Source organism: Geotrypetes seraphini, chromosome 1, assembly GCF_902459505.1.
Source record: "Geotrypetes seraphini chromosome 1, aGeoSer1.1, whole genome shotgun sequence".
NCBI classification, from domain to species: domain Eukaryota; kingdom Metazoa; phylum Chordata; class Amphibia; order Gymnophiona; family Dermophiidae; genus Geotrypetes; species Geotrypetes seraphini.
The window spans coordinates 505,493,047-506,646,479 of record NC_047084.1 but is presented as its reverse complement, the minus strand read 5'-3'; the positions used below and the strand labels follow the sequence as shown (position 1 = coordinate 506,646,479).

General features: G+C 42.8%; 4 protein-coding genes across 13 annotated transcripts; 3 read left to right on the top strand and 1 right to left on the bottom strand.

Moving 5' to 3' along the window:
• Positions 1-23,269: 23,269 nt before the first annotated feature.
• On the top strand, positions 23,270-367,665 carry FANCC (FA complementation group C). Of its 5 annotated transcripts, none has more exons than XM_033928093.1 (16): positions 23,270-23,326; positions 26,709-26,886; positions 44,346-44,430; positions 55,409-55,503; positions 160,068-160,181; positions 168,739-168,803; positions 173,642-173,716; positions 179,363-179,527; positions 193,846-194,002; positions 267,162-267,214; positions 279,685-279,784; positions 287,480-287,555; positions 308,691-308,772; positions 340,813-340,984; positions 352,140-352,349; positions 366,655-367,665. In XM_033928093.1, the coding sequence occupies exons 2-16, from the start codon at positions 26,722-26,724 to the stop codon at positions 366,793-366,795; spliced, it is 1,755 nt and encodes a 584-aa protein (XP_033783984.1). In that variant the 5' UTR covers positions 23,270-23,326; positions 26,709-26,721; the 3' UTR covers positions 366,796-367,665. The 5 variants fall into 5 exon arrangements, with proteins under 5 accessions (XP_033783984.1, XP_033784001.1, XP_033783975.1 ...); XM_033928110.1 differs by lacking the exons at positions 23,270-23,326; positions 366,655-367,665 and adding exons at positions 23,388-23,708; positions 361,775-362,871; XM_033928084.1 differs by lacking the exon at positions 23,270-23,326 and adding an exon at positions 23,391-23,708.
• A 73,554-nt stretch (positions 367,666-441,219) lies between these two features.
• On the bottom strand, positions 441,220-1,035,608 carry AOPEP (aminopeptidase O (putative)). Of its 3 annotated transcripts, XM_033928031.1 has the most exons (17): positions 1,035,120-1,035,522; positions 976,125-977,046; positions 952,863-953,029; positions 942,720-942,855; positions 934,477-934,725; positions 824,129-824,318; positions 818,106-818,212; positions 793,968-794,070; positions 791,983-792,090; positions 783,300-783,343; positions 765,825-765,885; positions 671,846-671,908; positions 671,175-671,261; positions 525,276-525,392; positions 460,363-460,449; positions 445,675-445,819; positions 441,220-444,025 (listed from the first exon to the last, which is right to left on the bottom strand). In XM_033928031.1, exons 2-16 carry the CDS (start codon positions 976,922-976,924, stop codon positions 445,679-445,681), a joined length of 2,460 nt encoding a protein of 819 aa, XP_033783922.1. In that variant the 5' UTR covers positions 976,925-977,046; positions 1,035,120-1,035,522; the 3' UTR covers positions 441,220-444,025; positions 445,675-445,678. The 3 variants fall into 3 exon arrangements, with proteins under 3 accessions (XP_033783922.1, XP_033783913.1, XP_033783932.1); XM_033928022.1 differs by lacking the exon at positions 441,220-444,025 and having other exon boundaries at positions 445,314-445,819; positions 1,035,120-1,035,520; XM_033928041.1 differs by lacking the exons at positions 441,220-444,025; positions 445,675-445,819; positions 460,363-460,449; positions 525,276-525,392 and adding an exon at positions 593,880-593,967 and having other exon boundaries at positions 1,035,120-1,035,608.
• Positions 1,035,157-1,042,637, top strand: DPY30 (dpy-30 histone methyltransferase complex regulatory subunit). 4 transcript variants are annotated; one of them, XR_004537568.1, is made up of 3 exons: positions 1,035,157-1,035,312; positions 1,036,178-1,036,840; positions 1,042,428-1,042,637. XR_004537568.1 is itself a non-coding variant. In XM_033928050.1 (2 exons), the coding sequence occupies exon 2, from the start codon at positions 1,036,246-1,036,248 to the stop codon at positions 1,036,543-1,036,545; it is 300 nt and encodes a 99-aa protein (XP_033783941.1). In that variant the 5' UTR covers positions 1,035,157-1,035,312; positions 1,036,178-1,036,245; the 3' UTR covers positions 1,036,546-1,037,004. The 4 variants fall into 4 exon arrangements, 3 of the variants coding, with proteins under 3 accessions (XP_033783941.1, XP_033783952.1, XP_033783961.1); XM_033928050.1 differs by lacking the exon at positions 1,042,428-1,042,637 and having other exon boundaries at positions 1,036,178-1,037,004; XM_033928061.1 differs by lacking the exons at positions 1,035,157-1,035,312; positions 1,042,428-1,042,637 and adding an exon at positions 1,035,366-1,035,388 and having other exon boundaries at positions 1,036,178-1,037,004.
• Positions 1,042,638-1,099,649: 57,012 nt separating this feature from the next.
• LOC117352024 (fructose-1,6-bisphosphatase 1-like) lies at positions 1,099,650-1,153,232 on the top strand. Its single transcript, XM_033928007.1, has 7 exons — positions 1,099,650-1,100,027; positions 1,111,882-1,112,044; positions 1,121,123-1,121,215; positions 1,123,040-1,123,180; positions 1,126,851-1,126,988; positions 1,138,094-1,138,213; positions 1,152,564-1,153,232. Exons 1-7 carry the CDS (start codon positions 1,099,858-1,099,860, stop codon positions 1,152,750-1,152,752), a joined length of 1,014 nt encoding a protein of 337 aa, XP_033783898.1. The 5' UTR covers positions 1,099,650-1,099,857; the 3' UTR covers positions 1,152,753-1,153,232.
• The last annotated feature ends 201 nt before the right edge of the window (positions 1,153,233-1,153,433 follow it).

Sequence of the window (1,153,433 nt, the reverse complement as noted above, 5' to 3'; positions counted from 1 at the left end):
ACCAGTCATAGTCAAAATCACTTTAACTCCTCTTATTATCTTCCTCCTTAGATCCAAATTTACCTTTCAATTACATACCAATTGTTCACAAAACTTCTAGAATCCACAGTGTCAAAGCAATTGATAGATTATTAAGATACATTTTCCATTTTATAGCCCTGTTAGCATGGGTTTCTGATATTTCATAGTACAGACTATATTACTGGCATTAACCACCAGGGCAACACCTTTACTTATTAAAGGTAAACAAGATATTCTTTTACAGCAGGGGTGTCCAACCTGTTGGCTTCCCTGGGCCGCATTGACCGAAAAAAATGTTTCTGGGGCCGCGCAAACGCTGCAGCAAGACAGAGGAGGGAGCCAGCAAGATGGTAAACACCCAGGGGCAGCAGAGGAAAACACTGCATCGTCCTCAACCGGGGCCACACAAAATATTTCATTGGGCCGCATGCAGCCCTTGGGCCGCAGGTTGGACACCCCTGTTTTACAGTTTGATTTATCAGCAGCCTTTGACATGTTGGACCATGACATTTTATTAGCTTTAATCACTAGTTTAGGAATTGTGTGTGGGGGGGAATTGTTCTTAATTGGTTTCAGAATTTTCTTGTGTTGCTCATTTGTGGTAAAAGTATGAGGTGATCGTTCACATTGTTGAACTCCCAATTGTGGGGTCCCCCAGGGTTTGCATTATCCTACATTGTCTTTAATGTCTTTATGGTCACACTGAATTCAGTTGTTTTGGCAGGGAGTAAATTCTTCTGTTCATATGCAGTTGACATTCTTTAAAAAAATCTTTATTCATTTTTAAAACTTTCAATAAGTGTAACATAAGATACAATCATTTTATACTTTAACATCACTTAATATATCAAATCAAATATCCCTCCTCCCTTATACCCAACAATTATTCTTAAGCATAAGAAATCATAAAATTATTCCTGCCCCCCCCACCCCTCTCCCCACCCTGGACGTGTAAGAACAAAAGGGAAAAAATAATATTCATTCTGTACAGTATTTTGTTAATGGCTCCCAAACATCTCTAAATTTCATAAAATGCCCCTGCTGTATAGCTATTGTCCGCTCCATTTTAAAGATTTGGCATAATGAATTCCACCAAAAATTATAATTCAGCCGATCCCAAGTTTTCCAATTTTTCATCATTTGCTGTATGGCAACCCCTGTCATGATGAGCAAAAGTTTATTATTATTAGAAGAAATTTGACTCTTGGCTCTCATGAAAGTAACAGTTGACATTTTTATTCTTCAGGAAGTAGATCCCCCCCCCCCAATCAATCTTGTTTTTCAAAACTCTTAACATGTATTTCTAAAATTTAATTTTGGGCAGACAGTTTTCATTTGAAACTTAATCCTATGCATTCATAAAAGAGGGGGTAAATACTCTGGTTCAGAACATAGAACTGATTATTTCCTAATTGTGTGGCTCTTAATTCCTTTTATTCATACACTTCTTTTTTAAAAAAATCTTTATTAAGGGGTCCTTTTATCAAGCTGCGGTAGGGGGTTTAACGCGCGTAATACCGCGCATTAAACTGCCTGCCGCGCTAGCCGCTAATGCCTGCATTGAGCAGGCATTAGTTTTTTAGCCGGCCACAGAGGTTAGCATGTGATGAAATGTCCGACGCACTAGTGCGTCTTGATAAAAGGACTCCTAAGTTTTCAAAACTAATACAAAGTGCAGGAAATTATACAAACATTAATAATCAAAATAAGCACTTATATTCAATCAATAACAATGCAGAGAAAATAATCCCCCTCCCTTCCAACACATTCAATCAAAGAATAAACCAGAGATAGCTTCCCCCTCCCACCCTGTCCTGGATGTGTATGGAAATAAACAAAAATTAAAGACAAAAGACAACTATAATGAAGTAATAAAAGACGTCAACGGGCCCCAAACCAATTTAAATAAATAGCTATGCCCCAACATATTAGCATTCATCTTCTCATACCTATAACGTAAGCATAAACTCGCCCACCAAAAAGGAAAGTTAAGGCGATTGTAATTTTTCCAATTGTGAGTTACCATTTGCATGGCTATCCCTGTCATAATTAGGAAAAGCCGTCCATGGGGAATACACTTCTAAAATTTTAGAAGTCACTTTGGAATAAATGCTTAGGGGCTCATAATCGAAAGAGAAAAATGTCCAAAAACCGGCCTAAGTCGGCACTTGGACGAACATTATCCAAATACGTCCAAGTGCCGATAATAAAAATGGGTTTTGGACGGATTTCTAAACGACTTAGGCCTTCATAGTGCCGCTGAACAACCAAAGCTGAACGGGGCATTTCAGGAGAAATATTGAGGGCGGGACGTGGGCTGGCTTAGACTTAGTCGTACAGCATGTATAACCAAAAATTATAAAGCCCAGGATCGACGGAACTTGGATGTTGTGACTTAGACCATGTAAAACATAGTCTAAGTCACAACAACCCACCTAAAGTCACCAGATAAGCACTGCAAACACATAATACAGACCCCCCCACACACTACCCCAATGATTACCGACCCCCCTCCCTAAAAATATTAATCACATCTTTAAAATTTAGCCTCCAGATCATCATCACCTGGCAGCCTGGCATAGGAAAGCCTAGTCGTCCAGCACAGAGGCGGCTTAAGCCGTCTTGGGGGTGGGTTAGGGACCCATGGAGAGGAGGACCCATGCCCATAAGCCCCTGTAAATAATAATAATAATTTTATTTCTTATATACCGCCAAAGCCATAGTAGTTTGAGGCGGTTTACAATAAAGAAGGGCTGGACAATCAGCGGATGGGTACAATCAGCAGATACACATACAATTAAGCATGGAACAGGTACAATATAAGGGGTCAAATGTATGGTGAGAGGGAAGCAAGGTAAGAAAAAAGAGATCTTAGGGGGTAAGGGTCGAGTAAGGGGGTCTTAGGCTACAAATCGGTTAAATAGGTTAGTTTTTAGTAATTTTTTGAAGTTTAGGTAGGATGAGGAACGCGAGATAATATTGCTCAGCCAATCATTTGGATGGCCATATGAAGCTTAACTGAGGCCTTTTTTCTCCCATTTTTGGGTCTTCAATGAGGCTATATAAGTGATAGCAGTGTCAGGGATTTTGCCTTATCTTTGAGATACATTTTGGATAAGTTAGTAAATGTAAGTGGTTCTATACTAGCCCCATTTTTCTTCCAAAATGGGTCTCCTTTCACCATTACCTCATTGAGGGTCTCTTTTACAAAGCCAGAGCTGCGCTGCTCCCATGGCATATGCACCGAAACCCATTCAATTCCTATGGGCTTTGGTGCATTTGCCACCAGAGAAGCGCTACTGCGGCTTTGTAAAAGGGACCCAGAGTCTGGAAACAGCAGGAGTATTCACAAGTCACAGCACAATACTTTAGTAGAGCCACTAGAGGTCTCTGTCATCCACCTAAGACAGAATCTTAGAGTTCTCTACAGACTTATTCAAATTAGACACTGCAATGAGTCTCTGATCATGTTCCTTCATTCCTTCACTTTCTGCATAGACTGCCCCTGCCTAAAAGGTTTAATCAGTATAACAGATTGAGGGGTACAGATAAGAGTAGAGGTAAGGTTATAGGGATAGGATTAGAGGTAAATGGTAAAATTAGTCAGAGACCACTGTTCAGGCAGTGGGCCTGATGGGCCGCCGCGAGAGCGGACCGCTGGGCGAGATGGACCTCTGGTCTGCCTCAGCGGAGGCAACTTCTTATGTTCTTACTTCTTATGTTCTTAATAGAGAAATTCACTTTTGTGTCATGCTTCTAACAAATATTTTTCAAGTTTTTTTCCTATATTGTATCATATTTAAAAATAATCTCCCCTGAATTTGCTAGTTTACTTTTTCCAGTAATTTTCTTTTTCTAGCATCTTCACAGTATGTGCATTGGATTTGGCCCACGCCACCTGCCTCCACTAAGCTAAATAGACAACGGAAAGACTAACTCCCCTCTTCTACGAAACTGCCCTAGCGGTTTTTAGCACAGCGAGCCGCACTGAATGGACCGCGCTGCCCCCGACACTCATAGGAACTCAATGAGCGTCGGGAGAAGTGCAGGCCATTCAATGCGGCTTCCCGTGCTAGAAACTGCTATTGCAGTTTCGTAGAAGGGGGGGGGGGGAGTCCATGAGCGTCTGGAGCGGCGCTGGCCATTCAGCGCGGCTCTCTGTGCTAAAAAACGCTAGCGTGGTTTCGTAGAAGAGGGGGTAAGAAAACCAGTTGTGAGAGAGCAGGAGACAATCTAGGCCCTAAAGCAGAGAAATTCAAAAAAAATTTTGCAAGAAATTGGTTGAACTATATCACCCAAATGTTACAGCAATGTTTTTAAAAATGGCATACAATTTCTTAGTGATCCTGCCGATAAACACTCCTTTTGTTAAAAATTGCAGAAATGATTTTTGGATAGTTCTTTTACTTTACTGAGCTTATCCCAGTATGTTACATTTATAAGAATACACCAGCCTAAGCAAAGCATACAGATTATCCTAGAAGCAGTGTGCCAAGGTTCATAAATTTTTAGAAATTATATTTTGTTAACAGACACATAATTAAGCAGACTGGTTGGCACAGACTCATCAGTCAGCACATGAAACTGTAGTTCTTCAGTAATGCTGATGCCTTCAAAATCAGATATCAGAAAGTAAAGCAAAATAGCACAAATTAGACACTGTTCTCTAGACAAAGTACCAGAAGTATTAAATATTTTTCCTATGGTTAGGAAAAGGGAGAAATCTTTTCTTAGATCTGGTCCAAAAGGGTATAATCTGTTACACAGAGCATTCATTCATTGCCACAGATTTCTACCAGTAGCAAGAGATATCAATGGCAGAATCAAGTCTTTCCCTTTACCTTAGCTACTGCAAAACTGTAGATGCTACTTGATCAATTAAAAAAATGGTTTTCTACATTCAGTCCACTCCAAACTAATATCGCTGTATGAGTGCAGAGATCAGCATAGAAAGCTAGGGCAGTCTGCTAGAGCAGTGGTTCCCAACCCTTGTCCTGGAGGAACACCAGGCCAATTGGGTTTTCAGGCTAGCCCTAATGAATATGCATGAAGCAAATTTGCATGCCTATCACTTCCATCATATGCAAATCTCTCTCATGCATATTCATTAGGGCTAGCCTGAAAACCCGATTGGCCTGGTGTTCCTCCAGGACAAGGGTTGGGAATCACTGTGCTAGAGTAATCATTCACCCTCCACACTTTCGTTATCTATTGGCGCTTGCTGGGGCAAGTTTGCTTTCTGAGTGGAATTTTAAAAAAATGATTTTCTAAGGGTACCTTTTACTAAGCCGGTTTAGCGTTTTTAGCGCACTCATTTTAGCAGGTGCTAAACCCATGCTATGTGGCTAGAACTAACGCCAGCTCAATGCTGGTGTTAGCATCTAGCGCGCACGGCAATTTAGTGTGCGCTATTCCGCGCGCTAATGCCCTAACGCGGCTTAGTAAAAGGAGCCCTAAGTATTAAGGTTACTTTATAGAACTAGAAAGGGCAATTCTATAATAAATCACTTATATTTATGCCTCGGTTATATACCTTAATGTACAGAATACAGACATTTTTGTGCCTGATACCACAAAATACCAGTAGGATGCCTAGATGGTATTATTGAAATCATACTCCAATGGCGCAGCACATTTTGGTAAGGGGGACATTTTATGGGTGGGCTGTAGGCAGGGCTAAAATTTAGCATGCAAATTACAGAATACTTTAAGTAGAGCATGTGCCTGTTACATTTAAGTACCCCATTTATGTCAGCTCTATAGCAGTTGTAAATATGGGTATCTACATTTAGGGCTCCTTTTACTAAGGTGCGTTAGGGCGTTAACGTGCAGAATAATGCGTGCTAAATTGCCGCGGGTGCTAGACCTTAACGCCAGCATTGAGCTGGCGTTACTCTAGAAGCATACTGCGCGGTAATTTTGTGTGTGCGCTAAAAATCGCTAGCGCACCTTAGTAAAAGGAGCCCTTAGACATGCTGATACTAGGCTTACTTTAACAAGGAAGCCTCAGCCCCACCACTCCACCGCTGTATGTCTTGTAACTGCGGGAAGAATTATGTGGTGCCTCATCATTGGCTGTCCCTTCTAATATTTATAAAGTGCCATTGTGCCAGTATTTATAATAAATAATGAATAAACATCTCAAATATAGTGATTTATAAAGGTAAAGTGCTTGAATACTTAGCTTGTCTCTGCTAATTATCTCAGCCAAAGAACCTGGCCGTAAGAACAGGCTAGTTTGGTGGGGTGGAGGTTTTGGGGTAGTTAGCGCCGGGGGTGGGGGGAGAGTGCATCTTTGGGCAGGAGGGATTGTGCACCCTCCTGCCAGTGATCGATATTGTCGGGGGGGGGGGGGGGGAGGGTGCGTCTTCGGGCAGGAGGGATTGGGCACCCTCCTGCCAGCGATCGGACAGGCCACGGCCCGCTATACTTATAGCAGCAGAGAGATCCCTTGCCGCGATAAGTGTAGCAGGCCGTGTCTAATCTAACCCGATTCTCTAACCCGCGTCTGTAACATGGACGCCGGTTACAGAATCGGGGTTTAGTGTAGGCCGATTCTGAATAGAACGCCTCTCCCGGGCGTCCTATACAGAATCAGGGCCTAGGTGTCTTGCGGGCCTCGCCTTCAATATAGGCGGCCTGCCTGGGGAGCATTTTTTTAAAAAAACGTGCATCCCGATTGGCTGATTAGACAGCTGTAGGACGCCTACAGCTGCCTAAAATCGGGACGCACTTTGGAGAATCAGACCCTTTATGTTTATGTTTATTTAAGATTTGATATACTGCTCCTGTATCAAACTAAAATAAAATTAGGTACTTGAGAAAAACTATCCTATCTGTCCCGAAGACTCACAATCTAGCTAAAGTACCTGATTAAAATAAAAATCTATAATACATTTCCAAAATCAAAAACAAAGAAATAGAAAATAGAAAGAATGAAAGAAGATAAAATATAAATTAAAACAACATTAAGAGATAGAAAAGTCTCTGAGGCGGCTTGATAGTAAGTTCAGTCTGCAGAACCAGGCCAACCGGCCGCCACCAAAGAAGCAGGACCAGAAACCATTCCAATGAAGATCACCATGACACTAGCCACCAGACAGGCAAGGCCAGGTGCCGGCGACAGCAAACCCCTGAAATGATGTTCAGTTTCCCCTCGATGTGTCCAACAATGCAGTGGCAGGAGTGCAAGTCTGCCGAGGAGAGGGGGAGATTGATTGACCTAACATGGTTGTGTTTCGGCACTATGCCTGTGTGAGGGATCATAAGCTGGCTGGTAAAGTCATCAGTCTGAAAAGGTTTTGCATAGAACTTACATAAAAGTAAGTGATTCAATGCTTTAAATTAAGGGCTCCTCTTACTAAGCTGCGATAACGGTTTTAACATGTGCTTAGTGCACGCTGAATTGCCGTGCGTGCTAGACCTTAACGCCAGCATTGCGCTGGCATTAGTTCTAGCTGCTTGGTGTGCGCTAAAATCCTGCATGCACTACAAACGCTATCACAGCTTAGTAAAAGGAGCCCCAAGTATGGCAGAGTTAGGGGACAGCCTTGAAAAAGCTTGAGAGGCAAAACATGTCGGCGAGAGTCCCTGGCCAACAGATATTCTACTAAAAGATACGTGCTTTTGGCTATGATCCCTAAAGTTTTAAAGAAAAATTCTAAATAAATAATTTAAACGTTATAAAATAAATGCTACAGATATAATAGATTGATGATGATTCACAAGCGGCTATTCTATGCAAAATAAAGGATTGCTGCGGTTTCCGATGATCTACAAAGAACGGTATTTTTTTTTTTTTTTTGTAAATCTTTATTGATTTTCAAACTTTGATAGTGTAATACAAATGATCTTATCAGCAAAGCTGCACAAAAATATCTCTTTTGTAATCCGCCTTCTCAACTTCTCTTGAATTCACCAATGATCCTATATTGTAACCCACCATTTATAACTCTTTTGTAATCTGCCTTGAACCGCAAGGTAATGGCGGAATAGATATCTCTAATGTAATGTAATATAATAATTATTACATTAACAATCATTTCCTCCCCTCCTTAACTTATTATTTAAACAATAGCTCATATAAAATAATTTCAATATTATAATGAAATAAATTAACTTTTCAAAATATATTTCCCACCCTCCCTGGATATGCAAAGAATATAATGAAAAAAGAAAGAAATATGACCTTAATTATAATACATTAAAATTAGTCAATGGACTCCATATGTCTTTAAAATAACAGTATTAATGAAAATGGTTTGATGGTTACTGAATTGTGTTAAATGATATCACTGACACCATTGCTCACAGGAACAAAAATGGTACCTAAATGTTAGCACTCTCTTTATAGAATTACTATACTTTCTTAATGTGCAGAAACTGCATGGGAATATGCTGGCTAACGCCCCAACAGTTATCACAGAGCTTTGCATTTACAGCATTATTATTTTTTTTTTTTAATTCTTTATTGATTTTTAATCAAAAACTGTCATACAAATGAAAGAACAAAAGATATTCCACATATTCCACTATTATCTATACAGGTAACATAAATATCATTCAATAATTTCATTTTCCTGCATATAATAATATCATAATATATCCTAATATACAATACAAATAAAGAATAAAGTTACTCAAATATCACTATCAATCTTTATTCCCCTCCCTCCAACCCCCCACTCCCCTGGATGTGTAAAGATAAATAAACCAAAGAAAAGACGAGATATGATGAAAATACATGATTATGTTTTTACAAATTTAGTCAATGGGCTCCAAATTTTATTAAATACCTCACTAAAACCCCTACATTCTGCGTTAATTCGTTCGTATCTGTATGTAGTACACACATTCACCCACCAAAATGTATAATTAATTCTATCATGGTTTCTCCAATTACTTGTAATCAATTGAATGGCTATACCTGTTAGGATCATAAATAGACGACTCATATTTATATTTTTAAGCTTTTAACATAAAGTAAGTACAAAACCTTAGCACATTTTAGCAAACAGGCCCTTCTATGTCACAGTATAATGGTCCCTTAGATCAGAATTTCCAAAACCTGTCCTGAGAACACCCTCCCCCCACCCCCCAGCCAGCTGAGTATTCAGAATGTTCATTGATTCTATCCCTGTTTTCTATCCTGGTCACTCACCCTACCCTCTTCCCATGTTTCTTTGCTATTAGTTTATCAGTGTTTCTTTCCTTTTGCTCAATATTATTGTCAATGACTGATTGCTCATACAAGTACAAATAACCATATACTTGATATAGATATGCAAAATATTTTTTGTATATTCATTATTTTTTGTATATTCATGCAAATTATATTTTGTATATTGTAGATTCCTAAAATCTGACTGGCTTTGGAGTTCCCTGGACAAATTTGAGAAGCTCTGCCCTAGATCACATGGACCTATGATATTTGTGTGAAATATGAAATTTTATTTTGATACTGGTGTTTCATGTTACTGCTGTTTGACTTGCTCTTTTTGTTTGATCCTACTTGATTTCCAGCTTTACCTTGCTTCCTCATCATTCACTATGGATACTCTATGCTTGTTTCATCTTTTCTTGGCTTCTGTTGCCATATTTGCTCCTACCTCTTTCACAAGAAGACTGCATTACTTTCTGGGAAGCCATTTTTTTTTTTTTTAAATTAGTCTTAAGTTTAATCTTCAGCTTCACATCATGAAAAATTCTCTCTTCTACACAGCATATATTTCTAAACACATTTCCTCCTGTCTATGGTATTCACCTGTGTAGATTTGACAGTTGCACCTCATAGGGCTTATGGTACAAACTGTATTTTGGTAGCCCTTTCTGGATGGTTTTTATTTTGTAAACCTCCTCTCGAGATGTGCTTCCATAGTACATAGTCTGACCAAAGACTTGTAAAATGCATTACCACAATTTTCTCTGTGTACCTTAGCAGTCTAATGTGATCACCTCGTAGTGATTATTCATAGAATTGTGCGCAAAACCTGATGTTAAGGGACTATATTTAAAAAAGAAGGAAAATGACTTGGCTTTAGCAAAAATCTGAGACAGACCATATGGTTCAAAGGCAAAAATAACAGATGCATATTACAGAATCCTCCCTCCTTCCCCCTCAACTGCTATGTTAGCACTATCATCAAATGTTCATGAAGCCCAGTTTCTAACAAAAGCCAATCCAGGTCACAAGTATTTGGCAATCCCAGAAGAGTAAAACAGATAAGTTGTGAAGTCTAACATAATAATGGCATATGGACTTTTCTTTTAGGAATTTATCCAAACCTTTTTAAACCCTGTTAAGTTAGCCGCTTTTACCACATTCTCTAACAACAAATTCCAGAGCTTAATTACATACTGAATGAAGAAATAATTTCTCCAATTTGTTTGAAATGTACTACTTAGTAACTTCATTGGGTGCTTCCTAGTCCTTATACTTTTGGAAAGAGCAATCAAGCGATTCATGTCTACCTATTCACTCCACCCAGTATTTTGTAGACAACTATCATATCTCTATGACTAAGAAACATTGTAACTCCAAAATTGCTGTTGTTCCCCAAACGTCTTCTGCCTCTGTTCAGACTGAGACCACGATCCAAGGCAAAGGCCCGGTGACACGTGCAAGATTTCTACACATTGAATTGCTCATGAATGAGGTTAAAACAGCTATGAAAGGAGATGGCAAGACTGAGAAGCATCCAAGACAAAGAGATATTCATCTCTGAAACGCCTCTGGAGCTAGAGAACTCCAGCCAACAGAAAATGATGCTGTATAAAAAGAAGTCAGCTGGACACAGATCACCAGACCTTGCAAAGTTAAGACCCCCAAACTGCACCACTGGGTTTCAGTTAGCTTTCATATTCAATTTAAAATGTTTAACACACAAAGAGCTTTGAACTCTGCTTCTCCCTTGATCACATTTCATACTTTGGTGCATTCATTACGATCATTGGGAGAGGGGGGGAAGAGAGGTTCCGGCAGGAGGGATTGGGCATCCCTCCTGCTGCATTTGTTCGGGGGGGGGGGGGGTTGCAATGAGACTGGTGGCCACAGTTGCGGCCGATAAACTTATCATGGCAGGGAGGTCCCTTGCTGTGATAATCTTAGCGGCTGCATCTACAATAACCCGATTCTCTAACTGGCATCTGTAACATGGACATCGGTTATAGAATTGGGTTTATTTTAGGTGGCCTTAGGCCCGATTCTATATAAGACGCCTATCAGCTTCCGAGACCAGGCGTCCTATACAGAATCTGGCCCAAAATGTCTACAATATGTAAATCACATTGATTGTACCATAGAAAGACAGTATATCAACTACATAACTGTTACCTACTGAAAATTATGTTCAAATTATTTCAAAGTGTAGACCTGTATATTACTAGGGTCAGACTCCCAAATGAAACTGTGAACTAACTGTATGAGAACATGAGATATGTGGCTATTCTCTTTTTTAGAATGTACTGCTTTGTAGACAATCTTGACCAATGCTATTATTAGGCAAGGAACTCTTTTCTACATCACCATTATTGATGTTAGGAGCATGGAAAATTGAAGATAATAAAGGGGAAGAAAGACCACTATCTAAACAGGGAAAAAGTTCTAGTGACAAAGTTACATGCAGAGGTCCCCCGGTATCAGCTATGGTTGAATTCAGTGGCAAGTCCGGCCCACTATGAGATTTGCATATACAGGCCTAAACCATAGGCTAGGAGATACAAGAGTTTATGGTTACAATTTCTTCAAAACTATGTGAAAGATTCTAATGGGACAAATTTGAAGAACAGTTGAATTTGTATCTTTACTGATATTCCTGTAAAGGCAAATGGAATGATGGGGATTAAAAAAAAAAAAAATTTGTATCCGATAAACCACCCATCAGTAAAGCTGTCTGAGTGGTTCACAGTCTAATCTGGTACTCTTAAGTATTTTCCCTATCTGTCCCGGCAGACTTACAATCTAGCTATGGTATCTGGGGCAATGGAGGAGTGTGTGGCGCAGTGGTTGGAGCTACAGCCTCGGCACCCTGGGGTTGTGGGTTCAAACCCCGCGCTGCTCCTTGTGATCCTGGGCAAGTCACTTAATCCTCCATAGCCCCAGGTACGTTAGACAGATTGTGAGCCCACCGGGACAGAGAGGGAAAATGCTTGAAGACCTGATTGTAAAAACCGCTTAGATAACCTTGATAGGCGGTATATAAAAATCCTAATAATAATAATTAACTTGCACAAAGAGCAGTACTGGTCTTGAACCCACAACCTTAGTGCTGAGGCAGCAATATATCTGGAAGGTATGGGGCGTTCAGTAGCTGAGAGGGTATGGGCAGGGGGGGAGGAGATGGGCAGAAAGAGGGATTGAATGAAGTGTGCAAAAGTTACAATTTAAAAACTGTTACATGTTTACTCAGGTTCCTTTTATCTAATATAGTATTACATTTTGTTTAAAGATCAGAAAACATTCAGCAATATATATGCAATGTATATGCAATGAGGAAATCAGGAGGGGAAAATTTTTAAAATAATTTTATCTTGCTTATTAGATTACTACCCCCCCCCCACACACACATTTTACTAAAGCGCGATAGCGGTTATTAGTGCAGTGAGCTGCGCTGCTCCTGACGTTCATAGGAACTCTATGAGCATTGGGAACAGCGTGGTGCTAAGAACCACCATCACTTATGATTTGCCTTAGCACAAAACTTGTTTTCTCCTATCTTAGCACAGGATAATTGATTATAGCATGGAACAAACTTTTAATGCTGCAAAATGAAGTAATCATTCCATTTGTCTAATCAATTTCAACACCTTTAACATTTTATTAAATTCCTTATTAGCATTTCCTTGATATACATGCCAGCTATGAATATTTGTACACAAGTGAGAACAGGCGTTCACACTAAATATGATATTTGAAAATCTGCACCCTCAGGGTTTCTTGATTGGAAGTTATTCACAGACACCCACAAAGTATGCCGAGTACCATTGTAATATATAGGCAACTGATTTATTCAGCCAGTTTGTTCAAAATCTGTCGGTCATACTGTGATATAGTTAAAGGAAAATTTGCTTTTTTGTAGATGCCACAAAAATCTGTAAGACTACACAATCCTGAAGGAGTTGATAGAATGAGAACTGATATAACAAAGTTTAAGGCATGGTGGATGCTAGATTTTGCATCAGTGGTAAACTCAAAAGCCAATAAAAAAATTTTTAAAAACTAAACCCCTACTACTTACCTATCAAATGTTCAAAAGCCCATAATGAAGATCCAGGAAGTTTACAAAATATTGTTAATGAGAGGATCAATAACATAAATTCCTGAAGGATAATGGTCTGGTAAAGGCCACTACCTGTAAATCCACTCAAATAATATCTTTCTTCAGACCCTCAGAAATGCCACCATCCACTCCAATAAATTTCATAGTGGTTGGATTTAAACATTAAATCCTCACCGGGTCATTTATATTTATGGATATTTCAAATGGTAATGTGCTCTCAATCCACTTCACATATAAGTTTGTCTAGTTTTATGTGAATAGAATAAGGGCAATTTTAGAACTGGTGCACAAATGAATGCATAGAGTATATATATATTTTCCTTTCTAAAACTGTCCCTTATATATGTATCTAGTAGCAGGCATACATATGTATTCACATCTACTTCAGTGCTGTTGTAAATATATACATGTGAATCTTTTGGATTTATACACACGAGGTCACTTTGTACCATGGGAGTATCTGGACCAATGGGAGTCTTAGGCCACTCCCAGAGCATCCCTGAATGCACTGGGAAGGAGGCCTAAGGCCCTTCCTATTTGAGGGGCCTTAGGTATCTGGACCAATCTGGCCCTTAGGCTCCTCCCTGGTGCGTCTCAGGATGCACTGGGAAGGACCACCATTTTGTAAGAGGCGGGCCTGCCGGCAGGAGGTAGTGGGCATCCCTCTTGCCGGTTATCTTTTAAAGGTACGGGAGGGGAGTTCAGGGGGTGTTAGGCTGTAGGATAGTGGTGGAGAGTGTCAGGGATTTGATGGGGCTGGTGGCAGGAGGGAATGGGCATCCCTCCTGCCCACTGGATGTGGGGAGGGGGGATGTCAGGGTGGAATGTTGGGATGTGGGAGTGTTGGGGATTTTAATGGGGCTAGTGGCAGGAGGGAATGGGCATCCCTCCTACCCACTGGATGGTGGTGGTGGGGGGTGTCAAGGGAGTTAGACAGGAGGCAGTGGGGATTCTCCAGATGATTCCTCGACAAATATAGCGGCTGAGATATCTATCTTTGCGATCAGGCAGGTGTGATTATCTAACTGGTGCCAATGTTCATCAAGACAGATGCGATTAGAACGATTCTGTATAGGACGCTGGTGTGCAATTCTCAGCCTATTCTTAGGCAGCTGCCAAGACCGGCATCCTATACAGAATCAGCCCCTAAGGGCTCCCACATTATACACTAACTGTTAGCGCTTGGCAATGTAGTGCATGGACAGATTTCCTACTCAGCTCTTTCCTTGCATCTCTGAGGGACACCAAGGAATAAACAGCCAGACACAAACTGAAATTTAAAATATGAAGGCCTCTATGGGAGAGTAATTGGGGTCCACTCAATCAGGCAGTATCCACACAAGTATCTCTCTCTGAGCCACGGGCTGCAGGCCATTTTATTAACTTTATGACATCATTTTATTATTATTCATACATAAGTTGTTACATCTTCCAATTACTTCATTAAGATCCAATGATAAATTGAGTATGATTGCATTTTGTCATTAGAATAGTTTATACCCAGGAAGTTTACAAAATATTGTTAATGAGAGGATCAATAACATCAATTCCTGAAGGATAATGGTCTGGTAAAGGCCACTACCTGTAAATCCACTCAAATAATATCTTTCTTCAGACCCTCAGAAATGCCACCATCCACTCCAATAAACTTCATAGTGGTTGGATTTAAACATTAAGAGGTAAATTCTCTATTAGTACGTCTAACTTCGGCGTGCTTTAGACGTCCGGCAAACGCAAGTGTCAATCAAACGGTACTTAGGCGTGCGGTAGACGTCTCTAGAACCACTTGGCGCAAGATAGACGCAGGTTTATGAAACGTCATTAAGACGTCTCCAATGGACCCGTGATAGACGTGGGTACGATTTTTTTTTTTTTTAGATTATACTTTTTTTATACTCTTTATTATCACTCATTCAGCATTGTAAGTATAGGATGATGAAAAAGATAACCAAAACACAGTATACCATTTTGTAAACTATATATTAGTTGATCTAGCAATATCAGTGAGGTAGGGAATGGCAGACAGAGAACACTGCTGTGTTGTATCTTTTTCCTCTAGGATATCAGAATTATACAGTTTATCATTAATACAAGGAAAAAAAATATGTTATGTTTCAAAGGAGAACTAGAAGATGAAACGTACCGAGTGGGTGTTGAACTTACATTATCAGTATGGAAGGTGGCAACCGGTAGATGTATGCTACACAGAAAGCTGTACAGAAATGTCATACTCACCTCCTATTAGAAGTGGAAAGGATAGGACTTTGAACACCATATAGACTTCTTATAAACTTCATTTATGTTCCACAAAGACTGGCAGGAAAGGCACCCTAAGTCATCCAATAAGCTTTCTCTCGATTTCCCAGAGACATTATTTCAGAGAGGATAGTTTAGAAGTGATATCTTGCTCGAAAGAACACTCTCCTGGTCTTAAAACATTGCAACAATCAGCTCATTCTTCAGAACAAAGGTAAATCCCATAACTTACACTGGCCCAACTTAGAAACAGAATCAAAACACAGATTAGACCTGAATGTGGCTTCTAGTTCACAGGAAGAGGAAGTAGCCAGCAGCACAATGCTGACCTCATTGTGACATCATCAAGGTGCACCTGGAAGGTAGATATGCCACAAGTAAAAGACAAACCGGGAGTTGAACTCACAACCTATGGATGATCGATATAGTGCTTTTACTCACTGACCTACACCTGTGTCTCTGGTTCTCCTGTCATAGCATACCTTAGTGATGTGCTAAAGTATACTCTACTTAGCTATCATATCACAATCAGTTGAGGCAAAAGACTGGTAGCTCAATGGTGTAAAGCACCGTTGTCACGGATACAACACCCATGTTCTTAAGTATGGTTCAATAAATGTAATACAGAGTCAAAATTATGCTGTTTATGTTATCAAACCCAAGCTCAACTTTGTAATGTATTGTGTATAGTCTCGCTAATGTGTTTGTGATGAAAATGAGATGCGATAGGTGTATATCCTATATAATAAAACCCTAGCCGCGCATGCGCACATACCTGCGTGCTTCTGTGATCTCTGCTCTGTGATCAGTAGGTCTGTGGCCAGCAGGAGTGCAGATGCAGCAGCCAGGCGATTCCCCCCTCCCGCCCTCACTCACCACCAAAACCACCACCGCCAAAGCCTCTTCCTTCTGCCCAGCCGGGAGGAGGGCTCCGAGTCGCTGAAGACTGTCCCAGATCAGCTTACACAGTCCCTAAAAAATTAACCTTTTCATCTGAGGCGCGAGGCTGCGGTGACCTTCCTCCCCCGGCTCACTAAGGTTTCATCTTAAGAAATTCAAATGCATTGTTGAAAATGCAAGTGACTATTCTCTGTCATCCTAGACACTCCTGCAACACCCCAACAACACACTCCTGCAGCATAAACCCCTCATGTTATAATCAAGTAAAAGACAAGCCAGGAGTTGAACTCACAACCTATGGATGATTGGTACAGCGCGTTTACTCACTGAGCTACCGAGCTACTTAACTGTAGCCCTAACCCTAACCATAAAGTAGCATCTGACGTCATAGAAGCCGTTAGAATTTTGAAATCGTTTTGGACGTTCATTGGGTGTTCTCAGATCAAGTACACCTGTAGATACTTGCAATGATTACCCCTTGTCAAAGCTTGTACCTAAAGCCATTTCTGGAGACTCTCATTCCCAAGTCCCCAACATAGCTCAGTGCTTAAAAGCACTGCATGTGTCTTCTAAAGGTCAGGGGTTCAAGTCCTGACTAAGGTTACCAAAGACATAATATTCTTTTTTTTTTTCCACCCACCCAAACATGCATAGCTAAGCTAAAATATGTGAACCTCACTTCCCAATCTTCATTTATTTAATTTATAACTTGTCATTGTGTTTGTTCAAATGTAGATCGTGTGAACCTAAATACATGGGGGGAGGTGAAATTTCATTAGGTTTACATGGTAAGCTTCTAAGCTTGTACCTAAAGTCATTTCTGGAGACTCCCATTCCCAAATCCCCAACATAGCTCAGTGCTTAAAAGCACTGCATGTATCTTCCAAAGGGCAAGGGTTCAAGTCCTGACTAAGGTTACCAAAGACATAATATTCTTTTTTTTTCCACCCACCCAAACATGCATAGCTAAGCTAAAATATGTGAACCTCACTTTCCAATCTTCATTTATTTCATTTATAACTTGTCATTGTGTTTGGGGGAGGTGAAGTTTCATTAGGTTTACATGGTAAGCTTCTAAGCGTTCTGCTATACTTTTTTGTATAACAGCGATATCGGCGTGGTTTAGGATGTAATCAACAGTGTTGATGTAGCACGGAGCGGCTGCTGCAAGCACGCCCAAGCGGCACAAAAACATCATCGCGTTTTTTTGCGTTGTGACGTCATAGAATTGCCCGTTCCTCTAAAATGGCAGCCAGGAGACAGCCAAATTTCTCCACCGAGGATGAAAGAGTGGTTGATCGCTGGAATAGTCTTCCACTACAGGTGATTGAGGCCAGCAGCGTGCCTGATTTTAAGGCCAAATGGGATCGGCACATGGGATCTCTTCACAGGGCAAAGGTAGGGGAGGGACATTAAGGTGGGCAGACTAGATGGGCCGTGGGCCCTTATCTGCCGTCTATTTCTATGTTTCTATGATTCCAGGCTGCTGGCCAGGCTATTCCTGCCACGTGAACACCACTATTTTAGAGTGGCAGGCCATCGCAGGTCATACCTGTAGTTCAGGAACTCCTGGATCCGCCTGACCCGGTGGTATAACAGAAGAGCCTCATGTCCCAGGGAAGTAAGTATTCCAAGTCAGGCCCTCACAAATAATCATGTAATGATGATGGAAACCTGTCTCAATCAAATTGGTCATGTTATTGTGGGTAAATCTTGATTCCTTTTAAAAACTACAATTGTGCATAATAAATCTTTTACACTGAATACTGAAATTAAAGCACATCCCAAAGGAGCAGTAGTAGGATTTTAAATGACAAATTCAGCTCCTATAAGGCATCTATTCCATTCACAACATGCACACAACTAATTTTTGGGTCATGAACATCGCATTTGTAATAGAAACATCTTGAAATCAACTTTGCTAAACTCCTTTTCCCTTAGCACTTCACTAAGATATGATATGACAAGGGAGCCAGAGACATTGGAGCAAAAGTTGCTGTAGGTCAGTGAGGAAAGGCACTCTACCAATCCTCCGGGCTTTGAGGGTTCAAATCCCAGCCTGTATTTTACTTGTGGCATATCTGCCTTCCAGGTGCACCTTGATGATGCTTTCCACTTCTTATAGGAGTTGAATATAACATTACTGTACAACTTTGCTGTGTAGCAGAAAAATAAACTTTTCCCCCTTCCATGCTAAGAATTTGAGCTCTTATAACAGGGTCTACATGGTGGACTTTGCCATTTGTAAGATGCACATTTCCCTTTCCAGGCAAACCTATTTTCAACTTACCATGGCTCGGACATCCTAAGCAGTGATGCGAGGAAACCTTTCCTCTGACAGCAAGATGACATTTGTGGATCGCCTGGTTAATGTGCTCTCATCACTGCTTAGGATGTCCGAGCCATGGTAAGTTGAAAATAGGTTTGCCTGGAAAGGGAAATGTGCACCTTACAAATGGCAAAGTCCACCATGAAGACCCTGTTATAAGAGCTAATAGGAAAAAACTAGGACCTTATTAAAATGAGCAAAGGTGGGAGTTGAACAGGGGAGTTTCAGAGGTCAGAGCTCAAAACAGGAGCATTACCGTGTTGACCTAGAAATGCTTTCTTGTGCTTATAGCAGTTTGGATTTGCTTATACCGCTTCTTATAGGCAGTTAATTCTGCTAGAAGACAAAACACTGCAGTCGTATATTATTGTTTCTTCACCATTTCAGAAATGTATACTTTATGTTTAAAAGGAGAAATATAAGATGAGTTGAACTCAAATTCTTAGCATGGAAGGGGGAAAAGTTTATTTTTCTGCTACACAGCAAAGTTGTACAGTAATGTTATATTCAACTCCTATAAGAAGTGGAAAGCATCATCAAGGTGCACCTGGAAGGCAGATATGCCACAAGTAAAATACAGGCTGGGATTTGAGCCCTCAAAGCCCGGAGGATTGGTAGAGTGCCTTTCCTCACTGACCTACAGCAACTTTTGCTCCAATGTCTCTGGCTCCCTTGTCATATCATATCTTAGTGAAGTGCTAAGGGAAAAGGAGTTTAACTATAATGTCATAGTAGGCTGAGACAAAAGAGTGGTAGCTCAATGGTTAAAAGCGCTGCTTTCACTGAGCCCCAAACCCATATTCCCAAGTGTGCTTGAATGCATGTGAGGTGGAGCTCCATTTTTCTCACACGCTAATCTTCATTCTAAGCACTGTACTAATGGATATATGACTGTAAGTAATCTGTTCCGTTTAGGCGTCATACCCGGAAAAGTGGTGTTTTTTTGCCCTTACCGATCAGCGTCATTTGTGCTGCAATTCTTTAATACATATTTGATATTTGTTTTCTACTTGAAAACCTTCCAAATCTTTAGGCATTCCTTTGCTTAAACTTATTTGAGTTCATCCTGATATGATAGCTAATGAGCATAGACAGCTCAGTCAAGTATGATATGAAAGGGTGGTGAGCTGGACCTAAGTAGAAGCATCTGTAGCTCTATGTGTTAGGAGCCAGCCTGTGCTCGAGATGGACCCCAAAATGATTGGCTGGGTCAGAAACTGGTTGAGTGGAAGGCAACAGATGCTAATAGTCAGTGGAGATCGCTCTGAGGAAAGGGACGTTACAAGTGGTGTGCCTCAAGGTTCGGTTTTTGGGCCTGTTCTTTTTAATGTTTTTGAAAGCGATATTGCTGAAGGGTTGTAAGGTAAGATTTACCTCTTTGCAGGTGACACCAAAATCTGCAATAGATACCCCTTGATGGTGTGAATAACATGAGGAAAGACCTAGCAAAGCTTCAAGAATGGTCTGAAATTTGACATAAGAACATACGAATTGCCGCTGCTGGGTCAGACCAGAAGTCCATCGTGCCCAGCAGTCCATTCACGCAGCAGCCCCCAGGTCAAAGACCAGTGCTCTAAATGAGTCTAGCCTCACCTGCGTACGTTCCAGTTTAGCAGGAACTTATCCAACTTTGTCTTGAATCCCTGGAGGGTGTTTTCCCCTATAACAGACTCCGGAAGAGCATTCGTTTTCTACCACTCTCTGGGTGAAGAACTTCCTTATGTTTGTATGGAATCTATCCCTTTCAACTTTAGAGAGTGCACTCTCGTTTTCCCTATCTTGGAGAGGGTGAACAATCTGTCTTTATCTGCTAAGGCTATTCCTTTCAGTATTTTGAATGTTTCGATCATGTCCCATCTCAGTCTCCTCTTTTCAAGGGAGAAGAGGCCTAGTTTCTCCAATCTCTCACTGTATGGCAACTCCTCCAGCAACTTAACCATTTCAGTCGCTCTTCTCTGGACCCTTTCGAGTAGTACCATGTCCTTCTTCATGTATGGCGACTATTGCTGGAGGCAGTATTCCAGGTGAGGGTGCACCATGGCCCAGTACAGTGGCATAACCTTCTCCGATCTGTTCATGATCACCTTCTTAATCATTCCTAGCATTCTGTTCACTCTTTTCGCGGACAGCTTCATTGACTTGTCGATCAGAACTCCCAAGTCTCTTTCCTGGGAAGTTTCTCCAAGTACCACCATGGACATCCTGTATTCGTGCATGAGATTTTTGTTACTGACATGCATCACTTTACACTTATCCACGTTGAACCTCATTTGCCATGTCGATGCCCATTTCTCAAGCTTGATTATGTCACATTGCAGTTCTTCGCAATCCCCCAAGATTTAAAGCTAAGAAATGCAAGGTCATGCATTTGGGATGCAAAAACCAGAGGGAACGGTAGTTTAGGGGATGAAAATCTTTTGTGCACGAAAAAGAACAGGACGTGGGTGTGATAGTATGTGATGATCTTAAGGTGGCCAAACATGTTTAAAAGGTGATGACAAAAGCTAGAAGGATGCTAGGTTGTATAGGGAGGTAAGGCCAGTAGGAAAAAGGAGGTACTGATGCCCCTGTATAAGACTGGTGAGGCCTCATTTAGAATACTGTGTATAATTCTGGAGACTGTACCTTCAAAAAGATATAAACAGGATGGAGTCGGTCTAGGGAGGAGGGCTACTAAAATGGTCAGTGGTCTTCATCATAAGACGTATGGGGAAAGACTTAAATATCTCAATATGTATCCTTTGGAGGAAAGGCGAGAGAGGGGATATATCATAGAGACATTACTTTAAATGCCTACATTTAAAATGTGCACAAGGCTAATCTCCAGAATAAGAGGGCATAGGATGAAGTTAAGAGGTGATAGGCTCAGGAGGAGTAATCTAAGGAAATACTTTTTTACAGCAAGTGTGGTAGATGCATGGATTAGTCTCCCAGTAGAGGTGGTGGAGACAAGGACTGTGTCTGAATTCAAGAAAGTGTGGGACAGGCACATGGGATCTCTTAGAGAGAGGAAGAGATAGTGGATGCTGTGGACCAGTGGTCTCAAACTCACGGCCCATCAGGTACTATTTTGAGGCCCTCAGTATGTTTATCATAATCACAAAAGTAAAATAAAAGTTTCTTGATCATATGTCTCTTTAGCTATAAATTACAAAAGGAAAGATTTCTAAGAGTTTTGCCTTTTTTCTGAGCCCTGCAAGTACCTACAAATCCAAAATGTGGCCCTGCAAAGAGTTTGAGACCACTGCTGTGGATGGATAAACTGGAGGGACCATTTGGCCTTTGTCATTATGTTTCTAAATCCTAGCCTCCAATTCCTGTGTGTTGGGGAATGGGGACACAAAGGTACAATACCCATTTAAAGAGTATCCTTCTTCTCCTCCCCCTCCCCCATCTATCTCCGGTCACTAGTCACTACCCTTTACCCTCCAAAGGAACTAGGCTTATGACCTACATTTAAAAAAAAAACACCGCTAGCGGTGGATTCATATTAGAGAATGACACGGTGACAAAATTCATCACCGTTCCCACAGATAACCGCGGGAAACCATCTTCATGTCATTCTTTAAGGAGAGAGGGAAGAATCAAAGTATGAATGGCCACAACCAATTACCCACAAGCTTTGCATTGAAGAATGCTGGTGTAGAAGGACTGAGTTGAGATAGACACTAAAGAATGACAGTCTCTGCTATCCAGAGCAGATATTGTGATGTCATAATGCCTCATTCCACCGGTGCCTAAGAGCCAACCACATCAGTGATGTCACAATGGCTTCATTATCCTTGGCTCACATAAGAATCAGAGTATGAATGGCCTCAACCACTGACCCGCAAGCTTTGCTTTGAAGAATGCTGGTGTAAAAGGATTGAGGTTGAAACAGACACTAGAAAATGACATGGGATTATTACCGCGGGGACCGGAACGGTGATGAATTTTGTCAAGGTGTCATTCTCTAATTCATATACATCACAGAGACATAATTTATTACCCTAGTTTGATATTTGACTATATTTATAAAAATAGCCTCAATAATAATTGTACTCAGGGTACCTTATACACTCCAATGGGAATTCAGATTCCACTTTTCTCAAAACGAGTCAGTGGTGTTGGAATTCTTCACCATTCCCATTACATGGAAAGTAATAAATATCTTTTATGGAGATATATATTTATAAGCTATTTAAGCTATAATAAGTTATTGGGATGTGATAATAAATAAGGATGTAAAAAGGAAAAAGAAAAAATCTCAAAAAAAAATATATATCTCCATAAAAGATATTTATTACTCTCCATGTAATGGGAATGGTGAAGAATTCCAACACCACTGACTCGTTTTGAGAAAAGTGGAATCTGAATTCCCATTGGAGTGTATAAGGTACCCTGAGTACAATTATTATTGAGGCTATTATTCTCTCATATTTTGAAGTGAGTCATAAAAGTTTGGTATATTTATAAAAAGCCATTTTCACGTGCACGCGTGTAAACGTGGGTGCAGTCATCGCAGCAGCTCCACAGGTTCGTGACACCTTTTTACTGGCCACAGGTAAGGCGCCTATCGCGACGCGAACTTCACCTCGGAGAACGAGACGGGAGCTGGGCTCATTAGGGATGTCCCAAGCGCACGGGTCCTCCCGAGCCCCCAGTGCCAGGGCAGCTCCCGGACCTTAACGAAGGCGCAACCGGCCCTTCGCGCCAACTTATCTAACGGCGCCACGACGAGCAAACGACTCTCGATCCCTACGGCACTAAGGCGTCGCTTCCGCTGTCACAACACACGTTTTTTTGGAAGCTATCGGCAACTGTTGCGATTCTCTTCCCGTCCCGCCCCCGGAAACAGGAAGTTGTATGGGAAGGGATGGGGGAGGCGCTGGCGGCCCCTTTGAATGTCTATTACTTACCAGCGACCTGAAAGACAAGTTTTGAAGGTAGGACGGGAAGAGGGGGGGGGGGGGGGGGGAGCATGGAGAAGAGAGGAAGTGGTGCCGGTCCGGACCGTGGAGGAAAGGGTGAATGGAGGGGAGAAGAGTGGACAGGGATAAGGGACGGGTAAAGTTGAGTGAGAAATAACCAGATTGCTGAGGGAGTGGAATGAGAGAGATGTCGGTGGATGAGTTTGGGTGTGGAGGGAGAGATGCTGAATAACTGGGATAGTGGGTGGAGGGAAATATGCCAGGGGGCAGGGAATGGGGGAGATGCCGGAGGATGGATGAGGTGGGGTAAAAACGAAGAGAGATCCAGGTGTGAGTTGGATTGTGGGGGTGGGGGAGATATGCTGAATAGTGATGGTGGACGGAAAGATGCTGGACCGCAAGGAGGGGGGGGGGGATGGAAGGAGAGATGAACTACAAAGGGAGTGGAGTGGAGGGAGAGATGTCAGACGGCAAGGGAGGACCATGCTCAGCATGTGAAAGCAATCTACTAGTGTACCTTGATATGGCTGGAGTATAGTTTGCTATTTGAATTTAATCTTACTGCTTTGGGGTACAGAGGAGAAATGACCTGTTGGCTTGAACATATTCTTCTAACCTTTGGTGTTTGATTCTTCTGCACTTATGAATGGTCCCAGTTTACAAAAGAATTAATGTGAAAAAGATGAAAGTGAAAACTAGTACTAATATTTTAGTACTTAAAAAAAACCAACTTCTGTGGAAACTTTTAGTGTCATTTGCGTAGGATCTTATACATAAGAACATAAGAATTGTTGCTACTGGGTCAGACCAGTGGTCCATTGTGCCCAGCAGTCTGCTCACGCGACAGCCCTTAGGTCAAAGACCAGTGCCCTAACTGAAACTAGCCTGGCATGGTGCCAGGCACAGGGGGCGTGGCAAGCCTCAGGGGCTGATTCACGAAGAGCAACATCTACAGACCCAGACATCCAGTTGGAGAAGGACTGGGAGGATTTAGGGTCTCTTTCCATGCCTTTGATGTCACATACTGAGTCCTCTAGTTTGGAGGATTCCGAGTCCCTTGTGGGTGCCCTAGGCCAGGGAGAAGATTCGAAGGTGTGTATGCTTTTTAAGCCCATAGATTTGCTGGAGATCATTGCAATATCCCTGTGGGAATTGGAATTATAAATCCTGCAAACATCTACCTTGCAGTGTTCCCTTCTGACTAGTTCCAAGTCACAGTCTGCATCTTTTTTTTCAGCTCATCAAGAGATCACTTCAGTGCTCATGGAGCATTGGGGCTCTTCGGGGAGCCCAGGCCATGATTAAACTGTTCCCCATGGTACCGGACTTTCAGCAACTTTTCTCTATGCCTTAGGTGGATTCCCTGGTTGCTCAAGTTATAAAACATAGTTCACTTCCTAGCAAAGGAGAAGTGATTTTGAAGGATGTGCAGGATCAGAGAATGGATCTGGTCCTCAAAAGACAGCCCTTCCTTCTTAGGCTTCTGGCCATCAAGGGCTGCCTTGTTTTCCTTTCTACTGCTCTTTCCGTTGGCGCATTTTCCATGTTGGTATGCAATTCTCTCTTTTCCGTTTCAATCATGACGAGTCCTTAAATTTTTTCCAAAGTAGTCTCAGAATTTCATCTCACTCAATCCATCGTGTTACCAGTTTTCTTTTTGAAACCTCATTCTCATTCTGGCGAGACCTTAGACTGTCACTGAGCTTTGGCTTCTTACTTCCAAGGATCTCAGTCCCACAGCATCTCTTTAACTGTTCATCTCCTTCCATCCTAATCGATTGAACTGGCCTATCACCAAGAGAACCACCAGGGGATGTAATATCCTCTCGCATCAAGGATGTTTCTCCAGGGGCTTCTTCCCAGGAGGGAAAAATTAGGACAGCGATTGTAGTTGGTGATTTGATTATTAGGCATGTAGATAGCTGGGTGGCTGGTGGGCATGAGGATTGCCTGGTCACTTGCCTGCCTAGTGCGAAGGTGGCGGACCTCACGCGTCACTTAGATAGGATTTTAGATAGTGCTGGGGAGTCCTGGTACATGTAGGTACCCTGGTAAGATCTTTTCCAGTAGATAGATGAGACGTTCTAGACCCCCTGCCCTGTCCTTGCTGTGCCTGCTTTCAGATTTCTGGCTGCTTATATTTCTGCAATCTGTTTGTTGGAGACTGGTCAGCCCTTTGGGGTTGGGAAGAATTTGTAAATATGTTCAATCTGTTGAGGGAGTAGTTCTGAGCTCCTTTGAAGCCTATGTTGGCGGTTAATGGTACTGTTTGGTTATTTTGGGCAGACAATGGTTTGACCTGTTGTTACAGGTGCCTCTACTTCACATATATGGGTATCTCTCTATGCTTGGGTACTGACTGTAGAGGGCGCTAGACTAGTCTGTGAAGTACTGTACAGTGGAGGCAGAGTGGATTCCTTCTGCAGCATGCAAACAAAGTGAAATAACCCTATGGTCTAGAACAGGGGTGTCCAACCTTTTGGCTTTCCTGGGCCGCACTGGCTGAAAAAAATGTTTCTGGGGCTGCACAAATGTGCAAACGCTGCAGCAAGACAGAGGAGGGAGCTGGCAAGACGGTAAACACCTGGGGGCAGCAGAGGAAAATACTGCATCGACCTCGACCGGGGCCGCACATAATACTTCACAAGGCCGCAGGTTGGACACCTCTGGCCTACAATGTCTCACATATCTATTAGAAAAGAGCTTACCAGGGTAAGTACATAATCTCTTTATATATCCAGGTGATATAGAAAATTTAATAACCTGTAATTGTTTTTTAACATGCAATTTCATGCTTGTTTGTTTGTGGGATAGAGACATAACTATTAGGTAGAACTAATTGTTTTACAAATTGTTTTGAGTTACCAAAGCTTACCCAGACTTTTTATTAGACAGTCATATGTATTTGCCAATTTGGGTAGCTTTTGTGTTTAATATATTTACAGGTTATAAAAAGGTGAGAAGTTTGCATTGCAAGAACTGATTAGATTTATTTTCTTCCTTTCTTTCTCCCAGCTTTCCTTTTGGGATGGCTCATGATGTTCAAAATCCTGTCTTAAGCTTTGAATACTGGTTGAACAAGGCTGTTGAGTGGGGTGAGGCCACCACTCTAGAATCTCAGCAAGATGTCTGCCTTCATCTACCTAAGCTATATGAGTTCCTGCATCAAATTTATGAAACCTTGAAACAGATGGTATGTAGCTTATTGAAAAATTGAGCTGTTTTGATTGATATACTGTCATTTTGATTGTGGGGCAACTTTTAAGGTTATAGTGCTAGAAATCATTTTGGCCTCTGAATCAGGGCTGTGGAGTTAGTAGATAAATCCTTTGACTCCGACTCCTCAGTTTCTGGTACCCACGACTCCGACTCCTCTGTATTTAATATGCTAATGTATTTTCTACATTGATTGAAGGAAGGTAACATACACGCCATTTAACCACAGAACTACTGGCTAGGAAGCTAACACTCTACTGTATTGGCCAGTTTAAACAAAATACAAAAAAAAATGAAAACAATAAGGTTTTATTTATTGCTTTTATCAAGTGGCTATAAAGTAGTAGCTTCCTTGTCATCAACAACAGATAAATCCAGAAACTAGTGGGATTACATCCATCAACCAGCAGATGGAGATAGAGAGCATTGAGTTGTCCTCAGCTATACATATTGGATGCACAGCCTTCTGGCCAACCAGTATACTCTGCCTCTAGCAGGCTGATGGATGGATGCTTCACAGCTCCTGGATTCTACGTGTTGATTTCGAGCCAGGCCTGGCTATTTGGAAAGAGGGGTGTCTGGCAGTTTGCTGCCAGCTTTGGAGGTTACACCTGGGCCCCCCAGCTCCCTACCTCACCCTCTTCAGGGTAACACCTGGGCCTTCCCAGGTCCCGTACCCTATCTACTATGGTTCCTTATCTGATTCTCCTTTCCCATTAAAAAAAACAAACAAACAATCTAAACCCAGGCACGGTGTAAGGAGTACTGGTTTTCTCAAGCAGTTTACTCCATTGGAAGCTTGGCTCTTTTGTGGCCGGAGGCTTGTGATCTAGCTCCTTCGGTTTGCTGTTCCTACTTGCTTGCAGGTGAGTATGGTTTTCTTCTCCTATCGGGTGATTCGCGCCTCGTGGGTGAGGGAATGGACATGGCCTTCTGGCAGCATGTTTCCCTATGCCCCAGCGAACTTGGTTCGTGGAACTTTGCAGAAGCCTTTCCATTACGGGGGGCACTGGCGAGAACGGTAGTTGGCAGGTTCCCGCGCAGGATAGCTGAGGCCGATTTTCTCCTCAGCCACTCACTGCTATTTTGAGTCAGAGGAGTGACTAGGCGAGGGGCACGTTCTTAGCAGTTCTTCTTTGTGCATTTAGTTTGTCTCACAAGCTGATCTCCCCTACTCCGTCTGCATAGTATATATTGCTTTTCTTTCCGGTATTCACACCATAAATGATTTAGGTAGACTAGTTCTACCCTCTCATTTCGGATAGGGTCTAGCTTGTCCATATGTCTCTACTTGGAGCTGATTTTGTTTCTATCCAATAGTTTCAAGTATTCACATTGCAGTTGATGATGATCTGATTGGTTCCACCAGCTTTATTAGTTTCTGGAGTTTAGCTCATCGGAGTGGAGGCTGGAGTGACCTTGTCTCTTTGTTAGCACTCTGGGTGTAGATGTATAAGTCATTTCCTCTCTTAGGTGAGGATTCTTCTTGAAGTTTTTCAGTGGTCCACCGCATTTGAGAGTTCGGTTGACTTCGTACCTTGAGAAGGGCTCTTCTTTAGATGGTGAGCCACTACTTTTGGTGTTATAGGCTCGATACCCTACAACCTTGCAAGGGAAAGGGGATATGTGATACTTTTGTGCCTTTGCCTGAAGGTCATGGCTTTGCCATGGACTAGGAGCTTTGCAGGATATAGTGGATTCAATCAACAGGAGTAGTTGTGCTTCACTGGACTCATGTTGGTCTGGTGCTTGGCCGTCAAGCTATTCCGCAGCATATTGCTCTCAGGTTCTGCAGTATAATGTTCTCGGGTTCCGCAGCATATTGCTCTCAGGCACTAATGGCTCCGGCTCATATGTGTTCTGAGGGTTGGCCTCTGTCTAATCGTAAGATACATACACTCTGTTTTGGTATCTCCTTGGATGTAGGCTGCAGAGCATGAATTGGAAGCAGAGGATTTCACAATTTCTTGATTGTTATTCTCTAGGTCAGTGTTTTTCAACCGCTGTTCCGCGACACACTAGTGTGCCGCGAGATGTTGCCTGTTGTGCCGCAGGGCCGCCATCAGGGCAGTACTACCAGTCCTGCATTCAGGGGCCCGGAGCTGACAGGGGGCCCGAGGCAGGGGCGCCAGTAGCTCGCCAAGGCAAAGTGAGTCTATCACCCAGGACTCACTTTGTCTTGGCGATCTAATCTATCGAGCCGATAAGTCTTCTTCTCCCCAACGTCAATTCTGCAGTCGGAGAGGAAGTTCGGGCCAGCCAATCGCTGCCTGGCTGGGCGGAACTTCCTCTCCGATTGCAGAATTGACGTCAGGGAGAGCATGCGTCGGCGTCGGCTTTGGGGCCTGTTATCCATTGGTGGGTCCTGTTCCCCGATGGCAGCGGCAGTGGCTTGGGGAACGGCAGGGAGAAAGAAAGAAAGGAGGCAGGCAGGGAAACAGAAGGAAAGAAGAGAAACAGAAAGAAAGGTCAGGGAGAGAGGAAGAAAAAGTTGGGGGAGGGAATGAGGTGTGGAGGAGAGAAAGCATACAGGCTGATAGAAGGGAAGAAAGATTGGATGCACAGTCAGAAGAAGAAAGTGCAACCAGAAATCACCAGACAAGGTAGGAAAAATGATTTTATTTTAAATTTAGCAAAGTGGAGGCAGTATTACCACAGTTTTCAAAGGAATTTGCCCAAATAACTTAATAGTTAACTGGGTAAATTCCCAGAGATGAAAACTTCCCTTCACTTACTATGCACAGTTCTGAATTTATATCTGCTGTCTATATTTTACAATATGGTCACCTTTTACTAAACCGCAATAGTGGTTTTTAGCGCAGGGAGCCTATGAGCGTCAAGAGCAGCGCTGGGCATTCAGCGCAGCTCCCTGCGCTAAAAACTGCTATTGTGGTTTAATAAAAAGGATGGAGGGTATATTTGTCTATTTTTGTATGCTATAAAAACCAAATACAGAGAGAGACTGAGAGCTGTTGACGAAGAGCTATGTGTGTGTCTTTCTTCGATTCCAGCCAGAATATCAGCTTTGTGTTCAGCCAAACAGGCCCAGGTTTCGCACTGAATAAAGTATTTTATAATTTTTCACTATTCTGTTTACTTAATATTTCATAATAAAGTAATTATAAAATACTTTCTTTGTATTTATTTGATTCCTATTCAAGAGAATTACTTTATATATAGTCAATATAGGCACAGAGTTAAATTTTTTAACATTTTCTAATGGTGGTGTGCCTCGTGATTTTTTTTATGAAACAAGTGTGCCTTTGCCCAAAAAAGGTTGAAAAACACTGCTCTAGGTATCCACAAGTGTGGTCTGGATGTGGGGCTGCTCATGACGTGGCCGTCAGTACGTGGGGACTGGTAGAGCGGTGTTTATTCCCCTCCCTACGTTAGGACTGCTTTGCTACATCCCACTAGTCTCTGGATTCATCTGCTGTTGATGACGAGGAAGGAAACATTATGCCCTTACCTGATAATTTTCTTTCCTTTAGTCACATCAGATGAATCCAGATCCCCACCATGGTTCAGTTTAAGTCACAAAAACCCACCTAAACTCATCAGATAAACACTGCAAACACATAACACAGACCCCCACACACTACTCCAGTGATCACCAACCCCCCCATAAAAATTTTATTCACAACTTTAAATTTCAGCCTCCAGACCATCACTTGGCAGCCGGGCATAGGAAAGCCTAGTCGTCCAGCATAGAGGCAGCTTAAGTCTTCTTGGGGGTGGGTTAGGGACCCATAGAGAGGAGGACCCATGCCCATAAGCCCCTGTAATCACTGCATTGATACTTAAACATTTGCACTGCCCTATACACCCCCAAACCTTTTTGTACTGGCATATAAGTGGCTCCTGCAGCCATAAGGGCTATTCCTAAGTGGGTCTAGGGGATTCTGGGGGTGGTTTGGGGGGTTCACCGTCACCTATAAGGGAGCTGTAGTGAGGAGAAGACATGGCACCCTTTTTGTGAAGTTCATAGCAGTGCCCTGTAAGGTACCCCACTATTTAGGTGGCATGTATGGGTGTTCAGTCCATCACTTTGCAGACCCCTCCCACGTCCAACAGGGCTTGTTCTAGGCATTTTGGACTTGGACGGAAATGTGGTATAAAGATGAATGATTTAGTGGCTTGGACGATCAGATCGGCAGTACGTACAATTAGACGATTTTCGAAAGTAAAAAAAAGTTGGACGTCTCTTTCGAAAATGTGTCTTAGGCTCTTTTTAACTTTGGACGACTTGTGAGATGGACGTAAACGGACTTAGACGTCCCTTTCGATTATGCCCCTTCACGTGTCTGGCGGTCGCTGTAACCTCACGCAAGCACTTTCCTGTACCTGTACGCGATTGTGAAGTAAAGTGGAGAGGACAATCGCGCACAGATGCAGGAAAGCACTTGCATGAGGTAACAGCAGTTATTTATTTCTTTATGAATGATGTCTTGTTTTATTGCACTTGCGTGGGGTTTTTTTTTTTAATTGTAGATTGCTTGGGGCTCTTGGTTGAAGCAGTATATAAAGAAAATTATGTTATCATTATGCTATTTTTTTTTCTATTTATTACCTAACATTTCAGACATAGCATTTTAAATCTGAGGCAGACTTGCAAAGTATGAAATTTTTTTTTTAAAGTACTATGTGCTAATTTTGATGGTGGTGTTTGCAATGCAGCATGAAATTGGGATTGGCCCTAGATTTTCCGGGGCTATTGATTGAGCAGGTCTATTCCTAGAACTCCTTTTACTAAGGTGCGCTAGTGTTTTCAGCGCACGCACAAGATTAGTGCACGCCATAGCGTGTGCTAGCCAAAAAATTACCGCCTGCTTAAAAGGAGGCGGTAGCACGTGCTAAAACCACTAGCGCACCTTTGTAAAAGGAGCCCCTAGTTCAATCATGAGACAAATTTGAGTACCGTATTTGCCGGCGTATAAGATGACTTTTTAGTACCTTAAAATCCTCCCCAAAGTCGGGGGTCGTCTTATACGCCGGGTACTGTTTACATGCCCTTACTTTACATTAGAGAGCTGCACGGGGACGCCCCTAGGGTCGCGGGGATCCCGTGGGGACGCCCCCTAGGGTCGCGGGGATCCCATGGGGACGCCTCCGAGGGTCGCGGGGCTGGATGTACTCAGTCTTCTGGATGTACGCGGCTCTTCTTCTCCCTACCTTCTCTGCTTGCAGCACAGAGCCGAACGGAAGTCTTCCCGACGTCAGCGCTGACGTCGGAGGGGAGGGAGGGCTTAAACAAAGCTTAAACAAAGCCCTCCCTCCCTCCGACGTCAGCGCTGACGTCGGGAAGACTTCCGTTCGGCTCTGTGCTGCAGGCAGGGCAGATAAGGAGAAGGAGAGTAGCCTCGCGGTTCGAGTGGCTACCAAGGGAGAGGAGCGGGCCGCCCCGCCCCGGTTGCAGCACAGCCGTCCAGGTTCCCTTACTTTTGTGGCACTTCCCCGACCGACCGATAACAGCCCGGGTCCGACAATCCTCCCTGCCCTGTAGCCGCGAATCTAAATTACCTTCTTACAGCAGCTGTAAGAAGGTAATTTAGATTCGCGGTTAATAATATCAAAAACATAAACTGGTTCCAATGAGGAGTGGGAGCATAAAGCCATGCACTATGAGAATGCTTGAGTGTGTGGTGGCCCGCTGAGGAACAGTGAATAACTAATGAACAAACAACTGAATGAAGGTGGTTAATGCCGTGAGATAGTTTCTCTCTGCTGAATTATGTATAGTTTAGCTTCTTCATTCTGAATAGACTTTAACATAGTGCCAAAGTTTACATTATCTTGGCCTAGCACAAATTTTAAAAGCTTCTATTTAAAGGGAGGAAAGAGAGAAAAAACAAGTGTCTATTAAAAGCAGAAGACCAATAAGTCTCTATTAGTAAGCTCCTTTCTCTTCAATGAAGTTTTCATTTTATTTTGGTTTGGTTCCTGGTAAATGTCAGGTTAAGGCTATTTATGATGCTCTTTGGCTTACTGTACACTGGAATATTATATGCAGACTTCTTCTCATCTCTTTTGCATGGACTACCGTTATTATCCTTTTTTGATTTCCATTGTTTAACAAAGTGAGAAAAAGTTGAGAACTGAACAAATGAATGAAGGCAGACTCTACTTAGGATGCCCCAAATAAAATATTGAAAGGTCAGGCCTAGATTTAGGCATTGGCACCTGCCTTGGGTGCCACGTTTTAAAAGCACAAAAATGCCCGATACCCAATTCTGCTTGCTTTAGGACTGTGCTCTATATCTGGGGAGAATTTTTCCCTCATACCATTTTGTAGTGCTGCATATGGATACCAAAATCTTAAATCTGGCTTTGTATAAGGCTCTGTCCCAACTCCGCCGCATCCCGACAGACTCTGTCCACATTTGCACAAGCCTTGAACTGTTATGATTTTTTTTTTTCTGTAATTCTTTATTCATTTGCAAATCATATAAAAGTTCAAAGAATGCATAATCAAGTTATGCATCAATCAGCACTTACATCCAAACAAATAATGTTATAATGTACGTTTCCCCCCTCCCTCCCACTCTCCCTGGATGTGTGTGAGGATCAATTAGAAATCAAAGGTTTATTTGTTCAATCAGTTTTTACAAATTCTGCTAATGGACTCCAAGTCTCTTTAAATTTCTTATAATATCCCAGTTGTTCCGAAATCATTCTCTCATATCTCTAAAATTGACACAAGGTTTCCCACCAAAAATTGAAGTTCAGTCTATCCCAGTTTTTCTAATTTTTTGTGATTAGCTGCATAGCTACTCCCTGTCATAATGTGAAGAAGTCTGTTCTTGCTTGCATTAATTGGACTCCTAGGTTGCACTAAAGTCCCAAATAGAACAATGTCATACGACAGTGGGATAGCAGTTACCAATATCCTATTAATTTTCTCCCAGATAGACTTCCAAAAGTTGAGTATCAAGGTACAAAAAAACAATAAATGATCCAGAGTTCCTATTTCAAGATGACAGTGCCAGCATCTATTAGACTTTGAACTATTAACTTTTGTAAACGAACAGGGGTCCAAAAGATTCAATATAACAGAAAAAAAACCAAATTTGTCTCATAGATGCTGACGCTGTACTTCTCATTCTCCAAGTCCAAATCCGTGGCCATTGAGTAGCAGAAATCTGCTGCTTTATCTCAATACTCCAAATGTCTTTTAGGCTTGTGTTTGTTTGAATATTCAAATATTCAGATATTAATTTGTACCACTTGGTGGCCTGGTGCCCTTGCAAATCTGTCTGGAAACATAGGCCCGATAAGCTATATTGATTTAAAAAAAATTTCGCCAGTCAAGGAACCCTTTCTGAATGGCGTGTTTCAACTGCAACCATTTATACCCTTGAGATTTTGAAATGCCAAATGATTGTTGCAGCTATAATAAATTTACCATTTTCTTATTCCGAATCACATCATCTAAAGTTCGTATGCCTGCCTGTAACCAATGTTTCCAGAGGATTTTAGACTTGCCGATTTGTATCTTGGAGTTTAACCATAGGGATTGACACATGGATTGTTGTATTGGAGTGGGTGTTAAATTATTAATAAATTTTAATTTATTCCAGGTGGAAAAAAGAATACTATTGTCCTTATATATTCTAGGCAGCTTGATACTCAAAATCTGGTAATGGAGGCATGAGATGACTCTCTAATATCAGCCAGTCTGGTAGATTCTCCATGAGTTCAGGAAGGATCCAATACATACCCTGACGCAATATGAAGGCTTGATGATACCTATAAAAATTTGGAAAATTAACACCCCCCCTGCCGATTGTGATTTTTGCAAAGATACTAAGGCTATTCTAGCAGTTTTACCCAGTCAAATACATTTTGTAAGAATCCCATTCAATTTTTTTTTATAAAAGGACCCTTGGAAATAAACTGGTAACATACTCATTTGGTAGCAAACTATAGGCAAAATCATCATTTTGATGGTTTGGACTCTCCCCCACCAAAAAAGATATAATGGGTTCCAATGCTCACACATTTCTTTGATTTTCAGCAATAAAGATTTTTCATTTACTGTCATTGTGTCTTCCAATGTTTTTTGAATCATTATACCCAAATATTTTGGGCTCCTTTTACGAAAGTGCGCTAGCGGTTTTAGTGGCCACGCTAGACGCTAACGCCTCCATAGAACTGGCGTAAAAGGAGCTCTTTATTCCCTCTTCCTTCTAAAGGAATGGGAATGGATCAATTAAACCTTTTACACAATGCAAATTTAATGGAAGAACTTCTGATTTGCTCCAATTTATTTTGTAACCAGAAAATTTGCCAAATCGATCAATCAATTCCAGTAAATGTGGGATTCTTCAAATGAAGCAAAATATCATCTTCATAGGCCGCAACCTTATAATCTTGACCTGCATATGGAATTCCCTGTATCTCCTTTGCCTGCAAAGGAGACAAAGGGACATCCTTGCCTAAGTCCCCTCTTCAGACAAAAATGCTCTGAAAATATATTATTAATATACAGTATAATCTAGCAGAAGGGGAACTATACAAGGTTTGAATCATTTCAAGTTTCAAGTTTATTAGGTTTTTATATACCGCCTATCAAGGTTATCTAAGCGGTTTTACAATCAGGTAGTCAAGCTAAATAAATCCAGATCCTATTCTAAACCAATCCATTTCCTGATACATAAAAGTCCATTCTACACGATCAAAGGCCTTCTCTGCATCCAAAGAGACATAAAAGGCTGGATCCTCAATTGTTTTCGCTAAATTTAGCATATGGAATGCCAATCTGGTATTATTTGCAGAATGTCTTTGAGTAACGAAACCCGTTTGGTGCATACCAATCATATAAGGGAGATCCTTGGCTAATCTCAAAGCCAATAGTTTAGCCAAAATTTTTCCATCCACATTAATCAAAGAAATAGGCCTGTAGTTTGAAACCAACATGGGATCTCTGTTTGGCTTTGCAAAACAATGATTAACGCTTCCGCCATAGTACCTGATTTACAACCCTTAGTCAGTTGTGATGATATAAATTTAAAAGATGAGGTAATAGTATATTTTGAAATGATTTGAAAAACTCCATTGTGAATCTATCACTACCCGGAGCGGATCCAACTCTGAGAGACTTCAGTGCTGACTGTAGTTCTGTACATGATATAGGCGCCTCAAGTTTTTCTATCATACTTGGGAATTTTTGGCCCATTAATTAAGTTTAAAAATTATCTTCCTTCAGTTTCTTTATTTGAATAAAGCTCAGAAGAATATAAAGCTTAATAATAATCCAAAAATTATCTTAAAACATCTCCCAATATGGGTATGAATTTTACCTTTTTCATTTTTAATGGCCACAATCTTTACTTTTCTTGCTTTAAGATAATTAGCCAATAATCTTCCCGCTTTATTTGAGTTTCCATAATTCAGAGCCTGCTGAGAAAACAAATCTTTCCTAGCCAATTGTGAGGAAATCTCATTTGATTTGTATTCAACTTTCAATAGGGCATTCTAAGTGTCATGTTCCCATTTTGAGACCAATTGTGACTCTAAAGTCAAAATAGTTTGTTCCAAATTGGAAAATTCTAATTTTAGCAGTTTCCTAGTACGTGCCGAATACGAAATTATTTGCCCTCTCATTGTAGCTTTGAAACCATCCCAAATAATTTCCAAAGAGATTTCCTCTGAGGTGTTGAATTGAAAATATTAATTCATTTTTATTTGAATTTCCTCAAGAAAGTTTGAATCTGCATTATTAAACCTCCAAACAGGTCTATTAGAATCTTCTTCAGTAAACTGATATTCTATCCAAATTCCAGCATGATCCGACAAAATAATCGGATCTATGCTAGCCTTTATGACCTGTTGATTAAATGATTCAAAACAAAAAAAAAATCAATTCTTGAAAATGATTTATGAACTTGGGAACAAAAGGAAAATTCCCGAGCTTTATAATAAAAAATCTGCCATATATCATTTAAACCACATATATGTACCAGATTATCCAGACCTAATGATTTTGTCTACTCAATTGTTTATCCATTATTGGATCCATGATAGCATTGAAATCTCCGGCTACAATTAAATTAGTCGTAGCCAGTGACAGAAGTATTTTTTAAAGAAATCTGCCTGATTAGTATTCGGTGTGTAAATATTAAAAATCGTCAGAGTATCTTTAACTGAAGTCATATTAACATAGAGCCATCTACCCAATGGATTAGCTCGAAAGTTATCAAAGTTAGCAGAGACATGCTTGTTAATCAGGATTGCCACACCTGCCTTTTTACCTACTGGGGCAAAAAACAATGCTTTACCATCCTCTTTCCAATTTGGCCGCCTCTACAGCGGATAGATGAGTTTCCTGAATAAAATAGATATCTGTTTGCTGACTTTTCAGGAAATTAAGAACCTTTTTCCTTTTGATAGGGTGATTGATTTACGTTTAATGAGAATAATTTTAAAACCATTTCCTTTTATATAGGTATTATCAAATGGTAATATAACCTCCTGTTTGCCGAAATGATAACTAACTGTTCCACACACATCTGGAATCCTAAACTAAACCCCCCCTCCCTCCCCTAACCCATCCCTTAAGTATCTCAAAAACTTGGGTGCACGCAAACAGACTGGCAATTACCATCCCCCTGGCACCCTAAATCTTCTCAATAATTCATCCTCCCCATTTAATAAATAATACAAATAAAATATGATTTCCAACTATATTAAACTAAAACACAATTATACTATTAAGCATTAATATTCAGTATAATTAATTTAGCCCCTCTAGCAGTTTAAATTAAAATAATTCATTAAACAAAATAGTACAGTATTTTGATATTTGAATAGTATAACATTCAATGGACAATTTGTTTAAATAACTCAATAAATTGCATGCATAGAAAAGGAAATATCCCATGAACCACTACAACACCCCTAGATAATATACATAAGTCTTACCAACAAATAAGGTAAGATTAAAATCTCCGATTTATCATAACTGAAGTAAATAAATTGACAAGTCAATTCATTCATAACAAATCAAATTCACACACCATCTCATAAATAATAGATATCTGTCAGTAATAATTAAAATGAATTAGTCATTAATTAGTCATTAAATTGAATTAGTCATTAAAATGAATGTCATTAAATTGAATTAGTCATTAAAATGAATTAGTCATTGATTAGAATTAATAATACTAATCAATTAATTACTGCCTCAAATGTAGTAAATATGACAGAATCTCAAATATTCTATTACTGAAATTATATTGCTTATAATTTTCATACTGTAAAAGAAATATAATATAACATTCAATTAATTATTCATATAATACTATATTCAATCACAAAGTAACCGACCATTGAACCGTACCCATTCATTCCTTTACTTTCCATTCACAATTACGCTGAAAGTAAAAACTCCCACCCCAAATAACTACATACCCATTTGCCAATTTAAACAACCAACTACCACCACTATCTATTCATGCATCCTTCAGAATTACAAGCCAGAGCATTATATATGTATAACCATTATCCCCCATGTGTAGCCTGCATACAGCCCAGAAGCTACCAATCTCAAATAAACACACCACAAACACCCCTGCCATCCACAACCAGGCAACTTGCAAACAGCACCCACCCCACATTCCACAAACAACAACCAAGTAACATCACACCAGGCATCTCAGCCAAAATGTATAATTCCATCTAGGCAAGTTTTCCCTGTTAAACTGGCATCAAGTTCCATAGGATCCTGTCAGGTGAGTCAAATTTCCAGGCTACAGTTACACCTCCGATCTCCAAATCATTGTGGACGGTCATGGTCTGGCAGGGGCTTGGCTGACGGCAAATTTCTCTTGTTTATCAAAGTTCCACAGAGGAAAGCAAACTTCTAGAACAGGCACAGTCCCGTTCAGTGTGAGCAGACGCTCAGATTAAGGCAATGTCCTTCACAGAAGAACACATCAGAAAAAGCTGTTTTTCTTTTGTTGGTCAGGTGTGATTTTGACTCCTTGGTTGCTGCCCTGGGGACTATTGCTCTCCAGTTTCTTGTCCATTTTTGCTTTAATGTCCCTTGCAAGTGTAGAAAATGTATTTTCCATATTAATGTTCCGAGCTATCCAGCGGTCTCTGCGAACGCCCTATTTCGATTGGTTCAATTTTCCATCGTTTAACCGGCCTAGGCCCTTTGATTGGCTAGTGTTATTGGCTGCCAAGCACCTGTCATTTTAATAAAAGGACTACTGTGGACGGGGGAGGAGAAAAATGAATTGTTTGGAGATAAAAAAAGTGTCTTGGATTGGCAAAGCAACAAGTACCCTGAAGTCTGATGACTTCACTCGGGTCATAGCTGTTACGCTACTATGCAGGCGCAGGGAGCTTGCAGAACAGTCTTGTGCTATCTTGACTCTAGGTTGCTACATCCCAGATCACTCCCCGATGAGGGGAGGAGGGCACCGCAATACCTGCAGTCCTGTCCAGCATCTCCGCCTGAAGAGCGTAGGAAGTAGGATGCTCCCTGGTCCTGCCTCACTTCTTTCCCAGCATGCTCTACTTGCAATCTGCAATCCAGGGGAACCAAATGGCACCGCAGCCTTTCGAGGCCAGGGAGGGAATCCGTTTCCAACCCCAAACGTTTCCTATTAAAATAAGTAACAGCTGATATTCTTCACAAAATCAAACCTTGTTTTAACTAGAAATGAAATGAAATAAAATACAGTAAAACAAAAATGATCCTCACAGATTTCAAGTTAAATCACAGAAGTTTATGACATCCCATCTGCAAATTGAGAAATATATTCTTGTAATTTCACAGGGTCTTCATAATGAATGTTCTAGTTAGAGTGTGTAACCCTCATTACCGCCGGGTATAGTAATCCATATACTGCTCCCATATGTCTTAGTTGTGGGCGGAGCTGCAAAAATTTCTTCCTTGTATTTGCAGTGGCTTTAGCAAAGTCCGGAAGAGGAGAATGCGTGCCTCTTGCCATTTTAAATTCCTTTTCTCTTTGGCTGATTGGGGAAATGAAAAGTATTAAAGAAATGCTGCAGGACAACTCAATCAAGTTACAAGATAACTCAGTTAAACTTACAACAGTCACTGAGGAGATGGCAAATATGGCAAAACAGGTACAGGTCTCAAATACTCATTTGGAAAGTTTAGAGCTCAGGGTATGTAAAGTTGAAGGAAGCTTGATTCAAACTCAGTAAGATCACAAAATTATCACCGTCTGACTTAAGGACCTCGAGGATATGAATAACAGGGATAGAAGAAACGATGTCAGATTGACTAGTCTTCCAGAGGGAGCTGAAGGTCCAGATACCATCAACTTTCTAGAGGATTTTATACCTAAGGTACTATCTTTAAACTTTAAGCAGCCATTGGAATTTGAGAGAGCACACACAGAGTATTATCATGGCGAAATACCAGTCAGAGTAACCCTAGGTCATTAATCTTTAAGCTACTGAGATTCCTGCAAGCACTTGAACTGTTATGATTTTTTATATTTAAATCTTTTTATTAAAGTATAAAAAGGGACAATATTCTGTACAACTGTTTATAAATCACAAATAGTCTTCCTTTCAATCTGGTTTAGGTATAACCTTCCCAAAGATTTAGTTGCCTATGTTTTAACATCATCTGGGAAGGTACTTGGATTGTCCTTCAGACATGGGTTTAGAACATAAGAACATAAGCAGTGCCTCTGCTGGGTCAGACCAGAGGTCCATCCCGCCCAGCAGTCCGCCCCCGCGGTGGCCCAACAGGTCATGACCTGCCTTAATCACCAGAACGGGCCCCCTTGCCCCCTAGGTTTCTCATCGAAGTCCTATCTTCCCATCAATGTCCTAACCCTCCGGCCTTGCACCTGCACGACCTGGTGAGCTGTCTATACTTATGCAACACCCCAGCACCTCCCTCAGTACCCCACGATCCCCTTTTCCCTCAGGAATCTGTCCAATCCCTGTTTGAATCTCTGTACTGTACTCTGCCGGATCACTTCCTCCGGGAGCGCATTCCATTTGTCCACGACCCTTTGGGTGAAGAAAAACTTCCTTGCATTTGATTTGAACCTATCTCCCTTCAGTTTCTCTGAGTGCCCCCTCGTACCTGTCATCCCTTTTAGTCTGAAGAACCTGTCCCTGTCCACCCTCTCTATGCCCCTAAGTATTTTGAAGGTCTCTATCATATCCCCCCTGAGCCTCCTCTTTTCCAGAGAGAAGAGCCCCAGTTTATCCAGCCTCTCAGCATATGGGCAGTTTTCCAGCCCTCTTACCAGTTTCGTTGCCCTCCTTTGGACTCTCTCAAGAACTGCCATGTCCTTCTTGAGGTGCGGCGACCAATATTGAACGCAGTATTCCAGATGTGGGCGCACCATCGCTCGATACAGCGGCATGATGACTTCCCGCGTCCTGGTTGATATGCCCCTCTTGATGATGCCCAGCATCCTGTTGGCTTTCTTCGAGGCTGCTGCACACTGTGCGGATGGTTTCATGGATGGATCCACTAGCACACCCAAGTCTCTCTCAAGTCCGGTGTCTTCCAGCAATCTCCCCCCCATTTTATACTCGAACAACGGGTTCTTTTTCCCTATGTGCATGACCTTGCATTTATCTACGTTAAAGCGCATTTGCCATTTGTTTGCCCAGTCCTCCAGCTTATCGAGGTCCCTTTGCAGTTCCTCACACTCCTCCCTGGTCCTAACTCTGGCGCAGAGCTTGGTATCGTCTGCAAATTTTATAACCTCACACTTTGCCTCCGTTTCCAGGTCATTGATAAATATGTTGAAGAGTAGCGGCCCCAGCACCGATCCCTGCGGCACACCGCTCGTGACTCCCCGCCAGTCAGAATATTGGCCCTTTACTCCGACTCTCTGTAGTCTACCTGACAGCCAGTGCTTGATCCATCTGTGTACATCCCCGCCCACCCCGTGGTTCCACAGCTTCCTAAGAGAACCTAAACTGTGTAGTGGATGAATAAGAAAATAAGTATCTATTAAATGTTGGACATGCTCCTTGATTCCAGCAAGATACTTGAGCAGCTGGGCACATGATGGAAGGATGTTGCAGATGGTAGGATTAAAATCAGCAGACAAAATTCTTGTTGCTACATCAAAAGCAGACAAGACACAAATGATTTTATTTAACAGTTACTGTTACTGTTATTTAACAGTAGCTTATTTAAGTCCAAAAACAGGTTCAGCAGTTTTTTAAATCATTGAATTCAGTTGCCAGTTGTCTAAGATATATTTAAGTTTTACATTTTGATACTAGTCTCAGATTTTTAGAGCATGACATAGGGATAAAGTTTGTGCCTGTCCCTGTCTCTATCCCCTTCTCTACTGCATCTCCGTGGGCTCTGTCCCCATCCCCACCCCGTGGTTAACCACGATTTCCCATCCCCGTGTCAGTCTTAGGCTTATTCTTTTTATTGTGCTGCTCTGTATGTATTGAATGCTGCTCTCTTAGAGTTACGATTGGGGAATATTTATTACAATTTAGTAAAAGAGTAAAGGCTTATTATTTTGAGCAAGCCTTTGCAACAGTGCTATGATATGATAGAGATATTTAAATATCTAAGTGACATAAAAGACCATGAGGCGAGTCTCATTTGAAAGGAAGCTCTGGAATAAGAGGGTGCACGATGAAGTTACGAGGTGATAGACTCAGTAGTAATCTAAGGAAATACAGCAGACCCTCAATATTCACGGGGTTAGGGGCAGAGCCAGCCTGCGAATATTGAAATATCGCGGATAACTTTCAGGGCTGGCTCTGACCCCCCCCCCCCCCCCCCCCCGCGTCCCGAACCTTCCCCAGGCCTTACCTGGTGTTCTAGTGGTGATGTGGGGCAGGATCGATTGTCCTACGCTCTTGCCCTGTGCAGAGCCGTCATCAAAATGGCGTGAGTTCCCGTTGTAGTCTTGAGGTAAGGTAAGGTCCGGGATGCAGCATTAAAAAAAAAAATTGTGAATAACTGAATCTGCGGGTTTTTACAGAAAGGGTGGTAGATGCATGGGATAGTCTCCTGGTAGAGGTACTGGAGACAAAATCCTAGATTCACTAAGCTTACCAATCATGTCCCGATCAGTTTGCGACTACTTTGCAACCCCGACCCGATTCACTAAACTTCCTCCTGATCCAATCCGCACCTGATCCGATCCGTACATGCAAATGAGGGGAAATGGCATGCAAAGTAGGAAGGCAGCGATTCACTAAAGAGAAGAAGGAACACTGACTGGGCTGGCCGATCCAAAAAGAAGCGACTGCTGAGGACCAGTCGCTCATGTCCTTTCCGACTGTCCTGCTCTCTGCAGCCCTGAAATATGAGTATCAAAAATAAAAAAAACTATCAAAATAAATCATCTCCCTTGTGCAAAAAGCTCTCTGCTTCTCTGCGAGCCCGTTCTTTTAACCTGCAGTTTTAACCTGTGGGTTTAAAGCGGGGTTGCACTACGGCATATTCTGTTTTATTCCAGTCTGGATTCTCGTGGGGCCAGCAAGTGCAGCCATTCCCCCTCCTTTTGATTTGACCTGAAGCAGAGAGCAAATGCATGCGCAGATCGCCTCTCCAGGCAGAGGATGGTCTGGGCCCGTGCCTGGATCGCTTTGCAGTGATCTGTGGGGTCGGTAAGGGGCGTGCGTTCAATCACTTCATTTGCATGAGGACGCTGTAGTGAATCGGTCGCCCACCGAGACTTGGCCACGGATCGCAAAGATAGGTGAGCTTTATGGCTCCTTTTACGAAGGTGTGCTAGTGTTTTTAACGCATGCACCAGATTAGCACACGCTATAGCGTGCACTAGCCAAAAAACTGCCTGCTCAAGAGGAGGCAGTAGCAACTAGTATGTGCGGCATTTTAGCTATTCCGCGTGTTAAGCCACCATGCTTAGATGTAGTTCTGGCTCCTACCTTTGTAGATAATTCCCGGCATCTACTTTTTAAAAATGAGCTTTTAATTGTTTTTTTAACGGTGCAGTCAATTACCATGCCAATTAAAACCAATTAAAGCAGGCAGCAGTAGAACTTCTACCGCTACCTAATTTGCAGTGCCATTTCTAGGATCCAAGCTTAGCATTTTAGATTTGCAGCATATAAGTATTTGCTAAATAGTTAATGTACCTTTATCAGTTTGAGAAATAACACACTTCTTGACAACAAAGTAAGGGGAAAATTAATTTGGTCTCATAATTAAATGTTGTCTAGAGAGAAAAATGAATTTTAACTGGGTTTGTCTAAAATTGTGGTGATAACATGAAAGCTTTGTTAATCTAAAGGAACTGTAATCTTTCTCTCTGTCCCCCCCCCCCCAATACATACATCTCAACAATAAAGTTCTTAATTTCTTGCTTCAGGTCAAAGTTCTTTAGCTCTTTAATAATGCTGTCTTTAGGCTATTTTTGGGATGTAGATTTTACATGCCTCTGCTCTTCTATTGAATGATTTAACTTTTTATGGTTTCTTTCATCACAGAACTTCACTGCTGCCATCCAGCGCTTCCCTTTAATTGGGCAATTAGTGGGGCGACTTTGCTGGAATCCCTTTGTTGTAGGCTATGGTAAGCATTTCAAACCAACTTCCTTCATCAGATACTGCCTTTCTTTTGCTTTCTTTCTTTTCTAACTTGGTGTTATATGAGACTTGAAATAAACCTTGGTTTCATTAAATAAACACAGCATTGTTAAGATTCCTTTTTCCTCCATTTGCTGCAGTTCTACTCCACACTTTTCATTTTGAATACTGTCTTCCCTGTTAAGAAATTGAGGTTGCCTTCAACAAATGGGTTAGTTTTCCATATATTATGACAGCAGTGTACATGAGATAGATAGTGAGCCCACCGGTACAGATAGGGAAAATGCTTGAAGTAACTGTATGTAAACTGCTTTGAGTGTGGTCGTATAACTACAAAAAGGTAGTATACAAGTCCTAATCCCTTTCCCTTATAATTGTATTATGTTGAAGAGGTATAATGTTTCCAGACAATAAGAACATGAGAATAGCCTTACTGGGTCAGACCAATGGTTCATCAAGCCCAGTAGCCCGTTCTCACGGTGGCCAATCCAGGTCAAAACCCAAGGGGTAGCAATATTCCATGCTACCTATACAGGGTAAGCTGTGGCTTCCCCCGTGTCTTTCTCAATAACAGACTATGGACTTTTCCTCCAGAAACTTGTCCAAACCTTTCTTAAAACCAGCTACGCTATCTGCTCTTACCACATCCTCTGGCAACGCGTTCCAGAGCTTAACTATTCTCTGAGTGAAAAAAAATTTCCTCCAATTGGTTTTAAAAGTATTTCCATGTAACTTCATTGAGTGTCCCCTAGTCTTTGTAATTTTTGATGGAGTGAAAAATTGATCCACTTGTACCCGTTCTACTCCACTCAGGATTTTGTAGACTTCAATCATATCTCCTCTCAGCCGTCTCTTTTCCAAGCTGAAGAGCCCTAACTGTTTTAATCTTTCCTCATAAGAGAGGAGTTCTATCCCCTTTACCATCTTGGTCGCTCTTTTTTGAACCTTTTCTAGCACCACTATATCTTTCTTGAGATAAGGAGACCAGAATTGAACGCAATACTCCAGATGAGGTCCCACCATGGAGCAATACAGGGGCATTATAACATTCTTAGTCTTAAGCATCCCTTTTTTAATAATTCCTAGCATCTTTTTTGCTTTTTGGCCGCTGTCACACATTGGGTGGAAAATTTAATTGTATTGTCTACAATGACACCCAGATCCTTTTCTTGGGCGCTAATCCCCATGGTGGCCCCTAGCGTCTGGTAACTGTGATTCAGGTTATTCTTCCCAATGTGCATCACTTTGCATTTGTCCAGCCTTCCAATTTCCTAAGGGCTGCCTGCAGTTTTTCACAATCCGCATGCGTTTTAACAACTTTGAACAGTTTATTGTCATCTGCAAATTTAATCACCTCGCTCATTGTTCCAATTTCCAGATCATTTATAAATAAGTTAAAATAGCACCTGTCCCACTATAGACCCCTGCGGCACTCCACTGTTCACTCTCCTCCATTGAGAAAAGTGACCATTTAACCCTACCCTCTGTTTTCTATCCGATAACCAATTTCTGATCCACAACTGAACTTTGCCACCTATCCCATGACACTTTAATTTTCTCAGGAGCCTCAGTGTAGGACCAGTTTTTCCTACTTCAGAGGTTGATTTATCTTTATCAGTCCCAGTTGAGAGGTAGATGTAGAAAATTGTATGTTAGAACTGTATGCTGAACTGCAGCACACAATTTCCTAATGCATGTGCTCAGGTTTACTCCACACAAGACCCAGCAGATAACATAGATCATTACCCAACCAAAAACAGCTAGGAGGAAGAAATCTCAGCAGACAGACGCTGGTCAAAATTCACTGTAGTTAGCACACAATGGATCTCAAATTAGTTGAAGAGAATATCCAGAAAGCACTGCTATTTGAATATATGTCCAGCTAGCCAGCTAACTCAAGCCCCCCCCCAACATTCTGCTGTGGCTGACAGACCTAATAAACAGGTGCTTAGAAATGGACTCTATCCCAAAACAATATCAACCATTGCATTGACACCCATACTCAAAGCCACAAACCTTGATCTGACCAAAATAGAAAACTTCAGGCCAATAGTGGGAATTCCATGGCCTGCAAAATTACTAGAATTTTGTATAAGCACTCAACTAGCTAACTTCATAGATCAAATAGATGGATTCCACAAATCACAATATGGCTTCAGACCAAGGCACAGCACCAAATCCCTATTACTTCAACTTACATCCAAAATAAGAAATCAACTCAGCAGATACAAACAATCTGTGTTATTACAATTTGATATCTCTGCAGCATTTGATGTAGTTGACCACTCTCTCTTACTCCTCAAATTAAACAAACTAGGAATACAAGGCATAGTTGTACAATGGTTTTCACAGTTCTTAAGAAATAGAACATATGAAGTCTAGGAGGAAGACAAGAGATCCCGATCATGGAAGGCCAATTGGTGACCCACAAGGCTCATCAATATCACTTGCGCTGTTTAACATCTATCTAAGTGCACTAGGAAATAACCTACCCTCAAACCAGGCTCAAATCTTCTTCTATGCAGATGATATCTTCATTCTTTTTGTAGCCAAAGATTCCTTCGATAAATCAGAAAACCACTATTGATGACCTAAATATATGGATGAAGAATAACTTCCTCAAGCTAAATAAATCCAAAACAAAAATATTATGGTTCAGAGAGTATAATTCACTACCAAGCACAGAACTAGAGCTATCCACAGGTGAGAGGCTAAAGACAGAAAATTCCTCCAAAGTTCTGGGAGTTACTTGTCTCAAACTTGACTTACAACATTCATATCACCTCTCTAGTGAGAAAAATTCTTCTTTAAGATGAAACAACTGAGGACAATTAGACCAATCCTAACAGACCAATTTTAGGACACTAGCACAATCTGTCCTAATACCCCACCTGGACTACTGCAACTCACTATATCACAGGTGTCAAACTCGAGGCCCGCCTGGCCGTTTTATGCATCCCGTGGTGCAATGTGGCATTTTCATTGCCGTCCCCAGTGGCTGGCTCCTTCCGCCTCACTGCCACAGTGCAGAAAGCCGCAAGTGGCGGCTCCTACGCATGTTCTGCACCTGAACTGGAAGCCTTCTCTCTGATGTCGTGGGACGTGCGAGGAGCTGCTGCTTTGTGTACACTGTGGCAGTGAGGAAGAGGGAGCCGGCCAGAAGATAACACTAGGGGCAGCAATGAAAATGCGCATTGCACCACGGGCTGCATAAAATGGCCAGGCGGGAGCCGACCAGAAGGTAAGGCACCCGCTGGAGGGAGGCACCTAGTTGAGGCACAGCATGGAGGGATTGAGACAACAAAGTTAGGAGGAATGATTTTATTTTCAATTTAGTGATTGAATTGTGCCAATTTTGGGAATTTAAATCTGCTGTCTATATTCTGCACTGTTAAGGAAGAAATGCATTTGTTTCTTTTTCTCTGCGGTTGTACTGCATGCAGAGTCTTGAATCTTAGGGTTTCGTTTGTATATATTGGTACTATTAGTTTTTGGTCCCATATTTGCATAGGGGTTATCTGTGTTCTGATAGGAATGAATGTTGAGAAACATACAGTGTGCTTTGTGTAGTTTAATTTTATGGTTAACCATTATGTGTTGTTAATAAGATTATATTGTGTATGCATATAAGAAAAATGAATGGAAAAAATGGTGTTACAATTAGTACTATTATGGGGGTGGGGTCTGGGGTGGAGATGGGCGGAGTCTGGCCTGCGAGCCTGTGTTTTGGATTTCGGCCCCTTATTGTGATTTGGGTTTGACACCCCTGCACTATATGGTGGCATCATAGAAAAAGAGTACAAGAGACTCCAACTACTACAAAACACGGCTGCTGGGCTAATTCTCAAAAAGAACCAATACGAAAGGGCAAGTCCACTATTAGAACAACTGCATTGGTTACCACGATAATCCATTTCAAGATAGCCTGCATGGTTCACAAAGCGATCTATGGAGAAAACTCGGAGGGACTAACATCTGATATCAAAGTCCCACATTTCTTTTTCAATTTATGTGTAACACAGCACTTCATCGCCTCAAAAAATATAGTGGAAGAAGATTTTTGAGGCTACCTTTTAATACCAAGCTCCCCACATTTGGAACAAACTATCAATGCAACGAAGACAACCCACCACATACCTTGACTTCAGAAAGAAGCTCAAGATATACCTTTTCTCCCTATAACCATTCTATTATCTTCCTCCCTAAATTACCTCCCACTCTAATAACACAAGGCAACAAAATTTTTTTTTCGGAATCATCTGACAACACAGCACATTTTTCTAAATCATTTTTCATGCTGATTTCAGATCTGTTATTAGTTTTTTTTTAGTTACGTAAACTTTTAAAGTTATGACTAATGTCAGTTTATAGTGTTTTAGCATATAGGGTTTTAAGAATTGCAGCATCAACTTAAAAGAAGTGTTGCAGTATCTTCGGTCCAAAGTCAAATAAGCACACAGCATAGCATAATTATACTGGACTATGTCACTTAGCAACCAATATTTTATGAGGATTCACCAATGGCATAAATTTCACACTGCTTGTCCCTGGGTTATAGGTATCCCTCAGTTGCCAGACATGCTTGACATAATGTTCAGCTGTAGATCTGCTATCCCAAAAGCACAGGAAACAGCAGTATTTAGTGAATCCTCCTTGCATTCCCATTAGCATGCCAATGACCTTAAGATCACCACGGTGTGTTTTATAACTGATTGCTTCCTGTAAATTCTTCATATTCTCATAAGACTCCTTTAGATGAGCAGAATGGGCAATTGGTATAATTGGTTTGGAATTTCCATTGTGCAGTAACACTGCCTTCAAGCTTCTCTGTGAAGAATCAATGAAGAGATGCCATTCATCTGGACAATGCACTTGTGACAAACAGTTGAAGAGCCTGTTGATGCCATGCCAAAAGCACAATGAGCCATTTACAGTAAAAAATGTTGTTAAGCTATGATTCCTTTTTCTGTAATGAGTTACATAGTATTTTTTGCAAGCAAGTGCTTTTGCTTAAGCCTTGAAGCAAGAAGTTCTGCTTTTTCTTTTGAAAGATTTAGGGCCTGTTTTACAAAGCTGTGCTAGTGGCTGCCGTGCGGAAACAGCCCTGAAGCCCATAGAGTTTTAAAGAGCTTTGGGGCTGTTGCAGCACGGCAGCTGTTAGCGCGGCTTTGTAAAACAGGCCCTTAGATCACGAATAAGATCATTGAGCTCAGCTTATGTAAAGGTCTCTGGTTCTGAGTCTTCATCATTCACATAATCAAGATCAGATAATGGATTGTGACCAGCTGCTGCATCATCATCACATTACTCATCTTGTTCCACAGAAGCAAGTCCATCTTGTTGCAGTACAGGGACAGGTAGTGAGTCATCATGAGGAACAGACCTAATAGCAGAAGCCAGAGTAGAATATATAATTTTGTGCTTAGTTTTAGCTGAGAATCCACTTGTATTCACAAGGCAAAAGTAGCAATCTTTAATATGGTCTTGCGGTTCCCTCCATATCATTGGGATTGCAAATGACATCACTGTTTTTGTCGATTGAGCCAGCCACGAAGTCCGTTGGAACAACTGGTACAGATGATATATGGAGCCCAAGACATATCCTGGTCACCCAGTGGACAGTCAAAGTACAATTTGTATACCTTCTTCAGATCTATGGTAATTGGGCGACGTTGTGCTTTTGTTGTGAATGAACCACAGACGTAACAGAAACTATATGGATGATTAGTACAATGTCTTAGCATGATAAAAATTGATATTAATCACCATCTGTAGCATAAAAAACAAAGACAACTGTCGTTAACCCTCCTTAAACGTTTATCCTATAAACGCATGATATATTGCCCAATTAATGTGTATAATTTTATATAATGAGCCTCATTACAAAAATGTGAAGTGCTAGTGAAAAACTAAACACAGATTTGAAATCGGCATGAAAAATACTACAAAACCCACCCAACATTGACTGATGAAAATGATGTGTTGACCTGTATAATGTAACGTCCAAATCTTGATCTAATTCTTTTGTAAATGGCATAGATTCCTTGCAGAGAATTCTGGTACATAAGACAGTATATTGCATTGTTGCATTGTAGAGTCTGGCTTCTTTATGGTTCAGTTTAACTTTTGTCTACATATTTCTATTTTTAGTTTGTGATTACATATTCTATACTGGTGAGGTGTTTCTGTGTTCTGTGTGTACAAAAGCCATGGTTGTCTGTTAGCATTGACTGTGCAAGATCGATCTGTACTAGTATGGCTTGCTTAGTTTTACAATGGGTGTATTGATGTTTTACTGCTCACTGCAGTATGTAAGTTGCTGCCTTTTCCTGGGTACACTCTTGTGCGACGGGTAGATTATTACTAAAAATCATGTTTTTCATATAGAGGAGAGGGTGTTAAAAAATGATGGGCCCCAGGTGTCACATACTCCACTGCTCAGATCTAATTGGCCCGTTCATTTATAGAACATCTGAATCTAAGATGTAAAAATCTTTTGTAGTTCAAAAAACTCATAAAACCATTTTTTTATGTTAGTCAGCAGAATGCCTGAGGAGGCCTACACGCTATTTATGCATTAATTGAAGAAAAGTGGTTTAAATTAATATTAACATCTCTGATCAGTTGGTGAAACTGCAGCCATTTACCAACAGATCTTGTAGTGTTTTATAGAGCTGTTGCCAACTGTGTGCTTTCAAATGCTACTATTTATTAGATTCTGCTTGACAGCTGTTTCAAGTGAAGCAGACATTCTGGCAGGGAAGCGCTTTTTTAATCTTAATCTTTTTTTTTTCCTTTTGTTCTCTAAACATTCCTCTGTTTTTCTAGGGATTCTATCTTTGTTTTCTTCCTTTGTAATGTGGATATATTGGAGGTAGCCAGATACTAGGCATTGAATGAGTACTTTGTTTATGTGTCTGCCTAATGATTACTGTTGTCATAAGGAATCTTTTTCTAAACCAGGACTAACCGAAAAATTGGAGTCCCCAAAACAGTTCTTTTTACTGCTTAGCTAAATAAGGAATCTGTTAGCTACAATGTCAGCAGTTCTTGTATCCTTTCTTTCCCCCCAAATCTCAATAAGTATAGAGGATTTAGCATGTATCACTTTCCAGTGCTGTAAATTCCTTACAAACACTCTTGCAATACAGGGCAGCCTAGGGAAGGAAAGCACTTATTTAGTTGTTCCTATATACAGTATTTGAAATGGATTTCCCCATTTCCAACATTTCTTGGGAGTTCTTAATTTGAACTTCTGCTGCCGTTTCTTTCTTTTGGTGTATATAAACATATGTTACTCCATTGTGTACTTCACTGACTTTGGTATTTCCAGGATGGATTTGGCTGATTTGACAATATTGGTTCATGGAGATATCCACAATAATGCCTCTAAAAAAATATGTGAGAACAAAAAGGCAACCGAGTCACATCAAGGTTTGTGTGAGGGACGCTCAGGACGCCAAAATTGGCCCACAACTTACAAACCAAGATGGGGAAATATATATAATGGATGATATATGATTATATATTGGCTGAGGCTTTTTAATTGGTTCAGTTTGTATGTCGAGTATGGATGGGTGGGTTATCGCCCTTGTGTGTGATTGGTTGATTGGTTGGGTTGTATGATTGGTTGGTTTGTGCATGACGTCACCTGTAGATTCGTTTTAGGCGGCGTGCTCTTCTGTTCGGGCACCCCGCCCTCCAGCCGACCTCTTTGTTCGTGTTCTGTCGGGGGTCAGGTTCCTGAAGAAGGGCTTCTCCGAAACCAGCGCGTTGAACCTTTCCTCTTGGCGCGGTTGTTTGCGTTTTTCAGTCTGTGAGATAGCTTCAGTTAAGTATTGTGTTTTTTTTGATACTTTTTCGATAGTTTTTGTATGGTTTTTTGATTTTGTTGTGCGTTCTTGGGGGGTCTGGCTGGCAGAGTTTGTGTGGGGGTTGTTCAGGTTGTTTGTGTTGAGTTTGATTTACTCACTTTTGATTGGTTGATTTGTTTGATTTCAGCACACCTGGGGTGCTCGATGATGGTGTGTGGGTGGAGGCTTACCGCCTTGACCCAGAGGTGAAGTGTCGGAGCTGCGCTCCTATCACTGAGGTTTCACACTGAGAGCACCCTATAACATAATATAATGTATTATATATAATCATATATCATCCATTATATATATTTCCCCATCTTGGTTTGTAAGTTGTGGGCCAATTTTGGCGTCCTGAGCGTCCCTCACACAAACCTTGATGTGACTCGGTTGCCTTTTTGTTCTCACTATTTTAGGATTTTTTCGGCAAATCCGGAGTGTATTGTTGTTGATTTCTAAAAAAATATGGCCAGAGCTCCTGATTTCAAGAGTAGTATAACTTCATCATTCCAGCTCTCAGAGAGTTTTCACCAGCTGTTTTAGTAATACTATTATTACCTTCATTTCCAACCTCATCCACTGGAGGGGGTTTATTAAGTAATAATTTTAATTTAGCTTTCTTAATTGGTATTATAACTTCCATTTGTACTGTCAGTCTGTTCATAGCACATTTTTCATGTTATCATAAAGGTCAGCCTGTTTTGTTTTTCTGTATTTGTTATAGAAGAATTATTTTGGCAGAATAATGTGCACAAACTAATTAGGACATTTCAAATCCTTTAAATACAGTAACATAATATTTAGATTGAAATAACATTTGTTCATCCTAATTTAGAGTATTCTAGAAAATCATTATTGATTCGTTCTATGGAACTATATGTTCATTTTTGTGATTTGCAAATCTATGTGCCAGATTATTTCAGGCAAAATCATATGAGCAAAGTGATGCCAAAGGATTTAATTTACTGCATCTCTTGGAAAGGACAGAAATTAATAATAAAAAACAATCATTGAAGCAGAATCTTATGCATAAAGCATGATGGCACGTTTGCTCTTTTTAAAAAAATTCAGATCCTTTAATAATTTTACAGAAATAACAAAACTGACATCCCAATTCAAAAAGAGATACAAACAGATGGAAATATATCAGTCTAGAACAAGGGGTGCCCACACTTTTTTGGCTTGCGAGCTACTTTTAAAATGACCAAGTCAAAATGATCTACCAACAATAAAATTTTTAAAAACACAAAGCAGAGAAAATGTATGCAGAGAAAATGTTAATTATCATTTGTATTCGGGTTTTTTTTCAGAGGTCAAGGCAGGTGACTTAAAATATGCAATGTCACCTCAGTAACAACTATACAAAAATAGACAAATATACCCCCCTCCCATTTTACTAAACCGCAATAGCAGTTTTTAGCGCATGGAGCTGTGCTGAATGCCCCTCACAGCTCCCGGTACTCATAGGCTCCTTGCACTAAAAATCAGTATCGAGGTTTAGTAAAAGGGGGGCCATAGTGCAAAATATAAATAGCAGATATAAATTCTCAAAACGGACACATTTTGATCACTAAATTGAAAATAAAATCATTTTTCCTACCTTTTTTGTCTGGTGATTTCAGGAGTCTCTGGTTGCACTTCCTTCTTCTGTAAATCCAATATTTATTTATTTCTGCCCCCTCCCCTTTTCTTTCTGTCTCTCTTTCTTTCTCTCTCCCCGCCTCCCTTTATTTCTGTCTTTCTTTCTCTCTCCCCCTGCCCCCCCAAGCCATCGCTTCGATTTCTCCACTTCCCTGATTCTTTCTCTCTTCCTGCCCCCCCCCAAGCCACCACACCGATTTCTCCCTGCTTCCCCGAGCCAGGCCTGGCACGTACAAACGCCGGGCCCACAAGCCTTCTCTCCCGACGTAAATTCTGACATCGGAGAAGAAGTTCCAGCCCAGCCAGGCAGCGATTGGCTGGCCCAGAACTTCCTCTCTGACATCAGAATTGACGTCGGATGTGAAGGCTTGTGGGTCCGGCACTTGTACGTGCCTGGCCTGGCTTGGGGAGGCAGGAAGAACAAGATCGCAAAAGCAACACGATCAACTCGCGTTGCCTTGGCTATCTACTGGTCACGATCGACCATTTGGGCACCCCTGGTCTAGAAAATGTAATAAATCCACAGTAAGTTTTAGCTCTACAGTATATCAGATTGGTCTCCAGTGTGCGACCCCGCAAGTGGTGTGTTGCCCCAAAGTCCTTTGTTGTAGCACTCAAAACGTTGGTTAAAATCATGCAATCTTGTCCAATTGAATGGTTCATTATGTGTCTGAAAAATGACTTAAATTTACTACCATGACTAAATAAATGCAAATTGAGAAGGATTGCTATAGGCTAGGTATAGGCGTAGGCATAGTCGTACATAAGTCAGGATTAATTTACTTAGGGACCCTTTTAGTAAACTGCTGCAAAAAGTGGCCTTTAGCATCTTTGTGTGGATTTTTTCCCACGTGCTATCATCATTTTTGCCATAGCTGTAAAATGTTTGATTTTTTTTAATTTTTTGTATTAATGATCATGCGCTGTTACCACTAATGCTTAGCCATTAAAAGAAATGACCATATAAATACTTACCACCACCCATTTTATAGGCGATAAGGGCTCATGTGGTAATCCTGCACTAACTAGTAAGCAAGCAATTTTTTGTTTTCACATAAACCATCACAGTTTGCACCCCATGGGTTCTAGTCGGTTAAATTTGAACTGGTGGCTTAAAGGTGCAACAGTCTTTATCCCTCTGCCAGTCCAGTGAGCCATTTGTCTCTGGCATCTGAACAGTATTGAAGTTGATAAATTACTGCAGTGTGCAAACCTGCTGTCAAATTAGTTTCAAGTGTGACTATAGCAGGAGGTAGCTCAGATGAAGCTGAAAATCCTGGAACCATGAATTTGGCAATGCAGCACACTTGTAAGTAATTTAGAGAGAGAACTGAATAGTAGCTGTAGTCTTTATACCTTCCTGTTCCTGTACTGCAGGTTTCAGTGATAGATTGCAGCTACATTATTTTATCTTTTGTTAGCTTTTTGTTTCATGAATTAAGATTCTTAAAATGTCTCTGCCTTTTATAGATGAGTGCCAGAAGATTTTAATGTGTTGCTTGTGCTGCCTGTATAGTAAAGAGCCACAAAACCCTGTGGAACTGAAAGCCAATGAATGGATATGGGTAAGTGACACACATGTTTTTTATTGGTCTGCTTTGATTTAAAACTACTGTTTAAAGATTTTCTGTCATTTGGGCAAAGATTATAGTACTATTGAAAATGACAACATTACTGTATATACGAGAATATAAACCGATCCAAATATAAACTGGGGTAACCTTTTTTCCCCCCTAAAAAAGGAGGCAAAAAGTTGACTCAAATATAAACCAAAATTAGAAATTTGGGCATGTGAGTGTTGTTTGTCCGGGATCATGCAGTAAATAATCATAGATTTTTCAATTGGGACTGTTTCGAGTCCAAAAAAGCTGAAGGAGAGCCGACAAATACTTATCTTCTTACTTGGCGCCACGACGCCAACCAGTTTTTGGACTTCTGTCCCCACCGGATCACCTGGCCTCAGTCACACATGCAGAAAACAGAAAAAACCCTTTTTTAAATATGAACTCACAAACTAACCCCCTTCTTTAGAAAGCTGCGCTATTGTTTTTAGCACTGGCTGCTGCATTAACAACTCCGATGCTCATAGAATTCCTATGAGCGTCTGAGCTGTTACTGCCGCGGCCGACACTAAAAATGCTAGCATGGCTTTGTAAAGTAGGGGGTAACAGTCCAAAATATAAAAACAGATGTAAATTTTTAAAACTGACATATTTCAATCACTAAATTGAAAATCAAAACATTTTTCATACCTTTATATGGTGATTTTTATTTTTCTGATCATCTTGTTCCATCTGTGCTCTTAACTCTGTTTCCAAGGCCTCCTTATGCATTTGCTGTTTCTTTCCTCATCTTCACTTTTTGCACTACATCCATCTTTGGCACTAATTTTCATATTATGTTTTCTTCCATTTTTCTGCCTCCATCTCAAATCTATCTATCTTTCCAACTCTTTCCCTCTCCTCCATCCATATGCACCATCTCTTCCTTCCTCTTCCACTTCCCTCCGTCCACGCACACCATCTCTTCCCTCCTCTTCCCCCGTCCATGTGCACCATCTCCTTTCTCTTTCCTCTTGCATTCCCCTCTCCTCCATGTACCACCATCTCCTTCCTCTCCCCTCCATCCATGTGCCCCCTGTTCCTCTCCTCTCTGCCTCTCTCATTCAGCATCTCTCCCTTCTTCCTTCCTCCCTCCCTCCTCTCCTTTCCACCAAATGTTCTCCCCACCTGGTTTCAAAGCCCTCCTCACCACAAAAACTACAAGGAGGTCACTGGTGCGGCAGTGATTTTCTTTTGCTACCTGTGGCCTCCTCTGCACAGTTCCTTTGCTGTGCTCCACCAATGCAGAAACAGGAAGTTGCTTTGGGGGTGCGGTGGGGTGGGGTGTGAACTGTGGCAAAAGAACAGTACAGCGGAGGCCACCAGCAGCGCTGGAAAATCACTGTTGCGCCAGTGCCCTCCTCGTAGTTTTTGAAGTGAGGGGGGCTTTGGAACCCAGTGGGGAGCTGTGAGCAGCACAAGAGGTACCCATGGACAGCTATTGGCTTGTGGGCCTTGCTTAGGCACTTCTATCCTCCACTACCTGCTCCCCCCCTATTCCAGACCGACATCACACTTATAGTTCTGGTGCTCAGGAAGTCGTCGCCAGTGCTTTGCGTTGGGTATAGCTCCAGAATCCGACCCTTCTATCTTGTTGCACTGTATACCTGGAATAGACTGCCTGAGTCAATACATGAAGCTCCGTCTCTAGCAATATTCAAATCCAAGCTAAAAGCCCACTTTTTCGAGGCTGCTTTCAACTCCTAACTCCCACTCACCATATGATACCTATCATTCTCTGCAAGAAACTCCCCAACCCTAATCTGGCCATCTTAATTAGACTATAAGCTCTTACGAGAAGGGACCAACTATTACATATAAAAAATACAGTGCTGAGTATGCCTTTCAGCGCTATAAAAATGATAAATAGTAATAGTAGTAGCATGATGGAGGCTGCTTGTTATGGCTAATTGATTGAAGCTGGATGGGAAAAAGGAGAGGTCTGTGTTCACAGTAATTGTCAGACCCAGTTGCTAGCATGACCCTTTCAGTTACAGTAATCGTATAAGCTTGAGAACGTAGGCATGCATGGTTACAGTGCAAAAAGTTAAACTTCTTTTAGGCAGTGCTATTTAAGTAAATGTTTAGTCTGTGGGAGAGTTTGAGTTGCCAGTTGGTTGGCATATATTTTCTTGCTCAACAATTTTTATGAGTAAATTTTTTTCTCTTTCGTGGTCTAGCTGAAATGTTTAATAGCTGTAAAGTTTATTTTTTCCTGAAATAAAATACTGAAATACAAAAAAAAGAATGCATATGAATTAAAAGAGGGTAAAGTGAGTGATGTCATTTCATTTTGTCTCGTTTTTCTGTTATATTGATGTGATTAAACTTAATATTTGGACCATTTTGGACTTGGCTTACAGAAATAGAGGAATAGAAGTTTATAAACAAAGAATGTTGAATCTAAGTTTTGTCTTTTCTCTTCAGATACTTGATATATCAGGACAGTCATATTCAAATATTATCTTTTTTCAAATGCAATTCAAGGTTTCTTGGTCACTTGCCATAACATATGACTTCAGTCAAGTCCAACTGGAACCTATTCCAGTCTCCTCAATACTATTTAAACTGGGGTATGGAAGGGAGCTAGAGCCAAAGCTCTCTGGCTTTTCATTTACAGTCATCAATGATTTGTCCATTAATATGCCTCACATTTATCTTTGTATAAACCAGCTGTGATAATGGAAACCATAAATAGGAATATACTCTCTTTGGAGCTTTATACAATGTAATGCAATATATATTTATGTTTAAATCTTTTCATTGTTGAATAGGTAATATCTCAATATAACACATTTTCAAAACAGTATAGATTCAATAGGTAGGGTTACCATATGGCTCCAGAAAAATGAGGACGGATTGAGACATCTGTTTTACTTCCATTGAAAGCAAAGGAAGTAAAACCCAGATGTCTAAATCCGTCCTCCTTTTTCTGGAGCTATATGGTAACCTTATCAACAGACATTTTATTTACCTTTCATGTCCCTCATTCCCTACCCTACAAAACCCCTATTTACCACCTTTCAATGCCAGAAGATTGCATATTCCACTAGTTCACATCTATACCATATCAGACTTAGAATTTCAGAAGTCTGTTGCCAGCCAAGGGTGTTAAAGTGGCCCAAAAGGGTTACCAGGTGCTTGAAACTTCTGACCTTTCAAAGAGGCAAAGTCCAAGACCTTACATCGCTCCATTGTCACAAACAATCAAATAGGAGCGTCATAACTATTCAATAGGAGGGTAAGGGGGAATCCACTGTTGTAATATCATTGTCACTCACCATCTTATAAACTGAGTTAATCTCTTCTTTCTTGGTTGCACTCTCGGCAGAATCCCAAATTACATAGAGATTGAGTAAATAATGACAACGTACAAGATATTGGAGATGAAATGAAAAATTATTTACCAGAAGGCAACAATCTGAGTACAAGTTCAAAGCATATGTCCCAATGTCTGAGTGATCACACTTCAGACAAGAGGCTGTCTCGACGATGTGCATCCTATATGTTCTGTCTGGTGCCATGTACAGTCTTTGGATAATTTTACATTGTAATTTCCACAAATACATATTAAATCTAAGGGATTTTAGCATGCTAACTGCCTGGGCAAGAATGTTCTCCAGGAGCGAAACGGGCAGATCTCTAGACCATTTTTCTGTTAAAGCAACATAGTCCAATGTAGGTAAATACTCTTTAAGCTCATATGACAAAATCGCAAAGGAACGTACTCCTGTGAGCCAAATGTAAATGCAGTGATAAATGTTCTTTCACCTCCAAAGTCAGAGAATTCTTTTTAAGATGAAGGATAGAGTGCCCCAGTTGCATAAAGTAGTCCCTCTCAAAGAGATAAGAACATAAGAATTGCTGCTGATACTCTTCCTTGAGGGCCTGAAGAGTTTTCAAGCTATTACCTGCATTAAAGATGTGAGTAGGTAAACTATTCCTTTCCTGTTCCACTGGGCAAATGTAGCTCTCTCGCAGCCAGGCCTAAATTGTCTATTGCCACATATGGGTAAATATGGCATGCAAGTGGGTGAAAGACCCACAAAAGCGATAGGCTAGTCTCCACACTCGCTGTAAATGTTGAAACAATATACAGTGGTACCTCGGTTTATGTGTGCACCAGTTTGCGAGTGTTTTGCAAGACGAGCAAAACATTTGCAAAATCGGTGCCTCGGAAACCGAGCATGGCTCGATTTACGAGCACCCCCCCCCCCCCGCAATCCGGCACCTCCCTGCCTCGAACCGGCACCCCCCGCCACGATCCGACCCCCCCGCCACGATCCGACCCCCCTGACACAATTGGGCACTCCCCCGCCGCTTTTTACCCTCATCTAGGCACTCTTGAAGATCGGCCCTCGTCTGCTGGGCCTTGAGCATCTGAGCATGCTCAAGGCCTGCGAGTTCACGTTCTGAACGTGAACGTGAACTCGCAGGCCTTGAGCATGCTCAGATGCTCAAGGCCCAGCAGACGAGGAGTCCGATCTTCTAGAGTTCCCAGATGAGGGTAAGAAGCGGAGGGGGGTGCCCAATTATGTCGGGGGGGGGAAGTCGGATCGTGTCGGGGGGGTGCCCAATCGTGTCGGCGGGGGGGGGGTCGGATCGTGTCGGGGGGGTGCCCAATCGTGTTGGGGGGGGGTCGGATCGTGGCGGGGGGATGCCGGTTCGAGGCAGGGGGGCCTTCGAGGGGAGCAATGCCGGTTCTCGGGGGGGGGGGGGGGACGCATCAAAGCGAGTTTCCATTATTTCCTATAGGGAAACTCGCTTTGATAAAAGAGCATTTTGGATTACGAGCATGCTCCTGGAACAGATTATGCTCGTAATCCAAGGCACTACTGTATATATATTGTGACCGGGCCTGTCCCTGAGTAGGTGGGAAACCAGGCTCAGACCACAGGTAGATTTATTAATGCGCCTTTTATATGGCTGGATGAACAAAAACCCGGAGGACGGATTTCTTAGGACCTGGAACCAGGTTTATTAAAGTTTTCAAAAAAACCCCAAGAAAAAACATGTTGGAACATAGAATACGTTCTTCACACTTTCCTTCACCAAGCATAACTGGGCTTCAGTCCTTGTGCCCTGCCTGGAGCTTCCAGGTCCAGAAAATAAAGCTTGTTAACATCCCAAACCTCCCAACAAAACAAAGCAACGATTTGTCTCCCGCACAAAATGTGTCCAGGGCTAATGAACGCCGCCCAACCCAATCTGGGCTAACTTTCAGGAGCTTCTTATCCCTCCAAGTCCTCCAGAGGTAAGGTAACTCCACAGTTCTGACTTTTACTTCTCAAATTGGCCAGGATTGCCCTGACCCTGCTTCCAACACTGCTAGTGTCCAGGGTTTCAATTAGCCTAGACTGGGTTATTGAGGAAAGGGGCAAGACCTCTCATATCACATACTCCCCTAAGTCCATATCTTCCCCGGGCTCACTATCCCCAAGAATACTATTCATCTCCCAGTCATTAGACTCCCAGCCCAGGCTGCTTCTCCACCCCTTGACTCCCAGTGGTTCTTCCCAACCCCCTCCTTGCTTGCATGTAAGCTCCTTGCTAACCTGTCTTCTCCAAGGCCAGTCTTTTGGTCCCCCCTCCCAGGGTTTGTCTGGCAAGGCAAGATAGCGTCCAGGGATCTCAATCTCCCGCCTGCTGGGCTGTCTCCTGGATAGCATACGGGGCTGGGGCACAAGAACTCCTTGGAAGCTGCATTCCCTGCTGGTGGCTGGCTGATTGTGATTAGCCCCAGCTGAGCTCCCCAACTGACTTCCCTTGGTTTGTATTTGAGGCTTTCTGACGTGCACACCTCGAGTGTTAACCCCACCTCCTCCTGGGTTTGGTTTAGGCTTCAGAGAAGGAGGAAAGGAGTAATAGGGGGAAGAATTCGGTTCAATTACCCTCCCCCTCTGGCTCTTAGGCTGGGATATGACCGGGTTTTTCTCTTCCCTTCCTGGCTGTGCCGGCTCCATGCCAGGTTTTCTCGGGCCCAGGGCAGGGTGCATGCTGGGTTTCATAGTTCTTTTGGCTGGGACAGGGGCTTCCCTGTCACAATATATATCTGCCCCCCTGGGAGGACCCAACGAGAACACTGAGTGTAAGTATGCACTCAAATGTTCTCTTTGCAAGAATGATATTTCTACATCATTGCAAATAAACTCTTGTGTCCCCCTAAATCAATCGTTGATATGTCACATACCACAGCCAGCAAGGAAATATCTCAAATTAAGTAGACCCATCACCTATCTGTCGGCAGCATCATATGTTTAAGTGAGATATGAGGTCTTCTACCCTGCCATAAATAAATCTGTAAAAGTCTGGCTAGCCTCTGTTCCTCTCTAGCTGACATCTGAAAAGGATACAGGCAATAAGGCACCAATATCATGTTGTACAAATTTATGCAACCCATCAACAAGAGGGGATAAAATTGCCAAGATATTCAACCTAGAAGCTGTTGATTTTAACAGTCGAAGAGCATGCAAGTCTACTGGCATCACAGCCCCCAAATAGCAAAGCCATTTGCCTGCCCACTGAAGGGGAAACTGTCCCTCCCATTTCAAGCACACAGATGGCTCCGTAGGTAAGGCCACTGATTTCTGGAGATTTAAAAACCAACCCTGCCAAAAAAACATACTCTGCAATCATTTCTATAGCCATTGGTAAAGCACTCCGAGGTTCAGTTAAAATTAACAAAATGTCATCTGTGAAGACCAATGCTTTGAACTCTTCCTTCCCCACACTTAACCTACTACTAAGGTCTCACATCTCAAGGTACACAAAAGGAGCTCCATCGTAAGAATAAAAAGAAGAGGGGAAAGGAGCATCCCTGCCTGGTGCTCTTAGCTAAAGAGTATGTGGCAGTTGTGACAAACCCAGTGCCAGATCTGACTTTGTCCTAAAGAAAAGGAGTAAAAACATCCGTTCCCTGACCAGAAGAGCTGGCAAAAGTCAGGAGTTAGCTGACTACTCTTTTGATAGTGAATCTGAGCAGGATAAAGACTGGTCTACCAGTAACAGGCAGAAGAGCACATCATAAAATAAATACATTACAAAGCCAGCAAGATTTATTGTCTATAGTGAAAAGCCTGTTACCTTAAGACAATCTCAGTATAGGCAATATAGGGAGAGCTGTGCTCTGCAACAGAGAGCCAAGTCCCATTCTCCTTCCCAGGTACAGGGGGTGTGGCTCTGACAGATATAAAGAGCAAGTCCTGAATCAGGAAGAAAGGGCAGAAACATGAAGAGTGGAGTTATTCACTGGAGCTATGGCTAGGCAAGGAGGTAGAAATGGCAAAGGAAGAACCATCCTTGCCTCAAGCGAGTGAGAGTCCTGAGGCCTTTGAAGAGATGGCCAGTGGAGCTAGCAACCTTTTCTGAGCACATGGAGGTGGGTCCTTAATGTGGAAAGGAATACCAGTGTTTATTGCACTTTATTCCTGATTGCTGTGCTAGAAAGGCAGAAACCTTTGCGGAAGATAAGAGGGTTATTTTTGTGTTTAGTTTTCCCTCTAAAAGACTGTGAATTGTTACCAACTGCTAAGCTGTGCAACTGAGGGATCAAGTTGGACATGATTTTCCTGTTGTGTTTTTTCTTCTTATTTATGTGCTGGCTGTGGTTTTTGCCTGGACTGCCAAGGTGACACAGAATCTCTAACCAGGAAGGAAATGCCCAGTAAAGCTAATGTGTGAGAGAACTGTGAATTATAAAACTGCTAAGGACTGTTTGCAATTTTCCTAGCTACTGCAGGAAGATTGTTTTGCTCCTTTACCAAAACTGCTTTTACTTTCCAGTTGTTTATGAAGGTGCTGAGACTGTTTCAGGTTAGAAAAGTTCCTGCATTTTTGTTACTCTGTTAAACTATCCCAGAGCCTGTGAAAGCTTGATTCTCACCTGCAGTGCCAGGTAGCCAATATCAAATCCCATCCCCTTTCCTTTTCCTTAATATTTTATGAGGGTTAGAAATATGTGGATGAAGGAATGCTGGTAAATATAGCATATCTTGATTTTCAGAATGTGTTTGATAGTGTCTCTTAGGAAATATTTGTTAGAAAATTAAAAAGTCATGTGATAGAAGGCAGTACACTGTTGTGTGCTGGGAACTGGTTAATACATAGAAATAGTGAGTAGGATTAAATGGCCAATTTTCTTGATGGAAGATGATGATTAACATAGGGATCTGTACTTGAACTGGTGCTTTTTAACATACCGTATTTTTCGCTTCATAAGACGTACTTTTTTCCACCCAAAATTGAGTGGAAATTTTGGTGCGTCTTATAAAGCGAAGGTAACTTTTTTAAACACCCCCACCCACCCTGTTGTACCTTTTTAAAATGTCCCACTCGTTGGGGATACGTGGGCTGACTTCTGCCCGTCCCCGCTGCTGCTCCTAGCTCACCGCCGCTATTCCCTGCTCGCCGCCACTGCGCCGCAACTCCAGGAAGGGAAGGGCTAGCGTGCAGTGATTGTATGTCATCGGCCCACAAGCTTTCCCCCAACGTCAGTTCTGATGTCGGGAGAAGGCTTGTAGGCCAGCGACATGCAATTGCTGCATGCTGACCCTTCCCTTCCTAGAGTTGCGGCGCAGTGACTGACCGGGGCTAGAGGAGGAGGGTAGGCAGTCTTCAGTGTGGCAGGGAAGGGAGGAAGGCAGGGTCCGGTGCGGCAGGGAGAATGAAGGACAAAGGCTGGAAGGCAGTGAGTGGGAGGGGGCATGAACTTGGGACATGGTAGGGAGGGAATAGAAAGGGACAATTGAGTGAAGGAAGGAAGGAGACTCATGAATTCACCAAACAAAGGTAGGAAAAATGATTTTATTTTCAATTTAGTGATCAAAATGTGTCAGTTTTGAGAATTTATATCTGTTGTGTGTATTGTGTGTATATGAAAAATGAAAGGAACAGCCTGGCAGGGAAGGAGAGACAGGGTGCAGAACCTGACAGGGAGGGGGACAGGGTGCAGAGCCTCGCAGGGAGTGAGGGGGGCTGGGTACAGAGCCTGGTATATATTAGTACACAATTTGGTTCAGAATGGTTTTTTTTCTTGTTTTCCTACTCTAAATCTAGGGTGCGTCTTATGGAGCGAAAAATACAGTATTTATAAATGACTGGAAATGAGGAACAACAAATAAAATGTTCAGATTTGTAGGTGATACAAAATTTAAGTTATTAAATTGCATGTCGGTTGTGAGAAATTGTGGGAGCATTTTGTGAGACTGAAAACCTGGGCAAAGTGATGAATGTAGGGAAGAATACATAACCCTAATTAAAGCTACACAATGCTAGGTTCCACATTAGGAGCAATTGTCCAGGAAAAGGGTCTAGGCGGCATTGTGGGCAATGAGTTGAAATCTTAGCTCATTGTGCCGAAAAAAAAGAAGCAGAATGCTAGGAATTATTAGGGAAGTACTGGTAGCACTATAGAAATAATTAATAGTAGGAAGGAATAGAGCAGGAAATAAAATATTTCATAATGCCTCTTTTGCTTCATGGTACAACCACATTGAGTATTGTTTGCAATTCTGGTCACTGCATCTCAAAAAAACATGTGTTCAAATATACTCTCCCACTATTTTTTTTAAATTCTGGGGCAGGTCCATGTACATTGTAAATAAGTATGATCCTGCGACCCACATTTAAGACAAAAACTTCAAATGGGGTAATGTGGTCGCCAAAGCTAACTTCTTAGCTAGTTTTCATAGGAATCTAGGGTAGGAGTTCTCCTGAGGTAATTGGTTGGGAAAGTAGAGGACGTCCAGTGGAAGACCTGGGGAAAGGACATCTGTATTCAGTTGGTTACGAGTTTTGTGGGGGGAGGGCTGGAGTCCTAATTTGATGAGGAGTGGTCCTAGAGAAAGGATAGGTTGCAGAGACCTTGGCTTAGGGTCCTGGGTGGGAATGAGGTACAGGAGGTTGCTTGTATGTCAAGTAGGTGGTTAGGAAACAGTAGAGAGAGGCTGACTGTATACCTACAGAAATTTTGGCATATATCTTGCATTGCTAGTAAGGGGTCTTTTTGTGCATTGATGACATGAAGACATGGATGATAGGGAGTACTTGTGAGGCAACAGATCAGGAGGTGATGGCATCTTTCATCAAGCTTTTCTGGAAAAGAGGATACTGAGTGTCTGCATTTATAGAATCTATTGTGCCTGTTAGAGAAGTCTTGGTGCCACCTATACTAGTCATACTGGCATGGTATGTGTAGTGTTTAACATAGGTGTTATTAGTACTGTTTGCACAGAGTGAATTCAAATTTGGCCTTGCTGGAACCAGTGAATCCACTGATGCTAAGGTTGGTGAAGGCATAGATGACTATGTTATGTGTTGAAAGCCGCTGAAGTTGGTCTTCTAAAGGAGCCAGTCCAACCAGTCTACTGTGCTGAAAAATGGACCGAGGAGGGAAGACTGGTACATAGTCAAAACACTGTACATTTTTTAGGTCTCTGTGTTTGGTGCTATCAAGGATCATATCACTTCCTGTGTAGATCACTCTTTCCGGCTTCTTCATGAAACTGCAGTGATATTGGAGAGGAAGAAACAAACCAGTGAAGTGTATTACTGAAGTTTTAAAGAAATTCTGTGGTGATGTTGCAAAGGATACTGTCGATGAATAGCCCTTTTTTATTTTCATCTCTTAATGAATGTTTTGATTTCCAAATAGATTTTCAGTTTTGCTGTGTTTTCCAAACATAAATGTGCCTCTCTCTACTTTCATTTTCACTATCCTAAAAGATGTAATTTAAATATTTCTTTTTCGTAGAGGCAATAACTTCACAATCTTCTCAAAAAGAACTCCCATATATAATCAAATTCTGCTCACCTGCTGGTGGGATTTATTTATTTGTTATAATTATATTTCTTGCGTATATTCCAGCTGTGTGTGTCTTTCTCTGAAAAGTGGGCGATAACCCACCACACCTTAAAACCGAATAATAAAATCCTGTTGTACTAAATAGTAGCGTCAAGATCTAGCCAGAATGCAGCATGTTAGAATTTCAGAGCAATCTTTGCTAAATCGGCTGAAACAGTTGTAGTTATGAAAGTGCAGAAACCTATAGGTTTTATCACAGGAAGCAACTGTCCATTATTTATATGTAGGCCAGATGGAGTGCAGACAGCAGAGGGTACTGTATGTGCTTCCACAAACTTCTGACCCATGAAATCAGTCATGACCTACACAAACTACTCTCAGGAAAGGAAAGTGATTCTGTCTCCACAGCATTTAACATCTGGTCTATTCTAAACACAGGCTGCAGAGTATGTGCTGCAGTGCTGCCACCCAGAGAGAAATCATTGGCCTTTGGAGTCACAGATGACCTTATCAGCCTAAAGATGACAAGGCAACAAGCTTGATTTTTCAAAGCTATATGTCTGATTTTTCTAAAACTTAATATAGTTGTAAGACTCTATAGGATTTCTTTCGGGCGGGTGCGGGTCGCCGGACTAGATGGACCAAGGGTCTGATCCGGCGAAGCCATTTCTTATGTTCTTATGTTAAAAAAAGCTTTATGCCAACCACGTATATTGTATATATGGGATATAAGAACGTGTGCGTGTATATGTGTATGTAGGTACTGAATAGCATATTTTATTAATGAGAATTTGGGTTTTTATTTGGTCAAGGATCTCTCTGTTCAATTTCTTGGCTATCCATGGTATTTATAACTATTGTCTCCAGCCACCACAGCTCAAATACCCTGTTTTTTTTCATGGTACAACTTTCGCATTCATATAGTGTGATAGAAAAAAATTGTCTATTATTCAAGTCTTTGGTAATAATGTAAGTTGTGCTAAGTAACCACCTTTTCTTTTATAGAATATTAGCATAATAGGGTATATGGGTGCTTAATATTTAATTGTGAGCACCTAAGCCATCCATTTGAAGTAATCAAATACCTTTTGTGAATGGGTGGCGGATATTCCATCGTTAGATGTTTGGTGCATTTGATTGTCACTACTTCTCCAAATGTAGGGCTCCTTTTACATAGCTGCAGTAGTTTCTGCTGTTGCGGTAATCACTCTGACACCCATAGGGGTTTAATGGTCGTCGGAGCATTTGCTGCACAAAAGCTGCTACCGTGACTTTGTAAAAGGAGGAATATTTAGCTGAGAGGTTGCAACTGTATTAAACAAATGACCCTATAAAATTGACACTTAAGAGGTCTCTGACTTTTTTTTCCAAATGGCCACCATATTAGCTTGAAAGAATGAGTATTTCATCACACGAAAGCAAAAGTGTTGTATATGGGCTTGATGTGAAACAAAAAATATGAAAAGCAAAGTTTAATGTACAAATTACCAATAACGTATCAATTTTTAATTTTTTACTTGAGATATGGCCTTTCAGAAGTTAAAACAGTTTGGTATTCAAGATCTTACAGCAGTCTACATTTATATATGTCTATCTCATTTATGCAAAAATTGCACATATGACACTGGCAATTTATGGAATTTGGCCACTTGCCAGATCAGCATTAAGCATTCAATATGGCAGCAAGCACAATTAAATTGGACCAAGATGGGAATAAGCAGGATCTCGGGTTTCCTAAAGAATTTTAGAACAAAACATTCAGGTTTAGCTGTTTTTCCTAGAGGAGCTGTATAGTATCTTTTACTTTCTCTCTGTTTATAGTTGCCTCTAAAGATTTTCTATTCTCTCTGTCTACATAAGATAGTTAACAGAATATAAGGCATAATTTTTGTGGGTCATTTTGAGTCGTTAACCCCCCTGTTGAAATCCTCCTTGTGTGTCTGACATATTTTCCTACTATCTCTAATTTTGAGTGATTGTATTTTTGTTTCGTTTTCTATCATAGCTACATTATCAGTATTCAATTGGCCTTTTACCTCTTTATCATTCTTTTGCCTGTTTTTTTTTTCTCATTTTAAGTTCCACTTCTGAAACAAATTTTATTTATGTTCCCTCTAGTTTTTGATTATTTTGGAGGTCATTTACTATCAGTGCATGCTAACACAGTTAATGTGCATTATTTGCTAAAGGGCCCATTTTTATGTAGTGGGCTCTGCAGCAAATAATGGGGCCCTTTTACTAAGCTGTACTAATGCACATTTAATGCAGGAAAAATGGCTTAAAGCGGGATGTGCTAAAACATTCTGGCCTGGATTCTCAAAAAAAAATGCAAATGTAGACATTTTGATAGTGAATTAAAAAAACGAGTCATTCTCAAAAAAACACACATGCAAATAAGGTTGGCAGACAGCAGCGAAGATTCACTAAATTTGCATGAGCCCATCGCTGGTGATAGTGCAGAAAACCCCTCAAAAAACAACTGCAGGAGTGATGTTCAATCTCTCTCACTGCCAACCAACACCCTGCCTCCAGAGGGAGAGATGCCTTATTTATAGGAGGTATGGCTTCTGGGGGAATTTTCAATATGTCTCCCATATACTTAAAAAAGTCTATAAGGCCCATATTCTATTACCGGCGCATAACTTAAGTGGCAAAGCTGTTTAAAAATGATTTAAAAATTGTTTAAAAATAAAAATATAGTTGCCTAGAGCACAGTTCTTCAACCGTGGACCGGTGTCGGTCCGCAGAAAATTTCTGCCGGTCCGCGCACGGCCGGCGAGATCTACAAATTAAATTTCCTGTCAGGCATCTGTTCCTCTTTCCCTTCCAGGGCCGGCGTTAAGATCAGCTGCGGTACTGCTACAAATGGCCGGCAAAAAGAAAGACAGAAGCCGCGGGACTTTGCTCTTGCCTGCATCGCTATAGGCTCTGCCGATCTTGATCCCGCCCCCTTCTGAAGTGACTTCCTGTTTTTGAGGGGCAGGATTGAGACTGGCAGAGCTTGTAGCGAATAGCAATTCAGGCAAGAGGAAAGGTCCCGCGGCTTCTGTCTTCATTCTAGCCGTCTAATTGAAGGTAGGGTAGGTTTTGTCTTTGTTTTTGCTGCCAAGTTTAGCAGGACCGGGGTCGAAGGCAGGGCTAATTGCAATCGAGTGCTGGAAGAGTGGATCGGGGCCTGCAACCAAGGGAGGAAATAAGAGATGCTGGATTATGAGGAGAGGGAAAAATGTGATATAGGTGTTGTTGGAAGGGGATGGTAGACCCAGGAGGGGGGATTGGTGTGACAGAAGGGAAATGGTGGATCCCCTTGGGGGAGGATAGTTATTGGAACTAGGTAGGAATTGGAAGAATAGGGACACAAAGATAGATGCTGGACCTTGCAGGGGGAAGAGAAACATGGAAAATGCTGAACATGAGGATGGAGTATGTAGACAGAAGTCAGATATTGGACATGGGTAGAGGGAGTAGGGAGACAGAGGGGATATGCTGGCCATGGTGAAGGGGGAATAGGGAGACAAGGAGAAGATGCTGAATAAGGAATGTAGGTTGTAGGGTGAAGGAAAAAAGCAGACTTGACTGAGTAGGACTTGACGGAGTAGGTGGGAGATGCTGGACACAGGGTGGATGCAGTAAGAAGAAAAAGGAGGTTCTGGATATTGGAATAATAGTTAGAAGACAGGAAGGGACAGAAGTGGCAGATAGATTGAAGACCTTGGAAAGAAATTTAAGAAAAGACAGAAGAAAGCAGAACAAAATGGGCAGATAATAAAGGTAGAAAAAAATAATTTTATTTCTATTTTGTCATTAGAATATATCAGATTTTAACTATATATCCTGAGAGACATAACTGGGGACTGCAAAGCCCAGGCAGTGCTTCTTTAGCTTCCAGCACTCCCCTAACACTATTCCTGTCATGTGTGACTGCAGTATTCTGTTAGCATGATATTTCTGTGTAGCATTCTGTAATAATTTGGCTTGTTCAGTTTTCTTGATAGTGGAGGGGATATATGTGAAGGGGAGGGGAGGGGAAACAGGAGTTTTGTTGGTCCTTGCTCTGTATATTTGTATTTATAAAATGACAATTGTACAGAATATTGTAGAATATATACAGAATATGTTCAATATAAAATCATAACTGAGGCTTGTGCGGATGGGATCAGATGGTTTGCGGGGACCGAACTCGCGGAGACGGGGTGAAAATATTTTTTTAAATTTCAGTCTTAGTAGTTTGCCGGTCCACAAAATAATTCTTTTATTTCCGCCGGTCCATAGGTGTAAAAAGTTTGAAGAACACTGGCCTAGAGGTACCTACAAAACCAGTGCCTGTATCACATTTATAGGGGCACCTTAGAATTCCTAAGGTTGAAGTAGGCTTGGATAATACCGGAAACAACCTTGGGCATCCTTAGGTATCTTCATAGACGTAATTCATCTCAAACATAGGTGCCCGAAATGTAAGCCTTGAAAACCCTAGCTTATATTTCTGGTGCCTATGTTTGAGGTAGCCGCGATTCTACAAATGGCGCTGTTATTATGATTGACACACAGTTGGCGGCTGACGATACTTGCATTGTTTGTAGATCCAGCCCTAAGTGACTGTGACAGGGTCTATATCCTATCACTTAGGAAGACCCTAGGGGCAGGGAAAAGAATGGAAATGGGGACTAGAAACCCAGGACTAGCTTCATTATCCCCAGGAAGTAGGGTGGATTTGATTTAAATCAAATCGATTTAAATTACAATTTAAATCACTAGTCAGAAAGACTTGACTTAAATCATGGTTTTCTAAAGAAAGAGAACCAGTGTAAATACTGCTATTACCCAGCCATACACTTCTAAATATAAGCCCAGACAACTAGAAGGGCTCGGGTCTCAGAAACGGAGCCTACGCGCAGCAGTGACAATCACAAACTGAGGAAAATCAGCGTAGTACAATCGCTCCAACTCCAATCATTGACCCACATACAGATTTTTTTAAAGCAATTTTTCAAAAAGCAATTAAAACAGCTAACCCACAACCGGGTTGCAGAAAAGAAGTGCAAGCCAGAAACTAAAAAATAAGCAACCAAACTACTTAGCTTTTATGGCTGACTTTGCTGACTTTACTGATTTGTCTTTTTAGAAGAGTGCAGTCACTAGTGTAGATTTGCCGACGCGGCCAGCGTTTCGCGGAAATAATTAATCAAAAGCATCCGCTGCGTCAGGGCCACCAGGACGTACAAAAAGTCAAGGCTTCACAGGGAGGCAAAAGCCTGGTTCAGCTTTTTATGCAGAAACGTTGACCTTTCTTCATCATGTCATTGGCACTGGAGCTGATCATGACAGGAGAGCACCCATTTGTTCTGGTTCAGCCCCAGGCATTTCAAATGCTGCTATTTCCATGCTTTCTTCTGGGGCTTCCAGCTCTGGAGTACTCTGTGATTCAGGGCCTTCCCACTCTATTGGCTCTTGTTTGGTGCCTTGCCCTTGCCTGGCCAGGAGAGTCCTATCTGCCAGGTCTTCCTAAGCTGCTTAGGCTGTCATGATCAGCTCCAGTGCCAATGACATGATGAAGAAAGGTCAACGTTTCTGCATAAAAAGCTGAACCAGGCTTTTGCCTCCCTGTGAAGCCTTGACTTTTTGTACGTCCTGGTGGCCCTGACGCAGCGGATGCTTTTGATTAATTATTTCTGCGAAACGCTGGCCGCGTCGGCAAATCTACACTAGTGACTGCACTCTTCTAAAAAGACAAATCAGCAAAGTCAGCAAAGTCAGCCATAAAAGCTAAGTAGTTTGGTTGCTTATTTTTTAGTTTCTGGCTTGCACTTCTTTTCTGCAACCCGGTTGTGGGTTAGCTGTTTTAATTGCTTTTTGAAAAATTGCTTTAAAAAAAATCTGTATGTGGGTCAATGATTGGAGTTGGAGCGATTGTACTACGCTGATTTTCCTCAGTTTGTGATTGTCACTGCTGCGCGTAGGCTCCGTTTCTGAGACCCGAGCCCTTCTAGTTGTCTGGGCTTATATTTAGAAGTGTATGGCTGGGTAATAGCAGTATTTACACTGGTTCTCTATGATATATATATATATATATACTGCTGGGGTATTTTGTTGTAGGTTTCTAAAGAAAGACTCATTTTTGCTGGTATAATCTTAATATAATCTTTATAACCAGGTGAAGGTTTCATGTTTTGAAAAATAACCTTTCAGATTAGCTTTACTGCTTTGATTATACTATTAGAAGTACATAGATAACCTCACGGAGGAGGAGGAGGTTGTGGCAGAGACTACTGTTCTGAGTTTCAAGCGCAAGTTGGATTCACACCTTCTTGCAAATCACATCGGGGGATACGGGAAATCCGGGTCTCCAATAAGGAGCACCTAACTGGGCCTCCGCATGTGCGGATCGCCGGACTAGATGGACCTAGGTCTGATCCGGCGAAGGCGTTTCTTATGTTCTATGTTCTCACAAGCATTTCATAATTATTTAACTATCTCCAGTGTAATAGGTTAATCATTCATATTTGGACATCTTTTCTGCTGTACTTTATTGAAAGGAGAAAAATAATCATTACCTTTATAACAATTTATTTATTTATTTATTTTTTGCAGTACGCAAACATATAATTAATATACTTAGATATTTAAATAATATATTAACCAAAGAAATCAAGGGACCATCAGAAAACGTACAGCCATAAGTCTTAGCAGTAGAGCAGCCTAGAACATTTTAAACAGAGGACTAATAGAATTGTCAGGAATTGAGAGTCCTATCTGCCAGATAACAAAAGAAATACAGTGCCAATATACAAAGAATCCAAACACAATGGCTCTTGTGACCCCACTCCTAAAGCAGAACTGATGGCACAGCAGAACACTATCAAACATTAGTAACTGGAATAGCCAATCAGAGACTTCCTTAGGCTCAACCCTAAAGAAGTCCCTGATTGGCTCAGGCGCCTCAGGCCCCTCCCAAAGGAGGAGCCTGAGGTGACTGAGCCAATCAGGGCCTTAGGCCCCTCCCAGTATATCACATGATGCACCAGAGTGGGGTCTTTGGTGGGGGAGCAGGAGGACTTTGTGGTTCCTCCTGATCCTGAAGACAACGCTGGAGGCCTAAGGAGCAGGAGGGACTGAGCACCCCTCCTCCTCCCAACTTTTAGGTACAGGGGAGGTGCCGGGTCAGGCCAGGGGTAGGCCGGTCCGGCTGGTTGCAGTCGTTTGGTGGCAGGAGAGAGTTGGCATTCCTCCTGCCATATTCACGCGGGCGGGTAGAGCAGCGTCGGGTGGAGCAGCTGGGATGATGGGAGCGCTTAGGGGGAGGCTTTTTTTTTTGTTCATTTTTTTTTTTTAATAGGCCTGTTTTGCTGCAGAAGTCCTGACAGCAGTGACAGAAGGATGCTTCTTCTGTCACTACTGTCAGGGCTCTCCCCAACTCAATCCAATCCGTACAGTGAGTTGGTGGCATGCCTCTGATCGCCACCATTTGCATGAAGATGGTTGGTGAATTGGTCGGCCTGCTCCCAATCGTTCACGGATCGGACACGGATTGGAAGGTTAGTGAATCTAGGCCTATGTATCCTGGTGGCGGCGAAAAGGGTGAGCAGAATGCTAGGAATGATTAAGAAGGGGATCACGAGCTGTACCGGGCCATGGTACGCCCCCACCTGGAATACTGTGTCCAGCACTGGTCGCCATACATGAAGAAGGACACTGTACTACTCGAAAGGGTACAGAGAAGAGTGATTAAAATGGTTAAAGGGCTGGAGGAGCTGCCGTACAGTGAGAAATTAGAGAAACTGGGCCTCTTCTTCCTTGAAAAGAGGAGACTGAGAGGGAAACATTCAAGATAATGAAGGGAATAGACTTAGTAGATAAATACAGGTTGTTCACCCTCTCCAAGGTAGAGAGAACGAGAGGGCACTTTCTAAAGTTAAAAGGGGATAGATTCCGTACAAACGTAAGGAAGTTCTTCTTCACCCAGAGAATGGTAGAAAACTGGAATGCTCTTCCGGAGGCTGTTATAGGCGAAAACATCCTCCAGGGATTCAAGACAAAGTTAGACAAGTTCCTGCTGAAGCAGAATGTACGCAGGTAGGGCTAGTCTCAGTTAGGGCGCTGGTCTTTGACCAGAGGGCCGCCGCATGAGCGGACTGCTGGGCACGATGGACCACTGGACTGACCCAGCAGCGGCAATTCTTATGTTCTTATGAATCCACTAATCTGAATAATTCTTTAGTTTTAAGAAAAGAGGTTCCAATTTTTGAACAATAAAAAGCACCTCTTTTCTCTTTAATCTTTCTTTTGTATGTTTGAATTCCTGATCTCCAGATGATTTTATCATCTATTTTGCCAGATCTAAGCCAGGTTCTCTCTAGCCGTCTGCTTGACATTTTTAGTTCTAAAAGTTCTGAATCAAACCAGTCTTGCCATCTGTAAGCTCTCTTCGTCATTGAAATATGATAAGGAGCAATGACATTTAATGTGTCATTGCTGAATTTCTCCCAGTCCTTAGCAAAATCTAGCTCTTGAGTTATGGGCAATTTAGTGTTGTATTGCTTCCAGAATTCAAGAGGGTCAATCCTACCTCTTACCCCAATAACATCCTCATGTAAACCTTTTAATGGGATTGAACTACTTTGCCAGTGTAAGGTAAAATTTAACATCAAATGATCTGACCAAAGTGTTATTTGAATGTTCTAATGTGTGCTTATTAGTTATTTAAGTATTATAATGACATTGTTATTATATGTCTACTATTTGAATTTCAGAGCTGTTAAATAAGTATATTTTTAAACTTATTCAATTTTCTATACCATTCTCCCAAGGGAGCTCAGAGCGGTTTACATTAATTTATTCAGGTACTCAAGCATTGTTCCTTATCTGTCCCTTCGGGCTCACAATCTACCTAATGTACCTGGGGCAATGGGGGGATTAAGTGACTTGCCCAGGGTCACAAAGATCAGCGTGGGTTTGAACCCACAACCCCAGGGTGCTGAGGCTGTAGCTTTAACCACTGCGCCTCACACTCCTTGTTTCATGGTAGTCCTATTAAGTTTCAGTTTGTTGATTTTGAATTTACCTCATTCATTGTATTTGTTTATATTTGGTCATTTTACTATTTTTATGGTATATACAAAACTGTAAGTTTTATGTTGAACTGTACTTTCTGTACTCTGCCTTGGGTGAATCTCTTCATAAAGGCGGTTATTAAATCCCAATCAATTGATCTGTGCGTCAGTATAATTAATTCCTTTATTCTTACTATGTATTCTGGAAGCCCTCTGGGCTCTAGGCACTGGCTTTTTGCTCTGTTTTGCTACCTTGAAATCATTCAATATAATCACTGTATGATCTTTTTCTTATTTTGTGGTGCATTAGTATGTGGTGCATCAGTATGTGGTGCAATCCTCTTCTGTATTGCTCCCTTGGATTCCTGCACTTCAGCTATATAATTATATTTATTTCATGTTAAAGCTTAGCTGCCAAATAACCATTCTTCAATATTCTTAAATTGCTTCACATATGTCTACTGTTTCAGGCTTGTCCACTCTGTTGCAGATCTTATTGTCATCCATAGAAAGACAAGCTATTTTTTCTAACCCCTCTGTATTACCACTCAAAGATATTGAAGACAGCTGGGACAAAGACCTAACCCTGAAGCACTCCATTAATCACCTTTCTGTCTGTCTTTTGAATGAACTCAATTTATAGCAATGCTCTGTTTTCCCCTCAGCTAGTTTCTATTCCACTCAACCTTAGTGAGTCCCACCTCTAGCCTGCACAATTTATTTATGAACCTCTTATGCAGGATAGTACCCTAATTTAGCACTTTGGTCTGTCAGTTAAAATCTGTCAAATTTGTCTGATATGATCTTCCTTTGGTTAAAAAGCTGATTTTCAAAAGGTCTAATTTGAAGAGTTCTGAATTTTAAAAGTACAGAAAATATTTATTAGGTCCCCATTTCATTAACATTTTCTGTCATCCTTTTCCCTGTAGCAAACATCAGTCTTACACTCGAGACAATTATGAACATGTAATTCACTTTTTGCCTTTAACCCTATTTAAAATACGTAGCTTATCACTGATGAATACTATGATGAGGTACCCTCAAAGATCTTGGGATGGGAACAGTATGTAGTGAACATAAGAAGCGTCATCTCCGGATCAGACCTTCGGTCTATCAAGTCCGGCGATCCGCACACGCGGAGGCCCAGCCAGGTGTACACCTGGCGTAATATTTAGTCACCCATATCCCTCTATGCCTCTCGTAAGGAGATGTGCATCTAGTTTGCTTTTAAATCCTAAGATAGTCGATTCCGCTATAACCTCCTCTGGGAGAGCATTCCAGGTGTCAACCACTCTTTGTGTGAAGCAGAACTTCCTGATATTTGTCCTGGACTTGTCCCTCTTTAGCTTCATTCTGTGTCCTCTTGTTCGTGTCAAATTGGACATTGTAAATAATTTTTTTTCCTGCTCTATTTTGTCGATTCCTTTCAGTATTTTGAAGGTCTCGATCATATCCCCTCGCAGTCTCCTTTTCTCAAGGGAGAACAATCCCAGTCTCTTAAGTCGTTCCTTGTATTCCAGTTTCTCCATACCTTTTACTAGCTTTGTTGCTTGTCTCTGCACTCTCTCCAGCAGTTTTATATCCTTCTTTAGGTTGGGAGATCAATGTTGGACACAATATTCCAAGTGTGGTCTGAACATTGCTCTATAAAGCGGCATTATAACCCTCTCCGATCTACTCGTGATTCCTTTCTTTATCATGCCTAACATTCTATTTGCTTTCTTTGCTGCTGCCGCGCATTGTGCCGACGGTTTCAGGGTCCTATCTTCAGTACACCCAGGTCCTTTTCTTGTTTGCCCCTTTAAAGACTATGAGAGAATGGAAAAGGCAGGGTGGATCCCAGAAGAACGAGGCAGCCATCCTTATTCCAGTTACTGGGCATACGTAACCCATTTTCACCAGAGGGAGTGGGGGGTAAAAAGAAGCCCAGTTTCTATGGCTGAGGAAGCAATATGTCATGTCCCCAAAAGGAAATGAAGTGGGCAGGACCAACTCAGGGAGCCTTTCCAGCAGCCCTGAGGGAACACCAGGGAGGTCAACACAGGAAGAAGATGGAGATCTTCCACCAGAAACAGGGTATGTGGACTGTGCAGGGGCCCCGGGACCTAAAGAATTGGAGGGAATGGACTGTGACTCCAGCATAAGCACCTGGTATTAAAGGTAGTAGTAGCATAGTGGGAGGCCACAGTGAATAGTGATTAGTGATCCAACTGCGAGAGGGTAGTGGGCTGCCCACAACTCCCCCCCCCAGGAAAAGGAGGGGGCTGAGGAATGTGATATTGTGTGAACTGACTGCTTTAACTCTAAAACCCTGGGCAAGTCACTTATTCCCCCCCCAGTGCCCCAGGTACATTAGATAGATTGTGAGCCCATCAGGACAGACAGAGAAAAATGCTTGAGTACCTGAATAAATTACCGTATTTTCACGCATATAACGCGCGCGTTATACACGATTTTACAAACCGTGTATAACCATGCGCGTTATATTCGTGAGCGCGTTTTACAATTTTTTTTTTTACATAGTTCCCCCCCCCCCCCGACATCCGATTCACCCCACAGGACCGTTCGCACCCCCACCCCGAAGGACCGCTCGCACGCACCCCCACCCCGAAGGACCGCTCGCAGGCACTCGCACCCGCACTAGCACCCCAACCCCGAAGGACCGCTCACACCCCCACAGCCTCCCGACCCCCCTTCCATCATCTAGAAGCTCCTACCGCGTTGTCCTGCTGCTTCCTCTTCGGCGGTCCCGGCCCTTCTGTGAGCCCTGCGCCAGCGCTGCTTCCTCTTCCGGCGGTCCTGCCCTTTCTCTGATGTCAGAGAAAGGGCGGGACCGCCGGAAGAGGAAGCAGTGCAGGCGTAGGGCTCACAGAAGGGCCGGGACCGCCGAAGAGGAAGCAGCAGGACAACGCGGTAGGAGCTTCTACATGATGGAGGGGGGGGTCGGGAGGCTGTGGGGGTGCGAGCAGTCCTTCGGGGTTGGGGTGCGGGTGCGAGTGCCTGCGAGCGGTCCTTCGGGGTGGGGGTGCGGGTGCGAGTGCGTGCGAGCGGTCCTGCGGGGGGGGGGGGTGTGAATTGGACGTCGTGGGGGGCATCAGGCTTTCAGGGTGGGGACAGGACTTCAAGGGGGAGAGGAGAGTCGGGGCAGGCGAAAGGAGAGTCGGGGTGGCCAGAGGAGAGTCGGGGCGGGCGAAAGGAGAGTCGAGCGGCGACGGGAGAGTCGGGGCGGCATGCGCGGTATACGGGTGTGCGCGGTATCTTAAAATTTATTTACATAAATTACAGTTTCCCACGCGCTATACCCGTGTGCGCGTTTTACACGGGTGCGCATTATCTACGTGAAAATACGGTAATGTAAAACCGTTCTGAGTTCCTTGGAGAGAACAGTATAGTAAATTAAATAAATAAATAAAAGCTGTGTAGACTTAACAAGGTAGAAGAGCTGGAGAATATTCATGTTTGTTTGTGGACTAATTTGGGTGGATATAAAAGTGGAAAACCCAGACCGGCAGAATTTGTGTCCATGGAATGAACTTGGTTGTTCCAGAAAGACCTGTACATGTGAAGTGTGAAGGAAAGAGAAGGAAGAACCCGCCCTGAGGTTCATCACAACACACATATCTGTATCTTTCTCTTGCACTGTTTCTTTGATTTGAATATCAGTAGAATGTGACTTTTTTTTCTCCAAATTAGCATTGGGAAATAGATAAAAAAAGCTTCATTATGAGCAGCAAAATATAGTCTACTAGAGGTCAGTGTAGTTCAAATGTAGGTAATCACTTTGGGGCCCTTTTACTATGAGCTGCTTAGCATTTAACTCACACTATGTTTTGGGCCCCTTTGTGGCTCAACCTTGTAATTTTTATTTATTTGTTATTATCTCTTCTTGAATCCAAAGCAAGTAAATCTTCTCTACCTGTCTGTCATAATATTTGTGTAAATGATAGTGGTTTTCTAAGCTCATGTATGCTCTTCAACTCATCCAGAAGCATTTTATAGTAGTTTTTTTTTTTTAAAATTTAAATGATTGTTTTTAAATAACTGTACTTTTGTTACATCACTCTTTGTTGTCTTTATGATCTGGCAGTTTCCTTCTGTACCATGAGCCTTCATTTGTAACCAGCTTAGGATTTTCTCCTTTATTTTATTTGCTTGTACAAATGGCAGTATTTGGGGACCATGGGGAATTACATTCAAGGTACTGAAGGGGATAGACTTAATAGATAAGAACAGGTTCACCCTCTCCAAGGTAGGGAGAACGAGAGGACACTCTCTAAAGTTAAAAGGGGATAGATTCTGTACAAACTTAAGGAAGTTCTTCTTCACCCACAGAATGGTAGAAAACTGGAACACTCTTCCGGAGGCTGTTATAGGGGAAAACAACCTTCAGGGATTCAAGACAAGGTTAGACAAGTTCTGCTGAACAGAACGTGCGCTGGTAGTGCTAGTCTCAGTTAGGGCGCTGGTCTCTGACCAGAGGGCTGCTGCGTGAGTGGCCTGCTGGGCATGATGGACCACTGGTCTGACCCAGCAGCGGCAGTTCTTATGTTCTTCTGACATAGTTTGTCCCTGTCTCTGCAGGTTCTGTTCCCATCCCTGAGGACTCCATCTCCATCCCTGCAGGCCCTGTCCCTTCCCTGTTCCCGTGGGCTCAATTCTCATATGCACAAGCCTCAAACACGTATGATTTTATATTTAAATCATTTTATTAAAGTATAAAAAGGGACAACTGTTTATAAATCACAAATACAGCCTTCCATTTTGATCTGGTTTTGGTACTGTAGGTAGATTTATGGATGACTAATCAATTACATAAACAAGTTACGTGTTTCTTAGTTTTCTAGGGGAAATCATAAACTCCTTACCCAAGGTTCGTTATTTTGCCAGTTTATACTAAGAATAGAGACCAAGGCTATATGAAGAATTTTATTAGAAATATAAAAATATGGGGGGCAAGATGGCTGCGGTGCAGTGAGGACGCCGACAACCTGTCCTCCAGCCGAAAGTTTTTTTTTTGCCTTTGATCGAGGTTTTTTTCCGATGCCGAAAAGGAGGGGGGAGAGCGGCTGCCACAGCCCGGCAACCCGAACTCACCTCGCGACAGCAGGGGATGATGGTCGGCTTCCTAACGTCTTCTCCCCGGGGCGAACCGGCTGTGCTGAGTCGTAGGGAGGTCTCAGCACTCGGGAGCGAGGTATCGCTCAGCCCAGCAGGACCTGTCCCTCCCCAGCAGCCACGAGAGAGGTGAACTACGGTGGCTCAGAAGGGACAAGAAGTTACTTCCCTTCTTGAGCTGGAGGGCTCTCCGGTGTCCCTGGATGTACATGTGGCAGCTGAAGAGATCATGGAGAGGGCAGATAAGTCGTTGCCAGAGGGAGGACAGATTTCAGCTATTCCTCCACTGGAAAGGCCAGCAGAGTTCACGTTGGAGTCTATTTGGAAGGCTTTAGACTCCTTGTACCAGCTCTGTGCAGGGACTCTACCACTAGTCAAGGACCATGGAAAAAAGATTCAAGAACTACAGGAAGGAATGAAGACACAGGGGGTAAGAGTGGACTCCTTGGACCAACAGGTTCAAGGGATACAAAAATCTCAAGTTACCTTAATGCAAGATAGACTATTGCTAGTAAGGAAAGTTGAGAATATGGAAAATTATACCAAAATGCTTAATTTAAGAATTCTTAACTTTCCTAAGGTTCTGGCAATGTCTCCTAGAGACCTATTTAATAAATTTCTAAAGGAAGTGTTTAAAATACCCTGAGTCTGGACTTCCACCTCTACATAAGATATATTTCCATCCAACATTTAAGAAGGCTTCGCAACCAGAGGCGTTACCTGATTTGACGAGTGCAGTGGACTTAACAAGAATATTGGAAATCTCAGTGGATGAAGCCATTTCATATTCTACACTTCTGGTGACTTTTGTCTTTCAACAAGACAAAGAGGCACTTCTTAGGCTTTTTTTTTAGGCTTAAAGAGGTGACCTTTATGGATTCTAAGATTTATATCTTCCCAGATGTTTCAAAGATAACCCAGATTAGAAGAAAAGAGTTCCTGCAATTGAGACAATCCGTACTGTCTTTGGGTGCTAAATTTCAACTTAGATACCCTTGCAAATGTTTTATCCTTTTGGATCAACATTCTTATATTTTCTTTGACCCTTCTCAGTTACGGTTTTTCCTTGAGGGAAAAGGAGTAATCCCTCCCAGTACCTCCACACGGACTTAGTCCTTAATAATTTAGAAGATGTACACAGTCCGACAACACCTCAGCAAAGGAAACAAGCTGCTTCTCATTCAACTCGATCTTTCTGCTGCATTTGACCTAGTTGACCATCCCACACTACTCCAGATATTAGACGCAATAGGAATCTCAGGTAATGTTCACAACTGGTTCCAAGGCTTCCTTAAAACTCGAACATACAGAGTCAAGTCAAAAGAGCACCTATCCGACCCATGGTCAAACCCATGTGGAGTACCACAAGGATCACCATTATCATCCATACTATTCAACCTCTTCATAGCATCCCTCGGCACAACCCTAGTCGCCCTAAACACAGTATCATTCAGCTACGCGGATGATATAACTATCCTCCTCCCCTTTAACATTCAAGACCCCTTATCCACAAACCACCTGAAAATAATAATGGAAACGGTAGAAAAATGGATGTCAAGTCATAAACTGAAACTGAACTCGGAAAAAACTAAATTCCTACTACTAGAGAAGGAAAAAAAAACATCTTTCACAGAACTGGAATTAAACACAATCAAGTATCCAATGCAAAGCACACTTAAGATCCTGGGATTACAACTAGACAGAAACTGCACAATGCAGACTCAAATCCACAAAATCATCCAAAGAGCATTCTTCACAATGCGTAACCTAAGAAAAATAAGAAAATTCTTCAACAAAGATCAATACAAGATATTAGTACAATCCCTAGTACTAAGTATTGTAGATTACTGCAACAACCTCTACCTATCATGCCCAACCTACATGATAAAACAACTACAGATTGTTCAGAACACGGCCCTCAGACTCATCTACTCCCTCGGCAAATATGACCACATCACCAATGCATACCTAGACTCACACTGGCTACCAATAAAAGCAAGATCCCAGTTCAAATTCTACTGTCTACTATACAAAGTAACACATGGAACAGCACCCAGCTACCTAAACAACCGACTATACCGTAACCTCTCACACAGATTAAGGAGAACTCAGAGCCTATTCATTTACCCCCCTCTCAATGGTACACGACGCAAGAAACTATACGACAGCCTTTTGGCGACACAGGCAGCGAAGATTGACACTATCATCTCCAATCTACTGATCAAATCAACAGACATTAAAGTATTCCGAAAAGAAATCAAAACTCATCTCTTCAAAAAACACTTCCCATCATCTTAACCTCACTATAGCACTAGAAAATACTCTCATGAACACCACCACCACCACCACCACAGCAACACCTCAACATTGTACAACTCACTACTGTATCCCGATTGTATTATTTCTATTCATCACAATAACCTATTATATATCTACTCTTTGCTTTTTAATTCTCCTGGAAATGACCAGACTAACAATTGTAACATGATACATTCTTGATTCTATGTACTGTAACGCTCCTGGAAATGTCCAGTCTTCTAACTTGTAATCCGCTTAGAACCGCAAGGCACAAGCGGAATAGAAATCACTAATGTAATGTAATGTAATGTATTGATATGCTTAATTTTCATATTACTTTGATATCTATCAGATCCCATGATGGAATGTGTATTGCTCCTCTTAAATTGAGGACTTATTTTTAGAGAGATCACTTAATTCTTAGGGAATATATATTTTACTAGTATTTTAACCCGTCACATTAACAGGTGCTAGAATATATGTCTGTCTGTCTTTGTTTCTGTCTGTCTCTCTCCCTGGCCCCCTTTGTCTGTCTGTCTTTCTGTGTCTCTCCCTGCCCCTGTGTCTTTCTTCTTTTCTTTCTGTCTGCCTTCCTCCCGCTGTCTGTCTTTCTTTCCCCCCCACTTCCCTGTGCAGCAGCCACAGCAGCATTCCCTCCCCCTCCATGTCCCTGTGCAGCAGCATTTCCCCCCACCCTACTTCCCTATATGAATGGGCTTTAGACTTGGCTGTATAAATTTGGGGTTTTTGTATCCTGAGAAAGGTGGATGTGATGCCCACGTAGCAGTGCATACTCACTGTGTAGAGAAGTCTGTGTCGGTGTCTCTTAGGGAGCGCATGTCACTATCATAGAGCGGCTTGCGTCCATTGCATTTAGGAGCACGTCGCTCCCTGTGTGCGTGGAGCTGCAGTGTTCCCGCTGGCGGCCGTGGGGTGGCACTGTGACCCGGGCTGCGGCCAGGCTCCAGGCAGGGCTGCGGCTCCATCACTCAGCGAGCAAGACCTGGGCGGGTGGCGGCGGGCTGGGCCTTGCGGCGCATGGAATTGCAGAGCGGTGGCTACTGCAGCCTCCAGCCCGGCACCGAGATGTCTGGCAAAATCGAGAAAGCAGGTAAGGAGAGGCAAGGCGGAGGGGCAGGAGAAGCCGAGGCTGAGCCAGGCACCAGTGCAGCGCATAGGCCTCAAGACCCCCCCCCCCCTTTATAATGTAAGAGGTAGCCGATTCTCTTAACTTCTGATAGGCTCCATTAGACAGCCGCCTCCCCCCCTGGCTCTGTAATATTCCAAGAGACGGCCGCCTCTCCTCCCACAGCTTCTATGGTATCCTAAGAGACAGCTGCTCCCTATGCTTCTGACGGACGGAATTATACCTTAAGAAACAACAGTCATCCCCCCCCGCGAGTGTGGGGCAGTTGTAGGCGCGCATACGCACTCCTTCCTCCACGGACATACAGATCAGGCAACACGCAGGTAGGAATGCGCATGCGCGCTTAACATTTTATTATATTAGATTTTCTTGTTTAATCATGTATAATCTTTCTTTTTTTCCTTTATATAGATATTGTTATTGTATATCTATAAATTGAATAAATAAAAAAAAGAAATATAATTCACAAGCCAGCAGTAAATAATAACTAATTATTGTTCACAATGTCTCTGTACATATATATATCTCATTACATAATTATTACACAATAATCCCTAAGTAAATGAGTGAATATAACTACTTCTTACACAGTAGATAATTCCTTATAATAACAATTCCTGATTAGCAGCAACTCTAAAAATATAGCTTATCACCCCAGGTACTTCACTTCCTTGTCCCGTACCACAATAGAATTCTTTTATCTAACCCCAGCTGATAAGATAGATAATTTCCTTATCTCACCATCCGATTAGGCCTTAGCACAGAATCAGGGGAAAAGGAAGCCGTCTTCTCAGCACGTAAGGTATGGATTCTCCGGTCAGGAACAAAATCCGGTAGTCACTGGAACAGCTGTAAATTAGGTTGGCAGCAAAGGTTTCCTTTATGTGATGGAAGCCAGATCTGTATAAAAGTCCGGTTTCTCTGTTTCAAGCAGAGAGTCACAAGAGGTAACTTTTCAGGTCTTAATTATAGATGTGCAGAGAAACCTATGATAAGATGCAAGTTTCCTTACATCCTAGCACAGAGTAATCGATCATTAGGCACCTTCCATTTAGTTCTCGTCAGATGACCTCTCAGGACCAATCCAGAAACAACTTGAATGAATAGCCTTTCTGTATAGAGTCTCGCACAGGCTGTGTAACAAGTGGCGCCTTCGTTAGATAAGAACAGCACAGGAGCAATGCCTCCCCCAAGATTCACACAGGCTGAGCATGTAGGCATCAGTCAGATATGTAGAGGGGGACAAGTTACAACCAATGTAACAAGAGTGAAAAGGTGCATATATTGAAAAGAAAAAATCACTCTGTAGACCTGTTCAAAGAGTAATATGGATGATATAACACAGTTCACAAAAACTTGCTCAGAATCAAGGAGGGGAAAACTGGGGCTAACCCCAGAAAAAACCACCTCACAGCCCAATCATCGCATGGAGAGTAAACAGAACGTTATATCATTTCATATATGCTTTTTGTTATGAAAAAATCGCTGACGTTCAGTACAATGTTTACTAAGATTTTTAGTCAAAGAACTGAGCAAACTTAACTTGCAGCTTGCAGCTTGCGATTTTTTCATAACAAAAAGCATATATGAAATGATATAACGTTCTGTTTACTCTCTATGCGATGATTGGGCTGTGAGGTGGTTTTTTCTGGGGTTAGCCCCAGTTTTCCCCTCCTTGATTCTGAGCAAGTTTTTGTGAACTGTGTTATATCATTCATATTACTCTTTGAACAGGTCTACAGAGTGATTTTTTTCTTTTCAATATAAGCATGTAGGCATAACTAGATGTCCTTGACTAGAATACAGTTCTGGTACATACCCAGAATGCATCAGGCATAAACAGCAAAGATATTTTCTTCTTTCTCTCTCCTTCATGGTTCATGCTGGAAAGATTTCTTGCAGACAATGGTTCAGGCTTTATGACGTCAGAGCGGCCTAACTTTCAGGTGTGAATAAGGAAACACCCCTACAGTACAACCTTCTCAAAGATTCAGTTGATTATGTTTTTATATCATCTGGGAAGGTAATTAAATTGTCTTTCAGACATGGGTGTAAAAGAGAACCTAAACTGTGTAGTGGATGAACAAGAAAATTAGTGTGTATTAAATGTTAGAAATGCTCCTAGATGGTAGGAGTCTGATCAGCAGACAAGATTTGTAGACATATCAAATGCAGATGACACCAGTGACGTCATTTAACAGTACTTCATTTAAATAGAAAAACAGCTTCTGCAGTTTTTAAAAAATCATTGAATTCAGTTGCCAATTATCTAAGATGTGTTAAGTTTTTACATACTGATACTAGTCTCAAGTTTTTAGAGAATGGCACAGAGACAAAGTTTGTCCCTGTTCCCATGGACTCTGTTCCTGTCCCTGTCCCATCCCGCAGGTACCCGTCCCTGTGTCATTCTCTACCATACTTTATGGCAGTGTTTTTCAACCTTTTGACACCTATGGACCGGCGGAAATAAAATAATTATTTTGTGGACCGGCACCTGTCTCCAGACCGGCAGTTGAAGATATTGGGCTAAGTCGTGCCCATCTCCACCCAATCTCCGCCCCAGACCCCGCCCCCATGATAGTACTAATTGTAACACCATTTTTTCCATTCATTTTTCATATATATACACACATACACAATATAATCGTATTAACAACACATAATGGCTAACCACAAAATTAAAATTCACAAAGCACACTGTATGCTTTTCAACAGTCATTCCTATCAGAAAATAGATAACCCCATGCAAATGCAGGACCAAAAACTAAAAGTACTAATATTTACAAACAAACCCTAAGATGCAAGACTCCTCAAACTGTACAACCCCAGAGGAAAAGAAACAAATGTATTTTTCCTGAATAGACAGCAGATGTAAATCAATCACTAAATAAAAAAAATAAAAGCATTCCTCCTACCGTTGTTGTCTCTTTCCCTCCATGCTGTGCCGTGCCTTGCCTTCTGGCCTGCTCCCCCCCCCGGTGCGATCAACGCGGCGTCTTCAGGCCGGCTCCCTGAGTGCTGCATTGTACAAAGCTGTGGGCAGCGGCTCCTCGTGCGCGTCCCTAGCCTCATCTTGAAGCCTTCCCTCTGATATTGCGACGTCAGAGAGAAGGCTTCCTGTTCAGGCGCAGGACATGCGTAGGAGCCTTTTCCCATGGCTTTGTGCACTGCAGCACTCAAGAAGCCGGCCCGAAGATGCTGCGTTGATCGCACCATGGACCGGCAGCTGACAAACACTGTCTTGGGCCTGATGGACGTGCTAGCCCTGTGGACCGGCAGAAAATTTCTGCAGACAGGCACCGGTCTACGGACCGGCGGTTGAAGAACACTGCTCTGTTGCACCTTCTGAAAACCTGGTCACTAGGGGCTACCAGTGTGCAGTGATTGTGACTTAATTCTCGGCTTTTGGCAACCCTGAAAGTGTGAAGACCTGAACCGGGATTCAAACCTGTCTCTCTTTGTATAGCACACTTCATTTTTAGGGTTTTTAAAATAAACGTACAAATGTCCATGTCGATCTTTATAATTTGGCATTTGATTCCTCTGCCTCATCAGGCTAGTCCAGGGATCTCAAAGCCCCTCCTTGAGGGCCGCAATCCAATCGGGTTTTCAGGATTTCCCAAATGAATATGCATTGAAAGCAGTGCATGCACATAGATCTCATGCATATTCATTGGGGAAATCCTGAAAACCCGACTGGATTGCGGCCCTCAAGGAGGGACTTTGAGACCTCTGGGCTAGTCTGTCGGTTGCAGCTGCAGTTTCAGCAGCATCATCCATGGATATCGTCCTGTTGTCTTCACTCTCCCCCTTCCTCCTCATTTTGCCTGTATAAATGTTGTCTGTCCTATCTATTATTAGCATTCCCTATATTGTATTTTGTTTGTTGACTTTTAATGTACACCATTATTATCAATGTGTTTTTAATAGAGGCATATCAAAATTTTAATAAATAATAATTCTTGATGAGCTTGCTTTTTCTATTTATATTCATTTTTAACTAACTAGTTGATGATATGATGCATTCCAGTTATGGAAGGGGCTAAAATAAGTAAATTGTAAATCCATTGGTTTATTAATAATGTTCGGTCTGTATAATCTTTAAATAAAGTGACAGATACATTTTTCAGTCTTTTACTATCCTCCTGGAGCATGCCTAAGCCACAACTTACATGGTTTCAACCTTTTAAAGACCAAAGTTAATGACTTATTATAAAAAGGGAGGGATTTAAAACCAGACTGTACTTTATTATAAGTGGGCTAAACTCAAATGTTCTGGTGGTATTTCTGTTTTCATTGTAGCCCTTGGACGTACTTGTTGGTTTGAAATGTTTTATATAAATTGAAAGTGAGATATTGAAAGTATCCAGTTTTCCAGCCATTTGTGTGCATTAAATTTAGCTTGCTATTCAAGTTTAGTGGTTTTCTTGTTGGACATTGTAGAGGGACTTGCCACAACACATGCAACAGATTATGGAAAGACTGCAAAATATAATAATTACAGCATGGAGCAGACTGTGTTGGCAGATATTGGAACAGAGAGCTCTCTTTAATCATAGTGCTTCCCATAGTGTGGGTGGTCACAGTCTGTAGACATTTCAGTCAATCCTTTACCCATGCAACAGTGATTGTAAAATAGAACTGAAGTAAACAGCATTCCACAGACTTTTCAGGGGGTTTAAATAAAAAAAAGTAATAATTTTTCTCTTTCTCTTGTTATTGCTCTGTGTATGTTACTTGCAAAGGCAAGCACACAATGGTTTTTTGGGGTTTTTTTTTTTTTTTTTTGAGGGGGGGTTGGCCATGCTGTTGAAGCTGAATGTTCTATAAATGATCAACCTTTGAAAGTTTCTGCTTGGTACTGCCTGTAAAATTATGAACAGTGACACAACATGTTTAGCTATGCAGTGAAACTCAGTTTATTTTGCATTTTTTAATATAATTTTTGAACATCCTATACAGGAAGTGCCAAACAAGCTAATATTCTTATGTGGTTTTTTTTTCAGCTACGGCACATAACATTGCCCGGAAAATTAAACAGATAAATTCCATGGCACAGGAAAAATAGATGCATATGTCAACTATAATGGATGGAGCAGGATAATATCCATTCCTATCTCTGAATTTACATAAGTAAAGATTTTTCTGGTGTCATGGAACATATAGGTGTAAATAGACCTGCCAACGAAAGTTTATTTTTATGTATTTATATACCACTTATAGCCTAAGTGGTTTACATTCAAGTACTCAAGCATTTTTCCCTATCTGACCCAGTGGGTTCACACTAATGTACCTGGAACAATGGGGGATTAAGTGACTTGTTCAGGGTCACATGGAGCAGAAGGACGTCCATGCGCCGGAAACATCCAGCATGAAAATCCATTTTACAAATTAAAACATCCAAATTTGAACGGGGGAAAACAAGGGACATAGACATCAGTATAATATCTTTCTTAGAAAATGGCCACACAGACATCCATGCAGAGCAGAGGGTAGTCGGTGTACTCCCTAGGGCCTTTTAGCCGGGCGCTCTGCCAGGCTAATTTAGATGACCGCCTGGCTGTCATCTCGACTGCGAATCCTGCTGCTGCCGCCGCCGCTCAACATATTTAAAAAACCCCTCTCACCAGCTTGGAGATTTCCCGGGCTGACTCGGCACAGCCTGAATCGCCGCCGAAAGTGTTTGACTCCTGTCTGACTTTTTTTTAATGCCAGCAAGCGACTTAAACCCATGCTCTGGGGCTATAACATGTGCATGCCAGCTTCCCTTTCCTCTGAAACCAGAAGTTATGTGACGTCCCGGGGATGGGGGGGGGGGGAGAGAGAAAAGAAGGGTACACACACGTTAGAGCCCCAGAGCATGAGTTCGCTACAGGCTAAGGCAGGAGACAGGTCAGCGATGGAAGGAAGCTTACAACTTGCTGCTCTTGCTTGCTTCGGGCCTTCCTTGCTGTTGGGTCCTGCCAACTTTCTGTTTCCGTGAAGGCAGTACCTGGCAACGAGGAAGGCCCAAAGCAAGCAAGAGCAGCAAGTTGGCTGAAGGAAGGCCTCAGAACAGGCCTCTGAGGATTTTTCAGTGTGGTGCGGCTGGCTCATTTGGGTAGTAGGTGCGATGGGAGCTGGGAAGGAGATGTTGACCTGTTGTGGGGGATGTTGCCTACCGCTATTGCTATATCTGCGGGGAGGGGTTGTGCTGACTGGCTGGCTGAGAATCCAGAGCTGGAGCTGAAGGATGGTGCTGGATCTGGGCTAAGGGGAAGAGAGGTGTTTGACCCATTGGGGGGATGTGGTTGGAGGGAAGGGAGAGATGTTCTGGACTTATGTAGAGGGAGGACTGTAGCTGAAGGGAAGAGCAAGGTACCAGACCTAAAGCTGGGAGTTGGAGGGAAGGGAGAGATACTGAATTCCTTTCCCTCTAGCTCCAGCTCTAGCGATCCCGCCCCTCCTCTGATGTAAGGGATCACGTCAGATGGAACATGCTACCGAGGTGGAGAGCGGCCTGCAAGGTTCGCTACAGCTGGCCAGCGATCTGTGCCGGTGGGCCAGAAGAGACCAGGAAGCCGGGATGGAGAGAGGGTAGGAATGGCAGTTTGGGAGCAGGTATTAGGGAGCAGGGAAGAGGTGCTGCTGGATAGGGGGAGATAAAATGAAGGAAGAAGGGCTGCTGATGGACGGGGGAGCAGGGAAGGAGTGCTGCTGGACAGTGGGGAGGTAAAAGGAAGGGAGAACGGCTACTGCTGGACAGGAGGAGCAGTGAAGGGGTGCTGATGGACAGGTATTGATGGACAGGGGAAGCAGGGAAGAGGTGCTACTGGATGGGGGGAGGTAAAAGGAAGGGAGAAGGGCTGATGTTGGTCATGGGGAGAAGGTAAGAGGTGCTGCTGGACAGGGGGAAGGTAAAAGAAAGGTAGAAGGGCTACTGCTGGACAGTGGGAGCAGGGAAGGGATGGTGGTGGACAGCTGAGGAAAGAGAGAGACAGAAAGAAAGACAGAAAACGGCTAAGGAGAGAGAAAGAAAGACACACACATCTATTCTAGCATCCGTTAATGTAACGGGTTTAAAGACTAGTCTAATAATAAACCTTCATTAAAGGGACACTGTGGAGAGGAATGAAAAAAGCAGTAATGCTTACTGTGACTGAGTAATCCTCCATGTGCACCGCTGACAGTGGATGCGCACTCTTGGTTTTCCCATTCACATCTATTACAGCTACTGTGAGCCTCTTCAGAGTTGAACCTCATCAGAGCGGGGATGCTGCGTCAGTTGTCAGCAGCGCACGTGGAGGATCGTTCAGTCAGGGTAAATATTACTGCTTTTTTAGGCCTCCTACTTTGAGCTTAGGCTCCCTCAAAATGAATATCTCCCCTGCTGTAGCTAGTAGGGGTCCCCAAGCCTTACCAACTGACAGCCACTTCCTCCCCTCCAACTTCCCAAGTTGTGCAGCTGGCAGCAATATTGCAGAGCTGCTGCCTTCCCTCCTCCCGCCCCCCCCCCCACCTTGGCTTTCATGCATGCATGCATGAGAGCAGTGGCAGCTTGAGGATATTGCCATTGGCTGCAAAGCTTGAAGATTTTGGGTTGTCAGACTGGAAGAAGATGTCTTCAAGTGGCAGGGCTTGGGGATTCCCAACAGCTCTAATATTTGTAAATTGCACTCAGACGGGGAGAAACTTTGGTGCCTATCCACTAATTTTGGGCTCCAGTCCCTCCCCTAAATCAGCTGTATATAACTACGCCACTGAATTCAAAAATAATTGTGATGCACATATCCCAAAGCTAACATATTCCAGTTAATAAATTCAGAATAAAACAATTTTTTCTAACTTGTTGTCTAGATATTTTGTTTTTCCATCATCTTGGTCCCAGTTTCTCTTTCTGTTTTTTGTCTCCTCAACTAATTCTCTTTCCAGTGTCTGCTGTTCATTTATTTCTCCTCTCTTCCATTTTCTCCTTATGCTTGTCTCCAACGTATTGATTTTTCCCTTTCAGCTTTCTTAACTTTTTCTTTTCTTTTTTTGGCTCTGTCCACTCAAATCTTGCCTTCTTTCTTACCCTTCTTCTTTTTAAATTTTCAGCTACCTCTCAATTCTCCATCTTCTCTCAGTCCCTAGCTCTCCCATTTCCCATCTCACTCCTTTCCCAGCCTCCTATTTCTTTCTATCTACTCCCCATTACCACATTTCTACCACTATACTCACTGCTCTCTCACTCATCTTGTCATCTCCGTTTTGACCTCATCCACATGGCTCACCACTTTTAGAATCCCCTCCCTCTCTCCACTGGTCAGGCTATAACTCCCTGTCCCTTTCTTTCCATCCCCTTTCTTATCCCAGATCTCATCCCTCCTATGGGTCCATCTCTCCTCCTCTATCCCCATGGTCCAACATTTTGATCCCTCTCTCTTCTGTTTTTCTTCTTCCCTCCCCTTGTGATGCTGAACAATGAAATGGAGAAAAAAAAAGAGAATGCTGCATCTCTCTGCCTTCCATCCACAGGCCTAAAATTTCTCCCGACCTCCCTTCCATCTCCAGATCCTTCTCTCCCTTTCTCTTCCCAACTACCTCCCTTATATCCAGATCCTTCTCTCCCTTTCTCTTCCCAACTACCCCCACCCCATCTCTTCCCATGCCTGTCTGCCTTCATTCTCCTGGTCCACCATTTCTCCTTCTCTTCCCAACAGGTCTAAAATTTCTCCCTACCTCCCTTCCATCTCCAGATACTTCTCTCCCTTTCTCTTCCCAACTACCCTCCACCCCATCTCTCCCCATGCCTGCCTGCCTCCATCCCCCTGGTCCACTATTTCTCCCTCTCTTCCCAACATGCCTAAAATTTCTCCCTACCTCCCTTCCATCTCCAGATCCTTCTCTCCCTTTCTCTTTCCAACTACCCCCCCCCACCCCATCTCTCCCCATGCCTGCCTGCCTCCATCCCCCTGGTCCACCATTTCTCCCTCTCTTCCCAACAGTTCTGTCTTTGTGACTCTGTACAGCGCTGCGTATGTCTGGTAGCGCTATAGACATAGTTAATAATAGTAGCAGTTTTTCAACGAAATTACATTTAGATTAGATCCTCTTTTTAAACTGCAGCTGAAGTTCAGATTTGCAGCGCGGCTTTGTACATGGCTCGCTGCTCCTGCGCTCTTTTTGATCCCCCGACTCGCCCCTCTTGGACTCTCTTAGGTTGCTACATGGCTGATGGTCTCTGACCCCTGACGCTTCCTCCCTGCGCCTGTAGCTGCACTCTGCCGCAGTGGCTCCGGAGCCCCTCAGCTCACTGGCCCAGTGCGGCTCACAGCCACCATGGCCACCAAGAGGTCGGGCTCCCGGCTGGAGACGGAGATTAAGCGCTGCGCTCCAAGTGCCAGTGGAAGCGGATCCCTGAGCTCGTAAGCAGCTTTCGGCCAAGCTCATCGGTAACGGTACAGAGCGGGCCTGGGCCTAGTCAAGCCGCGAAGCCTCGAACTTTCTTGCCAGGTAGACCCGGGGAGGGAATGTTAATGGAAGCGCCCATTCACTTCTGAATATTTATGAGAGGGGAGGGGGGGAATGGGCTTCAGCAAAGGGAACTTTACAAGTAAATCTGCAGGGGAATTTGGGTAAGGGCAGAGACGGCAGTGAACATAACATAAAGAATAGCCACTACATGTCCGGATTTCCCCGTTGGCGCACATGTCGCAAACTCACGCAGCCCGCACATGTTCTGCACCAATTGCTCAAGCAAAAGTGGCTTCACATACGCCTATCTGTCCGCTGGGGTCTCCGATGCATGCGGTGGCCTGCGCGCTAAAAGCACAGGAACGCCAGTATAGCTGGCAAGTGACCCACGTGTAAGGAGTCAGCTGTGGGATCAAAGCCACAGTACACTGTCTGTGAGCCGCTATGCAGTAGAAAAAAAGTCAGGCTGAGGCAGGAGTCAAATGTTGAACTTCCAGCGGCTCTTCAAGCTGTGCCTGGGGAATCCCCAAGCCGGTGAGAGGGTGTTAAAAAAAAATATTTGAGCAGCAGGATTTGCGACTGAGATGACAGCTGGGCGGTCATCTAAATTAGCCAGGTGGAGCGCCCTGCTAAAAGGCTCTAAGGAGAACACTGCCTCTACAGAGGTGTTGTCGAGTGCTGCTCTAAGTTGCTTCCTGTACACAAGTTTCTCTGGATGTTGGGAGGGGGTCGCAGTACTCTTCATTCCTCCCGCAGGTGTCATCAGGAATGCGCAAGTTTTTTCTCCCAGAGACATTCCCAGGGTTACGCTGACATTGCAACTGTTACAATTCCAGGTGTCCTCAGGTTCCTGTGCAGTGGCTGCTCCTAAAAAAAACAAGTGCCGATGATGCCAGAGGCCAGGTGTGGCTTCCTCATCTCGAAGGATGGCTTCCTCATCTCGAAGAATGGTTTCTCAGTTTTGTCAGGAGTTGACTCGACTTTCATCGACACTTGTTAGTCCTCTTTTGCCCGCCTCCAACTTGGTTTCTGGATTCTGGCAAGTCAACCGGAACAGATACTCTACAACACTTCTTAGACATCAGTATGCTAGAAACTGAATAGGGGCTTAGGCGGATACTTCTTATACTTCATTGTGCCAGATCTAAAGTCAGTCACCCGCTTCTTGCAAATTCCCATTTTCCGAATGGTAACAGTGATAGCTGCTGTCTCTACAGGAGAGTTTCTAGTGTCCTTGGATCTCACAGATGCTTACCTCCATATTACAATCTGCCCGGAGCATTGTATAGGACCTTGGAGAGGACCCCTTAGAACCACTGAAGGATGCTACTCTTCTGGACCTAATGATCAAGACTGTATTTTTGCTCGCCATTGTCTTGGCCCGGCATATTTTGGATCTTCTGGTTCTTTTGTGCAGGGAACCCTTTCTCCATATTTTGGACGCAGGTGTTTTCCGCCGTACCATACCTTCCTTCTTGCCGACAATGGTCTCGGCTTTCCATGTCAACCAGGGGATGGTGGGTTTGTCTTTTAGCAGGGGGCCTAGACCTGGTGTGTGCCCTAGGGTCATAAGAGTCCAGATCCTGGGGGAGGAGCATGTTTCTTATTTTTCGTTTTATTGTAGGACGGGCTTGTCTGGTCCTGTTGTGGGCCTTCCCAGCTCAGGGGTTCCCCGGACTCCTAGCCGTTACAGGGACGACCTTGCAAAACCCTCTCCATGCTTGAAAGGGGAACTGGGGGGGGAGGAGGGACTGGGGGGAGTGGTGGGGGTTTATGGGATTTCTGGGGTACGAGGGTGGATATAACTGACATGTGACTGTATTATTTTGCCTTGTTCTAGCGGATTTCGCGCTACTGTTTGCTGTTTTTATGATTTGCTATTTTCTTATGCTGCTGCTCTTTTTATTTTTCAGTCAATAAAAATTCTTTACAATTTAAAAAAACACTTATCTCAGTGACATCAAACAGATCATTCTAAAAACGAATTCTGATTCTTTCTGATTCAGATGAACTCAGTTCACGGTATCTTCTTCAAAGAATCAGAACAGACATCAAAGAACATGCAGCAATAAAACTACATCGCAGAGGCTTGCTTAGTCCATATCATCATGTAGAAATTTTTGTGTACTGTACTGCTTTTTGAGATTTTAAGTGTGCTGTGGCTCACAGGGCAGGAAGAGAGGCTCCGGTGCCTGTGTCAGCTGACTTCTTCTGTCGCGTTGCACGTATCTGCCGGGACTCCTGCCTTCCTCGTCTCTGCGCCCCCGGACCAGAAGCGGCAGCTCTGTGTGCTTTTAACTTCGGCACACAGCTGCCACTAGCAGTAGTTTAGCCCGGTTGTATCAGGCAGCTTTGGGGCCTTTGCTAGACTGGCCCGCATTGCATCATCAAAGCAGGCTGGCCTAGCAAAGGCTCCGAGGCTGCCTGATGAAACTGGGCTAAACTACTGCTAGTAGCAGCTGTGTGCCGAAGTTAAAAGCACACAGTAAGCTGCCACTAGCAGTGACAGGAGAGGTATTGCTGGACAGGGAAGGGAGAAGGGGTACTGCTGAACATGGGGAGCAGGGAAGGGGGAAATAGTACTGCTGGACAGGGAGGAAGGAGGGAAAGAAGAAGTAGTAATGCTGAGGAGGGAAGGGAGAAGGAGGGGTACTGCTGAACATGGGGAGCAGGGAAGGGGTACTGCTGGACAGGGGGAAGTAAAAGGAAGGGAGAAGAGGTGCTGCAGCACCTGGCAGAAAGAGAGGGAAAGGAAAGATACTACACACTGGAGGGGAGGGTGAGATGGCGCATGGGGAGAGACCATGTTGGGTTGGGGGGTGGGAAGGAGGGATACCACTCGAGGGAAGAGGCAAGAACAGAGAGAGAAAGCGTGCAGGAGGGAGAAAGTGTTAGACTCATGGAGAGGGTAAGATGGATGGATGGGGAGGGCAGAAAGGAGGGAAGGAGAAATGTTACACTGGGTAAGGAGGAGAGGGCAGAGAGTGAAAAATTGGACTCATGGAGGAAGAGAGAGAGAGAGAGAGAGTGAGAGAGAGATGGGGGAGAGAAGGAGGAAGAGAGAAAAAATGTTGGATTGGTGGAAAGGAGGGAGAAATGTTGGACTGGGAGGGGGGCCAGTTAGGAGGAAGGGAAGGGAGAAGGACTGCAGGCGGCAGAAAGGAAGAAGGGAAAGAGAAATGTTACACTGGGGGGTGGGGAGTGAAGAGATGACTAAAGGAAGGGAGAGATATCAGACCAGGGAATAGAAGGGAAGGAGGGGAGTCTAGTAGCACTATAGAAATAATAATAGTAGTAAAAAGAGATGCCAGATTATGGGAAGGAGAGGAGAGAGATGCAGACTGGGAAGGGGGGAAAGGAAGGAGAGAGATGTCGGCGGACCACTGGGGGGGGGAAGGAGGAAAGGAAAGAGAAGAAAGCAGAAAAATAAAAATATTGAATGTTAAGTTAATGCCAAAGATGGATGCAAGGCAGAAAGTGAAGATGGAGAGAAAAACAGACAATGGATAAGAAGCCCTGGAAACATAGTTAAAAGCACAGAAAAATAGTCACCATACAACAGAGGTAGGTAAAATGATTTTATATATAGTGATTAAAATGTGTCCGTTTTGAGAATTTATATCTGCTGTGTATATGAAAAATGAATGGAAAAAAATTACATTACAATTAGTAAAGGGGGTGGGATCTGGGGAAGAGCTTAGGTGGGTCTAGGGTAGAGTTTGGGAGGTCTGTGGTTGGGGGTACTCAGTTGATATTTGTTAGCCTTCCCTGCTGGCACACCCTACTGGCATTTCAGGACCTGTCTGGAGGACCTCTGCGCATGCGTGGATGTCAGCGTGATGATGTCATGGTGACATCCACGCAGTTCTGGGTGCCTCGAGCCGTGGCCACTACCTTTAGTGTGCCCTGGCTCGAAAAAGTTTGAGAGACACTGGGTTATAGGGTAGAGCATACTGTACTGACATTTTTGTCCAGGTACTTAAGAAAATACTAAATCAGCAGATATCCAAACTATGCCTGCAAACCAAGAAAGGCATGCAGACAACTTTTGATCAACCCCATGTGACCATCCCTAGTGGACCTTTTGGGCCAGCCCTGTGTGCCTGTCAACACAATAGCAGTGGTGGTTTTACCAGGATGGGAGGGCTTTCACAGCCTGATAAGTTTGCTCACCGGAGGGGAAGTGCTGCTGCTTCTTACAACAGAAGAACTCCACACTGGCTCAGGTTCTTTCAAAAGGTTTCCTTAATAGCAGTACTATTAAACACTCTTCAGAGAGCTCATCAGACCCCTAGTGCACTCTGTGGGCTTCCCAGCAATGGTGCAGAAAGGACAATGTTAGAAACTGATGGAGGGAGAGAAAGAAAAAGGAAGAGGCAAGGTGAGAGGAGGGGAAGAAGGCTGATTGGGTAGCGGCGAGAGAAAGCTCCGCCCACCCCCACAGCGTCGGAGGTCGTCTCGGAGCCCGGGCTCCCCCTTAAAAGCAAGGGAGCCAACGGCTCGCGGCCGTTCGGCACGCGGCGAGCCTTTGCGAAGGAGCCTAGAGAAGGAGCCAGAAGCACAGGCAGCCCAGCAGCAAACTCTAACTCAAACTCTAACTCTAACCTAAAAAAAAAAAAAAAATTTTCTACTGTTCTCATTCTTCTCTTCTCTATCTATTTTTCTACTAGCTGCACACCGGGTACCACTCCTACACACCAAGGGACTTCAGATACACGTCGGGCAAATTCCAGCGCGCCAACTTTAGTCACAAGGAAGGAATAATGGAAGCAGCAGAAGGTCAGCGAAGCTTTCCAGTATACTGCATCGACTGTCACATGTATGTCTACCTCCCTTCCGGGAGGCAGGCCTACATATGCAGTCGATGTCAGGAACTGGCTAGCCTCAAGAAGGAGGTCGGGAGACTGCAGATCAAAGTACAGGAGCTAGAGGGACTCCGCTCCATAGAGGAACCAGAGGAATTTGAACCAACTGAGGACATCACCAGAGAAAACCACTTCAATGAACAGGTCAAAGAGCTCGAAAGATTCATCGAGGAGGCCTGCAGGATGGTAGAGACACAGGATCACCCGCTCTTCAGAAGGGAACAAACGGATGGAGGACAGGACCCGCCAGGACCCACCAGGACCCACCAGGACCCACCAGGAGCCGAGGGAGAGGAACCTTGCGGAGGAACCAACCAGGAGAAGGAAGGACTGGAGGACCCAATCATCACCGACACAGACCTGAGACCTAGGAGGAAGCTGAGGAGAGGTAAATCTGCTATCGTGGTGGGAGACTCAATCCTGAGAGAGGTGGACAGTCACATAGCAGGAGGCAGAGCGGATCGCCTAGTGACATGTCTCCCAGGGGCAAGGACAAAGGACATCTCCGACAAAATCGAGAGAATCATGGAGGGAGCTGAGACAGAGGACACAGCAGTGATAATCCATGTCGGAACAAATGACGTCAGCAGAAGGAATTTCAACATGACTACACTGACCGAACAGTTTAAGATCCTGGGGAGGAAGCTGAAGCTGAGGACAGGGAAGATAGCCTTTTCAGAGATCCTGCCAGTACCTAGGGCAGATGCGAGGAGGCAGACCGAGCTGCAAGCAACAAATGGATGGCTGAGGCGATGGTGTGACGAGGAGGGCTTCCTCTTTGTACGGAACTGGTCAACCTTCCTGGGGAAAAACAAGCTCTACAGGAGAGATGGTCTGCATTTGAGCACGGCTGGGACGAGGATGCTGGCACGTAACATCCAGACCTGCATAGACATGACTTTAAACTGATAACAAGGGGAAAGCCGATAGTCGATCTGACCTCGACACATCGGACCACAGTATCGAGCAAAGATACTGAGACAGGAACTGGCAACAATGGACTAGAGACAAAATGGACACCACATGGACACAAACCCAAAGATGCAGCACAGGGAACCGAGGGGCATTTAGAGCTAAAGAGCAAAACAAGGAGGAAACAGCCGGAACCAGAGGGCTATCAAAGAACAAAGAAGCGGGCAGAGGACGAAATAGACACACCGCAGGAGACAACACGCGAGGAGACCAGCAGGAGCAACAAATCAAGAGTAGATCCAAAAGAAAAGGTAACAAACTGGGACTTAAATTGCCTATATACAAATGCTAGAAGCCTAAGAACTAAAATGGGGGAGCTAGAAGTTATAGCCAGAAATAAGGACATAGACATAATAGGAATCACAGAAACATGGTGGACAGAGGACAACAAATGGGATGTGGCCCTGCCAGGGTACAAACTCTACAGGAAGGACAGGGCACACAAGAAGGGGGGAGGAATAGCACTGTATATAAAGGACTCCATTGCTTCATCCAGAATTGAAACAACAATAAGGGCAGACAGTCTGGAGTCACTATGGGTTAAGCTGACAGGAGGGGAAGGAGCTGACATCAAATTGGGACTGTACTATCGCCCACCAGGACAACCAGAAACAAACGACCTGGACCTGGAGGCCGAACTGAGACAGGTGTGCAAAAGTGAAAAAGTGGTGGTTATGGGGGACTTCAACTATCCGGGAATAGACTGGGACATTGGGCACTCAAACTGCACGAGAGAAACTAAATTCCTAGAGGCAATAAGGGACTGTTTCATGGAGCAGCTGGTCACGGAACCAACGAGAGGGGATGCCACTCTAGACCTAATCCTCAACGGGCTAGAGGGACCCGCAAAGGAAGTGGTGGTACTAGCACCGTTAGGGAATAGCGATCACAACATGATCCAGTACAAATTAAACATGGGAACAACCAAGGTGAAAAGAACCACAACGACAGCACTCAACTTCAGAAAAGGAAACTACAAGGACATGAGGAAAATGGTAGGAAAAAAGCTCAGCAACAGCTCAGGGAAGGTGAACACCGTAAAGGAAGCCTGGACACTGCTTAAATGCACAGTACTCGAGGCACAAGACCTGTACGTCCCAAAGTTTAGGAAAGGGTGCAAAAAAAATCAAACTAAAAACCCAGCATGGATAACAACTGCAGTTAAAAAGGCTATAAGCGACAAGAAATCATCCTTCAAGAAATGGAAAAAGGAACCAACAAGGGAAAACCAGGAAGAGCACAAAAGACACCAGAAAGAATGTCATCGAGAGGTCAGGAAAGCAAAGAGAGAATATGAGGAAAGACTGGCAGGAGAAGCAAGAAACTTCAAACCCTTCTTCAGGTATGTGAAAGGGAGACAACCAGCCAGAGAGGAAGTGGGACCACTGGATGACGGAGACAGGAAAGGAGCGATACAGGAGGAAAAAGAGATAGCTGACAGGTTAAACAAATTCTTCTCGTCAGTCTTCACCAGAGAGGACACAACCAATATTCCGGAACCCGAGGAGATTATAAACGGAGAACAAGATGAAAGGTTGGTAAAACTAGAGGTGAGCAAAGAGGATGTCCTCAGACAGATAGACAGACTAAAGAGCGACAAATCACCAGGCCCGGACGGCATCCACCCAAGGGTACTAAAAGAACTGAGAAACGAAATAGCAGAGACACTTCGCCAAATATGTAACCTCTCCCTAAAAACAGGGGAGATCCCAGAGGACTGGAAAATAGCAAATGTCACGCCCATCTTTAAGAAGGGATCAAGGGGTAACCCGGGAAACTACAGGCCTGTGAGCTTGACCTCGGTTCCAGGGAAGATGATGGAAGCAATGGTAAAGGACACAATATGCGAATACATAGAAAACCATGGACAACTGAAGGCGAGCCAACATGGCTTCTGCAAGGAAAGGTCATGCCTCACGAACTTGCTGTACTTCTTTGAGGGAATAAACAGCCAGATGGATAAGGGGGAATCCATAGACATCATTTACCTTGACTTCCAAAAAGCCTTCGACAAGGTACCTCATGAACGGCTACTTAAAAAGCTGTGGTACCACGGGGTGCAAGGGGATATCTACCGATGGATCAAACACTGGTTGGCTGGCAGGAAGCAGAGGGTTGGAGTAAAAGGCCAATACTCTGACTGGCAATGGGTCACGAGCGGAGTTCCACAGGGGTCAGTGCTGGGACCTCTACTGTTCAACATATTTATTAATGATCTGGAGGCAGGGACAAAATGTGAGGTTATCAAATTTGCTGATGACACCAAACTCTGCAGCAGGGTTAGAAACACGGAAGACTGTGAAGACCTGCAAAGGGACCTAACGAAACTGGAAGACTGGGCAAAAAAGTGGCAAATGAGTTTTAACGTAGAAAAATGCAAGGTCATGCATGTAGGGAAAAAGAACCCGATGTTCAGCTACAAAATGGGGGGGAACACTGCTAGGGGTGAGTAACCTTGAAAGGGACCTGGGGGTGATGGTCGACACATCACTGAAACCATCGGCGCAATGTGCGACAGCCTCAAAGAAAGCAAACAGAATGCTGGGCATCATCAAAAAAGGTATTACAACCAGGACGAAGGAAGTCATCATGCCGCTGTATCGCGCAATGGTGCGCCCGCACCTGGAGTACTGTGTTCAATACTGGTCACCGTACCTCAAGAAGGACATGGCGATACTCGAGGGAGTGCAGAGGAGGGCGACTAAACTAATAAATGGTATGGAAAATTTTTCATACGCTGACAGGTTAAAAATGCTGGGGCTGTTCTCCCTGGAGAAGAGGAGACTTAGAGGGGACATGATAGAAACCTTCAAAATCCTTAAGGGCATAGAGAAAGTGAATAAGGACAGATTTTTCAAACTGTGGGGAGCCACAAGCACTAGGGGTCACTCAGAGAAACTGAAAGGGGACAGGTTTAAAACAAATGCTAGGAAGTTCTTTTTTACCCAGAGGGTGGTGGACACATGGAACGCGCTTCCAGAGAATGTGATAGGCCAGAACTCTGTACAGGGGTTCAAGGAGGGTTTGGATAGGTTCCTGGAGGATAAGGAGATAGAGGGGTACAGATATAACTAGAGGTAGTTTATAGAAATAGGCAGAAACCACTTCACAGGTCACGGACCTGATGGGCCGCCGCGGGAGCGGACCGCTGGGCGAGATGGACCTCGGTCTGACCCAGTGGAGGCAACTTCTTATGTTCTTATGTTCTTATGAGAGACTGAAGAAGAGGAGGAAACAGGAGAGATAAGGCAAAGTAAATGACTGATAAAATAGTTTAAAAGATTTGATATACCACCCTTCAAATAATCTCAGAGTGGTATATACCATAAAACAATACATACATAATATGAAGTTGTAAAGGTAAGGGATTGAAGAAAGGCAGGAGAGCCTGAAGAGTATTTGTGGGGGTGAGGAGCCTTCCACCCTTCTCCCACTCCTCATGCCAGAGACTCCTACAGACACTGATCATGCCTTATCCTTTATGTGCTTAGCTAGAAAATGTGGCCAATTTTGGCTGGTTTCACTAAACTGTAACTAAGAATGTACCAAAACTCTGATGCTTCTGCGTAATGGTTGATCTTATCTTCTCTTTTTGGAAGTTTGACCCGGTCACACTGCTTCCCTAGGCAAGGCTTGGTCATAGATACATAGAAACATAGAAAAATGAAGGCAGACAAAGACCATAAAGCCTATCCATGCTGCCCATCCATGCCATATACAATTCCTTAGAGATCCTATATAATTGTCCCAAGCTTTCTTGAATTCAGATACTGCTCGTCTCCACCACTTCTACCAGAAGGCCATTCAACAAATTCACCACCCTTTCTATAAAGAAGTATTTCCTGAAGTTACTTTTGAACCTGTCCCCTTTCACCTTCATCCCATGCCTCTTAAGTCCAGAGCTTCCTTTCAGTTGAAAGAAACTTGTCTCCCTTGCAATTATGCCACATACATATTTAAATGTCTATATCACAGGTGTCAAAGTCGGTCCTCGAGGGCCGCAATCCAGTCGGGTTTTCAGGATGTCCCCAATGAATATGCATGAGATCTATTTGCATACAATGAAAGCAGTGCATGCAAATAGATCTCATGCATATTCATTGGGGAAATCCTGAAAACCCGACTGGATTGCGGCCCTCGAGGAGGGACTTTGACACCCCTGGTCTATATCATCTCTCCCCACTCTCACCTTTATTTCCAAAGTATATATATATATATATATATATATATATATATATATATATATATATATATATATATATATATACAGTGGTACCTTGGTTTGCGAGCATAATTCGTTCCAGAAGCATGCTCGTAATCCAAAGTGCTTGTATATCAAAGCAAAGTTCCCCATAGGCCAGGGGTAGGGAACTCCGGTCCTCGAGAGCTGTATTCTAGTCGGGTTTTCAGGATTTCCCCAATGAATATGCATTGAAAGCAGTGCATGCAAATAAATCTCACGCATATTCATTGGTGAAATCCTGAAAACCCGACTGGAATACGGCTCTCGAGGAACTCAGATGATTTGTTCCACTAGCTTAGGTACATCTTTCCAACCCGAGCTGACACCCAACCCGACTCCCGACCCCCGACCCATACTGCTTCTTCTGTCTTCTCCCACTGCTGTCTTCCACTCTGACACCCCGCCCCGAGAACCGGCTTTGCTGTTCCCCCAAAGCCACCATCGCTGCTCCCTTCCTTCGTGACTGAGATCGCCTCCCCCCGTTACTGACTGGCCCTGTCCTTACCTGTGCGCTGGTGCTGAAAGTGCCTGCTGCCGGTTCTCTGCTGGGCTGCTGCGAGGCCTTGAGCATCTGCGCATGCTCAAGGCCTTTTGGCTCTCACCCTCTCTGAGATTTTCATGAGATATATATATTGAGATCTTTGTCTGTCTCCATATACTTTATGATGGCCATTGACCATTTTACTGGCCACCCTTTGGACCAGCTCCATCCTGTTTATATATTTTTGAAGATGTGGTCTCCAGAATTCTACATAATAATCTTAAGTAAAGTTTCATCAGAGTCTCTTCTAGATGAAAGTATAGGAGTGGTTTCCATACCTAAATCAACACCAAGCCTGCATTTCTTTTACTGCTTCCATTCCTACTTCCCATTGTCCTCAGTAAATCTTACAAGCATGCTTTGTCAAAATTTGATTTCTACCATACTGTCAGAAAATATGAAAAACACAAGGAAATAAACTTCTCCCTCTCACTTCATACCATGGGCTGTTTGCTTCTACTTTTATTTTCTATGGACTTTGCTTTCTTATATAATTTTGAAGTTTGCTAAACACTAGGGGGCTCATAATTGAAACAGAAATATGTCTAAAAACCGGCCTAAATTGGCACTTAGACGATCAGTGAAACAAGTTGTCCAAGTGCCGATAATTGAACCGGGTTTTAGACGTATCTAAAAATGACTTAGGCCTTCACAGTGCTGCAGTACGCCCAGAGCTAAAAGAGACATTTTAGGAGGAGTGGTGACATAGGCCATCCTAGACTTAATCGTACTGCATGTATAATTGAAAGTTTAACAACACTGCTTAGACAGAACTTGGACGTTGTGACTTAGGCCATCTAAAACCAGGTCTAAGTCACAAGAAGGTATCTAAAATGACCAGATAACCACTGCAGGGACAAAGTACAGACCCCTACATACTCCGCCAGTGATCATTGACCCCCCCCACCATAAAATTTGTAATAAAAACGTCACATATTTGCCTCCAGAACATCAGCACCTAGCAGCCTGGCATAGGAAAGCTTAGTAGAGCTGCACAGAGGTGGCTTAAGTGGTCTGGGGGGTGGGCTAGTGAACCATGGAGAGGAGGACCCAGGCCCACAAACCACTCTAACCACTGCATGCATGGTAAAACGTGCCCCCCCCAAAAAACCCCCAATATTCTTATGTACTGCCATATAAGTGGCACCTGCAGCCATAAGGGCTATTGGGTGGTAGACAGGTGGTAGGTTCTAGGGGGTGTTTTGGGGGGTTCACCATGACCTATAAGGTTGTTGTGGTGAGATGTGTATGTGGCACCCTTTTTGTGAAGTTCACAGCAGTGCCCTGTAAGGTACCCCACTACTCTGGTGCAATGTTTGGGTGTCCATTCCGTCACTTTGCTGACCCTGCCCACGTCCAAAAGGTCTTTTTCTAGGCGTTTTTGATTTGGACGAAGTTTTGGTTGAAAATGGGGTATAAAGATAGACGACTTTAGCGGACTGGACGATCAGACGGCTGGACATACAGTTAGATGATTTTCAGAAAAAAAAAATATTTTGGACTTATTTTTCGAAAAAGGACTTTATTCATGTCCAACTTTGGGCGACTAGCAACTTAGGCCCAAAACAGACTTAGACATATCTTTTGATTATGCCCCTCCACTGTTTCTTTCATGGAGAACATGGAGTTTAACAAACAGTATAGACAGCCTTAATGCACTTATAAACATTGACTACATTATAAATATTGACTACATTTTGAGTTCTTAAGCATTTGTGTGTGTGTAGGGTTTATATGGCACGTCCTATATCATTTTGGTCAGCTGCCTCTGAATGGCTTTCAGCCTCTCATTTGTCATAAGAGTATGGTCTCCACAAATAAACATAGTTCTCAAGGTGGTTCAACAATGCTATACTTTAAACAAAGGCAGTAGTATTGCCTCCTTTTTTGCAGATAATAATGCCTCTTCTTGATATATCTTAACTTGTGGTTAGCCTTCCCAGCTGTTTTGTAATACTAGCTAGCAACTTTTAGGGGTCATTTAGGATATTTGTTTCTTAATACCTTTCTTGTTTGCCAGTTGCTGGTTCTTGTCCTCCTAATTAATAAATTGCTAATAGATTTTTTGTGCTACAGATGTATGATTTTATGCTTTTTTTTTTTTTTTACTGAAATATAACTTCCAAGCTCATGATTGTTCTTTCAGATTTTTCAAAGCCCCCTTTTATTTTCCAGTCTTCCCAGTGTGGACCGTGGGTTTCATTTTAGGCCAACTGCAAAGCTTGCCAGTCCTTTGCATCCACAGTTTATTTCTTAGCATTCAACGATTTAGCAAGTGAGTCACAGCTGGAATTTCAGGCCTTGGAATGCTTCCATTAAGAAGTTGTGTGGTCCTAACCACAGTAGCAGTATAGCATATTTTTTTCCTATCCTAGTTACACAGAATGGAAATTGACTGCACTGGCACTGGTAAAAGAAATAGCAGGATAGCTTTTTCTTTTAGTTTCTTTGGCTGCTTCTCTTCAAAACCTGGGTTCAGTGCGGTTCACCTAAGGCTTAGGAGAAAAACAAAAATCATTTTGACTGAAGCCTTTTACTGCTGTTAAAGACATAGACAAAAACATATAACTATTTTTAACCTGGAGTCTGAATTTGACCCATAATTTTACCTCTTTCTGTAGAAAAACATTAAATTGATTATGTATGTATATTTTTTCCCAGCTAGTATGTCTCAGATCTTTTTTTTTCTTGCCCACCACTGTCATGTTGAGGTAATGGATTGCAATAAGACTTGCTGAAGCAGAACTGGTTATCTTTTCTCCCATATGTTTGAGAGTTTAGTATTTATTTTGGATCCAATCTCTACATAATAATAAATATTTGTCTTTTTCTAACTTTTCTGTCATGTGAGAGGTTTCATATCTTTTTAACAAAGTAAATTTATGGTTTATGAGACTATTCTCAGTTGCAACACTCGTATACTGATCCTAGTTCCAATCCAAGGGAATAAGTAAAAGTTCTAGTCCTTGACCCCAAACAAGTATTAACAAAAGCAAACCAGAGACTACGGTACTTGAAAGTGTAGAGACACTTAGATTCTGCTCTCTAAATATACAGGAGAGACCTCTAGTGGCTGTACTAGAGAAGTAGTCATTTTTTGACTTTAGAATGTGCCCCGTTTTTGGAGAGGGGATTGTTTCTCCTGCCTGTGATTGACAGTGGTGAAAAGAGAAATCTCTTGGAATCTCTGCTGGTGCAAATACTAAGCCCAGTGGGAATATCTTTGGCTTTAGCTTCCCTGGTTCGTTGCACTGTTAATGCATTGAGAAGAGGCTTGACTTTTACCTTCCTAAATAATACTCATCGAAGAGGAAAGAGAGTCTCTGGTTACCAAAGCCACTGCATCCACAGAGATAAGGAATGTGGGTGCATCTAACAGATCCTACATAGCTGCTGAATCTGCATAAGAAGAATCTGGAACGGAGAACCAGCCCTCCACCACAGATCCTACAAGGGGAGAAAGGAGAACGAGTAAGAAAATCAAACCTAGAGAATGACATGGAGGAAAAAAATTTGTCCCTGCCCCTACTAACTCTGTCCCCACCCCAGCAAACTTTATCTGATCCCATCCACACAGGCCTTGAATAATTATGATTTTATATTGAAATAATTTTATTAAAGTATAAAATGAAATAATATTCTGTAGAACTGTCATTTTACAAATCACAAATACAGAAAAAGGATCAGCAAAACCTGTTTCCCTTAACAATTTTCCAGATCGCCTCTGGAACAATTTTTTAAAATGTTAAGTTGTACAATATTGTGTGAGGTCTTTTTTCTCTTCCTAGGTGTTTTTGAGATTGTGCCTGTTCCACAATAGAAGAGGATAGAGTGGGAGTGTATATACTGGTAGTTGAAATCACCCATAATTATTGTGTCATCCAGTTTGTTGGCTTCCTAATTTCTGATAACATTTCAGCATCTCTCCATTCATCCTGGTCAGGTGGATGGTAGTACAATCCTATCATTATGCTTTACCCCCTTATACATGGAATTTCTATCCATAGGGATTCCAACGTGTGTTTCTGCTTCTGTTGAATTTTCAGTCCATTCGATTCAAGGCCCTCTTTAACATATAAAGCTACACCTCCACTGATTTGATCTACCCTATCACTGCAATATAGTTTGCACCCCATTATGAGAATTTCACATTGGCTATCTTCTTCCCCTAGGTCTAAGAGATGCCTATTATATCTATCTTTTCAGTTAGTAAAATATATTTTAACTCTCCCATCTTGTTTCTTAGGCTTCTGCAATTTGCATACAGATATTTAAGTGTTTGTCATATCTATTTACATTAAAGAAAAACTTTCCTCAACAGTTATCTGTGCCTTAATCTGATCTTACCTTATGCTCTGAAAAGCAACCTAAAATACTAATCTAGACTTAAACACTTTTGTATAAAAACCTTAACAGAGACTCTAAAGGCTACACTATTGCCTAAACTGACTTTGCTATAAAAGCAGAGTACTGAATTAAAACAGTAAAAAAGAGCAATGAAATAACCTATTGAAGCCCAAGTTTTACTATTTCCAAGTATGAATGCTAGCGGGTAAGATATTCCAAAGGAATTTTTCATTCCCTTCGTAGATCCTCACTCAGCACCTCTTCAGGACAAGGAGAAGTTAAGGTCTTGGCTACCTTTTTGTTAGTAGCTTTTCTAAAGTGAATATGATGTCAGCTACACCTTCTGGATAAGTCACCCTTTAATCAGGCACTATTGTTTAACTGAAAGGGCAACTAAACAAAAGAATAGTTTCTAACTGCCTAACTGAAAGACCTTTGCAAAAAATATGTTCTGTAGGACTACTTTTTTCTAGCTGTATTTTAATCAGATGTTAAACACTAAAGAAAGACTTTCCTCAACTGCTATCTGTGCCCTAATCTGATCTTATCTTTTGCTCTAAAATATAATCTAAAATACTAATCTAGACTAAACCATTTTTTGTATAAAAACCTTAACAGACGCTAAAGCAGTGGTCTCAAACTCAAACCATTTGCAGGGCCACATTTGGGATTTATAGGTACTTGGAGGGAAGCAGAAAAAATAGTTAATGTCTTATTAAAGAAATGACAATTTTGCATGAGGTAAAACTCTTTATAGTTTATAAATCTTTCCTTTAACTGTTAAAGGAAAAATTTATAAATATAAAGTCTTACTTCATGCAAAATTGTCATTTCTTTAATAAGACATTAACTATTTTTTCTGTGGCCCTCCAAATACCCTATTTTTTCTGCGGCCCTCACATTTCAATCACTATATTGAAAATAAAATATTTTCCCTACCTTTGTTGTCTGCTGACTTCATTTTTCTATGCTTTTAACTATGTTTCCAGGGCCTTCTTGTCCTTTGACTGATTTTCTCTCCATCTTCACGTTCTGCCTTGCATCCATCTTTGGCATTAACTTAACATTCAATTTTTCCCTTTTTTCTGCTTTCTTCTCAAAATCTACATTTCCATGTCTTCCTTCCCTATCTCTCTCTCCTTCCCTCCTTATTTCCATGGTCTGACATCTCTCCCTCCTTCCCCTCCAGTGTAACATTTCTCTTTTCCTTCCTCCTTACTGTCCCCTGCAGTCCATCTTCCTTCTCTTCCTCTTTTCTGGCCCCCCTCCCAGTCCAACATTTCTCCCTCCTTTCTACCAGTCCAACATTTTTTTTCTCTCTTCCTTCTGCATGCTTCTCCTCTGATCCTCCTTCCCTCAACCAAACATCTCTCTCTCTCCCTCCATCTGTCCAACTTTTCACACTCTGCCCTCTTCCCCTTCCCCAGTGTAACATTTTTCTTTCCCGTCCTCCCCATCCATCTTGCCCTCTCCATGCGTCCAACATTTTCTCCCTCCTGCACACTTTCTCTCTCTGTCCTTGCCTCTTCCCTCAGTGGCATTCCTCCTTTGCACCCCTCCAAACCCAACATGCTCTCTCCCCATGTACCATCTCATCCTCCCCTCCAGTGTGTAGCACCTTTCCTTTCTGCCAGGTCCAGCAGTACCTCTTCTCCCTTTTACCTCCCCCTTGTCCAGCAGTACCCCTTCTCCCTTCCCTGCTCCCCTTGTCCAGCAGTACCCCTTCTCCCTTCCCTGCTCCCCTTGTCCAGCAGTACCCCTTCTCCCTTCCCTGCTCCCCTTGTCCAACAGTACTCCTTCTCCCTTCCCCACCTGTCCAGCAGTACCCCTTCTCCCTTCCTTCCCTTTTGTCCAGCAGTACCTGGTGCACCCTGGGCAGGAAGAAAAGCTTCAGTATCAGCTGACTAGCAACTTCCTGCAGCCGTATCGTATGCCGGGACTCCTGCCTTCGCGCATTTGCCGGATTCTTAGAACCATCTATTCTAAAGGAAAGGACAACATCTTGATGGAAAAACTCGGTTGAGTACTGCAACCACAAGGTGTCCCTGGATTGAGGGATAATGAACAGGATATTCCATGAGTAGGGATTAACCTTGATACATCAGTTTGTCTCGTCTAAACAAGAAGTTTTTTTGAGTTCTGTTCAAAAATGATGACACCAGACAAACATATGCCTTTTCTCTAGATTGGAGAGTGGGCCTACTGTGTACGTATTTTCTAGTTTCTTTAATGGCATTTTCTATTAAAACTCAGAAGAGACCAGGGAGCTACAAAACTCATGGAAACTTATTGGCCAAGATAAATCTGGTTTCTGCTCCTCTGTCAGTTGTTCATCAAAAAACCAATCCACTGATTAGGGTAGGGTCTTCCTCTACCCTAATCAGTGAATTTTTCCAACTTAACATTAATTCCCTGGTACTTGAAGCCTGGCTATTGAGAGGATAATATTCAGTTCACCGAGTTTGCTTGAAAATGTTTTACAACTCCTTGTCATGGTTTTAAGGGGTTGAGGTTTGCTGTCCAATGTGATAAAAAAATCTCTAGATCCTATTTCCTTTCCCATACAGTTGACCCGTTTAGTAACTTTGAGTTTACGCCCAGCAGTGTCTACGCTGGGTGTTAAGCTCAAGGTTAACAAAGCAATGGGGCCGGACAACCTGCACCCCAGGGTGCTTAGGGAGCTGAGTGATGTCTTGGCGGAGCCACTGTCCGCGCTCTTCAACCTCTCCCTTAGTACAGGCAGCGTCCCGTTGGACTGGAGGACGGCTAACGTCATTCCACTCCACAAGAAAGGCTCAAAGATGGAGACAGCAAACTACAGACCAGTGAGTCTAACATCGATAGTGAGCAAACTAATGGAAACTCTAATCAAACACCAATTAGATAAGATCCTGGATGAGGAGAATCTACGGGATCCTCGACAACATGGATTTACTAAGGGGAGATCCTGCCAATCCAACCTGATCAGCTTCTTTGACTGGGTGACGGGGAAGCTGGATATTGGGGAGTCCCTGGACATCGTGTACCTGGACTTTAGCAAAGCATTCGATAGCGTACCACACCGCAGATTGCTGAGCAAGATGAGTTCTATAGGATTAGGTGACACATTGACGCAATGGGTTGGGAACTGGCTTGGAGGTAGGCTTCAAAGGGTGGTGGTGAATGGCACCCCCTCCGAAATGACGGAGGTGATCAGTGGAGTGCCACAGGGCTCAGTCTTGGGCCCAATCCTATTCAACATCTTTATAAGGGACTTGGCAGAAGGGCTTCGAGGTAAAATAGCATTATTCGCCGATGACGCCAAACTAAGTAATGTAGTGGGCAAATGCACAACAAACGAAGATTCAATGATGACAACATGATGCACGACCTACTCCTACTGGAGCAATGGTCTAGGACATGGCAACTCAACTTCAATGCCAAAAAATGCAAAGTTATGCACCTGGGCAGCCAAAATCCATGCAAGTCTTATACCCTTAATGGCGAGATCCTAGCAATAACGGTAGCAGAACGAGACTTGGGGATAATCGTCAGTGAGGACATGAAGTCTGCCAATCAAGTGGAGCAGGCTTCGTCCAAGGCAAGACAAATCATGGGCTGCATACGAAGGGGTTTCGTCAGTCGTAAGGCGGAAGTCATTATGCCATTGTATAGATCCATGGTGAGGCCCCACCTGGAATACTGTGTGCAATTCTGGAGGCCGCATTATCGCAAGGATGTGCTGAGACTGGAGTCGGTGCATAAAATGGCCACCCGGATGGTCTCGGGACTCAAGGATCTTCCATACGAAGAACGGCTTGACAAATTACAGCTATACTCGCTCGAGGAGCGCAGAGAGAGAGGGGAGACATGATCGAGATGTTCAAGTATCTTACGGGCCGCATCGAGGCGGAGGAAGATATCTTCTTTTTCAGGGGTCCATCCGTGGAAAATCAGGGGCGGGAAACTACGAGGTGACACCAGGAAATTCTTTTTCACGGAAAGAGTGGTTGATCGCTGGAATAGTCTCCCACTACAGGTGATTGAGGCCAGCAGCGTGCCTGATTTTAAGGCCAAATGGGATCGGCACATGGGATCTATTCACAGGGCAAAGGTAGGGGAGGGACATTAAGGTGGGCAGACTAGATGGGCCGTGGCCCTTATCTGCCGTCTATTTCTATGTTTCTATGTTACATCTGTTAAAATTTGGTTTCAAGTTCAATTGTTAAAGCTCATCTCAGTGCATCTTGTACATATTACTAGAATGTAGAAGATAAACCCATCTGTATAATTTTTAGTTCAACTTATGCGGGATTTGCTTCGATTGAAGCCTTCCATCAAGCAGCACAAGACTTGGAACCCCCTCACTGCTAGTTTTGGTGCTATCTCTTCAAAGTCAGTGCACACACAGTGGAATTTGTATGGCAACCAACCAACCCCTCTCTTTATGGTTTTAGACTTAGCTGGCATGGGGAACATCTTCTTCCTTGCATTAGACCTAGCCAGCCATTGAACAAAGTTTTCCTCCTGAAATCTTTTCAACTTTTGCATCCTCTAAACCAGTGTCTCTCAAACTTTCTCGAGCCGGGGCACACTAAAGGTAGTGAGCACGGCTTGAGGCATCCAGAAGTGCATGGACATCGCCATGATGACATCACACATATGTGTAACATCATCATGTTGATGTCCGCGCATGTGCAGAGGCCCTCCAGATGGGCCCTGAGATGCCAGTAGTGGGTGCCAGCAGGGAAGAGGGCCAGAGAGGAGAGGCACTGGCACCAGTTGATTGCCTACAACAGTGTTTCTCAACTAATTCAAGCTAAGTAACCCCTAAGTCTAACAAATATCAGCTGAGTACCCCCAACCACAGACATCCCTAGGCCCACCCAAGCTCTGCCCCAGATCCTATCCCCTTTACTAATTGTAATGCAATTTTTTCCATTCATTTTTCATATAAACACAATATACACAGCAAATATAAATTCTCAAAACTGACACATTTCAATCACTATATTGAAAATAAAATCATTTTACCTACCGGCGATCCTCTGCAGGCTGCTGTAATTAGCTTTAAAAGTGAGACCAGGAGGCCAGGGGGGAAGCCGGAGGACAATAGAGAGAAGGGGAGAAATATGCAGGCCTTCGGCAAATCGAGCAGCGCTGGCGCTGTACCGTGTAGGAAAGTCAGCTGGCAGGCGCCTCTCTTCCTCCTCAGTGTGCCACGGCACACTTGGAATCTCAGGAGGCACACTGCCCTAAACCCACACTCTCAGCTTCTCTAGAAGAGATCCCTGTTCTGTGCTCACACAGAAGTTTTTATAAATGTGTCACAAAAGCCTTTTATACAGTATTACACCCTCAGTAGATAAATTGAAAGTCTCAATCATTCACCCACCCTAGTTTGGCAAAGGAAATTCTGGTGACCCTTTCTCACAAGCATTTCAGCAAAGCCAACCAGAAGCTAACTGCTGTGCTTTTATATACGCCAAAACTAGGATCCTTGTTTGGACTACATTCTTGTTTGAATAAAGGCTTGCATTTGGTTGTAAGGATGTCTCCCTTGCCTTTCTTCTGCACTCTTTTTTATTTAAAAATTTAATAACTAGATTTGTGGCTGATTCATACCCAGTTGAAGGATGGAGACATTCTAGCCTGTTGTGGTTTTGAATTTACTTCCCAAAGTAGTAGGATTATCATATGGCTCCAGAAAAAGAAGGATGGATTGAGACATCTAAGTTTTACTTCCATTGCTTTCAGTATAAGTAAAACCCGGATGTCTCAATCCATCCTCCTTTTCCTGGAATCATATGGTAACCCTACAAAGTAGTGTGATAATTATAGACCTATTTCACCCATGAAATAATTTTTAAATCCCAAAATGCATCATAAGATTGTCAGAAATCCAGAAATCATTTAAAATCTCCTTCCTGGAATAGGGCAACATGCCAGCTCTGCTGATCTGTAGTTTGTTTGCATTCTGTCAGAGAAAAACTTACAATGTCCTCACTTAGTAGAGCCCATGTAGCACATATCAAAGAAAACATTTTTTTCCATTCAACACTAGGTAATATTGCTGTTCATTCACAGTTCTGCATTTTAACCTAGGCAACTTGCTAAAAACATGTTACAAGAATGTCAGAGTAATACTTGGTATTAATTAAAACATAACCTAACAAAATAGGCTCAAAATTACAGATGCCTGAAATTTTAAAATTAAACACATGCAAATCAAGAGTAAATGTTTTTTGCTGTCAATCAGTGCAATATGTAATTTGGTAGCACGCATTACATTTGCATCTGTTTCTCCATAATTGTTACTGAGATCTGATCATATATAGCCAAGAATGAGAGGAAATGAACATTTATAGCAAACAATTTATATCTGTACAAAGGGCTAAAAACTGCAATGTTATTTAGCTTCTGCTATTCATCTGGTTTTTGGAGAGCTATTTCCCATTTTTTTCCCCCAAATGTAGTGACTGAGAAAACAAGAGGTGATTTTTTTTTTTTTCAAGCAAAATTAGATATTGCAGACTTGTTATGATTGGATAGAAGTTTGGAAACTCTATGAATTGTGTTATGTCAGCATCCTGGTCAGGAAATAGGCTGTATAAACAGTGGGTGTTTGATGTTTGTATGAATGAACAGGTTTCATTCTTATTTACAGACTTAACTACTACAAATCTTTAGATTTCTTAGGGCTCCTTTTACGAAACCTTAACGCGCGGAATAGCGCGCACTAAATTGCCGCATGCGCTAGCCGCTACCGCCTCCTTTTGAGCAGGCGGTAGATTTTTGGCTAGTGCGCGCTAATCCGATGCGTGCGCTAAAACGGCTAGCGTGGCTTCGTAAAAGGAGCCCTTAGTGTATGATAAATATAGAGCTGTCTACGTTACTGGACAGATAGGACTTTATAGATATGAATTAGGATTTGTATCAGAGGTTAAGGTTGTAGTGAAGAAAATAGCCACTAAATGTAAGTTTTACCTTAAGCCATTGAGGGAAATATATTTTCATAAGAACATAAAAACATAAGAAATGCCTCTACTGGGTCAGATCAGAGGTCCATTGTGCCCAGCAGTCCACTCACGCGGCGGCCCAACAGGTCCAGGACCTGTGCAGTAATCCTCTATCTATACCCCTAGCCCCTTTTCCAGCAGGAAATTGTCCAATCCCTTCTTGAACCCCAGTACCGTACTCTGCCCTATTACTTCCTCTGGAAGCGCATTCCAGGTGTCCACCACACGTTGGGTAAAGAAGAACTTCCTAGCATTCATTTTGAATCTGTCCCCTTTCAACTTTTCCAAATGTCCTCTTGTTCTTTTATCATTTGAAAGTTTGAAGAATCTGTCCCTCTCTACTCTCTCTATTCCCTTCATGATCTTGTAAGTCTGTATCATATCCTCTCTAAGTCTTCTCTTCTCCAGGGAAAAGAGTCCCAGTTTTTCCAGTCTCTCAGCGTATGAAAGGTTTTCCAAACCTTTTATCAGACGCGTCACTCTCCTCTGAACCCTCTCGAGTATCGCCATATCCTTCTTAAGGTACGGTGACTAATATTGGACGCAGTACTCCAGATGCGGACGCACCATTGCTCGATACAACGGCAGGATAACTTCTTTCATTCTGGTTGTAATGCCCTTCTTGATGATGCCTAGCATTCTATTTGCCTTCTTAGCGGCCGCTGCGCACTGTGCCGTCGGCTTCATTGTCATGTCCACCATTACCCCCAAGTTCCTTTCTTGGGTACTCTCATTTAAAAGCATCCCTCCCATCGTATAGTTGTACCTCGGGTTTCTGTTTCCCACATGTAATACTTTACATTTCTCAACATTGAACTTCATCTGCCATCTCGTCGCCCATTCCCCTAGTTTGTTCAAGTCCCTTTGCAGTTCTTCACAGTCCTCTTTAGTCCGAGCTCACTGACAGTGTCGTCCGCAAATTTTATTATCTCACACTTCGTCCCTTTTTCTAGATCATTTATGAATATATTAAATAGCAGCGGCTCTAGAACCGAGCCCTGCGGGACCCCTCTCGTGACCCTCCTCCAGTCCGAGTAGTGGCCCTTCACTCCTACCCTCTGTTTCCTACCCGCCAACCAGCTTCTGATCCATCTATGTACAACTCCTTCCACCCCATGGTTCTTCAGTTTCCGGAGTAGGCGTTCATGGGGCACCTTGTCAAAGACTTTTTGTAAATCTAGATATATGATGTCTATGGGGTCTCCTTTGTCCATCCGTTTGTTAATTCCTTCGAAGAAGTGCAATAAGTTCGTTAGGCAAGATCTTCCCTTGCAGAAACTGTGTTGGCTGGTTATCAGAAGTTCGTTTCTTTCAAAATGTTTATCGATTTTTTTTCTTTTATCAGTGCTTCCGCCATTTTCCCTGGAACCGAGGTCAGACTTACCGGTCTGTAGTTTCCCGGGTCACCTCTTAATCCCTTTTTAAAGATGGGCGTAACGTTGGCTATCTTCCAGTCCTCTGGGATCACGCCTGTTTTCAGGGATAGATTGCAAATTTGCTGCAGTAGTTCTGCTATCTCCTCCTTTAATTCCTTCAGAACCCTTGGATGGATTCTGTCCGGACCCGGGGATTTGTCTGTTTTTAATTTTTCTATCTGCCTGCGTACATCTTCAAGGCTCACTTCCATGGATGTTAATTTTTCTGCCTGATTTCCATTGAAGAATTGCTCAGGTTCCAGGATGTGTCTTCGTTTGTAAATACAGATGAAAAGAATATGTTAAGTCTTTCTGCAACTTCTTTCTCCTCCTTCACCACTCCCTTCTTGTCTCCGTCGTCCAGCGGTCCCACATCCTCCCTAGCCGGTTGCTTCCCTTTAACATATCTAAAGAACGGTTTGAAATTTCGTGCTTCCCTGGCTAGCCTCTCTTCATACTCTCTTTTGACTTTTCGAACCACTCGGTGACGTTCTTTTTGATATTTCCTGTTCTCTTTCCAGTTCCCCTCAGTTTTGTCCTTTTTCCATTTCCTGAATGAATTTTTCTTCTTGCCTATCGCTTTCTTCACTGTTTTGGTTATCCACGCCGCGTTCTTTATTCGACTCTTTTTGCACCCCTTTCTGAATCTGGGGATATACAGATTTTGTGCCTCGCTCACCGTGTTCTTGAGAAAAGACCAGGCAAGTTCTACCGTTTGCCATTTTTTGGAAGTGTTCCTAAGTTTCTTCCTTACCATTTCCCTCATTGCTTCGTAGTTTCCTTTCCTGAAGTTGAAAGTTGTCGCTATTCCTACCTCAACCTTGAACTTGATCACATTATGATCGCTGTTTCCCAATGGTCCCACTACCTCTACTTCCTTAGCAGGTCCCCTTAACCCATTTAGGATTAAATCCAGAGTGGCATTTCCTCTCGTCGGTTCTCTGACAAGCTGCTCCATGAAACAATCTTGTATAGCCTCTAAGAATTCTGTCTTCCTAGCGCAATTTGAGCTTTCAAGACTCTAGTCTATCCCGGGGTAGTTGAAGTCTCCCATAATAACCGTGTTACCGCTTTTGGATTCTCGCTTCATATCGGCTTCCATTTCTTCATCAATATCTCCGGTTTGCCCGGGCGGACGAAAGTATATTTCAGGTCCTTTCCTTCCAGGTATTTTAACCCATAACGATTCTAGCTTGTTGGTCGTTTCTGCTGTGTCCATTTTTGTCGATTGTATGCTTTTTTAAAGTAAAGGGCTATTCCATCTCCTTTTTGTCCTGACCTGTCCTGGCACTAGAGCTTGTAACCCAGCAGTGCTGTATCTCATTTGTTTTCTTCATTCCACCACGTTTCAGAGACTCAAATGATGTCTATGTCCTCTGCATTGGCCATGACTTCTAATTCTCCCATTTTGTTTCTTAGGCTCCTTGCATTAGTATATATGCAATTTAGATCCTGGTATTTCCTTGTCTTTATTTCCTTTCCCTGTGCTTTGTTTTTTAATTTCTTCTCTGTTGTTACAATCCTTCTAACCTTCTCTTCTGGGTTTGTTGACTCCTGTGATTTGTCCATTGTTTCTTCCCAGCCTTTTTTCCCCTCGGTATCTTCACGGGATACCTTCTTCCAAATCATCGACGCTTGGTCAACTGTCGACTTTCCCCTTCTTCTTAGTTTAAAGCCTGTTCTATTCCTCTCCTAACGTTGTTTGCTTGAAGTCTTGTTCCTGCCATGTTCAGATGCAGTCCATCTCTCCTGTAGAGCTTGCTCTTGCCCCAGAACGTTGTCCAGTTCCTCACGAAGTGGAACCCTTCTTCCTCACACCATTTCCTCATCCACGCATTTATTTATTGTAGTTCCTCTTGTCTTTTCACATCTGCCCTCGGTACCGGTAGGATCTCTGAGAATGCTATCTTCTGGGTTCTCATCTTCAGCTTCCTTCCCAGAATCTTCAACTGTTCTATCAGCGTGCTTCTCCTGTATTCTTTCCTGCTGACATCGTTCGTCCCGATGTGGATCATTACTGTGGTCTCTTCCGTCTCCGCTCATTCCAGGATCCTTCCAATTTTGTCCATGATGTCCTTGGTTCTCGCTCCTGGGAGGCAGGTCACCAATCGATCCTTTCTCCCTCCTGCTATGTGGCTGTCCACATGCCTCAGGATCGAGTCTCCTACTAGGATCGCTGACTTTCCCTTCTTTAGGTTTCGCTTCGGTCTCATGTCAATGTCCTCGGTGTGCTTCACTGCTTCTTCACCTGGAGGAAAGCGATTTATCAGCAAAACCATGAGCAGACTGGATGGACTTTTCAGGTCTTTATCTGTTGTCATTTACTATGTTATTATCCCCCTCTTTTACTAAGATGCGCTAGCAGATTTAGTGTGCGCTAAACGCTAACGCGTCCATAGACTATAATGGACGCGTTAGCGTTTGCGCACACTAAATTGGCTAGCGTACCTAATTTAAAGGACCCAGAGTCGGATTAAAGAGTATGCCCAGTAGGCACGGGCCTAGGGCCCAAAATGATCAGGGGTGCCTGCCAGTGCAGTGCTTTAGGGCCGTTTGGACATCTCCCTCACCCTCACTGGATTCGCTGGCAGCAGTGTCATCGCCCTGGCCTCCCCCCACCGACCCTCCTACTGCAAGCCGACCGAGAAACCTCCCTCCAGCAGCATCGGCAGCCGCAGCACTCTAAACAGGCTGCTTCGCAGCCTTCTGCTGATGTTTCCCTCTGTCGCGTCACTGATGTTCCTTTTCAGAGGGGCCCTGGCTGCCGTGTCTTTGGCCCCTCTAAAAAAGAAACATTTTGGCTACCGGAGGCGGGATTGAAGTGGTCTGTCCTGGGTGCTCCAAGGCCTAGCATCATTAACTTCTTTGGGCAGCAACAGCATTTACAATTCACTGCTGTTGCCAGCTTCGGGCCTTCCTTTCTGTTTCCATGAAGACAGGACCCGACAGAAAAGAAGGCCCAAAGCTGGCAACAGCAGCGAATTGTAAACGCTGTTGCTGCTCGAAGAAGTTAATGATGCCAGGTCTTGGGTGCAGAGGGACAGAGAATTGCTGCACCCAACTGGAGGGAGATGGAAGTTGAGGGAAAGAGGGAAAGGAAGGAATGAAAGGAGATGCCAGGGTTTTTTTTTTGTTTTTGGGCCTTCGGGCACCTCAAAGCCTGTTTTCAGGATGGGAGTATTAAGCGTTTTTCAGTATCCCACTTACTCGAGCTCCCTGGATAATTGATTCCTTTGACCTCATGTCGGTGATTTTTCCCTCCATGACAAAGCCGCCAAGTGGTTTCAAATGCTGTGCTCTGTGTAGCAGGACTGTATTAGTCACTGATCCCCATAACTGGTGCTTTCAGTGTCTTGGCCCTGTCCATCACCCCGAGTCTTGCTCATGCTGGTCCCAGTTGCAAAAGAGGTCTTTAAAATCTAGACACACAAAAAACTTTTTCGATCCACCATGGTTGCATCAACCATTTCTGGGTCCACAGATGCTGAAACCTTGGGACCTTCTTCTGCCCCGGTAACGGCGGCATCCTCGACACTGAGATTGGTGTCCATAGCTGTGATATCACCATCATCAGGGGAGTCAACTAAAAGGGCTAAGAAGCATAAGCACTCTCCCCATCTCACCACGAAGCATTGGTCCCTTACTCCGCACCGGCATCGGTCGGTACTGAGGTGTTAAATATCCTCTAGGGGTCATACTTCCTCCTCCCGATCCACCTTGAGTAGGCGCTGGCTATCTTCTACCAGGAGATATGATAGATCTGATTGGCACCAATCTCACGAAGGCTCTCTTCTACTAGATGCTCTCTTCAACACACACCAGAGCACGTTCAACAATATGACTCTGACCGTACAGAGCACTCTTTGTCTGACTTACCAGAACTCTTTGCAGCGGAATCATATGGTTTGGACTCTGACCCAACTCTTCTGCCTCCAAGAAGAAAATCTCTGCTAGAGTCTCTTTCACACATTTCATATGGCAGTTGGGACAAGCCCTGCCTATTATACTGGAATCTGAGTCAGATCCCATGGCAGAACTATTTGATGCTCTAGACTTTAAAGAATGGTCAACAGACTGTCTCAAACTACCATTTCACCATCTCATGAAAGAGACTATGTTCCGTAATTGGGAGTCACCTTTTTTAGTACCTGTAGCAACACACAAAATATTATAGGGTTCAGTTTTGCCCTGGATTTACTAGATCACAGTTTCAACACCAGTCGTTACAGGTAAAATCTGCCTTGAAAAAAGTTAACAGCTCCAGAACGTATGCCAGCACTCCACCTGGCAGAGAGGGAAGGACTCTGGACAAATTTGACAGGAGAATTTTCCAGTGTACTATGCTCACAAGTAGAGTCCTAAGTTATAAGTTTTATATGACTTTTTAGTTGAAACAACTGGTACAGAGTTTGGCTGACTTTGATAAGTTCATTCCACATGACAAATTAGCCAACTTCCAAGAAATAACCAACATCCTTCTTGAAACAAGAAAATATATGTCCCACTCAGGATTTGACACATTTGATGTCACTTCTAGAACATCAGCAAACAATAGAAAAATCACTCCTATACTGATTTTAACATCAATAATTTCAATGTTACATACAAATATTGGTAGCTTTTGTGCTGAGAATCATAGAGACGATATCAGGGAAGTAATGCCCCGGCGTTACCATCTCACCACTCAATTATCGCATCTTCAAGCACCATTTGTAGATAGTATGAATATTCCAATGGTAAACTTACGTGTCAATAAGGCAAACTACTTGTTCTTCTTTAAATATTTAATTGAAAGCAAAAATCTTATCTTATAGTTTGCAGGTGTCAGGTTCCGACGTGACACGTTTTGCATCTGCTTCAGGGAACCCACAAAATTGCGAACAATTTTTACTTATGAGCGGTGTAGACTCACTGAATGAAACTCTTTTTAATAATCGAACAAAAATATGTATATTTCCTCCTCTCGTGATTGAGTGGTGAGATGGTAACGCTGGGGCATTGCTTCCCTATTATCGTCTCTATGATTCTGAGCACAAAAGCTACCAATATTTATATGTAACATTGAAATTATTGATGTTAAAATCAGTATAGGAGTGATTTTTCTATTGTTTGCTGTGAATCTTTAATCACTCAAGTGGAATTATCTTGAGTTCATTTGCCCCTATTTTGTGTATTTGACTTCTAGAACATCAGCAGTGTCCATAGCAATGCGCAAACAAGCTTGGCTACAAGTCTCAGACCTTGACACCAGTACTCATGAAAAGTCTTGGGATTCCTTAGTAAAACCTAAACCCAAGCTGTCCACTTCACGACTGTTTAAGCCTTCTACCAGAGATGTTAGTCAGCTAAACCATCTACTGCTTCACATCCTCAGCAAAAGAAACAGAAGCAATAGCATTTTCAGAAACCTTCACAGTTTGCTCCTGCTAAGTCTACTCAGTCTTTTTGAGCATAGTTTCCATCCAATTACCTCTGCCTCTCCCTCAATCAATTGGAGGTTGTCTTCAACTTTATGTTTATCGTTGGGAGTTGATTACATCCGACCTCTGGTTCTCAACATCATACTCCATTCATTTTCTCACCATACCTCCAGACCATCCTCTAAGAGAGTCCGTTTCCAATCTCCTTCAGTCCTCCCTCCTTCAGGAGATCGAGAGTCTACTTCTTCTCAATGCCATAGAGAAGGTTCCGCTAGATAAACATTACACAGGGTTTTACTCTCATTATTTTCTTGTACCAAAGAGCGTCTTCGACCGAGAATCTTAAAAGAATTGAAGGTTGAAATTGGAGAGTTATTGCAAAAACTTGCCAACCTGTCAATTAGAACTGGACAGATACCGGACGACTGGAAGATAGCGAATGTCACACCAATTTTCAAAAAAGGATCGAGAGGAGAACCGGGCAACTACAGACCTGTGAGCCTTACGTCTGTCCCTGGAAAGATGGTTGAAGCACTGATCAACGATAGCATAGTCCAGCACTTGGATACACACGATCTGATCAAAGCTAGTCAACATGGCTTCAGGAAAGGGAAATCATGTTTAACGAATTTACTTCAATTTTTCTGAGACCGTGAACGAACAAATTGATAGTGGAGAACCAGTGGACATAATATACTTAGACTTCCAGAAAGCGTTCGACAAAGTTCTACACAAAAGACTTCTCAGGAAACTACAAAGCCATGGAATAGAGGGAGATATACTAAGATGGATAGGCAAATGGCTGGAGAACAGAAAGCAGAGTGGGCATAAATGGGAAGTTCTCCGACTGGGAGAAAGTGACTAGTGGTGTACCCCAGGGCTCGGTACTTGGGCCGATCCTATTTAATATTTATATCAATGACCTGGAAGAAGGAACATCCAGTGAGATCATCAAGTTTGCAGACGACACAAAGCTATGCCGGGCAATCAGATCGCAGGAGGATAGCGAGGAACTCCAGAGCGACTTCTATCAGTTAGAGAAATAGGCGGAGAAATGGCAGATGAAGTTCAATGTGGAGAAATGTAAAGTAATGCATTTAGGCAGTAAGAATAAGGAACACAACTATAGAATGTCAGGTGCAACTCTGGGTAAAAGCGAACAAGAAAAGGACCTGGATGTACTGATAGATAGGACCCTGAAACCGTCGGCATAATGTGCGGCGGCGGCAAAGAAAACAAATAGAATGTTGGGCATGATAAAGAAGGGAATCACGAGTAGATCGGAGAAAGTTCTAATGCCACTTTATAGAGCAATGGTCAGACCCCACTTGGAATACTGCATCCAACATTGGTCTCCCAACCTAGAGAAGAATATAAAACTGCTGGACAGGGTGCAGAGACGAGCATCGAAGCTAGTAAAGGATATGGAGAAACTGGAATATAAGGATAGACTGAAGAGACTGGGATTGTTTTCCCTTCAGAAAAGGAGACTACGAGGGGATATGATCGAGACCTTCAAAATACTGAAAGGAATCGACAAAATAGAGCAGAAAAAATTATTTACATTGTCCAATTTGACACGAACAAGAGGACACGGAATGAAGCTAAGGGGGGACAAGTTCAGGACAAATATCAGGAAATCCTGCTTCACGCAGAGAGTGGTTGACACCTGGAATGCTCTCCCAGAGGAGGTTATTGCGGAATCGACCATCCTAGGATTCAAAAGCAAACTAGATGCACATATCCTTACGAGAGGCATAGAGGGATATGGGTGACTAAATTACGTCAGGCGTACACCTTGCAGGGCCTCCACGTGTGCGGATCACTGGACTTGATGGACCATAGATCTGATCCGGAGATGGCGCTTCTTATGTTCTTAAAGTAACATTTTTGGAGCAGAAAGTGGAGAAGGTGCAGAATCTGAGAGTAGCCTTGGTGAAAGATAAGACTAACCCATTGGAAGATTGACTACCTGGAAAATCAATTAAGAGGGAATAACTTGAGATTCTTAAATTTTCCCAAGTCCCCTCTGATTTCTGCGGTGGACTTGGTGAGACAATATTTGAAGGAGGTCCTTAAAATGCTGGATGAGGCACTTCTACCAATAGTAAGAGCTCATTATGTTTCTGGAAGAGGAACTGGAGGTGTTGGGAACTTGGGAAGGTCAGATCCAGTGGTGAACTTAACTGACTTTCTGGAATCATCTCTCAAAATAATTACCCAGTGACTGACTCTAATAGTACCCATTTGCTTTGGAGCTAGATTGCAATAATGTTTTGCATTTGTATGAATTGGCAGTTTATGGGTTCAAATATATGTATATTTCCTGATTTATCTTGTTTTTTTATACATTGGATATCAAATGTTATCACTATTGTCTACATACTGCATTTAGTCAGACTAGTCCAACTTAATCTCTCTCTGATTTGTATTGCATTTTAGGAGTACATTCTCGGCACTGCAGATAACTGCTTTTCTAAATTATAACTTAGGAGCTCCAAACATACCAGTTATCAAAAAGCCACTATCTGTTAAAAAAAAAAAATGCATGATTTGTATTTTTGTTCTCAACACATTAAAAGCTTCCACTTGAGAACATGCCTTATAAACTTTAAATGTAGCAAGCTTACAACTTACAACCTCTCATCCCCGCTCAGAAATTCAAACTCCCTCCAACTCTTCCGCAAACACTTGAAAACTTAGCTCTTTTCAAAAATCTAACACCTCCCGCTCTCTGGTACCCTGGCCCCTCTCTACCCTCTTAGTTCCTTTCCTATAACCCCTCTTCTTCTAGAGTTCCTTTCTATCCTAATTCTGTAAACCGTGCCGAGCTCTACGCTTGCGGAGATGGCGCGGTATTCAAACCTAAGGTTTAGTTTAGTTTAGAAAGTTGGAAAGTTCAAATTGCTGAAGGGTATAAATCAGGAGTTTCCAATCTCGGTCCTCAAGGGCCACAATTTAGTCAAGTTTTCAGGATTTCCCCAATGAATATGCATGAGATCTGTTGACATGCATTGCCTCTATTGTATGCAAATAGATCTCATGCATATTCAATGTGGGAATCCTGAAAATCTGATCTCTCGAAGGCCAAGTTTAAATACCTCTGGTTTTAATCTTGAGCTTTTAAGTGATCTTAAATACCTCTGGTTTAAGAGAGAACGCGTTCAAAAAGAGAAGTCTTCGGATGTATACGAAACCGAGTATATGAAGATTCCAAGCGTAAACTAGTCGGCAATGAGTTCCATAAGGCTGACGCAATAGCAAAGAATGCTGAATTTCTAGTTCTTTCCCATTTTGGTTTTTGACGGATGAGGAATCACTAGTCTGTTATCTAATGATTGGAGAACCTAATTTCCACTAGTCTGTTATCTAATGATTGGTGAATATGGAATAATTAGAGATGCCAGATAGTCTGTAATGTTTTATAAGTCAAGGTTAAAATTTAAACTGTATCTGAAAATAAACATAGGTGAGTGTAGCATAGTAGTTAAAGCTACAATCTCAGCACTCTGAAGTTGTGGGTTCAAACTCCATACTATTTTTTTCTCTGTGACCCTGGACAAGTCACTTAATCCTCCACTCCCTCAGGTACATTAAATAGGTTGTGAGCCCAGGACAGATAGGAAAATTGCTTGAAGTACCTGTATGTAAACCACTGTATGTAAAACTACAAAACAACAAAAAAGTGTTATACAAGTTCCAATTCCTTTCCCCATTCTCCCCCCTAATCAAAATAATGTTTTTACAGAATTTCATTTTATAAGCATTAAAAATGATTATCATTCTAAAGCATACTTCGCAGAAATCAAAAGCTACAGACTTACAGCATACCAGTAATTTTTGAAAAGCACAAGAATGAGACTCGCTGCTGTAAAAGAGAATTAACACCATTTTAATTGATCAACAGATAGCGCAATGAGTCTTAACTAAAGTGATTGGTCTAAGGATTTATTTGAATTCAAAATAATTTTATTGAGCTCAACTTTTGTAAAATCATAAGAACATAAGAATTGCCATACTGGGACAGACCAAAGGTTCATCAAGTCCAGTATCCCATTTCCAACAGTGGTCAACCCAGGTCCCAAGTACCTAGCTAGATCCCAAGTAGAAAAACAGATTTTATGTTGCTTATCCTAGGAATAAATAGTGGATTTTCCCAAGCCATCTCAATAATGGCCTATGGACTTTTCTTTTAGGAAATTATCCAAACTTTTAAAAAACCCTGCTAAGCTAATTGATTTCACCACATTCTCTGGGAAGTGTTTAATTATATGTTGTGCGAAGAAATATTTTATCCAGTTTGTTTTAAATCTACTACTTAGTAGCTTCATCGCATGCCCCCTAGTATTTTTGGAAAGAGTGAACAAGCGAGTCACATCTACCCTTTCCACTTGACTCAGTATTTTATAGACCTCTGTCTTATCACCCCTGAGCTGTCTCTTCTCCAAGCTGAAAAACCATAGCCACTTTCGCCTTTCCTGATAAGGAAGTCATCCCATCCATTTTATCATTTTTGTCACCCTTCTCTGTACCTTTTCTAATTCCACTATATCTTTTTTGAGATATGGTGACCAGAATTGCACTCAGTATTTGAAGTGCAGCCGTACCATAGAACGATACAAGGGCATTATAACATTTTCATCCTTGTTTTCCATACCTTTCTTGCTAATTCTTAACATTCTATTTGCTTTCTTAGCTGCCACCGCAGATTGAGCTGAGGGTTTCAACGTATCCTCAACAATGACACCTAGATCCTTTTCCTGGCCAGTGATTTCTAAAGTGGAACCCTGCATCATATAGTTATAGTTTGGGTTCCTCTTTCCCACATGCATCACTTTGCATTTGCTCACAATATACATAATCTGCCATTTTTATGCCCAGTCTCCCAATCTCACAAGTCATCTTGCAATTTTTTGTAATCCTCTTGTGGTTTAACAACTTTGAACAACTAGTCTAAATTCTCTAATATCATTTTGTTGACCCATTTTGTCATATAAATTAAAATTCTTTAGTAGTTACCTTGGTTGTACTGGTTATGTGAGCTAGTTCTGTTTTGTTCTTTGTTTCTCTAGTAAAGAACTAAAATGCTATAATAGGGTGCTTATGATTTTAGAAGGTCTCAATTTTGGTGACAGGCCAAGGTTTTCACACAGGATCCTTTTGAAGCAATGGGCCATGGCACTGATTGACTTGAGACCACATGATATACAAAAAGGGTGGCAGACAGGGAGAAAGGAGGGAGTTTGGCTAGGGACACAAAATTGTGCTATCTCAAACATACCTTGAAGTGGCTCAATTCCATTGAGTGGAGTTCTCTGGATATGGTAAATGGGGAACAATAAAAGGAGCGGGAACTTGGCAAGACGAGTCAAGGATTGCATGGTTCTGTAAATGAATTGGTGCTGAAAGCAAAGAAGTCTGGGGACTGGAAGCACAATTGCTTGGAGGGTAGCCAAACTGCAGCTGGGTAACTTGAATGACTGGAACGCAGGCAGGGAATGGCAGGGGCCTATTGCAAAAGGTTTGAATTACTTTCATTATGCAGTATTGAAAAGAGACATTGGTGGCATAAAAGGAGAATACCAAATGAGACTTGGCTGGCAAGTCTCTGGAGGTCTGGTAAGGTACAGCATTCATGTTATTCATTTAAAATAGCCAAATGAGTAGTATTAAAATAGTTTCTGTTAATGTAGGTAATATCCACTTCCCCATTAAAAAATCCAAAATTTTAGCCTTGTTTTATAGAAAGGCAATATACTTTTTCTGCTTTTTCAGAGACCCACCTGATAGAGGGTGAGCATAGGAAACTAAAAATTGAGAGGGTGGGGGATGTTGTCTCTGCAGTTTGTAATGGAAGGCAAAGGGGAATATTGATTTTGCTTAAAAGGGGTATTCCTTTAATTCTCATAGGAGCACTGTGCACTTGGAGGGGATGATCATCAATACTACTAGGATATGCTAAGACATCAAATCAGGTGCCATAAGCTGTATCAAGCAGCCTCTCGCAGCAAAGAATTTTGAGCGTTATTGCTCACAGCTTATTCTTATAAACATTTTAGAACACAGCTGAAGACTTATCTATTTTCCAAGTATCTGATTAATTAATTCATTTCTACTATGCTTATCATTAATAGTCTTTTGTAAACCGCGTTGAGCTTGTGGTTACGCGGTTAATAAGCACAATGTAATGTACGAGGAAGGAAAAAATAGCCAAGGAGGCAAAAAACTTCAAGCCCTTCTTTCGATATATTAAGGGGAAACCATGGAATAAAGGGAGTGCTAAAAGAGGACAAAAACATCGCTGACAAACTGAACACATTTTTTTGCCAGTATTTACCGAAGAGGATATATATACAACATACCAGAAGCCGACAGGCTATACGCAGGAAACAAAGACGGAAAACTGACAGGGTTGACGGTAAGTCTAGAAGAGGTATGCAAGCAGATTGATAGGCTTAAAAACGATAAATCCCCAGGACCAGATGGCATCCATCCGAGGGTAATCAAGGAACTGAAAGGTGCTATAGCTGAACTTCTTCAACTAATAGCCAATCTGTCGATCAAATCAGGAAGGATTCTGGAAGACTGGAAAGTGGTGAATGTTATGCTGATCTTCAAGAAAGGTTCGAGGGGAGATTCGGGAAACTACAGATCGGTGAGTCTGACCTCGGTACCGGGAAAGATGGTAGAGGCGCTGATAAAAGACCGCATCATTGATCACCTTGACAGACACAATCTGATGAGGACCAGCCAGCATGGCTTCAGCAAAGGAAGATCTTGCTTGATGAACTTGCTGCATTTCTTCAAGGGAGTAAACAGGCAGATAGACAAGGGTGATGGGCAATCGACAAGGTCCCGCATGAACGACTACTTTGAAAAATTGTGAGCCATGGAATCGAGGGTGAAATACGTGGATTAAAAACTGGCTGGCTGATAGGAAACAGGGAGTGGGGGTAAATGGACAATAGTAGGACTGGAAAAGCGTCACGAGTGGAGTGCCACAGGGTTCGGTGCTTGGACCCGTGCTCTTCAACCTATTTATAAACAACCTGGAAATTGGTTCGACGAGTGAAGTGATTAAATTTGCAGACGATACGAAGTTATTCAGAGTAGTGAAGATGCAGGATTGCGAAGACCTGTAACGTGACATAAACACGCTCGAGAAATGGGCTGCGACATGGCAAATGAGGTTTAACGTGGATAAGTGTAAGGTGATGCATGTCGGTAACAAAAATCTTATATACGAATACAGGATGTCCAGTACAGTACTTGAAGAGACTCCCCAGGAAAGAGACTTGGGAGTTGACAAGTCAATGAAGCAGTCCTGGAACTGGTTGACAAGATAATGAAGCCATCCACGCAATGTGCGGCGGTGGAGAAAAAGTTGAACAGAATGTTAGGAATGATTAAAGATAAGTATTACTTGTTTACGTAAACATGTTATGTTGAAAGGTCATTGGCACTTCATTGTGAATGTGCAGTGGAACTATATTAATCTGAAAACTCATAACCAAGCTTTGCCAGCCACAAGTACTCGTCTCGTAGTATGCTCAGCATTTGACAAATTTACTGTGCACTTTTGCAAGATGACAGTCAAAACATGCATTGACTTGCACAAACTACTTATTGCGTGTAAGCCCAAACGCATAATCAAGTGATTCACAAGAATGTACGCATAGCTGTAGTAGTATGTCTGATATATGCAGCTTTTCTGAACATGTTCTGACTTGCAACTATCATAGCACAGTGGCTGTATGAACAAGTCTGGCTTTAAGGTTCATCATGACCTTATAACACCATATGACTTCATTATTTGACAAAGCTTGCCTTTGGTGTGTTGCTTTCCGTCTATTCTTTCTGTGCAGCATCTGGTTCTTTCCCTAGTTAACTAGGCTATGCCTGTGTGGATTTTGGAAACTTACTCTACACTTGCTGACATGTACAACTTGCTTTGCTCTATTTTCATTGTGTTCTCACACTGATATATTTCACCTTACTTTTATTCTGTATTTTTAGGTGACTTATCTTATGGAGACTAATAATAAGCTAGAGCTCTGCAGTATTGGAATCTATGATAGTTCTGAGTGCCAGAAACTATCTACCTTCTATTCTGGAGAAATCTGCTTGAAGCTTATTTCTGATTTCTCTTTGCCTGACCAATAATTAATTAAAAGATGCTCTAGACTTTCTACTTTGTCCATGGAATCTAATATCTGTACTCATCATGAAGCCTTGATTCTGACAAAGTTTGAATTTATACAAAAAAACTGCTATAATCCATTCAGAAAACACAATCACAACAATTTCAAAGGTCTACGCCCAATTGATCTTCCTGCATCTGATCATTTAAAAGCTATCACAAAGCACGAGTTTAAACCAGGCCAAAAGCTTTGCTCAAGATGCAGGCAAGACATGCGTGTCAAACTGCAAGATCTAAGTAGCCCTATGTCTGATTCTGACAGTGATGACCCTACCAATGCATATGAAAATCTCAATGCCATCTTTTCACCACTAGGAATCTTTCCTCTAAAGATTCATCGGATTAGCAAGCAAAATTCCTTAAGTTATGCTAAACGCAAATTCTCTGAAGCCCATAATGCAATTGCAGACTAAATTGCAGTTATTGGTGACTTAACTCCAGCTAATATCAAAGCAGAACCAGAAAGTGGCCAATGTAAAAGATGTTCTGACTATGACCTTCTATTGACTGAACTGAAGCAGAAGTTGGAACTATCTAGTAATAGGGAGAAAAAACAAATTTTCATTCTTGCTCCACACAGCTGGACTATTGAGAAAACTGCTTTGGAATTTGGCGTTTCAACAAGAATGGTTAAAAAGGCCAGGAAGCTGAAACAGCAGGGTGGCATGCTTGCTGTTCCAGAGGAAAAGTGCTTGCTCAGCAGATTACACAAAAGGTCCTGGATTTTCATGAAGACGATGAAATCTCTAGAATATGCCCAGGCAAAAAAAGGTTATATATATATATATATATATATATATATATATATATATATATATGCCTATCTTGGGGAGAGAGGAAGACATTATAGGGGAACGTAACAAGTAAAATGAATAATTACTTGTTGGTTCAAATGAATGTGACTGTTAGGCAGACTGGATGGACCATGCAGGTCTTTATCTGCCATCATTTACTATGTAATTATATCCCCAAAATATTAAAATCCTGAAAAAAATGTCAATTTATTCTACCTTATGGGGACCACCACAGAAATGGCTGTGTCTCAGAGACAAGAGCTTCCAAAATACAATAAAACATCTTAATTGAAAGCATGGAGTAGAAGCAGAAGTGGAACTTATGGCAGAAAAGATAGAGTAACAATGGATGTTTGACACAGACATTCAATAGTGTTGCTAGTAAAGGTAGATCAATACAGTTACTAATACAGTTAGGTCAGTTACAAATACATAGTTACAAGTTCAAGTAGGTCATCGTTGGCTCATTGTTATGTCTCAGGAGTTGCATTAGACAGTTTAGAAATGGGCTTCTACAATTACTTCAGGGCTGGCTTTTTGTTTTGGTATACAAATGCTTTTAAAAGTTTCCTGAATCTGAGATAATGGTCATAAGATCACAGTGTAAGAAGTGGTACAGTAGAATCTCAGTTATCTGGCACTCACGGGGTTTGGTGGATACCGGATAACTTTTTTTCTGCTTAATTGAGAGTGTGCTAGAAACTTTGTCTAACACACTCTCAATTCCCCCCCTCTCTCCTGCCCCGAAGTGGCAGAAACAGTCGGTGCTCCTGAGCCGTGAACTCCCTCCCTCCATTTCTCTTCTTTACCCGAAGCACAGCGATCAGAAGGAGGCAGCCTCAAAACAGGCTGCTCGTGGCCAGCCCTGGCAGGGCCTTTCCTCTGATTTGTCAGAAGTGATGCATCAGATGAAAGGCTCTGCTGAGGCTGGCCTCAAACAGCCTATTTTGAAGCTGCCTCCTGCTGACCGCTGCACTACATAGAAACGTAGAAACATAGAAACTGATGGCAGAAAAGGGCCATGGCCCATCTAGTCTGCCCACACTAATGACCCACCCCCTAACTCCCTCCGTGAAAAGATCCCACATGCCAATCCCATTTTTTCTTAAAATCTGGCACGCTGCTGGCCTCAATTACCTATAGTGGAAGACTATTCCAGCGATCCAACCACCCTTTTGGTTAAGAAATATTTTCTGGTGTCACCATGAAATTTCCCATCCCTGAGCTTCAACGGATGCCCTCTTGTTGCCGTGGGACCTTTAAGAAAAAAGATATCTTCTTCCACCTCGATACGGCCCGTGACATATTTGAACGTCTCGATCATGTCCCCCCTCTCTCTGCGTTCCTCGAGTGAGTATAGCTGCAACTTATCCAGCCGTTCCTTATACGGGAGATCCTTGAGTCCTGAGACCATCTGGGTGGCCATTCGCTGAACCGACTCAACTCTCAGCACATCTTTGTGGTAATGTGGCCTCCAGAATTGTACATAGTATTCCAGATGGGGTCTCACCATGGATTTGTACAATGGCATTATGACCTCGGACTTACGGCTGACGAAACTTCTACGGATACAACCTATGATTTGTCTAGCCTTGGATGAAGCTTTCTCCACTTGATTGGCAGTCTTCATGTCTTCACTAATGATCACCCCCAATCTCATTCTGCTACAGTCCTTGCTAGGATCTCACCATTTAGTGTGTAAGTCCTGCATGGATTTTTGCATTTTTTGGCATTGAAACTTAGTTGCCAAGTCCTGGACCAATGCTCCAGTAGGAGTAGGTCATGTGTCATGCTGTCGGGTATTAAGCTTTTGTCAGGCACTGTGCTTTTGTCTGTTGTGCTCTTGCCTACTATGTTGCATAGTTTGGCATCATCGACGAATAACGTAATTTTACCTTGAAGCCCCTTAGCCAAGTCTCTTACGAAGATGTTGAATAGGATCGGGCCCAAGACCGAACCCTGCGGCACTCCACTGATCACCTCCGTCGTTTCAGATGGAGTGCAGTTTACCACCACCCTCTGAAGTCTACCTCTAAGCCAGTCCTTAACCCATGCAGTTAATGTTTTACCTAATCCCATCAAACTCATCTTGCTCAATAACCTGCGGTGTGGGATACTATCAAATGCTTTGCTGAAGTCCAAGTACACGATGTCCAGGGACTCCCCTATATCCAGCTTCCTTGTCACCCAGTCAAAGAAACTGATCAGATTGGATTGGCAGGACCTTCCCTTTGTAAATCCATGTTGATGGGGATCCCGTAGATTCTCCTCGTTCAGAATCGTATCCAATTGGCGTTTGATTAGAGTTTCCATAAGTTTGCTCACTATTGATGTGAGACTCACCGGTCTGTAGTCCGCAGCCTCCGTCCTTCATCCTTTTTTGTGGAGTGGAATGACGTTAGCCGTTTTCCAGTCCAACGGGACTCTTCCTATACTTAGGGAAAGATTGAAGAGCGCGGATAACGGTTCCGCCAAAACGTCACTTAACTCCCTGAGCACCCTGGAGTGTAGTTTGTCTGGTCCCATAGCTTTGTTCACCTTGAGTTTTGATAGCTCATAGTATACACTGCTGGGCGTAAACTCAAAATTTTGAAATGGATCTTCCGAGCTTTCCCTTGTCTGCAGCTGAGGGCCGGGTCCCGATGCCTTGCAAGTGAAGATTGAGCAGAAGTATTCATTTAAGATTTTGGCTTTATCGAAGTCCGATTCTACATAGTTCCCGTCGGGTTTCCTAAGGCGTACTATCCCATCTGTGTTTCTTTTTCTGTCACTAATATACCTGAAGAAGGATTTATCGCCCTTCTTGATGTTTTTCACTAGATTCTCCTCCATTCAGAATTTGGCCTCTCTGACTGCTGTTTTGACTGCTTTTCACTTGGCCAGATAGACTTCCCTGGATTCCTGCTTCCCTGATTGTTTGTAGGAGATGCTCTTTTCTTCTTTTTTATGAGGTCTGAGATCTCCGCAGAGAACCACTGTGGTTTATTGTTTCTTCGCCGTTTACTGCCTGATTTTATATAGCGGTTGGTTGCTTTGTGTATGGTTGTTTTCAGAGTTGACCACATTACCTCTACATTATCTGTTTCTGCTTGGTTTTGCAGTCTCTGTTGGACGAAATCTGCCATGCTTTCGAAGTTTGTGTCCTTAAAGTTGAGGACCTTGGTTAATGTGTTTGATTTAGTGAAACCTTTCCTGAGGTTGAACCATACCATGTTGTGGTCACTGGAGGCCAACGTGTCACCTACTGAGATTTCTGTGACGTTTTCTCCGTTGGTAAGTATCAGGTTCAGTATCGCCTGATCCCTAGTGGGCTCTAATACCATTTGCCTGAGTCTTGCTCCTTTTATAGAGGTTAATAGCCTTCTGCTGCTGCTGGTCGCAGATGAAAGTTTGTTCCAATCCACATCAGGCATATTGAAGTCTTCTAACAATACTGTGTCCCCACGCAAAGTGATATTCTCTATGTCTTCGATTAATTCTATATCCAGGTCATCCTGTTGTCTTGGAGGTCTGTAAACTATGCCAAGATACAGGCATTTGTCCTTCCCCCTAGCCAAAATCACCCAGAGGGATTCCCCAGAGTACCTGACATCTGCAATTTTGGTAACTTTAATGTCATCTTTAGTGTATAGAGCTACCCCTCCTCCCATTTTGTCCTCTCTGTCTCGACGAAGTAAGTTGTAACCCGGTATAGCCATATCTCACCCATGGGAGTCCGTGAACCAGGTCTCAGATATCGCCACCACATCTAGGTCGGCGTTCCTCATTTCCGTCTCTAATTCCAGAATCTTGTTGCCCAAACTGTGGGCATTGACGTACATAGCCCTCCATACCTTATGTTTGCTATGTCTTTGTGGAGATATTCCCGCTTGAGCTAATTTGACTCCTTTAGTACTGTTTGCAAGGAAGAAAGATAGGGAGGGAGTGAGGGAGTTCACGGTTCAGGACCACAGCCTGCTTCTGCCACTTTGGGATTTGAGGAAAGGAGAAGGGCTTTGCGGTTCAGGACCTGCGCTGGTGCTTCAGAGAGGGATGGGGGGGAGGGGAGTTCGTAGCTACTTGGTGGCTTGAGGGAGGGAGGATTTTCAGCTCAGTATGCTGCCGCTGGTGCTTCGGGATATTTTTTTGCCAGTTGTATGAGAGTCCTAGTTAATTGAGACCCAGTTAACCGAGACGCTACTGTAGTTGGTTTCAGCATTTTGCTAACTATAATTTGCCTGGCAGACTTTATTTTGTTGCATGCTGGAAATTTTAAGTGGAAAAGATATCTGGTGGAATATCTGTTGGAGGTTCTGTGGAGTAGGATGGCCAACTCTGCTAGGTAGTTATAGACGTTGCCTGTCAGGATCTTAAAGGAAGTGATTTAATTTAATCTTGATCTAATTTAAACTTGATCCTTGTGGTTATGGGCAGCCAATGTAGTTTCCATATAGTAGGGCTATAGGTGTTCCGATTTCTATAAGTCCGTATGTGAGTTTTACTGCTGCATTTTGAACTAGTTGTAGACATGATAACAGTGTATTAGAGCAAAAAGCTAGTATTACATTACAACAGTCTAGTCGAGATAGGATTTGGGTTTGCACTAGATTCGGAAAACCTCTGTTCTGAAGTATTTTCTGATGGATCTTAATTTTCTCATCATAAGGAAAAATTGTTTTATTATTGATTGTAGATGGATAGGTGGTTATCAATTTCTGCTCCTAAAATATGGGGTTGTAGTTGTAGTGGAAAGTCTGTGTTGTCTACTATAATCCTTAGAGCGTAGCATGAGTGAAGTCGGTCCTAGCCAAAGGAATTTGGTTTTGTTCTTTTTTAGCTTGAGGCGGTGGGTTGAGATCTAGCTTTCTACGATGTGGATACATTTTTTGACAGTGATGAAGGATGTTAGCTAATGCAGCTGTTATTGATAGCATAATCATTAAGTCGTCTGCGTAGGTGAAATGTTTTATTCGTGCAAGATCTAGATTGACTTTCAAAGATTGTATTAGAAGGTTGAACATTGATGATGAAAGGGGGGATCCTTGGGGAACCCTGCTGGGAGGGTGCCAGCTGTCAGAAAGTTCACCATCCTTATGTACAGCATAGTGCTGAGTGGTCCATCTAGCCCAGCATCCTGTTTCCACAATGGCCAATCCAAGCACCTGGCAGGCTCCCCTATTATTAGTAATATAAACTGAGATTTTGGGGCAAAATATGGCCCAAAAATGGGGGTCTCAGCTTATGTTCGGGTCAGTACTGACCTGCCCCCCTCCTGAACCTGTTGCAGGCCTCTGCCAGACTTACCGTAAGACCTGGTGGTCCAGCAGTGGGCCTGGACAGGAGGGATCCCTCCCGCCTCCTGTCTCCGGCCGACTCTAAAAAGTTTTACCTCCTTCCCCTGCGTATCTTTCGAATCCCTGATGGTCCAATGATGAACTGCCTGTGCAGAGCCGCTAGCTAATTGGTTGCTGGGCAAGAGTGAAGGAAAGTTGCCCTTGTCATGGTTCACTGCTGGACCGCCAGGGATTCGAAAGGTACATGGGATGGGAAGGGAGGTAAAATTTCCTTAGTTGGCTGGGATCCCTCCTGTACCAGGGATTTAACAGGTACCCTGGGGGGGGGGGGCAGGAGGGAGATAAAAGTTATTAAAGTTGGCGGGCAGGAGATGGGAGGGATTCCTGCTGTCCTGGCCCCACTGCTGAACCACCAGGTCTTATGGCAGGCCTGGTGGAGGCCTGTAAGACATTGGGAGGCAGGACAGGGTATAGAACATGGCAGGGAAGGAGTGGGGCTGTGTGCAGAGACCAGCAGGAGAGAGATTGAGGGAGGGGCTGGGTGCAGAGCCTGGCAGAGCAGGGAGAGAGGGGGAACAGGGTGCAGAGTCTGGGAGAGAGGGGGCTTAGGGCAGGGCATTGCACTTGAATATTAACCCTCCCCCCCGGTTTATATTCAATATATATGATAGTAGCCTGTCTTAATTATGCTGAGAAAGGTCATGGATTTGATATACTGTTTTCTGTGGGTACAGTTAAAGGGATTTACATATACAGGAATCCATCATGATCTCCTATTGTTGAAGAAATAAATGTAGCCAATTCCCAACAGGTAGGGCAGGTATGACTGTTGGGAGACTGCCAAAATGACAGCAACAGTTTTTGATGAACATTTGTAACCTGCTTTGCTCATCCTCTTTAAACTAGAATTGTTGGGCAGGGTGATCAAAACCCTCAGGTGAGTATAAGCCCTCAGGAAGTGAATCACATCAGTAGTCTCAAACTCAAACCCTTTGCAGGGCCACATTTTGGATTTGTAGGTACTTGGAGGGCCTCATTAAAAAATTAGTTAATGTCTTATTAAAGAAATGACAATTTTTCATGAAGTAAAACTCTTTATAGTTTATAAATCTTCTCCCCTCCCCCCCGAAGGCCTGCATGTTCCCCCCTTCTTTGCAGCATCCTTCAGCCTCCTCCCTAGCCTCCTGGTCTTAGTTTCAGATAATTACTGCAGCATGCAGAGAAGATCACTAGTGCTGTAGTGTTCCTTGCAGGCTGCCATCGGCCTCCGCAGCACATTCCCTCTGCCGCAGACCTGCCCCTCCTCTGACGTCAGGAGCAGGATTGTAGCAGAGGGATCATGCTGCTGAGGACGACGGCAGCCTGCAAGGATTGCTACAGCACCGGCAATCCTCTCTGCAGGCATCAGTAATTATTTGAAGGTAAGAGCGGGAGGCCAGGGGGAAGCCGGAGGATGCTGCAAAGAGCAAGCAGCACTAGTATAGATTGTGGGCCGCAAAATAGTACCTGACGGGCCACATGTGACCCTCAGGGCGCGAGTTTGAGACCACTGCTCTAAATGGATGGGAAAAGGGGGCAATGTCTGGAAAGCAGTATATACTAATGCTTGACGTATGGGAAACAAGGTTCTGGATCTAGAGACTTTGATGGAAGAGGCTGAGTGGGATTTAGTAGCAATCACAGAGCTGTGGTTCATGGAGAACCATGACAGGGATATAGTTATACCAGGCTATAATCTGTTCAGAAAAGACAGGGTAGGAAGAAAAGGAGGAGTGTGGCATTATATCTTAAAGATCATATTAAAGCCACAGAATTGCAGGTTCTGCAGGGTAAGAACGATGCACTGTGGGTCAATCTGGAAAGAGGGAGTAGAAATGTATTTACATTGGAGTGATATACAGGCTAGAGAATGACAAGGGGAAAAAATCTGTCCCCGTCACTGCACTGTCCCCGGCCCACCATCCTCTGCACCGTCCCGTCACCGCCGTTCCCTTCACCGCCCCGTCACCGTCACCGCCATCCCTTTCACCGCCCCGTCACCGTCCCCGCAGCATCCATATAAGCCTCAGTACTGCGAAACACCATGAAGACAGAAGAGAGTTCTGCCACTACTACTACTGCACTGAGAATCTGTTTCAGTGCCTCTGCTCTGTAGTAAAAACAGAACATAAAATAAATCAATTAACGTCCTCCCTTTCAATGACGTGTCCCCCATGTTTACCTATAGCTCGAATCAGGTCAATTGTGCACACTAAAAATGCAGGAGGATCTGGAACGTGAGCGCAGGCAGGCAGTGATACAAAAACAGCAGACACCCAACCGACTGCAGTGTTCCGCCATCTCCCTCCCTTCATCTCACCTTAGATGTAGAGTATGCCGGCTTTCTTTTTCGCCCAGCCGCATGTGCGGGTGTTCATTTGTTCAATATTCTCCTCTGATGCAACCGGAAACAGGAAGTTGCAAGAGAGGAGAAGATTGATCAATGCGAGCACGGCTTGACGAAAAAGAAAGACGGCATACTCTACATCAGTGGTTTTCAACCTTTTTACACCCGTGGACTGGCAGAAATAAAAGAATTATTTTGTGGACCGACAAACTACTAGGACTAAAATTTTAAAACCCTGTTTCTGCCCCATCTCCGCAAGCTCGGTCACCTTAGTAACTATAGAAAAATAGACAAATATAGACAGCAGATATAAATTCTCAAAACTGACACATTTTGATCACTAAATTGAAAATAAAATCATTTTCCTACCTTTGCTGTCTGGTGATTGATTTTATGAGTCTCTGGTTGCGTTTCCTTCTGTCTGTGTATCCTTTCTTTCATTTCTTTCTTTCTGCACTCAGGCCCAAGAATTGTCCCTTTCTATTCCCTCCCTCTTTCCTTCCTATGTCCTTAGTGCCCCCGGTGCCTCCTTCCCATGTCTTTAGTGCCCCCAGTGCCTCCTTCCCATGTCCTTAGTGCCTCTTCCTGTCTTTAGTGCCCCCAGTGCCTCTTTCCCATGTCTTTAGTGCCCCCAGTGCCTCTTTCCCATGTCTTTAGTGCCCCCAGTGCCTCCTTCCCATGTCTTTAGTGCCCCAGTGCTTCCTTCCCATGTCTTTAGTGCCCCCAGTGCCTCCTTCCCATGTCCTTAAGTGCCCCTTCCTGTCTTTAGTGCCCCCAGTGCCTCCTTCCCATGTCTTTAGTGCCCCCAGTGCCTCCTTCCCATGTCCTTAAGTGCCCCTTCCTGTCTTTAGTGCCCCCAGTGCCTCCTTCCCATGTCTTTAGTGCCCCCAGTGCCTCCTTCCCATTTCTTTAGTGCCCCTAGTGCCTCCTTCCTATGTCCCTCTCACTGCCTTCCACACTTTGTCCCACCCCCACCCCCGAAGCTTGCCTGCCTGCCTGTGCCTGTCTACCTTTCTCCCTCCCTAGCCAAAGCCAGCCTGCTGCCTCCCTGCCGCTCAAAAAAAAGCCTCCGTCCTTTTCCCCTTCTCTTACCGCCATGCTGCAGCTGCTAAAGCCGGAAGTCTTCTTTCCGACTCAATTCTGAAGTCGGAGAGGACGTTCTGGGCCAGCCAGGCAGCGATTGGCTGGCCCAGAACGTCCTCTCCGACGTCAGAATTGACGTCGGATAGACTTCCTGTCGGCTTTAGTAGCTGCAGCATGGCGGTAGGAGCAGGAGAAAAGGAGAGGCTTTTTTTTTTTTTCTTCGCGCGGACCAGCAGAAATTCAACCGGCGGTGCTCTTCCAATTCAGGGAGGGAGGGAGATGGCGGGGACCGCGCAATCTTGATTGCCTCACTGCGGGGACAAGTCCATTCACCGCTTCACGGGGCGGTGAATGGCCTTATCCCCGTCCCGCAGAGGCCACTATTTTTTCTTCCCCGTTTTGGCGGGTTACCCGCGGCTAAATGCGGCTAGCCGCGGGTAACCCGCCACTGTGTCATTCTCTAATACAGGCCTCCTTCACAGACAGAATAATAATAATAATAATAATAACAGTATATATACAGAAGTAGACAGAGATTTAAGTAGACATTCAGAATACAGCTGTAAAAGGGGAAAGAAACTATTGGGTGAAACAACAAGGGAAGGGGAAGGGGTGAAGAAGAAGGGAAGGGGGGGGTGAAGAAGAAAAGAAATTTTAAAAAACCCCATATTCTATCAATCTCTATTTAAATGTAAATTAGATCATTTTTTTCTACATTGTTACCTGTATTTGATTTTTCCAGATTTAACAGGTTCTTTTTTCTTGTATTAAATTTATTTCAAATTACTTAAATTCAGTTTAAATAACTGATTTTTCCCATGAAAATATTTTCTTCCTTTGACTTCCCCTGCCCTCTTCTGGTTGTTTCAGGCATTTCTGCTGATCAACAAACCTTATTTTAACCGACAAATTCATGATGGACTGATGTATTGCCTGTTTATAGCTGTTAATTTGGAGATCCATCATAACACATTGAGGGGCAGATTACCAAGTTCTTCCTCTTGTCTTTTGCACTAGTGTAAAATTGCTCTTGAACTGTCAGCTAAATTATCATTGCTGTTTCAGTGGAAAAAATGCAGGTTTTGCAACAAAACGCTGATAAATCATTCCCTTCTTCCCCCACTCTTTTCTTCTCTGACCTCCAAAGATGTGTTTTATACAACAGAGTCGCTTTGGGGCTCATTTTCAAAAAAGAAAAATGTCCAAAATGTGGCATAAAGGGGTAGATGGATGATTATCTCACCAAACCCTTCCAATTCGCTATTTTGCAGGGCTTTGGAGTCGTTAGATAAATGTTCCGACTCCTTAGTTTTTTGTACTTCAGACTCCGACTCCGACTCCAGTACCCGAAATTTCCTCCGACTCCGACTCCACAACACTGGTTAATTTTCAGATCGTTAAAATGGAATGTCAAGTTGAGAGAAATGAGCATTTTCGACACCACCTTCTTTTTGCTTTTAATCAAGGTTCTAAGGCTGCAGAAGCTGCTCGCAACATTTGTGCTGTGTATATAGTGGGTGCTATAGCTGAAAGAATCGCTCGTGATTGGTATGCTAAGTTAAAAAATGGAGTCGGTAGATAAATGTTCCGACTCCGATTCCTCAGTTTTTTGTATTTCTGACTCCGACTCCAGGTACCTGAAATTTCCTCCGACTCCACAGCCCTGCTATTTTGTAGATGGATTTCTATGGTGATTGTCCGTAGTATGTCTAAATCTCGTGTGTGTGTTAGAGACATGGTTTAGGCAGGACTAGGGTGGGCTTATGATTTTTTTTCTCATTAATTGAACATATTAGAAAATGTTTATAATGCAATATGAATGTGTTCATAACACAATATGAACATTTGAGTCTAGACCTGTTTTAACAATGAATAAGTGCCAAAAAGTGCCCAAACTGAACAGCTGACCACTAGAGGTTTGAAGGCATGACCTCCCCCAGTGGTCACTGATCCCTTCTCACCCCCTCCCCCCAAGATGTGAATGAAATAGTACATACCAGCCTATATGATAGCTTCAGATGTTATGGGCAGCCCTAGTAGAGCAGCAAGCAGGTTATCCCACTCTTAACTACTACACTTATGGTGGAATATGTGAGCCTTCCAAAACCCATTCCAATCCCATTGTACCTACATACAGGTGATACCTGCAGGTATGAGAGCTATTGTTGTGGTGTACAGTTGGGTTCAGTAGGTTTTGGAGGGTTCATCATATACTATAAGGGGGTTATGGTGAAATATGTACCTGGGCCTTTTTATATGAAGTTTACAGTGCTCTGCTGGGATGTCTGTGTGGCCAGTCTACAAGTACTGCTGGCTCCTCCTATATCTCAGTGGCTTCTTTAGTGTATTTTTCTTTTGGATATGTTGGGTTTTTTTAATGGTTCAGAAAGCTAGGCACACTGAAGACAAGCACATCTGAGAAATGACCATTTTTGAAATAAAAAGATAGATATTTTGCTGTTTTAAAAATGGTCATGTTTATTATTGGATTTTTGTGTGTGTTCTGCAAAATGTCCAAACTCAGATTTGGGCATCATATTGAAAATGCCCCTTAATATTTTAATTAATTAATTAAATTTTGATACTTATATTCCATTTAACTAAATGTAATTCAAGGTGGATTGCAATAATCAAAAATATAATTTATCACTACAGAAGAAAAACATTCAAAATATAAACATTACAGGCTTAATATTCAAAGTGACTTATGTGGGCAGGAGAAGCTGCTGCTCACTTAAATCATGATCTGTGAGCCAGCCGCCAATATTTAGCAGCACTTAACGGGCAGTGCTGCTGAATACTGGCACTAACTCACCATTTTTAAACTTGGCCAAAGAGAGGTGTTCTGGAGGCAGAGTCATGGAAGAGCCAGCAGCTATATGTGTTTGGCAATATTCAGCGCCAGTGCGTGCCCCCATAGCTATATGATCAAATAGGACCTCATGAATAGCAGTCCTAATTTTAGTTGCTTAGCTTTATGGATGCTGGCACTGAATATCATCTGGCACTTGCATAGCTTCTGAGAAATGGCCACAGATGTTGATGGGCTCCCCTCCTTCATATCCCCATCCAACATAGCTCAACTTCCCCCTAGAGATCAACCCTCCTCTATAACCGCTCACAGCCCCTCTCTTGAATCTCCCCCCTGAGTCCACCCCGAATCCACCCCACCAGAAATCAGCCCCTTCCCAAACCTCTTGAGCTCAGCCCCCCATGTCTGAACCCCGCCTTACCCATACACCTGTAAGCTCCCCTCAGAGTATGCCTTATGATCTCTGGTGGTCCAGTGGGGTAGCCCAGGCAGAAGCAAACCCCACTCATTCCTGCCTTTAGCAGCTTCATCTGGAAAATGGCTGCCAAGAGCTTTAACTATACTAAACTAAACCTTAAGTTTGTGTACCGCATCATCTCTATAAAGATAGAGCTCGGCACAGTTTACAGGTAAATTCAATAAATGAGGGAAGGACATAATAAGAAATTAGAGGTTATGAAGAGGATAGCTAGCTTTACATTTTAAATAGAATAGCTTTACGTTTTGGAGAAAAGCCAGGTTTTCAGATGCTTTCAGAATAATTGGAATGAGCCTAGGTTCAGCAGCGGGACAGGGAGGTTATTCCAAATCTCAGTGAATTTGAAGAAAAGAGATTTCCCTAATTTCCCTACATACATGACGTCTTTTAACGAGGGGAAAGATAGTTTGAGTTTGGTGGCGGATCTGGTAGTGTCAGGTCTTGAAGAATTCCAGGATAGTGGAATTAGGGGAGGAAGAATGCCATGTAGGATCTTGAATATTAGGCAGGTACATTTAAAGTGAATCCTAGAAATCACCAGAAGTTATGACAGAAGCGGGGAAACATGGTCAAATTTGCTTTTTCCGAAGATCAACCTAGCCGCAGTATTCTGGATCCGCTGAAATCTTTGAAGATTTTTATTGGTTAGACTTAGATGGAATTACAATAGTCTTTAACAATAGTCTCACAGTACTAATGCTAGAGATCAGGCTTAAACATGTGGAAGGTGGGGGTGGAAAAGAATAGCATCCACTTATGCGGGTCACATGGACCCGTGTAAGTTTGGGCGGCCAACAGCAGTTCAGTTGGAACCAGATAGTTAATGCCCTTGCCCAGACATGATCTTGCATTGAATATTGGGGCTATCTTAGCTGATGATGATGGTCAAGGTTATAAAAAGGCTGCCACCAACTGACTAGTGACCAGTACATACAGTAATACAAAAACTATCTCAGATGCTATTAAAACAATCATAGTAGAACCAAATCACATCAAATAATATTTCAGACATAATCATAGAACTTGTATGTTTTAAAGCACATTTAAAAATCATTTAATTTGACTAAACGTTAATTTCATTCAGAGTCTCATTCCATTAGGGGACAAGGGGTGGGATTTGATCTACTGCCTTTCTGTGATTACAGTGAAAGTGGTTTCCATATTATATATAGGTACTTATACCTGGGCAATAGAGGTTCAGGGCCAATTTGAACCAATTTTGGAATATTTATAGTTTTTTCTTGGAAATTCGTGTTGTAACCCACATGGCAAAGTACAGTGCTTCAATCAACCAGACTTTCCATTGTCAATTAGCTTAAATGGAATAATGGACCTTCTATAGCTACTAGATAAATCTTCCTATTGAGCTTAGTCACTGGCCTATTCAGAGTCCAACTTCACCCTACTACTCTATACCTTAATACTCTTCCGTACGGATTACTGCAATGCACTAGTCAATGGTCTCATGGCAAAGAACATACAACGTCTCCAACATGTTCAAAACATGGTGATCAGGCTTCTAAAAAACCTCCATGCCCGCGACCCTGTCTCTCAGGCTCTAGCGTCAGCTCACTGGCTGCCTGTAGCCAAACACTGTGGCTCTCTTTTACTGAGGTGCGCTAACCGATTAGCACGCACTAAATGCTAACACGTGCATGTTGGTCTATGGACACATTAGTATTTAGCGCACGCTAATCAGTTAGCACACCTTAGTAAAAGAGGGGGGAGGGGGTGTCTTTAAGGGCCTGATGCTAGCGTTCAAATCTTTGCATGAGATGGTGCCAGCCTATGTGATGGCTAATCTTCTCCGTATGTGCCAAACCAGTCCCTCTGCTCCCAGGATGAAATATGCTTCAAAACCCCTCCTGGTCATGCCCTTCAACTTCAAACAGCCAAACGACGTTCCTACTTCCATTTCATACTGAACCACTGGAATTGACGGCCCCCGCAGATCAGATCCCTTGAAGGACTCCTCAACTTCAGGAGAGCAATAAAGACATACCTCTTCACCTAAACCCTGCTCTTGACCAATGAATCGCAAGAAATTAATATTAGTACCAGAACCCAGTATGTGTCACATATGGAAACTTATATTGTAAAATCTTGCACTGAAACTATGGCAGATCCAACTTATAAACTGTCTGTGTGTCAATTAGGATAAAACTTGCACTGGAATACCTGTACTGTAAGGATAGTTATGGCAAATTGTAATTATATATTAGTATTAGACCCTAGTATGTGTTAAGTTAGAATAATAACTTGTAATGTAAACTTGTATTTAACTGAAATTATGGCAAATCTAGTGTAAATCGTAACCTGTTAACTGTTTACTATGTATGTTTAACCTGTAAGCTGTTCTGAGCTTTTTGGGGACAACAGGATAGAAAACGAATTAAATAAATACTGTGCTGACTTGACAGCTAATTCATGCATTAACTGCATGCTGTGTTTAAAGGCAGGAACTGGACAGGATATGGATAGAGAATGGATAGAGTACTTAACCATGCACTGTCACTTTTGCAAGCAGTAAGTGCATTTGTGTTAACTGTATATACTCGAATATAAACCAAGATTTTGGGGCCAAAAAAAATGGCCCCAAATGGGGGTCTTGGTTTATATTCAAGTCAATGCATGTTTACTTCCATAACCATTTTTAAAAATATTAAAATTTAAATCTACCTGGGGGTCTGGCTGTGGGGAATGGAGTCGCAGATCAGGGGTAGGCCTAACATATGAGCCAGGCAGCTGATTCCTCCCAGCGGCAGCCACTGCGTAGTCCATGCTGTTTGCTGACCATAAGGAGGAGGGGAATGAGGAGTCAGCTTTGCATCCTGATTGCAATCAGCCCTGCATTATTCCCAGACCTGCTAAACCAGCTTGCAATAATGAAGCCAGAAGCCGTGGGGGCCTTCCCTCTTGCCAAGTCGCTATAGCTTCTGCTTGTCTCAATCCTGCCCCCTTTAAAGTTACTTCCTGTTTTTGAGGGTCATGATTGAGACCAGCAGAGCCTGTAGTGGCTTGGCAAGAGGGAAGGCCCTTGCGATTTCTGGCTTCATTATTGCCAGCTGACTCCTCACTCTTCCCAGTGATCGGCAAACAGCATGGATGACTACTATGGCTGCCGCTGGGAGGAATCAAATGCCTGGCTCATATGTCGAATCCAAAACCATCTCAATGTCCTTGATGTTCCTTTAATTTTATTTAAAACTTTTTTTTAAGGCCTCAGACTAGCCATTAGGTGCCATGCATTTCTATGGTCACCAGACAAACTTATTGCAATGGCATCCTCATTAGCCCCATTGTATATCCTTTTCACATTTTTCTTATTTAAAGTGCTCAGTGCTATTTTTCTTTAGTGTCTCATATAACTTAATTCTTAAAATTATTATAACTTAATTGACTTATCTTAAGTCAGTCTTGTCTCATACTGTCATCGGGAAGGGACCTGTCATTCCGACATGTTTCGCCTTCTGGCTGTTTCAAGAAAAGTCCCCCCTTTTCAAACTTGTTTGCACCATCCCGATCTGTATAATGCTTATTGAGATAAGCTCATATGTCGGGCATGTCCCTGACCCGTGACTCCATTCTCCACAGCCAGACTCCCAGGTAGGTAATATTGGAAGAGGCAAAGGGTAAAAGGTTATGGAGAGAAATGAGGTGTTGGAGGAAAGAGGGGAGAGGATAAGCTAGATGGAGGGGGCAAGAGAGGAGATACAGGTTAGAAGTGAAATTAGTTAGGGGGAAGAGAGAGAAAGAGAAGATGGCTGGAGAATAATAGCATGAGGGAGATGGAAAGCTGTAAGTAGAAGCAGATAGAAATGCAGAAAAATAAATGGAGGAAAACTGAAAGGAAAAGGTTAAAGTCAGAGATGTATGTAGGAGAGGAATGAAGAAGACAGAAAGGAGAGAAGAAGCAGATAAATTGAAGATCCTGGAAAGAACATTAAGAAACGACAGAAAGAAAATAAAAAACTAGAAACTGGGATAAACATGAATAAAATGACTAGACGACAAAGGTAGAAAAAAAAATTATTTTTAATTTCATGAACAGAAAATGCAGTTTTACAGAAAGAATAGTGAATTTCCTGGAATCTAATGGGTTACAGGATCTGAGGCAACATGGCTTTACAAAAGGTAAATCGTGCTAAACGAACCTGATTTAATTTTTTGATTGGGTGACCAGAGAACTAGATCAAGGACATATGCTAGATGTAATTTACTTAAATTTCAACAAAGTCTTTGACATGGTTCCTCATAGGATGCTCTTGAACAAACTTGAAGGGCTGAAGTTAGGACCCAAAGTGGAGAATTGGATTAGAAACTGGTTGATGGACAGACGCCAGAGGGTGGTGGTTAATGGAAGTCACTCGGAGGAAGGAAAGGTGAATAGTGGAGTCCCTCAGGGTTTGGTGCTGGGGCCGATCCTGTTCAATATGTTTGTGAATGACATTGCTGAAGGGTTAAAAGGAAAAGTTTGCCTTTTTGTGGATGATACCAAGGAGGGAGTGGAAAACATGAAAAAGGATCTACAAAAGCTAGAGGAATGGTCTAAAATCTGGCAACCAAAATTCAATGTAAAGAAATGCAGAGTAATGCATTTGGGGATTAATAATTGGAAGGAGCTGTATATGCTGGGAGGGGAGAGGCTGATATGCACGGATAGCGAGAGGGACCTTGGGGTGATAGTGTTCGAAGATCTAAAGGTGAAAAAACAGTGCGACAAGGCAGTGGCTACTGCCCAGAAGGATGCTGGGCTGTATAAAGAGAGGTATAACCAGTAGAAGAACAAAGGTGTTGATGCCCCTGTACAGGTCGTTGGTGAGGCCCCACTTGGAGTATTGTGTTCAGTTTTGGAGACCGTATCTGGTGAAGGACACAATGACTGGGAGGGTATTGATGGACTGGAGTGAGCTTTGATGGAGACTTCAGTAGTTGGATGACCTAAATTTCTAACCTCAGTTTATATTTGTGTCAACTCCCCCCCCTTTTTTTGGGGGGGAGGGGGAGGATACCTTGGTTTATATTCGAGTATATATAGTAATTGTAAATAATCATAATGTGGTGAAGAACATTTCAGTTCAATAGCCTTTGCTCTTACTGTGCATTAATTTTTGCTGTTAAAGTGCAAAAACTTACTGCTTTATTAAGTTACTAGTTTTTTAGCCTGTTAAATTAACGGGTGCTAGCAGCCCTTCTCCCTTACTTTTACCTCCCCCCTGTCCAGCAGCACCCCTTCCCTGCTCCCCCTGTCCAGCAGTAGCCCTTCTCCCTTCCTTTTACCTCCCCCCTTCCCTGCTCTCATTTTACCTCCCCCTGTCCAGTAGTACCCCTTCTCCCTTACCTGCTCCCCCTGTCCAGCATCCGCTAGCCCGGGTAGCCTTGGGGCTTTTGCTAGGCTGGCCCGCCTTGCATTATCGAAGTAGGCTGGCCTAGCAAATGGCCCATGGCTGCTTGATGAAACTGCAGCTGCTTGTGCTGCTGGTCCGGCCTCGGCCTGGGGAAACACCGCTAGTCCATGTCTGTGCGCTGTTCGTCAGGCGCAGGCTGGCTTGGGTGTCGTAGGGGGGAATCCATTAACATAGTAGATGACGGCAGATAAAGACCCGAATGGTCCATCCAGTCCGCCCAACCTGATTCAATTTAAATTTTTTTTATTTTTTCTTCTTAGCTATTTATGGGCTCTACCTGGTACTGTGCTTGGGTTCCAACTGCCGAAATCTCAGTTAAAACCTACTCCAGCCCATCTACACCCTCCCAGCCATTGAAGCCCTCCCCAGTCCATCCTCCACCAAATGGCCATATACAGACACAGACTGTGCAAGTCTGCCCAGTACTGGCCTTAGTTCAATTTTTTATATTATTTTCTGATTCTAGATCCTCTGTGTTCATCCCAAGCTTCTTTGAACTCAGTCATTGTTTTACTCTCTACCACCTCTCTTGGGAACGCATTCCAGGCATCCACCACCCTCTCTGTAAAGTAGAATTTCCTAACATTACATTACATTAGGGATTTCTATTCCGTCATTACCTTGCAGTTCAAGGCGGATTACAAAAGAATTATCCAAGATGTATTACAACAAGAACTTATTAAAAAAAAAAAAAAATTGGTCATTTTCAAAAAGAGTAAGAAATGGGTAAGGTTATTTGTTTGGGGTAGTTGGCTTTAGTGAGAGGTGGAGTTTGAGACTTGCGGTATTATTTCTTTTTTCAGAGTTTTCTTGAAGAGTATGGTCTTTATTTCTTTTCTAAAAGTCTTGTAGTCAAGGGATGCCATCAGTAGATTGCCTTAGAATCTACCACCCCTCAACCGAAAATTATGTCCTCTGGTTTTACTATTTTCCTTTCTCTGGAAAAGATTATGTTCTACGTTAATACCCTTCAAGTATTTGAACGTCTGAATCATATCTCCCCTGTCTCTCCTTTCCTCTAGAGTATACATATTCAGGGCTTCCAGTCTCTCCTCATATATCTTCTGGCGCAAGCCTCCTATCATTTTTGTCGCCCTCTGGACCGCTTCAAGTCTTCTTACATCCTTCGCCAGATACAGTCTCCAAAACTGAACACAATACTCCCAAGTGGGGCCTTACCAATGACCTGTACAGGGGCATCAACGCCTCTCTTTATACAGCCCAGCATCCTTCTGGCAGCAGTCACTGCCTTGTCACACTGTTTTTACGCCTTTAGATCTTCGGACACTATCACCCCAAGGTCCCTCTCCCCGTCTGTGCATATCAGTTCCTTCCGATTATTAATCCCCAAATGTATTACTCTGAATTTCTTTGCATTGAATTTTAGTTGCCAGGCATTAGACCATTCCTCTAACTTTTGCAGATCCTTTTTCATATTTTCCACTACCTCTTCATTGTCTACTCTGTTACAAATCATGGTATCATCTGCAAAAAGGCACATTTTTCCTTCTAACCCTTCAGCAATGTCACTCACAAACATATTGAACAGGATTGGCCCCAGCACCGAACCCTAAGGACTCTACTGCTCACCTTTCCTTCCTCCGAGGGACTTCCATTAACCACCACCCTCTGGCGCCTGTCTGACAGCCAGTTTCTGACCCAGTTCACCACTTTGGGTCCTAACTTCAGCCCTTAAAGTTTGTTGAACAGCCTCCTATGAAGAACTGTATCAAAGGCTTTGCTGAAATCTAAGTAAATTACATCTAGCACATGTCCTCGATCCAGCTCTCTGGTCACCCAATCAAAAAATTCAATCAGGTTCGTTTGGCACGATTTACCTTTTATAAAGCCATGTTGCCTCGGATCCTGTAACCCATTAGATTCAAGGAAGTGCACTATCCTTTCTTTCAGCAACACTTCCATTATTTTTCCAACAACTGAAGTGAGGCTCACCAGCCTGTAGTTTCCTGCTTCATCCCTGTGACCACTTTTATGAATAGGGACCACATCCGCTCTCCTCCAATCCCCAGGAATGAATAGGGACCACATCCGCTCTCCTCCAATCCCCAGGAATCACTCCCGTCTCCAGAGATTTGTTGAACAAGTCTTTAATAGAACTCGCCAGAACCTCTCTGAGCTCCCTTAGTATCCTGGAATGGATCCCATCTGGTCCCATCGCTTTGTCCACCTTCAGTTTTTCAAGTTGCTCATAAACGCAGGACCTACGGCAGCTGGAACAGTGGTCATCAACTTGGCAGCTAGGCTTCAATGCTAAAAAATGTAAAGTAATGCACCTATGCAAAAAAAATCCACACAGAACTTACACACTAAATGGTGAAACCTTGTCCAGGACCACGGTGGAACGTGATTTAGGAGTGATCATTAGCGATGATATGAAGGCTGCTAATCATGTGGAGAAGGCTTCGTCCAAGGCAAGACAAATGATGGGCTGCATCCGTAAGGGTTTTGTCAGCAGAAAACCTGAAGTCATAATGCCACTATACAGATCCATGGTGAGACCTCATCTCGAGTATTGTGTTCAATTCTGGAGACCACACTACCGGAAAGATGTGTTGAGAATTGAGTCGGTTCAGTGAATGGCTACCAGGATGGTCTTGGGGCTCAGGGATCTCACATATGAAGAAAGGCTAAAAAAACTGTGGATGTACTCACTGGAGGAGCGAAGAGAGAGGGGGACATGATTGAGACCTTTAAGTATATCACGGGGCGTATAGAGGTGAAAGATGATATCTTCAGTCTTACAGGGCCCTCGGTAACCAGAGGACACTCGCTGAAAATCAGGGGAGGGAAATTTCAAGGTGATGCTAGGAAGTACTTCTTCACCGAAAGGGTGGTCGATCATTGGAACGAGCTGCCTCAGCAGGTGATTGAGGCCAACAGCGTGTCAGAATTTAAGAAAAAATGGGATATTCACGTGGGATCTATAGGGGAGTAAAAGTCGGTCATTGGTATGGGCAGATTCGATGGGCTATGGCCCTTTTCTGCCGTCAATTTCTATGTTTCTATGTTTCTAAACACTCTCCTCCGTGAACGGTGCAGAATCTACTCTATTTTCTTGTGTAACTTTGCCAGCCAATCTCGGTCCTTCTCCAGGATTTTCTTATGTGAACACAGAACAGAAGCATTTGTTTAACACATTTGCTTTTTCCTCATCACTCTCCACATATCGGTTCCCAGCATCTTTTAGTTTAGCAATTCCATTTTTCATCTTCCTCCTTTCACTAATATATCTGAAAAAATTTTTGTCTCCTTTTTTTTACATTTTTAGCCATTTGTTCTTCTGCCTGTGCTTTCGCCAGACGTATCTCTCTCTTAGCTTCTTTCAGTTTCACCCTGTAGGCTTTTCTGCACTCCTCTTCTTGGGTTTTTTTTTATATTTCACGAACGCCAACTCTTTCGCCTTTATTTTCTCAGCCACTAGGTTGGAGAACCATATCGGCTTCCTTTTTCTCTTGTTTTTATTGATTTTCTTCACATAAAGGTCCATAGCCATTTTTATCGCTCCTTTCAGTTTAGACCACTGTCTTTCCACTTCTCTTATGTCCTCCCATCCTAAAACTCTTTCTTCAAGTACTCTCCCATTGCATTAAAGTCCGTACGTTTGAAATCTAGGACTTTAAGTAAAGTGCGGCCGCTCTCCACTTTAGCCATTATATCAAACCAAACCATTTGATGATCGCTACTTCCAAGGTGAGCACCCACTCAAACATTAGAGATACTTTCTCCATTTGTGAGGACCAGATCCAATATCGCTTTATCCCTTGTGGGTTCCGTCACCATTTGTCTGAGCAGAGCCTCTTGAAAGGCTTCCACCATCTCCCTACTTCTTTCCGATTCCGCAGACGGAACATTCCAGTCCGAATCCTGCAGGTTGAAATCTCCCAACAGCAGAACCTCCTCTTTCCTTCCAAACTTTTGGATATCCACAATCAGATCCTTATCAATTTGCTGCGATTGAGTCGGAGGTCTGTAGATCCCAAATTTGTGCCTCTCTCCCTCCCATGATTGTTTACTTCCTCTGGCCGGCTGAGGCTCCCTCCTCCCAGTCACACTTCTCTTTGCAAAGGTGTGAGCAGCGGCTTCTACACTTGGCCCGCTGACCCGGACACCTTCCCTCTAACATCAGAGGAAAGGCTTCCAGGTCAGATGCAAGCCACATGCAGGAGCCGCTGCTTGCGGTTTTGCAAAAAGAAGTGCGACTGGGAGAAGGGCTTGCACAGTATCCACACATTAACCATTTAACACATGCTTAAATGTAGCTTTGCTGATTAGTGCAGGAATGCCCACTCTGCCTCCAGACACTCCCTCTACCCCTCAAAATTAAAATATATTTTAGCACACAAATGTTTTATGTTTATTGAAAACTTCTATACTGTTACTAATGACTGGGTGAATCAATTCAGAGAGGTTTATGTGTGCTTCTGTAAGGCGTTACAATACTTAAGCTTCTGCAAAGGTGTTGCAATACAGAATTAGAGTGTTTAGGTGATAGTTTTCAGTACTGCACTCACTTTTAGTTTTAGTGTGGTGCATTTACAAATATTTTAAATTTAGGTCTAGATTCTCTAAAAGTCACATTAAAAACCGACGGGCCGCTGTCACAGCCGTTATAGTAGCGATTTAAAAAAGGCAAGTCATTCTCCAAAAAACACTCATGCAAATGAGGTTGGCGGAGAGTAGCAAAGACTCACTAAATTTGCCATGTGCCCATCGCTGGTGATGCAGGGGCGGGGAAGGCCCACCATTTGGAAGAGGCGACTAGCTGGCTGGAGGGAGTAGGCATCCCTCTGGCCAGCCATCTGAAAGTAAGGTAAGGGGAAGAGGGTGGGGGTTATTGGAGGCATGGGGGGGAGGGGGTTGCATGATGGCGGGAGATCATCTCTCCCGCTATCAGGGGAGTGTCAGTTGGTTGCAGGAGAGATTAGGCATCTCTCCTGCTGCCGGGGGAGGGGGGTGTTGGTTGGCGGTAGGAGAGATTGGGCATCTCTCCCACTGCTGAGGGGGTGTTGGAGGTGTGTTTCTTGGTGGTGGGAAAGATTGGGCACCTCTCCTGCTGCCGAGGGGGGTATAATACACACGCTCAAGAAGCATTTTTTTACTACTCCCACTAAAAAAAAAAAAAGAATTTATGATTTTTCCTGTAATTCTGTATTTTTTCATTAGCCATAGTCAAAGCACATGCCACTGTACCAGCACCCTTGGATCAGTTGCAGATTTTTGTCACCAAAAGCTGACACTGCTCTTGGAGAATGACACAGCAATTTTTAAGAATCCACTGGAGTGCTTGTTTCAATATTCAAGATCCCATGTGCACGGCAATGTCAGACACTGCTAGAATGCGCGCTAAAGACCGTGATAAGCTGTTTTGATAATCTGCCACTAAAATGCATGCAGGCTAAACTGTCTGCAACCAGTTTAGCGACCGCTTTAAAGTTTTGAGAATCTGGCCCTCAGTCTTTTTGACTGTGTCTACAGTATTTACACACTATCTTATGCATTTGAATTGTTACACTATTGTATATGAATACCATGTTTCCACAATACTATATAATTCTAGCAAATAATGTATGCTGTTCAGGGTTACCATTAACAATTTGGCACTTACCACAGGATGCTTGAGCGTGTCCCATGGTATGCCATTTTAAGCTGCATTAGCATGTGCTAGCACCTAATGCAGCTTAGTTAAAGGGCACCAACATAAAGGATTAAGAACATAAGAATAGCCTTACTGGGTCAGACCAGTGGTCCGTCAAGCCCAGTAGCCCGTTCTCACCTTGTACCAAAAACAAAAAAATCTTTTTTTAAAAAATTCTTTATTGATTTTTAATCAAAAACAGTGTCATACATATGAAAGAACAAAAGATATTCTACATATTCCACTATTATCTATACAGGTAACATAAATATTTAATCTTTGTGCCAGACTTTGCAAAAAAGACTGCAAATAAGCAAAAGGAATTTTTATCGCTACAGCCTGAATTACAACGTTTGGGGGCAAAATATCGCCTTTTTTATCTGGCGACAATGAAAGTTACCCACGAAAACCGGACTGTGCAATATGATGACCCAATAAAATTTAAAAAATTATATTTCTCAAAGGGGTGAGCCAATGGATTAAAAGTCTAAATATTATAAGGCGGTTCTCTTAAGCTTATGTACAGTTACACGGAAAAGAATTGGATTGTGAATAAGAGAAAATTCAGTTAGAAATGGAATATTGGTTATTGAAAATGGATTATTTAAACTGAAATAACAAGACTGGAATGATTTGAGGCTGAATGAATAAATTGAATAAAGATGTAGTGATGTGTCTAACTTCTAAAGTTTGGAAACAAAAAAATCTTTAAAAAAATGTCATTTCTTTTCAAACTGCCCAAATTACACCCCCCCCCCCTTTAACAAAACCTTAGCGCAGTTTTTAGCACTGGCCATGATGGTAACATCTCCGATGTTCATGGAATTCCTATGAGCATCAGAGCTGTTACTGCCATGGCCAGCACTAAAATCCGCACTACGGTTTTGTAAAAAGGGGGGGGGAGGGGTAAATAATGTGGATAAAAAAACAAGGGCCTTGTATTTTTATTCCACTGCCTCAGTGGCATAATTTTCAGCACACATGAATCATTTCTTTACTTTTTAAAAATGCTTCCACTTGCTTTATTTTTGGAAGTCTGATAAGGAATAATACTTCACCATGAAGCACTTACCACATTTATAAAAGTTAGAATCCCTGTCTGAACAATCTTAACAAGGAGAGATGTTGCTTGGTTTTGGACAAAATGCTAATATAATTGATTTAACTTTCAAGTTTTCCTGGCTCACTGTTCCCTTATGTGGGGCACAGTATTTGATTTCTATGGAATACACCTATATGCATTATTTATAGCTCTGAATTTGGTGTGGTGGTTTATCATAATTTTTGGAAAGAGATGCACTGAAGAAGGAAACAATTGAAAGCAGTAAAACACTGTTCACCAAGCCATAGGCTTTTTGTCACTAGGTGGCATTAAGGAGAATATGCATGTGGCAGTAAAGTACAATAATTTGAATCTGATTGTCAACAACATTTTCTAAACAGCATTTGTCGGTAATCAGATTCAGATTACTTTATTGCCACATACATATTCTCCTTACTGCCACCTAGTGACAAAAAGCATAATAAAAAACATTAGGATTGTATTCCTTCTATAAGGGGATGTGTTTATAAACAATTATTTAACAGAATTCTGTCTTATCAGGCTGGTGTATCGGATAAACGTCTTGGTCATTGTAAGCTCTAACATATATCTGGCATTTAGAAAATTGCTAAAAACATACTTGTTTGATAAATTTTTCAACTAAGGATTGTAATTCACTGTGAAGATACAGCATTTTTTACTCTTATTAACCGCACAGAACTGAGAGGTAGTTGGAATTATCCCAGGACAAGCAGGCAGCATATTCTCAACATATGGGTGACATCATCCATGGAGCCCCAATGTGGACAGCTTCACAAGCAGACTTGCTTGAAGAACTTTTAGAGAGTTTGTGACTGTTGCACCGTGCAAGCGGGAGTGCCTTCCCGTCCGACGTATCTCCTCAGTTCTAAGTTTTTCGCGGAGCTGAGAAGCACTCGTGTCAAGGCTCTGCGCGACAGTTAGTTCTACTCATGCCTTCTCTCACTGCTGCTTGTGTATTTTCTTTACAGGGTCACTGTGTTATCTGTGCGTTTGATTTTTTTTATAAAGAGTTTTGTTTGTTTTTTTGATCGTGTCATGGTGGGGCCTACTTGGTGGCCTCAGCCTGCGGGCTTTGATTTAGCTGTGACAGTGTTTCATTCCATGTCCCGGCCGGTCACAGGGTTCAAGAAGTATAGCCTGTGTCAACACACGATCTCCATCACTGACCCACATAAGTGGTGTGTACAGTGTTTAGGACCTGACCATTTTCCAGAGTCGTATGCCCGCTGTGCTGCACTTCAAAATTGAGCCCTTAAATGTCATCGAGTTCAGATTGAGAAAATCTTCAGGGGAATGGATCTCTCTTCAACTAAAACCTCGACCCCAATTCTGACCTCGACTCCATCAAAGTCTTCTATGGTGCCAAAACCTTCAACCTCAACCTTGCTCAAACCTTTCTCGATGGGGAAGTCTTCGTCTTTGGGGAAATCAGCAAAATCTTCTCCTAAGGCACCGTTATCTTCAGTGTCTCCATCAGGTAAGCTAGCTAAGCCAACCCCTCCGGATATGCCACCCTTGGAACCGGTGGGTCTGAGGCTACCTAGGAAACGTGTCTCAAAATCGAGGCAACACTCTTCCTCAAGGTCGTCTTCCTCGGAGTCCATAGCCACACCAATTGTACCAGATCCAGTGGTCTCGGTGCCAGCTATGCAGACAGAATATGTTGGAAAGTATTCTGCATCAGGAGTTTGGTAACATGCTTGCCAAATTGACTCCTGCCGCGACCCTGCTTCCTATAGTCCAGCCTGAGCACTCAGCAGTTTTACAAGGAGTTGAGTCCTTGAGAGTGCCTCGAGCTCAATCTACACACTCTAAACAAGGAGTTGAGTCCTTAAGAGTGCCTCGAGATACCTTTACACAAGGAGCTGAGTCTTTTTCAGGTGTCTCAACGTCGTTCTCCGACTTCCAGTCCTACCTCTACACTTAAGGCGTTGCCTTTTTCGAGGCACAGGACGAGGACTCCTCGAAATTCATCTTCGAGGCTGGATCTGACTCAATCATGGGACTCTGATTTTAGGCATAGTTCTTTCCCACAGAAGAACATAAGAATTGCCGCTGCTGGGTCAGACCAGTGGTCCATCGTGCCCAGCAGTCCGCTCACGCGGCGGCCCTTAGGTCAAAGACCAGTGCCCTAACATCATGTGTCGAGGCGTTCATCGAGGCCCAGGTCCTCTTCTCGAGACAGGCCTCGTTTATCGAAGCATCGAGACTCTTCGAGACCACCAACTCCTTTGTTGAGGAGATCTGCTGTGGAGCCTCACCATTCTCGTCAGTCGAATTCTTCTCCTGAGAGGTATTCTTCACCAGCTGGTTCTTCAAATTGACAATGTTATGCTTCTTCGACTCATTCCAGAAGTGGGCATTCGTCTTCATCTTTGCCTATGGATTCAGATCTCAGGTTTCAATACTCCAGAGAGGCTTCACCTTTGTTCTCTGCTGTGAAAGGTACCTCGAGGAGTTCTCGAGGTACCTTTCACAGAGGTCACAGATCCGGTGTCCTTTACAAAATTTCTATGCCAAATGAGTAAAGATCTTAACATCACTTTACAATTTGACTCAAAATACTCTAAGGAGTATTTGGAAGAACTGGGTATGTCTCATCCTCCTAGCGATTCTCTCAAATTACCCATGAATGGCATTCTTTTTCAAACTTTCAAAAGAAATCTTGATACACCATACTCTGTTCCCGCTGTGCCAGCAAAGATGGAATCTTGATATAAGATGGTCCATTGTAAGGGATTTGAGAAGTCTCAATTATCCTACCAATCTCTTCTTGTGGAGTCTTCTTTAAAAAGAACCAATCCTGCCAAAGTTTATGCCACGGTCCCTTCTGGCTGAGAGGGCAGGACCATGGACAAGTTTGGTCGTTGACTATATCAAAATTCTATGATGACAAACCGAATTTTGAACTATAACTTTGTCTTTACTTCTTATCTGAAGCATTTGGTCAAAGCCATGCCTGATTTTTTCAAGTATCTTCCTCAACATCGACTTCCAGAATTTCAACACATGCATCACACTCTGGCTCAACTTTGCATGCATATGGTTCAAGCTGCATATGATATTTTGTCTCCCACATTGATTTCTGGGGAAGGATATGGTGGGTTGGCCGTGTTAGTCCACTCTTCAAGGTAATATGTAGAAAGAAAACAAAAACATAAAGGGAAAAAAAATACCTTTTTTACTGGACTAAAAGGAAGAAGGGGTTAACTTCGAAAACTAATCATAAACTACATCAACCCCCCCTCTTTTACAAAACCACGCAAGAGGTTTTTAGTCCCGGCCAGCGTGCTGAATGCTCTGTGCTGCTCCGATGGTCATAGCCAGCGCTAAAAACCTCTTAAGCAATTTTGTAAAAGGGGGAAGTAAATTAGTCCAATAAAAAAGGAATTTTTTTCCTTTTAAGTTTTTGTTTTATTTCTACATATTACCTTGGAGAAGGACATAAATGTATTTTACTTTGGCCTACATGTTCACTGCACATGTACGAGGGTGGTTTGGAAAGTTAGGTAAAAAATCAAGTTAAATATGTTTTAAAATTTGACAAAGCCTATTTTTCCGACATGATGGAAAAACTGGACACTTGGCTGGGCTAAGTATACAGCCCTCGGTGTATACTATGTTGAGAAATATAATAAAAAAAAAAAATTTGTGTAATTTGTTTTTTACTGGACTTTTCAAACCACTAATATATATATATATTTTTTCAAATCTTTATTGATTTTCAAACTTTAATAGTGCAATATAATTGGTTAATCAAAAATACACTATTATATTTGTGAGGAAAGAGATGTCTATGTGAAATGGCCGTTTAGGCTTCATTTTCTTCCACTGAATGAGGGATGTGACTAATAGTCCTGGAGATAAATTTTAATGAATAGAATCATGAAATGACAATCTGTATTAGGGGAAAAGTGTTATAAACAGTAACGGGAGTGTTCAACTGATTTTGATCTGAACATCTCAGCAGCAAAACTAAGGGCTCCTTTTACTAAGCTGCGCTAGCGGTTTTAGCGCGCGCTCTAGATGCTAACGCCACCATTGAGCAGGTGTTAGTTTTTGGCGCATAGCACGGGGTTAGCGCGCGCTAATCTGCAGCGCGCTAAAAACGCTACCACAGCTTAGTAAAAGGAGCCCTAAATTTAAGTCTGTTAGCATCCTCAAATTCTAAATGACAATCTTTTGACATTTGGCAGATCTAATAAAGTATATTTGTACAGGAAAGAGATTCTGATGCCTGGTTGATTTGCCCTGTAATCAAGAGACAAAACAGATGACTTTGATTTAAAAGCATTCTATAAATAAGACCAAACTTTTAATAAACTATGAATATGTGGTTTTTTTGAAAGATCAAATAAATTCAAGCACTCTATAAATTTGCTCCTTGTTTAGGGATTTTTTTCTTCTTTTTGAAGTTTAAGGTCAAGTATTTCTTTTGTTCTGTATTTCATGTGGTTTGTCTAACCGTTTTGGGCATTTTGCCTTAAAAGGTTTTTAGTAACCTCTATCTAAAACGTGATATGGTTTCAATTTAAAATTTAACATACTTGAGTCTTAAATCTTTTTCCCACCAACCCAGAAACTGAACTATTTCCTGTCAAACAAACGGGATTGTGCTATGGCAAAGAAAGTCAAATGTGTATCTGTGATTTGATTTTATAGTGATTCACTATCTCTTGTTTTATTTTTCTGTTATTTGCTTTTTCCAAGAACCTGTTGTGCCATCTGATTTCACCATCTGAGCTGGGAGATGCTGAAGCCTGCCCCTTTCTTCTCACTCTTGGTTACACACCTTCAGCATGCTATTCAGAGCTGATAAAGAATGTGAGTACAGTACTAATGCAATTTGGTAATGAAATAGAAACACCTTAAGTTTTGGGAAAGGGATTCAGATGTTTCTTTATCTCCTGAGGATGGCAAGATTTGTTTGCAAAAGAGCTCATATTTACTTCTTCTAGCCTTGGACTGTTTGAAGTCATGGGAAGCAATAACAAAAGAAGTAGTGAAAAAGAGAGCAAGAGGACTGCTAGGCTGGAAAACATTCATCTCTGTAGTTAGAAAAATGTGTTATGATATATAAAATTATTTAATGCAAAGGGAAGCAATAGTTACGACAAAGTCAATGTCATGTCTTGCAAACCAAATAGCCTTTGGAATAGAGCAGAAATAAACGTGGTCATATGTATAAGATTTGTTATCACTAAAAGGCAAATTGTTTATTACCAAAAGACCGATGGCTATATTGTATTTATCCATTGGAAAAAAAAACTGCATAATCAATACAGAGACAAAAATCAGAAAGTTGTATTTTCCCGTTATTTCAAATGAATGCACTTCCCTACAAATTAATACAACTGATGTAAACCTACTGTATACGCGACTATAGACCAGGATTTTTAGGCAAAAAAATTGGCCCAAAAATGGGGGTCCCGGTTTATATTCACTGCACAACAAAGTTTTTGCTTCCTGAACACTGCTGGGTGTTTCTTATAGAATTTTGGGTGCTGATCATGAATATTACATCAAAAATTACCCATCACGTACCATTTCAGAGAAATCTTCAATTTTGTCGTGATTTTTTCTTATATTTGGATGCAAACAATTTTTTCTCCCATAAGTGTCTTATCAACAACGGTTTGTGCCGCCTGGGTATGTCCATGCATAAAATCTAGCCAGGTTGGAAGCTGTTTTATGGAAGATGACATCCTGGGCATGTCTGGGCAGGTCTGAACGAGCTTGCGCTGTCTCACCATGCTATAATGGTGGCTTCCATACACCGATCCTGCTCATTTGGTTAATATAGATAGTCCGTGTGTGTATATAGTATCAGTATAGTAAAGTATAGTAGTATAGTAGCTGTAGCAATATAACAGTAAGTAAGCTTGATGCTATAGACGTTTTGGTGTCGGGCAATATGTCTCGTCGGTGTCGTAACAGCCGCGACACATTCTGCTATATCTGTGGGGAATATACACTTACGCCTCAGAGACGTTCGATGACTGCCCTTGTAAAGAAAGCCTATCATCTGTATTTTGGCTGCAAAATAGGTGATCAAGACAAGCAATGGGCGCCTCACATTTGCTGTGCGACATGTGCTGTTAGTCTGAGAGCCTGGCTCAGAGGTACTCGAAAGACGATGCCATTTGCTGTTCCGATGATATGGCGAGAACAGAAAGACCATGTGACGGACTGTTATTTCTGTTTGACTAATGTGTCTGGTTTCTCTGCCAAAAACAAGAAGTCAATTGAATATCCTAATCTGCCTTCAGCAATGAGACCCATGCCACATGATGACAGTCTTCCAGTTCCGAAACCACCAGAGGATTGGACCTTAGACGAACCAGATGAAGAAACTGCAGTGCAGGGTTCTAACAGTGACATTGACCCGGATTTTGAACCATCCTCATCAGGCGATCCACATCTGATAACACAGTCCGAATTGAACGATTTGGTCAGAGATTTGGGTCTGTCAAAAGCAAAAGCTGAGCTGCTAGGTTCGAGACTGCAGGAATGGTGTTTGCTATCACCAGGTACGAAAATTTCTGTGTTTCGAGACCGGCATCATGATATAACCAAATTTTTTGCACAAGTCGACAGTCTCTGTTTCTGTTGTGACATTGAAGGATTGTTCTCGGTCTTTGGTTGTGATCACAACCCGGAAGAGTGGCGTCTTTTCATTGATTCGTCAATGTTAAGCCTGAAAGCTGTTCTGTTGCACAATGGCAACGTTTATCCTTCAGTACCTGTTGGCTATGCAGCACATATGAAAGAAACATATGAGAATATGGAAATGTTACTAAAGTATGTCCAGTATACCAGGTATAACTGGAATATCTGTGGAGACCTCAAAGTCGTTGCTCTGTTACTAGGACTGCAGCTTGGCTATACAAAGTACTGCTGTTTCATCTGCGAATGGGACAGCCGAGACAGAGAGTCGCACTATTCTAGAAAGAACTGGCCACTCCGTAAAAAGTTAGTTCCAGGACAGAAAAATGTAGCACATGAATCGCTTGTTGACCCGACAAAGATATTTTTGCCTCCTCTTCACATTAAACTGGGACTCATGAAGAATTTTGTGAAAGCAATGAACAAGGAAGGGGAAGGTTTTCGTTATTTAAGACAGATGTTCCCAAGAATAACTGATGCCAAGATCAAAGAGGGTATTTTTGTTGGCCCCCAGATCAGACATGTTATGAGTGACAAGCGATTTGAAGATCTGTTAGTTGGGCCGGAAAAAATTGGCTGGAAAGCCTTGAAAGACGTTGTTGACAATTTTCTGGGCAATTACAGAGCCCCAAACTACATTCAGCTGGTAGACAAACTTCTCAAAGCATACAAGAGAATGAAGTGCAATATGTCACTCAAGATTCATTTCCTCCATTCACACTTGGACTTCTTCCCCGCAAATCTCGGTGCTGTGAGTGACGAGCACGGTGAAAGGTTTCATCAAGACATAGCTACGATGGAGAAACGATACCAGGGCAATTGGAATCCGTCAATGCTTGCCGACTATTGTTGGATGCTACAACGTGATGCACCAGACACTGAATATAAAAGAAACTCGGGAGCAAAACACTTTTAATTCTGTTTCATTTAGTCGCTTGTGCGAAACGTAAACTTGACTATATATTTTATTGTCAGTAAACATAAAAATGTCTATTTCTCATAGTTCTTACGTGATGCAGTAAAACCAAAACCATATTTGAGCATACCAAGTTGGTACCTGTCATAATCACCAAAAACTTTTCAGGAATCAAGACTTAACCAAAAAATTGTTGTGCAGTGATTCGGGCGAGCATCCAACGCTCATCTGCCCCCCCCCCCCAGACTTATTGCAGGCCTCCGCTGGATCGCCAGGCTCTGCTCCCTGTCCCCTCTCCCTACCCTGTCAATCTTACCTCCTCTGCCACTGGAATCCCTGGTGGTCCAGAAGTGTAGTGGGCGTTGCTAACCCAGTTGGTCGCTGCCACAAGTTCCGGCTGCCTCTGAGCAATATCGAGCAGGAGCGGCTTCCTGAATGGATCCTGCGAATTTGTCAACTATTGTGGATTATTTAATTGTTCAGTACTCTTGCTTTATTTTAGTGCAGGGACTTCTGAGAAGAAATTAATGCATATTACCTCTATCTTACTAACAAGGGTCTTATTTTACAGTACATAAGCTTAATACATCGAGATGCAACTGATATGGTTGGATCCTTTTCAGTTGAGGATTCAAAAGTGCTCAAGGGAGAAAAGAGACAGAAGAAGTAAAATCCTAACTAGAGTGAAAGTAAAGTGGCTTACTTAAATAAGGTGTACCCAAATTGGAATTGAAAGAAGAATTTAGTTCAGGGGTATTACTTGAATATTGGAACAAATTATTGCCTTCTGTCCTGGATGAACAGTTTCCACTTATGTGGCAATACTCCTTTGGTTGTAAATCATCATCTTAATATACAGAAGATTTAAAACAAACAAAAAACTGTGAGAGAAGCAGGAAACACGGATACTAAGGAAAAATGATAAAGCAACCCCCGTGAATCGTGAAAAACCGCGAATACGGTTTTTCAATGGGGGAGACTGGAGAGGGCAGCAGGAGAGAGCAGCCGGAGCACCGATGAGTGCAGGAAATCACTCGCTGTATGCTCCGACCACCTCTTCCTGCATTAAGTCGGGTCTTACCAATCAGGAGCTGCGTGTCAAAGCAACTCCTGATTGGATAAGGCCCGACTTAGTGCAGGAAGAGGCGGTCAGAGCATACAGCGTGTGATTTCCTGCATTCGCCGGTGCTCCGGCTGCTCTCTCCTGCCCCTCCATCTGTCCTCTCCTTGTTGGCGGCTCGCAGTCGGAAAATACCGCGAATGACCAGGACCGCGAACCGCCGACTGTGAACGACCGGGAGAACACTGTAGTTTACATAATATATATAAGTATTTATTTTGTTTCTGGGGCAATAAAGGGTTAAATGACTTTTGCTCAGAGTCACAAGGAGCTGCAGTGGGAACTCAATTCCCCAGGTTCTTTCCTCCACTGAAAAGAATTTGAGAAAATATGAGAACTAGAGGTAGAACTGTTATTAAATAAAATTTCAAAGGGACATTTGATCTTGGCCCATATGCTGCTTTCCTACAGGATAATTATTGTTTGGCTAATGCAATTAATTAACCTGGTCCTCAGAGGGAATGTAAAAATTACCATTTTTAAAAAAAGGGCTCTAGGGGAGATCTGGGAAATTACAGACCGGTAAGCCGGCAAAATGGTAGAAATAATAATAAAAAATAAAATTGTGGAACACATAGACAAACATGATTTAATGAGATGGAGTCAGCATGTGTTCAGCCGAGGGAGATCTTGCCTCACCAATTTGCTTGACTTCTTTGAAGGTGTGAATAAATATGTGGATAAAAGGTGAGCCAGTTGATATAGTGTATCTAGATTTTCAGAAAGAATTTGATAAAGTTCCTCATGAGAGGCTCCAGAGAAAATTAAAGAGTCATGGGATAGGTGGCAAAGTTCAGTTGTGGATTAGGAGTTGATTCTCGGATAGAAAACAGAGGGTAGGATTAAATGGTCATTTTTCTCAATGGAGGAGAATAAACAGTGGAGTGCTGCAGGGGTCTGTATTGGGACCGGCACTATTTAACTTATTTATAAATGATCTGGAAATTGGAACGACGAGTGAGGTGATTAAATTTGCAGATGACACTAAACTGTTCAAAATTGTTAAAGCGCATGCGGATTGTGAAAAATTGCAGGCAGACATTAGAAAATTGGAAGACAGGGCATCCAAGTGGCAGATGAAATTTAATGTTGACAAATGCAACATTGGGAAGAATAGCCCGAATCACAGTTGCCGGATGCTAGGGTCCACCTTGGGGGTTAGAACTCAAGAAAAGGATCTGGGTGTCATAGAAACATGAAACATGATGGCAGATAAAGGGCAAATGGCTCATCTAGTCTGCCCATCTGCAAAAACCATTACCTCTTCCTCTCTCTAAGAGTTCCCACATGCCTATCCCATGCCTTCTTGACCGGGAGACTGTTCCACACGTCTACCACCCTTTCTATAAAAGAGTATTTGCTTAGATTACTCCTGAGCCTATTACCTCTTAACTTCATCCTATGCCCTTTCATTCCAGATCTTACTTTCAAATGAAGCAGACTCGGCTCATGTGTGTTTATGCCACGTAGGTATTTAAATGTCTCTATCATATCTCTCCTCTACTGCCTTTCCTCTAAAGTATACATATTGAGATCTCTAAGTCTGTCCCCATACACCTTATGACGAAGACTACACACAATTTTAGTAGCCTTCCTCTGGACCAACGCCATCCTTTTTATATTTTTTTGAAGTTGTGGCCTCCAGAATTGTACACAATATTCTAAATGTGGTCTCTCCAGAGTCTTATACAGAGGCACTAATACCTCCTTTTTCCTACTGGCCATACCTCTCCCTGTGCAACCTAGCATCCTTCTAGATTTTGCCGTCACCTTTTCAACCTGTTTTGTCACCTTAAGATCATCATGTACAATCACACCCAAGTCCCATTCTTCTGTCATGCACATATGTTCTTCACCCCTAAACTGTACCGTTCCTTTGAGTTTTTGCAGCCCAAATGCAAGACCTTGCATTTCTTAGCGTTAAATTTTAGCTGCCAAATTTCAGACCATTCTTTAAGCTTCACTAGGTCTTTCTTTCATATCAACTTCCTCTCAAGAGAACAAGTCATTTCAGCTGAACCAGTTTCAGCTGTTTCTCTCCCTCGACCTGCTCCAGAATCCTCAGTTTCTTCTGATCTTCCTTCTGAGTCTTTAAATCAGACTCTACCACTATCGGCCTCTCCATCATCAACATTTTATTCAATTCCATCTCTTCCAATTCTGATGGATCAAGTTCCTCCAGAGCCCATAACTTATCCAATACTACTTTCAAAAACAACTTTTTCTGCCGATTACTGATAAGCCTGATCCAAGAGGAAACTACTTAAAAGCCTTCAATACCTTAAAGTTCCAAAGATGCTTATAGTCTTACCTAAACATTCATATTTTCTCTAATATCAAACTTCCATATGGCAAGGACCTTTATCAAATCCCCATACCTCTATAGGGATAGAGCTTAAATACAAAGTACAAAAAGCGCTTGGGCACAACACATTGCATCACAGCACCACTCAGTTGTGGTACACTCTGCACTTAAATGTACAAAAGTTCACGTTTCTATTCCATTGCACCACCTGAACAGACCATAATCTATTGTGTGCAGTAGCAAACAATGTTTTTCCAAATTGCTATATTATCAACTAGACTAGCAATCACTAATTTCATACCATACATATGACCGTTGCAGTACCCATTGCAGCTAAAAAAATGCCTTGGCTTAGACCTTTTGGTATCATAGTGCATCTACATGTTAAACTTGCCATCGCTCCATGTGTCACTAAAGCACAGTTACTTACCGTAACAGGTGTTATCCGGGGTCAGCAGGCAGATATTCTCACATAAGGGTGATGTCATCCACAGAGCCCGGTATGGACAGTCCAAAAAGTGAACTATCACTCCAAACTCCAAGAGCTCTGCTACTACCCACACCATGCATGCTTGACTGCTTTCCCGCCCAAACAGGTTCGCAGTACTTCAGTTTTGTAAGCAAGCTAAAAAGCCAACCAGGGGAGGTGGGTGGGATGTGAGAATATCTGCCTGCAAGCATATTCTCACATCGTAGACAATACAGTGAATCCTTCCACCCAATGTGTGGCGGCAGCCAAAAAATCAAACAGGATGCTAAGAATTATTAAAAAAGGGATGGTTAACAAGACTAAGAATGTTATAATTTCCCTGTATCACTTCATGATGCAACTTCATCTGGAGTATTGCATTCAATTCTGGTCTCCTTATCTCAAGAAAGATATAGTGGCGCTAGAAAAGGTTCAAAGAAGAGCGACCAAGATGGAACTCCTCTCGTATGAGGAAAAACTAAAACAGTTAGAGTTCTTCAGCTTGGAAAAGAGACGGCTGAGGGGAGATATGATTGCAGTCTACAAAATCCTGAGTGGAGTAGAACGGGTACAAGTGGATTGATTTTTCATTCTGTCAAAAATTTCAAAGACTAGGGGACACTCATTGAAGTTACAGGAAAATATTTTTAAAACCAATAGGTGAAAATTTTTTTCACACTAGTTAAGCTCTGGAACACATTGCCAGAGGTTGTGGTAAGAGCGGATAGCGTAGCTGGTTTTAAGAAAGGTTTTGACAAGTTCCTGGAGGAAAAGTCCATAGTTTGTTATTGAGAAAGACATGGGGGAAGCCAGTGCTTGCCCTGGTGTGGAAGCATGGAATATTGCTACTCCTTGGGTTTTGGCCAGGTACTAGTGGCCTGGATTGGCCACCATGAGAACGAGCTACTGGGCTTGATGGACCATTGGTTTGACCCAGTAAGGCTATTTTTATGTTCTTAAGTTGCAGTTTATTTTATTATGCCCTTTTATAAAGAAAGACAACTTCACTGATCATTGGCAGCTAAGTTGATAAAAGGCCATACAGGCAGTCCCCGTTTTATGAGTATCCAATTTATGTCGTACTCGTACTTACAGGGGTCCTCGTTCTACCTTCTGTGTTCCAACGTGCCCCTTTCCCTCCATCCCAAGTCTCAACACACCCCTCTCCCTCCCACCTATGTCCTAATGCACCCCTCTCTCCCTCTCCCTCCCTCTATTCTGTGTCCCAAGTACGTGCCTCCGTTTCGCGGGTATTTACCTTCTTCCTGCTGGCTCCCTTCTCCTTCCAGCTCCAGTCGTTTCTCTTTACAAAGCCGCAGGCAGCAGTTCTGATGCGCATCCTGCAATTGACCCAGAAGCTTTCCATCTGACTGCAAGTCTCGCAAAGTTTGCCTTAGGATCTCGCAGATGTTTTGCATGCTTTATATCTCATTAGTGTGGTAACTTATTTTAACATTCATTACATTAATGTAATGCATTTGAATAACTATTCTATTTGTTAAGGATGGCATAGAATTCTCTTAAAAGTCAAAAGTGTTTGATTTAAAGAGCCTAATCTCCTTGCCATGCCTCAGATTCCTGTCTTGCTCAGGTAAGGAAAGCATAGGATTAGTTTTGCATATTATTTTCCTTTTTTCCAAAAGATTGTTTTATCTGTTTTAATGTAAAATTGATTGACTTGAATTCCCAAGAAAGCATAGCTATAAATTGCACCAAAAAAAACAAATAAACAAATAAAGCATAGCAGTATAATGTCTGCACATTTTTATTGGTACATTTTTCAGCTAGATTTGCCAAAGAAAAAAGTATGAAAATAAATCATGCTATGTACATGATATCATGCTACGTACAGTGCATTTGTGTTTGGTTAGGGGGGAGTTAGTATTGTTGATTTTTGTTTTACAGATGGTGTTATCGCTAGTGACAGAACTCAAAGGAAATCTGCTTAATGGACTTAACATCCAAGAAAGGTAGGCGTTATCCAAACATCATTCAAAGGTGAACACTATCCATCAGGGCCGGATTCTGCAATTATGCACCCATTACAGAATCGTGCTTAGCGGGCCTAACGTAAAACTTAGGCAATTGTAATATACACCAGGGTTTCAAAGACCTACATTATAGGCAATGAAGCCCTTTAGAGAATCGCACCTAAGTCTTTCTCCATCCCTAAACACGCCTACTTTGGTGTTAGGCACTGCTAGAATCGTGCCTAAGAAGATAGGCGTCTATCTCCCAATTAAATTTTATTTTTTGTCAATTAGAGCTTGAAGCCAATTTATTAATTAATCCCCCGTTTATGAAGCTGCGTTAGCGAATTTTTTTTAACATCGGCTGCAGCAGTAAAAGTTCCAATGCTCATAGGAATTCTATGAGCGTCAGCGCTTTTACCGCCTTGGCCGGTGATAAAAAACACTAACATGCCTTCATAAAAGGGGGGTAAGTTAGGTGCCTAACTTTAGGCACCTGTTTATTTAGCTCCTATCTTTAGGCATCTCATAGAATTTCCCCCTCAATGCAGAAGCCTGCATAATTCAGCCTGACAGATCTCAAGGAATTGAAGCTTCTCATGCTATAGCAATTATACCCCCTAGTTTGTGAACTACTTAAATATAGCATCTACTGTACCTTGTTACGTAGTTTGTTTCTCTATTTCTTTGGTTTTGCTATATAAAGCACCTTCTTTGTGAATGATTTGAAATTCTATAAAGATGGATGTCTTTTTCTTTGAAGGCCAGCAGTTCATTTATCACTCGAATCACATAACATTTCATGGCAGTGAGTGAAACAAAATTTCTAGAGCTATCTAGTTAGGACTAAAAAGCATGAGTGTGATGTCTCTTATGACGTCAACTACTATTTCTGCTCACAGTTTTTCAAGTTTTGTTGGTTTTTTTTTTAATGGGCCTTAGGCTAAATTTTCCTTTCTTTCCTTCAGTTAGTTTCCCTAGTGAGATTTTCAACATTACTTCACAAGGGAAATAGTACTTAGAAGGTGATGCTTTTCTTTTAGGTGGCCTTTCTCCCTCAAGGTGTGAACATTTTTATAGTGAGATGAGATTATTTTAAATTTATACATGTATATGTTATACAATTTATGTTGTAAATTCTTTGGGACTCTAGGCAGCATATCAGGTTAAAAAAATAGATAAAATATACAAAGAGGAAGCCTAGTCCAAGAAAAAGGATAAGAAAGAATAAACCCTAGTGGAAATAAAATATTACACACATGACATTTTGCCATAAATCATTCTGGAAGCTAAACAGCAAGTGAAGAAACAATATCCTCCATTTCTGCATCAGGTACAACTCTTTCAAAAAGAGAAGACATTATTTAACAGAAGTCTGCACAGGCTCCCCCGGCCTGCTCTTTTTAAACTTCTAACTATACAGGGTTAATATACTTTGATACTGATTACAAACACTGGAGAGTTCCAGAAGCCAGCATTTTTCTGTATGAATCAGTAATTCGTTCTTCCATCAAATTACCAAAGTACAATTAATATCCAAATTTTAATTTGTGACCACTCGATGAGGAGGCTATTAATTCTTGTAATAACATGACTTACCTTAAAAATAGCTTACCTTAATTGCAACTAACTGGGGTTCCATATCAGGACACAATTCATTCAGTGACGTAATCACTGACCCACTTTTTTCTGTAATAAACTTAGATTTGGAAGTTGATTAATATGTAAACATTATTATTACCGTAGCAGGTTCCATCTTATAGAAATACCTGTAAAAAAGTTTAAATTCACCTCTGAGGGAGTTCTGCCATTCAGCTAATGATTGTCTTACCCAGAGTGGGCAAATGCTATGGAAGGACACATCCTGCATATCTAATTTTGGACAAACCTAGATAACATCAGAGTCATCAGTACTGAAGAGTTGCTGCAAACAAAAGGATCTGGGCTGTAGTCAGTCAAAAAAGTGATAAGATGTGCAAAGGTCAGTTTGGGGAAGAAATGACTCTAGTCACAGTGTCAGTGAATTTAGAATTTTAGCAGTGACTCCAATTTATGAGAGATATTTAGTACCCCACATTACAAAACTATAATTTATAGTTGTTATTTTCTGAACCAAGTCTCAACTTTACAAATATAAGAGGTTATAAAGATAAGAGGTTAAAGTCCCCATTCTTTCTCTAGAGCTTTTGACCAATTTCGCTAATTTCTCCACAGACCCATCTTATCAGTAACACACACAAGAAAAAAAACACCTCTCAGGCAGGCAGACAAAAACACACCTTCCTACTGACAGACAGTCCTATTTTTCTCCTTACAGAAGCAGTCTCTTCTCACACACAGAAGCAGTCTCTTCTCACACACAAAAGCAGTCTCTATATCCACGCTGTATTTTAATAGTTCTCGGTTCTATTAAGCTAATTCCTGCGCCTAAGACAAGTATCAGGCGGTCTTCCTAATCTGTTTATAAGTTCAACTTTCTGTTTGATGCTTGCATAACTTTTAACTGGTGTTCCTGAGGCTAACTGGTCTGGGGTATAAAACCCTCCAGACTGTAAAGCTCTCCGTTGAGCCTCCTTATTATTTTCACTATCCCACATAACATATTGACCCGTAGTCAATACCATGCGCATAACGTCTGGTATGAAAGTATGCGCTCTAGCCATGGATTCAAAGAACCCGGCTGTGAAATTACTTCTTAAACCTGTCTCTGAGATATATTGTACTAATGTTTCAACCTTTTTTTCCTGTAAAAGAGCTGGGGATTCCTGTGCTGGAGGTATGATTTTTGGATATGTGTTCTGACTTGAATAGTCAGGTGGGGGAACGGTTAATGAAACCATTGTGAGCCTGGATTGCGTCTCAGTCCCTACCAAATCCAAGCCACGCTCATACTGAGGCCATACCCATATGGCTGCCGAGGCCAGAGGCTCAGCATACAAAACTTTCCCGACTCTAAGCCAATCTTCTAATGTTAATAATCCCTTGTCTGAATACTGGGAGCAGTGCTCTCCTATCTCTTGTACTAAACAGTTTAACTGTGAATCAGAGGCCTCTCTATCTGTATGTCTCAGAATATTCTTCAATTCTGTCACATGAGCACGCTGTAAATCTGACAGGGAATTACCCATACTTACTCGAAGGGATCCCGGAGGATGAGGTGCACCAAGTCTAATCGTCAGATGGAGCAAGCAGAGCGAGGGTTGGCGAAGGTCCCTCTGTTCAGGCGCCACTTGTAGGAATGCCCCACAATAAACACACACGCAATCTTAGAGTCAGGAGGAGACGCTCCAAATGAATGGTCTCTCCCTCTTTTTATTGAGAATCATATCTCCATTAATTACTTAGTTAATGCTCTACAAGGTTATAATTTCATAATGCATTTAAAGTGAGGATTAAACCATTGTTTATCTATATCATGTGTCTTAAGGCTACTATCTCACGTGACATATGAATACATAATAACAGTTATAATAAAGTGAATCCCAATGTGTACATTTCTGATATGTCTCAAATCTTACTATGGCATGTGACAGTCCAAAGGTTATAATGCATGCTTCTTAAGCTTTCTTGATTAGCCTTGCTCAGGCAAAGTCTGATTTTTGCCCATATAAGGGATGCTTAAACAAGATAAGAGAAAAAGGGTAAATAGGGAGGAGGGAATGCCACAGCCGGTTTAACCCTTGCCCTTGCTTAGAATGTATACGTGGCAGGAGGGAGAGGGAAAGGAAATGAGAAACAGGGCCTCAGAACCAAACCCAGGCCTAGATCCACACACAGGCCTCAATCCGCACACAGGGCGGTGTGCCAACCTGGCCTGCGTTCAGAACCACCTGCATGTTAACCTTGCCTGTGTTCTGATGCCCTGGATCAGAACTTATCAGATCTCCATCCCTACAAATAATATATACACTTTGGCAGAAATATAAGAAAATATTCATCCCCGAAGCAAAACCTCCTCTTATAAACCCTAAAATGTTATCTGCTATTCTGAGTTGCTTTACCTAAGTCAGGAAGAAACCTGACTTGAGTATAAACAAGTGGAGAAAGCATGCAGACCATGGCTCATGGAATTCTTCAACCCCTTTGTGTGTGTGTGCATGCGCATGCACCCCATGCATGCACATTTATTTGTATCTACTTTGCTTGTTTGTGTTTTAGCTGTGTATGCAGGTGTATATCTCTTGTATGTTTATCTATGAGTATTTGTTACATGCATGTTTGTGTGTGTGTGTTTGTGTATATATTTCTGTGGGTCTAAGATTGGGAGAAAAGATGAGCAGAGAAAGCAGTTTGAAAAGTGTAATTCTTTAATTACTATGTTATAGTGAATCACTGAATATATATGCTGCTAGAATGGCTTCTTTCCCAAAAATGTTTCGGGAAAGGCAAGGGGTATCTTCTTGTACTATGCAAAATATAAAGATAAATTCCAATCACAACATTGAAATAATTATTTTTTTTTAATCTTTGCTGTCTGCTGGTTTTATTTTTGTAAACATGTTGGTCCCCAGTTTCTTCTGCTTTTCTCTATTTATCCTCTTAATTTGGTTTTCTGCCTCTGTCCACTCTGTTTCGCCACCTTCTCACTATCCGTTCTTCAATCTTCTTTGTCCCTGTCTAGCATCTCTCCCTATCTTTTCCTTTCCCTTCTATCTTTTTATGTCCAGCATCTCTCCCTCACTTGACTTTTCATTGTGGGAGACTTGGTAAGTATGATGTATTGGGGCATTTTGGGTAGGTGCTTCATTTCTCTTCCTCCCCTACCACATATAGAAACTATATATGTTCAGCGCAGGAATTTTCCTAGCTCACCTCTTCCCCTCTCTTCTTTTGACTAGAGTGGCATTGCACTACTACTGTCCCTTTGCCAGGATCTTGCTTATAGTCTCTGCTTCTAATTACACCAAAAGCAGGTAAGATGGGCTTACTCAAGTAAGCGGAGGACTAGAGAACTGCGGATAGAAGTTTTAAATTCTGAAAAAATTATTATTTATATATTTATTTTTAAAATTTCTATACCATTTTTTCCAAAATGGTTTACAAGGAGTTACATGTATAAAATATTAAGTCAATACAAAATAAGAACAAAAGTAGGCAGATTCAATCTTACATAAAGTCAGTTGCTCAAAGAAATGCATCTACATATAGTTGAGTCTTGACTAAATAGTGAGTGTAAGTACAGAGAGGCTATAATTGTTTCATTGCTAAAACCTGACCGAAAACCAGATTGGTTGTCATTCAAAATATTAAACTTGTTCAAGTATGAAACCAATTCTGCGTTTACCACCCCCTCCTGTAGCTTAATGACCAGAGGAATACTAGCAATGGGTCTGAAATTAGATGCAATACTATATGATTCTTTAATATTTTTTCTAATTGGTGTAATCAAGATATGACCTTGTTCCTCTGAAAACAACTCTTTGGATAGTAAAGATTTGACCCAAAGTAACATTTTGGCCTTAAAATTAACTGAGGCGGCTTTCATGACATTCGGAGGACAGCTATCAAGTCTACAGTATGATTTAACATACTTATTGTAGAACTTACTGACAGTTTGCCAATCGACAGCTGTAAATTTGTTCCAACTCAGATCTACTCTGGAAGCATCTAAATCCTGTAAGTTAGGAAAACCTCAGTGGTGATTAATAGGATCCGCTAAGGTAGCCCTTAATTTTTGTATTTTGGTGTTAAAAAAATTAGCCAAACTATCCGCAGTTAAAGTAGATTCTTCTGCGGAATTAATAATATATGTCTCTATATCTTAAAGGTCATTAACTAGATTGAAAAGACTGCTACTATTAGTAGATACATTGGCAATCTTTTGTGGTGCTTTACAAATTGGTAGGGTTAAGACTTAAATGCAGTTTTGGAAAAGTAGATCTTCAGCCTGGACTTGAATCCTGCTAGAGATGGAGCCCATTGTACCTAGTCAAGCAGGTTGTTCCTGGCATATAGTGCAGAAACGATAGTCAGGTGTTGGCCTTAGAGAATGGTACAAACAAGAGGGACTTGCCAGACAAACGGAGTTCCTGGGCTAGAGTATAGGGAGAGATAAGAGAGGAGATATATTGAGGAGCTGCAGAGTGAATATACTTGTAGGTCAGTAAAAGGGGTTTGAACTGTGTGCAGAAGTGGAAAGGAAGCCAATGAAGCAACTTGAGGAGGGGGTAACAACCTTGGCAGAATACCAGGCATACAGCAGAATTCTGAAGACTGAAGAGGAGAGAGATGGCTTAGTGGAAGACCCGCGGGAAATATGTTACAGTAATCTAGGCAAGAGGTGACGAGAGTGTGAATGAGGGTCTTGGCAGGGTGTTCAGAAAAGAAGGTCTGGATTTTAGCAATGTTGTATAGAAAGAAGCGACAAGTTTTGGATATGCGAAGAGAAGGAGAGAGATGAGCCAAAGATGACCCTGAGGTTGTGAGCCGATGAGACAGAAACTATGAGTGTTATCTACTGAAATAGATAATGGAGGAAGGGGAAAGGCAGGTTTAGGAGGAAAGATGAGTTCAATCTTGGCCATGTTTAATTTTAGATGGTGGCGAGACATCCAAGTAGCAATGTCAGATAGGCAGGCTGAGACTCGGATCTGGATTCCCATAGATATTTTGGGTGTAGGTTTGCAAGTCAGCAGCATAAAGATGGTACTGGAAGCCATGAGAGAAGATTAGAGCGCCAAGGGAGGAAGTGTAGATAGAGAAGAGGTCCCAGGACCGAGCCCTGAGGTACATTGACTGAAAGCAGAATGGCAGTGGAGGAGGATCCTCCAGAGCATACACTAAATGTGCGATGGGAAAGATAAGAGGAGAATCAAGAGATAACAGAGCCCTGGAATTCAAGAGAGGACAGCATATCGATGAGTAAGCGGTGTTCTATGATGTCAAATGCCGCAGACAGATCAAGAAGGATGAGGACAGAATAGAAGCCTTTGGATTTGGACAGAAGAAGATCATTGGAGACTTTTGCAAGGGTGGTTTCTGTAGAGTGGAGAGGGCGAAAGCTGAATTGAAGGGGGTCAAAAATAGCTCAAAATGAAAGGTAATCAAGGCATGAAGTTGAGGGCAGGACTGGAAACTATGGCTTAGTGACACAAGCTTATGAGTCACAGATATGAAGAACCTGGGACTGAAGAGGGTGGAATAAGGTCCATGATATTTGGGTGTAAGAGCTCAAGGACCATAGATGATGGAGAAGGCATAAGATTTAAGTTCTGAGACTGGTGGGAGAGGGACACTCAAGGAATGGGGATCAGCAGACATTAGACTGAGAACTGAGGGGAGCAGTAGAAGAGGGTACTCTTTTATTTCAACCCTGGGGCTAAACATATCTGCCAGCTTGCATCTGATTGAACCTAAACCTCTGGGCACATGATAAAGGAGGAGGCTGCCTAAAAAGAAGCAAGACATGGGATATCTTTGGGAAATCACCAAAATGGTGTACACTACCCTCACCTCCTTTACCAGTGAAATCCAAGCAGCATTACCTTGAGAAGGTGAGAAGGAGAAAGTGCTTGTGTTCACACCGCTGCTTCTTTCACCTCCTGCAGCTGATTATCTGAGTACACTCAAAGAAATTTCCATTGTATAAGGAAGTAAAAGCAGTAGGAGACTTTGAAGTATTTTCATTCTGTGATTGATTGATTTATTAGATTTATAAATTGCTTCCCCAAATAATGATTCAGAGTGGTGTACATAAGCACTGTAGTTGAGAGATTATAAGATTTCCCTACTTCTTCTTCATAAATGTGCAGCAGGAGAAGGCACCATTGCTACCATCATTACTGCTACTACTATTACCGTACTTATCCTTTCTACAATGCAATTAGGCATATTCAATAGTGAAAAGTAGCCATGCTTGAGAAGAACAAAAGGGGTACTTACACCCCCTTGCTGCTGCATCTTTAGGTCTAGGATTGCCAAGAGTTGTAATGCATTTTCACTACACTAAAGAAGAAACTCAAAGGCAGCTTCCAGAGTAGAGAAAAGTAATGCCCTCCCTACTCAAGTCATCTCAAGAGCTGGAGGGATTTGACTGATTAGTCAGTAGATGAGCACTGAACTTTAAAGGTGCAGAAAATCAATGCTACTGTATTTTTCTGCTCCATAAGACGCACCTGACCATAAGAGCCCCCTAGTGGACGTTCTCACAAGCAGATTTGCTTGAAGATCTTCAAGCTTGCGAGTGTACCGCGCATGCGCGAGTGCCCCTCTCGCCTGACCTAGGGCATGCGTCTCCTCAGCGTGGCCTCAGGTTGAGTCGTCTGCTGCAGCCTCACGAATGGTGTCTCCATTCCTTGACCCTGTGTCAGGTGTTTGCTTGTTGGGGGACTCCGGATTTCGATCTGTTCACATCCCCTCTCAATCACAAGTTGCCCCGCTTCTGCTTCAGGGTCTATGCCCCTCACAGGATCGAGGCGGATGCCTTCCTTCTGGATTGGACGGACCTGTTTCTGTATGCGTTTCCTCCGTTCCCTCTGATTCTGAAAACTCTCGGCATGCTCAAGTCCACGCATGCCACCATGATTCTGATAGCTCCTCGGTGGCCCCGACAACCCTGATTCTCCCTTCTGTTGCGGCTCAGTTCCAGGGAGCTTCTTCTGCTGCCTGTTTTTCCTTCTCTGCTTACGCAGAGTCGGGGATCTCTACTTCATCCCAACCTGCAGTCTCTGCACTTAACAGCTTGGTTCCTCAAGACTTAATGCCCTCGTTCCAGTTCTCCCAATCTGTGCTGGATCTCCTGGAGGCCTCTCGGAAGGAGTCCAATCGCCAGTGTTACCATCAGAAGTAGACCCGTTTTTCTTCTTGGTGTGCTCAGCTGCGCCAGGACCCGCAGTCTGCCTCCTTGTCTTCTGTCCTGGATTATCTGTTGCACTTGTCTGGCCTCTAGGTTGGGCGGGAGGGGCACTCGCACATGCGCGGTACACTCGCAAGCTTGAAGATCTTCAAGCAAGTCTGCTAGCGAGAACGTCCACTAGGGGGCTTCGTAGATGTTGAGAATATCTGCCTGCTGTCCCTGGATAACACCTATTATGGTAAGTAACTGTGCTATTTCCACCCACTTTTATGGGGAAAAAATGTGTCTTATGGAGCAAAAAATATGGTAATTATTAAGATACAACTCTCAGTGTTCAGACATGATAGAGATGCACTGTACTGCAAAATGATCTTGTCTAGTGGTCTATTTAGAGAATGAGCCAAATCAATCTCCCAGGGGCCATCTTCCAGGCTTTTGAGTATCTTCAGACTTGTATGAAATCTATCTTATCTTTTGTTTAGTGACATTTTGAATAGATATAGGCAAAGCCAATCTTGGAAATATTAAATCAATGCCTCTGATGTCAAGCAGTGTAATAATGGGTATCGATATGTCAAGAAGTCTGTTGCTAAAGTTGATGCATCAAATAGCCACAAAAATGTCAACATCTCTTCCTCCTCGGAGGAACACAATAGAAAATTGAGCAGCAAACTTACTTATGATAGCATAATATGTGGTCCAAGATGCCTGGTTAACTATTTGAGCAAGTTGGACCACATTGAATATCTGCAGCATCCAGAAATCTTTGGCTCTTCCCTGACTCCACCCTGGACTAATCTGATAGTGCTGCAGCAGCCAAAGCTGATATTCAGCAGCACTTTTCAGTTCAGTGAAACTGAATATCTGCTCTAGGCTGGTCAGCAGCACTATAATAATAATGATAATTTATTCTTATATACCGCCAAACCATCAGTTCAAGGCGGTTCACAACAAGAAGACAAACATGTATGTAATTCACTGTACAAACAGTGAATTACATACATGAACTTATCAAATATTTCTCAGAGAATACAAATAGCAATTAAGTCACATATTTATCAAACAGGTGAGTTTTAAGAATTTTTCTGAATAAATAGTAAGACTGAGTTTGGGGAATAAGAGCATTCCAACATGAATTTATCTTTATCTTTTTCTTTTTCTCTTTATTTAAAATATTTGATTAAACGCTTATCCGGCAGTACAAAGTGTTGAACAAAATTTAAAAATTACAGAAAGACAGACGTATCTGCAATATAAAACATATATGTATTAAATTATTAGACAAACCAGGATTAAACAGACAAACACTAATCTTTGAAACAATAGGAGAATGGGCAGAAATACAATTTTATAGAAAGAATATATAAAAGGAAAATACAATAGGCGAAGGGAATTAAAATCATGAAAATGATTAGAAAATTAGTGGCCTGAAAATAAAAAAACATTTGGTTTTGTTGAGGTAGGTAGCTAACTCATTCATTGCACAAGCCTGGAATGCAAAAGTTTTTCCTAAAAATCTCTTGCTGCAACATGCTTTTACCGATAGGAACACTATATGGGTCTCTTGGACTTTATTAACTACCTGAAGAAATTTATGAAGAAATTCACCCAAGGCAGTGTATAGCAGATACAGAATATTTGACACTAGTATAACAATAGTAAAATGACCAAATAATCCTGCAGTGAATTTCAGCAAGTTTCTACTACTACTTTTTAATTTTTTATTTTTTTTTAATGATTTACTATCTTTATTTCCTTGCTACAGAACATCATCTAATCGAGTTCATGCCATATCTGTCCTTTGTACTCCTCTTCTCACTTTACCTGAGGTTGCTCCACTGCTTGAAGCCCTTCTTACCCATCGTGACTGGGGAGTGCAAGAGGCTCTCAATGCCCAGTTTCTAGCAGCAGTCAATGAGGCATTACTACAGTAAGTGAAATAGAATACTTTTATCCTGCTTAGGTGGGCTGGTTGGTACCATATCATAAGGACTACAAGTGAGCATAATGTACTTGTTGGCACTTGTACGGTAATCCTGCTGTTCCTGCATCCAGTCCTATTGCAGACTGCTGATAGATATAAAACTTAGCACAGAACATTTATTTTTGAACTAGCTTTATATGTGGTCAGTATAGGTCTAAACGGCATTGATTTTAGAAGGGAAAGTATACATATACTGCACTTTCCCATTTAAAATTGCCACATATATGCAGTCAGCAAGTAGCAGGTTCATATACAGGCCTGCTGCAGAGCAGCATAAATACACATGTATGTGTTTGCCAGCACTAAACATTACCCACTCCTTTCTTGAATGGCTTCTTTAATGAAAGTATACGTATTCAGGGTTGCTCTGTACAAATACTTTTTATGTGAATATGACAGCAAATTTTTCATAATGCGTGTTTTAAATTTATCTTCATTGATACCTACTTAGGTTGAAAGTTTCAGCTTGAGTTGTAGCCAAATAAAACCTATAATTGTTTCTAGAATTGCTGATTCTGTCCTTAAAGCCAAAGCATAAAGACTATTCCTTGATTTTTCATGTGTTTAAAACACTGACTACAGCATGTTCATAAAAGTATATTTTGGTACATTGTATAGCTCAGACTGTGTCAGCAGTTTTTAAAGCATTATGCTCTTATGTTCTTATTAAGTTCTGCCTGGATTCTAAAAGGTTCTTTTTGGATTTCCATTGAATTTGTGGTTTGATGCAGCTTTTCTAAATGCAACAATTTTGTCTGTAATGCCTCAAATTTAGCCCTAGGTGTCCTTTTTATCTTATATATTGAAGAAGGAATGTACAAGTACAGCTGTTGCTGTATCCCATAAAAATACACTAAACACTGAGATTGTCAGAGTTTGATTCAAAACTTGTTGAACAATAATTAATTAATGTGGATATTGATACTGTGGCTGCATTGATGTAATTTTGTTGAATGTCTGATTTTATGTCTAAGCAGGGTAGTTATTCAGGTGTGTTTTTTGTAATAAGGTAACTTGATTTGTCCCTTAAAGCATATTAAACAGCATTAAATGTGCATTATCATAGTACCATATTATACCATGCAAATGCATGCAAAACACAATTTTGAAAGGGTTTTTGCTCCTAACTTTGAGCATTATGCCCAAATATGGCCTGTTGGAATATTTACTAGGACAGAGTGCATAATTTGAAAATCAGAATTTCAATAAATTCCTAAATTTAGGAGCTTAAATAGTGGATTTCAACAGAGCCTGATTTAGGGCAGGGAAAAAACATTGGGAGCTTAGCAATGATTTTCAACAGTAGCCTAATAAATTAGGCTCATAAATCTATTTATTTAAATGTTGATCGTCACTGTCTGGATTAGCCCCTTATGTTCAGTATCGGGCCGTGTTTGGCACCAATGCTGTATATTGGAAGCTAAATGTGATAGGGATAGCTGCTGGAGTCTATGCAGGTCCCAGCTGATATTCAGCCAGGACCTATATAACTGTATTATAGTTGGAATGTACCTCAGCAGGCCTAAATTGATAAGCATAACTTTTAAGCTTATAAACTAAGACAAATTTTCAACTGAATGTTGCTAAAAATAGGGCACAAATATAGGAGCCTAATTTAAGTGCTCAACTGCTTTTGGCATATAGGGCCCTTCATTATGCAAATTGAATAATACAGCTTGTGAATAACACAAGTTGCATTATTCCTGGAAAAATAATTTATGTTCCCATGTGCCAACTTAAAGGGACTACAGGAATAAAAACAATGGTTCCCCCTCCCAATGGGACATATACCAACACCCCCACAAAACACTCAGAATCTCACCATTCAAAATACAATAAGTGGTAACATGAAAGGAAAAGGATCTCAGAAACCTGCTTGATTTACAGGAATGTACTTAAACCAAGACTTATAAGGTTCCATGTTTCTATCAACGATCCTTTAAAAACCTCTCACTTCATATAAAATTTTTTTATTCATTTGTCTTCTGAATTTTAACTATTAACTTTAACTTTGTGCAGCAGCTCGAGTTAACCATAGAGGTAGAAAGCGCTACGTTGAACTGCAAAAATATTGTAGCAGCCTGAGAGAACCCTTGAAAAAGCCAGATATCTATGTCGAAACGGGTCTCATTGAACCATGGCTGCTTGCAACCACTACGATAAGTGTGGGCTGTTTCATTAAACATGACATAGCTGTTCAAGCATGAAGCATGAATTTTAAAAGTTTGCACGAAGACAAATGTGAATAGGGATGGAGGAATAATGGAACTTGATCGATTTTCAGAGGGTTGTGTTTGTGAGGAGCTAGCTAAAATAAAGGTAGACAAAGCGATGAAACTGGATGGTGTACATCCGAGGGTGCTGAAGGAACTTAGGGAAGTTCTGGTAGCTCCACTGACTAACCTTTTCAACGAGTCTCTAGAGTCGGGAGTGGTACCGGAAGACTGGAGAAGGGCGAATGTATTTCCTCTCCACAAAAGTGGAAGGAAGAAGTAGGGAATTACAGGTCAGTAAGGCTGACTTCTGTGGTAAGCAAATTAGTGGAAATGCTTTTAAAACAGAGAATGGTCCAGTTTCTGGAATCCTATGGATTACAGGACCGGAGGCAACATGGATTCACTAGAGGTAGGTCTTATCAGACAAATCTGATCAATTTCTTTGACTGAGTGACCAGAGATTTGGATAAAAGTTGTGTGCTAGATGTGGTGTATTTAGATTTCAGCAAAGCCTTTGACAGTGTTCCACACAGCCGTCTAATAAATAAATTGAGTACCCTCGGGATGGGTCCCAAAGTGACGGGCTGGGTCAAGAACTGGTTGAGTGGAAGGTGATCCATGGAGATCGCTCTGAGGAAAGGGATGTTACCAGTGGTGTGCCTCAAGGTTCTGTTCGTGGGCCTGTTCTTTTCAACATTTTTATAAATGATATTGCTAAACGGTTGTCGGGTAAAATTTGCATTTTTGCGGATGATACCAAAATCTGCAATAGAGTAGACATGCCAGATGGTGTGAATAACATAAAGAAAGACCTGGTGAAGCTTGAAGAATGGCCTGAAATTTGGCAGCTAAAATTTAATGCTAAGAAATGCAAGGTCATGCATTTGGGCTGCAAAAACCCGAGGGAACAGTACAGTTTAGGGGGTGAAGAACTTATGTGCCCGACAGAAAAGGCTTGGGTGTGATTCTATGTGATGATCTTAAGGTGGCCAACAAGGTTGAAAAGGTGACGGCAAAAGCTAGAAGATGCTAGGGTGCATAGGGAGAGGTATGGCCAGTAGGAAAAAGGAGGTATTGATGCCTCTGTATAAGACTTTGGTGAGACCTCATCCTCTATAATAAAACCCTAAGCGCGCATGCGCACTTAGAACTCCGTGATCCTTGCCTCCGTGCTGTGTGCCTCCGTGGCCGTGTTCTGTTTGCGGCGCGTGCAGCGGTTTCAACAGCAGTTTGTCTCATGATAGCTGGCGGCTAGAGCAACAGCAGGAGGGTGTCCTTCGGCCTGGATGAGTCGGATAGGGTGCGAGTGCTGCGAGGCGTCCCATGTGGTAAAAATTCTGCTACTGCTGCACAGGGAAGTAGGGGGGAGAAGGAAAGGGGGCTGCCTTGGGGGGGAGAGGTGTGCTGGGGAGCAGACAGCAATCTTGGGGGGGGATGATAGAAGGGGGCTACAGAGAGACAGGCATAGCGCAACAGAGAAAGGCAGGCAGGCAGGGACTCCCTCTAAGGGAATGACTGCTCAGACACGCAGTGTATTTCCAAAATCAATAATACATTTATTTGCAAGTAGAGTATATAAGTTGTAACAGTGGAAGCACACAAGTAATGAGATTGTATTATCAGTCTGAAGATACAATGGAGAGATTATTCAGACATAAGCCGGCAGAGTCTGGCTAAAATCAGGAAGGGAGGCTCTTTATATAACATTTATTTGGTCCATGCCTATTAATCCTATGTTACCTGAGGACTGTTCCAATTGATGCAAAAGTGCTACTATGCTGCCCTATCCCCATCACTTCCTTGTTCCTATGCCCATACCTGGAAGGTTGCTTACTATTCTCTGTAGTTTTCCTTTGACCGAGTCCTTCGTCCAGATGTGTACTGGCAGTTGTTGGCAGTTGCTGTTCCAACGATTGCTGGTGACCGCAAGGTGCTCGTGTACACATGATTTCTCTGTAAAGCTAGGCTCATGACCACAAGTTCATCTCCAGGGCACAGAGTAGAAATGTGTTTTAATCTTTTAGTTCAAAATGGTTGCAGCTTTCCATGGGGGTACATGGACCCTTCCTCACTCTCCAATTTCCCCACCCACCAAATGCCCTTCCATCCAGTCAGTCTCTCTCTCTCGTTCTCCACCATGCCTATCATTCCCTTCCCAACTGCTCACCCATCCAGCATCTCGCCCTTCCCTCCCTCCCTCAACTTACCCTTCCCACTCCCAGATCCACGATCTCTTCCTTTCTCTTTCCCTCCCATCCAGCATGTCTCCCTCCTTCCTTCCCTCTCCACCACCCCCAGGTCCACCATTTCTCCCTCACCACCACTTCTGGGTCCACCATCTTTCCCATTTGCTTCCCAATTGCCCTTCCATCCAGCATCTCTCCTTCCCCACTACCCCTGGGTCCACCATTTCTCCCTCCCACCCCCAGTTCTACCATTTCTCTTACCCTCCCCATCATTCCTGGGTCCACTATTTCTCCCATTCCCTTCCCAACTATCCTCCCATTCAGCATCCCTTCCTTACTCTCTAAAGTTAAAAGGGGATAGATTCTGTACAAACGTAAGGAAGTTCTTCTTCACCCAGAGAGTGGTAGAAAACTGGAACGCTCTTCCGGAGGCTGTTATAGGGGAAAACACCCTCCAGTGATTCAAACTAAACTAAACCTTAGGTTTGTATACCGCATCCTCTCCACAATCGTAGAGCTCGGTACGGTTTACAAGAGTTGGGAGAGAAAGGAACTCCAATGAAGGTTAAAGGATTTAGTGAGAAGAATATTTGGAGGGCTTAGGATGCCAAAGATGGAGTAAGTATTACATTTTTTAAAACAGCCAGGCTTTCAGATGTTTGCGGAAGAGTTGGAGAGAGCTCAGGATCCGAAGGGGGGAGGTAAGGTTGTTCCAGAGCTCAAGACAAAGTTAGATAAGTTCCTGCTGAACCAGAACGTAAGCAGGTAAGGCTAGACTCAGGGCACTGGTTTTTGACCTACAAGCCGCCGCGGGAGCGGACTGCTGGGCACAATGGACCACTGGTCTGACCCAGCAGCGGCAATTCTTTTGTTTTGTTCTCCCCCCCCCCCACACCCATCTTGTGTTTCTTTTTAAAATCAGAACATTAGTAGAAAGTTGAGCAGGGCAGCTCCAGGGGTCCCCATGGGCAGGATGTCTTTCCCTTCTTCTCCCCCCAGTCTGAAGGCCCTCTGTCTCACCTTTTGAAATTTAAGGACATCCCTGGCATGGCAGCAGTTCTCAAGCGCTGCCCGTGGCATCCTCGGCATTCTTCCTCTGTCGTGGTACACCTCCTCTAAGATGCAACATTCTGTTTCCAGTTCAGCAGTCTACAACAGAGGAATAACACTGAGGAGGCTATGGGCAGCAATTGAGAACCATTGCTGCATTGGGGATTCCTGTAAATTTAAAATTTTTAAAGGTGAGGTGTGGGGGCCTTCGACTAGGGTGGAGGGAGGGGGGAAGAAGGGAAGAACATCACACCCACGGTAGCCTCCTGCTTGACCTCTGCCCAAATACTTGCATTAATTGTGTTAATTTTTTAACATGTTAATTGTTGAGCTCTAATTTTGGTATTGTGCTACACCAGGAATATAAGAAGAATGGTAGAAATTTGAGCTTATAGTGCTTCATACACTGTAGAAATACAGAAAGCCATATAAAGCAATGAAACAATAAGCAGAAACATTTTTTTTCTCCATGTGATTTATATTATCTCTGTTTTTGATTTGTTTATATACTCTGTTCTACTTTTTCACTCTTGATGTTTTCCATCTTGTACTGTAACATTTTGTTTATCTTAAAGGAGTGAAGGATTGTATAAATATGTTTGAATCATAGTACCATATTGGTACCAAATTATTCTAGAAGGCTATTTTTGTGGAAAAGATATTTCTTATCTATCTGCAAGCAGAGTGAGCGGTAGGTTGAAGAAGATTTTACTATTTCATAAGCAGTATTGTACTCTGTCTTAATTGGTGATATACATTATAAGAATGATATTACTGTTAACATTAGAAACTGATAAATTGGTAATCAGTGATTATATTTACTGTAATGTCAATCCTTTGTTATTATTATTGATTGTAATTCTCCAGTATATGCTGACTACTCTTTAATTTGTGATCCACATAAAACTACAAGGTATTGCGGAATACAATAATGATTGTAATGTAATTTCTAGTGCAATAGATGTGTCATTCTGGATGGATAGGTTATATCCCAGTGCTTGCGAGCCATGCAGAAGGAATCCACTCTAGTTTTTGAATCCGTCCTACTTCACAGAGGGCTCTGCTGCTCCCTACAATTTTTTCCTTTTGCATGTGAGCTGGAAGGAGTGTTTCTGATTACTAATTCTCTTCAGGAATTAAACTTGGACTCTCAGCAGGTTCCCTCTGCATCCTGATATTAATGTATTGTTCACAGAGCATTAGAATGCTCCTGAAGAGTTCCTTAAAGTTGCCAGGACTATGGCTCAGCTGTATCTAATCTAATCTTCGGTTTATATACTGGGTCATCTCCTGAAGGAGCTCGACTCGATTTACAAGTAATTTAGATCAGGATATATAATCAAATATAAACTTAAAAGAGAACTAGAAAGATAAAATATACTATTAATACGACACTTCATATAGATGAGTCTCTAAGGTATTACATGAACAGCCAAGTTTTTAGATCTTTTTGAAACTGTTGTAGCTGACCTATCAATCTTACAGAGTCAGGAAGTTTATTCCAAATTTCTACCAGCTTGAACACTATAGATTTACTAAGCTTCCCAACAGATTTGAGTCCTCTCGAGGAGGGAAATGATAATTTATAAATCTGTGTGCTCCTTGAATAACAAGTTCTAGTGGTATTCCAATACAAGGGAACTAGAGAGTCAAATATTCCGTAAAGGAATTTGAAAACAACGCTTGCACACTTAAACTGTATCCTAAAACAAACTGGAAGCCACTGAAGCTTTCTGAACAAAGGGGAGACATGGTCATACTTTCTCTTTCCAAAAATAAGCTTAGCTGCTGTGTTCTGTATCAATTGTAGCCGATCTAGACTACCCTGTTTAATACCCAAGTAAACAGAATTACAGTAATCCAGTTGAGCAAGCACAGTAGACTGTACCAACACTGCATAATGTTCTTGATGAAATAATGGTCTAACTTTCCTCAGCATTCGCAAACTAAAGAAACACTTCTTTGCCAGAGAGTTTATCTGATCATGAAATGTAAGTGATGAGTCCAAAATGATACCTGGGATTCTGGAGGAAAAATCTGTATGTAATGAAATACCTGTTTTCAATGTAACATCGGCAGGGAGATTTTCTAATCTAGGCCCAATCCAGAGCAGTTTAGTTTTTGATGCATTCATTGCCCATGCCTGCAGTTTGAAAATACAACAATCTATGTCCATGGCCAAGTCACTAAGATCAGGACTGATCTCCAATAAAATGAAAATGTCATCTGCATAAGTAAATATAGTCTCTGCAGAAGTAAGACAAAACATTTTCAATGAGGTCATGTAGATGATCAAAATTGGCGACAAAGGGGAACACTGAGGTACCTCACAACTAGGATTCCATGAAGATGAAACCTCGCCCTCTAGGTTTACCTCATAGGATCGCTGCGAAAGGAATTTGCTAAACCAATCCAAAACCACATGGCTTAAATCTATATCGGATAACATATGGATCAAGATGTCATGGTGGACCACATCAAGATGTCATGGTGGACCACATCAAATTGTAACAGCACTGCACATTTATTTTGCATCTGTAAATTTTGACTCTTTGAAATTAATGACAATAAAAGTTTCTGTGCTGAAATTTGGTTTCAACCCATGTTGAAATGGCAATAAGGTAGTTGTTGTACATAACCAGCAGCCAAATGGGGTAAAGACCTAGAAAAATTAATTATGCACACAAACAACTATGAAGAATTCAGGAAACACCTAAAAACTTACCTATTCCTGAAATACCTAGGTAATGAACCGGAACATCAACCCCCCTCATAACATCACCACATACCTGAACGTGCAAACTATTAACCCCAACCCCTATTCGCTAAATATGAACACTCTATGAACTTACGGAACATTTCTACTTCTATGCAAACAACTTGGCACTTCCTGGCCTTGCAACACACAAACTGACATTAACATCATTAATGTCATCAGATGTACACTGCTATATTCTCTAATTCGTTGTACGAAATATACACTGCTATACTCTTTAATTAGCTGTTCGTAAAGCTTCACTTGATTATATTTACAGTTTCTTTTATTGTAAACCGCCTAGAAGTCGCAAGATTGTTGGCGGTATATAAGAATAAAGTTATTATTATTATTATTAAAGTTAGTGTGGTTTCCAGCACTATGCATTGTTCTATTGAGTACTGTTTATAGAATAGTGCTGAGTGATATTTTTTGGGGGGTGCCAGATTTTTTAGGCACCATTTATAGAATCTAATCCAAAGCAGGACCTTTACTAAAGTGCATTAAGCTTTTGCTCTTAACATACCCTAACAGCAAAAATCATGTATTAGTGCATGTAGAACCTAGTAGCAATTAGTGCAGCTGCACTTAGTACCTCCTATTGAGGAGGTGCTAAGGCAGTCACTCTAACTGCACGACTGACAGCATGCAGTATGTATCCTGCTCTAACTTCGGTATGCTATCCACACCCATTCTCTGCCCTGGCTCACCTAGGGGGGAATTCATCAATGTGCGCTAAGTCATTTAGTGCATGCTAAATCTAAGGTGTCCATAGGAATATAATGGGCATCTTAGTGTTTATCATGTGCTAATTAGTAGTGCACTCTAACGGCTAGATTCACTAAGGGCATGGATCGGATCCAATCCGTATCCGGGGGGGGGGGGGGGCTGATTCACGAATCGCCCAAATGCAAATGAGGGCGATTGGAATCACGCCCCCAATCAAGCGCCTGGATCGCTCTATAGCGATCCCAATGCATGAGCAGACCATCTGTAGATGGTCTGCACATGCGCTGGCCCTCTGTGCCCAGCAGAGCAGGAAACTTTTTTTTTTTTGCAAGCCCGTGATTTTAACCCACTTTAAGCCTGCGGGTTAAAACCATGGTCTTGCACTGTGGGGAAGGGCAGGAGATGGGGGCTGAGAGCAGGGCGGCAGAAGGCAGGGTCAGTCGGAAAAGTACCTGAGCGACTGGTTCTCAGCAGTCGCTTATTTTTGGATCGGTCAGCCCAATCAGTGTCCCTTCTTTTTTTTATAGTGAATCGCTGCTTTCCTACATTTGAATGCCGTTCCCCCTCACTTGCATGTGTGGGTCAGAGGATGATCGGGACAGAGGTTAGTGAATCGGGTCAGAGGGAAATCAGGTTGCAAAGGGGTCACTAAGTGGCTGGAAGCTGATCGGTGGGCTTAGTGAATCTAGCCCTAAATTGCTTAGCGCCCGTTGATGAATTTTCCTCTAGTTCCCTTCATCCACCTTGGTAATAGTTGGTTTTCTTGTGCAATAGTAGTTAAAGTGTAATAACAGTGCCTGCAAGAAATCTTGTTCTACGTGAATACTTGGCGATCAGAAGATCCTTTACTAATCTGTATACATAAGAAATTGGAAAAACTGTTTGAATTGTAGTTTTTCCCATGAATTTGATTGTGCTTTATCAGAAAATAGTTGTTTTAAAGCCCATCTTGAGGTCCCTCAAAGCCACTGATTACATAAAGTTTCATTTTTCTTAACATTTGCTATTATTTTTGCTTAATGGAGCATATTTCTTGCTATTATAGCTATAACAATTATGTTTTCACACTCAGCAATGATACTTTGATAAAAAGACATATTATATCAAGTCTGTTTTATTGAAAAAGAACAATAAATCAGTACAGAAATAACACTAGAGTCTCCAATATGTGGGGTCGGATTCCTTAGAACCCAATTAATACAGTGCTACAACCACAAAAGAATAGGAAAACATTCTCCTGTTATCAAATAATGATAGAAAGACATTTTATGCAAAAAATCTAGCACTATATTGTGGAAAATAACAGAAATTTAACATAATTTGCTAATAGCCAAACATACACTTTGGTGTAGTAATGTATCAGTGGCGTTCCAAACACTGAAACATTCAATGTCTTCTTGAGATAGGCAAGATAAAGCCTTTGATGCTGTTCTCTACACTCCATGATTAGGGCGCCTAACCTAGGCACTGTTTTTAGAATTTGGCTCTTAATTTCTTGGCATAGCACCAGTGGTGGTCAGTGAGAAGGTGTGGCTCATTGGTAGAGCTGCTGCCTCTGCACCCAGAGGTTGTGAGATCAAATCCCAGTGCTGTTCCTTGTGACCCTGGGCAAGTCACTTAATCCTCCAGTGCCCACTGCTTTGAATGTAAGCTTTGAAATTCCAAAGCCACAAAAGGCAGTATACAAGTCCCCATTCCCCTCCCCCTAATAAAAATACACTGAGCAGCTCTGGCTGAATATTGACCCCTTTATTTCTTGTATAGATATTAAGCAGATACTAATTTTTTATATATGCTATATATGACCTAGTGCAGCAGCTTTAAGAAGTTGTGCTGGTTGACAAGGTTAGGAGAGAGGCTACAAAAATGATAAAAGAGGATGGAATAATTTCCCTATGAGGAAAAGTTAAAGCAGCTAGAGCTCTTCATCTTGGAGAAGAGAGTTCAGGGAAGATATGAGGGAGGGAGGGATGGAAAGCTGCTTCTCAAGGGGATGAGAGGGAGGGACAGAAAATTGCTGCACAGGGGGATGGGAGGGAGGGATGGAAAACTGCTGTACAGAGGGATATGAGGGATGGAAAACTGTTGCACATGGGGGGGAGATGAAAAAGGAAGAATTGTTGGACATGGGGTGTAGGAAATGAAGGGAGAGATGCAACAAAGAGATAGAAAGGGGTGATGGAGAAATCTTGCATATGGTGGAGGGGAGGGAGACATGCATGGAGAAGAGAGACAAATGTTGGTCATGGGATGGAGGGCAGAGAGAAAAAGAAATGTTGCACATGATAATGGAGGGGAGGAAGGGAGAGATGCTGCATGGAGGAGAATAGAGAGATTTGACCCAGGGCACAAGGCAGGGAGAGAGAGAGATAGTAGATAGTGGAAAAGGAACAGTAATGTTGGATATGGCAGTGGAAGGGAAGGTACAGAGATGGAAGATGGATGGTGAGCATGGAGAAAAAAGAAAATGTCAAGTGAGTAGGAGACCCTGGTGAGCAAGTTAACAGAAAACAAACAGAAACCAGAGCCTTGGACCAACATGATTTGAATAATAACATGACCAGACAACAAAAGGTAGAAAAAAATAATTGTATTTTCTGTTTTGTGATTATAATATTTCAAAATTGAAATGTGTATCCTGCCAAAGCTGATGTTAGACAATGAGCTTGAACTAGGACCTAACAGAGAGAAGAAAAGTATTTTTTGTTTTGTTTACACCACAGCACTGGCATGGGGTTGGAGAGAGCAGGCGGGGAAGGGATGGGTGAAGAGGCTACAAAAATAAACCCGCCAGACCATTTGAAAAAAATGCCCGATTGGGCAGGAAAAATCAATTCAATAAACCGAATCGAATGTAAATTAGTAGTGCCCAATTCAGGAAAAAATATTTTGATTCGATTCAGCCTGTTGAATCGATTTTTCAATTTGATTTTCCTGCCCAATTGGGTGTTTTTTTCCAAACATTCTGGTGGGTTTATTTTATAGCCTCTTCTCCCCCTTTGCCCTCTCCTACCCACACTGGTGCTGTGGTGTAAACAAAATAAACAAATAAAAAATACTTTTCCTCTCTCTGTTAAATCCTAGCTCATGTTCATGGTCTAATATCAGCTCTGGCAGGATACAAATTTCAGATCTGACACATTGTAATCAAAAAAACAGAAAATAAAATTATTTTTTCTACCTTTTGTTGTCTGGTCATTTTTCAAATCATGCTGGTCCCAGACTCTGCATCAAATGTCTTCTGATAACTTGCTTGCCAGGGTCTCTTGCCCATTTGTAGTTTTCTTCTTTCTCTGTGGTAACCATCCATCTTCCATTTCTGTCCTCCCCTTCCCTCCCCTGGAGATCTGGCATCTTTCCTTTTTTTCGTCTCTATTCCCTTAGCTGCAGCGATGGACCCCCACCATTCCCAGATCCACCATCTCTCCTTTTCTCAACTACCCTTTCATTCAGCATCTCTCCCTCCTTCCCCACCAGCTCTCCCTTTCTCTTTCTAACTACCCTCCTGTCCAGTATCTCTATCCCCCCACATCATCCCTTGTGTCCAACTTCTCTCCCTTTCTGTTCCTTCCCTCCCTAAATCCCATTGTCCACCATCTCTCTCCCTCTCCTGTTTTTAGATCCATTATTTCTTCTATCCCTCCCCCATTTCCCCTCTCCCCCAAGTCCACCCGCCTCCACCATTCATCTTCCCCCTCCACCAAGTTCACCTCTCCCATCCTTCTTCTCCCCATCTCTCCCTCTCCATTCCACCAACTCCCCCAAGCCCATCTCCCCTCCATGATCTCCCTCAAATCCATCTTCCTCCCTTCACCATCTATCTTCCCCCCTCTACCAAGTTCCTCTCTTCCATCTATCTTCTCCCCATCTCTTCTCCAGTCCACCAACACCCCCAAGTCCATCTCGCCCTCTCCCCCAAGTCCATCTCCCCTCTATGATCTCCCTCAAATCCATCTTCTCCCTTCACCATCTATCTTCCCCCATCCACCAAGTTCCTCTCTTCCATCTATCTTCTCTCCATCTCTTCTCCAGTCCACCAACTCCCCCAAGTCCATCTCCCCTCTCCCCATCTATCTTTATTTTGACGTTACAGCATGTTGCCGATGGCGGTAGTTATTTAGTGATCCACTCCTGCCACCACTCCTTGCGTCTTCTCTCCACTGTGGCCCGCCCTCAGTGAAAATTTCCTGTTTCCACTTGGGCGGCCGAATGGAGAGAAGATGCCGGAGTAGCAGCAGGGTAGAGAATTGCATTCACTATTGCCGCTTTTGCCTGGCCAGGGAGGAGAGGAGAAATACTTCCGGCCGGGAAGGAGAGAGCCTTGCTGCCGCCAATATGCACACTGAGACCCATTCGGGCTTTCCCTCTGCTACCGGAGTCCTTGCTTTTGATGTAATTTCCGGTCTAGCAAGGGGGCCAACAAATCAGTAAGTTCGATCTTTTTCAAAAACAAATGGATTCAAATCGCGAATTGGGCAGCACTATTGCTAACAGGCCAAGAATAGGATCATGGCTTTGAAACAAAAATTCTCAAGTGGTATGATTCTAAACTCTTTGAAACTTTGTTTCTTCGCCTTCTGTTCTTTCAGGTGCAGTTTTATAGTGTGTCCAGATTGGAAAGGCTGGGGTTGACTTGCATCCCTGAAGGGATTATATGCATATTTTAAATGATTCATGATTGTTTCATAGAAAAGGCTTAATATAATGTAAAAAAAAAATTGTAATTCTTGTATTTTGATACATTTTGTTTGCTTTTACCCTACACAAATGTTTACAATACATTACAAGCCTTACCAGAGGTTTCTACTGCACTAGTACCTATAAAATGGTTGCAGGTTGAGTCCAAACAGGATACCTGACTGAGAGCCTCAAATCAGCAGAAGTTCTACTATTCAGAATTTAGGACCTGATGCCTTACCTATATTACCTCACCAGAATAAATCATATAGTCAATTGCAAAAGTTTTGGAAAGGTGGCAATTCTTTTGAAAGCTAACTTTAGTACACCCATAGCAATACCAGCCATTAGGTTCTAATGCAGCAAATAATCCAGAAATAACTTAGATTGAGAGTTCAAAGTAAGAAATCAGTATGATAGTTCATTTCTTTTACTGCTTGTAGAACATCTTTTTCTGGAGCAGAATCCAGAGTGTTTCACTCAAATTTTTAACAATACTGGCTCATAAAAATGCCCAAGGGTTTAAGGAAGGTACCTTAATAGGCCTGAGAGCTGGACTCTTTAAACTGTTTTGTTAGAGGATGGGGGTTCTGGATTTTTTTTTTTTTTGGCATACTAACACATTTCTCTCTTTTTGTTTTCTCAATTAAGAAAGAAGATTGACCTGTCCGATTCAGCTGTACTGTGCCTTTGGCTCCATCATCTTCCCAGCCTTGAAAACACAGTACTGCATCTCTTTGAAAGGTTAATTTCTATTCAGGGCCATTCTCTGGGAGACATGGAATGTATTATAAAAAATTCATTGCTGGTAAGTACTGTTGTTCAATATTGCCTTGAGTGATTGAAAGCACAACTGAAAGAAAATGCAGGTTTGCAATATAAAGGAAATTTAGAAACAAAATCTAATTGGCTTGAAACACCTGTAAAATTAAAAGTAGTTAGTAATGCCCGTCTTTATTTGGAAGTAAGAACATAAGAAGTTGCCTCCGCTGAGGCAGACCAGAGGTCCATCTCGCCCAGCGGTCCGCTCCCGCGGCGGCCCATCAGGCCCATTGCCTGAGCAATGGTCCCAGACTATCCCTATAACCTACCGCTACTCTTATCTGTACCCCTCAATTCCTTTATCCTCTAGGAACCTATCCAAACCTTTGAAGCCTTGTAACGTGCTCCGGCCTATCACAGCCTCCGGAAGCGCGTTCCATGTGTCCACCACCCTCTGGGTGAAAAAGAACTTTCTGGCATTTGTTTTAAACCTGTCTCCTTTTAATTTTTCTGAGTGCCCCCTTGTACTTGTGGTTCCCCGTAATCTGAAAAATCTGTCCCTGTCTACTTTTTCTATACCCTTCAGGATCTTGAAGGTTTCTATCATATGTACATAAATAAATATTTAACTCAGCTACTTTTTTTCAGGCTGTTGATTTTTTCCTGTTCCTTTGAGCATCCAACTTTTTTTTTTTTTTTTTTAACTTTTTTGGATTATTATATTTCTCTGTATTTTGATATGGTTTCATTTAGTATTTTGTTTTTATATTTTTATCTAATTATGTCATATGTAGCCTAAGATATTTTGCATTTATAAATTGACAACATATAAATAATTTTGCATAAATGAATGAATGAATGAATAAATAAATAAATAAAAACCTGCTTCTGGGCTGCATTGCCATGAATCTTCATTCATAATTAATTACTCTTGTGTTTTCCCCTCCCTACTCAACTAAACTGATACAGGGAAAGCCTTTGGGCCAATTCCCTCCAGAAACCAACTAACATGATGCTTAAGATTGGACACTAGGTTTCACTTTTGAAGAACAGCAAAGATTCCCTTTCCCCAGGGCAGTACTTCTCAAACTTTTATCCAACATAACCAAATTTTAATACTCAAAAATATATAACAATCCCAGATAAGAACCAAAATTAAATAGCAGATGTATGCTCTTTCCCATAGTTAACATATACTCACCCTTTCATTTTGTCTCCCCATCTTTCTGTTATCCTTCTGTTCCCTCTAATCAATCATTTACCCCTTTACTGTTATTTCCTTTCTTTGAGTATCTTCTATCCAATTTCATGATTTGAGGAATCAGCAGTAGCAACAGGAATGGTGGAAGAGTAGCCAGAGCAGGGTGACAATAGAAACATCAACATAACATAAGAGCTGCCATACTGGGATAGACCGAAGGTCCATCAAGCCCAGTATCCTGTTTCCAACAGTGTCCAACTCAGATCCCAAGGAGTAAAACAGATTTTATGCTGCTGATCCTAGGAATAAGCAGTGGATTTCTTAATAATGGCTTACGGACTTTTCTTTTAGGAAATTGTCCAAACTTTTGTTAAACCCTGCTAAGCTAACTGCTTTAACTACATTCTCTGGCAATGAAATCCAGAGTTTAGTTACCTGTTGAGTGAAGAAATATTTTCTCCAGTTTGTTTTAATTCTGCTACTTAGTAGTTTCATCGCATGCTCCCTAACCTTACATTTTTGGAAAGATTAAACAAGCAATTCACATCTGCTCGTTCCACCTACTCAGTATTTTATAGACCTCTATCATATCTCCCCTGAGCCGTCTCTTCTTCAGACTGAAGAGCCTTAGCCGCTTTAGCCTTTCTTCATAAGGAAGTTGTCTCATCTCTTTTCTGTATCTTTTTGAGATACGGCAACCAGAACTGCACACAGTACTTGAGGTGTGGCTAGGCATAACATTTTCATCTTTGTTTTCAATTCTTTTCCTGATAATTCCTAACATTCTATTTGCTTTCTTAGCCGAGGGCTTCAACGTTTTTTCAACGATGACACATATATCCTTTTCCTGAGCGGTGACTCCTAACATGTAATCCTGTATCACATAGCTATATTTCGGGTCATAGACTCAACATTCTAACATACCTGGTACACTTGAAGCATTGTCTTGCTTCCTCTTCTCTCCTACTCTCTACCGTAGCTCATATAAATATCAAACTCATGCCCCTTTCACACCAAGGCTGCAACTGAGAAAGAACCCTCACCTCTAATCTGTGAAAATAACTCTTTGCTCTTCATTCTCCCTTCCACTTCTGATTTATGTTTCATTCTTTTTTATTCAAAGCACAAACAGTATAACTGTAAACTCAAATTCTAGTACAATAAAGATGTTATGCTGAACCGTAGGGTTGTCCATACGTGCTCGCGAGCATACCGTAGAAGATGTCAGTAGAACTCCTATCTCAGCTTGTGCTTGTGAGAATAGACTACATAGCGGATGCACTCAATGATATAATCAGAGTCATGAGGAAAGTCTCAGCATTTTCAATCTCCACACATCATATGCTTGGATCTACAGGACCGCAGAGAGGATATGGTCCCTCTTGAATTGACGGGCTGGGTCAAGAACTGGTTGAGTGGAAGGCGACAGAGGGTAGTGATCAATGGAGATTGCTCTGAGGAAAGGGATGTTACCAGTGGTGTGCCTCAAGGTTCTGTTCTTGGGCCTGTTCTTTTTAAACATTTTTATAAATGATATTGCTGAAGGGCTGTCAGGTAAAATTTGCCTCTTTGCGGATGATATCAAAATCTGCAATAGAGTAGACACCCAGGTGTGAATAATATGAAGAAAGACCTGGCGAAGCTTGAAGAATAGTCTGAAATTTGGCAGCTAAAATTTAATGCTAAGAAATGCAATGTCAAGCATTTGGGCTTCAAAAACCCGAAGGAACGGTACAGTTTAGAGGGTAAAGAACTTATGTGCACGACAGAAGAGCGGGACTTAGGTATGATTGTATGTGATTATCTTAAGGTGGCCAAACAGGTTGAACAGTTGACGGATAAAGCTAGAAGGATTCTAGGGTGCATAGGGAGGGGTATGGCCAGTAGGAAAAAGGAGGTATTGATGCCCATATATAAGACTCTGGAGACAGAAACTGTGTATGATTTCAAGAAAACCTGGGATAGGCACCTAGGATCTCTTAGAGAAAGGAAGAGATAATGGTTACTGCGGATGGGCAGACTGGATGGGCCATTTGGCCTTTATCTGCCATCATGTTTCTGTTTCTATGTAACCCTTGCAACTAATGATGGTTTAACCCAATGGTCAAGATTGCTAGTCCTATTGCACAAGAACTGATAATGATTCTTCAGCACATGGAATCTGAGGAATGTCCTGTGTTCCAAAACGATGGAGATGTGAAGGTAAGCTTCCAATAAATCTAAGGCAGCCAGAAACTTTCCTGGCTCCAGTGCTTGAAGAGCCGGCTGTTAGCGGCCTTCACTGACAGACCACTCGACACTCGTTATGCTGGTTCAAATAATATAAATTTAATAATAAGTCAGTAACAGCTTACAGGAATAAATCATACAGCATACAGAGTAATAGAGCATACACCAGGCTGGCCAGACTGATGAAGAACTTCAGATGAGTTCTAAAACTATGGTCCAACGAGCTTTCTTTTATGTTTCTGACAGCTCTGGCCTACATTGGTGCATGTTTCATTTCACATTTTCATTGGTTAATCATATTCATTATTCCACTTGTTAATCTATTGATTTGTTAGCATAATGAGTGATACTGCGTGTTACGCCTTTTTCACTATATCTATTCTATTTCCCCGTAAATGTCTTGTTAATATACCAAGTTCCTCTTTTGAACACCTGGGCCTAACAGCTTTTAGCTCTGTGGTCAGTTTTCTTAAGTTTCACCTCCCTTTTCTTGTGCTGCTTTTAACCGCTGGCCATCTTGACTTGGGCGGAGGGTTGCTTTTTCACAAGAATTGCCAGCTTTGCCTTCTGTTTGACCTTGCTCTTCTCAGAAAAAGCAGAAGTGTGCTTTCCGGAGTTGACAGCCTCTGCAGAGCTGACAGCTTCTGGTCAGAGTGTGTGTTTAACCATTTTAGTCTTTTCAGCAGTCATTTTATGTCTTTAACTGTGTTTGGCCTGTTTCTGTTATATTGGGGATTCTTAGGGGTCTTCACCTCTAATGCTCTAGAGGACTTTCTCTCCCATTTCCTTCCTCATTCCCCTCTTCGAAAGCTGAGAAGGCTTTGAAATCCCAAGGTCAGGATGTGGTTGAAGGTCATGCTGGTACTTGGTCATGGAGCACAGGCATAAGGCCCAGATACTCAATAATTGGGCTTGATATGGATTAAGAGGACAAATAAACTAACTCAACCCCAAATATACTATAGAGGCATGTGTCACAGTATAACTCAGCAATCCTATATGCAACTGTTACTAGAAAAGAATAATGGTGATAGATTATTAATTTACAGTTTGTTCAATATCCTGATCCGCAGAAGCATTATTGTAGGTATATTTCAACATTTGAGATAGTTCGGGCAACTAAGCATCTGCAGGGGTTCATAATCTGATCCGGTGTTCAGGATCTGTGGCATATGGAGTAAGTTCACAGTAAATATGGGTAGCTAACATTTTAATATACCTTTCTTTTATGGCTTCATCCTGTCATGAGTATACTATATCAAAAAGGGATAAATTAACAAGTTAGATTATTTCCATGCCCTTCCAAAATAGCTGGGATCAGTGCAGACTCGGCTGGGTCCTAATGCCATCAGGTTATGCTCTTAGGCCAGGGTGGAAGTCCAGGTAACCACATCAAATCTTCTTAAGTCATCAACCTTCAGCTGGGCTCGTTAATTTTTCTTCACTGCACTTTTCCTCAGCTTAGCAGCAAGAAAGGGGATGGAAAGAATCCAAATGAAATGGAAAATAACCAGGGAGCGATTATGGGAGTCAAAACATGATGAACATGCATAAAAGTCACAATCAAGCAAAACACATGAATCTTGCAATAGGGCTGTTGTTATAAATAATTACAAACACATGAAAATATATATAATAATACTGCATAAGTCCATAAAAGAGTTAAAGTGCAAATCAACGAGTGTACAATTAAAGCTGTAGAAGTTCAAGGTCATAAAAGTCGTCCTGTCCTTTGTAGCAACAGTCAAGAAGTCTTCGCTGGTAAGTCTTTAGGGTTTCCTAGGCACTTATCAGATTCCTTCTCTGGGAGCAAGGTCCTTCCAATGGGGCTCGTCCATCATCTGAATCTCATATGGATGGAAATTCTCAGCGATGATATTTCAAGTAGCATCTTTGATAACTAGCATCAGTTCATAGTAGTGCAAATAAATCACTAATAGTAGAAGTGCAACTATAACACCAAAAACCTTTCATCTAAAAAAATTCACATGTAACAAACAGCATCATCTGACATGGCAGCAAGGAAGAAATATCTATAATATATATATCCTTTAATTTGTTTACCTGAGTAATATTACTAATAGGATAGGTACAGCACTAAACATGCCAATTAAGGCAAAAAATTTATCTGCTTTAATTCAAATAAGTTAAGTCCTAATATACTAGTTAAATTATACCTGACAACCTAAAGGAATTATAGTTACAGTGGCATATGATGTAAAACTTTATCAAAACATAACAAGGAATCTGACCTAAGCAAAAGAATGTCAAAGCTACAGATTTAGACATATTAACATATAAATAAAATATAAACAAAATAATATTGCTTAAAGCTAGGCAGACAATTTTTCTAACAAGAAGTGAACAACACATAATGGGTTAACAGTATAGTAGTATGTCTTTCTGTTGAAACACTCAAAAACTCAGCTTGGGAGGACTTTTCTTTCCGTCTGCGACATAGGAGGTGAAAAGCAGAAGTTAGCTACTTTCACTTCGGTGCTATGGCACGTTGAAAAAGACTCTCACTCATAAACCTAAACACAATATTCTGAATTTCAATCAGTAAAAAGACCTAACTACAATATTCCAAATTTCAGTCAGTAGGATTAGATACTTTCTTCAGTAGTTTATTAGAAAAGGTTTTTAAATAAAACTAAACGCTGACTATATTGTGTTAAAACCGGGAAGTAATCCTGTGTGTGTCAGAGAAACAGAAAAAGAAGAAGTAACTCATTTCTTTTTATAAGTGCCAAGAAAAGGCAGAGACGAAAGGGCTGCTAGAAGTTTAAAACTATTATGGTAAGTAAAGGAGAATAGTTTCTCTTTTATATTGTTAATTATATTGAGCACTCATAAATGGAAATCCACTCGTATTTCCAAAAACATTGAATTTGACGTATGACACAATACAACAGACAATGACTCACTGTAACATGAAAGGCTGCAGCTCTTAGAAAAATGTGCAGACATTAATTGCTAGCAAGTATTACGGGAACACCCCTCTTAACACAGCTTCTTCTTGCGATCAAAAACAAAAATTTATCTGTGATACTTTTTTTTTCTCTCTCTCTCTCTCGCAAAGCAATCTCATAATACAGCGATTTTATATGGTCTAAAGTATTTAGGCTATCATGAGGTGTTCTAAGGGTGTGACATGTTGCAATGGTTTTCCTGTGCTATTAATGAATCTGCTACTTTTGGATTGCGCTAACGGCAGCTATCACGGTTATTACCCCCTGTTCACAGCTGTTGAACCACAGTTCAACAGGTGTGAAAGAGGCAGAGAGAAGGCAAATAGCCCACCCCTCTGGGTGGTCAATAGCATACAAATCTACCAGGAGGGATTGTAATGGTAACAGGAACTGAGGAGCTTGTTTTTAGGTTAGACTTTAAAGATGTAATAAGAACATAAGCATCGCCTCTGCCGAGTCAGACCACAGGTCCATCGTGCCCAGCAGTCTGCTCTCGCGGCGGCCCCCCAGGTCAGTGACCTGCAAATGATCCTCTTTTGAAGACATTTTGACCTGTATAGTACCCCCTCTATTTATATCCCTCAATCCCCTTTTCCTTCAGGAACCTGTCCAACCCCTTCTTGAAACCCAAAATCGTACTCTGCTCCACCACCTCCTCTGGAAGTGCATTCCAGGCATCCACCACCCTCTGAGTGAAGAAGAACTTCCTAGCGTTTGTTCTGAATCTGTTCAATTTGTTGAAAATTTGTTCAATTTTCTTGAGTGCCCTCTTGTTCTTGTTTCCCCTGCCAGTCTGAAGAATCTGTCCCTCTCTACCCTCTCTATACCTTTTATGATCTTGTAAGTTTCTATCATGTCCCCTCTAAGTCTCCGTTGTTCCAGGGAAAAGAGCTCCAGTTTCTCCAGCCTCTCGGCATATGGAAGGTTTTCCATGCCCTTTATCATTTTTGTTGCTCTTCTTTGGACTCTCTCAAGTGTCGCCATATCTTTCTTAAGGTACGGCGACCAGTATTGAACGCAGTACTCCAGATGAGGGCGCACCATCGCCCGATATAACGGCAAGATAACTTCTTTGGTTCAGGTAGTGATTCCTTTTTTGATAATGCCCAGCATTCTGTTCGCCTTCTTTGAGGCCGCTGTGCATTGTGCCCCCGGCTTCATTGTTTGGTCCACCAGAACCCCCGAGTCCTTTTCTAGGTTGCTTTTGCCCAATACCATCCCCCTCATGCTATAGTTGTACATCGGGTTTCCTTTCCCTATGTGCAAGACTTTGCATTTCTCTACATTGAAGCACATTTGCCATTTATTCGCCCATTCACTCAGTTTGTTCAGGTCCCTTTGTAGCTCTTTACATTCCTCAACAGTTCTAACCCTGCTGGAGAGTTTTGTGTCGTCCGCAAATTTTATAACCTCGCACTTCGTCCCTGCTTCTAGGTCATTAATGAATATATTGAACAGCAGTGGTCCAAGCACTGACCCCTGCGGGACACCGCTCGTAACTGCTTCCCATTCCGTGTAGTGTCCCTTTACTCCCACCCTCTGCCTCCTGTCCTTCAGCCAATTTACAGATCCATCTGTGCATGTCTCCTTCCACTCCGTGGTTCCACAGTTTTCTTAGCAGGCGCTCATGGGGTACCTTGTCGAAGGCTTTTTGGAAGTCCAGATATATGATGTCTATGGGGTCACCATGGTCCAATTATTTGTTTATCCTCTCGAAGAAGCACAGTAGGTTCGTTTGGCAAGATCTTCCTTTACAGAAACCATGCTGGCTGGTTCTCATCAGATTATTTCTCTCCACATGCTCATCGATGCTGTCTTTGATTAAAGATTCAGCCATCTTCCCTGGAACTGAGGTTAAGCTCACTGGTCTGTAGTTCCCCGGGTCGCCTCTGGATCCCTTTTTGAAGATAGGTGTAACATTCGCTATCCTCCAGTCCTCCAGGATTACCCCTGTTTTCAAAGATAGGTTGCAGATCCTTTAGTAGTAACTCTGCTATTTCATCTCTGAGCTCCTTCAGTATTCTCGGGTGGATTCCATCCGGTCCCGGTGATTTGTCTGTTTATAATCTATCTATCTGTTTGCGTACGTCTTCGAGGCTCACCTCTATTGACAATAGTTTTTCCTCTTGGTCCCCCTTGAAGGTTTTTTCTGGATTCGGCATGTTGGATGTGTCCTCTTTCGTGAAGACTGACGAGAAGAACTTGTTTAATCGGTCCGCCACCTCCTTTTCCTCTTTTACCACTCCCTTCCTGTCTCCCTCATCCAGGGGTCCCACTTCCTCCCTCGCTGGTTGTTTTCCCTTCACATATCAAAAAAATGGTTTAAAGTTCCGTGCCTCCTTGGCAAGTCTCTCCTCATACTCTTTTTTCGCTGCTCTGACCACACGGTGACATTCTCTGTGATGTTTCCTGTGCTCTTTCCAGTTTTCCTCAGTTTTATCTTTTTTCCATTTCTTGAAAGATTTTTTCTTGTTTCCTATCACATTTTTAACTTCGTTGGTTAACCAAGCCGGGTCTTTTGTTTGATTCCCTTTGCTCCCTTTTCTAAATCTGGGTATAAACAAGTTTTGCACCTCGTTTACCGTATCCTTGAATAAGGTCCAAGCTTGCTCCACCGTCTGTGTTTTTCTGGAGCTGTGCTTGAGTTTTCTCTTTACCATTTGCCTCATGGCGTCATAGTTCCCTTTCTTGAAGTTGAATGCTGTTGCAATGGTCCTCTTCCCCTTTGGCATTTCTATTTCCACTTTGAATCGGATCATGTTGTGATCACTGTTTCCTAATGGTCCTACTACTTCCACTTCTTGTGCAGGTCCTTTCAGCCCGCTGAGGATTAAATCCAGTATAGCTGTCCCTCTCATTGGTTCCCTAACGAGCTGCTCCAAGAAGCAGTCCCGCACAGCCTCCAGGAACTCCGTTTCCTTGGAACATTTTGAAGCTCCATGGCTCCAGTCTATCCCGGGATAATTGAAATCTCCCATAATAATGTATGTGTCAGCGGGGTTCAGAGAAATGGGGCGTTTCCCCTCTGGATTCCCTTTGAGATGGATGCTAAGACTCTCCATCTGACACCTAGGAATTCTCAGGACCGCATTGACATGTTTGAGATCCAAGATGGGCTTCTACTCTTCTGAGCCTCTCTTTGGCACAACAAAATATATGGAGTATCTATCAGAGCCCAAGTCTTCTAGAGGAACTGATTCTATGGCTTGAATATCTAATAACTTTCATAATGTTGCTCCTTTTTGCTTTCTCTGGCCAGCCTGTCAGTAAAAATACAAACCAGTAGGAAAGCGGATACACGAACTCTATCTTGTAACCCTCTCTGATCATCTCCAGGACCCAGTGGTCAGAGATTATCCATTCCCAAACCTCCAGATAGTCCGGAAGCCAACCTCCAATCTTCAGAAGAGTGGCTTGAAGCTGGCATCATTGTGGATTTTTGGCTGGCACAGCGGAGTGGGAACCTGAACCTTGGTTCCTCCGGTTTCTGTAGAATTTCTGGCTGAAACCCTAAAAGACTGGCTAGAGGCTTCTGTGGAATACTAGTGAGAGCAACGGGATCCATGAAATGTCCCTTGACTCTGACCTCTAGCTGCTTGGGATCTGCTGTCTGATAAAGATATGGGCCAGTGATCTTGTACACTGGCCATGAGATCATGTAGGCCCTTCCCAAACAGCATCTGTCTTCTGAAGGGAACCCTGCTCAGCATCGCTTTAGAGGTTGAATCACCAGCTCACTGTCTGATCCAAAGCATATGATGTGCGGAGATCGAAAATGTTGGCACTTGGGGCAATCACCAGAAGTAGTTAATCCTGCACGGTTCGCTTTCCAAGGAGAAATATATACAGTAGTGTAAAATGAAGTTATGAAGAACATGCTCTATAACTTTTCTTACTTCACAAATGTTTGCATCTGAGAACCTCTGATTGGCATTTATAAATCTGTATTCCAAGATGAAATAAGTCTTGCATAATCGATATCCATGGTCATCTCCTGAAGAAATTTATAATGGTATGATAGAGGAACTTTCAGTTGTGAGCCCATTGTGTAGGCTACAGATAAGGTGTCCTAATCATCTTCACTTAAATCTTCCCAAGGCAAACTGGAAATATATTGGGGCAGTTGCATATAAGCAAATATATCTCTGCCAAAAGTGAAAATTCCTGCTTCATATCTGTAAAAGGTTTTATCTTTCTCTCATCAGTGACCACATAAAACAGACATTTAGGGGTAAATTCTCTATAATACGTCTAAACTTAGGCGTGCTTTAAATGTCTGAAGTAATTGAATAATTACGGAGTTAAGGGTCTTAATGAGCGTTAATTGAGAGTTAGACGTAGCTAGACGTCAGGTAGACGTACAAAAAAGATAGGCGTAGGATAGACGTCTGATGAAAGCATAGTCGAGTCTATATATGTAGACGTGGGCGTGCCGTGGGCGTGACATGGGCGTGGTGATGGGCAGGCACTAGTTAGACGCTACTTAGGCGGCATACCGCGTCTAAATATCGTCTATAATGTAGGCGTAAGAAACGCTGGTCTAACATGGATTTTGTTTCATTTCAATGTGGTTTCAACTTTCTTAAATTCCGGCTCCCCTTTAGACCGCGAGTTAGACGTCCTTGGTGCTTTTGCAACAATAAATTCCATTAGTGAGTTTGAATAGGTAATTTTCATTTCTCTGTCCTAATAAATTTAATGACACCATATCAATAGAACACATTATATTGCATGGATAACAAACTACATTTCTGCCCAAACAATAATATAATTTTTCTCAACAAACAGCACTGCAATCGGCTCTTTTTTGAAAGCAAAGAAAGAACAGCAAACACATATCATTATTGCACACATTACTTCATTTCTCAGCACTTAAAAAGAGAATAAACAGATACACACCTTAACATTCATCAGATCAACTCCCACTAAAACTAATATATTACAGAAAATATATAGTTTATAAAATGGTATACTGTGTTTTGATTATCCTTTTCATCATCCTATACTTTGGGTTAATTATGTGAAAGCTTATAATGCTGAATGACTGATAATAAATCAGTAAAGAGTACTTCTTTATATATACTTATATTAAAAAAACATGGTACAGACGTGTATCTGGCGTCTAAGCACGGACATTTGGAGACGTCTAGATGACGTTTCAGAAAGTCGCATTTATCTTGCGCTCAGCGTCTGTACAGACGTCTACCAAACGCCTAAGTACCGTTGATTGACACTTGCGCTTTCTGGACGTCTAAAGCATGACTAAGTTTAGACGTACTATAGAGAATTTACCCCTTAATGCCTTTCTGACTCCATCTTTGAAAGGGTCTGGAATCTTGACCTGGAGGAACGTCAGAATTTCCTTGTATAAATAAGGAGTTATTTTAGCTGAAAAGTGATCTCTCTTACAAATCTATCGCCGGACTAACCTGTACAAGTATAAAAATAGATAGACTTTGAGGAGCATTGAGGGAAATCCTCCTAAAGAATGTATTCAAGTTTTAATAGGGTTCAAACACACTGTTGAATATAAACATTCACTAATTACTAATACATCCAGAATTTAACTGCACAACTCATATTCCATGAGAGCCATTATGCTCATGCTACCCCTGTCCTAAAATCACTTCATTGGCTTCCGATATGTTTCCGAATACAGTTCAGACTCCTCTTGCTGACCTACAGATGTATTCACTCAGCTGCCCCTCACTATCTCTCTTTACTTATCTCCACCTATGTCCCCCCCCACGAGCTCCGTTCAACTTGTGGGTCCTTCCTGTCTGTGCTTTTCTCCTCCTCTGCCAACTCCAGACTCCATTGCTTCTATCTTGCTGTGCCGTATGCCTGGAACAAACTGTCCAAATCCTTACGGCGGGCTCAGTCTCTGGCAGTGTTTAAGTCCAAGTTAAAAGCCCACCTCTTCAAGACTGCTTTCAACTCCTAGCTCCTCTCACCATGGATTCTGCATCCTCAACCCTATATGTCATGTCTGTTTGTCCAAGTTAGATTGTTAGCTCTTCCAAGCAGGGACTGTCTATTAAATGTCAAAATGTACAGCGCTGTATAAGCCTTTCAGCACTATATAAGTGATAAATAGTAGTAGTAGGGAGATCAGTCTGTAAGAATCTGACAAATCCAGCGGATGACCAAGTGTATGTATTGGAGTAAAATAGGAAACTAAAGAGCCGATTACCCACACTTACATTATTAATAAAAAAAATTCCACAGAAAACCATCTGGCCCCGGTGCATAAAACTCCTCAGGTTCTGTATAGCCCTCTGAAGCTCCTTAGCCTGTAAGGGTTTATTCAATGCTTCTAGGGCTTCAGAAGACAAAGGAGTTAGTCCAGCCCATTGTAAATAGGAGGTAATGTCAGATTCTCATGGCATATCTCCATTAGCTTATAAGTTTGAAAATAGACTAATAAGATCTGCACTATCTCATCACTTTTTTTTTAAGTTCAAAGATTTATTGATTTTAATATACAATGAGTACAGAAAAAAAGAGATATTAATGAGGCAAGATACAAATTAGGGTTTCATACAATATTATCTATGTAATACAACAATCTGTGACTCAATAACTGAATGCCATCATCCGGTATTACAAAAGGTATTGACCAGACTCCAAATCTTCATATAGGAGAACATGGATCTGTGGTTTTCTGCTATCACACTTTCATATTTCACTGTAAGGCATACTGTGTTCCACCCTATGTTATAATTCGTCTGGGAGAGATCCTTGCAGCAGTGTAGTATGATTTTGAGGGCTAAAAATAGCAGGATTGTGAAGTAATCTAGCATTATGTTCAGGCAACAAATGGTGGAGTCCATGATGGAGTCCGCAATACTGCACGGATTTATGGGTTCTTGTATATCTAGAATAGAGGAGATGGTTTCCCAAACATTACTCCAGTAGACAGATAGGTGTGAGCATTCATATATCATATGCATTAGTGTTCTCTCCTGAGATTTACATGACCAGCATGTAGGAGAAAGACCATCAGGAAGTTTAGAAACCTTTACTGGAGTCCAGTGAGTTCTATATAGAAGGAAGAACATAGACTGAAGCACACTGGCTGAGCGAGAAGCTCTGAACATGCTAGTCCAGACATCCTGCCAGTCCACATCTTCCATCGAAAGACCCAAGTCTTCGTGCCAAGCGTTCATCATGGTGGATAATGAAGAAGTGTCGAGCTTACGCATAATAGTATACCATCGAGAGGCAATCCCTTTTTTGTTATTATTGATTAGAGATATCTGCGGTAGTAGATCTGGAGTATCTTTTAACATCCCAACATCTGGAAAGATAGCAGACAAGCAGTGTTAATTGTAGCCAGCGAAAGTGTTGGTGGTGAGGTAGACTATATTGAGCTTGTAAATCAACGAAGGAGGTCCATTGAGAGTTCTTAATTAAGTCCTGAAGAGACCAGATCCCACAATTCTGCCACAATTTCCAGTTAAGAATTCCATCCTGTATCTTTATGCAATCGTCATGCCATAGCAATATCCAAGACTCATGCCACTTGATTTCCGTCAGATTATCATAGGCCCTTAGCACAACCAGGTTAGAGTAATAAATTGGTTGACTTTTATCATATGGTTTTAGAGGGGAGGATAGGGCAAAAGCAAGGCAATTGCTTCCGTGCAGACATTTTTCCAGTTGTAGCCAAGTAGGAAGGTTAGACATAGGATGATCAATGAGCCGTTGAGAACCATGCCTCATTATAAAAGCCTGATGGTAGTGTAGGAAATCAGAAAGTTTAATCCACCCATAGTTTTATCAAGTTTCAGTCTCATCACTTTGATTTGTGGCTATACCTTTAGAGTTTCTCAGAGAGGGAACAGTGGAGACACCCCCAGTCTTCACCACTTGAGCTAGAAGCTTCCCTTCTTGCCAAAGCAATAATACTTGTGCTTCCAATGTAATAAGTGCCTAGATATTCATTCATGTAGCAGTGTGTTCAAAGCTGTTTGTGTGAACAGTGTTGTTTCTTTTGCTTTCAAAGAGGAACATTTAATGTAAGCCTTTTTCAATACAATTCTTTCATCTGTGCTTCCAAATGCAAAATACTTGATGCTAACTACTTATTTTGCTAACATATGCAGTTGTATCCCACCACATTACTACTTTAGCTGTGTTCCAAAATAAAGAGGATTGATCCATGTGTGATTGATTATGAAACATAAAGGATATCCATTTTGTCATTAGATATTGAATAAAATTTTAATTTTGTGCTAGGTATAATAGGAATCCCCCTACCAATTAACCTATAGAATGAATAGGCTTCTAAGTGATCCAGCACCTCCCCAGGGCCAATTTCAGCTGATGCAACACTCATGAATAGGAACCACCATACAAATATGTAATCTAAATTTGGCAAAGTATTATGCGCCCTGGAGAGGTGTGTGTATTGCCTTTCTGTGGGATGAAACAAGCACCAGGGGTCCACCAAATCGAGTAGTGACAAAAGTAGCAAGTACTACTTCCAGATTCATAACTAATCCATTGGTGGATTCATAACTAAATTCATAATCTCTCACTACCAAAAACTCCAAACCAGACGTATGGTAAAAGCTTTTATCATATGGTATCGGCCCATAAACAAATAACAGAAAAAATTCTGTGCCTTAGAGCCAGAGTTTTAGCAAAAGATATCATCTCGGGTGAACACTTCTGCTTAATTATACTGAAGTGATTTATTGAACATAAGAATTGCCACTGCTGGGTCAGACCAGTGGTCCATCGTGCCCAGTAGTCCGCTCACACGGCGGCCTTAGGTCAAAGACCAGTGCCCTATTTGAGTATAGCCTTACTTGCGTATGTTCTGTTCCAGTAGGAACTTATCCAACCTTGTCTTGAATCCCTGAAGGGTGCTTTCCCTTATAACAGCATCCGGAAGAGCGTTCCAGATGTCTACCACTCTGGGTGAAGAACTTCCTTACATTTGTACGGAATCTATCCCCTTCTAACTTTAGAGAGTGCCCTCTCATTCTCATCATCTTGGGGAGGGTGAACAGCCTCTCTTTCTCTACTTAGTCAATTCCCTTCAATATCTTGAATGTTTCGATCATGTCCCTTCTCAGTCTTCTCTTCTCAAGAGAGAAGAGGCCCAGTTTCTCTAGCTTCTCATTGTGTGGCAACTCCCCCAATCCCTTAACCATTTTTGTCGCTCTTCTCTGGACCCTTTCGAGTAGTACTATGTCCTTTTTTATGTACGGCAACCAGTGTTGTACACAGTATTCCAGATGGGAGCATGCCATGGCCCAGTATAACGGCATGATAACCTTCTCAGATCTGTTTGAGATCCCCTTCTTAATCATTCCTAGCATTCTGTTTGCCCTTTTCGCCGCCGCCATACATTGTGCGGACGGTTTCACTGACTTGTCTACAAGTACTCCCAAGTCTCTTTCCTGGGGGCTCTCTCCGAGTATAGCTCCGGCCATCCTGTATTCGTGCATATGATTTTTGTTACTGACATGCATCACCTTGGACTTATCCACGTTGAACCTCATTTGCCATTTCGCGGCCCATTCCTCGAGTGTATTTATGTCTCTAAGTAGGTCTTCGCAATCCTTCTGTGTCCTCACTACTCTGAATAACTTTGTATCATTTGCAAATTTAATCACCTCACTCGTCGTGCCAATTTCTAGGCCATTTATAAATATGTTGAAGAGCACAGGCCCGAGCACCGAACCCTGCAGCACTTCACTCATGAGGCTTTTCCAGTCTGAGTATTGTCCATTTACCCCTACTCTCTGTTTCCTATCCGCCAACCAGTTTTTAATCCATGTGAGTATATGACCACTGCCCACCAGCCCCATGCTCATTTCTCCTTCTATCACCCCTCTCCAGCACAATTCCACATCTCTCCCTCCATCACTATGTCCAACATTCCTCCCTCTTGCATCCCCTTCAATCTGTCCATCTGTTCTCTCTCCACCACCATATCAAACATTTCTCCCTCCCACCCCTTTCTACTTTTTTGTTTAGTCCTGGCAGAATTCTGTGCATCTCTCCATCACTGAAAACAAAAACTGTTTTCATCGGTGGATTGTTTTCACTGTGGATCATTGGGTCTCCCCATTTTTCTTTGTTGTGCATCTCTCCATCACTTCATTCTGCTCCTGGATCCAGCATCTCCCTCCTCCCCTTCCACCTCCTGTGTATCTCTATCTCTCTCCCTCTTATCTACCCCCATGTCCAATACCTCTCTCTCTCTCCCTTCCTTGTGCCCTATGTCAAATCTCTCTATCCCCCTCCATGCACCATCTCTCCCTTCATCTCATCCATTAGTTGCAATTTCATCTTATCCCCTCAACATGCATGGCTCCCTTTATTCCCCCATTTTTCCTACATCTCACCCTCACCTCTCCTCTCTCTGTGCCACCAGAGTTTCATCCTCTTAACTCTTCCCTCCCTTTGTGCCATTAGATATCCTTCCTTTCCTTCCCTGTACTCCAAGGCTTGTTTCTTCAAGTCACAGTATTGGCAGTGACTCTCACATGCTGGCTGCCACTAACCAGGAATGTCTTCCCCTCTGCCACGAAGAGACTTCTGAGTCAACATCAGACAGAGTGTGGGAATTGCTGCTGATACCGTGATGAGATTCAATTCTGATTTCCCTCCCCCCGCCTCCGATTCAATGCTGATTCACCCCCTCCCCCCGCCTCTGACCTAAACAGCCCACCAGGGCTTCCCTCTGCCGAATCATCAGTGATGTCATCAGTGACGTGGCAGAGGGAAGGCCCTAGCGGGCAGGCTGCTGCTGCTTTGACCCAGAGGAAACAAATCCATTCAAATCAATTCACAAAAGTGAACTGGTGATTTGATTCGAATGAATCTGCCAGCACTATCGCGTACCCCCAACATGCGGCACAGTACCACGTTTTGAGAAACACTGTTGTAAAATATGTCTAATAGAAGAATGATCTGTGGCTCCCTTGTACATCAGTCATGGCTCCTCAGGGAGCTGCGACTCACAGTTTGGGAACCGCTGCCCTAGACAGTTACTCAAAGATTTGCAAGATGGAGATATTCTGCTCCACAGAAAAAAAATAAGTAATGGGTAATTCCTGTTTTGGCAGAAAATCAATGTTTCTGTTTATATCTGGATATGGGGCCATACTTTATTTTATATATTTAATTACATTTATGGATCATATAATATTGCAACAGCCTTGGCACCCTGAGGTTGTGGGTTTGAATTCTGCACTGCTCCTTGTGACCCTGGGCAAGTCACTTAATCCCCTTTGTCCCAGGTACATTAGTTAGAGTGGGAGCCCGCCGGGATAATTAGGGAAAAATGCTTGAGTACCTGAATAATTTGTAATCCGCATAGAATTATAGGATATGTGGAATATAAATTATTTTTTTTTAAACAAAAACTGAATGCATTTTACAAAAATGAAACAAATCATCCTAAACTTAATAAGTGTGGGAAGTGAGGGAAATCCTGCTGCACTTTCCAGCACCAGAAAGTATAATAAATTAGCCATCTAGGGACCAGTTCTTCTTTACAAAAGTAGCAATCAAGGTAAGCAGAAGAAAACAGGAAGAGCTACCTTGATACCAGTCTGCAAGAAGGTGCCAACACTGCACTTTCTGGCACAGTTATATGTACCAGTAAATGCTGAATAATACCCTCCATCCCCTAAGATTTTTCTCCTCCCAGTTCCCTCTATAAGCTTTTTCTCTTCCCTCTCAGTAGACACAGTTTTCTTGGCACCAGTGCCTTTTCAAGCTTGGCATAGAACTGAAAGTATGAAACTTTTTCTGGTTGAAATGCAGATTGTGAAGTCCTGAGTGTTTTGTTGGGATTCAGAGTCAGATAATAAAAATTGCTGGCTGGGTGGCATGGTGACATGTGTCTTACAGCAAACCAGTTTGGGAAATTCACTCTAGTTCCCACGCTCTTACAGAACCCTTTTGCTTTAGTTAAACGGCAGGGTAACATAGTTGGAGACCAAAGTGCTGTTTTCCTTGCTTTTTGAAGACAGATGTATCAATGTAAGAATGAGAGAGCAGTGACAAAAATAAGAGAGAAAAAAACCCCAAACACATAGGAGAAGCAGATGTATTTTTTAAATTACTTACCTCCCACTTCCCACGGTTACAAGTATGTTAATAATTAAGTGATAGCAATTATTTTATGAGCATCACATCTTTAGAAAATTATTAATAATAAAGCAATGTGATTTATTAAGTTTTAGAGGTAAGGATTGGGATAAGGAAAATTTAGATGAAATGTAAGAGATGCATTACTTCTTTGCAATGCAAAAAAGCTAATCATGGAGCATTATTGGTTTCCTATCCCAAGTAGGATTAAATTTAAGATCCTAATATTTCATTCTGCATTCTGTACAGGCCTGTATTTATCTTGCATCCTCCCTTACCCCATATAATCCTCAAAGGGTGCTCAGATCTTCCCAAGCCATCTTGTTATTCTGTTTATATGTAAGTTATGCATGGATTACTTTCACAGCTCTGCCTTTTCTTTGGCTTCCTTGCTATAGAATTCACTTTGGTCGCCTTAACATCTTAAAAGTTCCTACAAGAAATTTAAGATGGATGTGAAAACCTGGCTTTTCTCCTAGGTTTTTTAAAATTATTCATAGCTTTGTCACTTTCTTACATGTGATGGGAGTCTTCTGTGGCTGCATTCTTATTTCTGCTACTTGTTTGTCTATTGGTTAATATTCTGTTCTGCAATTATATTGTTTGTTTCTGTTCACTGAATAAATAATGGTTCTGTACATAAGAACATAAAAGTTACTATGTTGGGACAGACTGAAGGCCCATCAAGCCCAGTATCCTGTTCACAACAGTGGCCAGCCCAGGTCACAAGTACCTGGCAAGATCCCGAAGAGTAAAATAAATTTTATAGCACTTATCCTAGGAATAAACTAGAGAATGATATGGAGACAAATTTTCCCCATCTCGTCTCTGTGAGCTCTGTCCTTATCTGCACAAGCCTCGAAAACTTTAAAATCATAAGTGTTTGAGGCTTGTGCAGTTAATACTGAGCTTGCAGGAATGGGACAAGGACAGAACTAGCAGGGATGGGACTGGAATATTGAGATCTCATGGGTTTCGGACAAATTTGTCCCCATGTCATTCTCTAGAATAAATTGAATTTTCTGAAGTCTATCTTAATAATAGCCTTTTAGAAAATTATCCAAATCTTTTTAAACCCTGCTAAGTTAACTGCTTTCACCACATTCTCTGGCAATGAATTCCAGAGGTTAATTACATGTTGGGTGAAAAAAATATTTTATTTGGTGTGTTTTAAATCTACTACTTTATTGCATCTGCCCTATTCCTAGTATTTTTGGAAGGAATAAATAAAAGATAATAAAAAATTGCAAAAAAAGCAATAAATCATCCATTTGCCCTGGTTAAAACAGTGGCAGGGATCTGGAGGAGCTATCTACTGTGGCTCTTTCAAATTACTATTGTAAAAAGGCTGAATGTCTGCAAAGATTTGGGGATTCAAAGGGGATCTTTTAGTCTTTCCAGATGGCTATGGGGCCTGTGAAGTTGGATTCCTTCAACACGGTGTCAGATGAAGAGATTCTAAATTGCTTGGGAAGATTAACGTCCAGTGGATGCATTTTAGATTCTTGGCCTCCTGTTGTAAGGCTGGTGTTACACATAATTTTGGATCTATATTGAATGTTTCACTGACTACTAAGGTTGCTCCTTTTGGAATAACATAGGGCATTTGTTTGATTCCTGTTAAAAAGTGAGGACCTTACTGGTCACTGTCAAATCTCCCAGTGATAGCTAAGATTTTGAAAAAATCCTTCCCATAGTCTGGAATCTCTCTCCTCTCCCCTCCAGCATCTCTCTCTCCTTCCCGAGGTCTAACATCTCTCTCCTTTTCTCCTCTCTGCGGTCTGGCATCTCTCTCTCCCCTCCTTCCTTTCCATTCTGTGGTCTGGCATCTCTCTCTCCTTCCCATTCCAGTGGTCTGGCATCTCTCTCTCCCCTCCTTCCCTTCCATTCTGTGGTCTGGTATCTCTCTCTTCCCTCTTTCTCCAGAATTTGACATCTCTCCCTACTTTGAATCATCTCTTCTCCCTCCCAGTGTAACATTTCTCCCTCCCTCCTGTCCACCACTATCATGTCCAAAAGTTCTCCCTCTTCCCCATGTATATCATTCTCTTTTTCTCTCCCATGCCACACACCTATGTCTATGGATTTTCTTTTTCTCTTTCCTCACTCATTGGCAGCATCTCTCTTTCCCTCCCTTCCCATGCAGCCTCTGTCCTTCTTGCTTTCCCAACCCTAGCCCTCCCCTCTCAGCTAGATCCTACGGTACAACAGTCCCCAGTTCCCAACTCCCCCCACCTATCACCTCTGAAATTTAAAATTTTCAGCCTCCCACTGTTGACCTACCCAGGAAGTGTTCTTTCTACAACACTTCCTTTTCCCGCATAGGCAGACGCTACAGAAAGAACATTTCCGAGGCAGACTGATGGTGGGAGGCTGGCTGTGCATCAGCTGCCCGAAGATTTTAAATTTCAGTGGCAGGGGGTGGTGGTGGGGGGGGGAGTCAGGACACAAGGAGGTTCCTGAAGAGTGTAGTGTCAGGCACACAGTCACCGTGGGCCACATAAAATGGCCAGGTGGGCCAGATTCATCCCACGGGCCTTGTGTTTGGACAAGTGATGTGGACAATCCAAACATTGTTCAATTGGCTGTCAAATATTGAGAAAGAAGACCCCCAATTATTTTTTCATATTTATGAGGTAGCCCTTCAACTCAAATAGTGGTAAATGTTTCCATAAGGAGCAGATGGTGAAGCCTTTTTATGCCATAGTTCCAATGAATCCATTCATAACATGTTGCAATATAAAAAAAAATGTAATTAAATTTAAATATTTTTACATATTTGAAGCGAGATCAACAAAAGTGTTTCTCATGGACTTCCCTTTTACTTTTCATTCCACAAGACTCATTGCACTAACTTCATGTAATCACAAGGCTTCAGATTTTTTTTAACTTAATTTTTAAGTGCTTATTTTCTATTAAAAAAATGTATCATCATTTATAAGTCTCTTCAAAACCTCACGCACATTTGTATAGACTTTATAAAGTCTATACTTAACTTATGATTCGGCATTGGGCAGTGACCGGTATTTCCAACATGTTTCACCTCACGGCTTTTTTAAGGAAGTGTACAAAAAAAAAATTAAATTGCAGCCTTCCAAAGAATTTGCAACGATATGGTATTCAAGAACTCATGTTCAAAATACTTGCCCCATTTTACCACATCCTGGTCTTCTCCTCTGTCCAAGATGGCCACAGTGTCTTTCTATAATTTATTCCTCCCCCATGAGGTACCATATGATCATACTCAACCAATCACACATTACAGTAAAGACATCCATTTAATATTTATTATTTTAACAATTTCTATACCGTCTAATTCCTAGGTGGTTTACAATATATTCACATACCTAATACCGTATTTGCCGGCGTATAAGACGACTGGGCGTATAAGACGACCCCCCAACTTTTAGTTAAAATATAGAGTTTTGTTATATACTCGCCGTATAAGACTACCCCTTCTTCCGCACACCTTCTCTACCGCCCCGGGTGCAGCACAGCCGGCCAGGTCCCCTTACTTTTGTGGCACTTCCCCGACCGACCGACAACAGCCTCGGTCCGACAAACCTCCCTGCCCTTAACTGCGAATCTAAATTACCTTCTTACAGCTGCTGTAAGAAGGTAATTTAGATTTGCGGCTACAGGGCAGGGAGGATTGTCGGACCCGGGCTGTTATCGGTCGGTCGGGGAAGTGCCACAAAAGTAAGGGAACCTGGCCGGCTGTGCTGCAACCGGGGCGGGGCGGCCGCCCCTCTCTCTTGGTAGCCACTCGAACCGCGAGGCTACTCTCCTTCTCCTTATCTGCCCTGCCTGCAGCACAGAGCCGAACGGAAGTCTTCCCGACGTCAGCGCTGACGTCGGAGGGAGGGAGGGCTTTGTTTAAGCTTTGTTTAAGCCCTCCCTCCCCTCCGACGTCAGCGCTGACGTCGGGAAGACTTCCGTTCGGCTCTGTGCTGCAAGCAGAGAAGGTAGGGAGAAGAAGAGCCGCGTACATCCAGAAGACTGAGCATCCAGCCCCGCAGGAGCCCCGCGACCCTCGGAGGCGTCCCCATGGGATCCCCGCGACCCTAGGGGGCGTCCCCACGGGATCCCCGCGACCCTAGGGGCGTCCCCGTGCAGCTCTCTAATGTAAAGTAAGGGCATGTAAAACAGTACCCGGCGTATAAGACGACCCCCGACTTTGGGGAGGATTTTAAGGTACTGAAAAGTCGTCTTATACGCCGGCAAATACGGTACTTTAAAACAGTACAAAAGAGGGAAAAATCATCAAAATTTATATTACACAGTTAATCCTCGATCAGAACCATACATTACACAGTTAATCCTCGATTAGAACCATTCAGAGCCTATAAGAAAGCATTAACAAGCAATTGTGTTTTGAGTTTTCTGAAAGTTTCTCTATTGGCACTATCAATATCTTGATTCAAACCCAAAGTGCTACTGTTTTCAAGGAACAAAAGTGAAAAAGTGGCATATTTGTGTAGACTGCTTCCCAACTACAATATTCAAAAATCAAACTAAGAAACATAGAAATATGATGGCAGATAAAGGCCATATGGCCCATCCATAGTAACCATTATTTCTTCTTCTCTCTAAGAGATCCCATGTGCTTATCCCATGCCTTCTTGTATTCAGACAGTCTCTGTCTCCACCACTCTTCCGGGAGACTGTTCCACGCATCTACCACCCTTTCTGTAAAAAAGTGTTTCCTTAGATTACTCCTGAGCCTATCACCTCTTAACTTCATCCTATGCCCTCTCATTCTAGAGTTTCCTTTCAAATGAAAGAGGCATTTACATTATGTAGGTATTTAAATGTCTCTTTTCATATCTCCCCTCTCTCACCTTTCCTCCAAAGTATACATATTGAGATCTTTAAGTTTGTCCCCATACGCCTTATGACGAAGATCATGCACCATTTTAGTAGCCTTCCTCTGGACCGACTCCATCCTTTTTATATCTTTTTGACGATGCGGCCTCCAGAATTGTACACAGTATTCTAAATGAGGTCTCACCAAAGTCTTATACAGGGGCATCAATGCCTCCTTTTTCCTACTGGCCATACCTCTCCATATGCAACCTAGCATCCTTCTAGCTTTTGTCATCATCTTTTCAACCTGTTTGACCACCTTAAGATCATCACATATGCACGAGTGAGATTTGCCTCTAAAGTAGGTAGTAGGCATGCAAATATCTCTCAAACAATATTCATTAGGGATATCTTGAAAAACCTGCTGGCTGGGGGTCAGATTTAAGAACCACTGTGATATATTATTAATGATTTATATTAAACACATTAAACTTCACTTCTCATTTTGTCTGTTTCATATCAAGCACACACACACAATACTTTTGCTTTCAGGCAATGATATATGGATTCCATTTTCCAAATGGTGAAAGATTTCTCATCCAGCCTGTCTCCTTAGTTTCAGTCGAAATTGGCTGCAGTTCAGGCCAAAGTAGATGAGTGAGGAACCCCTCTAATGCATTCAGCATATGATGTATTCAGAATAACTTCCAGAATCTTGGCTTCCACTCTTGCTGCCAGATGTCTTGTACAGCTGGGTGCAGCCAACCTCTGGAAGATGTTTATATGAAGCTGGCAAGCACTTTGAATACTGAAGACTCCCTTTAAGAAGCTGTGAACACTATTAAGGATCACTGCTGTAGCCTACAGCACCTCTTGGCTCTGCTCCCCACAGTCTACATCATCATGTAGATCAGGGGTGTCAAAGTTCCTACTCGAGAGCCTCAATCCAGTTGGGTTTTCAGGATTTCCCCAATGAATATGCATGAGATCTATTAGCATACAATGCATGCAAATAGATATCATGCATATTCATTGGGGAAATCCTGAAAACCAACTGGATTGCAGCCCTCGAGGAGGGACTTTGACACCCCTGATGTAGATGAATGAGTAAAATACATTATCACAGAAGTTTCTATTATTGAAGAAGTGTTGGTGTTCCTTTCACCAGGCATCTGCGGCAAATCCAGTATTTGGCTTAAAATAAATCTTGTCATTGAGAAAGGGAGTAAACAAAGCAAGGTGTAACTGTGTAACCAAAGCAGCCTTCTACATTTTTATTGTTATTACAATCAAACCATAATCAAATAGGTTACATAGGTGCATCTTGCTTTGTTTACTCTCTTTATCAATGACAAGGTTTAGAGTTCTACAGCCTTCTATTTTTTTATTGTTCTTTACATCCATAGCCAGTATCCCTTCAGAATATATATTTTATTCTATCCTTAGGGGGTCAGGTACAAGGCTTTCTTTAGCAGATTCCTGGGTTCTCAACCTAGTAAAACTAGGCTAACATGTCAAATTTCAATCTTTACCATTAGATTGACCTCTAATTTGGTCTCACATACTTGAAGCCCATACTGATCTGCTTCAGGAAGAAGTCATATTCCTCTTCTAATCAAATACTGTACAGTCTGTGCAGTTCAGGAAAGGAATTAAGGCTTACACTCTAGGTACTTCTTAATTCCCAACAGACAGGAAGATTGTACCCCATGTTAGACCTCAGAGTCCTCAACCCATTCCTTTGCAAAGAAAAATTCAAGATGAACATCTTCTCATAATTGGCAAAGAGAGACTAAGTGCTTGCTAGATCTCAGAGATACATATACATCCGATACAATCTAATTGTAGAACCATTACTAGTAAAAAAAAAAAAAGGCTTTTTTTTCCATCCTCTCATCAACTCCCAGAGTTTTCACCAAAAGTCTCATGGTAATAGCCACTCACTTGTACAGGCAGCATTATCTAGCATTTCCATATTTTGACAACTAGCTTCTGACAGCCTCCCTGATAGACGGTCTTCACTCTCAGATGAAACTGTACACCTCCTTCAGAAGATGTGGTTTATCATCATAAGAACATAAGAAAAGCTTTAATGGGTCAGACCAATGGTCCATCAAGCTATTGTGGGCACTGTTCAGATGAAAGATTTCCTGCTGCAAGACATACAGCATTTAACAGTTAATATTTCACTTCCAGAACATTCAGTACTCCATCATAGACAAGGGCCCATTTGGTAGGTAGTGTAGCTATTATGGTTTTCATCATACCTTATGCCAGGGGTGTCAAAGTCCCTCCTTGAGAGCCGCAATTCAGTCGGGTTTTCAGGATTTCCCCAATGAATATGTATGAGATCTATTTGCATGCACTGCTTTCATTGTATGCTAATAGATCTCATGCATATTCATTGGGGAAATCTTGAAAACCCGACTGGATTGCAGCCCTCGAGGAGGGACTTTGACACCCCTGCCTTATGCCTATCTGAAAATAAGAAAACTACAATGGAATCAATGTACCCAGCCTCTTTCTACCAAAATTTGGCCATCAGTTTCACTTCAAACCATGCTACAGTAGTGGATGTTCAAATTCAATCTGACCAGAGCTGTCTATTTTGCATCACTAGAATATCACTCTGTCCTCATATCAAATGTTTCCAATACTGTTTGGGGTACTCATATTGACTCTCAGAAAACCTGGTCACAAACCAAGAATCTTCCTCTTATCAAGCATCTGGAGCTTCAGATTGGAGAATGACAGGGGGATAGGGTTCCACAGGAACCCACAATAAATCACTTTAAATTTGCAGTAACAGTAATAATTTTAACAGAATTTGCAGGGATGAGATGGGGATGGGGATCAAATCTTGTAGGGAATGGATGGAGACAGAGTTTGAGTTTATGGCAGGGGTCTCAAAGTCCCTCCTTGAGGGCCGCAATCCAGTCGGGTTTTCAAGATTTCCCCAATGAATATACATGAGATCTATTTGCATGCACTGCTTTCAATGCATATTCATTGGGGAAATCCTGAAAACCCGACTGGATTGCGGCCCTCAAGGAGGGACTTTGAGATCCCTGGTTTATGGGGATGCGGTGGTGAAGGGGATAAACTTTGTCCTCATGACATTCTCTGATGAGAAGTTTCAAGCTAAGTTAAATTCCCTAAGTATATATCTAGAATAGACCTCAAATAGGAGTTTTCCTAACACCTAACTCAGTAATTCCCAACCCTGCCCTGGGGGAACCTTAGACAGTCAAGTGCAATTTTCTACTAAGAGCCAGTCACAGGATTTTATTCATGGTTGTGCCAAAGCTGTGGGCAGAAACATGTGGCAAATGAGAGCTTAATGCACACATTAGTAGGTGAACAGTGCAGAAAGGGGTTCAGAGCCTGAATTACCTCACATAGTAGATAGCACACAATATGATAAGCCTATTATCTATTCTACAGCAAAACAGAAAAGTCCATTGGATGTTCTAATGTGAGCTCAACTTGAGAAATTTACCACCAGGTGGCATAGAAGGGTTGTTTACCCTGGTAATCTAGTAGTCGTCCTCCAAAAGAATGAAAACGGGTGTTTGTAACTTTTATGGAACAATTTCTCCTCTGAAGTCTGCTGTAAAAGAGTTGCAGAGACTCTAAGGGTGGCCCATCCCAAAGCTGGAAATTTACCACTGCTATACTGAAGTGTTTACATTGGTTGCCAGTTTTGCAGAGGGTGCAATTTAAAGTGTTAGCAATTATCCATCAGGCTGTATATCATCCTGAACCAGTATTTTTGAGGGTTCATTGGAGATTTGAAAATGGAATGTTATCATTGAGTCGTGGGGTAAGAATGCATTACGTTGGTCTTAAGGCCTCAATATTTTCTGTTGCAGCAGTAGAATTTTGGAATGGTCTTCCTGGGCAATGTGCTGAGCAGGTTACTTTTAAGAAGCTATTGAAAACTCATCTTTTTGTAAAAGCATTTATGTAAATAGTGTAATATGTAGATTGAAAGTACATATTAGAAGGAAGACAGCTCTTGTATTATGTATTTATGTTTTGTCTGTCAAATATTTTATGTATGTTTAATTTTATGGAAACCGCCCAGGAATTAGGCAGTGTATAAATTTTAAAAATGAATTAATTAATTGAAGGGCAACAATGAGGGAGACAGATTCCCAAAACTAAAATGTGCCTTTAACGTTCTCGCTAAACTGGTTCCAGCTGGTGTAACGTGCATGTATTTTAGCAGCAGATTATCAAAATGGCTTACCGAGGTCTTTTTTGAGTTTTCTGGCAGTCTTCGATACTGCCATGCAAATGTAGTACAATGAGGTCATTAGTACTAAAATGAGTACTCCAAGCAATTCTCTATAATCGCCGAGTGATTCTATAACTTCATTGTAATTTACCAACAGGTCTGAGCTGTCGCCTTACTTTCTGATCAGTGCCTGAGTACTTATTGGCTCAGGCATTGACAGGAAAGTAAGGTTTGACAGCTCAGACCCCTCCCCCCACCCCCCCCACATGCAAATTTAAAAAAACAACAACAACACAACAAAGATCAGCAGGAGAGATGCCCACTCCCTCCTACCACCAAGCAACGCCACCCCACACCCCCTCAGGTAGCAGGAGAGATGCCCACTCCCTCCCACCGTCAAGCAATGCCCCCCCCCCCCGACACCCCCTCCAGCAGCGGGAGAGATGTCCACTCTCTCCCGTACCCAAGCAATGCCTCCTGACATACACCCCACAGCAGTGGGAGAGGTGCTTTCTCCCATTGCCAATGTCAAGCAACCCCCAACCTGCCCCCCCCCTGGCAGGAACCTTAAACAACCTGGGCCAATCAGAGCCTTAGGCCCCTCCCTGGTGCATCCAAGGAGAGGCCTAAAGCTCTGATTGGTCCAGACACCTAAGGCCTCTCCCATTTGAGGGGCCAATCAGAGCCTTAGGCCCCTCCTCAGTGCATCCTAGGATGCACCAAGGGAGGGGAAGGCCCACCATTTTGAAGAGGCAGGCCTGCTGGCCGGAAGGAGTAAGCATTCCTCCGGCTAGCCATCATAAGCAGGGCGAGGGGGGGGGGGCGGAGGGCGTCGGAGGCATGGGGCTTGTCATGGCGGGAGTGGGCATATCTCCTGCTGCTGGGGTGTGGGTTGCTTGGTGGTAGGAGGAAGTGGGCATCTCTCCTGCTGCCCTGGGGTGGTGTTGGGGGGGTTAAGATTACTGGATGGGGGCATTAACACTGCAGTGTTGGGTGATTGTGTGATATGACAGGAGAGAGTGGGTATCTCTCCTGCTTCCAGGTGATGGGGTGGTATTGCTTGGCAGAAAGAGTGGGCATCTCTCCCACTGCCGGAGTGGGGGGTGTCGGGTGGGAGGTTGCTTGACCTCCATGCGCGGCTTGATTTGTTGTTGTTGGAATGAGAGGGCATAGGGTGAAGTTAAGAGGTGATAGGCTCCAGAGTAATCAAAGGAGATACTTTTTTACAGAAAGAGTGGTAGATGTATGGAACAGTCTCCCGAAAGAAGTGGTGGAGACAGAGACTGTGTCTGAATTCAAGAAGGCGTGGGATAGGCACGTGGGATTTCTCAGAGAGAGGAAGAGATAATGTTTACAGTGGATGGGCAGACTAGATGGACCATTTGGCCTTTATCTGCCATCATGTTTCTATGTTGGATTTTTTTTGGGGGGGTTGCATTTATTCTGCACATGTGCCCATCGTTATCATCAACGATAGGCACATGCAAATTTAGCGAACCTTCGCTACTTTCCACCAACTTCATTTGTATATGCATTTTTTGGAGAATGACTCGTTTTTAAAAAAAATCACTACAATAACGGCTGTGACAGCAGTACATTGGTTTTTAACACAAATTTTTGAGAATCTAGCCCTGAGTGAGGTTTTTCTCATAGGTCCTAGGTAGGTCTAACAACAGTTCTGGCGTATGTACATTACAAAAACTAACATAGTCTAATCAGCAAATAGAAAATAAAATTCATTTTTCTATCTTGTCTGGTCATTTTATTTTTCTAATCATGTTGGTCCCAGTCTCTGGTTTCCATCTTCCTCTGTCTTAACTCTTTTGCCAGGGTCTCCTAGTCCATTGGGGGATTCTTCTCTGTACATGTCCATCATCTAACTCTTCTCTGTGTCCATACCCCTGTCTTCCTGCCATGTTGAGCATCTCTCCTCTCTCTGCCTTTAATCTTGCCCTGTCCAGGAGCATCTCTATGTCCCTCCTTCCCATGTCCAATATCATACCTCTGTTCCTAGCCCTCCTCATTCAGCTTCTCCCTCTTATTCCTCTTTCTCTATTGTCTTCTTCTCCCCTCTTCCATCCAGCATCTGCGCTCCTTCTCTTTCCATCCAGAGTCTCCCCTCATTCTCTTTCCACTTTCCATCCAGGTTTTCCCCTCTTTCTTTCCTTTCCATCCAGCTTCTACTCTCCTCTCTCCCCTTTCAATCCAGTGTCTGCCTCCTCTCTTTCATTTCTATCCAGTCTTTGTCATTTCTTCCCTTTCCATTTAGTGTCTGCCCTCTTTCTCCTCCCCTTTCCATCCAGTGTCTGCCATCTTTCTTTTCCCCCTTCTATCCAGTATCTAGTCTTCTCTTCCTTCTCTCCAACATTTGCTGTCTCTCTCTCCCCCTTCCATCCAGCCTCAGCCCTCCTCTCCCTCCTTTCATTTAGTCTCTGCCCTCTGTCTTGCCTCATTTCATCCAACATCTGGATGGAAGCCACTGCTAATGTTGCTTTTCGAGATGAGCAGCAGCAAAAGAACTGAAGAAACAAATTTATTGTTCAAGATGCCCAACATGATCATGTTTCGCCTTCCAAAAGGCTACATTAGGGACTATGCTCAATTAGAACATATATAGCAGTTAAAATTATATGGTATCTTAACTCACATGTATATACTGTTAACATACAAATAAATATGCAAATTATAATAAATAATAACATAAATAATTATAATAAAGCAATAAAAATTAATAGATAAATCTTAAAAGTGTTAAAACATAAATATGCAATTATACATAGTGAGACATTCAAAAGCAGCGGTCTCAAACACGCGGCCCGTGGCCCGCATGTGGCTCTCCAGATTTTATTTGCGGCCCGCGGACTGAACTGGATCATTATCTTCCTTTTGGAGCAGCAGCATGTCTGGCCGGCTCGTTCCTTTCAAAGCCGCGGGTTGGCGGCTCCTTGCGCTATCCACGGAAGAGCCAGCCAGACATGCTGCTGCTCCAGTGGGGTACCAAGGGGGGGGGGAGGTCCACTGTTCTCCCTAGAGTGCGGCTCGTCTAGAGCAGTGCCAAACCTGCTTCCCTTCCTTTCTCAGGCCGGCACCGTGTTATTTGATCTCCCTGCTTCTCTTCGGGGCTGACCAACTCTCGCCGCCCGATGTCAATTCTGACGTCAAGAGGACGTTCTGGCTAGCCAATCGCTGCCTGGCTGCCCGGAACGTCCTTTCCGACGTTAGAATTGACGTCGGGCGGCGAGAGTTGGTCGGCCCCGTGGAGAAAAGAAAGAGGGAGATCTTGGCCTGTTCCCGATGGCGGCAGTGGCGTGGGGGAGGGCAGGAAGGAAGGAAGAAAGAAGGAGGCAAAAAACTTCAAGCCATTCTTTCGATATATTAAGGGGAAATGACCTACGAAGGAAGCGGTGGGACCGTTGGATGACCATGGAATAAAGGGAGCGCTAAAAGAGGACAAAGCAATCGCCGACAAACTGTATTTACCGAAGAAGATGTACACAGCATACCGGAACCCATCAGGCTACATGCTGGAAATAAAGACGAAAAGCTGACAGGATTGACGGTCAGTCTAGAGGAGGTGTGTAGGCAGATTGATAGGCTTAAGAGCGATAAATCCCCGGGACCAGATGGCATCCATCCGAGGGTCATCAAGGAACTGAAAGGTACCTTAGCTGAACTGCCTCAACTAATAGCCAATCTGTCGATCAAATCGGGAAAGATTCCAGAAGACTGGAAGGTGGCAAATGTTACTCCAATCTTCAAGAAAGGTTTGAGGGGAGATCCGGGAAACTACAGACCGGTGAGTCGGTACCGGGAAAGATGGTAGAATCGCTAATAAAGGACCGCCTCATTTATCACCTTGAGGGACACGGGCTGATGAGGACCAGTCAGCACGGTTTTAGCAAAGGCAGATCGTGTTTGACGAACTTGCTGCACTTCTTTGAGGGAGTAAACAGACAGATAGACAAGGGCGACCCGGTCGACATTGTATATCTGGATTTTCAGAAGGCGTTTGACAAGGTGCCGCATGAACGACTACTTCGGAAAATTGTGAGCCATGGAATCGAGGGTGAAATACTCACGTGGATTAAAAACTGGCTGGTTCATAGGAAACAGAGAGTGGGGGGTAAATGGACAATACTCGGATTGGAAAAGCATCACCAGTGGGGTGCCGCAGGGCTCGGTGCTTGGACCCGTGCTCTTCAACATCTTTATAAATGATCTAGACATTAGTACGACGAGTGAGATGATTAAATTTGCGGACGATGCAAAGTTATTCAGAGTAGTGAAGACAGGGGGATTGTGAAGATCTGCAACACGACATAATCAGGCTCGAGGAATCAGCATCAACATGGCAGATGAGGTTCAATGTGGATAAGTGTAAAGTGATGCATGTAGGTAACAAAAATCTCATGCATGAATACAGGATGTCCGGGGCGGTACTTGGAGAGACCTCCCAGGAAGGAGACTTGGGAGTTATGATCGAAAAGTCGATGAAGCTTCCATGCAATGTGCGGCGGCGGCAAAAAGGGCAAACAGAATGCTAGGAATGATAAAGAAGGGGATCACGAACAGATAGGAGAAGGTTATCATGCCGCTGTACCGGGCCATGTTGCGCCCTCACCTGGAGTACTGCGTCCAGCACTGGTCACCGTACATAAAGAAGGACACGGTACTACTCGAAAGGGTCCAGAGAAGAGCGACTAAGATGGTTAAGAAGCTGGAGGAGTTGCCGAACAGTGAAAGATTAGAGAAACTGTGCCTTTTCTCCCTCAAACAGAGGAGATTGAGAGGGAATATGATCGAAACATTCATGGTACTGAAGGGATTAGACTTAGTAGATAAGGACAGTTGTTCACCCTCTCCAAGATAGGGAGAACGAGAGGGCGCTCTCTAAAATTGAAAAGGGATAGATTCCGTACAAATGTAAGGAAGTTCTTCTTCACTCAGAGAGTGGTAGAAAACTGGAACTCTCTTCCGGAGTCTGTCGTAGGGGAAACACCCTCCAGGGATTCAAGACAAAGTTAGACAAGTTCCTGCTGAACCAGAATGTACGCAGGTAGGGCTAGTCTCAGTTAGGGCACTGGTCTTTGACCAAGGGCCGCCGCTTGAGTGGACTGCTGGGCACGATGGACCACTGGTCTGAGCCAACAGCGGCAATTCTTATGTTCTTATGACTTTATTAATATTAAAATAATATTAAAACTTGGCAAACCACATAAAAACCTCTAGGATGCTGAAAAGTTATGGACCCTGGATCCAACACGGTCTGTGTTTTGACAGAATGTCTTCAGGGGTCCCTATGAAGTCCTATGGTAAAGATACGTGGATAAAAATGCCAGTCAGAAATAAACTGTTTCATAGAAGCTGTGTGCAGGACATGGGCTCAAAAAGCATATTAAAAACACAAAAATACACACAGTCTCAAAATCAAACCTTGTTCCCATGACATAAGACACAGAAATCATTAACAAAACAAACTGCCTTAACACTAACAATTCAAGCAGCTAGCAACTTACCTTACTTGACAAAATAGCGTTCAAATAAAGCAGTTTTTAATCCCTTCCTGAACTGCATTAAAGTGGACACCTGTCTTAATCCTAAGAAAAGATATTCCAACTTCATTGCTAGACCACCAGGCTTTAAAAAGTAAGTACAGTAGACAGGTCCGGGAGGCAGGAGGGAGGCAGGGGTGGGTCAGTGTCGGCCCTAAAGTTATTTGCGATTTTTCCATATTCGCAGGCTGGCTCTGCCCCTAATCCCTGTGAATATGAAGGGAGAAGTGTACTACTTTATCCTAAAGCAAAAAAAAAATGAAAAAAGATAGCGGATGGGGTGGGGATAAGCCAGATTTGGGGTTTGATATGCCTAACAGGATGTGAGATTGGAGGAGCAAGGGTATTCTAGAGCAGAGGAGAGAATGGTATTATAAGAGAGGACGGCTTCATGGACAGTCTTGTGTGATATAGTAGTTGAGGAGAAGGATGAGACAGCAGTGGAGAGAGCTCTGGGATCAATAGCCTGAAAGTTCCTGAATGTGTTAGTGGCGTTTGGCCGGATCTAGGGGGTAGGGTGATGAATAGTGAATGTTAACAGGTGATGATCAGGGAGGGGAAGGGTGGTATTGCAGAATTTGATGGTTGAGCAATTGTAGGAAAGAATTAAGTTTAGGAAGTGTCCTTTATGGTGTGTAGGGGTGGTGGAGCACAGCAAGCAATTGTATGAGGATGTTAGGGCAAGGAACTTAGACGCGAAGGAGTCAGAGGGGTCATAGATGCGAAGGAGTCAGAGGGGTCATCGATGTGAATATTGAAGTCACCAAGGATGAGAGAAGGGGATGAGGGCTCGAGGAACGTGAACCAGGAGTCAAAGTCGGTGAGGAAGGAAAAGTGGGACATATCGGGGAGTCAGTAGATGACTGCTACTCGGAGAGGTAGGGGAGCAAAAAGATGGATGGAATGGACTTCAAAGGAGGAAGAGCATAGAGATGTGTTAGATTGTACTATTAGATAGATTTCTCATATTGCACGCCTTGATTGCAAAGTCATAACCCTACACACTGCCAAATGGTAACCTTATATAATATCTATTGTAACACTGTGAATGTTAAACTGTAACCTCTTTCTGAGCTCTCTGGGGAGAACTGGATATAAAACCAAATAAATAAATAAAAAGGTTTGAAATCTGCAAGAGGGTGGGAGTAACATAGTAACATAGTAGATGACAGCAGATAAAGACCCGAATGGTCCATCCAGTCTGCCCAATCTGATTCAATTTAAATTTTTTAAATTTTTTCTTCTTAGCTATTTCTGGGCAAGAATCCAAAGCTCTACCCGGTAATGTGTGTAGGTTCCAACTGGGGAATGTTTGTCTGTTTTTAGATTTGAAAGGAATTAGAGTGAGTGGGAATGAGTCACATGAGGTATGTCGCCATTGTCAATGGTGTCAGTATTCCACGACAGGTCCCACCCAGTTACAAAGGAAAAATATAATGTATCAGCAATGACTACTTGCTTTAGCTCAAATGTGATATATATCATACAATGTCCCTGTAATTTGTTTTACGTAGGTAGATCAAGTAGACCAGTGAATCTTAGATTGAATGGACATAAATCACGTACGAGTATACATACACAGAATCTTCAAACCCCTTTAGTCCAACATTGGATGGATAAGAAGCACGAAATCTCTGAGATTAAAAGGAGGGTTATTGTAGGAGTAGGGTAGGAGGGAGGTAATTCTGAAGCGAGACTTAATAATAAAGAACAAAAATGGATTTTCTATTTGAATACTGTTATACTGAATGGGTTGAATGGTGAACTTGAGTGGTCTACTTTAGTGTAATGGTTTTATGTTGATAGACATTAGTTGTGGGAGGTTGGGTCTGCAATAGGAGGATCTGAGACGTGATTAAATGCATTTAAACCACTAAAATAACGCCACAGCCATGTTCTCTGCTTTAAGTGAGTAGATGCAGGAGCTGTGACGACGACGGGTTAAGGTAAGTTAATATAACTTTGAAGGTACTGTGAGGTTTGTGAAATTGTTGAACTGCGCACCTTTAATGAGGTATTTGTCTGTTTATAGGGGTGTTCCTTGACAAAGCTATGGCAAAATATAGAATCTGCCGTTCATCTAATTTAAAGACAGATGAGTATTTGAATACCACGTTTAAAACAAGTCTAAATCTATTTAATGCAACCAATAAATGTTTAAGTGACCTATGACAATTTTGCATTAGTCTGCATACAGGGCAGGTTTAATTCTTTGAGGGCCCCTAGGCTCACAAGTACACTGGGCCTCCTAGCTCTGCCCCGCCCACATACCACACCCGTGCCCCGCACACATCCCGCTCCCATTTATTTACCTGTTTTATTATTTACTTCTTTATTTCCACTCGTATTTATTTTTTCTTTTATTATAAAAGTCAAAACAAATAACAAAGATTACCATACCAGTGCCAGTGTACAGTTTTAGTTCTATGCAAGCCCCAAATATCCCCCTTTCCTTCACTTCCCATCTACTTGCCCAGGACTTTAACTCTGAACTAGAGAATGACACGGTGAGAACATTCATCACCGTTCCCTTCCCCGCGGATAACCGCGGGAAATAATCACATGTCATTTTCTAGTGTCTTTTTCAATCTCAATCCTTCTACATCAGCATTCTTCAAAGCAAAGCTTGCGGGTCAGTGGTTGTGGCCATTCATACTCTGATTCTTCCCTCTCTCCTTAAAGAATGATATGAAGATGGTTTCTCGCGGTTATCCGCGGGGACGGGGACGGTGATGAATTTTGTCACCGTGTCATTCTCTGCTCTGAACCCTTTCCATACGTATATAAAAGTGTTCAAATGCACTGTAAAGCAGTAATACTATCCAAAACATGTCTATATTAATAACCAAGTTTGCAACTCGTCTCAACTGCATCACTCTGTCATCCAACTTTAACCCATATGTATAAACAACCAAATCTGTAACTCCTCTAGTATGTTCCACAACAAGGCAAGCGGTCCACCAAAGAATCCAACGTGGAACAAAAGACGATCAGCAGACAATAAGGAGATTCAAATCACTTTACAAATTAACAAATTTTAAAAAATGGAAAATAAGATATCATTTTATTGGACTAATAGATTTTTTAATTAGATTTCAGAGGTCAAACCCTCTTTCCTTAGGTCAGTAAAGTATACTGCTGTTACAGTATTCTGTCCTGACCTGAGGAAGGAGAATTTGGCCTCTAAAAGTTAGTCAAAAATATATTAAAATTAGTCCAATAAAATGATCACCGTATTTCCATTTTCTATTTATAAACATTTATTAACACAGCTACAATACTACTTTATCCTATTTAAAAAAATGTAAAAATATAATTTTTTTTTCTACCTTTGTCGTCTTGATTTCCATATAGACTCTCTATCAGCTGAATTTGGGTATTCCCATTTGCACTGGAGTTCTCCATAGTTTATTGTAATCCACACAGTCAATAGCTTTGCTGTAGTCAATGAAGCAAAGGTATAGAGAGGGTTTTAGTGTTCTTTGCTCTTCTCCAATATTCATCTAATAATGGACTAGGACTCGAGCACAAGTTGATGGGACCTAACAACCTTTGTCTCCCAGTTTCTGCTTTCCTCATGTTGTCATTTTCTTCCTTCCATCCACTGTCTGCCCCTTCCAGAAACTGCAAACCCCCTTCCATCTTTCCTCCTTCCCTCCCCCTGCCCCCTTGGTCTGGCATCCATCTTCTTCCCGCTGTTCCCCTCATGGGCTGGCATCTGTCTCCTTCCATTTCCCTCTCTCTTCTCATTTCCTCCACTGAGATCAGATATTTCTGTCTCCTTCCCCCTTTCCCCCCATGGTCTGGCATCTCTCTTCTCTATTTTCTTCTTCTGTCTAAATTAAATTCTCTCTTACTATTCAGTCCTCAGTTTCCCTCTTTTCACTGTGCCTACCCACAGATTGCCACCCCTTTCCTTCACCCCTCCATTATCTCACTAACTCTCTTCTACCCCCATCCAGCATATGCCTTTTTCTTTCTCCCCTCCTTCCATCTAGTATGTGTTCTCTTTCTCCACTTCCATTCAGCATCTGCTCTCCCCTCTCAACTGACATCTGTCTGCCCTCTTCTCTCTCACCCTTCTCCCTAACTGCCCCTTTCTCTCTCTCTCCCACTCCGAGCCTCCACCCCAGGCCCATCTCCCTCCCTTCCCCTCACCTTCGCGCGGGTCACCACTTACATTATTCATTATTCTTTGGAAGGTTTGCAGCCTGTAATCCTCCCCACCATCACCTTCTTCTGTTCCTTCCGACTTCTGCTCTTTCCACTTCTCCCCCTCAGCTCCTCGGGGTGCTTGCAGCCCACACTCCTTTCCAGCTCCTTCTTCCCCACTGCATCCAAGCCCTGCACCCCCTCTACGGACTTCTCAGAGGAACTGCAGTTTGTAGTACCCTTTGTGCCACCAGCTACTCCTCTTCCTTCTTCCCCACTGCGCCCAATACCTGCAGCAAACCCCCTCCCCACACCGGAACTCCCTCTTCACGCATCTCGGAGCTGCCCCTCCCACAGCACTCACCTGCTGCAGAGGCTTCCGCATACATCACACAGACGCGGCAAAGAACGCTCTACAGCCAGCGGGTAGCAAGATCAGCCCCATCACCTGCAAGGGGTGCTCAGCCCAACACTTCCCTCTGACGCGAACTGCCCAGGTGGAAAAGGAAGCTGCGTCAGAGGGTAACTTTGGGCTGAGCACTACTCGCATGTGCTGGGGCTGATCTTGCTGTCCGATGCCGTGGTGGTGCCCGATCTTCCTGTTGGGGGTATGGGGCCCGATCTTGCTGTCATCGGGAGGGGGGGGGGCCGATCTTGATGTCGTTGGGAGTGGGGGGCCCGATCTTGCTGTCATCGGAGGGGGGGCCTGATCTTGCTGTCATGGCCGTTAAAAATTGGAAAGGTGACAGTGAGTGGGCCCCCCTCACAATTTCAGGCCCTAGGCACATGCCTCTTGCCTATTCGTTAATCCGGCCCTGTCTGCATATATAAGTTGGTTTTATGCAGCAGCACCAGCTGAGGTCTGACGATATATAACTCAGAGTTTATGTGTTTGAATGAACTATAATTTTGAAGTTGGTGTGTAGTCTAATATTAACAATTTCACATATCTATGGGTGAGCGAATTGTGAACACTATTTGACATTTGTGCTGCTGTGTTCGCGTATTCGGAGATTTAAGTATTTCAAAATTGGCCTTCTTTGCTTTCACTTTCTCTTTCACCTCTGAAAATTGCCACCAACTCCAAAGAGAAAGAAACATGCATGCAGGAACCTAACCCTGTTTTTCCTGTAGAATCCATTCACTTTCCACAGGTTTGAGGAACCACCTGTATGACTGGAACCTAACATCTATTTTCTCCCAGATGCATTGTTTTGCTTTTCATAGTTCGCAAAGATTTTCGGGAACCATACTTCCACAAACAGTGAGAACTCACTGTATGTAGAAGAAATCACTATGCATTTTGGACTGCAAATGGGCTTTTGCTAACTATCTTAATTGAACTCAGTCTGTTAGAAAATCTGTGCAACTATTTGCTTCCTTTGACTCTATCAGATATAGCTTTCCTGTATGAAAATGAACTGTGGCAAAATGATAAGTATCCTGTATTCAATTCTGTTATGAGCACATTGGTATTCCTCTACTTGTGAAGGCAGACCTTACCCAATCAGAGCTACTGAATCTGCTATGGATGTCTTGAAATCAGCTTCCTTTGAAAGCATATGCAAAGCAGCTACTTTGTTCTTCCTTCATTTCATACCACTGTTTAATCGCTTCACAATCATACACTGCATGTGGTCAATGTGTAAAGGCAAACCTGTGTTTGTAACATTGGCATCTCTTGCATCATTCTTTACAACTTAATCAGTCCTGAGTTTGGGATTCGCTTATATGCTTGACTTAGTCTTGCTTGTCAATGGAAAAAAGTATTATTTCTCACCAGTAAGGTGTTTTCTATAGGAAGCAGGATTGATCAGGCACACAAGCCCTCCCACCTTCCTGACAGCCGCAATCTTTTCTTTAAACATAGAACTAACTGAGGAGATCAATGCGCATAGGAAAGGTCTTTACATTAGTTCTGGTTTCATCCTGACTGTCAAATGGTGTCACCCTACTCATTTGTGTATACCATCAATCCTGCTGTCTACAGAAAACATCAGTTAGAGGTGAAAATCAATATTCTTTCAATGATGCGATCTAAGAAAAGTATTGCATTATAGTAAAAATCTTAGTCAGAAATGTAAGCAATATCCTCAGCCGTAGAAAGGCAATGTGGATAAAGTTATGGGGAGAGAATAAGAAAAGTAGAGACATAAGTCACCAAGATGACTCATTCTCTTCTTTCCACCCCAAAGCAGCTTTGTTTGCTTACAGCCATGAGCCACCAACAAGCCAGGTTTCAAGGATACCCCTACTTGAATAAGCATGAAATAGATATGCATACCGTGGGGTAGTAGGCATGCAGATTTCTTTCCTGCATATTCATTAGCGATATCCTGAAAAACATGGGTAGCTCTCAAGGACTGAGGGAAAGTACAAAAGTCTTAGGGTATCTACAGTGAGTTTCTCAAGGATGGTGGTTCTTCAGTTCATTTTTTTTTTCTTGAGATGAGTAGCAGAACTAGTAAATATTGTTTGGAGGAGGAAAAAGAAAAAGGAAAGCCCATGCTTTGTGAAAATATAATTTTTATCTTATTACTACTTAAAATTTTTATAGAGCAGCTTAATGTATGCAGCACTATATTGACTGCTGGAGACAGCTTCCACGCAAGTCAAAAATCTGAAGATCAACAAGAAGCTTTATAAAGTTCTGTACAGTCTTTACAGATATGGTAGCTTTAAAGCACTATTTTAGCACTAAATATTAAGCTCTTAATCCATATCAAGCAGCTGCATTACATACCGAGTGACCTAGTAGTTAATACTTGTGTGCACTGGGTGGCACTCTTTCAATACGATACATTTGGATAAAGTAGTACTGTCACTCTGTTCTGAATACATAGTACTAAAAAGCAGCAATCAAGTTGATACTGATAGATTTTTTTTTTTTTTTTATTGGATTAACCTAATATGTTTGTGTCTAGTTTTCAAGCTATTTCCATTTGCCTGTTCAGTGATACAATAACCTAGAAGCATATAAGGAAATTATATATTTTTTTAAATGGCAAAGGGGGATGCAAATTGTCCTACAATTTAAGGATAGATTAACTGGATTAAAAGGACAAACAGTATGAAATTGAATAGGATTTTCCATTTTAATTTGATGGTTTGTTTTGTAGTATCTATGATGTAAATTTTCATACTCCTTAAATTATAGAGGTGTTGATATTTTGCTTTTATGCTTAAAACATTTGCACTGGTTCAAGACATTTAATAGTACAGGCAGTCCCCAGTTTAAGAACGCCCAACTTAAGTCAAACTCGTACTTATGCCTCTCCCTTCCCGTGTCAACGCAACCCTTCTTCCTCCTTTCCTGTTCAAATGTGACCCTTCTCCTCCCTTCCCTGGGATAAGCATGTGGAACTCTTAGAGAAAGGAAGCGATAATAGTTAACTGTGGATGGGCCGACTGGATGGGCCATATTAAAGTTGAAGCCTCCGCAAGTTTTTGGGAGACAGTATGGAGGCAATTTTATAATTGGGCGCTTCCATATAGGTACCCTGAGGTTGTAACCCAGTATCTTATCTTCACGGTGGCTAATCCAGTATCTGGTAAAAATCCAAATAGGGAGGGATAGAGATTGGGAATTTTGTAGTTATACAACCATGCTCAATACGATTTATATTCAGGTACTTCAAGCATTTTCTTTATATGTCCCAGTAGGCTCACACTCTAATGTACCTGGGGCATTGGAGGATTAAGTAACTTGCCCAGGGTCATAGGGAGCATGAGTCTATTCTGAAATGGAACCTAGGTGCTCAGGCTCTATTATAGAATTCTTGCATAACCTGATATGGGCACACCTAATATTTAAGTACCCACAGTTACACCAACAACATAGAGTATTCTGTAAGTGAGCCCTGCCCTTGTCCTACCCATGCTCCACCTATGAATACGCCTCTTTGCAAATACACAATATGCAAGTTTATTGGGTATTTGCAGAATAGCACTTAGATACCCTAACACAGGTAAATGCATACATACCTGCATTAAATGCTAGTTTAATACTAGGCATTAACTCATACAATGTGCACATAAAAGCTGGTGCCCAGATTGTAGAATTATCCCAGGACAAGCAGGCATGATATTCTCACATGTGGGTGACGTCATCTACGGAGCCCCGATGCGGAAGCATTTTCAAGCAAACTTGATTGAAGATTTAAGTTTGCTCTGCTGCTCCACGCATACGTGCCTTCCTGCTCCACTAGGGGGCGCATCCCCTCGTGGTCTCCAGTTCAAAATTTTCCGCTGAGCCTAGAAGTCGTGTTTTTTCAGGCTCTGCCTTCTAGCACTGCGATTTTTTCTTATTTTTCTCGATTAAGTCGCTGTGCGCGAATTTTTTCTTGTTTCAACTTGTTCCTGCTTCATTTTTGACCGACCTGGAGGCTTCCGGGTCCCCGTGGCCGCATGGCTACTCGAGCCGCGGCCACTTTCGATTCTATGTCCCGGCCTTTGACTGGCTTTAAAAAGTGCACCCGGTGCGAGCGGCTTCTTTTCATCACAGACCCGCATCGCCGGTGCATCCTCTGCCTGGGGGCCGCTCATCCAACCGACTCCTGCCCCCAGTGCGCTACTTTCCAGAACCGGGCCTTTCGCCGAAGAAAAGCCCGCATGGCGGATCTCTTCGCCGCCGACCAACCCTCTACCTCGGCCTCGAGGTCGGCCCCGGCCTCGACCTCGGCCCCGAATACCTCGGCATCGCCTCGAGACTCGAACCCGAAGCCCTCGGGACAACAGAAAGCCTCGGCTCCGGGTAAGTCCCCTCTTCCCTCTTCAGGTCCCGTAACAGCGAAGAAGCCAGCCTCGGGGACACCGGCGACGCATGGCGGAAGTCCCATGCTTACAGCCCCGGCGAAGTCCTCCAAGCCTTCGGGCCGTGCCTCCACCACACGGGAATACTCTGATACGAGGTCGCCCCCGGTGGAGCGCACCGAGGCAGTGGACATGCCCTCGATGCTGTCCGTGCCCGTTTTCCAGGACCTACTCCGAGCGATGATCTCATCGGAGCTGTCCGCTGCAATGGCCCATCTACAACTGGCCTTGACCTCGACCCCGCATGTGCAAGACCAGCCTGAGCCTCGCGTCGGGCCACCTCGAGGAAAAGCGCGCAAGCTTCGCCGCATCCCATCCTCCTCGGACTACTCGCCGAGACACCCGAGGCGCTCTCCCTCCACAGACCGCCGCGGGGCAAAATGTCGTGCTAAAACGACAGAACCTCGAACCGCCTTACCTCCAAGAAGGCCCGGGGTTCCCCCACTCTACGAGGCCGTTCACCTACACCTCGTACGGGACCGCTCAGGGTAACGGAGCTATCACTCTCCAACCCGCGCATCCTCCGAACTCCCCCTCGGACCGGGGCTCCGATCCGAGGCTTCGGGCTTTCACCGAAGGAGTCCGGGTCGAGGTCACCGATTCGACATCGATTGGTACCCCGAACCCCGGCATCGTCTCCGAGGGGCTCCTCGAGACGTCGGAGATCCACGACCTCGGAACACTTTCACAGTGCGTCCCCAGTCTCGGAGCATGGATCGGAGCAAGAGCCCCGATACTCGAGGGAAGCCTCCCCATCCTTCTCCACCCGATGGAGGTCCCGCTCACCGACACCGCACGGGGCCTCGGGAACACCCCGCCCATCCTTCTCACGCTTTGTCCAGGACATGGGCCACACTTTGGACTTGGACCTCCAATCCGACTCCAGATACTCTAAGGAGTACCTAGCGGAGCTGGATATGCCATCACTGCCCAGAGAGTCCCTTCACTTACCGCCTAACCCGGTACTCCAACAGGCCTTCTTCAGGAACCTGGAGACCCCTTATATGGTCACAGCAGTACCCTACAAAATGGAGGCCAAGTACCGTACAGTACCCTTCCCTGGATTTGAACAACCGCAGCTCTCCCACCAGTCGCTGTTAGTAGAATCCTCCTTGAAAAAGGCTTACCCCTCCAGGGTCTCAGCGGCGGTCCCCCCAGGCCGAGAAGGCCGAACCCTAGACAAGTTCGGCAGGAGACTATATCAAAATGCGATGATGGCCTCTAGGGTGCAAAGCTACACCTTCACCTTCACATCCTACCTCAAACACCTCATTGGACTACTGAGAGCCTTTGAGACTGACCTACCGGCCTCCCGCCAAGGAGCGTTTAACCTGCTTTCAGAGTCCCTCTCCAACCTACGCCTCCATCTATTCCATGCGGCCTACGATGGTTTCGAACTCTCCTCCAGAGAGGCAGCCTTTGCTATCGCCATGCGCCGCCTAGCCTGGCTGCGCCTGGTCGACATGAACCCCAACTTACAGGACCGGTTGGCTAACCTCCCTTGCGTGGGTAAAGAACTGTTCGATGACACTATCGAGGCGGCTACAAAACGCCTCTCCGAACACGAACGCTCGTTTGCCTCCCTCGTGCGGCAAAAGCCTAAACTGCCCGCGTCCAGGCCATTCAGGGCCCCTCCGCGCCGCTACCCACAAAAATCCACTCCTGCCTTCTCGCGGCCCCCGCCCAGGCACCCGCAAGCACACCATCGGGCCATGCCCAAGTCCCAACCGCCTGCAACTACCAAACCATCCCCGTCCTTTTGACGGGATGCGCGGAAGGGGGCGGGCCCCCTCCGCCATAGTCCCAGGCCTCCTTCCCATCGGGGGTCGCCTCAAAGCCTTTTACCCTCGCTGGGAACAAATCACGTCGGACGCATGGGTCCTTGGCGTGATCTCATCAGGATACTCTCTCAACTTTCGAGCCATTCCTCCAGACAACCCCCCAAGGAATTGCCCTCCCAACCGGACGCAGCTACCCCTACTCCTCTCCGAAGCTCGAGATCTGCTTCGCCTGAGAGCAGTAGAGGAGGTTCCCCCCGGCCAACGGGGGAAGGGCTTCTACTCCCTTTACTTCCTGGTACCGAAAAAAATGGGAGACCTTTGCCCAATACTAGACTTGAGACGCCTCAACAAATTTCTGGTACAGGAAAAATTTTGGATGCTTTCCCTACCGACCCTCTACCCCCTGATCGACGAGGGCGACTGGCTCTGCTCCCTCGATCTGAAGGAGGCGTACACACATGTTCCAATGCACCCCGCTCACCGCAAGTTCTTGCGATTTCAGGTGGGAGACCTGCACCTGCAATACCGAGTCCTCCCCTTCGGCCTAGCATCGTCACCTAGGGTCTTCACCAAGTGCCTCGTAGTGGTTGCAGCTACCTTACACTCCCGAGATCTTCAGGTATTCCCCTACCTGGACGACTGGCTGATCAAAGCCCCGTCCAGGGAAGGGGTTATCTCAGCGACCCAACAGACTATTACCTACCTACAGAATCTGGGGTTCGAGATAAACTTCCCGAAATCCCAACTACGCCCCTCGCAGTCCCTACAATTCATCGGGGCAACGCTGGACACGGTTCGCCTCCGTTCCTTCCTCCCCCCTCCACGTTGAGAGGCGTTAGTAAGTCTGAGCCGAAGGATCTCACTGCTGACCCCGGTATCAGCGCGACAGATGTTGACTCTCCTGGGCCACATGGCCTCCACCGTCCATGTCACACCCTTTGCCCGCCTCCATCTGAGAATCCCTCAATGGACCCTGGCCTCTCAATGGCGTCAAGACCGGGACCCGATCGATCGCCCCATGACAGTGACTCCTTCCTTGCAACGATCGCTCCACTGGTGGGCCGACTCTTCAAATCTTTCCAAAGGTTTACTCTTCCTCGCCCCTCCCCACAGCAAGGTAATCACCACGGACTCGTCGGAGTACGCTTGGGGAGCCCACCTGGACGGCCTCCGCACTCAGGGGATGTGGTCAGCAGAAGACCGCCGCTGTCACATCAACGTGCTAGAGCTCCGGGCCATCTATCTCGCAGCTGTAGCTTTTCAACACCTGCTTCACGACCGGGTGGTCCTCATCTGAACCGACAACCAGGTAGCAATGTACTACGTAAACAAACAAGGGGGGACAGGGTCTTGGCCCCTCTGTCGGGAAGCCATGCGCCTCTGGACATGGACAATCTCCAACAACACCTTCCTTCGAGCGGTGTACATACAAGGAGAACAAAACTGTCTGGCGGACAGACTCAGCCGCCTCCTCCAGCCGCACGAATGGTCACTGCACACTCAGACCCTACGACAAGTGTTCGAAAAGTGGGGGACGCCTCAAATAGATCTGTTCGCATCCCCCCACAATCACAAACTGCCCCTCTTCTGCTCCCGGATATACTCCCCGGACTGACTCGAGGCCGACGCCTTCCTCCTCGACTGGGAGGGAAGGTTTCTGTACGCGTTTCCGCTGTTTCCTCTGATCCTGCAGATGCTGGTCCACCTGAAAACGGTGAAAGCCACCCTGATCCTGATCGCTCCTCGCTGGCCACGCCAGCCTTGGTTTTCCCTTCTACTTCAACTCAGTGTCAGAGATCCACTGCCTCTGCCTCGGTTTCCCTCTCTACTATCACAGAGTCAGGGTTCACTGTTACATCCCAATCTTCAATCTCTTCATCTGAATGCTTGGTTTCTTTCCCCCTGACTTCTCTCCCCGTGTCTCAATCAGTCAAGGAGATATTGGAGGCCTCTAGAAAGACCTCGACGAGAACCTGCTATTCCCAAAAGTGGACCAGATTCTCAGCCTGGTGCTCTTCTCACAGCCAGGACCCGGTGTCGGTCCCCGTCCCTCTGGTCCTTGACTATTTACTTCAATTATCTCACTCCGGCCTAAAGACCAACTCCATTCGAGTACACCTCAGTGCGATTGCGGCCTTCCATCAGCCCCTGGAAGGAAAAGCCCTCTCGCTCCACCCCTTAGTCTCTCGCTTCATGAAAGGTCTGCTGAATGTCCACCCTCCTCTCAAACCCCCGCCGGTGGTTTGGGACCTTAACGTGGTTCTGGCTCAACTAATGAAACCTCCATTTGAGCCCCTAGACAAATGCCATCCTAAATTCCTCACTTGGAAGGTGATTTTCCTGCTTGCACTCACTTCCGCTCGGCGAGTTAGTGAGCTACAGGCCCTGGTAGCGGACCCACCCTTCACTGTATTCCACCATGACAAGGTGGTACTCCGCACACATCCAAAGTTCTTGCCTAAAGTAGTGTCTGATTTCCATCTCAATCAGTCCATCGTCTTGCCCGTGTTTTTTCCCAAGCCCCACTCTCACCCCGGAGAGGTGGCGCTTCACACTCTTGACTGTAAGAGAGCGTTGGCCTTTTACCTCCAATGCACTCAACCACACCGGAAAGTCCCACAATTGTTTTTGTCCTTCGACCCAAACCGGTTAGGCCACCCAGTTTCCAAGCGCACCTTGTCCAACTGGTTGGCCGATTGCATCACCTTTTGCTACGCTCAGGCTGGTCTCGCGCTGGTCTCGCGCTGGTCGAGTAACGGGACACAAGGTCCGAGCGATGGCAGCCTCCATAGCGTTCCTCAGGTCCACACCTATTGAGGAAATCTGCAAGGCTGCCACGTGGTCTTCGGTTCATACTTTCACCTCCCACTACTGTCTGGACTCACTATCCAGAAGCGATGGCCGGTTCGGCCAATCGGTATTGCGAAATCTATTTGCTTAAATTGCCAACTTCCCTCCATCCCTTTTCAGTTAGCTTGGAGGTCACCCACATGTGAGAATATCATGCCTGCTTGTCCTGGGATAAAGCACAGTTACTTACCGTAACAGGTGTTATCCAGGGACAGCAGGCATATATTCTCACAACCCGCCCACCTCCCCGAGGTTGGCTTCTTTGCTAGTTAAGTGAACTGGAGACCACGAGGGGATGCGCCCCCTAGTGGAGCAGGAAGGCACACATGCGTGGAGCAGCAGAGCAAACTTAAATCTTCAATCAAGTTTGCTTGAAAATCCTTCCGCATCGGGGCTCCGTAGATGATGTCACCCACATGTGAGAATATATGCCTGCTGTCCCTGGATAACCCCTGTTAAGGTAAGTAACTGTGCTTTACCGTGTTTTCCCGAAAATAAGACAGTGTCATATTAATTTTGGGTCAAAAAAACTGCACTAGGGCTTATTTTGGGGATGGCTTATTTTTTTCATGTACAACAATCATCTCTCCCTTCCTCTACCCCAATTCTTCCTCTTTCCTTTCCCCTCCACCATGTACAGCATAATTCCTCCCCTCTCACCGATTCCCTTGTGCAGCAGAACCCCACCGACCCTCCTACCATGATACTGACATGCCTCCGCTCTGAGGCCTCCTAAAGCAGCAAGGGTGGGAGTTGCTGAATCGACGAATCCAATTATTATTATTTTTTTTCCCCAGCAAATCAGGGAGCACTAGTGTCAGGGATGGGGGTCAGGGAGTGTCGAGGACATTTGGGGGAGGGGGAGCTTCGGAGGTCGACCTTAACTAGGGCTTATTTTGGGGGTAAGGCTTATATTAGGAGCATCTTTAAATATGCTAGGGCTTATTTTCGGGGAAACAGGGTACCTTTTATTTTCCTTGAGGGATCTATTTTTCTATCTTCTTCCCCCACAAGATAGTAGGATTAAGACAAACTCACAACTCTCACCATCACAGTCACTGAAGCACCCTCACTACTCTTCCAGATAGGATACACTATTCCAAGGAGTCAAATAACAAGCCCACTATTTGGAACCTGAGTTTAATCCTGAAGACTCTGTCTTCTCTTCCTCTCAAACCTCACAGGGTCATATCTCTTTTATGTCTTGCTGCAAAAGTTGGTCTCTGGTAATTTTAAAAGGAAATGATAATTCCATTCCCAATACTCTCTCTCTCTGCTTAGAGCACACATGTTAAACACAAGGCCCAGGGGCCTAATCTGGCCCGCCTGGCTGTTTTATGTGGCCCATGGTGACTGTACCACATCTAAGCGCCTGATCGTGCAGCCCCAGCCCCAGTGGCACCCCAAGTGCCTGAAGATGCATCCCCACTCCCAGCGGCACTCCCAAGCTCCTCACCGCGCTGCCTTAGTACCCATTTGCAGGCAGAAGGACCCAGTCCCAGTGTAAAAGCTAGGTTGGAGCAGGATGCTCCACACAAGTGTCTGAGGGTGAGGAAGGATCTATATTTCTACAAAGAGTAAGTATCTTAATAAAAAAAATTTGGCCCACGACTTAGCCTGTGTTTTAGATTTCGGCCCCTTATGTGATTGAGTTTGACACCCCTGGCTTAGAGTATTGTTAATTCTGTTTAATGCTTAGGCACCAATATATACAAACTTGCAGAAAATCTGATCAGCAAAACTAATAGAAATAAAGTAGTATTAACATACTAGAATGCTGTTAGAAAATATCATCCAAGACTGTAACCTAAAACTCAGCTAAGTTTTTTGTCTGATAGTTTTTTAGGTTGGTCATAATTAGAAAACATTGGTTCTCAAATGATTCTGGCAGATCGCAGAGCCAATCTATTTTTTTTTTTTTTTTAATATCCACAATGAATATACATGAGAGATTTTCATTCACTGGATTTATTGTATACAGATATCATGCATAATCATTATAGATATCTGAAAAACCCAGCTGGTCCTGTGGGCCTCAGAGACTGGGTTCAAACCATTGCCATAGAAGAGAGTTTCCAACTCTCTGCTATAGACACACTTATATCAGACCAACTGATGCCCTAAGCACAGCCCAACAATAGTGCCCCTTGGCCCTTCCATTGCTTAACTGACAAGACATTAAGGGTCAATAAATACTGAGAAATATTAATATTGTATGAAACAAAACATCATATTTATAAATATTAGAAAAACACCGAAATTAATGTTAGATAATGGGTGTGGCAGATGGCACTGAAAGAGTTACGGGCATGATAGCTAGAGGAAAAGAAAACTATGGTGCCCCCCCTTCTCTTTGATACCCTAAACACATGTTTCTTTTGCTTAATGGTAATCCAGAGCTGATTTACCTAGTCACATTTTCAGGATTACCACAATGAATATGCAATTAGACAGATTTGCTTACTCCAAGTCTCAAGAGTAAACAAATCTATCTAATGCATGTTTATTATGAATATTCAGAAAACTATACCAGTTATGTGCACCTCCAGGACAAATCTGGACTACATAAACATTATGCCCAAAGAAGTTCAGAATTCATGACAATATAAAATTACAATTGTTGCATTAAGATGTTGTTGCAGATTATCTTTTGGAAGCTTCATGGCTCCCTTCTTCAGATATCCAACATCAACAGCTTCATTCTGTTAAAATTGTCCTCCTCCAGTTAATCCCACATTTTTCCAACCTGGTATGGTTTCTTTGATCATGGTCTTACATTTTTAACTTAGAGTGGCATTTTCAAAAGGATGTCCAGGTCAGAATAGGGATAACCACACATCTTCACTCATCCTCTAAACCCACTACCTGCTCCTTTGATTTGATTCCTACTCACTTACTCAGTGCTCTCTCGCCCTCTGTCATCCCTCCTATCTGTCACATCCTCAACCTGTCGCTCTCCTCTGCAACTGTCCCTGATGCCTTCAAACATGCCATTGTCGCACCCCACATGACCCTCCAACTGTCGCCCCTGTTCCCTCCTCCCTTTCTTATCCAAGTTACTTGAATGTGCTGTTCACCACCGTTGCCTGGACTTCCTCTGATCCCAAGCTATTCTGGATCAACTTCAGTAAGGCTTTTCCCCGCTGCATTCCACGGAAACTGCCCTTACTAAAGTTTCCAATGACCTGTTCTTGGCCAGATCCAAAGGCCTCTACTCTATCTTCGTTCTTCTCGATCTGTCTGCTACCTTTGATACTGTTGATCACTGCCTACTCTTTCATACACTGATCTTGTTGGGATTCAAGGGTTCTGCCCTCACCTGGTTTTCTTCCTATCTCTCCCATCTCACCTTCAGTGTATGCAATGGTGGTTCCTCCTCTACAGCCTTCCCACTATCGATTGGTGTACCTCAAGGCTCTGTCGTGAGTCCACTCCTTTTCTCAATCTACACTTGCTCACTTGGAGCGGTGATCTCCCACAGCTTCCATAGCTTATCACCTCTATGCTGATGACTACCAGATCTTCCTCTCTACCCCAAATATCTCTACTGAAACCCAGAACAAAGTCTCAGCCTGCCTGTCTGACACTGCCGCCTGGATGTCTCATCGCCATCTAAAATTGAAAATGGCTAAAACAGAGTTGCTCATCTTCCCGCCTAAACCTACCTCTCCACTTCCCTTGTTCTCCATCCTCTCATCCTTCCTGTTTTGTCTGCTCGTAATCTCAGGGTCATCTTTGACTCCTCTCTCCTTTACCGCACAGAATCAACATATCGCTAAAACCTGTCACTTCTTCCTCTATAATATTGCCAAAGTTCAATCCTTTCTGAACACACTACCAAAATGCTTATCCACGCCCTCATCACCTCGCGCTTAGACTACAGCAGCTCACTACTCTCAGGCCTTCCACCTAGCCATCTCGTTCCCCTCCAATCCATCAAGAATTCGACTGCACAACTCATATTCCGGGAGAGCCACTTTACTTACGTTACTCCTCTCCTAAAGTCACTTTATTGGCTCCCCATCCATTTCCAAATACAATTCAGACTCCTCTCACTGACCTACAAATGCACTCACTCAGCTGCTCCTCACTATTTCTCTTCACTGATCCCCCCATGAGCTCCGCTCAGCTGGTAAGTCCCTCCTATCTGTGCCCTTCTCTTCAGCTGCTAACTCCAGATTCTTCCTTCTGCTTTGCTGCACCATATGCTTGGAACAAACTGCCTGAATCCCTATGGTGTGCTCCATCTCTGGCAGTGATCAAGGCTCATTTAAAAGCCCACCTCTTTGAGAATACTTTTGACCCCCTAACTCCTCTCACCTTGGGTTCTTCATCCCCTAAAAGGTATGAAAAAGTGAGGACAAATGGAAGCAACCATAGCGACTGAAATCCTCACTACTCAGATTCAACACCAGGATGGCAATAGGGCTTTCAAAGTCATTAATGTCAAAGCATCCAACAACTGTATATCTGGCTTCAGCTCACAATAAAAAATCAAGAGTTAGTGAGATTTTAATCTAGGTCCCTTGATTTACAGTCCACTACACTAATCACTAGGCTCCTCCTTTGTTTCCTGCTTTGCTAAGAATGCCCATAATACCAGAAGCTGTCATGCAACGTGGTATCCCCTTTCAGTTTCACTTCCAGGGGAAGGGGACAGCAACCACTGAAGGTTTAAGGAGATGTTATGCCTTAAACCCTCCAGGGGTCAGCTGTTCAATCAGAGCACTTTTTTGTACCCTAGATGTTCCTGAATTAGATATAAATAAAAATGTCCTTCTTTTTAGACTTGGACATTTCTTCCCCTTCAGTAATTGCTGTTGGACGTCCTGATTTTGTGCCCAAAATATTCCCACAAGTTGCATGCTTGCTATTTGGACATATGGCAGTGTCAGACGTCCAAATCTTGCCTCTATAAAAATAGGCCTTTCTTTTTAAAGACGCATTTGGAGTATAATAGTCCTTTTAAGGACTGTAATGGAATTTCATTCCTTGCTTTTTCTTATTCATTTTAATCTTTTCTACAAAGTGCTAGATTATTTATTTTTTGTCCCCCCCCCCTTTTGTTTTGATCCTTCTCCCTCTCTTTTTCTTTACACAAATGTATTTCCTCCCTTTTTCATTTTGTTTCGGTAAGTTAATGTTTGTCTGTGTTTGTCTGCTTTAATAACTGTAATTTGTTTTTAACTTATGCCTTTCTATTCTTTGTTTTTATATATTATGTAAAACCGCTTTGAATTTTGATAAGACGGTATATCAAATTTTTAAATAAACCTGAAACCTACATGGATGTCCATTTCAGCAATTTGGGATTTCCATATGCTTCAAAAATAAGTGCATTAGTCTCTTGTTTGTTTTGTCTGTGCATCTTATTTGTGTTGACTAGAAAATGAGCTCCAGGGAACAGAGTTCTCATAGATGTTTCTGTGTAGCACTGTCTACATCTTATAGCACTATAATTATTCAATTGTGTATTTAAGTTTATTTACATATATAATCTCTTGCCTGGTGAGCATCAGGTAGGTTACTTTAAGTAAATATTTTGTTTGCAAGGAGGTCAGGGCCTGGGACCAGCTTTCGTTGGTGGGGGGTCAGTTTAGATAATAGAGAATAGGGCAAGAAAGAAAAGTAGAATTCCTTAACTGCCATGTTTTGCTTTATGAAAGTGAGCCATTTATAGGAGGGAGGGGACTTATTCTCTGGAACTCCCAACAATTCATCCTATTTTCAAACTTGATGTGTTTTCTTACCATTTTTCCCTCATACCATTCCATTAATTTTTTGAGAGTTATTTTGCTTCCTGACAGAAAGATAGGCATTTACAACCTCTTTCCAGCTTTCATTAAGTTGGAAAGAATAAAAATCGGTGCATGTAGTGCAACTGGTCCTAGTTCACATCAAGGCGGAACACACAGTCCAACATTAACACAGTTGGCAGAATCAGCACTTTTCTTCCTCCCGCCCTAAGCTTCTAAGGCACTCTAACAAGGAATGATAGAACTAAAAAATGAACTTGAGGAGCTATTGTTAATAATTTATAGGTTTATCTTTAAAATCAAGCTTGAATACTGAAAGATTGCAGGTGACCAATATAACCACAGTTTTTTTAAAGGGTTCCAGAGGAGACACATGAAATTGTAGACCAATGAGCCTGATGTCGGTGCTGGGCAAAATGGTAGAGACTGTTATAAAGAACAAAATTACTGAGCATATACATAGACATGGATTAATGAGACAAAGCTAGTATAGATTTAGCCAAGGAAAATCTTGCTTTACCATTTTTGAAGGGGTGAATAAACGTGGATGAAGATGATCCAATTTATATTGTTTATCTGGATTTTCAAAAGGAATTTGCAAAGTACCTCATGAACAACTCCTGAGGAAATTAGAAAGTCATGGTATAGGAAGCAGTGATGTATTGTGGATGAAGAATTGGTTTAAAGAAAATAGATAGTACAGTTAAATGGTTAATATTCTCTAACAAGAATAGTAAATAGTGGGATTCCCCAGGAGTCTGTGTTAGGTCCACTGGTATTTAACATATTTGTAAATGATCTTCATCTGGAAACAGGAATAACTATTAAAGTGATTAATTTGCTGACAACATAAAGCTGTTGTTATCACAAGAGAGGACCTTAGGAGACTGAGCATACAAAAGGCAGATACATTCAGGGCCATATTCTATAAACAGTGTCCTCCTGATTGTAGGTGGCGGTAGGCCAATCAGGATGCACGTTTTCTTAAAAAAAAAAAAAAAAAGCAACCAGAGGCAGGCTGTAGGTGTCTGTCGCATTTGAGGGAGACGCGTAGGGATGCTTAAGCTCACCCAAGGCTGGATGTGGGCATGATTTTGCCCGGAAGTGGCCTTAGGTGAGCTTAAGTGGCCCTAGGCATTTCTCTAGGGCTGAGATATGCGCCTGAAATGTAGGCCAGCAAAATGCCAGTCTACATTTCAATTAGACATGGCTGCTAAACTGATCGTGGCAAGGAAATCTCCCTGCCACAATCATCTGAGCGGCCACGGTAGGGAACCCCTGAGCCCCTCCGCAAGTCAGCCAGCAGGATGCCTACTCCCTGCCACCGCCACCACTGAACCCCTTGCCGCAAACCACAAAACAATCCCAGGCAGGATGGATGCCCACTCCTTCCTGCCACCCCCCCCAACATCCCCATCATGCCTCAAACCCGTAAACCAGAGAACAAAACTTAGAATATTATAATGCCTTTATTTCGCTTCATGGTACAACTGAACCTTGAATATTTTATATAATTTTGGTCTCTGTACCTCAAAAATAATATAGGGGAATTAGAAAAGGACCGAGAACAGTGGCAAAAATAACAAAGAGTGGATCTCTGTCTGGGCCAGTAAAGCATTTAAAATAATTTTTGTCAGAAGAGAGAGGGGACATGGGTGAGAATTCTAGGACCGAGGTCCCTAAAAATCTTGCCAAAATAAAAAAGCAAAGCAAGTTTGCGCTGAGGGCTAAGTGTTCTAGGATTGGGAAGCAAAGAGAGTAAAACCTCCTGGTTAGGAGAACCTGAAGTGGAGTGAAATCCCCTGGGGGAGGGTATGTTTGTCTGACAGTAGAGTTACTAGATTTCCTCCATGACCAGTTCTGCCCCCATTCACACCTCATTCTGCCCCAGGCCTACCTGCATACGAACCTATTCTCTTTCCCTGAACTCGGGGCCATGTCTGGAGGGCCTCTGAGCATACACAGATGCAATGTGATGTTGCACAGATGCATGATCATATTTATAATCTAGTACAGTGTTTTTCAACCTTTTTTGGGCAAAGGCACACTTGTTTCATGAAAAAAATCACGAGGCACACCACCATTAGAAAATGTTAAAAAATTTAACTCTGTGCCTATATTGACTATATATAAAGTAATTCTCTTGAATAGGAATCAAATAAACACAAAGAAAGTATTTTATAATGCTGCCACCGCCAACAACACCGTTGGCGGCGGTGGCACTCAATGGCTAAAGAGCCGCAGTTTGCCGGCCTAGGGACAACACTGGAGGGTGGCCAGCTGTGCACCCCCTTGGGACGTAAACCCGGGGTGGGGCAGACCACCCCCCCCCACCCTGGTATGCCACTATCTGTACCTCACTCCCTCCCTATGACCAAAAGTTCTCCTTTCTTCTATTCCCCGTGTACACAACCATCTCTTTCCCTCCCTTCCTCTCTCCAAAGTCCATGCCTTCTGTGTCCAAACACTCATTCCCTCCCCCACCTCAGCATCTCTTTCCCTCCCTTCCTCTCTCCCAAGTCCATTTCTTCTGTGTCCAAAAACGCATTCCCTCCCCCACCTCAGCATCTCTTTCCCTCCCTTCCTCTCTCCCAAGTCCATGCCTTCTGTGTCCAAAAACCCATTCCCTCCCCCACCTCAGCATCTCTTTCCCTCCCTTCTTCTCTCCCAAGTTCATGCCTTGTGTCCAAAACGCACTCCCTCCCACCTTTTGTGTTCCGTGTTTGCCTCCCAGCTCATCTTTGCAACTTTCTCAGCAAAACGAAGTTCAAGCCGAGAGGCTTGTCTTCTGCTTCCTGCCTGCCCTGCCGCGCACAAATAGCCGAACGGAAGTATTCTCCGACGTCAGCGCTGACGTCGGAGGGCAGGCTTTGCTTAAGCCCTCCCTCCGACGTCAGCGCTGACATCGGGGAACGCTTGCGATCGGCTATATGTTAGCTGCAGGGCAGGCAGGAACAGAAGACGAGCCTCGCAGCTCGAGATGTATTGAACTCCGCGGGTCCCCCGTCCAGCTCTCTCCTGTCCACGTGGGGCGGACCGCCCCTCTCCCTAGACTGGTGGTACTGCCCTGATGGCGGCCCCGACAGTACGGCACACCAGGCAACATCTCGCGGCACACTAGTGTGCCGCGGAACAGCAGTTGAAAAACACTGATCTAGTATTTACTCTCTTCAAAAACTATGATGAGTAGTAATCTTATGCTCAGAACACAATACAATACATGCTCAGAACAGAATCAGTACATAATATTCCACCAGCAACTCAGCATTCATTACACCTTTTATATTGTTTGGAAAAGCAATTTTTGAGAATCTATGAGCCTCAGCCCCACCACTCCACCGCATCAACAAACTTTCATCGCGGCAAGCTTTACGTGGTGCTTCATCATTGGCTCTTCTTCTTTAATTTTTAAATTTCAAAATGCATTGTGCTATTGCTACAATTCCCTTCTAAAAGTGCTTAGTGCTTAATACTTAATTTCATTCCATATAAATTGTTCACTTCATCCGACCATAATTTTCATAAATATATATCCGACCATATGGTCAGATATATATTTATATATTTATGAAAATTATGGTCGGATGAAGTGAACAATTTATATGGAATGAAATTAAGTATTAAGCACTAAGCACTTTTAGAAGGGAATTGTAGCAATAGCACAATGCATTTTGAAATTTAAAAATTAAAGAAGAAGAGCCAATGATGAAGCACCACGTAAAGCTTGCCGCGATGAAAGTTTGTTGATGCGGTGGAGTGGTGGGGCTGAGGCTCATAGATTCTCAAAAATTGCTTTTCTAAACAATATAAAAGGTGTAATGAATGCTGAGTTGCTGGTGGAATATTATGTACTGATTCAGTTCTGAGCATGTATTGTATTGTGTTCTGAGCATAAGATTACTACTCATCATAGTTTTTGAAGAGAGTAAATACTAGATTATAAATATGATCATGCATCCGTGCAACATCACATTGCAGCTCCAAGCTCAAGGCTTTCCAAAACCCGGACAAACTGTCAGGTTTTGGAAATCCATCTAGGCTCCTAGTCAGTCCTCTAAAAAGAGGTAATATCTGGGCAGTCCAAGGCAGTTTAAGTAAAATGAAAATTTGAGGCGAGCAGAACACTATTATCGAGAGAGGACAAGATCAAATAATCACACAAGTTAGTGATGATTCGCCAGAATATAAGATTGCGCATACAGTATAGTATAATAAGTACAACATGACACATTAGTACAAGCACTTTGGAGACAAGTGGGAAACAGCATGTGAACAGAAGGGTTCATAGACAACCCCGCGAAAGACAAAGGCGCGCACCGATAACTGAGCGCAAGATGGAGGCGCGCGCCAAAGAAAATTACAGTTTTTAGGGGATCCAACGGGGGGGGTTTGTTGGGGAGTCCCCCCAGTTTACTTAATAGAGATCGCACCGCCGTTATGGGGGATTTGGGGGGTTGTAACCGTCCACATTTTACTGTAAACTTAACTTTTTCCCTAAAAACAGGGAAAAAGTGAAGTTTTCAGTAAAATGTGGACGGTTACAACCCCCCATAACGGCGGCGCGATCTCTATTAAATAAACTGGGGGGACTCCCCAACAAACCCCCCTTCGGAGCCCCCAAAACAGTAATTTGCTGCAGCGTGCGCCTCCACGCTGCGCTCAATTGTCTGCTCGCGCCTTTGTCCCGGCGCGCTTATGACCTGACACCGAACAGAAGACCTCAAAGCATGTCCACAAAGACTGATAAAGGGAGAAAGCAAAGTTCTGGTATTAGAAACTGCTTTCATCTAACCTGGTAAGAGGCAGCCAGAGAACAAAATGTTCTCTTTGTTGTCTTGCTGAAATAGAAACCTCAGGGAGGTAGACTAAGTATAAACATAGTAGTGATTGGTGTAAGCAGTGAGAAATCTGTAAGTTCTAGTAACAGGGAAAAACAGCAGCCTGGGAAAAGAGGGAGGGAAAAGAATTCCTTCTGCTGTGTTGAGAATTGAGAGGCAGAGAGCAAGCCAAGACTGAGCTGGAGTAAGGAGTGAACTTCTTGGACTGCTAGAAGCTGGCAGGCACTACAGCCAGAGTAGGCTAGGTATCACTGTCATTGCTTGTAAATCTTGTTGCTTTTAATGTGAATCAATGTTTAGAATCTGGAATTAGTAATGTTGGGAGCAGTGGCATTGCAAGGACTGAACGGACCTCGGGGTAAAATTAAGATGGGTCCCTCTATAACACCATCCCTTCCATGGTAGTAGGGATGGGAGGAAGGGTGGTGGAGGAGGAGAAACCTCTTCATAACCTCAGTAAACAAATCCTGCAAAAAGCAATTACTTTCCAGACCTATATATAAAATCAGTCATAGCAATAGGGGTGAATTTCTTCATAAAGGCAGTTAATAAATAACAATAAAGAAATAGAAACTGAAATACAAGATACCAGAAATGCACATTTCCTAAAGCTATCACAATATGATTATATATCACAAACCCCTAAATAGAATTTTTAATTATTTTTGGTGGGACCCATCAGATAATGGACTCGCCTATAGTTTCAAATGACAATGGCTCCAGTCCCAGTTGTCATAGATTCTTTTTAATATATTTTTCCTTTTTATTCATTTCAGACATTTGGTTTTCAGATATCAACATATACTCCTGGCAGAATTCTGTGCAACAACGCAGTGCATAATTTTTAACATGCTGTGCAGAATTATGTGTAAACCTTCCGTAATGCCCCGTCCCCTCTCCCTCATTCCCCACGTGGTAGTGCTGCCCAATTCAGGAAAATATTTTGATTCAATTTGACCAATTGAATTAATTTTTTTATTCGGTTCACTTTTCCTGCCCAATCATGCAGGGGGGGTGTTCATATGGCCTGATGGGGTTTTTTTTTGTAGCCTCTTTACCCACCCCAACCCCCTTTGCCCTCTCCAACCACACGCTGGTGCTGTGGTGTAAAATCAAAAAGACTTTTCTTCTCGCTAAGTCCTAGCTCACGCTCGCTATCTAACATGAGCTCTGGCAGGATACACATTTCAAATCTGACATATTATAATCACAAAACAGAAAATAAAATTTTTTTTCTACCTTTTGTTTTCTAGTCATTTTATTAATCTAATCATGTTGGTCCCAGGCTCTGGTTTCTGTTTGTATTCTGTTAACTCGCTCACCAGGGTCTCCTGACCATTTGATGTTTTCTTTTCTCTCTGTGCTCGCCATTCATCTTTCATCTCTTCCACTGCCTTATCCAACATTTCTGTTTCTTTCACACTGTCTACCATCTCCATATCTCTCTTTCTCTCCCTGCCTTGTGCCCTGGTTCAAACCTCTCTATTCTCCTCCATGTAGCATCTCTCTCTTTACCCTATGTCCAACATTTCTCTCTCTCTTCTTTATACATGTCTTCCTCCCCTCTACCATATGCAAGATTTCTCTATCACCCCTTTCTACCTTTTTGTTGCATGTCTCCTTTCATCTCCTCCACCCCATGCCCATCAATTCTTCCTTTCTCCTCTCTCCCCCCATGTGCAGCTGCTTTCCATCCCTCCTATCCCCCTGTGCAGTAGTTTTCCATCCCTCCCTCCTATCCCTTTGTGTAGCATTTTCCGATCATCACCCTGACCCCATGATGAGACCTCAACTTTCGGGCTTCCTAAAGCAGCAGCAGCAGCAGCGAACAGGTTGCTTGTGGCCTGCCCGCCAGAACTACCATCTGCCGCGTCATTATTGATGTCATCAGTGATGCGGCAGAGGAAAGGCCCTGGCGGGGCAGCCAAGAGCAGCCTATTCACACTGCCTGCCTCTGCTACCACTGCTGCTGCTTTAGGAGACCCAGATGTATTTCAGGAGAGTCAGGACTCACTGAATCGATTAATCTGATTTTTGAAGCAGCCTGTTTACAACACTGCCTCTGCCAGCTGGCTGCTGCCATCACTGCTGCTACTCTGGGAGGCATGTAGGTATCTATGATCTCACTGCATGGGGGTGGGTCAGGTGGAGAGAGGCCAGACCCATGCAGGGGAAGGGGAGGAAATGGGGGAGGAGGGAATATGGATGCTAGTCGCATGGTGGAGGGGGGGTAGAGAAGAGAACATGGATGCTGGACTACAAGTGGAGGGGGGATAGGAGGGGACATGGATCCTGGATTGCAAATAGGGGAGGGGAGGAAGGAACCTGCATCTTGGAATGTAAGTAGGGAGGGGAGAGGAGGGGTCATGAATCTTGGACTGCAAGGGGGGAGGGAGAGGAGGGGACATGGATGCTAGACCTACAGGAGGAGAGGGAAGGGGACATGGATGTTGCACTACAAGTGGGGGGGGAGAGGAGGAGGAGACATGGATGCTAGACCTGCAGAGGTAGGAGGAGAGGGGAGGGGACATGGATGCTGGACCCGTAAGTAGAGGGGAAAAGGTAAAAAGGAAACCCAGGGCAGAAAGAGGGATGAGAAGGAAGAGATGCTTGATCGTAGAGGGAGGGAGAGAGAGATGCCAGATCATGGGGAGTAGGAAAGGGATTCAGGGTGCAAGTGAGAGAGATGGTGATTGGGATGAGGGGACATAGATAGAGGACGAGAGAGTGGCCAAGACCAAAAATGGGATGGGAAAGGAGGACGAGCCAGGAGTCTTAGCCAGTGGAGAGAGATGCCAGACTATGGAGACCAAGGAGGGGATTCAGGGTGCAAGTGAGTGAGTGGTGGGATTTAGAGGGAGACAGAACTGCTGTTGGAGCGAGAGAGGGAACTGAGGAGACTGGAACCTGAGAAAGGAAAAGAAAGGAAGGAATTTCAGGCCTCAAGATAGGAGGATTCTATGCAAAACACTACAAATAAACTTTGCAGAATGCACAGAATTCCACCACGAGAAAACAAAGCACTTAGCTTTAATTGCATCAGACAACCTCCCTCAACACGATCATGTTTCATAGTTACTGCCTAAGTTTCAAGTTTATTTAAAAAAATTTTAGGGTGTCAATTTGGGCTTTCCTTACAAGATGAAGTCTGTGTATGCTCATTTTCCAATCAATGTAGTTATACAAGAGACTGTTTCACTCATAGAAATCAGGAACTTTTTGGATGAGAAGTATATCCGTAGAGTACGGATGAGACCAGGTGTCATCTGTTCATTGTCTCAAGCCCAGAAGGATGAACTGATTCTTGAAGGCAATGACATTGAATTACTATCAAATTCAGCTGCCTTGATCCAGCAAGCCACTACTATCAAGAATAAGGATATCAGAAAATTCTTGGATGGCATCTATGGGCTTTTACTAAACTGTGCTAGCGATTTTAGCACATGCTAGACGCATCGAGCTGGCGTTAGTTCTAGCTGCATAGCACGGGTTTAGCACGTGTGGCAATTCTGTGTGTGCTAAAAAACGCTATCGCAGCTTAGTAAAAGGAGCCCTATATCTCTGAGAAGGGGACAGTTCAGCAGGTTGAAGAATGAAGAGCAGGAGCTGTATCTTGAAACTTGCAGACATGGGACAAGATATTTGTACATACTGATATGAAAAAGCAGATGCTGCTTATACTTTAAAAGTCCTATATAAAACACTGGTGAGGTGTTAAAATAAGTTTTGATATTTAAAAAAAAATAAAATAAACTATATACTGCTCGATCAGACTTCTGAGTGGTGTACAATAAAAATACAGTTTTCAACAAAAGTAAGGCTTGCATTTGACAATTAAAATCTATGTGACAAACTCAGACAGAGACGGACGGGAACAAATGGAAAAAAGGGGTAGGAACTACAATATTTTGAGAAAAGAGAACAATTAAGGAAAAAACAACAGGGAAGGGAAGGATGATGCCTTCTGCTGTCGGCATGTGTTTAGCCCTTATAAGGGCAATTAGGTATCAAATGCATTTTGGAACAGAAATGTTTTCAGCTTTGTTTTAAAATGTAGCAGAGATAGTTCTTCACGAAGATAATTAGGAATAAAATTCCAAAGGGATGGTGCGGTCACTGCAAAATTATTTGACCTTATTGTGTTTATGTACTTTAGGGATGGGATTGCAAGAAGATTTTGTGTCAAAGAGCAAAGTGCTTTAGATGGACAATAAGGAATTAGTAAGCTATTGATAAATTCAGGTTGGTTACTTTGACGTGTCTTAAATGTAAGTAATAGAATTTTATAACTAATTCTGTGTTCGACAGGCAACCAATGTGCTTTGCGCAAGAGAGGGAAAACATGATCGTATTTTTTAGAGTTAAATATAATTTTTATTGTGATATTTTGCACAATTTGGAGGCATCTTAGTTCCTTTTTTGTTATGCCTTTATAAAGGGCATTGCAATAATCAATACTTGATATCACTAGGGAATGAATTAGAATATTTAAAGAAAAAGGTTTCAACAGTTTAGCAAGAGATTTGATCATTCGTAGTCTGTGAAAACAACCCTGAACTGCGGTACTAATGTGAAGATGGTAGGTAAATTTACTATTGAAGGTGATCCCTAGTAATTTTAAGGAATTTACTATTTTAATGTTCGAGGAGTTAAGTTTGAGAGGAGCCTGAATCAACAGATCTTCTTTGATGGGGAAGATCATTAATTTGGATTTTTCCACATTAAGAGCTAACATGTTTGAATCTAGCCATAATTTGACTTTCTCCAATTTCTGGTTAATGAGTATTACTTCGTCTGGGTCATTGAGGTTGATTGGATGAATTAATTGCACATCATCCGCATAAGCATACATTGTAAAACCAATGGATTGGCCTAGGGTTAAAATCTGTTTGGCCACCTTAATATCACATACTATCACACCCATGTCCCACTCTTTAATGCACAAAAGTTCTTCACTCCCTAAACTTTACTATTCCCTTGGGTTTTTGCAGCTCAAATGCATGACTGCATTTCTTAGCATTAAATCTTAACTTTCAAATTTTAGACCATCCATCATCCTTCCTAATGTTATTCACACCATCAGGGGTGTCTACTCTATTGTAGATTTTGGTATCATCCTCAAAGAGGTGAATCTTACTTGATAACTCTTCAGCAATATCGCTTACAAAAATGTTAAAAATAATAGGCCCAAGAACCCATAGTTGTATAGTAATTAAGGGCTCCTTTTACAAAGGCGTGTTAGGGCCTTAACGCGCGGAATAGCACGTGCTAAAATGCCACGCACACTAGCCGCTACTGCTTCCTCTTGAGCAAGCGGTAGTTTTTCAGCTAGCGCGCTAATCAGGTGCGTGCGCTAAAACCGCTAGCGCACCTTTGTAAAAGGAGCCCTAAGTAAATGTAACTAATTACTGTACTTAAGTAAATGTTTTGGTACTTTTACATGTAAAGAAGTTAGCTGCTATCGACTCATGCCCGAGTCCTAACGTCTTTATGAATAACAGATCTAAAAAGTGATTGGTTTTGTGCTAATCTGGTAAGGTCCTCCAGTGTCATCTCCATGGTTGACTTCATCTGGTGCTTTCAATCTTCCCAAACATAATGTCCTCCAAAGATCTTTCTCTTCTGACAGTATGACCAAAATAAGACAATCATAATTTCATCATTTGGGCTTCGAGTGACATAGCTGGTTTGATCTCTTGTTTCCGTAGTGTCCAGCTTTCGCATCTATAATTGACCACTGAGAAAATTAGTACATGGACAAGTCTGATCTTTCTTTGGAATGTTATATCCTTGCCTTTGAATACTTTGTCGAGAGTCTTCATTAAAGAGCGACCAAGTACTATATTGTGTGGAGTATTTCTTCCCTGCTAGTTGCTTCTTTATTTATGAAAGAGCTGAGGAAATTGAAATCCTTTACAACTTATATTCTATCACTTTCAAGCTCAAAGTCTTCATCATTTTGCATATTCATGATCTTTGTCTTGTTTATATTCAGTTCTAATTCCACGTTATGACTTTCTTGTCATCTTTGCTGCTAGTGATGAGCATTGTATGTATCATCTTCATAGCACAGGTTATTTATATTTCGGCCACCAACTTTGAAATCAATGCTCTCTTCTTCCAAATTTGCTTTTTTGAAGATGGCTTTGCTGTAAAGGTAGAATAGGTTAGGTGACAAGATACATCCTTGCCTGACACCATGTTTTATTAGAAATCAATCAGTGCTGTCATATTCTGTTCTCACTGCAAGTTCTTGATTTTTGTAGAGGCTCTTTATCAACTGAGTTATGTGTTTGAGTATTCCCATTTATACTAGAGTTATCCTTATTTTATCTTGATCCACACAGTCAAAATCTTTGCTGTAGTTGATGAAGCAAAAGTATAGGGGCTTGTGGTATTCTGTGTAAAGAAGTACAGGATAACATATTTTACTTTTACTGAAGTAATAATTTTGCCAACTTTTACTACATTTATCTAGTTACATTTTTTTATTAGAAATTTTAATAATGTATCCATAAAAACAATACAAGATATGTAAGTATAAGGAAAAATCAAAGCATATCAATTACAATAATCAGATTCTATCAAACATACATAAAATGGGAAGAGAGTGCATATCAAATAAGCAAAACTCAAAGGAAAAAAACAGGGACAAAAATCCTAAATTTCTAGATGTTACTTATATATAATTATCTCCTCATAACATTTCTCATGTAATTTACTTATATATAATTATCTCCTCATAACAGAAATCAGGAATAGTCATTTCTCATGTAATTTAAGAAATTGCTCTAATTGCATTGGATCCCAAAAACCAAAATCCTTATTCTGAAAACTCAACAAACATTTACAAGGAAACTTCAGAAAGAAAGTGGCCCCCATTGCCACAACTCTAGATTTCAAAGCCAAAAAGGTTTTCCGTCTGAGTTATGTTGGTCTAGCCCAGTGGTCAGCAAACCGCGGCTCTTTAGCCACTTGAGTAAGGCTCATGGCTCGGCTAGCTAGAGCAGGGGTGCCCAACCTGCTTCCCTTCCCCGTAAAGAGGACGCTGAAGCGCCAGGCCGATCAACCTTCACCACCGATGTCAATTCTGGCATCAAAGAGGAAGTTCTGGGCCAGCCAATCGCTGCCTGACTGGCCCAGAACTTTTTCTCCAACGTTACGGGGAAGGGAAGCAGGGAGAGCTCAGAACTTGGCAGCGGCCTGTTCCCAAGTGGCGACGGTGGTGGCCTGTTCCCCGATGGCAGTGGTGGCCTGTTCCCCAATGGCGGTGGCTTGGGGGAGGGAAGGGAGAAAGAAAGAAAGAAAGAAAGGGAGGCAGGGAGACAGAAAGACAGGGAAACAGAAAGGGGGCATGGAGAGAGAAAGATAGGGAGACAGACAGAAAGCGGGCATGGAGAAAGAAAGAAAGAAAGGGGGCACGAAGAAAGAAAGAAGGGGGCAGGATGAAGAAAAGAAAAAGTTGGGGGAGGGAATAAGGTCTGGAGGAGTGGAAGCATACAGGAGGCTGAAAGAAGGGAAGAAATATTGGATGCACAGTCAGAAGAATAAAGTGCAACCAGAGACTGATGAAATTACCAGACAGCAAAGGTAGGAAAAATGATTTCATTTTCAATTTAGTGATCAAAATGTGTCAGTTCTGAGAATTTATATCTGCTGTCTATATTTTGCACTATGGCCCCTTTTTACTAAACCACAATAGCGGTTTTTAGCGCAGGGAGCCTATGAGCATCGAGAGCAGCGCAGGGCATTCAGCGCAGCTCCCTGCGCTAAAAACTGCTATCGCGGTTTAGTAAAAAGGGAGGGGGAATATTTGTCTATTTTTGTATAGTTGTTACTAAGGTGACATTGTATAAAGTCATCTGCCTTGACCTCTTTGAAAACCCGCGGAATATAAATGATAATTAACATTTTCTCTGCGTACAGTGTGCTTTGTGTTTTTTAAAATTTTATTGTTGGTAGTTCATTTTGACTTGGCCGCAAAGGTAAGGGGGAGGGAGGGAGGGAGGGAGGGAGGGGAGCTGCTGAAAGACATATAGTAATCCTCCTTGCAGGCTTGACTGTGCAGGGAATTATTTTTGTAAAATCATGTTTTGTTATGTGACAGGCATTATTTAGATTTTAATTTCTATGAAAATGATATAAAATTGCTTGCTTGTTTTTATGTGTGTGCACTGAAGGGAAGTGGAGAGAGAGTGGGTTGAGGACGCTGAAGGGAAATGGGGAAGAGAGAGTGGGACGAAGACGCTGATTTATAAATTGACAATTGTACAGAATATTGTTTCTTTTTATAATTTAATATAATAAGTTCAGTATAAAACTATTTGAGGCTTGTGTGGATGGGATCAGATGGTTTGCGGGGACAGGAACCGAGCTCGCGGGGACGGAGACATTTTTTTCCCCATGTCATCTCTAGGCTCTGCCACAAATCGATTTCAACTACGTGCGGGTGAGTGGGGTGTCAGTCGGGTTGACGTAGCCGTTGTAGCGCAAATGGCACGGTATGGCTCTCAAAAGAAATCTTAATTGTTGTACTGCTGATCTTTGGCTCTTTTGACTAATGAGTTTGCCTACCACTGGTCTAGCCACATCAGGAAACATAAGAATTTTCGCACTACAAAACATAGCATCTTTAGTCTTAAAGTGCATTTTCATAATCAAAATCTTATCACTCTCATTCAGACAAGTCACTAAGAGAGTGGATCCTAGTCTGTATCATGAGCTCCTTTTACTAAGCTGTGAGAGCTGTTTTAGCGCGTGCAGAATTGCTGCGCGCTAGATGCTAATGCCACCATTGAGCTGGCATTAGTTCTAGCTGCATAGTTTCAAGTTTATTGTGTTGGCGTTAGTTCTAGCTGCGTAGCATAGGTTTAGTGTGCGCTAAAATTCTGTGCGCACTAAAAACGCTATCGCAGTTTAGTAAAAGGAGCCCCATATCTTGGGAGTCTTCAAAAAATCCAGTAAGATCCAAATCAATAGAAACTAATTGATTCACTCCGTGTTCAACTGGAAATTTTTGTTTTTTAGGTATATAATAAAGAAATAGGTATTGTATCTGCATTTTGTAACCCTAAGATCTCCCTGAAATGCTCAAATGATCAAATGAGTAATAGGGAAATACGCAAGTTTCTAGACCTTGAAGCATTCTCCATCATTTCAAGCTTTAAATGTATATTATAAGAATCCTTCATAGGGAACATGGAGAGTGTCTGCAGGTTAGAAACTTGTACCCAGTATTCATTTATCAAATATTTGTATATAGGAATCCACATTCTCCAGTTTTTCAACAACCTCCTTAGAAAATATTTGATTTTGAGTGATAACTGATTTCAATAAACTCTCCATTCTTGAATTAAATTGCCACAAATCTTTTAAAGAAATTTCCTGTGGAATTTCTACAGGACCTTCAAGCATACTTATAGTATTGGTAAATGTTTGAGACATTTTCAAAAAGGAAACACTAAAGTAGGTTGAGCTTCAGTAGCTTCCAAAGAAGCCTTAGGACCAACTTCGGGTCCTAGTCCACAAGGAAAATCCAGAGGGAGAGGAGGAGTACGTTCAGGAGAGCTAAGTGAGGATCCTAAAACCAGTTCTGATCTAATAACTTGAGAGGAATTAACCTCAGAAGAAGTTATAAAACAGTCCATCGGACCTGATGTTAGAAGACCTTTCTTAAAACCAGCTATGCTATCTGCTCTTACCACAACCTATGGCAATGCGTTCCAGAGCTTAACTATTCTCTGAGTGAAAAAAAATTTCCTCCTATTGGTTTTAAAAGTAAAGTGGAACCTTGGTTTACGAGCATAATTCGTTCCAGATGCATGCTCGTAAACCAAAATACTCGTATATCAAAGTGAGTTTCCCCATAGGAACTAAGGGAAACTCGCTTCATTCGTTCCCACCCACCCCCATCCCCCGAGGCCAGCGGCGCTGCTCTACCCCCCGCCCAAGAACAGGCATTGCTCCCCCCGCTCATGAAGGCCCCCCCTGCGTGATCCACCATCACTACGCTCGTGGCGCCCCCCTCCATGATCTGGCACCCACCCACCACTCCGCTCTTGTCGCACCCCCCCCCCACCTCGATCTGGCATGCCCCAGGCACCCACCCACCTGATCACATTCCTTACCCCCATTTGGCACCGGCACCAATGCACAGGACATGCCAGTGCCGGTGCCCGAAGATCTGCCTTCTTCGCGCTGGGCCTTGAGCATCTGCGCATGCTCAAGGCCTTTGGGTTCCCGTTCTCTCCGAGATCCGAGAATCTTGGAAAGAACGGGAACCCAAAGGCCTTGAGCATGCACAGATGCTCAAGGCCCAGCGCGAAGAAGAAGGCAGATCTTCGGGCACCGGCACCAGCATGTCCTGTGCATTGGTGCCTGTGCCAAATGGGGGTAAGGAATGTGATCGGGTGGGTGGGTGGGTGCCTGGGGCATGCCGGATCGCAGCAGGGGGTGTGACGTGAGCGGGGGGGGAGGGTGCCGGATCACAGGAGGGGGCGCTCGTAAATCAAGGCATGCTCGGTTTCCAAGGCGCCAATTTTGCGAATGTTTTTGCTCGTCTTGCAAAACACTCACAAACCGGTGCACTCATAAACCGAGGTACCACTGTATTTCCCTGTAACTTCATTGAGTGTCCCCTATTCTTTGTAATTTTTGACAAAGTGAAAAATCGATCCACTTGTACCCGTTCTACTCCACTCAGGATTTTGTAGACTTCAAGAAACAAGTACAGTTTCTTTATTGTGGAGTGATCTGAAACCAGACAGTACATTAAATATTAAAGTAAAATGATTTAAATAGTCTGATAATTAAATATTAACCACTAGGGATTGTCAGAGTTTACAGTCGATAACCTTCTGCTAAACATACAGGAGATTATTACCCTCCAGTTCTAGGAAATGCAATCACAGACTGGCAACTTGGGTATACCATTTTTAAGAAGGACTTCTTAACAAACCTGGCGTATTTAGGTCCCAAGTCAATGCAGATATTATATGTCCTCAATGACAGGAACCTAGGGAGAATGTATTTTTTAAAAATCATGATTACCAGCTTTTTTTGCTTGCCCAAACTGTATACAAGTAGTAACAGAAGGTAGCTTTGAGATGTTTTTCATTTTATATTTAATTATAAAACTGATTAAGGACACACATGAAATAGATTCTTACTAAAATAGGTTAAAGGAGTTCAGACGCTGGTCTACACTGCAGACATTATACCGGCCTGGTCCAGAACAAAAAAGCACATTGATGTCATTGAATGTGAGGATTATATGCTCAAAAAAATTACAAATCAAGAATAATACATTTCTCAAATTATTTTCTAATATATAAATTTCATTTCATTGTAATATCTTTGGCAACTACTCGTACCCATTAAAAAAGCTGTGGGTAGATCTTGTAGTAAACTGATTGCCTGTTTAAATGCAATTCAGGAATGAGCAAACAACAATAAACTCTCCTGAACCCAAGCAAAACAGAGATTCTTTGGGTTCCTAACACAAGTGGACAAATACCTGACTTCAAAATACATTTTGGGAAAGAATTCCCCCTAAAATCACAGGTGAGTAATCTTTGGATACATCTAGACTCATCACGCCCTCTGATTCCACAAATTCAAACAACCTTTAAAAATTGTCTAATCACTTATGGCAGCTACAAAATCTCTCTCCATGTATTGAAAAGACAAGCCTGCCCATAGCGGCTCATGCCATGATAACATCATGACTAGACTACTGTAATGCTCTATACACTGGTCTAACCAAAAGGAATTTGCATCAGTGCCAACTAATTCAGAATACTGCTTCATGACTGATAGAAGACTGCAAGCAGTGTGACCATATCATACCCTTTCTACAAAAACTACAGTGGCTACCAGTACCTTACAGGGATAATTTAAAACTCTGTTTGATAAAATGGGCCAGAATACTTTACATAAGTTTGAGAACTCTGAGGTCCTCTCAAGGAGCATTACTATCTGTACCCTCATCAAAAAAAAATTGTATGGTGTGATACCCACTAGTGAACTTTCTCAGAAGTAGCTCCCACGTCCTGGAATTTACTCCCAGAGACGCTATGTCTAAATCCAGACTACCCCTATTTCAGGAAGCAGGTGAAAGCCTGACTCTTCATCCAAACCTTTAATATATTGGGTGACTGACTATACACTCATTCTGCACCTGGACTAGCTTGTTACATACACTGTAACTTGGATCAATTCCTTATACAGTGGTACCTTGGATTACGAGCATAATCTGTTCCAGGAGCATGCTCGTAATCCAAAATGCTCGTTTATCAAAGCGAGTTCCCCATAGGAAATAATGGAAAGTCGCTATGATACGTTCCCCCCCCCCCCCCCCCCCCCCCCGATAACCGGCATTGCTTCCCCTGAAGGCCCTCTCTGCGATCCGGCACCCTCCCTCCTCCCCCCCCCCGCCATCCGGCACCCCCCTCCGCAATTCGGCACCCTCCCTCCCCCCCGCTGCAATTGGGCACCCCCCCCCAACGTGATTGGGCATGCCCCCGTCACGATCGGGCACCCCCCTCCCCCCGCCGCTTCTTACAGTCATCTGGGCACCGACACCGCCATGTCCTTTGCTTGGTACCGGTGCCCGAAGATCAGCCTCTTCTGCTGTGCCTTAAGCATGCGCAGATGCTTTTTTTTTTTTTTTGCATTTTATAATACATTCAAAGATAAACCTTGAAGGAAATACAGAATTTCAAATAAAGATTAAGTCGAATCATTTACATTACCAATACAGTCCACTTAAGAGGAGAAAGAAACAACACTTTCTATAAGAAGATAGATTCAAATAGGAAACAAATAACAGGAAAGATGGAGTGAATTGTTAATCAAATTCAGTGACCATTTAGATATTATTAAGCATTAACATCAGCGTCTGGGGTTCTAGAGGTAGCTTTCCCTTCCAAGAAAAATTGTAATTGTTTCGGTTCATAGAACACATATCTATTATTCTGATAAGATATACAACATTTACAGGGGAAACGCAATTGAAATGTTGCTTCTAAATTTAATACTTCTTTCGTCTGTGCTACGTCCATTTAGACACATCAGGAAATATAACTATTTTGGAGCCAAAAAATTCAACTTTTTCTGACCTATAGAGCAAATGAAGAATGGCTTCCTTATCCTGTATAAATACAAATGTCACTAGTAACATAGCCCTAGATTCAATTTCCATTTGAGATGTTTCTAGAAACCCCGTAAGATCTAGTGCACCAGCTTCCTCGGCCACATTTCCTACAGGTTTAAGCAAATTGACATAATACAGTTTTTGTACAGGAGGAATATTCGTCTCTGAGTATTTCAAAACTGACATCAAAATTTTTTGAAACAAGTCTTTTGGGGAAAATAATCTGGAAACTGGAAAGTTTAAGAAACGCAGATTACCATTCCTATTTGCATTTTCCAGATTTTCCACCTTTCTTATTAACATATTTTTATCCCTCAATTGCTGATTAATCTGAACTTTTACATCAGAGAATGACTTTTCAAAAGAATCCATTCTAGAGGTTTGTTGCTGAAGATTTTCCTCCAATTTGTTTATCTGTTTAGAAGAATTGGTAGCAGTGGAGACGAAAAAGGAGCATACCTGGTATAAGCTCTCAATAGCTCCCCATAATGAGTCCATAGTTAGCACTGAAGGCTTTACCAAAGGTTTTAGAGTAGGTATAACATTTTCCCCTGCTATCTGACCAGATGAAATCTGCTGCACTCCTCCACCACTTCCAAACGCCAGGACCTTCACTCCTGAACGCTTTAGGCACAGTGCTCAGTTCAGTTGTCTTCCTTTCCGGGGTCAAAGGCAACGTAGGCACTTCCATCAGAGAAGAATCTCCTGATGCATCCTGCTGAGATGTCGGCATTCTTTGAAACTCCCTGGGTTGTGGAGGCACCTCCGGTCCAAAAGGGCTCAACGAAGCTTCGTTGTCCAAGTCGGGAGTCTTCTCTCCCCCAATAGCAGAAATGCCCAGATTAACAGGTACGATAAAAGATATTATTACCGTCTGTCGCAGCGTGGAAGCAGAAGAGGGAATAGGAGGATAAACCCTCTGTCTCCCTCGTTGTTTCGGCATTAGAACTAAAGCAGAGGAAAAGAAAATGGGAAAACCCCTCTGGGTAAAACCCGTAAGCCAGGAAATTTCTTTTCCCCAAAGCGAGTCAGGAGCATCCATTGCCATTTTGATCTAACTAAAAATTTCAATCAAACCCACAACCCAAAAACTTTAATACAAAATACTTTATGTACTTGTATTGCAAGACCTTGCTCATTTAGAACAGTCACTACACTCCTGCAGCGTCAAAGAGAGAAGAACCATCGGCTCAGTTGTGATGTGACACGTGTATACTCTATGTACTTATATTGCAAGACTTTGCTTGTTTAGAACAGTCACTACACTCTTGCAGTGTCATAAGAATTGCCACTGCTGGGTCAGACCAGTGGTCCATCGTGCCCAGCAGTCCGCTCCTGCGGTGGCCCTTAGGTCAAAGACCAGTGCCCTGAGTCTAGCTTTGCCTGTGTACGTTCTAGTTGTACAGGAATTTGTCTAACTTTGTCTTGAATCTTTGGAGGATGTTTTCCCCTATAACAGCCTCCGGAAGAGCATTCCAGTTTTCTACCACTCTCTGGGTGAAGAAGAACTTCCTTACGTTTGTACGGAATCTATCACCTTTTAACTTTACACAGTGCCCTCTCGTTCTCTCTACCATAGAGAGGGTGAACAACCTGTCTTTATCTATTAAGTCTATTCCCTTCATATTCTTGAATGTTTCGATCATGTCCCCTCTCAGTCTCCTCTTTTCAAGGGAGAAGAACCATCGGCTCAGTTGTGATGTGTGTATACTGTATGTACTTGTATTGCAAGACATTGCTTGTATATCAAGTTAAAATTGAATAAACTGTTTTGCTTGTCTTGCAAAACACTTGCAAACCAACCCCCTCTTTTACTAAGGTGCGATATCCTTTTTAGCACATGTTAAATATTAGCATGCGCTAAACACATGCTAAACGCTAATGCGTGCATGTTATCCTATGGACGTGTTAGCGGTTAACGCAGCGTTGATTTAGCGCGTGTTAAACACGCGCTAAAACACTTAACACACCTTAGTAAAAGAGGGCCCAGGTTACTTGCAATCCAAGGTTTTACTGTATTTCTTTACAGATATCTACCAATCTGGAAGTTTTAGAGATCTTGAATGACTTTGACAAGTTATTAGAGGGAGGAATTTGGGTTAACTCACAACTTTTCAGTGGTAGCTCAAGGCAAATTACATTTGGGTAAAGAAGGTATTTTCCATAAGTTTCTACATGAGGCAATAGAAGTTTAAGTGAGTTGCCAATGATATTTTAAACTTCACTGTCCACGTGAAGGATATTTCAACTGCTTCCTGTTTATAAAAAAAAGCATAACAATTATCATCATTCTCATTCCATCTCAGCCTCTGCATTAATAACAGGCAAAATATCCAACTTAGATTTATCTATAAGAAAATTCTCTAAATGAGTTGGGTCTAAAAAAATATAACGCTGAAGATGTTGAAGATGTTTCATTATTGCTTGTTAAAGGCCCCAACAGGAATAGTCAGCCCCCAATAATGTGGACTCGAGGAATATTATTATTCTTTATTTTTATTTCCTGTGCAATTGTTTATTTTGCCTGAATTTGTTATTTGTCGTAGCAATCAATAAATTTAATTTAAAAAAAAAAAGCAGTTTTATAACATTAATAGCAATAAAATCAGGAGGGGGACGGGAGAACTTATATGAAATATTTCATGGTTTCTGTGTGTGATTTTATCCTGTCTCTTGCAAGTGCTTTAAATAGAAGAATTTTGGGAGCGACTTTATTAAATGCTTTCTGTTTTGCTTGTTTTCATAGCTGCGAGTAGCTCATCATCCCTCTGTCTTCAGAATTGTTGATGAAATTTTCAGGTAAGGGTTTTTAACAACCATTCAGTAATCCAAATGAGCATCATATGAAATCAGCAATTAAAAAAGACGAACAAGGGAAAAAGTTTGTGGTTTGCTAAATTGGTACATTTTTGTTGCTTCTTAACCTTTCTGTAAAGAGTGTAATTTTATTATTTAATTTGAATTAGGTGAGCAACTAGGAATGTGTAAAGGAAAAAGAGTTTTGGCGTCATCTCTACTGAGATTGAATAGTGATGAACACATGTTCTAAATGTTCTTTATAAAAAAAGAAAAGTAATTATGAAAGTAAAACTATAAGCTATGAGTGAAGTACGTTAGCTTTATGCTCACAGCATCAGAGTTGTGTGAGGTTTGATTTTCATTCCAAATCCTGGCTTCTCTCTTTGGGCCACCAGTTACTGGAAAAGCTGCAAAGACAGTATTCATTTTCCAGGGACAGGATTCCTGGCCAGATTCAGAGCACTACAATTTCTAGGCTGCATGCAAGAAGGAGAATTAAAATTGAGGTGGGAGCCATCAGGTAGTTGCAAATGAAGGTATTGGTACCATACACCTTGGGTCAGCTCCAGCAACACTGGGAGCCAAAAGGACAGGCAGAAATTCCTAGCTGCTTCTTCCCCACCACAATCTAACCCCCCCCCAAAATGAGGAATGAGGTGAAATGTTGTATCTTAAAAGATATGTGCAAACAAAATTTTGCAGTTAAATGAACAATTTAGTAAGTGAGTTTTGATTTATTGTTCAACTATTTCATGATATACAAAAGACATTTCTAATGTAAATCATATTTATTAAATTTCAAATACAAACAAAATAGTAAAAAAATCATTTCAAATACAAACAAAATCACCATCATCATTATCGTCATTGCATCCCATAAACCTTATGAATCATCTGACCAGTGACGGGAACTATGCTAAGCTTTATTGTGACCTTATACATGCAGTACATGTACACACTAAGAAACCTTCCATATACAGTATAAATATTCTACTTTAAAGGTGTACCTGTTTAGAGGGTTTTTTTAACATATTTTATTGAGACACTATAAAGAAACGCAAACATGTAGCAACAGTGTCAAAGTACAGTATCAGAAAACCACCCAAAGTGTTACCAAGAGGTGTAGTTGAGACATCATTCGATGGTATCGTTTAAGTTTATCGACCGAGCAGGCCACACCCAAATCTGCCGACCATTGTGTACTGAAGCGTGAGGAGTCAGACTTTTATGGTGCAACCTTAAAGGAATATTTTTTTGTGCATGCAAGCAAAGGGCCTCCCTTAATTGTTCATAAGACTCTAGTGTCAAAGATGCAGAAGGCAATGAGTGGATGTAATGACGCAATTGCAAATAGGCATAAGAATCCTGAGTGGGTAACAAGAACTCTGTTTGCAAAGACAAAAAGGGATGTAGTACCCCTTCATCTGTAAGAACCTGATGGTGATAGCAGATATCCTGGGTCCGCCAATGGTGGGATACTCTAAAGGTCCATCCTGGTTCAAATTCAGGGTTACCTTGTATAGACGGTAAAGGTGAATAATCAGATTGAGCGTTTAAGAGTGAACATAGCCGTCTCCAAGCTATACGCATGGCGGAGTAAATCGGTTAGGCCTGAAGAAGAGAACAAAAGTTATATTTTAGTACGTTTTTGAATCAGGGCATTCAATGCTGCCTGAGTGGCTAAGTATGTTTCCCGGGCAGGGGCAGTGGGACTGCGGAAATAATGATATTTCGCTTTCCAAAGTTGTTTTCCTAGATATATGATACCCTGATTTATCTGTCGGGTACTAGTAATCATATATTGGATGATATCTGCTTTCAATACCACCTAAGGGTTTCCCAAAATAAGGCAGGATTGTTCCTATGCTGGTCATTATGAAGGGCGTATTCCTCATATCTCGATTGCAAATAGGTTTGAAAATGTTTATCTTGGGTCAAGAAAGAAGGAAACCGCTATCTAGGTGTACCCTCATGTGCCAATGATATGTCAAGTTATATCGAGCAGATTGCGTGGTCTGAGACCATGATGGGGCATATAGTAGCAGTGAAAAGACTTGAAAACAAAGACTGGGAGGTCAAGATATAGGCTATCCAAGACATTGAGCCATGGGCCCCTGTCTTGTAAGTGTAGACCTTAACAGATGGATTTAAGAGGCGCCAGGGGACCACCACCTCCAAAGCGTCACACAGAAAAGGGAATCCCTTGCAAGGGCTCATTATATTTCCATGTTGCGGTGAGATTCTTTCTAACAGAGAATCTAGTATTTGATTAAAGTCACCAACCAATACTACAAGGTATTGTGTAGATTGGGCATATAATTGAATCAGTTTACAAAAGAAGGCATGCTCATAAGTATTGGGTGCATATGCCACCAATAAGTAAAATGTCAGCCCCGGTACCTCCACTCACAATAAGAGATATCTACCATACATGTCTTTTTGAATTTGGGCAGCTTGGCCCATAAAGCCTTTGCACACCAATACTCCCCCCCCCCCTTTTTTTTTCTGGGAATTAAAAGAGTAGAAGACTTGCCCCACCCATGAGTCCCAAGTTTAAGGTGTTCCTGATCAGTAAGCGTAGCCTCTTGCAAACAGGCTATATCCACTGCGTGGCGCTTAAATTGAGTTAGAATCTTAGTTCGCTTTATTGGTGATGTAATCCCAGAGACATTCCAAGTAACTAATTTCAATTTAAAGGAGGGCACACAGAGACAGACGTAATGCCGTGAGAGCTAGCACATCAATAACAAAGTATCCTAGGTGCCCAGCATCCACCCAGGACAATGGCAATGAGGACAGAATAAATAGAAGTGGTCGATTAGCCAGAGATAAACCCAGTGTACAGAAAATACAAGCAATACAAAGCAAGAAAATATACAGAATGCAAAAGGAATTACATCCCCCAATCCTCCTTCGTCCCCTTCCCCCCAAGAACTAACCCATCAAAAAGTAAGGTGATCGCAATTGTCTGTGCACTACAAACAAGAGTTAGACTTCACAAAAGAAGGACCTCAACCCTGAACCTGAGGGTCCTATTCCCACAAGTTCTCCCACCAGTTTTCCCCATATTCCACCTTGTCCAGCATGTCTAGCCTGAAGTGAGGTTGAAAACGCTGGAGTCACGGTCAGATGTAAAGATACCCCCCCATCGGTCCCTAAAAAATTATCTTCAAGATACAAAAGAAAGCCTGCACTCATGCATACTGAGTTCCCCTTAATTCAAAACAGAGACAGACATGAACAGATTTAAACGAACAGCAGCAGGGAAGAGTCAGACATTTCATCCAAAATAGAGAGACTCACAAGTTCCCTCTCCCTGTGACATATAAAGTGCAGCTAACTTAGCTCCTCAAAGTAATGGGAGGCATGATATGGCAGAGGCTAGAACCAGAGAGGGTACTGCCAGACTCTCACAAGTACCCCTGCCACTCAGTTCAAAGAACCAAAAGCAAAGTTTCCAAAAACCACAGGGAAGGCAAAGGCATCAAGAAAGCCACAGATTTGCCACGCCGAAAGTTGGGAATCTAATTTTGCTCTGGTCATAGTTCTACGCACTCAACTTGCGTGCTCAAATCTCAAATAGGCAAAGTCAGAAAGGTTTCAACTACGTGTACAAAAAGCACAGAGTTTGTGCAGGCGGTAGATGCACTGGAGAAAGCGTTCATGCTTCAATCATGTCGACTCCCCCGACAAAGTGGCAAGATAAGATTTAGCCTCCTTCAGAGAGTCTATTAGCCACCATCCAGTCGAGGATAGAGCAACATGAAACGCTGCTTTCGATTGAAAAGTCCTGCGCAGATTGGAGTAAACCATCGCTGCTTCTCCAGCAGGCCGCCGAGTAGTTTTGGAAAATGCACACTGGAGTGCCTTCAAAACAGAGCGAGTCTTTCTTGGCTTTAGCAACGCAACTTTATGGGCATTGTTATTAATTTTTGCAATAAGCGCACGTGGATGTTGCCGGTCATCCAACCATCTGGCCAAGCGATGTGCTTGTTCAAGACTCACTGGTCCAATACTCGCTGGTAAAGGCATCTCCACTCACAGCCACTGTTTCAAGGTTGATAATAACTGTGTGTTGGATATAGATTCAGGCAGGCCAATAAAGCGCAGGTTGTCCCTGCAGGAACGATTTTCATGATCCTTGGGTTTGTCAGCATGGAGGCAAAGTTGCTCCTGCAAGGTATTTAATTCTGTCAACGTCGAGCCCACCTTGTCCTCAACTGCTGCCAAGCAGGCCTCCAGTGTGCCATGTTGTTTCAGCCAGCAGCTGCTCAAGGTTCGATAATTGTCCAGAAAGTTGGGCAAATCAGGAATCCAATGCCTCCACAACAGAAGTGGTGATTGCAGTAATGTGTTCGGAGGCAAGCGGCAGAGCAGAATCGTCCGCGGTGGCCACCATTTTTGGATCTGGCTTTCAGGCCTTGCCTTTTTCTTTATCTTTACGTGCAGATTTTCTGCTCATATCCGATGGGGAGCGCAGGACAAAGTTGTCCATATACTACATTAAAGTTGAAGATTATTGTTTTAATGCTCAGATTGGATATGATAAGGGTTAGGGCTCAGGAGCTCAGCAGAAACGCGTCCTGCCTCACTCAAGCACATCACAACATGACTCTTCCCTGTTTATAGTTTTATACACTATAAATAATACTCAGAAATAATGTTTCTTGTGCATTATGAGTTGATCACATTTTTGTTTGATAACAACACACCTTTTTTTAGTTATTTCTTTAATGTAGATCCCACGGGGGTAAAAATAACCCTCAGATTATTCGACCTGAAGGATATATCTTTTCATTAGCAGTTAGTTGTGTCCCCTCTTTGTACCCCAACTAAGATGTTTAGATTTTAGAAACATTTGTATGATTTATAAATAGATAGAAAGTCCTGGATGATGCTGGAGCAATTGTGGCTCAGAATAAGAAAACTTGATTGAAATGTTTTCCTTAATTTCTGTGTATGAATGCCTCCTGTATCAGTTCCTTGCCTCTATCAAGAAATAGTGGCCAGTTGGACACAATACACTATGCAGAAGAAGAAATGAAAACCCAGAATGTGGAGGGCCATATGATGTTTGAAAATCTAATTTGGGGGGTCATTCCGTTTATTTTTTTGTATTTCTCCTGCAAATTTCCACTTTTTTACTAGGGCTGCAGGAAGATTAAAAGTTTTAATCACGATTAATCGCTGAAACTGCCATTACTAGAAACCCATTCAACTGCAGCCAACTCAAATGTGTGCCTGTTCTTGTTTAAGGTGATCATGTCTCTTAAAGGGTGTTTCCCTTTGTACTGAAATCATGCAAAATGAAATATAAAAGCTGTACTTGTCACACCTTTGTTTCTTTCAGCCAAGGATCTTTGTGTTTCATCATATGCCAAGGACTCCTCTAGTTCTTTTGTGGTTGGGTCTAGCATTTCCCACTCCTCAGTGATATAAAACACACTCTTCCTATTTTCATTGCTTCCTTTGGCTGATCACAAATACAACATTGAATTTCTGATTTCACAAGTTTAGGGAAAAGTTACTGGTGGATAAGGGGTCTGTCTGTTGGTGTCTGATGAACAGTCTGCTTCCCTGCTAGCTCCTCAAGAGACATTTCTACAGTCAAGATATTTTTGCATTTTTCTGCTGAATCATTTGGATCCAGAATGCTCAGGAAATCTGTAATGTCCTGCGCTTCTCTGCGACTGAAAATGGCATCTGGGTGCTATAGCTTGCTTCGCCTGACCCCCAAAACAGGAAGTTTCATCAAGCTTTGATGTAACTTCTAGTTTCTGGGTCCAACAGAGCCAGTGGCAGCGCACCAACACCATTTTCATACCTAGAGGAGCATTATAGGAGCAAATAATTGCGTTAATCGCGATTAAAAAATTTCATGCACGCTACGAGCTAAATATTATTTGCAGCCCTCCTTTTTACCAGTAATAATGTCTGTCCAGTGTATACTCAACTACAATGTTGGAGCAGAGTGTCTCAACAGATGTGAAACAAAGTCACACTCTTAGAACTCTCCATGAGAGCTTCTAGTGCTCTGGAGTATCTATCGAAACTCATCAGTGTCTTTGTATGCATTTTATTCTGAGATTCTTTAAAGGTCTTCTAGTCGTTCTCCACTCAAAAATTGCTAACCAACAAACAAACAGGACTCGTATGAATATTCTATTTTGTGAAGTGAAATCCAAAGTAAGCAAGCGTGGTGTTCTCTGGCACTGCTTGCCTGTAGAAATCTACCAGTAACATTAATGTCATCATGACTAAGAGGGGGAGAGGGATTTACCAATGTGGGCTACCATTAAGATATGTTATTTTACTATTAAACCTACGAGTAGTTATTAGTAACTAAGTTGCATAGAATGGAATCTGTACTAAAATAGCAGTTAGTGGTAAAATAACATAGATACATGATGGCAGATAAAGGCCAAATGGCCCATCTAGTCTGCCCATCCGCAGTAACCAACACGTTTTAATGGGAACTCTCATTGATAACTATGCCCCTGAAGACTCCTTCTGATTAATTGCTGGTATATGGTTACACACTCTGATGCAATAGTTTACTGTGGTAGAGTGGCAGTTGTCTTTGATATAGCTACCTTGACCCCCCTGAGCTGTAAGATCTCACAGAATGCAATGAATAAGCTTTAGTTATGTATAACAAAATGATCAATCATGATGTAAACTATTTGACAGTAGTGACCTAATATGAATATCTTCCTTAAACCAATGTAAGATTTGAAAACGCTTGCTGGGGTTCATAGTGAGGGGTGTCATAGGTTATCTTTCCCCTGTTGGGACCCATCAAAGAGGCAGACATACCAGGGTAGACGAGTAAAAACAGGAAGACAACCTGAAAATGATGAAAGCAATCGCTTGGACAGGTTTTCACAAATGCTGCCTACAGCTATTTCACTAACTGAACTTCTTAGTACAGTTTTCTTTTTTTTTTTTTTTATTTATCATTTTATATATAGATACATATACATTACTTGTATAAGAAAATAAAGAGAGAACTTCCACAAGTTTTAAAGGAAAAAATATATCTGGATAATGTCCATTTTCATAATTGAGCCAAAAATTCACTCTTAATTAGTTCACATTCTGGAGGAGAAACAATTCACATTTGTGAGAGATATTTATAATAAGATAGTATCAGTAAACCATATTTGTAGAGTACATCTTCCTCTTACTTTACTTTGGGAGTTATCCTACATTCCCTTCAGAGATATTTGAAGTTGTTATTCCCTTTCCTTCGAGAAAAAATTGTAATTGTGAGGGCTCAAAGAATATATATGAATGTTGATCCAAAAGGATCTTACATTTACAAGGATATCTCAATTGGTATTTGGCCCCCAATTGTATTACAAACTGTTTCAGTTCAAGGAACCTCTTCCGTCTGGTCTGAGTTGCTTTTGAGACGTCTGGAAACATACTGATCTTACTATCCAGAAAGGTCACTTCTTTCAATCTGAAAAACAGTCTAAGAAGTGCCTCTTTGTCTTGTTGAAAGACAAACGCCACCACAAGAGTAGAACGACAGATTACTTCATCCACTGAAGGTTCAAGAACTTCTGTTAAGTTCAAAGGATTAGGAAATTCAGGAGAAACTTCTGTACCTGAAGTTTTCTGTTTTGATACTGGCAAATAATATATCCTATGTAAAGGAGGTAGTCCGGCATCAGGATATTTGAATATTTCTTTTAGGAACTTGTAAAACATTTCCTTAGGCGGTGTTGTTAACACCTTAGGAAAATTAAGGATTCTTAAATTCAACATTTTCATATAATTTTCAAAGTTTTCCATTTTCCTAGTAAACAGTAATCTGTCCTGCAAAATAACAGACTGAGAAGCTTGTAAACTTTGAAATTTCTGATCCAAATTTTGAACCTTTCCTTCCTGATCCTTCAACTCCTCTTGTAATTTGTCCAATCTCCTTTCTTGAAGAGTCACCTGAGGTAGGGTTCCTGCACATAGTTTATACAAAGAGTCTAACACCGTCCAAATAGACTCTAAAGTTATCTCAGCAGGTCTTACCAAAGGAAGGACTGTAGAAACCTGTCCTTCACTCGCTGAAATCTCAGCCACCTCCTCCGATGTAGTTATTCCTGCCGAGAGCACTTGAGGATTAGGCAAGCCCTCCAGCTCCATCGGCGACGCCATCCGTCCCTGTGGAACCGCCGCTATTCCCCCAGTCTCGCGGCTGCAGAGGAGATGGAGGTCCCGCGGGGCTGAGCGAGACTTCGCTCCCGAGAGCCGAAATCTCTCTCCGATTCGGCTCAGCCGGAACGCCCTGTGGCGAAGATGTGAAGAAAGGAGTTATTTCCTCCTGCCTCGTTGAAGCAGATCCCGGCTGCCGGGCTAAAGCAGTCGCTCTGCCTCGTCTTTTTGGCATGTCGCCAGCAAGATTAAGCCCGATACCAGGTAGGAATTTAATTTCGCAGGAGAGCTCAACTCAGCGTCCTCTCTACGACGCGGCCATCTTGTTTTCCCCTCTTAGTACAGTTTTCTTTGCATCAACTTCAAGAAATGGTATATTATTTAAAAAAAAAAAAAAAAAACTATTGCACATTGGCGAAGGAACTAGCATGCTATGATCATACTGTTTAGAAAGTTTATATTTTTGCAAAAGAAAAAATAATATTTTCTACATTCATAGACTGATGTTATTGCCTTCATTTATAATTTTGAAGCAATGTTCAACTTATCTAAAAAGGCACATATGGGACAGGTACAGAGAAATGCTAAGTTCTGAAAAAAATCCACTGATTTGAGACTAAACTTGAGGGAGAGAGGAAGGTAGAGCATAAGCCTGATATCCACTTTATTAAGCATAACCTCAATCTAATATAAGTGATGGCAAAACTAGACAACCTAGACCAGTGTTTTTCAACTTTTTACATCCGTGGACCGGCAGAAATAAAATAATTATTTTGTGGACCGGCAAACTACTAGGACTAAAATTTAAAAACCCCGTTTCCACCCCATCTCTGCGAGCTCGGTCCCCGCAAATCATCTGATCCCATCCACACAAGCCTCAGTTATGATTTTATATTGAATGTATTTTATTAAAGTATAAAAAGAAACAATATTCTGTACAATTGTCATTTTATAAATACAAATAATACAGAGCAAGGATCAACAAAACCCCTGTCTCCCCTTCACGTATATCCTCTCTACTATCAAGAAAACTGAACAAGCCAAATTATTACAGAATGCTACACAGAAATATCATGCTAACAGAATACTGCAGTCACACATGACAGGAATAGTTTTAGGGGAGTGCAACTAGGGCAACTGCCTCCTGGTCAGAGAGCGCCCTAAGCCAGCTGGAAGCTAAAGAAGCACTGCCTGGGCTTTGCAGTCCCCAGTTATGTCTAAAACCAGTTCTAGCAGGATATATATCAAATCTGATATATTCTAATCACAAAATAGAAATAAAATTATTTTTTTCTACCTTTTGTCAACTCTGGATTCTGCTTTCATCTTCTTTTCACTCTTTTCCAGCATCTGCCCTCTCTGTCTCTTCAATCCAGCATCTGCCTCTTCCATCCACTGTCTGTCCTCTCCCCCTTCCATATGGTATCTGTCTTCTTTCTATGCCCCTCTCCCCTTTCCATCCAGCCTGCGCCCCCTCTCTTTTTACATGATTCATTCCAGCTTCACTGCTCTCTTCATTTTTACCTCTCCTACACCATATCTACCATCGTAGTCCCTCTCTGCTTATTTTTCTACTGACCCCTTCCCATCATCAATCTCTCTACTTTCTCATGCCTGTCTCTCCCCTTCCCCTCCTCTAATCTCCCTGCCAGCTGTTTCCTTCCTTTTTTCTTTCTTCCTTCCCTCCTCCTCCTGTCCAGTAACTCTCTTCCCTTCCTCCCCTCCCAGCAGCATCTCTCCTTCTCCTTTCCTCCAGGTCCAATAGCAACTGTCCCTTTTTTTCCCTTGCCCAGCAGCTTCCCAGACTCCTTTCCCCCCTCCCAGCAGCATCTCTCCTTCTCCTTCCCTCCAGGTCCAGTAGCAGCTGTCCCTTTTTTACCCTTGCCCAGCAGCTTCCCAGACTCCTTTCCCTCCTCCCCTCTCAGCAGCGTCTCTCCTTCTCCTTCCCTCCAGGTCCAGTAGCAGCTGTCCCTTTTTTCACCCTTGCCCAGCAGCTTCCCAGACTCCTTTCCCTCCTCCCCTCTCAGCAGCGTCTCTCCTTCTCCTTCCCTCCAGGTCCAGTAGCAGCTGTCCCTTTTTTCCCCTTACCCAGCAGCTTCCCAGACTCCTTTGCCTCCTCTCCTCCCAGCAGCATCTCTCCTTCTTCTTCCCTCCAGGTCCAATAGCAGCTGTCCCTTTTTTCCCTTGCCCAGCAGCTTCCCAGACTCCAATAGTGGCTTTATCCCCTCCCAGCAGCTCTCCTTACTTCCCAGCGCAGTGATTCAGGAAGGCAGCCTCGAGTCCTTTGTTGGGTTGCGCCGCCTCTGAGGAAAGAGGAAATTGCATCATCAGAGGCAGCCGCGACTCAGCAAAAGCCCCAAGGCTGCCTTTCTGAATCGCTGCGCTGGTAAATAAAAGGAGAGCTGCAGAGAGGGGAGAAAGCCACTTTTGGAGTCTGGGAAGCTGCTGGGCAAGGGAAAAAAGGGACAGCTGCTATTGGACCTGTAGGGAATAAGAAGGAGAGATGCTGCTGGGAGGGGAGGAGGGAAAGGAGTCTGGGAAGCTGCTGGGCAAGGGAAAAAAAGGGACAGCTGCTACTGGACCTGGAGGGAAGGAGAAGGAGAGACACTGCTGAGAGGGGAGGAGGGAAAGGAGGCTGTTGGAGGCTCCCCATGATCTCTCCGGCCCGGTGCGGACCAGTTGAAAATAACTCGTTGATCTTGCCGGCCCTACGCGGACCGGCAGAAATTTCCTGCAGACCGGCACCGGTCCACGGACTGGCGGTTGAAGAACAGTGACCTAGACAATCCATACATACACATAGTTTTTATTTATTTTTTATATATATATTTTATGTAATTTACTCACATTATGGACTGTATTTCATTTGTGATTAAGGGAACAAACTACTGTATATACTCAAATATAAGTCGAGATACCCTTTTTTCCAAAAAGAAGGAAAAAAGGTTGATTCAAATATAAGCCAGGGGGAGGTTTAATATTCATGTGCCCTGCCAGAATCTGTAACCAGCCCCCTCACTCCCTGTCAGGCTCTGCACCCAGACTCTCCCTCCCTGCCATTCTCGCCACCCAGTCCCCCCTTCCTGCCCTGCCCAACTCTCCATCCTGTCCCCCTCCCTCCCTCCATCTTGTCCCCCCTCCCTGCCAGGCTCTGCACCTTGTCCCACCTCTCTGCCTTATACCTCTTCTCTCATGATGTCTTGCAGGCTTCCACCAAGCCTGCCGTATGACCTGGTGGTCTAGTGGTAGCCAGGACAGGAGGATTCCTCCCGTCTCCTGTCCTGGCCAAATCTGACAATTTTTATACCTCCCTCCCTCTTCCCCCTCCCAACACCTTTTTGAATTCCTTGTGTTCCAGCGGTGTACCGGGCAGGAGCGAGCTTTCTGCACTCCTGCCCCATGCTGAGCCCCTCCCTAAATGGCTGCCTCGAGTTCTCGCAGCCCAGCAGTGTACCTGGCATGAGTGAATGTTTTACGCTCCTGCCCAGCCCTGAGCCACTTCTTGAATGGCTGCCGCCAGTGTTCACGAGTCCTGTGAGAACTGGTGGCAGCCATTCAGCAAGTGGCTCAGCACCAGGCAGGAGCACAAAAAGCTCATTCCTGCCTGGTACACCGTTGGATTGCAAGAGCTTGCAGCAGCCATCAGAGAGCCTCAGCATGGGGCAGGAGCACGGAAAGCTCGCTCCTGCCCAGTACACCGCTGGACCACCAGGGATTCAAAAAAGTACATGGGAGGAGGTAAAAAAAATTGTTGGAGTTGGCTGGAACAGGGGACGGAAGGGATCCCTCCTGTCCCAGCCCACCAGGCCTGGCTGACCCGAATATAAAACGAGACTCCCATTTTTGGGCCATTTTTTGCCCCCAAAATCTCATCTTATATTTAAGTATATACATTACCATATTTTTGTGACTTGAAAATGTCATTATATTTTTGTCATTATATATTTCTTTCTCCCATTCTTCTCATTTGTTCATCCCTTCCTTCTCATTCTGTCGTTTCCTCCCCTCCCTCTGCTGTTTTCTCCCTCACCCATTCTGTATCCTCAGTTAAGTAAACGTTATTAAAGCCAAATTCTTGTAGAACAAAATGCCTTTACAAACAAACATTTTGTGTTCCCTGCTCCATTTATAGAAGGTGGAAAGAGGTATCTTGCTTTAGAAGGAAACTGTTTCTACAGCTTCCACAATACTATTCTAAGGTCAGATTATAGCTGGAGGCTATACAGAAAAATGCACTGCCTCCCTTTAATTAAAAGTAGCTTGATTGGTAACTTGATAATCCAGCTTGTCACACTTAAAACTTGTCTTTTGTTCAGGAATGCACTTCTGGAAACCAATGGAAGTTCAAAGGTTTTGACCATTATCCAAGTGTTTACGCAGTGTTTTGTTCAAGCACACCAGGAGCATAACAGTCAGGTTAGTAGAACTGTGGGTGGAAAAGAAGTGCATCCTTTTTAAAGGAGAGCCTGTGTTAATGTAAGAAAATAAAGCATAATTACAAAGATAGGTTATTTAAACCCAACTTTCTTTTAATCTTGTTCCAAATCAGCCTTTGAAGGGCCATTCATTAAAGCTTCTCATACTAGCTGTCATGTAACTAGATCAGACATTAAACACATGCAATAAAGGGGTAATTCTGTAACTGGGTGTCTCCATTTACCGTATTTTCGCGGATATAACGCGCGCGTTATACGTGATTTTACGTACCGCGCATACCCCTCGCGCGTTATATGCCTGAGCGCGGTATACAAAAGTTTTTAAACATAGTTCCCACCCCGCCCGACGCCCGATTCACCCCCCCAGCAGGACCGCTCGCACCCCCACCCCGAACGACCGCTCGCACGCGCTCCCACCCGCACCCGCATCCACGATCGGAGCAAGAGGGAGCCCAAGCCCTCTTGCCCGGCCGACTCCCCGACGTCCGATACATCCCCCCCCCCGGCAGGACCACTCGCACCCTCACCCCGAAGGACCGCCGACTCCCCAACAATATCGGGCCAGGAGGGAGCCCAAACCCTCCTGGCCACGGCGACCCCCTAACCCCACCCCGCACTACATTACGGGCAGGAGGGATCCCAGGCCCTCCTGCCCTCGACGCAAACCCCCTCCCCCCAACGACCGCACCCCCCCACAAGAACCTCCGCCCGTCCCCCAGCCGACCCGCGACCCCCCTGGCCGACCCCCACGACACCCCCACCCGCCTTCCCCGTACTTTGTGTAGTTGGGCCAGAAGGGAGCCCAAACCCTCCTGGCCACGGCGACCCCCTAACCCCACCCCGCACTACATTACGGGCAGGAGGGATCCCAGGCCCTCCTGCCCTCGACGGAAACCCCCCTCCCTCCAACGACCGCCCCCCCCAAGAACCTCCGACCGACCCGCGACCCCCCTGGCCGACCCCCCCACCCCCCTTCCCCGTACCTTTGGAAGTTGGCCGGACAGACGGGAGCCAAACCCGCCTGTCCGGCAGGCAGCCAACGAAGGAATGAGGCCGGATTGGCCCATCCGTCCTAAAGCTCCGCCTACTGGTGGGGCCTAAGGCGCGTGGGCCAATCAGAATAGGCCCTGGAGCCTTAGGTCCCACCTGGGGGCGCGGCCTGAGGCACATGGGCCAAACCCGACCATGTGTCTCAGGCCGCGCCCCCAGGTGGGACCTAAGGCTCCAGGGCCTATTCTGATTGGCCCACGCGCCTTAGGCCCCACCAGTAGGCGGAGCTTTAGGACGGATGGGCCAATCCGGCCTCATTCCTTCGTTGGCTGCCTGCCGGACAGGCGGGTTTGGCTCCCGTCTGTCCGGCCAACTTCCAAAGGTACGGGGAAGGGGGGTGGGGGGGTCGGCCAGGGGGGTCGCGGGTCGGTCGGAGGTTCTTGGGGGGGGGCGGTCGTTGGAGGGAGGGGGGTTTGCGTCGAGGGCAGGAGGGCCTGGGATCCCTCCTGCCCGTAATGTAGTGCGGGGTGGGGTTAGGGGGTCGCCGTGGCCAGGAGGATTTGGGCTCCCTCCTGGCCCAATATTGTCGGGGAGTCGGCGGTCCTTCGGGGTGGGGGTGCGAGTGGTCCTGCCGAGGGGGGAGAAGAATCGGACGTCGAGGGGGGGCATCAGGCTTTCAGGATGGGGACAGGACTTCAAGGGGGGACAGGCAGATCTTCAAGGGGGACAGGCAGACCTTCAAGGGGGGACAGGACTTCAAGGGGGACAGGCACGGAGAGGCGGGGCAGTGCACCGAAAGTCAGGGCGGGTGAACGGTGAGTCGGGGCAAACAGAGGAGAGTCGGGGCAGTGCACCGAAAGTCAGGGTGAGTCGGGGCAACCAGATGAGAGTCGGGGAGGGCGAAAGGAGAGTCGGGGTGGCCAGAGGAGAGTCGGGGAGAGCGAAAGGAGAGTCGGGGTGGCCAGAGGAGAGTCGGGCAGCATGCGCGTTATATGCCTGAGCGCGGTATAGAAAAGTTTTTGTACATATCATCGTGATTTCTGCGCGCTATACCCCTGTGCGCGTTTTACAATGGTGCGCGTTATATCCGCGAAAATACGGTAGATGCTCCAAGGTTGCTTGGTAAGAGCCTATCCGTTAATGGAACTGAGGTGCCTACTCGATGTCATGCCAAAAATATTCAGTTCTCGCACTCAGTTCATCTGTACATGTGGTGTGAGTAAAGAGACTTAAATATGGCCTGCCTTACAGTATTCTGTAAGTTTTGCACCTAAGTGGGAGCCCTGCCCTTGTTCTTCCCTCGTGTATACCCCTTTGTGAGCTAGTATTCTAAATCTTTATGCACATACCCTCAGATTCTATATATGGCAACTAAAGTTGCATGCACAAATCGTGCACATTGGGGCTGATTCTATAAATAGGCATCCTGATTATAGGCAGCCAATCAGGATGCATATTTAAAAAAAAAAAAATCCCCAAAGCAGGATGCTTATACTGCAGGCGTTTGTCGCGGGGATAGGGAGATGTGTAGGGACACTTAAGCTCGCCCAATGCTGGGCATGGGCATGGTTTCGAAAGGAAGTGGCCTTGGGCGAGCTTAAGCGGCCCTAGGCATCTCACTAGGGCCACGACAGACGCCTACAGTGTAGGCATCCTGCCTTGGGGAATTTTATTTTATTTTTTTTAAACGTGCATCTCGATTGGCTGCCTATAATCAGGATGCTTATTTATAGAATCAGCCCCAATGTGCACAGATTTGTGCATGCAACTTTAGTTGCCATATATAGAATCTGAGGGTATGTGCATAAATATTTAGAATACTACGCCTACATTTCAAATGTTAAAGTAGACGCGGTCGGCTGAGCTGATCACGGCAATGGAATCCTGATCATCTGAGCCAGCAGGCCTCCCCAAAGCCACGGCTCAGCTGATTGAGGGATTCCCTTGCTGCGATCAGCTGAGGGCAAGGGTTCCCTCAATCAGGCAGGCGCGATTCTGTAACCAGCGCCAGTGACATGAGTGCCGGTTAGAGAATCGGGAAGGGGGGGTTGGGGGTAAGGTGGCATGTTTTTAAAAACAATGCGATTCTGTATAGGATGCTGGTGTGCTATTTTCAGCCACTTGTTAAGCGACCGCTGAGACTGGCGCCATATACAGAATCAGCCCCCTTGCCAATTTGCATGCACAATTAATTGGTCAACATGCCAGTCAGTGCCAATAATTGCCTTTTAACAAGCAGTTATCAGCACTAATTCAATTTATGCATACAACTTGCTAAGAATATTCTATAAAGTTGTAAGCGTAAATTCTACCATGCAGATCTCAAAAGGGAATGTAGCCAAGGGAGGGGCATGGGTATGTCATAGGTACGCACTGTTATAGAATACGCTCTATCTGCACCTAAGTTAGGTGAGGGTGGGTATTTACACCAGGTCTTGGTTGGCATAAATGGCTGTTTCTAAATTTAATTGTGGGAATAGACGCGATGCATATTCTATAAACTGCACCTAACTCGAGGTGTGGTTTATAGAATAGCACTAAGTTCAGTTTTTCAGTGCCATATATAGAATTTGGTCCATAATGCGTGATTAAATGTTTGTGTCTAGGTATAGAATTGCACTTTAAGTGGGAGGGTAGATCATGGCTATCATCTGATTTTGTACAAGGAATGAACAACTTATATTAGTGTCCCCATGTGGCTACTTCAGAATACTTGAATACACACAAAAGCGAAAGTAAGAAGGAGGTTGGGAACTACAAACTGGTTGGTCAGACCTCAATGGTGGATAAGTTAATGGAAATACTTCTAAAACAGAGGGATAGTGTGATTTTCTAGAATCCAGTGGATTGCAAGACCCAAGACAGCACTGAACATGTGTGGCATTTACTGTCAATACTACTTTGTGAAATTCACGCAGACAACATCTTTATGATTTATATTGATTGTCACTTGTTTGAGGTTTCACATCAGATACCTTTGTAATATAATCCATTGATATTATTTATTAACATTTGCTTGGGCTGGCATGTTAAATTCCTTTAGATATTGTTGATTCCTGTCACAGGCATTCCTGCTGAAAAAATGGCATCGTGTTGAATTCCTATTTTTATCTGTTGGAATATTTCTTGTTTTTTTGATTTGAGAGCATCATTGCTTACAGGCTGAACTTTCAATAAACTTTTACATATGCATATTTCCATCTTGTGGGATCCTCTTTTTCGGGGTCTCTTTTTTTTTGGTGTTCACCCTGTTTGTTCTTCTGTATTCAAATATCCTCATAGTGGAACTGTTCTCTTTGTTTTGTTGTTATCTACTGTATGATGTTGCAGAATGACATACTGAAGCTTCAAAACAGCATTAAGGGCTGCTTATTTGAGACTTTTGCATGCAGCTGTATTCAGGTACAATACATTAGCAGTTGGTTCCAAGTCAACCCAGGACTCCCTTTTCTATTGGCAATGTGAACAGTGATATTCAGCAGCACTGTACCAAAAATCTTGTGGTTGCTGGCAACCATAAAATGACTTGCCTTTCTCTCACCTGTTCCCTCCAGAGACAGAGGAAATGCTGGATGGAAGTTGTGGGTGAGAGAAAGTGAGGGAGAAAATGGTGGTTGAACGAGAGAGACAGAAAATGCTGCATGAAAGGGGTGGATGAAAGGAAATGCTGGATACAACGGGTAGGTGAGCAAGTGAGAGAAATACTAGATGGAAGGAATATTTCCTCCCTCCCTCACTCTCTCTCACCCTCAACTTCCATCCAGCATTTTTTCTTTCACCTATCTCTTCTGTCCAGCATTTCCTCTTTCTCTCTCTCTCACCCATCTCTTCCATCTAGCATTACCTCTCTCTCTTTCTTTTTCTCTCACCCATCCCTTCTGTCCAGCATTTCCTCTCTCTCTCACCCATCCCTTCTTTCCAGCATTTCCTCTCTCTTTCACCCATCCCTTCCTTCCAGCATTTCCTCGCTCTCTCACATCATCCCTTCTGTCCAGCATCTCTCTCTCTCTCCTGTCCCTTTTATCCTGCATTACCTCTCTCTCTCACCCATCCCTTCTATCCTGCATTACCTCTCTCACCCATCCCTTCTGTCCAGCATATCATCTCTCCCTCTCACCCAACTCTTCCATCCAGCATTACTTCTCTCTCTCTCCCATCCCTTCCAGCCAGCATTACCTCTCTCTCTCTCTCACCTATCCCTTCCATCCAGCATTACCTCTCTCTCTATTTCTCTCTCTCACCTATCCCTTCCATCCAGCATTACCTCTCTCTCTATTTCTCTCTCTCACCTATCCCTTCCATCCAGCATTACCTCTCTCTCTATTTTTCTCTCTCACCTATCCCTTTCATCCAACATTTCCTATCTCTCTCTTACCCATCCTTCCATCCAGCATTTCCTCTCTCTCTTTCTCTCTCTCACCCTTCCATCCAGCATCTCTCTCTCTCTCCCATCCCTTCCATCCAGCATTACCTCTCTCACCCATCCATCCCTTCCATCCAGCATTTCCTCTTTCTCTCTCTCACCCATCCCTTCTGTCCAGCATCTTTCTCTCTCTCACCCATCCCTTCCGTCCAGCATTACCTCCCCCTCTCTCTCTTTCTTTCTGTCTCTCTCACCCATCCCTTCCATCCAGCATTTTCTCTCTCTCAATTCAAACCAGCATTTTCTTTCTCTCACCCACCCCTTCCATCCAACATTTTGTCTCTCTCTTTTCTCGCTCACCCATCCCTTCCATCCAGCATTTTCTCTCTCTCCCATCTATTCCACCCAGCATTACCTCTCTCTCTTTCTCTCTCTCCCCCACCCATCCCTTCCATCCAGCATTATCTCTCTCTCTCACCCATCTCTTCCATCCAACATTTCCTCTCTCTCCCTTTCACTCAACCCTTTTGTCCAGCATCTCTCTCTCTCTCATACTTTCCTTCCATCCAGCATCTCTCTCTCTCTCCCCATCCCTTCCATCCAGCATCTCTCTCTCTCTCTCCCCATCCCTTCCATTCAGCATTAACTCTCTCTCACCCATCCCTTCCATCCAGCATTACCTTTCTTTCTCTCTCATCCATCCCTTCCATCCATCCTTTCTCTCTCTTTCTCCCATCCCTTCTGTCCTGTATTTCCTCTTTCTCTCTCCCATCCCTACCATCCAGAATTACCTCTCTCTCTTTCTCTCTCTGTCACCCATCCCTTCCATCCAGCATTTCCTCTCTCTCTCTCACCCATCCCTTCCATCCAACATATCCTCTCTCACCCATCCCTTCCATCCAGCATATCCTCTCTCTCACTCATCCCTTCCATCTAGCATATCCTCTCTCACCCATCCCTTTCATAATTCAAAAAATTTATCTAGATATCATAACACCTCCCTATGTCTATCCCCTCTCTTGTAAATTTCCCTTCAAAGGCTCTACCACTCTTGTAATTTTCCCTTCAAAGCCTCAATCATGTAAACAGCACCCAAAATTATAATTTCATGGAAATGTCCAGTTATCTTCTTTTGTAATCCGCCTAGAACTGCAAGGTACTGGTGGAATAGAAGTCACTAATGTAATGTAATATCATCTCTCTCACCCATCCCTTCATCCAGCATATCCTCTCTCTCTCACCCATCCCTTCCATCCAGCATATCCCCTCTCTCTCTCTCTCTCTCTCTCTCTCTCTCACCCTCTCACCTACTCCTTCCATCTGGTATTTCCTCTCTCTCTCACTCACATTTGCAATTATATACTTTAACAAGATTTTTGATAGCTTGATATGGTGATGCATCTCCTTAATGCCTGATTTCTCATTGTTTAGTTTATAAAGTAATCAAGGATCATGTGAGGTTGGTACAGTTTAGTTTTCTACAGTTCAACATAAGAGTTTTAATGGTTTGAATTTACAGTTTTCATAACTAGTCTCTCAAGTGGTACTTGGAAAGCTTACAGCAATGCACTTGTAAATTGAGCACAAACCTGGTTTTCTTGTACAGAAGAGTTAGTTGGATCCAGGAGTGTGATTGAAATAATGCATATGGGGAAGGCTATACAAGCAGCCAGACTTTTCAAGTGTCAAATAATGCAAGAGAAACTGATTGTTATAACTAACATCTGTGGTGGTCCGTTCATGAAAACTGACACATAACCAACAAAAGTCTGCAAGAAAACTCAACACACTTTAGACCCCATTGAGATGTGCTAGAAGAATGACACTTTTCATGATCTAAATGTGATATTTATTGTGGAATATATCTGAATGACTTTTTTTGGAGCCCAGAAGATTTTTCTTGAGCTGAAAGAATTGCCTGATTGATCATAGTAAAATTGGGAGGTTTTATTTAGACTAAATATCCTGCTTTTCTCAGATCAGAACCTAACATATCTCACCAGGAACTGCTGTTCTCTGCTCTTGAATGATTTAAATGTCATAGAAAAATGTACCTTCATTTGGTTGCTGATTACTGTTTAATTAATTAGGATTTAGCTCACACTTATTAGACGCCTGTCTCTGAGGTGCTTAATTTACTGTCAGAAAAAGCTTATTAATTCATTTTAACTAGATTGTTATAGCTTTGTTGAATGTGGAGTGAACCTGAGTTAGAGTGGGTCAAAATTAAAGGGATGATAGGTAAGCTCCACATCTAGACAGAACCAAGTAATGCCTTGGAAAACAAAATATTTAAATAAAGAGCCTTTTTGTTTGTTTTAGCATAAGCTGCCACTGAAGACTTACTTTCTACATAATCATCCATTACTAGTGATGGCTCTTCTCAAGCATCCTCTAGGTAAGTCCTACATAGCCATGAATCAGTATTTGCAATATAGAGTAACAAAACTTTGACTTTGTTTCCTCTTTGACTGCACAACAAAGTGGCAATAAATTCTGCATTTGTTTCCTCTTTGACTGCACAACAAAGTGGCTATAAATTCTGACCAAATTTGAATATAATTCTTGCTTCGACTGGTAGCCAGTGCAGTTTTTTTTAGATATGGGGAGATGTGGTCGGATTTTTTCAGGCCGAAAATCAGCCTTATCGCCATGTTTTGGATCGCCCTTAGTCTTTAGGTAAATTATATTGCAGTAGTCCAGAGAGCCTAGAAGTAGAGATTGAACCAACAGTCTGAACGCTGCGAAGTCAAAGTAGGGTTTTAGAGTGCGTAGTTTCCATAGTAGGCGGCAGCATTTGTTGATTAAGATGTTGATGTGAGCGTCAAGGGTGAGATGTTGGTCGATGGTGACACCTAGGATTTTTATGGTAAGATTGATTGGGAAGTTGTTGCCGTTCAGAGTGATTGAAAAGTTGATGGTTTTGTTTGACGGGATGCCAACTCTTCAATCACTCTGAATGGCAGCAACTTCCCAATCAATCCTACCATAAAAATCCTAGGTTCTATCCAGTCTTTGGGCTCCTGGCTTTACTGACTGGAAATTAGTCAAATTTACTGAAAATTGGATTTCACTACTGTTACTTCAGTTAGTGAAGGGGTGTCTGGCTGAGCGGTGCCAGCTTTGGGGGTTATACATTGCCCCCCCCCCAGGCTCCTACCTTCCCCCCCTCCGATGTTTGAGGGTTCTATGGTCTCTGTATTTTTTCTTCTTTCCCAGTTGGTTAAAAAAAAAGAGACCATTTAGGAGTAGTGTTTTGCACTATCTTTCTCTTTCACACTACAACTACTGTCCCTGCAAACTGTGAGTATATATTCTTTTTATATTGTGCACGGGTGTTCAGCACGTGAGTTCTATGAGTATGGTGTGCATTTTTCATGTGCGCTTTTTATTTGTGTGGTCATGGCCAAAGAGGGTATTAAGTGGTGTTTGTGCTGTGGAAAGCGGTGTTCGCCATTGGGCCTCTGCATGGCGGGCTGCTCGGATGGTGCCCTCATGAAATCCAATATGGTGGCGGGGGCAGTGTGGTTTCCTGTGCGCCAGAGGCAGTTTCGTTTGTTCTGAATTCAGCGGGCTTCAGGTTCGTCGGGTCATGGACAGTAATTAGGAGCAGATATGGATGCAAGCAGAGTGTCTATGGAGCTGGGCTCACCGGATCCGGCGCTTCTACACACTGGTTCTTTGGCAATAGTGTTTTCCCCAGAGTGTGTTATTGATGCATCAGGCTTTTCTTATGTGCAGATCCGCTGCGGTTCCATCCTGGATGTGTTTCCAGGACGATTGCCTTTTAATGGACCACCTCGGGACAGCTGGGTTTAGGGCTCAGAGTGCTCAAAGATGCAAGATGGAAACCACGGCGGCAGTATACCATGGTGGATGGGGATTTGTAGGATCTGCATAATTTGGACATAGGGGAGTCTCGGTCGAGTGAGGCAGATATGCCCCTTTCAGTTCTGGGCGCACAGCGGCATTCGGAGGCATAAAAAGTCCCTTGACACGTCCAGAAAGTCGATTTGCTTATCGGTACTTGGATGACCTGTATTTTAGCGATACTAAATGGCAAGAAGGTTTTCCATCTAAGAGGTGTACCTGCAATTCAGTTCTCTATCTCCACCTGCTGGTAGAGAGCTTTGATGAAGACATTTTTGCAGAGAGAAAGGGACACATTCTGTGAAATATGTGGGTATGGCAGAGAAAGAGAATGGAAGAAATGACAAGGCATCCTGGATGAAACTTAAACGTTGTGAGTTAGACAATGTGAAAACAGGTATAAGTGCAAAAAAGGTATCCAAAGTGACTAGATAACCACTGCATAGACAAAGTAAAGACCCACACACACTCTCCCAGTGTTCACTGATCCCCTCACACTCCCTCAAAGATCAGAATAAAAAAGTACATACCTGTCTCCAGAACATCAGCACCTGGTATAGGAAAGCCTAGTAGAGCTGCACACAGGTGTCTTAAATAGTCTGGGGGATGGGCTAGTGAACCATAGAGAGGAGAACCCAGGCCCATAAGCCAGTCTAACCACTACATTTATGGTGAAACCCCCCCCCAACCCTACTCTACTACCATATAGGTGCTGCCTGCAACCATAAGGGCTATTGGGGTTGTAGACAGGTGGGTATAATGGATTTTTGGGGGGCTCATCTTAATCTTTAAAGGAGTTCTGGTGAGATATTTATCTGGCACCCTTTTTGTGAAGTTCACAGCAGCGCTGTTGCCATATCTGGGTGGCAAGATTGGCCCCTCCTATGTCCAAATGGTCTTGTTCTGGGCATTTGAGACTTGGATTAAATTTTGGTCAAAAATGTGGTATAAAGAACAATAATAGCCTGAATGTCCAGAAAGACAATTTTCAAAAATGGGCATTTTTCCACTGCCAACTTTGGGCGTCTTGTGCTATATGCCCAAATTGGACTTAGACGTATGTTTTGATTATGCCCCTCCATGCTTGTTGAATACCGCTTAGCACCCAGCTGGCACTTACATACATATGGCGTTTACATTTAGGTGTTAAGATATATTATGAGGAAAATGCATTAGGTCGAGTTTTCTTCAAACAGAAAAAAGAGAAGACTAAACAAAGATATTTACATGAGCCAGGTCACCCTGCTGCTTCTGTTGTCTGGCTCAATTGAATTTGGCAGGTTTGCCAGAGTCATCAGTTCACAATAACTTTCTTAAATAGCTTGCTTCAAAGTAACTTTTATTTGAAGATGAACATTTTAATCTTTCACAATTTCCTCAGTGCTTGAAACAATTTTCGTACTCTTCTGAAACCAGCATTCACGCCTGCAGTATCATGACCTATCAATAGAGAGATACAGATGAGAAGTGAAGATGACCTGATTAAAACAAAATGAATCACAAATTTTCTTACTAATGGTTTGTGGTTGCATTTACTTTATTGAGATCCACTAAGCACTTTTTCAAGGTCTTCACATACTCTTTTTGCTAAGGAAATGGCAAGTGAATAAACTCAGAAAAATCCTTTCCCAGAAATTGAATACTTTTCTCTTTTCCAGTGTTTATGTTTATTTAAGATTTGATATACCACACCTGCATTTTACTGACTTAAGCGGTTTACAATGTGTCAAACTAAAATGAAATTAGGTACTTGAGAAAAACTTCCCTATCTGTCCCGAAGGCTCACAATCTAGCTAAAGTACCTGATAAACTAAAAATAAGTAATAACATATAATACATTTTCAAGATCAAAAATCAAAGAAATAGAAATAATGAAAGAAGATAAAAAATTAAAAATAAAATAAAACAAATTTAAGAGATAGAAAAGTCTCTGAAGCGGCCTGATAGCAAACAGTCATATTTTAGTGCAGGTCTTAATACAACTCCCGGCACAGCACACTTCACAGATCCTTCACTGGCAGAGCTTGAAAGCATCAAAGAAATTAACATTTCTAAAACATATCCACTAAAACTGTTATATGAAATAAATAAATCCAGATCAACACGAATCAGTACAAATTAATACAAATTAATGCAGATTGTGGTCCCCATTCCATTATTCAATTTGGGAGAGCCATTTGAAAAAAATGTGCTTTTAGATGTCTCTTAAAATTTTGAAATGATTCTTCCTTCCTTATCTCTACTGGTAAATTGTTCCACAATATTGGAACTAAGTAGAAAAATGCTGAGGCAAGGTGAGCCTTTGAAATATGGGGAACAGCTACTCTATTCTCATTTAAAGATCTCAATGAGCAACTAACATAGGGCTCCTTTTACTAGGGCTTTAACGCACGGAATAGCGTGCGCTACATTGTCGCAGTAATTTCCTGCGTGCACTAAAAACACTAGCACACCTTAGTAAAAGGAGCCCATAGTAACATAGTAGATGACGGCAGATAAAGACCCAAATGGACCATCCAGTCTGCCCAACCTGATTCAATCTAAAAATTAGATATGTAAAATAACACTAGATTAGAGAGGTATAATGGTTGTAGCTCAAATAATGCCCTGTGTGCCAGCATCAGGATTTTAAATTTAATTCTAAATATCATTGGTAAACAATGGAATTTCAGATATAATGGAATTACATGATCATAGATGTGTGCGCGACCTAACAGCTGAATTGCCGCATTTTGTACTGTTTGTAAACATTTCAGTTGCCCAACTGTTATTCCCGCATATACCAAGTTGCCATAATCCAATTTAAATAGAAGAAAGCATGGATTAAAGTATGTAACGATTTCTCATCCAGGAAATCTCAAATACCTCTAAGCTGTCTTAATGCCCCAAATCCTTTTGCAACTGTAGATGAAACCTGCTTCTCAAAATTCAAATGACGGTCAATTATAATTCCCAAATACTTAAAACTATCTACTGTCTCTATATGCTGCTGGTGTAGTGAAAGATCTAGTTGTGGTGTTACCTTGTCACCGGAAATACAACATGCTACTTTTTTTGACATATTCAATACTAGTCAGTGTTCCCCCAACCATTCTTCTGTCCTATCCAAACCATCCAAAAGAGGGCTCAAATCCAATGTTGAAGGGGATAAATCAAATACTAACAAAATATCATCTGCATAGATATATGTACTGTATAATTCCTGAATTCGTCTTGCAAGAGGACTCAAAAATATATTAACCAGAATAGGTGAAAGGGTTGAGCCTTTTGGTACCCCACAGTCCAATAATCTATCTCTGAATGTTGACCCATCCGTAACTACGATCCCAGAGAAAGGCTGCAAATTAATCCCAAACCACTCCTATCTCAAGGAACAAATTCCAACAGAAGTTCATGGTCAACTAGATCAAATGTTGAGCTCAGATCTAAAGATATTACCATAGCGAAGTTCCCGTGATCCAAGATAGAGTGAACTTCACTAAGGAAACCTGCTAAAACTGTCTCAGTACTGTATATACTTCAAAATCCTGCCTGTCTTGGATTTAGAACCTTTGTTGACTCGATATAAGAGACCAATTGCTCTAAAACTATCCGCTCTGTCAGTTTTGCTAAAAAGCAAAGATTTGAAACTGGCCTATAACTAGCTGGATTAAATATATCTAGATCTTTGTTCTTCAAAATAGATTTAATAACTGCCTTTTTCCAGCATACTGGGACCTCACCCTTATTTAAACTGTTATGTATCATATTTAAAGCCAAAGCCGATAGCCCATGTCTACAGCACGATAGCCATTATGACGGGATGAGATCTATCTCACAAAAAGTAACATGCATTTTACTCAAAGTTTTCTCTAGTTTTGTCAACGTAAGCAGTTGAAAAGTTGACCAGTTTGATTTTCCTAGTTTTATACTATCCTCGTTTGATTCATCCCCATCTAACTCAACATTATTTGATATTCCATTTTTTCCCCTTGACCATAAAAATAAGAACATAAGCATTGCCCCTGCCGGGTCAGACCAGGGGTCCATCGTGCCCGGCAGTCCACTCCCGCGGCGGCCCCCCAGGTCCATGGCCTGTAAGTGCTTCTAACCTAAAACGTTCATACCCTATTCGTCTAATGTCCTGTAAGTAACCCTCTATCTGTACCCTGCAATCCCCTTCGCTTCCAGGAAGTCATCCAGTCCCTTTTTGAACCCCAATATTGTACTCTGTCCTATCACCTCTCCTGGAAGCGCGTTCCAGGTGTCCACCACCCGCTGAGTGAAGAAGAACTTCCTTGCATTCGTTTTGAATCTCTCAGTTTTTCTGAATGACCTCTTGTTTTTGTTGTCCCCGCTAGTCTAAAGAATCTGTCCCTCTTCACCTTCTCTATGCCTTTCATGATTTTATAAGTTTCTATCATTTTCCCTCTCAGTCTCCGCTTTTCCAGGGTAAAGAGCCCCAGTTTGTCCAACCTTTCAGCATATGAAAGGTTCTCCATGCTCTTTATCATCCTTGTTGCTCTCCTCTGGACCTTCTCGAGTATCACCATGTCCTTCTTAAGCTACGGCGACCAGTATTGGACACAGTACTTCAGATGTGGGCGCACCATTGCTCGAAACAGTGGCAGGATAACTTCCTTCATTCTGGTAGTGATACCTTTTTTGATAATGCCCAACATTCTGTTCGCTTTCTTTGAGGCCGCTGCACATTGTGCCGCCGGCTTCATTGTTTTATCACCAATACCCCCAGGTCTTTTTCTAGGTTGCCTTCCCCCAGTACCCTCCCTCCCATCGTATAGCTGTACATGTGCAAGACCTTACATTTCTCCACATTGAAGCTCATCTGCCATCTTTTTGCCCACTCACTCAGTTTGTTCAGGTCGCTCTGCAGTTCTTTGCATTCCTCAACAGTTCTGACCCTGCTGGAGAGCTTTGTGTCGTCCGCGAACTTGATAACTTTGCACTTCGTCCCCGTTTCCAGATCATTAATAAATATATTGAACAGCAGCGGTCCCAGCACTGACCCCTGCGGGACACCACTCATGACCCCTTTCCAGTCAGAGTAGTGTCCCTTTACTCCTACCCTCTGCTTCCTGTCCGCCAGCCAATTTTTGATCCATCTGTGCATGTCCCCTTCCACCCCATGGCTCCACAGTTTCTTCAATAGGCGCTCATGGGGAACCTTGTCGAAGGCTTTTTAGAAATCCAGATATACGATGTCTATGGGGTCATCTTGGTCCAATTGTTTGCTTATCCCCTCAAAGAAATGCAGTAGATTCGTTTGGCATGATCGTCCTTTACAGAAACCTGGCTTGTTCCCATCAGATTATTTCTTTCTATATGCTCATTGATACCTTCCCTGATCAGTGATTCAGCCATCTTCCCCGGAACTGAGGTTAAGCTCACCAGTCTGTAGTTCCCCGGGTCGCCTCTCGATCCTTTTTTGAAGATCGGTGTAACATTTGCTATCCTCCAGTCCTCCAAGATTACCCCAGTTCTCAAAGATAGGTTGCAAATATGCCGCACTAACTCCGCTAATTCGTCTCTGAGCTCTTTCAGTATTCTCAGGTGGATCCTGTCTGGGCCCAGAGAATCTATCTGCCTGAGAACGTCTTCGAGGCTAACCTCCATGCATGATAATTTTCCCTCTTGATCCCCCTTGAAGATTTTTTCCGATTCCGGCACATTGGATGGGTCTTCTTTTGTAAAGACCGACGAGAAGAACTTGTTTAGTCTATCAGCCACCTCTTTTTCCTCTTTCACTTGTCGACGATGTCCTTCGTTCTTACCCCTGATAGACAGGTCACTAGCTGATCCTCTCTCCCTCCTGCTATGTGACTGTCTACTTGCCTTAGGATTGAGTCTCCCACCAGGATTGCAGATTTCCCTTTTTTCAGCCTCCGTTGCAGTCGCAGGTCTGTGTCCTTGGTGTTCTTCGTTTCTTCTCACTCTAGGCACTGATAGTGTCTCGCCTTTTCCTTCAGCAAAGTTCCTCCGTGGGTATCCTCTACCTTGGTGTCAGATGTTTCTTGTCCACCGCTCTGTGTGTCTTCCTTGTTTCTGCGCTTCTCATGTTCCTGTTCTTCCACTCTCCTGTAGACATCTTCGATGAACTTCTCGAGCTCCCTGACTTGTTCCTCGATGCACCTCTCTTGCATGGGGTCTTCGGCTGTCTGGAAGGGGTCTTCTGAGATGTAGAGTCCCTCCAGCTCCTGGATCCTGAGCTTCAGACGACTAACTTCGCTCTTCAGGCTCTTCGGTTCCTGACATCGTCCGCACACATACGACTGCCTCCCGGAGGGGAGGTAGTCATACATGTGGCAGTCCATGCAGTACACTGGGAAGCTCATCTTCTGGGTTCCTTCATAGTAACATAGTAACATAGTAACATAGTAGATGACGGCAGATAAAGACCCGAATGGTCCATCCAGTCTGCCCAACCTGATTCAATTTAAATTATTATTTTTTTTTTTTTTTTCTTCTTAGCTATTTCTGGGCGAGAATCCAAAGCTTTACCCGGTACTGTGCTTGGGTTCCAACTGCCGAAATCTCTGTTAACACCTACTCCAGCCCATCTACACCCTCCCAGCCATTGAAGCCCTCTCCAGCCCATCCTCCCCCAAACGGCCATATACAGACACAGACCGTGCAAGTCTGCCCAGTACTGGACTTAGTTCAATCTTTAATATTATTTTCTGATTCTAAATCTTCTGTGTTCATCCCACGCTTCTTTGAACTCAGTCACAGTTTTACTCTCCACCACCTCTCTCGGGAGCGCATTCCAGGCATCCACCACCCTCTCCGTAAAGTAGAATTTCCTAACATTGCCCCTGAATCTACCACCCCTCAACCTCAAATTATGTCCTCTGGTTTTACCATTTTCCTTTCTCTGGAAAAGATTTTGTTCTACGTTAATACCCTTTAAGTATTTGAACGTCTGAATCATATCTCCCCTGTCTCTCCTTTCCTCTAGGGTATACATATTCAGGGCTTCCAGTCTCTCCTCATACGTCTTCTGGCGCAAGCCTCCTATCATTTTCGTCGCCCTCCTCTGGACCGCCTCAAGGCTTCCATTCTTGTCTGCCCTCTAGGAGTCCTGGTGCTCTTTGCTAGAATGTTCACTCCTGTGCCTGGCTCTTCCTTACCTTTTTCGTCCTCTGCTTCCCTTTGCTTTTGCGTGTGTGTTGTTTGCCTCTTGTATGCCTTCTGTGCCTGCCTTCTCCTTTTGCTCGTGTATTTTGTGTTCTCTCTTGAGTCCGCCTTTCCTAGTCCTGCTGTGCTTGTTGCTTTCTTTGTGTTTGTATGTGTGTGTGCTACCTCTACTTTGTCTTCTACCCCTACTTCTGTTCTTCAGTGCCTTCCTTGCCTGCTGTTTCCCTTTGTGTGTGATCCCCCCCTGGGCCTACTCCTTCCTTTTCTTCTGTGTTTGCTGCCCCTTTGCCTTTTTTTTTTTTTTTTGCTTGTATGTGTATACTTCCTTACCTTGCTTTCTTCCTTTCTTGGGGTCCTTGGATGTAGCGACCCAGCCCTTCTTAAGGCCCTTCTTAAGGCGCTCTCGCTAAGACGAACGCCTTTGCCTTCACCGCGCGCCGAACGGCTGCGTGCCGTTGGCTCCCTCCCTTTTAAGGGGGAGTCCGGGCGATGACGCTGCACTGACGCGGTGGGGGTAAAATTTAGAATGAAAGGGGAACACTGAAATCTCAGGGTATGATTTATAATTTATATGTTCCGTGACTTTTCATATTCAAGTCACAATTTTAAGAAAAATTTAACTGGGTAACTCTGTAACTACCCCTGTAAAATCAGGAACTGAATGCATTGCTCTCCTCCTCCACTAGTAAAATTACCCATGCCATAGGTGGGGGTGAATCTAACAGAATATGCATGGAGGTTTTGCATATAATTTATGGCACAGCTTTGGATTTGCCTACTGGTGCTAAAGTACCTGTTGCACTAGTTTACGCCCCTATTTCATAAGGAAACTCCAAGTTTACTTTCCCTTTGAAAATTCATTGACGAACTGCTACTGCAAACACACAGGCCTGCAAGCTTCATACACATTTTAAAAATTGACCCTACTGCTCCTGTTTCCAGGGAATTGAGTTAATATAGAATAAACTTATGCTATTGTTTAGGCTACCTGTTGGGCATGCTAAATTATTCACTTGTAGAAACCACCTTATACAGTATATAAAATTGGTGCTCTGAGCATTGGTTTCTACACACTCAGTAGCAAGCTCATTTTCTAGGACTCTGAGGTATTATACTCTAAAACTGTTTTAGCATATGGTTGCAAGAATACTTTGTTCACTATGCATCAAAATATGCTCTACTGTGAGTTAATCACAACTCTAAAAAAGGAAAGAAAAGTTAATATTTGACCATTTATGTCCCTGAAACCATTTATAAAAGCAGGAAAATGCTCCAGTATTCACCTGAAAGGATTTTGATGTAATCCCTTGGTTCTGAAGATACAATCGACCGCTGGCACCATGTCTTATGGTTTCACAAAGTTGAAATCTCCTGTTTCTTTCTCCAAGTGTATTTCTGACTGCCTTGGTTGTGACTATTTAAAATAAAGTTTAACTTTGTATGTACAGTAGAGCTCAGGACTCTCACACAACCGGCGAAAAAATCACCAGTGTTAAAAAAAAAAAAATTGTCCCCTAAGCACCAGTAGCAGCATCCTGAGCTGTAAATCCTCCCTCTCTCAAGCCCCAAGCAGCTACAACCCCCCCCCCCTCCCTCTCACCTCGAAGCACCAGTGTGGCAGAGGTCCTGAGCTGCAAAGCCCTCCTTCCTCCCTCAAGCACCAAAGTGGCAGAAGCAGTTGGTGGTTCTGAGCCACAAACTTCCTCCCTCCCTCCTTCCCTCTCTGTCTTATTTACCCAAAATGCAGCAGTCAGGAGGCAGCCTCAAAACAGGCTGCTCACGGCCAGCCCCGCAAGGCCTTTCCTCTGACAAGACACTTCTGAAGCATCAGAGGAAAGGCCTTGCCAGGGATTGTCGTGAGCAACCTGTTTTGCGGCTGCCTCCTGCTGACCACTGCGCTTCAGATAAGGAAGAGAGAGTGGGAGGGAGGGAGCGAGGGGGTTTGCAGCTCAGGACCACCACCTGCTTCTGCCACTTCCGGGCTTGAGGGAGGTCCTTGTTTGGTTTGATATGCACTCTTATTTTATAATAATGTACCCCGTTTTAAAGTGTACATCGCTTAGAAGTATTATAAGCGATATAATCAAATTTTAAATAAACCTGAAACCAGGACTTTGCAGCTCAGGACCACTGCCGCGCTGGTGCTTTAGGGTGAGAGGGAAGGGAGAATTGAGAGTGTGTTAAACCTAACACACTCTCAATTAACCATAAAACCAGATAACTGAAATTCTAGTAATTAGACTCTAGTAATTAGATTCTAGAAATTAAACTGCACCACTATAAACACAGTGCTCTTAAAAAAAAACAACCAAATCTCTTGTATTTATGATGTCATTGTTTTAATGTATGGTTCCGTGTAGAGAAGCACACATTCCATTTGCTGGATCAGAGTTCGTTTTGTTATCTTCATAGGGAAGCTTAGTTTCAGTGCACACCTTGAAATCTGCCCACTGCCTGCATAGCAAGTCAAATCATATATCAATTTTGACAATTGGCATCTGCTCACTAAATGAAAACACCCTGGAATGTATCTTTTTGTTGTTCTTTTCAACCCAGTACATTGGAAAGAATTATGCATAAGAGGTTGAGAATATCTGTCTTTCTGGGGACAAAATACCGCTTTCTAAACTTGCAACATGCAGATACTATTAAACTGCCTCACAGACTTGCAACGTCCAAATACTGTCCAGCCAGCTGCCTCAGGGCTAAGACTTATTATCTTCAACACTCAACTTTTGTGCTTATCGATGCTACAAAGCTAACTTTCTCTGGAAACAAATTCTATAGATTAATTACATGTTGAGTGAAGACACATTTTCTCTGGTTTGTTTTAAATCTACTACTTAGTAGCTTCATCACAATTCTCCTAGTCCTAGTATTTTTGTAAGAAGTAAACAAGCGATTCACACCTTCCCTTTCCACTCCACTCAGTATTTTATAGACCTTAAGCAAGAAGGGACAGGCGACCACGGCCGCTATACTTATTGCAGCAGGGAGATCCCTCAGGTCAGGGGCCAGCACTGTTGTACCAGGGTCTGTAGCAGGCTCATTATTTGCACAAGGATCTTCTTGTGTGTCCTGAGCTGCAACAAGTTCCTGTGTATGACAGAGACTTGCTGCAGGATGGGCGCAGGGTGGTTGGCCCCAGAACTAGGGGACTCCAGGTGCTCACTGTCAAGCAAGACTGAAAATGAATATCCTAATGTGATTACATAATTTTCAATGTACTTCTTGCGCTCAAGCAAATCAACTCCAGGGACAGGGAGCTCAATCTCCTTCAGCCCCACCCCCCCTTATGCACCTACCCCATATTCCCCACCAACCATATCACTCATGTTGTTATTCTCTTATGTTAATGAACAGTACATGCAGTGCTGTTTCTCAAGGGTATCAAGTGCATTAGTTCCATCCAACAAGAGAAGCATCCTCATATTTCATTTCAACAAGTTATAAGATCTGAGGTTATATAAGAAAATAAATCTCTTCCAGCATTCCTATTCCTGTGTTGTGAGTAGCAAAGCTTGATGTCATTGAGATTTTCTAGAGGGTGAAGGAAGTTTTCCTAATGAAATAAACTAATGTCTGCTCTCACTCTACCTGATATAGTTCAGAAAGATGTGCATATGAGCAATGCCCTTCAGCAAATGCTCATGTAAAAGTTGATGTTCTTTAAAGGTTTGAAGAAAAAAATCCTAGTTATTTGTGATTAAATTCCATATGTTCTATTATTTGTACAGTATTTCAAAAGTACAAGTAGTAACATTCTGTATTAATCAAGCCATTCAGTTTATATTTTATTTGAATACATTTTAGGGTTAAACTTTTCTCACATACCAGCTGTTACATGGAAATATTTATACATCTCTCTGTGTTTGTAGTGATTATTCATTATAGAAAAGAATCAGTTCACAGAGTTCTTATACAATGGCACAGTATTGGTTCATGAAAGGGAATGGGACTTGTATACTGCTTTTTGTAGTTACCCATTCAAAGCGGGTTTTATATATATATATACAGGTACTTATTTTGTTCCTGGGGCAATGGAGAATTAAGTGGCTTGCCCAGGGTCACAAGGAGCAGAGCTGGGATTCAGTCCCACAACCTCAAGATGCTGAGGCAGCAGCTCTACCAAGTGCACATGATATTATGTATAGCTACAGCCCTATTTCAGATAGAATTGACACATCCAGTTCTGAATGTGTCCAATTACAGTAGTATTTTAGAATAAAATCTGTTGATAGAGCCTTTTCTAAAATATATGTATGTATTGGTTACGGGAGTAACTATTTTATATTTGTCAGTGTTTAAAACATCAGTAGAGCCGACTCAGCAACTTGAACATCCAAAAGAGTATTTCAGAACACAGATGTATGTGCCAGCACAGAGATGTGTATGTCTGCCATTTTGGACACCTACATGTCTAAATGCTCCTAATTAAGTATAGAAGACACAGTGTTTCTTGATCCTCAGTTTTGAGGAGAAAGACCTCCCTTAATACCTCCCATAAAGCTCTACCCAAAACAAGCACTTTTATAAAACCTATACATACCCAAGAAAAGCAATAAATCTTAATGTTGATCTTTTTCATCTCATATGTGAATTCCCCTTCTGAAATGCGGAATACATATATTGATTTTGGTTCTATTTTAGTTCTGTACAAACCATGTCACATTGCCATATGTACATGGAGGGGCATTTTCAATAGGACATCTAAGTCTAATTTGGATATTTTGGAAAAATCGTCCAGAAATCCAATAGAGAAAATGTCCATTCTCTAAACAGCCAGATGTCTATCTTTTATTTTTGAGAATGACATTAAGTAGATGTTTTGGTCTTTAGTGCATCTATCTTTTTTGGCCATTCTCAAATATAAAAACGCATAAAGGCAAGTTTTTCAGACTTACCCAAAAGGCCATCAGCTGATCGTGACAGGGGAATCCCCATCATCTGAGCCAGTTTCAGTGAGGTCCTGTGGGCTCAATTGATCATGGATTCCCCTACCAGGATCAGCTGGATCGACAGGGAGAAAAAAAAATTTCTCTCTCTCCCTCACACCCACCAATCCCCTACACTCCCTCCCCTCGACATCTCCGGACACTCCCCTCCCTAACATCCCCCAACATCTCCCCTTGACATCCCCCAACATCTCCAGACCCTGCAACATCCCCTGGCATCCCTCCAATATCTCTGGACCCCTGATGTCCCCTGACATCCACCCCAACATCTCTGTACCCCCTGACACTCCCATACCTTCCACTGACAAATTGGTAGTAGGGAAGCCCACTCCCTCCTGCCTTTAAGGCCACAGGTTCAGAATGATGGGCCTCCCCCCTCCCAATGCATCTTGGGATGCAGTGGATGGGGCCTAAGGCCCTGATTGGCTCAAAATTGTTTGTTTATCATGATGTCCAGGGATGTCAGGGGGTTGAGAGATGGGTCTGGAGGTTTGGGGAAATGTCAGGAGTCCCAAGATGTTGGAGGGGGGGAGGTCTGTGGATGTCAGGGGAGATTTGGGGGGGAGGGTTTTAGGGGATCGGTGGGTGTGAGGGAGGGAGAGATAATTTTTTTTCTCCCTACCGATTCAGCTGATCCTGGCAGGGGAATCCACGATCAGCTGAGCTGGCAGGACTGCACTGAAACCAGCTCAGATGATGGGGATTCTCCTGCCACGATCAGCTGATGGGAAGCCTATTGGGGTTTTTTTCCCTCTTTGGGTGGTGGGAGGGGGTTGTGACTACTGGGGGAGTAAGGGGGGAGGATCATGCCTTAAACCCTCCAGTGGTCTTCTTGTCAGTTTGAGCAACTTTGTGAAACTCGGACGCAACTAAAACAGGTATAACTCCCTGCATCTAAGTTTTGTCTAGGACAGTCCTGGGAATGCTTCAGTTATCCCAACAGGACATCCATGTCTAAGCCCACCTGATGCCTGCCCATAACTAACATGACCATTTATTTTTTTCATCAAAATGGGACATCTATTAATTGTCAGTCCCGCCCCAATCCTGCCCTAGCCCCGCCCCAATCATACCCCTAATTTCTTCCATTCATTTTTCATGTACACAATATCTTAATTCATAATGGTAACCATGAAATTATTAAAAAAACACAAAGCACACTGTACGCAGAGAAAATGTTACCGTATTTTCACGGATATAACGCGCGCGTTATACGCGTTTTTACGTACCGCGCATACCCTTCGCGCGTTATATGCCTGAGCGCGGTATACAAAATTTTTTTACATATTTCACACCCCGCCCGACGCCCGATTCATCATCCGGAAGGACGCTCGCACCCCCACCGCTCGCACCCCCACCCCGAAGGACCGCCGACTCCCCGACAATATCGGGCCAGGAGGGAGCCCAAACCCTCCTGGCCACGGCGACCCCCTACCCCCACCTCGCACTACATTACGGGCAGGAGGGATCCTAGGCCCTCCTGCCCTCGACGCAAACCCCCCTCCCCCCGACGACCGCCCCCCCCAAGAACCTCCGCCCGCCCCCCCCGCCGACCCGCGATCCCCCTAGCGGCCCCCACGACCCCCCCCCCCCCCTTCCCCGTACCTTTGGTAGTTGGCCGGACAGACGGGAGCCAAACCCGCCTGTCCGGCAGGCAGCCAACGAAGGAATGAGGCCGGATTGGCCCATCCATCCTAAAGCTCCGCCTACTGGTGGGGCCTAAGGCGCGTGGGCCAATCAGAATAGGCCCTGGAGCCTTAGGTCCCACCTGGGGGCGCGGCCTGAGGCACATGGGCCCAACCCGACCATGTGCCTCAGGCCACGCCCCCAGGTGGGACCTAAGGCTCCAGGGCCTATTCTGATTGGCCCACGCGCCTTAGGCCCCACCAGTAGGCGGAGCTTTAGGATGGATGGGCCAATCTGGCCTCATTCCTTCGTTGGCTGCCTGCCGGACAGGTGGGTTTGGCTCCCGTCTGTCCGGCCAACTACCAAAGGTACGGGGAAGGGGGGTGGGGGGGTCACCAGGGGGATCGCGGGTCGGCTGGGGGGGCGGTCGGAGGTTCTTGGGGGGGGCGGTCGTTGGGGGGGAGGGGGGTTTGCGTCGAGGGCAGGAGGGCCTGGGATCCCTCCTGCCCGTAATGTAGTGCAGGGTGGGGTTAGGGGGTCGCCGTGGCCAGGAGGATTTGGGCTCCCTCCTGGCCCGATATTGTCGGGGAGTCGGCGGTCCTTCGGGGTGGGAGTGCGAGTGGTCCTGCCGAGGGGGGAGAAGAATCGGACGTCGAGGGGGGGCATCAGGCTTTCAGGATGGGGACAGACCTTCAAGGGGGGACAGGACTTCAAGGGGGACAGGCAGACCTTCAAGGGGGACAGGCAGACCTTCAAGGGGGGACAGGACTTCAAGGGGGGACAGGACTTCAAGGGGGACAGGCAGACCGAAGGGAGTGAAAAAGCTATAAAATAAACCCACTAGCGTGTCAATGTGTTGAGAGGAAGAGGTGGTCTGGGAAATTCTGCTGAGAAAACTCCGGGTCCATTTCCACCCCCCAGTTACCCTAGTCCACTCCACTCAACTGGTTCACATACTGAGTTGATCTTTGGGTGTTGTTCCTGGAATCTCTTTCAGTGGTTTGTCAGTATCTCCTTGTGGTCCAAGGAAGGAAACTTTGTTAACCTTAGCATTGACCTTCAGAATATATTTGTAACAGCGTTGCTTGTGTGGCATTACCGTAGGCTATGTAGTGATGGAAAGAAAAAAACAGACCTTTGCACATTTTTGCACTAGGTACGGTATATGGTATAGGTACCGTATATAGGTATAGGTATTCCTGCACAGCTAAGTCCTTGTGAAGTTACGGTACCTTGTTCTTTCTGTATTTGACATCTAGTAAGGTCTCTGTTTGGAAGGAATGATTTAAGTTATGGTAAAAGCAGATAGCGTTGCTGGTTTTAAAAAGGTTTGGACAAATTCCTGGAGGAAAAGTCCATAGTCTGTTATTAAGACATGGGGGAAGCGTCTGCTTGCCCTGGATCAGTAGCATGGAATGTTGTTATTCTTTGGATTTTGACCAGGTATTTAGTAACCTGGATTGGCTACCATGAGAATGGGCTACAGGGCATGATGGACCATTGGACTGACCCAGTTAGGCTATTCTTATGTTCTCATCTGTAGGGGCCTTTGTTTTCACTTCTTATTTTAATGTATTTTTTTTCTGGAAACTTATCAGTGTTTTTTATAATGGGAACAAAAATGGAAGAGAATTACCGTAATGTGTGTGGAATGGGGGGGTTGTTTAACTACCATAATTTCTTCAGCTAAATACCGGTAATTCAATCCACCTCAACCAGACATAGGAGAACTCACGCACCATTCACACACCCTCCAACCAAACACGTGAAAAGAAAAAAACTGTTCATTCTTATAAACAACCTTATAACTTTTAATCTAGAGTTAGTGAGTATGAATTCAGGAACAAGAACAGAAACATGTTAATTCTTATAAACTATAACATTAACCGGTAGATCAAACGAAGCATGGAGGACAAAATAATCTAAATACAGTTACCGTAATTACGGTAAAGTTGTAAATAAACAAAGTTTACAGGTTTATTCAGTCATCATCATCATCACAGTCATCTGAATCCTTGAATCCATCAAAATCCGAATTGTCATCATCGTCATTAAATAAACTGAGCACGGCCTGCAGACGATCCTCGTTTATTTCCGAAGTGATATCGTCATCATCGTCATCATCATCATCATCATCGCTGATATCCGTGTTGTTGCCTCCTTCCGCTGCACTGGTAGTAGCCGTAGTTTCATTGGTTTCATAAACAATGCCCGCTTTTCTAAATCCGTTTCGAATGGTATCTGGTGTTATTTTGTCCCATGCTGAAGCCACCCACTTGCAGACTTCTGTGAAAGTTGCCCGCTTCTGCCGCCCCGCGGGTGTGTACTCGTGCGTGCCGCTCTGCATCCACTCCTCCCACTCCTTTCTAATAAAAGTCTTGAATGGATGATTCACTGCGATGTGGGCACGAGTAGAATTAATGTAGGCCTGAACATTTTTTTCTTTGTGGGCAGCCATGGCATCAAAAATTAACAAGGATTTTTTTGCAAAGAATCCACCCGGTCTTGCCCTAAAGCATTTATCTACCCACAATCTCATTACGTCGCAGTCCATCCATCCCTTCTTGTTGCAGTGCACAACCACACTGGTGGGCAGCTTTTCACGGGGCATAGTGACCCTTTTGAAAATGAGCATGGGCTTTAACTTAACCCCGCTAGCTGAGCAACCAAGAACGACTGTAAAACACGTTCTTTCATGCCCAGTTGTGGTGATGGCAACAGATTTAGTACCTGTGGGGGCTATGGTTCTTGTTGCTGGAATGTCGAATGCCATTGGAATTTCATCCATGTTGATGACGTCCTTTGCAGTGATGCCAAGTTCAGATATTTCTTTGGCGACAAAGTCACAGAAATCAATCAATTTTTGCTGCCAGTCATCTGGAAGTCGCTGGCCAACAGTTGTTCTCATTCTAACTGATAGTCCGTTCCTTTTCATAAAGTTTGAGATCCATGTGAAGCCAGCTTTGAAGTCGGGTATTCCTCTTCCATTGGCAAGTAGTTTTGCCTTCATCTGAATCGCAACAGTAGAGATTGATTGATTTTGCTCCCTTCTCGCCAGAATCCACTGCTTCAAGTCATCCTCCAGCTGAGGCCATTTTGGTTTGGCCCCACGACGTGCCCGTTTGCGCGGATTGCATTTCTCCAGTTCCTTCTTATCTTTTCTCCATTCACGCACCGATGTTTCTCCAACATCGAACTCTCTCGCTGCGGCCCGGTTGCCTATTTCCTCAGCTTTCGCAACGACTTTAAGCTTAAAGTCCGCTGTATATGACTTTCGTCTCATTCCTGCCATTATGGCGGTACATTTACCGGTAAATTTAATTGATAAACTCTACTACAGGGTAGATAAATGCAGAATACCAATCTGAAGTGATCAAATTAAAATGTGGGCTCTACATGCAACATTAATCTTTTATAGGCTTACCCAAAGGCTGAGATGCTGTTGTATAGTCAAAATAGTATTCACGGGGCAAATTACAAGGCCAGATAGAGGGGGCCACAGCCACGTGGTGAAAAGCACACCACCAGAAAAACAGCCTTGGTGAAAACTAAGCGGCAAGCATGCTCAGACCATTGCGCATGCTTACAGAGCTGGGAGCAGGGCAGGGCGGGCGAAAGGAGAGTCGGGACAGCGCACGGAGAGGCGGGGCAGTGCACGGAAAGTCATGGCAGGTGAACGGAGAGTCGGGACAGCGCACGGAGAGGCGGGGCAGTGCACGGAAAGTCATGGCAGGTGAACGGAGAGTCGGGACAGCGCACGGAGAGGCGGGGCAGTGCACGGAAAGTCAGGGCAGGTGAACGGAGAGTCGGGACAGCGCACGGAGAGGCGGGGCAGTGCACGGAAAGTCAGGGCAGGTGAACGGAGAGTCGGGACAGCGCACGGAGAGGCGAGGCAGTGCACCGAAAGTCAGGGCGGGTGAACGGTGAGTCGGGGCAACCAGAGGAGAGTCGGGGAGGGCGAAAGGAGAGTCGGGGTGGCCAGAGGAGAGTCGGGCAGCATGCGCGGTATACCCATGAGCGCTGTATACAAAAGTTTCCGTACATACAAGTGTGGTTTCTGCGCGCTATACCCGTGTGCGTGTTTTACACGGGTGCGCGTTATATCCGCGAAAATACGGTAATTATCATTTATATTTGGTGGTTTTCAAAGACGTCAAGACAGATGACTTTAAAATATGCAATGTCACCTCAGTAACTATAGAAAAATAGACAAATATAGTACAAAATATAGACAGCAGATATAAATTCTCAAAACTGACACATTTTGATCACTAAATTGAAAATAAAATTTTTCCTACCTTTGCTGTCTGGTGATTTCATGAGTCTCTGGTTGCGTTACCTTCTGATTGTGCATCCTTTCTTTCTGCACTCAGGCCCAACAATTGTACCTTTCTATTCCCTCCCTATGTCTTTAGTGCCCCCCAGTGCTTCCTTCTTATGTCCTTAGTGCCCCTTCCTGTGTCCTTAGTGCCCCAGTGCCTCCTTCCTATGTCCTTAGTGCCTCTTCCTATGTCCTAAGTGCCCCCAGTGCCTCGTTCACATGACCTTAGTGCCCCCAGTGCCTCCTTCCCATGTCCTTAGTACCTCCTTCCTAAGTCCTTAGTGCCCCCAGATCCAGTGTAAGTTCTCCTTTGCACCTTTGTTCCAGGTATCCCTCTCTCTCCGTCCTCGGTTATGATCTTGCCTCTCTCTGCTCTTCCTCAGGGTCTCTCCCCCTCTGTCTGCACCTCCCATAGTCCTGCATCTTCCTCCTGTCTTTCCCCTTTGGTCCAGGCCTTTCTCTCTCTACTCTTTCTTCTGCTTACAATCCCCCCCTTTCTCTGCCTCTTTCTCTCCTTCCTTCTTTCCTTCCTTCCTCCCTCTTTCCTGTGTCCCCCTCTCTGCCTTCCAGCCTTTGTCCTCCCTCCCTCCCTGCCGTGCCAAAACCAGCCTCCCTTCTTCCCCCCCCTCCAGCGCCTGATTTAACAGCCCCCCTGGTCCGCCGCCACTGCTTGCCAGCCTCTCTCCTTATCTCCCTCCAGCGCTAATTCAACCCCTCCCCCCGGTCCGCCACCACCGCTTCTTGCTGCCCAGAAGCCTTCTTCCCAACGTCAGTTCTGACGGCGGAGAGGAAGTTCCGGGCCAGCCAATCGCTGCCTGGCTAGCCCAGAACTTCCTCTCCGATGTCAGAATTGACGTCGGGAAGAAGGCTTCTGGGCGGCAAACAGCGGCAGCGGACCAAGGGGGTTGAATCGGGCGCTTGAGGGAGGGAAGGAAGGAGGGAGGCTGGTTTTGGCGCGGCAGGGAGGGAAGGAGGGGAAGTGATTGCCTGTCCCATTGTCCCTTCGCACAGCTTCAGTACGCTATCCCTGAAAACGGGACATTTTGGCATCCCGAAGCTGTGTGTGGGGACAAGGGATCTAAAAACGGGACGGTCCTGTTCAAAACGGGACGTATGGTCACCTTACCCATAACACACCTCCCAACATGCCCCTTTGAGCTCTGGACGTTCAGCAGTTTAGAAGTGCTGCTGAATGTCCAAAATGTTGGTTTTGATTATTAGCAATTGGACGTCCTGGCTATTAGGACATCCAAGTGTCAGGTGGGTTTTTGGATATTTCAAAGTTTTGATTATGAGCCTCATACAGTACTGCAGATTTATTATTGTAAATTCCATGTGTCTAAAAATAGGAGGGGGGGTGGGGGGTTATGTTTCTTCAGTAGATGCATTGCAATTCTTCAGCCTCATGACCAGAATGGGACCAATGTAAGTTGTAGTTCTTTCTTTATGATCACCCCTTCCATAGTGTTGATGAATTAAAGGGGGGCTGTTTAAAGAAAGGTGAAAATACTAAACTGACCGTTTGAGCTTTCCAGTAGAGAACACAATTTGTGTGGAAATCTCCATCTTCAGTTTGACAATAGAAGTGCTACAATTTATTTCTTTTCTTCTGGTGATGTATTTCCAGATTTGCCAACCACACTGTGGTTTCAGCATTTGAAAGGCATCACCGAAACACTGAAAGTTGCAGTACAAGACACAGATAGCAGGTAAACTGTGCTAAACATAGTATCTAGAAACCTGGTTATGTTCATTTCTCTAGTTTATTTAGGAAGTTGATTAGGAAAGACTAGTTTTATCACCTGAATAAATTTCAGACTCTTCTTAGGGCTCCTTTTACAAAGGTACGCTAGCGGTTTTAGCACGCGCTAAAATGCCGCACGCGCTAGCTGCTACCGCCTCTTTGTAAGCAGGCAGTAATTTTTTGGCTAGCGCACACTAATCCAGTGCGTGCGCTAAAAACGATAGCGCACCTTTGTAAAAGAAACCCTTAGAGTCCTCATTATTCAAATAAGAGTTTTCCACTCTAAAGTATTTGTAATTTGTGTAAAGCAGTGAAGTGCTAGAATTCATTTGGTGGGTAAAAGTAGAACCTTTTATTTATTTTTCCAAGACTGTTTCTTTTTGTAATTCAGAAACATCATCATTAAAAAATAAAATGGCATTTTTATAATCTTTACTTAAAATATGATTAAAGGGCACAAGCTATATACTTATCTACTTTTTAGTGTTCAAGAATTAAATTCAATTTTTAGTGAAAATGCTCAGAGTACACCCCTTTACTCCCAATGGAGAATGTGGCTGTCCAAATGTGTCATACTATTTTATCAAAAATATATTTTACTTATCTCAAGTCTTGGCTCTTGCTTCTTGTTCATGTGTTCAAAATACACCATATGTGCAATACCCTTCACTTAATCATAAAAATACATATTCAAAATGTATATTCCAATCTATAATCCAAAAGGAAAGATTTGTCTTCTTGATTGATAATCAATCTTATTGTAAAGTCTGTTCACTCATTTTGGATTGTAGATTTTAATATATATTTTGAATATTTTTTTATGATTAATTTAAGTGATGGTATTGGACATATGGTGTATTGAGGACCGCCTGCTGTTTTTGAACAACTGAACCAGAAACAGCAGCCAAGACTTGAGATAAGTAAAAGATCTTTTTGATAACATAAGTATTAGATTAGTGCTATGATGCATATGGGCAGCCATATATGGGCAGCCATATGAAAGTAAAGGTATTGCTGTTTGAGCATTGTCACTAAAAATTTAATTCTTGAATAGTAAAAATTAGGTAAGTATATTTCTGTTACATAAACTTAGGAGTTTATATGATAGGTGAATATCCCTTGGTTGTGAGCTGTTGCAGAAGTATGTCAATCATATCTTTTCAATGCCACCTCCTTCCCCAGTGAACTGTAGTACCCTCTTAAGTTTTTTCTTTTGCAAGCGAGTTGAGAAGATCTGATCTGCTTTGCTGTTATTTTATTATTTTCAGGTATTTTTTTATCCAGATTGAGAGACTGGTGCCATGAGATCCCCAAACTTGAGGCAGCTCTGCCTGGGAGAGGATGCAGACTCCACATGGGTGATCTGCAGCTTACAGGGCAACCCCTATTCAACTTCTTTTATTGTTTTTTTAACTATTATAAACCGCATAGAACTTTACAGCCTTGCGGTATATAAACTGATTATTATTATTACTAGTGTTATAGCCCGTTACATTAACAGATGCTAGAATATATGTGTGTGTGTCTGTGTTTATTTCTTTCTCTCTCTCTCTCTCTCTCTCTCCTTAGCCGCTTTCTGTATTTCTGTCTTTGTGTCTTTATTTTTCCTCGGCTGTCCACCCATTCTCCCTTCCTTTTACCTTCCCTGTGTCCACCACCACCCCTTCACTGCTCCCCTTATCCAGCAGCAGTCCTTCTCCCTTTTTTTATCTCCCCCTTGTCCAGCAGCACCTCTTTCCTGTCCCCCTGTCCAGCAGTAGACCTCCCTTCCTTTTTCTTCCTCCCGTCTCTTCCCCTGTCCATCAGCACCTCTTTTCTGTCCCCCTGTCCAGCAGTAGGCCTCCCTTCCTTTTTCTTCCCCCCGTCTGTTCCCCTGTCCATCAGCACCTCTTTCCTGTCCCCCTGTCCAGCAGTAGGCCTCCCTTCCTTCCTCCCCCATCTGTTCCTCTGTCCATCAGCACCTCTTTCCTGTCCCCCTGTCCAGCAGTAGGCCTCCCTTCCTTCCCCCCCCCATCTGTTCCCCTGTCCATCAGCACCTCTTTCCTGTCCCCCTGTCCAGCAGTAGGCTTCCCTTCCTTTTTCTCCCCCCACTCCGTCTCTTCCCCTGAAAGAATTTCAGCTCTGAGCACAGAACCCTGTCCAGTCTTGCAATTTGAGTTTTCAAAACCTCAAAAAGCTAATAGACTCCAAAGAGCAAAAAAACAGAAGCGAGGGAAGGAGAAATTCTTTCGGGGTTGGGCCAGCCCATTTGGATTTTCTCCTCTGATTTTTAAAGTGACATGATGAAGTTTAAACCACGCATTTGGATGCTGATCAGGAGGCGATGGGAATGAAGGAGAGACTGGAGAATGTTGGTGGGAGACGTGGGGACAGCAAGAGCGTTGCTAACACCCCAGAGGTGGACAGATGAGACAGCTGGAGCAGACCTGCTGGAGAAACCGGGGCATGGAGGAGTGAAAAGCCCAGAGGGAACAGAGGGATTCAGGCAATGATGGGGCTGAAGAGTTCCTGCTGCAAAGAAAGGCCCTCACCTCGACCAGCTCTTGCTCCCTCCCTCTCTAGCTCACCCGCCACTTCCCCCACCAAAGTGCAGCTTCCCAATCTCTTACCACCTGAAGCCGACATCCGGGAGAGACAATGAGGAGATTTGCGCGGCCATCAGAAGCCGACAGCCTCCGCGCTGCCTGAAGCCGACATCGGGGAGAAATTCGGAGCTTCAGTCTGGCCTGCTCCCTGCTCGCCTTGCCGTATTGTACTTTTTAGTTGAAAGGTGCAGCTGCAGCTCCTCTCATGATCCCCACCTGCGTTGGAAGTCCGACACAGGCGGGGATCATAGAAACATAGAAAGATGACGGAAGAAAAGGGCTACAGCCCATCAAGTCTGCCCACTCTTCTGACCCACCCCATCAAGTCTGAGTGTTAATGACCCAGTTCCTTAGCTCGACCCCCGTAGGGATCCCACTGGATGTCCCATTTATTTTTAAAGTCGAGTACACTGGTGGCCTTGACCACTTGCACCGGAAGTTTGTTCCAGCGATCTACTACCCTTTCTGTAAAGAAATACTTCCTGGTGTCACCATTAAATTTCCCTCCTCTGAGTTTGAGCGGGTGCCCCCTTGTGACCGAGGGTCCCCTGGGGAAGAATATATCGCTTTCCGCCTCGACACGACCTGTGATGTACTTAAACGTCTCAATCATGTCTCCCCTTTCTCTACGCTCCTCAAGAGTGTAGAGCTGCAGTTTGTCCAGTCTTTCCTCGTATAGAAGACTCTTGAGTCCAGAGACCATTCTAGTGGCCATTCGCTGGACCGATTCAGCTCGAAGCACATCTTTTTGGTAGTGTGGTCTCCAGAATTGCACACAGTATTCCAGGTGAGGTCTCACCATGGTTCTGTAGAGCGGCATTATGACTTCAGGTTTGCGGCTGATGAAGTCTCTATTGATACATCCCAACATTTGCCTTGCCTTGGATGAGGCCTGCTCCACTTCTTTGGCAGCCTTCATGTCTGCACTGACGATTACTCCCAAGTCCCGTTCTTCTGAAGTCCTAGCTAGTGTTTCTCCATTCAAGGTGTAAGTTTTGCATGGATTTCCGCAGCCGAGATGCATGACCTTACATTTCTTAGCGTTGAAGCCCAGCTGCCATGTCGAGGACCAGTTTTCCAATGTGATCAGATCCTGCGTCATACTATCCTTAAGATTGTTTTCACTTACTATATTACACAGTTTGGCATCGTCGGCGAACAGTGTTACTTTACCCTGAAGCCCTCGGGTCAAGTCTCTTATGAATATGTTGAAAAGGGATGGTCCCAGGACCGAGCCCTGTGGCACTCCGCTAGTCACCTCCGATGTCTCAGAGAGGGTGCCGTTGACCACCACCCTCTGAAGTCTTCCACTCAGCCAATCATTCACCCATGCAGTTAACTTCTCGCCTAGACCCATCGACTTCATCTTGTTTAATAGTCTGCGGTGTGGGACACTGTCAAACGCTTTGCTGAAATCCAAGTATACTATGTCCAGAGACTCTCCCAGGTCTAGCTTTCCCGTCACCCAATCAATCGTGAGAGGAGCCACCGCCACATGTTTCAACGTAAAAGTACAATACAGCAAGGCAAGCAGGGAACAGGCCAGACCGAACAACAAACGATAAACAGAACCCTAAGCGCGCATGCGCACTCCTACCTGCGGGGCCCTACAGCTCACAGAAAACCGGCTCACGCAGTGGGAGTGCGCATGCGCGGCTAGCCTTTTATTATATTAGATGATTAACCCACAGGTGTACCTGCTGAGCCGGCTTGTTTTATGCAACTTGGAAGCTCGGATGCATTCCTCTGAGAGCTAGCTTGAATTTTGATTTATCAAAGGCTTGAGCGCAGACTGTGGACTTATTGAGAGCTGGCTGCATTTTTTTTACCTCCCCCCATCACAGCCTGAGGATTCGTAAGGTAGACCAATTGGCAGCCCAAAGATCTCCAGCTTTGGACATTTGTGGAGTTTTCTGAGGAAGAAAGTCTTCGTCCAGTCAGGCTGCAGAAAAAGCAGATACAGGCAGGCACTAGCACAGCACAGTGAGTAAATGCTGTTTTAGCCCATGGGCAAAATTGAGGAACTGGTCTCACACTACAGCAGATTTCCAACACTGTGGTATTATGTCTGATTTTAGTAAAAGTTTAGTAAGGGTAGGATGGAGGACAAGACGATTTCATTGGTAGCTAGAAGTGTTGTGGATGGGCATGGTCTAAGACTGAGGTTGTGGGACATAGGAAATCTATTGAATTTTTCAGATCATCTATGGAAACTGGTTTGAAGCTGTTTAGGGTTTCTCTCTTTATTAGGTTGTCCTGTTGTGAAGATTTTGGGCTGTTTGGCAAAGCTTTGGCCTCCATGTCTAGGGTGTCTCATATTTTTGATATCTTGTCGTGAAAGAAAGTAGAGAGGGATTCACTGTCTAAGTTTGTTTGTTGGTCCTGAGGTGGTTCTTGGAAGGAGAAGAATAAGTTTTTCAACAGTGAGAAGATGGCCTTTGATCTACATGGGATATTAGATATTAGGTTAGTGAAATGTGCCTTTTTGCTTTCGAGTATCGCTAGTTTGTATTCTTTCAGAAGGCTTTTCCAGGTGGATTTGTCCTCAGTGCTGTGTGTTCTGCACCAAATTCTTTCTGCTTTCCTAATTTTCCTTTTTAGTCCTCTCAGATTTTCTGTGAACCAGGGTGATATGAAGGATCTTGCATTTGTTTTGGCATCTTTGGCTTTTGCTAATTTCTCGTAGAGTGATTTTACACCAGAGTGCCATATTTGCACCTTCTCATCTAATGAATTGACCATGGGATCTGTATTTAGGTCTAGTTTGGAAATGCCAAAGGACAAAGCGTGAAGGTTTACTGACTTTGGGTCAAGTGTGGTTGTTTCTTGTGATGAATATTTTTCTGCTGTTTTTTGCTCTTAATTTGTAGTTTGAAGGTGATTATGTGGTGGTCAGTTCAAGGGACCTGAAGAATGGTTAATGTGGTAGATTTATTATCATTTTGTGGGCCTTTTAAGATGAAGATCAAGTCTAAAGTGTTTCCAGAAGAGTGAGTGGGGGAGTGAACTTGTTGGATGAATCCGAGATCTGACAGCAATTTGGCGAATTCTCTTTGTGCCTCAATGAGTTTTGGATAATATGCAAAGTTAAAGTCTCCTAAGATAATGATTTGCTTGTGGTTTACTGACAGGTTGCTTATTATAGCTAGTAGATCATCAAGAACAGACATTGGGGAGGAGGGGGTTCTGTAGATTAGGATGAATACGGTTTTTCCAGTAGCGTACCAAGAGGGGGGCAGGGGGGCAGTCCGCCCCGGGTGCAAGCCCTGAGGGGGTGCTCCCAGCCTTGGCATTCAGTCCCCCCCCCCGAAGGACCGCTCACCCCCCTGGCCTCCCCGCACCACCTATGAAGCAACCCGCAGCGGGATCGCGATGGCAGGCCTTCAAGGGGGGGACAGGCCATCAAAGGGGGGACAGGCAGGCAGGCCTTCAAAGGGGGGACAGGCCTTCTAGGGGGGGGACAGGCAGGCAGGCTTTCAAGGGAGGGACAGGCCTTCAAGGGGGGGAACAGGCAGGCAAGCTTTTAAGGGAGGGACAGGCAGGCCTTCAAGGGGGGGACAGGCAGGCCTTCAAGGGGGGGGGATAGGCCTTCGGGGGGTGCAGGCCTTCAAGGGGGGGATAGGTCTTCAAGGGGATCAGGCAGGAAGGCCTTCAAGGGGGGGACAGGCAGGCCTTCAAGGGGGGGACAGGCCTTCGGGGGGTGCAGGCCTTCAAGGGGGGGGACAGGCCTTCAAGGGGGGTATAGGCCTTCAAGGGGATCAGGCAGGCAGGCCTTCAGGGAGGGCAGGCAGGCAGGCCTTCAAGGGGGGAGCAGGCCTTCAAGGGGGGCAGGCCTTTGGGGGGGTGCAGGCCTTTGGGGGAGTGCAGGCCTTCAGGGGTGGGATGCAGACCTTTAAGGGGGGGACAGGCCTTCAGGGAGGGGGGGCCCTGGTGTAGAAATACACGGAGGGAATGGGGGGGTTCAAAGAGACGCGCATATGCCGGACTTTGGGTGGGAAGAAATAATGGGTCTGAAAATAGAGAAGAGGGAGAGAGATGATGGACCATGGTTTTTAGAGAGGGAAGGAACAGAAAGGGAGAGAAGTTGGACACAAGGGATGGTGTGGAGGGGGGAATAGAGATACTGGATAGGAGGGTAGTTGGGAAAAGAAAGGGATTGATGGTGGACCTTGGAGTGGTGGGGAAGGAGGGAGAGATGCTGGATGAAAGGGTAGTTAAGAAAAGATGGATCTGTGGAGGGAGACAAAAAAGGAAAGATGCTAGACCTCCTGGGGAGGGAAGGGAAACGGGGAGGACAGGGATGGCAGATGGATGGTTAGCATGCAGAAAGAAGGAAGAAGGAGACCCTGGCAAGCAAGTTATCAGAAGACAACCAGAGCCTTGGACCAACAAGATTTGAAAAATAACCAGACAACAAAAGGTAGAAAAACTAATCTAATCTAATCTAATCCTTAGGTTTGTATACCGCATCATCTCCACGTTCGTAGAGTTCGACGCGGTTTCTGTTTTATGATTACAATATGTCAGATTTGAAATGTGTATCCTGCCAGAGCTGGTGTTAGACCGCAAACTTGAGCTAGGATTTAACAGAGAGAGGAAAAGTCCTTTTTGTTTCTTTATTTTACTTACACCACAGCGCCAGTGTGGTTAGGAGAAGCCAAAGGGGGGTGAAAAAGCTATAAAATAAACCCACCAGGATGTTTGGAAAAAAAAAACCAACAACACCCAATTGGGCAGGAAAGTTGAATCAAAAAACCAATTCAATAGGCTGAATCGAATCAAAAAAAAATTTTTTCTTGAATCGGGCAGCACTAGTTTGCGCTACTGTCTTAGACTTTAGGACCTGGGATTGGGGAGAGATGGCATCCTCAGTACTTTATAATGCAAGTGAAACGAGGATTTGGTCAGACTTTTGAAGGGTCTGCAGAAGAAAAATATTGTATAGGCTGGGGACATGTGACAGCAGGAAACTGGAACTTTTCTTCCTTCTATTTTTGTGAATGGCAAGGCTGAGGATGTCAGAGAGTTCAGTTAAAATATATGCTAATATATGCTTTATAAGAAAATATAATAATGTGTTTTATAAAGTTTATAAGCATTGCTGGCCTACCCGGTGAGGTGTTCCTGGTGGTGGTGGTGGCAGCGTGTCAATGTGTTGAGAGGAAGAGATGGTCTGGGAAATTCTGCTGAGCAAACTACGGGCCCATTTCCACCCCCCAGTTAGTCCACTCCACTCAACTGGTTCACATACTGAGTAGGTCTTTGGGTGTTGTGCCTGGGTAGTTGTTTTGGGATCTCTTCCAGTGGTCTGTCAGTATCTCCTTGTGGTCCAAGGAAGGAAACTTTGTTAACCTTAACATTGACCTTCAGAATATGTTTGTAACAGCGCTGCTTGTGTGGCATTAGGCTATGTAGTGATCGAAAGAAAAAAACCAGACCTTTGCACATTTTTGCACTATATGGTGGGTGTATGAGGAGATTCACATTTCCTGCATAGCTAAGTCCTTGTGAAGTTACCTTGTTCTTTCTGTATTTGACATCTAGCAAGGTCTCTGTTTGGAAGGAAAGATCTAAGCTTAAAAATGAAGTGGCCAGAAGTTATGGTAAAAGCAGATAGCGTTGCTGATTTTAAGAAAGGTTTGGACAAATTCCTGGAGGAAAAGTCCATAGTCTGTTATTAAGACATGGGAGAAGTGTCTGCTTGCCCTGGATCGGTAGCATGGAATGTTGCTACTCTTTGGGTTTTGACCAAGTACTAGTGACCTGGATTGGTTACCATGAGAATGGGCTACTGGGCATGATGGACCATTGGTCTGACCCAGTTAGGCTATTCTTATGTTATGTTCTCATCTGTAGGGGCCTTTGTTTTCACTTCTTATTTTAATGTATTTTTTTTCTGGGAACTTATCAGTGTTTTTTTAGAATGGGAACAAAAATGGAAGAGAATTAATGTGTGTGGAATTGGGGGGGGGGGTTACTAATTTCTTCAGCTAAATAATTAAATCCACCTCTACCAGACATAGGAGAACTCGCGCACCATTCACACACCCTCCATCCAAAATCGTCAAAAGAAAAAAAATGTTCGACAACCTCCTAACAGTCGACCCCCAACTCTACAACCTATTGACCTCGACCACAAACTACAAAACCTTCAAAAAAGAAATAAAAACCCTTCTATTCAAAAAACACATAAAACCGAACTAACACAATCAGAACTGTCCCAAGTATCACCTGCAACTACTCCATATGTACTTCTGATGTCATGACAATTCAGACATAATTTGTTATGTTTGGAATAATGGTTACATATATGAGGTTCAATAAAAGAAAATTTTCAGTGCCTGTTTCTATTATGACCATTTATTTTTCATGGTTATTACAAAAAATAATTTTTTACATTGGGGGGATGTCAGAAAATGATGGGCCCCGGGTGCCACATACCCTTGGTACGCCACTGGGTTTTTCTATCATGACCTATTGAGAAAATGAGACCATCTAGGTCTTTTAATGAGATGGAATTTATATGATACGACAAAAGCACATTTAACTTTCACACGTTCATAATCATCCATTTTCCCCCACCCACCCACTCATCCAGTAATCATTCAATAAACACAAAAACATATATTGCCATATAAACCTTACCCTATTCTGAATATTGATATCTTCCCACCCATCTCAAGTGTGAATATTCAAAAATCAATTTAAAACATAAATAACCCCCTCCCACCCTTCCCTGGATATGTACCTAAGTAAACAAAAAACTGACTCACAGTCAACAATTATAAGGAAGTGACATATAATGCCAATATGCCCCATATCAATTTAGATATATTACCTTGCCCCAAATTCTCAACATTTATTCTTTCATATCTATAACTAGAGCAAAGGCTTGCCCACCAGAGCGAAAAATTTAAACGATCACAGTTCTTCCAGTTTTGAGTGATCATCTGGATGGCTATCCCAGTCATTATAAGGAAAAGCCGACCTTTATATTGATCTATAAGGGGCTTAACATGTAATATTGTACCACAAATAACTGCCTCATACGTTAGAGGAATTGATGATTCCAAAATGTTATTTATTTTACCCCATATTGACCTCCAGAAGCTAAGTATCAAAGGACAATAGAACAAAAGATGATCCAGTGTCCCAGTGTCTAAATGACAGTGCCAGCATCTATTAGATTTAGAATTATCTTACTTATGCAACCTAACAGGGGTCCAAAAAGATCTATGTAATAAAAAAGCCATGTCTGTCTCATATATGCTGATGCTGTACATTTCAATCTCCAAGTCCAAATTCATGGCCATCGAGATGCAGAAATATACTGCTTTATCTCGATGCTCCAAATGTCACGAAGACTATTTTTTGGTTTTTTATTCAAGAACTCTGATATTAATTTATACCACCTGGTGGCCTGATGTCCTAACTAATCTATCTGGAAGGAAAGGATCTGCAAACTATAATAAATGTTTAGATTTTGCCCTTTTGAATGGCCTGCTTCAACTGCAACCACTTATAATTTTGAGAATTAGCAATACTAAATGTTTGTTGCAGTCGTGAAAACTCAAGCATTTTCTTATTTGAGATAACATCATCAAGTGTTCAAATCCCTACTTTCATCCATTGCTTCCAGGCAATCCCAGATCTGCCTATTTGAATCTTGGAGTTTAACCACAAGGATTGAAAAGTAGAAACATAGAAACATAGAAGATGACGGCAGAAAAGGGCTACAGCCCATCAATTCTGCCCACTCTGCTTACCCATCCCCTGTCTATGCCCTAATGACCCAATTTCCTACTGGAACATCTGTTAATTTATTAATACATTTTAAAGTTTTCCAGGTGTCCAATAAAATACTATTGTCCTTAACCCATCTGGGCAACTTGATACTTAACACATGAGACAATCGCATTGGGGACATCAATTTCCATTCTAAAAATAGCCAATCCGGGAGATTTTCCATGAGCTTAGGGAGGCTCCAATACATACCTTGGCACATTATATAGGCTTGATGGTACCTATAAAAGTTGGGAAAATTTACCCCACCCTCCGCAATTGGTCTTTGTAAGGATACTAGAGCAACTCTCGCAGTTTTCCCAAGCCAAATAAATTTGGTGAGTATACTATTTAACTTTTTCTAAAATGATCCCTGAAAAAAAACTGGCAACATACCCATTTGATAGCAAACCACAGGCAAAATCATCATTTTGACCGTCTGAACTCTCCCCCACCAATACAGATGTAATGGGTTCCATTGCTCACACATTTCTGTGACGTTCAGCAATAAGGATCTGTCATTTACCTTCATCATTTCTTCCAACATTTTCTGAATCCAAATACCTAAATATTTTATTCCCGCTTCTTTCCAGAGAAAAGGAAATGTGTCAAACAATCCTTTTGGACAGTGAACGTATAATGGAAGAACCTCAGATTTACTCCAATTTATTTTATAACCAGAAAATTTACCAAATTTTTCAATTAAATCTAGTAAATGTGGAATGGTAGTTTCAGGATTCCTCAAATGAAGCAAAATATCATCTGCATATGCAGAGACTTTGTATTCCTGACCTGCATAAGGAATACCCTGTATTTCCTCTGCCTGTTGAATAGCCAATAAGGGTTCCAAAACAATATAAAAAGCAAAGGAGATAATGGACACCCTTGTCTAATTCCCCTCTCCAGACCAAATCGTTCTGAAAAAGTATTATTAATATATAACCTGGCAGAAGGGGAACTATACAAGATTTGAATAATTTGTATAAATCCTGATCCAATACCAAACCAATCCATTGCTTGATACATGAAGGTCCATTCCACGCGATCATAGGCCTTCTCTGCATCCAAGGATACAGAGAAGGCCGGATCTTCCATGGCTTTTGTTAAATTTAACATGTGGAAAGCCAGCCTAGTGTTGTTTGAAGAATGTCTTTGAGCAACGAACCCCGTTTGGTGCATACCAATAATATAAGGGAGAGCCTTGGCCAAGCGCAGTGCCAATAACTTAGCCAACAATTGTGAGACCAGTTCTAAAACAAAAACCCACCATGGACCTGGAAAATCCAAGCAGCTATAGACCAGTCTCAAACCTTACTTTTGTCTCAAAAATACTTGAAAAGATAGTAGTCACACAGCTGAGAGACTTTATAAAAATGAATGCCACCCTTTCCATCTTCCAATCAGGATTTAGGAAACACCATAGTACAGAAACAGTTCTACTAGACATAGTAGACGACCTGGAAAATTCTAGATGAGGGGAAAGACACATTGTTGATACTATTAGACCTAAGTGCCACCTTTAACACTATTGATCACTTGTTTCTTCTATCCAGACTACAATTTATTGGAATCAACGGTATCGCACTAGCTTGGCTCTCCTTCCTTAATGAAAGATCGCAGAGAGTACTATTAGGACACTCCCTAACTGAGACAAAACCACTCTGCTATGGAGTGCCCCAAGGTACATTGTTATCCCCACTCCTCTTCAACCTCTATGTCAGACCAGTACTCGAAATCGCAGCAAAATACCAAATTAAAATCCACTCATTCGTGAACGATATATAGCTCTACCTTCCCTTTGGCCAGCACCGAGATGCACAAATCATAAAACTCCATAGCTGCCTAACTGAAATAAAGAACTGGATGATCAAAAATAAACTACAACTTAATGCCTCAAAGACTGAACTCCTCTGGATACACAAAGACATCTGCACATACCCCCCTGCCCATCCTTTTCCTGGGGAAAATGGCACACTTACAGCCAAAGATAACGTCCATAGCCTAGGTGTGATCCTTGACTCAAATCTATCACTCTCAAATCATGTATCAAACTTAGTGTCTTCATCCTTCTACTACCTCCATCAGCTGAAGTGCATCCGTGCTTACTTTTCAGAAACCAATTTTGCTCAATTACTGCATGTGTTTGTATTATCCCGCTTAGACCATTGCAGCGCACTACTAGTAGGCTTACCCACAAAAACCCTCTCCCGCCTCCAAGGTGTACAAAATGCAGCCATCCGTCTCCTGAAAAACCTAGGCTTCCGAGACCATGTCACCCCAGCACTAACATCCATGCATTAGTTACCTATCCAAAAATGCTGCGCCTTTAAAGCCTTGGTCCTAGCCTTCAAGACCTTCCACAAGCTGACACTGAACTACCGTATTTTCACGCATATAACGCGCGCGTTATACGCGTTTTTACCTACCGCGCATACCCCTCGCGCTTTATATGCGTGAGCGCGGTATACAAAAGTTTTTAAACATAGTTCCCACCCCGCCCGACGCCCGATTCACCCTCCCAGCAGGACCGCTCGCACCCCGACCCCGAACGACCGCTCGCACGCACTCCCACCCGCACCCGCATCCACGATCGGAGCAAGAGGGAGCCCAAGCCCTCTTGCCCGGCCGACTCCCCGACGTCCGATACATCCCTCCCCCCGGCAGGACCACTCGCACCCCCACCCCGAAGGACCGCCGACTTCCCGACAATATCGGGCCAGAAGGGAGCCCAAACCCTCCTGGCCACGGCGACCCCCTAACCCCACCCCGCACTACATTACGGGCAGGAGAGATCCCAGGCCCTCCTGCCCTCGACGCAAACACCCCTCCCCCCAACGACCGCCCCCCCCAAGAACCTCCGACCGCCCCCCCCAGCCGACCCCGCGACCCCCCTGGCGACCCCCACGACCCCCCACCCCCTTTCCCCGTACCTTTGGTAGTTGGCCGGACAGACGGGAGCCAAACCCGCCTGTCCGGCAGGCAGCCAACGAAGGAATGAGGCCAGATTGGCCCATCCGTCCTAAAGCTCCGCCTACTGGTGGGGCCTAAGGCACGTGGGCCAATCAGAATAGGCCCTGGAGCCTTAGGTCCCACCTGGGGGCGCGGCCTGAGGCACATGGGCCCAACCCGACCATGTGCCTCAGGCCGCGCTGTGTCTGCCAAAAATGTCTTTCAATAATTTTGTCCTTTCTATACTTTGAATGTACCTTTGTAACCCGTTCTGGGCTCCTTTGGGAGGATGGGATAAATAAATAAATAAAAACTTGGTATGCAAGTGTTTTGCAAGACAAGCAAAACATTTTATTAAATTTTAACTTGATATACAAGCAAGGTCTTGCAATACAAGTACATACAGTATACACACATCACATCATCACAACTGAGCCGATGGTTCTTTCTCTGACACTTCAGGAGTGTAGTGCTGTTCTAAATAAGCAAGGTCTTGCAATATGAGTACAAGTTTCAAGTTTATTATGGATTTGATTAATCGCTTATTCAAAATTCTAAGCGATGTACAAAGCAGTAAATTACAGGTATCGAGGGAAAACAAACCAAATAAATACAACTCACTTGACAAAACATATGATACAAAAGGAAAAAATGGGGAAAGAAATATAAGTTAATAATAATAAATAAGATGAGTAAGGGGAAAAACAATAGGCAAGGGGAAAGCAGTAAGCTTCAAGTATCCAGGATACAGAGGGAGCCTAAGGCAGTCCCTGATTGGCTCAGACTTCTAAGACCCCGCCTAAGGGGAGGAGCTTGAGGCTCTGAGCCAATCAGGGCCTTAGGCCTCTGCCTGTGCAACAGATGATGCACCAGGGAGGGGCCTAAGGCCCGCATTGCAAACGGCCAGCGGAGGAGCAGGAGGGACTGACTAAGCACCCCTCCTGCTCCTGACTTAAAGGTACCAGGGAGGAGGGGCTGATGGAGGGGGGGGGGGCCGAAGGAGAGTGGCCTCCGCTGGCAGAAGGAAATGGGCGTTTCTCTTGCCATATTTAAGTTCGGCAGGGTGGGGGGAGCATCTAGTGGCATATTTTGGGGGGTGCTGGTGGCTCGGGGGTGCTGGCATGGGGGGGTTTGGCACTGCATGGGGGAGGAGGGCACACATACTAACAGCAGTGACAGGAGGCTGCTTTCCCTGTCACTGCTGTTAGGGCTGTGCGCGTGTTTCAATTGCTCATTGAGCAATTGAATTGGTCGTGTTTGCATGCAAATGATTTGCATGCAAACTTCATGGTGAATCAATTGCTGTTGGAGAATTGGCCAGAGAATCAGCCAACAGCGATTGAGTCGGGCAGACTTGCACGGTCTGTGTCTGTGTATGGCCATTTGGTGGAGGATGGGCAGGGGAGGGCTTCAATGGCTGGGAGGGTGTAGATGGGCTGGAGTAAGTCTTAACAGAGATTTCGGCAGTTGGAACCCAAGCATAGTACCGGGTAAAGCTTTGGATTCTCGCCCAGAAATAGCTAAGAAGAAAAAAAATAAAAAATTTAAATTGAATCAGGTTGGGCAGACTGGATGGACCATTCGGGTCTTTATCTGCCGTCATCTACTATGTTACTATGTTACTATGAGTCGCTATCTTTAGTGTATCTAGCCCTTTGTGCTGTACTCTCTGTCTTAATGTGTGTGACTGTTGGGCAGATTGGATGAACCATCCAGGTCTTTATATTTTGCTATGTACATTGAGAGGAGGGGATGTCTGCAGGAAAATATGCATGACAAGTATCAGCTGAATGGGAGACAGCTTAAAGCTACTTGATTGGTTGATGGCTCAAGCAATAGGTTCAAAGCGAAATTTTAACTAAGACAGTTGGTATGGAAAGAGTTGGTGAGTGAAATTTCAATTGCTTTTTTTCTTTTTGGTAAAAAACAAAAAAAAACCCAGGAGTGTGTGTGGGTGTTAAGAAATAGTGATTCCTGAATAAAACATTCTTCTTGGGTAGGAAAGGGAAGTCATTTGTGAAAATATTTTTCTAGAACATTTTGCTTTAGTGAACTTGCCAACGTTTAGAGTGAGAGAGTGATGAATAAAATAGAATTGAAGACATCAGAGATTCTCATGTACTGAAATCTGATGATTTAGCTGTTTCCTTTTGGCTTTTAAATCTGCTCTGACCACTGTTGAAATTTGTGAATCTATGGGCTACGGAAAAGGGAGTGGGTTTGGGAAAGGCAAGGGATATGCTAGAAAGAAGGGAGAGAGAGGGAGCAATGCTGGACCCAGAGGTAGAAGGGAAGGGAGAGATAGGGGCAATTTGGGAACCAGCCTCGACTTATTCATGGATCACAGCATTTTTGGCCACTTTTAGTCCTAAAACTTCCCTCAATGTATAAACAAGCATGAATTGAATCCATTTTAGTCTTTGGCTAGATCTATAGGTACAAGAGTTAATGATCTCCACATAATTCAGTATGAGTGTTCTAGACTTTGTCAAACATATTTATTTTGCCTTTCATCTTTATGCTTGCAGTTTTCAAAGAACTACTGTGGCCTGCTTCTGTCATTTTCATTACAAAAGCAAAACCATTGTTATCTTTCCATGCTAAGGCTTTGTATGTTATATAATACAAAAAGTGACATTCAGTAACTTCTTCAGAGAGTCACAATATGTGATAATCCATAATCTTGTAACTGGAATCTAGGATAAAAGTGGATTTGCTTATCATTGCAGCCAGTATCATTTTACCTAGTTCTTTTGTGCAAAAAGGGGTCTAATTAGAAAATGTTTACTTCAGCCTCTTCATGAATTCATAAAAAGGATTACATAAGAACATAAGAGATGCCATACTGGGACAGACCACAGGTCCATCAAGCTCATATCCTGTTTCCAACAGTGGCCAACCCAGGTCACAAGTACCTGGCAAGATCCCAAAGAGTAAAACATATTTTATGCTGCTTATCCTAGGAATAAACAGTGGATTTCCTCACATCCTTCTTAATTTTTATTTTATTTATTTAAAAATTTATATACCATATATTACCTATATGGTGTTTTTTTTTGGGGGGGGTTATATACTGCCTATCAAGGTTATCTAAGCGGTTTTACAATCAGGTACTCAAGCATTTTCCCTATCTGTTCCGGTGGGCTCACATTCTATCTAACGTACCTGGGATTATGGAGGACTGAGTGACTTGCCCAGAGTCACAAGGAGCAGCGCAGGGTTTGAACCCACAACCCCAGGGTGCTGAGGCTGTAGCTCCAACCACTGTGCCACACACTCCTCCATAGTAACAAGCATAACATGTTAAACAAACATACATAGTTCAGTTATTAAAAAATAACACTCTTAAAAATGGTCGATAAACATCAGAAATCTTCAAATCCAGTTTGAATATAAAATTTCAACTCAAAAAAGCCTTCACAAATAGTTGGGTTTTTAACGTTTTCTTAAAATTCAGTCTAGCAGTACACAAACGCAAAATACCTGGCTTATGGACTTCTCTTTTAGGAAGTTATCCAAACCTTAAAGGCTCCTTTTATGAAGGTACGCTAGCATTTTTAGCGCATGCACACGATTAGCATGCGCTATAGCGTGCACTAGCTGAAAAACTACTGCCTGCTTAAAAGGAGACAGTAGCGGCTAGCGCGCGTGCTAAAACCTCTAGCGTACCTTTGTAAAAGGGAGCCCTAAATGTCTCTGATAACAACAACACACAAAACTAGCTGACACCTGTGCAAATTGTCAGTAAGAGTTGTGGATCCTGTGGATCAGTCCCAAACATTTCTGCCCTCCCCACATCAAAGGTTCTGGACTCGGCCAAATCTGATGCCTCCTTTTCTTATCCTACTAGGTTTCACAGTCCCATTGTGCTTTACGTTCTCTGGTCATACGCATGCCCATGGGCTGTCATCCCCCTCTATCGAGTGTTCACAGCAGTGGTATCCATGTGTGCTGATATAAACATGCACACCTACTGCTTTACCAAAAGATATAACTTGAGTACAAAGTGTATTATATAAAGAGAGATTTATTATTTATGTATAATATTTAATTACTTGCATGCAAGGTACAAAATATAAGCATTAAAATATAATAAAACAGTCATAAAATTGCAGCTAACATATCGTATATCTGTTACACAGAGCATACGAGTCCTGACAAGTGGGTTAACTTCCCCCAATCGCAGAAGGAATAATACTATTTTCCCCCTGTTGCAGAAGGAATCATACAATTTTTCTTCAGGTCCACTTCCTTCCTCAGTGGGCTATACTGTCTCATCAGTTTTTTCCTGCTGCAAGCAAGCTGGAAGGTATCTTTCTGATCTACTCTGAGAAGTATTTATTATTTTCAGGTTTTTTAAATCTGACTTTGAGGCTTGAGATGTTCAAGCAGTCCTCAGTGGCCCTAGGGCAGCTCTGCCTGGGAGAGGACACAGACCCTCTGATGAGCTGTCTGGGCAGCCTGTACTAATAGTTATGTAGCTTAGGGATCATTCGCCTGGTAGCAAGGTTCACGCCTGATATATGCTTGAGCATAGGCTGTTTAGTCCCTCAGTGGTCCGAAAGGACTTTGATGGGTGCCAGCCGCATTTTTCCTCCTCCCTTTGCAGCACGTGGGTTTGTGGGGATCTGAGGTCTCAGTCCAGTGGCAGCCCAACTGGCAGCCCAAAGATTGAAGTTTCCTGGACTGGGGATTTATATGTTTGAGGCAAGGGTCTTCTCTACTATCCAGCTGTGAGAGCTGAAACAGGCTAAAGCACCATTACAACACAGCACAGTGAGTAAGGCCATTGGGAAAATCAGGGGGGGTCTCCAGATAGCAGTTTTGATGGTTTCTGTGGCTAGATATAGGGTCCCCCACCTCTAAAATCCCCTTTCTTGAATTTTTTTTAACTTGCTGTAACTTTCCCCGGCCATTTTTGGGCACCAAAATACTGCCACAGCAGCCATCTTGGATTTTCCAATTTTGATTAAAAAGCCTCTGCCTCTAAACACCTCAATTTTACTTAAAATCTTTATTATGGATGCCTTAGACCTTTCTACCCCAGTATCATACCAAGTTTGCGCTGGATGGTTGGCTGAGGAGTGTCTATGTACCACTTGCCGCAGTGAACGTGAGGGGATGCAAGGGACTTGGGCTTAGCCCCTATGATATCTCTAGGGTTGAGAAATCGCAGGGGACTCTCTTGTCAGGGAGGAAATCCTTTCCAGAGCCCTTAGAGAACGATTTGGCAAAATGCAAGTGTGTGGACGCAGGAGAGCCCAAGAGACGACAAAGTGAGTTCCTGAAGGAGTTCTCTGGGCTTCCTACTCAGGGCTTTCCCCCTGATTTTGTGAGTCTCATGGGGAAAGTGTACTTTACTTGTCGGGGTCCATCTGCATCTGCTGATGGCACACCTGTGGCTACACAAGAGGGTCTGGCCTCCAATAGCGCACCTCCCTCAGAGATAGTTCTGATCTGGAACCAGAGACAACCAATCAGCGAAGGACTTGGGAGACTGGGGGTCAGAGTCCATGCCTTTACTACCCTAGAGTGAATCTTCATTTTTAAGAGATTCAGAGTCTTAAGCAGAAGCCACTTGTCAAGAGATGGTCATGGCTCTTGATCAAGGAAGGGATCTGACAGTGTGCCGCATCTTCAAGTCAACAGCACTGCTGGAAGTTATTATGGATCCCTGAGGAAAATAAATCTGGAGGATCCATAGACCTGGCTACACAGTGCTCTGTTATGAGCAGCTCTGACTCAAGACTGCATTTTTTCCCTCACACCCTGGCATTTCTTCGCTAGTCATGGAGCATTGGGAGACCCCAGAGGGCTCCTTGTGGGGTTCTAAAGCTGTATCCCATGGCTTTTGAATTTCAGCAGCTGTTTACTCAGCCTAATGTCCTTAAAAGACAGTTCAAGACCTTGACCTTGGGAATCAAGGTGACAGCGGCAGCCTTGTTCATGGCACATGTTTGCCATACTATATTGTGTTGGACTCCCTCAGCGGATGACAATGTTTAATCCCAGCTAGTGATGGTGGAGAGTGACTATGTAGAAGATGCTCTGTATGATATAATTAGAGTCTATTTATGCCATCTCAACTCACAGAATGCTCTGGATCAGGCAATGGGCAGGAGTTTCAGCTTCTAAAATGACACATGCTTTTTGGTTAGGGATTAGATGATCTTTTGGCCAGTGTGGCAGATTGTCATCCTAAAGCTTTGCCTGACAACAGACCACATGCTCCTAGAGGGTCGGGGAGGCTAATTTTCGAGGTTCTCATTGATTTTGTCGGTATTCAGGAAGAGCCTCTACCAAGAGATCATATGAAGGATCTAAACAGAGCTATGGAAGTACTAGACATCCTCAATCCTCTGGTTCTCGTACCACAGCAACCTCAAAGAAATCCCAATGAGGCCTCGTCAGTAGCCATAACTTCACAGATAGGTTGTCGGCTTATTGGAAGGCTTGGGAGCTAATTTGCTCGGACCACTGGGTGCTGGACATCATTTGAGAAGGTTACAAGCTCAAATTCTGTCACCTGCTCCCTTCCTCCCTTGCTCTCTTTCTTTGTCACCCCCTCACACACACACACCACAGCCTTTACAACACACTGCTCTTGCCTTCCTCACTGCTGGATCCTGTCTACTTCCCAGATTGAATTGATTCAAATCAGGCAGCTCTAGTAAACAGCCACCAATATCTTTAAGAGCACATTTATAGAGTGGACATAGCAGCACAAAAGAACATCGTTTTTGGGTCCTCAGTAGTGCTGCCCGATTTCTGTTTGGAATCGATTCACTGCTTCACTTCGGGTGAATCGATTCGAATCGATTTGATTTTTTTAAAAATCGGCCTGGCCAATTCGGTGACCGAACCTCCTCCCCGTGCCTTCCTAAAGCAGGAGCGGCAGCATTGCCTCTTGCTAGCCTGCCGATGCCGCTCCCGCTTTAGGGGACAAGGGGGGAGGGTCAGTTAGGAAGAGCTGTAAAAATGCTGGCTCTATCTTGTTCCGTGCTTTGGCGCTCTTTCCTGCATCCTCTGGCTCCACCCTCCCCCCAGCCTCCCACTCTTATCGCAGCCTGCAGAGAGGATTGCCGGTGCTCTACACAATCCTTGTAAGCTGCCACAGTCCTCAGAAGCATGTTCCCTCTGACACGATCTTGCCCCTGACGTTGGAGGAGGGGCACGACTGTGTCAGAGGGAACTTGCTTCTGCGGACTGAGGCAGCCTACAAGGATCACGTGAAGAGTCTATAAAATAAACCCAACAGGATGTTTGAAAAAAACACCCACTTGGGCAGGAAAATCGAATCGAAAATTCAATTCAATAGGCTGAATCAAATCGAATTGAAACTTTTTTTTCCTGAATCGGGCAGTACTAGTCCTCAGAGTTAGGGCATGTTTCTGAAGTGTATTATTAATCACCAGTGCTGTTTAAATATATCAAAACTCAAAGATTGGTGGGTAATTATATGAGATTGAGATTTTTAAGCTCCAAAGGAGTTAGATATGAAACATTACATTCTGTGACCTTTCCATATTTTGCAGCAAAATGATACAAGAGTGCTTGTAGCGTGTTTTACCAATGCTGTTGAAATGTATTCCTTCTTATAAGATGTTTCATAAAGTCCTCAAAACCTATTTATTTGAAAGATATGTTATAATACCAACTGCTAGAAGCTGCTGCTCTTGTAGTTTCTGGTTATGACCAGCGTGTTTTGTTTTTTGTATTTTTTTTATCTATAAATCACATTGAACTCCTGTTGGGGTATATTGGCGATTCAGAAAAATTGGCATAATTATAATTGTAATCCAGTATTATGCAAAATACCAATCCAATTTTTGAAAATGTAACAACATTACTAAGTCTCTGAAATCTGTCATTTAGTGGTGGTTTCTTATATTAGCATTAAAACTTCTAATTACGGTGGATTACTATCTTAATAGTTTTTTGTTCACATTTCTTTATTAGCATGTTTGATAATCACAAGCTTGCAATTCATCAAACTACATCCTAGGAACCTAGAAAAAGAATATTAATTTAGAAACTGCCTGAAACAAAACTGCTTCCTTAAACAGAACTCCTCTGTCCAAGGCAATCCTCTCTCTAAAGCTATAATTGTCCAGTCATTAAGAATATGATTTCCTGCTGTTCACCACAAAGATGAAAGCTAACATCAATAATGATGGATGTGATAGGTTCTTTATTGTAGAAAATAAAGTATCATCACTTGGACCAGATGTAAGTTTTTATTGTTGGATGCCAAAAGAAGGAGGCAATATACTAGCACAGTGTTTCTCAACCTATTCAAGCCAAGTACCCCTAAGCCAGTGGTCTCAAACTCAAATCCTTTGCAGGGCCACATTTTGGATTTGTAGGTACTTGGAGGGCCTCAGAAAAAAATAGTTAATGACTTATTAAAGAAATGACAATTTTGCATGAGGTAAAACTCTTTATAGTTTATCATCAAATATATTTTATTGAGCACCAAGAGAAACAACAATCAGAAACAAGTATAAAGAACAACAAAGCAGCTCCATATTTCACACAAAAATCTAGCGAACCCACCCCACCAACCCAACCCACAACCCATCCCCCCCTCCCACTCTCACTGATGCCAAACAAAACATAATAAACAGAGGATAGAACAAATACCAGGGGCTAGCAGTTCAAAAGGCGACTACGAGCCACCGGAGACAATGTCCAAAAGGGCTCCCAAATTCGCTGGAAGGCCCGTCCAGGCAAGGAAGAAATGTCCTGGACTCCCCTCCATTCCCAAGAAAGCAACGTAATCATGTGACTACGCCAGAGGGAATAGTCAGGTGCCTCCGCTTCCATCCACTTAAGCAAAATGCATTTGATAGCAATCACTGCAGTCCAACGAAGGAATCCGGAGGCCCCGGGCTGACGGGAATGAAAATGTAAGGAGGCATCAAATAACACCAAGGCAGATCTCTGAACTGTAATGTTCCAGGTGGTATCTACAAAAAGAAAAACAGCGTCCCAAAAAGTCTGTATTGATGGACAAGACCAAAACATGTGGCCGAGACCTGCGTCTGGAGCACCACAGCGTCGGCAGTCCGCAGTCGAGCAGAGCCCCGCCAGGAAAGCTCTCCGAGGAGAAATATACAGGCGGAGAGTCAATTTGTAGTGTTGTTCCCACAAACTTGCATATTTACCATACAAAGGTAGCTTTTTGATGGCATTCAAAATTTCTTCATCAGAGAATTCCATATTCAAATCCCCCACCCAAGCATCCCGCAATCGGAGACAATTAAGCATAGGGGATTCGTCCTTCAGATGTCTATGGTGAAATTTCAATGGGACAGGCTGTTGGGAACCAAATGTAAAGGCCTCCATCAACAATTCCCGACAGGAGACCGAAAGATGAGTACTCGACAAGGAGGAAATGTAATGGCGAATCTGAAGGTAGGCATAGACATCTGTACGAAGAAGAGCAAATTCCTCGCAAAGCAGATCAAAGGGTTTGATCAGACCCTCATCATCAACCAAATGAAACAAAGCTAACATTGTCCACCCCAGGAGGAAAACGTGCATTATAGCGTAATGGTAAAAAGGGAGAGACCGTAGAGCTAAGGGAATGAAACCTACAAACCCAGTGCCAGGCCCGACGGAGAGGGCAATGCAACAACGCACTGGGCACAGATTCCCATTTGGAAAGCAAAGAAGAGTGAAGAAACGCACTAAAGTGGGTAGAGGTAAAGCAAGAAAGTTCCAAGGAGGTGTTAGTAAACGTGGAGGTGCCGCTAAAAAGATCATTGATGTGGCGCATGCCACAAGCAATCATTAAGAAATGAATATTCAACAACCCCAAACCACCCTTATACCAAGGGGAGGCCGCCCTCCAATAGGGAAGGCAAGCACGCTTGCCCATCCAGAGGAACCGTTACACCATGCGCTCAAGACACTTTTCATCATGGGGGGACAGATAAAGGGGAAGAACCTGAAACACATACATCCACTGTGGTACAACAAGCATATTATAAAGGCTCACCCGGCCCAAAAAAGAAAGGGGAAGACCCCGCCACAGCTGTAACCGCGTCCCAAAGGTAGAAAACAAAGAGCTAACATTTAAAGAGTAGAGGCGGGCGAGAAACATAGAAATGTGGACTCCTAAATAGCAAAGCTCAGACTCCGCCCACCGCAAAGGGAAGGAACCCCGCCAAGAAGTACGAACTGTCTGGCAAGAAGGCAAAGCCAAAGATTTATCAAGATTCAGGGAAAGGCCGGAGTGAAAACCAAATTCTGAAATATGATCTAATGCGAGGGGCAAAGAAACCTCAGGATTGGTCAGGATTAAAAACATATCATCCACAAAGGCCAGCGTCTTCAAGGACTCACCCACGACCCGAAGGCCCCGCACCTCATCGATGTGACACAAAGTACAAAGTAAGGGTTCCAAAAAGAGCGGAAAAAGCAGAGGAGATAGGGGACAGCCCTGTCTAGTACCTCGGAAGATAGGAAAGGAATCCGTACGAATACCATTAACCAAGAGAGACGCCCTCGGATTAGAATATAAGGAACGGATTGCACTAAGGTAAACCCCCCCCAACTCCACATATTCAAGTGTAGGAAACAAGAAGGACCAGTTAACACTATCGAATGCTTTAGAGGCGTCCAGGCTAACAAACAGCGAGTCAATTCTCAATTCCTGGCAATGAGCCAGCGCAAAGAGGACCTTGCGCACATTGCGAACTGAATGTCGACCCCGAACAAATCCAACCTGGTCCTCATGGACAACAGAAGGGAGAAGTGGCACAAGACGGTTGGCCAAAATACGAGAAAACAATTTTAAATCAACATTAAGTAGAGAGATCGGGTCATCAGCCGCCTTACCCGGCTTCAATAATAAAGTAACCAAGGCCTCGTTAGCATAGCGAGGAAAGGAGTCTCCAGTTATAGCCACATTATAATAGTCAAGTAAGGGCCCACAAACGTGGTGGGAGAGAATACGGTAAAACTCGCCGGAGAACCCGTCTGGGCCAGGAGCCCGACCCGATCGAAGGGATTTGATGGCAACCTTTAATTCCAATGCTTGAAGAGGTTCATTAAGAGGTGTCGCCGCTTCCGCATGCCAGACGAGTGCAAATAGTCAGAAATGAGGTCCCCGGAGATCTCATCCGGCACAGCATAAAGTCGAGAAAAGAAATCCAGAAGCGTCTCCACCATCTGCGACGTTTTGGTTACCCGACCCTCCCCCCAGGCGTCTTAAGGGTCAGGATCGGCTTGCGGCCCAGCCGAGCATCCACGAGATGGACCAATAACTGCCCCGGTCAGTTACCAAATCTGTGAAATCGATGTTTATGGAAGGCTGCCCATTTCATAGAACGGGAGTGGAGAAACGAATTAAGCGTAGCCTGAGCAGACAGATAGTGTTCCCGAGTAGCGGGAGATGGAGCAGCCTGAAGGGCACGCTTAGCTGCACCAAGATCACGTTGCAGGGCTATAATACTACGGTTAATACGTTTGTGTCTGGCACAGAGGAAGGAAATAATATGACCTCGAAGCACGGTTTTGGCAGCTTCCCAAAACAAAATGGGATCTTCTTGATGTGCATTATGTTGTAGATAATCTTCCCATTGAGTCTCCAAAAAGGTTTGAAACTCCACATCCTGGGCCAGATAAAAGGGAAATCGCCAAGAAGGAGATCGAACATAAGTCAGATCCAAATTTATATCAATCCAAATTGGAGCATGATCGGAAATGGCCAAAGGGCCAATCTATGCGGACGAAACGGAGGGGAATTGACCCACGGATACAAAAATGTAATCAATGCGAGACCAGGTATTATGGGCTCTGGAGAGATGAGTATAGTCCCGGACCTCAGGATGTAAGAGGTGCCATGGATCCACCACAGAAAGAGTGTCGCAAAGATCAGCAAGAAGACGTCCTCGAGCCCCAAAAGTAGAGGGGGGAGGCCCCGATTTATCTAAGTCAGGATCGCTAACCAAATTGAAATCACCCACCAAGAGCAAAGGATCGCCAGAAAACCGGGAGTGAAGAGCAACCAATGCACGTAAAAATGCGGATTCCGACAAATTAGGGCCGTAAACCACCAGTAACAGATAGCTCCAGTCTCCCAACGAAATTCACAAAAGTAAATGACGACCCTCCGGAGATTTATCAAGGATCTACACTCCGAGAGGTGAAGATTTCCGAAACAACATCGCTACCCCACCATGTTGCCCAGGTGAAGATGCATAATAAACCTCTCCCACCCATGAACGCCGTACCTTAAGATGTTCCTCATCAGTAAGCCTAGTTTCCTGTAAACAGGCAATATCAGCATGATGGCGCTGAAGCGCCACCAAAATTTTTGACCTCTTAATCGGGGACGTAATGCCCCCAACATTCCAAGAAGTTAGCCTAAAAGGCGAGCTTACAGAAGACAGAATGAGTAGGACCCACATCCAAGTGAGCTGCATCTTGCTTGAGCTCCTGGGCCCTGCGATCCTCCCTGCCTCTTCTAGCATCATTTCCCGTTCTCTCCTGAGCTCTTGGGGCTTGGTCTTGTGTATGGACAGGTTTGACCACCACTCTAGCCCGGCGATGAGCGGTAGGTCCACTCGGAAGGACAGGGACAGAGAACCGCGGCCTCCCAAACCCGATAGCAAAATGGCTGCGGCAGCGGAGGAGTCGAGAGCCAGGTTGCCTCTCTCTGCAGCTCACATAGAGGCCTTGTCCGCGTCGGTAGTTCGCGCGCTGGATTCCCGCTTTGACGGCTTGTCGGAGCAGCTTACCTCCTTGGAGACATTGCTCGCTGAGACCACCAGGCGCACCGGAGAGCTCGAAATGAGGGTGGCGCTGGTAGAGGACGCCCAGACCTCCTCCACGGCGGATCTTCTTACCTCAAGGAACAGCTCACATGCCAGGCAGAGAAGCTCGAGGACCTGGAGAACCTGTCGCGGCGCGATAACCTGCGGCTGATCGGCTTCCCAGAGTCTGTGCCTGACGCGCGTCTTCTGCCCACTCTTGAAACCCCTAATGATGGGAATCAGACCTTCACTATACCAGTTTGCTCATTTTTACCTAGTGATTTCTTCCTGTTAAAACTCTAGAGTAGAATTCTTCAGTGCAAGGCCTGGGATCCAATGGTGGCCCATGGAAACCTTTGTGGTGGCCTCCATCTTTGTTGGATTTTTTTTTTCCTGCTACGCTTTGCATGTCTACTCAAGCTCAGGACAGAAAAGGGGAAGTAGATGATAGGAAGAGCCGAAGTTTTGAACGACAGGGCTCTCCTCAATAATACAGAATGCATTTGGAAATGTCCACTTCCTTAAGGGATACTCCCAGTGAAAAGTTTGAAGATGGACTGGAAGAGATGGATATCATTGACATACACTGATCAGAAGTGTCAGTCCTTCCTAGGAGGATATTTGGTAGCTGTCTTCCAGCTCATTGGGATCCAAAGTAACCCTGACTTAAAAGTTAAAGATCATTTTTTTCTAGTGTATCATTTTACCCTGACCTACTGTGCCTGTAACATCTGGCATAAGGAGTACATGAAATTTTATCTCTCAGTAGTAAAAACAGAACCTTTAAGAGATTTAGTTATTCTTTTGCTTTTAAATTAACCGAATTCTGGAATGCTTTACCACTTACATTAAGAAGTTTAGGTTCTTTTGCTTTATTCCGGAAAGTTCTGAAAACTTTTTTGTTTGCTAAACATTTTGTAAATTAACTATTTCAGTCTACTTTTTCTTGTCAAATTTATGTATTATGTTTTACATTATTGTAAACCGAGCTCCTATTGGTTGATGACTCGGTCTATAAAACTAAATTTTAGTTTAATTTATCTTGACCTCTTAGCTCCATAGAAGGTTGTGAACTATTTTGCAAGAAACAGGTATTGCTAACCTTTTCCAGAATAACTCACATCATAAGTAAACACATTATTCTTGCTTTAGAGGACGGTAATGTGGGTAGAGAAGCAGGCTGATAGCTAGGGAAGCCAGAGTTCAAATCCCACTTCTCTCTGGACACTCATGACCCTGGGCAAACTTAGAGGCATAAATTTAATATCTAACATTTTTATTAGACCTGTAACAAACAGCATATTTTATTACACAGCCATATATGAACAATGAAAAATATTATTTGACCGAATACAAGTAAAAGACATCGCTCGGAGGAAGGAAAGGTGAGTAGTGGAGTCCCTCAGGGGTTCGGTGCTGGGGCCGATCCTGTTCAATATGTTTGTGAGTGACATTGCTGAAGGGTTAGAAGGAAAAATGTGCCTTTTTGCAGATGATACCAAGATTTGTAACAGAATAGACACCGAAGAGGGAGTGGAAAATATGAAAAAGGATCTGCAAAAGTTAGAGGAATGGTCTAATGCCCGGCAACTAAAATTCAAAGCAAAGAAATGCAGAGTAATGCATTTGGAGAGGTGAGAAGCTGATATGCACGGATAGGGAGAGGGACCTTGGGGTGATAGTGTCCGAAGATCTAAAGGCGGAAAAACAGTGTGACAAGGCAGTGGCTGCTGCCAGAAGGATGCTGGGCTGTATAAAGAGAGGCATAGCCAGTAGAAGGAAGAAGGTGTTAATAACCCTGTACAGGTCATTGGTAAGGCCCCACTTGGAATATTGTGTTCAGTTTTGGAGACCATATCTGGCAAAGGACGTAAGAAGACTTGAAGCGGTCCAGAGGAGGGTGACGAAAATGATAGGAGGCTCGCTCCAGAAGACGTATGAGGAGAGACTGGAAGCCCTGAATATGTATACCCTAGAGCAGTGGTTCTTAACCTGGGTTCGACCGAACCCCAGGGGTTCGGTGAGTCAATCTCGTGGGTTCGGCGGAAGTCAAAACACACCTCTGACTCATATAGCGCTTCGGTCACGTTCAATCATCTATCAGTTATTCAGTGATTTTGATCAAGACTGATCGTGTACTCGGTTTCTTGATCTATCAATCTGTAACTAACGCCTTATATACATCAATCAATTCCTGATCAACATTTGTGATTTAACTGATAGATGATTGAACGTGACCGAAGCGCTTATGATTCGTGATGATACGCCCCGCTTATCCATAATTGGCTGCAGGTGATCACGCAACATCGCTTGGCCTATCTGTGCTGCAGGGGATTTGATGCGCACAGTAGTCAAATTGTAACTGTTGTGATGGTACATCATGTGATACCTATCTTAATATTTTAATCCCTTACTAACTATGTCGAGCAAAATACGAAAGTGGTCGGTCGAATATGTACAATATGGATTCACATGTATAACGGAACGTGATGGGAGTCAGCGTCCTAATTGCATGATTTGCAATGCCAAGTTGAGTAATTCTAGTCTAGCTCCAGCAAAACTAAGGGAACACTTCCTTAAGCTGCATGGAGATGGAAAATACAAGAACACAACGCTTGCTCAATTCAAGGTGAAGAGAGCAAGATTCGATGAAAAGGCTACTCTGCCTGTTCTCAGCTTTGTACCCATCAACAAACCGATCCTCACAGCATCGTACGAAGTTGCTTACCTGATCGCAAAGCAGGGCAAACCACACACCATTGGTGAAACATTCATAAAACCAGCTGTGTTGAAGATAGCGAATATCATGCTGAGAAAAGCGGCTGAAGTTCAGTTATCTGAAATTCCTCTTTCAAATGACATCATCAGCAACAGAATAGAGGACATGAGCAAAGACATCTTGGCTCAAGTAGTTGCAGATCTGATTTCAAGCCCGGCAAAATTCAGCCTTCAACTCGACGAGACCACAGACATATCCAATCTAAGCCAACTTGCAGTATTCGTGCGCTATGTGAAAGACGACGTGATAAAGGAAGATTTTTTATTTTGTAAGCCTCTTACAACAACTAAGGCAACTGATGTGAAGAAGCTTGTGGATGACTTCTTCAAAGACAACAATCTTTCGTGGGATATGGTTTCTGCAGTTTGTTCGGACGGAGCTCCAGCCATGCTCGAAGAAAGTCCGGTTTTGGTGCGCTAGTGAATGCCGATGCACCACACATCATTGTTACGCATTGCATTCTGCACAGGCATGCATTGGCAACAAAAACCTTGCCTCCAAAACTGGCAGAAGTTTTAAAAATTGTTGTGGAATGTGTGAACTATGTGCGAAATAATGCTCTGACGCACCGCATCTTCAAGGAGCTGTGTAAAGAAATGGGATCTGAATTTGAGGTACTTCTGTACCATTCTAACATTTGGTGGTTATCCCGGGGACAGGTGCTGAATCGTGTTTTTGCCATGTGTGTGGAATTAGCTCTGTTTTTGCAAGAGCAGCAACATTGTCATGCAGATTGCTTCAAAAATTCTGAGTTCATTCTCATTTTAGCGTACATGGCTGATATCTTTGCAGCTCTCAATCATCTCAATAAGCAGATGCAGGGTGGTGGAGTCAACATCATCGAAGCGGAAGAAAACCTAGAAGCTTTTCAAAAAAAGCTACCATTATGGAAACGACGAACAGAAAACGATAACTTCGCAAACTTTCCCCTGCTAGACAACTGTGTAAGTAAGATCGAAGATGTATCTGGAATCGGAGACATTTCTGTACCCGCGGAACTGAAGCAAACTATTGCCACGCACTTAGATGAGCTTGCAAATTCTCTCGACGGATACTTCCCTACAAGAGAGTCATATCCAGCATGGGTGAGACAGCCGTTCATGTTTAGTGTTGAGACAACAGATGTCAATGATGAATACCTCGATGAAATCATTGAAATTCAGCAGAGCCAGGTTCAACAGCAACTCTTCAGAACAACAACGCTCTCAACGTTTTGGTGTCAACAATTGGTAACGTACCCTGTTATTGCTAAGAAAGCTCTGGAAATTTTCATACCATTTGTTACAACATATCTTTGCGAGCAATCCTTTTCGAGGATGCTGGACATAAAAACAAAGAAAAGGAACAGACTTTGTTGCGAAAATGACATGAGAGTGGCACTTGCCAAGGTAAAGCCGCGCATTTCTGAACTGGTCTCTGAGAGGCAACAGCAGAAGTCACACTGATTTGCAGTAAATTTCATTATTATGTTATTATTATTCAAAATATAGGAGAACTTTTTTGTTTTCAAAATTGATATTATTTTTTCCCTCACTGTATACCTATGTTTTGAATTTGTAAAAATCATATTTTATTTTTCCAATAAAGAAGGGTTCGGTGAACACGCATATGAAACTGGTGGGGTTCAGTACCTCCAACAAGGTTAAGAACCACTGCCCTAGAGGAAAGGAGAGACAGAGGAGATATGATTCAGACGTTCAAATACTTGAAGGGTATTAACGTAGAACAAAATCTTTTCCAAAGAAAGGAAAATGGTAAAACCAGAGGACATAATTTGAGGTTGAGGGGTGGTAGATTCAAGAGCAATGTTAGGAAATTCTACTTTACGGAGAAGGTGGTGGATGCCTGTTATGCGCTCCTGAGAGAGGTGGTGGAGAGAAAAATGGTGACGGAGTTCAAAGAAGTGTGGTATGAACACAGAGGATCTAGAATCAGAAAATAATATTAAATATTGAACTAAGTCCAGTACTGGGCAGACTTGCATGGTCTGTGTCTGTATATGGCCGTTTGGGGGAGGATGGGCTGGAGAGGGCTTCAATGGCTGGGAGGGTGTAGATGGGCTGGAGTAGGTGTTAATGGAGATTTTGGCAGTTTGAACCCAAGCACAGTACCGGGTAGAGCTTTGGATTCTTGCCCAGAAAGAGCTCAGAAGAAAAAATTAAAAAATTTAAATTGAATCAGGTTGGGCAGACTGGATGGACCATTCAGGTCTTTATCTGCCGTCATCTGCTATATTACTATGTTACATTGAGCTTTAACATAACAAATAAAAGTAGCAATGTAAAATCAGATATCAGTTGTTTATTTCAGTAGGATTTAGCACAGTAGAGCCCCAGTTTATTCGCATACAAATTTAAATCGCTATTGAGCTGAATATGAATAATGTATTTGGGGCCGATTCAAATTGAATATGAATATTCAGTACAGCTCTAGTTTTTATATGGGCTATTTAATGAATCACAGATTGCTTTGAGTTCAAGTTTGGAAAGGCAAATAACCAATTCTAAAATCCAAAGACTTATCCATATCTTTATTGTATTCCATCAGAATGCTTATCATCTGTGTGATTTTTTTTGTGCTTAGCAGGAAGAGAAATACTTAGCATAAATAATATCCAAAAAGTTCAATAAGGGACTTTGGGATGGCAGTTTTCAGTGAGTGCTAATAACTTGCGGACTCATGGATTCTTTGTACCCTGGGACTTCAAGCAAATTTTCTAATGGAATTTTCCTTTCAAAATTCACTGGTGGGCACTTGTTGTAGGAAGAATTTAGCCTGTATACTTTAAAGGTTCAAAATAAACAGGTTTAGCCAGTGAATAGGGATACATGAATTTGAAAATGAAATCTCCATGCTTACTTTTACTGCCCCAATTGATGGCTGTGCTTCTGTTCATAGTGAGGAACTGAGGCAGTTTTGGAAGGGACTGGGCCAAGTGGTAAATCCTTTCAAAAATTACCCTTAGATGCATGCCACAATTCCAAATAATTTTACCATGTTCAGCTGCGCCCTTAGTGTCAACAAACAAACTAGAAAAAGGCTTTCCTTTGTGTTCCATGCAGTACAACACAAAGTACATAAATGACTGACTGATTTATTGTAGTTTGGTAGATTTCACAACTGTAATATATCTGATTCCAATCCAGATCTCACAGGAGTCTCTTTGAGCACTGGTTTCTACTAATCCATTTTGGAATCTGGGTCGATATTGCTGCGGAGTTGCTTCTGACATCCAAAACCGAAACCTCAGATGCCCTGCTTTGGCTTTTGGCATTTTACTATAATCCATATGAGAATCCTCAGATGAGTCAAACACTGGTAAGTGATGGTCGCTGTGCTGGTTTAGTGGTCTCCATCAGCAGCTGCTTTCAGTAATGTCAAAGCAATACACTATTCAATTTTAAACTAAACTAAACTAAACCTTAAGTTTGTATACCGCATCATCTCCACGGAAGTAGAGCTTGACACGGTTTACAGGAATTACTAAAGAAAGGAACTCCAATGGGAAGAAGGAGGGCTTGGTAAAAAGGAAGGAAGGAGGGGGACTAAGTAGAGTGGGGAGGGAGGAAGTGGTTACATTTTAGAGAAAAGCCAATTGCTTCTATCTAATTTGTTCTACAGAGATGCTCTGCTGGATTAATGTGTCATTCAGAGAATAATATTTTAATCATTGGTATGTATCAGGCATGAACATCTTATAAACATTTTCTTATTCCCTTAAGATGGTTGCAGATCTCAGCTCTAAATGGATAGGCCAATAGGCTAGACACTTTCTTTCCTATAGAATGGGAGAAAAATCTTGGTGAAGCGAAGAAGTGGAAGGTGACAGAATGAACTGAGCCTTTATAAGCAGTAGTGTGGTTAAAAAGAGAGGGATGGATCGATTTTCTGTAATTTTGAAGAGATGGAAGTAAAATAAAGAAAAGCAACAATAAATTATATATATATATATAGGTATATAAGGAGAGAGGATAGATATTGAGGGGCAACAGAATGAACACACTTGTAGGCTAATAATAGGAATTTGAACTGTATGTGAAGGCAAATAGGGAGCCAGGGAAGTAAATTAAGGAGAGGGGTAACATGAGTGTAGTGAGATTGGTAAAAGATGAGTCTTGCAGCAGAGTTTTGCACAGATTGTAGGGGGGGAGAGGTGGCACAGCGGGAGACCAGTTAGAAGTAGATTGCAGTAATCTAAGCGTGAGGTTACAAGAATGTGGACAAGGATCCGGGTAGTGTGCTCAGAGAGAAAGGGGCAAATTTTGGTGATGTTGTAGAGCTAGAAATGACAGGCCTAAACAGTTTGTTGGATGTGTGTAGAAAATGAGAGGTCAGATTCAAAGACGACTCCAAGGTTGCAAGCGGAGGAAACTGGAACAATGACAGTATTATTTACAGACACGGAGAATGGAGGGAGAGGAGAAAAGAGGAATAGTTCATTCTTGGACATGTTAAGTTTCAGATGATGGTAGGACATCCAGGCAGCAATGTCAGCCAAACAGGTTGAGACTTTTTCTTGGACTTTAGGTGAAATTTCAAGTGTAGAGAGGTCGATCTGGGAGTCATCAGCATATAGGTGATACTGGAAGCCATGGGAGGAGATCAAGGTACCAAGGGAAAAGATGTAGAGAGAAAATAAAAAAGATCCTAAGATAGAACCCTGGGGTATGCCAACCATTTGTGGGATAGCAGCAGAGGAGGACCCACTGACACACATACTGAATGTGTGATGGGAGAGGTAGGAGGCAAACCAGGAGAGGACAGATTCATGGAATCCAAGCAAGGACAGCATATCAAGGAGTAAGCAGTGATTAACAGTTTCAAAGGCAACAGATCAAGAAAGATGAGGCTCAAGTAAAGGCCCTTGTATCTGGTCAGGAACAGGTCACTGCAGACTTTAGTGAGGGCAGTCTCTGTGGGGTGTAGGGGGCGGAAGCCTAATTATAGAGGATCAAGAGTCTGTCGAGTTGAAAGGAAGTCAAGGCAGTGACGGCAGGACGGAGTACAGTCGAGTAGCTTGGATAGAAATGGAAGAAGGGAGACAGGGTGATAGTTGGATGGGCAGGTGGGGATCTAGCGAGGGTCTTTTGAGAAGCGGCTTAACTACCGCATGTTTGAAAGCATTTGGGATAGTTGCTATGGAAGTGAATAGGTTGAGGATATAGCAGATAGAAGAGATAGCAGTATGTGAAATGGGGTCAAGTAGAGGGGAGGGAATAGGGTCTGAAGGGCATGTAGTAGGTTTGACTGAGGACAGAAGTTGTGCGGTTTCTTCCTCTAATTTCAGGTAGGTGAAGGAGAGTCAAGAGGGTAGGACCAGGCAAGGGAGGGATGTGCAGGTGCTTTCTGAGTTGTTTGGGCGAAGGAAGAAGGGGCGGTGTGAGCTTGAATGTCAGGGGAGTGGATGGTGGAAAGGGGAGAAGGATGTTACTTTGTAGCAAATTCAAGGACAATCTTGTGAACCTGGGGGGAGAGAGATGGAGGGGTCGGAGGGCGCTTTGAGGAGGGAGTTCAGTGTGATAAAGAGATGGCGTGGGTTGGAAGAAAGGGAGTTGGTTAGTTGGATGTAGTAGTCTTGCTTAACCAGTGTAAGAGCAAAATTAAAGGAGGTCAGCATAAATTTAAAGTGAAGGAAGTCAGCATGTGTGCAAGATTTGAGCCAAAGGCACTCGACACAGCGGGTACTGGAATTTATGTAGTGGATACTGGGAGTGAACCAAGGTTGAGATTTGGTACGCCTAACAGTGTGAGGAACAGGGGGAGCAAGGGTGTCCAGAGTAGAGGAGAGAATGGAATTGTACAACGAGACAGCCTCATGGACAGACTTAGATAACATAGTGGAGGCGAGGAGAGGTGAAACTGGTTGAGAACGTGAAAGAATTAAAGGCTTGGATATTTTGAAACCTCTTAGTGGTGATTGAGCATAGCTGAGGGGGAAGGGGAGTAATTCTGAAGGTTATCAGATGATGATCAGAGATAGGGAGCAGTGAGAGAGAGAGAGAGCTGTTGGAGAAGAAGACAAGATCAAGCCAGCAGCCATACCAGTGTGTGGGGGGTAGTGGAGCACTGCTGAAGGTTGAATGAGGAGTTTAAGGCAAGAAACGTAGAGGCATAAGTGTCAGAGGGAGTGTCAGTGTGAATATTAAAATCCCCAAGAAGGATGGAGGGAGAAGATGAATCAAGGAAGCCAGAAAGCCAGGAATCAAATTCAGTGAGAAAGGAGGAAGGGGAACGCTATACATACAGAGGTAGAGGAGTGAATAGTCAGACGGAGTGGACTTCAAATGAGTTAAGGCTGTGTGATTGAGGAGGGAGAAGAGGTTGGAATCTGCAAAGAGAGAGAAGCCCAACACCACCACCACCTCAACCAGTAGAGCGTGCTGTATAGCAAGGGTCCCCAAACCCCTGGTCTGCAGCCCACTAGCAGGCCGCAGCCATATGACAGCTGGACCGCTAGAGATCCTCCATCCCTCAGCAGAACCCTGCCAATCTCTGTTCTGAAAAGCAGCGGCAGCACTGAACAGGCAGCTTTGCTGCCTTCCCCGGGTCTTCCCTCTGCTATTGCATCACTGATGACATCATTACTGATGCGGAGGCAGAGGGAAGGCCCTGGCGGGGAAGGCAAAGAAGCAGCCTGTTCAGTGATGCTGCCGCTGCTGCTTTTCAGAATGGAGGTCAGCAGTCGGAGGGTCATCGGGGTTCTGCTGCACATGGTGGATGGGAGGGAGAGATGGAAAGGTGCACAGGGGGATGGGTTGGCGGGGTTCTGCACGTGGGGGATGGGAAGGAGAGATGGAAAGGTCATCAGGGTTCTGCTGCACATTGGGGATGGGAGGGAGAGATGGAAAGGTGCTGCGCAGGGAGATGGGTTGGCAGGGTCATCGGGGTTCTGCTGCATGTGTGGGATGGGAGGGAGAGATGGAAAGGTGCGCAGAGGGATGGGGTGGCGGGGTCGTCGGGGTTCTTCTGCATACGTGTCACTGTCTTCCATCATCCCCAGAGGGGATCGTTTGATTGCAAGAAAACAAGTTCAGGGCTTCCACTGATTCTGCATTACTGCATTATGTTAAGTTGTATAATTTCTATAATTATATTATAACATAATAATAATATAAATGTGTATAAAACTGCCCTAGGAACCTGCCATAAATCCTCCCTTCCCCCCCCCTCCTCCCCACCGGTCCCTGGAAAAATTTTCTTATATAAAAGCGGTCCTTGGTATCAAAAAGGTTTAGGGTCCTCAGGGCCAATCCTCAGTTAGAACAAGCAGATGGAGGGACTAGAAGATAAAGAGGTCATGAATGTAGGGCAGATTGTTGAGGCAGGATGAGCATTCCACAGGGGAGAGAGGATGACTGAAGGAGAGGAATAGGTAAAAGATTAGGGTAGTAACATAAGTCAGGAAGCAGATGGCATGGAGGGCCAGGGTTGGGATTGACGTCCCCAGCGGTGAGCAGAAGAAGGAGTTGGATATTGTGCCTAAGCCAATGGGAATAATGATTCAATGATGAAGATGGGAAGTACTCAAAGAGAATGGAGATGGATGCGTGGAAGGGAGAGAATATTTGAGCTTGAGAGTGGAGAGCAAGGTAGATGACAAGATGGCTGGTGAGAGGATAGGAAAAGCAGAAGGATAGTGAAGACTTGTGGTGTGGAGAGGAGAGGAAAAGGGAGTGAGATTGGGGAGAGTGAGAATGAAGAGTAGAAAGTGAATTGGAGCCATAAGGAGAGGAATAGAGAAGGAAATAGAAATATACAAAAAGTGAAGTAGAATAGGGAGGTGCACTGACGAGGCACATGAAGGAGCACAGTAAGGAGCACGTGCTCCTTGTTCGCATTCCTTTGTCACCTGATGGCTCCCACCACCCAGAGATGATTTAGCTTAAATAGATAGCAAGGCTAGTGAAGTCACCTGAATGCTTGCTTGGGAGGGGCTACAGCCCAATTTATATAAGTTTGTGAACAGTCCCATCAGAATTGACTCTGACTCCTGGACTGTCTGCAAACATCGGTATCTCAGGCTATGTTTTCAACTGGTTCCGTGGGTTTCTGGGAAATAGATCATACAAGGTCCTATAGCTGAGACAACTCTTGTGGGGTTCCACAGGGCTCCCCCCTGTCCCCCCTCCCCCCTGTTCAATATCTACCTTGTCTCCTTGGGAAATCTCTTGCAGAGTATAAAGCTCAAATTCTTCATCTACGCTGACGACATTACTATAGTCATCCCGCTAACTTGCTTTACTCCAGAGTTTCTAAACTCTCTATCAATTACTCTTAATCAGATAGAACTCTGGATGCTAGCTTTTAGATTAAAGTTAAACTCGGAAAAAACTAAATTCTTCCTGGCAACACCCAACAAAAAAATCAAGGACACCACAATACATGTGAATGGGTCAGACTATTGTCTTGAACAAACCTTAAAAATACTAGGAGTCACCTTAGACAAACATCTTACTCTGGAGAAACACTCTGATCTAGTATTTAAGAAAAGCATCTCGGTGCTCTGGAAACTCCCCACCATAAAAAAATACTTCAACGACACCTCTTTTCGTCTGTTAGTACAATCCTCCATTCTTAGCATCCTGGACTACTATAATATCATATACATGGGCGCCTTTAAGAAAACCATCAGGAAACTGAAGCTGGTTCAGAATACCACCGTCCGCCTCATCTTTGGCTTGAAGAAATGGGAACACGTCACCCCTTTCTACCATAAACTACACTGGTTACCATTTGAATCCAGAGTCCTGTTCAAGTTCTCATGCATCTGCTACAAAACAGTATTTGGTATGGCACCGAGTTATCTTAATCCACGTTTCAATTACAACAATAAGAGCTCCCACAGAATTCACCTATTTGCCTTTCCCTCATTAAAATTATGTCATTTCAAAAGGTTCCTCAATAAAACCTTCTCCTTTCAGGCGGCTAAACTAAATCCATGGCTCGCCCAAATTGTGCTTATGCCCCCTTCTATCTTGACTTCAGAAAGCAGCTCAAAACGCAATTATTCCACAGATTGAACTCTTAAGGCTTCTTACTACTACTATCTTTACTACCTCTCCTCTTTACTTCTATCCTTAATGACTGTTATATCCATCCACTTATGGCCTGTAACCACTTCCTACTCCTTTTCTTATATTGTACACTATTGTACACTGTTAACCTCAATGATTTCAGTGTTTGTATTTTTGATTTAACTGCTGTTTTTTTTTTTTTTTTATTAACTGCTGTGAACCGCCTAAAACTCCCTGGATATGGCGGTATACAAAAATAAAATTATTATTATTATTATTATTATTATGAAACACCGTTCTGCATACAAGTCTTTTTTTAGTAGATGCATAATAAATGTTACCCTTGTATTAGAATCAGAGTGGTTCCCACACATACACACACAGTTGTTTTTTAACTTTATTGAAGAGATGGAAATGTCAGGTTTTCAAATGGATACCTTGGTTTATATTTGGATCGGTTTATATTCAAGTATATATAATAACCGGTGCAGATCATGGCTGCAGCAAAAAGAAAAGACATTTTATAAACATACTGAAAACTTCTAAACTTGGGGTTTCTCTGAAGGAAGGGGTAATTTCAAGAGGTGACAACCCAGTGAACTGTAGAAATCTTTAATTGGCAATGTCTTCCCACCACAAGAAAATGCATTCTCTGGACCCTATGAAAATAGTGAAACTGAGGTGGTATTATGCAACAACACAGGATCCCATGCACAATCACAGTAAATTCCCATACAAGTGTTTTCATACCCCTTTACATTTTTTGTACTCTGCTGTCTAAAAAATACAGTTCAAAATGTACAAAAGTAAAAGTTTCACTGATGTGCACAACTTGATATTTTCAACATGAAAGAACTTGTATTACAGAAAATTTTAAAGTACCTAATTAAGAATATGAGGGGGTGCTGAAAAGTTCTCAGCCCAACCAACTTCTTAAATTTTGAGTGTTATTTTGCCACTGTGGCTGAAAAGAGTGTTATTTTATTTTGCAAAGTGCCAATTTGCAGAATCATAATGCTATATTTTGAAATTGTTTCAGGTCATTGATTGAACCATGTCAACGAACGGTGTGGAATTTTCAAGTGTGGAACTCGGAGCCATCTTGAAATTCCTATTCCTGCAGAAGAAAAAGAAATCCATTAATGTATTATGCAAACATTGAGTGACAAATGCCCATCATACTCCACAGTGAAGAAGTGGTGTGCAAACTTTTAACGTGGAGATTTCGAGACCGAAGATGCAGCAAGTTCTGTGAGGCCTCAAATGGTGTCAACTCCTGAAATTGTTGACCATGTCCACAACCTGATTTTGGCAGACCAGTGAATATCAACCAAAACAATTGCTGAGTCATTACAGATATCCAGGAAACATGTTGGGTATTTAATCCACGAGCAGCTGGTTATGCAGAAACTGTCAGCCAAATGGGTGCCCAAATGGTGAATGCTGACAAGAAACAACATGGAGTCGATACTTACAAGTTGATTTTGAAGCATTTTCAGTGAGTTGGTGCCAACTTTTTGGAACAACTAGTTACTGTTGATGAAACATGGTTACACCACTGTGATCCTGAGACCAAACAACAGTTCATTCAGTGGTGGCACTCAGGTTCTTCAAGGCCAAGGAAATTCAAGATCCAAAAGTCAGCAGGAAAGGTCATAGCCACAGTGTTTTGGGATCAGGAAGGTGTTGTAATGACTGCCTATCTTCTAAGTGACCAAATAGTTCATTCAAAATACTGCTGTGCCAATTAGAGGAGGCTTGATGACTAGCTGCATGTGAAGCTCCAGTTACTTTAAGAAGCTGACTACAGATCTGTGTTGAACATTAGCGTGCTTTGTCAGAGTGTGTAATTGAGACAAGTTTCAAGTTTTATTTATATTTGATTAATCGCTTAATTAAAATTATTTCTAAGCGAAGTACAGTGTATGAATAAACATAATACTAAAGTAGTAGGTAACATGAAATATTATAAAATTAACAAATTTATACTAAAATTTACTAACATAGTAAATAACATAAAATATTATAAAAAATTAACAATTTATACATTAAGTAATAGTATATATTAAAAAAAAAAGGGATAAAAGTTATAAAGTAAAAGTTCAATTGAAAATTTTTCTTGATTATTATATAATAGGTTAAAAGATTATAAATGATGTAAAAAATAGTTACATGTAAGAGGAGCACAAAATTCATTCTACAAACCGAACTTTGCCCCTGATGTAGCCCTCTTTTGGATGAAACGTGGCCCACATCAAGTACTTTTAAAATTGTTTGCAATAAAAAATTACTTTTACTACACCTGGGATTCGCTCTTCATTCTGTTTTGACCCACACTAGTCTACAGTGTCACAGCCTTGCTTGGGAAGATATTTGGCGGCTCTCTTTCAGTTCATTTCAGTCTAACATAACCCTGACTTAAAATTAATGAAGACTACTGCCCTAGGAGAAATTTCAGATACATTTCCTGGAATTGAGAGTGGTGTAGAACACGCAAGGCGACAAAGCCATACTAGTACAGACCGACAATCAAGTTGCAATGCATTGTATCAACTAGAAGTGACCAGCCTCCTGTTTTAGGAAACTGTCAATAGTTGGAACTGCATCATCTCTCATGAAATGACTCGAACAACTTGTCAGGGAAGGACAAAGCCCTGGCAGATATGCCACACAAATGGTCTCTGAACTGTGGGGGTAACTCAGATGATTTTTCAGGAATGAAGTACACCCTCAATAGACCTGTTTTACCGCTCCTTACAAGAGGAAGGTATCTCAGTTTTGTTTCAGCATAGGGACTTATGGCAAACTAACCTTGGATGTCTTTCTCCTGGATTAGGTGAAGGGTCTTCTATATGTGTATCCTCCAGTATGTGTAATAGTGAAAACTTTCTTGAAAATCATATATATCTAGGAAATCATGATTCTTATAGCTCCCTTTTGACTGAAGCAAATATGGTTTCCTGTTCTTATACAAACTTTCTATAAGAAGAGCCATAAAACTGGGGCAGGCTTAGGAGATTTTGTTGTATCCTAGCATTAAGGCCCAAATTCTGTAACCAGCACCTAAAGTTAGGCACCTATTTCGGAGGCGCCCAATTAGATATGCGCCTATCTAAATTGACTAACAAGCTCAATTAAGCTTTTTAATCAGCACTGATTGAAACATAGGCGCCTATCCAGAAAACGCGATTCTGTAACAAGGCGCCTCTAAAAATTTAGGCGGCCTTCAAAAAAAAATAGGCTCTATGCATGTTGGGCGTGGCTATGTGTTAGGCACCTTCTTACAGAATCACTGCTCTTAAGCGTGCTTAGGCGCTCTTCAGTTGTTTTTAGAGCTGGCCTATTTAATGGATGCCTCCAAAATAGGTGCCGCTCAGCGTGATTCACTAAACAGCACTCAATTTTATTTGAATCGCGCTGAACAGTGCCTATATCGGCGCCTAACTTTTGGGTGCTTCATATAGAATTTGCCTTTAAGTCCTTTGTCCTCACAGTTTGGGGCACCTTCACGTCCCTGAATCTGCCTGATACAATATCACAACAGATTCTGGCTTCTAGAAAAAACTCCACTAGAAAATCTTGCAGTTTTAAATCAGAATGGTTTGCCATCTGGTGTGATGGAAAGGCCCAAGATCCCTTTTTCTGTTCCACATGAAAACTAACTAAATACTAGAGAATGACACGGTGACAAAATTCATCACCGTTCCCGTCCCCGCGGATAACCGCGGGAAACCATCTTCATGTCATTCTTTAAGGAGAGAGGAAAGAATCAGAGTATGAATGGCCACAACCACTGACCCGCAAACTTTGCTCTGAAGAATGCTGGTGTAGAAGGACTGAGGTTGACATAGACACTAGAAAATGACATGGGATTATTTCCCGCGGTTATCCGCGGGGACGGGAACGGTGATGAATTTTGTCTCCGTGTCATTCTCTACTAAATACCTTCTACATCTTTCAGAGCAGCATTGCAGAAGATAGTAAGAAACTTGTTATGAGCAGGTAGGGATGAAGACCGAATACAGGAGAGATTGAGAGGGGTAGGAGTGAATTAAATGGAAAATCTACCCATTTGAAGGGACAAAATAAGTACCTGTATATAATATGTAAAGTAGTTTGATTGTAACAACAGAAAGGCACATCCCCCTATTCTATAAGAAAAAGTAGGCATCTACTTTCTTTATATAATACTAGCATAATTGATCAAAAGATGTGCTCAATTACACTAGCCATAGAGCAGATTGTTAAAGACCACATGCATATTATAGTGTAATGCAGCATAATATGATGTGCACGTGTAAGTTTGTGCCCCACCCAGCCACGTGCACACCCGCTTGCAAAATACACACCATGGAATATTGGTGTGTATGCATATAAAAGCACATAGCCCCAAAAAGATCCTTATGGAATTACCCCCAAGTGACTTTTCTTTTGACTGTTGATATCATTTTTCCATGACCGAGTCAGCTGTTCAGTGTAATCTGTTCAGGCAATGCATGCTTGGGGGAGCAGCAGTCTTACAAAGCATTGCTTATATGCGGAATTTGGCACAGAAAGAATTGAATAGCTATTGATATATGGTTTTTAATAAAGAACGTGGCATCTTTTTTTCTGAGCTTCTAGTATAATAAGCTACTACTTCAGTACTGATTGTTAAGAGGAGAATTATTTTTATAAATGAAACCTGTAGGACTGAATATAGTTATAGATTATCTGTAAATGTCTGCATTTATTTCTGCATTGTAATACCTGTGCATAGAAGATGAGACCACAGCGTCATCGCTCTTATCACACACTTTCAGTCTCTCTGACTGGGGATATGCCTTACAGTAACACTTGGAGTCTGGCAGCAGCACAGCATTAATGGCATTGTGAAATTATTAATGTGTTGTCTAAACTGCCTGTGATCACATCTTCCCCATTACTGGAGAGAGGGTGAAGCACTTTATTTTTTGTTTAGGTTCCATCAGCTGAGTATGTGTGGGTTAGTGGTGGTGAAGAAACAGGCATGGAAGCACAACTTACATAAGTCCCAACGAAGCAAGGGACAGAGGAAAATAAAGATCTTGCAGTTTTTATTAGTTCAAGTCTGACTGTCTAGAAGGGTCTCACTGATTTGTAGCTGAAATGTTGAAATGAACTCTCTGTTCCATTCCCCACAATGTAGTGATGCGCCTGTTCTTCAGAGGTACTGTTTCCATTTCCTTTCTTTGCAAAAGCTCAAATCCTGGCACACTGCCCTAATTGCTTAATCTACAAAACCAAAGGAAGTCAAAATATTACAGTTCCACTCAATTTGCATTGAACAGAACAGAAAGAAAATCAAAATTACGTTTTTCTATGTTTTGCTGTATTTTGCCAAGGGTTTTCATATTCGCTGGTGTGAAAGTAGGTCACATCAAACAGGCACCCTTACATGTCCACCCTATACTAATCCTTTAAACATGTTTTCCCTGCAGGTGGAAGCCAGAGTAGCGTCTGATCGTCTGGTGATGCTTTCCTGCAGTCCCACCCTCTCGGTATCTAAGCTGTTGGTTGCTGTTGCTACAGACAGCACTGAAACTAGCACACATCACCCTTCCACTAACCGGATTATCCAGCATCTCCTTGTAATCTATCTGCTGTTCTTTTCAAGAGGACACACAATTGCCAAAGCATTTATTGCACATGTAAGTTATTCACATTTCCAGCATATTTCCAGAAAAGTAGGAAAAGAAAGGTGCATTCTTCTTTCCCTCATGACTGTGTACAAGATGCAGGCAAAAATTTATTGTACCAAAATTAAAATGCAAATAAGTAAAATAAAACCCTTTTACCATTCAAGGGACCCGACACGGTCCGTGTTTCGGACAAACCTTCGTCAGGGGTCCATAATGAAAAAGGTTGGGACATACCATAAAAAAATGAAGATAAGTAACAAAGTGCCTGTATATTGTGTTTGCCGAGGATCGCTGCAAAAAGCAAAGCATCTCAAGGAAGCGATCCTCGGCGAACACAATATACAGGCACTTTGTTACTTATCTTCATTTTTTTATGGTATGTCCCAACCTTTTTCACCATGGACCCCTGACGAAGGTTTGAACGAAACACGGACCATGTCAGGTCCCTTGATTGGTAAAAGGGTTTTATTTTACTTATTTGCATTTTAATTTTGGTACAATAAATTTTTGCCTGCATCTTGTACACAGTCTGCAGTTTTGTTTGTTTCTCCTGCTTGGTTTTTTCTGCAGACAAAGTTGGACTTTCTTCTTTGTTTTGTTGCCCTTCTTTCCCTCATTCCATGTCCACAGACCTCATATGGTAGAGACCTGAAAAACAGTCTCTGAGGCTTAAATATATAGTACAGTATTGTTGTATAATCAGCCAATGGTGCTTAAAGGCAGAATATTGGGCCCAGAATTCTCTAGCTCAGTTAGAAAGTAAGCTCCCTATGCCCACCCACATTCAGACCTTATAGAAAATTAAGACAAAAAGCAAACCGAATCAGTATAATTAGGTGACTGGTGATTAAAACAAAAGAAATGGTTAAACCTGATTTTATAGCATCCTCCCAGAACAAGCAGAATATACAATACTCACATATGGACAATGTCATCCATTAGAGGCCAGGCTGAAGTGTTATAACATGCACTCGTTAGCATTTAGCGCGCACTAGTCGATTAGCGTGCGATAATCGGTTAGCGCACCTTAGTAAAAGAGGGCCTTAATGCGTGTGTCTACATTATTGCACATCATGCACTCAGTGTTGAAAAATAATTTTTTTAAAATCACAATTTTTTCCAGATTATTTAAGACTTCTGTTTTTGGTAAAATAGTAGTTTTATGAAGAATGTTTTATTTTTCTATTTTGTCAGTAGGTTCTTGTATCACATCTTATGATTGATGTATTGTTTAGTGGTTCCAAAACCTGGTGCTGGAGACACCCCAGTCAGTCATGTTTTCAGGATATCCACAATGAAAGCAAAAGGGGTACTTAGGGAGGATAAGGCAATTGCGGAGAAACTGAATCAATTTTTTGCTTCCCTCTTTACAGAAGAGGATGTAAAGAGATCTACTTGAACTGGAAATTTTTTTCAAGGGTGGCGATACAGAGGAACTGAAAGAAATCTTAGTGAATCTGAAAGGCATATTGAGCCAAATTGACAAGTTAAAAAGTAATAAATCACCTTGACTGGATGGTATACATCCCAGGGTACTGAAAGAACTCATATATTAAATTGCTGACTTGCTGTTAGTGATCTGTAACCTATCATTAAAATTGTCTGTAGAACCTGAAGATTGGAGGGTGGCTAATGTTACACCGATTTTTAAAAACAGTTCCAGGGGTGATCCATGAAATTACAGACTGGTGAGCCTGACTTCAGTGCTGGGAAAAATAGTTGAAACCATTCAAAAAAAATTATGAAACATATAGATAAACATGGTTTATGTTTAAATGGTTTTTATTGATGACACATATAAATCCACAGGAACAGCTTAACAAAACAACCAGTGTCAATCAAAATGGTTTTACAAACAAAGCTCCTCCCCCTGACTCCATTCCATGTCTGCGCAACCCAGCAGGATAGAGTAACAACAACCAGTGAGCATAACAGTGCAACAAGGGAATTCTTGCAAACCCCCATCTGCCACCCTCAGGTCCCAGACAAACATGGTTTAATGGGACAGAGTCGTCATGGGTTCAGCCAAGGGAGGTCTTGTCTCACCAATTTGCTGCATTTCTTTGAAGGTGTTAATAAACATGTGGATAAAGGATAGCTGGTTGACATAGTGTATCTAGATTTTCAGAAAGCTTTTGACAAAGTTGTTCATGAGATGCTTCTGAGAAAATTAAATAGTCATGGGATAGGAGGCAATGTTTTGTTGTGGATTAGATATTAGTTATTGGACAGAAATCAGAGGGTAGGGTTAAATGGCAATTTTTCTCAATGGAGAAGAGTAAACGGTGGAATGCCGCAGGGATCTGTACTGGGACCAGTGCTATTTAACATATTTATAAATGGTCTGGAAATTGGAACTATGAGTGAGGTAATAAATTTGCAGATGACACTAAACTGTTCAAAGATGTTAAAACTAGTCTTTAAGCCCGTTACATTAACGGGTGCTAGAATAGATGTGTCTATCTGTCTGTGTTTCTTTATCTCTCTCTCCTTGGCCGCTGTCTGTATCCTTCTGTCTCCCCCTCCCCCCCCCCCCGAGCAAAGCTGTCTGCCCCCAGCACCCACCTCCCCCCCAAATGTCTCTCCATGGCCCTCTTCTGTCTTTCCCCCCAGAGCAAAGCTGTCAGTCCCCTTTCCCTATCTCTCCATGGCCCCTTCTGTCTCCCCCCAGCACACCCCTCCCCCCAAAGTAAGCTCCATTTCCCTCTCCCTGTCTCTCCATGGCCCCTTCTGTCTTCCCCCCCCAGAGCAAAGCTGTTTGCCCCAAGCACACCCCTCCCCCCAAAGCAGCCCCCCTTTCCCTCTCCTGCTGACTCTCTCTCTGGCCCCCTTTCTCTATCTGTCTTTCTGTCCCTCTCCCTGCCCCTGTGTCTTTCTTTCTTTCTGTCTCCCTCTCTCCCGCTGTCTGTGTGTCATTTTTCCCCATTTCCCTGTGCAGCAGCATTTCCATCCCACTATGCAGCAGCAATAGCATTTCCCTCCTATCCCCCACTCCCCCTATGCAGTAGCAGCATTTTCCCCCACTCCCCCTTTCCCTTTTCTTCCCTTATCTTCCCTGCTCTGTTCGGTCCCTCCCCCTTCTTTTACTGGCGTTGTCGATCCGGCCTGCTCCTGACCCTCCCACCGCCGACAAACCTCGGGACTCCAGCCGCGTAGGCAGAACTTTAAACACGCTGCTTCGCGGCCTTCTACTGGCGATTTCCTCTGCCGCATCTGTCTCCGATGATGTCATCAGAGACGCAGCAGAGGAAATCGGCAGAGAAGGGCGCGAAGCAGCGTGTTTATAGTGCTGCCTTCGCCGCTGGAGCCGGGAGGCGACAGAGAGGGCAGGGGGTGCTAGCGGCCGGCAGCGGTGGAGAGCAGGGAAGGGCGCGCATGGCACTTGTCTTGCCTCGCGTGAGGCCGGTCTGTAAGCCGCGCATGCGCACTTCCTATGTGTGCTACAGCTCACGGAAAACGGACGCACGCATAGGAAGTGCGCATGCGCGGCTTACCGTTTTATTATATTAGATGTATGTGGACAGTGAAAAATTGCAGGCAGACCTTAGGTAATTGGAAGACTGGGCATCCAAATGGCAGATGAAATTAACCCAAATCACAGATGCCAGATACTAGGGTCCACCTGGGGGGTTAGCGCCCAAGAAAAAGATCTGAGTATCAATGTAGACAATAGGATGAAACCTTCCGCCCAATGTGCAGTGACGGCCAATAAAGCAAATAAGATGCTAGGAATTATTAGAAAAGGGATGATAAATAAGACAAAGAATATTATCATGCCTCTGTATCACTGCATGGTGCGTCCTCACCTTGAGTAATGTAATGTAATGTAATTTATTTCTTATATACCGCTATATCCTTTAGGTTCTAAGCGGTTTGAAGAAAATATACATTAAGATTATAAATGAGAAGTAAGAAGGTACTTAAAAAATTCCCTTACTGTCCCGAAGGCTCACAATCTAACTAAAGTACCTGGAAATTAATAAAGAAGAGAAAATAAAGATGGTTGAAAAAAGAAAAATTCTATGTGAACTTATAGGATGGAAATTAAACTGACAGTGAAGAACTGTATGAAACATATGAATGCAGTTAGAGAGGGTAGGTTACAATCTATTTATGGTATTTGTTTAATTGGAAGGTGTTAAGGTGGGTAATTTGGGGGAAGGTTATCTGAAGGTAGGTGAATCTTCTGGAGGTAAAAGAGGAGGGGTTAAGATATTTGGATGAATTTTTTGAAAAGCAGGGTTTTGATTTCTTTTCTGAATGTTTTGAGGTTGTCTGATATTGTCATAAGATTGGAGATGGAATGGTTGATTTTTGCTGCTTGTGTTGCCAGAAGGTTGTCAAACATTTTCTTGCGTTGTGTGCCTTTGAGTATTGCCTTCAAAAACGACATAGCAGAATTATTAAAGGTTCAAAGAAGAGTGACCAAGATGATAAAGGAGACGGAGGAACTCTTGTTTGAGGAAAGGCAAAAGAAGTTAGGGCTCTTCAGCTTGGAAAAGAGATAGCTGAGAGGAGATATGATGGAAGTCTACAAAATCCTGAGTGGTATAGAGCAGGTACAAGTGAATCTGTTTTTTATTCCATCAAAAATTACAAAGACTGGGGGGCACCTGATGAAGTATCAGGAAAATACTTTTTTTAAAACCAATAGGGAGAAAATATATTTTCACTCAGAATAGTTAAGCTCTGGAACACTTTGCCAGAAGATGTGGCAACAGTGGTTAACATAGGTGAGTTTAAAAAAGGTTTGAACAAGATTGGTAAAGTCCATAGTCTGCTATTGAGACAAGCATGGGTGGACCCAATGCTTGCTCTGGGATCAGTAGCATAGAATGTTGCTATCATTTGTGTTTTTGCCAGATACTTGTGACCAAGATACTGGGCTAGATGGACCATTGGACTGACTATGGCTATTCTTACATTTTTATGAGTATTCATGAGAGAGATTTGTGTGCAGTGCCTTCACTGCATTCAAATTAAAGAGCTGCACGGGAACGGGGATGACGGGGATCCCGTGGGGATGACCCTTCTGGTCGCAGGGATCCCGTGGAGACGCCCCTCAAGGTCTCGGGGATCCCGCGGGGTTGGGAGGCAGCTTGAGCTGACTAGGTCGGTTTTTTTCCTGCCCTCCTGCAACGTGCAGGGTTCCCAGCATGCCAAGTGTAGCCGACCTGGAAGTTTTCCCCCCGACTTCAGAGCTGACGTCGGAGGCAAGGCTTCACGTCAGCTACATGGAACGTGCAGGGCCCGCTGCCCTGCGAAGAAGTGCAGCACGAGAGGTACTGTCTTGCGGGAGGGGGGCAGAAAAGGAGGGAGGGATTGTTTGTGGAGCTGTAATACATTATGCCATGAGCCTGGTTTGTGTGGTTATAAATGTGTAGCATTTTGGGGGGTTTGTTCTTTTTTTATTATTAAGTTTCATTTTCTCCAAGATTCTTCTCTTGAGGTACTACTACGTGGGAATGAGGCACTGGGTTCTGATAATTAATTTCAACTGTCTCTGCCTGAGCTATCAGCAAACTAGTTTATCCTTTGAACTATTAGGTGTTCTGTAATAACCAACCTCTTTAATTAAGACAATGTGAAACTTCATTTACTACCAACTCTTATTTATTTTTTTCTTATTTTAAAGTTTCCAGCTACCCACTAAAATGTTTTATCTAGAACTATATTAGGTATTAATGAAACTGAGCAGGTACGGATCAAATAGTAGACTCTGTTAAGACAAACTAATGAGGATAAGGATATGAGGGTTTATTTTATAGTACTGTAAATCAGAGTTTGCATCTTTGAAGGGAGATATACACACGTTTACTTTTGGAAACTGTCTAACCCAATATATTCTGAGGGTGTCTCAGGGTGCCTGTTGAATTAGAGCAGCTTGTTAATGTGCAAGATAGATAGATAAGATAGATATTGTTGTTGTTGTTACATTTAAATAGTTCAACTTGGGAGGGGGGCAGAAAAGGAAGGTGCGAGTGAGCGGGCACACACGTGTTGTAAATAGGAGGAAGTGAGTTGGGACATAGGAGGGGCCCAAACTTAGGACATTTAAATTGAATCAGGTTGGGCAGACTGGAGGACCATTCAGGTCTTTATCTGCCATTATCTACTATGTTACTAGGTTACACAGGAGTGGAGGGAGTGCATTTTTGCTTTTTGGACACAGAAGACAAACTTGGGAGAGAGGATGGAGGAAGGGCGGGAAAGAGATGCTGAGGTGGGGGAGGGAATAGAAAGGGAGAATTGGGCGTGAATGAGAGGAAGAGATGGTATACAAGGGGAATGGAAGAAAGAGGAGAATTTTGGTCATAGGGAGGGAGTGAGGTACAGATGAAAGGGAAGAAAAAGATGAGAGGGAGAAATATGGTGGTGAGGGAACAGTGGGACAGAATGAAAGGGATGCAAGAGGGAGGAATGCTGGACATAGTAGTGAAGGGAATGGAGGGAAAGATGTGGCATGGTGCTGGAGAGGGGTGATAGGTTAAATGTTGGGCATGGGGCTGGTGGGCAGGAGCGAAAGATGAGAAAGGGATAAATGCTGGACCATGGTAGGAGGAACCAATGGACAGCAACAGAAGAATCTGCAGGAGATGGGAAAGCAGAAAAAAGAAACTGGGACCAACTTAATTCAAATCTCTTTCATGAATTTTCATTGTGGATATCCTGGAAACCTGACTGGCTTGGATGCCACTTATAGGAAACAATACACATCAGTATTGTTCAGTCCTTATCATTTAGGACATACTATACGGCCTCAGAAATGGAGCCTACGCACAGCAATGTAGTCACAAGCTGAGACAATCCGCGTAGTTAAAATGCTCCTGCTCCAATCATTGGCCACTAAATGTTTATTTAAAGTACTAATTTTTAGCTTTTTTTGATAGATTTATTACTATAACTGTGATACTATTTCAAAAAATCTTCTTCAAATACTGTGTGTATTATCCAGATTTGAAAAACTAGACCCCAAAAACTTATCTGCTTTGTTTAGTAGTCTTCACTGGCGGAGTCTTTATCATAAAACCTCAATACATGTCCATTTGCCAACGCGGCCAGCGTTTCGCGGGAATTACATGCATCCGCTGCGTCAGGGCCACCGGGACATTAACACACACCCCCACACTGAAAATAAATACAAAAATTAATACATTCACACTCAAGAACTAAATAGCACAAAAATTTTTTTAAAAAATTAAATAGTACACCACTCACATCAGTGCATTCGGTCACAGCTTTTCAAACAGTGCCAAGATGGCAACTACATCTTTTTATAAACTGAGTAACGTAAACAACTTGCTGACGTAACCAACACGTAACACATGGACGCTTCACAACTCAAAGAATGGCAATTAGTAGAAATGTTGCCATTCAAAGGACCTATTCAGACCCTTGGGCCAAAGAGTATCTAATCTATTAATCCAGCGCTGTTCTCGTTGTGCAAGATAACGCCTAAAATCACCCCCTCTGCTTCCCGGGATATCCACTTCCAAAATCAGAGCTTTTAAGGACCAAAACTCATGGTTATTGTCGATACAATGTTTGGCCAAAGGAGCCCCAATTACTTTATTTTTGATGTTACTTTTATGTTCGGTAAGCCTTATAGTAAATTTCCTCGAGGTCCACCTCCCCTTCAGAGTTTCACTTCTCTGAGCGTTTTTAGGAGTCATTTGCTCTCTCCCCACTGGTATATAGTATCAATATAGTCAGTCTCTCACTTATTATTTCATCCAATTTACTGACTAGTATTCACATATGAGTCCCTGTATGTTTTTCTAACGGGGTCTTTTAATAAGGCATTTTTTCCATACCAGTTCTTGGGGCCTATCATGCTTTTTTTCTATTGTGCCTTGGATTTCCTCTTCTTCATTGCTATATATATAGGTGACATATAAAATACCACTTTTCACCAAACTGCACCTTTACAAACAGAGCAAATTTTTACGCACCACTTATCTCATTTGATTGTATGAAAACAGCACAGAAGAACAAAGCAGTGCTGTCCATAACAGTAGGAATGCAATGCTGCTGGTGTGGCTTGGAACCATTTAGTAACTGAAACAATTTTTATTAAGAGACAGCAAACAGCAAAAAAAATACACAGCATTCACAAGATCTATACAATAAGCAGAAACCCCACAACAATGCACCCAGCTAATCCCCCCTCCCCCACCCAAGAAAGGAAAACCTACAACAGAAAATCCAAAGAATCAAATGGCATGAGAAGGTGGTACTCTGACCCCCCCCATTGCAAAAGCCAGAATACATTCTCCAGGAGTAGAACCACCACCCCCCTCCCACACACACACAAATATGCTCTAGAACAGGGGTGTCCAACCTTTTGGCTTCCCTGGGCCGCATTGGCCGAATAAAATGTTTCTGAGGCCTCACAAACGCTGCAGCAAGACAGATGAGGGAGCCGTCAAGTCGGTAAACACCTGGGGGCAGCAGAGGAAAACACTGCATTGCCCTCGACCGGGGCTGCACAAAATATTTCACGGGGCCGCATGTGGCCCTCGGGCCGCAGGTTGGACACCCCTGCTCTAGAACCATTTAAAATTGAAATACATAGGGGTCTCAGGATTTGTTTAAGATCATATAGTAAGCTTTAGATAATCAGTCTGAATGCCTGTCTCCAGTTTAACTAGCATGTTTCACTGCATTTTTCTGGTGGAGAAAAACATCAGAGGAAGAGACCATGTGCTGTATACCTTATTGTTAAATGGTTTCTATTACCTGCGGATGTCTTTGGGAAAATTCCCATAACTTGACAGTTTTGTACATTTGGGTTAGGTTTGGGGAATCTTATACAATACCTCCAAACCAAAATGGTTAAAATACAAAATCCTAATTTTAATGCAAACTACATAAAAATGAAAAGATACCAGACTCTAGTGTTAAGCAAAAATGTACACATGTGTGTTTAAGTCTGGGATCTGGGCTGGGCTGTTTTTAATGGCAGAGGTTGGATTAAATTTTTCAAAGCCCAACCCTGTTCCAAGCCTAATTACAGTACAGCTTGTGCCAGTTTTGCCATCATGCATCTTCCGGGGAAAAATGGATCTGAGTTTACTGCATGAAGGATTCCTGTAAAGGAGAAAAACAGGCTTGAGAACAAGGGGTTATTATTTTCCCTGCCTTCTGATGCACCTCACATATAATACAGCATGTTACCAAGATCAATTGGATTAAATGTTGGTATAAACTCAATAGAAATGACATCTTTTACTATCTTGCATTGGCGTCTTCCTGTCTGTACTTCCAACAGAGCATCCCAAGCAAATTAGTGAGACAATACAGGACATAATTATCTTCATTAATCAATTAACCAACTCAGGTTCTGGTCTATATGTTAAGGTGGACTGGCTAAATTAAAGGTACTGTCACTTATTTATAAAGAAACGTGTCTTTTTAAACAAATCTACTTTTAGGGTGGTGAGCTGTGAACATATCCAGAATATACAGAAAAGTCAATGCAGAAAAGAATGTTTAATACTAGCACACAATATTTCCAATAAACAGACTAATGAATTCTACATCTTCACCTGAAAATATGGACAAAGAAACAGGGAACAAGGTTAAGAGTGTGCACAATTTCTAATGTTTTAATCACAAATATGCAGCTGTTCTACAGAATTGCTTTTTTATTTGCTATAGACTTTAATGGATAAAAATCTGTTGGAATTCCTCTGTTGGGGAGAGTGTGGCGCAGTGGTTCAAGCTACAGCCTCAGAACCCTGAGGTTGTGGGTTCAAATCCACGCTGCTCCTTGTGACCCTGGGCAAGTCACTTCATCCCCCCGTTGCCCCAGATACATTAAATAGATTGAGAACACACTGGGACAGACAGAAAAATGCTTCAGTACCTGAATAAACTCATGTAAATTAAATAAATAAAATGGTGACATTTGATATCTCTGTAGAAGTCTACCTGTGGCCACAGAATCTGCCAGTTTGCAAAAAATATCCCCTTTTCTGTTTATTTAAATGAAAATTTGATCATTACATTCTGGAGTAGAATAATTTGCCAGGTAACTTAAAATGTACCGGTTTGTTTTCAGTCTAGGCAGGGTATGTGGTTGGAGAGTGTATTTTTAAGCAAGCTTAGAACAGGTCAAAAGGAATCCTTGTGGTAGGGCAAGGATCGGGTCAACAACGGTACAGTAGGCAGACTGGATGACCCAAATGAATTTTATCCACTGACATCTTGTATGCACCAGTTTTGTAATATTTTTTTAATGCTGCATCATCAATTTCTGCTATGATGGTTAAAGTTACCTATGATGCAGTCAGTAGCTCTAAGGTGGTTGCATTCATAGTTAAATGGACAAGAACAACAGATGAGAATAGGGAATAAAGCTTCAAGATGGCTTAGGCCAATACAGAGTGTCCCTCAAGGGTCAGCACTTTCTGTGTTACTATTCAGTTTTTATTTGCAGCCATCGCGTGAAGAAATAAGATCAAATATAGATGATAGTAAATATTTTCCCCCTATGCTAATAGCAGGACTAACTGTGCCCACCTAACTGTGCCCACTTTAACACGTATCTTATAGTATAAATTATGTACAGTATGTAAATAAAGTAGTGGAAAAAAAACTCCACTTCAAGGTAGCTGAGAGTCTGCTCAAATGGAAGAAAAAGCCTCAGGTTTTATTGGCAGAGCTCAAGCTCAAACCACCACCTCCACATCATTGGTTAAAAAAAACTTCCATAGAATGACAACTCGCCGTTGAGGTTTAAATTAATTGAGGACTGAGATATTTTGCAACTGAAACCACTGTGAGTGTTTAAAGCAGCCTGTTAAAATGCACCGTTTCACAGCACTAAGCTGTTTCTTCAGGGCTAATATGGCCTTGCTTGAATCTTCACAGAGTGACAGTGTTGTGCTCACAATCTCATCAGTGTCACTCTATGGAAGTTTTTTAGCCAATGATGTGGAGGTGGTGGTTTGAGCTTGAGCTCTGCCAGTAAAACCTGAGGCTTTTTCTTCCATTTGAGCAGACTCTCAGCTGCCTTGAAGTGAAATTTTTTTTTTTTTTTTTTCAAATTATCTTTATTAGCAACTGCAAAGGAACATACTGTTCTGTTTTATGATTACTAAGTGGAGTTTTATTGCACTACTTTATTTATATTTTCCCACTTCACCTTTTGCAATATTGCAGTATGTAAATGTTGCACATGCACGCACACAACTGTGAACATTCTTTGGATGACTATAAAAATATTTTCTGTAGTCTGCCCACGTCAACAAATCATCTCAATTGAACATGGCGGCAAAGGCCATATTTAAATATAAGGTTTTGCTCCCAGTATTTAAGATTGCAAATAATTTGGCATTTGAATGTTTAGTTCCTCACTTATATATCCAGTTGTATAATCAGAATGTGTGTTGGCATCTAAACTGTGGAATGTGTTATCCAGTAAAGTACAGGCTATGCCAAATTCACAGATTGTTCAAATGGGAATAAAGACCCATTGTTTAGGCAAACATAGTCTTACACACAATGTAGAGATCAGAAGTGAGATGACCAGGTCCTGACATGATCAATTCTTAAGGTGTTTTATTGTATTTTATAAGTTGCAGTCACTTTTGATCTTTTGCTGGAGGTAAGGAATAAATCTATATATATAAAATCGGATGTATGTGTGTGTGTATGTGCCGCGATCACGCAAAAACGGCTTGACCGATTTGAACAAAACTTGGTATGCAGATCCCTCACTACCTGGGATGATATGTTCTGGAGGTCTCGCGGCCCACCTGCACACGTGGGCGGAGCTACAAACATAAAATCAGATTTCACCCATTCATGTCAATGGAAAAAATGTCAAAAGCTGCCATTCTCACAGTAATTCAAAAACGGCTTGACCGATTTGAACGAACCTTGGTATGCTGATCCCTCACTACGTGGGGTGATATGTTCTGGGATTCTCGCGGCTCACCTGCACACGTGGGCGGAGCTACAAACAGAAAATCAGATATCACCCATTCATGTCAATGGAAAAAATGTAAACTGCTGCCATTCTCACAGTAATTCTAAAACGGCTTGACCGATTTGAACGAAACTTGGTATGCAGATCCCTCACTACCTGGGGTGATATGTTCTGGGGGTCTCGCGGCCCACCTGCACACGTGGGCGGAGCTACAAACAGAACATCAGATTTCACCCATTCATGTCAATGGAAAAAATGTAAAAAGCTGCCATTCTCACAGTAATTCAAAAACGGCTTGACCGATTTGAACGAACCTTGGTATGCAGATCCCTCACTACCTGGGGTGATATGTTCTGGGGGTCTCGTGGCTCACCTGCACACGTGGGCGGAGCTACAAACAGAAAATCAGATTTCACCCATTCATGTCAATGGAAAAAATGTAAAAAGCTGCCATTCTCACAGTAATTCCAACTACCTGGGGTGATATGTTCTGGGGGTCTCGTGGCCCACCTGCACACGTGGGCGGAGCTACAAACAGAACATCAGATTTCACCCATTCATGTCAATGGAAAAAAAGTAAAAAGCTGCCATTCTCACAGTAATTCAAAAACGGCTTGACCGATTAGAATGAAACTTGGTATGCTGATCCCTCACTACCTGGGCTGATATGTTCTGGGGGTCTCGCGGCCCATCTGCACACGTGGGCGGAGCTACAAACAGAAAATCAGATATCACCCATTCATGTCAATGGAAAAAATGTAAACAGCTGCCATTCTCACAGTAATTCAAAAACAGCTTGACCGATTTGAACGAAACTTGGTATGCAGATCCCTCACTACCTGGGGTGATATGTTATGGGGGTCTCTCGGCCCACAACTCTATGTTGCTTGCTCAAGGGTGGGTTCACCCAACAATTTATATGTTCTTGCTCCTGGAGGTGAAACTAAAAATGTTGTTTATAATCACGTTTTGCGTTAGTTGTATTGTATTCATTTTGTCAAATATTTCACATTATAATTTGAATATTGTACTTTTTATTAAGCTGTAAAACAATAATTTCATTCACCACTATAAAGTATCTTTATTTGAATCCATTTACAGTGTTATTGCTATAATTAAATACCCGTGCAACGCCAGGGCATCAGCTAGTGTAATTATATAAAATACAAGTTGTTCCTCACCTAAAACCATGGTGATTGGATAAGTTTTAAATAAATGTGTGTATATTCTGTTTGAGAGAGATGCAGGATAGACAGAAAGTCAGGTAGGTTAGGAAGACTCTGGGGAACTTGGGAAGGAGGAGACAAGAAACAGACTGTGGGTGTCTCAGGGCAAAAGAAGGGACAATCTTCGACAGAGAACCTAAAAGATAGGCTTGAGACGAGACTCTGGAGAAAGAATGGAAAACTAGCGAGGGCTGCAGAAATGAATGAGAAGAAGACAGCAGCAGAACCCAGTAGATCTGCAGGAAGGACATATTTTGGTGAGTCTCAGCCAACAGGTGAGAGAGCAGTTCAGAGCTGTGGTGATGAGGCAAGAAAGAAGAGAAAGCAGCAGTGAAGAATGGAATTAGAGAAGGGAGCTAGTGATAAAAAATCTCCAGTGTAGGGCTGGAAGGAGAGGAAGAGGGCGTAGAAGAGAGCAGTGGCTGCAGTGGAGAGAGACAAGCTAGCGGTGGCAAAGTGCTTGGAAAGTGAGGAACAGGGGCTGATTACCAGAATTCCATGACCAAAGGTACATTCTGCAGTAATCGCCTCAGCTGAAGAGCTACAACAAACAGAGCTTTGTCCATTGCAATATAAAAATAAATACTGAATAATGGATTTCAGCCTCTGATCCCAGCAGTATTGTAGTGTCATTTGAGGGTAAAGGAGCTGGCTGTTTGCCGTGTCTTGTTGCACTAGGAGGTGGGGGGAGACAGTTCATTTCTCCTCTAGTTAAGCACAGCTAGTGATAACATCTGCACGCACTGCTATCAGGCTGAGCTTGCCTTGTTTTTCCCACTCCTCAAATGTGGTATAGTTCTGGATGTTTTTCTAAAACATAACTGTATGTGACTCATCAGCATATGAGAGCGTGCTATTTAGAATTGTTTGGGAACAGACACAATTTTCCTTTTGGCTATATTTACTTTCCTGTTTTTGTCCTGCTGCCTTTGCCTCTCCTAGATCAGTAAGAAACAAAGGCAGAAGGCCACATCGGGATAAAAACCAGAGGTCCCTGCACTCTTACTTTGGGGTAGATAGAAAACATGATATCCGTTTGTGTTTGTTGTGGAATCTCAGATTATTAGCATCTGGAGCACAATGCAGCATTTTTGTTTCGATAATAATTCAAGGCGTTTCAAGACCATTCTCACTCTCCTCCCCTCCCCCACAGATGACGCAGACTGTGGAGACAGCCTACGAAGTTTCCAATATGTTGGCTCGCACTGCAAACAGACTTAGTATTCTTGGATTAAAATATCAAAGGCAAATAAAGCTGGCAAATGAACTACTTCAAGAAATTCAATCTGCATGAAAGAAGTCAGAACAGCTCACAATACTCTGGAAATATGGCAGAATGGCATTAAGCAAATGAGGCTTTTAGCCTCAGGAATAGTTGCTTGCAAATCCTGTGATATGGTCTCCCTCAAAAAAAAAAACCTGGTGTGTTAGAGCAAGCAAATACATTGTTACATAAAGGGAAAACATTCTCATTGGAATGATATTTTCTATAGTTTTAGGTATATGTTTGCTGGTTTGAATATAAGAAACAAGCTTTAAAATATGAAAATTATTTACACAGAAGCTGAAGAAGACTCCAATGAACATCATGCTATTACTGTACTAGTGTTTACTATTTCTATAGTGCTGTAGGGTGTACATTTTGATATTAAATAGACACTCCCTGTTCAGAAGAGCTTACAAGCTTGTGTTCCTTACCAAGTGTAAGGAATTTTTCCAGTACATTTCCTTTGCATTGCCTTCATGGTACCCTGTTCTTTAAGTATCCAAAACCCGACACTGTCTTTGTGTTGTGCTGTGTGCTTTGCGTGCAGCTGCTGTACAGCCTGAGGTTTGCATCTAGATAAGGATGAGTTGAGAAATTAACATGTGTGAGTCTGGAAACCCCACCCATGGCCCTTGAGGATCTGCTGACTAAGGTGTAGTGGTCATAAGACTTAAATCCTACTTTTACTAAATTGCTTCAGTCTGATTTTGAATTGCAATTTAGGATCTTTCATCCTAAAGGAAATAGACAAGTTTTGAAGCACAGGCCTGTATTTTTACTAATGAAAACAAAAACTGTGGAGACAGATGTTCTGGAGATAATGTATTATACACTGACATATAAAAACATGAAAATTCAATAAAAAAAAGTACAATGATAAAAAAAATACAGTGATAAAAATTCAAACCAGACCCTACACGGTCCGTGTTTCGGTGAACACGCCTTCCTCAGGGGTCCAATAGTTTGCAAATTCACATAAAGAATTGGACTGAAAACAGTCTTTTGTCTTTAAACATGTGAGCAAAGAACACTGCAGACAAGCTGAAGTAGCAAGTCAGTAAATATCAACATTCAGTCATCAACTAGAAAATTCTTAACAGATACATCAACTTTCAGTTATCTGTTCGAAATTTCTTAAACAGATACGTTTTCTGGGTTTTTCTAAAGCAAGTCAGCGAAGAAAGAGTTCTAATATCTGAAGGAAGATCATTCCAAATTTTCATCATAGTAAATGCCAAAGAGTGTGAGAGCCTACCTAAAGTTTGAATCCCTTTAGTAGAAGGGAATATTAATTTGAATTGATGTATATTCCTAGTAGACCGGAGATGATAAGAGTTAAAAGAAAAAATAAACAGTGGGGGGAAAAAAATCCCATATAAACTCTTAAAAACAACATTAGCACATTTAAATTGAACCCTCCAATATATTGGAAGCCAATGCAGTGCCCTCAGTAATGTAACTTGTTGAAAATGATTCAAGCATTGTTATCCGTGATCACTTGGAAGCACAGATGTAAGTCTGGCTTTATAACTCAAAACTGTTTTCAGCCACAAAAACAGTCAAAATGAACATTTGGGACTAGCCAGCTTCGAGCTCTGTCTGTAAAGTCTCAAAGTTAGTCATATGTTTTCATATAACCAGTTCGGATGTTGGCTCGCCCAAAATGGTCATCTGTAGGTGTGAGCAGCTGTTTGATATTAGGAGTGTGGAGGGTAAACATGTTCATTTAATTTAGTGCTTTCTTTCTTTCGGTTTAGTGCACACAAAATACGAGACAAAATGATGAAATTTTGTCATGTGGAGTGCCATTTCCAATCTAAAACAACTATTGTATTTTCCATGTCATTGTCAGGCAATCACCCTACACTCTCAAGAGACAAAATAATTTCAAATTTGCATGCTTCTACCTTTTTAGGGAGCAGCCCTGGTCCTCATAAAACAGACACTTTACCTCAAATGGAAAAACCTCACATGACATGAATACAGTGTTTCCCAGAACTCTCTCTTTCTGCAGTTGAGATTTTAAATTCCTCCTGGGTTGGGAAATGCAAACTGGGACACAGTATAATAGTCACATTTGTGTAAAACAGGGGTTCTCAAGCCAGTCCTAAGGACACACCCAGCCAGTCAGGTTTTCGATCTGCATTCAGGGTAAGCAGTGGTGCATGCAAATTTATCTCATGCTCATTGCAGATATCATGGTTGTGTGTGTCCTGAGGACTGGGTTGAGAACTTCTGGTGTAAATCTAACTGGAACGAATGAACCTGCATTTGGAGGAGAGTGGGACATAGTGGTTAGAGCTACAGCCTCAGCACCCTCAGGTGGTGGGTTCAATCCCTGCCCTGCTCCTTATGACCCTGGGCAAGTCACATAATCCTCCACTGTCCCAGGTACATTAGACAGATTTTGAGCCCACCAGGACATGTAAACCGCTTTGAATGTGGTTGTAAAATTACAAAAATGTGGTATATAATTCCCTTTCTCATAATCGATTAATGTTCAAGAAACTGGTTCTAAGGATGTCATTTTATTTGCTTATTCATTTTATTTTCTATACCGTTCTCCCAGGGCAGCTCAGAACAGTTTACATGGATTTATTCAAGTGCTCGAGCATTTTTCCCTTTCTGTCCCAATCTGTTTAATATACCTGGGGCAATGGAGGACCAAGTGACTTGCCCAGGGTCACAAGGAGCAGTGTGGGTTTGAATCCACAACCTCAGGATGCCGAGGCTGTAGTTCTAAGCCCTGCCCTACACTCTCAGACTATGGTAGAAGACAGTGTATTTGAGTAAAATAAATACTACAGGAATTTGTGTAAGAGTTAGTAAATATTAAAGGCTTGATTCTAAAAACCTTTCCAAAAAATACTCTAAGATAATATTTTTTCATCCCACCTCTTTCACTTCTCATATGCCACAATCATATCAAAGACCTCAGAACCACCACCACTCCTCCGTCCGTTATGGTATTATTCACCGGGGAGCTTGTTGTGCAAATCTTCACTGGTCAGAGGCTTTACAGCTTTATCAATTATTGTAACTTTCACTATGAAGTCCTCAATCACTACACTTGTTTTGACTTTTAAGTTTTAAATTTTCACTTATCTTGTAATAGTACACGCTTTGTGATTTGCAGTTGGACCCGACATGTTTCGCCTCAGCTTCATCAGGGATCCACCAATTTTTTAAAAAGTTGAGCATGGATTCCAGTTAGATTATGCATAAAATATAAATATTGCTTAGGATTTAAGAAATAAAAAAACTATTGATGTTACACATCTCCATGTAGCTTTCCATACCATTCTATATGGTTAGTTGCTTCACTAGAGCCTATAGCACTGTGATTGTGTACCTTTCAGGTTATTCTTTCCATAGTCATCGTAAATTTGTCTTGTGATGTGATCACTTTACCAAGCCAAAATTCTTTCATTTCTTGCTTCAAACATCAGGTAGGTTTAGAACAGCATTTAAGAAGGACCCCAAGTCTGAACAGGAATGCAAAGGTCTGTGCATCAGGGCAGAAAAATAAAAAATGTGACTTTTGCAAAAGCAATACGAGTGAGGAAAGAGCAAAGGTGGACCAAGGAGGAGAGAGAACTCTTGGATGTCCCTCCGCCTTGGACCACCTTAGCTCTTCTCTCACCTGTCTGTGTCACCAATGGTGGCTAAGTTTGTCAAGAGTGAAGAGCCAGTTTGCAAACTGAAACATCCAAACTATGAACACAGCAAAACTGGAATTTGGATGGCAACATGAATGACCATGTTCTAAAATTGCCATTGAATCATCCACGCCCCTGAGCATGAACATTCATGTCGGCCATTATTATTTTTTTTTTTTTAGAACCATGAGTCTTCATTGTTCCAAAAACTGAGACATTGCCCTGTTTTTTTTATACCTATTTCATTTTCAAGGAGGATGGCAACCATGTGGAGATTATGGGGGTGACTCCCTGATTCCCTTAAGCGAAGTGCTGGTCAATCTGAGCTGCTTTCTGTGACCTTCCCCTTCTGAAATGGAGAATGTCTGGGACATAGATATTGAAATATTAGCCCATCCTTAGTTCCACCCAAAACATGCCCCCCTTGCCATTTGGATGTTCTACAGTTTGGAATGACTGAAACTTGGCATCATTAAATTGGCATTTCAACATTCTTGCACTGTGGACTAGAACTTCTAAAATAATGGTTACTTAAAAAAAAGACTCTGTTTTAGGATAAAATTAATATGTTGTATTATAAACTATGGGTCTGTTTTACAAAGCCGTGCTAGCGGCTGCTGCGCAGTAACGGCCCCGAAGCCCATAGAGATTTAAAGGGCTTCGGGGCTGTTGCCGCACGGCTTTGTAAAACAGGCCCTATATTGCCTAAATTTATTGGAGTTTTGTTTAAATAAATAAAAGAAAATTAAAAATAAATGTCTCCTCCTCCTGCCTACATCTTTTCATGAAAAGGTCTGTTACACTGGTCAACAAGCATTTTGCTACTGGAATTTTTTCACCTGTACCTTAACAAGGGCCACATGCTGACTCTAAATCTGAAAACAGTTTTCATCTATCACACCCTGTTTTAAAGTTATGCGTCAGTTTGTGTTTATATCATTTTTATCAATAATGCTACCATGAAGCATCAGTATTTTACTGTTTCAGTAACACACTATTGCATTTTAGGACAGCTCATCGATCACATATACCGTGATTGTGCTGCTTTTTCTACCTGTGAATTTTTATATTTTGTTTGTTTATGTCTAAGATATTATAATTATTATGAACAGACGAGGTTGTGTTAACCGTCCTGATAATTTCTGTTATGTCTGCGGACAATTTACTGCACAAGATCAGCAAAAGAATCTGCCCAGCAGACTTCAAAGTGCAAACAATCATTATTTTGGCTGTAAAGTTAGCGGCCAAGATAAAGCATGGGCACCTCATGTGTGCTGCAATGTCTGCTATTCCGGATTAACACAGTGGCTGAATGGGAAACGGAAGAAGATGCCTTTTACTGTACCCATGGTGTAGTGTGATCCAATAAATCATCACTCAGCCAAATCCGCGAACTGATCTTTGATGACGCGTTCAAAGTTGAATCAGCAGCACAGGAAGCATTCGTGCTGATTGTTCAGAATTTTCTTGGTAATCCCAGATCGGAGAATTATGCTGAGCTTGTGGAGAACATGCTAACAGCATATCAGCTAATGGATGCCAGAATGTCAATTAAAATGCACTTCTTGCATTCTCACCTCAACTTCTTCCCACCCAATCTTGGTGATGGGTGATGTCAGCGATGATCATGGGAAAAGATTTCATCAAGATATCAAAGTGATGGAAAGCAGATATCAAGGAAAGTTCAATCCCAGTATGATGGGAGACTATTGTTGGTTCTTGCAAAGAAAGACAAATGTACAGTACAAGCATAAAAGCAAGTGTTTCAAACATTTCTGAACATGCTGACATCACTTTTGTGTGAGTTAAGAGAGGTGTAAATATATGCTGTAACATTGTCTTCATATTTGTTTTCAGAGAAAAATTCCTCAACACAAGTTTGGTGGGACACAGTTCACACTTGCAATATTGTGCCGATATGGCAAACTGTCTAAAAATCAGTAACTTGTATCTCAGAAACTTGACATGCTAGCTGAATTTCAATTACAGATCTGAAATCAGCATCATTAAATTAACTGAGAGCACTTCTTAAGTTCTCAGTAGCAAAGAAAACCTTTTTTTTTTTTTTTTTTTGGACTAGTGTTATGGTTTCATTGCATAATATGATGTTGAAATTTGTTTCTGCTTGCTTTATAATGATACCTCTTCAGAAACCCAGCAGTTAATTGTTTATTCCTCTATGTTTGCAGTGCTATTATTTTGTAATACTGTAATGCATTACAAAGATAGGACCCATTTTACAAAGCTGAAGTACCACCACGGCAAATGAAAATGCAGCTCATAGGAATTTAGGGGAAAATTCTATAAATGGTGCCTTCACTTAGACACTGGTGGGCACTCTACCAGCACCTAAGTTATGCAGGAAATGCCATTTTAAATGCAACTTAAATGAAAATTCAAAGTGCCTACGAGGGCCTAAACAAACGGTGCTAAAAGCACACCTCCAGAAGTGCCTACTGGCGTCTAATGCCACCATAGGCATGACTAACACTGGACATGGCATTAGGCGCTGTAAAGCGCCTTTATAGGCATGATTCATGTCAATGGTAGGTGCAGAAATGTAGGCCTTGAAAAGCCTGGCCTTCATTTCCGGTGCTTAACTTTGCCAGAGGCGCGATTCTCTAAACAGCTGCCACATGATTGACACACAATTGGCAAACAACGGTGCTGTTTAGAGAATCCATCAGTCAATGGGCTGTATCACATTTGCTGTTTGCGAATCACCACCGTAGCTTTGCCAAAGGGGACCTTGTTTTTGCATCTGTTAAGGCTTTTGTATGACAAAACTATGTTTTGAAGTATTTTTTTTTTTCCAGAAGGAAACAACGCTGGCTTTTATTAAACCATGGTAGAGCTTCTTACTGCAGGCCAGCAAGGTAAATGCTCCGACGCTCATAGGAATTGAATGAGCGTCAGAGCATTTACCTCGCCAGCCCGCAGTGCTATTTAAATTTGCTTGTATTTGCTTCAAAACATTGTTCAGCTTGGGATAAAAAAATAAGTCTGCTCGAAAAATCAATTTCTTTGCCTATCCTACACTAAAACATTGCCGTTATACAAGATTTCTTTATGAAATGTTTGCATTTTGGGCAGGCAAATTGAACATTTGGAGCTCCTTTTACTAAGGTGCGCTAGCGGTTTTAGCACACGCTACATTGCCACACGCGCTACACGCTAACGCCTCCATAGAGCTTGCATTAGTATTTTTCGTGTAGCGCAGGTTTAGCACGTGCTGATCTTTAGCGCACGTTAAAAACGCTAGCGCACCTTAATGTTCAATTGCTCAAAAAGGCTAGTAGCCCAGAGTTAGAGTATTTGCTGGCGTCTGTTAAAGATGAATATTCTTCCCACCCTCTGGGTATTCTCCTTTTCTATCAACCCCCAATCCCTTGGAATAGATCTTCTTCCTCTGTTTTCGATACGATAGCCAATGTATCAACTAAATTTCATAAATTATTAGTGTTAGGTGACTTAAATTTACATCTTGAAGATACTAATAATAGGGATGTTTCTGATTTCATCCTTTTTCTTCAGTCATTGGGTTTCTCAACTTCACCTTTTACTTCAACCCATGAAAAAGGTCATTCACTGCATATTGTTAGTTTTTTCGATCATACTACTCAACAGACTTTTATTGATCTGTCAACTGGCAGCAAGTCCCTTGGACTGATCACTACCTTGGTGAGTTTTCACTCCCTATTTTTATGTCCCTATTCCGACACAATCTTTGCAGAAAAAAACTGTTACTTTTAGAAAGAAAGTCTGTCCAGAATCCTTCTGGCTTCGAGTCTTAGCTTCCTTCCCCGACTCTCCTAGGAAATATCCTATTGATGTGATCTGGCCTAAGTGGAGTTCTTCTACGGAACTTATCTATCATTCCTCAGCACCAGTCACTACTAAAACCATTTCCTATGTTTGGAATTGCACCATGGTTTTTACCTTCCCATAGAGTTTTGAAACAAAATTGCAGAAAGTTAGAAAAGAAATGGAAAAAAATCTCATTCAGACTTGGACAAATTAAACTGGAGAAGTGCAATTAGAACATATAATTTTGAACTTAGGAAAGCTAGGAAATCTTACTATGGTTGTAAAATAGCTAAGTCCGATAACCAGAGTAGCACCCTTTTTAAACTCTGGCATTCTTTGACCAACTCTGATTCTAAATTTGACCATTCCTGATACTCTAGCTTGTTTTTTCAAGATAAAATCTCTATTAGACAATCTTTCCCCACATGCGAAACCGAGTATCTCCCTATATATTTTAAAACTCCTATAGAGGAGATTTCAATTGATCGTTATTACTTTTACTCCAGTATCTGAACTTCAAGTTTCTAGACTGTGTGAACAGATGAGAAAATGTAAATGTTCACTAGACCCTTTTCCGTCATATTTGTTTCTTAATATTCCTTCACAAGCTATAACATGGTTAACAGTTTTACTGAATTTCTCTCTGGAAAATGGTTAATTTTCACAATCCATGGGACAAACAACACTTATTCCTCTTCTTAAAAAAGCAGATTTAGATCCTACAGTCCCCTCTCACTACTAACCAATTGCTAATATACCTTTGTTGACAAAAATGTTAGTGTCAATTGTAGCTGGTCAACTTACTATCTAGAGAAATCTTCTTTGCTTCAGCTGTTTCAACATGGGTTTTGCTCTAACTTTAGCACTGAAACCTTATTGATCTCTTTTCTCTCCAAAATTAAACAAATTTGTCTTCAAAATAAATGTTCTATTCTACTCCAGTTTGATTTATCTGCAGTGTTCGATGTAATACATCATGATATTCTACTTCAACTACTTTCAGATATAGGTCTCCATCAGGTTGTTTTGGACTGGTTCTCTAAATTTCTTATGCATCGTTCCTATTCAGTGAATATTGAAGGCGATATCTCCAATTCCTGGCAGTCTCCTTGTGGGGCTCCCCACTCTCTCCAATTTTATTCAATCTCTATATGACCACATTGAACACTTTTAAACTGTCAGCTTGGGAAACATTATTTACTTATGCCGATGATATCTTTATACTGATTGAGATTGATCTGGATATTACCAATCTAGTTTCCAAAGTAAATCATTGTATTTCCAAACTTCAAGCCTGGGCTTTATCTGTCCAGATGAAGCTTAATACAACAAAAACTAAACTTTTATGGTTAGGTCCAAGATTGGACTATCTGCCTTCTACTGTTGCTCTGGTATCTGGGTCCTCCTTACAAATTGAGTTCTCTGCTAAGGTATTGAGAGTCCTTTTTGATTCCTCTCTTTCCTTTAAGGACCAAATAAATTCCTTGGTCAAGAAATGCTTCTTTAGTCTGCGAATGCTGAGGAAAGTTACGCATCTCTTTCATCATCGTCATTTTACTATCTTAGTTCAATCAATTATTTTCTCTCATCTGGATTACTGTAACGCTATCTACCTCAGCATTACAAAAATCTATCTTCATAGATTACAATTAATTCAGAATACTGCTGCGAAGCTGATCTTTGGAAAACATAAATTTGACCATGTGACCCCTTTGCTCCAGAGTCTCTACTAGCTCCCGGTTTACTCTAGAATTCAATTTAAATGTGCTTGTATTTCTTTTAAAATTCTTCATGGCATCTTTAATCCTCTTATTCCTTTATTTTGGAATGTTTACAGATTCTCTTTTGCAAGAGGTATCCAACAATTTAAACTTTCCCTCCCTTCTAAAAAAGGGATAAAAGGAGTCAAGATCTTTAGTTAATCTTCAGTCTTTAAATTCTCTCAACTTTGGAATGATCTCCCCTTGTTTTTAAGGAGTTCCAGCTTGTTTCAATTTTTCCGTAAATCTTGAAAAACTACTTTATTTGCCAAATATTTTGAAAACTAATTTTTTTTCAAATTTTGTTATTTATTTTTTATTTAACATTTGTAATTCTTTTCCCTTTTCTTTAATAGCTGTAAACCGAGTTGAGCCTTCTTAGAATGATGACTCGGTATACAAAGTCAAGCTTTAGTATAGTTTACAATAATTTCCCAGACTCAGTCTTATTACACTTTCCGTAAATCTATGAAAACGCATCTTTTTGAAAAATTTGTAAATTAAACGTCAATTATATTCTGTATTTTTTAAAGAATGTATTGTCACTGAACTGTTCAGTCTCTCTTTAATGTGAACCGCATAGAACTAAATGGTATGGCGGTATAAAAGAATAAAGTTTATTATTATTATTGCCATGGTTTAGTAAAAGGAACCCTAGATCTGTGTTTGTATGTAAGAGAGACCAGGTTTAATGTGTTCAGTGGAGCTGCTAAATATTTTATGCCATTGGTGCTTTGCAACCAACAGGCGCTCTATGAATTTTTTTCAAATGTGCGAGACAGAACATGCTGTCTGCATGTTTTAAAAAAAATGAAAACCAAAATCAGCAAGTTTCCCACTGGGAACTGATGTGCGGAATGTCACTCCTTGACTGAGGAATCCATAATTGGCTCGCTTTCCAAAGAAGAAATGAAAAGATTAATGTTTTCTCCATCTCTCTCCTCAGTTCATTTCACAAGATCTCAGGGGTGGCCCTCTTCTGTTAATTCAAACTTTTTTGCCTCATTTGAACTCATCACGTGATTATTTGCTTGATCTGCTTGTTTGTTTTTCTCAAACATAAAAAGATGATTTAGTTGCAGAAATATAAAAATTGTTTCAAGTTATGATTGGTGTTTCAGCAGCTCAAGAAGATGGCCAGTGTGACCTGCTTCCTGAATGGAATCCAAAATTTCCAGGTGGCTTTGTAAATAATATAACAGAACTTTCTGTACACCATGGAAGATCTGTGAGGGGGAACACCTTTATTCCTAATCAAAGATTTGTGTCATCCTAGATAAATTCTATAAAGCACAGTTTTATCTGTAAATTTATGCATGAGAATTTGTATACTAATGGGTGTCTGTTGCCTTTATGAAAACAGGCAGGGGCAGAGGGCTGAAAATATGTTTGCCTTTACTGAATAGAATGTTGCATTAAGCTAGCAAGCAAAAATAGCTGGAAAACAATGAGCAGAAATAAACAAGTCAATGCTCTAGCACTGATAAGGTGGTTCCTTTTTGGTTGGGCAGTCCCATAGTTGCTATGGTGACCATGGCAAGGGCATTTGTGGTGAATGTCTTCCCATGCAGTCAGTCCTGAGCAACTGCAGTAAAAATATCTATTTTGCTTGAGTCTCAATTGTCCTGTTGCAAGTCTGTCTTGGAGTACTTTTTACAGCCTTCTAGCCAGGTGATTGACACCAATGGAATAACTGTCTTCATACTTATACTGCCTCAATTCTGCAGACATAGCCAAACCAGTGGAGGTGTGGTTTCTTATCTTTTATTCCACTGAAGATTGTTGCAAATTTCACAAATTCTTTCATTGTGATGATTACCAACTGGAAGCAATATCAGAAGTACTCCTCCCATTCATAAGCACTGGATCCAGTATGGCCTCTAGTGCTGCCCGATTCAGGAAAAAAAATTTTGATTCGATTCGATTCAGCCTACTGAATTGGTTTTTCGATTCAATTCAATTTTCCTGCCCAATTGGGTGTTTTTCTCAAACATCCTGGTGGGTTTATTTTATAGACTCTTCACCCCTTTTATAGCCTATTCACTCCCTTTGCCTTCTCCTAACCACACTGGCACTGTGGTGTAAACAAAATAAACAAACAAAAAAGACTTTTCCTCTCTCTCTTAAATCTTAGCTCACGTTTGCGGTCCAACACCAGCTCTGGCAGGATACACGTTTCAAATCTGACATATTGTAATCACAAAATGGAAAATAAAATTAGTTTTTCTACCTTTTGTTGTCTGGTCATTATTCAAATCTTGTTGGTCCCAGGCTCTGGTTGTCTTCTGATAACTTGCTTGCCAGTGTCTCCTTTCTTCATTCTCCGTGCTAACCATCCATCTTCCATCTCTGTCCTCCCCTTCCGTTTCCCTTCCCTCCCCCGGAGGTCTGGCATCTTTCCTTTTTTTTGTCTTCCTCCACAGATCCACCTTTTCTTAACTACCCTTTCATCCAGCATCTCTCCCTCATTCTCCACCACCCCAGGGTCCACCATCTCTCCTTTTCTTTTCCCAACTACCCTCCTATACACTATCTCTATCCCCCCTCCACACCATCCCTTATGTCCAACTTCTCTCCCTTTCTGTTCCTTCCCTCCCTAAATCCTATTGTCTATCATCTTTCTCCCTCTCCTCTATTTTTAGATCCATTATTTCTTCCCCCCCCCAAAGTCCGGCATATGCACGTCTCTTTGAACCCCCCTTCCCTCCCTCCATGTACTTCTACACCAGGGCCCCCCTCCCCTAAAGGCCTGTACCCCCATCCCTGAAAGCCTGTCGTCCCCCCTCTTGAAGGCCTGCCTGTTCTCCCTGAAGGCCTATGCCACCATACCTGGCCTATCACCTCTTTGAAGGCCTGTCCCCCCTTAAAGGTCTGCACCCCCCCCCAAGGCCTGTCCCACCCCCTGAAGGACTGCCCCCCCGAAGGCCTGCCTGTCCCCCTGAAGGCCTATGCCACCATCCCTGGCCTGTCCCCCCTTTGAAGGCCTGTCCACCCCCCCTTAAAGGCCTGTTCCCCCCTTGAAGGCCTGCACCCCCCCCCCCCAAGACCTGTCCCACCCTCTGAAGGACTGGCATCCCCCAAGGACTGCCCCCCAAAAAAAGACTGCCCCGAAGGACTGCCCCCGTTTACCTTATTGCTGGAGCCTGCAGCCGAAGATCACGGTTACAGCGTGTTTGTGCTCTGAGCTGTTTCCTCTGCTGTGGTCCCGCCCTCCTCTGACGTCAGAGGCAGGATCGCAGTGGAGGAAACAGCTCAGAGCACAAAGACGCTGTAACCACGATCTTCGGCTGCAGGCTCCAGCAATAAGGTAAACAGTTCAGGGAAGCCAGGAGCAACACGGAGGCCTTCCCGGGGGGGGGGGGGGTGCGCAGTCTTTTGGGGGGCAGTCTTTCGGGGGGGCAGTCTTTTGGGGAGGCCAGGAGGGAAGCCGGACTGCAGCAGTTCCCGACTGACCCTCCCTCCTCGCCCTCTAAAACAGGTGCAGCAGCGGCCAGCCAGCAAGGGCAGCGCTGCCGCTCCTGCTGTAGGGGGTGAGGGGAGAGGGTCTGAATCGGGAAGACGATTTTTTAAAAATTTAAATCGATTCACCCGAAGTGAATCGGTGAACCAATTCGAATCGTGAATCGGGCAGCACTACTCCCCATCCCTGCAGCCAAGCATCTCTCTTACCTCCCTCCCTCCCCACCCACGCTTGCTCACCGTTCTCCCCAGTGGTGCTGCTGTAACTCTTTGGGCCACCAGCAGCGTGAATGAAGTAAACTCGCCTTCGGTGACATTGGAAGCTTTCTTTCTACTACTGTTTCCCGCCTTTGCAGGGACAGGAAGCAATAGCAGAGGAAAAACTTCCAGGTCACCAAAGACAGTGTGTTTACTTCACTCACACTGCTGGAGGACCGAAGAGCTAGAGCAGCACCACTGGGAAGGAGAACAGTGAACAAGCACTGGATCTCACTGGGGGAGAGGGGACTCCAGATAAATGCACGAGCTACTCAGAAGGTCTCCGCGAGCCACCACTAGTTTACGGGTCCTGTAAAGACCACTGCTGTAGGGTTACTAGAGGTCCAGTTTTCCTGGACAAAAGTAATAAAATAAAAAAGCCACCCAGACTCCCAACAGAGTTCTCAAAAAGAGGACATGTCCAGGGAAACCCGGACATCTAGTAACCCTAGTTAACGGGTCATTTCAACTTTGATTCTCAGAGAAAACCAATGTGCAATCCATCACCCAAGCCCCTTCTACATCCTATTACCAGGCTTTAATGTCCGGCAGAATGGCTTGGAATCCAGTTCCGCCACTTCTTTTCAGACTCTGGAATCAGAGCAACAGTGATGTTCTGTTCCAGCCCCTCCCTACCAGGAAATACAAATGAGCCTGGAGCATAGTAGAGAACAGTAATTTTAATGAACTTTTTCTTCTCTTCTTTTTTTCTCTATCTTCTCTGGTTGTACAAGAAGGAGAGGACAAAATTATCCTGAAGCAGCTCCATGGGCGTAGCCACGAGTGGTCCTAGGTGAGCCCTGGCTCACACAGCAACAATGCACACCTGACAGCTGGCATGAGGAGAACCTCTGCGCTCTGCATTTCCCTCTCTCCCAGTGCAAGCTTCTTTCTTCAAAGCAGCAGCAGTGGTGATTCCCACTTGCTGCCAGCAGCTGACCTGGAAACCTTCTCTCTGCCACATTCCATCCAAGCAGAAACAGGAAGTTGTGCCAGAGGGGGCGGAACACAACAGAGAGAAGGCTTCCAGGTCAGCTGCAAGCAGTGAGTAGGAATTGCTGCCACTTGTGGGGGGGAAAAAAGCTTGCTGGGAGAGAGGGAGGTGCAGGTCATGGAGCTTCTCCCCGTGCTGGCTATTAAGTGTGCATCATGTCTGGGTGGGGCTGAGCCTTTGGAGAAGCTCATTAAAAGTAGATGGCTGGGGGATGCAGGGGAATCTAGACTGGGGAAGTTAAGAAAAGGCTGGACAACAGAAGGGAAGAGAGGGAGAATTGTTGGACATGGAGAGAGGGGGAGAAGGGCAAGAGAGAGAGAGATGCTGCATGAGGGGGTTAGGAGGCAAGAGAGGAAGAAATGTTGGACATAAGGCGGTCCTGGAAACAGCGTTAAGAGCACAGACAGAAGGAAGTGCAATCAGAGACTGGGAAAAGAAAAGTAGAAAAATAAAATCACCAGACAACAAAAGTAGGAAACGTGATTTTATATTCACGGGGTTTATCTGTGTTCTGCACATGTGAGCATGACCAGGTGTTCTGGTAAGAATAAATGTCATGAAGTATTATTGGTGTCATGGCACCAAGTAGGAAGATATTTGTCAGCAGTTTGTCCGAGTTTTGGAAGGCCCTGAGTTTGGGGCTGCATCTGGAAAGCCTCTGCACATGTGCGGATGTTGACATGATGAGATCACACACACGTGTGCATGGAGGCCCACTAGACGCATCCCAGAGTTTGGGGAAGGAGACATGATGTTCATATTTGGGGCGGGGCTTGGGGCAGAACAGGGCCAGAACGGGGTGGGGCCACGTGCCCTCTTTATATAAATAGAAAATCCCTACTATTTACAGCTTTTGAATGTTCTTGGGACAGATCAGAGAAAAGTGAAGAGGGGAAGGTTTCTACACCAGCAATCTTAGAACAAGATCCTAAATGAAATCAGGCTCCTATGTAGCCCCAGATATTTGGTACCTTCAAAATTTGGTGAGGTAGGCAATTGCCTGTTGCCATCTTTTGTTCAGACTATCCTGACCTGAGGAAAAGAATTTGTTTTTAATTATTAATCTTTATTTCTATAATTTTAAGTTGACTTACATGACAAACATACTACTGTTATTCCAAGTCACTCTAAAATTTATATGCTTTCTATTTCATAGATTTGCCTGCCTCTCATTTTGTTTTTCCAGCTCTATGCTAATATGTCATCAAATGAACTTATGCCCTTGTGGCGCTGATTTTCCATTAGTACATTGGAGGTTGGGAATTTCCAGATGTAAAGTTCCCGTAAAGCTTCTAATTTTAAATCAGACACATTAATTGCAATTATGGAAATGCTTGCCAGTTCTTTTTGGTTATTCAAGTATCTTGCCCAGAATTTCTCACTTTATTAATCTAATGACCTAATAATTCATTTGGATACACAGAAAGACAAGTGCTTAAGTGCTTAAAAGAGGGTTCTCAACTTCCATCCTCAAGGTCCACAGATAGATTCAGTTTTCAGAAAAAGAGAGGAAGCCGGCTGGTCAGTCAAGCTGGCTGAAATGAGCATGGCTACAGTGAGGATTCCCCTTTCCTTCTCCAGAGAATTGTGAGGAAGGCCAATGGTGGGGGCGAAGGTGTGCATGGAGTGGGCAAATACAAATGACTGAAAGGACAATTAGGAGAGCAGTATCAAAATGAATGTGACAGGTATGAATGAAGCCAAGGAAGCCTAATATCACATTTCTAGCCATCGATCTCACCATCATCAAAGATGGTGCATGGTCAGTATCAAGGAAAAGCAGGCAGCATGAAGCCAGGTCTTACCAGGAGTGGCAAGCAGAAGTGTACTTTCACCACATATTTGTGTGGCTCACAGGTCCAAGAAGCGTTCAATGGTTCAAGAGACAGTATCAATGTGCCCAAGCCAAGATTCATGATGGCAGAGACTTGTTCCTGGGACCAAGTGAAGGAGGAATTCAGGTGAGAGCTCTGGAAGTGGACCTTCCTGAGGGCCTGCAAATAACGCAGGTTGTCTCTGGGACAGTCCTTCACAAAATCCTTAATAACAAGGGGGGGGGGGAAGGTTCCACCTGTTGCAAAAATTGCAACAGAGAAGGAAAGGAGTTCATCTTTTCGTATTTGTACCCTAAACATAAAGTGGCCCACCAAAACGGAAAGTTGAGGCGGTCGCAATTTTTCCAATTGCTGGTTATCAATCAGAAAGGAGTTCTAAGAAAGGACAGGCAAGTGGTCTATTGCACAGTTGTTCAACCGCCAGTCCGTGGACTGGTGTCGGTCCGCAAAAAAATCTTGCCGGTCCGTGAAGGATTCGGGTCCCCGCTGCAACAAAAGGTGCCGGTGTCAGCTGACATGCAACTTCCTGTTGTCGTCGCTGTGTCAGCACTCCTGCCTTCCACCACCGACTTCTGCCGCGTATGTCTCCTGCTCCAGCCTTTGTCTCCATACCCCTAGACAAACAGGGGCAGCTCTGTGTGCTTTTAACTTAGGCACAAAGCTGCCCCTAAGCAGTATTTTAGCCATGATTTCATGAGACAGCCTCGGGGCCTTTGCTAGGCCGGCCCGCTTCGATAATGCAATGTGGGCCGGCCTACCAAAGGCCCCGAGGCTGCCTCATGAAACTACGGCTAAAATACTGCTTAGGGGCAGCTGTGTGCCAAAGTTAAAGGCACACAGAGCTGCCACTAGCCTACATAGAGGAAACATTTGCTGGAGAGGGAAGGAGGGAAGGGAGAAAGGGTACTCCTGGACAAGGGAGGGGAAGGGGGTACTGCTGACAGAGGGGAAAGGGAAGGGAAGAGAGTTACTGTTGGATAAAGGGAGGAGAAAAAGGAGAACATAACATAGTAGATGACGGCAGATAAAGACCCAAATGGTCCATCCAGTCTGCCCAACCTGATTCAATTTAAAAGGGGTACTCCTGGACAAGGGAAGGGAAGGGGATACTGCTGACAGGGGAGAAAGGGAAGGAAGAGAGTTACTGTTGGATAAGGGGAGGAAGAAAGGGAGGGGACAGGGGAGGAGGAACATTGGAAGAAAAAAGCTGGCAGGGAGATTAGAGGAGGAGAAGGAGTCAGGATGGAATGGAGATATCAGATTAGGGAAAGGGGAGAGACAGAGGAATGACAAAGTAGAGAGAGATTGATGCTGGGAAGTAGGGTCAGATGAGAAATAAGGAAAGAGGGACAAAGATGCTAGATTTGGTGTAGGAGAGAGGGGCATAGAAAGAACGCAGATATCATATGGGATGGGGAGAGGGCAGACAGTGGATGGAAGGGGCAGATGCTGGATTGAAGAGACAGAGGGCAGATGCTGGATGGAAGAGAGTGAAAAGACGACGAAAGCAGAAACCAGAGACAACAAAAGGTAGAAAAAAAAAATTTTATTTCTATCTTGTGATTAGAATATATCAGATTTAAAATATATATCCTGCTAGAGCTGGTGTTAGACATAACTGGGGATTGCAAATCCCAGGCAGTGCTTCTTTAGCTTCCAGCTGGCTTAGGGCTCTCTCTGACCAGGAGGCAGTTGCCCTAGTTGCACTCCCCTAAAACTATTCCTGTCATGTGTGACTGCAGTATTCTGTTAGCATGATATTTCTGTGTAGCATTCTGTAATAATTTGGCTTGTTCAGTTTTCTTGATAATAGAGGGGATATATGTGAAGGGAAGGGGAGACAGGGGTTTTGTTGATCCTTGCTCTATATTATTTGTATTTATAAAATGACAATTGTACAGAATATTGTTTCTTTTTATACTTTAATAAAATATGTTCAATATAAAATCATAACTATTTGAGGCTTGTGCGGATGGGATCAGATGGTTAACGGGACCGAGCTTGCGGGGACAGGGAGGCAATGGGGTTTTTAAAAATTTCAGTCTTATTAGTTTGCCGGTCCACTAAATAATTATTTTGTTTCCGCCGGTCCATAGGTGTAAAAAGGTTGAAGAACACTGGTCTATTATACTGGGAGGTGGAGCAAAGCAGAAAGTAGAACAGACCTGACCAGAACCAAAAACATCTGAAGATGGCAGTGCTTCCTTCCATGGAGAGCAAAGGAGCAAGTGCAATGGTATTGAGGGTGCTAAGTCTGCAACCAACCCTTAGCTGTACTTTATTTGTATGGAGGGGGGCATGTAGAAGAGGAAATTAGGATGAACTTGAGACAGGAACTTATCCATGAGTGCTACTAGTGCTGGATATATCCCCTAGGCCCTCCTCCCACTATCCCTACCCTTCTACCAGATAAATATATAAACACATTATTGTTGCAATTGTCTGGGACTTGCTGCATCTGAGTAGGAAGAACCAACATTTCAGCCATCATGCTGAGGCTTTCTTCAGGGTTTGCTTTGAAGTCTTTAGTTTGTTTATATATAGTGGGTCCTCTAACCTGATTGGCTGGGGTTTGAGGTGCTTGAGGCTGGACAGTCGGTTGGTCAAGAATTTGAATTTTGGCAGGAAAGTTTGTTGGTACACAAATTTGAATTGTGGCATGGAGAAGATGTTTTTCTTTGGCCCCAATCCTTTTTGCACTATTGTCCCAAGAAGTTGTTCAGAAGTTTGAAAACGTGGATTCTAACTTAAAAGTATTGGATAAACAATTGATGGTGACTGAAACACAAGTTTCCCCTCTGCAGAAGGTTTCATCTTCTGCAGTTAAAGATTTCTACATTATAGGCTCCTTTTACTAAGCTGCGCTAGCCGGTTTTAGCATGCGCTGCAATGCTGCGCACGCTAGACGCTAACGCCTCCATTGAGCTGGCATTAGTTTTTCCGTGTAGCGCAGGGGGCAGCGAGTGCTAATCTTTAGCGTGCACTAAATCGGTTAGTGCGCCTTAAGAAAAGGACCACTAAATAAACTTGAAAACCTGGAACAAGTCCAGGAGATTTCTGGGGTGCCAGTTGTTTAATTGCTCTCAACATTTTCTCACGAGTTACCAGGAGTTTCAGTTTCCCCAAACTTTCTGATGTGAAATGCGGTATCTCTAGAAACTGGAAAAAAAAAAAAGCATGTCACTTTTCTCTGGTTTTTTCTCTCAGAGAACATAATTTATGGTACAAAGTCTTGACAACGATGTAGGCAAATTTTATTGTGACAAGCAAACTATATATTAAAACCTTTTTACCAAACGGGGGACCCAACACATCATCTGTTTGGTTTTATATTATTTTTTTCAATATTTGTCGTGACATATGTTTTTTCCTTTATCTACCATGGACCCCTGATGAAGGTTGTCCGAAACACGGACCGTGTTGGGTCCCCCGTTTGGTAAAAAGGTTTTAATATATAGTTTGCTTGTCAATAAAATTTGCCTACATCGTTGTACATATCTGCAGTTTTGGTTTGTTTATTCTTGGCTGTTTTTTTTTACTGCAGACGAGGTTGGACCTCCCTTCTTTTGGTTCTGTTACAAAGTCTTGACAACCTCATTTAGGGGTCCTTTTATTAAGGCACGCTAGTCATTTTAGCGCACGCTAAATGCTAACGCGTCCATAGGATATAAGGCTAAACAGGTTGAAAAGGTGACAGCGAAAGCTAGAAGGATGCTAGGTTGCATAGGGAGAGGTATGGCTAGTAGGAAAAAGGAGGTATTGATGCCCTTGTATAAGACTTTGGTGAGACCTCATTTAGAATATTGTGTACAATTCTGGAGGCCGCACCGTCAAAAAGATATAAAAAGGATGGAGTCGGTCCAGAGGAAGGCTACTAAAATGGTATGTGGCTTTAATCATAAGGTGTAAGGAGACAGACTTAGGGCTCCTTTTACTAAGCTGCGATAGCGTTTTTAGCGTGTGCAGGATTTTAGTGCATGCTAAACCCGCACTGGCATTAAGGTCTAGTGCGCGTGGCAATTCAGCGCACGCTAAGCGTGTGCTAAAACCGCTATCGCAGCTTAGTAAAAGGAACCCTTAAAGATCTCAGTCTGTATACTTTAGAGGAAAGGTGGGAGAGGGGAGATGTAATAGAAACGTTTAAATAAATTACTGCAGCAAAAAAATTTGCAAAAATGTTATAAGCCAAGTGGTGGAACTATCCTTTGAAAAACCATTTAAGTTCTTTTTGTTGAGTTTCTGGAGGAAGTGATGACATGATATCGGGAGCTACAAGTCAGGCACCATTGTGGAGCCAGATTGTGGACGGAATAGGAGGGAATTACCTGAAGCAGCCATTCATTGGTGAAACAAGTGCCTTGTTGGATCTGGACATCGGTTCCTTGTTTTCACTTCATAGAAACATAGAAATAGACGGCAGATAAGGGCCAAGGCCCATCCAGTCTGCCCACCCTAATGTCCCTCCCCTACCATTGCCCTGTGAATAGATCCCTCCTCTTCCTTTGCCCTGTGAATAGATCCCACGTGACGATCCCATCTGGCCTTAAAATCAGGCACGCTGCTGGCCTCTATCACATGTAGTGGAAGACTATTCCAGCGATCAACCACCCTTTCTGTGAAAAAGAATTTCCTGGTGTCAGCTCGTAGTTTCCCTCCCCTAATTTTCCACGGATGCCCTCTTGTTGTCGTGGGACCCTTGAAGAGGAAGATATCTTCCTCCGTCTCTATGCGGCCCGAGAGATACTTGAACGTCTCGATCATGTCCCCCCTCTCTCTGCGCTCCTCGAGTGAGTATAGCTGCAATTTGTTTAACCGTTCCTCGTATGGGAGATCCTTGAGTCCTGAGACCATCCGAGTGGCCATTCAATGCCGGAAATGTGACTGCAGTAAGATCGTTGCGTCTTTGGATCGCGATCCTGGCTTATATCAACAGCTGTGAAGATAAGTGTTACCTTCCTGAAGGTTCTTTTTCCTGTTCCCTGTGCACAGTGGTGAAATATTTTCCTATTTTGAAAGATTTCATTTAGAGAAGTAGTGGAGTTTTTTTGCCTATGATACAGAGTAAGAATGGCTAAAAAAACTCATTGGGTTGCCGTCTGCATATAAAATTAGTTGAGGCTTTTTTCTCCACTTTACTTAAATGGTTTTTCAAAGGATAGTTCCACCACTTGGCTTATAACATTTTTGCAACAATTTTTTTGCTGCAGTAATTTATTTAAGATTGTTATTGTTAGTATTGTTTCTAGAGAAACGTTTAAATACCTACGTAATGTAAATGCGCATGAGTTGAGTCTCTTTCATTTCAAAGGAAGCTCTGGAATGAGAGGGCATTGGATGAAGTTAAGAGGTGATAGGCTCAGGAGTAATTTAAGGAAATACTTTTTTACAGAAAGGGTGGTAGATGCATGGAACAGTCTCCCAGAAGAGGTGGTGGAGACAGAGACTTTGTCTGAATTCAAGAGGGCTTGGGATAGGCACATGGGATCTCTCAGAGAGAGAAAGATAATGATTACTGCGGATGGGCAGACTAGATGGGCCATTTGGCCTCTATTTGCCATCATGTTTCTATGAATGGGACAGGAACAGTTCCAAAATTTGCAGTGACGCGGAAATTGAGTTCCTGCGGCAAATTTATCCCTATGTCATTCTCTAGAAGACATCCCACAGAGAGAGAGAGCACCTTCAGAGTTAGCTCCTACCACTCCCAGCATGATCCTGGAGCTTTGCTTTTTTCATATACCTTACAGCCATTACACAAGACATACCATCGCTGCCATGTTGTTAACAAAGAAGATAGGGTGTCTTTCAAAATTGGTTCTTGTGAAATAAATAAGCAAATCCCACCCTCAATAATACTCCTACACTTTATTTATCCTATATTTTTAATTAGAAATGTTCTAATCTCCTCCTGTGTTGTGGTATAGGCAGCGAGACCTCAGGCTTCAAAGCTACATGAGGTCATACAAGAGGAAAAACAAACGGACAACCCACCCCCACCCCCCTCACACACGCACATACTTTTTTCAGTGTTTGCCACATGCAGTTTGTTTGTTCTTAACCTACCACACTTCTATTAGCTCTTTCCTATCAGATTTGGCATTCTTTTCCTATGTGTTGTATTTGCTTTGATTTTGCGAACCACTTTGTTGTGTTTCTGTGATTGGCAGTAGAGTAAGCTGAATAAACAGTAATCATAACCAATATACTTTGACCAGCATACCACAGCTATTCTGGCACACCAGATCCTAAGAGATCTTCAAATGAAGATCCAGGAAACAGCAAGCACCACCCTGCCAGTAGGTAAACAGATGTATACAGAGTTCTGTCAGTTACTCCGTCATGCAATCGTGGAGTCGGCTCCCAAAAAATCTCAGGACTTTAAGACCCATGTTTTAGTTCCATCCAGAAGCATTTCACAAACTTGGCATCTCAATCGTAGGAAAACTGTTCCAAAATCTATGCTGCCCCCCTGCCAGCGCCATTCTCACATATGGCAAAATTTCACGACGGCGCCAGCCTTTGGTTGTCTGGTTTCATGTGAAAAAACAGGACTGTTGGGGCAGGAGTGAAGGACATTTGCTCCAGCCCTTGAAAGCTTGTAAAGTTGGGGGAGAAGGAGGAGGAAATCAGGATTGTCTATGTTTGCTTTTTTAATACTTTGCCAGCGGGACCCAGACTCACCATTTTTTTTTCTTTCAACCTTTTATTGGAACTTTCTTTGATAGCAATAAAAGTCTCAAGTTCTACAGCCATCCCTAAGACCAGACCTTCACCACTGATAAATAAGCATTTACTCTATCTATATGAATTTAGCTCATCTAATGTTAAGCTATATGATATGAGATAGTGTGCATTGTTCTACCAGTTGCATAATTGTTTAGATTGAAAGACGGCCAGAGGTTCATGGAGTCCAACATTCTTCTGATTACACAATATTTACAAGGTAGCCTAGGGGAATTCCTTGCCGAATCCAAATAGCTTTTAACAATATGTCCATGGACTTGAGCTAAGTACACACTCTTGAAAAATAGCTTCTTGATGATATGTGAATTAGCACCATGTGTTATTGCAATTATGATTATTTTTCTTCCATGATAAATATATCCTAGTGTAAACATGTTTGAAAATGTTATTCATAAAGGTTTCTTAGATACATGCAAAGAAGGGCAATGAGCCTCCAAGGATGGGTGTCATCTGAAATTTATTCAAGGAGCCGGAAGTTCTTAAAGCTTATTCCTTCCATATTCAGCATTTAATATGAACACAATTATAGTAGATCTATGACGTGATACTGCGGTCACTCAAGAGTATCAGACCAACATTTGATCTTCAAGTAAAGCGCAGCAGCGAGGAAAAATGTTTCACCATGATGAAAAAAAGAAGTAAGAAAACTCTTAATCAGGGGTTCTCAACCCAGTCAGAGACATGCTTAACTAGTCAGGTCCTCAGGATACCTACAATTCTGCATGAGATAGATCTGCATATGGTGAAGGTAATTTATCTCATAAATATTCATTATGAGTATCCTAAAAACTAGCTGAGTGTATTCCAAGGAGTGGACAGAGAACACTTTATTTCCATCAGTGGCATAGTAAGGGGGCCACTGGGGGCGGGCAGTCCTCCCTGGACGCAACATTCCTTCCTCTCTCTCCACCCCCCCCCCCCCCCCACTCTTCTCCTTGCCATGCACGCATGCCCCTTGCCTTCCCCATATCTTTTTTTACTTCCCTGGCGCGAGGTTGTTGCAGGCATCAGCATCGGCACTCTCTCTGATGTCACTTCCAGGACACGCCCTCTAGGAATCGATGTCAAATGGCGAACAGACACTGACATGGGCATGCTGCTCACGCCAGAGAAGTTATAAAGCTATGGGGAAAAGGGAAGGGGGCGTGCGCACGGCAGGGGGGCAGCGAAGAGGGCAGGGGAAGTTGTCACTCCTCCTTACTATAACATAACATCACATTTCTATATCGCATGACCATGAGTTCAGTGCAGTTTACAAAAGTTACATAATTAACAAGGAAAAGATCAGTAAATAACTAATCGACCAGATATTTAGAGAAAAGATAAGGCTTTTATTTTGCACACTGCTCTTAAAACATACCATGCTGTCTCACTTTACCATTTTATCTTTCTCCTGTGATGGCTCTTGTCAATAAGGAGGATCCAGGAACAGTGAGTAGGTGAGGGCCTTGGGATGTTGCAGCCAGGTCGAGGGAAGACAGGGAGGGGCCTTCCACCTGCATGACCCCCTTCCTTTTGAGCACTTTGGTCTTTGCTGGTGTAGAAGGACTGAGGTTGAGCTAGACACTAAAGAATGACACGGGATGGTTTCCCACGGTTATCCAAGGGGATGGAGACGGTGACAAATTCTGTCACCATGTCGTTCTCTAAATATGGGTGAGTGACAAAATTTGGGCCCCTTTCTTAAGCTGGTATGAGAGAAGTGGTTCATGCTAGAAACTTTACCGTTCTGGACGTGATATGTTGGCTATCTGTTAGACTGATTACCCCTCTCCCTTTAATCCTGGCTCCAACAAACCAGTCCAAATACAACCATTGGTACTCTAAAGGGGCTAGCTCTTTTTTAGTATTAATAACAAAAATGGAATTCTGAGGATCATTTTCAAAGCCTGATCTACCCAGGAAACTGATTCGACTGGAAATTGATCTCTGTAAAGATACTAAAGCAATTGAAGACCTATTTGGGATCAAGTGAACATTATATTAGAAAATCCAGTGGCATTGACGTACGATACCATCCGATTTGGTACGTTAATGAGGGCTAAAAGCCAAATATCTGCCCAAAATAACAAACTTCTCTTTATAATGACAGGGGTTGCCATGCAGCTCATTTTGAGGAATTGGAAGAACTGTGCTAGATTAAATTACACTTTCTGATGGGAATCTCTCTGTTATACTTTTAAAATGGAACGTTCAATGGCCGTACAACAGGGATGGTATAAGAAATTTATGGATGTTTGGGAACCGTTGACTAAGTTCTGTAAGGAATGATAACTGATTTTATTTTATCGACCCTTAAGCATACACATCTAGGGTGGGTGGGAGGGGGGGTAGGGTTTTGCATTGGAATTTAATTTGGGGAATATATGGAGGGTTTCCTGTAGGTATGTACTTTTTCTGATTATTTGATGTGGGGGTGGGGGGAAATAGTTGTACATTAATATCGATAAGTTTAATGTGCATTTCATGTAAACTTATGTATATTGAAATTGTTTGTTTGCACCATGGTAGTTTGGAAATTTAATAAAGATTTACAAAAAAAAAAAAAGAAAGAAATTGATCTCTGCACTGCATTTCACCAAGTGCTTGCTTTTAATGTATTGCAAATGGATGTTCCCAGGGGCAGGGAAGGGAAAATGTTGTACAGAGAATGGGTTGTCAAAGTTAAGTGTGTTGTTTTGACCCCAGTCTGCTGCCCACAGAAAAAGCAGATAAAATGTGTACAGATATATCTCCCTCTGAAAATTACTCCTTTTGTTTTTATGGTAACTAGTGTCAGACCATTGTTGCAAGATTAGAGAATGACACGGGGACAAAGCTTTCGCCGTCCCCGCAGGAACTCGATTTCCCCGTTCCATCCCCACAGCTTTTGTCACTGTCCCTGCTCCATTTCTGTAAGCTCTGCCTTAACTGCACAAGCCTCGAACACTTATGATTTTAAAGTGTTTGAGGCTTGTGCAGATGAGGACAGAGCTTAGGCATTGGTGGAATGAGGCATGATGACATCACAATCTGAGCTCTAGAATGTTGCTACTTATGATTTTAAAGTGTTTGAGGCTTGTGCAGATGAGGACAGAGCTTAGGCATTGGTGGAATGAGGCATGATGACATCACAATCTGAGCTCTAGAATGTTGCTACTTATGATTTTAAAGTGTTTGAGGCTTGTGCAGATGAGGACAGAGCTTAGGCATTGGTGGAATGAGGCATGATGACATCACAATCTGAGCTCTAGAATGTTGCTACTTATGATTTTAAAGTGTTTGAGGCTTGTGCAGATGAGGACAGAGCTTAGGCATTGGTGGAATGAGGCATGATGACATCACAATCTGAGCTCTAGAATGTTGCTACTTATGATTTTAAAGTGTTTGAGGCTTGTGCAGATGAGGACAAAGCTTGCAGGAATGGGGCAGGGATAGGAAAAGAACTCGCGGGGACGGGAAAAAATGTGTCCCCGTGTCATTCTCTATGCAAGATACTAGCTGCTCTTTGTGTAGCCTCCCTGTTGAATGAACCCTTTAGGCATCTTTGAAAAAACACGAGTAGATTCTCTAAGCAGGTGAAAGATTCATCTCCCCAAGGCCCCGAGTGTCATCACTCTTTGCAAAAAGACCAACAGATGATGCTCCGGAAGAGAGACTTGATGCAGTTGATTCCTCTTCTTTCTCATCACAATTAATAATTATCCTTACTGATTCTCAATCCTAAACAACTTTTTGGGCCATAGAAACTTAACTCACTGTTAGACCTTATTTTTCCCCCAGCAGGTCTTCTTCTGTCTCTCTAGGGCAGGGATCTCAAAGTCCCTCCTTGAGGGCCGCAATCCAGTCGGGTTTTCAGGATTTCCCCAATGAATATGCATTGAAAGCAGTGCATGCACATAGATCTCATGCATATTCATTGGGGAAATCCTGAAAACCCGACTGGATTGCGGCCCTCAAGGAGGGACTTTGGGACCCCTGCTCTAGGGGAAAGTATAGTTCTTTGATCTAGATCAAGGCAATTCCGGTCCTTGAGAACCATAGGCAGGTCAGGTTTTCAGGATATCCACAATGAATATGTATGAGATGGATTTGCATGCACTGCCTCCTTGAGATGTAAATCTATCTCATGCATATTTATTGTGGATATCCTGAAAACCTGACCTGCCTGTGGCTCTTGAGGACCAGAACTGCCTACCCTTGTAGTTATACCCTCACCTCACATATACAGTCTTCTACTTAATTTCTGTTAACCGCATCCAACTTCACGGTGTTTTGCGGTATACAAATACAATTATGCTATGTTATTGTGGTAACCCACTATAGTGTAGGTCCCTGGAACTGTATCTCTTTTTCCACATCGCTCTGTCCTGTGTCTTTTTCTTCTGTATCTTTTATTATATTTGGACACTGACTTCAGGGAAGAGGGGGGGGGGGGGAGGGATCTACTCCAGAATCTCAAGTGGAGACTCAGACTCCTCCAGTGGCTCCTCTAATGACACCAACTCAGGCACACAGAATATTCCTTTATGGCCTCAAAGACCAGAGAGAGAGAGTAGGGTGCTGCCCCCACTCTTTCACCTCATTCTAGCCTCACTCCCTTACTCTTCTCTCTCCAACTTCCTGGATTATATGGAGGGAAGAAACCAACTATTCCCTCCACATAGGAGGAACCTCCTATAACATCTCAGAAAATTATTTAATGAACACCCTGTCCAATGGTGGGGCGGGGCAGGGCGGGGCAGGGCGGGGGGGGGCAAAGTCACTCAGTACTTAAAGCAACAGGCTGAAGGGAAGCCAGGGTTCAAATCCCACTGATCCTCCTTGTACATGATAACTTTCCATTGCTTCAACTATATATATATAGGATTAGGTTTAATAAAAAGGCACCAACAGACATTAATGAATTTTATTTACTGCAGATCCCATTATACAACAGGACCTATGTATTAATAACATGATAACTGCACTAGCCCACCCTAAAGCACTTTAGTAAATCTAGCTAGTAGTCTGTATGTGTTCTGGGGTAGTGAAATGCCTACTGCATTTTTTAGGTGGAGTACCATATTCATATTGAGCCACTAATGAAAATAAGCAAATTATAAATAATATGGGTATGTTGGATGGAACATTAGAATTTAAAAAAGCAAATTGGTAATGGGAAGAAGAGTTTAGGTTTGTAAAAGAATGAGAGGCCCTTTAAAGAAAGCTTAGCGCATGCTAAATGCTAAGAAGGTGGTAAAAAGGTCTCCAAGATCGAAAACCACATTTGACTTTGGCTGAAAACTGAACTGCAGCAAGAATTGTCAGTCCACTTTATTAGTTTATCAAAAGAGACTTTGCACCTGCTCTGAATGGATTATTCATTCACTGTTCCCATCTTTTTGGTATTTCAGACTGTTATTTTAACGTCATTAGCTTTTAGTGTGCAGTTTACAAATTGCTGAAATCTATACGTGTGAATGCATTACTTGAAGACCACCCACCACTGGTGCCCTTCAGTAAAATGGGCTTTTTGTCTACATGGGGCTGTCCATGTTGATGAAACAAATATAAATAGATATATATTTTAAAGGCTGCATAGAATCCATCAAATAAATGGACTCACCTCATCCCAGCGGATGATGGCATTGCTTGAAATCTGTGATGCACTTGGAAACACTGTCTGGGAAGGCAAATGTTTTATGTTATACAATGGACTTCACAGAGAACCACAGTGAGAAACCCTACAGAAATCCAGTAATAGTCTTAATTTTTTAAAAACCTTTCTAAGAAGATGTAATCGCTTTGGGCTTAATGCTCCTATTCTGAAGCTGCATTGGAGGCTAAATAGGGGCAGAGAGAGATAGAGATTGAGAGGCATTTCTATAAATAAGAACATAAGAATTGCCATACTGAGACAGGCCAAAGGTCCATCAAGTATCCTGTTTCCAACAGTGGTCAATTCAGGTCCCAAGTACCTAGTTTGATCCAAAGTATTAAATAAGATTTTATGCTGCCTATCCTAGGAATAAGCAGTGGATTTCCCCAGGCCATCTCAATATGGACTTCTCTTTTAGGAAATTATCCAAGACTTTTTTTTATAACCCGCTAAGCTAACTGATAACACCACATTCTCTGGCAACAAATTCCAGAGATTAATTACACATTGTTACTCGTATAAAGAAATATTTTCTCCACTTTGGGGTTTTTATTTCTTATTCATGTTTAAAAGCCAACATTAAGTGCAACAGATTAACAAACAAATATTACAATAATCAGCACTCCATACATTCAACTGATAAAATAAATATATATCACCCCCCCCCACCCTCCCATGCCCTCCCACCCATCCTTCCTGGATGTGCATAATAGAAATCAAAGGGAAATACATATGATCAATTCTTACAAAATTTTGTTAATGGATCCCAAACCTTCTTGAATTTATTATACTGTCCCAATTGTGTCGAATTCATGTGTTCAAATTTATAACTTTGACATAGGGTTTCCCATCAAAAATTGTAATCTAACCTGTCCCAATTTTTCCAGATTTTCATGATCAGCTGCATACCAACTCCTATCATGATGAGAAGCAGCCTATTCTGATTTGCATTAATTGAACTTTTGGGCATTAATAATGATCCAAACAACACAACATCATACCTTAATGATAATGGAACTTACAGGATCATAGTAATTTGACCCCATTATAGATCTCCAAAATTTAAGTATCAAACTGATCCAGTGTCCCAATATCAAGATGACAGTGCCAGCATCTATTTGACTTAGAACTATCTAACTTTTGCAACCGAACAGGGGGGTCCAGAAAATTCTATACAACAGAAAAAACCAAGTCTGCCTCATAGATGCTGATGCTGTACATCTCATCCTCTAAGTCCAAATCCGTGGCCATTGAGTAGCAGAAATTTGTTGCTTTGTCTCAATGCTCCAAATGTCTTTCAGACTAGTTTTAAACTTATTCAAATATTCTGATATTAATTTGTACCACTTGGCAGCCTGATGTTCTCTACTTTGTTTTAAATCTACTACTTAGTGCTTCATTGCATGTCCCCTAGTCCTATTTTTGTTGGAAAGAATAAACAAGTGATTCACATCTACCCTTTCCACTCCACTTAGTATTTTATAGACCTCTATCATATCTCCCCGAGCTGTCTCTTCTCCAAGCCCAAGCCCTAGCCACTTTAGCCTTTCTTCATAAGGAAGTCATTCCATCCCTTTTATCATTTTCATCACCCTTCTCTGTACCTTTTCTAATTCCACTATATCTTTTTTGAGATACAGCGACCAGAATTGCACACAATATTCAAAGTGCATCTATACCACAGAGTGATACAAGGGCATTATAACATTTTCATTTTTGTTTTCCATTGCTTTCCAGATAATTCCTAACATTCTATTTGTTTTCCTAACAGCCACTGCACATGGGAATTTCAAGATATCTTTTTCCTGGGCTGTGACTCCTACACTTTCTTTTACAGGAATCTCCTTGACCATGAGGTTCTGCATCTGATGGTTTGTAGCACATAATATATAGCATAAGCCTTCTTTTTCTTCCTTTCCTTCTCTTTCCCTGTCAACCAACCGCATGTGGCTCTCCAGGTTTTATTTGCGGCCCGCGGTCTAGACGCGATCAACAGCATTTCTTTTCCCCTTTTCCCTTCCTTTTGGAGCAGCAGCGTGTCTGGCCGGCTCGTTCCATTCAAAGCCGCGGGTTGGCAGCTCCTCGCGCTATCCACTCCTGCATCGGAAGCCTCTCTGACGTCACAACATCAGAGAGGCTTCAGACGCAGGTGCGGATCTCGCAAGGAGCCGCCACCCGCGGCTTTGAATGGAACGAGCCAGCCAGACACGCTGCTGCTCCACAAGGAAGAGAACGGAAGGGGAGGGGAAAGAGAAATACTTCTGCTACATAGGAAAGAGGGACCCTAGGGAAATGCTGCTGCTGCTGTACAAGGAAAGGGAGAGGGAGGGAAAAGGGAAGAGAAATGCCTCTCCTGCACAGGAAAGGGGGAAGGGAAATGCTGCTTCAGTTGCTGCTGCACCCAATTGGTGAAAGAGAGGGAAGGAAGGAGAAGGGAGAGGAGAGGAACAAGAGAAGAAGCCAAGTTCATGGGAAGGAGGGAAGGAAAGGAGATATCAGATCATGGAGGGGGAGGGAGAGATGCCAGGGCATGGGGGAAGGGAAGGAGACAGATGCCAGACCAGGGGAAAGGAAGGAAGGAGGGAGGGAGAGAAAGGAAGGAAAGAGATGCCAGATCATGGAAACAGGATGGAAGAAGAGAGAGATAGGAAGGGAAGGTAAGACATGGAAACGTAGATTTTGAAAAGAAAGCAGAAAAATTGAACATTAAGTTAATACCAAAGATGGAGGCAAGGCAGAAAGTGAAGACGGAGAGAAAAACAGTCAAAGGACAAGAAGGCTCTGGAAACATAGTTGAAAGCACAGAAAAATAAAGTCACCAGACAACAAAGGTAGGGAAAATGATTTTATTTTCAATATAGTGATTGAAATGTGCCAGTTTTGAGAAAGAAAAGATATTAAACTTTAAATGTGAGGGTTGCAGAAAAAATAGAGTACTTGGAGGGCCGCAGAAAAAATAGTTAATGTCTTATTAAAGAATGACAATTTTGCATGAGGTAAAACTCTTTATAGTTTATATATCTTTCCTTTTAACTGTTAAAGGGAAGTTTTATAAACTATAAAAAGTTTTACCTCATGAAAAATTGTAATTTCTTTAATAAGACATTAACTATTTTTTCTGCGGGCCTCCAAGTACCTACAAATCCAAAATGTGGTCCCGCAAAGGGTTTGAGTTTGAGACCACTGAACTACAGTAAAACCTTGGATTGCAAGTAACTTGGTTTGCAAGTGTTTTGCAAGACAAGCAAAACATTTTATTAAATTTTAACTTGATATACAAGCAATGTATTGCAATACGAGTACATACAGTATACACACATCACAACTGAGCCAATGATTCTGCTCTCTCTGACACTACAAGAGTGTAGTGACTGTTCTAAACAAGAAAAGTCTTGCAATATGAGTACATACAGTATACACGCGTCACATCATCACCACTGAGCCAATGGTTCTTCCCTCTCTGACGCATCACATAGCTATAGTTTGGGTTCCTCTTTCCCAAATACATCTTTTTGCACTTGCTCACATTAAACGTCATCTGCCATTTTGATGCCCATTCTTCCTGTCTCACAAGGTCCTCTTGCAATTTTTCACAATCCTCCAGCAATTTAACAACTTTGTGTCATCAGCAAATTTAATTATCTCACTAGTTATTCCCATCTCTAGATCATTGATAAATATGTTAACCCCACTTCCTTCTCAATTCAGGATATTGACCATACCTGCACATTGGGTTATACTATATATAAGAACAGAACTGAACTAGCATACCTTCAGGAAAAGACTGAAAACTTACCTATTTGATAAATTCCTTTCAGCTCAGTAACTCCACCCTCCCTACCTGACAATGTAGCAATCATCCTCAACATGTTACATCTACTTCCTCACTTATTAACAGTGTAACCTTCCTCTACAATGCGTTGTAGCTCTTTCCCTTATTGTAACAGTGTAACCTTCCTCTACGATGTGATGTAGCCTTTCTCCTTGATGCTGCATGGGTTTCTTATCTTGTAAATCATCTTGAACGTGTACTGGATAAGTGAGATTAAGAAATCCTGATTAAATACTAATATTCTGTAATGGTGCCTAGGTTCCCTTATAAAATAAGTACCTCCTGCATGACCTTGGGTACCTAGATAATAATAATAATAATAATAACTTTATTCTTGTATACCGCATTACCGTGGAAGTTCTATGCGGTTAACAGAAGAAGAGACTGTACAATTACAGCGAAGTTACAATTTCGTTAAAGTTACATTAACATTTTAGACAATGCAATTTTTTCAATCAAGTTACATTTACATTTTAGACGGTACATTGACAGAGAAGTTAATTTTTACAGGTAGGTGATATATTCGGAGTAGTTATGTTTACAATGGGTTACATACAGCAGTTTTACAAGTGGAAGTGTAACCTACGGCAGTAAGGGGTCTGGGGGAGAGTCGAGGTCTGAGTTGGAGGTGGAGGTGGAGGAGGGAGGGGATCGGAACGTTCAGAGGAATTTGTCAAAAAGGTAGGTTTTGGTTAGCTTCCTGAAAGTTTGATAGGGGGGGGGGGAATTGGAGATGAGAGTGGAGAGGCATTTGTTCCATTTGCCCGCTTGGAATGCTAGGGATCGGTTGAGGAATTTTTTGTAGAGGCAGCCCTTCGGGGAGGGAAAAGAAAACAGGTAGGTATTTCGAGTGCGGGAGGGGCCTGCAATTTCAAAGTAGTCAGATAGGTAAATTGGTGAGGAGCCTGCTAAGGTTTTGAAGCAGAGGCAGGCGAATTTAAAGATGATTCTTGCCTCCACCGGCAGCCAGTGGAGTTTGGTGTAATAGGGGCTGACGTGGTCATATTTTTTGAGGCCGAAGATGAGGCGGACAGCGGCATTTTGTACTATTCTAAGACGTTTGATGGTGTTTTTATAGGCTTCCAGGTATATGATATTGCAGTAGTCCAATATGCTTAGGATTAGTGATTGGACCAGTAAGCGGAAGGAGGGGTGGTCGAAGTGGTGTTTGATGGTGTGAAGTTTCCAGAGGGAACAGAAGCATTTTTTGACCTGGGCACTGGTGTGGGCTTCGAAGGTCAAGCTTCTATCTAGGGTGACTCCGAGTATTTTTATGGTGGGGTTGATGGGGTATTCTAGGCCGTTCAGTTTCAGAGAAGTTATTATTTTCAGTTTCAGTTTGTTATTTTGTGGGTAGGGCTTGCCAGGAAGATTTTGGTTTTTTCTGTGTTTAATTTGAATTTGAATTGAGAGGTCCATTGTTCTAGCTTGGTGAGGATAGAGGAGGTGAGTTGTTCCGTCTGTTGAGTGAGTATAGTTAGGGGAATGATAATGGTGATGTCATCGGCATATATGAAAGATTTAAGGTTTAGGTCGGCTAGTATCCGTGCTAGAGGGGCCAAGTAAATGTTGAAAAGGGAGGGGGATAATGGGGAGCCTTGAGGGACTCCGCAGGAGTTATGCCATTGATGGGAGAAGGATCCGTTACTGTGGACCTGATATGTGCGGTTGGTTAAGAAGCTTGAGAACCAGTCTACTACTTGGCCGGAGATGCCGATGGAGTCGAGGCAGCGGAGCATGATGTCGTGGTCGACCAGATCGAAGGCGCTGCTTAGGTCGAATTGGAGTACTAGGGCGCTTTTGCCCAAAGAGAATAGGTGGAGGAGGTAATTGGTTAGAGCGGCTATGACCGTTTCAGTGCTGTGGTTTGGGCGGAAGCCGGATTGAGAATCATGAAGGATGTTGAACTTTTCTAGGTAGTTCGTGAGGTCATGGTTAATGAGGCCTTCCATGAGTTTCTGGAAGAGTGGTATATTGGCTATGGGTCTGTAGTTAGCGGCGGAGGAGATGGGTTCTTTGTTGTTTTTGAGGCGGGGGGATACGAGAATGTGTCCGAGTTCAGTCGGGAAGAGACCTGTGGACAGGCATAGTGTGATCCAATTGAAGAGATCGGCTTGGGGGGGAGGGGCGGATTTAATGATAGTGGGTGGGCAGTTGTCTAACAGGCAGTTGGAGTTGGCGTATTTTGAGAAGAGTTTGAGAAATAGGCTCCAGTCTGGGCTTTCGAAGGAGCTCCAGGTCATGTCAGCCCTTGAACCTGTTGTGTCTATTGCTGGAAGGTCGAATATTGTCTCAATGTTGGGAGTAGTAAGAGATGATTTTAAGGTTTGAATTTTGTTGGCAAAGTGGTTAGCTAGGATTATTGCGGGGGGCGGGAGTTCTGAGCTGGTCCGTTTGTATGAATCGGTGTCTAGAAGGGAGTTAACTAATCTGAAAAGAGCTTTACTGTTTAGTGAAGGGGTGTTGATGAGTTGAGAGTAGTATTTGCTGCGTTTTTCGGCAATTAATTTTTTGTATTTGCTGACTTTTCATCGCCAGGTAAGTCTATCATTGTCGGTCCCAGATTTACGCCATATTCTTTCTAGTTTTCTTACTTCGCGTTTTAAGGCTGAGAGATCCGCATCAAACCATTTGTTTGGGGGCCGAGGGGTTTTCTTGCGAAGTTTTAGGGGGGCGATGGTATTGAGAACTTGGTTGCTAAAGTTTTTCCAGTCAAGGTGGAAGTTGGGGTTGGGGTCGGAGTCAGGAGAGAGGGTGTAATGAGACCAGAAATCTACTGGGTTGATTTTTTCTCTTGTCCAGGTCATCGTCTTTGTTAGGTTATTTGTTTGTTTCCTATCTGGTTGTTTTTTGAACCAGGATAGTTCAAAATGACATAGGAGGTGATCGGACCAGGGGGTATTAGACCAATTTTGTTTTGTGAGATTTATGTTGGGGGTAGTGGAGGAGTTAGAAAGGAAGGTGACCATGTCAAGCTGGTGTCCTTTGTTGTGTGTTGTGGTAAGTGGGGGCTTGGTGAAGCACCCAGTTATAGAATTGCTCCCAAAGAGTCCAAATATGGAATAGTGCCACTTGTTCTCTGCAGAATCTTTTTTCTTCATCCTCTACCTACAGCCATCCCCTTCATGGAGATACTGCATTCACAGGACACTAACCACACACTTTTCCCTGTGATACTTATCAAGATCACAATTAGGTTTAGACATAGCAAATCCTAGAGTAGAAATTAAACTTAGGAAGGGGCCTCAAATCTCATGAGAGAACCCTTCTGCCTTCCCCCATGACCCACTTGCAGGCACTCTTCTTTCTGCCTATTTTCCCCACTTGGCATCATCCTGTCAAAGCTTGAAGAATGGACCAGAATTTAGCAGCTAAGATTTAATGCTAAAAAAAATGCAGGGCCATGCATTTGGGCTGCAAAACCCCAAGGGAGTGCTACAGTTTAGGGGGTGAACCACATTTGTCCATGAAAGAAGAGTGGGGACTTGGGTTTGAACATATGTGATGGTCTTAAGGTGGCCAAACTGGTAGAAAAGGTGATGGAAAAATCCAGAAGAATGTTTGAGTGCATAGGGAGAGGAATGGCCAGGAGAGAAAAAGAGGTGATAATGCTTCTGTATTCCCAGTCATGGTGCATATGCTTGTCGTGCCACTGGGGCTTGCGCATATCGGAGAAGCTGAAAGCTATGCCATTGGTAGTTTCACTACCAGTAAGACCTCCCAAGGTAGACAGGTTTTAACAGAGATGTCAGACTACTGATATACCATCCATTTGGGCAGCAGCAGAGGGCAGTGTTGGAGGTGGAGGACTGCGTTTGATACTGCGCAGAAGAAAGGCCTGGCAATCTACTGTATTCTACCACTAAAACTTGATGATGTTTATCAAGTCGCTAGGACTCAAACACAAGTATAAGTCTCTGGTGAGACCTTATCTAGAGAACTGAGTATAATTCTGGAGAATGCACTTTCAAAAAGATATAAACAGGATGGAACTGATCCAGAGGGTGGTTATTAAACAGATCTGTGGTGTTCATCATATGGAGCCTATAGGAAACAGATTTAAAGATCTCAATATGTATACAATGGAACCTTGGTTTACGAGCATAATTCGTTCCAGAAGCATGCTTGTATATCAAAGCGAGTTTCCCCATAGGAAGTAAGGGAAACTCGCTAGGATTCGTTCCCCACCCCCAAAGGCCACCGAGAATCTCGGAGAGAGTGAGAGCCAGAAGGCCTTGAGCATGCGCACAATACTCAAGGCCCAGGCAAGAGGCAGGATCTTTGTTCACTGGCATCGGCACATCCTGTGGGCTGTGTGCAAGTGCCGTTGTCAGATGGGGTAAGGCTTCTGTTTGGGTGGGTGGGGGATGCTGGTTTGTGTGTGTGTGTGGGGGGGGGAGGGAGTGTTCACAAGCAGGGGGGAATGCCGGTTCTCGGGGGAGCGTTTGCAGGTGGGGGGAGTGATGCTCGCAAATCGAGTCAATGCTCGGTTTGCGAGTCACGATTTGCGAGAATGTTTGTGAGTTTTTGGGTTGTGGAATGAATCATCTGAGTTTCTATTATTTCTTATGGGGAAATTCGCTTTGATTTACGAGTGTTTTGGATTAGAAGCATGTTTTCAGAACAAATTATGCTCATAAACCAAGTTTAAGTTTTTATTAAGTTTTGAAGTTTTATTAGGATTTTATATACCGCCTATCAAGGTTATCTAAGCGGTTTTTTACAATCAGGTACTCAAGCATTTTCCCTATCTGTCCCGGTGGGCTCACAATCTATCTAACGTACCTGGGGCTACGGAGGACTGAGTGACTTGCCCAGGGTCACAAGGAGCAGCGCGGGGTTTGAACCCACAATCCCAGGATGTTGAAGCTGTAGATCCAACCGCTGCGCCACACACTCCTTCAGGTTTTACTGTAGTTTTATTTATTGGGTTGTATATCCCGACCTCCCCACAGAGCACAGTTTACATTCATAGTGTTACAGAGTAACCTTATATACAGTAAGCCATGAAACCAGTGGCATAGTAAGGGTGAGCGATGCCATGCTCCCCTTCCCTTTCCCCATACCTTTTAAACTTCTCCGGCGTGAGCAGCATGCTGCCCACATCGGTGTCAGCTCCCTTTGATGTCACTTCCTAGGTGTGGGTCCCGGAAGTGACATCAGAGAGCGCTTAAAAGGTATGGGGGAAAGCAAGAGGTGCATGTAGCAAGGAGGGGAGTGGGAAGTGAATGGGTGGGCAAATGAATGAGCGGGGGTGGGGGAGACAGAGAGGAGGTGGGGTGCCACTGAACCTTTAGGATTTTGCCGGGTACTTGTGACCTAGGCTAGCCTCTGTTCGAAACAACATACTGGGCTTGATGGACCTTCAGTCTGTCTCAGTATAGCAACTCTTATGTTCTATCTGGGAGAGTAAAAAAAAAAAACCTCCAGGAATTTAATAGAACAGGTCTAAATTTGACAGATTGGGGGAAAGTCAGTAAAAGGACACATCAAAGTTTAAAAAAATAGGCCAGATTTACACTGGGGATTCCAGAGAAATAAACTCTCCAAGATTAGGGTTAACATATTACTTCCTCCAAAAAAGAGGGCCTGTGACCCCAGCCCCACCCCAATTCTGCCCCCACATGAACTTCTATCCTTCTTAAGCTCAGGGCTGTGTCAGGAGGGCCTCCGAGCATGCACTGACATAATGTGATGACATCACACGCATGCATGGACGTGGCATGATGACATCACATGCATGCACAAACATGACAGGATGACATTACATGCAAGTGTGGATGCCCTCCAAATGCAGTCCCAAGCACCTAAACCTAGGCAAACTGCCAGCTTTTTGAAAAACTGCCCAGACAGTCCTCTAAAAAAAGAACATGTCTTGGTAAATCCAGACATATGGTAATCCTACCCAAGATATTAAGGGAAAAGCAGTTCCAGTTTTTGCAGCATAGAAACTTTGATAGAATTAAACACAGCAGCTAGGAATCCACAGGGGGGAAGAACATGCAAATTCCTGACTTTTCTTGACAAATTAAAATATATTTACTTTTACTAGACACGTATCTAGTAAAAAGATTCCAAGAGAGAATGAGAATGAATATTGGAAAATGGGAACGCCGATTCTCCCCCCAACCAATTAGTCTAGAATTGAAACCTTGGATGACTGGGCTTCAGGCTGGAAAAAATGTGAGGCAAAAACCAGAGACTATTCATTATTTCTGTATCTTCTTGCCAAGTTCTTGACTTTATAGCTGAGAAAGAAAGAGTTCCTCCAAACTGGGGAAAGCAAAGCTGCAAACCAAGAGCTCAGTTTACTATAATCATTGAGATCTGCAATTAGGAAGAAGTATAGCTGTTGAGCTATGGGCCTGGTAGGAGAGTATTCTGGGAATTTGAGGGGTGTCAGGTCAAAAGCGTGCCGGGACAAAGGCGTGCGCAGACAATTGAGCGCAGCGTGGAGGCACGCACCGCAGAAAATTACTGTTTTTAGGGCTCCGTGGGGGAACCCCCCCACTTTACTTAATAGAGATCGTGCGGCGTTGTGGGGGGTTTGGGGGGTTGTAACCCCCCCACATTTTACTGAAACTTCACTTTTTCCCTGTTGTTAGGGAAAAAGTTAAGTTTACAGTAAAATGTGGAGGGTTCCAACCCCCCAAACCCCCCACAACGCAGCGCGATCTCTATTAAGTAAACTGGGGGGGGGGGCTCCCCAACAAAACCCCCCGTCGGAGCCCCTAAAAACTGTAATTTTCTTCGGCGCTCACCTCCGTCTTGCGCTCAGTTGTCGGCACGCGCCTTTGTCTTTCGCGGGGTTGTCTATGAACCATTTGAGGTGGTAGTGGCTAAGGAAGTTAGGGCACTGGTCTTTGACCTAAAGGCCACCGAGGGAGCGGACTGCTGAGCACGATGGACCACTGGACTGACCCAGCAGCGGCAATTCTTATGTTCTTATGACAGGTTTCTCTAGGCTTCTACTGGATAGGGTTACCATATTTGTATAAGGATAAAAAGAGGATATGTCCTGCCCCACCTTCATCCCGCCCCATTCCACCCTAAGCCCCGCCCTAGCCCTGCCTCTCCTTACCTGAGCTTGGGGCCGCATCTGGAGGGCCTCAGAGCATGCACAGATGTGACACGATGACATCACATGCATGTGCGCATGCCTGTGACATCATCCACTTGCACCCATGCATGCTTAGAGGCTGTCCAGACGCAGCCCCAAGATCTGGCAGAGCTGAGGCCTTCCAAAACCCGGACAAACTGCCTGGTTTTTAAAATCCATCCAGACACCAGACCGTCCTCTAAATACAGTAGAGTTCATGTCCAGGTAAATCCGGACATCTGGAAAGCTGAACTGTAGGGTAAAGCCATGAACAAAATTCCTAATGGAAAAGACCATGGAAAGAGTGAATAAGGGTGTTCATAATTTAAGTACATGGGGTCAGCAATACCTAAGGTTTCCTCAAGTATCACGCTCAGTTTAATTTTGTTACTCTTTCCAAACCAACAGAATGTTTGGGTATGGCCTGCTTGTCTTGCTCCTCTAAGTCAAAGAGAGGCACAGAGATAGCACAGCTACATATACAAACACACCCAGCCTGGGGTTAGAAAAAATTCCACCAGACATGCTCTGCACGCCTTCTTTGTTTCCTACAGTAAAACAGCTGCTTAAAAATAGCTAAAAAGAAATAGCTGTGGAACTCTCGATTTTGTTCCAAAATATTGTGCTCATTATCCCTCATTGACACCTGTTTTGAATACTGTGACTGCTACTTACAACTAGTTTTGGTTGACTGGGTGGTAGGTTGTTTTTCCTATAAATTTCCATTTTATTGAGTTTTCAAAACTTATTTCCTAATGCAAAAAATAAAAATGCTACACTAGGCACAAAAACCATAGAAATCAATATGTACAAAAATAAGGAGTGAAGTATTTAAGATAAATATAGACAGCTACCTAAAAAAGGCACATAAGAGGCATGTGTTCATGAATAATTTCCTCTTTTGCAATGGGTAATGTTATCAGCAGGGAGGGAATAATTTCCTAACATAGATGCCTTTGTGCCTATATGAGTAATAGGCAGGAACAAAATGAAAAAAAGATTATAGACTACTTCAATACATTTTTTCACTAGCTTTTGAAGGCCAGAATCTTCTTCCTCACGTCAGGACAATAAAATGGGCTCACAGAATGATCCCCAAAAGCAACCCCTCCTTGCAGTTAATCACCCCAGCCTACACCTTATTAGCTTTGGCCGCAAGCAGCCAGCAATCATCCGAGGCTTCTCGCAGCCTGTCCCAGAGCCATCTCTGTGGTTTCTGAAGTTAGCTTAGCAGGGTTTAGAAAAAAAGATTTGGCTAATTTCCTAAAAGAAAAGTCCATAAGCCATTCTTAAGATGGACTTGGGAAAATCCACTGCTTATTTCTAGGATGTGCAGCATAAAATCTGGTTTTCTCAGGATCATACCAGGTACTTCTGACCTGGGTTGGCCACTGTTGGAGACAGGATACTGGGCTTGATGGAACTTCAGCCTGTCCCAGTATGTCAATTCTTTTGTTATGTTCTTATCTGCCATCATGTTCCTATGAATTGCTGATCCACAAAAACATGAAGTAAAGAACATGCATCAGTAAATTTATGCAAAATCCTCTCTTCTCAGCAATCACTGGTTCATATCTCCACCATAGCTGTACAGACAAGGCAGCAATGGTCTCCCAATACAATCAGTTTCAATGCTAAAGTAAGAAGAACATTAAAAAGTATAGCCTGAACTTATCATTGCGTATATGGAGCCTTAAGAGAATGAGAAATCAAAATATCATAGGTCAAGGGAACATCCAAAGCAAATATTGCTTGCAAATGCTGCCACGCATCTTCCCAGCATGGCACCAAACTACTACAATTAAACAACATATGGGAAAGAGTTCCTTTCTAACAATTGTAGGACCAGCAATTAGGACTGGTAGGTTATTAGCATAGAAACTCTTATTTAGGGGTCCTTTTACTAAGGCACGCTAGTGTGTCTTAGCACGCGCTAAAAATTAACACACACTTTTGATAAATGAAGTGGTATCTGGCTCAATGGGCATTGCAGGGATTCCTGGAACTGAGATTGTTCCCTTGCAAAGGCCCAAGGTGATTACGATGGAATCCATATGGGAGGCCATATCCAGTATGCAAACTTTACTGGGGAGTCAAATTCAGCAATTATCTTTGAGCTGCAATACTGTTATATCGGAAAATTTGGAACTAAAAGATAAAGTTACAAGTCTGGAAAATAAAATGAGTGACATTGAGCCTAAAGTAAAAACTTTGGAAGTACAAGCCCAGACTTGGATTAAGGACAGTGCTAGTTTGCACTTTAAACAAGAAATGCTGGAAAATTCTGTTAGAAGATGTAATCTTCGGATTATTAATTTTCCAAAAGTACAAACAATAGCTGCCCTAGCTATGTTTAAAAAATATTTGTTAGAAATTTTGAAGGTACCAGAAACTTCGTACCCACCTCTCACAAAAATATATTACCTGCCAACGAGAGTTAAATCTCAAAATCCAAATCAACAGAATTTATCTGTTGATAGTTTGGATTTAACACATTTTCTAGAGAGGTCGGATACGGAGAATCAGGTCCCTGCTACCTTAATAGTACAGTTTGCAATTGACTCAGACAGGGATTGGCTGCTTAAAATGTTTTTTAAGCATAGAGATGTTCCATTCATGACAAATATAATTAGGATGTACCCTGATGTATCTCGCTCGACCCAGAAAAGAAGAAAACAATTCTTAATATTGAGACCACAGGCTGTTCAGCTAGGGGCGACCTTTGTCCTAAGATATCCCTGTAAATGCGTTTTGACATATGGGGGGAATAGATATGTATTTTATGATCCACAGCACTTATCTAAATTTATTTCTGATAGAGAATCTTCATGAGCTGCCTTGTTCTCTTGTTAAGCTCAAAATATTGGTTCAAGAGCACTCAAAACGCCTATCTTTTTGCCTTATACTAATTGCCTTGATGACTTATTTCAGTCTTTTTCAGTAGCCTCGTCTCCAAAATTGTGGACTAATAATGCGATGTATATTTTGATATTCCTTAGCTGTTTGGAATTTTGATTTAATTTCAGTTTACACTGCATGTTTTCTTTCATTGACTTGTAATTATTGTCAATTATTAAAATTATAAATAAAGAATTAAAAAAAAAAAAAATTAACACACACTAAATGCTAATACCTGCTAATGAACCCATAGAATATAATGCACGTGTTAGCACATATTAGTATACTCCAGCACTCAAATAATCCACTTTCCAAATGAAGATGTAGACAAATATCTAATTAAGCTGAAAGAACTTATCAAACAGCCTTAATTTACTTCATTCAATAAGTTTTTCATCAATATTCACTGGTCCTCAGCAGGCCACCACACACTCAAAAACTTTCATAGTGAATGGCTTTATGCTCCCACTCGTCATGGAACCAGCCCGATTTTATATTAAATTTGGCTTACATTAATAACGGTGATATATAAATATTTAAAGTACTTAGCTTCTAGTAGTAAGCTGTATAGGGAGGACGTGTTCCAAATATCAACATGTTTCGCCCATTAAACTCATTAGGCTTCATCAAGATATATACTCCCTTTCAATGAACTTGTAGCCATGAATATCGGGGGAGTACTGTATTCAATTTTTAAAGCTCAGGTGTGAGGGGGGAGGGGTGAAGGGAGGGAAGAAGAAATGCCTTCCCACTGGCCCACCCAAAAATTGTCTTCTGGATAATTATGAGGGAAGGGGGCATGAACAGCAAATAATGCCGGCAATGGAGTGGTATGATTGGCAGGGATTCCCATGCTCCATCAAGTTTCAAGTTTCTTTAAAATTTCTTATACCGCCCAATCAGCCATCTAGGCGGTGTACAAATTCACAAAAACATAAAACAAACTTTAGCTAAAATACAAGTTTAAGCTGACATTACATCATCAAACTGAGTTAGCTGGGTGGAGTTGGCAGCTCCCAAAAACTCTTCCTCCTTCTCCTTAATGCTGGCAATCTAAGCATATTTGCCTCTCCCTATTGCTCTTCCTCCCTTTTCTTATTAAGGTCAGCCCTAACAGCATATTCAGAACAAGTGATTAAAGGGCAAGTGATTCCTCGTGCTAATTTTGGAATGCATAAGATCTGCATCAGGAAGTAATAGCACTGTGCCTATGCTCAGAATACTTGTGTTAAGGGAAAGAAGGAAGAGCATCTGGGAGCCACCAACACCCTCCCAGCTGAGTCAATTTCTTCTTTGGACAGTGAAACATGGGTGTATCTCTGTCAACCATTTGGCCAGAATTATTTGCTGTTTTTGTTCACTTCCCCTCCCTCCCCCCTAATTATGGCACCACAGGTGACTGCTTGGTATGCCAAATGGTAGGGCCAAGTCTGTTCCCACTACCACATAAATTGGACTTGCACTTATATGAAGAGGAAACCTATCAGACAACCAACTAGAATTCTGTGATTACTTTAATGGTACTTAATAGCAGCCATCTTTTATTTCCTCTTCACAGTAGCTCCTAGACCAGGGGTAGGGAACTCTGGTCCTCGAGAGCCGTATTCCAGTCGGGTTTTCAAGATTTCCCCAATGAATATGCATGAGATCTACAGTATTTGCATGCACTGCTTTCAATGCATATTCATTGGGGAAATTCTGAAAACCCGACTGGAATACGGCTCTCGAGGACCGGAGTTCCCTACCCCTGTCCTAGACCAATTATCTGGCTATTGGCAATATTTAGCAAGTGTATTTATTTAATTTTCCTGTCCTGTTCTCCCCATATCTGAGTATTCATATAACACAGGGGTTCCCAAACCTGTCCTGGGGGACCCCCAGCCAGTCAGGTTTTCAAGATATCCCTAATGAATATGCATGAGAGAGATTTGCATACCTGTCACTTCCATTATATGCAAATCTCTCTCATGCATATTCATTAGGGATATCTTGAAAACCTGACTGGCTGGGGGTCCCCCAGGACAGGTTTGGGAACCACTGATATAACAGAACATCGCTGCTATGTAAATAGCACTGATTCTATAAATGTTGTCTTAACTCCTAAGCAGTTGTCAATCATCCACTAGGCACCATTTCTAGAATTGTGTCTCGTGGTGCCTAAGTGGTCTTAGGCGCTGGTAGGCATTGACACCTTAGGTGCAGTCCCATTTAGACCAGGGTTTTCTTGGCCTAAATGAGTGTGCCTAACTCAACCAATTCCCAAACTTCATCCCAAATCTGCCCCTAACCATGCCTACTTGCTGTGTAGATGCCTACATCAATGTGGTAGGTATCTACCAGCCAATTCATTTTTTTAAAACTTTTTTTTTAATGGTATTATCAGTGTTGATTAAGCCAATTAAAAAAATTAATGCTGGTTTTTACTAAGCAGCATTAGAGCATTTTACCATGGGCTGGAGAAGTAAATGCTCCAGCCCATGGTAAAATATTCTAATGCCCCATAGTAAAAGGAGCCCCAACCCACCCACCCCTTTTACATAACCGTGGAAACGGTTTATAATGCTGGCTGGCGCGCTGAATGCTCTGTGCTGCTCCCAATGCTCATACAATTCCTATGAGCGTCGGAAGCAGTGCAGAGCATTCAGCGTGCCAGCCAGCGTTAAAAACCACTTCTGTGGTTTTGTAAAACTGAGGGGGGGGGGGGTGTAAGTTAGGTTCCTAGATTAGCTAGGCATGTCAATCTAGGTGCCTGAATATAGGCATCTTTTATAGAATCAGGACCTGACTGCCCTATCTCAATATCTGGATTTCTTTTTTTCTGCGGTGGCCGGTGTCAACTGCTAAGGCTGAATTTTGACTCATTGATTACTGTTATTTGAAGTATTATGTGTTTTTCCTCCTTTACATAAAGATTGTGTGACTATACAGGTTTTTAATTATGTCTATGAATTCCCACCCAGCATTTACTATAATAATTTGATATTAGAGATGTTTCGCATAATGTGCTTCCTGTTTGTCTGAAAATATTCCTTTTTGTTCTAGGTCTTACTCAGCTTGTAGCACTTTTGGTTGCATAAGAGTTGCTCCGGCCCTAGGCAATGTATGTACAATAATAGAAAGAAAATCGTTGTAGTCCTCTGCTTGAACATGTTGTGATGTCGATCGGATCCTGACTTCTTTGCCATAATTTGGATTCAGGTTTGATCTAGGCGTATCTGCATCATTTCTGGAACCTGAGCTCATGCGCGGTAATTGGGAACAGCTTATATCTGCTTTCACTGGTGGCTGTGTGTCCTTGACAGCCCTGGCCATTTTTCTTTATCTGCACACTGCCCTTGAGCAGGAGAAATAATTGGTTTTCAAATCCTATAGCTCTTTCCAAACTGAATTATGAAGCATTTTTTAAAAAGTTCATAATAAGTTATACTTGAGTGTGGTTGCAGGGCCGAGGCAAACAGAGCAGTTGCCCTGGGCCCCAAGGCCTTAAAGAGCACCCCAAATGCTGGTATGGGTGTCCCTTGTTTCGACTCTCATCCAGCATCCCCCTAGCCTTCCTGGATCGTCAGTGGTGTGGTGATTCTAACAGGTGCCTACGGCCTCTGCTGCAATTTACCTCTGCCACGGTCTACCCAGACAGAAACAGGATGTTGCTTCAGAGTTTGGGGTGAGGGACTGTGCAGCAGAGGCTGCAGGCAACCTGTTAGAATTGCCACCACACTGGTGACCCTCTAAAGAGTATAATTACTTTTTAAAGTTAGATCAGGAAGGCCAGGGGGATGGCTGTCAAGGGTGGAGACAAGGGGGGAAACATGCCAGTACATAAGATCACCCTGGAGTAGCTGTTCTTGAAGTAGACATTCAGTTTAGGGGGTTCAAAGAGAGGGGAATATGCTGGACTGAGTGGGGGGGGAGGTGAAGGAGAAGAAATAATAGGTCTGGAAACAGAGAAGAGGGAGAGAGATGTGGACAATGGGATGGAGGGAGGGAAAAGAAATGGAGAGAAGTTGGATCCAAGGGGTGGTGTGGAGGGAAGGGGATTGAGATACCGGATAGAAGGCGAGGGGAGAGACAGATGCTAGATGAAAGGGTAGTTGAGAAAAGGCAAAATGGTGGATCTGGGGGGTAGTGGAGAGGGAAGGAAAGAGATACTAGATGAGAGGTCAATCTGGAAGAAAGAGAGAGGTGTGGAGCTGGGGAAGAGAAGGAAGGAGAAATGTTGAGTTTGGGGGGTGGGAGAGAGGTGCTGAACAATGGGATGGAGGGAGGGAAAAAGGAAAGAAGTTGGACCCAAGGGGTGGTAAAGATGGAGGGGAATGTATAAGAGGGCAGTTGAGAAGAGAAAGGGTGAGATGGTAGAGCCTGGGATGGTGGGGAAGGAGTGGAAGGAGGGAAAGAGAAATACTGGATGAAAGGGTAGTTGAGAAAAGGAGAGATGGTGGATCTGGGGGGTAGTGGGGAGGGAAGGAAAGAGATACTAGATGAGAGGTCAATCTAGAAGAAAAAGAAATGTGGAGCTGGGAATGAGAGGGGGAAAATGTTGAGTCTGGGGGTGGGAAGGATATATACTGAACAATGGGATGAAGGGTAGAAACAGATGCTGCAGGGGAGAGAGGGAAGAAGAACAGAAAATAGATAGAATAATGTTAACTAGAGCAAGATGGAAGAGAAGTAGGACAGGGAGAGATGTGGGGAGATGTCAGGTAATGAGACTGGGTTAGGCGATGAATTCTGGAAATAGGGAGAGGTCAAAAAGGGGTAGCAAGATGATAAGTGAGAGGAGAATAGTGCATACAGAGGTATAAATGTGTTCATGGGGATTAGATGGATGAAAATAGGAGGCTGTGAAAGATGAGAAATGGGAGAGCTAGGAACTGAGAAGAAATGGAAAATTGGTAGCTAGCTGAAAATTTAAAAGGAGAAGGGTGTGAGAGAATGTGAAATTTGGATGGACAGAAAAGAAAAAAAAAAAAAAAAAAGAGGAAAACCGAAAGAGGAGTATCAATATTATAGTTGTAGTGAGGGAATGGAACAAGAGAGAAGAGAGGAGAAAAGAAAAATGGACAGCAGAGACTGGAAAGAGAATTAGCAGAAGACTAACAAGAAAGCAAAAAAGAGAAACTGGAACCAAGATGATGGAAAAGCAAAATGTCTAGACAACAAAGGTAGAAAAAATGTTTTATTTTGAATTTATTAACAGGAGTATGTTAGCTTTAGAGAATATATGCATCACAGATATTTTTTGTATTGCATTTAGTGGTGTTTGATGGGGGCAAGGGCTTGAGCCCAAAATAATTGGGCAAACATTTTCTCCCTCCCTGAATACATATAATACTTGAGTTGGCAGGGATCCCCAAACTCCGCCAACTGAAGATCCTTCAGTCCAGCAGCCAGAAATCTCCAAGCTCTGTAGCTGGTGGCGGCATCCCTGAGTTTCCATTGCATGCATGAAAGCCAAGCAGGCACAGGGAGTGGCTGGGGGTGGGGCTGCAGCTGCTCTGAAATACTGCTGCTGGCTGCAGAGCTGTGGAGAGTTCTGATTGCTGGACCTGACAGGAAGAAGGTGGTCATCATCCGGTGAGGCTTGAGGATCCCCACCAACCAGAGCAAGAGAAATGTTCATTGTTTACGTTTTATTAGCATTTGTTATACAACATCAGCATATTACAGACCTAAGCGGTTTACAGTAAAATACAAATAATTTATGAAAGGAACTCCATTAGAGATAGGAAAGCACTAGATAGAAAGCACTAGATAGGAAAAAAAAAATTAATAAAATAATTGCGCTGAACCAAATTCCTTCAATAGATATGAGGGGTTTCTGATGAAGAACTGTCCTTCCCAAATGATTCCTCAAAACAGAAGGTCTTAAGTCTAGTCTTGAATGACTGTGTGGTCACTTCTAATCTAATGTCCGGTGGTAGATGATTCCATAATTGGGGGCCAATGAAATAAAAAGCTTTATTTCTAGTAGATTCCCGTTTGGCACTCTTTGCTGACAGGAGTACTAGTCTGCCATCTTGCATTGATCTTAATGTTCTCCTGGGATAATAAGGTCTTATTAACGAATGTTGTTGATGATACAGAACCTGACGAACGAATGTTGTTGATGATGATACAGAACCTGACAAACCAAAGTTAGCATTTGGGGGGAGGCCTAAGCCCCTCCCCATTTGTGGTTGAACCATTGATTGTACTCAGTACAAAATTAAACCCCTCCCATTTTAAGAAGCCACATTAGGCTCTTTTATTGCTAGCTGCGGCAGTAAAAGCTCTGACACTCATAGAATTCCTACGAGGGTTGGAGCTATTGCGCAGGATCTACTTGACCGTATTCGTTTAAAAATTGGCGTTTGTTTGATATCTTTTATGCGGTTTGTTTTATACCTTAACCACCATGGACCCCTCAGGAAGGCGTGTTATCCGAAACACGGACCGTGTCGGGTCCCTTGGTTGGCTATAAGGTTGTATATGTTACTGCATTTTTCTACTAATAAACGCCTGCATCTTGTACATCATCTTCAGTTTGTTTGTTGTTTTCTTCTTGGAGCTAATACCGCCATGGCTGGTGATAAAAAAAAAGCAAAACGTGGCTTCATAAAAGGGGGCCTTAGTGCATTTCAACTAAAATTCCAACTGCAGAGTAGAGAATGATACGGGGACAAATTTTTTCCCCATCCCTGCAGTAACTCAATTTCCCTGTCCCATCCCCACGAGGTTTGTTGCTGTCCCCGTCCCTGCCCCATTCCTGTAAGCTTTGCCTCAAATGCTTATGATTTTAAAGTGTTTGAGGCTTGTGCAGATGAGGACCGAGCTTGCAGGAATGGGGCAGGGACAGGAAAAGAATTTGCAGGTACGGGAAAAATGAGTTCTCATATGGACGGGAAAAATGTGTCCCTGTGTCATTCTCTAATCAGGCGTACCAAAACTAAGAGGCAACAGTGTACTTAATACTGTTCCTTTTTTTATTTGAGCTTTCATGGGCATCTAAGCTCTTTGACCCCCCCCCCCCATGCTGGGCTAGCTGCCAACCAGGGCAGTATAGCATCATCAATGCTATTAGAGGTGGGCCCCTTCCACAAGCAAGAAGTCGGCACTAGAGCTGTCCAGTTCAGGGAAAAAAATTCTATTAGATTTTTGCCAATTGAATTGATTTTTCAACCCCCCCTTCCCCCTTCCTTTCTGCACTCTCTTCTCCCATTCTTCTTAACTTGTACTTAAATTGCTGTATAGTCATTGTACAGTCCAAATGGCTTGTAACACGTTCTGAGTTATTGGGAGGACAGGATAGAAATTGAATTAAATAAATAAATGTTGTAATACTTTCTGAGTTTATCTTCTTGAAGTTCCCAGTTTAATGTTGGCGATTCACATTTCTAATTTTTTTATACCTTGTTCTGTACTTAGTGAAGATCTGTCTGTATTTTGTGTGTGAAGAAGTAATTTAAAATTGTTTTATGTGTGGTAGTAGAAGCAAGTCAAGAAATAGGGAGTGGGGGCAAGGGAGAAAGGGGATTGGGGGCCTCTTCCTTAATTTCTGCCCTGGGCCCCAGCATGTCGAACACTGGCCTTGTGTGGATTGATGGCAAACTCTGGGTGCCAGAAAATTTCCTGCTCTGCACATAAGCATCTAGCAGTTTGTAAATGAAGGAATCTGTCTCTTTTAAGGTTTCTGTGCACCTCACAGCACAATAGAAATATATATGTTGGTAGAGATCTACATTTTTCTTGCATCTACACATGGGGCTTTGATACATTTTTATTCTTTCTTAAAATGAATCGTGATATTGTTCAAGTTTAGGGTTACCAGACGTCTGGATTTCCCTGGACATGTCCGGGTTTTGAAAAGCTTCTAGCAACGAGTGACATCAAGACAGCATCCCAGAAATCTAAGAACGAACCAGTTTATTAAGTGTGCTGCTTTCAAGTGATAGTACTTAATGGAGACAGCCTGGATGTCTATCTAAATGCGTAGATATGTTTATGAATGTGCAAACATCCTATGGCTGGCGTAAGTGCTTATGTTTAAGTTTTAGGTACATGTCTGATCTGTTATGCTAAATTATAAATGTAGGCCTCAAATTTTACCCCTCTTCCCCATTGTACAAAACTGCACAAAAGGTGCTGCTGTTAGCTCTGCGCTGCTCCAATGCTCATAGGAACTCATGCTGAGCGTGATTGGATGTCTTTAGTTTAGTACTTCCAATCAGGCATTTCTATGTAGGTGATGACGTCTATATTTGAAATGAGATTTTGGCAGAGGAATGCTGTCACTGAATAACCATATTGCAGCTTCAAATAAATGTTAAAGATGTTGCTTTGGAAACCAAAATGTGAGTACTGTTGTCTTTTATTGTACATGAATAGATTTCATCAGTTAGAAATTAATGACTGTTTATTTCCGTATTGCAGAGTATTGTGAAACATGCATGTTAGCACCGGCTTTGTGTGACAATATTTAAATAATCAACTTAAAGTTACTGAAAGATAAGTTTTGGTCACTTCTATTTTTGGAAAGTTATGAAAATATGCAATTCAAAATGAAAATAGGCTGATGAGGATGCTAGTGGTGAAGAGTCTGTGTAAATGTTATTGACTCTGAGCGCTGCTTCTGATGACCTTCTAAAAAAAAATCTTTTACTCTAAAGTCTATTTTATTTTGAAATATGTATTTCTGATGATTGAGATTTAATGGAATACAGTTAAAGTAAGCATCTACTTTACAACTGGATAACTTTTTGAGGCAATACGGGATATTTTTATGTTTGTTTATGTAAGGTTTGGTTGGGATGATTTGATTCAAGCAATGGGTTTGTACTAACTTTGAAAGGTCAGATTATATATTTGGATTATCCACATGAGTTAGTTTTTTTTGTTCGTTTTTTTTCTTGCCTTTTGGTTTCCATTTTGTCCCTCCACCCCTACCTCCCGAAAATTTAATGTGAAATTGTCATTCACAATAGAGATATTTCTTCTTTTATAAGAATTTATACTAGTTATTTTGTTTTTACATTTTTAAAAATGGCTTTTGGCCCAATGTGCGAGCAGATGTTTTAAATAAAATAATTATGGAATAACTGAGTAGGATGATTCTTTTTCTATTTGATGCCTATGTTTTCACTTCTTATTACTGAGTACAGTATTTAAAACTCATAATAACATAAATTAAGAAGCACTAAAAAGCATTCAAGTGTGTCTCCTGGTCCATCTCCAACCCCCATCTCCCCTTTTCTAGAAGATATGCGTGTGTGAGCTACAGGAGACCTTACTACCCTTAAAGAGTTTTACTAAGGTGAGCTAAGCGTTTAAGCGCACATTTAGCGCATGCTAAATCCATGCGCGTGCTAACCACTAATGCATCCATAGACTAACATGCACGCATTAGCTTAATGCATGGTTAGCGCGTGCTAAAAAGCATAGTGCACCTTAGTAAAAGGAGCCCATAGATAACCTCTTCCTGCTTGTTCCCATCAAATTCAGTAACATTCACACTCTTGACCAAGGCAGCAGTGGACCCCGAGACCCAACCTGTTTATTTGTATTTATTTGGACTTATTAATCACCATTATGAAGAGATTCACCCAAGCAAATTGCTCAGCCAGAACTTGGGACGGGGTTTTAACTGCCTCCATGAGAATATAATAACAGGAAAGAGGTTGAGGTTTTACGTAAACCACTGGACCCTTACAATTTTCAACCATGGGTTTAATGATTGTTCACCATAGATACAGAATTCACCTATTTGAGTTATCACCAAATTGCCCATCAAGAGTATCTCAGTTAAACTTTCAACATAAAAAAACACATACCAAGGAGCTCCGCTATCTCTCAGATGCCAAAGTGGTCAAATGCATTCCATTAATCTAGCCATTAGTAAAGTTAGATTCAGATTCCACTGCGCCCTTTGATTTTATTTCTCTCTTAACATTTCTATTCCACTATATCTAGATATTTTAAACAAGCAGAGAAACATTCACAATTAAAAATACAAAATAAAACATACATTAAAATATCAAAATTAAAACATAAAACAACCAGTTGTCCTTACAATCTAAGCTCAGGTCAGTGGCGTACCTAGGGTATGTGGCACCTGGGGCCTATCATTTTTTGACCCCCCCCCCCCCCCCCATGTAAAAAAATTTTTTTTTTTTTTTTTTTTTGCAATAACCATGAAATGGAATAAATGGTCAGAATAGAAACAGGCAGTGAAAATTTTCTTTTATTGAACCTCATATATGTAACCATTATTCCAAACATAACATAACATAAATTATGTCTGAATTGTCATGACATCAGAAGTACATATGGAGTAGTTGCAGGTGATGCTTGGGACAGTTCTGATTGTGTTAGTTCGGTTTTATGTGTTTTTTGAATAGAAGGGTTTTTATTTCTTTTTGAAGGTTTTGCAGTCTGTGGTTGATATCAATTGGTTGTAGAGTTGGGGGTCGAGTGTTGCAGCTCGAATGGCTAGGAGGTTGTCGAACAGTTTTTTTCTTTTGACGTTTTTGGTTGGAGGGTGTGTGAATGGTGCACAAGTTCTCCTATGTCTGTTTGAAGTGGATTGAATTATTTAGCTGAAGAAATTAGTTACCCCCCATTCCACACACATTAATTCTCTTCCATTTTTGTTCCCATTATAAAAAACACTGATAAGTTCCCAGAAAAAAAATACATTAAAATAAGAAGTGAAAACAAAGGCCCCTACAGATGAGAACATAACATAAGAATAGCCTAACTGGGTCAGACCAATGGTCCATCATGCCCAGTAGCCCATTCTCATGGTAGCCAATCCAGGACACTAATACCTGGTCAAAACCCAAAGAGTAGCAACATTCCATGCTACCGATCCAGGGCAAGCAGACACTTCCCCCATGTCTTAATAACAGATTATGGACTTTTCCTCCAGGAATTTGTCCAAATCTTTCTTAAAACCAGCTACACTATCTGCTTTTACCATAACTTCTGGCCACTTCATTTTAAGTTTAGATCTTTCCTTTCAAACAGAGACCTTGCTAGATGTCAAATACAGCACAAGGTAACTTCACATGGACTTAGCTGTGCAGGAAATGTGAATCTCCTCATACACCCACCATATAGTGCAAAAATGTGCAAAGGTCTGTTTTTTTCTTTCGATCACTACATAGCCTAATGCCACACAAGCAGCGCTGTTACAAACATATTCTGTAGGTCAATGCTAAGGATAACAAAGTTTCCTTCCTTGGACCAGAAGGAGATAAACCACTGGAAGAGATCCCAAAACAACACCCAAAGACCCACTCAGTGTGTGAATCAGTTGAGTGGAGTGGACTAACTGGGGGGTGGAAATGGGCCCGGAGTTTGCTCAGCAGAATTTCCCAGACCACCTCTTCCTCTCAACACATTGACACGCTGCCACCATCACCACTAGGAACACCTCACTGGGTAGGCCAGCTATGCTATAAACTTTATAAAACACATTATTATATTTTCTTATAAAGCACATATTTTAACTGACCTCTCTGACATCCTCAGCCTTTCCATTCACAAAAATAGAAGGAAGAAAAGTTCCCATTTCCTGCTGTCTCATGTCCCCGGCCTATACAATATTTTTTTTCTGCAGACCCTTCAAAAGTCTGACCAAATCCTCGTTTCACTTGCATTATAAAGTACTGAGGATGCCATCTCTCCCCAATCCCAGGTCCTAAAGTCTAAGACAGTAGCGCAAACTAATGTTGCCAGATACAGGAAAAAAAATTTTTGATTCGATTCAGCCCTATTGAATTGGTTTTTCAATTCGATTTTCCTGCCCAGTTGGGTGATTTTTTTCAAAACTCATGGTGGGTTTTATAGCTTTTTCACCCCCTTTGGCTTCTCCTAACCACACTGGCGCTGTGGTGTAAATAAAATAAAGAAACAAAAAGGACTTTTCCTCTTTCTGTTAAATCCTAGCTCACGTTTGCAGTCCAACACCAGCTCTGGCAGGATACACATTTCAAATCTGACATGTTATAATCACAAAACAGAAAATAAAATTAATTTTTCTACCTTTTGTTGTCTGGTTATATTTCAAATCTTGTTGGTCCAAGGCTCTGGTTTTCTTCTGATAACTTGCTTGCCAGGGTCTCCTTCTTTCTGCATGCTAACCATCCATCTGCCAACTCTGTCCTCCCTTTCCATTTCCCTTCCCTTCCCAGGAAGTCTGGTATCTTTCCTTTTTTTCATCTCCCTCCACAGATCCACCTTTTCTTAAATACCCTTTCATCCGGCATCTCTCCCTCCTTCCCCACCATCCCAGAGTCCACCATCTCTCCGTTTCTTTTCCTAATTACCCTCCTATCCAGTATCTCTATCCCTCCTCCACACCATCCCTTGTGTCCAATTTCTCTCCCTTTCTGTTCCTTCCCTCCCTAAATCCCATGGTCCATCATCTCTCTCCCTCTCCTCTATTTTCAGACCCATTATTTCTTCCCCCCCCCAAAGTTTGGCATATGCATGTCTCTTTGAACACCCCCTTCCCTCCGTGTACTTCTAAATCATGGTCCCCCCCCAAAGGCCTGTCCCCCCTTAAAGGTCTGCCTGTCCCACCTTGAAGGCCTGCACCCCCCTTGAAGGCCTGTCCCTTCCCCTTGTAGCTTCTCCCCCCCCTTGTAGGTCTGTCCCCCCTTGAAGGCCTGCCTGCCTGCCTTTCCCCCCTTGAAGGCCTGTCCCCCACTTGAAGGCTTGTACCACCCCCTTGTAGCTTCTCCCCCCCTTGTAGGCCTGTCCCCCCCTTGAAGGCCTGCCTGCCTGCCTTTCCCCCCCTTGAAGGCCTGCACCCCCTTGAAGGACTGCACCCCCCCCCGAAGGCCTGCACTCCCTTGAAGGTCTGCACCCCCCCGAAGGCCTGTCCCCCCTTGAAGGCCTGTCCCCCCCCTTGTAGGCCTGTCCCCCCCCTTGAAGGCCTGCCTGCCTTTCCCCCCTTGAAGGCCTGTTCCCCCCCTTGAAGGCCTGCACCCCCTTGAAGGTCTGCACCCTCCCAAAGGCCTACACCCCCCCCGAAGGCCTGCACCCCCCTGAAGGCCTGCCTGCCCCCCCTTGAAGGCCTGCACCGCTTGAAGGTCTGCACACCCCCCCCCCGAAGGCCTGTCTCCCCTTGAAGGCCTGCCTGCCTGCCTGTCACCCCCTCCCCCTTGAAAGCCTGCTTGCCTGCCCGCCCGCCCCACCCTGAAGGCCTGATGCCCCGACCCACCCCGAAGGACCGCTCGCCCCCCTGGCCTCCCCGCACCACCTATGAAGCAGCCGCAGCAGGATCGCGAAGTCAGCGTCAGCGATCCCTGCGCTGCTTCCTGCGCCACGGTCCCGCCCCTCCTCTGACGTCAGAGGAGGGGCGGGATCGCGGCGCAGGAAGCAGCGCAGGGATGCTGACGCTGACTTCGCGATCCTGCTGCGGGCTGCTTCACAGGTGGTGCAGGAAGGTCAGTGGGGCGAGCGGTCCTTCGGGGGTGGCGGGGGACTGAACGGCAAGGCCGGGAACACCCCCTTAGGGCTGGTACCCGGGGCGGCCCACCCCCCCCCCCCCGCCCCCCCCTAGGTACGCCACTGGCTCAGGTACTAACTCTGTAGTACAGACATCTTGAAAACCAATAGATACTGTCAGCTTAAAGCTCCTAACTGTGGCTTAGGACAATGTACAGGCTATAAGAGCCAGATTCTGTAAAGGATGTCTAACTTTAGGTGTCCACAATATTGATGTCCATTGACTTAGGCATCCAAATAAAGTGAATGATAAGTCTAATTAATGACTTTAACAAGCATTAATTGACTCTTAGACGTCCAAACGCTGGATGCAATTCTACAAATAGACATCCACAATTTTGTGGATGCCTATCAGAAAAAGTCACGCCTACAAAATAGGCATAGGCATGGTGTAGGTGTGAGAGTGGCTTAAATGTGGACATCCATTTACAGAATTGCATGCTGCTCAGCGTCCAAGACTAAAATGTAGGCATTGCAATACCAGGTCTACTTTTGAGCATGAGCAGGGCTCTAGGTAGATGTGAGTTAGGTGGACATGACTTAGGCGTCACTTAGGCATGCCATAGGTGTCCATTTATAGGTGAACGGGGCTTAAAAAAATATCTTTATAGAGGACTCAAGGTTGATATTAAGCTCAAAATATGTTTAATAAAGCATTACTCAAGCAAAGCACATGAAAAAATATATATATATTGCATACTAAACCTCATTTTCAAAAGGTTAAGAGGAGATATACTACTTACAATGGTTGTAGTTCAGAGCTAGTAGACGTGCCTGATGCATAATCCTGACATCATTGTGGCATCATCAATATGCACCTAGATGGCAGATTGTCACTACAAAATAATAAGAATCTCTGCCTGAACAAAAGGTCCTGTAGCTCAGTGGTAAAGGCACTACTTCCATCTTTCAAAGATCATGAAGTCAAATCCACCCCACCCCCAAGTACTGTTACAGCTTCTTATTTGATCTCATATGAGAGTATGGATTGTGGACTTTGCCATTTAAATTAGCACTCTGCCTTTTCCAGAATCAAGAGGGAAACTTATTTTTACCCTGAGGTGTGTGTCTATGATGTCATAAGGTATCACCTTACATGGCAGGAAGCACCTATGGCTCAGTGGTTAAAGGCACTGCATCCACCTTCCAAAGGTTATAGGTTCAAATCCCAAGTATGGTCAGATACCCCAGCATATATTCCTATTTTTTAGTGGCATTTTGCCATCTAGGTGCATCTTGATGATAGCACAATGATTTCAAGATTGTGCATCTACTAGCTCTGAACTATAGCCATAAGTAGTGTATCTCCTTTTCTTTTCTTAACCTTTTGGAAATGAGGTTTAGTATATATTTTCATGTGCTTTGCTTGAGTAATGTATTAAACATCTTTTTCTATCATTATCAAATAGGAGTCCTCTTTACCCCCAAATAAAAGTTTAGTATGCAATATATATATATTTTTTCATGTGCTTTGCTTAAGTAACGCATTATTAAACATAAAAAATAGAAGCCCCCTTCACCTATATTCAGACGCCTCAAGCACACCTAAGTGATGCCTATCTAGTGCCTAACTCATGCTCAATAGTAGACCTGCTTTTTTGCAAACAGTTCTCTTACTAAAAAATAGAGGATTTAATATGCAATATATATTTTGTTTTGTTTTTTTCATCTACTTTGAGGAACATAGAAATCAAAAGAGGAATTGGATAAGTGTTGAAAGTACATAGTTGATATTTACCCTAGAGAAATGACTGTTTCTAAATCAAGAGGATATAAACTTGGCTTTGGAATTGACATGTGGTTTACTATCTGAGTGTGTGTGGTGCAATGTTTAGAGCTACAGCCTTAGCACCCCGACATTGTTGGTTTGAATCCACCTCTGTTCCCTGTGACAGAAGCAAGATCAATAAAATATAATGGTGTTGCTAGCATTTCACTGCATTAAAATCACCATTCTAATAACATCATGATAACATTATAGATATTGTGAAGACATCTATGTGACGCCTAAATGGCGATTCTGTAAAGGATGTCTATTTATACGTCTCGAGACTCGCTGAGTGTGATTCTCTATAGCACGTCTATCCATTATAGAATCATGCTCAGCATTTTCCCACTGGATATCTACACAGTAATTTCAGATGTCCTTTGCAGAATTTGGGCCTAAGTGTCTGGAGAAAGCATAGCCTGAGAGAGGTTTTAAAACCCTTCTTGAATTTTTTTTTGTTTATGAACTCTTAAGCCTCAAAGGGATGGGGGCCAGACAACTAAGGGCTCCTTTTACGAAGCCGCGTTAGCGGCTTTAACGCGTGTGACTTTTTATCACGTGCTAACCTCTGCGCTAGCTGAAAAACTACCGCCTGCTCAAGAGGAGGCAGTAGCGGCTAGCGCGGCCGGCAGTTTAGCGCGTGCTATTACGTGCGTTGAACCGCTACCGCGGCTTCATATAAGGAGCCCTAAATGTAGAGCTACATGAAGAATTCAGTTAGTATGGCAATCGATAGGATTACCAAGTAATTGGCCTGAGAAGACCTTTGTACTTGCCGTGGATAATAGGGAATTAAGATCATTGGTTGGCCTATAGACCAATATAAAAAGCATGGAGGGCCACCAAAATCTTTAACTTAATGCATTGGCTGATTGGGAGCCAATGCTGTCTGCAAAGAAATAGAGAGATACATAGTTGTATTAAATAATAACTTAGTCGGACATTATTTTATTAAATAATAACTTGACTGCTACATTCTGAGCCAGCTGTAACCTTTTTAATTGATATAGCGGAAGCCCGGCTAGTAAAAGATTTTCAATAATAAAACTGATTTATTACCCAGGCATGTAACAGAGTATTACAGCTCTAGAATCCACATATGGTGAGAGTGAAAAATGACCGTCTGCCCAACATAACAATATAAGGTTCAAATGAGAGACTTTAATCAAAGCCAACTCCCAGTGACCTTACAGAGTTTATTTTTACTGGGATCGGGAGTTTCTTTGATCTACAGCTGAAAGGGAAGTGGTACCTACTTTTTGAGCTGATGTGCCACTGCTTTTTTGAGGACTAAGAATTTGTTTGAGGCAATCCATTCTATTGTATGGACTAGAAATGACAGTGAAAACAGGGGCTTAAAGCGCACCACGTGGAGCCAGTTCCTGGACACAGGAGCGTAAAGTTCAAATACTTTATTTCAAATTTCAAAATACACTATGAACACTGGAGCCTAGACTCTAGGCTCCAGGGTTCGTTGGCGTAGTTTGGAATTTGAAATACAGTATTTGAACTTTACGCTCCTGTGTCCAGGAACTGGTTCCACGTGGTGCGCTTTGTGGACGTCTCTTGTTTCTTTGTGGAAGTCTGGTCTTATGCTCTGTCTTTGGGACCACAGTTGTTACAGCAGGTCCCTCCAGTTGCTTTGTGGAATGTATGAAAACAGGGGCATAGCCAGACACTCAGTTTTGTGCAGGCCTGAGCCCAAAGTAGTTATTTATTCAATTTTTTATATCGTTCTCCCAAGGGAGCTCAGAACGGTTTACATTAATTTATTCAGGTACTCAAGCATTTTTCCCTGTCTGTCCCAGCAGGCTCACAATCTACCTAATGTACCTGGGGCAATGGGAGGATTAAGTGACTTGCCCAGGGTCACAAGGAGCAGCGTGGGTTTGAACCCACAACTCCAGGGTGCTGAGGCTGTAGCTTTAAACACTGCGCCACACACTCCCCTTAGGTGGCCACAATGACCCCACCCCTCCATCTGGCATTGTTCCCTTCTCGGGGGCATAGCTAGACACCCAATTTTGGGAGGGCATGAACCCAAACTGGGTGGGCACAACCCCACCCCTTCCCAAGCTCTCTCCCCCTCCAGGTGATCAAGGGTCACTTAATTCCATTCTCCCAACTCTCCCTCCCCCCCCCCCCCCGCAGTACCTTTAAATCCTTTAGGCTTTCGCCTGCCTAAACTATAAGTAACTTATTATCCTTGCCCGCACCAGCTCCAAGCCTTCCCTCTGACACAACTTCCTTGTCCCGCAAACAGGAATTTGCATCAGAGGGAAGGCTCAGGCTGGAACAAGTAGGTGGAATATTTGGTTTGCACTTGGAAGGTTTATACGCATGCCTAATAAGAAAATGAAGCTTTACCAGTCAAGTTAGACAAACCATTTTTCTTTTTCATAACAGTAAACAGCAAATACTCAGCATAGGGGCAGTTCTATAACACGTATAAATGTTGACAGTCTTCCCTATGGCTGATGAGATCTTTCAACCAGACAATGCGAGATGTCATACCACCAGAACTGTTCACAAGTGGTTTGCAGAGCATGACCAAGACTTCCAGTTGCTTCCCTGGCCTCCATATTCCCCAGACCTTAACCCAATCCAGCACATTTGAGACCACCTTGATCAACATGTTCGACCACTGGATCCACCACCTGTAGGATGCACTGCAGTCTGCATGGCTCCAGGAACTATCTGCTTATTATGCACATAGGTTTTAACAATAATGACATATATGCACATTTACAGACAAAATTGCCAAAATTTCACCTAAGCATTATTCTGTAAATACCCACTTCACTTAGATAGTGCACATTTGCAAGGGGATGCAAATATGGATGGAGCATAGCCAGGGCTCAAACTTACACATGTAACTTACAAATACTGTAAGTTATGCACTAGGAGGCCAACCAAATTTTGGTTTTGGTACAAAGTTCTTATTCAGCAGAAAATTTACAGCTAAAAATAACTGCATGTTTTCAGTGAAAGCAAAAAAATTGTGCTTTGTTCCATTTTGTCTCCCCCCCCTTCCCTGAACAGGATCTGCCCCACCACCCACCTATTGGCCTTCTCCTGGACCTATCCTACAGTCTCTGGTGGTCTAGAGATAGTTAGGGCAGATGTGATCTCTAGTCACTCTTGCCCGTATTGGCTCTGCTCTGAAAATGGCTGCCATGACCTCCAATGGCTGTCTCCCTCCTGCTCTGACTACATCACTAGTCTACCAAGAATTGTAAAGTACTCTGGGGGGGAAAGAGGGCTACTTTTTACAATCCTTCTATTTGTAATGTGATTGCAAGTAATGCAGTTATGATTTTGTATAGCTGTTTAAATAGTAAATAGGGTGCTCCAAATAAATGATTTTATTCAAAATTAGGAATTTAAGGCTGAAAATTTGAAATAATTTCCTTAGGAATTAGCTTCACCATGGAGTTTTGACATCAGCTGTCACTCTGAGTGTGGTACAGTCAGCTATTGTAAAAGCACTGTTGCTTTTATTTTCAGTTTTCATTAACTGTGGTCTGTGAGGGCAGAGATTATTTTGCTCAGAGATAAAATACGGTCTTTCATTATTTAATTTACTATTCCCCCTTTTACAAAACTGCGATAGCAGTGTTTAGCGCAGGTCAGCACACTGAATGCTCTGCACTGCTCCCAACACTCATAGGAACTCTTGCGCAGGCCAGTGCGCTGAATGCTCTATACTGCTCCCAATGCTCAAACACTGCTATCACAATTTTAAACAAGCGGGAGTGGGGGGGGGGGGGGGGCGGGTATATTAATTCTGGCTTCAGTGTTATTCGGGTGATTCTAAAAATTTCCACACTCTTGAAGAAGATGCAGCACTGTTGTCAAACTTGTGGCCTACAGAAGCTAGATTCTATGAGAGGAAGTTGTGGTGACTGTTTTCAAGTAGAAGTAGTTCTCAACTTATTGCAGTGGTATCAAAGTCCCTCCTTGAGGGCTGCAATCCAGTCGAGTTTTCAGGATTTCCCCAATGAATATGCATGAGATCTATTAGCATACAATGAAAGCAGTGCATGCCAATAGATCTCATGCATATTTATTGGGAAATTCTGAAAACCCGACTGGATTGCGGCCCTCGAGGAGGGACTTTGACACCCCTGGCTTATGGCGGTTAGTATGGCATTGATATTACAATGAAACAAAGTTTACATATTAGAAAATAATTGAGAGTTGAGAGTGTACACTTGACTGATGTTATCAAATACAAGGACTAGATGCGTTGAAAAATTACAATCTGCTTTTGTTTTTTTAAATTATGGATTGTATATTAGGCTTGTATAATGCCTGCAGTGTAGACCAGTTTTTGGGCTCCTTCAACCTAGTTTAGAAAGAATAATCTATATTACCGTTTGTCCTTAATTATGTACTTGTAAACAGTTGAGTCACATTATTATGACCATCGCTTACCTCTGATGTCAGGGATGCACAACCAATGCACATCATGCACAAACCGTGGGTATGTAAGGTGGGATGTCAGCAAGTTGCCAATATAACAACTGTGGTTTGAATCCCACAGCAGCAGCATTTCGGAAACGGTGGAGTTTCTGAACTGTTCACAGGCTGCTGTGGTTAAAGTGTACCATGAGTGGGGTTTCCATATATGTATCCAAAACAACTGTGCAGCAAACCCTGTTGCGAATGGGGCTCCGGAGCAGATGGCTGGTGATTGCATCCATGCTCATGAGGGTTCATCATAAAAAACAGCTGCAATTTGCACACGAGTACCGACATTGAACTTGCACCAATTGGCAGAGGGTTGCCTTCTCTGATGAGTCACATTTTGAGCTCCATCGAACAGATGTGTTGGTGTGTCAAGTGTGAAACCACTGAGAACAAACATCCAGCAATCACTGTTGGACGTACACAAGCTGATGGCAGCAACGTTATGGTCTGGGTGCCTTGATACCTTGCTGATCAAGTACACCTATAAATGTTGACAGTCTTCCCTATGGCTGATGGGATCTTTCAACCGGACAATGCGAGATGTCATACCACCAGAACTGTTCACAAGTGGTTTGCAGAGCATGACCAAGACTTCCAGTTACTTCCCTGGCTTCCATATTCCCCAGACCTTAACCCAATCCAGCACATTTGAGACCACCTTGATCAACATGTTTGACAACTGGATCCACCACCATGTATCTGTCAGCAACTGTAGGATGCACTGCAGTCTGCATGGCTCCAGATACCTTGAGCAACCACCTAGCATCTCATTGAGTCACTCCAATGGCATCTGGCTGCCATCTGTGCAGCCAGAGGTGGTTATTTTGGATATTGGCAGGTGGTCATAATAATGTGAGTCAACTGTGTATATCTAAGTACAAAATGGGAAACATCCCAATACTAACTTTCTCTTGTTATTCATGCAAGTTACAAGCATAAAAAGCTAGCAATGAGTTGTTTTGCACATTCACCCAAAGTTCCTTTCCCAGAAAATACATAACTACATCTGCACTGACTTAGGAACTTAAATATTCCAGACTTGTTGGGACGTGCTTGTTAAAATGGCTCTCACAGTTGTCAGCCTGTGCTTGCAGTGGCTGGGGCTGAAGGATAATGTTCTCTGGCTCTAGCACAGGGCTGTAGGCTGCAAGCTCTGATAATCCCCAGTGGAATGCATTGGTTCACATTCACAAAAACATTTAATAGTTTTCAGCTTCAGTTTTGCCAAAACCAGGTGATAAGTTTCAGCTGCAGTTTCCATTTTGGCTGAATTTAGCTTGGGTGGCAGTTTTGGCATCTGTTGAAACTACAAGGTCAACTCAGTCAGCCACGCCAACCCAATGAATCCAGTCAACTGAGCCAAGTGACTCCAGTTAACACAGGCAGCTGAGTCATCCAAGCCAACTGAGTAAATCCAATTAACACAGGCAGTCGAGTCAACCCAGTGAATCCAGTTAACCCAGCCAGCTGAGTCCACCCAGTAAGCCAAATTAACCCAGTCGCCCAAATGAATTCAATCAGTAGAGTGAGCTAAATGAACCCAGTTAATGGAATCAACCTAATCGATCCAGTTAGCTGAGTCAGCCCAGACAACCCAGTTAGCCAAGTCAATCCAGTCAACCCTGTCAGCTGAGTCAACTGAATGAATCCAGTTAATCCAGCCAGTCAAGACAGCCAAGGCAACCCAGTCATCTTAGTGAACCCAGTCAACTGAGTCAATCCAGGTCCACACAGTCAACAGGGTCAGTCGAGTCAACTAAGTGAAACAAGTTAATAGTGTCAGCCCAATCAGCTGAGTTAACCTAGTCAATCCAGTCAACCCTGTCAGCTGATTCAATTCAATTAGTGGAGTATATCAAGTAAACCCAGTCAGCCAAATGAATTCAGGTAACCCTATCACTCAGATCAACTCAATCAGCTGAGCCAACCAGTCAACTGAATCAGCCCAGTCAGTCTAGTCAGCTGAGTCAAGCTAGCCAACTGAGTCAGTCAAATCAATGCAGTTAGCCAAGTCCAATGAATCAACAGCATCAATGTTGACCTAATTTTGTTTCTGGTACAGTGCTGAAATCAGTTCAAAGTCTTTTTTTTTGTCCTGGTTTTGGCCAAAAGTTGTTTAATCTATGGCTGAAAATAACTGAGATTTTGATAAAAGGCCAAAAATTGTGCTTTGCTCCATTTCGGCCCCCTCCCCCCCACATTCCCTCATATAGGAATTGCCTGTTTTCCAAAACTCTCCCAAGTATCTTTTTCCACACACATAAGCCTCCTCTACAATTCCTGGTGTTCTAGGGGTATAGTTCAGACAGGTGTGATCCTCAAGTCACTGCTCTGCTCTGAAAATGGCTGCTATGAGCTCTATTGGTACTCTCACTCCTACCCTGACTACACCAGTAGTAGACTATCAGGGATTTTAAGGTAGTCCTCAGTTGGGGGGTGGCTATTCTGCTTTTTTTTGTAATGTGTTTGCAAATAATGAAATTATGATCTTGATTAGATTTATCTACTATAATAAAACGCTAAGCACGCATGCGCACTCTTACCGCCGTGTTCCCTGATCCATGATCTGTAGTTCTGTGGTCGGCAGAGTGTGCATGCACACTTAGGGGTCTATTCTAATGACCGGCGGCAGGTAACATGCCGCGACTCCCCCCCCCCCGGTGCAGACCCTAACCGGCACACCCGAAACCCCCATTGACCCTCCCAGCCGAACCTCCCACCGCGAGATGAACACAAACCTCCTGGCTCCTGCAGCATCCGAGGCACAGTAAACACACTGCTTTGCGGCCTTCTACTGGCCTGATTTCCTCTGCCGTGTCCCTGATGAGGGAATAAGCAGTCGGGTGGACAATGGGGAACCCATAGACATCATTTACCTCGATTTTCAAAAGGCTTTCGACAAGGTGCCACATGAAAGGCTGCTTAGGAAGCTGTGGAACCATGGGGTGGGAGGGGATGTGCACAGATGGATCAAGCACTGGTTGTCGGGTAGACTGCAGAGGGTCGGAGTGAAGGGCCAATATTCTGACTGGCGGGGAGTCACAAGCGGTGTGCCACAGGGATCGGTGCTGGGGCTGTTACTCTTCAACATATTTATCAATGACCTGGAAAAGGAGGCAAAGTGTGAGGTTATAAAATTTGCAGACGATACCAAACTGTGCAGCAGAGTTAGGTCCAGGGAGGAGTATGAGGACCTGCAAAGGGACCTGGACAAGCTGGAAGACTGGGCAAACAAATGGCAAATGCGCTTTAACGTGGAAAAATGCAAGGTCATGCATATAGGGAAAAAGAACCAGTTGTTCAACTACAAATTGGGGGGGGGCATTGTTGGGAGACAGCAGACTTGAGAGAGACTTGGGTGTGCTGGTGGATGCATCACTGAAGCCATCTGCACAGTGCGCAGCAGCCTCGAAAAAAGCCAACAGGATGCTGGGCATCATAAAGAGGGGCATAACAACCAGGACGCGGGAAGTCATCATGCCATTGTATCGAGCGATGGTGCGTCCACATCTGGAATACTGTGTTCAGTATTGGTCGCCACACCTCAAGAAGGACATGGCGGTACTTGAGAGAGTCCAAAGGAGAGCAACGAAACTGGTAAAAGGACTGGAACACTGCCCATACGCCGAGAGGTTGGATAGGCTGGGGCTCTTCTCTCTGGAAAAAAGGAGGCTCAGGGGAGATATGATAGAGACCTTCAAGATCATGAGGGGCATAGACAGGGTGGATAGGGACAGATTCTTCAGACTGAAGGGGACAACAAGTACGAGGGGGCATTCGGAGAAACTGAAGGGAGATAGGTTCAAAACAAATTCAAGGAAGTTTTTTTTCACCCAAAGGGTCATGGACACTTGGAATGCGCTACCGGAGGAAGTGATCAGGCAGAGTACGGTACAGGGATTCAAACAGGGATTGGACAGATTCCTGAAGGATAAAGGGATCATGGGATACTGAGGGAGGAGCTGGGATGTAACACAAGTATAGAAAGCTAACCAGGTAATAAGTATAGAAACCCAACCAGGTCGTGCATGTGCAAGACCAGAGGGTTAGGACTTCGATGGGAAGATAGGACTTCAATGAGAAACCAAGGTGGCAAGGGAGCCCCTTCTGGTGATTCAGACAGGTCGTGACCTGTTTGGGCCGCCGCAGGAGCGGACTGCCGAGCAGGATGGACCTATGGTCTGACCCGGCGGAGGCACTGCTTATGTTCTTATGTGGCAGAGGAAATTAGGGCAGTAGGACACGAAGCAGCGTGTTTACTGTGCCTCAGATGCTGCTGGAGCCGGGAGGTTTGTTGGCCGTCTAGCGGTGGGAGGGTGCCATCACAGGCAGTTATTGTGATGCCTGTCTGGCCACACAGTCCTTTAGCATATGTTTTTTTTACTTTTTAGTTTATACATACTTGTTGAACTTCATAGACCTTTTTGGACACGCCCCCTAGTGACATTTAATTTATGTTTACGTCTTACGTCCTTCAGCATATGTCTGTTAACCAATTGGATTCGGCCACGACCTCTACTGGCTCCTTTTTATATTTATAGAAATTAAATGTTGTCAACCCAAGTGGCCAAAATATCCTATACTCATATGTAAAGCATATACCACTTAATATGAGAAATACACCAAACAGGTGGCATAATCTTGTCCTTTTTATATTTGCAATTTTCCCCGCTGCGGCCCCTTTTTTCATCGCATTTGCGAGGCACGTTCGGTTTTAGCGTTGGATTCACACAGGCACTTGGTAAGTTTAAATAGTTTGTCAATTAACACACTTTATCTCACTTCAGCATTTATCTTTTATATAATTTTATGTTTTTAGTTAGCGTGGCCCCATTCCATATCTGTTTAACATTTTTAGATTCAAACGCATTTAGTTCTCAATGCACGTATGCAGCCCTGCACTTCTTACTATTGCTTTTGTGCATGAGCGCGGGATTTTCTCTATTTTTTAGCAAGTTTACACTTTTCCCCGTCTTGGCATTATCATCTTCAGGATTTCCTTACTTTTTATTGGCATGTCCCCTTTGATTAGATCCTTATTGAGATGTTTCATATTGTTGGTTCTAAATATTTGGTCATTGATGTACAGACGTAGCACTGCACTTCTCTTCTTATCTCCTAATCTTTTTTTTGTAAGTCCTTTCAGTAAGCTCACAACCCGGTAAGGCTGTATAGATGTAGCGCTGCCATTTTTATTATCAATACCGTTGGCATCCTCGTATTTATAACCATTATTTTTAGCACTACACCGTATGGATTCTTAATTATATCATATGCACCTTTGCTCATATTGTGCTTTATGAACTGAAAACCACCAATTGGTGTCTTATTTTTCTAGATATGTTTTTATACTTCTTAATTTTTCAATATAGTTTTTATACCTTTTAGACCTTTGAATATAGTTGTGTATGTCTTATTACAACTAAGAAGTTTTATGATGCAGTTTTTTCTTAATATTACTTTTTATTAATTTATATATTCTGATTTATAATGCTATGGTCTTTTTCTGATTCATATTTTAGATACATGTTTGAAATAAAATAATATATTATGCATGTTCATATGAAATATGTCATATATACTTTTTTAATATCATTTTTAAAGTAATATAAACCATTGTTTAATTAATCTTTTGTTAATGTTTAGTAATATGTATTAATTTTTATGACTTGTGCTAATATGATCTTATGTTTCTTTCATATTAGTTTGATACCTTTTTATTGCAGTTTGTTTCAATACCTTATCCACCATGGTCTCTTCCATTTTTTTCATCAATCCATCTTTTCATCATTCCATTCTTTCTATTTTTATGTCACTTTTAGTTTCATCTTATATAGTCAATTTCTTTGATATACTTTCAGTTTTGATTAAGTAATCAGCATGTCTCACAATCCTTTGCTTTGGTCACTTTAATTGATATCCCTAACATTGTTTGCATGCTTCTCTTCTTTTCTTCCCTTTTTTTCACTCACATGTTTTGTAATACTATATCACCCCACAAGAGAGGGATATGGAATCTCACACACATTTCACACAAACATTATCACTTAATCACTTGTCACTTGCTTACATGTTTGCACAAAACACATTTGATTTTTATTATGCCACACCATTTTGACTGAGTATGTAGCAATTGTACACATATCATCTTAGGATTATGATTTATGTTTAATAGGACCCCTGATGAAGGCGTGTTATCCGAAACACGGACCATGTCGGGTCCCTTGGTTGGTAATAAAGTTGTAGATTTATTGAAATAAACAATGCCTACATCCTGTACATAGACTGCAGTTTTGTTTTGTTTTTTTTGGATTCTTATTCCTAACATCATTAGATGGCCGTTTCCCCCCACAATATTTGTGTCAGTGAATTTTTGACACTTGGGGCCTGATTCTGGAAACAGTAGCTGCCGTGTCCAGAATTGTGTCTATTTTTTGTATAGACACCTTAAATATAGGCCAGTGTTTTACAGGCTAGGCAGTTCCATCGGTGCGAGTCAAATGCCTACATTGTAGGTATCGTTCGCTGCATCAATATTAAAAAAAACAAACAAACTTGCATCCCAATTGGTCCATTAGATGGCAGTAGGCAGCCTATTGCCGCCTACAATCAGGACGCTATTTTGAGAATCAGGCCCTCAAAGTTTAAAAATGTTAACATTTTGTCAATAAACTCCATTTGTGCTATGCTTTATGACTAACAGCTGTGTCTTATGGTACAAAACCAATACATTTTAATCCCTGAATAAGCAGGGACTTTTAGAGCTCCTTTTACGAAGGTGCGTTAGGGCCTTAACGCGCAGAATAGCGCAAGCTAAAATGCCACGCGCGCTAGCCACTACTGCCTCCTCTTGAGCAGGTGGTAGTTTTTTGGCTAGCGCATGCTCTAGCGTGCGCTAATCCGGTGCGTGCGCTAAAAACGCTAGCGCACCTTCGTAAAAGGAGCCCTTAGTTTTCACAGACTTCTTTGGTTCAGATCATGCAACTCAGCCAGCATGGGTTTCCACCTTAAACATGAACAGATTGTTACAGTTTATGACATTGACCAAACCCTAAATTATTAAACCAGTGTTTATAAGAGACCACTTGAAAATATTTTGTAAAAAGATTTCAGTAATAATTTATGTACTATGTACAAAAGAATGTTGCATTTTCATTTTTTTTTTTTTTCAAAATCTAGAAAACTTTGCATCTGTTGATCAGCAGAGTGAATTTGAGAATTTTCTGCGTTAGCCCTGGGATGGTTCATTACTGTGTGCGATACCCCCAAATAAGTATAACACAGAACAAAAAGGTGACAGACAGCACGGATCGTGGTGTAGTACAAAGAAAGCATTCCTAAATCTCAGAGGTTCATGAATATTATGCTGTTTCACCAAGTCTAATACTGATGTAATACACAGAAATTATTTGTACTACAAAAAAACAAAAAGTTGAAGGACTGGAGGAGATAAAATCACCAAAATCTAAAGAAACACTCCAATATATATATATAAATAGAGCTTATTTGGGATTCAACTCTATGCTTACTCCAGTGTCCTACAAACTTTGTTGAGCCGCGGCACACTATACATAGTGGCTGTGTCTTGAGGAATCCATAAGTGTGCAGACATCACCATGATGACATCACACGCATGCATGACATCATCACGTCAATATCCGTATATGTGCGAAGGCTCTCCAGATGGGCTCTGAGTTGCCAGTGGTGAGTTCCAGCAGGGAATAGACACGGAGACGAGAGGCGCCTTACCTATAGGACGTGCCTCTCACCGCACGTCTTGTAGGCAGTCAGCCAGCACCGGCGCCTCTCCTCCTCCCCAGCGTGTCAACACACAGTTTGAGATACACTGGCTTACTCTGTGAGTGTGGCTGGAACTTGGTACGGGCCACCTGAGGCTTTTCCCCTTCATTATTTATAACTGTATGATGCATACATCTATTTCTATATACTGGAGGGGTTCTTTAGATTTATTGATACACAGAAATTATCCAGGGATAGGAAAACCAGGTTTTCTGTAATCCCATTTATTCTCATGCAAAGTGATATCATTAAAAATACAATCAAAACCTATTCAGTTATCAGTGAGGCTGAGCATGTGGTGATGACCAAGCTGGTATGCCAGCTAATTACTGGTTTTAAGTATATCAACAGAAATTATTTTCATCACACACTGTATATATTTACTTTTTTAAAAGATTAGAAACATAGAAACATAGAACATGACTGCAGAAAAGGCCACGGCCCATCTAGTCTGCCCACACTAATGGCCCACCCCCTAACTACCTCCATGAAGAGATCCCACATGCCAATCCCATCTTTTCTTAAAATCTGGCACGCTGCTGGCCTCAATTACCTGTTGTGGAAGATTATTCCAGCGATCAACCACCCTTTCGATGAATAAATATTTTCTGGTGTCGCCATGAAATTTCCCACCCCTGATTTTCAACGGATGAAACTAGGCACTAACATTTATGTGTGCATTACAAGCATACCGGGCCAGATTCTATAGATGGTGCCAAAATTGTGGCACTGATAACATTTGGTGTGTAATGGCATTCTTCAGGATGAGCACTCTTTATAAAATAGCGTTGGGTGCCAAATTCACTCAGCTTTGGGCATGAGGACTTGTGCCATCTGAAATGTAGTGTCTGGCTGAAACCCTAAAGGTTCATGTGCCAGGACATCCCCTTTCTTCACGTAATCAGGCACTGCTACTTAATGTTCCAGATTTTAAGCAAATTAGATTGAAGATGTATAGGGACTCCATCTTTATGGTCATGGGAACTCCCTTCCAAAGGAATTGAGAAAGATTGAGGCCTTGAGTTCATTTAGAAAACTTTTAACAGCATGTCAGCTTTCTCAGCCATTTTTATGAATTAAAAAACCGGACATTTTAGACATTATTCAGGATTTTGAATACTGTGAGGGCATAATCAAAAAATACATCTAAGTCTATTTTGGGCCTAAGTCAATAGTCGCCCAAAGTCAGTAGTGTCTAAAGTCCATTCTCAAAAAATATGTCCCAAATATATATATATTTTTTGGGGAGAATCGTCTAATTATACGCCCAGCCGTTTGATCGTCCAGACCGCTAAGTCGTCTATCTTTATACCCCATTCTTGTCCAAAAATTCATCCAATCAAAAATGCCTAGAACAAGACCTTTTGGACATAAGAGGGGCCAGCAAAGTGATGGACTGGCCACCCAGACATGGCAACAGAATAGTGGGGCACCTTACAGGGCACTGCTGGGAACATCACAAAAAGGGTGCCACATAAACATCTCACCATAACTCCCTTATAGGTCATGGTGAGCCCCCCAAACCTACTAGACCCACCTGTCTACCACCCCAATAGCCCTTATGGCTGCAGGTGGCACCTATATGGCAGTACAATAGGGTTTTGAGGGTGCATATGTTTCACCATGAATGCTGTGCTAGAGTGGCTTATGGGCCTGGGTCTTCTTCTCTATGGTTCACTAGCCCACCCCCGACTACTTAAGCCACCTCTATGCTGCTCTACTAGGCTTTCCTATGCCAGGTGCTGATGTTCTGGAGGAAGGTATGTACGTTTTTATTACAATTTTTATGATAGGGGGGGTCAGTGATCGCTGGTGCAGTATGGGGGGTCTGTACTTTGTATCTGCAGTGGTTATCTGGTCACTTTGGATAACTTCTGGGCACTTAGACCTGTTTTTACATCGCCTAAGTCACAACGTACATGTTCTGTCTAGGCAGTCTCATTAAACTTTTGGTTATACTTGCAGTACGTCTAAGTCTAGGTCAGCCCACATTCCACCCAAATCCCACCCTCACCACTCCTCCAAAAATGCCCCTTTCAGCTTAGGGTGTACAGTGGAACTGAAAAGGCCTAAGCTGTTTTTAGATACGTCTAAAACCCGACACTTGGACAACTTGTCTTTTTGATCATCCAAGCGCCGATTTAGCCGGGATTTTAGATGTATTTCCATTTCAATTATGAGCCCCTGTGTGTCTTGAAGAGTAATATGTTTGAATGTTATATCTTTTCTATGTATGTTGTAAACTACTTAGATTTCTAGATTTGGGTATTTAAGAAATTTTTACATAAAATAAATACTTTAGAAGTATAAGCTTGTCAGCCGATTGTTTGCATAATTGCATAATCTTTGCTTTGATGTTCAAGGTTAATGAAATTCTATTACTACCTAGTTTTACTGACAGAAATATTAAGAAATTTCTCTTTCTCTTGATCTTTCCAGCAAAAGGAAATAATTTTACTGCCAGGACTTGGTTTCAGTGAAAACAGACTTTGTAAAAGATTTGCTAGGAACAGATACCATGTTCTGTGTCTGAATTCAAGAGGGCCTGGGATAGGCACATGGGATCTCTCAGAGAGAGAGAAAAGAGATAATGGTTATTGTGAATGGGCAGACTAGATGGGCCATTTGGCCTTTATTTGCCGTCATGTTTCTATGTTTTGTTAGGGTTTTTTTTTTTTTTTAATTTACTTGGTTTTCCAGATCAGATTTCTTGCAAATCAAAGCGTTATTGCCAAAGATAGAAAACACTAAGGACAAAATGCACTAAAGTCAACGATTGTCGCTAAACCTGTTTTCATAGCTTTAGCGACAATCGCTTTTCACAATTCACTCAATTCACAAAACGGCCCACTGCATGTTTTCCCTCCCCTTGGGGCCTTAGGTGTCTGAGCCAATCAGGGCCTTAGGCTCCTCCCCGTACATCACACGGTGCACCGGAGAGGGGAAGGACCGTCATTTTACATGGGCAGGCCCTCAGAGCTGGATGTACTGTACTTCCTTCCAGCTCCCATCTACCTAGGTATTGGGGGTGGGGGTGGGTTCAGGGAGTGGGGTGTGGGAGCATTCAGTGGCAGTAGGAAGTGGGCATCCCTCTTGCCTCATTTTTCCGGGAGGAAGGGGGAAGGGTAGGGGATGGTTTGGGGGGGGTCGGTGGTGTGGGGGGTCCAGGACCATGTGGAGGCATGGCACAGGGGTATTTAGCCAGGTAGGAGGGAGCAGGCATCCCTCTTGCCAGCCGTGGGGGGGGGGGGGTCATGGTGCTGGTTCTTGGGGGGAAGGGGTCATTGGAGAGGGCCTTCAGTGTGGGAGGGTGGGTGGCTTATTTTTTTTTTTATGGGGCAGATTGTGCATGTGTACCACACGAACATCTGCGCCAGTAAAAAAAAAAAAAAAAAAGCCCTAACAGCAATGACAGGAGACTGCTCCTCTTGTCACTGCTGTTAGGGCTCTACACATGTGTCAATCGCACACTGAGCAATTGATCTGTGGGGTTTGAATGCAAATGATTTGTACCTCCGTGCATGCAAACTTGGTAGCGCATCGATCGCTGGTTCACAATCAGTAAGAAAATTGACCAACAGCGATCTAGCCCTAAGAGTCACCAGTGCACTTTGTAGGGACCATCCACAAACATATTCTCATGTGGTAACTCATGAATTTCACAAGCTACACTGTAATGCGACATCAGTTGATGGGTCACTTAATGCAATGTTTCTCAAGTTGGGGCTGGAGTATCCTCTTGCCAGTCGGAATTTCAGACTATCCACAAATAAATATGCATGAGATTGATTTGCATACACAGGCTCCACTGTATGCAATCTCTTTCGTATATATTCATTGTGGATATCCTGAAAACCTGAATGGCAAGGGGGTAGTCCTGGACTGACGGGAAACACTGATTTAATGCTTACGATTAGCAAAGAAGCAACAGCCAAACTGAAAGCAACAGTACTGCTGATTATCACTAAGAGGGCAATAAAGGATCAGGTGATGTTCCTCCCTCAATCTCCCCCAAATTCTCTTATTTTCTGTTAAAAGATATTACTTTCCTTCCCCAATATTAAGCCTATAGTCACCACCATAAAAAAAGAGACACAAAAAGTCATCCACCGTGGGCAAAATATTCCGGATATTCAATGACAGTATCCAGAGAGCGGCTGCAGTTGGATATCTGTTTAAAGAGGTGAGATACCAATAATCCTTTAAACTCTTGTGAAACGCACTAAAATCTTTGAAACTTGGTTAAACCACAAGTCAATGTGTACCCAAATTGGGTGTCATGAATTTCACAAGCTACACTGTAATGTGACATCAGTTGATGGGTCACTTAATGCAATGTTTCTCAAGTTGGGGCTATCATCGGTCTCGTATATTCTCTTTTTTCTTCAATTTTTATCAATACATTTTTTATCTTTTAATATTTTCAATGTTTTAAATACTTTACAGATCTTATTTTATATTTATATGATGATCTTCATTTATTAAGCGATACTCTCCCACTAGAGAATATAATTATGAAGTACTTAGCTTCACGACGGAAGATCTCCGTTTCGCTCATATAACATTTAGAAGAGCTTCATCAGGGAAAGCGCCAGCGATAGCACTGTTTATGCCATCGGCACTATATAGTCAAATTTCTACAAAATAGTGAAGAGACTACAGATTTCGAAGGCACAAAGTGCCCGATGATAGCTCACTTTGTAGTTATTAGCTTGAAAAATATATCAGGCTTAGCTGTGAGCGCTTGAGGCCTCTAGTACCTCTTCATAACACCTATTTTGGGTACACATTGACTTGTGGTTTAACCAAGTTTCAAAGAGGTGAGATGTCAGCCCTATTTGGAGAGCAGTGATATTCAGCTGCCATCCAAGTAGCACAAAGGACAGATTTTATGCTGTCTAGTTATCTGGTTAGTGGTTCTGAAAATCACCACTGTCTGGATAACTTGTGTGTCTTCAGTATCCAGATAGTGCTGAACCAGCCTGTGGGGTAATAAGAGTAATATCCAAATAAATGCTTTTAAATAATTGGCTCCTTAGTGACTGGTCTATCCCAAAATATTGTCTCTCTTATTTTCTGTTAAAGGATGTTAGATTTTTTACTGACTTGTTTATACTTCATGGTCATCATTTTGAATTTTTTATTGAGCCCAGTATATATCAATACAACCAGAATGTGCAGCTCAGACAAATGAAGTAAAGGTTCATATTTTTTTTTTTAAACAAGCAGATAGAGGCAAAAGGAATAACAGGGCTGAAGTGTCATGGAAACTTTTCATAAATTTCACCAGCTAAGAAACATGAAACTACATGGTCTGATTAGAGAGGCCTCTTTTGTTTTGGAGGGAAGGTACAGCACTGTTTCTTTAACATATTTCCTTTGGCAATTAAAGCACCCAAAAAAAAAAGCTGTCACATGTGTAATGCCATTGACGTCTTTTCTTATACTCTGCTTAAATACACTATGACCTTTTAAAGATTTTTGAAAGCATGATCAAGGCATGGGACTTTCCAAAAAGGGAAGGAACATAAATGTAATGTTTAGAATTTCTAAAAAAAAAAAAAAAATCAAACACCAGGAGATCTTTAATCACAATGAAAAATGCAAACCCCTAATTCCTCAAAGGCATAATACAGATAGCTTATAAGTGGAAAAGGAACAAGTAACAGCAGAACAGAGACAAAGCAGAGGAAATGAGAGGTTGTTAGTAGCCTGGTTAGTGAGAAAAGTCATGGGGGATCATTTGTTAATAGCATACACGAATGGCATTAGGGCTCATAGGAATGAAATGCACCCTGCAGCAGACAGCCCACCATGGGAATCATTTACAAATCAACTGCAATTAATCATACAGTATAAAGGACCACTCGTGGCAGAGCATGCAAACAATAAAACATGAGCTCAACAGTTTTCAAACTTTAGATTTTATTCTGATTAGCCTTAGCTCTTCATTTTTACATTTTCTTTTTTACACGAGGCATGCAGCAAATAAAGGGTTTTTTGGGTGGGGTGGGGGGGGGTTGGTCACATGTAGTCTTGTATACTTTACAAAAAAAAAAAAAAAAAGGTGTGCCTTATTTTGCTCAAGGGCCCGACTCCTGTTCCTGCTGAACTGAGCCAGTATATAAAATAAGAACTGATATCAGCTCAGTAGGCACAGGAGGACGGGTCCAACAACAGCCTGGAACGACAGCAAGTGTAAATGGCAGCTCCAGCCCCGACATGTCACATGCTGCTGAGATTGCTGCACCTCAAAACACTGCTGCACAGTTAGGACAATCTTGTTAAACCATTAATGATGCTTTAAAAATGAAAATTACATATTGCATTGACTTTATAACAATGGGCGAAATACTAAATCATGGACAAAGCACCTATTAACTAAACATTTCACAAAAGTATATTGATCGCACAAAGTAACTTTAAAGACTGATTAATTATGGGGTGTCTAACACTGCACACAAAACTAAGAGCTTTTTCGTGCATTCCTTACATTCCTGGTTGGGCAAGTGATGTTATTCAGTCTCTTCAAGTCTCCGCCTATCCTTTTGAAAAATGGATTTTGTACAGGTGTCTCCTACAGTTGGGGGTTCACTAACAAATACATCTCAGCCGATGATCTCAATCTGTCCAGGCAGGCTCAGACTTCACCCAAAAAATCTTCCCTCTCACCCTCTCTTCAGGTGCAGAACTTAGCCACTGTGAACAAAGAGGAAAGCAATCACTGTTCACCAATCAGCTAAGCTCTGCACCTTGTTAGAAAGGTCAGGGTTCCAGGCATGGAAAGTACCAGACAAGCTTCTCCGGTCCTCTTTGTTGTCTAGATGAGCGGTAGAAGTCTCGGCCATTGCTGTGTGGTAATCCCTGGCAATGTGATTTTAATCTTAAATCACAAATCAGCATGCCAGGAACCCAAGCAGCCACAGCACTACAGGCAACCCAGTGCAGTCTCTACTGCCCCAACAGCTAAGACGTTTCTTATTTAGCAGAAGGTCTGCATCCTGATATGATCCTGATAGGTTCTGATGCTTTCTTTTTTGATATAAGACACAGGATGACATTTTCCCTTTCTTTTTTAATCAGATTGCCTCATTTAGTTCGCTAGTTTAAAAATTCAGACACAGCTACAGAGAGAGGATTCGCATTTCAGGAGTATCTGCAAGAAACAGAGCATAGTTGGTTCTGAGATGTTACATATGAATCTGTCAGTTGCAGTGTGATCACATTATCCTACAGTCTTTGAAAGGCACAGACTGGAATGAAACCTCTGGACATCAAAACAGAAAACAGATACTGCTAATTAACGAAGACTTTGTCAAGACTAATTATACCTCTGTGCCAGAGTTAGATCACTAGCAGACATAGCAGAAAATAGAGAGTATTTACTCTGGCTCCGTTTTATGCTGCTTTTCCTTTGGAAGAAGCCAAGAGTTGCAAGATGGGGAGAGTCAGAATACACCACAAAAATAATGTCCTTTGGTGTTAGTTGGAGACAGAATACAACTGGTCTTCCTTCTTGCGGCACTACGAGAAAAATGCAACTCCAACATTCCCCAGTAGCTCGAAAAAAACCCCAATATACCAATACACATCTGCCGATATTACAATCTCTACTGTTATAAAAACATTGTTTAAATTAGTTCTGCTGTAGTAACTGCAGGGAAATGGCAGAAAATGCTACTAGCGATTGTGTTAACTGGTAACAGTCAAGTTCTGGACATGCTTTATTCGTTCGATGACATGGGCTGCATGCTGGCCACCTGTAAATGATAGAGGTGATGTTAGGTGCTATCCCCCTCCATTACCTTTGTCAGAGTGCATGTGGATTTAACATTTAAGAACACACACATTTTATCCCCAGACAAGCTATCTTCGTGTACTGATCTAAATAAAATCCAACAGCAGATAAACTGTGCTGTACTGCATGTGTATCAAAAGCAGCCACTCTGCATGTGTATACCAGTTACCTGCATTAACAGCTGGAATACAGTTCAATTCTTCCATGCTGCAGACATTCTGTCATTTCAAACTAAAATTGCACAGCCCTACAGAGCCTGCCCCTATTTTGTAATTTGCTGCCCCCATCTTTGAATAAAGAAGGCAACAGTTCCCAACTTTTGGCTCGTAAGACCATTCTATACCCACCCTCAGCTTTTTTCCTGGCAGCCTGGGCCATATCTTACCAGCAGAAAAACAAGACCTTTTACTAAAAACATGTTTTTACCTAGCTTGTCCTAATCCCCCATAAGTAAGGTTTTCCTTTTCCCTTTCTTCCTTTCTCAACTGCCACATAAGAGACGGCAAAGTGCAGCATTCCACGACATGTGGAGGCCTGAACCAGAAAGACTTCTGGTTCCCACTGAATCCTAACTACAGACTGATGTTTGATGTCTGCTAAATTTACAGATGATTTATAGTGTCAAGGTTTAGGTATGCGAACAATCCAAGTAACACTCTGTTCTTTCATTAGGCATAACTGAGGCATGAAACAACCAAGGGCTCCTTTTAAAAAGGCGCGCTAGTGTTTTTAGCGCACGCACCGGATTAGTGCACGCTAGCCGAAGAACTACTGCCTGCTCAAGAGGAGGCGGTAGTGGCTAGAGCGCACGGCATTTTAGCACGCGCTATTCCGCGCATTAAGGCCCTAACGCATCTTTGTAAAAGGAGTCCCAAATATACCCTCCCCCCCTCTTTTAATAAGCCGCAATAGAGGTTTCGATCATGGGCCAGAGCACTAAACGCTCTGATGCTTATAAAATTCCTGAGTGTTGGAGCATTTAGCAATCTGGGCCAAGGTAGAAACCTCTTCCGCGGCTTAGTAGAAGAGGGCCATAATTATCTGCATGCACAGACCCCCATACGGTTACTCCAGAATTTTTTCAAGCAGTCTGAAAGAAGAAAATACGGGGCATTAATAGATTTTATTAAATGGGGCCTTTGGTTGAATTGCAAATCAAGTGTTGTGTTCCAAAGAGGCTAATCTGGCTCCCTTATCTCTGCTAATAAAACCACTTCATCAGGACACAGTTAAGGTCAGAAGCCAAAGGATGTGAAATGCATCATTTTTAGTTGAATGTAAATTTTTAAAATCACATCAAGTCAGTAGTATACTAAAAATGAACTCTTTTGTACATTATCTTCGTATTCACTGCTTCCACCTGAGAGATCCACTTAATTTTCAGTTCAGTCTGTGAGCTTTAGTAGAGAGTTGGTGATGGCAAAATCTCTCTGTCTCTCTCTATGTATATATATTTTTTAACTATTCAAGGGGACAAAAGTTGGATAGTTTTTGTTTCAGTGGTAGCTTATTTCTTTTTTCAAGTTGTACTGAAATAAGCTTATAAGCAATAGATGTGAACATTTAGAACAACAAGCTGTGTAGTAAAAGTATGTTAATGATGAAAATCACCTCCTTAGAACAACATTTCTCTCACAACTTTTGCAGTTGGTATGTCCATTTGCTCTTGGATTTTGGCAAAGCTCCTTCTTGCCAGCTGCTGTTGTGCGACATTCTTGTTCACCATTAACTCTCCATAAAGATATACGCCCATGGCCTGTGACGGGAGAGAAAATCAGCACACTCCAGTAAGAAACAGAACTGAATGAAGACTTCAGAGGCAGTAACCCTTCATCTCCGTTATATTAAAAAAATATCCCTTTTCTAATTATCAGGGTAACTAATATTCAAATCAAAGACCACTAAATCAAGTCATGACTCTTCTAGACTGTAGATAACAAAAAACTGTAAAAGGGGGGAAGTTATCAATGTTAGCTGCAGTTAAGATGGGTTATTTTACATTGCAAGGAGACCCTTTGTGCGTTTCAAGGCCATACAGATCTCAAATGCAAAAGAACTGAAGTCCAGTGAATTGACAAAGTGAAAATATTTTTATTAAATTACTGCAAATGGTTGTTAAATTGTACTGTCTGACTATTGAATGTGTAATGGTGACCTTTACATTATCCCCTGGGAGTCCCTTATATGCAAAACTCAGAAGTGAAATGATCTTAGACAATATTTCTTTAGAGAAAAGGCAGTATATAAAGAGTCCAAGTAGTGGTAAACACTAATAACAAAAAAAAATCTTACAGGCGAGGGATAAGTGTAAAGAATTCTTGGTTCTGAGGATGTGGAATTTCAAGTGAGTTCTGCAAGATTTCAAAGGGAAGCTAAATGGCCAGAATTGATGAGCTTAAGGAACTCCAACTGCTACTCTGTGTAAGGCAGGATTAAGGTATAAGGAGAGAAGGCATGTGCCTAGAACCAAAATATATAAGACAAGCTTTCTCTTGGATGCTAATTCAATGACTTCTAATATAGAATTTTACTCTGGTAAGTCAGTTGCTAACAGAAAGAAAGGGGGGGGGGAAGAGGGGGGTCAGAGCCACTAACTGCCCCTATCCTCTTCACACAGCCCTGCAGTCATCATGAGGTGTCACTAAGTAATGCTTCTTTGCTGATGCTCCATCAGCCACCACAGAAACACTAAGGCCCAAACTGTGAGAGTTAAAAGTATTTATATTCCAATGGGGGCCTAATACATCTGTTTCCATAGGTATGTGTGTAGATCAGCTTTCACTCCAGTGAGCCTGGCATGAGACTGCCCTGAAAGGGTACCAGATTGGGGCAGGGGAGCAACCCATCCAGATGCAGCTTGGGGGTGAGCTATACAGTGCTCCATGGGCAACCAAATAAGTGTCTGGGCACAGGGTGATGCTGGGGGTAGAAGGGAGAAGGGGGCTGGGAGAGCAAATAGTTTTAGAAGGGGAGAAGCAGGGGAGTGGGCGGATGGAAGGGAAGCGGGATGGAAGCTGCGGTAAGGAGGAAGAAACGGCAGGGTACGTGAATACTGGAAAAGGTTAGGTAGTTTGACACTAGGGAAGGGGAGAAGGTAACAGAAAAAGTGGATGGATGCTATGAATGAGGAAAAGCAGGAGGAATGGACGCTGGAGAAAGGAAAGAGAGAGGACTCTAGAGAAGTGTGAAACAAAGAAAGGGCAGGGTCTTTGAATGGGATGAGAGAAGGTGGAAACCAGGAGAGGTAAAAATGGAAATGAAAGCCTGGATAGAGGGTAAAAAATAACAAAGGGAATGAAGATGAAAGAGGAGATGGATGACAGGGAAGGAACTGGGCTTGGTGAGGGGATGACAGGCAAAGGAAGATACAAGAGGCTGGAGAGGCACCCTAGGGTATACATATAAATGGTGGAAATGGAAGGATGGAAAGTGGATGAAAGACGATGGGAGAACAGGAGGCTGGGAAATGGGAGGACTAGGGAGATAAGAGCAGGAAATAGAAAGCTGGTAGGTAGGTAAAAAGTATAAAGAGGACTGCAGGAAGGAGGAATAACATTTAGCTAAAAGGAGATAAAAGTACATTTCTGTTTCTTTCTTCAACGTTCCACTGCTTTCCATTTCGTTTTCTCTGCATATCTTTAGTTTCTAATCCTTTAGTAGGTGATGATCTATCTGTGTTTTGTCTGTGCAAATGAGATAAAGCAGTGGTTCTGAAACCTGTCTGTTATTCAAAAATCCAGGAGTTACAACAGATCCTTTCACCAAATGCTCAACATGGCTGAAGCATACTAGATTTATGAGGAAACAGCTTTTACCCAGTTAGCTGTTTATTCACTACAGAGTCTGCTGCTGGCCTGCCAGAGATGTCCGAGGACACTGCTGCTCCCGCTGAACACCAATGTGATTTAAATGGATCATGATACATTTAATCAAAAAGCCTGTTTAACATGCAGAAAGTGCTAGAACTGTTATTTCCAAAGTGGATTACATAAAACAATCATCATTTTCCCCTTTGCCTGTGAGCTAGGCACGCATTTACTAATCTGAGAGGGCAAGAAATTAACTTTGATCTTGCACACAAAGTAGCGTCACACGGCTTGACAAAAGAAAATGAAAAAATAAAATAAAAAAACGTCTCCCAAACTCCAGATAGCTGTGTTACAAATTCTTTAGTCAGTCTCATAAACATGCTCTTTTTCTAGCAAATACAAAACACGTTAATCCTTATTTGGCCTTGCCTGTGTTCTAAACATACCGCTGCAATACAAGGCCCTTAATATGGAAGGATATGGGTGTGGATCCGTTCTTCTCCCTAAAGGGGAAAGCTTGAATGACACTTAAGAATAATCCAAAACTCATAACCCTTTCATGGTGTGACTGGCCATCAAGTGTAGCTAGCAAAGATTGTTTATGAGTTAACACCCCTTCTCCCCCCCCAAAAAAAAAGTTATTTTCTCATGACCCTTTCCAAGCAACACTGATTAAAGCAACAAATTTGCTGTTGCTGAATGTGTGATGTGCACACGGAGTGGAAAAAAGATCTGGCTTAGAGCTTGTACAGCAGCTAAACTGACCTAGTTAAGCATGCAATTATTCAAACTATCTACCTGGTTATCGTGCAATCGTTTCTTCTTTACAGAATGTCCATGTGCATAAAATAGAGTGCTTATCAGCCCATATCTACAACTTCACTTTCACAGCATTCCAAATTTTAAGTATAATATTCAGTTTTATTTTTCCCACAGATATCTTCTCTTTAATTCAACAATTTTTTCAAGAGAAAACCTGCTATAATCATTTACCTGGAGAAAAGATCTCAGTGGCTACACCCGAACAAACATATTTCAGTCCACCTTTCCACTACCAACCAGCCGAGCAGCTTAAAAAATATAAGATAAGTGCTCGTCTTTAATATAATTAAGTAAACAGATATAAAAATCTTTTGACATGGTTGGAAGTGGAGAGGTGGACCGATGAGGAGGCTAGCTACATACAACCCGAATTTGAACGAAATATGATTGTTCAGGTGTAGCCAATGAGGTCTTTTTCTCCAGGTAACACATTACATTACATTAGGGATTTCTATTCCGCCATTACCTTGCGGTTCAAGGCGGCTTACAAAAGATTTATAAACGGGGGTTACATTGGGAGAACGATTGATTTACTAGAGTGGTAATGGGTGGATCTTTTGACATTTCTCGGGTTGTTAAGAGTAAGGCGGCTTACAAAAGATTTGAAAGGGGGTAACAATGGAAGCACGTTTGTCAAATTTAGAGTTATTAAGAGAACGTGAAGTTAGGGCTGCTTCAGGAATTTCTTGAAAAGTATAGTTTTTATTTCTTTTCTGAATGTCTTATAGTCAGGGGTGGTCATCAGAAGGTTGGAGATCTGGTTGTCCAGTCTTGCGGCTTGAGTGGCTAAGAGGCCGTCGTGTAGTTTTGATCGTTTTACTTCTTTGATTGGAGGAGGTATGAATGGGGAATGCGTTTTTCTGTGTCTAGTTGTGGATGCTTGGATGAGGCGGTTGTTCAGGAAGGATGGGCTGTCTCCGTTTAGGGCTTTAAATAACATGCAGTAGAATTTAAATTGTATTCTTTCTTGGATTGGTAGCCAATATGAGTTGATGTAACACAGTAGATGATGGCAGATAAATACCCGAATGGTCCATCCAGTCTGCCCAACCTGATTCAATCTAAAAATTTGTTGGGTTTTTTCTTCTTCTTAGCTATTTCTGGGCAAGAATCCAAAGTTCTGCCCGGTACTGTTCTTAGGTTCCAACTACTGAAGTCTCCATCAAAGCTCACCCCAGTCCATCTACACCATCCCAGCCCTTTTATGCCCTCCCCAGCGCATCCTCCACCAAACGGCCATATACAGACACAGACTGTGCAAGTCTGCCCAGTACTGGCCTTAGTTCTTCAATCTTTACTATTATTTTCTGATTCTAGATCCTCTGTGTTCATCTCATGCTTTTTTTTAACTCTGTCACCGTTTTCCTCTCCATCACTTCTCTCGGGAGTGCATTCCAGGCATCCACCACCCTCTCCGTAAAGTAGAATTTCCTAACATTGCTCTTGAATCTACCACCCCTCAACCTCAAATTATGTCCTCTGGTTTCACCATTTTCCTTTCTCTGGAAAAGATTTTGATCTACGTTAATAGCCTTCAAGTATTTGAACGTCTGAATCATATCTCCCCTGTAAATGATTATATAACATTTTCTCTTGAAAAACTTGTTGAATTAAAGAGAAGATATCTGAGGGAAAAGTAAAACTGAATATTATACTATAAAATTTAGAATGCTGTGAAAGTGAAGTTTTAGATATGGACTGATTATTGTGCTTCACTTAAGAATAATAACACAAGAAAGAAATTGCCAAGTGATTAACTGACTTAAATTAGAGTGCTTGACCTGCGGGGCATTAGAGGTGGCATATTTTAGCTAGGGCACAGGCAGATTGGAAACAGTTTATTTAATATGCAGGCATCCCATAAGGGTTTGGGGGAGGGTTTGTGGGAGACTGATATACCTCTCTCTAGAACAGTGGTCTCAAACTCCAACCCTTTGCAGGGCCACATTTTGGATTTGTAGGTACTTGGAAGGCCTCAGAAAAAATAGTTAATGTCTTAAAGAAATGACAATTGTGCATGAGGTAAAACTCTATATAGTTTATAAATCTTTCCTTTTGGCTAAGTCTTAATAATAATATTGTAATTTATAGCTAAAGAGACATTTGATCAAGAAACTGTTTTATTTTACTTTTGTGATTATGATAAACATACTGAGGGCCTCAAAATAGGACCTGGCGGGCCGCATGTGGCTCCCGGGCCGCAAGTTTGAGACCACTGCTCTAGAAAGATAAATGGATTTCTTTTTTGCTGTTGTTGTGGTTACAACAGGTCATTTAGCATCAAAAGGAAAATTAAAACACAAAACAAAACCCTGCAGACCAAATCAAGAAAAGTCCGCAGTGCATGTTGTTACCTTGAAACCCGAAGTTTGAGACTTTGTTGCTAGTGCTGCACTTCAGAATAGGCTGGCACATGCTTACCACAAACTGGGGTCTCGTAATATCCTCATTAATGACTGGTTCATCTCATTTTGTTTTGTTTCAAAGTTTGACCCAAGTGAAGTTACCACCAATGTGAGCTTTTTCTTTTTAAAACTTTTCGCAAAAATGTTTGTAAACCGAAAAAATTGTGTTAAAACGAGGGTCAGCTAATCTTGTACAGTCAGTCAAGCAGGTGCGAGGAAAAAATGGGATGGTGGGCCCGTCTATCTGCCCACTCTCCTTTCCTTTCGCAGAATCACAGACCCTGCTTCCGGCTGCACTCCTTGCTTTGTTCAACTTTTCTGTGCTTCTCCAACAATTGACTCTAAAATCAGTGGAGACCTACTTATAATTGGAAATCAGGATTGTCTGGGAAGTTAAATTTATCTCGATTTATGGAGGGAGGGGGAAATGTACACATGGACATGAAAAAAAAGAAGAGACAGCAAAACAAAAAAGGTCAGCAGCTATCAAGATGGCTTTCAATAAAAATGCAACTTGCTCGGCAATATAAACAAATGCTTCTCAGTGGCGGAGTGCTTTGGACATTACCTCATCCTTCCCAGACTCAGATGGGCGAGACAGAGAGAGGAAATGGTGATGCTGATCCCAGAGAACGCAGCACCTCTGCTGCTTTGGCTGAAGGGATTTACAATGGCAGAGAAAATCTCTCACCAATGTGTTCTTAAAATAAGCAGTACCAGCATAATAAATACATTTGAAATAGTCCAGATGGCAGGTAGAACAAAAGAGCCTTTGTTCTTGTTTCAACGAGAATATATATTAGTGTCTAAAATTATGGAAAACCTTTCCTTCAAAATCACTCCATCGCTACAGCACAAAGTACACGATAGTGATATTGCTGTAGAGCTGACCCTTGTCAGAACCACATTATACCATACTGTGAAATCCATCAAACATGCGTACGAACTGTTTTCAGAATCCTTTCTGGTTGAATTTCCTCAGCTTGAGTGTCATTTCCAGAAAGTGGTAGGTGCAAATAAATAAAATATAAGTGGGATGGAGAATCTTACTAATAAAAATAGTATGAAAAAGGAAAAGCATATAGAGAAGGATTTCATAATTTATGGCGTGAACTGTGATTCCCACGTTAATTCATTTGGATATGTGGAAATAAGGGTCAACAATCTAATTATAGTTGGTACCTTTTTATTGGACTAATTTAATGCATCTTTGAGAAACTTTCAAGTGTTATTTTCTCTTTATCAGGTCAGTGGAGAAACTGCATAGTTACTCATCTCTAGCAGGTGTTATCTGAGGATAGCAGGCAGATATTCTCACATGTGGGTGATATTATCCACAAAGCCCGGTACAGACAGTGTAAAAGTGTACCATCACTTTAAAAATCTCGAGACTGCCCATACTGTGCAAGCATGAGTGCCTTCCCGCCCAATGTCGGCTCGTAGGAGCTTCAATTCAGTAACAAAGCTAAGAAGCCAACTAGGGGAAGAGGGCAGGTTCTGAGAATATCTGTCTGCTGCCCTTGGAAAACACCTGCTACAGGTGAGTAACTATTATCCAAAGACAAGCAGGCAGCATATTCTCATATGTGGAACTCCCCAGCTGCCAAGATAATGTCTCTGGGTTATTGACAATTACTAAGATCCTGGCAACCTCAAAAAGGGTTGGAGGGAATTTGGCATCTAAATGAAAAATACATTTTGTAGAACTGATTGGCTGAACCAACTATCCCATCTGGAATGATTCCCCAAACAATAGTGGGATGTGAAGGTATGAGCTGAGGATCAAGTAGCAGCCTTACAGATGTCGTCAATGGGAGTGGAATGTAGATGAGCTACCGAAGTCACCATTGTTCAAACTTTATGTGCAGTGACACAACCTTAAAGCATCAGCCCAACCCAAGCATAGTAAAAGAGATACAGTCTACAAACAATGTTGAGATGGTTCTCTTGGTGACAGGAGCTCCATGTTTGTTTAGATCGAAAGAGAGGAACAGTTGAGTAAAAGATCCTTGAGGTTTGGTCCAATGTGTGGAGTGCTGCTTCACCATGGTGAGTATGTGGTCTTGGAAAAAAGACCAGGAGAACTATAGACTGGTTTAGATGAAATTCTGAGATGACATTTGGGATGAACTTCTTATCATGGTAGAATGTTGTGTAAGGTGGATCTGAAACAAGTGCTTGAAATTCACTGACTCAGCGTGCAGATGTGAGAGATATGAGGAATACTACTTTCTAAATGAGATGCTAAGTCACTGGAGGAAGCTTGATGGGAGGCCTGGTATGGAGAACGTCTTTCATGAATTTGGAAACCAAAGGATGTACAGACAATGTTTTTTTGTCCAGTTGAGTATGGAAAGCACTAATAACACCGAGATGAACTCTGACTAAAGCAGTCTTTAGCCCAGAGGCACAGAAGTGTAGAAGAGTGTTTCTCAACTCAGTCCTGGAGTATCCCCTTGCCAGTCAGGTTTTCAGGATATCCACAATGAATAATGATAAACTTGATTTGCATACACTGCCTCCATTATGTGCAAATTTCTTTCATGCATATTCATTGTGGAAATCCTGAAATCATGACTGGCAAGGGGGTACTCTAGGACTGAGTTGAGAAACACTGGTTTAGAAGATAATCTAGAACCAATGGAAGAGAACAGATGATTGGATCCAGTGTTTTGCTATTACACTAGATTGGGAAATTAGTCTATTTGAAGCAACAGTGGCACTGCATGGAAGGCTTTCTAGAGGCTTCAATGATGGCTGACACTGGAGCAGATATTGCAAAGGTATTCAGTAGTTGGGAGAAATATACCACGCTGTGAGATCTAGCAAACAGACTGGGATTGAGGAGATAGCCCTTGTTCTATGTTAGCAAGGCTGGAATGATTTGAAGTGTAATGGGTTTCCTTATGCTGAGCTATAGTAGGAGAAGGAGCCGTGGTTGATATGGCTGCCAAGGTGCTAAGAGAATCATGGAACTGGCGGGAAAGCATAAAGGAACTTGTTTCACCAGTCGAGGAGAAAGGCATCTGACTCCAGACGATTGGGAGTGTAGAGTCTGGAACAGAAGAGTGGAAGTTTGTGATTGTAGGGGGAAGCAAAGAGATTCACTTCTGGGGTTCCCCATTCCACAAATATCCAATGTAAGGTGTTGGAGTTGTGACTACTTGTGTGGTTGGAGTCGGCACAACTTTTCTGCTAAGATATTCTGTTTTCCTACCAAATAAGCTGCTTTCAGGAAAATGTTGCAAGGAATTGCCCAGAACTACCCTACTTGTTCACATAGTACATGACTACCTGGTTGTCCATGTGGATAAGTACTACTTGATTGAGGAGACGATCCTAGAATGTGCACAAAGCCTTGCGAATTGCTCGAAGCTTGAGGAGATTGATATGAAGAGCTCTTTTGGAAAGAGTACAGCAACCTTGGGTATGGAGACCATCGAGATGGGCTCCCCATTCATGCATGGAAACATCGGTTGCAGTGGTGTTTGGAATAGAAGGCCACTACTGAAGAGATTGATGAAGTAGTGAGGTTACTCTGATCTGTTGGGATAGTAGACTGGTGGCTTGAGACTACTGGGTCGAAAGTGCCCATTGGGGCTCTCTGAGATGTAGACAGGCAAAAGGAGTTACATGTACTGTAGAGGCCATGTAGATGAGAAGTCGCAACATTTTATGTGCTGTTATGTGATGTCGAGATGAGACTTTCTGACATATTTGAAGTAGAGTATCGAGTCTTTGTTGAAGCAGACAGGTACGAGTTTGTGTTATGTCCAAGAGGGCCCCAATGAACTCTAGAGTTTGAGTGGGTTCTAGGTGTGATTTCTCATAGTTGACTGTGAACCCTAAGAGTTCAAGTAGACAAGCTGTTGAATGGCCAGATGAGCTTCTTGATGTGTTAGGGTCTTGATCAACCAGTTGACTAGGTACAAGGGAACACATGAAACTGTGTGAGTGAATGATTGCAGCCACTACTGAGCATTTAATGAATATTCTGGGTGCTGATTAAAGACCAAATGGAAGCATCTGGTATTGAAAGTGGTATATTCCTACTCGAAAGCGAAAATATTTCCTGTGAGCTGGGAGGATGTGAATGTGTGTGTAGGCTTCTTTGAGATCTAGAAAGCAGAGCCAACTGTTATTTTCCAACAGTAGTAATAAGGTTCCCAGAGAGACTATTCAAAATTTCTCCTTGTTAAGAGCTCGGAGTTCTAGAATTGGACAAAAGCCTCCAGTCTTTTTTGGTATGAGGAGAAAGTAGAACCCTCAGCCTCTCTCCTGTAAAGGCACTTGTTCTATGGCATTGAGCTAGAGGAGGGCTGAGAGTTCTTGGCAGAGGATCTTCTGATGGGACACATCCTGTAGGCAGTCAGCTGGCACCAGTGCCTCTCTTTCTCCCTGTGCACCCTCCCTTCCAGCACTCCCCACTGGCGGCTCAGATCCCATCTAGAGGGCCTTTGCACATGCGCGTGACATCATCGCATCAATGTTCACACACTTCTAGATGCCTCGAGCAGTGGTCACCATGTTTAGTGTGCTGCAGCTTGACAAAGTTTGCAAGACACTGCTCTATACTGTCTCCAAAAAGAACATCTCCTATACAGGATATGTTGGAGAGTTGATCTTGTATACTGGCAGCCAGGTCTGAAATTCTTGGCTTGTCTATGCATGGCAATAAAGACTGTCGAAGTACGAGAGACTATGTCAAAAGCATCAAAGGTGGAACGCACCATGTACTTTCTAGGAGATAATTGGTCAGACGTTGGTAGTCATTGAGATATTCTGATGGTATTAATTAATCAAAAGATTACAGGTTTTGGGTGAGTGATTTCATATAAAACTATCATGTAGAAATTGTAGTTTAATATTCTGTTTGCCAGCATGGAGCCTTGGAAAACTCTGCACTCAAACTTATCTAGTGTTCTGTCCTCTCTGCCTGTTGGAGTACTGCCTAAAATCTGGAACTATTAGCTCACTTTAAGGCAGATTCCACTGGGCATGATTAGATTCTGTAAAGAGTATCCAATTTTTGTGGAGCTATTGGGACCGAAAGTGGAGATTCCCAGTTTTTGAATAAGGCTTCCTCCCCTCCTCACCTACCCCCTCCTCTCTCCCCCCTTTAAAGTCACCTTGAGCCTGCATAGGTATGAGCAACACACAAATGGAAGATTAGATTAGATAAGATTATGCAGAGGAACCTTTATACAGTCTTGAGGCCATTCCTTGTAGTCAAGAGCATCCATGAGCTCTGCTTGAAACTCTGACTCAGATTCCATGTTAACTGGAAGCGCCTGCCCCATTTGTCTGATAAACTTTGTAAAATACTTTCTGGAAGTGACCTTTGTCTAAGTGGTAGAAGAGATGGATCAGAAGGAATCCCATAGGACTTATCTGCAGACAAGTCAGGGTAGTCGCTAGAAGAGTGTGGTGATAGGTCTGAGTCATGTTCCTCAATGTCAGCCCTTGCATATGTAGAACATCCATGTGACATTGAGTGTACTGCTTGAAGCTGCTAGCCACTTTGGACATAGAAGGAAAAACTGCCGATGCAAGATCAAAGGACTGAATGGTCTGGAGAGATTGAATAGATGGTATACTGAAAATGAGACGATACTCCCTGGCCTAATATACCGGTGCCTAAGTCTAAGATGTGTAGCGAAACCTAAGTTTGCCTAGGCACCACTAGGCGGGATTCTATAAGTGGCACCTAGTGGTTGATTTACAACTTCCTCGAGTGGCACCTACAATGTAGGCATGCTTAAGCACCATTTATAGAATCTGGCCCAAATTGACCTCCTCTCTGATGAACGAGCTTATACTTTGGGCACCTGCTGGCACCATCTCTGAGCCACTGCTGCCAGCTGCATGCGTGAATTTAAGCAAATGCAGTGGCCAGCGGATGGCAGCAGAAGTGTCTCTGGCTGGCCAAATATAAGCTTGTTTGGCAGGGAGAAGGTTTTCATCTGGCAGGATTAGGCGATCCCTATCAGAAAAGCAATCATCTGTCTGGCACCAGCACCCCCACAGTCTACTCGGGAGGGCTCTGGAGCTCTGTATGAGAGGTTTTGAGACCACATAGATAACTTTTTTCAGTTGTCAGTCTCAAAAACTCACATTTGTCATCATCTTTAGATTTTTTTATGTTGCTCCAATGGCGCAGCCTGCACCTTTTTCCAGCATAAATACTAAAATTTTCTACATTAGGAAATAAAGTAGATGTATTTTAATTGATACTTACAGATAAGTAAAATACAAAAATGCATTTTTGTGATCTTCTTTTGAAACTTGTATCTCTAATAACATTACGCTGAAGTGATGAACTTTGGCTTGATAGCATATGGTTTTGAAGTTGCTCTTTACGAAAATGGGCAGGTAGTTTCTTCTTTTTGATTATAGGTCTGTTGGAATTAGGCTGGGACCTAGTGTCACAAACCATCACTCTCAGCTACGTGGGGAATCTTCCCATAATTTATATCTGCTTATGAGCTTATTTATGATTTTAGGGTTTCAGAGGGACGTGGTCCTTAGCCTGGAGGCCATGTCCCTCTGAAACCCTAAAATCTGTGTCACTAAATTGAGTCATTACATATCATCACTGCACAATGACTGGGATTCTCTGCATCTCATCAGTTCTCAATGCCACTTCTGTAGTGTCCTCAACCTTGGCTGACCCAGAGCACAGCCATCCTGTCCTAGAAACCTAACACAGCACTTCCCCTTATCCTTTGGGCTGGCCCATATAATAGCTTTGTTCAGCACAATTGTTTCTCTTACTGTGCCAGAACCCAAGAAAGCATCAATAAGTTCTACAGACAACTTTGGTCCCCCCCTTTTATCAAGCCGTGGGTTGTTGTTTTTTTTAATATCATTTTTATTAAGGCGTCAACAAGAGAACAGAAATAACACAACCAACAAATATGTGAACTGGAAAAACACAAAGAATGTTAAACAGGCAGTATACCAGAAAAAGAATTCCCATTCTCCCAGCCTCCACATTTTGTGTATTTTATGGTTTGGTAAAGTCTTCAGCAACCCCGTGCCAAGGAAACATCAAAAACACATATTCACTACAGACCAATCAGCTAATCACACCACATTCATACTCCCCATTCAATCCCCCTCCCCTCCCTCCTCTGTATGAGAGACTAGAGGTAAAAGTAGAAACACTTTCCACAGAGCTAGATAGGCTAAGACCTCAGGGTTCAAAGAGTGTTTGTCGCCAGCCACTGCGGTAAAAACTCTGACACTCACAGAATTCCTATGAGCGTCAGAGCTTTTATCACAGTAGCTGGTGATAAAAAAAACCCTAACATGGCTTGATAAAAGGGGGTCTTTTAATTGCTTATTGGTCTGAAGGGACAAAGGATTGACTTTTCTCGTCCTTCAACTTGCCTGTTCCCCAAAACATTCTACATTAAATTGGCAATTCTTTTCTACTTGTTCTAAAGCAGACATGTCAAACTCTGGCCCGCGGTGTATTAAAAGTTAGCCCACCAGACATTTACCATTTTTTACTTAATCTGGCTCGCCGGCACGAACTGCTGCTGCTCTTCACAAGTGTCTACCTTCGCCTGGTCCCCTCTTCAAAGCAGCCTGAGGATCGACGGCCAGCTGTAGCGTACCTCGCAGGCTGCTGTCAACCTCAGTAGCACGTTCCCTCTGATGCGATCCCGTATGTCAGAGGATGGGCGGGGACCGCGGCAGAGGGAAAGTGCTATTGAGGTCGATGGCAGCCTGCGAGGTTCGCTACAGCCGGTCGGCGATCCTCAGCAGGCTGCTTTGAAGAGGAGACCAGGAAGCCGGGATGGAGGGAGGGTAGGAACGGCGGGCCAAATCTAAAGATGAGACCAGAAAGAAGAAGAGAGAAAACATGCAGGACTTTGGGACAGGGGTGGGCCCTGGTGTAGAAGTACCCGGAGGGAGAGAAGGAGGGGTTCAGATGTATATATGCCAGACTAAGGGGAGGAGAAGGAAGAAATAAAACAGAGGAGAGGGGGAGAGATGGTGGACAATGGGATGGAGAGAGGGAAGGAACAGAAAGGGATGGTGTATGGGGAGGGAATAGAGATACTAGATGGGAAGGTAGTTGTGAAGAGAAAGAGTTAGTGGACCCTGGGGTGGTGGGGAAGAAGGGAGAGATGCTGGATGAAAGGGTAGTTTTAGAAAGGAGAAATGGTGGATCTGGGAATGGTGGGGTCCATCGTTGCAGCTGCTAGGATGGAGATAAAAAAAGGAAAGATGCCAGACCTCCGGGAGAGGGAAGGAAAACGGAAGGGGAGGACAGAGATGGAAGATGGATGGTTAGCAAAGAGAAAGAAGAAAAGGACAAATGGGCAGAAGACCCTGGCAAGTGAATTATCAGAAGACAGCCAGAGCCTGGGACTAACAAAAGGTATGAAAAACAATTTTATTTTCAGTTTTTCGATTACAATATATCAGAATTGAAATGTGTATCTTGCCAGAGCTGGTGTTAGACAGAGAGCGTGAACTAGGACCTAATAGAGAGAGGAAAAGTCTCTTTTTTATTTATTTTGTTCACACCACAGAGCCGGCATGGGGTTGGAGATGTTGTAACCCTATACTTCTACTAAGACTAAGCCTTAGTCACTTAAGGGTCCTTTTATTAAGGTGCGCATTTAGCGTGTGCTAAATCAGTTAGCATACGTTAATAAAAGGACCCCTAACTATCTTAATTAAAATTTTAGCCCGCAACTTAGCCTTTTTTTTCAGATTTCTGCCCCTTATGTGATTGAGTTTGACACCCCTGTTCTAAAGGAAGTTCAAGATGAAAATAATTGCATTACTATATCAAAAAATATCAAATACAAATTCAAAACATCCATACATAATTAGAAGATTCTTTTATAAACTCCACAAATTTATCTTATGTTAATAAATACTACCAAAAATGGTCATGTTTAATTTTTTTTTTAAACAGCACACAAAAATGTTTCTCTTCATTTACTAACAACTTATTCTACAACACAGGTAATTTGCCCTTGCATGTATTAACCCTTATGCTCTGCAATTTACATTTAACAAGATTTCCTCTTCATATTATAAACTTCTTTTGAGACAATATACCTCAAATCATTTAATGGTGCTAAACCATGCCATTTTTCTGAGAGGTAGAGCAGGACAGATAGGTAAGGGGTAGCATCTGAGTTTAGGCCCCCCCAAACAAAATGGCTCCTGACTAAACTGTTTAAACCCAGTTGCAGCTTTGATTAAAACTTCTGAAAAATTGATTGGCTGAAACTTGCCTGGTGATCTTGTAGAAATTGCTCAACATCTCCATATGCTGCAGAATATTTGTGTTTCACTATAAGCTCACACCAACGATGCTGAACCTTTAAGGGTAAAGAGAGAGAGAAAACTATTACTCAAAAACACCACATGCACAATTATGCTATTCATTTAAGAATTGCCTAAAGGGATTTCACAAACATTCTTTGCATTTTATACCTCAAATTCTGGTAGATGCTCTGTCAGTGCTGAGCACAGTACAAAAATCTCATCAAGATGCTCCCATATAATATTAATCATGATATACACTATCTATTTATTCATTGTACCAGTATCATTTGAGCCAATTTAAAGAATTATACCTAGTTCAATACTATAAGAAAAGAAACTTACCATTAAATATGGATCAGTGCAAGAAAAAACATTTATATTAAAAATAATACACTAAAACACAAAATATAGACGAACAATTTTCATTTCAAAACTTTCTTGTGCCTATACTCAATTCCAGTAACATCATACTGCAGAAAAGGCCTGAACAAAAAATGTGTTTTAAGCATTTTCCTAAACATTTGCACACTGCTACACAGCCTAAGAGGGGCATAATCAAGAGATATGTCTAAGTCCGTTTTGGGCCTAAGTTGCTAGTCACCCAAAGTCGGCAGTGTCTAAAGTCCATTCTCGAAAAATCTGTCCAAAATTTTTTTGGGGGAAAATAGTCTAATTATACTGTTTGATCGGCCAGATTGCTAAGCCGTCTATCTTTATACCCCATTCTCATCCAAGTCTAAAACACCTAGAACAAGACCTTTTGGGCGTGGGAAGGGCCAGCAAAGTGATGGACTGGACACCTAGACATAGCAACACAGTAGTAGGGTATCATATAGGGCACTGCTGCGAACTTCACAAAAAGGGTGCCATATAAACATCTCACCACAACTCCCTTATAGGTCATGGTGAGCCCCCCCCAAATACCCCCCAAACCTACTAGACCCACCTGTCTACAACCCCAATAGCCCTTATGGCTGCAGGTGGCATCTATATGGCAGTACAGCAGGGTTTGGGGGGTGCACATGTTTCACCATGAATGAAGTGGTTAGAGTAGCTTATGGGCCTGGGACCTCCTCTCTATGGGTCACTAGCGCACCCCTCAGACTACTAAAGCCACCTCTGTGCTGCTTTACTAGGCTTTCCTATGCCAGCTGCTGATGTTCTGGAGACAGATATGTAAATTTTTTTATTCTGTTTTTTATGGAGGTGGGGTGGGTCAGTGATCACTGGAGGATTATGTGGGGGTCTGTACTTTGTGTCTACAGTGGTTATCTGCTCACTTTGGAGACCTTCTGGGTGATTAGACCTGGTTTTACATGGCCTAGGTCACAACACACAATTTCCGTCTAGGCAGTCTTGTTACACTTTCGATTATACTTGCAGTACAACTAAGTCTAGGCCAGCCCACGTCCCGCCCTCACCACTCCTCCTAAAATGCCCCTTTTAGCTCTGGGCGTACAGCAGCACTGAAAGGGCCTAAGTCGTTCTGAGATACGTCTAAAACCCGGGTTCAATTATCGGTACTTGAACGACTTGTCTCACAGATCGTCCAAGGCCGATTTTTAGACGTATTTCCATTTTATGAGCCCCTTAGTGTTCCTGGTAAGGCATTCCACAATCATGGTTCATGTAGTATATGAGTGTGAAAGATATAGGCAAAAGGGAAACCTATAATCATTTGTATTCTTTATTGTACAATGTGTATAGAGAAGCACCAGAGCAGAAAAGCATATAGATTGTAGGAAGAATGAAAAACTTTTTGTTTAATAGAATAGATATTCTCAAATTATAAAACAGAATTTTGAAACCTAGAAAACTCACTTGTGATAGCTATATTCAGTAATTTGTAGCACCATTCCTGCGCTCTGTGAGATACCATAAGCCTCATGACCTATCAGTATAGTATCTTTACGTGTCATGATTAATTGGGATGAGTAGAAGAAAATCATCTGCAAATGATAATATGCATTCATTGTTGTCGAATTTGATATGACCTAGTGAGCTCATGAAAAGGTTAAAGAGGATCGGGGATAATGGTGAACTTTGCGGTATGCCAGTTTTTTGAAAACGCTTCGTCTTTGTAGACAAGATATTGTCTGTTTTGTAGGAAGTCTTTGAACTACCGTATTTCCCCACATATAGGCCGCAAAAAATGCCTATACCTGTTTTAAAACTGGTAGATAAGCCGCCCCATTTTATTAGCCACGGCTTATCTACCAGTAACTGGGGGTGGCCTATACAATTTTAAAAAATCATCCCCCCCTTACCTCCCTTGCTGGACTCTGCTCCTCAAATCGCGGCAGTGCAGGGCAGGAGAAATCCTTTCGATTTCCAGCCTGGCCCCGCGCTGCCTCCTGCAGGACTTGCAAGAACTTATGGCAAAGGCAAAGGAAGCAGTGTGGGGCCAGGCTGGAGATCGAAAAGATCTCTCCTGCCCTGCACCGCCATGATTTGAGGGGTAGCGAGTTCAGCGAGGGAGGTAAGGCGAGGTGGGGGTATGATTTTTAAAAAATTATATAGGCTGCCCCAGTTTTGCAAGCCACACCTACTGTGCTGGCTTGCAAAACCATATATAGGCTGCACCCTATATATGGTGAAATACGGTAGTTTAGGATGGTTCCTATGATGTCTATTTCGTTGAGTCTGGCTAGTAATAGTTGGTGATCACCAGATTCGAAGGCGGCGGATATGTCAAATTGTAGGAGGATCTCCTGTTGGACAATGCTCAAGTATTGCTTGATTTTGGTCATTAAAGTCAATAAAAGAACCCCTGTGCTATGTGATATGAGTGGAATCAAAAATGAGTGGGATGAAGGCAAGATTGTTTTTCAATGTAGGTGTACAGTTATTTGCTGACGTGCGTTTCTAGAAGTATGGTTGGGATTCCAGCTATGGGTCTGTAATTTGAGGGGCTTGAAAGGTTAACGCTCTGGGCTTTGGGGATCAGCGTGAGGGCAATTTGACCCATTTGGGATGGTAGTTGGCCATGATGAAAAAGATTGAGAGTTTTATTAGCTATACTATGATGTGGTCAGAGGCTTCAGCAAGTAGATGATTGAGGCATTGGTTGCAAGTGGACAGTTTTTTCAGAAGAGTAGTAGTGGTTGTTTGGGACAGAGGCAGGACAATGCTCCAGATTTGGTTTGCTGGGTTTGATTCTGGAGGTGTATAATTTGGTTGGAGAGATATAGGAGTAGTGATGGTAGTTTTATTGACTTCTGATTGTACTTTTTAAATCTTGTTTTGGAAGAAGTCTGCTAAGATCTGTGAATTAGGTTGGGAGTCAATGTCTGATTGACCTAAAACTGGGGGGGGTGAGGTTGTAATACACATTAGATGGAATAATGTTTTGATGTCAAAGTTATTGCTCTCAATTTCAACAGTGTAGTGGGGGGGGGGGGGGGATTTGGCCTTAGCAATATGAAATTTGTATTTGTTGATAACTGCTCTCCATGCTAATTTGTGTTCTGGAGGCCTTGTTCCAGAATTGGCTGACGTTAATCTCTTCTTAGAGGTTTTCCAGTGCAGAATGGGATGATTCACTGTGGCTGTTTCATCGTGGGACATTTCAACACAGCTGCGATGAATCATCCTCTCTGCGATGAATCACCCTGGTGCCTCTCCTTTTCTCCACCCACCCCCACTGTTTTTTTCCTCCTCTCTGTCTCCCCCCCCCCCCACACACATACCTAACAACATAAGATTTGCAATACTGGGAAAGACTGAAGGTCCATGAAGCCCAGTATCCTGTTTCCAACAGTGGCCAACCCAAGTCCAAGTACCTAGCTAGATCCCATGTAGTAAAACAGATTTTATGTACTTATCCTAGGAATAAGCACTGGATTTCCCCAAGCCATCTCAATAATTGCCTATGGACTTCTCTTTTAGGAAATTATTCAAGCCCTTTTTAAACCCCAATAAACTAACTGATTTCACCACATTCTCCGTCAATGAATTCCAGAGTTTAATTACACGTTGTGTGAAGAAATATTTTCTCCGGTTTGTTTTAAATCTATTACTTAGTAGCTTCATCGCATGCTCCCTAGTTCTAGTGTATTTGGAAAGAGTGAACAAGCAATTCACATCTACCTTTTCCAAGCCACTCAGTGTTTATAGAACTCTATCATATCTCCCCTGAGCCATCTCTTTTCCAAGCTGAAGAGCCCTAGCCACTTTAGCCTCTCCTCATAGGAAAGTTGTCTCAAACCTTTTATCATTTTTGTCACCTTTCTCTGTACCTTTTCTAATTCTGCTATATCATTTTTGAGATACAGTGACCAGAACTACACATAGAATTCAAGTTGCGGCTGTACCATAGAGCGATACAAGGGCATAATAACATTTTCATCTCTGTTTTCCATTCCTTTCCTGCTAATTCCAAACATTCTATTTGCTTTCTTAGCCGCTGTCGCACATTGAGCTGGGGGTTTCAACGTATCCTCAACAATGAAACCTAGATCCTTTTCCTGGGTATTGACTCCTAATAGAGAACCAGCGCATCTTCCATCCTGCTTGACCGCCCTTAGCCTTCAGACGTTGCTTCCTAGTAGTGGGACCAGGACATGATGTCAAAGGGGAGATGAGGCAAGAATGAGTAGGGGGTGGGGATGGTCGAAGATGCTGTTCGCACCATCAATCTTTTCTACACATATGTGGGCCATGGGGGGGGCACTTCTACTTTGGGAGACTATGGGGGGTGCTCATCCTTGTGGGTGACATAGCCCTCTCACAAGATGTCTGCTAAATGGGGGGATGCAGGGGCTACTCCTTCTTGTGGGAGGGCATAGCCCCCTCCCCCCAAGATGTTAATACTTGGGGGGGATGCAGGGTATTCATTGAGGTCAGATTATTCATTGTGGCCGATTCAGTGATGAAATGGCTGTGATGAACAGCCTTGCTGAATTGGTCATGATGAATCAACCGTGATGAATCATCCTAAACCCTCTCAATGGTGGTCTTGATAGTAGCTTTTTCTTGTGGAGGTTGAGGCTGTAGGATAATAAGTAGTAGTAGTCTAACCATGGGACTGTTGTCCAGTTAGTTTCTGTTATATAACAGGGGGGAGGGGAGGATTTGAAGTCCAGGGTATGACTTTTGTACATGTGGGTCCTGATGACTTCAGATCTAGCTGGCTGTCCAGTAAGAACCTGATTACAATTGTAAATCTCACCTTCAATCAAGCTATGTGCTTATTGGAGGGGTTTACTGGATCATGACTTACATATTTAAATAAATGTTGGTATAATTGACAAATCACTGACTTGGCACGAGTTTGCTCTTTTGTTCACTCAATATATTAAGTCTGTATTAATTCAGCCAGCAATCATGAAGCTGGGGCCATTAGCTGGGGCACTGCTCACAAGTTTCACATTTGTGTTGGTTCATGTCTCTAATAGCAATGAGGTAGTCTCCTGCACATTTTAGTGCCCTACAAATGACACTTCTTTAAGCAATAAGCATTTGCTGTGTTTAGTTTTGTGCTCCACAATGTTCCTGACACATTACTGAAGGACAATGGCCCCAAAGTAGTAAAGTATGCTAACCTTAAATATGCTGCCAAGGACTGGCCTGCTAAATAAGGGAGCACTTAAAATACTTGAGTTGAAATCTTAAATGTTCAAGAGGAAGAGTGAATACCATAGCTGAGATGGAGTACTTTCACTGACCCTATTAATTGGAAGAGGGAAGTGTATTCAGTTTTCATTTTCCATGTTCAGCCCATGCTAAGCATTTAGTCCAGAGATACAATCCCCCAAATTCTGTATTGGTCGCCCAAAGTTTTGGGTGCAGATTGCAGATATACACAAAATAATTGGCAAAATTGGGGATAATCCATAATTGGCCTTAACAAGCACTAATTACTAATTATATGCATATAAGCTCTGCACTATCACTTGATTGCCTAATTAATCTTGTGTGCAACGCCAAAGGGAGCATGGCCAAGGGGGGTGGTGAGACACAATGGCAGCAGGTCATGGGCATGTCCAGGATTTAGGCGAAGGAATGTAAGTATTCTATAACTCTGCGCCTGACAGTAGTTAAACACAAAGATTTACACCAGCCTTTGGGAACCGACTCTATCTAATCTGCACTTAGCTTGCATCATCCCAGCGCCTAGTTTGGGATCTCCTACAGAGAATTCTCCCACCATTATTTGAATAAGCAGATCTATTTATTGATTTCTAGCAAAAGCTTCACCGAAAACTGGTCTCTGCTTCTTACTCCAGGGGTGTGCCATCTGTTAAGCTCCACTGAAACCTTCTCTGAAACTTAATCAATGCATACTAACTATACATTTTTACCCTACAATAAAAAGGCTGCTTCAGAGATCATCATTAGTGTATGTTTGTCAGTTGTGTCAGGGAGAAGTGAGGACATTGACCAGTTTCTTTTTCCACACCCACACATGCACAAATTGCAGACATGTGAATGTACTGGATGTTGAAATAAGCAGTCATCAAACTTTTATGAAGGAATGTTTTTAAATGAAATGTGCTTCTTAAAATATAGACAAATACTTCACACCTTTTCATTTTTTGACTAGATGAAATCCACCTTGTCTAATCTTTCCTCCACTTCACATCCTTCTCTGGAAGAAAGCCAACATGAAGGGCGAGGCTGGGTGGGATGGAAAACACAACAGCACATGAAAGAATCCAAAGCTGCTTTTTTGACTGTACTCCAAGTCCAAACTAGAAACGCCCCTGGATAGCAATCTTGTGAGTTATGAATACAATCTGAGAAAGAGTCTGTACTTTCCCGTAACATACAGACAAACAAGGGCCTCCCAACTCTCTATTCACACTGGTAATGCTGCACATAATTTAATTCTAAGGTAGACTTAACATCAAACCTCATCTGGTTTTATTTGGTGCAATTACTAACTAACTAGTATACTATGATTGAGTGGGTGGCAAGCTCCAGCTGCACAAGAGGCGCATGATAAAGTTGTGGTAATCTTTTTCATGGTTTCCTTTCTGGAAACTACAGTTAATGATTACATGAAGTAATCAATTTTCAGAATGAAAATCTCATTTTGTGCTGTAAAATCTTATTTACATTTAAAAAAAGGTACCCAAAGCTGTGCTGTTTCAGCATCTAGGATTTCCAGTCTAACACAATCATTTGTAGATCTATTTCTTAGTCCATTTACCACAACCTTGTGCCACACATCGCAGTAAAGCCATGGAGAGGCATTTTCAATGGTGCGTCTAAATCCGACTTTGTATGTCCTGAGAAGAACTTCCAGTATTCGATCCATTTTCAAAACCTCTAGTTGTCCAAATTTTTTTTCAAAACTCATCTACCGTACTTAGATGACCTGGCTGTCAGGGCGTCCAATCTTAGGACGCCAAATTTTTTGGCCATTTTTGAACACAAAAACGTCCAAGTTCAAAACATCCAAATCCAGACCATTTGGATGTGGGAGGGGCCATCATTGTAATGGACTGGCCACACAGACATCCAAACAGAGCAGTGGGGCACTTTAGAGGGCACTGATGTGAACGTCACATAAAGGGCGCCAGAGGTACATCTCACCATAATGCCCCCCTCCTAACTTAATATATCTACCTGTCTGCTACCCCAATAGCTTTTATGGCTTTAGGTGCACCTATATGGCAGTATAGTAGGATTTTCGTAGGTTTTAGTTTTCAGGATATCCACAATGAATGTGCATGAGAAAAATTTGCATGCAAAGGAGGCTGTGCATGCCAATCTCTCATGTATATTTACTGCAAATATTCCAAATATCTGACTGGCTAGGGCTTCCCCAGAATAGGTTTGGAAATTACTGCCTTAGCTAATTTGTATGTTTTATCCAGAAACAGAATTTATGTGATAGCAGAATACTATATACTGAACCACAGATTACAAAATACCTGAGTTGAATGGCAATCAAATAAATGATATCTAAACTGCACCAAAAATCAAAGTGTTGCTCCCAGTTCTACTGAATATAGACTTCAAACGTTGCTACTGTCGCGGTTCACTGTTGGACCACCAGGAATTTGAAAGGTATGTGGGGGAGGGAGGTAAACTTCTTAGAGTTGGCCGAGACAGAATACGGGAGGGATCCCTTCTGTCCTGGCCCACCGCTAGACCATCAGGAATTTAAAAAGTATGTAGGGGAGGGGGAATGATGAGAGGAAGATAAAAATTGTTAAAGTTGGCTGGGGCAGGAGCCGGGAGGGATCCCTCCTGTCCCAGCCCACTGCTGAACCACCAGGTCTTATGGCAGGCCTGGTGGGGGCCTGTAAAGCATCAGGAAGGAGGGGGGACAGGGTACAGATCCTGGAAGGGCAAGGAAGGAATGGGGCTGAGTGCAGAGACCGGCAGTGGAGAGAGTGAGGGAAAGGGCTGGATGCAGAGCAGGGAGGGAGAGGGAACAGGGTGCAGAGCCTGGTATGACAGGGAGGGAGGGGGGCTGGGTGCAGAGCTTGGCAGGGCATAGCACTTGAATATTAACCCCCCCCCTGCTCCCGCCCCCCAGAGACAACCTTTTTTCCTCCTTTTTTAGGGGGGAAAAATGTACCTCGGTTTATATTTGGGTTGGCTTATATTTGAGTATGTATGGCATGTACCAATCTACCAATCTCAGCCTTATAAGTTCAACATAGATTCTGCAAGCTATTTTTGAAAGTTTCAATGGTGTCTATAATGCTTTATGCATTAAAAAAAGGTGGATTGCATAATACTTGTCGATTGAAGTATCTTAGCAATAGATAACCAAATGCACTTCCATTTCGATTCATCCAATTGCATTTTCAGGTCAGACTCCCAAACCTGGCCATTTTTATATGATTTTAGATGCTACATTTATATTCTAAATGGCACCATTTTAGATATTGCTGAATTTCAGCATTGCACTTTTGATTTCATTATACAATGGGAAATTCTTGTTCAGACTTAATTGAATAACCCGCTGATGCAGGCATTTTATGCTGAAACAAAGACCACATTGGGTCCATCAATAAACAATTTTTGATTTATCCTACACTTGATGGCTTTTGGTACTCTTTTTGCTCTATTCCTGTGCTGTGTGCTTTGATCCCTGAATAGCAACATATAACAGAAACTTTTGTCTTGCCTAATTTACCCCCCTTTTACAAAATTGTAGCGCAGTTTTTAATGCCAGCCACGGCAGTAACAGCTCCGACACTCATAGGAATTCTATGAGCGCCAGAGCGGTTACCGCTGTGGCCGGTGCTAAAAACCATGCTACGGTTTTGTAAAAAAAAGGGGGTGGGGGGAGGTTAGAAAGAAAAATGTTTATTTTTCTGAAGCTGTACCAGCATCCCTTGTAAATTTGGCTTTCATGGGGAAGGAAGGGAGATACCAAGCACTGAAGTATTAATCCCTGTAGTCAGAGTACTGCGCAGTGGGAACACTTTTCTGAAACCTAAATGGCCTAGGTAGGTCGCAGATGTAAATCTGTACATCAATCTGTTAGAACACAGATGTTCATTTTCCCCTACATGTTCATTATTTAGGAAATGAAACTGGTCAGGGGTGATGATTGAGGAAGCAATTGTACTTGATGTTTCATCCAGCATGGGGGTTCTCTGAAGAAGCTTGTCGGCGAAACGCGTTAGAACCTACCAGTACCTGCTGTAGCAAGTTCTCTTCCTAAACACCCAAGCTAAGTTTGTTAAACTTTATTTATGGTTTATCCATTCAGGTGATAACAGTTTTCACTAAAGTATTGGATATTTGAAATGGACACTTGAAAAAAGAAAAAAATATTTTTAATCAATATCTAAATTCCTTTCTTCCGACTGTGGATGGTGCAATGATAGACTCTTTGAAAGTCCTTACAAGGGGTTTGCTCTGGTCTGGTTACTTTCTTACCATATATTGGTTCTGAGCACCTTCGAGGTTTAAAGGCATTTCTATTTTGTTTTTTTGGTTTCCTTTTTTGTTTGTTCACAGCACTTTGGGAACATTGTTGTTTAAATTGAGCCCAGTTGTTATATTGGACATTATTTAGGCCTGCCACAACTTCCCCAGACCGCTTCCCTTTGCCATTAACACATTCTTCACTTTTAGATGTGTATACCCAGCTTTGTAAAATCAGAACTTAGATATTTATGCAAGATAATCATATAAAAGTCAGTTTATGTACATCTAAAATGTGAATGGTGCTTCTAAAATAAGTACCTAAATATATTTTGCTTTAATTTGTATTTTTAATTTATATAATTCAAGCTTTCATAGCCAATAAGAAAGTCATTCCATTTGGCATTGTGATTTTTCAAAATACAGAGTTTAAATGTGCAGCATTAATGCATTCCATTTTCTGTATGTTTAGCAGTTTTTGTAACTATGATTCGAATGTCAGAGGCTATAGTTTTAACCAGTACAGACAGAATTCATTCTTAGCAGATCTGTAATAACAGATCCTCTTATCTGACAGCAGTACAGAGAGATTTGTTTGGATCCTAAGGACTGAAAAGGAAGGATTTCACTTCAAGAACCAATATAAGAACAAGAGGATGTCTTTCAGTTTAGTTCTGGATCTCTACACTTACCTACCGTAAGACACTAACTGCAGCCCAAGAATTGGTTTACAAAATGTATTAGGGGTAACAAAATTAGATACAATTTCATCTGTTAGTTCACACCTCATCCAAAATAAAAGACTCAGAGATTCTGAAATTTGAAATGAAACTTTCCCTTTCATACTCTAAGCATCTCTCCTTCCCCTTTTCAAACAATTCTCTTGTCATCTTCTAGAATCTGTTCTCCTCTCTTTTCTTGGAACAGCAATTTTTCACTCTACTCAAACACACTGTCTCTGTATTGCATTAGTAAGGTATTATCATCCTTGCTTCATTAGATTATCTAATGTCTCCTTACTGGAAATGCTCTCTTAATGCACATAACTACATTTGGTCGGCTTTTCTGCAGACGTCACATCTCACATCAACTTGTACACTACTCACACTCAGGGCCAGATTCTATAAATGGCACCTAAGCGCGCCTACATTGTAGGTGCCACTTTGAGCAGTTGTCAATCAACCGTTATGCACTGCTTATAGAATCCCGCCTAGGTGTCCTAGAGGTAGGTGCTGGTATATTAGGCCAGGTTTTACTTGGCCTAATTTACTGGCGCCTAGAGACACCTAAGTCAACTACGTCTTCTTTCAGGTAGGCGTCAGAGTATGTTGGTTTTTTTTGGATTGGCTGAAAACTGGAACAATTACCACGCCGATTATAATAAAAAGTTGAGCATGGATTCCAAAGTTAGGCGTTGCTAGGCATCCTCATTTAGGGCAACTAGTAGTACCTAGTGTAGGTGCCCCATACAGAATTTGGCCCTCAGTGTCAACATAGTTTGAGCCCTCTTTGAGTAGCTCACTCTTGTTTCTGCATCCTCCTATAGGCCTCTTGGATTTCTCCACCTCTGATTTTGTGCCCACCCCTGATTCACAAGGAGTGGGTGATTCTCTTTGGGATTAGGGAGCATCCAGCTTTTCCCGTTTACTTTGGTACAGAACTTTGATCAGTACCTAACTCCCACCAACACTGGAGCTCTGCCTCCCAGCAGATACTTTCCTTCCAAACCCTCCATCCCTTATAAACTTTGGAACAACGCTCCCCAACTCCTCCCTTCGATTTTCATATATAGAAGCCAGCTAGAAAATCCTTTGGCTCTTCTAACTTCACACTGATGCAAGGGTAAGTGGTATCCATGAATAATCAGGGCTCAAAACATCTACTATCTGGATAGGGCACAAAGGAACACTTTTTGTGTTTCATTATTTTGAGATTTTTTTTTTTTTTTTTAATCAAACTGGCCCATAAAAAGATAATGACACAATAAACATGTACATTGCCCTGGATACAAAAGAAATACCTGTCTAAAATATGTAAAGTGCTTTGATTGTTAGCACACAAAAAAAACTGTATATCAAGTCCCATCTCCTTTACCGGAGGTAATCTACCCCCTCTTTCATGCATAAACTTTATTGTACCTAATACCCTGTTTCCCCGAAAATAAGCCCTAGCATGATTTCTAAAGATGCTCCTAATATAAGCCCTACCCCCAAAATAAGCCCTAATTAAAAATCGACCTCTGAAGCCCCCCGACACTCCCTGACTCTATCCATGACACTAGTGCTGCCTGATTTGCTGAAAAAATTGGACTCTTCAATTCAGCAACCCTTACCCTTGCTGCTTTAGGAGGCCTCAGCGTGAAGGTATGTCAGTTTTACGGTGGGAGGGTAGGCGGGTTTCTGTTGCACAGGAGGATGGGAGGGAAGGATAGAAAGATGCTGCACAAGGGGATGGGTGAGAAGGGAGGAAAGATGCTGCACATGGGTGGGGGGAGAAAGAAAGAGGAAGAAATGAGGTGGAGGAGAGGAAGGGAGAGATGATTGTTGTACATGAAAAAAATAAGACATCCCCATAAATGAGCCCTAGTGTGCTTTTTGGACCCAAAATTAATATAAGACACTGATTATTTTCGGGGAACCACGGTAGCACAGTGATGTTTCTATGGTTGCTTTCACCAATTCTCTTCTAAATTTTTACTTTAGTCAAAATAAATCACTAATATTTTTGTCTCATCAGGGCTGATGCAAGAGTCTAAGATGCCTTAGGTAAATCCTCAGCCTTTTGTTTGCTCCCGCCCTTAGTGTCACCACTGTTTTTCCTCTTCTTCTTCACCATAAGTATGCTCAAAATGCACAGTTGCTTGCCAACACTTCTCAATGCTGATCTTTAGAAGCAAGAAATCAGTACCTGACTCTTGTCACCCCGCCAACTGCATTCTTTCTTTGGCTGGTGGGACCCCTTGATTGCTATTAACTATGTTACTCTGCTTGCTCTTGCACCACCCCACAAATTCTGGTGCCCTAGGTAACTTTAATCGGTTTAATGGCAAGGCTGGCTGTAAATCTCATAGTCAAACAAGCTACTTTATCTTTCATATACACCGGTGATTCCCAATTCTGGCCTTGGAGGCACCCCAGCCAGTCAGGTTTTCAGGATATCCCCAATGACTATACATGAGATTTATGTGCATATAGTGAGCAATTCTATATCCTAGGCCTCAGTAAGGCTGCCTTTTATCAAGCCGCGTTAGGGTTTTTAATCTATGAGCGTCTGAGCTTTTACTGCTGCGGCCAGCGAAAAAAAACCTCTAATGCAGCTTGATAAAAGGGGGCCTAAATTGGTTAGTCTCTCTCATTTTGGCTACTTCATATACATTTTGCATCTTTAAGTCTGATAAGCAGAATTTTGCAAGAACATAACATAAGAACATAAGAAGCGCCATCTCCGGATCAGACCTTCGGTCTATCAAGTCCGGCGATCCGCACACGCGGAGGCCCAGCCAGGTGTACACCTGGCGTAATGTTAGTCACCCATATCCCTCTATGCCTCTCGTAAGGAGATGTGCATCTAGTTTGCTTTTAAATCCTAGGATAGTCGATTCCGCTATAACCTCCTCTGGGAAAGCATTCCAGGTGTCAACCACTCTTTGTGTGAAGCAGAACTTCCTGATATTTGTCCTGGACTTGTCCCCCTTTAGCTTTATTCCGTGTCCTCTTGTCCGTGTCAAATTGGACATTGTAAATAATTTTTTTTCCTGCTCTATTTTGTCGATTCCTTTCAGTATTTTGAAAGTCTCGATCATATCCCCTCACAGTCTCCTTTTCTCAAGGGAGAACAATCCCAGTCTCTTAAGTCGTTCCTCGTATTCCAGTTTCTCCATACCTTTTACTAGCTTTGTTGCTCGTCTCTGCACTCTCTCCAGCAGTTTTATATCCTTCTTTAGGTTGGGAGACCAATGTTGGACACATTATTCCAAATGTGGTTTGACCATTGCTCTATAAAGCGGCATTATAACCCTCTCCGATCTACTCGTGATTCCCTTCTTTATCATGCCTAACATTCTATTTGCTTTCTTTGCCACCGCTGCACATAATGCCGATGGTTTCAGAGTCCTATCTATCAGTATGCCCAGGTCCTTTTCTTGTTCGCTCTTACCCAGAGTTGCACCTTACATTCTATACTCATGTTCCTTGTTCTTTCTGCCTAAATGCATTACTTTGCACTTTTCCAACTTCATCTGCCATTTCTCTGCCCATTTTTCTAACTGATACAAGTCGCTCTGGAGTTCCTCGCTATCCTTCTGCGATCTGATTGCTCGGCATAGCTTTATGGGTCTGCAAACTTGATGATCTCACTGGATGTTCCTTCCTCTAGGTCATTGATGAAAATATTAAATAAGATTGGCCCAAGTATCGAGCCCTGGGGTATTTTTAATTTCTTATATGCTGCCTGCAACCCTGAAAGCTATTAGAACTGTGTATCTTCAGCGACAGTAGGTATTTTTCTGTTCCTGGAAGGCTCACAGCCTAGGTTTGTGTCTGAGGCAATGAAGGGTTAAGTAACTTTCCAAGGTCACAGGTTGCTGCAGTGGGATTTGAGCAGGGTTCCCCTGGCTCTCATCCTAAAGATTAGACAATGTCCCCTGCCCCTGAGAGCACATAGTGCCCCCTGAACTGCCTTCCTTCTATCTGCTTTTCATTAAATTCAGGACACACTAGAGTATCTGATCAAGTCTCTTCTTATTTACCTTGCATTATGAGTAGACAACATGATGAATGGTTTGCTATCAAGCTAGCTGAAAGCAAGAGAAGAGAAGTGCAAACAATGAGGCAAGCCCTGGGCAGACAGCCGCTTTCACTTCAACACCATCTGCCAGAGGAGGTAACCTGCGCAAAAGCAACTGCACCTTTCCCTGCCTTTGTTTTCAATTGTGTTATCAGTGTGTTTGTGTTATATGTGCGCCTAGAACAAGATGGAGTACATTTTAAAAGAGCAAGCAGTTTGTTCTGGAAAAACTGTGCGACAGTCATTACAACAAGACACCCATATATTCTTTGTGTAACTTTTGAAATTTTCACATGCGCTCTCCATATTATTTAATGACCTGGTGTTTGGGGATATCTGTAGGAAGCGTGGTTTGAATTCAACCAAAATAGAGACTTATTTGAAAAACTTTGTTATTAGGATTAGGATTTTTTTTTTTTATATACCGCCTATCAAGGTAATCTAAGCGGTTTTACAATCAGGTACTCAAGCATTTTCCCTATCTGTCCCGGTGGGCTCACAATCTATCTAACGTACCTGGGGCTATGGAAGATTAAGCGACTTGCCCAGGGTCACAAGGAGCAGCGCGGGGTTTGAACCCAGAACCCCAGGGTGCTGAGGCTGTAGATTCAACCACTGCGCCACACACTCCTCCTAGATTTCTTGCTGCAGTTCTTGGGGGAGCTCTTGAACTAGTGCATTGTGTGTGTTATCTATTGCAGGTTTAAGTACAGTGCACTGCAAATTTCGATAGCCATTGGGCAAATAGATTACAGTGCTAAACTGTGAGCTACCGTATTTATCGCTCCATAAGACGCACTTTTTCCTCCAAAAAAGTGGGTGGAAATAAGGATGCGTCTTATGGAGCGAATACCACCCCCCCCACCTGTTTTTTAATTGTGGCGCTTCCCTCGTTAGATGGCTGTGGCAGTGAGCCGCCCTCCCCGTGCCTGCTTTTAATGTCGACGCTTCTCTCGCTGGACGGCTGTGGCAGTGAGCCCCACCCCGGCAGTGAGCTTCCCCCTCCTCCCCGGCAGTGAGCTTCCCCCTCCTGTACCTGTTTTTAATCCCGGCGGTTTCCTTCGCCGGACAGCTGCGGCAGGGAGAGGCAGAGCGGTGAACAAGGAAGGCGCGCCTGCGTGGTCCTATGCGCCTGCCTGAATGGCTGCAGGCAGTTCTTGTGAGTCGCACCTGCCTTGTTCACCGCTCTGCCTCTCCCTGCCGCAGCTGTCCAGCGAAGGAAGCTGCCAGGATTAAAAACAGGTACAGGAGGGGGAAGCTCACTGCCACTTGGACGCCCAATCTTCCAATTTCCTATGGTCTTCCTGCAATTTTTCACAATCTGCATGCGTTTTAACAACTTTGAACAGTTTAGTGTCATCTGCAAACTAAATCATCTCACTCGTCATTTCAATTTCCAGATCATTTATAAATAAGTTAAATACAACCGGTCCCAGTACAGATCCAAGTTTCCAAGTTTATTAGAAAAATTTGATTAATCGCCTATCACATTTTCTAGGCGATGTACAATTTCATAAGAAATCATTTGGGGTGACAAATCTGACAAACAATATTCAAAGTGAGTTAAAAATAATAATTACAGACATTGCTATTCATAATTTCGACATATAATTTCAAGGCAAAGGAGAGATTATTAAAGGATTACAATCAATATTAATTTAATTTAATTACATTTAAGGAAAAAACAATAGGAGGGGTAACAAATAAAATTTATATTTAATATATAAAGTAAAAAGTGAAAAGTAAAAAAGTTTTTAAAATATAAAATATAAAATTTATTCATTAAAAGCATCATTAAAAAGGAAGCTCTTAAGTTTGGATTTAAATTTATCTAGGTTCCTTTCCTCTCGAAGAAATAGTGGGAGATCATTCCAAGATTGGGGAGCTGTTATTGAGAAAATGGTGTGACGCCTTGTATTGATAACTTTCAGTGAGGGCACTGCCAATAAGTGTTGATCCTGCGATCTTAACTGTCTCGAAGTACGATAAGGAATTAAAACTCTAAAAATAAAAGCGGGGGTTTTAAATAATAATGATTTAAATGTAAGCAGACATATTTTAAATAAGATTCGGTGTGCAACTGGGAGCCAATGTGCTTTTTTGAGAAGTGGAGAGACATGATCAAATTTTTTGGCTTTATAAATTATTTTAACAGAGGCGTTCTGAATAATTTGCAGACGTCTGATTTCTTTCTGCGATATACCTTTTAACAATGCACTGCAATAATCAATTTTGGATATTACTAATGAATGAATTAAAATATTCAGAGATTTTGCATATAAAAATTTTGCCACTGAACGAATTTGACGGAGTCGGTAGAAAGTAGATTTGACCAATAACTTATGTGATCATGATACGTTAATTTATTATCGAATATCCCTGTGGCACTCCACTGTTTACTCTCCTCCACTGAGAAAAATGACCATTTAACCTTACCCTCTATTTTCTATCCGATAACCAATTCCTAATCCACAACTGAACTTTGCCACCTATCCCATGACTCTTCAATTTTCTCAGGAGCCTCTCATGAGGAACTTTGTCAAAAACTTTCTGAAAATCTAGATACACTACGTCAATCAGCTCGCCTTTATCCATATGTTTATTCACTTCTTCAAAGAAGTCAAGCAAATTGGTGAGGCAAGATCTCCTTTGGCTGAACCCATGCAGACTCTGTCTCATTAAATCATGTTTGTCTACGTATTCCACAATTTTATTTTTTATAATAGTTTCAACCATTTTGCCAGGCACTGAAGTCAGGCTTACCAATCTGTAATTTCCCAGATCTCCCCTGGAATGCTTTTTAAAAATTAGCGTAACATTGGTGTAACAGGTACTACAGACGATTTTAGCAACAGCAACAGGTTACAATCATTAACAGCAAGTCAGCAATTTCATGTTTGAGTTCTTTTAGTACCCTGGGACGTCTACCAGCTGGTCCAGGTGATTTGTCACTTTTTAACTTCTCGATTTGGCTTAGTACATCTTCTAGATTCACCGAGATTTCTTTCAGTTCCTCCACTTCATCATCCTTGAAAACCATTAACGGTTCAGGTAGATCTCTTACATCTTCTTCTGTAAAGACCGAAGCAAAGAATTCATTCAGTCTCTCTGCTATGACCTTGTCTTCCCTGAGTGCCCCTTTTGCTCCTTGATCATCCAACGGTCCCATGGATTCCTTCACAGGTTTTCTGCTTCTGATGTACCTAAAAAAATTGTTATGAGTTTTTGCTTCTTTTGCAAGTTTCTCTTCATATTCTTTCTTATCTTCTTTATCAATGCTTTGAATCTAACTTGCCAGTGCTTGTGTCTCTTATTATCTTCATTTGGATCCTTTTTCCATTCTTTAAAGGATGTTTTTTTGGCTCTAATAGATTCTTTCACTTCTTCTTTTAACCATGCTGGCTCTCATTGCCTCTTCTTCCACCTTTGCTGATACATGGACTACATCTGGTCTGGGCTTCCATGATGGTATTTTTAAATTACTACTACTACTACTATTATTAATCATTTCTATAGCGCTATCAGATGCAAGCAGAGCTGTACAGTGTCACAAAGAGTAAGAAAACAGTCCCTGCTTGAAAGAGCTTACAATCTAAACAGACAAGACAAACAGGATGTCATGGATACAGTTAAGGGGAACGGTTAATCAGCTTGCTGGGATGGAGGGCAGAGGAGTAGGGTTAATGATTGAAAGCTATATAAAAAATGTGGGTTTTCAGTCTGCTTTTAAACAAAAGAAGGGAAGGGGCTTGATGGACAAGCTCGGGTAATTTATTCCAGGCATAGGGAGCAGCTAGATGAAAGGAACAAAGTCTGGTATTGGCAGTGGAGGAGAAGGGTAACGTTAAGAGTAACTTATCTGAGGAACGGAGTTCTCTGGGAGGTGTATAAGGAGAGAGAAGTGAGGAGAGATATTGAGGGGCAGCAGAATGAACACACTTGTAGGTCAGCAATAAGATCTTGAACTGTATACGATATCAGAATCCAAATAACATCCATGACTGGTTTACAGTCCTAACCTTTGCAACTGATCCTTTTAGCTTTTTTTAAACTGGTTTCCTGAAATAGTGGCAAAGTATGATGGTGCATCATCCCTTCCCCAGCCTTCACCCAGTTTTCTTTTCCCTCATCTGGCTTCAGCTGCAGAACAGACAGCAGGATTCCTGCTTCCCCACACAACTTGACTCTCTGCAAGCTTGAGCCACGCAATGCTGGAAGTTCGAGTTGGTCTTGCAAATTCAAGTCCCACGAGACTTGATGAACCTGAACTTCTGGCATTGCACAGTTCATGCTTAAAGAGCCGAGTTATGACGAGAAAGCAGAAGTCCTTCTGTATGCACCACAAGAATTGCCAAGCGTCTGAGGGCCATAAAAATGCACTTCATGGGCTGGGTTCTGGCCCACAGGCCATAGGTTGGACATGCCTGCATTACATTACTCAAAAGGCAAAGGGAGTACAATAAGTGATAGACTGTGGATATAGTCATCTGGCCCCAGCAGCTGGCAAGGACAAATTTAGAGCGCCAAATGCTGTAACTGATGATATACGATGATATACAGTATGTACAATGAATGGGTATCATCACTGTTACAAGATGCTTTCTGCATTTCTAGACATACTTCTAATATTTGCTTATCCACTTTTATGTGTAGATTTGTTCATACTGTTCTTTCACCTCTTAAGTGGCCCTCCTCCTTTGCAAGTTACCCATTTTTGTATTAAAAATTCTCCTAACAACCCTTCTGCATCTTCTCATCCATCCTGACAGCTATTTGTAATGGCAAAGGTGTAAAAAGAAAACCAGAGCTTTCCTTGATAACCTAACCCATGTAAAAGACATTCTGTAACCTAGATGCTCATATTGATGCATGCACTGTGGGCTTGATTTTGGACACGACGCCTGCAAAGCGGGTGCCTACTGCATGTCAATCAACGATAGGCGCCGTGTCCAAAATCACATCTATTTTCTACTACAGATGCCTTAAACGTAGGTCGGCATTTTATAGGTCTATACTTAAGGCATCTGACTCATGCCTACAAGAAGCACCTAGGCATGCCTATGGATGGCTAAGGCCAATTCTGGCATACTTAGGCGTGCCTAGATGTCTCCATAGGCATCCTTTGCCCTTAAACGTGCGTTCCGATTGGTCCGTTAGATGGCAGTAGGACACGTACTGCCACCTACAATTGGGACACTATTTTTAGAATAAGGCCCTGTGTGTGTAAATGATAAGCATGGCACATAAAGACAACTGTGCAAATATCCACTTAACTTACATAGCATGTATTTCCAAGGGGGACATACACAAAGGTGGAGCATGGGTGGGACACAAGCAGAGCTTTTAGTCACACATGTAACTTACAGAACACTAAAGTCATGTAGGTAGCTGCTGCACATAGGTGCTTGCATTTGGCCGACGTAAATGCAAGTGCCAAAGAATAGATTCCTGTTATGTACCCTCTGCTAATTGGGGGGCCACTAAAAGACAATTCTAACTCCCAAGCACTCACTTTTGCATGCACATTATGCACATAAATGCTTAGAATAATAGCAGTTACATTTGTATGTACACACACAAATGCTAATATGGTACCTAAGGGCTATTCTACAAAATATCTACTTAATTTACATAAGTGTGTACAGTTGCAAAGGGAGGCCATACACAGATTAGAATGGAATCTCTATCAAGCAGGGATTGCCTCTTACATGTTTAATGTATAGCGCTGCGTCCAAATGATAAGTAGTAGGACTGGAGAATGGGTGTGACATAGGCAAGGCTCCCATATATGTGCATAACTTACAGAATATTGTAAAGAGACATCCCTGCTGCAGTTTGGCATGCACATTTACTCCAGCTTTATGGCTGGGGTAAATGCAAGTGCCTAAATTTTAGGCACATTGATAGCCAACAGTGCAGCTATTCTACTGGAACCCAGGCACCTAGATTCCTTTATGGAATTGGTCTTACTGTACACCCTCTGGGCACTTAAACTGGAGGCACACAGTTAGAGAATTACTCCCTAAGTTGTTCATGAGAACTCAGAATCGTAGAAAAAAGTATTAGATTGTTGGGGACCTCAAGGATCAGCCCTATCACCTGTTCTGTTCAATTTGTTTATGTCAACTAGCTAGAAGGATTCAAAGTACCTATATTTATGCTGATATTTTACTAGTTTATAAACTTTCTCCAATTATAAGGGATATGAATCCTTTACAAGACAGCTTGAAGATGATTAGTGAATGGCTGATTGATAATGGATTAGTACTGAACTTAGATAAGACAGCAGATTGCTGTATTATGGAAGACTAGTGTTTTAGCCCGTTACATTAACGGGTGCTAGAGTAGATGTCTGTCTGTCTGGGTTTTTTTTTAAATTTGTCTCTCTCTCCTTGGACGCTGTCATTCTTTTGTCTGTGTCTCTCCCTGGCTCCCTGTCTGTCTATCTTTATTTCTAACTCTATCATCTTCCCTCAATCCTGCATGTGGCCTTTTTTCTTTCTCCTCCCCACTTCCTTCCAACAGCTGCTCCCCCTGTCCTCCACATTTCCATTCAGTGTCTGTCTCCCTCTCTCTACCCCTTCCATCTACTGTTCACCCTCTGTCTTGCCCCTTCCATTCACTGCCCTCTCTTCTCTTTCCATCCAGTGTCTGCCCTCTCTCTCTCTCTGTTCTCTCCTCCTTCCTTTCCCCCTTCCTTTTCCCTTGGTCTGGCATACCTTCCTCCTTCCATGCCCTGCCATCTCTTCTTCCCTCCAAGCCATTCTCTCCCACTCTGCTCACTTTCCTCCTTGAACTTCATCGAGCAGCAGTAGCAGCATTCACAATTCATTGCTGTTGTTGGCTTCAGGTCTTCCTCTCTGGCGGATCCTGTCTTCATGAAAACAGGAAGTAGGCAGGACCCGCAAGAGAGGAAGCCTGAAGCCGGCAACAGCAGCGAATTGTAAACGCTGCTGCTGCCTGAAGAAGCCAGGCATTGAAGCACCCGAGGCAGACCGCTTCTCTCCCCTCCCAGCCCAACCCCTGCTGACTCTACTATCTCTCCTTCCCATGCGATCCTCCCAGCGAGATGACCTTAATAACAAATCTCCCTCCAGCGTTGGCAGCCACAGCACGCTAAACAGGCTGCTACGCGGCTTTCTCCTGCCGTTGAGTCCCTCTGCCGCGTCACTGACATGGCAGAGGGATTCAACGGCAGGAGAAAGCTGCGAAGCATCCTGTTTAGCGTGCTGCGGCTGCCAACGCTGGAGGGATGTTTCTGACGGTATGTGCAGGAGAAGCGGTATCACTCTTAATAAACTGAACAGGTGCGTCTCCTTAGTCGGCCACAGCGCTCGAGTGTGGGCCCGTTGTAAGCGCGCATGCGCTCTCCTGCCTGCCACAGACATACGGAACACGCAGGTAGGAGTGCGCATGCGCCGCTTAGGTTTTTATTATAAGAGATAGAAAGCCTCCACATTTGAACTTGGTATGGGACCTTAAAACATTGGAAATGGTAGATAGTTTTAGATATTTGGGGATAATAATTGATAGTTGCTTAAACTTTGAGAAACAGATTTCTTCAGTGGGGGCAAGGGGATTTGGAGCTCTGAGGCAACTTAGATCCATTAGAAATTTTTTAGGTGAAGATTCCTTGCATACCCTTATACATGCTTTTGTGCTATCAAAACTGGATTGTGGTAATTTAGTTTACACAGGGTTAGTATCAGCACAATTAAAATGGTTACACACATTGCAGAACATGGCTATTTGTTTATTATTGTTTGAAAGCTAGGATGAGGGATAATTAACACCATTATATCTAAGATTTCATTGGTTACCTATAGAATTTAGAATTAAGTTAAAATTCTGATGTTAGCACTTAAAGCTTTGTTTGAGTTACAACCTCCGTATCTTTCATCGTTGGTAATGTTTTATGCTCCTTAGCAGTTATAAAGATCTCTAGATAATAGAGTAGTTTTACTTCATATATCTAAAGTGCATTTGGCATCTACTAGAAATTGTGCTTTTTTCTACCTAGTACCAGTTCTATGGAATAGCCCAGTGTTTCTCAACATGCTTAGGAGTACATGGCCTGGCCACCAGGGATCCATCCCTGCCTATCCACCCCCTGCTGAAGCTGCTACCAGGGATCCCTCCCTATCTACCCGCTGAACCCCCCCACCACCACCACCGAAGCCAACCCTGTTACTTAATTAATGCCAGACTGGCCCCCTCCTCCCCCAGCAGCACTCTGTGCAGGGATGCAGGCAGTGACTCACACACTGTGTAGCTGACCCAGAACCTTCTCTCCGATATCAGAATTGGCATCAGAGGAAAGGCTTGTGTGCCAGCCACGTGCAGCATGTGAATTGCTGCACACTCCGAACCTGCACGGAGTTGCTGCTTGACAAAGATGGAATGAGTCTGGCTCCATTGAAGTAACAGATTCAGCTTCAGGGGTGTGGGGTGGTGCAGCGGGCCAGCAGACAAGCAGGAAGGGATCCCCGGCAGTGGCTTCAGCAGGGGGTGGGCGGACAGGGATCCCCGGCGGCACCTACAGCTTCTGTAGACAGGTCGGCTTCATGGGAGGAGGGAAGTGTGGATGGGTGAGGCAGGCAGGGGATCCCCAGCAGTGCCTGTGGCTTCTGTGGATTGGTCAGCTTCAAGAGGGGGGAGTGTGAGTGGGTGGGGCAGGCAGGGATCCCCGGCATTCAACTTAATTTTGGGACAAAGTTGAAAGGCAGGGAGGGGGCACAAACTCGATAAAGAAAGAAGGGAAGTGGCATGAATATGGGACACAGAAGGGAGGGACTAGAAAGAGAGCACTGATGGGCATGAGTATGTGCATGAGAGATGGTGCACATGGGGAAAGGAAGAAAGGAAAATTGGGCATAGAGAGGAGTGAGGTAGAGATGCATAGGGAATAGAATGATGAGAGGGAGAAATGTTGGATATGGTGGTGGAGAGGGGTGATAGAAGAAGAAATGGGCATGGCTGATGGGCAGTGATGAAAAATGTTGCACATGATCCGAGGGATGAGAGAGGGAGAAATGTTGAATGTGGCAATAGAGGGGGTGGGAGAGATGCCTGGATCTCTCAAGACAGATGGACAGAGAGAGAGAGAGGGAGACATATTGCCAATAGGGGTGGAGGAGAGAGGAAGAAAAGTTGGACTCATGGAGGGACAGAGAGAGAGATGTTGGTTGGGGAAGGGAATGGGGTTCGGAGGAGAGGAAGTATGCAGGAGGCAGAAAGAAAGAAATATTGGATGAACAATCAGAAGGAAATGCAACCAGAGACTCATGAAATCACCAGACAAAGTTAAGAAAAAAATTGTATTTTCAGTTTAGTGATCACAATGTGTCAGCTTTGTGAATTTATATCTGCTATATTTTGCTCTATATACATTTATTTTTCTATAGTTGTTATTGATTGCATATTTTAAAATTATCTGCCTTGACCTCTTTGAAACCCCCCCGAATATAAATGATAATGAACATTTTCTCTGCGTACAGTGTGCTTTGTGTTTTTTAAAAAATTTTGTGGTTGCCATTATGTATTAATAAGATTATAATGTGTGTATATGAAAAAATGGATGGAAAAAATTGCATTACAATTAGTACTATTATTATGGGGTGGGGTCAGGTGTGGAGCTTGGGCGGGGGTACTTGGTTGGTATTTGTTAGGCTTACAGGGGACTTGGCTTGAAGAAGTTGAGAAACATTGGAATAGCCTGCTGTTAGAATTAAGGAAAGAATCCTTAGTAAGATTTAAAAAGAGTTTAAAATCATATTAATTTAGATTAGCCTTCTCTTTGGACTCGGCAATCTAAATCCCTTTGAATTTTCTGCATGTGAACTTATCTGCTATGTCTGAATGATCGTTCCTATTTTAATGGAATTCTTTTATTACTATATTGTATACCACTTTGTTCTTATTTGTAGTTTATTAAGCGGTATAGCAAGAGTTTTAATAAACATAAAGATAACTGTGGAAATCCCCAGGGCTTCAGAATAAGCAACATTTTAATAAACTTTACAGCACAGATTATGCTGTACCAGAGGTACAGGGCCTCCTGGGGTGTCAGGTCAAAAGTGCGTCGCGACAAAGGCGCGCCCAGACAATTGAGCGCAGCGCGGAGGCGCGCGCCGCTCTAAATTACTGTTTTTAGGGCTCCGACGGGGGTGTGTGGGGGGGAACCCCCCCACTTTACTTAATAGACATCGCGCCACGTTGTGGGGGCGTTGTGGGGGGTTGTAACCCCCCACATTTTACTGAAAACTTAACTTTTTCCCTGTTTTTAGGGAAAAAGTTCAGTTTACAGTAAAATGTGGAGGGTTACAACCCCCCAAACCTCCCATAACGCCGGCGCGTTATGTCTATTAAGTAAACTGGGGGGGGTTCCCCAACAAAAACCCCCGTCGGAGCCCCTAAAAACTGTAATTTTGTGCGGCGCGCGCCTCCGCGCTGCGTTCAATTGTCGGCGCGCGCTTTTGTCTTTCGCACCGTTGTCTATGAACCCCTCCTGGAGAACACCTAAATGCTTAATTCCAGCTTAACGGTTTCAATGTTTCTAAAGCCCACCGTATAATTCTAGTTCCTGAATGGAGAAAAATATTTTTCATTTTCCTCTAAAGACAATCATAATAAATTTCACCCAAACCTGAAATAGTTACAGTAATTTTGCCTTCTTGAAAATTCTACAAGACTACCCCCACCTTTTACTAAACTGTGATAGCGGCTATTAGACCAGGGAGCTGCGCTGAATGCTCTGCGCTGCTCCCGATGCTCAGAGTTCCTATGAGCGTTGTGAGCCGCGCGAAGCATTCAGCGCGGCTCCCTGTGCTGATAACCCCTATCGCGGTTTAGTAAAAAGGGGGTTTAAGCTTGGTGGCTCACGACTACATTCATCCAGTAAGAGAAACAGTGCACAAGGATGCCCCACTGAAAAATGGGATATTGAGACAGTACCACAGGAAAAATACACAGGACTAACTGGCAGTTTTCCAGACAGGTCTGCTAAAAATGCCTGGTTAGTACCCAAACTAAAACCAGCCATTTTGGGGGTAGAATTAGCACTTAACTGGCTATGATAACCACATAAATAGGACTGTATAAAACACAGTCCTATATTTATGAATTTTTTAGGTGATTAAGGGCTCCTTTTACTAAGCTGCGATAGCATTTTTAGCGCACGCAGGATTTTAGCGTGTGCTAAACCCGCGCTACGCGGCTAGAACTAATGCCAGCTCAATGCTGGCATTAAGGTCTAGCGTACACACGGCAATTCAGCACACGCTAAAACCGCTATCGCAGCTTAGTAAAAGGAGCCCTAAGTGCTGAATATCATATTTAACTGGCTAAGTCTTTTCCCCGACATGGTTCGGGATCGAATATTCAGGGATAAAGCTGCTGGCAGTCAGAAAAAGGTTGACTACTGCCAGCTGAACATCAGGCCCTATAGTCCCTTGGGCATTTTCAGATTTAAAAAAAAAATGTTTGAATGTTTCCACAGGTCTTCTTCCCAGAAACTGCCGCACCAAACAAATATTTGTTTTTGTTCTCTTCTCTGATTAAAGTTAAAAAAAAAAAAAAAAAATGTAGTTCCCCAAAATATACTACAGAGAAAGTTACTGGGACAGGTTTGTTTCTTTCGGTTGCTATGCAGGAGGCTGTAGCCCACTGCTTTCAGAGTCAGGGCTTGTAATGTTCTGGGTGTGTCAGGTCACTACTTGCAGCTGTGCTGAATAACACAAAGCCTGGGCTGTAGTCTAAAGTAGAAAGAGAACAAAAGGCAAAGCCATTCCAATGTCATTTATTCTTCTATTATCTTTCTATCTCTGGTTCTTAGCTGTGTTTTGTTTAGCTGTTAAGAGATAAATTAACCCTTCACTGCACCAGGAGACAATGTCATGCCATGTGAACAAAGGAAGCTAGAAGTATTAAGGTAACTAGGCATTTTTCTCTCTACTTTGCATGATCTAGATATAGAAATACTGCTATAAAACTTTTAATGTTTTGTGCAAAAAAAAAAAAAAAAAGACAACTTGGTTAATAGTCTAATACTTATTTTTATGTTATGTGTATAGATACATGTATGCTTATACAAGAGGTGCAACTGTTCTGTGCTTGAGGTTCAGGAGATACAGAAGAAAGATATATATTTATTAACTAAGCACTCTTGTGCTTCACAAGCTGTAATACCCTTAAAAATTATGAGCTTTACAGCGTTATTTCTTTATTTATATATATTAACCACCTTTTCATGAACAGATTCACCCAACATGGTAAAGATCTATTCTTCAGCATTTCCTCTCACTCCTCATTTCTTATATTCCTAGTAAAGAGCCTGCCTTCATCCCAGTACCTTTTCCTGCATCTGGCATCTAGAATTACAGTGAATCAGCAGACTGCGTGCAATGGTCCTCAGCTGTGAAACTTCCTACCAGCTGAACTGCATCAAGAATAGAATTATTGGGTCTAAACCCTGCATCCAGCATTTTTATTTTAAACACACTCGCCCTCAAAATCTATATATGGTAACCAGATATGAGTGCCCAAAAGATGTGTACACAATTTAATAGACTAATGGGCTGTTAGCCATCAATACTTGGATGGTAACAACCAATTACTGATGTTAATTGGTTAAGTTAGGATTTGGGTACACACTAACACACTGGGGCCAGGATTCTCAAAAACCCGCGTTAAAAAGCAACAGTCTGCTAACGCAGCCGTTTGGATAGTGAATCTAAAAAAGTGAGACATTCTCAAAAAACTGCACATGTTATTGAGATTGGCAGACAGCAGCAAAGACTCACTAAATTTGCATGTGACCATCGCTGGTGATAGCAATGGGCATATGCCCAGAAAAAACACGTTAAGAATTTAAAAAACACAGCAACAGCGGGATAGATTGAACATCCACTGCCCTAAAATCCCGGTCACAACTTCCCCTACAGGAGAGATGCCCATACTCTCCTGCTGTCCTAAAATCCAGGCTGCGCCCTCCCCCCCCTGCAGCAGGAGAGATGCCCACACTCTCCCGCTGCCCCAAAATCCTTGCCGTGACCCCCCCTGCAGCAGGAGAGATGCCCACACTCTCTCGCTGCCATAAAATCCCCCCCACAAACTAACCCAACACCCCCCTCCACAGCAGGAGACATGGCCACTCATCCTTACCTCAAAATATATGACCCGGAGGGACGCAGACGCCTTCCTCCCAGCTGCCTGCGTCATCTAAAATGGGTCTTCCCCTCCCTGGTACACCTTGGGATGCACTGGGAAAGGGCCTAAGGCACTGATTTGCCCGGATGCCTCTGGCCCCTCCCCAGGTCATCTATTTTGAGGTAAGGGATAAGGGGGCTGCAGAAATGGGGGAGGGTGTCACTTGCTAATGGAGGAGAGTGGGCACCTCTCCTGCTGAGGGGGTGGGGGCTGGGTCAGGTCACGGCAGGGATGCAGCGGGAGAATGTGAGCATCTCTCCCACTACAAGGAGGGGGGTGTCACCGCCGTTCGGGGGGGGGGGTATTTACCGCTGCTGCAGGGAAGGGATGTTGCGATGCAGCGGAGAGAATGGGTATCTCTCCAGCTGCATCACAACACAGGGGATTTCTAGCAGTCTGACACTGACCAGCACCCCTGGACCATTCATTTATTTTTGTCGCCAAAAGCCAACACCACTTTTTGAAAATACCTCAGCATTTTTTAAGAATCCATCAGAAGGCTCATTTCAATGTTGAAGAGCCCATTTGCATGTCAGTGTCGGTGACTGCTAGAAACCTCGCTAAAGACAGAGATAGTCTGTTTTGATAATCCGCCACTAAACTGCATACAAGCTAAACAGTCGGAAAACAGTTTAGCGATGGTGTTACAGTTTTGAGAATCTGGGCCTGGATACCTAAATCCTATAGTATTCAACCCAAAAGAGGGTGTGGTCATGGGAGGGGTATAGGCAGGTCAAGGATCAAAAACATGCATGCAGTGTTACAGGAAATGGGTCTCTGTCCAGCTTGGGTGATGGAATTTACACCAGGTTTGAGCAGGCTTAATAAGTCTGGTGCCCAAAGTTGGACATGGGAATCAGTACTAACCGTTCTTCTATAAAAGGCACAACTCCTTTACAGAATAGCACTTAGCAACTATCATTTCCAATGCTCATTTTTAAGTGCCATGTATAGAATTTTTTCCTTGATGGGGCATTTAAATCATTTGTGATTAGTCACTACTGTTCTCCTAGTGAAATTTAATGTGGACAAATGCAAAGTGATGCACATTGGGAAGAATAACCTGAATCACAGATGCTAGGGTCCACCTTGGGGGTTAGCACCCAAGGAAAGGATCTGGGTGTCATTATAAACAATACGCTGAAACCTTCTGCCCAATGAGTAGTGGCCAAAAAAGCAAACAGGATGCTAGGAATTATTAAAAAAGGGATGGTTAACAAGCCTAAGAAAGTCATAATGCCCCTGTATCGCTCCATGGTGTGACTTCATTTGGAGTATTGTGTTCAATTCTGGTCTCCTTATCTCAAGAAAGATATAGTGGCGCTAGAAAAGGTTCAAAGAAGAGTGACCAAGATGGTAAAGGGGATGGAACTCCTCTCATATGAGGAAAGACTAAAACGGTTAGGGCTCTTCAACTTGGAAAAGAGATGGCTGAGGGGAGATATGATTGAAGTCTACAAAATCCTGAGTGTAGTAGAACAGGTACAAGTGTATCGATTTTTCACTCTGTCAAAAATTACAAAGACAAGGGGACACTCGAAGTTACAGGGAAACACCTTTAAAACTAATAGGAGGAAATTTTTTTCACTCAGAGAATAGTTAAGCTCTGGAACGCGTTGTCAGAGGTTGTGGTAAGAGTGGATAGCGTAGCTGGTTTTAAGAAACATTTAGACAATTTTCTAGAGAAAAAATTCATTGTCTGTTATTGAGAAAGACATGGGGGAAACCACTGCTTGCCCTGGTTTGGAATCATGGAATATTGTCACTCCTTCGGTTTTTGCCAGGTACTAGTGACCTGGATTGGCCACCGTGAAAACAGGCTACTGGGCTTGATGGGCCATTGATCTGACCCAGTAATAAGCATAGAAACCTGACAGCAGATAAAGGCCAAATGGCCCATCTAGTCTGCCCATCCACAGTAACCATTATCTCTTTCTCTCTCTGAGAGATCACATGTGCCTATCCCAGGCCCTTTTGAATTCAGACACAGCCTCTGTCTCCATCACCTCTTCCGGGAGACTGTTCCATGCATCTACCACCCTTTCTGTAAAAAAAATATTTCCTTAGATTACTCTGGATTACTACCTCTTAACTTCATCCTATGCCCTCTCATTACAGAGTTTCCTTTCAAATAAAAGAGTCTCGACTCATGCACATTTATATTACGTAGGTATTTAAACGACTCTATCATATCTCCTCTCTCCCGCCTTTCCTCCAAAGTATACAGATTGAGATCTTTAAGTCTGCCCCCATATTCTTATGTTATTATGTTAAGGTAAGAAGGGATCTTTTTCTTCACATATCTGTAATTCTTACAACAGCCCAAACACACAATATACTGGCTACATATAGATGTCTAATTTGTTAGACTTAAAGATCAGAAGTCCATGAATTACAAATTTCTTCAAACTGCCTAACAGCTTTGTGGTCATCCAATAAACAGGTCTGTAGCACAGTAAAACCATTCCTTCCTGATTCCATATATGACAAGTGCTTTTAATTCTTGTATCTTTAAATTACTTATGTTGCACAATATTTATAGGCGTCTTCTGTTCTACAGTTTGGATCATCGTGCAGGAGATAGAACAATCTTACTTGACCTTGCTTGTGTGTCACCTGCAAATGCTCTGGACCTGTTGACCTTTAACCTGTCCAAGCAGCCAGCATTCTGGATTTGGAAATGTATTATTTTACTCTTAATTCTAACAAATTTGATAGATAAAAATACTATATTTTCACTTTCAATTAATTAATTTTATTTTTAAGAGATGCATAGGAAGTTACAACAGTATCTGAGAACATGGGAACATATCTAACTTCTGTTTTGTCTTGAACTAAGCCTTAATTACAAAAAGTGGTAACAGCAGCAACAGGCAATCATTTTGGAAAATTCCACAAGCCTCTGGAAAAAAAAGTCCTTTAAATAACCATTCATACAAATAAAACCACTCATTAGTCACATTCAAAACTGATTACGAATGCAAGATGTCACAAATAACTTGATTATAGTTGGCTACATGAGCACTAATGAGAGGAATGGTCAACATTTGAAGTCATGCCCCATACCTTCCAAACAAAATCAAAACTAAATGAGGTTTCTGAATAACAAAGAAAGGGAAGAGATTTCTTTCTTCTGCTTTAGTTTCAAGGGTAGAATTCAAGCAGCAAGACATTGATTAAGGTAGCAGTGCTTCATACTAATTCTCCACAAATTATGTAATATTAGAGGGAAGGGCAGAAGAGTAGAAGAGTCAGTTCCCCTCAATCATGCTATCTTATTACAGTCCGCTTATTAACATATCATGATGCATCAAAGAACTGAGGATTCCAAGATGGTGGCAGCTTGCTGAGACTCACCCATTCATAATTATCTTTTCCACTCAAGTTTTTGCCTCTAGATGGGAAAGCATAATGAGAAGAATACCCTCTAAACCTTGCATGATTCTGGAGCAGGGCCTAACGGATTAATTTATTCTTACCCACTTGAGACATTGTGGGAGGCAGGTAAACATAACAGATCTCTTGAGCATGACATCACATTTAGTCTGGGCCTCAGGGTCCCCCCCCCCGTCCAGCTTGCCACTTTCTTCAGCTGCAGAGGCTTTGATGGATAATGGAACATCAGCAGCAAGAAAGGGAGTGATCCAAGCTGGGGTTGAGAAGTTCACCATTCTACAAGAGGGTCTGGAGGTCAATTGTTTCCATTACTTTGGACGTTTTAGAAGTATAAGAAGGATGTCAACATTTAGGCACTAAGAATGTGCCTAAATTACCAGAATAATGGTATAGCAATACACATGACAATCTTCCAGCTATATGCTATTATATAAATAGACACCTAAACATGATGGTGCAGAATTGAAGGTAGGCATACACATGGGTGAGCCTAGGTCAAATGTGGGCAAGATGGACACTTACATGCATAACTCCCAAATCTAGATGCAACCATGTACATCAGCTGTATGTAAATGAATAGCAGCACCCAATATACAGTACAAATAAGATTAAGCACCAATACCACCATTAATTTTAGACACTGACCAGGTCCTAAGTTTTCATTAAATTTAATAATTACCTGAACAACCTATACCACTTTCCAAATTTCTTTGCAGTCAATTTGAGCATAACACACCCAAAAGTGAGGTCTATACATGCAATGGAATTGATTTACATTGTCTCAAGGCACTGTCCCTGAAAATTTGAGGTTTGGACTTGTATGCAGGCACACTCATGCTCTACAATCTTCTGCTCATATCAACTTGGTTTGCTATGTGCAATTTTCTCTCTTAGTTAATGTACAGTGAAGCTGGAGAGATGATCTCCTTTGTCATGCCATGACAAGATTATCTTATGAAGTCACGAGCTGTGAAAACAGTGTAGGATGAACAATCTATTCTCCTTGTGCAATGATAAAGAGGAAAGTCATTTCAGCTAAAAATTTTTTTTTAAAAAAACCCCAATCCAGTTAAGGAATAGCTTACTGCTTAGAGCAGCAGACCAAGGATTAGGAAATCCGGGTTTGAAATAGTTCTCCCACCAGCAAATCAGTGCTTTAGGTACAAGATTAGACATCTGTTACTGTTATGGCAATTCTGTGCATATTTGTGGAATAGCAGCTTAGTAGTTAGAGCAGGGGTGAGCAAACTTTTTGACTCGTGGGCCACACTGGGTTCTTAAATTTGACAGAGGGGCCGGACCAAGAGCATCTCTCTGTCCCTCCATCCCCCTGTGCAGCAGAACCCTTGCCCAGCTTCCATCCTTCCTTCCCTCCCTCCCCTCGTGCAGCAGAACCCTTGAGCACCCACACCTGCCGTGCAGCCGAACCCCCGCTGACCCTCCATCCTTCCCTCCCATCTGAATCCTGCCATTGTAAGCCCTACATACCTCCCTCCACTCCACTCTAAACAGGCTGCTTTGTGGCCTTCTCTCGTTGGGGCCTTCCATGTGCCGTGTTACTGATGACATCATCAGTGATGCGGCAGAGGGAATTCCCCAACAAGAGAAGGCCTGTTTAGAGTGCTGCTCTGGAGGGAGGTATGTAGAGCTCGTGGTCGACGGGGTTTGGATGGTCAGTGGGCTGGATTAAAAAGCTAAACAGGCCGGATATGGCCCACGAGCCGTAGTTTGCCCATCTCTAGGTTAGAGCATTAGGCCGAGAGCCAGTGAAAACATCCCATGATGCTTATTGTGGTTACTATTGACTTAGGTATAAACATACACCATAATCTTTCAGGGGGGGAGACAAAAAATACCTATTCTTACCTAAAATTCATTTGCTTTGAACTATTCCCAAAAAGACATGAATTAAATCCAACCAATGTAAGTCAACCGGCAACAGTATTGATTAATTAGCTAATAATGCAGGATTTAAAAAAAAAAAAAAATCTAAATGCATGTTAATTAATAAAGAGATGTAAGCTCATTATTATGGAAAACTAGTATTGCAACTTGTGTTAACATTACATTAAGACACTTGTATTGCACACAAACCTCCAAGAGTTCAGTGCGGCTAAGAAGCATGACGCCTAGGAATACCTGTGATTCTGATAAAATTTCAAATGGAAGATTACAATTTGTTACTGATAAATTTTTGAAAAAGAAAGCTTTTAACATTAGCCCATTATCATTTTGGTTAAAGAGATTGTAATAGGAAGATTTTATTAATTTATATTTTGACAATAACTTCGTGTTTGGCAGGATTAAAACAACAGGCAGCATCTTGGACCTGTGCCCACCATTTCTTGTTAAGTTACTAATATGATAAGGTGCTGCATCTGATTTTAAAGTTAGTGAACTATATTTTGGTTGAATAAATTAATGATGCTAATTAATGATATATTAATGAAATTAATGATAAATTAATGATGCTAATCTTAAAAAAACAAATACCAAAAATCCCCTCTAACCCAGTGGCGTACCTAGCATGTGTGACACCTGGGGCCCATCATTTTTTGGCACCCCCCCATCTGTACGAAAACATGATTTTTAGTAACAAGTCACAAAATGAGTACCTAGGAAAAGGCAACATCTTACATACTGCAGTGAGCAGTACAACAGCAATACACCCATTGTAAAACTAAACAAGCCAGACTAGTACAAATCAATCCTGCAGTCAATCCTAACAGAAAACCATGTCTTTCGAACACACAGAACACAGAAAACACATTCGCCTAGTATGGAATGTCATCACAAACTAACCCCTCCCCCTTTTACAAAACTGTAGTGTGGATTTTAGTGTGGATTTTAGCTCATAGAATTCTGAGCATCAGAGCTGCTACCACCATGGCTGGTGCTAAAAAAAGTTCAAATGAAAAAATGAAGAATGAGATTAACCAAAGTTAAAACAGATCCACAAAAAAGGGTTAATCAAAGCTGCCCAAAACTTTATTTAGTATGGTGTTAATTTTTAATTTTTAAACCTTTTAAACATGAAGGAAAATGATCTCAGATATGCCACTCCTGCGAGTTATATTGTTATAGCTCACATATGGAATAGTGGCGTGAGTGTCTTTCATCGATCTATAAAACCTTCATGATGGACAAAATAACTAATGTAAACAATTTTTATCCACTACTCTAACTTATTTTTTTATATATATTTTTCATTATTTTCTTTTCTTTTAACTTAGTGCTAAATTAGCAACTCATATATATTTTGTTGTTATAAAAAGTGCAAATAAGCATAGATTCTGTTTGTGCAAAAAATGCAATAGATATAACTGTGCAAAACTTGCAAAGATTTTAACGTCTGATTTACAGTAACTTGGAATGTGCAAATCAGCAAAGCAATTATTATCTTATGTGCAAAATAAGCTCAATAAGAATGTGCAAGTACATAAAGCACAGAATAGCAGCAGAATGGTGCAAAATACGCAAATTCAAGTAAAGACAGCCAAAAAGGCACTTATCTTGTGTAGTTTTATAACAAGATAGAAAGCTTTAATTCCCATAGTAAATATCCGACGGGAGCCCGTTTCGCCGTAACATGCGGCTTCGTCAGGGTTTTAGTCGATATACGGGTTTAAGCGTTTGTCTTTTAAGTTATTCTCACAGATAAGTGCCTTTTTGGCTGTCTTTACTTGAATTTGCGTATTTTGCACTATTCTGCTGCTATTCTGTGCTTTATGTACTTGCACATTCTTATTGAGCTTATTTTGCACATAAGATAATAATTGCTTTGCTGATTTGCACATTCCAAGTTACTGTAAATCAGACGTTAAAATCTTTGCAAGTTTTGCACAGTTATATCTATTGCATTTTTTGCACTTTTTATAACAACAAAATATATATGAGTTGCTAATTTAGCACTAAGTTAAAAGAAAAGAAAATAATGAAAAATATATATAAAAAAATAAGTTAGAGTAGTGGATAAAAATTGTTTACATTAGTTATTTTGTCCATCATGAAGGTTTTATAGATCGATGAAAGACACTCACGCCACTATTCCATATGTGAGCTATAACAATATAACTCGCAGGAGTGGCATATCTGAGATCATTTTCCTTCATGTTTAAAAGGTTTAAAAATTAAAAATTAACACCATACTAAATAAAGTTTTGGGCAGCTTTGATTAACCCTTTTTTGCTAAAAAAAGTTCCACAGTTTTGTAAAAGGGGGATAAAATAGAAATACATAGACAAAGGTTAAATTGAACCAGCAAGAAGCTGGACTCTGCATACAATGCAACACCACAGAAACAGTGACACATGTCTCCTAAAGCAATAAATAAATAGAAAATTTTTGTTCTACCTTTGTCTTCTCTGTTTTCTGCTTTCCTCATCTTCTTGTTACTCTCTTCCTTCCATCCACTGTCTGCCATCTCTCTGCCCCTATATGGCATCTTCTCTCCTTCTATGCCCCTTCCAGAAACTGTATGCCTCCCCTTCCATCTCTCCTTTCACCCCCATTGGTCTGGTATCTGTCTCCTCTCCTTCCCCCCTGCTCTGGCATCTCTCTCTCCGCTCCCTTCCTCCTGTTCTTCCCTGATTTTCCTTCTCAATTTATTTTCTGCCTCTGTCTAAATTCTTTTTTACTATTCAGTCCTCAATTTCCCTCTTTCACTGTGTCTACCTATAGCTTGCCACCTCTTTCCCTCACCCCTTCCAGTAACTAACTCTATCCTCCTTCCCTCAATCCTGCATGTGCCCCTTTTTTTCTTTCTCCTCCTCACTTCCTTCCAGCATCTGCTCCCACTTTCCCTCACACTTCCATTCAGCAGCTGACCCTCCTCTCCCCCACACTTCCATTCAGTGTCTGTTTCCCTCTCTCTACCCCTTCCATCTACTGTTCACACTCTATCTCACTCCTTCCATTCACTGCCCTGTGCTCTTTCCATCCAGAGTCCACCCTCTCTCTCTCTTCCATATGGCATTTTCCCTCTTTCTATGCTCCTTCCATAAACTATCTATCCCATGCCCCTTCTCTCCTTTGTACATGATTGATTTCAACTCTGTCACCTCTCTGTTTTTCTCTCTCTCTGTCACCACCCCCTCCCCTATGCTCTGGCATCTCTCTCTTCTCCTTTCTTTCCTTCCTACTTCACGGTCTGGCATCATCCCTTCCCTGATTCCCAGCATCTCTCTTCTTTCCTTTTCTTCCATCTCTCCCTCCCCCTCCTTGCTCTGACATCTCCTCCTTCCTTTTCCCTTGGTCTGGCATACCTTCCTCCTTCCCTCTATGCCCTGGCGTCTCTTCTTCCCTCCAAGCCCTGGCATCTCCTTTCATTCCCTCCAGTTGGGTACAGCAACACTCTCCCCAATTCTCTCCCCCTCTGCTCCCTTTCCTCCTTCTGTCACCCAAGGCCTGGTGTCCTGAACTTCATCGGGCAGCAACAGCATTCACAATCCACTGCTGTTGCCGGCTTCACCAGCAGGAGAAAGCTGCGAAGCAGCCTGTTTAGCACTGCGGCTGCTGACGCTACTGGAGGGAGGTTTGCTGCTCTCGCTGGGAGGGTCGGAAGGGTTCATTCGCTGGTCACCTTAAGTAAGAAGGGAGGGAGCACGATAGGGACCGGGCCAGCTGTGCACCCCCCTTAAAGCTGCACCCAGGGCAGACCTCCCCCCCTCACCTCCCCTTGGTACGCCACTGCTCTAAACTAATCCAGATTCAAAGATTTGTTCAAACTATAAGCCAATTTCCATTGTTTCTTTTCTGGTAAAGTTGGTACAGAAAGCTCTGGCTATGAAACACTTTTCTGAAAGATGATTTGGCTGAATATTTTCAAGAGAAAGGGGAAGGGGTTGGGATTTGACATACTACCTTTTTTGTGTTTACAATCAAAGCACTTTACATCTTATGTACAGGTATTTATTTTTATATTTGGGGCAATGGAGGATTAAACGACTTGTTCAAGGTCACAAGGAGTTGAAGTGGGAATTGAACCCAGTTCTCAGGCCATATATACTAACCATTAGACTACTCCTTCACTTCAAGTGGGGTTTAGATCTGGTCACAGCACTGAAATTGTAAGATTTTTGCTATATTGTAAACTGCTTTAATACACTAGCCCCCTAATTCTGTATCTTAATGACTAAGGGCTCCTTTTACGAAGGTGCGCTAGGGTTTTTAGCGCATGCACAAAATTAACGCGCGCTATTGCGCAAGTTAAGGCCCTAGCGCACCTTTGTAAAAGGAGCCCAAAATGTAGGCATTATTTGTATGCTAAGATTATAGAATTATAGCATGAATGTGCGTGAATGTCACATTCTTGTGCATAAATATCGGGTCTACAAATTTACCCCCAAAGTCTGTATATGACACCTTACGTTGTGCACACAAATTGGTATGCACAGCTGATTTGCACACACAACTTAATTGGCCTAATCGGCGCCAATAATTGACAAGTAACACCTCATAACTGAAGCTAATTGGCAGTAATAGTTACACAACTTGGAAAGCGCGATTCTATAGAAAGTATGTGCCAGTTCTAATATGTAAATCTGAAAAGGGGGCATGGGTGGATCATGGATATTCCTAAAAGGGTTCACAGTCATTCGCGTGCCGACATTTGAGCCCGGACAATTGGGTGCAAGACTCCAGTAAGCCGCCGGAAAAGTTAATTTTAAAGAGCTCCGATGGGGGTGTGTGAGGGGGGAACTCCCCCAGTTTACTTAGTGTTCACGCTGCCGTGGGGGGGAGGGTTGGGGGATTGGAACCCCTTAAACTAATGAATTCTGCCCTATTGGAAGCCATAGGAGGGACCTACCTAAACACTACCAGGTCTACCCACTGCACTCATACAAAGACCCGCTCATTCACTTAACACACAAACAAGAAAAAAGGAAAAAAAAGTGGAGAAAAAGCCTCAGTTCATCTTCATATGGCAAAAAACTCCACTTATAAACAACCATTAAGCAAGGTCCAAAATGTATCAGTTCACTCAGCAGTGAGAAACACTATAGTAGCCCTCATAGGAACCACCTCAAAAAAACTCTAGCACGCCAAATTACAAAACTTCAAAAAATGTGAGTAAAGCAAGCAGCTTCTATGTGTGTGGATGTGAGCAGTTGGAGCACTTGGAGAGCCTCTACAGTTGCTGGTGGAGGAGGTTGGAATCATTCCCCTGACGCAGCTCAGCGAAACGGAGGTTTTCCCGTCGGGAAAGAGTGGCTGCGGGGCCAGGCAGGCTTGCACTTTTTGGATGCATGGAAGACAGCCTGGACACTGTAGCTAAGTGTTTGCTTGTTTTTTCCTGCTTACCATTGACTGTTTGAGACTCATATATGTACTGCTTGCTTTACTCACATCTTTTGAAGTTTTGTTATTTGGCGTGTTAGATTTTTTTTTTAGGTGGTTCCTACGAGGGCTACTATAGTGTTTCTCACTGCTGAGTGAACTGATACATTTTGGACCTTGTCGTGAGCCCGTGGTTTTCACCCGCTTTAAACCCGTGGGTTAAAACAACGGGCTTGCGATAATAAAGCTTTTTTTAAAAAGGAACTGCCTCTCTGCTGCCCTACATGTGCTTGCCCTCCCCTTCCCATTCCTCCCCCCCCCCCCCCGGTGCTCTGAAAGCCTGTTTGCAAATGTCACGCTTCAGGATGGAAGCCGAGCTCAGCCTTCCAAACAGAGGGACCTGTCTTTCCCTTCTTTTTACTTCTGTGCTGCAGAGGTGGCAGTTAGTTGGTCAGTTTGCACTCGGGGAGCGAGAGGGAAGTTAGGAGAACCAGCACATGCGCAGACCATCTACAGGCAAAGAAGATGGTCTGCGCATGCGTAAGGATTGCTCTGCAGCAATCCGTGGGATTGCTTCTGGGTGTGTTTGTGATTAGAGCATTTGCATACGCAGTCCTTTGTGAATCGGTCGCTCGGGATTGGATTGGCCACGGATCGGAACGCTTTAGTAAGATTAGTGAATCTGGCCCTTAATGAGGAATATTACAAGTGGAACTTTAATTGTTTCCTTTTTTCTCTTATATTTTAATTTTATGTGATGATTTCCATTTAATTCCTCTTCAAAGTATGATCTTTGTTTACATATTTTTTGAAATGGCAATAAAAAGAGAAGCTAAAAGGATCAGTCAAAAGTTTGGGACTTTAAATCAGGCATAGATATTGTTTAAAAATAACATCTTGGAAGCCCACCCTATATCAACAAAGGTGGAAAGAAAAGCAAATGACAGCTGGCATGGTTAAAATATGACGTGAAGGAGGCTACTAGAGCCAAAAAATATCCTTTAAAGAACAGAAAAAGGATTTGAATGAAGAAAATAAGAAGCAACATAAGTACTTGCAAGTTAGATGCTAAGCAGAGATAAAGAAGGCTAAAAGAGAATATGATCAGAAACTTGCCACATTAACAACTTTTTTAGGTACATCAGAAGTAGAAAGCCTGTGAGGGAATACATAGGATTGATAGATCATGGAGGAGCAAAAGAGGCACTGAGGGAGAACAAGGCCATAGTGGAGAGACTGAATGAATGATTTGCTTCAGTATTTACAGACGTAAGAGATCTACCTGAACCAGAAATGGTTTTAAGGATGATGATGTGGAGGAACTCAAAGAAATCTCGGTGAGCTTGGAAGTTGTACTGAGCCAAATTAACAAGTTAAAGAATGATAAGTCACATGATCCGGATGGCATACACTCCAGGGTACTGAAAGAACTCAAACATGAAATTGGTGATTTGCTGTTAGTAATCCGTACGTAATCTGTCATTAAATTGTCCACAGTACTTGAAGAATATAGAGTGGCCAATGTAACAATGATTTTTATAAAGGGTTCCAGGGGTGATCAAGGAAATTACATACCAGAAGCCTGACTTCAGCTCCAAGCAAGATAGTGGAAATTATTATAAAGAATAAAATTATGGAACACATAGATAAGCATGGCTTAAAGGGGATCAGAGTGAGCATGAGTTCAGCCAAGTGAAGTCTTGCCTCACCAACTTGCTTCATTTCTTTAAAAGTGTGAATAAATATGTGGATAAAAATGAGTCATTTCATGTGGAGAGGCATTTTTGATATAAACATCTAAGGCTAAGTTTGGAAGTTTAGTGAAGTACGTCCAAAAATCGGGTAGAGAAAATGGTCATTTTTGAAATTGTAAAACGTCTGTCTTCCCCCCCCCCTCGAAAATGACCTTTCTAGACACATTTGCCCTTAGTGTGAAAATACCCCAAACAAGCAATTGGGATGTAGGAGGGGCCATCATTTTCAGTAGACTGGCCACACAGAAATTCCAGCAGAGCAGTGTGGCACCTTAGGGGGCACTGCAGTGAACTTCATATCAAAGGTCCCTGGTACACATCTTACCATAACCCTCTTATGGTGTATGGTGAGCTACCCAAAACCTAATGGACCCAACTGTATACCACCCCAATAGCCCTTATGCCTGCAGGTCTCATCTATATGATGGTACAGTAGGTTTTGGTGGGCTCACACTCGCCACCACAAGTGTAATAGTTAGAGTGGGCTATGAGTCTTGGTCTTCTTTACTGGAGTCCACCAGACTACTCCAGAGATCTACTTGCTGCTCTCATAGGACTGGCCATAACATCGGCAACTATCATACAAGGCAGGTATGCACTGTTTCATTCACATCTACTTCCATCCCTTCAGTGGCCATCTTGTCAGTTTGGGCACTTTTTGGATATTGAAGGAGCTCCGAGAAGTTCTGTTGGGTCCACTTATAGATATGTTCAATAAATTCCTGGAGATGGAAGAGATTCCATGAGATTGGAGAAAACTAGATGTGGTCCCTCTTCACAAAAGTGATCACAAAGATGAAACAGGAAACTACAGGCTGGTAAGCCTTACTTCGGTTATTGGAAAAATAATGGAAGCATTGCTGAAGGAAAAGATAGTGAATTTCCTAGATTCTAATGGGTTACAAGATCCAAGACAACATGGCTTTACTAAAGGTAAATCATGCCAAACAAACCTGATTGAATTCTTTGACTTAGCGATCAGAGAATTGGATTGAGGATGTGTGCTAGATGTAATTTACTTTGATTTCAGCAAAGCCCTCACAGGAGGCTTTTTGTTGATGGAATTTGCTAGGAAGAAGGAAATGTGAGTAGTGGAGCACTTCAAGAATTGGTAATGGGGCTGATTCTGTTCAATATGTTTGTGAGCAACATTACCGTAAGGTTAGAAGGTAAGATTTGCCTTTTTGCAGGTGATACCAAGATTTGTAACAGAATGGACACCCTAGAGGGAGTGGAAAACATGAAAAAGGATCTGCAAAAGTTGGAATGGTCTGTCTGGCAACTAAAATTCAACGCAAAGAAGTGCAGAGTGATGCATTTGGGGAGAGATGTATGTGCTGGGAGGCGAGAGGCTGATTTATTTATTTATTCAATTTTCTATACGGTTCTCCCAAGGGCGCTCAGAAAGGGAGCTCAGAATGGTTTACATGAATTTATTTAGGTAATGAAGAATTTTTCATTGTCTGTCCCGGTGGGCTCACAATCTATCTAATGCACCTGGAGCAATGGGGGGATTAAGTGACTTGCCCAGGGTCACAAGGAGCAGGGTGCTGAGGTTGTAGCTTTAACCACTACACCATATACATGGAGAGGGTGAGGGACCTTGGAATGATGAGATCGAGGATCTGAAGTCAATGAAACAGTGTGATAAGGCTGTAGCCAGGATGCTAGTATAGAGAGAGGAGTAACCAGCAGAAGAAAGGAGGTGTTGATGCCCCTGTACAGGTAATTAGTGACTCTGAACTTGGGGTACTGTGTTCATTTTTGAAAGCCGTTTCTGGCAAAGGATATAAGGCTTCTTGAAGCGGTCCAGAGGAAGGCGGCGAAAATGGTAGGGGGTTTGTGCCAAAAGGTGTACAAGAAGAGAATGGAAGACCTGAACATGTATACTCAAGAGAGGAGGGATAGGGGTGATATGACAGACATTTAAATACTTGACAGATATTTAAATACTTGAAAGGTATTAATATAGAACCAAATCTTTTTCAGAGAAGGGAAATTGGTAAAACTAGAGGGCATAAATTGAAGTTACCAGATAGGAGTAATGTTAGGAAATTCTCTTTTTACAGAGAAAGTGGTAGATGCCTGGAATGCCCTCCTGAGGGAGGTGGTGGAGGAGAGGAATACGGTGACAGAATAAAAAAAAAGTGTGGGATGAACACAGAGGATCTCAAATTAGAATGTGAATGGCAAAAATTGAAGAACTAAGGCTGGTACCGGGCAGACCTGCACGATCTGTATCCCGTATATGGCAATTCGATTTAGGATAGGCTTGGGATGGTTTCGACAGGAGCCCCAGCAATTTGGAACATGAGAATGGTGCTGGGTAGACTTTCATGGTCTGAATCCCCGCAAACAATGAGATGGTTTGGATAGGTGAAGTGAGCTATGACGGCAACTCCAGTAGTTGGAACTTAAGGACAGTACCGGGTGAACTTCTAAGGTATATGACTCAGAAATAACAAAGGAAAAATGACACTTTAATTTAATCATTAAATTGTAAAGTGTGTAATTATAGGGCAGACTGGATGGACCGTTCAGTTCTTTATCTGCTGTCATTTATTACGTTAGTTTGATAGAATTATGTCACTAGAAACCTGTGGCTGCTAGTTTCTGCCTCCCCTTCCCAAATTTTGAGGTATTTACCAAAGAGGATTCCAGAGAAAACTAGATTTTGTTTAAAAAAAAATATCAGGGGTGGGAGGCATTCTTGATGTCGTATTTTTTCAAAATCGTTCTCAGCTTGCTGGAATTTACTCAGTGCTAAGCAATGCCATAGTTCCCGATGAAGAAGGTCTGTCCTTTGTAACGGAGCCCCCGTTGGACTTTACTAGCATGCGGAGTGGTGGAGGGGTATGAATTTTTCAACTCCCCGAAGATAAGTACTGTATTTATATTTGCTTGTTCCAGTGATTTATTCTCAGCATTTATTTACACTGTTTTTGCAGTGATGCGATTTGGATGCTGTTGCTTTTTTGACTGGTAAACAGTGTTACTATGAATTATATACACACTTCTCCCTCCGTATGCGCTGTGATAGGGGATTAACAGAACTGCAAATACTGAAAAACCGTGAATAACTGCTGGGAATCAGCGATTTTCTCTGTAAACGTTTGGAATCAGCGATTTCTCTATGCAAGCTGATGCAATTTGGGGGGAGGAGCCAGCACGCTAAAAACCATGAATAATTGAAACCGCAAATGCTGAAACCGCGAATATGGAGGGAGAAGTGTACAGTATTTTGATTCATTGCACTTTACATTTGTGTAATAGCACACATCACACATTTCACGGGTAAAGGCCCAGGGATGCTTCACAACATTTACTCCCTTTGGGTTTATTATGTGACAACTCTGCTGTAAGGTGCTCGTTTAGCTATGAGTTGTGAAAACTGAGGGCCCTCCTCACCTGCACATATTTTATTATTATATACTTCATTATTTAGTTTTTTAAATTCTGTGTTTCACTGCTGCCCAGTCAGAATCAAGGGAGAGATAGGGGTGGTTTTTGTCTTATCCTTAATGGCATTGAGTTAGGCTGTAAGTGTGGCAGGAACTGCTGGTTTTTAATGGTTTGTAGGTGGGATGGCAATTTTGACACTACAGAATAGCCTCTTTTTAAAAGCAGTAGACTGGATCTCGGGTTGAGCATTTGAGTTGCTGTCACTGGAACATGCAATACAAGACTAAATTTGCCACCAGATTCAAAACCTATAGTACCACAGGTTAGTGAATCCTATGATAAAATAGCATTCAAACACACTAAGGTGCTAATTTTCAAAGCAGATGGACTTCTCAAAATGCTCCAAGTGTCCATCTGCTCAAAACATCCAAATTGTGACTTTGGACCTGCAGAATTTCAACGTTGTGACGGAGTGTATATTCTGAAAGGCAACAACAAACAAAAAATCCAACAGAGCTTCAGTGAACTATCACGTGGAAGAACAAAGGCAAAAACTGCAGTGGTGATGTACAAGATGCCAAGTCTTTAATGGAACGATCATAAAAATAGTCTTAATAAAGAATCATAAAAATAAATAATGAATATAATCATATAACAGTTTGTATCCAAAAGGATAGATGAACCAGACCCGACACGGTCCGTGTTTCGAAGAAACACACCTTCCTCAGGTCCGTCACAGGGCCTGTTTAAGAGAATCGTTACAGAGAAACAGTTGGGTATAAGGAGTACCCATAAGGCACTTGAAATACATTTGCATATGTCTATTTTAATAGGGAGATCCCTAGGGGGAATTAACCCTTTCAAAGGGGGGCTGAGGATCAAGACCCTCTGCCACCCAAACCCAGTTAGTTGGGAAAGTTTCCCTGACTCAAAGGCAACAACAAACAAAAAATCCAACAGAGCTTCAGTGAACTATCACGTGGAAGAACAAAGGCAAAAACTGCAGTGGTGATGTACAAGATGCCAAGTCTTTAATGGAACGATCATAAAAATAGTCTTAATAAAGAATCATAAAAATAAATAATGAATATAATCATATAACAGTTTGTATCCAAAAGGATAGATGAACCAGACCCGACACGGTCCGTGTTTCGAAGAAACACACCTTCCTCAGGTCCGTCACAGGGCCTGTTTAAGAGAATCGTTACAGAGAAACAGTTGGGTATAAGGAGTACCCATAAGGCACTTGAAATACATTTGCATATGTCTATTTTAATAGGGAGATCCCTAGGGGGAATTAACCCTTTCAAAGGGGGGCTGAGGATCAAGACCCTCTGCCACCCAAACCCAGTTAGTTGGGAAAGTTTCCCTGACTCAAAGGCGACCCTTGGTGAGAGTAAAGCAGGTGTAAGCCTAACCACTAGTAAGCATGAAAAATCAGAGACTAACCTGAGAGGCTAGAGTGTGGCAAAGGGCAATCCAAGTGAGCTAGAGGTGACCCGGAGTGCCCCAAACAATCGGTCTATCCACTGCAATGTATCCCTGGTTCAAATCCCACTTGAACTCTTTTTTTAACCTTTGAATTGTGAGCTCTTCAGAAACAGATACACTTACTGCATCCGACTATTAAAGCCACCTGCAAGTCTGAGGGCTATTGAGGTGGTGCACATTCAGGTGCAGTAGATATTTCCTTGCCTCGAGGGTTTACCATTTAAAATAACAGAGGTGCAGTAGAATATGAACCTGGGTGCCCTGGATTAAAATCCGCTGCTCTGACCACTAGACTTCCCTTGTGCTTTGCAGGGATGTCTATATGGCCATTTTCATATAAATGCGGCCAGATGTCCTTATCCCTGCTTTTCAGCATTCATAACTCAGATGTTTTATTTTGGAAAATGGCTGCTCATTTTGAAAGTTTCTCATGTATTTTTGAACAGGAAACCCAGATGTTTTTTTCTGTTCGAAAATGGCTGTGAAATGGACTTTATTTTGGACATTATGGAGCAAATTCTCTAAACGGCTCTGTAAGTTAGGCGGCAGTAGGCGCCCTACTACTGTCTAACTTAATCGTTTTAATTGGTGCTAATTGGGGTGGCAATTGACCACGCCATTTAAAACCAATTAAAATGTCATTTTAAAAAACGGAGGCACCTACTAAAAAGGATGCTGTAATCGTGTCTACAGAGGTGCCTAATGGCAACTAAGGTCAAAGTGGGCGTGGTTTATGCTGGAAATGACCTTAGGCACCTCTGTAGAGACGTTTCTCGTTAAACATAGGTATCAGGAATGAAAGCCTTTAAACCCCTGGCCTATATTACCGGTGCCTATGTTTAACGGTAGGCGCAATTCTGCAAACAGCGCCCTAGCATGACTGACTCACGATTGGCAGAATTTTTGTAGGCAACCGCCAACATAGGCACTGTTTGCAGAATCTGTCCCCACGAGTGTGATGTCCCAATTCTGACTTGGACATTCTTTTGTAATCTCTTGCCTTGAATAGAGAGGTTAGGTTAATTAAATCTAAACTCAAATATGATGTGAGGTTATAGACCAGAGCCAAACTTGAAACTCACGTGCATTTTGTTTATAACACAGTGACTTAGTAGTGGAAAGACATTTTGAGGGCACTGAAATAAAAAAAATATATATATATATATGAAAGGGACAAACTCGAAACTGTTTCCAATATGCCACTCTGAAAAGACAACAGCAACAAAAGAGTCTGTGGAAAGAGATGTTCCGGATGTAGACTTTATTAAGATTTCAATGTCACAATCCACATAAGAACATCTAGGACCCAATCCACTGGAATCCCAGAGTGGATTCGATATAAGAAGAACATCCTAACCATATTTTCCATGAACCAAATAAATTTCTTAAAATAATGTAAAAGCATTATGTAGGAATATTTTATACCTTAAAATGATAAATTCATCCATTTGAACTGCATATCTAGACTTTATTATATTGTTTCTGGGTATTTTGCTTTATTAGGATACATTAGGATAAGGGAGTATGTGGCACAGTGGCTAGAGCTACAGCCTCAGCACCCTGAGGTTGTGGGTTCAAATCCCTCACTGCTCCTTGTTACCCTGGGCAAGTCACTAAAGCCCCCCATTGCCCCAGGTACACTAGATAGAGTTTGAGCCCACTGGGACAGATAGCGAAATATGATAAAGTACCTGAATATAAAATCACTTAGGATATAAATTTAAAAAAAAAATAAAAATCACAGAACTTTAGGGCATAACAGTGTTATCCGCTATAATAAAACCCTTAGCGCACATGCGCACTTGAAGCTCCGTGCGTCCATGCTTTGTGTCTCCATAAGCCTGCACAGACGCACGGAGTTTCAAGTGCGCATGCACGCAAAGGGTTTTATTATCTCCATTGCAAGAAGGAGCCTGCGGCTGTTTCCAATCGCCCTCCCTCCGCGACACTGCGAGCCCAGAGCCAGTGTAGATGGCTGAAGCCTGGCTGGAGGAGGAATGAGGAAGAGCTGTGAGAGCTCCACAGAAGCAGGAGGTGCTAGACTCTGGGGAGGGAGTGAGAGAAGGGAGAGATGTTGGACTCAAGTGAGGAAAGGAGAGAGAGAGAGACAGATGGATGAGAATGACAGAGGGGCTACAAGGGGGACAGTGAGAGATGGAAGGGGATAGGGAGAGAAAGACTTCAGGGAGGATGGAGGGGGCAGGAGAGAGAGAGAGATGGCCTTGGGGAAGGACGGAGGGGATAGGAAAGGGAAAGATGGCAAAAGGGCTGAAACAGGGTCAGAGCAAGATAGTAGAGGGTATGAAAAGGGGAAAGGGAGAGATGGAAATGGTAGGACCTCTGCAATGGAGGATCTATGAGGGCCAAAAGGGTACAGAGGACTAAGGAAATGGTGAAAGGTGAAGTGGTGGCACCGGGATCAGTGGGAGGCAGGGTCAGGACATGGTAGAGGCAGGCCATGGGTGGGGGGTCAGGGTATAGGTAGGGCTATTCTAGCACTCGTTACTGTAACGAATGTAACGGGCTATAACACTAATACTTTTATATAAAAGTATTACAAGCTATAAATTTATATCAAATCTTTAATTAGGCTCCTGAATCAAAATTAGCTTGCTGGAGCAGTGTTAGCACCCTTGGCAAAACACTGTTCCACTAATTTACTGTTTCAGGATGTTTAGACCAACTCTTTCTCAAATAATGTTATATGATTGCCCACTTACATTAATGCCTCGTATAATAAAAGTAGGATTCTTTGCTGGTCACAATGGCTTTTATTAGCATAAAATAAGCATTACCCAAGGAAGATGATGTTCATCAGCTTTCTGAATCCATAGTTCTTTCTTCTTCATAAGTCAGCAGAGTTCCAAGTAACTGTATTGCTTCTCAAGAAAATTATACTTGAAGTCTTGGAAATTCAGGAGCAACAAGAGAGACTCACTTAGACCAAACACAAATAACCACAGTTCTGCTGTCATCACCTCTTAAGGGACGCACAAGAGGAGGCGGTAGGGGCAGAGGAAAAATATCAAAGAGGGAAGAAAATCCTTACTAGGTCTAGCAGGGTAACTTTAAGGGGCTAAAATAATGAGCAAGATGACAGATACAATGATAAAAAGGACAGCACACAGACATCATGTCTACATTAGCAGTGACCTTGATATACTGTCAGGTTGGCAAAGGGAGATGTGGCAAGGTCATCTCATTTGGAGCAGCAGGATAGCTCTGGCGTGCTCTCGGGTTAGAAGACAGATATAAGGAACTAATATCTGCAAGCAGTGAAGCTTGATGAAGCTGGAAATGAAACTGCATGTAATATATTGAAGGGCTGATGGGGTGGGGTTTCATGAAACAAAAATAATTGCTAGATTAAAATTCTGCACGGAACATTGTGATATTTGGTAAGCACGATAAAGCTGTGGCCTTGTTTGTCACAAAAACAGTGTATTAGCACTGTTACTAATTTAAAAGAAATACACTGGTGTGGTAAGAACAGCAGAAAAGAGGTGTCAGGATGATCTGGTTACATCCTTGGATAATTTCTCTGTTGGCTCAATAAACGCCATCATAACCTTCAAAGAATGCATTTCTAGGACCAATAGGATGAGCTGAATTCCAGCTTAAAGCATTAAGAGGTTCTGGAACGAGAACTTACCAGTTAAGACCTCAACTCAGTTCAGTTCACCCTGGACATCCAACTTCTTTGCATAAGATATCTTATTAGTACCTGTCCTCTAAATCATGACTATTTCTTAAAGAAACATTTCACTTGGGGGAGAGCAGGTGATGCACCTCTACATCAACATGAAAAGACACCAAGAGGCAGGGGAAATGCATAAATTAGCCATTTACCAAAGGTCTGAGTACAGTTTGGCACACTCTACTTTCACCAGTGTTGAAACAAAAACAAAGAATGTTCCAGTCTCTTATGGACTAATCCATGACCACAGAACCTTTAATTGACCCAACTCTTTTACCAACCAATGCATACACATCCAAGACCAGATGAACCAATAACCCCTTCCCCATAGAAACAAATTGGGAAAAATCTGTTTCTCAGTCATGTGTTTGAAAATGATCAGAACATGTCATTATAATTTGCACCCCTTCAGGACTGTGTGATAAATATCCTTTCTGCTATGTTAAGCTTGATGCTTTCTACATCAAGGGGTATAAGCAGGGGAGGAGAAAGGAAAGAGAGAGTTGACATGTCAGATCTGATGAAAGTTTACAGTTGCTTTCTGCACAGTATTGTTTTGTGAAAGATCAGTAGCTACAAAAATAGTGTTTTAAGCAATTAGCAAAATTTCTCTGGCTTGGACCACTCGTGTATGTGTTGGTAATAAATCACTGCCTGCGAAATATGATGCTGCAGTCTAATGGCGCTGGACTTACAGACAGACTATATGCACAATGAAGCATTTGTGCAAGAATGGCTCCGTTTCACCCACATTATTATTCAGATTTTAATTCAAAAAAGCAATGCTTGCAACCTCTATTTTTTTTAGCAAATACAGTATGTTCCTCTCTCTTTATTCCACAGACTGAACACTTCATGACCTTCAAATAAGAAGAATCTAAGAGGATTTTGTGGAAATCTGCTTATCGTGAAGCAGAAACAGAAAATGATAAACAAAGCCTTGCGCGGTACTATGCTATATGGATGGCCTCAAAAGGCATTCAGAGAAGCAGGACTAAAAATCAAGAATAATAATTTAAACCTGCATCTCGTTCAAGAATTTGGAAAGGTGTGCAAATAATTTTCTTTCTATATTATTCTCCGCACTCAGCAGTTTGCACATACAATAGGGTCTTGAATTGTAAGAGAACATACTGTAACTTTGGCTCCTTGATATGCCCAGTGCCAACTGAACACAAGATGCTGGCATCTTTTGTTTTGTGAACAATCATAAGCAAATAGATGAAAAAATATATAATATTCAAGTGCCAGGAATGACCTGTATTCAACATAGCCCAGCTCAATTTCCAAGTGTATATAAAAGCACAAAAAATTTAATTTTGATAGAGATAGAACTACACTTTAAAGTAGCATTTCTCAAGTCGGTCCTGGATTACCTCCTTGCCAGTCGGGTGTTCAGGATATCTTGGGTGAATATGCATGGGACTGCCTCCGTTGTAAGCAAATCTCTTCGTGCATATTCACCCAGGATCTGAAAGCCTGACTGGCAAGGAGGCATGCCAGGACCGACTTGGGAAACACTGCTTTAACCCCCATAAACTGCGCTATGGTTTTGTAAAAAGAGGGGGGGGGAAGGAGGGGGTCCATTAACCTGCTAAGTGAAAATCTGTTGAGGTACAGAATGCCAGCCAACAAACTTTCCAGTGTGTCTTTTTACTATAAAAATGCAAATAAAAAATTATGAAGTCACTTTTCATAGTTTTTCTTCCTTTTGTCTACCTGGCTGTTCTCTACACTCAGAATCCCTGACCCAAAACAAAATAAGAGTCTAATGCTGCTTTTTTGTCTGTTTGCAAAGTATCTGTATTTTAATTGTAACAGTTTAACAATAGGAGCACAATTATGATAGCTTGATTGTTTCCTAAATATTATCAGAAATGTTTGTCATAGAAATTTTTTTCCCCTCATTCTATAATCTTGTGTGCATATGATTGCGCTTAGCATGCAAACTTGCGCACCAGGTAGTGCCAGTTATGCGTGTAACTTAATTGATAAAATGATACGGTTAGGGCTCTTCAGCTTGGAAGAGAGACGGCTGACGGAAGATATGATTGAAGTCTACAAAATCAAGAGTGGAGTAGAACGGGTACAAGTGGATCGATTTTTCACTCCGTCAAAAATTACAAGACTAGGGGACACTCGATGAAGTTACAGGGAAATACTTTAAAAACCAATAGGAGGAAATATTTTTTTCACTCAGAGAATAGTTAAGCTCTGGAACAGGTTTGCCAGAGGTTGTGGTAAGAGCGGATAGCGTAGATTGTTTTAAGAAAGGTTTGGACAAGTTCCTGGAGGAAAAGTCCATAGTCTGTTATTGAGAAAAACATGGGGGAAGCCACTGCTTGCCCTGAATCAGTAGCAGGGAAATTTTGCTACTCCTTGGGTTTTGGCCAGGTACTAGTGACCTGGATTGGCCTCCGTGAGAACAGGCTACTGGGCTTGATGGACCATTAGTCTGACCCAGTAAGGCTATTCTTATATTAATTAATTGACACTGCCAATAATCGGCTATAATTGAAGTTAATTGTTTGTAATTCTATAACCTTAGAAAGGAAATCCTGTAGCACATAACTGCTGGGGAGGGGGGAAGGGGGTCTGTGGATGTGGCAGAGGCATGGCCTGTCCAATACTTACACATTAGTTACATATATATATCACTGTCAGTTGCGTGTGTAAAATGACAGAATTTAGGAACGAGCACTTAAACCAGCTTTTTGACATGGTGTAAGCTGTTGCATTGAAAGTTAATTTCATAAATGTAGCCTTATCCTAATATACTATAATGGCTATTCTATGTAATTGCTGTTATAGAATTCATGCTTAGATTGCATGCTGTAGATGTCTATTTTTTGGTAGCCTGTATAGAATTACCTCCATATGTTTTAGAGCAGGGGTAGGAAACTCCGGTCCTCGAGAGCCGTATGCCAGTCGGGTTTTCAGGATTTCCCCAATGAATATGCATGAGATCTACTTGCATGCACTGCTTTCAATGCATAGTCATTGGGGAAATCCTGAAAACCCGACTGGAATACGGCTCTCGAGGACCGGAGTTCCCTACCCCTGCTCTAGAGCTTTATGTTTAAAACAAAAGCCAGATAGTAAGGCTGACATATTAACCTATGGAATTTCTCATGGGTTTGTGCATCTTCATGTGCAATTTTCTTATGGAGGCAAATAAACTCAATAGACAAGCTGCATTTGGAAATAGCGACATCCCGAAGTGTTCTTTTCCTGTCCCTGCCCCATTCCTGCAAGCTCTGTCCTCATCTACACAAGCCTCAAACACTAAAGTCATAAGTGCTCAAGGCTTGTGTGGTTAAGGTAGAGCTTACAGGAATGGGACAGGGACAAAACTCATGGGGACGGGGGGGGGGGGGGGGGGAAATGAGTTCCTGCGGGGAAAAATTTGTCCCCGTGTCATTCTCTCTCTTTGCAACTTCTACCCTATCCTGGTTTTTTGGGCAATATAACTTGTAGCATGTGTACATCTTTTGTATTCTAAAATGTGGGCCCTTCATTATTGCAAAGATTTAAGATGACCACTTTGATACTGCCTCAGATGTATCATCCATGGTAATAGGGCAGAAGAGAGCACATTTAGCTAAATACAAAACAGTAGCACCAAGATAAAATAAAGAAAAAAAGAGAACAGATAAACAACCAGACCCTTGGTCAGGAATACAGCATGACCATGCTGAGATCAGCATTCTAATGACAGTTTTATCAAGGTTACACATCAAAGGTCTTGCAGGTTTTTAGTTTCACCATGATCTGCCAGATAACTGCTAAAGATAATCATTTGATTCAATCTTGTTCAAAAATAAAATGCAAAAAGGTCATTAAATGTATCACCTTATGTCAAAATTAGCAACGCACTAACAAATTTGGTTTGGATTATTATAAAAACAGCAGGCAGGCTCATGCATTGGTGACACTGGATGCCCTCACTGGAGGCCGTGCTTTGATCCTTGCCTCCCCTGTTATAGCACTGACATTTCGCCACTACCAAGCCACAATCCCCGACACCCATAAATAGAAAAAGCCTGTCTGCATCTCAATTCAAAATAGTCTGCCATTTGGGAAACTATATAAACGGCAGCAAAAAAAGCTGAACCAAGCAAGCAGTAGCTGACGTAATGGTGCCCTGCACTGCTCTCTCTTCTTCCTGTCATTTAGGCACCCTGGAGTTTTTCTTCTAGAAGGATGCATGGATTTATGAAAGCACTAAAGTGTACTACAATATCACCCAGTCATTTTAATCTATCAGTAATGAGTCGGATTTCTTACTGCCTCACTTTCCACTATAAAATTCCAATTACATTATGATCGAGAGCGCCCCTGGACTATCTTGGCATCTGAAAGCAGTTTTGATTACCAGTAGTTCATTTTTCTAGTGGTTTGCTATCACATCAATACCAATGTATCTTGAAACATAGAAACATAGAAATAGACGGCAGATAAGGGCCACGGCCCATCAAGTCTGCCCACTCCGGTGACCCTCCCTATCTATCTTTGCAGATAGATCCCACATGTCTATCCCATCTGGCCTTAAAATCCGGCACACTGCTGGCCTCAATAACCTGAAGTGGAAGACTATTCCAGCGATCAACCACCAGTGAAGAAGAACTTCCTAGTGTCACTGTGCAGTTTCCCGCCCCTGATTTTCCACGAATGCCCCCTTGTTGCCGCTGGACCCTTGAAGAAGATGTCTTCTTCCACCTTGATGCGGCCCGTGAGATATTTGAATGTCTCGATCATATCTCCCCTCTCTCGACGTTCCTCGAGTGAGTAGAGCTGCAATTTCCCCAACCGCTCCTCATACGGGAGCTCCTTGAGTCCCGAGACCATCCTGGTGGCCATTCTCTGGACCGATTCCAGTCTCAGCACATCCTTGCGGTAATGCGTCCTCCAGAATTGCACACAGTACTCCAGGTGCGGTCTCACCATGGATCTATACAGTGGCATAATGACTTCAGGTTTACGGCTGACGAAACTCCTGTGTATGCAACCTATGATTTGCCTTGCTTTGGATGAAGCTTGCTCCACTTGGTTTGCAGACTCCATATCTTCCCTGACAATCACCCCTAAGTCTCTTTCTGCTTCAGTTCTTGTCAGGATCTCGCCATTTAGGGTGTAAATCTTGCATGGATTTTGGCTTCCCAGGTGCATGACTTTGCATTTTTTGGCATTTCTTGTTCACTACTTATGCCATTAAGCATCTCTGATTCACATAATACTTTTGCCTTTAATGTTTTTTTTTCCTGATACAGTCAAGTACTTGAAGCTACTGCTGTACAATATTCAATACTACAAATTACATAGGCTTCCTTTTACGAAACTGCGACAGTAATTTCTAATGTGGGGAGCTGCTCTGAATGACCTGCGCTGCTCCCGATGCTCTTTGAGTTCCTATGAGCGTCGGGAGTAGCGCGGGCCATTCAGCGCGGCTCCCCATGCTAGAAATTGCTATCGCAGTTTCGTAAAAGAAGAGGTTAGTATTGGCTCAAGGTCCATAGGCATTAGGACCTATACAAACAGCTATTTTTTTTCTGCTCATTTTACTTAAGTAGCTACTATTGGACAGTGGAAAGAAAGGCTCTCTTAATAAGGACTGTTTCCAGAGTATGACTTCTGAAAGAGATTGACTCTCAAAAGTTCACTCCCATTTTACAATGTAAGCAATTTTGCAATTTAGAAAAATAAGAAGCTGCATAAGAAAAGAAAGGAGCATTCCACGAAGCAGAGAGCAAAGGATATAGATTTGTATGAATACTATTTGTCACCATGGTTAACATAAATTTTGGCTGTAAGTAAAAGCAAAGTAAAATCCTTACATAAAGCAAGCAAACAAGGTTACCTAGATTACCCTTAGAGCAGTGGTCTCAAACTCGCGGCCCGGGGGCCACATGCAGCCCGCCAGGTACTATTTTGAGGCCCTCGGAATGTTTATCATAATCACAAAAGTAAAATAAAACAGTTTCTTGATCATATGTCTCTTTAGCTATAAATGACAATATTATTATTGGAGACTTGGCCAAAAGGAAAGATTTATAAACTATGAAGAGTTTTACCTCATGCAAAATTGTCATTTCTTTAATAAGTCATTAACTATTTTTTCTGCGGCTCTCCAGGTACCTACAAATCCAAAATGTGGCCCTGCAAAGGGTTTGAGTTTGAGACCACTGCCTTATAGGAACTCTATGCAACTGTACAAAGCATAGTTTACAAAGAATTCTTCTTCCACAAGATTCTTCATATAGGGATATCCTCCTGTCTTCCCTAATCTTATACCATCTCAAGGTCACTTTGTTTTGCTGTAGAACACCAGCTCTCTATCCCGTCAATCTCTGTTCTCGTTAGGAATTTCTTCTGTGCTGTTCCTTCATTCTGGTACTCTCTCCCTTTCCCACTACATTCTGAACAATCTTACCCAAAAATTTTGGGCAGCCCTGAGAACTCACCTATTTCATTGACTTATGGTAATTAGTTGGCATGGCAGCTGATAAATGTACGTAATGGTCCTCTCCTTTTTTTTTTTTTTAATTGGCCCTTCTTCCCTCACTTTCTTTTCCTCTTTCCTGTCCACAATTTGTAGTTCCTTTCTTTTTCATGTTCACTTTGATTGTTAACCACCTTGCTTATTTTTACTGAAAGGTGGGACCATTGGACGATGGAGACAGAAAGGGAGTTGTAAAAGAAGAGAAAGAGATAGCTGACAGGTTAAATGAGTTCTTCACGTCAGTCTTCACGATGGAGAATATAACCACCATTCCAGAACCCGAGGAGATCGTAATAGGAGACCAAGACGATAAGCTGGTCAATTTAGAGGTAAGCCAAGAGGATGTACTCAAGCAGATTGACAGACTAAAGAGCGACAAATCGCCGGGTCCGGATGGCATTCACCCAAGGGTACTCAAGGAACTAAAAGACGTAATAGCGGAGCCACTTCGACAGATATGCAACCTATCCTTAAAAACCGGAGAGATCCTGGAGGATTGGAAAATAGCAAATGTCACGCCCATCTTCAAGAAGGGCGCAAGGGGGGACCCGGGAAACTACAGGCCGGTGAGCCTGACCTCAGTCCCGGGAAAGATGATGGAGGCACTGATTAAAGACAGCATCTGTGAACACATCGAAAAAAATGGGCAGCTAAAACCGAGTCAACATGGCTTCTGTAAGGGTAGGTCATGCCTCACAAACTTATTGTACTTCTTTGAGGGAGTGAACAGCCAGGTGGATAAAGGGGAATCTATAGACATCATTTACCTTGACTTCCAAAAAGCCTTCGACAAGGTGCCACATGAGAGACTGCTTAAAAAGATATGGAACCACGGGGTACAAGGGGAGGTCCACCGATGGATCAAAAACTGGCTGGCAAACAGGAAGCAGAGGGTTGGCGTAAAGGGACACTACTCAGACTGGAAAGGGGTCACGAGCGGAGTTCCGCAAGGGTCGGTGCTGGGACCGCTCTTGTTCAATATCTACATAAATGATCTAGAGGCGGGAACTAAGTGTGAAGTCATTAAATTTGCAGATGACACCAAACTATACAGCAGGGCTCAAACCAAGGAAGACTGCGAGTCAGAGCGCCCAGACTCCCCCTTAAAAAGAGGGGAGCCAACGGCGCGCAGCCGTTCGGCGCGCGGCGAAGGCGAGCGGCAAAGGCGCTCGCCTTAGCGAGGGCGCCTTTGCGAAGGAGCCTTAAGAAGGAGCCAGGGAGCTAAGCTGCCCACAGAGGGTTCCAAATCGCAATACATCAGTCAGTTACCTAGACAAGCTTCAGGGAACACCACACTCCCCAGACAAACACTCAACCGCACGCACAGTAGCACCAGCAAAATCACAACTCTCAGGGGACCACAAACAGTAAGCAAAACCACAGACAACCAATAGAAACAAACCAACAAACTAGCAAGCAGATTTCTCTTTCAAACTCTCAGGCAGCCTTTTTCCTTTCTTTCAAGCTCTTAAACAGGCAGACTTTTCTCTCAAATTCACAAACTAACTAACAGGCAGGCTTTCTCAACTAACTAACAGGCAGGCATACCTAATTAACAATTTGAAATGGCAGGGAGAACGAGAGGCACCAGGACTGCAGTCAAGACCAGCGTTCCAGTCACCGGAGGGATCCAGGGGATGGCTATGGCCTATGTACAGACGGAGGATGACCCGGGACGGTGGACAGAGGCGTGTGTGCAGACCGAGGCCATCCCCCCCCAGCAATACACCTCTGTCTCTACACAGACAGAGGAGATGGGACAGCTGGAAGGAGACATATTACAGGAACTGTTGAGCCTAAGGGAGGAGGTGAGGCGATTGAGGAGCATCAGAGAGGATGAGGCCTTCATCGACGGCGTAGTCCAGGAGCTGTCCCAAATCTCCGAGCAGGCACTGGACAAATCCATCCTCGTGACACCCAGACCCTCAGCCTTGAGACCAACGACTGGGGTACAGGAAATGGCTGGGGACGCCGACTCCTGGCAGCTGGTAACCTCCTCCACAGGCAAGCACAGGAGACCCCCCCCTTTCTCAGTTTCTTCTTCATCTTCTTCCTTTTCTCTCAAACAGGGCAGTTTTACATCGACCCCACAAATCGCCCTGAGAAACAGATTCCAGATCTTACAGGAAGGGATTGCAGTTGAGGAACAGGAAGACGTCCAACACATGATCCCAGTCCCAGGGACGACTGAACAGCTCCCCTCAAAGAAACGCAGGGTGGTGGTCATTGGGGATTCCATGTTAAGGGGCACCGAGGGACCAATTTGCAGACCGGATATACAATCAAGGGAGGTTTGCTGTCTGCCTGGGGCCAGAATCCGAGATGTCACCACCTGTCTAGATAGACTTCTCAAACCACAGGACCACTTCCCCATGCTTCTCATCCACGTTGGGACGAATGACACAGCCAGGAACACCCCGGAGACCATACCCAAAGACTTTGGAGCCCTGGGTGAGAAGCTGAGGCAGTTGGGAGCGCAGGTGGTCTTCTCATCAATCCTCCCGGTAAGAGGTAAGGGTAGAGCCCGGGAGGAGCGTATCCAGAGGACTAACGAGTGGCTACATGGATGGTGCAGGGAGATGAACTTTGGATTTCTGGACCATGGAGATGCACTGCAGGGACTTCAGGGACCAGACGGACTCCACCTGACCAGAAGAGGTAAGAACGTCTTCGGACGTCGACTAGCCCGCCTACTTCGAAGGGCTTTAAACTAGGTAAGTTGGGGGAGGGTATCCGTTCATTCTCTGGAGCAGTAAGTAACTATCCTGAGGAGGTGAGTCGCCACTCTGAGTCTGAGGTAAGTGCACACACTGTAAACAATACATCAGGGGTCACACTAACTCAGGCGGGAAACTCTGTACAGGGACTTAGCAAACATAAGGTATGGAGAGCTATGTACGTCAATGCACACAGTTTGGGAAATAAAATTCTAGATTTAGAGACGGAAATAATGAACGCCGACCTAGACGTGGTGGCGATATCCGAAACTTGGTTCACGGACTCACACGGGTGGGATATGGTTATACCGGGTTACAACTTACTCCGTCGAGACAGGGAGGGCAAGTTAGGAGGAGGGGTAGCTCTATACACTAGAGAAGACATCAAAACTACCATAATCACAGATGTCAAGTACACCGGGGAATCCCTCTGGGTGAACCTGGCTAGAGGAAATGAAAAATGCCTGTATCTTGGTGTGATTTACAGACCTCCGAGACAACAGGTAGACAAAGATATGGAATTAATCGAAGACATTGAAAACATCACCTTGCGTGGGGACACAGTACTGTTAGGGGATTTTAATATGCCCGATACAGATTGGAATGCACTTACAGCACAAACTAGCGGCAGTAGAAGGTTGTTAACCTCCATAAAGGGTGCACAGCTCAAACAATTGGTATTGGAGCCCACTAGGAACCAGGCGTTACTAGACCTGGTACTCACCAACGGAGACAGCGTATCAGAAGTTTCGGTAGGTGATACGCTGGCCTCCAGCGACCATAACATGGTTTGGTTCAACCTTAGGAAGGGTTTCTCCAGATCGACCACAACAACAAAGGTCCTAAATTTTCGTGGCACTGACTTCAAACGCATGGGAGACTTCGTCCATCGGGCACTGCAAGACCATGCCGAAACCAATAATGTAGAGGCTATGTGGGCAAACCTGAAATCTACCCTACATGAAGCAATAAATCGCTATATAAAAACAACAAGCAAACGACGGAGGAATAATAGACCCCAGTGGTTCACTACAGAAATCTCGGACCTCGTTAAGAAAAAGAAAAAAGCATTTGTTTCCTACAAACATTCAGGAAGAGGAGCAGCAAAAGAAGACTATCTGGCCAAGTCCAAAGCTGTCAAAACGGCAGTCAGAGAGGCCAAGCTTCAGATAGAAGAGAATCTAGCAAAGGACATTAAGAAAAGGGATAAATCCTTCTTCAGGTACATCAGTGATAGGAAAAGAAACACAAATGGGATAGTACGCCTTAGGAAAGCAGACGGGACTTATGCAGAATCAGATTCCGATAAAGCCGAACTACTAAACGAATACTTCTGCTCAGTCTTTACCTGCGAGGCGCCAGGGTCCGGTCCACAGTTGCAAGCAAGGCATAGCTCAGATGACCCGTTCTGGAATTTCGAGTTTACACCCAGCAGCGTCTACTGCGAGCTATCAAGACTCAAAGTGAACAAAGCCATGGGACCGGACAATCTACACCCCAGGGTGCTTAGAGAGCTGTGTGATGTCCTGGCAGAGCCATTGTCTGTGCTCTTCAATCTTTCCTTGAAGGCGGGAAAAGTCCCCTTGGACTGGAAAACAGCCAATGTAATCCCACTCCACAAAAAGGGCTGCAGGACAGAGGCTGAGAATTACAGACCAGTGAGTCTCACATCCATAGTGAGTAAACTCATGGAAACACTAATTAAGCATAAATTAGATACAATCCTAGACGAGAAGAATCTACGGGATCCCCGCCAACATGGATTTACCAGAGGCAGGTCCTGCCAATCCAATCTGATTAATTTCTTTGACTGGATAACAAGGAAACTGGATGTGGGTGAGTCCCTGGACGTCGTTTACTTGGACTTTAGTAAAGCTTTTGATAGCGTTCCACACCGCAGACTATTGAACAAGATGAAATCAATGGGACTGGGAGAGACGTTAACTACATGGGTCGGTGATTGGCTAAACAGTAGACTTCAGAGAGTGGTGGTAAATGGTGCCCCTTCGAAAACGTCGGAGGTGATCAGTGGAGTACCTCAGGGCTCGGTCTTGGGCCCGATCCTCTTCAACATATTTGTGAGAGATCTGACTCAGGGGCTTCAGGGTAAAATCACATTATTCGCCGATGACGCCAAACTATGCAACATAGTAAGCGAGAACACTTTACCAGACAGTATGACGCAGGACCTACTTCTATTGGAACATTGGTCCTCGACTTGGCAGCTAAACTTCAATGCTAGAAAATGTAAGGTCATGCACCTCGGCAGCAGGAATCCATGCAAAACTTACACACTAAATGGTGAAACCTTAGTTAGGACCAAGGCGGAACGTGATTTGGGGGTGATCATTAGCGAAGACATGAAGACTGCCAATCAAGTGGAGAAGGCTTCATCAAAGGCAAGACAAATGATGGGTTGCATCCGAAGAAGTTTTATCAGCCGGAAGCCTGAAGTTATAATGCCATTGTACAGATCCATGGTGAGGCCTCATCTGGAGTATTGTGTACAATTCTGGAGGCCACATTACCGAAAGGATGTGCTGAGAGTTGAGTCAGTTCAAAGAATGGCCACCAAAATGGTCTCGGGACTCAAAGACCTCCCGTATGAAGAAAGGCTGAATAAATTGCAGCTATATTCACTTGAAGAACGTAGAGAGAGAGGAGACATGATAGAGACGTTTAAATATATCACCGGCCGTATTGAGGTGGAAGATGATATCTTCTTTTTTAAAGGCCCCTCTGCTACAAGAGGCCATCCGCTGAAAATCAGGGGCGGGAAATTTCATGGCGACACCAGGAAGTTCTTCTTCACCGAAAGGGTGGTCGATCGTTGGAATGAACTTCCACCTCAGGTGATTCAGGCCAGCAGCGTGAAGGATTTTAAAAGGAAATGGGATACACATGTGGGATCTCTAGGGGGGTAAATTCAAGGGGGTAGGGTTGTTGAGGTGGGCAGACTTGATGGGCTGTGGCCCTTTTCTGCCGTCATCTTCTATGTTTCTATGTTTCTATGTTTCTATCTCCAAAAGGATCTAACGCGGCTGGAAAAGTGGGCCGAAAAGTGGCAGATGAGCTTCAACGTGGGGAAATGCAAGGTCATGCACGTGGGGAAAAAGAACCCGATGTTCACATACAAAATGGGGGGAACATCACTAGGGGTCAGTAACCTGGAGAGAGACCTGGGAGTGATGGTAGAAGCAACACTGAAGGCATCGGCGCAATGCGCCACAGCCTCTAGGAAAGCAAACAGAATGCTGGGTATCATTAAGAAGGGTATTACGACCAGGACGAAGGAAGTCATCATGCCGCTGTATCGTGCAATGGTACGGCCGCATCTGGAGTACTGTGTCCAGTACTGGTCGCCGTACCTCAAGAAAGACATGGCGGTACTTGAGGGAGTACAGAGAAGAGCGACTAAACTGATAAAGGGAATGGAAAATCTCCCATATACCGACAGATTGAAGCAGTTGGGACTTTTCTCACTGGAAAAGCGGAGACTTAGAGGAGACATGATAGAAACCTTCAAGATCCTGAAGGGCATAGAAAAAGTAGACAGGGGCAGATTTTTCAAATTAAGGGGCGCCACAAGTACAAGGGGGCACTCGGAGAAATTGAAAGGGGACAGGTTTAGAACAAACGCTAGGAAGTTCTTTTTCACTCAGAGGGTGGTGGATGCATGGAACGCGCTTCCAGAGGCTGTTGTAGACAAGAAAACATTAAATGGTTTCAAAGAAGGTTTGGATAGATTCCTAGAAGAAAAAGGGATTGGGGGGTATAGATAGGTATAGACCATTGCTCAGGCAATGGGCCTGATGGGCCGCCGCGGGTGCAGACCGCTGAGCAGGATGGACCTATGGTCTGCCTCAGCGGAGGCAACTTCTTATGTTCTTATGTTCTTATCAAGAACTTAAACATTAACAAACATGCAAACTTTTTAACATCTCCCACAGAGTTTGGACAGTCTTTATGGAAGCCCAGGAGAGAAAATTGCAAATGGAACCATCTAGGTCCTTGACATACACACTCCCCATCACCTCCATCATCACCTCTAAGCTTAGATCCTCCCTACCCCTCTGGAATAGACTTAGTAGATAAAGACAGGTTGTTCACCCTTTCCAAGGTAGAGAGAACGAGAGAGCACTCTCTAAAGTTAAAAGGTGATAGATTCCGTACAAACATAAGGAAGTTCTTCTTCACCCAGAGAGTGGTGGAAAACTGTAACGCTCTTCCGGAGGCTGTTATAGGGGAAAACACCCTCCAGTGATTCAAGACAAAGTTAGACAAGTTCCTGCTGAACCAGAACGTACGCAGGTAAGGCTAGTCTCAGGGCACTGGTCTTTGACCTAAGGGCCACCGCGTGAGCGGACTGCTGGGCACAATGGATCACTGGTCTGACCCAGCAGCGGCAATTCTTATGTTAATCTTTTGGGCCAATGCAATTCTCAGAGAATTTCTGCTACAAATCCCATCTCTCACAAGACCAAAGAACATTACAAAGAATCCAAGTACAAATGGCTCATACTTCAAAAGCCAGATGCTTTAGTGGTGGCGCCTGGAATGTACGTCATGAAGCAATGCGGGGTGGGGTGGGGGGGGGCAGTATTGGCAGCTGGCAGAAACTAGCAAAAGTAATGCATTGACAGAGGGGAGAGTGTGTCAAGAGTACAGGGAGATAGATGAGTTAGGGAATGGAAGGACAAATGGTTAGTGGAAGAGGAGCTAGAAAAGAGCTTCAAGGAGTGAATGTAGAGTGAATAGACAAGCTAGAGGAAGGGGCAAGAGACAGGCCATGGCTGGACACATGGAAGACATTATTTAGAGGGAGACAAACTGGGATGGGGGAAGAGGTCTACTGCATTATGGGTAGTGCTCTGATTTTGGGGTATTTTAATCTGGTGATCTGTAGACCCCAAGAGCAGCTACAGACAGTTACCTTCCACTTTCTAATTGCATTTGGTAGCTACAACCACCAACACTACTATGGGCTCCTTTTACAAAGCCGCACTAGGGCCTTAACGTGCAGAATAGCACGCGCTAAATTGCCGCGTGCGCTAGCCGCTACTGCCTCCTTTTGAGCAGGTGGTAGATTTTCAGCTAGCGCGCGCTAATCCGGTGCGTGCACTAAAACCGCTAGTGCGGTTTTGGAAAAGGAGCCCTATGTTGCTGCCTGTATTGAGATCTGTAAAAAGTCAGTACTACCTGCTGCTTAGCTAAGATACACTATCACAATATTCATGAGGGAATACCATACCAAAAACTTACAAGTTCAGCATATTAAGTAAAAAAAAAAATAATAATAATAATTCTGGACTGCAATTTTAATTGAATTAATGCTCAGTGATTATATTGTATTAATTTGACATTTAAAATATATAGAAGTTTTCATAATATTAAACTATTATACATATTTTTCCTTTTGTAAACTAAACTAAACTAAACTAAACCTTAAGTTTATATACCGCATCCTCTCCATGAATATAGAGCTCGGCACGGTTTACAAAAGTTTAATAAAGGAAGAGAATAGCACATTGAGTTTGGTGGATTGAGAATAGGGGGGGAGGAGAGCGTTACGTTTTTGTGAAAAGACTGGTTTTCAGATGCTTACGGACTAGTTGGAAGGAGACCTGAGTCCGCAGTGGGGTAGTAAGGTTATTCCAAAGCCCTGTAATTCTGAAAAAGAGAGATTTTCCCAATTTTCCCGCATAGAGGATAACTTTTAGTGAGGGGAAGGAAAGTTTAAGTTTTTGGGTGGGCCTGGTATTGTCGGGACTCGGGGAGTTTCAAGATATAAGGATTAGAGGAAGGAGGATGCCATGTAGGATTTTAAAAGCTAGGTAGGAGCATTTAAAATGAACCCTGGCGATTATTGGGAGCCAGTGGAGTTTGGACAAAAGTGGAGAGACATGGTCAAATTTATGTTTTGTGAAGATCAGCTTGGCCACGGTGTTCTGAATTAGTTGAAGTCTATGAAGACTCTTTTTTGTTAGACTAAGGTAGATGGAATTGCAGTAATCTAGTTTGGAAAGGATGATGGATTGAACAAGGACGGCAAAATGTTGTTGGCGGAAGCAGGATCTCACTTTCCTCAGCATGTGGAGGCTGAAAAAGCCTGATTTTACCAGGGAGTTGAGGTGGTCATAGAAGGAAAGAGAAGAGTCGATGATGATGCCTAGAACTTTGTTTGAGAACTCAAGCTGCAGCGTGGCTCCAGAGGGCAGTGCGAAGATGGTGGGCAACTGTTCTAATTTTGGACCGAGCCAGAGAAGTTTCGTTTTGGACTCGTTCAGTTTCATTTGAACAGAGAGGGACCAGGATTAGAGTTTAGTTATACCGCCTGTTATGTTCTCAGAGAGGTTGGTACGAAATGCCCTAGTGCTAGATTATTTTGAAAACATCACATATGCTTAGATATTCACAGCATAACATAACGTAATTGTCTTCTTCTATACCACCACAATCATACGACTTCTAGGCGGTTTACACTGAAGAGAACTGGACAATCAGCGATTTACAAAATACAAATAGTAAAAGTACAACATATTTCTCAAGGGTAGTCAGCATAGAATTATTCAATTTAGTATGACTTCTATTTAGGAAATAAATCTGTCAAACAATGCAGTCTTAATTTCTTTCCGAAATGCGCCATAGGTCAACGTAGTAAAATCTATTTGCTTTCCTCCTCAGCAGGCATACATCTAGTATCTTCTGAAAGAAAGAGCACCCCAGAGAAGAAACTTGCCTTAAGAGTAACTCCATATGAAGAGCTCTCTGTAGCTGCACTTCATTCAGTATCTCATTTTTGCTGTTAATGAATTACCTCAGCATCTTGCTCCCGAAGATGATATGTTTTCTCCAAGCACAACATGGTCTGGCGCTGCAATGTCTTCTCCTCCAGCAGAGACTCCAGAAGTAAGACCAGCTGGTCTGGAAGAAGCTGGGAACACAACAAAAGTGTTGTAAGAAGAAAGCTTTGCTGACTAAACAGTTGAGCTTTAGCAGGCTCCAGACTAGCTGACAAATAACCTGCATGATTAGAGCATGCATTTTGAACTATGTAAAGGCTTATAATGGGACTTTAGCAAAACCTCAGTTTATGTTGTCCGCATTCCGGAAAAAAGGCGGCCTAATTAAAAGTTGTTTTCTAAGACTTTTAAAAAAAACTCATCTCTATATTTAGAACAGATCAAAACACTGTTTACCTTAAAGTCACATCATCACACACATTAAGAGCTGCTCTTTATGGGATACACATGCTCAGTAAATGTACCCTTTGCTGGGAGGAAAGGAATAGAACAGATTTACAGTGCTTGCCATGAGCAGGCCACCCAGTCACTGAACATTCATGTACACGGTTAACGACATTTGTGGGGGAGGGGGAAGGCCGGAGAAGGGGAAATAATGTACCCTGCCAAAACCATCTCCAACAAATCCAAGATTCATGTGTATATATTCAGTATAAGGAAAAAAAAAAAAAATCACGACATAAAAGAACAGACTGGCAAGAATGTAAACAATATTTTCCAGGGCAGAGAGCTGCTACTTATTAGATTACTCCTGGGCCTCTGCTGCTCATAAATAAGAACCAAATTAAAAAGGTAACATGGACAGCTAGTTGGTGTGATTGGGGGGGAGGATAAGGTGTCCTCATTTTTTAGGGTCAAGAACATGTTCAAGTAGTAAAGCAGGAAAGAAAGCATCTCCAGGCAGCAATAAACAAATTCTTATTTGCCAAATGTAATACGTAATTTATGGAAAATGACAGAGCATGCTGGGCATTTAAAGAAGCACCAAGTTTGTCTGTGTATGTAAAGAACATATTTTCAAAAAATCCTCCTATGTTTCTATTATAGCAAGCAAGCCACTAAATTTTATTACATTTAAAACCTTTGAATTTCCATTTACTTCTGTCTTGCTTGATAGGACAACCTCAGTTCCTGAAGCTCCCTGCTCATATAATAATTCTATTCCCTACTCTGGTGTCAGCAGAAAAGCACAGGTGGCTAACTCAAAAAATACAGTACGCTGAGCCACACAGTGTGGCTCAGCGTACTGCCACGACTTGCGATGGAAGACTGGAAAGTAAAACTATCTGAGGTGATTTTTTTTTCTTGGCATGTAAATATGGCTGCAGGGGTAACCAGGTAGGAGAGTGCATAGCATAGAGAGAAGGTAGATGCACTTTTGAGAGCATGGAGACATGCTGCTCAACAAAGAAAAGCATGGATATTAGGAGCCCTGCCGGCCATGCTCAAGTGTAGTTTCAGCTGTTTTTATGTAGCTCAAAATGCAATGCTGGATTGATGGACTGAAGCAAATGTTTTCTGTGTGTCCAGTCATGGGAAATGCTGGGCCCTGCTTGAAGAACTTGGAAGTATCTAAACTTGAACAGAAAGCATTGCTGCTTCTAAACCAGGGGTGTCCAACATGCGGCCCGAGGGCCACATGCGGCCCTGTGAAGTATTTTGTGTGCCCCCAGGTGTTTACCGTCTTGCCGGCAACCTCCTGTGTCTTGCTGCAGCTTTTGGCCCCCTGAAACATTTTTTTCAGCCAGTGCGGCCCAGTAAAGCCAAAAGGTTGGACACCCCTGTTCTAAACTGTACATGACTCCTTGGTCAGAGAGGAAGTGCTCTCCAGCCTTCCTTCATCATGTGGCAGCAAAGCAAAGGCCCGCATGAAGACAGATGGCCTTCCAGTTTGAAATGGAAAAAAAGTCTCACACCTCATAACATGATACAGGCAGAACTCTGTTAAAAAGAACACACATGGCTTCCTCTCCATTTCTATCACAGTTTTAGTGCCACATCCTGCAGCTCCTTTGACGTTTTCCCTTTTTTGTTTTTTAAATTCCTTTTTCTGCCAGCCAGGTGCAGGCTAAAGGCTTTCGTAAATAACACTGTTTTCTCGCAGAAGCACACACCACGGCCAAGGTTGGTTGCCTGTACATTTTCAAGCCCTGGTCTTTTAATTACACTCTGGTATGCTTAAAAGTGAATTCGAATAAAGAGACATTTGGATTCCAAGATACCAGGGTTAGGGAGATAAGATGCAGGACAAAGAGAAGAATCATTCCTCTACAAACGGGCAAAACTATGAAGCACTCAAAGACTTCTTGCAAAAATATTTAATCCAGGAAAAACAAAGAGAGAACCCTATCAAAGGCCAGACTTTGGTGACTATTTTATTACTTTCAGATTTACAAATTTTTAAAGTCTTATTAGTAAGGGAAAGCATAACAGGGAATCTTGGCAGTTTAAGCCAAATTACTATATTAGAACTTAATGCTAAGAAAAAAACTCATCTCTCAGCTACTATAGCCAGAAGGCATACACCCAAGTGTTTCTGCCAGAGTTAACAATGCAAAAATGAATTTGCTAAATATGGTTGTCTTTAAAGATGCAGTGTGCGGAACGAAAAGATAGAACACAGGTGATTAGTTTATTAAGATCGTGCTTTTGGCTCATTCTTAAGAGGATAGCAGTATCCAAGATTTCAATTTTTTTTTTTTTTAATAGAACCTTCCATCATTACTAATGGCTCCTATTACTAAGGTGCGCTAGGGCTTTAACGCGCAGAATAGCGGGCGCTACATTGCCCCGCACGCTAGACCTTAACGCCAGCATTGAGCTGGCGTTAGTTCTAGAAGCGTAGCGTGCGGTAATTTCCTGCGTGCGCTAAAAACGCTAGCGCACTTTAGTAAAAGGAGCCCTAAATGTACATTAGGGTACTGCTGTGGCATGTTGTTACTCATGGGAATCCCATCTAGTCTCATCTCAGTACTACCTTATGGTCGCTTCTACACATCATATAATGAACATTTCAAACAGGAGAAAAACCGTTAACCTAAACTAAATTTCAAATCACTTAACAATAGATTTAGGACAATTCAAAATTATTTCAAGTGAAAATACTTATATCGTCATACTAAAATAGTGATTGTAGTCAGGAAACCAAACCAGGTGCTCTTCCAGTTATATTAAGATTACACGCGCCAAGCAATGGAATTATAATGATCCTATTGATGAGTATAGAAAACATTTGGAGGGTTCTATATTATGAGAATATATTTTTGGATTTCAGGAATATCGATGATAAATAGTCCCCCTGAAGAAGCACATAAAGTGAAACCTAGGTCAGGATTCCTGAAAGAGGCGGTGAAGACCATAGGGTTTCCCATATGGGAACATCAACATACTGAGTCACCTACTGGATTTGAACCTTTACGGGCAATTTAATAACAATGGATTTCCAGGTTATCAACTCTTTAATAATGCAAAGTGAGGATTCCTGGATTTTTAAGATAAGTGCAGTTTTTATAAACGAGATTGAACAAGTCTTTAAGTGAGGTCTCAAATCAATGATTGAAATAGAAGGGTACATAGTTATGTTGATAGCACTGAAAGAGCACATTGTTTGGAGTTTTTGAGCACAATCACTATTTTAGTATGATGATATAAATATTTTCACTTAAAATAATTTTGAATTGCCTTACACCAATTGTCAAAGTATTTCTACACATCTATTGATTCATTCTGATTTCAATGGTTGCTCTTTTCCTCTGGAATTCCTCCCTCCGGCACTATTGAACAGGGATTGTTTCTTACATATTTAATGGACAGAACTGCATAGATCCGGTAGCGCTACAGAAATGATAAGTGATAGTAGTATTAATAATAGTAAATTCACCTAAAGGCTTACTATTTTATCAAAGTGTTTGATTCTATGGACTAATAGTCTTATTCAGCTGTAGAATTGGTGTCTGTAACCTTGGGAGACACCCTTCACTTTGTCTCTGTCTTCTCTTCCTCTTGTGTCTTAGGTATCTCTTTCCCATCCCAGCATTAACCCTTCCCTCCTTATGCTATTAATGATTTATTGTAACCCAGGCCTCCTGGTTGTATTCATAGTCCTGTTTTTCTCTATTTGTCTTAGATATTATTTATTGGCAGCATATCAAAAGATTCAAATTTATTTGCTGCACAAGAAAGCATGAACATAGGCAACTGGAAAAGGGAACTCAGGGATTTTTAAAACTGAGGAAATGGCAAGGAGGTAAACAAAAATTAAAAGGACAAGCTTTTTAAATTTTGGATCTTGAATGGCAAAATTTAAGGGACTAAATAAAATATATTAGGACAAAAACAAAAAGGAAAAGAGATTCTACAAAGAAAGGAAACTGAAGTACCAAAAAAACAGAAGTAGATACTTTGAAGAATGTGTTCAAATATTTAGATGGTAAGTTCATATGGGGTCACCTACTTTAAGGGTAAGCACGTAGGCATTTACTTAAGTACCTATGGGCTCCTTTTACTAAGGAGCGCTAGCAGTTTTAGTGCGTGCTACAATGCCGCGCGTGCTAAACGCTAACGCCTCCATAGAGCTTGCGTTAGTATTTTTCATTTAGCGTGTGGTTAGCGCACGCTAATCTTTAGCGTCTGCTAAAAATGCTAGCGCACCTTTAGGGCTCCTTTTACTAAGCTGCGATAGCGGTTTTAGCGCACGCTTAGTGCACGCTAAATTGCCCCGCGTGCTAGACGCCAACGCCAGCATTGAGCTGGCGTTAGTTCTAGCCGCGTAGCGCGGGTTTAGCGCGTGATACAATTCTGTGCACGCTAAAAACGCTATCGCAGCTTAGTAAAAGGAGTTCTATGTGTCTTTATAAAATACTAGTGTGTCAGAAACTGCCAATATTGCAGGAACAGACATTTATACCTGCATGAGAGCAGGAGTGATGCTTAAATTATTTAAGCATGTGCATAAATTAGCCTATTTTATAACCTATTTGACACCTTTCTGCTGTACCCAAATCTCACCCCTCCATATGCCTACTGTTAAAATATGTGTCGTCATGTGTATTTATGCCAGTGGAAATTTTATAACCAACCAACCAAAATAACTTTATAAAATTACCCCCTTAATGTTTCAGCTCCAGGAGATCTAAAGAGTTTTAGGGCTCCTTTTACAAAGGCGCGCTAGGGCCTTAACGCGCGAAATTGCCTCGAGCACTAGCCGCTACCGCCTCCTTTTGAGCAGGTGGTAGAATTTCGGCTAACGCACGCTAATCCGGTGCGTGCATTAAAAACGCTAGCGCACCTCTGTAAAAGGAACCCTTAGCCCCAGTAAGCAGGCGGCAGACTTCTGGGAAGATGTCCGATCTTCCACTCACATTCAATTCTGAATGCTAATAAAAATGGAAACGCTGTACATTGGGTATTTGGGGATAAAATGCTCATTTAAGTTTTCAAGTAAATGCAAAACTAATTATTTTCTGATGCTTTCAGGAAACCTGATAATTGCAATTTATAAATGAAGAACAATTGGGGTTTTTTTTCAGTTGTAGTTCAAGACATTATGGCCCCCTTTTACGAAAGAAACTATGATAGCAGTTTCTAGCGTGGGGAGCCGCGCTGCACCCGGCCATTCAGCGCAGCTCTCTGCGCTAGAAACTGCTATCGCAGTTTCGTAAAAGAGGGGGTATGTTCAAGTACAAGGGGTATTTCCCTTTTGCTGGAAGACTCATAATCTAAATCTGTACCTGAGGTAACGGAAGGTTAATCATAAGGAGCTATGGTAGGATTTGAACTGGGCTTCCCTGTGTTAACTATTAGGCTACTTCTTCAATCCATGATGCAATGATTTATTTTAAAGCAAATTGAATTGTGGATGACTGAATTTAAATTGAAACTTAATTCAGATAAAACCAAGTTTTTTCTGGCGAGCCCGAATGATAAAATTAAAGATTCATCGATTTCTTTGAATGGTCAGGACTTTCCTATTGACTATTCCATAAAAATTCTGGGAGTGACATTGGACCGATACCTTACTTTAGATGAACACACGGATTTATTGGTTAGAAAATGTTTCTCGATATTATGGAAACTCAGAACCATCAGAAAATAGTTTGATGCAGTATCATTCTGTTTAATGGTTCAATCGTCCATTTTAAGCATGCTTGACTATTGTAACATCATTTATTTGGGAACTTTTAAGAAAACCCTTCAAAGACTCCGAGTTATTCAAAATTCGGCAGTTCGCTTGATTTTTGGTTTGAAAAAAATGGGAACATATAAGTCCCTATTATCAAAAACTACACTGGCTGCCCCTGGAAGCAAGAGTTTTGTTTAAATTTTTTTTGTCTTTGTTTTAAATCAATATTTGGTTTGGCCCCTACGTACTTGGTTTCTCATTTTAATTTAAATTGTTCTATTAGGCCTACATGTAGAATTCATATGTTCTCTTATCCAACAATAAAGGCCTGTCGTTATAAAAGATTCCTGGACAGAACTCTTGCTTTCCAGGCAGGTAAATTGAACGATTGGCTGGGTAACATTATCATGCACTCCTCATCCTATTTTAGTTTTAGAAAATCAGTAAAAACGAAATTGTTTAATCGATTTGTAACCTAAGAATTTTACTGTTTTTAGTTCTTTTTATTCTGTATGCATGTATTTGATGATTTTACATTGTGACTATTTCTCTGATTGTCCACCACTTCTTATTGTAAACCGCCTCAAACTATTATGGCTTTGGTGGTATATAAGAATAAATTATTATTATTATTATTTTGTTTTTCTGCAAGATTATGGACAGTGATAAAGATACTTCATCAATTCTATACATTATTTTCATACCCTTTGAACTAATTCTTGGTTATGCTGAACAGCTGCTTCAAGAATCTGCTATAGTGATAAGATGCAAATTTTATTATGCTTACAGTATATCCTGCCCTATTAAACTCACCAGGCCCTAAATGCCAATACCTCCACCCTTACTGCCGAAATCCTAACTGGATCAGCTCCTGGAAGAGCAACTTCTCTCACCAGGCTGGATCTTCCTAAAACAAAACCATCTGCAAAAACACACAAAACTCAAACTATAGCAGACTAACAGGCAACCATTTACACTTTTCTGCAATACTAGTTGTACCAACACAAAAGCAAAATGATAGTAATGCACTATTGCCTAAGAACACAGACTTCAAAAAGAAACATTTGTGGTACGGTGAACACAGTTTATTTGCTATTTTCCCAGAAGACCATTATACATACGCAGCCATGACACGTCAGCAAATGTACCTAGGATTAGGTACTTCAGAATTCTGTATTGTTTTATTGCAGAATAGTTCAATTTGAATATGCCGGATTTCCTCTGAAAAAACGTACTTTGAACCAGCTTGGTGGCGGGTAGAGGTATCTAGGTTCGATTCCCGGGTTACTTCTTCCATTCTCTAGAATTTGGGCTGCTGCAGGGGCGACATAAGGGAAATCTGTTCTGTATACCACCACTGAACGACAGCAGAGCAGCTTTCCCTTATGTCGCCTGTGAACGCTGCCCCTGCAGCAGCCCAAATTCTAGAGAATGGAAGACGTTAACTCGGGAATCGAACCCCTCCACCAAGCTGGTTCAAAGTATGTTTTTTTCAGAGGAAATCTGGCATATTCAAATTGAACTGTTCTGCAATAAAAGCAATACAGAATTCTGAAGTTAGCATTACGTTATTTAGGTGCAGTATTTAAGATCTTGATTTTGCTCCTCTTAGTTTCACAGATGTGCTCTCCCGCAACAACAAATAAAGCACCCAGTCTCAGGAAGTCGTACGTTCTCCTACCAACGCCTAGATCTAAAACCACGGCAATTGCTGCACAATTCAGACTGTGTTAAGAATCCCATCAAAATGTAAAACTAAGCATGATCTTGATCTGAAGATTCATTTGCTCTTTCAAGCAAGTTCATTAACTTTCAATCTACCATTCAAGCTAGCACAACACCTATTTTATTTTTAAATTAAAAACTCACTTCCAAACCTAAAGGACCTGGTGGAGAAAGCTCTTTTTAGAAGTACAACAAAAAGTTTGGTGCTCATTATCACTTTCAAACATCTCATACTCTGAATTCTATTCACTCCGTGCTGACTTTCAATCATCCCTGTTACCTTGAGAATAAAAACGCACTTTCAAATTCTTCCGTATTTTCCATCCTATATTACAGAACAAAATCTCAGCTACTGGGATGAAGGTTAGCGCTCAAAGTGAGAGGTTCAGTTCAAAACTGTGAGTTACGACAGTTTGCATGTCACCAGAGATACTCTCCGAATCTGGAAGCCGTATACACAGAAAACAAATCTTGCCTCCCCTGAGCTCTCCTAATGCAGACAAGGTCAGTCGCCTGACATCCCAGAAGACCACCCACATGATGAGACTGTATGTCAGTTCTTACATTAGCACAGAGCAATAAATGCCAGCTTTGCCATTTACACTAGGAGAAAAACACCAACACAAACATTTGACTACTGACCTTTCACAGCCTCCATACGTGACATGGATCTATGCACTTGAGCATCCACCACAGCACCACTAAGCCAGGACACAAATCAGCCGAGCTGTATAGATGGTATGCTGAATATGCCATTTGCTCCAGCCTGTACTTGAATGAAGTCATTGAAAGCCTCTGCCGAGGGGAAATGTGGCTTGAACTAATGCAGCAACCGATTGACAGTGGCGTGACTTCTATTATTACTCCATTATCACACTGGGATCGGTGCCTAAATGAGACATACTTCCTCCCTGATGCCACTTCCTTTTATCCTGGCAGTAGTCTAAAAGCAGATCAATGGGAGTAATACGTATGATGTCACTATGAACTTACAGCTTCTGCCTCCCTTTTCTCCAAATGAGAAAGATCAATTCTTCCCAAAAATGGTTAAGAAATGCTCGTGGAGAGGACAGGGAAACAAAACTCGTGTCCCAAGAAAGCAGTCTCTGCTATATTTATCCAAATCACTACGGTGGGAACTTGTTTATATTGAGCAAAGAAAAAGAGGAAAAAAAGGGGAAGGAAAGGAAAAATTCTACTGTAATGCCTGTCTGACAATACTGGCTCAAATTCAACACAGTCAAAGGCCCAAAACAGAATGAAAGCATTTTGACCTTTCAAAATTATAGAGGCATTTCAGAGGCAGTGGCTCGGTGAAGTCTAATGATGCTTCCTTGATTAAACGTCTTGAAAAAGAGATTGCTTTTCTTGAATTTTTACAAGCATTTGCAAGGTCCAGTTGAAGCCACAATTACTTCCATTCCTTAATAAAAAGCCATGCTGTGAGTACATGCTTCCCTGAGACAAGAGTGCTCTCATTAAACGCAGACAAGAAGTTGTGCCACTGGCCCAACAGATGGGATTTATAGGACGATGCCACCCCCATTTTTTTTTTTTAATTCCAGTCTGCACTCACCAGAAGGAAAAAAAAAAAAAAAAGAGCATGAATCTTAAGTCATAAAACTCTCTGTAGTCATTTTGCCTCCAGGGTAGTTTTCTGCTGGCTGCAATTACACAAAGCATTTCTCATAAGAGTCTGCTGCTCTTTACAATGAAAGGAAAAGAAATAGGCCTAGGAATGCAAAAGTCCATTCATTCCGTAAAACATTTATCTATATAAAGTACATATATACAGAGAACAACAGGAAGGGAAGTCGATAAATAGCACTTTTCCCCCCTAGAAAATTGATTATGCATTTGCACTGTGTGTGTGCACGTGCAAATTATCTCTGAAACCAGCAAACCTACAAACTACCAAAATGTTAGAGTAGGCATATTTATATAAATGCTAGAATCTGAAATAATGTTTGTGTATAAGAACTTATGGATCAAGCCCAACACGAGAGGGGGGGGGGGGGGGGAATCGGCATTCAGGTGAATGATTCTGCAATTTTTTTCATGAAACACAGAACAGACTCATATATAGAGTAAGATCTATATTTATGTGTTATGTAATTTGTGATGTCTTTTCCCTTGTTACATTCTATTCACGTGTGTCTTAATTTTCGTTTCACTCACTTCTTTTAAAAAGTTGTGATCTTTGGAAGAAAGATGGGAACTCAGCTCATTCAGTAATAGGCAAGTTCAACAAAATCACGGAAGCACAAACTGCTATGAACCAGAACTCTCTTGTATGTTTGTTTATGGATGTTCAAGTTCCAAAATGTTCAGCTGAATGAAAAGAAAATTCCCTGAAAGTTGCTACCAAAATAATGCTTTAACCTCATTTGTTAACTGTTAATTATAATGATTTCCATGCAATTAAAAATGTCTGAGGAGCACTTATGAAACATTACCAGCCGGTATGATAATATCTAACCACTATATTTATCTGTAGACGTAGTTCAGGGTTCCCCATTTTGGAAGCAATATTATAAAATATTTTTCACATGTAAAGCATGTTTTACATGTGAAATGGCTGTTTAAAAAAAAAAAAAATTGCACAGGGTATACATGCATAAAAAAGTAACTCAGGCATAAAAACCTTCAATAAATAAACAACAATGCTGAGGACGAATTTTAGAAAAGGCCTCATTCAGACTAAGCTAAAAAAATGTGACCTTTAAAACAATATCTTCAGTGATATAAAATTCTATTAAATTTGTAACAAGTGTATAATTCTAAACGGTTCCATAATTTCCATTAAATCACAGCAGAAAAAAAATCTGTTCATCTTGTACTAAAGTTTTAGGGCTCCTTTTACGAAGCCGCGTTAGCGGTCTAACGTGCGTAATAGCACGCGCTAATTTGCTGGCCGCGCTAGCCGCTACCACCTCCTCTTGAGCAGGCGGTAGTTTTTCAGCTAGCGCGGGGGTTAGTGCACGCTACAAATGTGCGTGCGATAAAGCCGCTAACGCGGCTTCGTAAAAGGAGCCCTTAATCAAGCAATGGAACGCATATTTAGATAAGCATTATACTGCAGAACTTGATGGGCGACAAATATCGTATTTCTCTGTGATTTAACAGCAATTATGTGGGGGGTTTTTGTTGGGGTTTTTTTTTTTTTTTTTTTTAGAATAATACGTACATTACAGATTTCAAAGTAGAGTATATGACTGAGAATGTTAACCTAAAAAAGACTAATATAAAACTTAAATTTGAATGTGCAACTTGTTTAGTGCTAAGGCAAAACTTAAGTGGTTTGACTGAGGTCTTTTTCTCTGCTAAAACTAATCAGAAGCATTGCTAATTGACATTTTACAGGTTAAAGTGAGTTCTAAGTTTGAAATCATTTATATCATTTTTGAAGTGTTTGGGTTTTTTAAAAATCGGCTTGGAATAAGATTTTTTTCCCCATTTTACCTTCGTGGTTTTTGTATTAGAACCCCAAAAGATGATGCCTGCTTTTCCATCGTCTGTGTGTAGGCGTTCCCCCTGGGGAATAGTTTGGGCAGAGCTGGGGTGGAGTTGTAACATCCATGTGTACTTTATAAAAGCACACACAGGCATACTTAAGAGTACATGTATGCTTTTATGCCAGCCTGGGAGCAAATTTGTGCAAGAGCATTTGTCTGCTTTTGGAAATAGTTTTTGGTACAAAGTGCTAGTGTTCCGTAACTTAAGAACTGCTGGTTTTAGGTAAATACATTTGTATATTTTCATATGAACTGGAATGCAAAATAGATTCTTGCAATTTTCCTGAACATCCACTTGTGTGCACATTTGCCGCGTCTTCTTAACTGTTATGTTTATTAAAAAATTAAAAAAAAGAGACACCAGCCTCCTCTTTACTCAAATCCTAATAATAAAAAAGTCTTATTGAGGAAATATTTTTCTAGAATCTTAAAATAGGAAAAGCGTTTTCTGAATAAGTGACCCCCCTCCCACCCCAAAAAGCTCACAATCTTACTCAATTGGTCAAAATGGTCATGATGAATTTATTGATAGGTAAAAGTAGTTACTTTTTTTTAATTTTTTTTTTCAGAAGTTAAAAAAAAACATTTTTGTTTTTTTTAAATCATCCGTACCCCTAACAAATGACAACAGGATGAATGCAATGCAAAGACAGCAATAAGCTAAGGAGCAGTAAACCACATGCTTAACACTACCTTTCGAACAAATCCAACAACTAGATGGTCATGACACAAATAAAACTTTACACTTTTTTTTTTTTTTTAAATTCTGGCTATCGGTATGTCTAGACACTGTTTTGGTTACACTTCCTTTTCACTACACTATTCCAAATTAAAACCGCGGGAGCTCATCCTTTCAGTGCTCTCGTCTCATGAGCACAAATGAGTATCATAAAGTAAGGGTAAAAGTCTTCCTCTGCTGAATGAATCCACACCTCCTTCCCTCCCCCCTCCTCCACACACACAGAGAGCCAGGACGCATCATTCAGGGCACATTTCCATTACAGCTCTGACTGGGCATCAGGTTGTTTACTAAGTCCACCCCCCCAAAAAAAAACCCTTTAAAGCATAATAAAAATATACATCTACACACGAATTCTTGAAATGTAAAGTCTATTTTGGCTTGAAAAAAAAAATCCCTACGGAAACAATATGCCAAGTGAGCCAGACCTATTAAGCTATGGGAAGAAGTGAGCTGCAGTTAAGAACTGCTTTGTTAATTGTTTTAAATCAGGCTAGCTAACATAATACACTTCAATAGCCATGGAGCAGTGGTTACTGGACTGGTATACTTAAGGTGGGCTACATGCCGCCTAGTCGTCAGTTGAAATAGCTTTCTAAAAGCAGACTACAAAATATCTTCCAATAATTCGCTTAATGGACTGAAGATCCCACTTACGGTAATAATGAATATAACATCGGCAATTTAATCTAAGTGCACTGAAATGTCATGAATGATTAAACCTGTGTGATCTGCAAAAGCGCTGAGACAGCAAAATGGAAAACAGGTGGTTACAAAATGCAGGTTTGGTCAGGTTAAATGGTGTTTACTGCCCAACTCTGACAATCTCAAGAGAAAACATGTCATCACGTCGTCACACCAGTATTAAAATAAAGAAAAATATATATAAAAAAAAACAAAACCAACAGGGCACAGAAAATCCACAGTCCACTTCAACGGAATATAATAAATAAATCTACACTTTCATCTATACACATAGAAGCCACATGTATTCACAAAAGAAACTCAAAAATTCAACCCCAGGAGAGGAATACATTCTTTTATTGCATGCTAAAAAGAAAACTCATTGGATGTTCAGATCTATGAAGTCACAGGACCCTACCGATTAAGGGCTCTTTTTACGAAACAGCAGTAGAGCTTTTTACACGGGCTGATAAGGTAAATGCTCAGAAGCTCATTCAGCTCCTATGAGTGTCAGACCATATACCTCAGTGGCCTGCGATAAAAAAAAACTCTACTGCAGTTTAGTAAAAGTCGGCATAAATAAAGCATGGCTTGTGTATTTATCACTCAGCGAGGTACCTCAGATAGGAGCTACACCTTCAAATGCTTCATTTTAATCTCAAATTAGGGGCTCTTTTTACTAAGGTGCGCTAGCGTTTTTAGCGCACGCAGGAAATTACCGCAACGCTAGCTCAATGCTGGCGTTAAGGTCTAGCGCGTGAGGCAATGTAGCACGCGCTATTCCGCGCATTAAAGCCCTAACGCAGCTTAGGAAAAGGAGCCCTAGGTATGACTTCCATTTTATGCGCGCTGTGAAAGAGGTGCTGTTGGGGGGTTCTACCTCAGTCTCTATATCGCTTGGAAGGAGAAGAAATTAGAAAAGAATTGAGTGGTGCTGGAAGTTCTGGAAAGGTCTAATGTCCTTAATCCACGAACAGAATTTGCTTTAATCTACTACTACTTGACAATAATAATAAAAAAAAAAAAAAGAATGTGCAGAATAAATCATATTATCCAAGCTTTTCATTTATATATTTATTGAGTTTTCAATCATAATCAAGCAATAACTTGTACAGAAAGGAAATTCAGCAAGAAATAAAGAAAATCAAGTAAAAATTAACATTATAACAAGGAATCAAATATACGCTTGAATTTCAACTCAAGTCCTCAAAAGAGGAACCAAAATGGTTATAGGCGACCTTTTATTTGCGACATCCATGTAAGTGCGTAATTAATTATCGATCTCATAAATTTGTTTTCTTTGAGCCATCCCAACTGACAACGTTTCTCTCAACATCACGTCTGGAGAAAGATGGAACATGAGTGCTCAGTTTAAAGAAAGGGTGCCTTAGTCTCACCCAGCTGGTTTATTGCCTTTCTGAATGTAGTTTTCTTTAATATCCAAGCTTTTCATATTCAGTTTTATGGTTACAGGGAGTTACACAGGCTTTTAGTATTAATATAACATATGGTTAAGAGTGGAATAATTTAGAGCACTTCAGCTGTTAAAAACAATATGTTATACATAGCCAGCAAAATATGTATATATCGCTAAAAGAGAGCAAAACTGTGAGAAAGACGACCATATAAGAAGAAATAAGAAATAGATTTCTGATGCTCACACAGGGAGTAAATTCTATAAGCAGGTGCTAACATTTATGCAACAGATATGCCCCTATGTGCACACTTATGAGTGCATACATGCTGGATGTGTGTCTGTGCTATTCCATAACTATGTGCATATCTTACATACTGCATAGTTGGCAAGTGGGCATAGATATAGACCAGTGGTCTCAAACTCAAACCCTTTGCAGGGCCACATTTTGGATTTGTAGGTACTTGGAGGGCCGCAGAAAAAAAATAATCAATGTCTTATTAAAGAAATGACAATATTGCATGAGTTAACACTCTTTATAGTTTATAAATCTTTCCTTTTGGCTAAGTCTTAATAATAATAATATAATTTATAGCTAAAGAGACATATGATCAAGAAACTGTTTTATTTTACTTTTGTGATTATGATAAACATACCGAGGGCCTCTAAATAGTACCTGGCGGGCTGCACGTTTGAGACCACTGATATAGACGGTATCTGGGCAGAGTATAAAGTTAAGATACATAATTTACAGAACACTATGTTATGTGCTTATCTCTGGAACATAGGTGCACACACACCAGCTCTATGGCTGGCCTAAGTGTGTTATCTACCCCAAAATACTAGTATTCTATATAGAATATGTGGCTATATATACAGGCACACAGTTCTAGAATTACCTCCACAGGGTTGAGGACTCTGTTTTGTTATTAGACTTATGGGATAGGAGTAGGAAGGGCTTTGTTCTGCGATGTCATAAGGATTGCCAAAGTAGCAATTTGTCAACAAATATCAATCATTCTATATTTATATAGATGTTCTAATGTGAATTATTTATTTCATTCTATATTTATAAACTGCCTTTCCAAATACATGCCTGAAGCAGGATAACAGTACATTAAATATTAAATAGAATAAAGCACATATGCCCAAAGACAGAGAAAGTACATATGAAATGCCATTTTAAAACAGTAATACAATTAGACACAAATTATTAAAAACAAACAAACCCCCAAAACCCACCTTAAACAACACAGATATGTGTATAACATCCTAAGGGGTCCTTTCACTGCTATCAAGAACATAAGAATTGCCCGAAGGTCCGTCAAGCCCAGTATCCTGCTTACAACAGTGGCCAACCCAGGTCACAGTTACCTGGCAAGATCCCACGAGTAAAACAGATTAGTGCATGCTAAATGCGAAGATACCCATTATATTCCTATGGGCATCTTAGCGCATGCTAATCATTGGTATAACTTTCAAATTTATTTAAAATTTGATGAATCGCTTAATCGTAATACAAAGTGATGAACAAGTCTCAAAATAATACATCGATAAATACAAATACACAACTTCAATACAAATAACACAGACACAACACTTAACAAAAACAGGACCAAAAGGAAAGAGGGGGAAGAATGTATGATAGTAAATGAGACAAGTAGGGGATAAAACAATAGGGAGGGATAAAATAAATTAAAAGATTAAAAGGAAAAAAATCCAAAGTCGGAGTTAAAAGGCATAACCTAACTAAAAAAATACAAAACAACAAAAAAAAAAACCTAGCAGTCAAAAGCATCTTTAAAAAGAAAGCATTTTAACTTGCTTTTAAACTTATCAATGAGACATTCTTTCCTTATGTGTATTGGAAAGGGAGTTCCACAGTTGTGGAGCACAACTGAAAAAAGTGTATTGTCTGCGTGTGTTAATGGATTTAAGAGAGGGGACAACCAGCAAGTGTTGATCATTAGATCTAAGTCAAGGGTCTCAAAGTCTCTCCTTGAGGGCTGCAATCCAGTCAGGTTTTCAGGATTTCCCCAAAGAAAATGCATGAGATCTATGTGCATGCACTGCTTTCAATGCATATTCATTGGGGAAATCCTGAAAACCTGACTGGATTGCGGCCCTCAAGGATTGACTTTGAGACCCCTGATCTAAGTGATTCAGTGGGGGCACAGGGTATTAAGACTCTGTCAATAAAGGAAGGAGATTTGTAAAGGATCAATTTAAGGGTTAACAGACATATCTTGTAAGTTATTTGATGTGCCACCGGCAGCCAATGGGATTTTTTGAAAAGTGGTGAAATATGGACAAATTTCTTTGCTTTCCATATGAGTCTGATAGAGGCATTTTGGATAAGTTGCAGGTGCCTAATTTCTTTAAGGGGGATTCAGCGTTACAGTAGTCAATTCTGGAAATGACCAATGAATGGATTAGGATGTTGAGAGATTTGGGTTCTAACCATTTTGAGACTGAGCGGATTTGTCGTAATCTAGAAAAAACGTGGAATTGATTACGTTGCTAATATGTTCGTGGAAGGATAGTTTATGATTGAAAATGACCCCTAATATCTTTACTAAATCACGTAGTGCCCCTCAGTAAATGGACCCCTAAAAATAGAGTGTCTTCATGAACCTCTTTAAAATGTCCATATTGAAGTGACTTGTAAGTTCAAGAAGCAGAGACTGTCTCCTATAGATCTCTGTTAATATTCTCTGTTACACCTGCCAGTGCTATAAAAATTGTAATTCCATTAAGTTGTCAAAGTAATTCAAAGTTGCTTTAGCTATCATCTACTTATTTTGAATAAATATTATCTAGAATGGTGTGTTGTCTTTTGCTAGTACAATGGAACCTTGGTTTAGAGCATAATTCGGTCCAGAAGTATGCTCATAAACCAAATTGCTCGTATATCAAAGCAAGTTTCCCCATAGGAATGAATGGAAACTTGCTTGATTTGTCCCCCCCCCCTTCGAGGCCATCGGCGCTGCTCCATACCCCCCCGAGAACTGCCATCGCACACTCCCCTGCCAGCGAACGCCCCTCCTGCGAACTTGCATCCCCCTCGCTCGTGTCGCCACCCCCGCGATCCTGCATCCCCCGCTGAGCACCCAAACAGCACCCCTTACTCTGATTTGGCACCGGCATCAGCACCAACGCACAGGACATGCCGGTGCCGGTGCCTGAAGATCTTCCCTCTTGGCTGGGCTGGGCTGGACTGGGCCTTGAGCATTTGTGCATGCTCAAGGCCTTCTGGTCTCACTCTCTCTGAGATTCTCGGAGATCCAAGAATCTCGGAGAGAGCGAGACCAGAAGCCCTTGAGCATGCACAAATGCTCAAGGCCCAGTCCAGCCCAGCCCAGCCAAGAGGGAGGATCTTCGGGCACCTGAAAAGGCATGTCCTGTGCATTGGTGCTGGTGCCAAATCGGGGTAAGGGGTGCTATTTGGGTGCTCGGCAGGGGATGCCGGATCGCAGAGGGGATGCTGGATCGTGGGGGGGGGAGGGGCGCTTGTAAATTGAGTCAAGCTCGATTTACGAGGCACCGATTTTGTGAATGGTTTGCTCGTCTTGCAAAGCACTCACAAACTGGTGCACTTGTAAACCGAGGTTTGACTGTATAACTGAAATCATATTTTCAGTTATTGAACTGGACCATTACCAGATTCATAAAATAAGGTACCTTTAAACATTTTGGTTTTAGATACTAATTTTAACGTTTTTTTTTTAACAAAAGCACTGGATCTTCCAGAGTAGATAAAGTAATGTTAAGGGAACAGCTAATTTAGTCTATCATGCTCTTCCTTTCTTACTGTTGCTGGAAGAGATAATCCTCTGTGACAATTAATTGTCCTTGACCTTGTTTAAAAGTCACAGACTTCCACTCAGGAAACTTAATATAGGTTGCGTGCAACTCGTAGGCAATTATCTTGTAGTATCATCTCATCTGGCAAGGCCTATCTATCTTTCAAAGTGAAAATACCCAGTGCAGAAACAAGCAGCAAAAGTGGACTGTGCTTCTCATTCCAGAAGACCAAAGAGAATTGGCTTTCAAACATAATAGCAGAAATGTTTTCCTGGAATGCCTGTAAAAAGGGTATTCAGCATTCTATCAAAGCACCTAAATCGACATCTACAATTGTTGTGCCAAAATATAAAAAATTAAAGAATAAATGAGACCAGTGTTCTCATTTACTTGACTCACATGTGCAAGGTATCTTATATTCAAAACATACTTTGTATGGTTCTAGTTTTTGATTCAGCCATTTTACATTATAACCCAACTTAATTCAATATGATTTACATGGATGAGGGTGAGGTATTTGCATTATTACTGGCCAATCCATACGGATGGAAAATACTTTGCCAACTTATTTTATGGAAAGACAGAGATTCTGTTTCCTTTCAAAATCTGCTGTACTCCTTTCATTTAAAGCAGGTCCCCTCCTCACACTGCAAATCTCTTTCCTAATGTTAAAGATTCTATAATATAGAGGCATTACTTTCAACTCTAAATTCTAGTTACGCTGAAGAGGTGCCAAAGTGTCTACAGCACTTGCACTAAATAAAACAGACATTCTTAAAAGAAAAATATATCTGAATTTTTAAAGTTTTCTGGTCAGAATATGGGTCTCTCTGTTTGCAAAGAAGTCCCTCCCCAGTGGAAAACTATGGGCTCCTTTTACAAAGCCACGTTAGGGCCTTAACGCACGGAATAGCGCACGCTAGATTGCCGCACGCGCTCACCGCTACCGCCTCCTTTTGAGCAGGCGGTAGATTTCAGACTAGCGCACGCTAATCCGGTGCGTGCATTAAAAACGCTAGCGCACCTTTGTAAAAGGAGCCTTTTATGTACCAGCTGTCTAGCAACATCTTGAGTTGTTGTTTTTTTTAAAAATAAGGAACTAAATGCGGGCAGAGCCTTACCAATTATAAAAGTCCTCTTCAGAGCTCACTACAGAGGACCATGCCAGTTAAAATCTAAGTATATGCCTCATAATTTTCCCCATTATTTCAACTTGAAAAATATTCTAGTTTCTTAACTTCAACAAAATAAAGTTTGATTCACCTCTAAAATATTAAACCAAATTAGCAGTCACCTTTACTTATGCCATGTGCAAGTAACCTTTTTACAACACTATATGTAAACATTTAGAAAATGACCAAATTTCTTTTTTTTTTTCTTGGTAAGTTCTTGTTGTAATACTTCCTTGATAATTCTTTTGTAATCCGCCTTGAACTGCAAGGTAATGGCGGAATAGAAATCCCTAATGTAATGTAATGTAATTTAATGATACTACAACCAAGGTTTGTCACTGAGAATCATTCTTTAGGCTTATAAAGCAGCATGCCAGTTTTAAGTAATATTGTGAGCAAAAAAATAGTCCGGTATAGCTATCATCAACTGCAAACTTCCTAATTTTATATTAACAATTAAAGGGATTCACTCCCCTCCCCCAATTCTTAGAAAAAGCTGTTCCATTTATAACAGGGAAGCTTTTACTTAATTTATCAAATGAATTTTTTTCCCCTCTCTCCCCCTCACAAACAAATTCTTACTTCAATCTGCAAGACTGGTTGCTGCTGTGTTGAATCTTTTCATCCAATTATTCCTTTTGTACTTAGATACTTTAATATTCTCACGATTTGAAATACATCTTTCCTCTCCAGTGACTCGAAACGCCAATCCGGAATCAGGTCTAAAGCTTGCTCCACCCTGAAAATTGCAGTTTTTAAAGTTGAGTGCCCACCTCTTTACCTTTTTACTTTACCACCCCTCTTTCCCCTCCCAAACTGTATCTTACAAATACTTTCCTTCAGCGGTTATCCCTCACCCAATAATTAACTTAATTAGTAGGCTTAATTTCAGAATTAAACAATGTGAAACCTGTTTAAACACATTCTGCAACTATAAAGACCAAAGACAATGGCGACCGTGACTTCTCTTATTTCTAATACCTGGAACGTGAAGGATTTTGCTTTTAGACTCATACACATATGCATTTGAAACATGAATAAAAGTACACAAGCATGTCGATTGAGAAGATTTTTGTATGGTGAGGGGAAGGAGAGATGAGAGACAAAGCTAGTCAGCAGATGCTGCTTATTAGAACATAGAGGAATTATTGATTTAAGTAACAATTTCAAATAAAATTGAACTCCTTGCCAAATAAAAACTCATAATCGTGGGAATCCTTCAATTTAAAAAACTATTTCAACGAGTTCTACCCAATTCTTTACTTCAGATATGATGAAATGCTATCTACGAGGGGGTGATGGAAAGTTTTCAGACCAACCCAGAAGAGAAAGAGGTGGACACGGTTCAATCAATGATCTGAAACAATGTCAAAACAGAGAATTTCATTTCTGCAAATTGGCACTTAACGAAATGGCAGTGGCAAAATAACGCTCAGAATTTAGAAAGTTGGTTGGCTGAACTGAGAACTTTTCAGCACCCTCCTTGTATATTGTTCTGTTTGCACTAAGAAGCTCACAGTAACTACTAAATAATGCAAAGAAAGTCCACTCCCATTAAAAGCAATAACAGAGGCCTTCAAGGACCTCAGTTGACTCACACATGAGAGTATCTTGAAAAAACTGTTCCATCAGCCTTTTTTTTTTTTAGGGGGGGGAGGGAGGGAGAGGGGGCTAAATAAGAAAGAAGGAAAGAAGAATGGTTCAGTGTCCAGCTTTATCATTTCTTTAATCAGATGCCATATGCACATATAATTGCTTCCTCCTCCCCTCAATAAAAACAAACTGCTAATTAAATGGGGGCACTGTGGATTGCCTCAGCCCTTCCCTATGTAGAGGTAAACAATTGAGCTTTACAAGAATCAATTTCTCAACCGAAAGAGTCGACAAAAGACATGTGCTATTAAGAAGCAGAAACACCAGTTTCAAGAGGCCATGCTTAGTGGAGGGGATGATTAGCTCTGCTCTCGCTAGGTGTCTGTTTTGGTTCTTTTATGAAATCCAAACAAGTTTCAGTTCCTTTGCACACTGGCTTTTAAGTTTAGCTCCTACAGCTTCTCCGGCTTGGTAGGGAAGGGGATGGCAGATGCCTCATTTTTTGTTCTGTGTACGAGATGTTTTTCTTTCTTTACTCCTCGTGCAACTTCTGCAAGGCAGCTAACATTCACAAGCCCAAGCTTATTGGAAGGGAGTAAAAGCAGCTAGTAGTTCAGTATTTTCATTTATTTTTTGTTAAACTATGAAATAGCTAAGTATTTTTTTTTTAGTAGTGTTAAAAAAAGTCAACTTCTTTTGTATAAAACCCAGCACAGGGAAGAAATGATGCATTTAATTCTACAGAATTGTGATGGAAAATAACTGTTAGATCAGAGAAAGGATGATGGTGACTTTGTACATGTAGTTGAGGGTCTCTATTAAGAATGAGAGGGCAAAACTTATACTTCAAGGCTATACTGATGTGACCAAACACAGCTCTTCTCTGGCCGTTTGTCAAACAGTCCCCTTTAGTTCAAAGAATGATTGGATATCTGTGTCCAGCGGATGACTCTTAGGTCGGAGAACCGCGCTCAGAGAGCAAACCCCCCTGCGCAATCACAGCCGTGACCTCAGATGGTGCCTGCAGATGGTGCATTTAAATAGGCTGTGAACATTAAACTCACAAAATCTGGAGTAAACCCCTGAATAGGGAGTCTGAAGACTCCTGCAGGGCCAAAAAAGCAAACAGGATGCTAGGAATTATTTTAAAAGGGATAGTTAACAAGACTAAGAATGTTATAATGCCCCTGTATTGCTCCATGGTGCGACCTCATCTGGAGTATTGCGTTCAATTCTGGTATCCTTTTCTCAAGAAAGATATAGTGGCGCTAGAAAAAATTCAAAGAAGAGCGGCCAAGATGATAAAGGGGATGGGACTCCTCTCGTATGAGGAAAGACTAAAACGGTTAGGGCTCTTCAGCTTGGAAAAGAGACGGCTGAGGGGAGATATGATTGAAGTCTACCAAAACCTGAGTGGAGTAGAACGAGTACAAGTGGATCGATTTTTCACTCCGTCAAAAATTACAAAGACTAGGGGATACTCGAACTTACTTTTAAAACCAATAGGAGGAATTTTATTTCACTCAGAGAATAGTTAAGCTCTGGAACGCATTGCCAGAGGTTGTGGTAAAAGCGGTAGCGGAGCTGGTTTTAAGAAAGGTTTGGACAAGATCCTGGAGGAAAAGTCCATAGTCTGTTATTGCGAAAGACACGGGGGAAAGCTACTGCTTGCCCTGGATCGGTAGCATGGAATATTGCTACTCCTTAGGTTTTGGCCAGGTACTAGAACGGGCTACTGGGCTTGGACCATTGGTCTGACCCAATAAGGTTATTCTTATGTTCTCACCTTGTCTCCTTGCGGGCCCAGAGGGCTCTGCGTACCTGCGCTTTGCCAAATCCACCAAGTTGCTACCTAAGTTCTCTAGGGGGGGATTTTTGATGCCCAAATCGAGCTACCTGTTAGTGGGATGCCCTAGAGCAGGGATCTCAAAGTCCCTCCTTGAGGGCCGCAATCCAGTCGGGTTTTCAGGATTTCCCCAATGAATATGCATTGAAAGCAGTACATGCACATAGATCTCATGCATATTCATTGGGGAAATCTTGAAAACCCGACTGGATTGTGGCCCTTAAGGAGGGACTTTGAGACCCCTGCCCTAGAGGAACCAGAGGGGGATAAGTCTAGCACTCCTATCCCCATCCCGTGGAACAACGATGCTCCTCAGCCAACCATCCAGCACTAATCTGGCATGAACCCACATTAAAACATCCTGAGGAGTCCATCCGGAAAGATTTTTTTTTAGCAAAATTGAGGTGTTTTGCAGCAGATAGATTTTTTTTTTTTTTAATTAAATTGAGAAATTCAAGATGGCCACTGCAACAGAGTTTTAGCTCCAAAGAATGGCTCGGGAGAGCTAAGTAATAATAATAATAATAATAACTTTATTCTTATATACCGCCAACAATCTTGCGACTTCTAGGCGGTTTACAATAGAGAGAAACTGTAAGTAAATGCAATAAAGAGAAGCTGTAAATACAACGAATTAAAGAGTCTAGTAGTATACATCTGAAAAAGTACAGAAAATTCAACAATTGTTTTTTGGAGGTGGAGGACCCAAATACTAGCCCCAGAAACTTCTAAAACGTCAATTTGTAGACCACTCTGATGTCTCCCACAGACTACAATAGCCTGTACTCACTGTTGTACTGATGCTGTGCCTGCTTCAGCTCAAACTGCAGCTGGATAATGGAGAATAAATTTGCCGCAAACAAGTATGAAATTCCACTCCGAGTGCTTGTTTCTTTAGGCTGCCAATCACACCCTGAACGAGCCTGAGATACCAGACCCCCTTAGCTCCTCATGCATCTTGGGTGATGGTTGGAGGGGGGGGGGGGGGATAGAGAAAGAGAGACGCAGCCAGCACTCGCTAAAGCCCTCAGTACCAGCACAGGGCCACACAGCCTGTGCTTAAAATCCAGTTAAACCAGGAGTAAGTTGCGCTCCCAGGGGAAACAGTCCCCAAGCCACCAAGTGTTAGGGCAGGCTGGCTAGACAGGTTCCAAGTAAAAAGGTTGCCCTCCCAGCTACAGACTTTTGACCACAAAGTCTGTGTCTTCTCCCAGGCAGAGTTGTCCCAGTCATACTGGGAACCACTGGAGCATCGCAAACCTCACAGTTTGAATCTACATCAGAGAAGATCAGAAAGACACCTTCCAACTCGCTTTTAGAAGGAAAAACTGAGGAGATGGGGCACAGCCCAGAGATGTAGGAGGCAGAACTAAGAGAAAAAGGTAGATGATGCCTTCTGCAAACTTGTTTAAACTGGTTCAAGACTCATGCCTTTTGCAGAATATGTTTCAAACTCTAGATATTTACTATTACTATTAATCATTTCTATAGCGCTACCAGATATAAGCAGCGTTATACACCAAAAACATGGAAGAGATGGCCCCTGCTCAAAAGAACTTACAATCTAGTTATACAGAGGCTTTTTTCCAGTACTAAATAACTTCCATTTAATTCCAGTTAACTCAGTTCAAATGAGAAGAGGATAAGCACCATCCATAAATCACAGGATTGTCTCCTCTTTCCCAGTTCGGTAGCATTTCCTGGATAGCGCAATATCCACAAAGATGTGGAGTTGTTTTTTTTATCATAGTTGCACTCAGGATGGAGATTCCACAATAGCAGCTATCCTGACGTCACTCTTGTTCCTATACAGAGTGATGATGTTAGCACCTATCATGTCTTGTAGGACCAGACTTTCCATATGGCACATTTGATGACTTTGAGTGGAAATTCGGTACCTTTCAGATTTCCCATTTACTAGACCATCAGCAGCCTTGCTGAGCTCCTCTTCGCCATTAAAAACAGCACATTTAATTGTACAACCGGATAATGTTTCAATAAGATTTTAAAACGAATCTGAGGCCCTTATTCTGACATTTTATGCTCTACCATCACTCTCAAGAGTCTTTAGCAGAGCAAAACACAAACAATTTAGACCATAGGCGAAACCCCCTCCCCCCCCCCCCCGGAACTTCTATGTAAGCATTAACATCTTTGCCTATAAATTAAAGCATAACAAAGTCAGTACATCTGTGACATACTAGCTTTCAGCAGAGCTTAATTGTATTAATCCCATCTGTCATTTCATGACATCTGTATTTGTGCCTGTAAGTTCCATTTGTTGGTAAATAGGAAAGTACTGCTTAACCATTAAAAAGATAAAACATATGCAAGGAGAGCCCCATAAAAAGTAGGTCCTTTCCTTCTAGAGTTTTTGCTGTTTTGACAACAAAATTGTTTGTTTCCCTTTTGGACTTAAAGAGTGCCTGTGCCTGACAGCCAAGAAAGCATCCAGGCACCCACATGCAAGTCTCTAAACAAAAGTTTAATCAGCTGATTAAGAGGTTTACCATTATTTGCCTAAAATACAGGACAGCTAGGATTTACAAACAACTAGTGCAGTCTGCTGTGTTGTGATGCTGTGTTTACGTCGTCTTTGGATAGGAGTAAGGATCCTCTAAGCTAGGGGGGTCAATCACATTAAGGAGCCAAAATCCAAAACACAGGCTACGTCGCGGGCCAGACTCCGCCCAATCTCTGCCCCAGACCCCGCCCCCATAATAGTACTAATTATAAAACAATTTTTTCCATTCATTTTTCATATATAAACACACAATATATTCTCATTAACACATAATAATTAACCACAAAATTAAACTACACAAAGCACACTGTTTGCTTCTCAACATAAAAGCAAACACAGGGCCAAAAACTAAAAGTACTAATATATAAAAAAGAAACCCTAAGATTCAAGACTCTGCATGCAGTACAACCCCAGAGAAAAATAAGCAAAAGTATTTCTTCCCGAGCAGTGCAAAAGATAGCAGATTAAAAGTCTCAAAATTGAAAATTCAAACACTAAATTGAAAATAAAATAATTCCCCCTACCTTTGTCGTCTCCCTCCCTCACCACTGCAGCTGTGTAGAATATTACTGGAGGCAGGAGAGGTACTCATGCTCCCCCACCCTTGCATACATTGTACTGCTGGGCCGGACCAGTAGGGAGGTGGAGTTGGAGGAAGAAGTCAGGAGGGAAGGTGGAGCGAGGTGGAAATCAAGAGGGCAAGCCTACAGTTATAATCAGTGCCCCCCCCCTCGCTGCCTCAATTTTCCTCTTGTGGTCTGGCTTCCTTCTCTCTTCAGCAGTAATTTACACCGCCATGTGGTTGTCAACTCGCGCGTGCCAGCAGCGCACCAGAAATGAATTTAACTGTGCCGGCCCCAGCGACTCATCCTGGCTGGGGCCGGCACAGTTAAATTCATTTCTGGTGCACTGCCAGCATGCGCAATTTGACAACCACATGGCGGTGTAAATTACCGACCGGCATTATAAAATTACTGCAGGGCCGGAACTGGGGTGTGTCGCTGGGGCTGGCAGTTAAATTCATGTCTGGTGCGCTGCCAATCACACCGGCGGTGTAAATTACTGGCCAGCAATGGGGTGCGTTGCTGGGGCCAGCCAAAACAGAAACCAAGATGATAAACCAAGGTGACAGCTTGAAGCCCTGCTTACTCCCCCCTGACGCCGGCCCTGAACCGCGGGCCGCATAAAACAGCCAGGCGGGCCAGATTCAGCCCGCAGGCCTTGTGTTTGACACATGTGCTCTAAACAGACAACCAAGTCCAAGGCATTCTGGGTATTCAGTGATGTAATCACTTTCTAGTTCCTGGAAAGAGCTTTAAAGACTCTCTAACTCAGTGGTTCTCAACCAGTCCTTGGAATAACCTAGCCAGTCAGGTTTTCAGGATACCCACAGGAGCATGAATGAGATGGAGGTAGCCAATGTTGCTTAATATAACATGGTGGAACCCTATCAAATTTATTAAATGAGCGAATTAACCTGATAGCAGTATTCTGTATCATCTGCAAATTCTCAATAGATATTTAGAACAACCTAGTTAAATAATGTTATAATCCAGTTTTGAAAGCAATAATGCTTGAACACCTCTTTGAAATCTGTCCAAGTGAAAATATTTTCAAACTCTTTTAAAGATTATGCAAATCTAAACCTAACCTTTAGTAATATTATTCACCAGAGTCTCCTTAAAACGATTCTGATCTAGTGTAACACCCAGAATTTTCAATGAAGATTCCAGTTTAGAACTCAAATCATTCATCGAGAAAGAGGTTTCGTGTATATTATCTTCACTAGTTCTAGTCTGCCTAATTGCAAAAGCTGATTGATTCTTTTGCTGAATCTTGCGCTGTAACCCAAATTAACATCCCTATTTACATTTTGTCATTAATATTCTTTGTTTACTGGTGATAGAGCAAAATTGACTTACAGTTAACCATATTCAGGAACAAAAATACACAAACATCTGGAAAGATTCATTTTCTATCATAGCACTGTGTGGATACTGACTTTGGCACAGACCCAGTGAGGATAGAAGATGGAAAAACTGTTGGGGGTTCTCCTAAATGAGGACTGGTTCTATTTCCAGGACCCCATATTCAGGCCCTGGAGTTTTAAGCAGATGGGAGGTCGTCTCTTGAACATCTTTGAGGTTCCATGGCTCCAGTCTATCCCGGGATAGTTGAAATCTCCCATAATTATGGTGTTTGCGTTTTTACATTCTCGTCTCAATTCAGCCCTCAGTTCTTCATCCATTGCTTCTGTTTGTCCATCTTTATCTCGGTTCCCTTTTTTCCTGATATTTTATCCCATATTGATTCCGGCTGGTCCTTTGTCACTGCTGCATCCACTCCGGTTGAGTGAATGGTATCCTTTATATAAAGTGCTACTCCTCCCCCTTTTTGATGCGTCCTGTCTCTTCAGTAGAGCTTGTATCCTGGTAGTACTATGTCCCATTTGTTTTCTTCATTCCACCATGTTTCCGTGATTGCTACGACGTCCAGGTTCTCATCTTTGGCCATGATTTCTAGTTCACCCATTTTGTTCTTCAGGCTTCTTGCGTTAGTGTACATACAATTTAAGTCTTGATATTTTTGTTTTTTTGTTACTTTCCCTTGTGATTTGTTGTTCACACCGTCCCCTTCCTGTCCTGCAGCACTCCTCCCAAAGATGATAAATGCACATTAAATAACAAGGCGTATAGTGCTGATCCTTACGGCATGACTTTTTACCACAAATTTGCGGTCTATCAATAGTGAGTTAAACCACTCAAACACTACTCCTCCCATACCACCCATTTCATTTTCAGTTATTTTGCCCTCCAAAAGAGGAAGACAGAGACATTCTCAACCCCTTTTGTATAATTCTTTCCAAAACACTATATCAAAATGAGAGCAAATATTATGTAATGTAAGGCATATCATCCAAGAAAAAAAATTCATTTGAAAATGAAATGAAAATGCTGTTATTGTTAACACTGAATGTGAGATCACAACTTCAGTGGATTGGACACTCCATCATAAGAATAAATCTTACTATACGTCCTAATGAGGAAAACCACCACACCAAGCCACATACTTCTGTTCAGTACTCCCTCTAACCAAGGATCTCATTTCAATATAATTTTGTGGCCATTGTCACGGAATTTTCCTTTGGTGGTAGAATTGTGGTAAGCTAACCTCCTGCCTTTACTTGTTGTTGTTGTTCTCTCAAATTTTATTTCCAATCCTTTGGACAGCTTAACTCTTCTACTGCCAAGATTTGCCCCAAAACCTCTTACTGCACTTTCTGGTATTAGAGGCTGACTCACATTACTTGCTCTTCTCATTGTTTTTACCAACACTGAGGCCTTTCTATGTTGCCACAACCAGCATGGTTTGCTCCGGCAGTTCTTGTTGTCCTCTGTACTGCTGAAGTAACAGCGTGAGGGTTCCTGTGGGTTCTAATATATTGCATTTAACACTGGCTTGGATGTTCTTATTGTTGTTTATGCTGTGGAGCTGGCTCTGGCAGCCCTAGGCTAATCATTCTGTTTTCCTTGCATGGCTACCTTGTTACATATCATACTGTCATGTCATACTAGGTTAGTCACACTTCTATACAGTACTATATCTCCCATGCTATGTTTGCCATGCCATGTTTGTATATACATAATACTAGGTTTGCTATGCTATGTTAACCACGCTTGTAATACAATGTTTTGTCATGCTAGGTTTTGTCATACAATGCTGATCATGCTATGTCTCACCATACCATGTTATGTTATGTTTTAATATGATTTGTTAACTGTTTTGCCATCTTTATCAGACAATGTCCTGCCATACCATGTTTGCCAACACCCTGTATAAAAACATATGAATATGTATGTAAATCTGTAACCCGTTCTGAGTGCCCCTGGATGGACAAATAAATAAATGAGAGTGTCAGGAAAAGCCCTACAATAGGTTAAGTAGATATTGGTGTTGGTGGGAACAGAATATAGAGGACGCAGAGTAGGATAAGGTTATGTAAGTGGCAAAAATACACATGCCTACTGAATGACTGATTTTAGAGCAACTAGTGAAAGCTAGTCAGATGCTTGATGAGTCTATCAACAACACACTCCAGGATTAATGTGCTTTTGGCTCATTGAAGGCTGGCGGCTGAACATCCAAGGCTTACAGTAAACCCTTGTAGTTGCTTCTATACTTTTGCAAAGGCATGGAGCACAAAACTAGAGATCAGAAGACTGCTAATCAACGCTCTTTTAAATAAGAAAAGCTAAACGTGTTCACAAAAAGAAAAAAAAAAAAGCATAGTTTCAAAATGTTAACTAACCAAAATGTGTTTCCTTTTAGCAGATGTGCAATATCAAATATTTCATCATAGCTTCCCAGCTGCTTTTTAGGCTATAATCTACCTTGAAATTATCCTAGGGATGAAGTAAGGCATCTCTATTATAGACAGCCCAATTGCTGTAAGGAAAACATGACCTTCATGCTAATTTCTCAGTCTCACGCAAGTAAAACATAGCTGACTACACTGTTTCTATAGAACGACAATTAAATATCAAAGGTTTGATTCCTCAGACAGACTCTCAATGGAGCACAGGATAAGACAGCAGAAGAAATACCACTAAAGTGCCTATAAAAGATGGAAACGAGAAATAAAGACCAAATGTACTGAAGACAAGTTTGAAGAATGCAGTCCGGTTCCTCAGTTCAGGGAGAATTAGCAGGAAACATGTCTGCTGCCTGCCCACTCACTTTCATACATTGGTGTCGGGGAGTTTTACTGTCTGAGGCTGCTATCCAGCTGTTTCTTGACTTTCAGGAGATGTTTTCAGCACAGCTGCTTGGGTTCTCCCTGGTGGCTTTTGCTGATGTAGCCAAGAGAATTCCTGTTTTGCCCTGAAACTTTGTACAACAGGAGTGAGATGAGCCTTTCTCATTCCTAAGGTCTTATCTCCATAACCTTCCTCGGTGCACTAGTATTTTTCCCCAAGAATTTTGTTTCATAAGAACAGTCATACTGGGTTAGATCAATGGTCCATCTAGCCCAGTTTCCTGTTTGCAATAGTGGTCAAGCCAGGTCACAGTGTCTGGCAGAAGCCCAAATAGTAGCATCCTGTAGCATCAAAACAGATCAAAGTCAGTGCAGGACCCAAAAACCACCTTCTTACTCTTACTTTCCAGAACTCTCTATGCGTTGGCTCTGAACAAAGTTCATTATGTAACATGGCTCACCAAAGTTATTGAATGTTTACAATATCATGTATTTATTTGAATTTTAGGTCCCATCTTTTTTAGTAATAGCTTGGGATGACTCATTCAGGCCAGGTAGGTATTTCCCTGACCCAGAGGGCTTACAATCTAATTTTGTAACTGAGATGATAGAAGGTTAAATGACCTGCCCAAGAACACAGGAAGCAGCAGCAGAATTTGAGCCTGGCTTTGCTGGTTGTTGGCCTGGTGCTCTTACCACTAAGCTACTCCTCTACCTATACACACCCTTGGCCCAATTTTAACTAATGCTCTCGTCATGTTTTCCAGTTAATAAGAGGGTGTACGTCCAAACCTTTCAGTGCGATGTCATTCACCAAACAAAACAAACTCAAACAAAATAAGAAAAATATGTTTGGCACTTGATAACTCAAGAATTGCTTCGTAGATTCAGGCACTGTTTCCTCATCTAAAATAATTTGCATCTGGGCAGAAAACTTCCATACTAACTCACAGCTTGATCCAGTTTAAAAACCAGATGAGACATTTACTTGGTTTTACATGGGTAATAAGAAACCTCTGGCTCACCCAAATATGCTCCTGTGAAGGATGGCACGATATCCTGGTGTACTACACTGCTTTGGTTCATCACTGCTTACACAACAATCCATAACCAGCACTACTATTGCCTGCAGCATGTGACATACAGAAAGCAAACTAGGATTAAAACTAAAGCAAACACAAACATAAAATAGGACAGCAGAAAAAGGCCTTATGACCTATCAAGTCTGCCCATCCAGAATCAAAGGCTTAGCTTATCATCCCTTCCTCTCCCTCAGAGGTTTTGCACTTGTCTCATTCCTTCTCAAATTCAGATACACTTCTCCCTCCGTATTCGCTGTGATAGGGGATTAACAGAACCGCAAATACTGAAAAAACGCAAATAACTTTTTTATATGTTATTTGCGTTTTCTATTAAAAACCATCGTGAATATGGTGACACCGCAAATAACATGGTGAGAGACCTGGCCTGTTTCTGAAGGAGAGGCAAAACACGGTGAACAAAGTGCTGGGAATCAGCAATTTTCTCTGTAAACGCTTGGAATCAGCGATTTCTCTATGCAAGCTGATGTAATTTGGGGGAGGAGCCAGCAAGCTAAAAACCATGAATAACTGAAACCGCGAATATGGAGGGAGAAGTGTACTGCCTTTCACTGTGTCAACTGGAAAGCCTTTCCACACATCCACAACTTTTTGGAAAATAAATATTTCAATTACTCTTAAGTCTTCCCATATACCTATGCTTTGACACTTCGCTCCAAAGCCAGGCCTGTCTCCTGTGCAGTCATACCTTGGATGTACCGGTATTTATATGTCTGTCAAATCTCCCCACCTTGCCTGTCCTCCAGGGTATATTTATATCTTTAAGTCTATACCCATAAGCTTTATATTAGAGATTGTTGAGTATTTTAGTAGACATCCAGTTTATGTCCTTCTGAAAATGCAGTCTCCACAACTGCAAACGAGACTCTAAAATGTAGTCTTAACATCTTTAAGAAAAATCTTATAGGAAAGCACCATCATTTGCTTTTTCTTGCTGACCAAGCCTTGTTCTACACACCCAGGAGTCCCTCTGAATTTGCTGTCACTATCTATCAGCTTGGACATTTTAGGGCCATTATGTGGGATCATTTCCTATTCACATTTTATGCACAAAACTCTACCATTCTCTGGGGATTTGGCTGCCCAAATGGATGATTCTACTTTTTGTTTTCAGTATTAAGTATCAGACCTTAGACCATTCCTCAAGATTTAATCAGATCCATTCCTGTTGCCTATGTTATCTGCAAAAAAGGCACAGTTCCTCAAATCCTTCTGCAACACTATTTATAAAAATGTTTAAAAGAACCAGACCAAGGACTAAATCCCTTCCACCCAACCAATTTCTATCTGAGTTCCTACAAGACATGCCAAGGGCAGTATGACAAAGACCATGCTGAAATCCAAGTCCAATCCCTGGATCTAACTCTCTGATTACCCACTCAATAAAACTGATCATATTCATCTGACAAGGTCTACTTCTGGTGAAACAATGCACCTCATATACTGTAATCCACTGGATTCCAGAAACTGCACTGTCCTTGCTTTCAACTGCGATTCTATAAATTTACTCACCGAGACTAGACTGAACTGTCCTAAGTTCCCAGCTTTTTCCTTCCTTCAACTTTCATGGAAAACAAAATCACATCTGCCCATTTCCAGTCTTCTAGATCAGTGTTCTTCAACCACCGGTCCGTGGACCGGTGCCAGTCCATATAAATTTCCAGCTGGTTCACAGGGCTGGCACGTGTATTAGGCCCAAAACAGTATTATAATAATAACTTTATTTTTCTATACCGCCATAGTCAGGCAACTTCTAGGCGGTTCACATTGTAAGAAGGCTGGACAGTCAGCGAATGATAAGGAGCCTAAAATAGAAAAGTTACATAAACAAGGGACATACTAATTTAAGTTCCGTGGGTAAAGGATACATGAAAATTGGAGCTTCCTGGGAGATTGAATAGCCAGTCCACGGTGCACTCAGTGCGGCGTTATCTTCGAGCCGGCTCCCTCTTCCTCACTGATTCACTGCACAAAGCCACGGGGAGCGGCTTTTACGTGCGTCCTGCTCCTGAACCGGAAGCCTTGTCTCTGACGGTGCAACGTCAGAGGGAAGGCTTCCAGATGAGGTGCGGGACGTGCAAGGAGCTGTTGCCCGCAGCTTTGTGCACTGGATCAGTGAGGAAGAGGGAGCCAGCATAAAATGGCCAGGCGGGAGCAGGCCAGAAGGTAAGGCATAGCATAGAGGGAGGGAGACAACAAAGGTAGGGGAGGAATGATTTTAATTTTTAATTTAGTGATTTAATTATGTCAATTTTGAGAATTTACATCTGCTGTCAGTATGCTTTGTGTAGTTTAATTTTGTGGTTAACCATTATGTATTGTTAATAAGATTATATTGTGTGTATCTATGAAAAATGAATGGAAAAAATAGTGTTACAATTAGTACTATTATGGGGGCGGGGTCTGGGGTGGAGATTGGGTAGAGATGGGCGGGGTCTGGCTCATGACAGCCCTGTGTTCTTCAACCGCCAGTTCGCGGACCGATGCCGGTCCACAAAATAATTCTTTTATTTCTACCGATCCATGGGTGTAAAAAGGTTGAAGAACACTGTTCTAGATCACTCCTAACTTGAAAGAAGCAAGAGCAGAGCCATTAGAAATTCTTCAAATTCCTTGAATAATTTTACCCCATGCAGCTCTACTGCCTTGTTTAATTTTAGTCTGGACAGCTCCTCACAGCCTTCTGAAAACCGGTTGAGGATAACTCACTTTCATTCCTATTGTTCATAGTTTTCTGTGGTTCTGATCCCCAAACCCCTTGCTAGATAAAGACCAAACAAAAATCTCTTAGGAAATTCTGCTTTTTTCCTTATCAGCTGATACATACCCCTCTCCTTCACCAATGAATGTTATAGTCACTTTACTTCTTCCTTCCTCTTGAAAAAAATAAGGCCGTTTCCCCAACTCACCCCTTGTATTAGTGTACTGGCAATTTTTATTTCCATTTTCATCTTTACTCTCTTACACAGTAACATAGTAAATGACAACAGATAAAGACCTCAACGGTCCATCCAGTCTGTTCAATACTCACACACATTATACATTCATGATTAAATTGTCTCTAATATTTCTGGGCAATGGACCATAGAAGTCAGCCCAGTTCTGTCTTTAGGTTCCCACTGCTGGAGATGCCATTGAAGCCCACTCCAGCCTATCCTAACCATCCTGTCATTGGAGCTTCTATCAAAGCCCTCCCCAGCTCATCCTAAACCAAGTCACCATATATGGGATACAGAACATGCAGGATTACCCAGTACCGGCCTTAATTTGTTCATACCACTTATTTTCTAATTAGAGATCCTCTGTGTTCATCCCATGCTTTTTTGAATTCCATCACTGTTTTCATCTCCACCGTTGGGAGGGCATTCCAGCCATCTACCACCCTCTCCATGAAAAATAATTTCCTTACATTACTTCTAAGTCTGCCACCTGCAACCTCAATTCATGCCCTCTAGTTTTACCATTTTCCTTTCTCTGGAAAATATCTGTTTCTATATTAATATCTTTCAAATATTTAAACATCAGTATCATTATCTCCCCTGTCCCTCATCTCCTCTACAGTATACATATTCAGGTGTTCCAATCTCTTCTTGTATATCTTTTGGCAAAAGCCCCATACCATTTTCATCACTTCACCACTTTGGGTTCTAAATTCTGCCCATCAAGTTTATTCAAGAGTCTCCTATGCAGAACCATGTCAAAGGCTTTGCTGAAATCTAAGTAAGTTATATCTAGATCACAACCTCAATCCAATTCTCTGGTCGCCCAGTCAAAGAATTTAATCAGATTTGTTTAGCACGATTTACCATACTGCCTCAAATCTTGTAACTCATATTCTAGGGAATTCACTATCCTTTCCTTCAGCAACACTTTCTTTTTTTTTTTCAGCACCCAAAGTGAGGCTTACAGGCCTATTTTTTTTTTCAGCACCCAAAGTGAGGCTTACAGGCCCATAGTTTCCCACTTCATCTCTGTGACCGCTTTTGTGAAGAGGGACCACATCCGCTCTTCCCAACCTCTCATAGCATTTTAAGATATTGCTTATCTTTCTCTAAGGCAGGGGTGTCAAAGTCCCTCCTCGAGGACCACAATCCAGTTGGGTTTTCAGGATTTCCCCAATGAATTTGCATGAGATCTATTAGCATACAATGAAAGCAGTGCATGCAAACAGATCTCATGCATATTCATTGGGGAAATCCTAAAAGCCTGACTGGATTGCGGCCCTCGAGGAGGGACTTTGACACCCCCTGCTCTAAGGGCTCCTTTTACTAAGGTGCGCTAGCGTTTATAGCGCACGCACAAAATTACCGTGCGCTAAACCGCACTGTACGCTTCTAGAATAACACCAGATCAATGCTGGCGTTAAGGTCTAGCGCACGCGGCAATTTAGTGCGCGCTATTCCGTACGTTAAGGCCCTAACGCACCTTAGTAAAAGGAGCCCTAAGTCCTTTTGTATTCTATAAATGCTAATCTTTTTTCCCTTAGCATTTCAGCTACTTCATTAGAAAATTTTTTTAATAGCTTATTTTCCTGATGGTCAGAGATGTGAGCTGAGAACCAGTGAAGTCCAATTAAAATCCCACTACAACTCCCTATGAAGTTGGGTTAGTCACTTAACCCTCCATTGCTTCAAATACAAACTTAAATTATAAACAACTTGGGGACAGGGGAATGAAACTCACCTTGAGCTACAACTGAAAAAGTATTAGCCAAATTCAAATACATACATAAATAATAAAAAGGTTTGCATTTCTTACTATATTGCCTTTCATATTTACTCACCATTTCTAGCTCCCCTAGATTTTCTTACGCAGCTATTGGCTCCTTGAGGTAGTCCCCTATCTTAAAGTTTGTTTTCCCAAAGGACCCTCGCCTTTGAATGAATCATTACTGCCTGTGCTCTAACACTGAGCTATACAATTCAGTGATTTATCACTAGATCTCAGATGATTGTACACAAGACACTGTGACAGAAAAAGAGAATAAATGTGTTTGGTAACTTGGTTTACATGGCATAGCAAAGTTATTCAGTTACAATAAAGTAAAGGAGCAAGAAAATGCAGATTTGGAAACATGGACAATGTTAAAAATGTGTCTTACCCCTAACTATACTCCCCTCCCCCCCAAAAAAAGATCTGATTCCGAAATTTAAAGGAGTTGAAGCAAGACTCTAAACCTAAAAAGTCACATGCTGAGACCCTCTGAATAACTCATTTTCATTATGAAGCCACATTACCCCTACCAAAGAATTAGGTTCTACTTTACCATGGTCTGCAATACATGGAAGAACAAGTTATACAGGGATCAAAGGGGAAAAATAATCACAATTATTTACATCCACAAAACTAAGAGCTCCTTTTACTAAGCTGCGATAGCGTTTTTAGCACACGCATTCATGCTACGTGGCTAGAACTAATGCCAGCTCAATGCTGGCGTTAGCGTCTAGCGGGCGTGGCAATTTAGCACGCGCTATTCCGCAAAGTTAATGCCCTAACCTGGCTTAGTAATAGGAGCCCTAAGGTTCATGCTGTTCTCCACATAACTCCTCAGAGTGCAAAGAAGACACTGAAGAATAGAATGTTCAGACTCAAACCCAAATATTGTACTTTGAGTAACTCCTTCAGAGCAGCATCAGCAAGAAACATAATAAGGATAATATAGCCGTCTTCTCTTACAGAGCTTTAGTTTTAACTTACTGATTTGTTTTCATACAAGGAACAAAGATTAGCCTCATTCCTACTGAATGGCTTCTACTGCATAAAACCTTAGCCGGATTCTTTTTGAATGGCATGTACAGCATTAAACGTTGGCTGAATTATTTGCTTGTAGTTCAACCCACAACAAATTGAATAAGTTAAGTTCTCTGCAAAATGAGTTTATGTTGGGCATCTGATAACGTTGCTTTCCTGAAGGATGGATAAGTAGACTGTAAATAATGGTTAGCAGCACTTTACTGTTATAAAGACTGGTTCAGAAAGCAAGCAAATGAGATCCCTCCACAGATCTGCATCACTTTATGCCATACACTCCACTTTCAAATAATACTCGTACATACATCAAAGGCTCCTGAGAACCCGTGCACCATGCACAAGATTATGAATCCTGATATAAATCTTCACCTACTAGATGCTGACAATTCCATAGTACTACTTCTCGGCAATACATACCAGATTTCTAACTCTCCAATACTTTACCCAATCTCCAAAATATCCAGCGTTCCCCTCTGTAGAATTACAAATTGTTAAACATACTCTCATATATTTCAAATATAACAAAATGGGGCCTCAGGAACACCTCCTCCACCCTTAGTAGTATTCAATATCGGTGGGCATACCGGTGTTTTCATTCCTCATTGGCTCACATTCTTTTTTTGCAATTATTTAAGTAAACTTTTTTTTAAACTTTTTAACTTTTTTATCCACCGTGCTCTTTATAGAAGTTTCCTTGAGATTATTCTATTTAAAAATGTTCAAATAAGTTGTATACTTAGCTTATCATGCTACTGGGCTACATGATCTGACATGTTTCGCAACAATTTGCTTTATCAAGGATCCCCCTGTAAAATATTAAAAAGAGTTTTCAACGCTTTATATCATACAAAACAAACTCAACCCAAACTCCTAATATCTTCTACCTTATCACACTAACCCTCGTCAGTGCTTACCAGAACCATTGTGTCCACCATCTTACTCAAAGATTTTTGCAAGATGGGGGCGGATCATGTAACCCAGTAGCATGATAAACTAAGAATACAACTTATTTGAACATTTTTAAATAGAATAATCTCAAGGAAACTTCTAAAAAGAGCACGGTGGATAAAAAAGTTATAAAGTTTTTAAAAAAAGTTTACTTAAATAATTGCAAAAAAAGAATGTGAGCCAATGAGGAATGAAAACACTGGTATTCCCACCGATATTGAATACTACTAAGGGTGGAGGAGGTGTTTCCTGAGGCCCCATTTTGTTATATTTGAAATATATGAGAGTATGTTTAAGAATTTGTAATTCTACAGAGGGGAACGCTGGATATTTTGGAGTTTGGGTAAAGTATTGGAGAGTTGTGTTATATGATTCCCAACCATAAATGAAACAGATTTAAATAGTGTCTTCTATCAGATTTCTAAGGCATTGGTTTGAAAAGATTTATCTATAAAATGTGTATTTTTCCAGGTATAAGTGGCAAAGTAGTCATTTTGGTTCCCTTCAGTAAATAATAAAAAGGTCAATCAAAACTATATACACACATTAGGGATGCACATATCAAAAGTTTTTTAAGAATATAAGAATAGCTATACTTGGTCAGACCAACGATCTATCTATTCCAGTCTTCTATTTCGAACAGTGGCCCATCCAGGTCATAGAACGTGGCAGAAACCCAAATAGTAACAACATTCAATGCTACCAATCCAGGGCAAGTAGTGGCTTTCCAAGGGCCAACTCTATAGTAGACTATAGACTTTTCCTCTAGGAACTTGTCCAAACCTTTCTTAAACCTAACTATGCTAACCAACTCCTCTGGCAATGAGTTCCAGAGCTTAACTTTTCTTTGAGTCAAAAGAATATTTCCTCCTGTTTGTTGTAAAAGTATTCTCATGTCATTTAATTGAGTGTCCCCTGGTTTTTGTACTTTTTGGAAGGGTGAAAAATCGATTCAATCTTACTCGTTCTACACCACTCAAGATTTTGTAGCCCTCAATCATATCCCTCCTCAGCTATCTTTTTTCCAAGCTGAAGAGCCCCAACCTCTTAAGTCTTTCCTCATACAAGAGGAGTTCTATCCTCTATCATTTTGGTTGTCCTTCTTTCAACCTTTTCTAATTCTGCTATTTTTTTTTGAGATATGGTGACCAAAACTATGTGAATTACTCAAGGTGAGAATGCACCATGGAGTAATACAGAGGCATTATGATATTATCGGTCTTATTTACCATCCTTTTCTTAATAATTTCTAATAATGTTTGCTTTTTTGCCATAGTTGCACACTGGTCAGAAGATTTCAGTGTAGTGTCTACAATGACACCCAGATTTTTTTCTTGGGTGCTAACTCCTAGGTTGGACCCTAGCATCAGGTAACTATAAGAACATAAGATTTGCTATAATATGACAGACCGAAGGTCTATCAAGCCCAGCATCCTGTTTCCAACAGTGGCCCAAGGTCCCAAGTATCTAGCTAGATGCCAAGTAGTAACACAAATTTTATGCTGCTTGTCCTAGGAATAAGCAGATTTCCTCAAGCCATCTCAATAATGGCCTTTGGACTTCTCTTTTAGGAAATTATCCAAATCATTTTAAAACTCTGCTAAGCTAACTGATTTTACCATATTCTCTGGCAATAAATTCCAGAGTTTAATTAAATATTGTGTGAAGAAATCTCTGGTCTGTTTTAAATCTACTACTTAATAGCTTCTTCGCATGCCCCCTAATTCTAGTATTTTTGGAAAGAGTGAACAAGTGATTCACATCTGCCCTTTCCACTCCACTCCACTCAATAGTTTATAGACCTCTTATCATATTTAATTATTTGCTCGTTTATTTAGCCCGTCCTCCCAAAGGAGCCCAGGATGGGTTACAAAGGTACATTAATCCCTGAGCTATCTCTTCTCCAAGCTGAAGAGCCCTAGCCACTTTAGCCTTTCCTCAAAAGGAAGCCATCCCATCCCTTTTATCATTTTCATTGCCCTTCTCTGTATTTATTTATTTATTTATTACCTTTTCTAATTGTGCTACATCTTTTTTGAGATACGGCGACCAGAATTGCACACAGTATTTGAGGTGTGGCTGTACCATACAGATATAACATTTTTATCTTTATTATCCATTCTTTTCCTGATCATTCCTAACATTCTATTCTATTTGATTTCTTAGCTGTCATCACACACTGAGCTGGGGGCTTCAACATATCCTCAACGATGACACCTTTTCCTGGGCTGTGACTCTTAATGTGGAACCCTGTATCACGTAGCTATAGTTTAGGCTCCTCTTTCCCACATGCATCACTTTACACTTGCTCACATTAAATATAATTTGCCATTTTGATGCCCAGTCTCACCAGGGTCCTTATCTCACTAGTTATTCCCATCTCTAGATCATTGATAAATACTGTATTTTTCGCTCTATAAGACACACTTTTTTCCTCCAAAAAAGTTCATTGAAGTAAGGGTGCGTTTTATGGAGTGAATACCACCCCCCCTCTCTTACCTTAATTTCTCCAGCGGTCCAGTGCTGTAGGGCAGGAGCTTTCAACCTCCTGCCCTTCCCTCCGGCTGATTCCCGAGCAGCAGCATCAGAGTCAGAGCAGTGCAGAAGGCAGGTGCGAGCTTTTCATTTCCTGCCTTGTCCCGTGCCACTCCGTGAATGAGCTTGTTGAAATTTTTTGGGCCATGGGGAAGATGGAGCTCTCCACTCATCATTGAAAAACTATATAAATATGGCTGGGAGATGTTACCTCATGCTCCCCCTACAGTCCAGATATGAATCCACCAGACTTCAACCTTTTTCCAAAGTTGAAACAATCTATGGAAGAGCTTTTTTCCGCCGGTACCCAAGCCATTCGGCAACTGAACAAAAACGGTGTCTTGGATGGAATAATGAAGCTTCCCAGATGTTGGGACTTGGTCATTGCAAAGCAGGGAGACTATATTGAAGGATTGTAAAGAAATACTTGAAAAAACAAAACAAAACATGTAAATTAAAAAAAAAAAAAAAAAGTGCATTATTTATGAAATGACCCTCATAGAGCAGAATTGAATGCAATAATCCAGATGAGGTTGCACCATGGAGTGATACATGGGCATTATAACATTCTTAGTCTTGTTAACCATCCCTTTTTTAATAATTCCTAGCATCCTGTTTGCTTTTTTGGCCACCGCACATTGGGAGGAAGGTTTCATCATATCATCTACGATGATACCGAGATCCTTTTCTTGGGCTCTAATATCCCCAAGGTGGACCCCAGCAACTGGTAACTGTGATTCAGGTTATTCTTCCCAATGTGCATCACATTAAATTTCATCTGCCATTTGGACACCCAGTCTTCCAATTTCCTAAGATCCGCCTGCAATTTTTCACAATCCGCATGTGTTTTAACAACTTTGAACAGTTTAGTATCATCTGCAAATTTAATCACCTCACTTGTCATTCCAATTTCCAGATCATTTATAAATAAGTTAAATAGCACCGGTCCTAGTACAGACCCCTACGGCACTCCACTGTTTACTCTCCTCCATTGAGAAAAATGACCATTTAATCCTACCCTGTTTTCTATCCGATAACTAATCCACAACTGAACTTTTTCACCTATCCCATGATACTTTAATTTTCTCAGGAGCCTCTCGTGAGGAACTTTATGAAATGCTTTCTGAAAATCTAGACACACTATATCAACCGGCTCACCTTTATCCACATGTTTATTCACACCTTCAAAGAAGTCAAGCAAATTTGTGAGGCAAGATCTCCCCCTGCTGAACCCATGCTGATTCTGTCTCATTAAATCATATTTGTCTACGTGTTCCACAATTTTATTTTTTATAATTGTTTCTACCATTTTGCCTGGCACTGAAGTGATGCTTACCGGTCTGTAATTTCCCAGATCTCCCCTGGAGCCCTTTTTAAAAATTGGCGTAACATTGGCCACCCTCCAATCTTCAGGTACTACAGATGATTTTAGCAGCAGTATATAAACTTAAGGTTTAGATTAGATTAGATTAGGTTACAGATCACTAACAGCAGGTCAGCAATTTCATGTTTGAGTTCTTTTAGTACACTGGGATGTATACCATTCGGTCCTGGCAATTTATCACTTTTTAACTTGTCGATTTGGCTCAGTACATCTTCCAGATTCACCAAGATTTCTTTCAGTTCCTTCGCATCATCACCCTTGAAAACCATTTCCGGTTCAGGTAGATCTCTTACATCTTCTTCCATAGAGACCGAAGCAAAGAATTCATTCAGTCTTTCCGTTATGGCTTTATCCTCCCTGAGCGCCCCTTTTGCTCCTTGATCATCCAATGATCCCATGGTTTTCTGCTTCTGATGTACCTAAAAAAATTGCTATGAGTTTTTGCCTCTTTTGCAAGTTTCTCTTCATATTCTTTTTTTTAGCTGTCTTTATCAATGCTTTGCATCTAACTTGCCAGTGCTTGTGTTTCTTCTTATTTTCTACATTCGGATCCTTTTTTCCATTCTTGAAAGGATGTTATTTTGGCTCTAACAGCCTCTTTTGCTCCACCTTTTAACCACGCCAGCTCTTGTTTCCTCTTTCCACCTTTGCTTATATGTGGAATACATCTGGTTTGGGCTTCCACGATGGTATTTTTAAATAACATCCATGCCTGGTTTATAGTCCTAACTTTTACAACTGATCCTTTTAGCTTCTTTTTAACCATTTCCCTCATTTTACCATAGTTGCCCTTTCGAAAATTAAACGCCTCTACAGTAGATTTCTTTTGCGATGTTACTCCCAGTATCAGCTCAAATTTGATCATGTTATGATCACTGTTTCCCAGCGGACCCAACACAGTTAACTCCTGTACTATGTCTTGCATTCCGCTAAGGACCAAATCTAAACTAGCACCTCCTCTTGTCGATTCCCAGACCAGTTGCTCCAAAAAGCAGTTATTTAAACATCTAGGAATTTTACCTCCCTAGCACTCTCCGATGTAACATTTAACCAGGTAATGTTGGGGTAATTGAAATCACTATATATCAAGAAAGCCTGCTCCTAAAGCAAATACAGAGAAGTGCTCCTGGCACATACCAAAAGATTTGAATATAGAAGTGAAGTCAAGAATCACTGGGAATGTATAAAAGTGTAGAGAAAAAAACCTCAGTTAGGCTTCATGGGTTTTTGAGGAAAAAACGCCATGCGCTCCAATTCACAGTGATTCAAAAATACATTTTCAAGGCTTATTCAAAAAGTCACTGTTTCCAAATAAATAATGCAGGCAACTTGCACCAGAATACTTGAAAGGCACATAAATTCACCACTGCCAAATTTACAATGTGAAGACAGGACTTATCCGTTCCCATTCAATCGCGACCCTCCAGTGCTCCTGCAAACGAACGCCTACTTCCAGCGTTCCTCAGGGCTGTCACAGGGAAATTCAGTAGTTCATTACAATGCCGGCAAGGGGCTGGAGAGGGCAAAGGGGAGTGGGGTGGGTAAATGAAGAGGTTACAAAATAAACCCACCAGGACTTTTGAAAGAAATGCCCTATTGGACGGGAAAAATGAATTGAATCGAAAAATCAATTCAATAGGCCAAATTGAATAGAAAAATCTTTCCCTGAATTGGGCAGTACTATTGTACATCAGAGCTGAAAGGATTTCCAGACCTTAGCAGAGGCTGCCACTGTGGATGGCTTCTTTGCTCTGAGCAACGTGGTAACAACCATGTCCAAATAACTCTTGCTTGTCAGGACTGCCTGTTCAAGAGCCATGCTGTAAGCCCAAAGTGTTCCGGATTCTCAATAAGAACTGGTCAGTGAGTGGGAAGATCCACTTGGACAGGCAAACTGAGGTCACTGTCCCTCTGGAGAAGGACTAGGTCCATATACCGTGAACTACGAGGCCAATCTGGTGCCACGACTATCATGCCGGGATGGATCACAATCCTGTAAATGACTTGACTGAGTATGGGCCACAGGAGTACTTGTTTTGCGGCAACAGTTGGACTAATGCATCTGATCCCTAGCTTCTGAGCTGGTATCTTCGGCTGTAAAAATGAGGTATCTTTGTGTTCACTTCTGATGCCATTAGGTCCTTCTGTGGCGGCCATCACTGTGAACTATGGCGTTGAATGCCTGTGGAGACAGTGACCATTCCTCCGGGTTAAGAGTCTGCAGACTGAGAAAGTCAGCTTGCACATTTTCCACTCCTGCTATGTGTGTGGCCAAGAGAGCCTGCAAGTGAGCTTCTGCTGCCCACCGGAAGAGGAGTTGAGCTTCTAGGCACAACAGGGTGTTTCTGGTGCCTCCTTGCCTGTTGACATATGTAACTACTGTCACATTGTCTGAGAAGACTCTGACTGCCTTGACTTCCAGAGACTTCTCTAGTGCCTGACGCGCTAGATGAATGGTTCTATGTTCCAGGTGATTTATGGACCACTTCTGCTGAGCCAGAGTTCAACGCCCCTGGACTGGGTGTCTGTTGTAGTGACCCCCCAAACCGTAAAGGCTGCCATCAGTCCCAGAAGGAGATGCGAAGAGGTATGCCCCTTTTACTGAAGTGTTTTAAGCTCCAACTCCTAAATTATGCATATGGCACCTCAGGTTATGTGCACACACTGGTGCACAGCATGATTAATTGGCCTAATTGGCATTGATAATTGGCAATTAAAACCTTGTAACTGATGTTAATTGGCACTAAGTTATGCACACAACTTGGAAAGCACTTTTCTACAAAAATTATGTGCCAGTTGCAGTATGTGAATTTGAAAAAGGGATGTGGCCAGGGCGTATCATGGGTATTGATAAAAGTTATGCACAATGTTATAGAACAATGGTTCCCAACCCTGTCCCAGAGGATCACCAGGCCAATCGGGTTTTCAGGATAGCCCTAACGAATATGCATGAGAGAGATTTGCATATAATGGAAGTGACAGGCATGCAAATCTGCTCCATGCATATTCATTAGGGCTATCCTGAAAACCTGATTGGCCTGGTGATCCTTCAGGACAGGGTTAGGAACCACTGTTATAGAATACACTGATCTGCGCACAACTTAGGTGCAAGATTTTAGACTTAAGTTTTAGCTGGTTTAAATGCGCATGCCTAAATTATGCAACGCACACAGGCGCTAAGCAGTTCTATAAAAGGTATGTGCACCTTGAAGAATCGTGCTAAGCACTGTTCTTGGGTGCTATGCTATATATAAAATCAAACATTTATTGTAGTGTTAGGCCCTGATTCTATAAACATGCCTAATTTGTAGGTGCCAAGACGCACAAATATCAATCACAAGTTAGGCGCCATTTATAGATTGCACCTAGCGGCATCTAAAGCGGTCTTAGGCACCAGTAGGCATTGAAACCTTAGGTGCACTATTTATGCCAAGGCTTTTTTGGCCTAAAGGAGTGCACCAAAGTTAGGCACTTACCTGCACCTAAGTCAAGACACACCCATGATTCGCCCACAATCAGCCCCAAACCTTGCCTGCTTTCTGGTAGGCACCTCGGAGTAGACGCCTATCTCGAAGTAGTAGGCACCTACCATCTAATTAATTCTGATTTATATTTGTTAATTGTAACTTTCAGTTAATGGCGCTGATTGAGGCTTTTTAAATAAGTTAGGTTCTTAGATCAGCTAAGTATACCAATCTAGGCATCTAACTTTAGGTGAATTTAATATAATCAGGGCCTTAGTGCATGCCAACAGTCTACAACAGAAACACATTAATGCATTTGCGGTTTTTGGTATTCTGCCTGTTGGCACTCACTAACCTGCATGTTACTGAGTTTTGAAAAATATGTTTCAGAGGGAGCACATCAAGAGTGGAGAGTGAGCATTCCTGCATGATTAAGCTAGTGTGTTATGATTAACATGGTTAACTAGCTAACACAGAGTTAACAGGACAGCACTTAGCACCCCGTAAATAGGAAGCAGTAAGTGCTTCCATGTTAATATTTTGCAGGTTAATAATAAAAAATCAAATTCAATAAACAACGCAAATAATAACATATAACCTATATTGTGCTATATATTGAGTGCTCAGTTTAAAACACCATAAAAACACAGCATTAATGCTCATTAGTGGTGCTCAGACCAGACATAATTGCACCCACCTACCTGCCCAAATTGATATATATCGAAAAGATCTTATACAATGTAATACAGATATTGTACTTAGCTTGAAGGATTATACTGAACATCCGACCTCTAAGTCAGGGGTGAAGTGAAAGTCTGGTATAATGAGTCTAATAGAAAAACTGTAATGCTGGTCCTTTTCAAAAAATTCCCCAAGTGTCTCTCAAAAGTGCTCAAAAGTGCTCCAAAAAACAAAAAGTGTTCGTGAAAACCTCTCTACTATGCAAACCCTAAATACTCATTTCCGCTCTACACCAATTGTGTTTCACATATCTTGCTTCATCAGGAGGAGAAATGAGGATGAAATAAACCTCGGAGCTCCAGATAGAGGGATCTGAAATAGAGGTCTGCACGAGAACGGGGATCGCGGGAATCCTGCAGGTCCCGCGGGAATCCCCCCTAACCCACGGACTCCCACGGGGACCCCTTTCTAGCCAACGGGACACCCACGGGGATGGAAAGATTTGGAAGCAGGGCTCATCCATATAATATAATGGACACGTCCGTCTTCGTAAAAGAGGGGATTTATAAGTTAATTACTTGAACAGAAAACAAAAAAAGGGTTCCACCAAAGAGATTCCACAAGGAAAACAGCAGCGCAAACACAAAAGAAACTGTGGAATTGATGATCCTGTCAGAAGTAATTGCTGCTTTTTATGGGGATGGGCAGGGATGGAGGTAATTCCTTGCGGGGATGGGTGGGGACGGAGAGGATTCTGACGGGGACGGGCGGGATTTCTGTCCCTGCTCAACTCTCTAATCTGAAACCAGTAATTGTGATGTAGTTTGTTCATGCTTGAAAACTTTCACTTCACCCTTGACTTGGAGGTCGGATGTTCCGTATAATCCTTCAAGCTAAGTACAACATCTATATTTCATCATATAAGATCTTTTCTATAGATATCAATTTGGGCAGGAAGGTGGGTGCAATGATGTCTGGTCTGAACACCATTAATGAGCATTAATGCTGTGTTTTTATGGTGTTTTAAACTGAGCACTCAATATATAGCACAAAATAGATTATATGTTATTATTTGCGTTGTTTGTTGAATTTGATTTTTTATTATTTTGTTTTTTGTGAATTCAATATTTGAATTGGATTTTCTCCCGAGTTTTTTCTTTTTTCATATTTTGCAGGTACCACATGCTAATGTTTCCATTAATGAAAACAAACACAAAAACTGTGGATACAGATGTTCTGGAGATAATTTATTAAACACTGACATATAAAACCATGAAAATTCAATTAAAAAGTACAATGATAAAAAATACTGTGATAAAAATCCAACCGGACCCTACACGGTCCGTGTTTCGGCGAACACGCCTTCCTCAGGGGTCCAATGGTTTGCAACTTTACATATAAAGAATTGGACTGAAAACAGTCTATTGTCTTTAAACGTGAGCAAAGAACACCGCAGACAAGCTGAAGTAGCAAAAACATGCTCTTAGCATTTAGTTGGATAACTTGGAAAACTGTACTCTTAATATGTTTGCTATTTAGAGATTCAACCTGCAAATACAATTTTTTAGAGTGAGGTTTTACCTGTTAGCAGTCTACAGTAACCAAGGCAACTATGACCTTGGCAGAGTCCTCCATTCTCCAATTTGAGCAACAAGCACTCAACACAACTGAATATGATTGGAATGAATAAGGCTGCAGGTTTATTAATACTCTGACAAGGGAATCTATCCTATGTACTCCTATCTCATTAGCCACACTGATATCAGCTAGCATGCAATTTAGCTTGGGCTTCCCAGGATGGTCTGCTCCATTCAAGAAAAGCCATCAGCATTTCAGGCTTATGTTAGTACCCCAATCTGGTGTCCCACTGGATCCTCCCAGTCCAGATGTCAGAGAACCTCAATTATAACTTTTCTAGTATGTTAACTGAACCCACTAACCCTTCCATCTCCTCTGTCATGATTATTCTGATCAGATAGAGATAAAATACAGAACACACTAGAGCTAGTGCTTGTTTTTCTTTTACAATGACTGTTTTAGTTTATCTGAATATCAGAATTCTGACTATGTCTTAGATATTAAGGGGATAGTTATCAAAATGTTTTAAGGGACTAACATATGATTTCTGTCCCTTAATGCAGTGGTTCCCAATCCTGTCCTGGAGGACCACCAGGCCAGTCGGGTTTTCAGGATAGCCCTAATGAATATGCATGGAACAGATTTGCATGCCTGGCACCTCCATTATATGCTGATCTCTCTCATGCATATTCATTAGGGCTATCCTGAAAACCCGACTGGCCTGGTGGTCCTCCAGGACAGGGCTGGGAACCACTGCCTTAATGTGTGTTAAATGGCAAAACTGTAATTATTTTACAATGACACATGTTGATCTAATGTACTGTGAACTGCATAATAATGAGATATAAAGTATGCAAAGCATCATCATTATTATGCAAGTGAGTTAATTCAGCTTGACTGTTAAACTACCAGTGGGGGTTGCCAACATCCTTTTGAAACCAGCAGCAGCTGGGGCAAGAATGACCAGGGATCATTCTTGCCTAGACCCCCAGGTTTTGATAGAGATAGGGCCAGAGAGACTGGTCTTTGGGGATGAGCATGCTAATGTTGAAATACTTTGGCCTTTTTGAGACAGCACCCCAGGAGAAATTAGGTCATGTATTAGTTGCCCAATGCTCCTGGATGGCTGAATAATGAAGCTTGCAAGATTGAAAAAGTTGCATTATTCATTTACTGCAGGAGTCACTAACTTGTGGATCTGAATTGCTGCAGGGTAGTAACTTCTGTGGTAGAATAAACTGCAGCAAAATGTCAATTTTTCCACAGCTTAACAACTCCCCTACCAAATGAGGGTAAATGTTGTGGGTACTAAGCAGTGGCGTACCTAGGGTATGTGGCACCCGGGGCCCATCATTTTTTGACACCCCCCCCCCCCATGTAAAAAAATTTTTTTTTTTTGCAATAACCATGAAATGGAATAAATGGTCAGAATAGAAACAGGCAGTGAAAATTTTATTTTATTGAACCTCATATATGTAACCATTATTCCAAACATAACATAACATAAATTATGTCTAAATTGTCATGACATTAGAAGTACATATGGAGTAGTTGCAGGTGATGCTTGGGACAGTTCTGATTGTGTTAGTTCGGTTTTATGTGTATTTTGAATAGAAGGGTTTTTATTTCTTTTAGAAGGTTTTGCAGTCTGTGGTTGATATCAATTGGTTGTGGAGTTGGGGGTCGAGTGTTGCAGCTCGAATGGCTAGGAGGTTGTCGAACAGTTTTTTTCTTTTGACGTTTTTGGTTGGAGGGTGTGTGAATGGTGCACAAGTTCTCCTATGTCTGTTTGAAGTGGATTGAATTATTTAGCTGAAGAAATTAGTTACCCCCCCATTCCACACACATTAATTCTCTTCCATTTTTGTTCCCATTATAAAAAACACTGATAAGTTCCCAGAAAAAAAATACATTAAAATAAGAAGTGAAAACAAAGGCCCCTACAGATGAGAACATAACATAAGAATAGCCTAACTGGGTCAGACCAATGGTCCATCATGCCCAGTAGCCCATTCTCATGGTAGCCAATCCAGGACACTAATACCTGGTCAAAACCCAAAGAGTAGCAACATTCCATGCTACCGATCCAGGGCAAGCAGACACTTCCCCCATGTCTTAATAACAGATTATGGACTTTTCCTCCAGGAATTTGTCCAAATCTTTCTTAAAACCAGCTACACTATCTGCTTTTACCATAACTTCTGGCCACTTCATTTTTAAGTTTAGATCTTTCCTTTCAAACAGAGACCTTGCTAGATGTCAAATACAGCACAAGGTAACTTCACATGGACTTAGCTGTGCAGGAAATGTGAATCTCCTCATACACCCACCATATAGTGCAAAAATGTGCAAAGGTCTGTTTTTTTCTTTCAATCACTACATAGCCTAATGCCACACAAGCAGCGCTGTTACAAACATATTCTGTAGGTCAATGCTAAGGATAACAAAGTTTCCTTCCTTGGACCAGAAGGAGAAAAACCACTGGAAGAGATCCCAAAACAACACCCAAAGACCCACTCAGTGTGTGAACCAGTTGAGTGGAGTGGACTAACTGGGGGGTGGAAATGGGCCCGGAGTTTGCTCAGCAGAATTTTCCAGACCACCTCTTCCTCTCAACACATTGACACGCTGCCACCATCACCACTAGGAACACCTCACTGGGTAGGCCAGCTATGCTATAAACTTTATAAAACACATTATTATATTTTCTTATAAAGCACATATTTTAACTGACCTCTCTGACATCCTCAGCCTTTCCATTCACAAAAATAGAAGGAAGAAAAGTTCCCATTTCCTGCTGTCTCATGTCCCCGGCCTATACAATATTTTTTTTCTGCAGACCCTTCAAAAGTCTGCCCAAATCCTCGTTTCACTTGCATTATAAAGTACTGAGGATGCCATCTCTCCCCAATCCCAGGTCCTAAAGTCTAAGACAGTAGCGCAAACTAATGCTGCCAGATACAGGAAAAAAAAATTTTGATTCGATTCAGCCCTATTGAATTGGTTTTTCAATTCGATTTTCCTGCCCAGTTGGGTGATTTTTTTCAAAACTCCTGGTGGGTTTTATAGCTTTTTCACCCCCTTTGGCTTCTCCTAACCACACTGGCGCTGTGGTGTAAATAAAATAAAGAAACAAAAAGGACTTTTCCTCTTTCTGTTAAATCCTAGCTCACGTTTGCAGTCCAACACCAGCTCTGGCAGGATACACATTTCAAATCTGACATGTTATAATCACAAAACAGAAAATAAAATTAATTTTTCTACCTTTTGTTGTCTGGTTATATTTCAAATCTTGTTGGTCCAAGGCTCTGGTTTTCTTCTGATAACTTGCTTGCCAGGGTCTCCTTCTTTCTGCATGCTAACCATCCATCTGCCAACTCTGTCCTCCCTTTCCATTTCCCTTCCCTTCCCAGGAAGTCTGGTATCTTTCCTTTTTTTCATCTCCCTCCACAGATCCACCTTTTCTTAAATACCCTTTCATCCGGCATCTCTCCCTCCTTCCCCACCATTCCAGAGTCCACCATCTCTCCCTTTCTTTTCCTAATTACCCTCCTATCCAGTATCTCTATCCCTCCTCCACACCATCCCTTGTGTCCAATTTCTCTCCCTTTCTGTTCCTTCCCTCCCTAAATCCCATGGTCCATCATCTCTCTCCCTCTCCTCTATTTTCAGACCCATTATTTCTTCCCCCCCCCAAAGTTTGGCATATGCATGTCTCTTTGAACACCCCCTTCCCTCGGTGTACTTCTAAATCATGGTCCCCCCCCCAAAGGCCTGTCCCCCCTTAAAGGTCTGCCTGTCCCACCTTGAAGGCCTGCACCCCCCTTGAAGGCCTGTCCCTTCCCCTTGTAGGCCTGTCCCCCCCTTGAAGGCCTGCCTGCCTGTCCCCCCCTTGAAGGTCTGCACCCCCCGAAGGCCTGCACCCCCCCGAAGGCCTGTCCCCCACTTGAAGGCCTGTCCCACCCCCTTGTAGCTTCTCCCCCCCCCCCTTGTAGGCCTGGCCCCCCTTGAAGGCCTGCCTGCCTGCCTTTCCCCCCTTGAAGGCCTGTCCCCCCTTGAAGGCCTGCACCCCCTTGAAGGCCTGCACCACCCCCCTTGAAGGCCTGCACTCCCTTGAAGGTCTGCACCCCCCCCCGAAGGCCTGTCCCCCACTTGAAGGCTTGTACCACCCCCTTGTAGCTTCTCCCCCCCTTGTAGGCCTGTCCCCCCCTTGAAGGCCTGCACACCCCCCTGAAGGCCTGTCCCCCCCCCTTGTAGGCCTGTCCCCCCCCCCTTGTAGGCCTGTCCCTCCCTTGAAGGCCTGCCTGCCTTTCCCCCCTTGAAGGCCTGTTCCCCCCCTTGAAGGCCTGCACCCCCTTGAAGGTCTGCACCCCCTTGAAGGTCTGCACCCCCCCAAAGGCCTACACCCCCCCGAAGGCCTGCACCCCCCTGAAGGCCTGCCTGCCCCCCTTGAAGGCCTGCACCCCTTGAAGGTCTGCACCCCCCCCTCCCGAAGGCCTGTCCCCCCTTGAAGGCCTGCCTGCCTGCCTGTCACCCCCTCCCCCTTGAAAGCCTGCTTGCCTGCCTGCCTGCCCCACCCTGAAGGCCTGATGCCCCGACCCACCCCGAAGGACCGCTCGCCCCCCTGGCCTCCCCGCACCACCTATGAAGCAGCCGCAGCAGGATCGCGAAGTCAGCGTCAGCGATCCCTGCGCTGCTTCCTGCGCCACGGTCCCGCCCCTCCTCTGACGTCAGAGGAGGGGCGGGATCGCGGCGCAGGAAGCAGCGCAGGGATGCTGACGCTGACTTCGCGATCCTGCTGCGGGCTGCTTCACAGGTGGTGCAGGAAGGTCAGTGGGGCGAGCGGTCCTTCGGGGGTGGCGGGGGACTGAACGGCAAGGCCGGGAACACCCCCTTAGGGCTGGCACCCGGGGCGGCCCACCCCCCCCCTAGGTACGCCACTGGTACTAAGGAGCTAAGAAGAAAAAAGGTCCAGGCCCAGTATTCATGGCTTTTTAAAATCCTTCCTCAACTGTTTAGTGATTTATGGTAGGCATAGGTGTTGCAATGGTGTGGCAAATGCCACTCCAACCAAAAACAGTGCATTTCCTTACCTTTCTCCTTCCTCATCCTTCTGGGCCCAGTCTCTCTCCCCTTAGCCAGGCGATTAAAAACTTGTGGTGGTTCCTGGCAATGATTAGGCCAGACCTTCCTCTAGCCAGGCCCGGGGGTCATTCCTTCTGTTGCAATTTCCTCTTGTCACATGGATGGGACATGACAGAGGAAAAGCCATGGAGCAGCTACATGAATGCCTGATTTAATTGCTGCTGACAGATACAAGTGTTTTAATTTGTGGCTGAGAGAGGGAGAAAGAGAGAGACTAAACCCAAGGGGTGAGAAGAAGGTAGGAAAAATGATTAGAGCAATGGGAAGGAACAGAGATGGGAAGGAAGAGAAACAGTATCCAGAGAGGAAAGGAGAAAGGGAGACACACTACACTGTAAAGAGAATGGATGGGAGAAAGAGTAGAGAGTGAAATGCTGCATATGGATGAAGGGGAAGAGATATGGAATGCTAGATAAATTTATGGAGAAGACAGAAAAATGGAAGAAAGCTGAATGTGATGGATCAGTGCCACTTACATAGGGTAGTAAGTGAAGAAGAAAGGTGAGAAAAGAAATAGCAAAAGGATATGAGGCCCTAGAAACAGAATCAGAGACTGGGAACAAGATGATTAGAAAAATAAAACCACCAAACAACAAAGGTAGGAAAAGTGATTTTATTTTCAGTTTAGTTATTGAATGTCAGTGTTGAGAATTTACACGTCAGCTTTATTTTGAACTGTATAAGACATGCATTTCTGTCTATTTCTATGATGATGCATAACATACAGAGTCAGGGTACTTCTGGTTACAGTTTTTGTCTCCATTTCAATTTTTGTTTGCATGTTTTTTTGTGGCTCCCTACTTTGAATTAGATGAGAGTTGCTTTCTGTATCTGCAACTGATATGAAGAATTCTGCAGAGGAGAGGACTTCAACATGGCTGGCAACATGCCATGTCAACATTTGGATCACAAGGGGTACTAGCTCTGCCAGCCTCCACTTAAGAACATAAGAATAGCCTTACTGGGTCAGACCAAGGTCTATCAAGCCCAGTAGCCCGTTCTCACGGTGGCCAATCCAGGTCCCTAGTACCTGGCTAAAATCCAAGGAGTAGCAACATTCCGTTCTACCAATCCAGAGCAAGCAGAGGCTTCCCTCATGTCTTTCTTAATAACAGACTATGGACTTTTCCTCCAGGAAATTCCCATGATGCACTTCTCCTACAATTGCCTGCAGTACAGTCACGTGTATGGCCACATAACTACATGTGGGCAGGGAGGCCCAAAGAAAGTACTACTACTACTATTATTATTTATAATTTCTATAGTGCTGAAAGGTGTATGCAGCATTGTACATTTAACATTCAATAGATGGTCCCTGTTAAGAAGAGCTTACAATCTAATTTGGACAGACAGACAGGATATCTCAGGGTTGGCGAGTTTCTAGCAGGAGGAATGATAAGATGGGTATAGGTATCTGACTGCAAGTGAGAGTTAAGAGTTGAAAGCAGTGCTTTTAGCTTGGATTTGAATACTGCTAGAGACGGAGTATGACGTATTGATTCTGGCAATCTGTTTCAGGCATATGGCGTGGCAAGGGCGATGGGATGGAGTCTGGAGTTGGCGGTGAACTAGAAGGGCACAGATAAGAGGGATTTACCCAATGAACGGAGTTCACGGGGTAGCATAGGGGAAGACAAGTGAGGAAGGAAAGATACTGAGGGGCTACAGAGTGAATGCACTTGTAAGTAAAATGAGTTTGAATTGTATTTGGAAATGGATGAGGAGTCAATGAAGTGACTTGAGGATAAGTGTGATGGCTCTCACGGAATATGAGCCATGCAACAGGATTTTGAATGGATTGAAGGGGAGAGAGATGATTGAGTGGAAGGCTTGAGAGAAGTACATTTCAGTAGTCTAAGCGAGAGATGATAAGAGCATGGATTATAAATATGAAAACCATTTAACCATACTATACTTTTAAGTCATGGTACATGAACTTGTCATGCCACTGGGGCTTGTATGTATCTGAGAAGCTGAAAACTATGTCGTCGGTAGTTTCACTACCAGCAGGGCCTCCCAAGGTGGACAGGTTTCAGCAGAGATGTCAGAGTAATGATGTACCATCCAGCTGGGCAGTGTTGGAGGCGGAGGATCGTGTTGATACGTCAGAAGGCCCAGCAATCTACTTCTGTATTTTTCCATGAAAACTTCATGATGGTTTTCAAGTCGCTAGGACTCGAACATGAGTCGATGCCACTTAACATATTTCAAGTATTTTTTAAAAAGTTGCTCTTACATTTTAACTTGTGAAGAAGAGATTGCTACAATTTTCCTAAGTTAGATGGTCCTATAACTTTCATTTTATTTAAATGAAAAAAATTGATAATTACCCCAGGCATTTATAAACAGTTCATTTTTGTTTCTTAAACTTATTATCAGAATATTCTGGATAAGCAGCAACATTTATCCTTATCAATTCAGGTTTCAACCTACAGCAAAGTGAAATTAGCATTAAACAGAGTAGGTAAATCTTTAATGTGCCACTTGTAGACCCCCATCTATCAAAAGGAGTACAAGGCATCCATTTGTCAGCAAAGTCAGCAGACCCTCTTAATAGCAAATAGGCTGGGAGCCAACAACAGTATCTGTTAAAAAGTCGATTGCTAAAGGCAGTCAAATTCTACTAGAGGCAAACGCACAAGGTTTCTTTGTTTGGGAGAGCAGGAGCAGGAGCTGAGGCTGAAGCAGTAGTAAATTTGAGAGCCCAGTATTTGCTGCTTTAATCAGAATTTCAACAGGCTTTCAGTTGAGTTTATGATTACATAGTTGCTTAATTTTCATGTTATGATCTATTTGTTTTAAGTTTTGTTAATATTATGTAGGAGACTTTGTAAGCTGCTTAGGTCTGTAGCTAAGCAGGATAGAAGAAAGTTTTTACATAAAATTAAAATAATTTTGTAAAAATGTACATAACACTATTAATTTAACTGTTGCTCAGTAGCACAGTACAACTATCACAATCAGTGAATGGCAAATTGTTGAAAGCTAATTGTGCACCAGTGCCTGCAGACATGACAGAACGCCAGTGCCTCACTTTGGCCCTCTTTTACTAAGCTGCGGTAGCGGTTTCTACCATGGTCCTCAGCGCTTAATGCCCATAGGAATTCTATGAGCGTCAGAGCATTTAGAACTCCGGGCAACATCAGAAACCTCTACCGCGGCTTAGGAAAAAAAAAAGGGAAGGGGATGTTAAGAACATAAGAAGTTGCCTCCACTGGGTCAGACCAGAGGTCCATCGCGCCCAGTGGTCCGCTCCCGCAGCGGCCCATCAGGTCTGTGACCTGTGAAGTGGTTTCTGACCACTTCTATAACCTACCTCTAGTTCTATCTAGTTCTGATGTTTATAAAATAAGAAATTACATAAAGAATTAAAACCCAAAATTTAAAATAGATTCATATGCCCAACCATAGGAAGTGCTATTAAAATAAAAGACTGAGATTCATATGAAGCTATGTTTAGAGCTGTCTAAATGTTACTCGAAAACCAAGGGATAAGAATCCCATACAACGAAACAAGTGTCAAATATGTTTTTCTATTAAAGTAATAGATTTTAAAGTGGTAGCAATCAGCAACTGGAAGACTTTATACTTTCAACAGTTTTTCAATAGGTCGCTGCATAGCAAGGAACAATTTTTTATTTTTTTGAAAATGCATGAAATGTACTTGTTACACATAACTAGCAAATTTGAGACTCTGCTGTTATGGAAAGCTAAACGTAATGCAATAGTGCAGGGCAAGAGACTTCCAGCAGCTGTTTCTGTCCCCAAAATAAATCGATTCAGCTTCACTTGGACAAAAGGAAAAGATTCTAGCCATATTTTGATAGGCAAGTGAATCACATCTAAAAGAATGTATGCCTTCTTCTTAGAAAGATTTTAGTTTAGTTTAATTTAGTTCTCTTCTTTCCTCTCTCCTTCCCCAGAATGTGATCATTGAACGTGTGGAAATATAATTGTAAAGAAAGTTAACAGATGGTTTTAATTAAAACACACATACACATGAAACCCTGATCACTTCTAATGCTTTATATGTGGAGAGGGGTACACCAGACCCGCTTAAACAACCTTGTTATTAGTAACTTTTAAAACTACAAGTGTCACATTGTGAGAAAAATCAAGCCTGTTATGATCATGCCGCTATCGCTCTCCTTTTTCTGCTATCATTCTCAAGAAAAAAAACCCCCAGCTTACTTCCAACATAAATGCTGGCTAGTATGCACCACTGAATTTTTTGGAAGCTTCTAAAAGGTATCCACAATTTGTATTCCAGTTGAGAACAACTGTAATTTCACCATGTGGCTGGCCAGGGTAGTGCCTGCCTGTCTGAAAAATAGAACTCATTTTTGTACTGTAAGGCTGTAATGCAATTCTGTAGTAACTCTTGCTTTCTATAGTCCCTTTGATCTCAGCTTGCTTTAAAGACTGACGGCAGACACTGCATTCCTGTCAACGTGGCAAGACCAATTGATCATCATGTGATCAACCACCACAGAACCCTTAGGAAATTACAAATTCCTTAATCCTCCCTGGAATGTGTACATAAGCAGTATTTATTCTCCATCTCTTTGCCCAGCTAATCTGAAGATGCAGGACTCCTAGGATCATGTTAGGGAAGTGAAATCTACTTACTTGAGTCCTGGACTACATGAGCAAAGGGCCATACACGGGGAGAGGAGAAGAGTGTACAGCAATTACAAATTCAATTAAAACTATTATCAGTATTTATAACTTAAGGGCTCTTCAGTCTGCCTATCCATACCAAATAGCTCTACTGTTCCTTCCTTGCCTTCAGAGACCATCTTTATTTGTCCTATACTTTCTTAAATTCAGATATAGATCTGGTCTTTCACTACCTCCACTGTGAGGTTGTGTAGAAGATGTCTCACAACTATGTCCCCTATGTCCATAAACAGGAATATTTTAGAATCCATGCTTCTAAACTGAACCCAGCCAGAAAACTGAACTTTCCTGCTGCTCACAGGACAGGGGTCTTCTCCAAAGGGAAATAAATACAAATGAGCCTTGTATTTAAGAGCACAGGAGTAGGAGAAGCTGGGGCACTTCACAGCCTAGGTGCTCCCTCCTAGGCAACTCACTCAGCTGCTTGGTACAGGATAGCAGTTCACAAGCTGGCTAAATTTAAACCAGCAATATACACTGGTCACAAGAAGCATCAGAAGAAATTGAACCATGACTTACTTGGATCACCACCTACTGCTCTAACCACTGGACTGTTCTTCAACCGCCAACCTGCCCATGTAAGTCATTTCTTCCATTATGATTGTTCTTGGGACTGCCGCAGTTGGGCTAAATAACATTTCAGGGAGGAACAATAAGGGAGGAAGGAGAATACAAGGAAAGGGAAGCCTGTGGAGGAAAAACTCACCTAACAGAGGAGTCAGTGTACCAAAGGAGAGTTAACTGTCTATTCAACTATTGGGAAAACAGGAAAAAAAAACATTCAAGATTGTAGGAAGGACCCCAATCCCTGCTCTGCATCTTAAGGATTCAGTACTGTAGTGTAAAGGAAGCTGACACTCAACTGCATCCCTGACCTCCTAAAATCTTGAACTTTTAGAGGGAGTGAAAGGATTGAAGAGTTTTGTGTCCAGAGCATATTACTAACTGAAGGTGCTTAACTGGTACATCCAGGAAAGTAGAGTAAGGAGGAACTAGTGTAAGAGCTCTGCATTGAAGGAACTTGAACCACCACTTATGTTTTTGCCTTCTTTATTTTTCCTTGAATGACTGTAGATATTTCTTTTTAGAGGGTGGGAGAAAGGGAGAGGGATTACCTATTAAAAGATGTATTACAGAAAATTATTCTTTTGTATCTTTTTAATTTGCTCCATTGTAGGACATGGGCTCCATCTCCCCTATCCACCAGAACTCTTTATAATTTTACATTCAGTGCTCTGCTTATTGTCTTTTGTTTTTCCCCATTTGAATGGACAAGTCATTCCTATACAATTTTGTGTAGCACTTCTGGGACTAACCTCATCATCCTATGAGACTAACCCCCTTTTCTACTAAACCGCGCTAGTGGTTTTAGCACTGGGAGCCGTGCTGAATGGTCCGTGCTGATCCCGATGCTCATTGAGTTACTATGAGCGTCGGGAGCAACGCAGGCCATTCGGCGCGGCTCCCAGTGTTAAAACTGCTAGCACGGTTTAGTAGAAGACGGGGTAAGTCCGGGTTAAAATGACATTTTGGACTTAACTTAGGCATCAGTAGGGCGCCTTCTGGCACCTAAGTTACGGCACTGTTTATAGAAATATTTTAAAATTAACTCTGACACTAAACCCTTTCCTCATTCTAAAGCTGCTTATTTAAAAGTCCTCTTTCAAGGGGTAAATTCAGGAGTGATAAGAAATATTTCTTCATGGAAGGGGTGGTAGAGGATTCATGGAAAGCCTTCTAGTGGACATGCGAAGATGAAGACAGTATCTGAATTCAAGAAACCATGGCTATGAAAGGGATTATAGAGCCTAGAAGTAAAGGAGGTTTAAACGACTTGCCCAGGGTCATAAGGAGCTACTAAAGCATTAACCATGCATCAGACTCACGTGCCAGGGAGCCGATAATACTCCGTTAACAACTTAAGGTTGTGTCCAGGGTCACAGCCAACGTTCCCTCTAAGCTGAGCGCATGAGCGATCGCTCACTATTTTCAGTGGCGTCGCTCATGCGTTTTCTCGTGTTGCTCAATCGAGGGCGGGCGGAGGTGAGAGGAAGCGGCGGCGGCGGTCTGCCCTGCTCGCCTTAGTGTATTTTAAGTTGAAAGATGCAGCGGCGGCTCCTCTCAAGATCCCCGACTGCATCGGACTTCCGACGCGGGTGGGGATTCGTGAGAGGAGCCGCTGCCACAATGTAAAGATACCAGAAAGCTGGCGGAAGCAAAAACTTTAAGTAAATTGTTATTCTTCTAAGTTTTGAGTATTTAACCCTCCCACAATCTCACGGGCACTCGTCCTCGGCACCTGCTCATAAATTTGTGGAGTATGTAACTTGTCGCTCATGCATATTTTTTTTGCACACACTTCATCAGTCCTTAGAGGGAACATTGGTCACAGCTCGCCCCCCCCCCCTTGTAGTGGAACAGCAAGTCCTTACTAAGGCTACTAAGCGCGATTTGGTCCCCAGCACCTCCCGACATTAGAGTTCCTGTTGTTTACGCCTCGCCTCAAGTAGAATTTCCAGTTTGATAATGATCTTCTAGTCATTTAATAAGGAAATACCTTGATACCCGATCCTCAGAGGGTTAAATTACCCAATGGTTCAAGTGGACAAAGCTCACTGAACCCGATCTTCATAGGATCAAACGTACTTTTTTTGTCTTTTTATATTTAATTTTATCCACAGGTCATAAATATAAGATTTTTACTTAGCTTTTATAATTTTTACAGGGGAGCGCCTCCACCAACATGTCCATGTTTCACACACTTTCCTCAGGGTCGAGGCTCCCTAATAAATCTGTAAAACATATAAATATATATAATACAAAGTATTACCCAAAAAACTTATTTTACAACTTTTTATGATTTTTTTAATATATAAAATATATCTTTATGGCTAATCAAGGACATTATACTACATTGTATTGTTATCTATTTTCAACTTACTATCGCACTTAGTAGAATTCGCTCCATTCGATATAGTGTCATGCTATTCGGGAGCGTCTTTCGTCAGTTCCGGTTTTTAAACCCTTGAATTTCTATTTCCTGGGAAAACTCGTCATACATTTTACCGGAAGTGACTATTAACTAGAATATGTATGGAACGTAAAATTATTGACTAATTCAAACTAAAGACATCCAGTCAATTTCTTCTTTCAATCCATTTGGAGATAAAGTATTCAATACATAAATCCATTTTTGTTCTTTAGTATTAAGTGCTATATTATTCAATGTCTCTGTGATAAAATTTACGTGGGAAGAACACAGAGATCGATCAAGACACGTTTGAATGAACATAAATCTAGAGTTCATACAGAGACAGACACTGCACCTATAGTGAACCACTGGATAGCAAAAAAACATACCTGGCAAGATATAAAATGGCATATAATAGATTCAGTAAAAATAGGGAAGGAGGGTGGGAATTATAAAAAAGCGCTTAATACTAAAGAACAAAAATGGATTTATATATTGAATACTTTATCTCCAAATGGATTGAATGAAGAAATTGACTGGATGTCTTTAGTTTGAATTAGTCAATAATTTTACGTTCCATACATATTCTAGTTAATAGTCACTTCCGGTAAAATGTATGACGAGTTTTCCCAGGAAATAGAAATTCAAGGGTTTAAAAACCGGAACTGACGAAAGACGCTCCCGAATAGCATGACACTATATCGAATGGAGCGAATTCTACTAAGTGCGATAGTAAGTTGAAAATAGATAACAATACAATGTAGCATAATGTTCTTGATTAGCCATAAAGATATATTTTATATATTTAAAAAATCATAAAAAGTTGTAAAATAAGTTTTTCGGGTAATACTTTGTATTATATATATTTATATGTTTTACAGATTTATTAGGGAGCCTCGACCCTGAGGAAAGTGTGTGAAACATGGACATGTTGGTGGAGGCGCTCCCCTGTAAAAATTATAAAAGCTAAGTAAAAATCTTATATTTATGACCTGTGGATAAAATTATATATAAAAAGACAAAAAAAGTACGTTTGATCCTATGAAGATCGGGTTCAGTGAGCTTTGTCCACTTGAACCATTGGGTAATTTAACTCTCTGAGGATCGAGTATCAAGGTATTTCCTTATTAAATGACTAGAAGATCATTATCAAACTGGAAATTCTACTTGATGTGATAATATAGATTGGTTCCAGTTATAAGTATAGCCACTATAGTATTCTTCTATGTTTACGCCTCGCCAGCATCTTGTGTTCAGGGCAGGGGAATGTGAGGATCCGGAAAGCAGCGCCCACAGCAACAGGAATATTCTTCATAGACAAGCACTTCCTGTTTCCGGCAGAGCTGGATGCGACATGGGCAAGACGGTGGTGCCGGTGTGGGTTGGTGCGTGCTGTTTGCTGGAGGTAAGGGTTTGGGGATGGGTCGCGGGGGAAGAGAAGCCAGTTCCCGGGGTGGACGTGCTTGTTGATCGAGTCAATGCTCAGTTTGTGAGTTAAAGTTTGCTCAAGTGTTTTGCTCGTCTTGCAAAATACTCGCGAACCACATTACTTGCAAACCAAGATTTGACTGTAACTGGTATTGTTGTCCTTCTCTACCTCTACAAGCTGGATGCCCTAAAATCGCCGTTAAAATCTTGTGGGTTGCTGTAGTACTGGTAAATTGTCTGATTTGATAATGGTAATTGATGTTGAAACAAATTCGCATGCAAATGAGTTTCAAAGTGGTCTGCCATAATCCCATATGATCAGTCTTTGGAGAAAGTGACACACATACGCAGAGCTAGCAGGGGAAGCTCTGAAAACCTGAGTGGCAGGAGAAGCCCCAAAGCAGCCTCCTTGCTGCTCAACTAGAAGAGTAGGGTTCTTTGGGGTTGTTTTTTTAATGGGCACAGATGTTGTGCATGTCCCCATTAAAAGTAATAATAATAGTTTTTTTTTAAAGGTGTACTGGGACCCCATCTTGACGACAGTCCCCCTACTCCAACCCCTGAACTTTAATTAAAAAATAAATAAATAAAATTGGCAGGAGGGATGCCCACTCCTATAGGAGGGGCCTTAGGCACCTGAACTAATCAGAATCTGAGGCTCCTACCAGTGCATCCCAGGATGCACCAGGACGGGGAAGGCCTGCCATTTTGAAGAGGCTTGCCAGCAGGAGGGAATAGGCATCCCTCTTGCTGGTCATCTAAATAAGGTACATGGGTTGGGGGTGTGGGAGGCAGTGATCACTGCACGGTAAGGTTTAATATTAATTTGGGTATAGAGAGGGCTCATTCAAAAGTAAAGTTTCTAGACTTTTTTTAAAAAACTAACTTTGTTCGGATGGGGGATTATGTCAAGGAATTGTCTGGATGGGAACGTCTGGAAGGAGTGGAAATGCAGTGGGCAAAACTGAAAGGAGTAATTGTAAGGGTGACAAACCTTTTTGTGAGGCAAGTAAGTAAGAGGAAGAGAAGACCCGCTTTGGTTCTCAAAAGTAGTAGCTGAGAAGGTAAGGAATAAGAGGTTAGCTTTCATAAACTACACAGAAAGAGGAGAAAAGGCAAAAATATCTGGAAAAGTTAAGAGAGGCTAGTCTTCACCTTTGAGTCTCACAATGCCACTTTTGCACTTATTCCTATCACTTGTCTCCCTGTTTTACCATGTCAGCTATTTTTTCTTCCATTTGCATCTTTGCTTTCCTGATGTGTAGTCATAGGATAGAATGGCTATGTAGGACGAAGTGATAGGAAAATGTGTAAAAGTGGCATTGTGAGACTCAAAGGTGAAGAGGAGAAATATGTAGAAGCCGATAAAGAAAATGCTGAATTGCTTAACAAATATTTCTGCTCTGTGTTCATGGCTGAAGACAAACATGAATAGGGATGAAGGAGTGGCAGACCCTGATCGATTTTCAGAGGGTTGTGATCATGAGAAGCTAGCTAAAATAAAGGCAGACAAAGCCATGGAGCACCATCCGAAGGTGCTGAAGGAACTTAGGGAAGTTCTGGTAGCTCTGCTGGCTGACCTTTTCAATGAGACTCTAGAGTCAGGAGTGGTACCGGAGGACTGAAGAAGGGCAGAAGTGGTCCGTCTCAACCAAAGTGAAAGTAAGGAAGAAGTAGGGAATTACAAGCTGGTAAGTCTGACTTCTGTGGTAAGCAAATTAATAGAAATGCTTTTGAAACAGAGAATGATGAAGTTTCTGGAATCCTGTGGATTACAGGACTGGAGGCAACATGGATTCACTAAAGGTAGGTCTTGTCAGACAAATCTGATCAATTTCTTTGACTGAGAGACCAGAGAATTGGATAGAGGGTATACGCTATATGTGGTTTATTTACATTTTAGCAAAGCCTAATAAATAAACTGAATGCTCTCGGGATGGGTTCTAAAGTGAGGGCTGGGTCAAGAACTGGCGACAGAGGGTTCTCCCAGGCTTGTACAATACTTCAAAGTCTAACTCTGCCAATTGGGCTAACCAACGTTGTTCTGTGGCATGTACTTTAGCACTCTTAAGGTACTTTAATGGATTATGGTCTGTGATAACTACAAATTTCTTATATTGTAAATATTCTCAGAATTTTTCCATAGTGACCCATTTTAATACCAATAACTCCAGCTTGAACGCACTATAATTTTGATCATTTCGCTCTGTTTTCCTTAAGCCTCTACTCGGATAGGCTATAACGTGCTCAGTACCATTTTGTATTTGACTTAGAACAGCACCTAGTCCCCTATTACTTGCATTTGTTGTTACAATAAAAGGTAGTTTGAAATCAGGAAATGATAATATAGGAGTACTACTTAATTTCTCTATATGATGTTCAAATGCTTGTTGACATTCCTGAGTCCATACAAAGAGCTTCTCAGTTTTATTTTTCTTTGGGAAACCTGTCCGGTGACTGAGGGTAGTGATCAATGGAGATCGCTCTGAGGAAAGGGATGTTACCAGTGGTGTGCCTCAAGGTTCTGTTCTTGGGCCTGTTCCTTTTTACATTTTTATAAATGATATTGCTGAAGGACTGTCGGGTAAGATTTGCCTCTTTGCGGATGATACCAAAATCTGCAATAGAGTAGTGACCTGGTGAAGCTTGAAGAATAGTCTGAAATTTGGCAGCTAAAATTGAATGCTAAGAAATGCAAGGTTATGCATTTGGGCTGTAAAAACCCGAGGAAACAGTACAGTTTAGGGGGTGAAGAAGTTTTGTGCACGACAGAAGAGCGGGACTTGGGTGTGATTGTATGTGATGATCTTAAGTAGCCAAACAGGTTCAAAAAGGTGACAGCAAAAGTTAGTAGGATGCTAGGGTGCATAGGGAGAGAGAGAGATGGCTAGTAGGAAAAAGGAGGTATTGATGCCCATGTATAAGACTCTTATGTTCTTATTTAGAATATTGTGTTCAATTCTGGAAACTGCACCTTCAAAAAATGGAGTCGATCCAGAGGAAGGCTACTAAATTGGTGTGTGGTCTTCTTCATAAGGCGTATGGGGACAGACTTAAAGATCTCAATATGTATACTTTAGAGGAAAGGCAGGAGAGGGGAGATATGCTAGAGACGTTAAAATACCTATGTGGTGTATATGCGCATGAGCCGAATCTGTTTCATTTGATAGGAAGCTCTGGAATGAGAGGGCATAGGATGAAGTTAAGAGGTGATAGGCTCAGGTGTAATCTCAGGAAATGCTTTTTTACACAAAAGGTGGTAGATGTGTGGAACAGTCTCCCAGAAGAGATGGTGGAGACAGAGACTGTGTCTGAATTCAAGAAATCCCGGGATAGGCACATGGGATCTCTTAGAGAGATGAAGAGATAATGGTTACTGCGGATGGGCAATTTGGCCTTTATCTGCCATCATATTTCTATTAATGCTTCCTTCAGTCTCGACCCCCAACTCCTTAAGTCAAAGGGGGGGGGGGGGGCAATCCGTGAAAACAATCCTCTCTTTCATGACAGATGTAGAGATTGCATTTTGCTCTGTTCCTTTTATTGAAGGCTATTTCTCTAGGTTAGGTAAACAATTAAATAGAAAGCAACTACTTCTATCAGAGAGAACATCCCCTAACTCTATTTTACAAAGCTATGGTACCTTCTGCACTGAATCCACAGTATGCTATGTTGGGCAGGCTGGATAGTATAGCCATAATGGGTCAGACCAGTGGTCCATCTAGCCCAGTATCTTCTTTCCACAGTGGCCAATCCAGGTCACAAGTACCTGGCAGAAACCCAAATAGTAGCAACATTCCATGTTAACAATTCCAGGGCACGTAGTGGCTTCCCCCATGCAAGTCTTTATCTGTATGTAACCATGCTTCATGCTGTCCTCCCAGCTTCTCAGAACAATGCCGATTGCTGCAGTGCTACCTGCCTCCATCTCTACCATTCATATACACTTCCACAGGCACTTGATGATGGAACTTTTAAAGGTATAGATCAAAAAGTAGAATGAAGCATGGAGCAGGATGTTGCTTGTAACGCCAGTGTGTGCTGTAAACAAGTTTCAAATGTATTATTAAATGGTCCTTCTAGTTGTTGGGGGTGGTGGGAAGGAGGAGGAAGAGAAAAAGGTCACTCCTTAATGCCCAAAGGTGACTCAGGAAGCAGATCATAATGAAGGGAAGTGCAAATAATGCATCTTTTCTTCTACAGACCAACTCAAGAAAGAATCTTCAATCCTGAATGATCTGGGAAAGGTGCAATTTTCATGACAGGAAAATGCCATTAGTCTCAGCTCTAAAAAAGAAGCACACTGCCCAAGTGTCCAGATGGACGGGAGACTATAATATAATATTTAACTCTTAAGCTATGTGTATTATTGCTGAATTTGCTCTGGAATACCCCTCTGTCCAGTGCTCACTCCCCCACTTTTCTGCTAACATTATAGATGATTTTTGAAACACGCAGCTGAGATTCTTTTTTGATCAGTTCCACCAAATACTCTGTAATTATACAGAGAAGAATCCTACCCTCAGCAGTGTTCAAAGTATATGGCATCATTATATACTACCTATGTAATATGAAAAGGAAGCACCACAACAGCTAAATCAGGGGTGTCCAATGTCGGTCCTCGAGGGCCGCAATCCAGTCGGGTTTTCAGGATTTCCCCAATGAATATGCATGAGATCTATTAGCATACAATGAAAGCAGTGCATGCAAATAGACCTCATGTATATTCATTGTGGAAATCCTGAAAATCCGACTGGACTGCGGCCCTCGAGGACCGACATTGGACACCCCTGAGCTAAATGGTCTCCAATGATTAAAAGTAGGAGTCCTTACTTTCTCACAATTCTGTAGCACCAATTGCGCCTGCCTGGTGCCTCCTGTTGCAGCCTCTACCCCAGGGGTGGGCAACTCCAGTCCTCAAGGGCCAGAATCCAGTCGGGTTTTCAGGATTACCCCAATGAAAATGCATGAGATCTATTTGCATGCACTGCTTTCAATGTATATTCATTGGGGAAATCCTGAAAACTCGACTGGATTCCGGCCCTTGAGGACCGGAGTTGCCCACCCCTGCTCTACCCTCTCCTTTCCTGAGCAACTGCATTTGCCACTTGGTTTCATTTGTCCCAAGCAGTAACAGTAACTGATATAGAGAGAAACTCCGAGACTCATTTCCAATTAGCATCACATGGCTCTAGAGCAGGGGTCTCAAAGTCCCTCCTTGAGGGCCGCAATCCAGTCGGGTTTTCAGGATTTCCCCAATGAATATGCATGAGATCTATGTGTATGCACTGCTTTCAATGCATATTCATTGGGGCAATCCTGAAAACCCGACTGGATTGTGGCCCTCAAGGAGGGACTTTGACATCCCTGCTCTAGAGCAGTGTTTCTCAACTCGGTCCTGGAGTACCCCTTTGCCAGTTAGGTTTTCAGGATATCCAGATTGAATTTGCCTAAACTTGATTTGTATACACTGCCTCCATTATATGCAAATTTCTTTCATGCATATTCATTGTGGATATCTTGAAAACCTGACTGGCAAGGGGGTACTCCAGGACCGAGTTGACAAACACTGCTCTAGATGAACCTCATTTATCTGGTAACAGTGGTGAGAGAGGAAGAGTCAGAAGGGGAATGTGATGCTAGGAGGAGGAATGAAGAAGGCAAGACAAATGTGAGACAGATGGTAGGAGAAAGGGATGAAAAGGAGGAGCATGACAGTAGGAGTTTTCTTGTCCATTCTTCTGTGATGTGAGTACTATGCTACGTTCTTTACTTTAACAAATCATGCTTTACTTATATTGAGACCCAACCTACACACTGCCCGTGTCATTCTCTAAATTACACAGTCCTAAGTTATTTGAATAGCTCCTCCTACTACAAAAGCACTCAGGTGAAAAGGAGAATACCCAGTGTAAAGAGCTTAAATCTGTTAACTCGGTCAAATTTTGAAGGGTTGTAAGGCGTCTTTCAACATTTCTTGAGCATCAAACTATTCTAAGACAGCTTTGAATTACTGTGTTACTGTCTTGAGAATCACAGCTAATATTTTTGTCTTCCACACAAGGCAAATATATTTTCTGAACTGACTTCATGTTGTTTGCTGGAATGGATTTAGCATCTTATAAAAAGCCAGGCTAGCATTTAGCAGCTGACTGTCTGAAACTGGGATAAAACACAGACATATGTGCCATAGCAATACTGCACAGCTTATGCCTATAAAACCTTCTAGATACTATGACTCTAATATTTTTAGCATAAACACAGCCTCTCTTTCTCACTATTTCATTTGGCCTCTGGATGAAATAGTTTGGTTGCCATGTTTGCCCAACTGATTGCACAGAAAAATGTAATTGAAAAAAAAAAAAAGATTTTATCTTTTCATTAGACTAACACATTTGGCTAGTTTTTGAGAGCCAAGATCTTTCTCAGGCCAACAATAGAATACTTAGTTGACAATAAAGAACTGAATTACTGGAACAGAAAGAAATCCATGCAATGCAAGATGTGAAGGTAGGGAAGGTAGAGAAGTCCACACAGCACAAAGCGTGGAAGGAGCAAGTGGATGATGTGCCTGTGTTAAAAGACTGGATAGGCCATATGGTCTTTATCTGCTGTCATTTTCTCTGATAGCAAATAATAGACAGTGTGAAGTAGGGAGCAGCTGTAGTAGGAGAGAAGGGGCCTCCAAAGAAAGATGTTTTCTATATACAATATGAGGGACAAATAGAGGCTCATGCCCAAGGAAATGTACTGGAACACGTGGTAAAGCTACAGATCATCCACAAATACTATTTGGAGTTCATCCTCCTTTGATCTAAGGAAGAAGGGGCTACCTTTGAAAGCTAATCATAGTCCAATAAAAAAGGTTTTATTTTTTTTCCCTTTATTTCTACATATTACCTTGAAGAGTGGACAAACAAGGCCACCACACCAGTTCACTCAAAAATGAGAGAAGGAAATGGCGAAAGAAAATTCACAGGTAAACAAGTAGAGGAAGAAGACTAATTGAGAGAATAATTTTATAACAGGATACCTGGACTGTGACGATACATGAGTGCATATGTTGTGTCTGTTCTGCAACAGCAATTATATGTGATTCTGCACCTTTATAAAGTCAGTTCCCTGAAAGCTTCCACACAAAGTTATACCTGCCAATAAGAATTGCAAAATGTGGGTGCATTTTAAGAAATAAACACACACTCTCTAATTCTATAATATTACCAGTTGGGGGCAGATGCATGTCTTTTCGTTTGGGGCTTCCCAATCTCCACCCCACCTCAAGCCTCTGCCCCCATCTTTACTCTGGACCCCACCCCAAGATAATGCCATTGAAACGCTCTTCTTCTCTACCCTCCAACCCCCCCCCTTCAATGTTCTCTTTAAATATACAAGTTTATCAGTAGAGGGTTTTTATTAAATTCTTTTATCCACCACTTCTGAAATCAAAAAACATAGAGCTCCTTTTACAAAGCCGCGTTAGCGGTTTTGGCACACGCAGCTTTTTAGTGCGCGCTAAACCCACGCTACGCGGCTAGAACTAACACCAGCTCAATGCTGGCGTTAGCGTCTAGCGCGGCCGGCAGTTTAGCGTGCGCTATTATGCGCGTTAAACCACTAACGCAGCTTTGTAAAAGGAGCCCATAGCTAACAATATTTCAATGAACTTATTTTGCTGTTAATAAAACTATGTTGTAAAATTCTATTAGTTCAGATATTAAAGATGCTATTTTTCTTCAAACTCTGCTTAGGAATAACACTCATAACTTCCACTTCCCAAGAATGTACCCAATCTTTAAATCGCAACTTTTTTAAAGACTTATCTTCGGGTCTCAGTATCACCACTCTACTGCTATTAAAGTTCTTTAGTGGGAAGAATTACGTGAAAACTCCTCATTGGCCCATATAGTCTATTTAAATATTTTTTACCATAATAATTTAACTTTTAAAATATATTTATACTCTTTGAAATTAACGGGAGTTAAATGACAAAATCGGCCACAGGAGACCCTTGAAACAGCATTCTGATGCGAAACATGTCAGGTCTGTCTTTCCCGGGTCTGAATGTGAAAAATAACTAAAAAGATAAGTTTGAATTAAAGCACTGGGCACTTTATATAGATAAAAAAAAGTTAAATTATTACAGTAAAAAATATTTAAATACACTATGTGCTCCTTTTACGAAGGTGCGCTAGTGTTTTAAGCACACGCACCGGATTAGTGTGCGCTAGCCGAAAAACTACCGCATGTTCTCGGTACTGAGCGACTTCCTTACTGGCTCCCGCAAATTCTCGAGAGAGCTGCCAGTATGCAAAATGATCATAAACATTCAGGGACAAGGATGCCTGGAGAGCCAGGAAAAGAGAAAAACTCCGCTTGAAGGAAAGCCAAAAAAGTGTGGGCACTCCTGGCCTAGATCCTCAAAAATTTGCATTAAAAAACAACAGGCCGTTGTCGCAACCATTATAGTAGCAATTTTTTAAAAGTGAGACATTCTCTAAAAAATGCTCATGCAAATGAGGTTGGCGGAAAGTAACGAAGATTCGCTACATTTACATGTGACCATCGCTGGTGATAGCGATGGGCACATGCGCAGAATAAACAAAAAAAGGTATCCAACTTGTGTGGAGATACCGGGACAGAGAGTGATGCTTCCCAGTTCTTAAATAAAGCCTCTTTCATTAGATTGTGGAGAGGTACCTTTATACAGTCCTTAGGCTGCTCTTTGTAGTCTAGAGCACAGTTCTTCAACCGCCGGTCCGTGGACCGGTGTCGGTCCGCAAAAAAATGTTGCCGGTCCGCAAAGGATTCGGGTCCCCAGCCACAGCAAAAAGTGCCGGCGTCAGCTGACGTGCAACTTCCTGTTGCCATCGCTATGCCGACACTCCTGCCTTCCACCTCCTACTCCTGCCGCGTATGTCTCCGCACTCCCAGACAAGCAGGGGCAGCTCTGTGTGCTTTTAACTTCGGCACACAGCTGCCCCTAAGCAGTATTTTAGCCGCGGTTTCATGAGGCAGCCTCGGGGCCTTTGATAGGCCGGCCCACATCACATCATTGAAGCGCGCCGGCCTACCAAAGGCCCCGAGGCTGCCTCATGAAACTGCGGCTAAAATACTGCTTAGGGGCAGCTGTGTGCTGAAGTTAAAAGCACACAGAGCTGCCGCTAGTCTACATAGAGGAAACATTTGCTGGAGAGGGAAGGGAGTAGGGGTGCTCCTGGACAAGGGAGGGGAAGGGGCTACTGCTGACAGGGGAGAAGGGGAAGGGATGAGAATTACTGTTGGATAAGAGGAGGAGGAAAGGGAGAAGGTACTGCTGGACAGGGGAGGAGGAACATTGGAAGGAAACAGCTGGCAGGGAGATTAGAGGAGGGGAAGGAGTCAGGATGGAATGGAGAGATCAGATGAGGGAAAGGGGTTAGACAGAGGAATGACAAAGTAGAAAGAGATTGATGCTGGGAAGGGGGATCAGATGAAAAATAAGGAAAGAGGGACAAAGATGCTAGATGTAGGAGAGAGGGGCATAGAAAGAACGCAGATACCATATGGAAGGGGTAGAGGGCAGACAGTGGATGGAAGAGGCAGATGCTGGATTGAAGAGACAGAGGGCAGACGCTGGATGGAAGAGAGTGAAAAGAAGATGAAAGCAGAAACCAGAGACGACAAAAGGTAGAAAAAATAATTTTATTTCTATCTTGTGATTAGAATATATCAGATTTAAAATATGTATCCTGCTAGAGCTGATGTTAGACATAACTGGGGAGTGCAAAGCCCAGGCAGTGTGTCTTTAGCTTCCAGGTGGCTTAGGGCTCTCTCTGACCAGGAGGCAGTTGCCCTAGTTCCACTCCCTAACACCATTCCTGCCATGTGTGACTGCGGTATTCTGTTAGCATGATATTTGTGTAGCATTCTGTAATAATTTGGCTTATTCAGTTTTCTTGATAGTAGAGGGGATATATGTGAAGGGGAGGGGAGACGGGGGTTTTGTTGATCCTTGCCCTGTATTATTTATATTTATAAAATGACAATTGTACAGAATATTATTTCTTTTTATACTTTAATAAAATATGTTCAATATAAAATCATAATTATTTGAGGCTTGTGTGGATGGGATCAGATGGTTAATGGGACCGAGCTCGCGGGGATGGGGCGGCAATGGGGTTTTTAAAAATTTCAGTCTTATTAGTTTGCTGGTCCACAAAATAATTATTTTATTTCCGCCGGTCCATAAGTGTAAAAAGGTTGAAGAACACTAGTCTAGAGCATCCATTTGCTCAGCTTGAGGTTCTGTTTCTGAGTCCGTATTTATGGGAAGTGCTTGCCTCATCTGTCTGATAAATTTAGTGAAGGAATGATATTCTGGTGGGAACCCTCTATGAGGAGGCAGAGGAGATGGATTTGAAGGTATGCCATCAGACTCTTCTACAGATAAGTCTGTATAATCAGAAGTAGAGCAATGCGATAAATCGGAATCATAATCCTCGATGTCAGGTCTTCGAGATACAGAACATCGAGGAGAACATCAAGGTGACCATCCAGAGGAGCATCGAGAATGTAATAAAAAACTGTGCTCTATGGAAGAAGAAGCAGGTCTCCTCAATCAGGATCTTCAATTGTGTGGGAAGCATATTCTCACATATGGATGACTGTGAGGGCAACACCAAGCTAACTCCAGTGATGAAGAGCCCTCTGTCTTCTACAACCCTCTCGCTGCCTGTCAGAGAGTTCGGAGTCTATACAAGGCCTGGCACTAGCTTAACAGTCTTCGAGTCTATTGCTCGTGAGGCCCTGTTGGTATTGCCCCTCTGTCACAAATGTGTCAAAGTGGGTGGAGCTGACAGGACCTTCCTGAGCACGTGAAGGTTCTTTGTTAAAGTTAGCACTGGTGCCTGGCCCTGTGTGGAATCCAGATTCCAGGACAGGCAGTGGTAGGGTGGCAGTAGGAGGAAGGGTAGAGGAGGAGAAACGCTTGACTTGCTGGGGGGAGGAGAGAGGGAGCGATGTTGGACTGAGGGATGTGGGGAAATGGAGAGAGTTGGTAAGGCTTGCTGGTTGGCTGGATGAATGGGTGTGGAGAAATGCTAGACATGGATGGAGGAGAAGGGATATGCTTCTTATGGGATGGAGCGGAAGGGAAGATAGGAGGAAATGCACATGGATTGAGGACAGGGAACGGGAAGTGAAGAGAATGGGAAGATATGCACATGGATGAAGAGGAAAAGAAGAGAGAGGAAGAAGGTGCACATGGATAAAGTGGAATGGAAGGAACTAGAGAGGGGAGGTGCACATGACTAGAAGGGAAAAGGAAGAGGTGAAAAGATGCATGTGGATGGAGGAAGGGAGGGGTATGAATTTGGGACACGGAAGGGAGAGAGGGAATAGAAAGGAAGAATTGTTGGGCATGAGTGTGTGAGAGGGAAAGACATGGTGCACACGGGGAAAGGAAGAAAGAGGAAAATTGTTTGACATAGAAAGAAGAGAGAGGCAGAGCTGCATGGGAAGAGAAGGATGAGAGGGAAAAATGATGGATATGGTCATGGAGAGGGAACAGTGGGACAGATTGAAAGAGATGCAAGGGGGAGGAATATTGGACATAGTGGTGGACAGAATGGAGGGAGAGATGTGGCATGTGCTGGAGAGGGGTGATAGAAGGAAAAATGTTGGGCATGAGGCTGGTGGGCAGTGATGAAAGATTCTGAACATGATCCAGGGAATAAGAGAGGGATAAATGTTGGATGTGGCAGTAGAGGGGGTGGGAGAGATGCACCACAGATCTCTCTCTCTGTCTCTCTTTACGCACTCCCTTTGCAGCAAGGGAGGGAATGAGAAAAATACAGATTGATAGTGAGAGAGAGGGAGACATGTTGCCAATGGGGGTGGAGGAGAGAGGAAGATAAGTTGGACTCATGGAGGGACAGAGAAAGATGTTGGTTGGGGAAGGGATTGAGGTCCATATGAGAGGAAGTGTGCAGGAGGCAGAAAGAAATATTGGATGCACAGTCAGAAAGAAGTGCAACCAGAGACTCATGAAATCACCAGAAAACAAAGGTAGGAAAAATGATTTTATTTTCAATTTAGTGATCGAAATGCATCAGTTTTGAGAATTATATCTGCTGTCTATATTTTGCACTATATTTGTCTCTTTTTTTTTTTTGGTAGCTGTTCCTGAGGTGAAATTGCATATTTAAAAAATCTGCCTTGACCTCTTTGAACCCCCCCCCCCAAATATATATGATAATTAACATTTTCTCTGCATAGTGTGCTTTGTGTTTTTTAAAAAAATTATGGGGTTACCATTATGTATTGTTAATAATATTGTGTGTATATGAAAAATGAATGGAAGAAATTGCATTACAATTATTATGGGTATTGGTGTGGGGTCAGGGGCAGAACTTGGGCGGAGGTACTTGGTTGATATTTGTTAGATTTAGGGAAAACTTAGCTTGAAGAAGTTGAGAAACACTGCTCTAGCATGTCTCTGACAGAGGGTAGTAGCTTTCGGGAACAGTTTTGAAACTGGCAGTCTGTCTGAAATACAGGTTGGACACTTATCACTTTGAAAGTCTCTTTTTGAAAGTGAAGAGGTGGTTAAACTAGCTGGCTTTGTGGTCTCATCTCCCTGCTCTTATTGCTTTGCAAAACATGATACCTTATTCAATCTCAAAGAACTCCATGCTGCGCCTCACATGCTACATTTGCACTGCAATGTACAATTCTACTCATTAGTTGAAGTGTACAAATAAACTATTTCTGAAAGCAGTCCAATGGGCTCTAGGAAGAAAAGCCACTAGCTGAAATTCATAACCTGTTTTTCCACTCTGCTGTAATTTGTTCCTGTGCCACAGTTCTATGGCACAATCTGATTTATTGTTTCAGAAGCCTAGCAGTTTCTCCCTACATGGGTACCTACAGAAAAAAAATAATCAGTGTCTACTGGTGTCTCCTCTTTAGCCAGCAGCATGGAAAAACTGTTCTTCCCATCTCATTCTACTCATAACCTGCATTCCCCACAAGTCACAAATCATTTATACTACATGACTGACAGTTTTATGAGGCCTTTAAATCTTCACTTAATGACCATCTGCCACTTACCTTTCAACAATATGCATGTTTTTATATCTTAAACTAATACTTATACATATTAATATTTACTTTTTAAAATATTATCACGTTTATAAATGTACTTGTATTTGGAACTTTTTGTGATTTGCTATAATACAATTTACTGGCTTGTTGGTTTTTTTTGCTTTGAGCACAATTGTGGAAAAAGGAATCATAAATCAAAATGTAATCCACAATTTGAACAGAGATTAAGACTAAAATCCCTTGTTATGGTATCAGATTTACATTATCGTTTCAAGGACTGAGTCCTAGTGGTAAAACTAGATTAAGAATTAAGAATTTAAATGCCAAAGGAGGTGGCACAAAGTCAGAAAAATTAGATTTTTTTTTCTAGAAAAAGGTCAACTGAACTATAAATTATGTACAAATATCTTTCACATAATTTAAATATTCTTCCTCATGTGGGAGAAGTTTTCAAAACATAGAAGCTAAGGGCTCCTTTTACTAAGGGGTGCTAACGTTTTTAGCGCATTAACCCTGTGCTACGCGGCTAGAACTAACGCCAGCTCAATGCTGGCGTTAGCGGCTAGCGCGTGGGGCATTGTAGCGCGTGCTACTCCGCGCGTTAATGCCCTATCGCAGCTTAGTAAGAGGAACCCTAAGACTATGGGTGTTGAGCAGCCCCAAAATTTAGCAAGCTTTTTCCACTGTGTTCAAGCAATTTGTACTGTATTTGGCACCCCAATCATTTTGAAATGGTGGCACCCTTCTTTCAAGTAGAAGATAGGAGCAGAAGCTACAGGAAAAATAGCAATGTCTTCATCATTATGAAAAACTGAAGATGATGACATTGGAAAAAGAAACAAATGGATGCTGGCACACTCTAAGGCAGTGGTCTCCAACTCAAACCCTTTGCAGGGCCACATTTTGGATTTGTAGGTACTTGGAGGGCCTCAGAAAAAAATAGGTAATGTCTTATTAAAGAAATGACAATTTTGCATGAGATAAAACTCTTTATAGTTTATAAATCTTTCCTTTTGGCTAAGGGCTCCTTTTACTAGTGTTTTTAGCGCACGCTGCTGATTAGTGCGTGCTGCCCCCCATGATACACGTAAAAACTAACGCCAGCTCAATGGTGGCGTTAGTGTCTAGCGCGCCCGGCAATGCAGTAAGCGCGCGCTAAAACCGCTAGCGCAGCTTAGTAAAAGAAGCCCTAAGTCTTAATAATAATATTGTCATTTATAGCTAGAGAGACATATGATCAAGAAACTGTTTTATTTTACTTTTGTGATATGATAAACATACCGAGGGCCTCAAAATAGTACCTGGCGGGCTGCATGTGGTCCCCGGGCCGCGAGTTTGAGACCACTGCTCTAAGGAGATCTGGAGGTCTTTAAGGGTGTAACCTTATTGCTCCAATCTAGGAAAGGGCCTGCTTGTGTCCAGCAACCCAAAAAATAGGTAAGTGAAATTTACCTTTTCTGAAAAACTTATAAGAGAAATCTCTGAACAGTATTCATTCCTGGGAGAAGAGGAGGAGGCCATTTTGAGGGGCTGACAAAGTTACAAGTATCCGTGAAAAATATGCAACACCAACAAAGGATCGCACATCTAATTCTTGAGGAGTCTTGAATAAGATATGCTACTTTTAGTCCTATGTAAAGTGGTAAACAGAGCATTAAGGGGAAAATTCTGTAAATGGTGTCTAGAAAGATGGGCGCCTGTCTCTTGTTAATCACACTTAGGCACCTATTACAGAATCATGCCTAACTTAAAACTTACCAATGTTTTACCCAACCTCCAAAATATCCAGCATTCCCCTCCGTAGAATTACAAAAAAAAGTTTATTTAAATAAATGCAAAAAAAGAATGTGAGCCAATGAGGAATGAAAACACCAGTATTCCCACCAATATTGAATACTACTAAGGGTGGAGGAGGTGTACCTGAGGCCACATTTTGTTACATTTGAAATATATGAGAGTATGTTTAACAATTTGTAATTCTACGGAGGGGAATGCTGGATATTTTGGAGGTTGGGTAAAACATTGGAGAGTTGTGTAACATGATTCCCAACCATAAATTAAATAGATTTAAATAGTGCCATCTTTAGTGTGAGTAACTTAAAACTTAGGCACCTATAATGTAGGTCAGGGTTTTAAAGGCCTAAGTCCTTTGGAGAATCACACTTAGCAGCACCTAAGTACTTCTCCACTCCTACTTTGGAGTTAGGTGCCATGCAGTAGGCGCCTATCTTTTGTAGAATTGCATCTAAGAAGACAATTAATTGCCCAATTTTCTTTTTTTCATTTATAAACTTTTACAATCTATGTTAATTGCCTTTGCAATATCCTCTAGCAACAATTCCCACATCACTATACTTTAAATGAAAAGAAATAAATATTCTCTTTTACATGGGCTACCTAGTAGTTTTCAAAAATGGATCCCCTAGTCCTTGTACTACTGAAACGGTGAACAGACATTTCTTACTAAAAACTGTTCCAGTGCACAAATTTTATAAATCTCCATCAGCCATTTCTTCTCCAAGAGGAAGAGGCCAAGCTATTTAGGCTTTACTCAAGAGGAGCAGTTCCATCCCCTTTATCATTTTGGTTGTCCTCCACTTTATTACACTCAATGCCCAAAGGAGACTCTAAGGAATCTTCAGTACTAATTTGCCCTCCACCCCTTATCAAGCTGCGCTAGAGGTTTATAGCGCAGGCCAGCAAGAAGCATTTACCTCACTGGTCCGCGCTATAAACCTCTAACGCAGCTTGATAAAGAGGGAGTTGATTTGTTAATTTGATTTCTTCACTCTTCACTACACATCGAAATGTATTATATAATACAATCTAATCTAAAAACATAATACATTTCACTTTACAAATAGATTACAACACACATGCACAAGAAATTTAAAAAGCAATTAAAGACAACCAACAAACAAAATCACGCTGGATGGAATTCTTGACTGTAATTTTGGAAAAGATTTATTACCTCATGCTGGTCTATTATTTTTTTTTATAAATTCAGAGTTTACTGGAGTAATTCAATGTCTGATTATTAACTAGACTATTGCTCGATTCCTAAGAGCCTAGAAAACCTGGTCTCAGGATGAAGATGTACCCTGGCTCAGGTGAAGAATCTTTACAAAACGATAACATATTCATACATTTTTAAGACAATAGGAGGGCTGTTAGGAGCCAAATAATAATGAAAAAGCATACAATGAAAGTATTTTTAACAATCTGTAAAAATATTAATTTCTATTAGGATCTTGAAAATAACTATAAATTCACAGTCATATTTTATTGTAGAATTACTTGACTTCAGGCTCATATTTCCATCATAATGATTATAAAATGAAAAAACTGACAAAAGATAAAAATGACAAAATTCTTTGCTACTTTAAAAATCATCTTTCTATAAACAAATTTCAGCCACTCTCTACTGTCAAATATTTAACTAAACCTCAGAGAGACCTAACAGCATGTGGCAGCAATAAAACAAAGCACTTTAAAAAACAAAAAACAAAAAACACACACACACACACACACACAAGAAAATAAAATCAAAACAAAGAAAACCTTTAGAGCCCCTTTTACAAAGCTATTGTAGTGAGTCCAGGAGCAGCAAATGTGACACAGCCCATAGGAATTGCAAGGGCTGCGTCACATTGGCTGCGCCAGGACTCGCTACCATGGCTTTGTAAAATACATTGTCAGGTTGGCAATAGAATGTTAGAAAAGTTCACTTTACTTGAATGGGCAGACTAGATGGACCATTCGGGTCTTTATCTGCCGTCATCTACTATGTTACTATGTTGAAATGTGATTTACTACAGATATAGGGCTAGATTCACTAAGCCCACAGATCCGATCCAATCCATGGGTAATCCGAGGCTGGGTGACCGATTCTGAACGTGCCAACCGACCGCATGGATCACTGAAGAGCGATCCCGGCACATGCGCAGACCATCTTCTTTGCCTATAGATGGTCTGCGCATGCGCTTGTACCAGCAAAGTCAAAACAAAGGGGGAGGGGTGGTGAAGTAATAAACAGGCATCAAGGGCTGAGCCGGGACCGATCTCTTCAACAGGACTGGCTGCCACCTTAAAAAAGCCAGTTCTTGCGCCGGGAGGGGAGTGGAGGAAAATATGTGCACCAGGATGGGAGTGGAGGAAAACTGTCCAGGGCAGCTAAGGAAAAGAACACAAACCCGCCCCGACTCTCCTGCTCTCTGCCGCCCTCCCTGCAATGTGAGGCTGTGGTTTTAACCTGTGGGTTTAAAGTGGGGCTGCACTGCGGCATATTCTGCAGCCCTGCTTTAAATTCCTGGGTTAAAACCACGGGCTTGCACTGCGGGGAAGGGCAGCAGAGCAGGAGAGGATTACACAGGCTGGTCCAGTACACTAGAAGGAAGTCTGCTTGTCTGTGTAGATGCTTTTAACCCCACGGTTCGAAGGAGGCAGAGAGCAGGACAGTTGGAAAGAATGTGAATGACTGGTCCCCAGCAGTCACTCCTTTTTGATCGGCCAGCCAGTCGGTGTCCCTCTTTTTTTTTTTTTTTTTTAGTGAATTGCTGCCTGCCTATATTTGCATGCAGTTCCCCCTCATTTGCATGCGTGGATCGGAGGATGATCGGGACAGAGGTTAGTGAATCGGGTCGGAGGAAAATCGGCTTGCAAAGGGGTCGCTAAGTGGTCAGGACTTGATCGGTGGGCTTAGTGTTCTTGCTAAGCAGGGCAGAGTTTGCATCCTTCCAAACAGTGTAAATTCCCCATCCTACCACCCCAAATTCTCTTGATAGTCCAGTGAAATAGGGTGGCAGTAGCCACTCTAACCCTTGTGGTTCTGGGTTCAAAATAAGCTATGGACTAAGCTATGGTAAAATGGCAACTTTTACCACAGCCTTTTAACTCCCCCACCTCTAAATATTGTTCACAGGGGCACAGCTACAGGTGGGATAGGTACAAGGCACAGGCCCACCCAAAAAGGTTTAGTGGCAGTCATCTCACTCTGCTCTCTCACACCGTTGGATCTGATATTCTTCTCTTGTGGCCTGGCAGCTACCCCTTTCCATCTCTGATCTATTTCAGCATCTTCACTGGCACAGCAGTGTTGCTCCTTCTGTCAGCATTGGGAAGGGAGGGAAAGAGAGAGATGCCCACTGTGAGTCCAGGAAGTGACATCAGAAGAAGAGGTGACAGGTGCGACAGCAGGTTGGGGGTTCCTCCTTGAACCAGGGATGATACCAAGGTAGGGGGAAAGGAAATTACATGGGCAGAGAAGAGGTCGGGTGCCATGTCCCTATGAAGATGGCATCCGGGGCGGACCACTTCCCCTGCCTCCCCTTACTGCCACTGTGTATACTGCGATACACCACGAAGTTCAATAACAAGAATCAACTAAAGACGATACATAAGTGGTGAGGGTACAAATACAAACAGCGAAGGAGCAAGACAAGATCAGTATCAGATACAATCATGGTATATTAATACATGGATCATTTATAGTTATTTGAGAAGAATGTGCGTGACACCCAGAGAGAGCACAGGGTTTAATGCTCTGCTAGAAACTTATTGAACAGGTATGTTTTTAATCATCATAATCATGTTGTTATTATCCTCGAGGTGTTTGCGAGAAAGAACTTGATTTTTTCAGGGCTTAATTTCAGTTTATGTTTCATCATCCAGTCTTCCATTGTTTGGATAGCTTCCTTGATTCGTTCTGATTCTTTTGAAGGCAGAGTGGGGATTAGGAGAAGGACCGTGATGTTGTCAGCGTAACTATTGCTCTTAACTCCTGATAAAGCTAGTTGTTTCTTCAGCAAACATAAATAGATGTTAAACAGGAATGGGGACAGTGGGGAGCCTTGCGGGACTCTGCAGTGCATGGCCCAGACAATGGAGAGTTCATCATCATGGAAGATTTGGTATGAGCGACTTGTTAGAAAGCACCAGAACCAGTTCAGGACAGTGCCTATGATGCCAATAGCATCCAGACAAGAAAGAAGTACTGTATTTTTCGCTCCATAAGACGCACTTTTTTCCCCAAAAAAAGTGGGTGGAAATAAGAGTGTGTCTTACAGAGCGAATACCACAACCCCCCCATACCTATTTTTAATCGTGGCACAACCTTCGCCACCTTCTTTACCCACCCTTCTCGTGTTTCTCCCTGCTCCCTCCTCCATTTCCCTTGAGACCAAGGCACGTGGAGGCTACGCATTCCACAAACATAGCGTCTCCCACCACCACTGGAGCCCCCATCGTGAGTCCCTGCATTGGCCCCAAGGCAGGATGAGGGACCTGTTCAATACCCGCATGCAATACTGCTGCCGCTGCAGAAGGAGATGCGCACGACGCAAGCTCCACAGAAGGCCGAGACCTGGGCTCCGTCGCCGCAGGAGCCTTCCACCAAACCCAAGCTCCTCTATCAGGGGCTTGACAAGGATAGCTTGGGAAGGCAGCAGTACCTGGAGCGCAGGAAGCTCTTCAGAGACTTGAGGTTGGAAATAACTTTGTTGGGCAGTGCTGAGGGACAGCTTGGGTTTATCCAGGTTTTAAATTACTATCCCAAGATCTATATATGATCTTAAAAAATCTGAACTAACTGGCCCTCTCTATAGTAGGAATAGAATCTGAACTGGCTTAGCTGATTTTGATCTGGAATCAGCCAGTAACTTTAGGAAGCTTCAGTGTAGAAGGGGGGGGGCCCCTGCTTGCCTGCCAGCCACCAGGCCTGCCTGTCCTGTGCCCTGTCCCTGCCTTGTCCTACCACTAGACCACCAGAGGGGGGACAGGGTATAGAGCCTGGCAGGGAGGGGGGACAGGGTGCAGAGCTTAGCAAGGAGTGTGGTGTTGGGTACAGAGCCTGGCAGGGAGAATTTGGTTCAGAATGTTTTTTTTCTTGTTTTGCTCCTCTAAATCTAGGGTGCATCTTATTGAGCAAAAACTATGGTATGTGATAGTCTACTAAGTCAAAGGCGCTGCTCAGGTCGAATTGCAGAACAAGGACACACTGTCCTCTGCTGAAAAGTTGGTAGATGTCATTAAGTAGCGAGGCTAGAACTATCTCTGTACTGATGAGTGGCCGAAAGCCTGACTGGGAATTGTACAGTATATTGTGCTCTTCTAGGAAGTTGAGCAACTGGTGATACAGTAATCCTTCTAGTAGTTTCACCAGGATTTTAATTCATATTGCTATGACAACATTACTGCTTAAAACTCTTCAAAGCTCTTGCAAGTTAGCTACTTCCTCAAAACAAAGTACACTGCTGTGTTAACCTGTACTAAATAGTCTAATGTTTAGAGCAGTGAGCTGAGAACTATTACTGCTAATCATTTCAATAGCACTGCTAGATGTATACAGCGCTGTACATTAAAACATTCAAGAGACAGTCCCTGCTCAGTAGAGCTTACAATCTAATCAAACAGACAAAGAGAAACTCCCTGACTCCCTACTTATCCTCAGGCATGGGTGCTTTACAAGTGAGGGGGGGGGGGGGTTAGGCGTTAAAAGCAACCTTGGAAAAGTGGGCTTTTAGCCTAGATTTGAATACTGCCGGGGACAAAGCTTGATATACTGACTCAGGCGGTCTGTTCCAGGCATATGGTGCAGCAAGAGAGAAGGAACATAGTCTGGAATTGGCAATAGAGGAGAAGGGTATATAAAAGAGATACTTGCCTGTTGAGCGGAATTCCTAGGAAGGGGTATAAGGAGAAATAAGAGAAGAGAGATATTGAGGAGCTGCAGAGTGAGAACTAGGGGAGCCCAATTCAAATCCCACTACAGCAACTTGTGAACCTGGGTAAGTCAATTAAACCTCCATTTCCTCAGGTACAAACTTTGTGGTCCTTTCAGCATGGGTGGAAAATAGGCCTAGAAGCTTTATCAAAATAGCATACTGCATTAACGTGTCCCACAGTAGCTGTGAGATCGGTGTGCATTATTCATTTTACTTTTTAGCACATGGGCATATTTGGAGGCAGACAGTAGACGTGTTCTGCACAAATAAGTCAGCACAAGTAAATCGCCATGCCCTGACCAATTACCGCGGGAGCTCTTACTGTCTACAAAATAGGTGGAAGTAATGGTCACCCATGTACTAATAAGGAAATTAACATGTGGCCATTAATAGAAAAAATAGGAAATAAGGCCATTTTACAGTTGTGCTACAAGTGGCCTCAGTCCACAGCAAATCCCCACACTAACAGCCGTGCAAGCCACAGTTTAGTAAAATGGCCCCTTAGATTTTAAGCTTAGTAAAAATATATCCTGTACCCGAAACTGAAAACGTCTTGAACTGAATCTAAACTTCGTTTTCTTTCTCCTTCCTATGCAGGCATCATACTGGCACAGGCAGTTTTTCCTCAAGATGGCCTTCAAGTTACCCTCTAGTCTAGTCCCATGGTTTTACACACCCAATTCTCAAGAGCTGCTGGCAGGTTAAGTTTTCAGAATTCCCTTAATGAATATGCATGAGAGAGATTTACATGCCTACTGTCTTCAATGTGTGAAGAATCTCTCTCATGCATATTCATTAGGTTTATCCTGAAAACCTAACCCACTGGCAGCCCTTGAGGATTGGGAGTGAATTCCACTGCTCTAGTTGGTCAATTTCTTAAGATATATACTATGAATATGAATGATTAGAAGGTAACGAAAACAAAAGCAAAATCCAACTGGTCTGCAATGAACAACAATTGAAACAAAGAAAAACTGCAGACAAAAGTACAAGATGCAGGCTAGGTTTATTGAAACAACTATCAATTGCGGTTAATGTCACCACCTTTGTACAAACCAGGGGACCCGACATGGTCCATGTTTCAGTTAATACGCTTTCATTAGGGGTCCCTAATTTGAAAGGTATCAAATTGAACCGCAATAAAAATCAATTTACGCAATTACCCCATGGAGACTTTCTTCCGGCGATCAATTCTTTTTTTTTGGAATCAGGCTTAAGTTTATTTTTGTTGCGGTTCAATTTGATACCTTTCAAATTAGGGACCCCTGATGAAGGTTTGTTAACCGAAACACGGACCGTGTCGGGTCCCCTGGTTTGTACAAAGGTGGTACAAAGTAGTAAACATATAGCACAAGATACTCGGATATGTGAAAAATCAATAATATGATGAAACACACTTTCACAAAAAAAGAAGAAAGAACAATGTCATATATGAATGTAGGCAGTGCTGCTTTAGTTCAAAGTAGAGAGTTCAAACTGAACTGGAGGAAAAGCCTCAGACAAGAGCCCTCCCACCACCACAATGGTGGATAAAGGTGGTAGGGTGGTAACCTCACTGGCAAAAACCTCCGTTATACTCCCAAAGTAAAAAACTATAAGCAGGGCTGTCTATGCATGGTTGATAAAAGAAAAAACTTTCCACTTATCTCAGTTGATCGGTACACTGACGATGGCCAGCGTTGCACTAACTTGCTGCCTCAGGGTGTATCTAAAGTCCGATCAAAACTAGGGCCAGAAAAGAAAATTACATCAATATACTGGACTTGAGCATGACTTCAAGACTTCAACTCCCCGGGAGTTCATAACCCAGTACAGTTATGGTGCAGCCATCTTTTTGAGCAGATGAGACGTTGCGGCGTCCTGCTTAAAAGGTATGTCATAGTGGCTTCTTAGGATTGTATTGAAGTCATGCTCAAGTCCAGTATATTGATGTAATTTTCTTTTCTGGCCCTAGTTTTGATCGGACTTTAGATACACCCTGAGGCAGCAAGTTAGTGAAACGCTGGCCATCGTCGGTGTACCGATCAACTGAGATAAGTGGAAAGTTTTTTCTTCTATCAACCATGCATAGACAGCCCTGCTTATAGTTTTTTACTTTGGGAGTATAACGGAGGTTTTTGCCAGTGAGGTTACCACCCTACCACCTTTATCCACCATTGTGGTGGTGGGAGGGCTCTTGTCTGAGGCTTTTCCTCCAGTTCAGTTTGAACTCTCTCCTTTGAACTAAAGCAGCACTGCCTACATTCATATATGACATTGTTCTTTCTTCTTTTTTTGTGAAAGTGTGTTTCATCATCTCATTGTACAAAGGTGGTGACATTAATCACAACTAATGATTAGAAGGTAACTCATGAACAGGCTGGAGGAACACTGACCTACACAAATATAGGACATGGAAAACTAAAAAGATTCAGATGGCAGAAAAACTTTTGTAACAGTTAAGCCATTTATTTTTAAAGTGCTCATCTCTAATTTCCCCACAAAAACATGAATTCCTAAGGAATAAGATATAGCAAAAAGCACAGCAGAGACCACCAAGGAAAATGCAAGGTAATATTTAGAAGACTTTAGTTCATAATATTGCTTTAAAGGGTAAATGCTATAAATACCTATTTTTCCCTTCAGTTTCTTGGAAATTCTAACTTTTCCCAAGTAGATAAGCAAACTGATAGTCTTAATTTTGCAGGATGCTGGTGGAAGATCATATCACAATGTGTTTCACTATCTATCTAAATCACTGTTTTGAGAAAGAGGGGCTTGCTGATTACAGTAGGTAAAAATAAGATAATGAGATGGAAGGGAACAGAAGAGTAGGTGAAAAGATGGAAAATTTATACTTTAGTAGCATAATTAAATGAAATAACTACTTTGAAGGGTATGGGCATGGATAGGTATGATTTCTGTTTCTGTACAACTCTCTAGAAAGTAGTTCTGCAGAAACTCTCTCCTTACTCCCTCTCTCTGTGGATGTTGTAGCCCAAAGAGAAGAGCTGTTTATTTCCTGCTATGAGCCTGTAGAACAGTACCCTGCAAAAAGTAAGATTTTTATCACTTGGGATGAGAAGTGGGTGGTGGAGAGGGAGAGCACTGTCTGGAGAAGAAAGGCCTAGTAGGGATTTGAAGTGTGTGAAGGGCTGCAAGAAAATGCTATTGAGGGGTTGGGGAAAACAGATGGCCAGAGGGGAAAGAGACAGAATTTAGGGATCAGTGCATCAAGATGGGCGAATAAGCACTAGGGACTGATCCAGAACAGGAACTTGGGCATGAGAAGGAAAGTATGGTAGGCTGGAGAGGGGAGAAAAGAAAATGAAATGAGAAAGCAGAAGGGACAGAGAAAAGCTGTAGAAAGAGAGGAACTGAGGAAAGAAAGAGGCCTCAGGAGAGGAGAGTGTCATTGTTCCAGTCTCCTCTGCTCGCAACCTTGGAGTGGTCTTCGATTCTGACCTCTGAATTTCTACAAGCTGCTAAGACCTGTCGCTTCTATCTCTTCAATATCACCAAAATTTACCCCTTCCTCTCTGAGCACACTACCCGGACCCTTGTCACGCTTAGATTACTGCAATCTGCTCCTAACCGGTATCCTGCATTGTCGCCTCTCCTCTTTACAATCTGTGCAAAATTCTGCTGCACGACTCATCCTCTACCAACCTCGCCACGCTCACATCACCCCTCTCCTTAAGTCACTTCACTGGCTCCCTAGCTGCCATCGCATACAGTTCAAGATCTTATTGCTGACCTACAATTCTGCTGCCCCTCAATTTCTCTCCTCGCTTCTCTCGCCTTATATACCTCCCAGAGAACTCCGTTCCTCAGATAAGTCACTCTTAGCGTTACCCTTCTCCTCCATTGCCAATTCCAGAGTTCGTTTCTTTCATCTAACTGCCCCCTATGCCTGGAATAAATTACCAGGATTTGTCCGTCAAGCCCCTTCCCTTGTTCAAAAGCAGACTGAAAACCCACCTTTTTGATATAGCCTTCAATCCTTAACCCTACTCCTTTGCCCTCCAACCCAGCCAGCTGATTGACCCTTCCCCATGACATCCTGTTTGTCTGTTTAGATTGTAAGATCTTTCAAGCAGGGACTGTTTTCTTATTCTTTGTGACTCAGTGCAGTGCTTAGTGCGTCTGGTAGCGTTATAGAAATAATTAATAATAATAGTAGTAGAGACTGAGCAGAAGAGTAGGGGGGTAGCAGACAGAAATATTTACACTGAAGAATGGGTGGGTTAGAAACTCAGGGGCTGAGTGGGAATTTGGTGAGTAAGAGAGGGGAGTGGATCCTGAGAGTATTTGGAAGAGTAGGTTGGCGAGGTCTTGGGTAGGGAGGAGAAAGACTGATGAAGAAAGCTATAAGTCTAGAAAAAGATAGGAAAGGAATTTTACTTTCTGTTTATTGACTGGAATGTGCATGCATTTTGAACAGTAAGTGGAAATGTGATTCTGTTTCTCTAGCAGTGTAGTACATGCAGAACATGGCTTCTTGAGGAGTCTTCATTTCAATTTTTTTCTGAATGTTTTCTCATTTGTGGACATAATCTGCATTTGGTGAATGCATTTTTCTTGGTATTTCGGTTTTAGATTAGAGTAGAGGAGTGGTCTAATGTTTAGTGCAGCAGGCTGATAACCAGGGGCGTCTGGTTCAAATCCCTCTACAACTACTTGTGCTCTTTGGCAAGTCACTTGACCCTCCATTGCCTCAGGTACAAACTCAAATTGTGAGACTTCCAGGGACAAAAAAAAAAAAAATACTTACTGTATCTGAATATACACCTTTTAGGCTTGCAGGAAGTACATAAGTTTAAAAAAAAAAAAAAGATTAAATTTTCCAAAATCTAAGCTCAAGGAGAATTTATTTATAAACTCTTTTTTGGTGTCATCACTTTAAAATAAATTTTATAATAGTATAAAGTTTCTCTGTTCCTTGCATGATGGCAGAGTCAACATGGGGAAAATAAAAAGGGTTAAAGTAGTGAAGTGATTAAGGTATGAGCAACAAAATCCAAGTGATCTGGTTCCAGAGAGCAGTAAACTGACACACTTTGAAATGCTGCTTTTAATGCTGGCAAGTATTGGGAAGGGAAGGATTGTCACTATTCTGCACTAACTGCACTGGAGGAACAGGGAAAAGAAAGAAAAGTCCTGCGGGTAGAAACTGAGGACATGATGTTGATAGGGTTCAAACTGGGGACAATTCCTGAAAATCAGGGATGTCTAACACACAGAAGCTATAGAAGCCATGGAAAAAAATTTCAAAAGGGATTTGCCTGAGTAACTTACCCTGGTTGTAAACATCCCTCTAATGGCAGCTAAAAATATACAGGGAATTTGGGATTTTTAGCTCGACACATGTACTTTTAACTAGATTTAAAAGGTGTTTCTGATAATGTGTTTAGATCAGGAAAAAAAACTGTACAGATTTAATTTCACTATGTAACAAAATGGTTTGTTTTGGGTTTTTTGTTCCTGGGTAATAAGTATTCTTTCTTAATTGCCTATGCCACAAAAATATAGAAAATGACTATCAATCCAATCCAACTTTGCTTTTGTGACCAGGGCATTGATATTTTGAAATTTTACCTTTTTTGTAGTTAGATTCATCTGTATCCTGTAATCTCTTCATTGACAGCTCATCCAGGAGCATCAAAGCCGTGTTGCTCCATAACGGGAACAAGTACCCATCTCTTCTACTGGCTCACTCAGTATACCTCAAAGAGGATTCCAATAGCATCAAGACCTTAGTAGGCACCTTGAAGTACGATGAGTACGGCTGGGAGGTCATTAGAGACTTCAAAATGGTGGCATTCTAAATAGGGCTCCAAGGCAGTTTTACCAAGTTTCCCTGCTATCTCTGCCTTTGGGACAACAGTGACACTACCAAAGACAGGAGTGGCCACAGCGTACCAAGTTCTCTGTGGGGGAGAAACAACGTCAAATGGGAACCACTAGTGGACCCCTGGAAGGTGCTGATGCAACTACTGTACAGCAAACTGGGCTCAATGAAACAATTTGGAGTTAGCAGACTTCAAGTACCTTCAAGACATCTTTACTAATCTCTCTGAGACAAAAGTCAAAGCTGGTGTCTTTGCTGGACCACAAATAAAGAATATCTTGGAGTGCAAGAAATTTCCCAAGAAGTTAACTAGGAAGGAGAAAGCAGCATGGAACAGCTTTGTTGCAGTAGTTTGGAGCTTCTTGAACAATCACAAGGCCAAAAACTATGTGGCTTTGCTTGAGAATTTGGTGAAGAATTACTGTAAAATGGGCTGTAGGATGTATCTCAAGTTCTTGATGCTCATCTTGAGACATTCAAGGAGAACATGGGAGCATACTCAGAGGAGCAAGGTGAGCGCTTCTACCAGGATATACTTGACTTTGAATGCCGCTACCAAGGACAATATAATGAGAACATGATGGGAGACTACATCTGGGGGCTGATTTGTAAAAATGACTGACAATATAATTACAAATCTCAGAAAAACTGCTCACTTCTAAATCTTCTGTGGTCATCTTTGTATAACTTCAATATAAACACATGTTAATTGTGATTCAATTGTTGCTTTTTATGATTTTATAGGACTGAAAAGATTAAATATTGGCAATTTCACATTTTAAATAGATAAAAATTGCAAAATCTGACCATTCTAATCTCATCTAATCTTTATTTATGAATTACGCTATACCTGCAGAGGTTCAAGGAGATGTGCGGCGGCGGCAAAAAGGGCGAACAGAATGCTAGGAATGATAAAGAAGGGGATCACGAACAGATCGGAGAAGATTATCGTGCTGTTGTACCGAGCCATGGTGCGTCCTCACCTCGAATACTGCGTCCAGCACTGATCGCCGTACATGAAGAAGGACACGGTTCTACTCAAAAGGGTCCAGAGAAGAGCGACTAAAATGGTTAAGGGGCTGGAGGAGTTGCCGTACAGTGAGAAATTGGAGAAACTGGGCCTCTTCTCCCTTGAAAAGAGGAGACTGAGAGGGGACATGATCAAAACATTCAAAATACTGAAGGGAATAGACTTAGTAGGTAAAGACAGATTGTTCACCCTCTCCAAGGTAGGGAGAACGAGAGGGCACTCTCTAAAGTTGAAAGGGGATAGATTCCGTACAAACATAAGGAAGTTCTTCTTCACCCAGAGAGTGGTAGTTATAGGGGAAAACACCCTCCAGGGATTCAAGATAAAGTTGGACAAGTTCCTGCTGAACTGCAACGTACGCAGATGAGGCTGGACTCATTTAGAGCACTGGTCTATGACCTGGGGGCTGCTGCGTGAGTGGACTGCTGGGCACGATGGACCACTGGTCTGACCCAGAAGCGGTAATTCTTATTTGCTTATGTACAAGAGAATTCTTGTTAGAGCTAGGAGAACTTACAAGGGGGGTGCTGAAAAGTTCTTAGCCCAATCAACTTCCTGTGCGTTATTTTGTCACTGTAGCTGAAAAGAGTGTTATTTATTTTACAAAGTGCCAATTTGCAGAATCATAATGCCATTTTTTTCAATTGATTGAACCATGTGAACGAAAAGTGTGGAATTTTCAAGTGTGGAACTCCGAGCCATCACAAAGTTCCTATTCCTGCAGAAGAAAACTCCAAAGGAAATCCATGAATGCATGATGCAAACACTGAGTGACAAATACCCATCATGCTCCACAGTGAAGAAATAGTGTGCAAATTTTCAGCATGAAGATTTTGAAACTGAAGATGCAGCAAGGTCTGGGAGGCCTCAAATGGCATCAAATCCTGAAATTGTTGACCATGTCCATGATCTGATTTTGGCAGATCGGCAAATATCAGCTAAAACAATTGGTGAGACACTACAGGAATATGCTGGGTGTATAATCCAGCTGGTTATGCGGAAGCTGTCAGCCAAGTGGGTGCCCACATATTTGAATGCTGATGAGAAAGGACATTGAATGGACACTCCCAAGTTGATTTTGTAGCATTTTCAGTGAGCTGGTGCCAACTTTTTGGAACAACCTTTTTCTGTAGATGAAACTGTTACACCACCATAGGATCCTGAGACAAAACAACAGTCCATGCAATGGCAGAATTCAGGTTCTCAAAGGCCAAAGAAATTCAAAACCCAAAAGTCAGCAGGAAAAGCCATGACCACAGTGTTTGGGGGATCAGGAAGGTGCTATAATGAATATCTTCCAAAGAGCCAAATAATTAATACAGAACACTACTGTAACTTGCTGTGCTGATTAAAGGAGGCATTGAAAGAAAAAAGGAAAGGAGTTCTTTTTGCAAGACAATGCATCTGCTCATAAAGCTGGTAAAACGACGGATGTTTAGACGCAGTTGGGGTTTCAGTGCATAGATCATCCACCCTACTCGCCAAATCTTGCTATATCTGACTATTTTCCATTTCCAAACCTTAAAAAGAGTTTGAAACAAGTGACAATTTTTGAGTGATTCAGAGGCGATTGCAGCAGTGGAGCAGTATTTCAGTGTCCAGATATCAGAGTATTTTTTGGAAGGATTAATATGTGAAATAACTTGTAAGTTTTATGGTTCCCCATTTCAGCACCCCCTCATTCCCTGTTTCAGCACCCCCTCATACAATTGAAGGTCAAATCAGATTTACAATACAGTGATGCCTTGGAATCCAAACTTAATCCATTCCAGAACCCTGTTCGAGTTCCAAAGCATTCGAGTTCCAAGACAATTTTTCCCATTGAAAATAATAGAAACTGGATCACACTTCTCCCTCGGTATTCATGGGGGATAGGTACAGAGCCGGACTGCGAATTGAGAAAAACCGCGAATATCTTCTCGTCCGGCTCTGACCCACCCCCGCCTCCCTCCCGCCTTCCCCCAGCATCCTGGCCTTACATAAGAACATAAGAAGTTGCCTCCACTGGGTCAGACCAGAGGTCCATCGCGCCCAGTGGTTCGCTCCCGCGGCGGCCCATCAGGTCCATGACCTGTGAAGTAGTTCCTGACCATTTTTATAACCTACCTCTACTTCTATCTGTACCCCTCAATCCCCTTAACCTTTAGGAACCTATCCAAACCTTCCTTGAACCCCTGTACTGTGTTATAGCCTATCACAACCTCCGGAAGCACGTTCCATGTGTCCACCACCCTCTGGGTAAAAAAGAACTTCCTGGCATTTGTTTTAAACTTGTCCCCTTTCAGTTTCTCTGAGTGACTCCTAGTACCTGAGGTTCCCCACAGTCTGAAGAATCTGTCCCTGTCTACCTTCTCTATGCCCTTCAGGATCTTGAAGGTTTCTATCATGTCTCCTCTAAGTCTCCGCTTTTCCAGGGAGAACAGCCCCAGCATTTTCAATCTGTCAGCGTATGAAAAGTTTTCCATACCTTTTATCAGTTTAGTCGCTCTTCTCTGGACCCCCTCAAGTACTGCCATGTCCTTCTTGAGGTGCGGCGTCCAGTACTGGACACAATATTCCAGATGTGGGCGCACCATTGCACGATACAGCGGCATGATGACTTCCTTCGTCCTGGTTGTGATACCCTTTTTAATGATACCCAACATTCTGTTCGCTTTTTTTGATGCTGTCGCACACTGTGCCGATGTTGAGTCCACCATCACCCCCAGATCTCTTTCAAGGTTGCTCACCCCTAGCAATGATCCCCCCATTTTGTAGCTGAACATCGGGTTCTTTTTCCCTACATGCATGACCTTGCATTTCTCTATGTTAAAGCTCATTTGCCACTTTCTTGCCCATTCTTCCAGTCTCGTTAGGTCCCTTTGCAGGTCTTCACAGTCTTCCGTGTTTCTAACCCTGCTGCAGAGTTTGGTGTCATCAGCAAATTTGATAACCTCACATTTCGTCCCCGTCTCCAGGTCGTTGATAAATATATTGAACAGGAGCGGTCCCAGCACCGACCCCTGCGGAACTCCGCTCGTGACCCATTGCCAGTCTGAGTAATGACTCTTTACTCCAACCCTCTGTTTCCTGCCTGCCAGCCAGTGTTTGATCCATCGGTGGACATCCCCTTGCACCCCGTGGCTCCACAGCTTCTTAAGTAGCCGTTCGTGAGGTACGGTGGTCTAGCGGGCTTTCAGGGCAGGAGATCTTCCTATGCGCCTGCCTCGTGCAGATCGCCAATAGGAAATGACTGCCATGAGTTCCTGTAGTCTCTCGACGGGACGACAGGAGCTCACGGCAGCCATTTCCTATTGACGATCTACACGGGGCTGGAGCGTAGGAAGATCACTCCTGCTCCAAAAGCCCGTTAGACCACCAGGTAATGCCGGGATACCGGGAGGAAGGCTGGAAAGAGGCGGAAACGTGCTAAACTATGGGGGGGGGGGGGTCTCCCGCCCCAAAATTGCAAATATGTGAAATTGCGAGTATCGAAACCGCGAATTGGGAGGGGTAAGTGTAATCCGTTCCTGGGTCCCACAAACGGAAATTGTAACAGTAAATACACTGGATTTTAAGGTACAATATTAACAAATACAGTGGTACCTTGGTGGGGGCTGTACTGCAAGGTGCTCATGTCACTGCGGTTTGTGCGGGTGGTGATGGTGCGCCCCAGCTCCAGGGTGCTGGCTGTAAATCAAACCGCCGCTCCCGGACGCTGCCCCCCCGGATGCCACTACCCCCCTCCCCCGGGACTCTCAGGTGCTGGCCCACTCCTGCTGGACTCACCCTGACTCCCATGCTCCCCCCGAGGCCACCAGCGCTGCTCCTTCCCTTAGTGATCGCCTCCTCCCACCCACTGACCGGCCCTGTCCTTACCCATGCGCCGCCGGTTTTCTGCTGGGCCTTGAGCATCTGTGCATGCTCAAGGCCTTCTGGATCTCATCCTCTCCGAGATCCAGAAGGCCTTGAGCATGCGCAGATGCTCAAGGCCCAGCAGCAGCCCAGCAGAAAACCAGCGACAGGCACTTTCTAACACCGGCGGTGCACGGGTAAGGACAGGTCAGTTTGGGGGGAGTGGGGGGGGGGAGAAGAGGAGGCGATCGTGAAGGGAGGGAGCAGCGCCAGTGGCCTCGGGGGGAGAAATACTGCCGGTTCCTGGAGTCGGTGCAGGGCATTTTGATTCCAAAGCAGAGTTTGGATTCTGGGACAAAATTTGCTTGAATTTTTAGCTCAAATTCCAAGTTATTCAAGTTCTGGGGCGTTCGGATTCCGAGGTACCACTGTAAACTCATTATACAGACTGAACAGAGATTTTAACTTAGGTTGAGACGAATAGCAGCAAACCTTTTACAATCTGATTTGATATTGTGTATGGCTGGAATGGAGCATATAGTGTTGTAGATGAGAGGGATTACTGTGATCAGTTGGAGACTGATAGGCATTAGGGATGAGAGTTGGATTCGTAGTCATTGGTCACAAAAGCAAAGTTTTATGGAAACAACAGACATTTTGTATACTTTTTAGGCATGAACAATTAGGAAATTACACTTACTACCCAGGAACAAAAATTGTGTTATATGGTGTTTTCAGACCAATGCAAGCTATTTCACTCTTTACCAGCCCCCTTTAGAAATATCAGGTGCAAACACGTAGAAACATGTTATATGCAGTTTTCAAAGAGAATCCAGTCAGATAAGTTTCCAATTTGGAAATTAGCTCAAGGTATGAGCATACTACAGCATGCATACACATTGCAGCATCACTGGCTATTAGAAACCGTTCCCAAAAGGTGCAAGGTTAAATCTGTATTCTGAAACATGTAGATCTTTTTATGTAGGGGTGACTTCTGTTTTTTCAAGAGAGTCATTTTCCACTAGAAAAACAGCTCTTGTACAGCTGCCTTCATTCTCTGGCTCACAATCTAAATCCTTACAAGGGCCCCACATGCAATAAATGAGTATTGTTGTGAATTGAGGCCCAGAGCAAGTTGGGAGCAGTGCCAGTACGGCACAGGAAAGCAGTTTCAAAGAACTGTATAAGACGACAGCAACCAACATGGTGCAGAGTCTGCCAACACAAACCCTGTAAAGTAAAACTTAAGGACCTAAACGTGCACACTCTGGAAAAGAGGAGACAAAGGAAGGATGTGAAAGGGACATCCAAATCTCTCATCGCTCACGTGTATAAATAATGCTTAAGAGGCAAACATTTTTATGGCTTACAGGAATCACAGAACAAAGGGTCATGATATTAAATTTGAGACACAGTTCAGGAGCAATACAAAGCAGCATTTCTTCACAAAGAGTGTTGGATGCACAGAATTACATCAGGGGAGAGGAGGTACTCTAGGTACTGGAAACAAAACCAGTATCTGATTTCTAGAAAACATGCAACAGGCACAGCAGATCCATGGCAGTGTTCTCCCCAGGGCTATTTAGCCAGGCGGTCCGCCCAGCTAATTTAGATGACCATCCAGCTATCATCTATCAGGAATCCTGCTGCTGCTGCCGCTCAACATAAAAAAATCCCCCCAAAAAACCATCTCTCACGGGCTTGGAGATGCGAACTTATGCTTCAGGGCTCTAAGGTGTGTGTGCCGGTTTCCCTTCTCTTCCCTCTGAAACTGGAAGTTACGTCCAGGAGGGGGGTGAAGAGAAGGGAAGCCGGCATGCACACCTTAGAGCCCCGAAGCATGAGTTCGTTATGGGCTAAGGCAGGAGACAGGCAGGAGACTGGTTAACGACGGATGGAAGCTTACAACTTGCTTTGGGCCATTCTCGCTGCCAGGTCCTGCCTACTTTCTGTTTCCGCGAAGGCAGGACCCGGCAACGAGGAAGGCCCGAAGCAAGTTGTAAGCTTCCCTCCGTCGCTGACCTATGCCTAATGACGCAAAAAAAAAGTCTCCCCTTTTCTCGCTCGGAAACTTCACCGCAGCCAGGATGCCTATGGTGCAGGACAGGACACTGAACAAATCAGACTTCACACTCTCTACCACGCTGTCCTTGCAACCTTGCTGCTTAAAGCGTGGTCACCACCTGTTTCATCGCCGATTCCCCCTCTCCCGTTCTCCGAATCATCATCATATACAGGTTATCTAAGGATATACCGTAACGGGGACCCTTTCTTAGTTGGCAGGAAATTGGTGATCAATGGCAAGCATGTGCCCACTTTTGACGCCTTCCTGTCAGAGTTGACTAGCACGTGCCCATGCCGAAGGGGTCAGTGCTGCGCGAGGGCCACCTCGTGAGCACCATGGACGACATCCTGCCAGGCCACTCCTACATCGTAGCGAACAAGGAATCTCCGGGAGCTCGAGTACATGACGTCATTGTGCGAGGGGGGTTGCCGGTAGTAGAAGTCAGGTGAACTGGTCTGGCCTTGTACGTTATAGGGGTGTGAGTGACATATAACTCCATGATTGATATGACTGATTACTAGTTGACAAAGGGCCAAAATTAATTTGTGGATATGTTTTGATATTATTTTATATTTAGCAATTTGTCACTGGAAAAAATGTGCAGGTACAGTAGTACTGTGGTATTTCCCCCCCCCCCCCCCTGGATTTGAAGTTACTTTAAAGTTATTTAAAGTTTGTTTAGCTCTTGTTAGGATAGTAATTGTGAATAATTTCTAACCAAAATTTGTATGTCTACTCAGTAAACAGGGACGTTCAAGATGCTGAGTGCACAAAAAAAAAAAAAAAAAAAGAGAGAGAGAGAAAACTTTAAAAATGGTGAACTTGTGTCATATGAATATAAAGGAGTGAAAAAGCTAATATAAGGAGCCTGTATGCAAAAACTTTAATAGCTATGTGTACAAAATAGCTTGGTTTGCATCTTGGAGATAAGGATTTTTTAAATTGAAAATGCAAAATTATGCCAAAATTTCTGGGATCTGATCATTCATCCCCCTTCCTCCCAGCAGGTCTACCATCTCTCCTCCCACACTAGGTCCAACATCCATAGTCAGTGGAATGCTTTTTCGTTTGGGGGGCCCAAAAGCACTGCCCAGGCTCCACCCCAGACCCAGCCGCCATACTAATAATAGTACTAATTGTAAATGCCATTTCTTCCATTCATTTTTCACATACACACAATATAATCTTATTAATAATACATAATGGTAACCACAAAATTAAACTACATTCCCTAAGTACAGAAAGAGTTCCGTTGGATTGGAAGACTGCTAACGTCATTCCACTCCACAAAAGGGGAAGCAAGACAGAGACTGAGAATTACAGACCGGTGAGCCTCACATCAATAATAAGTAAACTTATGAAAATGCTAATCAAACGCAAATTGGATACAATCCTGAACGAGGAGAAACTACGGGATCCCCATCAACATGGTTTTACGAAGGTAAGGTCCTGTCAATCAAATCTGATCAGCTTCTTTGACTGGGTAACAAGGAAGTTGGATACAGGGGAATCCCTGGACATTGTGTACTTGGACTTCAGCAAAGCGTTTGATAGCGTCCCACACCGCAGGTTACTGAGCAAGATGAGTTCGATGGGATTGGGTGTAACATTAATCGCATGGGTTAGAGACTGGCTTGGGAGTAGACGACAGAGGTGATATGGTCTGCTTTGAATAACGTAAAAATTCAAAGGTCAAAAAATATTTGAATTTAATTAGGAATCGATGTGCCGCTTTGGAACAACTGAGTGGGGATGAAAGTTTAATTATAAAACCCGCCAATAAGGGAGGTGCTATAGTGGTGTTAAATAAAGACTTGTAGTTCCTGGATTCATCTGAACACAAAGAAATCCTACACTTTGAAAGCTGTAACCAATTGCAAGTTGGCATGGGTGATATATGTCATCGTTTGCCCATGTCTTATGATTTATGTAGGTCGTACTCAACATCCTGTACGCTCAAGACTTATAGAACATAGGAGCAGAATTAACACTCAGTTCTTAACTTCACCTATGGTACCTCATTGTTTAGAGCTAAATCATACGTTCTCTGATTTAAAATGGTTTATTGAGAAAATATCAGATGATTTTAATGGTGACAGATCTGTATGTTTACAACTCCGGGAACAGTTTTGAATTTTTAAACTCCAGACTGTTCATCCCCTGGGTTTGAATAATTTTTATGAATGGAAATGTTTTTGAAGTTTCTGCTTCAACAGTGATGTCATCACGTTTATCGACGTACTGTGGTTTAACTGGGAGGCGTTTCCTATTCTGGCAGCAACACTTTCAATTATGCCTTATACATTTCTCAGATAGCTACAGGCATATAACACATACACATATATCGTTCCCAGTGGTGTCTCTGATGGGTGTTAAGTGGCATGTACCCTAGGCACTAGTTTACAGAACTGCTCTTTAAGTTTTTACCAAAGTGATTTGTTGAGAGCACAGAGCTGCAGCGGGATTTGAAGTGGACTTCCCTGGTTCTTAACTACTTCTTTTCTGAAGCAGTCCCAACATTCAAGCATTTTAAATCTTGCATGATAGAGTGTTCATGAGCAGGATCCTGGTCCCTCTTCCTCTCCCCCTAAACACAGTTAGGTAGAAACAAAGCCCACAGTACAATCAAAATGTTATTTTGTGTAAGTATCTCTTACTACATAGAAAGTACGAACATAGCACAGCACAGATGACATTAATAAGAGATATTTTTTTCTAAATGGGAATTTGCACAGTGCCTGAGGTAAAAAAAAAAAAAAGGAAATGTTTTGTTTCCAACAAAAGCACATTTCCTAAAAACAAAAGAAACAAATGAAATTTTGTTTTTGGTGCTGTTCTATACACTTCCATCCCAGTTGCAAAAAACCCCATAGGAAAGCTGCCCCTCTCCCCACCCCCTCCCCCGATGCATTTTACATAATCTTGGGCAGGTCTACCATCTTAGCTACTTCTAAAATGCTAATACCTTCAGGTACCATTTGGGTAGCAACAACTTGGCATTGCTTCTGTCCTCTTTACAACCCAGAATGGGTTAAGATTTTATATCTATTTATAGGGAATGAAGAACCTTATTTTTAAGGTATTGGTTTTAGTGCACACTTCCAATAATGTGCATTAAAACTAAAAAATCCATACACCCCAATCATTTAGAATAAATAGATTCTGTACACATTTGGTTTTACTCTGTTCTTAAATATAGTTTGTTTCTGAGTAAGTCTTGTGATTTGCACTTTGGATAAGGATTATCAAGTGGAGCTTCTGCTTTAACTCAATATAGCTCTCAGGGAGCAGAAAACCCTTAAGCGAGTTGCCTGCAAATACATGTGAACAGAAAAAGGCAAGCTGCCAATCACTGCTAATGCCTACCATTGCAATGATGTCAGTATGTAATTTTCACACATGCATTTTAGGGAGCAGAAGAAATCTCTCCTCTCGAATCCAAATATCCGATATCATAAAAGGTCAGTCACACTGCATACAGGAAATTTATCTGGGAGGGGTTAGCTTCCTGCTAAAGGGAGTGACTTTTAGATGTGACTAAATCACTGTGTCCTCTGTACATGGGGCTGGCTATCTTTGAGCCACATGCAGCATTTGCACATGCAGCATTTGCCACATTATCTCACAGGCAAGCCAGCATTAAAAATAAAAAATGCCTGGCAAAGCTTTGATGAAATGCTTCTTCCAAGGGAGATGGTCAATAAATGATAGCCTCATACAACCACTGAAAACAAAAATCACATTTTTAAATTAAAGATATTTTGTCAACTATTTTGATAAGAATTTTGCTATAATATTTCTAGCAGCTCCAACTGTACTAATAAAAGAACCACTCAGATATGTGTAGGTTCCCTAATGTGCCCAGCAGGGGCGTCCAAGGAATGGAAAAGGCTTCTCCTGACACATACCATATTTTTCGTTCCATAAGACGCACCTGACCTTAAGACACACCCTAGATTTACAGGAGGAAAAACCAAAGAAAAATCATTCTGAACCAAACTGTGTCTCTGAACCCAGCCCCCTAGAAAAATAGACAAATATACTGCAGCAAACAGATTTTAATCACTAAATTGAAATCCTGCCTTTGTTGTCTGGTGATTTCTGATTGCACTAGATAGTTCTTTCTTTCTTTCCTTCCTTACTTCCTCAGGCCCAACAATTGTCTCTTTCTATTCCCTCCCTCCTTCCTTCCTATGTTCCAAGTTCTTGCCCCCTCCCCCTCACTGCCATCCAGCCTCTATCCTTCCTCCCTCCGCAACGAAGCCTGCCTACCTTCTTCCCTGCCACACCGATTTCTCCTCCCTAGTCCGCCGCTCGCTCTATTCCTATGGGGAAATTTGCTTTGATATACGAGTGCTTTGGATTACAAGCATGCTTCTGGAAAGAATTATGCTCTCAAACCAAGGTTTTACTGTATATTTAAAAGTAAATACCTTATTTTTTGCTCCATAAGACGCACTTTTTCCACCCCAAAAAGGGGGTGGAAAAGGGGGTGCGGTGCATCTTATAGAGTGAATACACCTCTGCCCCCCTCCCCGCCCGACATTCTACTGCTGCTTGTCCTCCCCCCCCCAGGCCACAGCTGGTGCTACTCACCACCCTCTTACCTGCTGCAGGAAAGGAAGAGAAGAGCCGGCTGCATGCAATCGGCCCCACAAGTCATGCCCGGACATGGGCCAGCCAATCGCTGGCCCAGACCTTATCTCTGACATCAGAGGAAGGCTTGTGGGGCTGATTGCATGCCGCCGGCCCTTTGTGGAGTTGCGGCAGCAAGGAGTCAGCCATTTTGCTGTGTCAGCGTCGGATGTGCTCATTGAGTGTTCTGTGGTCCAGGAGTGCAGGAGCCTCGGAGGAGCCGTCGAGGGATCTGTTGTGGGATTTTCGGGCTCCTGGGACGTCGGCAGTGCTCCAGTTCCTGCGGTGTGGCCTTGAAGATCGTGACAGCCCGTTCCTGTGGCAAGTTCAGTGGTGTGTGTGTTGTGTGTTAGTGGCACTGGTGGGGCATGGCCTGGGATGTGAGCCTCTGGTTATTTGGGGTAGTGGGGTGTTGGTAGATTGGGGTTTGGTGAAGGGTTTTTTTGTGCTCCTTATGGCGCCTGCTAAAAAGTCTGGTTCCAGGGGAGGGAGGGGTGGTGGAGCTCAGAGATAGACATAAGAGAATCCACTGCTTGACATGGATTGGTAGCATGGAATGTTGCTACTCTTTGAGATTCCAGAATGTTGCTACTATTTGGGTTTTTATAATATAATCAGATGCAGGCTCTCAAACTAACATCCTACCCATATCAAAGATTACTAGAGAAAAGGGGTAATAAGATGATCACGAAAAACATCATATTTTCATCATTCCAAACATGATAGTAATCGCCAAAAACTGCTGACCAAAAAACCCTATTTCATCACCTATTAAAACTTTATTTATTTCTTCACTTTAATTTGCTGAAAAAAGTCTCATTAAACATCAAATATATTATGGGAGGCGAGCATATCATAAAATTCAAGAACTCAGATCATAGACCTTCTATGATTTAGATATCATTCCAAGTCTGCATTCTGTGCTCCATTAATCACATATGCTCACTCCTCCCTCCCTGCCTTTTTAAAATAAGTTATAAGTGCGATCTAAACATTAAACCCTTTTCTGAGATATTCCTGGTACAAGAACCCTTAACAAAAACTTTAAATGTAGTTTAGACATTGATTTCTTTCATAAGATGTTACCATAACAGAAACAAAGAAGGCAACACTTATCTTGTAGTGGAGCTAACCACCATCAGCACTAAACCTGCAATATAAGCTCCCAACGCCCTCTCTACAGAATATGGACATTTCAATCCGTGACAGATCTTCTTTGGGGGATTTTAGGGCTGCCTCTCTAATAAACTTCAAACCACTAGATAAAGAAGTATCAAGCTTATCATCTTATTACCCCGCTTCTCTAGTACTATTTGGGTTTTTGCCAGGTACTTGTGACCTGGACTGGCCACTGTGGAAACAGGATACTGGGCTAGATGGACCATTGGTCTGACCCAGTAAGGCTATTCTTATGTTCTTATGTAATTATTTTTATCTTCCTCCCGCCTCTCCCGTATACCTTAAATATCCCTGGTAGTCCAGCAGTGGTCAGGACTGGAGGGATCCCTTCCACCTCCTGTCCCAGCCTGATTCTAATTATTTTTATCTCCCTCCTGCCTCCCTCGCATACCTTACATATCCCTGCTGGTCCAGGGGTGAATTGTGGCAGGAGTGACCTTCCTTCGCTCCTGCCCATGCAGAACTACTAGCTAATTGGCTACTGTGAGTTCTTTTGGGACTGGCCACTGATGGACCACCAGGGATACTTAAGGTACAAGGGGGAGGCGGGAGGGAGATAAAAATAATTAGAATCAGACTGGGAAAGGAGGTGGAAAGGATCCCTTCTGTCCCAGTCACCGCTGGACCACCAGGTCTCAAGGCAGGCCTAGCAGAGACCTACAAACAGGTTCAGGAGGGGGTTGGGTCAGTGCTGACCCGAATATAAACTGAGACACCCATTTTTGGGCACAAAAATTTTGGTCTATATTCAAGTATATATGGTAAGTGGGTAAATATTTTCAAAATAGCCCCAAAATATGAACAAATAGGCTAATCACTATTGCTTTCTTATTTTAGAGTTATATAATCTACTAAACAATCGCCTAAATCGAAACCTTTCACCCAGAATTAGGAGAACTCAGACACCATTCTCCTATCCACCACTCAAAGGTACCCAACGCAAAAAAACTATACAACAGCCTCCTAGCTACTAAAGCAGCGAAACTTGACCCCTCCATATCCAACCTATTGACTACAACAACAGACTTTAAAGCATTCCGAAAAGAAATAAAAACACTACTATTCAAAAAACATATTCGGTTAACCTAACCTAACATGAATGCCATCATGCTGGAATCTTCTTCTCTATGTCACAAAATAATCTGAAACCTCACTATGTAACTTGAAACCAACTACCTTCTAATGTAATGTAATTTCATGGAAATGTCCAGCTATCTTCCAATGTATCTTCCTGGAAATGTCCAGCTATCTCCCAATGTAATGTAACTTCCTGGAAATGCCCAGTTATCTTCCAATGTAATCCGCTTAGAACCGCAAGGTACAAGCGGAATAGAAATCCGTAATGTAATGTAATGTAGTTGAAATAGACATCAAAATTGAAAGGCAAAAATGACAATTTCAGAAGTACATTCAATGTTCTGACTTTCTCATACTCTTCTTGCCCAGTTACTTCTACCGACAATGAGCCTTTGGTTCTCAAAAGTAGTAGCTGAGAAGGTAAGGAATAAGAGGTTAGCTTTCATAAACTACAAAAGATCACAGAAAGAGGAAGACAAGCAAAATATCTGGAAAAGTTAAGAGAGGCTGGTCGAGTAGTAAGGAAACCAAAGATACAAATGGAAGAAAAAATAGCCGACATGGTAAAATGGGGAAACAAGACATTTTTAGATATATCAGTGATAGGAAGAACTGCAAAATTGGCATTGTGAGACTTAAGTGAAGGGGAAAAATATGTAAAAGCTGATAAAGAAAAGGCTGAATTGCTAAACAAATATTCACGGCTGAAGATCCAGGAGTGGGACCACAGAAGACAAATGTGAATAAGGATGGTGGCATGGTAGACCCTGATCGATTTTCAGAGGGTTCTGTTCATGAGGAACTAGCTAAATTAAAGGTATACAAAGCGATGGGGCAAGAAGGTGTACAACCGAGGGTGTTGAAGGAACTTAGGGAAGTTCTGGTGGCTCCACTGACTGGCCTTTTCAATGCTTCTCTAGAGTCAGGCATGGTACCAGATGACTGGAAAAGGGCGGATAGGGTCCCTCTACACAAAAGTGGAAATAAGGAGGAAGTGGGGAATTACAGGCCAGTAAGTCTGACTTCTGTGGTAAGGAAATTAATGGAAACATTTTTAAAACAGAGAAAGGTGAAGTTTCTGGAATCAGGTGGATTACAGGACCAGAGGCATCATGATTTTACTAGAGGCAGGACTTGTAAGATAAATCTGATCAATTTCTTTGACTGAGTGACCAGAGAATTGGGTACAGGGAATGCGCTAGATGTGGTATATTTAGATTTTAGCAAAGCTTTTGACGGTGTTCCACACAGACGTTTTATAAATAAACTGAGTGCTCTTGGGAAGGCCCCCAAAGTGACAGTCTGGATCAGGAACTGGTTAAGTGGAAGACGACAGAGGGTAGTGGTCAATGGAGATTGCTCTGAGGAAAGGGATGTTACCAGTGGTGTGCCTCAAGGTTCTGTTCTTGGGCATGTTCTTTTTAACATTTTTATAAGTGATATTGCTGAAGGACTATCAGGTAAGATTTGCTTCTTTGTGGATGATACCAAAATAACATGAAGAAAGACCTAGTGAAGCTTGAAGAATGGTCTGAAATTTGGCAGCTAAAATTTAATGCTAAGTAATGCAAGGTCATGCATTTGGGCTACAAAACCCGAGGGAACGGTACAGTTTAGGAGGTGAAGAACTTATGTGCTCGACAGAAGAGCGGGACTTGGGTGTGATTGTATATGATGATCTTAAGGTGGCCGAATAGGTTGAAAGGGTGACAACGAAAGCCTGAAGGATGCTAGGGTGCATAGGGAGAGGTATGGCCAGTAGGAAAAAGGAGGTATTGGTGCCCTTGTATAAGACTCTGGTGAGATCTCATTTAGAATATTGTGTACAATTCTGGAGGCAACACCTTCAAAAAGATATAAAAAAGATGGAGTCGGTCCAGAGGAAGGCTAGTAAAATGGTGCTTGGTCATCATAAGGTGTATGGGGACAGACTTAAAGATCTCAATATGTATATTTCAGAGGAAAGGCGGAAGAGAGGAGTTATGAAAGAGATGTTTAAATACCTACATGGCATAAATGCGCACGAGTCGAATCTCTTTCATTTGAAAGAATGCTCCAGAATGAGAGAGCATAGGATGAAGTTAAGAGGTGATAGGCTCAGGAGTAATCCAGGAAATATTTGTTTATAGAAAGGGTGGTAGATGCGAGGAACAGTCTACCGGAAGAGGTGGTAGAGACAGAGACTGTGTCTGAATTCAAGAAGGCGTGGGATCTCTTAGAGAGAGGAATAGATAATGGTTACTGCAGATGAGCAGACTAGATGGACTATTTGGACTTTATCTGCCATCATGTTTCTATGTAGGTATGATGTCCAGACTCACTATCCTTCTGAGGTTAAAATTTTTAGTCCCTCCCTCCCCATTACCATATTTTGAGATAGCCCACGTAAAGGCTCACTGTTTTCACTGTGTACATATCCAAAGAAAACCAAAGTGCAAATACAAATTTGCATATGAGCCAGAATGCTTTTCTGCATATGAGTAGCCTCAAGCATTTCTTGCATATAATATTTTTGAGGCTAATATTTATGTGCAGATTATTATTCTGATACCCGTGCAGATGTGTTCTCACACTCATTTTTATTCGGTCATGTGCACAGAGTTGCTATCTCCTGTTCAGTTTTTGAAGTTGCAAGTGCTTGGTCTGATTGAAGAAAACAAAAAAATACAAATTGGCATTTAAATCCTCTCAACTAAACCTCCTGGACCTGGCAGTAAATTTCTCACATTCTGTACATGTCCAAAAAATGTTTACTTCTATAGATTTTGGAGGAATAGCTAATTGCCTCATTACCATTTATTTTAATATAGTGTGTGCCTATATGTACCGGGACAAGTTAACTCCTGTGCTGACCCCTGTTCTGCATCGTGTGCCCAGTAATGCATGTGCAAACCTTGTTGTAACTATGCATTTCTGCTCATGCTCATAGTAGCAGTCTGCATCAGCCCCACAGTACTAAATGAGTTGCACCTTTCAAACTGCCTTATCCTTTCATCTCCTCTTCTGATGACAGACACAGAAAAGCACACACTAATATACCAGACACATACAATTGTGTACAAATTTGCAAGTAGAGGGGTTGCAAAGAATTCCATGATGCATGCTCTGCATGCTTTGTCCACTTGTTCTATGTATGCAAGTCACTAACGTGGCAACTGTAACTCTTTGCAACTGACAGTATGGTAAGTATCTGAATAATAAATAAAATCAGATTCTGTACCATCCCCTGTATATCAGTTCAATAAAATGATTTGCTCCTACTAGTCTGCTATAAATGCTTCAACCAGCCTAAGGCTTCCTGGAAAATTGCTCACAAAATGGTACACACTGCCCAACTGCTTCTGGGAAGTCCAGTAATTTTACTATTTGGAAACAGCATTTAGATTTTAATTTCATTTCTTATATATTTCTATCTTGCTTGTTTTGGTTCAATATAATGTGACTGTGTAAGACAGACTGTCTACTTTCACAGACACAATTTATGAAAATGCTAATGATGTCTTAAAACATCACTATTTGCTAGATTCACTAACCTGCCCGATCATGCCCGATCTGTGGCAGGCCGACAAATTCACAAAGGGCCAGCATGCAAATGGGGGCGATTGGAGGAATGCCCCCCACCAATCTGACACATGCGCAGACCATCTACTTTTCCTATAGATGGTCTGTGCATGCTCTCCACGCTGGAAACTGACATCTGCGAAACGTTGGGTTTGGGGGGGGAGGGAGAAAAGGCATAAGAACAAGCAGGAGACGGATAGGGCTGTGACTGCTTTTTACTTTTCGCGAGCCTGTGGTTTTAACCCATGGGTTTAAAGCGGGTTAAAACCATGGGCTCGCGCTGCAGAGAATTGGGGCAGAGAGTGGGTCAGAGAAGCAAATCGGGGCAGGAGAGAGAGAGAGTCGGGGCAGCCAGCAAGAGTTGGGGCAGAGAGCGTGGGGTGGCAAGCAGGAGAATCGGGGCTGAGAGCGCGGGGTAGCAAGCAGGAGAATCGCGGCAGGGAGCAGAGAGCTTTCTTTTATGTCGACAGAGGGGAATCACGGCAGAGCAGGAGATGCTTTACTCAGGACAGAGAGCAGGGTTGGTGGAAGTTGGCTGGGATTTCAGCTGTAAATGAGTCGGAAGTTGGAAAATGAAAACACCCAGATAATTTAAGCTTGGTGGCTTCTGAATTTTTTCCTGCCCGCATGGCTTCTGAAACTCAGGAGTAGGAGAGTCGGGGCAGAGAGCAGGGCGATCTGAGCAGGGTTTTTGCACAAGCAACTGGTCCTCCTCACCAGTCGCTTATTTGTGGATCAGCCAGCCAATCGGTGTGATTGAAAAATGTTTAGTCAATCGTGTCCTTCCTACTTTGCATGCTGTTTTCCCTTGTTTTCCCTCATTTGCATGCACAGATCGGAATCGGATTGGAGGAGAGGTTAGTGAATCAGGTTAGAGGAAAATCAGGTCGCAAACTGATCAGTACGCAATCGATTTGCTTAGTGAATCTAGCCCTATATCTCCAACTGGAGTCAAAGCAGTTTACAAAAAATTACAAAATGCTTACAAAGAGTAAATTAAGAACAAAGAGTGAATAAAGACAAAAAAACAGATAAGAACATAAGCAGTGCCTCTGCTGGGTCAGACCAGAGATCCATCATGCCCAGCAGTCCGCTCACGTGGCGGCCCATCAGGTCCAGGACCTGTATAGTAATCCTCTATCTATACCCTTCTATCCCCTTTTCTTTCAGGAAATTGTCTAATCCCTTCTTGAACCCCAATACCGTACTCTGTCCTATCACACCCTCTGGAAGTGCATTCCAGGTGTCCACCATCCTCTGGGTAAAGAAGAACTTCCTAGCATTGGTTCTGAATCTGTCCCCTCTTAACTTTTCCAAATGCCCTCTCATTCTTGTAGTTTTTGAAAGTTTGAAGAATCTGTCCCTCTCCACTTTCTCTATGCCCTTCATGATCTTGTAAGTCTCTATCATGTCCCCTCTAAGTCTCTGCTTTTCTAGGGAAAAGAGCCCCAGTTTCTCTAATCTTTCAGCATACCTTTTATCAATCGTGTCACTCTTTTCTGAACCCTCTTGAGTATCGCCATATCCTTCTTAAGGTACAGTGACCAATATTGGACGCAGTACTCCAGATGCGAGCACACCATCGCCCGATACAATGGCAGGATAACTTCTTTTGTTCTGGTTGTAATACCTTTCTTGATAGTACCTAGCATTCTATTCGCCTTCTGAGAGGCTGCTGCGCACTGTGCTGACGGCTTCATTGTTTTGTCCACTATTACCCCCAAGTTTTTTTCTTGGTTACTTTCACCCATTACCAGCCCTCCCATCGTATAGCTGTACCTCAGGTTTCTGTTTCCTATATGCAAGACTTTACATTTCTCTACATTAAACTTCATCTGCCATCTCGTCGCCACTCTCCTAGTTTGTTCAGGTCCCTTTGTAAATCTTCGCAGTCCTCTTTAGTCCTAACTCCACTAAATAGTTTGGTGTCGTCTGCGAATTTTATTGTTTTGCACTTTGTCCCTGTTTCTAGATCATTTATAAATACATTGAACAGCAGTGGTCCAAGTACCGACCCCTGTGGAACACCACTCGTGACCCTCCTCCAGTCAGAGTAGTGGCCCTTCACTCCCGCCCTTTGCTTTCTACCCGCCAACCAATTTTTGATCCATCTGTGTACGTCTCCTTCCACCCCATGGTTCTTCAGTTTCCGTAGTAGGCATTCATTGGGTACCTTGTCAAAGACTTTTTGGAAATCTAAGTATACGATGTCTATGGGGTCCCCTTTGTCCATCCGTTTGTTTATTCCTTTGAAGAAGTGCAATAAGTTCGTTAGAACATAAGAACATAAGAACTGCCATCTCCGGATCAGACCTTAGGTCCATCAAGTCCGGTGATCCGCTCAAGCGGAGGCCCATCCAGGTGTAACCTGGCGAAAACTTAGTCACCCGTATCCTTCTATGCATCTTTCAAGGATATGTGCATCTAACTTGCCCTTAAATCCTAGAACGGTGGGTTCCGCAGCAATCTCCACCGGGAGAGCGTTCCAGGTGTCCACCACTCGCTGTGTAAAGTAGAACTTCCTGGCATTTGTCCTGGGCCTGTCCCCCCTCAACTTCAGTCCATGACCTCTTGTCTTAGTCACATTTGACATCATAAATAACTTTTTATCCTGCTCTATCTTGTCGATTCCTTTTATTATTTTAAAAGTCTCAATCAGATCCCCTCGCAGTCTCCTCTTCTCAAGGGAGAACAGTCCCAGTTTTCTAAGTTGTTCTTTGTAGTTCAAGTTCTCCATACCTTTTACCAGCTTCGTTGCTCGCCTCTGCACCCTCTCCAGCAGTTTTATATCCTTCTTTAGGTAAGGAGACCAGTGTTGGACACAGTATTCCAAGTGTGGTCTGACCATTGCTCTATAAAGCAGCATTATGACCCTCTCAGATCTACTCGTGATTCCCTTCTTTATCATGCCCAACATTCTATTTGCTCTTTTTGCTGCCACTGCCACACATTGTGCTGATGGTTTCAAGGTCCTATCTATCAGTACCCCCGGGTCCTTTTCTTGTTCGCTCTTACCAAGGGTTTCACCTGACATGCTATACTCGTACTCCTTGTTCTTTCTGCCCAAATGCATTACCTTGCATTTTTCTACATTAAACTTCATCTGCCATTTCTCTGCCCATCTCTCTAACTGGCTCAAATCTCTCTGTAGTTCCTCGCTGTCCTTTTGTGATCTGATTGCCTGACATAACTTCTTGTCGTCTGCAAACTTGATGATTTCACTGGACGTTCCTTCTTCTAGGTCGTTGATGAAAATATTAAATAAGATGGGCCCAAGAACCGAGCACTGGGGCACATAGCTAGTCACTTTCTCCCAGTCTGAGAGTTTCACTTACTTGCTCCACTTCATCACTGACGCTGAAACCGTGGATTGAAGACAAAGTTTTATTTTATTTTTCTTTCCAGCTTATGATTTATCTTTAATCTTATCTATTGTTTTGCCTTTTGTCTTTGTTTTGTTCTATTTCTATCATTTAAATTTCTCCAGAATTCTACTGTTCAACGGCTCCCCCTTCTGCTTCTATTCCTTTCTCTCCTCTCTTCTACCTTCCAAAGTATTTAGATCAATGCTGTCTTGTTAAAATGTTTATTTTATTTTTATTTTTCCTCTAACTCTACTTTTCACTTCTCTATTACCCTCCAGGTACTTTAGTTAGATTGTGAGCCTTCGGGACAGTAAGGGAATTTTTCAAGTACCTTTCTTATTTCTAATCTTAATGTATATTTTCTGTAAACCGCTTAGAACCTAACGGATGTAGCGGTATATAAGAAATAAATTACATTACATTACATTTCACATTTATACCCACCCTCTGCATTCTGTTTTCCAGCCATTTGCCTATCCACCTTAGTATGTCTCCCTCTATTCCATGGCTTTGTAATTTCCTGAGAAGTCTTTCGTGAGGAACTTTGTCGAATGCTTTCTGGAAGTCCAAGTATATTATGTCCACTGGTTCTCTGTTATCGATTTGTTTGTTTACTGTTTCAAAGAATTGTAGTAAATTCGTCAAGCATGACTTCCCTTTCCTGAAGCCATGTTGACTGGCTCTCATCAGGTCATGTGTATCCAAGTGTCGGACTATGCTATCTTTAATTAGTGCTTCAACCATTTTTCCAGGGACAGACGTAAGACTCACCGGTCTGTAGTTGCCCGGTTCTCCTCTTGATCCTTTTTTGAAAATTGGGGTGACGTTTGCTATCTTCCAGTCGTCCGGTATCTGTCCAGTTCTAATTGACAGGTTAGCAAAGTTTTGCAGTAGTTCTTCGATTTCTACCTTCAGTTCCTTTAATACTCTCGGGTGAATTCCATCCGGTCCAGGGGATTTGTCACTTTAAGTTTGTCGATCTGGTAGCATATCTGGTCCAATTCCACTACTACTGTGGTGAAGCTGTCCTCTATTTCTCCCTTGAACACTTTCACTGTTTCGGGTATTGATGTAATGTCTTCCTTCGTAAAGACAGAAGCAAAGAAGGAGTTTAGTCTGTCTGCAATTTGTTTGTCTTCTTTAATGTACCCTTTTCTTTCCTGGTCGTCCAGCGGACCCACTGCCTCTGTTGCAGGTTTTTCCCTTTTACGTATCTAAAAAAGGGCTTGAAGTTTTGGGCCTCTTGCGCTATTTTCTCCTCATAGACCTTTTTGGCATCCCTCACCGCCTTGTGACATTTCTTCTGATCGTCTTTGTGGCTGTTCCAAGCTTCAGTTGTTCTTTTGCGTTTCCATTTTTTAAAGGAGTTCTTCTTTTCTCTTATGGCATCCTTCACCTCTTTAGTAAGCCATGCTGGTTCTCCTTTGTTTTTATTTTTCCGTCCTTTGGATATCTGAGGAATGTAGAGATTTTGTGCTTCTGTGATAGTATTTTTCAGTAGGGACCATGCCTGATCTACCGTTTTAATTGTGTACATCCTTTTCTTGAGCCGTTTTTTTACCATGGCTTTCATACTATCATATCTTCCTTTCTTAAAGTTGAGGGTCGTGATTAAGGTTTTGATACGTTTCCCCTTTCCAATGTCGAGTTTAAAGTTGATCATGTTGTGATCGCTTGTGACTTCTACTTTTTTAGTCTGACCAGTAATGCCATTTAGGACCAAGTCCAAGGTGGCATTCCCCCTCGTCGGCTCTCCCACCATTTGTTCTAGGAAGCAGTACTCTATCATTTCTAGGAACTTTGTTTCTTTGCAGCAGTTTCAGGTTCCCAGGTTCCAGTCTATCCCCATGAAGCTGAAGTCTCCCATGATCATTACATTGCCTGTCTTACATCCTTGTTGATTTCCTCTATCATTTGCAAGTCTGTCTCCTCCGCCTGTTCTGGGGGTCAATAATAAAGGCCAATTTTTGTGTCTAGGAATCTTAATCCAGAGAGACTCCAACTTCACTTTCCCCTCCGTCTTCATCTCTCTAACGGATTCTATTCCTTCTTGAACATATAGGGCAATACCTCCTCCTTTCTGCCCTGTTCTGTCCCTTCTGTATAGCTTGTTTCCCTGCAGTACTGTATCCCATTCATTTTCATCATTCCACCATGTTTCTGTTATGCCAATGATTTCTAGTTCGTCGCGTCTTGCTATTGTCTCTAACTCTCTCATTTTGTTTCTCAAGCTCCTAGCATTCATGTACATACATTTAAGTTCCCTTTGTGATCCCTTTTTGGGCTTTCTAAGCTTTGCAGCCCCTACTGTGTCTTTCGTGGTATCTGTCTGTGCTCCTACATTGTCTCCCTTGTTTGTTTTGTGCTCTTCTTCCCCTATGTCTGAGTAGTTGTCCGTAGTTCCTTCTTCGGGGCCTTTCGTCGCCCAGGCCATCAACTGGTGGTCGACTGTCGGCTCTCCCCTGATCTTTAGTTTAAAGCCTTCTCAATGGCCCTCTTCATGTTGCCTGCCAATACTCTTGCTCCTTCCTTGGTGAGGTGTAATCCGTCTTTTCTGTAGTACCTGTAGCCCACACAGCTTGCGCTCAAGCTTCTGACTGAATCAGAGAAGCAAGCAGTTATGCAGGGGACAGCTCCTGAGTTATAAAAATACTTGCAGGCTGGTTAGCTAGGTGTCCCCATGGGGCTGATCCCGCTAACAGCAGACTTCACCATGCAAGTTTGTGTCTTCTTCTAGGCAGAGATCCTACCAAGTGGGAACCACTGGACACCAAGCCTCTAAAGAACACTGAGCAAAATTACCCGAAAATAATAAAACTGCACGGCAGATCAAAAACACTTCTGAGCAACTTGCTTGGAGAAAACAAACCAAGGGGGCAGGAGCAACTCCCTGGGAAGGAGGTGAAGTTGGAAAACATGATTGACAGTTTTCTGCAAGCAACCTGCTGGTTGAGCTACAAGACCCTAGCGTTCAGGACCACTAGACACATTGCACTAGAATTGTAGGTTATGCATTAATATTCAGTTTAACATGTGATACCTGCTCCCAGTTAATGCAGAAGCACTTACCACCAAATTCTGTATATGGCACCTTAAGTTATGTGCGCATAGCTGATCTGCATGCACAACTTGATTAGCCTAATTAACACATTATATTTGACACTAATTAAAAGTCACACACATAACTTAGAAAGCACAGTTCTATAAAAAAAAGTATGCACCAGTTGCAGTGTGTGACTCTGAAAAGGGGGCATGTCAAGGGTAGATTGTGGGCATTCCTAAAAGTTACATGCATTGTTATGGAATATGCCCGATCAGCACACAAACTAGGCACAGGCATTTAGGCCTGGTTTTAGCTGGTCTAAATGGATGCGCCTAAAAATTATGTCACTGTTATGATATTCCACATGATTTCTTTTGAGTTTTTAGAACAAAGTACATCTTTACTGTACTGCCTTGATCAATCTAAATAACACGTATATGTCGAGTCTTACAAACACTAAAGTATAGCAGTGAAAATTTGGATATCTTCACTATTTTTCTGTGTGACTTTTATTTTGTGTAGCTTGCTCTAAGTGAGGGAGAGTCAGATAACAGCAATGGCACTGGGGGATCCTCGAAAAAGCACTAGCGAAACATGTCGGGATCCAATGTCTCCCAGGTCGTAAATTAATGAAAAGAAACGAAGTCATAACTGAGATAAGTACAAAGATGCTATTAAATTAATCTGAAGTAAGCTCTATCCTAAGGAAGATACTAATGGATAAGGGGAATTTTTAAGAATAAAGAATAAATAGATTAATCTAAAGGTCGGTGACGAATTAACACCTGGAGTTGTACTCTCCATCCCCAACACAATCCTCAGAAAATAAATATATATGTATTTTTAAAGCATGGCTATAATGTGCACATTTGGCACTGATCGCAGGATACCTAAGCATGTCCATAGTACATCATTCTAATAATAATAATAATAACTTTATTCTTTTATTCCGCCATAACCAAAAGTTTTTTGCGGTTTACACTAAAAAGAGCTGGACAATCAGTGAAATACAATAATACAGTAAAAAATACAAATATTTGTAAAATAGAATTTCAATAATAAAACTCACTAAGTAATAAATTTATCAAACAAAGTGGTCTTAATTAATTTCCGAAAACTGCAATAGGATAACATAGCTTGCTGAATATATTTACCTAACCAAGACTGTTGCCTACCAGCTTGAAATGCTAGGGTCCTATCTAAGAAGGTCTTATATCTACACCCATTAATTTTTGGATAAGCAAATAAGTAGAAGTTTCTAGTTTCTCTTGAAGGTCTATGCAACACAAAATGAGGAAAAAGGTAAGCTGGAGACAATCCCGATATCAGCTTAAAGCAGATACAGGAAAATCTGAATAATACTCTTGCCTTCAAAGGTAGCCAATGAAGTAAATAATAATATGGACTAATATGGTCGTTCTTTTTTAAACCAAAAATCAATTGAACAGCTGTATTCCTTAGAATTTTTTTGGGTGCTCCTAAATAGTCTATAATAGACAATAGTCTAAAATAGATAAAACTAATTACACCAATAGTCTGAACGATAAAGGATCAAAATATTTTTTTATGGTTCTTAATTTCCACATTGTAAAAAAGCATTTTTGTACCACTAAGTTCGTGTGTTCTGCTAGTGTTAAATGTCGGTCTAGTGTGACTCCCAGAATTTTAATGCAGCTTAGTTTATGATGTGTTGTCATTTTGTTATTTTGTGCATTTTATACTGTAAGGACCTAAACAAGGCAAATAGGAGCATAAGCAGACAACCTGGGAGTCTGAGAAAATAAAGGAGATTTAAGTCACCTGTTTAGGCAAAAGGATTGGCCTCAATCTAAAAGTCTACTTATTTGAAGCTGCATTTAAACACTGACCCAACCTATTTATCTGTCATTCCCTTTAATAGTCCCCTACCACCTTTTAGCCCCCTCTGTGTGCCTGTCATAATTAGATTGCAAGCTCTTCTGAGCAGGGACCGTTTCTTGCATGTAGCGCTATAGAAATAATAAATTGTTATTGTTACTGCCCCATCCTGCTGCCTTAGCTCCTGAGGCTTTGTGGCAGAGTAATGCACAAGTCTGAATATATTAGATGCTGAACAACAGTTAAGTGTTTTGCTCTACAATGGTTGGCATCTCAGTTTAAAAAAAAAAAAAAAGGTAAAAATAAGTATAAAAACCTAAAAGAATGATCTGGTATAATTAAACAGGTGATAGAAAAATACTATGATGTCAAGATTCTTCTTTTATTAACAGATTGATCAACTGACATTTTATCAGTCCTGTTCTTTTAATCTGGCTGTATCTGGAAAGGGTCAGTGTTCTAAACCTAGGAGTCACAGGCGTCTGGGCTGCATACCAATTCCAAAAAGGAATCTTCACAGAGCACTCCTTTAAATGGTCAACAAGGAATGCAGCTCCCACGACGATGCAGTGCACTTTTTCATTAAGATATTTCGGCACATCCCCTGTTCAAAAAAATGTGGAAATTCCCTCATGGTCTAAATCTGACCCAAAATTCCAAGTCAGCATACTTTTTCCAGTCATTTAACAGGACACTGTTTGAAAACCTAAAGCCGAAGAATGATAAAAGTTTAAACATGCACAAAAATCAAGTTTTAACTAGTACACTGGAATTTAATTTAAAAGTTTTATTTATTTGGATGAACTATAGATCTGGCAAAGAAAGTGTGTTTGAAAACATTTCAAGACCTAGCTGGTTGTTTGCTCTTTTACATGCCCAACAACAAAATAAAAATGTTGAAATTATTCTGTAACCAGAAATAATTTGATTTGAAAACCAGTTTCAGCTCAAAGCCTTTGAGGCACTCAGCTGGATAAAATGTTAATCCTTTTCCAGCCTTCTGGAAGAGTCAATACTGAGAAAACGTATCCTGTTGCTCTCCCAGCCTTACCCAAGCCAAGATGCTAATGTATTCAGTACACTGGAAAAATTTCACTTATAGTGCATTGTCAGGGGTAGTGAGGAAATCCTGGTAAGGGCCTCTTTCACTGTTCTCCATGTACTTTCAGCAAAAATAAACTGTCAAATATATCTTACCCAAGACCTAAAGCTCTCCTAGTCATATAACCATCAAACATTTCCATAGTGCTACTAGGGGGCTCATAATAAAAAAAAAAACCAAAAACGTGGCCTAAATCGGTACTTGGATGATCAAAAAGACAAGATTGTCCAAGTACCGATAATCAAAGCTGATTTATCTAAAACCAGCTTAGGTCTTTACGCTGCCTCTGAATGCCTAGGGGGAGATCCGGGAAATTACAGAACGGTAAGCCTCACTTCAGTGCCGGGCAAAATGGTAGAAATGATTAAAAAAATAAAATTGTGAAACACGTAGACAAACATGATTTAATGAGACAGAGTCAGCATGGGTTCAGCTGAGGGAGATCGTGCCCTAAAATGTGCTTGACTTCTTTGAAGGTGTGAATAAACATGTGGATAAAGGTGAGCCAGTTGATATAGTGTATCTAGATTTTCTGAAAGCTTTTGATAAAGTTCCTCACGAGAGGCTTCTGAGAAAATTAAAGCATCATGGGATAAGTGGCAAAGTTCAGTTGTAGATTAGGAATTGGTTATCAGATAGAAAACAGAGGGTTGGGTTAAATGGTCATTTTTCTCAATGGAGGAGAGTAAACAGTAGAGTGCCGCAGGGGTCTGTACTGGGACCGGTGATATTTAACTTATTATGATCTGGAAATTGGAACGACGAGTGAGGTGATTAAATTTGCAGATGATACTAAACTGTTGAAAGTTGTTAAAACACATGCGGATTGTGAAAAATTGCAGGTGGACCTTAGGAAATTGAAAGACTGGGCGTCCAAATGGCAGATTAATTTTTTTTTTTTTTAATTCAAATTTTACATTATGCAACAAGTATACAAACTTGAAGAGGATTTGCAAAATAAAGTCCAACAAAGTAAATGTAGTTGATTTAACATCAAACAAGAAATTAATTAATTATTTAGTCCACATATTGTTATTGGATCTAAGAACAAAGAAAAGAAAAATTAAGAAAAAACAAATACTTAGGGCTCAAAGGTGCGCTAGAATTTTTAATGCACGCACTGGATTAGCGTGCGCTAGCTGAAAATCTACTGCTTGCTCAAAAGGAGGCGGTAGCAACTAGCGCGCGCTATTCCGCACGTTAAGGTCCTAGCGCGGCTTTGTAAAAGGAGCCCTTAGTCTATTTAGACAGAATCAGGGACATAGTTAACCACCCAGACAGTCGGTTCACTAAACTGTGGCTGGTACAATTGGACCTATAGTGACTCCACCCCCTTCTCTAGCTGTAATAAATTCACTTAATTTTTCAAATCAAAAAATAAGAACTTCTTTCCCTCTAAAGAGGCAGATGAAATTTAATGTAGACAAATGCAAAGTGATGCACATTGGGAAGAATAACCTGAATCACAGTTACCAGATGCTAGGGTCCACCTTGAGGATTAGCACCCAAGAAAAGGATCTGGGTGTCATCGTAGACAATACGATGAAATCTTCCGCCCAATGTGTTGCGGCGGCCAAAAAAGCAAATAGGATGCTAGAAATTATTTAAAAAGGGATGATTAACAAGACTAAGAATGTTATAATGCCCCTGTATCGTTCCATGGTGTGACCTCATCTGGAGTATTGCGTTCAGTTCTGGTCTCCTTATCTCAAGAAAGATATAGTGGTGCTAGAAAAAGTTCAAAGAGTGACCAAGATGATAAGGGGATGTAACTCCTCTCTTATGAGGAAAGACTAAAATGATTAGGGTACTTCAGCTTGGAAAAGAGACGGCTGAGAGGAGATATGAATGAAGCCTACAAAATCCTGAGTGGAGTAGAACGGGTACAAGTGGATCGATTTTTCACTTCATAAAAAATTGCAAAGACTAGGGGACACTCAATGAAGATACAAGGAAATACTTTTAAAACCAATTGGAGGAAATTTTTTTTAACTGAGAAGTTAAGTTCTGGAAAGTTTTGATAGAGGATGTAGTAAGAGCAGATAGCGTAGCTGGTTTTAAGAAAGGTTTGGACAAGTTCCTGGAGGAAAAGTCCATAGTCTGTTATTGAGAAAGACACGGGGGAAGCCACTGCTTGCCCTGTATCGGTAGCATGGACTATTGCTACACCTTGGGTTTTTGCCAGGTACTAGTGACCTGGATTGGCTACTGTGAGAATGGGCTACTGGGCTTGATGGACCATTGGTCTGACCCAGTAAGGCTATTCTTATGTTCTTAGAGTGAAAAGAGGCGTTTTTAGAGGAGGGGAAAGAGCAGGAGGTGGTCTGACTTAGATTAGTCATACTGCAAGTATAACCAAAAGTCTAGGGAGATCGCCCAGTCAGAACTTATACGTTTTGACTTAGACCAAGTCAAAACAGGTATAAGTTCCGAATAGGGGCTGATGCCGCGATCGGCTAAGCAAACCCAGTAACCTGCCCACCCCACAGTGCACTGATTTCGGCAGGAGAAATATGTGAGGCTGTAGGCTCTGCTGATCCTGCCAGCCCCCCCCCCCCCCCCGGAACAGGAAGCTAATGTCAGAGGAGGAGGGGCCAGAGGATCCGAAGGCCGCATGCAAGTAGACCTGCAACCACTCCAGCACCCCCAAGCTCCTTGTACTAGAGGCAGACCACCTCCCTACCCCCACCCCACATACACCACTGCATTGATGGCTGCACTTTTCAAAGCTGTATTGATTGTTCCCCTGATGAAACAAACATTGGTGAAACAAGGTCGCTTGTTGGGAAGATTGGAGAAGACATGACAGTGTTGGAGCTCAAGTCGTCTTTTGTCAGCTAAGTCCTTGAACGTGCCTCCAGATGACTTTTCCCTTTTCTAAACCTGAGCTGTTCTGTGAGGGAGTTTTTTTGACAGTGAAAGTATCAAAAGCAGTTTTGATTTGTACCTTTTGGTTCTATACTGTTACATTAGTCTAAGGCTTTTTCTCCCTCTTTTTGGGTGCATGCTGGGTTTGAAGAGGGGGGTACCTTGGTGCCACGAACACACAACATTTTGAATCATTATATGAACATATTATTTGTTGTGCGTCCTCGTATAATTTGTTAAGTCCTTTATTACTTGTAGTATTACAGACTATCCAATTCTGTGGAGCTGCATAACAGTTGGACTCAAAGAAAAGTGAAATGACTGGATTTTTGCCTCCTTTTTGCCTTAAAGAAAATTAAGGGGATGCCTGCATATAGTCTAGGACCAGAGGCAGTATTGCCCAGGGAAGAGGACCTTGCCAGTTGGTGTATTTCTACCACAGGAGTGTACTTCTCAACCAAAAAATAGATATTGGTAATTCAGAGAACCCACAGGGAAAGAATGTGGTCAGTGAAAAGTTGTATTTTCAGATTGATTGGTGAAGGGTTGACAAAGTAGAAAGAGAATTTCAAGGAAAAGTAGATGATAATTTCCAGAGAGAGAAATTTCAGCCATCTAATGTCTCTTTTAAAGTTTCTGCTGCTCTCTAATTTTTGCATATATGTGAATGCTCAACAAATGAAGTTAAAATTTTGATTCACCCAAGACAGACCACTATTAAGCAGTTCAGGCCTCTTTATAAGAGGAATGGGACTTGTATACCACTTTTTTGTAGTTACACATTTAAAGTGGTTTACATATATACGGGTATATTTTGTACCTGGGGCAATGAAGAATTAAGTGACTTGTACAGGGTAATAAGGAACAATGCTGGGATTTGATCCCCCAACCTTAGGGTGCTGAGGCAGCAGTTCTACCACTAGGCCACTTCTCACCTCAAGAGAGAGTAAAAAACATCCAGCCAACTAAAGACTTGGAAAGGATCTCTTCCCCCTGCCCCTTAGGACCCAGGAGGAGGTAAGGTCAACCTCCCCTCCCTCAATCCATGGTCTCCAGAGCTGTTGTGCTCTCAAACCTCCATTGAACAAATGTTAACAGAAAAGCACCAATTGATCCACCTAGTCTACTCATTAATACAAGGGCTCTTCAAAAAGTTTCTGTACTTTCATATTTTCGGAGGAGAAGTGGTAAGAGGGCATGTTATAGAATGTCATGTGAAGAATGATTCACAAAACAGGGTGATTATGTGGAAAAGTGATGTAATATGCTCGTGAGATATTTAATAAAGAGTGTTGAAAAAAATAAAAGTGCATAAACTTTTTGACGATCCCTAGTATCTGTAAATTAAGTTGTTGTAGACATTATTTGACTTCTGGTCTCCACCCTTCCTTGTCCTTCTAGTAAGGTCACTTTGTGCCTGTCCCAATCATATCTGATATGTGTTGCTATTTTGGCAAAAAAACATTTCATAAGGCATCTGATTTATTCTCAAGCCATGACCTCGCCTTCCTCCAAGAACCACAAAAACGTCTGGCTTTGTGTTTCTGCCCTTATATATCATTTCATCACTACTCTCTTCACTTGAATTACAATATTTTCAAGGTTAGGTCCCTAAACTCTGCACTAATTTGTTTTTTTATGATCTATTTTATAAATCGTTTTTATACAGCTTTTGTGGTTTTCTACTGTTCACTATACATGTAGAGTGAAGTGTATGCTGACGGTACTTTTATAAATGATAATCTTTTTATTCAAAACGTCCAACTGTTTAAGTGCACGATAGCAGAAAGAAAAGACATACATGGTAAAGCACTTGGAAACAGTCCCAGTGTTGAAGATTAATGGATATAAACATTACAACTAGTAGTAGGTCTGGCATGATGCAAATAGAGAGGGAGTAGTTGAGAAAGGATTGTGATCAGTTTATCATAATGACAGGAATAGGGAAGGCATTCACGTGTTGAATTATAGCAGAAGGAATTTCGAGGATACATAACTATGGATTTTACATCTGTAAGAACTGGTAAATGCTGGACAAAAGTTATATAAAAAGGCAGTGGATTTTCTATCATTAAAGGATTTTAATTCTAGAGACACCCTCAAACTAAGGAATAGAGGGGTGTAACCTGCATGGAGAGGCAAGCACAACTCCAACCACCTTCCTGGGCCCAAAAGATGGGCCATATAGGTCTTTTATCTACCATCATTTACTATGTTACACATCTCTCTGTCTAGGAATAGCAAGCATGCTCAGCCTGGAGGATGATCAGATGACCTCTTCAAATCCCTTCCAGCCTCATCTTTCTATGACAATAGGAACTATGTCAAGAAGGCGGCAACAATAGCTACAACATCTTAAAATATTAAGGCACAGAGTGATTGGATTTGGGGTCACAGTTGAAGAAAAAAACAACAAAAGTGATAAGAGCTTAGAGATTACACTGCAGATAAATTTAAGAGGGCTCAGGATGTATGCGCTAGTATAAAATCAATCGTCATGTCAAACAGATCAAACTTAAGTGCAAGCAAGCTCAGCTCACAAACTGTAGCTACATATTGTCCACACAACTCAAAATTCAGACACAGATTATCAAAAAGCCCCAATGATTTAAAGAACACAGCTATGGCCAATGATGGGCAAGTGAAGGAATAGCATAATGATTAGAACAAAAGGAATAGCATAATGGTTAGAACAAATTTCAAATTCCGTGTAGCTCATTGTGATCTTGGGCAAGTTGCTTAAGCTCCACTTCTTCCAGTGCAAATTTACACAGATTATATGTCTCTGAGGACAGGAACATACCTACTATATTTGAATAACTCTACAAATCAAAAATCTCTCCCCTCCTTCTAAAAAAAGCTATTAAAGGAGTCAAGTTTCAAGTTTATTATGGATTTGATTAATCGCTTATTCAAAATTCTAAGCGATGTACATAGGAGTAAAATAATGAATTACAATTATCAAGGGGAAACCAACCAGATAAATACGACTGACTTGTCAAAACATAAGGTACAAAAGGAAAAAATAAGGAAAGAAATAAAGTTAATGATAGTAAGTAAGACGAGTAAAGGAAAAAACAATAGGAAGGGGGAAAACGGTGAGCTTCAAAGAAATTAAGAACTTCAGTCAATCTTTGGTCTTTAAACTCTCTCAACTCTGGAATGAGCTCCCCTTTTTTTAAGGCGTTCCAGTTCATTTCAATTTTTCCGTAAATCTTTAAAAACTACTCTATTTGCCAAACATTTTGAAAATTAATTATTTTGAAATTTTGCTATTATCTTCTATTTATCATTTGTAAATCATTCCCTGTTTATTTAATTGCTGTAAACCGAGTCGAGCCTTCTTAGAATAATGACTCGGTATACAAAGTTAAGCTTTAGTTTAGTTTAGTTTAGGTAAAAGCTAGAACTGAAAAAAGGTATGTGATAAATTCAAAATCCTTTCTTCCTTTCAGTCATTAAAAACAAAGAAAATAGGTTATGAACAGCAGACACTGCGGGGAACTTTCCAAACAAACTGGAAAAAAATGGGACAAGAGAAGATCTACAAAAGTCTGAAGGCATCTATCTGAACATAGAAGACACCAAATACCTAAAGAATTTTATTTACATAATTCCTGAGTATTTATAGCTGAGGAAGAAAGATGACACTTGTTTTATTTATTACCTAGCATATGGTTGCTTGAATATACACAAAAGAAACACAGTGCCCAAATAAGTCTCACTTTCAAAACAAGTACAAAATAATGTAGGGTTTATTTTTAATAGAACATGAAAAAAAGTACATGTACATTTGTTACTGAAATTGTACTAAGACCGTGACTCGAGCTCACTGACTATTTTAATCCCAAGTTCCTTTCTGTCAGATGTTTATCATCAGAATTTCTTCAAGCTAAACAAGGTCCCTTCCTCCACCCTCAGGACTGGGATATTTTCATACTGTTTCTGCACTAGGAGTATAACAGAGCATAAAACTTTTTTGCATAATAAGGAATAGTTCATTTACTATAAAAAGACTACAAACTGATGTATAGTGAGCTGATAATTCAGCATATTTCATTATAGAATCACACAACTGGAGCTAAAGCTAAAAACTGGACACTTAACAAGAATTGTCTTGTATTTGTCCAAGGTAAATTGAAAACATGCTAGTGTAATAGGGAGTTTCAAGTTTAATAGATTTTGATTTTTACGCAATATCATATATTTCAATGTGTATTACATGTTTCCAATACATAAAAAGAGAGCAGGGTGGACAAAATAAAATAAGATAAGACATTACATACAAATCATTTTATTCTATTACAAATTAGTACAAACTGGTACAAATGGGATGTTTTCCATCTCAAAAGACTCTTACCTGATTGTAATACCTCATAATTACACTTTCAAATGAAAACAAGAATCATGTATAAAGTACATGTACAAGATCCTTTACCCAAAATCCTTGGGACCAGACTTTTTTAAAATTTCAAAATAACTTCAAACACAAACATGTTCCAAACTATGGGACTGGAACAATACCTTCAAACACAAATGAAGTGTCAAATTTCAGATTCTCTCTCATTAGTGTTACCCTTTCACCAGGCAAGAGGGGGTGCTGGCCCATTAGTGGGTAAACTATTGGGTCCAGGATGCACTGAGCTCTGTAGCTCAGAGCTCAACTCTTATCCAGCAGGTGGCACTAAACTGCCGAACAGGCTACCCTGCTGAATCATGGGGTGGGACTCAGGCAGGAAGAGATTCCTATGCCCAGTCTGGGATCATTCAGAGAGGTCTCTAATTCTATAAAAAAATACCTCTCTTTAGTAATTCTTTTTTTATATATACTCTTCTGGAAAAAAATAGCAGTGAAAGCTCTTCTTCCACAATTATATCTCAAGTCTATTATTGATTAATAATAATAATAATTTTATTTCTTATATACCGCCAAAGCTATAGTAGTTCGAGGCGGTTTACAACGAAGAAGGGCTGGACAATCAGCGAAAATGGTACAAAGGTACAATCAGAGAAAATAGGTGGCAGAGAAAAAATGGTACAAACAGAGAAAATAGGAACAATCAGCGAACAGTGGTATAATCGGCGAAAAATGGTACAATCAGCGAAAATAGGTACAATCAGGGCAAAAAATGGTACAGGGAAGAAGGTCAAGACAATCTGCATAAAGGATCAATCCAAGAATGTAGGTATAACAAAGAGGTACAGTGGAAGTGGGCATGTAGGTAAAAAACAGGGGGGTGCAGACAGCGGGTGAAGATGCGGTTTAAAGGAAAGCGGTTTAAAGGGAAGCAGTTTAAAGGGGAAGGGGCCTCAGATCCCCGTGCCCCTTCCCCTTTAAATGAACAATCAATAATACACTTGAGATCTAGTTGTGGAAGAAGAGCTTTCACTGCTATTTTTTCCAGAAGAGTATATATAAGAAAAGAATTACTAAAGAGAGGTATTTTTTTATAGAATTAGATTCCTTCTCTCTTATTCCTGTATATATATATATATATATATACATATATATAATTCAGAGAGGTCCCAGAGTGAGAGGAGGCTTCCACAGCTAGAGGCCTTGAGAAACAGACTATCCAGGAGAGGTCCCTAAGGAAGGACTCCCCGATAGGGAGAGGACATGAGCTGATACAGAGCTCTGGAAAGAGACTAATACTTATGAGGGACCAGTGGAACAGAGTGGCTGAGGTAAGCCCAATTTATTGTACCGATATATTCATGTATATGGAGAAGGGCTGTTTATTTTGAATGAAGAAACTGCTTCCCCTGAGTGAACAGGCTCAGCAGAGTATAAAGAAATAAAAAAGTTTTCCTTATGTTTTTAACACTTGTTGGTGCTGTTTGTGTGAAGGCGAACAAGGGGGTTCCTAGAAAACCCTGCCAGGATCTCTCACATACGATGCTGAAACCCAGGACTAAAGCTACTGCCACAGAAAAGCTGATTCAGACACCTTTAGATATTGGGGCCACACTACAGGAGTATAGGAAGGTTTTGAACCGGAAAAGGATATAAGCTTTGCTGGAGAGAGGGACCTGCCAACAGTTCAGTCAGTGCTATGTAAGTAGGAGTTATTTTATTTTATTTTCTTTTTGTTTTGAAGCAAGAAGAAAAAAATAGAGAAAAGGAAAGTACAGATTGAGCCACATAGTACCAACAGACTTAATTAAGCCACTGCAAACACCTGGGAGTGAGTGCAGAAAGCCATCCTGAACTAAAGACTGCTTTAGTGGACTAAGGGCTAGATTCACTAAGGGCACAGATCATATCTGATCTGTGAGCAATCCAATCCATGTCTGGGAGGCTGATTCACGGATCATTCTCAAGCGATCCCGACTTATGCGCAGACCATATGTAGATGGTCTATGAATGCACTGGCCTTCCATGGCAGGCAGAGCTGCAAAAAGGAAACTTTTATTGTTTTTTACTTTTTCGCAAGCCCGTGGTTTTAACCCGCTTTAAACCCACGGGTTAAAACCACGGGCTTGCGCTGCGGGGGAAGGCAAGGAGAGTCGGGGCAGAAGCAGGGCAGCGAAAAGGGGCAGGAGACTCGGGGCAGAAGCAAGGTAGCAATTGTGGCTGAGAGCAGGAAAGTCGGGGCAGAGAACAGGAGACTCAAGGCAAAAGCAGGGCGGCGATTGTGGCTGAGCAAGAGAGCAGGAGAGTCAGGGCAGAGAGCAAAGTCGGGGCAGAAGCAGGGCGGAGATTGGGGCAGAGAGCAGGGCGGCAGAAGGCAGGGCAGTTGGAAAGGACCTGAGCGACTGGTCCTCAGCAGTCGCTTATTTTTGGATTGGTCAGCCCAGTCAGTGTCCCTCAATTTTTTTAGTGAATTGCTGCCTGCCTATATCTGAATGCCATTCCCCCTCATTTGCATGCGCGGATCAGAGGATGATCGGGACAGAGGTTAGTGAATCGGGTCGGAGTGAAATCGGATCACAAAGGGGTCGCTAAGTGGTCAGGACTTCATCAGTGGACTTAGGGCTAGATTCACTAAGCAAACCGATCGTGCACCGATCGGTTTGCAACCCCTTTGCAACCCGATTCACTAACCTGTGTACCGATCCAAGTCCGATCCGTGCATGCAAATTAGGAAAATGGCATGCAAAGTAGAAAGGGACGCGATTCACTAAACTAAAATCTTGAACACCGACTGGGCTGGCTGATCAATAAGAAGCGACTGCTGGGGACCAGTTGCTCATGGCTTTTCCGACTCCATTCTCCTGCTCTTGCCCCGACTCATAGGTCACACACAAATGAATCATGCTTGTGCCTTTCTGGCTTACTATACTTTATTATATTTTCACGATATGCTATGGTGCTTCACCTAAAGCTAATCACATTTTTAGAAAGGAATCTTATGCTCCGACTCTCCTCCCGCTGCCCTGCTCTCTGCTCCTCTTGCCGCCCGACTCGCCCTGCTCTCTGCTCCTCTTGCCGCCCTGACTCACCCTGCTCTCTGCTCCTCTTGCTGTCCTGACTCTCCTGCCTTTCCACGCATTGCAAGCCCATGGTTTTAATCCATGGGTTTAAAGCGGGTTAAAACCATGGGCTCGCAAAGAATTGAGAGGTTTTTAAAAAAGTTTCCGGCTCTGCAGCGCACGGAGGGCCAGTGCATGTGCAGACCATCTACAGGCAAAGTAGATGGTCTGCGCATGCATCGGGATCGCTGGAGAGAGATCCGTGTGGTCGGTGGGGGGCGTTCCTCTGATCGCCCCATTTGCATCCTGACCCGTTGTGGATCAGTCAGCCTGACGCGGATCAGGCACGATCAGGCAGATTAGTGAATCTAGGCCTTAGTGAATCTAGCCCTAATTAAGTTACTGCAACACCTGACCAGGAGAGACAGTGTGTGTGAATTGTGTTTGCCAGAGCCCAAGCTGTATAAAACAATGAAAAGAAAAAAATAGAGAGCAGAGCAAGCCAGAAAAGTTGCTGCCATTATAGATTGGAACAAGGAGCTGGGGGAGTCCTGATACAAGGCCAGCTCCTGAATGCATAGCAAGTTTGAGGAAGTAAAAACTCCAAGCTGTGGAATGAGAAAAGATTTCTGCTGCATTAGAAGCTGCAGTGGGGCATTGGAAATCCTGGAGTGGATTTATTAAAGACAGTACGTGGTGAGAGTGTTGTCGGGGCAGCGTCTGACTTAGGAGAGGAGAGGAGAGGTGAAGCTGTGCACATGCTCAGTCAGGATGGCGGCCGGCTTGGATCAGGAGCCGGGAGGTACTGACGGATGGCAGAGGCATCGGCCAAAGCGGGAGGGCAGCCGCACGGGGACCCCGAGGGAAGGAAGACACCACTTTGGAATCGCTGCAGCACCCGCAGGTAGGTACTCACCCCTAGGCCACCATTGCAAACTTTGGTTGTGGAATGAATCTTCTGAGTTTACATTAAGGCCTATGGGGAACTTTGCTTTGATAAACGAGCGTTTTGGATTACGAGCATGATCCTGGAACGGATTATGCTCGTAAACCAAGGTACTACTGTATTCTCCTCAGTCCTTATTTTAAACTATTATGGATAGAGTGTTGTAAAAACCTCCCTAAATAAGTTATGGTTTTGCAAAATATGGAGAAAAAGGAGGGTTAAAAATGTCTAGGCATTGATTTTCAACCTAGTCCTCTGGACACACCTAGATAAGTTTTTTTCAGGATATCCAAAAAAGAATATGCATGAGATAAATTTGCATGCTCTTCCTCCATTGCATGAAAATCTCTCTCGTACACATTTTATTGTGGTTATCCTGAAATCGTAACTGGCTAGGTATGTCAAGAGGACAGAGTTTTTCTAAAGAATGGTTTAGAGCAGTGGTCTCAAACTTGCGGCCCGGAGGCTCTCGGTATGTTTATCACAATCACAAAAGTAAAATAAAACAGTTTCTTTATCATATATCTCTTTAGCTATAAATTACAATATTGTTATTAAGACTTAGCCAAAAGGAAAGATTTATAAACTATAAAGAGTTTTACCTCATGCAAAATTGCCATTTCTTTATTAAGACATTAACTATTTTTTTCTGAGGCCCTCCAAGTACCTACAAATCCAAAATGTGGCCCTGCAAAGGGTTTGAGTTTGAGACCACTGGTTTATAGCATACTCTAGATATCAGGTAAGATATATTACACATAATCTGAGTCATATCTCAGTCCAAAAACCTATGCGTTAGTTTTTTTGTATTTAAATCATTTTATACATTGGATTTACCTTTAGATGAAAATGTCCGTTCAAGCAATACTAAAAGAACAATCTCCAAAATCACACTCCTAATACACAGACTAGACCAGCACCTTATCACAACACATGCTCTGCTCCTGTATTCAAGCTTGAAGTGGTAATGGACATAATGGCATTTAAATAAGCCCTGTGATTTAGAGATTCTGAGAAAGTGAATTTTGTCAAGAATCTGGCACAGTACCAATGCCCTAATAAGCTCATTTTTCTTGGCTATTTGTTGAAGTGAAGAACTAGATGATACTCATAAATCCATGCATGGAACTAAGTGAGGCCCCCCTGGAATGCACAATACATATCTGATGACAAAAAGCAGAGTCATTTTACACAAGCTTGATAAAATAACAAAGATTTGAAATTTGAATTGATTTAAAATGGCTCTATAAGGAAAAGGCAAAAGGGATGGTAACAGAAAACTCAAAAAAGGAATTTAACACATGCCCTTCTGCATATTTTTGAAATATTCTTTTACAGTCAGAGAGGCAAAGTTTGATAAGAAAGGCAGAGCCTCTGTTTTTGCAGGAAATGTGGCAGGGAGTGTTCAATATGATTTTATGTTTTATTTTTAATTAATGCACAATGTTTTGGATTCTTTAGACACATTCTTTCGCCCCCCATGAAAGGTTGCCAGGGAAAAGAAACTAAGGGGTCCTTTTATCAAGCTGCGCTAGCGGAGTTAGCGGGTCGGACAATTCATCACGCGCTAACCCCTGCGGCCGGCTAAACAACTAACGCCTGCTCAATGCAGGCATTAGTGGCTAGCGCGGCAGGCGGTTTAACTCACGTTAAACCCCTACCGCAGCTTGATAAAAGGACCCTTAAAATTGGGGAAAATATACTGTGTATCTGAGCTTAGTCAGCAAAAGGTAGAATCTTTCTTCTGACTTGATAGATCACAGCCAAGAAAACACTAAGGTCCTCTTTTACAAAGCTGCGGTAGCACTTTTACTGCAGCAAATGCACCGAAGCCCATAGGAACTGAATGGGTTTCGGTGCATTTCCTGTGGGAAAAGTACAACTGCGGCTTTGTAAAAGAGGACCTAAACATTTTGTACAATTTTTTTTTTTTTTAATTCTTTATTCAGTTTTAACTCTTGCAACAAGTGTACAATATTCAATCAGATAATTCGTACAAATCACTTGACATTCTAACAATTATTGTCAAATGCATATAAAAAAGACCCCTCCCCCACCCATCCCATTCATCAGGAATAAACCCATTAAATCACATAACATACCTCATCATCCCCACATTAAATATATTCCTATGTAATAAAAAGGTGTCCAAGGTGTCTAATCATTAGAATATGCAATCAATGGCGCCCAAATCTTTTTGAAACTGTTATCATTTTCTTGCTGTATAGCAAGCACTCTCTCCATTTTATAAATAAGACAAATTGAATTCCACCAAAAGGAATAATTAAGTTTAGTATAGTCCTTCCAATTTCCAGTAATATGTTGAATGGCAACCCCCGTCAGTATTAATAAAAGTTTATTATTATATGCTGAAATTGGACTCTTAAATCTCATAGATGTACCAAATAAAATAGTATCATAGGATAGGGCAACATGATTTTCTAACATCTTGTACTATTTTAATTAGAAAAATTCAGACTAAAAAGAAAATTTAAGACTTTATTTGTAAAACGTTCCTCTAATTCTGTGCATATGAAAAGAAATAAGAACATAAAAACATAAGAATAGCCTTACCGGGTCAGACCTATGGTCCATCTAGCCCAGCAACCCATCTTCACGGATACCAATCCAAGTCACAAGTACCTGGCAAAACCCCAAAAAGTAGCAGCATTCCATGCCATCGATCCAGGGCAAGCAGTGGCTTCTACCATGTCTGTCTCAACACCAGTTTCTGGACTTTTCCTCCAGGAACTTGTCCAAACTTTTTTTAAAAACCAGCTACATTAACCACTCTTACCACATCCTCTGGCAATGCATTCCAGAACTTAACTATTCGCAAATGAAAAAAATATTTCCTCCAATCGATTTTAAAAGTATTGCTCTGTAACTTTATCGAGTGTTCCCTAGTCTTTGTAAATCTTGATGAAGTAAAAGTGAAAGTGATCCATTTGTACCCGTTCTACACCACTCAGGATTTTGTAGACTTCAATCATATTTCCCCTCAGCCATCTCTTTTTCAAGCTGAAGAACCCTAACCTCTTTAGTCTTTCCTCATACAAGAGGCGTTCCATGCCCTTTATCTTCTTGGTCACTCGTCTTTGAATCTTTTCTAGTGCCGCTATATCTTTTTTGAGATAAGGAGACCAGAACTGAATGCAATACTCAAGATGAGGTTGCACCATTGAGTGAAACAGAGGCATTATAACATTCTTAGTCTTGTTTGCCATTCCTTTTCTAATACAGTGGTTTGAATATTGTACTGTGCTTTCTTACGTATTTTGTTGTATCACTGACCTGTTCAGTGCTTTTACTCTGTGAACCGCCTAGAACTCTTTGGGTGTTGGCAGTATAGAAAAATAAAGTTATTATTATTATTATTATTACCTCGGAATCCGTACGCCCAAGAACTCGAACGATTTGGAATCCAAACTTTTTTTTTCTTCATTTTTGAATCCGAACTGCAAGCAGTGCTCAGCCCAAAGCTTCCCCTATGACGCAGCTTCCTGTTTCCACCTGGGAGGGAAACTTTGGGCTGAACACTACTTGTAGCTGCCGTTGCCTATCTTGCTGTCTTGCCGCTGGGGATCCCGATCTTGCTGCCTTTGCTGCTGGGGATCCCGATCATGCTGCCTCTGCTGCTGGGGGTCCCGATCTTGCTGCCTCTGTTGCTGGGGGTCCCGATCTTGCTGCCTCTGCTGCTGGGGATCCTGATCTTGCTGTTTCTGCCAGATAGGCCTGATTTTGCAGAGTTTGTGGGACCAAGGAACGGATTAATCCAGTTTCTATTCTTTTCAATGGGAAAAATTGTCTTGGAAGTCGAATGTTTTTGAACTCGAACGGGGTTCTGGAACGGATTACATTTGGATTCCAAGGTACCACTGTAATTCCTAGCATCTTGTTTGCTTTCTTGGCTGCCGCCCCATACTGAGCAGAAGGTTTCAGCGTATTGTCCACTATGACACCCAGATTATTTTCTTGAGTGCTGACCCACAAGGTGGACCCAGTAACTATGATTTGGATTATTCTTCCCAATGTGCATCGCCTTGCATTTGTCCACATTAAATTTCATCTGCCATTTGAATACTCAGTCTTCCAATTTCCTAAGGTCTTCCTGCAGTTTTTCCACAGTCCACATGCGTTTTAACAACCTTGAGCAGTTTAGTGTCATCTGCAAATTTAACCACCTTACTTGTTTAAATTTCCAGATCATTTATAAATAGAGTTAAATAGCATCAGTCCCAGTACAGATCCCTGCAGCACACCACTATTTATCCTCCTCCATTGAGAAAAATGGCCTTTTAATCCTATCCTTTGTTTTCTGTCCTATAACCAATTCTTAATCCACAATTGAACATTGCCTCCTATCCAATGATTATTTACTGTATATACTCGAATATAAGTCGAGAAAAGGAAGAAAAATGGTTGACTTGAATATAAATCGGGTGGCTTAATATTCAAGTGTTCGGCCCTGTCAGGCTCTACACCCAGCACCCTCCCTGCCAAGCTCTGTACCCAGCACCCTTCCTTCCATCCTTCCCCTGTCAGGCTCTGCACCCAGCACCCTCCACTGAAGCCCATTCAATTCCTGTGGGCTTTGCCGCAGTAGAAATACTACCCCAGTTTTGTAAAAGGGGCCCTAAATTAACATGCAAAATGTAGTAACTGCAAAATCTAATGTACTTTTATATATTATATATATATATATATATATATATATAAAAGCAAACAATAAAATGGCTTCTTCTCTTTTAAAAAGAAAATTGGAAGTTTGATGCCGTGATGACTCATACAGGCAAACAATAAAGATTTAATTATTCATTTGGGGGTATTTTTTTTTAATTTACTTGCATTTATTATACCATTTTCCTGATCAAAATACATAATTCAGAATGGTTCACAAGCATGTAAAAGAGACCAGAACTGAGAAATATAGATTACAGAAAATTGTCAATATGCCCGCTTTCATAATTCTAAGGAAGGGTTCCCTACAGGAGAGAGCCTGAAACTCCGAGATAGCCTCACTGGAACAATTACCACCAGAAACCCAGTCTTATCTGTGAGATCTAAAGGGAAGTGGCTTTGAGCGGTTCATATGGGGCCTTAGGACAGTTAAGATTCCATGAAGGGAAAGGATGTCTCAGTGAGAATCTGAGCCGGAAAGCTCTTCTCAAAAATCTGGTGATTCCAAAGAAGAGCCTACAAACAACTGCTTGGATAAAGGGGAAGAGAATGTTGAAATTGAAAGTGACAGAGAAAGAGCACAAATAGATACAATGAGGGCTGCGAAGACTAAAAAGCCCAAGAAGCCAGCACAAAAGTTGCTCAAATGTATGTACACAAATGCCAGAAGCTTGAGAAACAAAATGGGGGAGCTGGAGGCACTAGCAGGACGAGAAAAACTTGATATCATTGGCATAACAGAAACATGGTGGAATGAGGAAAATGAATGGGACACAGTACTGCAGGGATACAAACTATACAGAAGAGATAGAATAGGGCAAAAAGGGGGAGGTATTGCCCTCTATGTCCAAGAAGGATTAGAGTCTATCAGAGAAGGGCAGATGGAAGGAAACGAAAAACTGGAATCCCTTTGGATAAAGATCCCTGGAAAAAGCGATGCAGACACAAAAATAGGCCTCTATTATCGACCCCCCAGCACAGACAGAAGAAGCAGATGAAGAAATGATGAAGGAAATCAACCATGAATGTAGAATGGGAAATGTAACAATCATGGGAGACTTCAACTTTCCAAGGATCAACTGGAACCTAGGAACCTCGAACTGCGGCAGGGAAACGATGTTCCTGGAAACAATAGGGGACTGCTTCTTAGAACAAACGGTGGGAGAACCGACAAGGGGTTCTGCAACCTTGGACTTAGTCCTCAATGGCTTAACTGGGAGAACATCAGACGTGGAAGTCCTGGTCCCCCTGGGGACGAGCAAACACAGCATGATCAATTTTAAAATTGGCATTGGGAAGGGAAAAAGAACCAAGACCCAAACCACAACCTTTAACTTCAAAAAAGGGAATCATGACAAAATGAGAGTCATGGTAAAAAACGGCTCATGAATAAGCCATCCGGAATCAAAACAGTCGATCAAGCATGGTCCCTACTAAAAAATACAATCACCGAAGCGCAGAATCTCTACATCCCGCAGATATCCAAAGGAAGGCAAAAAAAGAACAAAGGAGAACCAGCTTGGCTAACTAAAGGGGTGAAGGATGCGGTAAGGGATAAGAGGGACTCGTTCAAGAAATGGAAACGCGAACGAACAACGGAGGCCTTGATTAGTCACAAGGTCGACCAGAAGAAATGTCACAAGGTGGTAAGAGACGCCAAAACGGCCTATGAGGAAAAGATAGCTCAAGAAGCCAAAAACTTCAAGCCCTTTTTCAGATATATAAAAGGGAAAAAACCAGCAAGAGAGGCAGTAGGCCCTCTTGACGACCAAGGAAGGAAAGGGTGCATTAAAGAAGACAAACAAATTGCAGATAGGCTAAATTCATTCTTTGCCTCCGTCTTTACCTATGAGGACACAACAACAACTACAAGGACTTCAGGGACCAGACGGACTCCATCTGACCAGTAGGGGTAAGAACGTCTTCGGACACCGACTAGCCCGCCTGCTTCACAGGGCTTTAAACTAGGTAAGTCGGGGGAGGGTACCCATTCACATATTAGTGCAGAAAGGAATTATCCTGATGAGGTGAGTCGAAACTCCGCTTCCATGTCCAAGGTAAGTACCCACATTGCAAACAGTTCTTTGGGAGTCACACCGACTCGGGTAGGATACGCCTCACAGGGACTTAGCAAACACAAGATATGGAGGGCCATGTATGTCAATGCACACAGTTTAGGTAACAAAATTCTAGAATTGGAGGCTGAAATAAGGAATGCCGACCTAGATGTGGTGGCAATATCCGAAACTTGGTTCACGGACTCACATGGGTGGGATATGGCTATACCGGGCTACAATCTACTTCGTCAGGACAGAGAGGGCAGGTTAGGAGGGGGGTAGCTCTATACATTGAAGAGGACATCAAAACCACCAGGATCACAGATGTCAAGTACACCGGGGAGTCCCTCTGGGTAAACCTGGCAAGAGGCAGAGAAAAATGCCTGTATCTAGGTGTGGTATACAGACCCCCAAGACAACTGGAAGACATGGACGCAGAATTAATTGAAGACATAGAGAATATCACTCTACGAGGAGAAGCTGTACTGCTAGGGGACTTCAATATGCCTGATGCAGACTGGAACTCATTTTCAGCGACAACCAGCGGTAGCATGAGGCTCTTAACCTCCATAAAGGGAGCACGTCTCAAACAAATGGTAACGGAGCCCACTAGGGCCCAGGCAATCCTCGACCTGGTACTCACCAACGGGGAAAGCGTCTCAGAGGTCTCAGTAGGAGATACGCTAGCCTCCAGCGACCACAACATAGTATGATTCAACCTTAGGAAAGGCTTCCCTAGATCAAACACGAAAACAAAGGTACTCAATTTCCGGGGCACAGACTTCGCACGCATGGGAGATTTCGTCCATCAGACGCTGCAGGACCAAGCGGAGACCGATGATGTAGAAGCTAAGTGGTTAACACTGAAATCAACCATACATGAAGCAACTAGCCGCTTCATAAAATCAGTAAATAAACAACAAAGAAACAATAAACCCCAATGGTTCACCGCGGAGATCTCGCACCTCATTAAGGAGAAGAAAAAAGCATTTCTCTCCTACAAGCGTACGGAGAAAAGAGAGGCAAAAGTAGAATATAGGACCAGGTCTACAGCGGTCAAAATGGCAGTTAGGGAGGCAAAGCTTCGAGTGGAAGAAATTCTGGCAAAAAACATTAAAAAGGGGGACAAATCCTTCTTCAGGTATATTAGTGACAGAAAAAGGAACACAGGCGGGATAGTATGCCTTAGAAGACCGGACGGAAGTTACGTGGAAGCAGATTCCGATAAAGCCGAACTACTGAATGAATACTTCTGCTCAGTCTTCACCTGTGAGGCACCGGGACACGGTCCGCAGTTGAAGGCAACACAAAGCACAGAAGACCTGTTTCAGAATTTTGAGTTCACATCAGGTGAAGTTTACAGTGAACTGGCAAGACTCAAGGTGAACAAAGCCATGGGACCAGACAATTTGCACCCAAGAGTGCTCAGAGAATTGAGCGATGTCCTGGCGAAACCGTTGGCTGAGCTATTCAATCTCTCCCTAAGTAAGGGGAAAGTTCCCCTGGACTGGAAATTAGCTAATGTCGTTCCTCTGCATAAAAAGGGTTGCAGGGCAGAGGCTGCGAATTATAGACCGGTGAGTCTCACATCAATAGTGTGCAAACTCATGGAAACACTAATTAAAAGCAAATTGGACACGATCTTGAATGAAGGGAATCTTCGGGATCCCAGTCAGCATGGATTCACCAAGGGTAGGTCCTGCCAATCCAATCTCATCAGCTTCTTTGACTGGGTAACAAGAAAGTTGGACTTGGGAGAGTCTTTGGACGTCGTGTACCTGGACTTCAGTAAAGCTTTTGACAGTGTCCCACACCGCAGGCTGCTAAGCAAGATGGAATCGATGGGGTTAGGAGAGACACTAACTGCATGGGTCAATGATTGGCTGAGTGGCAGACTTCAGAGGGTGGTGGTTAATGGTACCCTCTCTAAAACATCGGAGGTGACCAGTGGAGTGCCGCAGGGCTTGGTCCTGGGTCCACTCCTTTTCAACATATTCATAGGGGATCTGACTCAAGGGCTTCAAGGTAAAATAACACTATTCGCCGATGACGCCAAACTATGTAATATAGTAAGTGAATGCAGTTTACAGAATTATATGGCGCAGGACCTGCTTACATTGGAAAGTTGGTCCTCAACCTGGCAGCTAGGCTTCAATGCTAAGAAATGTAAGGTCATGCACCTCGGAAGCGGAAATCCATGCAGGACGTACTTCTTGAATGGAGAAACTTTAACTAGGACTTCAGCAGAACGAGATTTAGGAGTAATCATCAGTGCAGACATGAAAACTGCCAATCAAGTGGAGAAGGCTTCATCTAAGGCAAGGCAGATATTGGGTTGTATCAATAGAAGTTTCGTCAGCCGAAAGCCTGAAGTCATAATGCCGTTGTACAGGGCCCTGGTGAGACCTCATCTGGAGTACTGTGTGCAATTCTGGAGGCCACATTACAGTAAAGATGTGTGCAGAATTGAATCGGTTCAACGGACGGCCACCAGGATGATCTCGGGGCTCAAGGGTCTCTCGTACGAAGAGAGACTGAACAAATTGCAGCTCTACACTCTTGAGGAACGTAGGGAGAGGGGAGACATGATCGAAACATTTAAGTACCTCACGGGACGTGTCGAAATGGAAGATGATATTTTCTTTCTCAAGGGACCCTCGGCCACAAGAGGGCACCCGCTCAAACTCAGGGGCGGAAAATTTCATGGCGACACCAGAAAGTATTTCTTCACAGAGAGAGTGGTTGATCATTGGAACAAGCTTCCAGTGCAGGTGATCGAGGCAGACAGCGTGCCAGACTTTAAGAATAAATGGGATACCCATGTGGGATCCCTACGAGGGTCAAGATAAGGAAATTGGGTCATTAGGGCATAGAAAGGGGGTGGGTAAGCAGAGTGGGCAGACTTGATGGGCTGTAGCCCTTTTCTGCCGTCATCTTCTATGTTTCTATGTTTCTATATGTTTCTTTTTTTTTTTTTTAGTTCAATAGTTTTTTATTGAGTATTTTTAGAAAATACAGGAAGCAGTTCAAATACATGAAGTCAAAATAAAGCTTTCTGTATAAAGAGCATATAAATCTATATTTAACTATAGAGGAACATAACAGTGAGAAAGGTTCCTACTATTAGAACTGCATGTGAAGAGAATATAAGAAGAAAGTGAGGGAGAACAACAGAAAAAAGGGAGAAAGATGAAAGAAAAATAAAGAAAAGGAAATTAAAGAAAAGGAAGACAGGAGTGTCTACGAAGCAGAACGTACATAGGTATCTAGGAATGACCAAGGTGATTTGTTAAACTTCAAGTTTGTGAGGGTTCTGGATGTAATTTTTTTCTCATATGCATATGATTCAAATCTATGGTACATACACAGAGAGTTCCACCAAAAAGTATAGTCTAATAACGAAGATGATTTCCAGTTTTTCAGAATGTGCATGAGAGCAGTCACAAACATGGTATCAATGAGTTTAGGAGAACAATTTGATTGTGCAAAGCAGGGATGTTGAGAGCGAAGGATTACAATGTCCATAGAGATCTCTTCCGAGCAGTTAGTAATAGATTGTATGGTGCTCCAAATGCGAGTCCAAAAGGATCGGACCTGTGTACAGTGAAAAAGCATGTGGTCGAGAGTTCCTACATCTTTTAAACAATTCCAGCAAACAGAGTCTTGTTTTAAATTGGCTTTCCACATGCGAAATGGCGTCCATACTGCATGCCACATAATAAAGAACATTGATTGTGAGACTCTAGAAGATAAAAGTGGGCGTTGTTGAAGACCAGAAAAGTTCCCAATCAATGTCAGAAAGCGGAATAGTGAGTATAGTTTCCCAGTGTTTCATAGATTGAGGTGTAAAAGTGAAGGAATGATCTCTTAAAATACTGTAGAAAAGAGATATCGCCTTGCCTTTAAGTAGAGACAGTATAGACCAATGACGAATAGTATGAGTGGAAGTCATGAAGTCAAAACGTATATGCATAGAAGACTGTTTCAGTGAGTGAGAGCCATTGTGAATAAACAGAAGGAGGCAGCGAATATGTAGAGCAAATAATATCAAAAGGAACAGACAGATTTGGAGTAGACAATTGATGGGCAAACTATAGACCCGCCCGCTGCCATCTTTTCCATGAAAGGGATTTGCCATGGTTTTGAATTTTAAAGTTATTCCAAAGGGACATGAGTGGACTATCATAAACTGAGATCTCAGCCAATTTATCTAGAAGATGAAGAGCATGTTGCTTTGAACTCAGCAAAGAGTACCTTCTCAAGTGTCTGGGTATTGACACTGTTAGTAGGCAGGAGGTGTGTAAAGGCATGCATAAAAAGCTCTCCATTTCAAACCAGGCAGGAGGATCTTGGAATAGGGAGTCAGTGAGCCAGTAAGCACCATATTTAGCTAGTGAAGCAATATAATAATGATAAAAATCCGGAAAATTAAGACCACCATTAATCTTAGAGGCTTTCAGCTTGGCGAGAGCAATTTGAGGTTTTTTCTTGTTCCAAATGAATTCAGATAGCTTCCTATTTAGCCATTGAAAAAATGACTTCCGGCATAGAAGAGGAAGCATAGAGAGAATGTAATTGATTTGAGGGGCCAAAGTCATTTTGACGGCTGTTATTCTACCCCACCAGGATAGAAAAAGTGGAGACCATCGAGATGTAGTATTTAGTACTATATTTTTGACTTTGGATATATTAAGATCTTGAGCATATACCGGATCTTTATGTATTAAGATCCCCAAGTATTTCACAGCTTCATGCGACCATGAGAAGGAAAAGTGAGCTAGATCTGAGGGAAGAATATTATCGTTCAGAGGGAAGATCTCTGATTTCTCCCAATTAACAGAATAACCAGAAAGGAGAGAATATTGAGTGACAATTTGAATAAGGTGAGGAAGAGAGACTAGAGGGTTCCTAAGAAAGAGTAAAACATCATCAGCATAAGCTGCTAATTTGAAGTCTCTATTAGAGGAGGGAATGCCTTTGATTAAGGGGCATTGTCGGATAGCTGAAAGGAAGGGCTCCAACACTAAATTAAATAACAATGGTGAGAGAGGGCAGCCTTGTCGTGTACCTCTGTGAAGGGAAAATTTATTGGATAGAGAGTTATTAATTAGAATACGAGCTGTGGGTTGGCGATATAGCGTTTCTATCCAATCCGTGAAAAATGAGCCAAAGTTATACCACTTCAGGACACGAAAAAGAAAAGACCACTCCACCCGGTCAAATGCTTTTTCGGCATCAAAAGCTAGACCAATTACGGGGTCTGACATTGTTTTAGCATAAGCGTTAATATGATGAAAGAGACATAGGTTATCTCCTATATATCTTTGTTTAATGTTTCTATATGTTTCAATGCCGGAAACAGGGAGGGTATTCATGGGTGACATAGAGGATAGCCTCACCTCAGTGAACGTGGAATTGGACATGATATGTTATCAGATTGGCAAACTGAAAAGTGACAAATCCCCTGGACCGGATGGAATTCACCCAAGAGTATTAAAGGAGCTAAAGGTAGAAATTGGAGAACTATTACAAACCCTAGCTAACATGTCAATTAGAACCGAGCAAATACCAGATGACTGGAAAATAGCGAATGTTATCCCAATCTTCAAAAAAGGATCGAGAGGAGAACCAGGCAATTATAGACCTGTCAGTCTTACGTCGGTTCCTGGGAAGATGGTTGAAGCACTAATCAAGGATAGCATAGTGCAAAAAAGCAATGCAGACACAAAAATTGGCCTCTATTATCGACCCCCCCCAGCACAGACAGAAGAAGCAGATGAAGAAATGATGAAGGAAATCAACCATGAATGTAGAATGGGAAATGTAACAATCATGGGAGACTTCAACTGGAGAATCATGACCTGATGAGAGCTAGTCAGCATGGCTTCAGGAAGGGGAAGTCATGTTTGACGAATTTACTTCAATTTTTCGAGAAGGTGAACAAACTAATCGACAGCGGAGACCCGGTGGATATAATTTACTTGGACTTCCAGAAAGCATTCGACAAGGTCCCGCACACAAGGCTTATAAGGAAACTACTAAGTCACGGAATTGAAGGGGACGTACTTAGATGGATAGGCAAATGGCTAGAGAATAGATTGCAGAGGGTATGCATAAATGGGAAATTCTCGGACTGGGAGAAGGTGACAAGCTGCGTGCCCCAGGGCTCGGTTCTTGGGCCCATCTTATTCAATATCTTCATAAATGACCTTGAAGAGGAAACAACAAGTATTATAATCAAGTTTGCAGATGACACAAAACTATGTCGGGCAGTTGGGTCACAAAAAGAAAGTGAAGATCTCCAGAAGGATCTAAACCAGCTGGAGGAATGGGCGGAAAAGTGGCAGACAAGGTTTAACTTAGACAAATGCAAGGTGATACACCTGGGTAAGAAAAATAAGGAACATGAATATAAAATGCTAAGTGTAACATTGGCCAAATCCGATCAAGAAAGGGACCTGGGGGTACTGATAGACAGGAATGTGTGGCGGCGGTGAAGAAAGCAAACAGAATGTTAGGTATGATAAAGAAGGGGATCACGAGTAGATCGGCGGTCGTTTTAATGCCGCTTTACAGAGCAATGGTCAGACCACACTTGGAATACTGTGTCCAACACTGGTCTCCATACCTAAAAAAGGATATAACCCTGCTGGAAAGGGTTCAGAGGCGAGCCACGAAGCTAGTAAAAGGTATGGAAAATTTGAGCTACAAAGAATGCCTCGGAGGACTGGGACTGTTCATCCTCGAGAGGAGGAGACTGCGAGGAGATATGATTGAGACTTTTAAAATACTGAATGGATTCGATAAAATTGAGCAAGAAACATCGAAAACAAGCTAAAAATTTTCAAGCAGTTATATATATACATAAGATTTCTGATGATGTGGCCAGTGGCATAGTAAAAGTGGGCACCAGCACTTCGCCTCCTTTCCGCTGCCACACGTACCTCTTTAAATGTTCGCCAGCAAGAGCAACATCTTCCACTCACTGCTCGCTCTGGCCTCAGTTCCCTTCTGACATCACTTCCTGGTCACAGGTCCAGGACGTGACATCAGAAGGGAGCAAAGGCCGGCGCAAGCAGCATGCAGAAGACGCTGCTCGCACCAGCAAACATTTCAAGAGGAAAGCAAGGACAATCAAGTGGCGGGGAAATGGGGTTAGGGTACAGCACAGCAATGCTAGTTGCCACCGCCCCGAGCGCCAACCTTCCTCGCTATGCCACTGGATGTGGCCCACTATTCAAAAATCTTGGATGTCCCTGGTCTAATCCTCTGTTTTTCTTTCTGATATGACATCTCTAGGTTAGGAATAATAAAACAGTTATCCGCCTAGGAAAACATGCTTAATCTCTGATAACAGTAAGTGTCAGACAATAAAATTTGTTCAACTGTTTTGGAGACACACTTCATTAACTTCTAAAATCAGAAGTAGAACTTGGAGCAAAAATGTTCACAAACACTAGTGAAGATTAAGACTGCATTTAAATAATCATATTTCTCAGATTATTTAGTGATCTATATCAGAAGATTTCTACTTGACTACAACTACAAACCTTTGATCTCTGCATTTTGTAGTACAGGCAGATGTTTTATGATTTGAATAACCAGTCATCAATGGCCTTCTTATGATGGTCTTATTTCAGTAAAATACTAGCTTATTTAAAATCAGTGCAAGCTATTTTACTCCTCGAGGGAACTGGAATGAACTACAAGCAAGTGCTAAACCTAAGATTGTTTTATGGCAGTATTTCTCAATCCAGTCCTAGGGACTCATCCAGCCAGTCAGGTTTTCAGGATACCCACAATCAATACGCACGATATAGACTATCATACTTTGGAGGCAGTGCACATATGCATATTCATTGTGGAAAACCTGAATGGCTAAATTGGGAACCTCTGCTCTATGGTAATAAAGGACTTATTCTCCAAAATAGATCTTCCCTTTCTTTGCCTATGGACAGTATTTATTCAATATGGTATGGCCTGAATTTGAATTGTCAGGCTCACTTTTATAAAATTATAGTTTTATATAGGTATATATAGGCCCGGATTCTGTATAGGACGGCCCAGGAGAGGCATCCTATACAGAATCGGGCCTACACTAAACCCCAATTCTGTAACTGGCGCCCATGTTACAGACGCCGGTTACAGAATTGGGTTAGAGTAGACGCGGCCACTATACTTATCGCAACAAGGGATCTCTCTGCCACTATAAGTATAGCGGCCGTGGCTGCCTGTCCGATTGCCGGCAGGAGGGTGCCCAAACCCTCCTGCTGGAAGATGCGCCCCCCCCTCCCCGACACTACCGATCACCGGCAGGAGGGTGCCCAATCCCTCCTGCCGGAAGACGCCCTCCGTCCGCACACCCCCCCCCCGCGCTAACAGCCCCCAAACCTCCTCCCCACCAAACTAACCTTTAATTGTTGGCCAGACGGGTCTTGCCCGTCCAGCCGGCAGGCCCGCCTCGTCGAAATGAGGCGGGCCCGCCCCTTCCCGGCACATCCCGCGAAGCCTAAGGCCTGATTGGCCCAGGCTCTAGAAGCCTGGACCAAACAGGCCGTAGGCATAGCAGGTCCACCCATCCCCACTAAGCCTAAGGCCTGATTGGTTCAGGCTTCTAGAGCCTGGGCCAATCAGGCCTTAGGCTTCGTGAGATGTGCCGGGAAGGGGCGGGCCCACCTCATTTCTACGAGGCGGGCCTGCTGGCTGGACGGGCAAGACCCATCTGTCCAACAATTAAAGGTTAGTTTGGTGGGGGGGGAGGTTTGGGGGCTGTTAGCGCGTGGGAGGGGGTGCGTCTTACGGCAGGAGGGATTGGGCACCCTCCTGCCGGTGATCGGTAGTGGGGGGGGTGGGAGGCATCTTCCGGCAGGAGGGATTGGGCACCCTCCTGCCGGCAATCGGACAGGCGGCCGCGGCCGCTATACTTATAGCGGCAGAGAGATCCCTTGCCGCGATAAGTATAGCGGCCGCGTCTACTTACAATGTAGACCAGCATTTTGCTGGCCTACATTGTAAGCGTCTCTTCCTCTACTAGGGAGATGCGTAGGGCTGCCTAGGTTCGCCTAAGGCTCTTAGGCAAGCTTAGGCATCTTGCGGGCCTCCCTAGGCTCCCGGAGGCGCCTTCAATATAGGCGGCCTGCCTGGGGAGCATTTTTTTAAAAAACGTGCATCCCGATTGGCTGATTAGAGAGCTGTAGGAAGCCTACAGCTGCCTAAAATCGGGACGCACTTTGTAGAATCAGGGCCATAATGTTTTTGTTTGCCACATGGATGTAAACGAACACCACCGTCATAAATTCATTTATGATCAAAGAAAAACAAATTATGGGTTGTGTGTATTGATAGTGTTTCATGTCTATAGGACACTCTCGCTGATCTGTCCAACTCACTCTGACTCAACTTTCTGTCTGGTAGGACGAAATTGGGGAGCATGCTTCAAGGGCAGGCCGCAAGCAGCCTAGATGGCTGTAGTGCTGTTCTACAGAAGTCACTTTTGAAGGTACACAGTGAGGAATCCTGGAAGTGGAAGAGAGGAAGAGAGGGGTGCTGGTGGGGGATCGTCCTGTTGATGGGGTGTGGGGGTGTGTATGCATAATTTTGTCAGCTTCATAGTTAATAGAACCGTATTTTTCTCAGGGATTTTTAGTCAAAATTTCTCAACTCATAGTCAACTATATACATAATTAAAATCAAGATGCACCCTAATGCTGGAATTGAATAGCAAATAATGTATGTTTGACATAATTACAATTTCTTCTCTGCCTATCTTAGCTTGTCCATGAGGAAATATCACAGATCACCATACAAACATGTGTATTTTCATTTGTTATTGCTTGTATCTACCACCCTATTTCAAAATTCTTACATAGCTAATAAAAATAAAGACCTTATTTGCATAGACACATTTGTAAAAATACCACAATGCCCATATTAAGACAGCATAATATCATAGTGACTAGCATCATTTTCAGCAGAAATTTAGCCAGTGTTGACAAGGATTTTCTAGACCTTCTCAAAGTTTGGCAGATGTTACGGACACAGGTGCCGCTAGATTTGTGTTTATTCTTTTTTTCTGATTTGAACAAATGTGGTTCCTTCCTATCCTATTTTTAATGGCGTTCTTTTCTCATATATTAAATTTTAAAATGTAAACCACATTGACCCATTTGTAGAAAAAGCAGTATATCAAGCCTAAATAAACAATATATTAAACACTATTAGTTTCCTGAAATGCATAAATTTGTTAGGATAACAAAACAGATATTAACGTCTGTGTGTGCCAACGTTACCAGTTACAGTTTTTCTAGGGTCCAATAGTGTGACCAGGTCCCTTCTCCCCAAAACATCAGTTTTTGACTACCATAAACATTACAAATAGCTCTGTACACACTCAGTATGAAATATTAGCTCACCAGGTTTATTTTGTCAATATGTGTTAAGAAATGGGCAAGGATTGTTTTTAACAAGTAAAAACAATAAATGCTTGGAAAAGCCCTAAAACTGCCTCCATTTGTGCCATTTGCAATACGTCTGCACCATGGGCTATGTGTTTGAAGACCCTGGGGAAAAGAAAAGGTTGCGGGGTCCCCTAGCTCAATTATATTTGTAAGAGAATGATCTCACCTTATCTTTTATTCTGGGACATGGAGGGGGAAGTTTGGAGCTTGGCTAAGTTGGTGGATTGGGGAGGAGGAGATTTGGCATAAAAGTTATATAAAGGGAGATTAAACTGAGCATTATTTTTGAAAGTCTACACTGTGTTATGTTATATATGCATTGCATTCCTTGGATATGTGTGGTCATAAGACAGAGATGCCACAATTTGAACAGAAGATGCTGCCTTCCCAAAGTAGAAAGGCAATAAAAACAGCAAAGGCAACCTGAGGTGTTCAGTGTCTTTATTATATGAATTAAAACTTGGCACATACGTGTTTCGGCCACAATGGCCTGCTTCAGGAGTCTGAATCTTATACTAACAACATTAAATGGTTATCACCTATATAAATGACCTTAATGTTATTGGTCGTGGAACAAATTAAAAATGATGAAATTTGCGCTCTTAATCCAGTCAGTATTATTATTATTAGGATTTTTATATATCGCCTATCAAGGTTATCTAAGCGGTTTTTACAATCAGGTACTCAAAACAAAATTTTGTTTCGAGTAGTATCATTGGTTGTTATACTGACTGGATTAAGAGCGCAAATTTCATCATTTTTAATTTGTTCCAAGACCAATAGCATTAAGGTCATTTATATAGGTGATAACCATTTAATGATGTTAGTACAAGATTCAGACTCCTGAAGCAGGCCATTGTGGCCGAAACACGTACGTGTCAAGTCTTAATTGATATAATAAAGACACTGAACACCTAAGGTCGCCTTTGCTGTTTTCATTGCCATAAGAAAGATATCCATGATGGCTTATTTGTTTGCTGGTTCTTCATATTGAATCAGTCTTGCTACACTTGTTTCAATAAATTTAAAAAATAATCTGTTCCAGTCATTTTTACAGAAACCTTCTGTCAGTATATTTATAGCAGGAGCGGCATGTTTACTTCACTCTTTAACACTAGCCATGTGGAGACCCCATTAACTTGAGGATTTTGATCCATTCTTTTTATACGGCATTTAATAACCTTTGATTCTCAGCATTTGCACTGGGATCTTCTTAATCCCCCCATGTCCTTGGTGTCCTTCTCTTAGGGTCAGATGCTCTAAATCACCATTAAAATCCTGTAGGTCGCTGTGGTGCCAGTAAATTGTCCAATTTCAAAACTGTGACCAAGGCTTCAAAAACCTCACATGCAAATGAGGGTCGCTGAGGTTTGGTCAGCCCAACCCCCGTCCCCGTAAAAATGTTGGGAGCAGGAGGGGTGCCTAGTCCTTCCTGCTCCTTAGGCCTCCAGTAATCTTCGGGAGCAGGAGGAAACGCAAAGTCCTCCTGCTCCTGTTGCTCTGCCAGTCGGTCCGACGCAATACCGGCCTTAGGCCAAGCCCCAGTGCATTGGCCAATCAGGGACTTCTTTAGACTCCTCCCTAAGGAAGTCCCTGATTGGCTGAGGCGCCCTAGGCCCCTCCCAAGGGAGGAGCCCAAGGCGCCTCAGCCATTCAGTGCCTTAGGCCCCTCCCCATGCATCACATGATGCACCAGGGCGTGGCCTAAGGCCGGTATTGCATTGGACCGACTGGCAGAGCAACAGGAGCAGGAGGACTTTGTGCTTCCTCCTGCTCCCGAAGATTACTGGAGGCCTAAGCAGCAGGAGGAAATGGGAACCCCTCCTGCTCCCAACATTTTTAAAGGTACGGGAAGGGGAGTTGGTCCAGTCAGGCATGCGGTGGGCTGGTTGGGGTGTGTGTGTGTGTGTGTGTGTGCGGTGGGCCGGTCGGGAGTGGGACCCTCGCGTCGGGTTGATTTTTTGGTCGGGGAGGGAGAGGGGAAGGAGCACTTGTCGGGAGAGGGAGGGGGTTGAATTTTTTTTTAATCGGGCTGATATTTTACATGTGTAAAACACGCAAAATATCTGCTCGATTACATTTTTTTTTTTTAAAAGGCAGAAGCCCTGACAGCAGTGACAGGAAGCTGCTTCTCCTGTCACTACTGTCAGGGCTCTAGCAATCCATGCAGTCGGTAGGGGGTGTGCCTCCGATCGCCCCCATTTGAATGCAGATGGTTGGGGAATCGGTCGGCCTGCCTCCAATCGCACACGGATCGGACACGGATCAGAGGATTAGTGAATCTAGCCCAAAACCGGTTAAAACTGGTTTAGCGTGGATCGTTAAAAGCATGGTGAGTTTTGAGCATATGGGCCTTAGAGACTCCTGCCCAACCAGTCTGCCTTCACACTTACCAGACTGTAAATACTGCAACAGTCTGTTCTAGTTTTGAAAAGAAAATCTCACATGTAGGATGACTATATAGATATACCTATATGTACACAACTGATTTTTCACCTGCTGCACCCAAATTAGGGTGGGGAGATAGGGAGAAAGACCTCATATCCTACCTTCTTCTCAAACCACACTTCATCCGGTGTTCTTTTCCTTTTGTTGCCTTTCTTGTTCATTTGGTTTAATCTAGTCCATTTTCTGACCTGCAGTTCAAAAGGACAATGGATTTTAAAATGAAGGGTAGTGAACTAGGGTGCAGCTAGCAGAGTTTAAGGAACGGACTGCAAGATGCATGTTTTCCATTGCTAGAATGGAAAGAATTTAAAAAAAAAAAAAAAAAATTGCTCTTCCAGTTTTAGCGTGGCATATCCTCAGATAATCCTTTTAACCACTTATGCATGACCAAATACTTTTTGTCCACTCTCATGAAGGCTTTTTTGTTATGCTGCTTAAAGCCAAACAAGAAACATTTCCGTTGCTGGCTGTTAAATCCATAACAGCACTGACTGCAGAAGTTTTCCTCAACTAATGGTCACAAACTATTGGGGAAAGTCCCTGTTCTAAACATGCCATGGTTTTATTTTTGTCTTTCCCTTTTTAACAGTTAGACAAAAACATACAAGAATAAAAAAAATTAGTTTCTTTAGACTTAAAAAAAATAGAAAAGAATTACACAAAGAACCTGGAGGATACAGGTATGCGAGAACTAAAGGAAAATCAAATCAGGAGCGTGAAGGAGTTTAAAAAAAAGTACAGAAAGAAATATCGATTCCTTTTTTTTTCTTACCTCGTCTTTCACTTGCCTCGAAAGTCGATTTTCCGTCCACACAGAACTTTCTTCCAACAAGGTCTAAACAAGAGAAAAAAGCATAACGTAAAAGAAGGGGAGATGAAACAGTTCAGTTTCTTTCCAGTATCTGTGCTGCTCCTATTTGCAACAAAACAAAACGTCTTTACTTTTAACAACCATCTGAGCCACTCTGTCTCTGACCTAGACTAACACGCTTTGATACCGTGTCAAAATTTCTTACCTTTTGTTCACGTTTTAGACCTCTGCAATCCTGGCTTTTTCACCACACGCGTTTTAGTTACAGCACATTGTGTTTGGTTTGTTCTGTTTCCCCCTCCCCTTGTTCTTTATGTACTCTACCTCCAATTTCTCCTTACCAATGTGTCCTTTCCGTAGATGAGAACAAGGCTTTTGCTGAAATGTTTCTTCTTAGGAAATAAAACACCTAACAGACCCCCTCCTTCCTCAACTAAAACTCTGCTGGGGAGGAGCCTGCCAAATTGGGAATATTAAAGGTACATGCACCCTCTGTTCCCATCACCTCCAGGAAGGGTTAGCTTCAAGCTCGTCGGCTGCCAGCCTAGTGTCCTTATAGTTTTAAAGTGTTGTCACTACAGACTGGCATCAGGGATCATCTGATCTTAAGCTGATGAATGCAGTAATACGTCTCAAAGCTGGACAACAAAGGTTCCAGGACCGGGGGTGACCCCTGGCTCACCTGCAAATTGCCTGCTGGCTTCTCTTGTTATCAGTGCATCCTTATGTAATCATAAATGTCATCATACACTCCGGGGTGAAGTGTGCCCTGCTCTTTACATTTAATAGGTATTTTCATACTAAAGTTCTGAGAACTAAAACACTGAATGACATTTCACAGCAAATAAATGTGTGTGCATCATCTTTTTTTTAATATATATTCTTTATTCATTTTTACAACTTACAATAAGTGCAACTTAAGCTATAATCACTTTAAGAACACTTAATATTCCATCAAAAACTAATATACATCAAATATTCCCCCCCCCCTTGTACCATGAATTGAATTTCAGACAAGAAACATAACATATCCCTCCCCCCTCCCTGGACGTGTATAAATATAGGGAACCCCCCCAAAAAAACCCAAATATTCATTCTGTACAATATTTTGTTAATGGATCCCAAACATCCTTAAACTTCTTAAAATGCCCCCGCTGTATGGCGATTACTCGTTCCATTTTAAAGATGTGTGCATCATCAATGTCATTTTTTGTATAGAAGAATGTTGCAAAAATGGCTTGTGTGCATAAGACTTTGGAGAAAGAGATGCATTTTTCAGTATATACATGCCTACTCTTAACTGTGCATGCTCCAAACACAAAACAACAAGAATCAGAAAAGCAAGACATGAGAGCCTGAATAATTATGATGACTTTTAAACTAAACTAAGGGCTCCTTTTTACAAAGGCACGCTAGCGGTTTAACGCGTGTAATAGCGCGCGCTAAACCGCCGGACGCGCTAGCCGCTACCGCCTCCTCTTGAGCAGGCGGTAGATTTTGACCAGCGCGGGGGTTAGCGCGTGATGAAAAGTCGCGCGCGTTAACCCCACTAGCACGCCTTTGTATAAGGAGGCCTAAACCTTAGGCTTATATACCGCATCTTCTCTATAAAGATAGAGCTTGGCATGGTTTACAGAAAATTAAAAAGAATACAATAGGGATAATACAGTGGAAACGAAGATCACAGTTTTGAAAAAAGCCAAGTTTTCAGATGTTTTCAGAATAATTGGAGAGCCCAGATCACGCAAACTTTACAAGTGTGAATTTAAGAAATCTGAATGGCAAAGCTCTTGATACCTCGAATGGCTTTCCAAGAACATGGATCACCTGGCAGAGTTCCAAAAGGCCAAGTTTAAGGGAAGGGAATGGGGACTTGTATACTGCCTTTTTGTGACTTTGATATTTCAAAGCTGACATTCAAAGTGGTAGGCACTGGAGGATTAAATGGCTTGCCCGGAGTCACAAGGAGCAGCACTGGGATTTGATCTCACAACCTCTGGGTCACTGGCGTAGTGAGCATGGGAGATGCCCAGGGCGGTGGTGCCCTCCTCACCTCCTTCTCCTCTGCCACATGCGAGCTCCTTCCCTTCCTCCATATCTGTTTATTTTCCCCGGCTTGAGCAACATCTCCATCTTGCTGCCGGCGCTGATGTTGGCTCTCCCTCTGATGTCACTTCCTAGTCATGGGACCTGGAAGTAATGTCATAGGGGAGCACCGAGGCCACTGCAAGCAGCAGGTTGGAGCTGCTGCTCGTGCTGGCGAAAAAATAGAGAGAGGTAAAGTGTGTGTGTGGGGGGGGGGGGCAGGGGGGAGTGAAGGTGCATGCATGGCAGGGAGGAGTGGGAAGGGGCAGAGGAGGAGAGGTGCCGGTGCCCCTGGGGTGGTCTGCCCCCCTTACACCACTGTTCTAGGTACAGAGGAACCAGCTCTATAGCATAACATAACTTTATTCTTCTATACCGCCACAATCAAACAATTTCTAGGTGGTTTACACAGAAGAGAGCTAGACAATCAGTGAAGTACAAATAGTTAAAAATACAACATGTATACACAATATAAAATTTTTGTTATCAATGAAACTTCAATTAGGAGATGAATTTATCAAATAGTACAGTCTTGATTTCTTTTCGAAATGTGCCATAAGACAGCATGGCTCCACTAATGTAACACCAACTAGGACTGCTGCTTACTTGCTTGAACGAGTCCTATCCAAAAAAGACCTATATCTGCAACCTGTAATTTTTGAATAGGCAAATAAATTGCAATTCCTAGTTATCCTCGTAGGGCTGTATAGCACAAAATGGGACAGAAGGTAGGTTGGGGCCAATGCAAGAGAATTTAAATATTACTCGTGCTTCCACCGGTAGCCAATGTAACAGTCGAAAGAAAGGACTAATATGATAATTTTTCTTCAACCCAAATATTAGTCGGACAGCCGTGTCCTGTACTATTCTTAATTTTCTCAGGATTTTCTTAGGAACTCCCAAATAAACAATGTTGCAATAGTCCAGTATAGATAAGACTAATGCCTGCACCAATAATCTAAAGGATAGAGGATCAAAGTATTTTTTTAATAGTCTTTAGTTTCCATAACGCATAAAAGCACTTCTTCACCACTAAATTCGTATCTTCTACCATACTTAAATGAGAGTCTAGTGTCTGTCTCCTGGAATAGCTGGGGTAGATGTCCAGATCGTGGTTTTGGTTAGCATTTAAAAAAAAAAATTAATTAATTAATTAATATACCACTTATATCCTCAGTGTTTACATTCAGGTACTTTATCATATTTCCCTATCTGTCCCGGTGGGCTCAAACTCTATCTAGTGTACCTGGGACAATGAGGGGATTAAGTGACTTGCCCAGGGTCACAAGAAGCAGTGAGGGATTTGAACCCACAACCTCAAGGTGCTAAGGCTGTAGTGCTAGCCACTGCGCTATACACTCCCACTAGTATGGTAGTTGCTTGACACACATTCATCTGTGTCAATCATAAGTGCACGCATTAATTATGTCCAGTCTATCTGAAGGCTATTCTGAATGAGCACGCCGAGATCTACACTTCTCATGTTTGTATTTTGCTCAGAGTTTATGGACTTTCATAGCCGGTATGTTTACACAGAGAACACATATACATACCAAAGATTAGATGGGCAAGTAATCACATCTGGCACAATGAACCTTATAACTTAATGTAGCTTGTTCTACTATACAGTACTGTCCATTTTCATGATCAAAAGCTTTAGATCAAAAGCCACAAGATCAAACTGTGCTTAAAATAGAAATAATTTGGTCAGACAGTGTGTGACAGAGAACAGATGAGCTTGCATGCCTATCTGCTTGGACTATTTAAAAAGACAACAGTATAATATTGAATAAGAACACTGGTTCTTTCTAGTTTCTTTGGAAATAATCCTCAAGAAAGATGCTATCAGTAGCACTGGCCTACTTTTAAACCTTATAGCAGCTCTCTTAATGAATTCATCTCTTCTTAACCTGAAAAGTATGATATAACTGTTTAGAAGACCTATAAGAAAATAAAATTCCAATAGAGAAACAACCTGGTATTATGTTCCAGACCTCTATTTTTTTTTTTTTTAGTGTTGAGTACAGAAATCGTTTTTTGAAAGAAAACAGCAGTACTCTCACAAATTTCCAAGCTTAGGAGGCAGTATGCTCAAGCGGACATACGCACATATAAAAAGGAAAAATATATTAGGAATATTTATTTATTTCTCAGTTAAAAGGATCTTTTCCAAGCTGAAGAGCCCTAACCTTTTTAGTCTCTCCTCATATGAAAGGAGTTCTATCCCCTTTATCATCTTGGTTGCTCTTTCAACCTTTTCTAGTGCCACTATATCTTTCTTGAGATAAGGAGACCAGAATTGAACACAATACTCCATGTGAGGCTGCACCATAGAGTGATACAGAAGCATTATAATATTCTTAGTCTTGTTAACCATCCGTTTTTAATAATTCCTAGCATCTTGTTTGATTTTTTGGCCACTGCCGCACATTCTCCCTGAACACACTAGTTCCCCTCCTGGACTCTCCGGTCGCTCAGATATTCTTCCTGAGCACACCGGTCCCTCTTGGACTCTCCAGTCACTCATATATTTTCCCTGAGCACTGTGGTCCCTTCTAGACTCTCTGGTCACTCAGATATTCTCCCTGAACACATTGGTTCCTCTATACACTCCAGTCAGATATTCTCCCTAAGCACACTGATGCCTTTGGACACTCTGGTAACTCAGATATTTTCCCTGAGCACACTGGTCTCTCTGAATGCTCCAATCACTCAGATATTCAGGCTTTCACTAGCATTTCTCCCCTCAAGGGTTATCTGAACTCCAGAAGGAGCTCTATTTTTCCAGGTTCTTTGTTCTGGGAGTCTTGTGTTGGTTTTTTTTTTTTTTTGGGGGGGGGGTTTAACCCTTTTTCATTCAGTGTGAGTAAAGAGCTCCCAGGTATCTTTGCAGTATTTAGATGCAAATGAGCTCCTTCTTCTGATACTTACCTTTTCCTCTGCTGGCCAGTGATGGGTCATACACCCCATTACAGTGGAAAGATCAAGTTCAAGGTTATCCAGCTCTAGCTGGTAGACAGCTTATTTTGTTTTTTATCTCTTTGCTCAGGTAAAATTGTTTCTATTGGATTCTGCCTTATTTGGCAATAAACGAAGCTGTGACCTGTTCTAACTCCATCTATGTTGTATTGTGTCCTTATTCAATTGTCAACTGTCTAAGAGGAACAATTTTCTGTTTTGAGTAATAAGTGATTGCTTTGTTGTTCCAGTTCAAATCTATATGTCATTGTATTCAACTGTACCAAGCTGCTGTTTGTGTGCCTTGCTTCTAGTTTAATTGTTACCAAGTTGCAAAGATAGTCTCATATCCCCTTTTAAAAGATGCACCTAACGCTGCTTGACAAGATTATCAGTTGCTCAGAGCAGCTGAAGAACTTAGGTATACCTGTCAGGAATGATTTTCTGCCAGATCACTGATGAGGCACTTTTCCTACTGCAGCAGAAGTGGAAGGTGATCCTCTCCTTCCCCCCCCCCCCCCCCCCCCCAAATTGGTACCATTCTTTTTGTCTTCTTCTTTTATAAAATTAACACTGATTACTCTGTTTTCAAATGATTGGATCTGAAGATTTTGTGCTGCAGTGAAACTTTGAGCATGCCATGACATTCGGAATGCTAAACCAAGCTAGCTACCAAAAGTGCCAGTCAAATTAAACAGTGGCTTTAAAATAAAAGTTTTAATGTAAGCACAGTTTTGAAGTCCTTTGCAGATTTTTCTTTGTTGGGGCCTAGTTTACTCTGCTTTTTGCCATCGGGGAAACAGGACTCTAGAGCAGACTACCTGACCAAGACAAAAGCAGTCAAAACAGCAGTCAGGGAGGCTAAATTCCACATGGAGGAGTCTCTGGCAAAGAAAGGGTAGTGGTGAACGGCACCCCCTCAGAAATGATGGAGGTGATCAGTGGAGTGCCACAGGGCTCGGTCTTGGGACCGACCCTATTCAACATCTTTATAAGAGACTTGGCAGAAGGGCTTCAAGGTAAAATAGCATTATTCGCCGATGACGCCAAACTAAGTAATGTAGTGGGCAAATGCACAACGGACGAAGATTCAATGCCCGACAACATGATGCACGACCTACTCCTACTGGAGCGCTGGTCTAGGACCTGGCAACTTAGCTTCAATGCCAAAAAATGCAAAATCATGCACCTAGGCAACCATAATCCATAAAAGACTTATACCCTTAATGGTGAGATCCTAACAAGAACGGTAGCAGAACGGGACTTGGGGGTGATCGTCAGTGAGGACATGAAGGCTGCCAGTCAGGTAGAGCAGGCCTCATCCAAGGCAAGACAGATCCTAGGTTGCATACGCAGGGGTTTCGTCAGCAGTAAGCCGGAAGTCATTATGCAATTGTATAGATCCATGGTGAGGCCCCACCTGGAATACTGTGTGCAATTCTGGAGGCCACATTATCGCAAAGATGTGCTGAGATTGGAGTCGGTTCAGAGAATGGCCACCCGGATGGTCTCAGGACTCAAAGATCTCGCGTACGAAGAACGGTTAGACAAACTGCAGCTATACTCGCTCGAGGAGCGCAGAGAGAGGGGGGACATGATCGAGACGTTCAAGTATCTCACGGGCCGCATCGAGGCGGAAGAAGATATCTTCTTTTTCAAGGGACCCACGGCAACAAGAGGGCATCCGTGGAAAATCAGAGGCGGGAAACTACGAGGCGACACCAGGAAATTCTTTTTCACTGAAAGGGTGGTTGATCGTTGGAATAGTCTTCCACTGCAGGTGATTCCACTGCAGCGTGCCTGATTTTAAGGCCAAATGGGATCGACACGTGGGTTCTATTCACTAGGCAAAGGTAGGGGAGGGTCATTAGGGTGGGCAGACTAGATGGGCCGTGGCCCTTATCTGCCATCTATTTCTATGTTTCTATGTTAATGTTTAAAAAAAAGAAAGAAAGAAAAAGCCTTTGTTACTGTATATTCTAACGGATAAGCAAATGCAAGCCGGCCTTATGTAACTTGTTCTTAACCTGGGGACTGCCTGTAGTCAAAATATCTGGTAACTCCAGAATGAGGCTTGGAATGCACCAAGCAAAGCAACTGGAACACCAGAATGAAGCTTGGAACATATGGAGAGGCAGTTGGACTGCCACAATGAGGCTGGGAATGCCCAAAGGCAGCCAGAACACCAGACTAAGGCTTGCAATACTCAATGATTGAATAGTGAACACTAGAAAACCATGGGAGGCTGTTGGGGTTAGGAGGAAACAGAGGGCTCGAGCAAGTAAATAATAGTGTCAACTTCTGCGGATATGGGTAGGGATGGAGACGATTAATTGTGAGGATGGAATGGATCTTAGTGGTATGGGTTAGATTCCATTGGGGATGGGTGAAAATTCTGTTTCTATGTTCAGCGCATGCCATTTGAACCACTGGGCAGCCCACTCTGGCTGTTTTTAACCAGCAGAATTGCAGTTGCATATTGTAAGAGTTGAAGAGTCACATGTTAGTAAGATGGTTGTAACTCCCAGGCTCAGAATTCCACTCCATCTGTTTCTGAAGAACTGCTCAGACTCCCCAGTGAAGGTAAGGAAACAATGTGGTTTAATCACTGATATCGTCAGAGGAGAACAAATGGTACAAGAACCAACAAGACCATGGGTTCCATTTGAGAGATGAATGCTCTCTAAAGGATGTGGAGAAGCAGAAAGCTGAAACCCCTAATGAGATCTGTATATTTGCAGCCTCTTCCCATTTTCAAACACCAAGGTCAGTTCTTGCCTCTGGTTTAGATATAGTAGTATCAGTTACAATTACTCCCACACTGAAGAAATTATCGCTAAGAGGCTATTTTATGAAGCTGTGATAGTATTTTCATGCAAAACACATGCATTATCACTTCAGTGAATAGGCATGTAGCCCTGGGCAGATCTATGCATAGGGTGTAAGGTGCATACATCTCCCTGGCTACTAAAGTAGAGTTTTGTTTCAAATTAATAGTTCTGTGGGCAGTTACATAGCAAAGGGCAGTGGAGCCTCCTATGCCCTCCTCGCCACCCCATACCAAAATCATGCCATCCCGTCTCCTCCATAACACTTTAAATCTTCACCAGCGCAAACAGCTTCTCCAGCCTGCTACTCGCAACGGTGTTGGCTTTCCCTCTGACATCACTTCCTGGCCCTGCGACCCAGAAGTGATTTCAGAGGTGAGCCAGGCTGGCGCGAGTACCAGGCTAGAGAAGTTGCTTCACTGACGAAGATTTAAAGAGGTACAGCAGGGGGAAGGGAGGGCGTGAGCTTGGCTTGCGGGGGAAGACAGGTGCTGGCGCCCCCACCAAGATGGCACCTGGGCTGGTCCAACCGCCCTTTCTATGCCGCTGGTTGTGGGCTTCTACAGTCTGTTTGGGGACATGACTGCTCTAATTACTAGAGTTACAGAGAGTGTTAAGCAGTTGGTTTAAAGAAAGGGGTAATAACTGAAAGCAATATGAGGTGTTGAACTTGTGATCTGTGTTGTGCAAGATGCCATCTGCACCTGGGCTACCAAGGAAACAGGAGAGTATGTGAAGACTAGCAGGTACCTCTGAAACTGTTAGGGACTCCAGCTTTTGTCTTAGGGTCAATCCCAGCCAACTGACCAGAACACTTGGAATTTGAACCTAGGAGCTACGCATTGCAGAGTAAAGGAATTGAAAAGCTGTACACAGTTGAACTGCATTTTTAGAGAAATTGTTCATCATTCAAGTGTGTGCCTCTTCCAGTTTGAGAAATAAAGTGGAGTTAACAGTTCCTCCTTGATGTGGTCTGCTTTATTTCAGAGTGAGAGTGGAAGTCTAGTGCAAGCTTGCTCCAGTCTGTCAGCTAGGAGTTGGTTCCCACCCTGATCCCCCAAACCAAGAAATTATTTAGTATGCCTCTTGCCAGCATCTGGGTAAACAAATGAATAAGATGGAGCCTACAGTAAATAACTCACATTTTTCACATTAAAATGCTACTGCAGCTTTGTTGAACAGCCTCTAAACTGTAGCTCTGTGATTTCACTAAGGAAACAGGGTTTAAAATGTGATTATCTGGATTCAAGGCTGGGTAACCATGGAGGTAAACTACTGTTTTTTGTATGGTGAACCAGGTTTCTGGTTTATAAGGAGCAATATGATGCAAGTACAAGCTGATTCTCCAAATCATGGTGGAGCTTTTGGAAAATGCCAGAAAGAAAAAGAATTTGTGTTTTATAACACTTCCACAGTCAAGGCTCATTTTTCTTCAGGAAATGCTTAAAAAATATTATCATGGCTTCTGGTGCAGTGATCATGTGGCCTAATGGCTAGAGCAGTTGCCTCAGCACCCTCAGTTTGTGAATGTGATTCCCAATGCAGCTCTTTGTGACTCTGGGCAAGTCACTTAACACTTCATTATACCTGTCTAAAATATGTAAGACCACTTTGATTGTGTAAACCACACAGAAAAAGAGGTATATCAGGTCCCATCCCTTTCCTTCCCCTGCCTGTCTTCTCGCCCAGTGTATGTCACAGCTGTGAATTGGAAAAATTATAAGAACACAAGAATAGCCATACTGGGTCAGACCAATAGTCCATGTGGCCCACTATTCTATTTCCACAGTGGCCGAGCCAGGTCACAAGTACCTGGCAAAAACCCAAATAGTACCAACATTCCATGCTACCCACCCCATGGCAAACAGCGGCTTCCCCTATGTCTGTCTCAATAGCAGACTTTGAACTTTTCCTCCAGGAACTTGTCCAAACCTTTTTTAAAACAAGCTACATTAACCACTGTTGCCACATCCTCTGGCAACACATTCTAGAGTTTAACTATTTGGTGAATGAAAAAATATTTCCTCCTATTGGTTTTAAAATTATTTCCCTGTAACTTCGAGTTTCCCCTAGTCTTTGTAATTTTTGATGAAGTAAAAAATCTATTCACTTGTACCTATTCTACACCGCTCAGGAATTTGTAGACTTCAGTCATATCTCTCCTCAGCTATCTCTTTTCCAAGCTACAGAGCCCTAACCTCTTTAGCCTTTCTTCATATGAGAGGAGTTTCATTCCTTCTATCATCTTGGTCACTGTTCTTTTAAACCAGGGGTTTCCAACCTTTTGGCTTCCTTGGGACGCATTGGCCAAAGAAGATTTTTCTGGGGCTGCGCAAACGCTGCAGCAAGACAGAGGGAGACAGCAAGATGGGAAACACCCAGGGGTAGAAGAGGAAAAACTGCATCGCCCTCAACCAGGGCCGCACAAAATACTTCACAGGGCCACATGTGGCCCTTGGGCCGCAGGTTGGACAACCCTGTTTTAAACCTTTTCTAGTTCCACTATATCTTTTTTAAGATAAGTTGACAAGAACTGAATGCAATACTCAAAGTGAGGTCGCACGATGAAGCGATACAGAGGCATTATAAGAACATAAGCAGTGCCTCCGCCGGGTCAGACCACAGGTCCATCCCGCCCAGCAGTCTGCTCCTGCGGCGGCCCAAAACAGGTCAAGACCTGTCTGAATCATCACAAGGGGCTCCCTTGCCACCTTGGTTTCCCATTTAAGTCCTGCCTTCCTATCGAAGTCCTAGCCCTCCGGTCTTGCACATGCACGACCAGGTTAGTTTATACTCATTACCTGATTTACTTCCTATACTTGTGTTACATCCCAGCTCCTCCTTCAGTATCCCACGATCCCTTTATCCCTCAGGAATCCATCCAATCCCTGTTTGAATCCTTGTACCGTATTCTGCCTGATCACTTCCTCCGGTAGCGCATTCCAAGTGTCCACGACCCTTTGGGTGAAAAAAAACTTCCTTGCATTTGTTTTGAACCTGTCTCCCTTCAGTTTCTCAGAATGCCCCCTCGTATTTGCTGTCCCCTTCAATCTAAAGAATCTGTCCCTATCCACCTTCTCTATGCCCCTCATGATCTTGAAGGTCTCTATCATATCTCCCCTGAGCCTCCTTTTCTCCAGAGAGAAGAGCCCCAGCCTATCCAGCCTCTCAGCGTATGAGCAGTGTTCCTGGAGAAACATTCTTAGTATTCTTTATCATCCTTTTCTAATAATTTCTAGCATCCTGTTTGCTTTTTTTTGGATGCCACTGCACTTTGGGCAGAAGGTTTCAGTGCATTATCTACAATGACACCTACATAGAAACATGATGGCAGATAAAGGCCAAATTGCCCATCCAGACTGCCCATCCATAGTAATCATTATAATAATAATAATAATAACAGCTTATATACCGCAATACCGTGAATTTCTATGCGGTTTACAAAAGATTAAGCAAAGGTACAAATTGACTGACTTCAAGAGGGGAAGAGGAAAGAGAAGTAATTAGACAGGAAATTCATTGTTGAGGAGAAAAGTGATCAAAAGGACAGTAGGTCGCTATTGAGAGGAAAGATTTCTTGAATTCAGACACAGTCTCTGTCTTCATCACCTCTTCCAGCAGACTGTTCCATGGCATCTATCACCCTTTCCATAAAAAAGTATTTCCTCAGATTACTCCGGAGCCTATCACCTCTTAACTTCATCCTTTGCCCTCTCATTCCAGAGTTTCCTTTCAAATGAAAGAGACTCGATTCATGCACATTTATATTACATAGTTATTTAAATGTCTATCATATCTCCCCTCTCACGCCTTTCCTCCAAAGTGTACAGATTGAGATCTTTAAGTCTGTCCCCATATGCCTTATCATGAAAACCACCACCATTTTAGTAGCCTTCCTCTGGACCGATTCCATCCTTTTTATATCTTTTTGAAGGTGTGGTCTCCAGAATTGTACACAATATTCTAAATGAGGTCTCACCAGAGTCTTATACAGGGGCATCAATATCTCCTTTTTCCTACTGGCCATACCTCTTCCTATTCCCCCTAGCATCCTTCTGGCTTTCGCCGTCACCTTTTCAACCTGTTTGGCCACCTTAAGATCATCACATACAATCACACCCAAGTCCCGCTCTTCTGTCGTGCACATAAGTTCTTTACCCTCTGAACTGTACTGTTCCCTCTGGTTTTTGCAGCTCAAATGCATGACCTTGCATTTCTTAGCATTAAATTTTAGCTGACAGCCTAGGAAGGGGGAGGGGGAAAGCTGGTCACTGGGGAAGTGTTTTATTTTATGACCTGGGAGATTAAAGTTTAAATTTAAGTTTAAGTTTATTATTATTAGTTTAAGTTTATTAGGATTTTATATACCGCCTATCAAGGTTATCTAAGCGGTTTTTTACAATCAGGTACTCAAGCATTTTCCCTCTCTGTCCCGGTGGGCTCACAATCTATCTAACGTACCTGGGGCTATGGAGGATTAAGTGACTTGCCCAGGTCACAAGGAGCAGCGCGGGGTTTGAACCCACAACCCCAGGGTGCTGAGGCTGTAGATCCAACCACTGCGCCACACACTCCTTAGGAGGGAGATTAAACTAAGCAGAGGGGAGGGAAAGGTAAGGGGGTAACAGACAAGATGTTGTTTTGTATTTGTACATGGGGGAAGTATAGGATGGGGTATTTGATATTAATAGTGTCATCTGAGTGGGATAAGCTAATATGGTATGATGTTTTCTGGCCAACATAAAAGTAGCCACATGGAATGTGGGCAGCATAAATGGCCCCATAAAGTGGAAGAGGGTATTAAAGCACTTAAAATCACACAATGTGGATATGGCTCTTTTGCGGGAAACGAAATTGACATACGTAGAGTCCCAGAAACTTCAAGGTAGGGACTGGGTGCTGGCACAAGCATCCTCAGCAGACTCAAAAAAAAAAAAGGGTTGTAGAGATTCTTATTAGGAAACATATTCCTTTTGTCAGGTATGAGCTAGGGGGAGATACTCAGGGAAGAATGGTGTGGGTTACAGGAAAAATAGACATGTGGGGAATCACACTGGTCAACGTTTATGCCTCTAACGGGGTAAAGGGGAGGCTTTTTTTTTTATTCACAATCTCCTACATAAGGTTCAGAGTCATGTCGTAGGTGATTTAATTGTAGTGGGGAATATCAATTGCACACTCAGTAAATTAGATAGGTCCAGTAAACCCAATAGAGAAATCTGTAGGGAGGGCAAAGATTTAAGAGATGCCATACATAAATTTCAGTTGGAGAATATATGAAGAACTCTTAACCCTGGGAAAATATACTTCTTATTCTAGACTAGATTACATTTTCACAGAAAGAAAAGTACTACATAGATATGGTCCAGGCCAGAGGTCCACCCAGTTCTGATAAATGACCATGTGGTAGTTAGTGGTCTTAATCAGATATCTACCCATCAGCAGAAGCTAGGAGCCTTGGGCCAATGTGGAACTGTTGTTGGACCCTAACATAAGCAAATGTTATGGCTCAATTGGAAGGAATACATATCCATTAACATGAATGGAGGAAGATATAGACATGGTATAGGATGCCAGTAAAAGCATGCATGAGGGTGATTTTAATTAAAAATCAATATTCCATTAAACAGGAAGCATTCAAAAACAAGACAATAATTCTTAGAAAAAGTAGTGCAGGCATAAAAATTACATGAAAGGATTCCCTCTCCAAGCCTCTGTGATAAAATGCTGTCTCTAAAGCAGCTACTTGCTTTACTCTACACCAGGGGTGCCCAACGCGTCGATCGCGATCGACCAGTAGCTCAGGAAGGCAACGCGAGTCGATCGCGGAGCCTATCCCGGGCTCTGTGATAGACTCGTGTTGCCGTCCTGATCTACGGGCCGATCAGCCTTCCTCTCCAGTGTTCTTTCTCCCTAGGGCCTTTTAGTTGGGCGATCCGCCCAGCTGTCATCTGCCGCTGCTGAACAAAAAACCGGCTTGGAGATTTCAGCCCGTAGCGAACTTATGCTCCGGGCTCTAACGTGTGCATGCCGGCTTCTCTTCTCTTCCCTCCGAAACCGGAAGTTATGTCCGGGGGGGGGGGAGGGGAGAAGGGAAGCCGGCGCGCACATGTTGAGAGCCCTGAAGCAAGCGTTCGCTACGGGCTAATGCGGGAGACAGGTTAGTGAAGCATTTGTTCTTCTTCCTGCCGGGTCCTGCCTACTTTCTGTTTCCGCGAAGGCAGGACCCGGCAGCATTTCCCCCAATAGGTTGATCACGATCTTGGGCTGATCAGCCTTCCTCTTCCCGACGGAAGAATTGACGTCGGGGAGAGGAATGCTGGTTGGCCGAAGCAGGGAGAGCTTGGGGCCTGTTATTGGTGGCATTTGGGTCCTGGTCCCCGATGGTAATGGCAGTGGCAGTGGCTTGGGGGAGGGCAGGGAGAAAGAAAGAAAAAGGGCAGGCAGGGAGACAGAAGGAAAGAAGAGAAACAGAAAAAAATGAAAGGGAGGCAGAGAGAAAGAAAGGGCAGGGAAGAGGAAGGAAAAGTTGGGGGAAGGAATGAGGTCTGGAGGAGAGGAAGCATACAGGCTAAAAGAAGGGAAGAAAGATTGTATGCACAGTCAGAAGAAGAAAGTGCAACCAGAGACTCATGAAATCACCAGACAAGGTAGGGAAAATGATTTTATTTTAAATTTAGTGATCAAAATGTGCCTGAATTTATATCTGCTGTCTATATTTTACACTAAGGTCCCCTTTTACTAAACCGCAATAGAAGTTTTTAGCGCAGGGAGCCTAGGAGTGTCGAGAGCAGCGCTGGGCATTCAGCGCAGCTCCCTGCACTAAAAACTGCTAACGTGGTTTAGTAAAAAGGGAGGGGGGTATATTTGTCTATTTTTGTATGGTTGTTACTGAGGTGATAGTGCATAGAGTCATCTGCTTTGACCTCTTTGAAAACCCTGGAATAGGAATGATGATTAACATTTTCTATGCGTACAGTGTGCGTTGTGTTTTTTTAAAATTTTATTGTTGGTAGATCATTTTGACTTGGTCATTTAAAAAGTAGCTCGCAAGCCCAAAAAGTGTGGGCACCCCTGCTCTACACCAATTAAATTTGTATACCTCCTTCGGAGTACAAAAATGGAATACCTTGAAGGAGGAAATAGAATAGGGAAACTACTGGCATGGCAACTTCGCTCCCAGCATAATTTTAGATGAGTGCTGAAAATAATTGATTCCCAGGGGCATGTCAAATTATTACATAAGACAGTGATGGAATTTTGTAATTTTTATAAACAACTGTACTCACCTGAATTAGAGTGTTTGGATGAGGCTGTGCTGCCTATTTGAGGGAAGCAGACCTTCCTAAAGTTACTGAAGAGGAGCATCAGCTACTCAATGCTCTCATTACTCCCCAAGAAGCAGCCATAGTAATAAAACTCTTCCCAAGGAAAACTCCAAGGACCCAATGTGTCCCCTGGGAAATATTAACAGTTTTTGCAGAGTGATGTTGCAGGGCCCTTGGCAGAAATGTTCAATGGAGTGCTAACGGTTAGCCACAGCCGTTTAGTAACTTCGAGTTTACGCCCAGCAGTGTCTAAGGTGAGCTGTCGAAGCTGAAGGTTAACAAGGCAATGGGGCCTGACAACCTACACCCCAGGGTGCTTAGGGAGTTGAGTGAGGTCTTGGCAGAGCCACTGTCAGCGCTCTTCAACCTCTCCCTTAGTACAGGCAGCGTCCCGTTGGACTGGAGGACGGCTAACGTCATTCCACTCCACAAAAAAGGCTCAAAGATGGAGACAGCAAACTACAGACCAGTGAGTCTAACATCGATAGTGAGCAAACTAATGGAAACTCTAATCAAACACCAATTGGATAAGATCCTGGATGAGGAGAATCTACGGGATCCCCGTCAACATGGATTTACTAAGGGGAGATCATGCCAATCCAACCTGATCAGCTTCTTTGACAGGGTAACGGGGAAGCTGGATGTTGGGGAGTCCCTGGACATCATGTACCTGGACTTTAGCAAAGCATTCGATAGCGTACCACACCGCAGGTTGCTGAGCAAGATGAGTTCTATAGGATTAGGTGACACATTGACGAAATGGGTTGGGAACTGGCTTGGAGGTAGGCTTCAAAGGGTAGTGGTGAACGGCACCCCCTCCGAAATGACGGAAGTGATCAGTGAAGTGCCACAGGGCTCGGTCTTGGGCCCGATCCTATTCAACATCTTTATAAGAGACTTGGCAGAAGGGCTTCGCGGTAAAATAACATTATTCGCCGATGACGCCAAACTAAGTAATGTAGTGGGCAAATGCACAATGGAAGAAGATTCAATGCCCGACAACATGATGCACGACCTATTCCTACTAGAGCGCTGGTCTAGGACCTGGCAACTCAGCTTCAATGCCAAAAAATGCAAAGTTATGCACCTAGGCAGCCAAAATCCATGCAAGACTTATACCCTTAATGGTGAGATCCTAAATAGAATGGTAGCAGAACGAGACTTGGGGGTGATCGTCAGTGTGGACATGAAGGCTGCCAGTCAGGTGGAGCAGGCTTCATCCAAGGCAAGACCGATCATAGGTTGCATACGCAGGGGTTTCGTCAGCCGTAAGCCGTAAGTCATTATGCCATTGTATAGATCCATGGTGAGGCCCCACCTGGAATATTGTGTGCAATTCTGGAGGCCGCATTATCACAAGGATGTGCTGAGACTGGAGTCGGTTCAGAGAATGGCCACCCGGATGGTCTCGGGACTCAAGGATCTCCTGTACGAAGAACGGTTAGACAAATTACAGCTATACTCGCTCGAGGAGCGCAGAGAGAGGGGGGACATGATCGAGACGTTCAAGTATCTCACGGGCCTCATCGAGGCGGAGGAAGATATCTTCTTTTTCAAGGGACCTGCAGCAACAAGAGGGCATCCATGGAAAATCAGGGGCGGGAAACTACGAGGTGACACCAAGAAATTCTTTTTCACTGAAAGGGTGGTTGATCATTGGAATAGTCTTCCACTGGAGGAGATTGAGGCCAGCAGCGTACCTGATTTTAAGGCCAAATGGGATCGACACATGGGATCTATTCACAAGGCAAAAGTAGGGGAGGGTCATTAGGGTGGGCAGACTGGATGGGCCGTGGCCCTTATCTGCTGTCTATTTCTATGTTTCTATGCCCTTCTCAATGTACAAGGCTAATGTGGTAGTGTTGCCAAAATCTGGCAAGGTCCCAACTCAGTGCACCAGTTACAGGCCCACATCTCTTTTAAATTCAGACATGAAAATTTTTGCAAAAATACTGACATCTCAGTTAGAAAATATTCTTTCTTTCCTAATCCATTGAAACCAATCTGAACTTGTCAAGGGGTGACAACTAAGAGATAAGGTTAGGAGGGCACTCAACCTGATCGAATGAATACAGCGTGAGAAGATTGATAGCCTTTGTGTAGCCTTGGATGCAGAAAAGGCATTCAATCAGGAAGAATGGAAATACCTTTGAAAGGTTTTGACCCACATGAGGCTAGATGATAACTAAGGCTCATGGGTGAAAATGCTTTATGATAACCTTTATAGCTCAATAGTGGTGAATAGAGTGAGTTTCAGTTGGGTAGGGTGTTCAATGTACCCACTGCTCTTTGTGATTGTGTTGGAATCCCTGGATGGAAAATTTGGAGTAATTCTCATATTCGGCCTGTTTCAGTGGGTAGGAAAGAAAACAAAATACTTTTATATGCTGATGATACTTTAGTTCTTATGCAAAAGCCAGATACATATTTACCACATTTACTATTGGAGCTTACCTTATTTGGAATAGTATCTGGCTTCAAAGTCAATACTGATAAAACAAAAGCATTGGGTTTTAACCTTTCCCCCCAGAAAGGCAAAAGGTTCCCTTTAAAATTGAGCAAAAGGGTATACAATACTTTGGTATAGTTATTATAGACAATTATATGAATTCAATTATGGAAAACTAACTGAACAAGTTAAATCTAACATAGCTAAGTGGGGCTTGTTATACCTAACATGGTGGGGGAGGTCAGCTGCGATACCAATGAAGATACTCCATTGGCTTCCAGTAGAGGTAAGAGTAATTTTTAAATCTGGATGCATTTGCTATAAGGTGTCACATGGGCTTGCTGCTAATTATCTTGTTCATCACTTTACATTTGTTAATTCTAGATGTTCTCAATGTACTTTTGCCTTATTTGCTTTCCCTTCTGTTAAAGGTTGCTTATATAAAATATATTTTCAATGATTTTCATCATTTTAGGCTGCATCTTAGGATAAATTTTTAGTCATTTGATAGCTCTGTTTCCTACCAGCACTTTAGAAAATTGTTAAAGACTTACTTATTGTATTTGCAAGAATTTCTGGATGGGTGGAGGAGTAAAATCAAAAGAAACGTCTAAGTCCATTTTGGGCCTAAGTCGCAAGTCACCCAAAGTCAGACGCGGGAAAAGGTCCATTTTCGAAAAATACGTCCAACATATATTTTTTTTCCCCAAAAAAATCTTCCAACTGTACATCCAGCCGTCTGATTGTCCAGACCACTAAGTCGTCCATCTTTATACCCTATTTTCATCCAAAAATTCATCCAAGCCACAAACGTCTAGAAAAAGACCTTTTGGGTGCGGGAGGGGCCAGAAAAGTGATGGACTGGACACCCAGACATGGCACCAGAGTAGTGGAGTACCTTAAAGGGCACTGCTGTAAACTTCACAAAAAGGGTGTCACATAAACATCTCACTACAGCTCCCTTATAGGTCATGGTGAGCCCCCCAGAACCTACTAGACCCACCCATCTACCACCCCAATAGCCCTTATGGCTGCAGGAGCCACTTATACGGCAATACAAAAGGGTTTTAGGGGGTTTGGGGTGAACATTTTTCACCATGAATGCAGTGATTAGAGTGGCTTATGAGCCTGGGTCCTCCTCTCCATGGTTTACTAACCCACCCCCAAGACCACTTAATCTACCTCTGTGCAGCTCAACTCTACTAGGCTTTCCTATGCCAGGCTGCCAGGTGCTAATGTTCTGGAGGAAGATATGTAAAGTTGTTATTACGATTTTATGGGGGGGGGGCTGTCAGTGATCATTGGGGCAGTGTGTTGGGGTCTGTAATTTGTATCTCCAGTGCTTACCTGGTCACTTTAGATACCTTATGTGGACTTAGACCTGGTTTTAGATGGCCTAAGTCACAACGTCTGAGTTCCGTCTAGGCAGTGTTGTAAAACTTTCGGTTATACAGTATGACTAAATCTAGGACGGCCCACGTCCTGCCCTCCTAAAACACCCCTTTTAGCTCTGGGCGTACTGCAGCACTGTGAAGGCCTAAGTCGTTTTTAGATACATCTAAAACCTGGTTAGATTATCGACACTTGGACGACTTGTGTTACTGATCGTCCAAGTGCCAATTTAGGCCGTTTTTTAGATGTATTTCTGTTTCGATTATGAGCCCCCTTAATGTTCTGAGATTTGCTGTGATTACTCAGTTTTATTAATTCTGTTAATTGCATAGAACTTCAAGGTTTTGCAGTATATAAATAAAATTTTATGTTATGTTATACTACTGAAACTTTTATTTTGTCAACTCCCAATTCAGATCCCAAAATCCAAATTCAAGATCTGGGACTGAATATTCCAGCATTTGTAAAGGGCTTTTACTGACCCAGTGCCCTTAAAAGGGTTTCTTAAGAGATGCTTTAAACAAGATTTTATTGTAACTGCTTTGATGTTGTTTATGTGGGAAGCATAATATGATCTGCTAATAAATAAACATGTGAGCGGGCTCTCATCCTTGTTTTGCCAGGTGTTTTCTTGTTAATTAGAATAACTGTTTGGAAGTTATTTGAGATATTAGTTTTTCAGAACTAATAGGATATCAGCTATCATGGGGAACTCACGGCTGCCAATCACTAGCAGCTCTCCACAGGGCAGGAGCGAGGGAAGGCTCCAATGGACCACCGGGGATTGTAAAATGTATGTGGAGGAGGTGAGAGGGAGATAAAGGAAGGCACAGTCAGCCAGGACAGGAGATGGGAGGGATTCCTCCTGTCCCGGAACACCAGAGCCAGGGAGGGAGGGGGACTAGATGCTGAGCCTAGCAGGGCAGGGGAGCGATTGGGGTAGGGTACAGATCTGGGAAGAATATTTGAATATTAACAACCCTCCCTGGTTTATATTCGAGTCAACCTTTATTTCCTCCTTTCTGGGAGGAAAATGGGTACCTCGGTTTAATTTGGGTCAGCTTATATTCAAGTATATACGGTATTTTGGCAAGACTGTCAAAATAGCACATTTAAATTGCATTTTCTGATGCCACATTCATTATTTTTCATGTTTCTCCATACAAAAAGGAGCTATAAAAGGTCCGTGGGTGCTCTGTACCCATTGTAGACCCTCAAATAAATGAAATGCACATACTTTCTCTTTCAAAATTTGGTACAGTGGCTGGTAAAAACTACTGGTGGTCTCTGACACAATGCAGACAGTTTTAAACTCATACCCTTGATCTTCCCTCCTCTGTGGCTTGGATAACATGCTTGAGATGTTTCTTTCTCTGCTTTCATTATTTTCCTTTTTCTATATTGGAAATATATTATTTTCCTTTATAAAGAGGAGGGGACTGCATTTAGCAGTCATCATATTTGCTATACAAACCTGTTAGAGGCCATCAGTGGGCTACTGTTATTACAGGGAAATGAACACTGATGTTGAAAGACAGCTGTAATTAGCCTGCACCCTTCAGCTCAGAATGTGGTACTTTAACCTTTAACAGGCTTTCTGCAGTCACATATTGTTGGGTTGGTTCCTTCTTTTTGCTAGTTACAAATCATCTCTTCCCCTGTCTTACCAGACTCTCTCAAGTCCTAAACTGTGCTTATCAACAGTATATCATTTCCTACTGCTTCTCACTGCAACTCTGGATCATAACCCACTTCACGAAGTCCTTACTCTGAACTTTGTCTTCTAGCTCCCTATACTAAGACAAGCTCAGGAAAATGGAAACAGGAACCAGGAGCACTTGGAACCATCCCACTGTGTCTAAGCAGCCAACTCTAAAAAGGGTACAATTTGTATGTTGCTATGAAAGCTGAGAGTCTCTTGCATCAAGAAATAACATAGACACTCAGTTTTATTTCCAATTCATTTTTCTTCCATGCAGTCTGATCTATTTTGGTTTAGATGTACTGTACTTTATATATTATTCATATAAACAACATTCAAGCTCTACCTTCCCCCATCTGCAGTCAAAAACACTACTAGGATAACTTTGTGCACTTTTTAAAAATTGCCTGTGTTTAGGCCCTTTTACTAAGCTGTGGTAAGCATGTTCTTACCACAGGTTAAAATCCACTACCATGGGGTGCACTCAGGCATCCCGTGGTAGTTCTGAGATCGGCAAGCAGTTCCCATGTACCTAAAAAGTCAACTGTCACTGCAATGACGAGACTGGGTAGGTGGTAGAAAAAGAATAGAAACAGGTAAGTTATCCCCAAATAGTTGTGAATGAAGGCTCAGATTCCAATCCTCATCCTCTATGAGCTGGAAGGAAACTGATGTGCCAAAAAACAAAAGATCCATAGGACTTCAGACCTGAGTTGGCAGGGTAGGTCTTCCCCTTCCCCTGTATTCTAAAAAACAAACAAAAAATGAAGCACCGAAGCAGGCAAAATAACTTCATAAGGATGGGTTCAAAAGGTAAGTGTTGCAGAGTAGCAGCTGTCTTGGTTCTCCTCTACAAATCTGCTTAAAATCTTCCTCTTCATAAGGGTTTGTATCTTACAACATTCTGCTGGGGATGTGTCAGCGCAGTGACATTGCTGCATGCTAACCAGTATATGAACCCTTTCTGACTAGAAAATACATGTTGGTAAGTGCTCATGCCCTAATGGGAAAATTAGTGTATGGCAATTATTGGGAATAATGGAAAATGGGTCCATTTTACTGCTCTGCTAAATGTGGCCTCAGTGTGTGGGAAAGACTCACGCTGGGGATAGTGCTGGCCACTTTTTAGCGCAGCTTAGTAAGAGAACATAAGAATAGTCTCACTGGGTCAGAACAATAGTCCATCTAGCCCAGTAGCCTGTCTTCACGGTGACTAATCTAGGTCACTAGTACCTGGCAAAAACCCAAATAGTAGCAACATTCCATGCCACCAATTCAGGGCAAGCAGTGGCTTCCCCATGTCTGTCTCAATAACATACTAAGGACTTTTCCTTCAGGAAATTGCCAAAACCTTTCTTAACCACTCTTACTACAACCTCAGGCAACGCGTTCCAAAACTTCCTATTCTATGAGTGAAAAAATTATTTCCTCCTATTGGTTTTAAAAGTATTTCCCTGCAATTTCATTCAGTGTCCCCTAGTCTTTGTAATTTTTGACAGAGTAAAAAAATCAATCCAATTGTACCCATTCTTCATCACTCAGGATTTTGTACACTTCAATCATATCTCTCCTCAGCTGTCTCTTTTCCAAGCTTAAGAATCCTAATCTCTTTAGTCTTTTTTCATATGAGAGGAGTTCGATCCCCTTTATCATCTTGGATGCTCTTCTTTGAACGTTTTCTAGCACCACTATATCTTTTTTGAGATAAGGCAACCAGAACTGAATGCAATACTCAAGGTGAGGTCGCACCATTGAGCAATGCAGAGGCATTATAACATTCTTAGTCTTGTTAACCACCCCTTTTTAATAATTCCTAGCATCTTGTTCCCTTTTTTGGCTGCCACTACACATAGGGCAGAAGGTTTTGTCATATTGTGTACAATGACACCCAGATCTTTATCGTGGGCACTGACCCCCAAGATGGATCCTAGCATCTGGTAACTATGATTTGGGTTATTCTTGCCAATGTGCATCACTTTGCATTTGTCCACATTAAAGTTCATCTGCCATTTGGATGCCCAATCTTCCAATTTCCTAGTCTGCATACATTTTCACAATCTGCATGTGTTTTAACAACTTTCAACAGTTTAGTGTCATCTGCAAATTTAATCTTCAAATTTAATCATTCCAATTTCCAGATCATTTATAAATAAGTTAAATAGCACTGACCCTATGGGACTCCACTATTTACCTTCCTCCATTGAGAAAAATGGCCATTTAACCCTACCCTCTGTTTTCTATACAATAACCAATTCCTAATCCACAACTGAACATTGCTTCCTATTCCATGACGCTCTAATTTTCTCAGGAACCTCTCATGAGAAACTTTGTCAAAAGCTTTCTAAAAATCTAGATACATTACATCAACCGGCTCACTTTTATCCACATGTTTATTCACACCTTCAAAAAAGTCATGCAAATTGGTGAGGCAAAATCTCCCTTGGCTGAACCCATGCTGACTCTGTCCCATTAAATCATGTTTGTCTATGTGTTCCACAATTTTATCTTTTATAATTGTTTCACTCGTCACTGAAGACAGGCTTACCAGTCTTTAATTTCCTGGATCTTCTCTGGAACCCTTTTAAAAATCAGTGTAACATTTGCTAATCTCCAGTCTTCAGGTACTACTTAACAGCAGGTCAGAAACTTCATGTTTGCGTTCTTTCAGTACCCTGGTACATATACTATCCGGTCCAGGTGATTTTATTACTTTTTAATTTGTCAATTTGCCTTAGTACATCTTCCTGATTCACTGAGATTTCTTTATGTTCTTCCACATTGAAAAATATCAAAAAGCCTAAAGTTCTATATAAGAACATAAGCAGTGCCTCTGCTGGGTCAGACCAGAGGTCCATCCCACCCAGCAGTCTGCTCACGCGGCGGCCCATCAGGTCCAGGACCTGCATAGCAATCCTCTATCAGTACCCGTCAATCCCCTTTTCCTTCAGGAAATCATCCAATCCCTTCTTGAAACCCAGTAGCGTACTCTGTCGCATCACACCCTCTGGAAGCGCATTCCAGGTGTCCACCACCCTCTGGGTGAAGAAGAACTTCCTAGCATTGGTTCTGAATCTGTCCCCTCTTAACTTATTTGAATGCCCTCTCGTTCTTGTAGTTTTAGAAAGGTTGAAAAATCTGTCCCTCTCCACTTTCTCCATGCCCTTCATGATCTTGTAAGTCTCTATCATGTCCCCTCTAAGCCTCCGCTTCTCCAGGGAAAAGAGGCCCAGTTTCTCTAATCTTTCAGCATACGATAGGTTTTTCATACCCTTTACCAGTTTTCCATACCCTTTATCAGTCAATTTCAAATACAGTACACTCACACAGACCTGCTTCAGCTCCTTGTATGCACCAGCACTCACTCTATTCAAAAAGAATTGAGAAGAATTAAATTTGTAGAATGGTTAACACAGGGAGACTAATCAGTCCTGGGAACTTCCTGAGAGAAAAAACTCCAAAGGAGTTCATCTGGGTGTATCCTCAGCACATGAGCGCAAAGAGCGCTCTACAGGATTATACCCACAAACATCACCTTCAGTCTCCCCATGAACCTTTTAAATATCAAAGTGTCTTTCATATATAAAACAATCAATACATAGTAAAGTGCCAAGTGCAGGTTTGGAATCAAGTAAATCAACAGTGTATCAGTGAAAACATTTTGAATCTAACAGTTCTTAAATATAGCAGTTTTCTTCATAGAATGTAATATGTAGAAAAACTTAGCTTTCAAGAGTCCTCCTGGAGTCAAAGCTCCCTTTTTAGGGGGGTGCCTCAACTGATTGCCCATATTGAAAACCATTAACAGTTCAGGTAGATCTCTTACATCTTCTTCTGTAAAGACTGAAGCGAAGAATTCATTTAGTCTCTTCGCTCCCTGAGCGCCCCTTTTGTTCCTTTGTCATCCAATGGTCCCATGGATTTCCTCATAGATTTTCTGCTTCTGATGTACCTAAACAAACTATTACTATGAGTTTTTGCCTCTTTGGCAAGTTTCTCTTCATATTCTTTCTTAGCTTTCTTTATCAATGCTTTACATCTAACTTGCCAGTGCTTAAATCTCTTCTTAGTTTCTTCATTTGGATCCTTTTTCATTCTTTGAAGGATGTTTTCTTGGCTCTAAAAGCCTTTTTCACTTCACCTTTTAACTATGTCAGTCTTGGCCTGTATTTGCAACATAGAAGCCAGCTCCCTTTGAAGAAGCTCTCGAAGCTGGTCTTGTATGGACAGAACTGGTACTTTAGTGATAAGTACAGATGGTGCCGAGGTATGTCGAGGCGTTGGGAACCTTGATGAAGAGGCACGCCTATGTGGGGACATAACCTGAAGAGAGGAGGGTTTCTTGAAATTGACGCTTTGAAGGCATTGATCCAGATGCTCTTAAAGGCGAAGCTGTGTGTTTATGCTTCTTAGCCTTTTAAAATGAAGTATCTGATGTAGATATCAGAGATGCTGCCAACATTGAGCTTCAATGCAGATAGCTGCTGGTCAGTATTTGATGTGGAAGACATCAATGTTGCTGATGATGCCCCAAAAAGCTTCTTGTGTTGAAGTTGTCTAGCCTTGAGGGTTCTTTTTTGAAGCTGGAGGCAGCGTTTACAAGCCTCTATCCAGTGCTCAGGACCAAGACACTGAAGACATCAGCTATGGGGATCAGTGATGGATATGGTCCTGTTGCATCAAGTGCTGCATTTGAACCCACTAGAGGGCTTAAACATTGAGAGGAATAGTACCGATCCTAAGTCAAAGGACTCAATGATTCAAGGAGGCTGAGTAGATTTTAAGCTGAAAAAGAAGTCATGTTCCCAGCCTGTGAACAGGCTTTCTGGGGCCAAAAGGTCCAAAAATAAAAAAAAAAGGTAAAAGTAACTAAAAGGTAAAGAAATGGGAAATAAAGGAAAACTAACAATATAAAATAAACACAGGAAGGAACTAAAGGAGGAAATGTTTGATGTGATTTAGACTAACTTTGAAGACGAACTAGTCAGCTCCGTGGAAAACGAAGAACTGATGGTCCCACAAGCTAACGTCAGGTGGAAAGGCACTGGTGCATAGGCAGTATGAGCGGTCTCAAGACTTCTAAAGATGTTAAAGTAATAGTACACTTTTGCACTATCTATACCGGGCTCCGTGGATGATATCACTCACATGTGAGAATATACTGCCTGATTGTCCTAGGATAATGTCTCTATATTGCTCCATGGTATGATCTCAACTTGAGTGCTGAATTCAGTTGTGCTCATTGTACTTCAAAAGATATAGCAGAATTAAAAAAAGGGTCAAAGAAGAGTAACTAAGATGTGAAAACATTTTTATGACATTTATCACCAACTCATTTTTATTAGTGCCATTTACATCACTATGTCCTTTATCACATATCTTTCATACTCTGCATGTCAGATATCATTCACAGTTTCATATTTTATCACTACTACTATTCATAACTTACATGCATTCTTAATGTACCCCTCATTATTTATAGGACCCCTGAAGAAGACTTTTTGTCGAAACGCGGACCGTGTTGAGTCCTGTATCCCTAGCGGACTAGGTCCTTTAAGGCTCTTAAGTGGATGATTTACTTTTATGTGGATGGAATTATTTTATTTGGATCATTTTAGTGTACCTTTGGAACTTTGATACTTTCAAATAAAGTCCATTTGGGAACATTGTCACTCCACAGAGTTTTTTTGGTTTTCTCTGGATTTTCTACTTTGTGGATATTTTGGGTCAATTCCTTTTGTTTTTTGCTTGTTGGTCTTCATCATAAGGCGCATTGGGACAGACTTAAAGATCTCAATCTATACACTTTGGAGGAAAGGCAGGAGAGGGGAGACGTTTAATTACCTACATGATCTAAATGCGCTTGAGTCAAGTCTCTTTCATTTGAAATGAAGCTCTGGAATGAGAGGGCATAGGATGAAGTTAAGAAGCGATAGGCTCAGGAGTAATTTAAGGAAATACTTTTTTTACAGAGAGGGTGGTTTATGTATGGAATAATCTCCCAGAAGAGGTGGTAGAGACAGAGACTGTGTATGAATTCAAGAAAGCCTGGGATAGGCACGTGGGATCTCTGAGAGAGAGGAAGAGATAATGGTTACTGCGTATTGGCAAACTCATAAAGAATAGAGGACACTCAGTGAAGTTACATGAAAATACTTTTAAAACAAATAGGAGGCAATATTTTTTCACTCAATGAATAGTTAAGCTCTGGAACTTGTTGCCAGAGGATGTGGTGACAATGGTTAGCAGAGCTGGGTTAAAAAAAGCTTGGGTCAAGTTCCTGGAGGAAAAGTCCATGGTCTGCTATTGATTTAGACATGGGAGAAGTCACTGCTTGCTTTGATATTGGTAGCTTGGAATGTTGCTACTATTTGGATTTCTGCCAGTTACTTGTGACCTAGATTTGCCACTGTTGGTGCCAGTGGGAATCAGCTGCCTCATCAGTGGGGGTTGCAAGGTCAATAGATAATATTAGTGTCAGGGGGGCAGTCAATGGGGGTTAGAGGGTGGGTTGGACGATGCTCTTAGAAGATGTGGTTGTGTTGGGGGTTCAGATTGTGATTAGGGGGATTGGGGTGGTTTGCCACAAGTTGGTCTAAGATCAGAGAACACGATACGTTTATCTGTTGATGCGTTACAGCATGTGAGATATGCTAGTGCAAAAGCTATGGTTATTTCAGTGGCAGGGGTGAAGATCTGGAATAATCTGGTTGGACAATTGAGAATGAATAATAACTTTTAGAGTTTCAAAAAATTGTTAAAACCATCTCTTTTTATAGAAGCTTTTTAAGTGGTTAAGAAGCAGTGGCTGAACGAATGAACATAAGAAGTGCCTCTGCTGGGTCAGACCAGAGGTCCATCGTGCCCAGCAGTCTGCTCGCGCGGCGGCCCAACAGGTCCAGGACCTGTGTAGTAGTCCTCTATCTGTACCCTCTATCCCCTTTTCCTTCAGAAAATTGTCCAGTCCCTTCTTGAATCCTAATACCGTACTCTGTCCTATCACGCCCTCTGGAAGCGCATTCCAGGTGTCCACCACCCGTTGGATGAAGAAAAACTTCCTAGCATTGGTTTTGAATCTGTCTCCTTTCAACTTTTCTGAATGCCCTCTCGTTCTTGTAGTTTTCAAAAGTTTGAAGACCCTCTCTACTTTCTCTTCATGATCTTGTAAGTCTCTATCATATCCCCTCTAATTCTCCTCTTCTCCAGGGAAAAGAGCCCCAGTTTCTCCAGTCTTTCAGTGTATGAAAGGTTTTCCATACCCTTTATCAAACATGTCGCTCTCCTCTGAACCCTCTCGAGTATCGCCATATCCTTCTTAAGGTACGGCAATCAATAATGGATGGAGTACTCCAGATGCGGATGCACCATCGCCCGATACAACGGCAGGATAACTTCTTTTGTTCTGGTTGTAATACCCTTCTTGATTATACCTATCATTCTATTCGCTCTCTTAGCGGCTGCTGCGCACTGTGCCGATGGTTTCATTCTCTTATCCACTATTACCCCAAGTCCCTTTCCTCGGTACTCTCACTCAATAGCATCCCTCCCATCATATAGCTGTACCTCAGGTTTTTGCTTCCTACATGCAATACTTTACATTTCTCTACATTGAACTTCATCTGCCATCTCGTTGCCCACTCCCCTAGCTGTTCAAGTCCCTTTGTAATACTTCACAGTCCTCTTTAGTCTGAGCACCACTAAATAGTTTGGTGTCGTCTACAAATTTTATTATTTCGCACTTCGTCCCTGTTTCTATGTCACTTATAAATATAAATGACATAGCACCAACCCCTGCAGAACACCACTCATGACCTTCCTCCAGTCCGAGTAGTGGCCCTTCACTCCTACCCTCTGTTTCCTACCTGCCAATCAATTCCTGATCCATCTATGTATATCTCCTTCCACCCCATGGTTCTTCAGTTTCCGAAGTAGGCGTTCATGGGAGTACCTTGTCAAAGGCTTTTTGGAAATCTAAATATACGATGTCTATGGAGTCCCCTTTGTCCATCGAAGAAGTGTAGTAAGTTTGTTAGGCACGTTATACTGTTTTTTTGTTTTTAAATCTTATGATTATGGTTTTGCTTTTTATAATCCACTTATATATAAGCAGAATATATGGGTTTAAAAAATAAAAAATAAATACTGGTCAATATTCAGAATGATTTAACTGTCCAGAACTGGCTGTTGATCAGTTAAATCACTTGTTTGGGGCTATCCGCTCATTTTCATTGGCACTTAACTGGTTATCTCCATTGAAAGCGGTTAGCACATATGTGACAAATGGAAATTTTGGAGGAGTTCCAGGGTCAGGGTCAGAGTCAGCACTTGGGCCCAGATTCACTAAAAGGTAGCGATTCAATCACTGTTGACCAATTACTGGCCGATTTTGAAACAGATTCATTTGCATGCAAACTCATTTGCATGCAAACTCCCTGACTCGATCGCTCAATGAGCGATTGAGTCGGGGCAGCCCTGACAGTAGTGAAAGGAGTAGAAGCCTGCTGTCAGTGGCTTTTTTTCTTCTTTTTTTTAAAATGGGCCAGATATTTAGCATGGCCACATAATAAAAATTTTTTTAAAAGCCCCTACCCGACAAATACACCCCTGAAACCCAAGAAGGAAAAAGTCAGAAGTGATGCCCCTTCCCTCCTACCATCGCCCGGCTTCCCTACCAACTTCCCCCCTCAAAAAAAATGGCAGGAGGGATGCCGACTCCCTCCTGCCAGCAAATACTTTCTACCACCCCCAAGAAAACACATGCAAAATATCTGTGCCATGAAAAAAAATGAATAAAAAAGATAGGCAGGCCTGTCAAAAAAACAGCAGACCTGTCGGTAACACAGTTACCGACAGGTCTGCAGCAGTCGGGTTTGTCAGGAGTAAAAACCCGATTCAAAATAGCCAAGCAATTGTTAGTGAATCAATCGCTTGGCTATTTTGCAGGAGGTTTTACTAATTTGCATGGGAGGATCAGATCGGAGCTGTAAATGATCGGGACAGAAGTTAGTGAATCGGGTCGGAGGGAAATCGGGTCGCAAAAGGGTTGCAAACCGATCGGTACACGATCGGTTTGCTTAGTGAATCTAGCCCTTGGTTGGTTATGTGTCAATATTCAGAACCGAACCAGTCACAGTAACTGCACAAATGGGCTGGTTCAGTTCTGAATATTGACTTAACTGGCTGTGTGGTAGCTGGCTCCACAAAGACCAGATTTCAACTGCTCACCACCTCAAGCTGAATATTGACCCCCATCAAATTTATCATTAATTATCTTTTTAAATTATTTTGTTCTCTAAAACTTCTTGAAGTTTTACTCTATTTCTGTTTTACAAATATATATTTAGCCAATAATGGAAAGTAAAAAGGAGGTCACATGCCTTGATTTTATATCCTGGACCAAGGGTACAATTTTTAGACTCCAGGTCAGTGAACATTACTTTTTCTAAAGCTATGAGTGCTTTTCAGATTATTGATTTAAACAGTAGGTTGAAATTTGCTCATCTCTTCCTTTTTGTGGGTTCTGTTCTTGGATACCTCTTCAACCAGCAAATTATATATTTCTTTGAGTTCTTTCTATTAGAGCTAGATTTGTATTTTTTTGTTCTGCTGGAAGCAATAGTGGAATGCAACATCCTCAAGCAGGTCTTGCAGCCAAGAGTACTGTATTCAAACCCCCAGCTACTCCTAGTAACTATTTCAAAACCACTACATTGCTTTGGTAACATCTTGAGAAAACAAAAGAAAAAAAAGATTAAAACAAAATGTGAAGAAAGCAATAACTGAATCAGGGAAGAAACTAGTGCCGATGCTTTTGGGATGGAAGCAGAGGAAGCCTAATGCATTTAATGTACGAGTATTTTTATGGTAAAAAAAAAAAAAAAAAGGCCCAAGTACCTTGTGGAGTAGTCACTGTGAAAAGCTGATTGAAAAGAAAGGAAACTTAAAACAACAAAAATATCTTAAAATTGTAAAAAAAATAACAGAAAGGATCAATTTAAAGCAGAGATCCTTCACATTAGCCATACAAATGAAACATAGAAAAATGAAGGCAGATGATGAATTTTAATTACTATAATGCCTACTAGAGGCAAGAGACTTTAGAGTCCAGAGAAGGTTCTCTATCAGGTTAGTGACTTGTGCTGTAACTCGACCTGAGCAGTGCATTCGACCTAGTCGACCACAACATTCTCCTAGACTGCCTTGCATAGATCAGCATCTCCGGCCAGGTCCTTAACTGGTTCCACGGGTTCCTACGGAACAGATCATACAGGGTATTTAAAAACGACACTTTCTCATACAGCTGGGACAACTCCTGTGGTGTGCCACAGGGTTTCCCCCTGTCCCCCACCCTGTTCAATGTCTACCTCGCCTCCCTAGGAAAACTTCTGCAAAGCCTCAAGCTCAAATGTTTCATTTACGCAGATGACATTACTATAGTCATCCTGCTAACCAGTTTCACGCCAGAGCTCCTCACCTCCCTCTCAAGTATACTCAATCAGATAGAACACTGGATGTTATCCTACAAACTAAAACTAAACCCGGACAAAACAAAATTATTCCTAGCGACCCCCAAAGACAAAATCAAAGACACCACAATTCAAGTAAAAGGATAGGTTTCCCCCTCGAACAAACCTTAAAAATACTGGGAGTCACACTGGACAAACATCTATCCCTGGAGAAACACACTGATATTACAGTTAGGAAATGTATCTCGGTGCTCTGGAAACTCCGCACCATAAAAAAATACTTTGACGACACTTCATTCCGCCTGCTAGTACAATCCTCCATTCTCAGCACACTGGACTACTGCAATATTATCTACTTGAGCTCCACGAAGAAAACCATCAGGAGACTCGGAATGATCCAGAACACCGCTGTCCACATCATATTCGGCCTGAAAAAATGGGAACACGTCACCCCTTTCTACCACAAACTCCACTGGCTACCATTAGAATCCAGAGTCCTATTCAAATTCGCCTGCTTTTTTTACAAAACAGTATTTGGTTTATCCCCAAGCTACATCATCCCCCACTTCTTCCTGAAGCACTGCAACAAGAACTCCCGCAGAATTCAACTTTTCACCTTCCCCTCCCTAAAACTATGTCACTTCAAAAAATTCCTCGACAAAACCTTCGCCTTCCAGGCTGCCAAGCTAAACTCATGGCTTGCCCAAATGGTCCTTAAGGCCCCCAACTACCTCAGCTTTAGAAAATTACTCAAAACCCACCTCTTCCACGGCCAGGACCCTTAATGCCCCTTCCTAATTAACCAAAACCTCTCCCCTCCCTCTACTGTACTACTTCTCCCCCCCCCTTGACCTACTCTTTCCCACTCCTTCTAACCTCAACTACTTCGAAGATCGACTGTCGGCTCCGGGCGGCTTTCCCGCAGAGGAGAGAATCCTGCATTTACCGTGGGCCTCATCTGGGGCAGCCTCCTTGGAGCGGCTGGGGCACGGGCAGTGTGTCTGGGAGGGAATGCATGGATGGGAGAACATCGCAGGGGAGGAGACATAGGCATCCTGGGACTGTCTGCCAAGTCTCTTCCCTGAAGAAGCCCTTTCTGGAAACGTCAATCGCTCCTCCTAAACTTACTTGCTCCACTTCATCACTGACGCTGAAACCGTGGATTGAAGACAAAGTTTTATTTTATTTTTCTTTCCAGCTTATGATTTATCTTTAATCTTATCTATTGTTTTGCCTTTTGTCTTTGTTTTGTTCTATTTCTATCATTTAAATTTCTCCAGAATTCTACTGTTCAACGGCTCCCCCTTCTGCTTCTATTCCTTTCTCTCCTCTCTTCTACCTTCCAAAGTATTTAGATCAATGCTGTCTTGTTAAAATGTTTATTTTATTTTTATTTTTCCTCTAACTCTACTTTTCACTTCTCTATTACCCTCCAGGTACTTTAGTTAGATTGTGAGCCTTCGGGACAGTAAGGGAATTTTTCAAGTACCTTTCTTATTTCTAATCTTAATGTATATTTTCTGTAAACCGCTTAGAACCTAACGGATGTAGCGGTATATAAGAAATAAATTACATTACATTACATTCGTTGTCCGCAACTTTGATCAATTTGTATTAAACCACTTGTAACTCTGATTAATTGATGTGAACCGCCTAGAACTCCCTGGGTATGGCGGTATACAAAAATAAAGTTATTATTATTATTATTAGGGCAATGTCCTGCAGAATTTGTGGAGCCGCAAAACATACGGACTCTTTTACAAAGCCGTGCTAGCGGCTGCGCTAACGGCCCCAAAGCCCATAGAGATTTAAAGGGCTTCGGGGCTGTTGCCGTGCAGCAGCTGCTAGTGCGGCTTTGTAAAAGAGGCCGATAGCGACTGCGGTTCAAAGCATCCGGAAGTGGGAAGTGCAAAGATGTCAACGTGATGACATCATGTGCACGCATGACATCATCATGTTGATGTCCACGCGTGCGCAAAGGCCCTCCAAATAGGCCCTGAGCTGCCAGTGGGGGGTGCTGGCAGTGATGATGCGCGGAGAGGAGAGGCGCTGGCACCAGCTGATTGCCTACAGTAGGGGTGCCCAACACATCGATCGCGATCGACAGGTCGTTCGCTCAGGCGACCCCAGTCGATCGCAGAGCGGGTTCCCTTCTTCCCTTCTTTTTTTTCCCATCCTGATTGGCCCGCCTCTTGAAGAACGCCGGCCAATCAGAGTGCTGGAAGGGCGGGGTGAAGGGTCGGTGGGGGATGGAGCTCAGTGCACCACAAGAAATAGAAGCGTCTGTAATGATTGAGGTAAGAGCCGAGGCCTAGTGCTGCCCGATATACAATTTTAAAACCCCCAAAATCGGCCTCCCAATCAGTGGCGTACCGGGGGGGGGCGGTCCGCCCCCGCCCCGTGTGCACGGCTTGGAGGGATGCACAGCTGTCCGGTCCTCCTGCCCTTCCTTTCCCCCGGTCCGCGCTCGGGGCTCGCACCTGCCTGGTCCTGTACCGCCACCCAAATGGTGCTGTTGGTTATCGCCAGACTCACGGGAGTTGACGGCACCATTCGAGCGTCGGTGCGGGACCAGGCAGGCGCGAGCCCCGAGTGCGGACCGGGGGAAAGGAAGGGCAGGATGACCCGGACCTGGCCAGCTGTGCACCCCTTCTAAATCCATTGTACTTGTCTTTTATTCAGTTCCACTAATGAGCATTGTGACACATGGGGCAGTTCTTGGAGGTACCGTATTTGCCGGCGTATAAGACGACTGGGCGTATAAGACGACCCCCCAACTTTTACAGTTAAAATATAGAGTTTGTTATATACTCGCCGTATAAGACTACCCCTTCTTCCGCACACCTTCTGCACAACCTTCTGCCTGCCTGTCCCCCCCTTGAAGGTCTGCACCCCCCGAAGGCCTGCACCCCCCCGAAGGCCTGTCCCCCCCCCTTGTAGGCCTGTCCCCCCCCTTGTAGGCCTGTCCCCCCTTGAAGTCCTGCCTGCCTGCCTTTCCCCCCCTTGAAGGCCTGTCTCCCCCTTGAAGGCCTGCACCCCCCCTTGAAGGCCTGCACCCCCCTTGAAGGCCTGCACTCCCTTGAAAGTCTGCACCCCCCCCGAAGGCCTGTCCCCCCCTTGAAGGCCTGTCCCACCCCCTTGTAGGCCTGTCCCCCCTTATAGGCCTGTCTCCCCCTTGAAGGCCTGCCTGCCTTTCCCCCCTTGAAGGCCTGTCCCCCCCCCTTGAAGGCCTGCACCCCCTTGAAGGTCTGCACCCCCCCAAAGGCCTACACCCCCCCAAAGGCCTGCACCCCCCCTGAAGGCCTGCCTGCCCCCCCCCCTTGAAGGCCTGCACCCCTTGAAGGTCTGCACCCCCCCCCCAAAGGCCTGTCCCCCCTTGAAGGCCTGCCTGTCACCCCCTCCCCCTTGAAAGCCTGCCTGCCTGCCCGCCCGCCCCACCCTGAAGGCCTGATGCCCCGACCCACCCCGAAGGACCGCTCGCCCCCCTGGCCTCCCCGCACCACCTATGAAGCAGCCGCAGCAGGATCGCGAAGTCAGCGTCAGCGATCCCTGCGCTGCTTCCTGCGCCACGGACCCGCCCCTCCTCTGACATCAGAGGAGGGGCGGGATCGCTGACGCTGACTTCGCGATCCTGCTGCGGGCTGCTTCACAGGTGGTGCAGGAAGGTCAGTGGGGCGAGCGGTCCTTCGGGGGTGGGGGGGATTGAACGGCAAGGCCGGGAGCACCCCCTTAGGGCTGGCACCCGGGGCGCACCGCCCCCTCCGCCCCCCCCTTGGTACGCCACTGCATGTAAACAGTACCCGGCGTATAAGACGACCCCCGACTTTGGGGAGGATTTTAAGGTACTGAAAAGTCGTCTTATACGCCGGCAAATACGGTATGTCTCTTCTGCATTTCTTTGTTTTCCTGTGCCTAAGTATTCTATTAATTTAACTTCCTTGTTCCTGTGGGGATCTCCAAAGGGGATGAATGGGAGACAGCCGGTGGCAGGTGGTACTTTAGCAATTCTTGCAGGTTGCCATAGGCCTCAGGTCTTCCCTTTGCCTGGTCCTGCCCCTCCTCTGAGTCAGAGACAGGATTGGGGCAGAGAGAAGACAGCTCCTGAGGCCTATGGCAACCTGCAAGGATCGCTAAAGTACCAGCGATCCTCTCTGCAGACTGCTCTCTGCTGGAATTAGGTAAATGGATGTGGGGAGGGCAGGCCTTCGGGAGGGGGGGTGCAGTCCTTCAAGGGGTAGTGCAGGCCTTCAGGGGGGGAGTCAACCTTTGGGGGGGAATGTGCAGACCTTCAAGGGAGGGTCAGGCCTTCGGGGGAGGGGGGTGTAAAGTGAAACACATGTACATTTCTTTTTCTGGGGGCCCTGGTGTAGAAGTACATGGAGGGAGGGAGAGAAGGGGTTCAAAGAGACGTACATATGCCGGACTTTGGGGAAAAGAAATAATGGGTCTTAAAAATAGAGGAGAGGGAGAGAGATGGTGGACAATGGGATTTAGGGAGGGAAGGAACAGACAGGGAAGAAGTTGGAAACAAGGGATGGTATGGAGGGAGGAATAGAGATACTGGATAGGAAGGTAATTGGGAAGAGAAAGGGAGATATGGTGGACCCTGGGGGGTGGGGAAGGAGGGAGAGATGAAGGATGAAAGGGTAGTTGAGAACAGGTGGATCTGTGGATGGTGATGAAAAAAAGGAAAGATGCCAGACTTGGGGGGAGGGAAGGGAAACAGAAGGGTTGGACAGAGATGGAAGATGGATGGTTAGCATGGTGAAAGAAGAAAACAACAAATGGGCAGGAGACCCTGGCAAGTGAGTTATCAGAAGACAACCAGAGCCTGAGACCAACTAGATTTGAATAATGTCCAGACAACAAAGGTAGTAAAAATGATTTTATTTTCAATTTAGTGATCAAAATGTGGCCATTTTGAGAATTTAAATCTGCAGTCTATATTTTGCACTATGGCCCCCTTTTACTAAACCACAATAGCGTTTTTTAGCGCAGGGAGCCTATGAGCATTGAGAGCAGCGCAGGGCATTCAGCGCAGCTCCCTGCGCTAAAACCCGCTATTGTCTATTTTTGTATGGTTGTTACTGAAGTGACATTGCATAAAGTCATCTGCCTTGATCTCTTTGAAAAAAAAAACCAGAAAATAAATGATAATTAACATTTTCTCTGCGTACAGTGTGCTTTGTGTTTTTAAAAATTTTATTGTTGGTAGATCATTTTGACTTGGTCATTTTAAAAGTAGCTCGCAAGCCCAAAAAGTGTGGGCACCCCTGGCCTACAGGATGCGCCTCTTGCCACAAGAGGCAAGTTCTGTAGGCAGTCAGCTGGTGGCAGCACCCCTCCTCCTCCCCAGTGTGTCATGGCACACTAGTATGCCACAGCACACAGTTTGCGATACACAGTATTAGGGTGATTCTACTTTGCAGGCTTATCTGTGGAGAAAATTTAAAATCCATAGCAGAGAACTTTGAAACACTAGAGACTCTTCTTAGTAAATGAAGGTGATCATAATTTTTTCAGAAAGAAAACTTCAGTGAACATAAGAAATGTCATTCTGAGTCATACCAAGGACCATCAAGCCCAGCATCCTGTCTCCAACAGTGGCCAGTTTGGCTCACAAAGTACCCATCAGATCCCCCCCCCCAAAGATCTGTTTTTCATAGATCAGTTTGAGTTTTGAGCAATGGCTCTATCTGGCTAATATTTTTTTATGGACTTTTTCTCCTGAATCCCACAGAAAGTAACACACAGCAAGCACTTTTGATTCTCTTAATGATAACCACTAGTCCAAATGATTAACTACACCTTTCATACTTTTCTCTGGCTTTTGTTGGATAAGGGTTTCCAAATAAGTTATTAAAACAAACACTACTGGTTTTAAAATAACAGTAATTTGTCTACCTTACTAAAGGACCCTAATTTAATTCAATGCAGTTAGATGGGTTTTAATAGGTGAGGATAACAAAACATAAATTTAATCTTAAAAAGGGTACTTGAAGCTAATCTACACTCATTTGCCAATGTCAAACAAGACTCAGTTTTTTTTTCAATCCTGAAATAAAAGGGCTTCATACCTGCTGTAGAAAGGGACTTTTGGATGTGTATCAATTCTAATTGGTCCAAGAGAAAATATGTTTCCTTCCAAAACATCTCACAAAAATATTCTAATCCATATACGAATGCTCCAGTTGGCCAAGAAAAACAACAAACAAGGTAAACAACTGGTTGTTAGTCCCTATGTTTTTCTTAGGAAGTTTTCCCAAGATATGGATTAAATCAATGTTTAATGCTATGCAGGCACAGCTGTGTCCATATTAGGAGAGACTGTGCTCACATCCCTGTGTTAAAAAAAAGGGAGCCGTCTTTCCCTCTTTGCTATGTTTCCACCCCCCTCCGCATATGTAGGTGGGAAAGGGGGAGCTTGGGAATGCAAACTTGATCCAACACTGATCAGCCAGGCAGCAAACTCTTATTGTTCTGCGGATACCAAACATAACTTCTTTCCAGAAGGGGATAAGTCCAGTCATTCTGTACATAACACTGCTTTTGTGTTCAGCAGTGCGATTAACTGGAAAAAAAAAGAGACTAAGAACATTAAAGCTTTATTCAACTTGTCAAAAGCAACATATTTTAATATAAAAATCCTTTGGCAATCAGTTTAAGTTGATAGTGAATATTGCTTTTAAATAACTCATTCCGGGAGTCTTTAAACTATAGATTTCCATATTAGGTAACAGCAGCAAATCCAGTTCATTATAATGTTAATATGAGCTTCATTTTATACACTCATAAAGTAGGTTATATGAGACATGGGAGGAGGGAAAATTTTAAGGAAATCTTTTTTTCTAGCAGTTGTAGCAAAAACAAGCAGGTTTCATAACAGAAGACAGACTTACCAGGATATTCACTCTGGAATTTGCAAGGATTACTGAACATTTCATGTATTTTAAGTAGTAATACTAGTAAATCCCCCCTCTCTCTACTGGGCCGACTCAAGATTGTAGTACCTTGAGCCATGTTTTGTTTTTGTGACACTATTTTGAGACCAGTCTTATGATATCAACCATGCAGATGTCAAGGCTCACACCAAGAATGCCCCCATACTCTACCTAGTCTCTCTTTACCACTTCTCCTTGGTTTTCTCCTAAATCCTCTTCTAGGATCTCATTTCCATTTTCTGTTTCTTCATTCTTCCTGTCTTCTTCCCCTACATTGTATCTGGCATTGATCCTTTTGTTTCATTTTTTTTCTTTAATCTGCCCTTGTATCTTTGGTAGCTGTAACTAGAATGGCTCCCAGTTATTTCCAGAATCCATTTTAAATGCTCCTGCCTGGCTTTTAAGATCATTCACGGCATCCTTCCTCCCCTAATCCCACTATCCTTTAACTTCTCGAGTCCTGACTCCACCAGACCCGCCCAAAGATATAAACTATCCTTCCCCTCTCTACACGGTATTCTCTATGCAGGTAAACTGGGAAAATCTCTTCTCTTCAAAATCACCGGTCTCTGGAACGACCTTACTATCCCGTTGTGGAACCTGGGCTCTCTCCAACTATTCCGCAAGCAACTGAAAACTTGGCTCTTCTCTAACATGTAATTTTATTTTCCCCCTTACTCTTCCATTCTATATATAAGCTCATGTAAACCTTTTCCTTTCTCTTCTTATATTTTAAGTTCTTGTAAACCGTGCCGAGCTCCACTTCCGTGGAGAGGATGCGGTATATAAACTTAAGGTTTAGTTTAATTTAGTTTAGAATTCATATCCCCTTTTCCCCCCTCCAGTCTTCAGCCCTTTCTCTTTTTGCCTACTTGCCAGTTTTTCTACTTTTACTATTACTATTATAGCACTACTAGACATACACAGTACTGTACATATTACTGTATAGGCAGGTGCTTTGTCTCTAGAAGGCTCACAATATAAGTTTTTGTACCTGGGGCAACAGAGGGTTACATGACTTGCTCAAGGTCACAAGTAGCTACAGTGGGAATTGAACCCAGGTCGCCAGGATCAAAGCCTGCTACACTAACCATTAGACTACATCTCCATACTCCTTAGTCTTTTATCCCCACATCAACCCAGCCCCTTTATCCCAGCATTAGCCTTAGCTCCTTTCTCCCAAACCAAAGCTCATCAGCCTCAGCCCCCTACTTCTAGCCCCCCAGCATCAGACTCAACATCTTTTTCCCAACCCACAACCCCTACACATCAGTGTCAGTGCCCAGCTCCTACCCCTACCTGCCCCAGCATCCACACAGCAGCAGTGGCATCTCTCTCTGTCTCTGTGGTGTTGCTGTTATAGGGCTCCCTCTGTTTCAGTGCCCATGGCAGGTAACCCCAAGAAGAGGCACTTCATGTTTCTCACAATACAAACCTAGAGAGAGTAACGGCAGAGCTATAGGGACAGAGGAAGATGCTCCTGCTGATGTGAAGGGGTGGAGGTGGGGGGTGGGGGATCTGGAGATGCAGGCTTTCAGCACCTGTAAGATTTGGTACCCCGAGTCAGTTCCTCACTGGCTCACCTCCTAAGCCCTTCTTCCCTACATTTGTTTATCTTCTCTGTTATTCAGAAAAGCTGTTTTTCTCCAGTCTCAGATCCTGATAACATACTTTGCAGGATAGAACAAAAAGAAGGATGGGGATATGTCAATAAGACAGTGCTACTATGTTCATTACATATAACTACTCAGGGAATTTTCCCTTGCTTTATTTTCCTTCCCAAATCACTATGCCCCTGGCCAAGATCAGTTAGTGTAATTACCAAGCTATGTACTAGGGTGCCTTTATTTATTACTGTAAATGTGGTTCAAATATATAAAACTATGATAAAAGAGAACCCATTTTTAAGATTCAAAAGTAAACTAGAGAAATTAAAGGTGAATATTCAAAAGCATTTATGGAGGCAAAATTATGTGATGGTTGCAGAACTGGTTTTGTTTAGAAGCACTGCAATGAGATCCGGGACACAAACCCATAAATCATCTTGATTTCCTCTTTCCCCTTCAGATTTGGAATATTGAACTAAAAAAAATAAAATCACAGTTGTCTCCACTCTTCACAATCCTATTAGAATACTTCTTTTTTTTTGTATGAGAGATCCCCCCAAAACACCTAAAACATACTTTTAGTTTAAATCTTTTCAACAATCCAAAGACCGTCTCTAGGAAAAGGTGACTAAAGTAGCAGATGCAAATACTGGATGGAGAGACCAAGTCCAGGGCAGAGTCAAGCGAACAGGAATCTCAGATGGAGAAAGAACTGATCATGGCCCAGGAATCAAGCATGAAACAAGAGCCAAGGACAGATAAGAATTAAACATGACCTAAGTAGGGAAGATTGTTGCAGTTGTCCAGGTCTTGCCATATCTGAATAAGTGGACAGATGTAGCAAAACTGGACAACTAAATTGCAACATAGTAAATGACGGCAGATAAAGACCTGAACAGTCCATCCAGTGAGCCCATAAGTTATACCCATTAAAAAGTACATGATTAGATTAATTTGTCTCTTCTTTGATATTTCTGGGCCATAGACTGTAAAGTCTGGTATTGTCCTAGGACAATACCTGGTGGTCTAGTGGTGAAGCGGGGCAGGAGCGATCTTCCTATGCTCCTGCCCATGCAGAGCCATTATTAGAATGGCTGCCATGAGTTCCCATTGTAGTCTTGAGACTACAACGGGAACTCACGACAGCCATTCTGAAGACGACTCTACACGGGGCAGGAGCATAGGAAGATCGCTCCTGTCCCGCTTCACCGCTAGACCACCAGGTAAGGTTCTGGGAAGGCTTGGACGGCTTAAAAATAGCCCAAAAATGAAAATAGTTAAAAAAAAAAAAAAAAAATTGCGAATAATCGAATCTGCGGATAAGAAACTACGGATTCGGAGGGAGAAGTGTATATAACTTACAGTCTTCTGTAGGGTATGTGCACGCGAGCTCCACCCATATTCCAACCCTTGCAAATGCTTGCTACGTATATTAAATGACTATTTGTAGAATAGCACATAGGTGTCCTGCTACCACTTAGGGGGTATGTGCACACATACTTCATCTTTGGCTTTTATAATCCGCTTTATCCCCAAAAGGTTCAGAATGGGCTAACATATTTAAGAGGCCAATTCATAAAGAATAACAAAATCAGGATTATACAAAATGAGATATACAGTAACATTTCACAAATCTTAATTTCTACATAAGGTACTTGCTGAACAAATAAGTTTTCAATTGTTTTCTAAAACTAATATGAGGAGTTAAATGTACCGTTTGAGGCACAGAGTTTCAAATTTTTACTGACTGAAAGAAAAAAACCCAACAACTAAGAACTGTTAGAACTTCAGATCTTTTACTGTAGGGAAGCACATAAGGCGCCACCTATACCATGTGCAACCCAAAGAAAGTATCAGTAAAGAGATAATCAAAGTATTATAGACATTTACATGCACAGTGGGCATGTAAATGTGAGCATCTAAGAGATAGAATTGCTCTTTTAACTGATAAGGAATAAAGGAGAAGAGATATTTAAGGATTCCTTTACAGATGCATAATATGGTTGTCTTTATCCTCAGAACTGGCTAACTTTAGGTCACATATATTTCCTAGTCATAAATTAGAGTCAATTAACTCTGAAGTTATTAACTAAAGACAAGAAGCTCTAGTATACCATCTGTTAGAACTATACTGCCTGCAGTGCATTTTTAGTCCTTCGAAAGAGGAAACATCACATCTATAAAGTTTACAAATCAAGCCTAAGTCAGGAAATCTCTTTAATAATGACCTCTTTTGCACAGGAAAGAACTGAAGTATTATAATACCATGGTTTGTTCCCACCCTTCCTGGGTGACTCACTCTTCCCAATCCTTTGGAATTTTTATTTGTAACATGCATCACAATCCAATTTTTCTCTGCAATATACCCAATCCAGACTGGCCCGAGGAGCAGAAGCCAGAACTGGTAATGGAACACAGATCCCCTACTGGATACCACAAGATATTAACTACTATGGTGCCATGCTGACTGTCACAGAATTAATTTGGAAACCACAGTATATTTTTCTTTAAATTTCTGTCTCTTTCCCTTTTTCTTAGAAACTCTCAAGCTTTTAATATATTTGTTAGCAAAAGAAACAAACTAAGCAATTACTGTACTTTTATTTCTCACACACCAAAGCACAGTTGATCTTAGAATTAAAATCCTCAATTCATCTGAAGTGCCCCTTTTCAAAAATACCGTGGTTTGACCATAGTAGACATAATTTCAAGATGATTGGGGGTACCAAACAATAAAATTATCCCTGAGTACAATGAAGGAGCTTGTTCAATATTGAGGGTGGTCAGCACCCACTGCACCCACAGGGCTGGCTCCTATGGGTTTCATACTTCTTTACAAAGGTTTATAGAGTAACTGAGTTCTGCTTATTTATAGGTTAATATTTCAGACTAGTCTTTAAGCCTGTTACATTAATGGGTGCTAGAGATTCCTCGGCTTCCTCCCCCTCCCGTCCCATCAACCCCCTTGTTTCCCTTTGCACAGTCTCCCTGCTTCATCCGCGCGAGCCACCGGAGCAGAGAGGACTGGGCAGAGGGGGCTGCCAGCCAGGGCTGGCGGAGAGGAGCTAGGCTGCTGGAGGAGTAGCAGCAGCCGCTGCCGATTGCAGCCTCCGTCCCGCCTTCGCCTCCCTGGATTTGCTAGAGCAGCCTGCAAGGTTCGCTACAGTGGCTGGGGAACCTCAGCAGGCTGCTTTGAAGAGGACCGGCAGTGGGAGGGAGGAGTCGCTGGCACACGCGCTAGCGCAGGCGCCGTGACCACTGGCACAGAAGCACAGCTCACGCCACCAGGACTCACGGATTTTCAACAGCGCATGCGCGCTTAGCCTTTTATTATTATGGATAAAAACTGTTCAGACAGGCATGTGGCATTGAAATGCTCTTGGTACCTGGCTGGCTGTCAATTGGGTGGATTCAACTTCAAGGGTCTTGCATCATATTTTTTTTACTGAGAGGAAAATGGCACCCAGCTGACCAGTCAAACCAGAGTATGTTAGTAAATGACTACACTACCAAGAAGAGACAGAGTGAAGTAATTCAGTGCACACTCAAAATGTGGTACATATTAACAGGAACACAGACAAATACAAAAAAAAAAAAAATCAGTTTTAAGATACAGAGAATTTGAGTACAGCAGCCAGAGCAGTTAATAATACCAGCTACAGAACTTAACTAGTAGCATATACATGTATTCTTGTTTGTATATTACTTTACTTTTAACAGATTGGGCTCCTTTTACAAAGATGCGCTAGCATTTTTAGCGCACACACCAGATTAATACACGCTAGCCGAAAAATTACCGCCTGCTTAAAAGGACGCAGTAGCGGCTAGTGCTTGGGGCAATATAGCGCGTTAAGGCCCTAACGCACCTTTGTAAAAGAAGCCCTTTATATACCACACTATGCTTGGTGCAACAGAGCAGTTTAAAATAGTTCCAAAATAAGTACACCAGCAAAAAGAAAATTAGAAAAAAAATTATTAAGTCCTGCAGGACCACTCACAGCACACACGTACCAGCGCTGGTTATTCTTCCTCCTGAAGAAGCAAACATCTGACGGAGAAACACGTACAGTGTTGAAGAAGATTGAGAAATCTGCATTTGGAGTAGCAGTACATTTTTGCGTGGATGTTATTATTATTTTTTGAATGATGTATTGGTGTATGGATTTTACACTTCTTTGGATGGATGTCACATTTTTGGATGGACATTTTTGTTTTGGATTGACACATATTATTGGGAGCACACTGAGCTTGCTGAAGAAATGGAGTATTATAAGCAACAGATGTAGTAAGCAGCCAGCTGGGGAAAGATAAGTAACATCTTGTCTATCTTTTTTGTATAGTATTTTCATCCCCTTACTGACCTTGTTGGGAATACTTAAATTATACAAACTTGTGAGAGTGGAAGGCAGGAAGGGTGCTATGATGTTCTGAAGTCCAAGCTGGTGGGTTCTGCTGCTCCTATGCCTACAGCTTGCTGGCTTTTTTCACTGAGCACCTTTAATTATTAAATTAATTTTTTGTTACAATTGATAATATCAATTCTCTGTGATAAGAATTTTGATGTATTTGTGAGAACTGAACTGTTCATAAAATATACTCCCATTATTTTGAGGGAGTTGTAACATTGCCAGGAGTATACTTATACTGGAATGAAAGATACAAAGAGAATAAAAGTTCTGCAGAAATCAAAATGCACTATGGAATCTCTATGAACTAAAATTCCATGTGTGAAGGGAAATTAGCAATGGGGATTTTACAGCTGTTTGTTTAACCAGGATAAGGAAACAGGTACTGAAATGCTAACAGAGAAGCTAAAAACATTTTTGCCATAACAATGATGGGAAATTTCAGTTACCTGAGTACTGTTTGAGTGAATGTCTCATCAGCATACACTAGGGAGATAAGGTTTCTAGATGCCATAGATGACTACTTCATAAAGCAGATGATACTTGAACTAAGCAATGGGAGAACTTAGATCTTATTCTCACTGCAATGCAAGGCTTAATGTAATGGGCAGGGGTGGACTAACCACTGGGACAATAGGGCAGAGCCTGAGGGGTTAGTAGGGGGGCAACTCTTCTCTAACTTCCATTTAGTTTAATCACTTTTGAAGGCGGTTAGGGGCCTATGATCCTTATTTCCTGGGGGCCCAGATTTCTATCAAGCCACCCCTGGCAATGGGTAACACTGGCTGTGCTGTTTGGCAATAGTGATCATAATGGAAATCAAATTTGAAATAATTACTGAAGGAAGAACATTTTTTAAAAAAACCTAATGCAACTGCATTTAAAATGCAGACCATGATAAAATGCGGAAATCAGTTATTAAGAAGCTCACAAAGGTAAGAGGTTTCCAGCAACACCATTAAAAAATACCATGTTCGAAGACCAGACCAAATGTATCATATGCATTCAAAATGATTCACAGAAGACCAAAAACTGCTGGCACAATTTAATAGCGAGGGAAAGAGCCTATTAAGTCAAAACTTTCAAGAATGGATCAAAATAAATAAAATAGTAAGCCATAAAGAAAGGCCAAATATAAATACAGCTTTAACACAGGCCACAAAAGATTTTGAAATAAGCTCATCATAGAGACAGAACAGTTTCAAGTACATTTGAAGCAAAAAGCCTTTAAGGGATTCAGCTGGACTGATAGATGACTGAGGTATAAAAAGGGCACTCAGTGAGGACAAAGCCATATTAGTAAAACTAAATGGATTTTTTTTGCTTTACTGAAGATGATGTTTTCAGAAATACTCCTTTACTGTGATGACTCAGAAAAGCTGAAACTCATCACAGTGAACCTGATCGATGTAATTGGGCAAATTGACAGACTAATAACAAATCAGCAAGACTGGATGGTACACTCCCAGAGTTCCTGAAAAATTGAAAATTAAACTGAGGCTTATTACAAGAAACCTATCATTAAAATCAGCTTTGGCACCTGAGGAATGGAAGGGGGCCAATGTATCATTAATCTTATAAAGGGCTTCAGGAATGATCTAGGAAAAGCAGCTGACATCAGTGTTCTACAAAATTCTGAAAAAGAAAATTACTGACCATGTAGATAGATATGAATTCATGAGACAAAGCCAATGTGAATGTAACAATCTATTAGATTTAACATAACATAACATAGATTCTTATATACTGCAACTACCTCACGGTTCTGTGCGGTTCACAATCCAAGAAATTCTAACCAACATAGTATGATCACAGCAAATTAATCAAAATATTTGCCAAACAAGTATGTTTTCAACATTTTTCTGAAAGCCAAATAAAAAGTGGAAAATTATTTGTGAGTGCTGACTTGTTTTTCCCACATAGCCACCTGGTATGCTAACATTTTACCAAAGAATCGTCTATAAACACATCCCTTTACTGATGGAAACTCAAAGAATCGTACTTTGCGTAAATGCTTTCTGTTTACGAATTTGAAATGGTCAAAATGATAACTGGGTAAAAGTCCATTCAAAGCTTTAAAACATATACAACCGAACTTGAAAATTACTCTAGCTTCCATTGTCAGCCAGTGTAATCTGTGATAATACTGCAATATGTGATCAGTTCTTTTCAATCCAAAAATCAACCGTACAGCAGTATTTTGAATGATCTGTAACCTTTTTATGTTTTGCTTAGAAATCAAAAGATAAAGAACAATACAATAATCCAGTGAACTCAAAAGATTTTTGGAAGGTGTTACTATATATATGGATAATGATGAGGCAGTTGATTTACAAGGGGATCACGAACAGATCAGAGAAGGTTATCATGCCACTGTACCGGGCCATGGTACGCCCTCACCTGGAGTACTGCGTCCAGCACTGGTCGCCGTACCTGAAGAAGGACACGGTACTACTCGAAAGGGTCCAGAGAAGAGCGACTAAGATGGTTAAGGGGCTGGAGGAGCTGCCGTACAGTGAAAGATTAGAGAAATTGGGCCTCTTCTCTCTCGAACAGAGGAGATTGAGAGGGGACATGATCGAAACATTCAAGGTACTGAAGGGAATAGACTTAGTAGATAAAGACAGGTTGTTCACCCTCTCCAAGGTAGGGAGAATGAGAGGGCACTCTCTAAAGTTGAAAGGGGATAGATTCCGTACAAACGTAAGGAAGTTCTTCTTCACCCAGAGAGTGGTAGAAAACTGGAATGCTCTTCCGGCATCTGTTATAGGGGAAAACACCCTCCAGGGATTAAAGACAAAGTTGGACAAGTTCCTGCTAAACTGGAAAGTACGCAGGTGAGGCTGGACTCATTTAGAGCACTGGTCTTTGACCTAAGGGCTGCCGCGTGAGAGGACTGCTGGGCACTATGGACCACTGGTCTGACTCAGAAGCGGCAATTCTTATGTACTTAACTGTAATAAAAGGATCCCTTCTGGAACTAATAGTACTTCATTGGGTTAATCAAATATTCAATATTTGTATTAAGTTATTATACTGAGCTTGTATATTACATAGCTCCCTTAAAATAGTATCAGGACCTTGCGTTGCATTTTTAATGTGTTTTTTTTTACTTCTGTGTTAATTTTGTTTTGTTTTGTTTTTTATTTTACTTCCAATGTAATAAATGATATATAAAATTATCAAAGTATAAAATCTGCAATAAAATGAAATAAGAAAATGAATTAAAATGGAAGTAAAGTTAACTTCAAAAATTACTTCTATTTTAACTTCAGTGTGTTACAGGTGAAAGTTAAGCTTAATTAAGATTTCTAACTATTGCATTGGTGGTTCTGATTTAGTCCTCTGTGATCCTAGAGCTACAGAAACCTTGCCCTGAGATGGCCATGCCAAAAGGACTCTGCCTGATACCAGAGAGCCTCCACTCCTTCCCATTTACTCACTAACCAAACTCCACTTGTCTACTTACCCCAACTCCCCCACCCATCTAGCTACCTATTCCCACCCACCTTCTCAATTTTTGCTACTTTTCAACCCTTCAAATATTTTCACCCAACTATCTCCCTCCCCTCCAATATACATATCTCATCCTGGGAAAAGGTTATCTTTGTGCTATCTAATCAGTTTCTTTTGATGCTCATTTTAAAAACTGTGATGGCTCAGCAAAGCTCACTATGCCTGGAAGAATTCTGTGCAAATGCACATATAAATCAAAATGGAATCTTTTCTGGAGTCAAAGGGCTCTGGTGATTCAAGATCAAGTGGCACATTAATGTCATTAAAATGATGCAATGAGAGTGGTTTTCTAAATCCTACCAACAAAAGCTACCTATTTTATTTTTTCTTTGTTTAGTAGTAATGTTCAACATCTTGTCCTTCCCTCTTCTACTGCTGTTTTACCCACAACTTATTCGCTGTTGACGATACTCTCCCCCCTCCTTGGTCCTTTGTCTATCTCTGAATGTTGTTCTTTGTTTTTGCTGGGGGTTCAATTGTAAAGAAAACTGATGATTATTTTGCATTAGGGGTGAGAAGGAGCCAAATATGTAACAGAAATATACATTGAATTTAATGGTCACTTCAGATAAAAATATGGAATTCAGGGGTAGGTCATATTCTCTATTAGAATACAGCAGATTATATTGTTTGACATGCTCTATTTCTGGGAAAGTGATTTATATTGATTTTTTGGACAAAGGCTTTCAGAGATTGCTTGTTACACATTGTAGTATACACACTGTACTCTCTTAAATACTTTTATTTTCAAAACATATTTTGGTTTTGATAAATGTCACAATGAAGCACTGCGGTTCTTGAAGCCCTAGCCCTCTCACAGATTCAAGCAAATATGGATGTCATATTCTGTGCTTGGACAAAGTAGTGTGGTTGCTTTGTTGGTCTACTTGAATGCAAAGAAATAAAAGTTAACTGAGTGGAGTGGAAATGGTAGATGTAAATCACTTGTTTACTTTTTCCAAAAATACTAGGACTAGGGGGCATGCAATAAAGCTACTAAGTAGTAAATTTAAAAACAAATTGGAGAAAATATTTATTCATTCAACATGTAATTAAACTCTGGAATTCATTGCTGGAAAATATGATAAAAGCAGTTATCTTAGCAGGGTTTTAAAAAGGTTTGCATAATTTCCTAAAACAAAAGTCCATAAACCATTATAGAGACGGCTAGGGGAAATCCACCATTTATTCCTAGGATAAGCAGCACAAAATCTGTTTTACCCCTTGGGATCTTGCCAGGTACTTCTGACCTGGGTTGGCTTCTATTGGAAACAGGATACTGGGCTTGATGGACCTTTGGTCTGTCCCACAATGGCAACTCTTATATTCTAAGTAAAAATACTCCCACAAGATTAACTAAATACATTTCTTAACTAGCTTTTAGAAGCAGATGGAAACAGAATGATCAAAAGATGACTACCACAAAACAGGTGAATCATAAGTCAAAAAAGCAGGCAGAAGTTTAGCTTCAGTAATGCTTTCTAACACATATTTACAGATGGCATGGGGGAGGAAAACTGATGATGTGGGTGTTTATTCAGATATAGGACAGGAATGTAGAATGTATGGAATGGTTATGTGACTGCGCCTGAATGGATAATTGTATATTTGTGATTGTGAGGTGAGGTGTCTTCATGTTGAGGATATAGGGGAAGGCCTGCCATTTTGAAGAGCAGGCCTACCGGCCAGAGGGATAAAACATCCCTCTGGCTGGCCTTTCTTCGACAAAGGTACCGGGAAAGTGGGTGGGAGGTCAGGATGGGCACAGAAGGGAGGAAGGAAGGGGGCACTAACTTAGGACATGGGAGGGAGGGAACAGAAAGGGAGAATTGTTGGGCATGAGTGTATGAGTGAGAGGGAAAGAGATGGTGCACATGAGGAAAAGATGAAAGAGAAAAAATTGAGTACAGAGAGAGAGGAGTGAGGTACAGATGCATGGGGAATAGAAGGATGAGAGGGAGAAATGTTGGATATGGTTATGGAGAGGGAACAGAGGGACATATTGAAGGGGATGCAAGGGAGGAATGTTGGACATATTGATGGAGGGAAAGATGTGGCATTGTACTGGAAAGGGGTGATAGAAGGAGAAAAGAGCATAGGACTGGTGGGCAGTAGTGAAAAATGCTGCACATGATCCAGGGGATGAGAGAGGGAAAAATGTTGGAAGCGGCAGTAGAGGGGGTGGGAGAGATGCCTGGATCTCTCAAGACAGATGGATAGTGAGAGAGAGAGAAAGGGAGACATGTTGCCAATAGAGTTGGAGGAGAGCGGAAGAAAAGTTGGACTCATAGAGGGACAGAGAGAGATGTTGGTTGGAGAAGGGAATGAGGTCCGGAGGAGAGGAAGAATGCAGAAAGAAATAAATATTGGATGCACAGTCAGAAGGAAGTGCAACCAGAGACTCAATAAATCACTAGACAACAAAGGTAGGAAATTAGTGATCGACAAGGTAGGAAATTAGTCTTTGAAATGTGTCAGTTTTGAGAATTTATATCTGCTGTCTATATTTTGCACTATATTTGTCTATTTTTCTATAGTTGTTACTGAGGTGACATTGCATATTTTAAAGTCATCTGCCTTGACCTCTTTGAAAAAACCCTGTATATAAATGATAATTAACATTTTCTCTGCTTACAGTGTGCTTTGTGGTTACCATTATGTATTAAGATTATATTGTGTGTACATGAAAAATGGATGGAAGACATTGCATTACAATTAGTACTATTATTATGGGGTGGGGTCAGGGCAGAGCTTGGGCTGGGGTATTCAGCTGATATTTGTTAGAGTTAGGGGGTACTTGGCTTGAAGAAGTTGAGAAACACTGCTCTATAAAGTCCAAAAATATATGACAGTTGATAACTTTCTGTTGTGCAATCTTAAAATGCCTCTCTCCTCACTGACCTGGAACTCATATTGCAGTTTAACAAATTTTATTTAAATTATTGTGAGAATTTTGAAAAATATTGGGCACTTGTGCACAGAAAATGTCATTCTCCAAAATGCAGAAGTTGAGATAGCACCACCAAAAACACAAGGGAATGATTCACTGAAGAGGCAGTTTCAGTCAGTCATCAATGGAATGGTAAGGCCTGTGACAGCAGCAAAAAAAAAAAAAAAAAAGAGACCCACTGCTAACTCCTCGGGAAGAAATGTAAGTGGTGATGGTGGGATGTAGCTAAGAGAAGGCCAGTGTATCTTGCTCCCTTCCCCGCTATCCAGTTATCCCCTGGATCTCTCCCCCCCCAACCTTACAGAGTACCATAGCAAATAAAGAATAAAATGGCCCATTCAGTCTTGGTCCAACTTGCAGTAAAAGAATAGCATGGCAAGCCTGAGTGAGGGGGTGATAGCTATTGTGCTGCAGTGAAGACTACTGGACAGTTTAAAAGTGAGCTTGTGACAGGTTTATAGAGAGCACTGTAATCTGAACCTGTGGAATTACGATGCGTTGTTATTAAATGCAAAAGTCATTTAACTGTTTTGAGCTGAGGTGCTCAGTGCTTAGATTTCATCTTCTTGCTTAATTCCATCAATATTTTCAAAAAGTGTGACATTTACACAAAGGATCCTTAGCCCTTGTTCATTTGGGCTTAAAGCAGTGCAAAATATAGAAAAGAAGTAATGGCATGTGAGGGACATCCTATCCCATGCATTATGGAGCCCCATAATTATGCTGGCTGGCTCTTACACAGCATTAATGCAAGTTATTTCAAGCAGCAAAAACTAATAAATGAATAGCTTTTTGTACTCTTCATACTGTTTACACCTTCCAGGGTATCTACCCGGTTAGCCTTTTTAGGAATACTGCTTTAAAAATGTTAAAAAGAACGTAGGAAATTTTTATCCCATTTACCACTATGTTTCCCACTCAACCATTTTCTGACTCAATCAATCATCTTAAAGCAGTCACGTGAGGACACAATCTAGCAGAGATTTTAAAGCACAGAGGTACACTCTGGGCACGTGATCAGGGTCCCCATAAGAGCTGTGGCCAGTGTGTATATTGTCAGTAGGTTTTAATCACTGACTGGTTGACAATACTGAGATCAGGGGGTAAGAAATTTTATTTGTGATCCGGAACTAATTGTTCATCTCAGGCAGTGATATACTGCATTGTGTGCCCATGTGGCAAGTTCTATGTTGGGCACTCTAGGTGGGTCATAAAATTATGTATCGCTGAGCATCTTAGTAATATTCGATGCCAGCGTCTTACAGTCCCCCTAGTCCGGGGGTCGGCAACCCGCGGCTCCAGAGCCGCATGCGGCTCTTTTTCACCTTTGCCGCGGCTCCGGTAGTGTGTCACGCGGGCCGGACCAATCAGCAAGCAAGGCTTTCATCTGTGTACGTGCTGAGCTCACTGCTCAGCATGGCTATTTCCCGCCGCGACTTGTAAGTTGCATGCCTGCATCGCCAGAATTTAGGTAGGCTGTTTTCATCCCCGTGGGAGTCTCTCTCGTGTGCTATGGCTCTAAGTCAGGGGTGCCCAACTCAGCAGCAGCGATCGACACAAGCTTCTGACATCGGGGCCTACCCTCTGCGAGTCCCGCTTGTTTCAACTTCTTTTTCCACAAAGGCGAGACTCGTAGAGGGAAGACCTCGATGTCGGCAGCTTGTCTTGATCACCGCTGCTGACGAGTTGCTGAAGAGAGCCGCGGAGCAGGGGGGTGTTGCCAGGTGCAGGTAGAAGGGAGAGGGCCAGATGCAGGACTCGTGGGTGAGGGAGGAGAAGAGAGAGAGAAAGAGAGAGGGGAGGGAAACAAAAGGAAATATTTCATACTGGGCTGGGCCGGAGTGGAGGGAGGGTGGAAAGATTCTAGCTACAGGGTGCAGTAACAAAGGAAAAGGGGGGGAAAGCTGAAAATGGAGATAGTGACACAAAGAAGAGAAAGGGTAAGATGGACCTACTGAATAAGGATAGAGATACAGAGGGGACATGAAGAGGAGGTGAAATAGAGACATAGAAGTAATGCTGAAAAAGTGGGGGGGGGGGGGGATAAAGACATTGAAAGGGCAAATGGTGAACATGGGGTAAAGACAAGGACAGAGACAAATGAAGATTCTGAAAAAGTGGTGAGATAGGGATATAGTGAGATGGACACAAAGAAGGGTGATGCTGGAAAATAGGTGGAATGGTAATTCTGACAAACACAGAAGGGAAATGCTGGATCAAGGAGAGATGGGACTCAGGCTGGATGGAATGAGGAGAAATGCCTTGTTGGCCCGGAACTTCCTCTCCTACGTCAGAATTGACGTCAGGGAGCGGAATGCTGGTCAGCGCGACACTTCTGCAGGGAAAGCTTGGGACGGCGGTGGCTTGGGGGCTATTCCCCGATGGCGGTGGCAGCAAACCGAGTGGCTTGGGGGAGGGCACGGAGAAAGAAAGAAAGGGGGCAGACAGAGACAGAAAGAAGGGGGAACAGGGAGACAGAAAGAAAAAGTTGGGGGAGAGAATGAAGTCTGGAGGAGAGGAAACATACAGGAGGCTGAAAGAAAGGAAGAAAGATTGGATGCACAGTCAGAAGAAGAAAGTGCAACCAGAGACTCATGAAATCACCAAATAGCAAAGGTAGGAAAAATGATTTTATTTTCAATTTAGTGAACAAAATGTGTCTGTTTTGAGAATTTATATCTGCTGTCTATATTTTGCACTATGGCTCCCTTTTACTAAACCGCAATATCGTTTTTTAGCGCAGGGAGCCTATGAGCATTGAGAGCAGCGCGAGGCATTCAGCATAACTCCCTGTGCTAAAACCTACTATTGTGGCTAATTACATGGGGGGCCTGGACTCTGGCACATTATATGGGGGGCCTGGACTCTGGCACATTATAGGGGGGACTATGACTCCTAGCACAATGTAGGGGGGAGCTATGGCTACTAGCATATTGTGGGGGCTCCTATTGGCTACTGGCATATTATAGGGGGCCTGTGGCTACTGGCACATTATATGGGGGGCTTATTGGCCCAGTAATGATCTATGGGTGTCCAAGTTCAAATGCTTGACCGCTACTCTTGAGGATGTTGCCCATCAGAAGGCCATTATGGCTCAGAATCATAAATGGACTGATATTGAAAACCTTCCCAAACTGGACAAACTTGTATTCGAAACATGGAATGCCATCCCCAACACTTATATAAACATGAAAAAGTATGCATTTGGAATGCTGTCGATCTTCGGCTCCACATATGTATGTGAGCAGGTCTTCTCCAACATGAACTATATTAAAAACAAACATCAATCACGCCTCACAGATGACAGCTTGCAAGCCTGTGTGAAAATGAAGGTGACGTCTTACAGCCCTGATGTGCAGACACTGTGCACTGAGGTTCAGGAGCAAAAATCCCATTAACCAGCTAAATTAAATATTTTAATTAGCTATTAATGTGCAAAAATATATTTTACATTGTTAAGTGAAAAAGTCCTTTTTTTCTTCAGATTGACAGCTAACTGCATGATCCTGTATATAACATTAAGATAAGAAACAATATATGCAGTGTTAGATTTGTTTTATAATGGTTTTGCGGCTCCAAGTTTTTTTTTTCTTTTCGAAAACGGGTCCAAGTGGCTCTTTATGTCTTAAAGGTTGCAGACCCCTGCCCTAGTCAGTCATTGGCTGGAGAGTGGACATACGGTAAAAGATGTTAAATACACTGAAAAATGTTAAATATTACTGAAAGCCAGTAAAGACACAGGTAATGTTGCAGTATTTGTTACAACATGAGCATAGATTTATATTTCAGTGGTACACTCTAGCTCCCATGGGGCTGAACAATAAGATTGATTGGTTTAAACTTTGAGATTTAAAGTCTGTTTTTGTGCCTCTCTGATTGGTTAGGAAGGTTGTCCATCTTCTGACGTTTTGAGTGACGTCAGTGACTGGGAGGTACTTAGTGGGTGTGACCTGTGTTGGAATTGCATCGCTTGAGCTGTCTGTTAGCTGGGCAGAGGAGTCCTTTTACTCGATAAGCCATGATTTGGAAGTTTGGTAAACTTCATAAGGTTTGGAAGAGAAGTGTATGGGTGTATTATTGTGCTTCTTGTGCTTAGTGGATGAAAGGATCCACTTTTTACTGGGTGGTAGTTTGATTGATTATGTTTTATTCTCGTAGTGTCCCCTCCTGAAGAAGCCAACTGTGAAACCTAGGTTGAGGGGTCGGAGAGAGTATGACAGCAGTTTAGAATTTAACAATATACCCGGAGCAGTTGCAGAGTTGTACCCTTGTCACCATGCAATGCAGATAAGTAACAACTTCCTTATCTATGTAGAGTTCTTAGGAGTAATTGGAAGCAGGTGGCAGAGACAGTGAACATGCTATGATGGTCTCATTTGCAACTGGCTCAGTGAAAAATCAGCAGAGTTCAGGTTGTGGGTCTGAGCGTTCACTTAATAGCACTTTTTGAAGCCAGTTTTGATAGTGTAATTTTATTATATTTATTATTATTTATTTAAGGTGATCAGTGATACCTTGCTGAAATCTAAGTACCCTCGTGTCTAGTGATTTTCCTTGATCCATCTTTTGGGCTACCCAATCACAGAAACTGATTTTTCTGACAAGACATACCTTCAGGAAAACCATGCTGCCTCAGATTCTGTGGTCTATTAGATTTCAGAAACTGTACTATCTTCTGTTTTAGCATTTCCATTCATTTACTTACCATTGAGATCAGACTAACTAGCCTGTAGTTCCCACAATGGGGTAGCAGAGGGTAGCAAGTTCCACCCCCCAAAAATGGCATTTATGATACCCCTTTGCCACCCCGTTTCAGCCATCAGATTGGGCCCCAGTAGCCAGATGGCCAACTGTCTTGCTGCCCTAGATAGTTTCACCCATCCCTCACCTCACAATGCAGCCTTACACCCAGCCCAGTCTCTCTATCCACCATGCAATTCCTCTGTCGCCACAGCCCAATCCCTCCATCCATCATGCAACCTCCTTTCCCTCTCCCATCAGCAGCAGGAGAAGCACTTAATTACATCAACTCCTTCAGTCATGGGACCGGAATCATGATAAGAGCCAAGCAATGGAAAGAGAGAAAGGGAATTGAGCTGGGGTAGTAGAGAGGCTGAGCTGTGGGGAGATGGATCAAGCCAGGGTGATAAGGAGGTTAAGTATGAAGAGAGGGAAAGGGATCGGGTAGAAGACTGAGTAGTGGGTAGAGGGATCAGGTCAGGGTAATAGGGAAGCTAAACAGTGGAAACAGGAATTGGTTCAGGTTAATGAAGAGACTGAACCAACAGTCACAGGGAGCTCCTGTGAGGTGGGTATGTGAGAGGAGAAGAGTCTTTAGAGGAAAGGTTTGAGAAGGGGGGGAGGGGGGTAAGAACCAAGGGAGGAAGATAAGGAGGTGAGAACGAGGAAGAGCCTCCGAAAGTAAGGTGTGGGAAGGGGAAAAAGTATTTGGATGGAGGGATAGAGAAATGGTATGAAGGATCTAGGAAGAGGTTAAGAGGTTATATAAAGAGAGTGATGGGGATAGAAAATGTGGAAATGGAATTGGAGTTAAAGAAGGGTAATGGGAAGCTTGATAAGGGGGGGTGAGTGACAGAGAAGGTCCTGGGACTGCTAAGGGAATGAGAGTTAGAAAAAGGTACAAAATGGTTTGGGAGGTGGTGGGTACAGAGAATAGAAATGGACGACTAGGGTGTAAGTGGAAAAACAGAAGAGAATAAGAGGCTGGGAAAGGAGAGGAGAGAGACAGTAGAAGGGCTGGGAAGGAAGTGAACTTGAGAGATGGAAAGCTGATAGGTAGGTTAGAGGCAAAAAGAGGAATGGTTTGGGAGGTGGTGGGTACAGAGAATAGAAATGGACGACTAGGGTGTAAGTGGAAAAACAGAAGAGAATAAGAGGCTGGGAAAGGAGAGGAGAGAGACAGTAGAAGGGCTGGGAAGGAAGTGAACTTGAGAGATGGAAAGCTGATAGGTAGGTTAGAGGCAAAAAGAGGGAGACTGTGTATTAGTAACTAAGAGGAGGAGAGAATGAGAGATGAAACCTGAGTGTAGAAACAGAGAAAAAACAAATGGAGAAGAAAAACGAAAGGGAAGATCAATGTATTGAAAGAAGGAAAGAAGATTGTTTATTGGAAGCTTCTATACCACTACTAATGACTGGGGAGTCAATTCTGAGCAGTTTGCAAGAGCTTTAGTAAAGGTGTTACAATACCTGAGCTTCAGTAATTGTGTTACAATACATTAGCTAAATATACGTGAATCTTACCTATTTATACCATCTATATACATATACTATAATTATTATTTATTTCTGTATACTTGTCGTTCTTTGTATTATTTGTGAGTTCACCCTTTCGTGTTCCAAGTGAGGGGTAGCCTGCTGTTTCCTCCATGTTTCTAGTCACCCTAAATGTTTCTTTATTTGCTAAAAATAGGAGATGAGAGAAGAAACTGGAAGAACTTCACAGGTGACAGAAAATTGAGACACAGCATACAAAAGGGAGACTGGAATCAAGCTGGTTAGGAAAAATAAAATGTCCAGGCATAAAAAGTAGAAAAAAATAAATAAATAAATTTGAGAGGGGCTTGAAATGTATCCATTTGAGCGAAATACAGTCTTCTACTTTTGTTTTTAGCACAGTACAGGAGAAAATGTACTGTGGTTTCGTTATCCAGAGTTGCATTGCTTAAAGGGTCTGCCTTATTCTGTAATTATAATTGAGGCGAAGGACTCTGCAAGCACACTTGCAGGTCAATATTCAGTCAGTGGTGGTAAGCATTTTTAAAATCTGCTGATTCTTACTACTTAATTTACCCCCTCCCCATTTTACAAAACCACGCTAGCGTTTTTTAGTGCTGGCTGTGGCGGTAACAGCTCTGGTACTCATAAGATTTCTATGAGTGTCGGAGCTGTTACTGCCGCGACCAGTGCTAAAAAACACTAGTGCAGTATTGTAAGGTGTGTGTGTGGGGGGGGGGGGGGGGGGAAGACCTGAATATATGATGCAGGCCATGTCTAAGCACCAGCAATGAATATTTGGTTCAGTGGTGATACCCAGAAGTTATGCTAATATGGCCGATATTCAGTGTTCTACCTGCATAGCTAACTGGGCAAAGTTAGGACTCTGTTTTATGTTTTTTATTTTATTTGGGGGGATACATTGTTATACCGCCTTTCAAACAAATACCAAAGTAGTTTTCAAGAAAATGATAAATAATCAGAACATGACAAACAACAGCAGCAGCAGCAATTAAAAAAAAAAAAAAATAAAAAAAAAAGCTAACATATAACTAAGAACAAATAAATGAAACAAAAAAAGGAGTGGAAGTAAGTAACAATAATTATTCCATAAACACTGTTTAACCAGAAACAAAAGGGAAAATCAATTCCAATACTGTAATATTGCTGGTGCCTTGATTACCTTCGGTCTGCCCAGTCAGAGGAAATATTGAGCAGCAATGCCTGGTTAAGTGCTGCTGTATGACTCCTCTTAAGGAATTCGGCACAATTTAATGAGGCAGGAGCTGCTCCTGACTGGTTAAATCATTTCGACTATCAGGCCTGTAGCTTCTGTGTAGTGATCTGTATTCTGTAGCTCATTCTAGTTTCCCATAAGTAGATGTAATGGTGCTCAAGGAATCGATGCAATATTTACAGGGCTTATAAACTCTGTCGTAATTCCACAGGGACAAATCATGATTCTATAACCGGGTGCAAGCACACTTTGAATTGACCAGTAATGTCACTATTGAAAACAGCTGGAGTTTCCTCATTCAGGCTGCCATTTTCAAATTCACTATGTTTTAAGTCATGCTTAATAACATCACCAAGTATTACCAGTAATAAAATGTATTAAGAACCACAGAAAGCTACTAAACACATATAGCAGATATTCCAATTTTAATATAACAGCTGCTAGGTGAACCCAGACATTAAATGATAGGTATGTAACCAAGGCAGCCCAGCAGGTACAGCAAATTCAAAATTTTCAAATGAATTTAATCAATTCCCAGGGTACTGTGACAATAAAAATGAAAAGTAAAAACAGCATAGCATCCCACTATTGATATACAGCTGAACATAACTGCAAATCATATTTTCATTAAATGTGTTTTATTATATTTTCTGAGAAAATGCTATGGAGAGTTGCTAGCTTAAGAGCCCTCAAAGTTAAACTCTTTATTCAATTAAGAGGTACAGCAGTGGTGACAGCACTGTAAGGTTTCCTGTGCTTTTAAGCCACTTCTGCTCTGAAATGGCTGGCATCTTAACACTTGCTTCATGAGATTGTTTATTCCAACCAGAATGACAATTGATCACTGCAAGCTAGACCAAGACAATTGTCTGCAGATGATCACTGATAGGAGGACCTTAGAACCTCCCTCCTTGTACCTTCAAAATTACAGTAGACTTAACATTATTATTCTGAATGCTCCATTAAACAATGTGATCGCCCAGCAGACAGTACCGACAAGCATTACTCTTCGATCGGGCAACATCCTCACTGTAGATGAAACCTCCAAAATCCTAGGCTGCATTCTAGACTCCACACTCACCATGGAACCTCAAATTTTCAATCTCCAGAAAAAATCCCTCTTCACCAAGAGATAACTGAAACTCATCAGACCATACTTTCATCAGCACCACTTTGCCCTGATTGTACAGTCGATAATTCTGCTACAACTAGACTATTGCAACTCCACCTACATGGGAATTAACACCGCACTGGTCCATAAAATGCAACTCATTTAAAACACAGCTGTAAGACTAATTTTCAAACTGAAGAAATACGACTCAGTCACAGCCTTCATCAAGCAACTACACTGGTTACCCATCCCATCGTGAATAAAATTCAAAACATCTTGCATCATTCACTAAATACTTCATGGAAACTCAGCGGCTCCACTCATCCAGCTCTTTTCAAATGCATGGTCTATCTCTCACACAACCCTCAACAGGATACAACAAAATCTCCCATCTACAAAAAATCTCCAGTACAAGCGTGTTTTTCACGTCATGCTAGCCTTCCTAGGAGTGAAAACTTGGAACGACCTCACAGAAATGACCAGAATGGAACCTAGCTACACCACATTCTGGAAGAAACTGAAAACCCTGATACATGAACTCTATATGTATCCCTCTATTCTCCCTTCTTGCCTGAGTGTCTCTCCCCTTTCTCTTCCTTCCTCTCCTCCCTGCCTCTCTGTTTTTCCACTTACTTCTCTATGCTAAGTCACTTTGATCCTGTGTAGGTATGCGCGACTCACAAATAGAAGATTAGATTAGATTCTGTCTGAGCTGAAAATCCAAGTTTGCAAAGATAAGAAGATCCAAATGGTAACAAAGCCTTGATTGCTTTGTTGCTCAAGTCAGGATAACTACTACATAAAAAAAATAAAACTATAATTACTTGCTGTTAGTTTTCAAGGACCAATCACATCAAAGAATGATGCTTGTCTAGACGGTTGTATCCTTACGCACACAGACACCCAACATTGAAAGACTCTTGTATAAGCGATGTACATATCATCTATTCTAGTGTATACTTATAAAGGGAATTTTTTTAAATAAAGTAAAATTCTGGAATTTCTCATGGCCCACCAAGATTCTGTTTGGGACACACCACTATGCTATGGCACACAGTTTGAGAGACACCGAGTTAGAGGGAAAGCTTTGACCAGGCTGCAAGCAGCCTATGTGAAATGCTGCCACTGCTGGGAACAACAGAAACCCACCTTTAAGGTAGACTGGCATGGGGGGTGATGTTGAATCATGGATAGGAGAAGATGCTAAATTGCACTGAGGATAGGGGTTGGGAGTAGAAGAGATGCTTGGAGGAGACAGGAGATTCTGGAATACGAATTTATTTTTCTAAATAGTGATTAATAATGCATTAATTACAGAGTTAACAGCAATTAATTTGCAGCCCACAAACACACATATGTAGATATGCACTCATACTAACATACAAACACACATGCAGAGATGCACAAAAACACATAAAATATCCTCCCATACACACACACTTATGCATACAAATTTAAATGTAAATGGGTTTGATGGAAGAATTCCATGAACCATGCTCCATATGCTTTTTCTACTTGTATTTAAAAACACATAAACCACAGATTAATACATACGCACCAAAAAAACTCAAATAAGCTGTCTTTTCAGTCACTTCTCTGGTGTAACCTGGCAGGCTATCCTGTTCTGGTTCCAATGACCTCTGGCTAGACTGGTTCATTTTCTCTAATTCTTTCTCTTCTGGAAGAATGGGGGATATGCAACAGTTTAATATTTTAAATGAATCATTTCAAAATATTTTTTTAGCACTGCTGTCTAAATAACTTTTATATTTGACCATTTTTGTGTAACTGGTTTTAGATATGAAAATCAAATGGATTTTATACTTCAAAAAATAACAAAAAACAATTCTTATTTCTCAAGTTATTTTGGCACTTATACTAAAGATTTAAACATGTTCATTTCATTGCCAGAATTTCTTAAATCGTGGCTCAGGTCAGGCAAAGAAGGAAGTCTCAACATTATTACCCTCTAACAATCAAAGGGCCTGGCACTGTTTAACAAAATTACAGGCGACACATCAGACATTTAAAACCATGCACTGAAGTGGAAACAATAACTTTTAAATGCAAGAGTATTAAGTTTTTCAACTTCTCCCACTTCCTGCTCTTTGGTGTCAGACCAATTATTTTCTTGTTTCTCTTTATGGATGGGTGCTCAATTCCTTATTCTTAATACATCCACAACTGAAGTTTAATTTATCACTGCCACTAACTTTGTTTCAAATACAAATGTGATGCCAGTAAGACTGCATCTTACCCTAGGTTGGCCGTCACAGTGGCCAGTATGGGTTGATTTAAAGAGATCCCTGTGTGGCTTCCCCGGACAATGCATGTACCACATCCTGACTGAACCTTTAAGCAGGTTGTGTTCTGGTCCCAGTAACCATGCACGCTAAAGATGTAGTGCTCTATGCCAGCCAAACCCAGAAGCAGCTACATGGCCAAAATTAATTCCAGTTTTCACTGATCTAAAATTGACATATTGGAACATAATAAAAAGTATTACCAAGACCATAAAATGGGGTTTTCTTAGTGAATCTAGCCCTTAGAGCACAGGTGTCAAAGTCTCTCCTCGAGGGCCGCAATCCAGTCAGGTTTTCAGGATTTCCCCAATGAATATGAATGAGATCTGTTTGCATGCACTGCTTTCATTGTATGCTAATAGATCTCATGCATATTCATTGGGGAAATCCTAAAAACCTGACTGGATTGCGGCCCTCGAGGAGGGACTTTAACACCCATGCCTTAGAGACTTAAGAAATCTCTCTGTCCTAGTAACCGCTGTTCAAATATCCTGTAAAAAAATATCTGAGGTAGAAGCAATATCAGATTTTTGAATATCTAAAGATGGAAAACTCACCTCCCTAAAATTCCTGGGGGATTGGGATTGGCTAGAAACACTGACACCTATCTGACTCAAGTAGGGCTTATGTTGCAATAAATTGGAAGCCTACGGTTGAAGGGGTGGAGTTTTCTCAGCAGAGCTTACAGAAGTTCCTTCAGATAGAGAATTGTCTAGTTCAGGAGAAACTGCCGGCCTAACCACTGCATGCTTGTCCACTGGACCTCCAGGGATTGATGGACCACTGGTCTGACCCAGCAGCGGCAATTCTTATGTTTTTATGTAGCCCCTTCTGATTTTCCTTTCCTTCCAAATGAATAATGAATTCAGATGAGAGAGTTCTTTTGCTTCTCCTTCAGTGCTCCTAAGGGGCCTGGCATGGTTCTTTGGGCTAGAAAGGCTTTATAGAGAGAGTTGACGATATGATGATGTTTGACACTGCACCTCTGAGATGATCCAAGCTTCAAACGTAAACGAGCAACAAAGCAGTTAATACTCCACTGAAGGCTCTTCTATCTGCTGATCTGGCCCGCTCTACAGCAGGGATCTCAAAGTCCCTTCTTGAGGGCCGCAATCCAGTCGAGTTTTCAGGATTTCCCCAATGAATATGCATTGAAAGCAGTGCATGCACATAGATCTCATGCATATTCATTGGGGAAATCCTGAAAACCCGACTGGATTGCGGCCATCAAGGAGGGACTTTGAGATCCCTGCTCTACAGGTACAGCTCTCCCAGATACCTACAGGGCTAGCAAAGCTTTATAGAGAGAGGTCGTGACATGATGACATCAGATGCCATGCCTTTCAGATGATCTGGGCCTCAAGCATAACCAGACAATAAAGCAGTTCTGTCCCACTGGGGTCTTTTCTATCTGCTGATCTTGCACTTTCCAAATAGGTACAGTTCTTCCCAGACTTGGCAAGCCTTGAGCATGCATGGATGCTCAAAGCTCTGTTGTAGCCATGCTGAATCTTGTTTAGGCATGCATATTGCTACTTTGGCATTGTCCAAACTATGTAACCTTGAAGAGGAAATGCAAGAGTCATACTGGACATCAATTCTATCATTTGATGCCTGATTATCATCTCTTCCATATTCTTTTTCTTATGCCTCTCATTCTTCCTTATTCCAAGGTGTACCTTCTGATAGCCACCCCCTTTTAAAAAAAATAAGAATTCTCACCACCTTCCTGATTACACTCATTGCCATTATTCCCCCTACACATGAACTCATTTATCCCTCTCAGTCTGTCATTGGCTCTCTAGTGTGGAATGTCAATGAAAATCTATGGTAAGGCTGCATTTCCATAAAGCTAAACTATGTTTCCCATTATACTGTGTATACAGGAATGATTTTCAGATACTTTGAAGTCCTTTCAAACCTTTGTGCATTAATCAAATGATTCATTTTGAGTCAATAATTTTTTTAACAGTTAACATGAGTACCAAGATTTGTTTTCCTGTCACTTCTATTTTAATGACAGGAGATGTGTGTTAAAAGCAGTAGGGGCAAGCTAAACAAATTTAATTCTGAAAATGTATTGAGGCAAAGGAGGAACCATCCAAAAACAATAAATCAACATAGCTCCAGTCAGCATTATTATGTATTTTTTTTCCTTTTTTTTAATTATGGAACAGTTGTACTACTAAGAGAATGTTTTCATCTTTAAAACAATTTACAGAGATTCCAAATATTTTAATATTGTTTTATCCAGACATGTGGAACTCACACTGAAACTACTTCACTAGCAGAACTGAGCATTTTTGAATCCAAATGTAATAAAACTTGAAACACATCCTATAAAAATTGTAGAAGTCATTTATTTTTCATTTTATTGTATTATCTAATATTTCACATTACATCGTTCTCTCCCCTCACCCTTTCATAATATTGAATACTCTATGTTTGTCATCTCTTGCAAACATAAGGATGAACATGCATGTTTTCACTGAGCTGTAACTGTAAAGCAGGGCTGGGATCCTTTTTGGCCTTCTTTGGATGTGGGTGTGTATGTAGATAGATAGACAGATAGATATTCCGGAACTTGGAGGCGAGGAGGATGGCAGTTTGAGTGCAGAGCTCCTCTCCCTGGACAATCTGCCTGCTTTTAAATATCAGCAGCAGTGGGAGATCAATTGCTTTTACACCTAAGCAGCAACGGGACCAACCCACCAAAAACCCACAGTCCCGGTCCTGCAAAAATATGAGCTCCACCCTCCCTGCAGTTCGCTAGGAAAATCAACTGCTTTTACACCTAAGCAGCAGCAGGACCAGCCACCACTACCAAGAGCCCTTCGCCCCGATCCAGCCAGGCATGTGAGCTCCTCCCTCTGCAGTCCATTGGAGAGATCAATCTACCTGCTTTTAAATATCAGCAACAGTGGGAAATCAACTGCTTTTACACCTCAGCAGCAGCGGAACTATCCGCAACTACCAAGAGCCCACAGACCCGATCCAACCAAGAGTGTGAGCTCCACCTCCCCCTGCAGTCCACTAGGAAGATCAACTGTTTTTTACACCTAAGCAGCAACAGGACCAGCCACCACTACCGAGAGCCCTTTGCCCTGATCCAGCCAGATAAGTAAGCTCTTCCCCCAGCATTCCGTTGGAAAAATCAATATGCTTGCTTTTAAATATTATCAGAAGTAGGAGATCAACTGCTTTTACACCTAAGCAGCACCAAGACCAGCCGCCACTATCGAGAGCTTTTGTCCCAATCCAGCCAGACGTGTATGCTCTTCACCATACAATTTGTTGGAGAGATCAATCTGCCTGCTTTTAAATATCAAATCTCCCTAGCCCCAAGAAGGAAAACTGTGTGCAGGGGAAGAGACTGCCTGTGCAAGTGGACAGAGTATAAAGTACTCAATTAAAGTAAATAAATAAATTGTAATTTGTAAGAAGAGCCCTCAGTCGCACAACCAACCTCCAACCTCAGGAGGAAACGGCTGCCACTGGTTTGCACCTAGAAGGTGTCAACTGTGAAACATCCTAGGGCTCTCCTGTGAATTTTAGTGCTAAATAACTCAAAAGTGCTGTTTGTGCAAACAAATCAAAAGTGCACTGCGAGCAGTCTCTTCCCCTGAACCAGGGGGGCAAAAGAACCAAGTGTCCAAATTCAGTCTATTGAAGCCACAGGAAGATACTTAGCTTCTCTAGTGAGCAGTCAGAAAGTCGCCAAACGTCCAACGGGACTCCGTTTCGGGGGAGCACTCCCCCTTCCTCAGGAACGACTGACGCTAAAGCAGGAGCCTAAAAATCAAAGGCAAGAGCAGATTGGCAATAGTAGAAAATGGCGCTTGAACCAGAACAGACGCCTCTGTTTTAAACCTGCAGACCAGGGGGAGTGTTCGTATCAGATCACATGACCCAACCAGGTGCAGATTGAAAGGAGGTAATGAACAAACTGTTGATGATGTGTTATTGATCACGGAAAATATATCATGAAAAAAGAAAAGGAGAAAAAGAACTGTCAATCAAAACATGTGGTGCCATTCAATAAAGTCATTACACCTAAGCAGCACCAAGACCAGCCGCCACTATCGAGAGCTTTTGTCCCAATCCAGCCAGACGTGTATGCTCTTCACCATACAATTTGTTGGAGAGATCAATCTGCCTGCTTTTAAATATCAGCAGCATTGGGAAAACAACTGCTTTTACACCTAAGCAGCAGCGAGTCCATCCGCAACCACCAAGAACTCACAGACCCGAACCTGCCAGGAATGTGAGATCCGCCCCCCCTACAATTCGATAAGAAGATCAACTGTTTTTACACCTAAGCAGCAATAGGACCAGCCGCCACTACCGGGAACCCTTTGCCACGATCCAGCCAGACATATAAGATCTTCCCCCAGCATTCCATTGGATAGATCAATCTACCTGCTTTTAAATATCAGCAGCAGTGGGAGAACAACTGCTTTTACACCTAAGCAGCATTGGGACCAACCGCAACTACCAAGAGCCCATAGACCAGATCATGACAGGAGTGTGAGCTCCACACCTCTTGCAGTCCGCTAGGAAGATCAACTGCTTTAACACCTAAGTAGCAGCAAGACCAGCTGCCTATAATAGGAGCCCTTGCCCCGATCCAACCAGGCATGTGAGCTCCTCCCCCTATATCCCGTTTAAGAGATCAATCTACCTGCTTTAAATATCAGCAGCAGTAGAAAAACAACTGCTTTTACATACAAGCAGCAGCGAGACCTACCGCAACCACCAAGAGCCCACAGACCCGATCCTGCCAGGAGTATGAACTCCTCCCCCTGCAGTCCATTGGAGAGATCAATCTGCCTGCTTTTAAATATCAGCTATAACAAAACCTCCCCAACCCCAAGAAAGACAACCGACAAGGGGGAGAGACAAGAGAACTCTGACCGCAGCCTAAATTAACCTACAAATGATATGATGTGAAACAGGAAAACCCTCAGTAACACAGCCGCCCGCATTCGGAAACATTGGTCTATCCTACAGTTACATCCGATTTTTCAGGACTATCCCCGTATAGCGTATTCACGGGCAAAAAATCTGGGAGATTACCTGCTCCATTCCAGATATAGCAAGAACAGGGGCCACGTTATACGGGAAGGGTGTCATACAAGATGTAGCGACACATGTGACATCTGTCAGACTACTATTCAGGGCAATCAATGGCAACATCCTAAAACTGGCAGATTGTACACTTTGAAGTCTGATACCACCTGTAAATCTATGTGGGCTGTTTACATCATCATATGTCCCTGTACCATGATCTATGTAGGACGTACACAAAGAACTGTTAGAACCCGGTTAATAGAACATAGATCACGGATCAATACTCAATCATTAAGCTCTCCCATGGTTCCCCATTGCATTCAATATGGACATACGTTTCGAGATCTGCGCTGGTTCATCATTGAGCATGTGTTTGCGGACTATCAGGGAAACAAAGTCAAGTGGTTACAAAGAAGAGAACAATATTGGATATTTGAACTCCAGACCCTAATTCCTAATGGACACAATGACTATATTGAATGGCACCTTACGTACTAGTTTTTGTGGACTCATTTTGGAATATATTTCCTCCTTTGTAATTTGGTTCATTTGACATTTGGGGCTCAATTGCGTTGACAATTTTTATATATTTTTTCTTTTGTTGCATCCTTTTCCTGTGTTTAGGGATTTTTACTCATTCCCTTAATCAGCTTGTCATCTGACTTTTTTCATCCAATAACATCAATGGCTGCAGTTTAAATCGGAGGCGTTCTCCTCCGTTAAGTGCCATCTTCTGCCTCACTTTCCAAGCTACGTCGGAGGAATCACCAGTCTTAATACAGTCCAGTTGTTCCTGAAGAAGGGGGTGTACACCCCCGAAACGGAGTCCCGTTGGACGGATGATGTCTCATATCGGCTGGCTGTGCTATTGCTTAGAGAAGCTAAGTACTTCCATTTATTGACTGGCTTGGTTCAGATTTGGACAGATTTGGACACTTTCCTTCCTTGTTTGGCCCCCCTGACAAGGAGTAGAGACAAGAGTTTACTCGACTTCATATTGTGTGTTTTTTTGATTTAGCTATCTTTTTTCACACGTAGCACTTTTTGGGGGTGCACTTTATTGATTTTCATAAATTGTACAGGAAAAACCCGAGGATGTTTCACAGTTTTTGTTCTTTCTGAGTGTCAGCCGGTGACAGCCTTTCCCCAAGCGGGCGGCTGTGTTACTGAGGGTTTTCCTGTTTCACATCATATCATTTGTAGGTTAATTTAGGCTGCGGTCAGAGTTCTCTTGTCTCTCCCCCTTGTCGGTTGTCTTTCTTGGGGTTGGGGAGGTTTTGTTATAGTTATATTTTTTCCTCCCTTTACATTTTTTGGGTTCGTGTTTTGTATTCTTTAAATATCAGCAGCAGTGGAGATCAACTGCTTTTACACCTAAGCAGCAACGAGACCAGCCACAACCACCTAGAGCACACAGACCCGATCCTACCAAGAGTGTGAACTCTTCCCCCCATGCAATCCGCTAAGAAGATCGACTGTCGGCTCCGGGCGGCTTTCCCACAGAGGAAAGAATCCTGCATTCACCGTGGGCCTCATCTGGGGCAGCCTCCTTGGAGCGGCTGGGGCACGGGCAGTGTGTCTGGGAGGGAATGCATGGATGGGAGAACATCGCAGGGGAGGAGACATAGGCATCCTGGGACTGTCTGCCAAGTCTCTTCCCTGAAGAAGCCCTTTCTGGAAACATCATCACTGACGCTGAAACCGTGGATTGAAGACAAAGTTTTATTTTATTTTTCTTTCCAGCTTATGATTTATCTTTAATCTTATCTATTGTTTTGCCTTTTGTCTTTGTTTTGTTCTAATTCTATCATTTAAATTTCTCCAGAATTCTACTGTTCAACGGCTCCCCCTTCTGCTTCTATTCCTTTCTCTCCTCTCTTCTACCTTCCAAAGTATTTAGATCAATGCTGTCTTGTTAAAATGTTTATTTTATTTTTATTTTTCCTCTAACTCTACTTTTCACTTCTCTATTACCCTCCAGGTACTTTAGTTAGATTGTGAGCCTTCGGGACAGTAAGGGAATTTTTCAAGTACCTTTCTTATTTCTAATCTTAATGTATATTTTCTGTAAACCGCTTAGAACCTAACGGATGTAGCGGTATATAAGAAATAAATTACATTACATTACATTACATATGTAAGTTGTTAAAAGACATATAGTTCTGAAAAGTTTGTGAATCCCCCTAGGATTGTCTGTATTTTAGCTTCATTAAGGATTTTTATTGCTGGCTGCTACAGTCAAAGCTCTGATGAATTCCTATGAGTGTCAGAGTTTTTACCACAGCGGCTAGTGATAAAAAACCCTAACGTGACTTGACAAAAGGGGGCTTTTATTACTCAAAAAATGATTAGATTCTGATCTAAACCTAGATAAGCCATAAAGAATCTCATTGGCTAAATAAATCAGAAAAGGAATATATTTTGATTATTTTATTTTTAAATCTTTATTAATTTTCAAATATTAACAGTGCATTGTAAAAATTTTAAACATAAACGAATCAGGAAAAGCACTTTAAATATACAAACATTCTGAAAACAATCATTTTCTCCCCCCTTCTTCCCATTCATCCTTAAAAGTATAACCACATATAGAATTTCAATAAACTAAATACAAGAAATAATGATGCCTTCCCACCTCCCTCCCTCCAACCTGGATGTGTAAGGAACTAACTAAAAAGAAAAGGTACATGACAACTAATGTGATTCAACAAATGATGTCAACGGGCTCCACGCCCTTCTAAATGCATACTATTTCCCAAAAATTCAGCGTTCATTCTTTCATATTTGTAACTGCAACATAAGTTCGCCCACCAAAAAGTATAATTAAGTCTATCATAACTCTTCCAATTGTGTGTAATCATCTGCACTGATATTCCCATCATTATTAAGAAAAGCCGGCTTTTATAATGATCCAAAGAAGGTTTAACATGTAGTAAAGTACCACAAATTATGGCTTCATAAGTCAATGGTTTCGATGATCCAAGTACAACATTAATTTGGCCCCATATCGACTTCCAAAAATTAAGTTATCAAAGGACAATAAAACAACAGATGATCCAAAGTCCCTATATCAATATGACAATGCCAGGATCTATTAGATTTAGAACTGTCTAACTTTTGCAAACGAACTGGGGTCCAAAAATTCCTATCTAACAAGAAAAACCAAGTTTGTCTCATAGATGCTGACGTTGTACATTTCAACCTCCAAGTCCAAATTCTTGGCCATCGAGATGCAGAAATATACTGCTTTATCTCCATGCTCCAAATATCTCTAAGACTATTTTTGGGTTTTTTATTCAAGTATTCAGAAATTAATTTATACCATCTGGCGGCCTGATGTCCTAAAAGATCTGTCTGGAAGCATAGGATCTGCAAACTATAGTAAGTTTTTAAATTTTGCCAATCAGGGAATCCATTCTGAATGGCCTGCTTCAACTGCAACCATCTATAATTTTGAGTTTTTAAAATACCAAATGATTGTTGCAGTCGTGAAAAATTAAGCAGCCTCCCATTAGACATAACATCATCTAATGTACGAATACCTGCCTGCATCCAATTCTTCCATGAGATCCCAGCACTGCCTATTTGAATCTTGGAGTTTAGCCATAAGTAATGAAAAGTAGATTTCTCCATTGGAACATCTGTTAATTTATCAATAAATTTCAAAGTTTTCCACGCATCCAATAGAATAATATTGTCCTTAGCATTTCTAGGTAATTTGATACTCAACACATGAGATAGTCGCATAGGGGACATAAGTTTCCATTCTAAATATAGCCAATCCGGGAGATGTTCCATGAGCACAGGGAGGATCTAATACATACCCTGACGCATTATATATGCTTGATGGTACCTATAAAAGTTAGGAAAATTTACCCCTCCCGCCTCAATTTTGATTATTTAACAAAAAGATTCAACTAGTTTCCTTGTGCAAAAAAGAATGTGAACATTTATTTCAGTAGATTGGTGGCACCTCCTTGAGCAGTAATAAATTCAACTAAAAAACTTTTATGATTGTTTATTAATCTCTAACACAGACCTTCAGGGAATTCTGGCCCATTCTTCCAAATAGAACTGAGTCAGCTCTGTGATATTTAAAGATCCCATGAATGAACAGTTTGCTTCAGGGCTTGCCATGGCTTTTCAGTAGGTTTAGATTAGGCCTTTGATTTGGCCAATCTAAAACACAAAAGGATTGATACTTAACAATAGTTGTTCTTGTAGCAGCATCTGCAACCTGGATACCTAGTATTTCACTGAATATCATATCTGATCATCTTGGTACTATCTGAATAGTGACAATGCAGTCCAGGGGCAGCTCTGTGTGGAGCTGGAAGTTATCCTGGTAACACCAATATGAAGCACTGGTATCTGGATAATTATCCTGGCAAATTAGGTCAGATAAATGGCAGTGCTAGTTCACCCAAACAGCTACCTGGGTACCGGCATTGAATATTGGTAGAACTTGGATAGATTCCGGTGGCCATCAAATACCTGGATATTCAGTACTGGTATCCGGGAGTAACTTGGCAGTAAATATCCAGGTATAGAAAATGTCCCAGTGGCTATTGTTAAAAAAAAAAATGCTGTCTATTGCAATTTAATACAGACCCATTATCACTTCTTTAGTTATTCTGCGGAAGATGTACTTGAACATTTAGGGCTGTTCTCTTGTTGCATGACTAACTTTAGAATAAGCTCCAGCTTTGGCACATGTTAACAGATTTGAAATTAACTTGTAATTTTCTCATACAAAACAGAATTCATTGTTTCATTAATGATGGAAAGTCATTCATCTTTTGATACAACAAAACAGCTCCAGATCATGATTCCCGTTTCTTACTTTGGAAGGCAGTGTTTGCTAATGTGACTGAGAATTTAATTTTTGACTCACCCAGTGAACATTTTTCCAGAAGGCTTGTAGGTCATCCAGATGCTCTTTGGCAAACCTAAGGTAGACAGCGGTGTTCTTTATAGAGAGAAGCCACTTCTTCTCATCTACTCGCATCCTCCTATGAGCAATACTCCCATTCATTTTTTTTTTCTTTCATTGCACTCTTATCAGCTGCAGTGAGAAAGGCCTGCAGATCTTTAGATGCTAGTTAGAGGTTCTTTGCAAATTCATGGATGATTTTCCAGTTTGCACTTGGGGTGATCTTGGCAGAATGGCTGCTTGTGTGTTGTATCACTATAATCTTCATGTATAGACAATGGGTGGATGAAGACTCAAATGTTCAAGAAAAGGACTTATAGCCATGTTCAAACAGATAAGCATCAGTTACTTTTTTGTATAGGTCCTCTAAACTGTTTTAATTGTGGCATGATGAGTTCCCATCAACTTTTATGCTGACAACCAGATTCAAATCTTGCACCATTATACAGGACAAGATGCCCAAACTCAGTCATACAGATTTACTTTACAAACTGATTTGTCTCCCAGTTATTTATGAATCTGATTCTAATTAGCCAATTAACTGTGCTAAGGAACACAGAGGTTCATTTACTATTTCACATACTAATTCAGAAATAGTCTTATTTTTCTTACTCTGCACATTATTGTTGTCTCAAGTAACAGAGAATTCTTTAATTTATATCCTTTTTATTGCAAAAGATTGCTTTCAATTACAAAAAGGGCATCATGGTAAGAACGTATAATTCTCATTAGTCTTGGGATTAATAATTTTTTCACAGCACACTATGTTTGGACACTATGGGGCTAATTCTATAACTGTATGTCTTTATATAGACAACCAAAGGGCACCTGATTGACACACAGTCTGTAAAAGAAAGTATGTACATACTTTCCTTTATAAAATAATAGCATACTTGGGTATATAAGCACTTATGCAAGTCACGGAACAGGCATAAATGTGTGTACCTATGTTCTGGAGATAGAATTCTATAAAATACATGTATATATGTGCCCCTCCCAGACTCTGCCTATGTATGTCCTTCTATCAAATACATAATGGAGCTGATATTAAAAGTGATTTAAGTGAGAAGGAACCTCTTCTGCTTGCTTAAATTGCTTCCCGCTGCCTAAATGAGGATATTCAATGGCAATTAACCAGAGATTACCACGGAATATCCCTAGAGACTGTCCAACCACAAAGTGGGCAGATCAGGGGAAGCCCTGGTTTATGTGGGTGCTGGCAATATTCGGTACTGACACCCGCATAACTAAGCAGCCTAATTTAGGACAGCTCAAAAACTGCTTAACTATGCCTACCTCTGGGGGTTTAACTAAACACATGGGGTAATAAAGCATGAGGTGTGGGGGACAGCACAGCACTGTGCCCTGAGGGTGGGGGAAGGAAGGAGAGGAGCTTTTAGAGAGGCCAGGAAGATCGGGAGAGTTTTTAAGGGTAAAATAATTATGTGGGTGCCAGCCCGATATTAAGCCAGCACCAGCATAACTCTTATGTGTCTCTGGCTGAATACTGGCTGGGCCTGCATAAGCTTCAGTACACAGCCCACCCACATTTAGTCTCCAGTATTCAGTAATGGTGTCCAGAAATGGCCTGGCACTGAATATTGGGAGCTAATTTACCTGGCAACAGTAAGCATTTAAAAGACCATTGACCACTGATGGCTGAATATATAAAGATGACTCAATAAGACTGAATGACACAACTTATTCTATCCTGCTGATTGTAAAAATCTTGGGAATATATTTTGATCGTAAACTCTCTTTTGATTTCCACATTAACTCTCTAGTTAGGAAAACATTTCTTACTCTGGAAACTAAGGGCTAGATTCACTAAACCTACTTATCCTGTAACGACTATTGCAAAAACAGTTTTACTGGTTTTGCGATCATTCCCCGACCATGACCCGATTCACTAAACTGCTGCCCAATCAATCTCCTACCCGATCCGATCCTTCCATGCAAATTAGTAAAACCCCATGCAAAATAGCCAAGCGTTTGATTCACTAACAATTGCTTGGCTATTTTGAATTGGATTTTACCATTGTCAAACCCGAATGCTGCAGACCTGTTGGTATCTGTGTTACACATGCAAAATATCTGCCCCATAACAAAAAAAATGAATATAAGACAGGGACAGACCTGTCAAAAAAAGTCCCCCCTCCACCAAATGCGCCCCTCCCCACAACCCACAAATGGCAGGAAAAATGCCCACTCCCTCCTGCCACCCGATGCTCCCTAAACCGCGCCACTGAAAAATATGGCAGGAGGGATGCCCGGTCTCTCCTGCCATCGGCCCCCTCATCTCCCCCTCCAGACAAACAACCACGCAGTCCGCACTTAAACATATGGCAGGAGGGATGCCCACTCCCTCCTGCTATCGGGGCCCACTCCTTCCCCCCCCCAAACAAATGGCAGGAGAAATGCCCACTCTCTCCTGCCACCGAACCTGGACTACGCCCCCTCCCTTTCCCTTTAGAAGTTGGGAGCAGGAGGGGGGCTCAGTCTCTCCTGCTCCTCCAGACTCTGGGGACGCAATGCGGCCTTAGGCACCCCCTCCTGCTTCCAATATTTAAAGGGAGGGGGAGGGGTGTCGTCCACATCTGGGTCCGGTAGCAGGAGGGAGTGGGAATCCCTCCAGCCGTTTGTTTGTTTGGAGCGGGGAAAGGGTGGGCCCTATGGCAGGAGGGAGTGGGCATCCCTCCTGCCATATGTTTATGTGAATGAGTCAGGGAGTTTGCATGCAAATTATTTGCATGCAAACTTAATAGTGAATCAATCACTGTTGGAAACTCGGCTCGAGAATCACCCACAGCGATTGAGTCACTATTGTTAGTGAATCTAGGCCTAAGAACAATTAAGTCATATTTTGAATTTTTCTCATTTAGATTACTGGCTCAATCTCTTGTTCTCAGTACATTGGATTATTATAATGTGCTGTATCTTTTGATATCCAAGAAAAATCTAAAAAGGTTACAGATTATCCATAATACTGCTGTGCGTTTTTTGGACCAAAACAATCCGATCACGTGACACAATATTACCATAAGCGGCACTGGTTGCCAATAGAGGCAAGAGTGATCTATAAGTTCAGCTGTATCTGTTTCAAGGCTCTCAGTGGGTTATTACCCAGTTATCTCATGGATCATTTTATATTTGCCAATAGAAAACATCTACATGATCTTCGGCTCTTTGATTTTCTTTCTGTAAAAGTGTGTGTGTATAAACGCTTTAGTAAGATCTTAGCGTATCAGGCAGCATTATGAGATAAGCAAATTAGTATGTATTTTTCTATCTCTACTTCTTATTTGGCATTTAGAAAATTTATGAAGATTGATCTATTTGGTAAATATTTTAATTAATTGTGTTTATACCGTGTATACTTATATTTTAATTTTTGTTAACCGCACAGAACCGTGAGGTAGCTGCAGTATATAAGAAAGCACAATTACTTACCGTAACAGGGACAGCAGGCAGATATTCTCAGGCAAAGGTGACATCACCGATGGAGCCCCGGTACAGACACTTGAAAAGTGAATCGCAACTTTAAGTTTTAGAAAGTTCGTGATCAGCCCGCACCACGCATGCACAAGTACCTTCCTGCCCGATGTAGGCACGCAGTCTCTCAGTTAAGATAAGCCAGCTAAGAAGCCAACCAGGGGAGGTGGGTGGGTTGTGAGAATATCTGCCTGCTGTCCCTGGATAGCACCTGTTACGGTAAGTAACTGTGCTTTATTCCAGGACAAGCAGGCAGCATATTCTCATACATGGGTGACCTAAACTAAACTAAGCCTTAAGTTTATATACCGCATCTTCTTCACGGAAGTGGAGCTCGGCATGGTTTACAAAGCTTAAAAATATAAGAAGAGAAAGGAGAGATTTACAGGAGCATATAAATAGAGGGAATATAGGCAGGGAAACAAAGTTATATGTTAGAGAAAAGCCAGGTTTTCAATTGTTTGCGGAATAATTGGAGGGAGCCCAGGTTCCGTAGCGGGGTAGTGAGATCATTCCAAAGGCCCGTGATTTTGAAGAGAAGGGATTTTCCCAGTTTGCCTGCGTAGAGAATACCGTGTAGAGAGGGGAAGGATAGTTTATGTCTGTGGACAGATCTGATGGTAGCAGGCCTCGAGGCGTTAAAGGATAGTGGGATTAGGGGAAGGAGGATGCCGTGAATGATCTTGAAAGCCAGGCAGGAGCATTTGAAATGAATTCTGAGAATCACTGGGAGCCAGTGAAGGTTGGTTAGGAGTGGGGGAGACATGGTCAAATTTGCGTTTTGCAAAGATCAGCTTGGCTGCAGTATTCTGGATAAGCTGGAGTCTTTGAAGACTTTTTTTTGTTAAGCATAAATAAATGGCATTACAGTAGTCGAGTTTAGAGAGGATGATGGATTGGACAAGGACGGCGAAATGTTTTTGGTGAAAGTAGGATCTTACTTTCCTCAGCATGTGGAGGCTGAAAAAGCATGATTTTACCAGGGAATTGAGGTGATCATTGAGGGAGAGAGAAGAGTCAATAATGATGCCGAGGACCTTGCTAGAGACTCAAGGTGCAGAGCTAACTAGAATGGGATGGTGGGAGAGTTGACCTTTAAGAAAATAAATTCTGTAATATTGACTGGCCGAAGTATCCATCCTGTCTGGAGAAAGACTCCAGACAATAATGCGAGATGAATGTATGAACTGAGGACCAGGTGGCAACTCTACAGATTTTCTCAATTGGAGTAGATCTAAGGAAAGCTACAGAAGCTGCCATAACTTGGACTTTGTGTGCAGTCCAGTCTGAGCATAGCAGAATGATATACAGGCCGCTACCCAGTTGGAAATCGTTCTCTTGGAAACAGGATGCCCAACTTATTAGGATCAAATGAGACGAAAAGTTGAGGAGATGTTTTATGTGGCTTTGTTCTGTTGACGTAATAGGCCAAAGCACACTTACAATCCAGAGTGTGTAATGTCCTTTCTCCTGCATGAGAATGAGGCTTAGGGAAAAAAACTGGAAGAACAATCAACTGATTAAGATGAAACTCTGTCACAACTTTCGGAAGAAACTTAGGATGCGTGCATAGAACCACTTTATCATGGTGAAAAACTGTAAAGGGTGGATCTGCCACCAATGTATGTAACTCACTGACCCTCCTGGTAGAAGTGAGAGAAATGAGAGACAACTTTCTAGGTGAGAATCTTGAGATAAGTCGGAATTAGGTGAGATTTAGGGAAATTGACTTTAAATCCCAAAACCTGTAGGAAGGCAATGGTCTGAGATGTTGCCAGAGCTACCTCCTGAGATGACACAGCTTTGATCAACCAGTCATCCAGGTAAGGAAAGACTTGAAGACTGTAGGCTCGTAGAAATGCGGCCACAACAATCAGGCACTTCGTGAAGACTCAGAACGAAAGGAAGAACCTTGTATTGGTAATGATGTCCATTCAACTGAAAATGAAGGTACTTGCGGGAAGCCTGATAAATTGATAAATGTGTGTAGGCTTCTTTGAGATCCAGATAACATAGCCAGTCATTCTGATCCAGAAGTGGATAAAGAAGGGCAAGGGAAAGCATCTGGAATTTCTCTTTGACTAGAAATTTGTTGAGATCTCTGAGATCCAGAATGGGTTGTATACTTCCAGTCTTTTTCGGGATTAAAAAATACCGGGAGTAGAATCCCTGACTCTGTTGAGACAAAGGAACCTCTTCAATGGCATTGAGAAGGAAGAGGGATTGAATCTCCTGAATGAGAGGAGAAGACTGTATTGGGTCCAAAATAGACTCTCTTGGAGGATGTTCCGGAGGGAGGGTATAAAAATGGACATACCCCTGATGAATGATGTCTAGAACTCAGAAATCTGTGGTGATGAGCTCCCAATGATTTACGTAATGTTGAAGCCACCCTCCGATCGGCTGAGGTAACGGTTGGAGAATGGGAACTGTGGCTATGCTCCTGAGGAACACGTCAAAAAGGCAATGTGGGCTTTTGTTTAGCAGCCTGTTGTTTAGGTTGCTGACGTGGTTGCTGCTTTTGCTTCCTAGGCTGAGAAGGAGCAGGAGGAGCAGGCTTAGCAGAAAACCTGCGCTGGTACGAAGAAGCTGGCTTGAAAGTATGGGGCACTTGAGGCTTCTTCTTTGGTTTAACCAAAGTGTCCCATCTGATCTCATGAGTGGATAGTGTTTGAGTAGTCGTATCCAATGATGGACCAAAAAGCTCATCTTCTGGACAGGGAGTTTTGGCCAAGCGATCCGAAGATAGCCGAAGCTCGTGATGTAAGTTCAAAAGTATCATAGGTAGGGCAAACCATATATTTCCACAATTGAAAAGTTGAAGCAATAAGTTGTTGGAATCTTGATTGCTTATGGGATGGAATATACTTTTGAAAATATGCAAGCTGTTTGACCAAATATTTTAGGTAAAATGAAAAATGGAATTATAATTACCAGCTCTTTTGGCCAATATTGCATTCTGGTAAAGACACCAAACTTGTCCATTGCTCTATTTTCTCTGCCAGGAGGTACAGATACATAGACACTAGCACCCGACAAATTCTTTAGAGTGGATTCAACCACTAAAGATTCATAAAGGAGCTGGAATAGGAATCACCCCATACAAAGAGTCCAGTTTTTTAGGATCCACCGGTATGGAGAGAGGAATCTCGAGGTTCTTATAGAAAGTCTCTCGTAAAATGTCATGGAGCGGGAGCTTCAGCAGGACTTTAGGAGACTGGTCATAATCCAAAGCCTCCAAAAACTCCTTGCTATGCTTGGAATCCACTTCTAGCGGGAGGGAAAGATCCTCAGATATCTGATGGAGAAATTTAGAAAAACAAGACCGCTCAGAAAAAGCAGGTCTTTGAGGCGATCGTTGAGGTGAATCTGAACCAAGAGAGTCCTCATCTGCAGTAGAGAATGGTTCCTCTTCCAAGTCTCCAAATAAATTCAAATTCTGTATGGAATGAGGACGGTGTTGAAGCCTCGAGAAGCTTGGTCTTATGAGAGTGCTTCCGGTACTACACCGGAGTAACCTCTCTCAAAGTTTGCATCGAGGTCGACTGATGCCTTGGAGATAGATCAATCGACTCCTGTGTCGATGGTCTCCACACCATTGGAGCATCAGATTGAGGTGCGGTCTGTGTTGTCCTTTGCTCAGACTGAACCGCTTGGAAAGTCAGTGTCGACATGGCCGGGATAGTTGGTGTCGATATGGCCTGGATAACTGGTGTCGACGTGGTCATAATTTGAGTCGGCACTAACATTTGAAAATGCTCACCCAATTCCTCCCAAAGCAAATTGTCAATCTTTTGCTTAAGGGAGAGCACTGGTACCGCAGGCTTTTTCACTGGTACCACAGGTGCAGCGCTCCAGTCCAGAGATGAGGAGGTCGATGTCAAGGCACTCACCGAAATCAGGACTGGGCACTTATGGGTCTTTTTCAAGGTCAGCATGACTAGATTCAATGCCACTTTGACCTGAGTCCCAGAGGGGGTAGGGGAAGGCTTCTTAGCCGGCTTACCCAATGGAAGTTGCGACACTGAACAAACATTGATGTTGAAGAATGCAGTTTTTCAAAGTCCTTTTTTGAAGTGATGAACAACGAGTACAGGTTTCTGGATGGAGCTTGGGCCCTAGACACTGGAGACACCAGCAATGTGGGTCAGTCACAGAGATGGGCCAAGCACAACAACCACACTTCTTGAATCCCGTCTGTGGGCGTGACATTGACGGGAAAACCGCTTCGGCGAAATCAAAATTGGAGGCCAAGGTGGTACAACAGGCCCCGCCGGGCCAAAAACCCACGAGGGATAAAAAAAAATTTATTTTAATTTTTTTACCAAAGTAACTCGAACAAATATAAAAGAATAAAAGAACACAAAAATCACTAAAAAGTCACTAACATGAGAGCGGGAAGGCAAAAAATTTTCAACGGCCATTGAAACGCGTCTTCTTAGCTCCGCAGAAACTAAGAAACTGAGGGACTGCACACCTACTTCGGGTGGGAAGACACTCGTGCATGTGCAATACGGGCTGATCGCGAACTTTCTAAAACTTAAAAGTTGCGATTCACTTTTCAAGTGTCCGTACCGGGGCTTCGTCGATGACGTCACCCATGTGTGAGAGTATGCTGCCTGCTTGTCCTGGGATAAATTTTGTTATGCTATGTTACAGAATGGTATTTGTGTAGATTTTTGGCATTTATGTGCATGTAAGGGAGTTTATATGATGCTGCCACTTCCCCTTAAGGATACTCCCTCACAGTGTCAGAGCCCCAAGGGGGAATCAACATAGGATGGGTAGAGCCAGGAGGACATGGTCCAATCTAATCCAGTCTACTCTTGTATATCTTGCTAAATCTCAATTCTTTGATCCAGAGCAGATTACAAAAAGAAGGAAGCCTACATTATCTTCAATTTAAATAGGTTCTGTCTAAGAAAAAATTATACAGTTACCGGTATTACATCAGATAGAGAGGTCTTCAAGACGTGCCAGAACAAACTATAAGTTGACTAAGATTTTATCTGAATTGGTAGTACATTACAAAATGGCTTTGCTTGATAAGAGAAAAAAGTTTCAAAAATCCTCATTGATGATACATTTTTAAATAATAGAAAGTTAACAGAGAAATAGTGTATAGCCCTATTTAAAGGACCTCTATTTCTGATGGGAGATCAGATCATTTAAATAAACTGATCCAAGGCCATATAAAATGTTAAATAAATGACAAGCTAACTTGAATTCTATTCATGCATATATCAGTAACAAATGGAGGGCTAGGAAATATAAAAGCCCAGGGCACAGCTAGGTTAAAGAGGCCCAGAGGGAAGCATCAATGCCCAACTGCATTTGCCTCCACCACCTAAGTATGATCTGTAACTGCTACAGTCAGGTCATCCAAGTTCAGCTTGGAACCTTGAAACTTTGGGTTTTGACCCAAGTACCATATATACTCAAATATAAACCTATTCAAGTATAAACCAAAATAACAGTTTTCCCTCAAAAAAAGGGGGAAAATGGTTAGAAAATATTGAATGATCAACATCGAAGGAACAATTATGTCGAAGGATGGCATCACAGCTTTCAAGAAACATTTGGTACCCCTTTTTCCAAACACTGACCAGTTCAACAACAGCCTGAAAAGTGAGCAGGGACTCCATAATTTCAATATCACTGAAATCATAGCTGGATATCCCACAAATGCAAAGAACAAGAATTATGCCTCAATTTAAACAAACATAAGAACATAAGAATTGCCCCTGCTGGGTCAGACCAGTGGTCCATCATGCCCAGCAGTCCGCTCCCACGGCGGCCCCCAGGTCAAAGACCAGTGCCCTAAGACCAGCCCTACCTGCTTACGTTCTGGTACAGCAGGAACTTGTCTAACTTTGTCTTGAATCCCTGGAGGGTGTTTTCCCCTATAACAGCCTCCGGAAGAGCATTCCAGTGTTCCACCACTCTGGGTGAAGAAGAACTTTCTTATGTTTGTACAGAATATATCCTCTTTTAACTTTAGAGACTGCCCTCTCGTTCTCCCTACCTTGAACAACCTGTCTTTATCTACTAAGTCTATTCCCTATTGGACAATCAAAATTTAGTTGACTATCTCAGAGGTATTGCCTACAATTTCAAATTCTAGTTGCAGCTCATTGTGATTTTTGTACTTGTCTTCTTGTTTTTACTTTTTATTTGATTGTTCTGTTTTTACTATGCATTTTTTTTTACTATTGTGATTTTTTTTAAAATGAAAATTAACATTTTATTCGGTGGTTTTACTATAACTGGGTCAAAAAAGTGCCATAAAATAGCAAAAGATGTAAAATGTACATGATGAAAAAAGGCCTGTAGCATAAAATTTACTGGGGTAAAAAGCTAAACTTTTGGGCCTAAGGCAGGTGCCTAGTTTGCCTATGCTTTAATCTGGCTCTGACTGATGTCACAGTGCATGTTACTACCAGAGCTTTTAGTTAACACTATGTCATGTATAAAAAAATATTCTGGAATATAATGAATGGCTGGGGACAAAAATTCCAAGGGCAAAATGTGTGGGAATGAAAAGTACCCAGGGGCAAAATGTAAAGGGATTAAACATCCTGGGGGCAAAAGGTGTGTGGGTGAATATTCCAGAAGTGAAATGCTGGGGATGAAATCTGGGGTGCGAACTTCAAGGGGCAAAAAGCGTGGGAATGAAAGCAACCAGGGGTGAAATGTGGAGGCAAAACATCCTAGGGGCAAAAGGTGTGGGGGTAAAAATTCCAGGGGTAAAATATACCTGTGGGCAAATTGTGTGTGTGTGGGGGGGGGGGGGGGAATTCCAGGGACAAAAACTGAGGGGATGAAAAGTACCCAGGGGTGAAATGTGGAGGGATGAAAAATCCTGAGGATGAAAGGTGTGGGGGTGAATATTACAGGGCGAAATGCAGGAGGTGAAAACTTACACAAACTGTTTAATTCAGGGTTACATTGTCTGTCTAAACACTGTAACTTCCTCACTAAATATATAGTTCCACGTTTGAAAGTCCAAACATTCTTATTTCTTGGGCCTTATTTTGGTTTCTTTGAACAAGCCCAAGAAGCTTTTTCCAATCTTAAATAATCTTCCTCTTCCTTCCTCTCCCTCCTCTTCTTATTCCCCACATCTATCTTCCTTTCCAACTTTTTGGCATTAGTCTGGCTTACAAAAATATCTGGTCTTCATCTTGCACTTTGCTTCCCTTCTACCATGTAGGGTTTCCCTTCCTTCATTACCCTTCCTCTCCAGTATCTCTTCCACCATACTGTTTGCCCTTTTCTGTCTGGACTTTTTTTGACCTCTTATTCTTCTGACATTTAAGAACATAAGAATAGCTTTACTGGGTCAGACCAATGGTACACCAAGCCCAGTAGCCCTTTCCCACGGTGGCCAAAACCCAAGGAGTAACAACATTTCATGCTACCAATCCAGGGCAAGCAGTGGCTTCCCCCACTTTCTTAATAATAGACTAAGGACTTTTCCTCCTGGAAATTGTCCAAACCTTTCTTAAAACCAGCTACGCTATCCGCTCTTATCACATTTGACAATGTGTTCCAGAGCTTAACTATTCTCTGAATGAAAAAATATTTCCTCTTATTAGTTTTAAAAGTATTTTCCTGTATCTTCATCGAGTGTCCCCTAGTCTTTGTAATTTTTGATGGAGTGAAAAATCAATCCACCCATTCTACTCCACTCAGAATCTTGTAGACTTCAATCACATCTTCTCTCAGCTGTCTCTTTTCCAAGCTGAAGAGCCCTTACCTTTTTAGTCTTTCCTCATACAAGAGGAGTTCCATCCCCTTTACTAAATTTATCTTTTGTTTAAATCCCTCTACATTGCCATTAGACCCTTAGAATGCTCCATTACTTCAGAACTTGGCCCAACAACCTATTTCTGGTGCTACCTTTTCTACAAGCCCTGAGCCATATGCTCTCACTGTGGAAACATGCAATGACTTCCACTCTCTACAAAGTTTACTTAAACCTTGCCAATTTTGCTAGTTTCAGGTCCATTTTAAACCTTTTCTTTCTGGAAAAAAAATAGTCCTTAATCAACTCTCCCTCTCTTTGAATAAGTTGCTTGCCCTCCACCCCTGTCAAGCTGCTTCTTGTCCAGTATCTGAATCTCTCCATCACTGAATCTCTCCCAATGCTCTTCAAAATAAAATCAGGTCCTCTCTAGACCAATTCAGCTCTGTATTTATCTCCATTTACCTCTCATTGCTTTTTAACCTAATGGACCTCAACTTATATCTCCTTTACCTTTGCAATCTTGGGATCTCAAACACTGTATTTACTTGGTTGAAACCATAATTTTCTGGTAGATCTTTTCAAATTCATGGTGATTGCAGCTATTCTGTCTCTTATCCCTCTCCCTATGGAGTTCTGCAGGGCTCCATACTAGCTTCAACCCTCTTTAATATATTCTTAGCTCTACTTCCATTTCTGATCCAATCCCAATATCCAGATCCTTTTCATACTGCCCCCTTTTTTGTCAGACACATTCCCACTGTATACTTGTCTCCAAGCATTTATTCCTGAATTCTTCAAATCACAAATTCATTTATTTCTCCAAGAAGGGTATTACAACCTGAACGAAAGAAGTTATCCTGCCATTGTATCGGGCGATGGTTCGTCCGCATCTGGAGTACTGCATCCAATATTGGTTGCCGTACCTTAAGAAGGACATGGCATTACTCGAGAGGGTTCAGAAGAGAGCGACGCGTCTGATAAAGGGGATGGAAAACCTTTCATATGTGAGAGATTGGAGAAACTGGGTCTCTTTTCCCTGGAGAAGAGGAGACTTAGAGGGGATATGACAGAGACTTATAAGATCATGAAGGGCATAGAGAGAGTAGAGAGGGACAGATTCTTCAAACTTTCGAATAATAATAATAATAACTTTATTCTTGTATACCGCATTACCATGGAAGTTCTATGCGGTTAACAGAATAATAAAAGAACAAGACGGCATTCAGAAAATCTATACACCTGGCTAACAGACACACTAAACAGAGGAAAATTTCCAGCAGAAAGAGGACACATTATCATCAGACCTATCATAAAAGACAAAAAATACTACCTCTCGCCCTGACAACTACAGAACCATCACACTCAATCCCTATTCATAAAGCTGATGGAGCGGGTAGTACAAACCCAACTGATGTACCACCTCTCAGCTACTCCATGACTCCCAATCAAGACTTCAGACAGTCATTCAGCACTGAGACAGTAATTGCATCCCTCATCACAGACCTATACAATCTACTAAGAAATGGACTAAATGCACTCGAACTACAACTGGACCTTAGTAGTGCCTTTGACCTTGTGGATCATGACCTGCTGCTATCTCACCTGGATGCCTACAGATTATCAGGAAATGTACTGAACTGGTTTCCAAGGCATCCTGAAATCTCGCAGCTACCAAGTGAAGATTGAAAATACACTATCTGACAAATGGGCCAGTAACTGTGGAGTCCCACAAGACTCCCCATTGTCACCCCTGCTCTTCCAATGCCTACCTAGCCTCCCTAGAAGAACGGCTCAGCAGTCTAAACGTCTCCTATTACAGCTACGCCAACAACATTAAAATCATCCTCTCTGTTACTTGCTTGACGCCTACAGAAATACACAGAATAAACACCATCCTGTCCAGCATAGAAGACTGGATGGCCAACTCCAAACTAAAACTAAATTCTTCTTAGCTACAGCCACTGTTTTCAGTAAACTCTCTAGCCGTAAGGGAACCAACTTTCCCATCTTTTCAACAATCAGAATCCTAGAAAGACAATTGTTCATGTCTGCCCAAGTGAATCATGTCACATACAAAAGCTTCAACCCGCTCTGTAAACTCTGATCCATAAGAAAATACTTTGAACAGATGCCATTCAAACTCCTAGTCCAAGCACTAGTCCTAAGACTACTGCAGCATCATCTACTTAGCAGGACTAAGCAAACACTTCCGGAGACTAAGCATCGTAGAAAACACCGCAGTGAGGCTCAAATGTAACCTGAAAAAATTAAACCACATTACACCATTCTACAAAAACTACATTGGCTGATGATAAGAAAGCCGAGTGCTGTTCAAATTCGGCTGTCTCTTTTACAAAGCACTACATGGTCTACTGCCCAAATACCTTACAAATCAGTTCATATTCACTGGACCTGGACAAACTACATGACATCAATCATTCTTCACCTTCCCTTCAGTCATAGGATGCACTTAAAAAAGATTCATCAACAGACTCCTGCTCTACCAAGCCGCCTCCAAAGACCCTGAATGGAGCCCACTGGTCATAGCATCTAACTCCTACATGAACTTCAGAAAGCTCCTAAAAACGCACCTTATCTCCAAATTTGGCAATCCATCCTAAAACCCACAGGATAAGGCTTCTTCCACCTCCACTCCTTCATTCCCATATTGTAAGCTCTCAGACAATGACCGTTCTACCTCTTTGTTAGCCTCTCTCTTGAAAAGATTTGCTTTCTTACCACATTGTGATCCTCTATTTATCAATCTGCATATTCATTTAACTCGATGACTCTATTCACCCTACCTCTTTTGTAAACCACTTCGAACCAAAAGGCTTTTGCGGTATATAAATAATAATAATAATATAAACAACAGTTTATATACCGCAGGACCGTGAAGCTCTATGCAGTTTACAATGATTAAAAGGTATTACAGGTTGAGTGGAATAAACAAAGTTCAGAGTTAGTGAATAACAGTTCTAAAGATCATTTGTTGAGGACTAAGAAATAAAGATTTATGCTATGTTATTAGTATGACTGATATTATATTGCCTCTATAATAAATAAATAATTGATCAATCAGTATGTCTTTGTATGGCAAACACATCCATACTCACTGTATGAACAGATGTAATTGGACAGCATATATTCTAAGAGTTAACATAATTCTTTGACAGGATCTTAAAGAAAATGTTGAGTAAACTTAATATAATAAATAAATCAAAAATTTTGCAGCAGATAAAAGCAGAGTCCCGGTTTATACATTAAAGTATGGCACATTAGATCAGAGGCAATCAACATAAGAATAGCCATACTGGGCCAGTTTCCTGTTTCCAACAGTGGCTAATCCAATTCACAGTACCTGGCAGAAATCCAAACAGTAGAAATATTCCAAGCTACCAATCCCGGGTAAGCAGTGGCTTTTCCCATGTTTGTCTCAATAGCAGTCTATGGACTTTTCCTCCAGGAACTTGTCCAACTCTTTCTTAAACCCAGCTACGCTAATTGCTGTAACTACATCCTCTGGCAATAGAAACATGATGGCAGATAAAGGCCAAATGGCCCATCTAGTCTACCCATCCACAGTAACCATTATCTCTTTCTCTCTCTGAGAGATCCCATGTGCCTATCCCAGGCCCTCTTGAATTCAGACACAGTCTCTGTTTCCATCACCTCTTCTGGGAGACTGTTCCACACATCTACCACCCTTTCTGTAAAAAAGTATTTCCTCAGATTACTCCAGAGCCTAACACCTCTTAACTTCATCCTATGCCCCCTAATTGCAGAGTTTCCTTTCAAATGAAAGAGACTCGACTCATGAATATTTATATCACGTAGGTATTTAAATGTCTCTCAAGTCAAATTAGTAGTGATCAAAAATAAAAAAATGTCACTCACCAGCAGTGGACTCTACCTCCAAGATCCCACATTAAATTAACATCTTCGTTTCATGAAACAAGATCTTGTTGGAGGAATTTACTCCAACGCCGATGTGGAAGCTTTTACCCTGAATGCCGTTGAAGAGAAAGAAGTTTGTTTGATGCCGGCAGAAAGTGTTTAGAAGCTGCAATCTCTCCGGCACCAGAGTTAAGTACTGTTTATGTACTTCTCCATCGTTATTTGCCTTTATTGAACAATAAGCTTTATTAAAAATGATTTATAAATTTAAGACTTCCGGCGGAAGCATGGGGTTTTGAGCAGGGCGATCTTGCTGCTCCGGTATGCCCGCTATACATCTGCACTTTACTCGACAATTTTGCCCCTACTAATCACGCCTTCGTGCGGGGGAGCACGGTCAGGTCCTGCTGGAGCACTTTTGCAGTTCGCTGGATGTTGGCCGCTAGACTCACGAAGACGGACCGTGAGCAGAGGAAGCAGCCGGAGACCATGATGGCGGCACATGTGGCGCCTGCCTCGCCTGAAACTCCCAGTTCCCTCTGGGTTGTCGAGGTCAATGCCGAGGTACAGGCTGCGTTGGAGGGCACGCTGGGTGACAAGCTGCAAAGAATCTTGGATAAACTTGATTCCCTGGATCAGTGGTTTGCCACGCTGACTTCCGAGATTTGGGACACTCAGGAGCGGGTTAGCTCTACAGAAGACGCGATGCAGCGGCTCACCTAGAAACAAGCAGTGCACACCACCTCTATGGCGGAGCTTAAAGCCAAGGTAGAGGACCTTGAAAACCGGTCCCACCGGAACAACCTCAGGTTTGTGGGCTTGCCTGAATCCCTTTTGGAAAATGATCTGGGGGACTTTCTGGAAAAGTGGCTACGGGAGTCCTTGGCTATCCCGCAAAAATTGGGCCCCCTAGACATCGAACAGGCCCACCGCCTGGGGCAACGGAGAGATGGAGTGGATCGGCTGTGGGTAGTTATTTGCCACCTTTTAAACTACGGTGATAAGATCGAGGTGCTTTGGGCATTGTGCCAAGGGAAGAAGCTACTTTACAACAACAAATCTGTCCTTTGTTTCTAGGACTACTCCGTGGAGGTCTACCAGGCTCGCTGCAAAGTTTTCTTCCCTTTATTCCAGCCTCGTCCTCCACAGTGTTCCCTTCTCTCTACAATACCCTGCATGTCTGCAGGTGATGTATGCGGGCTGGGCACACCATTTTGATTCTTCAGAGGCTGCCCAGCGGTTCATGGAGGAAAAGTTTCCAGAGGATGCCCCGTGATCATCGGAGGGTATCTGTTTGCTGAGCTGGCTGCTACTGGGGGCTCGCGCATGGTGACTTTGACTGTGTGAGACTTGGAGGGTATCTGCTTGGAGCACTGTCTTCCCTGGGGGGCTTGAGCCCTTTGACTTTGGCCTTTCTGGAGGTCCCCTGGGAATGGACCTTAGTGCCTTGTTACTTCCCTATTGGGGTTTGGTTCTTTTTTTTTTCATCTGCTATGTTGGGGGAGGTGAGAGGTTGAGTGCTTCTAGGTAGTGTCTGTGTGGGAATGTGACTGTGTGGGAATGGTGGGGGACACTGCAAGGTGCACCTGTTGTGTGTTTAAGTGTGATGGGGTGTCTGTGACAGGGGGGGTCTGGACGATCTGGTGGGGGGGGGTCTCTTTGAACTGGCTGGGTCCTTTGGGAGAGTGTATGGATGTTGCGTGGTTCGAGTGCATCGGGACTGTTTGGAGATTGGGGCTAGAGTAGCGGTATCCCTTGCTTTGCTGCTTGTTTTCTGGCGGGCTTGGCTTGGCACTGTGTACCTTATACCTTTGTCACGGGACAGGCACTCGGTTCCTCTGGTCCCCAAGTTCTAATATAGCTGTGGTTGCCATGGCCCTGCTTGGGGGGGTTGGAGACTGAGGGAGAAGGCTTTACTGGCTGTTCCTTACATTTTCTTTCCCTGGTGACCTTTGTTGGTTCTCCTTATTGCATCTTGCTGCTGCTGGTGAGGCCTGGACTTTTCTCCTTTGTTTAGTCTCTGCTGTTTAGTAGCTCTTTTCTATGGGTCCTGAGGCTTAGCCCTGGGGGGTATTTCAGCTCTATTGGGGTGACATGGCAGGTGTGTGACTTAGGTCTGGGGCACTATTGTGGGGAGCCTGTAGCGGACGTATCCTGCTTCCTGGAAGTGGCACCCATTAGGGTGTGGTATAGAGCATGGCTAGGGTTGGGTTGGGTTGGGGGGTGGGAGAGGGGAGGGTGTGTGTGGGGTGGGAGAGAGGTGGTTTTGTTGGGGGGAGGGGTTTTCCTTGGTTTAGACAGGTAGGAGGTTGGTGGTCTCCCTGGTATTACATAAGAACATATGAAATGCCTTCACCGGATCAGACTCTAGGTCCATCTAGTCCGGCGACCCGCACACACGGAGGCCAATCCTTGTTTACCCGTATCCCTCAATGTGTTTTGCAAGAAGGTGTACATCCAACTTGCCCTTGAATCCCGGAATGGTGGTCTCCGTCACAACCTCCTCCGGGAGAGCATTCCAAGCGTCCACCACTCGTGTGAAACAGAATTTCTTGGTAATTGTCCTGGGCCTGTTGTACCTCAGTTTCAGTCCATGACCTCTTGTCCGAGTCACATTTGACAATGTGAATAACGATGTTTCTTGCTCTATTTTGTCGAATCCTTTTAGTATTTTGAAAGTCTCTATCATATCCCCTCGCAGCCTTCTCCTCTCAAGGGTAATCCCAGTTTTCCGAGGCGCTCTTTGTAGCTCAAATTCTCGATACCTTTTACTAGCTTCGTGGCTCGTTTCTGCACCCTCTTCAGCAGGGTTATATCCTTCTTTAGGTAGGGAGACCAGTGTTGGATACAGTATTCCAAGTGTGGTCTGACCATTGCTCTGTAAAGCGGCATTATGACGTCCGCCGATCTACTCGTGATTCCCTTCTTTATCATGCCCAACATCCTGTTTTCTTTCTTTGCCGCCGCTGCGCATTGAGCCGACGGCTTCAAGGTCTTGTCTATCAGTACCCCCAGATCCCTTTCTTGTTCGCTCTTGCCCAATGTTGCACCTAACATTTTGTGTTGGTTGTGGCTAGGGGGGTGGTGGCTGGGACACTCCTCTGGCTTTGTGAAATGGGCTATTCTGTACCTGCTTTTGTTCCTCTTTTTAGTTTTTCCTGAAACATAAACTTATTTCTTGGAATGTGGGGGTGGGATTCACTCGCCTATTAAGAGGTATAAAATATTACAATTGCTGAATCGTAGGAGAGCTTGCCTGGCTTTTCTACAGGAAACTAGGATGTCCTCTGAGGAGTATGCTAAGCTCTGTACTTGGTGGGTGGGTGACCACCTGGAGGCCCTGGCTCTGTGGGAGGGGAGGAGGGGTGAAGGAGGTGTGGTGATTCACTTTTGCAAGAGCCTCCAACTGCAAACTCACAGGGTTCTTAGGGATCCTGATGGGCGCTACCTTATTGCCTCGGTTACTCTTAATAATAAGCCCTTACTCTTATGTAATTATTATGCTCCTAATAATCCCTCTGCCAAATTTTTTCAAAAGCTGCGTAACCTCTTGTTGCAATTTGGGAATGTTCCCCTGATCCTCAGGGGGGACTTTATCGAGGTTCCTGACCCAAGGCTGGATCGCTCTTCTTCATCGGGAAGGAAAGCACAAGGCCTATACTGGGGCTATACTCTTGGCATCTTCTTTGGGCCTACTGGATGTTTGGAGAGTTTTGCACCCGGTAGAGCGAGACTATTATCATCTTTCTAGGGCCCATGGAACGCTCTCTTGAATTGATCTTATCCTCCTTTCAAGGGAACTGCTTCCTGAGGTTCAGGAGGCAATACTTGGCCCCATTTAAATTTCGGATCACTCATGGGTGGGTCTTTGTTGGCATTGGAGGCCCTCCCAGAGGGGATGGTACCCAGTGGAAATTCCCTTGACATTTGTATCGGAACACCTGCTTTCAAGATTTCTTGCTGAACAAGTAGGGGGATTTTAAACATACTAATCAGGAACATAGAGAGGATCCTGTCATGTATTGGGAAACGGTAAAGGCTGTGTTGCGCAGGGAAATCATGGCATTTATGGCCTTCAAGGCTAAAATGCGCCATATGGCAATTTTCACGCTGGAGCATAGGGTTATGGTTCTGCAGCAGCGCTTCGCCAGTCACGCTTTGTTGGAGCTTAAGACACAGCAGGAATTGAATGAACTATTGCACTGGGGGGTGCAGCAATCTAGGGACCACTATAAATTTCAGCTCTTTAAGTTTGCTAATAAGAGTAGATGGATGTTGGCTCGTTTAGCCTGCCCATATCACGAGTCTGTGGGTGTAACGGCTTTGCGTGACATGCTATGCATCATAGGACTGTATTATGCGGGACTTTTTCGCTGATTTTTATGCCTCGCTTGGTCAGGACTTTCTCGATGGGGGGAGAGTCGACTTAGACAGCTTGGAACTGCCCTGAATCTCCGCTGGGGACTCGGCTATGTTGGAGCGCTCTATCACTGCGGAGGAAGTGGAGTGCTTGCCCATTGGGCAAATCTCCAGGGCCGGACAGCTACCTCGGTGAATTTTACAAGTTGCTAGTATCGGAGATCATTCCGTTGCTATCCGAGATCTTTAAATTAAGTGTGGCCAAAGGCTTCCTGCGTCTTTACTTGATTATCGTTCTTCCTAAACCGGGTAGGGACCCGGTCCTGCCGGAATCCTATAGACCCATATCCCTGCTGAATTTTGAAATGAAATTTATGGCTAAGGTGCTGGCGAATTGTTTGGCCCGGGTGCTGCCCTACCTGGTGTTGGAACAGCAGGTGGGATTTGTGCGTGACCTGCCGGTGTCTAAGAACATTCAATGAATCTTGTTGGCTTTGGAGAAAGCCGGTATGGATGGCAACCCTTCCTTACTTGTTAGCTTTGACGCTGAAAAGGCTTTTGACCGTGTGAGGTGGGGGTTTCTTTCTGCTGTGTTGTGTGCATACGGGATGGGCGCCTTTTTCTTTAATACTATCCAGGCGTTGTTTTGTGATCCGGCAGGAAGCCTAAGTTATGGTGGCAGTTGTTGGTGGGTTCCTGGGACCAGGGATGCTTCAGAGTGCCGAATATTGCTCTTTATAATCAGGTTTGCCTTTTACACCATTTCCGGGAGTGGGTCTTGGGTACTGCTCTCTATACTGACACCTGCCTGGAACGAGATTACTTTTACCCTGCTCACCTCATCTCTCTTCTTCATGCTTGGCTGGCAGAGGTGCCTGCTCCTAGTAGACGTAGTATCTTATTTAGACCGCTTTGGGAGGTGTGGCGACGGTTACTTCCCCTTTGACATCAGGATCCCCGTGTTAGCGTTTTGTTGCCTCTGACTGGTAATCTCTCCTTTCCGCCGGGGCTGATCCCCTCGATTTTTGACAGATGGCAGGCTAGGGGCTTTGAATTTCTTTTTCAAGTTTTATGAGATGACAGGAAGCTCCTGTCCTGCGATGAGTTGCTGCAATGTGGTCTTGTATCCCCTGGCCTTGCTTATGCTCAGTGTCAATTGCTACATTATGTGCATTCTCTCCCTGGGGATTCCTTATCTTTGAATTTTGGACTTTGATTTTGTGCCTTCTTGGAGGGGGGGATCCCGAGCCTCGGGTCTCGGTCTCCTTCTTTCATAAACAGCTTAGTACCCTTGGGTCTCCTCAGAATTTCTCCTTTGTGTTAGAGGCTTGGCAGAGGGATTTAGGGAAGGAGCTTGGGGCGGATTTTTTGCTCTGAGCTCTTAAAAGTATCCTAGCTTTAGTGCATAATGCTGATCTCTGAGAGTGCCACTATAGAACCCTGTAAAAAGCATATACCTCCCAGAGTCAGGCTTACCATATGGGCTGTGTTGACACCCAACACTGTCTTACTTGTCTCACTTAAGTGAATTCTTACTTTCACGGCCTTTGGAGTTGTGAGAGTATTCAGAGCTTTGGGGGGAATTTGGCTTCCTTCCTTCGGGACCTGTTGCATGTTCCTGTCCCTCTCTCTGTCTTTCATATGTTGTTTGCTCACTTCTCAGTGTTTTTATGTTTATACCTCTGCTGAGAAATTGTTTTTGAGCAAATGTTATATCCTGGGGAAAAAGTATATTCTGAATTACTGGCTGGCTGATGTTCCCTCCTCCTTCTGGTATTGAAGGAATAAATTACACGAACTTATGGGTTGGGAGGCCAGAATGGCTTATTCCTCTCGCTGCAGAAGCAGAGACTGTCCGTATTTGGTCTCCTTATTTGGACATTTTGCCACCCCGGAGTCGGAGTTGCATTTTGACTGCAGTTGTATCCTACCCCACCTGTCTGATCTTGGTTCCTTCCTTGTTCTTGGTTTTGGGGGGAGGGTATGTTAGAGGGGGGAGTTTGGGGGCAGGGGTGCCTTTGTAACCCAAGAGGACATCAGAGTCCAGTCCTCAGGGGGGGGGGGGGATCCCTCTCTTGTATAATTTCAATTTCTTGTCTGCCAATTTGCATTTGTTAGTATTTGGTTCTTCCTTGTTAATAAAAACACATTTAAACATTTACAAAAATTTAAAATATTTAAAAATATAGATTAACAATTTGTTTCTATTGTGCACAGTAGTGGGGTTTGTGTTTCTTTAGATCCCTACATTATTTTTGGGTGTGAGTTTTTTGCCAGTGATAAGAGCAACGCTAGATTAAGATCATCAATGATTGCGTGATATTTCACGTGATATAATATCATCACGTGATATTTCTTGAGGCTTTTTCTCCACCCATTGTTAATTTAATGTGGGATCTTGGAGATAGAGTCCACAGCTGGTAAGTAACATTTTTGGATTTTTGATTTAAACGTCTCTATCATATCTCCCCTTTCCCGCCTTTCCTCCAAAGATTGAGATCTTTAAATCTGTCCCCATACGCCTTATCACAAAGACCACACACCTTTTTAGTAGCCTTCCTCTGGACCGACTCCATCCTTTTTATATCTTTTTGAAGGTGCGGCCTCCAGAATTGTACACAATATTCTAAATGAGGTCTAATCAGAGTCTTATATAGAGGCATCAATACCTCCTTTTTTCCTACTGGCAATGAGTTCTATTCACTAATTTAAAAAAATATATTTTTTCCTATTTGTTTAAAAAAAAACACCACATCAAGAAGGGCTTTATTTCCAGAACGCAGTGCTCATGTAATTTCTTTGAGTGTCCCTTGATTTTTGTACTTTTTGAAAGAGTAAAAAATTGATTTACTCTTACCAGCTCTACACCTGAATGATGGCCTTGAATTCATTGTCTAGATCTATATCAAATAGAGTTTTCTTTTACCTTTGGAATGCCAGCAGTGTCAAGCCAAATACGATAGATATCTTCAACAGACAGTCCACATCTTTAAAAGAAAATAACATTAATTGTAGATACTCAACTGAAAGATGATCATTAGGAAATGAACATCTAGAAACATTTCATGGATATAATTTGTAAAGGGATGGAGCTTGGAAACCAAGCAGTGTTTTTAACTTCATTATGACAAAATCTTTGTAACAGCATACTAGAGGTGGCATCTTTAAATCAATAATACATGGTACCCTTTTTTATTTATTAAAAGTGTATATTCTGCTAATCTCACTATTCTTCACAAATTCCAACAAAAACAGACATATTATACATACAATAAAGTGGCATTAAAATCATTATACTGGGGTACACCGGGAAGCCATTCTAGAATTCACCACTGTTTCCATGAAGAAATATTTCCTCAGGTTACTCTCGAGTCTCTTCCCTTTCACCTTCATCCCATGCCCTCTCATTCCAGAGCTTCATTTCAATTGAGATTTGCCTCATGTGCATTAATACCACGGAAGTATTTAAACCTCTCGATCATATCTTCCTTCCCCTGCCTTTCTTCCAAAGTATACAATTTGAGATCTTTAAGTCTGTATCCATACACTTTATAATGAAGGCCACTGACCACTTTAGTAGTCATCTTCTGGACTTATGCCATCCTGTTTATATCTTTTTGAAGGTGTAGTCTCCAGAATTGTACACAGTACTCTAAACGGGATCTCACCCAAGATTTATACAGAGGCACTTATCATCTTTTTTTAACCTGTTAGCTACAGATTAGAGAATGACATGGGGACAAATTTTTCCCCATCCCCGCGGGAACTCATTTTCCCTGGAAGTTCTTTTCCTGTCCCTGCCCCTGCCCCATTCATGCAAGCTCTGTCCTCATCTGCATAAGCCCAAACACTTTAAAATCATAAGTGTTCAAAGCTTGTGCGGTTAAGGCTGGGATTAGGGGACTGGGGAAGGGACAGGGACAGCGACAAAACTTGCGGGCATGGGATGGGGAAATTGAGTTCCTGTGGGGACAGGAACAAATTTGTCCCCATGTCATTCTACTGATCACTACATACAATCACATCCAAGTCCCGCACCTGTTTCATGAACAGAAGTACTTCACCCTCTAAACCAGGGCTGCCCAAGTCCGATTCTCAAGACCTGGCAGGCCAGGTTTTCAGGATATCCACAATAAACATGCATGAGAGAGATTTGCATACCAAGAAGGCAGTGCAGGCAAATCTCTCTCATGCATATTCATTGTGGATATCCTGAAAACCTGGCCTGCCAGTAGATCTCGAGGACCGGACTTGGACAGCCCTGCTCTAAACTGTGCTGCTTCTTGCGTTCTTGCAGTCCAAATGCATGACCCTGTATTTTTTAGCATTAAATCTTAGTTACCAAGTTGATCAGTAATGTAGTAAGGGGGTGGCAAGGGGAAGCGGTCTGCCCTGGGTCGGTCTTCCTCAGGGCGATAGCACTCCTCCTCCCCTTCCCACTCTTCCCCCTGCTGTGCGCCCGCGTCCCTTCCCTGTACCTTTTTAACTTCGGTGCAAGCAGTGATGAACTTGCTGCCTGAAATAGCCTTGGCGTTTTCTCTGACATCACTTCTGGGAAGCTTGTAAAGAGTGTAACTGAGGCAGAAAGGAGCAGGCTACGCCAAAGAACTGAGTGTAGACAGAGAGTGCGGGTCGTATGGAATCCTCCAGAGACTAACAGAAAGAAGGTTATCGAAGGTATAAACCTAATCTTCCATTCTGTTACATCTTTTCTGGATTCCATAGGTTGGTGACATACCAAAGCAATGGTAGCTAGGGAGGGACAGAAGAGTCTGCCCTCAAAACTGAGGTCCCGAAAATGGCATCAGAGCATGCTGCCACATCCATTCAATAAATCTGGGTAAAAGTATGAAGAGAGGACCAAGTAGCTGCCCTGCAAATTTCATCAGGATGAATCATGCGAGATTCTGCCCATCATGAAGCAACACTGCTTGTCGAATGTGCTTTAAGCGAGATTGGCGGCTGCTTGCTGCGGGTAATGTAAGTCATGGAAATAGCCATTCAAATCAAATTGAGCAATCGAGGACTTGGATGCTGGCCTACCACGGTGAGGCACAGCAGTTGGAACAAAAAGGTGATCAGACAGCCTGAACTCATTAGTCCTCTCCAAATAATAGAGAAAGACCCTCCGAACATCCAATTTGCGTAAGATCTGATCTTTGGGTTTCAAACCTGTTGGATGAAATGCAGGCAACCTAACCTCCTAGTTGACATGGAAAGTTGAGACCACTTTCGGCAAGAAGGAAGGTACAATATGGAGGAAAACTCCCACATCCGAAATATGGAGAAAGGGTTCCCTGCATGAAAGAGCCTGAAGCTCTGAAATACACCATGCCGAGACAATGGTGACCAGAAAGACAGTCTTGATTGTTAGGTCCAGAAGAGAAGCATCCTTCAGTGGTTCAAAAGGGGCCTCTCCAAGGCCCTGCAAAACGATGTTAAGATCCCACGAAGGGAAAAGAAGATAAAAGGGAGGATGCAGATGAAGCACTCCCCCACCCTCATAAACCTGGTTACATCTGGATGAGCAGTAAGCAAACTAGCGCCTTTACATAATCGAAAACACAAAAACCTGCAACCTGAACTTTCAGGGAGGCCACTGCCAGACCTTTGTCTAAACCCTCATGAAGGAAAGCCAAGACTATAAAAATGGTCTTTATCTGATGTCTTTTACTATGTTACTATTTATCCACTGTAATGTGCCAAAAAAATGCACATCAAGAAGGGCTTTATCTCCAGAAAGAAGTGCTCTTGCTGGCTGACAAATTTTCCAAGCAGCAGCAATACACAAGGGAGTATCATCATTCAAGGCTTTATAAATCAACCAACCTAATTAACCTACTAAGCTTTAGCCAACCTAATACAGAAGACAGCTTGAAACTAAATGGAAATGGATCTCTGGTATACGAAACAACCTTTTCTAGCCTAAAGAAATATTTATGTGAAGGACTGATCCTCCACACCATAAACGTTTGAAAAAAAAAGTTTCTTATAGTTGCTTCAGAAGTAGGTTCAGCCTAGATAAAGAGAGGTAAAAATATTATATCTCTGCTGGAAGCTACTGCTGAGAGAGAAAAATATCAATTGGACAGGTCAGACTCTTAGGCATTACCTATAATGGAAGTCTTTTACACTGATAACAACCCATTCCTTTTCAAGTGATTACAAATGGAATTATGTGTTGATGCCTACTGCTATAATATAACTTTAAAGTTAGATACTATATTGGATGAGGCTACCACAATGCATATTTCCTCTCCAAATGGCATGAAATTCACATTGGATACATTAGTCTATATTCTGAAGTGGGAGATATGAGATAACCAGAACAAACAAGGCTACCATAAAAATAACAGAAGCCAAAATAAAGATCTGCAAAACAGCTCCAGAAGCAGAGGGTACATAGACAAATTTAAACAGAGTAAACACTAAAGAAATAAGGCTGTTCCTGGGAAAGAACCCTGGCATAGGGCAGATAAGAATTCTACCCTCAACAGCCACACCCCCTGGTACCTGGGGAAGGAAAGTCAGGGGAAAAGAAATCTAAAAAAAGGGGGAAGGAGAGAAACAGATAAGTCCTCAGTGGAGGAACAATAAACAGAGAAGGAGATAAAGGCCTGGATGCACAAAACTTATCGTGCATTTAACGAACATTGCTAAACGTCCTATGGAAGGGCTTTAGGCACTTGGCCCAATCAGAGCCTTAGACCCCTCCTTGGTGCATCTCAGGATGCACTGGGAAGGGAAAAACCTGACATTTTAAAGAGGTGGGCCTGCCATCAGAAGGAAATGGCCATCCCTCCTATCAGACTGTCATTTAAAGTACGAGGTTTTGGAGGGGTTGGGGGGGGGGGTGTCAGGGGTTTGGGGGGGTGTCTGAGGTTTGAGAAGTTTGCAGGGGCCCCGGCAGCAAGAAGAAGTTGGCATACCTCCTGCCACTCTTTAATTTAAAGGTGGGGATATTTGGGGTTTGAGGGGGGGCCCTGGTGGCAGGAGGGAGTGGGCACCCTGTCTGATACTCTTTAAAGGTGAGGGGAGGGATGGCCGGGTGGCCAAGGCAGTGGACTTCCCTCCTGCTGATTTTTTTTTTTTTTAGTTTGGGGGTGTGGGCGGTCATTAAGGGGGTCCCAAAAGAACCTTTTTTTTGTTTTTTTAATGGGCACAGATGTTGTGTGTGTGTGTGTGTGTGTGTGTGTGTGTGTGTGTGTGTGTGTACAGCGACTCACAGTATTTTAACAATGATTTTTGTGCATTTGGCCCAAAGTCCTGAAAATGGAAACCTGGACAAACATGAAAGTATAGAGGGAATAGCTTCCATTGATACTAAAGTCTGTGTGAAAAACGAAGGTTTAGGAGTTTTCTTTTACTACAGAAAATGGCTGGTCGTTAGGTAAAGCTCTAGTGATTTAGGGGCTAGATTCACTAACCTGCCTGATCGTGTGCGATCTGTGGCAGGCTGACCAATTCACGACAGGTCCATATTCAAATGGGGTGATCGGAGGATCGCCCCCCCACCGACGACATGGATCGCTGAAGAGCAATCCTGACGCATATGCAGACCATCATCTTTGCCTGTAGATGGTCTGCGAATCCTCTCCGCTGGAACTTTTTAAAACTATTTTACTTTACTAATGCACTATCTCCAACAGCAAACTAGCAAACTCATATGCTAGGAACCTTTCTGAGCCGAAATTGAGCGGACGCTCCACAAAGGGGCAGTGACGGCGTTCTGACCCGGTCTCGCTTGCACTTCCAGGCAAAGGGGAAGAGAGAGGGATGGCAGCGGGTCTTCTCCCTCCCGCCAGTGTCAAATGCTGCCGACTTGTTGCAGGGGATAAAAGAGAACCGAGGGGAGGCTGCAGAGGAGAAGTTCACGGCTTGTACCCAGCATGACATCAGGCTAATGGTTTGGGAGAAGAAAGAAGACTGAAATGGAAGTCCATGCTGCCTCGACTCTCCTGCTCTCTGCTGCCCTTCCCCGCAGTGCAGCCCTGCTTTAAACCCACAGGTTAAAACCACGGGCTCGCACTGCGAGGAAGGGCGGCAGAGAGCAGGAGATGTGCCTCAGCTGTCTGGTTGCTTTTTCAGGGGACCCATAGGAGAGAATGCGCAGGAAGAATCAGCAGGGACCTCAGCCGTCACTTCTTTTGTGATAAGCCAGCCCAGTCAGTGTTCCTTAATTTTTTTTGTGAATTTTTGCCTTCCTACTTTTGGATGCCCTTCCCCTCATTTGCATGCACGGATTGGAATCAGATTGGAAGATTGGTTAGTGAATCGGGTCCAGGTCACAAAGAAGTCACTAAGTAGTCGGGACTTAATCGGTGGGCTTAGTGAATCTAGCCTTTAGATTTTGGTATATTATTAGCAGGGGCTTGGCCCTGAATGGCATGAACAGAAAACAGGTAGCCCTGAGAAATTAAGCCACGAATCAAGAACACAGTTGTACCACCAGTAGATAAGGGGCTAGATTCACTAAGCAAACCATTCATGTACCGATCGGTTTGTGACTCCTTTGTGACACGATTTCCCTCCGACCTGATTCACTAACCTCTCCTCCGATCCGATTCCGATCCATGCATGCAAATGAGGGGAAACGGGATGCACAGTAGGCAGGGACATGATTCACTAAAAAAAAAAAAAAAAAAGAGGGACACCGACTGGGCTGACCGATCCAAAAATAAGCGACTGCTGAGGACAAGTCACTCAGGTCCTTTCCGACTGCCCTGCCTTCTGCCACCCTGCTTCTCTGCTCTCAGCCCCGATCTCCTGCCTGCCCTGCTCTCAGCCCCGATCTCCTGCCTGCCTCAGTCTCCTGCTCTCAGCCCTGACTCTTCTGCTCTTCCCCACAGAGTTGGGAAGGAATGGTTTGTGACCATGGAGGACATCAGAACACAGTCCTTCACGGAGTATGCATTGTTTGTAAAATTTGGGAATCTGCTGGTGTTGTTGTTGATTTTTTTTAGTTTAATAAAAATGATTTCACAAAAACCGTGGGCTTAAAGCGGGCTTGCAAAGCAAAAAAAAGTTTTCTGCTCTGCCGAGAACAGAAGGCCAGCACATGCGCAGACCATCTACAATTAAGGAAGATGGTCTGCGCATGCTCAAGGATCGCCCCCTTTTGCATGCAGGCCTTTGGTGAATTCATCGGCCTGCATGCAATCGGACACGGATCAGACACGGAAAGTAAGGTTAGTGAATCTAGCTCAAGGTATTTGAGGGATCCTTTTTATACTTTTTATCTCATTCTCATAATCTCTGCTAGGAATATGCTGGTAAGTGATGGTATTCCAAGAAAGACCTCCCACCAAGCAACAGAAGAACCAGCACAAACTGATGTAAACAGGAGGCCCAAGAAGCCAGAGAAAGGGACAATGGAAGATTAAAGAAATGGAAGATCAAAGAAAAGTGAAGATCAAACAGAATGCTTGTAAATCTATGTACAAACACATTTTTTCATTTAGATCTTGATTGATCTGTAACATTTGCCTCAACAGGATTTTCCTTTGACTATTCACTTACTTGTTGTTTGGGTCAATTTTCAGATTCTTTTCCTTTGCTTGAACAGAACTTATAAATTGCTTTTATTTTTAAACAAAAAAGGTGTGTCCGTTTTGTAATACAATAGTGCTAGCTGTTTTTAACCATGTCTTCCTCTGTGGTTGGAAAAAGAGGGCTGACAGATTAGGGCCAGGAATTTATTATGTTTCTTGGTGTACTTTAATCCATTTCCCCGCCTCCAGTTCTGTTATAAAGAGCTGTAGTAGTAGGTAGAGTAGAGTGAACCTTCAAAAGAAATAAGGTATGGTTCTAGTTCAAAACAAATACCTACACTTAGCCCTTAAATATCCCATGTCAAAGTTAATGCATCAAATACAAAAAGAAAGCTCACTCATCTTCTTTAGAATCCAGCTTTGTGTGGACTACAGCATTTTAGAAAACAGAATTACAGTTTTTAAAACTGTCAAGTTAATATTCATTTGAGGAGGTCAGTGTTTCTTATACATAGACTGCTGCAGCTGAAACATATCCTTTGGCTAGGATCCTCAGCTGACCCATGCTACCCTCCAAGGATTACAGTAGACGACACAGACTTTCCATTACAACTACAATCTCAAATCTTAGGAGTAGAAATTGATAACCACCTACCCATGAAGAGCCATGTATAATTAATAAGAAAACAATCTTTCCTTGTGATGTGAAAGCTAAGATCCATCAAAAAATACTTCAAAACAAAGGCTTTCCGAATTTTAGTGCAATCTAATCTAATCTTCTATTTCTGCGTTGCACATACCTAAGCAGGCTCAAGGCGACTGACAAAGAAAAGAGAGGGGAGTGAAGAGAGTAGGGAAGGAGAAAAGGGGAAACATGGGGCAAGGGAAGATCTGAGAAGTTTAAGTATCAAAGAGGCTGGTTTTCAGTTTTTTCTGGAATGTGTAGTAGTTGGGTTCTGTTCTGGTCGTTTCAGCGAGGTTATTCCAAGTTTTCACTCCAAGGAAGGTGAGCATGGAGTGAAAGATTTGCTTGTATTGGAGATTCTTTGTTGAAGGGAGGTTCAGTAGTATCCTGTTAAGGGTTCTGTGGGAGGTAGACCATGCTTTTGAGAAGAGTTGGATGAATGGAGCCGCTGAGTTTCCGTGAATTATTTGGTGTATGATGCATGAAGTTTTAAATTTTATTCGTGATGGGATGGGTAGCAATCCCTAATCCAATCTCATCTAGACTACTATAATGTAACACTAGTTACATTATAGTAGTCTTTGCTCTAAACTAGTTCTTTGCTCTAAAACATTGCTATCACTTCTACAACTAGTTCAACATGCGTAAGACTCATATATGGACTATGCAAATCAGAACACCTACAGCCCTACTATATGAAACTACATTTTCTACCCATAACTGCAAGGATCAAGTTTAAATTAGGCATCACTGCCTTTAAGAGCCTGAGAGGGAATGCCCCTGACTACCTAACAGAGTTGGAAGAACAAACCAGGGGAAAACAAAACCACAGACACAAATAAAATACAAAGAAACCAAAATGGAATTGTCCAGATCAGAATGATGTGCACTAAAAAAGTGTCCTCCAACTCATCTGATAATGTGAAGATCTTTATTCCTCCAATGTCACAATGGTACATTCAAATGACTCTATGACTCAATGACTCGACATGTACATGTTTTGGCCAACAGGCCTGCCTCAGGAGTCTTGAGAATCACGAATGATGATATACGAAGAATGCTACCACTCACATAGATTTAACCTAAATTCAAATAAGGATGGATGGATAAGGTAATTTGCCTGGTAGACTTTATATTGTTGCATGCTGGGAATTTTAAGTGGAAAAGATTTCTGATGGCATATCTGTTTGGAGGCACCCTGGAGTAGGATGGTCAACTCTGTTAGGTACAAATAAGGAATGTCATGTCTTGTTGGTAACAGTTGAATTCACAAGACATGACATGACATTCCTTATTTGAATTTTGGTTAAATCTATGTGAGTGGTAGCATTCTTCGTATATCATCATTCATGATTCTCAAGACTCCTGAGGCAGGCCTGTTGGCTGAAACATGTACATGTCGAGTCATTGAGTCATAGAGTCGTTTGAATGTACTATTGTGACATTGGAGGAATAAAGATCTTCACATTACCAGATGAGATGGAGGACACTTTTTTAGTGCACATCATTCTGATCTGGACAATTCCATTTTGGTTTCTTTGTATCTAACAGAGTTGGCCATCCTACTCCAGGGTGCCTCCAAACAGATATTCCACCAGAAATCTTTTCCACTTAAAATTCCCAGCATGCAACAATGTAAAGTCTACCAGGCAAATTACCTTATCCATCCAATATCAATTAGCAAAATGCTGGAACCAACTACCACTTACAATCTTGTGACCACTATCTCAGGTTCATAAACCTTTTAAAAACTTTTCTGTCCCAAGTCAGGGAGCCAACCCTGAAGTAACTGAAATGGTAATTGCAAAAACCCATTTCTAAACTGTCTAATGCAATTGACACATAATGATGAACCAATGATGACCTACTTGAACTTGTAACTATGTATTTGTAATTATGACCTAACTGTATTAATAACTGTACTGATCTATCTATACTAGCAACTCTATTGAAAATCCATGTCAAACTGTGCATTGTAACTTCCTGGGTAACTGAACCAACTTCTTGTAATGTAATCCAACCTTGAACTGAATAGGTAAAGGCGGAATAGAAAACCTGATTAACATATCATATTCTGAATCAGTATCCTGATAGTGGCTGCTGCATATGGGCTACAGTTAAGATGTGTTATTTTACCATTAATTTGTGCTTATTTACTCATTTACTCATTTTATACAATGAGACCTAGTTACTAATAACTGGGATTAACAATAAAATAATAAATCTTAATAGAAACATAATGGTAGATAAAGGCCAAATGGTCCATCCAGTCTGCCCATCCGTAGTAACCATTATCTCTTCCTCTCTCTAAGAGATCCCATGTGCCTATGGTAACCTATGTTGATAACTCCCCCCCAAGGCTAATTTCCATAAAGGTTATGCACCTGATTTGTGAATGCTGATGTCATTTGGGCTCGTCAATGCCATATATCCACTAACCACTATTTTATAAAGTCAAAATTTTAGCATGCATGTGTTGCATGACACATAAATTAGGTTCCATGAAAGTGGGCAGGTCTGGGACAGAGTGGGCCAACCCCAGACATAACTATCAACCATCAACCACAGTGGTGTAGCAAGAGTAGGTGCCCTCCCCCCCCCCCGTGACCTCTTTTCCACACACCCCTGCGCCTTCTGTGCCCCCATACAACACTCTCGCCCTCCCTTCTCACCCCATATCTCTTTAAATCTTCACCAGTGCAAGCAGCTTCCCCAGCCTGCTGCTCACGCTGGTGTAAGGATAGTCGCAAGAGGTCCTGGGTTCAATTCCCTGACAAGCCCCCAAAATGTAAGGATAGTCGCGCCCCCACAATGTTAGGTTTGAGGGGTTATGGTTGAAGCGGCCTTACAATCCTCAGTCCCGGGTTCAATACCTTCACAGAAGTTTCATTAGGGATAGAATCAAATAAGCACAGCCAGATGTGATTGCATAAAGAATATAATATAGAAATAGGCTTACAGAAAAGCAATATTCATAAGCATTACAATTAAGTATTACAATTAAGGAGAGAGCCAAGTTCCAGAGATAGAGAAAGAACCGGGGAGGAGGGGGGTGATGCAAGAGGAGTCTTTTATAGCTTGGAATCTTATTCTAAATATAGAAACTATTGTATTTCTCAGTATCTTTCTATTTAGAATTTGTAAACGGTTTGAAACAATAGTTAGTTTCACTAACCACCTGGATCCATTGTATATCCTAAGCTGTCCATCCTAAGCATCAGACATTTAACACATCTTCTTAGCACCTCTTCGCCCCTCTTAGCTGCAAGTTTGTTTGTTACCTTTTAAGCATGATTTAATTAGGGCTGTTTGAAACAGCCTGCCTGGATGCTTTCTGTATGTGAATTCTGTGCATGAGCACTCAGGGTCTATCTGCATCCACATTCCAAAGTCAGATTGATATAATTTCCCATAGGCCTTTGCTGACATTGGTTAGGCTAACCCAATGCTAGGCTGACAGCTGGTGTTCCCTCTGATGTCGTTTCCTGGCCCTGTGACCTGGAAGTGATTTGAGAGGGAGGGAGCCAGGCCAGCGCAAGCAGCAGGCTAGAGTAGTTGCTCACACTGGTGAAGATTTTAAAGAAGTACGAGAGGGGAAGGATGGGCGCGAACATGGCGTGGGAGAATGGAGAGGTGCTGACGCCCACCCTTACTAAGCCACTGATCGACTGGGCATGTTGATTCTATTTACTATGTGAGCACCCGCTGATGGCACAAAAAAGATGCATCCACATATATACACCTGCTATTTGTAGCAACTAATTTGCAAGGAACATGTGGTTTTTTTTAACATCTTTTGGTGTGTGTTTGTATCCGTACTTATCTTACATTTCTGCCTTACTCAGCTACAAACCCCATTGCTTGTTTCTTCTCTCCCTGTCCCTTTTCCCCAGCTCTGTCTAGCTTTTGGGGTTTTTTTTGCCTGTGTCTGTATTAGAGGTCTGCACGGGAGCGGGGATCCTGCGGGTTCCCCCCCTGGCCCATGGGACTCCCACGGGGACTCCCCCCTGGCCCACGGGACTCCCACGGGGATGCCCCCCTGACCCAAGGGGCCCCCTGGATGAAAACAGCCTACCTAAATTCTGGCGATGCAGGCATGCAGCTTACAAGTCCAGCATCACGGCGGGAAATAGCCATGCTGAGCACTGAGCTCAGCACGTACACAGATGAAAGCCTTGCTTGCTGATTGGTCAACCCTTCAGCATCTGATCTGTCTCCTCTCTTCTTCCTTTCTGCCCCCTCTGTCATCGCATCCATCATCCACCCTTCTTTCTCCCCCTTCCATCCAGCATCTGCCCATCTTTCCCCCCTTTCAGCCCAGCATCTGCTTCATTTCTCTATCTCCCCCTTCTATTCAGTGTCTGCTCCATCTTTCTCTTTCCTCCCTTCCATCCGTATCCTCCCCCTCTCCTCCTTTCCATTCAATGTCTTCCTCCCCTCTCCTTTTCTTTACATCCATCATCTGTCTTTTTCTCTCTCCCCAGGCATTTCAGCTTGTCTTATCTTTCCCCTTTCATCCAGTGTGTCTGATCCCTCCCCATTTCCATCTACAGTCTGTCTCCTCTCACCTCCTACATCCAGTATCTACCCCCTCCCACCTGACACCTCGGCCGCCGCCAGACTGATGCAAAGCCTTCCCTCTGATGTCAGCTCTGACTTCGGGGGAAGACTTCTGGGTCGGCTACATATGGCTTGCTGCAGGCTGCCTCCAACCCCTGCTGTTATCTGGACTCGAATGAAGTGGTGGAAGGGAGTGCATTTTTGGACACAGAAGTCATGAACTGGGGAGAGAGGAAGGGAGGGAAAGAGATGCTGAGGTGGGGGAGGGAATAGAAAGGGAGAATTGGGTGTGGGTGTGTCAATGAGCGGGAAAGAGAGATGGTTGTGTACACATGGCAAATGGAAGAAAGAGCAGAATTTTTGGTCGTAGTGAGGAAGGTACAGAATATGATAGGGAAGAAAAAGATGAGAGTGAGAAATGTGGCAAGGGAACAATGGGACAGATTGAAAGGGATGCAAGAGGGAGAAATATTGGACAGTGGTGAAGGGAATGGAGGGAGAGATGTGGCATAGTGCTGGAGAGGGGTGATAGAAGGAGAAATGTTGGGCATGGGGCTGGTGGGCAGGCATGAAAGATGAGAAAGAGATAAATGCTGGACCATGGTAGGGGGAACCAATGGACAGCAACAGAAGAATTTACAGAAGATGGGAAAGCGGAAAAAAGAAACTGGGACCAACTTTATGGAAAAATAAGTCTCCAAACAACAAAGGTAAAAAACTGAATTTATTGACTAAAATATGTTAGCTTTGGGAAATGTATATGGCAGATGTCTTTGTTTTGTGTTCAAAAGAAAAGGAAATGCATTTCTGGTTTTATTTCTACAGTGTTGAAGAACTTGTTGACCCTTTCTGTGACTGGTGGGGATCCCCAAGCACCGCCAGCAGAGTACCTCCTCTAGAGATGGCCAGAACTCCCCTCCACCAAGCGCAGCAGTCGCTGGCAGCATCCATGAGCCACTGAGGTGCCAGCATCTGTGACTCAGGGACGCTACTGCTGCCTGCCAAGCTTGGCAAAAGGGACCCCCCGGCCAACTGCAAAGGAAGTCCTCAGCTGACAGTTTGTGGGTTCTCATCAGCTGAGTATTTATATTTTATATTTACATTAGAGGTTCTGGTAGAAACCCATTTACAAAGTATGTATTCTTCCCAATTAATATTTCCAAATTAATAAAGTCTCTTTGCTTATTTGTAAATGGGTCTCTACCAGAGCCTTTAATTCAGTAGCATAATTAAATAAAATAACTATTTCTGAAGTTTATAAGGAAGGGTGGTGACGGAGGGGATTCTTCGCGGGGACGGGTGGGGACAGAGGGGATTTCTCGCAGGGACGAGTGGGGACGGAGGGGATTCCTCACGGGGACGGGTGGGATTTTGGCGGGGACGGGTGGGATTTCTGTCCCCGCGCAACTCTCTAGTCTGTATATGTGAGAGTAGGTGTGTTTCATTAGATGATTTGGTTTATAGGTGCCACTTTTGCTGTTTATTGAGTGCTATTGTTGAAGTACTGAAACATGAAACAATCCCCCCACCCCCTTTATTCACCTTGAGATCTCAACCAGATCACCTCCCTCCCAGCCCCTCCACCTGTCATTTCTGCCAAGCTCCCCTCAACCCCAGCTACCTTTTCTGAAATCACTGAAGAGAAAACAGCACATCTCTCCTTCTCCAAACCAACTACCTGCTCCTCTGATCCGATTCCTACTCACCTACTCGTCACTCTCTCTCCCACTGTCATCCCTCCTATCTATCACATCCTCAACCTATCACTCTCCACTGCAAGTATTCCAGATATCTTCAAACATGTTGTAGTTATACTTCTCAAAAAAACCTCACTAGACCTCACATGCCCCTCCAATTATTGCACCATCTCCTTCCCCCCTTCTTATCCAAGCTACTTGAATATGTTGGTCACCGCCATTGCCTAGTTCTCCTTTCATCTCAAGCTATTCTTGACCCAATATAGTCAGGCTTTCACCACTGCATTCCACAGAAACTACCCTTGCTAAAGTTTCCAATGACCTGTTCTTGGCCAGATCCAAAGGCCGCTACTCTATCTTCATCCTTCTCAATCTATCTGCTGCTTTTGACACTGTTGATCACTACCTACTTCTTGATATTCTGTCCTCACTGGGATTCTAGGGTTCTGTTCTCTTCTGGTTTTCATCCTATCTCTCCCATCACATTTTCAGTGTATGCAATGGGGAATCCTCCTCCACTGCTATTCCTCTATCAATCTGTTTACCTCAAGGCTCTGTCCTGGGACCTCTCCTTTTCTCCATCCTATACCTGCACAAGCACAAAGTGATCAGAAGACCTCCAAGCTCTTAATTCAGTCAAGAGATTGTCCTGAATGTCCTATGCTTTGCAGAATTTATTATGAATTTCACAGGCATTGTTTACCCTCACAAAATTTGGTGATCCGTGCGATCTCTTTGCAGTTCTCGAGAGAGAGTTGCTCGCTACCTGTTTAGAGTTCTTGTGACTTTTCGCAGGCAACGTTTACCTTAACAGTTCTCGCAAGAGTTCACGGTGAAAACGGCTGGTGCCCTTGTGGTAGAGATAGGGGTACAACCTTTCCAGTTTGGGGGGTTTTTTTTCAGACATCAAAAGTGAAGTTTCTTGAATTTGATCCTGTGACGGTGATCTCATCCCATGGCTTTCAGTATCATCTCCCCACACCAGGAATATCTCTACAGGAATCAAAGCCCAATTCTCAGCCTGCATGTCTGAAATTGCTGCCTGGATGTCTCACTGCCAATTAAAACTGAATATGTCTAAGCCCGAGCTCCTTATCTTTCCACCTAAACCCATATCTCTCTTCCCTCCCATTCTGTGGACAACACTCTCCTCCTCCCTGTCTTGTCAGCTCGCAACCTTGGGGTCAACTTTGACTCCTCTCTCTCCTCCACTCAGATCCAACAAACTACTAAAGCCTATCGCTTCTTCCTCTGTAATTTTACTAAAATACAACCTCTCCTTTTTGAACACACTGCCAAAAACCGTATCTATACCCTCATCACCTCTCACATAGATTACTGCAACTTGCTTCTCTCAGGTCTCCAACTCAACCATCTCTCTCCCCTTTAATCTGTTCACAATTCTGCTGTATGACTCTTATTCCACGACAGCCCCCATACTCGCATTAGCCCTCTTCTCAAGTCACTTAATTAGCTCCCCATCCATTTTCAAATACAGTTCAAACTCCTCTTACTGACCTACAATTACATTCATTCTGTAGCTCCTTGGTATCTCTCTTCACTTATCGCCCCCTACGCCCCCTCCCCCATGAACTTCATTTATCAGGTAAGTCTCTCCTATCCATACCCTTCTCCTCCTCCAACTCCAGACTCCATCCCTTCTATCTTACTGCACCATATGCCTGGAACAGACTGTTTGAGTCATTATGTCCCTAGCAGTATTCAAATCTAAGCTAAAAGCCCTCTTTCTAATTTTTGAGGTTGCTTTCAACTCCTCTCACTCGACTATGATAAAATGAGGAAAATGGTTAAAAAGAAGCTAAAAGGATCAGTTGCAAAGGTTAGGACTGTAAACCAGGCATGGATGTTACTTAAAAATACCATCGTGGAAGCCCAGACCAAGTATATTCCATGTATCAGCCAAGGTGGAAAGAAGAGAAACGAGAGCCAACGTGATTAAAAGGTGACATGAAAGAGGCTATTAGAGCAAAAAAAACAAACAAACCCAAAACATCCTTTAAAGAATGGAAAAAGGACCCAAATGAAGAAAATAAGAAGAAACACAAACACTGGCAAGTTAGATGTAAAACATTAATAAAGACAGCTAAGAAATAATATGAAGAGAAACTTGCAAAAGAGGCAAAAACTCATAACAATTTTTTTAGGTATATCAGAAGCAGAAAGCCTGTGAGGGAATCCGTGGGACCGTTGGATGATCAAGAAGCAAAAGGGGTGCTCAGGGAGGATAAGGCCATAGCAGAGAGACTGAGGGAATTCTTTGCTTCAGTCTTTACGGAAGAAGATGTAAGATATCTACCTGAACCGGAAATGGTTTTCAAGGGTGATGAGGCGGAGGAACTGAAAGAAATCTTGGTGAATCTATAAGATGTACTAAGCCAAATTGATAAGTTAAAAAGTAATAAATCATCTTGTCTGGATGGTATACATCCAAGGGTACTAAAAGAACTAAAACTTGAAATTGCTGATCTGTTGTTAGAGATCTGTAACCTGTTGCTAAAATCGTCTGTAGTACCTGAAGATTGGAAGATGTCCAATGTTATGCCAATTTTTAAAAAGCGTTCCAGGGGAGATTGAGGAAATTACAGAACGGCAAGCCTGACTTCAGTGCTGGGCAAAATGGTGGAAACAATTATAAAAAATAAAATTGTCTTCTCATCTAATCAGCTCTTTGTTCAGGTATTCTCCCATGCTACTAAAGTCCGCACGTTTGAAATCTAGGACTTTGAGTTTTGTGTGGCCATCCTCCTCTTTCGCTGTTATATCCAACCAAACTGTATGATGATCACTACTTGGACATTAGAGACACTTTCTCCATTTGTAAGCACTAGATCCAGTATCGCTTTATGAGTGCCCAATCATGCACATCCAACACAAGCTGGCACATTCTGCCATCCTACACATCTATTAAGTAAAATATGCACTGGGATGCGTGCCTTTTATAAAATCCTGCCATTCATTTTAGTGCACCTCTTTGGCCACATCCACTTGTTGCTAGGTATCCTAAGTAGAATTAGCCCTTAAGGCCTAAATTCTATGAACAGTGCTGCTAGTTAGGCACCTTAACGGCACCGGTTTTTATTGGTTTAATTGCCTTTAATCGAAATGACAGTACCTCCACAAATGGCGCCAGAACCAAAACTACAGCGTGCCTACCAGCGCCTAAGGGTAAAATAGGCATGGTTAACACCAGACATTCTCTTAGGCGTCAGTAGGTGTCTCCATAGTCGCAATTCTCATCACAGATAGGCGCCGGAAATGTAGGCCTTGTAAACCTTGGCCTACATTTCTGGTGTCTATTTATAATGCAGTTGCGATTATATAAACGGTGTCATCATGTGATTGACACGTAATCAGCGCCACTTTTGTGGGCGGCTGCCAATCACAGCACTGTTTATAGAATCGGGCCTAAGTGTCTTTGAATATCAGTCCATGTGCTTTTGACCTTTTTAATATAGATTTTTAACACAGTTGCATTAGCAGTGTGCTGCTGTCAGAAATGCATCCTTTTCTGCCACAACAAACATTGAGGTAGGAAAAACAAAATATACATTTATGTGGGATTGTAGAAGAATTGCAGTATAAAGGGTTGACATATCTGACAGAAAAACAAGTGGGTACAAATTACGACTTATTCATGAGTAAGATGATCGTTTTACAAATATAGGTCAACCTCTTGCATGTTTAAAAATTGAGAGGAAATCAGACCAAACAGCAAAACAAAATTTTTCTTGATATTCATGGAAAAAAATACAAAAAGGGGCCAAAGCAGTACACAGAATAATTAGGGCAAATAAAGGTTTTATGTGCAAAGCCTGTACTTAAATCACAGTAACAGCAGAGGATACCAAAATACACGGTCTGCTAACATCCTCCAACAGGCACTCTCTCAAATCAGGTTGTGTTCTTCAAATCTTTCCTTTATCTGATCTAACTAGATTCTCACCTACCTTTTTTGTTCTGGGATGTCTTCCAGCAGCATGTTAAGAAAATCCTGGAAAAGAAACAAAGAGCCACAATGACTCTGTCAATCAGTGTTCTGATTCTGTGTTTATTCCATTAGTGCTAGACCTTTTAAAACCATCGATTGCTATATGATAAGGATGCAGCTCTGATCTCTCTATTGTATACCATCCATTTCTTCACACTGTGTGGGGCTATCAATAAACTAAGGCTATATCAAATTCTTATGTAAAACATCAAAGAGAAGCCAAATATTTTTGTTTTCATTAGAGAAAGCATAATTTTGACATTAAAATAAACTTTCTACGTTGTGTACTGTTTTATGTTTGGTTTTCTATTTTATTTAAAAATGAAAAGAGCTGAAAATGAAACTTTTTTTAAAGCAGCAGGCCTTATTCAAAAAGAATGTTTCCTACGTAAAATAACTTTCAACAAAAATAAAACCCTAAATGTTATCTGGACAAGTTATATATTATTCAGCCAAATTAAATAGGAAATGGTGTAAATGGTGAAGTTCAACTGTTAAGTAATCTCAAGCTCCTTATACAATGGAAGATTTATCTGGATGTTAAAAAGATCTGTTTGGTGCTAGTATTCATTTCTTCCATTTTAGAGCAGCATTAGAAGCCCTGTCTCCTGGAGTTTCTTCTTTGGTCTTTGAATCATTCATTCTACTATAACATGATCCAGTCCTCAAAGGCTTGTTCACATGATGGATTACCTAAAATGCCTTATTCAAAAAAAGATGTAATAGGACCTCATAAATAGGGCTAATGCAGCCTTCAATTGTTATTGCTGCCACTAGAGCTTATCTAATAAAGCTGGTGCATACCCCAGGTTTATTAGATAGTAATAGATTTTTAGTTCATTAACCCCCCCCCCTTTTTTTTTTTAAAACCGCAAAAGCAGATTTTAGTGCAGGCAGGTGTGCTGAATGCTTTGTGCTGCTCCCGACACTCTTTAGAGCTCCTATGAGCGTTGGGAGCAGCGCAGAGTATTCAGTGCGCCAGCCTGCGCTAAAAACCGCTTCTGCAGTTTTGTAAAAAGGGGGGAGATAAATAAACAGATGCATACAAACAGATGGACAGACCTTCCCCAATAAGTGTGCTATCGCTTAAGTGAAACATGTCTTTAAAAACGTAAGGAGGCCACATTATTTCTTGAGCAGAAAGGACACAGGTCTATGCCGTTCTGAGGTATTGAGCAGCATCGCTCACAAAACTTCTGGCTTCTGGGTTTGCCACTGTGTGCAAATAAATTGGTGTTCAGTCTGACAGGTTTATGGACAAATTTGTATCTAAACTCGGAGGATGGGGAAGGGGGCAGGGGGAATGTCCAGAAAGGCTGCAAAGAAGAACAAAGAAACGTGCTACAGAAGCAACAACAAGATACTGGAACCCATACCCAGCCGGCCTTAGGGTTTACACAACTGAACAACTGATGCTAGTCACCTCAGGGACAATATTTAATATTGCATTTAAATTTGCAAGGCACACATTACATTTTGGTGGCAATGCATAGCCCTAATTCAGGTGGCTCACAATTTCTGCATTACTTGGTGGGCCTTTGTTCTCCTCATTTAAATCAGCATCAGTTACTAGTGACTAGTGGTTTTAACTTAGTGATGAATCCTCTAGTAGTGGATAAGTCTGTCTCAGCTTCCATGTAACAGGAGTTGGTGGGAGAATGTTAAAATTGTTTTGTCAAGCTCTAGATCTCATTGACCCTTGGCATCTTTTACATTCTGGAGCAAGGGATTATATACATATATCAAGGGCGCATGGCACTTTTTCAAGACTGGATTATTTGACAAATTTATCTCTTAATCTGTGCTTTTATCTTTAACATAATTAATTTTACTCCATTGTGTGCAAATAAATTGGTGTTCAGTCTGACAGGTTTATGGACAAATTTGTATCTAAACTCGGAGGATGGGGAAGGGGCAGGGGGAATGTCCAGAAAGGCTGCAAAGAAGAACAAAGAAACGTGCTACAGAAGCAACAACAAGATACTGGAACCCATACCCAGCCGGCCTTAGGGTTTACACAACTGAACAACTGATGCTAGTCACCTCAGGGACAATATTTAATATTGCATTTAAATTTGCAAGGCACACATTACATTTTGGTGGCAATGCATAGCCCTAATTCAGGTGGCTCACAATTTCTGCATTACTTGGTGGGCCTTTGTTCTCCTCATTTAAATCAGCATCAGTTACTAGTGACTAGTGGTTTTAACTTAGTGATGAATCCTCTAGTAGTGGATAAGTCTGTCTCAGCTTCCATGTAACAGGAGTTGGTGGGAGAATGTTAAAATTGTTTTGTCAAGCTCTAGATCTCATTGACCCTTGGCATCTTTTACATTCTGGAGCAAGGGATTATATACATATATCAAGGGCGCATGGCACTTTTTCAAGACTGGATTATTTGACAAATTTATCTCTTAATCTGTGCTTTTATCTTTAACATAATTAATTTTACTCCATCAATTTTTAATGTCTTTTTAATATAACAGGCTGTATTCCTTTTCTTATTATTTTGTATTTCACTGATTGTCCAGTTTTTCTCTTTAGTGGAAACTGCCTAGAATTCTTTTAATTAAGGCAGTATAGAAAAATAAAGTTATGTTATATTTTTGTGACAACTCACCTGTTTCAGAATATAATTATAGCCCATAGAGGGCCCTTACAGATTTTTTAAAAATTTATTTAAAAAAATAAAGAACTCTGATCATGTCCCAATCTAGGTAGATATGATGCCAGAATCTTACTACCATAAGGGTTCATTATGGAAGTTCCCTACTTATATTTATTTTGACAAGGACTTTCAGAAATACCTAGAAGAGAAATGGGAAAGCTACTGTCTAAACCAGGGGTGTACAACCTTCAGCCCAAGGGCCACATGCGGCCCCGTAAAGTATTTTGTGCGGCCCCAGTCAAGGCTGCTGCCCCCGGGTGTTTACTGTCTTGCTGGCTCCCTCCTGTGTCTTGCTGCAGCGTTTGCACGTTTGTTCAGCCCCAGAAACATTTTTTTCGGCCAATGCGGCCCAGGGAAGCCAAAAGGTTGGACACCCCTGGTCTAAACAATAGTCAGCATATAAATGATCCAACCTTATTTTGGGACGCTATGGAAGTTGTCCTGGGAGGGGATATCATCTCAAATGTTAGTGCAAGAACAGGTGCATAACCAGAGAAATTGTGACACAGGAGAGAACTCTCACTAAAGCAAAACATGCTAATTGTAAGAGGCCTGTGCATGACAGAAAAGCTTTGTCTACCTTTAACTTATCTAGTTCCTCACAAACACAATACTCTGAAAATCAATCAGGGTCTACCACTACTCCATCCCTATTTGTTTGTCTTCTGTGGTCTTGCTCCCGGCAATTCAGCCGTGAACACAGAACAGAAATATTTGTTAAGCAATTCAGTCTTTTCTTTGTCAGCTTCTACATATTTCTCCCCTTCACTTTTGAGTCTCACAATGCCACTTTTGCACTTCTTCCTATCACTGATATATCTAAAAAAAAAGTTTGGATCATCTCAATATAATGTATAAACCAGATATGGAGATTTCTCCAGATTAGTTCTCAGCAATTTGTACGACAGTATGACGCAGGACCTGCTTTCATTGGAACATTGGTCCTCGACTTGGCAGCTTAACTTCAATGCTAAAAAATGCAAGGTCATGCACCTTGGCAACAATAATCCGTGCAGAACATACACATTGAATGGAGAGACCTTGGCTAGGACTGCAGCAGAACGAGATTTGGAGGTGATCATTAGTGAAGACATGAAAACTGCCAATCAAGTGGAGAAGGCTTCATCTAAGGCTAGGCAAATGCTGGGTTGTATCCGGAGAAGCATTGTTAGTCGGAAGCCCGACGTCATAATGCCATTGTACAGAACCATGGTGAGGCCTCATCTGGAGTACTGTGTACAATTCTGGAGGCCACATTACCGTAAAGATGAGTCGGTTCAACGAATGGCCACCAGGATGGTCTCGAGGCTCAAGGATCTCTCGTACGAAGAAAAGCTGAACAAATTGCGGCTATACTCTCTTGAAGAACGCAGGGAGAGGGGAGACATAATTGAGACGTTTAAGAATATCACTGGTCGTATCGAGGTAGAAGATAATATTTTCTTTCTTAGAGGACCCTCGGCCACAAGAGGGCATCCGCTGAAAATCAAGGGCGGGAAGTTTCATGGCAACACCAGGAAGTACTTCTTCACCGAAAGAGTGGTTGACAATTGGAATGAGCTTCTAGTACAGGTGATCAAGGCCAGCAGCGTGCCAGATTTTAAGCACAGATGGGATGCTCATGTCGGATCTCTAAGAGGGTAGAGTTAAGGGGATGGGTCATCAGAGTGCGATCTCTCAAAGGGTAGCTAGGGGGGAGGATCAATAGAGTGGGCAGACTTGATGGGCTTTGGCCCTTTTCTGCCGTCACTTTTCTATGTTTCTATAATTTACGGCACTCTGATGGTTGAAATTTTAGATAGCTTTAATCACTCCCCCTCCCCCCAGGCCAAAGAAATTAAAAAAGCAATAAAGATGACAAAGCTTCATTCTGCCCATGGCCTTGACAGGTTTTCTTCTGAGTTTTATAAGCTGCTTAGCCCACGTTTGTGTGGACCTCTGCTGGCTTATTTTAATTCAGTAGCTAGTAAAGGGGAACTCCAGCGATTTGCCAATTTGAAGTGCCTGTATATAAATGCTAGAAGCCTAAACAATAAAATAGGTGAGTTAGAGTACTGTATATAGCACTGAATGATGAGGTAGATGTAATAGGCATCTCAGAGACCTGGTGGAAGGAGGACAATCAATGAGACACTGTATTACATAGAAACATGATGGCAGATAAAGGCCAAATGGCCCATCCAGTCTGCCCACCCGCAGAAACTTTATCTCTTTCTCTCTCTGAGAGATCCCACGTGCCTATCCCACACCTTCTTGAATTCAGACACAATCTGTCTCCACCACTTCTTCTGGGAGACTGTTCCATGCATCTGCCACCCTTTCTGTAAAAAAGTATTTCCTTAGATTACTCCTGAGCCTATCACCTCTAAATTTCATCCTATGCCCTGACCTCTCATTCCAGAGCTTCCTTTCAATTGAAAGAGACTCAGCTCATGCGCTCATAGGTATATAAATGTCTATCATTTCTCCCCACTCTCACTTTTTCTCTAAAGTATACATATTGAGATCTTTAAGTCTGTCCCCATATGCCTTATGAGGAAGACCACGCACCATTTTAGTAGCCTTCCTCTGGACCGACTCCATCCTTTTTATATCTTTTTGAAGATGCGGTCTCCAGAATTGTACACAATATTCTAAATGAGGTCTCACCAGAGTCTTATAAAGGGACATCAATACCTCCTTTTTGCTACTGGTCATACCTCTTCCTATACACCCTAGCATCTTCTAGCTTTCACCGTCACCTTTTCAGCCTGTTTGGCCACCTTAAGATCATCACATACAATCACACCCAAGTCCCGCTCTTCTGTCATGCATAAAAGTTCTTCACCCCCTAAATTGTACCGTTCCTTTGGGTTTTTGCAGCCCAAATGTATTACCTTGCATTTCTTAGCTTTAAATTTTAGCTGCCAAATTTCAGACCATTCTGCATGACAGTGTGGAATCCATATGGACAGAATTCCATTTGTGAAGGGAAGGCATATATAGGTAGGGTTATACTACCGTTGCCCAGGGCATAATGAGTAGACAGATGAAGAAATGTTTTCAGAGATTAGGAAAGCTGGAGAATTGGCCAGAATTATAATAATGGGTAATTTCAATTACCACTTTAATAGTTGGAAAGAGCATGATAATCACTATAGTATACAAATAGCCTGCTCCAAAAATAACCTGTGAAAAGTGCTCCTAGCAGATGCCTACACATCCAGAAAACCAAAAACAGCAGTAGAAATAAGAGGAGTGGAGAAAAACCTCAATTGTGCTTCATGGGTTTTGGAAAAAAACTCCATTCAAACTCTGATGGTAAATCCCCCGAAGGGGCACTGTTACTTCAAAAATGTTCAAATAAAGCGGTTTAAATAAAACAGCACTTCAAGCAATGTTCAAATAAAGCTGTTTCGATGGATCACACAGGCAACTTGCACCAGGATAAACACTTGAAAAGGCACAGTAAAGTTCACCACTGCCAAGTCAGTAAATAAAGCAAGAACTAATCTGTTCCCATGGAGCCACGAGCTTTCAGTGTTCTTGAAAAGCGAACGCCAGCCTCCAGTCCTCTGCAGGGCTGTCACATGGGAGTTCCACTGTCCATACACCCGACAAGGATAATCCCTGTTTCGCTCCTCCTCAGCTGCGTCAGGGGTTCAAATGCTAACAATCAAAGATGTTAAGAATGGCATTGAAAGCTCGTGGCTCCATGGGAACAGATAAGTCCTTGCTTTATTACTGCCTGTGTGATCCATCTAAACAGCTTTATTTGAACATTGTTTAAAGTAATGATTTATTTAAACAGCTTTATTTGAACATTTTTGAAGTAACAGTGCCCCTTCGGGGGATTTACCATCAGAGTTTGAATGAAGATTTTTTCCAAAACCCATGGATTGCATAGATATTCACAGATGGTTCTAAGCATCAATTGCTACTCTATACAGAATCCTAAGGCATCTTTATTTGTAAATGGGATCCGGACAGACTCCTTTCACATCAAAAAAGGTACTAAGCAGGGCTGCTCCCTTTCCTCCTCATTATTTGTCCTGTCCCTGGAATCATTATTATTTATGTTAAGACAAGATAGAGCTTTACCTGGTCTGTCCATTGAGCAAGTGGAGCTAAAACTTTAGCTTACGCAGATAATTTATTGCTGATACTTACTCATCCCTAAGACTGCACTGCCAATGGCCTTAGAACTGATTGAGGAATATGGTTTCCTAGCTGGTTTTACTCTGAATTTACAAAAATCAACAGCTTTACCGACATTACTGGAGGTTAAAACCCAATTGGGGGGGGGGTCCATTTGCAGTGGGCACCTGGGCATTTCAGATACCTGAGGTGTTAATACCAACTGATTTGAATACCTTTATATACACTGAATGTATTCTCGTTGTTGCAATCAACTAAGATCAAGCTAAATATCTGAAAAGTGTATCCCTTATCAATGATGGGTCACATACATCATTGGATTTATAACTTTCAAATGTTGATCCTTTATCTCACTATCAAGGATGAAAGCACTTTGTCTTAACTGCTGCAGAAATATATTTGGAAAGAGAAATGAGTTCAGTGTTCTCTCAAAACTATTTCTTTACCAAAAGAAAAAGAAGGTATGGGCCTTTTGAAGTTAGGTCACATGTTGATCAGCTGCGGCATATTAATGACTGGTTTTGTGGAACACATCTTTGGAGTTTTCTCTCTTCCTCAAGGCCATCGCCCTAACCTTTGAGATTCAAGATCTTTTATCGACTGCAAACACTCTTGGATCTCAACTGAAAGTTCCTTTGTGATTCCATCATATGCATTTGAAGGAACATGTTCAAATGGTGGATCATTCCAAGCTCTTTGCCAGGTGGCCTAGTGATTTGGGAGTCACTTTGCTGGAGGATCTCATTACCATAGCTATTGCTAAATTGAAATCACTTTGATTTAATATGACTACATGGGAAATGCAATACAAATTTTACTAAGGCTCTTTGTCGCTCCTCAAAATGCCTGTATAATAAAAATTGCTGCAACAGTGGAGTGCCCAAAGTGTGGCTATCCACAGGCTTTTTTAGCCACATATTTTGGTCTTGCCCAAGGACTGATAACTTAGTGCCATATTTTCACCTTTATTTCTAACATCTGGCAGGTTACTGTGAAGTCCTCTGTGTTGTTCTTTAGTACCCTGCCCATTGTTCATCCCTTAAAAAAGGTCTTCAGCAGTTTATTAAGTGATCGGTCTTGATGGCTTCGAGGAGCATTTTGACTCTAAGGATCTCTTCTGAACCCTTACAGAACAATTGTGGTGCTGTTATTTGCTTGAAGTATTGTCTTTTGTTTCAGGTAGTTTAGGAACCTTTTTGGTCCGCTCTCAAATCAAGGGATTGAAGTAGGCTCTTGAATCTTTGAGTCCCTCTCTGTTTTAGATTTTGCTCCTCGTTCCACTACTGTATATTTTATGCTAATCTCTGCCGGTGGGGTACGAGGGTGCTCAAAATGTTCAGGTATGTCCAGCTCTAAAGCTGATCTCACAATAAATGAGTTCAGTTTCAAAACTGGGCCTGCCTGCATATACTGAGTATGCTCTCTTGCAGGCAAAGCAGAGACAACGAACAGCAGTAACAGCTGTGGCAAGAGCTGCAGCAGACTGTATGCAACCAAAGAGGCAGTGTTAACAGCTGCTCATGCATACAAAGGGAATACTGGCACCAGGAGAGACAAAAGTCCTGCAGGATCAGTAGGAGACCAATAAGTAAAACTTTGGAACATGTTCTGCTTCAACATGCTGACATGTAAAAGAAACATATCGTTTTCTATTATGTATTCTAGAATGACACATTTTCTCAGGATCCTGTGGCTAATGACAATATTGTTTCTAATCACCTTAACCAGTGAGTGTTCAGCGCAAAATGTGTGCAATATTGAGACTGGATACATGTAGATGCTACTTAAGATTTTAAAAAAAACAAAAAAAACCCAAGTTGAAGTGTGGGTTGGGTACCTGAGAAAGGATCAATTGTCCATGAAAGGCCTGCACAAACTTTCTTAAGAAAGCAAAATAAGATGCCTCTCCAATATGGTTGGCTAAGAAGCGCAGAAGAAAATAACCCTGTAAGAAATCAATATTAAAAATTAAATCTAACATTTATTAAAATAAACAAAACTTTCCAAAGGTTGACAGCATCAGCATCAAAATCTTAAAGACTTTACATTGAAGAATAGGAGCTCAAACTATTCAAACATAGACGGTTGATGACTCAACTCTTCGAGGTGGGTTGGGTTAGGGCAGGGTAGGATGGGCTAAGCTGAGGCAAGTTAAAATCCTTAGAGTGGTGAGAACACCTTTGTCAGCAGTAAAGGGACAGCAGGGACACTCTTGACCTCAGCAGGGAAGGTCCCTTTACCGTGTGCCAGCTGCTTCCTCCTAGTACGTCTATTACTGATGGTATGCATACTGAATACAGTCCAGGAATTATGTACCAAAAAATCAAAATAATGCACATCAAAATACAGTAATACAACATATTATATACTATACAGAATAATATTTGCAATATTCTGGAAATATGTGCAGGTATTTTCACCCTTGGTGCCTAGTTAATCCTAGTTCCCCAGTCCAACATCTTCCTGTTGGCTATGTGAACAGTGGTATTCAGTAACACTGTAGTAGAAGCCCTGTGATTACTGGCACCCATAAATTTTTTGGTAGGTTGCCAAATGGTCACAAGGCTTCAGCTCTGCTAGCCTTTAGTTTACAGTGATACATGTTTCCCTATACTGTGTAAAATATAAAGATAGCAGACACAAATTTAAAAAACTGACATATTTCAATTAGTACACTACACATTAACAGATACAAATAATAAAAAGGAAAAATAAGATGATACCTTTTCATTGGACTAACGTAATACATTTTATATTAGCTTTCAGAGGCCAAAACTTTCTCCCTCGGGCCAGGCAAAACAGTATACTGCTATTATGGTATCTTCTCCTGACATGAATCAGGAAGCTTTAGACTCTTACAGATGGATTCTGTAACCGGCGCCAAATACAGGATTGTGCCTAATCAGCAAAAACAGGTGGCTGAAATGTCCTGGAAAACCCTGGCCTACATTTCAGCAACATATTTTGCCGCTAGATTACAGCAACCATAAGCTGATCGTGGCAGGGGAATTTATTCCCGATCAGCTGAGCTGGCAGGGCTCCCCAAAGAGTCCTGCCGGCTCAGCTGATTGGTGGGGGGGGGGGGGGGGAGAAATTTCCCTGCCATAATCAGTTGAGCTGTCTGTGGCTGACAGAGGACCCCTCTAATCAGCAGGAGGGATGCCCATTCCCTCCTGCCTGACACCCAAAACACCCCCCCCAACTGCGATAGGCAGGAATGATGCCCACTCCCTCCTGCCGCCTAACATCTGAATCACTGACACCCTCCCAACCACCTATACCCCCAAATCCCCTACCCTGACACTTCCACCAAACCCCAATCTGGCACCCCTAAGTCCACCTCGATCCCCCCTCACGTACCTTTCATAATCAGGCCAACCGTAGGGATGTCTACTACCCCAGCCCCACCCATAGGAGGGGCTTTAGGCACCTGGGCCAATCAGGGCTTTAAGCCCCTTTCTTGATGCATCCTGGAATACATTGGGAGGGACCTAAGACTCCTATTGTCTCAGATACCTAGGTATATTGTACATGTATAACAGATGGAAAGCAATACTTGCAGAGAGTTTGGTTTTGGATGATTTTCCTACTTAAGTGGTCGAAGAGCCTGGGGTCTCTTCACTGGCAACTGTTCATTCATCTTCCACAGAGGCATGTGAAAGTATATTTAAGATCTAATTTCTTAAGAGTCTGGCTGTACAAACACTGACATCTGCAACATATAAAGTTGCTACTCATATAGAAAACTGTGGACTGAACTGATACTGTGACCTTTGGAGCTTCTGTAAATTAACAGACCATGAACAAACAAAAATGTCCTACCTTCAAATAATGCACCTGCATGAAGTTTTTTTCTGGATTCAGTCCATGCTTGACTACAGATTCCCCAGAATCACTCACTTCTCCAGTTTTCTCTTTGTTGGGTCTGTGAAAATGGCAATGCATACAATTTAGTTAATCATAAAATTAGCTCATGTGTCACTTCTTGTTCTGCTGTCATGTAGAAAGCTGTATATTGCATTGCAAAGATACCTCCATTTAAAAATAAAGGGGCTTATTTTCAAAAAATATAGACATCCAAAGGGCTACTCCAAGTAGGCATTCTCAAAACAGACCTTCTAGATGTCTTTCTGGTTGTTGTCTCCAGTGCATCCAAATCTTAAGGGGTGTGTGTTAGAGAAGTGTTTTAAGTGGGCTTAGGACTTGGACGCTCAGCAGACATAATAAAACCTTTAACATAACGTCCTGGGCTTTTTTTTAGATGTTTGGAGCTAGACCTGTTTTAAAAGCATGCTAAAAAGGTACCCAAACTGACCAGATGACCACAGGAGGAATTAAAGCATGACCCCCCTTCCCTTACTCTCCCAGTGTCCCTCCCACCATCCAAAGATATGAATCCATGACATCCTGCCTTGGAGAGGTCATCTATATGGTTTTCTTTCAAGACCACAAAGAACCCTTAATAACGGCGATTTTAGGGGGGGAGAGGACATGCAGGGAAACCATCTAAAAACCTCTTTTTAAAGACCCCCAAAATCTCTGATTCAAGCTGTCAGCTTGTACTCACAGAAACATGTGCTGAGAGGAAAACACTGCAGATGGAGCTGAAAAAGCTCACAGAGCGATCCTCTGCCTCAACTTGCTTGAAATCTGAACTTTGACTCTTCTGACTGACACCTCCGCCACCCTCAGACAGCACACCTGGAGGAGGAACACAGTCTGGTCCCAATCCTGGGCATGCCTTCACAGAACCATGCAGCCTGCGCTTGACCCACTAGCGGACGAACTTGGGTGCTAGCTCCCAAGGGAACAGTCCATGAGCCTGATCTGATGTGCAGGCTGTCTAGAACAGTGTTCTTCAACCACCGATCCATGGATCACTGCCAGTCCACAGAAATTTCCTGCCTGTCCACAGGGCCAGCATGTGCATCAGGCCCAAAACAGTGTTCTTCAACTGCTGGTCCACGGTGCGATCAATGCGGTGTTATCTTCGAGCCAGCTCCATCTTCCTAACTGATTCAGTGCACAAAGCCACGGGCAGTGGCTCCTACAGGCATCCTGCGCCTGAACTGGAAGCCTTCTCTCTGACGTTGCAACGTCAGATGGAAGGCTTCCAGATGAGGCACAGGACGTGCAAGGTGCAATTAGTACTATTATGGGGGCGGTGTCTGGGGTGGAGATTGGGTAGAGATGGGCGGGGTCTGGCCCACAACTTAGCCCAGTGTTCTTCAACCGCTGGTCCACGGACTGATCAAGGTCCACAGAATAATTATTTTATTTCTGCCGGTCTATAGGTGTAAAAAGCAGGGCTGTGGAGTCGGAGTCGGAGGAAATTTCGGGTACCTGGAGTCGGAGTCAGAAGTACAAAAAACCGAGGAGTCGGAGTCGGAACATTTATCTACCGACTCCATTTTTTAACTTGGCATACCAATCACGAGCGATTCTTTCAGCTATAGCACCCACTATATACACAGCACAAATGTTGTGAGCAGCTTCTGCGGCCTTAGAACCTTGATTAAAAGCAAAAAGAAGGTGGTGTCGAAAATGCTCATTTCTCTCAATTTGACATTCCATTTTAACGATCTGAAAATTAACCAGTGCTGTGGAGTCGGAGTCGGAGTCGAGGAGTCGGAGTAAATTTTGGGTACCTGGAGTCGGAGTCTGAAGTACAAAAAACTGAGGAGTCGGAGTCGGAACATTTATCTACCGACTCCACAGCCCTGGTAAAAAGGTTGAAAAACACTGGTCTAGAGCAGTGGTTCCCAACCCTGTCCTGGAGGAACACCAGGCCAATTGGGTTTTCAGGCTAGCCCTAATGAATATGCATGAAGCAAATTTGCATGCCTATCACTTCCATCATATTCAAATCTCTCTCATGCATATTCATTAGGGCTAGCCTGAAAACCCGATTGGCCTGGTGTTCCTCCAGGACAGGGTTGGGAATCACTGGTCTAGAGGGCTTACTGACAAGCAGACTTTTCCCAAAGATCTGTGATCTCATGCAGTCGGAGCTGTCCCTGCAGGGAACCTCTGCAGCATGAAGGCAAAAACTACGAAACACAAAGACAGAAATTACACGAAATAAAACACGAGCAGAAAAGACAAACTCCTAGCAGAAAAGACAGCCTGGCTTTTGGGAAGAACTGATAGAAACATAGAGTGTGATGGCAGAAAAGGGCCGGCGGCCCAACAAGTCTGCCTACCCAAGAACCCTCCATCCTCGAGAATCCATTTTTTAAGTATTCCTCTGGAGCGACCCCACCAGATGGTCCCATTGTCCCTTGAAGTCGAGCGTGGTACTAGCCTCAACCACCCGACGTGGAAGACCATTCCATCCATCAATCACCCTTTCGGTGAAGAAGTATTTCATGGTGTCCCCATGAAATCTTTCCCACCTGAGCTTTAGCGGGTGTCCTCTTGTCACCGTGGGACCCATAGGATAAAAGATTTCTTCCTCCACCTCAATGCGGCCCGTGACGTATTTGAATGTTTCTTTCATGTCCATTCTTTCATGTTCATTCTCTGCGCTCTTCTAGAGAATATAAGCGCAGCCTGTTCAGACGTTCTTCATATGGGAGATCCTTGAGTCCTGAAACCATCCTAGTGGCCATTCGCTGAATCGACTCCATTCTTTTCACATCCTTTTGATAATGTGGCCTCCAAAACTGAACACAGTACTCCAGGTGAGGTTCTGTATAACGGCAGTATAACTTCAGGCTATCGGCTGATAAAATTTCTTCTAATGCATCCTAGCATTTGTCTAGCCTTTGCTGACGCTTTCTCCACCTGATTGGCAACTTTCATATCATCCCGGATGATTACTCCCAAGTCCCGTTCTGCTGCAGTTCTTGTTAGGTTTTCACCATTCAGGGTGTACGTTCTGCATGGATTACCTTTACCAAAGTGCATTACCTTACATTTTTTGGCATTAAAATTCAGTTGCCAAGTACTGGACCATTGTTCTAGTAAAATTAGGTCCCGTTCCATGGTGTCGGGCATGGTTGCGCCGTTAGGTGCTGCCGCGCTGCCCACAATGTTGCATAGTTTAGCGTCATGTGCAAATAAAGTAATTTTGCCTCGAAGTCCCTGAGGCAGATTCCTTACAAAGATATTGAATAGTACTGGGCCTAAGACCGAGCTCTGCGGTACTCCACTGGTCACTTCCGACATGTTTGAGGGAGTACTGTTCACCATCACCCTTTGAAGTATGCCGCTAAGCCAGTCTTCTACCCATGCTGTTGGTGTTTCTCCAAGGCCCATCGCGTTCATCTTGTTCAATAACCTCCGGTGTGGGACACTATCAAAAGCCTTACTGAAGTCTAAATACACGATGTCCAGGGACTCTCCCTTATCCAGTTTTTTTGTCACCCAGTCAAAGAAGTTTATCAGATTGGATTGACAAGACCTTCCCTTAGTAAATCCATGTTGGTGGGGATCCCTTAGTCTTTTGTCATCCAGAAACGTGTCCAATTGTTTTTGATCAACGTTTCCATAAGTTTACATACTATTGATGTGAGACTCACTGGTCTGTAATTTTCATCCTCTGACTTGCATCCCTTTTTATGGAGTGGAATAACATTGGCAGTTTTCCTGTCCAACGGAACTTTTCCCTTGCTTAAGGAAAGATTAAAAAGCTTGGCTAACGGTTCTGCTAGGACATCTCTCAATTCCCGAAGTACTCTGGGGTGTAGATTATCTGGGCCCATAGCTTTGTTCACTTTTAGCTTGGATAGCTCGTGGCAGACATTGCCTGTGGTAAATGCAAAGTCCGAGAATGGGTCCTCCGAGCACCCCTTTGACTGTAGCTGAGTCCGGATCCTGGCGCTTTGTGGGTGAAGACTGAGCAGAAGTAGTTATTGAGTAGTTCTGCTTTGTCTACGTCCGAGTCCACTAAGTTACCGTCAGGTTTTTTTAGGCACACAATACTGCTTGAGTTCTTCTTCCTGTTGCTAATGTACTTAAAAAAGGATTTATCCCCTTTTTTAACCTGTCTTGCTATATTTTCCTCCATCTGGAGTTTGGCCTCCCTGACTGCCGTCTTAACATTTCTAGATTTTGCCAGATAGGTTTCTTTAGCTTCCGGCCTTTGCAATTGTTTGTAGGTTATGAATGCTTTCTTCTTTTGTTTTACTAGTTCTGAAATCTCCGCAGAGATCCACTGTGGTCTATTTTTTCTGTGCCTTTTGCTTGCGGTTTTTATGTAAATGTTGGTTGCTTCTTGTAGGGTGGATTTCAGAGACGACCATAGTACCTCCACACTGTCCGTCGTGCTCTGGTTTTGCAGCGCTTTGTAGACATGCACTGAAAGTCAGTTCCTTTAAAATTTAGGACCTTAATCGAGGTATTTGACCTAGTGGTTCCTTTCTTTAGGTGGAACCACACCGTGTTGAGATCACAGGAGGCCAAAGCTTCTCCCACCGATACCTCTGTGACACTGTTCCCGTTGGTGAGCAGCAGGTCCAGGATCGCCTGATTCCTGGTGGGTTTAAACACCATCTGTTTGAGGTGTGCTCCTCGCATGGAGGTTAGTAGCCTTTTGCTGCCGCTGGTTGTGGCGGAAAGTTTGTTCCAGTCCACATCAGGCATATTGAAGTCTCCCAACAGCACCGTCTCACCTCGCAGTGTGATGGTCTCAATGTCCTCAATTAGTTCTTGGTCCGCATCGTCCTTTTGTCTTGGTGGTCTATACACAACACCAAGATATAGGCATTTGTTGTTGCCCCTGGCAAGGTTCACCCAGAGGGATTCTCCTGTATACTTGATGTCTGTGATTTTAGTAACTTTGATGTCCTCTCTAATGTATAGAGCTACTCCGCCTCCTGATTTGCCTTGTCTGTTGTGATGGAGTAAGTTATATTCTGGTATAACCATATCCCATCCGTGGGACTCCGAGAACCACGTTTCTGATATTGCCACCACATCAAGGTCACTGTTTCTTATTTCTGTTTCCAGTACCAGAATTTTATTGCCCAAGCTACGGGCATTAGCGTACATGGCCGTCCACTCTTTCTGTTTGCCTGGAGTGTTTTTCATCTTAGATAGTTTGTTCCCCTCAATCATGCCTTTGCCGCTCTTAGTGTTGCCTGCGTCCCTTTCAATATTCCTATCAGTACTCGCGCGATTACTCACCTCAGGCTCCAAGATGGAGTTACTTACCCTACTAGTGTGAGAGTGGGTCCCCTCAGGCTCCAAGATGGAGTTACTTACCCTACTAGTGTGAGTGGGTCCCCTCCCCCAGCTCACCTAGTTTAAAGCTTTCTGGAGCAGGTGAGCTTGACGTCTTCCCAGGACGTTCTTCCCTCTTCTGGTTAGGTGTAGCCCATCTGGTCCCTGCAGTGTCTCTCCGTGGTCCAAGAAGCCAAAGTTCATTTCTTTGCACCATTCCCGCAGCCACTCGTTCGCCCTCTTGATCCGTTCTTATCTAGCTCTTCCCTTGTCTCTTACTGGTAGGATGGAGGAGAAAACCACTTGTACTTCCATCTGTTTCAGCTTCTCCCCTAGGGCTCTAAAGTCTTCCGGTATCTTCTCTGGTGAGTTCATGGCTGTGTCGTTTGTCCCAACATGGATGAGGAGCATCGGATAGTGGTCTTGGGGCTTGATAATTTTTCCTACGCAGGTGGTCACATCCCGGATCCTGGCTCCTGGTTCCCCGTAGAAGAGAGTCCCCAATGACAACCACTCTGTGTTTCTTGGGGGAGGTGCTGATTCGTTGCTTCTTGAGTTGGTGTCGACTTCTGGATGTCCTCCTGAATACCTTCCTGAGTTCCGTTGGCAGGTCCTTCTTGTAGGAGTTGAAATCTGTTGCTCAGGGTGATTTGCGGTGTCGGTGTGAGGTTGCCGTGCTTGTATGAAGATAGCGAAGAGGAGGACCACCTTCTGTGTTTGCATGCAGAGGTGACTAGTTGCCAGGTTGGTCATCGTCTCGAGTCTCTTCTTGTACCCCAGTTGTTACTTCCAATGCTTCAAACCTGGTCGGTGCTGTAGTCACCACTGTAGCTAGACTAGGGCTCTACAGCACTCCTAGTGGTTACCTCAAAATAGCACACTAGCGTGTGACCCGAAATGGAGTCACCCTGCAGGACTGGATTCTAAGCAGGAACCAAAATCAAAGCTACAACAATTGTAGTTCATAGGAGAATAATTCAATTTTATTCCTTCCTTCATAAAGGTAAGTAGTTCATCAATACAGTTGGAAAATTGTCAGAACTCCAAACAGCAGCAAAACCAAAAATACCAAAATAAGCAAGAAAATAAACAGCACCAAAATAAAGGCCACCCTTGATCTCAGTATAATTTAGTCCCAGCCGCACCTGAGGATTCAGATCTCCTCAGAGCTAGTACTGTCTGCTCCCAAGCAGGTAGTTTCAATAAACAAAAATAAAGTTCATGGCACTTGTTCACCAAACCACAGTGCCCACAGTTCCAATAAAGCCTCTGGCAGATTCAGTCAGTAAAGGAGAGTGTCACAGGTTTTGCAAAGTAAAGGCCTCAAGACAGGCTTTCAAAATTCCCTCCCTGGGTGGTATCAAAACCTCTCCCCACAATTCACACTCCTAGCTTTGCAAAAACAAAAATAGTCCAAACAGTCAAGTGAAAAACCAAACTCACTGTTTGCAGCTTGAGGCCCAGTCCACCTGCATGGCCTCAGGAAAGCCAGGAGCACATTCAGCAAAACTTTCTTCACAATCCATGGGTTGTTCCTCCTCTGGAATAGGCAGCTCCTCAGCTTGTCCGGCTTCTAACAGCTCCATGGGAATGGGTTTGTTGCTCCTGCTTGGCCCAGGGGACTCCCTAGGGAAAAAAGGTTTAAACCTTCTCCCTAGCCGACCTCCCTGTCTGCTCTCCACTGCTGGTTTAAGTACTCTGGGGCAACGCCCTACTCTAGTTGAGTCAGCAGTGTTCCAGGGGCCTCTTGGGCTCCCCCGGTGGCGACTTGGGGATAGATCACCTAACTCCTCCTCAGCCAATTCAGTCTCCCTCTGGTGGTCAAAGGAGATATTGACAGGATCATGACCAGGAGAGATCTTGGATTTTCCTTTCCGTATTTTCCCTTTTACTTTTTCCCCTGACTTAACTGGGACCTTGGCAGGCCTTGTGTCTGATGGGTCACAGTGCGGGTGTCTCGAAGGTGGACCTGTCTTCGTGCACTTGCTCGGAGTCTTGAGACATTTCTTGGAGTACTTCATCAATGAACGCCTTGCTCTCCCGGATACTTCTTAGCCGCTGCACTTCTTCCCTCAGGCTCTCCAGTTCTTGCAGGATGTCTCCATTGGGCTGTTGCTGGGTGTGTTCTTCTGTTCACAGAGACAGTGATGAGGTAAGTGGGAGAGCCTCTGACATTTGAGAGTGTGGCACAGTGGTTAAAGCTACAGCCTCAGCACCCTGAAGTTGTGGGTTCAAACCCACGCTGTTCCTTGTGACCCTGGGCAAGTCATTTAATCCCCCCATTGCTCTAGGAACATTAGATAGATTGTGAACCCAACAGGACAGACAGGGAAAAATGCTTGATTACCTGAATAAATTCATGTAAACCATTCTAAGCTCCCCTGGGAGAATGGTATAGAAAATTGAATAAATAAATAAAGTCCTGGCAGGTAGAGGGAAATAAACCACTGGTCCTGGAAGAAAGTGGGATTGTACAAGAACATGCATTATACTGAGAATGCATTAGACTGATCTTATTCTTGCCCCCTTTACACACCCTACAGGCTACAATTTTCATGGTATTGCATTACATTCTACCATTAAGATAAATCACTATGGTCATGGTCATCAAGTTCACAAGGAACATTCACTTCATAATGTGGACATCGTCTCCCCTTAATGAGTTTTAATTGTTCTCATTGGCTCGGTAGCAGAAAAACATGAGAAGAAAAAAATTCCAAAAATGGAGAGAAAACACTTCTCAAGTTAAAACATGCTTACCAAATTAGTATCAAATCCAAACCACTAGTCACAAATAAAGCTTAAAGAGTCTCAGACCTTCTAATAAAGGAGAGCAGATCTTTACATCTTAGCATAGGTAAGTTCATTAGCAAAAATGTGACTTAGCTTATACTCCAGCAGTTGTTAATTGTAAGCCATAATTTTTTAGAAGCCTATCTCTTTTTACATTCTTGCCTGATGGAGGTGAAAAGTAGCCTGAAATAACATAAAAGACGTACAAGTATTCTGTTTCTACGTGGCGACATTAATTTCTAAACCGGCAGGAGTATGTGTTTATCCAAAAGAAGCGTTGTTAGAGATATTTACCCTGACGCAGTGGGGAGGTAGTTTATCCTGCGAAATGCAGGCCATGTCGGATGTTTAAAAAAAGTTACAAGCAACGGCCTTGGTTATCTAGAGCAGGAGCTATGCACTTTAAGCTTTACAAGTGGAAATGAATTAAAGAAGTTTACAGCATGAATGCACTTTCCAATACAGCACTTTAAAAGCACCAGTACACTTTCTCAAGATAAATACTTTTTTCTGTCGGTTTTGTGTTCCAAAATGAGCTGTTAGGTGATTGAATAATGAATTTAGTATGAATTAGAAGATTAACATTAGATGAATTTTATTTACATTTAAAAAAAGAAAAAGTAATAAATTAAAGTATTGTAGTATTAATTGAATTTAAAAGGTAGGTGGGAAGGGTTCAAGCCGGTGATGTAAGCAGAACAATTTGGTTTGTCTCTTTGAGAAAACCCGGAATGGATGCAACTCCATGATCTGAGGCTTGTTCCCTTATTAATAAAACCCTTTCAGTATTATTTTGGTTAATTGTGGTTTATACATTTAATTTAATTAATAGGTAGCCTCCTGGGTTTCTCTAGTTTACTGCTATAAACTATATATTGATCATGAGCTAGACAACCATGATTCCTTAACTATTAGAACAAAGAAAACCCACTGCTCAGATAAGCCTTCTATCACTAAATTCCATATGTTGGTACTCTAAAACTATGTTATTCTTTGTAATGAAAAATTGGCAGCCAGAAGCTTTGTTAGTCACACTTGTATGGGAGCTCATGATAAGCTTTTTCCTTTTGTGTGTGTACCTATCGGCACACTACATACAGTGTTTCCAAACAAGCAATCCACTGGCTTGTTTTGTAAATCTGATGTATCATTCATCAATACGCACATCTGTATTGCGCCTAATTAAAAATAAAGTCTACAGTTATGTGAGCCTAATGATGGAGCAGTAACAACTCTCTGACATATGGAAAACGTAGTATGGTGCAGCTCTGGTCCTTTAGCATCTACTGTCAGTTAAGATTAATGGTGATGCTATACAGCTTACAACTAAAGCTGCAAGTTTTCAAAAGGGACTATTTTAGACCTCTGAAGGAAGGGAAATGAGTTGAAGTACTGTATATAATATTTTTCTTATTAATTCATCAAAGGGTACAGACAAACTCTGACAGGCATGAAGGCAGGTTGATATTCCTAGCCACAGAGTAACTGAAATACTATGCAAAATAATATAGACATGACAATCTAAACTTAGGGCCTGTTTCAGTAAGTTTTATCCATTTGCTACAAAAGGACTTATTTATTACTAGTCTTTAAGCCCGTTACATTAACGGGTGCTAGAGTAGATGTCTGTCTGTCTGGGTATTTTTTTTCTTTGTCTCTCTCTCCTTGCATGCTGCCTGTCTGTCATTTTTTCTGTCTGTGAATCTCCCTGTGCCTCCTTCCTATGTCCTTAGTGCCCCTTCCTATGTCCATAGTGCCCCTTTCTATGTCCTTAGTGCCCCCTGAGCCTCCTTCCTCCCCCCCCTCCGATGCCAGCCTGCCTTCCATTGAAACCGCCCCACCTCCTCCGTTGCCTCCCATCCCCCTTCCATTGAAACCCCCCCATGCCAGCCTGCCTGCCTCCCATCCCCCTGAGCAGCATATTTCCATGGAAACCACCCCCCCCCCCCCGATGCCATCCTGCGTGCCTGCCTTCCATTAAACCCCCCACCCCCCCTCCAATGCCAGCCTGCCTGCCTCCCATCCCCCTTCCACCGAAATCCCCCCCGATGGCAGTCTGCCTGCCTGCCTCCCATCCACCTGAACAGCATGTTTCCATGGAACCCCCTTGATGCCATCCTGCCTGTCTGCCTTCCATTGAACCCCCCCACCTCCCCTCCGATGCCAGCTTGCCTGCCTCCCATTCCCCTTCCACTGAACCCCCCCCCCCCAATGCCTGCCTGCGGGAAGGGGTAAAACGCGAACCTCACGGACCTGACGGACCTCGCGGATCTAAACCTGTACAGCCTTAAAAATCTGAGGTCCGTGTCGGTCCATGTCCGTGGCGCTTGTAGTTTCTGTCGCTGACAGACCTGGATGAGATTTTAGCACTGACGGATCCGTCTCAGCATAGGGAGGGAAAAGTGTTAGGATCCGTCAGCGCTAAAATCTCTTCCAGGTCTGTCAGAGCCAGAGACTAGTGCTGGAGCGGCAGAGCAGAAGCCAAGAGAGCGGGGACATAGGTTTTGGACGTGCATTATGGAAAAGAAGTCTCCAAACTCCAGCGCTAGTCTCTGGCTCTGACAGACCTTGAAGAGATTTTAGCGCTGACGGATCCTAACACTTTTCCCTCCCTATGCTGAGACGGATCCGTCAGCGCTAAAATCTCATCCAGGTCTGTCAGCGACAGAAACTACAAGCGCCACGGACACGGACCAACACGGACCTCAGATTTTTAAGGCCATACGGATTTAGATCCGCGAGATCCGTCAGGTCCGCTTTTTACCCCTTCCCCCTTGCCTGCCTCCGATCCCCCTGAGCAGCATATTTTTATGGAACCCCCCCATGCCATCCTGCCTTCCATTGAACCCTCCACCCCTCCTCCGATGCCAGCCTGCCTGCCTCCCATTCCCCTTCCACTGAACCCCCCCCCCGATGCCTGCCTGCCTGCCTCCCATCCCCCTGAGCAGCATGTTTTTAACCCCCCCCCCTGCGCCGACCCTAGGAACACCACTAACACGCCGCGACTCCCCCCCCCCCCTCTCTGGCTGTGCGTTCGTGTTTTCGGCCAGGTAACAGCTGTGACTTCCCCCTCCCGCTTCCGACCCTAGGTTACACCACTAACACGCCGCGACTCACCCCCCCCCCCGACGACCCTACCCGGCACAACAGAAACCCCCGTTGACCCTCCCACCGCTACACGGCTGACAAACCCGGCAGCTGCAGCAGCATCTCAGGCACACTGAACGCTGCTTCGGGTAATCTACTGGCCTAATTTCCTCTGCCGCATCCCTGATGACGTCATCAGGGAAGCGGCAGAGGAAATTAGGCCAGTAGAAGACCCGAAGCAGCGTTTAGTGTGCCTGGGACGCTGCTCCTCCTGCCGGGTTTGTCAGCCGTGTAGCGGTGGGAGGGTCAACGGGGGTTTCAGTTGTGCCGGGTAGGGTCGTCGGGGGGGGGGGGTGTGAGTCGCAGCGTGTTAGTGGTGTAACCTAGGGTCGGCAGCGGGAGGGGAAGTCACAGCTGTTACCTGGCCGAAAATGCGTCCGCACAGCCAGCGACCGCTGTCTTTCTGCCTCTGCCGGCAGGGACCGCCGGGGCCTGGGTGCAGCAGGGAAGGGGGGTCTTACTCTTGCCTTGCCGGGGCCGAATCCCGGGCCTGCTCTCCTTCCCGTAAGTCCGGCCCCTCACTCCGCGCCATCTAGTGCATGTGCACTCGTGCCGCCACGACAGATCAGGGAACACGCGGTGCGAGTGCGTATGCGCACTTAACATTTTATTATTATAGATTTCTTTAAAGGATTTGTGAACACGTTAAATTGATTTAACAGCAGAGCCAGTGTACATTCAGCCCTACACCTTCCTCAATTAACTTAAAGGCTGTGTGATAGCGTTGGGCAGCTTGCTCAGGAGAAGGGTTACACTCTGGGCATTCAAGAAAAAACTCTTTAATTAGACAGTAGTACAGAGCCTGTTTCTTCACAGGCTCCTATAAGTTTGTGTTCTTCAAAGAAAACAGTTAGGCTTTTCCCCAGTCTTTTCCCAAACACTAGTCCCATTCTCCATAGGGCATGATATGCCCCAAAGAGTCTTTATTTTATGTGCAGGAAGCAGTTAGGCAGCATTTGGTTCCAGGTCTTAGCAGGCACTAGGACAAATGCGGTTTTTAAATGCAGTAAGAACATAAGAATTGCCACTGTTGGGTCAGACCAGTGGTCCATCGTGCCCAGCAGTCCGCTCACGTGGCAGCCCTTGGTCAAAGACCAGCGCCCTAACTGAGACTAGCCCCACCTGCATATGTTCTAGTTCAGCAGAAACTTGTCTAACTTTGTCTTGAATCCCTGGAGGGTGTTTTTCCCTATGACAGACAGAGAAGAGCGTTCTCCCTACCTGGAGAGGGTGAACAACCTGTCCTTATCTACTAAGTCTATTCCCTTCAGTACCTTGAATGTTTCGATTATGTCCCAGTTTCTCTAATCTTTCACAGTACGGCAACTCCTCAAGCCCCTTAACCATCTTAGTCGCTCTTCTCTGGACCCTTTCGAGTAGTACTGTTTCCTTCTTCATGTACGGCGACCAGTGCTGGACACAGTACTCCAGGTGAGGGCGCACCATGGCCCGATACAGCAGCATGATAACCTTCTCCGATCTGTTCATGATCCCCTTCTTTATCATTCCTAGCATTCTGTTTGCCCTTTTCACCGCCACCGCACATTGCGTGTAAAGCTTCATTGACTTGTTGATCATAACTCCCAAGTCTCTTTCCTGAGAGGTCTCTCCAAGTACCGTCCTGGACATCCTGTATTCGTGCATGAGATTTTTGTTACCTACATGCATCACTTTACACTTATTCACGTTGAACTTCATCTGCCATGTTGATGCCCATTCCGTGAGCCTGATTATGTCACGTTGCAGATATTTGCAATCCCCCTGTGTCTTCACTACTCTGAATAACTTCGTATCGTCTGCAAATTTAATCACCTCACTTGTCGTACCAATGTCTAGATCATTTATAAAGATGTTGAAGAGCACGGCTCTTACCTCCTACAAAGAGCATGGGTCTTACCTCCTACAAAGAGCACGGGTCTTACCTCCTACAAACTCTTGTCAGTGCCAAGCCCTTCCACCCAGCTTCTCCAGCTACTAGGTTCCCTCTAGCACACCTTTCCTCCAGGGTCTGGCTCGGCCTTTTAAGTTCCCCTGAGTCACTTCCTGGTTTCTTACTTTTCTTCCCTCCCCCCTTCCTGAGGAAAACTCTTTCTCACTGCTGCAGTTGTGAGACAATTTAGCCAGGAGGGGGAGTGCCGGGTTTTCCTGAGGTTTATTCTGAGTCTGAGCAGCAGTATCAAGCAGGGGAAGTGGAAGTACTATGTCACAGGCTGCTAGGCACCCCCTGTTAGCTCCAAAAGAAGAGAAATCATGAAAGCAGACCCGGTAGGTGATGCAGGGTTCCACGTTAGGAGTCACAGCCCAGGAAAAGGATCTAGCTGTCACACATTGAGGAAACCCTTAGCTCAGTGTGTAGCAGTGACTAAGAAAACAAACAGAATGTTAGGAATTAACAGAAAAAGAGATTATGTGCTTACCTTGTTAAGCTCTTTTCTAGTAGATAGGAGAGACATTCTAGACAAATGGATAGTGTGCCATTTGCAGAAGGGATCCATTCTAGATTTTTTCTCTGTGCCTCTGCTGTACTTCACTGGGCTCCTTAACTCCACTGAAGCCTTAAAGGAAATAGTCCACTAGGGATGCAGGACCCAACACAGTGCGTTTCGACAAGAAGTCTTCTTCAGCGGTCCCTGGGGGTCCTATAATGGTGAATACGTGAAGAAGACTTTTTGTCGAAACATGGACCGTGTTGGGTCCCGCATCCCTAGCGAACTAGGTCCTTTAAGGCTTTTATGTGGATGACTTTACTTTTATGTGGATGATTTTATTTTATGTGGTGATTTTATTTTATGTGGTTGATTTTAGTGTACCTTTCGAACTTTGACATTTTCAAATAAAAACCATTGAGGAACATCGTCATTTCACAGAGTTTCTTTTGGTTTCTTCTGGATTTTTTTCTCTGTGGATATTTTGGGGTCATTTTTTTTTGGTTTTTGCTTGTTTCTCCTTAACTCCACCTACAGTTAGTACCCAAGAACAGAGAGCTACTAAATAAACATGAAGTAGAGACACCTCTGGCAATCAAGTTCAGCAACAACCATTCTGCTGAAGAAGTAACATTAGAACATCAACTGCAAACAGCCAACAAAGGCCACAAAGGAGCTCAGAAATTACTCCTGCAGAAAAAAGTAACATATATACAGCACAAGAAACCCCCAAAAAGGAATGAAAAAACACCGAATAAAATAATAAAATGGAGAGAGCAAAACAAACACACTCCTGCTGGCACACATGTAGAAGGTAAAAACTGTAGGTGGAGCTAAGCAGCCCAGTAAAGTACAGCAGAGGCACAGAGGAAAAATCCAGAATGGATACCTTCAGCAAAAGGAACACAACCCATCTGTCTAGAATGTCTCACCTATTGCACTGCAAAAGTAATGGAAAACAAAGATGAGAATATTACGTGGCCATACCTCAAATACTGTGTGCAATTTTGTTCCATTCCCTCACTACACCCGCCTCCGACTATTCTTTACTTTTTTATTTTTCCTCTCTTTTTCTTTTCTGCCTCTATCCACTCAAACTTCATTCACTTTCTCACTCTTCTTCTTTTTACTTTTTAACTATCTATCATCTCTATCTCCTTCTCGCACCCACTAGTTTTCTCATTCCAAATTTCACACTTTCTCCAGCTTTCAATTCCCTTTCATGTTTATACTACTCTCTGTTACCATATAGAATTTCTACTTCATTATCATTATCCTCCTCTCACTCATTCGTCTCAACTTCTCCCACATGGTTCCACCATTCCCATTGTTTTCCTCCTTCCATCCTTCTAACCCGGCATCTGCTCCTTCTATTTTACCTCCCCTCCTCATAACCAGATATATCCCTGTTTCTTCCACTAACACCCCCTCAGCATCTGTTCATCCCTTTTTTCTTCTCTCCTGTCCCCATAGTTTAGCATTTCCCCCTCTCTCTTCCCTCCTTCCCATTGTGCAGCATCTCTCCCTAACTCTTTTCTGCCCCTGGATCTATTTCCCTTCCTTTTATTCCACCCCCATATCCAACATCCCTCCCTCCCTCTCTCTTCCCTCCTTCCTTTTTCCCATTGTCCCTCCTCTCTCTCTTCCTTCCTCTTGTGCCCCAGGTCTAACATCTCTCTCCTCCCTTCCCCCTCACATGCTGCATCTCTCCCTCCTTCCCCTCTACCACCATGTCTAAAATTTCTTCATCTTTCATTCCTTCCTCCAACCCCTCCTCTGCCATATCCAACATTGCTTTCTATCTTGTTTCTATCCCCCTCTTCATGCATCTATCCCTCCTTCCCACCTGACTTGTCATGTTAAATAATATTGTTTGCCTTCTTTTATAATGTTAGCCCTAGCTGCATATCTTGCATTGGCCCTTTCTAAATCACTGTGGCTTTGAGGGATGGAAAGAGTCTAAGGTTGAACCAGAGGGTAAAAGAAGGTGAGTTTAGTATACAATCTAGAGGAATAATGGAGTAAAGGGTCGGTGGGTGCACTCTGGAATACAAAGACCTAGCAGGCAGCAAGTGGCTGGAATGAAGAGAATGTACAGCAACATAATGCAATACAGTAGCTTGTGACTGATCAAGTGGGTTATAATGGGAAAAATGTGGTAGTCTAGCCTTTCATGGTCAGTGCAGATTACCAGGTGTCAATTAAACTAGCCAGAGGGAGCTGGTAGAGGGTGCCACTTCTGATGACAAGAACTGTACTGCTCTTTCTGCCTTAAAGCTGGTATCTAATATAATAAAGCCCTAAGCGCGCATGCGCACTCCCACCTGCGTGCTCCCATTTTCTGTGCGCTGTAGGGACCCGCAGGTAGGAGTGTGCATGCACGCGGCGGCGCAGAGCCTGTTGGCCAGAACCCACGCTCGCAGCAGCAGAAAGAAGAGGCCGTACAGTGCAGTGTCGCCCGCGGCTTCAGAGTGTGAACTGGTCAGGGCGACGTCAGCAGGGGCCGGACCAGAGCTGGAAGGGAGATGAGCTGTTCTCCTCCCTCCTCCCCTCCCCCAACGGACTTTAATTCCTGCCTCCCAGGCTTCTCCTCCTGCTCCGGCTGGGCCCGCATAAAAAACCCCAAAAACCCCAGAGCTCGCTTCGGGTCCGGCAAGGGCTGCGGGTCCTGAAACCTTCCGATTCAAGCAGCATCTGCAGCACTCTACACACGCTGCTTCGGGGCCTTCTACTGCCCTGATTTGCTGGGCAGTAGAAGGCCCTGAAGCAGCAGCGTGTAGAGTGCTGCAGACGCTGCTGGAATCGGAAGGTTTGTCGGGACCGCGGGAAGAGAAGGGGGTGGTGGTAAGGGACTAAGGGAGCCGGCCAGAACACGGTAAGGGAAAGGGGGGTAGGGGAAATGCTGCTGCTGCACAGGGAAGTGGTGTGGGGGGAGGGAATGCTGCTGTGGCTGCTGCACAGGGAAGTGATGGGAGAGAAATGCTGCTGCATAGGAGGCAGGGAGAGAGACAGATAGATAGAAAGAAAAGAAGAAAGACACAGGGGCAGGGAGAGACACAGAAAGACAGACAGACAAAGGGGGCCAAGGAGAGAGACAGACAGACAGATAGCAGGAGGGAGAGAGAGACAGAAATAAAGACACACAGACATATATTCTAGCACCTGTTAATGTAACAGGCTAAAATACTAGTACTAAATATGGGGCTTAGTAAAGCTACTTCTGGAGCAGGTAACTCAGCCTCTTACTCCTATTTTCCTCTGGTGTTATTTAGCCTTTCCACTTGAACAGTCCTGCCTCAATCTGCAATTGTGTATATGTATGTGTTATGGATACCTGTTAAGACAAGAAGTAGCAGGAAAGTCTGTGATGTAGCATATATGCCACTTGTATGACTACACTTGCCACATTGATTACCAAGGTTGTGATCATTCTGGAAATGAATCCTGTTGAATGGGTCTACCCTGATTTATCATCAAGCATAATGTATATCCAAGGCTAACCACTAAAGTCGGGTGTACACTGAAGCACTGTCTTGTTATAGTCACCTAGTAAACGATTGCAGAGCAAGACTAAAAAAAAATCATAGCAGAATTTAAAAAGGTATAAAGAAGGGCGACAAAAATTATGAGGAAAGGCTAAAGCGGCTAGGGCTCTTCAACCTAGAGAAGAGACAGCTCAGGGGAAATATGATAGAGGTCTATAAAATACTGAGTGGAGTGGGAAAATAAGAACATAACAATAACCTTACTGGGTCAGGCCTGTTCTCATGGTGACCAATCCAGTTCACTAGTACCTGGCCAAAACCCAAGGAGTAGCAATATTCCATGCTACCGATCCAGGAATGTGAGTCACTTGTTTACACTGTAGATGTCTGTCACGGTTGAGGGAGACACATAGGGACGTTTAAGCTCACCCAAGGCTGGGCGTGGTTTTGCCCAGAATTGGCCTTAGGTGAGCTTAAGCAGCCCCAGGCATCTCCCTAGGCGCCTGAAATGTAGCCCATTGAAATGCTGGTGTACATTTCAATTAGAAGCGGCCGCTAAACTGATCGCAGCAAGGAAATCTCCCTGCTGTGATCAGCTAAGCAGTCATGGCAGGGAATCTCTGAGCCCCACCACATGCCGGCCGGCAGGAGGGATGCCCACTTCCTCCTGTCGCCACTCCACTCCCCCCCCCCACACACACACACACTGTCCACTGCAGGAGGGATACCTACTCCTTACTGCTTCAAACCGCAAAACAATCCCTACTGCCGCAAACCACGAAAACAATCCCCAGCAGGATGGATTCGCACTCCCTCCTGCCGGTACTCCCCCCCAACACACACAAACACACACACATCCCTAGCAGGAGGGATGCCCACTCCCTCCTGCCGGCACCCCTCAACATCCCTGGTAGGGGGGATGCCCACTCCCTCCTGTTGGCACCTCCCTGAATCCCCCCCAAAGGCCACCTAGTCTCCCCCCTCCCCGTCCCTTTAACAGGAAGGTTGGCTGGAGGGATGCTTATTTCCTCCGGCAGGCAGGCTCACCTCTTCAGAATGGCAGGTCTTCCCCTTCCTGGTGCATCCTGGGATGCACCGGGGAGGGGCCTAAAACTTTGATTGGCCCAGGTGCCTAAGGTCCCTCCTTAGTCCTCCTTCCAAGTGGAAGTGGCGTAAGACTCCAATTGGCCAGATCCCTAAGGATCCTCCCATGGGAGTGGCTTTAGGTATCTGTCCAATTGGAGTCTTAGGCCACATCTTTGCATCCCAGCAATCACCTATGCTCAGCACATGCTTTTTTGAATTCAGTCACCGTTTTCCTCTCCACCATTTCCCTCAGGAGAGCATTCTAAGCATCCAGAACTCTTTCTGTGATAAAGAGTTTCCTAACATTACTCCCAAGTCTTCTTCCCTGTAACCTCAATTTATGCCCTGTAGTTTTACCATTTTCCCTTCTCTGGAAAAGATTTGGTTTTATATTAATACCTTTCAACTATTTAAATGTCTGTATCATATCCCCCCATCCTTCCTCTCCTCCAGAGTATACAGTACGTATTTAGCTCTTCCAGTCTTTTCTCAGTTTTTTTGGCATACTTTCATAACTACACCTCCCACTTACACTCTCCCCACCTGTACACACACATACCCATACTGTCAGTCAGACATGCTGACAAACACAAAACTCTCCCTAACACATTCAATGGACATACAACCCAGCACATATATCCACAGACATACAATCCCTACCAAGGCTCTCTCACAACCACAAACTTTCTAAAGTTCTTAATGCAAAATTCTTTTGCAGCTGTCCTCATTGGGGCTCCGTGGATGACGTCACCCACATGTGAGAATATGCTGCCTGTTTGTCCTGGGATTCTACATGTACACACACATATGCCCATACAGCACTATCACTCTAATGAGGCACATTTTACCATATGCTCTTGTGTCTTAGAGACAGTTGTGCATTTAATATGTGTAGGTCTCTGGGTGTATAAAGGTGAGGTATATAGGGATGTTTTGGGTTTGGGATGTGTGTTAGAGAGCGAGGACTGCAGGTTTGTACTGTTTATGGAAGGATGAGGGTATATAATATAGCCTCTGGCAGGGGCAAATTAGGATGACTGCCCAGGGTCCATGCTTTTAGATCTCTTCTCCCTTTCTATATGGCCTTGGATGATATAAAAGCCACTAAAGACATGCTGGTCACTCATCCTTACCCCTCCAATGGAGGAAGGAAGGTGAAAGATAGAACCATCCCCCTCAGCAGTTCGATCAGTAAGACTTTGAGGCCAGTGGGTTCAGTGCTTCTAAACAGATCCTGCTGCCACTAACTCTTTTCCCTCCTGTACTGGTCAAGTAGTTGATCTAACTGGTAAAGGTGAGAGAAGAATTGTCAGCAATAGGGATAGCTAGAACTGCCAGAACACTGGCCTGTTCTCAAGTTTCAAGTTTCAAGTTTATTAAAATTTTTGATTAATCGCTTTGTCTTTTTTTTCAAAGCGATGAACATACATATATATAAATAGAAGTAGTTAATATTACAATATAAAAATAGAAATTAAAACATTAATTATATATGACCTTAAAAATTAATTTAAAAGAGAAAAAAAAAGAAAGAAAGAAAAAAAAAAAAAAAAACCTAAATACATATTTGACAAAACATGAGTAAAGGGAAAAGGGGATAAGAACTACAAAATATAATAAAAAGAAGGTTGGGGAAAAACATAAGGTAGGAATTTTTTTTTTTTTTTTTAAATTATTGAATTATTGTGTTCCAGATTATAAGTTATTAATCAAAAGCGTCCTTAAAAAGGAACGTTTTTAAATTAATCTTGAATTTATCAATATCATGCTCTTTTCTTAGGTAGATTGGCAAGGAGTTCCATATTTGTGGAGCAGTAACAGAAAAGATAAATTGTCTTCTAGTATTTATAATTTTAAGAGATGGAATTGTCAGTAAATGCTGTTCATTAGACTGCAATATTCTATTTGTGGAATAGGGAATCAGTGTTTTATAAATAAAAGCAGGAGTTTTAAAAAACATTGCTTTAAAAGTAAGTAGACATATTTTATATGTTATTCTATGGGTTACTGGAAGCCAGTGAGCGTTCTTAAGAAGTGGCGTTACGTGATCAAATTTTTTTTTTTTTTGTTATTAGTTTAATGGCAGTATTTTGTATTATTTGTAACCGTCTTATTTCATTTTGTGCAATTCCCTTAAAAAGGGCATTGCAATAATCGATTTTGGAAATTATTAAAGAATGTGTAAGAATGTTTAATGATTTAGAACAAAGATATTGTGACAGGGAACGAATTTGACGGAGTCTATAGAATGATGCTTTGACGATACTGCCTATATGCTCATGAAAGGTTAATTTGCTGTCAAATATAACTCCTAGGATTTTAATACTGTTAACTAATTGTAAAGGAATATTTTTTATAGTGATGGGTGCACTAATTTTAGGAGTTTCTTTCCATGGAAAAAGTAATGTTTTTGTTTTTTCAATGTTAAGGGCCAACCTATTTATATCTAGCCATTGATGGATTTGTTCAAGTTTATTATTAATTAATATGATATCTGATGCTTTATTGGGATCTAAAGGATGCAGAAGTTGAATATCATCTGCATATGCGTAAACATGAAATTCTATAGATTGACAGACTGTCATCAAAGGTGCAAGAAAAATATTGAAAAGTAATGGAGACAAGATAGATCCTTGAGGAATACCATGGGAAGATAGTGAGCTTTCAGAATTTAAATTATTAAATGCAACTGTGGATGTACGATCTGTAAAATAAGATTTGAACCATGATAATACTTGATCAGTAATGCCGATTGATTGCAGTCTGTCTAATAAAATATGATGGTCTATGGTGTCAAAGGCAGCAGAAAGGTCTATAGATATTAATAAAACTGATTGATGGTGATCCAAGAAATAATGTATTGAAGAAGTCATTCCTATTAATGAATGTTCTGTGCTATGATATTGTCAAAATCCTGTTTGATTTGGATGAAGAACATTGGTTTTTTCAATAAATTCTGAAATTTGGTTAAACACAATCTTTTCCGTCAGTTTTGCCATAAAAGGGAGATTAGCTATTGGCCTATAATTTGAAACTTTTTCCGAACTAATCTTATGATCTTTAATGATAGGGCGAATAACAGAAGATTTCCAAGATTTAGGCATAATACTTTGTATTAGACTTTCATTTATTAATTTTAGGACAAAAGGACCGAAAATTTCAAAATATTTTTTTAGAATAAATGGAGGATTAGAATCTGCACTTGAGCTCTGATGATCATGCCACAAAGACAGAAGGGAGGTGTACAAGAAGTTAGGAGACACAGACTTTATGTAAGAGACTCAAGAGTCAAGAGAATGGAATGAGGTGTGAAGTGAGGGCTGAGATTAGAATTCAAGTTTATCCTTTCAGAGGAGGGTAGATCAGTGTGACCATCCCCAAAATCATTGGTGGCTGCTCCAGATGATTTGCTTAAGTCCTACATTCCTCTAGGGTCTGTCCTAGTGGGATGAGTGGGTGGGATGAATGTCATGGAGTATGGTGTAAAGCAGGGGTGCCCAATACGTCGATCACGATCAACTGGTCGATCACTCAGGCAACCCTAGTCAATCGCAGAGCCGGGTTCCCTTCCCTTCTGTTCTTTTTCCCCCTCCTGACTGGCCCGCCTCTTGAAGAACGCCAGCCAATCAAAAGTCAGCTCATTCAGTCCCCGCTGCTCTCCAGACCCCGCTGCTGGTAGAGGAGGAAGAGGAGTCCTCGGCGCAGAGCAGGTAGCAGAGGGGTGTAATGCGCTCTCGTCCTTCTGGCGGTGGACATGCTTGAAGGAGCGGGGAAGGGAGTCGGGTTTAGGTAGCAATCAGGAGGGGTGATGGTCGTGGAGCCGCTGGCCGGGGACACGTTAATATAGTCAGCGCAGGGCAGCCAGCCCTTGTTGCTCTCCACGGAGAGTTTGGGCTTGGCCCCGTTGGTCCACATCTTGCTGTAGCCGTCGGGCGAGCAGCTGCTGCTGGGTGACATCCGGCTTTCTACCAGGCCTCCCGGTACTTTTAGCAATTATTGCGGGTTGCCATTGGCCTCAGGAGCTGTCTTCCCTCTGCCGTGGTCCTGCCCCTCCTCTGAGTCAGAGGCAGGATTGGGGCAGAGGGAAGACAGCTCCTGAGGCCTATGGCAACCTGCAAGGATTGCTAAAGTACCAGCGATCCTCTCTGCAGGCTGCTCCCTGCAGGAATTAGGTCAAAGGATGTGGGAGAGCAGGGAGGAACATGCATGTCTTCCGGGGGTAGGGGGGAGGGCAGGGGCAGGCCTTCAGGGGGGAATGTGCAGGCCTTCAGGGGGGATGTGCAGGCCTTTGGGGGGTGCAGACCTTCAGGAGGACAGGCAGGCCTTCAAGGGGTGGGGTGCAAGCCTTAGGGGCCATGCTGTAGAAATACACAGAGGGAGGGAGGGAAGGGGGGTTGCAAGAGACGTGAATATGCTGGACTTTGGGGGGGAAGAAATAATGGGTCTAAAAACAGAGGAGTGGAAGGAACAGAAAGGGAGAGAAGTTGGACACAAGGGATGGTGTGGAGGGGGGGAAAGAGATACTGGATAGGAGGGTAGTTGGAAAAAGAAAGGGAGAGATGGTGGACCCTGGGGTGGTTGGGAAGGAGGGAGAGATGCTCAATGAAAGGGTAGTTGAGAAAGGTGGATCTGTGGATGGAGATGAAAAAAAGGAAAGATGCCAGACTTCCAGGGGAGGGAAGGGAATTGAAAGGGGAGGACAGAGATAGAAGATGGATGGTTAGCATGGAGAAAGAAGAAAGAAGGAGACCCTGGCAAGCAAGTTATCAGAAGACAACCAGAGCCTGGGACCAACAAGATTTGAATAATGCCCAGACAACAAAGGTAGGAAAAATGATTTATTTTCAATTTAGTGATCAAAATGTGGCCATTTTGAGAATTTATATCTGCTGTCTATATTTTGCACTATGGCCCCCTTTTACTAAACCGCAATAGTGGTTTTTAGCGCAGGGAGCCTAAGAGTATCGAGAGCAGCGCAGGGCATTCAGCACAGCTCCCTGCACTAAAAACCGCTATTGTGGTTTAGTAAAAAGGGAGGGGGTATATTTGTCTAATTTTGTATGGTTGTTACTGAAGTGACATTGCATAAAGTCATCTGCCTTGATCTCTTTGAAAAAAAAACCCAGAATATAAATGATAATTAACATTTTCTCTGCGTACAGTGTGCTTTGTGTTTTTTTTAATTTTATTGTTGGTAGATCATTTTGACTTGGTCATTTTAAAAGTAGCTCGCAAGCCCAAAAAGTGTGGGCACCCCTGGTGTAAAGCATATATACATGTGTATGAGTATCTTAGAAGTGTGGCACGTAGAAAACATAGTTTTAAAAGTGTGTTTTGGTGCAATTCTTCATTTATTACTTCAGTTATTTTTCCCTGTCTGTGTTGCTCAGTGCTAAAAGGATGAGAGCAGGGACTTTTGGAAAGGAGCACTGGTCAGAATTCTAACAGTTTCCCATAGAAAGCAATGGGAATTGTTTTTGGAGACTCGGGTCTCTGGAAATGCTTATTGAATGTTAACTGGTTTTCAAATATGTTCAAAATATTCATACTTTCTTACTTATTGCCAAAGTTGATGAACTTCTGCTCCTTTTTGGGAGAGTTTTTGTACTTAGACCAGACCCTGTTATATAATTCCTTCCAGCATTCAATATGTTGGAATGTATAACAATTAGGATAGCCATCTCATATTAATTTAGCATGCACTTTTCTTCAAAAGAAACAGAGTTGTCTTTATGCTGGTAAAACTTATTTAGCTAACGTGCAGTTGTTTCAAAGAAATGGAGAGCTGGGCTGCCAAGGGGAGGTATGAATGAGGAAGGGAAAGATGAAATGGAAAAGATCACGCTGAACTATTTTACCTTAATACTTGCAGTTCTTCCTCAGAGTTTTGCACTTCATCTCTAAGCCGAAGCCAGCGAAGCAAAGCTTTCATCTCTTTCTGGTCTTTTGCTTCATCATGCAGCAGCTGCTTAAACAAACAGAGACCACTACTGATTGTCTCTCAAATTTCTCAATATTTTTCTAACAAAAAAATATTCATTTTTCTATTCTTCCCATCTTAATGCAATACATGATTCAACAAGAATCCTTCATAATTTTAACAAAGGTAGAAGATAAGCATGGCAAGGCTTGTCTGGGGTACTTAGATTCTATACTATATTATTGGCATTTCATGCAGTAAGTAGTTTAGAGAGGTCCAAGTATAAGAAGAGACCTCCTGAAACTCGTAGCAATTAGTTTCTGGTGTGTCACCATCTATCTAGAAAATTTTAGATAAGTTATTTTTCCTCCCTATGCCAAGTTTTACTCAATTATGTTGGGATATAGTGAGGCCTATATTCAATTAATTTGTCTCAGAGTGTAGCCAAGCAAATGCTGACAAGGGCCAATTTATTCAAATGTATAATTTTACCAATGGTGCATATAATTTAAGATTCTCATGAATATTTAAGCAATGAAGTACTGGGATCCACCCAGTACTTCATTGCTTAAACCATGAAGTCTTAAACCATGAAGTCTAAGAGCAAAGTATCAGCCTGTACTACAAATATCACCTGACCATCATGTTTGCTTGGCCATAGCCTACTAATGTTTTATTTTTAGTTGCAGAACCAATATTATAGAATACAGTACAAATAGAGCTGAAGTTGTTGACTAATGTTACTATATATTTATTTGGGCAGGCATTTTCAGCATTTGGAACCTAGGACAATATCAGGTGGACTTTACAGTCTATGACCCAGAAATATCAAAGAAGAGACAAGTTAATTTAATCTTTTTTTTTTTGTAATATGTATTTATTAAATGTTTCAACAAAGTTACAGACAAATCAGCTTTTGCAACCAGCCAAAATATAACAATATAAATGCTACAATACTCTGTCTTATGACCTCCAATATCTCCCCCTCCCCCTCCCACATCCATCCCAAGTCTTAACACAAAGACACTTAAAAAGGCATTAACCCGTAATCCTATCCCTCCATGCTAGAAAACTATCCCATACTTTATGATAAGGGGTGAGAGCTTGATGACGAATCACTGTCAATTTGCACATCAGATGTACATAGTCACGTCCAAGCAGGTATTGACGGTCCGGCAGCTTTGCCGAACGCCAATGGCGTGCTTGCACCACTCGTGCCACAGTGAAAATAAAGATAGCTAATCTATTTTCCTGTATAACATATCCAGGCACCGGGGCATTAAGTAAGCAACATTCCATCAGCATGGGACAATGTTTCTGCATTATAACACCAAAAGCTGTCCCACCATGTACCAAAAAACCCTAACTAAAGGGCAGTCCTACCAAATATGCCTAAACTTACCCAAATGCCCTCCAGCACATATTATCCACCCCCTCATATATACAGGAAAGTCACTGTGGTGTCTTGTATTTACAATAATACATTTTATAACCATTTTTAATAAGGGAAGATGAGAGAGGGACAAAAATAAGGCTTTATATAAAGACGACCAATCAGAATCTCCCATCACCTTTCCCAATTCTAAGGTCCAATGTTCCCTAAAAGGATCCCCTGGGGCCTCCCGCAAAAGCAAAGCAGAATATAACCGAGATATTCCCAAAATGCATATAACCAAGATATTCCCAAAACCGATATATTCCCAAAACACATGTTTAAAAGAAACAATCTCAACTGAGTGTAGGAAAAGGCATCCACAGCTAATAATCCATATTCTTGTAATTTCTCAAAGCAAAACATTTTCCCATTTTGCCATACCTGTCCCACTATTCATAAACCCACTTTTACCCAATTATAACGTATTGGCTCATCTCCCCTAGGACTAAAGCCATGGAGTAAACTAAGGGAAGTTTGCATTAAAAAAATTTGCTCTGGGAACATTATTTTACATAATGCATACCAATTGAACAGAATCACCTTTTAAAAAGTATTTCTCACCGACAGTTTATCCCTCAATGCTCTCATGGGAGCCCAAGGGAGCCTCCACAATGAAATGTCCGGCATGAAAGCCTGTTCTATACGCAACCAAGGCTTATCGGCTTAAGACATCCATGCCGCAATTTCCTGCAAAAGGACTGCTTGATAATATAGAAAAAAGTGAGGCATCCCCATTCCCCCGACACACTTCGCATGATACAACCTCACCCGTCGCACCCTGGGGGTTTATGCCACCAAAAATAAGCAAATACCTTTCTTGTAAGAGTGCAAAAAAATCACTTTAGGGAATGCAATAGGTAATGCCATAAAATAGTACAACAATTTAAGCAGCATTATCATCTTTAAGGCCGAAATACGACCCAGCCAACCAACCGTCAATCCCACCCATCTGTCTACTTCCAACATCTGGAATACTGTGTACAATTCTGGAGGCCGCATTATCAAAAAGATGTGCGGAGAGTTGAGTTGGTTCAGCGAATGGCCACCAGGATGGTCTCAGGACTCAAGGATCTTCCATATGAGGAACGACTGGGTAAGTTGCAGCTGTACTCACTCGAGGAACGCAGAGAGAGGGGAGACTTGATCGAGATGTTCAAATATGTCACAGGCCGTATCGAGGTGGAAGAGGATCTCTTTTTCCTTAAAGGACCCACGGCAACAAGAGGGCATCCATTGAAAATCAGGGGTGGGAAATTTCATGGTGACACCAGAAAATATTTCTTCACCGAAAGGGTGGTTGATCGCTGGAATAATCTTCCACAACAGGTAATTGAGGCCAGCAGCGTGCCAGATTTTAAGAAAAGATGGGATTGGCATGTGGGATCTCTTCATGGAGGTAGTTAGGGAGTGGACCATTAGTGTGGGCAGACTAGATGGGCTGTGGCCCTTTTCTGCCATCATGTTCTATGTTTCTATGTAACATTAACTGACATTGCAACCTGAAACAGGTCAGCAACATCAACGGTTAACTTGACTCCTAAATATGTGTCTTCTGATCTTTAAACCAAATCTAGACAAAGGGAATCTGAGTCTATACATTATATGATTGCATTAATTTTTATTATGAACCTTTTGGGCATATGGCCACATGCCAAAGTCCAGGCTTCAATTTGTGGCTTAGACATCACACTCCAATGATGTCAGCACTTTCACCCTATATTAGCTTGGTCAATCTCCCAACAATAAACAAGTGGAAGCTTAGATGCTTATCATACTTGTAGCTAAATCTAGGCTAGGGCATATATCAAGAATATCTGATGGATACTTGATGGAAGGGGGTATTATGTAGTGAACATGAATACTACAGCTAACATGAATACTACAGCTACTGCAAGAATGGAGCTGGCATGACTTGGAAAAGTAAGGAGATACTCTCCAGTGAATTCTTAATAAGGTGCCTAGAAACAATATTTCAATTAGCTAGGCTTGCAGCCTTGAGGTATGATCAGGTCCAGAAGTATGATAAAGAGTGGACAGTGTATGTGGAGTGGTTGAGCAATATACCAGAGGGATTAGGTTAATTAAGTTATTGAAGCTAATGTTTTCCAGGTTGATTGCTAGGAATGGTTGGGTGGGATCTATAGAAGGGAAGTAGGGCTGGTGTGGGGTTTTTGTATTGCATGTTAAAATAAGTTGAACTGAATTGTTTCAGTGGTTATTTTTATTGCATTTGCTTGAGTTTACTCAATAAACATTGAGAAGAGGAAAGAAAAAAATAAAAAAAACACTCAAATCAGTTTCTAACTCAGTTAATCACATTAAGGCCCATATCAAGACACTCAATTGATTTATGATTTATGTGAAACTATGTTAAAAACCTTCCTGAAATCTAATTATACCACATCTCATGTTCTCTCCTGATACAACGCTTTGGTCATCCAAACAAAGAAACTAATTAGCTGTGTCAGTAAGACCTAGGGCATCTAATATCTTTGCATCAGCTCTACCTTTATTTCAGCTCATTTGCTCTTCCTCTAATCTTTTCTTTTTCTTTGATCAGCAACGGAATGTCCTGCCTCAGATAAATAAGGAATTTCAATGAACAAAGCATATTAGTGTTTCATATAAAATGAGGGAAAAGTTATTTTTATCTGGCAGCATAAAAATGTCCAAAGGTGATAAACTAATGTCGAAAAAAGTATTGTACCTCTCAAAGACAAAATGTATTCCCTATAGTCATGTAATCAATGTTTTTTTATTGAGGGACATATATATCTACTATTACTACAACACTAGGGTGCGAAAAGGAGTTAGTACAAATTTGAAGGTGATTGTGAGCAGCAATCCCATTATCAATGTTTCAGCTTTTATGCTACTACAATCACTTATTTAAGCATTTGTTCCTCATTACCAAGTTCAAAAACCAGGAGATCAGTTTTGAAAAGTAAATATGCAGTTGGATGCAGCAGAGACCAGTAAATTCTTTAATAAAAAAAAATAAAAAAAAAGAAGACAAGAACTCTGTGGAACTTGAACAGATAAATTTGAACATATGGGAAGACTAGCCCCCTCTTCTATTAAACTGTGCTAGCAGTTTGTAGTGCAGAGCGCCGTGCTGAATGGCCCGTGCTGCTCCCAACACTCATAGGAACTCTATGAGTGTCGGGAGCAGCGCAGGCCATTTAGCGCGGCTCACCGCGATAAAAAACTAGAAGAGGGGGTAGGTACTTACCTTGATAATCTGCTTTCTAGTAGAAAGACATATGAGTCATGACATTCTTCTGTCAAGTTTCCCATTTTGTCTGCTCACTGCCTCAGACAAGTGTATTTCCTTGTTATGATTGATCTTCTGCTGTTTCAGGGTTTGAAGAGTTTTGAGTATCCTGAAGGTCTCCACAGCATCCGAAGGAGAATCTCTTCGGGAGAATGCATCATACAATTACAGCTGCATTAGAGTTAGTGCTGGTTGCATTCAGGTAGGTGGCTTGTTGGAGTTATGGCTGGCTAAAGGTTAAATTTGCCATGTTTTCTAATAGCTTCTTTTGCTGACAGAGCAGACTCGTACTGTGCAGGAAGTTCCCTGTGCTCCCTCCTCTCTGTTTTCCTTTTCTCGACTGCTTTGGTATGAACTGAGCAACACAGAGCAATGAAGGAGGAGGCAGAGCTGAAGAATTTAAAATTATACCTTCTACACAAACTCACAAGTAAGAATACAAAACCCACATGGTTTAAGACTCATATGCATTCAATATGTTTATTCCATGCATTATTAGTTGGCTCTATTACTAGGTCTCCAGCCCTTCATCCTTCAGGTTCCCACCAATTGAAACCACACTGTTTTCACCCAAGAACTTTGTCCCATTGAAGTAAATAGGACAGTTTTTAATGACAAAGATATTGGTGAGTATGATGATAAAATTGCTTGTAGGAAAGTACTAATAAAGTTATTCTAAATTAATCTGCATTTTTTTGTGTTGCAATCTAAGCAACTGTAAAAGTATATAAGAATACTGGGACGATATTAATCCTTAGCTAGAAATTAAGCCTAGATATTCAAGGCCAGGCACCAACATCAAATATCAGGTGTAATGCAGGTGCTGGCTGATATTTAGTACCAACATCAGCATGGTTAAGCAGACATAGAAAGGACTGCATTTTATATGGCAGACACTGGCACTGAATATGGTCAGTGCCAGTATAAATCCTCCTGACACAATGCATGAACTGCCCTGGCAGTCAAAGCTGATATTCAGCAGCACTGGATATCAGACTTTGAATATTGGGCCTGCTGCTTTTACCTCCAATTAGGTCATTTTTAAGAACAAAGAATAGTTGAAATGTAAAGAAAAAGAAAGGTATTAGTCAATCAATTGGAATTCTTTTGTTCTGTATACTGACATTAACTACGAGTATATCACAGTTTTATGTAAGAACTAACTTTTAGGAATACACAGATTGCCATTCTTTCACAAAACATTAAAGAATGCAGAAAACATCAAATTATATTTTTTAACATGTGTTCTTACCCTTTGTGCATTAGCCCAAAACGTATCTTCCAAGTGAGTGGCAAATCCTTCACTAATCCATTCTTCAGACCAATCACGAGCACCAATGGCCAATCCAAACCAAGCATGAGCAATTTCATGGCATAAACGTGTACCGCAAAAATCAATGCTTCCTGAAAGCACACTCTGAGACAGAAAGATGATGTGTGGGCTGAAAAAGAAGAGGGTTAATATCCTGTTACTGTACAAATTGCATGTCTATTTCTACTAAGGGCTCCTTTTACAAATGTGTGCTAGTGGTTTTAGCGTACGCTTAGCGTGTGCTAAAATGCCGTGCGTGCTAGCCGCTACCGCCTCCTTTTTAAGCAGGCGGTAGTTTTTCGGCTAGCGCGCACTAATTTTGTACGTGTGCTAAAAACACTAGTGCACCTTAGTAAAAGGAGCCCTAAGTATTTATTATTTTGGTCACACTATATGTTCTATTACAGGTGCCCTAAAACTAAAAATATTTTAGTACAAATATTCTGCCAAGCTTTCTTTAATGGCTAGAATATGCCAAGGTATCACTAAAAGGTAAGTGAGCATTTTTAACATGAAGGCTTTTACTTTAATAGGAATGTTTTAAGTGATTATTCCAAAGGGTTTTAAGATTATTATCATTATGAATGAGTTCCGGTAAAAGCCTTTATTTGTATAAGTATTTTGATTAAAATATGATTCTAAACAGCCTGACATTTTCTTAAATTTCTTAAGTTATTTAACTTTAAGGTGTTATGAAATGCATATTATGAATTGAAGTGAAATTAAATCAAGCTAAACTAAATTGACACAAGGAATCCTTACGCGGCCCCCTAAAGTCTTCACTAATATCAAGAACAAGTTTGGCTCAACTTCAACTTAATTCAAAATTCAAAAGAAACAACTTAAAATTCTCCAATTGCGACGGATCTACAAAAATAAATTTATCAGCTTTATAGTTTACCAAACATTTGCAAGGGAATTTTAAGAAAAAAGTAGCTCCCACAGCTATAACTTTAGGTTTAAGATGTAGAAACTGTTTCCTCCTAAGTTGTGTCTGTCTGGACACATCAAGAAAAATCCTTAATTGTTGTCCACAAAACAATGCTTGTTTGTTCAAAAAATACAATTTAAGTATAAGTTGTTTTTCTATTTATGTTTTAAATATCACCAACAAAGTTGCTCGTTTAGTAATCAAATCCTTAGAAGATTCTAGAAACTGGGAAATATTTAAACTATCTGGAGACACAATCTTATCCAGTTCTCCTTCTTCACCAGTTTCCTTGGTACTCCTGGGGATGTAATATAAGTTATCAGGTGTAAATGATCCCACCTGAGTATATTGTAAAACGTCTCTCATATACATGTTCAGGAGTTCCAAAGGTGCCAAGTAATGCAATATAGGAAAATTTAATATTCTAAGATTTTTTACTCTTGCTAGATTCTCCATCTTTTCCATTTGATTATGTAAAAATAAATTATCTCTGATATTAGAAATAGCAGTTTTTTGCAAAACTTCTACGGAGTTATCCACTTTATCTAATCAGGATGTAAGTGAAGACAACTGAGTTTGTTGTCCATAAAAAAAAAAAAAAGATAACTCTGGATAGATCTATATCTGTTACACTTTCTGAAAGTCCAATGATTCACACATTCTTCCTCCTACCCCGATACTCTTGGTCTTCGACTTAATCAAGTAGAATTTTGACCTGAGCCTCCATTACCCCCAACCAGCCCTCCACATTCACCATGCGGTCATGTGCTTACACACTCTCTTCTATATGCTGCAGTCACACAGCCTGCTCTACAACCGAGTCTTTTGACTCCTCCATAGAAGTATGCAGCATTGTAAGTTTGATATTGAGTAGCTGTGACAAATGCAGCAAAAAAACCTGCAACAGTCCTCTGACATCGATAAAGAAGATGATTCTTTCTAGGTTGCGGCCATTTTCTTTGATATGCTCACCACTCTATCTCTGCTTAGCCACTGCAATCATATTGGCATTATGGGGTGTCCCAATACAAAAGGTGATCACCGACAACACACTCCAATACACTTAGACAACAACACACTTCCTAACATAAGTAAGGTACTCCATAACAGAAAAGTAATTTTAAAAGGGTTTTAAAGGAGACAGCTGTGGAGCAGAAAAACAAGGTATCCATTCAGGAAGCAGCCATCATGTGACCCCCCCATGCCCCCTAGTTTCATTCTTATCTAACAGGTTGCTCCTACACAGTTTGTTATTCCAACTCTCTATCATTCCCCCCACCAAACTCTACAGCCAGCTTTTCCTCAGGGCTCTATTTTAGGACCCACTTTATTTAACATTTACTTGCCCCTCTGACTCTCCTTCGCCAAACACTAGATTTTATCTTTTTCATATATGTTGATAATTTACAGCTTCTTTTTCTTTAAATTCTTCTTCTACCATCGACTAAAGCCTAACTCCGGCAAGCCGAAAACTGTTGCCAACTGGTTGAATAACAATCATTTGAAACTTAATTCCACTAAATCAGTAGCTATGATCTTTTCTGCCATTTTCTGCCTCTTCTTTCCCTGTGGGTCCCCCACTGTTCACTATTGACACACCGCTTTCCTCAATCTCATCAATAAAAATTATTGCAATTACTTTGGACAATACCCTTACTTTCTACTCCTACATTTCAAAAAGTTTCCTCTTGTTTTTTCAGGCTTTGACAGATTTGTTCCATTCGTGCTTTCTTAGAACCTGGTTCTCTTCATATTCTTTCATTCACTTATACTGTCCAAACATGACTATTGCAATTCTATTCTTATTGGTTTACCAGATTATCAGTTGCAACTGGTCCAAAATACCACTGTAAAGCTTCTATACAACCATAAGAAATACAATTGCATCACACCTTTTCTTATTTCTGAACATATTCTCCCAGATGCTTACAAGATCCCATTTAAGATCAATGTTTTATCCCATCAAATTCAGTCATCTGGCCTTCCCTCTTAGCTTCTCTTCTGATTTCCTAGACCCTTAGCAGATCCCTCTGAACAGCTAACTAGGGCTTTTCCTGGAGACTCCTGCTTTGGTGTTGCTACCCCTTACTTTGTGGAGCGCTCTCCCCCAACACCAGAGACTTGAGTGCTCCTTTGATACTTTCAAGTCTCAATTAAAGGCTTACTACTTTTCATCGGCCTTTCCAGCAGGTTACTGTTAGGCCATCCATAGTCTCTCTCTCTTTGCTATACTATCTCACTTAGGTCAGTTTAGTATCAACCCTCATATTGTACTTCCCTCTTCTCTATCCTTTTTTTTTTTTTTTTTGTACCATGTAGTTTTTCCCTTCCCCTTTTTCCTCCTGTATCTTGTGTTATATCATCCCATCTTATGCTGTCTTATTTCCCTTCCTTGATTTTAGAGGATTGTACATCACTTAGATTTCTTCTTAGAAAATTTGTAGTACATCTAATAGATTGGACTTGGACTTCACAACTTAATTATTTTATTATTTTAAACCACTTACAACCAACAATCTTACAATGTTCAAGAACAATGCCAGATGGTGTATTCTTACTCCATCCCCATCACTTCACCAAAATAAGGAACCAACATAACACCAGATCAATCTATAAATCCCAAATAATGACAGAGGAGTCCAAGTACTGCAAAACTTTGCAGTTATCCGCACATTCCTCAGATATTGCTTCAAATTTATAGAGTAAGCAAAATTCTGCCAGAAAATAATATTCAACATTGATGCATTCTTTTGTCCCCTCAATATTTCTTGAAAGGCAACCTCAATCATAAGCCTGCCAGCTTGCTCAGGAATAATATCATCTGCGGGTCCAAATAACATTACAGCATAAGATAATGGGAGCTCAAACTGGAAAACTGTACCCACCCTCTACCATACCTGTAATGATTTTAATAGTCTATTGGGCCTCAACTTCAGGAGTGCTATTCTGGTTACATTAAAGATATGTTTATGTTCAATACCATCTTTTCTCTTCTTTTTTTTTTTATTAGATATTTATTAGATTTTTCAAACTTAATTACCAAATGTAACTTGTACAGAAAGCAATATTAGACATATACATATTCCATCATAGTAAACAATATCAAGAATAAAAAATAAATTGGCTAATTATGCTCAAGTCCTCAAATTGGATCAAAAATGTTATAGTCCAGCAAAAACAAAAGAAAATTCAATAAGATTTAAGGCTGGTTAAAGTGTCGAGTAAAGGTGTACTGTATATTCCATCTAAACAGGGCTCAAGTTTTTTCCTTTTCCAAGCGGGACAACGACAAAAAGGTTGTCAACTGGCTTAGCTCAAAATAGACATATTTAACAGCATGATATAAAACATTACATTTGCAAGGGTGCCATAAATAAAAAGTAGCACCCAAAGATGTAAACCCAGGTTTCATTAACAAAAATTCACGGCGATGCTTCTGCGTCTCTCGTGTCAAATCAGGAAACATTTGTACTTTAAGACCTATAAATGCTTTTTGCCTATTTTTGAAGAAAAGTTTTTAACAATCATGTTTTATCAATTGAGAGAGCTACTGATATAATCAAAGTGGATGGCACTGTTGCCTCTTTATCAGATATTTCCAGTATTTCAGATACATTTAAAGGCTCTTGATCTGGTAAGGTTTTTTAAACTTGATTTTTTTCAGGAAGATAATATACAGAAGAAAATGGAGGTAACATTTCCTCCGAAATGCCCAATATTTCTAGTAAATATCTTTTAAGCATTTCCCTAGGTGTTACAGAAGTAAGCCTAGGGAAATTAATCAATCTTAAATTGTTATACTGTGAATTGTTTTCAAGCATTTCCACTTTCCTTCTAAGATTGACATTGTCCTTTATCAAGTTCTCATGCAATTATTTAAATGTTGTTATTTCCTGGTCATGTTTCTGAAGCAAAACATTAGAGGCAGTCTCTTCAACTTTCATATCCTTTAACTCTTTAGAATGTTCCAATAGTTTCCTTTCAATTTGCTGAAGATTGGGACTTATGGCCTTCAGAAACCAAGCCATAAGGTCCCATAAAGACTCCAGGGTTACCACTGCAGGCAGTGGCGTACCAAGGGGGGGGGGCGGGGGGTGCGGTCCGCCCCGGGTACCAAGCCCTGAGGGGGTGCTCCCGGTCCGGTCCAGTTACCCCCCCCTGCGCCGGGTGTCGCGTCTGGAAACAGCCTGCAGCAAGATCGCGATGCCAGAGATCTTTGCCTGCTTCGACTGTTTCCTCCGCCACGGTCCTGCCCCTCCTCTGATGTCAGAGGAGGGGCGGGACCGCGGCGGAGGAAACAGCCGAAGCAGGCAAAGATCTCTGGCATCGCGCGATCTTGTTGCAGGCTGTTTCCCCAGGGCAGTAGCGTACCAAGGGGGGCGAGGGGGAGGTCCATCCCGGGTGCCGCCTTAGGGGGGGGGTGCACAGCTGGCCCGGTCCCTATCGCGCTCCTACCCTCCCAGCGAAAGCAGCATCGGCGCCATTATCGAAAAAGGTAATGGCGCCAGGCCTTGGAGCACCAAGGCAGACCGCTTCTCCCCCCTCCCAGCCGAAACCCCGCTGACCATCCTATCTCTCTCCCCCCCCCAAGTGAACCTTTCCTTCTCTCCCAGCGAAAGCAGCAAACCTCCCTCCAGTAGCGTCGGCTTTATCCTCCCTCTGCCGCATCACTGATGACGTCATCAGTAACGCGGCAGAGGGAGGAGAAAGCCGCGAAGGAGGTTTGCTGCTCTCGCTGGGAAGGTCGGAAAGGTTCACGGGGGGGGGGGAGATAGGAGGGTCAGCGGGGGTTCGGCTGGGAGGGGGGAGAAGCGGACTGCCTCGGTGCTCCATTACCTTCTTCGGGCAGCAGCAGCGTTTACAATTCGCTGCTGTTGCCGGCTTCAGGCCTTGTTCTCTGCCGGGTCCTGCCTACTTCCAGTTTTCATGAAGACAGGACCCGACAGAGAGGAAGGCCTGAAGCGGGCAACAGCAGTGAATTGTGAATGCTGCTGCTGCCCGATGAAGTTCAGGACATCGGGGAAGGAGCAGGGAGAAATCGGCTGCTGGCTTGGGGGTGAGGGTAGGGAAAGAATCGTGGAAGTGGAGAAATCGGCACGATGGCTTTGTGCAAGCTAGGGGGAGAGAGAAAGAAAGGAAAAAATAAAGAGGAGGGGCCAGGGGGAGAGAGAAAGAAAGGCAGAAATAAAGAGGGGTCAGGGGGAGAGAGAAAGAAAGGCAGAAAGAAAGAGGGGGACCAAGGGGAGAGAAAGAAAGGCAGAAATAAAGAGGGGGGTCAAGGGGGAGAGAAAGAAAGGCAGAAAGAAAGAGGGGGGCCAGGAGGAGAGAGAAAGAAAGGCAGAAATAAAGAGGGGAGCCAGGGGGAGAGAGAAAGAAGAAGGATCAGAAGAAGGACCAGAGACTCATGAAATCACCAGACAAAAAAGTAGGAAAAATGATTTTATTTTCAACTTAGTGATCAAAATGTGTCCGTTTTGAAAATTTATATCTGCTGTCTATATTTTGCACTATGGCCCCCTTTTACTAAACCGCAATAGAGTTTTTTAGCGCAGGGAGCCTATGAGCGTCGAGAGCAGCGTGGGGCATTCAGCGCAGCTCCCTACGCTAAAAACCGCTATCGCAGTTTAGTAAAAAGGGAGGGGGAATATTTGTCTATTTTTGTATAGTTGTTACTGAGGTGACATTGCATAAAGTCATCTGCCTTGACCTCTTTGAAAACCCGCGGAATATAAATGATAATTAACATTTTCTCTGCGTACAGCGTGCTTTGTGTTTTTAAAATTTTATTGTTGGTAGATCATTTTGACTTGGCCACAAAGGAAAGGGGGAGGGAGGGAGGGGAACTGCTGAAAGACATCTAATAATCCTTGCAGGCTTGACTGCAGGGAATTATTTTTGTAAAATCATGTTTTGTTATGTGACTGGCATTATCTAGACTTTAATTTCTATGAATGAATAGAATGAAAATGATATAAAATTACTTGCTTGTTTTTATGTGCGTGCGCTGAAGGAAAGTGGAGAGAGAGTGGGCTGAGGATGCTGAAGGGAAATGGGGAAGAGAGTGGGGAGAAGACGCTGATTTATAAATTGACAATTGTACAGAATATTGTTTCTTTTTATACTTTAATATAAACAATTCAAGGCTTGTGTGGATGGAATCAGGTGGTTTGCGGGGATGGGGACCGAGCTTACGGGGATTAGTCCAATAAAATTGTATTTTTTTATATCTCATTATTTGTTTTATTTTTATTTGTTAATTTATAAAGTGGTGATTGTTATGTATCAGTTTTTTCAAATTTACATCTACTGTCTTTATATTTTGCACTGTATTAGAGGACATTTGTTACTGTTTTTTGTGGTGTTGCATTGTATCCAGGGTCTGGTTTCTTGGCGGATCAGTTTAACTTTTGTCTACATATTTCTATTTTTAGTTTGTGATTATTCCATTTTGGGCGAGGGTGTATCTCTGTTCTGTGTGTATGAAAAAGACATAGTTTTCAGTTGGCATTGACTACAGGACCAATTGACTGTGTGGGATCTGGCTTGTTTAGTTTTACAATGTATGTGTTGGTGTTCTAGTGCTCACTGCAGTGTTTAAGATGCAGCCTTTTCCTAGGTACACTCTTGTGGTGCGATATGTAGATTGGTACTAAAAATCATATTTTTCATATAGATGGGGGGGTGTCAAAAAATGATGGGCCCCGGGTGCCACATACCCTAGGTACGCCACTGACTGCAGGTTTTTCAAGTGATATTAAAGGTGTAGTAGTAGAATAATTCTCACCAGTCTGTAGACCTTCTTGTTGTCCACCCATTTGGCCCAATCCGTCCACTGAAGTTGAAATTGACCCAGATGTTCCAGTTAAGTTCCCTTGAATTGGGGGTCCAACCTCCAAGCTCACTGCCAAGATGTTTCTCATCTCTAGGGAGTAAAATGCACTAAGGTCCGAGGTTTCCTCACCCCTGGGAGAGCTGGTAATCTGAGGCTGTGGGGGCAGAGCCCTTATGTCGGGGCTCAACGTTGTTTCTAGCCCAGGAGGAACCTCAGGGCCTCGCCTGTACCCTGCATCCTCAACAGATTGTTTCCCGACTCTGCCTTCACTTGCTGCATCCATCTCAGAAGTTCGTAAATGTTACCGAAAATGGGCACCCCGGTGCGCTATGAGGCGGCAGCGGTGCTCTGACCCCTCCATTTCAGCATCTCAGGTAAGAAATCCTTTGCCGGGACTCTGCTCTGGAACGGAATTCTCAATACCATCTTTTCCATAACTACTCCTAATACTTTTATATAGCCAAGCCACAGTATTTCTTCATTAACAATTTTTATACAACCCACCTACATCCTTCAAGGAAATGCTTCCTAATCTCAAGCATGTGTTTTGGTTCATTAAATTTTAGTTTACTATTTTTTAACTATATCATCACCTCGATCATACAAGGCTTTTTAAAAAAAAAAAAAAAATATATATATATATATATATATATATATATACACACACACACACACACATACACATTTACATTCAGGTACTTTATCATATTTCCCTATCTGTCCCAATGGGCTCAAGCTCTATCTAATGTATTTATTCTGTACCCAGCTTGTGTCACCTTCCAATGATCAAACCAGCTCGATTTCATCAGCATAAATACAATATACCATACTTTCTAATCATATTCCATAAAGGTTAAAGGTAAAGCACAGTTACTTGCCGTAACAGGTGTTATCCAGGGACAACATGCAGCAGGCAGATATTTTCACTGATGGATCACATCACTGACGGAGACCCGGTACGGACCACTTTAAGAGTGCATCGCCACTTTACGTCTTTAGAAAGTTTGCGATAGCCTGCATCGTGCGAGTGCCTCCCCGCCCAACGTAGGTGTGTGGTCCCTCAGTTAAGATAAGACAGATAAGAAGCCATCCCGGGGAGGTGGGTGAGTTGTGAGAATATCTGCCTGCTATCCCTGGATAATACCTGCTATGGTAAGTAACTGTGCTTTATCCCAGGATAAGCAGGCAGCATATTCTCACTGATGGGTGACCTCCAAGCTAACAAGAATGGGATGGCGGGAGTGTTGGCCTTTAGGAGAATAAATTTTGTAATACAGTTTGGCCGAAGTACCCATCCCGTCTGGAGAAAGACTCCAGACAATAGTGAGAAGTGAATGTATGAACTGAGGACCAGGTGGCATCTTTACAGATTTCCTCAATGGGAGTGAATCTAAGGAAAGCAACAGAAGCTTCCATGACTCTGATTTTGTGGGCTGTGACACAACTCTCCAGTGCCAGTCCAGTCTGAGCATAACAGAACGAAATACAGGCAGGCAGCCACTTGGAAATCGTTTACTTGGAAACAGGATGCCCAAACTTGTTAGGATCAAATGAGATGAAGAGTTGGGGGAAAGTACGATGAGGCTTTGTCCTGTAGATGTAATAGGCCAAAGTACATTTACAGTCCTGAGTATGCAAAGTGGTTTCTCCAACATGAGAATGAGGCTTAGGAAAAAACACTGGCAGAACAATTGACTGATTGAGATGAAACTCTTACAATTTTCGGTAGAAACTTTGGATGCATGCGTAGAACAACTATCATGGTGAAAAACTGTGAAGAGTGGATCTACCACTAACCCTCCTGGCAGAGGTGAGAGCAATAAGGAAGACAACTTTCCAGGTAAGAAACTTGAGATGAGAAGTGGTCATTGGTTCAAATGGTGGCTTCATCAACCTGGAAAGAAACACATTCAGGTCCCAAACTACAGGAGGAGGTTAGAGAGGTGGCTTCACATTTAAAAGTCCTTTCATGAATATGGAGACCAGCAGATGAGCAGTAAAAGGCTTTCCCTCAACTGGTACGTGAAAAGCTGTAATAGTGCTGAGATGGACTCTGATAGATGTAGATTTCAGCCCAGAGTCAGATAGATGAAGTAAATAATTCAACACGAAATCTACTGATAAGGAAGTTGGATCGTGAAGATGAAGATGACACCAGGAAGAAAACCGTGCCAACTTTTGTTGATAACATTGCTAGGTGGCTGGTTTCCTTGAGGCATCAAGAATATGTCAAACAGACTGAGAGAGATGTAAATCAGTTGAATTCAGCCCAAGAGAAACCAAGCTGTCAGGTGCAGTGATTGCAGGTTGGGATGTAGAAGTGATTCCTGACGCTGAGTAAGTAGAGTAGGAAAAACTGGAAGAGGTATGGGCTCCCTGGAGCTGAGTTGAAGGAGAAGGGAGAAACAATGTTGCCTGGGCCACTGAGGAGTAATGAGAATCATGATGACCACCTCTCATTTGAGTTTGAACAGAGTCCTCAACATGAGAGTAATTGGAGAGAATGCATAGAGAAACAGGCCCGTCCAATCCAGGAGAAAGGCATCGGCTTCCAGACGGAGAGGAGAGTAAATTCTGGAGCAAAACTGGGGCAACTGGCAATTGTGTGGAGCTGCAAACAAGTGCACTTGTGGAGTGCTCCAATGAGAAAATATGGACTGGAGAGCTGCAGAGTTGAGAGTCCATTCATGAGGCTGAAGAATTCTGCTGAGACTGTCTGCTAGGGAATTCTTCTCCCCTTGAATGTAGACAGCCTTTAAGAAAAGGTTGCAAGCCGTCGCCCAAGTCCAGATTTTCTGGGCCTCCTGACATAACAGGAGAGAGCCCGTGCTGCCTTGCTTATTTATGTAGTACATTGCTATTTGATTGTCAGTGTGAAGGAGGAGGACTTGAGGGCTGAGAAGATGGTGGAAAGCTTTGAGGGCATAATACATCGCTCTGAGTACCTTGTGATGAGGGAGTAAGTGAAAAAGGAGACCTCTGGAGGAGGTCATCCACCACTGAAGCGACTGCAGAAGAGATGATGCTACAGAGATATTCTGTGAGAGACGATCTGTCGCTTGAGGCCACTGAGATGCAAGGGTCCACTGAGGAGTACAAAGATGCAGCCTTGCAGTGGTGTCACTTGGACAGTGGAAGCCTTGTGGCCCAGATGAATCATCATGCATTTTGCTGAGATGGAGTGAAGGGAATATTTGCTGACAGAGGTGGACTATAGCCTGGCGGTGCCGATGCCGAATTATGCAGTGTTGATTTGGACGGCACCGAAGTCGGTAGCGGTGTCAAGTCTCCTTCCATCGTGACACTGAAGAGAAGTTTTGCTGGATCAGGCAGTTCTTCAATGTTCTTTTTTGAAGGGAAGAACCGCGGGAACAAGTTTCCTGGTGGTGCTCAGGTCCCAAGCACTGGAGACACCAGCGATGCGGGTCAGTTACTTAGATGGGATGGGCACAGCAGCTGCACTTTTTAAAGCCCATGTGCGGGCGGGACATCGACAGAAAAATGGCCCCGGCAAGATCAAAATCGGAGGCCAAAGTGGTTGAACAGGCCCCGCTGGGCTGAATCTGCGAGAGGGAAAAAATGAAAATTGTTACTTTTTTTTTTTTTTACAATCTAATTAGAAAAGAAAGAAAGAAAGTAAGAAATGACTAAAAGTCAAAAAAATCCACGAGAGCGGGAAGGCAGCGAGAAAGAAAAAGTTCAACAGCCATTGAAAAATGCATCTTCTTAGCTCCGCGGAAACTAAGAAACTGAGGGACCGTGCACCTATGTCGGGTGGGAAGGCACTCGCGTATGCGCGGTGCGGGCTATCGTGAACTTTCTAAAGACTTAAAGTGGTGATTTACTTTTAAAGTGGTACCTACCGGGGCTCCGTCGGTGACGTCACCCATCAGTGAGAATATGCTGCCTGCTTGTCCTATAATAAATAATATAACATATGGATCTGGAATGGTCAAGCTGTCTCCTCATACTCCGATCAACCATCCCCAACCCCCCCTAATTACAACACCTCCTCACAGTACCCCACTTACTTCCTTATATCCTCAGCAATACTGTCAATGATAAATGAAACACAGACTCTTTATTGATGGTAATAATCAGATCGCAGCTTTGTTTATTGGGACAACCAAGAATCAATGAACAATTGCTTCACCCCAAGCTACAAGACATTGCAATTACAAAACTCACAATTGTATTCCCCTGACACTGCCATCTTAGCAAGAGTCTAAAGGGTGGCATGAATCTCCATGCCCCTATTCTGTGCCATGGGCTTCAGGACATATTTGCTCTCTTGAGCTCGCTTCCCCTTAACCGCTCATCCCCTGATGAGCCTAGGGGGTTAGGCATGGACTGCCATGCCCCCCTTTTATAGGGTCACCTCACCCGCAGCATCACCACTCAACTGAGCTGACTGCCAAAAACCCGCTCATCTTCCGATGAGCCAAAACCTTGTGGTTCGGGTTACCGCCACAGGCCTTTATCTTACAGACCCCCCCACCCAAAAACAAAGATGCAGGCTCTCGACCTGAAAATAAAGAGAAGAAAGCAGCAGCAACAAGCAAACAGGGACTTCTGTAGCGGACCCCTACTGAAACACCCAAAGCCCTGCCCAGCGCCACCATCCATCGTCCTCCTCTCGGACAACACGAAGGACGCAAATGCGCCCCCAGCGAAACCGACCCATAAGGCCTCCCAGGACACCCCCCTAGAACAACCCTCACCTAGGTACCACAACAGCAAGGAGACGGCCGCCCAGTGGGACTGATGTACCACCCGCCATACCAACTGCGTTTTCCACTAAAGGCTCCCTAACACCCCCAACCCTACCCAGGGAAAACACTAAGCACCCGCTATGAGGACCGCTTCAAGAGCAAGCCGAGATAATGCCCAGTCCTCGAGTGCCTACACCAGGGGAACCACTGCAAAGAATCCACCCAAACCCCATAGATCGGGCCCCCTCCCTACATGACCCTAGCCACCCAGCCCGGACAAGTGGGCGCAGGGGAGAGGGGGAGCCCTCCACCACTATGCACTACCCCTATCTGGGACAGCCCACCACCCGGTACACCCCCAAACACCCCTTCAAAGCCCCACAATACTAGGCCCCCACCAGCAGCTATGGAGGCAGTGACCATGCCAGGCATTCCAATCTGGCACAAAAAGATGCCGCGTCGCTGGGACCACCGGCAGGCAACAAGGAAAGTGGAATGAGTGTTGAACAGCATAGGAGGCATATGGGCCCGCAAACCAACCTCCAGCAACACCCCAACTGCACCAGGCGATGAGGCATGATGATGAGAGCCACGAGCCCAGTGGTCCACCCTACTCCCACGGCCATGCGCGAAGAACCCAAGCGACAGACCCCACAGACTCCCGCTCAGCAAAGCGGTCCACCCTACTCCCACGGCCATGCGCGAAGAACCCAAGCGACAGACCCCACAGACTCCCGCTCAGCAAAGCGAGCCATGCCGCATCCCAGGCTCTCCAACTAGTTTGTACAGCTAAAATTATTTCACAGATTTTATGTTCCTCGGTATAGGTAGGGTGTACGCACAATGGTTAGTAGGGAACTATAAGCACAGGGCCGCAGAAAGTCCACCACCAGGGCCCAGGCCACAGGAGCCGCACTACTAAAGCCTGGACCTCTACGAATAAGCTCCCCATCACCGCTGGCAAAGTGCACAGTTTGTCGAGAACTGCCGCAGAGCCAAGTCTGCCAGCGAAGTGCCCACGGGGAGGGCCCGAACTCCCATTCTCCTGCCGAGCACTCCAGGACCCACCACGAAGGGGGGGAAGGAAGAGAAGGGAAAGGCCGGCCCCTAACCGCCAGCTCCCACGCAAACCCCACATGTGCTCAGGGCAATGCCCGCATCAAGGAGCAACTGGTGCACTAGACACGCTGCCGCCTCATCTGCTTTCCAAAAGTGGGGAGAAGAGAGTAAAATGTGCAATGGAGCCTCACCAACACCGCCCAGCCACAAGTCTCACGCACTCCTCCTGATGACGTCCGGAGCAGACCGCGGCAGCAACAGCAGCAACCCTCGCTCAAAGAAAGAAGTCATCTCTTGACCTCAGGACCACACCCATGGGACCCAGACAAGCACGAAGCCCGGCATGGCTCGTGCCCACCGCCTGCCTCAGATCCTCAGCCCCTCGGCTCACATCCAATGTCGGCAGGCAGGAGCTCAGCCCGCATGAGCCACAGGTCCCCACTACGTAACCGGGGCGCCCCATACATGAGCGCAGGCACATGCCCACAACTGAGGCCGCAAACACACCGCAGGAGCCTCCACTGCAAGCAGCACTCGGAGGTCCCGCCGCCCCGGCCTGATGGATAGCAGAAGGGGCCCGCCCGCTGACTAGGAAGTGCAAGGCACAGCTCCCCCCAGTAGCAACGCCCGGGCCCGGCTCTATGAAATCTCCTGTCCCCAAACACAGCCAACGCACTGAACAGGCCTCGTGCACCTCCTGGAGCACGTGGCTGCCCACGACCAACATTCTCGGGTAGCACACAGTGCTGTACAGCGCTATGTGGACGGCATTCCTACGCCCAAGCAGACCAAACAACAAAAGCCTCACAGTCTGACAAGGTAAGGACTTACTATCAAAGTTTTCTCCTCTGAGGGATAGGGGATGTGCACTGTCTTTTAGAGGGGTGTCCTATAAACCCCTTCCCATCATTCCCTGCTTCCCTTTCAACCAATCCTTTTCCAACCTCCCAGCGGGAAACTACGCCCCTCCTTTCACCACCAACCCACTCTTACTCAACTACCCCCACATACCCTATCAAATGTCTCAACATAAGCGACTACTTAAGCCATCCAGCCCATCGTTATAGTCGCCCATCAAGACAAGCTCTAAGGCTCTTTTTTTCCTGGAGACTTGTGTTTCTGTAAGTATGTGCTTAGTTTCAGGAGATTAATTAAGACATATCTTTATGTCCAGGCATTTAATTGAAGTAAAAATTGCTTGAATCTAGAAAGACTTGTGTATCAGATCAATCATAAAGATGCTCTGTTAACTTCATGATGTAACAGATGGTTTTCGAATTCTGCATATGGTGATTGTAGATTTTTTTTTTTAAATTGTATGCCACCTAGTTTTTTAGGTGGATAATAATTTTTTTAAATAAAATAAATACAAATAACAGTAGGGATAGAGAGAGCCCTAGGATACCTCTCCTACATTTCCAAAAATAACATTTAGTAAATACTTTAAAAATTATTTTCTTAAATCATTTTTGTGTAGCAGCACTAAAATCCTTTCATTTTTGTGACTGTCAGTCAATAAGATATCTATTGTGCTTCTGCTCACAGAACAAAGATGCTTTTATCAATTCTCAAAGCCTGTAGGACAAACCATTCATGCTGTCAAATCCTCTTCATGCTGTCAAATCCTCTAGTACCCTTTCAACAAATAATGAAATCCACCAGTGACAAATGTCAACATTCTAATTTGTTAAATACAGAACAAAAGCAACATTCAGTGTAAGCTTCTCATTTCAAGTTATACTAGCCCTTCAATTTGTAGCAAGTTTACAACCACCCACGGATCATGCAATATTAAACAGATATGCATTATGGTTAGGATCTGAACAACATACTGTCCTTAAAAGGATTGCTTAGCAGTTTAAAACATTGTGTGCAAAATATATCAAAAACTCTCCAGCTTTTTAGAATGTTTCTGTTCTTGCCCAAGGCTCTTACAAGGGGGGTACTGAAAAGTTCTTAGCCCAACCAACTTCCTAAATTCTGAGCGTTATTTTGCCACTATAGCTGAAAAGAGTGTTATTTTTATTTTATTTTGCAAAGTGCAAATTTTCAGAATCGTAATGCTATGTTTTGACATTGTTTCAAATCGTTAATGAAAAAATGTGGAATTTTTAAGTATATAACTCCGAGCCATCATGAAGTTCCTATTCCTGCAGAAGAAAATTCCAAAGGAAATACATGAATGCATGATGCAAACAATGAGTGACAAATGCCCACTTAATAACAGCCTGAAAAAATACTAAAGGTCATGTGGCCTTCTCTTGATCATGCATATAACTATCTTAGCATATAACTAGCATATCTTAGCACATAGCTATCATGTGAGCTATCATCGGTCCTTTAAACTCTTATTTTGTAATTTAATTTCATTAATTTCAATCTTATTTTATATTTTATAGATCTAGTTTGTTATGCTACTGCATTTAAAGTTATTCAAATACTTAGCTCGGGTATTGATTCTTAACCCAGCCTGTTGAGAACTGAAAAACTGGATGATAGAAGATCTCTGTTTTGCTTCTGGGATTATATAGCTGGAAATGGCTATATAATCCCGGAAGTGAAGTAAGATGCCCTTAGATTCTCCGCGATCAGCGTCTTGGGCTATCCCATACAGGGAGTGCCTGTTTGCTAAGCAGCGTTTAAGAATTAAACAGTGCTGATAAACTGCACTGTTCCTGAAGAACATTTTTAATGAGAGCGAAACGGAGATCTTCCGTCATCCAGTTCTCAACAGGCCAGGTTAAGAATCAGCACCCGAGCTAAGTATTTGAATAACTTTAAATGCAGTAGCATAACAAACTAGATCTATAAACTATACAATAAGATTGAAATAAATGAAATTAAATTACATAATAAGAGTTTAAAGGACCGATGATAGCTCACATGATAGTTATATGCTAAGACTTGTTCAACCGGCATATAACTGTAAGCACTTGAGATCCGAATAATCTCTTAACTCAACTGTTTGGTTGATACATAGTTTATGTCTGGACTCACGCTATAGCCTATATTTTGAGGATTTCAGTGTGTTTCACAAGTTTGTGAAGTGATTTTTAATTGCTAATCTAATGCCAATTAAAAAAAGGTGGGGGAGGGGGTCTACTGAGAATGGTAATTGTTTCATCAGTTCTAGATGTTTGTCTGCAATGTCCCGTACAGAGGGCATCATCATAAGGTTGAAAAAACACACAGTGCAAGTTATTGCAGTATTCAAGAATCAAGCTATTACTGGGGAATGGAAACCACGGGCTCACACTGGCCGTCTCCTTTCCTCACTCTGCATATTATTTTCTGTCCGTCTCCTTCACTCACTTCACTGGAGGGAGAACAGGCAGGCAGGGCAAGGTTTGCTGGACCTTCGCTCTTTATTTTTATTTTTTTATTTTGATGGTTGTTTTGTAACCTCTATACTGGGACAGAGCAAGAGAGTCGGCAAGGACAGAAGCGACTGGTCCTCAGCAGTCGCTTCATTTCGGATCAGCAAACCCAATCGGTGTTCCTTCTTCTGTTTAGTGAATCGATGCCTTCCTACTTATACATGCCATTTCCCCTCATTTGCATGGGCGGATCGGATCGGTTCGGAGATTGATCGAGCAGAAGGTTAGTGAATCGGGTTGGGGTTGGGGAATGCACGCAAATTGGTCGGGACGTGATCGGTGAGTTTAGTGAATCTAGCCCTCACTTGAGACCTCACAATTTCTCACAATGTAAAAGTGGACTTCCTTATTGCAATTATAAAGTGATTTTAATTACTATTAGGGCCTGACCCTGTGTTTAGGTATATTCATAGATGACAGAATCTTTGGCGGCTGCATTCTCATAAAAAAATATATTTTTAGGTTTGAAATATATAATCAAGCAATTATCAAATCTGTACAAAAAAATAGGAAAAGGAAAATAATCTTATACAAGTAAATTAAACATGAAAGAATAATAATTAAAATTTCGTCCACCACTTGGAGATCCGATACCTAATAAAAAGGATAATCTAAGCAAACAAGAAAAACAAGCCATGTGAGAAAAGCAAGAAACAATGATATCTGTATATACCATTAGTAACACCTTTAGAGAGGCTCCTAACAGTTCCCAAAAAAGGTATTGATGACATACTTGCAAGGAAATTTCAAGTAAAAATGGGTTCTCATTTGCAGCTGGTCTTAATATAAAAAAATTATTTACATCTTTTCTGAGTTTCACTTGAAACAACAGGGCTTACAAATCTCAGGTGAGACCCGTGAGAATCAGCCCACGAGGAAGCCATTCCTCTAGTAGAGTGTGCCTTCACCCCAAGGGGAGGCTTCTTTCCCGCCACAACGGAAATGGCCACGCATATCCAACGCGAGATGGTAGCCTTGGAAGACTGACCCCAGTGCGGGGCCCGCAAGGACAAAGAGATGGTCCGACAGGTGGAAATCATTAGTGGCCTCCAGGTATCTCAAAAGGAGATGCCGCACATCCAGAGATGGCTATGTCAGGAGCAAAAAGGTACCAGCTGGTGTAAAATTTCAGGTTTCTCAGCCTAGGTTTGTTTGAAAAAGGCTCTTTTTCAAACAAAGGTAGAAAAAATAATTTTCCCAAAAGATATTCAAAACAATTTAACTGGCTAGAAATGGCTGCTGACCAGTTAAATCACTTTTTCACAACTATCTCTTCATTTTCAGCAGTACTAGCGCTTAACTGTTTATCATTGTTGAAAATGACTGGTTAGCACTGAACTCAAAAGCGGTTAACTTGTGGGTGTTCCGTGGGCGGAGTGGGGTTAAGTGTTGATATTCAGCCCCTCACCGCAAAAGTAAACTACTTAAATCAGACTGTATAAATAAAAGTACTATCTTTAAGAAATTTGGCTTATGTGGGCAAGGCTGAATATTGACTTAGCCAGCTCAACCCCCCCCCCCAAAAAAAAAACAACCCCAAAACAAACCCACATATTCAATGCCAAAGCCTGGCCAGGACCTGGCACTGAATATCCGAGAATAACTCTGGCAGAGGGCAGCAAAACACTCATTACCACTGGCTGAATATCAAGGGGGGAGGGGATTACATAATTACAGCAATATACTGTCCTGACTTGACAAAGGTGGTTTTGGCCTCTAAAAACTAAATGAAAAATGAATTTACTCCAATAAAATGGAATCATAACATTTTCTATTTGGTGTGTTATTTGTATTTGTTAATTTGTAATGTATTGGTTAGAATATGTCAGTTTTTGAAATTATCTTTATATTTTTCACAGTAGAGTGGGACATACATCATTTTCTCTGATGTTGCACTATATGCAGAGTCAAGTCTAGCTTCTCGGTGGGTCAGTTTAATTTTTATCTACATGTACCTACTTACTCTCTATTGGGCAAGGGGTCTAGCTCTGTTCTGCGTGTGTATTTTTGAACATGAAATCTGGATATTTTTCCTGTTCAAAAATTGCTGTGAGAAAGACTTTTTTTGTACATTATGAGTAGGATGTCCCAATTCTGACTTGGATGCTTTTTATTCATTTTTAAAATTCAAAATGTGTAACATATTACAATCATTTTATACTTTAACATCACTTAATATATCATCAAATTCTAACTCGCATCAAATATCCCCCTCCCTTATACCCACCAATTATTCCTAAGCAAAAGAAATCATAAAATATTACCCCCCCCCCCACCCCAACCTGGACATGTATGAACAAAAGGGAAAAAAACTAATATTTATTCTATGCAGTAATTTCAATCTTTACAGTACCTTAATGGCTCCCAAATAACCTGAAATTTCTTAAAATTTCCCTGCTGCATGGCAATTATCCTTTCCATTTTAAATGGACACAAAGAGTTCCACACAAAGAGTTCCACCAAAGAGTGACACAAAGAGTTCCACCAAAAAGCACAGTTACTTACCGTAACAGGTGTTATCCAGGGACAGCAGGCATATATTCTCACATGTGGGTGACGTCATCTACGGAGCCCCAGCGCGGACAGCTTTTCAAGCAAACTTGATTGAAGTTTCAAGTTTGCTATACTGCACCACGCATGTGCATGCCTTCTTGCCCACTAGAGGGCGCATCCCCACCTCGTGGTCCTCAGTTCCATAACCAGCAAAGAAGCCATCCCCGGGGAGGAGGGCGGGTTGTGAGAATATATGCCTGGTGTCCCTGGATAACACCTGTTACGGTAAGTAACTGTGCTTTATCCCAGGACAAGCAGGCATGATATTCTCACATGTGGGTGACCTCCAAGCCAACCAAAAAAGGGCAGGTGGGAGGATGGCAATTTAGGAAAACAGGTTACGTAACACCGACTGACCAAACCGGCCGTCGCTTCTGGACAAAGTGTCCAGACAGTAGTGGGAGGTGAACGTATGAACCGAAGACCAAGTGGCAGCTTTACATATATCCTCCACAGGAGTAGACCGGAGGAAAGCAACAGAAGCTGCCATAGCCCGGACCTTATGCCCCGTGACTCGACCATGGAGCGTGAGACCAGCCTGAGCGTAGCAAAAAGAAATACAAGCAGCCAACCAGTTGGACAAGGTGCGCTTGGAAACAGGATGTCCCAATCGATTAGGATCAAAGGACAAAAACAATTGAGGAACCTTCCGATGAGACTTGGTACGTTGGAGATAAAAGGCCAACGCCCTCTTACAGTCCAGCGTGTGAAGCGCCGCCTCACCAGGATGAGAGTGGGGCTTCGGGAAGAACACCGGAAGAACAATGGACTGATTGAGGTGGAAATCAGACACAACCTTAGGTAAAAATTTAGGATGATTGCGAAGAACCACCTTGTCATGATGAAACACAGTAAAAGGTGGATCCGCAACCAAAGCCTGCAGCTCACTAATCCGACGAGCGGATGTGAGCGCAAGCAAAAAGACCACCTTCCAAGTGAGAAACTTAAGATGAGATTTGTCGATAGGCTCAAAAGGAGGCTTCATCAGTTGAGCTAATACCACATTAAGATCCCAAACTACAGGAGGAGGTTTCAGAGGAGGATGAACATTCACGAGACCCCTCATGAAACGAGTTACCAGAGGATGAAGAGAAAGAGACCGACCCTCGATATGCCGATGGAACGCCGCAATGGCACTGAGATGCACCCGAATGGAAGTCATCTTCAGCCCAGACTTAGACAGATGCAACAAATATTCCAGCACTGAAGACACTGGAACCGAACTCGGATCCAGATGGTTCGAGGAGCACCAGGATAAAAATCTGGTCCACTTCTGGGAATAACAAAGCCTAGTCGAGACCTTGCGCGAGGCTTCCAAAATCTCCCTCACCGACTGAGAAACAGGAGCCGAAGTCAAGGGGAAAGGAACCAAGCGGTCAGATGTAAAGACTGAAGATTGGGATGTAACAGCGAACCCCGACTCTGAGACAGCAGAGAGGGAAAAACAGGCAGAAGCAGAGGTTCCCTTACACTGAGTTGAAGGAGCAGGGAGAACCAGTGCTGTCTGGGCCAACGAGGCGCAATGAGAATCATAGTGGCCCTGGTCGATTTGAGATGTACCAACGTTCTCAAGATCAGAGGAAAAGGAGGGAACGCATAAAGGAACCTCCCCTCCCAGTCGAGAAGGAAGGCATCGGCCTCGAGACGGTCCCGGGAGTACATCCGAGAACAATAGAGGGGCAGTTTGTGAGTCTCTGGGGAGGCAAACAGATCCACCTGAGGAGTCCCCCAGCGGTCGAAGACCTCGCGCAGAACCCGGGAGTTCAGCGACCACTCGTGCGGCTGGAGAAGACGACTGAGTTTGTCTGCCAGACAGTTCCTCTCTCCCTGAATGTAAACCGCACGCAGGAATATGTTCTGGGAGACCGCCCATTCCCAAAGGCGCAGGGCTTCCCGGCACAGAGACCAAGAGCCCGTTCCGCCCTGTTTGTTTACATAATACATTGCCACCTGGTTGTCCATCCGCACGAGGACTACCTGATCGTGTAGCAAGTGGCAGAACGCTCGAGCCGCCAGAAAAATGGCCCGAAGCTCCAACACATTGATGTGACAAAGACGGTCCTCTGCCGACCATAGACCCTGAGTCCGCAGACCGTCGAGATGAGCCCCCCACGCGTACTCCGAGGAGTCCGTGGTCAGGACCTGGCGATGCGGAGGAACGAGAAAGAGCAAACCCCCGGAAAGATTGGAAGAGTTGGTCCACCAACGGAGCGAGCGTCTCAAAGAAGGAGTCACCGTTATTGGACGAGAAACTTGGTCGCGATCCTGACGCCACTGCGAGGCCAAGGTCCACTGAGGAAGCCTCAGATGCAAGCGGGCGAACGGAGTAACGTGGACCGTCGATGCCATGTGGCCCAGAAGAACCATCATGCGCTGAGCCGATACTACAGGCATCAGCGAGACCTGATGACTCAATCAAAGTAGGGCCTCCAACCGAGGAGGGGGGAGGAACGAACGAAGGCGAACCGTGTCCAGCACGGCTTCAATAAACTGAAGGGATTGAGTCGGGCACAAATGAGACTTGGGAAAGTTCACTTCGAACCCCAGACGTTGAAGGAAGATGATAGTCTGTTGTGTCGCTGAGATAACCCCCTCCCTGGTCGACGCTTTGATCAGTCAATCGTCCAGGTAGGGAAAGACCTGCAGCCCCCGAGATCTCAGGGCTGCAGCGACCACCACCATACACTTCGTGAAGACTCGAGGGGACGAAGCCAGTCCGAAGGGGAGGACCCGGTATTGAAGGTGCAACTCCCCCACTTGAAACCGTAAGAATTTGCGGAAGGCGGGATGCACCGGAACATGAGTATATGCTTCCTTTAAGTCTAGGGAGCACATCCAATCCCCTTCCTCCAAAAGAGGATACAACACTGGAAGCGACAACATACGGAACTTCTCCCGGACTAGGAACTTGTTGAGCTTCCGGAGGTCCAAAATGGGGCGTAAGTCCCCTGTCTTCTTTGGGACCAAAAAGTAACGGGAGTAAAATATAGACATCCAAAGGGCTACTCCAAGTAGGCATTCTCAAAACAGACCTTCTAGATGTCTTTCTGGTTGTTGTCTCCAGTGCATCCAAATCTTAAGGGGTGTGTGTTAGAGAAGTGTTTTAAGTGGGCTTAGGACTTGGACGCTCAGCAGACATAATAAAACCTTTAACATAACGTCCTGGGCTTTTTTTTAGATGTTTGGAGCTAGACCTGTTTTAAAAGCATGCTAAAAAGGTACCCAAACTGACCAGATGACCACAGGAGGAATTAAAGCATGACCCCCCTTCCCTTACTCTCCCAGTGTCCCTCCCACCATCCAAAGATATGAATCCATGACATCCTGCCTTGGAGAGGTCATCTATATGGTTTTCTTTCAAGACCACAAAGAACCCTTAATAACGGCGATTTTAGGGGGGGAGAGGACATGCAGTCTCATGGGAGTGGAACAGAGTGGGCCACAGGACCCAATGTCTCTACAAATATTTTGCTCTACAAAGCAATAAGAATCTGAGAAATGGGGGCAGGGAGGGGGATACATCCAGTGACAGGGCTTGGTTTGCTTGTTGCAGTTTTCCAGATCTTGCCATGTCTGGTCACGTAGAACCGAATTTTCAGCCACCATAGAAACATGATGGCAGCCAACTAGACTATCCATCCGCAGTAACCATTATCTCTTCCTCTGTCTAAGATATCCCACTTGCCAATCCCACGCCTTCTTGAATTCAGACAGACTCTGTCTCCACCACTTCTTCTGGGAGACTGTTCCATGCATCTAACAACCTCTCTGTAAAAAGTATTTCCTTAGATTACTCCTGAGCCTATCACCTCTTAACACCATCCTATGCCCTCTCATTCCAGAGCTTCCTTTTAAATGAAAGAGACTTGACTCATGCGCATTTACGCCATGTAGATATATAAATGTCTCTATCATATCTCCCCTCTCCTGACTTTCCTCTAAAGCAGTCTCTCTCAAACTTTTTTAGCACTAGCACACTAAACAGAGCAAATGTTTATCGTGGCACATTATAATTGAAATTATAAAATTGCAAAACCAACAAAAAATTAACCCCCTCTTTTACTAAGGTGTGCTAGCTGATTTAGCGCGAGCTAAATGCTAACGCGTCAATAGAATATAATGGACGCATTAGCGTTTAGCATGCGCTAAATTGGCTAGCGCGCCTTAGTAAAAGAACCCCAAAATTTGAGAGTTAGGGCTCATAGTCAAAACGGAAATACATCTAAAAACCGTCCTAAATCGGCACTTGGACGATCTGTAAGACAAATCGTTCAAGTGCCGATAATCGAACCGGGTTTTAGACGTATCTCAAAATAACTTAGGCCCTTTCAGTGCTGCTGTATGCCCAGAGTTAAAAGGGGCATTTTAGGAGGAGTGGTGAGGGCGGGATCTGGGCCGGCTTAGACTTAGTCGTACTGCAAGTATAACCAAAAGTGTAACAAGACTGCCTAGATGGAAATTGTGCGTTGTAACTTAGGCCATGTAAAACCAGGTCTAAATGCCCAGATCTCCAAAGTGAGCAGACAACCACTGTAGACACAAAGTTCAGACCCCTCCACACTCCCCTATTGATCACTGACCTCTCCCCCCACCTCCATAACAAATGGAATAAAAATTTACATATCTGCTTCCAGAAAATCAGCAGCTGGCATAGGAAAGCCTAGTACAGCAACACAGAGGTGACTTAAGTAGTCTGGGGGGTAGGCTAGTGACCAATGGAGAGGAGAAGCCAGGCCCATAAGCTACTCTAACCCCCCCCCCAAAAAAAAAGACCCCCAAACCCTGCTGTAATGCCATATAGATGCCACCTGCAGCCATAAGGGCTATTGGGGTTGTAGACAGGTTGGTCTAGTAGGTTTTAGGTGGCTCACCATGACCTATAAGGGAGTTGTGGTGAGATGTTTATATAGCACCAGTTTTGTGAAGTTTGCAGCAGTGCCCTGTAAGGTGCTCCAATACTGTGTTGCCATGTCTGGGTATCCAGTCCATCACCTTGCTGGCCCCTCCCACATCCAAAATATCTTGTTCTAGGCATTTTTGACTTGGATGATTTTTTTTTTTGGACGAGAATGCGGTATAAAGATAGACAACTTAGTGGTCTGGCCAATCAAACAGCCGGATGTATAATTAGACGATTTTCGAAAAAAAAAAAAAAAAAATAATAATATTTTGAACATATTTTTTGAGAATGGACTTTAGACACTGCCGACTTTGGGTGACTAGCGACTTAGGCCCAAAACGGACTTAGACGTATCTTTTGATCATGCCCCTCCATTTATTTAAAGTTCTTTAAGCTATGCTTGGATAACAATGGTGAAACTAAAGTAGATAGAATTGCTAATCAATGCAATGGATGTGCTTATTTTTGAATGCACTTGTCTGGGTAGTTATATCCTTACACACACCAATGCTTATAACACTTACAGACTCTTGTGTACGTGATGTATATGTCATCTATTCTAGTGTATACTTATGAAGGGAATTTTTAAAAATAAAGTAAAATTCTGGAATCTCTTCGGGGCACACCACTGTGCCGGGGCACACAGTTTGAGAGACACTGCTCTAAAGTACTGTATTTTTTGCTCCATAAGACGCACCTGACCATAAGACACCCCCTAGATTAGAGTAGAAAAACAAGGAAAAAAACATTCTGAACCAAATTGTATAATATATACCAGGCTCTGTACCCAACCCCGCTCACTCCCTGCCAGGCTCTGCACCCTGTCCTTCCTCCCCTCAACATAATTTTGCTAACTGAAATCTATTTAAAATACACATCTTCCGGCATCTTGCACAGAGCCCTGCAGCCAAACACTTCCACTGTGCACCAGCCCTATTAGCAGAAGGGAAGTCAGGCCAGGTAAGGTATACAATTTCCAGAGGCTGCAGCCAGCAGCAGTAACCTCTGGAGCCAGTAAAAGCATCAAGTTACCCTTTAATTTAAAAGTTAAAAACTTCAAAGCACTTTTTAAAAACCTGTTATTTGAAAGCCACCACTTCCTCCAGAATGTAGTGTTTCAGGTTCACAGCCATAACTCCTCCCGAGTCCACATGACGCCACAGTACACAGCTGGGGGCTATTCTAAAATGTGCTAGTGGCGAGGGAAAAAGGCCCCTGTTCAGCCTGTGAAGTTAAGTTCTCTAGTCCCCTTTGCAGCTCATCTCAATTTGCAGAAACCAGGGAGGGAGTGGAAAGGAGGCCAACGACGCACAAGCACGTCAATGCCCTGGCCTGCGACACCTCCTGAACTCGCCGACCACCGGCACATCAGGGCCAGCCAGCTCGCAACACCTCTCAAATTCACCGACCACCAGAACGTCAGGGCCAGCCAACCCACGACATGTTCCGAACTCACTTTCCGAATTCGCCGACCACCAGAATGTCAGGGTCAGCAGCGCACAAGCATGCCGTTGCGTGGGTGCTCGCCACCCCCCAAACAGCTGCTGCCAGTTCTCACGGGACTGACAAAAAGACATTCAGGAAATGGCACACGCCCATGCAGCAGTGCGCCACCGGCAATCAGCAGGCAGCCATCCAATTCAGGCAGTGCTACAGGCCCAGACACCAGTGCCACTGGCCCCGACATAATCAGCAGGAAGCCGTCCAATTTAAAGGTACCACCGGGGGGGGGGGGGGAGTGTATATTCACTTCATAAGATGCACCCTTATTTTCACCCACTTTTTTTTGGGGGGGGGGAAATGTGTCTTATGGAGCAAAAAATATGGTATACATATTGAGATCTTTAAGTCTGTCCTCATATGCCTTATGACAAAGACCATGCACCATTTTAGTAGCCTTCCTCTGAACTGACTCCACCCTTTTTATATCTTTTTGAAAGTGCAACCTTTAGAATCGTACACAATATTCTAAACGAGGTATCACCAAAGTCTTCTATAGGGGCATCAATACCTCATTTTTCCTACTGGCCATACCTCATCCTATGCACCCTAGCATTCTTCTAGCTTTCGCCGCCACCTTTTCAACCAGTTCAGCCACTTTAAGATCATCACATACAATCATACCCAAGTCCCGCTTTTCCCTTCCCTATTGTATTTTTCTTTGATCATTTTTCTTTTCTATCAAAATACTGTATTTCATCCCTATATACCTCATGTCTAACCTTTTCTCGTTTTGTCAGCCAATCAGTCTGCAATTACCTCCATCAATTTTGGATTTTTATATTTTTATGTAAGCTGCTTTGACTTTGATAAAGCGGGATATCAAACTTTTAATAAACTTGAAAACATAAGTTCTTCACCTCCTACACTGTACAGTTCCTTTGGGTTTTTGCAGCCCAAATACATGACCTTGCATTTCTTAGCATTAAATTTTAGCTGCCAAAATTCAGACCATTTTTCAAGCTTCACTAGGTTTTTCTTCATGTTATTCACACCAACTGGGGGGACCTATTCTATTGCAAAGAGGCAAATCTTACCCGACAGCCCTTCAACAATATCGCTTATAAAAATGTTAAAAAAAAAACCCTCTAGGCCCAAGAACAGAACTATGAGGCACACCACTGGTAACATCCCTTTCCTCAGAGTGATCTCCATTGATCACTAACCTTTGTCGTATTCCACTCAACCTGTTTCTGACCCAGGGGCCCATTTCAAGGGCACAGAGGACACAGAAGGAGTACGAAGACCTACAACGAGACATAAACGCACTTGAGGAATGGGTCGCGAAATGGCAAATAAGGTTCAACATGGATAAGTGCACAAATACAGGATGTCTGGTGCTGTACTCGGAGAGAGCCCCCAGGAAAGAGGTTTGGGAGTACTTGTAGACAAGTCAATGAAGCGGCGTCAGCGAAAAGGGCTAGGAATGATTAAGAAGGGGATCACAAACAGATCGGAGAAGGTTATCATGCCGCTGTACCGGGCCATGGTGCACCCCCACCTGGAATACTGCGTCCAACACTGGTCGCCGTACATGAAAAAGGACATAGTACTACTCGAAAGGGTCCAGAGAAGAGTGACAAAAATGGTTAAGGGGCTGGAGGAGTTGACGTACAATTTGAGGCTAGAGAATAACTGGGCCTCTTCACCCTTGAAAAGAGGAGACTGAGAGGAGACATGATTGAAGATATTGAAGAGAATAGCCTTAATAGTGAAAGAGAGATTGTTCACCCTCTCCAAGGTGGAGAGAACAAGAGGGCACTCTCTAAAGTTAAAAGGAGATAGATTCCGTACAAACGTTAAGGAATTTCTTCTTCACCCAGAAAGTGGTAGAAATCTGGAAAGCTCTTCCAGAGGCTGTTATAGGGGAAAGCACCCTCCAGGGATTCAAGAAAAGGTTAGATAAGTTCCTCCCGAACCAGAACGTATGCAGGTAAGGCTAGACTCAAACAGGACACTGGTCTTTGACCTAAGGGACTGCTGGGCACGATGGACCACTGGTCTGATCCAGCAGCGGCAATTAAAAAAAAAAAAAAAAAAGTCTGTGTGGAACACTGCCAAAGGCTTTGCTAAAATCTAAATACACCACATCTAGCGCACTCCCTCTACCCAATTCTCTGGTCACCCAGTCAAAGAAATTGATCAGATTTGTGTGAGAAGACCTACCTCTAGTGAATCCATCTTGCCTCTGATTCTGTAATCCACCAGATTTCAGAAATTTCACCATTCTCTGTTTTTAAAGCATTTCCATTAATTTGCTTACCACAGAAGTCAGACTTACTGGCCTGTAATTCCCTACATCTTCCTCACTTTTACTTTTGTATAGAGGGACCACGTCCACCCTTCTCCAGTCCTCAAGTACTACTCCCAACTCTAGAGAAGCATTGAAAAGGTCAGTCAGCGGAGCCACCAGAACTTCCCTAATTTCCTTCAGCTGTGGCTTTCTTCAGGGTAAGCTGTGAGGTCTGCAGTTTGTCTTTATGTATAGTGGGTCCTGAAACCTGATTTGTTCAGGCTTGAGGTGAATGAGGCAGGAAAGTTCATTTGTCACCAATTTTAATTTTGGTGGTTAAGTGTGTTGGTCACAAATTTGAATTTTGGTGAGAAAATCAGTTGGTCTCTTTTTCCTGTACAATGGAAAATTCTCTAGTGATGCCAGCCGCAGAAGCCAAAGGGAACAGAACTATGTTGTCTGAGAGAGAATATAAGTAAATCTTTTATTCTTGGTGGGCAGATGTTTTCGGGGGGGGGGGGGGGAGGAGAGTTTCTCCTTCTCTGGGTTTTAAGCTGTTGTAGAAAGTGTGACTTTAAGAAAAGTTAAATGTATATTTTATTAAGTGATGATTGTTTGTTTGTTACTATTTTGTCATTATTTTATTATGTATGTTTTTATGTAACCCGTGCAGAATTGTGGGTGGAGCGGGATATAAATTTTCTAAATAATAAATATTTGGCCCTCCCAAGCAAAAAGATGCTCTTCTGTCCATTTAGTGATACCAGGGATAAGATGAGAATTTGACTGGGTTGAAAATAGACAGTATATCTAGAGCTTGGAAGTGTTGAACCAGGTCTACCAAAGATAAATCTGTACCTTTTCCAGTTCCACTATATCTTTTTTTGAGATGTGGCAACCAGAACTTGGAGTAATACCGAAGAATATAATATTCCTTGTTTAGTCTCTATTCCTTTCCTAATAATTCCCAACATTCTGGAGGCCAGCAAAACTTTTTCAAGGGTCACAAAATATATAAGGGGAGATGTGGAACAAAAGATTTAGGATGGCAACCCCATACACATTAGATACCAAGCGTCCGCATAGGTCACATACTCCAAATACGAACCCTGGTCAACAGAAATACCTCAGTAAAGGGCAATTTCTCAAGAGAAATAAAAAATAACAGACAAGATTATACTCATCTTATTTTAGAAAACTACTTAAATCATATCAAGTAATGCTATTAAACCAGTTTCTAAAATGTCACAGTACAAAGTAAAGTTATGGTTAAAGATTTGTACCAGCTTACTACAAATTTCTTATGTCATACAGAATACACAAAGTAAATTACCGTAGTTATTTTGGTAGTAATGTAATAATCACATAATCATTGCAATTACAACTGTAGGTCAATGTTTTGGGGGGAGGGGTTTATTCTCAAACAGTAAGGTTTATTTGGCTGGACATTTTAAGGCAAATTGAACAAAATTATTCAGCTGCAACAGCTGCCTATGGAAAAATAACAGAAGCATGAGTAATACAGAACCAATTGATGTGAGGCAGACTTATAGGAGGGGAACTGTCAACGTGGTATTTAATTTTGTTAGTTGTGGAAGGCAACAGGAATGCAAATTGCAATCCAACAAAAACAGTTTACAACTTCAAGGTTTTATGTAACAATTTTCCTGTACAGTCTGGCTGAGAAAAGCCGTCTACTAGAGAAATAATAGCATGCATATCTCTGAACAAGTCTAGTAAATATAGATTTAATATACTAACTATATAATTCAAATTGTAATGACATGTGAGTCAGTTCACAATAAGGAATATGATTTTAAGTTGTCTAACGTACAACTGCTCTGAAAACCATCAGACACTGTCAGAAGGGCAATTAGCTGCTCCTTACTTTTAAGCTGGTATTGCTTAAACTTGGGGTCTAACCAGGAAAAATCTCCCCTGCTCTCCTAGGCGGTTCTGATGACAAACCAAAGTGTCCACAGGGCCAGCACGTGCATCAGGCCCAAAACAGTGTTTTTCAACCGTCGGTCCACGGTGCGATCGATGCGGCGTTATCTTCACGCCAGCTCCCTCTTCCTAACTGATTCAGTGCACAAAGCCACGGGGAGTGGCTCCTATGGGCATCCTGCGCCTAAACCAGAAGCCTTCTCTCTGATGTTGCAACATCAGAGGGAAGGCTTCCAGATGAGGCACGGGACATGCAAGGTGCAATTAGTACTATTATGGGGGTGAGGTCTGGGGTGGAGATTGGGTAGAGATGGGCGGGGTCTGGTCCATGACTTAGCCCCTTGTTCTTCAACCGCCGGTCCACGAACCGATGCTGATCCACAGAATAATTCTTTTATTTCTGCCGGTCCATGGGTGTAAAAAAACACTGGGTTACAGGATCCAAGGCAACATGGCTTTACAAAAGGAAAATCGTGCCAAACGAACCTGATTGAATTTTTTGATTCGTTGACCAAAGAGCTGGATCGAGGACATATGCTAGATGTAATTTACTTAGATTTCAGCAAAGCCTTTGATACGGTTCCTCATAGGAGGCTCTTGAACAAATTTGAAAGGCTGAAGTTTGGACCCAAAGTGGTGAACTGGGTTAGAAACTGGTTGACGGACTGACGCCAGAGGGTGGTGGTTAATGGAAGTTGCTCGGAGGAAGGAAAGATGAGTAGTGGAGTCCCTCAGGGTTCGGTGCTGGGGCCGATCATGTTCAATATGTTTGTGAGTGACATTGCTGAAGGGTTAGAAGGAAAAGTGTGCCTTTTTGCAGATGATACCAAGATTTATAACAGAGTAGACACCAAAGAGGGAGTGGAAAATATGAAAAAGGATCTGCAAAAGTTAGAGGAATAGTCTAATGCCTGGCAACTAAAATTCAATGCAAAGAAATGCAGAGTAATGCATTTGGGATTAATAATCAGGAGGAACCGTATATGCTGGGAGGTGAGAAGCTGATATGTACGGACGGGAAGAGGGACCTTGGGGTGATAGTGTCTGAAGATCTAAAGGTGAAAAAACAGTGTGACAAGGTGGTGGCTGCTGCCAGAAGGATGCTGGGCTGTATAAAGAGAGGCGTAGCCAGTAGAAGGAAGAAGGTACTGATGCCCCTGTACAGGTCATTGGTGAGGCCCCACTTGGAGTATTGTGTTCAGTTTTGGAGACCGTATCTGGCGAAGGACGTAAGAAGACTTGCAGTCCAGAGGAGGGTGATGAAAATGATAGGAGGCTTGCGCCAGAAGACGTATGAGGAGAGACTGGAAGCCCTGAATATATATACCCTAGAGGAAAGGAGGGACAGGGGAGATATGATTCAGACGTTCAAATACTTGAAGGGTATTAACGTAGAACAAAATCTTTTTCAGAGAAAGGAAAATGGTAAAACCAGAGGACATAATTTGAGGGATGGTAGATTCAAGACCAATGTTAGGAACTTCTACTTTACGGAGAGGGTGGTGGATGCCTGGAATGCTCTCCCGAGAGAGGTGGTGGAGAGGAAAACGGTGACCGAGTTCAAAGAAGAATGGATGAACACAGAGGATCTAGAATCAGAAAATAATATTAAATATTGAACTAAGGCCAGTAATGGGAAGACTTGCACAGTCTGTGTCTGTATATGGTCATTTGGGGGAGGATGGGCTGGAGAGGGCTTCAATGGTTGGGAGGGTGTAGGTGGGCTGGAGTAGGTTTTGACGGAGATTTTGGCAGTTGGAACCCAAGCACAGTATCGGGTAGAGCTTTGGATTCTTGCCCAGAAACAGCTAAGAAGAAAAAAATTTAAATTGAATCAGATTGGGCAGAATGGATGGACCATTCGGGTCTTTAGCTGCCATCATCTACTATGTTACTATGTTATATTTATCCATTGGGAAAAATTATTAGATCCCTTGGGTTTAACCCATATTTATACCCTGATGTTCAGTTATTTATCTGTGTCCTTTGAAGATATAAAAAGCCATTTAAAGTACTACATGACAAGGATTAATTAATGGATGACTTGTACTTTTTGAAGATGAATTTTGCCAAGGCAAGATATATTGTGGATAAGGTATGTTGAATTAACTACTGCCGATTGTCTGAACATTTCTATGAAGGTTATAACTGAGGTGAAAATGTAAGGGGTTCTTTTTTCATCTTCTTTAATATCGCACCCAGGATTTAACACAGCACTACAAACAACTGCCTTAAATCACTTGGATTATAGCAATACCCTATATTTTGGTCTTCCTACATTGATTCTAAAGAAATTGCAGAGAATACAGAATATTGTAGCTCATATGACTACCTACAAGTAGTAAAGGGATAGAGTTGGAACCCAAGCACAGTACCGGGTAAAACTTTGGATTCTTGCCTAAAAATAGCTAAGAAGAAAAAAAAAAAAAATTTAAATTGAATCAGGTTGGGCAGACTGGATGGACCATTTGGGTCTTTATCTGCCGTCATCTACTATGTTACTTTCCTTTATAGCATGTATTGGTTTCCTATAGAATCTAGGATTATCTTCAAAGTACTATATATGGTATTTAAAGTTCTGCATGGGATAGCTCCTACATATTTGAAGAATAATGTGAGAGTGCCCTCTGTGGTATGCTCTAAATATGTCAATGACCTGTAGCTCCCCACTCCCCAGGAATTTCAGGAGCTGTGCCTGTCTTTTGGAACAAACTTCTCATGGAATTGAAGAAACTGCATGATTATATGATCTCTTAAAAGCAAAAACCTGGCTTTTCATAGAAAATAGTACCTTTGGACTATAAATGGCAGATGAAAAGTGTATATTTTAAAACGTGGATTGAAATGTCTGTTTTTAATTCTGTAATCTGCACTGTATGGGTTTTTTTTTTTTTGTACAAACTATACTTGTATTAAATTAAATTTACCTACAGTGTTTTTGTGATATATCTTTCTTGGAGGATAAAAGCTTAGCTACAGGACAAATATGAAAAAATATATAAGTACCGATAGCTATTGCTGTACAATATGAGCCAAGTACAGTACTATAATTAACAAGCCTGGACTGCAGTCATCTGTATAAGCAGAATGCCACACCCGGCAAACTTGCTTGCTTTGAAGCTTTTGCAGCAATCCTGCTTTACAATCCAATTCATAAAAGTTTATAGTGACAGTTTACCTTAAAGAGGTTTTGCAGACTATTTAACCATACTTTCTATGCTTGAGCTAAACATCCTGAATTGCAAATATGGTACTCTGGAACTTAATTTCCTTCTAATGTATCCACAGAATTCAGATGACACAAGAGTAAAATAGAGATGTAAGCGAAACAGCCTTTCTTTTCCATTATACTGAACTGAACAAACTGGTATATCCATAAGATCATAGGAGCAGTGGATGTTTGGGCTAAGGAATGGCTCAGAGTTACACCCTTAAGGATCCTGAAGCTTTTCTAACTGCCCTAGAGCAGAGATTTCAGAAACTCCACCAGAAACCTTTGCTTCAGTTATTACAGGGAATCCAGTGCCTGTGAGACACACTTCCCACATTACCACCAATGTTATTTTCACCAACTTTGTGCCCATACAGCAAAATTTTAAGAAGCTCAGACAATGCCAAAGCCAGGCCCTGCTCCAGTTCATACACTTTCAGCAATGATACTAACTCTTTTTTCATAATCTTTGTGCCTAGATGGCTGAGGTTTGGAGAGTCTGAAGTGCTACCAAGGCCAACCTCTGCCTGCCAGAGTCACATTCAACACTATCACTAGCACTCTTGTTATCTTGAACCAGAATGAGACAATTCAGACCCAGTCGAAGTCACTGCTCAAAGAAAAAGAAAATATGCAGGAAGTCTAAAATCTACTGAGCAGTACCTCTGTCCCAGCTGCAACTATCAATTCTCAAGAAAATTTAGTGGTGGATTTTATGTGATTATATTTGTATTTTTAAGATTTTACACTAAGGCCTCCTTTTACGAAATTGCGATAGCAGTTTCTAGCGCAGGGAGCTGCACTGAATGGCCTGTGCTGCTCCCGACACTCATAGAGTTTCTATGAGCATCGGGAGCAGCGCGGGCCATTCAGCGCGGCTCTCTGCACTAGAAACTGCTATCGCAGTTTTGTAAAAGAGGGGGTAAATATTGTTAATATGTCAATATTTGTTGGTATCCCTGTCACTAATTAGTTGTGGTTTGTTTTTTTGCTTACTTGGTTTACATAATCAAAGTGGGTTTACAAGGGGCAATGAATTGTTAAGTGACTTGCCCAAGGTCACAAGGAGGAACTGAGGCTGAACAGGGTGCTGAGGCAGCTGCTCTAACCACTAGGCCTCTCTTCCACTTCTAGCCTATTTAACTATCTGAAATAGTTATTTGTGTAAGTTTTTCACTTGGTCAAGAATAGTAAACTTGAAATGAAATGCCAACAACATCGTATAATGTATGTTTGAAGTATCTAACAGCACAAGGTCTAATACCTATTTCTCCTATCAAGGTGGTTATCATCAAGTATAATTTGTGGTCTGACATGTTTGACATTCCTGTCTAGCAGTAGCCCAGACTGTTTGGAATACGTTTTCACACAAGAGTTCAAACATCTGTACACTTTAGGTCAGATTACTATTTCTTTGCAAGGCACCAAATATAAAGGTTATAAATTAATACAGCTGTTATGACTAAAAAAATCATGATCATAAGCACGGATTGCAAAGGAAAGGTCTTATTTATTTAAGAAGATTCTGAAATGATTGCACAGTATGCACCCCTCAAAATTGTAATATATAATGTTAACAAAAAGCAGAGTTTATTGAGCTGGCATCTGTTTAACCACCACCCTTATAAATTACATAGTAATTATTAGTTTATACCATCGCCAGAACAGGCTAATAAATCATCATTCTAAGACAGTGTTCTAATTTTAAAAAAAGATGATTCCATTAAGGATACCTAGGCATTTAAAAGTCAAAAGCACTTATCGGCTGAACATTTTTTTTCATAGAAACTAGAAAATGATGGCAAACAAAGACCATAGGTCCTAGCAAGTTTGCCAGTCCATACCATCCTCTAAACTCTAAAATCCCTTCCTCTCAACTCAGAGATCTTCTGTGCTTGTCCAATGCTTTTTTGAATTCCAAATATTTGGGGGGCAATTCTATATAAGTTGGTGTTTCCTTTTAGGCACCCCAACACCGTATGATGAAATCCTATTCTATAATGTCATATCTAGGCTCTCAGATTCCATTTCAAAATACTAATATAACCCAGCATCCGCATGCTTTGCATTTACATGCCTGTAGTTACTCTAGCCACAGACCTGGTTTAAGTGTGGGCACCTAATGCAGCAGAGGTGCACAAAACTTACTGTATTCTGTAGGCTGTGTGCAACACTGACGGCCCTGCCCATGCCCTACCCATCTGAATGGCCCCTTGTATTTATGCACTATGCCATTTGTATACTCCCTCACAGAACAGCTCTTAGTAGTGTTGCTACTGCTTATGTGCTAAAGTGGACACTTACTCGTGAAAGTGTTGGTATTCTGTACATTTACCCACACAAGTGGAGCTAAAATGCATGCAGCCAGTTATAGAATTGCCCTTTTAAAGGTCTATTGACTAAATAATGCTAGATGTCTAAATTGAATTTAACATGCACAAATTAACAAACAGCTCAGAAAACAGTTAATGCATCATGCATTAACTTTCAATGCAGCAGATAATGTGGAACTCTTAATTGCAGCTCGAGAGGTGTAACTAACTACATTCTGGGTTAGCAGTTGTGTTGTTAACTTGCAGTAATAACTACTACCATGCATCTCCAGTATGGCTGCCTTCCCCAAAGTGTCAGGAATGCCCTCAGCAGTTACCACAGTTTAACATTTGCTGTTAACTGTAAAATTGTAATGTGATTTAGTACACAGGACCCTCTCACAGAGGAAAGCCAGAATTGTCAGGGGTTTGGTTTTTTTTAGAGGGGGGGGTGTAAGATGGAGGTATAGTACACAAGTTCCCATCTCTACCAGCCTATATTTTAAGATTCAGCCTTGCAACCTTTGGATTTATGCACACTTTGCTTTTTTAACAATGCTTTTCACCAAAATGGGGAAGACAGAAGCGGCTTTTGCAGCCAATTCCGGCACGAAAAGACATAAGACTGATCCTCCAACTCCCACAAAGTTGGACAGTGGCAGGCAAGAGGGAGACAATGTTGCGGAGGTTGTGCAACAACTGCGCTATATTTTCAATATGATGTCTGAAAGTCAAGCAGACATTAAAGATATCAAAATGGAGATACAGAATTTAACTGGCAAAATAGCGGCCATGGATCAGAGACTGGGGTCGCTGAAGAAGAGAAAAAGTGCTATGATCATCAAGATAGCAAATAAACAGCACATAGATCAAAAATCTGTATATACCATTGAGAACCTGTTGGAAGATTTTGGAAATCAATGACAGAGCAATAATTTTCAGATTACTGGTTGTCACAAAGGTATGGAAGGTTCGGTTGCAGTCACATTCATTGAATTGTGGCTCTCTCAAGTACTACATCTACAATTTGACTGCCTGATGGAAGTGGAGTGGGCATACCATATGCAGGATCACAGCTAAACAGGACGCAAGAAGTGAGTAATTTTTTTGTCTCTCAGGCTTTTGACAACAGCTTACTCAAGTATTTTATTCCAATTATGTTTATGCTTAGGTGCAGCCCAACGTTATTACCCTGAGGAAGCCAATAGATTTTGGCAAAATGGGTCCTGTCGGATGGTTAATGTTACCACCAATAGAGACTTTGGGCAGTTCTGAGTACACGGCTTATGCAGTTCTGGCAATACAGACAGAAACACTAAGCATAAGATAAGTGAAGCTTTTGTGTTTTTAGCATATTTTATTATTTTTTTTTTTAGAAATGCCTCTGCTGGGTCAGACCCGAGGTCCATCGTGCCTAGCAGTCCGCTCACGCGGCGGCCCAACAGGTCCAGGACCTGTGCAGTAATCTTCTATTTATACCCCTCTATCCCCATTTCCAGTAGGAATTTGTCCAATCCTTTCTTGAACCCCAGTACCGTACTCTGCCCTATTACTTCCTCTGGAAGCGCATTCCAGGTGTCCACCACACGTTGGGTAAAGAAGAACTTCCTAGCATTTGTTTTGAATCTGGCTCCTATCAACTTTTCCGAATGCCCTCTTGTTCTTTTATTATTAGAAAGTTTGAAGAATCTGTCCCTCTTTACTCTCTCTATGCCCTTCATGATCCTATAAGTCTCTATCATATCCCCTCTAAGTCTCCTCTTCTCCAGGGAAAAGAGACCCAGCTTCTCCAATCTCTCAGAATATGACAGGTTTTCCATACCTTTTATCAGACGTGTCGCTCTCCTCTGAACCCTCTCGACTAACGCCATATCCTTCTTAAGGTACGGCGACCAATATTGGACGCAGTACTCCAAATGCGGGCGCACCATCGCCCGATACAACGGTAGGATAACTTCTTTCGTTCTGGCTGTAATAACCTTTTTGATTATACCAAGCATTCTGTTCGCTCTCTTAGCGGCCGCTGCACACTGTGCTGACGGCTTCATTGTCATGTCCACCATTACCCCCAAGTCCTTTTCCTGGGTACTCTTATTCAATAACATCCCTCCCATTGTATAGTTGTACCTCGAGTTTCTGCTCCCCACATGTAATACTTTACATTTCTCAATGTTGAACTTCATCTGCCATTTTGCCGCCCATTCTTCTAGTTTGTTCAAGTCCCTTTGCAATTCTTCGCAGTCCTCTGTAATCCGAGCTCCATTAAATAGTTTGGTGTCGTCCGCAAATTTTATTATCTCGCACTTCGTCCCTGTTTCTAGATCATTTATGAAGATATTAAATAGCAGCGGCCCGAGCACCGAGCCCTGCGGGACACCACTCGTGACCCTCCTCCAGTCGGAGTAGTAACCCTTCACTTCTACCCTTTGTTTTCTACCCTCCAACCAGTTTCTGATCCATCTATGTACGTCTCCTTCCACCACATGGTTCTTCAGTTTCCAGAGTAGACGTTCATGGGGTACCTTGTCAAAGGCTTTTTGGAAATCTAGATATATGATGTCTATGGGGTCTCCTTTGTCCATCCGTTTGTTGATCCCTTCGAAGAAGTGCAATAAGTTCGTTAGGCACGATCTTCCCTTGCAGAAACCATGCTGGCTGGTTATCAGAAGTTCATGTTTTTCAAAATGTTGATCGATGTTTTCTTTTATCAGTGCTTCTGCCATTTTCCCCGGAACCGAAGTCAGGCTCACCGGCCTGTAGTTTCCCAGGTCACCTCTTGATCCCTTTTTAAAGATGGGCGTTACGTTGGCTATCTTCCAATCTTCTGGGATCTCGCCTGTTTTCAGGGATAAGTTGCAAATTTGCTGCAGTAGTTCCGCTATCTCCTCATTTAATTCCTTCAGAACCCTTGGATGTATGCCATCCGGACCCGTGGATTTGTCAGTTTTTAGTTTTTCTATCTGCCTACGTACGTCCTCAAGGCTCACTTCTATGGATGTTAATTTTTCTGCCTGACTTCCTTTGAAGAATTGCTCAGGTTCCAGTATGTTGGATGTGTTTTCATTTGTAAATACAGACGAGAAGAACATGTTAAGCCTTTCTGCCACTACCTTCTCCTCCTTCACCACTCCCTTCCTGTCTCCGTCATCCAGCGGTCCCACTTCCTCTCTAGCCAGCTGCTTCCCTTTAACATATCTGAAGAATGGTTTGAAATTTCTTGCTTCCCTGGCTAGCCTCTCTTCATACTCTCTTTTGGTTTTCCGAACCTCACGGTGACATTCTTTTTGATGCTTCTTGTGCTCTTTCCAGTTCCCCTCAGTTTTGTCCTTTTTCCATTTCTTGAATGATTTTTTCTTATTGCCTATCGCTTCCTTCACTGTTTTGGTTATCCATGCCGGGTCTTTTGTTCGATTCTTTTTGCACCCCTTCCTGAATCTGGGGGATATACAGATTTTGCACCTCGCTCACCATGTCCCTGAAGAAGGACCAGGCATGATTTACCGTTAGCCATGTTTTGGAAGTGTTCCTAAGTTTCTTCCTTACCAATTCCCTCATTGCTTCGTAGTTTCCTTTCTTGAAGTTAAAGGTTGTCGCAATGGATCTCTTAAAATGTTAGTTGAAACACATACTATTTAGTGGTGTTAAGATTTAAAAACTAAAAAATTTTACAAAAAAAGAATAAACACTTAATGGACTAGTATAAGCATTTAAAAAGAATGACTACATTTTTACACTCCTATAAATGTGAAGGTTTTGATCGATGAAAGATACCCTCTACCACCGAATAACCAAAGAAGAATAGCAATATGATCCTTGGGGTGGTGTTCTGAGATCTTTTCCTTCACTTAGGAATTTAAACTATTAAATTAACCTTGTGAGGATCTGTATTTGTGTGGGTTAACATATTTTTCATTGTATTTTACCAATTATATAGGCCAACCAAAAAAAAACATTCTTGGTGCCTTGGGTTTTTTGATCTTTTCCTGTGGTTATTTGGGGCGCTGATTCAGAAAATTGCATTGAATAGACCACATCAACTCTAGTTTCTTAGATATGGTAGAATAGCTAATTGGTCACTCCACCAGGATGAAAGAAGAGTACAAGGCCATCTCTTTAGTCTTAGAAAATAAAAATTACCAACAACAATGGGTGATTTGTGTAGACTTGAAGAGGTTAATTTTCTTCTTGGTCAACAAAGTAGCTATACAATGTATCCTTGCTTTTTATACCTTTGGGATAGTAGAGCCAAATATGAACATTGGGCAAAGGAATATTGGCCTCTGAGGGAATATATGGTGATGGAGGATAAAATGTAATCAATGAACTAAAGGCTTTGAATAAAGGCGGTTCATGCATTGAATACATTTATTATTTATTTTAGAAATTTGCAGACCACTTACATCTAAGCGGTTTCCATAAAAACATACATAATATTCAAACAGACAGCAACATATGTTACCTGGAATTACCATGGAAAAACTGAAGGCAGGAATTTTTGAAGGATCACAGATAAGACAACTTATATATGACACACATTTCATAGCATCAATAAATGAAATTGAATCACGTGTATGGTCTTCATTTGTTCTTGTTGTGAAAAACTTTCTTCCAAGTTTATTCACATTTGTTATACCAACCATCGACATGTATCTGGTCAGTTTACAATGCTAAAATAATATAAAACATAAAATTTTAAAAATAAAAAGGGGTAGAGGGAACAAAGTTAAGACAATAACATTTGACATAAATGATACAGAAGGAGATAAGGGAAGAAGAGTAATTACATCAAAAAATAAAAATAAGAGAAGGTATGAGGGGCTGGGAAGGAACATCAGGGAATGGGTGGTCACTTCTTAGAAGCGGTTCTCATGGGGGAAAGAAAGATGGACACTGCGGTTAGAAGAGCAGTGTTATCTTATTGTTTGGAATGCGTCCTGGAACAAAAAGGTTTTAAGACTGGTTTTAGTTTATTGAGGGAATTTTCATGGCAGAGGTGGGATGGCATGGTATTCTAGACTGTAGGAGCTGTGACAGAGAAATTTGTGTTTCTGGTAGGATAGTAATCTTTAATCAAGGGAACGGTTAACAGGTTTTGGTCAGCGGATCTAAGGGCCCTGGATGAGGAGTAAGGAATAATGTATTTATCGAGAAAAACTGGTGAACGGGTAAGTTTTATTTTGAAAACAAGCAAGAGAATTTTATATGTCATACGGTGTGAGATTGGTAACCAGTGGGCTTCTCGAAGGAGGGGGGTGACATGATCATACTTTCTGGCTTTATGGATTAGTTTGATAGTAGTATTTTGGATGAGCTGCAGTCAACGTGTTTCTTTTTGAGTAATACTGTAATATAAAGAGTTGCAATAGTCGAGGTGAGAGATTATCAGTGAATGAATCAAGGTTTGGATAGAGGTGGTGTCAAATACTGAAGTTATGGAGCGAATGAGAAGAAGTTTATAGAAGCATTTTTTGGTCAGAGAGCTGATTTGGTCATGATATGTAAGATCTTTGTCAAGGATGACGCTTAGCAATTTTATTTTGGTTTCCATTTGAATTAGACAGGAATCTATACAGATTTGCCCTTTGGGGTTTCGTTACTTTATGCTGGGAGGAGTAGACCTCGAGATCTGGTTATATTGGGGATTGGAGGAGAGCGGATGTGGTCCCTATTCATAAAAGTGGTCACAGGGATGAAGCAGGAAACTACAGGCCGGTGAGCCTCACTTCAGTTGTTGGAAAAATAATGGAAGTGTTGCTGAAAGAAAGGATAGTGTATTTCCTTGAATCTAATGGGTTACAGGATCCGAGGCAACATGGCTTTACAAAAGGTAAATCGTGCCAAACGAACCTGATTGAATTTTTTGATTGGGTGACCAGAGAGCTGGATCGAGGACATATGCTAGATGTAATTTATTTGGATTTCAGCAAAGCCTTTGATACAGTTCCTCATAGGAGGCTGTTGAACAAACTTGAAGGGCTGAAGTTAGGACCCAAAGTGGTGAACTGGGTCAGAAACTGGCTGTCGGACAGACGCCAGAGGGTGGTGGTTAATGGAAGTCGCTCGAAGGAAGGAAAGGTGACTAGTGGAGTCCCTCAGGGTTCAGTGCTGGGGCCAATCCTGCTCAATATGTATGTAAGTGACATTGCTGAAGGGTTAGAAGGAAAAGTGTGCCTTTTTGCAGATGATACCAAGATTTGTAACAGAGTAGACACCGAAGAGGGAGTGGAAAATATGAAAAAGGATCTGCAAAAGTTAGAGGAATGGTCTAATGCCTGGCAACTAAAATTCAATGCAAAGAAATGCAGAGTAATGCATTTGGGGATTAATAATAGGAAGGAACCGTATATGCTGGGAGGAGAGAAGCTGATATGCACGGACGGGGAGAGGGACCTTGGGGTGATAGTGTCCGAAGATCTAAAGGCGAAAAAACAGTGTGACAAGGCAGTGGCTGCTGCCAGAAGGATTCTGGGCTGTATAAAGAGAGGCGTAGTCAGTAGAAGAAAGAAAGTGTTGATGCCCCTGTACAGGTCATTGGTGAGGCCCACTTGGAGTATTGTGTTCAGTTTTGGAGACCGTATCTGGCGAAAGACGTAAGAAGACTTGAGGCCGTCCAGAGGAGGGCGACGAAAATGATAGGAGGCTTGCACCAGAAGACATATGAGGAGAGACTGGAAGCCCTGAATATGTATACCCTAGAGGAAAGGAGAGACAGGGGAGATATGATTCAGACGTTCAAATACTTAAAGGGTATTAACGTAGAACAAAATCTTTTCCAGAGAAAGGAAAATGGTAAAACCAGAGGACATAATTTGAGGTTGAGGGGTGGTAGATTCAGGGGCAATGTTAGGAAATTCTACTTTACGGAGAGGGTGGTGGATGCCTGGAATGCGCTCCCGAGAGAGGTGGTGGAGAGTAAAACTGTGACTGAGTTCAAAGAAGCGTGGGATGAACACAGAAGATTTAGAATCAGAAAATAATATTAAAGATTGAACTAGGCCAGTTACTGGGCAGACTTGTACGGTCTGTGTCTGTGTATGGCCGTTTGGAGGAGGATGGGCAGGGGAGGGCTTCAATGGCTGGGAGGGTGTAGATGGGCTGGAGTAAGTCTTAACAGAGATTTCGGCAGTTGGAACCCAAGCACAGTACCGGGTAAAGCTTTGGATTCTCGCCCAGAAATAGCTAAGAAGAAAAAAAAAATAAAAAAAATTTTAAATTGAATCAGGTTGGGCAGACTGGATGGACCATTCGGGTCTTTATCTGCCGTCATCTACTATGTTACTATGTTACTATATTGAGGGATAATTTATTGACAACAAGAAGGCAGACAACTACATACAATTAGTAGAGGATATGCTCTTTCATTTCAACAGGTTTCTCTGTAACATGAGTGTTAAGGTGCATTATCTGCACAGTCACTTAGATCACTTTCCAGAGAATCTTGGTGATTTAAGCGAAGAGCAAGGTGAAAGATTTCACCAAGACATAAAAACAATGGAAGCCAGATACCATGGAAGATGGGATGCACACATGATGGCAGACTATTGTTGGAATCTTATGTGAGATTGTCCTGGCAGATCCCACTCTCGGAAGTCTTACAAAAGGAGATTCTTGTGTGTCGAATGACTGGAAAGTTTGTATCTTAAACTTGTACTTTTGGTATGAAATAAGTAGATTTTCATGTTGTACACTTTTCTTTTATATGTTTCCTTCATGTTTAAAAGATATTAAACACTACATTAAAATATCCTGATTATTTAATGGGCGAGCAGAGTGAAGAGTAGTATATGGCATGTGTTTTGTATCTCAAAAATTAGAGCTGATAGGAGAAAACTGGTGTCATTTTTGGAATCAGCAGGTCAAATATACCCAGAAACAGGTCTAACATTTGAGGCACCGAAATGAGTGTTGGCCAGTATTATCTTTGAGAAAAACTTTAAAAGTGATTAAGTATTTGCATAGTTCTCTTCCTAGCTCAATTTACAACTCTATGGATGCGCCTTTATGGGGAAACAACAAACTGTGTATCGATAAGACTATTTTTCTCAATGGATGAGAGTAAACAATGGAGTGCTGCAGGGATCTATACTGGGATCGGTGCTATTTAACTTATTTATAAATGATATGGATATTGGAATGACGAGTGAAGTGATTAAATTTGCAGATGACACTAAACTTTTAAAAATTGTTAAAAGGCATGTGGATTATGAAAAATTGCAGGCAGACCTTAAAAAATTGGAAGACTGGGCGCCCAAGTGGCAGATTAAATTTAATGTGGACAAATGCAAAGTGATGCACATTGGGAAGAATAACCCAAATCACAGTTACTGGATACTAGGGTCCACCTTGGGGATTAGCGCCTAAGAAAAGGATCTGGGTGTCATTGTAAACAATACAATGAAACCTTCCAACCAATGTGCAGCAGCTGCCAAAAAAGCAAACAAGATGCTAGGAAATATTATAAAATGGATAGTTAACAAGACTAAGAATGTTATAATGTCTTCGTATTGCTCCATGGTATTGCCTCACCTGGAGTATTGCGTTCAATTCTAGTATCCTTATCTCAAGAAAGATATAGCGGCACTAGAAAAGGTTCAAAGAAGAGCAACCAAGATGACAAAGGGGATGGAACTTCTTTTATATGAGGAAAGACTAAAATGGTTCAGCTTGGAAAAGAGATGGCTGAGGGGAAATATGATTGAAGTCTACAAAATTCTCAGTGGAGTAGAACAGGTACAAGAAAATCGATTTTTCACTCTGTCAGAAATTACAAAGACTACGGGACACTCGATGAAGTTACAGGGAAATACTTTTAAAACCAATAGGAGGAAATATTTTTTCACTCAGAGAATAGTTAAGCTCTGGAATGCATTGCCAGAGGTTGTGGTAAGAGCAGAGAGCGTAGCTGGTTTTAAGAAGGGTTTGGACAATTTCCTGGAAGAAAAGTCCATAGTTTATAGTCTGTTATTGAGAAAAGCATGAGGCAAGCCACTGCTTGTCCTGGATCAGTAGAATGGAATGTTGCTACTCTTTGGGTTTTGGTCAGGTATTAGTGACCTGGATTGGCCACCATGAGAACGGGTTACTGAGCTTGATGGACCGTTGGTCTGACCCAGTGAGGGAATTCATTTCACATCATTTAGGGCCTCTTCTATCAAACTGTGCTAGCAGTTTTTAGCACAGAGAGTCGCATTGAATGGCCCGTGTTGCTCCCGATGCTCATAGGAAATCTATGAGTGTCAGAAGCAGCACAGGCCATTCAGTGTGGCCTTGCGCAGTTTGATAGAAGAAGCCCTTAATGTATTTTTAAATTACTAATAAAAAAAATTTGGAAAAAAAGAATTGTCAGTTTTACTCTGCGATTACCTTACATAAAAACCAAAAACAGTAATTTCTTTAGTATTTAAGGGCTCCTTTTACTAAGCCATGTTAGAGCTTTAATGCGTGGAATAGCGTGCGCTAGACCTTTACGCCAGCATTGAACTGGCGTTAGTTCTAGCTGCGTAGCACGGGTTTAGCGTGCACTAAAATGCTGCGAGGCGCTAAAAACTCTAACGCAGCTTAGTAAAAGGAGCCCTAAAATTTCTTCAGAACACTTTCCATCATTCTTCACAACCAATTTCATTCATTGTAGGAATATTCTCAAATCAAATCAAATTATTTGAAGAGTGAATTGTGGCAGATATTCTACTATGTTTTGCTCTATTAGTATACAGTTACTCCATTTGTCAAGGTTTACTGTAAAAATGTCAGTACTTAAAATTTATAGCCATTTCAGAGAGAGAAATAAAAATAAATTTAATTCACCAACGTAAAAAAAAAAAAAAAGTAATCCTTAAGCAAGAATGAGGGAACTGGAAAAACAAGAACATGCTGTGCGCAAACAGCACACTTGGCAGAGACAGTAACTCAGTTATGTTAGTTTATAGGCAGACAGCAATTCTTCATTTTAAAATGTCTAAAGTCAACATTTGTAAAGTAATTTACTCTATTAAATTTATTTATGACATATACTTTAAAAGCACCATGAAGACATAACTTTCTTTAGGATCTTAACATTAATGGTACAAAAATATTGACAATTAAAATGCATAACAGAAATTAATATTCATTGTGGATATCCTGAAAACCCAGAATAGGCCTGAAACCCAAAATATGGAGATGCTGAGCTTCATATCATCAATAAATAAATTATTTTGCCATATATGAGAGGTTCCCATCCTATTTTGGGGCCTTCCTGGTGTCTCTTTATCCGACTGCATTTTTCCTTACATTTGGTTTTATGCAGTAATATGTTGCATTTATTTTACAAGTACATTTATCTTTGTTACATTCCATATAGTAAAAATATCTAAGTGATTTACAATCTAACCTCCCTTTTTATCAAGCAGTGCTAAAGGTTTTTAGCGTGGGCCAGCAAGGTAAGTGCTCCAATGCTCATACGCATTCTATGAGCGTCGGAGCATTTACCACACTGGCTCATGCTAAAAACCTCTAGTGCAGCTTGATAAAAAGGGGCCCTAAATAAATGAGGGAAATAGAAAAATGAGAGTAGAAATATAAGGTCTACAATATGATTCCAAATTATAAAGGAAAAGGGGGATAGCTTGGAAAAACTACTAAACTCAACCCAAGGTACAAGAGGAGGGAGACGTTTGTGTAAGATTTTGAAGCTACATTTGATGAAGTCATATTGAAGCCATGGGCGCAAGCATCACATACTATGATTGATTCAACTGTCTAGCAGTTAGAAAAGCCTGATTAAAGTAGTAAGTCTTAAGAAATGTTTTAAACTTCTTTGATGAGATTACTTTCCAAAGATCCAGTGGTGAAGAGTTTATAGTGTTGGCTCCAGTGGCATACCACTGTGTACACTATAAGGAGGTGCACAGCCAGCATGCTGGATCTGGAACCTCCCACCCTACTCTGCCACTGACTCTTTCCTAAACCAGAAGCAGCTGCATTACAGTAAATTTTAAATGCAGTCATCGCAGGACCTTCCTGAACTTCCCCATGGCTGCCAGTCCACCCCCTCTGACATCATTTCCTTGTTCTGGAGCAGAGCCGGTAGCCATGGGGAAGTGCAGCAAAGTGACTGCATTTAAGTTTACAGCCACTGCTGCTGGATCAAGAAGCATATAGCAACAGTGGGGAGGTGAGAGGGCAAGATACTGGATACAATTGGGGTGGAGGGAGAGAGAAGGGAGAAGGATACTAGTATGGAAGGGTGGTGGAGGTGAGAAAGGGAGCAGATGCTAATGGAATTGGTGTGCATGGAGAGAGAGAGACAGAAGGGGGAAGGATACTGTATGGAATTGGGCTGGAAGGCGAGAGAAGGGGCAGATGCTGATGGAAGAGGGGTGATGGAGAGAAAGAAAGGGCAGACATTAGATGTTAATGGGAAAGAGAGAGGGGGAGCCTAGCTGGATGGAAATGGGGGGATGGGAGAGAGAAGGGAGCAGACACTGAATATAAGTGGAGAAAGGGAATAGACGCTGGATGGAAGTGAACAGAGAAGAAGATGCTGGATGGAAGGGGTAGAGAAAGAGGGCACATGATGGAAGGAAGGGATAAATTAAAAAGGGCACATGCTGGATGGGGGAAAGAGGATAGAGTTAGTGAAATACTGGAGGGGGTGAAGGAAAAAGGTAGCAAGCTGTAGGTAGACACAGTGAAAAGGGAAATTGAAGCCTGGGTAGTAAGAATTTAATGTAGACTGATACAGAAAACAAATTGAGAAGGAACAGGAAAGGGAAGGGAGAGAAGAGGAGAGAATGAAATGCCAGACGATGGGGGTGTGGGAGAGGGAAGAGAAGGGAATGAGAGGAGAGAGATGCCAGATCTTTGGGGGAGGGGAGGGAAGGGAAGAAGATGGATGCCACACCAATGGGGATGGAAGGAGAGATGAAAAGGGAAGGCAGACAGTTTCTGGAAGGGATATAGGAGAGAAGATGCCATATAGAAGGGGCAAGAGTGGGCAGACAGTGGATGGAAGGAAGAGAGTGACAAGAAGATGAGGAAAACAAAACCCAGAGAAGACAAAGCTAGAAAAACATTTTCTATTTATTTTTTTGCTTTAGGATAAAGTAGTATTATAGCTGTTTTGATAAATATTTATTAATAGAACATGGAACTAAGGCGATCCTTTTATTGGACTAATTGTAATACATTTTTGACTAATACAGAGGTCAAAACCCCCTTCCTCAGGTCAGGACAGGATACCATAACAGCAGTATATTTTACTGAGAAAAGAGGTCTGGCCACTGAAAGCTAATCGAAAAATGTATTAGTCCAATAAAATGGTATTTTCTTATTTTCCATTTTTGTTTTATTTCCCTCCCCCTCCCCTTTTGGCTCTCTTTTATGAAGCTGCATTAGGCTTGTCACCAGCCGCAACAATATTAGCTGCGACACTCATAGGAATTCTATGAGCACCAGACTTTTTACTGCCACAACCGGTGATAAAAAAAAAGCCTAACGCAGTTTCATAAAAGAGGGGATTTATGAAGCCACGTTAGGGTTTTTTTATCGCCGGCCGAAGCAGTAAAAGCTCCGATGCTCACAGAATTCATATGAGCATTGGAGCTTTTACCGCTGCAACCTGCTGTACTTCACTAATGAAAAAACAAAAGATAGAAGAAAAACTTTTCAACTTATCTTCAGCTGATCGGTACACTAACGGTGGCCAGCGTTTCACAAATCTGCTGCCTCAGAGTGTATCCCGACTGATCAGACCTCTTTTCAAATGGGACGCCAAAAAAAAAGTCTCACACATCTGAAAATCAGGTAGGAAAAATTATTTTATTTTCAATTTAGTGATCAAAATGTGTCCATTTTGAGAATTTATATCTGCTGTCTATATTTTGCACTATGGCCCACCTTTTACTAAACTGCAATAGCGGTTTTAGTGCAGGGAGCCTATGAGCATTCAAGAGCAGCATGGGCCAGCGAGAGTAGCCATCCTTGCCAGTGATGCAAGCAGCAGCTTGTCTGCCTGGCCCAGAAGCTCCTGGGTCATAACCTGTCTCTGGATGACTACAGGCAGCATAAGCTGGAGCTCCTGTGCTTGGGGGGGGGGAAACTAGAGACAACAAACTGAGCTGTTGCAGTCTGAGGGGGTCTGAGTGCAACAGGTGTGCAGTCGATGATGCCTATACCTAAGGGAAAGCAAGGTATGCAATGATGTTCTGTAGGGCCAAACCAGTGGTGGAGAAAATAAAGGCAAAAGAGTTGACGTTCCTGAAATATTTAAAAAAAAAACCCAAGAAGAAGAGTACAAAAGGACTACCGGGTGAAACTGAAAGAAGCCAAGAGGGAGAGGTCTGGCGAAAGTGCAGGCGGAAGAGCAAATGTCAAATGTCAAAAAGGGAGACAAATTTTTTTTCAGATATATCAGTGAAAGGAGGAAGATAAAAAATGGAATTGCTAAACTAAAAGATGCTAGGAACCGATATGTGGAGAGTGATGAGGAAAAAGCAAACGCGCTAACCAAATACTTCTGCTCTGTATTCACGGAAGAAAAACCTGGAGAAGGACTGAGATTGTCTGGAAAAGTTACACAAGAAAATAGAGTAGATTCTGCACTGCTCATGGAGGAAAGTATTTATAAACAACTTGAAAAACTGAAGGTGGACAAAGCTATGGGACCAGACGGGATCCATCCCAGGATACTGAGGGAGTTCAGAGAGGTTCTGGCGGGTCCTATTAAAGACTTCTTCAACAAATCTCTGGAGACTGGAGTGGTTCCTGGGGACTGGAGAAGAGCAGATGTGGTCCCTATTCACAAAAGTGGTCACAGGGATGAAGCGGGAAACTACAGGCCGGTAAGCCTCACTTCGGTTGTTGGAAAAATAATGGAAGTGTTGCTGAAAGAAAGAATAGTGAACTTCCTAGAATCTAATAGGTTACAGGATCTGAGGCAACATGGTTTTACTAAAGGTAAATCGTGCCAAATAAACCTGATTGAATTTTTTGATTGGGTGACCAGAGAACTGTATCGAGGACATTTGCTAGATGTAATTTACTTAGATTTCAGCAAAGCCTTTGACACTGTATCTCATAGGAGGCTCTTGAACAAACCTGAAGAGCTGAAGTTAGGACCCAAAGTGGAGAACTGGATTAGAAACTGGATGACGGACATACACCAGAGGGTGGTGGTTAATGGAAGTCGCTCGGAGGAAAGAAAGGTGAGTAGTGGAGTCCCTCAGGGTTCGGTGCTGGGGTCGATCCTATTCGATATGTTTGTAAGTGACATTGCTGAAGGGTTAGAAGTAAAGGTCTGCCTTTTTTTTGGATGATACCAAGATTTGTAACAGAGTAGACACCGAGGAGGGAGTGGAAAACATGAAAAAATCTGCAAAAGTCAGAGGAATAGTCTAAAATCTGGCAACTAAAATTCAATACAAAGAAATGCAGAATAATGCATTTGGGAATTAATAATCGAAAGGAGCCGTATATACTGGGAGGGAAGAGAGGCTGATATGCACGGACGGGGAGAGGGACCTTGGGGTGATAGTGTCCGAAGAACTAAAGGTGAAAGAACAGTGCGACAAGGCGGTGGCTGCTGCCAGAAGGATGCTGGGCTGTATAAAGAGAGGCACAACCAGTAGAAGAACGAAGGTGTTGATGCCCTTGTACAGGTCGTTGGTGAGGCCCCATTTGGAGTATTGTGTTCAGTTTTGGAGACCCTATCTAGCAAAGGACACAAAAAGACTTGAAGCGGTCCAGAGGGCGGCAACGAAAATGATAGGAGGTTTGTGATATATACGAGGTATACCTTAGAGCAGGGGTGTCAATGTCCCTCCTTGAGGGCCGCAATCCAGTTGGGTTTTCAGGATTTACCCATTAGTAAAGACATGAAAACAGCCATCCAAGTGGAAAAGGCTACATCCAAGGCTAGACAAAAGCTGGGTTGTATCCATAGAAGCTTTGTTAGCCGGAAGCCGGAGGTCATAATGCTATTGTACAGAGCCATGGTGAGACCTCATCTGGAGTACTGTGTGCAATTCTGGAGGCCTCACTACCGTAAGGACGTACTGAGAGTTGAGTCGGTTCAGCGCATGGCCACTAGGATGATCTTGGGGCTTAAGGATTTCTCATACGAGGACAGGCTGCACAGATTGCGGCTATACTCTCTCGAAGAGCATAGGGAGAGGGGAGACATGATTGAGACATTTAAGTACATCACTGGCCGCATAGAGGTGGAAGACAACATTTTCTCTTTCAAGGGTCCGTCAGCCACAAGAGGACATCCGCTGAGAATCAGGGGCGGGAAATTTCATAGGGATACCAGGAAGTATTTCTTCACAGAAAGAGTGGTAGACCATTGGAACAAACTCCCAGAGCAGGTGATCGCGGCCAGCAGCATACAAGATTTTAAGAATAAATGGGATACCCACGTCGGATCTTTACGAGGGCAGTATTGAGGTGATACCACCTGTGAGCGACCCCTTAGGAGTGGTTAGGGGAGGGTTAATGGAGTGGGCAGACTTGATGGGCTATGGCCCTTTTCTACCGTCATCTTCTATGTTTCTATGAGATCTATTAGCATACAATGAAAGCAGTGCTTGCAAGTAAATCTCATGCATATTCATTGGGGAAATCCTGAAAACCCGACTGGATTGCGGCCCTCGAGGAGGGACTTTGACACCCCTGCCTTAAGGAAAGGAGGGACAGGGGAGATATGATTCAGATGTTTAAATACTTGAAAGGTATTAACGTAGAACAAAATCTTTTCCAGAGAAAGGAAAATGGTTAAACAAGAGGACATAATTTGAGGTTGAGGGGTGGAAGACTCAAGAGAAATCTAAGGAAATTCTTCTTTACACAGAGGGTGGTTGATACCTGGAATGCGCTCCCGAGAGAGGTGGTGGAGAGGAAAACGGTGACGGAGTTCAAAAAAGCATGGGATGAACACAGAGGATCTAGAATCAGAAAATAATAGTAAATATTTAAGAACTAAGGCCAGTACTGGGCAGACTTGCACGGTATGTGTCTGTATATGGCCCCTGGTTGAGGATGGGCTGGGGAGGGCTTCAATGGCTGGGAGGGTATAGATAGGCTGGAGTGACGAAGACTTCAGCAGTTGGAACCCAAGCACAGTACCTGATAGAGCTTTGGATTCTTGCCCAGAAACAGCTAAGAAGGAAAAAAAAATAAAATACCAACCCAACAAATTTTTAGATTGAATCAGGTTGGGCAGACTAGATGGACCATTTGGGTCTCTATTTGCCATCATCTACTATGTTACTATGTAGAACAAAATCTTTTCCAGAAATAGGAAAATGGTAAAACCAGAGGACATAATTTGAGGTTGCACATTTAAGAGCAATGTAAGGAAATTCTACTTTACGGAGAGGGTGGTGGTTGCCTGGAATGCGCTCCCGAGAGAGGTGGTGGAGAGGAAAACAGTGACCGAGTTCAAAGAAGCGTGGGATGAACACAGAGGATCTAGAAAATAATAGTAAATATTGAAGAACTAAGGCAAGTACTGGGCAGACTTGCATGGTATGTGTCTGTATATGGCCTTTGGTTGAGAATGGGCTGGGGAAGGCTTCGATGGCTGGGAGGGTGTAGATAGGCTGGAGTGAGCTTTGACGGAGACTTCAGTAGTTGGAACCCAAGCACAGTACCGGGTAGAGCTTTGGATTCTTGCCCAGAAATAGCTAAGAAGAAAAAAATATATTTTTAATTGACTCAGGTTGGGCAGATTGGATGGATCATCCGGGTCTTTATCTGCCGTCATCTACTATGTTACTATGTTAGCTGAGTAATGGGTCCTTTCTCAAATCTGGTAGGTGTCCCTAAATAAGAAGGTTTTTTCGTTTGGACTTGAATTTGTCCAGGGATTTTTCGAGTCTGATGTCCGATGGGAGTGTATGCCATAATGTGGGAGCTGTGATAAAATATGGCTTTGCGGGTTTTATCATAAAACAATTCCCTTATGGATGGAATTGATAGTAAATTCTGATTGTTAGATCATAATACTCGAGGGGGAGGTGTAAGAGATTAGATGTTTGTCTAGAAATGCTAGGGAGTGGGTATGTTTGATCTTGAAGGCGAGTAGGAGAATTTTTATATGTTGTACAATGTGATATGGTCAGCCAATGTGCTTCCCAGAGTAGAGGGGTAGCATGATCCTATTTCTTTGCCTTGTGTATGAGTTTAATGGCAGTATTTTGTAAGAGTTGCAGTCTATGGATTTCTTTTTGTGCTATGCCATGATATAAAGAATTACAGTAGTCTATATGGGAAATGACAAGTGAGTGAATCAGAATTTTAACAGAAGAAGGGTTAAGAAGATATGTTATGGATCATATTAATCTGAATTTGTAGAAACATTGTTGAGTAACCACACTGATTTGGTCATGATAATTGAGGTCTTTGTCAAGGATGACCCCCCCCCAGGAATTTTATTTTAGGTTCAATCTGTATGGGACTTGAATCTATGCATATTGATGCACTCAGGTCTTCTTTGTCTGAGGCTAAAAATAGGATACCTCTTGTTTTGGCTATATTCAGTGCAAATTTATTGTGGTTAAGCCAAGAACTGATTTTGTCTAGTTTGGAGTTTATTTCCCGTATATCATCTAAAATGTGAGGTTAATGGGGTGGAGCAATTGGATGTCATCTGCATATGCATAGACAGTAAATCCAATCGATTGTGCTAGGGTAAGCAGAGGGGCTAGGAAGATATTAAAGAGTAGGGGTGACAGAAAAGATCCCTGTGGAACTCCATAAGTTTGAGAGATTAGAACAGAAATTGAATTGTTGAAATTTACTTTAAAATTTCTGTTGGAGAAATAGGAGGAAAACCAATTTAGTATAGAGCCAGAGATTCCGGTACTTTGAAGACAATTGAGGCTGCTGTGAGGTGTAGGAATATCAAAAGGATTGACTTGTGGTGATCATGGTAGTAATGAATAGTTGTGGTGAGGCCTATTAGAGATAATTCAGTGGAGTGATTTGCACAAAATCCCGTTTGATTAGGATGAAGAGCATTGTTTTTTTTTCCAGGCCTCAATGGTGTCAAGACCTGAAATTGTTGACCATGTCCATGACCTGATTTTGGCCCATCTGCGAATATCAGCTCAAATAATTGCTGAGACACTACAAACAGGGAATATGCTGGGTCGTATAACCCACAAGCAGATGGGTATGCAAAAGCTGACAGCCAAGTGGCCTGTAATTCCCTAATGCATTATAAGATTTGTGTCACACTCATGAGATGAATTTAAATATCATTATAAATGGTGTTATGTTCAAAATACACCTCAATAGCTCCACTCCAACCAGTTTTACCCACTAGGAGCTTATTTATGAATCCATATCTTCTCTTCCAAGCAAAGCAGAAATAAAAAACAATATTCCAGTTAGCATTTACTAAAAATATACTATAGTCCCTTTTCTCAATTCTACTAATAAATCACAACATCTCGAGGCTCAGTCCTGCTCAACCACCATTGTCAAATCTCAAAAAATGCTGGCAACGTCACAGTAAATATAAATCTTCAACCAACCACACATGCATTCAGCGTTAGTACCCAACAAGCTTACAGAAAGGCTTCTGCCTTTAATCCAAGAGGTGTTACAGTTTCCCATGTGTAAATAAAAAAAATTGTTCCTGTTGAATCAATCATCTAACAAGATTACTTCCCTTCAGGAGAAATTGGTCAGAAGCAAGAACTTTAAATCCTACAGCATGTGGGCTTTCTGCTCCCATTGTGGGGTGAGACAGGACAATGCCTGGTTAAGCTTCTCTTTCAGGATAAGTGGCTGTCTGGTGAAATTCTCATCAACTTACTTAAAGAGCTGGGTGAAGTGAAGCTGCAACATTTACCTAAACTGTCTGCTTATTCATCAGCTGGTTCCTCCTGTTCAAAGTTAGTTATTTATGAAACTTTCTAACCCAATCTATCTCAATAATTCTAGGTAGCTTACAGTAATAACATTAACAATAAAAAAAACATATAATAGACCTGTTAATAAAAAATATCACTTATTTAAAACATACAGTGCACTATTAAAAACATTCTGGTGGTATATCTAATTCATCAGCTTCACTTTTATTTCTTACAATAGCTATCATTTTCATGTACCGTATTTTTTGCTCCATAAGACACACCTGACCATAAGACGCACCCTAGATTTAGAGGAGGAAAACAAGAAAAAAAACATTCTGAACCAAATTCTCCCTGCCAGGCCCTGCAGCTAACCGCACACTCCTTGCCAAGCTCTATAATCTGTCCCCCCTCTGGTGGTCTAGTGGTAAGCCGGGACAGGGCGCAGGGCAGGCAGGCAGGGCCCCCCTCTACCTTTTTTAAATCCCAGCAGGACTCCCCCCATACCTGTTTTTAGGTTTACACAATTTTTATTGATGATAATAAAACAGCAGAACAGCATGCTTTAGAAGACGAACAAACATACCAAGAGATTACAAATCAAACAAGCAGTAAGCAGGAAAATCCAGATCATCAAAGTTTTCCATATTAACAGAATCCAGCACCCCCTGCCCACCCTAGCAGAATATCATACGTTCCACCTCTAACATGGGAAACACTCCTTAATACCAGCAGAACAAGAATGAAAAACCAAGACCCCCTCAAAGCATAGAATAAAGAACAACAAAACAAAACAATGAATGCAGACATCATCAATATCACATACCCAACCTCTGCCCACCCCAAGTGATCTGCTCCCCCAAGCCAGAATAAAGCTATACAATCAGTATCTAAGACTATACCTAGCACACCAGTGCCCTGGACTCTGATGGACTCTGGAGACTACAAACCTCCAGCCCTCCCCACCTCTACAGAACCCTCACACAATCCTCCTCCTCACCTCTACAAGCAGCCCCTACCATTCCTAGGCATGGGCAATAGAATAAGGAAATGCAGCATGTCAAAGAAGTCAGTGATCAAGCGGTAGAATGAGAAGCATACCTGCTTTTAATTCTGGGGCTTCCCTTGCTGGACGGCTGCGACAGTGAGAAGCAGAGCGGCGAACAAGGCGCGCGCACCTGCCTGAATGGCTGGTCAGTTCTGAGAACTGCCTGCAGCCATTCGGACAGGCACGCCTGCCTTGTTTGCCACTCTGCTTCTCACTGCCACAGCCATCCAGCGAGGGAAGCACAGGTATTAAAAGCAGACATGGGGTGGTGGCTCGCTGCCGCAGCCATCCAGTGAGGGAAGTGCCGGGATTAAAAGCAAGTACAGGGAAGCTTTGCCGCAATTAAAAACAGGTGGGGGTTGTGGTATTCGCTCCATAAGACGCCTTATTTCTGCTCACTTTTTTTGTGGAAAAAAGTGCATCTTATGGAGCGAAAAATATGGTACTTCCAAAAATAGTATATTGTCATTTCTCCTTCAAATACTTCTCATTCTGTATCCTACACTCATTAAAGTAAAAATAATTAATTCTTTCCTGGCCTTAATCTTAGTCAAAACTATTCTTCAAGGAGAACAGGCAGGCAGGCCTTCAAGGGGGGGGGGGCAGGCCTTCAAGGGGAACAGCTAGGCAGGCCTTCAAGGGGGGGTGACAGGCCTTCAAGGGGAACAGGCAGGCAGGCCTTTGGGGGGGTGCAGGCAGGCCTTCAAGGGGGGGGATCAGGCCTTCAAGGGGGGGACAGGCCTTCAGGGGTGGGATGCAGACTTTTAAGGGGGGACAGGCCTTCAGGGGAGAGGGGGCCCTGGTGCAGAAGTACACGGAGGGAAGGGGGAGGGGTTCAAAGAGACGTGCATATGCTGGACTTTGGGTGGGAAGAAATAATGGATCTGAAAATAGAGGAGAGGGAGAGAGATGATGGACCATGGGTTTTAGGGAGGGAAGGAACAGAAAGGGAGAGAAGTTGGACACAAGGGATGGTGTGGAGGGGGGATAGAGATACTGGTTAGGAGGGTAGCTGGGAAAGTAAAGGGAGAGATGGTGGATCCTGGGGTGGTGGGGAAGGAGGGAGAGCTGCTGGATGAAAGGGTAGTTAAGAAAAGGTGGATCTGTGGAGGGAGACGAAAAAAAAGAAAGATGCCAGACATCCGGAGGAGGGAAGGGAAACGGAAGGGGAGGACAGAGATGGCAAATGGATAGTTAGCATGGAGAAAGAAGAAAGAAGGAGACCCTGGCAAGCAAGTTATCAGAAGACAACCAGAGCCTTGGACCAAAAAGATTTGAAAAATAACCAGACAACAAAAGGTAGAAAAACTAATTTTATTTTCTGTTTGGGATTACAATATGTCAGATTTGAAATGTGTATCCTTCCAGAGCTGGTGTTAGACCACAAGCGTGAGCTAGGATTTAAGAGAGAGAGGAAAAGTCCTTTTTGTTTCTTTATTTTATTTACACCACAGCGCCAGTGTGGTTAGGAGAAGCCAAAGGGGGGTGAAAAAGCTATAAAATAAACCCACCAGGATGTTTGAAAAAAATTGGGCAGGAAAATCGAATCGATAAACCAATTCAATAGGCTGAATCGAATCGAAATTTTTTTTCTGAATCTGGCAGCACTAGTTTGCGCTACTGTCTTAGACTTTAGGACCTGGGATTGGGGAGAGATGGCATCCTCAGTACTTTATAATGCAAGTGAAACGAGGATTTGTTCAGACTTTTGAAGGGTCTGCAGAAGAAAAATGTTGTATAGGCCGGGGACATGAGATAGCAGGAAATGGGAACTTTTCTTCCTTCTATTTTTGTGAATGGAAAGGCTGAGGATGTCAGAGAGTTCAGTTAAAATATGTGCTTTATAAGAAAATATAATAATGTGATTTATAAAGTTTATAGTATTGCTGGCCTACCCGGTGAGGTGTTCCTAGTGGTGGTGGTGGCAGCAGCATGTCAATGTGTTGAGAGGAAGAGGTGGTCTGGGAAATTCTGCTGAGCAAACTCCGGGCCCATTTCCATCCCCCAGTTAGTCCACTCCACTCAACTGGTTCACACACTGAGTGGATCTTTGGGTGTTGTGCCTGGGTAGTTGTTTTGGGATCTCTTCCAGTGGTTTGTCAGTATTTCCTTGTGGTCCAAGGAAGGAAACTTTGTTAACCTTAGCATTGATCTTCAGAATATGTTTGTAACAGCGCTGCTTGTGTGGCATTAGGCTATGTAGTGATCGAAAGAAAAAAACAGACCTTTGCACATTTTTGCACTATATGGTGGGTGCATGAGGAGATTCACATTTCCTGCATAGCTAAGTCCGTGTGAAGTTACCTTGTGCTGTATTTGACATCTAGCAAGGTCTCTGTTTGGAAGGAAAGATCTAAACTTAAAAATGAAGTGGCCAGATGTTATGGTAAAAGCAGATAGTGTAGCTGGTTTTAAGAAAGATTTGGACAAATTCCTGGAGGAAAAGTCCATAGTCTGTTATTAAGACATGGGGGATGTGTCTGCTTGCCCTGGATCAGTAACATGGAATGTTGCTACTTTTGGGGTTTTGACCAGGTATTAGTGACCTGGATTGGCTACCATGAGAATGGGCTACTGGGCATGATGGACCATTGGTCTGACCCAGTTAGGCTATTCTTATGTTATCTTCTCATCTTTAGGGGCCTCTGATTTCACTTCTTATTTTAATGTATTTTTTTCTGGGAACTTATCAGTGTTTTTTATATTGGGAACAAAAATGAAAGAAAATTAATGTGTGTGGAATGGGGGGGAGTAACTAATTTCTTCAGCTAAATAATTCAATCCACCTCACCAGACATAGGAGAACTCACGCACCATTCACACACCCTCCAACCAAAAACATCAAAAGAAAAAAACTGTTTGACAACCTCCTAGTCATTATAGCTGCAACACTCGACCCCTATAACCTATTGACCTCGACCACAGACTACAAAACCTTCAAAAAAGAAATAAAAACCCTTCTATTCAAAAAACACATAAAACCAAACTAACACAATCAGAACTGTCCCAAGCATCACCTCAACTACTCCATATGTACTTCTGATGTCATGATAATTCAGACATAATTTATGTTATGTTATGTTTGGAATAATGGTTATATGAGGTTCAATAAAAGAAAATTTTCACTGCCTGTTTCTATTCTGACCATTTATTCCATTTCATGGTCATTACAAAAAATATTTTTTTACATGGGGGGGGGTCAAAAAATGATGGGCTCCGGGCGCCACATACCCTAGGTACGCCACTGATAATAACAATTTATTATTTGTAAAGACTCGGCATTTGTTAATCCTAATACCTCTTTAAAGTATTTTCTAAGCAATATTTCAGCAGACATCAAATGGGTCTTAGGAAAATTAGCAAAGCGGAGATTTTTTGATTTAGCTGTGCTTTCCATTTGTTCAAACTTTGAATGGATAATAGATGAATCTTTAACTGCAGACATAGAAACTTGCTGCAGTGTAGAAACCTGTGACTCCATTGTCATTATTCTATTATCCAATGACAGTAAATTAGAATCAACATTCTCAAATTTTTTAACAACATCTGATGAAAACTCTGAAGATCATTTAATCGCTGATCTTAATAATCCCTCCATCCTTATATTTACTTGCCATAAATCCTTCAAAGTAATGTCCTTAGGTTCCTCAGACGGACTCAACTCACCCCCATTACCCTCCAATACAGAAATCATTTTAGGCACTATTATAAATTGCAATTTTGAGGTAGTGGGCGATTTTGGAGATCCATCTGAGGATGCTATAGGTTCCAAATTAGATCCCATAGCTCCCGACATTGGTGGAGGGGGAGGAGTTCTATTGAGGAGCCTCAGAATGCCCCCGATGTAGATAATGAGTCCTGAGTTACAGGAACTGGTGGTAGTACAATCAGGTGGCGGTCTATAAGGCCAGCCAAAGCTGGGGTAGAACTTTTAGGTTTCATCTTCCTTTTGCCCATGAAATCGCTCATAAAATAGTTCTTACCCACACTTAAAGAACTCCAAGGGCTCCCAAGGGGCCAGACGTGCCCCTTAGAGCACGCACCTTGGCCGCGCCCTGCGGCCGCACACAACAGCTGTAGCGCTGTTTTTAGCTGGAGAAGACGGATCCAGATGATGGCACCATCCGTCTGCCCAGATGCTTGCCCAAACCCGGCACCAGTTGCAGGCAGGAGATAGAAGTAGGAAAAATAAGGTAGAAAGCTGCAGCTGTCTCCAAAATAAGCAAAGTTCCCTCTGCCGCACACCCAGTCCAGAAGCTCCACAAAATCAGTTCAGCTGGACTCACAAAACTTCACTTCTGACGTCAATTCTAACGTCGGAGAGGAAGTTCCAGGCCAGCCAGGCAGCGATTGGTTGGCCCAGAACTACCTCTCCGATGTCAGAATTGACGTCAGAGGTGAAGTCTTGTGAGTCTGGCACTTGTATGCGCTTGGCCTGGCTCGGGGAGGCAGGAAGAAAAAGATTGCAAAGGCAACGCAATCGACTCACATTGCCTTTGCGATCTACTGGTCGATCGCGATCAACCATTTGGGCACCCCTGCTGTTATGGTATCCTGTCCTGACCTGAGGAAAGGGGTTTAGTCCCCAAAAAACTGCCTTATTTCAATTTCCTATTTATAAACTTTAATTAATACAGTTACAATACTACTTGATTCTACGTAAAGCAACAAAAAAATTTTTTTTCTACCTTTTGTGGTTTCTACATTAATTATCTTCTCTTCACTCTCTTCTTTCTATTCAGCGTTTGTCCTCGCTCCCTTCCATGCAACATCTGTCTTCTCTTTGCCCCTTACACCCAGTCTCTGCCCTCTCTCTCTCTACCCCTTCCATCTCTCTGCCCTTTCCATCCAGTGTCCACCCTTTCTCTGTTCCATATGGCATCTTCCCTCTTTCTATGTCCCTTCAATAACCTGTATATCCTGTGCCCTTTCTCTCCTTTGTACATGATTCATTTCAGCTTCACCCCTTCCCTATGCTCTGGCATCTCCTTTCCTTCCTTCCTTCCCACTCCACCCCATGGTCTGGCATCTCTATCTCCTTCCCTTCTCTCCCCCCATGCCCTGGCATCTCCCTCCTCCCCCCATATGTGCTGACATCTCGCTCCCCCCACCCCTCCATGGTCTGGTAGCTCCTTTCCTTTCCCTCCCTCCCATTGTCTTGTTGTCTTTTGCCTCTCCTCTCCCTTCCCCTCTCTCTCCCCAATTGGGTGCTGCTGCAGCAGCACTTCTCATCCCCTCCCCCTCCCCAATTGGGTGCAGCAGCACTTCTCTTCCCCTCTCCCCAATTGAGTGTAGCAGCAGCTTTTCTCTTCCTCTCCCCCATTGGGTGCACCAGCTTTTCTCTTCCCCCTCCCCCATTGGGTGCAGCATCAACATTTCCCTTCCCCCCCAAAATGGGTGCAGCAGCAGAATATTTATCTTCCCCCTCCCCTCCCCTATTTGGTACAGCAGCAGCATTTCTCTTCCCATCCCTCCCAGCTCACAAACCCATCGGTGGAGTCGCTAGGGAAGTTGTAAGCTTCCTTCCATCGCTGACCTAACTTTCATAGGTCAGCGACGGAGGGAAGCTTACAACTTGCTGCTTTTACTTGCTTCGGGCCTTCCTCGTTGCCGGATCTTGCCTACTTTGTTTCCACGAAGGCAGTGAGGAAGGCCCAAATGGAGTAAAAGTAGTAAGTTGTAAGCTTCGCTCCGGGGCTCTATCGTGTGCATGCCGGCTTCCCTTCTCTTCTCTCCAAAACTGGAAGTTGCGTCCCGTGGGGGGAGGGAAGAGAAGGGAAGCCGGCACGCACACGATAGAGCTCCGGAGGGAAGCTTACAACTTGATGCTTTTACTTGCTTCGGGCCTTCCTCGTTGCCGGGTCCTGCCTACTTTGTTTCCGCGAAGGCAGGACCCGGCAGCGAGGAAGGCCGGAAGGAAGTAGGAGACCTGAGGTTATGATGCCGTTGTACAGAGCCATGGTAAGGCCTCATTTAGAGTACTGTGTGCAGTTTTGGAGCCCACACTACCGAAAGGACGTGCTGAGGATCGAGTCGGTTCAGCGAACGGCCACCAGGATGGTCATGGGGCTCAAGGATCTCACGTATGAAGAAAGACTAAAGAAGTTGCGGCTGTACTCACTTGAGGAAAGAAGAGAACGGGGAGATATGATTGAAACGTATAAGTACATCACGGGACGCATCGAGTCAGAAGATGATATCTTCTGGCTCACGGGACACTCAACCACCAGAGGGCATCCGCTGAAAATCAGGGGAGGGAAGTTTCATGGCGATCCCAGGAAGTACTTCTTCACCGAGAGAGTGGTGGACCATTGGAACAGACTCCCACCCCAGGTGATAAAGGCCAGTAGCGTAACAGATTTTAAGAAAAAATGGGATACTCACGTGGGATCTTTAAGGGAGTAAACTCAGGGGGGGGATACTTGGAATGGGCAGACTTGGTGGGCAATAGCCCTTTTCTGCCGCTTTTTCTATGTTTCTATGTTTCTATGAAGTAAAAGCAGTAAGTTGTATGCTTCCCTCCGGGACTCTATCGTGTGCGTGCCGGTTTCCCTTCTCTTCTCTCCGAAACTGGAAGTTGTGTCCCGTGGGGGGGAGGGAAGAGAAGGGAAGCCGGTATGCACACAATAGAGCCCCGGAGGGAAGCTTACAACTTACTGCTTTTACTTGCTTCGGGCCTTCCTCACTGCCAGGTCCTGCCTTCGCGGAAACAAAGTACGCAGGACCCGGCAACGAGGAAGGCCCGAAGCAAGTAAAAGCATGCTGGCAAAAAAAAAAGGCAGCCGTCAAACAAAATTTTAGGTGGAGAGTCAGCCCGGGAAGGAGCATTGGTGGCAGCAGAAGGATTCACCGAGCGGTAATCTAAATTAGCTGGGCGGTGCGCCCGGCTAAAAGACTCTGGGGAGAACACTGTGCTACATAATCCACCCCCAAAATAAGCAACTGGAGGTAGGCTTAGCCCTTCGCTGATGGAGCCCAGTATAAAATGTTATGGCAGATGTGTACAATGAATGAAGTCACAGCCACTGTTTTCAGACCCAAAGCCAAGGCCTCAAACTGTCTTTTGAGGACTATCTACCCTGTGCTTTTGCATATCCTTTAAAATTACTCCACCTTCAGTAAGCCAAGAAATACGCTTGGTAACTTGTGCCACCAAGTCAGTCCAACTTAAGCTAGCCAAAGTCAGCAAATTTTCCCCTGCTCCTCAACCCCTCCCCAAGCAATCAAACATTACTAAAAGCCATTTGCTCTTTAGAATCCACAAATTTTTTTCAGCCTGTTCAAGTCCAAAAAAGAACAATCTAACCCCATTTAAATTAATGATACTTTTTTGCAGGTAATATTCAAAACATATTGTCTGAAGTCCAGAAATCCTCTATACTTGACTTGAGTAGCTCAGGATAAATCTGGAAAAACCCTGAACCTTTTGTTATAGAACAAAGAATCTTTATAATGAAAAAGAGATTTAAAGGCTCAGCATAGGTTCAAATACAAAAGAAATCAATAATGTAGCTTTCATGACCAACTCAACAGATGTTTCTAATAACTCAGTCAACCACAAATTATCCATAGCCAGATCTCATTCTTCACCCTGTGTCTCATGGGGTACCCTCCTACTAAAAGTCAAATGGCAAGCACAAAGTATATGAGGAAATGCTTCAGACAGATATTTCAAGACCTCCAATACAATTTGTTTTTACATGTCTAAAGATAAACATTTGATATGGGAACATTTGCAAATAGCAAAAACCTCCTACTAACCAAGTTTTCAAGATTCTCAGTTTTATTTCTGAGTGAAATAACCTTTACCAGATCAGTATTCAAAGATGTCAAAGACTCTTCCTGCTTTTGAAGGCATACATCCTGAACCAAGAACTTCACACCAGACCTTTTGGTATCCATCCTCTATTCTAATGACCATACGTAACACAGAGTCACACACGAAGGGGTCAGCAGTAGGGTTAAACTACAAAAGTTAGTGATGCAGAAATAGATTCACCACCTTAACCTCTCTCCCATGTTTTTCATCCTCCCTTTTCTCATTAAAGATCTCAGCACTCACCTCTACTTGACTCCCAACTTGCACTCTGGTATCTATCTGGTGGAAGCCAACCTGCCTTCCCTCTCAGAGAAGCACTTGCATTTCCCAACTTACCTGCCACATCATCAGCTGGCATCAAGGTGGAAAGATCACCAAGAGCCATCTCTCACAATAATTGTGGGGACAGTGGCAATGTCCTCTCCTGGGAGCTCAATGATGCCTCCAGTCCACTAAGAACCTCTGAATTCAGCTTAGACCCCACAGGTGCTACCATCTCCTGGTCGAAATATTGAACAAAATGGGCCTATGAACCATAGAATATGCTCCGAACAGGAGCCCTCCAATGCAAATGCAAGGTGATTTTTTTTATTGTACTAACAATATATCTTTTTGACTGGACTGCTTTTAGGAGCTAAAACTCTTCTATGGGTTATCTTCACTTTCTTCTTCCTTTCCATGGTAGAAAGATTAGGTTTTTACCTCAATAATCTTCTTTCGTGTAGATGTGTCTAGCAGTTCTGAACGGTAGGGTTTTGTCCCTGGTCCCGCTGTGTTATGCTCCCTCAGTTTGCCCTAAAGCAGTTAGAAATACTCTTAAAGGGAGACATAAGAAGGAGGGATACAGGGAATCTCCCCAACAGTCAAATTCTGTTCTGCTCTGACACAAGTAAAACCAACAAAATTAACAAAGATCAACAAAAAAAAAAGACATGCAATTAGCACCAATATTCTTAGAGCTCATAGCTACTCATCATTTATCAGGCAAAATACCTGTGTGATTTTTTTTATTTTTACTGACTCATCCTAGCTGAGTGGCAGAAGCATTCTCCAGTCTCAACACACACTCTGACTCAGAAAGCAGGCTCAATATAATGACAGGGTGGGGGCCTCAGGACTACTAGACACATCTACAAGAAAGAAGGTTATCAAGCTAAGAACCTAATCTTTCTTTCTAGTGCAATGTGTCTAGTAGTCCTGAATGGTAGGGATGTACCAAAGCAGTCCCCTGAATCTAGGACAGAATCCTTAAGCCTGCCTTCACTACAGAGGACCCAAAAGCGGCATCCTTCCTTGCTGCCATGTCCACTTTGTAAAACTTGGTAAAAGTATGAACAGTGGACCATGTGGCTGCCCTACAAATTTCCTCAGGAAACACTGCCCAAGACTCTGTCCATAAAGATGCCACACTTCTAGTAAATGTGCTTACACCGAAATCGGTGGCTGTTTACCACAGCCAATGTATGCTGAAGAAATTGCCAGTTTGATCCATCTGGAAATAGAGGCCTTAGATGAGGTCTTATCGTATTTGGCCTTACTAGTGAGCACAAAGGGGTTATCCATGACTCAAAAGTCACTTCCAGATAATGGTGAAGAGCTCTATGAACATCCAGGAGTTTCAGCTCCTAATCCTTTTTCTTGGACCCTGTGGGATGAAATGCAGGTAATCAAACTTTCTGACTGAAATGGAAGGCCAAAACCACCATCAGTAAAAATGACAGGACTGTGTGTAAAGAAAGCCCTGCTTCTTCTGCTACGCAGACTCTCTGACCTTGGAATCAGGAATCCTGCCCTCTAATGGTTCACCTCTTTCCTGCATCAGAGAACTCAAACAGTCCTACTAGGACCACAGAAGTCAGAACTCAAACCTATCAAATACAGTGTTCCCCAAGGTGCCCTGCTGTCTCCCTTTCTGTTTAACCACTACATCAGTCCAGTCATTGATATAGCCCAGAAATACCAACATTAAAATCCACTCCTATGCCGACGACATTCAACTACTCCTTCCACTAGGGGCAAACTGATCAGCCCAAATTGCCAACCTCCAACTTTGCCTTTCCGACATGACAAACAACAAACTACAGCTGAACGCCAAATACACCCACCAACCATTATCATGGGAATTCACCTCCTTAAAAGCAGCAGACCAGGTACGTAGCTTTGGAGTAACATGGGACCGCCACCTGTCCCTATCCACCCACATCTCCCAGATGGGTCTCTACTTCCTTCTACTACCTCAGCCAACTGAGAAAGATCAAACCCTATATCTCCAAAACGGACCTGACTCAACTCCCTTACGCCTGTTCTCTCCAGGATGGATTACTGCAACTTCATATTTATTGGAGTAGCCAAAAAGGAACTCAAGCGCCTCCAACGAGTCCAAAATGCAGCAATCCGCCTCCTATACAATCTCAACTATCATGACCCCCATCTCTCCAGCCCTCCGCACAGAACACTGGCTACCAATCAACAAACACTGCACATTAAAGGCCCTTGTAATAGCACATAAAAGCTTCTTTGACACCACCCCAGCCTACATAAACTCCAAGCTACATCTGTATGCCCCTACTCACTCCCTCTGCTCTAAAGCAGAGAGACAACTGTGCATCCCCCCCAGGAAGATCTCTCCTAATGGAAACTGCCCACAAACGCTCCTACAGCCACTTCATCCCACAGTTTTGGAACCAACTCCCCCCTCAAATCAGATCACAGAACTCATTGATGACCTGAAAAGCAGTGAAGGGCTTTTTCTTCAACTAAAGTCCAACCGCAAACAGTTCCCTCTGAGCTCTCTCCCGCCAACAACCACAAGCTTGTGACCCCCGGTCCAATCTTCTGTAATGCCACTTCAGAAATCCTTATGACTGTCAAATTACTGTACTACCCAGCCTTGCCCTTTTGTGACTATATTGTATTGTATCACCAAATGTACTGTCCAATGTAACTTCTATGAATGTTGGCTTGTAACCAATTTAGAGTTCCCAGGACGGGATAGAAATCGAATAATCTTGGAATTGAAGCCCTCTCATGCAGGGAGCCATTCCTCAAATTATATATATAATTTTGAGGAATGGAATATATATACATCTACATATATATATAATTTTGAGGAATGGCTCCCTGCATGAGAGGGCTTCAATTCCAAGATTATTCGCTCCGACATAATAACTAACAGAAACACATCTTGCCGATAAGGTCCAGAAGGGAAGCCTCCTGCAAAGGTTCAAAGAGAGCCTTGCTAAGCCCTACGAGGACCAGATTGAGACTCTCGGTTGGGAAGGGCAATATCACCAGGGGATGCAATTGACGAGCCCCTTTTAAGAATCTTGCCAGAAAAGGAGGAGAGGACAGAGAAACTTTGTCCCTGTGTGATCTCAAAATGAGAGAGCTACAACCTGGACTTTCAATAAACCAACCAACAGTCCCTTTTTCAAGGACTGCCTGCAAGAATGTAAGAACCTTCAAAATCTGAGCTTTCAAAGGCTCCATGTCATCTTTGGCACACTACTTGTGAAATAGCTTTCAGGCCTTTTCTTAGGCCATGACAGTCGATGGCCTTTTAGCTCCAAAGAGAGTAACTATGAGCACCTCTAAGTAACCTTTCTTCAGTAGGGCTGTCTGCTTAAGAACCATGTCATAAGCCCTTAGTGTTCTGAATTTTCTATGGGTATAGGACCCTGAGTCAGAAGATCCATGTGGACCAGTAACTGGAGATTCTTTTCCCTCTGCAGCCGAATCAGATCTATGTTCCAAGGCCTATGGGCTCAATCCAGCACCATGAGAACCACCAGGCCCAGGCAACTCACAATCCTTTGAATGGCTTTGCCTATCATAGGCCATGAGGGAAACAAATACAAGAGTCTTATCCTCGGCCAAGGTTGGACTAACGTGTCCAACCCTGTGCTCCCAGGCTTAAATCTTCAGCTCGAGAAGTGATCCACTTTCTTGCTCACTGCTGAGGCCATAAGATCCATTAGTGAGTGACCCTAATGTCGAACAATGCAGTCAAACACCTGTTGAGACAACGACCACTCCTGGTCCAGTGACTACCAGCTGAGGAAGTTGGCTTGAACATTCTCACTCTCACTACATGAGCTGCGGAGATCATCTGCAAGTGGGCCTCTGCCCATTGAAATAGGAAATGAGCCTCTTGCTGTAACAGAACACTCTGGGTGCCCCCTTGTCAGCCGATGTAAGCCACAGCTGAAGAGTTGTCTGAAAAGTCTCTGACTGCTCTTCCCTTCAGGAAGGCTGCCTTCATATGCAACACCAGCTAAATAGCTTGTAGCTCCAGGTGACTGATGGACCATTTTCTCTGAGATGGAGACCAACAGCCCTTCACCAGATGCCTGCTGCAATGACCGCCCCACCCATAAAGGCTGGCATCTATCAGTAGAATGACCCAGGAGTTTATGCAGTGCGGTAAGCCCTTTGAGAGAGAAGTTGGCTGAAACTACCATTGCAAGCTGCTCCTCGCCTCCACCTGTCACAGTAGTGACTGCAGGATCGAGTCCAACTGAGGTGACCAGTGTAACAGAAGGGAATCCTGCAGGGAACATATATGAGCCTTTGCCCATGGTACCACCTCTGTGGTCAAAGCCATGTCCTCTAGAACCTGGAGGTAATGCCATGCAGTGGGAGACGGCCTCACCAATAAGTATTTGCTTCAGGAGGTTCGGTTTGCGCAACTGTGGCAGGAAAACACGACAAACTGCCATATCAAACCATACTCACAGGTACTCCAGTTGAAGAGCTGGAACCAAATGGCTCTTCTTGAAACTGACTATCCAACCCAGGTCTTCCAAAAGATGGACAACTTTCATAACCACTCAATCTCCTTCCTCTTTGGACAGGAGGAAAGAGAATGAGTCCAGGTTCACCTGGATCCTCACTTTGCAAAGATGAGCGGCTGCTACTACCATCACCTTGGTAAAGGTGTGTAGTGCCATGGCTAGTCCAAATAGCAGTGCAGAAAACTGGAATTGTTGTACTAGACATGAAACCTTAAGTATTTCCTGTGGGCTGGAAAGATGGAAATATGAAAGTAGGCCTCTCTAAAATCTAGGGAGACTTAAGTACTCCCTGGCGTCACAACCACAATGACTGAACAGTCTCCATGAGGCACTTTCAGTGCTCCATTGATAGATTTGAGATCCAGGATCATAATGTCAGAAATGTCAAAGGGAAGGTTTCTGGTTCAGCCATGGGATGCACATAGGAGCCGCTGCCCACAGCTCTATGCAAAGAAATGACTGCGGCTGGAAGGAGGAGAGAGCTGGCCAGAAGAAGGTAAACACCCAAGGGAGGGAGGCACATATTTGGGGCACAGAATGGAGGGAAGGAAAAGGGTACCCTGGGATGAGGGAGAGAGGCGCTTGGGAGGGTGGGAGGGAGGGAGAGGGGCACATTGGCACACTGATGGTAGAATTGGCATTCGTAAGTATGAATCCAACATAAGTTGGATGTTTGTAAAACAGGGATTGCCTGTACTGACTTTCTATTTGCTGCATCATACAAGTTCACCGAAGAAGCCATCTGAGAATTTAAAATTGTACTTTTTAACCCAGCCATAAAAAGCGATCAGTTTTATAAAATTACTTGTTAATGTGACATCATCAAAACAATGCATGCTAGAAAAGAATAACCAGGAAGACAGCAGAATGCATAAAGTTCACCAAAGAGGTATAGTTTCCTTTTGAAACTATTTGAAACATATACTATTGATTTATGGCATGTTATTCAGAGATCATTTTTCAAAAGAATCTAGGCACTTTTAACCACTGAGTTATGAATAACAGCTAAATTTAGCTGTTACAAAAATAGGCGGTTGCATGGATTACTGAAGGAAAAAGGGAGTGTGGCACAGTGGTTAAAGCTACAGCCTCAGCTCCTTGTGACCCTGGACAAGTTACTTTATCCCCCTACTGCCCGAGGTACATTAGACTGTGAGCCCAACGGGATAAACAGGGAAAAATGCTTGCGTACCTGAGTAAATACAAGTAAACCATTCTGAGCTCCCTTAGGAGAATGGTATAGAAAATTGAATAAATAAATATTCACTTTTCATTTATGTGAATAATTTCTCCCCAAAATTATATCCATACAAATAATTGAGCAAAGTATACAGGTACTTTTATGCCAGGCAGATTTCTCTCTGAAATTTACTAAAGGTACATAGGTAAAAGGTACCCATATATAATAGTAATATGTAGCCTAGTAAAATTTGTCCCTAGAGGGTTATTTTATAACTGAGCAAACAGATAGAAAGTGTGCACAAAGGGGCAAATTCTATAAACGGCATCCCGATTTTAGGCAGCAGTAGGTGTCCTACCACTGTCTAACTAGCCAATAGGGATGCATGTTTCTAGAAAAAAAAAATCTACCCAAGGCAGGCAACCTACACTATAGGCATTTTCTCAGGTCTAGGGAGATGCGTAGGAATACCTAAAAGCTCATGCAAAGCCGGGCTTGAGCGTGGTTTCATCCAAAAGTGGCCTTGGGTGAGTTTAAGTGGCCCTAGGTGTCTTTCTAGAGCTGCTCAATCAAATTATATCACACTTTGTCTTACTGGTATCTCACCAAAAGGCAGATGGTAAATGCAAAAAATATTCTCAATTGTAATCAATCTTCTCAATTGTATAGACTTTCAGATCGCAGCTGGGCACAACGTTACCGGTTGCTTTACTCTTCGTCAGTCCAGCCTTTATTAATTATTCTTAATGTATTCATTCTCATTTTGTCTCTTGTTTGTTTTTTTTACTTAGTTTTCAATTTTTTAATATCAAACAGAAGAACGTCACTTAACTTTATAGTGATCTGTCCTTCATTCACCTCTCCCGACATGCATGTTTCAAAGTGAAACCTTTCTTCAGGGTTAAGGGAAACTACAATAAAATAAACAATTCTCTGTTCCTTACTTTCTCATATACAGTGGAACCTTGATTTACGAGCATAATTCATTCCAGAAGCATGCTCGTAAACCAAGTTACTCATATATCAAAGTGAATTTCCACATAGAAAGTAAGGGAAACTCGCTTGATTCATTCCACCTCCCATCCCCCCTCGGCCACCGGCTCTGCTCTACCCCACACCACCCCACCCCACCCCATTCCCAAAAGACACCCCCACCCCCGAAGCCACTGGTGCGCTTCCACATCTCTCCCCCCCCCCGTGAACCGGCATGACCCCCCGACCGCTAATGCTGCCCCCCCCTTGAACCAGCATCGCCCCTACCCTCACAAATGCCCGCCCCCCGTGTGAACTGGCATCCCCCGCCCAAACTGAAAGCTTACCCCCAATGTGGCACCAGCACGCAGCACCAACCCACAAGAGGTGCCGGTGACGGAAGATCGTGCCTCTCCTCTGACTGGGCCTTGAGCATTTGCGCATGCGTCCTCCCTCCCGTTATCCCACTCTTTTGGAATTCCTCAAACCCACACTCCACCAGACCCTCCCAAAAACTGAAACTATCATTCCCCTCTATAAAAGGTATATCCCGCACAGGAAAACTCGGAACATCCCTCCCCTTTAGAACCACAGAACTCTGGAACAATCTCTCATCCCCGCTCAGAAATTCAAGCTCCTTCCAATCCTTCCACAAACACTTGAAAACTTTGGCTCTTTTCAAAAATCTAATCACCTCCCGTTCTCCAGTATCCTGTCCCTCTCTATCTCCTTAGTCCCTCTCCTATATCCCCTCATTGTAGTTCCTTTCCTCTTAACTCTGTAAACCGTACCAAGCTCTGTGCTTGCGGAGATGGCGCGGTATACAAACCTAAGGTTTAGTTTAGTTTAGTTTAGTTTAGGAGAGAGTGAAATGCCAGACTATGGGGGTGTGGGAGAGGAGAGAGATGCAGACCACTGAAGGAGGGAAAGGAAGAAGATGGATGCCAGACCAATGGAGGTGAAGGGAGAGATGGAAGGGGGAAGCATAAAGTTTCTGGAAGGGGAATAGAAGGAGAGAAGATGCCATATAGAAGGGGCAGAGAGAGGGTAAACAGTGGATGAAAGGAAGAGAGTGACAAGAAGATGAGGAAAGCAGAAACCAGAGAAGACAAGGTAGAAAAAAATTATATTTATTTATTTATTTTTTTGCTTTAGGGGAGATGGATCGCTGTTTCTGTGGTGTTGCATGGTGCTTCAGTTTAACCTTTGTCTACGTATTTTTATTCTATATCCCCATTTACAAAACTGTAGAGCGTTTTGTAAAAGGGGGAGGGGTTAGTTTGTGATTACATACTAGACAAAGGTGTTTTCTGTGTTCTGTGTGTTCGAAAAGACATGGTTTTCTGTTAGGATTGACTGTGTAGGATTGATCTGTACTAGCCTGGCTTGTTTAGTTTTACAATGGGTATACTGATGTACTGCTCACTGCAGTATGTAAGATGCTGCCTTTTCCTAGGTACACTCTTGTGTGACGTGTGGATTGTTACTAAAAATCATGTTTTTCATACAAAGGGGGGTGTCAAAAAATGATGGGCCCCGGGTGTCACATATGCTAGGTACGCCACTGCCTGGCCAAAATCCAAGGAGTAGCAATATTCCATGCTACCGATCCAGGGCAAGCAGTGGCTTCCCACATGTCTTTCTCAATAATAGACTATGGACTTTTCTTCCAGGAACTTGTCCAAACCTTTCTTAAAATCAGCTACGCTATCCACTCTTACCACAACCTATGGCAATACGTTCCAGAGCTTAACTATTCTCTGAGTGAAAAAAAATTTCCTCTTATTGGTTTTAAAAGTATTTCCCTGTAACTTCATCGAGTGTCCCCTAGTCTATGTAATTTTTGACGGAGTGAAAAATCGATCCATTTTTACCCGTTCTACTCCACTCATGATTTTGTAGACTACAATCATATCTCCCCTTTTCCAAGCTGAAGAGCCCTAACCATTTTAGTCTTTCCTCATATGAGAGGAGTTCCATCCCCTTTATCATTTTGATCACTCTTCTTTGAACCCTTTCTAGCGCCACTATAAGTTTCTTGAGATAAGGAGACCAGAACTTGAACACAATACTCCAGATTAAGTTGCACCATGGAGCAATACAGGGGCATTATAACATTCTTAGTCTAGTTAACCATCCCTTTTTAAAATAATTCCTAGCATCCTCTTTGCTTTTTTAGCCGCCGCCGCCAAACATTGGGCGGAAAGGTTTCATCGTATTATCTACGATGATGCCCAGATCCTTTTCTTGGGCGCTTAATCCCCAAGGTAGACCCTAGCATCTGGTAACTGTGATTCAGGTTATTCTTCCCAATGTGCATCACCTTGCATTTGTCCACATTAAATTTCATCTGCCATTTGGACGCCCAGTTTTCCAATTTCCTAAGGTCCGCCTGCAATTTTTCATAATCCGCATGTGTTTTAACAACTTTGAACAGTTTACTGTCATCTGCAAATTTTTTTTTTTTTTTTTTTTAATATTTATTGAAATTTTCAATATATTCAAGCATATTATAACTTGTACAGAAAGGAAATTTAGCAAGAAATTAATACAAATGAAAACATATATCAAAGAACATATAAGCATAAATTTCTACTCAAGTCCTCAATAAGATCCAAGAAGGAAAATAGGCGATAGAAAGAAATTATTATAAAACAAAATAATAGCTAGTCGAATGAGATTGAGGCACCCTTTCTTAAACTAAGCACTTTCTTTCTCCAAAGATGCAGTTGTGAGAAAAGTTGTCAGTTGAGATGGCTCAAAGAAAACATATTTATGAGAATGGTAATTAACAACACATTTACATGGGTGTCGCAAGTAAAAAGTCACCCCCAGAGATAAAACACCAGGTTTCCTTAACAGAAATTCTTTTCTCCTTCTCTGCGTCTCCTTGGCCAAATCTGGGAACATCTGCAAATTTAATCACCTCACTCGTTGTTCCAATTTCCAGATCATTTATAAATAAGTTAAATAGCACTGGTCCTAGTATAGACCCCCCTGCGGCACTCCACTGTTTACTCTCCTCCATTGAGAAAAATGACCATTTAACCCTACCCTCTGTTTTCTATCCGATAACCACCTATTTCCTTAAACCAAAGATCAACCTGATTGCAGTATTCTGAATCTTTTGAAGCTTATTCAATTGAAAAGAAGTTAGGCCTGCAAAGAGGGAGTTACAGTAATCTAGTTGATTTAGGACCGGAATTGCAAAATGATTATTGTTGATATAACTTAGCTCTTAAGTGCAGCAAATACAGAATACTGTAAGTTACATGGGTAAGTCAATGCGAGTTATGACCCTAAATGGAATCACAAAACACTTGGAACTTGTTCAAAAAATGGAAACGCGAACAAACAACGGAGACCTGGAAGTCACAAGGTCGACCAAAAGAAGTGTCACAAGGCGGTAAGAGACGCCAAAAAGGTTTATGAGAAAAAGATAGCGCAAGAAGCCAAAAACTTCAAACCTTTTTTTAGATACATAAAAGGGAAAAAAACAGCTAAGGAGGCAGTGGGCCCTCTAGATGACCAAGGAAGAAAAGGGTGCATTAAGGACGATAAACAGATTGCTGATAGGCTAAATTCATTCTTCGTGTCTGTCTTTACCAAGGAGGACACTGCATTACTGCCCGAAGCAGAGAAAGTATTCAAGGGAGAAGATGAGGATAGCCTCACCACAGTGAATGTGGACTTGGATATGATATACAAACAGATCGACAAACTAAAAAGTGACAAGTCCCCTGGACCAAATGGAATTCACCCGAGAGTCCTAAGGGAACTTAAGGTGGAAATAGGAGAGTTATTACAATCTCTTGCTAATTTGTCAATCAGAACAGGCCAAATACCAGACGACTGGAAGATAGCAAATGTCATCCCAATTTTCAAAAAAGGATCGAGAGGAGAACCAGGCAACTATAGACCTGTGAGTCTTACGTCGGTTCCTGGGAAGATGGTAGAAGCACTAATCAAGGATAGTATAGTGCAACATCTGGATAATCATGATCTGATGAGAGCCAGCCAACACGGCTTCAGGAAGGGGAAGTCATGTCTGATGAACTTGCTTCAATTTTTTGAGAAGGTGAACAAACACATCGATAGAGGAGACCCGGTGGACATAATATACTTGGACTTTCAGAAAGCATTCGACAAGGTCCCACACGCAAGGCTTATAAGGAAACTAGAATGCCATGGAATAGAGGGGGACATCCTAAGATGGATAGGCAGATGGCTGGAGAACAGATTGCAGAGGGTAAGCATAAATGGGAATTTCTCGGACTGGGAAAAGGTGACAAGCGGTGTGCCCCAGGGCTCGGTTCTTGGGCCCATTTTGTTCAATATCTTCATAAATGACCTGGAAGAGGAAACAACAAGTAATATAATCAAGTTTGCAGATGACACGAAACTATGCCGGACAGTTGGGTCACTAATGGACATTGAAGAACTCCAAAGAGATTTGAACCAGCTAGAGAAATGGGCAGAAAAGTGGCAGATGAAGTTTAATATAGAGAAATGCAAATTGATGCACTTGGGAAGGAAAAACAAGGAACATGAATATAAAATGCTAGGTGTGACATTGGGCAAGAGCGAACAAGAAAGGGATCTGGGGATACTGATTGACAGGACCCTGAAGCCGTCGGTGCAGTGCGCATCGGCGGCAAAGAAGGCAAACAGGATGTTGGGCATGATAAAGAAGGGAATTACGAGTAGATCGGCGGACGTCATAATGCCACTTTACAGAGCAATGGTCAGACCACACCTGGAGTACTGTGTCCAGCACTGGTCTCCCTACCTAAAGAAGGATGTGACCCTGCTGGAGAGGGTGCAGAGGCGAGCTACGAAGCTAGTAGAAGGTATGGAAAATTTGAGCTACAAAGAACGCCTCAGAAAACTGGGCTTATTCACCCTTGAGAAGAGAAGACTGTGAAGGTGATATGATAGTGACTTATAAAATAATAAAAGGATTCGACAAAATAGAGCAAGAAGCATCGTTATTCACGTTGTCAAATGTGAACCAGACAAGAGGTCATGGACTGAAGTTGAGAGGCTGAGGACAAATACCAGGAAGTTCTGTTTCACACAGCGAGTGGTGGACGCTTGGAATGCTCTCCCGGAGGAGGTTGTGACGGAGACCACCATTCTGGGTTTCAAGGGCAAGTTGGATGCACACCTTCTTGCAAATCACATTGATGGATATGGGTAAACAGGTCTTCATCGGGGAACACCTGGCTTGGAATCCGCGTGTGCGGGTCACCGGACTGGATGGATCAAAGGTCTGATTAGATGAAGGCGTTTCTTATGTTCTTATATCATTATTCTGTACTTCTGGGGGACGCCCCCAGTTTTATTTGGCTTTGTAAACAAAAGGCCCTATGTTTCTGATTTTTTTTTTTAATGGTATCAATTTATTTTCTCTTTTTCATGGGATGTTTTTATTTTATTTCTATTTATTACTTTCAAAGTAGATTAACACTATTTTGTATAGAATTATTATATGGACTATTGGTATTTGTGTTTATATTGTTGGCAATATTTTGACCAGGTTTGATTGTTTGCCTTCATAAAATAGGCATAAAGGGGCAGATTCTGTAAAGGATGTCTAACTTTAGACATCCACAATGTGGACGTCCATCAACTTAGTATTCCAAATAAAGTGGAAAATAAGCCCAATTAACGACTTTAACAAGCAATAATTGAAAGTTAGAGGTCCAAAGGCTGGATGCGATTCACAAAATAGGTGTCCACAATTTCCTGGATGCCCATGAGCAAAAGTTGCATCTAACGGTATAGGCGTAGGCGTAGTGTGGGTGCGGCTTCAATATAGATGTCCATTTACAGAATCGCATGCCACCCAGCGTCTTAACGTGTCTGCCTAATGCCTAAAACCAAAACCAGGTCTACTTTTGAGCGTGAGTTGGGTGCTAGTTAGGCGCGAGTTAGGTGGATGTGACTTAGGCGTGACTTAGGCATCACTTAGGCATGCTGGAGGCGTCCACATATAGATGAATGGGGCGTTATTTTGGGGAGTAAAGAGGACTCCAGTTTGATATTATGGTCAAAAGATGTTTAATAATGCATTACTTAATCAAAGCGCATGAAATAATATATATATTGCATACTAAACCTTCTAGTTTTGGGGTAAAGAAGACTTCTATTTGATAATAATAGAAAAAGATGTTTAATAATGCATTACTCAAGTAAAGCACATGAAATATATATATACTGCATACTAAACCTCATTTCTAAAAGGTTAAGAAAATCCCTACTCACAATGGATGTGGTTCAGAGTAAGTGGATATGTCTGATGCACAATCTTTATATCATTGTGACATCATCAATATGCACCTAGATGGCAGAATGTCTCTAAAAAATAATAGGAACCACTGCCTAAAAGGAAGCGCCTGTGGCTCAGTGGTTAAAGGCACTTCTTCCATCTTCCACAGTTTAGAGGTTCAAATCCCCCCCTCCCCACCCCACCGAGTACCTTAACAGCTTTTTTTTGGTCTCATAGGAGAGTATGTATTATGGACTTTGCCATTTACATTTGTACTCTGTCCTTTCCAGGGTCCAGAGGGAAACTTATTTTTGCCCTGAGATAACTATGATCTCCTAAGGCAGGGGTGCCCAACACGTCGATCGCGATCGACCAGTAGCTCAGAAAGGCAACGCGAGTCGATCGCGTGATAGACTCGTGTTGCCGTCCTGATCTACCGGGCCGATCAGCCTTCCTCTCCAGTGTTCTCTCTAGGGCCTTTTAGCTGGGCGGTCCGCCCAGCTGTCATCTGCTGCTGCCGCCACTGCTGAACATTAAAAAAAAAAACAAAAAAAAACCAGCTTGGAGATTTCAGCCCGTAGCGAACTTATGCTCCGTGGCTCTAACGTGTGCGTGCCGGCTTCCCTTCTCTTTCCTCCGAAACCGGAAGTTATGTCCAGGGGGGAGGGGGAGAAGGGAAGCCGGCACACATATGTTGAGAGCCCTGGGCTAAGGCAGGAGACAGGTTAGTGAAGCATATCTTGCTGCCGGGTCCTGCCTACTTTCTGTTTCCGTGAAGGCAGGACCCGGCAGCATTTCCCCCAATAGGTCGATCGCGATCTTGGGCCAATCAGCCTTCCTCTCCCCGACGGCAGAATTGACGTCAGGTAGAGGAATGCTGGTCGGCCGAAGCAGGGAGAGCTTGGGGCGGCTTCAGCTTTCGGGCCTGTTATTGATGGCGGTTTGGGGCCTGTTATTGCTGGCGGTTTGGGTCCTGGTCCACGATGGCAGTGGCTTGGGGGAGGGCAGGGAGACAGAAGGAAAGAAGAGAAACAGAAAAAAAAGAAAGGGAGGCAGAGAGGAAAAAAGGGCAGGGAGAGAGGAAGGAAAAGTTGGGAGAGGGAACGAGGTCTGGAGGAGAGGAAGCATACAGGCTAAAAGAAGGGAAGAAAGATTGGATGCACAGTCAGAAGAAGAAAGTGCAACCAGAGACTCATGAAATCACCAGACAAGGTAGGAAAAATGATTTTATTTTAAATTTAGTGATCAAAATGTGTCTGAATTTATATCTGCTGTCTATATTTTACACTAAGGTCCCCTTTTACTAAACCGCAATAGAGTTTTTTAGCGCAGGGAGCCTATGAGCGTCGAGAGCAGCGCTGGGCGTTCAGCGCAGCTCCCTGCGCTCTAAAAACTGCTATCGTGGTTTAGTAAAAAGGGAGGGGGGTATATTTGTCTATTTTTGTATGGTTGTTACTGAGGTGATAGTGCATAGAGTCATCTGCTTTGACCTCTTTGAAAAACCCTGGAATAGGAATGATAATTAACATTTTCTATGCGTATAGTGTGCGTTGTGTTTTTTTAAAATTTTATTGTTGGTAGATCATTTTGACTTGGTCATTTTAAAAGTAGCTCGCAAGCCCAAAAAGTGTGGGCACCCCTGTCCTAAGGTATCATCTCACATGGCAGAAACCCCTGCCTAAAAGGAAGTACCTATGGCTTAGTATTTAAAGGCACTTCTTCCATCTTCCCAAGGTGGTGGGTTCAAATCCCTAGTATGGTCAGGAACCCCAGCACTTATTCCTATTATTTTTTAGTGACATTCTGCCATCTAGGTTGTCATAGGCACTTTCAGAGCAATGGGCTCCGAGTTACCTGTGACAGGAATTTTGCTCCTGTAGGCCAGTGAGCCACACAGGGATTTTTGGGAGACTAGAGAGACAACACTAGACAACCAGAGACTTTGCCTGAATTGATAAGAACAAAATGTATTCATGTGGAAAAGAAACCAAAAATGTTCAGCTTGGTTACAAACATAAGCAGTTCATTAAACCAGTGAAAACAGGCAAAAACAAAACTCATAAGTGTCAGAATGCTCCACAATAATATAAGTCCTTTAGCAGGCATAGCATACAAAAATAACCCTTTCAAGCAGTCTTTCAGAATTATTAGTCCGTGTGCTCTCCTGCACTACTTCAGTTTGCAGCACTTAAGCCTAAATACAAACACTGTGCTCACTCCTTTCCAAGCAGGTGTGAGTTTATCGCAGATCTGGCTTCTAGTAGCCCTTAAGTTTTTCCCTCCCTGGGCTAATCAGTAATGAGAAAACAAACATCCCAAAAACACATAGCTGATTAGAAGCTCCTGCTTCTGGTCATGTCCTCACAGCAAACAGAGAAAAAAAACCAGTCTTATTTAATGGCATTAAAAAAAAACAAAAAAACCCACACTCCTTTCAGGAATTACCAGCAGCACACTTCCATCAGTTGCTCTTCTGAAACCAATTCCTTATATGGCGCTGTCTCCATGGCCTGAACCCTCTGGCTCTCTGGTTCTGGTAGTGCCTCACCAGCCTCTATAAGGTCCATTGCTTCTGGCTTTTCCTGATCATTCAGAACCCTTAGCCCTGCACGCTCTGTGTGCCTCAAGTGTCTGACATTCCTCCCCTCAAAATGCTCTGCCTTCTGATGTAAAAAGGCACAGCCATATCCCAAACCTTCAGGTGCTGCAGGTTTTCTAGATGCCTGTCTCCCTCCCTCTCTGTAATTGTAGAGAACAGCTCTAGAGTGGTGTGTGCTAGGAAGTGCAGGCTGCTCACAACTCGGACTTCCTCTAGAGGAATAAATAGGAATATCCTCAAACCTATCTACATAAGATTTAGCCTGTACTGTGGTTTGAATTAGATAATAAAGTAGAGCAAAAACAAAACCCCTCCACTTAAATGGAGCTGAGAGTCTGCTCAAATGGAAGAAAAGCCTTAGGTTTTATCAGCAGAGTACAAGCTCAACACCCCCCCCCCCCCCCCCCCGCCCAACATCACAGGCTAAAAAACTTCCATAGAGTGACAACTCGCTGTTGAGGTTTAAAATGAGGACTGAGATATTTTGCAACTGAAACCACTGTGATTGTTTAAAGCAGTCTATTGAATTGCCAATGTTTCATGGCACTAAGCCGTTTCTTCAGGGCTACTGTGAACTTGCTTGGATTTTCACAGAGTGACAGCATTCTGCTCACAATCTCACCAGTGTCCTGCAGGTGTTGAAGGTACATGATTGATATTTATCCTAGAGAAATGATTGCTTGTAAATCAAAAGGATATAAGCTTGGCTTTAGAACTGACATGCAGTTTACTATCTGAATGTGTGTGCTGCAGTGGTTAGACCTACATAAGAACATAAGAATTGCCGCTGCTGGGTCAGACCAGTGGTCCATCGCCCCCAGCAGTCCACTCCTGCAGCGGCCCTCAAGTCAAAGACCAGTGCCCTAACCGAGTCTAGCCTTACCTGCGTACGTTCTGGTTTAGCAGGAACTTGTCTAACTGTCTTGAATCCCTGGAGGGTGTTTTCCCCTATAACAGTCTCCGGAAGAGCATTCCAGTTTTCCACCACTCTCTGGGTGAAGAATAATTTCCTTACGTTTGTACAGAATCTATCCCCTTTTAACTTTAAAGAGTGCCCTCTCGTTCTCCCTATCTTGAAGAGAGGGTGAACAACCTGTCTTTATCTACTAAGTCTATTCCCTTCATTATCTTGAATGTTTCGATCATGTCCCCTCTCAGTCTCTTCTTTTCAAGGGGGAAGAGGCCCAGTTTCTCTAATCTCTCACTGTACAACAACTCCTCCAGCCCTTTAACCATTTTAGTCGCTCTTCTCTGGACCCTTTCTAGTAATACTGTGTCCTTCTTCAAGTAAGGCGAACAATGCTGGATGCAGGATTCCAGGTGGGGGCATACTATGGCCCAATACAGCAGCATGATAATCTTCTCCGATCTGTTTGTGATCCCCTTCTTAATCATTCCTGGCATTCTGTTCACCCTTTATGCCGCCACCGCACATTGCGCGGACGGCTTCATCGACTTGTCGACCAGTACTCCCACTCCCAAGTCTCTTTCTTGGGGGGGTCTCTCCGAGTACCGCACTGAACATCCTGTATTTGTGTATAAGATTTTTGTTACCGACATGCATCACCTTACACTTATCCATGTTAAACCTCATTTGCCATGTCGCAGCCTATTTCTCGAGCGTGCTTATGTCACATTGCAGGTCTTCGAAATTCTTATGTGTCTTCACTGCTCTGAATAACTTTGTATCATCTGCCTTAACACCCTGACGTTGTTGGTTCAAATCTCCCACTGCTCCTTGTAACTCTGGGCTCCTTGTGACCAGAACAGAAGAAAACTATGATAAAGGAGTCAAATTTAAATACCACATCCGCTATAATAAAACCCTTAGCATGCATGCGCTGTTGAAACTCTGTGCGTCCGTGATCTGTGCCTCCGTGCCCCCGCATGCGTAGTAGGAGCATGGTTTTGTGCGGCGGTTTCCACAAGCGCAGTGGGAAGAAGGAGCGTGCGGCAGGCATTGGAGCCTGCGGTGGTTTTAATATTGCCTTCCCTCTGCGACACTGCGAATACCAGGAGACTTCTCTGTGTGCTACAGATTGCCTTCCCTCCATCACGCTAGACAGGGGGAGAAGGGAAGGGCTACTGCTGGACAGGGAGTGCAGGGAAGGGGTGCTGCTGGACAGGGGGAGGTAAAAGGAAGGGGGAAGGGCTACTGCTGGACAAGGGGAGCAGGGAAGGGGTGCTGCTGGACAGGGGGGAGGTAAAAGGAAGGGAGAAGGGCTACAGCTGGATAGGGGGAGCAGGAAAGGAGTGCTGCTGGGCAGGGGGGAGAGACAGAAAGAAAGACTGGCAGGGGAAAGAAAGAAAGAGGAAAAGAAAGAAGGAAAGAAAGAAAGAAAGAGGGAAAGAAAGAAAGAAAGAGGGAAAGAAAGAAAGAAAGAAAGAAAGATAGATAGATAGATAGATAGTGGTGCCAGCATTTTACTGCATACAAGGTTGTCTAACAATATAGATGCGCTTAGACTCACTCAGCGCCGCTGAGTACGATTCTCTATACTGCGTCTATGCATTATAGAATCACACTCAGCATTCTGCTGCTGGACATCAAAAATGACGCCTAACTTTTAGACATTCGTTACAGAATCTGCCCAAAAATGTACATGTTTTTGGAAATTTTTATAGAAATCCTCTTATTTAAAAAAATAAATAAATAAATGCCATCTTCTCTCCCCTCTACATAGTCTTCAGAGACCATTTTGAGCCACCTACTTATTTCTTATATTCCCTATCACAGAAACTGACCAAATCAGATGTTCACTATAATTTAGGAAAATTACAAATTAACACTGGTAATTAATATAGCTTGTGTTGCAAGGTAAGTAATCCTTCAAAAGGATTGATGATCAGAGCTTATATCCAGGGTTGTGAAATCAGAGTCAGAGTCAGAAGCAATTTTGGGGTTACTGGAGTCAGAGTTCATGAAAACGTGCCGACTCCTAATAGACTTAAACTGTATGTCATGCAAATATTATACTGTTTAAATTTCTTATTTCTCAGATAACCCATTAATGATCCATGATGATTACAAAATGTAATATATTTTATAATATTTATATTGGTGAAAGTGGTACATAGAGAATGACATGGAGATAAAATTTGCCCCGTCCCTGCGAACTCTGTCTGATCCCATCTGCACAAACCTCAAATAGTTATGATTTTATATTGAAATCATTTTATTAAAATATAAAAAGAAACAATATTCCGTACAACAGTCATTTTATAAATCACAACTACAGAACAAGGACCATCAAAACTCCTATCTCCCCTTCCCCCTCACAAATATCCCTTCCACTATCAAAACAACTAAACAAGCCAAATTACTTCAAAATACTGTATAGAAAAATCATACTAACAGAATACCTTGATCATACACACACACACACACACACAATACAAATGCCAAAGCCATAATAGCTGACCAAAAATGATAAACATAAATTAAATCGAAACTACAAGAAGCCACACCTTGCATGTAGTATACCACCTATATAGATATATAAATAAAAGAGTCAGAGTCGAAGTGGAGATATCATAATAAAGGAGTCGGAGTCAAAGGTTTTATGTACCAATTCCACAGCCCTGCTTATATTTCTCATATAAATTTACAAAGATATGAAATGCTGATGACTAATCAGTCCATTTTTGTGAGGTTAAATCTACTTTCATTCTGTACCTATTCTCTCTATCTAAAAATCAATAAACCAGAAACCAATTTGTGGGCACAAAGTAGGACTTAACAATGGGATAAGGGTTGGCCACTGTTGGAAATAGGATACTGGGCTCAATGGGCCTTCGGTCTTTCCCAGTATGGCAATTCTTTTGTTCATTTGTTATGTTCTTTTAACTAAATTGCAGTAGAGTTTTTACCGTGGGCCAGCGAGGTAAATGCTCTGATGCTCATTCAATTCTTATGAGCATCAGAGTATTAACCTTGCCAATCCGTGGTAAGAAGCTATACTGCGGTTTAGTAAAAGCCGGCAAATATTCACAAAATACATTTTCTCTTCAGCCATCATTTCAAATATCCAGAACTCAGAAAAATTTTGACGTCAATTAATACCTAGAAGTCCTTGGCTTAAGAAATGCATTATTCCTTTCTATTCTTGAATTATATGCCTATGAAATATGTAGAGGCAGCTCTACCCCCTTTATTTCCAAACAAGACTTGTGTTGTGCCTTTCTTTCCCCAACCATAAGCAGCAACAATAAAGGCAAAGTTTGCAAAGTTGTGCTTCATTACAAATATTACTAAAGTTTTGTAATGATGTTATTCAACCTTGAAAACACTGAACTATTTTTTTTTCTTAAATATCAAGCAATTTTGGAACTCTTGCAAAACTACAGTAAATGCCTCTTCTCAAACCTCGATAGGATCATTTTAGAATAACACATTTAGTAGAAAGAGGAACTGCAAATATTACATCATGTATCCCTGGACTGCAATTTGAATATTTTCATCCACATTCCCATTTTTAGATATGTTTTGCAATTGGTATTTTTTTACACCAAAAACTGTTCTTTGTATAAATCTTAATGGTCTATTTCTTAGAGTACATTATAATCAAAGTGTGAATGTGCAATTGAAACAGCTTTCCCACAATAACTAAATGTAAAATTTGTTGGCATATGTTAATACATTACTGCAAAAAAGCTCTACTTCTAGCTGTGTAGTTATGATTTTGGCATTAGCACACCCTAATAAGCATTAGACTTTCCCACAGTAAAAGATAAAGGATTGCTTTTATCAAACCGTGGTAGAGCTTTTTACCGCCGGCAGGTGAGGTAAATGCTCCAATGCTCATTCAATTCCTATGAACATCGGCACATTTACCTCACCAACCTGTGGTAAAAAGCTCTACCGCGGTAAAAAGCAGTTTGATAAAAGGGAGCCAAAGTAATTTGCCTAGTTTTGCATCTCATTATGGTAGTATAAAGAACTAAAACAAAAAACAAAGGAAATAAGGCATTACCTTTTTATTGGACTAACTCAATGCATTTTATGATAAGCTTTTGAAGGTAACCCTTCTTCAGATCAGAAATAAGCAAATGTTGTCAAATATCAGTATATATAAGGAAAACATGAATGCATTTCAGAGATAGGAAGAGGGAGGGGTGTGTGAATGGGTGGGCAGGAGACAGAAAGGTAGCAGAGCAGTTTTAGATGTCTATAGTGGAAAAGAAAGCCCAGATCTTTGTTAAATCCTGTCTGCTTGCCCTGGATTTTGGCCAGGTACTAGGGACCAGGATTGGCCACAGTGAAAATGAGCTACTGGGCTTGATGGACAATTGATCTAACCCAGTAAGGCTATTCTTATGTTCTTATTTACATTATCATTTTGATGTCAAAGGTTTTACATTCATGGATTGTCTTAAAGTTCCCTTTTAGTATTCTCACCATAAAACCATTGGTGAAGTGGTCAGTTTTTTCAAAGTGTTGTCCGACAGAGGTGACATCCTGTTTGGTTTTGCAATTCTTAATATGATATCTATGTAGGTTGATTCTGGTCTTCAACATTTGGCTTGTTTCACCGATGTAACATGCTTCTTTGCACATTAGATGAACATGTGAAGGATTCCTTTTTGCTGAATGTTTTCCCATATGAGTAACCGTGGGATCCTTTGAGATGTGCCTGCACAGTCTGCAGTTTGTCTTCTTCATGGGGTTTGTGTGGGGAGCTTGCTTTTTACCAATTTTACAGCTGCTCCTGCCCTGTGAGTGAGAGAACGCTATTGGAGTGCTCCCCCTGGAACCCTTGAGAAAGCCTCTTGTGAGGCGAAACGGGTCCCGTTGGGGCAAGCAAATTTCTAAGAATAATAAAGATAAAGATTAAGAATCACTGTGTGTCCTGTCTGGATTTCTGGATTTATGATAAAGAAGAGTTTCAGCTCTGGAAAGAATTTTCCTACAGAGTGAGGATTCATTTTGTTGCAAGATTGTATATCACCTCACTTTCCGTCTTCACCATCCTTGCTTTAGAGCTTGCTTTTTACCAATTTTTATTTCAAATTAGGTGGCTGACGGAAGGCCAGGACAGGTGGAGCTGGGGATACTTCTTTTAGTAATTCATCTTCCTGGAGTAGTAGTTGTAGATCTCTTATAATTTTTCTTAGTTTTTCCAGCTCTGGATTGTATGTCACTATCAAGGGGGGGTCCTGTCTATGGTTTTCTTGTCCTTGTAGTGTAGTAAGTTTTCTCTGGGTACTTTAAGGGATGAGGCAATATTCTTGGAGACTATGGGCTCCTTTTACTAAGGTGCGCTAGCGGTTTTAGCGCGTGCTACAATACCAAACGCACTAAACGCTAACGCCTCCATAGAGCTTGCTTTAGTATTTTTCGTTAAGCATGTAGTTAGCAAGTGCTAATCTTTAGCGCGCACTAAAAACGCTAGCGCACCTTAGTAAAACGAGCCCTATTTTGGGGATCTTTTTTGTTTGAAGGATTCAGTCAGGGTCTTTAGGTGTTTATCTCTGTGTTTGGGGTCAGAGCAGATGTGGCTTGGCTAATTCCTAATGTAGATAGGTATTAAATTCACACTAATCCATTTTAATAAATAAGCCTCTTGGTATCCAAACAACCCTAAGATCAAAGGTTTGAACTGGAAACGTGGAGGGGTATTTTTGATATGACATCAATGTAAAACTTTTGATGAAAACATCTAAAATTCTCATTCTGAACATAGCAGTTTTCAAACTGGAAAAACAAATTTTTTTTGTTTTGAAAATTGCTAATGTCCAGACATTTTTGTGCTCAGTACGTATTTCTTTAGGTGCCACATAAAAAAAAATGTCCTAGAGAAAAATGCACCCAAAGAAGCCATAGGGATAGCTGTGTGGCACCATTCCATAGCAAACTGGCCACACAAACATCCTAGCATAGCAGAGGGGAAGCCTAGTGGTCAGTGTAGTGGAATTCACATAAAGAGACCCAGGTACAAATTCCTCAACACTTATTTTGTATTGTTAGCCCTCCAGGACCATTAATACCTATTGGAAAATCAAAATAGACATTTAAATTAGAATTTCTTAAAGTTCTCCAAGTTTCCAGGGTCTATGTCTCAAAGGTCCTCTTTTACTAAGCTGCGGTATAGGTTTCTACTACAGACAAGAGAGCTAAATGCAGCATCGAAGCACTTAGTGCTCCAGGCCACAGTAGAAACTTCTGCTGCAGCTTATTAAAAGGAGGGAGTAAGTTTGTTGATGTGTTCAAGTTTCCATCTGATGCTAGACCTTCAGCCAATAACATATATTTCTTGCCTGGCTCAAGTATAGTAAATCTTCCAAGAAGAGACGTGAGCAGTGAGAAGAATAGCCCACCCTTTTGGCTTTATGTTTGAACAAAATGTAAATCATTTTGGGGTCCTTTTACTAAGGCATGCAAACCCACCAACTCAATCGCTCAGTGAGCGATTGCCACGTGCGCAGAGCCCTAATAGTGACAGGGGAAGAAGCCTCCTGTCACTGTTGTCAGGGCTTCTGCTTTTTTTTAATGGAACATATGTTCTGCGCAATTTAAACACACACCATCTGCCCCATTAAAAAAGCCCCCCACCCAAAAGCCACTGTCCCCCCCAACCCCAAAAAGATGACAGGAAGGATGCTCACTTCCTCCTGCCTGGAAAGACCTCCCCTCTCCTGAAGAAAAAGGTGAAGGATGCTCACTCCCTCCTGCCACGAAGGCACCCGCTCCCTCCACCCTGAAAAAATGGCAGGAGGAATGCCCACTCTCTCCTGCCCGGCAAGACTTCCCCCCAACCCGAAGAAAAAGGCAGGAGGGATGCCCACTCCCTCCTGCCACTGGAGGCCCACCTCCCCCTCCAGGCTCCCATGCCCCATACCTTAAAGTTGGAAGCAGAAGGTACTGAAAACACCTACTGCTCCTCCTCTCTTCACAATACTGGGCCTTAGGCCCCTCCCCAGTGCATCATGTGATGCACTGGGGAGGGGCCTAAGGCCCTGATTGCCTCAGACACCTCGGGCTTCTCCCTTGGGAGGGGCCTGAGGCATCTGAGCCAATCAGTGACTTCCTTAGGAAGGAATCTAAGGAAGTCCTTAACTGGCCAAAATAAATGGCCCTCAGTGACTTCCTTAGGCTCCTTCCTCAATGACACTGGGTCTTAGGCCCCTCCCTGGTGCATCATTTAATGCAAGGAGAGGGGCCCAAGACCCTGATTGGCTCAGACATCTCCTGAGGTGTTTGAGTTAATCAGGGACTTCTTTAGGCTCCTTTCTAAGGAAGTCCCTGATTGGCTCAAATGCCTCAGGCCCCTCCCAAGGAAGGAGCCCGAGGCGTCTGAGCCAGTCGGGGCCTAAGGCCCAGTGTCACCATGAAGACAGGAGCACAAGTGTTTACAGTACCTCCTGCTCTAAACTTTAAAGTACGGGGCACGGGGGTCTGGAGGGGTAGGGGGGAGGTATATCTGGGTAGGAGGGAGTGGGCATCCCTCCTGCTGTTTTATTCAGGGCGGGAGGGAGTGGGCACATTCATGGCAGGAGAGAGTGAGAATCCCTCCTGCCTTTTTCTTCAGGGGGAGGTCTTTCCGGGCAGGAGTGAGTAGGCACCCATCCTGCCGTTTTTGTCGGTGGGGGGGCAGGGAGCAGGCATCTTCATGACAGGAGGGAGTGAGCCAACTACTGCTGTTTGTTTTAGGGTGGGTCACCGTGTTTATCGAGAAGGCGCATGATTGTCGGGGGTCATTGGGGGAGGGCCGTTGGTAGCAGTGGGGGATTTTTTCCTTTTTTTTATGGGGCGGATATTTTGCGTGAATCAATTACTTGGCTATTTTGCATGAGGTTTTACTAATTTGCATGGCCGGATCGGAAAATGGACAATTGAGGGGAAAAACACGCGGTGAGCTGTTTACTGAATCTGGTCAGTTAGCAGCTTCTAAACTTGTGAAAACAGGTTTAACGTCGATCACTGACTTTAGTGCATCTAGCCCTTAGAGACTTGTTTACTAAAGTGTGATAAGCAGTTAAGTGTGAATTAACAGGGAAGGTTAGCACACAACTGTGCTGTTATTGCAAGACAATATACTGTACACTAATCTTCAAAGGCTTAGTACTTACGTTCAAGTCCTTACACAACATGGCGCATGGCTACATATCAGCCAAACTCCCGCCTTATATCCCAAACAGACCCCTCCGCTCCCAGGAGGAAATGCATCTTCAAATACCCCTGATCGGAGCCTCCAACTAGAAAGTGCGAGATGAAGATCATACTCTCACTTCTTACCGAAGCTCTGGGATCGGCTACCTCATAATATCAAATCCCTTAATGGACTTTTGAGCTTTAGGAAAGCAATAAAAACCTACCTCTTCGCCTGACTCCTCAGAACAAGCTAGCATTCAGACTGTTACTCCCAAACCACTATATTCTTAATAGATGTCCAACTGACTCTCTTTTTGTGCACACACTGACTCTCTCGCTGTGCATGCTTCAGGCTTCATGGGTCTCCCAAATGAATCAAATATATGCTAATGAATGCATATCCCCATTGGAAAAAGATATGCATAAGCCTGAGAAGAAGTGAGAACTCTCTCTAATCCACAGCATATTCTCACATCCAATGAATCACAGGACAGAATTCTCTGAACTCTAGTTAGGAGTCAAAAGACGCAATCATTATGGACCTACAAAATATAAAGTTGATAAACTATGTGAACCTATCTGAAGGGACGTGTTATCATGCCGGCACAAATTTAACTAACAAATCTAACAAAAAAAGCACTCGTTTTCACAAATACAGCAGCACTTTGTGGCACATTTGAAAGAACTGTATACCTGTAACCTCCAAATAACAAGAGAATCCATACCCCTTTTTCACAAAGCCCGATAGCACAGGCTGCTGTAGTAACTGCCCCGAAGCCCATAGGGATTTAAAGGGCTTTGGGGCTTTTGTCATGTGGCAGCTGCTAGCACGACTTTGTAAAAGACTCCTCTGTCTAGTCTCTAAACATTTCCCCAAATTAACTCTAGAACACAGGTGCTCTTGGAAGCAGATGTTTCTCCACTGGAAATTTTGAAGGCCATCATGTCAATGGCTATGGGCAAAGCCCCAAGTTTGGACGGGCTTCCCCTTGAATCTTATAAGACTGTTGCTATTGAATTTACCGATTATAAGCAAAATTATGAACAGGGTATATAGAGGATATAACGTTGGAGGCATGGATCTTGATTGTCCTGAAAGCAGGTAAAGACAAGACTGAATCCCAATTGTATCAGCCAACATCAATTCTTAAGTTTTGCAAAGGTTTTGGCCATTAGACTGAGCTCAGTTTTGCCTTGTCTGATACATCCCCAAAAGGAAAGCAGTGGATAATATCCAAAAGTGGTTAATTTAATACATGTAGATAGAATTAAGCAAATACAGCCTTTTTATTGGGCATTGACACAGGAAAGGTCTTTCACAGGATTAATTGGACGTTTATGGATAGTGTATTTGTGCAAGTAATGGTAGAGGAGGTGTTTTGACGATGGGTGCATGAGCTATATTCAACACCTAGAGCATGTGTACAGGTAAATGAAGGCAACTCTGCGATGTTACCCAGAAGAGTTGCCTGTTGTTTCTTCTTATTTGCTCTCACCATGGAACCTTTGCAATGGCAATTAGGGAAAGCCTAGAAATTAGGGGGTTTTAAGGTGGGGAGAGGGTATTTAAGATTAATTTGTTTGCAAACAATCACTTTTTGTTTGCAATCACTTTTGTGATTTTAATAGCTGAGGCCTTTACTAAAATGTCTAGGTTTAAAGAAAATATGGGAAAGATGGAAGCCAGGTACTACTTACAATTTGTTGAGCACTTCCCTTCTCTTTTGGTGGGTGCAGAAGAGTAAGAAACATCTGGGGGTTTGGCTTACAGCCACCTATTGTGAGTTATTTGATGTTATCCAAAGCTACTTGGTACAGTAAGAGCCAATATAGCACATTGAAAAGAACACTTTCTTAGTTTGAAAGAATTTCCACTGGTAAAATTAACATTTTATCCAGATTTACGTATTTATTTCAAGTTCTACCCATAGTTGTGCTGAAGTAATATCTTAACACCCTTCAATAAAGTACGTATATTGAAATTCATATGGGGGACAAGCAACCCAGGTTTCCCAAGAAAATAGGCTGCCTGGTTGTGCTTCATCTGAGGAAAGAGTGGTTTCAAAACCAACTATATAAACTTTGAATTAACTTGGAGCACACATTGGTGGGTCTAAGTTACTTTTATATGACTTCCAAAAAGATGTCATTCTGTGGGAATTGGGGCAAGCCCAACAACTATACATACATTAAAAATCTAGGATGGTACGAGTGTTAGAGCAGATTTTCAGTTATCTTGAAATACGCCCATTTGGTTTAATCCTATGTTGGACCAGGGATGACTTCTGGTGTCTTTAAACAATGGAAGTCCCAGGGACTGCAAGGTTGGGGCAAATTATAGAGGATTCTGAAGCAATGCCCTTTGATACCTTGGTATGCGACTACCAGATTCCTCAAAAGCATCAATATACATATTTCTGGGTTGTCCACTTTTTGAACAGTAAGCTCATTAAACCACAAATGGAGGGGAAAGTCCTGTCCTGGAAGAAATATGTGAGGATCCTTACAAGAAAGCCTACCTTTTAAATAACATGCTCTCCTCTTTTTGTGTGTGGTTTCTTCTTATTGAAAACTCCTAGAATCAGCTCTCTATACCTTTAAAACAATGTTGTTTTCTTTAAAAAAATAAAACAAAACAAAAAATAGTTTTTGCAATGGAAAACCATTTCTGCTTGTCTGACTGCCTCTCCCTTTTTGATCTCCAAGAGCAGCTGGCAGCCAAATACACTTCAGGCACGAAAAGATAAACCTTTCCAAGTGCCTCTGCTTTGGACTAGGATAGAAAACAACTCAGAGGGAAAAGGAAAACCCTTGTCAAAGCTTTTTTTAAACTGAGCCTTTCCCACACTAAAGAAATTCCATTGCCAAAAGGAAAGATTTTGCCCAGAGTTAATACCTTAAATTTTTGGCACTTTATAGTACAGCTCAAGGGAGGAGAGAGAAAACTATGGCTGTATTTTTCAGTTTTTGCATTTCTCATTCCTAAATCATTTGAAGTTCTAATATTCTTCCAGCAAGAAGCTGAAGGATGCCCATTGCCACTGATTTGATACCTGACAGTGTGACTTCAACTTTGTATCTTCATTTTATTTATTTATTTATATTTCTAACCCATCCTTCCAGAAGCTCAGAACAGGTTACAATAAAATATTCATAATGTAAGATAAGGACATGAGTGGGTGCACACAGAATACAAGGGGAGTCGGGATGCTGTCTGCATTTTAGCAGAAGAGGAAGGTCTTCACTCCTTTTCAGAAGGCCATCAGTAAGTCCAGTGACCTGATCTGAGTAGGCAGTTGGTTCCAAAGTCGAGGAAGAAAATGGCTGCAGGAACGTTTGCTTGCAGTTTCCATTTTGAGAGATTTTCCTGGGAGGATGCTGAGTCGTCTCTCAGAGTTAGAGTGGATAGAATGGTTGGGGGTCATAGCTTGGATGCTATGTAAGTGGGGGTTTGTGGCAGAATCTTTTATGAGCCAGTACAAGGGCCTTAAAGGTTCAGTGCATATTGACAGGCAGCCAGTGGGCTTTGTGGAGTGCTGGTGTGATGGGATCACTGAGTTTGAGGTTGTACAGGAGGTGGATTGCTGAGTTCTGTACCCCCTGGAGGTGTTTTAAGTCTCTCGTGGCAATTCTGTTGAATATGGAATTGCAGTAGTCCATCCAGGAGAGCACATAGGCAAAGAGGAGCTGAGCAAGATCTGGTTTAGAGAGGTAAGGTTTGATCCTCCGGAGTTGGTGTAAGTAGTAGAAAGAAGTGGAGGCCATCTGTGAGATGTGGGCGGAGAGGGACAGGTAGCAATCAAGCACCACTCCAAGGCTGCAAACCTGATCCTTTGCCGTTAGGGTGGTAGATTCCCAGAACAATTTTGGGTGAGTATAACTGGTGTTCTTTATGATCCAGAGAAGTTTGGGCTTAGAGGCTTTCAGCTGGAGTTTGTTGTCTGTCATCCAGCTCTTCATATCATTAAGATACTGGTGGAGGTTGGTGAGTTGGGCTGACTGGTCCTTAACTAGCACAATCAGCAGTTGTATGTCATCAGGGTAGGCGTGAATCGTGATGGTATATTTCTGGGCAATGTTGACAACTGGTCTGATGTATAAGTTGAAGAGAAGTGGGGACAGTAACGCATCCTGGGGAACTCCATATTTTATTGGTTTGCGTTTAGACTTGTCCAGGTCTAGTTGCAGTTTGTGTTCTCTGATACAGGAAGAATGTGAACCATTGTAGAGCTGAGTCTCTGATGCTGATGTCCTCGAGTCTGTTTAGGAGGAGTTGATGATCAATAGTGACAAAGACAGCACTAAAGACAAGTAGGATCAATAGGGCATCATTTCCTTTATCCAGTACTGACCAGCTTTCATCATTGATGTCCAGGAAGACTGACTCTTTACTATGGCATGCTTGGAAGCCAGATTGAAAAGGGGACAGGACTCATTGTTGATCTATGAATGGTTGCAGTCGGTGGAGAACTATCCTATCTAGTAGCTTAGAGGTGAAAGGTAGATTGGAGGCAGGCCAGTAGTTATATGAGTCATTTTGATAAAGAGTAGGCTTCTTGAGGGTGGGTTTGATAATGGCAGTATTTCCAAATGAGAGGTACCTTCCCAGTCAACATGGAGGCATTTATGATGGGGAGGATTGATTCTGCAAAGGCATTTTCTGTGGATAGCAGGAGGCTGGATGGGCATGGATCAAGGATTGTGCTTGAGGGTCAAAATTCTTTCAGTGTGACTAGCAGTTCGTTGTGTGTGACCAGGTGCAGTTAAGGATTCACATGAGGAGACCCTGGGAGCATGTGAGGAGTGTGTCTGGACTGGGGTTCCACTGGAAGTAGAATCAAGTTTATTGTGGATGTTATCAACTTTTGTTTGGAAGAAGTCAGAGAGAGCCTCACTGTCAAGGCTGGTGGGGTTATTGTGCTTGTGTCCATGGGCGGCAAACAAGTGGTTTGTCAGAGAAAATAAGCATTTGGATAAGTTAGGAGCTCTCTGTAGAAGTTGTGAGTAGTGGGCTTTCTTCATTTCCAGGAAAGCAGACTTGTACGTGGCAGATTGATCTCTCCAGTGGGCCCTGGACTCTTTGTTTGGGTTTTTGACCCATTTCCTCTCTACTCTCCTCAGATTTCTCTTTAGAGATTGAAGTTCAGCAGTGAACCAGAGGGCTGAGGTCTTGCTGGTGACTAGTTATGTTGTTTTGGTCTGGGCCAGTCTGTTGTATAAGGATTGAATCCCTGTGTGTAAGTGGAGGCAGTCAAGTCAATGGAGTGGAGTGGAGTGGAGATGTTGGTTGCAGATTTTGCTAAGGTCTCAGATGTTGGCGGACATGTCTAGGGGGTTGACAGTATCTGGGATCTGAGTCTGCCTGGTCAAGGTGAGGCCTCTAGGTAGAGTAGGAATGGCTTTGGGGGAGAAGGAGGATCTTGATGAGATGGTGGTCCAACTATGGGACCAGTGTGGCAGTATAGGTCAGTCTCTAAGGCTCTGTGGTTGGGTCTCTATGTAGGAAAACTAAGTCTAGGGTGTTGACTGCTAAGTGTGTAGGGGTGGAGACAACTTGATGGAATCCTAAGTCTGTTAAGGATGATAAGAAGTCAGCACTCATTCCAGAGGTGTCAGAATAGTCTGGGAGATTAAAATCTGCTAGGATGGTCACATGCTTGTGGGAGATGAAAAGTTTGGTGACGATGTTGAGGAGGTCTTCCAGGGTGTTTGGCAGGGTGTGGGGTTCTCTGTTTAGTAGGGTAAAAGTAACTTCATTTTTGGTATCCATAGAGAAGACAAGGCATTTTAGTGCTGGGAGGGTGATGGTGTCAATTAGCTTGGGAGGAGTTCAACTTGATGATTGCAGCTATACCACTGCCTTTCTTTGTGGTGTGGGAGCAGGCCAAGGCCTGGTAGCCAAGAGGGCACAGATACCCTAGAGTCATCCCGTCATTGTCCTGGAACCAAATTTCTGTACTCATAAGGGCATTCCATCTGTTGTCATGAAGGAGGTCGTGAAGAATGGTGGTTTTGTTGTTGGCTGATTTAAGGCAGTGTCTTTCAAACTTTATTAGCTCTGGCACACTAAACGGAGCAAATGTTTTTTGAGGCACATTATAATTGAAATTAATTGCAAAACCAACAAAAAATTAAATGTGAGAGTTATTTATTTAAATTTCTTTAGTGTATGAGTAATTGTAACAATGATGAAACTAAAGTAAATAGAATAAAATTGCTAATCAATGCAATGGATGTGCTTGTTTCTGAGTGCAAATTAACTCAAAACATGGCACGATAGTCAACAAACATGCATGTCATCATCCACCATCTGCAATCGTTCTCTTTTTTTTTCCAATTTAATTTCTGTCAGAGCTGAAAATCCAAGTTTGCAAAGATCCAAATGGTAACAAAGCCTTGATTGCTTTGTTCCTCAAGTTAGGATAACTACTGCATAAAAAATAACAATATAATTACTTGCCATTAGTTTTCAAGGACCAATCACGTCAAAGAATGATGCTTGTCTGGGCGGTTGTATCCATACGTACACATGATGTACATATCATCTATTCTAGTGCATACTTATGAAGGGAATATTAAAATTAAAGTAAAATTCTGGAATCTCTCTTGGCACACCCGGAATCTCTTTGAGGCACACCACTATACCTTGACACACAGAGAGACACAGATTTAAAGACTCCTGTCCTTCCCCTAATTCAGCATATAAGAATAGCCTTACTGGGTCAGACCAATGGTCCATTTAGCCCGTCTTTGCGGAAGCCAATCCAAGTCACTAGTACCTGGCAAAAACCCAAATAGTAGCAGCATTCCATACTACCGTCCCATGTCTGTCTCAACAGCAGGCTATGAACTTTTCCTCCAGGAATTTGTCAAAACCTGTTTGCATGCACTGCTTCCATTGTATGCAAGTAGATTTCATGCATATTCACTGGGGAAATCTAGAAAATTCAGCGAAGGCCGAGATTGGATATTCCTCATCCAGAGAGATGGAAAATAGGAAAGAAGGCGAGAGGATCTCGTAGTTTCACCCTGTTAAGCTGAGGTGCTGGGGAAGAGAGGAGAAGCTGTGTATCTGAGAGGTTGGTGGGTTTGCTGAAGTGCTATACAGCGGTGTTGCTCAAGTCAGTCCTGGAGTGCCCGCTTGCCCGTCAGGTTTTCAAGATATCCACAATGAATATGCATAAATCTGATTTGCATACACTGCCTCCATCATATGCAAATATCACTCCAGGACTGACTCATCACTTGTTCCATAAGAACATAAGAATAGCCATACTGGGTCAGACCAATGGTCTAACTAGCCCAATATCCTGTTTCCACTGATCACAAGTACCTGACAAAAACCCAAATAGTAGCAACAGCCCAACGCTACAGATTCTAGGGCAAGTAGTGGCTTCTCCCATGTCTGTCTCAATAGCAGACTATGGACTTCTCTTCTAAGAACTTGTCCAAAACTTTTTCAAACTTATCTAGGTTAACTGCTGTTACCACATCCTCTCGCAATGAGTTCCAGAGCTTAACTATTCTTTGAGAGATAAAGTACTTCATAGAAACATAGAAACATGATGAAAGATAAAAGCCAAATGTCCTATCAAGTATGTCCATCCGCAGTAACCATTATCTCTTTTTCTCTCTCCGAGAGAGCCCACATGCCTATCCCAGGCCCTTTTGAATTTAGACACGGTCTCGGTCTCCACCACCTCTTCTGGAAGACTCCCCCCATTGGTATGAAAAGTATTTCCCTGTAACTTCATTGAGTATCCCCTAGTCATTGTAATTTTTGATGATCCCATAGCTGGTTTCAAAACCAGTGCTTAAAACACCAGTGCTTCAATGTGCATTTGAAATTAAGGAAGTTAGCCGAACTGTGTGCTAATGCAAGTACCAGTATGCTTAAAAGCAAGTAGGCAGAGCTGAAGCAGGAGGCCTAACTCTAGCCGGGAATAAAGAGAGACAAACTGTTCCAGTGAGAAATATTTCACTGGTTTGGAGGGAAAGTTTAATTTTTGCTATTAACTGTTTTGTTGGAGATTGAATGCACAAATCTTTTTAAAGGAGAGAATCTTGTATTTTTGTTTGAATTGAAAAACTTTTGATTAACCTTGTATGCATTGATGCAAAAGAGTGAATAAACTGATTTGATTATTCATTTTGAGTCCTGAATCTTTCAAGTAGCCTGTTTCACCAACTCCATTTTTGGACAAATTGCTTGGTCCAGAATTAGTGACCAGGTCGACCCTTCTAGGCACGTGCCAAGGGCCAGCACTCAGCCACAGCATATAAAACATGCACAAACAACTTCTATTCAAACTACCAACAGCTCAAGACCTGCCGGAAATTTTTGACTGCTGAAAGATACGCAGTCTCTGCTGTGCATTATACAGAGTGCTCATTTTAATACTAATAAGCTCCTAGTAATGCATTTGCATAGATACTCGGTGGCTGCTACCTTGATTAGTAGAAGTGTCCGAGAACCATTTTGTGCATTGGAGGCTGAGCTAATTTGCAAATAAGACTGGCTATAACCAGTTTCACTTGCATGGCAAGCTTTTGAGAATCAGAGCCTTAGTCTTCTCCTATACTTAGTACTGTCATCTACACATTTAACCGTACATCCTTGGGAAGTCATTGTTTTCCTCACATTGTTTGACCACATAGAGAGCAACAATAGGTGTGAAGCAAAGCCCCTCTAATCTACCCACTTTGCTACATAATACAATGCCATAAATCTTAGTTGATAGCTGCCTTTCTGCTTCACTATATTACATCTAGGAATAATCTGTGCTTATTCCATGTTTTCTTAATTTCACTTCTATTTTGTCTCTGCAACCTCCAAAGGAATAAATGTCATCCTTTCACCTATTGTTCCCTGTATGCTATTGCCTTGGAGGGTGGGCAACAATAAAATGCAGAGGGTTCTCAGAAAGCCAGCATTGTTGACTAACTAGCACCATGTATGATGGATAATGGGACCTTTTTTTTTTTAAACTGTATTTATACTTTTGAGGAATCTGAATATCTTTGTTATATTCCTCCATTTCTTCTCTCCTTTACAATCCACCAAGCTTGATTACCGTCCTTGATAATCAAAGCTGATGAATTTTGTGCTGCAAAATCATACTTTGCTGCATTTTTGTTGAACTCTTAAGATATGTGATTTTTATTAATTATATTTTATGATGTACTTCTTATGCAATGTATTTTATGATAAAGAGATTATGTACTTACCCTGGTAAACTCTTTTCCAGTAGATAGGTGAGACATTCTAGACAGCTGGTTATTTCCCCATACCTGCATGCTGTAGAAGGAATCCACTATGAATCTTTCACTCTGCCTCTGGTGTACTTCACTGTGCAGTTTAGCACCATCTAAAGTTAGTACCCAAGCACTGAGGAGCACCCAAAATACTTGAAGTAGAGGCACCTTTAGCAACAGGCTAAACAAATTGTTCTGTTAAAAAGGAACTAAATTGTACCATTAACCACCAACACAGGTTTCAAAGGAGCTCAGAAACCACTCCCCAATAAATGTAACATATATACAAAGTCTTCCAAGCCCTCAAGGGCTGACAGGCATCCAAGAATCAGCTTGGAGAAACATAAGCAGACTGAAAACTGTAAGCAGGCAGAGGAAGGACAAGGCAGGGAGTCTACAATGTCTCACCGATCTACTGGAAAAGAGCTTACCAGGGTATGTACACAATCTCTTTTTCCAATGCAATAGGTGAGATACTCCAGATAGCTGGGATGTACAAAAGCAGTCCCCCAAATAGCTAGGGTGGGCTTGCTGTGCCGGCCTTTAGGACCAAGGACCTGAAAGCCGAGTCCTATCTTGCAGCTACATCCATGCTGTAGAACTTGGCAAACACGTGAAGAGAAGACCATGGTGCAGCCCTACAAATCACATGAGAGACTGATCCAGGTTCGGTCCATGAAGAAGCCACACTCCAGTTAGAATGCACCTTGATGGAAACAGGGGTCTGTTTCCCAGAAAGAATGTAGAGTGACAAAATGGCCCTACTGATCCATCTGGAAATTGTGGCCTTGGAAGCGGGAGCGCCCCGCTTAACTGAATGAAGCAGCTTTGATATCTAAAGTAGATGCATGAAAAGGTTTCCTGAGGACCACAGACACACCACACCACCCCCACTAGGGATAGGGGTGTGCTTGGTCATCTGCGCCACCAAAGAAGCTACCTGGGCTGACCCAAAAGCTGTAGACACTCCTGTGCCAGAGGAAACAAGCGAGACAAAACTCCAGAAATTTGCAGAGCATCGGAGGGGGAGAAGGCTTTCCTTTTTTGCTTCCAATTAATTTTATTGATTTTTTAATAAGGAATACAATAAAACATGAAGTTGGGAGGAGCGGCCAAGATGGTGGCATGTACCTGGTGAGCTCTGTATCTCTCTTATGCTGAGAGCTGCGATTTTCCTCTTATTTTTGCCACAAATTTTGATATGATGCTGCATACTAAAAGGAAGGGAATTGTGCAGGTTACCTCCTCACTGGACTGCACTTACTCGCCACTGCAGCAAGACATTGAGAAATATCTCACTGGGAATTCAGCAATTTTAACCAGTGGTGAAAGAACTGCTAAAGCATGTGCAGAAGGAGTCACCGAGCTTTCGGGGTCAGATGTCACGCTTTCTCCCCCCAAATTGACTCAATTGCCGTGTCCTGCGTCAGAAGTGGATTTGCCGGCAGATCAAGCTGGGTTGGTTGGAACACGATCACTAGAAACTCCGAGTGAAGGCGGCTCCCCACTGGAAGAATATTATAAACATCGAAGTGACTCTAGATCAGAAAGCTCTGGGCTTTCCACAGCGATTACACTTGAAACAGTTTGGAAGGCGGATATTTTACCCTCCTTGTCCAATCCATCATCCTCTCCAGATTGGACTATTGCAACTCTATCTACTTAAGCCTAACTAAGAAAAACCTCCACAGACTCCAACGGATTCAGAATGCCGCGGCCAAGCTCATCTTCGCTAAAAGTAAATTTGACCATGTCTCCCCGCCCCTGGCCAAGCTCCACTGGCTTCCGATAATCGCCAGGGTCCATTTTAAATGCGCCTGTTTAACTTTAAAAATCCTATATGGTATCCTCCCTCCCTTTATCCCTCTTTCTTGGAATTCCTCAAACCCTAATACCACCAGATCCTCCCACAAATTAAAACTATCCTTCCCCTCGCTAAAAGGCATTTCCCACACAGGAAAGCTAGGGACCTCCCTCCATTTCAAAATCACTGAGCTCTGGAACAACCTTACCTCCCCTCTTCGGAACTTGAGCTCTCTCCAAGTTTTCCGCAAACATCTGAAAACTTGGCTTTTCTCAAAAAATGTAAGTCTCCCTCCAACTTAGGAATCAAGGAAACTCTTATATCTTGGCATCCCAAGTCCTCTAAATTTTCTTCACACTTCTACCTCTAACCCTCTGTTGTAGTTCCTTCCTATTTCTCCTACTGTAAACCGTGTCGAGCTCTACGAACGTGGAGATGATGCGGTATACAAACCTAAGGATTAGATTAGATTAGATATGGATTTGATATCGATAGTTCAGAGATCTTCTATGGAGGTAACATCTTTGATTTCTACAATGGATACTACGAATATTTCTAAAACTGTTCAGGAGTTGAAACAAAATTCTTTGATTAAGGCTCAACAGTTTCAATCAGATATTTCTTCTTTACAAGAATTCAGATCTACTGTTGTAAAAGACAATGTTTCAATGAGGAGAAAGAAAAGATTGAAAATTTTAACAAAACATTAAATTTACAATTTTTGAAATTTTCCTATGGATCCTGGGATTCTGCCTAAAGACATGCTCAGTGATCCAAATCTGGAACTGATAAGCACAAACAACATCAAAGCAAGTGCAATAAGGCGGTAAGAGGGGCTAAAAAGGACTATGAGGAAAAAATAGCCAAGGAGGCAAAACCTTTTAAGCCATCCTTTCAATATATTAAGGGGAAACGACCCACGAAGGAAGCAGTGGGGCCGTTAGATGACCATGGAATAAAGGGAGTACTAAAGGAGGACAAAGCCATCACCGACAAACTGAACACATTTTTTGCTTCCAGTAATTTCCAGGGTCCACTTTAAATTTGCCTGCCTAACTTTCAAGATCCTTCACGGCATCCTTCCTCCTGTTATTCCACTATCTTGGAATTCCTCAAATCCTAATTCCACCAGATCCACCCAAAAATTAAAACTATCCTTCCCCTTATTAAAAGATATATCCCACGTTGGTAACCTAGGGACTTCCCTCCCCTTCAGAATCACTGTGCTCTGGAATAATCTTGCCTCCCCGCTTCGTAGTTTGGGCTCCCTCCAACTGTTCCGTAGGCATCTAAAAACTTGGTTATTCTCAAAAATGTAACATTTCCTTCCCTTTCTGGTACACCAAGCCCCTCTAAACTCTCTTCATACTTATTCCTTTAATCCCCCTTTGGAGTTCCTTTCTATCCCAGTTCTGTAAACCGTGCCGAGCTCTACTACTGTGGAGAAGATGCAGTATATAAACCTAAGGTTTAGTTTAGTTTAGGATATATCCAATATACCAGAAGCCAACAGGATATACACAGGAAGTGAAGACGGGAAACTGACAGTGTTGACGGTCAGCCTAGAAGAGGTATGCAGACAGATTGATAGGGTTAAAAACGATAAATCCCCGGGACCGGACAGCATCCACCTTAGGGTAATCAAGGAACTGAAAGGGGTTATAGCTGAACTGCTTCAACTAATAGCCAATCTGTCGATCAAATCAGGAAGACTGGAAAGTGACGTATGTTACGCCGATCTTCAAGAAAGGTTCGAGGGGAGATCTGGGAAACTAGAGACCAGTGAGTCTGACTTCGGTACCAGGAAAAATGGTAGAGACACTGATAAAGGACCGTATCATTGATCACCTTGACGGACACAAACTGATGAGGACCAGCCAGCATGGCTTCAGCAAAGGAAGATCTTGCTTGACAAACTTACTGCACTTCTTTGAGGGAGTAAATAGGCAGATAGATAAGGGTGACCCAGTCAATATCATATATCTAGATTTTAAGAAGGCATTTGACAAGGTCCCACATGAACGTCTACTTCGAAAAATTGCAAGCAATGGAATTGAGGGTGATTTACTCATGTGGATTAAAAACTGGTTGGCGGATAGGAAACAGAGAGTGAGAGTAAGGACTGGAAAAGCATCATGAGTGGAGTGCCACAGGGTTCAGTGCTCGGGCCTGTGCTCTTCATCATATTTATAAATGACCTAGAAATTGGCGCGATGAGTGAGGTGATTAAATTAAGAACATAAGAATTGCCGCTGCTGGGTCAGACCACTCACATGGCGGCCCTCTGGTCAAAGACCAGCACTCTAACCGAGACTAGCCCTACCAGCGCACGTTCTTGTTCAGCAGGAACTTGTTTAACTTTGTCTTGAATCCCTGGAGGGTGTTTTCCCCTATAACAGCTGCGACGATACAAAGTTATTCAGAGTAGTGAGGACATAGAAGGATTGTGAAGACTTACAACAAGACGTAAACACACTCGAGGAATGGGCCGCAAAATAGCAAATGAGGTTCAACGTGGATAAGTGCAAGGTGATACATGTCAGTTAACAAAAATCATATGTACGAATACAGGATGTCCGGTGCTATACTCGGAGAGAGCCCCCAGGAAAGAGACTTGGGAGTACTTATAGACAAGTCAATGAAACCGTCTGCGCAATGTGCGGTGAAAAGGGAAAACAGAATGCTAGGAATGATTAGGAAGGGGATCACAAACAGATCTAAAAAGGTTATTATGCCATTGTACCGGGCCATTGTATGCCCCCACCTGGAATACTGCATCCAACACTGGTCGCCGTACATGAAAAAAACATACTACTACTCGAAAGGGTCCAGAGAAGAGCGACAAAATGGTTAAGGTACTGGAGGAGTTGCCGTACAATGAGAGGCTAGAGAAACTGGGCCTCTACTCCCTTGAAAAGAGGAGACAGAGAGGACATGATCGAAACATTCACGATATTGAAGGGAATTGACTTAGTAGAGAAAGATAGACTGTTCACCCTCTCCGAGGTGAAGAGAACCAGAGGGCTAAAGTTAAAAGGGAATAGAATCCGTACAAACGTAAGGAAGTTCTTCTTCACCCAAAGTGGTAGAAATCTGGAATGCTCTTCCAGAGGCTGTTATAGGGGAAAGCACCCTTCAGGGATTCAAGAAAAGGTTGGATAAGTTCCTGCTGGAACAGAACATATGCAGGTAATGCTAGTCTCAAATAGAGCACTGGTCTTTGACCTAAGGGTCGCCGCATGAGCGAACTACTGGGCACGATGGACCACTGGTCTGACCCAGTAGTGGCAAATCTTATGTTCTTATAAGTCTCAGACAAAGTCATTCTTTTGTTAGTTTCTGAGCAGGTTTCTGAGATCATTTTTTCGCTCATTTATGATGTACATTTATTAATTGCTGCTTATAGGAGCTTTTGTGTTCTTGAGCGGTAGCTTGTTAGGGCTCTTATTTCTATCTCCAGTTTGGGATAAGTTTTGAATTTTTCCCCAGAAATGGTTCCTCCTATGAACAGAGTGTTCTATTTGAAAATGCCTAAGAGAACCCAGGAAGATTATACTCCATTGCAATCTTCTGTTAGTCCTGAAAGTCAGAAATTGGATTTGAATAATTTATCTGAGATTTTGAAGCACTCAGTGATGGAAGGTTTTCAGTGAGCTACTTTGGTTGTTGCTTTTGTTTTTCAACAAGATCTGAATAATGTCATGAAAATTTATTTTCGTAATTCAAAGGCTCTTTTTTATGGACAGAGAATCTGGGTTTTTCCAGATGTTACTAAAGTGACACAAGAACACTGGAAGGCCTTCTTAATTCTTAAACAATAGGCTTTGGATTTGGGAACTTCATTTAAAATTGCTTCACCCATATAAATGCTTGATTTGTTTTGGGTGGTTTGAGCTTTATTTTGTTTTTTATTCCTGAATAGTTGAAATCTTTTATTGATCTCAAGAAGATTGTTTAAAGTCAAATATAAAATGGTCAATTAAGAGGTATATTGCTGGAATTGTGCGAATGCATAGTGGGGATTTTTTTTTTTTTAGTTTCTTGAATTGATACACCTTATTTTAGAGTTCACTCCCCTCATTTGTAGACTATATAGGAGATAAATGTTTGGTTTTCTTTTTTTTTTTTCCTTCCTGTTAATATAATATCTTCCATGTTTCTGTAACAAATGCAATCTTGTGTAATGCTTATTGGAAAATGAATAAATAAATAATTTTTAAAAAATTTTGCAGAGCATCCTCCGGAGAGTCAAACTGCTCCAAAACTAGAGCACCCATATTCAGACATCAGCACACACCACAAAGCCAGGAGGTAGAAGTGAACGGAGCCAGCTGAGGGATGAAGATTAATTCCTGAAAAAAACTCAGCTGAAAACTGAAATAAGCTCAGGACCGTAGTATAGACACCAGGATCCAAGACCCCTGAATGATCCGCAGATTCAGCACACAATCCCTGATCTCCCGTCCCAGGAAGCGTTGTACCAGCAAACAAGGGATCAGTAAGAGACATATCAGCCTCTGGGTCCCTCAGATCAGGATCAGACAGTGCAATAGCTGCAACAGGCAGAGGCAAGGATGTGCCCAAATGCATTACGCCAATAAGAGATGCCATGGAGGTGAATGGAAACTACTCAGGGGAAGAACACTTGAATTTTTTTCCCACAAATTCAGAAAAGGTGTCCGGCTACTGGGGCATAAAGTCACCCATAGATAACTTAAAAATGCGTTTCTTAGGCTGCGGAGGGGTCCGCAGCAGAGCTGATGGAAGAACCAGCAATGCCGAGCCCCGAAAGCAATGCTGGCTGCCAGGCTAGCTGAGCGTTTGGTCACCTGCTTCAGCATAGGAGGAGCTTAGACGCATGCCACAGCCCCCTCCCCCCATCCCCAAAGATGCTCTAAAAGCACTAAATTTGCACAATCTTGGCAAGAATTCACATGAAGAGAGCCCAAAAACTCCATCCTAGCAGTTTTCTAGGCAAAATTTAAAGTTTTGAAGAAGCAGAGAGCCAAAGAAACAGAGATCACTAAAAATCCAAGATGGCTGCTGGAACAAAGTTTGTGCCAAAATCAAAATTTTTTTACACATTCCCCAAACTTGAAAAACTGCAATTTTAAGATTTTTCAGCAGGGGGAACACAGGAGAACATCCAGAAACACTCAAAACCCCACTTTTCCAACCTCTCCCAATGTCTCTCACAGGCTGTCAGCCTGTGTACTCACTATGACCTGACAGGATCCATGCTGCAAACTTGCTTTTAGCTCTCTCACAGTAGCTCTATGAAAAATTCACTGCCACAAAGCTGGCAATTGGTCCTCAAAGTTGATCTTCGGACTGCCAGTCAGACTCCTCTATCTGACTATACCTCTACCCCTGCAGACCTACGAATGCACACTGGGACAGTCAAAGGCATGAAGACGGAGCAGGCATCCTGCAAGACACCGCTGAGCCTCCTAAGGGTGCCTAACAGCCTGCACTCAACCCTCGCTTAACAGTAGGTGAGCCACTTCGGGGACGGCTCTGAGTTCCAGATAAAAACTATGCAGGCTGGCCAACAGGTACCGAAAAAGGATCGGCCTGTCAGCTACAGAACGAAGTCTGTGAATTCCCAAAGCAGGAAGAGCTTCAAATTCACATGAAGTATGAAATTATCCGGAAAGGGGATGAAATTACATCGAATTTAAAATAATAAAACACACACAACTTCAGTCATGCGTGTAGACGGAAACAACTGTAGAGGGCACTAGGGAGCACAGTGAAGTACATCAGAGGCAGAGTGAAAGATCCGTAGTGGATTCCTTCTGTAGCATGCGAGTATGGGGAAATAACTAGTTGTCTAGAACAGTGTTCTTCAACCTTTTTACACCTATGGACCGGCGGAAATAAAATAATTATTTCGTGGACCGGCAAACTACTAAGACTGAAATTTTTTTTAAAAACCATCGCCACCCCGTCCCCGCGAGCTCGGTCCCACAAACCATCTGATCCCACCCGCACAAGCCTCAAATAATTATGATTTTATATTGAGCATATTTTTTTAAAGTATAAAAAGAAACAATATTCTATACAATTGTCATTTTATAAATACAAATAATACAGGGAAAAGATCAACAAAACCCCTGTCTCCCCTCCCCTTCACATATATCCCCTCTACTATCAAGAAAACTGAATAAGCCAAATTATTACAGAATGCTACACAATTATCATGTAACAGAATACCACAGTCACACATGACAGGAATGGTGTTAGGGGAGTGGAACTAGGGCAACTGCCTCCTGGTCAGAGAGAGCCCTAAGCCAGCTGGAAGCTAAAGAAGCACTGCCTGGGCTTTGCACTCCCCAGTTATGTCTAGCAAGATACATATTTCAAATCTGATATATTTGAATCACAAAATAGAAATAAAATTATTTTTTTATACCTTTGGTATAGTCTCTGCCCAAATTTGTTCATAGTCTGCCCCTCCCGTCCCGGCGGGACTGCCGCCGAGACGCGGGACGGGTGAGACTTCTTGAGCGAGGATTCAACCAGCAAAGACTTGTGAGATAACTGCGCTCGCTCAAACCCTGGGCAGGGAACCATCCGATATTTTGATTCCATTTTGGACGGAACCGCAGTGACCGCATAAGGGGTCTCCAAGTTGCAGATAAAGGCCTGCCGAAGCACCGGGTTCAAGGGGAATCGAAGAGACTCTCGAGGCGGAGATGGCATGTCAAGCTCCTCCAAGAACTCTTTTGTATACGTAGAGTCTGACTGGAGGTCCAAATGGAGAGCCCGCCCCATGTCCTGCACAAACCTCGTGAAAGAGGACGGACGAGCGTCCCCCCGGTCCTCAGGTGGGGTGGCTGAACGGGACCGCCGTGCAGCCGAAAACGAGGGGGAAGCCTTTCGAGAATAGCGAGGTTCCCTCTCAGCTCCCCCGTGCCCTGAACCCCAGGACACAGCACTCAGGGAGCGAGCCGGGGTCGAGGACCGACGGCGCCTCGAGGAGCCCCTCGGTGAAGACCCCGGGGTGTGAGGCACTGAAGCTCTTCGACGGCTCGGGGACAGGTGCCCGAACCCCCCCAGAGAAGTCCGAACCTCTCGGCCCGGAGCCCGGACCGAGGAGGGGTCAGAATCAACCAGGGATTGGAGAGAGACAACTCCGAAACCCAGAGGGGCCCCGCAGTGTGCACCGCCGGGGAACGACCCCGTCGCGGGGGGGGGAATCCCGGGCGCGCTTGGCCAGCCACTGGGACGGGGTTAAAGCAGGCTTCGACCGGTGCTTCGCCTTCCAGCGCCCCGAGGCCGAGGAACGTCTCGAGGCCCGGGGCGAGGAATCAGAAGACGAGAGACGCCGGGAGCGATGCACCTTGCCCCGATAGGCCTCGACGCGAGGCTCAGGCTGGTCCGGCGCACGCGAGGTCGAGGCCGGTTGCAAGTGGGCCAACACCGAGGAGAGCTCCGAGGATCTCATGGCACGGAGCATATCCTGAAAAACAGGCACCGACAGCATCGAAGGCATGTCGGGCGCCGTAGTGCATTCCACCGAGGGCGACCTCGACATCGAGTATTCCCGTGTGGTGGAAGCACGCCCCGAAAGCTTGGAGGGCTTAGCTGAGACCAGGGGCAGGGTAGCCCCCCCTTGCACGGCCGGAGCCTCCGAGGAGGACTTCTTCGCTGGCGTCGAACCTGAAGAAGGAAGAGGGGACCTACCCGGAGCCGAGGACTTCGGCGTCGAGGTCTTTGAGGTCGAGGACATCCGAGGCGGGGCTGAGGTCGTCGAGGCCAAGGTCAAGGCCGGGGCTGAAGCCGAGGCTGACATCGAGGCCGAGACCGAGGACTACTCTACGGCAAAAAGGTCCGCCATACGGGCCCAACGGCGGCGCAGAGCACGAGCCTGGAAAGTAGCACACGAGGGGCAGTGGGATGGTTAGCCCCCAGGCACAAGATGCACCACCGATGAGGATCGGTGATCGAGAGAAGCTGATCACACCGGGTGCACTTCTTAAACCCCGACAAGGGCTGGGACATAAGCAAAAAGAAAGGCCGAAAAAACCGCGAAACAACGCTAAAACAATAAAACAAGCAGGAACAAAAAGCACACAGCGACTCCAATAAAAATAACAAAGCCGCGGTGCTAGAAGGCACGTTGGAACGGAATGACCAAGAGCAGGACTTTCTGGCTCCGCGGAAACTTTAGAACTGAAGACCATGAGGAGGGGATGCGCCCTCTAGTGGAGCAGGAAGGCACACACATGCGTGGTGCAGCATAGCAAACTTGAATCTTCAATCAAGTTTGCTTGAAAAGCTGTCCGCGTCCGTAGATGACGTCACCCACATGTCGAGAATATGCTGCATGCTTGTCCTGGGATAATATTTGTTAAGCAATTCTGCCTTTTCTTTATCAGCTTCTACATATTCCTCCCCTTCACCTTTGAGTCTCACAATGCCACTTTTGCACTTCTTCTTATTACTAATATATCTAAAAAATGTCTTGTCTCCCTGTTTTACCGTGTCTGCTATTTTTTCTTCCATTTGCATCTTTGCTTTCCTGACTACACGACCAACTTCTGTTAACTTTTCCAGATATTTTTGCCTATCTTCCTCTTTCTGCAATCTTTTGTAGTTTATGAAAGCTAACCACTTATTCCTTACCTTCTCAGCTACTATTTTAGAGAACCAAAGTGGTCTTCTTTTCCTCTAACTTTTACTTACTTGCCTCACAAAAAGATTTGTCGCCCTTACAATCACTCCTTTCAGTTTTGCCCACCGCATTTCCACTCTTCCAGATGTTCCCACCTACACAACAATTCCTTGATGTAAACTAGAGAATGACACGGTGGTGGGTTACCCGCGGCTAGCCGCGTTTAGCCGCGGGTAGCCCGCCGAAACGGGGAAGAAAAAAGTGACCTCTGCGGGACGGGTTCAAGGCCATTCACCGCCCCGTGGAGCGGTGAATGGACTTGTCCCCGCAGTGAGGCAATCAAGATCGCGCGGTCCCCGCCATCTCCCTCCCTCCATCTCACCTTTGAACTGAAGAGCAACCGCCGGTTGAATTTCTGCCGGTCCGCACGAAGGAAAAAAAAAAATCCTCTCCTTTTCTCCTGCTCTTATCGCCATGCTGCAGCTACTAAAGCTGACAGGAAGTCTTTCCGACGTCAATTCTGACGTCGGAGAGGACGTCCTGGGCCAGCCAATCGCTGCCTGGCTGGCCCAGAACGTCCTCTCCGACTTCAGAATTCCTGTCGGCTTTAGTAGCTGCAGCATGAGCATGGCGGTAAGAGCAGGGGAAAAGGAAGGAGGCTTTTTTTTTTTTTTTTGAGCGGCAGGGAGGCAGCAGGCTGGCTTTGGCTAGGGAGGGAGAAAGGTAGGCAGGCAGGATTCGGGGGTGGGGGTGGGACAAAGTGTAGAAGGCAGTGAAAGGGACATAGGAAGGAGGCACTAGGGGCACTAAAGACATGGGAAGGAGGCACTGGGGGTACTAAAGACAGGAAGGGGCACTAAGGACATGGGAAGGAGGCACTGGGGCACTAAAGACAGGAAGGGGCACTAAGGACATGGGAAGGAGGCACTGGGGGCACTAAAGACAGGAAGGGGCACTAAGGACATGGGAAGGAGGCACTGGGGGCACTAAAGACAGGAAGGGGCACTAAGGACATGGGAAGGAGGCACTGGGGGCACTAAAGACATGGGAAGGAGGCACCGGGGGCACTAAGGACATAGGAAGGAAAGAGGGAAGGAATAGAAAGGGACAATTCTTGGGCCTGAGTGCAGAAAGAAAGAAATGAAAGAAAGGATACACAGACAGAAGGAAACGCAACCAGAGACTCATGAAATCAATCACCAGACAGCAAAGGTAGGAAAAATGATTTTATTTTCAATTTAGTGATCAAAATGTGTCAGTTTTGAGAAGTTATATCTGCTGTCTATATTTTGCACTATATTTGTCTATTTTTCTATAGTTACTGAGGTGACCGAGCTTGCGGAGATGGGGCGGAAACAGGGTTTTAAAATTTTAGTCCTGGTAGTTTGCTGGTCCACAAAATAATTCTTTTATTTCTGCCGGTTCACGGGTGTAAAAAGGTTGAAAAACACTGATGTAGAGTATGCCGGCTTTCTTTTTCGCCCAGCCGCATGCGTTCAAAAAGCCGCGCTTGCGCGGCTGCTCGAGTTGATCAATCTTCTCCTCTCTTACAACTTCCTGTTTCCGGTTGCATCAGAGGAGAATATTGAACAAATGAGCACCCGCATGTGTGGCTGGGAGAAAAAGAAAGCCGGCATACTCTACATCTAAGGTGAGATGGAGGGAGGGAGATGGCGGAACACTGCAATCGGTCGGGTGTCTGCTATTTTTGTATCACTGCCTGCCTGCGCTCACGTTCCAGATCCACCTGCATTTTTAGTGTGCACAATTGACCTGATTCGAGCTATAGGTGAACATGGGGGACACGTCATTGCAAGAGAGGACAAGTCAATTGATTTATTTTATGTTCTGTTTTTACTACAGGGCAGATGCACTGAAACAGATTCTCAGTACAGTAGTAGTAGTAGTGGTGGCAGGATTCTCTTCTGTCTTCGTGGTGTTTCGCAGTACTGAGGCTTATATGGATGCTGCGGGGACGGTGACGGGGCAGTGAATGGTATGGCAGTGGCGGTGACGGTGCGGTGAAAGGGATGGCGGTGACGGTGACGGGGCGGTGAAGGGAACGGCGGTGACGGGGCGGTGCAGAGGATGGTGGGCCGGGGCCAGGGACAGATTTTTTCCCCATGTCATTCTCTAATGTAAATCCCCATCCGAACATAGTTAGTTTTTTGTTCAGCATTGAATATTCAAGATTGCCGCCTCCCATGGTCTGAGATTGAGACCCTATACCTTTTTTTAAAAGTTCCCTATAACAAAATTACTTAGTGTGGAATCTCCTATGTCGTGTTACAACAATCAAAGAACACACCATATAAAATAGAATAAGAAACAAATTTCAAGAGGACACAAAAATATGCGAAGATTACTTTTATGTTTATGAAAACATTTAGTTTACTGCTTAACTAAATAGATTATGGTAATAATTTACAGTACCTGGCCATTCCCAGACTGGAAAAATTGGAAGGAACTATTAAGATATCAAGCCTGGAAAAGGGATGAGTACCCAGAGTAGCATGAGCAGCTGACAGGCACCGAGGTATAAGTGGAAGCAAAATTTCTTCACAACGGTTCCTAAGGCACAGTGCAGCAAATACTCTATAAGGAACGATGGCCTGGGCTTGAGCTACAGGACTATTGAAGCGGCAGGGATACTCCATGTGACTACACTGCTGCTTAACCAACCTGCAACAAAAGAAGTTTGAGAGGCATTAGATAAGTCTGAGAAAATAGGATGTAAGAGATACAAGATACTTTTTTGTGCAGTTCTGTTCACCCTACCTCAGCAAGGATATAAGGAAGTTAAAAAAGATTCAAATTAGAAAAACAAAAAGTGATAATAGGTTAAATGGGGAAGTGCTCTTCAGCTTGGAAAAGAAAAATTGAGAGGACATGAAAGAATATAAAATCAGGAGCAATTACATAGGAGTCAATGGTTTAACCTTTCAAACAGGGGCGCAGCCTGGAAAAATGCCCAGAGCTGCCCAGTAGTAGAGACCATCTGCAGTTGAAACCTCCCCCTCCCTCCCCCCAGAAGTCTAGGATCCTTCCCCTCCAGCTGGTTGACATGTAACAGGAAGCTACAGGCAGGATGAAGTAGAGAAAAGCTCTGAAGAAGCCAGCCAGACTCACCACTCATTTGGAGGACTGGTGGAGGGGAGGAGATCAAACTGGAGAAATGCCAAGGGGAGAGAAAGTGGAGGATGCTTGACCTAGGGTGGGGAGGTGAAGGGAAAAGAAAGAGAGAGTCCTGAAGCGAAGAGAGGGGAAAATGCTGGATCTTGTAGAGGCAGAGGGAAAAGAGAGAGACCTGGAGCAAAGGGAGGAAGAGATGCGGAACCTGGAGGGTGGGGTGGCGGGAGGGAGGGAGAGAACAAAGGGAAGAAAGAGAAAAGCTATACCAGGGTGAGATGCTGGAACAATGCCAGGAGAGAGAGAGAAGTAGGACCAAGAGGGCTCAGGATGGGGGTGCAGGAGAAAGGGGAGAGAGAGAGGAAAATCTGTACAAAGACATGGAGACACTCTTCCCTCTTAGATGAGCAGGAGTCCTCTAACTGCACTGCCTCCAGTGAGGGATGATGCTTCAATATTATATTTTCAATCGCTAGAGAGAGGTAGATTCCCTGGAGTCCTAAAGAGCTTTCCTGTCCCTCGCAATTGAAAATATCATAGTGAAACAGCATCATCCACTGGAAGGACTGTAGGTAGAGGACTTCCGCACAGCTTAGAGGGATCTTTGCATGGACAGAGCAAAAGGACAGAGACACAGAGAGGCAATATTGGAAACAAGGGGAGGACAGATGCTGAACAAGGGGAAAGCACAGGGACCCAGGAGAAGGTGTTGGACAGGACAGATAGGACCTCAGAGTAAAGATGGGTGGTGGACATAGAGAAGAAATGTCAAATGGACAGGAGATCCTGGAAAGAAAGAGTTAAGGGGAAAAAAGGCAGATAAAAGCAGAAAAGAAACCCTAAGATCAAAGCAATGCTCAGACAACTAAAAGTAGAAAAAAACATTTTCCCTGAATTTATAATTTTAATATGTCAACTTTGGGAAATGTACATCTCTGATATCTTGTATTCCAACTTTTATTTCTATTGCTAGGACAGGTGTTGAAATAGAGATCTGGTTTTCTATACAGTGCTTTTACGGGTTGTTGGATTGTTGTTTTTTTACTGGAGTTCTGAAGGGGGTTCCTCTTTCTCCCACAACCCTCCCCCCCATCCTCACTACCCTGGGAGAAGGAAAAATTATGTTCTTACCTATTAATTTTCTTTCCTTTAGACGAAGCAGATGAATCCAGAAACTAGTGGGATAGCACAAATCTACCAGCAGGTGAAGATAGAGAAACTGATTAACAGGTGGTCCTATTGACTGGCACTCCTCCTGTATCTTCAGTATTGCTCCTTGCCCAAGCATCCAGAACCAGTAATATGCTTAGCATGTAAAAAACTTCTTTCCCATAACAAAGTTCACAGGTAATAATACAGAATACAACTACCAACTATAACAAAACTTCTGAAACTCACAAAAGAAAAAGCAACAGACTATATCCAGAAAAGGTGGGGCTCTGGATTCATCTGCTGAATCTAACAGAAAGAAAATTAACAGGTAAGAACATAATTTTTCCTTCCTTAGCAACAGCAGCAGATGAATCCAGAGACTATTATAGGGGAAAACACCCTCCAGGGATTCAAAACAAAGTTAGACAAGTTCCTGCTGAACCGGAATATACTTAGGTAAGGCTAGTCTCAGTTAGGGCACTGCTCTTTGACCTAAGGGCCAGCAGTGGCAATTCTTATGTTTAGTGGGATGTAGCAAAGCAATCCTCAATTTGGGTGGGAAGCGAATGCCGCCTCCGCAATGAAAAAAAGAACCAAAAGCAGCCTCTGTACGCAGTCACATGGAACCGGAAATGCTTAGAAAAGGTATTCTTAGAAGACCAAGTAGGCTCACGACAAATCACCTCTAAGGAAAACACCTCTGTACTGATTCCAGGAAGTAGCCATTGCTCTGGTTGAATGAGTATGAAGTTCTTCTGGCAACCGGTTTCCTGCCATCAAGTAAGTAGAAGTAATGGTCTCTTTGACCCATCAAGCGATGGAAGCTTTGGACGCTGCCATACCTTTGTTGTGTCCCAGGAATGAGACAAAGAGGTGATGTGAATGGCAAAAGTCATTAATAACCAGTAGATAGAGCAGAAGAATTCTATGCACATCCAGGAAATGCAGTGAAGAGAAGCGCGTCTTTCCCAGTTCTCCTCCCAGAAAGGAGGAAGGAAAAGAGACTGGTTAACATGAAAGGTTGATAACACCTTAGTAAGAAATTATGATACTGTCTGAACTAACACCCCAGAATTTGTAATACAGAAAAAGGGATCCCTGTAGGAGAAGTCCTGCAAGTCAGAAAACCCACCGAGCTGAAGCTAAGGGAACAAGAAATACTGTTTTTAACTTCATATCCCGTCGGTGGGTGGCGGCAGCAGCAGCAACAGCTGCGAGGAGCAGGAGCGGTTACAGCAGGCGGAGATCTCATCTCCCCCTCCCAGGTCTCACATAGCGGTCGGCAGTAGTAGGTCGCTGCTCCTGCTTTCTTTGATCCTACTTTCTTTTTGTGTGAAGGCAGGAGCAGAACCCGGCAGCGAGGAAGGCCCTAGACTATCTGCAAATCAAACCGCCAGACTCCAGCCGCACGTGCGCCCGGGTTCTAAGGCGCAATGTCAGCCCCCCCACTGGGTCCGCTGCAGGAAGATTAGAGACACTCCACCGGCAACGCCTGGCAGGAAGGACTGAGAGCCGCCTCCGCCGCCGCCGAATACAGCCACGGAGGGCAATCGGGGTGGCCAGGACGCATGCAGGGAGAGAGCTGCAGTTGGTGAGTGAGGGCAGGAGGGGGGGGAGTGGCCAGAGTGTTCCCTGCTGCCGCGTTCTAAAATAGAATCCGGCCGCGGATCAGAAAACACGGCGGCAGGGAACACGAAACCCTAAGTGCGCATGCGCACGAAACTACAACGCTCCGGCTGCTGTAAGAAGGCAGTTTAGACATCGCCGGGCAAAGGTAAAGGGCAGGGAGTTTTGTCAGACCGGGCCTGTTGTCCTGGGGGGGGGGGGGTGAAAGCGCCACGAAGGTAAGGGGCAAGGAGGAGGAATTGTGGGGTGGAGAGGAAAAGACGCTGAAGGGAAATGGGCAAAGCAGAGTGGGGAGAAGGACGCTGAAAGCACATGGGAAAGACAGAGGGGGGGGAGAAGGATGCTGAAAGCACATGGGGACGACAGAGGGGGAGAGAAAGACGCTGAAAGGACACGGGGGAGAAGAACACTGACAGGACATGGGGAAGACAGAGCGGGGAGAAGGACGCTGAATGTACATGGGGAAGACAGAGGGGGAGAAGGACGCTGAAAGGACATGAGGAAGACAGAGTGGGAGAAGATGCTGAAGGGAAATGGGGAAGATAGAGTGGGGAGAAGATGCTGGCAGGGAAGAAGACTGCGATGCCAGACTATGGGGGGAGCAGAGGGAAGAAGATAGGTGCCAGACTAATTTGGAAGGGGAGGAAGGGAGAGGCACAGTAACAGAGCAAATGGAAGACGCAGAGAGAAGATAGACAGTGGATGGAAGGAATTGAATGAGAAGATGAGGGAAGCAGAAACCAGACAACAAAGGTAGAAAAAAAAATTTCTATATTTATTTCATTTTTTTTTTGCTTTAGGATAAAGTAGTATATTAGTTGTGTTGATAAAAATTTATAAACAAAGCCCTGCCAGCTAAAAATCTTTTTCTCTAGTTCAGCAGCCAGAACTTTGATTTATAAGGAAGGAATAAGCTAAATATTGTAGTACTGAGGCTTGTATGGATGCTGCAGGGATAATAGTCGTAGGGACGGAGACTGGGCGGGGACAATGGTCGCAGGGACGAGGCGGTGACAGGAACGGTGGTCGTGGGTACAATTTTTTCCCCATGTCATTCTCTAGTTCAGTGCTTGAAAAATTTAAGGAACACTCAGCATTAAGGAAAATAAAATATAAGAGGTAAATCAGAAACCCTTTGGACAGCAGACTATGTAAAAGGTGCTTCAAGGAGATAATCAAAAACCACCACAATTGAAAGAAAAATTGTAACTTAGCTTCATTAAGCGATCATATCGCTGTGCTGTACAGTGCCCCACAATAGAAATTCAAATGATGATTGTATTCCAAGTTAAAGCTACAAGCTGCCAAAGTCCCGGGTTGAGTTCAATTCAACAAGAGAATCCTTGTTTCACCTTGATTGCTGTGTCAGAAAGGACAGACCTTTCTTCTAATGACTGCATTAGATGTGAGAGAGAGGCACGGCGCTACAAAAACCTACCCAAAATGGCATCATTACGGCGTGAAAATTCAAAGACCAAAAATTAAAGATAATCTGCTCAATTGGGCAATGTCCTTAAAAAGAAAGAAAACAAAATGCATATGCAAACAAAATGCATAAAAATAAAAACCAACCCACCCACCACAGAAAAATAAGCCAAAATACAGATGACAGATTCATTTGAAGAATGCCCTCCATTCCATTATTGTGTTTAATCCGTTAGGTTCTAGTTTGTAACTCAAAAATCATCCTTTGTTCTCTTCTCTTTAACCATTTCTTAATGTCTCCTCCCCTTTTCAACATCCAGAGTTGTTGAAGGATGGTACAGCAAGAGTCATCAAATTTGTGACTTAGATCCTGACAGTGCCTGACTAATGGAGCTTCCATCTGATCTCTTCTTAAACATGATCGATGTTCTATCATTCTTATACTGAAGGGCCGAGAATTCTGGTCAATGTAAATTTTCTCGCAATATATCACATTTTTTTAACTACATGTAAAAGTTCCTTGTATTTGTTTGCATTTATTATCTTGGGCCCATTCAACAATGGTGCCCTCAATGTGACATGACAGATTGAACAATGTCCACAATTCTGAAATCCCTGATGATCCAAACTTGCTTTCAGGGTCCAGACATCAGCATTGTAAGTACAATCCATCAATTTGCCATTTCTGGTACAAGTGATCATGCATTGATATTGTGTCAGAAGAGAATGGCTCGAAAACATACTCCAATGCTTGCGGATAATGGAAGCAATTTCATACAATGATGAAGCAAATTTAAGATTACAGGTCAGGTTTAAACGGTCTTGTGTTTTATTCCGAGGGGTCAACAGGAGAGCATGTTGGTTGTTCAGTGCTCGTTTATAGACATGTGATACCACTTTTTTAGGGTAACCTCTGTGTAAAATCTTCTGTTTCAGCGTTTTAGATCTTTCAGCAAAAAGTAATTTAGTCTCACAAATTTGTCGATATCTAAAAAACTAAGACACAGGTAAGCTATCTTTAAGACCTGTTGAGTGAATGCTTGAATAACTTAGAAAGGTGTTTCTATCCGTAGGTTTTGAGTAAACCACCGTACATAATAAATCATCCTGTTTAAAGATTCTAACATCTAGGAAACAATTTCTTCAGGATCACGTAACTTGCAGGTGTTCAGCTCAGCCACAAAACAATCTGCTCTTCCACAGTGCCTGTCCAGATCATAAAAATATCATCGATGTAACGATACCAGCATTCAATATGCTGATACCTCCTGGATGGATACACCCAATGCTTCTCAAATCCCGCCATAAATAGATTGGCTATTGAGGGGGCAAAATATGTCCCCATCGCTACTCTTGAAATCTACGCAAAAATTTTGTCTTGAAAGATAAAATGATTGTTTTTTAAAGCCAACTCAGTGAGCACCATAAGGAACTCAGAGGGGACCTGCCAAGGTCTAGGGCAGGCTTCCAAAGCTTCTCCAACTGCTTCAAGAGCTTCATTTTGTGGGACAGAAGTATATAATGGGTAGACGTCTAGTGTGACAAGTACTGCTTGGCTTGGAATCTTTCAATGTATTTTTAACAATTTCAGAAAAGTGTCTGATTAAAGATGGAATTGAGCTTGTCAAAGGGTAGATAAACATGTTCACATATTTACAGACCTGTTCCAAGAGGGAGTCTCATGCAGAGATAATAGGACAGCCTAGAGGAGTTTCAAGATTTTTATGAATTTTTGGAAGCATGTAGAAGATTGGAGTTTTAGCTTCTCAATAATTCAAAAAGAAAAATTCATTTTTTGTTAGAAAGCTGGATTTTAAGGCTGCTGTAGTCAAATTTATCAGCTGTCATTTTCCATGTTTCTATGCTTCTCCCTCTTTCTTCTGCCATAGTCATTATTCTCTCCTAGTCTCAGCTCCAACAGTCGGCCCTCCAGGGTCAAGTGCCTCTCCCTCTCTTTCTTTCTTTCTAACAGTTCTGGCAGCAGCAGTAATAAAAAAATAAATAAATAAAAAACCCAATAAAACTAACTAAGCAAGAGTGAAGACAGGTGGCCTAAATCTACCATGTATCTTCCTACTGCCTGACATCATCCGTTGGGAATGTTGTGAAAACAAGCAAAAGGCATTCTAGCTCTGCCCCTATCATCACATCAAGGGAACACCCTGAGCTAGCTGCCGCAACACCAAAAAATAACTCTTTGTCCTGTTATGCTATATTTACATTTACCTCTTTCTATCAACTCAAAAATAAAGCCAAGGAGTTCAATGAAGACCACACTGGACATTTATAGGCAGTGGTGTAGCAAGGGAGGTTGGCACCAAGGGCAGTGGCACCCGGTATCGCCGTGAGCCCCTACTCTTCCCCACCCTCAAATCACTTTTCATCCCTAAAAGATAAATATAAAGGGAGGACTTGAAAGACGTACAACTAGCGCGGAACGATAAGCATATTATATAAACTCACCCTACCGAGAACTGAGAGCGGAAGACCCTTCCATAACTGCAACTGATTCCCAAGAGCATGAAACCAGGGTTCCACATTCAAAGAGTACAAACGAGAAAGGTCAAGGGGGATATGGACCTCTAAATATTTAAACTCGGACTCCGCCCACCGCAGAGGAAACGGGCTGCTCCAGGCGGTGCCGACCTCAGGACGAGAGGGTAGAGCCACCGATTTATCCAGATTCAAAGAAAGGCCAGAATAAAAACTGTATTCCGAAATAAGATCCAATGCAAGCGGCAAAGAAACCTTTGGGTCTGTAAGAATCAGAAACGTATCATCAGCAAAAGCCAACGTCTTCAAGTCCACCCCTGCTACCCAAAGGCCACGCACCTTAGCAAAAAGAAAAGGCGATAAAGTATAAAAACAGTTAACAGAATTTTTTTTTTTTAAAAGAAAGAAAGGTATAACCAAGGATAATCTTACATGCAAGAATTTAAGAATAAAGCCTATGACTGGACAGGCTCTGTAGTACTGTACTTCATCAGGAATGGATACATCAGATGAACCTTGAAGTCCATACTTTGACCATCTTTTCTGAGGGGTGCAGGTAGGATTGGAAATGTTTAACAAACCTATGCTCAAGTTGTCAACTACTATAATGGATTCAAAATTATTTTAAACCGTTTCATTTTTTTTTTTTTAAAGAGCTCTAAGATGTGGCAAATACTTTGTAGCAAGAACACAGACTTCCAGTGGTTATGCCAGCATTAGGCAACCCTATTGCTAACAGCATGAGACACAGGATACTCAGCTTCATTTGATGCCTCTTCAAGCCCCAAGGACGGGATTAAACAATGTTAGCTTAACTCTTGTTGTGCTTTATTGTTTAAACAAGCACTAACCTGTGCTCACCATCTGGAAAAAACGATATGTCTTTTATGCTGGATTCTCTTTTAACCTCCTCCCAGCACCCAACGGCAATAGTAAATGTCGATGCTGGCATTGGCATGGTCACATAATAGAACCAGCTGCCCAGACCTGCAAAAAAAATGACGTACAGTTTCTTTGGTCAATCTTTCCTGTGCACAGATACAGCAGAAATAAATCACTCTAATACAGCAAGAATTTTGTTCAGTACTACTACTCAAATATAAATCTAGCCGAATATTGAGTTTAAAACTTTGTCTGATTCATCATATTATATAGGCAGAGGCATTTGATCATCTCACTTTGTTCTTTTCATGTTTGCATTACTCATCTAATAGATTGAGTAATACATTTTTATTGCAGTTTCTCCCTTTTACAGGGATACATTTTAAACATCAATTTAATTCTTCCTTTACATATGATGCTATTGTTATTTGGAATGATTTACCTATGCAAATAAGGACAGAAGTTGGTTATTGGTGATTTCATAGAATGTTGAAAACATTTTTATATGATAGATTGTAAAGTTAGTACTTTTAGTCTGTTAAAGAACTGTAAGGACATCTTTTTATCCAAGGAATTGTATTTTCCCATACAATTATTATGGCATCTTTTTGATGTAAATTACCTTCAACTAAATGGTGTCAGAGCGATTCAGAAATCTTGTATTAGATTAGATTTTTTTCCCCTAAAATAAGGGGAGCAATGTTTAATTCAAATATAAACTGATGGTTTATATTCAAGTACCGGCACTGGGGCAGAAGCGACCCCTCCTCCCTTCCCTGAGGTGTCCAGTCTGCAGGCCCAGATGAACTAAAATCAGTGATTGTTGCTAAACCAGTTTTGACTACTTTAGCGACAATCGCATTTGCCGACCCGATGCACAAAATGGCTCACCACATGTTTTTCCCCTTGATCACCCATTTTCCAGTCTGGCTATGCAAATTAGCTAAACCCCATGCAAACTAGCCAAGTGATTAATGCACTAACATTGCTTGGCTATGCACAAAAAAGAAATATATATATAGGGGTTTTATCGATCCAAAAAAAGTGACTGGTTAAGACCAGTCATTTACCTGTCTAACCATAGTTCCACCCTTTTATTTTTTTTTATGGGCACAGATGCCAATGGAGGCTCCCACACGCCAGGCAGCCTACCCCAAACCATCCCTCTTAACCCTTCCACAAAAAAAAAAAAAAAAATTGCGGGAGGGATGCCCACTCCCTCCTGCCACCAGATGTTCCCCAAACTCCACTCCTCCCTAAGAACCCACCCGGTACCTTTTTCACAAGTTAGAAGCAAGAGGGATACGGTCCCACCTGCTCCAAGGCCTGCCAGTGCAAAATGGTGGGCCTTCCCCTCCCCAGTGCATCATGTGATGCACAGGGAAGGGTCTAAGACTCTGATTGGCTCAGATGCCCTTAGGAGGGGCTTTAGGCCTTAGGCGTCTAAGCCAATCAGGGCCTTAGGCCCCTCCCTGTGCATCTCATGATGTACTGGGGAGGGGAAGGCCCACCACTTGGGAATGGCAGACCTCAGAACAGGTGGGACTGCATCCCTCCTGCTCTCAACTTGTGAAAAAGGTACCTGTTGGGGTTCGGTGGTGGGGTTGAGGGAACATTCGGTGACAGGAGGAGTGGGCATCCCTCCTACCATTTTTGGGGAGGGAAGGGCGGAAGGTAGGGGATGGTTCAGAGGAGGTGGCGCCTTGTAGGCCTCCATTGGCAGAAGGGAGTTGGCATATCTCCTGCCAATTTTTTCTCATGCGTGGGGGGGGGGAATCAGCAAGGCAAGGTCTCTCCTGTCGATTTTTTTCTTGCGTGAGAGGGTTGTTGGCAAGGCAGGAGGGCGTGGGCATCCCCTCCTGCAGATATTCGCTGGCACAGTGGGGGAGGTCGGTCCCCGGTGCCAGTTTTTTGGGGAGGGCCGTCATCAGCAGGGGGCTTTTTTTATGGGGCAGATATTGTGCATTTGTAAAACACACACATCTGTGCCCATTAAAAAGAATAACCGAGAAAAAGTTTCCCGCCCCAAACAGCTGAGTAGCAGGAGTATGGTTGGGGGCTTCCCCTGCCTCTCAGTTGTTCGGGCTTTTCCTGCCAGCTCTGTGCATGTGTGAGAGTAACTCTCACAGTGATTAATTGGACGGGAGAGACGGGGATTACAACAAACCTCCACGTGAATCATTTGTATGCAAACTTTTTAGTGCATCAATAGCTCTTTTAGAATCAGCCAAAAATCAGATCAGAGTGGATCCACTCGGTCGTATCGATCCTGTTTAGTGCATCTGGCCTCCAGTCTGCCCCCTCCACCTTACCGCTGGACCACCAGTGACCTAAGGTAGGCCTGCAGGGGGACCAGGAAGGGAGGGGGCAGACTGATTAGTTGCAGAGGCAAAGTCACCGTGAGGGAGGGATCAATTGATAGATATGGCTCCCTGAACCACTGGACCACCAGGGCAGTACTGGAGGCCCGCGATGGGTCCAGGAAGAGGGGTGGTTAGACGGGACTCTCCATTTTTGGGCCATTGTTGGGCCAAAAAATCTTGGTTTATATTCAAGTATATATGGTACATCCTGTCAGGTTAAAGCAGAGTTTAGGTTTATGAAGCCTGAAAGCTAGGGCTGGTTTTAGACATGCTGGAGCCCAGGGCAGAAATTAAGGAGACATCCAATCCCTTCCTCCCTGCATCCCTCCCACTCCCTCTCCCTGATTTTCCCATATGCTATTACTAACGCACATAATACAACTTTAAATGACTTCTTCACAACAAAACCCAGACAGACCTTTACCAAATACAGAAGAAGGTATCACAAATAGAAATTGAACTGAGAACTCCAAAAATTATACTCAACAAGTATCACAGCAATGGAGAAATTAAAGCTGATATTAACTTCCTTCAGTAACATAGAAACATAGAAACATAGAAATAGACGGCAGATAAGGGCCACAGCCCATCTAGTCTGCCCACCCTAATGACCCTCCCCTACCTTTCTCTGTGAATAGATCCCACGTGTCTATCCCATTTGGCCTTAAAATCAGGCACGCTGCTGGCCTCAATCACCTGTAGTGGAAGACTGTTCCAGCGATCAACCACTCTTTCAGTGAAAAAGAATTTCCTGGTGTCACCTCGTAGTTTCCCGCCCCTGATTTTCAACGGATGCCCTCTTGTTGTCGTGGGACCCAGTACTGATCACACAGGATCCTGGGCCCAAGTCTACCAAAAATTAGCAACCTCCTTTGCTGTGGCTGATGGGAATCCCGAAGCCCTACCAGTTGAAGACCACCTCCTCCAGTCTGGCAGCTCTGTAGTTAGTGGCAGTGTTCCCAAGCTGACCCCAGCTGCAGAGCTTGGGGAGCTCTGGCTGCTGGACTGAGGAAACGTTTCAGAAAGCTTATTCTAATGGACTGAACACGCTGAGGCAGCATAAAAAGTATATATCAATTCCCCGAAGAAGCTCTTTTTATAAGGTTAGAGCGAAACGGAGATTTTCCGTCATATCACTTCTGGATAGCAGGGTAAAGAACTACACCCAAGCTAAGTACTAAACCTTATAAGTAAAAGTCCTATATATTTTTTTAAAAAGGGGCGAAAGTATATTTATATATTTAAATACACATAATCTACACAAACGTTATTTTAAGATGAGCCCATAGAGGCAAAATAAAATTTAAAAATAAAAAAGAGACACTTGGACCGATGATAGCCCGCATATATATTAGCCAAGACTGTTTCTAACAGCGAATAGCTGCGGGCACTTGAGATCCATAGTCTCCAATAAAATCTTTTGTAGAGATAGACTCAATTTATAGGATTTATAGGATTATTCTCTAGTATTTACATCTACTGTGTTTGTATTTTGAACTGTACACAAAGAAATCTAAACTAAACTAAACTAAGCCTTAAGTTTATATACCGCATCTTCTCCACGGAAGTGGAGCTCGACACGGTTTACAAAGCTTAAAAAATATAGGAAGAGAGAAGAGAAAGAGTTTACAAAGCATAAAAAGAGGGGATGTAATCTGGAGAAGAGATGTTATATGCTAGAGAAAAGCCAGGTTTTCAGTTGTTTTCGGAATAGTTGGAGGGAGCCCAGGTTCCGCATCGGGACAGTGAGATCGTTCCAGAGGCCCGTGATTTTGGAGAGGAGGGATCTACCCAGTTTACCTGCGTGGAAGATGCCGTGTAGAGAGGGGAAGGATACTTTCTATTTCTCTGGTGGTGCAGTCCATTCATATTATTTCTTATATCCAGAAAATTTCGACTAGGATTCATTGTGGCTTACTTAAGAATTACAGATACATTCAATTGAAGTTATAGTAAGCTTTCTAAGATTGCAAATGGGTTAACCTAATGTGGGTTACATAAAGAAGAGATATGGCTTTAATATTTTCCTGAAATTGTAGTAGGTGGGGACCTGACGCAGACTTAAAAGGTAGGTAATTCCAACTTCGGGACCCTGAAATTCAAAGGTGGATTTGAAAAACTTTTTTCTTTGAACTTGTTGGGGAGAAGGGCAGGGCAGTTTGAGGCATTGGGATGCTCTTGAGTTTTGGAAAGTGACCTTAATACCTGATACTAGTCTACTAGAGTTTTCTCCTTAAATTACCTTGCAGACCAGGGGTGCCCACACATTTTTGGCTTGCGAGCTACTTTTAAAATGACCAAGTCAAAATGATCTACCAACAATAAAATAAAGCACACTGTACGCAGAGAAAATGTTAATTATAATTTATATTCAGGGGAGTTTTCAAAGAGGTCAAGGCAGATGACTTTGAAATATGCAATGTCACCTCAGTAACAACTATACAAAAATAGACAAATATACCCCCTCCCCTTTTACTAAACCACGATAGCGATTTTTAGCGCAGGGAGCTGTGCTGAATGCCCCGTGATGCTCTCGACACTCATAGGCTTCCTGCGCTAAAAAACACTATTGCGGTTTAGTAAAAGGGGGCCATAGTGCAAAATATAGACAGCAGGATTAGAAACGGAGAAAGATTGTGATCCAAGATGGCCACGGTCGTGGTGCACTGAGCAACCGCCCGCAAATCCTTACCTTTGGGAAACTTTTCTTCAGGCGTTTTACACTGTAGAACTTTTACCATGCCAAAAAGGAGGGGAAAGGGAGCCTCTTCGGCCCCGCGGCGTCCCGGATTAGCCTCCTCTAGCAATATTGAGGATTTGCTGCGACGGATGCAGGGCGTCATTGGAGCGTCGGTATCGCCCCCGGCTGAGACGCTTCCTAGCAACGGACTCGAGGCGTCTCTTCGGGCTCATGAGATCTCGTTGAGCCCCGACATGAGAATCCCTCCTCCCAACCCTCGAGCCGCCAGTTCCCCGGGAGTGGGGAGGCAGCCGGAAGTCGGCATGAGCTCCCTCCCAGAGGCTGCAGGGAACGGCGAGACGAACACCGACTCAGGCTCACACGGATTGCAGCAGAGCCTGAGTGCATATGAGGATATAACAACGCTGGGGTCAACCCCGACACAGGAGGAACGGAGAGGAGAGGTTCCTGTAGCTGGTGAGCCTAATTTACCACTATTAAACTTGCAAACTTTTAATCTTGTAAAGCCCCAAGAAGTCACATTGGAGGCTTTGTGGGATTTGATTGCCAATTTGACTAGAACAGTAAATAGTAATCATCTTCAAATAGAGGGGAAAATAAAAACTCAAGAGAAAGAAGTTCTTCAGATAAAACAAGACTTGGGAGAATCAAAACTAGATATCCAGTGTATTAAAGATCAACTTAAATCTTCCAAGCTGCTTCAGGACACCTTAATTAAGGATAATATAAATTTAAGAAGGAAGATAGAGACATTTGAAAATTTCTCTAGGAATAATAATTTAAGATTGATTAATTTTCCACGAATTTCAACAGTGACTCCAAGAGAAATGTTAAAAAGGTATTTGCTGGAGATATTGGAAGTATCGGAAGATTCATTACCTCCTTTCACCCAGGTCTATTATTTGCCTAATAAAAATCAGGATCTTCAAGAAAAAATTCAGGGACCAATTGATGTATCTGCTTTACTTGAACTATCTGATAAAGAAGTTGCAATACCTGCTACATTGATTGTGACCCTGGCTATTACGTTAGATAAGAATTGGCTTTTGAGACTATTCTTCAAAAATAAAGAGAAAAAGTTTCTTGATTTAAAGATACAGATGTTCCCAGATTTGGCAAGAGATACACAAAGACGTAGAAAGGAGTTTCTACTATTAAAACCTGGAGTTTTGGCTCTTGGGGGAACTTTCTATCTTCGCCATCCCTGCAAGTGTATAGTTCAATATAATTCTCAGAAATATGTTTTCTTTGAACCAAACCAGTTGACGGCCCTTCTCTCCTTGTCCAGCCTGGAAAAGGGGAAAGAATGAGGGCTTCAAGATATAAGACGCCTGAACTTCAGTTAACCACGTACCAGTTATCTTTAATAAATAGTTCTTTGTTTAATTCCGTTTAACTTACATCATGGATCATAATGGTGGACTTGAGATATTATACAAAAATTTGTTTTCTATGTAAATTTATGAGGTTTCTCTTTGTTCTTTTGATGTAATCACTTTCTGTACAAGATTTATCTTGATTTGTTAATTTGAAATTTATATATAAATAATAATAAAAAAAATATATATATATAGACAGCAGATATAAATTCTCATAACGGTCACATTTTGATCACTAAATTGAAAATAAAATCATTTTTCCTACCTTTGTTGTCTAGTGATTTCATGAGTCTCTGGTTGCACTTTCTTCTTCTGACTGTGCATCCAATCTTTCTTTCTTTCTTCCTCCTGCATACTTCCTCTCCTCCAGACCTCATTCCAACCAATATCTCTCTGTCCCTCTACGAGTCCAACTTTTTCTTCCTCTCTTTCTGCCTGACCCCTGCTAACCAACACACTCCATTCCCTTCCCTGACTTTTTCTTCCTCTCACCCTGCCCCTTTCCTTTCTTTCTCTCTCCCTGCCCCTCCTTTCTTTCTTTCTGTTTGCCTTTCTTTCTCTCTTGTCTCTTTCCAAAGAAGGCAGCACTGTTAGTTGGTCAATGGAGGAACAGCAGCTTGTTTAATTCCAGGAAGCATGAAGCTCTGTGTCTTTTACTCTCCCTGCCCCCCCCCCCAAGCTACCATCTTTCTTTCTCTCTCCCTGCCCCTTCCCAAGCTGCCACCGCCGCCGAATTCTCCCTGCTTCCCTGACGCGTAAAAGCCAGGACCATGCAGACATTACACAAGTATTTCCCCCCCCCCCCCATGCCAATTCTGGTGTCGGAGAGGAAGTTCCAGGACAGCCAGGCAGCAATTGGCTGGCCCAGAACTTCCTCTCTGATGCCAGAATTGACGTCGGAGGGGGGGCTAATGCTTTTGCGCATCGGGGAAGCAGGGAGAACGCAAAGGCAACGCGAGTCTACCGCAGAGCCTGGGATGGGCTCCGCGATCGAGTCGCGTTGCCCTTGCAATCTATGGCGATCAACCTTTTGCAATCTATGGCGATGGTGATCAACCTTGCGAGCGATGTTAAATTGAACTCTTTTCCTTATTGGCAACTAGTGTAGCTCTTCTAGTAATGGACTAGCCTTCTCAAATCAGCTTATTCTGAGAATTAATCTGGCCACTGTATTTTGGAGTAATTCAAGTCTCTTATATTCCTTTTCTTCAATATCATAATACAAAGAATGACAGTAATTCAAATTTGGAAGTAGAATCGCCTGAGCAATTATTCTAAAGCTGGACTGGGTTAAGTCGGCTCTTATTGCTCTTAATTGTCTTAGTCTGAAAAATAACACAGGTCAACACATCGTTTTCATCAGAGCTAATGTTGGGTGGGTTTTGTAGTATTTTTCATGCTGATTTCAAATGTGTTTAGTTTTTCACTAGCACATCACATTTTGTAATGAGGCTCATTATATATAATTATAAACGTTAATTGGGTGATATATTATGTGTTTATAGGATAAAGGGATCATAATAAAAATAAAGTCCAAAAATTGGCCTAAGTCGGTACTTGGACAATCAAAAAGACAGATTGTCCAAGTACCAATAATCAAAACTGGTTTTAGACGCATCTAAAACCAGCTTAGGACTTTACCCTGCCTCTGTACGCCTAGAGCGAAAAAGGATGTTTTTGGAGGAGTGGATAAGGCAGGAGGTGGGCGGGATGTGGTCTGACTTAGACTTAGTCATAACCAAAACACTTTTGACAGTTTGCCAGACGTTACTAATACGTTTTGATTTAGTTTTGCTTTTTGGACTTTAAGAAAACTTAGAAGTATTAGGAAATATTTGCATCAAGATCAATTTAGATTAGTAGTGAAAGCACTAATAAATAAATTAAATTACTGCAAACACAGTTTATCTGGGAATTCCCAAGTGACTGCTTAAACGTTTGCAGACAATACAAAATTCAGCTGTCCAATTAATTTATAAATTAAGAAAATCTGATAGAATTACACCTTCATATACACCTTTATACTGGTTGCCAATTGAGGCTAGAATCATATTTAAGTTGTGCTGTTTGGTGTTTAAAACATTATGGGGCTCATAATCGAAAGAGAAAAACGTCAAAAAAACCAGCCTGTAGGCACTTGGACGAACATTTCTCAAAAACGTCCATGCACCGAAATTAAAAACGGGTTTTGGACATATTTCTAAACGACCTAGGCCTTCATAGTGTTGCTCAACGTCCAAAGCTAAACGGGGCATTTCGGGAGGCACATCGAGGGTGGGAGTTGGGTGGGACATGGGCTGGCTTAGACTTAGTCGTACAGCATGTATAACCGAAAGTTATACAGCCCAGGCTTGACGGAACTTGGACGTTGTGATTTAGACCATGTTTTAGATGGTCTAAGTCACAAAAACCCACCTAAACTCATCAGATAAGCACTGCAAACACATAACACACACTACCCCAGTGATCACCAACCCCCCCCACCCCCATTAAAATTTTATTCACAACTTTAAATTTCAGCCTCCAGACCATCATCACCTGGCAGCCGGGCTTAGGAAAGCCTAGTCGTCCAGCATAGAGGCAGCTTAAGTCATCTTGGGGGTGGATTAGGAAACATGTGCACTGCCCTATACACCCCCTAAACCCTTTTCTACTGGCATATAAGTGGCTCCTGCAGCCATAAGGGCTATTGGGGTGGTAGATAAGTAGGTCTAGGGGATTCTGGAGGTGGTTTGGGGGGGGCTCACCGTCACTTATAAGGGAGCTATAGTGAGGAGAAGCCATGGCACCCTTTTTGTGAAGTTCACAGCAGTGCCCTGTAAGGTACCCCACTATTTATGTGGCATGTCTGGGTGTGCAGTTCATCACTTTGCAGTCCCCTCCCACGTTCAACAGGGCTTGTTCTAGGCGTTTTGGACTTGGACGGAAAGTTGGACGGAAATGTGGTATAAAGATGGACGATTTAGTGGCTTGGAAGATCAGATTGGCAGGACATATAATTAGACGATTTTTGAAAGTAAAAAAAAGTTGGATGTATCTTCGAAAATGTGTCTTAGGCTCTTTTTAACTTTGGATGACTTGCGAGATGGACGTAAACGGACTTAGACGTCACTTTCGATTATGCCCCTCTATATGGATTAACCCCACAATATATGAGCAATTTAATTTGCAGGCCATTGATAGGATAATAGTATAAATTGTAATATTTTAACATTACAGTTTCCAAGTTTACTAAAAGATAAATTGTTTACTATCTCCTTTCCTTAACAGGTCGCCTCTGTATAGTCAATCCTGCCAATTCAAATATAATCCATAGTAACTTTTACCATTTTTTTAAAAAGTGCTTAAAACTTTTTTGTTTCAGAAATTTAATCTAATAGTTAATAATGGGATAATGTCTTGTTGCTTATATATATATCTTAGTTTAATTGATCTATTTCTTTATATGTAATCCATTATGAACTATTTGTTGGCAACAGTGGAATATAAATGATTTAACTGAAACTGTTAAGCCAGTATTCTATAAAATCATCTGTGTGCACAGATGTGATTAAATATTGCCATTCAATACTCCCCATCGTGGCCCCTAACACATGGCACTCAGTTATAGTACTGCCCCCAAAGTCTCTAAGACTGAAGAACACAAGAACAATAAGCAGCAGTTCTTACCTTCCTCACATAGCAATGGCTCAGCCGAATTTTCACCACTCATTAAAACAATAAAGGAATCAGATGCCTTGACTGTAGCTTGCCATGTTGACATAGCAACTGGTGGCTCCTGGCATGGAAAGAGGGCCCTGTTGTTTATAGGAGAGCCCACTGTATAAACACATGGCCTGAACAAAGAAGAATAAAATGCTATCAGAAACTACAATGAAAAGGAACACCACATTTATAACATTTGGCAGGTTCAAAATCTTCAATAAGTGCTATGGGTAAGAGATTTGATGCAGAGCTTCCTAATACAGGGAATAATTGAGAGAGAGTGTGGGGCAGTGATTAAAGCCACAGCCTTATCACCCTGAGGTTGTGGGTTCAAACCAACACTGCTCCTTGTGACCCTGAGGTTGTGGGTTCAAACCGATGCTGTTCCTTGTGACCCTGAGCAAGTCACTTAATCCCCTCCTTGCCCCAGGTACATTAGATAGATTGTGAGCCCACCAGGATAGACAGAGATATTTGAGTACCTGAATAAATTCATGTAAACCGTTCTGAGCTCCTCTGGGAGAGCATTATAGAAAATTGAATAAATAAATTTTATACCTGTGTACACATATGTAAACAGTACAACTGTAATTGTATAATTGTACATAAATACAGCACTTACTTGTGAAAGGGCCCTAAGCACTATTCAATAAAGGTGTAGGTAAGTGGAGTGGAAGACCATTTTCGAAACAACATCCAAGTCCGACTTTGGAGGTTTTGAGAAAAACATCCATAAATTGGGTAGAGAAAATGTCCATTTTTGAAACTATAAGATGACTATTTTTTTTCTGAAAATGACCTATTGCTATCTTTATTGGCCATTTCCGAATATGAAAATGTCCAAATGCAAAACGTCCAAAGCCAAGCCATTTGGACATAGGCGGGGTCACCATCTATACAGACATGCCAGCAGAGCAGTGGGGCTAATTAAGTGACACTGCTGTGAACTTCAAATAGAGTGTCAGGAGGGACAAGATGGCGGCACGATGAGAATGCTGAGAAGTTCCATCCTGCAGATATTACACTTCCTACCTGTTTTACCCATTGTTTTTTGGGGTAAAATTGAAAACCAAGATGCCAAAAAGAAGAGGAAGAGTCGCTGCTTCAGCCTGGCAGACGGAACCTTCCATGTTACAGCAGGGGCAAACCAGCTGTGCTGAATCAGAGAGAGATTTTGACACTCTGGAGCAAAGCTTCGCTCAGTCCCGCGGGACCTACCTCTTCTCTACAGCCGCGAGATTGCGGAGTATCGGGAGCTTTACAGGGATGGGAATCAATGTCGCTGATGGAGCTCGAGGGCTTGCCACTACACTTCATACCGCAGCTGGGTCATCTAATGCAGAGAAGGTGTCGGAACTTTCAGCAAGTGTTGGACAGACTTTTTCTGACCCTTCACTGGTAAGACCAGCTGAATTTTCACTGGAATCAATTTGGTTGGCGTTAGACTCCTTGCATAAACTTTGTGTGGAGCCCTTCCCCAGGTCACTATTCAGGCCAAGAGATTGGATAAAATAGAGGAACAAATCAAGGTTCATGGGGAAAAAGTTGATCACCTGGACCAGCAGGTCCATGGGTTACAATCCTCTCAGACTTCTTTAACTCAGGATAGACTATTGTTTGTAAGAAAGGTAGAAAATTTTGAAAATTATACTAAATCATTGAACCTTAGGATTTTGAACTTTCCTAAATTACCAACAATGTCTCCAAAAGATTTATTTATAAATTTTTGAAGGAAGTATTAAAATAACCTGAGAATGGTTTACCTCACCTTCAAAAAATATATTTCCTACCTACATCAAAAAAGAAGTCTTCTTCTTCATTGGTTTTATCCAAGGCGGCTAGTCCTTTGAATATTACAAAAATTCTAGAAACCTCAGAAGAGAAAGTCATTTGCTATTCGACTCTTCTGGTGACATTTGTCTTTAATCAAGACAAGGAAGCACTCTTGAGGCTATTTTTTAGGCTTAAAGAAGTAACCTTCTTAGAAAGTAAGATCTCTATGTTCCCAGATGTCTCAAAAACTATTCAGACAAGGAGGAAAAGGTTCCTCAAATTAAAGCAACATATGGTAACTCTGGGAGCAAAATTTCAGTTAAGATTTCCCTGTAAGTGTTTGATTCAATTGGATCAAAATTTTTTTTTTTTTTTAACCCTCCCAGTTGCAATTTTTTCTTGAGGGAAAAGGAGTATTAATATCTAGTGCTTCAATGTGAAGTAATACCACTTGATCCCAGATAGTTAGGTCCCAGTGATATTTGAGGATGTAACACTGCGTATTTGATTGTATTTGTGAATTGTCCCCTCCTCTATGTGGACTTAATTAGAGTCTGTGCATTGTTAATGCTTTGTTTTTGGTCTGATTTGACCTAACTTAAATTGTCTTTTAATTATTAATGTGGCATAGCTCAATACTATATATATATATATATATATATATATACATACAAGGTAAGGGAGTTCTGGTGAGATGGGTACCTGACATTCTTTTTTTTAAAAAAATATTATTTATATATATATATATATATATATATATATATATATATATATATATATATATATATATATATATATATTAATAATATTTAAAAAAAAAAAAAAAGAATGTCAGGTACCCATCTCACCAGAACCCCCTTACCTTGTATGCTGTGCCCTCCAACCCCCCTTCCCCCCTGAAAAAAAAACCCTACTGGGTCCCCTTCTCTGGAATCCACTGCACTACCCACCAGGCTACTCCAGACACCTGCTTGCTGTTGTACTAGGACTGGCTATGCTATCTGCAGCTGCCATAGAGTCAGATATATACTGTTTCATTCAGATCTTTGGTGGGTGGGAGGGGGGGTCAATGACCACTAGGGGAGTGTGGTGGTGGGGCCATGCCTTCATCCCTCCAGTGGTCATCTGGTCAATTTGGACACATTTTTGACCCTTATTCATTTTTAAAACAGGTCTAGCTCCAAACATCCAAACTGTGCCTTGAACGTTTTGTAAAAAGTTTGATTATCGCTACAAAATGTCTAAATGCTAAGCTTGCCCAAATCCCTCCCATAACATACTTCCAACACGCTCCTTTGAGATTTAGATGCACTGCAGACAAAAAGCCTAGCAAAATGTCTAGAAAGTTGGTATTGAAAAGGGCAACTTGGCCATTTTGGCAAGAAAAACTTCCAAGTGCCACTTTATGCCATTTTTTGGATGACAGCAGATAAATACCTGAATGGGTCCATCCAGTCTGCCCTGTAATCACATGCATTACAATTTTGTGATTAAATTAAAATGTGTTTTTTCTTTGTTATTTCTGGGTCATAGACCTTAGAAGTCTACCTTTTACTGTCCTTAGGTTCCAACTACTGGAGTTGTTGAAGTTCACTGTAGCCTATTCAAACCATCTCCTTTGCTAGATTCAGACTGTGAAAGTTTGCCCATTGATATTCTAATTAGCAATCCTCTGTGTTCATCCCAGCTTTTTTGAATTTCAACACAGTTTTCTTTTCCATTCCAGACATCCACCACCCTCTCCATGAAAAAGAATTTCCTAACATTACTCTTAAGCCTACCACCCCTCAACCTCAATTTATGCCCTCTAGTTTTATCAATTTCCCTTCTCTGGAAAAGAGTCAAGAGGTGTTCTGGCAATCCAAGGGTAAAGCCTCTATTATACTCCCTGTTTGATGCATGGTATGTAGCAGGGTACCAATTTGCCTAATTTTTTTGAAAGAACAGTTTTGAGCCTGCTACTGATCTCCTTGCGTTTATGGAGATTTGATTTGATTTGATTTCTTATGACAGCCGCCCCCACAACAGCGACACACCCAGAGAGACAGGAGGGATGCCCACTCCCTCTTGCCTCAGCAACCCAGTTGTGCATCCAGGCCACCTGAACCCTCCCCCTGACACTCCCCCCCATTCTCCCCCACTCTACATGAAGATCCCCCTCCCACCACCTCCCAAGACCACAAAAGACAGCAGGTGGGCTGGGGGGGGTCACTCAGAACCCCTCATCCCAAGCAACCCCGCATCTCCCCGTACCTCATTGTAGAAGCCAGCAAGAGGGATGCCCACTCCCCTCTTGCCAACTGGCCCATCTCATCAAAATGGCTGGGCCTTCCCCTACCCGGTGTATCCTAGGATGCACTAGGGAGGGGCCTATGGCCTTGATTGGCCTGGATACCCTAAGCCCCTCCAATGGGAGGGGCCATAGATATCTGGGCCTGAGGCCACCTTCCTAGTGTATCCCTCCAGAGGAAAATTAATTGGATGTTTTACCATTTTCTACACTTTCAGCTAAAGTTAGCCAGAGCATACATCAGCACTGGCATGTTCTATAGCTACATGAATGTTTTCATGATCACCCATTGACTGCCATTACTAGAGGAAAGAATATTGTTGAATTAGTGAATAAACATACTAAATGGAAAGATGGGAGATGGGAGATCGACGCTAATCAACAATGATGTGGCTTGTGCCAATAGTGTGAATTGGCTTTGACGAATGCCTGGATGAACCCTCAAACAGGCTTTAAAATTCAACTGAATAAATCTGGTAATTGCAATTCTTGCAATATAGTGCATGCTCTTCAGTGTCCTTGCCCGCAAGTATACATGGGAAGAAGTAGAAGGGCTATCAAAACATACTAAGAATGAAGAGGCTCCCCTAGTCTCTCATTGGTTAACAGAAGGCCATACTTTTAAGGACTTGAGATAGAGGATTCTTGACTGCCTGCATATGGAAAGGGGGAGCAAAGAGTGAAAAACACAGAGGACTTTAATAGATGGCTCAAAGCCTGGTGTCATCAAGAAGGCTTCAGGTACATAGGAGGATGGGGAAATACATGGAAGGACAAGAAGCTATATTGCACTGATGGGCTACATATTACTACAGCAGGAAAAAGAAACCTTGCAGAGAAATTTAGACAATATTTTTCTAGGCATTTAAACTAGAAGGTGGGGGTGGTGTAAGTACGAAGGACAATTATAGAGACCACCCCTGGCAAAAGAAAAGATGTGATAGTAGTAAAGACTGCAACACAAGCAATATCAGCAACTCATTTCTTAGTATTACAACGGAAAGTGAAACGAAACAAAAATCCATACGAAAAAGGAGATTATCGCTGAAAAATAGCTGGAAAGCGATGACCACAAATGCTCGCAGTCTAAGCAACAAAGTTCATGATCTGCAAGCCCTGATGTTAGAGGCAGATCTAGATATTGTCGCTATCACAGAGACATGGTTCAGTGAATCACATGGAAAGGATGCAAACATACCGGGATATAATCTTTTTAGGAAGGACAGAGATGGTCATAAAGGTGAAGGAGTAGCTCTCTATGTAAAGATCAATATCCAAGCGACCGAAATGCAAGGGACCTGGGGAGAGGAAGAAGCAATATGGATTGCTCTGAAAAGAGAAGATGGAACTTCTATCTATGTGGGTGTAGTCTACAGACCTCCGACTCAATCGCAGAAAATTGATAAGGATCTGATTGTGGATATCCAAAAGTTTGGAAGGAAAGAGGAGGTTCTGCTGTTGGGAGATTTCAACCTGCCGGATGCGGACTGGAATGTTCCGTCTGCGGAATCAGAAAGAAGTAGGGAGATTGTGGATGCCTTTCAAGAGGCTCTGCTCAGACAAATGGTGACGGAACCCACAAGGGAAAAAGCGATATTGGATCTGGTCCTCACAAATGGAGAGAGTATCTCTAATGTTCGAGTGGGTGCTCACCTGGGTAGTAGCGATCATCAAATGGTTTGGTTTGATATAACGGCTAAAGTGGAGAGCGGCCGCACGATACTTAAAGTCCTAGATTTCAAACGTACGGACTTTAATGCTATGGGAGAGTACCTGAAGAAAGAGCTGTTAGGATGGGAGGACATAAGAGAAGTGGAAAGACAGTGGTCTAAGCTGAAAGGAGCGATAAAAATGGCTACGGACCTTTATGTGAAGAAAATCAATAAAAACAAGAGAAAAAGGAAGCCGATATGGTTCTCCAACCTAGTGGCTGAGAAAATAAAGGTGAAAGAGTTGGCGTTCGTGAAATATAAAAAAACCAAGACGAGGAGAGCAGAAAGGACTACAGGGTGAAACTGAAAGAAGCCAAGAGAGAGATACGTCTGGCGAAAGCACAGGCGGAAGAACAAATGGCTAAAAATGTAAAAAAGGGAGACAAAAATTTTTTCAGATATATTAGTGAAAGGAGGAAGATGAAAAAAGGAATTGCTAGGCTAAAAGATGCTGGGAACCAATATGTGGAAAGTGCTGTGGAGAAAGCAAATGTGCTAAACAAATACTTCTGTTCTGTGTTCACAGAAGAAAATCCTGGAGAAGGACCGAGATTGTCTAGCAAAGTTACACGGGAAAATGGAGTAGATTCTGCGCCGTTCACGGAGGAGGGTGTTTATGAGCAACTTGAAAAACTGAAGGTGGACAAAGCGATGGGATTAGACGGGATCCATCCCAGGATACTAAGGGAGCTCAGAGAGGTTCTGGCGAGTCCTATTAAAGACTTGTTCAACAAATCTCTGGAGACGGGAGTGATTCCTGGGGATTGGAGGAGAGCGGATGTGGTCCCTATTCATAAAAGTGGTCACAGGGATGAAGCAGGAAACTACAGGCCGGTGAGCCTCACTTCAGTTGTTGGAAAAATAATGGAAGTTTTGCTGAAAGAAAGGATTGTGTACTTCCTTGAATCTAATGGGTTACAGGATCCGAGGCAACATGGCTTTACAAAAGGTAAATCGTGCCAAACGAACCTGATTGAATTTTTTGATTGGGTGACCAGAGAGTTGGATCGAGGACATATGCTAGATGTAATTTACTTGGATTTCAGCAAAGCCTTTGATACAGTTCCTCATAGGAGGCTGTTGAACAAACTTGAAGGGCTGAAGTTAGGACCCAAAGTGGTGAACTGGGTCAGAAACTGGCTATCGGACAGACGTCAAAGGGTGTGTTCCCGCTAAGCTGCGCTGGGGTGCGCTGGCGCACAAAATATTACCTCGCAGCGCACAAGTTTCTCGTCACAGCGCACACAGTGTAGAGCACAGTTCTTCAACCGCCGGTCCGCAAACAAAATCTTGCCGGTCCGCGAAGGATTCGGTCCCCGCCGCAACGAAAGGCCGGCGTCAGCTGACTTGCAACTTCCTGTTGCAGTCGCTGTGCCGGGACTCCTGCCTTCGCCGGGACTCCTGCCTTCCACCGCGTTTGCCTCCTGCCTTGTCTCCGCACCTCCAGACCAGCAGCGGCAGCTGTGTATGCTTTTAACTTCGGCACAGAGCTGCCCCTAATCAATAGTTTAGCGCGGTTTCATAAGGCAGCCTCGGGGCCTTTGCTAGGCCGGCCCACATCAGGTTCCTTTTTTCCACCTTTTTTTTTTTCCTTCAAACGGCAACGGGCCCCAGCATCGACATCAATCAAGTAAGTTCCACTGTCAATCAAGCGGTTCTGCTCGGCCAAAGCTTCCCCTGTGACATGAGCCACCCTCAGGGGAAAGAAAGTGACCCACAAAGGTGAGGGGAAGGGGGGCAGATGATGGAAGTTGGGGGGGGGGGAGAGAGAGAGAGAGAGAAGGGGCAGATGATGGAATGGAGGAGATGAGAGAGAGAGAGAAGGGGACAGATGATGGAAGTGAGAAGAAGGGAGAGAGAGCAGAAGGCAGATGGATGTCAGTTGAGAAGGGAGAGCAGATGCTGAATGGAAGTGGGGAAAGAACACATACTGGATGGAAGGAGGAGATAAATAAAGGGGGAAGAAAATAGTAAGATAATGGAGGGGTGAGGGAAAGGGGTGACAAGCTGTGTGTAGACACAGTGAAAAGAGGGAAACGGGACTAAATAGTAAGAAAGAATTTAATTTAGATGGAGGCAGAAAATAGAGAAGGAAGACCAGAGAAGAAAAGGGAAGAGAGAGCAGAGAATGATCAGATCTGAGTGGAGGAAATGAGAAGAGAGATATGCTAAAAACCACAGGGGGGAGGGAAGGATAGAGATGCCAGACCATGAGGGGAACAGAAGGAAGATGATGGATGCTAGACCAAATTGGGGGGGGGGGGGCAGGAGGAGAGATGGCAGGGAAAGACAGACAGTGAATGGAAGGGGCAGATGCTGGACTGAAGAGACAGAGAAGGTTATCATGCTGCTGTACCGGGCCATGGTATGCCCTCACCTGGAGTACTGCGTCCAGCACTGGTACTTTAAGAAGGACACGGTACTACTCGAAAGGATCCAGAGAAGAGCAACTAAAATGGTTAAGGGGCTGGAGGAGTTGCCGTACAGCGAAAGATTAGAGAAACTGGGCCTCTTCTCCCTTGAGCAGAGGAGATTGAGAGGGGACATGATAGAAACATTCAAGGTACTGAAGGGAATAGACTTAGTAGCTAAGGCAGGGAGAACGAGAAGGCACTCTCTAAAGTTGAAAGGGGATAGATTCCATACAAACGTAAGGAAGTTCTGTGGTAGAAAGCAACATATTTATTTGGCTCATAACTTGCTGGCGCCCGATATTTTTAGCTCACAGTGAAAAAAGTTTGCTCACAACACCCGCCCGCTTAGAGGGAACACTGGTGGTGGTTAATGGAAGTCGTTCGAAGGAAGGAAAGGTGAGTAGTGGAGTCCCTCAGGGATCAGTGCTGGGGCCAATCCTGTTCAATATGTTTGTGAGTGACATTGCTGAAGGGATAGAAGGAAAAGTGTGCCTATTTGCAGATGATACCAAGATTTGTAACAGAGTAGACACCGAAGAGGGAGTGGAAAAGATGAAAGAGGATCTGCAAAAGTTAGAGGAATGGTCTAATGTCTAGCAACTAAAATTCAATGCAAAGAAATGCAGAGTAATGCATTTGGGGATTAATAATAGGAAGGAACCGTATATGCTGGGAGGAGAGAAGCTGATATGCACGGACGGGGAGAGGGACCTTGGGGTGATAGTGTCCGAAGATCTAAAGGTGAAAAAACAGTGTGACAAGGCAGTGGCTGCTGCCAGAAGGATGCTGGGCTGTATAAAGAGAGGCGTAGTCAGTAGAAGGAAGAAGGTGTTGATGCCCTTGTACAGGTCATTGGTAAGGCCCCACTTGGAATATTGTGTTCAATTTTGGAGACCGTATCTGGCGAAGGACGTAAGAAGACTTGAGGCGGTCCAGAGGAGGGCGACGAAAATGATAGGAGGCTTGCGCCAGAAGACGTATGAGGAGAGACTGGAAGCCCTGAATATGTATACCCTAGAGGAAAGGAGAGACAGGGGAGATATGATTCAGACGTTCAAATACTTGAAGGGTATTAACGTAGAACAAAATCTTTTTCAGAGAAAGGAAAATGGTAAAACTAGAGGACATAATTTGAGGTTGAGGGGTGGTAGATTCAAGAACAATGTTAGGAAATTCTACTTTACGGAGAGGGTGGTGGATGCCTGGAATGCGCTCCCGAGAGAGGTGGTGGAGAATAAAACTGTGACTGAGTTCAAAGAAGCGTGGGATGAACACAAAGAGTCTAGAATCAAAAAATAAGATTAAATATTGAACTAAGGCCAGTACTTGGGCAGACTTGAACGGTTTGTGTCTGTATATGGCCGTTTGGTGGAGGATGGGCTGGGGAGGGCTTCAATGGCTGGGAGGGAATAGATGGGCTGGAGTAAGTCTTAACAGAGATTTCGGCAGTTGGAACCCAAGCACAGTACCGGGTAAAGCTTTGGATTCTTGCCCAGAAATAGCTAAGAAGAAAAAATTAAAAAATTTAAATTGAATCAGGTTGGGCAGACTGGATGGACCATTCGGGTCTTTATCTGCCGTCATCTACTATGTTACTATGTTTGAGACTGTGGAAAGAAGGAGGTAATTTACAAAAATATCTTAACTATAGGGAGCAATTCTGGATATTTAAGCTTGAGGTGATGGAACCCTGTGGTCTAAATAAAGAAATTGAATGAATGACGCTAATCTGAGCCAGGATGAAACTATTGGAGAAACTAATTATGTGACCGTGATGTTAGAAAGTTTAAAAAACGACGCAGCCATATTAGTAATTATAGCATTTTTATAATAAATCACCTTGAAACTTTGCAGAGGTACGTACAATAGCGGCGCACTAAGTATATGTATTTTTAAATTTAACTTTAAATAATACACTGCTTTTATTTTTTTCAGGGGAATTGCCTTGAAACAGCCTGGTCAGGGCGAAACATGGATTCGTGTTGGCGCTAATATCCCCCCAATCCATTTTCAAAAAGATAAGTGCTTTAACTTCAAATTATAAAAGCTTAAAGAGTGTGCAATAATGTTTAAGAAATTCAAAAAAATTGTACAAAATATGGACTAATGAAGAACGAGGTTCATGCATATGTTATGCTGAACAGTATACCTTGTATACCTCTGACGGTCCAAGGCCTATCAAAAAAAGTTATATATGCACTTTTGTTTTGATAAATATATTAATTTCAGGGCTGAATTATCGGTAGGATGGGTACGTGACTGGTCTTGACCAGTTGCTTTTTTCGGATCATTAAAAGCGATCACTTTTTTTGAGCATCGTGAAGCATTGTGAATCACTCAACTCCATAACTGTGAAAGACCAACTGTGTGACTTAGGAAAACTCCTTGATGGCAACCTATCGCTTTCCAACCATATCTTCTCAGGTGGTATCCACGTCATTCTACCCGTGACAACTCTGAAAAATAAGGATCTACTTTTCAGAATCTGACTTCACCCAACTACTCTAAGCCTTAGTACTCTCCCGCATGGATTACTGCAATAAGCTATTCAACAGTCTAATGGCAAAGAACGTATATCTCTCTGTGTCTCACAAAATGCGGTGATCAAAATTCCCAAAAGCTTCCATGCCCGTGACTCTGTCTCCCAGGCTCCGTCAGCTCACTGGCTACCCATAGCCAAATGCTGTGTTTTCAAGGGCCTGATGCTAGCGTTCAGATCCTTGCACAAAATGGCACCGGGTTATGTGATGGCCAAGCTTCCTCTGTACATGCCGAACAGGTCCCTCCACTCACAGGATGAAATTCACCTTGAAACGCCCCCCTGGCCATGCCTTACAACTGGAAACTGCCAAACGACGTGCCTACTCCCACTTCATACCGAGCCACTGGAAACAACTTCTCCCACTGATCAGATTCCTTGAAGGTCTCCTCAACTTTAGGAAAGCAATTAAAACATACTTCTTCACCTAACTCTACTGACCATGACCAATTGATTACAAAGAATTGTAAATGGGTACTAGATCCCTAGTATGTGTCTCATCAGGGTAAAAACTTGAATTGAAATGCTTCCATGGTAACTATGGAAATTTAACATATAAATGTTATATTATGTATATTGGCATTATATCCTTAGTATGTGTCAAACTAGAATAACAACTTATATTGAAAAATTTGTACTGTAAGGATGACTGTGACAGACTGCAAGCTATAAACTATATCAAGTATATTGGTATTAGACCTTTAGGGGCTCATTTTCAAAGCACTTAAGACTTACAAAGTTCTGTAGGTTATTATGGAACTTTGTAAGTCTAAGTGCTTTGAAAATATGCCTCCTAGAATATAACAAGTTAGGATAAAAAAAACCTTGTATCATAAACTGTATTGTAATTATGGCAAATCATAGCTTGTTAACTGTCTTTTATGTATGTTCAACCTGTAACCTGTTCTGAGCTCTTTGGGGACAACAGGATGGAAAATGAATTAAATAAATACTGTATTTTTCGCTCCATAGATTGCACTTTTTTCCACCCAAAAGTGGGTGGAAATCTCGATGCGTCTTATGAAGCGAAGATACAAAATTTGTATCCCCCATACAGTTGCATACCCCCTTCCCCCGCGCCCAGCCGCACCACCTTTTTAAACACCGCCTGCCCACCGCCACCGGAGGACTACCTTTTTAAAACAAACACTCCACCTGCTGCCACAATCATCCCTTTTTCAAGCAGCCTGGTGGTCCTGTACCTTTTTAATCATACCCCCTTGTAACTTTTAAACACTTCCCCCCCCATGTACCTTTTAAACACCCCCCCATACCTTTTAAATCATACCCCCAGTACCTTTTTTTTTTTAAACCCCATACCTTTTTTAATTCTTCCTTCCTTCCCTCAATGGCTCCGTACTATTTCCGGCAGCAGGCACATGAGTCAGGAGCGCGGAGGTCAGGACCAAGCTTTCCACGCTACCGCTTGGTCCCGTGCCGCTTTCTGAATGGCTGGCAGCAATTCTCGCTGGACTCATGAGAACTGCCAGCAGCCATTCAGAAAGCGGCACGGGGCCAAGCGGGAGCACAGAAAGCTCACGCCTCACCTCCGCGCCCCTGACTTGTGCGCCTGCTGCCGGAAATAGTACGGAGCCATCGAGGGAGGGGAGGAAGAATTTTAAAAGGTACGGGATTGTTAAAAAAAAAAAAAAAAAAGGTACACAGCAAAGATATCCCTATCCAGTACGGTTGCTGTGGCACGTCCAAGCATGGCAGAGACTGTGATACCTCCTGAAGATTTTCAGATATCATTTGTGTTGCCAAATGACCATAAGTATGACGGAGAATGTATCAGAACAGCTTCTGGAGTGCTTGAGAGGAATGGTGTGGGAACCCATAAAACTCCTAATGGAATTATTTACAAGGGAAACTGGATGAATAATAAGATGTATGGCATTGGAAGCTTGAACATCTTTCAGGAGCAGTGTATGAAGGAGAGTTCAGTGACAATGTTTCATGGAACAGGGCCTACACTTTTCCAAATGGAGCCAAGTATACAGGAAACTTTTTTGAGAACAAACTGGAAGAGGAAGGAGAGCTCGTGGATACCCAAGGTTTAGAGTGGAAAGGCAAATTCCATTTTACAGCATGGAGCTGTAACCAGCACTTTCAACAGCTATGAGGATTTGTTTATTTCAGTTAGTCTGAATTAATTTTGTGTAACAACTTATATTGTGACTATAGTTATAAAAAAAGTATTATCAGCATGGACAAAGGGTGATTCATTGTTAGTGGTATACCAGAAAATGTTGTTACTATTTGACTCAAAACAAATTACATTTATGCTCTTTATTAAAAATAAAGGCAAAATGAATTTAGGTTCATATTTCCCAATACACAAAATAAAAAAGGGTATGGGGGAGTTTAAAAGTACAGGGGTATGATTTAAAAGGTACGGGGGCATGTTTAAAAGGATACAGGGATATGGGGGATGATTTAATGTACTGGAGGGTACTGAGGGGTAAGTGGAGGGTATGGGACCTGCCTGCCTGTCACTAGGCCACTAGGCCTGCCTGCCAGTAGGCCACTAGGCCTGCCTGCCTGCCTGCCACTAGGCCTGTCTGCCCTATGCCCTGCCCCAGCCTACCACTAGACCACCAGAGGGGGGGGGGAGACAGGGTGTAGAGCCTGGCAAGAAATGTAGGTTTGGGTGCAGAGCCTGGCAGGGAGGATTTGGTTCAGAATGTTTGTTTTCTTGTTTTCCTCCTCTAAATCTAGGGTGTGTCTTATGGTCAGGTGCATTTTATGGAGCGAAGAATACGGTAAAATAATTTATATGGCATTTCAATATTAATGATCTCATTTGCTTGGCCAGATCAGAGAATGAGCGATCGTGCAGAAAACCACGGAGTGAGCCATTTTGTGCATCGTGTTGGCAAGTCCGATCGTCACTAAACCAGTCAAAACCAGTTTAGCGACAATCGTTAGATGGTCACTGACTTTAGTGTATCTGGGCCCCAGACCTTCCATATCTTTCAAGATCTTTTACACCAGTGTTTCTCAACACACAGTATGTGTACCCCTAAGAATACGCGAGCCACTTGGGGGGGGGGGTATGTGGTGTGGGTCTCCCACTTCCTTCCTCCAGCAAAATGCCAGGCAGGCTGATGTCAGAGGGAAGCCTTCTGGGTCAGCCTGGATGGCCCCATAGTCCTAGCAACACCAACTTCAGCGACGAAGAGCTCTCCGTCTTCTGCCACCTTCCCGCTGCCTGTTAAGGAGTCCGGAGTCTATACAAGGCTCAGCAGAGCCTTTGATTCTATCCACCTGTGAGGCCCTGTTGGTACTGCCCCTCTGATGCAAATGTGTCAAAGTGGGTAGAGCCAATAGGACCTTCCTGAGCATGTGGATGTGAAGGCTCTTCATTGAAGTTAGCATTGGTGCCGGGGCCTGTGTGGACTCCGGATTCTGGGTCAGGAAGTGGTAGAGCAGCAGAAGAAGAAACGCTGGACTTGGGGGGGAGGGGGGGAGAAAGAAGAAGCAATGTTGGACTGAGGGATGTGGGGAAATGGTGAGAGCTGGTAAGGCTGGCTGGTTGGCTGGCTAGATGGGTGTGGAGAAATGCTGAACATGGATGGAGGAGAAGAGACGAAGGGATATGCTTCTTATGGGATGGAGAGGAAGGGAAGAAAGAGGACGAAATGCACATGGATGGAGAAGAGGGAAGGGGAATTGAAGAGAAAGGGAAGACATGCACATGGATGAAGAGAAAAAGAAGAGAGAGGAAGAAGGTGAACATGGATAAAGTGGAATGGAAGGAAATAGAGAGAGGAGATGCACATGGCTGGAAGGAAGAGGGGAAAGATGCATGTGGATGAAGGAAGGGAGGGGCATGAACTTGAGATACAGAATGGAGGGAGGGAGGAAATAGAAAGGGATAATTGCTGGGCATGAGTGTGTAAGTGAGAGAGAAAGAGGAAAATTGCTGGGGCACAGAGAGAGAAGAGTGAGGTAGAGATGCATGGGGAAGAGAAGGATGAGAGGGGGAAATGTTGGATCTGGTCATGGAGAGGGGAACAGTGGGACAGATTGAAAGAGATATAAGGGGAGGAATCTTGGACATAGTGGTGGAGGGAATGGAGGGAGAGATGTGGCATGTGCTGGAGAGTGGTAATAGAAGTAGAAATGTTGGGCATGGGGCTGATGGGCAGTGGTGAAAGATACTGCACATGATCCGGGGGATGAGAGAGAGAAATGTTGGATGTGGCAGTAGAGGGGGTGGGAGAGATGCACACTGGATCTCTCTCTCTCTTTCCCCACTCCCTTTGCAGCAAGGGAGGGACTGAGAGAAAGAAAGATGGACGGTGAGAGAGAGAGGGAGACATGGTGCCAATGGAGGTAGAGGAGAGAGGAAGAAAAGTTGGACTCATGGAGGGACAGAGAGAGATGTTAGTTGGGGAAGAAAATGAGATCCAGAGGAGAGGAAGCATGCAGGAGGCAGAAAGAAAGAAATGTTTAATGCACAGTCATAAGGAAGTGCAACCAGAGACTCATGAAATCACCAGTCAACAAAGTTAGGAAAAAATGATTTTATTTTCAATTTATTGATCGAAACGCATCAGTTTTGAGAATATATATCTGTCTATATTTTGCACTATATTTGCCTATTTTTTTGTAGCTGCTCCTGAGGTGACATTGCATATTTTAAAGTCATCTGTCTTGACCTCTTTGAAAAAAAAAAACCCAACAAATATAAATGATAATTAGCATTTTCTCTGCATACAATGTGCTTTATGTTTTTTTTAATTTTGTGGTTACCATTATATATTGTTAATAAAATTATATTGTGTTTATGGAATGAATGGAAGAAATTGCATTAAAATTAGTACTATTATTATGGGGGTGGGGTCAGGGTCGGGGGTACTCGGTTGATATTTGTTAGACTTAGGGGGTACTTGGTTTGAAGAAGTTGAGAAATACTGTTTTTACACAATCTCATAATGCTAATTCATATCCACAGCCCATTTAACACCCTCTACCCAATTCCCGTCCTTAAGATCTAGGGTGCACTGCAAGTTCAGAGCTGACCTGTGGCTGATGCAGGAGGGAAAGGCATCAGCAGCAAGAAGAAGAGGGAGCAGGCCAGTAGATATGCTCCATTCCACATTCCACTATCTATAGCAATGCTTATGACAGAACAAAAACAACATTGTCTCTATGCTATATCCCAAAAATATTTTCAGAAAACAGTAAATATGACTGGAACAGAACTGTATGACTACACACTTTGGAAGCTTGAATATACCAAAAGAGGAAACAGAAAATAATGAATTAAAGCTCAGGATAGCATAAAGAAGGGTCTATCTGAATTTACAGATCACCTGTTCTAACAGGTATTACTTACAGTATACCACATCCTTTACTATCCATTACTCTTTATACAGTTCTGAAATACTTTGTCAGATATTTTTAAGCTTTCTCATATTAAGGAGGTAACTTTATTAAAATATTTTCCACACTTAAAGCACAGGAGAAAGAGCTCTTACAAAACCATAGAGCTGAAAATGTGCACATAAGTACACATACTAATAAGACGGTACATACTTATATATGCACCTGGAGGAGTTTTCAGAATGAAAGTTAAGTAATATTCTTTTTAATACTACACAGACATTTTTGTAGGAAATTTGATGACATTATTAGTAGACCTACGATTACAAAAATTTGGCAGGTTCAGACTTGAAACATCATAATCTCTGCTGTAGAAGTTAAATTTGGCCTTTATAAATAGGCACTTTTTTGGACTTTTCACGTAGACATCCAGCTTATTATTAAGATAGCCTCTACATGTACAAGAAGTTTACCTGAAATCTGCAAAACTATTAACAATGGCAACAAGAAAATAAGAGGCAAAACAATTACAAGTAGAAATCACAGAACTATTTATTCATTTTTACTGCAGGTTATCCATGGAACAAGCCTGGAATTTCAGCTTTTCTCAAACGATACCACAATGCCAAGATAACATCTGTGTTTAAAAAAAAAAAACAAAGGAAACTAATAATAATTAAAGCCATGCTAAAATAAGACATGAATTTGAAAGAGCACGGAAATCCTGAGCTGCGACTGCCACAAGACCCTTGACTCATCCTTTTCAAGCTATGGATTATAACTTCTGTCTTTCATATAGCGTTTATCAGAAGCTGTCCAAGAACTGGGCAATACAGAGATTCTAATAGGTTCTTTTATTTGTAAAATAGAATAATTGAGTTTAGGTAATGGATAAAGCTAAGTTACTTACCTGTAATAGGTGTTCTCTGAAGACAGCAGGCCAATTATTTTCACTTGTGGGTGACATCATCCATGAAGCCTTGGTGCGGACACTTGAAAAAGTGTTATGTCTCTTTAAGAGCTCGAGGTTGGTGCCTTCCCACCAGCAGGGCTGGCTCAAAGGGTTATGTTGTCGAGCCAATTTCAATGGTGGTGCCCATCCCCCAAAGCTTCATCTTTCTTTCTCAAGCTCATAGTTCAGCATTGCTCCCTCTTTCTACCATGGCCCTCTAAACATTACCCTGCCTGCTGGTAGCAATAGCATGCACAGCAAGCTGTTTTTAGCCAACCCTGGGTCTTCCTTCTGTTGCATCCAACCAATAGGAAGTTGCAGGCAATGTTTAGAGCAGGGATCTCAAAGTCCCTCCTTGAGGGCCGCAATCCAGTTGGGTTTTCAGGATTTCCCCAATGAATATGCATTCAAAGCAGTACATGCACATAGATCTCATGCATATTCATTGGGGAAATCTTGAAAACCCGACTGGATTGCGGCCCTCAAGGAGGGACTTTGAGACCCCTGGTTTAGAGGGTCGTGAGGGAAGGAGGAGGGAGGGAGGGAGAGAGAGAGAGAAGAAAGGGAGCAATACCAGACTTGGAGCTAGAGATATTGGACTGACAGAGAAGGGAAGAAAAGCTCTGGACAAGGTGAAGCACTGGCGACGAGCTCAGGGACCAAGGAATTTGGTGTCCTGTATCTCCGGTGCTCTAGACCAGAGCCTCACCTGATCCAATGGTTGGGCTGGCCATGCCCACCAGATTCATGAGCATGGGACCAGCATTACAATATATAGTTAAAGAAACTCCAAGGGGAAGTGGGAGGGTATGCAAGAATAAGTGGCCTGCTGCTCTTGGACAAACCTGCTGTTCTTGGAGAACACCTGGTACAGGTAAGTAAGTACCTTTGCTTTCTTCAAAACACCAGCAGGTGTTGTATATGCTACACAAATCCTGGGTGCTAATGTTCTGGAACCAGTTGAGTTGCTGGGGGAGAGAGTATTGATAAGGCACAAGGTGAAGTATCTTGGTGTGCTTTTGGATTCAGGACTCACTATGAGAGGGCAGGTGCTTGCTGTAGTTTTGGAAGGTGTATTTTCATCTTCGGTTAGTTAATGGATTGAGACCTTATTTAACGGCCACATTGTTTAGGATGGTGTTACAATCAATGGTTTTGTCTGTTTTTGATTATTGCAGTCTGGTGTTCTTGGAAGTACCAGAATCGGTTTTGGGTGATCAGGTGGCCCAAAAATCAGTGGTGCACCCTCTGTTTAAAATGGACAAATGTGAGCATGTAACAGAATATTTTATAAGGTTGTATTGGCTGAAGGTAAAGAATAAGATATGGTACAAGCTACTGGTGAATGTTTTTATGTGCTTACAGAAGTTGGCCCCTAAACACATGGGCTAGAGCATCTTGCCACGTGAGCTGGCTCAACTGCTCCACTCAATTGAGCATTGTGATCTGTCTGTACTATCTGTGCAAGAATTAAGGCTTTCTTCTTCCAGAAATAGTGTCTTTCACTGCAACGACCCCTGGGAGTGGAACAACCTTCCAGGATACATTCGCCAGCAGCAAAATGTACAGAACTTTAGGAAACTGCTGAAAAGACATCTGTTCTGTAACATGAAATATAGGGTCTGAGTTTGGCTGAGAGAGAAGGAGTGATGACTCTTGAGTGCTGGTCATGGAGGCGTTCGATGGTCTGGTTTGTTTTATTTGGTTTAATGATGTCTGTTATTGAGGCATCTTGTATGACTTATGGAATTTTATATTCTGATGTATGTGTGGGTTTGGCCAGTTTTGGCCTTAAATTTTATTTGTTGATGTTGATGTTAAAGGTAATTTGATTTGATAAGTAAGTATGTAATTTGTTATAGTGTGTTCTTGAAGTGTTTGTACGACAAATGTAAATGTTTTATTTTGTATGTTAATAAGTAACTTGCCCTGGATAAGAGCGGGTGAGACATAAACAAACTGACACAGTCTTTGTCTCCATCACCTCTTCAGGGAGACTGTTCTATGCATCTACCACCCTTTCTGTAATAAAGTATTTCCTTAGATTACTCTGGAGCCTATCACCTCTTCACTTCATCCTATACCCTCTCATTGCAGAGTTTCCTTTCAAATGAAACAGACTCGACTCATGTGCATTTACATTACATAGGTATTTAAACGTCTCTATCATATCTCCCCCCTCTCCAGCCTTTCCTCCAAAGTATACATATTGAGATCTTTAAGTCTGTCCCTATATGCCTTATGATGAAGACCACACACCATTTTAGTAGCCTTCCCCTGGACCAACTCCATCCTTTTTAAATCTTTTTAAAAGTGCAGTCTCCAGAATTGCACACAATATTGTAAATGAGATCTCACCAAAGTCTTATACAGGGGCATTAATACCTCCTTTTTCCTACTGGCCATACCTCTCCCTATGCACCCTAGCATCCTTCTAGCTTTTGCTGTAAACTTTTCAACCTGTTTAGCCACATTAAGATCATCACATACAAGCACACCCAAGTCCCGCTCTTCTGTCATGCACATAAGTTCTTCACCTCCTAAACTGTACCGTTCCCTCAGGTTTCTGCAGCCCAAATGAATGACCTTGTATTTCTTAGCATTAAATTTTAGCTGCCAAATTTCAGACCGTTCTTCAAGCTTCATGTTATTCATACCATCCAGCGTGTCTACTCTATTGCAGATTTTGGTATTATCCACAAAGTGGCAAATCTTACCCGACAGCTCTTCAGCAATATTGTTTATAAAAATGTTAAAAAGAAAAGGCCCAAGAACCTTGAGGCACACCACTGGTAACATCCCTTTCTTCAGAGTGATCTCCATTATCACTATCCTCTGTCACCTTCCACTCAACTAGTTCTTGACCCAGCCTGACACTTTGGGACCCATCCCGAGGGCACTCAGTTTATTTATTAGACGTCTGTGTGCAACACTGTCAAAGGCTTTGCTAAAATCTAAATACACCACATCTAGCGCACATCCTCTATCCAATTCCCAAAGAAACTGATCAGATTTGTCTGACAAGTCCTACCTCTAGTGAATCCATGTTGCCTCTGAAAATCAATCAGGGTCTATTACTCTTCCAGCCCAAAAGGAATTGCTCACCTTTTAATACTGGCTGCTAAGGTGAGTATGTGTGGAAAAACATTGTCAAGGAAATTAGAATTTATGAACAACTCACCTCAAATCTCAAGGGGCTTCATTCCAAGTGTCATGAAAAAATGTGAGAACTTGTAGACTGTTCAAGTTAAAATACGACTGTGAGGTCTAGGTTTTTGTGTGTTCATACAATATTATGTTGCCATCTTCAACAAGGCAGAATCCTAACAATATACTATAGGGACAGTTTGTATCGCATTTGTGACCAGTGTCTTTTAACAGACTGGACCTGGAGAATAGAAGGGTGGAATTAGGGGTTAGAAAATACTATGGAAGAATTTTGGACCTTTGTTACAGTTACTTTCTTTAATGAGGAAGGCATTCCAGCTATAGGGGTATTAAAAAAATGTTTAATACTCTATGTTTTTCCTGATTGAAGCTCTTCCTCAAGCTGTTTGTTCTGGCATTAACAAGAGCTTCAAGTTATGTACGAGTATAATTTGGAATATTTTGTATGCTTGCCAGCCACTACTTAAACCTCTGTAACTGGTTTCTAATAAGGTTTTTTGCATTTCTATAACTGTTCCTTGATGGTTAAAAAAAAGTACAAAATAAACATCTAAAGTTTAAAAAAATATCTGTTCAATTAAATAAACAATTTGCAAAAGAGGAAACAATACATTTTCTGAATGCTCCGTAGTGAAGATGAGGTCACGGATTATATGATATTTTGAAATAAGGATTCTCAAGGAATGAAACAATGCTCTTTTTCCAATGCTGCAACTGTCACACAGTGCAGAAAATCAATCCTTAAAATGATCAATTGTTCTTGCTGAGTTCTATGATGAAATTAGTCTTTAGATGTCCTCTTTATATATTGAGCACAATCCTATGGAGTGACAGATGCATTTTATGCAGGAAAAGATGACCCAGAATATGCACGTAGAAGGGTTAGGGGAGGGTAATTTGTTAACATAAGCATTTCACTATGAAACAACCTTCCAGTCTAGATCCTAGCAGCAAAACAGTAACACAATTCAAGAAAGTATGAGATATGCACAGTAAAGTTAGAAAGCACAGTTACTTACCATAACAGGTGTTATCCAGGGACAGCAGGCAAATATTCTCAACATATGGGTGACGTCATCCATGGAGCCCCGAAGCGGACAGCTGCAAAAGCCATTTTGCTTGTAAAACTGTAGAAAGTTCACGACTGACTGCACCTCGCATGCACGAATGCCTTCTCGCCCGACTTAGGACGTGCATCTCCTCAGTTCAGATAGCCAGCTAAGAAGCCAACCAGGGGAGGTTTGTGGGTTGTGAGAATATCTGCCTGCTGTCCCTGGATAACACCTGTTATGGTAAGAAACTGTGCTTTATCCCAGGACAAGCAGGCAGCATATTCTCAACATATGGGTGGCCTCCAAGCTAACCAGAATGGGACGGTGGGAGTGTTGGCATTTAGGAGAATAAATTTTGTATTACTGTCTGACCAAAGTGACCATCCCATCTGGAAAAGGAATCCAGACAGGAATGTGGGGTGAATGCAGATCTCCTCAATAGGGGTAGATCTAAGGAAAGCTACAGAAGCTGCCATAACTCTAACTTTATAGGCTGTGACTCAACCCTCCAGTTGCAGCCCAGACTGAGCATAGCAAAACGAGATGCAAGCACGAGATGGATATCGTTCTCTTGAAAACTGGATGTCCCAACTCGTTTGGATCAAAGGAGACAAAAAGTTGAGGAGAAGATCTATGTGATTTAGTCCTTTGCAAATAGTAGGCCAAAGCACGCTTGCAGTCCAGAGTATGAAGAGCTGTTTCTCCAGGATGAGAATGAGGTTTTGGAAAAAATACTGCAAGTACAATTGATTGACTGAGATGAAATTCTGTAACAACTTTGGGTAAGAATTTTGGATGAGTGCGAAGTACCACTTTATCATGATGAAATACTGTAAAAGAAGGATCCGTTACTAAAACTTGAAGTTCACAGACTCTGCGAGCAGACGTGAGAGAGATAAGGAAGACCACTTTCCAAGTGAGGAATTTAAGATGAGCCATAGACATTGGTTCAAATGGAGGCTTCATTAACTTTATATAGTTTTTATTTTTTAGCACAGGGGGTATGTATGGAGGTGGTGAAGAGTATGCATGCCCTTTGCTAATCAGTTAGCACAGCCTACATCACTGCACACTGATTAAGGAGTGGTTAGCACAGTAGCCTTACCACCTGGTAAATAGGTGGCAGTAAGGATTCAAGTGATAAAGGTCATGTACTAATTGGGGAATTTAGCACAAGGCCATTAATTCAGAAAATGTGGCCATTTTACAGCTGTACTAAAAGCGGCCTTGGTGTGTGGGGAAACCCAAGTGCTAATAACAACAAAGGCCAGTTTTTAGCACAGCTTAGTAAAAAGACCCCCTAAATGTCTGAGTTCACTCTGGCTAGTTATGGGCACTGAATCTGGGTTTGGGGGACTCCCCACTGACCCCTAACTGGGATATAGTACAGCTAAAGTGCCGAAGTATTTGTCTCCCCACAATTTACATCACTTTTCAACATATATAAATATTGCAGTTCTGCAATATGTCTGTTACAGAGTAGCCACTGTTGTAAAAGATACTCAAGCAAGCATGTGTGTTCAGTTTATTAGCAAATCTATTCAATTGTACAAATAAGCATTTGTCTCGATTTGTTTTTCAAGCTGAAATCTAACCAGAGGCTCTAAAGTATTCAACACTTTATGTTGAAAATATTCCATCAAGCACCATGCGCTCATTCCCACTACCAGACAAATGGAGTTAAAATGCAAAACTATGTCTAGACTAAAATACCAGCTGCCATTCAAACTTCTACTTCAATTGTAGACTTAAAAATGTGATCCTTCAATCTAGACTTAAGGGATGTATTCCTGATAAGGGTTCACCATGTGGTAAAGTTTACATGTTTTTCCATGGTGCAGAAAAGGGAAATAAAAGGGATAAAAGAAATACCAGGTACCCTTACACTATCAGTCCACATTTTGTGCATCACTTTTGCATTCTATCTCCCTTTTTATGTCTATATGTATCTGAAATTAACAAGCAAAGAGTAAAGTATTTGTTGATTTTACTAACCTGCTACTCTGGTCTGTGGTCCACATTATCGATCTTCCCTCTGGCTTTGTTTTGTACCAGATCCTAATTGCATGAGGAAAATTTGTGGGGGTGTGAACCCCTACCTTCCTAATTCGTAAGCTCCAAGGATCAGTGACAAACAAAAGTTCTCCACATCCAGGTGCCTGACTGCATTGAGTATAACAGGATAGCTGTTCCTGCCAGCAGTTTGCCGATAAAGTCACAAGTTCACTAACAATTTGATTCCTGAGATTCCCCAGCTTCTCAGAAGCATCATTTAGACCAGCAGACCTTGCATATTTTTCAATGCCTGGCACAACTGTAACATCTACCTCCTCGACCTTTAGCACAGATAAATCACAGCAATCCAACACCAGCACAAAATCTTCCATCCCATGATGCTCTCCATCACAGCCACTCTTAGAACTAGAAATCCCAGAAAGCTCTTCACTGTTGTCATGGTGACCACTTTCATGGGAACATTCTTCTTCACCTTGATCAGAGTCAGCAAAATATTTATGTCCAGTGTTTGACATAGGAGTGCTTGTTGCATGAAGGTAGTGACCGGCTTGAGAAGCCCCAGCATGGCAAGCGTCATCTAACTGTGAACAGCACCCTTCTCCAGCACCTCTGCCAGCTTCCTTAAATCTATTTCCTGTCAAGAAGAGCACAATGGTGCCTGCAATGACCCGATTTTCGAAACTCACATCCAGATCCAGAACATAATGCTTCACAAGCATATGGCCTGTGTTGGCCATTAGTGGCAGATCTTCTTTATTGAGGTCCATCATTCTCTCCATTCCCCCACTTGAAAGCAGAAGTTTTACAAACCATTGGCTGTGTGCTTCTATGGTACCTGCTGATTCTTAGCAAACAGGAATTTTCATCATTCTGTGTCCCAGCTTAATGGAAATCCAAATTCCTGAAACCATTTATATATCAGAGTTAGCAATGTAATTAGTTTTACAAATATAACTATAAAGCAGAAGATTATTCTACCCGTACAGGTGAAAAGTTAACAATATAATTTTAAGAATATACAGTTTTCCAAATTAAAAAATTAATGAGCCACCATAAAATGATATAACAGGAGGCTTGCTCTTCACTAATAACCTTGTTATACCAAACCTACCCCTCCTTTCAAGCTGCGCTAGAGGTTTTTAGCGTGGGCCAGTGCAAGAAATGCTCCGATGATCACAGAATTCCCATGAGCATTGAAGCACTTACCTTACCAGCCCACGTGTGTGTAGGGGGGGTAAATTTGCTATGTAGCTGTACAGCTTCTTCTAGTTTTCCAAACATCTGTCAAAGGCAGGGATCTCAAAGTCCCTCCTCGAGGGCCGCAATCCAGTCGGGTTTTCAGGATTTCCCCAAAGAATATACATGAGATCTATGTGCATGCACTGCTTTCAATGCATATTCATTGGGGAAATCCTGAAAACCCGACTGGATTGCGGCCCTCAAGGAGGGACTTTGAGATTCCTGGTCAAAGGCATTGTTTCTCATTTAACACAAGAAGTGATTATTATAATTCTATCCTGATTTCAAGTCATCAGTGAGTCTGGAAGCTAACTTGTCTCCTGTGCTCTGCTCTTCAGGAGGCTAAAAATTTAATTTATACTGTATAAACCAGTTAATGGAATTGATATACTCTGAGCTTCAGGACTGCTTTCCTGCTTATCAATGGTGCATTGCAAATATTCCCCAGACACCCTAGGTGAAGATTATTTCAAAATTACAGTTAAATATTTAAGGCATATTGGGCCTGATTCTATAAATAGTACCTAATCATGCCTAATTTGTAGATAGATGCTGGTCTGCACAGTTGTCAATCATCCACCAGTCCTTTATAGAATCACGCCTAATGGCACCTAGGCAGACTTTGGCATTGCTAGGCGTAGTTGAGGTAGGTGCTAGTATACTGATGCCTAACTTGCATGCCTGTTTACCACGCCTATTCTTCGCCTCTAACCACACCTACTTTTCAGGTAGGTGTCATTAGGCAAAGGGCGCCTGAACTTCGGCATCGCACTGATATCCTTGCGCAACTTTAAGTAGCAAAAAAAAAAATTGGTTTTTGATAGCGCAGTCAATTATCATGTCATTTAACCAATTAAAGAACAATTGAATTGCACACAAAATTTAGTTAGGCACCATTTATAGAATCAGGCCATTAACCTAGGTACCATTTATAGTATCAGGCCTATTGTGCTCACAATTCAGTGTTCCATGTTTGCTTCACTCTCTCAAACATAGTGAGATTGGCAATCCCCTGAAGAAGCCATAGTGAAACGGAGGGCCTCTGTTGGGATTGCAGTGCCATGCAAGATAAGTGCTCATGGTGGTTTTAAAAATGTTCAACATGGTTCAATATACATTTAAACAGGTGTAGCATTAAAGTGAAAATAAGAAAAATTATTGCAATATTATAGTGAAAATAAAAATGAATTTAATAAGGAGGTTTAAGACCTTTGAATGAAAAAGGGTCCTCCTACGCTCCTGCCCCTTGCGGAACCACAAATGGAAATGGCTGCCACGAGTTCCCATGGTAACCCTGCACGTTCCCGCAGTCTTGTGAGGTTGCCACAGGAACTCGATGCAACCATTTCCTTTAGCGGTTCTGCATGGGGAAGGAGCATAGGAGGATTACTCCTGCCCCAGTTCACCACTGGACCACCAAGCCATGCGAGGTAGGCCTTTTCAGGTGCATGAGGTAGGTGGGGTGAAGTGGAGCCGACTGGGACAGGACAACGGAAGGGGTTGCTCCTGTCCCGGCTCACCACTCTACCACCAGGGCTCAAGGCAGGCCCAGGGGAGGCCTGCAATGGGTCCAGGAGGGGGTCAAGGGGTACACAGCTGGATGACTCTAATACAAATCAAGACGCAGGTAACAGCCACTGTGTCATTCTATAATTTGAATATATAGGTGTGGAGCAAAGAACTAATAAAATGGAAGGTGAGAGCATAAGTAGAGGATAGGGTCAGATCTTTATTTAGTTTTAGGAGACTATTTATTCTTGTGATATTAAATTGGGATAAGGTAAAATTCATTTTGGTGCTTAAAGCAGTACTTTATGGGCAGAAATGAATGACGGTGAGGAAAAACCTCTGTTCACTGTGGCTATGGGGACAAGGCCATTACCGCTCCGTGGAGCGGTGAATGGCCTTGTCCCCGCAGTTAAGGGAGGGAACGCGTGCAGTCACCTATCCGCTCCCTCCCTACTGCTGCCCTCGTTACTGCCACCACTGAGTTGAAACAGCTCCCTTTCTCCCTCTCTGCCCCTTATCTTCGTGGCCGCGAGTCTAAATTGCCTTCTTACAGCAGCCGGAGCGTTGAAGCTGCATGTGGCTGCCGTAAAGGTCATCTCTGACACAACCGGAAGTTGCATCAGAGATGACCTTTATGGCAGCCATATGAAACTACAACGCTCCGGCTGCTGTAAGAAGGCAGTTAAGACATCGCCGGGCAAAGGTAAAGGGCAGGGAGTTTTGTCAGACCGGGCCTGTTGTCCTGGGGGGGGGGGGTGAAAGCGCCACGAAGGTAAGGGGCAAGGAGGAGGAATTGTGGGGTGGAGAGGAAAAGACGCTGAAGGGAAATGGGCAAAGCAGAATGGGGAGAAGGACGCTGAAAGCACATGGGGAAGACAGAGGGGGGGAGAAGGATGCTGAAAGCACATGGGGACGATAGAGGGGGAGAGAAAGACGCTGAAAGGACACGGGGGAGAAGAACACTGACAGGACATGGGGAAGACAGAGGGGGGAGAAGGACGCTGAATGTACATGGGGAAGACAGAGGGGAAGAAGGACGCTGAAAGGACATGAGGAAGACAGAGTGGGAGAAGATGCTGAAGGGAAATGGGGAAGATAGAGTGGGGAGAAGATGCTGGCAGGGAAGAAGACAGCGATGCCAGACTATGGGGGGAGCAGAGGGAAGAAGATAGGTGCCAGACTAATTTGGAAGGGGGGGGGGAAGGGAGAGGCATAGTAACAGAGCAAATGGAAGACGCAGAGAGAAGACATACAGTGGATGGAAGGAATTGAATGAGAAGATGAGGAAAGCAGAAACCAGACAACAAAGGTAGAAAAAAAAATTATATTTCTTTTTTTTTTTCTTCACGATAAAGTAGTTGTGTTGATAAAAATTTATAAACAAAGCCCTGCTAGCTGAACATCTCTTTCTCCAGTTCAGCAGCCAGAATTTTGATTTATAAGGAAGGAATAAGCTAAATATTGCAATACTGAGGCTTGTATGGATGTTGCGGGGACGGTGACTGGGCGGTGAATGGGATGGCAGTGACGGTGACGGGGCGGTGAATGGGATGGCGGTGACGGTGAAGGGAATGGCGGTGACGGAGCGGTGAAGGGAATGGCAGTGATGGGGCGGTGAAGGGGATGGTGGGTCTGGGACGGTGCAGTGACGGGGACAGATTTTTTCCCCGTGTCATTCTCTAATTCAAATCTACTAATACTCATTATCTATGCAATTTGTTAGTACTTTACAATTGGAAACTAAGGGCTCCTTTTACAAAGATGCGCTAACCGCTACCGCCTACTTTTAAGCAGGCGGTAGTTTTTCAGCTAGCGAGCACTAATCTTGTGCATGCGCTAAAAACGCTAGCGCACCTTCGTAAAAGGAGCCCTAAATATGAACTATTCTGGAACTCTGAAAACTTGGTTAATTTCATAAATAGCACTTTGATGTGCACAGGTTTTAATTGTCTGGATTTTATATGTTGTAATCTGCCTTGAACTCCATATGGAGGAAAAAACTAACTGTAAAAGCTACCCCCTTCCCCCCTTTTACAAAAGCACAGTGCGGTTTTTAGTGCCAGCTGTGGCAGTAACAGCTCCGAAACTTATAGAATTCCTACGAGTATATGAGCTCTTACCGCCACAGCCAGCACTAAAAAACATGCTACGCTTTTGTAAAAAGATGGGGAGGGGTAAATCTTTACTTTCTATTGTCTAAAGTTTAGACAGCTTTGTAAACCACTTAGACATTTTGCCATGATTTGGGTTATATCAAATAACAGACTGAACTTGAGCTTTTGCTTATAGGTTTGAAATCCATGCTAATGCAACCACTGTTCTCAATGCTACCATAAACTGAAAATATATGTAGCTTTCTAGTATCAAAATTAATTGTGAAAAATAGTTCTGCCTCCTAATGTTCACATGGCTGATCTACCATATATTGTAATGGATCAGTTTAAATTCTAATACTGGGATAGACTGGAGTCTCGGAAGCTCAAGATGCGCTAGGGAGACAGAATTTCTGAAGGCTGTACAAGATTGCTTCATGGAACAGCTTGTTAGAGAACCGACAAGAGGAAATGCCACTCTGGATCTAATCCTAAATGGGCTAAGGGGACCTGCAAAGGAAGTGGAAGTAGTGGGACCGTTGGGAAACAGCGATCATAATATGATCAAGTTCAAGATGGAAGTAGGAATACTGAAAGGAAAGAGAACCATAGCGACAACTTTTAACTTCAGGAAGGGTAACTACGAAGCAATGAGGGGAATGGTAAAGAAAAAACTTAGGAACACTTCCCAAAAATGGCAGACGGTAGAACATGCCTGGTCCTTTTTCAAGGACACGGTGAGTGAGGCGCAAAATCTATATATCCCCAAATTCAGAAAAGGGTGCAACAAGAGTCGAATAAAAGACCCGGCGTGGATAACTAAAATAGTGAAGGAAGTGATAAGCAATAAGAAAAATTCATTCAGAAAATGGAAAAGGGACAAAACTGAGGTAAACTGGAGAGAGCACAGGAAGTATCAAAAAGAATGTCACCGTGTGGTTCGAAAAGCCAAAAGAGAGTATGAAGAGAGACTAGCCAGGGAAGCACGAAATTTCAAACCGTTCTTTAGATATGTTAAAGGGAAACAGCCGGCTAGGGAGGAGGTGGGACCACTGGATGACGGAGACAGGAAGGGAGCGGTGAAGGAAGAGAAAGAGGTCGCAGAAAGACTTAACATGTTCTTTTCATCTGTATTCACAAACGAAGACACAACCAACATACCGGAACCTGAGCAATTCTTCAATGGAAATCAAGCACAAAAGTTAACATCCATAGAAGTGAGCCTTGATGATGTGCGCAGACAGATAGAAAAACTAAAAACTGACAAATCCCCGGGTCCGGATGGAATCCATCCAAGGGTGCTGAAGGAACTAAAGGAGGAAATAGCGGAACTACTACAGCAAATTTGCAACCTGTCTCTGAAAACAGGTGTGATTCCGGAGGATTGGAAGATAGCCAACGTTACGCCCATCTTTAAAAAGGGATCAAGAGGAGACCCGGGAAACTACAGACCGGTGAGTCTGACCTCTGTTCCGGGGAAAATGGCGGAAGCACTAATAAAAGAAAAAATTGATGAACATTTTGAAAAACACGAACTTCTGATAACCAGCCAACATGGTTTCTGCAGGGGGAGATCGTGTCTGACCAACTTATTGCACTTCTTCGAGGGAATTAACAAACAGATGGACAAAGGAGACCCCATAAACATCATATACCTAGATTTCCAGAAAGCCTTTGACAAGGTGCCTCATGAACGTCTACTCCGGAAACTGAAGAACCATGGGGTGGACGGAGCCATGCATAGATGGATCAGAAACTGGTTAGCGGGTAGGAAACAGAGGGTAGGGGTGAAGGGACACTACTCAGACTGGAGGAAGGTCACGAGTGGTGTTCCGCAGGGCTCAGTGCTCGGGCCACTGCTATTTAATATATTCATAAATGATCTAGAAGCAGGAACAAAGAGTGAGATAATAAAATTTGCGGACGACACCAAACTATTTAGTGGAGCTCGGACAAAGGAGGACTGTGAAAAATTGCAAAGGGACTTGGACAAATTGGGAGAATGGGCAGAGAGATGGCAGATGAAGTTCAATGTTGAGAAATGTAAAGTATTGCATGTGGGAATCAGAAACTCGAGGCATAGCTATACGATGGGAGGGATGTTATTGAATGAGAGTACCCAAGAAAGGGACTTGGGGGTAATGGTGGACATGACAATGAAGCCGACGGCACAGTGCGCAGCGGCCGCCAAGAGAGCGAATAAAATGCTGGTGATAATCAAGAAGGGTATTACAACAAGAACGAAAGAAGTTATCCTGCCGCTGTACCGGGCAATGGTGCATCCGCATCTTGAGTACTGCGTCCAGTATTGGTCACCATACCTTAAGAAGGATATTGTGTTACTCGAGAGAGTTCAGAGGAGAGCGACACGACTGCTGGGCGCGATGGACCTCAGGTCTGACCCAGCGGAGGCATTTCTTATGTTCTTATGTTCTTAAATATTGAACTTCTAAGGGTTTCAACCTACTTTGACTCCAAACTTTGCTAATTATCATTCAAGTTTTCTTTAGGTTCTAGTACATTTTAATTTAAAAATCGATTTAAAAATCATGTAAGACCCAACCAGCTGAAGTCTAGTAAGTAAAATATGCCTGTTTTATGAAGCATTTGCATAAAGTACTGAAAAGCCATCACTTGGGCTCTTAACCCAGAGTGGCATTAATTATTCAGAGGATTAGCAGCAATCACCATTATAAACTAGCAGCTGTTTTTACTAAGGAAAGCTTTTCTTTATAATTTTTAAATTGATTTTAAAAGAGAAACAAAGTCACTGAAATATTTCAAACCATTACATTTCCTAATTAGAGACTTGGAGTGAAAGCAAAAAAGATATTTTGTGGTAGAACAAGGGGTGAAGACAATATGAGTTGGCCTATGGCCTAAAACTCACACATCTCCAGAAGCATCACAAGCTTATGGTATAATCTGTAGATGAGCAGTTGAAATAGACAGAATGCAAGAAGACCTTCAATCTGATAGAAGTTCAGAATTAGACAACTCCTGCACACTGGTGTTAATGTCATTAAAACAAGGGTAGGGCGTGGCTTGGACGCGAATGCTGACGGTTGGGTGAAGGAGAAGCTCCGTACAAACAAGCTTATTTTACAGAAATTACTACAAAAAAGAAATCAGAAAACATTAACAGAATATGACATCTAAAAAACAAAACAAGTGCGATTCAGAAGCTAGTGGATCCGGTATCAGCAGCAGCAATAAAAGATCAAAACCAGAGCCAAATAATACACCTTCAAAAGTTCCGTTGCCATCGGATGAAAGCCCCGACGTCATGGAAGAATTGAGACAAATCAAAGAAATAGTATTAGACAGCAACAAAAAACTAAAAAAAGCAATTGAAGATGCTGCACTTCTTACCAAAAGAGTGGATATAATTGAAAACAGAATAAATGACCTGGAAAACAATACAGAGCAACTGAATACAGACATGAGAAAATCTAAAATAATATGGAAAGAAGTTGAAGAAATTAAAAGAGACTTGGAAGACAGCCGAAATCGAGAAAGAAGAAATAATTTAAGGATCATCGGGATTCCGGAAGGGGTAGAAAAAAATGACCCTATAACATTCCTGGAACAATTTCTACCTAAAATATTACCTTTAAAATTCAAAGCTGCATTAGAAATTGAAAGAGCACACAGAATACCAACACAAAATAAAAACCTTCAATCAAGACCAAGAACTTTAATATTTAAACTTTTGAGACACCAACAAGCAGTAGAAATCTGCCAACTTGCAAAGGAAAACAAAAACCTCAAATGTCAGGATGCAAGAATCCACATTGTCCCTGACTTTGCAAAAGAGACTGCATTGCGAAGAAAACAATTCCTGGACATGAGACCCCAACTGCGAGCTCTAGGGGCTAGATATGGCCTTCTTTATCCAGCAGTAATGAAAATTACCATTGCTAACAAAACTCAAAACTTTTCAGATCCTACAAAACTTCAAGATTTCATCGATCAATGTGAACAGCCAATGACCTCTTAAACAAGAACTTATTATCGAATAATATATTTGTGTTTATATTTATATTTATATTTAAATTAATAAACATAAAGATTAAATATGAAATACAGATATAAAGTTCGATACAGAAACAGAACTTTTAACTTCAACTGAAAGGAATTGGAAGAACATGGAATTGTGATTTGAACTGCAGGAACATTCTAAACAACGAAAAGAAAAAAAAAATCTTCAGCACATGTTTAAAGATATATACAAAAACTTACATGTGGAACTCTGAGCCAGGAAGCATTCCGATGATGAGACTGTGGAATTGCGCAGTATTGGACTTTTATTTACTCATGACCTTACATTAAGAGAGTCGCTGATTGGATAAGGAAAGCAAGGGGCGTCAAAATTAAAAAAGGCACCAATCGCTTTGACAAATGTAGGATATTGAGTAAAACGAATTCGTATTGGATAAAAGTAAAATTTCCTTTCAATGAATAAACTTCCGGTTACTTTGCGTTTCAAAGCATACAAGACAGGAGTCCATGTCGGAAGGAACCGACATGTTGTCTTGTCATGCTACTGAGAGACGAGATACGAGCGAACTTGAGACAAACGGAGGATTGGGTCAATGACAAAGAAGGGAGATGGATGCAGATTGAAAATTGTCGGAGATAGCAATGGACATGAACAGCTTGGGACGCAAAATGGGACAGGAGGTTTGTGAAACTGAGAATAATTTCCTGAAGTGCTTTTGATTAAACCCCTCCACATCTTAAATCAAAAAAAAAGCATAGAATTTCAATTAGATACCTTTATTGAATTCATAGGAAATTCTACCTACATCTTCCTTTGATAAAGTATGGCACTGAGTTGTCTCGAGTGATACCACCGGAATGATATTTGTTTGTTGAGCCTTTTTGCAGGACCGGGATGCAATTTTTTGGCGACGGCCATGACAGTGACAGACACTCAGAGATGTTATGACCGCGGCTTGCACTGAAGGCCGCGCGACGGTTTTGTAAAGAGAGGGAATGCTCTTCTGGATGTGATAGTTTCCTACTCTTTGATTAAGTGCATGCTGAGTCGCTAATATATTATGAATAAGCTGCTATACTCCTTACCTTTATCTCTAGTAAAATGTGAATGTACCCTATTCACATGCCTTAGTCCTATGGCAATACAATGGAAATGTACCCTATGGAAATGGGATGTGAATGTACCCCTATTTGTATGCCTCAAAGCTTTGTGAATGTATCGCCGTAACCCGTTCTGGGATCCTGGGAAGGATGGGCTAGAAAACTAAAAGTGCAACTAATAACTATTTTGAAGGGAAAAGATTAAAGTTAATCTCCTGAAGGTTGGACTGAGGAGATGTCTACTCATCCTTTGTGACTGCCTTCAAACATATACCTAAGCCTTAAAAATATAAGTTATAATATTTTAAATACAATTATTCATCATTTTGAATTAATTTATATCTAACTGAACTTGTGATTTACATTGTTGTCATATGTAATAATTTTCTTAAAGAATAGGGAAAGAATATAATTCATACTTAATATTTAAAAATGAAAACATTTCTTGACACCACTTAGAATTTACTGTTAGAAAACATTTACTTTATTATACAATACAAACCAAAACATAATAATAAATTTAAAAAAAAAAAAAAAAAAAAAAAAATTATACAGTGGGAATTTATAATAGAATAAAATAAATTAAAACATCTCTAAAAGGAGAAATATAATTAAAAAAAAAAAGATAAAATAAATAATAATGGTAGTAAATATAGTTATATATTGTAATAGCTTGTAGGAGTTATATACACCTAACCTCAATATGCGTATCCAAGTGGTCATATTAAAATGGGGAGGGAAGGGAGGGAAGGGAGGGAAGGGAAGGGGGAAATATAATGGAGAATGGGGTAAAGAAGAAAAAGGGGATATTCTAAAATATTTTAAATACTGGGGAAAAAAAATTAAGGAAAACAATTCATATAATTTTAAGGAAAATATATCAAAAATGCATAAATGGATCTTAAAATAATATCCTTAAACGTTAATGGTCTAAATCATATGATAAAAAAGAAAAAAACACTATTATTTTTAAAAAGGCAAGATGCGGATTTATGCTTTATACAAGAGACCCACCTCTCAAATATTGAATCTAGTAAACTACAAGGAGGTTGGGTCAAACATTGTTTTTTCTCACCAGCTACAAAGAAAAAAGCAGGAGTTGCTATTCTGGTAAATAAAAAATGTAATGCTACATTCAAATTAAAGGCAACAGATATTAATGGAAGATGGATAATTGTGGAAATGAATATGGGAAATACTACCATGACGTTGTTTAATATATACGCCCCTAATTCGAACCAAAATGAATTTTTTAAAACTCTTCAACAACTGATATTACCACTGGCTACTTCAAATCTAATAGTAGCTGGGGATTTTAATGCTGTTATGGATCCTCTATTGGACAAAAACCCAAGTAGATATATGAAATCAATGGGATTAGATAATTTAATACAAACTTGTGATTTAATAGATATTTGGCGAATACTTCATTTTAATGGACGGGAATTTTCATTCTGTTCTCATGTTCACAATTCCTTTTCAAGAATAGATTATATATTTATATCAAAACACCTAGCACATCAAGTAACAAAAGCTGCCATTGATCCAATTATTTTATCAGATCATGGTGGGGTATGGATTGAAATTAAAATCACAGATCAAAATACAAATAGAACAATATGGAAGTTTGATAATACATTGCTTGCTGATCCAATATTCTGTGAAAATTTTCAAATAAAAATGAAAGATTTTTTTCAAATAAATGATAAAGATGAGATCTCTAGAGAAATATTATGGGATGCATTTAAAGCATCAATAAGAGGACAAATTATTTCTTATTCGGCTTATCTTAACAAACAAAATAGAAAACAATACTCTAATTTAGAAAAAGAAATTAAAAATTTAGAATTAAAATTAATAGGAAAATGGGAATATTCTACACAACAAGAATTATTAAAACTCAAAGGTAAATACAATGAAATATCATCAAAAATTATAAGGAAAGATTTATTTTCTCAGCAGGCGTTGTATTATGGAAACTCAAATAAGTCGGGAAGAATACTGGCAAATTATCTAAAAGTGAAAAAAAAAGAAAACAAAAATAATTGCTATAAAAGATGAAAATGGTGAAACACTTACACAAATTGAACCAATCTTAAAACAATTTCTAAAATTCTATAAATCTCTTTATTCTTCCGAGACTTATTTAAATAAAGAAAAGGAAGGTTTAGAATTCTTGAAACTATTAGAGGGTCCAAAAGTTCCTGAACATATAAAACGAAGTATGGAAGAACCAATATCAATAAAAGAATTAGAAACAGCTTTGAAATCCCTTAAAGTTGGATCCGCTCCAGGTGGTGATGGTTATACAGTGGAATTTTATAAAACATTTCAAAACTCTTTATTACCCTATTTATTAAATCTTTTTCAATATCAACTTAATAAAGGTTGTACAAATGGCACTATGGCAGAATCATTAACAATAGTTTTGCCAAAGCCAAATAAAGATCCCACTTTGGTATCGAACTATAGACCAATTTCTTTAATAAATGTAGATGGAAAATTATTAGCAAAAATCCTTGCGTTAAGATTGGCTAAAGCTCTCCCACATATTATAAGTATGTCTCAAACAGGATTTGTTGCTCAAAGACATTCATCTCATAACACTAGATTAGCATTCCATATGTTATACTTAACAAAGAAAATGAATGAGCCCACTTTTGCTGTTTCTTTAGATGCAGAAAAGGCTTTTGATAGAATAGAATGGACATTTATGTATCAAGCAATGGAATGGTTTGGTATAGGTCCTGGATTCACACAAATGATACAAACATTATATAGCTCCCCTTCTGCTAGATTATACATTAATAATACGTTTTCAGAAAAATTTAATCTACAAAGAGGAGTCAGACAAGGTTGTCCTTTGTCTCCTTTACTGTTTGATATAGTTTTAGAACCCTTAATATTAGCAATCCAACAAATAAAGGAGATACAAGGTATAACTCATTCAGATAAAGAATACAAAATATCAGCTTATGCTGATGATTTACTATTATATTTGAGGAATCCAGAATCTACCATTCCATATTTACTTGAACTAATAGAAAAATTCGGAAAATTTTCAGGATATAAAATAAACTGGAATAAATCAGAAATACTTCCATTAAATATACATTGTACAAAAAGTTTATTTAATTCATTCTCTTTTGTTTGGAAGGAAGATGCTATTAAATATCTTGGAATTTGGATTACAAAAAATTTAGAAGATACAATGAAAATTAATGAAAAAAATTTATTACAAAAAGTGACAGAGATGTGTGAGCAATGGAACCCTTTACACTTATCTTGGTGGGGAAGAATACAAACTGTTAAAATGATGATATTACCTATAGTCTGTTACCAAATGGGAATGATACCAGTTTTCTTCCAAAATTCTTTTTATAAAAAATTAAATAAGATATTAACAAAATTTATTTGGCTTGGAAAAAACCCCAGAATTGCATTAGTGTCATTGCAAAGACCAATTGCGGAGGGAGGGGTAAATTTTCCCAACTTTTATAGGTATCATCAAGCCTATATTTTACGTCAAGGTATGTATTGGATCCTCCCAGAGCCCACTTTAAATATTCCAGATTGGTATTGGCTAGAATGGAGACTTATGTTTCCATTACGTCTTAGTCATGTAGTTAGTATCAAGATGCCAAGGCTATACAAAGAACATAAAATATTCATGGATACATGGAAAACTTTAAGATATATAAGTAATCTAACTCCTATTCCAATTAGTAAATCAACAACTCAAACGATTTGGTTAAACCCCAAGATCAAAATAGGCGGTTTCAAAATAATCTGGAAAAACTGGATGATAGCAGGTATTCGTATTCTAGACGACATAATAAAAAATGGTAAAATGCTGGAGTTTTCACAATTGCAACATAAATTTGATCTTAATAAAACACAATATTTTAGATGGTTGCAATTGAAGCAATCCATTCAGGTAGGGTTCCCTGAATGGAAAAATCTTACTAATTATCACAGCTTGGAATTCTTGTGTTTCCAGATAAATTCAATAGGACATGAAGCTGCACAGTGGTATAAATTAATATCCGGATATATAAATAAAAAACCAAAAAATGGTCTTAGAGACATTTGGAGCATTGAGATAAAGCACCAAATTAGTGCATCTCAATGGCCACGACTTTGGTCTTGGAGGTTAAAATGTACGGTGTCAGCATCTATGAGACAAACTTGGTTTTTTCTTTTACATAGAGCTTTATGGACCCCTACACGTTTACATAGAATTGATAGCTCTAAATCTAATAAATGCTGGCACTGTCATGTTGAAATTGGGACATTAGACCATCTTTTATTCTTTTGTCCATTCATATTAACATTCTGGAAATCAATTTGGCCTCAAATAAATAGGATGTTGGAAAACCCAGTAGCCTTGACATATGATACTATATTATTTGGAACAACAATGAGAACAAAAAGTCAAATAACATCAAATAATAATAAACTTTTGTTTATTTTAACTGGAATAGCAATACAACAAATCACATTTAATTGGAAAAGACATGACAGATTAAATTACACTTTCTGGTGGAATTCTGTTTGTCATATATATAAAATGGAGCTTACCATAGCAACACAAAAAGGATATATTAATAAATTTCAAAAGATATGGAGACCATTAACAGATTTTTGTAATGAATGATTAACTTTTCCCATGAAAAAAAAAAAAAAAAATTGAATGGAGGGGAATGGGGAGGGATTTTGTTTTTGATTTTTACACACTATGTCAATGTTGAATGAATTTACAATAAAGTTGTTTTTAAATATTATTGATTGAAAGGGAGGGAGGGAGGGGGGATTATTGCGTTCAAGAGAAATTATATAGATTTAGATTTACTGCATAATATTATAAATTTTGTATAAAATTAATTTTCTAAAAAATGTTAAACTTAATGATGATAGGTGTGTTTATCAAGTGTGTATATTTAAGTTTCTAATAAGTTTATATGAAACACTTGTTGTAACAAAAGAAAATGAATAAAGATTATAAAATAAAAATTAAAACAAGGGTATCCACTTGAGGGTGAGCCATAGGCCAGTCCAAGAAAGCCTTACACATCTTAATGTAAGCTAATTTTTAAAAACATCAATTATAACCTGACTTTTCCAGTAATGCTAATACCAAGCAGCTCAGAGCAAAACAAAAAACATATCACTGCTCAATGCAGATGATAAAATATACACTAAGGGGCTCATAATCGAAATGGAACGATGTCTAAAAACCCGCCCAAGTCGGCACTTGGATGAACTAAAAGACAGGTGATCCAAGTGTCAATAATCAAAACAGCATTTTAGACATATTCAGGGACATTTTAGGCCTCTGAATGCTGCTGTGCATCCAGAGCTGAAAGAGACATTTTTGGAGGAGTGGTGAGGGCAGGATTTGGGTTGGACGTGAGTCAACCTAAACTTAGTTGTACTGCAGGGATAAATAAAAGTTTTACGAGGCTGCCTGGATGGAATTTATACGTTGTGACTTAGGCGGTCTAAAACCAGGTCTAAGGTGCCCAGAAGGTATCCAAAGTGACCAGATAACCACTGCAAACACAAAGTACAGACCTCCACACACTCCCCCAGTGATGATTGACCCCCTCATACAATCATAAAAATGGGAATAAAAATGTACATATCTGTCTCCGGAACATTAATCCCTGCTATAGGAAAGCCTAGTAGAGCTGCACAGCGGTCTCTTAAGTAGCCTGGGGGGTGGGCTAATAAACCATAGAGAGGAGGACCCAGGCCCATAAGCCACTCTAACCACTACATTTATGGTAGAAAATGTGAGCCCATCAAAAGCCCCCAAACCCTACTAAACTGCTATAGGTGGCACATGCAGCCATAAGGGCTATTGAGGTTGTAGACAAGTGGGTATACTTGGTTTTTGGGGTGTTCGGGGGGGCTCAATATTACTTATATGGGAGTTGTGGCCCCACAGCTATGTTGCCATGTCTGGGTGGCCAGTCCATCACATTGCTGGCCCCTCCCACATCCAAAAGGTCTTGTTCTGGGTGTTTGGGACTTGGACGAATATTTGGACAAGAATGTGGTATAAGATAGACGTAGTGGCGGTCTGGATGATCAAATGCCTGGATGTACAGATGGACGATTTTTGAAAAAAGTATATTTTAGACATATTTTTCAAGAATGGACATTTGTGCTCTGCTGACTTTGGGCGACTAGCATCCTATGTCCAAATCAGACTTGGACGTATCTTTTGATTATGCTCCTCTAAAGTTCTGTCCAATAGACTCCAAGACTCCAAAAGATCTTAGGGAAAATTATTCATTCCAATCAGGTGGGTTTTATGCCTGGTCATCTTATCACAGACAACACCTGGTTATTTATTCAATGATCACATATTGCTAAGTCTCAACTCTACCCCATCAATGCCTTGTCCCTTGATGCGGAGATGGATTTTAACAGGGTGGAGTGGGAGTATTTTTTTTATACATTAGCTTGGTTTGGGTCTTACTGGTCAGTTATACAAAAAATTAAAGTACTATATACTGATCTGATAGTGAGAGTATTAGCTAAGACATAATTTACTTTCTAAGCCTATGTTTCTTAAAAGAGGAACTTGCCAAGGATGCCCTCTCTCCCCTTATCTTTTTAATATAGCCCTAGAGTTCTTCTCATAGCTATCAGATCTAACTCTCAGATAACAGGCATTTCTCATCAGCATTTAGATATTAAAATTACAGCTTATGGTGATGACGTTTAACTCTATCTAATCCTGATTCTTCAGATCCTGCATCTTTTCAGTTGATAGATACCTTTTCTATCTTCTCAGGTTACAAAATAAATCAGCAGAAAACAGAAACTCTTCCTCTTAATCATTGTGTACACCCTAATATAGTTCAGCCTTTTAATTTAATTTGGGCCCACTCCAAAATTAGACACTTAGGGACAGACTTATATACGAACTTAGAAGACACTATTAGAATCTGTTCTCAGTATTCTTAAGACCCTTCCACATTCCTGGCACCCCCTTTATGTTTCATGGTGGGGAAAATTAGGAATCGTTAAGATGATGATTGCTCCAAAGGTTAATTTCATTTTGAGCAGGATCCCTGTTTTATTTTCTTCTGCTTTTTATTTGCAGCTAAATAAGTTGCTCACTTCCTTCCTTTGGCATGCTAAGTGACCAAAAATTGCATTAAGAAAACTTAAACGTACAAAAGATGATGAAAGCGTACTGTTTTCTGATTTTATTACATATCATCTTACAGCAGGTATATAGCTGATTCTCAATGGATAATGACTATACACCACTTCAGCTGGCATTGGAAAAAAAAACTATCATTAAACCTATTCCACTGCAAATATTACTTACAATGCCATCTATTACAATTTGCAAAATGGGTCTGATTATCTCCTCAATTCTTGCATGTATGTAAGAACTTGACAAACTACAAGCAATTCTATTTACATGTATCTTTGGCATAATTCTCAAGTTCTAATTAATAAGACTCCTCTTTCTTGGAAAGAATGAATAGATAAATTAAATTGAACCCTTAATAAAATGGGGGGGGGGGTCCTTGAAAAATGTCTATCATTTTACATACTGCAAGTATGCTTTTCATTGTCAGACAGCAACTTCTTCAGATGGCTCCAGCTTCATCATTGTCTACATAACAAGCAATTCCTTTCTCAGTTGGCAAATTCATTTTCTGCTGGACATATTGCATTGGCAACATACAAACTGCTGATATCTTCACAACATAATTATAGAGTTAGTCTACAAAAAACATGGGAAGCTGGTAGTAACCAGGAACAGAAGAACAATGGCCCTTTTTAAGGATAACAATCATGAGGCCTTTGTCCAATATGCTCCAGTCGATGTATTTTCTTTATCATAGAACCTCATGGACTCCTCGCAAAACTCTACTACAGGATGATTTCTTCAAACAAAAGTTGAAACTTAAAATTTGGTACCTTACTGCAAATATTTGAATATGACTTCACCTTAACATTTTAATTTAGAAGAATGTCTGGTCTAGATTTTCCATTAAACTGCTAAATCTCATCATCTATAGTAATATTTAAATCCTGCTTCCTGCAAATTTCTCTGGCAGACTCTCAAACAAGATTACATCCTATATAATAAAACCCTAAGCACGCATGCGCACTTAGGGTTTTTTGATCCATGCCGCCGTGTTTTCTGTTCCATGGCCGAATTCTATTTTAGAACACGGCGGCAGGGAACATTCTGGCGACTCTCCTCCTCCTGCCCTCACTCACCAACTGCTGCTGCTGGAGGAAGCGCAGGCAAGCTCTCTTCCAGCGGCGCCTGAGCCGCGTCTTCACTGCCCGATTGCCGGCCGCAGTGGCCGCTGCTGCTGTGAAACTGCCCAGTACCGCTGCCGATGCCACTCTTCAAAGGAGCCTGGTGAGGATAGTGGTCGTTTGTAGCAAACTTCGCAGGCCGTTCAGCACCTCGGTAGCATGTTTCTTCTGACGTACGCGATTGCGTCAGAGGGAACTTGCTACTGAGGTGCATAGCGGCCTGCAAGGTTCGCTACAACCGGCCGCTATCCTCATCAGGCTGCAAACGAACATGCTGGACAGGGGGAGCAGGGAAGAGGGACAGGGGGAGCACGGAAGAGGTGCTGCTGGACAGGGAGCAGGGAAGAGGGACAGGGGGAGCACGGAAGAGGTGCTGATGGACGGGGGAGCAGGGAAGAGGGACAGGGGGAGCACGGAAGAGGTGCTGATGGACGGGGGAACAGGGAAGAAGGACAGGGGGAGCACGGAAGAGGTGCTGATGGACGGGGGAGCAGGGAAGAGGGACGGGGGAGCACGGAAGAGGTGCTGCTGGACACGGGGGAGATAAAAGGAAGGGAGAAGGGCTACTGCTGGACAGGGGGAGCTGGCAAGGGGTGGTGATGGACAGTGGAGGAAAAAGAGACAGAAAGAAAGAAAGGCAGACAGAAAACGGCCAAGGAGAGAGAGAGAGAAAGACAGACACACACATCTATTCTAGCACCCGTTAATGTAACGGGCTTAAAGACTAGTAACATAAGAATAGCCTTACTGGGTCATACCAATGGTCCATCTAGCCCAGCACCCCATCTTCACGGTGGCCAATCCAGGTCAAAAGTACCTGGTGAAAACCCAAATACTCAGGGTAGCAATTTTCCATGCTACCGATCCAGGTCAAGCAGTGGCTTCCCCCATGTCTTTTTCAATAACAGACTATGGACTTTTCCTCCACGAACTAGTCCAAGTCTTTTTTAAAACCAGCTACATTAACTGCTCTCACCACATTCTCTAGCAATGTGTTTCAGAACTTAACTATTCTCTGAGTGAAAAATATTTCCTCCTATTGGTTTTAGAAGTATTTCCCTGTAACTTCAAGTGTCCCCTAATCTTTGTAATTTTTGATGAAGTAAAAAAAAAAAAACAATCCACGCGTACCCATTCTACACCATTCAGGATTTTGTAGACTTCAATCATATCTCAGTTGTCTCTTTTCCAAACTGAAGAGCCCTAACCTCTTTAGTCTTTCCTCATATAAGAGGAATTCCATCCCCTTTATCATCTTGGTTGATCTTGGCAAAATGTCGTAGGCTAACTCGTATCGCTTTCGCTTCTTGTTCTACCACAACAAATGCCTCTTTGCAGATGATACCACAATCTGCAATAGAGCAGACACCCCGGATGGTATGAACAACATGAAGAAAGACCTAGCTTGAAGAATGGTCCGATATTTGGCAGCTAAACTTTAATGCTAAGAAATGCAAGGTCATGCATTTGGGCTGCAAACCCCGAAGGAACGGTACAGTTTCGGGGGTGAAGAACTTATGTGCATGACAGAAGAGCAGGATTTGGGTGTGCTTGTGGTAATCTTAAGGTGGCCAAACAGGTTGAAAAGGTGACGGCGAAAGCTATAAGAATGCTAGGGTGCATAGGAAGAAGTATGGCCAATAGGAAAAAGGAGGTATTGATGCCCCTGTATAAGACTCTGATCGGGAGAGATAGCCAAAAGAACTAAAAATGGTAGATGAAATATTGCTAGTGAGGGAGTCGATGACAATTTTGGGAGTGAGATTGGACCCTGGGCTTACAATGAATTGTCAAGTGACAAAGACAATACAAATATGTTTCACTCAGATACATTTATTGTATCATGTGAAACCAATGCTTTCACTGTTTGATTTCCGTGCTGTTGTACAGGCAATGATTTTGTTATGGTTGGACTACTGAAATGTCCTGTACCTGGGAATAACCAAAGCCAGGTGCAGGGCACTGTAGGTGGTACAGTATGCTGCAGCTAGATTGATAACAGGAACATCAAGATTTGAGCACATGATGCCATATCTTCGACAACTTCACTGGCTGCCAGTTGTATTTAGAATCCAATGCAAAGCAATTATGATCTGTTTCCACATGTAAGATGTCTAGATTCTAGTTATCAACCAAAAAGATCATTGCGTTTGGAAAATTCTGCATTGTTGAAAATAAACGTCAACTCAAAATATGCGGAAACCAATGCAATGGCCTTTTCATGTGCAGGGGTAAAACTATGGAATGCCCCTATTAGCCAAATTAAGAAATGCAGTGATAGGAGCTAATTTAGAAAACTGTTAAAAACACAATTATTTGACGATGCATTTTTCTAAGTACTGATTGTTGTTAAAATTAATGCTATCTGTTTCTACTTGTCCAGATTTGTTTTAACATTTTATGTATGTAATCATTTTGTAAAACGTTTTGATATAAAACGGTATAAGGATTTTTAAAATCAATTTAGAATATTGTGTACAATTCTGGAGACCGCACCTTAAAAAAGATTTAAAAAGGATGTAGTTGGTCTAGAGGAAGGCTATTAAAATGGTGCGTGGTCATCATAAAGCATATGGGGACTGACAGATCTCAATATGTACACTTTGGAGGAAAGGCGGGAGAGGGGAGATATATAGAGACGTTTAAATACCTACATGGCATAAATGTGCATGAGTCAAACCTCTTTCATTTGAAAGGAAGCTCTGGAATGAGATAGCATAGAATGAAGTTAAGAGGTGAAAGGCTCCAGAGTAATCTAAGGAAATACTTTTATTTTATTTTTTTTTACAGTAAAGGTGGTAGATGCGTGGAACAGTCTCCCGGAAGAGGTGGTGGAGGCAGAGACTGTGTTTGAATTCAAGAAAGCGTGGGATAGGCATGTGGGAGCTCTTAGAGAGAGGAAGAGATAATGGTTACTGCAGATGGGCAGACTGGATGGGCCATTTGACCTTTATCTGCCATCATGTTTCTATGTAACATATATTCTTTGCTTTCACTCCATGTCTCCATTTATGAAATTTATTGATTTGAAATATTTCGGTGGCTTCTTTTTTCTTTTAAAATCAATTTATAAATTACAAAGCTTTCCTTTGTGAAAACAGCTGCTAGTTTATAATGGTGATTGCTGCTAATCCTCTGAATAATTAATGTCACTCTGGGTTAAGAGCCCAAGTGATGGTTTTTCAATATTACAAATAAATGCTTCATCAAACGGTCTTATTTTACTTACTAGTTTTCAGCTGGTTGGGTTTTACATGATTTTTTAAAATCGATTTTAAATTAAAATGCACTAGAACCTAACGAAAATGTGAATGATAATTAGCAAAGTCTGGAGTCAAAGTAGGTTGAAATCTTAGAAGTTCAATATTTAGTATTAGAATTTAAGCTGATCTATTACAATATATGGTAAATCCAGCCATGTGAACATTAGGGAAGGGAAAGGGATAGGGACTTATGCTGCCTTTTTGTAGTTTTATAACCACATTCAAAGCGGTTTACATACAAGTACTTCAGTCATTTTCCCTATCTGTCCTGGTGGGCTCACAATCTGTCTAATGTACCTGGGACAGAGGAGGAGTAAGTGACTTGCCCAGGGTTACAAGGAGCAGCGCGAGGTTTGAACTCACAATCTCAGAGTGCTGAGGCTGCAGTTCTAACCACTCCGCCACACTATTTTTCACAATTAATTTTGACTTCAGGAAGCTACATATATTTTCAGTGTATGGTAGCATTCAGAACAGTGGTTGCATGGATTTCAAACTTGTAAGCAACAAAAGCTCAAGTTCAGTCTGTTATTTGATATACTCCAAATCATGGCAAAATGTCTAAGTGGTTTACAAAACTGTCTAAACTTTAGGCAACAGAAAGTAGAGGTATAGCTTTTACAGACTGCTTTTTCTCCACATGGAATTCAGGGCATACCTTTATTTTTTTTTTTTTCAGAAAAGGCGACCAGAATTGAATGCAGAACTCAAGGAGAAGTTGCACCATGAAGCGATACAGAGGCATTATAACATTTTGCATAATTTTGCATTCAGCACTAGGAGTCACAAGAGGCAGGAAAAGAGAAGGCGGGAAAAGCAGAAGGAGAGAAAAGCAGAGAAGAGAACAGGAGAAAGGAATGAGGAGCAAGAGAAGGCAGGAGAGAGCAAGGGGCATCGGCGACAGGTAGCTCCGCCCACCCCCGACATCATCCACCGGAGCTCCTCTTTAAAAGGGGAGGGGCCAACAGAGCTCAGTTAAACAGGTAAGCAGGAGGCAGGAAATAAAAGCAGAGAAGAGAACAGGAAAGGGGAAGAAGGAGCAAGAGAAGGCAGGAGAAAGCAAGGTGCATCGGCGAGAGGTAGCTCCGCCCACCCTCGTCATCCAATGGAGCTCCTTCTTAAAAGGGGAGAGGCCAACGGAGCTCAGATGTTTGGTGCGCGAAGACGAGCGTTAAAGGCGCTTGCCTTAGCGAGAGCACCTTTGCGAAGGGCCTTAAGAAGGGACGAGCAAAGAAGAAACACTAGGAAGGACACCTACACAGACAAGTATCACAAGTGCAACAGGACAGACAAGCAGTAGATTAAAAAACACAGTAATAGCAGAGGGCAATCACAGCAGACACAGAGGACACACACAAGCAACAGGGGTAGCAAGTTTAAAATCAAGAAATGGACTTCACAGTAACACCGAGGACGCTACACAGATTCATACACAAGGAGAAGCCACTTCAGATGACACACCGGCAAGCGTACAGCAATGGATGCAGCAGACAGAAGCAGGATGTTGAGCTACCCAGTTTTCTACACCGTTTGCCATATGTATGACTACCTCCCCTCTGGGAGGCGGTCTTATGTATGCGCTCGATGCGAGGAACTGGAAGACCTGAAGAAGCATGTCAGACTCCTGGAGGGCAGAATACTGGAACTAGAAGCACTTCGAGCAGTGGAAGAGAAGGACAAAGAGGCAGAAAACTTCATGACAGAGGAAACCGTTGAGGGAGAAGTCAGGGAGTTAGAGAAGTTCATCGAACAGGCATACAGGGAGGCCGTGGAAAATCACCATCAACAGTGGAGCTGCCAAGATACACCTACAGTGAGTGAGGACCAAGATACACCTAGGTGAGTGAGGACCACCTGGAGCACATGTGTCAAACACAAGGCCCGCGGGCCAAATCCGGCCCGCCAGGCCTTGCAATGTGGCCCTCACCGCGCTGTCATCACTGCACGCCGCTGCGTTCCATCACAATGACGCGTGGTGACATAGGAGGCTTGTGATCTCGCCAGCCGTACTTGCTATCTATCTCCCCCCATCGACCGCCCCCCCAAGAACCTCCGACCGCCCCCCCAGCCGACCCGCGACCCCCCTGGCCGACCCCCACGACACCCCCACCCCTGCTTCCCCGTACCTTTCTGTAGTTGGCCGGACAGACGGGAGCCAAATCCGCCTGTCCGGCAGGCAGCCAACGACGGAATGAGGCCGGATTGGCCCATCCGTCTCAATGCTCCGCCTACTGGTGGGGCCTAAGGCGCCTGGGCCAATCAGAATAGACCCGGGAGCCTTAGGTCCCACCAGTAGGCGGAGCTTTGAGACGGATGGGCCAATCCGGCCTCATTCCATCGTTGGGTGCCTGCCGGACAGGCGGGTTTGGCTCCGGTCTGTCCGGCCAACTACAGAAAGGTACGGGGAAGGGGGGTGGGGTGTCGTGGGGGGTCGGCCAGGGGGGTCGGAGGTTCTTGGGGGGGCGGTCGATGGGGGGAGGGGGGTTTGCATCGAGGGCAGGAGGGCCTGGGATCCCTCCTGCCCGTAATGTAGTGCGGGGTGGGGGTAGGGGGTCGCCGTGGTCAGGAGGGTTTGGGCTCCCTCCTGGCCCAAACAACTAGCGGGGGGGGTCGCCAGGGCCAGGAGGACTTGGGCTCCCTCCTGGCCCGATATTGTCGGGGAGTTGGGGAATTGGCGGGGCAAGAGGGCTTGGGCTCCTTTTTGCCCCGATCGTGTCAGGGAGTCGGGGGGGCAAGAGGGCTTGAGCTCCCTCTTGCCCCGATCGTGTTGGGAGTCGGGGAGTCGGCGATCCTTCGGGGTGGGGGTGCAGGTGCGTGCGAGCGGTCCTGCTTGGGGTGAATCGGACGTCGGGGGGGGGGGAACTATGTAAAAAAAATACACAGCAGAAGCTGCCAGTTCCTGGCATAAAGTGTAGGCATAAAAATCGCAACAGAATCTGCTATCTGTACCCAGCCAGGCATTTATTGACTGACTTTTTCATTCTAACGCAGATTTCCAATAAACTACATCTTTTACTGCCAATATTGATCCCAAAATGTCCAGGAAAAGAAAAGTTGACGGTGAAGGCAGACAATTTAATGACAAATGGGAAAATGAATACATGTTTGTGCTTAGTGAGGGCAAACCAGTGTGTATATTGTGTTATGAGACAGTGTCGGTGATGAAAGAGTACAATATACGTCGTCATTTTGACACCAAACATAATGTTAAGTATGGCAAATATACTTTGGAAGAAAAGCATAAAATTGTTAAAGAACTAAAAGGCAAACTACAATCACAGCAGCAAATGTTTACAAAGGCTACAGCGAAAAATGATGCTGCAGTGAAAGCAAGCTTTATAGTGGCTGAAGAAATTGCCCGTACTTCAAGGTGTTTTTCAGAGGGTGCCTTTTTGAAGCAATGCATGCTAAAAGTGTGTGAGAAAGTATGCCCAGACCAGATACAGAGTTTTCAAACTGTCAGTTTGTCAAGAAACACCATTGCAGACAGAGTTCAAGAACTCTCAGGAAATCTATCATCACAGCTGGCCGAACAGGCATGCAGTTATCTCGCTTTTTCACTTGCTATCGATGAAAGCACAGACAACACTGATACAGCGCAGCTGTCCATCTTTATACGTGCTACGAAGACCGACCTCTCTGTCACTGAGGAACTTTTGGATGTAGCTGCCATGCATGGGACGACGACTGGTAGAGATATATTTGAGGCTGTGGAGAAATCTATAAATAATTTTAAATTACCCTGGGAAAAGTTGGTGGGGCTAACTACCGATGGCGCACCTTCAATGTGCGGAGAAAAGAAAGGCTTGGTTGGACTAATGAAGGAAAGAATGCAAAAAAGTCATTGCCACACACCCTTGATTACTTATCATTGCATTATCCACCAAGAGGCTATGTGTGGAAAAGTTCTGGACATGAATGACATAATGACCACAGTCATTAAAACTATTAACTTTATAAGGGCACGTGGCCTGAATCATCGCCAGTTCCAGCAGTTTTTACAGGAGGTGGGTGCAGAGCATGGAGACGTGCCATACCACACAGAAGTAAGATGGCTGAGCAAGAGTGCAGTCCTCAAAAGATTTTTTGAGCTCAGAGAACAAATTGCTCTTTTCATGGAAAGTAAAGGAAAGCCCTTGCCTGAACTGTCGGATCCCGCCTGGCTATGTGATTTTGCTATGATGTGTGACATATGCGAGCATCTCGCCCAACTGAATCTGAAGCTGCAGAGACGCAAACAAGTCATCACGAAGATGTCTGACATGATCACAGCATTCCAGCGTAAACTTCAACTATGGAAGTCCCAACTGGAACAGGACAATCTTGCCCACTTTCCCGTTTGTTTGAGTATCTCAACCACTATTTCTGGTACTTTTCCTTGCAGTCGGCTGGCTATCAAAGTTAGCCGTTTACTAAGTGAATTTGAGCAGCGCTTCTCTGACTTTAGAACACAGCACTCAGGCTTTGACATCTTTGCCAATCCTTTTACAGTTGATGTCAACAATGTGCCCCATCACCTTCAGATGGAGATAATCGAGCTTCAGTCTGACAGTGGCCTGAAATCAAGGTTTCAGGATGTTGAAATTGAGGACTTCTACCCTCTACTGCCCCCTGACTCAATGCCAGAGCTCCGACTTCATGCTGCCCGTATTCTATCCATGTTCGGGAGCACCTATCTTTGTGAACAGATGTTTTCAATAATGAATCTGAACAAAAACAAGCACAGATCACGCATTACCGATGACAACCTCCATGCTGTTTTGCGGGTTGCTACAGCCCAAGAAATAAAACCGAACATTGACTCATTGATACGGGGAAAACGGTGTCAGACATCTAGCCAGAAAACAAAACAATGAGCATTTTAGGTACATTCCAATATTACTGTTTTGCTTGATACCAATATTACTGTTTTGCTTGATAGCATGTGAGTTGGTTAACAGCACTGTTAAGGAAAAGTTTGTTCCACTCATTTTAAATTCACATTTCTGGTTAACATTGTCAGTTTATGACTGTTCAGTAAACCATTCGGCCCGCGATTTAGGCTGGATTTTAGATTTTGGCCCCTTCTCTGATTGAGTTCGACACCCCTGACCTGGAGGATAACCACAAGGAAGAAGAGTCTGGTGCAAGCCAACGCCAGGATGAGGGAAGATGAAGTGCACAGAGGACGCGGGCCTATGGCTGGAGAGATGGTCATACACCAGGGACACGGATCTGCGGCTAGAGAGGCAAGAGAAGATAGAGAGGACAGCAATCGTCGTGGGGGACTCCATTATCAGACAAGTCGACAGCCACATAGTGGGAGGAGGACAGGATCGGCTGGTGACCTGCCTACCAGGAGCCAAGGTAGAAGATATAGTGAGCTGCATCGATAGGATCATCGATAGCGTGGAAGAGGAAAATACGGCGGTGGTGATCCACATGGGGGACAAACAACGTGAGCAACAGGAACTACAGCAGGGAAGGACTGAAGAACCAGTTCCGGATGCTAGGAGGGAAGCTGAATACCAGAACACCGAGGGTAGCATACTCGGTGATCCTGACGGTACCCAGGGCAGACAAGAAGAGGCAAATAGAGTTGCAAGCAGTTAACACATAGCTAAGGCGCTGGTGTGAGGAAAAAGGATTCCACTTTGTGTGCAACTGGATGACTTTCTGGAGGAAGAGCAAGCTATTCAGGAAGGCTAGACTCCACTTCAGCGGAGACAGAATGAGGCTACTTGCAAGCAACATAAAGAGAGAAATTGAGAAGTTTTTAAACTAGGAAGAAGGGGAAAGCTGACAGTCGACCAAGAGTTGATGGTTCAAGAACCGGTATACCCAGAGGATACCGTGCAGGAAGATAGCGGGGAAGACTCGCCAGATCATAGGCAAGACAGAAATCCTGACGGATCGAAAGGGACACAAGAGGGAAGGAAATGCAATAAAGTAACAGGCCACAAACTCAAGTGTATGTACACGAATGCAAGGAGCCTAAGGAATAAGATTGGGGAATTGGAAGCTATAGCTGTATCATCGGCATATCATATAGCTATAGCTATATCATCGGCATCATGGAAAGAACATAAGAATTGCCACTGCTGGGTCAGACCAGTGGTCCATCGTGCCCAACAGTCCGCTCATGTGGCGGCCCTCTGGTCAAAGACCAGCACCCTAAGTGAGACTAGCCCTACCTAAGTACATTCCGGTTCAGCAGGAACTTATCTAACTTTATCTTGAATCCCTGGAGGGTGTTTTCCCCTATGACATACTCCGGAAGAGCGTTCCAGTTTTCTACCACTCTCTGGTCATACGGAATCTATCCCCTTTCAATTTTAGAGAGTGCCCTCTCGTTCTCCCTACCTTGGAGAGGATGAACAACCTGTCCTTATCTAAGTCTATTCCCTTCAGTACCTTGAATGTTTTGATCATGTCCCCTCTCAATCTCCTCTGTTCGAGGGAGAAGAGGCCCAGTTTCTCTAATCTTTCGCTGTATGGCAACTCCTCCAGCCCTTTAACCATCTTAGTCGCTCTGGAACGAGGAAAATGTCTGGGATACAAGCTATACCGCAGAGACAAAGTAGGGGTATTGCCTTATACATCAAAGAGGGAATTGAGTCTACCGGAGAGAACACACCGGAAACAAAAAATAAGGTAGAGTTTCTATGGGTCAAAATTCCGGGAACAAATGGAACGGAAACAAAGATCAGCATCTATTACCGACCCCCAGGGCAGTCCGAAGAAATTGATGGAGAAATGACGGACGAGATTAAACGCAACTGCAAGTGAGGCAATGCAGTTATCATAGGTGACTTCAATTATCCGGGGATAGACTGGAACCTGGGCACCGCCGGCTTCAGTAGGGAGGCTAAGTTCATGGATGCTGTAGGCGATTGCTTCCTGGAACAACCTGTCAAAGGAAAATACGAGAGGAAATGCAATTCTGGACTTAATTCTAAATGGACTACGAGGACCGGCACAAGGTGTAGAAGCTGAAGGGACACTGGGAAGCAGTGATCACAATATGATCCGCTTCCCAGAACACAGGAGCAAAACATCGATCCAGGACGACGGGAATTACGAAGGGATGAGAGTCATGGTGGGGAAGAAGATTAAGAAGAGGATAAGCACTGTAAAAATGCTAGAGCAAGCATGGTCCCTTTTTAAGGACACATGCTTTTTGTGTCACTGAGGCACAAAATCTATATATAACCTGTATCAACAAGGGATCCAAGAGGAAAAAGAACAAGGAACCAGCGTTGCTCACTGTAGCGGTAAAGGAAGCGATCAGAGACAAGAAGACTTTGTTTAAGGAATGGAAAAGGTCAAAAACGGATGAAAACTGGAAAAAGCACAAACATCATCAAAGCAGGTGCCATAAGGCGGTAAGAGGGGCCAAAAGAGAATACGAGGAAAAAATAGCCAAGGAGGCAAAAAACATCAAGCCATTCTTTCGATATATTAAGAGGAAACAACCCAGGAAGGAAGCGGTGGGGCCACTGGATGCCCATGGAATAAAGGGAGTGCTAAAGGAGGACAAAGCCATCGCCGACAAACTGCATCTGTATTTACCGAAGAGAATATATACAACATACCGACGACTCCGCCCACTTTCCACCACCAGTAGCGTTGACTACAAATTTACCTGCTTTGCGGCGCACGCCGCAAAGGCGCGCACCTAAGGAGCAGATCCTGCTCCTTTATGCGCTCCTTCATGCAGCTACTTCATACTCTTGTTCATTTTTTATACAATAATCCTTCCACCAAAGCCTCATACAACTCACTATTTCAACTCGGAATTTTCTTCCTTATATATAACCTCCTAATTCCTCTTCCTTTACCTCACACTTCTTTCCATCTTAATTCTTCTGCACCCCAATATTCTAACCCTAAAATAATGGCCTCTATTTCCACTATATGGGGCCGTCGACCTGTAAAAAAAAAACCCTTCTATTCCGACCGATATTCAGGCAAGAAATTATATCACCATTTCAACTTCCCCTGCCCCCAATTTTCATTCTATTTCACCTTACTCCCCCTCCAAACTAAATATAGGCCTGGTAAACGTACGATCCATCAAAAACAAACATCACCTAATACATGACACTATTATTCAATACAACCTTCATATCTTATGCCTTACTGAAATCTGGCTAACTCAGGGGGAGGAGGCTTATCTAACCCAAGCTTGTCCTACTAACTTCAAGGCAATTTTCCAACCCCGCCCAAACAAAAAAAGGAGGAGGTATAGCTGTTATCTTTCACACCTCTATCCCCCTCCAGCCCAACACTTCCAACTCCTATTCCAATGCTCCAGTAGAATCCCTTCAATTCTCCATAAAACACTTCCCCTCTCTTAATTTCCTTCTTATATACCTCCCTCCTCCAGTAACCAAAACCTCGCTTTCTACCCTTATTTCCACTATATCAGACTTTAATATCTCTTATCCTGATTCCATTATCCTTGGAGATTTCAATATCCACTTTAATTCTCCCAATCACTATAACACTACAGAACTCTTAATATTAATCTCTGATTTATCATTATCCCCTCTCATCTCAATGCCTACCCACTCTGCTGGTAATACCATAGACATGATTTTCTGTCCAACTTCTATCAGTCACCTCTTTCAAAACTTTCAATCTCATTCTCTACCTTGGTCAGATCATTATTATTATTCTTTATTCTTATATACCGCCATACCCAGTGAGTTCTAGGCGGCTTACATCAATTAGCAAATGATCTGCATTGACAAGCAGATTTACAACAAAATTAGAAGCAGATTTACAACAAATTACAAGCAGATTTACGATAAATTACAACGATTTACAGTAGTCAGCAGTGAAATTACAGCGATTTACAACTGTCTGCAATGAGGGGAAGATTTACATCAGTATAACAGAAATTGCAGGTTTGGTCGAACTAGATAAGGGAAGTAGAGAGTGTGGAAGGGAGGGTCTGGTGAAGGAGGAAGGGGGCAGGGGTGGGGTAAGTGTTATGTGGGGTGAACGGAATATTAAGGGTTGTGTTTGCTGAATAGGTAAGTTTTTAGTAGTTTTCTGAAGGCAAGGTAAGTGGGGGCCTCGAGTATCATTTGGGCTAGCCATGGGTTCGACTTGGCTGCTTGGAAGGCGAAAGTTCTATCAAGGAATCACACCTTAATTAACTAGCAATTGGACCTCCCTGTACACTCATGTTATGCCCAACAAAAAAATCCCTATATCCCCCGAAATACTAATAAAATAACCCTTTCCGATATCCAAAACTCCTTTAACTTAAACCTCAAAGACTTCTCTTCCCATTCTATCGATAAGCAATTCTCTCTCTGGGAAACCTCTACAAAATCTTTAATAGACTCCCTGGCACCTCAACAAGAAAAAAAAACAACTCACCACAAAACAGACTCAAAAAAACAACAACCCTGGTATAACAATAAACTTGCCCTTCTTCGCCGACAACTTCGATCTGTAGAACATAAATGGCGAAAAACACGCCATAATAATTTTCTTATCCTGTTTAAAGAAAAAGCCTCTTACTATAAAACTGCCATACAACAAACCAAGAGAGAATACTATTCCAAACTTATCTCTTCCACCCGTAATTCTTCCGCTCTCTTTAATTTAGTTCAATCCCTTTCAAAATATTCTAAAAAAAAAACCCTTACCCCTAACTACGCAGTCATCTGCTAATGAGCTGACACTTTTCTTTGATACAAAAATCAAGGATATTAGATCACATCTAGGACCTTCTTCTTCTGCCTCTCCTTCTTACACTCCTGATGATTCTACTCATCTATCATTCAGCACCTGTTCAAACTTCAAAATGCCCTCACTAGCAAATCTTCTCCTCATCTTACAATCCTTAAATACCTCCAACAACCTTATGGAGAGTATTCCCCCCTCACTCCTTAAAATATTATTTTCTTTCTTTGGCCCATTCATCTGGGAAATGGTATCCAAGTCTCTCTCTGACAACCTAGTACCTACTGCTTGGAAAACAGCACTTGTTATTCCAAAGTTAAAACAGCACAACTTAGACCCTTCTCTGCCGGTAAATTACCGCCCCATCACTAACATACCCTTAATCTCTAAACTAACTGAAAAAATCATTCACACTCAACTTACAGAATTTATCGAAAACACCCATGCTCTACATCCATGTCAAATAGGCTTTCGCTCTTCACATTCCACTGAACTATCACTGCTAGGCCTCATCTCAACTATCCATTACTATCATGATCACCAAAAATCCGTTCTTCTTATTTCCCTTGACCTGTCCGCAGTCTTTGACACTATCGACCACTCTCTCCTTATTAATCGACTTAAAGACTGCGGTATTACAGGTCCGGCTCTTTCATGGTTCATTTCATACTTTAATGAACGCAGCTTTAAAGTTCATGTAAAGAATGAAACTTCCCCACCTACATCACAAATCTATGGTGTTCCGCAAGGCTCTATTCTATCCCCACTATTATTCAACATCTTTCTGTCTCCTCTTCTTACGCCAGCACAATCTATTGGATTCACAATCTTCGCCTATGCAGATGACATACAACTACTTCACCCAGTCAACTCCTCAAACATTTCAGATATAAAAGACATAAACAATAAACTGGATGCTGTAAATGACTGGCTTTATACTAACAAACTTTCTCTCAATATTAATAAATCCTGTGCCCTACTACTCCCAATCAAAAACAGCGAATCTTTATCTAGCAAACTTTCTATTAAATCCATTCCTATACAAATGGAAACAAAAATAAAATTATTAGGAGAAATTATCGATAAGGATCTTACATTCCATGATCAAATAAGTTCGGTTGTAAAAATCTGTTTCTTCAAACTTCGTCTTATTCGCTCATTAACTTCGATTCTAGGGACAGATGCAATCAAAATTCTGGTTCACTCTCTAGTCATTTCCCACTTAGACTACTGCAACTCTCTTTATAACGGCCTCCCACAAAAAGAAATCCGACGCCTACAATTAATACAAAATACAGCAATAAAACTCATTCACAAAATAGGCAAATATGATCATGTTACCCCGCTTCTGAAAGAGGCACATTGGCTACCTATCACACATCGTATCACCTATAAAATCATCTTGCTTACCTTCAAAATAAAACTCTCACACCAGCCTTTATATCTTGATAAGGTTCTCATTCCTCAATGTTCCTCACGTACTTTGAGGTCAACAGATCAAAAACTCCTACGAATCCCTTCTATAAAAGATTCCTATTACACCCGGAAAATAAATTTTACAGTAGTCGCCCCAATGTTGTGGAATGCCCTACCACAACAACTCCGAGACGAACAACATCTAGATAAATTCAAGATTAGCCTGAAGACTTTTTTATTCTGTGACGCCTTCTCCTATGCTTAGAGCTAGCTTCTTAATTTTTTTTTTCTTCTTCTTCTTCTCTCTCTCTTTTCTCTCTCCTTCACTCTTCTGTTCCTCTCTTATTTAACCAACCGCTTTAAAAAAGCGACCCCACCCAATATGTTTTACCCCTCTCCCACTTTCTCCTTCTCTTCTCAAAACATGTAACTTTTCCCCTCCTTTCCCTTTTACCCTCACTCTCATGTCTGTCCAGTTAATGTTTTTGATGTTCACTCATATTACCTTAAATATTTATGACTTTTTCCTCTTTTTTAAAATTTTACTGTTAACAGGCCAGATACCTGTTGATGGTCGGTATATTAAAAAGATAATAAACTTGAAACTTACTGTGGCAACTTCTAAAATCCAAGAATGTATTCTCATCTGTGGGCTTTCTATACAGATCATTATGAAAATATCATCCTCAAAGATGATGAAGGTATTCAAAGAAGGGAATGCTTCTTTTATCACGAGTCATCTGAAATGTCAAATTTTTGTCAAAGGAATTCAAAGACTGAAAAAAAATATATCTAATTCTTCAGAGGTGTTTTATTGCTCTTTATGATGCCTAGAGAATTATTTTTATCTAATCTAATCTTCCATTTGTGAGTTGCACTTACCTATATAGGCTCAAGGCGACAAATCAAAGAGGAAGGGAAAGTTGTAGGGAAAGGGGGCATGGAGAAGCAAGAGGAGGAACATTGAAGTAGGAGGTGGTATACAAAAACTAAGAAAGTTAATTGTAAAAGAGGCGAGTCTTCAGGTTATTTCTGAATGTGGTGTAGATTGTCTCTTTCCTGATAGCTTCAGGTAGGTCATTCCAGGTTTTTCCACCCAGATAAGTCAGTGTTCTTGGAAATCGGAACACCTATAGCCATACTATATGAAACTACATTGGCTGTCCATAACCACAAGGATCAAGTTTAAATTAGGCATCACTGCCTTTAAGATCTAACAGGCAACACTCCTAACCGAGTTGGCAATCCTACTCCAGGGTGCCTCCAACAGATATTCCACCAGAAATCTTTTCCACTTAAAATTCCCAGCATGCAATAAAATGAAATTTATCGGACAAATTACCTTGTCCATCCAATATCAATTAGCAAAATGCGGGAGCCAACTACTACTTACACTATGATCCTGTGACCACTATCTCAGATTCAGAAAACTTTTAAAAGTAGTTCTATACCAAGAAAGGGAGTCAACCCTGAAGTAACTGAAATGGTCATTGTAAAAAAGTCATTTCTTAGACTGTCTAATGCAACTCCTGGAACATAACAATGAGCCAATGATGACCAACTTGAATTTGTAACTATGGGCCTCTTTTACAAAGTTGTGCTAGCAGCCTGGAAGCCCATAGAGATTTAAAGGGCTTCAGGGCTGTTGCCGTGCGGCTTTGTATAAGAGGCAGTACTTCTTCCTCCATATCAAATTGTAATTGAGACATCCAGGCTGGGACATTCAGCAACTCCGGTAGTTGGGAACTAGAGCCAATGGCAGATAGATTTCTACGTACTGCGTCCCACAAATGGCAAAAGACAGATCAAGTCTGTGTATTGTATAGCACTTTATCACATACTACAAGTGAGCATGATGTGCATCTCAAGGGGGAGGGGAAGATATCTTAATGCTGAAATTAGCGAGTTCAATACTGTTAGCAATACTTTTGGTTTTAACATACATTGTTTCAAGACTGCATCATGTTTAACTGCCTTTATGTCGTTGGCATGATGGCAGATTGTAAACCAGTGTTTAATCATGAATAGCTAAGCCTGCCATTTTGTTGGGCAGACTGGAAGGATCATGCAAATCTATATCTGCTGTCAACTACTATGTTCCATCTCAATTTCCACTGGTATTTTAGAACAGGATCTACCAATGTACAACCTGTTCTAAAACACGTGAAGAAATAGATGTTTATGTGCTGGTTGTGTGCATGAGCATAAACATCTAAAATATCATATTAACAATCACAAGCCAGCAACATAACCATATATGCACCAGTATTTCAGAAGATACACATTTGTGTGCCGGCACAAGCATATTTATGTTAGCAATTTTTAGAAACATATACTGCATGTCTATGTTTTCTGAGACTGTTACAGAGCACAATATCTTTGACCGGTATCACTTTTGGGATGGACAAGAAACACTGGGGGATTAAGGTAGGGACTTCCCCTAATCCCTTCACTGGAGCACTACACAAAACAAGGACTTTTCTAAAACCTAGAACTCCTAGGAAGAAGGTGTAAATCTGAACAATCTATTTGTCACTACAGTACAGCAGGACAATGGATAAATATGCCCTCATATCCAAAATATCACTAGGTTACGCAACTCCAGACTCTGTCCCTTCTTTCTTGCCACTGAAACCACTGCAGACATACCGAAGGGGGACTGTACAGGAACTAAATGAGATTGTTAGGCAGAAGCAATTTAAATAACTTAGATGTGTCTTATGTAAAATACCTGGACCACAGTATAGCCCTATCAGTGGTATAGCGAGGGTAGGCGACACCCCCTGCGCCCTACTACACTGCCTCAAATGCTACACTCACACCCACCTGGCCTTGCAACCCGGAAGTGATTTCAGAAGGGAGCCAGGCCAGCAAGAGCAGCAGGCTAGGAAAGTTGCTCATGCTGGCGAAGTTTTAAAGAGGCGGGGGTGGGACAGGGAGGGCGCAAGTGTGGTGGGGGGGGGGCAGAGAGGTGCCAGCACCCCCACCAAGAAGGCACCTTACTCCACCACAGTCTATCACACAGGTACAAACTGGTTTGTGGCAAAATTAGTGTGTGAAGACATAAGACGTCAGGCATTGACTTCCTCAAGCTACCCCTTGATTGACCTTTGTAAACTTCACATATCTGGCCTATGTCATTTTATGCACCTTCTGCCAGAATAGGTAGTGCTCTCATTAGTGAGAGACAGTCAGCAAGATTAGCAGAGCAGCAGCAACAGTAGTTAATTGAAGGTAAAGATTTAATGCAGAAACTGCAAACATTTGTGCTCTGGACTACAGAATGACACAGAGGCAGATTTTTCCCCCATCCCTGAGGGAACTCATTTTCCCGTCCCCACGGATTCTTTTCCTGTCCCTGCTCTATTCTAACCTCTGTCCTCAGCTGCACAAGCCTCAAACACTTTAAAATCATAAGTGCTTGAGGCTTGAGCAGTTAAGGCAGAGCTTACAGGAATGAGACAGGGACAGCAACAAAACTCACAGGGATAGGAAGTCGAAATTGAGTTCCTGTAGGGAACAGAAAAATTGTATAAGCAAACTTTTCAGGAAATAGGGCTTTTGCTCATTTGGCCATTACAAAAAAAGGTGTTTAATTGCAAAACAAGTCCTATTTTCAGTGCAGATCCATTTATTATTTGATATTTTCATTCAAAAGGGGGAATAAATAAGGGGGGAAATTACCCAGCCCTAAAAAGTTCAGAAAAATAACTCAGGGCAGGATGCACAAAGCTCCATCATGGCAAACATTTCCATGGTGGAAGCAATTTTTTTTTTTTTTTTTTTTAGGAATGGGTGATACTCAGCACAAATAGCATGCAAATTATATGCATGCTAGTCATGCAAAGCAGCCCCAGTTAAAGGGGAAAGAACTGTGTCTGAGAGTAAGGAGTTTTCACCTTATATGGTATTTAGGCCCCTCCCAATGGTTCCTAAGATGTACCGGGCAGGGGCAGGGGCAGGGCCACCATTTTGAAGAGGCAGTCCTTAAGGCAGGAGGGAGTGTATTGGGGTATTGGGGGGGAGTGTCAGAGGGCTGTCTTGCTCAGCAGGAGGGGATACTCTCCTTGGAAGGCTCAAGAGGGATCAGTAGGAAGAAGGGAAGAATTGGGGAGGGTGTCACTCCCTTTCGGTTCAGCTGATTGAAAATTACCCTGCCATAATCGCAGTGAGACAGACTTTTTTTTGGAAATGGGCGCAGCTGCTGAATGTGTGTTGTGCACTCACCCAACAGCTACTGGAAGCTCCAGAGTTGCCAGAAAATTTCATCACCAATTATTCAGTGCTGGGGGGATGTTCCTGTTACTGCATCACAAGGAAAGCTCATTAGAATGCTAATGAGCGCCTTGTAATACATTAGCATAGGTTTTTCAGTAGCTAATACGATGATAGTTAGCAGCCACAGAGAACCTTTCTGTGCATTGGGAGGGAGCTTTCCGTGCCAGTAAGATTGCTTTTACAAGTCTTACTGCCACAGAAAGCTTTTGAGCACTGGGAACTCAGTAGGGATTTTCAAGGCTTTTATTTATTTTTTCCTCTTCTATAAAGTTGCCTTGAGAATCAGGCAGGCAAAGAATCGCTGCTATCAATACTGAGGTGCTGCCTGAAGTGTGATAACCTGCTCTGTGCAATCACCTTCCAGGCTAAGCTCCAGTCTATTCAGTTTAAAAAGAAAGCCTTACACAATGTTGCTGTTTAATGTTAGGAGAGGACATACATCTTGAAATATATTTATTATATTGCTACTTTGTATTACCAGCTCAATATATTTAATCTTGTTCATGCTGCCATCTGTTGATCATAAAAGAAAACTGTATCAATATTTTGTGTTTCTGAATAAAACAATTAACCTATAGCATTTGTCTTCATCCGTTGTGGACACATTTTGAAAATCATCCATAGTAACATAGTAAATGACGGCAGATAAAAATCTGAACAGTCCATCCAGTCTACCCATAAGTTATAATCATTAAAAAATATATGATTAGATTAGCTCGTCTCTTCTTTGATATTTCTGGGCCATAGACTGTAAAGTCTGATATTGTCCTAGGTTCCAAATGCTGAAGTTGCCGTCCAAGCTCCCTCCAGCCTATCCAACCATCCTTTTGTTTGCAGTACATCTACCGTAAAGTCTGGCCAGTAACATCCTCCTGTTCCATATTAATGGAGTTCACACTGATGCCCACCGCAGCCCATCCTACACAGAATCACCATATAAGGAACACATATAAGGAACACAGACTGTGCAGGTCTGGCCAATACCGGCCTTAGTTCTTTACTTTACATCCTTCATTTTCTAATTAGAGATCCTCTATTTTTATCCCATGCTTTTTTGAATTCCATCACCGTTTTCCATGCTCAACCTCCTCCAAATTGAACAAAATTTGGGGTGGACATTCACTAGGGTTTTAAACTAAAATCATGCAGTTTTTCGGCAGGATCTCTATTGGTTTGAAAATTATAGGAAGTTGAATGGAGGTCACCTTCAGAGTACCATGCTCTGCATAACACAAAACAGCCACTTTGTCCAGACACTGTAGCCCAAAAAAATCTGTAAGGGGATAAGTCTCTGAAGGGGTTAAGTGAGGGTAGAAATGGGGTTAAAAAGATGGTGAAATAGGAGACTGAGTAGAGGGTAGAACAGCCTGGAGGAAGGAGAAAGAAGGAGAGACAGGGATGGAGCTGGGGATGGTGAGAGACCGTGGAGGGTAGGTGAAGACTGAGAGAGTGAGTACAGAGGATATAAATGGGGGAATAGGGGTGGGGGGAAGATAGGAAGAAGGGATGTCACCATGTAAGATAGACACCTAGCACATGTGCTCTGTTCATTGTAAATCATAACAAAAACCCTTCAAATTCATTCTTCTTAAATTTACCCAGATTTGAGGGTGAATACCAGTAGATAGCAGGAGCCCAAAGGCAATGAAAAAGAAGGCAAATGCCAGCCAAATATTGGTCAAAAAAACCAGATTGTGCTGCACCTTGGAAGCAACATGGTGTGACCCCCCTTCCCCTAACCAGTAAAATCATCTCAACCGCTTTAACGAAGCGACCCTATTCCTGATGTCTTATCCCCCCTCCCTTTCATTTTAATAATGTACTTATTGACCCTTCCTTCCCCTTATTACCCTCAAATTCATGTAAGTTCTTGTTTATCGTCTTTTAATGTTCACTCCCCCTTATTATATAATTATTATTTCACCTTTTATTTCATTTTTTTTATTTTTTTAGTATTGTAAACCGGCCAGATACATGTTGATGGTCGGTATATTAAACACAATAAAACTTGAAAACTTGACCTCTGGGGATGAGAGACTAATGGCAGTTTGGGGGGTTGAGCCTCTCAGCATCATCAAAGCAGATTTAATACGCTAGACAGGAGAGGTCAAAAACAAAACCTTAGTGAAGGTACAAATTCAAGATGCAGTGCAGGAATTTAAAGAATACCTTGCTGATTTAGCTGGGCAGCTTGACACTATGGAGGCTAGTGAATGGTTGTGAGGACTTTGGTGGTAGATGCACGAATAGTGTGGACATGCTACAGGCAAACTGTATTGAGCTGGCAAATAAACTTAAGAATTTGGAGAATCATACACACCAGAATAATGTAAGTATCAGGGGTATCCCAGAGAGACCAGAGTATAGGGATGTGGTAGAGGTGGCTCTTTCCATTTATCATTGAGTCACAGAAGACTAAATAACCCTGGACCCATGCATTGAAAGAGCATATTGTACATTGGGGCCCTGTATAGGTAAGTGTCCCAGTGGCATAACTGTTTTCAAAATTTTGTGGCTAAAAGCAAGCTGTTGCAAAAAGCTTGAGACTTCTTGTGGAAACATTTTAAGACAGATATTTCAGGACTTGGCTTACAGTACCCTGCAAAAAAAGGAGAAAATTCAGGGAGGTGATCAGAGCTATGGTTCAAGTCCACTGGAAATACCATTTTTGGATTATTGTTGAAACAAGAAGGGGTAACTATGGATGGGCCATTTGGCCTTTATCTGCCATCATGTTTCTATCACTCTGTCAGGATGTGCACCAGCGGCTGGCATGGAAAACTGCTCTGAATTGACTACACAGTCATTAGTAGAGGTATAAAAGCTTTCAGTAAACAACAAGCAACAATAATAAAGGGGTTAAGTGGTCTGTAGCTGCAGGACTTGGTACAGGAAAGGCCTGAGAAGATGATACTGGACATTGTGTGCTTCCTGAGATGCTATTTGGGGGTACTAAGCAATATAAGCATACTGAGCGTTTCAGGGGTTAGAGAAGGGGGCAGGATGATGAGGAGGGTTGCAGGTGAAAATGGAAGGGTAGAAGCTGAAGTAATGGTTGTAGTGGGGGGATGGAAGGGGAGGGGGGTAAGAGGCTAGATATTGGGTTTGGAGGGGGATGTTACATGTTGTGGCCACCACAATAGCCCAGGGCAGGGCTCTGCAGTAATTTTGATGGCTACAACAAACTGTGCATTAGCGTGTGACCCGACATGGAGCCACCCTGCAGGACTGGACTTTTCAACCGAACTCACAATCAATTCAAACAAAAATAAAGCCTCAACCCTAGGGTTGTTTAGAAAAATAGTTCTTTTTACTTGATTCGTTAAGGCAGGTAAGTACTTCCTCCAACTTTGTAACATCAGTTAGGGCTTCTTATAACATTAAAGAGAACAAAAACAAAACTGCCAAAAAGGGCAAGAAACTAAAGCAGTTCATAATAAAGTCCCAACTTTCTTCCCCTGCTTATCAGGTCCCAATGGCTCTGGGGATCCAGCTCTTTGTAGAGCCAGTACTGCCTGCTCCAAAACAGGTATTTTATTCCATCAAAATAAAGTTCAGCATTTAAGTTTCCTCAATTTCCAATCATTAAATGAAATAAAGGAAAGCCTCTGACAAACATATCTGTCTGCCAGGAATAGGAGAGTGAACCAGGTTTTGCTAACATAAAGGCCTTCAGATAGGCTTTCAAAAATTCCCTCCCAAGGTGGCAGCAAAACCTCTCCCCACACACTCCTAGCTTCCTTCCAAAACACCATTCAAGAAAAAACAAAAACAGCACACAAACAGTTCCAAAAGAACCACACTCACTGTTTGTGGATTAAAGCCAAGTCCACCTGCATTGGTTCAAGATAATTGGAATCACAGTCAGCACAAGTCTCTTGGCAGTCCATAGGCTCTTCCTTTGGGAGTAGTAAATCTTCTGCTTGCCCAGCCTCAGCCAGTTCCATTGGTATAGGGCTGTTACTCCTGTTTGCCCTAGGTGAAGCTTTAGGGAGACAAGACCTAAACTTCCTCCCTAACCGGCTTGCTGGTTTGAATGCCACTGCTGGCTTATCTACTCTAGGGGCGTGCCCTGTTCTGAGTGTGTCAGCAGAACTCCAGGGGCCTCTTGAGCTCCCCTGGTGTTGACTTGGTCAAAACTCACTCCCTTCATCTTCAGATAAATCTGGCTCCTCCTGGTGGCCACTGGCATTATCCCCCACATTATCATCCTGGGAAATCCTAGCATTTTCCTTCCGTGATTTTACTTTTACTTTATTCCTAAGCTTAGCTGGGACCTTGGCAGGCCTTGTGTCTGCCTGGTCACAATGTATGATAAAAGTTGCCAGACCTTTAAAACGCTACACATGTGCTTAATGAAAACATCGCTGTTCTCAACTTCCATTGGCTAAATGACACGTCAGACCTTTAAACCCCTGAGCATGTGAGCAATGAAGTGACCTAACCTAACTTATGAGCACCGCCGGTGGTACTCAATTTTATCAATGAAGCTACTATCTGGCTCGGATCTTTTATAAGCCGCTATAGTAAAATCTCATTGCTTGATGTCCGCCTAAACATTTAAATGTATTCATCACACAGAATTTATCATTTAAACATTTAAGTCTAACATCTTTCATTTAGCCATTGGAAGTTGAGAGCAATAATGTTTTCATTAAGCACATGCGTAGCATTTAAAGGTCTGGCAACTTTTATTTCATCGATAGTAGTTGAACATAGCAGCGCTTTTATAAATAAAATGGTACAAAAAGCAAAATCTGATCATGAATTAGAGGGACTGATACACTTTAGATAGTGGGTATTAAGAGTGAAACTAGTTTTTTGAAAAATGGTACGCATGCATTGGGAATTGATTTAAAGCACATGCGTGGCATTTGAACTTTGACAGTGACATTTTGTTAGCAGCAGTTCATAGAGCGACAGCGGTTTTAAAAAAGTAAGTCAATTCAAAAGAAAAGACTTTATGTAGAATGTGCAATTGAATAGTTTGAAGAGCGGTAGTCGTATTATACTGTAGAAACTTGACCCCAGAAAGTTTGGCAGAATTTATTGTCACTGTGAAAGTTTGTTAGAAATTAGAAAAATAAATGGATTTCTTCACAAGCTCCAATGTTAGCACAGTGGCGTTCCATGATGCTCACTTTAGTCTCAATGGAACAATGAGATATAGTGGACTCTAAACAAGGACAGCAGCTTATAATTATTTGGGAATGTTTCTGGAATACCTTGCAACCTATGGCACACAGTAGATTACTGATGTGTAAAATCTTTTGGGGTGACATTCAGCTGTAGCAAGGTTCTGTTTATTTTGGGGTTTGGTAACGTCTCTGTTGGGGGGGGGGAGGTGAGGGGAGAGGGAGGGGTGATTTATACTTTTAGGTTGACTTTTTGGCTGATAAAGGTTCCTTATGATTACATGTCCATTCATCTACTTGTGTTCGGTTGCACATTGTTCTTATTGTATTGATATGTGCAGCTGTTTTGTCACATGTTGTTTTGGAACGACATAATAGAAAAAAAAATTAAAAAGAAATGTATAAAAATAGAATGATAAGAAGTATGTCAGTTGGTTGAAGCTCAGGTGATGGTTGATAAGGAACACAGTAGTTCACTTAGAGGAGGCCAGTTTCTACAATAGATTATTAGAGATGGAACATATGGTGTTATATAAGTGAAGAGAATTAGATAAGCCCATAATAATGTATTTATTTATTATAGAGCCACAAAACAGGCTTGTGTGAACCCTTGAAGAAGCCTGTGAATCAAGGTGAAATGGGTCCCGTCGAGCCAGGGCTGCCTGCTATACTGCACATAAGTGTGGCTGTTATCTACTATAATAAAACGCTAAGCGCGCTTGCGCACTCTTACCTGCATGATCCCTGATCCGTAGGTCCATGGCCGGCAGAAGTGCGCATGCACGCATACAACGGTCCCTCTCTCGCAGACCCCAAGGTGATGTGCGGTCTTGCTGGCTCCCTTACACTTCACACCCAAAGTTTATTTTTAAGTTCAAAGCCGCCGCAGTGGCTCCTCTCACGAGCTGCACCTGCATCGGAGAAGGCTTCTGATGCAGGCGGGGAACGTGAGAGGAGCCGCCATGGCAACTTTTAACTTAAGAGTAAGAGTAAAAAAAATAAATAAAAATCAAAAAGGGATAGAAGAAAAGGGAAGGGGAAACAATCAAAAAGAAAGAGTGACTCTCTCTCTTTCTCTGGACAACCAGAGCAAGTCTCACCACCCAGCCAATCAGAGCAGAGCAAGCAGATATCGAAGAAGGGGGTTGGGTGGGCGTGCTCCTTCCTCACTCCAAGTGCCACCTGCCAGACTGAGACTCGCAGAGTCGCCTAAGCTGTTAGAACCGCTGCGTGAGGAGGGAGAGCAAGGGCTGCACGTCGGGGCAGAAGCACAAGCCGGTGCGCAAGACTACAGGGAGCCCGCAGTGACAACTTTTCTTCTTTTTTTCTTCCCAGTTTATGAGGGAAGCGACTGCACGTGCTGCTGCTTTTGGGGAGTTTTGTCCCATTTCCCTTCGCTGCGGGGGTGGGAGAAACTGATAGCAGTAGGTGGTGGGAGGAGGAGGCAGCAACAGAGGGGGAAGCAGTGCCACTTGCCGGACCTGCTGGGAGCTGACAATGGGAATGTGTAAGAGAAGGGGGCTGGGGGCAGAAAAGGGGATATGTGTGAGAAGGGGGCTAGGGCTGGAAGCTGAAAGGGAAAAGATGGGAGAAGGGGACGGGGGGCTAAAAAGGAGTTTGGAGCTGGGTCTGAAAAAAATGGGACATGTAAAGGGGGGTTCTTAGGAAAAGAGACCTGGTATAGGAGGCTGTTAAAAGAAGACAGTTCAGAGAAGAGGGCTGGAGCTTGGGACTGCAAAAGGTGAGTTGTGAGAGAAGGGGCTGAAAAGGAAGACAGGTGTGATAAGGAGACTGGGCCTAGAACTGAGGGCTGGAAGAGTAGGTATGAGAAGGGGGTTAGGTTTGGGGGCTATAAAGGAATGTGTGAGAGAAGGGAGCTGGGGATGAAAAAAGGGGGAGATGGGAGAAGGGGGCTACAAAAGGGGGCATGTGAGAGAAAAGGACTGGGACTGAAGCTGGGGGCTAAAAGGGGGGCATGTGAGAGAAAGGGGCTGAAGATAGGAGCTGGAAGAATAAGTGAAGGGGGAATGGAGAGGGAGTTCTATGGAGGTGAAGGACAGAGAAAGGGGACAGATTTTTAAGTTGGTGAAAAAAGGTGGAAATAGGGAAGGTAAAAGGGGAAATTGGAGCCTGAAAATGGGAGTAAGGCATAAGAAAAATAGCCGTAATGGATCAGACTAATCTATTCTAGCACCCGTTAATGTAACGGGCTGAAACACTAGTTACAATATATCACAATACATTGAGACACCTGTGTGATAATTTCACTTATTTATTTTATAAAAATATATATATATATACACACACAAAAAGTAAATAAGTATGATAAATTGTGGAGAGGATTTTTAGGATCCATGATAAAAAGTGGTCTTGAATCAGCGGAAGACAATTCACAAACTGGAATACCATCAACGTCAACAGATGATGATCATGTTGATCAAGTGAGGGTTCTTGTGCATGCTAATGGCGATTAACTGTTAGAGAATTGGCAGAGGAATGCAACATCTCCATTGGTTCATGCCACAACATTCTAACAGAGAAGTTGGGGATGTCTCGCGTTGTGGCAAAGTTTGTTCCACAGTTGATGACCAACGACCAGAAGAACAACCGCAACAAACGCAATGACAGTTCTTCCCCAGCTACATTACTCTCCTGACTTGGGCCCTGCTGACTTCTTCTTGTTTCCTAAACTTAAATCCACGCTGAAAGGATAGCAATTCAACACAATTGAATGTGATGCGGTGGGAAATAGGAAGCCAGTATGCATCGCGCAGTAGAGGGGTGACATAGTCGAATATTTTTGCACGGTAAATGAGTTTAACTGCTGTATTTTGCAGAATTTGTAGTCTTTAAATTTCTTTCTGTATAATACGCATAGATTCCACCCTGGTTCAGATGGACACAAAGGTTAAAATACTAGGAATAATCTTAGACCAAAACCTAACCTTTTATGACCAAATCAGCTCAGTCGTTCGGAAAAACTCATACGCCTCATCACATCATTTCTTGAACCCCCTCCCCCCATCAATAAACATTTGTATCCATTCTTTAATAATATCTTGCATTGCCTATTGCAACTCGTATCAGAGCATTACACAACGCATACTGGCTTCCTATTTCCAGTACATAGACAAAACCGTGCAAGACAATCGCGCGCAGGATGTCAGCACGCCAGATTGAAACACTACTTTAAAGCATTCCGACGGAGAATTGTTGGCACTCCCATTGTGGGGGGAACCCCCCATTATAGAGGAAACAGCCTTTTTCCCTGTTTTTTTAAGAAAAAATTAGTTTCCTCTGTAATGGGGGATTCCCCCCTCCCAACAGGAGCGCCAACAATTCTAAATAAAGTAGGGAGTTTCCCCCCCCATATACCCCCTCAGAGTGCTTTAAAATAGCGTTTCAAACCAGCGCGCTAACGTCCTGTGCACGATTGTCTTGCGTGGTTTTGACTCATCCCCCCTATTTCTCATTGCATCACATTCAAAATTCTCCTTCTCAGTTACAAAACTAAACACTCCAATGTACCATCCTTTATTGACAAACATCTGATTCCCTATACCACAACCAGAACACTATGCTCCAATAATCAAAGCCTGTTAGTAGTCCCTTTCACTCGTGAAATATTCTATGGTTCCACCTGAAAGACTATCTTCTCTGTGACAGAACCTTCACTATGGAATTCTCTTCCCCTTTACATCAAACAAGAGCCCTCTCAAGATCAATTTCGGTCCAAAATCAAAACCTTCCTTTTTAAGGACGCCTTTAGAGACTTCTTCCTGGCTCTCTTCTTTTGAAGCAATCCCCTTTAGAGACTTCTTCCTGGCTCTCTTCTTTTGAAGCAATCCCTCCCTTCATGAACTATCCTTCCCCTATTCCTAGGTTTTTGGTGGGGGGGTTTTTTTCCTCTCTCGATGTATTTTTCACTACCTATTGTTTTCCCCTTATGTACAGTCAATTTTACAGGACTTGTAACCCCCCTCCTCTTTAGAAAATCTTAATTATCAGTATGTGGATTTTATTTTATTACATTTTTTATTTTTTAATGATTGGATACCGTCCAACTAAATTATTGATAGACAGTATATCAAATGAACAATAAACTTGGAAACTTAGAAACTAGGAAGACGTAAAGAAGTTTCTGAGTCAGCCAAGGCTGAACCAATGCATCTACACCAAAGTTTCCTGGCTCTGCTCTTCAACTGAAGAAGTGCTTGACTTTTGAGTTCTTGGCTGAAGCAATCTTTGGTCTGTTCCAACAATGCACAATGAGACAAAATGCCCTCTATGAGAGAGATTACTCTCCCAGATCCAGGACTTGGCTACTAATAAAGTATGCTTGCACATTTTCCACTCCAGCCACGTGAGCCGCAGAGAGTTTAAAAGTGCACTTCCGCCCACTGGAATAACATCTGTGCATCCTGACTCAAGTGAGCACTTCTGGTGCCTCCCTGCCAATTCACATATGCCACATCAGTGGAATTGTTGGAAAACACCCTTACCGCTTTGCCTTCCAGGATATTTTGGAGAGTTCTCAACTGTATGGCTTGAAACTCTAGATCAGGGATCTCAAAGTCCCTCCTTGAGGGCCGCAATCCAGTCGGATTTTTAGGATTTCCCCAATGAATATGCATTGAAAGCAGTGCATGCACATAGATCTCATGTATATTCATTGGGGAAATCCTGAAAACCCGACTGGATTGGGACCCTCAAGGAGGGACTTTGAGACCCCTGCTCTAGATGGTCTCCAGCCAGAAAGACTGGCATCGGTCATGAGAGTAATCCATTCCATGATTCGAAGGGGCATGCCCTTCATTAGGGCATCTCCCTGAAACCACCAATGCAGGCTGCTCTATGCTAGTTCCATGCATAAGAACATAAGAATACCCTTACTGGGTCAGACCAAAGGTCGATCAAGTCCAGTAGCCCATTCTCATGGTGACCAATCCAGGTCCCTAGTACCTGGCCAAAACTCAAGAATTAGCAACATTCCATACTACCGATCCAGGGCAAGCAGTGGCTTCCCCCATGTCTTAATAACAGACTATGGACTTTTCTTCCATGAAATTGTCCAAACCTTTTTTAAAACCATGGGAATGGCATCCGAAGGGGATGATGCTGAGGGAACCACTGAGATAGGAGGGACTTCTGTAGAGGCCCCGTGTGCACCCTGGTACCACGAAGGGATCGGCCTGTCAGCTACAGACCGAAGTCTGTGAATTCTCAAGCAGCCAGAGCTTCAAATCCATTTTAAATGTGAAAATACTCGAGAAAGGGACAAAACTATGTTGAATTAAAATAATAAAATGAAGAGAGCAGAATCCACACAGCTGCAGTCATGTTTGCAGAAGAAAAGACTGCTAGAGTGCGCTAAACTAGCCTGTGAAGTACACTGAAGGCAGAGTGAAAAACCTGGAATGGATTTCTTCTAAAGCTCATGTGAGTAAGGGGAAATAACCCTATGGTCTAGAATGTCTCACCAATTGCACTGGAATACAAATTATCCCCCTCTTTCACTAAGGCACGCTAGCCGTTTTAGCATGCACTAAACGCTAACGCGTCCATAGAATATAATGGACTCCTATGTCACCCACCAGGAAAAATGTGTTAGAACCAGGAGCAGCAGAGAGTATCTAACAACCTAGGCACTTGGTCTTCACTCACAGTCCTCCAGGGTCCCTAACAGATCAGGTTGTCAGTATACCCCTAATGATTATGTATTAAATACCCAAGAAGCTATTCACTACAATATTAAATTATCAAAATATATTATAATTTATCAGTTCCACACAATAATCTATAAATCACATTCATACAAACTCCAGCTATCATATATAGAAACCCTTCTCTTTGATTCATTCACCCCAAAGTCTAAAATTTCATTGATGCAATTCTTCTTCTTGCTAATTGCTGCGTTCTATTGTCCCAGCCAGAAAATATCCAGACACAAATATATATCAAAGTCTCACTTCAAAAATCTTGTTGTTTTTCATAGTGCATTGCACTATCCAAGTTTCCTCATGACATTTAGCAAACAGTTCAGCCCGACATAGATCTAACTATGTTTCGCAATTCATGTGTCTTCAGGAGCTCAAGCCGGGGAGGTCTCCCTCTACCTATTGTTTTGCAGTCTCAGTTCAGGTTAATCTAAATCAGGTGTTGTTCACTTTCTGTCATCTCACCAGAAAAGCTTATGTATGATTATGTATGAAAGCGATCTGCATACAACAAAGGTGGTAGATATGCAAATCTCTTTCACGCATATTCAAGAGAAAATTTATATACCACAAATCTACAATTTTTTGCCCTGTCTCCACCCTTGAAGACCGCCGGATGCGCACCTGGATGGGTGGAGGTGCAAAAACACAGCCAGCTTGCTGCAGAACACCACTGAGTGTCCTAAGCGCGCAGTCTGAACTCAGTCCCCTCGCTTAACAGGAAATGAGACTAGGTCAGGGATGGCCCTGAACTCCAAGGAAGACCAGACTGGCTAACGGGTACCCTGAAGAGATCAGTCTATCAGCTACAGATCGAAGTCTGTGAATTCTCAAGCAGGCAGAGCTTCAAATCCATTTCAAATGCAAAAATACCTGCAAAAGGGACAAACTTATGTTGACTTAAAATAATAAAATGGGGACAGCAGAATCTACACAGCTGCAGATATGCGTGCAAAAGAAAAGACTGATAGGGGGCGCTAAACTAGCCTGTGAAGTACACCAGAGGCAGAGTGAAAACCTGTAATGGATTTCTTCTGCAGACCATGCTAGTAGTGGTAAATAACCCTATGGTCTTCTAGAATGTCTCACCTATTGCACTGAAAAATACATTACAGTAAAACCTTGGATTGCAAGTAACTTGGTTTGCAAGTGTTTTGCAAGACAAGCAAAACATTTTATTACATTTTAACTTGATATACAAGCAATGTCTTGCAATACAAGTTCATACAGTATACATACATCTCAACTGAGCCGATGGGTCTTCTCTCTCCGACGCTGCAAGAGTGTAGTGACTGTTCTAAACAAGCAAAGTCTTGCAATACGAGTACATATAGTATACATGCGTCACATCATCACAACTGAGCCGATGGTTCTCTCTCTGATGCTGCAGGAGTGTAGTGACTGTTCTAAATGAGTGAGGTCTTGCAATACAAGTACATAATTTATTTTATTTATTTATTTATTTTGATTTTTATCCCGTCCTCCCAGTAGTTTAGAACTGCCTACAAGCAAACATTCACAGTGGAGTATATTTGGATAGTACAAAGATTATACAGTCGTTCAAGTAAAGGGATTATACAGCAATTTAAGTACAGTATTAAAGTTTTGGGGTTGTGGAACAAATCGTTTGAGTTTCCATTATTTCCTATGGGGAAATTTGCTTTGATATACAAGTGCTTTGGATTACAAGCATGCTTCTAGAATGAATTATGCTCACAACCCAAGGTTTTCCTGTATTAGGTATATCCTGTTAATACCCTAGAGGACTGGAAGTGAAGATCAAGACCCTAGACCGGTGATGGCTAACCTTTTTGAGCCCGAGTGCCCAAACTGCCGCACAAAAAGCACAGTTACTTACCGTAACAGGTGTTATCCAGGGACAGCAGGCAGATATTCTTGACTGATGGGTGACGGCACCGACGAAGCCCCGGTACGGACAATTTTAGAGTGATTACACTCTAAGAACTTGGAAAGTTCTAGTAGGCCGCACCGCGCACGCGCGAGTGCCTTCCCGCCCGACAGAGGCGCGCGGTCCCCAGTTAGGATAAGCCAACTAAGAAGCCAACCCAGGGAGGTGGGTGGGACGCAAGAATATCTGCCTGCTGTCCCTGGATAACACCTGTTACGGTAAGTAACTGTGCTTTATCCCAGGACAAGCAGGCAGCATATTCTTGACTGATGGGTGACCTCCAAGCTAACAAAAAGAGGGATGGAGGGAAGGTTGGCCATTAGGAAAACAAATTTTGCAAAACAGATTGGCCGAAGTGTCCATCCCGTCTGGAGAATGCATCCAGACAATAATGAGATGTAAAAGTATGAACTGAGGACCAAGTGGCAGCCTTGCAGATTTCCTCAATAGGAGTGGAACGGAGGAAAGCTATAGATGCTGCCATAGCTCGGACTCTATGGGCCGTGACAGAACCTTCCAGTGTCAGTCCGGTCTGAGCATAACAGAATGAAATGCACGCTGCCAGCCAATTAGACAACGTACGTTTAGAAACAGGACGTCCCAATTTATTCGGATCAAAGTACAGAAAGAGTTGGGGAGCTGATCTGTGGGGTTTCGTACGCTCTAAATAGTAAGCTAGAGCCCTCTTACAGTCCAAAGTATGCAGAGCCTGTTCTCCAGAATGAGAGTGAGGTTTCGGAAAGAAGACAGGCAGAACAATGGATTGGTTGAGATGGAACTCAGAGACAACCTTAGGGAGAAACTTTGGATGTGTACGTAGAACTACCTTATCATGATGAAAGACTGTGAAAGGTGGGTCAGAAACTAGTGCATGGAGCTCATTGACCCTCCTGGCAGAGGTGAGCGCAATAAGGAAAAGTACCTTCCAAGTGAGAAACTTGAAAGTGGCAGTAGCCAAAGGTTCAAATGGAGGCTTCATTAAAGCGGAGAGAACCACATTAAGATCCCAGATCACAGGAGGTGCTTTAAGAGGTGGTTTTACATTGAAAAGACCTCGCATGAATCTGGTGACCAGGGGATGAGCTGAAAGGAGTTTTCCATGGACTGGCTCATGAAAAGCAGCAATAGCACTGAGATGGACTCTGATGGATGTAGATTTGAGGCCAGAGTCAGACAGAGAAAGTAGATAATCCAACAATGTCTCCACTGCAAGGGACGTGGGATCATGATGATGAAGAAGACACCAAGAAGAAAACCGTGTCCACTTCTGATGATAACATTGCAGAGTGGCTGGTTTCCTGGAAGCATCCAGAATAGAACGAACGGGCTGAGACAGAAGAGAATCATATGAAGTCAGCCCGAGAGATACCAAGCTGTCAGGTGTAGAGACTGGAGGTTGGGATGTAGAAGGGTCTCTTGATGCTGCGTAAGCAGAGAAGGAAATAGTGGAAGCAGAAAGGGTTCTCTGGAACTGAGTTGAAGTAGAAGGGAGAACCAATGTTGTCTGGGCCACCGTGGAGCAATCAGAATCATGGTGGCTCGTTCCCTCTTGAGCTTGAACAAGGTTCGTAACATGAGCGGCAGAGGAGGGAAAGCATACAGGAACAGATTGGACCAATCCAGAAGAAAAGCGTCCGCTGCCAGACGGTGAGGAGAGTAGAGTCTGGAGCAGAATAGGGGCAGCTGGTGATTGTGAGGAGCTGCAAAGAGGTCTATCTGAGGAGTTCCCCACTGAGCGAATATGGACTGTAGAGTTACAGGATCGAGTGTCCACTCGTGAGGTTGGAGAATTCTGCTGAGCTTGTCCGCTAAGGAATTCTGTTCTCCCTGAATGTAGATAGCTTTCAGGAATAGTTGGTGATCTGTGGCCCAAGCCCAAATCTTCTGGGCTTCCTGGCACAAGAGGCGAGAGCCTGTCCCACCCTGCTTGTTGATGTAGTACATCGCAACTTGATTGTCTGTGCACAGCAGGAGGACCTGAGGAAAGAGAAGATGTTGGAAGGCTTTGAGGGCATAAAACATCGCTCTGAGTTCCAGGAAATTGATGTGATGTTTCATTTCCTGGGCTGTCCAAAGCCCTTGAGTTTGGAATTCGTTCAAATGAGCTCCCCAGGCATAAGGGGAGGCGTCGGTGGTAATGATAAGTTGATGAGGAGGTAGATGAAACAGAAGACCTCTGGAGAGATTTGAGGATATCAACCACCATTGTAGAGACTGACGAAGAGATGATGTCACAGATATGTGTCGTGAGCAAGGATCCGTCGCTTGGGACCACTGGGTAGCAAGGGTCCATTGAGGAGTGCGCAGGTGAAGACGTGCGAGGGGTGTGACATGAACTGTGGAGGCCATGTGACCCAAGAGTATCATCATTTGCTTGGCAGAGATGGAACGTTGTGGAAGCACCTGCTGACATAGAGATTGAAGAGTTTGAAGACGGTTGGATGGCAGGAATGCTCTCATGAGGACTGTGTCCAGTACCGCTCCAATGAATTGAAGTCTCTGAGTGGGGATGAGATGAGATTTGGGTAGAATGATCTCGAACCCCAGAAGCTGTAGAAACAGGATGGTTTGGTTGGTGGCCAGGAGCACTGTTTGAGATGAATTGGCCTTGATTAACCAATCATCCAGATAAGGAAAAACTTGAAGGTGGTGAGAGCGTAGAAAGGCAGCCACCACAATGAGACATTTGGTGAACACCCTTGGAGAGGAGGCAAGACCGAATGGTAGCACCTTGTATTGATAATGACAGCGATTGATCATGAAGCGGAGATACTGTCTGGAGGTCAGATTGACCGGTATGTGAGTGTATGTTTCTTTGAGATCGAGGGAGCATAGCCAGTCGTCTAGATTGAGAAGAGGGTAAAGAGTGGCCAGAGAAAGCATCTTGAATTTTTCCTTGACTAAACATTTGTTGAGATCGCGAAGATCTAGGATTGGTCTGAGATCTCCTGTTTTTTTGGGAACTAGAAAGTAACGGGAGTAGAATCCCTGTCCCTGCTGATCTAGAGGAACTTCCTCTATAGCGTTTAGAAGGAGGAGGGATTGAACCTCCTGAAGAAGGAGGGCAGACTGAGGAGTGTTCAAAGCAGACTCTTTTGGCAGGCTTTGAGCTGGAAGGGTCTGAAAGTTGAGAGAGTAGCCGTGGTGGATGATGTTGAGGACCCATTGGTCCGAAGTGATAACCTCCCACCGGCTGAGGAAAAGAGAGAGACGACCACCTATAGGTTGAGGTAGGTGGGTAGAAATTGGAACACTGGCTATGCTTTGGAGAATGCAGTCAAAAGGGCTGTGTCGATTTTTGTTGTGGAGGTGGCTTCACAGGTTGCTGCTGTTGTGGCCTGGGAGGCTGACGTTGCTATTGACGTTGACGCCTGGGTTGCTGGGGAGCTGCTGGCAATGGGCGAGCTGCATAGCGTCATTGATAAGCCGATTGCTGTCTGAAAGGCCGAGTCTGAGGAGGCTTTTTCTTAGTCTTGAGCAGGGTATCCCAGCGTGTTTCGTGGGCAGAGAGCTTTTGAGTGGTCGAGTCCATGGATTCCCCAAAGAGCTCATCCCCCAGGCATGGGGCATTGGCTAACCGATCTTGATGATTAACATTGAGCTCGGATACTCGAAGCCAGGCAAGGCGACGCATGGCCACAGACATCGCAGTTGCTCTGGAGGTAAGTTCGAAAGTGTCATAAATTGACCGAACCATGAACTTACGTAGTTGAAACAGAGAAGACGAGCAGTGATGAAAAGCTTGCTGTTTGCGCTGAGGAAGGTACTTTTCAAATGAAGCCATGGTGGTAAGAAGATGCTTAAGATAAAACGAAAAATGAAAAGCATAGTTACCAGATCTGTTAGCCAACATTGCATTTTGGTAGAGCCTCTTACCAAATTTATCCATGGCTTTGCCCTCTCTGCCAGGAGGTACAGAAGCATAGACACTAGCCCCTGTGGACTTTTTAAGAGTAGATTCCACAAGCAGAGATTCATGCGGAAGCTGGGGCTTATCGAAACCAGGAATAGGAATTACTTTATACAATGAATCTAACTTACGGGGAGCTCCTGGAATCGTTAAGGGAGTTTCTAGATTCTTGTAGAAAGTTTCCCTCAAGATGTCATGAAGAGGGAGTTTCAAAAATTCCTTTGGAGGCTGATCAAAGTCAAGGGCATCTAAAAAGGCTTTAGACTTTTTAGATTCAGCCTCCAAAGGAATGGATAGAGAGTCACACATGTCTTTCAAAAAAGAAGTGAAAGATGTGGATTCATGTTGAGAGGATGGGTCAGGCACAGCAGGCTCATCCTCATCTGAGGAACATTCACCCTCAGACAGAAAGGGCTCTTCAGAGTCACCCCACAGATCAGGGTCCCTGATATGGGAACTACGGTCTCGGGACTCTGGGGTGGATGGTTCCAAGTGCCGGGATTTGCGCACCGACTTACCCGACCTCATCGATATGGTACCAGGAGACGTTACCGGTTGCACCGGTGCCGAAGTCTGTACCGACTGATGCTGGGCTCTCGGTTCCGGAGCAAGAACAGGCATCGATGTCGATGAGGCCGAGTGGACCGGTACCGAAGCGGATGCTGCAGATAATAGGGGTTGGTCTACTACCGGTACCGGTGGTTCAGACCGGACCGGCACCGGAAGGTTCGGTGCCAATAGAGCAGGAAGGAGTTGTTGTAACTGCTCCTTTAGCTGCACTTGGAGGACGGCGGCAATACGCTCATCCAAAGAAGGCACTGGTACCGCCTTTTTCTTTTGCGGTACCTGCGGTGCCGCTCGACGCCCCGAAGATGAAGAGCCCAAGGTCGAAGGACTCACTTCAATCGGGGCGGAGCGCTTCCGCTGGCGTTTCACGGTCGGACGGACTGGGCTCGCTGCAATAGATACCGGAGGACGCTCCAGCGAGGAAGGCTTCTTAGCCGGCTTACCTGGGTGCGACGCCGGTGTGGTATCGCGCGGCGTCGAAGAAGTAGGTGCCGACTGTGAAGGTGCCGATGCCGGTGTCGATGGTATGGGATCGGACATATCGGCACCGAAAAGTAATCGCTGTTGTATCTGGTGATTTTTCAAAGTACGTTTTTTCAACATGGCACAGTGGGTGCAGGTGGAAGCCTGATGCTCAGGACCCAAACACTGTAGGCACCAGTTGTGCGGGTCCGTGAGAGATATAGGCCGAGCACACCGCTGGCACTTTTTAAAACCTGGCTGAGGGGGCATGAAAGTAAAAACGGCTTCCGCCAAATCGAAGGCCAAGGCCTCGATGGTGGCAGTAGGTTCTCTCTCTGATGCTGCAGGAGTGTAGTGACTGTTCTAAACGAGTGAGGTCTTGCAATACAAGTACATAATTTATTTTATTTATTTTGATTTTTATCCCGTCCTCCCAGTAGTTTAGAACTGCCTACAAACAAACATTCACAGTGGAGTATATTTGGATAGTACAAAGATTATACAGTCGTTCAAGTAAGGGGATTATACAGCAATTTAAGTACAGTATTAAAGTTTTGGGGTTGTGGAACGAATCGTTTGAGTTTCCATTATTTCCTATGGGGAAATTTGCTTTGATATACAAGTGCTTTGGATTACAAGCATGCTTCTAGAATGAATTATGCTCACAACCCAAGGTTTTCCTGTATTAGGTATATCCTGTTAATACCCTAGAGGACTGGAAGTGAAGATCAAGACCCTAGACCAGTGATGGCTAACCTTTTTGAGCCCGAGTGCCCAAACTGCCGCACAAAACCAAAGAATTTCCTCAAAGTGCCAGCACGTCAATTAAACCTTAATAACAAGATTTTAGTATCTAAAAACTCTTTATAAAGTTGCCTGAACTATGTAACATCATTTTTAAAGGTTGGAATCTTTGTATTGTCAGAGAATCAATTTGATTCACAATCCTTTGGTTTTCATTTCAATTTATTGGCAATTTATAATGTTTTAATGATTTCATTCAATTTAATGAATTTAGGAAGAATTTGATTCAGTTACACAATATATTTTAAATGTATTATTCACATAACATGTCAAATGTATCCTGAGTAAAAAAAAAGATAAACTTCTTAAAACTGTTAACTGTGTCAAGACTCGGTGTGTATTCCCAAAGAGTCTATACATGTTTTTTTGTAAAATTTACAATCAAATTTGAAAATAGTTAAATCATTACATTTCTAATAATATGATGTAAAGAAAACAAAAGAGCTTTCAATTAAACCAACTGTTTTTATTGGAAATTCCAGATTGGAATACAACAGGGCCATGTAAAGTCCCTTTTTTAAATAACATCTTTAAATAATATTTAAATAACTTAGAAAGTGTCTTAACTGCAAACTGAAAACACTGCTTCATGTAAACATATGCATTGGGCATGCTCTGAAAAAAATTAATGTGATTTTTGTTGTTGCATGCATGCTAACTTGTCAATCCTTGGCTCATAGTGCGTTGATTTCAGAGCAACACATGCAGCACTCATGTCATCCGTTAATCTGTTTCTAGCATCAGATTTTATATGATTCAAAGCCAAAAACAGCTGCTCACAAGCATAGGATGACCCAAACAAAGTAAGAAGAGCAATCCCAAGTGCTTTCATGGACTTAAAATTGTCTGGCAGAGAATTCCACGCTTTTAGGATTTCATTTTCAGAACTGCTAGCAGTGATTTCATTTGTCACCCTTTCACACTCAATACGTTCAAGAGCCGCACGCAGGTCATTAAATTTACTTTTCCAGATAGAGCTTTCTTGAAATTCCAGTAGCTCCATTTCCAAATTTTGAATATCCAACCACTGTAAGCAGGAAAGATCAAGATCTTCAAATGTGGACTTTTCTGGGGAAGTTATAAATGAAAGGGTTGTCTCCATCTTACGGAACTGAGAAAATCTTTTACTAAAATTCTCCTTTGCTTCGGCTACAATGGTGGAATATACTTTGTGGATTTCCTGGTGTTTTTTATGACTGTCCACAAATGTTGTAGAATTATCCAAATGTATTTTTAGGTTGGGAAAATATTTTAGCTGTCCACTCTCAAGGTCTTTTTCAAAAACATGCAATTTTCTCTCAAAAGCTTTGATGTCACTAAACATGCTTTCTGCTGTTTTTCCCATGCCTTGTAATTTTTTGTTTAGTACATTAAAGTGGTTAGTAAAATCTGCAAAGAACATGAGGCTGGTAAGCCAGGCCATGTTGGTGAGTTGAGGATAGTCTTCCCCCTTTTCGTTCATAAATAGCCTAACTTCTTCCAAGCAGGCCACAAATCTTTCTAACACTCGTCCTCTGCTCAGCCATCGGACATTATTGTACATCAGTAAAGTGTTATATTGTGCCTGAACCTCATCAAGAAGGGCTTGAAATTGTCGAAAATTAAGAGCTTGCGCCATGATGAAGTTCACCATTTTTGTTACATCTTTGAGGACATCGTCAAGTTTTTTGTTGCTTTCTTTGGCACAGAGAGCCTCTTGATGTATTATGCAGTGAAATTGAATCAGTGGATGTTTTGCTTCCTTAGCAAAGAAATGAATGAATCCTGATGTTGTCCCCACCATGCTAGGTGCTCCATCGCTAGTAACTGAAACCACTTTTTCTGGACTTATGTCTAGTGATGAAAAAGCCTCCATCACAGCATTGTGGATATCTATCCCTTGTGTTCTTCCAGGCAAAGACAGCAGTTTTACCAGCTCTTCTCTCATGATGTCACCAGTAGCATAACGCAAAATGAGCGCTAGTCTTGCATGGTTAGTAATATCTGTACTTTCATCCAAGCACATGGAGTAGAAGGGTGCTTTTTGTAAGTCGCAAGTAAGCTGTTGACTAACATCAGCAGCCATTCGCAGAACCCTATCTTTTGCAGTATTTCTGCTTAGCGGCATCTCAGAGATGCACTGCACAATTTTATCCTTGTTTTGGAAATCATGGAAGAGTGAATTACTCCCAGCCAAAATTGCCTTTTTGATAAAATCTCCATCAGAGAGGGGCTTACCATGTTTTGCCATGCACAGTGAAATTTGAAAGCTGGCAACTGTAAGATGATTAGTTTTTAATTTCTTTAATTTTCCTACAAGGAACTCTTTTCTTTGAGCTAAACCAAGTTCAGCAACACTGTTATGGTTGGTCTCAAAGTGACGTTTGACACTTGATGTGCGAGACACAACACTTTCATTACACATAATACACAATGCTTTCCCACTGCGTTCAATCACTCCATATGTCTCTGTCCAGGCCTCTTGGAATGGTCTTCCACTATCTGTTTTTGCTTTTTTTGCTGTACTCATTTTCTTTGTTCAAGTCTACAAAAAGATAAAATTTGTATAATAAAAAAAATCTAATGAAGTGCTGTATACAAATCCGTCCCCATAAAAAAATATGTGATTGGGGAATTTTACTAATTGTAGACATCCATTGAAGTCCAGGGGCAGGGCTAAAATGCATAAGCACACTTGAGAGGCACGGCCAGCCACTAATAAGTAAGGAGTGCAACAGCCAACACACAAGAAGATGTGACATGGGGGAGGGGAGAGAGAGAAGATGGGACATGGAGGGGGGGGGAGAGAAGATCCATATCCTCACCTCTCTAGCATGGGAGCACTAGGAACTGTTCCTGATTACAGATGTCACATGTGGAGTCACACTATAGCCTCACTGAGTTCCTGTGACAGACTCAGTGTGAAGCTTCTCTTCCTCCACCCACTTCCCCCTCACACACTGCCTGGCTCATAGGATACTAAGAGGAAGACAGGCAGGCTAAACATCCACTCACAGGACTGCAGCCAGCACAGGAGGATGGGCCGCAGCCCACCGGGACAATGCCCGGTCCTCCCAATGGCCAGTCCGGCCCTGTTGCCAGGTGAGCTGCAAAGCAGACACAGGCACACTCGCCTCTCGCCGCGCCGCATATCTTAATTGCGGACCTTCCCGCGTGCCAGCTGCAAGGCCTTCGCGTGCCACAGTTGGCACGCGTGCCATAGGTTCACCATCGCTGCCCTAGACAGATCCTCAACTATATCCCCCACCACCAGCCAGTATCTCCTCTTCACTACACTTTCCTGATAGAGCATCTCTCCCTTTCTCTACCTCCCTATCCCCTAGATGTCCACCAACTATCTCCTTTCCTTCCATTTCTTCCCTCACACCCAGCTCCAGGGATCACCACCCCTCTCTTTCCCATCCCTACCTCCCCACGCTCCACAAGTCCACCAACTCTCTCCTTCCCCATGGAAACTAAGTCACAGGCATTAGAGACTGTCCTCACACAGCAAGCACTACTCATCACAAGGATCCCTTCATCCCTCCCTCTCACCTGCGGTCTGATAACCCTTCCCCGTTCCCAAACTCCCCAACCCTGCGTCCTACCTTCAAACTTGGCTTTGAGGGCACCGGCGGCACCAGCAGTTCAAACAAATTACCTGCGCCCGCCTTCAGAGCTTCGCCTTCTCCGTCGTCCCGCCCCCCTCAGACGTCACTTCCTATTTCCGGCAGATCCGTTTGACTCTATGAACTGCCGCGGCTGTTGGCGCCGCGTTTTTCTTCGAAGACAAGTTGGAAGGTAGGCTGCGGGAAAGCGGTGGCGGTGAGAGAGATGGAGCGACGCTGGGGTATTAGATCGCGGATGAGTGGTCGAGGTTTGAGAGATACTGGACCCGGGGGTGGGGGGGAGGAGGGGGTGTAGAGTGTCTGCTTCTTTCGGTTTGCCTCGCGGCGCAGTTAGATACGTTGTCACAAAGGGCTGGTTTCCCACCTCCTTAACGTCTGGGAGCTACGTGGACGAACTAAGGGCTCAGAACCCGAACTCGAAAATTCCTAAGTAGCGAGCTCCCGTCTCGTTCAAAGGTGAAGCTCGCGAGAGGCCTTACCTATGGCCAGATGCTGGCTTGGGAGCGTTGGGGACGGAGAGAGAATGCGCATGAATTCTGTGTCTGCACCCTCGCCGCTTTTTAATCTATAAATGCAAGGACCTGGGTGGCTTTATTTATTTATTTATTTTACTGTTCTTGCCATTCGGTTAAAATAAAGTCCCTTTGGAGATATTTAATGGCTTCCCTCCCTACGCGTCTAGCTATTGCTAGGCAACAGGGGACTAGACAACAAAGCGTTCATGGTGTGCTGTAGACCGGCTTCTGCCTTTTCCCTGATAATTCAGCGTTTCTTTTTTCAAATATATGTTTATTGAAAGTGAGAAAGGTCACAACTAGACAAAATACAAGCTCAACAGCATAAAGTGCATAAAAGGTCCAAATATCAGTAAGAAACAACAAAGGCAGCAGTCCCACCAGCCGAACCCAGCCAGAAACCCAAAGGTAGAGCAGAGTGAAAGAGCTCATTGCTGGGTGGCTGTGGAAACTCATCAGGACTGAGAGAGGCATGTATCAAACCAGCATTTCTAACTCTCTTTTTTTTTTTTTTTTTGACAGACCCGTGACCAGTGTGTTATAATTTTTGAGAAACCTCCATAGACGTGCGATTTTCCATTCACAGCACCATGGATTCAGAGCCAAGCGTGGAGGGGCAATCGCAGGTTACAGAAAATCCTCATTCTGAATATGGTCTCACAGAAAATGTCGAGAGAATAATAGAAAATGAGAAGACCGCTACAGAGAAATTGTCCAAGCAGAAAGTAGAGCTTCAGTCACTGCCTACGCGGGCCTATCTGGATCAGACTGTGGTGCCTATCTTACTACAAGGACTCTCAGTCCTTGCAAAGGAACGGCCTCCAAATCCAATAGAATTTCTAGCAGCGTACCTTTTGAAGAACAAATCTCAGTTTGAAGACAGAAACTAGCTTTGCAGAATCTAGAACTAGATGTGTTGCCAGTACTGGTCAGCCGGGGGGGCAATTTTAAATGATTTATGTTAACCATAAAGTCTGTGGGTATGTTTGTACCTGGGTGACCTTCTTTTGAAACTTGCATGTAAGACTACTTGCATACTTTGAATCTGTTAAAGCCACAGACTGAAGGGTCAAAAACACATATCTCCCTCAAACAGAGCATACCCTCAATTCCACCTCTTTTCGGTTCAGCTAAAAATATGTACATTGTGAAAATGTGCACATTAACTTCCAACTTCACTAAGAGGTAAATTTTTCACCTAAAGCAATATGCCTGGGTAAATGCTTATTTTCTTGGCTAGATGCCTTTTGAAAATTTGTCCACTTAACGTGATACTATTCTTCTTTTGCTAAGCTGTCACCTTTTGGTATTTTTGTATTTTATCTAATAAAGTACATTTTTCATTTGTATGTTCTCATTTGTGTTGACCTCTGTACTGAAAAGGGACTTTCCAAATAAAATCCTTTTAACTAAAAAAAAAAAAGTCCCTTTTAACCACTTTGAATTTAATTTTTATAAAATATTTACTATATGTATGAGAGGCATGATCTTTGGGCTCCTTTTATCAAGGCGCGCTACGGGGGTTAGCGTGTCGGACATTTCATCACGCGCTAACCCCCGTGGCAGCCTGAAATCCTAATGCCTCGTCAATGGAGGCGTTAGGTACTAGCGCGGCAGGCAGTTTAACACGCGGTATTTTGCATGTTAAACTGCTACCGTGCCTTTGTAAAAGGACCCCTTTGTATTGGAAATTAATTTTATAATGTGTTCAATATATGTACTGAATGTATAAGTACATTTGGGTGGAGCTATTGTATACCTGTGTGTTTTATTTTATATAAAATAGCACTCCTGGTGGAATTCTACGTACAAAATTTACAAATCCTGCAAGTTTATTTGACATCGTTTAAGCAATATTTTTGCCAGTTATGATCCAGAATTTCAGTACAATTCAGTGTTTTCATTGAATTATACTAGAGAAAATAAAGAGTCTTCAAGGTTTTCTTGCTTAGTGACATTCTTCTAGTAGCACACCTTTGTAAAAAGCCCTCCTTAATGAAGTTCAGTTGGATTTTTCAGTTGCCTTTATGTTATTGAAAAATATTTCAATAACATATTTCAATAAATTCAGAAGATACTTTTCTATCTTTTGTTGTCTATTTAGTTTATTTTTCCATTCACTTAGGTCCCAGACTGTGTTACCAAGATCACCTGTCCATTTTACATTTTTTCTTATCTGTCTTGTCCAGAATTTGTATCCCTCTGTCTCTATCCAGAGCTTCTCCCCTCAGTGCCCCTATTCATGCCCCTGCATCAATCATCCATCTGTCAGAATCATTCCTTTTCAAGCAATGTCCATGTGTCTAGCAGCCTTTCTATGCATCTGTCTCGATACATTCGCCTCCATGTCTGTCCCTCTCTGTGCCCAGCATTGCCTTGGTGTCCCTGTCTCCATCTAGGATTTCTTCATCCTTTATTGGGAAATTCTATACTACTACTAATGACTGGGGAGTCAGTTCAGAGCGGTTTACAAAGACATCTATAATGGATTTTAAAATACAGATTGGGATGGATTTCCCTATGATTGTTGTCGATCTCCTAGCTGTTTGACTAGGGTACCATGATTGCATTTGCATTATTACACTATCATATAAGTGTACTATGTTTACACAAGATTACTATTAACTATTCTAGCTAAGTATGCTATATTTACACCCTCCTAAATAGTTACACTAGATTATATCATACTTATAATGATTAATTGTATTTACACCTTCCTAAATAGGTTAACCGTTTCTGCTAAGTAAGCTATAATTATATGCATCTTAATTGCTCTAGCAATGTGTACGATATTTGCTCTGTTTACACACCTAGATAATTCTAGATACTCAAGAACATAAGAATTGCCACTGCTGAGTCAGACCAGTGGTCCATCATGCCCAGCAGTCCGCTCACGCAGCGGCCCTTTGGTCTAAGACCAGCACCCTAACTGAGACTAGCCCTACCAGCGCATGTTCTTGTTCAACAGAAACTTGTCTAACTTTGTCTTGAATCCTTGGAGGGTGTTTTCCCCTATAACAGCCTCTGGAAGGGCGTTCCAGCTTTCTACCACTCTGGGTGAAGAAGAACTTCCTTACGTTTGTACGGAATCTATCCCCTTTCAACTTTAGAGAGTGCCCTATTGTTCTCCCTACCCTGGAGAGGGTGAACAACATGTCCTTATCTACTAAGTCTATCCCCTTCAGTACCTTGAATGTTTCGATCATGTCTCCTCTCAATCTCCTCTGTTCGAGAGAGAAGAGGCCCAGTTTCTCTAATCTTTCGCTGTACGGCAGCTCCTCCAGCCCCTTAACCATCTTAGTCGCTCTTCTCTGGACCCTTTCGAGTAGTACCGTGTCCTTCTTCAGGTACGGCGACCAGTGTTGGGACGCAGTACTCCAGGTGAGGGCGTACCATGGCCCGGTACAGTGGCATGATAACCTTCTCTGATCTGTTCATGATCCCCTTCTTTATCATTCCTAGCATTCTGTTTGCCCTTTTTGCTGCTGCCGTACATTGTGTTGACAGCTTCATCGACTTGTCGATCAGAACTCCCAAGTCCCTTTCCTGGGAGGTCTCTCCAAGTACCACCCCGGACATCATGTATTCGTGCATGAGATTTTTGTTACCGACATGCATCACTTTACACTTAGCCACGTTGAACCTCATCTGCCATGTCGATGCCCATTCCTCGAGCTTGATTATGTCTCGTTGCAGATCTTTGCAATCCCCCTGCGTCTTTACTACTCTGAATAACTTTGTATCATCTGCAAATTTAATCACCTCGCTCGTCGTACCTATGTCCAGATCATTTATAAAGCTGTTAAAGAGCACGGGTCCAAGCACCGAGCCCTGCGGCACCCCACTGGTGACGCTCTTCCAGTCCGAGTATTGTCCATTTACCCCCCACTCTCTGTTTCCTATGCTCCAGCCAGTTTTTAATCCACGTGAGTATTTCACCCTCAATTCCATGGCTTGCAATTTTCCGAAGTAGTCGTTCATGCGGAAAATTGCAAGCCATGGAATTGAGGGTGAAATACTCACGTGGATTAAAAACTGGCTGCTACTATATATGTCCCGGCTAGCTGCCAATTTTTTATTTTTTGCCTCTCTTCCACCTCCCCCCACGTACCATTTTAAATCCCTAGTGGTCCAGAGGTGTACCGGACAAGAGCGAAGTTTCTGCACTCCTGCCCTGTACTGAGCCCCCTCCTTGAATGGCTGCCTTGAGTTCTGGCGGCCCAGCGGTGTACCGGTCTTGAACGACTTTTCCTCACTCCTGCCCAGCACTGAGCCACTCGAATGGCAGCCTCAAGTTCTCAAAAATCCCACAGTGAGCAGCTCAGCACTAAGCAGGAGCGAGGAAAGGTCACTCATGCCCAGTACACCGCTGGGCAACAAGAACTCGAGGCAGCCATTGAGGGAGGGGCTCAGCACAGGGCAGAAGTGCGGAAAGCTCGCTTCTTCCCGGTACACTGCTGGACCACCAGGGATTCAAAATGGTAAATGGGGGAGGTGGGAGGAAGGTTAAAAAAAAAAAAAAATTGTCAGTGTTGACCAGGACCGAAGACCCTCCTGTCTCAGTCAACCCCACCAGGCCATACAGCAGGCCCAGCAGAAGCCTGCAACAAGTCTGGAAAGGGGGCGGGTAGTTAATGACACAAATATAAACATTTTTTTGGCCCAAAAATCTCTGTTTGTATTCAAGTATATACAGTATGAGAAAAAATTCTGTCTTTTCATTGTTAGCAACTAGTCCATTTGCTTGAAACCATGCAAAGCTTTTTTTCTAGGCCTGTCTTGATCGTTTGTTTAGTATTTTTTGTCCTGTTTCTTCAGTGGGATGATCAGTTGGACATCATCTGTGTAGATGTAGCATTCCCACCCCAGGTTTTCTGATAAATTTTTCCAGTTGCTGATATCCCCTTGCCATTCTACTTTAGTTAGCCTTTTAGATAGAAATGATTCTATAGATGCCATTGCTTTTCCTTTTCGGCCTACTTCTCTGAATTATGATTTCAGCAGTGTGTGTTGGACTAGGTCGAAAGCTGCTTAGAGGTCTAGGAACTCCAGCAGCATGTCTTCTCCATTTGCCTGGTATTTAAGAACAGAGTCTTGCACTGCTTCTAGTATGGTCTCCGTACTCAGGTGTCTTCTGAATCCTGATTGGGCAAGATCCAGCTTTGATGAGTTTTCCAGGAAGTCCAACATTTGTTGGCATGCTAGTTTGTCTACTAGTTTGGATATCAATGGCTGGTTAGCTACCGGTCTATAGTTGGAGAGGTTTTCTAGGTCTTTTTCTTTAGAATGGGTTTGATGACTGAGAGTTTCCATTTAAGTGGAACTTGTCCAGACTGTTATGATGAGTCCATAAGGTAGGAGAGCCCTGGGTCTTCAAACTCTCTCTTCGATTGAATCGGGCAGGTGTCAAGGTTGATGGGCCTGGTTTCACTCTCCTCAGTAGTTTCTTCTATTGGGTTTCTGCGACAGGTTCAAATTCTTCCATATTATCTTCAGTTTCCACCTTCTGTTCATCTATAGAATATAGATATGTTGCCATTTAGTTCATTTTCTGTAGGATTCTTATTGAAAAAGTTGCTAAATTCTTTACTGGTTAGGGAGCATTTTGTCATAGGGTGTTTGTGGAGTTTGCGCCTTCGAGGATCTTTTTTGAGAGGTATTCTAACAAGCTTGCTTACATCCATGACCTCTTTATCTCTCAATCTCTCCACTTGAACTGACAGAGACCTGGATCTGTCCTGATGACTCTACTTCAGCTGCTGCCCTGTGTCAGGGAGGCTACCTTTTCTCCCACACACCTCACCAATTTGGTCAAGGAGGAGGCGTTGGCCTGCTATTCTCAGCCTCTTGCAGATTTTAACCCTTCTCCCACCACAGTCTTAATGCCCTTCCTTCTCTGAAGTCCATTCCATCTGTCTATTTGCTCTCCTATCTCTCCGAGTAGCATTAACATCACATTTCTGAATTGTCCAAAAATGTTTTTGTGTAAATTGCAAACTTTACAAAATACGGCAATTAGGCTGATTTACGGTTTGAAGAAAGGAGATTACACTGGCTCCCTGTGGAAGCCAGGATTATGTATAAATTTTTTTGTATGTTTAAAATTCGTTGAGAAGCAGTATCTGATTATGGGGTCCTTTTACTAAGGTGTGTTATCCGTTTTAGTGCGCTCTAAATGCTAACCTGCCCATTATAAGTCTATGGACGTGTTAGTGTTTAGCGTGCGCTAAAATGGCTAACACATACCTTAGTAAAAGGGCCTCTATATGGCTCCATAGTTGTATTATTCAAAAAAAGGTACTATTAATTTGAGACGAGAATCTCCCGTTCCATTTCCTGAAATTAAGGGCATAAAATATACTAGAATGTTTAATTTTACATGGGCCTACCAAGCAGTAAAATTTTGGAAAACCATACCTGATCAGGTTAGTCAGCAATGTAGTTGCAAAAGTTTTAAAAAGGCTTTAAAGACCTATCTGTTTCAGGAATATGTTCTTAATAAGTTTCAATGATGTTTGAACACATTGATTTTGTATTTTTTACTTCTTGTAAACTGATCTGAACTTCTGTGAGTTATTGGTGGCATACAAATAGATTGTATTCTTTTTCAGCCTTAGATAAGGCTTAAATTTACATGACAAAAGTTTAGGCAAAAATTGAATTTGGCATTTAATAGTCATGCATGTAGTTTTAGAAATCAATAATGTTTACACTGTGACATATTTCTATTTTTGCTGTCTGAATTTAATATTTATTTTCCCTTCTTTACTAGGCTGTGCTATGGCAAGCTGGAAGTGATGGACTATGACAAATATCCCTGGAATTTTTTTTTTTTAATTGCATTGGCCTTTCTCAGATGCTGCTGGCTCCCTCCCAAGGGCTGCACTGAAGGTCAATGTGGTAAACCTGCCAATGAGCAAGAGCAGCAGATTTTCTGTGGAAAAAAAAAAAGTAGGGGAAAAACTTGGTGAAAAAATCGGCATTGTTGGAATGATGAACAGATATGAATACCTACCCCAGCTGCCAAAGGTGGACAATGGAGTTCTTACTTAAAATTTGTTTAACTAAAAAATTATATTTATCAATAATAATAAAATGCTAGAGGCACATGCGCTCTTGAAAATTCGTGAGCGCTGGCGCCCTGAGGTGTGCTTCTGTGGCAACATTCTAAACCTCAGGGCGCATGCGGGGGCTGGAGGCGCGCGACTGTGCTCTCTCTCTCCTAACCTCCCGGCTCCAGCGGCGTAGGCAGCACCAATGGCAGCAACCGAGTGGTGGACAGCAGCCCCGCTCTGGCCGTTGACCCTCCACAAACCTCCCGGCTCCAGCGGCGTAGGCAGCACTATAAACACGCTGCTTCGCGCCCTTCTACTGCCGATTTCCTCTGCCGCGTCTCTGATATCATCGGAGACAGACGCGGCAGAGGAAATCGGCAGTAGAAGGCCGCGAAGCAGCGTGTTTAAAGTGCTGCCTACGCGGCTGGAGCCCTAAGGTTTGTCAGCGGTGAGAGGGTCAGGAGCAGGCCGGATGGAACAGGACAACGGCAGTAAAAGAAGGGGGGAGGGCGAACGGAGCAGGGAAGAGAAGGGAAGGGGGGGGAAATGCTGCTACTGTTTCTGCACAGGAAAGGGGGGGGATAGGAGGGAAATGCTATTGCTGCTGCATAGGGAAGTGGGATGGAAATGCTGCTGCACAGGGAAATGAGGAAAAATGACAGACAGACAGCAGGAGGGAGGGAGACAGAAAGAAAGAAAGACACAGGGGCAGGGAGAGGAACAGAAAGGGGGCCAGAGAGAGAGTCAGTGGGAGAGGGAAAGGGGGCTGCTTTAGGGGGAGGGGTGTGCTTGGGGCAAACAGCTTTGCTCTGGGGGGAAGACAGAAGGGGCCATGGAGAGACAGGGAGAGGGAAAGGGGGCTGCTTTGGGGGGGGAGGGGTGTGCTGGGGGGAGCCAGAAGGGGCCATGGATAGATAGGGAAAGGGGGCTGCTTTGGGGGGAGGTGTGCTGGGGACTGACAGCTTTGCTCTGGGGTGGGAAGACAGAAGAGGGCCATGGAGAGACATTTGGGGGGGAGGTGGGTGCTGGGGGCAGACAGCTTTGCTCAGGGGGGAGGGGGAGACAGAAGGATACAGACAGCGGCCAAGGAGAGAGAGATAAAGAAACACAGACAGACAGACATCTATTCTAGCACCCGTTAATGTAACAGGCTTAATGACTAGTTACAATATAAGCTTGTACAGAAAATGCTAATAAAAAGTACCTTAAATAAAATTACACATAATATCTTAATAGCACATATCTTGCCTAAAATAAGAGAAATCAGTAAGTCAACAATTAACTAATACAAGGTAATAAAATTTTTTTTATCTTTGTTGTAAATACAAATGTTCCTAGAATAAATACACATTTTAAACAAGATCTACACATCTGTCACCATCACAGTGAAAAGCCTGTTCAAGGCCTTGCTCTAGCTACAACCACTCATTGTGGAACTTAGCCTGCTTGTAGGAAGCTATGGTAGTGTACCTTGGTGTGTTGTGGCTGGTGTAATCTGTACAGGTTAGGTGTGGCCAGCTGGAATCTCTGCCTTAGTTCATTTCAGTTCAGAACTCGCCATTTCTTAAAGTCCTGAATGAGACAAATTTGTCTTGTAATGACAGCTGTCTACTAAAGATTTGTAAATGGTGGTTTTATTTTTACACATAGGTGTCCTATGAAGTTTTCACCTAGTGACTTAAGTTCTTAGAGTTTAAAAGTACCGCATCCTTTCCACAGCAGAATTACTACTTCATAAACCCTCTTGATTTCAATTGCTCCTCTTAATACTAAGCTGTCTAGGAAAAAAAAAATTGATTAGTGAGAGCAGCTTTTAGTGTCTTGGGGGGGGTGTGAGGGTTTTTTTCCTCTTGTAACCTCGAGGAATATGTTTATTTAATTCATATCTCTCTGAACCTGTTTTATAGGTTCCAGCTGTTATAGGCAATTGTTTTACCTTCAGTTCTGAATAAAACAGGTCTGTAACTGGTCTTAGCTAGACTACTGTGGCTTTTCAAATAGCGGATCTGTGTTTGGAAACCATCTGGTAGGGCCATTTAGGTCTGGATGTGCTGTAGGTTCAGTATGCTCAGGACCATGAAAGGGAAGACTGCTGTCGATACTCTGGTGGTGAGGGTATATCTCAGAGAAGATACTTCTTCAGCAGAACTTGCTGCAAGAAAAGATTAAAAACATAAAAATGTAGATAACTGAAGGCCATTAAAGTGTATGTTTTTTTCATGTATTTCTCTCTAAAGTAATCTATACATATAATATGTTAAACAACAATAATAATTCAAGCAAATAGTAGTTGTATGCATTGCTACAAAAAAAAGAGAGATTTGCCACCATGAGTGAGAGGGAAGTCTAATGAGACAGGCTTTCTAGCAGTGTATCTGGGGTCTAAATTTGGAAAAATCTGCAGTATTTGCTTTTTAAATGGTGCTGAAGCTTTAGGGCAGTTGTTGAGAGATCCTTGGCATAGAGGGTGTTCTGTATTTTCTCTCTTCCCCCAGCTCTACTGTGGTCCAGTATCTCTCCCACTTGCCTGCCTTTGTCCTTCCCTCTCCCCAGGTCAAATATCATTCCTTTCCATGGTCTGACATTTTCCTCTCAACCTCATCCTACTTTCAAATTTATGTTTAGCACTAGTGGTAACTGATGACAGCAGCTGATTTCCAGAGCCTTTGCTCTGTCATATCTTGTCCCGCTAGAAACAGGAAATTGTTTCAAATGTGATGGAATTCAGTAGAGGGACAATGAGGGGGAGTGATGCAGGACTGAATAGCCTGGAAAAGAGATGGCTCAGCAGAGATATGATAGAGGTCTGTAAAATACGGAGTGGAGTGGTTAAATGTGAATCACTTGTTTACTCTTTCCAAAAATACTAGAACTAGGGCATGTAATGAAGTTACTAGGTAGTAGATTTAAAACAAACAGGAGAAAATATTTCTTCACTAGTATGTAATTAAACTCTAGAATTTGTTGCCAGAGCATATGGTGAAAGCAGTTAAGCTTAGCAGGTTAAAAAAAAAAGGTTTGGATAATTTCTAAATGAAAAATCCGTAAGTCATTATTAAGATGGATGTTGGGAAATCCACTGTTTGTTCCTAGCATAAGCAGCATAAAATATATTTTACTCTTTGGGATCTTGCCAGGTACTTGTGACCTGGGTTGGCCACTATTGGAAACAGGATACTAGGCTTGCTGGACCTACAGTCTGTCCTAATGTTCGTATGAGAGGGTCGAATGAAGAGGAGGAGGGTGATGGACCCAGGAAAGGAGGGAGATAAGAGCTGAAGCAATGCTAGACCATCGGGGATATTTATGAGAGAAAGAGAGATGTATCTCTTTCCTCTCCCCTCCCCCCCAAGGGGCAAGGATTTAAGCTCCTTTCTGTTGCAAAGATATAGGATTCTGTACTGAACTGTATCCTTCTATAGTTGCAAACTTTGCAGAAGAGTATCACTAAGGTTTTGAACGGGACTGTCCCCTTTTTAGATCCCCTGTCCCGTTGTCCTCACCCACAGCTTTGGGACGCCGAAATGTCCCGTTTTCAGGGACAGCGTCCCGAAGCTGTCTGTGGGGACAACGAGACAGGCGATCGCTTCCCCTCCCTCCAGCGCTGAAGCCAAAGCCTGCCCCCCTCCCGGACCGGCCCCCACTGCTGCCTACTACCGCTTCAAATACCCCCCCCCCCCCGGTCCGCTGCCAACCGCTGCAACTAAAGCAAAGTAAGGTCCAGGTGCCGGAGAGGAAGTTCTGGGCCAGGAAGGTTTGTGGGCTGGCGCCTGGACCTTACTTTGCTTTAGTTGCAGTGGTCGGCAGTGGACTGTGGGGGTGTTTGAAGCGGCGGTAGGCAGCAGCAGCAGGATCAGGCTTCGGCGCTGAAGGGAGGGAGGGAGGTAGGCTGGCTAGCTTCAGGGGAGGAGGTGGAACAAAGCCTGGAAAGCAGTGAGGGGGACATAGGAAGGACAACTGGGGGCACTAAGGACATGGGAAGGAGGCACTGGGGACACTAAGGACGGTGATGGGATAATCACGCGCCAGACACCAGCGCGCCGACAAGCCAGCGCTGACAATTCGGCAGCGTGGGAAAACTTCATTTTAAAGATCTCCGACGGGGGGGGGGGAGACCCCCCACACACACACTTTACTGCATCGTGTTTGCGCTGCTGGGGGTATGTGGAGGGTGCAAACCCCCACATTATAGAGAAAATTGAACTTTTCCCCCCCAAAATTGGAAAAAGTTCCATTTTCTCTATAATGGAGGGTTCCAACCCCCCCCCCCCCCGCCCCCAACAGCAGCGCAAACACTATGCAGTAAAGTGAGGGGGTTCCCCACTCACACCCTGCTTCGGAGCTCTTTAAAATTAAGTTTTCCGCGGCATGCTTCTTTCTTGCACCAAATTGTCAGTGCTGGATTGTCGGCACGCTGCTGTCTCGTGCGCGACAGACTTTGAACTCTAAGGACATAGGAAGGGGCACTAAGGACATAGGAAGGAGGACTGGGGGCACTAAGGACATGGGAAGGAGGCACTGGGGCACTAAGGACATAGGAAGGGGCACTGGAGGCACTTGGGAACATAAGAATTGCCGCTGCTGGGTCAGACCAGAGGTCCATTGCGCCCAGCAGTCCGCTCACGCGGCTGCCCCCCAGGTCATAGACCAGTGCCCTAACCGAGACCAGCCCTACCTGTGTTCATTCTGATTCAGCAGGAACTTGTCCAACCTTGTCTTGAATCCCTGGAGGGTGTTTTCCCTTATAACAGACTCCGGCAGAGCATTCCAGTTCTCTACCACTCTCTGGGTGAAGAAGAACTTCCTTACATTTGTACAGAATCTATCCCCTTTTAACTTTAGAGAGTACCTTCTCATTCTCTCTACCTTGGAGAGGGTAAACAGCCTGTCTTTCTCTACTAAGTCTATTCCTTTCATTATCTTGAATGTTTCAATTATGTCCCCTCTCAGTCTCCTCTTTTCAAGGGAGAATAGGACCAGCTTCTCTAATCTCTCACAGTACGGCAACTCCTCCAACCCCTTAACCATTTTAGTCGCTCTTCTGGGGACCCTTTCGAGTAGTACCGTGTCCTTCATGTACGGTGACCAGTGCTGGACGCAGTATTCCAGGTGAGGGCGTATCATGGCCCAGTACAGTGGCATGATAACCTTCTCCGATATGTTTGTGATCCCCTTCTTAAGCATTCCTAGCATTCTGCTCACCCTTTTTGCCGCCGCCACACATTGCACAGACGGCTTCATTGACTTGTTGACCAGTCTCCCAAGTCTCTTTCCTGGCGGGTCTTTCCAAGTACCACCCCGGACATCTTGTATTCGTATGGAATTTTTGATATCGACATGCATTACCTTACACTTATGCACGTTGAACCTCATTTGCCATGTCGCTGCCCATTTTTCTAGCATGGTTATGTCGCATTGCAAATCTTCACAATCCCCCTGCATCTTCAGTACTCTGAATAACTTTGTATCGTCTGCGAATTTAATCACCTCACTCGTCATACCACTTTCCAGATCGTTTATGAATATGTTGAAGAGCACGGGTCCATGCACCGAGCCCTGCGGCACCCCACTGGCGACGTCCTTCCAGTCGGGGTATTGTCCATTTACCCCACTCTCTGTTTCCTATCCACTAGCCAGTTTTTAATCCATGTGAGTATTTCACCCTCTATCCCATGGCTCTCAATTTTCTGAAGTAGTCATTCATGCGGAACCTTGACAAACACCTTCTGAAAATCCAAATATACAATGTCGACTGAGTCACCCTTGTCTATCTGCCTGTTTACTCCCTCAAAGAAGTGCAGCAAGTTCATCAAGCAAGATCGTCCTTTTCTGAAGCCGTGCTGACTGGTCCTCAACAGATTGTGTCTGTCAAGGTGATCAATGATGCGGTCTTTTATCAGCACCTCTACCGTTTTTCCCGGTACCGAGGTAAGACTCACCGGTCTGTAGTTTCCCGGATCTCCCCTTGAACCTTTTTTGAAGATCGGTGTAATATTCACCACCTTCCAGTCTTCCGGAATCTTTCCAGATTTGATCGACAGATTGGCTATTAGTTGAAGCAGTTCAGCTATATCCCTTTCAGTTCCTTAATGACCCTCGGACGGATGCCATCCGGTCCCGGGGATTTGTCGCTCTTAAGCCTATCAATCTGCCTGCATACTTCTTCTAGACTGACGGTTTAGTAAAAGGGGGCCATAGTACAAAATATAGACAGCAGATATAAATTCTCAAAATGGACACATTTTGATCATTAAATTGAAAATAAAATCATTTTTCCTATCTTTGCTGTCTGGTGATTTCATGAGTCTCTGGTTGCACTTTATTCTGACTGTTCATCCAATATTTCTTCCCTTCTTTCAGCCTGCTGTATGCTGCCAGACCTCATTCCCTCCGCCAACTTTTTCTTCCACTCTCCCTGCCCCCTCCCCTTTCTTTCTTTCTGTCTCCCTGCCCCCCTTTCAAGTTTAATAGTTCATTTGATTAATCGCTTAATCGTAATTCTAAGCGATGTACAATTTAAAATACATTCAAAGGGAAACATTCAAAGGGTTTCTGTCTATCTTTCTTTCTCCATGCCCCCTTTCTTTCTGTATTCCTGTCCCCCCTTTCTTTCTGTCTTTCTTTCTTTGTCTCCTTGCCCCTCTTTCTTTCTGTCTGTCTTTCTCCTTTCCCCCTTTCTTTCTGTCTCCCTGCTCCCCCTTCCCCCTGCTCCCAAGCCACTGCTGCCGCCAACGGGGAACAGGCCTCCAAACCACCATCTCCCCTCCTCCCCCTAGGAGCCACAAACACTACCTGTCACAAATTGCTGCATGGAACGGGAGTTTTTTGCATGTATTTCCAAGGACAGTCCCTCCCCCCCCTCCCCCGGGGACATCAATGAAGCGAAGAGGCATTCGATCAGTTCTCTCTCCCCCCCCCCCGAATTCTTCCTCCCGCTTCTACCCTCCACACCGCAGTCTCCGAGGGTGCTCGCAACTGATCGCCCGGAGCTCACACTCTCTGCTGCTTTCTGCCACTTCCTGCCCCCCCAGTCCTCCCCACTTGACGCAACTTCCGGTGGGGCAGCCCGTGGCAGAGGGGCAAGCTCCAGGGCTGGCCTGGGAATCCCTGAGAGAAGGTAGGACGGTGGGGGAGGGAGGCTGACTGACTGACTGGCGCCATTCCGTGCAGGTAGTGAGTGGAGCTGCCAGGCGCGCGAGATGCTTCGGGTCCATCTGGCTCTTGGGAAGCAAGTAGAATGTGAAGGCAATGCAATCGACTTGCATTGCCTTCGCGATCTACCGGTCGATCGCGATCGACCTTTTGGGCACCCCTGCTGTAGAGTATTGGAACTTCCAGATCTGTGGAGCAATTTGAATCTGATTAGAAAGAGTTGTTTTGTGGCTCTGAATTTTGTTTTGCATCTTCTGTGAGTATGTTCAGACGCTACTTTGTGGAGACTGTCTAAACAAGTTAGTTGGGCTGAGAACTTTTCAGAACCCCCTCATTCATTGGGCTGTTTTTGGACTGCTTCTTCAAGGTAACTGGACAGGATTATAAAAATGTATCTGGCAACACTGCTTCTACCCACTGTAAGGCATTGCTTTTGAAAGCTGCCCTCTTTGGAGGTAATTTAATATAACATTCTCCATATGTATAGTATGTTTTTATGAAATTGTGTGGGTGTACATGCCATTCAAAGTTGGTTCTACAACAGCTCAAAGAAAGATGTATTTGTTCACTACTGGAATTACTCTTGGACCTATTGTATAAAAACATGTAAGTATATTTTTAGTTCTGTATGTTTCAGACTTTTTTAATGTTGTTTTTTCTGTAAAATTACTTCTTTTGAAACCAACTTTTACATTCACCATAGTACTTAAAAGGGGAATGTCATGTAGACCAGCGACACAGTGAATCTTTAACCTACCTGCAAGCCCACTGATTTCAAAATGAAATCCTCATACCTGCATTTCTGGGCCTGCCCTGACTTCTCCCACCCTTAGTTTTTTGTTGTTGTTTTTTTTCCTACAGATGCTTCAGGCCAGGATAATTTTAAAAGACTTTCTCTGTAGATAACATCCATAAACCTGCAGAAAATACCTTTTCAAAATGGCCTCTATGTACATTTGGAAGATTATTGAAATGATGTTTCAATAGCTAAATCTTGAATAAGAATCTTTTGCCTTAACAAAACCCATTTTATACTAACCATGGAAATGATATGATTGTTTCACCCCCTGCTGGCAGTCTGGCAGTATTGCAGTCCAATTAAAGGCGTTCTAGCCTTACAGAAAGTTTCTGGAGAGCAAAGAGAGCCACCAAAATTAAGGATCCCTGAGCAGCTGAGAGAATGTTCAAATAACAACAACACTCTACTACATTTTTTTTCAGCAGGATTATTGAATGAGACCTATAAATTAAACAGGAAGAGAGAAGGCATCTATTCTATTGAAGCATTTTCTGAAATTTAGGGCTCCTTTTACTAAGGTGCTCTAGCATTTTTAGCGCATGCAGGAAATGACCATGCGCTACGCTTCTAGAACTAACACCAGCTCAATGCTGGCATTAAGATCTAGCACATGCGGTAATGTAGCGCGTGCTATTCCACGCGTTAAAGCCCTAGCACACCTTAGTAAAAGGAGCCCTTAATGTTAAAAAATGCAAGGTCATGCATTTGGGCTACAAAAACCCGAGGGAACAGTACAGATTAGGGAGTGAAGAGCTTATGTGCATGACAGAAGAGCGGGACTTGAGTGTGATTGTATGTGATGATCGTAAGGTGGCCAAACAGGTTGAAAAGGTGACGATGAAAGCTAGAAGGATGCTTGGTTGCATAGGGAGAGGTATGGGTAGTAGGAAAAAGGAGGTATTGATGCTCTTGTATAAGACTTTGGTGAGACCTCATTTAGAATATTGTGTACAATTCTGCAGGCCGCACCTTCAAAAAGATATAAAAAGGATGGAGTCGGTCCAGAGGAAGGCTACAAAAATGGTATGTGATCTTCATCATAAGGTGTATGGGGACAGATTTAAAGATCTCAATCTGTATACTTTGGAGGAAAGGCAAGAGAGGGGAGATATGATAGAGATGTTTAAATACCTACGTTATGTAAATACACATGAGTCGAGTCTCTTTCATTTGAAAGGAAACTGCAATGAGAGTGCATAGGATGAAGTTAAGAGGTGATAGGCTCTAAAGTAATCTAAGGAAATACTTTATTACAGAAAGGGTGGTAGATGCATGGAACAATCTCCCAGAAGAGGTGGTGGAGATTGTGTCTGAATTCAAAAGGGCCTGGAATAGGCACGTTCAATCTCTCAGAGAAAGAAAGAGATAATGGTTACTGCGGATGGGCAGACTAGATGGGCCATTTGGCCTTTATCAGACATCATGTTTCTATGTTTCTATATTCAGAGAGAATAGAAACATTAGCAGTAGATTGGCTTTCTTTCTGTTTTAAATACCTGCATCCATTCTGCCTCAATAATAAATGCAAAGCACTGGGAACCCCAGTCTATAATTCTGTATTCTTTGCATTAAGGGTCCATTTCAGCATTTACAAGACCAATTATACAGGATTCGTGTTTCCTCTGTCCTTCCTAACCAATACAGAGAGTGGCTATGTACATTAAGGTAATAATAAGAACATAAGAGTTGCCATACTAGGACAAACTGAAAGTCCATGAAGCCCAATATCCTGTTTGTAACAGGGGCCAACCCAGGTCACAAGTACCTGGCAAGACCCCAAAGAGTAAAACAAATTTTATGCTGCTTATCCTCAGGTTAAGCAGTGAATTTCCTCAAGTGCATCTTAATATATAATTTCAAGTTCATTCGTAAGAATATGCAAAAATATCAACAACATTGGAAAGAAATGTGGAAAAGTACAGAAATGTATGTTAATAATTGCAGAAGCACAAACATTAAATATTAAACTAGGAGCCCTAGATACAGTTTTAGAGCTGAAGGATTGATTGAATTTTAGCATAAAGGTTTTTCAGATCCTCATTCCCTCCTCGCCAGCCATATGACTAATAATTTCTGATCAATCAGCAGCAGCAGGAAAGAAATTGGGGCTCCAGAAGAAAAAGGATCCTGCACTATGTCAAACTGTCATGCAAAGTAACTGCCCAGCAGCCTATTCAATGTTCAGAATATGGAATAATTCAATTACCCATTCTGCAGTAGGCACAGCTAATGTGGATGAAACTTAGTTAAATTATTATGTTTTTTAAAAAATCAACTCTTCCTGGTCGTTTCTTCCAGTAAATGGCACAGCTTAGAGGGGCTGGTTTAACAAATTAATTTGTGGTTTATGTGAGTCTTTGTTGCTAGGCCAAAAGATATAAAATCACTGTGTTTCACTTGCCTATCTATGGGCTAGATTCACTAAGCAAACCGATCGTGTACCGATCGGTTTGCAACCCCTTAGCGATCCCGGCCCGATTCACTTACCTGTCTTTCAACCATCCTCCGATCCATATATGCAAATGAGGGCAACGGCATGCAAAACAGACAGGGACGCGATTAACTAAAGAAAACCCTGCAACACCAATTGGGCTGGCCAATAAGAAAAAAGCTACTGCTGAGAACCAGTCGCTGAAGCCCTTTCCGGCTGCCCTGCTTTCTGCCGCCCTGCCCTCTGCCATCAGCCCCTATCTTGCAGCCCCAAACACACTGCCTGCTTTCCTGCCCTGAACATGCTGCCTACCTGCCCCAAACCCGAACACCCTGTCTGCCTACCTGCCCCGACTCTCCTACCCTTCCCCGCACTGCAAGCCCGTGGTTGTAACCCACGGATTAAAACCACGGGCTCCCTTGCCTACAAAAGTTTTTTTTTTTAAAGTCATGACCTAGACCCCCCCCCCTGCACTGCCCACCCCACACTGATGCCCCACAAAAGGCCAATCAGGGCCTTAGGCCCCTCCCTGCGCATCAGATTATGCATTTGGGTGTGGTTAGAAACATAGAAAATGACGGCAGATAAGGGCCGCGGCCCATCTAGTCTGCCCACCCCAATGACCCTCCCCTATCTAATTCTGCATAGAGATCCCACGTGACGATCCCATTTCTTCTTAAAATCAGGCTGCTTGCTTCGATCACCTGAAGTGGAAGTTTATTCCAGCGATCAACTACTTTTTCGGTGAAAAAGTACTTCCTGGTGTCGCCGTGCAATTTACCGCCCCTGATTCTCCATGGATGTCCTCTTGTCGCCATCGGACCTTTGAAAAAGAAGATATCCTCTTCTACCTCGATACGGCCCGTGAGGTATTTGTATGTCTCGATCATGTCTCCCCTCTCTCTGCGTTCCTCGAGTGAGTATAGGCGTAATTTATCTAGCCGTTCCTCGTACGGGAGATCCTTGAGTCCCGAGACCATCCGGGTGGCCATCCGCTGGACTGACTCAAGTCTCAGTATATCCTTGCTGTAATGAGGCCTCCAGAATTGTACGCAGTACTCCAGATGGGGCCTCACCATGGATCTATACAACGGCATAATGACTTCAGGCTTACGGCTGACGAAACTCCTACGTATACATCCTATGATCTGCTTAGCCTTAGATGAAGCCCGCTCCACTTGATTGGCAGTCTTCATGTCTTCACTGATGATTACCCCTAAATCCCGTTCCGCAACAGTCCTTGCTAGGATCTCGCCATTTAGGGTGTAAGTCTTGCATGGATTTTGATTGCCAAGGTGCATGACTTTGCATTTTTTGGCATTGAAATTCAGTTGCCAGGTCCTAGACCATTGCTCCAATAGGAGTAGGTCGTGTATCATATTGTCCATTGTGCTCTTACCTATTATATTACATAGTTTGGCATCATCGGCGAATAACGTTATTTTACCCCGAAGCCCCTCAGCCAAGTCCCTTATAAAGATATTGAAAAGGATTGGGCCCAAGACCGAGCCCTGCGGCACTCCGCTGATCACTGCAGTCGTTACGGAGGGGGTGCCGTTCACCACCACCCTCTGAAGTCTACCACCAAGCCAGTCTCCAACCCATTTTGTCAAAGTGTCACCTAATCCTATAGAACTCATTTTGCACAACAATCTGCGGTGTGGGACGCTATCAAATGCTTTGCTGAAGTCCAAGTATACAATGTCCAAGGACTCTCCAACATCGAGCTTCCCCGTCACCCAGTCAAAGAAGCTGATCAAGTTGGATTGGCAGGATTTCCCCTTGGTAAATCCATGTTAACGGGGATCCCGTAGATTCTCCACATCCAGGATCTTATCTAATTGGTATTTGATTAAAGTTTCCATTAGTTTGCTCACTATTGATGTGAGACTCACTGGTCTGTAGTTCTCAGCCTCCGTCCTGCAACCTTTTTTGTGGAGTGGAATGACGTTAGCCGTTTTCCAGTCCAATGGGACTCTACCTGTGCTAAGGGAGAGATTGAAGAGCGCGGATAGTGGTTCCGCCAGGGCGTCCCTTAACTCCCTGAGCACCCTGGGGTATAGGTTGTCTGGCCCCATTGCTTTGTTGACCTTGAGTTTTGACAGCTCACGGTAGACACTGCTTGTTGTAAACTTGAAATCACTAAACGGGTCTACCAAGCCATCCTTTTTCTGTAGCTGAGGGCCGGAACCCGGCGCTTCGTGGGTGAAGACTGAACTGAAGTATTTGTTTAACAATTCAGCTTTTTCTGAGTCAGCTTCTACATAGTTCCCGTCTGGTTTCCTAAGGCATACTATACCGCTTGTGTTTCGGTTTCTGTCGCTAATATACCTGAAGAAGGATTTATCGCCCTTCTTGATGTTCTTTGCTAAAGTTTCCTCCATTCGGAATTTGGCCTCTCTAACTGCTGTTTTGACAGCTCTTGTCTTAGTCAAATAGACTTCTCTAGAGTCCTGAGATCCTGTATGTTTGTAAGAAATGAACGCTTTTTTATTTTCTTTTATGAGGTTCGAGATCTGCGGAGAACCATTGCGTCTTAGTGTTCCTGTGCCGTTTACTCACTGATTTTATATAGCGGTTGGTTGCCTCCTGAATGGTAGCTTTCAGAGTTATGTTGGCCCTTATCAAAATCCTATGCAGATATGTGCATGTAAAGTATGAATTGAACACAAGCAGCTAAATAATGGAGATGGAGCCTTATGTCATACAGTAAGCAACTTGCATTATAAATAGCTATATTTAAGGCTCCTTTTACTAAGGTGCGCTAGCAGTTTTAGCTCATGTGAGCATCAGAGCATTTACCTTGCCAGCCCACAGTAGAAACCTCTACTGTGGCTTTGTAAACACAGGGTTAATTTTTCAATTATTTTTAATTATTCAGTCCTTATTGAAAATTCTGGAATTGAAGGATACAAAATCAGAGAGTCTACATGTGAAACCTTACCCTCCAGAATACCTTTTAAAAATGTTTAAACCATTCCAAATGTACTAAAAATACTATGGGCTCCTTTTTACGAAGCCACATGAGCGGTTTAACGCGCATAATAGCGTGCGCTAATTTGCCGGACTCGCTAGCCGCTACCGCCTCCCCTTGAGCAGGCGGTAGTTTTTCAGCTAGCGCGGGGGTTAGCGCGCGCTAAAAAGATGCGTGCGATAGAGCCGCTAACACGGCTTCGTAAAAGGAGCCCTATATCCAATGCAAGCAAAAACTAAACACTGAACATGAGAGTCCTGCCGGTCTGGATTATTTGAACTTTCCTTGTGACTTTTGCTCAGGCTGCTGCTTTAGCACCTAGTCAGTAATTCTTTATGGAACGCTTGTGTTGAATTGATCTACTCTCTGTGGAATCTCTATTAATATTTAAACAGATTTAAGTGCATGCTATTAGCAGCAAAGTAACAAATTATTGCCAAAATAATGCTAGTCTTCGGTTTAGAAACAAATTGTAAATACAGAAAAACAAATGTATGAATTTTGAAATCAAAGAATTATTTCTTACATACAAATGAGTTGAAATGCAAACACAAATTATTTTCACTATTCACTATGGGCTCCTTTTACAAAGCCGCGCTAGGGCCTTAACGCGCGGAATAGCACACGCTAAATTGCTGCATGCGCTAGCAGCTATTGCCTCCTTTTGAGCAGGCGGTAGATTTCCAGCTCGCGCACGCTATACAGCGCACTAATCCAGTGCATGTGATAAAACCGCTAGCGCAGCTTTGTAAAAGGAGCCCTATAGTTTATAAATATTTCCTTAATTGCTTCTGATAATTTCAGATTTCAAATAATCCACATTTTGGATTTGTAGGTACTTACCTCATGCAAAGTTGTCATTTCTTTAATAAGACATTAACTATTTTTTCTGCGGCCCTCCAAGTACCTACAAATCTAACATGTGGCCCTGTAAAGCAGGGGTAGGGAACTCCGGTCCTCGAGAGCCGTATTCCAGTCGGGTTTTCAGGATTTTCCCAATGAATATGCATGAGCTCTATTTGCATATTCATTGGGGAAATCCTGAAAACCCAACTGGAATATGGCTCTCGAGAACCGGAGTTCCCTACCCCTGGGCTAACTGATTAGTGAAGAAATGCTACTCTTTGCTCCCAGACATGCCTCCTTCATGCAAAATTTTAAAAATATGTCAAAGTTATAAATTTGAACGTATGATTTCAACACAATTGGGACACTTTAATAAATTCAAGGAGGTTTGTGATCCATTAACAAAATTTTGTAAGAATTGATCATACATATTTCCCTTTGATTTCTGTTATACATGTCCAGGAAGGGTGGGTGGGAGGGGGGTGATATATATTTATTATATCATTTGATTGTATGGAATGCTGATTATTGTAATATTTGCATGCACTTTCTATTGGCTTTTGAAAATGAATAAAGATTTTTTTAAAATAATAATTTTGGCGTGCAGGTAGCCCACACCGAATTGAGAACTTACTTTATTTATTCACATTATTTAGCCCGTCCTCCCAAAAAAGCCCTGAACAGGTTACATGACATACACAGGATGGTCAAGATAATGCAAACCAGACGTTGTAGGAAAGAGTAGTACAGTCATGTTACAGTAGGTAAAAAACTTACCACAATAAAAATGGCAATACTGTCTTAATCTACCTTTCTGTACAAGTGTTTAATACTTGGTTTGTATTTGTGAAAATTATTATTTATTTCATTCAATTTCTATCCCGTCCTCCCAGTAGCTCAGAACGGATTACAAGCAAACATTCACAGTGGAATACATTTGGACAGTACAAAGACTATACAGCAACTTAAATACAGGTTAAGAATGGAGAAGAGAGTGCAGAAAGGAAGGGGGAATTTAAGGGGATGATGGGGTTGATTGCAGTTGGAATTTTAGTTGAAGAGGAGGGTCTTTACCGCTTTCCGGAAGGTTATCAATAAGTTCTGTAATCTGATTTGCGGGGGGGGAGGGGGGGAGTTGGTTCCAAAGTTGGGTGATGAAGTGGCTGTAGGAGCGTTTGCGGGCAGTTTTTGACAGGAGAGACCTTCCTGGGGGGATGCATAGGCATTTCTCCATTTCAGAGCGGAGGAGGCGGGTGGGGGTGTACAGGGTTAGCTTGGATCCTATGTAGGCTGGGGTGGTGGTGTAAATTCTTTCATGTGCTATTAACAGGGACTTGAATGCACAGCATTGGTTGATCGGAAGCCACTGCTCTGCACGGAGGGCTGGGGGAGATAGGGTCATAGTAGTTGAGGCTGTGTAGGCAATGGTTCTTTATGTAAGGAAAATAAACAAAAGCAACAGGAACAGGCACCTCTATGGTTCACTATATAACTAGTGGCATTTATGAATTACAGAACAAAGACAGAAGAACATAGAAAAGAATATGGCATAAAAACTGAAATAAGTGAAAAAAGAAATACAACTGGCAAAAGGACAGGCAGAAAGATAAATGGCTACAGACATAAAGAGAGGCGAAGAGACTTTTTTTCAGGAATATTGGGAAAACAAGGAAGGCTAGAAATGGAATCATAAGACTGAAAGCTGCTGAGAACCAATAGGTGGAAAGAGATGAGGAAAAAACAGACTTACTAAACAAATATTTCTGTTCAGTGAAACCTGTCCTGAGTTGAGGAATGTATGTTTCATTACTGGAAAAGATTGAAGGCTTTGGATTTTGAATGACTGTTGAACTAAAATGTATAAGAATTTTTTGATTTGTATTTATTCATTTATTTTTACACTTTGGGTTCTGGGTTACTCATTTGGAATGTTACAATGGATTTTTTATCTGGGAGACCACCACAATTTGGACCAAGCTTCAGACATCTTTCAGTTAACTGGTTTTGTTCTTTTTGTTATTTCACTTATATTGTAAAAGACATGTTATGAGTTGGGAGCAAAGTGTTGCAGTGATGGTTCCCTTTACCACTGGTCTGAGTTCCAAATGACTGGTGAGTAGAAGCACTGAGTGCACATAATAATATTATTTACTTTATTATTGTTCATATTATAATAATGTTTGCATTTGAAGTTGATTTTTTGAAGTTTAATTGAAGTCACATAAGAACTGCTGCTGCTGGGTCAGACCAGTGGTCCATCCTGCCCAGCAGTCCGCTCACGCAGCGGCCCCCAGGCCAAACACCAGTGGTCTAAATGAGTCCAGCCTCACCTGCATACATTCCAGTTTAGCAGGAACTTGTCCAACTTTGTCTTGAATCGCCGTATGCACTGGTCGCCGTACATGAAGAAGGACATGATGCTACTTGAAAGGGTCCAGAGAAGGGTGACTAAGATGGTTAAAGGGCTGGAGGAGTTGCCGTATAGTGAAAGATTATAGAAACTGGGCCTTTTCTCCCTCGAACAGAGGAGATTGAGAGGGGACATGATCGAAACATTCAAGGTACTGAAGGGAATAGACTTAGTAGATAAGGACAGGTTGTTCACCCTCTCCAAGGTAGGGAGAACGCTCTTCCGGAGTCTGTCATAGGGGAAAACACCCTCCAGGGATTCAAGACAAAGTTAGACAAGTTCCTGCTGAACTAGAACGAATGCAAGTAGGGCTAGTCTCAGTTAGGGTGCTGGTCTTTGATCAAGGGCTGCCGCGTGAGCGGACTGCTGGGCACGATGGACCACTGGTCTGACCCAACAGCGACAATTCTTATGCTCTTATGAATCCCTGGAGGGTGTTTTCCCCTATAACAGACTCCGGAAGAGCGTTCCAGTTTTCTACCACTCTCTGGGTGAAGAAGAACTTTCTTATGTTTGTACGGAATCTATCCCCTTTCAACTTTAGAGAGTGCCCTCTCATTCTCCCTACCCTGGAGAGGGTGAACAGTCTGTCTTTATCTACTAAGTCTATTCCCTTCAGTAATTTGAATGTTTCAATCAAGCCTCCTCTCAGTCTCCTCTTTTCAAGTGAGAAGAGGCCCAGTTTCTACAATCTCTCACTGTACAGCAACTTCTCCAGCCCCTTAACCACTTCAGTCGCTCTTCTCTGGACCCTTTTGAATAGTACCGTGTCCTTCTTCATGTACGGTGACCAATGCTGGATGCAGTACTCCAAGTGAGGGCGCACCATGGCCCAGTACAGCGGCATGATAACCCTCTACGATCTGTTTGTGATCCCCTTCTTAATCATTCCTAGCATTCTGTTTGCCCATTTTGCTGCCACCGCGCATTATGCAGATGGCTTCATCGACTTGTTAATCAGAACTCCCAAGTCTCTTTCCTGGGAGGTCTCTCCAAGTATCGCCCCGGATATCCTGTATTCGTGCATGAGATTTTTGTTACCAATATGCATCACTTTACACTTATCTACGTTGAACCTCATTTGCCATGTCATTTCCCATTTCTCAAGCTTGATTATGTCACATTGCAGATCTTCGCAATCCCCCTGTGTCTTCACTACTCTGAATAACTTCGTATTGTTCGCAAATTGAATCACCTCACTTGTTTATAAAGATGTTGAAGAGCACTAATACAATGTTTCCCTGAAAATAAGACCTACCCCGAAAATAAGCCCTAGTCGTCGGCAGCCGCACTTTCCCTTCACCCCTCCCCCGCCGCACAGCCGAACTGCCAAACCGCCACTGACCCTCCATCTTTCCCTCCCATCCGAACCCCACCGAACGCGACCATAAATATTAGTGCTGCCCGTTTTCCGATTCAAATTGATTAAAAAAAATCCCCCCCCCCCCGATTCGGTGACAGACCCTCCCCCCTCGCCCCCTAAAGTAGGAGCATTGTGCTGCCTCTTGTTGGCCGGCTGCTGCCACTCCTGCTTTAGGAGGCGAGGGATTGTGGACTAACTAACAGTTGAAACAATGTTGTTGTTTTTTTAAATAATTATTTCCTATATAATTTGAATTGTGGTGGATACTGTTTATTTCAAATATGATTGTATTATCATTTTAAAAAATTTGAAAATTCAATAAAGAATACATTTTTTAAAAAGAAAGAAAAATCTACTGTTAAGAGTACAAAATTGCTTTTCCCATTGACTTATGTAGACCCAAATGATTCCGTCTGAAATGAAGATAAATCAAAAAGAAAGTTTTGCAATGCAAAATAAAAAATATGCTTAGTGGTTTGCACCTTACATCAAACCCTGGAAGTACTTTGAGAAACTGAAATGGAGTGTGTTATTAGTAACATGCCCGTTGAACTAATTTATTTCTCATCACCTATACTATACAATAAGCTATGACAAATAAATCTAAATTAAACTAAAGCCAATTAAAAACACAAGAACTGGATATATGAGGGGGTGCTGAAATGCTCTCAGCCCAACCAAGAAGAGAATGACATGGATATGGTTCAATCAATGATCTGAAACAATGTCAAAAGCATAGAATTTTGTTTCTGCAGATTGGCATGCAACAAAATAAAATAACACTCTTTTCAGCTACAGTGGCAAAATAATGCTCAGAATTTAGGAAGTTGGTTGGGTTGAGAAGTTTTCAGCACCCCTCATAAAATATTTACCAAAGGCAATTAGGATCTTGTGCAAAAAAAAAAAAAAGGGTTGTGTAATACATAAATAGGAATTCTTATCTAAATCTTCTGTTATTAATTTGATGCAAAAAAGCATTAACTTGCCAATAAAAAGAGGCTTTAACAATATTTCAAAACAAAAACTACTCCATCACCCTGCTATAAGACATTTCTCAATAGAGCTGGGCATGAATAATTGAAAAGAGACTACTATCTTAGCTTGCCAAATGTCTGATCATAATGCATTGCTGCTGAAAATGAAAGATAATGCCAAACCTAGGTATCAACACTGGAACCTAAGAGCATCGTGCTTAAAAAATCTTGAATATATTGATCTGAATCAGATGAGACTGAGGAAGCTATGTTATGTGACAATAGAATGGGTAATGCTACTAATGGTCAGGCTGCTCTCAAAGCACTTATAGACTGATCACATGTACTCATGAGCTTTACATACAAACATTTCTACTGTACACAAGTAAATTCATAATTTGTTTGTCTATGCATTATTTATGTCAACCTTGTTACCTATTCTGAGCTTGTTGGGAAGGACAGGATATAAAACTAATCAAATAAATAAATAAATACGTGATAAAATAATTATTTCTTTATCATCTTTCAAGTCCAGTCCAGACAAGTGGATTATACTAAATAACCAGCAGATGGAGGTAGATGTGATCTCCCCCCCCCCCTGAAGAGTGCCTCTGCTTCTCAGCAGGAGGCAGGAGATTCTTCTAGGAGTCATTGAGTGTGTTTGAGTGGGTGGAGTTGGAGGACCCTGACCTGAGAGGAAGGGTGGAGTAGTGAATAAAAGGAAGGTATGGAATAGAAGCGGGGTTTTTGCTTATTCTGATCTCCCGCCAGAGCCCAAGTACCGAGGGAGACTCCTGGAGGTGCTGACAGCTTGTGAAATGAGAGCCTGAGTGGGTCTGGTAAAAGAGCAAGCAGTGGAGTGTTTCAGCTTAGCGAGAAGATAGTGTGGCCATAGGCTGAGGAGTGAGGGTGGGACCTGGAGTGACTCACAAAAATTAAAATGAAGGGATTCTGCCCAAGGGTTGTTTCCGGGAGGGGACAGAGACAAGACTGTGGAGATACCAGTTTTAGAGAGAAAACGAGTGTGGGTAACCATACAAATAGCAGAGCCACATGGAGTGTTTCAGCTTGGTGGGAAACATAGAAATATGATGGAAGATAAAGGCCAAATGGCCCATCTAGTCTGCCCATCCACAGTAACTATCATGTTTCTGTGTTTCTATTCCAAAAGATATAAAAAGAATAGAGTCGATCCAGAGGAAGGCTACTAAAATGGTATATGGTCTTCATCATAAGGCATATGGGGACAGACTTAAAAATCTCAATCTGTATACTTTGAAGGAAACGCAGGAGAGGGGAGATATGATAAGAGACGTTTAAATACCTATGTAATGTAAATGATCATGAGTCAAGTCTCTTTCATTTGAAAGGAAATTCTGCAATGATGGGGCATAGGATGAAGTTAAGAGGTGATAGGCTCTAGAGTAATCTAAGGAAATACTTTTTTTTACAGAAAGGGTGGTAAATGCATGGAACAGTCTCTCAGAGGAGGTGGTGGAAGAGACTGTGTCTGAATTCAAGAGAGCCTGGGATAGGCATGTGAGTTTTGTTGAAGAGAGAAAGAGATAATGGTTACTGCGGATGGGCAGACTAGATGGGCCATTTGGCCTTTATCTACCATCATATTTCTATGTTTCTATTATCTCTTTCTCTCTCCGAAGATAACATGGTCCCATGCTGAGGAAAGAGGATTAGGACCCAGAGTGGCTCACTTCAAGTAAAGTAGGGATTGTGTGAAAAAGAGTTTGGAACATAGAGAGGGATTGTTATAAAAGACTTGTAAACTGGAATGTGACGGATATTTGGATTGAAATACCCTCCTTGTAAATAGTTTTGAAAGTCTGGAACTGCAAATCAGATCTTCAAGTAAGGTTTGTTATCAATTTTTCTTCAGTCTCAGCTTGATTTAATTTGATTAAGTAAAACTCCTTCAGCCTACCAGAGTAAGTCCAGTCCCAGCCTGTACTCAGCTTGAAAAATTTATTTTTGTATGCTCTGGTGGTGGGTACCTGACCCTAAGAGCTAGTTGGTGCCAAGAGACTGTGTGAGTGAGACCAGGGTTACATAGAGAACATTGACACTTCATTTACATCATCACTGAGACTTTCCAATATTTCTCTGCCTCCAGCACATGGTGCAGCAGAATGTTTGTCTTCATCACACCTAACTTCCTGGGCACAGTCTGTGGTTGAGTCCTTTCACTGAGTGGGCCCTCAGGGATTAATCTTTGAAGCCTTTGCCCTCACTGAGTAAAAGGAGATTTATTCTGAGAGACCAAAATTTAAGTTGGAAACTCAGGTGGATGGCCTAATCAATAGCTGTTTTGGGATTTTGTGCTAGGAGCGTTCGTAAATATTTCTACCCAAAGAAATTTTGTTTTATTGACCAGGCCTTAGTGTTATAAGAACATAGGAATTGCCATACTGGGACAGACCAAAGGTCAATCAAGCCCCAGTATCCTGTTTCCAACAGTGGCCAACCCAGGTCCCATGCACCTAGCTAAACCCCAAGTAGCAAAACATGTCGCCCTTCTCAAGTAGTTTCAGATCAGATCGAGCCAAACTGTAGGTTCAAAGAGGTGGGGTGGGTGGAGAAAAGGCTACAAAGCAATGTGCAAACTTCCCCTCCCTCCCTTCGCTGAACCAATAGTTTGTCCTCAAAAGGAATCAGAACGCTCTGACAGTGTTGCTATGTGGAGAGAGGGGGTGGAAGACTCCTAATGGGGAGGGGGGATAAGTTATTTCACCAAGAGGGACAGAGAATGGTGTGTGTGTGTATGTGTGTGTGCTGCAGAGTCCGTTCAAGCCTCATTCCCCAGCAGCTGGAAAACAAAGGTGGGTTGCAAGAGCAAGAGTGATTTAATCAAAGTTGTAGGATCGTGCAAAAAGCAAGTCGTGCTTTCTTTAGTTGCTCTTGTGGATTGCATGAGGTTGATCTTTCCTGGCTTTGCGAAACATAAGGAAGGCTACTGCTTGTTTCCCCTTCAAGTTTTGACTAAGGTATTCATTGTATTTGGGATCGCCTCACTTCAAGACAATGATGGAGTGACCATAAAATTAATTTTTGCAGTCCACACCTTATGTTCATGGTTTCAAACCAGCCCCTCTGGAGTTTTGCAGTGTGCAGAATACAGCAGCTTTCCAAATATAGGCAAGCAATTTTATAGTTCAAGAGACTGTAGGCCAGGGGGGAAGCTAGAGGACGCTACAAAGAAGAGGAGAACATGCAGGCGTTTGGGGGGAGAGGACCCTGGTGTAGAAATACACGGAGGGAGGGGGTTCAAAGAGACATGCATATGCCGGACGGGGGGGAGGGAAGAAATAATGGGTCTAAAAACAGAGGAGAGGGAGGGAGATGGTGGACAATGGGATTTAGGGAGGGAAGGAATAGAAAAGGAGAGAAGTTGGACACAAGGGATGGTGGGGGGGATAGAGATACTGGATAGGAGGGTAGTTGGAAAGAGAAAAGGAGAGCTGGTGGACCCTGGGGTGGTGGGGAAGAAGGGAGAGATGCTGGATGAAAGGGTAGTTGAGAAAAGAAGAAATGGTGGATCTGGGGATGGTGGGGTCCATCACTGCAGCTGTGGGGATGGAGATGAAAAAAGGAAAGATGGCAGACCTCCGGGGGAGGGAAGGGAAACAGAAGGGGAGGATAGAGATGGAAGATGGATGGTTAGCACAGAGAAAGACAAAAGCAACAAATGGGCAGGAGACCCTGGCAAGCGAGTTATCTGATTTGAATAATGGCCAGCCAACAAAAGGTAGAAAAAATAACTTTATTTTCTGTTTTGTGATTACAATGTGTCACATTTGAAATGTGTATCCTGCCAGAGCTGGTGTTAGATCGCAAATGTGAGCTAGGATTTAACAGAGAGAGGAAAAGTCTTTTTTGTTTGTTTATTTTGTTTACATCACAGCACCAGTGTGGGTAGGAGAGGGAACAGGGAGTGGGGTAGGTGAAGAGGCTATAAAATAAACCCACCAGGATGTTTGAAAAAAAACACCCAATTGGGCAGGAAAATCAAATTGAAAAATCGATTCAATATAAAAATCGAATCGAAATATTTTTTCCTGAATCGAGCAGCACTAGTATCCATGACATCTTGTTTGTCTGTCTTGCCTGTTTAGATTGTAAGCTCTTTTGAGCAGGGACTGTTTTCTTACTCTTTGTGACTCTGTACAGCACTGTGTGCATCTGGTAGCGCTATAGAAATAATTAGTAGTAGTAGTAGATTTTATGCTGTTTATCCTAGGAATAAGCAGTGGATTTCCCAAGCCATCTCAATAATGGTCTATGGACTTCTCTTTTAGGAAATTATCCAAACCTTTTTTTAAATCCCGCTAAGCTAACTGATTTCACCACATTCTCTGACAACGAATTCCAGAGTTTAATTACATGTGTAAAGAAATATTTTTTTCCAGTTTACTTAGTAGCTTCATCACATGTCCCCTAGTCCTAGTATTTTTGCTAGTATTTTTGGAAAGAGTGAACAAGTGATTCACATCTACCCTTTCCACTCCATTCTTTATTTTATAGACCTCTATCATATTACCCATGAGCCGTCCCTTCTCCAAGCTGAAGAGTACTAGCTGCTTTAGCCTTTTTTCATAGGGAATTCGTCCCATCCCTTTTATCATTTTTGTCACCCTTCTCTGGACCTTTTCTAATTCCACTATATCTTTTCTTGAGAAACGGTGACCAGAACTACACCCAGTATTTGAGGTGTGGCTGTACAAAGGCATTATAACATTTTCATCTTTGTTTTCCATTCCTTTCCTGGACTACTGTACCATCATATATCTGGGATTATATAAAGATTTAATCTAAACGCACAGAGAGAAAAGAGGCGTTTTTAGAGGAGGGGAAAGGGCGGGCAGTGGGCGGGAGGTGGGCTGACCTAGACCTAGGCGTACAACAGGTATAACCAAAACTTTAGGCAGGTTGCCTAGTCGGCACTTATACGTTTTGACTTAGACCAAGTCAAAACAGGTATAAGTGCCGAAAAGGGGCTGCTGAGCTGATTGTGGCTGCTGTGATCACCTCAGCGGCCCCAGTAACCTGCCTACCCCCTACAGCAATGATCACGGCAGGAGAGATGGCTCATCTCCCCTGCCACTATCCACCCTTCCCCCCCCAACAATCAGGCAGGAGGGAGCCCAAGCCCTCCTGCCCCGCGATCCCCAACCCTCCCCCCCAACGACATCGGGGCAAGAGGGAGCCCAAACCCTCTTGCCCCGTGGCACCCCCGACCTCCCCGACACTATCGGGGCAGGAGGGAGCCCAAGCCCTCCTGCCCTGCGATCCCCAAACCCCTCAACGACATTGGGACAAGAGGTAGCCCAAGCCCTCTAGCCCCGGGACACCCCCGACCTCCCTCCAACCCCCCCGGGCCGAATCCATTGGGGCCAGGAGGGAGCCCAAGCCCTCCTGGCCCAGCGATCTCCCCCCTCACCCCACCACACGATCCGGCCAACCAGAATAGACCCAGGAGCCTTAGGCTCCTCCTGTGGGCGGGGCCTTAAGCATATGGGCCGGGTTGGGTCCATATGCCTAAAGCCCCGCCCAGGCACCTCAGGCCCTACCTGTGGGCGGGTTTTGAGCCGCCTGGGCCAATCCGACCCCATTCCTGCGCTGGCTGGCCTGCCGGACGGGCGGGCTTGGCACCCGTCCATCTTGCCAACATGTTTTGAGGTACGGGGAAGGGGGTGGGGGATCATGGGGTCAGCGGTGGGGTTGCGAGTCGACAGGGGGGACGATCGGGGGTTCAGGGGGGCGGTCGTTGGGGGGGAGTTGCGTCGAGGGCAGGAGGGCCTGTGATCCCTCCTGCCATATTTTAGTGGGGGGTGGGGGTTAGAGGGGGTCACGGGCCAGGAGGGCTTGGGCTCCCTCCTGGCCGGATCGTGTAGTGGGGGAGGGGGGAGATTGCCGGGTCAGGAGGGCTTGGGCTCCCTCCTGACCGGATCGTGTGGTGTGGGGGAGGAGGGGATATTGCCAGTCCAGGAGGGCTTGGGCTTCCTCCTAGCCGGATTGTGTGGTGGGGGTGGGGGGAGATCGCCATCCAGGAGGGCTTAGGCTCCCTCCTGGCCCCAACGGATTCAGCCCGGGGGGGGGAGTTTGGGGATCACGGGACAGGAGGGCTTGGGCTCCCTCCTGCCCCGATAGTGTCGGGGAGGTCAGGGGTGCCACGGGGCAAGAAGGCTTGGGCTCCCTCTTGCCCTGATGTTGTTGGGGGGGGGGGGTTTGGGGATCGCGGGGCAGGAGGGCTTGGGCTCCCTCCTGCCTCGATAGTGTCGGGGAGGTCGGGGTTGCTGCAGGGCAAGAGGGCTTGGGCTCCCTCTTGCCCTGATGTTGTCGGGGCTGAGGGGGGATCGCGGGGCAAGAGGGCTTGGGCTTCCTCTTGCCCCGATGTTGTTGGGGAGGTGGTGGATTCTGTAACCGGTGTTGTTTTTGACAGACACCGGTTACAGAGGACATGTCCGGGGTTCTGGATGGCTTTTCAAAACCCGGCACTTTGTCCGGGTTTTGAAAAGATCTCCTTCACGCAGTAGAGCATCTGTGCATGCGCAGATATGACACGATGACCTTGCGACGCATCTGCGCACGTGACATCATCGTGACGCATCCACGCATGTGCAGATGTCCTGCCTGAGGAGAACAGGTAGTCGGGGGCAGGGTTGGGGCATGACAGGGTGGGGATGGGTGGAACTGAGTGGGCCTAGGGGTCCGGATTTTCCAGATGGAAAATCTGGTATCCCCATCTATAACCATGTTTGGTAATCAGCAAACAAAAGGCTAGTGTAGCTGAAGCCTGGTGGCCCTTTGGCCACCTGCCAAAAACATTGCTAGGTAAATTATTTTATGGTTGTAGTGCAGTGTGAAATATTGCAGTAATATGGGAAATTAGAATGGATGGGGGGGGTTTAGAACTTTTTCACACTAGTATATTCCTATTTAAGTTACTTTTTAATATTGTTTTAATATGTATAAATATATTTTATAGAATAGAAAAAAAAACATAGAAACATAGAAAGATGACGGCAGATAAGGGCCATAGCCCATCAAGTCTGCCCACACTATTTACCCACCCTCTTAAATCTACTGACCCGCTCATTCAGTCCTAGTGACCCTATCCCTTGGCATGACCTCGTAGGGATCCCACATAGGTATCCCATTTGTTCTTGAAGTCTGAGATGCTGCGCGCCTCGACCACCTGCACTGGAAGCTCGTTCCAATGCTCAATCACTCTCTCCGTGAAGAAGTATTTCCTGGTGTCTCCACGAAACTTCCCTCCCCTGAGCTTGAGCGGATGTCCTCTTGTGGTCGAGGGTCCCCTGAGAAGAAAGATATCATCTTCCACCTCTACCCGTCCCGTGATGTACTTAAATGTCTCAATCATGTCTCCCCTCTCCCTACGCTCCTCGAGAGTGTAGAGCTGCAATTTGCTCAGTCTTTCTTCGTACGGGAGATCCTTTAGCCCCGAGACCATCCTGGTGGCCATCCGCTGAACCGATTCAACTCTGAGCACATCCTTGCGGTAATGTGGCCTCCAGAATTGAACACAGTATTCCAGATGCGGTCTCACCATGGCTCTGTACAGTGGCATCATGACTTCAGGTTTCCTGTTGACGAAGCTTCTCTTGATACAGCCTATCATTTGCCGTGCTTTAGATGAAGCCTTCTCCACTTGAGTGGCTGCTTTCATGTCAGCACTGATGATTACTCCTAAGTCTCGTTCTGCCGTAGTCCTGGCTAAAGTTTCTCCATTCAGGGTGTAAGTTCTGCAAGGATTTCCGTTGCCGAGATGCATGACCTTACATTTCTTGGCGTTGAAGCCCAGCTGCCAGATCAAGGACCAACTTTCTAAAGTACGCAGGTCTTGCTCCATAGCATCCTGAAGATTATAGCCGTTTACTACATTGCATAGTTTGGCGTCATCAGCGAATAAGGTTACCTTGCCTTGGAGCCCTTGAGTCAGATCCCTAATGAATATGTTATACAGCTTTTTATTTTCTTTCCAGTTCAATAGAAATAATTTAACTTCTCACATCTGTTTTTATATAATTTGGCATAATTTTAAAAAATTGCTTGTCTTTGCACACACTCCCACACTCCCACTACACGCCAGCCCAGCCCAAATCAACCGCTGCTCAGAACACATCATGACTTGTACATCTGCTTTCCTAGCTTAGAGGGAATATTGATTCCAGTCACAGAAAGTTGCATCAGAGAGGCAGGGATGTGTCAGAGGAAAGGCCCTGCTGACTAGAAAGAGGCAGCTTTCTGCCGTGACCCGTTGCAGCCTTGGGAGGGCTGATGGGTTGGTGAATGAGGACCTGCAGCAATGCTGAGTGTGAAAGGGAGAGGAGCTGGAGTAAGTCGGGGGGTGGGGGGGAGGAAGAGGAGCTGGAACAATGCTGGGCAGGAGAGTAGAGGAAAGAAAGGGAGATCTGGACCAATAAAGAAGGGCAAGAGAGGGTGAAGATGCTGGACTGGGAGAGGGGTAGATCAAGGAGAAAGAGAATGAGCTAGTGAGAATGAGACCCTGGACCAAGGAACAAAAGAAAGTGAGAGAGACACCCTGGACAAAGCAGGGAGGAGGAGAGAGAGATATACACCCACCTGGACTAAGGAATGAGGGGAGAGATTGAGACCCTAAACCAAGGAGAGAGAGAAAGAAGAGATGCTGGACCATGAAGGGAGGAGGGCTGGAGGTTGCAGGAAGAAGAAAAAAAAAAAGAGAAAGTAGACATGGAGAGGGATAGGAAGATAGAGAAGAGATGCAGGTATGAAGAGAGCATAGAGACAGAAACACAAAGGGATGATGCTGGATACAAGGGGAAGAACAGCAAACAGAGGGAGATGCTGGACAGAGTAAGATAGGGATACAGAATAGATTACGAACATGGGTGAAGAATAAGGACATAGAGAAGATGCTGGATAGAACAGCTAGGGACAGAGAGGAGAGATGGATAGTTTCCAAGTTTAATTAAAATTTGTTATACCGCCTAATCAAGCTTCTAGGCGGTGTACATTGGACATAGTAAGAGAAAAAAAAGTCAAAAGGACAGGTGACCCTGAAAAGATTTAAGAAAAAAAGACATAAAAGCAGGAGTCACTTGGACCAAACCAATGCTCAGACAACAAAGGTATAATTATTTTTTTGCTTCTGAATTTATTAATTGTAATATGTAAGGTTTGGGAAATTGCATTTCAATTTCTATTACAGATCTGTTAACTGGAGCTCTAAAGGACTATCTTTCCTCACCCCCCCCCCCCCTTTTGTTCCCCACCACGTCAGCAGACATGGTGTTATAGTGGTACATCTCAGTTTTTCTGACCAGGACCCATTCAGCCCTGGCTATGGCACTGTTGGGTGAGGACCTAGAAAATGCAAGCAAGAACGTAGCAGTTGTGGCAGAGGGTAAGCATAAATGGGAAATTCTCGGACTGGGAGAAGGTGACTAGCGGCGTGCCCCAGGGATCGGTTCTTGGGCCCATCTTATTCAATATCTTCATAAATGACCTTGAAGAGGAAACAACAAGTATTATAATCAAGTTTGCAGATGATACAAAACTATGTCGGGCAGTTGGGTCACAAAAAGAAAGTGAAGATCTCCAGAAGGATCTAAATCAGCTGGAGGAATGGGCGGAAAAGTGGCAAATGAGGTTCAACATAGACAAATGCAAGGTGATGCACCTGGGTAGGAAAAATAAGGAACATGAATATAAAATGTTAGGTGTAACTTTGGCCAAATCCGATCAAGAAAGGGACCTGGGGGTACTGATAGACAGGAACCTGAAGCCGTCGGCTCAATGTGCGGCGGCGGCAAAGAAAGCAAACAGAATGTTAGGTATGATAAAGAAGGGGATCACGAGTAGATCGGCAGCCGTTGTAATGCTGCTTTACAGAGCAATGGTCAGACCACACTTGGAGTACTGTGTCCAACACTGGTCTCCATACCTAAAAAAGGATATAACCCTGCTGGAAAGGGTGCAGAGGCGAGCCACGAAGCTAGTAAAAGGTATGGAAAATTTGAGCTACAAAGAACGACTCGAAGGACTGGGACTGTTCACCCTCGGGAGGAGGAGACTGCGAGGAGATATGATTGAGACTTATAAAATACTGAATGGATTCGATAAAATTGAGCAAGAAACACCGTTGTTCACATTGTCAAAAGTGACACAGACAAGAGGTCATGGATTGAGGCTGAGGGGCAGCAGGCTCAGGACAAATGTCAGGAAATTCTATTTCACACAGCGAGTGGTGAACGCTTGGAATGCTCTCCCAGAGGAGGTGGTGACGGAGACTACCATTCTGGGTTTCAAGCGTGAGTTGGATGCACACCTCCTTGCAAATCACATTGAGGGATATGGGTAATCAGGGTCTCCATCTGGGAGCACCTGGCTTGGCCTCCGCGTGTGCGGGTCGCCAAAATAGATGGACCTAAAGTCTGATCCGGTGAAGGCGTTTATAGTTAGTATTGGGGTTCAAGAAGGGATTGGGCAACTTTCTGAAGAAAAGGGGATAGAAGAGTACGGTTAGAGGACTACTGCACAGGTCCTGGACCTGATGGGCCTCCGCGTGTGCGGACTGCTGGGCATGATGGACCTCTGGTCTGACCCAGCGGAGGCAATGCTTATGTGCTTATGTGCTTATCAGTCCTTGAAAATTAGACATAAGACATGTTTTTTAAAGTTGCCATGCATTACTAGACTTCTGCTACTGGTGATGTAAGTCTGGCCCCATCTATCATGTTCAGAGACATCTTGGCAATGTGCATTAATGATTCAGCATTGCCACCTTCTGGGTATAGTGGACAAAGCAAGGAAACATATTTTTTATTACTGCATTCTTTACATGAAATGGTGTGGTAGCTTTGTTAGTCCACTTTCCAAAGTAAAACAAAAAACAAAGGAAATAAGGTGATACCTTTTTTATTAGATTAACTCAATACATTTTATGATGAGCTTTCCAAGGTAACTCTTCTTCAGATCAGAAATAAGGAAATGTTGCCAAATATCAGTATATATGTATAAGCAGTGGCACAGTAAGAGTAGGAAATGCCCCCATCGCTTCTTCCTGCCCCCCACAGTCCACACTTGTGCTCTCCCTCCCCCATACCTCTTAATCCTTGCCAACGGCTTCTGCAAGCATGCTCCTCGTGCCAGCATTGGATTTCCCTCTGACATAACTTCCTGACCCCATGGCCTGGAAGTGATTCAGAGGGGAACCAAGCTGGCACGAGCAACAGGAAGATGTTGCTCATGCTAGCGATGATAATATGGAGGTACAGGGTGGGGGGAGGGATGGTGTGAGGACAGCGTGGTGGGGCAGGTTGGGGCGGAGAGGTGCCAGCACACCCATCAACTTGGCGCCCAAGGTGGTCTGCACCCCGTGCACCCCCTTACTATGCAACTTCTCCATCCCCCAGCTTGCCTTGCGGGCAACACAGGGCCTCCCAGCCCCATGTTACAATACGCCCTTCGAGACAAGCTCTCTGGCTGCTCTAAACAGAAAGTCATATTGTCTGGTATTGAGCAAAATACAATAATCAAAGAAATGTACATTCCCAAAGCTGATACTTTCCACTCACTAAAAACATGAAAATGCTCTTTGGTTCCTTTATTGTTTGATCTTTTTATTTTTTCAAATGGAATTGCTCCTGGTTTCTTTTTCTATTCTCTGTTAAATCTTTTTTCTAAGTTCTTATCCAAGCCTTTTTTTTTCATTATTCTTTTTCTTCTCCCTTGATCTTCTTTCATTGTTCCCTTCTATTTCCCTCCCACAATTATTTTTTTTTTCTTCTATTTCTTCAGTTTGCTTGTCTTTCCATCCAAAGCTAGGTTTTACTCCACCTCTACACCTCCTTATCCTGAAGTCTTCATGCACTCTCATTTTACTTCCCACCTACATAACGGCTTTCCTTCTATTCTGAGTTCCCCTATTCCCCCTTCTGGATTTTTGCTCCTTCCCCAGTCTTCAATTTCTCTATTTATATCCCTCTTAAGTCCTTCATTTCAAGTTAGTGTATTCTTCTCTCTCCACTCATCTACCTTTCTCTACTTCTCATCTCCTCATCAGCTCTAACTCCTTCCCTGTCATCTCTCTTGCTTTCAGTCCATTTCTTTTGTCTCTTACCTTCTACCTAGCCTCTCATTTGCTCCATTTCTACCATCTCTTACCCATTCAAAGACCTGCCCCTTTCTCCTTTTCTTCTGGCTCCCAAGTTCACCTCAGCTCCTGCAGGTCCTTCACACTGTCTTTTACAGCTCATTCAACACATCCCCCCCTACTCATGCCTCATCCTAATCTCTAAATTCCTATTTGCACTCCTTCCAAACCCTTGCTAATTTCTGAACCTGTACTCTCCCGGTTTCTTACTCAGTCTGTCCCCACTAACTGTGAGTCCCTGCTCTGCTCTCAACTCTATTTCTCCAGTATGTTCCATCTTCTCGCTTTTCTCCTCCTTTTCTAACATTCATTTCCTCTTCCTCCTATTCCTTCCCCCAGCATCCTCTCTCCTGCATTTCCTCCCTTTTCCACCATTCCCTTCTTACTTTCCCCCGTTTTCTATATAGCATACTGGTAATTTCCTCTGCCCCCTCCTACCTCTAGCATCTATCCACTGCTTTCTTCTTTCTCATGCTAATGTCTTCCTCCTGTCCCCTCCTACCTCTAGCATCTATCCACTGCTTTCTTCTTTCTCATGCTAATGTCTTCCTCCTGTCCCCTCCTACCTCTAGCATCTATCCACTGCTTCCTTCTTTAACATGCTAATGTCTTCCTCCTCTACTACATCAAATTAGTTATATTGTATATAGTGGGTGATTCTAAGCAGACTGTATTAAGTGTATTTGTTTTGTTGGAACCAGCAGAGAATATGTTCATTATTTTAAATGAAATTGTATATTGGCTGAATAAATTGAGAATTGTGGATCCACAGCCATAAGCACTGAAAAGGCAGCAACAGTAGGAGCCTCTACTGCCAGTACTGTGAGCTCATGTGTACTGAAGATGCTTGCAGGGCTGGTGTTACATACTTGATGTAGGGGAGATACTGGTGCCAGAAATGGTATTCAATTCTGATGAAACAGAGAAACTCAAACAAATCTCTGTAAGATGTAATGGGTCAATTTGACAAATAGAACAGTAGCAAATTGCCTGGACCAGATGGTATACTTCCCAGAGTGCTGATAGAATTGATAAATGAACTTGCAGAACTATTCTCAGTAATTAGTCATTTTTCTTTAAAATCCACCACAGTACCAGAAGACTGGTGGGTAGTCAATGTGAATCCAATTTTTAAAAAGGGTTCCAGAGGTGATCCAGGAAATTATAGACCAGCGAGTCTGATGTTGGTGCTGGGCAAAATGGTAGAGACTATTATAAAGAACAAAATTACAGCACATATACGTAAGCATGGATTAATGAGAGAAAGCCAACATGGTTTTAGTCATGAGAAATCTTGCCTTACCAATCTACTGCATTTCTTTGAAGGGGTGAATGAACATGTGGATAAAGGTGAACCGGTTGATATTGTGTATTTGGATTTTCAAAGGCATTTAACAAAGTACCTCATGAAAGACTTTTGAGGAAATTAGAAAGTCATGGGATAGGAGGTAATGTCCTATTATCGATTAAGAACTGGTTGAAAGACAGAAAACAGAGAGTAGGTTTAAATGGAGTTGCTGACTCATAGGCAGAGACTAGGGCTGTCTTGCCCGAGGAAATTTGTAGAGCAGCTACATGGTCTACCCTCCATATCTTCACCAAGTTCTATGGCGTGGACTTACCAGCCAGGAAGGACACTGCTTTCAGGGCCTCTGTCTTAAAGGCAAGCACAGTGGGCCCCACCCTAGACTCTGGGGACTGCTTTAGTATGTCCCTATCATTTCAGGACCACTAGACATATTGTACTAGAAAGAAAGATTAGGTTCTTACCTCAGTAATCTTATTTCTTCTAGATGTGTCTACTGGTTATGAAGCCTTGCCCTATGAATGGGCTTCGCCTGCCTTCTGCCTTAGGAACAGTCTGGGTTTGAAGAATTCTCTGTCTCTCAGAGGAGTTGAGAGGATATAAAAAAAATAAGAGGATAATGCATAGGAACACACAACTCTGCAAATAAGCTACACAGAAACTATGTAGCAAACAACCTGTGGACAGCAGACCTGAGGCACATTCAGTAGGGGCTGGTGGCAGCAGAAATAGGAACCATTTATGGGGATTTCAGAACCTTGGCCTCTTGTTTCCAGTCAAAGATAGTTGTTAAGAAAAGCAGAGGTTTGCTTTCATATGACAAAATATATATATTTTTTGTGATATACATCCCATCTCTTTGGGACACACTGGTTGAGAACCACTGCCTTAGAGAGAACATTGCTGTTTTGTCTAAGTGCAGCTTGGCTTTCTTTAGCCGTCTCTTCTTTAGCATTAAAGGCAATAACAAATATATTCCAAGGCAGTGTGACCATGTGTGTGTGTCACTAGTACTTCACCAGACATCTTTCCTATGATTTTGTTCTCACTTAAGTCAAAGTAAAGTAGGCATTTGCTATATTACTATAATTAAAGAACTAAAGCTTGTACAGTTTGTGTCCCATAAATGGTGATTTGGTGTAGGATGGGCTGGGGAGGGCATCAGTGGGAACTCCACTAACTTGGAACATGAGGACGTTACTGGCCAGACTTTACGGTAGATATTCTGCAAACAACAGGGTGGTTGGATAGGCTGGAGTGAGCTTAGATGGCAACTTCAGCAGTTGGAACCTAGGCCAATACCAGGTGGACTTTAGTCTATGACCCAGAAATATCAAAGTAGAGACAAGTTAATTTAATCGTGTATTTCTAATGAGAATAACTAATGGGCAGACTGGATGGACCATTCAGGTCTTTATCTGCCGTCGTTTACGATGTTACTATGTTTGCTTGCCCTTTCATTTTCTACATGCATTCTTAGAGTCCCTCTTTACTTTTGAAAATACTAACGAAGCTGCACTACTTAGTCCCAGTGACTCCCCAAAAGATCACCCACTGCATACTGAATGATAACCTGCTGTTCATTCGAGCTAATGGAAAAACAGTGCAGAGCACCAGTGATGTCCTGGGCTCCGTGACGGTGTGGTCTACTGTATAACGATAGCCCAATAGTTCAGCCTTGAACCGCAGCATTTTAATCACTGTGAATCTTAGTTGTAACTGCAGTGCTGCCACAATTGCAAGCACTGAAGCAGCGGCACTAGAAGCATGTAATATATCAGCATCACAAGTACATTTAGCCCTCGTGGGAGCACTTCCCGATGCCATAGCTGCTGGACAGCACTGCCAGTTTTGTCAGTTTCAGCAAAGAGTAAATAAAATATATATATTTTTTTTTTAAGTAACTGTTACTTGGCCCTTGCAAATTGTTTAGAAGTCCTGGCAATGAATGGAACACAGCATCCTGAGTAGCAACTCAGAGTTGAGCAAATACGCCATTGCATAACTAAGAAAACGGTTGATGTCTGAAGCTGCTTGTGCTATCTTTGTTGTGAAATGTCACTGAACCGAATGGGAGGTTGTTTTTTTTGCACAATTAGAAAAAGAATTCATGTGGGACTACATTGTTTTTACTTCTCATTTCTTCATAGCTGTGAAAGCTGGATCAGCAGCACATAAAGGAATCTGTAGGGTGTGCAATAGATATTCAGAATCTGTCCCTACGGTCCTCAGACACCACAAGAGAGATTATTCTAGGTAGAGAATGACACGGGGACAAATTTGTTCCCGTCCCCACAAGTTTTGCTCCTGTCCCTGCCCCATTCCTGTAAGCTCTGCCTTAACCGCACAAGCCTCGAACACGTGGAAGGACATAATAAAAAAAAGTCTAAATCCCCTTTTGGCCTGTCAGTTGACGCTGAAGTTGGCAGCAGGGAAATGTACATTCTCAAAAAAAAACATTACCTGCACGTTCAGCAATCTACAGAATCCTGTAACTGGTCCACTCCCACCACAACAATCACAGCAGATGATCCCCCCCAGACAAAACCCCGAACCAGCAGGAGGGATCCCAAGCCCTCCTGCCAAAGACGGCACCCTGATTCCCCCCCCCTGTGAATACCAGCAGAAGGGAACCCAGGCCCTCCTGCTGAAGACGGTACCCTGATCCCACCCATCCCTGTTAATACCGAGAGGAGGGATCCCAAGCCCTCCTGCCGATGGTGCACCCCCGCAAATACCAGCAGGAGGAATCTCAAGACCTCCTGCTGACAGTGCACCCATGAACTGCCCCCCCCCCCAGCAATACCAACAGGAGGGTTATACTTGCAGTAAGACTAAGTGTAGGTTGGCTCACCTTCACCCTTTCCCCTGCTCTAAAAATGCCTCTTTTCGTTCTAGGCGTTCCGAGGCAGGGTAAAAACCTAAGCTGGTTTTAGATACATCTAAAACCAGCTTTATCAGTACTTGGAGGATCTGTCTTTTTGATCATCCAAGTACCAATTTAGGCCACTTTTCAAACATTTTTAAGTTATTATTATTATTATTATGAGCCCCTTAGGATTTTAAAGAGTTTGAGGCTTGTGCAGATGAGGACAGAGCTTGCAGGAATGGGGCAGAGACAGGAAAAGAACTTGTGGGGTTGGGACGGGAAAATGAGTTCCCGTGGGACTGGGGAAAATTTGTCCCCATGTCATTCTCTAGTTTTAGGGCATCCATAGCTTAATGAGCTGGTACTGGATTATAGACCTTACTACTGCCCACATGGAGGGTAATTTTATAAACCATTTTTGCATGTAAAAGGCTCATTCTGGTATATAATCACACTTTTACAAAATACTGACCAGCGTATAAGTATGTGCATGACATGATGGTGCATACTTTGGCCAGCAGAGATAAATGTACAGGGGTGGAATTACAGTAGATTGGTATTAGACATGGCTGAGGCCTTTAAGGAAGCTAGCAGTGTGCTTCCAGCCACCAACACCAGCTCACAAGGATGCTTATGAACTAAGCATGCTCAGGGAGTGCCAGCGTGAGCAGCTGAAGAAGGCACACCACTGACTTCTTAGAAGCAGCATGAGAGGGAAGGGTGACTCAGGCAGTGAATTTCTTTGGCTGGTGGGGCTTCCTCCAACAAAAATAGGCTACTTAATATGGTCGGGTGGAGAGATGGGAAATGCATGGACCTCTATTCCACCCTTGGGACCCCCCCCCCCAAAAAAAAAAAAAAAAAAAGACTGCTGGCTAGGCTTCTGCTTCCTCTCAACCAGTTCCAAATCCAGTCAGTCACTTTATGATCCATGCTATGGACACTCAATTTGGTTCATAGACAACCCCGCGAAAGACAAAGGCGCGCACCGAAGAAAATTACAGTTTTTAGGGGCTCCGACGGGGGTTTTTGTTGGGGAGCCCCCCCAGTTTACTTAATAGAGATCGTGCTGGCGTTGTGGGGGGGTTTGGGGAGTTGTAACCCTCCACATTTTACTGTAAACTTAACTTTTTCCCTAAAAACAGGGAAAAAGTGAAGTTTTCAGTAAAATGTGGGGGGTTACAACCCCCCACAATGCCCCCACAACGCAGCGCGATCTCTATTAAGTAAAGTGGGGGGTTCCCCCCCATGCCAACCCACCCCCCGTCAGAGCCGTAAAAACAGTAATTTTCAAGGCGCGCACCTCTGCGCTGCGCTCAATTGTCTGGGCGCGCCTTTGTCCCGGCGCGCTTTTGACCTGACACCCTCAATTTATCTATTAGTCCCTCTGAGGCCAGCATTTCTCTTCCCTCCCTCCTGTCCCTCCCCCCCAACCCAGGGACTGCATCTCTCCTTCTTTCTTCCCTCCATCCTAACAGCTTCTCTGGGGGTTCAGCAAGTGTCCCTCTCTTTTTTTCTTCCTTCTATAACCCCATCCCCTGCAGGTCTAGCATCTGTCCCTCATCCTCCTTCCCACGCTGGTCCCTATATCTTCTTCATTCCCCACTCCCATCTAGTTCCACCATTTGTTCCAACAGCAGTAGTCCTGAAGATAGGCTGCCTCTGGCTGTCATGGGGCATTCTCTCTGCCTTGTCCCATCCACTGAAAACAGGAAATTGCATCAAATGAGGCAGAACAAGGCAGAGGACGAGCTCTGAGTCAGCCAGAGGCAGCATATCTTCAGCACTGATGCTGCAGGCCATAAAAGCTAGTTTGGAGGTCCATGCCGGTGGGAGGAGAGGTAGGGTTACCAGCCGTCTGGATTTACCTGGACATGCCCTCTTTTTAGAGGACTGCCCAAGCGTCCGGACGGCTTTTCAAAACCTGGCACTTTTCCTGGGCTTTGAAAAACGTCAGGCTCGGGGCCATGTCTGGAGGGCATCTGCGCATGCATGGTTGTAATGCAGTGACGTCACATGCATGCATCATGTCATACCTGTGCATGCTCAGAGGCCCTCTAAACATGGCTCCAAGATAGAGGAGAAGAGGTTTGGGGGTGTGGGACTTGGGCAGAACAAGGCGGGACCACGTGTCTGGATTTTACAGTCATAAAATCTGGTAACCCCAATGAGGGGGAAACAAGGAACTGTGGAATGTGGGGAAAAAAAGGATGAGAGAGAGAAAGAGTTGCTGGAGAGCAGGAAGCCAATGTGCGAGAGGAGAATATTTATGTATATGACTTGGATAAGGAGCCCAGGGCCGGATTAATGAATAGGTCCAGTAGGCACGTGCCTAGGGCCCAAAATGGTCAGGGGGGCCCTATGAAGGAGAACACTGAAAAATAATTTTTTTTAAAAATGGTGACCAGCATCAATTGGCAACACCAGCCCCCCCCCCCCCATTGATAGAAACAGGACCTGCGACTGTTCACTCTCTCTCCCACCGCTGCCGAAGCCTGTAAACAAATTTAACACATGCCGCGGGTTTCTAACAGTGTGCGTGATGCTTCCAGGTTCCATCCTCCTCCTCCTCCATAAACAAAATGGGAAGTTACGTCAAGAGGGGGAAGATTAGGAGGGAAGCCGTCAGCGGCACATACACTGTTTGAGCCCCACGGCGTGTGTTAAATTTGTTTACAGGCTTCGGCAGCAGCAGGAGAGAGAGCAGTAAATGAGTTGAAGTTGGCAGGCCTGGGGAGGGGAAGATGCTAGATGGAAAGGCAGTCAGGAAGAACAAGAAATGCAATATGTTGGAGCAGGGGATGAGAGGGAGGGAAAGAAGAGGAAATGTTGGACAAGGGCGGGAGGGGGGCTGGATCATAGGGTGACAGGGGGAGAGAACAGCAGGAAAGAGAGCAGAAGCAATCTTGGAACCTGAGTGGGAAGGAAGAGAGAAGTGGTGAGATGATTGATTATGGGGGAGGGAAGAGAGATGGGATAGGAAGATAGTGAAGGAAAAAGGACAGGGAGATGTCAGGCCATCAGAGACAGAGAGGAGATGCTGAGCTACAAGAATGGAGGGAGTGGATATGCTGGAAATTGTGGAAATCATGGGAAAGACCAAGGGAGAGGGGTAGCAAATAGATGAATGAGAGGAAGATAACCTCTAGCCCCTTACCTTCTCACCACTGCTGCTGCTTTCCAACATGTGCCTGAAGCTGACGGCACAAGTTCTCCCCACTTCCATCATCTGCCCCCTTCTCTCTCTTCCTCCACCCCAGGCAATTCACTGAGGGGGCAGGATATCGTGATGGAATTGCCTGGGATGGAGAAAGAGAGAAGGGGCAGATAATGGAAGTGGGGAGAAGAGAGAAAGAGAAGGGGCAGATGATAGAAGTGGGGAGAACTTCAGTCGCATATGAGAAAGATGCAGTGAAGAGGTGAGGGGCCCTCACCTCTTCACCACTGCTGCTGCTTTCCCACATGCTGGATGGGGAGAAGAAGATAAAGTTAGTGAGATAGTGGAGGGGTGAAGAAAAGGGGTGGCAACCTGTGAGTAGACACTGTGAAAAGAGGGAAACTGAGGACTGAAGAGTAATAAAAAATTTAATTTAGACAGAGGCAGAGAATAGAGAAAGAAGAAAAGGGAAGAGAGGAGAGTTGCCAGAAAACGGGTAAGGAGACAGAGATATCAGATCTGAGTGGAGGAAATGAGAAGAGAGAGATGCTAAAAACCACAGGGGGGAGAGAAGGAGAGAGATGCCAGACAATGAGGGGAACAGAAGGAAGATGATGGATGCCAGACCAAGGGGGGGGGGCAACAGGAGGAGAGATGGCAGAGGGAGATAGATATTTTCTGGAAGGGGCAGACACTGGATGGAAGGAAGAGAATGACAAGAAGATGAGGAAAGCAGAAACCACATGAGAAAGGTAGGATAAAGTAGTATTGGAGCTGTGTTGATAAGTGTTTAGAAACAGAAATGGTGATCCTTTTATTGGACTAATTTTAATACATGTTTACATGTTTGACTAACTTTCAGAGACCAAATTCTCCTTCCTCAGGTCAGGACAGAATACTGTAACAGCAGTATACTTTACTGACCTAAGGAAAGAGGGTTTGACCTCTGAAAGCTAATTTAAAAATGTATTAGTCCAATAAAATGGTATTATCTTATTTTCCATTTTTTGTTCTATTTTTATTTGTTAATTTGTAAAGTGATTTGTTATTTCTCTTTTTTCTAATTTGCATCTGCTATCTTTATATTTTGTTCAGTATTGGGGGATATGCACCACTGTTTCTTTACTCCCTAAACTCTACCGTTCCTTCCTATGATCCTATGATTATCAGAACAGCGCAGAACATTCAGCCCGCCAGCTAGTGCTAAAAACCTCTTCCGTGCTTTTGTAAAAAGAAAAAGGGGAAGGGAGTTTGTGATTACTTATTCCATACTGGGTGAGAGTGGTTCTATGTCCTGTGTGTATGAAAGACATGGTTTTCTGTTAGCATTGACCAGCCTTGTTTGGAGAAATGCAACAGGCATGGTTCCTGGGAGCACCTTGAATAAACCTGATTTGAATCTCCTTATTGCATGCCGATCTTCTTTTGATCCACGTTGGATTCTTTGGACCGCTTGCCTTGTTGTTTTGTTACAAATTAACATACATGTGGAACACACCAGAAGAGATACAGATTTGGTTGTTTATACATACATATGGGTTAAAGTTGGACGACATAGAGTGAGGCAGTTGAGAGGAGTTGCAAACTTGGTTATTAATATAGACTTATGCATTTGAACACTTTTATATATGTATGGAAAAGGTTCAGAGTTAAAGTCCTGGGCAAGTAGGTGGGAAGGGAAGGAAGGGGGGTTTTGTTCAGAGATGTTTGGGGCTTGCATAGAACTAAAACTACACTGGCACTATGGTATGGTATGGTAATCTTGGTTGCTTGTTTTGAATTTTATAATAAAAGAAAAAAAGAAATACAAGTGGAAATAAAGAAGTAAAGAAGAAAACAGGTAAATAAATGGGGGCAGGTCAGGGCTAGAGGGCCCAGTGTACTTGTGTGCCTAGGGGCCCTCAATGAATTAATCCTGCCCTGCACATGCCTAATGAGTGTAACATCGCATCTCTGGCCTAAGTAGGTGCCTACTTGCACTCTTAAATCAGGCTCTATTATAAAATTACCCTCTAGGGCCCAGATGCACTAAAGAGAATTGGTAATGCTGTGTGGGTCTGCTCTGATCCAAATTTTGGGCAATTCATCAAGAGCTATTCATGCACTAAAAAGTTTGCATGCAAATGATTCACGCAGAGTTGCGTTGTAATCCCTGACTCTCCCATCCGATTCATCGCTGTGAGAGCGACTCTCACACATGCACAGAGCTGGCAGGGGAAACCCAAACAGGAGAGAGGCAGAAAAAAGCCTCCTGCCACTCAGCTGTTTCAAGCGAATGAAATATGGCAAATTTGTAAATGAAGTGTATCCAGTACAGGCTTAAAATCTTGAAAGTGTGAAATTGCTGTATGTCTGGATGTCAAAGTTATTACTTGTTTCAAACTGACGCCTCAGCCCCACCACTCCACCGCATATATTATTTTATACCGCGGGAAGCATGTTGTGGTGCTTCATCATTGGCTGCCAAGTTTAGAAAAAAATTTTTTAAACTTTAAACTTTCTTTCTTATTTTACTTATTTGTCTGATTACTATGTATCACAATGATTTTAAATTTATTTCCCATTTAAAGTTTAAAAATTTTTTTTCTAAACTTGGCAGCCAATGATGAAGCACCACAACATGCTTCCCGCGGTATAAAATAATATATGCGGTGGAGTGGTGGGGCTGAGGCGTCAGTTTGAAACAAGTAATAACTTTGACATCCAGACATACAGCAATTTCACACTCAGCTGTTTCAGGCAGGAATCCTTTTTTTTTTTTAATGGGCACGGATGCTGTGCGTGTTACACATACACAATATCTGCTGCATTAAAAAAGCTCCCTTCCTCCCTGCCAAGCCCCCGCGCTAGCAAAAATTGGCAGGAGGGATGCCCATGCCCTCCTGCTATACTGCCTCCCCCCACCCGTAAGAAAAAATGTCAGGATGGATGCCGACTCCCTCCTGCCATGCTGACCACTCCCCCTGTGGAAGAGCCTAAGGCCCTGATTGGCTCAGATGTTTTAGGCACCTCCCCATGCATCACATGTGATGCAGAGGGAGGACCCTAAGGCCCTGATTGGCTCAGACGCTAAAGCTGTCAAAACAGGTTTAGTGACAATTGCTGGCTTTAGTGCATCTGGACCCTGGTGGTTGTTTTTGTTTTTCATTTCTTTATTCAATGAACTTAGTGCATAAACTAGCTCTATCATACTGTGTTTTCTTGTTGCATGTCAACTAACAGCACAACTCAGAGAGAAAAGTGCAAATACATTTTTACTTTTTATATCTACTAAACTTTCCTAATCTAAGTTAACCTTCAGCAAAACACATAGAAATTATGTTCCTCCCTCTTCCACTCTCCCTTCTCATCTTCTGGCAGTCAACCAACTTTTTCCTGATAATAGCAGTGACAGGGTAAAGTCCCTCTCCCAGGCCAGCCCAAGCAGTTGAAAGAAAGCTAATTTGCATAAGATCTTGCGAAGACTCCCGGGAGCTGTCCATTCACCCTGAGTTAGAGTGCTGAAAAGGACAGGTCCCATGCAGAGAGCTAAAAAAATCAAGAGCTCCATTGGGAGCTAGGCAATCCTCAGGAGGATGAATGCTGGCTTCGGCCTAATTCCAGGTAAGCCCAGTACTGGCTGATGCTGATGGGGCCCGGTGCATCCAGTGCTGACAAGGGACACAGTGCAGCAGAGAGAGAGAGAGAGGCCCTGCTCTGTATTAGCCTACCTGGTAGAGCTTGGAGGTAGAGAATGACACAGTGGCTGTTACCTGCGGTAAGCTGCGGGTGACCACAGGTAACCCACTGAAATGGTGGGGAAAAAACAGTGTTCACCACGGCTATGGGGACAAGGTCATTCACTGCGCTGTGGAGTGGTGAATGGCCTTATCTCCGCAGTTAAGGGATGGAACGTGTGCGGTCACCGATCATGCTCCCTCCTTACTGATCACTGCTGCCACTACCCAATCGCCACCGCCCCGTCCAAGCATCTCCCTCCCTCTCGATTGCCGCCACTGCTGTAGCCCAATCGCCGCCCCGTCCAATCATCTCCCTCCTGATCGCCGCCGCTGCCGCCCGATCACCGTCGCCCTGTCCACATAATTCCCTTCCTCCCTACCCCAGCCCTTACCTTCATGGCGGGCGATTTCTAAATTTCTTTCCTACGAGCAGCCAGAGCGTTGAAATCGCGTGTAGCTGCCGTAAAGGTCATCTCTGATACAACCGGAAGTTGCATCAGAGATGACCTTTCCTGCATTCACACGCAACTTCAACGCTCTGGCTGCTCGTAGGAAAGAAATTTAGAAATCGCCCACCATGAAGGTAAGGGCTGGGGCAGGGAGGAAGAAAGGGAGGAAAGGTGAGTGGAGAGGAACAGACGCTGAAGAAAACTGGGAAAGGTGAGGTGGGGATGAACAGACACTGAAGGGAACTGGGGAAGGTGAGGTGGGGAGGAACAGACGCTGAAGGGAACTGGGGAAGGTGGGGTTTGATAGGAACAGATGCTGAAGGGAACTGGGGAAGGGAGTGAGGGAGGGAAGGTGGGGTGGAGAGGAACAGATGCTGAAGGGAACTGGGAAAGGTGGGGGTGAAGAGGAATAGACACTGAAGGGAATTAGGAAGGGAGAGAGGGAGGGAAGGTGGAGTGGAGAGGAACAGACGCTGAAGGGGAATGGGGTAGAGTGGGGAGAAGACGCTGAAGGGAACTGGAGAAGGGAGAGAGGGAGGGAAGGTGGGGTGGGATGGAGAAGAATAGATGCTGAAGGGAAATGGGGAAGAGAGACCTCTGCATGTGCGGATCGCCGGACTTGATGGACCGAAGGTCTGATCCGGAGATGGCAGTTTTGTTCTTATGATGGCAGTTTTGTTCTTATGTACAAGCAGTCTTTTAGACACATGCCTATAACAGAGAGCAGAAGGGAGTCCTTGGGCAGAGGTCAATCTCACCAGCCTGATCACTTTTGTAGAGTAGAAGAAACGATGAAAGCAGAGAGTCATATAGGGTGTGGTGAATGTTTAAAAGTACATTTACCATCTCCTAAGTTCAATGGAACACCTGTGTATTTGCACATGGTTAGCAATTGTGTGTTAAAGGGGGCACCTGAGATCTCATTTCCTGTATGGTAAATGCAGTAAATCTTCACCGCATTTTATTTCCTTTCTTGTTAGAGGCAACAAATTACACACAGATTATTTTGTTAAAAAAGAATAACAAATCATAGGCAAGTTTCACACGACAGTTGTATTACATTTTGTGCCATCTCTTCTAAAGACTACAAACTGCCCCTCTCCCAACATGTATTCATATAACTGCTGTGGCTTGGTAATAATCTTAAATTATAAAGCACCTGATAAAGAAATTGAGAGCACATCCCTAAGTTATGAAATTTTCTATTCTCCCTCCTTTGGAAGACCAAAACGAAGGAGATGGATTCTATTTCTAGAAAAAAAAATAAGTTACTGTATATACTTGAATATAAACCAAGATTTTTGAGCCCAAAAATGGGGGTCATGATGTTTATTGGGGTCAGTGCTGACCCGCCCTTCTCCCAAACCTGTTTACAGGCCCCTGTCAGGCCTGCCATGAGACCTGGTGGTCCAGCGGTGGCCGAGACAGGAGGGATCCCTCCCACCTCCTATCCCAGCTGACTCTAATTATTTTTATCTCCCTCCTGCCTCCCCTGCATACCTTCAGTATCCCTGGCGGTCCAGAGGTGAATCGCGGCAGGAATGACCTTCCTTTGCTCCTGCCCATGCAGAGCTGCTAGCTAATTGACTGTTGCGAGTTCCTAACAGTACTGAAACTTAAGATTCTGGAAGGTAATCAGATGTCTGGGAAAACCCGGACATGTCCTCTTTTTTGAGGACTGTCCAGGTGCCCGGATAGTTTTTTTTAAATGGGGGAGTCTATCTGGGTTTAGCTGGCTCTTCCAACTCCCCCACCTACCTCTTCCCTGAGCTGGCTGCTGTAATTGAATCTTTGGAATGCTGGCAGTAGCAATGAGGAGAGCCTGCTGCCACCAGCCTGCCCCAGAAGCTGCCTCTCTGCAAGACGAGCAAAACATTCACAAAATCGGCGCCTCGGAAACTGAGCATGCCTCGATTTATGAGCGCCCCCCCCCCCCCCCCGCGATCTGGCACCTTCCCCCCCGTGATCCGGCACCCTCCCCCCCCCCGTGATCCGCCACCCCCCCTCCGCTATGATCCGGCACCCACCCCCATCGTGACCTGAAGTCTCCCAGACCCATCCGAACCCGCTTCTTACTTTCATCTCGGCCTCGGCACCGGCACCGGCATGTCCTGTGCGTTGGTGCCAGTGCCCGAAGATCGGCCTCCTCTTCTGTGCTAGGCCTTGAGCATCTGTGCATGCTCAAGGCCTGCGAGTTCACGTTCTCTCCGAGATCTCCAAGAATCTGCCGAGGCCAAGATGAAAGTAAGAAGCGGGTTCGGGTGGGTCTGGGGAACTTCAGGTCGCGGCGGGGGAATGCCGGATCGCAGGGGGGAGGGTGCTGGATTGCAGGGGGAGGGTGCCGGATCATGGGGGGGGGGGGGCCTTCAGGGGGAGCAATGCCAGTTCTCTGGGAGAGGGGGATAATAGAGCAGTGCCGCCGGCCTCGGGGGGTGGGAAATTATCAAAGTGAGTTTCCATTATTTCCTATGGGGAAACTCACTTTAATATACGAGTATTTTGGTTTACGAGCATGCTTCTGGAACGAATTATGCTCGTAAACCTAGGTACCACTGGAGTTAGAATTCTGTCACTTTATGCAATTGAGTAGATCAAATAAAGGGTCCCAGGACACTTCATTCTCATTCACTTGAATAGAAAATGCAAAGAATAGCAAACTCTCCTGCTCTCTGCCGCCCTTCCCCGCAGTGCGAGCTCGTGGTTTTAACCCATGGGTTTAAAACGGGGCTGCACTGCGGGGAAGGGCGGCAGAGAGCAGGAAAGTAGGGGCAGCATGGACTTCTTCAAGTGCAGGTTTTGTTTTGACTTGTTTTCCCCTTCATTCGGCGGTGGATGGATATCTGTGCCAGCCACTTTTACCTAGCTGTGCTGCTTTCGGCTCCCAATCTGTGACTGCTCTACCTCGGGGGTTACCATGAAGCGGGAGAGACTACATGAGGAAAACCGAAGCCGTGGGAATTTTAAACGGCACTGGGGTTGGGAGGGTCGTGTTTTGGTTGTTTTCAGAGGAGTAAGCCGGTGGTTGCCTGTGTAATTTTGCCAGCACCGCCGCCTCTTTCTCTCTCCTCCATCTGCTCACTCCCCTTATTTTCCCTGAGTTGGCTTACTAATATGCGGCATATACGCAGGTAAATTAGGGAAATCCCTTTTCTTCAAATTCACTGAGCTTTGGAACAACCTCCCTGCCCCGCTGCGGAACCTAGGCTCATTCCAATTATTCCGAAAGCATCTGAAAACCTGGCTTTTCTCCAAACCGTAAAGCTATCTATTTAAATTGTAAAGCTAGCTATCCTCTTCATAACCTCTAATTTCTTATTATATCCTTCCCTCATTGAATTTACCTGTAAACCGTGCCAAGCTCTATCTTTATGGAGATGACTTAAGGTTTAGTTTAGTTTAATATATTTTGATGCCAAGACAGCATAGAATTCATGGAGTGCATGCACAGACCATCTACAAGCAAAGAAGATGGTCTGCGCATACGTCAGGATCGCTCTGCAGTGATCCGTGCAGTCGCTGTGGGGCGTGCCTCCGATTGCCCCCATTTGCATGAAGAGGGTTGGTGAATCGGTCGCCCGGGCAGACTCGGCTACGGATCGGATCGCTAGGCTAAGTATAGTGAATCTAGCCCTAAGAGCCACTGAATATCACCATTAGCGCCTAAATCATAGCTGGCTGTGTTGGGGGTGGAGCCAGCACCTGGCCACTTAAGTGCCGATATGGACTTATTGAGTACATGGGACTGCAGAAAGTCTGTCCTGTTTTTATTCAGTAACCCATGGCTGCTTAAGTGCTGAATGTTGACTTAAGCGGCTATGTGTTTGCCAGCTTAAAAAGAACTGGATATTCAAAGGCCCAACTCCCAGGTCCCAGCTTTGAATGTCCAGGAATAACACTGTTGGTGGTGAGCAAAATGCTCATTACCTGACGGCCAAATATTTATTTATTTTTTATTTTATTTCTTCCATTTGTGCGTCGCACATACCTATACAAGCTCTAGGCGACATTACAGAGGAAGGGGTTAGAAGAGGGTAGAAAGGACTATGGAGGGTAGGAAGGAGTGGAGAGGAGAGAAGCATGTAGAATACGTCATAAAAATTCCTAACTTTACAGATAGGAGCACCATCTATGTAAATGATATCTAAATGAATTAAAGGAATATGTAAAAAGGAAGAAGGGAGGAAACGTTAAACAATAGAATTCAGGGAAATTCAATTAATAAAAACAATAGGGGTAAAAACAATGGAATAAAATTTAAAATAATTCATAAACTGGGGGAAAAAAAAAATCAAATAAGTCTGAAAGAAGTCCAATTTCCTGAAGAAGCTCTGTTGCCTCAGCATATTTTAAATAACCCCAATGGCAAAAGTCTAGATGGGACAGATATCAGCTCGAGCTTTCCAGCTGCTGCAGCCCCGACTCATCACTTCCAGGCAGAAGATGCACAGAGATAGAACAATCCAGCGCAGGGCCGCACTGCAAAGTGTCCTGAAGGAGGAGGGATTTGGTAATTGGGGAGAGCTGATCTTCTGTCACAGAAAGCAAGAGAGATTAAAGCTACTGCCAATATAACTACTGCTACTTCTTATCATTTCTATAGCACACAGCCTGTTCAATAGAGCTTACAGTCCCTTATGAGGAAAGGATCTGGAAAGCTAGGAGCCAGTGAGTGCTACCATCATAAAGTATCAGGAATTAATGATCCACCCAGGATTCTATCAGTAAAAGCTACTCAATAACTACGAGCAAACACAGGTGGGGTAATCAGATTTTCCGTCTGGAAATCCAGACCCCCTAGCACTGTTCCCTCTAAGCTGTGCACTCGTGCGCACGCACACAACTTGCCGAACCCGCGCACACAAATTAAAATAGCGCGCACAAAAAAATAAATTTTTTGCCTAAAATGATTTATTGAAATGAGACTTCATGTTACATAAAGTGTAACTAAAATTACATTGTGTTTTCGTTAATTCAGACTAAACTCAAAGACCTGCTCATAAGTGAACTCCGGGCCCTCTGGCAATCATTTTTATAGCGCACACAAATTTAGCTTTTCTTTAAAATGCGCACAGATTAAATTTTTTGCGCACATAGCCTATGAAAAATTAGAGGGAACATTGCTCCCTAGACCCGCCCCCAGGCTTGCCCAGTTCTACCCGTCCCCCTCCTGATCCCGCCCCCTCCCCCGCTGCTTGCTCTTGTTGATCACGACATCCACGCACGTGTGGATGCGTTGCGATGACATCATGCGTCCAATGCGCAGATGCTCTAGTGTGCGAAGGAGAGCTTTTCAAAACCCATACAAAGTGCCGGGTTTTGAAAAGCCATTCGGACCCCCAGACATGTCCTCAAAAGGAGGACATGTCGGGGGAAAACCGGACACCTGGCAAGCCTAAACCCAGGGCACTATAGTGAAAGGTTTTGAACACAGAGTTGTGGCTCCACTTATGAGGAGGACGGTTGGAATACAGGACATCCATTGCCCTAAATATTACATTCATAAGAACATAACATAAGAACATAAGCAGTGCCTCCGCCGGGTCAGACCATAGGTCCATCCTGCCCAGCAGTCCGCTCCCGCAGCGGCCCAAACAGTTCACGACCTGTCTAAATCACCAGAAGGGGCCCCCATGCCTCCTTGGTTTCCTAATTGAGTCCTATCTTCCTATCAAAGTCCTAGCCCTCCGGTCTTGCACCTGCACGACCTGGTTGGGTTTCCACATTTATTTTCTGGTTAGCTTTCTCAGTATCCCACGATCCCCTTATCCCTCAGGAATCCATCCAGTCTCTGTTTGAATCCCTGTACCGTACTCTGCCTGATCACTTCCTCCGGTAGCGCATTCCAAGTGTCCACGACCCTCTGGGTGAAAAAAAACTTCCTTGCATTCGTTTTGAACCTATCTCCCTTCAGTTTCTCCGAATGCCCCCTCGTACCTGTTGTCCCCTTCAGCCTGAAGAATCTGTCCCTATCCACCCTCTCTATGCCCCTCATGATTTTGAAGGTCTCTATCATATCACCCCTGAGCCTCCTTTTTTCCAGAGAGAAGAGCCCCAGCCTATCCAACCTCTCAGCATATGGGTAGTGTTCCAGCCCTCTTACCAGTTTTGTTGCTCTCCTTTGGACTCTCTCAAGTACCTCCATGTCTTTCTTGAGGTACGGCGACCAATATTGAACGCAGTATTCCAGATGCGGACGCACCATCGCTCAATACAGTGGCATGATGACTTCCCGCGTCCTTGTAGTTATGCCCCTCTTTATGATGCCCAGCATCCTGTTGGCTTTTTTTGAGGCCGCTGCGCACTGTGCAGATGGCTTCAGTGATGCATCCACCAGCACACCCAAGTCTCTCTCAAGATTGCTTTCTCCCAACAATGCCCCCCCCCCAATTTGCAGTTGAACAACGGGTTCTTTTTCCCTATATGCATAACCTTGCATTTTTCCACATTAAAGCGCATTTGCCATTTGTTTGCCCAGTCTTCCAGCTTGTCTATGTCCCTTTGCAGGTCCTCACACTCCTCCCTGGAGCTAACTCTGCCGCACAGTTTGGTATCGTCTGCAAATTTTATAACCTCGCACTTTGCCTCCTTTTCCAGGTCATTGATAAATATGTTGAAGAGTAACGGCCCCAGCACCGATCCCTGTGGCACACCGCTCGTGACTCCCCGCCAGTCAGAATATTGGCCCTTTACTCAGAATATTGGCCACAGTTACAAGATTTAGTTAGTTGATTTTCTAGCCCAGAACGGGTTACAATTTTACATGCACAGTGGAAAGATAGCAGCAAAGTTACAAATTCACACACAGCAGATGTACAGAACAACAGATTGAAAGGGTGAACGGCAACAGTGAGATAATTCCTATGTACAGCGTGTAGGACTGAATACACGTTTAGGGGACCGAGCACAGTAGCAAGGCAAACAATAAGGCAATATAAGTATAGCAGCTAGAAATACAATCCATTTGTTCCATGGGGCAAATACATTCAATGCAAAAGGCAGCAAGACATAGAAGGCTACCGATTAATATCCAGGAGGAGAAAAGCCGCCATAAGAGGGATTAAAGAGCTTCTTACAACTACTCAGTCTGTGAGGAGGTGTGAATGATGCTAAAATTAGACAATATTGTTCACAGGAAATCCAGTACTACCCAATTTGAGACTTTTTACAACTATCTGACCTTTATTTTATGAACAATCATTGATGACCTGGAATCAAGGATGAAGTGTGAGGTTATAAAATTTGCGGACAACACAAAACTCTCCAGTAGGATTAGAACTGTTGAGGAATGTAAAGAACTACAAAGGGACCTGAACAAACTGAGTGAGTGGGCAAATAAATGGCAGATGAGCTTCAATGTAGAGAAATGTAAAGTCTTGCACATAGAGGGAACCCGATGTATAACTATACAATGGGAGGGATGGTGCTGGGGGAAGGCAACCTAGAAAAGGACTTGGGGGTTTTGGTGGATAAAACAATGAAGCCGGCGTCACAATGCGCAGTGGCCTCAAAGAAGGCGAATAGAATGTTGGGCATTATCAAAAAAGGTATCACTACCAGAACGAAGGAAGTTATCCTGCCACTGTATCGGGTGATGGTGTGCCTGCATCTGGAGTACTGCGTTCAATACTGGTCACCGTACCTTAAGAAGGACATTGCGATGCTCGAGAGGGTCCAGAAAAGAGCAACAAGGATGATAAAAGGCATGGAAAACCTTTCATATGCTGAAAGGCTAGAGAAGCTGGGGCTCTTTTCCCTGGAAAAGCGGAGACTTAGAGGGGACATGATAGAGACTTATAAGATCATGAAAGGCATACAGAAGGTGGAGAGGGACAGATTCTACTAGCGGGGAAAACAAAAACAAGAGGGCATTCAGAAAAATTGAAAGGAGACAGATTCAGAACAAATGCTAGGAAATTCTTCTTCACTCAGAGGGTGGTGGACACCTAAAATGCGCTTCCAGAGGAGGTGGTAGGACAGAGTACAATATTAGTTTTCAAAAAGGGTTTGGATGATTTCCTGAAGGAGAAGGGGATTGAAGGGTATAGATAGAGGGTTACTATACAGAATATTAAATGATTAGGGAATAAAAGGTTTAGGTAAAGGATCACTTACAGGTCATGGACCTGGGGGGCTGCCGCGGGAGCGGACTGCTGGGCACGATGAACCCCTGGTCTGACCCAGCAGAGGCAATGCTTATGTTCTTATGTTCTTATTATGTTTGTAATGCCCCCTTCATGGTGGCTCTGGGTCTGGGGCCCAACCTTGTTCCTTCCCCACCCCCCAACACGCTCACGTGCGCCCCTTCCCTTCCTCCATACCTCTTTAACATTGCCGGCAAGAGCAGCACCTCTAAGCTACCTCCAGTGCCGGCCTTGGCTCTCCCTCTTGAAAGGGAGAGCTGAGGCCATGCAAGCAGCAGGATGGAGCTGCTGCTTCCGCTGATGAAGAGTTAGAGGCATAGGGGGGGAGGGGGGGAGGGAAGGCATGCACACAATGGGGAAGAATGAGGAGGAGAGGTGCCGGCGCCCCCAAGATGGTGCCTGGGGCGGTCCCCCAACCCCCTTTACTACATAGGAAGCAGTAAGTAGTTCCACATTCATTCTCTGCAGGTACCACATGACAGTTCAAAGTCTAATAGATGCCGGCATTGTAGTCTTGATATAGGGACACTGGATCACCTGTTGTACTATTGCCCCTTAATACTCAGCTTTTGGAAGTCGATATGGGTTACAATTAATAGGACACTGGATACTTCCATTTCAATGACATATGATATTGTACTATTTGGAACTGTTATTACTACCCAAGTCTCCAATGTCTGCAGCTAAGAATAGACTACTCCTTGTTATTACTGGGATTGCTATACAGATGATAAAAAAATTGGAAGAATTGCGATAGACTGAATCATACTTTTTGGTGGGAATCCCTGTGCTTAATCTATCAATATGAATGTATGAATTCGGAACTAACTGGTCATTGTAAAAACTTTAATGAGATTTGGGGCCCATTAGCATATTTTGTAACCGCTAATCAATAGTATAAGCCATCATTTTCAATAGAGTTTTATAAACATCTGGGATGGGTGGGAGGGGGGAGGGGAAAATATATTTCTATTATTATTTGGGAGTTATAAGTGCTGTTTTATTGTACCAATTGTTGTATTTTTTATAGGCACTTTGTGTATGTTTTAAAATGAATAAAGATTTATAAAAAAAACAAAAAACAACAACATACAACCTGCAATAAAAAATAATGGGCATACCCCCCAAATGGTGCCACGTTAAATCTGGGCTTAGTTTGTGGTACAATCCTACATTAAATCCAGATTTTAACTCATTTTAGATTGTAAACCCTCCGAAGACAAGAAATCACCTACTGTGCTTGAATTTAACTCACCTTGAGCTGCAACTGAAAAAGGCCATGAACTAAACCCAAGATCCTGTCCCATCTTTCCAAGCTAGCAGAATCTCTTACCTCATGAATACAACATGGACAATGTCTCACCTAATACAGGATAATGCATTCCATTTCCGTCAATGCCTTAAAGGCACAGGGTCACAAATTTAAAACAGAACCAGGCTTCACAATGCAGGAAAAAGAGAAACAGAAATGCATTTCTTCCTGAACTATGCAAAATACAAGAGAGGCGCATTTCCCAAAGCTGACATTCCAGTCTCAAGAATGTAAAATAATTTTTATTTGTTCTATCTTTTTTGTCTTGGCATTTAAAGTTTCCAATCAGTATGATTAAAGTCACTCTTTTCCACTGTTCAAGTTAGTCTTCTCCTAAGTTCTCCTTTCAGTATCTCCTTTTCATTTTTAAATTTAAGTTTAAATAATTTTTTTTTTAATTGTATACTAAGGAATCAAGACATGAACAGGTTGAAGACAAAACACAGACCTCTAAGATAATAACTAGCGAAGACCAGGATCAACCTCCAAACAGTGCCTAGAACAGAATTCTTAATATTACAATCAAAGAAAAATTTTTGACATAAAAAATCAGAAAAAAATGTACAATAGAGATATTAAAAAAAGGGAAAAAAATACAACTTTTAGTCCACAATTATATGGGAATCAAGAGAAAACCAACTATCTATATATGGACATAGTATTAAACAGATAACAGATAGCATTAAACAGAAAACAGCCTGCTACTTTAATTACACTTCATGTGAGTCAACATCCACCAAAGCCTCTGTTCCTTCTCGTGATATAAAAAAAATATCCAATAGTTGTTTATGTTTAAAGAAATGATCATTTTCACCATGATACACTCAGAAGTAAATTTCAACATATATGAGTGTGAGGGGGTCAGGAATCCTCCCTCACCAGTGCTGCATAGGTACCTTTGGGCAGCAGGGGGAGCTAGCCCAAGAGTAAGTGGACTCCCAGAAGGCATTGAGCCTTTGCAGCTCAGTGCTGAGACACATTGGGAGAATAATGTAATCCAGCTGAAGCAAAGGGGTGGGACTCAGAAAGAAGGATAAAATGCCTTAGTAAGGAGTTAATCAGGGAGCTCCCAGAAAAGAAAACAGCACAGAGAAACCTTTCCCAGTTGTGGACTAGAAGGGAGCCTGGGAAGGGAAAGTGAGATTGCCAAGGTGACGGCTGACAAGAGGTTTACAGAGAGAGACTGGCAGGTGAGAAGCTTGTTACATGAACTGAGGACTTGGATGTTAAAGGTGTTGGCAAAGGTAAGCCAAACCCCATTTTGCTGAATAATATCTGAAGTATAGCGCGGAATGACTACAAATATAGTTGGAGAGCCTTTATGTTACAATCCCTGTGAAGAGAGCCTGTGAAGAAACAAGCTCAGGTCATGTCAAAAAATAAAAGTGGGGTGGGGGGGGTCGTGGAGTCAGCCAGGGGGGTCACGGGTTGGCGGGGGGTCCAATTGGGGGTTCGGGGGGGGGGGGCGATAGTTGGGGGGAGGGGGGTTTCATCGAGGGCAGGAGGGCCTGGGATCCCTCCTGCCCGTATTGTAGTGGGGGGTGGGGGTAGGGGGTCGCCGGGGCCAGGAGGGTTTGGACTCCCTCCTGGCCCATTCATGTAGCGGCGGGGGGTTGCCGGGGCCAGGAGGGCTTGGGCTCCCTCCTGGCCCGAACGAGTCATGGGGAGAGGGGGCAGGAGAGCTTGGGGCCTCCTGCCGGGGCCAGGAGGGCTTGGGCTCTCTCCTGGCCCGATGTTAATCGCAAGGGGGGGGTGATAGATTGCGGCAGGAGAGATGCCTCATCTCCCCTACCGCGATGCCATCACTCCTCTACCAGAACTGCCGCGACTCGCGGCAGGAGAGATAGGGCATCTCTCCTGCCGTGGGTCGCAGCAGTTCGGGTAGAGGAGTAATGGCATCGCAGTAGGGGAGATGAGGCATCTCTCCTGCTGCGATGCTTGTGGTGGGTAGGTTGCCGGGCCATTAAACTGATGGCGCCAGCGGCCATCAGCTCAGCGGCCCCTTTTTCGGCACTTAGAACTGGTTTGACTACGTCTAAGTCAAAAAGGTCTAAGTGCCGACTAGGCAATCTGTTAATGTTTTAGTTATACCTGTTGTACGCCTAGGTGTAGGTTGGCCCACCTCCCGCCCACTGCCCGCCCTTTCCCCTCCTCTAAACACACCTCTTTTCTCTCTGTGCAGGGGAAAGGCAGGGGAAAGGCCTAAGCTGTTTTTAGATACGTCTAAAAACCAGCTTTGGTTATGGGTATTTGGACGATCAGGCTTTTTGATCGTCCAAGTAATCATTTAGGACACTTTTTAGACGGTTTTTTTAAAATTATTACCCCCTAGTTGTTTAAATAATAAGTTAAGGAAGGGAGGAAATGATTGTTAATGTAATAATTATTTAGTTAATAGTGTGTTTTTGTGCAGCGTTTCTGATAAGATCATTTGTATTACACTATCAAAGTTTGAAAATTAATAAAGATTTACAAAAAAAAAAACAGCCAAAAACCCGGATGTCCTTTTTCTGGAGCCATGTGGTAATATACATAGTAAATGACAGCAGATAAAGACCCAAATGGTCCATCCTGTCTGCCCAAATATACACTCTCTATAATTTAATGATTTAATTGAAATTGTTCTTTTCTTAGATATTTCTGGGCCAGAAACCCAGAGCTCTGTGCACAGGCCCCCATCCACTGGAGTCTCCATCAAAGCCCCTACCTTATCTGTGTGTTGTTGTCCTTGGTTAGTTTATTGTTCTATGTTTGGGGGGGGTGGGAGTTCTCAGAATGAATATGTAAACCACCTTGATATATATTTGTGTGTGAAAGGTAGTATATCAAATTCTATAAAATAAATAAAATCTCAAGAGCAACATAAACTTCTTCCACTACCAGGCACTCTGACATGACACATACCCCTGGAAAATACACACACTATACTAGCTATATGGTGTCAGGTCAAAAGCGCGTCGGGACAAAGGCGCGCGCAGACAACTGAGCGCAACGCGGAGGCGTGCGCTGAAGAAAATGACTTTTTGTTTTAAAAGGCTGCAATGGGGGGTTTGGGGGGGGAACCCCCTCACTTTACTTTATACAGATCACGCTGCGTTGTGGGAGCGTTGTGGGGGGTTTGGGGAGTTGTAACCCCCACATTTTACTGAAAACTTCACTTTTTCCCTAAAAAAACAGGGAAACAGTTAAGTTTCCAGTATAATGAGGGCGGTTACAACCCCCTACAACGCCGCCGCGATCTGTATGAAGTAAAGTGTGTGTGTGTGGGGGGGGGGGGTTCCCCAACAAAACCCCCCGTCGGAGCCCCTAAAAATACTTTTTCTTCGGCACGCGCTTCTGTCTTGCGCTCAGTTGTCAGCGTGCGCCTTTGTCTTCGGCGCGCTTTTGACCTGACACCGTTTAAGGCAGCTGCAATGGTCTTCCTTCTCATTCCCCCTTGATAAGTCTCTTAAATGACCACCCTCAGCATGATCTTGAGAAAAAGGTACTGGGATGTACCTCTGGGAAATGCTTGAAAGGAACCAGGATTTGCGGCTCCTGAGCTGCAGATTCTGCTTTTACCTATTTTTCTTAATACGCCCCCTCCCCACCATCGAGAGCAAAAGCTGTGGGTTAGGCTCAGAAAGGCAGGAAAGCACAATCGGGGATGAAAATCTGCTTTTGTTACAGCAAAGGTCCCTTCTCAACTAACGTGTTGGATTTTCACCAGATTATCACAGTTTTATAGGTTGTGAAATCCCTTATTAGCACAATAAACCCCTTAGATTGTCTAGAGCAGTGTTCTTCAACCACTGGTCCATGGACCAGTGCCGGTCCACAGAAATTTCCTACCGGTCCACAGGGCCAGCACGTGTATCAGGCCCAAAACACTGTTCTTCAACCGCCGGTCCACGGTGCGATCGATGCGGCGTTATCTTCGAGCCAGCTCCCTCTTCCTAACTGACTCAGTGCACAAAGCCAAGGGCTGTGGCTCCTATGGGCATCCTGCGCCTGAACCAGAAGCCTTCTGTCTGATGTTGCAACGTCAGAGGGAAGGCTTCCAGATGAGGCAGGGGACGTGCAAGGTGGAATTAGTACTATTATGGGGGCGGGGTCTGGGGTGGAGATTGGGTAGAGATGGGCGGGGTCTGGCCCACGACTTAGCCCTGTGTTCTTCAACCGCCTGTCCACGGACCGATGCCAGTCCACAGAATAATTCTTTTATTTCTGCCGGTCCATAGGTGTAAAAAGGTTGAAAAACACTGGTCTAGAGCAGTGGTCCCCTAACCCTGTCCTGAAGGACCAACAAGCCAGTTGGGTTTTTGGGATAGCCCTAATGAATATGTATGGGGCAGCTTTACATGCCTGTCACTTCCATTATATGCAAATCTCTCTCATGCATATTCATTAGGGCTATCCCAAAAACCCAACTGGCCTGATAGTCCTCCAGGACAGGTTTGGGGACCACTGGCCTAGAGCAGTGGTTCCCAACCCTGTCCTGTTGGACCACCAGGCCAATCGGGTTTTCAGGCTAGCCCTAATGAATATGCATGGAGCAGATTTGTATGGCTATCACTTCCATTATATGCAAATCTCTCTCATGCATATTCATTAGGGCTAGCCTGAAAACTCAATTGGCCTGATGGTCCTCCACTGGCCTGGAGCTTTTGCTGTGATACCGAAGGTGTTGTACCAGTCCAGTGGTTCCCAAACCTGTCCTGGGGGACCCCCCAGCCAGTCAGGTTTTCAAGATATCCCTAATGAATATGCATGAGAGAGATTTGCATACCTGTCACTTCCATTATATGCAAATCTCTCTCATGCATATTCATTAGGGATATCTTGAAATACTGACTGGTTGGGGGGTCCCCCAGGACAGGCTTGGAAACCACTGTACCATTCGAACCAGTTTGCTCTTACTAGGAAAGACACCTCTCAGGCACCAGAATTGTACTTTCGCGGTGCTGAAGTTCGCAGGCACCTTCCGACCTGCCACGCGGAAGGGAAGAGCCCCGGATGCCGGGGAGGGACTTGCCAGCTCTGCGCCTCCTTTAAAAAGCCCTGCACGCAGCAGGCTTCGCTTAGGACGGGACCATGGCCGAAAGGACGGTGTTCGACACCGACGTGATCACCCTCACCCGCTTCGTGCTGGAGGAGGGCAGGAAGGCGAAAGGCACCGGGGAGCTCACGCAGCTGCTCAACGCCATCTGCACGGCCGTGAAAGCCATCTCGTCGGCCGTCAGGAAGGCCGGCCTGGCGCATCTGTGAGTGGACGGGATCCAGCGACGCGTGCACCGAGCTGGGCTTTGCACTCGGCCCTGCCGTTAGCGCGACCCAGACGAGAGGGATTGGGGGGGGGGGGGGTATTAGTGTCCGAAAGTGTGACCATATGGCTCCAGAAAAAAGGGGACGGATTGAGACATCCGGGTTTTACTTCCATTGAAAGCAATGGATGTAAGGAGAACAGATTGAGACATCTTGGTTGCTTTCAATGGAAGTAAAACCCGGATGTCTCAATCCGTCCCCTTTTTTCTGGAGCTATATGGTCACACTAATTGGATGTCACGAAGGGGCGAGGGGAAGAATGAGGCCTAAGGGACGAGTCTGACGAAACTGTTCTTCTCACCTTAGTACATCCGGGGACTTTTTTTTTTTTTTCTTTACGCTGCTGTGCTGTTTCTGTCTCTGCAGCTTTTGATATGCTCTCTTCTTTTAATAATTAGGAAAGTAGCTCGTTCTGTAAGTGCGAGTTGTTTTAAATTTCTGCCTTGTAGAAAAGAAAAGGCTCAACAGATGTTGGGAGGAAAATCTAAACCTTTTTTTTTTTTTTTTAATTTCCAGAACTGTGGCGCCAAGTAACTAAACCAAAACATGAAAAAAAAACCCACGCTGCTGACAATCATGCAAACAAAAATCAAATCGTAAAAAAATAATAAATTGTGGAGAAAACCAAACCTCAAGACAGTGGTTCCTGAGCCAGGAACCACTGTATTAAGGTTTGTTTTACGCCACAATTTATTTGTTGTGATTTTGATTTTTGTTTGAATGATTGTGGCAGTCCCTCCAATACGTGTCAGCTGTGTAGGGTTTTTTCATGTTTTGGTTTGTGCTTTAAGCTGTACCACTGCTCCCATTTTTTAAATTTTTGTTATAGCACCAAGTAAGTAAAATATCTCCACTTAGTGAAAAAATTCTGTGAGGTGAAAGCTTTCCCCAATGCCTCTTCTCTTTGCACTTAGCCAGTCGCTACAGTGTTTAAACTTTGGACTCTATTAGGATAATGGCAACATAATAACTAACTTGTGTGTTTTTCATAATGCTAATTCTAATTGTAAGGGGCCCTTTTACTAAAAGATAGTAAAATCTGGATTTAGCATGTTGTAATGTGGGCCTTTCCCTTGTGCTAAACCCAGATTTAGGGATCTTTTTTAAATTTTTTTTTTTTTTTTTTTTTACTAAAGGTTAGTGCCTACTAAGGGACATTAGCATTTGTTAAGTGCTGCAGAGTTCATTTTATATCTCTGGGCCACATGGTACTTAACTTTAGTAAAAAGGCCTTTTTAGAGAATGATTTTTTTGTTTTCTTTTGAAGTCATGTTAGGGTTACCATATTTTTTAAGCAAAGCCCCCCACTCAGGCCACCCCAGATTCAGGTACATAGTTGCCAGGTCTGTGGTTTTCTTGCCCAATTTGGCTGCTTTGGAAGGCTGGTTGTGGTTTCTCTTCATTTTTGGCGGGTGGGGGTGGATGTCTTCTGTTTTGGGAAATGGACAGTACATCTCTGAAAATATTTGTATTGTGCTGAAAAGTTCTCAATCCATCTAACAGAGTTGGGGCAGCCTCCATCGAGGGCTATATACTTAGTCCGAGTTTCTACTTTTTTTTTTTTTATTCTGTTGGAAATGTACTGAACAAAAAAAAGTGGAAACTCGCTGGACTTGGGGCTCCTTTTACTAAGGTTCGTTAGCGTTTTTAGCACACGCAGCAGATTAGCACGGGCTAACCCCGCGCTACGCAGCTAGAACTTAATGCCAGCTCAATGCTGGCGTTAGTGTTTAGCGCGTGCTATTCTGCGCGTTAATGCCCTAACACGCCTTAGTAAAAGGAGCCCTAAGTGTATATATAGCCCTCGACGAAGACTGTCCCAAGTTAGTCAGACTGAGAACTTTTCAGCACTCCCTCATACATTGGGCTGCTTTTTCAAAGTAATTGGGCAGGATTCTAAAAACATATCTGTCAACACTGGTCAGGTAATGCTTTTGTGAGCTTTCCCGTCCCCAGTACCTCCACTGGCGCTACTACAATTTTTTTTTTTTTTTCCTTTTAAATTCTTTATTCATGTTATATTTGCATCGAGTGTACAGAAAGAATAACAGATTAACTTAATACATCACTTGAGCTATCACAAAATTTCCCCAACTAAAATGTATCCCTTTCCCACCCACCCTTCCCAATAATTAATATATACAATATAATAAAATCATTCATTCTCTTTGTAATTAATAATAAAAAAAAAATCAAGATTCCACCCCCACCCCAATCTTATAATTATATACATTCAGGGAAAAATAATAACTAGTCATTTAACTACAATTTAAAAACCTTCAGACAGCCAGCAGCATTAGCCATGTGATCTTTCTGCCCTGGAAGCCTTCACTTTGCAGCACTTCCTGTTCCCGCAGAGGAGGGATGTTGCAGAGTGAAGGCTTTCAAGGCAGAAAGATCACATGGCTAATGCTGCTGGCTGCCTGAAGATTTTAAAATTGCCGCAGCGCCAGAGAAGGTACTATGGACGGGGAAGCTCACAAAAGCATTACCCAACTACAAGGTGGGGGTGGACTGGAGAGAAAATCCAAGACCTGGACGAACTCCTTCCGGTCCTGGAAACTGTCCGGACACTCCTGAAAAGTGGACATGTCCAGGCAAATCCAGACATCCGGTAACCCTAGGTATGTGCTAATATTTCCATTAACTAGTCTTTAAGCCCGTTACATTAACGTGCTAGAATAGATGTGTCTGTCTGTTTCTTTCTCTCTCTCTCTCCTTGGCCACAGTCTGTGTCCTTCTGTCTTCCCCCACCCCCCTCCCCGAGCAAAGCTGTCTGCCCCCAGCACACACCTCCCCCCAAAGCAGCCCCCTTTCCCTCTCCCTTTCTCTCCATGGCCCATTATGTCTTCCCCCCCCCCCCCCGAGCAAAGCTGTCTGTCCCCAGCACACCTCCCCCACAAAGCAGCCCCCTTGGCCCCTTCTGTCTCTCCCCTTTCCCTATCTCTCCATGGCCCCTTCTGTCTCCCCCAGCACACCTCTCCCCCCAAAGCAGCCCCCTTTCCCTCTCCCTGTTTCTCCATGGCCCCTTCTGTCTTCCCCCCCCAAAGCAGCCCCCTTTCCCTATCCCTATCTCTCCATGGCCCCTTCTGTCTCCCCCCAGCACACCCCTCCCCCCAAAGCAGCCCCCTTTCCCTCTCCCTGTCTCTCCATGGCCCCTTCTGTCTTCCCCCTAGAGCAAAGCTGTTTGCTCTAAGCACACCCCTCCCCCCAAAGCAGCCCCCTTTCCCTTTCCCTCCATGGCCCCTTCTGTCCCCCCCCCAGAGCAAAGCTGTCTGTCCCCAGCACACCTCCCCCACAAAGCAGCCCCATTTCCCTCTCCCTATCTCTCCATGGCCCCTTCTGTCTCCCCCCAGCACACCCCTCCCCCCAAAGCAGCCCCTTTCCCTCTCTCTCCATGGCCCCTTCAGTCTTCTCCCCCACAAAGCAGCCCCCTTTCCCTCTCCCTGTGTCTCCATGGCCCCTTCTGTCTTCCCCCCAGAGCAAAGCTGTTTGCCCAAGTACACCTCCCCCCCAAAGCAGCCCCCTTTCCTCTCCCTGTCTCTCCATGGCCCCTTCAGTCTTCCCCCCCCCAGAGCAAAGCTGTCTGTCCCCAGCACACCTCCCTCTCCCTATCTCTCCATGGCCCCTTCTGTCTCCCCCCAGCACACCCGTCCCCCCAAAGCAGCCCCCTTTCCCTTTTCATCTCTCCCTGGTCCCCCGGTATTGATCCCCTTCTTACCCTCCCTCCATACCGGCGTCTTCTGACCTGCTTCTCTTGAAAGCAGCCTGCGATCATGGTGGCCGGCTTTAGCAAACTTTGCAGGCTGCTCTCCAACTCGGTAGCACGTTTCCTCTGACCCGATCCCGCGCGTCAGAGGGAACGTGCTACTGAGGTTGGCGAGCGGCCTGCGAGGTTCTTTAAAGCCGGCCACCATTGCAGGCTGCTCTGAAGAGGAGGATCAGCGGCAGCGGCGAATGAGGGTGGGAGGTGTGTTCCCTGCCGAGGACGCGGGCAGGGAGAGAGCTTGCCTGCGCTTCCAAATGGTGAGTGAGGGCGGGAGGAGGGGAGTGGCCAGAATGTTCCCTGCCGCTGGGTTCTAAAATGGTATGCGGCCACGGATCTCACACCACAGTGGCAGGAAACACGAAACCCTAAGTGCGCATGTGCACTTAGTTTTATTATATAGGATGCATGATGTGGTAGCCCTTTCGGCAGCTCCTTGGGACTCTGGGCAAATCACGTAACCCTCCATTGCCTAGGGTTACCATATTTGTGAAGCCAAAAAAGAGGACATATGACCCTGCCCCACCCCTCGCCTAGGCAGTTGCCTGCTGTGTGCAGTCAGAGACATAGCAAGCTATAATTGCATTCCATGTGACTTGCCCTCCATGGCACCCCATCCTTTCTTGTGCTGCACCCATGCTATATCAAGACTTTCAGTTGTGAGTCTATAAAATACTGAGTGGAGTGGACAAACCCTTGAGTTGATAACCATGTAGAAAAAACATGAAACAGTCCTTCAGCTGTTAATGGATCCAAAGCATCGGGGGCAATTGAAAACACCAACCAAACATCAAAATAGCAGGCTCTGTGGACTTTATTTCAAAAGCCTAGTCGGGGAAACTAGATTTCTTTCCTGACCATAGTCTGGTTCAGTACCTCTCCCTCCCGACTTTAAAAGCATTCAGCAAATGGTCACAATATAGCAAACAGCCCCAGGGATCTCGGTAACGCATGCAGAGCACATGTTACAGATTGTCAACCCTTCCTCCCCCCCAAAAAAAAAAAAAAAATATTTCCTCTACTTATCTTAAATCCATAGCATCCATTCCATTTGGAGTTTATTTCTTGAGGCCCTGGCAGCCAATCCATAGCCAATTTTTTTATCTTTTTCCCAGGGAACAGGCAATTGGGAGTAACTTCCCGATACATCCTCCTTTCGGTTGCCACTAATGTTAGGACAGAGAGCATTCTTTTATTTTGTCCCAACTTAGGCAGCAGAACACTGGTGCACCTGCACTGTGCAGTAGGTCCCTCCAGGATCCCAGTTGGTCTCATCAATGGTTCCTCCTCTCCTCGGGCCTTGGCAGCTGCTGGCTATGCGCAGTGCAAAAGATCAGAGGAGAAAGGAAGCTCTTTTTGCTTGCCGCACAACACGCACCAGACGATAAGGTGACTGGTGTGACCTGAGCTGACCTCTGTTGGCGCTTGCTGTGGATCTGCAATAACAGTCGGCACTGACTGCTGCAGCATTGAGTCTGGAGCTCTGAGTTGACCATCAGTGGCGTACCTAGCATATTTGACACCTGGGGTCAATAATTTTTAAACACCCTCTCTATATGAAAAAATATATATTTTTAGTAATAATCCATGAGTCACACCAGCATCTTAACCTTTGCAGTGAGTACTAGAACATCAGTACACCCACTGTAAAACTTAACAAGCCAGATTAGTATAGTTTGATTCTGCACAGTCAATGCTAACAGAAAAGCATGTCTTCTTTTTTTTTCGCACACACAGATACTCTCATCCAGTATAGAATGAATAACTGCAAATTAAAAATAAAATATGTAGACAGCAATGAAACGGCCTCTTAAGAAGCCAGAATCTGCACAGAATGCAGAACCACATAAACAGTGAAGCATGTCCTCTAGTACTGTGCAAAATATAAAAACAGCAGATGTAAATTTGAAGAAACTGACGAATACCAATCACCATATAGAAAAAAAAACCCAAAATAGGAAATAAGATACCATGCTATTGGACTAATACATTTTCTATTAGCTTTCAGAGGATATGTATGGATATGTTATCACACTTATTATAAGTTTAAAAATGAATAAAGATTTAAAAAAAAAAAAAAAGCTTTCAGAGGCCAAAACCTCCTTTACAGTATCCTTTCCTGATCTGAAAAAGCAGTTTGGTCTCTTAAAGCTAGTCAAAATATATATTAAAATTACCGTAGTCTAATAAAGATAACCTTAGTTCCATTTTTCAAATTATAAACACTTATTAATACAGCTATAAAAAAACAAACCTTTAGCTACCTTGGTTGTCTCTGGGTTTCTGCTTTCCTCATCTTCTCTTCTCTCTCTCATTCTTTCCAATGTCTGTCCTCTTTCTGTGTCCCTTCCATATGGCTTGGCCCTCTTTCTCCACATTCCATCCAGCCTGAACCCCCCCCCCCCCATCTCTCCTTGATCCACCATTTCCCTTCTGTGTCTGCAAATTACCATTCCACCTCTTTTCCAGTATCATCCTTCTGTGTGCCCACCTCGCCACTGTCCCTATCTCACCTCTTTTCCAGAATCCCTGATCTACCAGAATGTCCTTATCTTCTCCTCCCCCACCCACACTTCATCTGTGTTCTCAATGTCCTTATTTGTGTATGTGATGATCTTAAGGTGACCAAACAGGTTGAAAAGGTGAAAGCTAGAAGGATGCTAAGGTGCATAGGGAGAGGTATGGCCAGTAGGTAAAAGGAGGTATTGATGCTCCTGTATAAGACTTTGGTGAGACCTCATTTAGAATATTGTGTACAATTCTGGAGACCGCACCTTCAAAAAGATATAAAAAGGATGGAGTCGGTCCTGAGGCAGCCTACTAAAATGGTGCGTTGTCTTTGTCATAAGGGGGACAGACTTAAAAATCACAATATTTATACTTTGGAAGAAATTCAAGAGAAGGGAGATGCAATTAGCATGAAGGTATCCATCAACTGCATGTTAATTTGTTAGCGTATAGTAAGTGCAGCACATTAATTGCTGTACACTCTTCACACCCATTCTCAGTCTACACCCCACCTAGCTCTGCCCCTTAACACAACAGTCCCTTAAGTGATTTAGTGCACTGTTCTTCAACCGCCGGTCTGCGGACCGGTGCCGGTCCACAGAAAATTCCTGCCGGTCTGCGCAGGACCAGCGAAATCAACATCTCCAATTTCCTGCGGTCCGCGCAGGACCGGCAAGATTGACGAGTGGAAGTCATGGGGAGCCTCTGACAGGCATGCTTTCTCTCCTCCCAGCAGCTCTCCTTATCAGCGCAGCGATTCAGGAAGGCAGCCTTGGTGCTTTTGCTGAGTCATGGCCACCTTTGATGATGCAACTTCCGCTTTCCTCGGAGGTGGTGGGACCCAACAAAGGACCTGAGGCTGCCTTCCTGAATCGCTGCGCTGGCAAGTAAGGAGAGTTGCTGGGAGGGGAGAAAGCCACTGTTAGAGGCTGGGAAGCTGCTGGGCATGGTTAAAAAAAAAAAAAAAAGGGACAGCTGCTACTGGACCTGGAGGGAGGGAGAAGGAGAGATGCTGCTGGGAGGGGAGGAAGGGAAGAGTTACTGCTGGACAGGAGGAGGAGGGAAGGGAGAAGGGAAAAAGGAAGGAAACAGCTGGCAGGGATATTAGAGGAGAGGAAGGGGAGAGAAGGGCATGAGAAAGCAGAGAGATTGATGTTGGGAAGGGGTCAGCAGAAAAATAAGCAGAGAGGGACAACAATAGTAGATCTGGTGTAAGAGAGATAAAAATGAAGAGAGCAATGAAGCTGGAATGAATTATGTAAAGAGAGAGGGGTGCAGGCTGGATGGAAAGGGGAGAGGGGCATAGAAAGAAGACAGATACCATATGGAAGGGGGAGAGGACAGACAGTGGATGGAAGGGGCAGATGCTGCATTGAAGAGACAGAGAAGGCAGACTGGAAAGAAGAGAGTGAAAAGAAGATGAAGCAGAAACCAGAGACAACAAAAGGTAGAAAAAAATTTTATTTCTATTTTGTGATTAGAATATATCAGATTTGAAATATATATCCTGCTAGAGCTGGTGTTAGACATAACTGGGGACTGCAAAGCCCAGGCAGTGCTTCCTGATGGCGTTGCCTGGCTGGCCTTGAAACTTCCTCTCCGACGTTAGAATTGTTATTGAGTGGGGAGAGCTGGTCGGCCCGGCGCTTCTGCGTCCTCATTACAGCATCGGTAAGCAGGGAGAGCTCAGAATTTGGTGGCGGCTTGGGGGCCTTTTCCCCAATGGCAGGGGCTTGGGAGAGGGCAGGGAGAAAAAGACAAAGAAAGAAAGGGGGTAGGCAGGGAAGTACAAAGAAAGGGGGGACGGGGAGACAAAGAAAGAAGGGAAACAGAAAGAAAGGGGGCATGGAGAGAGAAATAGACATAAAGGGAGGGGGCAGGGAGAGAGGAAGAAAAAGTTGGAGGAGGGAATGAGGTCTGGAGGAGAGGAAGCATATAGGAGGCTGAAAGAAGGAAAGAAATATTGAATGCACAGTCAGAAGAAAGTGCAACCAGAGACTGATGAAATCACCAGACAACAAAGGTAGGAAAAATGATTTTATTTTCAATTTAGTGATCAAAATATGTCCATTTTGAGAATTTATATCTGCTGTCTATATTTTGCACTATGGCCCCCTTTTTACTAAACTGCAATAGCAGTTTTTAGCGCAGGGAGCCTATGAGCATCAAGAGCAGCGTGGGGCATTTAGTGCAGCTCCTTGTGCTAATAACTGCTATCGCAGTTTAGTAAAGTTGTTACTGAGGTGACATTGCATAAAGTCATCTGCCTTGATCTCTTTGGGGAAAAAAAACCCTGGAATATAAATGATAATTCCATTTTCTCTGCATACAATGTGCTTTGTTTTGGGTTGTTATTTTTTTTTTTAATTTTATTTTATTGTTGGTAGATCATTTTGACTTGGTCATTTTAAAAGTAGCTCGCAAGCCCAAAACGTGTGGGCACCCCTGGTCTAAGCTGTTACAGTGTGGCAGTCTGTCTCTTTATCAGCTGCTGTTCTGGACTTTACAACAGTTACTATAGTTGCAGGGTTTGAAAGAGCTAGTTGTAAAAAACGTTGCTTTGTGCGGCAGCCCTGATTCTGAGGGGTGTTGTCACACTTTAACCAATCAGTCTGTTCCTAATAAGACACAGTTCTCTAAAACTTGCCTGGGAGGATTCTTGTCGTCGCCATGCATTTTTTTTTCCCCCTCACAGAAACTAGAAGGGATAGTCCTGCAGCACTGAGAAATGCACAACTTGTTCTGTTACAATTACAGCTCATATTCAGGTCTCTAGCACAGAGTGGACATAAAAGGTCCTTAAAAAAAAAAAAAAAGGCCTATAGAAGACAAAATGTGCACTTCATCCTTAGAATGCGAACAATATTTATTTGTTTCTGATGTGTCACATATCATGCTGAGTCTGTTGTCTTGGTATTTTCAGTTTAAGTTTTGTCTGCATATTTGTTTCTAATTTCTGGTCCCCTGTTCTATATTTGGAGAAGAGCCATCTAGATTTTGCTTATACTGAGGTTTGGTAGTCTGCTTTATTGATTATTTTGTAGGCATCTGAAACATTCCTGCTTGTTCTGTTTCCCCAATAGGAGACATGGTGCTGTTATAGTTTATGGTTTTGCATACTGCCATTCATTTAAAAAAAAAAAAAATACAGAAAATACAGCATGGCAATTTTTACAAATTTAAAAAAATCAATTAGGAAGAAAGGAACTACAATATAACAGGACAGAGGCCAACTAAAATCAAATCCATGGCTGGAATCCACAGATTAGTTTTGGCCAGAATCAGAACGGAAACCTAAAATGTGGCCTTGCCTCCTCCCCCAAGCCAGCCTCCCACTCTGAGAGAAAACCCAGCCCCAACTTCTGTTCCACCCTCCCTCCCCCTCACCATCCATATAGGTTGTCCTCAGACCTATCTGCTAAAGGCTCTGGTGAGCTAGTGGTTTCTGTAGGGCAGGAGCATCCCTTGATGCTCCTGCCCCTAGTGGCTCTGTATTCAAAATGGTGGTCACGATTTCCTATGACCAGCCATTTTGGAATTGAGAATGTCATGAGCAGGAGCTGATATTGAAAGCTCTTAAGTGTTACACAAGGCCACAGCCAGAAGACACATTTGAGACGGTGCAACTCTGAGGGCTCTGGTGTTCTTTATATTGCATTTTTTAACGACAACAATGCTTTGCGGTTGGTGCATTCAACACCCGCCAATGGCGGGCAGGAATAAACCCTGCCCACTATGTAGCAAAGGGCAAAGAACAAGCACATGCATCAATTGTATCAATAACCAACAAGGATACTCTGTGCATGTGTTTCGATCGTTCTTACAGCGATCATCGGATCGCTGTAGGGCGTGCATCCGATCAGATCATTTGCATGTAAAATCGGTTGTGAATCAGTTGCTTGGCATGTCTCAGCCAAGAATCGCCCAAGAACAATCCAGGTAAATTTAGTGAATCGGGCCCTTGGTTTGCTTGAAATGGGAGAATCTTCTCCCAGGATTCACCACCTCAGAGACTTAACTATTGCCAATTATCACTTCCATTTTATCAGTGTTTAGTGCATTGGATAGACAATGGGTTGAAGGAAGCTACTACTCCATTTGAGTTCTGAAATAGAATAATCCTGTTCTGATTTTTTTTATTTTTTTTTAATAATTTAAACTTTATTTATTGCAGCCCCAAGACAGAATATTGTACTCTAGGCCAATGTTTCATTCAGTAAGCGTTTCTTGGGTCTTTAAGTAGCCACACTCTGGAAACAAAGGAAGAGGAGGGACTTTAAATCAGAATAAACAAAGATTATGCTACCTCTTGTATAACTTTTTTTAAACTTAATTTTTTCAACCTTTTTGTCACAAATAATTTGTCTGACCTTGTAGATCAAATGTATAAAAAGCAATGGCCTACACTTTTATTCTGTTTCAAATTAGGACACAGTTTTCTAGGTTTAAAAATAAAGTACAGTACTGTACAATCATGTATGGAACTAAACAGAAATGCATGACGACATCGATTAAGAAAACAGAAGCTGTTCTGTTCTGATTTAATGAAAGCATAGTAAGCTAGAAACTTTAGCAAGATAAATCTGGAGTCAGCACCAAAGCAGGTAACAGACTTTAAGCCCGTTCTCTCCATGGCCCATTATGTCTTCCCCCCCCCCCCCCGAGCAAAGCTGTCTGTCCCCAGCACACCTCCCCCACAAAGCAGCCCCCTTTCCCTCTCCCTGTCTCTCCATGGCCCCTTCTGTCTCCCCCCTTTCCAGGTAACAGACTATTATTGGTATTTGATGCAATTAATCTGACCTACAGTAGTTCGATTTGCATTCTCTGTGAGGAGAACAGATACTGTAGGTAAATGTGTGTTCCATATCAAATGACTTCATACATGGGATAAAATAATGTAGACTGTGGCTCATTAATTGCAGAGGCAGAAGAATACCTCCCCCCCCCTTTTTTTTTTTTAGCTAAGCCATAGTAGAAGTTTCTACCACAACCAGGGGTGCTAAATGCTCCAATGCTGCTCTGATGCTCATAGAATTCCGAGTGTCGGAGCATTTAGCGCCCCAGGCCTGGTAGAAACCTCTACCTTGGCTTAGTAAAAGGGGAAGGGGGGTTGTTTAGAAGATCCAAATAATTCTCCTGTCCTTTTCCCAAGCTCTCTAGTTGCTGATGCCATGTTGGGCAAAATATTAAAATGTCATGGCCACGCCCTATCTCTAAGGCCTATGATTAACTACAAAGTACTGTTGATGACCTTAAAACATACTTAATGGATAACTAGTTCAGAATAATTCTTATAAAAGGTGGAATACTTCTGGAAGCCTGAAAGAGAGATTTTGTAAAGAAGGTTTGAGAGGTGTTTTTCCCAGTCCTAGAAGTTTGTAGTGAGCACTTCAAATTGCCATGAAACACTTGGAGCGGGCATGGATGTGTGCCCCACTTTTATTTGGGTGGTGTTTTCACTGGCACATTTTCTAATTCCACAGTAGTAATTTTCATTTTCTCTCTTCCCCATTTATCAGCTATGGAATAGCTGGAACTACGAATGTGACGGGAGATCAGGTGAAGAAGCTGGATGTCCTTTCCAATGACCTAGTTATTAACATGCTGAAGGCTTCATTCAGTACCTGTGTCCTTGTGTCAGAAGAGAACAAAAATGCCATTGTAGTGGAAAACGAGAAAATGGTAGGTGCCATGTAGAACTACTGTATCGCCATCATCAGCTCATAGCTGTAGATTTTGTGTTGCCATATTTTTAAAGAATTAATAACTTACCCCAGATGACTGCATCCACTGATTTGTTTAACAAAAGGTCAGTTTTTGTTTTTTAAAACCTATACTATGCCTAAAATTAAGCAGCTTCCTGGATTAGCTAGTGGGCGTCATCCTATTAAAGACTGACCTCCGCTCTAGGAGTCGAGTTTGAACTGGGTTCTATACAATGTGCAGGAAACTGCTGGAAGGGTGCATAGATTTTGCATCTAGATGGAGATCAGCTAATTCAAACGTTCCTGCTAGGGGTATGTGAAATTGCTGTTTGAAGACAGCTGCAAATTAAAAAGATAGCATGGTTTCTTTGATAGCCTACTGTAATAATATGTTGTTAGGTGAGCAATTGTCCCAGCTGGGGATAAAACTGTTTAGTTATGCAGATGATTTTACGATCATTATTCCATTTGCTATTTCTCTTTCTGAAGTTATTCCTAAAGCAACAAAAGTATTAGGTCTAATGGAGCAATGGATGACTGAATTTAGACTGAAGCTTAACTCAGAAAAAACAAAGTTTTTTTTTTTGTAGCTTCACCGTGCCCATTTGATACTAAAACATCATTGCCTATAAATAAATTCAGCTATCCTATTCAATCTAACATTAAGGTTTTGGGAATAATACTGGACCAGGGCTTGATTATGAAGAACCAAGTGGTTTCTTTACTCTTTGGAAGCTTTGGTCTGTAAGGCGTACACTTCCCCCTTCCATATTCGCAGGGGTTAGGGACAGAGCCAGCCCATGAATATTGAATATTCGCGAATAACTTTTGGGCCGGCTATGACCTTCCCCGCCTTCCTCCCAGCATCCCAGACCTTACCTGGTGGTCTAGCAGGCTTTCAGGGCAGGAGCAATCTACCTATGCTGCTGCCCCGTGCAGATCACTCATAACAGATGGCTGCGGGGAGTTCCTGTCGTAGTCTCGAGAGACTATGGGAACTCACGGCAGCCATTTGCTATGAGTGATCTGCACGGGGCAGGAGCATAGGAAGATTGCGCCTGCCCTGAAACCCGCTAGACCACCAGGTAAGGTCTGGGATGTCAGGAGGGAGGTGGGGGAAGGTCCGAAAAGTAGCTTTATTAAAAAAAAAAAAAATCACGAATAACCGAATCCGTGGATACTGAAACCGCGGATTTGGAGGGCTCACTGTATTTTGATCATTTAGGGCTCCTTTTACAAAGGTGCGCTAGTGGTTTTAGTGCGCACTTGCCGCTACCTCCTCCTTTTAAGCAGGCAGTAGTTTTTCAGCTAGCGCGTGCTATAGCATGCGCTAATCTTGTGCGTGCGCTTAAACGCTAGCACACCTTCGTAAAAGGAGCCCTTATTGTTTTGGTACAGTCTCTTACACTAAGCCAGCTTGATTACTGCAATATTGGCTATTTGGCAATTTCCCAGAAGAATATGCAACGATTGCGAATAGTACAAAATGCAGCGGTCAGGCTGATTTCTTAGGTTGAAGAAATATGATCACATAACACTCTCCTATCGAGTACTGCATGGGCTGCCAATGGCGGTGCAGGTGAAGTTTTTAAGTTTGGTTGCTTTTGTTTTAAAGCTTTGTTTGGTTTAGCTCCCAAATATATAATTGAGCTTTTCTCTTTTGCAACCAACAGAGAAACTCGCTTCTGAATTTTGTTTTTCCACCTGTTAGGGGATGTAAACTTCTTCACTTTTTGCACTACATCCATCTTTAGGTATTGGTGGATAACACAATGAAGCCGGCGGCGCAATGTGCAGCGGCCTCAAAGAAAGCGAGCAGAATGTTGGGCATTATCAAAAAAGGTATCACTATCAGAACGAAGGAAGTTATCCTGCCACTGCATCGAGCAATGGTGCACCCACATCTGGAATACTGCATCCAATACTGGTCGCCATACCTCAAGAAGGACATGGCAATACTCGAGAGGGTCAGAGGAGAGCAACGAGGATGATAAAGGGCATGGAGAACCTTTCATATGCCGAACGGTTGGACAGGCTGGGGCTCTTTACCCTGGAAAAGTGGAGACTGAAAGGGGACATGGTAGAGACTTATAAAATCATGAAAGGCATAGAGAAGGTGGAGCGGGACAGATTCTTTAGACTAGCGGGGACAACAAAAACAAGAGGTCATTCAGAAAAACTGAGAGGAGACAGATTCATAATGAATGCATAATGAATTCTTCACTCAACGGGTGGTAGACACCTGGAACGCGCTTCCCGGAGAGGTGATAAGACAGAGTACAATTGTGGGGTTCAAAAAGGGACTAGATGACTTCCTGGAAGCGAAGGGGATAACAGGGTACAGATAGAGGTTTACCTTACAGGACATTAAGCAAACAGGGTATGGATGTTTTAGGTTAGGTAGGGAACACTTACAGGTCATGGACCTGGGGGGCCGCTGCGGGAGCGGACTGCCGGGCACAATGGACCCTTGGTCTGACCCGGCAGAGGCAATTCTTATGTTCTTATCAAAATCTTTTTTCGTATCAAACAGCATTATGGGATAAGGATTTAGAACAATTGCTTTTGCTTGCTGATATTTATGGGGAATTTAGGAGACATTTAGAAACATATCTGTTCGAAGTATTTAGGCAGCTAACTCGTAAAAATTTTATTATGCACTATTTGATCATTTTAGTGTATAATTATTGGCTTAACTTTTTTTAGTTCTATTCAACTTCTTTTATTGTTTAACTACTGTAAACCACAAAGAACTTTATGGCCCTGCCGGATATAAACTGATTATTATTAAATACAGTAGAATGAAAACAAAAGGAAAAGATTTTTTTTTTAATTGGTCTAACTTGGAGGTCCTTTTACTAAGCTGTGGTAAGTGCTACCACGTGCTTGCTGCAGCTTAAAATGGCATACTGTGGGTTAGCCTAATGACTATTATCCAATGCTACTCATCCACATTGGCATTAGTGATACCGCAAGGTACCCTTCCAAACATATCAAAAGTGACTTTGTGGCTCCGGGAGAGAAGGTAAAGCAGTCGGGTGTGCAGGCGGTGTTCTCATCTATCTTCTCTGTCAAGGGTAATGGCCAGGGCAGAGAAGCTTGCATCTTGGAGATGAATGTGTGGATGGTGTCTCGAATCATGGGATTTTCCAAGGGCTGATGAGCAGAAATGGTGTGCATCTACCAAAGAAGGAAATAAATGTCTTTCAGTAGAAGAATTTAAACTAGAATCATCAGGGCAAGGTGATCAAAGCCTCCAGGTAAGTATAAGACCTCAGGTAAGTGAATCACTAAATACCTTTACACAAATGAGAAAAAGGAGCACTGTCTGGAAGGCTGGAGGCTGAGTTGGATTTAGTGGCAATCACAGAGATCTGGTTTACTTGAGAGCCATGACTGGGATATAGTTATAATGGCTATAATCTATTCAGGAAAAAAAGGGTAGGAAGAAAAGGAGAAGGAGTGGCATTATGTTAAAGATCATATTAAATCCACAAAATTGCAGGATATTTTTGTTGGTGCAATCTTAAATAATAAAATGCTAGCCCGCGCATGCGCAGTAGCGAAACATGTTCCCTGATCCCTTTTCTGTCGGGATGTGGCCGCACGACTGCGCAGGCGCTAGATGGCGCGTTGAGGAGTCATAATGCAGACCCGGAAGAGCGAAGGAAGCCTCACACTGAGCAACTGTATTTACACTGTGCAACGAACCTCTGCAACGGTCCCGGGTTCCTCTCAGCCCACCCTTCTCGCGGTCTGGCCGGCTACCTTAGTCCTTTGCCGCCGCCGCCACCCCCTTCCCTTTCCGCGGTCGACAAAACTCTTGCCTCCAGCAGCCGCCACAGCACTGTAAACACGTTGCTTCGCGGCCTCTACTGCCTTCATTTGCTCTTCCTTTTCTCTGATGACGTCATCAGGGACACGGAAGAGCAAATCGGGGCAGTAGAGGCCGCGAAGCAACGTGTTTACAGTGCTGCGGCGGCTGCTGGAGGCAAGAGGTTTGTCGACTGTGGGAAGGGAAGGGGGTGGCGGCAGCGGCAAGGGACTAGGGGAGCTGGCCAGACCGCGAGAAGAGAAAATTGCGTGAGCCACGAAGAGACGGAGGAACTGGGAAGAAGGAAGAGGGAAAGGGGCCTGCTTTGGGGTAAGGGGGTGCTTGGAGGCACACAACTTTGCTTGGGGGGGGAGACAGAAGGGGGGCCACTGAGAGACAGGGAGGAACTGGAGCTGGAGAGGGAAAGGGGCCTGCTTTGGGGTAAGGGTGTGCTTGGAGGCACACAGCTTTGCTTGGGGAGGGAGACAGAAGGGGGACCACAGAGAGACAGGGAGGAACTGGAGCGGGAGAGGAAAGGGGCCTGCTTTGGGGTAAGGGTGTGCTTGGAGGCACACAGCTTTGCTTGGGGGGGGGAGACAGAAGGGGGGGCCATGGAGACAGTCAGGGAGGAACTGGAGGGCCAGAGGGAAAGGGGTCTGCTTTGGGGGAGGGGTGTGCTGGGAGGTAGATAGCTTTGCTTGGGGGGGGGAGACAAAATGGGGGGCCACGGAGAGACAGTCAGGGAGGAATTGGAGGGGTAGAGGGAAAGGGGGCTGCTTCGGGGGGAGGGGTGTGCTGGGAGGCAGATCATTTTGCTTAGGGGGGGAAGACAGAAGGGGGGCTACGGAGAGACAATTAGGGAGGAACTGGAGGAGGAGAGGGAAAGGGGGCTGCTTTCTAGCACCCGTTAATGTAACGGGCTTAAAGACTAGTATATTTATAATCTGCTTAATGCCTAAGCAGCTCACAATAAAACATACACAATGTCAAAACAATTTTTCCTGTTTTATTTTAAGTTATCACTAAAAAGTTGTTACTTCAAATTTCATCTTGATCTCTCTTTAAAAAAAAATAATAATAAATTCCATATCTCACAATAAACAAGAATTTCCAATCTCAGGAAAAAGCTTGAACAAAAAAATGTCTTAACAATTTTTGAAACTGTAACACATCTCTACAAAGTTGTATTGCTCCAGCTATCTCATTCCATAAGACTGGGCCTGCAACAGAGAAATATGATTTCAAGATATACAGGCCTCCTTCACAGATGAAAGAAGTGGAGAGAGATTTAATAGAAGACATAGCTGTAAAAGGTGAAGTACTACTAATAGGATATTTTAATATGCCAGATGTTTGGGGTATCTCTGTTGTTCGATCTAGAAGTAGGGAGACCCTAGATTCTCTACAAGGAGTTGGTAATGGAACTCATGTAAAAAGGTGCCATACTGTACTTAGTGCTTACAAACAGGGAAAGTGTTTCCGATTGTTATGGTGGGTGATCATTTTGCATTCAGTGATCACTACATAGTATGGTTTAATATTAAGACAGGTATAGAGAGGGCTCATTTGAAAATGAAGGTCCTAACTTAAAAAAACAAACGAATCTGGAAGAAGTAGGAAAGCATTACATAACTTCATTCAAATATTGTATGCAGCACCTTAAAAAAAAAAATTCCCCACTAATATTCCCAGATTCTTATATGGACAAAAATGCTTCCTGCTGACACAAGGTAGGAAATGAAACAGGAACAAATAATTCTGAGGGGTGTTGTCACACTTTAACCAATCAGCCTGTTCCTAGTAAGACACAGTTCTCTAAAACTTGCTTGGGAGGATTCTTGTCGTCGCCATGCGTTTTTTTTTTTTTTTTTTTTCCCTCACAGAAACTAGAAGGGATAGTCCTGCAGCACTGAGAAATGCACAACTTGTTCTGTTACAATTACAGCTCATATTCAGGTCTCTAGCACAGAGTGGACATAAAAGGTCCTTTAAAAAAAAAAAAGGCCTATAGAAGACAAAATGTGCACTTCATCCTTAGAATGTGAACAGTACTCATTTGTTTCTCATTTGTCACATGTCATGCTGAGTCTGTTGTCTTGGTATTTTCAGTTTAAATTTTGTCTGCATATTTGTTTCTAATTTCTGGTCCCCTGTTCTATATTTGGAGAAGAGCCATCTAGATTTTGCTTATACTGAGGGAATGTTGAGGTTTTTTTGTTGTTGTTTTTTGTTTTGTTTTTTTGAAGATGTTGCATACAATATTTGAATGAAGTTATGTAATGTAGAGGAAGCTTAAAGCCTGAATGTGAGCAAGACTGCTTTTACGCTAATAAAAAAACAAAATCCACACCTCAGTATGAATCTTCTGTGTAGAGGGTGACGTGCCAGAAGACTGCTCAGCAAATCAGACTGACTGATTTATCTTTCTAATGTAAAAAGGAAATAAAAGCAGAGATTTACCTTTTTTATTGGATTAGCAGACATGATTGTATACATTCTCATGTAGAATTTTACTTTTGAAGCTCTTTTCTTTCTGAATGAAAAATAGTCTGCTTAAATGGCTTTTTTTTTTTTTTTTTTGAGAATAATTCAGAACACGGCGGTTGATTGATATTTGGCCTAAAGAAAAACGATCACATTAGTCCATATTTTCATTTACTGCACTGGAGGCAAGAATATTATTTAAGTTCTCCTGTAATTGTTTTAAGCTGATCTTAGGAGAATCTCCAATTTATTTGTCTTCTCACTTTGAATTTTACAGACCATCAAGGATCACAAGAAGCTCCAACCTATTTACTTATCCTAAACTAAATGGATTCAGATACAAGATCTTTTTTGAAAGGTCCTTAGCATTTCAGGCAGGAAAAATACAATGTTGGCTCGGTGAATGCATTCATCAAGCCATGTCTTATTGCTCTTTTCGTAAACTAGTAAAATCTTCTCTGTTTGATAAATTTATCTCTTAACTAGATTGTTTTAAGATTGTGATTTTTTTTTAAATCTTTTACTCTGTTTTTACCTTATGCATACGTTTCGCTGACTGTTTAGTTTCTTTGATGTAAACCGCCTAGAACTCTTGGGTAATGGTGTTATAAAAGAATAAATGTATTATTACTATGCATAGTAAATGCTTGTATCATGCACTAGGCTTTTGTAGGTAAACTTTTTTTTTTTTCTCTCTGATTCTGTATACTGCAGATAAAAGTTGCATGTACAAATCTGTGCACATTGCAGATTTGCATGCACAACTTAATGTTTTAACAAGCCAGTTGGCGCTGTTAATTGCCAGTTAACAATTATTGACACCAATTAGAATTTACATGCATTCTACCTGTCCACTGGTTGTTTGGTCATCATTAAACTGTTTTCATTATAGAATGTACATGTACAACTTTTTAAGCATATTCTTTAAAATGGTGCGTATAAATTTTAGTGTGTGTATATCAAAAAGGTGCATGGCCAGGGGAGGAGCATGGATGAGCACTGGACATTCTTAAGTTTGGCACACTGTTATAGAATATGTCCAATCTGTGCACAAAGTTAGGTTCAGGCATTTAGGCCTGGTTTTCATGGGCTTAAATGCCTGTGGATGAATACTACGAGTGATTCTATAAACCGCTCCTCCTAACTCTGGAGGCAATTTATAGAATTGCATTAAGTGTTGATCTTTATGGCACTTTTTTTAGGTAACATATATAGTTTTTACCCCTAAATAACTAAAGAGGTGCCTTGTTTAAAACCCAGCAACAAAAAAAGCTTCCCTCCCCATACCTATATTTCCATTGTCCATGCCTTCAGAGCAAAGAACTGCTTTTTGCATTCTCCCTTTTTATGTTCAGATTCAGAATCATTGCATGGATTGCAACAAACTGTAGCTTTTTTTTTTTTAAAGTTTTAAAGTTTTGCCCTGCAGTTCTGGAGCTGTGAAGCCCTACTGTGCATGTAACGTAAGATCAAGTTTGAGGCATCCATGTCAAAGACTTGCTCAGTTCTGATGGTATACTTAGTGCACTGGTTCAATTCCCACCGCAGCTCCTTGTGACTCTGGCAAGTCACGTAACCCTCAGTTGCCTTGGGTACAAAATAAGTACCTGTATATAATGTGTAAAATGCTTTGCTTGTAACCACAGAAAGGCAGTATTTCAAATTCCTTTCCCTGATTTTAGAAAAGGGTCTGCCAGGGCAGTGCTTTTTCTAAGATACTTGCAGGAATGCACACGTTAGCAAGCATGAACGGCACAAACCTGGCAGGTTCCACATGGAAGCGGTGGCATTTACACCTAGAAGTTGTGATTTTGAATTGGTTTCATTTTGGAGGTGAAAATAAACTACTTGATAAAGAAGAATTGACTCCCTTAAGGCCTTATGTAAAGCTCTGGCCAAAATAGGTTTTTAAAAAAAGTGCTTTCTGTGCCTTTCTGCAGAACTATGGCATGACTATTTCCTCATGATAATAAATACTCCAAGTCAAATTCAATAAAAAAAAATCCAAAAATATACCATAAAAGTACACATGAAGTGCAGATAAGTTCTCGGATCACCAACCTAAAGTGCTTATTAGTACAAATAATTGTACTAGCGCAGGTTGTTTGAAGGGACCATCATAGCACTTAAAGGTCCCATGCACCGCCCCTCCCTCTACAATACAGTTTTTATTGATGACCAAACAACCAGTAGACGGGTAAAGTGCATGTAAATTTTGGTCTCCACATGTAAATTGCAGTACACACATGTAAATGCTACCATTTAAATACAGATCTGTCTGACATAGCTTAAGTTGCTTTGAAAACTTTGGGGCCAAAATTGTTTTGAGACTGCAGGAGGGAGGCCGGCTTACTCCTATGGTCGGCACTGAGCCTTGATTATTCAGTGTTGGGGCCTATTTCTTTGACTAGCATTGAATATCCAATCTATTGTTGGCCAGCTCAAATTTAGCCGGCTAAATCGATTTTTAAGCGCTGGCTGGTTAAGTTTATAGTGACCAAAGATAAAGCTGCTCTTGGGCGGCCTGATTTGGCCTGTAAACAAGGCTGGCTAGCACTTTAAAATCAGTGGCTATTGCATGATATTGCTGACATTAAACACTGCTATTCAACAGAGAGAGCCAGCTATCTCTTTCTGAATATTGGTGTTTAGCCAGCTAACGCAATTTAACTGGCCAGGAGCAGTTTCTGGCCAGTTAAATAGTGCTAAATATATCGGGCGGATTAAGGCTAACTTTTCTGTGTTCTTTATTTCTAGGGTAAATACGTGGTCTGCTTTGATCCTTTAGATGGCTCTTCTAATATTGACTGCCTTGTTTCTATTGGAACCATCTTTGCTATCTATAAAAAGGTAAAAAATGTAATCCTTTTGCATAAATTAGTGGAAGTCAGTGGTTCTTGGTAAACATGGACTGCGCATTTTGAAGTGACTTAGGGTTGAATGAAGGCAAATGATGCAAAGTGTTCTGACATGTATGTAGAATATTTGGAAAATTAAGGGCCTGTGAAGATTTTAGCGAACATAGAAGCAGAAAATATTTGATCTGTCCTGACCTAGTAATACTGTGTAGTTTACAATTTTTTTGCGTGTTTATGTGCACACCATACGGGGCCAGATTCTGTAAACAACACCTGGAAAAAAGGTGTCGGCCTTGTGTCAACCACATTTAGGTGCCATTTTCAGAATTGCGCCTATCAAACTTAGATGCTGGTAATGTAGGCCACAATTACGCCTAGTGACACCTATCTTTATATCCACCCCAAATATGCCCACTTTAGACGTTAGGGGCTATGTGATTAGGTGCCTACCATTTATAGAATCGGGCCAATTAAAATTTTTTTTCTTAATTATGAGAAATTTGGGCAATTAAGGTAGGCGTTTAAATTAGCACTTAACTTTAGGCACCTCTTGTAGAATCTGGCCCACGGTGTATATGGTAAGGAATTTTGGACACTATTGTGCATACATCTATATAAAATATAGGTTATTTACCCCCTCCCTCCTTTACAAAACCGGTTTTTAGTGCAGGCCGGCATGCTCAATACTTTGCAGTGCTCCCAACACTCATAGGAACTCCATGAGCATTGGGAGCAGTGCAGAGCATTCAGCGCGCCAGCCTGTGCTAAAAATCGCTTTTGTGGTTTTGTAAAAGTGTGTGTGTTGGGGGGGGGGGGGGCTAATGCTTTGTAATCCCATTGAATTCATACTGTTTCCTGTTGGGGGTTCTCTAACAGTGTTTTTCAACATTTTGACACCTATGGACCGGCGGAAATAAAATAATTTGTGGACCAGCACCGGTCCGCGGACCGGCAATTGAAGAACACTGGGCTAAGTCGTGCCCATCTCCACCCAATCTCTGCCCCAGACCCTGCCCCATAATAGTACTAATTGTAACACCATTTTTTCCATCCATTTTTCATATATACACACATACAATATAATCATATTAGCAACACATGATTAACTACAAAATTAAAATACACAAAGCACACTGTATGCTTTTCAACATTCATTCCCACCAGAAAACAGATAACCCCATGCAAATGCAGGACTAAAAGTACTAATATTCACAAACAAATCCTAAATGCAAGACTCTGCAAGCAGTACAACCCTCAGAGAAAATCAAACAAATGCATTTCTTCCTGAACAGACAGCAGATGTAAAATCGCTAAATAAAAGCATTTCCCCTACCGTTGTCGTCTCTCTCCCTCCATGTGCCTTGCCTTCTGGCCTGCCCCCTGATGTTAGCTTCAGGCCAGACCACGGTGCAATCAACGCAGGGTCTTTGGGCCGGCTCCCTGAGTGCTGCATTGCACAAAACTGTGGGAAGCAGCTCCTTGCCCGCGTCCCACACCTCATCTGGAAGCCTTCTCTCTGACGTTGCAACATCTGAGAGAAGGCTACTGGGTCAGGTGCAGGATGCAGGTAGGAGCTTTTTCCCATGGCTTTGTGTACTGCAGCACTCAGGAGCCAGCCTGAAGACGCTGCATTGATCGCACTGAGGACCGGTGGCTACAGAACAATCTCTTGGGCCCGATGGAGGTGCCGGCCCTGTGGAACGGCAGAAAATTTCTGTGGACCGGCACCAGTCCACAGACCGGCAGTTTAAGAACACTGCTCTATAAGACAGTACAGTCCTGGTTCTTTGAATAACTTCCTGCTTTTCCTCTCCAGACATCTGATGGTGAGCCCAGTGAGAAAGACGCTTTACAGCCAGGGCGCAATTTAGTGGCTGCTGGCTATGCCCTCTATGGGAGTGCAACCATGCTGGTCCTGGCCACTGATTGTGGTGTAAATGGTTTTATGCTGGATCCGGTAAGGAACTTTTCATGTGTGTGTATGCAGGCCTCCTGAGCTATAAAGGAATATTAAAATACATATGGATATATATTTATAAGACACCTTTTATCTACTGATAACTTCCCTTTTCCCTTTATTGGAAAGCTAGATTGAGCGTTCTTTATGCATTTTCATGAGATTTACATGTAGCATACATACAAACGTTCAGTTTAATTTTTTTTTTTCTTTTCTTCTTACTGTGATTCTGTGTTACTGGTAAATCAGAATATGTGACTGAAAGGAGAGTAACTGGTACAAAAGGTGCATTCTGCCATAACTTCTGTTATGTTATTGGTCAGGTTTTTACTGGAAATGCCTTGGAACTTTTTTTTTGGGGGGGGAGGGGGTCGTCCCCTTCCCCCATTTTGATGCCTAAATAAGTGGGGAAAGCATGTAGAGCATGGTGCATGGAATTTTCCAACCCATCTGCATCTAAATGCATGTCTTTTGGTGTGTTGTAATCAGGAGATGAGGGGAAGGAAGTGAAAAGTGCAGATACTGAATATAACAGTAAATCAATGCAAGAGTAAACTGTGGCTGTTGAAATCACTTCTCCAATAGAAATGCACTGGGATATTTTTGGAAGGTGTTCATTTCTCTGCCACTCCCTACCACATTCAGAAATATCACTTCTACATTACAAACTTCTAAGTTTTTTAATATTCTCCCTTCTAGTGACTAGAGCCACCTTCCAGTCCTCTCCCCTCATTCTTCTCACTGGCTGGATCCTACCTGCAGCCATGCTGCTAGCTATAATGGAAGCGGGCAGGGAAGGCTCACTTATAAGTGGGACGGAGGTGAAATAAGACCATAGAACTGCAAACAAGAGGTTATAAACTCAGAAAAGAATGTGTAGACAAATTACTTATCCTTTCTTCCTTATGGACATTAGTAAAAATTCTGCCGGCTGCTGGAAAAAGCCACACAGTTGGCAATCCTAACCTCCTGAGTCTTGAACACATTTCAGTAGAATTAACAAAGAAAATAGGGAGATTGGACTACTGCAACTCAATCTACCTAAGCCTTACCAAGAAAAGCCTTCATAAACTTCAGCGGATCCAGAATGCCGCGGCCAAGCTCATCTTCGCAAAAAGTAAATTCGACCATGTCTCGCCGCTCCTGTCCAAGCTCCACTGGCTTCCGATTATCGCCAGGGTCCACTTTAAATGCGCCTGTTTAACTTTCAAAATCCTCCATGGCATCCTCCCTCCCTTCATCCCACTCTCCTGGAACTCCTTAAACCTTAATACCACCAGACCCACTCACAAACTTAAATTATCCTTGCCTTCATTAAAAGGCATTTCCCGTGCAGGAAAACTAGGGACCTCCCTCCCCTTCAGACTCACTGAACTCTGGAACAACCTTACCTCCCCCCTCCGGACCCTGAGCTCTCTCCAACTCTTCCGCAAACATCTGAAAACCTGGCTGGTCTCAAAAATGTAATACTTACCCCATCTTTGGCATCGTAAGCCCCCCAATCACCCTTTCTCTTTACCCTTTCTCTATACACTTTAACCTTCATGGAGTTCCTTTCTCTCTCAACTCCTGTAAACCGTGCCGAGCTCTACGATTGTGGAGATGATGCGGTATATAAACCTAAGGTTTAGTTTAGTTTAGATATTTACACATCCTTTGTGTGTGTGTGTGTGTGTGTGGGGGGGAGGTCTGTATGTTTGTCTATAGGGAAAAGTAGCAGGGGGTGGGTGTCGCTTGTGAGACAGTAATGTTTAGAGGCATAGGCAATTTGTAGCATGTTAGTGTAGTTTTGGAGGTATGGTGGTGGGACAGTTACAGGTAGATTAGTTTTAGGGGATAGTTGTACCCCAGTTCAGAGGGTACTAGGGAATGGAGGCAGTTTGGGATGGTATGGAAGTTACAGGAGATATTCCCCCTTTCTATTCCCTCCCTTGTGTCCCAAGTTCATGCCTCCTCCCTGCCTTCTGTGTCCCGAGTTTGTCTCCCCCCCGCCTTCCAAGCTTTGTCCCAAATTCATGCCCCTCCCATGTTCCAACGCGCTCTGCCCCCCCCTCTCTTTTCTCCCTTACTTGTTCAGGGCCGTCCAGCCACTTCTGAAGCCGGATCAGTGTCTCCTGCAAGTGCATCTCCATCTTCTTCTGGCTTGGCTGCTCCTTATCTTCAGCGCTAGCTGCATTTGTTTGCCAGGACAGCGCACAGCAGCTCTTGCATGCTGCTGATCCAATTCTGGTTCCTGGTCAGCCATGTGCAAGAGCCACTGTGCGCTGTCCCAGCAAGCAAGTGCAGCTGGCGCTGAAGATAAGGAGCAGCCAAGCAGGAAGGAAGATGGAGACGCGCTTGCAGGACATTTTTGTGAACCGGCGGTTGAAGAACACTGCTTTACACTTCATAAAGTTATAGGCCAAAGGCAATCCCCGCAGATTCTCAGAAAGCAAGAGTAGCAACAGGAGCCACCTCTTGATAGGAATGTGGAAAATTAAATTAACCAGCTGGGAGTCTGCACAAAGTTCAGTAATGGGCATGGTTTGTGTGTTAAATAGATTTGTGAGACTCCTCTGTGAGGCATGTTTGTGTGATTAACGACAAGCTGGCTGTGGAATGTGGCTTTTGAGGTGTTTTGTTTTTTTTCTGTTTCTCCCTTGCAATGTCATGCTGAGCTCCGTGTGCTAAAGAAGTCACAACATATATGCAAACTACTTGAATTTTATTGGGCCTGATATTAAACTGTAAGCTTCAAGCCCAGATGTTTAATGCTGGGGTTGCTGGTGTTGAATACCTGGGACAAAAGACTGGCGGCTCATGCTTAGCCAGCCAAGTTGATTTTTTTTTTTTTTTTTCTTTTTTTTCCATCAGCTGACTGACTAAGGCTAACGGCCAAAGATAGACCCTTCTTTTAGGCAGGTCTGTGTGACCGTGTGCCTTAGCTAGCCAGCAGATCAAAATCTGCAGTGACCAGCTGGTCACTGGGCTGGCCAGCAAGTCTGATATTCAGTGGTAGGAAGCCATCTCCTGCTGAATATTGGCAGATAGCTGGGCAAACAGGACTTAGAGAGAGAGGAAACGCCTTCCACTCATCTCTCCTATCAGTGTTGGGATAACTGAAGTTATAGGATGTAGGCAGAAGAGGGCTGAGTGATATTTTGTACTCTGTGGAATCTGAACACTGTCAAGAGTATACATAACATCACAGAAAAGTGAATACAGTTATTTCAGCGCTCTCTGGCATTTATGAATACTATTAAAGTAATACAGATTGGAGAATCTTAAAAGTTAAATTCACTAGCGTTTTTATTGAGAGGGAAAATCTTACCTTACATTAGGTGGAGACATCGGGCACCATAAGGGACAGACGAAGCTGGCCCCGGGTTCTCCAGCTGGATCGGGCCACTCCTGAGGGGGGTATTGCATTTAGTTAAGCCATCAATAAATGGGGAACCCCCCCCCCACACACACACAAGGAGGGACTATAAACACTAAGCAAGTGTGGATAGGTTGTGCAGGTCCCAAATCTTAACATTTGTGCTTCATTTCAGATATTGCAGCTTGATGTGTAGTATCACTGGTGCTAAGCGGTATTTCAGATGTTGCAAGTTGAATTTTTTTCACAAAATACAAATTCACTGGAAACTAAAGCTTTAAACTGTGTTGTATTTTTATACTGTATGATTAGGCAATTGGGGAGTTCCTGTTGGTCGATAAGAATGTGAAGATCAAAAAGAAAGGTAACATCTACAGCATCAATGAGGGCTATGCCAAATACTTTGATCCTGCAGTCAGTGAATACTTGCACAAGAAGAAGTTCCCTGAGGTGGGTCTACTGGATGTTTACTAATTTCATGTAATTAGCCTGAGATGTAACTGATGCCAGTGGCAAGGTTGATCAGTGCTTGTATAGATCTTGTAATTGTTTGATCCCAATAATGAGTGGTGCAAAATTGTTTGAATTGGGGTTTTATTAAGCCAAAAAGAAAATGATGCTCTTAATTGCCATTTTCTGAAAAGGACTAGATACTTAGTCTCAGTTTTGCTACCAAGGATAGTGTCTGACAGAAGAAAACTTGTCTCGGCACACATAGTATAGTGGTATATGAGTACCACTGCATATTATAGTATTTTAAGTGGAAGAACCTATATATAAGTCTTAAAATGTGGCCAATCTCCCTTTATGACTTTTAGTAAGGTTTCATTAAGACAATTAATCTAGTAGGTACAAAACATATCTAGTAGAAAAGTACTGTACTTCAGTGTAGACTTGCAAGACAACATCCTGAGTTCTGTTTGCAGTTCTCTCCTTTCCATCTATAAAGGGACATTCAATAAGAGGCAGCTCAAGAGGCTGACAAAATGGCATATGTGCTGCATTAAGTTTTATTATAAACTATTCAGAGACTGAACGAGCCAAGCATGCCCTTCCTAATGGGGAATAATGAGTTAAAAAGCTTTGGTGGACATAGAGCACCAAAAAGTAACACATTTATACCATGAAAAGCTCAAAGGCAAGGGATAATTTATTTGAAACTTAGAAAATTCATTTCACTATAGATGGTAGACCCCTGGAGCCAAAACGGTGGCAAAATTCAAGCATGTATAAGACTCTGATATAGGAACTAGGGAAAGGAGTAAGATGTGAGAAAAGCATGATAAGCAGGCACACGTGGACAGATTGAGTGGACCAAGTGGTTTTACCTGTCAGCCATACTTTGAGGACATGCCTTATCAAAAAGGTTAAGGCATGTTTCAGTGTACTAAAAATACATAGCTTCCCTCAATACACATACCAATTTCAGGCAGTTCCTTTTAGCCCAATGGTCCATCAAGCCCAGTAGCCTATCCTCGGTGGCCAATCCATGTCACTAGTACCTGGCAAAAACCCAAAGAGTAGCTACATTCCATGCTGCCGATCCAGGGCAAGCATTAGCTTCCCCCATGTCTGTCTCAATAACAGATTATGGACTTTTCCTCCAGGAAATTGTCCAAACCTTTCTTAAAATCAGCTAGGCTATCCGCTCTTACCACACCCTCTGGCAATGTGTTCTAGACCTTAACTATTCTGAGTGAAAAAATATTTCCTACTATTGGTTTTAAAAGTATTTCCCTGTAACTTAATTGAGTGTCCCCCTAATCTTTGTAATTTTTGATGGAGTGAAAAATCTATCCACTTGTACCCATTGTACTTCACTCAGGATTTTGTAAACTTGAATCATATCTTCCTTCAGCTGTCTCTTTTCCAAGCTGAAGAGCCCTAACCTTTTTTTAGTGCTTCCTCATACAAGAAGAGTTCAGTTACGTCCCTTCCAGATTCCATACGCTAGGTGTTCAATCCCAACCCACAATCTGGGAGCTGCAGAAATCAAACACCTTTCTGAGCTCCTCCCCCTTAGACTGAGAACTAGAAAAATATCCAGTTTCAATTTCTGTAAGCAGTTCATGCAGTAGTCTCTTGCAGTTGATCTGCTTTTTTTTTTTTTTTTTCCACTTAAAGTTCATTTGTTCAGTCCTTTCTGGTGGTTCACTGTCAGAGGAAAGGATGCAGTCCTGCGGAGCCTGACTGCTGCTTCACAGATAAATTCTGGTGGATCTGTGGAGCCACCCTGCTGTGTGCCACCCTTCTTAGACTCAGGGTTCCTTCCCCTGGAGTTTGCTTGCCCACTAACATTGTCATGGGTTTTAAGCTCCAGCTGTGTGCATCTGGAGCAAAACTCCCAGTTTTCAAGGTGCAGGCTGCTTTTATTTAAACAAGTTATGGAGGTGGAGACATACTTTTCATTTAAAACCTCATAGTAATGCATACAGTAAAAGTATACAGAATCTGGTAATATAAAACACAACATACACTTTCTCATTTAAAATAATTCTGGAAAAACCAAGCCTTTAAATATTTCTTGATGAACAATAGCAGAGTAGGCTTGAGTCTATAAAAATCCTATTCCATAGTCTGGGGTCCATGCCCAAAATAGTCTGTGTACAGCAGCCTGATTTTACTGGGTAGTTGAAGCAAATTTAGCTTTGAAGAACATAATTACCTATACTGCTCACAAGGCACCAATTTTTCTTTAGATAGGTTGGTGCCTCTTGATAGAAAGTACAAAACAGTAAAACAAATTTTAAACTTCATATGACATTCAATTGGTACCAATTCAGATCTTTCAGAATTGGTACCAGTTAAAAGCAGGGTTTGGTTCAAAATCGCATGTATGGTCCATAAAGCCATATATGGAGAAAACTCAGCTGGATTCACTTCTGCTATTCTGGTCTTAGTCCTTTAATGACTCGAGGACAATTCAATGCTGGAAGCTACCACACTCCTCTCTGTGCTAGGTTCGGAAAAAAGCTCTCTTCAGGACCACCTTTGAATTCCAAGGACCCAAAGTCTGGAACAAACTCCCAAGCAGCTTACGACGACTTACTTCAATTCAGGAAGACACTGAAAACGCATCTATTCTCTTCACTGCACTGATCTGTTATAACATATTCATGTGTATGTTGTCTATACCTTTGTATCATTTCTAATATTATGTAAGCCGCAATGATTCCTAGTCGACATTTGCAGGATACAAGAATTAGTACGGTAAAAGATTTCATGGTTTCCAATGATAACCAATATTCAATGTCATCTTTAAATTTATCTACGTGTCCTACTTCTTGTTTATCCCAAAATATATTTTAACAGACAAGCTACTGTATTTAACACAAGTTGCAATCTCTTGATCTGTTTAGATAAACCACAGAACACAGGACAAGCACAAGCATATTCCAGGACAAGCAGGCAGCATATTCTTAACGCATGGGTGACATCACCGACGGAGCCCCGGTACGGACCCTTTTTACTAGAAAGTTCTAGTTGGCCGCACCGCGCATGCGCGAGTGCCTTCCCGCCCGACGGAGGAGTGCGTGGTCCCCAGTTTCTTCGTTTCCGTGGAGCGAAGAAGTCACATGTGTTTCAACGGCTGTTGAAATTATTTAGTTTGCCTTCCCGCTCGCGTATTTTTTCGATTTTTCGTCTGTTTCTTTTTTGGATTCCCTTCAAAAAAAAAAAAAACTCGTTGAGTTTTCATTATTTTTTCGAGCCGGCCCCGGCGGGGCCTGTTGTCGCCATACAGGCCTCCGGATTTGATTTTGCGGAGGCCGTGTTTCCCTTCATGCCCCCTCAACCGGGCTTTAAGAAGTGCCAGCGGTGTGCACGCCCGATCTCTCTCACCGACCCCCACAATTGGTGCCTCCAGTGCCTGGGTCCAGAGCATCGGGCTGACACCTGCACCCGCTGTGCTACGCTTAAAAAGCGCACATTGAAAAATAGGCAGATCCAGCAAAATATTTTGTTCGGTACCGGTTCTGCCATGGAAACTCCTGCGACGTCGTCGGCACCCCAAAAGTCGGTACCGCCGACGTCGACACCACCGGATCATTCATCGGGATTGTTGGGCCCAGGTAAGCCGGCTAAGAAGCCTTCCACTTCCCTTGAGCGCCCTCCTGCTAAGGTTGCGACACCAGCCCTCCCGACACCGCAAACGCTCCGCTCCGATATCGGTGAGTGCCTCATCATCGGCCTCCTCATCGCCGGAGCGTAGAGCGGCACCTCTGGTACCGAAGAAGAAAAAAGCGGTACCGGTGCCTCCCCTGGATGACCGCATCACGGCCATACTCCAAACACAGTTACAGGAGCAGCTGCAGCAACAACTCCAACAACTGCTACCGGCGTTGCTGGCACCGCACCTTCCGGTACAAGACCGGTTCGAGCCTCGCACTGTCCCATCGGTGTCGACCCCCTCGGTACCGATTAATACCTCCATGCCGGTGCTCTTAGCTGAAACACCTACAGTGCATACCCAGGCTGCTGCCGATCCTGTCCGGTCCCGGGAACGACATCGGTCTTCCTTACCCGGTACTGCCTCGGTACGCTCAGGCAAATCTCTCTCAAAGACCCGCCATGCCGAGCCCTCTACACCAATGTCCAAACGTGCACACCCCAACGTTAGAGACCCAGACTTGTGGGAAGACTCCCCGCACGGTACCGAAGAGGACGCTTCGTCAACCGACGAAGAACCCTCCATGACCGACACGTCTCAAAACCAGAGCAATCCTCTTTCTCTAAATTTCTTAGGGAGATGTCAGCAGCTCTTTCCATCCCCTTAAAAAATCTCAGGCTTTCCTCGATGCCCTAGATTTTGAGCAACCTCCCAAGGAATTTCTAAAGTTACCCATCCACGACATCTTACGGGAAACTTTCTATAAAAACTGGGAGACTCCCCTCACTGTTCCCGGGGCCCCTCGCAAATTGTATAGCTTGTACCGGGTTATTCCAATTCCAGGTTTTGACAAACCTCAATTGCCCCACGAATCCCTCCTGGTGGAATCTACTTTAAAAAAATCTCAGGGTTCCAGTGTATATGCCTCCACCCCTCCTGGCAGAGAGGGAAAAACTATGGATAAATTTGGTAAGCGCCTTTTCCAAAATGCCATGCTAGCCAATAGAGCAAACAATTACACCTTCCACTTCTCCTTCTACATGAAGCATCTGGTGCAACAGCTCTCCACCTTACAGAAATATCTTCCTGAACGTAAGGTTCCTCTTTTCCAGCAACAAATTTCCAGCCTCCTCCAACTCAGGAAGTTTATGGTTCGCTTCATCTACGACTCGTTTGAGCTTACCTCTCGCGCATCTGCCATGGCGGTGGCTATGCGCCGTTTAGCATGGCTGAGAGTCTCTGACCTGGACATTAACCATCAGGACCGCCTGGCCAACGCACCTTGTCTGGGTGATGAACTCTTCGGAGAGTCCCTGGACTCGACCACCCAGAAGCTCTCAGCACATGAGACCAGGTGGGACACTCTGATCAAACCTAAAAAGAAGACTCCGCCTGCCCGTCCCTACAGACAACAGTCTTCTTACCAACGCAGGTTCTTGGCCAGACCTCTCAACCAGCCTCAACAACAGTCTCGCCACCAGCATCAGCCTCAAGCTCGCCCGCAGACTCAGCCTGCCAAGCCTCTTCCTCCATCAAAACCGTCTCAACCCTTTTGACTCCTTTCTCCAGAGCATAGCCAGTCTCCCCCCATCGCTACCTCTCCCTCAACCTATCGGAGGACGTCTTCAACTTTTCCTCAGCCGTTGGGAGGTCATCACTTCGGACCAGTGGGTCCTCAACATCATTCGCCACCGCTACTCTCAACTTCCAGACTCTTCCACCAGACCATCCTCCCGTAGAGTCTGCTTCTCACTCCTCCCAAACCCCCCTCCTCCTGAGGGAGGTCCAATCCCTCCTTCTTCTCAATGCCATCGAAGAGATGCCTCCGGACCAAAGGGGTCAGGGATTCTACTCCCGCTACTTCCTGGTTCCCAAAAAAACAGGAGACCTTCGGCCCATCCTCGATCTCTGGGACCTCAACAAGTGTCTGGTCAAAGAGAAGTTCAGAATGCTCTCCCTGGCCACGCTTTACCCGCTTCTCTCTCACCACGACTGGCTATGCTCCCTAGACCTCAAGGAGGCCTACACTCACATACCAATCAATCCGACTTCACGTCGCTATCTACGGTTTCAGATACAGCACCATCACTATCAGTACAAAGTGCTACCCTATGGCCTCGCATCATCACCCAGGGTGTTCACCAAGTGCCTTATTGTGGTGGCGGCCTTCCTCGGGTCTCACGACCTTCAGGTGTTCCCCTACTTGGACGATTGGCTGGTGAAAGCACCTACGTCTCTGCTTGTGCTACAAGCCACTCAACACACCATCTCATTCCTCCATCTCCTGGGGTTCGAGATCAACTACCCCAAGTCGCATCTGCTTCCCACACAGCGACTTCAGTTCATTGGAGCAGTTCTCGACACCACTCTAATGAGGGCATTTCTCCCCACCGACCGCCATCGAACCCTGCTCCACCTCTGCCGTCAGGTGCTCCTTCATCACTCCATTCCAGCTCGGCAGATGATGATCCTCCTGGGCCATATGGCCTCGACGGTCCATGTACTTCCTCTGGCGCGACTCCACCTCAGTGGACTCTAGCCAACCAATGGTCACAGACCACAGATCCTCTTTCTCATCCCATCTCTGTGACATCGTCTCTTCAGCAATCTCTTCGCTGGTGGTTGAACTCCTCCAATCTTTCCAGGGGTCTACTCTTTCATCTACCCCCTCACTCCATGATCATAACCACAGATGCCTCCCCCTATGCGTGGGGAGCTCACCTGGGAGATCTTCGCACCCAGGGACTCTGGACCCCTCAGGAGCGTCAACATCACATCAATTTCCTGGAACTCAGGGCCATGTTCTATGCTCTCAGGGCCTTCCAGCACCTTCTCTACCCACAGGTTCTTCTCCTGTGCACAGACAACCAAGTCGCCATGTACTACATACACAAACAAGGCGGCACCGGATCTCCCCTCCTTTGTCAGGAGGCCATCCGCATCTGGACCTGGGCCACGGCCCGCAGTCTCTTCTTCAAGGCTGTCTACATCCAGGGCAAACAGAACTCCCTGGCCAACAATCTCAGCCGCATCCTTCAGCCTCACGAGTGGACTCTGGATCCTCCCACACTCCGCTCCATCTTTGCTCGCTGGGGCACTCCTCAGGTGGACCTCTTTGCAGCTCCTCACAACCATCAGCTGCCCCAGTTCTGTTCCAGACTCTTCTCTCCTCATCGTCTGGCCCCGGATGCATTCCTGCTCGACTAGACGGATCGGTTCCTCTATGCCTTTCCTCCACTGCCTCTGATGTTGCGGACATTGTCCAAACTCCGCAGGGACAGAGCCAACATGATTCTCATCGCTCCTCGGTGGCCTCGCCAACACTGGTTCTCCCTCCTGCTCCAGCTCAGATCCAGGGAGCCCATTCCTCTTCCTGTGTTTCCTACTCTACTTACACAGCAGCATCAGTCTCTACTACATCCCAATCTGTCCTCGCTCCATCTGACAGCTTGGTTTCTCTCGGGCTGACCTCTCCAGCTAATCTGTCTCAGCCTGTCCGTCGTATTCTGGATGCCTCCAGGAAACCGGCCACCCTCTAATGTTACCATCAGAAGTGGACCCGGTTCTCCTCTTGGTGTCTGCTTCATCATCACGATCCCGCCTCATTGGCGGTGGATACTGTACTGGACTATTTGCTCTCTCTCTCTCCGACGCTGGCCTGAAGTCGACCTCAATCAGAGTCCACCTCGGTGCCATCACTGTGTTTCATGAGCCTATCCTCGGAAAACCTCTTACGGCTCATCCCCTGGTTTCCCGGTTCATGAGAGGCTTCTTCAATGTCAAACCACCTCTGAAGCCGCCTCCAGTCGTCTGGGACCTGAATGGTTTTATCAGCCCTCATGAAACCTCCGTTTGAGCCTCTTGCCACAACTTCACTCAAATTTCTGACATGGAAGGTGCTTTTCCTCATTGCCATCACCTCTGCCAGGAGGGTTAGTGAGCTGCATGCACTGGTTGCCGACCCGCCTTTCACTGTTTTTCACCATGACAAGGTGGTTCTGCGTACCCATCTGAAATTCCTCCCCAAGGTGGTCTCGGACTTTCATCTCAACCAGTCCATTGTGTTGCCTGTCTTTTTCCCTAAACCCCATTCTCATCCTGGGGAACAGGCATTGCACACGCTGGACTGTAAGCGTGCCTTTGCTTACTACCTTGACCGTACCAGGGCGCACCGCTCATCTCCTCAGCTCTTTTTGTCCTTCGACCCTAACCGTCTAGGTCGTCCTGTCTCTAAACGGACGCTTTCCAACTGGCTTGCTGCCTGCATTGCGTTCTGTTATGCTCGGGCCGATCTTTCACTGGAAGGTGCTGTCACGGCCCACAGGGTCAGAGCTATGGCTGCTTCTGTGGCTTTCCTCCGTTCCACGCCCATCGAGGAAATCTGCAAGGCTGCCACTTGGTCCTCAGTTCACACGTTCACTACTCACTACTGTCTACTGATGGGATGGGCACTTCGGCCAATCTGTGTTACACAATTTATTTTCCTAATGGCCAACCATCCCTCCTCCCTCTCTGTTAGCTTGGAGGTCACCCATGCGTTAAGAATATGCTGCCTGCTTGTCCTGGGATAAAGCACAGTTACTTACCGTAACAGGTGTTATCCAGGGACAGCAGGCAGATATTCTTACGTCCCACCCTCCTCCCCGGGTTGGCTTCTTAGCTGGCTTATCTTAACTGGGGACCACGCACTCCTCCGTCGGGCGGGAAGGCACTCGCGCATGCGCGGTGCAGCCAACTAGAACTTTCTAGTAAAAAGGGTCCGTACCGGGACTCCGTCGGTGACGTCACCCATGCGTTAAGAATATCTGCCTGCTGTCCCTGGATAACACCTGTTACGGTAAGTAACTGTGCTTTTCAGTAATCTAATCTCAGTATCACAGATGCATGGATTTAAATGGCCAGATCTTTCTGGTCTGATAAAGATCTTAGTCTCACAAATATTTTAAAAACATAAGAATTGCCATACTGGGAAAGACCAAAGGGTCCAAGTCCAGTATCCTGTTTCCATCAGTGGCCAACCCATGTCCCAAGTACCTAGCTAGATCCCAAGTAGTAAAACAGATCTTATTCTGCCTATCCTAGGAATAAGCAGTGGATTTCCCCAAGTCATCTCAATGGGTCTATGGACTTCTCTTTTAGGAAATTTATCCAAACTTTAATTGAGTTCACTTAACAAATGACCATACTTGATCCTGGAATTCCCAATTTATTATTTAGCCAGGCCCTTAAATTTATTCATGGATTTTGGTGGGGGTTCCCCCTCCCCTCCCCTCCCTTCCCCCCAGTAATAACATAAGCAGTGCCTTTGTTGGGTCAGACCAGAGGTCCATCATGCCCAGCAGTCCGCTCACGTGGTGGCCCATCAGGTCCAGGACCTGTATAGTAATCTATCTATACCCTTCTATCCCCTTTTCCTTCAGGAAATTATCTAATCCTTTCTTAAACCCCAATACTGTACTCTGTCCTATCACACCCTCTGGAAGCCCATTTCAGGTGTCCACCACCCTTTGGGTGAAGAACTTCCTAGCATTGTTTCTGAATCTGTCCCCTTAATTTTTCCGAATGCCCTCTCGTTCTTGTAGTTTTCGAAAGTGTGAAGAATCTGTCCCTCTCCACTTTCTCTATGCCCTTCATGATCTTATAGGTCTCTATCATGTCCCCTCTAAGTCTCTGCTTTTCCAGGGAAAAGAGCCTAAGTTTCTCTAACCTTTCAGCATATGAAAGGTTTTCCATACCTTTTTATCAGTCGCGTCGTTCTCCTCTGAACCCTCTCAAGTATCTCCATATCCTTACTAAGGTACAGAGACCAATATTGGATGTGGTACTCCAGATGCGGGCGCACCATCGCCCGATACAATGGTAGGATAATTTCTTTCGTTCTGGTTGTAATACCTTTCTTGATAATATCTAGCATTCTGTTCGCCTTCTTAGAGGCCGCTGCGTACTGTTCCGACAGCTTCATTGTCTTGTCCACTAGTGCCCCCAAGTCCTTTTCTAGGCTACTTTCACCCATTACCAGCCCTCCCATCGTATAGCTGTACATCGGGTTCCTGTTTCCTACATACAAGACTTTACATTTCTCTACATTAAACTTCATCTGCCACCTTTTCGCCCACTCTCCTAGTTTTGTTCAGGTCCCTTTATAAATATTCACAGTCCTCTTTAGTCCTAACTCTAGTAAATAGTTTGGTGTCGTCTGTGAATTTTACTACTTCACACTTCGTCCCCGTTTCTAGATCATTTATAAATACATTGAACAGCAGCGGTCCGAGTATCGACCCCTGAGGAACACCACTCCTGACCCTCCTCCAGTCAGAGTAGTGGCCCTTCACTCCCACCCTTTGCCTCCTACCTGCCAACCAATTTCCGATCCATCTATGTACGTCGTCTTCCACCCTATGGTTCTTCAGTTTCTGCAGTAGGCGTTTATGAGGTACCTTGTCAAAGGCTTTTTGGAAATCCAAGTATACCTTATCCAGTACTGGTTTTAAAAAGTCTGATTACTCTGGTTCTATGTAGACTACATATAATAGCGTTTTCATCTTCTGTATTTTTTCTTTTTTTATAGTTGGCAAACCTTGATTTGTTGTCTGTGCAAGTTAGATTTCTGAAGATGCATTGCTTGGGAGGCATTCTGAGAACTGGTAGAGATGGGCAGCTGTTTCAAATGAATGTCATTCACTTATAAGGACATGTTATATTTGCATATAGTGCTCGCTTTTCTTGGCGTGCACACACTGGATAGAAAAAGCATTCTTTAAGAAAAGGGCACAGTATATGCAAATAGGATGCCCTCCCTTAATGACATTCATATCTAATTGAATGAAACCCACAAAGATAAATTTTATGGGTGCCTATCCCTAATTACTGGGGGAATATTGCCAGAAAAAGATCAGTCTTATAACAGCTGACTGACTTGTAACTACAGGTGTGCACAACACACAAATATTAGATTAGGAGCCATACAAAACTCAAAGTGCCCCCTTACAGACATTCTGCACTTTGAACCTCAGGAAAACGAGCAAGAGATTGACCCTTAATGCCACAGAAAAATGCAAATCCAGCAAAAACAAAAACTCAGTGTAAATGGTGACGTTCAAGATGCAGGCTTATTTAAAAATATACAAATTAAAAATCCACATAAAATATCTAGGACCCAATGAGTATTCCTCATGCGCTTAGTTACAATTCACTACTGTTTAGTTTTAATCCATGTGTTTCTATCGGGACTTTTAGGACCCTGAGTAAGATATTATCGAAACATGGACCCTGTTGGGTCCCTATCTCCCAACGTTTTGGGTCCTAGATATATTTTATGTATACTATTAATTTGTGTATGTGTGTATATGTGTATGTGTATGTATATTGGCCACCATGAACTGAATTCTGTAAACGGTGCTCATATTTTGGTGCCATTGATTCTGAATACTTTAAACTTTTTCTTCAGGATGGTAGTGCTCCCTATGCCTCAAGATATATAGGATCCATGGTTGCTGATGTTCATCGTACACTGGTGTATGGGGGAGTTTTCTTGTACCCAGCTAATGAGAAGAGTCCAAAAGGAAAGGTACAGATGATCAGCTTTTAAAAGATTCTTATCTGCATGCTCCATTTTACATTGACTGAATTGGCAACATGCTGGATTATTCAAGAAAGTAGAATCTTAAATATCCTGGAATAAAGCACAGTTACTTACCGTAACAGGTGTTATCCAGGGACAGCAGGCAGACATTCTCACAACCCACCCACCTCCCCGGGTTGGCTTCTTAGCTGGCTTATCTTAACTGAGGGACTGCACGCTTACGTCAGGCGGGAAGGCACATGCGCATGTGTGGTGCGGGCTATCGCAAACTTTCTAAGGACTTAAAGTGGCAATGTACTTTTAAAGTGGTCCATACAGGGGCTTCGTCAGTGACGTCACCCATCAGTGAGAATATCTGCCTGCTGTCCCTGGATAACACCTGTTATGGTAAGTAACTGTTTTATCCCAGGACAAGCAGTCAGCATATTATCACTGATAGGTGGCCTCCAAGCTAACAAGAATTGGATGGTGGGAGTATTGGCCTTTAGGAAAATAAACTTTAATACAGACTGGCTGAAGTGCCCATCCCATCTGGAGAAAGAATCCAGCCAATAGTGAGAAGTGAATGTATGAACTGAGGACCAGGTGACAGCTTTACAGATTTCTTCAATGGGAGTAGATCTAAGGAAAACAGAACCTGCCATAGCTCTAATTTTGTGGGCTGTGACATGATTCTCCAGTGCTATTCCAGTCTAAGCATAACAGAACGAGATACAGGCAGTCAGCCAGCCAGTTAGAAATATCTACTATAGGCTTAGTAGATAAAGACAGACTGTTCACCCTCTCCAAGGTAGGGAGAACGAGAAGGCACTCCCTAAAGTTGAAAGGGGATAGATTCCATACAAATGTAAGGAAATTCTTCTTCACCCAGAGTGGTGGAAAACTGGAATGCTCTTCCAGATTCTGTTATAGGGGAAAAAACCCTCCAGGGTTTCAAGACGGTTGGACAAGTTCCTGCTAAACTGGAACATACGCAGGTGAGGCTGGACTCATTTAGAGCACTGGTCTTTGACCTGAGGGCCACTGCGTGAGCGGACTGCTGGGCAGGATGGACCACTGGTCTGACCCAGCAGCAGCAATTATGTTCTTATTCTCTTGGAAACAGGATGTCCCAACTTGTTTGGATTTTTATCACAGTATTTTTTATCATTGTACTTTTTAAATTGAATTTTCATGGTTTTAAATGTCAGTGTTTAATAAATTATCTCCAAAACATCTGTATCCACAGTTTTTGTTTTTATTTTCATCGGTGGATTGTTTTCACTGTGGATCATTGGGTTTCCCCATTTTTCTTTGTTGTACTTAACATTGAAAAGACCTTTCGTAAATCTGGAGACCAGAGGATGAGCAGTGAGAGGCTTTCCCTCAACTGGGACGTGAAAAGCTGTAATAGCGCTGAGATGGACTCTGCAATAACCCCTTGTGGAAAGGGGGTTTTGATGAGCCAGTTTTCCAAGTTTGGAAAAACTTGAAGACCATGGATACGGAGGGCTGCAGCCACCACCACTGAACTGGGGGATGAGGCGAGTCCGAAAGGAAGAACTCTGTATTGTAGATGAAGATTCCTCACCCGAAATCTTAAATATTTGTGAGAGGCTGGATGAATCGGGATATGAGTGTAAGCCTCTGAGAGCCAGAGAGCATAGCCAATCCCCCTGATTCACCAGGGAAAACAAAGTTGGTAAAGATAGCATCCGAAACTTTTCTTTGACTAGAAATTTGTTGAGAGCTCTGAGGTCCAGAATGGGTCGCATATCCCCTGTCTTCTTTGGGACTAGAAAATAACAGGAATAAAAGCCCGTGTCCTGCTGGTTCAAGGTAACCTCCGACAGCTCGAAGGCAAAGAGCCTGAGCTTCCTGAAGAAGAAGGGGAAGTTGTGACGAATTGGAAGGACACTCTCTTGGAAAGAGATCAGGAGGCACTTGAAGAAAGTGAAGTGAGTATCCCTCCCGAAGGATGGTGAGAACCCAGAGATCTGAGGTGATCATCTCCCACTGGTGATAAAAATGGTGAAGACGACCTCCGTGGGCAGAAGAGAAGTCTGATGGAGGGAGGTTAGTATGCTCAGACTGGGAATGTCAAAAAGACTGAGCTGATTTAACCGCAGCAGGAGTCTGAGCTTTCTGCTGTCGTTGTTGCTGTGGAGGTCGTCTAGGCGGAGGCCTGGAGAAAGCTGGTGTCGTTTTTTTGAGGATAACGACGTGGTGGATATTTGTATGGCTGAGCAGGAGCAGTCTTAGGCTTCAGCCTAATCATGGAAGCAAAAGAGCGCTCATGTTCAGAGAGGCGCTTTGTAGCAGCTTCAATGGAATCATCAAAGTTCATTTCCCTGCAAGGCAAGTTTGCTAGACGGTCCTGCAAATTGGGATCCATGCAAACAATGCGCAGCCAAGCGAGGCGACACATGGCTACTGCAAAAGCAGAAACTCGAGAGCGCAAAGGCATATGTGGCTTGCAGCATGAAGAGTTGAAGTTGTGACAGTTAGAATAATTTGAATTCTGGAAGACGCTGTTCCTCAAGAGCCGGATAAAACTTGGGCATTATTTTGAGGAAGTGATTAAAATAAGCAGTGAAAATATAATTGAGAATTCTATTTGCCATCATGGAATTCTAATAAAGCCTACGGCCAAACTTGTCCATTGTACGGCCCTCCCTGCCTGGAGGGACCGCAGCATAAAGCTTAGATGGTTGAGCTTTCTTTAATGAAGATTCCACAACCAAGGACTGGTGAGATTATTGGGATTTCTCAAATCCCTTACAAGGTACAGTGCGATACCTGGATTCCAACTTAGATGGTATGGCCATAATAGAATAAGGGGTTTCCATATTCCTGAGGAAAGTTTTGCTTTAAGACAGGAGTCATAGGAAGCCTCAAGGTCTCCTTGGGTGGATGAGGTAACTCCATGTCGGCCAAGTACTCAGGAGTGTACTTGGAATCAGAGTGAAGATCCAGCTGAAGAGCTTTCCCCATGTCAAAGACAAATCTCGCAAATGAGGCAGACTTCGAGGTAGATGGACCCTCAGGAAAAGGACAGCAAGACTTAGGAGCCACTGAATAGGAAGGAGAGGCCTCTCTGGAATATTGAGAAGGAGGCTCAGAATCCAGCATAGTCACCGAAGAAGCTCTACTATCTGTGACAGGAGGAGTCGAAGAGTGCTTGCACTTAAGAAGCCTCAAGTGTGAAGTCCCCGGGGTCCGAGGAACAGAGTGGTTCGAGGCAAGAGGAGAAGGCTCCCTCAGAAGCGGTCTCGATGGAGGAGTCTTCGACCTGGATGGACTTTGAGGAGAAGCAGCCGGTGGAAAAGCCTTGTGAGACCGAGACTTATGTTTAGGTTTTGAAGAAGTCTCGACGGCCATTGATAAACGAGGCATAGGAGACTCAGTATCCGAAGAAGGAGAGGTCTTTTGCTTGAGAGAAGACTCAGGACCTCGCTTGGAAGCAAGATGCCTCAAATGCCTCGATCGAGGCTCAGGAGAGTCTGTCCCAGGACGAGGCGAAGACTCACTGGATGATAAGCGACAAAACTTCTGAGGCTTGCCTTGAGGTGCTTCAACAGGAGGTTCAGGCTGGCTCGTAGGAAGCAGGGTCGAGGCCGGGAGTTGAGCCATGACAGAGGAAATCTGAGTGGTCAGAATGGCTGTCAACATGTCCTTGAACATAGGCACCGAGATGAAAGGATCAGGTCTCTAAGGTGCAGCAGTGCGCTCCAAAGAGGGCAACCTCGAGGATGAAAATTCCATATGTTTGGAGGCACGCTTAGCTGGAGGTCTCAAAGAGGCTGGCAGGACCGTAGGCACGGCCTGAGATGCCTGAGACTCTGGAGGCTTCTTAGGAAGGGTACCTGAAGGAGAAACAGGAGACTTACCCACAGATGAAGACTTTAAAGGGACAGCAGCCGAGGCCGAAGAGGTCAAGGCAACCACGGGTGTCGGGGTCGAGATCTTGGAAGTCGAGGTTGTCCCTGAAACCGAGGTCAAGGCCCTTTCAGCAGACTGCTCCATAGTGCCAAATAGTTGAAGAATTTTAGCACGGTGTCTGCGAAGGGCTCGAGGTTGAAGGGTAGCACAGCGCGAACAAGTGTCGGGGCAATGTTCAGGATCCAGGTAAACAATACACCAACGATGAGGGTCTGTGAGTGAAATTACCCTGCCGCATTGGCTACATTTTTTGAACCTGGTAAGAGGCCGGGACATAAAAAAAGATGACCGACGAAAGAACCACCAGCCGAAAAAGAAACAAAACTTAGGTTGTGGTGTTTTGTTTTTTTTAAAGAAAAGATAAAGAACACATGAGCACAGCGACTAAAAAATAAATAACAAAGCTGCGGTGCGAGAAGACAACGAAGAGCTGCAGAGCTGAAGTGAACAGGCTCCACGGAAAACGTTGAACTGAGGTACCTCACAGGAGACGCGCGCAGCACTCATAAGATCTTACAAAGATCTTCAAGCAAGTCTGCTTGTGAAGCTATCCGCTGCAGGGCTCTGTCGGTGATGTCACCCACCTGTTGAATATGCTGCCTGCTTGTCCTGGGATAATTCGAGGCTACTACGGCTGGCCCAGAAGGTGGATGGAAGCTTTCTGGGTCAGCTGGGGTGGCCCCACATTCCAGGTAACACCCAGCTAACGCCAGCAATGAAGAGCCCTCTGACTTCTGCACTCTCCCACTGCCTGTCAGGGACTCGAGTCTATACAAGGCCTGGCACTGGCACTAGCTTAACTTGACGCAGAGCCTTCAAGTCTGTCCAATCATGAGGCCCTGTTGGTACTGCCCCTCTGATGCAAATGTGTCAGTGGGTGGGGCCAACAGGACCTTCCCAAGCGTATGGACGTGAAGGCTCTTCGTTGAAGTTGGGGCTGGGCCCAACACGGAATCCAGATTCCAGGTCAGGCAATGGTAGGGTATCAGAAGGAGACGGGTTAAATGCTGGACTTACTGGTGTGGGGGGGGGGTGGGAGGAGAGGGAGCAATGTTGGATTGAGGGATGTGGGGAAATGGAGAGAGTTGGTAAGGTTGGATGAATGGGTGTAGAGAAATGCTGGACATGGATGGAAGAGAAGGGATATGCTTCTTATAGGATGGAGAGGAAGAAAGAGGAGGGAATGCACATGGATAGAGAAGAGGGAAGGGGAACTGAAGGGAAAGGGAAGATATGCACATGAGGAAGAAGATGCATATGGATAAAGTGGAATGGAAGGAAATAGAGAGGAAATGCACACGACTGGAAAGGAAAAGATGCATGTGGATGAAGAGAGGGGCATGAACTTGGGGCACAGAAGGGAATTAAAAGGGAGAATTGTTGGGCATGAGAGTGTGTGAGTCAGAGAGGGAAAGAGATGGTGCACATAGGGAAAGGAAGAAAGGAAAATTGTTGGTCATAGAGGGAGAAATAATTCTGTCTAAAAAAAATAGCCCACCTCCTGTTTCAGCATTGGAACACCTTGTAAATTTAATCTTAAAAGCCAAATTTAAATTCCAACAATAGCCCACCCCACAGAATTTGCAGTAACTGACACTACTACTCTCTCCATCCCCCCCCCCCTGCAACCACACAGAAAAAGCAGGATATAAAGTCCCATCCTCAACCTTTTCTCACAGTTCTGGTGCTGGGTCATTGCCAGTGCAGGGTCTTGAGCATGCACTAATACTCAAGCCTTTGAGCATGCGTAAGTGCTCAAGGCCCTACACCAGCGGAGAGATAAAGAGATGGGGTGGGGAAGTGGAGGAGCGCATTGTTGTGGGGAAGTAGAGTGGCGTAAAGAGATTTTGCCTCCATTAATAGCCCACACTAGATTTCAGGAAAACACCCTGATTCTAGTAATTACCCAGGTGGCTATCTAGTAAAACAATTGCCACTGTACACAAATGTGTCTTCAGAAGTTTCTTAAGCTATTGTATTTTGAACTTCTCTGTACTGGTAAAACAAGCAGATTGGGCTGTAATTGGTTTTGCTATGTCACCAGATCTGACAAATACAATACATATTCTGTGGGTTACAAAAGATAGAAACATAGAAAGTAACGGCAGATAAGGGCCAAGGCCCATCCAGTCTGCCCACACCAATGACCCTCCCTTACCTCTCTCTGTGAAGAGATCCCACGTATTGATCCCATTTAGTCTTAATCAGGCACGCTGCTGGCCTCAATTACCTGTATCGGAAGACCATTCCATCGATCCACCACCCTCTCGGTGAAGAAGTATTTCCTGGTGTCGCTATGCAATTCCCCTCCCCTGATTTTCCACGGATGCCCTCGTGTTGTCGTGGGTTCCTTGAAAAAGAAGATATCCTCCTCCACCTCGATACAGCGCGTGAGGTATTTGAACGTCTCGATCATGTCTCCCCTCTCCCTGCGTTCCTCTAGTGTGTAGAGCTGCAATTTATTCAGCCGTTTCTCATACGGGAAATCCCTGAGTCATGAGACCATCTGGGTGGCCATTCGCTGGACCGACTCAAGTCTCAGCACATCTTTGCGGTAATGTGGCCTCCAGAATTGTACACAGTATTCCAGATGGGGTCTCACCATGGACCTATATAATGGCATTATGGCTTATGGCTAACAAAACTCCTGCGTATGCAACCTATGATTTGTCTGGCCTTAGATGAAGCTTTCTCCACTTGATTAGCAGTCTTCATGTCCTCACTGATGATCACCCCTAAGTCTCGTTTCGCTACAGTTCTCTCTAGGATCTCACCATTAAGAGTGTAAGTCTTGCATAGATTTTTGTTGCCAAGGTGCATGACCTTGCATTTTTTGGCATTGAAACTTAGTTGCCAGGTCCTGGACCAATGCTCCAGTAGGAGAAGGTTGTGCGTCATACTGTCTGTCATTGATTTAATGTCAGGCCCTGTTGTGCTCTTGCCTACTATATTGCATAGTTTGGCGTCATCGGCGAATAACGTTAATTTACCTTGAAGCCCCTTAGCCAAGTCCCTTATGAAGATGTTGAATAAGATCGGGCCCAAGACTGAGCCCTGCGGTACTCCACTGATCACCTCTGTCGTTTTGGAGGGGGTGCCATTCACCACCACCCTCTGAAGTCTATCTCCAAGCCAGTCCCCCACCCCACTGGACGAAGGAGATTCACTGGACATAGTGTACCTAGACTTCAGTAAAGCTTTTGACAGCGTCCCACACCGCAGACTGTTAAACAAGATGAAATCGATGGGGTTAGGAGAGACTCTAACGGCATGGGTCAATGATTGGCTGAGTGGCAGACTTCAGAGGGTGATGGTTAACGGTACTTTCTCTGAGACATCGGAGGTGACCAGCGGGGTGCCGCAGGGCTCGGTCTTGGGTCCGCTCCTCTTCAACATATTCATAGGAGATCTGACTCAAGGGCTTCAAGGTAAAGTAACATTATTCGCCGACGCCGCCAAACTATATAATATGGTAAGTGAGAGCAATTTACAAGATAGTATGGCGCAGGACCTGCGTACATTGGAATGCTAGTCCTCAACCTGTCAACTGGGCTTCAATGCTGGGAAGTGTAAGGTCATGCACCTAAGTAGCAGAAACCCGTGCAGAACTTATACCTTGAACAGGGAGACCTTGACCAGGACTTCAGCGGAACGAGATTTAGGAGTAATCATTAGTGCAGACATGAAATCTGCCAATCAGGTGGAGAAGGCTTCCTCAAGGGCAAGGCAGATGCTGGGTTGCATCCGTAGAAGTTTCGTCAGCAGAAAGCCTGCTGTCATAATGCCATTGTACAGGACCATGGTGAGACCTCATCTGGAATACTGCGTGCAATTCTGGAAGCCACATTACCGCAAAGACGTGCAGAGGGTCGAGTCGGTCCAAAGGATGGCCACCAGAATGGTCTCAGGGCTTAAAGGTCTCTCGTACGAAGCAAGACTAAACAATTTGCAGCTCTACACTCTCGAGGAACGCAGGGAGAGGGGAGACATGATTGAGACGTTTAAATACGTCAACGGACGTATAGAAGTGGAAGATAACATTTTCCTTCTCAGAGGCCCCTCAACCATAAGAGGGCACCTGCTCAAACTCAAGGGCGGGAAATTTCACGGCGACACCAGGAAGTATTTCTTCACGGAGCGAGTGATTGATCAATGGAACAAGCTTCCAGTACAGGTAATCGAGGCCAGCAGCGTGCCAGATTTTAAGAATAAATGGGATGCCCATGTGGGATCCCTACGTGGGTCAGGGCAAAACATTGGCTAATCTTAAGGGGAGGGTCTATAGAGTGGGCAGACTTGATGGGCCTTGGCCCTTTTCTGCCGTCATGTTTCTATGTTTCTAATGTATCACCCAAACCTATAGAGCTCATCTTGCTCAACAACCTGCGGTGAGGTACGCTGTCGAATGCTTTGCTGAAATCCAAGTACACGACGTCTAGGCACTCTCCAATATCCAGCTTCCCCGTCACCCAGTCAAAGAAGCTGATCAGGTTGGATTGACAGGACCTCCCCTTTGTAAACCCATGTTGACGGGGATCTTGTAGATTCCCCTCGTTCAGGATCGTATCCAATTGGCGTTTGATTAGTGTTTCCATTTTAGTTTGCTCACTATTGATGTGAGACTCACTTGTCTGTAGTTCGCAGCTTCCGTCCTGCATCCTTTTTTGTGGAGTGGAATGACATTAGCCGTTTTCCAGTCTAGCGGGACTCTTCCTGTGTTAAGGGAGAGATTGAAGAGTGTGGATAGCGGTTTCGCCAAGGTGTCACTTAACTCCCTGAGTACCCTGGGGTGTAGGTTGTCTGGCCCCATCGCTTTGTCAACCTTGAGTTTGGATACTACTGGGCGTAAACTCGAAATTGCAAAACGGGTCTACCAAGCTATCCCCTGTCGGTAGCTGAGGGCCGGATCCCGGCGCCTCATGGGTGAAGACTGAGCAAAAGTATTCATTTAAAAGTTTAGCTTTTTCAGAGTCCGATTCTACATAGTTCCTGTCTGGTTTCCTAAGGCGTACTATCCCTCCTGTGTTCCTGTTTCTGTCACTAACATACCTAAAGAATGATTTATCGCCCTTTTTGATGTTCTTTGCTAGATTCTCCTCCATCTGGAATTTGGCCTCTCTGACTGCCGTTTTGACGGCTCTTGACTTGGCCAGATAGTCTTCCCTGGAGTCGTGCTTCCCTGAATGTTTGTAGGAGATGAATGCTCTTTTCTGCTCTTTATGAGGTTTGAGATCTCCGCAGAGAACCACTGCAGTTTATTTTTTCTTAAGTCATTTACTTACTGATTTTATAAATCGGTTTGTTGCTTCTTGTATGGTAGTTTTCAGTGTTGACCACATTTCCTCTACATTATCTGTCTCTGCTTGGTTTTGCAGTGACTGATGGATGAAATCCCCCATGTTCTCGAAGTTGGTGTCCTTGAAGCTGAGGACCTTGGTTAATGTGTTAGATTTGGGTGAAACCTTTTCTGAGATTGAACCACACCATGTTGTGGTCACTGGAGGCCAACGTGTCTCCCACCGAGACCTCTGTGACACTTTCTCCGTTGGTAAGTATCAGGTCTAGAATTGCCTGGCCCTAGTTGGCTCCAAAACCATTTGCTTGAGTCTTGCTTCCTTTATAGAGTTTAATAGCCTTCTGCTGATGCCGGTCGCAGAGGAAAGTGTGTTCCAATTCACATCAGGCATATTAAAGTCACCCAACAATACTGTGTCCTCACGCAAGGTGATACTCTGTCTTCGATTAATTCCATATCTAGGTCATCCTGTTGTCTTGGAGGTCTGTATATTATGCCAAGGTACAGGCATTTGTCTTTTCCCCTGGCCAAATTTACCCAAAGGGATTCCCCTGTGTACCTAACGTCTGTGATTCTGGTAACTTTGATGTCATCTTTGGCATATAGTGCTACCCCTCCTCCCATTTTGCCCTCCCTGTCTTGGTGAAGCAAATTGTAACCCGGTATGACCATGTCCCACCCATGGGAGTCTGTGAGCTAGGTCTCGGATATCGCCACCACATCTAGGTCGGCGTCCCTCATTTCCGTCTCTAATTCCAGAATCTTGTTGCCCAAACTGTGGGCATTGACGTCCATAGCCCTCCAAATCTTAAATTTGTTATGGCTATGTGGTGATATTCCCGATTGAGCTACATCGACTCTTTTAGTATTGTTTGCAATGTGTGTATTCCCCCTAGACCCTGAATCACAGTGTGAACTTACCCCGGCCTCTGAAATGTGAGTACCCCTCCCCGGACTCAGAAATGTGAGTAGCCCCCCAGACCCAGACTTGGAAATGTGTGTTAACGCCTTAGACCCCGACCCAGAATTCCAATGTGTATATACCTCAGACCTGAAATAGTATTGGCAGCTTACCAAACCAGGTAGGTTATTTGTGCCTGTACCCTCCCCCAACTTACCTAGTTTAAAGCCCTATGGAGTAGGCGGGCTAGTCGGTGTCCAAAGACGTTCTTCCCTCTGCTGGACAGATGTAGCCCATCTGGTCCCTGTAGTCCTTGTAGTGCCTCTCCATGGTTCAGGAATCCGAAGTTCATCTCCTTGCACCATCCTTGCAGCCAGTCGTTAGTCCTCTGGATGTGATCCTCTCTGGCTCTTCCCTTGCCCCTTACTGGAAGGATCGAGGAGAACACAACCTGTGCATCCAACCTCCTCAGCTTCTCACCCAGGGCTCCAAAGTCCTCAGGTATGCTCTCCGGGGTGTTCCTGGCGGTGTCATTGGTTCCGACATGGATAAGAAGCATGGGGAAGTGGTATTGGGGCCTGATGAGTCTCTGTCCAAGCAAGCGGTTACATCCCGGATCCTGGCCCCTGGTAAACAGCAGACCTCTCTCGATTGAATATCTGGTCTGCAGATTGGTCCCTCAGTGCCCCTCAGCAGTGAATCCCCAATAACCACCACTCTATGCTTCTTAGGGGGGGGGGGGGCTGACCTGATGCCTCTGGGACCGGAACCTCCTGCTGGACCTCTTCCTGTTCCTCATTGTCAGCTCCTTCCTGAAGCAGCTGGAATCTGTTCCTCAATGTGATTTGCGGGGTTGATGTAGAACTGCCCTGTGTGTGAGAAAGAGAGACAGAATAAGAGGAAGGTTTTCTGTGTTTGCCTGTGGAGGAGGTTACCAGCTGCCAGGAGTCAGCGTCGTCAGCCTCTTCCTGAATTCCGATTGTTGGTCTCAAGGTTGCAGGTTTGGTAGTTTTGGGCATCCTGAGGATGGTCTTGTCTGGTTCCTGTTCGGTGATCTGGGACAGTTCCTGGATGACTTCATCGATGAAAGCCTCGTCGTCCCGGATGCTTCTTAAGCGCATGACCTCCTCCTTCAGGCTCCTCAGCTCCTGTAAAAGGCTGTCATCTAGTTGGTCCATCACTTCTGTCTGTGTAGAAACTGTAGTCATTTTTGTGGGGATGGCCTCGGTCTGTACAGAGACCTCTGTGCTCCGTCCCAGCTCTCCCTCCATCTCCGTGGCCACCCCCTCGATCCCTTTGGTGACTGGACCGCCTGCCTTGATTGTAGTCCTATTGCTTCTGGTTCTATCTGCCTTTTTTTTTTTTTTTTAATAAGATATTTGTAAGTTATTTAATCGGGTATTTGTTAGTTGACACACAGTTGAAGGTTAGTAGGATAAACTTAGAAAATGACGGCAGAAAAGGGCCATAGCCCATCAAGTCTGCCCACTCCAACAACCCTCCCCCAATGCTACCCTCGTAGGGATCCGATGTGGGCATCCCATTTATTCTTAAAATCTCGTATGCTGCTGGCTACGATCACCTGCTCCGGGAGCTCGTTCTAATGGTCCACCACTCTTTCAGTGAAGAAGTACTTCCTGGTATTCCCATGAAATTTCCCCCCCCCTGATTTTCAGCGGATGTCCCCTTGTGGACGAGGGTCCTTTTAGAAGGAAAACGTCGTCTTCCACCTCTATGCGACCAGTGATGTACTTAAATGTCTCTATCATATCTCCCCTCTCCCGACGTTCTTCGAGAGAGTATAGCCGCAACTTGTGCAGCCTGTCTTCATACGAGAGATCCTTGAGCCCCAGGATCATCCTGGTGGCCATTCGCTGAACCGACTCAACTCTCAGCACATCCTTACTGTAGTGCGACCTCCAGAATTGCACACAGTACTCCAGATGAGGTCTCACCATGCTTCTGTACAACGGCATAATGACCTCTGGCTTCCGGCTAACAAAGCTTCTACGGATACATCCCAGCATTTGTCTAGCCTTAGATGAAGCCTTCTCCACTTGATTGGCTGATTTCATGTCTCCACTAATGATCACCCCCAAATCCCGCTCTGCTGTAGTCCTGGACAAGGTTTCACCATTCAGTGTGTATGTTCTACACGGATTATTGTTACCAAGGTGCATGACCTTGCATTTTTTCGCATTGAAGCCCAGCTGCCAGGTTGTGGACCAATGTTCCAGTAAAAGCAGGTCCTGCTTCATGCTGTCAGACAAATCATTTTTACTTGCGGTGTCACACAGTATTACATAATTTGGCATCGTTGGCGAATAATGCTATTTTACCTTGAAGCCCCTGAGTCATGTCTCCTATAAATATGTTGAAAAGGATCGGGCCCAAGACTGATCCCTGCGGCATTCCACTGGTCACCCTCGACGTTTTAGAGAGGGTACCGTTAACCAACACCCTCTGAAGTCTCCCACTTAGCCAGTCGTCGACCCATGCAGTTAGTGTTTCACCTAATCCCATTGATTTCATCTTGCGGTGGGGGATGCTGTCAAAAGCTTTACTGAAGTCCCAAGTACACGACATCTAGGGACTCTCCCAGGTCCAGCCTCCTAGTTACCCAGTTAAAGAAGCTGATAAGATTGGATTGGCATGGAGGTTGTCAGCTAATTGTTAGTTAAGACTGCCTGTTTGTTAGTTAGTTAGGAAGGTCTGCCAATTAAATGGGTTGCAAGTTTGAGGATAGGGTGGCTGGTAAGGTCTGCCTGTTTAGTTTGGAAAATCTGTCTGCAAGTTTGACTGTTGGAAAGATGGGTAGAAGGTTAAAAGATGGATTTGAAATTAAGTAGCTAGTTATAGAAAGTTATAGAAGTTAGTGATAGAAGGTTATAGAGGGACAGGGAAAGTTTGAAAGATGGGTTAAAGGTTAATTTGCTAGTTATCAGTGCAGGTGATTGTACTCTGCCTTGTTATGCATTTGGATCGTACGTTGGCAGTTATACGGAGGCCCTTCGCAAAGGCGCTCTCGCTAAGGCGAGCCGCCGCGCGCTGAACGGCTGTGTGCCGTTGGCTCGCCCCCTTTTATGGGGGAGATCGGCTGTGATGTCGGGAGGTGGGCGGAGTTACAACCCGCCTCGTCCCCTCTCCGTGTCCCGATCTGCTGTGCTTCCTCCGCTCCCCTTAATGCAGTCCTCTGCCTCTCCGACTGCGTTCTGCTCACCTCTGCTCCTCTCTCCCACTGCCTCCGATCACCTCCACTCCTCTCTCCCACTGCCTCCGATCACCTCTGATCCTCTCTCCCACTGACTCCGCCTCTCTGTAAGCTTTTCTGCTCCTCTCTGCCCTTGCCGCTATCTCAGCCTGCAAGCAGTCTCACTTACCACGTGCTTGCCTGCAATCTCCCTCGGCTGGTCTAGCGTTTGGGATTATCTGCTGGTTTTCCCCCTTTTATGAGGCCATTTGAATGGTCTGACAAGTTCATTAAGGGCTCTTCTGTAGACCTGGAGTTCAAAAAGTCAGTCTGTTTTTCAAAAATTATATGCACACCAAATATGCATGAAGTTTGCATTCAGTTGAGGCCATGCATGCACATTTATCTCATGTATATTCATTATGAATATCTGGAAAAACAGACTGGCTTAGAGTTCTGAGGATTGGGTTGAAAACTGCTATAAACTTACTTGGACATACTGCTTAACTTTGATCTTGTCAATCTACAAGAACATATTTCAGCTAAAATGATCCAATACATAAATTTTCCATAATATTGCCCGAGGACCACAACCATTTAGCATTACTCAGTGGCAGTATCTAGATCATGGCTGCTGTTGAATATCTAGACAGAGCAGCTCATTGATACTGGTGCTGAAAATTTCCACTATATGAAATATGTGACCATCTGTAGACTATCCTGACACTATCTGGATAGTGATGCTTCAGATATTGTAAAGAGAACCTTTTAAGAACTCTTAAAACCTGGCCCACAAGGAAAAATAGCAAACGTGGTATTTATCAAATGTTTAGAGAATGTCTGCTCTTAAGGCCGCCAGCTTTGTGGTTGCTAAGCATCCCCAGTATTGAGCAGGCTCCTTCATTGCATTCAGGAAGGGTAATTTTTTGTTCAGCTTGGCATCCCAGTCATTTTTGAAACATAAGATTGTTTACAAGTAGACAAAAGTGCTAATCAGAGCTTTAAATGTCTTGTCTTCATTTTGCAGTTGAGACTTTTATATGAGTGTAATCCCATGGCATATGTAATAGAAAAGGCCGGGGGCATGGCCACAACAGGAGCTGAGGCCGTGCTGGATGTGATTCCTGACAACATCCACCAGAGGGTGCCTGTTGTTCTGGGCTCTCCAGAGGAGGTGCTGGAATATAGTAGAATTTATAAGAAACATCACAAGTGAGGACAGGCAAATACTTCCGGCAACCTGGACCAAAGACGAAACTGTGAAATGCTTCTGTGCAAAAGCTTCATTCCATTGCTTGCACTCTCTCCTCTCAAGATAAAGAAAATGTAAAATCTAAAATATAAGCCTTATGAATAAAAAAAAGCAGCATTTTTTCTATGAAAACTTTGACTTATTTTATTTTTTATGCAACAAATTCACCTTGTAAGTAAACACTTTTCAAAGAATTGTTTCAAAAGACATTAGAAAATGTGAAGAATCTATAGAGGTTTGTAGTTTCTCTGCTGTTAAATACTCTTACTTGTATAGCTCAAGATGGTCAGTTTTACAGTGCAATTTCAAAAATTTGAAACTTGCTGAAAACATGTAACCAATAGAGTGTAACTTCTGCCCTGTAACTGCAATAATAGTAAAAATGTTCTTTTGCAGGGTTTATTAATCCAGTTTTATTTATTTTAATAAAGAAGAATAGTGAGAGGTATTGGGTTCTGTCAAACCAACTGCAAAGTCTGTATCCCTTTTCTAAGTTATTTTTCAACAATATCCACTACACCTTTACTATTATAATAGAAATACAGTGGAACCTTGGTTTACGAGCATAATTCGGTCCAGAAGCATGCTTGTAAACCAAATTGCTCGTATATCAAAGCAAGTTTCCCCAGAGGAAGTACGGGAAAC

Excerpts from the sequence above, each read along its gene's own strand:
- DPY30 (XM_033928050.1), top strand. The coding sequence starts at position 1,036,246 with ATGGATTCAGAGCCAAGCGTGGAGGGGCAATCGCAGGTTACAGAAAAT.
- LOC117352024 (XM_033928007.1), top strand. The coding sequence starts at position 1,099,858 with ATGGCCGAAAGGACGGTGTTCGACACCGACGTGATCACCCTCACCCGC. Across the intron at positions 1,126,989-1,138,093 it reads ACAAGAAGAAGTTCCCTGAG|GATGGTAGTGCTCCCTATGC; the intron begins GTGGGTCTACTG and ends CTTTTTCTTCAG. Across the intron at positions 1,138,214-1,152,563 it reads AGAAGAGTCCAAAAGGAAAG|TTGAGACTTTTATATGAGTG; the intron begins GTACAGATGATC and ends TTCATTTTGCAG.
- AOPEP (XM_033928031.1), bottom strand. The coding sequence starts at position 976,924 with ATGGAGAGAATGATGGACCTCAATAAAGAAGATCTGCCACTAATGGCC. Across the intron at positions 942,856-952,862 it reads GCCATTGCTATGTGAGGAAG|GTCTGGGCAGCTGGTTCTAT; the intron begins GTAAGAACTGCT and ends TTTTTTTTGCAG. Across the intron at positions 671,909-765,824 it reads ACACTGCTGGCATTCCAAAG|ACCTTGTTGGAAGAAAGTTC; the intron begins GTAAAAGAAAAC and ends TCTCTTGTTTAG.
- FANCC (XM_033928093.1), top strand. The coding sequence starts at position 26,722 with ATGGCTCATGATGTTCAAAATCCTGTCTTAAGCTTTGAATACTGGTTG. Across the intron at positions 55,504-160,067 it reads AAGCCAATGAATGGATATGG|AACCTGTTGTGCCATCTGAT; the intron begins GTAAGTGACACA and ends GCTTTTTCCAAG. Across the intron at positions 340,985-352,139 it reads CTCAGATGAGTCAAACACTG|GTGGAAGCCAGAGTAGCGTC; the intron begins GTAAGTGATGGT and ends TTTTCCCTGCAG.